Here is a 1153433-nt window from a genome sequence, read left to right as displayed (position 1 = left end):
TATTTTCCTGCTTTGAGGAACTTAGATCATACGCTTCAGGTTTATGAGGGAATGCCCATCAAACGATAAACAATTTAAATTAACTTGTCTTCCTTTCTGGTGCAATGGGAAAATCTTCACTCTTTGTCTTGATCCTGGAGTAGTAGAGACTAGAAGTTCAGTGATCTTTGGATGAGTTACTTCTCTTTAGACTCACTTAGTAGTCTCTGACCTCTTTCCCCACAGAAACAGAACCTGTGAGTCCTCTCCCAACAATGCCAAGTGGCCTTGAAGGATGATATCATACAAATCCCTAACATTTTAATGCAGATAAATACTTGATGGGAACCAGAAAGACAAAATTGGTTTTATTCAGTGAAGTCCACTGACTTGACTGGCCTAAAGTGAAGTAAATCTGTTTAAAGAAATGTGAAGTTCATGTTGTATTCAAAGAGCAGTTAGAGAAAGTGAATTGACTACTCTCATGTTTTCAGCAACCACAAGCAACTTAATGAAAGAATTTGTGTAGGAAACTTACACGGTACCATAACAGAAATTCATAACATCAGATTAAGAGTGGCAACATACAGTCAGACAATCCTAGTTCAGCTGCTTAATTGTGTGGGCAAATAAACTCATTCAATTTAAGCAGAGAGATCCTTTCAGAATGAATCTTATTCATGTCTCTGAATCATTCTTTAGTTTGTTCTCCATTGCCCGTAGTGGGAAGTTAGGACTGCTAGATGGCCTAAAGCATGATGAAGTAAATAACTCAGGGCAGTGTCTTTTAAGCTCTCATGGATCAATTTCTATAGAAAGTATCACGGTTTAATATATTATGAAGATTTGTTCAGTACATGATGATAGATGGAAAATTGAACTTACAGCATATATTAGCAGAAGAGTGACTGAGGCACACCTAGTATCACCACTTGGTAGGATAACAGACTGTTGAGAAATTGTGAGGTTCTAAAAGATTTGGAATTCAGTATAACACTCAATAAAGTACTTTTTGACAACTTCAGCACTAACCTTGAAAAAAATTTAGCAAACACATCCCTAAAGCTGATCCTTAAGGAACTCACTTTGTAACCACTGTTCCTTTAGATGGATTCTCTGTCTTCCTTCAGCAAGTTATTTTCCCAGCTTATAACTTTGGTAGTCTCCTGCTGGGTGTAACATCAGAACTCTGGCAGAATATTCCTTAGATTAATTCATTTTTATATAGACCGGATCCTGTCACTGACAGCCATGTAAATCAGAAGTGACTGTAATGAAATCAGCAATCCAACAATGGCTTAAAACATGTGTGAGTGGAGAATCAGATTCTATCCTGCTCCCTCCCTCCCAAGTGTCAGCTAACTAGGCTTTCAGGCTTTGGAAATAAATTCAAAGTTCAAATGTTGTAAGAGCTGACAGTGCCAAGATCATATAGAACACATCTGCCCTTCATTGTGTCTGTTCAGCATTCATCTGAAGGCAGAATTTAGTTTGTATGCTGAATGGGACAAACCTAAAACAGTTATTAGTATCTTTGGGCACTGGAAATACATGATGAAACTGTCACCATAATCTAAATTATGAGACAGATAATTTATCTACTGTAACACTGAATGAAGAGTGTTCTCCCTTGTGCTCAAAATAATCCTCTTCTTTATGTACTTGTCTAAATGCTGACCACATGTTGGGAAATGTGTTTGTAGCATTTGCCCTAGTGTTTGATTTTTGAACTGGCATACATTCACCACTCAAAGTAAAATAATGCAGGGGAAAAGCACAGAATGCCCATTAAAGAAAACAATTTCAATAATGAGTTGAGCCCCTCAGGGACAGAACTATTAAAAAAAGCAATCAGAAACTTGGAGGGTGGAATTTTTTTTTTTTTTTTTTTTCCATTTATTTGTATTTAAAGCATTCACAAGGCCAAGACACAAAGCCAAAAAAACGGGCATTTGGTTAAAAATCTGAAGAAAGAGCTCATTTCTTTGTGAAGTCAACAAATACTGTAGATTAGAAAATGAGATTTTACCAAAACTGCCAACTGTAGAAAAATACTCCTTTGTTCCAGAAATCCCTCTGGGATGACATTCTTCACATATGTTAATTTTTGTTAAGTTATATGATGTTCCACTAATGAATGGAACAAAAGTGGTTGGATGGCAATGAGAGACTGACTAAATCAGGAATCTTTCATTATTTAGAGTTATGCATGAAAGGCTGGCATTTAAACTTGCCATTTTCAGAGGTTTATGCTCAGCTATAAACACTATATCCAACTGACTGTGAGAGTTTCAATGTGAGTCATGTAAAAGCAAGAGGAAGAAATGGTTAAATTTGTTAATTTAAGTTAGTATTGCAGGATGTGAATTCTTAACTGAAATGCAAAATGCATATTGTAAATCCAGGCCTCGAAGAAGAAAGTTGACCTTGTAGATGAATTAGATTGACGTTAATCTTTGAGAGAGTGACTGTGGCACAGGTTTCATGGGTGGCTTGGAATAAGCCAATCAACCTTTCTGTCTCAGTTTCTGACATTCAAACCTTCTTCTAAAGGAAATAGCCCATTATTATTTTTAATTGTTGTACAGTACTGTTCTGGTATATTAAATTCTCTCATTCCCTCCTTTTTTAATTTAACATTAAGCACAAAATGTAAAAGTGTAGGAATATGAAACAGCTTGCTTGAACCTGGGGTTCCTCATAGTGCCTATGATCTCTTTATTTCTCCTTCAACAATAATTACCACTATGTCCAACTGTTTGGTCAGTAGTAATTGCCCTGGCAAACAAAGCACAAAGATCCTAGAGATCTTTTCTCTGCAATTAACAATTTCAGAGGAGACAAACCTGGTCATCGTACCTTATTTTTCAGTTACTGCTTGTCATAAAAGAACCTGCACTGTATTTATCAAAACACTTTTTCTGTTAACTCATCAGAAAAGCAGGTGGAGATCTGGGAGGGGTATCAGCAATTCATCCTAAAGTTTTAATAAAATGCATTGGTGATTTTTAAGGATGTGAAATAAATTATATCTGAGAGATGAAACAAGGAATACCTTTTAACACACGCTGTGATGATAAACTCCATTGAAGCAGTGGTGCTAATTGATACACAGTATTTGGCAATATTTACTTTTTATTCTCTCCTTTCTCCTTCCACGGACATGGCTGCTTATGGGCACTGTTGTAGCCCATTTCTACACCATCTCTTGTGCAGATATGTAGGGTGGAAAAGTAAGTAAAAAGCGTTACACAAACGCATATATACATACTCAAATGGAGCTCAAACTGGGTTATATATGTTTTCCTAAATATTTTAATCTTCTTTTCTTGTAGAAACCAATACAAGTTCTTGTTTTACAGTAGACAGACCTGAGATATTTACTTAATTTTCTCTTTAAGCTAGAAGACTTTTATGATCAACATATTGCAAAAATGATAATAGAAACTATGTGAGCAACCTGATCTTGTAGTTCAGGCTGTGAGTGTACACCCACAGCAGTGAGGCATTACGTAATCTTCAAGATTCCTTCCAACTCAAACTGTTCTATGATTCTACAGTTCTGTGTGTTTGAATGCTGCATCATTTATTTATTTATTTTTAATATTTGAGAATATGTATGAGTGGAATTGTCTAATTAATTTTGTTTGTTAATCCAACTTCTCAATAAAAGAGATTGCTTTCCAGTGTCAGCAATCAGAAAGTCTGTTTACTAACACTAATATATTGCCTTTAGAATCTCCTGTGAAAAGGTGAAAAGTGAATATGTACAACTTCTATACTACTCATCTTTGGTAAAGAAGCTCTTTTGAAATTAAATTTCATCCTGCTGAAGTTCTACAGTGAATCTTGTTTCTCTCAGATGTTTCAGACCTCTTTGTCATGCTGTTGAATGGTTTTGAAATATGCTTAAACTCATCTTGTGAATGGGTATTCATTCCAATCATTCTTGTTAAAGGAATAGTCTGTTTTTGCAGAGCCCAATCTTTTTTTTTTCAGATGACATTTAGATGAAATTCTATCTTCCAAATCATACTTATGTATCTCTTTCAGTCTGCTGTCTTGATGCCAGGTGAAACTCAACAAGAAAAACAAGAAACCGGGTTCATCTACTTGCTTTGTCTAATATCCTAACTGTCTGATATTATGCTTTTGGGATAGTATTCAAAATGAATGGCATGAAAGTGCTCTGGGATCACTAGTTCAGAGTAGAAATCAAAGAAGGTTTAAACAGCCTGTTTGGAGGTTTGTTTCTTTCCACTGATTATAGGAAGAGTTCATAAAGAATAATGTGTATGTGTAGTGTAAGTACTTAAAGACAGGTGCTACAAATATGTCCCTAATTTCTTTTCCCATAAATGCAGAGAGCTCTGTATATTCTTTATGCTTTTGTTTAAAGTACAACTGATAGATTTAATCCATTCTTTATCACCATAATGGGACAACAGCAAATAAATTCATCTTTTGGGTATAGGAATGTGTACTTTCTAAGCATATTGATGAACTATTAAAAAAAATATCTATAGAATACTCTGTTTAAGTTGCTTAACCTTCAAGATCCATGAATGAAATAATTTGTGCTGTGTCTATTACTCCTTGGTGACCTTATACTGCTACTCATTTGATCTGGTGGCCACTGAAAGGTCGAATGAATTGTGAACATCATAAGCTGTGTGTCTTTTTTTTTTAGCTGTCAAGTTTGATTTCCTTTTCTCCTGAGGTTTGTAATTATCTTTTAAAATTACTCCTTAGTAATGCAAACACATGCGGAAATAGGGATGGTGAAGACTGTAGGTGGGATGAGTCTGAATTTATTAGTGAAGCAATTACTCCAGAAAACATTGTACACTAGAAATACGTCTTTCTCTCAGACAGTGGTCTCCTGATTTTTCCATATGAGCAGAAGGAAGTTACTTACATAGAACTAGTAGAATTTTTCATTTATGTGGAGCACAGTGGAGCAAAACCAAAATACATTCTTCCCCACTTCCCTTGCTCTCCCACAGCCTCTGCCCCCTAATTTTTTTGAAATATATTTTAAATGTAGTTCCTTAAAACAAATTGCTCTCCACCATTCTTGCCCACCCATTTCAGTGTGCGTATGTAATGCATGACATTCTCTAGCATTATGCACCTCTCCAAGGACGTCTACAGAGAATATTAAAATATATCACCATTATAATCCTGCATATATGTTGTTATATACTCTAAAGTGAAGTTTACATTAACTCTGCTGAATCAGTTAACCAAAAATTTCTATAAAATCTCTATCTGGCAAAGTTCAATATATACAAGCATCAGGCAATTCAGGGGAACTTTTTAATTGCTTTTTTATCAGTGAAATGTTTTGTATGTGTTCAGATGAACTTATTAATTTCCTATATACTTGACTCAGCCATTTACTGTTGATAATGGAAAATTCTGGGCAAATCAAAGTTAATTTTTATTAACTATTTTCACAGTTTTCTGTGCAGAGTTCAGTTCTTTGGTGCCATTTACTTCCTCATACATACGTTATTTTTTCACTTTATAATTATCAACATCCTTCTTGATTCATTCAACTGACAGCTAAATATTTTTAAGAAGAGATGATTTATGAGCTTTTCTTCATTTTATTTCATTCTTTCACAAATAGTATTTATGAGTTAAATAAGATCTGTGGATTTTCACATCTTTTTTTCAACAACTCATTATGTTACTGGTTTAGTTTTTGTGAATGTTTACCTGGACAAGACAGATGATTTCTCGTCCTTTACAAAATTACTTGACATCTACAAACAAGAGCAGTGCCAGAAGCAATCGCTAGGGAACTTAGTCTCTCACAGACAATAACAATATACACAAAAGGTAAGATTAGCAGATCAGGGTAGCATATGTTCTTACTGCCCTTCTTTCTCCACAGGCAGAAAAAAAAAATCTATTTTACACAAGTTCTCCCATGTTTAAAGTAGTTGAGCAATTTGTGATAAAATCAAAGATGCAGACTGGATTCATTTATCATTTATTTATACTGGGAAGCTGTCAAAATAATGTTTTCAACTTATACGAATGTGTGCATATGTTTGTACTGTGGAGTAGGTCCAGTACATCCATTTGAATGTTCTTCTATTTGTTCAGGACAGTTGTCTGCCCTCTCCAATCCTTTTCTTCTGACTTGGAGTTCTGGCAGAAGAATACAAATATATAGTACTTAATAAAGAAAATACCCAGTTTGATTCATGAAAGTAGTTATCATTCCTATTTAATTAGTGCCAATCTTTTTTGACCACTAGCTGAAGAGATTGCAGGCTTAGATCTTTGTTCATCTGAATTTGTGTTCTTCTGGCTTAATTAATAACTTTCCTGTGTGAGGCATATGATGAACTTGTGAATAGTCCTGACATGTTGTTATTCTGCCTTGAGGTGACACTACAATTCTAGTGAAAGTGAGGACAGCAACTTCATCTTCAGCAACAGGAGGAAAAACAGAAATTTGGATTGTGTGAACCATTTCCCTCTTTATTCTTAGATTTATTCTGTAGAGGACATCAATATGCTGCTTGTTCACTGTTATGATTATGTTCTCAGAAGAATTAGTAGCAAATGACATAGCATGTAAATTATAGGTAATAAAGTACATATGCAGAGGCTCTTTTTGAAGTGCCCAAGGTTAATTTCTGTGTCAAATAATGTTACGTTCACTTGAAAATTGATCAGCTATATGCAAATTGATTAAGAAAACCCTATCATCTTTCTACATTAATCAAATGTACCTATTCAGTGAATAGTAGATACATCATTTGAAATATCTTCAAGATACATGTGAGCAATGAAAATATCATCAAAATGTAAAGAAAATTATTTACACTAATCATATGAACAATTTTGTTTTGTAGTCAACCAGATGCTTCAGAATATAAAAAGATAAATCAAAAAATTAAATCAAGCAGAGAGGAAAAGTCCTCATATAGCTGAGGAAAGGGACTGGAATCAGGAAATTGAATTTCAGTTTCAGACTCTGTCACAGACTTCCTGTGTGACCTTAAGTAAGTCATATTTTCTGTCCAGACCTTGTTTATTCATCAGTAGAGGAAAGAGTAATGTGTTTCCTTCTTAACTGTTCTCTCTCTTATTTTTACATTTTTGCAAGGTACAGCATATGCAGCAATAGCACCATCGAAAATCTTTCGTTAAATGATTCATACTTCACATTTTAATGATCTCATTTCTTAGAAGAATGAATGCTCTTTGATGCCACAGATATTTTATTGCTGAATGTATGTTATTTTGATTATCAGTTCCAGCTAAGCTGGCATAGTCAAACTCAGCACACCATTTTATTGTTTTAACATGGTGCTCAGTGCATCTTTGGTAAATTTCCAAGCAGGTGGGTAAGAAACCCACTCCCCCACTATCTCCTTGTTTTGGTATAAGAGGAGCCCACCTGCAGACTGAGTTGGCTTAGCATCATGGCATTTGTGGTCACCTGGCCAAACCTTTGAGAATACACACTGAGGGCCCTAGCAGAAGCATCCACACAACTGATACCAATAGAAGTATCTTTCTTTGCTTCTTCAACAACTCTGTATTGAATACGCTACCCAGATCTTTACACTTTACTTCTGGGACCTCTAAACACTGGACAAATTTCTAAGAACAGTCAGTGAAACTATGAAAGATCTGGTAGAAGAAAAGTCATTATCAGACAGCACATGTCTCATTACCATACATGGATAAATTACACAGATATGTAAAATGACTCATTGATGTCAGCTCTTATGAGACCTCATGCTAACTTCATCAGTGTAAAATATGATATAATTTTTATTTCCCTATAAAAATTGTAGAAAAATGTTTGAGTGAAAACTGATAATTTTAAATAAGTTTTCACAACTGATTTTGTTTCATTATAGGTAATAGTGTACTGCAGTAAAGTAGCAAATATTCCTTTTCTTTCAGTACTCATATCAAGAACGGTTCCGAACAAATCCAAAACACAATTGAGTGATTGAAAATTGTATGTCCTTAGTTCTTTCTTTGTATTTTAATCCTGTTTCAGTTTTGAATTTGCAGACTTTATATAATAAAAACAGATTCTATTTTCATGTGATTTTCTTTTAAAACAAGAAAAAAGTCCAATCTCTACAACAGTAACATCTATACTTAAATTGGTAAGATTTAAAACTAAGGATGTTTATAGATGTGGCCACAAAGTGCTTCAGTATATACAAGCTTTTTTCTATCTTTATCCACAAGCTGTGCACTTCTTTGTAAATCTGATGCTTGCTGTATTACTTATTACTTGTGAATACCAGTGGAATTTAAAATGGAAACAAAAAATAATGGAATTATTATTATATTATAATATTTTATTTATTATTTCTTATTATTTATTTATTATTTATTATTTATTTTTAATATATATATAATATTTAATATATATAGATATATAAGTATTTTATTATTATTTATTTATTATTTATAATATTATAAATCAAGTTCATTTCCCAATTTCCCATTTTGAAAGCATGGAAGGACACTCGTCCCTCACAATGAAAGGTGGTTTAAAATACTAAAAAAAAAAATAAAAAAATAAAAAAAAATTATGAAAATATTTGTATTTAGTGAATCTCCAGACATACTGTAGTTTCCCATGGTGTGTTTTACACTCAGATATTTCTGTACTTGGGCTTGTTATGTTGATTCTCTATTCTGGGTCTGGCCTCTTCTCCCGAGTCTGATCTCTTCTCCCAGGCAAATAGTAGGACCTGAGGAAACAGACAGAAGTTATACCAGAGGAGGTTTAGGTTGGATATTAGGAGAAACTTTTTCTCTCAAAGGGTGGTCAGGCACTGGAATGGCTGCCCAGGGAGGTGGTGGAGGCGCCGTCCCTGGCAGTGTTCAAGAGGCGCCTGGATGAGGAGCTACGAGATATGGTTTAGTGCTTGTGGTACTAATAGGAATGGGAGTGTTTGGCTGCAGCTCGTCTCCTCTTCCTCTTTTCGTCATAGTAGGATGCTCACAGGATGAAATATCCTTGTAGTTAAAAATATGTTCTGTTTTAGTTGTGGTAGAGTTGTGAAGGTTAACTTAAAACTCCTTGAATATAATTTTCTATTAAAGGGTACTTCAGTCTTTGCTAAAAAAAAAATCCTTTGGATTATTCCTTTGAGTTCCATCAGTTATTTTCAGCCTGGAATTATTGATTGTTCATTGGTGAGAAGGAAAAACAAAATTGGCTAAGTCTACTCTGACTTCTGCCCTTGGAATTTTTTTGTTTGTTTGACAAAAGCAATGCCAAAAGAATTTTGGGTAGCTTTTCTTGAGATCAAAGGGATAAGATAAGCTTTAAGGAAGGCATGTGCACAGCTTTAAAGTTAAGAATTTACAATCAGAATGTGATATTTTTGAAGTAACTGAATGTTAGAATATATCTCTTGCACCTGTAATTACTTCAGTGTCATCAATATCAATCATAGGATCCATTATTACGTTTCACTTTGTGGATCAGGAACCCAAAATGAAAGATTATTCCTACTTTTGTCTTCACTACTTCCCAGAAAATTTGTTAATTTCCTGGTATTTTAACTTTCCAATGATTTTAAGAAATAAACTGAAATTTAACAGGAAGCATGAGGCACCATGAGGAATGAGAAAAAATTTTGAAAGAAATTAAAAACATTTTAAAATAAACTCTATATGCATGTTTGAAATATGCTGCTAGAAAACATGAAGTTAGTATTTTTCCACTCATAAGCTGAATTCTCTGTGAATATTTCCTTTCATAATGAAGCTTTTTTAACCTAATGAAGTGCTAGTCTCTGGAAAAAAGTGTATGGCCTGAGATGAATTAGTAACATTACCAAATCAGCACTGCAGTGACCACAGTGATGTAGGTGGTATGGGGACAGAGAAGGGCTTTGAGAGAACCCCAGCTCTACTGTACTTTAATAATTCCCATGAGTTTCTGAACCAGTCAACTCAGGAATCTCATCTAGAGAAAGCTTAAAAAATATATGTTTCTTGCTTCATCAGTTCCTACAGCTCATTATTATTCAGATGAATTAAAAAACAACAACAACAAAAAACAAACCTGGAAACTTTATGAGTGTACTAAAACCTGCAGAAGAATTATTTAAATTTAAATCAACAGTTTCAGGTGAGAAAAGTTTGTGCATCTTATCCTCAGAAGTCAGAGAAAGGAAAACATAAAAATAAATACAAAACCAAAGCAACAGTAAGAAAATTTGTCTTCAAAATTGTGTAACATGTATTTCACAGCTTAACCAGCATATGTTTTATTGATATGAAAGACCTTCTTTCTTTCTTCCTTCCTTTCTCTTTTTCTACCTCTGTTATGGTATTTCCTTTCTAGAAGTTACTAAGATAACAACATTTCTGAATTGAAAATAGAAATTTGTGGTTTTATTACTAAGGTGCTAGAAACTGTATGAAATAATCTATGAGAACTTAGAGGAGCCTTTATGAAGGATTCTTGAGTCATGGGAAAAACTGTTCCACTTATTCAGTAAATTGCAGAGTGGAGAAAAGACAGGGATCCAGGGCGTAGTCAGCGGGTCTGTGACGCTGAGTTGATCTCAAAATGAAATCTGATCTGAAGAAAAAATAAATCAATAAAGGACAATGAGTTTGTAATTGTAAGACTCACTCAATGTATCAGGCTGCAAATCACTTTGTCTCAGTGTTCTCCAGATTCCCATTTCTAATACAAGAAAACAGTGCTGGTAGGCTACCCATGCAATGCTACTCAGCAAAGGTTTAGGAGAATTCTGAAAAGGCATCTTGTTTTAGTTTGACAGCATAATGCCTGCAACTATTAGTTGGCTTATGAACTTGTTTGTGAACACGGAAAGCAATATATAAACTTGCAAAAATTACCATCAGTGTAATACTTTCCTGTACACAGGAAGAGAAAGTAGAGCATGAATCCTATGTACTAACTACAACTCTTCCAGATCTGTAATTCTACTATGACACTGCAAAACTGTAGTTTTATTTCTTTTCATTTTTGTTTCTCACTTTATTCTTCTTGTTCTGAAGATTAATTGTTGAATGCTTCTAAATGATTTGGCAATCAATGATAACTATTACTGTAATTTATGGTAATTGAACACCTACAAACTCTTTTTTTGTTAGTTTGAAAGGTCAATGACAGCCAAAGTTTGATTTAGAATTACATTTTTCTGTTAAATAATAATAATAATAAAACTAAATAAAATTGAATCTAGCAAAGAGGATAGCAATTACAAGCTGTTTTCTTCCTTTAGGGAAAAATTCAAATAATCTATTTTATATTTTAAACATTCACTTGTAGTTACGTGAATTCTGAACCTCGTCATTATTCTTGCATACAATCTGAGAAATGAAGTGGGTTAGCATGGAAATACTAGACTACATTATTTTGCATTCTGCAGAAAATGCACAAGGACATAAGATGAAATGGGCTTTGGTAGTGCAATGATGGATACTGAACTGGGTTCTGGAATAAAGATTGGCATGGAATAAATATGAACGCATCAAATACATTTTTCAGAATTGTTTTAATTAAGATATTTAATCATCAACTTTAATCATAAAGTATATTTTATTAAGTTGTTTCTTTGCTTTCTTTCTTTTCATCAGTTATGAACCTGACAAAAACTGTATGAATACATTTAGTTGCCTAAACCTTAGCTGCTCAATAACTACACTTCTTTCTTGGTCCTTTGTGACTTTCAAAACATCAATGTGACCTTCATCTTTTCAGTCTTATTATCATAGGACAATTTGTATCTTACTTCTGTATACTGTCCTCTCCCAGAATAGGAGAATGACAAGTGTAAAATCTAACTAATTTTAGAATTCTGAATATTTTCTAAAGATCTGTGTTTTTTTTTTATATTAGAAGGTTAATTGTTAATTAAGGCTTTTTTCCTGGCTGTATAAACTTGTAGGTGTTTCCTCAGATCTGCCAGCAGAAATTCAATATCTAAGTCTACCTGCCAGGAGAAACTCACCACTTAGGTTTACCAATGCTGTCTCCAGATATAACGATCCTAAAATTAAGTTGTAATGGTGAATGAAGAAGATCCAAACCTTTTGTCCAAGCTGTTGCAGGGAAAGCAATTAGTGAATTCTGACTTTTCAAGTCTTTACAGTTACAGTTACAGTCTGGATTGCACTTGTAACAAGAAATATGATAATAGGATTAATAATAATTTAAATTACTCGTTTTTCCCTGGGATGAGGAGCAATGTCTATGCTTAGTTCCATGCAGCCACAAAAAAATAAAAAAGGGGGAATGTCAGACCTATCATTTTCATTCTAGCAAATATCAGGAAATGCAGATTATCATGAGCACTGAGTGATGGCATATCTTGGACTTTTTGCAGAGAATGTGATGTGCTGGCTGCTCCAGGGTGAAGACTATGCCATTGTCTATTCAGTTTTCACCACTAATAAGCAAATGTCCTGAATGTTCACTGCTACCATGTGGTTGCTTTGGAGTTTTACTCCTTCTCTTTGAGAGATCTTGTCCTAGCTTGCACTATTTAGATGTAAACATGCATGAGCTTTTAATGTTCTCACTTTAATTATCCTTGGTAATGATTGAAGTACTCTAAACCAAAACTACCCTCTCATTTTGAATGATTCTGCAATTTTAGTCTAATATTTTATTTTTAGTTGTCATGCTCTAGCTTGTACTGACCTGTTAATAACTTTTTCTTCTTCATCGTGATTTTTTTTCCTGTTTTCCCTTAGAGTCCCAGTTCTGTAAGTTTATTGCACTCTCCTGAGCAGTTCTGACTCCTTTTCTGATGAATGGAAATTCAGTTCTTTTAAATCTGCACCTTTCCAGGTCTTACTGTCAAAGTTCCTGCTCCTGGATTTGCATATAAGTTCTCATCTAAGTGGTGCAATTATCCAGAGCAATTTGAAACACCAGCATTAAATTTTGCATTATTCATAGGGAATCTTCCTCTTCTCACTTTTAGAATGTCAGTATTGAAACTAGACTATTGCTTACATCTTGCTTTCTCTTCTAATTATGTTTAGATTCTGCACTATGAACTGGTTACGACAAACAGAAAATAAACAATGGGTAGAATTACTGACATGTTGGGATTTCATCTCAAACTGTGTTCTACTATTTAGCTGAACTGTCGTGTTGCACAGGTAGAATAGTTTGCTGTTTGGATAAAATAATTATTAAGGCATTTAATGTTATATCTATTTAGGACATTACCTTGCCTCTATATAAACCTGCCTGATCTGTTTGCTGACTTTTTAAAAATAATATATAAAAATATCATTTTTGTTCATATTAATGTGTGAAATATCTTCAAGTTTGGAAACTCCTTCCAAAATCTGTTTCCTCATTTGTTAAGTAGGTGTAATTTTTATTAATTTTTTTGAAGGTTAATTATTTACCTAGTGAATATTGTATTGAAAAGTTAAACTTTAACATGGATATCATCAGTAATATTACTGTATCATAGTAACTATACATAAAAGACTGTACTCGGTCATATAACATTACAACAGTTTTCATATGAAAAGTATCCCTGTAGATTTCTTATTCTCTTCTGTTAGGTAATTGTATTAAGATTAGATGATGATAAAATTAGCATTTGGGGAAAAATATGAATATGGCTTGCATTTCTAACTTATTTCTTGATGTATCCTAGATGAAAATACAATTGTATTTTAACTTTCCAGGCCAACAGAGTTTTTTTTTTTTTTTTAAATACAGTTATGATAGAAGTTGAAAATGCAGTTTTTTTTCCAAATGGCAATTTGTGGAAATTGTTGTAAATGAGAACTGCATTTTGTCCTTAAAAAGATGTCACACCAATATTTTTTCATCACAGCCATACAGTTCAACCTGTTTTTTTTTGTTTTGGCCCCATATCCTATAATCAATTTGTCTTTCTAATAATTATTTATTTGTTTATTTTCTTTTCCAGGAAGCTTAATAACAAATGGGTAGAATACCTGAATTCTATTATTCTTCCTGTTTATCACCCAGGGTTAGATCATACCATTAACTTAAATAGTAAACAAATATTAATATAGGAAAATAAGAAAATCCTTATAAGGACAGAATTTGATAGTATTCCCATGCATTTATGTATATGTGTATGTATATAAATATATATATATATATATACCTTTATATATATATATACATGTATATATATATATACATATATATATATGTATTTATATATTTACATATATATATACATATATATATATATATATATATATATACATAATTATATATATATACTTTTTTTCTTGCAAAAAAAAAAAGAAGAGTAAGCAGACAGTTCACAGGAACCAGAGTTGTAAATTGTTTTTGTCTGGTCTGGGCAAGGAATAGGAATTGTCTTACCATGTATTCACCCTGTTACAGGAATCTGTGAATCTTTTCTTTTGGATACAATTATTCTACTGTGCAAACTACTTGCTAAGCTTATCTCTCATTAAGGAATTTCTACGGTCACAAAAAATCACAAAGAATCTTTCATTAACTTCATGTGTCTGCAATGTTGAACATGCTATATAATTTCAGTCTGAAGAAATTTTTCTTTTCAAGGGTATCACATTTGAAACATTTGCATAGCAACTAACCATTGTCCCTCTAATGCTGATCTTGGATGATTCCTGACAGACCCACTGACACACTGAAAAATTTCACAGGAAATAGTAGGATTAGTTCAGGCTGCAAAAGGAAGATGAGATTAAATTAGAAATGTTGTCAGAAGAAATGTGGCAGGAAAGAAGTTCAGTCAAAAAGCATTACTAAATAAAAAAGAGTAGATGAAGGTTGACACCAGAAGTTTCCTGCTGTCATTTTCTCTTCAGAGGATGAAATGGAAGACTCCAGCAAATATCAAACTCAAACTGTGGAGTTACACATACTGGCATTTTATAATGACTTCTTAACTCTCCATCTCATTCACCTCCCTTTCTTTAGTTTTAAAAGATTTTTACCAGACTTTATGATGGCTTAACCTAGGATATTCCACTGAAGTCAACTGTTTCATATTAGAAATTTGAACCCTATCATTTTGAAGCCAGATCTATTCTACCCCAGGTGTTCTTTCTAGGTTTTACTTCCATTTAATGTCTGCCTTGTGGTTCCAGCTGCTATACTGAAAATGGTGCACTGAAAATATAAGGTTGTATTTGATGACTCTGAGTACACTTCTGTCTTTGACCTTTCTGGACTTCAGTTTCAAAAGGGATAAGAAGGTATATCAACACACGCGGCTTTCAGATACAGCCTTATTTTAGTCCAATCCAGAATTCTTCTTTCAGAATTCAGATTTTGTAATCCGTAATTTAATTTTGTTGTCCATCTATTTAATCTTTTCATCATTTTATTCTGAAACTTTTTTGTTTTAATTTCAGTAATATCTTTTCCATTACTACTATTCTTTTACATGTTCTGAGTCATTTTTCTTCCCGATATGCCTAGATATGAATAGCATATCAAAACTGAATACTAAAAAGTAGCAAGAAATGATGCACACCTGAATTAAAAGGTAATAAATATAGATCATCTGGACAAACGAGAGGCGCATGTTGAAGTTCCAGTGGGACTTTTTTTTTTTTTTTTTTTTTTTGTCAACTAAGAAGTATTACCTTCTACTGACTGTTATGTGTCTGTATTATTTTTTGCTAGTTCACTTGATATGTGATGATTATTTGAATTGATGTTTCCAAACAGACCACTCACTTTGTCGATAATTCTGATGCTAGTGAGCTGTCTAGGCATGCCAAATTGCATATGCTAACATTTAAAGCCAGACTGAACTTGCTGTGCTACTCAGCAGGATGAATTGCCATAAGGGAGTGTGACTCCCCAGGTGTATTCTGCCATATGTTTCATGGTGTAGCAAGTAAAGAATCTGCACTACTTGACCCACATCTGGTCACTACTTGACCCACATACAACTCCAAATCTGTTCCTTGGGTTAAGTTCTGGAAGCTCCTTTGAAAATTAAAATGTTGCTTCAAGATAAATAAATGATACTGCTCCAACTATAGCCAACATAATGAAAACTGAGGTAGGAAATCCCAGAGATGTTTCCATTGAAGACCTCAGATTCACCTATCTGTAAGAATATGAGATGACCATTTAAAAAGCCACGACAAAGGATGGCTGACAGAAACTTTAAGATGTATGTGCAAAGGTGAACACCCAGAGATCCATGGAACTGGGAGTTTCAGCTGTGGAGTCTTGGTATTCAATATAGTTCCAAAAATATTATTCTGCATTTTAGTTCCAAAAACATTATTCTGCATTTCAGTTCAACATGAGTTATTATGAACTCTTGAAGAAAAAATACATTTGTTCTTCACTGAGCTAGAACACATGGACATCCAAAATCAATATATATATTTCTCAATGCAGCTTTTCACAGAATCACAGAATCACAGAACTGTAGGGGTTGGAAGGGACCTCCAGAAATCATCGAGTCCAACCCCCTGCCAAAGCAGGTTCCCTATAGCAGGTCGCACAGGTAGGCATCCAGGCAGGTCTTGACCATCTCCAGAGAAGGAGACTCCACCACCTCCCTGGGCAGCCTGTTCCAGTGCTCTGTCACCTCACTGTAAAGAAGTTCTTGCACACATTTGTGCGGAACTTCCTATGCTGCAGTTTCTGGCCGTTTCCCCTTTGTCCTGTCTCCACTCACCACTGAAAACAGTCTGGCCTCGCCATTCTGCCCCCCACACCTTAGATATTTATAGACCTGGATCAGGTCCCCTCTCAGTTTTCTTTTCTCAAGGCTAAACAGACCCAGTTCACTCAGCCTTTCCTCATAGGAGAGATGCTCCAGGCCCTTCACCATCTTTGTGGCCCTCCGCTGGACTCTTTCCAAGAGATCCTTGTCTTTTTTGTACTGGGGAGCCCAGAACTGCACACAGTATTCCAGATGAGGCCTTACCAGGGCAGAGTAGAGGGGGAGGATCACCTTTCTCAACCTGCTGGCCACGGTCTTTTTAGCGCCCCCCAGAATGCCATTTTCCCTTTGAAGGGGGAGAGATGATTTTACCTTTTTGTCTTGACTGCTTAAGCATTCATGTTGCCACTTAGAGACACTGATGTCATTGTTATCACTACTTCCATCCATCGTAACTAATTTTCTAAAACTTCCTCTTTGTAAGAGACTGCTTGCAACAAATAGAAGATAATGAACAATTATTTACATCTGATAAACCACTGTGAGTATTTAACTTTGAAATGAAATATTATGGCAGAATGGTGTAACACAAGTTTATGCCTTCTCTTGATCATAGATTGGATAAGAATTGGAACAGTTGGAGAGCATCCCATCTCTAGCCACCATCTGCTTGTTATAAAATGACTGCATGTTGTAATTTTTTTTTCTTTTTTTATTACTGTTATTAACACACAATAAAAAATGCATTTAAATAACATTAGGGTTGTAACACAGACCAACTAAACTGAGATAGCTGATCTGAAATTTTCCTTGTATACGATTATTTGGATGTCCTCTTTTGTAACATTTTTGGCATTTTATTATGTCCTGACGTTTGCTGAATTTGTAGCAGGTATCCAACAGTGATAAGCACCCATCATTTATCCGAAATATTATTAAACCTCTTTCTCTTCATTTAGCTTTTAATGCATAACTGTAACGGCTATATTTTTATACTTATAGCTACTAAATCTAGTAATGATTCATTTAGTAAACTAAATGAAAGTATGGTACTGTATGTCTGAAATAAGAAATGTTCCACAGTTGGTATCAATCTATAGACAGTCTCTGATTTACTCAACTATCAGGTCTCTCTAAATAGGCTACTGATCCCTTTTGTACATTATTTGTCCTTTTGCACTGTTTTCTTCCTCCTCTGCATTCACTGATTAAGGATTGTTTCTTACTCTTTTTGCAAGGAGCCTCCAGAAATAAGATGCTCAGATTGATTGATTTATTCTTTCTGCTGCTTTTAAAAAATTTTTATACAGAGGACAGTAACAGAACTTTGAGTCTAATGCCAACTGTGTCATTTTCCATAGAACTTGCTGTTGTTGTGTAATTGGTTTCGATTAAAAAAATACATAAATAATTAACAACTGTCCAATGATTCAATTCAGGCTGCATTGACTGGGACCATTGATTCCCGTTATTCATACCATTCTAGCACATCCATTATTTACATATTAGTATAATATTAATGGTGTTAATTAATGTTTGCATTGAAGATCTCAAATTAATTAATTGGAATTAGTGTTAATTAATTGGAAGGAGTGTTGCCCTCTACATCAACAACCAGTTGGAGTCCATGGAGCTCCATCTAGGGATTGATGAGGAGCTGACAGAGAGCTTATGGTTTAGGGCTTAAGGGAATGCAGGAGAAGGAGATACTGTAGTTGGGGGCCACTACAGGTCACTTGACCAGAAAGAGTGAGTGGATGAAGCCCTCTATAATCAGCTAGAATCAACTTAACATCCACAAAACATGGTCATCATGGAGAACTTCAATCATCCCTATATCTGTTGGAAGGACCACACAGCAAGGCACAAGCAATTGAAGTTGGAATGCATGATGATAACTTCCTCTTCCAAGTGGTACAGGAACCCATGAGAAGAGGTGCTGTCCTGGATCTTGTCCTGACCAAGAAGGAGGGGTTGGTGAGTAATGTGAAACTCAAGGGCAACCTTGATTATAGTGACCATGGAATGGTGGATTTCAAGATCCTTAGGGCACCAAAGAGGATGCACAGCAAGCTTGCTGCTATGGACTACAGGAGAGCTGACTTCAGCTTCTTCAGGGAACTGCTTGGTGAGTTGACATGGCATAAAGTCATGGATGGAACATGGCCCAAGAAACCTAGTCAGTATTCAAGAACATCTCCAAGCCCAGAAGCAGTGCAACCTGAGAAAGTGTAAGGTGGGCAAGAATATCAGGATCAGCAGAGAGCTCCTGGTCTTACTTCAGTACGAAAATGAAGTCTACTGGGAGTGGACGCAGGAATGGGTTACCTGAGAGGACTACAAAGAAGTTGTCCACGCAGCCACTTTCCGATCTGGTTCGGAAAGCTAAAGCCCAGATAGAAATAGATCTAGCTATAGACATACAGGGGTACAAGAAGAAATTCTGCAGGTTTATCAGTCATAAAAGGGATCTCCAGTAAATGATATTCTGTCCTAAAATTGTAGAGTTGATGGAAAAACATTGTGCTGTAGAAGCCATTAGCTGATCCTGCCTATGGGGTGATATACAAATAACAGAGTAAATTATCTTTTGATTCTACACAGTTGGGAGATACTGATGGTACTTAGAACTATCTGTCCAAGTATAAGCTTGAACTGGTAGTTTTCCAAGTTTCTCATAGTTAAAATCCAAGAGTTTAGTACACTGATGCAATTAGGTGCCAAAACGAATTATGATTTTTTCAGTACTTAAAAATCAAAGTGTTTTTAAAGAATTCTTCCTACCTTTATTGCTTTTGATCAGCTTCTTTTCTGAAAAAGTTTATAGTACTGCACTGTATTTTCTGGTATCATATTATTTGTCTCCCCTTCTTCCCCCCATGGAGCACTGCATTCTTCTAGGAGTTTCTGCACCTGGATACCATGTACGGCCACCATCTCAGATATTTTTCTTCAATTACACAGCATTAATTTTCCATCAATTACCTTCAAAGAGTCTTCTCTGTTCCTACAGCATTCTCATAGATCTTTAGCTGCCTTACATGTGCTTTCATCCTCACTCTTCTGTAAGGGAGTAGTTGATTTCCTTCACCTTCTCACTGTCTTGATTTATTTCTTCAGATTTTCCCCTTCTTTGCATGACATGTGGAACCATTATGGAAAAAAAATGCAGTGTGAATTTCTAAGTGTTCTTTATTTGTAACGCAGAGCTCAGGTAGCAATATATTTCCTTGTTTGTTCACTCTCATGGCCAAAGAATGAAGCTCTTTTGGCTTTCTCCAATAAAATATTACAAATGAAAAAATATTTGTAAATTCCTGTTATTTTTATTGTTTTGTGTGTTTTTCTTCTCTCTCCAGCTAGAAGGCTTATGTTTGTTCAGAATGTAAGAGACCTCCACCTTATCCTATTTCCTTATTCTTTTGTTCTCAGTTACCTGGTGCCACTTGTTTTTTCTTTTGTAACCACTAAGTTTTTTATATCTCTAATTTTTCCAGTTGTTGAGGCTCTCTGATTCTTTCTTTGTCTTCCTAGAACTTCCTCAAATTTCCTTTCACTCAAATTTCTTTGTCTTTACTTTCAGAATTGAATGTTTCCATACACAGATATTGCTTAATTTATTTATCCAAGGTAATATTTTGGTTATGCCTTCACAGTAAACAATCCATCCCTATCTTTTAAAAATACAGGTGAAAATCATATTTGATTTGGCAACTAAGGTTTCTTCACTTCATCAACACAGATCTAGTGATGGTGATGACTAGAAAACTCCATTATTTGGCCATTTAATGGATTCTTATGCAGAGCTCTGTTCAGGCAGGATTGCTGGTCTCTCTTCATCTCATTCTTACACTCACCTTCTATGACACTTGAACTGTGTTAAATAAACTCCTTTTCTGGCACAGCATAAATATTGTTTGAGATTGGGAGTATATATAGAGAGAAGAACTTTGTGAATATGAATAGTACAACTACAACAGCAGAAGGGGGAAGGAGAAAAGAGGGACAGAGAATATACCTTCTCTTCCTTGCAGATCTGCATTCTACAACTGTATTTGTCAAATCAAAACTGTAGCTTCCATGTCTTTTTTTTTCTTTTTCTTTCTCTTTTTTTTCTTCTTTTTTTTTCTCATTAATTTATTTTCATGTTAATATTCTTCAATTTTGGCAGTGGTTATATTGACTCTTCAGCAGTGTTTCGTGGCTATTCATTTAGACTTTACTTGAATAGACCCCCATTTCCATTTCTTTATTTCTTAAAGAAAATGGGTTTGTCAGTGTTCAATCCATTCTCCCATTTCTATAGACCCATGTGACATATATTCTGATCCCATCTTCCTTTTTTTTCCTTCCACTCATATCCATGTATGACCTCCATGGTTTTTTTCTTTTGTGACACATCTCAACTCATCTAATTACCAATTTTTGCTCATCTCTTCAAATGATCATCTGCTACTGGATTATACTAACATTATGACTCTAGGTTCTGTTTCTGACCATTGTCTCCTCTGTTTTTGAATGTCCCCAGCAATTCTCTGTTTTTTACCTGATAGTATTCAAGTTCTAAAACTCTTTTGAACTGCCTTTTGAGGCTCAATGAGTGAAAAGAAACTGTCTTGGGCCAATGTTTGATTATTGCTGAGTGATGAGTGTGCACTGAGGGCTAGGCTGCCTAGCAGAGGAGAACTGCCACCATGACGGCATGGTAGCAAGGGATGGGGCTAATAACTAACTTTCTTGGGCCTCATGCAGCCCACTGACTGTGGGTTGGACATGCCTGCAAGACTTCATAACTTACTAATTCTGCATGTCCACATTTGTCCTTTTATGTTATTCCATCTCTCTCTTTATTTTTTTTTTTAAGTGCTCTGCATATCATTGGTTTCTAACAGAAGAGCCTGGACACCTTGCCAATTTCTGTCATAATCACAATTCCTGTATGACCCTCACACTCTGTTAGGAAGGGATGGACTGGGCATCAGTTTCGAACCAATGGCATGGTATCAAGGGATGGGACTAATAACTAACTTTCTTGGGCCTCAAGAGTTATGTTGACTCTTCAGCAGTGTTCCGTGGCTATTCCTTTAGACTTTACTTGAATAGACCCACATTTCCATTTCTTTATTTCTTGAAGAAAATGAGTTTGTCAGTTCAACCCATTCTCCCATTTCTACAGACTCATGTGACTTACATTCTGTTCTCATCTTCCTTTTTAATTCCTTTCCCTCATATCCATATTCTGCATGTCCACATTTGCCTTATTCCATCTCTCTTTTTTTCTTTTTCCAAGTGCTCTGCATATCTTTGGTTTCTAACAGAAGAGCCTGGACACCTTGCCAATTTCCGTTATAATCACAATCTGCTGGGAAGGGCTGGACTGGGCATCAGTTTCCAACCAATGGTGCCGACTTACTTTAAGTTCCCTTGCCATCATTCTCATTTTTATGTTCTCCGAAATGAGAGTGGACACTCTTTAGGGCAGGAGATTGATAGGCCTATTTGAGCCTCTAATAGGAAAAGGCCTTGGTGTTCAGTGAAGCTTCTCCTTGCAAGTAACAGAGCGTCAGTACAAATAAATAACAGTTTCCATTATCTCAATGGAACTAATTGCTCTGAATCTTATAAGACAGGTTCAGTTTTGTTTTCCAACTTGCTCTTCTTTTGCTGACAGAGAAAATAAATGCAAAAAATATGTCTCCACAGCCCCAGGGAGTTAAAAAACAGGGGTTAAAACAATGACACAACAACGACAACAAAAAACCACCATGTGATTTCTCATTTGTTATCTGGTGCACACTCTTTCATTAACTAAATGCAATAGTGAGATATACATTATATTAAAAGTCCTTGTTTGGATTTGTGTTCTGGGAGGCTTATTTTTTATAACAGTCATAGTCAGATGAAGTTCCATTTAAATAATGGCTTATTCATTAATACTTCCACTGAACTACATAGTCATGTTTTGGAAGAGCTCAAACAACTATCATGCTCACTAATAATATCTCGTGATGTGCTTGCAGTCAGTATCCTACTAACCTTTCTCTAGCCCTGAAAATTGTTAAAGATTGGAGAGGTGTGACGTCTCATAGAACATTTTTTCCCACAGATAAAATTCCAGAAGATATGATTAAAGGGGTATGTCCATGTCCATGATAAAGAAGAGTAGTAATGGATACTAATAATAAATAACCAAGCAGACCAATTAGATCCATAAGACCACAGCTGAAAGTACTGTATTTAGTATTAAATGCAATGAATAACAATAGATTCATGATTCTTTTGGTCAAAAAAATAAATATTTTTTATAAACGAAACAAAGTTATACTTCATTTTTATTTAATATTAAATTAATTGTTGAAATTGATTCTCCTTATTTGTTTCCAGTCTTTGAAGATTTGGCATTTCCAAGGTTCTCGAGGGCTTCAAACATATGCAGTTAATCCAAAGTTAGAGCAGTCTGTGGGTGATCCAAGGCTCTTGTTGTTTGTAGGCACCAAAGTCTCTAGTAAACTTTTCTTCCTTCATTTCCTACTGTTTTATTGTAAACCTTCACTGCTTAGAATGGAAACTAACTTCTCTGATCTGAGAGCTCTAAGACTGTGATTTCCCATAAAGCTATACACAGCAATTAGCTAAACACAGAACTATGAGGAAAAAAAAAAAAAAAAAAAGAATGCCAAGCCTTTTATTCTTATATCCAGTTCCAATATACCCATATAAAGGCAAACATTGCCACCACCTCAGCGCAACACCAGTAACTTTCTTGAGACAAGATCCATTTCTTTTAAGGATATATAAATATACATAAAAATACAAGATATGTCAGACTGCATCAACCACTTCAGGCTTCAAACATTAATTTTAATTGTGTATGAGGTCATCTTCTCTAAACCTATCCACTACAACTAGAAAGAATAAGCCTCATGTACCTTCATCTGACAAGAATGTTCATGCACACTGATGTTGCTTTTCTGAATCTGATATCACTATCTTAATTTCAGTAAAGACTGATGTCTTTATTGAATTCTCCTTCAAGAAAATTATGTATCACAAGTGAATATTTTTGTAGTCATCCACACTTTTAGTATACATATAACACACACACAAGTAAGAAATTATTCATGAGCAAATTCTTCCTGGGTCTCTCTGTCTCTTTCACTCTCTCTCCATATAAATATACCCACTTTATATTCACTTAAACAAAATGTACACATGTTCAAAAATGCTACTTCAGATTGTGGAGGATTTAAAAGGATTTTTACAATGAGAGAAACTCAAGGAGAGCAATGTGTACCACCACTTTCTGAGCCAGAGGTTAGCACACAGAGGAGCATGACTTGAGCATGCAGCTGCAGATGCTGCTGAAGGATGAATTCTTTGGCTAGCAGAATTTGTATGTGTTATATATACATTTGTATATGTATGCACATATATATATTTGTATATGTTATATATATGTATAACATTCAAATTGAGAATGTCATCTAAGACACGTTGAGAAAGAGTAGTTACAAGTAAATCGTCTTTATTTTCTACAGCCTACAAAAGGACAATTCCTATGATTAAAAATAAATAAGTAAGGCATAATATGGGAACCTGGTTAAAAAGGACGAAAATACCAACTAATATTGTAGAGGCCACATATATTTGAAGCTGTATCCCTGTTAAAGCTCATGCAGCGATAAGAAATATGGCAGCTGTAATGTTCTCATTCTATTTCAGTACCATTAAACAAAATACATTTAAAACAAACTAATTATTAACTCAGTACCCAGCAAAATTTAATTAAAAAAACCAAAGTATTTTATGCATTTTAGGAATATACCTGCCCTCCTCCTACTCAGTATGTAACATGTGTACATAGAAGTGCACCTCACTGCATGCAGTAAGTCCCAATTCTTTTCCCTTCTGCAGTGTAAAAATCTCTGTATGATTTTCTTGAAGCCTTGTTATTAAAAAAATGACTCTAGGGCAGTGAATACCAATTTTCAACCCTTGGCAAATGTTTATAGCCAAGATGTAAACCCCTGAAAACAGGGGTGTATAATTTAAATGCTGACACAAACTTAAATAGAGCAATGGGAACACTGTTGCCATAATAACTGCCATTCTCTGAAAAATATTTATGGCAAAGCTTCAACCTTTCTTGAAGCAGAAATACAGGCCTTTGGCTACCACTGACTGTGGGTAATGGCAGTGAGATCTGGATTCCAGGGGATGGAGCCATCAGCACTCAAAAAATGAAGCCATTTTAAGATGCCTGCTAAACCTGTTCACTACCGAAAGATGTACTTGATCCTGCAGCCCTGAAGCCAGTGGAAGATTTTTTTTTTCTAGTGATCCAAATGAAAAAGAGTCAGACTTCTGCAGGACTCTCAGTATCACCTTCTTTTGTTCCTATCAGAGCCTTCCAATAAAACTTGTTTATACATCTGTCTCTCCTAATTGAAACCAGAATATATTCTCTGTTTTCCACTTAAACAATGCTGGAATTAATATCTTTTTGCACATTAAAAAGTACAATATTACAATTCTGTAAATGTACTGATGAAAAGACTGAATATGAGGTTAAATAGTGATTCCTTTTGTAAGGACGTACTTGTTTTCTGTATGTCTCTTGTGCTTGCTCACTCTTTTTTGTCTCTCTCACAATCTCCCGCCCCTCAGAGGCTGTTTACTTTTTTCAGTTTTTTACAATGAAAAACCTAGTGACTTTTTCATAGAACATAGGAAATAAGGAGAAATGTCTTACATATGAAAACATGATATAAACATAAAAAAGAAATGTAACTGCATAAAAATAGTCTCACTCAATTATAACACATATAAATATTTTCTCAAGATGTTATGAAAATATCTGTTATTCACAATGAATACGAAAATGAATACGAAAGAAATATATTACATGACTATTTGCAGTACACTGTCCTACTGGTGAAGTTACATTGCTCCCAAATGCTCAGGCCTCAAATCTCCAGAGCCAGGATGTGCACTGATATGACAAAAGGCACTGCTAAACTTATTGGGGTGATGGATGTCATCTACCTGGACTTCTGCAAAGCCTTTGACATGGTCCCTCACCATATCCTTCTCTCTAAATTGAAGGGGTGTGGATTTGAGGGATTGCATGTTGGATGGATTAGGAATTGGCTGGCTGGACACAGCCAAAGGGTTGTGATTAATGGTTCTCTGTCAGGGTGGAGGCTGGTCACAAGCAGTGTCCCTCAGGGATTGGCCTTGGGACTGGTGCTCTTTAACATCTTCATCAATGACATAGATGATGGCATTGAGTGCACCCTCAGCAAATTTGTGCACTGAGCTCCAATCTGAGCAGTGCTGTTGATACATTGGAAGGAAAGGAAGCCATCCAGAGAGACCTGGACATGCTGGAGAAAAGGGCCCATGAAAATGTAATGAGGTTCAATAAGGCCAAGTGCAGGGTGCTTCACCTGGGTCAGGGCAATCCCGGGTATTTATACAGACTGGAGAAAGATCTCCTTGAGAGCAGCCTTGCAGAGAAGGACTTAGGGGTCCTTTTCATTGTGGCCCTTTTCAACCCAGAGCATTCTATGACATGATTCTATGATATGAAATACGCAAAAAGATTTTTCAGGCTCAGGGAGACAGATAATTCCAGAGAGTTCCTGATCCTGGTCCTCAAGGGCAGAGCTGAACTATTTATTTTCCTGTACTATCAAATCTCACCTTATTGATAGCCAGGATCAATTAGAGCAGCTTTCAGTCTATTTTCATTTGTGATGCAGAGATTAGATCATTGTATTTCAGCTTTAGGACTTCAGACATCATAAGCTAATTGCTTACACCTGTTTCCTAACTTGAGCTACTTTGGAGAAGTGAACAGAGAAAATTACGTACCGGTGGTGCAGTGCAATAAGGAAATATCCCACCGATACTTCAATTAATCAGGCTGTCTCTTGAATTTTTTTGTGGACTCAGTAACGTAGGATGAGGTAATGGAGAAGAAAATGTGAAATTAGTTTTAGGAAGTATTACTTTTCGGAAAGGGTGGTCAGGCACTGGAACGGACTGCCCAGGGAGGTGGTGGAGTCACCGACCCTGGGGGTGTTCAAGGAAAGACTGGATGTTGTATTGAGGGACATGGTTTAGTAGGAGCTATTGGGAATAGGTGAGCGGTTGGACTGGGTGATCTTTTAGGTCTTTTCCAACCTTGGTGATTCTATGATTCTATGATTCTATGAAATTTTAAAATGGGATAAACCCTAAGTTTCATTCACAGATTTATAGCAATACTGTATAGGAGGATCAGTTTCTTCATGTAAAATATCCTGATGCTTTATGATCCTCGTGGGAGTTTATATACAAAACTTTGAAGGCTTGTACATACTTCAGAGTATGCTTGCATAGTTTGAATTACAACCATCATTTACACTTTCTAGCTTACAGTACCATTGTAGGGTAAGACAAAGAAGAAATTACTTCTACCCAAGGATCTGTCTGCTTGGTGGATTAAAAAAAACCCACTGAACTCTTTAAGGAATGATGCTTAGAAATTTTAAGCCAGTATGAAATTTACTCTTAACCAGGAATACCTCTTTTTATGGAGTCCACAATTTTTATATTTTTAGTTCTCTCAGAAATAGATTAGAGCATTTAGGTTAGGTTATTTTACTTTTCCAATGCTGTAAGGAGGATGAAATTTAGCATATGAGTTTGCTGTTTCTTTGTAGGCAAGCTTCATAAAGGTATTCTGGGAGTTAGATTTACTAGCTCAAATAATAGAGTATGTAGAAGTGATTACTCACTTTCTTTAGGAATGTATCTAAGTCGTCTGCTAGGAAATGCAGAAGTGTGTCTGAAAAGAGGCATGTCTGAAACCCTGTGTTTCTCCAGGCTTTGATATTCCTCTGCAGCCACAAGTGAGTGAATTATCTTCATGTACCTACTAGCTGAGAGCAGGTTTTCAATGCATTGTTTTGAGTATTCAGTTTAGGCTGATGCCTTCTTCCTGTACAAATGCCTCATTTAAGATTTGCTGGTTAGTTTTATGCCTTGCCAACCCTACACCAATTCATCAAAGCAGTGCCCCTGTGCAAGAAATGGTGCAAAACTTGGGAGAAGAAAGAATAAGTAAGAAAAAGAGGCTAAGACAATGAGATGTGTCTGTCGTGGAAATCGTAAGGCTCCCATGTTCCTTTTTTTTTTTTTCCCAATATTGGTAACACTGCTACATGGAAAATATATATTCTAAGCAGGCCCTTGGGAAAGAACTATTTTAGCTTCCCCTCGCCTCCAGCAGAGTGTTTTGCCTATTAGATTACAGAAATAGACTCCCCTTTGCAATTTTCTTTTCAAGCCAAATTCCACATTCCTGGCTGCACAAAAACGTCACAGCTTCAACAAAATCCATGTGGCTAGGGCACTCTCTGAAGAGACAGGAGCTATGGATTTCTATCTACTCAGGCTGATGGGGTTATAGTTTTTAAGTTTTCAGAGAAAGCAGAATTCTATTATTTCAGCAGAACGCAGTGGTATCCTTTCTGACTGGTTTTTGGATTGACTTGAAGGCCATGTTATGCTGCATTCAAAGTATTCTGCAAAAATTAACATGTTTAGAAATTGCAAATTGGCTCCTGTCAACATGGGTTTCAGTGCAGTGTCTTGTTTCAGAAGCTCAGATGATAAACACCTTGGAGATAGGCGTCCAACAACCTCCTGACCTAGCTAAGATAGAGACAATGCCTGTTTCTTGCCAATGTAGAAATGAAGTCTATTCAAGTAAATTCTATTGTAAGGTGTATTTCTTTCAGATGTCTGTGTGATTACCTAAAAGAAAGCAGTGACAGTTTGTGGTTTGCTACTCTGAAAAAAAGGCAGGTAAATTTCAGCTAAGTAGTACTTTACAAATCTGAAGTCTTCTGAGCTCTTTGCTTTTATTAAAAAATTTATATTAGGCTACGAAATTATTAGAGAGAGACCTGATGTATCTTAAAACTCATGGGTCCTGAGTTACTCTGCAGCTTATTCTGTGAGACCACCACAATTTCCTCAGGGTCCATTTGATTCTAAACGTAACAAGGACAAAGAATAATATACTTCCCCCTTTTCTCAATTTGTTTAATAGCTATAATTTAAGCTACTGAAATCTTGATTAAAGAGTTCAGGAGGTGGAGTTAAAAGAAGCCAAGGGGTAGATTGAGGAACTTCAAACACCTTAAAAAGCCTTTATTTTTATAAAAAGAATTAAGACTTTGAATTAATTGTTGCTTTTCCCCAAGGATAAAATCTCTATCTGTGAGATTTTATCAGGCTTCATTATGTTCCATATTCATCTCTGAGCCTTGAAAAACAGTGAGTGTCTCCTTGCCTTTTGAACACAGGGGTCAGAATGAACAGCCAAGCATGTAACTTACTAGTGTTTGCTATGGAGCTTCAATACAGCAAGAAAAATAAGCATTTTTCATTGGTCATATCTGGTCTCTGTGACACGATCTATGTTATATTCCTCAGCCTTTAAAACCAAGTCTGTAATCCAGCCTTACATTTTTACAAAAAAGTTATGCATAAGATCTTTGTATTTTGAAATCAGCTTATTTCCAGACCATGAGGAGGGAGAAAACTGCTTAAAATCAGCCTGTGAAAGATAATCACAGCTGAGTTCTGCTTTTGTGAGACATTGCCTTCAGAGAGCATTCTTTGCATCCCAGGCTGGAACTGTGTGGAAGAGAGGTGCTGCTGCTGGTTACAGTGGTCTGAGAAAAGAGTGTCACACTACATCCCACTCACTGCTGTCTGACATACCTCATGCTGCAGTGCATACAGTGCTTTCCTCACTCACAAAGCCACAGCTTTATCTTGTCAGTGTTTTTTTGTTGTTGTTGTTGTTTTTGGTTTTGTTTTATTTTTTCCCCAACAACCCATTCAGTATCTGTGTTTGTGCAGGACTGATTGTTGGAAGAAATCTGGACGTAAGCATGATGAAGTTTGTTGTTGGGTGTACTGAAGATCAGTTTCTTTTGGGAAAGGTCACCTAAATCTTCATTCATATTATTCAATATTTAGAGAAATAGTATGGATACTGTTGAATGATTATGCATATATATTACATGTTTTGTCATAAGCTAAGCTCCTACTAAGATGTATACCTTAATAAGAACTGTTGCTGTTATGCAACTGAAGATAGTGGGATTCTGGGGCTCCAAGAATTCTGGAGCCCAAAAGATTAGCAAAGCAAAGTAAGTTCCCCCCCTCCTTTTTCTCAGAGCAGTTGAAAAGTAAATAAGCAAATGAAAATCAGCTAGCTGCAAAACTAGAAACACTAGAAAACTGGAAAACTTATTTTCTTTTTATTTACATTTGTCTTTTTCCTTTTTTAAAATTTTCTTCTCCTCTCCATTTCCTTCTCCTTTTCTTTCTTTTCTTTCTTTTCTTTCTTTTCTTCCTTTTTCTCACTTTTTCTTTCTTTCTTTCTTTCTTTCTTTCTTTCTTTCTTTCTTTCTTTCTTTCTTTCTTTCTTTCTTTCTTTCTTTCTTTCTTTCTTTCTTTCTTTCTTTCTTTCTTTCTTTCTTTCTTTCTTTCTTTCTTTCTCTCTTTCTCTCTTTCTCTCTTTCTCTCTTTCTCTCTTTCTTTCTCTCTTTCTTTCTTTTTAAGTGAAAGAGAATAGTTCCAGTCAATCGTGGACACTTTCATCCTTGGTTCTCAATTGAGATAGATGCTCTCACTTCGCTAGCTCTGAACATGGTGCACAACTTCACGATTCAGTCTGTAATGGCTAGGCATACTCTGCACAGGGCACTGGCAGATGACTGACCTTCACACTTTCTTATGCCTACCTTTCTATCAAAATAGCTCTATATGTTCAGAAATACAAAAAAAAAAAAAAAAAAAAAAAAAGACACTTTACCCATTTTCTTACACCTCAGAGTGCATAAATAAAGGAGCCTCTTGGAGAAAGTTCACTAAATATGTGAAAGGTATAGAGCAAACATATTATTTGTCTGCTTCCAATGCTATCTGTTTTTTTTTACTTTGGCACCTCCACTCTGAGCTGCTCATGATCCATAATGAACCTTCTCTCACTGTGTGGGCCTCCATGGTTTATTTGCTTTGGAGCACTCTATGCTGAATGCTGGCAAGAAATTAAAAAATGAATGTAGGTAAAATAACACCAGATTTTTGTCTGTTGTAAGAGAATCTCTCAGGTCACAAAAAATATTCTATACACCCACTCCAGGATTTAATTTTTTGCTTGAAATCCAATTAAAATAAAGAGGTTTTCTTATCAGCAAAATAATATTTAAATATCATTAAGAATTTGACAGCAATCTACAGAAGTATGGAAATGCCCAATTAAGGCAGAAATGCACCATATGGACTTGGATGTGATAAGGAGTAAGCAAGCTGTTACAGTGACACCCTGCTGTGGTTAGGTGTGGAATATATATGTCCCTCTTAGGCTTTGTCTACAGATGTTCCTATTCTGTAGCTCTGTTTGTTCTCTCAGATATGAAAGGACTGAAATAGACAGAGTGGGTGAAATTTTTTGCTTCTGATTCCTTAGTGCCTTTTATTTTCATATTTGAATTTATAAATATTATTGAACATACTCATATGGAATCATATTGGACCAGAAAGCTGTTCTCTGCTTGCGCACTTGTTCACAGAGTTCAGTTATCACAGTAAACAAATCTGCTCTGCTGGAGCATAAGAAAATTTATAGAAAAAGTGACAGGCTCATCCTCAAATTCAGTCTGAAAAAATCAGCTATGCATAATTTATAGGGCTTTGTGCCAAGACAATCAATTCTGTTGCTTGGGAGAAACAGCAGAAGAAATTCTGGTCTCTTCTGGCTATTCAATTCCATCACAGAGGTTCCAACAAGAATTCTGAAGATGTAGCTCATTTGTGAGCAGCCTTCTTTAGAAACAGCCTCAAGGATATGAAAATCAATGTTTGAATTGATACTTGAGTTACTTCTGCAACTTATCAGTTAAAAGTTTAAGACTGTAAATTTATAAATATATTCCAAATGTACCTGTCTATGTGGCTAAAAAAATTGTTCTGGTTTACTCAAAAATTTATGGGTATTGTGCTAGCTTTTGTGTCAAAATGGTTTTCCAGCTTTATAGGAATTCTACTTTTTGGCATCACCAAAGTTTCCCTTTCTTTACCTTCCTACCTCTCACTTCTCCTCCCCCCCCCCCCCCCCTTTTTTTTTCCTCCATATTTGAACAATACACAAATATTGGGTGGTGGATACAGCAAAATATCCCTCCACTGAATCTGCCTAATTTTTTATATATATATCTGGATTTGGCAATAGAATATTCAGTCAACTTCTCACTTCATTCCTAGTCTGACTTTGTTTATATGACTCTAGAAATGCCAAGAATAACTTTAAGGTTCTCCTAGATCATGAATTGCCTTTTAATTGCCAGTGTTGTTTTGTTTCATGCTACATTTCTACGTCCTGAAGATACGCCAATGTCTTTAGCAAACTTTCACAGTTTTTACAACGTCCATTTAAGAATTAAAACCTATCAATAGGTTTCAAGTATCACAGTCAGCAACACTTGGTGAGATATGATCTTAAGTGTGTCTGGCAAATAAACAAGTAAATAAATCCTGACGTTAGAGGAGAAAATGAAACACTGAGTTGCTTAAACTTTTTACATATGTCTCTTTTCAGCTCTGTTTTGGATCTCTGCCCTTAGAAGAATACTTCATGCAACAACAGTAAGTTGATTAACTGCCATGCATGATGAACACCTTACAAATTGGAAAAGCAAAAGACGATAAGTGGAGGCTAGTGAAAATATAATAAATAGGTAAGTCACACTTCTACTTATTTCCACTGAAACTATAGCAGATAGAAAGAGCCATAGTTAATTTGATAGAGCAAATTCTCAGCTACAAAGCACTGTTTTTCCATATAGTCACCCCCACCACTTTACTCACAGAGGGCTCCATCTTGAACATTTTTTTAAATGAAGAATTCACACATTGCCCCTCCATGGACCCTCATAGCAGTGATACCACATCTAGCAAGTGGTGATAATACGATTCAGGGAACTGCCACCTTCAGCCTTGTATTGGTTCAATAGGTCCTGATAAAGTTGTATACAGTATTCTGTTCATGTTGGAACATTTGTGGGACCCATCTGGCACAAACTTTGTGATATTCCAATGTCGTCACATCCTCTCCAATGCAATGAATTTGATACTTAGCTCCATACACAGTTCCCTGTTTGTAATCCATCAATTTGTGTGAATGAGCTGGTTGATATGCTCTTAATTTCATGATGTGGCAGCTGTGTATGACCATCTGGTATGTGGCTTGTATTTTGTGCTGCTATCACCACTGCTGAAAAGTACCACCCACAGCCTCACCGTGCTCATATCCACTCTTTCGTCTCCATCAACATTCAGCAAGCATTGATGAATGCCAAGGAGTGCAGTTGTTTCTGCATGGAGGAATTAAACTTCAGACCTTTGCTCCATACACATTTCCATATCAGATGCCATTTCATCAGACTTTCCCTCTGCTGTTCTCTGTTGAATGGCAAGAAAATTTAATGAAATACTGTTGGGAAAGTCCAACTTTTACTGCCATACCACCAACATCCGTCTCTGATATTGTGGGTCAACATAATAAAATAGTAGGCGTTACTTTTGGAGCACACCTCATATTTAGAAGTACTTTCTTCACACAAAATTTAATGTGAAGGAAGTTGAAAATACCATAGAAATAAGATCTATGAATCTTTTGGAAGCCAAATGACTGCACAGTTTTAGTTATTTGCCAGTCTTGGAATTTCTTCTCAAAAAGAATACTAAGCCCATTAAGGGGGAAAGAGTACTGCTGTGTGTGCAACTACTAATACACACTTGAGGCAGAAAGGGGAAATACACTTCTAAAGTATAAAGAATGAAATAAAAAAGCAACAAGAATAGAAAAGTGCAAACTTTGTGTCATTTTGTGGGAAAGGGACTCTGCTTTTATTTCTGGTGCCTTACTTTCAAGCAGTTAAGGAAATAAAGGACTCTATTAGGATATATTGACTGAACTTCTGCCATAGGGCCACCACATGCTCATTCACGACACCATGAGAAAGTAAGAGCAAATTGCTAAATACTTTACACATCTTTGTTTCCCTCACTTGTATAAGTAAGGCAAAAACTAAATGGGAAGCCTAAGGAACAATGAGATAACTGTTTTGCATTTACACTTCTTATGCAGCCTAGCACAATGGCAATGAAGAAAAACAACTATAGGCATGACATGGCAAAGACTTTTGGGATTGTATTTGTAGAACTGCTGGTGATGAATAGATGTTTTTAATTTTTGTCAGATTTAGCACAGAATATAATTAAAGTGATAATGGGACCTCTATGAGTAGTTGGATGTGTAAGAACAGATGAGACAATATGTCAATTTAAATTATGATTAATGTATGAAAGAAGCAATTTTCAGGTTTTTATGAGGCTGTCTGTTATTGTGCCTGGAGAGGGAGTCAAATAAAAAGACATGCTTTGAGGTTAAATAATGGAAAGTATATATGAATATAACATTTTTGCCCTCATGAAGAAAATAGGAAGTCTCCCAACAATTTCAGTAGTGATAGGATTTCACCCCAGCTTCCCATTCCTCTGCTGCTAATAACTAGATGTGTAAACTGAACCATATCTGATTGCCTATATGGATCTCTGCTGTAATCCTTAAAATGGGAAACTGTATTGTTCTTTTCCTAAAACAAGCAAAATGGAGATCCTTGCATAAGAGGTATTTTCTATGCCCATGTGATAATTTCTATGATGCATCTATATCTGGTCAGTGAAAAATATTTTTTGATTTCATTTGACTAAGCCACTTTGATGTTTTTTCATGATATAAACATGTCCAAACGAAAGGGCAGCTGTTCACATCCCTATGAATCAACGACTTTCCTCAGCAAAGGAAGGTTCTGTGAGATTTCTCACATTGTTTAATCTAACTTCAAAAGTTAGTCTTCAAGCAAGGTGCAGGGATGAGAAAAGGTGTGTGCAGGGAGAGTCCTCACTGGAATTTAGAAATGCTTGACCCTGACATATTCAGTAGAAGGTAAGATTCCCATCCATCCATCCTCCTTCAGACTCCATCTCTTGCCCTTTCAGTTCAGTGGTCTTCCAGATATGTGATCTGCTTTGGGCTGTGTATTGGACATCCACTGACTTCTTGATATACAGAATTTTCCATATTTGCTATGATCTCCTAGATACTGCAATTGTTCTACAGTTGTTCTGCAAATGTTTCTGAAATTATTGATTGCTTTCTAAGCCTCTTCCTCTTGTGAGGTCCTAGTTCCCTCCAATATTTAAAGTATTCCCTCCTCTTATCCAGGATCAAATAGGCTGGCAACTTTCACAAGCACTAAATTCATCTAAAACATACTTATTAAAAAAAAGCCCTTCAAAATTAAAACCAGAAATTATTGTGGGGACATGGGGAGGAGAGGAGAAATCCTTGTTGGTTTAAAACTAATTTCATGAATGCTAGAAATATAAAGGAAAGGCTTAAGCATAGGAGAATTTTTTATGTGCTGCATATTCCAATCACAGGAGGACAATAACTCAGTTCCTCTCAATCAATTCCAATTTTTTTTTTTTTTTTTTTTTATAGTCAGCCATTGTAAAGCATTCTGTGCCCTGATTACACAGCAGCTGCTGAGTCCTGAACTTCCTGAAGCTCAGAACAGCTGATCCCAATGAATAAGTAACCAGTTTGCTAAGACTTGTGGTACCTGACCTACTTTTCAGAACTTTTCCCAAAGGTGTTGCATACCAGTATATAATTCCCCCAACAATCAAACTGTACAGTGCTTTTCATATTGTTCCATACACAAAACCTTTCTTTCAGGAGCCTCCTTTCCCAAAGATCATTTGTATGTTGAGTCATACATCATGTAATAATTTTTGTCAATAATTGCTCCCAGTTGCAAATTTCTCATATACATTGAAAAATCAGGGATGGGTGAAAAACTAAAGATCACCATACAGCTTTGCTTGCTTTTAGGTTCCCTTTGACTATTCTTTGAATGTGCTCAGAGAGGTACCTTTTCACCATTTTTTTTTTCAGTGTGAACTAGAATCTATAACATAGAGTGACTGAGGGGAAAAAAAAAAGAAAAGCCTTTTTTTTCCTAAGGCTCTGAAAACAGTCTCTAGGGACTGATAATTAGTTTTTGGCTTTGCCACAGATATTCTGACTGATCCTAGAAAATTCAGTTAGGAGTAAGCCAAATAAATGCATGTAGAGCTTTAAATTAAGTGCTGCAATACCTGCAGCAATTTAGGCTCCAGGTTTAAAAGATTTAAAACGTGCAGGTAGAAATATAACAGTGCATAAAGAAAACTAGATGCTTGAATAAAAATACTAAAGAATTCTTCACAGGAAAAAGGTGAAGGGTCAAGCTGAAGAGAACGAGATAACATCCCTGGAGCCACTTGTTTACGCTAAAAGCATAAGATTACAAACAGAACTTCAGTCCTTTTCATTGCCTCTGGCAGACATTCTGAATGCACAACTCTCCTATAAAGGTAGATGACTACATTATTTGAAAGAATGAGGTTGTTTTATTTTCTTTTTCAAATAGCAGAGCGGAAAACGATGTTTGACATTATGTAACAAAAGTTTAGTTCATTCAGAAGAGAGGCTGAAATAGCTTCTTCATTTCAGGAAGTTCATGATTTTGTTAAATTTTGTCCATGAAGAATCCATAGTCTAATTGTCTGTTATTCAGTTCTTGGTTTTTGTGCTATATTTATTGTAATCCCATGACTGTTAAAAGTAAATTTCACAGTCTTGAAAGAAGGATCTGAAAATAGATACAACCTTCCAAATGAATGCATCAACTTTGCATTTCATAGCTGTCAATCTTGGAAGGGAAGAATTTTTTTTTTTCCATGTTACTTCTATGAATCTTCAATCTCTCAGTGTTGGGTGACATTCTTTGCAGCTAACTTCTATATGCTACTCTAAGCAAATAATTAAAATAGTTGTAAGTGTTGTGCAACAAATTCTTTCTGTAATATTTTCAACAAGAATAAGAACAGAAAATACTGCAATTTGTATACAATGCCCTCTGGGACTTTCAACATAACTTTCCAGATCAGAATACTAGTGGAAATACCCATCATCTGAGATGTAAATTTCAAAATCTTGTCAGAAAGAATTTGTAGAATTAATATTTTGATCACTGTATTTAGGGATAAAATTTTATTTTCTTCGTAATTCACTTTACCAACTACTTACAAAAAAATCTCATTTATTTTGAAACTGGCAGAAAATCCTGCATTTTATTTAACATCAAGATAGTGGTCTAATCAGCTCCATAGAATAGAATCATAGAATCATAGCATGATTTGGATTGGAAGAGACATTTATGATCATCTAATTTGAACCCAACATATCCATGCAGGGACACTTCCCTAGACTTCACTAGACCAGGTTGCTCAAAGCCCCATCCAGCCTGGACATGAACGCCTCTGGGGTGAGGACTTGCTGAGTAGTCTGTTCCTGTCCCTCACCACCCTCACAGTAAAGAATTTCTTCCTCAAATATAGTACAAATCTACTCCAGTTCAAAACCATATCCTCTTGTCCTGTTCCTACATGTCCTTATAAAAAATCCCTCTGTAGCTTTCCTGTAGGGTCTCTTCAGGTCTGAAGGTGACTAAAAGGTTCCCATGGAGCCTTCTCTTCTCCAGGCTGACAAGCCCCAGCTATCAGCCTGTCCTAATGGGGAAGGTCTTCCAGCCTCTGATCATCTCAGTGACCCTCCTCTGGACCTGTTCCAAGAGCTTTGCATCTTTCTTGTATTGGGGACTCCAGGCCTGGACACAGTACTGCAGATGCGGCCTCACAAGAGCTGAGTAGAGGGGGACAATCACCTCCCTCTCCCTGCTGGCCACCCCTCTTTTAATGCAGCCCAGAATACAGTTGGCCTTCTTGGCTGCAAACACAGACTGATGGCTCATGTCCAGCTTCTCATCCACCAGGATCCCCAAGTCCTTCTCCGTAGGGCTGCTCTCAAGGAGATCTTTCTCCAATCTGTATAAATACCTGGGATTGCCCCAGTCTAAGTGCAACAGCTTGCACTTGGCCTTGTTGAACCTCATTGAGTTCACGTGGGCCCTCTTCTCCAGCCTGTCCAGGTCTCTTCCCTCCAATGTATTGACCATACCTCTCATCTTGGTATCATCTACAGACTTACTGAGGGTGCCATTGTCTATATCATTGATAATATATAGAAATATATATAAGAAATATAGAAAATAAATAAGAAATTCATATATAGAAAAATAATTTTAAATAATTCACTACTTGAACTTAGTTTTACTGAGAAATCTAAAGGTATGAATCCCTTCTGCACTGTGAAATATTGTTTGATGGTTCTCCTGTGAATGTAAAGTTAAGGACAAGCCTGAAATCTTTGACTCTCATAAATGTACATTGTTGACAACAAAACTGAACGGATATTCCAGTTTGGCAAAACATTTGTGTGTGTGCTTAAGTTTAACAATCCTAACGGGATTTAAACACTTCAAACTGCTTGGGTAGGTGATTAAATATTTTGAGGAATCCAAATCAGAGGTCCACTGACTGGACTGGATACCAGCACAACAAAAAAAAAATTATACAAAACATTGAACTCTGGCAGAAAACACACATACACTTAAGAGCTGGATGATAAATACTCTGATAGACATCTAATGCAAACTGCATTATAGAATTATGACTGGAAGAGAAATCATAAAAAAAATCCAAAATAATATCAAAATAATTTCTGCCAGGATCTGTGAATATTTAAAGTATGAAATAACTTTTCTTTCAAATAGTATCTTAATGAGGAAATTTTGAAGTATTGCTTTTTTGGCATAATCTCTGTTTACTTTTCACTTTCATGACCAAATCTGTGAACAATAATGCAAAGCTTTAAAGTCAAGGAAAAAAAAAAAAGAAAAAAAAAAAGAATAAGGGGAGGGGAATGGAACTGAAAACTGAATTTGGGTTTCAACATTTTACAGGAGAAATATCAGTAATTAAGATAATGAGCATTGTCAAGTAAGGGAAAGAAGGATTTATTGTTCCAGAATTTTCCATCATCATCTACATGTATGCCCTACAGCTGTATAAGGACTTCCCAGAGCAGAAGAAAGGATAGAATTCTAATTTAAATCTATTTCAGTGAAAATGGTGAGAGATCATTTTTACAAGAACTTGAACAAAGTAATGGGCTGGGACTTGAGGTTTCTGCATTTAATTTGATGTTCTGTACACAGATTTCCTGTGTGCCTTAGAGCAAGTCATTTAACCCTTCTGTTCCTCAGTTCCCCTCTAGAATTGGCTAATAGAGCTCCCTTACTTTTTGGGAACCCTGTGAGGGTATATATTATTGAAGACTTAGTCTGGTAAAGATTCATTTATGTGGGGGTAAATGAATGAATCGTAGAATCATAGAATCAAAGAATCACCAGAGTTGGAAAAGGCCTTCAAGGATATCCACTCCAACCGTCCACATACGACCAATATTTCCTCAGTAAACCATGTCCCTGAGTACAACATCTGAACATTCCTTGAACACCTTGAGGGATGATGACACAACCACATTCCTGGGAAGCCCATTCTAGTGCCTGACTGCCTTTTCTATGAAGAAATTTTTCTGAACATCCAACCTGAATCTCCCCTGGTACAATTTGAGGCCATTCCGTCTAGTCCTATCACTAGTTAGGGAGGCCAACCCTCACCTTACCACGACCTCCTTTCAGGTAAGTTCCTCCTTCCAAGTAAGCCTCCTCTTCTGCAGACTAAATAATCCCAGTTCCTCCAGCCACCCCTCATAAGACTTGTGCTCCAGTTCCATCACAGCTTTGCTGCCTTTCTCTGGACATGCCCCGGGATCTTGTTGTCTTTCTTGTACTGAGGGGCCCAAAACTGAACACAGCACTCAAGATGTGGCTTCACCAGAGCCGAGCACAGAAGGATGATTGTTTCCCTGCTCCTGCTGGCTGCACTGTTTCTGATACAAGCCAGGATATCACTGGCCTTCTTGGCTACCTGGGCACACTGCTGGCACATGTTCAGACAAGTGTTGACCAACATGCCCAGGTCCATTTTTTCCAGTCTTCCATCCACTCTTCCCCAAGCCTGTAGCATTGCCTAGGGTTGTTGTGGTCAAAGTGCAGGACCCGGAACTTGTTCTTGTTGAACCTCATCCCATTGGCCTCAGCCCAGTGATCCAGCCTGTCCAGATACCTCCATAGGGACTTCCTTCCCTCAGGCAGATTGATACTTCCTGCCAGCTTGGTGTCATTTGCAAACTTACTGAGGGTGCACTCGATTTCCTCATCTAGGTCATCAATAAAGATATTAAATAGGACAGGCTCCAATACTGACCCCTGGGGAATACCACTCATCACTGCTCACCATCTGAATTTAATTCCAGTTCCCACCACTCTCTGGTGAAGAGAGGAAAGAACTGGTCCCCCAGCCAGTTCTTTTCTCAGGAAACAGTGCACCTTTTGAAGCCATAGGCTGCCAGCTTCTATAGGAGACCGCTAGGAGATGCATCAACAGTTTTTCCCACATCAGCTACCAGGTGAGTTACTCACTCGCAGAAAGAGATCAGCTTGGTCTGGGACCTGCTTTTCATGAACCTATGCTGGCTGGGCCTGATCCCCTGGTTGTCCCATGTGTGCTCTGTGATCTCACTAAAGATGATTTGCAACAAGAATTCTTGTCCTCAGCTGTGTCCTGTGACTTGCTGCTGCTGTCCATATCCAGGTTGGCCAGAACCTGAGAAGTTTCATTTTGGTAGTTATTGCTTCAGCATTCTGATTCAATGCAAAATTGACTGATTAGAGCTTTGAACTAGATTCAAAGGGGAAAGAGGTAAGACCGGTGATAAGCTATGGGTTGGTATGGATTGAGGGACTGCCTGCTAGTGAAATCCTTCAGTTTTCTCCACAAGTTGCTGGGCACAGTGAAGCTCTTTTGAAATGTATCTATGCTAATGCATACAGTGTGAGGAACAAAGAGAAGCTGGAAATCCTGGCTCAGTTCCAGAGCTATGACATCTGTGGCATAAGCAAAAACCTTGTGGGAAGAGTACTGTGGCTGGCGTGGGTGTGTTACAATGGGTGTTAAAAGCTCTTCATAAGGGACAAGTGGGGCAGGAGTGGTGGGGAGATAGTGCTGTGTGTGAGGGTGGTATGTGTATAGAGCTCATAGTTGTAAATTACATGGTTGGGAGCCTCTGGGTAAGGATTAAGGGACAAGAAAATAAAGCAGATGTTGTGGGATTCTACTACAGGCCACCCAGCCAGAATAATGACATGGATGAATTATTCTTTAAGGAAGTAAGATACACCTCTAGATCAGCCACCCTTGTCCTTGTAGGTGACTTCAGCTTGCAAGATGTTAATTGGGATCTAGGAGATTCTGAAAACACACTTCTTGGTATAATTATGAATAGAGTTGACTAGGAAAGGTGCACACTTAGATTTATTTTTTGTCACTTTTTAAGTACCACCTTTTATGAGCACAAGAATAGGCCATTCCAAAATGTCAGAAGTCATGCATGCAGGGCAGAAGGCCAACTTGGCTGAGCAGGGATCTTCTTCTAGAGTTCAGGTGAAAAAAGAGTATATGACCACTGGAATCAATATCAGGCGACATGGGAAGAATAGAGAGATGATGCTCACCTTTGTAGGGAAAAAAAATCATGTCACCAAAGCTCATTTAGAATTGAATTTCCCAAATACTGTGGGAGACAACAAAGAAGGCTTCTTAAAATTATGTTAACGGCAAAAGAAGAACTGGAGATAACATTGGTGTTACTTGATGAGATGGTCGCCTTAAAAAATAGGGATGAGACAAAACAGAGATGTTTAATGTCTTTTTCGCCTGTCTTCAGGAACAATGTTGGGCCGTGGGACCATCAGAGTCCAGAGCTAGAGAACCATGACTAAAGTAATGATGAACTCCCAACTGATTCTGAACTCCTGTGGTGCATGCTGCTCCAGCCGAATGCCTTTAAGTCTATGGGGTTCAGTGGAATTAATCCCAGGGTTTTTTGAAATAGCTAATTGATAGCATCATCAGATATCTTTCAACAATTTTTCAATGATCTTGTGAATCTGGAGACACTGTAGTCAACTGGAAGCTGAAAAGCATAATCGAGTTTTCAAGAACGGCAAGAAAGAAGACCCTGCTAATTACAGGCCTATCAGTATCATTCAGAGTCTGGTGATATTATATGGAATATTATTTTAGAAGTTATTGAAAAATACCTGAGACAATGCAGTCATTGGTCACACCCAACACGTGTTCAGGAGGGGAAAGTCCTGTTTAATCAATTTAATTTTCTTTTATGAGAAGATTACCCACCTAGTTGTCCAAGGAAATCCAGTTGATGTGATCTTTTTTTTTAATTTCAGCACAACTTTTGCTTCTGTTTGTCATAGTATCATTTTGAACAAAATATCAAACATACAGCACCAAGAAAGCATAATGTGATGGATGAACCATTGGCTGATGGGTCAGGTTTAAAGGGCTATAGTAATGGGGTTACATCAGGCTGATGGCCAGTCACTAGTGGGATTCTGCAGGGCTCAATCTTATGGCAATACTCTTTGATGGACTGTCCAGGTCTTGCTGAATGGCAATACAGCCTTCTGGTTTGTCAGCTATTCCTTCCACCTTAGTATCATCAGCTAACTTGCTGAGGGTAGACACTAGCCCCTCATCAAAATAATTTATGAAGATTTTGAACAAAATCAGATCCCTGGGGTACACCGCTAGATACAGGCTTCCAACTGGACTCTGCACTGCCAATCACAACCCTCTGAGCTCTGCCAGTCAGCCAGTTCTTGACCCACTTCACCATCCACTCATCCATCCCACACTTCCTCAGCTTCATTATAAGGATGTTGTGGGAGACAGTATAAACTGCCTTGCTGAAATCAAGGTAGACTACATCCATTGCTCTCTCTCCATCCTCCCTGCCAGTAATGACATACCAAACTGGTAGCCTTCTATGACTTCAGTGGCTTGGATACTGGACTTGAAAGTGTACTTGGTTATGTTTGCAGAGAACACTACATTGGGAAGAAATGGTGTTTCAGACTTCTCTGTTCTTTTGCTTTCATAGCTTTATTCTTCTGAAATATGGCTTGAAACAGGAAAATGGATTCAGGTGTATCAGACGCAGTTTTGAAGTATATGTTCATAACCTTTGTTCCATATTTTTCAGTTAATCCTGGTAATATTTTCCAGGCACAGAAAACAAGAGGTCAGCATGGGGAGATCAAAGGGCAAGGCATGTTCAATCAACCTGATAACCTTCTATGATGAAATGACTTGGTAGCAATAGATACTGTCTGGCTTGAGTACAGACAGAGTCTCCTACAGAGACCCTAATAGGCAAGCTGATGAAGTAAGGGCTGCATAGGCAGACAGTGAGTGATTGGAAAGTGGGCAGATTCAGAGAGTGCTGATCAGTGGCACAAAGTCTAGTTGGAAGCTTTATTGACTAGCAGTGTACTCCAATGTCAATACTGGGTGCAATTCTGCCCTTTATTAATGATCTGGATGATGAAACAGAGTGTACCCCATCCAGATGTCAGTGGGAGAAGTGTCTGATACACCACAGAGCAGTGCTTTAATCCAGAGGGACATAAGCAGACTAGGCAAATCAACTAGATGAGAACCTTGTGAAGTTCAGCAAGAACAAGTGCGAAGTCCTGCTCCTGAGGAGAAAAAGCCCCAGGCACTCATGTATGTTAGGGGCCACCTAGTTGGAAAGCAGCTCTTGAGAAAACGATCTGGGGATCCTGGTGGAACCAAACTGAACATAAGCCAGCAGTGAGCTCTGGCCAGAAATACTATCCTTGATTGCATTAAGCAAAGTCTAGTTAGGAGGTCAAGGGAAGTGATCTTTTCCCTCAGCACTGGTGAGTGCTGAGTATACAACATGTACTACTGTGTACAGGCCTGGGCTCCCCAGTGCAAGAGAGACGGACATAGTGGAGAGAGTCTAGCTAAGGGCCAGTAAAATAAGGAGAGAACTGAAGCTCCTCTCCAATAAGGAAAGGGTAAGAGAGATAGGACTGTTCATCCTGGAGAAGAGCAGGCTTAGGGTAAATCTCCTCAGTATCTAAAAAAAACTTTCAGAGAGAGTGAAAAGAGGACGGAACCATACTTCACGGTTCCCAGTTCCATCTGAACATCATGGAATACTTAACTGTGTGGGGGACTGTACACTAGGATGGGTTGCCCATAGAGGTGCTGAAGTCTCCCTCCTTTGAAATATTACATCTGGTCAGCTGGCTATAGTTGATGGTACTAAAGTAGGTGGCTTGAACATGAGATAGTGGAGTCAGCACAAGGACAGGAAAGAATGGATAATGTCTTGCCCCAATTTATAGGAGGGAGGGGAAGTTCTTTTAATATCTGTATACTGGCGTGAGATTAAGAAACCGTGGTTCAAATGTTGGTCTGACCAGTTTATTACAGATCTTAATCAGGGAGATGGGGAAGGGGAAGATGGACACTATTATGAATTAGGGTAATGGGGAAGAGAAGGAGGGTGATAGAAAAGATAGGAAAGAAGAAGCAAGGAGTCTTGATAGGAAGCAAAAGGGAGATAGTCACCACCATGGATCCAGCGTGGCTCGTAGTTCAGCCATTGATCTTCAGTAGTGGTGGGTCGTCGGGCGTTGTTGTTCTGTTGATGATGACGGCAACAGTGATCATGGCGATGGTGATGGTGGCCCTTTTCAACGGTTTCAAAGTGGTCAGGTCAGCTGTCTTTGGAGTGACAGCTCAAACCCAAGGTGGCTGAGTCAGCCCTCCTTGGAGTGGCAGCTTCTGGCTTTGGGATCTCAGTGGAAACTCCTTTGTTCCTATCTCCCTGACCTTGCCAGCAGGTAAGAGGGAGCACCAACTTGTATCCTGCCTTCACAGGATACAATGGCATCATCCCCCAGTCTTCCATAGCAAACAGGAGTTATTTGGTCACAAGCTGAATCTTCTGCTAGTAAATTGTCCTGAGCACTATCTTCTGAAGGCAAACAGCTAGAATTGTCCACACAGTGATGTTGATTGCCACATGGCAACACCCATCACTCATCTTCTAGACAAGTCAGCCTTATTACAAGAAATACCTCAGGAAGCAAGCTTTGAACAAACAAACAAACAAACAAACAAAACAAACAAACAAACAAACAAAAAACACAAAAGAAGGATTCTCACAGATAATTCAGAGAATTACACTTTCACATAGGAAAAAAACTTATTAGCTGTGATCAAACACTGGAACAGATTGTGGATTTTCCTTTCATAGGCATACTTAAAACCTGGCTTTACATGGTCCTGAACAACCTGCTCTAGCTGACCTTGCTTTGAGCAAGTGAGGTTGGACTAGACTTTCTCCAGAGCTGCCTTATCACCTCACCCATTATGTGATTCCATGCTATTGCTTCCCCAGTCTTGGTGAAAATCCACTTATTTCTGAAATTTCTTATCTTGTGGCTGAAACCGCAAAACCTTTACAGGATAAAGGAATAAATATGAGAGAATAACCAGTATCAAGTGCTACAGAGGGAGAAAAAATAGTGCGTGCAGCTCTTTGTCCAGCCCTATGTGCCACAAGATGGCACTCTGAAGTAGTTTTGACTTGGTCGTGCTATTGCAGTGTTCTACAGTAGGACAGGTCTTGATCTTTGAGATAAAATGGTGTGACATCTTTTGGAATCACGCATTAAACTGATTCAATATATATCTCTATTTTAAACATTCTCAAACTGGAAGATAACAGAGTAATTTCTAAATGTACTGAAAAAAAGCAGTAGAAATTTAAAAAAGATGGGGGAAAGAAGGGAAGAAGTAGATTTGGTCAGGGCCTTCCCACCTCTAACATGGGACCAAGAGTAGATGGAAGATGTATAGATTCAGCATATGTTTATGTTGAGGTTATTATAATACAGTGAATCTCACCTAATTTGAGGTGAAAATTCAGTGTGCAATTATAACAAAGAAATGAATGAAGCAACCCAGTAAAGAGTGTTACTCAATCCAGTACTGTAGACTAAGTAAGAAGAATGGATATGAAAGATAGCTATTGGTTCATAAAAGATGCTAAAATATCTGTTATGCTGATCAAAGACATTATCAAACTATGTTCAAGCCTACAATAACAGATGTTTGGAAATACAGTCTAGAGCTGAGAGCTGTACCTAGGATACAATTATTCAACTCTATGTTAGTAATCAAAATTGTTTACCATTCCTATCTGTAAAGCTGCACTAATAGTACTTCCTTTCCCTGTAAATTTTTCAGATGATAAATCTGTTAAAATCTAGAATGATAATGGAAAGAAACCAGTAATTAAAATAGAAAACAATGAGATTACAAAGATATTTCCACTCTCTGGCAGATGCCCCTGCAAGGAAAAGTTATTGTCACTCTTCGCCTTTCCTGTGGGCCTTAAGCAGTGGAAAAGGAAAACTAAACAACTCCAAGTTTAGTAACACCAAGAAATCTTGCAACAATTCAGGCTGAAGGGATTTCTGTAACAAGAATATACTATGTATTTTAGGCAAAATCCAAGCCTCGCTGAAATCAAGGGGAAAATTTAAACATAAAAACAATGAACAACAAAAAAATTATACAAATTTAAGATTAGAATGAATGGAGTAGAAAAAAAAGGTAGTAAAATGTCTAGCAAACTAAAATTACTAGCAACAGCACTAAATGACGAGTTTGTGCTTTCAGAAGATCTACTCTGAGAAACTTGAAAGTAAAAATGTGCAAAAGACCACGTCTCCATTTTAAGAATAACCTGTGGACTTCTTTCAGCAAAACAAATAAAACTTGAAATGAATAAAACTCTGTACTTTTATATAAAATAGATAAAGTACAAGAAGACAGTGTTTCCAAAAGCACTTTTCCTTCTGCCAGTATCTTCTCTACATCCACTGCCATAATTGTATTATAACTGTGAGTAATTCTGAACAGGATATCAACAGACAGTATTTGTTATCATCAGGCAGTATATCATGCAGTTGCACATGGAACTTTCATCTAACATAATTATCCAATTGTGTTTCATTGTCTGAAGCGTGGAACAGAAAGCAAAGCTTTTTAACTAAAAAGAAGGGAACAGCTAAATGTAAAAGTGATAATAAACAACTGCCAGAGGTGTTACTACTTGAGTACACATTGTAAACTTCTGATAGAGAGGGAAATGTAACTCAGGAATCCTAAATCTCACTCTAAGTTCTTGTTTAGTGCATGAATTATGTAATTGGAAGTAATGACTTCTAAGGGAGTAATTCCACTTTCATTTAGTTGCATGCTACAGCATTTGTTCTTATTGCCTAGTGCTGAAAGAAGAGGCTAAGGCTCTCTATCTCTAATCTCTGAATACTCACTCCACACAAAAAAGAAATACTGAGGCATAAAGCTCCATTTTTTATTTTATTTTTTGTGCATTCAGATTGGAACTAACTTGGCTGAGGGACTTGGCTCAGTAGTATATATAAATTTATACTCATGACGAATAAGTATACCTTCTTCTTTTCCCCTTTTGGTTTTTGTGCTGTCCTGGAATGGATTTTGGCTTTTTCAGTGTGTGATACTCCAGAACAAAATTCCAAAGCAGGATGTCTTTGGAGACAGATTGGAGACAGATGTATATTTATTTTATGACATTAAACCTATTATGTGTTTCAGGTCTTGTACTGCAGATTTACTGGATTGCCCTGAGGTTGTGCACATCTCCATTCTTGACAGTGCTGTAGATACAGAACAGGAAGACTGCTATTACCAGAGAAAACAAGTAGGAAGTATATAAAGGCAAGTTAAAGTGCAATGTGTAGGAACTTCCAAAGATCTCTTAATTATTTAAAATAATATAAGATTTTTGCTTGATAAATTCTGCTTTCAGAATTAAAGGTCTTGAAATCTAACCCTTTAGCTCCATCAGTGAATACTCTAACCACTGAAATGTTTTTTTTTTCCTTCAGCTATGCTTTTTTTTTTTTTTCTTAAAAAAAAAGGAAATTGAAAATATGTTTGAAGTTCACAGTAAAATTATTTTTAAATTCAAACTTTCAGAGAATTTACTTTCTTTAGAGAAATTTTCTTGCTTATTACATGGGATTTATAATGGTTTCACACCTCACCTATCTTTCCTACTCCTAAATTCAAGAAATCTAGATGATGGTTATGTTTTTTTTTTGTTTGTTTGTTTTGTTTTGTTTTTAGTACTCTACATATTGATTTCATTTTGTAAAATGGATAAGAATCTAATGAGACTTAAGAACCTGACAGATTGTTTTCCTGCGCTTGCTCTAAGTTCTCTTAAATGTCAATTTTATTTAATTATTAGATAAAGAATCTATTTATTCTCAATTCTCTTGACATAGATGGAATGTTACATATTTTGAGATATTTGTCCAGCTCATCTTTGACATTTAATTACTCAGAATGGTAAACATCAGAATTCCCAAACTATTTATAAATTCTCCAGAAACAACATGGAAAAGAATTGTTTCTTTTCAAAGATGGACAGATAAATATAATATGTATCCACTGTGGTTAGCGTCTTCATTTTGCTCAGAGGATTCTTGTATGCATCAATCCTGGTTCTAGACATATTACATTTACTTCATATTACTTATTACCTGTTTAAAGCAAGATTAAAACAAAACAAAACAAAGCAAAACAAAACAAAACAAACAAACAAACAAACAAAAAAACAACCCGTTTGGGATCCATACCCTTTGCTGAGCAAAGTCCTAAGTATAACATTATGTACCTCAACTTCCTTGCATGCTCTTTCTCTGACCCAACAAAATTTTTCCTCATAGTGGAAGAAAACAGCTTTAGGAGGAGAAGTGGAGTGTATACTTTTCGTTTTGTCATCCATAATGGATGATAATCAGATGCTTAGGGTGCTTTCTCAGCAGATGTTGGTCTGCAGATTTAAACATCCGTCAGAAGAGATCTCAAAATCTAACTCTTTATCTCTGTGAGTGAATATGCTAACCACTAAATTGTTATACACAGGGTTTTTTTCCTCCACCTATGTTTTTTTGTTTTTTTAAAAAAGGCAAGTAAAAATATTTTTTAAATTATCTCAATTTATCAAGGAGAGAAGAACTGTAGATATACAGCCTCCAAAGATCTAGAGATCTGCATGATAAGATAATTAAAGAGACTTCCCTGTATTTTGAGCTACGTTGATTGAATATGAAAGAAAACTTTGCTTTTTGCTTGATATGTTCTTCCTTTGAACATCTAAAGAGGAATGATTCCTATTTTGTGTGCATGCCTCTCTCACTTTCTTAAGTACAAGTGACTATTCCCTACAAGAAAAGCTTGTGAAAAGTATGTACAAAATAAGGGTTTTTACTGTTTAATAACAACAATATAAAATCAAGGCAATTGAAAATCGATAAGTAAGTATCTAACAAATCTTCGTGGGAGCCATGTCAAGTATGTGAAAAAAAGGAACAGGAAGCATGAATTTACAATGGTAATTCATATCTGACCAACCTGATATCATCCTAAGGTTAGATGTCTGGCTTTATGTAGCAAGCAAAAAGCAGTGGATGTTGTATGCCTTTATACTTTGAGCTTCAATATGGTCAAGCATAGGTTTCTGCAGTCAAGTGGTTGAAATACATAATTGATAAATGAGAAATAAGGTAGGGGAGGAACTTTTCCAGGTCACAAACGCATCAGCAGTTGCATGATGCTTGGCTTGCTTCATGTTGTTCTAAGGGGTAAGTTCTAGGGCCAACACTGCTTAACACTTTCAGTAACAATATGAGTGATAGGATAGTTCACCTGCAGTAATTTTACCAATTTCAGACAATGGAAGTGTTTTTCAAAAAAATCCTCTTTAGACTGGAAAAGTAATTGGATGGAAAATTCATGAAATTTAACAAGGTCAAATGCAAAGTCATGCCCTTAATAACCTTATCTACCAGTACAGTACAGAGGCCAGCTGGCTAGGAGGTAGCTTTGCAAAAAAGCATGAGAATCTTGGAGGACAAGCATATTGATGTGTCTTCAGTATGTCCTTGCAGCAGAAAAAAAACCAATGACATCATTGGCTTTACAAGAAAGAAAACAGTATAAGGAGATGTCCTCTCTGTTTGGTACTTGTGAGATCATACCTACAGCATTGTGTTCAGTTGTAGGCTCCCTGGTACAAAAAACAAACTAAAACACTTGAGTAAATTGGAGAGCCACTAAGGTAATGAGGGGAGAGGAGCACGTATTGTGCAAGGAGAGGATAAATGATTGTAATTTGTTCAGTCTGAAGAAGAGGAAGCAAAGGGGGATCTTACTGCTGTCAACAATTATGTAGTGGAAAGATGTAAGGAAGACAGATCCAGACTTTTCTTAGATGTGAGTGTGAGTGTAGTCAGACATTGGAATTGGGTCCAAGAGATGTAGGGCATCCATTCTTGGAAACATTTAAAGCTTTCCTAGTCAAGACTCAGAGAAATTAAGTCTAGCTTGGCTCTGTAACTGAGGGACTGGAAAAGCAGCTCTTTCCAGTCTTAATTACGCTACAATGCAGCAGTTCAATTTCCATGCTGTCAAAAAGATAGAATCATTAAGGTTAGAAAAGAGTACTAAAATCATCTAGTCCAACTGTCAACTCATCCCCACCATGCCTGCTAAACTATGTCCTTCAGTGTTACATCTATCTCCAGGGATAGTGATTCTACCAGCTCCATGGGGAGCCTGTGCCTAGGCCTCACTGCTCATTCTCAGAATTTTTTTTCCTAAATTTGTCCAATCTTTATCCCTTACCTGTTGACAATGAATACTTTAGAAAGTTAGAATACTTAGAGGCAATGATAATGGGAAGGTGGTTGTATGGGAATGATTAGGTCACAGCCTGAAGCACTGACTGAGCATCAGGTGAAAGAGCGTACCTGGGAGCACATGTGCAAGCAATTCACTTGTGTGACTGGAAGGAGTGGACCCTGGGTCCATCCCTCTGTTACCTCATTTGTGGACTGGCACCCACAAGGGAACCATCTCTAAATGGAGATTGCCTCGTTTGGAGTGTTTGGTAAGTCCTGATCCTTAGAAATAGGTAAGCAATTTCTTCTTAATTGCTGGATTGTGACCTCTACATTTCTTAGGTAATCCAAAACTGGTTAAGCAGCTATATCTGCTACTGCTTATCTTTACAGTGGTTAAAGCCAGATACTCTGCTATTATCAAATTTTGTTCTTATTTAAAAGGCCAAAATGCAGAATTAATCTGAATTTTGACATGGCCCACTGTCTGCCCAGAAGAGTAAATGCACCCAACCGCAGCTCTTCTGATTGCACAATCTGTTTATGTCACCTGGAGCACCAGTTGAGGAGTTCCAGTTTCAGCAGTAAGATGCCTAGTAAGTAATGTTAAAACTTTGTCTTAGTTAATCAGTCTTAATTACAGAAATTCATTAATCAGAAAGAAAGTCTGTGACACTACAAAAATCACACATTGTTCTCTGTTTAGTGTGATTTTTCTGACTACATGCTATTCAACATTCATCTTGTGTTGTACATTTGTAGTTTAATTACTTCCAGCATTTTTATCTCATGAAAAGACTTGTCAATAAATAACTCCATGCACCTTTGCACTAGATTGTACATGTAGTTGTTTTTCAAGATATTCTAGTTTGCTGAAGGCACATTGTGCACATAAAATCTAGTAGTGTTTTTCTCCCTGAATAAAAAGTAAAACTTTATATTTATTTATGAACAGAAATATTAGAAATGTCACAAAATCTGAAACTGAGAGAAACTTGACTTTATTACACACTTACTGATTCACATCCATCAAAGCAATACAGTTACAATTTTAGCTTAGATCAGGAATAGTCTCGATGAAGAACGATTTGTTAGATAACATGTATTCATAGAAAGTTTATTTTCAAAGTTTTTTTGTTTGTGAGTATTCCATAACGACTTTCGCATTTGACAAATCTATTCCATACAAGTGAGACTTCACACAATCTGAGGGGGGGTGATCACGGCACTTTGAACAGGAGAGTGTTGTTAGCATTTTGTATAATTTTTTTCCTTTTTAAAAGGAAGAAAGTTTTTCACATTAATGTCTTTGCCATCCTGCAACAATCATCTTAAAAAATTACAAAATAATGACTCCAGTTTTGCTAGTGATTCATCTGTGGAAATAAGGAGAATTTCCATTTCTAAACCTTAGTTTAAATGTGCAAAAATTTACTAATTGGAGATTAATTAATCCCCTTTATTTATTAACAGGAATATGAGTGTTCCATCACTGGTCTTTCTATACTGTCAGAGGGAACCAAATCATTTCATTTCATTTTATTTTATTTCTGTTATTCCCTTGGTACGTATGATTTTCTATTTAATGAAGTTTCAATATTACATTTTTTTAAATCTATTTTAAGAGATATAATGAAAATGAATAATCAACATAGTTAATGAGACAATCAGTTTAACTACTAATAGTAGCCTTTCTGAAATTAGTGGTGGTCAATAGTATTGTTGCAAATATATATTTAAAAGAAAATATAAAAGCACATTGACTGACTTCTACACTTTGTGTAGAAGCTTAGATTGTGTAGATAGCTTAGATTCTATATTTTGTGATTAGATTAGAAAAACAAATCCCACTGTTATTATAATCTAATTCCCAACTAGTTCCTAAAAAACTTTTCTCAGAAAGAAAAACATCACAATCATTTCTTTCCTTGACAGTTACATGGTGGACAGAACATTAATTCCAAAGCTCCAGGAAGAGATAAATAAAAATAATTTGACAAGGAACTGTGAAAGACAGACTAAGCTCATGAGGTGGTGATTGCACACATTAAAAAAAAACAAAAAAACAAAAAAACAAAAAAACAAAAAAACAAAAAAACAAAAAACCAAGTAATTTAAAAGTAATTAAAAATAGCTATGGAATGTTGTGATACCAAAAAAACAGCCTCAATATCAGATCCTGTGCCAGGACCCTCAGCTAGGTGAAAATCGTGACATTACAGAAGTAGATACTCTATCAGCTGCTGCAACCATGCTCCATAACATGACACCACTGCTGTTTACTCTCTGTACGCTCAACAAAGCTCTTAAATTTATTCTATGCTGCTTCCGTTAGCTGCACTCTGACCCCAAACTCTTGCAAACATTGTCTAACACCTGCTAAAAGAGCACTTCACCCTCTCCAATCAGAAATCAGCTGGAATAAAAGCTCAGTGCACAGTTTGATCAAGAACAGCTAACAGAGCTGTTGGACATCGATTCCAGCTGTTAGCTGGTAAGTGTGGGCTCAGTTAGCTATGCTTTCCTTGCAGGAGCAGGCCTTTGATGTTTTGCAAAAGATTCTTGGGAATACTCTTGTCATTTCAAAACAAAGTTCCGAGAAGACCTACAGGACCCTAGAGGCTAGAAGTAAATCCACTAAAGTGGTTCAGGAGAAGGCTTGATAAGCCTTGACTTTAGTCCACTACTCAACCATTCTGACTGCTTTAGAAGGAGAATCCTTTGCTCATTTTGGATGTCATTTGATGTATGGTTAGTTCTCTGGATTGAAACCAGTTTATACTAACTTCAGTGCTTCCAAGGCATTAAAAGTGTGAGAGGTAGGCTGGAAGAGAATGAGGACAAGTAGCCAAAATATATAATATTTGGATTATTTTGGCTGTAGCTATGCTAATAAATGTGCCTGGATCTCTTGTCTGGCATTGAATTCAGCTGGCATTAAATAACTGACAGCCAAACTGCTAAAAGTGTTTTTACCCTCCAAAACAGGTTGGCTGCATCCAGACTGAGAATGCCCTTTGGTCTGCGCTAACTCCGGTAATGCACTATACGATTTGAGAGAATGCTATTTGGCCTGGCTCAGAACTGTTGAAGGGACAGTAACAACAATGTAGCAGAGTGTATAATCAAGTTCCAGTGTCTGTGAATACTCCCAAATACTGTTTTAATAAAATGTGTTTTGTACAGCATTCTCTTATTGACGTAATTACTACCAACTGTTACATGCTTTCGGCTTCTGAGAACTGTAACTTCTTGAAACTGAGGTTGATACAGTTTGGTTTCAATGCCTCATGTACATCCAGTAAATAAAATAACTAACGTGTCCTAATATCAATAAGTTCTAAGTCAGTTCTATGCAACACAAGAAGAGAAAAAATAAACGGGAGAACTTATCATAATGTGGTACAGGAAAATATGTACAGGAAAATAGGCAATTAAATTCTGGGTAACTTTTCCCAAATAAAGATACATTCTCTGTACCTTGCTTTTACTTGCTGAAGTGAGAGGATTTGGAGAAATGGAATCATCCTTTATGTTCCTTCACCATCAGCAAAAATAATATAATGCTGTAAGTACTGGGCTATCTCACTCCCCTGTAAAGTAGCACCAGTTCTATCAAATATAGTAGTAGTTCCTTGTTCAGATTTTGTAACAGTTTTGTAACCATCTAAGATTTTTGGCTTTTCTTTTACACGTTTGAAGATTTTATATTTCTTTTTCAGTAAGAGGAGGATGAAACTGTGACGTTATGTAGGGGGAAAAAATGTTTCTGGAATCTGTAATGAACTTAGAAATCTGATTCAGCAGTTGTCAGAAGATTAAAGAATTAACATTGTATAACTAAAGAAATGACGCTGATATATGAACTATATTAGTATAAAACAATAGTAAAGTTACATAAAACAATAGTAAAGTTACACTGTCATCAAAGATATCTTGCAGATGTGTTTTGAAAACAACATATCAAGAAAGTTTGCCTTTCTATGAATCAAAAAAATAAAAAAAAAGTTAAATTAAGATATGAAAATGGGCAAACGGGTTCTAAATAACAAAATAACAAGTAGTTCAGTTATAGTTTATGAATGAAATCCTTAAACCAGTGTAGCTATCGGCAGAACTCCCACTGGTGCCAATAGACCCACAATGTATAACTGTACAGCCAGTGGAGATAAACGAAGCAGATCTTATGAGTGACTAAAAAAAAAAAATGAAAAATTTGGATTGTTCCTATAAAAGAAAAGATGAAGTTAGTGAAAAAAAAACAGAAATATTATTATTTTAAAGAATATTAAAAAATATTATTTTTTTAAAGAAAAGCAGAAAGCCAGCCCCTAAACAAACCAACAAAAACCTCACAAGCCTGTTTGGTGTAAAGATAGGGATAATTTGTCTTTTTGCTGAAACACACTTTCTCTCCTGCAAATTGAATTAAATCTACATGTTTTTACATTGTGTATTAATGAATATTCTTGAAGGAAAATGCTGTTTTTGACAGAAGAACAGATGGGCCATTAGATCTGATTAGTTCAGTTTGTCTAATGTGAAAATAGTGCAAATGTTGTAACTGGTGTTGTATAAAAGAAAAGAAATTCCTAAGGAAATTTATTTATTTATTTGTTTGTTTGTTTGTTTGTTTTAACCAATATTATTTCTGCTTGTCTCTAGTAAATACTGACAAACATTCTTCCTACCAGAAGTTTATTTTAGTAATCACAAATCTTATTTGAAGGATGGACTGTTCGATAGATTAGGAATTGGCTGGTTAGATGCAGCCAAAGTTTTGTGATCAATGGTTCTGTGTCAGGGTGGAGGCCAGTCATAAGCAGTGTCCCTCAGGGCTCAGACTTGGGACCAGTGCTCTTCAACATCTTCATCAATGACAGACAATGGAATTGAATGCATCCTCAGCAAGTTTGCAAATGTCACCAGTCTGAGTGGTGCAGTCAATACTTGGGAAGGAAGGAAAGCCACTCAGAGGAATCTGGACAGGCTGCGGGTCGGGGCAATCCCAGGTATTTCTACAGACTAGGGGATGATCACCTTGAGAGCAGCCCTGTGGAGAAGGACTTAGGGGTCCTGATGGACGAGAAGATGGACATGAGCCAGCTGAGCATGATTGCAGCCAGGAAGGCCAAATGTGTTTGCTGCATTAAAAGAGGGGTGGCCATCAGGGAAAAGAAAGTGGTTGTCCCCCTCTACTCAGCTCTTGTGAGGCCCCATCTGCAATACTGTGTCCAGGCCTGGGGCCCCAGTACAGGAAGGATGTGAAGTTGTTGGAGTGAGTCCTAAGGAAGGCCACTAGGATGACCAGAGAGCTGGAGCACCTCTCCTATGAGGAAAGGTTGAGGGAACTGGGATTGTTTACCTTGGAGAAGAGAAGACTGTGGGGAGATCTCATTGTGGCCTTCCAGCACTTGAAGGCCACTTGAATATACTTTCATATAAACAGGCAGGGGAATAGCTGTTTATGAGGGTGGATAGTGATAGGACAAGAGGGAATGGTTTTAAACTGAGAGAGTAGAGGTTTAGTTTAGAAATTAGGAGGAAGTTTTTCACACAGAGAGTGGTGACAGGGTGGAACATGTTGCCCAGCGAGGTTGTGATGCCCCATCCCTGGAGGCATTCAAGGCCAGGCTGGATGTGGCTGTGGGCAACCTGGTCTAGTGGTTGGTGACCTTGCAGGGGGGCTGAAACTAGATGATCATTATGGTCCTTTTCAACCCAGATCATTCTATGATTCTATGATTCTATGATTTTACTTCACTTGGGGAAGCAGAAAGAAGCGTGTGTACAACATTTTCATACTACTGTGTTTATGGGGGAGTATTTCAATAACACTTACTCATTCTTCTGTTTTAATGAAAGCATGTCATATGTTGGGCTTTAACCTGGCAGCAGCTCAGCACCACACAGCCTTTTGCTCACTCCCTCACCAGTAGGATAAGAAGAAAATTGGAAATACAATGTAACTTGTGAATTGAGATGAAAACTATTTTACTAAAACAGAAGAGAGAAATGGAAACAAAAATCCAATTATAACTATATGTATACCCACACTGAAATTACTGACTACCTGTTGACCAACACCCAGTTAGCAACACAGCTGCCCCTTGGCTGACGAGCTGTCAACAACAGAAGGTCTACCGAGCCAACCTGTGAGCAGTAACAGCCGTCCCTCAGCCAAATGTATGGCCTTTTCTGTGGGGTCACATGGTATAGAATAATGCCTTGCCTAACTCTGGTCTCACTCTGCCTTCTCTGCTGCTGCTGTGCTATGAAGTTCTTCTCCACTGAGTAGCCTGGCTCTGCTTTGGGAGTGCCCCCTTCACTTAGCAGCAACTAAAGCACTGGTGTACTATTAGCACTGCCTCAGATGTAACCAGGGTACCTTGTTATTAACACTGCAAAAACTATTTTACAAAAATGAATTTATTTCAAAGATGAACTTGACTACAGAATTCAGATATTGGATTTAATACAGTTCTAAAATCAAGATAGTTCTACTATCTCGACTAATGTCTTAGGTTTACCCTTGATTAGATGGCATCATCAGTTCATGACCAGTAAGTACGCATGAACAAATGGGAACGTCACACTCTTCTTTATTAAGATAATATGTCCTAACAAGGTATGACAAAACCCTTATGGAAAAGTCCTATGAAATTGAATAGAACAAAACCGGCAGTAGATGGTATGGAATTTTAATGAAGTGTTAGCATTTCTCTCATTGGAATTAACAGAAAGACTATTCTGTATCTCAGAACGTGTTTTAAATGGCCATAGAATTTTGTAAAGAATTACAACCGATTTACAACCTCTAAAGTATTTTACAAACCTTGATAATTGGTATAGTATTGTACTAATTCATTAAATAGTTAATATTTGTTAATTAAACTTTAGAAGATTTTTCCATAAGTCATAGCATTACCAGGCTTTATTTCTTAGTAGGTCATTGCTTTTACAAATGCACTAGAGTTGAAAAGACTAAATTTACTTAACATGGAATAAGTTTTATCTTCAAGATGTATGTAGAGATTAACTGCTTTTTCACTCACTAGTGATTTGCTTTTGTCAAATAAGGGAATTAGAGATAGTAACCACGTTTTCACTGTTGAAAAGAATGAGATACAAAAAAAAAAAAAAAAAAAAGAACTCTGAATGAACTGGGATTTTTTTGTGTGTTTTCTTCTTGAAATGATGGTGAAATAGAAGATAATTTTTGGCCAGTGAAACCTGAAAATGAATAAATGAATGGAAGTAATGCCTTATTTTTGAAAAGATTGCTTTTATCAGTAGTAAAGCTAGTGATATTAATCTCATTATTTTATAACCACAATTTTTTTATCCACTCTTAGAGAAAAGTACTGCTCAGTACTTGTTTTACTGCGGATGATTTTGGGCACAAGATGACCTACAGTAATATAGTGCACAGGGGAATCATACCATTCATTTAACAAACTTTAGAAGATATAAAACATAGGATCATAGTTGTGGGCTTTGCTGGAAAGTGATTCCTCATGATTCTACTTCAGAGTTAAGTGGTGTACGAAATGATGATGAACAGGAACACTGACTTCATCATATATAGATCTTTGTTTATTTATTGGAGAGGCAAGAAGAACAAAGAGGTGTAATAATACAAAACACCATGGTTATGCCATCATGACAGCAAAGATCTGCTTCATCAGCGATTCATTAGAATCTCTTGTCTTCCCCAAAATATCTCAATGACCAAGACTGAACAGAAATCAGATGAGGTAAAAATAATGGAATAAATAATAATCGAGGTAAATAAACCTAAGTTTATTTCAAAATTTGTTTAAATTGAGTTTGGGATCCATAATTACATTTAAGTTTCATTCTATGAGCTGAGGGTAATCCTGCACAGGCTGTGCCCTACTGGTAGGTAGAGCCTTTCAGAGTCTGAATAGGAGGAGGAAAGCATGGGACTGTTAGCAGGGTCCATCCACTCCCTCTGACACAACTTGTGATGAACCAGGTCTGTCATTCCTTCGGAAGCCTAGCTGAAATCAAAAAGAGAGGGGGACAGGATAAGGCTGGAGACAAGGTCCACTGTAGACTGAACAGCAGTGACAGAAATGAGATACCTGCAATGTAGCTTCAAGTTTACCCACAAAAATAGTAGAGAGAGGGGTTGAAGACAAGCACATCCTTGACAGTCCAGGCCAGAACTGTTGTCTGGGCTTGTACAGAAGTTTGTCTTGAGCTGGAAGATTATTGTGATGCTGTTAGTTCACGCTGTCTTGCTGGCACCATCTCTGCCTGGGAGAAGGCAAGCACTGTTTCAGTAATGACTAAATTTACTGTCCAACTGTGCTCTCTACTTGCAGAGCCATTTCTAGAACAGGGAAAAACTTTTTCAGACCATGCAAGACTTGATCATATGCTGACAGACACAAGTAAATTAAGAAGGATTGAACCAGGCAAGTCAAGATGTACATAGGATGTCTCTGAGTCAGAAGAGGTCAACTGAGGTGAAACTTTCCCCCTTTTCAGTGCAGCAGTGTTAGGCTGAAAGAGCACTTAAGGATTTCAGGCCTCTATTACATGTAGCAAAACACTCGTGAAATAATACATTCAAATGAGCAAAATGAAAAATTACAGTAAGCAAACTCCTCCACTACAGCTGTCTGTAACCTCCCAGATACTAAAGGCAATGTCAGCCGTTACAGTTTGATACTTCTCTTGCTTATAGCAGTTTGACACCAGAGACTCCTGTAACTTCAGATTTTACGCTTGTGTGGGTGGAAGAATAATCATGCTTTCGACATTCACAAAGCTCTTCATATTTACTTCACTTTGAATTTATCACAAGTGCACTTCTGTGGGGTAAGCTGTTACCATTTCCTCTCATTTGGAAAGAGAAAGGGGAATAAAATATGAAATCATAAAGTGGTGATTCAGAATAATTTGTAGTCAGGAGTTTCTATGTCTTTGCCTCATTGTCTCACAGTGAGGTCAAATTCTAGGAAAAATCGCATTGTTCTACTTCAGGGCTTGGTGATGTCATCAGCTGTGCTCTTGCAGGAGAAACTCAGGAAGATGAACTCAAACCTTGGCCGGTAAAAGATACTTTTTGCTTTATTTTTCATTTAACTTGCAGGAATGCCATTGCATCCTGATGTATAATTCTTTAATATACCACAGGTAGTTCCAGGATACTTGTGTTCAAGCTGCCCCTTGTGTACTTGCTGTGTGACTTTAGTCACAGGATTCTGGTTGCAATACACTTATAATAAAGTTTTTTTTTCTGTAGCTTGCTTATTCCATTTACAATCCAAAGTTGTCAATCAAAAGAGGCTTATGGAGATGCTTTTAGAGAGCAGCTGATAAGACTTTTTTTCCTTTTCCCAATTGGATCCATTAGTAAATTATTATTTGATTATATCTACAGTTGTTCTTGTTCTTCAGTTCATGATAGTCACAAGTTTCCTTCCAATTCTGTTTAGCTGTAAATACAAAACAGGAGGAAGAAAACAATCTTGCTTTTGTGACACACAGTGAATTTGGCACTGTACATACAATGTGTTTTAAAGTCAATTCCCTTAGAAGCTAGTGATGGCAGATTCTAATGCCCACTTTGCAAGTGAAAGCCAAGACCAAGACTAGAGACCTTCACACCAGCAGTCTGGATGTTAAGCAGGAAATAAGATATTTTCCCATAATTTTGCCTCTCTTTGTTTCCTGATGTTATAACAGTGAGGATTCAATTGGAACAACTGTGCTGAAAAAAACAGTTTTTTATCAATTTGGCATTTGCCTAGGAAAAATACAGCACTGAGACTTAAGTGTAGAGCAGGATAGGCCACTTTAATGACTAGCTCTGCAACAAATGATGTTTACAATAAATGTGCTTTATATTCTGATTTAACCGAGAAAAGGCAGAACCCCATCATAGGTTTAATTAGAATCATAGAATCATAGAATCACCAAGGTTGGAAAAGACCTAAAAGATCACCCAGTCCAACCGCTCACCTATTCCCAATAGCTCCTACTAAACCATGTCCCTCAACACAACATCCAGTCTTTCCTTGAACACCCCCAGGCTCGGTGACTCCACCACCTCCCTGGGCATCCATTCCAGTGCCTGACCACCCTTTCTGAGAAGTAATACTTCCTCATGTCCAGCCTGAATCTCCCCTGCCATAGCTTGAAGCCATTCCCCCTGGTCCTATCACTAATGACACGAGAGAAGAGGCCGACCCCCAGCTCACTACAACCTCCCTTCAGGAAGTTATAGAGAGCAATGAGGTCTCCCCTGAGCCTCCTCTTCTCCAGGCTGAACATTCCCAGCTCCTTCAGCCGCTCCTCATATGGCCTGTGTTCCAGACCCCTCACCAGCTTTGTTGCCCTCCTTTGAACATGTTCCAGGGCCTCAATATCTTTCTTGCAGTGAGGGGCCCAAAACTGGACACAGTACTCGAGGTGCAGCCTCACCAGTGCTGAATACAGGGGAACAATCACCTCTCTGCTCCTGCTTGCAACACTGTTTCTGATGCAAGCCAGGATGCCATTGGCCTTCTTGGCCACCTGGGCACACTGTCGGCTCATGTTCAGCCGAGCATCAATCAATACCCCCAGGTCCATTTCCTCTACGCCGTCCTCCAGCCACACCGCCCCAAGCCTGTAGCGTCGCCTGGGGTTGTTGTGGCCGAAGTGCAGGACCCGGCATTTGGCCTTGTTGAAACTCATCCTATTGGCTTCAGCCCAACTCTCCAGCCTGTCCAGATCCCTCTGTAGGGCCTCGCTACCCCCAGGCAGATCCACACTTCCAGCCAATTTGGTGTCATCTGCGAATTTACTGAGGGTGCACTCGATGCCCTCATCGAGGTCATCAATAAAGATATTGAAGAGGACAGGCCCCAGCACCGACCCCTGGGGAACACCACTCACAACCGGTCGCCAGCTGGATTTGACTCCATTTACCACCACTCTCTGTGCCCGGCCCTCCAACCAGCTCCTTACCCAGCCAAGAGTGTATCCATCCAAGCCTCTGGCTGCCAGCTTCTGCAGGAGAATGCTGTGGGAGACAGTGTCAAAGGCTTTGCTGAAGTCTAGGTAGACCACATCAACAGCCTTTCCCTCATCCACCAGATGGGTCACTAGATCATAGAAGGAGATAAGGTTGGTCAAACAGGACCTGCCCTTCATGAACCCATGCTGGCTAGGCATGGTTTTCTCAAGCAATACATGCTCTTTGCTGGAGAAACAGTTCTTTTTCAGAGGAGAAAGCCAAAATCTTCATATAAGTGGGCTCTCCTCTTGCACTACGTATTTTTTGAGGAGATGTGAGGCACCTAAATATATACTCTAACAACTTCTGAGCCATTAAAGTGGCTGCTGCCACTAAAATCGCAGAGTCATTGAATCACTCAGGATATTTTATTGAAGTTCACTTCATTACCTTGGTAGATGATAGATATCTAATCCAAACTCATTCTCAAATCATATTCAGTGCTTCAGAATTCAGACCAGATTCTTCAGACCTCTGTATGTTTGGTTTGAAAACTTCCAAAGACAGAGAATCTACAGGCATTCTGGGAAGCCTTTTTCAATTATCTTCAGAATTTATCCTTGTATTTTGTCAGAAACTCTTTCATGTCAATTTATGATCATTGTCTCATTCTTTTGTGCACCCTAGTAGAGTGTGTCCATCTTCTCAGTAACTCCCTCATAAGTATCAGGGAACTGGTGTTAGGTTTGCAGCAGTGATCTTTTCCTAGGATGAACAAATCCAGCTCCATCTGAAACTCATCACAGGGTAAAACTGCCAACACTGATGGTGTTGGCTGCCCTCTGCTCAACTTGATTCAGCTGTTTAGTCTTTCTTGTTATGGGGGCCTAAAATTGGAACATTCAGGACGTGGTCTAAAATATGCAGAGTAAAGCAGAGTAATTTCACAGCTGTTTACGAGGGTGGATAGTGATAGGACAAACAGGAATGGTTTAAAACTGAAGGTTAGATATTAGAAGGAAGTTTTTCAATCAAAGGATTGTGACATACTGGAACAGGTTGCCCAAGGAGGCTGTGGATGCCCCATCCCTGGAGGCATGCAAGGCCAGGCTGGATGTGGCTGTGGTTAGCCTGGTCTGGTGGTTGGTGACCCTGCTCATAGCAGGGGGATTGAAACAAGATGATCATTGTGGTTCTTTTCAACCCAGGCCATTCTATGATTCTATAGTATTTTCAGAAGATCTGAGTTCTGAATGAGTTTGAAAGTTCTCTGAATAGGGTGTTAATCCAGAAACAAATAAAACAAACAAATTAAAAAATAAAAAATAAAAGAAAGAAAGAAAATAGAGAGAAAAAAAGAACAGAAGGAAAGAAGGAATATTGTGTTCAAGGAAGCTTAAAGAAGAGATTATGCCAGGATATTCCAGGATTAGATTGCATAAAATAATTTTTCATTCCACTAAAATGCTATGGAGGAATGATACATCAGCAATAGAATCACCAAGATTGGAAAAGACCTCTAAGCTCATCCACCTACCACCAATATTTCGCCAGTAAGCTACGTCCGTTACTGCTGTATCTAAATGTTTCTTGTACACTTCCAGAGAGTGTGACTCAACCACCTGCGTGGCAGCCCCACCACTATTTCAGAGAAGAAATTTTTCCTAACATCCAACCAGAAGTATTGTGATTATTCACGAGAAAGATCATCAATCATTGACCTTCTCTGATAACACTGCTATCTAACTGTGACTTTGTATTTAACATCAAGACTATATGACAAAAATTTAATTTACCATGTTAGGTACACTTGTACAAACAAGTTTGTACATAAGTACAAACACTTGTTTGTACATATGTACACATGTTTTTGTATGACCGAGAAAGTATTTTTATGGCTTGAAATTTATCTAGGAATTTTTAGGTACCTATCTCAAAAATATTCTCCACAGAAACCTGTTGAGCTTGCTGAAATATAGAGGCACTAACATCTTTAACCGTCCACTTTTTGCTTTAAAATCTTGACCTATCTAAAACCTAGACCTATACGTTATACAAAAATACAAAATAAGATTGACTTTTTTTACCTAATTCCCACTGCTATGGATTCAAGCTGAGGTTTTTACTGCATACCTTCTACATGTTGATGATTTTCCTTCCAAACACAGTTTTAGATCCCATTTTGAAAATAGATGTAATGGAGAAAAGTATAATTGTGTTATTGTTACCTTCTGTTTAAGAAGGAACAGATAGAACTGTTTCAGATGTCTCAGTGAAGGCCTCAGTTCTCTTCTGTTTTCAAAAATTCAATTCTTGCTTGTCTTCCTAATGGTAAAGTTGTGTCATGTGCACAAAATAATTACTGATTCTTGGCCTGTAGAAGGAAATCATAAGAGCAATTCTAGCTCTTCTATTTTTATATATAGGCACTAAGTTTGAAGAGCACCAGGAGAAAGGACAAAACTCCTCTGGGATTTTTTGTAGTTTCCCAAAGACTCAGGTATTTAAATGTCTGGTAGCTTTTTTCTTCCTCTCTGAGAGCGGAGGTGTCCTGAACTTCAGAAATACGGAGTTCAGCAAATTAGGAAATTTAGGTTTAATTAAGAGAAGATTCTGTTTGGGAAATTATTGAATATTTTTATATTTATTTTTTATAGTTGTATTGAATTGGGAAAATACTGAAAGTATTTCTTTGGCTAGAGGTTAGACTTTCACTTATTTCTAGGTTATCGTTCAGTTCAGAAAGCAAATGGTATCCTGGGCTCCATGAGAAGAGGGGTGGCCAGCAGGGACAGGAAGGTGATTGTCCCCCTCTACTCTGCTCTTGTGAAGCCCCATCTGGAATACTGCATCCAAGTGTGGAGCCCGCAGTACAAAAAAGACAGGGAGCTGTTGGAGAGGGTCCAGAGGAGAGCCATGAAGATGATCAGGGGACTGGAGCATTTCCCCTACGAAGACAGGTTGAGGGAGCTGGGCTTGTTCAGCCTGGAGAAAAGAAGGCTGCGAGGTGACCTCATTGCAGCCTTTTAGTACCTAAAGGGAGCCTACAAACAGGAGGGGAGTCAACTCTTTGAATGGGTAGATAACTGCAGGACAAAGGAAATGGTTTTGAGTTGAGGGAGGGAAGATTTAGGTTGGACTGCAGGGGGAAGTTCTTTACAGAGAGAGTGGTGAGGTGCTGGAACAGGCTGCCCAGAGAGGTTGTGGATGCCCCGTCCCTGGAGGTGTTCAAGGCCAGATTGGATGGGGCCCTGGGCAGCCTGGTCTGGTATTAAATGGGGAGGTTGGTGGCCCTGTCCATGGCAGGGGGGTTGGAGCTTCATGATCCTTGAGGTCCCTTCCAACCCTGGCCATTCTGTGATTCTGTGATACCTGATCAAAGCATCCCCATCTGTTCACTGAGAGCAGTGAAAGAAATTGAATAATGAAGGCGAAAAGCTGAAGCCTGTGGCTGGAAGGTTTATTCCCCTAAGAAAGTTTTCAATTGTACTGCATGTGTAAAATCATTGAAGAAACTCAGCACTTTGGAAAATACAGAGTATGTTTAAAATATATTTATTAAAGATATATAGCATCTTGTCTTTTTTTTAATCACCTTTTCTTCTTTCTTCTATTCTTTTCATTTTTAGATTTCTCTTGCCTAAATGAACGTTCAAAAACAAAACCAAAAAAGACAAAAACAAAAACAACAACAAAAAAAAACCCCAAAACCAAATAACTTTCCTCCTCTGTCACTCTGTCAAGGAAATAAGTTTGAAATAAAATCTCAGCATACAATAATTTCAACCATATTCTCCCCATAGTTCAACTTGCCTATTATCTGAAGATTAGATTTTTGTGGGAAATTCATGAAACATCTTTTCCCAGATTCTTCTTTACCTGTTAGGAAAATGTGACTGGAGATCTATTACACCACCTGAATATTTACAAAACAGTGTTGTTGTTTCTTTGGTGATCATTATTGTCTTACTGCTTTCTGCTTTTGCTTGTGCTGTTTCTACTGTTCTTCTAATCTAATGCAAGGTCTTAGGAAAGCATTCATACATGCAGTAGATTGAAACTCTATCTTTTAGGTAGTCTACTTACATAAGTAATTTATGAATAATGCACTAGAATGGAGATCCTTCCAGTTCAATAGAATCATGGAATTATGGAATGGTTTGGACTGGTAAGGACATTTATAGATAAACTTGTCCAATCCTCCTGCCATGGGCAGGGATATCTCTCAGATCAGGTTTCTCAAAGCCTCATCCAACTGGATTTCCAAGGATGTAGCACCCATAGAGATTCTCTGGAAGGCATTTCCCAGTACCTCACCACCTTCATAATGAAAAATTTCTCCCTTATATCTAATCTAAATTGACCTTCTTTCAGTTTCAAACCATTTCATCTTGTCCTATCATGCCATTCTAAAATGCCACTCTCCATCTCTATTATAAGCTCCCATTATGTGTTGAAAGGCAGCAGTTTTTCTCCAGCCTTTTCTTCTCTGTGTTGAACAAACCCAGCTCTCTCGGCCTTTCCTCTGTAGGAGAGGAGTTACAACCTTCTGAACATTTTTACAGTCTTCCTCTGGATCTATAATCATGCAGCACCACAGATCACAGATGTGATTCTGCAACTAGCTTTAGAATGACTTTTAGTGATCAATACAATGCAAAGCAACTGTATTGCGGAGCAAATATGGATCTTGAAGCAGAAAATTGCTATTGTAATATTCACTATTAGAACAGAGATAACAAATATAGCATGAGAGAGACGTGATTCAGCTGCTTTGCAGTTTGACTGGGCTCTCAAATAAGCATTTACTTTCAGAATTTTGATCCTTTTCTAATATCCATATGTTTATTAAGCTTGCATCTGAAAGCATAAATGTTTTAATGTCATTAGATTTAAATTCATTTGTATTTTAAAATCAACAAGATTGATATTTAGTGAGAAATATTTGATAAAGCATCTTTCAATAATTCATGATGTAATCACAGGTTATGCATAACCTCTGCGTATGATTCATGTAAACATTGCTTTATTTTTTACTTTTGCAGTCAAGAAAAATTACTGTGGCAAACCAGCTTAGAAATGGGGCATCCACAGGCAAATGAAGGAAAAAAGTAACTTGTAAACTGTACACAGTATTGTTCCTGTAATGTAAATGCGGACTAATTAGTCTTTTATTTGGGAACCAATGGTGTACATTAAAAGTGATTTTAAACTTCTAAGGAGCATTAAATATACTTGGAACCTGTTAAATTTTTCCAAAATGTGGATTTAAAAAACAGGTGTATTATTTTGTCTCTCAGTGTCATTTTCTTGTATGAAATATTAACTCTTTTCACTCTTCTTAAAACTGGAAAACATAAAATTCCACGTTAATATGTAAATATTCCTAGTCAGAGAACACATGGATAATTTGAATTAAAAAAAAAAAAAAAATCTCATGAAGTTAAATAAGGAGAAATGCAGAGTCCCAGACCTGGAAAGGAACAACTACGAACCCCAGTACATGCTGGGGGCAACACAGCAGGAAAGCAGTTTAGGAGTCCTGGCTGACACCAAGTTGAACATGAAGTCATCAATATGTCCTTACTGCTAAGAAGATTAATGATATTCTTGGCAAAGTATTGTCAGCAGATAGAAAGATGTGATCCTTTCCCTCACTCAGAGCTAGTGAAGCTGGCTGCAACTAGAGTTCTGTGTCCTGTTCTGGACCCATCAGTAAAAGAGAGACATGGGCATATTGGACACAGTCAAACAGTACACCCAAGTAATCTCCTGTGAAAAGACGCTGAAAGAGTAGCGACTGTTCAGGAGGCTTATTTGGAATCTTATAAATATGTGCAAATATCTGAAAAGAGGATGCAAAGGGATTGGACCCAGACTCTTTCCAGTGGTGCCTGGTGCCAGGACAAAAGGCAATGGGCACAAACTGGAACAAACCTGCTCTGGTTGTCCTTGCTTGAGCAGAGGCTGAACAAGATGGCCACCAGAGGTCCCTGTGCTGCATTTGAATCAGATATCATTTAAAATTATTGACTAGGAAAATAAAAACTCATTCACAGTAATTCCTCAAAGTGTGTTGAATACACAATTAACACTATGACAGTATTTAAAACATGTAGCTCTATGGGTTCTGCAGCTACACAGCGCACAATGTGGGAGTAGGATGACAATCTTATAATGGTTACTTGGAGTTTGGCTCCAGTCATGATGCTGGGCTGTGTGCTGTAACACTTGTGTTCACCATTTCTCTTATACTGAATGGACAGGAAAAGCAAGGCAGAAGCCGTGTGAAAAACCTTATTCTGCTAAGGGACTTAGAGGGTATCAGAATGCTTGTTGGCAAAGGCAAGGTCACTAAGTGGCAAGCAGAGAACAGAGGTTCCCTAGGACTCAGCCTCTCTAAATAGTTGAGGGCTTAAGGAAATTAAGAAATAATGACAAATTATTTTGCTGTTACATGATTAATATTCCATGCTGAGTCACAGACATGAGTTACTGGCATGCAGTGAGTTGGGGTAAAGCAGCAAATTTTCCAGGAACTTAAAATTGCTTTTGATACCCTCATTCCAGGAGTGGAAGTCAGCTGGGCTTGTGTAAGATACTACTCTGTAAGTTATTATTCTGTTAACTTCTGTGTCTCAAAGCTTGCTGGGGACACAGATGGACTTGTTCAAGTCCAGACAAGTTCCGAGCAAGGCTTGTGAAATCCTTTGTCTGGGGGAATGCAGATGGACAAGGCCAGGGGCAACGAGAGCGAGATGAGCTGCAGCTAAATAGCTGTGAAGTGCTCCTTTGTGTGGACCTATCTCCGGATGATGGCCATCTCAGGGGGTACTCAATGACTCTTGCTCGAAGCCCATCCTTGTCACGTAGGGAGGAGAACAAGGAGGATAAAAGAGGAACTGAAAACCACGAGGATAGGTTTCTGACAACAGATTCCTCAAGAAGAATGGAGGTTTCTGACAACAGATTCCTCATGAAGAACGGCAGGTTTCTGACAACAGATTCCTCATGAAGAAGAACTGAGAGAGAGAGGAATTCCTGAAGATAGAGGGATTCCTGAAGATTGAGGGGATTCCTGCATACTGTTGAACTCTCCTGAGCCTGCTGCCTGACCGCTGTTGCTACTTCAAGAATTGGCTCCTCGACTTCCTCGTCTACCTGCCTGCTGCCCAGTGCCGGCCACGCTGCTGCTCCCCGTCTTTTGCTGCGTTCTGCCGAGGACCTTCAAACACCGTGCAACGGGACCACTGCTGGATCCTGCTGGTGACTATCCCCGCTTTACGCAACTCCTGCTTCTTTTCCATCTTTTCTATCGCACTCCTTCCCTTCCCCGTCTCCCTGATTAGGTCTTAGTAATAAACTGGATGGAACAACATATGAACCGTTGTTTCTTAATCTCACACCGGGTATACAGATATTAAAGAACCTCATCTCCCTCCTATAAATTGGAGCGAGACAGCTTGTTGAGGGAGTGAATCACAAGCCGTCTTCCAAGGTGGTAGAATTCACCTGTATTTCATATTTCCAACCTTAGTTTTGTAGGTAGTACCTTCTGCTAGAGGATCTCAGAAAGTTTATCCAACCTAATAAATCAAATCATTACCTCAATTTGAGCAGTAACCTTAATTAGTTGTGCCAGTATCTGAAGTATCCATCAACTATGAAAAAAATTGTTGCTGAGTTGCAATAATATTTAGTTGGTAAATATTTTCCTGGAAATGAAGCTGTTCTAAAAGCAATGCAATACAGATCAGTCATAATGCAAACAACCACACAGCTTTCTGAATTGTCAATGAAGTTCAGACTGCAGTGGATTTGCTGCCCTCAGAAACAGAAAATGCAATTATAAGACAAATGACAAAGTTGTACACTATCTGACATCTAGGGAAGGTTGTGCCGGTATGTAGACCCAAGCTGAATTACTTTAGTTAGGTATGTAAAAAGTATTTTTGTTGGCACATTACAAGTTGGTGATAGAAAATTAGATTTCTGGAAGGAATGATGTATAGGCTCACTGCACTTCTGAAATAGCCTCTCTAAACAGAATACTACATTAGACCTTGAGAAATGACATAAGCAGTTTGTTCAGAGGAACAGCAGTTCTTTATAACTACTCCTTGTTGATAACTAATTTGTGCTGATAAAAAACTGAGTAGAAAATTTGAACATCTGACTGAGGTCTTCCTGTTCCTAGCATTTAGAAGGTTCAGTGAAGATTTCAATATCTGGGGAGGAAAGCTTATCATATCTAGCTCACTCCTAAGTTGTCCATGATCAGTCAAATACTCATTTTTCATACCTACCTTATCAAACACAACAGGAAGCGCAGTGCTGTTTTATAAAATACAGCTGAAGGAGTAAGTTGCATCTGTATCTTTCATTTGTACTGAAACATTGTCCTTGCAAAAAACCAAAATCCGGTTTCTTTTTTCGCAAGATAACGAAATGCACATTTCTCACAACACTAAGTTTAATGTTTGAGAAATGAGTATATACAGTGTCCTGGCACTCACAAGCTCCTGTCCATTGTGCATAAACAGAAGCCAAGAATCAATATTTTAGAAAAAGAAATGCTAAAAAATAAAATGGTAACCAAAGTATCAGCAGGAAGGAAAGTTCAGGAACAGTGTTATTTATAATAACATTTTTTCCTTTTTTGGAACATGGAGAATTTCTGTTTGTGGATTACATGTGGCAAAAAATGACTCCAACAATGTGCTACGGGGCAGAAATTTTAGATGACACAGTAACTCTCCACCTGACATCTCCTTTTCAGCTTCTTAATCTTGTTTTTCTGAAACAAAATATAGCAATGGATTATATGGAAAACTATGGAGAAACAGAGGAACTACCTTCAGATAAACAGTGTAATTAGACTTTTCATGTTATTTAACTACCTTTTTGTTGTTTTTTATTATGTATGTCCTGGAAAAAGTAGAATAGTCACATTGTTTGTTTGATCCACTGCTATTTGTGTTATACAGTCAGGTAAGAGACAGATCTTTTTACCTGCAAGCCTGAGAGAGCAAACTTTGGTAGTAGCCTGCAAGACCTGCAGAGATTAGTTCCTGACTGTGTTTCTGACAACATCCCCAAATACAGGATATCTCTAAATTGCAGGCCTAAAAAAATACTCTCGTGCAATAGATTATTTCTGACTTTCATTCATATCTCAGTGATTTCGTAACTATGAATTTTACGTTTAAAGTTTGTTTTGGAAAACTTACTAGTGCATAGTCCAAAACTTTCCCTTGGATTTCTTATGACATCAAGAAAATCTATTGAATTCTACATGAACAAGATGGACACCAGATGTGAGATGGAAACTATCCTTCCCACTCTCTAAATCTAAGCCCAGATACTCTCCAAATCATTTATTACCACTGACAACATCCTGTCTTTTTCCTAAGTGACATTATTTCTGCACAGTTTTTTAAAAATGCCCATAACAGGGACAAAAACCAAAAATGAGATATTTTCTTCTCATTGAAGAATAGCAACTGAACTGTGATTGCTGCCCAATGTCACATGAAAGCAGTTGTCAGAAAAGAAGTAAAATGCCAGAAATAGAGTGTATTTACCAGAAAAATATATATTATTGGACAGATTATCCAAGAAATTTGGAGTTCAGGGATATGCCGGTGCCAGTGCATGGCTCTCTGAGCTGATGACCAGAACAGAGAGCAGTTGCCATCACAAGTGTGGCTGAAGGTTGGATAAACTTGTCAGGATAATAGACTGCTATTTTCCTAGGGGGAAAGTCATGTAAGTAATGACTGAGTTTTGGAACAATAAGGTAGGTATGAGCTAATTTCCTTAAATTTGAAGAAATCAACTTTTTACAACCTCAATATTTTTTATAATTTTTTTCATGGTATGAACTCTGTTGTTGCTTAGAAAGTAGTCACAGTAATACACATTAGTCTTATTACCATTTCTGCCACTTCTCTTATTTAACACTTTAAAGTGAACAAATCAGAGGATAAAGAAGGTAAAATACAGTAGATTCACACCACGGCCAAGTTTATTGAAATTCTGAATGAGACGATACAGGAGCAATAATGAATTTGATTTGTGTTTGTGATGCAGAAATAAAGTCAAATCAGCTGGATTGATAGAAGCTAAAGGATAAAATTAAAATACTATCTTTTATTCCTGTAGACTGTCCTAAACATGTCTCTGTACAGAGATATCAAGTAAGGTAGCAAAAAGTTGGGCATAATGAATGAATAGCTACCTGATTTAGTAGCAAAAAGTTGGGCATAATGAATGAATAGCAACCTGATTTAATACATTACCTTATGGCTTTCAATCCCTCCTAAGAGTTTGCTTTCAATTTAAAGAGTGTTTGTCTACAAAGTAGAAGATCAACAAAACGAGGGCTGAATATTTTGCCCATTTATGTATTGATTCTAGACCTTCATGGGGGCACATAACAATTCTAGGTGACTAATGTTTCAATAACAGAGAGTTTTGAGCAGAGTGGCTCATTTCCTATATTTCGAATAAACTTTGAAAGTGGAAGACTGAGTGATTGGTTGCAGACCAAAAATGGGCAGATGGTTACACAAAACTCTGTTCCTTGTAATAGTAAGAAAACTAATATTGGTATGAACAAGACATCTCTGCTCAGGCAGCACAACAGATGTCTGCCCATTTCTTCTCCCTTGCCAACAGTTCTGTACACCAGCTGTTCACAAAAAGTTCTGATGAAGCATTGATGTGAGGGTAGAGCTGATTTCCATGTAAACCTGCCTTCAGACAAAATTGAGAGAAGAACACAAGATAACTTCCAAGTACACCAATACATGAATATTGCAGCTAAGGTTTATTATTTTAAATAGTGTAATCAATTTCTCAATATATATATATATTTTTTAGAAAACTGCCTTAGATTAGGTGGTTCATATGTAGATTGTAATGAATATAAAGTATTACATTTCATATATGTAAAAACATGTGGGTGATTTGTTTTTGGCGTTTTATTTATTTGAAAAATACATTCTGTGCAAAGTTACTAATGAAATATTGGAAATTTCAGTTTAAGATTAAATATGCTTTTGTTCAGTGTGGCTCTGGTATAACCTTTTCCTATTTTTCTATCAAATTTAGGATTTTGTTTCATCCTTCCATGCCAGATGTGCTTATTTATTCATAATTATAAACATATATATATGTATATGCGTATATATATATATATATATATATGATTTATTTATTTATTTTGTTTATTGTTAATTGTTCTTAGGACTAAAATAGCCTGAACTCTGATTGATTTGCAAGCCCACTTTGTTACTGGGGCTCATTTCTGGGAATGGAAGAAGTCTGAAATAACACAAAATAAATCAATTATGTGCTGATTTTGGTATTCAGTGATTAAAACCACAGCAAATTTCCTGACTTCCACTTCTATGTCCTAGTGAGGGGGCCATTAAATTAACAGATTCCTTTTTTTTTTTAAGATAGAGGGAGGTTTTTAGATGATCTCTGGTTCTGTGTATTCAGTACCTTAACCAGTCAGATACTCCAATAGAAAGCCAAAAGACTTAGATGTTCAAAACCAAGCTGTTTCACCATATCCAGCTATGAGTTAGATAAAGGTTCCACAAGCTCCTGATGAGATACATCAAGATGATTGCACCCTTCCCAGTATTCAGTAGTTAAAAGAACCTATATCAATCCAATGTGAACAGAATAGCAATTTCTTTGTTATCATAAAGGAGAGAGTGTCTTTGAACCTGAGAGAAAGATTAAACATCAGGAAAAAAATTATTCCACTGAACAGCAGAGTCCACTTCTCCCAGTGTTACAGCTTCAAGTGAAGGCACATATATGAAAAATAAGAACATGCTAATTCTTTCTGAGAATCTGAAATCAAAACATAAAAGAAACATAAAACATAGAATAAGAAACATAAAGGAAAATTATTTGGATGACAGTCTTTGACAAATTTTCCATAATTCCCATAGATACGTTGACACTATAGCAGGCTGTTCTGTTCTGTGGCCCAACAAAAAAATGTAATTCTGATAATTCCCTATTAGACCAAAAAAAAAAAAAAAAAAAGAATCCTCATATCCCAAACTATTTTATTCTTATTGTTCTATCAAGAAAACTGCATACTATTTTGAGACTCCAATAATTTACAGCTCACATTCTGTCAGAGTCCTAACATCACAGATGGCCACATTTCAGTGTTTAAGCCCACATCAGGGCTCTATTTCATGTATCAGAATAGACAGAGTCTTTAATTTTTACCTGTTCTTTATCAGGTGACAGCAAATCACACCTGCTTTTTTGGGTTTACCTTACATTGAGCCTGCCTGGGAGGGCCTCTTTACTTTTAGGCCTTGCAACTAGTGTGGCATCTTGCTGGTCTGGAATTTATCTCTGCACCTCATGAAAATGTTGTCATTATTCTGCAGTGCATACACTTGAAGTATTGGGGGGCTTACACAACATAGGAATGATGATAATATAGTCAGGGACAGGAAAGCCAGAAATAATTTAAAATACAGATTAGATTCAGTGATGATAGCATTAGAAAATGATCACATTGAAGATATATACTGTTCTTAACCAAAATAGCCACATAACCCTGGTAGTTTCCTCAAGGAGAGAAGTTAATGGAGCTATATGACCACTTTCAATACACCTGATCTTACCAAAGGGGAACTGCAGATTATGATATCATACAATAGATACAGTGGCAAAATTTCTTGCTGTTTGGGAGAAGAAATAGAAATTAGTGAGATTTATGGCATTATGAATAAAACATCTGAAAAGAAAACATTCTCTCCTGTTTCTTTACAAATTATTTGCACATGTGTAATTGCAAAATTTTACGGACTTGAGGGAAGTTCTGAATGCTCCTTATTCTCAAATGAGAGTTTACATAAACTTCACCATGTCATACCTTATGGATCCTATGCACCATTTTTCTGAAAAGTTATTTATCTAATCTTTACTTAAGGAACTTATTAAAGACACTTTTGAACTGTATAATGAATTACTAGCTCTCTAGTAAGAGAGCTATACAAGATGTATGATGCCATACAATTAATATAAACTGGGATTAGGTCCAAGGATCCAATTTTACACAATTTAAGGGTCTGACAGCTCTAGGTTTTTTACAGTATCCTATCTCAGAAGGACAGCAGCAGTCAGTGCCCTACTCCTGCTGTGCCCAGTACATAACTCTTGAGCCACATACACTTCTGATTAGAACAACTCCTCTGCTTTGGCTGTATTGTGATTTGAAGCAGGAATATGATGACTCCGGAGATATCAGATAGGTCAAAACTCTTGTTTGTAGGGTTACCAAGTCAAAGGAAACCCATAATTGAGTTGAAAATTATAATTCAACCTCACTATGGAAATCTTCAGTGCAAGAAGAAATAATTACACTTTCTGAAGAAATAGCGTTATTCAGGAGTAGATTGCAATAAAAATCATTACAGAGACAATCTCAAAAATGAATTGTTGACAATAGGAGGTGCTAAGGCTAAAATAAAATCACGCAGCGGTATCAACAGCAGATAAGTTTGTGTGAGATCTGTGTCTCACTCTAATTTATAGGAGGGAGAGGAGATTCTTTAATATCTGTATACCCAGCGTGAGATTAAGAAAAAATGGTTCAAATGTTGGTTCAACCAGTTAATCAGAAATCCTATTAGAAAACGGAAGGACGGCAACTATTATGAATTAGGGTGATGGGGAAGGGAATGAGGGCAATGGAAAAAATAGGAAATAAGCAAGAATTGTGTAAAATGGGGATAGTCACCACCAGGATCCAGCACCAGTTCCCTTGGTGCACGCCGTTCCAATGGTCCGAGGCAAAAGCAGCAGCGGGACAGCAGCAGCAGAGTGGCCGGCCTTGGGCAGCTTCACAGCCATTAAACTGCACCTCATCTCTCTCTCATTGCCCCTGGCCTTGTCCATCTGTGTCCCTCAGACAAAGGATTTTGCAACCCTTGCCCAGGACTTGTCCATCAGTGTTCTCCAGACAAAGGATTTCTCAACCCTTCTCCAGGACTTGCTTGGACTTGTCCATCTGTGTCCCCAGCAAGCTTTGAGCCAATGATGTAAAAGAATAATCTCTTACAATCTCTTTCATCCTCGCATAGATTCCTCTTCTGAAGAAACATTGTGAACTTTTTTTGCTGGTGTGGTATCATCTTGTAATGAAATAATGTGGGAAAATATATATGAGAAAATAATGTGGGTAAATAATGTTTTCATCAAGTTAGAGTAAAAAAAAAAAAAAAGAAATTATTGAATCACAATAATTATATTCTGGCAATTTTCCAATATCTTCTTGTGCACCCGATAAAGACATGTAGCTTTCAGGGCAAAGCTCTTTAATAGGTATTTCTCAGCTGCTACAAGATCATTCTTTGGCCTGATCATGAGATCACAACTCCTTTTAGATGTAACGTAGCTAAAGAGAATAATTGGTAAACTCCCCATTGCCAGAGTAATGTACTGTTTGTCCTCCCACTTGTTATCTTAGCTATCAGAAGCTTTTACTTCTCAACTTGTAACATGAGATAAATTGCCTTACTCTCTTTTATGCACAGATGTTGGAACATTCAAAAATGTTGTAAAATAAATGCAAGCAGACTGTATTGTAGTTGTCCTTATCCTACACATTTACTCTAATTTCAAGAAAAGGAAATTCACATTCTCTCACTTTAAACATGCTGAATATATCATAAATGCTACTTCAGCTAACAGTACAAGAAGGCTGGTACGTTGCTCATCTTTTATGGCAGTAATTTATAAATGTACACAACTCACTGATAAAACAAGTCATAAAAACCTATTTCTGTATACATTATGCACAACTAATACGACCACTTGTAGAGCTATGTAAATATCTTTTCTGTCTTTAATGGCTCCATTGGGACTGTTCTTTGCTTCCTAAATGTTTGGATTAAGAACTGAATGATATTTTACCTCCTGTCTGTGTTAGTTCAGAGTGGACTCTGAAGTTCCATTTGTGGTAGGGATCTGCAAAAACAGTGACTAACAGTACCTAGCTGCATCAGTACATGGACTCAGGACAGATATTTTCATTTGTAAGTCTTAGAGCAGTTCAAACAAAAGCTATTGACATGTGTACACACTTAAATGTTTTGAGTACTAACGGGATTGAGTATGTTTTATTTTTTTCTCAGAAAGATCAGTAATGTCAGTGAACTATTAAGTGCTGGAGAAGGAATGTATCTTTTCTATTAAACAGAATATGTGGAACTGATCAATTTAAAATACTTCCAGAACTTATTATTTGAACATTATAATCTCCTTTACAAGGCTATGAAATCACATTGATGATTAATACATTGCTCAAAGAACAAAGAGGCACACACATTGTCCACAGTTGTTCTGAAAAGGTCATTTGTCTTTTATGGTGAGGTTATTCTAAACAAGACTGACTGTATTGCTGATCAGACCTTTGTACAAACTTGTAGTAAATGTTGAATAGTAGCCTCCAGCCACAGTTCTCTAAAACCCTTGTCAACACAAGGTAGGGAAACCTCAGCAGTGTTAAGTAAGTCTGTGAAAACTCAAATCTGAAGCAGCTGGAGAGAATAGAATGAGTGTAATGAGAATGAATTTGTTAGCAAAGAAACCAAAGGAGGTTAGGAAAGCAATCCATAATTAACAAAAATTCTTTGTAGTTTTGATAGTTTTGCTGGTTTTGGTTTGTAGAGATTAATTGCTTTACAGATGAGTCTTGAAGAGGAGAAGGAAGGTTAATAATCAGAGTTTTAATTTATCCTTTCAGTTTTGATTACATATTGCAAACATTCTGCTATCATCTTTTATTGACTTAATAGTCTCTAGTTGATCTATTTGATCAAGTTTTTCATCCATATACATATTATGACTTCTTTGTATGAAGATCTCAAAAAATGTGAAAAAAAATTCAAAAAACCTTGAAATTTACTGTCTCCTGATCCACAATCATGGAGTCATACAATGGCTTGGGTTGGAAGGGAGCTCAAGGATCACCAAGTTCTAACTCCTTGCCACAGACAGGATTGCCAACCATTAGATCAAGTGCTAGATCAGGTTGCTCAAGACCCCATCAGCTTGGCCTGGATGCTCCAGGGATGGGGCATCCACAGCGTCTCTTGGCAACCTGTTCCAGTACCTTACCACTCTCTCAGTGAACAACTTCCCTCTGACATCTAACCTAAATCTTCCCTTCTTTAGTTTAAAACATTTTCCCATTATTCTATTACTGTCTGCACATGTAAAAAGTTGATTTTTCTCCTTTTATAATCTCCTTTAAATATTACAAGGCCATAATAAGCCATAAAAAGGTGTCCCTGCAGCCTTCACTTTTCCAGACTGAACAAGCCCAGCTCCTTCAGCCTACCTGCACAGGAGAAGTGCTCTAGTCCTCTGGTCATCTTTGTGGCCCTCCTCTGGATCCCCTCCCAAAGCTCAAATCTTTTCCTATTTTGGAATCTGCAGGCCCAGATGCAGTACTCCAGGTGGGGCCTCACAAAAGCTGAGTAGAGGAGGACAAGGCCAGATTGGATGCAACCCTGGCCAGCCTGGTCCAGTATTAAATGGGGAGGTTGTGTCAGGGTGGTTGGAGATTCATGGTGCTTGAGGTCCCTTCCAACCCAGGCCATTCTGTGATTCTGTGACAATCACCTCCCATGCCCTGATGGCCACCCCTCTTCTGATGCAGCCCAGCTTATGGCTGGCCTTCTGGGAAACATGGCTGCCAATGAAGACCAAGACAAAGAATTTTTTGAGTATGTAAGCATACACGAACCATTGCATTGCCTGTATTTGAATCTTATAAAAAAATTCTGTTTCATTTTCCATCTAATGAAAAATAGAAATACTTCGGTACCTATAAACATGAAATGACAACAATTACTACCCGCTAGTAAAGTCTCCCAAAGAATTCACTATCAGTCTGTTTATGTATCTCTTTTTTTGTAGTTTGGGATAGAAGAGTACTGGTTCATCTACAGCTTTTCTACATATTTTTGAAAGGCTTTATGCTCTTATCCACATAATTAATGAACATTTGAGAAAACTCATGTTTTTATTCCTACAACTGTTCATCATGTCATCCTCAAAGCAGACCAAATGTGTAGACTGCAGCAGGGATTACCTGCCACAGCCTGGGAAAGGAGGGCTGAGATGTATTGTATGTATTCCCAAATATAATTTTCTCTGGTGTGCCTATACCACGAATCATTCATTAAATGCCAGATCTCAACTGCAGAGAGAGAGAAACTTTCTACGTTGGACAGAGAATGTGTCTTACAAGCATTATTGTTGTTAACATTATTATTATTAATCTTTTAAGCATGGCAAGTACTACTTACATTTCAGTACATTATAATTCTTTGGGTCATGATAAATAAAGTAAGAACAATTTAATTGTTAGCCTTCAAAACATAATTGATACTGAATTAGCAAGCTGGCATTTGTTGGTAAAATCAAATTTAGTTGTATTTCTGGAAAAACTGCTGTTGATTTTTAGTAAGTAAAATGAAAATGATTTGAATTTTCGTAGATTGATTAGGCAGCATAAAAAAAAAATTGAACCCTGATTGCATGACTTAATCCTTGATACCACACAAACAAATTTCAAGCAGTATAAGATAACATAAACCGGCCTACAGGAAAAGGAGTTGAAGCTACATTTATGTAGAAGACAGAAAAAGAGAAAAAGTGGAAGAACTGCTTTTGGGGTGAAGAAAAAAAATTCCTATAAAAGATTTATAAAGTGCGTATTGGCTAACTATTATAAAAAATAATCAATCACATTTAAAACAAATGTTTTCTCCCCTTGGACGTCAGCCAATGACCAGGGCAAGTATGGACTCACAAGAATTAAACCTGCTAATGGCTGTAGTAGTTAACGCATTTTATTATAAAACGTTCCTTTGTAATGTAATAATTTCCTGAAATACTTCCTATGATTACAGTTTGTGTTAGAGAAGTTTATCTTATAAAGCCAAAAGATAAGGAATATTTCAGCTAAATAGAACATTTTATGAATGGTTAAAGTTTTAATCTTATCTCTCTTTTCCAAGTGCTGTTGGAATTCAGCTGTTTAAATGAAGGGGCCTCACTTTTTTCTATCCTTACCTTGAAACCTCAAAGTACGCATGAAATCTTCATTTTAACACGACATCAAAAAAATTCTTTTTACTCATACAACTCTTTTGGTTTTAAAATCTGTAGCCCAAGTAAAATTTCTCTGGAATAAATGCAAACCAACCTTATCAAAAGGAAGCCTATTAGAAAGGTCACTGCTAGGGAAAGAGCACAGACAACTGGTTACAATACTGTATAGAAAGATTCTATTTATATTTTACGTATCAATAGGCATTCACATATCTATTAGACTCATAGTTTAATCATAACTAAACTTGTTATTCTTTTTGCAGTGATGAGTACCTAGAGGATATCAGCAGGAAACCAATCAGGGGACTCAGCAAGTTTTAATTCAGTGTTCCACAACAATTCTGGGTAAACATATTTCATGTATGTTTTTTAAGATCTAATTACTCGGTACACAGTCACTGCATGCTGAATGAAAGAGGAAGAAAGGCTTTCTCTCAGGTGACCACAAAGTTGAGTTATGATGGTAGCATCTGCTAATGTACGGACCACAACACTGCCACATATAGGAAGTAAGGGTCTGGTACAGATTCTGAGATTGAAGGCAGGGAAATATTTGTGACAGATTTCCCTAGTACTTTCATAAAAGGGACAGAAGTATTCCAAAGCTATGCCAGGCACTTTACATGAGTGCTTCTTTTCTTTATTTTAAGAAAATTTTTCCTTATAATCTGCCGTCCTTTCTGCTGCGCTTAAAGTCATTACTTCTTGCCATTTCTACCACAGACATGGTGCCTAACCAAAGCAACATAAAACTTCTAAATGCCTCCTTATGTAATCCCTTTTCTACACTTCACAAAATTCTAACTGTTCTTTAGATTCTTTCCTGCTGGCTTCTCATTTTGCACTTCCTCAGCAAGATTACACTTGTCCAATGTAAAAATACAGTGATTATTTCTTCTTTAAATACTATTTGTTCTGCAGTTCTTTAAAAATATTTCTGTCTGTTTCTCTCTCTCCATAACTGGTCTGAATTTTGGGTAGGAAAACCAAAATCTAACTTTTCTGCCTACAGATTACTCTTGCTAGGATTTTACAAGGTGGATTATAAAATAGGTGGAAAACTGTCAGGACCACCAGGCCCAGAGTTTTGTGACCATTGTGACCAGCAGTAGAAATCATGAATTTCAGTTTGCGATTATTCAGTAAAGGAATCTGTTTAAGTCAATTTTTATTTATTTATTTATTTATTTATTTATTTATTTAGCATGTTTATTAATGGTAGATGGGTGGAAAGCACTCAGAGCAAATTTTTGGGTAATACAAAATCAATGGAACAGTCAACATTGTGGAAGGTGGGAGTAGTATTAAGAGAGGACTGAGCAGAATGGAGAAATGGGATGATTGAAACCTCAGGAAATTTAACAAAGAGAGATACCAAATTCTACTCCTTGGGAAGAATCATCCATGAATGAGCATAGGCTGGGGTAAACTCAGTGGAAAGCAGTTTTTGCAGGGAAGGACCTGGGAATCCTGTGACAAAAAAGGCATCTGCGCAGTATGAACACAGTGAGTCAAGGGAAACAACTCTTCCTCTCTGCACTTGTGAGAGCAACATCTGGAACACTCTGTTCAGATTTTGACAGACCTCAGTGGATTTTCTTTTCTATGGAATGGGTAGATTATTAAAACACAGGAAAGAATGGCCTATATAACCCCCAAGCAGCAGAATTTGGCAAAACAGGTTAAAAAAATGTTGCTTACTATGAGAGTTATTGCTGATAATATGGTGGATAACATTTTGCTCACTTTTTATCTTTCTTTCTTTCTCAAAATGTAGAAATACTCATATATCAGCAGATCTGGGTATAAATTAAAAGTGAATCCTTCACATGAATACTCACTCCTAGTGCATAAGAACTATTATACTGTAAATGTCATGTGTCCATTATTATGGAATTAATACTTAATGACTTGGACATTAGTTGACTTATTCTGGATTCTGTATTATTGGCTTTAAAACTTAATATTTTGAAGTACTTTCTGCAGTATTTACTAGATAGCTATTTTGAGACAGTTTCCATGCTTAGGACTCGGGTAGGAAGCAGAGAAAACTGTTCTGTGCAACAAAGTGTTTTTCAGAATTTTTGTATGTTTCCTGAACTAAGATTTTTTTTTTTTTTTTTTTTTAAGTTTTTAAAGGAAGAAATTTCAGATCATTATCCAGTCATTGTTGTAGTTCTTGGCATGTCTGTACAGCCCTTCTTGCATTGTCTTCAGGAATTCTTCCTTTGGTATGATTTAATGAAAAAACCTGATCATGTGAAATTCCACACTTAAATTATTTTGAGTTTAGTATAGTTGGAAATAAGACACTTGCAAATGTAATGATTGATACACATGTACAGAGCAGCTGTTATGTATCTTTTCTCAATGAAACTTTTATAGAAATTTTCTTTTTGCCAGAATGCTCATATAAACTATGCACTGTATTAAGCATGTCCAAGATCCAGCTCTGCTCTTCAATGTCAAAGAGATCTACCATGAGACCAGAAGGAGTGTAACCCAATTCAATAATTCTGTTTTGCTATTTATGAAGCCAAACCACATTGAAGTTACAGGACATAGCAAAAGTCTTCTGAACAGAGTAATTCACCAGACTGGTGAATGTCTCTGGGAATTCTGAGGGAATTATATTCCATTCACAGATTTCTGGTTTTTCCCTAAAAAGTTTAATAAAGACCAGTGAATTTGTTTGGTGGCAGTGCATAAACCCCTCATTTCCTACAATATTTGTAATAAACCAATCAGCAGAAAAACCTTTTGAAACAGTCATATCATACAAAACGTACTTTTATATGTTCCAGCTGGCTGTTGTATTTTGGTTGGCTATGCAGTACTAGTGATAAAAAAGTTGCAGACACAGTTGTTGGGTACAAACAGAAAATATAATTTGAAATATCAGTTGGGATTTGTAGGTTGTGTGTTATATATTTTCTGGATAAGCAGCTGTTATTCATGTGAACAAATGTAGGCGTACAATAAGCAATTCAGAGGGCATTCACCTCATCCTAATGTAAATTTTCAAAGATGAATTACATTCTAAAATTGCCTAAACCTACTCACTTCAAAAAGCTCATGAATGCACTGTGGCTGTGATACAGATGGTTCCTTTGTAGTTAACTGCAGTTAAGAAAGCAAAAACTTAGGAAAATGACTTTATACTGGTTCAGAATAAAGGCCTGTCTAGGCTGCCACCCTGTCCCCAACTATGATCAATAGAATGTGCAGGAGGAATATATTCTGATATTATAACATAAAGTATGCATTTTTTCCTCCCTTTTTTCACCAATGTGATAGAAGGGAAGAATTTAAGCATAGAGTAAGCATACAAAGATATTCCTCCTTCAGCCTTCTATTAACTTTGGCCTTGCAGCTTACAGCTCCATGGAACAGTCTTTTGTATTGAAAAGTCTGATAGATTTTTTTCTGCAGTGAATTTTTGTACTAACTTTATTAAACCGAGATAAAGTTTTAGCAATGCTAGCTGAGATGGATCATTCCATGGTTAGCCACTACACATATATTAGATTATGATGAATGCAAAGTTCTTTTCAACGAAGTTATATTGCAACTTTTGGAACTTATTTCTTATTTTAGATAAATAAAAGATACTTGTTTCTATTTTGCAGCTGAAGAATACTGTGGCCTGAGACAAAGTAAAAGTAGAGAGAAAATAGTTCTAGAAGTCTTTAGAGTGGAGAAAATATGTGCTCATGAATTAAATTAAAAATTTGTTTATCAATGGGAAAGAAAAATCTCTCTTCTATCTAATGTAGAAAATAAGCTTGGCAGATGGTTCTAACTTCTAAGGAGAGACATCTTGAGAAAGAAGGCATGACTCATATTTTTTCCCAATGTATTTAATTTCTTTCCTCATGTCGTGAAAGATTGCAAATAATTATTGGAGCTTTTAGAAAAATATGTTATTGACTCTTACTTTAAAAAGTCTACTGAAACAAACAAAAAAACCCAAACAAAACTTGTGATGTTTTCCGGAGCTTTATAAAATTTTTGGAAGCTTTTGAACAAGTTCATAGAATCATAAATCATAGAATGGCCTGGGTTGAAAAGGACTATAATGATCATCTAGTTTCAACCCCCTGCTGTGTGCAGGGTTGCCAACCAGCAGAATAGGTTGCCCAGAGCCACATCCAGCCTGGCCCTGAATGCCTCCAGAGATGGGGCATCCACAACCTCCTTGGGTAACCTGTTCCAGTGCCTCACCACCCTCTGAGTGCAAAACTTTTTCCTAATATCTAACCTAAACCTCCTATCTCAGTTTAAAACCATTCATATATTTTATCAGTTAATACAAGCATATTATGAATTTTGGAACACGTATACTTATAGTTTTATTTAGTGCTAACTCATTTAGCAATTTCCCCTAGTTAGAGCTAATGTTATTTGGAGGAACTTGCACAATATCAAGTTTTGAATTTCTGAGAAAATAATGTTTGTAAGAAACTGACATTTTAGCTGTTGCTGAGCAGCTCTTACATAGTTTTCTCTGTTTCTCATGCTTTCCTGCCAGTGAAGAAGCTAGGGAGTGCACAAGAATTTGGAAAGCGACTCAGCTGAGTCACACTGGCCAAAATGTTATTCATGCCATGTTCAGTAATAAAAGTTGGAGGAATAAAGCAGAGGGTGTTGGACATTATGACATTTGTAATCCAAAGTAACAATTGTGTATGATCTGCTCTACTTTCACAGAAGTGGCTGAAATGTCAATGGGAAATAGCAAATGAATTCTTTGTTTTTCTTTTCTTGCACATACAGATTTGCTTAACCTATTAAACTGTCTCAACCCATGTTTTCTCACTTTTACCTTTCCAGCTCTCTTCCCCATTTCACCAAAGGGCAGTGAGTGAGCAACTGTGTTGGGCTTAGCTGCTTACCAGGGTTAAACCACCATGCTGCCATCTCTTCCAGATTCCCCGCAAAATGGCTAATGGGCTAAAGTTGTGTGATAGCCCTCTGACAGTGTTACTGACCTGCTGCTTCTGTGATACAGTGTTTCTCAAATTATACAAAGAATTGATGACGTAGAGCAGCCTGGTCTAGTGGTTGCTGACCGAGCCGGGGTGAAACTAGATGATTGTTATGGATTATCTATGATGGACAAGTCCAAGCAAGTCCTGGACAAGGGTTGAGAAATCCTTTGTCTGGAGAACACTGATGGACAAGTCCTGGGCAAGGGTTGAGAAATCCTTTGTCTGAGGGGCACAGATGGACAAGGCCAGGGGCAATGAGAGAGAGATGAGGCACAGTTTAATGGCTGTGAAGCGGTCTTTTGTGTGGGCTGATCTCGAGGAAGATGGCCATCTCTGGAGGTGCTACACGTGACTCTTACCCAAAGAACCCAGGAGTGCCATGATGGCAGAAGAAGAAGGATAAAAAGGAGACCTACAATCATGAGGTTAGGTTTTCTGGCAACAGATTCCTCATGAAGAAGTTTCTGCCATGAGAAGCCTCACGACCTGCCTCTCTCCCTCCTGGACTTGCTCTGTGCTCTACCTGCATACAGATGAACAAAGGTGTCTGCCATCAAATTCCTCACTACGGAATTCCTGCCTGCTGACGAACTCTCCTGGGCCTGCTACCTGAGTCCTGTGGCTTCCTTCCAGCCTTATCCTGTGCCTTCTTCCTGCTACCTGCTTGCTGCCCAAGACCGGCCACTCTGCTGTTGCTGTCCGCTGCTGCTTTTGCCTCGGACCATTGGAACAGTGTGCACCAAAGGGAATGGTGCTGGATCTTGGTGATGACTATCCCCGTTTTACACAATTCTTGCTTATTTCCTATTTTTTCCATTGCCCTCATTCCCTTCCCCATCACCCTAATTCATACTAATCACAGTCCTTCCCTTCCTCATCTGCCTTATTATATAATTTATTTATATATTTTATAAATTTATAATAAACTGGTCGAACCAACATTTGTTGTTTCTTAATCTCATGCTGAGTACACAGATATTAAAGAACCTCCTCTCCCTCCTATACACTGGAGCAAGACAAGACTAGGTGTAGATCTAATTGAGTGCTACCGAGTGGAGAAGAACTTGGGGGTTCTGATGTATGAAAAGCTGGACATGAGCCAGTAGCATGTTCTAGCAGCCCAGAAGGCCAACAGCATCATGGCCTGCATCAAAAGAGGGCCAGCCAGCAACGGGAGTGAGGTAATAGTTACAAACTACTCTGCCTTTGTAAGGTCCCATATGGAGTACTGTGTGCAAGCCTGGGGCCCTCAACACAGGAAGGATGCAAAACTTTTGGATATTAGAAGCATAAAATATACCCTGTATTATCCCCAAACAACACTAGACTGTGATAAAGAATAAAATGTGTATGTTATTCCTTAAAGCATATTATGAGTTTCTCTGAGTTTTTATTTCCCGTGGATTTAGATCAACAAAGAAGCTAAGCAAGAAAAGTAGAAGAGCCGTCTAGATAAGCAACATCCTAACAAGAATTCAAATAGAGTGGCCAGATTTATAGTTGAATTAAACATTCCTCTGTTTCACTGTCTTAGTTCAAGTTGGGATGGAATTGTTTTCTTTCCTTAAGGCAAAACTGCTTTGTCAATTGAAAGCAAACAGATCAAAGAGTACCAAAACACAGGGGAACTGCCTGGACCAAGCAGAAGGAAGAGTTAAACAAATGGTCAAGAAGCTGCTCAAAATATGCTAGTGGAGGAAGAGGGATTATCATGTACACTCCAGGGGAATTGAGGCAAATTTCTGCAAAGAACCGAACTCATCCTTTAGGGTGGAATACAGTATGCCAGAGCAATGAGTTAAACCTTGAATATACTTTCAGCTACTCTTTTTATGTGATGGACATGCAAATAATTGTGTTGAAGTTATAACATGTATGAAAAATAAGCTAGAAATTCAGATGACCTGATATTGTTAAACTTGCAGTTCATCTGTTGAGAAGAAATAAATATATAATAATTTCATTGGCTTCTTTTACTGTATATCCTGGAGATGTTTCTTCCAGCCATTTTGAGAATAGTTGTTTTCTTCTGTAAGTGTATAGAATCATCACAGAGCAATAGAATGGCCTGGGTTGAAAAGGACCATAATGATCATTAGATTATTAGATCTAATCACTAGATGATTCTTTTTAAAACACAGCATATGTCACTGGAATATATATGACTAAAGAAGTGAAATGCAAAGTTATGTCTGTTTGGGAAGTTAGTGGGGGTCCACTCTGTAGAGCAAGTGCTAAAGATACAATGCCTTCTGTAGGCACTTTGGGGAGTTTTGCTCCAGAGTAGTTCTCATCTGATCCCATGTACTGGCAGACGTTGGTGAAACTTACAGACTGATGATATTTCTGCAGCATATTTTATTGTAGTTCCTCCTTTAAAAGGAGGCAATGACTACCATCACCTCCACTGAGATTCATGCTAAAGAAGGTACAGATCATCGATTTTTTTTCCAAAGTATGCATTCAACCTATTAAACACTATTGTGAAGCCAATCTCTATACTAAATACACAAATCCTTATTTATTGAGCGACCAGAGCAGCTGATAAGAACACTATGTTTGGGGACACAAAGAGAGATGTCACAGGTACAGGCACAAAGCCAAGGTCTAGTTTTATGTGAATTAATTTGCTTCTGCTCTAGACACTAGATAAGATGTTTAACTGAGATCAGACTTTTTATCCAATTTCTAAACCAGTCTTAGTCCTGTTTTTCTTATGGCAGAATTTCCACTGTCAGTATCTTTAATGCATTTTCAAAATATCTCACCCCATTTTCACTCTTATCACTCAGATACAACCTTACTTCATTCATCTTAAATTGAGAAGAAACAACTTTTGTATTTGTCCTGCATCTTCGCTGAGCCTGTCCTCTTGAATGTCTCCTCTCTGCAATTCTTGGGCTGAGATTTTTAAATAATTTTCCATAGACAGATGATTTCTCATGAGCATGCAGGATACAACTAAGCTATTTTTAGTGTATTTTCCCCCTTTTTAAAAGAGGTGGAAGCCTTTGTCATGGTTTGTTTAGAACTATTCAGCAATAGTTAGAAACTTTGGTGTGTTAACAACATTGTTTTTCTCCTAAATCCAAAACATTGCATCATACCAGACGCTCTGAATAAAAACAATGCTGTCCCAGCAGAAACTAAGACAGTTCTGAGGTAAATTAGAAATATATAATACTTTCAACATAGAATTGCAGACTGAGGAAATGTTTTCAAATAGGAAACGTGCTTAGCTTCAATAATGTAATGATTCTAATATTGATAAAATTTCTCTGTTTGCAAAACATGTCTTTTAAATTATTGTGTCAGTCATCAGTTTCAAGTAATTTCCTACTTTTATTTCATGAGTCTGAAATAAGAACTACCAGAGTAGCTTCTGGCTTGTGTTGAACTAAAATTTTGAAAATGTAAAACCACAAGTAGTACAGTAATTTTTAGTTAATTATATTGATGTTCTACTGATGTATATTATCAAATCTAGCCCATAATACTTCTCAAGAAATAGTGCGTAAGTGTGATACAGGGTACACTGAGGGTATGTTAGGAGAGGGTAGGCATTAATGACAAGCAAATTATGATGGTGGGGAAATTTTCCTAAGTCTATAAAATAGCTTACAATCCAACTCTGTCAGACAGTGAAGATAATTTGTGGGAGGCTCAGCAAAATAAATTAAAATAACTTCGTGAATGGACAAAGGAAGAGACACTAATGTGTCACTAATGGAGATCAGTGATGAGTGGTGCTTGTACAAATACTCTTAGTAGCTTTATCAGTGACATCAGCAGTAGGGTTGAGTGCACCCTCAGCATGTTTGTGGATAACACTAAGCTGTGGGGTGCAGCTGGCAGGCTTGAGGGACAGGATGCCATCCAGAGAAACCTAGACAGGCTTGAGCAGTGGGCCCAGGTGAACCTCATAAGGTTCAAGAAAGTCAAGTGGAAGGCTCTGAGCAACCTGATGCAGCTGGGGATGTTCCCGATGATTTCAGGGGAATTGGACTAGGTGACTATTAAAGGTCTCTTCCAGTTCTAAGGATTCTATGATTGCAGATCCTATCTGATCAGTTGGAATTGTAATTGACCAAATTCTTTTATGATAAAAACCTGCACAAAGCGGGGGGGGGTTGAAACTAGATAATCATTATGGTAGTTTTCAACCTGGGCCATTCTATTCTATTCTATTCTATTCTATTCTATTCTATTCTATTCTATTCTATTCTATTCTATGATTGATATGATATGATTTAGTTTGTGGCCAGCATACTTTCACTGTAATGATTGTAGTTATTCTGGCTTCTACTGGAATAACAGAATTTGGCTAGTGGAGCAGTAATGTTGTGAAGCTCCTATGGTAGAAACTGGGAGAAAGTCTGATTGATTGGTAAAAATCTGACCTAAAAAATTAAGATAAGGTCAACACATATCAATCTCCCCACACTGAAAGAGCTGACAGTACCTATAATTAATATCATTCAAACACCTAATAAAAAAATTAATGCTTCATTCTGTTCTAGCTGATTTCTATATGATACTATTCCACAAGTGAAATCAATTTAATAACCCACTGGTCTGTAACGTCAATCTCTCACAAACATAAATTAAAAAAAAATGATATTAAAGACTGTTCATCTTCCAAGTTTGTTTCTTTTCAATCTTTGTTTTACTACTTCTGCCTCTGAGGAAACATATTGTACATGTTGGGACATCAAATCTAAATGCAGACTATACCCTATTTTGTTTCCCTGTAACCTGATTGAAATCATTATGAACATTACTTATTAATTCCAGCAAAAATAAATAACTCAGAAATCTGTAGTAAATTTTCCTTTTGGAAACTTAACTTTATTAAAGTCAAAATAGTTAAAGTGAGAGCAAGGAGTATTACACACAGGTGTACATATATGTATTTGAAGAAGAGATTATAGAAAAATAACTGAATGTAGTGATATCTACTTAGCCGTACTTAAAAAGTAAACCACAATCTGAAGTTTCATGTTGAGTACTGTTGGAATAAATTTATGCTTAGAGATGTAACTTCTCCTGAAATTCAACATCTACTTGCATGAGCAGTAAGGAAATTATTTGGAAAATAAAGGTGTGAGGTTCATGAGTAATAGAGTTTTGGAACTCACATAGCTATGGCAGGAATCTCTTAGTCTCCCAAATCTAAGACTGTTTCATCCTTGTCTTACATTTTCCTGTATTTCTTCTGTATTCCGTCTTTTTCCTTCTCTCATCTGTATTTTCAGGTGAATCTGAGGTAAACTGATATGGAATCCACTATTGCTATACAAATATGCTTAAAATTGTCATTAGATTCTATAAGTTGTCACTGTAGGTCTCCACAACATAAGAATGAAAATATAATGGTGAAAGAGATTATTCTTTACATCATTGTCTCAAAGCTTGCTGGGGACACAGATGGACAAGTCCAAGAAAGTCCTGGGCAAGGGTTGAGAAATCCTTTGTCTGAGGGACACAGATGGACAAGGCCAGGGGCAATGAGAGAGAGATGAGGCACAGTTTAATGGCTGTGAAGCGGTCTTTTGTGTGGGCTGATCTCGAGGAAGATGGCCATCTCTGGAGGTGCTACACGTGACTCTTACCCAAAGAACCCAGGAGTGCCACGATGGCAGAAGAAGAAGGATAAAAAGGAGACCTACAATCATGAGGTTAGGTTTTCTGGCAACAGATTCCTCATGAAGAAGACGAGGTTTCTACCATGAGAAGCCTCACGACTTGCCTCTCTCCCTCCTGGACTTGCTCTGTGCTCTACCTGCATGCAGATGAACAAAGGTGTCTGCCATCAAATTCCTCACTACGGAATTCCTGCCTGCTGACGAACTCTCCTGGGCCTGCTACCTGAGTCCTGTGGCTTCCTCCCAGCCTTATCCTGTGCCTTCTTCCTGCTACCTGCTTGCTGCCCAAGGCCGGCCACTCTGCTGTTGCTGTCCGCTGCTGCTTTTGCCTCGGACCATTGGAACAGTGTGCACCAAAGGGAATGGTGCTGGATCCTGGTGATGACTATCCCCGTTTTACACAGTTCTTGCTTATTTCCTATTTTTTCTATTGCCCTCATTCCCTTCCCCATCTCCCTGATTAGGATTTATAATAACCTGGTTGAACCAACATTTGAACCGTTGTTTCTTAATCTCATGCCGGTTATACAGATATTAAAGAACCTCATCTACCTCCTATAAATTGGAGTGAGACAAATGGCAGACAGAGAAAAAATGGAATATGAAAGAACATGCTCCTGCTTATTTAATTCCTGCTTATTTAATTATGTATGTTGACAAAAATACGGAGTCATTAATATTGAAAGAATATTATTGAAGAATGGGCTGTAAGACTGTTATGGTGGATTGACCCTGACACGCAGCTGAACACTATCCAGCATATCCTTACCTTCTCCCTCTTTCTGCAGTGGGACTGGGAGAGAATTGGAAAAGCAAGGGAGAAAATTATTGGATTGAGATAAAGACAGGCTAATAAGAGAAAGAACAAAATAAAACAGACTAATTAAAAACAAAACCCCCCTAATCAGCAAGTAATATAAAACCAATCATTAATCATCAGAAGGTCGATGTCCATTCAGCACCTGGGCAACAGAACTTCAAGGCAAGGAAAATTACCCTCCTTGCCCAGTTTTATTACTGATAATGACATAATATAGCATGGAATGTCCCTTGGTCTGTTTAGGTAGATGTCCCAGCTGTTTTCCCTCCCAGCCTCTTCTTCCTCTCCAGGGTGAGAAGCAGAGGCAAGGACTGCTCAACAATAGTTTAAAGACTAGAATGATATCAACACTGTTCAGGTCACCGCTCTAACATATAGCACCACACAGGCTGCTTTGAAATAATTGACCATTACTAAATGGAAACAAAACCCAACTTCTTCCCCGTCCATCCTTTTCTACGTCCCCCTTCTGAGTGGTGCAAGGGAAGAGGGAATGGGGGTTGTAGTCAGTGCATAATGCTTCATATCTACTGTTCTTTCATCTTCACTTGCTTCCCTCTCCCCAGTATGGTGTCCCTCCATAGGATACTATCCTTCCCAAATTGATCCTACATGGGCCTCCCACAGTTGGCAGTTCCTCAAATAATGCCCAAGCATGGATCCTAGTGGGCTGCAGCTCTGGCTGCTGCAGCAAAAACTCTCCATGGGCTGCAGCCTCTTTCAGATCACATTCATTGCTGCATCATGGGCTCCTCCAAGGCTGCATGTGGAGATCTGCTCCATATGGTGCCCATGAGCTGCAAGGGGATAGCCTGCTTCACCATGGGCCTCTGTATGGGCTTCAGGTATCTCCTACTCTGCAGAATCTCTAGCACCTCCTGTTCTCCTCCTGCACTGACCTTGGTGTCTGCAGGGCTGTTTCTCTTGCATCAACCTACTTCACTCTCCCACCTGGAATTGCCCAGAAATTTTTTTCTTTTCTTAAATCCATTCTCCCAGAGGCATAAGTCATGTCACTCGTGGCTCAGGTCCAGCCAGCCACGGGTCCAGCTTAAACCCAGCTGGAGCTGATTGTCATATGATATGGAGCAGTGGGGACTCCTACAGCATCCTCATCAAACTTTACTACACCTGTGGAAGTTTCTAGCTCAGTGGCCCCTCACTAACTCTATAGTTTTCTGTATATATTATTAACAAGATTAAAATCCTCTCCCTTTGATATCTAATAAATACTCTACATCAGACAACATAATAGTGTGTTAGAGAAAGCAGAAGTAGCAGTAGTACAGAGATACAATAAAGGACTGATGGATGTTCACTTATTTCTTCATTTACTTACTAGTCTTCAATATACATTTTTCCATCTGAGAAGGAGATACCGTATACTCCAGAGTTTTTCAATCAATCATCCTTTTCTTCGACCTCATTAAATCACTCAGTTCACTACTGTGAAAATGATTAGAATGCCTCTATTTGTTAAAATCTATGATACCCCGACTGTGTAAAGAAAGTTTCATTTTACTGCTTAATGATAGCTAGTGTTGACTTAGTTAATTTAAAACAAATCAGGTGTGAAGGTTATTTATTGCTTAGCAGATTGAATGCATTTTGAAAGCCTATTTGATTTTTTTGGTACTTTTTTTGCAATTGAATCATGCTCACCAAAATGCTTCTGAATAATTGTATTTTTTTCTCTTTTTTTTTTTCTTTTTCTTTTTTAATAATTCAAGAAATTACATAACATTTTGTTTTAAAAAATCACTTTTATTGAAATTATTTGTTATGCACCCACTCAGCAGACATAACAGATGACTTTTACTCCTTGCTAATCAAAGACACAGCATGCTCCCCACTAACATAGAGTTGTAGATCAGCTCAAGTTGCAAGGGATTTCAAAAAGCTTGCACTTCTCTTTTTTAAGTTTCATACAGTTCTTGGCCACTCTTCCAGTCCCTCTAGGGCTCTCCTTGTGTCTGATGTGTCTACCTCACCAACCAGTTTAGTGTCATCAGAAAACTTGGAGAGGGTGCTGTTGTATCCCATCACTCAGATAATTAACAAAGACTTTTAACAGCAAGGGGTCCAGCACTGATCCCTGGGGACCTCACTTTTGACAGATTGGCAGTGTAAGTAAATGCTATTAATTTACCATCCTGAGTACAAGTAATTTCCAATCCGCCTCATAAGTGATCCATCTGATCTGTGTTCTGCAAGTCTGTCCAAGAGAAGGCTGTGGGAAATGGTGTCAAGTGCTTTGCTAAAGTTCAGATAAACAATATCTACTGCTCTCCCTACCTTGAAGCAAGATGTTATTTTGTTGTAAAAGTTATCAGATTAGTCAGGCATGACTTGTTTATGTAAGTTTCTGCTTGCTTTTCACAGTCACATGCATCATTTCATTTGTAACTGTTTCTAGGATAACTTGTCCTGTTATTTTTCCAGCTTGAAAGCTTGAATATTTATCTCCTTCAAGTCTCATAAATTATTGAAAACTTATATGGTTTGCAAGTCACTCTGAATGTAATGCTTCCTATTTATTTCCATGGAAACTACAACAGATAGAAAAAGAAAAATAAAACGATTTGAGCAAATTCTCAGCTGTGAAACACTAATTTTCAACGTAGTCACCACCATTAGCTATCTGTTTTTGCCAATGATGAAGAAGAGCCTTCATGCTATGTTCATAAAAATGTGAATGGACAAACAGAACATGCTTTTTCTTTCATGCCACCGTCACCACTGCTAAAATGCACCATTCACTGCCTCACTATGCTCACATTAAATGTTTGGTCTCCATAAACATGCAGCAAGTATCTGTGGATGTCAATGGGTTCAATTTTTTCCTCACAGAGGAATTAAATTCCATAGCTTTACTTCATCTGCATTTCCATGCCAAATTGCCAAATACCATTTTGTCAGACTGCCTCTCTGCTGCCATCTGTTACATGACAACAACATGTAATGGAGTATTAGTGGGAAGTTTTAACCTTGACTGCCATATCACCAACATGTGCTTCTGGTGATGTGGGCAACATAATCCCAGAGTCTGGAAAGAATTGGCTGATGTATTTGCCAAACAACTCTCACTGATATTTGAAATGTCATGGTGGTCAAGTGAAGTCTCTTGTGACTGAAAAAAGGCAATTCACGTAATTTTTAAACAGGATAGAAAGGATGATTCAGGACACTACAAACATGCCAGCCTCACTTTGTGCTGTAAAAGATTTTGGACACATCCTCCTGGAACCTATGCTAAGGCACATGGAAGAGAGGAAGGTAATTGTCAGTGGTTTATGGGATGGATCCACCCAGTTCTGTGACTTAGCAGAGCAGAGGGATTTCACAAAATCTGTGCCTCTGGAAAAGGGAAACAGAGAACCACAAATTTAAAAACAGCAGCAATGATTTGAGGAGAAACAAACTAATTTACTAAATATGGTATCAGAATGCAAGATAACACACTGTAATAAAATATAATTAGAGTTGAAGCTAATAAATCAAATATAATGAGAGAAAGGGTGCCTGAGAAACTGAAGGCCTCACCATACACTGAGGTGAGATGTACAGACGGGTTGAGCAGTGGGGAGGAGAGCTGAAGGAAAAAAAAAAAGGCATGAGGTGACCTTGCCAGGGGTTATATCTCCTCTCTGAAGGCAAAGCCCCCTGGGGTATGTAGTTCTTCTCTTCTGGACAGGCGTCTGGAAATGGAGCATAAATTCTTTAACTGTCAGTGCACTACATAGTGTTATGATGCAGAATACTGATAACCAAAAATCATAAAACCATGACAGTAATATAGGACAATCAGCATGGCTTCACCAAATTCAAGTCCTGCTTGATCAATCTAGGAGCCTTCTATGGTGGTGAACTGCAACAGTGGACAAGGGAAGAGCCACTGTTGTCATCAATCTGGACTTCAGTAAGGCCTTTGATGTAGTCCCCCACAACATCCTTCTCTCCAAACTGGAAAGGCGTTAAGAAGTACTACATTTGTATTAGGTTGATCCTAGGTTCAGTGCAGAACAGGGATTTTAGTGAATGATGAGTGATGAGAGGTTCATCCATTATTAATTCCAGAATAAATAAACAGTCTTAAATTGGAATATTAAAAAAAATAATAATTAAAATATACTTTGAGTGCCACAGACTTATGTAGCAATTGATCTGTCATAACTACATATAAGACATCATTGATGACCTATATTATCACAAAAAAGAGAAAAAAAGGAAAAGACATCAGTAAATGTAAAACAAACTGACATCTTAAGGGATAACAAATTCATCATTAATAACCAAGCAGGATCTTTCCACTTTTCTGAGACTTGAAATACAAGTGCACCATTGGCCAGACTATTTGCAGCTTGGGAAGATGTCCAGATTTGGAGTATTAATCATTTTGCTGCTGTAGAAAGCATGTAAAATCCATCTTCAACAGCCCTACAATATATGAGGCAGTGAAAGATGGGTGCTTAAAGTATAAATCTTTAGGTCAGTTGGTAACATTACGTTTAGAATTATTTACATCTGTTTATATAATTTTACGGTCTTTCTGATAAAACTATGCTAAATGGATCAGTGACTCTGTCCTGACCTGCTTATTGCTGCAATCATCATCTGGAGTGATTAGATGCAGACTGTGCTTCATCTCTGCCAGCTCTAAAACCTCCTCAGTATTGCAACTCCAAGAATAACAGAGACAAAAGATAGAAAAGATCTTCCAGTTCACTGACTCTTTACACAGTGCCAAGTTTGGTAAATCCACAAGTGCATGGATGTTGTACATAAGATTTTCTATACCCTAGGGAAGACTATGCATGGGCCCTGGCCACAGCACAGCAATTTGTGAAGCTTAATCTTCTTCAGGAGGTGTTAAGAAGTTGTTGTACATGATTTGCATAGACCTGGGGAGATGACTTTGAAATAGGCAGGATCTTTTCTCATGGGAGGTTTGCAATTATGCTGTCAATGATAGTAGTGTTCTATAGAGAGTATTGAGATTCTGCAGTTCATACACATTTGATCTGTGTTTTGGAACTTTGCTTGCAAGCTCCCTTGAGAATTTCTCTCTCTCTCTCTCTCTTTTTTTTTTTTTTTTTTTAACATAGCAATAAAGTAGCTTTAAGATAATAAGCTTGGTGTTGGTTTAGAAATTATGTAAACAAACTCCATACAGAGCTGGGAAATTACCCACTATTAAAAGTCTGTGTGGGGAGATCAACTGTTATTTCAAATGGGGCATCTGTCTTTGAATAAAGAGTATTATTTGGTGCTAGAGTCAATCGCTAAAGAAACCGGACATCTGCTTAATTAGTGATTAAAATGATCTGCATAATAGCTAAGTAATAATGATGCAAAAAATGACTTCTTCAGGCAGACATCCAGTTGTTTCTTATATTTGTAAAGGTTATTGTTGTGAATATACTAGACTTCACCTTTGATATTCTGTACAGTATCTAATTGCTCCAGACAGGTATGAAGGAAAATAACAAGAAGATGAGGAATAATACTAACTTGAAGACTGTTATTTCTGGATTAGTGTTTCATCTTATATTGTATCAATTAAAGTCAGTGAAAATAGTAGTGTTCATCTTGGAAGAAGCATTAGAACTTTTTTTTTTGAATGAAGTATTGCAGAGTGCTCAAGAATGAGGTTTTTGGTGGAATTCTTCAACAAGGTACTCAATGAACGGTCCTGATCTTTCCTTTTATAGCAGATCAATGGAATACTCATTTGGTGAACAAGAGCTTTTTCATACAGAATCTTCTGACAACAATGCAAGCTGGGAAAGCATATAAATAAAAATAGGAAGAAAAGAGATCTGGGATATACACTAAAGAGAGAAAATACTGATCGAGTTGCAAAAAATATTTATTTTGAGTCAAGATATAGTGGAGGTAACATTATTTTATCAGTGTAATATGGCATACAGGAGTTTATTGTTCTTTGATTTTTGATTTAGCCAAAAGTAGGCTTTTCTTCCATGAGGAAAAATGAACCCTCCAGAGAGAGAGAGTATATTGTCCCAGTGGAGATATAATGCTGTTAGAACTTTTGATGAAAAGGATAAAATAAGAAAATAAGTGTAAAAATTCCCAGTAAAAATATTTTGCCTGAGAAAACACATAGCATACTAATATAACTTAAAGTCAGAGAAGAGAATTTGAATTCTATCATTTATTACCTCTTGTGTGAACCATTAAAAGGACAGCAATGACTATCACATTAATCAGATCACTGCAACTAATTTACTGGATGTGCTTCTAGTAGATTCACCTCTTTCTCCCAGTGGGGAGAGTGAATCTTTTGTTACGCAGTATTTGATTTTGTATTGTCTCTTTTGCTCTTTTTAAGGCCCATAAAGATAATATTCTCAAAGCTTATTTGCACTGAACATTTGCTATTTGCATGTCTAGGATATTTTCACTAGAGCTAAATTTCTGTGGAAAGTTTTTTCACCTAATGGAAAGGAAAGCACTTAGGAGAGCTTCTCCTAACTGTTGTTACTTTCTAAACCTGACTGCAGTGCTTACTGCTTCTTCATAAAGGAACAATCATCATTTCTTACACTAATAATAAACCTTATGACTTCAGATGTTCCAACTGTTCACTTTTCATCTTAATTGATTTTTTTTTCTATTTTCTTGGTGAACAAAACTTGGGGAAAGAAAGATAAGAAAGCTGGGTAAGAATAGTTATAAAACCTAAAATGTAAATCATCTAAATTTCAAAATAGTTCTATCAGGATAAATTTTCTTCCTTCCTGTTTCCACAATATTTATTGTGCAGTCCTCCACAAGTATTCACGTTATCAAGAACTGTGTATATTTAGGTATTTTGAGTGATAGTATGGCAGAAGTCAGCATATGACTTAAGCAATCTATAAGCAATCCTCTGGGAGACAAACAAGTTTAGGACATGCTCAGGGAACTTCTCATCTCATCTGTGTCAGATGTTTACTTTGCAATTAGACAAATCACTCACTAGAAATCCATAACCTTCTCTTTGAAGAGATAATACACAGAAAGCACTCACATTGGGTTAGATGAATACCACTTTTAATAAATAGACTAGTAAACCAATTACAAGTCTTGCTTTAGGGATAGACTTGCCTATGGAGGTAGGCATATCAGGACAATGACACCACAGTTTTAAATAAAAGAGAAAGAGTTTTACCTGGCCTCAAAGAGGCAGCTATATCTTCTTAACATAATTTTTTCTTGAGAACTTGTCTTTCACATGTGCCAGTTTCACTAATGGCTTATGCTATAGAAATCAAGGAAACTTTCTGGTGATATATACGTAGAGACCTGCTTTCTTACTTTGCAACTTCAGACTTTGCTATCGTCACAGACTTTACTGTTGACAGGAATTAGTTTATGTGGAAGACATCTGTACCTTATTTGAGAACAGAAAATTTAAGTTTGTTTATAATAATAGCTCAGCTGTCTGCAAATGAGATTCAAGGGAACACAGTGAGCTTTAGGCTTCTTGCAGAGCAAGAACAATCCAATTTCATTATAAAAGTTCTTGAGATACAAGAAGGCAAAGTGCCCAGTGAAAAGTCTGTGCTTAGAGGGAGCCTGAGAGAGACCTCAGTGAAGACAGAAGAGGGAACAGTGGGTTTTTCATGAAACTGTCCAGGGAACATATAAACAGATATGGAGTTTCTTTTATTCTGTCCTAGACACTTCCCTATCTCTCTCTCTATCCCTTTTCTTCCCTATGATCCATCCCCACTTCTATGTTCACAGAGGTTTTTACATGCTCACCCAGAGAAAACTTCGTTAATATTCTTCCTCTTTGTTAATATTCTTCCCAGAAGTCCCTATTTGATTTCTTATATGTTCTGGAAGACTGAGTTAAAGGGTTCTGTCTGGAGTGATGCTGTAAAAAGATTCATTTCATGAAGCAGGGACTCAGTTGTCCTTTATATCTCTCTGCCACTGCCCTCCATCCTTCTCCACAATTTTCTACAAGAATATTTGGACTAATTCTATACCTCTGTTCATAAGAATAGCAGAAATCATATTTGAAACAAGTTATCCTAAGCAGCTGTTAATTCTATCTGTACAATAAACTGTCTCTGAAAGTTACCAACATTTTTGCATTGGTCATACCTGCATTGTATATTCCAATAAGGAAGAAACTCACTCTTTCTCCCTGTGGGAAGAGGTTAGGAAGTCATTCCCAGGCAGGAATGACATTTATACATAAATCCTCTTGCCCAGAATTTTTGTCTGTCTTGATGAATCTGTTCCATCCCCATAGATGGCACTTGGAAAAGGGCAAAGACAATATTTGATACTTGAGTTGAAACTGAATTAATAATAGCAACAATACAAAGAAAAACAATACAAAAGATGTTTCTATGAAGCAGAAATCTTGTTTTTTTCATCCTGAATTGCAATGTATAATACTGTTTTAAAGTACAGATTAGCAAAGTTGTTCAATTTCCTTCAAAAGAATCTCGAGAAGAACCAGACTGTCTTTTTTCATTGTAAGTTTTCAGAAGCTGATAATGATTTCAGCTAGACATATGTTATAGCATATACGTTATTAGCAGCAGCTCTACTCTTTCTGCTTTTCACAAAAAGTCATGGAAAGAACTCTAGCAAAGTTACTTTTATAATTTAAAGACATAGATCATATTTTAATTTAAACTGTACAATGCTGTAAGTTCTTTGACTTCTTAAATGGTGCAGTGCAATTTAAAATCATGCTAGGAGAAATAGCTGGACCAAAAATTCCAAACAGTTTCAGAATTACTCTGAAGTCATGGCCAAAAATTATGTATAATTACACATAACTACAAAAGGTTTTCTCTACTGAGTGCCACATTATTTGGTCTCCATTAATAATAAAGCGTATTACTCCTTTAGAGATAGTGAAAACTATAATTATAGGTTATTTTAAGTCTTTCATTACAATCTCCTGTTTTTATGTGCAGATGAATTTCAGAACATTCCTTCTTTGGGGGTACAATTTTCCAAGTTTTGTCTCATCTAAACTTTTGGTTTTGATTGCCTTTTGAGTCATGAAACTTCTAAGGAAAGTAACTTGAGGGAAAAATAAATGTACCTCTTTTACGTTGCTGCAGGATATTTTTCTTAATAATACATACCTTAAGGGAAAAAGAAAAAGAAAAAGAAGAAGAAGAAGAAGAAGAAGAAAAAGAAGAAGAAGAAGAAGAAGAAAAAAAAAAAAAGAAAAAGGAAAAGAAAAAGAAAAAGAAAAAGAAAAAGAAAAAGAAAAAGAAAAAGAAGAAAAAGAGAAAGAAAAAGAAAAAGAAAAAGAAAAAGAAGAAAAAGAAAAAGAAAAAGAAGAAAAAGAAGAAGAAGAAGAAGAAGAAAAAAAAAAAAGAAAAAGGAAAAGAAAAAGAAAAAGAAAAAGAAAAAGAAAAAGAAAAAGAAGAAAAAGAGAAAGAAAAAGAAAAAGAAAAAGAAAAAGAAGAAAAAGAAAAAGAAAAAGAAGAAAAAGAAGAAGAAGAAGAAGAAGAAAAAAAAAAAAGAAAAAGGAAAAGAAAAAGAAAAAGAAAAAGAAAAAGAAAAAGAAGAAAAAGAGAAAGAAAAAGAAAAAGAAAAAGAAAAAGAAGAAAAAGAAAAAGAAAAAGAAAAAGAAAAAGAAAAAGAAAAAGAAAAAGAAAAAGAAAAAGAAAAAGAAAAAGAAAAAGAAAAAAAAAAGAAAAAGAAAAAGAAAAAGAAGCCTTCTTAGGCCTCTTGGTTTGGAAGTGAGAGATTTAAAAAATCAGAATCAGATTGTTTTAAACAATTGACGCATGTATTGTAAATGGTGAGATGGTCAGTAGCCCACCTAGATAGCACTGGTCATGTTCCTTTCAAAGTCATCCATATGACCGGTTGTCCATTATGGCTCTCAAGCAAATTCCCCGGGGACTAGAAAGAAGGAAACATCACTCCCACAAGAAAGTCTGTCTTTGGACTGGTGGTCTTCAACATCTTTATCAACAACATCGAGTACACCCTTGGCAAGCTGAGTGGTGCAGTTGTCATTTTAGAAGGAAAGGACACCATCCAGAGGAACCTTGACAAACTCAAAAGGTCTGATGTTCAACATAACAAAGTGCAAGGTTTTGCACATGAGTTGGAGCAATCCCAGATATGTATATGGGCTGGGAGAAGAACTCCTTGAGAGTAGCCCTGTGGAGAAGGATCTGGGGGGTCCCTGTGGATGAAAATGAACATGAGCCAGCAGTGTGTTCTTGCAGCTCAGAAGGCCAATGGTATCCTGGGCTCCATCAGAAGAGGGGTGGCTAGCAGTGGGAGGGAGGTGATTGTCCCTCTCTACTCTGCCCTTCTGAGGCCTCATCTGCTGTATTGCATCCATGTTTGGGGCCCCCAATAAAGGAAAGATGTGGAGCTGTTGGAGAGGGTCCAGAGGAGGGCCACAGAGATCATCAGGGGTATGGAGCACATCTCCAATGAAGACACACTGAGAGACCGGGGCTTGTTCAGCCTGGACAAGAAAAGGCTGCTAGAAGACATCATTGCAGCTTTTCAGTATTTAAAAGGGGATTATAAAAAGTAGGGGAATCAACTTTTACATAGGTAGGTAGTGACAGGACAAGGGGAAATGGTTTTAAGCTCAAGGAAGGAGGGTTTAGGTTGGATGTCAGGGGAATTTCTTCACAGAGAGAGTGGTGAGATGCTGGAACAGGCTGCCCAGAGTGACTGTGGATGCTCCATCCCTGGAGATGTTCAAGATCAGGTTGGATGGGGCCCTGGTCTAGTATCAGACCTGGAGTTTCGTGGCCCTGCCTGTGGCAGAGAGGTTGGAACTTGATGATCCTTGGAGTCCCTTCCAACCCAAGCCATTCTATGATTCCGTGATTCACAACAGCAAATCATAGAATCATACACTACATACTGCTACTGACTTTACAAGTCAATGTAAAGAGAATGGCCCTCGTTGTCAATGTAATGGACCACAGTGTTTGTGTTTATTCTGTTTCTCAGGGCCAGGACCTTGAAAACAGGCTGGAGTCTGTTCTTCCTTGCTTTCTTCTTTGGTTCCCTCTTTCCTCCCTCCACACTCATCCTCCAACCATTCCTTCCTAGCAGTGTTTGTCTTTCTTTTTTTCTCCACCGTTCTGTAGAACTACTGCAACAATATGGTTCAAAGAGTGGATAGTGCCAAAGAAGTAAAATCCAAGATGGTCTGGACTCTTTTACACATTTAAAGATTTCTTAGACATAAACTATCTAGGGAATGTAACCCAGCTTTACGATTCAAGGGGATCATACAGTTCAATTATTTGAGTAGCAGAAAAGAAATAAGAGGCTTTCAATAACTCAACTCATGGAGTGCCTTACTAGCAATCTGAATGGCAACGTATCTCCTCATTTATTCTTCTATTTGTGGCACCATACCTAAGACTGCGCTCTTGTTATGTGTGGTTGCCACCAATTCAAATCTTGACAGTCCTTACGCACTGACAGAGTTCAGCGCACAAGCAGAATGTTTGATCACTTTTCACACAGGTGATAGCTTTCTTCTGAAGGTATAGCAAAAACCTAACAGGAGCATTTTGGGTTTCTACAGTGATAACAGTTCTTACTCATCTCTAAAAGGCAGTGGAGGGCAAGATGGAGAACAGCCTTAAGAAGCCCTTGAAAAGCTACCTTGCAAGGTAGATATTAGTGTGTGAAAGAGTGAAGCAAAAGAGAGAGCTTTTGCAACAGTAGGGTAACACAGATATTCCAAAAGATCTTAACTTCATTTCCTATTGTTCTCTGACAATTTCACTCTTGGTTTTACGGATTTTTGTCACAGACAGCATCTTAATTATATAATCTCCAAAATGAAATAGGGAAAAGTTCTGCATCTGAGGATGTCTGGAAAAGTAAAATACAAGGACTAATGCTTCTGGAGAAGAAAACCACAAAACTAAAGAGTGCTAGGATGTATTTTTTATTATTATTATTTCCTTTGTATAACCTACACTATAACCTTCTAACTTTGCAAACTACTGTAATTCCTGGAAGCTGACTTCTCTTGACATGCTTACCTTTTGTAGAGTTTCTCCTTCCCAAGAAGTGAGGTTATATTTCATTTCTCCTGACTTTCAGAGTTACCATGGGGAGCTTCAGGTGGCATTGCTATGAAAACTGAGCACTGAACTACAAAGATTCCTGTTGTCTGAGGACTTGTCCATCGAATGTAATGCCAAAGAAATAAAAAACACCTCTGGTCTTTTTATGAGTAAACTGTGGAAATATTGGGTCCTTGATTTGATGTCATAAGAAAAGGCCTTTTTGTACCCCATGTGGCCCCCAAGCACAGTAGAAGCAGTTTGTGGTTGCTCTTCTACTGCACTTAATATTTTACTCATGACCCAGGTTTTCATCTCTCATAATTTACAGAGAAACATTTTCATTCACATTTGAGGCATTTTTCGGTACTGGCTGATGGGATAGTGTCACATAGTCACATGGTGTATATGGTATGGTTTTATGATAGTATTGGAAGTGTCCTACCAGCAAGTTGTCACTACTTGTGAGTTGGTTATACACCCAGGTAGTTCTCATTCTGCATAACACAGAAATCTTCAGGATGTTTTGCAATCTCACAAGAGCTTGCACTGTACATGTAGATAAGTTGTTCCAGGGCAGAGCATTCTTTCGTGTTGACACGAGGTGAGATCACAGAATCATAGAATGGCCTGGGTTGAAAAATGATCATCTAGTTTCAACCCCCCTGCTATGTTCAGGGTTGCCAACTATGAGACCAGGCTGCCCAGAGCCACATCAAGCCTGGCCTTGAATACCTCCAGGGACAGGGCATCCACAACATCTTTGGGCAACCTGTTCCAGAGTGTCACCTCTCTTTGTGTGAAAAAATTCCTTGTAATATCTAACCTAAACCTCCTCGTTCTGTCATCTTCAGGTTTCTTTGTTAAAACAATATTCATTTTTCACTTTAATAATTATTCTCCTGTTAGAAGATATTATAGAAAGATATGAAGGGAGTCATCATCTCAATATGGGCTCATCCCTCAGGTTCTGTTTTTAAAAGCATACCACATATGCAGGACAGTGGAAAGGTTATTAATAAGTCTTCTAGCATAATAGGTAAATACTTATTAAATAAGAAATACTTTTTGGGTGATAAATGCTCTGTCATAGTTGTTTTTGCACACTGTAAATATGTATTCAGGTGGATCCAATTATTTTTAATTATGTATTAGTAGTATTTCTACTTTTAAAGATTGTTAAATTGATACCAGTTAAATACCATCAAAGCAATGACTAATGAAGTTCAGAAGAACACTGACCTAACACTAACCTCATCTTATACTTGAAAGCAGTCTCTGAAGGTGTTGAGAACTAGTGTTCATGATTCATTTCTTCATAGCCTCGTGTCTTCTTTCAATTTAAGTTGTCATGTTGCTTCTGTATGATGGTCTATTCTTTTTCATGACAAATGAAGAAGCAGAGCTAAATCCATTTTATGACTGTCATCTGCAGTCTTGAACCTTGATCTCAGTAGTGAGATATGAATCTCTGTATCTGAAATGGTTGCCCATTTCATATATAATGGTAAGACTTTTTTTTTTTTTTTTTAAATTAAAGTCCAGCATTTTGATATGTGATGGCTCATCATAGCCTGTCATTGACGTATGTATTAAGACTTTGTTAAATAAGAAATGAGAAATATTCCTTGACAGCATTGCAGGAAGTGTATTGCAATAATACTAGAAAAACCTGTTTTAAACATATTGTGAAAAAGTATAGAAATTGCCAATCATAAAAAATGTTTCCAAATTAAGTCTTCCTACATTTAAATTCCTGTTTCTTCTTCAAATTAACACTGATGAGAGTGCATTTTAGAGGTAACTGAAGTCTTTATGGAGAAGATACCATTCTGAGGGTACAGCTCTCTTCCATTAGCATTTGTAGTTCTGCATACAGTTACTGTTGTTCTTTTCCAGTTAGACCATGCATTGTGATCCACATGGGAGGTCTATTGTTTCACTTCCTTGTTCAGTTCATTGTACTCTGAGTTGTTACCAGATTCCTTTCTGTAAAAAATGGAACGATATTCTTGACTGAAACCAAATGCATTCTGGAATCCAGCTGCCTCCCATTGCTTTCAGAAGATTTTCCAGTTTTTCATCTACTCAGTTGGTCTGGATATTTTAGTTTATTTTGGTACTTCTAAAAAGGAATGGAAGGCACATTAGTATTGTCTCCTAGTTTTTGGCAATTAGTGTTGACAGCCTACTATAAAATTCTGCTATTAAGAAAAAATAGCACATATATTTCAAAGCAACAGAAAGTTAATATATAAAATGCACTGAAGAACACAAGAAATTTTTCTGAGTGGAGAAATGCATTGGACTTCAGAATGTATTGTTTTAGGTTTCTAGTGTTATTTTAGATTCCTATAATCTTGAAATATGTCAGAGGAAATGATCCAGTAATGACATTGCACTAAAACTTAAATCAATGCACTATTCCAATGCAAAGTTCTATTTCAGAAAATGCACTTATTAAAAAAGAAGTCAGTTTGTGTCTGGTAACATAATCTGCAGAATATAATTTTAATGATTTCTGAAAAAAAAAAAGACCTATGTGACTGGCTTTCTTTAAAAGGGACAAGAAAAATAAATTTCTATTTCTAAATCTTACCCCAAGAGCTGATTCTTGACAGTTTTATCTCTTCTGACTGTTTTATAGTGGCATGGCCTAGCTCTAAGAATTTTAAAAATATTAGTGAAAAGAAGAAGAAACTCTCTCATTCCTTGCTTCAGAAAATATCTTTCTTCTACTAATAATGATTTTTTAAATAATTTGTATAGTTTCCAATATTTGATCATTATATTAAAGCATATCACCTTGATCTCAAATTCTGTTTCTAAAGAGAGCTGGGCAAGAAACTCAGAGGCTGTGCCTCTGTTGCAAAACTCCATACTTTAATTCATGGCTGATACATCACCAGTGTAAGTATGCAATGAAAAATGTGAATTGACTGAATTCAGGTAATTGAAATACATATCTGTTCTATAGGTAAGATTGAATTTCTTCACACATTGTATTTTTGTCAGTACTAAGGACTGTTGCTTCTCAAAATATCATAGTTGTTTCCTACTTTTTTTCAATCGTTGCTATCTGAGAGTTAACTTGGACAATCATTAAAACTCTTTGATCTGAATGAAAATACTGTATACACTACGAATTATTTCATTTATGAAGAGTCAAATACCTTATATATCTAGGCATGCTAAGAAATATTTTCTGTATTACCAGCTTCTCATCAAAGATGGCTAAAATCCAGAAGAAACTGTTTTGGGATACTGGATAATTCTGTTGAATTAAAAGATGCAGAGAGCTTGAGATCTGGATGCACAGGAAAAACCTTCTCTTTTAATCAGCTTCCATATATTTACATTGTGTTTGACATTTGTGAGGCTGATTTTTTCTGTGAAGTCTTAGCTTATGGCTGGAGGCTGGAATGAGATTAAGCTCTTTCCCAACATAAAAGACATGAACAAGGGAGAAATACAAGCCTCTATTTTTGAGTAGCTGAAATATGGCTTTTGGCTTGATTGCAGAGTCTTTATTCATATTAATAAAAACTTATCATGGAAAGCAGACTTACCAGTTTCAATAGGAGGAAAAAAGCCTTAGAAAACCTCAGTGACTACAGAGAATAAGTATTCATCCACAGAAGCAAGATTTGTACAGTCTAGTCCAGTTAATAGTAAACTATTATAGACATTTACTTGACTATCTTTTGTATGATTCTTGGCCAGAAAGCCTTCAGGACAGAGTATTCTGCTTTTCTTACAGAGGAAAGAAGAAAAGCCAGTTCTGATCAGCCTTATTTGCATGTAGTTTACCCATAATCCCACTTGCCATCTTTTAATTTTTTGATTTATTTGTGCCAGTGGGTGGTTTGGCACCTTACTGCTCCTCGGAACAAGTGAGGTATAAAGCTGGTTTGGAAGCTACCTTTTCCTCTCAGCTGTGACAAGTGTAAACCCAGAATAGCTGAATGCTGTGAGTTGGCCCCACAAAAATAGTTTGGCACATACAGCAGCAATCAGGTCCAAACCCCATTTCTGTTCCTTTCCGTTAAACTTGCAGCTCCCTCCATTTTTAAGGACTAAAAGCTTCTTTACACTATTATAGATAATTTAATGTCTAATTGCAGAACTTCCAAGTATTGCTTACGCCCAGGCTATCCTGCTCAGTAGGTTATTACTATGTATTTGGGTTGATAAAGTTATAAATTTGACATCTTACTGAATATTTTGTTGTATGATCTGTGTGGTACTGTGAGTACAGTAATTAGCTCACTCTCTTCTTCCTGCTTAGTATCCTGAATCTTCAATTACATGTGTGAAGTGGAACAACTGAACAGAGAGGACAAAAATAATGGAGTCATATCCAGAAATACTCTATGGACAGCTGCTGGAGTACGCATCAGATGACCAGGAGGTACAGACTAAAATCTCACAGGTCAGGAGAAAGATTACATCCAACAAGTCAGCTAAAGTGCTGAATAAAAAAACAAATGCTATCAAGAGCTGCTGGCATTTTTTACAAGACATGAGTGTACGAGCTACTGAGTGTTTCAAGAACAGTGAACAGAATGTAGAGAGATTTGCATTCTTTCAGATAGAGAACACTGCCTAATTCGTTTTGAATTGTGCTTCTTACAGCTTTGTTTGAAAATGTCCCATTCAGTAGCCTAGATTCAATAAGTTTCAGGCAGATAACTCTGCCCCTAGAGGAAGATTAAGGGTCTAACTCAGAGCTTCAAGGCACTCGGTTTTGTACAGTTATCTAGTTGCTTCAGATATTCATCTGGAGAGAGATGTTTTTGGCCACGGTTGCTCTAGGTAAGAACAATCTCACATGGTTTCATGTTGCATGCTTTAAGAACAAATGCATGAATTACTCACTGATAGAGTAGAAAGAGTTATACCAGGGAACCAGACTTGCCCAGCTCTCCAAGATAGTCATTCATTTTTAATTTATTTCTTGTCATGAAAATAGATTTCATAAATTTTCTGTCTTCAACACAAAACAAATAAAACTTATCTCATGTAAATAATAATTTATTTTATTTACATAAGTATATTTTCCCAATAAATTTATTGTTGGTGAGGTCTTTTTGTTTGTTTTCAGGATATCCTTGACATTAAGTTCATGGCTGCTGTGGCAGTTCAATCATATGTATCATTAGGATTATTTGAGTAACTCTAAAGTTAAAGATGGCAGAATAATCAATGAATATTTCAAAAGTTAGCATGTTATTTAATCACATATTTCTTAAGTATGCAGACTATTAACAGACTTTTCCACAATCACATCTTATTTTTGTTCACCCGTAATTCTGTTCCTACTGCTTCCTGAGAATTTTCATCTGTTTTTGTGCTTTGTGTTTCTTTGTTTGATTCTAAGTCCATGAAGCTAAACCAGTTTGCTTGTGTTTTAGAAATACTTCTCCCTGATAGAATCAATCTGTTAAAGACTGGGCACTGGTCTTAGGTTTTAACTGGTATGGGAAATTCACTTTCATTGAGGTGAAAATTGCATACAGAGGTTATTTCTTTGCCAAAACCACAACCAAAAAAAAAGATTCCTGCTATGTATATCACTGGAAAACCTCATAACTAGTAAATCTGGAAATGGTCATTAGTAAAACACTGCCAGTTTTAGTCTGTTCACAATACTTCTTTAATGTGAGGTTCCACATCTGATACTCCTGTTTCCTCATCTGAAGGCAATAGAATGAGAATATGAGTCTATTTATTGTGGTGTATCAGGTTATGGTGTGCATGTCAGAAGGTTCATATTCTTAGACTACCTTTATTTTCAAAAGAAAAGAGATTATCAATTAGTGATAATTTGATGATTGCATGGGAGCCTAAGGTACTCACTGTATCTTCTAGAAGATTCTGCAATAGCTGCACATAAATTTAAAGGTATTGGGCTCTTAAGCCACGTGCCTAATACAGACTCTGGGAATATCTTAAGTAACTGTGCTTTTTAAAGCTTGCAAGACAATCTGTATGTTTTGTGAGTTATCCCAAGTTTGTTTTGTTGCAAGAGCAGAACTCCTCCTGTTTAGCACTTAAGTTCATTTCAGGAATAATTCAATATAAATAACATTTTTTCTCCTATCTACATACCACATAGACTTACGTAACAGACAGTTCTCTATGCTTACTTTTTCTTTGTCAAAACAAAGGACTGGCATGATTATGTGAAGGGAAAGAATACAGAATGGGAAAAACATATATTTAAGTGACTCAAAAGTTATTGAATAAATTGACTGAAATTCATTGATCATGCAACTCTTTTTACAGAAAAAAAGTCCAGAAAGTAATCAGTATTTCATAATTCTAAATTTTTGTAACCTTATTTTTTCCTTCTGTTTCTTTTCATTGACAGCTAATGCTTTTACAATTTTGTTAGAAAAAAATTGGCAGAAACTATTGGGAACTTTGTTTTCAAATTCTGCCACAACTCTGTTTTTTCTCTTGTAGATGATCTTTCTGAATACTGATGAATCTTCTAAGGAAGTTACATCTTGCACTCACAAACAGTAGTATCACTATGCTAGTATGCAAACCTAAAAAAAGCACTGAGTAGTTTGACCGTAAAGTTTTATGCTTTGATAAGAGCACAAGAGAACTGAGCAGTAGCTGAACAGCATTTTTACCGATTACTTTCAAATGGTAGTTGTAAGTGCCTGGAATAATGGCTGGAGACCTTAAACTTTTTGTAAATCTAGATCTTTGAGTCTTTCAACACCTGTTATTTAACTGTGAAACACTCAAGCCTTGACTTGCAGAAGGATTGATTAATTAAAGTTGAGGTTAATAGAGAGCTTATTCAAAATTATATAGCATTTATGTAGAATTTGAATTACTCTCAAAAAATGAGAGTATTTATCTTGGCACAGGAAGAGTTAACAACTTTTGATTTAATCTCAGTATTTCTTTACACGCTGAGTAGACAGTAATTTCTAAATAATGCCTGGAGGTGCACAGACTAAAGAAGATAAAAAGCTCAACCTCTTCTGATTAGAGACAGAGAGCCAATGAAGGAAATTAATAAAGCATGCGATTATGCAGTTAACTATTTTAATATACCCAAATATACTAGGAGGAAAATTGAAGTTGAGTAGGCAACATTAATTTTAGTATTTCTTAACTTTTAAATGGCAGGTTTCCAAATACAAAACACTGTTAAACACAACAAAACATGGTAGTTTACAGGAATCTGCTAAATTATTTTCAAATATCATTTTGAAAATTATTATGTCACTAATTTGTTCTCTTAGCTTATTAAGATAGATCATTCAGATTTTTTGGAGATTCTTCAATTATAGATGTAATTGTATATCTTAGAGGATGGAAAGAATTGTTTCAGGATGAAGAAAGACTTAAAAATAGCTTCCATGTACAGTGGTGAGGTATGGAGTGATAGCATTTCTCTGTAAAGGTGTAGCTGGTGAACAGTTGTGTAAGCACATGCCAGATGTATGCCTTATAGGGAAGAAAGAATTAACATGAGAAAGATGTACAGGTGGCCAAGCCATTTCAGTTCAGGTGAAACTAAAACTATCATTTGTACCAAACTGTAATCTGGGAGACTCGCATCAGTACTGATATTGCATACAAATACTGAAAAGTTTGAATGACTTCTTAGGGAAGAGTGAAAAATAACCCTTGATGACCTTTTTGCCACCTACTTTCTAGTTCTGCTTCAGCTGATGTGGTTATGAGAAGAATGGGCTTCTCTGAGCCATATGCATTCTCGGCCATAGGAGAACTCACAAAGTGTGACCTGGCTGACAAATTGATTTATTCTTCAACTTCCTTTCCAGGTTTCTAGTGATTACCATGCTTTTCATGTAAAATCATAAGACTTGGCTTTCTATTTTATATATATTTTTAAATATGCCTTTGATACAAGTAGACATGTTTGGCTTGATTTTTAGCTCAGCTTTGTGTTGCTCTTTGCTGTATTTTTATTGCTTCTGTCCTTACATTTTCATTTCCAAGAACACAGAAATCATTTTCGCAGTGCTAACCTGAGAATATATATATATATTATATATATATATATATGGGACAGTGCCATGTATAGAAAAGGAATTTATTCTCATGTCAGTGAATAAAACTTCAGTTTAGATATTTAGCAGTATTGCAGCTCTAAATCATTTGCATCATGCACCTGAGCACTTATTATTTTCCGTTGAGAGTTGTGGAAAATAAGATGCACAGAAATATAATTCTAAAACTTTTCTAGAAATTTTGGGATTAAAACCAGGCCTTCTGAATTCATCTGTGAGTCACTTGCTGTCCATCTAAATACATGAATCAGTTGACATTCATCAGCTGAAGCTCCCAGATGCTTTGGAGAGCATATTCAAAGGAGTGTGAAAGAGTGAAGATTGAAGGGAGGAAGTGAACAAAGAAAAAGAAAGCTGTTCTTCCTGTTAACAGCAGAAGAAAAATCAATTATTGAACTGCTATTTCCTGAAAAATTGAATATTGCATTGTCATTCTCTTAGGTTCAAGGCTTGTCTAGCTATAAAGCAATTTCTAAATTAGTAAAAGAAGGAAAGTGTTTGCCTTTAATTTGGTTCTTTATGAGCCTTGTTCAGTTGGTTTAGAGGCTATCATTGGTTTAAGAAAACACATACACAAAATCCAACCAAAAAGCAAGCAAACAAAAATAGAACCCTTTTTTTTTTTTTTTTTTTTTTTTTTGCATTTTTCATAGACTTTTTCCATTCCCCAGTTAAGGGAGTCTCAGTGATGTAAAGAATCACATGCACTTCTTTTTTCCCAGTCAAAAAACCACAAAGTTTAGCTTTTCTCACAAGCACCTTTCCTCATAGTTTTCTTTTCCATGGAAATTTTTCATTTGAACACTGACAAAATTGACTACTACCTTATCTTCTGACTGTGCAAGATCACCATCTGAAGATCTTGACTGTGGTAAGGGTTTATGCTACTGTATTTTGAATGAGGAACAGAAAGAATTGGTATTTCTAACTTAGTTACCTTGAGCTAGTCAATCTCTCTGTTTACCTTTTGTGCTGTACTATGAGTTGGTATGTATGCAAGTATGGAGAAATTCATTTGTATTTTTAAAGTTACTTCTTTGGCTTATCAATTAGGAATTTGTGCACCTGAGGCTGAAGGTCATCAATTCTATTTATAATGTTGAATGTGTAATGTTCCCTGACAATCTGCTTGTTCAAAGATGGACACAGATCATTATAACGGTGAGGGTAATTCAGTCTTGTTTCAGAACATTTTACTTCAGGGTAACAGAGTATAACTAAATGGAAAAGAAAATTAATACTCAGACTGCAATTTGAACTTCTAAGACAGAAGCCAATTTGACATATGAATTCCATTCATTTTCAAAAAGTTTTAAAAATTCTTTTCACACTTTACTGATTTTACTGCTCAGCATTTCTATCACAAAAGCTTTCCTGTACAATTTCACATAATTTGACACATCTCTGTGGGATTGGATATAATACATTTCTTCAGTTTTAAAGATTATTTTTCTTTTCAGAAAGAGTGGATTTTAAAAACGACTGCCATTTTAATGAAAAAAAATCACAGACAAGATGATTCAGACTGTATATAAAATATGGCATACGTGAATGTGCCGTTTTACAGTGTGATTATATGATTCGCTCCAACAATTAATCTATGAAAATTAAACTGTTTGAGAAATAGGTTGCATATTTTTAAACTTATGATTCAGGTAGTGTTCTTTTAAAACTCAAAAGCTTCAGAGGATGGTATAGTTTGAAATTCACTGTCAGAGGCTGAGAGAAGTGTTTCCTTGGACGAGATCCAATTAGTGGTAGCACAGATTCAAGCAAGCATTTTTCTCTTTGCCCTTCTGTCTGCTACATTTGTTTAATAAATTCATCATTCTTGTCCCAGTCAGTACAGTATCTAAATGCCTCCAAACTGAATAGGCAAAATAAAAAACAAACAAACAAGCACACAAACAAACAAAAAAGAACAAACCCCAACACTTTTTTATCCTGTCTGGTGAGAAAGTCTTAAAAGAATGCTGAAGAGATTTTATTATATAGATGTAAAATACTATTTATAAAGCCTGAAATGAGTAAATAAGTTTCTCAGTTACTTCTGAAGTATATATGTTTTGTATTAGTAGAATTCTTATTTAGGATCTTTCTTTTCTGAATGCTTATGTCCTTTTTTAAATAGGAAAACAGTTGTCATGAGATAGCTTAATCAGATTCAGATTTTTGAAAAGAGACATTAGTGTCAAAGAATAATCCAGCTTTGATCTGGTACTAAAGTTGTCCTGGTCAAATTATAGTTTGCCTTAGAAAAGCTGGTAAACTCCTGCATCATAAAATCATAGAATAGCTTGGATTGAAAGGGACCCTAAAGATCATCTAGTTCCAACCACCCTGCTGTGGACAACCACAAGATCAGGCTGCCCAGTGTCCTATCTACTTCAGACCCGAATGACTCCAGAGATTGGGCATACACATCCACATTTTTGGGGGGAAACCATTCCAATGCCGCATCAATTTCTGCATAAAAAATTCCTAAAATCTGATCTAATCATTACCTCTTTAATTTAAAGCCATTCTCCCTTATTCTATCACTATTAGACCATGTAAAATGTCTGTCCTGCACCTGATTATACACTCCCTTCAAGCACTGGAAGGCTGTAATAAGGACTCCCAAAGACCTTCTCTTATCCAGGTTGAACAAGCCCACCTCTCTCAACCTGTTTTCATAGCAGAGATATCCCAGCCATCTGATCATCCTCATGGCCCTCCTCCTCCACTCCCTCCACTCTGCATCCTTCTTCTGCTGGAGGCCCCACGCTTGGATGCAATACACCAGATGGGATCTTACAAGGGCACTAGACAGGGACAATCACCTCCCTTGCCCTGCTGACCACTCCTCTTTTGATGTATCTGAGGATACAGTTGGCTCCTAGATTATAAGGAGAAAGTAGAGATTAGCAGATACTGTCTTTTTTGCTATCAAAATTTTCATGACCCCTTGAGTAGATAAAAAACTCTTGGACCCATTCTATTTCTCATCTTAGACTCAAGGAAAACCTAGATGAAGGAAGAAACATTTGCCATGACAAATTGTTAAGACTTTGTTTACCTCTAGAATTACTTGTATATTCTTTAAATATATGTATATAGAGTTATTAACATGAGCCAGCAGTGCGCTCTGGCAGCTCGAAAGGCAAATGGGATCCTGGGCTCCATCAGGAGAGGGGTGGTCAGCAGGGAGAGGGAGGTGATTGTCCCTCTCTACTCGGCTCTTGTGAAGCCCCATCTGGAGTATTGTGTCCAGGTGTGGAGCCCTCAGTACAAGAAAGACATTGAGATTTTGGAAAGGGTCCAGAGGAGGGCGACTAAGATGATCAGGGGGCTGGAGCACCTCCCCTATGAGGACAGGCTGAGGGAGTTGGGCTTGTTCAGCCTGGAGAAGAGATCCTGGGGCAGGGCAAAGAAAATAAACTCTACAAAATAAGAAGCTGAAGGATTGTTAAGAAAATACTGAGATATGCAACGCATGCAGGACAGAATACACTGTAGTCATGTTACTAAGAATTTTTAGTTTTATATAGCTTTTTGTAATCATGTCACTGGTATTTTGTGTCATGTCATAGTACTTTTGTTTCACAAAATCAATCTATGTGTGGCATATAACATCGTATAAAAATAATTTTCAGTCACACTGCTACTTCTATTAACAACTATATTACTGACAAGAAATATCTTGAATGTTATATTTGGTAGAGAGAGTCATTAAACTTATAAATAGGAGAACTGAAAACATGCATTCAAATACATTAACACCAATACAAAAAAAAAAAAAAAAAAAAAAAATTTGGGAAATCAAGCTCTTTTCAGTGGTACCAGTGGCAGAGTTAAAAGCAATGAGCACAAATTGGAATACAAGTTCTGTCTAAATATCAGGAAACACTTTACTGTGTGGGTGACCAAACGTAGGACACCTTTCCTACCTGGTATCCCTGCTTGAGGAGGATTTGGATCAGATAGATCCCAGATGTCCCTTCCAACCACAACAATTCTGTTATGTTTTGAAAATGTCCCTGGACTGTTGGATTGAAAATGGAGGCTGAAATATAGACTGTGAGATCAATAACACTTTTGAAAATTCATTTCAATACATGCTTTGGTTCCACATACTGAAATGGCACCAATTAAGAAAATGTATAGAAATCATGCACAATGCCACTTCTCTCAGACTCACAGATTGTTTTAGTCACTTATTCTTCGCTTCATCTGGATGAGTGACCCAAAATACAGATTTTTATAAAGAAATATCAGGCATACTTTTATTTAGTGACTAAATAAAGGGTAGATCTCTGCTTTTATTTTTTGGGCATCTGAGAAGCAAGCTATCTATTTGTACTGGACAACATACAATCAGACTTCTGAAAGGTAACAAAAAAGGCTCAGGGGGATTGGAATGAGATTTGATTGAACTTTGGAAACTACAAAAATGTGCTACAGAACGCACACTGCTGGCTTACATCAAGATTTTTGTCCACCAGACCCCCTGTTCAGGGCTGCTCTTAATGACATCTTTTACCATCCCTGACCCAGAAGCAACACCTTGCACTGGGCCCTGTGGAAGCTCATTAGTTCGTGTGTGCCCACTTCTCAAGCTTGTCCAGGTCTCTCTGGATGGTATTCTTTTTGTCTATTGTATCAACTGCGCCGCTCAAATTGGTGTGATCACCAAACTTGCTGATTGTGCACTCAATTCTACTATATAATTCACTGATGAAGATGCTGAAGAGCACCCAGTCCCAAGATCCCTGGATGTCACCAGTTGTTACCTGCCTACATCTGGACACAGACACTTCTCTTCAACCTCCTCTCCAGCATAAGTGGTGAAGGAAGGGGATGGACAACAGGGGATTTGGTCAATTTATAACAGCACTCCTCTTCTACCATTCCTTTTTTTGTATGCTCTTCCAACACAGACCCTTCAAAGGCTGTTTATACTTCAGGGTAAAGCTGTTCTAGTATGTGTCCTGCATTGGTCTCAGTTTCTGTCAGGAAGATGCTCCAGTATGCAGCCATACAGTCACTCGGTCTTTTCTCTACTTCTTTCTTGGAGTACAGAATAACCTGCATGTAGTTTAATCTTGAACTCCACTAGGATAAGCTAAAAAACTAGGGGTGTGACTTTTGCAGTCTCGTAGGTAGTGTTCTCTCAGAACTGATACCTCTCTGCACTAAATCTTCAGGCTGTGAGGAAAGAGTGCACTTTCAACTCAATTTTTAGAAACTTTAAGTGGATTTTTCTTCCAATTATTTCACTAGTTTTCTTCTGAACTCATGTATGTTTTTCATCTTTAGCATCCCTTGACAAAGCTCCAACAATTTTCTGCTTGCTACCCGAAGAACAACCTCCTCGTGTTTGTTTGGAAATTCATGCATAGAATTATCAAACTCTATTAAAAATGATATATTAATTCTCACTTTATTAGAACATTGTGTGAGAACTTCTCTTGAAAAATGATTAAAACCACTTCCAATTTCCAGCCCAAATATATTCATAGGAAATTCATTCCCATTTTTGTGTATGCTAATTATCTGATAGTTAATATGTTGATTCTTTTATAGAGTTGTTATGACCATTACCAGGCATAATTTTGCTAGACAAAACAAGCCAAACTCTCAAATGTGCCCACAAACCATTTTTAAAAATTTCCTTAAATATCTGCCCAGTTTTCTCTACTATCTTATTTAGTCTTAATTAATGTTGGATACCATTCCTTTCTGCTTCTTTTAACTGTGATATTTTATCACACTCTAGGTAGCTGATGATGGTACTAGTCTGTTATCAGAAGCTTTTCCATAAGAGATGTTAAAGAAATTAAACATTGGATTAATATTTACCCAGAGATCTCTAATAAATAAAAGCAAGAGAACGTGTACAATATACAGGACATAAGTGGTATTATCACACTGACAGACAGCTAAGCTCCTACTTCATGCACTTCACTTCTCCTCAAAAAGCAAGGGGAGAACATATCATGAAAGAAGGCTCATGGGTTGAGATTAGGAGTACTTTAATTAAAGAAAAAAAATAAAGCAAAACAAACAAATAACAACAACAACAAAAAAACAAGTGGAGGCTTTGTGAAAAAAAAAATAAAATGTTTTCCACTTGCCATCAGTAAGCAATGTTCATCCATGTCTTGGGAAGTAGATTCTCAAAACATGCCATAGTAGCTTGGGAAGACAGACTCTTCATGGTGAGAATCCCACTCTTCAATTTCCCTTTCTTCAGCTTTTGCTGCTGAGTGAGATATTCATATGGTATGGAATAGCCTTTTGGTCAGTTTAGGTCATCTGACCTGGAAATGTCCACCTCCCCACCTCTTGCTCACCCAGTCCTTCAAGTTTTAGGATATGGTGGCTGGAGAAATGGTCCTGATGGCTGTGCTAGCACTGCTCAGCAATAGGCAGTCTGGCTGTGTGATACCAAAGCAGCTACAGCTACAAGTGCAACGCACAGCCTTATGCGAGCTGCTGTGCTAAAAGTGAGCTTCATGTCAGCCAGACCCAGTATGCCCTAAAGAAAAACACTGTTGTGGCTAAGGACAGACCTCAGCCATAGCCGCTGCATCCTGGTAGTCTTTGGAGAAGTTCCAGGTCCAATGCCTTGGATTTTGTGGCTCAATCATTGCCAAGATGCAGGGCTCAGAGAATGATCTGGTATCTCTGGTCTGCCACCAGAGGTTCCAAGAAGTCTGGGTCTATCAGTGTTATTGGCACCCACAGGTGTCTATATGAATTTGTCTGTCTGTGTCTCTGCTTCTATTTTAAACTGCTGTTTTCCCCACTGGGGCAATCACCACATTGACGTCAGAACATTGCCCAGCACCTCATTTACATCTGAGAAGAGAGGAAAACAGTGTTGAGAAGAGAGCTCAATGGAAAAAATAATATTCAGTGTGTGTTAAAAGCATTGAGGGAGGAGGAGTAAGAAAAAGAGAAAGGAAAATCTAAGTCAGTATATTTATGTTATTTTAAAAACCAGAAAAACCTGGCTATTTTGGATATAAATACTTCATTTGTATCTGAAAATGTAGTTAGGCATTTTTTTTTTAAATATCTGGATGCATGTTTATATATGAAATAGCTTGAAGATGTTTCTCATTAGCTATTTTCTACATTTGAAGATTTTTCTTATTAAAATTAACCAAAGGTCACAATAAACCTATGATGTCTTTTTCTTTCATTCAGTGTACTTTTGTTAGAGTAATCACATGTATTTTTGCAGCAGATATTAAATATTTATAGAAGTCTATCTTGTTAATCATAACATCATGTACTTATATGAAAATGTTATCAGCTCCAGATGGATCTAGACATTATCTTGTCCAGTAAACTCTGATGTTAATGCACAAACTAGGCAACCTGTGCTCATGTGTCTTCTCAAGTCACACAGCGACAATGTTCTGCAGTTCATATATATTTTATGTATTTGAATTCAATACTCAATATCCAATGCCTTTTGGCTATTACTGAAGATCAGAATGACTTTTACAAGATTTTTATCATTTTTCTGGCCTAAAGAAAGAGTGGTAAGACACCATGTTCCACAGCTTGTAAACTATAGTCTTGCAGATAATTTTCACTCTTGCTGTATTTTTGCTATGCATTTTTCCTTTTCTTTGATTTCATTCTTTACCATTTACTTTCACTTCTTACTTCTCTAAGTAAGATGGATTCTACTTCTCTAAGTCTAATGGATATGCAAGAATCTTGGCTTTCATTTTGTGGAACAGAGCTTCTGATTCTTCGGAGGTTGGATCAAGACTGAAAAAATTAATCTATATTATTTGTAGCTATTTGAAGATTCCTTGATTTCAAAGCTGGTCATATTTGGAGAGATTTATATAATACTTCTGAAGATCTGTAGTCAGCAGTATTGCATGAAGCTTCTCCAAGCCTGGCCATCTGACAAATGACAAACACAGTCTGTGTGTTCTTCTGATCTTGGACATTACATTCAACAATAACTGAAATTTTAATGGAAAAACTGAGTTTGGTTAACATTTCCCTAATTTCACCAAAGAAGTGAATCTCTATCCCTACCCATTTCTCCTGTCTGCTTTTCAAACTTAATGATAAAGAGGAAAGAAATCTTACCTTCTGTGCACTTCAGATGAAACCAAAGCAAACAAATGGCTTGATTCTCACCTTATTGTTAAAATGGTGGAATAACACAACTTCTCATTTTGAAAAGTTTCAAACTTTTCATTTTGAAATACTGAAGGTATTTCAAATACCTATTTTCCCCAAAGATGTAGCATATTTGTCTAGTGTTTCTTAAATCTCTGGAAATTCTTATTAAATGTTGGTGTTAATAGTCCAGACCTCTGATTCCCTTCACTATTAACTGAGTTGACAACCTGAAAAAATTAGAATAGACCAATTCCCGATAACCTGAAACTTTCCCTTTGTAGAGGGACTTTGCCCCATACAGCCTCTTCTCAGAAACAGCGATTTGATGTTGGTACTTTCCTCAGGGGTCTGAGATATCATGATAGCTAAGTTGGTTGCACAAGCTCAATTTAATTTCATACATTTAAAAAAAAAAATTTCTTCTTAAGAACACGGTGCAGAATATGTAATAACATAACAGAAATCAAGACATGGCATAAAAAAAGTAAAACAAAAAAAAAAAAATTAAGACATCTGCCTGCCTTTTTTATTATTATTATTTCTTAATTTTGGGCACAATGAATGTTATGTGTTAGGTTTGTGAAGAATTCAGGATCAGACTCAATGATTAGCAGAAAATGCTGAGACATTAGATGGTTAGGTAACCTGGCAGCCAACTATTGGAAACATCCAAACATGTCTCAAACAAAACACAAAAGATGTTGATTTATTGCTTTCCCTGCAGCCAAAGCTTGTTTCCATAGAAATAGCTTTGGGTTGCTTTCTGGTTTCATGAGTCCACATATACCTCTGGTACAGTGTCAAAGCTTAAGGGAAAAACATACGGAGAACTGATTCATCTTTCACTTCCAACAATTTTATTCTGATGCCTATCAAAAAATGTCATAAAATTATTCCTGATTTGTTGAATAGTTCCTCTTATTTTTTTTCTTATTTTCCTTTAAAAAGATGTGTTGAAGTCATACTCTTTATATTTCACAGAAATTGATGCAAACTTTGAATTCTATTGTTAAAATATCAACTTGAAGCTATGTAATCCTATTACATTAATATTCATTATGACAGGACAATTTTAGGGACAGGAAAAAAAAAAAAAAGAAAAAAAAAAGAAAAAAACCACAACAGCATTTTCCACTGTTTTATTTTTTTCTGTTTTTACATAGATATGAAAATTTTGTTTCTCATCAAAATACATTTAAAAATATTCATAAAAGAAAGGTAGTTTAGTTTTTAGAAGTAAATCTTTATTTCAGAATTTTCAAATCAGCTTGCTTTTGAGGAGTAACCTAAACCTATAGTATTTCACTTCAGGAAAGTGTTTTACTATTCTGAATAATATAGTCTGTCTTAAATAGACTATGCCCTATTGACTTACTGCAGGTGTCAATGTCTCATGTATTTTTAAGAAAATTCAGACTATAATGACTAGGGAAACCAGATATTATGCTGATAAATACATGCAATGGAAGCTATAATTTCTTGATAGGCAGAATAATAAAAGATGTTCTGAAGTTTAACATTTCAGAGAGCCCAGCACTCCTTATAATTAGTTTGGATGAACTGTGTTCTGTGCTAGTAACAGAGACTAATATCTGCGTACGAGACACTAATGATCTGCAACATCCAGTGGCCTCAAATTCAGAATGTCTACTTCTGCATTTGTGTGATTTTGTAGTTTTACATACTAAGCTTATTAAGGACCCATCTGAAAACACTACTTATTAGAGCCCTTAAACACATTCTTTAAATGCTCTTGTAGTCAATGGGAATTACGATCGTACCTAAATAACAATATGAATTTGAACGTATGGTCCTTAGTGAGACAGCCCTGATTCAAAGTTAATGAAGACAAGAAAAATATTTCCTCTGACTTGAATTGGATTAAATGGTGCAAGTATAAGAATAACATAATTTCTGCATCAGAAAGTCAGCCATTGAGAATGAAATTACACAAGATAGGTGAGCACGAGCTTATAGGTCAACGGACAGTGATGTAGCTTTGCTGAAATCCTGCAAAAGCTTTTGTTGTACACATAGGATATCAGGAAAACATCACAAAAGCCTTATGGACATCAGTGAGCTTTTTTAAATCCATTCCAGTCTAAATCATGAATCCCTGTGGTTTCTATCTTTCTCTTCCTTATATAACTAGCTACAGAACAGGAAAGATAGGAAAGGAAAGGAAGGAGAAAAAAGAAAAGCATAGGGGAAAAAAACAAAAACAACTTTGAAATGGCATAGCACCCTTACTCCAAGGCTGGTGGGTTGCCCCAAGCAGAGATCATAGAAACCCTGGTATTTCAAATAGCAGACTGTCCGGCAGATAAAACTGGCAAGAAAGAAGGAAAAGCTGACTGTCAGGTTTTATACAGCTCCATGAATGTTATCATAGTCTTTTTCCATTAAACATTATCATTTTGGTTGATCAATAACCAAACACTAACAAGGTCGTGGGATTCAAAATTAAGCCAAAATAGAAATAACTATTAGGAGAACACAGTCAGGCATCTGGAGTTGTAATTTGAAATTCTGCATCACAAACACTTGAAGAGAAGTAAAATTAAAGTCTTCCAAAAGAAATATAAATTAGTGCTGCAATTTTAAGAAATGCCTTCCTACAAATGTGAAAAAAATATTTGAATACTGTTTGGATACAAAGATAGCTACTATCAATGCCTTAATACAGTTACAGTTCTTGTCTTCAGTATTAAAAAGACCTGAAAGACTGAAATTCAGTGTAGGATCATGAAGTTCCAATTTGTGAGATGTTCCGCGAAAGAATTTACTGACTGGGTTTGGAAACTCTGAAAATAAACTAATCTAAAAATAAGTAATGAAACTGTTCTAGGGAAAGTCTCCTGCTTTCTATAGCCCTTCGGGAATACTTAGCAAGAAGGAAAAGTAACTATGTAAAGGAAGGCAGGGCAAGACTGAGTGCTGGGAAGGAAAAATGTTGACGTGCTAATGATACTGCGTGAGCTTCTTAGATAGCACTTAAACTGTTCTGCTTACTGTTGCCACCAATAGCAGCAGTAATAAACCAGAGACAAAGAGAGAAATGATTAAAGATCCTTCTTTACATCTCCACAGAGAGCACATCCTCTTTGGGAACTAGTTTAACTGCAGTCATTTTTAGTCTGCAGAGCTATCATATGAACATAAACAATGTGTAACACTATTGGGATTCATTTATTTTCTTTGTATAATAACAGATCTTGTTGTACATACATTTTGTTTTTATAAAGAAAATAAGCTAAGTGGTTTTAAAAAAGCCCAAAAGCAGGTAGTTTTACTGCCATTTACCACACATAATGGTAATCTATACTGGTAGTCTAATATGTAAATATCATGTCCAATTGAAATGCAATAAATATCATGTTTTACAGAGAAGTTAAAGAATTGCTTGGGAATATAATCATTACATGCATGTCAAATAAGTTAGTGGAAAGCAAAGGAAGGTGTATACAATACAGTTTTCAGGCAGTTCTGATAGATGGGTGGGCAAGAAGTTAGAGTAACTAATTCACATATAAAAGTCTGCAAGTACAAAGATTTAGAGATGCAGGACCTGTCACTTGACTTTGTTTAAATTTGCCAATGCCCTATGGTAGCAAAGTCAAAGGAATAATGATAGTGTAAGTACAGCCCTGCAACATGATCTTTTAAAAAGGATGAAAACATCAAAAATGCAGATTCTACCATTATTTTGTTTGCAAAGTTACTCCAGCAAACAACCATAGAATCACGGAATTATAGAATCAACAAGGTTGGAAAAGATATCCAAGATCATACAGTCCAACTGTCTACCTGACACCAATATTTCCCACTAAACCATGTCTCTCAGTACAGCATCTAAATGCTTACTGAACACCTCCAGTGATGGTGACTGCCACTCAAATATTTATTTTTAAAATTTTTGGGATTACATCTGCAGTTTGGATGAGAAGTTCAGAGGTTTTTGTTTTTATCTAGTCTGTAGGACAAGTAGTACTTTCAGAAATACTTGAGTGCTGGCCAGTTGAGTCTTCACTCAGTGGTAACGGAGGAAGAAATTGATTTGATATGTACTCTTCCATCGAGTTTCATTGATAAGTTTTATTTCCTTTTTTTTTTTTCTCAATTTTTGTCTTTCCTATAAACATAATATTTTATATATATATATATATATATATATATATATATATATATATATATATATATATATAAAATGAAATATATTTCATTTCCAGTAACTGAAAACAGGAAAACAAGATAATTACTGTTTTGGGCAATTTAGTTATGACTGTACTTGTATAACTGCAGGTATTTTCAGCATTTGTTAGCTTAGGCTCTAGGTGAGTAGGAAAAAAAAAAATAAACAAAAAAACAAAGATACAGGGAACTTCTTCAGGATCAAAAGACAGTTTTGTATTGAAGATATAAGCCTAATAAGCCTGATAAACAAATCCTGTCATTAAAATAGTAATGTTGATTGTGAGAACAAAAGCAGAATGATTATTAGAAACTCAGATATGCAAAGAAGTAAATCTTCTAAGAGATTAGTATTCTCAAATGTGGAAACAAGGTACTATATATCTTAATTCTAAAACAATTGCCTCATGAAAAGAGTCCTGTACAGAGACATTTCAACAAATATAGTAGTAGCCTTTCATTCTCTGTCAATAATTACTGAGGAAATTGGAGAAATTTATCTCAAAAATAAAACAGCTAATACAGTGATCATCATACTGCCTTAAAGAAAAGAATAATTAAGGCTACAGATAGGTAAGTAAAACAGTATTAAATAAAGATCACAGTTGTTAAGGTCCTTGGAAGCATCCAGAGGAGGGCATCAAAGCCGGTAATAGGACTGGAATAGGCGTTCTGTGCGGAGTGTTTGAGGCCATTAGAGCTGTCTAGTCTGGAGAAGAAGAGGCTGAGAGGCAACATAGATGCTCTACAACTCAAGCCAGCATTACGCACTTGCAGCCCTGAAGGCCAACTGTGTTCTGGGCTACATTAAAAGAGGGGTGGCCAGCAGGGAGAGAGAGGTGATCGTCCCCCTCTGCACAGCTCTTGTGAAGCCCCATCTGCAGTACTGGGTACAGGCCTGGAGCCTCCAGTACAAGAAGGACATGGAGCTCTTGGAGTGGGTCCAGAGGAGGGCCACAAAGATGATCAGAGGGCTGGAGCACCTCTCTTATTAGGAAAGGTTGAGGGAACTGGGCTTATTTAGCCTGGAAAAAAGAGAAGGCTCCAGGGAGACCTCATTGTAGCCTTCCAGCACTTGAAGGGAGCATATAAACAGGAGGAGGAACAGCTGTTTACAATGGTGAATAGCGGTAGGACAAGGGGGAATGGTTTTAAACTGAGACAGGGGAGGTTTATGTTAGATATTAGAAGGAAGTTTTTCCACTCAGAGTGTGGTGATGCACTGGAACAGGTTACCCAAGGAGGTTGTGGATGCCCCATCCCTGGAGGCATTCAAGGCCAGGGTGGATGTGGCTCTGGGCAGCCTGGTCTGGTTGTTGGCCAGAACAACAGAACGGTTGAAACCGGGTGATCACTGTGGTCCTTTTCAACTCAGGCCATTCTATGACACAAGAGAATAGCATAAAGCTATCAGGAGGTTCAGATTGGAAATGAAAAAAATCTCTTTACCGTGAAGATGGTCAAAAGCTCGAACAAGCTTCCTAGAGAGGTATTTGCTGCCCATTGACTGTCAGTATTTAAGAGTTATTTTGGACAGTACCCTCAACAGTCTGCCTTAGCTTTTTATTAGGTATGAAATGGTCAGCCAGTTGGACTAGATAATCTTTGAAGGTTCCTTTCAACTTTACCATTCAATTCTAAGGCTAACCTATATCTTTGCATTCTCAGTCAGTTCTTCCTTGTCTGCACAAAGGAAGTAAATACTGCAGTTGAGCTCAGCTGTTATCTATATCAAGAAATTGCGTTCAACATTCTCCATTAATCTCCTAAATTGCTCACTCTGAGTCCCAGTCTTCCCAGCAGATACTGGGATAGCAGAAATCTGCCTTGAATTCTAGGCTGTTAACATGAATTACCAGTTTCTTAATTAAAAGTATATTTATTTGTTCTTTCCGTGGGCTGTTGAATACATACTCCATAACAAATTTTCCAAAAGTCCAGGAGAATATTAAATTAAAAGCTGTATAATGATAATTATGATAATTATGATCCCACAGGTCTCCGTTTTGATATATCCATTGAGAGCAATCCAAACAATTTATTTTCTTTATTTAGAAATTACATATGTATTCTTACATAAATCTTGTTTTCATTCTTAAATAAATAATTATTATGCATGGAATCTATGCAGAAAAAAGTCTAGAGCATATTCTGTATTAAAATCAAGTACATACTTAAATACATATTTTGTCATTTGCTGTATTATTAATACAGTACAAGAGAGTAAAAATCAAAACATATTGAATTAGTCTGATGTATAATCAATGAAGGTACAGATGTTATAATTATGGAATATACCAGAGCTTTTGGCTAAGCAGGTTGTTATACAAAAGAGAATAGATAGAATGCTTACCCATACCCTGAGCTCGCTGCAAAACTCCAAAGGAGGAATTTCCATAGTAAGATCCTCCTCCCCAGTAGTCAGCTCTGAAATGGGCGTAGGAGAGGTGGAGCCAGGCTTCACCCCTTCTGGCAGCACAGGTGAATTGCCTTCACCTGTGCTTCCAGGGCTGACTCATTGCTCGCCTCAGGTGATCAATCAGATGTTCAGGCTATGATTCAGCAGTTCCCATATATCTGGGCAAAAAGAACAGAAAATATTTTAGACCAGGATCTTGCTATGTAGAATTTCTGTGAATAATCAGCTTAATTAAAACACAGACCACATAAACATAGTCTAAGAATTATATACATTTTGTATCCCTATGCAGTCACACTATAAAGCTTTATGTAAGTTTCATGCAAGGTATTGCACAATCCAGAGGAAAAAAAAGTAAAATGAGAACATCTTTCTCCTTCTGAAAGAAGACAATTGAATATAGACAGAGAAAGAAATGAAAGTAGACAGGAACTTGTGAGGAATCAGAACGGGCATTTTGTTTTTCATGGTCTGACCCTCTTAAGGAGATAAGCATTTTGATGAAGGTCTGAAAATTTCATGCAAAAAATTTAAATTATTGCTCCAGAATATTCACATTCCATGATCTAACACGGGTACAAAAAATGAGTTTTTCAAGATGACTTTTAAATGAAAAACATAGCAAACATAGATAATGTTTTGAATCAAACATCATTAGAACAATGTATTGAGCTCCACTGTCCAAGCAAAACCATACTTGAGTTTTGTACTACTCATTTTGGCTGAATTTTTATTGATGTCACTCTGTTATTTACAAAGTCTAGATTTTAATAGTATTCTTTAGTTAGTGTTGAATTTAGAACCTAAAGTACACATGGAACAATTAGGTCATTATTTTTTGTTGGATGTGATTTACCATTTCAATAAAGGTGACCAATATGAGAGTAATCATTTTTAAATTGCACCTGCTCACATTTTGTAAGCCTGAGAAAAGTGCACACTTAAATTGACTGCTCTTCTGGCCTTCACTGGTTCAAAACAGTGCTCAGCAATTCATTGTGTACCTTTTTTTTTTTTTCTTTTTTAATCAAATGTTGAATTTCTGTCTGTTGAGTTAATGTAATACTGACATGAATACAAAGAGTATCATTCTAAGAATATCATCCTATGTATATACATATGTGAAGAGATTTTCCAAATATCTCCGTGTCAAAAACGTAGGATTTTTACAGTTATTTATTTATTTATTTATTTACATCCTTAGATTACAGGAATCTTTTTAAGGAAGATAAATGCAATGCTATTCATGTTTTCTGCATTCTGAACCTCATGTTCAAGCGCACTTTTGGAAATACTAGGGGTTTAGATTAAACTTTTACAGCAGGTTCATAATGGAACAGCTGATTTTTTCCATCCTTATGTAAACAATAATTTATCCATGCAAATTAAATATTTCCTGACTGTAACTCATCACAGAGAATCGTGATGAACTGTAGAAATGACTGCTTGTATATACAAATATTTTGGTTTTGAGACTATATATCTGCAATTCAGCTTTTATTTCTAACTTTAGTGATTGAAAGAGAATGATTTCCCCCTTTTTGTACAATAACTAGAATTTTAAAGCTAAACAGTTTTTACTTGGATAAATTCAGCTTTTGTGTTTGTCCACTTCGTTATATAAGTTCATGAAACCACGAGCAAATCAAACACAGAAATTTCACAAAAAAAAAGAAAATGACAGAACAAATAGCAATAACAAAACATCTAATAACGAATACATATATCAAATATTAGGTAATAACCAATCCATAGAAAGAACTATCTACTTATGGCATCATGAGTAGTTTTCAAAAACGTTAAACTTTATTAAGATTTAGCTTTTTAAAGACATAACTAACTGTGTAGAAGAGCAGTCACAAACTGCAAAATAATCTGATTTGAACCAACAGCGTTTTCTAGGTAAGTGTGCTCATAGAAAATGTACTGATATCTGGAAGATTTGGTAAAATGAATTCCTGCAGCCTTCATTAATGGAGTCTTGCAACTGTCCAGACATACTGGGGTTTTTGTTTGTTTGTTTTAAAATCTAAGTGCTTCTGTTACCCTAAGTATCTCTGGAAAGTAATAAGATGACATGTTCAATGGTTCTTTAAGATTCTAATTGCAGGAAAAAATAATGTTTTGACAGCAAAGAATCTTTTTATACTCAGACTTAAAAGATTACATGTGCTAAACTAAGATGCCTCCTGTTGCCAGAAAGTACCTTTAGGTCATGAGTTGTGCTTATCATAAAATCTGTGCATTTGCATAGCAGGCTGCTTCAGACCCATGCTGGAAAATTCCTGCAGATTCATCCAAGTACACATTAAGCCCAAAACTTAATATCCAAGAGATTCTGACCAGATAGGAAACAAACAAACAAACAAACAAAACTAAAACCAAAACAAAACAACAAAGCAAAACAAAAAACTCAACTAAAAAAAAAAATCCACCATTTTTCTGGTTCTGACTCTTACAAGCTTACTAACTGGAACTTTATATAGCTTTATAAATAAAGCTTTTCTTTTTACTTTCCTCTGGCTTCCATATTTTGAAGTATTGAACTTGGATTTACATGATTTACATAGTTACTGACTTCTTATCCAGAAAACCAAAACCTCTTGTTCCTTGAAGGGATGTAGTTAGCATAAAGGCAAGATTTCTGGTTGTTTTTAGTGTCTGCTATTACACCCAAAGCACCTTGAGTCGTGCCACTCCACTTTCAGGCTTTGTAGAGCATGCCACAGTGGTGGATGGACCAGGTTTTCTAGAGATGGTAAACACTGAAAAACAACAGGAAAAAAAATAAAAAATTAAAGTGGAGTACATAATCTCCACACCAGACCTGCAGATGTGCAGAAGTAACAAGAAAGTACCTTGTGGGAGCAGGGTCAGACCAAAGTGCAAATATTAAACTATCTTCATATGTGCTGAGTTTAACATGGCTATGCCTTTCTCTACAGGAAAAACAGGCTAGAGTGTTGGAAGGCAAGGGGGCCTGTGAGAGCTGGTCTTCATTTAAGCAGCTCTTCTTCCAAGCTCAGGATCGGTGTGTCCCTGTGATGAAGAAATCGGGAAAGGGTGGCAGGAGACCTGTGTGGATGAGCAAGGAGCTCATGCACAAACTCAGAGGAAAGAAGAAGGCCCATGAAATGTGGAAAAAGGGTCTGACTACTTGGGAAGAATACAGGAATGTTGTCAGGGTCTGCAGGGATGCGACAAGGAAGGCTAAAGCCTGCCTGGAATTAAATCTGGCAAAGGGGATAAAGGATAATAAAAAAGGTTTTTTCAAGTACATTAACAGTAAAAGGAAGACTAGGGAGAATGTGGCTCCCCTGCTAAGTGACGGGGGTGTTCTGGTAACGGGGGATGCTGAGAAGGCGGAGATACTGAATGCCTTCTTTGCTTCTGTTTTCAGTGAAAAAGCTCCCCCTCGGGAATCTGAGACCCTGGAGGTTAGTGAGAGGATCTGGGGAATGGAAGACCTCCCTTCTGTCAGGGAAGAGGTGGTCCAGGAGCGCCTAGGCAACACCAATGTTCACAAATCCATGGGACCCGATGGGATTCATCCACAGGTGCTGAGGGAGCTGGCAGAGGTGATTGCTGAACCGCTTTCTGTCATCTTTGAGAAGTCTTGGAGGACAGGGGAGGTGCCTGAAGACTGGAAGATAGCCAACATCACCCCGGTCTTCAAAAAAGGCAAGAAGGAAGACCCAGGCAATTATAGGCCAGTCAGCCTCACCTCTGTCCCTGGAAAGGTCATGGAACAGCTTGTATTGGATGTCATCTCCAGACAACTGGAAGAAGAGGAGGTTATCAGGAGTAGTCAGCACGGGTTCACAAGGGGGAGGTCATGCTTGACCAACCTGGTAGCCTTCTATGATGTTGTCTCTGGCTGGATGGATGGGGGGAGAGCAGTGGATGTAGTCTACCTTGATTTCAGCAAGGCATTTGATACTGTCCCCCACGACATCCTTATAACAAAGCTGAGGAAGTGTGGGGTAGATGAGTGGACAGTGAGGTGGGTTGAGAACTGGCTGACTGACAGAGCACAGAGGGTTGTTGTTGGTGGTGCAGAGTCCGGTTGGAGGCCTGTAACCAGCGGTGTTCCTCAGGGGTCTGTGCTGGGTCCGATCTTGTTCAACATCTTCATCAATGACCTTGATGAGGGGATAATGGCCACCCTCAGCAAGTTTGCTGATGATACGAAGTTGGGAGGATTGGCTGACATGCCTGAAGGCTGTGTTGCCATTCAGCAAGACCGGGATAGGCTGGAGAGCTGGGCAGAAAAAAACCGGATGAGGTTTAACAAAAGCAAGTGTAGAGTCTTGCATCTGGGGAGGAATAATTCCATGCATCAGTACAGGTTGGGGGATGACCTGCTGGAGGGGAGCTCTGCGGAAAGGGACCTGGGTGTCCTGGTGGATGACAGGTTGGCCATGAGCCAGCAGTGTGCCCTTGTGGCCAAAAAGGCCAATGGCTTACTGGGGTGCATTAAAAAGAGCATGTCCAGCAGGTCAAAGGAGGTGATCCTCCCCCTCTACTCTGCCCTGGTAAGACCTCATCTGGAGTACTGCATCCAGTTCTGGGCTCCCCAGTACAAAAAAGACAGGGATCTCTTGGAAAGAGTCCAGCGGAGGGCCACGAAGATGGTGAAGGGCCTGGAGCATCTCTCCTATGAGGAAAGGCTGAGTGAACTGGGTCTGTTCAGCCTTGAGAAAAGAAGACTGAGAGGGGACCTGATCCAGGTCTATAAATATCTAAGGTGTGGGGGGCAGAATGGCGAGGCTGGACTCTTTTCAGTGGTGAGTGGAGACAGGACAAGGGGAAACGGATGGAAATTGCAGCATAGGAAGTTCTGCACAAATGTGTGCAAGAACTTCTTTACAGTGAGGTGACGGAGCACTGGAACAGGCTGCCCAGGGAGGTGGTGGAGTCTCCTTCTCTGGAGATGGTCAAGACCTGCCTGGATGCCTACCTGTGAGACCTGGTGTAGGGAACCTGCTTTGGCAGGGGGGTTGGACTCGATGATCTCTGGAGGTCCCTTCCAACCCCTACAATTCTGTGAGTCTGTGATTCTGTGAACATTCTTAGGGTAGAGGAAAACATGATGATAGGAACATTTAGTGCTACTCCCTGATACTGAACACCTAGCTGTGCAAAAAAAAAATCTGAGTCATTGAAATTCTTCACATTTTAAAATCTTACAGTGTTTGAAAAGGTAAATTTCCTCTATATTTTGTCATAATGAATGGATAGTATGTTTCACTTTTTCAGTTTTGGAAATACGTAGTAGCTGATCTTACATTCACCAATAGATTTTTAGATCAGACCATTGAACTGTACCTCTCAATAAACAAAAACTTGAGATTTATCAACCCAGTCAAAAAGAGCAACAGTTCAATGCAAGAAGTTTTCAATTAGGATCAATTTAAGGAGATTGTCAATAAGCTTTAACTCAGAGCAACAAAGAAACAACAGTCCTTAAGCCTATGCCAATGTAATAATACTTACGATTCCCGTCTCTGACTTACATGTAGAAATTTTGTCCTATCTTTGACTGTACTGTTTTCCTTTAACTGCTTCTTGAGCTTTCTCTCTTGGGATGCAAATCTTAGTAACCTGGACTTGCCAGAGCAGATACTCCTTTTCTTTGAAGTGGTTCTAAAATTGTCAGTGCACTTGTAATGGTGACTTTTAGCTGGAAGAATGAGCAGGTGAAATGGTCAAGGCAAAATGTGCATTTTTTGGAGACATTTCTTATAGACAAAAGGCTCTTTTGGACACTATGGAATCACCTGAAAAAAGCGTTAGCTAAAGAAGATAGCAGGCAAGAAAAAAGGTCATTTTGCCTTATTGGTAAAACAATGTTATGTATGCAACTTACATGAAAGAATAACATAATTCACTGTAGCTGCAGAAATGGACTGTCATATCTCCCTGAAGATGTAAAAGAGATGGGAAGAGAATCCTTCTGCCTTGACTTAGTTTATTTTATTTTTCTCTGGTTTTGTGCTCCACATTCATTAAAAGATATGCTGTATTCCCTTACTGTGAATGTCCAAACCGTACTGCAAAGTGACACGTGGCAACATAACACATTTAAGTAAAGAGATTCAATAAAATTCCTGTTTAAGGAATCTCTTTTGTTTTTACTGATTTTAATATGGAATTATTTTCAAGTCCTACTTGCAGTGCTTTAGATAAATGGATGATTGAATGATGCTGTCTTAAACTAGAAAAATGGCAGTGAAATGAATGAGGAATCTAACGGAAATTTCACAGAATCACAGAATCACAGAACTGTGGGGGTTGAAAGGACCTCCAGAGATCATCGAGTCCAACCCCCTGCCAAAGCAGGTTCCCTACACCAGGTCTCACAGGTAGGCATCCAGGCAGGTCTTGAACATCTCCAGAGAAGGAGACTCCACCACCTCCCTGGGCAGCCTGTTCCAGTGCTCCGTCACCTCACTGTAAAGAAGTTCTTGCGCATATTTGTGCGGAACTTCCTATGCTGCAACAAATTTCATCTGTTTCAGTTAAAGCTGCTTGACAATTAAGATGCTTCTTTAAAGGTAGGACAGTTGTTTGGAAGAACTAGTTTCTTTATATCTGAGAACTGAATGCAGAGTAGAAGAAGCAATCTTAATGAAGGGGTATACTCGTGTTATTTTTTAATGTAAAAAATCATAAGGTTATTTTTATTCTCCATCAAATTAACAAAAATTAGTAAACACAATATGTTTTGGAATTCCAATTGCTTTTTGTTAAACTTATTTTTTACTAGCATTTATGGCAATTTAATGAAATTTACCACCCACTCATAGCTATGAAAAATAGCTTCATTCATTTGCATTTTACTTTTTTTCCTCATGCTCTTCCCATATCATGCAGTTATTTTGGGATGATGAGAGGTCTTTAAAAAAACTCCTCTCTCTTTTTCAACAAGTAATAATGTGAAGGATTCAGAAAACTATTATCAGTTCTCAGCACCTCTGCAGTTGAAAAATGTAATTAGGATTTATATCTTTAATGTAGTATTTTCATGAATGTGAATCAAATAGATATCTATTAGATAACAAGTCAACATCAAGCCAACCTCAAAGACATATCTGGGTATAATTACCTGTGTGCATATATCAATCAAATATTAGAAAAATCTTCTATTTACTGTGTGTTGATTGAGAACCTGTTATTTTTCTTTTTTACTGGCTCATTTCTGGTGCAAATCAAGCTGGATTCAGGTATGAATGTTCATTTTTCTTTTGATTTAGTATAATATTATGATTAAATATAAGCATTTTCATTCATGTCAGCTTTGTTCTTTGTTTCGTATTCTATATGAATGTGTTAAGTTCCATGAGATTTTAAGGAGTAAAATGCAAGTACTTAAAAGCTGATTTATTATTAAAGATGCTTAGTTCACATTCTTTTATTTTTTTTTTAACCTCGCTGTAATTTTTATCTAAATATATTTCTGAAAAAAAGTCAAGCAGTTCTTCAAACTGAAAAAAAAAAAAAAAAAAAAAAAGAAAGAAAAAAGAGTAAGAGTAATTATCAGAAGTTGTATTGGAAGCAGTTCAGTTTTCAGTGAACTTTCACCCAATGAATTTTAAAAGGAATCGTCTTCCTAGGGATACATATCCAATATCAATAATTTAATATAAGGTGGGAAATAGAATATGTCCATTAATTTGCCTAGTAATTGCTATTTCTTTAGTTCTGGCTTTGCACAAAACTTGTAATCAATTGGCACCAGAAATTTCTTTAAAATTTTAAGTTGTGCCTATTGCCTTTCTACTAATTCATTCTTCAGACAGTTGTGAAAAAACATATTTTTTGCATGGGAGAGGTAACCTCACTGTAGCCTTTGGAATTATATCTGCACATACCACCAACCTGCAGTTAATGGCTCTGATTCAGAAAAGCAAAGAAATAGTTTAATACCCATGGAATCAATTAAATGTTAGTTTTTGGTTTTCAGCTATTCTTATGCTATGTTTCAAGGTTCTGCTGTATCAGCTACATAGTAATGGTAATTTCTCATGGGCATATGCTTTGTCTGCTAAATATGAATGATGGTTGACATATGAATATTTTTATTTTTACCTTTTGCAGTATATTTTTTTGGCAGTCCCAACTTCTTTTCTCTCACAACAACCACTGTAATATTTGTAAATTCTGATAAACACTTTGGAAACTGGAATACAGACCTTTATATGCTTAGGGGAATATATAAGAGGTAGCAGTCTGTTATTATTTTTAATAATAAAAATAATGTCTATGAGGTTACTTGAAGCTTTTTTTTTACTTTGTCCTCACTTGTAAGCAGGATACATCCAGCTCTGGAAGGCTTTTTTTTTTTTAAATCTATGGAATTAAAAGTTTCCAGAGAGATCCTCACAGAAGTATATCTCTGAGACTGTTTTCTTCTCACATGTAGAATTTCCATGCTATTAAATGTTTTGAAATGAGGGCATTGCCAGTTCCTATATCTTTTTATACCTGGCATATAAATTCATTGTGATCATACCATAATTTTCATGACCTTAAAAATGGTTCTTAAATCCCCACTTTGGCTATCCTAGCTCTCAAAAGTTTACACTGAGATTTTACACCACAGTACTGAAAGAAGTCTCGGGGAAAAGGCAGATCAGCTTTCCTCAGAAAAACAGGAAATTTGGAGCTGCATGTTTCAGTGCAATTCTGGAATCTTGTAAGAGAGCGGAGATCCCAGGAGAACTGCTAGGGAGAGTCAGGGTTGCTCGAAGCTTGGGAGACATAGCTTAGGTCCAGCAACAGCATTTCATGCAGTGTCCATGACAGAGAACAAAAGCAGGTTTCTGCAGGAAACAAGGGGATTCTTTTTCCATAAGCACACATCCAGAATCATTGTAAGTTAATATATCTCATGCCACAGTTGATGCACTAGTAACCTCAGCAAAGTCTCTTAGCTGTCCAGGAAGGCATGGAATTGGGAGAGATTGTGACTGTTGAGGGGCAGACAATTTATTTCATTTACACGTGAATTGTGTAAATTCCCATTCTATATACTATTTACCTTCTCTAGAAAAAGTTTGGCAACTTACAGAATAGATGTTAAAAACAGTATACCCGTACCAGAGTTGATAATCCACAGCATTTTAAGGGCAGTACCTGCCTCCAGATCCCGACTATACCAATCTTTATATGCAGTAGAGACCACTACCACCTCAGACCAAGCAGAAAACACTGATTTTAGACCTACACAGTGCCTGAAAGCTTTGTCATCACATATATATTGTTAAACTTAAGTCTAGTAAAGAAAAAGTAAACTTGGAAAATCTCTGAGCTCCTGGATGAGGCCAATATAGACAGGGAAACTGTGTGAGTGTACTCTTGTTTTTTAGACTCCTTTCTTTGGTGCAGCATGCTCATCAAGTCATGTGAGCTGCCATATTCAGGTATTAGAAGTAATGAACAATAAACTCAAAGAAACTGGTCCCAGACTCAGTCAAAAAGAGGATTCTAATCCTGATATTAATGTCCTTGAGTACCTGCTATCATGGGAGGAAAGGGGCTTATCAATACAAAATTATGAGTTCAGCAGGAAATTATATATTGGCTGACTTCTAATATGATTCTACTAGTCCCTTTGTGCTGGAAAAGGTGAAATGTTGCTCCTTCAGGGTATTCACCTTTTGGATTCCAGTAGCAATTCAGATAGCTTGAGGCTTCCACAAACTTTCATAGCACTTCCTGAAGTGCTGCATAATGTGACTTCCCTAAATCTAGTCTGAAATCCATCAAAACTGAAGCAAATGCTGTCTCTATGGTAGTTACTTCAAAGGCCAAAACTTGAGAATATCATGGACTTGGTTTCCAACACAGTCCCAACTGAAAAAAGAAAATCAAAAAACAAATTATAGCAAGTTTTATATTTTTAAAATATATTTAAAAAAAAAAAGTGAAAAATCCAAGATATTAGAATCTTCAGTTAGGTACACTTTTGATAATCAAATTTGTAACTGGTGAAAATGTATAGTTGATGCAGCTGCAATGTGTTTGAGCCCTTTTTTCATGTTATATAGTTTTATGGGTATCAAAAGCCTGTAGGTATCAAATACAGTAATATTTACTTGAGAAACCAAACCTGCAGATTCAAGAAAAGTGGAGATGTTTGTTAGCTGATTTTAATACACTGTCTACTGTGCAAGAATCTATGTGTGTTTTAGTTTATTTATTGTGATGAGGACCTTACTGCCTCTATAACCTTCAGGGGCTTCTATAGCAAAATAATAGAATGGATTATCAAAAATATAATTTAACATTTTAATTTATGTTTTTCATTGAATTTTAGTTTCCCAGTTGAAACTATTAAGTTTGAAATATAAACTTCCTTCCCTTCCCTTCCCTTCCCTTCCCTTCCCTTCCCTTCCCTTCCCTTCCCTTCCCTTCCCTTCCCTTTTTTTTCTCCAAGAGGCATATTTAACAATTATTTAATAGAGTCATAGAATGGCCTGGGTTGAAAAGGACCACAATGATCATCTAGTTTCAGTCCCCCCTCCTATGTGCCGGGTAACCAACCATTAAACCAAGCAGCCTGCAGCCACATTCAGCTTAGCCTTGAATGCCTCCAGGAATGGGGCATCCACAGCCTCCTTGGGCAACCTGTCCCTCACCACACTGTGTGAAAAAATTCCTTCTAATATCTATCCTAATCCTCCCCTGTCTCAGTTTAAGACCATTCCCTCTTTTCCTACCACTATCCACCATTGTAAACAGCCGTTCCCCCTCCTGTTTATATGCTCCCTTCAAGTACTGAAAGACTACAATGAGGTCTCCCGGGAATCTTTTTTCCAGGCTAAACAATCCCAGTTCCCTCAACCTTTCCTCATAAGAGAAGTGCTCCAGCCCTCCGATCATCTTTGTGGCCCTCCTCTGGACCTGCTCCAAATGTGAAACAGATAGGTGCTGATGTTTTGTATTGGTGGCCTTTTCATTCTCTAAATATCTAATTTTCCATGATATTGACTGCATGTGGAGATTATTCACATTTGCCACTTGCAGCTTCTTCATTATGACATTTCGTTTTCTTCAGCATCTACATGCATGGTGGGTTTTCTTGTCCTTCACTAACTGATTGCTTGGTCTTAGATCATATGATATATGAGAGTCACTATACTGAACCTTCAATTTCATTGCGATTTAGAATAACTGTTGATTTTATTCCTCGTGAGATTTCTAAGATATTTTAGAATATTGTTTCCAACAATGACAGTTTGCTTTTATGGTTCTGTTATTACCACACAGTATAAATCTAAACAGCATCATGTAGAAGCTGCTTTATCCTGATACATTCCACACTGAAATCAAGAAAAGCTTTGTTAGTGAATTCAGTAGGGACTCAAAACACCATCTATGTCCTTAAGGGCAAACTGTATTTTTAATTATTTATGGAAGCAGTCTTTGAAAAATCTTTTCTTAGGCATTTTGTCTGCCCTGCAATTTGCTTAAGAACCTGGAACCTGGTTTATAACATATTCTGTAACACTTTAAAGTACTGAAAAATCAATGATTAAGGCAATTTAGTAGTTAGTTGGTGTAAGCTAAGTGCAATTTTGTTTGATAAATCTTTGTCATTAATGTATATATAAAGCAAATCCCTTTCAAGATGTTAAATTGTAACAAAGGGTACAGGTGGGACTGATTTCTTATTCTGCAAGAGCTGATGACAAAAGCTTTGCATGACAAAGGAGACTTAGAGAAACAGTAAAGCAAGTCAGAATGTCTTCCGAAAATAAAAACTTAATCACAATTGTGAAGAAGAGTGAGAATGTATGGAGTTAGAATGGCTGGAATCAGTTCCCCTGTGAATGAGTATATACATGGATAACCTGGGTTTCTCTTACCAATTCCAAAGCACAATTTTCTACAGTTCCCAGAGGTCATGCAAAATACAAGACAGCAGAAATAATGTAGGCTTCTTTGACTCATTGAAAATCTCATGGATTTAAGTCAGTGGCTATAAACAGTGTGGTGAAAGGGAAGAGGTAATGGAAATGCTTAACCTCTAGATATCTTAGTTAAGTAAGCTGGAATATTCTTACAATGGTGACCATTGTAAGTGTCTCACATCAATCACTAGAAGCAATTGTATATTATACTGAAAAAAAATTGCATATTGGGCAAAAAAAAACCCAAACAAAAAAAAAGAAAACCACTTTAAATTGTTGCTTTGTCATTCCAGAGCACTTTGTGTAGCTGTTTCAATGCCTTGTCCTTGCTCCATTTCATTTTGCTAGATTGAAAAATTCAAGTTTTCTAACTTTCACTTTAAAGATGGGCTTTTGATTATCCCTAGTTAGTCTTTTCTGTGCTCATTCAAAATATCCTGCCTTGAATGTGTGATCAGAAGTGCCCTCTGTCTCCAAGTAGGCACTCACTATCACTGTAGCTTCCCATTGTTTAGTCCTAGGTTGGCTCTTCCAAAAGGACTAGAAACAGTATGCCTTTGTGCATTTGAAAAATAGGTTTGAGAAAAGTATTTTGATCACTTTCTATATGATATGCCAACAAAAAACGTTGTGAACATTGACGTATATTGATGTATTGACACCTTAAATGCACACCTCCTTTGAAATGGGTGTATAGCAAAGATGCAATGCTTAATTGTCCTGACTACCCTGCTTTAGTAAAATAGGATGAATTAGAAATGAAACAGTACCAGCTTGCAACTATCAATTTGGACTCAAGGTCAATTTGACACCAAATGAGGTCCAACATGCTTAGTGATTTAGTTGGTCAAAATACGAGCGACATGCTTCTTTAGAACTGAAAACACCAAAATGACTCAATACTCAGTGCAAACACTATTACGGGTGTGAAAAAAATAAAGGAATATTGTAGTTGAATTTCTAATCAGGACACATGATAACTCAGCCTCTGCTTTTTACTCTGGTAATTTAAGATAATCTTTCTTAGTATAATTTCAGTTCCTTCAATGGCTTATTCTTTTCCACTTTATTAATCACACACACTTCTTATGACAAATATGTCTCTAAACACAGATGGTCAGGAAACTTCTACTCTGGCTTTTCTCTGGCAAATAATTTTTTCAGTTCACTAGCAGAAAATAATTATTTCTTTAAAACTGTGACGCATTATATGCTCACAGCATGGTCATTACAACTAGAACATCTACACGTGTAGTGCCATGTGCTATAAGAGCTTCATGAAAATTTCCCAACTTTCTCATTAATTTGAATGGCTATTGAAGTTTTTTGTAAAATGAATGATGAAAACAAAGCTTGGAAAAGGTAAAGAAAAAACCCAGTACGGTAAACTATAGCGTGTAGAGTTATGTACTGGGGAAGAAAACAAGGAAATTAAAAAGAATATTACACAAGCATAAAGACATTCAGACTTGAGCATGAACCATGGCACCTGGAAAGGAGTTTGAGTGTGTTTGTGCATGCAAGAACAAGAACTGTTGTACCCAGTAATGTTAACCATGTGCATTTACACCTGTGGACTTTCTTAAACAAGTGACTTTCAAGCCAAGACAAAGATTGGCTTAACAGAGGAAAATATGACGTAGATGTCTCAAAAAGTGTTTGGAGAAAAGAGTCAGAAAGGAAATGAAGCAAGGTAACAGGAGGGCTGTTTTTTTATCCAACACCACAATCCACTTTTAAATGCAAGAGGAAAATTCTAAAACAAATATTGCTTTAAGAGTAGAAACAAAACAAGGACAAGAGAAATTTATGTAAGCTGGAATCAAACTGATAACAGGAGGAATAGAAATAAGTTAATTTTTATAAAGAGAATATTTCCCTATTTTTTGAAGTATTAAAATCATATAGAGTATCCAATACAGAAAAAGAGGAAATGTTTTTCCCTTTATCTGAAAAGTGCTTTGAAATTCCTTGTATATAATTCAACTGAGATCCCACAGTGAGGACAATTACAGTACATGAAAATAATTTTCTTTAATTATATAAGAGATCTAGAACAATGCTATGCAAAATCTCCAGCAACAACAAAAAGCCCTTAACAAATCCAATACACAGAACTCTCAGTTTAATCTCAGTAGAAGGCCACTCACAAGACATATTTCTACTCTTGTAAAACTAATGGTGCTAATATATTGCTGGGAACAAGAAAAAAAAAAAAAAAAAAGTATAAGGTTGACTGATGTGAAGCCTAGTTATCAGAAATCAGAAAAGAGTTTTAATGTAAGTGAACTACAACAGTTTTCAGTTACTCCTGGGGAAAAAAAAAAAAAAAAAAAAAAGGAAAATTAAAAAATCAAACAAAATACAGTTAATAGCTAAGCTCTCACTAACAGAGATTTAGTAGAATTTTGCTCTAGGGAGTGGTATTCCCAAACCTTCACTCTTTCAGAACTTCCCAGAAACAGCTGCACTCTGCTATGAAGAAGTTACTTGACTAACAAAACCAATGCTTAAATCCAGCATAACAGTTTATATGTAACTATAACACCTATTGCTGGAGTACTTCTTTAGGTCTGTATCCTTTCAAGAAGGAATATAGCATTAGTACTTAATGATTACACCTGCAGCCAAATAGCTTTATTTAAAAGCCTCAGTAGGCTTAGCAGTCTTCTTTGTTTCTTCCATTCTTACTCTCACCTCATTCTCTTCCACCTGGCTGTTCTGGCCCCAAATCCCTCTTTTCCTTTTTTTTCCCTCTCTGTGTCTTCTGTATTTCTTTCTCTAGTTGCTACTTCCTCAATTTTGAAAACAGTCTATCAACACTTTTATCTCTTCTTTGCAAACTACTTTTCTACCTTTATACAACACTACATCAGCAAGAAAATAAAAATTATGATTTTTAAAATGTTCAGAATCCTGTCAGGTGAACAGTAAAATTCAAGAAAAATAAGGAAGTTTGGCTTATTTTTTGATAAATGAATTGGAAATTTCTCTTCTTACGTGCACAGTCATACAGCTTCCTCTACTTGTGAAGGCTGAATGTTACAAGAAATTTTGAAGACCTATTTGAAATATTTAGTTTGAGGATCAAGGAAAAAAAATAAGCAAATTGCATTTCAACTCTGACTTTCACTTCAAATGCATGTCTTAGTGTTGAGAAGTTAAATGTTGGTGAAAGTTGAAGAAAATGAGTTAAATTAATTATGCAATGAGTTATTTCTCTTACACATAGAGGGGGCCCAAGGAATCAATGAAGTTTATCATTGATTTTAAAGGGTTTGTAGATTTTAGCTGGTGTTTTACATTAGATACTTAAGAAACACTTATATACTCTTCTTTAGATTTGTCTATACAAATAACCTTTGGACTATGTAAATTTTGGCAACATATTTCTCTTCGTATTTCCTACAAATTTCATTCATAGCTGGAGGGAGTAGAAGACATTAGAAGGCAAGTTATAGGGACTTCTATTTTATGCTCTATTTTTACATGGCCTCAGTTTTCTCATCAGTGTTTGATTCAAAATCTCTCTACTGTCATGCCTAAAATTCACAAGAAGTTCAGATTTGAGGAGAAAAGAGCCTGAAGGATTACAAGCATCTATTAGATATTATATGAAGATGGCTCCATTCTGAATGAGCCTGTATATTATGACGTAGATTATAGTAGATTGATAGAATGCTCAATCTAATGAGTTCACAAAAGACACAAAATCCTTTGGAAAATGAAGGTGCTCATGATTCACAGTGGACAATGCTGGTTATAAAAGAGTTCTAGATCTCTGTGTCATAAAATTAATCTTATGTTTCATAGAAAGACACAGAGAATTTTTACCAGGGCCTTTAATTACAGGACAAGCAATAATGATTTTATGGTGAAAGGGGAGATTTGGATTAGATGTAAGGGAGAAATACTTTAATATAAGGGTGCTAGGAAGTTGAAACATGTTTTTCAGAGAAGATGTGAATGTTCCAACTCTGGAAACATTCATGGATGGGGCATTGGATAGGCTGAACTAGTGAAAAGTGTCCCTTCCAATGGAAAAGTTGTTGGAATTATATGGTCTTTAAAGGACCTTTCCAACCTCAAATAATCTGATTCTATAGAAATCTCTTTCAAATAAAAATCACTATTGTCATTATTTTTGAAGGAGTTATAACTAAGAATTTTCTTAAAAAAAAAAAAAAAGATTGTAAAACATATTTGAACAATTCATGAATAATGGATAATGAAAAATAATAAAAACAGACAGCACTGAAATAGTATCATTGAGTAATATGGCATCTTGTTTTCTATGAGAATGTTTTTCATAATTTCCATGTCATATAAAATTTTGGGGGCATAATTATTCTTGTGAAAAATACAGTTGATACATCTAGGGTGTGGATTTTTAAACATCTTGTTGAGGTAATTTAGCTATAACAAAATTGAAGGCATGTTAGGAGAGTGACAACATAGTTGGAATAAATCTAGGTAACTCTTCAACACTGGACACCATAGTAGAGCTCTGGATGTTTGAAAGAATCATTGGTTAAGATATTTCTGCTTTTATGTTGAACTACTTGCAGTAGAAAGCTTTAGCCATTAAAACTACCCAATCATCAACTAATTTAGATAAGACTGTTGGTTTACTGTTCATTTCTAGTATATTCTTTCAAGGGTGAAACATTCTAAATCAAACTAGACAGAAAAAAAGTGTTATACTGAAGATGATGTCAAATATTTTGTAATTCTCTCAAACTGAATTTTTATTGCATACATTTCATATACTAGTTTTTTTATCTGGACTATCTGTTAAGCAGATTTTCTGCATCTGTCACTGAATACTCAAATCACAAGTAAGCAGGAGATATCAACCTTAAAACTGTCTCTAGCTCAAAACTAAATAATTCTAGTTAGTCCTTTACTAATCAAGCACAAAATTTCTATAAAGGAAAGAGAACTTGTGCTGCCATGGTGATTTCAGTGTTCTAATAACTCTGAGAAAATGGGAGCTAGCTAGTCATGATTGTCACGTTCTACACTATAGTTCCATGATTTGTCACATTTTTCATCATACGTAAGATATAAATAATTTCAAATTAAAATATTTCAAAATCTGAGTGTATGATTTAAATCTGTAGTTAGATAACAAAATTACTTTATTTTAAAAATTACAAGCAGCTAGCACCCATTGATTTTACAGGAAAAATGCATAAAATTAACTCTTTGAAATGAGGTTGCTGTGATCTAATCTGTGTTCTCTGAATAAGTCTTTTTTAGTACACTCAAGATGAATGGGGATGAATTGTCAGCATAAAGTAAAATGGTTGCTCAAAAAGCCCCAGAAAACTGTAACAGAGCAGATCTGTACGTTAGCACATTGCAATCATTGGGTGATTCTTTTTTGCTGACAACAACTTTGTCTGAGGTTTTATTCTTCCCTGCAACCTCTTCTCAGATTCTGTATCTATATTTCCAGCAGCCTCAACATCAACTCCACTGCATAACCTAATGGTGTCGTCTCACAGGATCTCAAGTACTACTTTTGCAGCATAAGCCACAATATTTCAAGAGTTCTATGATGAGACTACCTTTTTATAGATCAAAATTCGTTGAATAGCTGAAAATAGTTGTTAATATCAGTTTGAAAACCAGCATACAAAGCACGTTTCGTTCATTCATAAGAATGTTTCTGTTTTGGCCTTATATACTCTCCATGTTTTACAGTATTATTTATTTAATTATTTCTTCTTTAAACTATAGTTTGTCTAGCTTCAATAGAGTTTATAATGAAAAAAAAAGAAAACGAGAATTTAATTAAAAAGATCACAGGCAGAGAGGAAAAAGTATACTGAAATCCCTTTCTGGAATTAGTGTTTCCTTTGGGATCCCAGAACAGTCACATAGAAACAGAGCCACAAAACCATGTAGGTAACATTGACTCGTTATATGTCCAAAATCAATAATTAGCAGAAAGCCTTCATGCTCAGCTAAACTCTTAACAGCTTAAGAAACATATGAAAATATTTTAAAATACCTTTATGTCCACTCAATTTGTCTCAGTTTCTCATATTACTTTTTAACCATTTATAGTGAGAGATAATGAGTTAGACCTTTAGTTGGGCTGAAAAGCAAAAGGAATACATACTCAGACACAAAGGGTCAGTATTAAAATCATTATTATTACATTATTATATATAATATCAATTTAGTACACACATTACCATTTGTTAGTGATATAGTTGGCTGATAACTAGTGACAGACAGCTGTTACTCTGAAATTTATTTTTTTAAACAGAATAGAAAACAATCAGATGTCTTTCAGAATTTTATACTTTCTTTTCACTTTATGATAAGTTTCTGAAAGAGCAGAAATAGTGTATTTCTAAAACTCCAAGATCATAAAAAAGAATTATTGAAATTGGCAGCCCAGTTCAAAATGACACTCCTGCAGAAGGCTTTTGAATGAAATCCTCATAATTTCTAATCTATAAAATGTCTTGTTTTCATGAATAGCATAAATTAGTATCAACAGTTTATGGGCTGGTTGGGTCTGGTTCCATGACTAGCAGGGTGGAGGGATTTTACAAAATCTGCGCCTCCGGAAAAGGGAAACAGGGGACCCCAAAGTAATTAAAAACAGCAGCAACGATCTGAGGAGAAACAAACTAATTTACTGAATATAGTATCGGAATGCAAGATAACACACTATAATACAATATAGTCAGAATTGAAGCTAATAAATCAAATATAATGAGAGAGAGTGTCCGAAAGGTGGAAAGGCCTCATCATAATACTGAAGTAAGATGCTTCACAGTCTGGTTCAGCAGCACGGAGGTGAGCCTGATGAAGAAGAGCATATCAGGTGACCTTGCCAAGGGTTATATCTCCTCTCTGACTGCAAAGCCCCCTGGGGTATGTAGTTGTTTTTCTTTTCTGGAGAGGTGCTCAGAACTGGAACAGTAACACCTTACCTCCCAGCGCACTACATGATATTATGATATGGAATAACAATAACCAAAAATCATAAAACAATGACAATTAGAAAGTTAGCACCAAAAATGGTAGCAAGACCTGCTCTGAAAATTCTCAAGGTTTTAGTCAGTGTTTCTATATCAATTTACATATCTCATAAGTAAAATCTAGATTTAAATATGAAACAGATACATGAGTGGGGGGAATGTGAAGCAGAATTTCCAACTTAGAACTCTTCAATTTGCAAAATAAAACTTTTATCAAAAACTGATATTTAAAAAGGCAAGAAATGCTGTCATAACTTTGAATCCAGCTGTGTACTTATATGCCTATACCCATCCAACCTTCCCCAACCTTCCTTGTAAAATTTCATTTAGCAGGTAGACTAGCAGAAGTCTAAAATTGGACATTTAAAATTTTATTATACATTTTATTTTCATTTAAATGTTTGTCAGAGTGCATCTTTTTAATAAATTGAAAACCCCAGTTTTCTTTATTACTTTCTGTCAGACAAAATTATTAATACATTATTGTCCCAGAAGACATTTACAACTGTAAGAGGAAACAGAATGATATGTTGATAAATGGTAAAGCATATAATGCAGAAGCCCTAAGGCTTTTAGTCTCATGACATGTTACATTTTCATGGCAGTATCAGGATATAATAAAGTATAAATAAATGAAGAGTTACAGTCTGCTGTCAGCCATGCTGGATTGAGTTTAAAGGACATTAAATACTTTTGCAATAAGCAAATGAATATTACCAATGAACTGAAAGTGATACAGGAGGTATTCTAGGTATTCTACCATTTAAGTTACTTACTGAAATACCCAGTAACAAGGGCTGTGTTTTGAAGAAGGCTCAAGGCTATTTGAACCTTTGCATGATTTTCTAGTAATAAAGGAGAATAGAATGGATTTGACAGTCAGAGAAAATTATATGCTTGTTACTTCTGTATATACACGCTTGTTTTGGGGAGGCAGGCACTTACTTTGCTGAAAGTGATTCAACAAATCAAACAAATGAAGTGTTGAAAGTGATAAGCCAATGCCATAGAAAGAAAGAGAAAAAAATGTAAAGAACAGATGAAAAAAGTTCCCATTTGGCCAGAAAGAGGACAGTGTTCAATTGGAAAGGGTGATCATAGTTTATAAAGGAGTGCAGTGGAGGCAGGTAATTCAGAATTTCCTGTGAACACTGAAATTTTTGAAGTGTTAGGTAGGCTTGTCCCAAACCTTACATCTTATAAGAACTGTCCGTCCTCAGTGTACTGTAACCAGTGCATTAAACAAAGGTTACAATAAATCAGAAAACTCTTACACTAAAACACTTATCTGTATGTTTTGATTGATAAAGCTGCACCAAGCTACTTTATTTTGTGCTCTTCTAAAATTTGTAGGCATTCAATGGCTTCTTTACATTTAAATTGTGCTGATTGTGCCAGTTTTACCTTAATAACTCTATGATAGTGACTGCCTTATCTTGCCCTTTAATTTTAAAATTAATGAAGTAATAATTTATCCTGGTCTTTTTCTGTGTTCTGCCCAATTACTTTATTTCTGAATGGTACTTTGCATTTTTGCTGGTCTATTAGTCCCCTATTGTGCTCCTTTCTGGTCTTTGTTCAACTGAAGGGTAATTAAATAGTGTCTTTTAGAATCTTTATAACCTTGACACTTAAATTTCCTTTGCAAATAGTTTAACCTAATAGATAAATGCCATTTTAAACATCAATACTTATTTCTGTTTGCCTCTAATTGTTTAAGGTATCTAATGCCAAATTGCAATCTACCTTGCATTAGCACTTTTGTTTTACACATAGGAAAAGAGCAGCTACTTTTTGACTCCAAGAGTGGCAACTTTGGACTGCCCACAAGGTACTACTCAAAATGTTATAGCTTTGGACTGAAAGTGAATGAAGAAAATTTAACCCTGGCTGTTTCACCAAGACATATGCAGACAAGTCCTCTGTGGACTTTATGAAGCAGAGCTGCAGTGAGCTGTTTACAAAAGATTTGTGCTATTAGGAGCCTGCTTCTTTCACCTTCCTCGGGCAATCTCAGAAGCTCACTGTTTGCCCTTTATGGTCTGAATAAAAAGCAAATTTTAAAGCTTCATGGCATTTATTCAGAGTATGTTCTATTCTGGCAAATGTGGCTGTTTCATCTAGGAATAATGAGTTCTGTGAAGAATGACTTTGTGCAAAAAGAAGAAAAGTTCTACTTTTTACAGTGGCTTTTTTTTCTTGAAGATTTTTATTCTGTTTTGATTTGATTGAATTATTTCTATATTCATAAACATAACATACTAAGCTATTATAGAGAGAGAAATAAGTATTGAAGAAACGCTGATGATCTACATACATTGCAGGTTCAGAGATTAATATTTTAAGAAGAAACATCTATTGGATATAGCCTACAATATATTCAGATATAATTACGTTCACATTTTACTAAGAAAAAGTGATATGACTGTTTTTCTTTTTTTTAATTTTCGTGCTTATATGAACAAACATAACCATGCTGGCATGGACATCTGTGTTGAAGTCCAGATTCCATTTAAATTTTGTACTATCATTGAATATAAATTTTAGAAGTTAATTTCTCTTTTCATGCTTTTGATCCAAAAATAGTGTCAGAGTGTTCATACATTGAAATAAGGAGATAAGTAGTAGTTTTGAGAACATACTATCTAAAGATTTTTGAGGATTTTAGCCTACCATTATGTTGAGCTTAACAGTTCAACATACACTTTTGCACGTTAATACAGAAACTAATTAGCAAATGCTTCTTGTGAAGTCATGTAAATTCTTTGTCTTCAGTAAATTCATTAAGTGAAATTCTAGTTCTCTAAAGAAAAAGGCAGAAACTGTTATTGGCATCAACTATGTCAGTTATTCACTGCTACTTTCATCTTTTCAATTGGTGATGTGCTTTCAACTATGAACAAAACACAAAACATTCTCCCTTAACATTTATCTCTGGCATCTTTCTGGATGACAAGCTCAAAATGCTTTTAATTGATTGAAGAGAAGTACTGACTGAAATACTGACACATGATGGTCCAGTCTTCTCTGACCTCATGTAGCACAGGCCACAGTATTTCATTAAGTCTGCATAGCTGTTACGTTCTGGCTGCCTTGTTACGTGTCTTTAGCTATCATCTTCTGTCTGCTTTTTATGTGTCTTTAGCTATCTGTCTTTTCTTGATTTCAAGACTACATCTGATAGAGAATCTATAAATGCTTGACTATATCGATTTCTATACGTTCTATTGACTGTTTCACTGTTGTGATTATATTTCATTCAATACAATGTATGCCCTGTACAGACAATCTGAAAAAAAAAAATACAGAATGGCCTAGTGCTATTCTAAAATTACCATACAAAACAGATAGTAATGATTATTTTATTACTATATCACAAAGACTGAATATTCTGAGAGAAATGGAAAAGAGAAGGTTTATGGGAGACTTAATTGAGGTCTTCCAGTACTTAAATGAAGCTTATAAGCAGGAAGGCAATTAACTTTATGCCAGTAGCTCATGATAGGACAAGGGAGGATGATTTTAAACTAAAAGAGATTGAGACTCGATGTCAGGGGGAAATTTTTTACTGAGTGGTGAGGTGCTGAAACAGGAAGCCCAGAGAAGCTGCGGATGCCCCATCCCTGATGGTGCTCAAGGCCAGGTTGGATGGAGGCCTGGGCGCCTGATCTGGTGCCTGATTTATTGGTTGGAAACTCTGCTTTTGGCAGAGGAGTTGGAGCTGGATGGCCTTTGAGGTCTTTACAACCCAAGTGATTCTATGATTCTATGAATATTTGTTTCTGTAGCTATTATATATGTTCTATATAGAATCATAGAATTGCTCAGGTTGGAAAAGACCTTCAAGATCATAGAGTCCAACTACAACCTAACACCCTGAACACCAAATGGTTTTTTAAACACATCCAAATGGTTTTTTAAACACATCCAGGGATGGTGACTCAACCACCTTCCTGGGGAGCCTATTCCAGTGTTTAACAATCCTTTCAGTAAATAAATTTTTTCTTGATATCAAACCTAAACTTCCCCTGGCACAACTTAAGGCTATTTCCCCTTGTCCTGTCACTTGTCACTAGTGAGAAGAGACCTACCCCTCTTTCACTGTAAACACATTTCAGATATTGGAAGAGAGCAATATGGTCTCCCCTCAGCCTCTGTTTCCCCAGACTAAATGGCCCCAATTCCTTCAGTTGCTCCTCTTAAAGCATATTCTCCAAGCCCTTCACAAATCTTGTTGCCCTTCTTTGGATGTGCTCCAGCACCGCTATGTCTTTTCTGTGCTGAGGTGCCCCAAACTGGACACAATACTTGAGGTGAGGCCTCACCAACTCCAAGTACAGGGACAGGATGATTTCCCCAGACCTGCTCCCCACACCGTTCCTGATCCAAGCCAGGATGCCATTGGCCTTCTTGACCACCTGGGCACACTGCTTGCTCATATTCGGCCAACTGTCCATCAGAACACCACGGTCCCTTTCCATCAGGCAGCTTTCCAGCCACTCCTCCTGAAGCCTGTAGGGCTGCCTAGGGTTGTTGTGACCAAAATGCAGGACTCAAGACTTGGTCCTATTGAAACTCATACAGTTAACCTGAGCCCGTCGATCGAATCTACCCAGATTCCTCTGTAGTGTCTTTCTCCCCTCAGGTAGATCAACACTCCCTCCCAACTTGGTGTTATCTGCAAACTTATTGAGGGTGCACTCAACCTCCTCATCAAGATAATTGATAAAGATGTTAAATAGAAGTGGCCCCAGTACTGAGCCCTGGGGGACACTTCTTGTGACCGGCAGCCAACTTCATTGACCATAGCTCTCTGGGCCCGGCCATGCAGCCAGTGTTTCACCCAGTGGAGCATATGCCCATCCAAACTTTGGATAGCCAGCTTCTCCATGAGAATGTTAAGGGGGACAGTGTCAAAAGCTTTACTGAAGTCCAGGTTGAACACATCAAGAGCATTAACTTCATCCACTAAGTTGGCCACCTTGTCATAGAATGAAATCAGGTTTGTCAAACAGGATCTACCATTCATAAACCCATGCTGACCGGGCCTGACCTCCTGGCTGACCTTCAGCTGGTCCATGATGGCTCCCAAGGTTATTCCATAACCTTCCCTAGCACCGAGGTAAGACCTGATTTCTTTGTAGATACCAGGATCATCTTTCTGGCCCTTTTTGAAAATGGGCATCACATATATCCCAGATTAACTTCATTATTAGATGATATTCTGACATACCAATTAACATATGTCAATCATTTTGTATCGAGAATACTAATTCACAACTGACAGCGATGCTTGGTTCACTCGGGCAGTGTAAACCAATCTGCATTCTTTGTCATTAATGATTTTTAAACTGAAAATATTCTGTTAGAAATATTATCTGGTGACTATATTTAACTATAATTCTAAAGAAAAATTGTTAAAAGAAAAAGCAGATACATAATTTTCAGATTCTTTTGTCAAAATTTCATTATCTTTACACAAAATAAATGTGTGAAGGATGATGATCTATATTATTGTCACATTAGTTACTGCAAGATAATCAAAATAGCACCTGAACAGAACATATTTGCTGCTGTATTTATTAATTCAAACTTTTGTATTATAACCATGGAATCAAAGAACTAAACAACAATTTATTTTGGAAGAGACTCTTTGAGATTTCAGACTGCTCAGGATATATCCAGCTGAGCTTTTAGGATCCAGATAGATAAGCATCTAAAATTTGAAGTACTTTCTTTATTTCATGTTGTATAGTAAGAGCTAACAAGTGATAGCCTCAGCTATCCTGCAGACACAGGCTTATTTGCATATTACAGTGAAGCTGTAGTGAGAAGATCTACTAATTCTAGAAAGTTGAAGTATTATGATCAGAGATCTTTAAATCCCTAAATGCCTACTAAATAAAAATGATGATTTTTTGTATTTTAGTTAAATATCATAGTCTTTCAGAAGCCATTTGGCACAGGTCATGAGTGCAAAATCATTAATTTGTTAGAGAATACATTTCTAACATTAAAACAAAAATTGAGATTTGGTTTAACTATTTGTCAAACTGTAAAGTGATTAAATGATGTAACCTGTTTAGGAAAAGTGCAACCTGCTTAGGTAAATTTAGTTCTGAATTAATTGTATTATAATAACTATAAGACAACATGACTCAGCAGTCATAAGTCATCTAGAATAAACTCTTCCTTTGGCAAATAGCTAAAGTAATGCAAGTGTAAAAGTAAGTTTTTGAATCAAGGTTTCTTACTTGTTGATTTTGGTTAATAAAATTGAATTAATTAACTTTTGCAAAATCTGTCTGCCACTGGAAGCAGACTGGATATTTCAGCATACATTAATACACTGTCTGGAGCACCTCTCTCATGAGGAAAGGCTGAGCGACCTGGGTCTGTTCAGCCTTGAGAAAAGAAGACTGAGAGGGGATCCGATCAATGTCTATAAATATCTAAGGTGCAAGAGGCAAAGGGGTGAGGCCAGACTCTTTTCGGCGGTGTGTGGTGATAGGACAAAGGCAAATGGCCACAGACTGAAGCATAGGAAGTTGCGCACAAATGTGTGTAAGAGCTTCTTCATAGTAAGAATGACAGAGCATTGGAACAGGCTGCCCACGGGGATTGTGGAGTCTCCTCTGGAGTTATTCAAGACCTTCCTGGATGCCTACCTGTGCAGCCTGGTCAAGGGAGCCTGCTTCAGCAGGGGAGTTGGACTAGATGATCTCTAGATCTTCCTGCCCCTACAATTCTGTGATTTTGTGATTAATATATAGCATATCATGCTGATGAGAGGAAAAATTCCCTGAAATTTTGCCACATTGCCTCTTATTGACCATCTGTATAACACTGTCTGTCCCAAGCTCATGTTTTCCTTCTTAACTGACTTCTCTCCATGACTCGAATCATGTTTAGTAGATCACAGCATGGCGATGGGCTGCCCTTGGAAAAAGCCTATCCAGCACTCAAAATTTGTTCCTTTGCTTCTTTAACAAGTTGGCAACAATCGTTTGAACAAATACAGGTTTGTTGTGTTAGCTAAAGCTAGTCTCCATACATAAAGCTAGTCTCATGTACATTACATTCATCCTTTTTTTCCTTTTATAGATTTCCAATGTTCTCCTTAGATTTCTATTCCCTTGTCTGGACAGAGTTTAGGAAATCTACTGTTTTTTTTTTTTCTATCCCATTGTGGTCTGTTGTTAGCCTGATGCACTTGACATGTTTTCATTGTGGAATTGTGAGGTGAAAATAGAACTAATAGTCCTTAAGGTAGGAACATGTCTTGATCAAATAGAAGAGGAAATAGTTTCAAGGATAACTCTTTGGTTACACCCAGTAATCGGGATTTAGTGGAAATACTGTCATTATCAAAGTAATGAATGAAGCTAAGAGTCACTGTATTGTTCATTAACAGGGTTCTGAGGATGAAATAAATCCTTTAGAATGATTTGTTGTTCTGCCCATGGCTACTTTCCTTTTAACATTGATTTTTTTTCCTTTCACAAAACAAGTAGTTGATAGCTTATGTCTCCTGCCAGCAAGAATAAACTACCACCTACTTTCTTCACGACAGCAGAAATCAACATTAAGTGGAAAGTGACTGTGTACAGGATAAGTGATCCCTTTCAAGGTTTCTTTACCTTATTTCCAGTCTGCTGCTGGGAAATAACAAATTGCCTCTTTTCAGAAATTGGCACTAATTGACATCCTTGTTGGCAGTCTAGATTCTGAGCACTTGAATGAGTGTGGAGTCTGAACTGACCTATCATTAGAAGTAATTTCTGAATCAGGAATTAAAACACAGTCATGGAGGATGTGAGGAAACTCACACTGTGATTACTTCTTCTGACAGAAAATTCTGCACACAATTATTACTGATATTGCACTTGTACACATTTCAAACAGATTTTATCAGTATTTTGTCGCTTTTATTCTGTATTGTATGAATTTTTTCATTATGAAAAATACTGTTTCAGAATTTTTCACTTGATCCATTACTAAAATCTGAAAGGCATTTCCCCATGTGTTCTAGCAATACAGAACAATACCAAATCAAAAATCACCCAAGGCTGAAAGAAAACACCTTGTGAATACACTCTTTGTGTAATTGTTATAGAATAATGCTTGTGCTATCATCTTCATAGATTAATGATCTCTTTCAGATGTCATTAAAAGAGAACAATTAAGCTACTAATTTCTTATTCATGATGCAAAACCATTTTTTTTCTGAGTATCAAATCTTGAAAAAGTAGCTATTTCATGCCTTTCAAAGTAGTAAGGTTCCTAAACTACAGTACACTGAGAATCATGAAATGAATTCATTATGAAATGAATTGTCTTGGAAAACAGTTCAGATTGAGTCAAGGATTTTATTACATTTCTTTGTGTTGTTTAGAGCATGCATTTTCAATGCCATTCAGACTGTAGTTTACAACTATGTCACATGTGCAGTTCCCAAGTAGGTATCAGTGAATTACAATCAGGTTTTCATTACACCAGATCCAACATTTTTTGATAGACTTTGAATCAGGCAAATAGTTGTATAAATAAAGAATGTATTCTTGACTTCAGAGAAGCAATCAAGTCTCAAAATTCCAGGTTCAAATCTAATTATAGTGGTTATTTTGTTACTTAAATTGTTCTGTATTTTTTCACTATGTTTGACTGCATTTACATATGGAAATTTTTCATGTTTGGGTGTATATATTGATGCAATATTTTGGAAGGATTAAGAGGAGAGGAGTGATTTTCCAGAAGAAATACGCACCTATTTTAATTTATCTGCAATTGCCCTCAAAATACAAGGCTTCTGTTTGAATTTGGATCTACATCTCCATAATGTATGATAATGGACAAAACATTTGAAAACATGTACTTGCTTCTTCTAGGAGAACTTTGCAACAGTAGCTCTACAGTGCAAATCTTGTGTAGACTAACTTTCCTTTGCTCATCCTTCTATCATTTTCTTAACATCACGTGACACTGACAGATGCTAAAAAGACAGACTGGAGCACTAAGTCTCACTGCCATCTACAATTCATCTTTAATTGTATACTACTATCCCTATCATCCAACATTTAACATTAGCCTTCCTCTTGAGGAGGTGATTTTACCATACTGAGAGATAAGATTGTGTGCACATGATATATGTTTTTGTTTGTAATATACATAAAAGTGGGATCTCATTATTATTCTCCATATTTAAAGGGAAAAATTGGAAAGACTGCGATATCTAATTTTACATTTTCAAATTACTTGGGAATAAAGCAGTAACACTTTGTAGACAGTGTGTTAAAATAATATCAGCCTTTACTTCAAGATATATGGATATCTTGGATAAGGATTGAAGTTGCTGACCTCCTACTTACTTCTCTTTATTTCTAATTCTTTAGATCTCTTGAAGATGACCTTACCCTTTTGCTAACAACATGTAATATTTCCATGTTGCAATTAATTATGGAATTCAAACCATATGGTAAGGTTTTAAATACAGTGTCTCCTCAAAGTTACATATACAATCATGGTTTATGGGGCATTAGAGAATGAGAATTAGACAGTTCTAGGTAATATTAGTGAAAAATCAGAAACCTGCCTAATTTTATGCAATGAAAAATACAAAAATTTTATTTTGTACAATTAATATAAACATATAAACATAGGAAGAGTTTGCCTGGACTGAATCAGGTGAGAGAGTCACCTAATCCAAAACATGTCTCTGAAGGTAACCACTAGTAGGTAGGTAGAAGAATGTAGAGAGACAAATGACACTTCTCTAATACCTTAAATATTTTTTTCTCTGAAAAAAAAACCTGCTATTCTTTGGTTAGGAGAGGATTAAGAATTTCTTTTAACCTCCTCTATTTCTGTCTTCATTTCTTTCACATCTCATCTTAGCCTTCGTTGTTCAAGGCTGATGAACTGGAGCATACTTAGTTCAGAAGTGATTCCATACACTTCAACATACTTCCTGTAGTTCTTCTTTTCCAGTTCTGCTACTATTCTTCTGATATACAGATTTCTACAGAGTAACGTTAAAGTGTGACTATATCATATGTTTTTAAAATATAGTAAAGATGTTTTCTGTTTTGTTCAAATTTGAAAATATTTTGAATTTTTTTCCCTTTTTGATAGCTACTGAGCAATGAGCAAGTGTTTTTATGTAGTTATATGTTGACTCTGATATTAAAACAACTAAGTCATACATAGTCTGCTCAGGTTTAAACATGAAATACTTCTCCAGTTTTCAGTCTACTAGGTCAGTAATATGTTGTCTAGCACATAGTGGAAAATGACTAGCAAGTTCATTAGTATTTGTGGAAATTGAGTTGTGTAACATTTGGCAGAGTAGCTCCTACTGGACTTTATATGAAGGATAAGGTAATATATGTAATATGTAAATTAAGATATTAGAAACATGACTAAAAAGTAAAAAATGCCCCACATTTTTGACATTCTAAATCACTCTTTGGACATGACATTTTAAATTACTATTGGAGCTTTTGTATGAAGAGAAATACTCTCTAAGTAAATATACTTAAACAGGGTAAATAGGAGAACCTGAGAAGGTTCTCCTAGTTATGATATGATATTATGATATGGATGGATCCATCATAGTATCATCCAAGTATCCATCCAAGAGTATCATATAAAAGAACATAAAATCCATCCAAGAGTATCATATAAAAAAACATAAAATCATGACGCAAGCAACACAAGGAACAGTAGAATACTGTGCCTTAAAGACCTCATGATCTGTTAATCACAGTGGACAATTTTTGATCCTTTGAGTGTGAAATAAACTTTTACTCTGGCAGAATAACCTCAGATTGAATGAGCACAGGAAATAAACAACTCTGTGTTGTTTCAGGACCATCTATTGCTACTTCCTTCTCAAAGCTTTCACCTTTTTAGAATAAGTAATATCAAAATAAAACAGACTGGACTGCTGGCTCAGGAAATGCTGACTACATAATTTTTGAACTTACGATGTTTTATGAGCTGTAAATATTCCCTATGTGGGTCCAGCCATTTGGTCTACAAATGAATTAAACATAATGTAAATTTTTAATCATCGAAATACCCAATAATTACATAAACATTAGTATTCATTTTCTCTTAACTTTAGTACCTGCAGAAGCCTCACCTGTTTAGTTGGCATCCTTTAATTTTTTGTTCTCTTTGTTCCTTTTTCTCTTATCTAACCTGTATGCTCTAGCCATGTTCAATACAAACCTGTCAATATAATTCAATTTGGGGAGATTTATTTTTAAGACTGCTAATTGTTTGATGTTTTCTCCCAATATCTGTGATACTGTAATAGTGGTGCTTAGAGCAGGAGAATATCAATTGCCTAGAAAATGAAACTTTCCATGCAGACCTTGTGTTGTGTATGGCAGGCCCACAGCTACATTCTGTTCACAGCTGTGTATGAGTTCTTTACAGAAAAATGTATTTTTGGTAGACTAACTAACAGCTTTAGCCTGCAGCAAATTGGATAGAAAAGGAGATAAATTTTGGCTTTTTGTGTTTTGACACAAGTCACTATTACTGAGCATAGTGCCTAGTGTAAGAAAGGACAAGCATGAGGTTGGTGATAAAACTATTTCTTATATTTTTGTTTAATACACCTGTCTGTCTTAACCACCAAACAAAAGACACTTCTTGTATTACTGTAACTCTGCAGATTTCCTCAGCAAGAATGTCACTCTTCAGGAACTGTACTGTGTTCTTAATTAGAAGGAGTTGAATCAGTATGGGCAGAGACCTTAATCTCTCTCCCCCCAGAAAACAGCCAAGTTAGAATAATAAATATTAGGGATAGGAAAACAAACATTAAAGAAAAAACAAAGCACTGTTTAATTCTTCTTGAGGTGCCAGTATTCCATAGCCTATATTAATATGGTATGAAATCTAAATATCTTTCTTACTTTTTCTTGATTTCAAGCACTTGAAGTGTTGGTTCTTTCAGTTCTGAGCATGAAAAGGAAATAGTTCTTATGTAGAATGCAGACTCTGAATTTCACCCAGTGAAGTTCACTCCTTTACATGCATGTAAAAGAACATTATTTTCCAAATTGCTGTTTTATATGTTTACTTCTAACAAAGATACACAACTGGGGAAAAATATCTACATATTAAGGTTGCATTTCTTAATAATAATAATAAAAATAATGGAGAAGACATGTTACATAAGTTTATTTCTGAAATATATTTTTAATTAAAGTACACAATTTATTATCAAGCTAAACCTATAAAACCTTTTTTTTATATATTAAAAAAAAGTATAGTCACATTATTGCTAATAATAATTTTGTGAATTATAAAAATGCTCTGGAACTAGTGAAGAATCAAAGTACCAAACATTATGAGACTCTTTGTTTGTATGAATGGTAGTAATACTCATTGTTTTCAGGCACTGAAATAATGATCAAATTTAAACACAGAGAGGTTGGAAATGTCCAGTCAAACCATTCTATGATTCCAATATCACTATCTAAACACATATCAAATGTTCTCATCTTAATGTATCTAAAAATGGACAATGCCTTCCCAAAAAGAACAAAAATTGCATCAGTTCCTACTATAATACCATTTTTTTGAAAAAAAAAAAAAAAAAGAAATTAGGAAAAAAATTTCCTTGACATATCTTTTGTTCTCATAATAATTATTTTTTTTTTTCTCAAAGTAGTATCTGTTTGACTCTCTTCTCACTTATTTTACTGTATGGACAAGTTATACAGTTTCTTGAAAAAGTCAAGATCTGGAGCTTTAACTGAAGAAGGTAAGCTACCTGATGCTGGTTGTAACTGAAAGAAACCATTATGGTCCCTTATTTCAAGTGAACAAATAGCTATTAAAGTAATCCTTCATCTTTGGAAGACTACTACAATGTTCCATATTCTATTCGACCCATTCAATTTACCTGATTTATAAATGAGAACAATATTATGCTCTTGGGAACGATGGTGTAGAATTGCTCTCCAATTTATACAACCACATTCTTCAATATCTCAGTTGTGTGTAAGTAGCTTGAATAATTCCTGTAGGATTGAACTTTGTTCTACTATTTTCTCTCCAAAAAGCTTACATTATGGGCACATTACTGATTTATTTCAGGGTGTAAGTGAAAAATATGGAAGTACTATGGTATTTCATAATTATTTGGAGGGCATAAACATCAATAAAAGGAAAAAGATTTAGCACAATGTAATTTTAAGAGACGTTAAGAGTAATAGAATAAAATTAAGATAGATAAAATGCTACATGAAGAAGGAAAACCCTTCGGATAAATATTACTACACTGGAATTCTTTCCTAGAAGAAGTGATGGAATAAACTTTGCCTATGTCTTTAAATTAGACTTGAAAAAACATGCTCAGTGAATTGTAAGCAACAATCACACTTTCACAGGGAGAAGGAACAAATAACCTTACAGATGATTTTCATCTTCTTTTTCAGTGACTTTCATTCTTTAGCTTATAAAAGTAAAGACAGGAATGACCTTGAGGGAGTTTTTCTATTTGACTTAATGTAATGAAATAATTATATCATCCTGAGCTGAAATCTCAAGGAAGGCTTGGTGTGAAAATCAGGAAAACATTTCCCTTTGTGACAGTCTTGGTGAATAATGTGCTTACCTGGAGTGACTGCACACAAGCCCAGAATGTAACATCAGCTTCCATGCTTAGTGGATGCTTACTGAGTGTTGGTACATGTATGAATCCTTCTTTGCTTTCTGGCTCAAAACTTGCTTCCTGTGATAAGACTCTAGGAGATGAGAGATGGGTATTGCTATGTGACAATCAACATCACTGTCTGGACAATTTTAGATTTGAAAGCATTTCTTTGGAGCTGTTTACCTTTGGAAGACAGTGCTCCGGAGTGTTTACTGGCGGAAGATCTAGCCAGTGACCAAATAACTCCTATTTGCTATGGGAGAGTAGGGGATGATGCCATTGTATCCTGTGAAGGCAAGATAAAAGTTGGCGCCTCCCTGCTCTGTCTTATCTGCTGGCAAGGCCTGGAAGATGGGAAAAAAGGAGTTTCTGCTGAGATCCCAGAGCCAGAAGCTGTCACTCCAAGGAGATCTGACTCAACCACTTTCGATAAGTTGTAGGACCATAGAGAAGTCGCCGTCATTGCTGTGGTCACCGTTGTTGTCAATGGAATAACACCTGAGGATCCACCACTACTGTCGAACCACGCTGGATCCATGGTGGTGACTATTTCCCTCTTGCTTTCCTATGAAGTCTCCTTGCTTCTTTTATATTTTTTCTATCGCCCTCCTTCCCTTCCCCATTACCCTAATTCATAATAGTGACCATCCTCCCCTTCCCCATCTCCTTGATTAAGATCTGCAATAAACTGGTCGGACCAACATTTGAACTGTTGCTTCTCACGCTGTATACCGATATCAAAGAACATCCTCTCCCTCCTATAAATTAGAGTGCGACAGTACATCATAAGGAAATACACCTTGACTCCAGCATCCATAATAACTTCCTTTAGTTTTCTTGTGCAGTATAAATGATTGATTATGATATATATAGAGCACTGTACTTTAGGCTTGATTACAGAGAATATTCTCTATCAGAACACTAGCATAACAGTTACAGTAGCACTGTGCAGGCAGCCTAATAAACATTTCAGCAGAATTTTCATGAAGTCTAGAATTAAAACCTGTTAGTCTGAATATACTAGACATATTTACTTTTGGTGTAAGGATTAATTGCTTTTCAGGAGCTGGAAATATAAATAAATAAATAAATAAAAATAAGAAATAAAAAATAATATAAAAAATATTTAAAAAAAATTAAAAAAATACGTACTCATGTCTTATAATTGAGCACTCACAGTGGGTGGGGGAAGAAAGTAAAAGGAAAGGACAGTATGTTCATAATCATAATATGTGATTGAAGCTTATTCTTACATGTCTAAGAATGTTGTGTTACAAGTTCGTGTCTGTGATGTTTGGAAATCTGCTTACATACACACTAAAAAAGCACTAATTAAACATGGGCCATATTTTTTGAGCAACACTTTTAGAAGGTTGCAAAGTATATTTTTTTCAGATTAAACCAAATAAAATGGATTTCAGTGAGAAGAAGAGCTTTATTTCCTCAGTGTTTCAGGACTATTCTTTTAAAATGTTCATTGTTTAAGCCCTCTACATTTTTTTTCTTTTCTTTTTATTCTCTTCCTGGCATCTTCTCCTGTCCCATTTGCCACTTCTCTATTTTCTTTTTCCTAAAGCTTATTATGATAAGTGTCATATCCACTATTTATTGTGAAAACATAAATAATGAAAAGAGAACTGAAATGTTCTTTCAGGTTTTTTTTTTTTTTTTTGTTCATAAATATTTGCCTTGTAACTACAGATAGTCAATGGTGAGAAGAAATAAAAATACTTACTTTAGTCATGGTAAAAGGGAAGTACTCTATTAGATCTCTAAACACTGGATAAATGCTATACTCTTGATATAGGTTATACAAGAGCATTGCCATAAATGTCTCCTCTGGACAGCTGGTTCTGCACGACAATGTTACTACCACTGAATTCTCAGATATAAATTTGTCGGTTTTTTTGTGATACATTTTATTTTCTACCTAGAAACTAAGCTCGAAGTATATAGGAATTATTTGGCTGTTTCTAGCCCAATAACACTTATTCCCTATAGAAAAAAATCCAGAGAAATGGCTTCTGTGCATTTCATGATATAACTCAGCTCTATACTGAGTTAGCAGTATAAGTTCTGTTTACAGAGATCATAAACCTAGTGTGCGTAGGTTTCTTGTGACCTAACATGTAAACACAAATCTACACAGCACACTCAGTTTGCAGACAATGTATCCATGATTCTGCTCAACTTCTGTAATGACTAAATAATTACTTTAATGACAGTAAATGTCATCAGAAATTGATGGGATTACTTCCTTCCAAATTTGATACAGCTTAAATAGCAGGCAAGGAAGATACTGAGGACCACGGAAGGATCAAAGTAGAGAGGAATATGCACTAACTGATGTAGATCCAGAACACTGATAGCAGAAAGTACAGTTTTATTTTTTCAATTCTGTTATGCCTTTATTGCTGGGAACTCAGAAGATCTCCTGTACCACTACTCCCTGAGAGAGAGCACTCTTTTTACACCATTCTTGCAAGAACTCTGAATGAATTTCAGTGTTCACATTACCTGCCTTACCACCTGAACTGTGTCAAGGAACTATACCAATGTTTCAACAGTCCAGCTGGATGTTTTAATTTAATGGAAATTTTATGCCAGAATGTACTTATCTATTTTTAAAACTTATTTACTGATATCTGTAAAGGTCTCACATGAAGAAGGTAAACAGAGTTGTAACAAGGTGGTTGGCTAGTGGGTCTTTTCTTCAGTACATTCTTTTAACAGCTATTTTCATCCTTTCTCTTTTGAATCTAACATATAAATTATCATATTTCATAACAATTTTTTTCTCTTGGATTTTCCTGCAATGGATTTTTTTCCTGTCTTTGTTTTCTTCTTTTCATGAAACACAAGAACTGAAAAAAATCATCCTGTTGGCAAAAATTTGCCCTCTGCTATATCTTAAATTTCAGCTGTTTATGCTTCTCAATTCTGTCTTGATGCTGAAGAATTAAAATTGTTGGACAAGAAAAGCAGAGGAAATAATTGGGCAGTATGTTCTAAAAGATTAAACAAATTTATGTTTATTTTCTAAAATACAGTTTCTATTTTTATACTTGCATTTGGAATTCCCTAGGCAACAGCAGTAACATAACTCCAATTTAAGATCTGCAGATCAGAGGATTTTGGTCTTACTCTCAAAGAACAGATTATGTATCCCAGTTTTTAGTAAACCCCAGATTTTCTCTCGAGAGTTGTAGCTATTTTTTCCCGTGTCCTCTTGTAGAATAGTTTGCAAATCTCAAATCCTTTTGCAACACCTTAAATTGCAGAATTCTCATTCTTTCAGACTTTGTTCTATCATTCACTGAAATAACTTCATGATTTGAAAAAAAAAATATTAAGATCCCCGAAACTAAGTAGCATTTTCCAAGTTTGTTAATATTTTATATTTCTAGTTACATTGAGCAGCATGTAAATAAAGTCTCCGCACAGTGCTTTGCGCAGCAGTGCATGAATTCTAATATATATTTAGTACTGGATAAATACAAATTAAAATTTCCTAATTTTTACCAGTAAATCCAGTAAATGTGGATGACAGCTTTATTTTGAAAATATGTTTTAAATATTTGTTAACTGCATTTCCAACTTTTTTTTTCACTTTACTATCACTAAGCTGAGTATCAAAGCTATAATACTCCACATTTAAACCAGTTTTCACAGAGTATGGGTTGCTGGCAACAGTTATCATTTACTGAGTAACTGTTTGAAAAGGAAGCTTAAAATATTTCCATGAACATTTTAATTAAAATATGCCATTTACAATAAGTAAATTAAAAAAAAAAAAAAAAAAAGAGAGGGAATATGGGAAAAAGGGAGAATGGAAAAAAGCCACCAATGTTTTACATTGTCAGATTAATGAGAAGCATTTTTTTGTGCAATCCACTGGTTTGATGCATGTTTCCCAAAATAATACCCAGAGTTGTAAGCAAAAATGCCAAGTTCAGCAATGCCATATTACATGTAATCATGGAGTTAAAAATCCATCCTTTTAGAAAAAATAATAGCAAATAAATTGTACGAGAAAAGATAAAATCTGCTACAAATGAGGGAAGTGGAATTTTGGAACTGAAAACTTGTCTTTGAATCAAATCGCATCTAGATTATATAATGTCAACAGTGGAAATGGACAAATTTATAGAAGAAAGAAACATCATGTGAAACTAATGGAACACTTGAACTGCATCCAAAATAGAACATAATAGTACTATGATTATCTGTCTTTTTTTCCTTTAAAGTTGATTATAATGGAATTCATACCAATGTTTAAGGTGTCAGCAAAATGTTTGACAAATGTAAAGAAATGTAAAATAAAATAATTATACTATATTAAAAATGTACTTCTGCAAACACTTCAGCCTTGAAACTAGTAAGTTCAAATGATATTATGCATAATTGGCAATATGCAAAATATAGTCAATTATTTTTAAAGTGCTTAAAATATGTTTTTGTGTTCCGATTCCCATGTATGAAAGTCCCATGCATAATTTCTAATAAAGTATGTATTATCACTGCCTTGTCTTCACTATCAGTCCATGTCAAATTTGTTGAAGCAGTGAAGGAAATAGTCATTCTCTAAGTATAAAAACAGAATCCTATGAATAGATCTGTGTAAAAATGCAAAGTTCTTTCATTTCAAATATGTTCCCATTGTTATTGTTATTATTGTTATTTGCCTAGAGGGAAATGGCTTTTGGATTGTTAAAGGATTTTGTAGGATAGAAAAAGTAAAAGAGTACAGGAAATAAGAGTTTGACAGTAGATGCAAATGAACTGTTTTGATAGGTGAATTTAAACTCAAATGTTAAGCTATCATGTTTTAAGCTGCAAAGCAACTATTAACAGTGAAGAAACTTCAAATCTGTTGTTTGATTGTTGTTCCTAACAGGATTTCTTGGGACTTCTTTGAAAATGTCAAACATTATCTACCTTAAAAGAATAGTAAGTTAATGATTTCTAACTGATTTCAGGTATCACTCTGGCAAATCAGTAGACTCTGATACATAGATACATACATACATGCACGCATACATACATACATACATACATACATACATATATACATACATGCATGTTTTACCTGGAAGAATTAATTGCCTGGTAGTTTGACTTTGTGATTATGACCAATGGAGTGAATCCTTCCGGATCTGAGTAAATCATAATAAATTTGATGTAATCCTGTAAGAGAGATTATACTAAATATTGGCACTGTTTTCAGAAGCAAGGGTAAAACTTCTTTATGAATCTCCATGAGGATTTGTTCGCTATTTCAGCTTTTACTTTTGCTGGCAATATGGCATAGCAGCAATGCTTAATAATGTCTTCACTGAAGGCGGAAGCACTGTTAAATCTTTTAAATTGCGTAAACTGCTAATTTGATGGTCATCATTTAATAGCAATTTGCAAATATTTATGAGGTTTTGTTTTCATTGAATTTAAACAAATATACACATGTAAGTGTATCCACTTTTTCAATAATTCTTTATGCACAAAAAGACATCTTCATACATACTGATAGATGGAATACAGTTAAATAGCTCAGTGTGTGGTACTCAGCTACAAAAAAAATAATGAGATTCAAACCCTTGATACAATTTCAACATTTAATTTTGTTTCAAGATGAATAACCTAAATACTTTGGTGTTCACTATTCACCTAGTGTTCCGCCCAACTTTGTTTTACCTGTTTTTATTTTTAAATTACAGTGTAGTCTAAAGTGTCTTTCTTTGTTAAAGCTTAATTGACACAAAGAGATTCAAAAATTATAATGTTTTCATTTGGTCTGATTTCTTCACTGGGTTGGAATTTTGTAACGTGAAACACTACACTGAAAAATTTCAAATTTCTGTAAAGACAGCTTCTTCACCAATCTAAATATCTATTTAAACCTCTGCTTAGAAAACATTAAAATGCAAAGTCTAAATCGAAATCTTCTTGGGAATAATCTCAGGAAAAGTGGAAAATAGATAAATTTTATACCTTCTGGCATTGTTTCATTAACCTATTGGTCTTTTGTATCCACAATAACAAAGAAATTGCAGGGACACATTGGTTAACGATTATTTTGGTGTCATAAACAGGAACAGGAAATCCTTTTTATTTTACCTCAAAGTCTATGTAATCAAAATCAATATAATGCACCCAGTGATAGGACTTTTCAGTTATTAGGTGTTACTTCACATTACAGTAATTTACTCTCCTCCTGCGCACTGAAACATCTCCTAGAGTGTTATTCCTAAAGCAACAGCAATCTACTTTTTATCTTCTTTTCAGAGAGTAATTATTACATATTTTTTCTCCTTCCTATGAGTAGAACTTGCAACCTGTGAAAACATTTGGCTACAATTCAGTCTGCAGACATAAAGATTAAGAACATACATTCATAAGCCTATTTGTGTACTTGGAGTATGTATTTTTTTTCTGGCTTGCTCCTGGAAATAAATGTAGCCAGTTAAACTCCTTTATGCATAGGCTAATTCAGACTGAAGAGGATCCCTCAAGACGTCATCTCAATCAATATCCTGCCCAAAGAAGGATTACGAGGTCAAATTTGGATTCTCAGTGCTTTTTCCAGTCTAGACATGAAAATTAAGGAAGGATAAAACCAATACAATTCAAATGACTTTTCTCCCTTTTTCTCCTTGCTTCTATCAGAAGAAATTCAAGTGATTGTACCTTCCAACTATGAAGTCTTGATTCATGAAGCATCTGCACTGTAACATTTTCTATTCAGGTAAAACACATCTGAGATGTTCATCAAATTCTGATATATTTTTTACGTTCACATTTTTTTTTCTCCCACTAAGACTTGGGAAAAGTCATAGTTCTTACGCAGGAAATTGAAATTGGCCCACGGGGCTCTAGGGTTTCTGGAAATTTCTTATATCATTTCACTGACTGGCTATTTTCTATCATATTATATACAAATAATTTTTTTTTATGTTTGAGATCGTTCTATTCCAGTCCCATATTGCCTATCATCTCTCTCTTACTATAGACAGTCTGATCACTAACTCTCTCCTGCAATGACATTTTTTCCACTGGCTAAATACTAATTGCTTTTAAAGGAAATTCTTGGTGCTTTTCTTCATGCTATCTCTTGATGCTTAGGAGATGTTCCCACAATGCCTTTTTGTTATCCATCTCCAAAATGTTACTTAAAATTCTCCTTTTCCATGTTGGCTACAAAAAAAAAAAAAAATGACTGTGGTTAGACCGCTGATGTGCTTAGCTGCCAGACTGAGTGCAGTTTCATTTTCTTGAAGTTTTATATTGCCTGCAGTGTTACAAAATGCCAATGAAAATATTTAACATCATAAAGCCTTTATATCAAATGCTGTTTGCACAGTCTAAGTAAAAAAAGGTGTAAGTTGCTAATGTAAACTGAATACAAGCTTTCCCTTTTGCTATACTGACCTTTTCAAACAAGACTGAATTCCTTCTCTAATTTGTCAATTCCAATGACATAATTATAAGAAAAAAGCACAAATACAGCCAAGACATTATAGGACACATGGAAGATCTAGATTTATTGTTACTGTTAACTTTTCAAATAGCAATGGAGCCAGCATGGAAACAGAGATCCAAAGGTTATTCATTGTTTCCACCCCAGCCCCCCATACTAAAAAAAAATCAAAAATCCTGGCACCTAAATTAAAAAACAGAAGAAAGAAAAAATAAAGAAGACCATTTCAGTAATTTATTTTGGGGAAAAAAAGAAACAAAGAAACAAAACCAACAACAAGAATACCTGCAGTTCTCTGTCCAGATATTGGCATCTTCAAAGAGCAAGAGGTGAATTAATCTACAAAGGGGAAAGTGAAAGATGAAAAGAAGAAAATTCACTAACTATCTTGCTGGTAACTTCACACATTATTAAAAGGGATTTCATTTTAAAAAACAAAACATAAATCTTCAATTCCTAGTATTTTTACTATAACTTACGGTTTGGGTTATTGGAAACATGTAAAAAAAAAACCTTATAGAAGCAAATGGAAAAGCAAAATTTTAGAGATTAAATACCATCATAATTAATTTTAACATTGCTATGGAGTTTCAGACCCTCATGAAAAATTTCCAGTAAAGAAGACAGATAATTTAGATGATCATGTTGTGACATTATTTGCAAAACTAGCTTGTTTAGAAGACTTGATCTTTGACAAGATACAGTTATTTCAGAAATTATTAAACACAGTTAAGATAATTCTGAAATTCATGTACACATGAAAGTAAAAATTTTGATGGCAGGAATGAACATTATCTTGGGAACACAGGTTAAAACACTAGACACATAGTAACAGCCCTAAGACATCATGAAATGGACAAATAAGGTAGCCATTATGTTAATTTTTTATTGAAAAAAAAAGCACAGTTGCCAGCCTCTAAATTCTTGGCAGCTTGCAACTATCTGTGTTACTTTGAATGACCACTGCGTCTGCAGAGGTGACCTCAAGAGATTTCCATCTATAGTCCATACTCCTCAGCACAATCCACCAAACACATTACTTGGTAACATTTGGAAATGTCTAGTGAGCTTTTCCAAAAGCCTCTCTCCTGATTTCTGAAATCAGGCTGTTGGTACCCTATTAGAATCAGGCTCTTCCTTTCACACACTGTGAGGTCCCAGAGAGCAGCAGTAACAGAGACAGACACAGAAAAAGCAGCAGAGGAAATGCTGGCAGAAACCCTGACACAACAGAGACATTGCATTCTAAAGAAGTAGTGCCCTCTTTGCTGTAATGGCAGGCCTAAATTTTTATTAAGGAATATGTCTTTTTTATTATTAATTTTTTCCTGAAGTATGTGTGCATTGCCTATATGAACAAGATTTATTATGTGTTCAAGATATAAGTAAAGTTATTAATTAGATCTTCAATGTGCAATTGTAAAATTAAATTTGGAATTTGATTCAAACCACCCAAAAGTTGTTACATACATCCCTTTCCTGATTTCTATGTTTTAGAACAAATAGGCAAACTGTTCTTCTTTAAAGGGTGTATTAAAATTGGCTAATAATTTTTTAGACTTTTTTTTTCTCAAATGAGATCCAGCAAAGGCTTAAATCAATATTTTTGTTCTCTCTTCTTCCCTTTTCAACTGGCAGCAGTGAATTAAAAAATGTTAAATATAACTTTTTTTTTTATTATTTTTTGATTCACTATAAATCTAGTTAAAGGTCTTCTTTTTAAAATTGTAATTACTGAACAGAAGTAATCTTTGTACTTTCAGCTTGCTTTTGTAAGAACTCTTCGGGTGATGTTCTTCCACTGTAAGTTCCTTTTGTCAACATTTCAGGAACTTCACTTTACCAGTCACTGTAAGAGCTCTGCCTAAATTTCTTCTCCAAGTGTGTAAAATCGGTGCAAGAGATAAAAGCAAAGAAAACATATAGGAAAAAGTAGTCAGAAGACAAATGTGAATTTTCTGAGCAGATGTTATTTCCCTCTTCACCCACGCATAAATATTTACACTGAAATAGCTATCACATGGATAACAGATTTCATAATACCTCAAATCCCAGGATAATATATATGTATATTTCTTGTAATTATATTTTTCACTACTTCTTTGAAATCTTCCATGAAAATTTATGCAAGTGAAGTTCTTAACCTGTGTCAAGCAATCAAAGCATATATTGTTGCATGAGTTACTTTTTTTTCAAGTATATATCCTTATAAATAAAGAATAAATAAATAAAGTATTGATCTGAAATAAAAATGTCCACCAATACAAAGAATCTTTGTAACTTCACACAGAATGATGCTAGAAGATGAGTAAAGCTGTTTATAAGTCAGGGGATCAGAAGACTTGATAGTAAGCAAGGTGATTTCCAGTTCAGTAGATTAAAAATAATTGGCTCTTACTGAATTGAAAATGAGGAAACTTTTGATATACTCAATCAAGCTGATCATTGCTAATATGTGATGAGATTTGTTTTTGTGAGTCTGACACAACTTCGTGCATGAATACTGGGACTTAGAAATGCTACAGGCAAAAGTACTTCCTCAGAGGCAGGGAGCTAAAATCATTTACAATTCTAGGAACAGATAGACACAGTCATGCTCTTTTTGCCAAAATATCTTCAGGCTATTTCAAATAACAAACAGTTTGAAAAAGTGATAATGAAGAGGAAGATGGCCTAAGATGTTTGTGAATGAACAATCTAGGAGAATGCAGAAGGTCAGGTATAAAGCAGTGTTTGCAGTTGCAAGGCAGAATTGCTGACACGGGAATGTTCTTTAAGTTCTGGGGTTTTATACCCTAGAGTATGTACAGTCAGTCAGTTGGTCACTACTCAATTATAACAACTTGCAAAATGAATCAGACAGCCATATTAGTTTCTTAAAAAAATAAAAAATAAAATAAAAATTAAAGCAAACAAACAAAAAATCTTCTGAGTTTTGTTCTTAAGTTTTTACCCGTTAGTTACAATGAGTACCAAGTTGTGAAATAAAACCCATATGATTCTTTCCATACAGGCTGTAAAACATAATGACAAAATATGTGACTATAGCTACAAACTTAGCAGTGTTGAGCCAGCACTAAATGAAGTATAAATACAGGTTGAAAAGCTAGTTAAATACTGTCCCAGGAAAGCTAAGTGCTATCAGTATTCAAACACTGTTTTCTTCAGCTCTTTTTTGGGTTATTCATGTCTTCACACATACCTCTGAAAGAGAAGATAAATGTTATTTGCCACCTGAAAAAAACAAACCCTCTGAGTAACTCCAAATGTCTCCTGTATTCTGTTGATCAACAACCTATTTTGTGGCTATTTATCCTTGCACAGCTTATGTACCATTTCTTAAGGTTGTGACTCAAATAACCTTATTTTTATGAAATTAGAATTTAGGTTATAACAGCTAACAGTTTGTACACTAAAAAATAAAAACACCATAACACTTTTACACCTGCATTTTAATCTCTCTGTGACAAAAGAGCTCATGGCATTTAGAGGACAGGAAATAGTTTCATCCCATTACGTTGACATAGTTTACAGAGTCTGGCTACTTGTGTAGAATGTGGTTGATCTCTTTAATCTCTTTCTTCTCAAGAACTGGATCTGTTGTCACTATCAGCAATTGGGTCTATTTTTGTTTTGATGAAGTACTATATGGATATTGCAGCAGCTGCACCCAGCCTCTTGAGACTTTGCATCTTCAGGAGCAGAAACTCCTTGCATTCAAGACCCTCTTTTGAGCACTTGATCCTGTGCCCTTTACTATATTATCCCTTCCTCTGTTTCTTTCTCCTTAGTAACAGCAGACCCTACTCCTCATTTCTACACTGAGCTAGCGTCAGTCAAGAAATTGTAAGTATGGTGAATGAAAGGCACCATAAAAGAGACAGAGTGGTTCCAGGAAAATGCTGTAAGAGCTCTCTCTCTGAAATCTCAATTTACATAATGTTCCTCCATAATGTTCCTCCATTCTTCTTTTCCAGTCCTTGCTCAGCTACTTCCACTAAATTCAGTTTCTGAGAAGCTGAGAACTCTGATCCTATCACCTTCCTCAGGGAGATTTATAAGAACATATAGGCAACCTTGAGGTTGTTAACTGAAAGTTTACTTTCCAACAGGGACTGGCTTCTAACATCCATCACTATATCTATCCAACTTTAAAAACTGTAGTTATTACATGACACAGATGAAATTCATGACTGCCTTTTAGAACTCATTACAATAATAGTTATTGTCATGACCTTGCCAGTCAGAGCTCCTTGGGCTAAGATGATGTTATGCCTTAAGTGAGTAAACTTGTATCTCAGGACTTTGGCAATATCTTAAGGCTGTAAGAGTAAGATGAACAGGACCAGAACTTCCAAACATAATAAAGTAGCCACTCAAAAAAACAGAATTCAGAGATACTTTATGTTGTTGCATTGCCTCCTACTGTACTGACCTTAATCAGGCCAGGACCAAATAACTGCACGTACACACCAATATGCCTACAACATTATGTACATAATGTACAACATTATGTAAGTAATTTACGTATTTACGTATTTGGAATTCTATATGTAAGTTGCTCTGAAAGTAATGCCACCTGCTTATTTCCATGGAAACTGCACTGGATACAAAGAGCAAAATAACATCATAAACAAAATAAGGGGCACTAACATCAGAGCAGTCCTTTGTTTTAAAAGAAAATCTATTGGGTAAGATTTCATTGACTCATGTAGTCTGTTAAAAACCAATCTACTATTTCTGAGTGAGAAAGCAAAACAAAATCTCAAAACAAAACAAACAACAACAAAACCACACAACCAGTACCACTTATAGAGAAAAAAGTTGAACAAAAGAAGCGAACATGTAAGGCTAGTTTAAGTATTGAGCCTATGAGAAGGGAGAAGCTATTGACCTACTTATATCTGGAATGAATTCCATTGTGCCAACTGGGTATAACTATGCAACCTGTTCACTCAAACTTTCAGAAATGGGTTAAAGCACGAGTTTGAAAGAAAACGTTATTAAACAATAACTTACTTAGACCTCATTCATAAGTCATATATCTGATAATGTTTCAGCATGGCTTTATTATACCATGCATGCAGCATCTCCTGAGTAGTAGATTTTCTCGATGTTTATGAATTCAGATGTACCCTGAGACCAGAAACAAATTCTTTTCCTGGGGAGTACAGTCCTGGGAGAGGACATTAAAAGTCCTTCAAACCAAAATTATGCAGGGAAAAGAAAAAATCACAAAAAATATATATACATATATTTTTGAATGTTTAGAACAGGCAAGATTAGTATATTAAAGATGTTGGCTTAAAATATTCTGAGTTAGTTCTTATTAAGAGCATTATCATGTAAGCAAAGCAGAAAGATGAAAGCTCCATGCCATATTATCAGTTATTGTCTAGACTAGTAGTTCTTATTTTGGGCTTCCCTATATCAGGAAAAATTAAAGTAAAATAAGATGAAAAAAAAGCAGAATACTGAGCAAATATTTAAAAGTCAAGAAAATTACAGCAAGAGGACACTTATCTGGAGGAACTAAGCTGCACAGAAATATTTAAAGTGATTAAAGAGACACAAAGAGCCAGACATCTAGTTTCAATCATGATTTCAGTGAAGATTTAGTGTAAAAATGTTTTAGATATTTACTATATATATATATATATACACATATACAAAAATAGAAGTTTAAGTGTGAAAAAATGTATCAAATGGTTGTAATAGGTTCAAACTAATTAAATGTAAATAAGTATGTGGGCTGGATATTATGAAAATGTTAACAGTTATCAGTTTAGAAATGTGTCTCCTAATGAAAATATTAGAACTCTATTTCAGGATTTCTTTAATATGAGGCAGATATGAAAAAAAAGTGTAAATGAATATAATGGAAAACATGCCTAAATTAGTTATAATGTGTTAGCTATGTTCCTTCTATAATCTGTAAAGTCTGTGGTTTTCTGAAGCATTTGCAATCAGTGAGCTTGCAGAATTGGCTGCACAGTAGGAAGAGACCTAGATGAACTTTTTATACAGTAGCTTGGATGTAGCTGAGCTGAAATTGAAAAACAAGAAAGTTAAAAAAAAGTAGGCTGTTACTAGTGAGAAGATTGTCTGTGAACAACCAGAGTTGGGAAGCCCTCCTTTTAAATGGTTTTGCCCTTGTTTTATTTACCAATCAAGTACTTCAGGGATGGGAGGAAGGAGCTACAGAGACGAGAGAACTCTGAATGTCTTCAAGAATGACTGGATCATGTTTCAAAAACTGAAGACAGAGCTGATTCAAACTGTTGGCTATGTATGGGAGACAGTGGAATGAGGGGAATGACCTCTAGAAATAAACAGTGGCTATAAGACCCAGTCACACCTCACAATGGAAGCTGATAGAGCTTTCTGATTAACAGAAATGCTACAGTTCATTATCTGGCTTTTCAGTCTAATGGGCCTTCTAACTTCTGACAAATAAAAAGCCCTGTTGTAATGAGAGGAAACCTGAAATATCTAAGGTTTAGGCAAAGCTATAAGAATGTCATTTTACAAATCATACTGAATGCACTGCACACAAGAAATTCTCACCAGGTGTTACATGATTGCTGTACACTGTAGTCAATGAGCCTGCTCTAATAAAGAAACAGATCTTTGGCCCAATGACTTGCAAGTTTTGCTACTATAACTCCTGAATTCTTTCTGTACTCTGGATTACACTCTAAGTGGAGATTTAATTATTAGAATAATTTGTACAACATTGAGAGATATATTTTTTCCAGGATAATATTCAGAAAAAAACTGGAATTCTTCAGCTGAAAAAAAAGTGTCTCCAAATGCTTCTCCTTTTCATAGCATCATATTGACAAAAAGATATTAGTGCTCTCTGACCTCCCTGCCTCTGACAGCTCCACTACACAAGATTTAAATAATTGAATTTTTAATTCAGTTTTCTTTGATTAGATGATGTATATTTCTCTGCCAATTCCTAGTAGATTTTTTTTTTAAATAAAGTCATGGTGTGCACTATAGAAACAAGAAGTGTTAGCTTGGTTTTATGTATAGAAGGGGGAAAATCAATTAAATATACAGGAATATACATCAGGCATACACATCACTTGTTTGTTCTCAGTCAGCATCCTGTAAGTAGAGTTAAGCCTTCAGTAATGCTCTGGGTCTTCTTTTCCTTTGATTCTTACTGGATGTTTTGAATTAATACTATGCTATTCATTACTGTCACTGACAGAAAAAAGTATGGAGACAGCATTCAGACATCATAATTTGAATGTCAACATAGTTTATAGAGTATATCCCTCACCATGTTTATAAAAAAAGAACATTGTTTTACATTCCTTATGCTCTACCTAGATATTATTATTTCAACAGCTAAAAAGAAATTGTATTTTGTTCCAGTAAATCAGTTTCTAATTCAAGGAACCAGCAGGAATCTGAAATGAAAAAAAAAAAAAAAAAAAAAAAAAAGATTAACGTTACAAGCACAATCAAAAATAGACTAAGATCTGCAAGGTTTGTAGTACTATAATTCAAATAATTTCAATACTATTACACTTCACTGTACTTAAGTATGTGGGATAAGGATTGGAACGGTGAGATTTTCTTTTTTTTCTTTTACTCCCCTTGGATGATAAAGCATGAAATGCCTCCCAAACTGCTTATATTTTGTCATCTTCTCCAGGAATTTCCCCTGAAAGGAAATGCTAGAGAGTAGGTTATAAAGATAGTTTATATACTGTCAAGATAAGGTTTCTCTAGTAGAAACCACATCATAGAGTATTTGATGCTTGCCAACTGCTTATCTCCTCTTAAAGAGACATGAGTGGGGGTCCAAAGTTCTAGTACTTTTTTTTGCCAACTCATGAAATTCGTGAGTTTAACCGGCAATTGTATGCTCTTGTAAATCAGTTAGAGTTCACTTTTTATGGAAACATGAATACAACATGAATGGGAAAGTAGATGAGCCTGTTCATCCTCTGTAAACTGATCTGAAGTCCACTTAAGTCAGACTACTCTTCTAAATGCATTAAAATGTGCTGTGGCAAGGAAGCTGTGAAACTGGCTCTCACTCAGGATTGATAGGTGACTTCAATGAGCTGGTCATTTCTTATGTTTAGGATTTCACTGGCACTAAGGGAAAAGAGAAGGAAGAACATCTCTTCATCTCAACTTTAATTATCTCATATATAAAGATAACATATTATTTTGTCCCGTATTTCTTCAGTACAAAAAATAGTTAACATAATTCTGACTTGTTTTTTAATAAAAGAGCTATTTATTTATTTATAACTTATCAGTAATGTTTAGAAGATTTAGATTTACTTCCCTCCTATAATTTATTATTACAGGTAAAATAAAGTTGAAAAATATGAAGACATAAAAGAAGGCAGCAAACATATATGCATGCACACACATACAAAAAAACACCTGACATCCTAAATTGAAATTTTATTATTCTGATTTTGATGTTTAAACTTCAAAATAGTGTCTACCCTCCATATGTAAGAACTTACTGTGTTAGAATTTTAAGAATTTGTTCTTGATTCATTAAATAAATAATAATTCAAAAAAAATCAGCTTATTTTCCTTGGAAAAGTGGAGGGAGGGAAAACCTCATACGCCTTTACCTGAAATAACTGTGCAAATTGTAGTTTGATATGAAGCTCAGTTAAATGCCTAATATTTTTGTTATTCCAGTTATAGCTGACATTCACCAATTTTAATATTCTGAACAAAGTTGCACAGTGACTAAAACTGACTTTACCTCTTTGACTATTACGAAGTCAATTTGTATGTCTATATAACAAGGAAATATTTGTTTCTAGTTAAACTCTGAGATACTTTAGTGAATACTGCATACTTCAAAGATGCTCATGGACCAGGAAATCTTTCAGAAGGAAAAAGAATGTCTATTTCTCAAGGTATAATTGTCTTCTTTCAGGGTAACTTATTTTTTAATTTGAAATAAGTACTTCAAAGAGATTCAAAGTGGGCTATCAATCCTTTGAAGCTGTCAAGAGGTAATGATTTAGGATTTCCATTTCAAAGATTTTTACGTCTGAGATAAAATAGAACAATTCAATTGAAAACCAAAAGATCCAGGCCTGAAATGGCAACAAGAGAGCTTCTAAAGAATCAGCTAACAGAACTGACATCTTTTTATTGTTCCTTGGTGAGTCTCTTGACCTACATGTGCTTGGATTATCTGAACCCATGGGTTTATTACTAAGTAAACTTAATTACTCTCTAGAAATTAGGCTAAATAAAATGATCCCTGCTGAGTCATTAATACAAAGTGTTACTCTTGAACAATGAATATTATATTTGAATAAGAATAAAAACATATATATTTTGTCTGCTGTTTTACAGAAACTCAGGTCAAGTCATATACATTTGAATATACACATAAACATTTTACTTACATAATTATTTCCTTCTATTTTCAAAGAGATTTTGATAATTATTTTGAAGTGATATTGCTTGTTTAAGAATGAAGAATGCATAAATATTATTTTGTTGTGGTTAATTCTTGGCATACTCAAAGATGCACTAGGTCTGGGAAGCAGACTGCTGGTGATAGTAAGATTGTTATGATCAGACTGCCTACATCGCCTGAGCCAAAGACCTGGGAGGTCAAGTGAAGTAGTGTTGCTGCTACTAAAAGAAGAGTTGTGAACAAGTAGCAATTGTAAGCTTAAATGTTTCTCATACTCTGGATGTCAGCTTTTCTATGCATCTTTTCCTTCCCTATAACAGTAATGGTACAGACATGATATAGCAGAGTTCCTTTGTTCTGAGGTTCCTCTGTGATACTGAGAAACCTTAAAATGGCTGTAGATCCTCCGCTATTTTGATGAAGTTTACCACTGAATTTCACCACTGTGAACTTCATAATATGACTTCATATGTAGAAGTTATCAATATTAATTAAAAAATTTGATTGCATTTACAGAGATATAAAGACAAAGAATTAGCTCAAACAATTTGAAATTTTAATTATGCTTAATTGGGCCAGTATGTCCAAGTCAGTCATTATATTTCTGAATATGCCAGGTGTGTTGTCTTAATCGGAAAACTAAGTTCAATAGAAATGAAGGTTATGTAATAGACAAAAAGCATATAATTGATTTATATATATTTTTTTCCAGTAAGCTTTTCTAACAAAGAAATGTTGTTAATATGTGGGAAGGATTTTGAGAAACATATTACCCTAGATGAATGCATGGAGAAGACAATTAATCATCTGAATATATAGCACACTATAAAATGTATATATATATGTATTTAAAGTGCAGTTTCATTTCACAAGAGTTAGCCTCTTATATACAGAATACTGACAAATCAGAGGTGATATGGATATTTTATGAAATTTGCAGATATAACTAAATACAAAGAGACTTGGATACTGTCTGAAAGTAAGCATCAAACACTGTTACATTAGATTCCACTTGTTTTCTTGTTCTTTTTTTTTTTTTTCCTAGCAAAACATTAACACTTGTCTCAAGAATTAGTTTTTCATTTATTAGTACCTGCTAAAATGCTGGATAGTTTACCATTAAAAATGCATCCAGTTCTTTACAATATAGCACCCAAATAAAATTAATCTTTTTCAGAATATCCCTGGTTCAATAAATATTTGGACTATAATCAGTCAAGCAACTAGCAGCCTAGGTAATGTAAGAGACTTACGCAATGAAATGACTTAATACAAAGAACATGCTATATTACTAAAGATTTTTAAACCAAAATAGATCAAAATATGAACTTATAATGATTATTTTGTCATTCATATTCATGTGGAAGTGAATTATTTTATATTCTAAGTGGCTACTGAACTGTCAGTTGATTTTGAAAAAATCTGCCCAGAGCTATGGCAAGGGGAAAAGAAGAGATGAGATGCTAACATTTTGGAATGAGAAACAGAGGATCTTTCCAAAAGAGAATTTCCATCAAGAGTGAATGCTCTGCTCTTTAGTGATTTTTACTCTACTGTTTCCCTCCCCTGAGTGTTACAGCCTACTGAGGGCAGTACTTAATGTTGTTTCTGAGGGCAAGTTTTGATAATGACAACGTTCATTAGTCATACAGGGATGAGCATTCGCTTCAAGCCACAGCAAGAATGGGAAGTAGAGAAAGCATCATTGTAAGGGGAATCCATTAAAAATGAAGACATCTAAAATTAGAGAGTTCCAGACCCATGTCTAATTTGGCAACTAGCATTGCTGCTGTGATTTAAAAAATTCATTTGAATGTCAAAGAAACCAAAGAAGTTATCACTTTACGAAACAGTTGAAGATGAGAGGTCAAAGAAAGGAAAATATAGTATTTCTTTTACCAAAGAAAAGAAGTTGCAAGAAAGACAAGAATAAATTGTTTCTTCCCTAGGTAATTGTAAACTGTCTTTTACTGACAGCACAGCACATTGCTAAGGTTATAGTGTAGATTGTGGAGCTTGTCTGTGTTTCTTAGAGATTTTAATGGGTGTAGGCAGTCTTGGTTTTCCTTGTTTAGTAGTGGTGGTTTTCCATTTCATCCCACAGTTTTATATTGCCTGTGTCATCGTTTCAAGCACTAGAAATAATTAGCCCCGGAAAATATCTTTTTTTTTTTTTTTTTTTTTTTTTTTACTTCTTCACAGGAGCTGAGCTAATTCATTTTAAAATAAAAATGTCTCCATTTAAGATCCCACACTGAGAGTGTCACAAATTATGTCAATTCACCAAATTGGTGGTTGCCAACAAATAGCTGAGAATTGCCAGATTCAGTTATACGCTTTGGCTCAGCTGACATCCTCCCCCAGAAAAAAAAGGCATGGGATGGCCAAAAATCAGGCAGAGTGATCTGCGGGCTTGAGCCACAGTTTCCACTGCATCATGTCCTGAGGAATGTTGTGGGGGATGGGTTCGAACACCCACGGAGCCAGCAGGGATCACAGTTCCAAGGACTGCAGGAGCTTCTGTGGGATGCATTTTCCCGTGGATCTGTTGACCCTGAGTTATGCTTGGAAAAACATCACCCAGACATAGGACCAAACTATGCCCATGTTCCTGGGCAGTCCAGTCCCTGAGGTTTAACATGCACTGTGGGGATTTTCAGGTGCTGAGTGGGAACTGTGCAAAGCCCTTTTGCCATGCCAACAGTAACTATGTAAAGAAAATGCCTGTGGCTTTCAGTTAGCAGGAATGCCTCTCTATTGCAGCAATGCACCCCCCGAAGATTTTCAGTCACTCAAAACCTAAAAACCTCTGTCTGTGTGCAGGTTGGGTGCAAAGACTTTCATGAGACTGAAGGGACTAATAGATAAGACAACATTACTTCATCCTTGTCTCCCTTTTTTGGATCAAAGGATTGGATTTTATGCTCCTTTCAACCCCTCCATGGGAGGAGTTGGAAGAGATTATGCAGTTATTTATCGTACGCGATTCTCTACGTATGGTTAGAAATTCTTCTCACAGCATGAGTTTTCCAAAAGCTGCACAGAAATGAAAGGATGCTGCTTTCTTTTAATTATTTTGGATCATTTCTTCCAGCTTAATGTAGAATTTTATTCTTCTGTTGTCAAGAACATCAATACAGTTTAAGGTTTGAGGAAGGGAGAGTGGTGAAGAAAGTAGTGAAGATGCTTGTTATCTTCTTTGAAGATAAAATAAGAGTCTACAAATGAAAGTTTATCAGAGTTAATGCATTGAAATAATTTTACACTGGCTAAGAAACTACAGCTTCTCTGTAGTGATGCCTTTGTCACACATATTCTGAAAGAGAGATCTATAATATCACTGCTAACTTTAAAAAAAATTCTTTTTCTTTTGTTTGCAGTATGCACCTGTGATTGAGCAGTTACTTGTGGATGTGATGTTAAATCCCTCTCTTTCTGATTCTCCTGTCCATAACAGGCAGATTAAGACAGCCAGAATAAACAAGGGTGTAACTTTCAACCTTCTACCAGTTATATCCAAAAAAAAGGAATGAGTTGCCAGGGAGAGAGTTTCTTAACCCATTTTCCAACCAGAAAATAAATAAATAAATAAATAATCTTATTCTTAGTCAAGTACAAATTTCTTCATAAAAGAAGGAAATTCTCTCTGCATCTCCTCCCCCCTTCACACCCTCCTTTTGCTTTTATCTGGCAAAATAACTGGTGTTATAAATGGTTCCTTCTCTTTCTTTTTTAATGCTTCTAATTAATTAAATGTGAGGATTATAAAGTATGCCTCCAGTGTAATAAAAAGCTTTAAAAATTAACATTTTTGTGGGCTACATTTTGTTACCCTTGTATATTTCTTAATTCAGTAATCTGCAGTCTAAACCAATCCATATAGAAATACATGGGGAGAATGATCCAATTTTTTCAATTCAGTGTAGTAAGCAGTATTGATTTTTGTTAACCTGCTTTGTAGAAGTAATAGACAAAATCCAGCCCAGTGTCTGAACATCTTCTAAAAATTAAGCTAATTGAAAACACCAAATAAAGTTAACAATCAACAATTATCCATTTAAAGGAGAGAAAGGCCAAATAAATAAATAAGATTATTTAATAATATTATTAGCAGACTAATGCAGCAGAATTGAAAAAATCATCATCCTCAGAGAGTAGGTTGATAAAGTCTTCCTACAGCAAGTCTGGAATTCATCTGTTGCATTGGATCAAGATGGTAAAGGAATGGGACCTCCTTCCCATCCAAATTTGTCTGAATTTTTGCAATTTAAAGAGGTATACATTTCATTATTAATTGGACAAAAACCATTCCTGTAATTTCTTTCAAATGACAGCATGTGTGCTTGCCAGTGGAAGATTTTTCCGCTTTCTGTACTTTACTGGCAATTACAAGCACTGCTACTGTGAAATCATGAATGCTGTAAAACATTTTCAGTTAACAACTAAAGAAGTGCAAGACTCTATAATGTTCATATTTTTATATTCTATATCCTGTTGTGCAGAAGATACAGAATTTATAACAGATGCTGAATATGCTATCAAAGTCACATAAAAGGGAAGAAACTTTGATCTTTGACCTTACTAGTGTCTGAGAAAATGTCACTGCTTTCCCATTGTTGTTGTTTTTTTTTTTTTAACAGTGTACTCTTCTATTCCTTATAAGGTTGTTACATATTATAAAAAAGACAGTGAAACATATAGGAGGTATGACAGTGATGAGAATATACAATGTTCATACAACAGCATCTGCAATAGAAGACAAATACAGAAGCTTGAGCCTATCAGTCTGTGTTGAAGTCTTATGCAGCTAATAAAAATCTTCTGCACCCTACTCGCTTCTTGAATATCATATCATGGATCATTAAAGTAAATAGGAAATCTGCAATTATTATTATTATTGACATTTTCCACATCATCTATTTTCCTTTTGAACTAAGAAACTGAGGTTACAATTAATGCCTTTAAAAGTTCAGCATTTGGTTATATTTTGGTGAGAAGTGGAACAAATTTATGTGTAGTGAATGCTGGTATCTAAGATACTCATGCACAGTAGGCACTTTTATTTTCATTGTGGTTCTTATTTTCATTTTAATACGAATAAAAAACTAAAAAAATTGTAAAAAGGAAAAAGAAAAGAACAATTGAATTATTTCTGTCATTTAGAAAAACTAATCAATGACTATGACTTCTCAAACCTAATTGAAATAATAAACAGAAGTTCTTAGCAGGAGGAACAATGAGCCTGAATGTAGATTCGTACCTTAAATTCAGCAGAAATGCATAATAGTAAGCATATAGTTTAGAGCCCCTCACTATAAGAAAAACACTGATGTGCTGGAGAGGGTCAAAAGACATGCAACAGTGCTGAAGTAGGGTTCAAAGCACAGGTCTTACGAGGATTGACTGGGGGAACTGGAACTGTTTAGTCTGGAGGAGAGGAGCCTCAGAGAGGACCTTGTCACTCCCTACAACTGCCTGAATGGAGGCAGAGATGGGTGTTGGCTTCTTCTTCCAGGTAACAGCAATAGGACAAGAAAGAATGGCCATAAGTTGTGCTGGGGGAGGTTCAAGTTTGATGTTAGGAAAGATTTATTCTCAGACAGAATGCTGAGGTACTGGAATAGGTTTCACAAATGTGGTGGAGTCACTGCCCTTGGAGGTGTTCAAGAAATGTAGATGTGGCACTGAGGAACATAGCTTAGTGGGCATGGTGGGGATGGGTTGATGGTTGGACTTGAAGATCTTAAAGGTTTTTTTCCAATCACAGATTCTATAATTCTATGATTCTATATCCAAAAGCCCATGAGAAAGAAAATGAAAACCTAACCACAACCAAAGCATACAAAGATATGAATGAACAACCTGGACTATGAAAAGTGAAGGAAAAGAAATACATAGTTAACGAAACTAATCCCTACGGCTGTTAAAAGTGAAAGAAGAGATAAAGTTATTGACAGAAGAACTGCACTTGGTTATGCAAGTAGTGGTGCACGATTTTATGAAAGTAGCACAGAGTTAAGTAGCACAAAGAAAACTGCCTTTACAAACACATTCCAAATTCTTGTAAGCTAATTTCTGCTTACTGAATTAAATAGGAGAACTGTAATTAACTTAAGAATTTCAGTGCTGAGTTCAGCAATTTAATAATGGTACCACAATGTGTCTAAAGCATGTAGTAGGCTTTGCATAAATCCTTTGAGATTTTCAGAATTTAAAACAGGAAAATGAATTTTATTTCAGAGTGTTTTTTGTTTTTTTTTTTTCCTAAAATTTCAGGAATAAAAATATAAACATGAATTTTCAGTAAATAAACATTTTATACAAGAAAACTCAGTATAAAGTACTGAATGCTTTTAAGGCTATTGTAAGAGTATCTATCAGGTCCCACAGGCAGATTGTTTCTCTGAATATTGAATGTGACTGAAGTCCTGCTTAGAAACTGGAAGCTGTGGGAAGATTTGAGGACCTGAAAGTTAAGGTATCTGATGAAATATTATAGAAATTGTATTCCAAATAACAAAGCACTAAAAGCCATGTTTATCATGATGTGGAGCTAAATAATAAACCCAAAACAACAGGAACACAAACAAAAATACACAGAAGCAAACAAAATCCAAAACCAACCAACCAGAAGCAATGTAATTTAAAACTTCAATAGTAGAAAAGTGTAATAGGAACTATAGAAGCAATAGACTCATTTACATAACAGAAAAAAAAAGTCATTTCCTCATTCAAAAGATAAACTGTGCCTCCTAAACATTGCCTTTATTTTCAAAAGCAATCTGAAAGTGTTCTTTCTTTTTCTTTCTAACTTTAGCTCTCCTGCTTGAAATAGACAATAGAATTTAGAATAGAGGTGTTTGACAGTTTATCACAATAAATAACTAGCCTTGGACAAGTAGAATAGAAAAGATAAAAGTCCAGACAATACTTGCAGCTTACAGAGAGAAGAGTAATTATGATTCTTCAAAAGGTGGATCCAGAAAAGCAATCTAAATTTCATAAATGGAACAACATGTAAGCCCAACATATTGGAGTAACATTGTAATCTTCCATTTGAAATGATTTTTCTTTCTTGTTTTGGGTAAACTATTATACATAAAAATAAAATATTGATACAAGTATATAGAATCATAGAATGCTTTGAGTTGGAAGGCATTTATAAGGTCATTGAATCCAACTGCCCTGCAATGAACAGGTACATGCATCTTCATTGCTCTCTCAACAAATCTGCCTCTCTAAAGCTATTGCTGCTTCCTCTGTTTCCTCTTTTCAATCCCAACAGCAACTGCATTTTCCATTGGCAAGGACCTTCCATCTGCACCATGATGGATGGAGATGAATACCATAACATACTTCTTTGCCTCACAGGAATGTAAATATGCATCAAATGGATGCAAATATAAAGAGAATTTCACCAGTTTAAATTGTCTCTTTAAACTCTATATTTTTGTTCATCCTAATATGTCTCAATTTTATATGTCTATATCATATTTCTGATTATTTTCTTTTATTGAACTGTAATAAATGAATAAATAAATCTAATTTCCACAGAGCCAAGGGAGGTTCTTACATGCAGGAGAGTGGCATCTACTCCCACCAAAGCCCTACAGCTCCGTTTTTCTTTTTCACTCTTTTTTTACCTCTTGTGCCTGATTCAGAAAATGCACATGGAAAAGCATTGCACACTGCAATGGCTATTACCGTGTGTAAAGAAGAATGAAGGCTGCCGCTGCAAATTCTTGCATCCTCCTATCTGTCCTTCCTTCCTTCAAGCACCTTTTAACAATAATGCCTACAATGCAGCACCAAGACTTTCATTTGGCATATCACGTCAGTAGTCCAGCTCACTTGTTCTGGAGAAAAGATTAATCTCTTCAAACTTCTCTAATCTCATGTACAAATGATGGCTTTTAGAAGGAGAGAATAAATTTGCATTCTTGTAGATTTCCAGCTGCCAGTCACTGAGTCAAACATCTAGATTACAAAGTGCTTCTTTTTTCATCTTTAAGTTTTCTGGGTTAAATACTACAGAAAACTCACACAAATGTCTTTTTGTGCAGGTGCCTTCCTCTATATTTTTAAAATAGTTATCTTGTCACCCTCAGCTTTGTGGATTTGCAAAATGGGTTATTAAATGTGACATGAACAGTTTAAAACCAAACTTGTTTAAGCAGTGCACAACAGAGCATTAAAGACTGCTCTGTTAATGGTAACATAGCTCTTCTTGGTCACTGAAGACTGTAGTCACAGATTCTAAGATCTGTAAGAAAGTATGCATGACATGAGCCAGGGGAAAAAAGTCCTAAAGTGAATGTGAGAAAACTGTAAATCTCATTGCAGAGAAAAGGTTACACAGAAAGATAGCCTGAGAGAAAAAACCTTTTCAGTCTTAGCATCTTTCCCTGTATTGTCAATGTCAGATCAAAGTGACTTTCCTAATTATCAGTCACAAATACACTTTATGATTGTAAGAGATGAGTTTGGAGAAATTTTCAGTAGTACCCATCAGTAAGGATACAGAAATGGAATAAGCAACACATTCAATACCAACAAACTTGAGTCTAGAAAAGTGAGTCTAGAAAAAGACATAGTTGTTGTCAACAACAAATGTTGTCACAACAAATTTTCTAAAAATTTAGTTGCACATACTCATACAAATCCATTCTGTTCCAAGTTTTTTTCCCAATTTTTATCAAAATGAAAAAAGTGGATTGAAACAGGATAAAATTTAAGTACGCTGTGTACTTCTGACTAAACTATTTGTAGGATTTTTAAGTGGGAAAAGAACTGCCAAAAAGGAACTCCTCTGACCTACTTGTCTTGATATTGTTGTGGCATTATCCTATTAATGTTTATACTTAATTAATAATACACAAAACATGTTTAATTTGAAAGTTCACTTTGAAATTCATAACCAATATTTAGAAATATACTCATTTGTGACTGCGCTCACTAGCATGAGAAACTGCAGAAAGTCGTGTCATAAGCTGTATCAAAAGCCTTGAAAACTATAGTATCTCTACTCTGCTGAAAACCACCCTGACTATTCAAAGACAGATTATTCATGTACTAGAGTGTGACCTTTCATGTAAGTTTTTCATTATAAATGCAGTATTTTTGAAATGAATTGACTTCCTCTATAGTAATGTTTTACTGAATACATTCATCGCATACATTCATAAAAGAGAGAACAAAATGTTCTAGCACCTGGTTATGACACAATTGAAATTCTAATTTTAAATCAGGTCAAAACATATAAGAAAGGGCTTCAAGATGTGGAAGTTGATGCTGTAATTTCCATATGACTCATCCAAATCCTGCCTCCAAAGCTAATTGTTAAAAGCATTCATAATGTGAAAGTGCATCATCTGCTTTTCAATGCTTTAAGAGGCACATGGCAATTATTTTTCTTTAAAAGAGCCTTTTTTTTTCTGTACAATATTGATTAAGGACAAAGTACAACTTAATAAGACTAACCTTGTTACCTTTAAAGTGCAAAAAGCACTTTTCCCCTATTTTTATTTACATACATCTCTGAAAATAATTAAGGTATTTATTTATCCTCACATCTTTTTCTGTATAATAATGTACACAATCACAGCATTTCAGAATGTCACGTTTTCTACTTTAAAATGCTTCTCTAAACCTCTTCAAAACCTGACATAAAGTGTAAAAGAATTTTTTATTCCCTTCTAAGATAAAATAAAAATACTGAAGATTTTAAAAATAGGGAAGTCATTTTATGGATGCTGCTGTTTTCTGCCTCCATCTGTCTCTCAGCCCCCAGGGGGCAGAGGAATCCTCTTGCTGCACTGGTCATGTGGGGTTTTTCAAGTCTGTAACAGGTGAAGCTAGCCATGTCCACTCCAAACACCTTTGTCCTCTCTGTAACCTCCTCGCCTGCTGGAAGAGCACTTGAAAAAGAACATACAGAATCTCTTGCTGGCAGTGGTGAAAATATGGTATAACATGAGAGTGAAAAGGAGCAATAAATGACAGTTGGGGTGAGAGAGGGAAAGCAAAAGCAGTATGTACATGAAGCGTGATTGTCTGCAAAGGGAAAACCATGACCTTTCCATGAATTCCTAAATCTAAAGCTGGTTAATAAAAAAGTAATGTACAGTAATTGGTTTCAGTGAGAATTAGAGAGAGTGCTGCACTTTAAAATAGACTATGTAAGCAGTGTAGAAAAAAATGTTACTCAAAACTAGCTGTCAAAATTTAATTTCTATTAAATAAATCCTAAGCTGTATGTGGTCTAAGCTACTCACCCAGACTTCTTCTACAGTTTATGAAGATAAATAAACAACTTCAAAAGTATAATTCATCATTTGCTACAAGTGATTCATTCTTTGGAGTTACCCTTCTCTCCTTAAACCTCAGTCAACATTGAATTGTCAACTTTAGTTCAGTGAGAGGACTACCTCAGAATTAATCTCAGATGTAAATACTTTGCATATCTCAAAATCAGAAATATAATTTCAGAAAGTTCTGAAAACCATTCTTTGGGTATTTCCATTAGCAATTCTTAAAAGGTTGCCAAAAACTTGAACATAAAAATTTATTAACTGTTACTTCTTTTAGAAACCTAGTCTGAATATCTGGTAAATTTTCTTCTTGAAGAGAAGAAATTCTTCTCTTTCTCTATCACTACTATCTGTACTGTAGTGATTTGTTCACTCAGGTAAGGATTTTGCCTCACTTAATTAAATTATTTACCATGTTAGTATAAGATTTTAAATGGAGGCAAAGATGATGTAAGATACAGTAAAAAAGATAGATAGAAGGACCTGCTCATAAATTCACTCCTGGCAATAAAAGGTATTTTACTGATTGTTGTGGTTGATAATGCACATCATACATAAACAGAGTTTATCTGACTCAGAGCATTTTGCACCTTTTTTTTTTTCTTCTAAAAAATATTATTCTTTATGGTGCAGAAGAGCAGTGAAGAATCAGTCATTGTCTCCTTACCTTGTTTTAGAACTGTAGGCTTCACAACCCTTCTGTCTAACTAGTGTCTAAAGATCATTCTTTTAGAAAGTTAATCAGTAGTTTCAGAAAAGTCTGATTAACTGCTGGAGCTAAGATGTCATGAATTACTTTGGTATTTTATTACTTCACATATGTCAATTTATTACTTTACTACTGCATCTTTCTAAATCACCTACAGTTTTGAATGATAACTGTACATCTAATGGATGAAAAAAGTGCGTGCTCCTGTTATATGATGAATTTTATAATCTGTGCAATTGAACTCATCAATTAGTCACTTAAATAGCTCTTTTACATAAACATTCTAGTTTTTCCTAATGTAGCAGTCAGAGAAAATAAGTATATTTTTCTGTTTTATTTTTAACACACTCAGATTCTGTTTACTACAGTGCTCAGATAAGAAAATTTCAGAATGACTTGATTTATTGGAATCAAATATTGGAATGTTCAGATATATGATCACATGCATTAGAAATTTGGTTACTTCCTTTAGGTTTGCTCTATTAACAATTAAGACATCAAAGCAGATCTTAAACGAACTGAAATATTCTTCCCTCTCTAAATGGGCAGTCTAGGAGGACTATACCAACTATACTTTTGTCTGAGCTGGTGTTTGAAATTAGATGGGATAAATAAGTCTTAAATGTCTGATGGATTCCAGCTACTTGTTTGTTTCTTTTTTCCCCTTGGTGAACTCTTTTCCTTTTATTTGCTGACTGAGTAAGATGATATCTCCCTGTTTTATTTTTCAATTTTGTTGCAACTCAGTTGCAATTTTGTATTGCACAGTAAACTCAAAAAATACTGACCATTCTTTATTTGTTTTCACTGAGATCTGATTCAACAGAACACATAAAAATAAAAGTGTATTGTATTAAACAAACTTTGGATGTCTGTATTAAATCATGACTGTCTTTTCACTAATACTGTGGTAAATAAATCAGTAAATCTTGAGTAGTTTTTCTTGTAATCAAGTTGAATTCTTCTGGAAGTCAACAAGTGGGCTGGTAGTCTTAATAGGTACTCACACCAAATAAGATATGTGCTAAATTGCTCCAACTCCATTTATTTTCTTTGCAATGTTTTAAAGGTTTTAATTTATGTGTACATGCGCACATATTTATTTTAGTACATATTTATTTACATATAATAGCAATCAAAAAATCCTCTTTGTGCCAATTAATTTATTGTAAGGAATGTATGATCCATCAGTTTCATTTTCCCCTTCTGTAATAACTGAAACAATCTGAAAGTACAAAAGAGGAGTTAACCTTTTAATTAAAACTCAGCCTGGCCTAGAATACAGCCTTTTATTTTTTCCCTTCTGAAAGAACTCTTCTCTTCTCCCTGTTGCTGTATAAATTCAAAAAAAATGAGGCTAAAATGTCAGAACTTTGATCGTGCAGTTCAGCCCATGTGGGCCCTGCTGATCCAATTGCAGGATCACAGCACAGCTGACGAAGTACCGGAAACAATGAACTGACTGAGCACAAAAGGCTGTCACTGATCTCTGTGGGTGTTTTGCTTCAATAAAACTGGGCCCTTAAGTAATAGAATTAGAGCTCTAAATCTGAAAAAAAGCAGCATGTCTGAGGCTGCTAATTGTTTTCAGTTTTTAATGTCTGAAATGTACCATTTCTTTTTTCTGTTTAAAATACAGAAAGGAAAAAAAAAAAAAAAAAAAAAAAAAAGGAAAGGAAAGAAAATACTTTTGTTTCAAGAGGTTTGGTGAATCATTTTTCCCTTATAGACTCATTGTTTTCAGTACACTGTAAAATACTAATTTTAAGACTCAAAGAAATAAACATAGGGGAGTAATAATGTGTTGAGATGGAATAATGTTAAATAATAACAAAAGAATAATTTATAATGGCTAGGCCTAAGATTAAAGAGTCTGGACTCTCCCAAGGTTTGTCATTATTCAGTCTGCTGACAGTGTGTTCTGTGACTTAGTCATGTTCATGTAACTTCTACTCCCAACTTTACTAATTTGTGTGCATAAGAAGAGTGATAACAGCATAATTAATTGAAAACTTACATGAACATCTGATGGCACTATTTATACAGGATCTACAATCATTTGTTAGAAAGAAGTTCTTTTATGAATGGTGCAATGAATGACCAGTATATTTGTTTATTTGATAAGCTCTACTTTGGACAACCTTATTCGTTTCTCTCCTTATGAAGTGATTAAGAGGTGTAAAATGTAAGATCTTTGTGATATTTGATTCTCTAATGATATAATTCAGTCAAAACCAGGAGTTGAAACTGAAGATTTCTGCTTTATGGTAAAGGAAAATCTTCCTATGGAAGACTTCCATTCCTGTTCCAAATGACCATCATCTTCTACTGTAATTAAAGGTTACAGTCAGAAATATCCTCAGCAATGTTTTTACTGCTTCTGCTTACATTCTTATTCTTCTTCCCTTTATACAAGTGGGTATCTTAAACCTAGGAGTCTAATCGCATGAAAAGAAATGCTGTAGCTATATGAATGAGGACATTTCTCTCTGAAGGCATATAAATCATCTTGTTATCCTGCAGTAATTCCATAATGGGGGCTAATATGAGAGGTAAAAAGAAGTAAATAAAATGCATCTTTAAACCTATGTGCAATCTCACCTCAGAACAATAAAATGCTTCTAACTCTGGGCAAAGTGTGTTTGGTCTAACTGTGCACTTCTACCTCATAATTTTCTGAACCTTCTCTAAAAATTTTCATATGGTATAAACCTTTTGCAGTAATGTTCTGACAACTACACTCTTTTAGAATTAGTCTCAATATAGCTAGATTATAGAGACTAAGATATATCTGGAATCTGGATTATCACAGAAAAGATACCACAGTTTCTCTGTTTTATGCACAAAAGTACTCAGTGAAGTTTAGATTGAGTCTAAAAAAATTGGTCATAAACACAAAATCACATCTTAAATTTAAATGCAAATATATGATATAAAATATGATATTATATATATGATTATATATGACATATAATATAAAGTGCTATAAATGTAAAACTAACAATACTGCATCTAAAACAAAATAAAATAAACAAAAACACTTTCCGACATTTCAAAAACTTTTCAACATCACCTATGTCCTTTTCTTATTAAGGTGTGATCCAGAAGTAAATTCAATACACTAAGCCTTTGAATGATCATTCAGCTGGACTCTGCCTTGTCTTAATGATAAATCTACTTCAGAGGAAGATTAGAGAACATTAATTTTCATTTGATTACAAAATAATTAAATAAATAAGTGGAAGAAAATGTCTCATCATAAATATTGACCCTGTTTTAGCTCAATTTGTCGTTGCAGAAGGATCAACTTTATACACAAAAACCTAAGTAGGACTGGGATAGCTAGAAGCCTCCCTCTTTTTCCTTCCCCTAACCCAAGGAATTATCTCATACTTCTGGTAGTGTTTTCAGACATAGTAAAATCTTCAAGTCAACAGCTCCAACATAGTGGTCTATCCTTTGTGAATTTTAAGTGGCCTTTGTAAAGCAGGTGCTATCATGTGTAGTCTCTATTACTTAGGAGAAAAGCCTAGCTCTATATAAATTACCTTAAGTTGTCTGTTAAGACTGATTCTGTGAGTCAGCAGTATGGAACAAGGATACTAAGACATCTCATACTAACTGTTTTCTCATCAGATTTGTATAGCTCTGGTCCAATATGAGCAATTATTTTATTTGTGTATTTATTCTTTATGATAGAATTTATAGAAGATTACAAAGAATGCCTAAACATGTACTTCAGATTACATGTTTAACTTCAAGATGTCTACTGTTTTTCCAGCTTCTACTTAAAAAAAAAACAAAACAAAAAAAAAACAACAGATTAATAATAATAATAATAATAAAAATATTTCTAAAACTCCAAAATTGCTTGGGAAAAAAAAAAAAAAGTAAAACAAAAAACCAGTATTTTACAGTTCTACATATGATATTCTATGTTATTAAATCACAGAAGCAAATATAAGATCTCCTTCATAGCAACAGTGTTTCATTTAGAATCTAATTTCATATAAATAGTTCTCAACAGTGCTGAGCTGTGCTGAGCTCAAGTCAGCACATCTAAGTGGGTAATAATGTGAAATGACAAAGAAACTCAGGATGTGTTTCTATGGTTGCTTTACTCCATAACAAGTAGAAGCATGGAAAGGGAGAGATCTCACTTTTCTAATTGCTCCAATTGTGTTTCTCATTTTTTCTTTATTACCCTTATTTGTACTGAGATTCACATAGAACTCTCTGGGCTGAGAATGAACCCTGTAAAGCAAACAAAGAAACAAGTAAGCAAACAAACAAACTTTTCAGTGGGTTCTGTTCTCTGGTCTAGTTCTTCTGGTAGGTCAGTAAATGCTCAGCTCAGTATCAGGAAGATGGCAGGACTTTCAACAGCACGCACCTCTAAATCTGATTAAGGCAAGGGTAAAAGCTTGAAGTAGTGAGTTTGCCCTGAGCATCAGTAAAACAGTGAGATAGCAGATACAAAATCTATGACTTAGCAGGCAACTACTCCATTTGGAAGTACTGTGGATGTATGATTTTTATGTTCACTCATTAGAAATTGATATGATATATAAGCATACTACATTTTATATGACATGTGATGATGTCTCTTTTTTATTACTAAGATTATCTCCTGGAAGGCACTGATAAAATTACAAAATGCAGAATTGCCTTAATTTTCTTTGACTAACTTTCATCTGAGATTTAGCTTTCTTATTTATTGAAAGTATGTTTTCCATTGCATCTTTAAAAGTTTATTTTACACTCATGTACATTGATGTTATAATATATGTGTGTGGCTTTGTATTGACAATTTCTGACATGGCAGGATCATCAGTCTGGAGGACAGTCCAACACATAGGAGCATATATACTTAGGATTGGGTTTGATTCTTTAAAACATTGTATATATACCTATGCTAGCCAGACAGAATAATAAAGTACAAAATGTAAAACAACAACAAAAATGTTGGAAATTTGTGATGATAGGTGTGATAGGGACCTATCCATTAGGAGTGTCTCTGAGCCAGATGTTGTATCCTAGGGAGAATCTTGATAGACTCTGCAAAATAGATGCACTCTGAATTGGAGCCAAGGACAATTCTAAAATCAGCCTTAAACTTGTTAAAAGTTTCAGAAAATCTCAAGGAAAAGATTCACTAGTGATGATTAAAGGAAATGTGTGTTTTTTTCTGACATCTGAAACAAATACATGAGCTGTTATCAGATGACTCATAGAACCTGTACTTTTCCACAGAACATGACATTGAACCATTTGCCATTGTCACTGAAATATTAGAAACATTTACAGTATACTTAGGCAAAACTGTTTTAGATTTTTAACAGATGCTTGTATTCTATGCAGTCTCCATACAATGGTTGTGCTGCAAATACAGACTAAAGCAGGCACAAAGTAGTTCAAGTAATACAGCATGGATTCAGGCACAGAGTCCTGAAAAATTATTTTCTTTAACACAGATAATCAGCAAAGCAATAGAAAAGAACATTTTGCCATTTTTTGTGTGTGTTTTGTTTTATGTTTTATATCATAGAATATTCTAGTTCAAAATCATTTTAGATTCTACTTGTATCCAGATTAAGAAAGGTGTGGAAAGTTTTATGGCATACTTTTCCTTGATTATTGCATATCCATTTCTCAGAGCTAGAAAGTGGATTAACTTAGCTTTCCTTTGGAAAAATAGGGAATACATGAGAGGTGTACTGTTATTTTATTTTATTTTATTTTATTTTATTTTATTTTATTTTATTTTATTTTATTTTAATTCTTACCAAAACCATGTCAAGTTCCTAAGGATTTGTCTGAACTTGCAGCTTGCCTACAACATACTTAAAAGGACAACTTGAGATCTAATACATTGGGAAAGTTAAACAGAGTATGGACTGGCATTAAAAAAATAAGAAAATAAAGGCCAGATTAAAAAACAGCCGAAGCTCATGGAGAAATACCCAAGAGACTGCTAATGGTCTGAATCATCTCTTCACAGTGGCTGAAGAACTTGAAAAAAAATGGGAAAGAAATGTTGAAAGAGAACTACAAATGAAGGTGAGAGGGTAAAAATTAATGATAGATAAAAAAAAATTAATAACATATAACATACAAAGAAATATCCTCTGAGAAGAAATCAAAATGCACTGCATGTCTGGCAAAGACACACAAAAGTATTACATCAATAACATCTCTGTATGTCTGTACTTTTCAAAGATGTTTTTCGTAGATGCATGCTAGACTCAATATTCTTTCTCCTGAAAAGAAAATCAGCTGGGACACACAAAAAGATGTTTCAGGGAAGCAAAACTTCTGATACTGAGAGAGCTGTCATCTAGCAGAATAGCAGCTGATCACAAAAAGATTGCAAACAGCAAGAATAGCTGGCACTTGCTTACAGACAAGGGCAGCTCTTTAAGTTGCAGGATAACAATCCTACTGTTGTCAGAAGAGATATCTTTATACTACAGAGTTAGTTAAACTTCAAAGTTTTTAAATCTCGTTTTTTCAGTAACTATTAACATTTATCTACAACAAATGTCTGGAACATTTTGTCACTCTAAAATCATTTTCAAAATGCAAGATTTTATTCTTGCTTCATGTCAAAGCACATGACCTGCCAATACACAAATTATTTAGATGTCTTATTGGCTTACTTAACACTGTGGGAATCTTTGCACAGCACAAATGTCACAAGCCATGAATAGTGAATTAGTGAATATATTTGAAGTCCAAAAAGATATTAGGTTGGCTACTAATCATTAAAGTTCTGGACTAATTCCTGAAACTATATTACCATCAATAGAGTGCTATTGAATTAGATCTTCTACTGGTTGTGCTATGAAATACTGCAAATACTGGAAGAGAATTTGATGCCATGTTTATCCTAAGGCACCCTCTGATATTTCTATGACAGTCAAAACAGAAATAAGGATCAAGACAACCTGAGAAAAATTGATATGTGACCAATATATTTGTTCTATGAAAAAATCCATTGGGTAAATACAGCTACACTTTCATTTATCACAAATACTTTTTTTTTACTCATGGGCTATATCTGTCTTATTTCACTATTGTGATACACTGAGCACCAGTAGTAATAGGGTAGACGTGACTTTATATTATGGGTGAAATATTTTCTTGCAGAGGACAAAGGAAAGAACTACAAGACATTCAAATCTTCAAAATAGATAATAGCAAATGCATTTCATTCTACTAGCATAACTGAGATGGTTCCCTAGCCTTTCATTTTAGGTCTCTTTTTGTGTTTTACTGGGAGAGACTATTTGTGACAGTTTTGTAGCCATTGGAATTAAGGAACATAGGAACATGGCTATAAATAACTACAGAATTTAAGGTCGTTGTGCACATGCTGCATCTAGAGCAATAATTCATCATTTCATGAAATGTTTTTCAAATATTTAAGCACTAAAAAAGTATGGCTTATTGATCATAAAGTTGATAAATGTGTTAATATTTTATAGGAGAAAGATAATGTATCTTGCAACAGGACAAGCTGTCAGCTACAGCTTTTACTGTTCCTATAGAACATTGGGTTTGCTTTTCAAGTATGCTATTTGAATGATTAAATATTTTACAGGCACACACTGTAGCTGTTTTCAGAATGTGCTATCACTGATCATAGTTAAGGCGATATCCCTGCAATATGCTTCTGGTTGAAACCACAGTACATATTTGATTTCTGTTGCCACATGTTGAATGTTTGTGGAAAATCTTAGCCCAAATATTGGTGAGGATGCCAGGTAAATCTACAGAAGAAAATCCAAAAGATTTCAATCAGAACAAACAAAAGAATGAAGATGATTAAAGTGCATCTAACAATTGAGTTATGAATCTGAATGTAGAGACACAGAAAACAATATAAATCATTTATCATCCTATTATTATGGTAAGCACAGAAAGGACAATAGAGATTCTGCAAAAGACATGAATCAAGATCTCTGTCTGAAAAAGACTATAATATAAATTTTAGAAGTCATTGTAAGTAATGATGAATAACCTTGAGGGGTTGAGAAAAAACTATATTTGATTGACGTTCTTCCTATTTAGACATTGGAAGATCATAACTGCTCTTCATCTTAATATATAAAATATGAGTGATATAAAGAAAATTATACCTATTCCTAACATTGCTGTTGTGAAACTTGGAAAATAAGTTAATTTCCCATGGACTTAAACAAAAAGAACAGAGCAGAAGCTTAGTGAATCCAAAGAGAAACTGGCAAAAGCATTTTCATTATGAAATACTAGTCTTATAAATGTCTTTCTCTTTGGAGAATTTTTTTTTTTTTTTTTTTTTTTTTTTTTTTCCGTTTGATGTAAGGTAACTTTAATGTAGCTGAAATAAATGAAAAAAAAAAAAATCCCACTGCTTTCCATAGAACCAGGCTTAACCACTGTGATTTTATTTCTAGTTATAAAAATGTCCTTTGAAAACATTCTCAACAAGATGGTGGATGGTTGGCTGGATGATCTTAGAGGTCTTTTCCAACCTTGGTGTTTCTATGATTCTATGAAAGAAATCCAATTAAGAAGGCATAATGTGTACATAAGATGATAGCATAAGTATTTTTTTTAAATAAATTTTCCCAGTCATTTCCTTACCTTTTTAACTGACATGAACCTTGCCTTCCAGTTTCTTGACTCCATTTTAGAGAAGCCAACTCCAGCTGTGCCTTAGCATTCCCTCTGAAAAGGGTACATAAAATATTGAAGACAATTAAATGAATTTGCACAGCAAAAAGCCAAAAAGCCAAAACAAAAATTACACTGAGAGCAAGTACCAGAACAAGTTACTCAGAGATTCTCCAGATATAGAAATATTCAAAACTTGAGGAACCTTCTCTAACAGCGAAGATAGTTGTGTATTAAACAGGAAATTGCTTTAGATGACTTTCACAGATCCTTCCCAATCTAGTTTTTTATGTTTCTATGATCTTTAAATTGATTAGATATACATGACTATAGAAGCTTAAATAACATAGCATCGTCTATAGACTAGTTTGTTCATGAGTAGAATGTTAATAAATTACTAGTTTGGGTAATGAAGTTCAAAGAAAAGCAAATTTTGTTTCATTTCTGGCATAGTTAAGAAGAAAAGTGAAATAAGATAAAGTGTACTTTATCACAGAATCACAGAACGGCCAGGGTTGGAAGAGATCTCAAGGATCATAAATTTCCAACCTCCCTACCACATGCAGGGCCACCAGCCTTCCCATGTAATACTAGACCAGGCTGCACAGGGCCCCATCCAATCTGGCCTTGAACACCTCTAGGGACAGGGCAACCCTAGCACTGTAATCATCTTTGTAGTCCACTGCTGTGCTATCTCTAGATAATCCTTGTCTTTCTTGAACTGGGGAGCTCAGAAATAGGCACAGTACTCCAGATGTAGCCTTCCCAGGGCAGAGTACAAGGGTAAGAGAACTTACCATGACTTGCTGGCTGTGCACTTTTTATGCACTCCAGGAGACCACTGGTCTTCTGGGCCACAAGGGCACACTGCTGGCCCATGGCCAACTTGTTGTCCCATAGGACACACAGGTTGTTTTGCAGCAGGTCAGTCCCCAACATGTGCTTATGTATGCTGATATTCCTCCATAGATGAAAGAATCTTCACTTGCCCTTGTTGAACCTCTTAACTATTCTCTCCATCCCATTCACTGGCTTGTCCAGGTCTTGATGAATGGCAGCACAGCACTCTGGTGTATCAGCCACTCCTTCGAGCTGTAATTGATCCATACTTTTCAACTTCATGTTTGAAAGTTTCTAGTGACCTCTTGGAGACAATGAGCTGTGAGATTGAACTCCTTGAGTCTATGCAAGATGATAAATCCAGCATGCTGATCCTAAAATTATGTTAATTTTATCCTCTTCTAATCTCAAAGCCAGTAGGGGTGTTATCAAATAGTCTAAATTCAAGAGATTTAGCTTGTCACAAACACATTTCTCACTGACATCTACTGGAAGAAGATAGCTAATTTTTAATCATTATATTATTCTACATCACATCATTATGTTTTCTGTGTTTAAAAATGTGAAAATGTAATTCAGTATCATAATACAATCTATTCAGAGGATGTCTAAGGCAGATGAGAAATTGCATACCCAGGAAATAATCTGTAGGAATTGTTCTTGAACAAATTAAGAGTAATAATAGCTCATCTTCAATATCAAAACATGATATGCAAAGGCATAGTTATCTGGCAGCTAGAGAAGTGCTTAAATCAACCTTTTGTATTAAATTTATCTCTGAATCAAGAAGATTTGTAAACTCATTAGAGGAAGAAGGCCTGTGCAGATAATGAGTATATTTTGTACTGCATTAAGTTTATTGTTGTTTGTGAGGAGCTGGATTGTAGCCATACTTCCAAAAATCAATAAAAAGAAGTCACAATGAAAATAATTCCTCACATTGTAGAAGTGGGAGAAGATTAGTTTATTTATTTATTTATTTATTTACTTACTTACTTACTTATTTATTTTTGAAATTTCTTGTCAAAGATGCTTTGGATGTGGGAAAAAATACCTTACCTTGAAAAAAGTAGAAAGAGAATTAATCCACTAAGCAGAGGAAAAGAAAACAGATATGTAAATAGCTTCACATCTTACAGAAAAAAACTAGAATGGAACTGCTGCCATCATGTTTCCTCTTGTTTACTATGCATTAGATTTGAAGATAAAATGCCTGAATGTAAGGAGATCATTAATGTAACTGAAGCAATTTGAAAACAAACTTGAAAAAGTTTTATAGGAAGTTTAATATGGATATAATCTATGAACGGGATGCAGAGATTAAAGGATTTTGTGCAATATCTTTATTTTTACTTCAACTATCTTTGCATTTGAACAGAAGAAAGACATTTTGGCTTCAAATAAAATTTGTATTCAAAAGCTGAAGACTTGAGACAAATTTCCACATTCCATCCTTATATTCCTTTCCTATAATCAATCATTTCAACTCTTCACATTTGAATATAAAACTTCATCAAAAACCTAACAGACTTGGATATGCTGGATGAAAAGTTATAGTCATAACAAATGAATGAATGTATGTTATAGACAAAAATAATTCCAGTATTTCAAAGACTCATTTCCTTCCTTTATTTAAGCAAAAAAAATATCAGCAACATGCATGGTCTGAGGAAACATGTGGGTAAGATTTCTAAACCACATTTTTGTGTTGCTGCTTTGTTCAAGGACAGTAGAGAAGAGGAAGCTGTCTCAAACAAAATTATGCGAGCAAAAGATTAATGAAAATGCTAGTAAATTATATAATGGCTTCAGGCTTGAAAAATTCAAGAGCACTCTTGTTTCATAATGGATCTTCTGAAGCCAGTTTTATGCAACATTCACATTTTATTCAATTCTACATCAAATAAAGTTCCCATATTTGAAGATCACAAAGGTACCATTGCAATACTGTCTTTATTTTTATTTTTTTATTTTATATTTATACTTATAAGAACAATGAAGCACAGGATGTACAAAATTTACCCCTAAGAAAGCAATTTTCAGTCATCATTTCTTCAGAAGACAGCAAAAGTTATCCATTAAAAAAAAGTGCTAAATGTAAAGTAAATGGGAAGGAAAGCCTTGGTATTAAAAACAGTTCATTTTCTTGGCATAATCTTACTTCTTGCAATACAGTTGAAAAGACTGAAGGCTTTCCTAATGAGTTTTTCTATTTAGGATAGAAAAAAAGTCAATTTCATTAACATTAAAGATGCTTTCCTGACATTAACATTGTCAATTTATTATTGCTTACGTATGAAATAAGCCTATTAATAGAAAGTATGTTATTTTACTAATATGATTCTACCATCTGCAATTCTCTGGGAAAGAAGGGGCTTTGAATGGATATTTTTGTTAGAGAAACAGTGTTCCCAGAGCTCAGGTACGTACTATTCTCATACAACTTGGGAAGAATTTAGATTGTTATGTTTTTGCTGATGGGTAAAATCACTTGAAATTTTGATCTTGCTTCTCCCTTGTATTCTCTGAATTCTCATGAAAAATAAAATGAACAGTGATGGAACGGAACAGTGTATGCAAAGGACAACAGAGTTTATTGTCTCTGATTCATAAAAATATATTAACAAGTAATATTTTAATGTATGCTGTTATGTCACCTTATATTATGCTATGCATTAAATCACACTCCAAAAATACTGGAGAGAAAAGCGCAGGTATCAGAAGTAGGAGTTTGGAGCAATATCAAGAAGCTCACCTGACTGAAAGGTTTTCTGCATTTCCAGTGCCTCTTTCAACAATTTTATAGAAAAACCAGTTTTACAAGCATATAGTTTCTAGGTTCCCAACATAATAGCTTAGCACAGAGAACATGAAAACAATCCAATACAAAAGAAACAAAGAAACAAAAAGCAAGCGAGCAAGCAGCCAACCAACAACAACAACAATCACAAAATAAGAGGGAGAAAAATAAAAAGAATACAGCATCACTCATAAGAACAAGAAGAATCTTGAGATTTATCATTAGACAAGAACCATATCAAAATACAGCAAATTGCTAGGCTGGTAGACCTTAGGCTACTATGAAAACAAAGGTTGAAGAAAATATTGATAAATCATTTAACAGAGCATATGTGCAGATGTCGTCATGTATGTTAACAAAGGAAAAACAGAAGAAAATTGGGAGTGCAGAAGGAAGAGTTGAGATGTACCAACAATAATTCAGAGAAATTAGAAGAAAGTGTAAAACTTTTTGACTAATGCTATGACTGTTGAAGGAGGTTTTCACATTTTTTTTAAATTATTGTTGTTTTTTTTTTTTTAATTAGGGTTTTCTTAAGACTGAAAAAAAAAAAAAGAGAGAATACTGTTGTTATAAATCTGAGGATGTATATTAACATATACAATGGCTGCTCTGAAAGTACTGCTCCCTATTTTATTATGTTGGCCCACAGTATCAGAGTCAGATGTTGGTGGTATGACAGTAGATACTGAACCTTCCTACTTGTATTATTACACTGTGTTGTTGTGCGATAGATCACAGCAAAGGGGAAGTCTGAAAAATGGCATCTGACATGCCAGTGCGTATGAAGCACAGGTTTGGAACTGAATTCCTTCTATTGGAAAAATTTGCACCCATTGACATTCATCAGCTCTTGATGAATGCTTATGGAAACCAAACAGCCAATGAAGGATGGACTATGTGAGCGACATTTTCCCAGCAATGACACCATCATAGCATATGTGAAATAGGGGATTACCTCTGCTGGTACAGATTTTAATGAGCATGACATGCAGGCTTTTATTCATTGCTGGTGAAAACACACAGCTAACAGTGGTGCTATGTTGAGAAATTTTGTTTTGTGGCTGAGAATTTTCTTTATCAAGTAGTGTTATTATTCTCTTTGTAGCTGTTGAAGTTCTAGGGAAATAAATAGGAGGTATTACTTTGAAAGCAACCAATGTAATACTGCCATGTACCTTTGGTAATCATAGATATTCTCTAATTAGAAACAGGACATTTTAGGGTAGAAGCAGTTTCTAGAAGCAAAGGTGTTGAGTAATAAAACTGAGGACAGACTATTTGAAAGACCTGGACTGGGATGTTAAAGTGTAGCTATCCAAGAAATTAAGAGTAGTAGAGCAGTAACAGCTACTAATCCTAAAAAGTTGGAGAGGCTCAAGCTCAGTGAGTCAATTGACACTGCAGAGACGTCAGCAGCAAAAATGGTATTGCAAATGTCACAGCTAGATGTGTTCTGTGAAAAGTGACTGGAAAAGAAACAATGTAGAGAGCATGAGAAAACAAACAAATAAACAAGAAACAAACAAACAAACAAAAAAAAAGTACGGTAGTGACAGTGAAGGAATAGAAGGAATAGAAGGAATACAGGGAATTCCAGTAAAGATTTAAGATGAATTCTCTGGAAGAGAGTGATGCAAAATTGTGATAAAAACTGGACTGTTTTCACAAGATACAACATATTCCATTGTGTGTCACTGTACACAGTTCACAAAACACTCTACCTAATGGCAGTTTGAAGAGGTTATTTTTTTTTTCTCAGTAAACATGAAACAGAATAAAGAAGGATTATACCAAAACCTGTATACACATAGATTCAACTTTGTCACTTGCTTGTATTACATCAATCAATTTGTGAACAGAAAGTGCTCATTCTATCAAGAGCTTAATTCTGGCAGTCAGATAAACTAGATTTTCCCATTTGTTGTGTCATATCTACATTGTGCTTTACTCCAAAATATTTTGCTTAGCTTTGCTCCAGGTCATCACAGTTTGGGTTGGATAGGGGTAGTTTGAGAAATGCTCCAGGGATTTATCTGTCTTTTATTCTTTTGATATATTGGCCTACTTATAACTGGAAAAGATCATGTAACTTCTAAGAATTCCTATAATACCATTGGATGCACATTATAGAACAATAGAATTCTCCCTTTAATTTCAGAGCAGTCATAATCTGCAGAGCTCACAATCAGTTCTACCTCCTTAATTAAGCACTGCACCTGTGCCTAAATATGATCTAGGTTAGATGGTATTAGAATCTCTGGGAGTAGATCTAGACATCCCAGTAAACCTGGCGAAGAAGCTCTCTATACTAATGGCACTCTTACACATCTCCTGTTAAGAAGAAATATACAAATTTAAACTGTAACTTTTCCTGTAACTTTCCTTCCAAGCAGCCTTATACACCTTCATTGTTTGTAATACAATTATTTCCTGAACCTTTCAAAATGGTGAGCTCGCCCAAAACTCTGTAATGGTGTGGACATTGCCTTGGGCTTCTGGCTGTCCCTGGTACAGTGTGACCTGAAACTCTTCTCCAGAAAGTGAGAAATAATCCCCTGTCATTTTCCAACCTTGATTCATGAGTTTTAAAAGTATGTACTAGCACAGTCAGTGAAGAAATAGACATAAGAGTTATGCCATCTGTTTGTGAATTTCAATGCCTTTTTTGCTATGTTGTCCAATATAAATGAAATGCAGCTGTTGATAAACATTTTCAGCCACATGGACACAGATGCCAGGAAAAGAAATAATTGCAAGTGTTATATCTTTAGTAATACTTTCAAGTGCTCAAGTAAAGCAACCTCACAGCTTACCTTTCCATCTTGAAAAATACCTAAAACTATAGACATCTGACTTATTTTGGCTCCAGCACTAGCTCAGCTTTCAATGAATAAATTTTTCTTCGTCATGAAAGTTCTCAATATATCTGAGTGCTTCCCATATTCTTCACTTCACTGAGACAATGATGAAGCTATCTTTCTAATCCCAGCATTTTACCATGACAATTTTACCATGTTAACATTCCCTTAAACTAATTATCCAAGCCATGAAAATTCAGATGTTCCAACAATTTTAAACCTAATGGTTCTCTTTTACATGGATAGAGTTTATTTAACTAAAGAAAGCAGATACTTTGCTTAATAAATATCTGAGATAAACAGGTGAAGTTGTGAAAAAGACTCTAATCTTCACTTCTTGAAGCAAAAGGATGAAAATGCTCTGGCCATTATGAATAAGACCGGAATCTTGCTTAACAGTTTTTGTTCCTTATCTCAAAAACAAGAAGACATTGAGAGAGATAATGATCTGTCTGATACAGTCTTATCTCCAGTATCATAATCCATTTCAACAGCTGTGGTTAATACTATTTGTGTGTTGCACATGAGGTTAGGGATCATTCAGTTGACACAGCTCTGGAATATAAAACTTGATCATTGGAAATCTCAGTTGTGCAAGAAAGTAATTATTAGTTGAACTTATTTTATCATTCTCACATGGCTAAAAAAAACTGATTGCTGACAAAAACAAATCAAATTACTTGAATCAATGTTTCTGTAGAAAGACATTTTCTGTAGGCAAATTATCCATTACTCAAGAAATTACAATTTAGATATAATTTCCAAGCATCAGTTTTGTAGTTCTCAGAATGGTAATTCTATGCCCAATACTTCCTTTGTCTATCTTGCCTAAGATTTTGTGTTTTACTCCCTCTTCTATTCCAATATTAATGCTGTTTTTCTAGTATCTATTTGTCTCACAAAATGCTTAAAAAGAGATTAAAAACTCTTTAAAACCTTCAGTAGCCTCTGCTGAGATGCTCCGCTTCTTTATACTACCAAGCCCTGCTGTCTTTTTTCAACTCTCTTGCATTTTTCTATTCAGTTACCATTTCAGTTGGCTAATATTCTTCCCATAAATTTAATCTCAAGTCACAAAGAATAGCCCCTCACAGTAAATCTTGGAGAGTTACCTGCTGGGTTGTGAAGGGATGGAGTCAGGAAAGAAAAGGCCCACTTTGATCTAAACATAGCAAGGGGTGCCAAAGAGAACAAGAAATGTTTCTACAGGCACCTCAACCAGAAAAGAAAAGTCCAAGATGTTGTATACTCCCTGGTGAATGACAGAGGAAAGCTGGTAACAAAAGATAAAGAGAAGTCTGAGGTACTCAACAATATTTTTTCCTCGGTTTTTTCTGATAATTGCTCACAAAGTCCTCTAACAAATGGTTCAGAAGGGGGAGGGAGGATTGGGGAAGAAACATCCCTTCTATTGTGAGTGAAGATCATGTTCATGATCATATGAGGAATTTGAACACTCATACATCTGTGGGTCCTGATAAGATGCATCCTAGAGTCCTGAGAAAATAGGCTGATGCAGTCACCAAGCCATTCTCAATGATATTTGAAAAGTCGTGGCAGTCATGTGAAGTCCCAGATGACTGGAAAAAAAATCAATATCAAACACATTATTAAGAAAGGTAAAAAGGATGGGAACTACCAACCTGTCAGTTTCACTTCTGTGCCAGGGATGATTATGGAGCAGATCCTCCTTGAATCTATGCTAAGGCACTTGGAAGTTAGGGAGGTGATATGTGAGAACCAGCATGGCTTCACTAAGGGCAATGCTTACTTGACCAATCTAGTGGTCTCCTATGATGGTTTATTTGCACCAGTGGATAAGAGAAGAGCCACTGAAGTAATCAATCTGGACTTCAGTAATGCCATTGACATAGCATCCCACAATTCCTTCTCTCCAAATTAGAAAAATATGGACTTGATGGGTGGACTGTTTAATGGACAAAGAACTTGCTGCAGGATTGAACCCAGATAGTGGTGGTTAGTGACTCAATGTCTGGATGGACATTGGTGACAAATGGTGTCCCTCAGTTGTCAGTGGTGGGACTGGTGCTGCTTAATATCTTCACCAATGACATAGACAATGGGATCAAATGCATTCTCAGCAAGTTTGCTGATGATACTAAACTATGTGGTGAGGTCAACATGTCCAAGGGATGCGGTACCATCTAGGCTTGAGCAGTGGGCCCAAGAGAAACTCATGAGATTCAACAAATCCAAGTGCAATGTCTGACACCAGGGTCAAGACAACTCTCACTACCAATACAAGCTGAGAGATGAAAGGGCTAAGCACAGCCCTAGCAAAAAGGTCTTGGAAGTACTGGTAGATGGGAAGGTGGACATAAACCAGCAATGTGCCCCCACAGCCCAGAAAGTCAATTGGATCCTGGTCTGCATCAAAAGAATTGTGGCCAGCAGGACGAGGGAAGTGATCCTGCCCCTCTACTATGTGCTGATGAGATCTCACCTTGAGTACTGCACATAGATGTGTTCTCAGTAGAGAAGAGACATGGACCTGCTGGAGAGCATCAGGAGGAAGGTCAGAAAAATGATCCAAGGGATGGAACACCTGTCTTACGAGGACAGGCTGAAAGAGCAGTTCAGCCTGGAGAAAAGGCTTTGAAGTGACCTGATAGAGATATTTCAGTGTCTAAAGGGGAGCTACAAGAAAGAAGGGGAATGACTCTTTAGCAGAGTATGTGGTGACAGAACAAGGGGAAATGGCTTCAAACTAACAGGTGTGAGATTTAGATTGTATATAAGGAAAAAGTCTTTTACAGGTTGCCCAGAGAGGTGGTGGATGCTCCAGTCCTGGAAACATTCTAGGCCATGCTGGACCAGACTTTGAGCATAATGATCTATTTGTAGGTGTTTCTGCTCATTACAGGCGAGTTGGACTAGATAACCTTTAAAAGTCCCTTCTAACTCTAATGATTTCATGATTCCATGATTCTATGAAGTTGTTGCTGTAGCAAGTAGAAAGTAGAGAGTAGCTCTGTTGTTGCTCCAACCAACATAACAGAGAATCTTTTGAATTGGTGCTATTTCCTGAGAACCATTGCAAACTTCTGAAGTAGCCTTGGGACAAGGACACAAATCCAGTTAAACACGAGCCCTTCTTTATGCAGCTACAACTGCAGGTACCAGGGCATTGAGGTTCTCCTCCAGTCTTCTTGAGGTCACTGGTTCTGAATGCCCTCCTCAGTACACTACCTTCAGGATTTTTGGGCGCATACAACTCCCACAACTTTGTACATGAAATATTAAAGATCTCTGTTCCTGAATGGCAGAAATTTTTTGACTATTTGCAGAATGCCAAAACTACCCAGCTCCAAAAGTTATATTTATACACATAGAGATTTCAGCTCTGGTGAACTTTCACTTACAGAAATTAACAGGCAATATTCATCGGACTTTCTGAGTAAGTGTAGATCAGCTATATGATGTCAAACATTACATCCTGACATGTGAGATGAGCCGAATATGTCCAGGAAATCTGACAGGGTAATGCAAGGAGCATTAGTTCATTATCCAAAGAATTACTGCACTGCTAGGTAGCAAATGCTCAAACTCAGAGCACATTTATGTATGCCAAAGATTTGCATTAATTAGACAGAATGCTATCAAACATGTTCTCCATAATATTTGATGTAATTTTTTACAACAGCATACTGTAACTTTTCTTGTTCTGTGCATGTAATTAATATGCTAGTTTTCTCAGTTCTTCAGTTATTAAAACCAAGCAGTGCTATTTGCTTCAGGTATTATTGCAAAGATTTTCGTTCAGCCTTCTAATAAAACAGACTTCTCACAACACAAATTCTCCTAAAGAAAATCATTAACACATTTCTAAATGAGCATATCATATGGATGCCATCTTGAGCTGGAAACTATGTTTGATTACACAAGCATCATTTTCCAGCCTTATATTTTCATACTTTTTCTCTCTCTCTCTCTTTCTATGTATGTATTAAGGTGAAATAAATGAATATTATTTTTCTTTTCCTAGTGTAATGGTTAGGGCTGAAATTGATCTCAGAAGATTACACAGCATATTCAAGGCAGGATAAACTTTTTCCTGTTTACAAGTATATTGCAAAATGTTCATTGTAAAAATTGTAGATGCCATACTGGAATTCATAAAAGATGAATTTAAAAAAAATTTTTTTTTTTATATACATGGAAGTAGGTTTGGTCTGCATTTAAAATGAAAGTTCAGAGAACCTAGAAGAAGTTAAACAATGTGATCAGAAGACTAGAAAACATTGTCTATATTTAAAAAGAGTAAATTACTGTTACTTAGTCTGAAAAATACAAATAGACCACAAGTGATAGCTAGCTTCAGATACTCAGAAGATTCACAAGGAGAGAATATGCAAAAAAAAAAAAAAAAAAAAAAAAAAAAATTATTTATGCTCTTATTTGTGTTAGAATTAATATATTTTATACAGTTCATTTTCAGACATGTATCATTGTAGTGGATATACTCTGGTTAACTAAGAGTACAGAATCACAGAGATTTGAATGGAAAACAAGGAAATATATTTGTGAGGTTAATTAAATGATTTTCTTATATGATTGTCATGGTTTTGTAATTTTTGCTATGGATATTCCACATGATAACATCATGCAAAGTATGGGTAATTAAAGAGTAAATACTCCACCCTACGGCCAGAGTGGAAGATACATCAAGGAAATTAGGGGATCTGGCCCTGCCATTTTGCTTGCGCACTGTCTGAAGAAGGGAGGGTGCTTCCAAAAGCTGGTGCTTTCAGGTCTGCTTGGTTTTTGGAAATTTATCTCACAGAATCACAGATTCACAGAATTGTAGGGGTTGGAAGGGACCTCCAGAGATCATCGAGTCCAACCCCCTACCAAAGCAGGTTCCCCATAGCAGGTCGCACAGGTAGGCATCCAGGCAGGTCTTGAAACATCTCCAGAGAAGGAGACTCCACCACCTCCCTGGGCAGCCTGTTCCAGTGCTCCGTCACCTCACTGTAAAGAAGTTCTTGTGCACATTTGTGCAGAACTTCCTATGCTGCAGTTTCTGGCCGTTTCCCCTTGTCCTGTCTCCACACACTGCTGAAAAGAGTCCGGCCTCACCATTCTGCCCCCCACACCTTAGATATTTATAGACCTGGATCAGGTCCCCTCTCAGTCTTCCTTTCTCAAGGCTGAACAGACCCAGTTCACTCAGCCTTTCCTCATAGGAGAGATGCTCCAGGCCCTTCACCATCTTTGTGGCCCTCCGCTGGACTCTTTCCAAGAGATCCTTGTCTTTTTTGTACTGGGGAGCCCAGAACTGGACGCAGTACTCCAGATGAGGCCTTACCAGGGCAGAGTAGAGGGGGAGGATCACCTCCCTCGACCTGCTGGCCACGCTCTTTTTAATGCACCCCAGGATGCCATTGGCCCTCTTGGCCACGAGGGCACACTGCTGGCTCATGGCCAACCTGTCGTCCACCAGGACACCCAGGTCCCTCTCCACAGAGCTCCCCTCCAGCAGGTCATCCCCAAACCTGTACCGGTGCATGCAATTATTACTCCCCAGGAATCATTTGAGGAGGAATAATTATTCCTCCCCAGGAATCTCTTTCTCTTTCTTTTGATTTATTAGTTTCAATTTCAATTAGATTGCATTACATTGTGTTATCTTGGATTCCAGTATCATAGTTAGTAAAATAAGTTTTCCACCTTAGATTATTGCTGCTGCTGTTATGGTTTTTTTGTTTGTTTTGTTTTGTTTTGTTTTCCTGAGCCCAGCTCCCATTTCTCTACCCCTTTTTCTTTTCCTTCTCATTTGTGGAGGCTGTTGGGCATGGGCTGACTGCCCCCCCCCCCCCCCCCCCCCCCGCCGTAATGGGCATAGATTGATCTAGTTAACTCCATGACAATGATTAAATAATACAGTTCTAAATCTTTCAGATTTCCAAAGAATGAGAATTCTTTCCGGATTTCCTGTTTGGTAGCACAATGCTTAGTACTTTAAATATAAATTAGTTTTTTTAATTCTCTAAAAAGTACTGAAGTACCAGTTACTCCTTATCATGTTGACAGAAGTAAAGAACTGCCAGTTGACTTTTTGAACTTTCTCCTTAAAAAGTGATATGCCAAAATACAGTTCTGACATGATTTTACACTCATGAAAAACAGCAGCACAAATTAATTGAATAATCATAGAATCATGGAATCATAGAATCATAGAATGGCCTGGGTTGAAAAGAACCACAATGATCATTTAGTTTCAACCTCGCTGCCATGGGCAGGTTCTCCAACCACTACACCAGGCTGCCCAGAGCCACATCCATTTTCATATATTACATGAACTCTTTTTCTAACTATAAGCCTACTGAGATAAAAATAACTAAATCCATGACTTTCTCACACATTTTGGATTGGGAAGTCCTCATTCTAGCATTTTAAAAACTGGACATTTCATGTAGGCTAGAAATACAGTCTATGATCAATAGGAATTAAGGAATGCAAGCAATTGTGGAAACTTCCATATCAATTTTTCCTTAAGGATGCAACCAATTTCTGTGCCTCATTTTTACTGTTTAATTTAGTTAATAGATAGACACAACTTCATAAACTGAAAGTTGGTGAAATTTGAGAAAGATGAATGTTCCATTTACTGTACTATCTCTGAAAATGAAAATGTTACCATTACAATTCTTGCCTTCTCTATGTATGATATTTCTAGTATTAGCTTTCACTAATTATTTTGAATTGATTTTGAGTTCTTATTTATTTAAAACACATCTTTTGTTGTTGCATTTCATTTTTTTAAACTTATTCTATTCTTTGTTTCAAGATATAATAACATGTTTATGTAAATCTCACAGAAGACAAATCTGTTTGACTTTTGGTTAATAAATACCTTGAAAAATCAAAAGTCCACATTCCCACTGGAATGTTTTGACAAATTTGTTTTTGTCTGGTCACTGTGCAAGCTCTAATCTATTTGCAAATCTATGGCTATGTGATTTGGCTTAACTCACTACTTAAACCAAGCAAGACAACAAGCAATGAAAAGGTACAAGCGTCCATTTCTGAGTGTAAGCTCTGAGTGAATAATCTGGGATATTAAACTACAGGTTTTATAACACACTATTCCTTTTCAGGCAGAAAATTCAGAGGGCAGAACACTACTTCTCACAGATCCATCTGCTCTGAATCTTGAATCAAGTAAAACATATTTCTCACAACACAAATCCTGCTAAAGAAAATCATTAACACCTTTCTAGCTGAGAAGAAAGTCTGATGGGTTTGAGAGCAGCACGTTGCTACTGCACTCAGAATGCAGGGATGAAACTTTTCCAGGGAGCAGTCTCACTGTGATTTTATATTTAATTCTGGAACATGACCAATTGGTGCTAACCTTATTATCTTCAGTGTAAACTGAAACGTGCACATCTTTGATACTTGATTTCCCTCAATGACAACACACAAGTATAATACATAATAAATTACACTGGAAGCAAAGAAAGAATAAAAATGTTATATTGTGCGGGTATAAGAAGGCATGGAAAATCACAGTAATGAGAACCATGTGAATGAGTTTATAGAAATAAACTCTTATTCTACTTCTATTCTCAAGCTGTAAAAAACTATACTCTTTCTGTCAACTTGACAGTTAAGGGTACATGAATTGTTTTTACCTATCTATGATGGTTGGTTTTTATGATGCATTTGCATGTTTTCTCTTCTACTGATCTCTTTAATATTCTACTTGTTTTTAACCAGTGATTGACTTAGCCCTTTGTTTTGCAGTATTTTTATGAGTTCCATATAAAATGAAATCATTTTGCACTACTCCATGGAAATACAATTTAGATCAAAAGCAGATGGCTGTGCTTTCTTTTCAAGCAGATTTATCTGTTGTAAACAAGATGTATATGCTGAAGAATGAATTATATTGGGATAGTAAGACAAGCAATGCACACAGTTCCATGAAATTTCATATGTATGATAGTAAAAGGAGTTTAAGTTCTTCCTATTGCCATATATTAGAGCATCAACAAGCTGTTAGACATTTGTTGAAGAGCCCAGTTGAATAGAAAACAACAGAAAAAAAATAATTTTTACATTTTGAATTTGAATCTTCCAAATAATATCCAATTTAAAATGACAACAATTAACTGATAAAATCTATTTCAGGAATTTACCATCTAGTGAATCTATCCTAGATTTTTCATATGCTCTAGAAAGAACTGATTTGGTGAACAGGTCCTTTATGTTTAAGCCCTGGCTAACTCCATGATTAATCTCATACTGCTGAAATTCAGCCTGATTGAGTTTTACGAGTATTAGTAAGATGAATGCTTGGAAAATTATTTAAAGACAGGTAGGTACAATCTTTCCCTTTCATGTGAATCATTACAAGATTAATGTTTGACACAAAGGAATACATTTTCAGAGAGGTGAACCTGTTTTGTAGGTTTTAAAAATCTAACTGAAACATATAGTAGAAATTAGATATGCTAAAACATTTTCTGCAGGTGAAACCTCAGAAAGCATAGGAAAACCTAAAAACTCGCACAGTTAAGACTTTGAGTGACTGTCATAGTAAAGGGAGAGTCCCAGTATCTGTTGGTCTATATATTTTATTGCTCATTATTCACCAGTTTGTAAAGATAAAGAGGATAAACACATGAGTGAAAAAATCTTTTAGACTAATCAGAAGAGGAATATAGGGACTGTTTGGCAGAGAAACAGATAGCAATTATAGAAAATGCAATATTCTGATTAGTTTGATTCATTCTAAATTGAGAATAATGGCTGTAACAAAGGTCATGAAGAGTCAGTGAGCTACCATGTATTAAACAACCAAACAAACAAAAATTGAAAAAATGGTACAAGAACTGAAAAGACTGGAGTAACTACAGAGAAATAAATGTTCAGTTATATCAGTCTAAATCTGACAGAAATACAGTTCAGTGAAAGATCTTTTGAAATAAAAATAATTAAATAGGAAGGTAAAAATAGTGAAGCAGGTAAAATTATATATTAATATATTGCAGGTCTTGGAGATATTTAATATGCTTAAAGAAAAGAAAATAAAGCATAGTACAGGATATAAAAATATGCTGTGAACAGTTGGGAATTTCAGGCTAGCATCATATAGCATATATGGCTGAGATTTTGGAATATATGCATTGCACATCTTACATCTTGCTAGAATCAGTTAATAAAAAAATTGGCTGTCTTTACTAGGAGTCTTTACACACAAATGTGAGTGCACATAACCATGCAATAACTCATATATATGACCTAACATTGTGTTTTTATATATATAGCTGTTATCCACTAAAGTTCAATCTTTTGAGGGATATTTTTGATAAAGAATAACAGGAAATGCAGAAAATATTTGGCAATGGAGCAGAAAATGTGTTTGTGGGTAAGAAGTGGACCCTCCATGATTTCAGCATATTAACAGGAATTCCAGACATTCTCCTACCTCAAATACATATTAATATCCCTAACAATTCTCCTGGAGTGTGGTTACTTGCTTGTCCTTTTTTACAAAACTGCTATCGTTTCTGGGAATGATGGCTTGATAGAATGAGAATGATACAGTCCTATTGAAAACTTAGGCAGATGCACAAAACAGAATGGAATTATAAATATACAAAAAAACTTGGAGCTCCAGAGAATAAAACAATCAATTAGGATAAAGAGACTTAAAAAAAACTGCATGAGTTGTTCTAATCCTGGGTTTCCCATGCACTTCAAATACCAGCAAATGTCAAAGACAACACAGTAGATTCCAGATATCTGCTGCTTGCCTTAAGGTAATAATAAAAGAGATTGGCCTTAATTCTCATGAAGAAATAGATGTAATTTCTGTCAGATTATTTCTCCATTTGGAATTGTTTAACTATCTTTAGTATTAGCATTTATTAACTTTAGCATTAATCTGGATAAAAGTTACTTCATAATATAAACGCCAGTTAGCATGCCATTTACTGAAGTTTCTTTAATTTTGTTTTGTTTTATTTATTTTGGCTTGGTTTGGTTTTCTTGTGTGTTTTTTTTCCCCCCTTAGAATAACTAAGATCTTTAAATTCTGTTGAAAGGTGTATTTTGCATTTAACCTATCTTCTTGCCAGCAAGTTCAAGCTCACAGTTTATTTGTTGGATTCATTTCATCTGTGATAAAGTGAAATCCAACTTTGTTCCACCCTGACTCATTTTGTATCAAGGCATACTCCAACAGTAATTTAGATTTTCTTTGAAAATTGAGCAGGTTCTTGATTATTATTTAAAAAAAAAATAAAAAATGTGGCAAGTTCAAGGACTATACATAGAATCATAGAATCATAGAATCAGTATCATTGGAAAAGACCCACAGGATCACTCAATCACTCAGTCCAATAATCCACTGATTACCAATAGTTCTCACTAAACCATGTCCTTCAGCACAAAGTCCAAACATTCCTTAAACACCTCCAGGGTTGGTGACTCCACGACCTTCCTGGGCAGCCCATTGCAGTGCCTGACCACTCTTTCAGAAAATTAGTATCTCCTAATGTCCAGCCTGAATCTCCCCTGGTGCAGCTTGAAACCATTCCCCCTGGTCCTATCACCAGTTACACGAGAGAATAGGCCGACCCCCAGCTCACTACAAGCTCCCTTCAGGTAGTTATAGAGAGCAATAAGGTCCCCCTTGAGCCTCCTCTTTTTCAGACTGAATAATCCCAGCTCCTTCAGCCACCTCCTCATGAAGCCTGTGCTCCAGATCCCTCCCTAGTTTTGTTGCCCACATCATCACATGATGAGAAAACTACTGTTTCATAATTCATTATAGTATTGATTTATTTCATACAGTTATACATCAATTCAATAAGATATTTATTTATTTATTTATTTATTTATTTATTTATTTATTTATTTATTTATTTATTTATTGCTCTGTATAACTGAAAACAGGAGTTTATTTTTTCCATGTTTCAGTGTCCTGAGAAATATAAGAACAACTAGCAGAGAGTTCCAAAGAAATGGATCAGGGAGCATTTAGGTTTTCATTTTCAGGAGCTCTTCTTCATCTGTAGAATCACAACTCATTACATTTAAATTCTTTCTACCTTTTCTTCCCTTTTGTACAACTTAAACATGAGCAAACTCATTATTCAAGTTTGCAAACTGAAAAAGGAAGCACAAAAAGACAGTCATCATGCCACAGTCCTAGTTTATATTTCATGTGTGTTAATAATAGAGAGGTGCCATTTTTCATTTTAGGATCCATGTCACTTCACACTTGCAGTCATTCTTATTCTGTATATCTAAGCATGGTGATATACCTCTTTGTATAGATGCAGTTGATACTAAAAAAAAGAGCTTTACTGCTATGATAGTTGTCCTATTTCTAGAAAATATATTTACTCACTTATGTCTTCCCTATAAGGCTATCATAAAAGGAAAAAACATTTTATAGATACCTTGAATCAATATAAGTATTGTTGCAGAAATTGAACAGACCAGCAAGGCAGAGTTAGAGGCTGAGCAACAAGTATATATGCTAATTGTAACTATATCTCAATTTCTCTGCTAGGCTTCTAGTAAACTTGTTGGCATACACTCCCTAAGTCAGAATTTTGTTGTTTTCAATTTGTTTGAAATTATTTGTATCACTAGGAGGAAAAGGGAAATCAACTTGAAAATCTCTAAGGAATGTACAGTACTAAACTTTACATACGACCTAATACTATAACTGTTGGCTAACAGCACTTCATTGCTCTCAAATTGGGAATGCAGTGGAATGCAATCAACCAAAACTGGATATCCTGTATTTAATAGTTATGAAGTTTAACCGGAAGCTTTTCTATGAACTCTTTGTGACTGTCACAACCTGAAGCTAGATATTACAGATAAGATAGTATGTGAGACTGCATTTCATACATAAAGAAATATATACATATACACCAAGGCAAATATGATGGGAAATTCTAAGTTTTGGTATTAGCTGTTCTGTTATTAAATCTGAATTCCAAAGTACATTTTCAGAACAAACCACATTCTATTATGAAACAGCTGATCAACAGATATGTTTCAAATGCTAATTGAATTTCTAATGATTATAGAATTATGTACGGAAATGATATCTTATACTTACAAAGTGAAGGGTTTACATATTTGTTAATCTTTTATGAAAATATGGCAAAGCCAGATTCTGGAGGTATTTTGTTTATGAAGCAAAATAATTCTTAAAAGAAAAAACTTTTTTTTTTTAATTCTTTTTGTTTTATTTGCTCCCTACATTTACATTTGTATTTAAATTTTCTGAAGTCCTAGTGAATGTAACAAGTCAGATATACAGATAAACCTGAAAGAACATTTGTAATTAACTTCTTATGTGAATTTTGAAGTTTTAAGGCAGAACAGAAAACTGATATGCAAGTCTTTGCTTTTTTGATGCGTAACTACTGTTACCAAACTACTGTAGCCAAACTCTGTCACAGAATCACAGAATGGCTGGGGTTGGAAGGGACCTCAAGGATCATGAATCTCCAACCCCCCTGCCACATGCAGGGCCACCAACCTCCCCATTCAATAGTAGACCAGGCAGCCCAGGGCCCCAACCAATCTGGCCTTGAACATCTCCAGGGACAGGGCATCCACAACCTCTCTAGGCAGCCTGTTCCAGTACCTCATCACTCTTTTGATAAAGAATTTCCCCCTGACATCCAATCTAAATCTCCCCTCCCTCAACTTAAAATCATTTCCCCTTGTCCTGCTGTTATATACCCTTTCAAAGAGTTGATTTCCCTTCTGTTTGTAGGCTCCTTTTAGGTATTGAAAGGCTGCAATGAGGTCACCCCGCAGCCTTCTTTTCTCCAGGCTCAACAAGCCCAGTTCCCTCAGCCTGTCTTCATAGGGGAGGTGCTCCAGTCCCCTGATCATCTTTGTGGCTCTCCTCTGGACCCTCTCCAACACCTCCCTATCTCTCCTGTACTGGGAGCTCCACACTTGGATGCAGTATTCCAGATGGGGCCTCACAGAGCAGAGTAGAGGGGGACAATCACCTTCCTGTCCCTGCTGGCCACCCCTCTTCTCATGGAGCCCAGGATACCATTTGCCTTCCGAGCCGCAATGGCACACTGCTGGCTCATGTTAAGCTTTTCATCTAGCAAGACCCCCAGGTCCCTCTCCGCAGGGCTGCTCTCAAGGACTGCTTCTTCCAGTCTGTATGGATGCCTGGGATTCCTCTGGCCCAAGTGCAAAACTCTGCACTTTGCAGTGTTGAACCTCATCAGGTTCACTTGAGCCCACCTTTCCAGCCTCTCGAGGTCCCTCTGAATGGCATCCCTTCCTTCAACCGTGTCAACCAGACCACTCGCCTTGCTGTCATCACCAAACTTGCTGAGGGTGCACTTGATTCCGTCATCGATGTCACTGATAAAGATGTTAAAGAGCACCGGTCCCAAGACAGACCCCTGGGAGACGCCACTCGTTACCGGCCTCCACCTGGAAATAGAGCCATTGATGATCACCCTCTGTCTGCGGCCTTTCAACCAGTTTCTTATCCATCAAGTAGTCCACCCATCAAATCCACATCCCTCCAATTTGGAGATAAGGATGTGGTGGGAGACGATGTCAAAGGTCTTACTCAAGTCCAGGTAAATGACATTGGTCGCCTTTCCCTTGTCCACCAATGCCGTCACTCCATCATAGAAGGCCACCAGATTGGTCAAACATGACCTTCCCCTGGTGAAGCTGTGCTGGCTGTCTTGGATCACACGCTCATTCCTCATGTGATCAAGCAGGTCATCCAGGATGATCTGTTCCATGATCTTCCCAGGCATAGAGGTGAGACACACCGGACTGTAGTTCCCGGGGTCCTTCTTGCTCCATTTCTTGTAAATTTCTTGTGAAATGTCTTCTGTTGTTGTTTTCTTACAGTTTGTTTGTAAATTTAATTTCAAACGGAAGCCAAGCTCTTAATTCTTGTTTGTCTGTAGCACAAAAGAAATGAGAAGGAACAAAGAAAGTCTGAGAAGAACCACAGTTCTGAAAACCTAAACATTAAATTAAAATGAGAGGTGGCATCAGAGTCAATTAACTCGTGCATACCATTATTTAACTGCATACCATTTGGATTGTTTTATAGTTCACAAATAAAATGAAGTTCCATTTTGGAACTGCTACAATGCTGTTTGTTATTCCTGGTATTACAAACTGCAGAAATAAAACCCCTAAGTCACCCAATCACTATTTAGGAACAGAACATAGAATGTTTTAAAACCTTAGAAGTCATCCGTTCTCTGAAAGGAGAGTCTCCATGACAAAACAGATCTAATACATCTTCAGCAGTTCAGATAAACAAAAATTTCCATGTACATAAAAAACAGTTGCTTCATGTGAAATAAAAACTGAACTAAATATTTATCATTTCTTAAAGTAGATGCGACATCTGCCTTCTCTACCCACTCCAACAAAATATTCCTAATTTTTGGTGCTGTAACCAGTACTTGGAGTTATGGTAGTAGTCAATTATTCCAGTATTTTGGAAGACAATATTTTAAAGGGTTAATTTTAAGATGGGTCAAATAACTTCTAATGTTGATTTCTCATCAGTGAAACCATTTATCACACTATTATCTAAGTTTCTTAAGAAAAAGAGTAATTTAGGGAGTGGAGGAAAGAATGAGATTTGTTCTTTCAGAGTCAGAACTTTGAGTCCCATCTCCAAAAGGTCCACCATCATATGCAATTCACGTCAAATTAAAATTGTGATACAGGTTGTTGGCATAGCTCTCCTACCTCTCTGTAAGACTATAGAGTCACAGGCTTCTTGACTGGTCAGACCTTCCCATGAAGCCCATTCATTATTTGCATCCCTGAAAAACAACTTTGTGACTGACAGCTCAGACTGGATCCAATGCAAATATGAAAATACTACTCTATCTGTCTTAGTGTTACAGAAAAAAGTTTATCACTCACAAGCAGTTGACTAAAATTACTTGAAAAATCAGAATACTCCTACAATTACAAACTGTTTGTTGAACAATTCTCAAATGTTCTTATAAATGTAGGAATATAAAAATTTACTATCATGATTAAAACAATCATAAATGTTAAGCCAAGCACACAAAACCTAGTTTGAGGTATCATTTAATGCATGCAACAGCTGGTGAGATCAGGCATTTCTTGCTCTCTGCAGTAGAGGAAGCAAAAATAGACACTTAAAGAGTTTCAGCTTATTATAGACTCAGCAAAAGCTGGTTGGCATTAATCAGTAAAATCTCTAAAATGTTCTGTCTTCAAAGTAGCCTTCTCAGACGTGCCCTAACACTTCAGTACAATGAAGTAACACATATGCAATACAGTGGCTCTACAAAAATCAGCAATAAAAAGCTCAGACTAGGAAACACTTATATGTAGGTAAGAGGGTAATTAAAGGCTGTGGCAGAAGAAAAACAGACCAATGGACTGGAACGGAAAAAAGGCACTAGCCAGGGGACTGGAGAATTTGTTGGGCAAGGAGACAGGATGTCTACATGGGTGGGGAAAGCTCTTGGAGAGATTGAGACTGTGGAAAGAGACCTCTCAGTATCCAATTTCTAAGGATTAATCAAGGGTTGTAAAAAGTTGGATGAAAACTTTTCAGATTTGTCTCAAGGTTCCTATTCCTTAAAATTGTACTCATTTCTTAGCTTCTAGTTCCTCCATGATAATGTGCCAAGTTTCTGTACTTGGAGGAAAAGTATTTTCCATCTAAAGCAATATATGTTGTTTGGCTTCAAGAACTGCTTTAGAAAATCTGGCTTTCCACATCTCTGAGACCTTCCAAGATGCTGGGATGTATCCCAAAACACAGTTATAGGACATATTATCATATTCATCTCCTTATCATTATCAGATTTATCTTTTATCTTATTTTAGCCAAGACTGTTGTAGTCTGGGACAGTCCCAAAACATTTTGTTAATCCACAACTCCAACATGTCTGCTTTGGCAAAGCAAATGTGGGACAAGTACTTTGATCGGTCTTAATTTTAATCAATAGTAAAGTTTTAAATCTTTTTCAAGACATGTCTCCACAGGTTAGGGTTAAATGACATACACAGACACAAGTTCCAGGACTAGCACCAGTGATAGAAAATGGGAAAAGTCTTTTTGGTCAAAATTTGTTTTAGGCTGCAGGGAGATCACTGCTTGAACCTAATACACCTTTCTCACATCAAGGAAAAAGTCTATTAGTTGTACCCTTTGTCCTGAATGAAGATCAAACCAAATCATAACTGGAAAGAGACAGATCACAGGAGCACAAAATCACAGAATGAATGAGGTTTAAGGGACCGCTGAAGATCATCTAGTCAAAACTCCCTGCTCAAGCAGAGCTCCATGGAGAACATTACTCAGGATTTTATCTAAACTTTGGAATATCTCCAGGGAAAGAGACTCCCCAAACTCTCTGGGTAACCTGTTCCAGTATTCACTCCCTCTCACATAAAATAGGTTTTGCTCATCTTCAGATGGAACTTCTTGGTTCAAATTATAGAGCCTGGTCTGCTTATATTTTTGGGTGTTAACACTATATTGTTTAAAGCAAAGCCTCTGTAATGAACTGCAGAACACATTCTGTCTTCTTGATCATCTATTGTCACAATATTTTTGTTGAATTTCTAGTATACTTACTTGAATGTTTATAATTAACATCTAAGAAGTGAATATATGTATGTTTATGACAAACTGATGTTTGTCTGATGTTTCAAGAGGAATTCTTCATTTAAACCTGCAGTAGGCTAATACTAACTACTCTGTAAATGAAAGGTGAAACTTGATTCCTCCAATGGCAGTATTTTTTTATGAAATAATGTTTTCTTTAAGGGTTATATGGACCACCTGCATAATATGGATGTGAATCAGATCAGACAAAAACTGCAAATTGTGACAAACTATTTTTTTTCTCTTCTTCCTGTCAGAGAAATATTTAAAAATCAAGTTCATTTTGCACAGTCAGAGGAATGTATGGTAATCAGGAGACAAGCATTGTTATAGAAGGCATATCATCTTGATGACATTATTTTTGTCCTAGAGGCTAATGGTAAAGTCTCTCCATCTGCCAAGAACTCTGAAGTGTGTTCTAAGTTAATTTTGAGCAGATTTTCTATCTCACTGAAGATAAGCACTGAAGGACCATCATTAAGATTGTAAAATCAATCACATAGAATATAGAAAATGCCAAAATCTTATATCACATTTCCAGAAGTGGCAGAATGGAGATTGCTATATGACCTTAATATAGGACATTGTGCAGTTCTTAATTTCCTTCTATTGTAAACAGCATGATAAAGTGTTTGTATTTTCAGGCAGCAGAGAACTGAGAATTTTATCTGATACCAAGATTTATCTCAATCTGAAGAAGCAAAATTTTTTACAATGGATTGTAAAACGGATTTGTTAATGTGCATTTTAGGAATCATCTGCTTTTCTCTTAGTTTTTGATAAACAAGATCTTCAAATCCTTTCATGTTGTTATTACACTGACATATTTTTCTCTTTGAAATAAGGAATGGCTAAATTTGAATTTATTTGTTTATTGAGGGCTAGTAAAAAAAAAAAAAAAAACCAACACAAAAAGAAACTAGGAGAGAAAGTAATAGTCTGTTCACATTTCTCATCTGGTTACTAAATCAAATTTAAACCATGCTTATTCCTGCTGTCACGATGACTGGGGAAAGTTCCAAGTCTATTTAATCTATAAATGTCTCCACTCTTCACCTAATAACTCTAATTTATCTCAGAGTAAAAGAAGTTTAAATGTTAATTTAGATTCTGTTTGCTGGTCAGAATGGTTGCTGTTAGGTTCTTGTTTAAATCAAACAAGTGATTCAAATATGTAACAAGCTACAAACTATGAGTCACCTCCTGAGAAACTACAATACATATATATATGGCTTTGATATATATATAACGATTTTTGTTCAAGAAGTTGTATTAAATTCTTTGACAAGCACATCACTTAACAAGCTCTCACTGGTTTATTCATTGCTGTTCATATTACTGCTCAACTAAATAGAGGTTACTCAGTACTTTTTATTTATTTATTTATTTATTTTTAAAATGGTACATGGAGCCACAGAGAGAAATCCTTTGTGGAGATTACTAAAATGTTTTGAAAACTGTTCTTTGCCTTGCAGTCTCTGATGTTTTATAAATATAGATGTATATGTTGCATATGTTTAGGACTTAACTAACACTGAAAGGTTCAAAGCATCCCCACTAAAGCATCTCACCCTAGAATACTCTGCCATTAATTTAAATGATACAAACACAAGCAAAAACCTTTTCCATATTTTGCAGAAATGCTATGTAAAGCAGAGTTATGCTATCAAAATAAGTTGATTGGGAATACAAATATATGTGTTGAGGATGGGAATGAAGGAATTAGAAACCCAGTGCATGTGACAAGAGATATCGAATCGAGCATGGCCAATGCTCTCTCTGCTCCTTAGAGAATGTCATGGTTTTATGTTTTTCTTTTGGTTTTCAGTATTCCACATCAAAACATCATGTAGTGTACTGGGAATTAAAGTGTAAATGCTCCAATTCCAGGTGCCTATCCCTATATATTATGGAAGTCATGGAATCTGGCCCTTCTGGGTGGGGCGGTCTCTTACTGCCTGGCAGTGGGTGCTGGAGGGTGCTTTCCTGGCCATTCCAAGCTTTTCAGGTTTGATTCAATCTCAGGAACTCTCTCTCTCCTATTTGATTTATTAGTCTCAATTTCAATTAGATTGTATTATATTGTGTCATTTTGCATTCTGATATCATAGCTAGTAAAATAAGTTTTCCTCCATAGATTGTTGCAGTAGTTTTTTTCCTTCCTTCCTTCCTTCCTTCCTTCCTTCCTTCCTTCCTTCCTTCCTTCCTTCCTTCCTTCCTTCCTTCCTTCCCATTTGGTGGGGCCAGGGTTGGGGGGGAGGGCAGGAGCCTACTGCCCCCCCTGTCATGGACATAGATTGATCCTGTGAACTCTGCTGACAGAGAAGAAAGAGATAAGGAATTAAAGCTATCTGTAACTTTTATATCTTCTCTTACTACACGAATGGGATGACTCCATCACAGTTTGCATTTATTTTCACTTCTGCAAATCATGAATCAAAATTCAACTACAGATCAAACACTGAAATTTGTATCATGAGTGGTAAAGAGTAATCATATTTATATATATTTTTAAAAACTGACTGAACTATTTCAAAGGCTGAAAGTGGTGATTTGTAAAAACAGCAGTCTTTCGGCTGTATCCTTTCTAGATTCATTCTTGTGAAGAAGATCAAAGAAAATATCTAGACACAATTTCTGTGACAGAGATTCTAAAACAAGGTCAAAATAACAAAGATTTTTTACACCTTGATAGGCAAAGATGTTTTAAGGTATGTGAGGAACCTGATCAGGCAGAGTAATAATTTGAGTCTCATGTTATTGGCCATTATCCAATGAAGAAGACTCTTCCTCCCTGCCCAGGGAGGTTGTGGATGCCCCGTCCTTGGATGTGTTCAAGGCCAGGTTGGACGGGGTCCTGGGCAACCTGATCTGAATGTGTATGTTTGGTGGCCCTGTTAGGCAGGGGGGTTGGAACTACATGATCCTTGAGGTCCCTTCCAACCCGAGTGATTCTGTGATTCTGTGATTTTCTCTGCCTTTTAGTGCTGTGCTCATCCTAACATAGACAAAAAAGATTACTGTTGAATTAGCTGCGTATTTTAATAGATGAGATTCTTTATCTTTTCCTTTTAAATAAACCCTTATTTTTTATCTTGTTCCAGATTAATCTTTTCAAAATATAGAGCATGTTCAGGCCCTTCTGGATAGCATCCTTTCCCTCTGTTGTATCAATGGCACCACTCACTTTGATGTTGTTCACAAACTTGCTGAGAGTGCATTAGATCCCACAATCTATGTCATTTATAAAGATGTTAAAGAGTACTGGTTCCAGGATAGAGTATCCCCAGATAGGGGACACCACTCATCACTGACCTCCACCTGGTCGTAGAGTCATCGAAAAAAAACCCTCTGGCTGCAACTTTTCAACTAATTATTTATCCACTGAATAATCCATCCTTTGAACTCATATTTCCCCAATTCAGAGATAAGAACGTAATATGAGACTTTGTCAAAGGCCTTACAGAAGCCTAGGTAGATGATTAATTGCCCTTTCTTTGTCCACTAAAGCTTTCACTTCATCATAGAAGTAATCTATATTGGCACCACCTTCTCTTGGTGAAGATATACTTGTTGTCTGGGATCATGTGCTCATCCCCCGTGTACCTTAAAATGTCTTCAATAAGGATCTGTTGCATGATCTTCCTAAGCACAGTCACAAAGCTCATCAATGTTGTATCCTGGGCCTTCTTTTCTCCTTTTCCTAAAAATGGGAGTGATATTTCCTTTTTTAACAGTTTTTTTCCAAGGCTTAAGGATTTGAAGTTTGTTTGTGCTAGAAAAGATACGTGGGTAAAAAAAAACAGAAAAATCTTACAGTCTTTTGAATAACTGGCCCTCAGGATAGCCTGAAGCTTGTTGAGCTGGAAGCTAACAGGTAAAAAACAGATGCTGACTCTGAGGGAGTCATAGATGTTACTGATTTGATAGAATATATTTGTCAGCTTCTTTGTTATTTCTTTTTCTCTCATGTCCCTGAAATTCTAATTCTGTGGTTTTTTTTCATTATTCTGTGGTCAAAAGAAATTATTTATATTATATATACCTGTTCTATGTGTCTTGTGTACGTATGTGTATGTATATGCCTTTATGAAGTATCCTTCTCCTTTGTTACTGGATGCTGCTGCAGTAAGTTTGCTTGTGTGTGCCCACATAAATTTATCTACCTTAAATGAAATAAAAATAAATAAATAAGGGTGATATATGAAAGAAATTCTGCCTTCTTGCACTTACACTATGTTCGTCTACATACAATTATACTTTTTTCTGCAACAGTTGACAAAAATGGCAGTGGCTATTTTTAAATGAAATGTATTAAGTGGGGTAGTTTTACGGGGGGGAAAAAAAATGAAAACCAAACACCAAAACCAAAACAGAAAAAACAACCTCTGAAATCTTTCAAATTCATCACAGATACTGAACTGGGTAAAAAGAAATTATAAAGGGTTCTGTAGTTAATGATAAAATAAATAAATAAAGTGCAAAATTCTTAACAAGAATGCAAAACAAAGTATAAAAAATGAGAATTCCTTAGAAGAGGTATTTAAATTACATAATATCTCTGATCTTAGGAACCTGTTGTACATACACACTATGTGTCTAATAGTACCCATATGAAACAAAATTATTTATTTCTTTTATGAAAAAATAATGATTCCTGCACACACTAAATTTCAGTGCAGTGGAAATAAAGACACAAAGCATTTGCAGAGATACTACATAAAGTTTAAAAAATCAGATTATAAAGTCCCAGAATTAGTATTTCTCACTGTCTACAGGAATGAATTCGATGGAGGTGAGAATTTTAATAGTAAGAGAAGTTATTTTTCAAACTTGAACATTTATTTCTTACCTGTAATATACTCCAGAATTTCATTTTCATGCAACTTGACAAAACACTAATGCTGTTTTTCAGAGCTATCTTTTAACTTCATGAATCCTCAGCAAAATATACTGCAGTTGAATCTTAATTTTTATTAAATACTGTTGTCTGCTATAATTTTTGCCATCTACAATGCCACCACAAACTTATATTTCCTATGCCTTCCTCCCTCCCCCCCAAAAAAGTAGATTGTTAGTGTAAATGTGTAAATGGAACAGAGAAAAAAAGAAAATATAAGATTCTTAGGAAGAGAGGGATATTACGAAAAGTTGAGGCAGCAGTGACATTTTATCACTGCACTATGGTGTCTGCACCTAAAGCCAGCTGTAAAGCTAACAAAACTAGTGCTCATACAGTTGTTCCCACCTGATCAACAGAAGTCAGTTCATCTTCCATCCAGATGCTCCTTTCAGAAAACATGAGTAAATCTAAATGTAATTTCATGTTAGGAAGAAAATGAATAGTCACAGAGAAAGAATATGTATCTTCGAATTGCAGGATAGAGATGGAGAGGACAACATGATAAACCCCTTCTTTCACTGAAAACTCTTTATACATTTAATTCTATAATTACAAAATTACTGCAGTATGTTAGTCCAACTGCCTTATATACTTGACAAACAATAAAATTTCTGCCATTTCAACCAGTGAATTGTTACTTACGATATTCTGATACAGCAGGGGAAATACAATTATGCCTATGTAAGAGTAACAAGGCAAATATTAAATATAAAATGAAGGCTGATGATTTACATTTCAGTAGCAGGCCTGCAAAAGATTGAACTACACACTCAGGCTATGTTGCAGACCATGTGGCATACCAGCAAGATTTTCTGGCTTATCTGATTCTGGATTTTCCTTTTCCATGTCCTGCTTACAGGCAAAAATGCACTTTCAGTTTTAATCCAGGGAGAGGATATACAGTTATATCAGCACCTGTGATCTGATCCAGTTGAAGGAGTAATTTGATTGCACTCCTTGCAGTTGAATCAAGTGTCCTATATTTGCAGTGTAACAAATTGCTCTTCTCAGGATCTAATCCTGCCACTGGGAATTTTCAGTGGCAGAATATAGCATTTCTAAGAGACACAGTACCAGAAAATGACTGAAGTTGGCAGTCACCTTTAGAGATTGTCTTTTACAGCAGGTCACTCAGATATGTATTATGCCCAAGAGTAAAAGATCTAGAGTGCCTCCAACTATCTGATTCTACTCGTGTATATTGCAAGAATTAGTATGAGGCGGAACAAAGTGTGATTTAAAAGCTCATTGCAGTGTCACTGCAATACTTGGAAAGCAAACATTTTATCAGGTAGTTCTGCTATCGGAGTCTTTGTAGTTAACACTGACAGCATTGGCTATAGACACAGACAATGCTCTGCACGCTATTTAACTCTTCTAGTGAATGAGTTCCTACTATTCTCCTCAGCTTAGTTCAGTTAGCCTGTCAGTGACAATACACCATGCTAGATATAAATTAATAAAAGATGCACTCAAAAATAAGAGCATTCAGGCCCCAGTGCTGTCAGGTTTTTTTTCTGCATTTGAATTAAATAACAAATTTGCATGCGCTTAATGCATTGTGAATAGTTGATGACAAATCTTACAGTTCAAATATTTTCAAGTTAACAGAAAAAACTGAATAAAACAGCATTTCTCTCCTTGCAATTAAGTGATGATTGTTGTGTTGTTTCATATTCCACCATCTACTAAAAAAAAAGTATTTTTGTCATTTCATACTCACTATTGCTTAATATTTTCTCTCTGAGCAGCAAAAGCACAGGAAGTATATGTACTTTGTGCATCAGAAAAAAATTAAAATTCCTATCAGACAGCAAATCAGACACAGTCTTCAGAGAAACAACTTTCTGGGTAGGCCACTTTTTTTTTTTTTTTTCCCTTCATTTTTTTTTAATTGCTATATTTATGTAACAGGGCATAGTGCTTGTAAATTTAGTTTCTTACCAAATATATTACCAATACATGTAGGTGTAGAAATTAAAAAAAAAAAAAAAGATAATTATGAAGTAAATTTGACTGATTCTGACTAGTCTGAGATCCTCTAATCAAACCTAATAAGCATAGTGAAAGCACTGCTAGAAAAAATTGATGAGTAAGTAAGTTTAAAACACTAGAAGTTTAATTTACATGTCTTGGGATTCCATAGATAAGTAAAGGAACTACTGAATCTCACATAAATGACTATGATGAATGTAAGGAGAGGAGACAGGAGAGAAGCATAGTGAGACCACAAGTATTGCCAGAGGTGAAACAGTTCCAGGGAAAATCAAATGTTTACTATTGAAATAATTCCTTTACAGAGGGGAAATTAACATTTTCTTCTGTCACTATGTACTGCTATTTTCTTGAGATAGAGTTCATTTTACAGTAGAATGCAGTTCAAAAGGCTGGAATTACTCTTAGTCATTTTTCACATCAATCATATAGGAAAGCTTTTATCTTGTACTCTGGAGAGTGGTAGACTTGGATAGTACTTCAGTGTCAGTATTCCCACTGGCATGAAGAAGGAGTAATGACAGAGGTAGAGTTACCAGCAATACAATGGAGATTGGTATTTGAAATTAACAGTAAAGCACTTGTGTTCCTTGCTAACATGATTGGTGCACGGGCACATAGTAGCAGTAGTTTCTGCACATTATTTGCAACTAAACCATTTTGTAATTGATAAAAAATTATGGTGTACAATTTTTCTACATTGAAATCACACCTATTCCATATTTACTTAGTTATAAAATTGAAATTGTTCTTAATCAGAGACAGGAGAGTTTTTCAATGAAAATTGACATTAATGTTTCTGTAGTATATTTTGCTTTTCTGATTTACAAATGATCTTGAACTTCAAGGAATTTTTTGAGCACTTACTTCACAGGCAAAGGGAATAGAATTCACTTGCATTATAAGTTCTTTCCTTGTAACATTTTATTTTATAGGCAGTCAGACCATCAATCCTTAGAGAATATCCTCCTCATGGTTGAGAAATGTCTGTATCACATCTCCAAATCCTGTGATTTCTAAAAAATTCTTATCTGTATGTAAGTGTACAAGGCTTTGGGCAAAAACATAACTGACCTTCAGTATCATTTTCTCTATATCACAGTCCTAAACATTACAAACACCTAATATTTTTATACTCTCTTACTGATACTGTTTACAAAATGATCTTTGTACATTCTCACCTTATGATAAACAAGAAATACAGACTGAAAAAATAAATTATCATTAATAATACCTTAAAGCTAAATTTTGGATGTCCTAGTAAACCAGCAGTGATTAAAAAGTCTGTCTTAAATTGTGCTTCAAAAAGTAGATTGCTGACTATCTTCATTGCTCATAAAGCTAGAAGTCTAGAGAAGTTGTTAAAGTTCACAGTATCTCACCTTTAATAAAAACAGTTTGATTAAAAACCTGTATCAGTCATTATAATCTATTTTGGTTTTATCTACATGTTTAATTTTGTGTTTTCCATTTTCTTTCAGTGTTTAAAAATCACCAACTGTACTGCAGTTTGCCTATCTATTCATTCACTGATTTTTTCTGGAATGGAACTGCTTTCTCAAAACAGCAAAATTCTAATGATTTGAAGATTGTTCTTTAGATGGGGAGGAATCAAATACATACATACACATATACATACATACATATATATATATATACATATATACATATATACATACATATATGTGTATGTATGAAGATATTGCAAGTTTAGGAATACACATTAATTGAATGAATTAATGATTAAATGAATACCCTGTATGTAATTCTATAACCATATACTTTCAAGGAATTATTCAGAATCTGAAAAGAATGAATGAATGAATGAATGAATTAGAATGAAATCTCAATAACGAGGAATGAGAACTGGCTGACTGGTAGAGTTCAGAACGTTGTGATTATTGGTGTAGAGTCTGATTGGAGGCCAGTAGATACGACGTTCTCTAGGGCCTGGTTCTGGGTCCAGTCTTGTTCAACATCTTCATCAATGATCTGGATGAAGGGATAGAGTCCACCCTCAGAAAGTTTGCTGATGATACAAAGCTGAGAGGAGTGGCTAACACACCAGAAGGCTGTGCTGCTGTTCAAGACATGGACAGGCTGTAGAGAGGACAGAGAGGGATTTGATGAGATTTAACTAGAGCAGGTGTAAAGTTCCATACCCTGGGAGGAAAAACTGCATGCATCAGATCGGATTAGGGGATAACCTGCTGGAAATGAGCGCTGTGGAGAAGGATCTGGATGCCCTGCTGGACTACAAGTTGGGTGTGAACCAGAAGTGTGTCCTTGTGGCCAACAAGAAGGCCATTGGCATCCTGGGGTTAATTAAAAAGAGCATGACTAGCAGATCAAGGGAGGAGATCATTCCACTCTGCTCTGGAATACTGTGCCAGTTCTGGGCTCCCCAGTTCAAAAAAGGTATGTAACTTGCAGAAAGATTCCAGCGGAGAGCCACAAAGACAATGAAGGGCCTGGAGTACCTCTGGAACAAGGAAAGACTGAGAGACCTGGGACTCTTTAGTCTGGAAAAGAGAAGGCTGAGAGGGGATCTCATAACTGTTTATAAACATCCAAAATGTGGGAGTCAAGTTGATGAGGGAGGACATTTTTTGGTGGCATGCAGCAATGAAACAACGGGCAACACAGGAAGTTCCATATAAAACACAAGGAAGACTTTATTTACTGTAAGAGTGACAGAACACTGGAACAGGTTGCCCAGAAAAGTTGTGGAATCTCCTCATTCAGGATTCAGGACTGTTCTGGATATCTACTTGTGCAAACTACTGTAGATAACCTCCTTTAGCAATGGGACGCACTTGATGGCATCTAGAGGTCTCTTCCAAACCTTATAATTTTGTGATTCGGTGAAACAACTATGCTGCATTAACTATAATGTACTCAGTTACTCATTTACTTATTCTTACATTGGTTACATGATATTTTGAGTAGAGTTAATGAAAGGTAAACACTGTAAATGATATTTCTTTGAGAACTACACACTTGCACTACAGTCAGATTTAGTCTGCTTATTGTTAACAAATGTATGATTCTTTGTAAAAAAGTCGATTTTTTAATTTGCTTGATATGCAGCATACTAAAGCAATTAAATTAATCACAAATAAGTATGTTGCTTTATTAATTTCCAGAGATATGTGTTATGTATTCTGTTTCTAGTATATTGAGTTAAACATTACATAATATCTATTTCTTCATTGTAAAAATAATGTTTAATTCAGCAAATTTAGTTCTTGTATCCCTCCCTATGAGGAAACTAAACTAAATAAAACAGAGATAACAAAATTATTTTCTACTAAATACGCACAAGTTGAATTTAATTCTGAGTTAGGAAGGCAGACTTTCTTTTATAAAATTAGTAGAGATGTATCAATCTCTTATTTCTTATTTCCTGACTTAACATCAAACAATGTCAATCTCTAGATAGAAAGGCTTTAATACAAATAAATTAAACTGGATACAAAGAAATCACTGGATAAAAAAATGAATTTTTCTATTTAATGTATCCTTATCTACTCCTTGAATTCCTTGAATTATTTTTAAAGCCGAAGTTCTTAAAAACATTATCAGTGTTTACCCAGGAACAGAAAAACAAAAAATGTTGACAAAAATTATAAATTAAGCCAAGTTATATTAAATAAATTAGGTATCAAAGTGATTCTAAAATACTTGAATTAAAAATGTTGCTCATCATTCTTGTAACCTCTCTGACAATAATCAGTTTCCACATACTCTTTGTATTGCTGGATATGGCAAGATTTTGGCAGGTTATACAACTCAACACTCAGAATATGCCTGTGTGCAATATGAACTCTGGAACCATACAGCAGAAGTAGGGCTCTGAAGGACGAAAGCTCATGATTGTCATCAGACCATGCCCAATATACTACACAGAACACAATGCTGGTAAAAGCACACTTTAAATGAAATGCTGGATAATTAAAGGCATGATGAATCCCTTTCTCATAGAGTGACTAATGTTTATATTATTTATCCAGAAAATGAAAAAGATGATTTTTTCTCATATATGTCTCTACATTTTTTCTTTCAGCCAGCCTGTAAGAGAAACAGAAGCATCAGCAAATTCTCTGCCTTTTTTAATAAAATTGTCCAGGAAGGTAAAAAAGAAAAAAAAAATAAAACACAAAACAAAAGCACTAGAAAACACATACATCATAATAAGGGGAAAGATATGCCTATGTTTGCATCACTGCTTCATTATATCATCCAGTGACTAAATGAAAGAAACAAAACTACACAGTTTTATCTGTGAAAAGATAGTGTGACCCCATAAATCCTTTCACTCTTCTTGTCTGGTGGCCTACTACAATGAAGTGATGACACTGGTGGACAAAAAGGAAATGATCAATGTCATCTACCTAGATTTGTGCAAGGTCTTTGATGTGGTCCCCCACCCTATCCTTATTTGTAAACTAAGGATAGTGATTTAAGGGATGGACTATTTGGTGGATAAGGAATTGGTTGGAAGGCCATGGAAAGAGGTTTGTGGTGAATGGCACTATTTCCAGGTGGAGGCCAGTGACAAGTAGTGATTGCCAGGATTCTGTCTTGGAATCAGTGCTCTTCAACATTTTCATAAATGATGGACTCAAGTGTATCCTCAGCAATTTTGCTGATGACACCAAGCTGAGTGGTGCAGTTAACACATTAGAAGGAAGGGATGTCATCCAGAGGGACCTCAACAAACTCAAAAGGTGGGTCTGTGTGAATGTAATGAGGTTCAATATAGCAAAGTACAAGGTTTTTGCACTTGGGTTGGAATACTCCTAAATACACATACAGAGCAGGAGAAGAGCACGAGAGTAGCCCTGTAGAGAAGGATCTGAGGGTTCTGATGGATGAAAAACTGAACATGAACAAGCAGTGTGCTCTTGCAGCTCAGAAAGCAAACGGTAACCTGAGCGCCATCGGAAGAAGGACAGACAGCACAGACAGGGAGGTGATCGTCCCTCTCTACTCTGCCCTCATCAGTCCCCTTCTGGAATACCGCATCCAGATCTGAGGCCTCCAAAACAGAAAAGATGTGCAGCTTTTGGACAAGGTCGAGAGGAGGGCCATGAGGGTGATCAAAGGTCTGGAGGAACTCCCCTACAAAGACAGGCTGAGGGAGTAGGGCTCTTTCAGCCTGCATAAGGCTATGAGGAGACTTCATTGCAGACTTCAGGAGACCTTCTCCACCCCTGGAAGTGGATGGGACCCTGGGCAACCTGATCTTGTACCAGAACAGGAGGTCAGTGTCCCTGTCTGTGGCAGGGGAGTTGGAACTTGATGATCCTCAGGGTCCCTTCCAAACAAGCCTTCTATGATGCTGGGATTTTATGAGTCTACAATTCTACGACTGCAGCAGCAAACTGGACTTCTTTTGCTGACAGGACAAGTATCTTGATGTCTGTCAATCTTCTGTAAAGTACTTCTTTCAGGATCCTTTCTGGCCAACCACGGATGTGCAAAATTGATACAATCTTCAATAATCTTATTGCACTCATTAGACAAAGGTAATAAAATTATTGAAATTTAATCTCTTCATTATAGTTTATTGATACCTACATACTTTTAACCATATGCAAACAGCATTTCTGTAAATATTCTTTTCAGTACTGAATTTTATTTTCAGAAACCTGTGTCTGCAAAAGCTGTCGAGCAAAACAAGTTACTAAACAGTAATGTTAAGACAAATAACTTTTGTTTTAAGGAAACATGACATTGCATTCCAGTAATCCTAGATAACATTATTGATCTGTTAGCACCCTGTGGATACCTATCCATATATAGCCAACTGTAGATAGTCTTATGATTGATCTACCTACACTCTTGAGTTTTTTGGTAGTATTTCATAGTCTTTAACATATGGAATTTGCTGTAGGAAGAAAAGAAGTATATAAAGTAATTAGAAAAAATGGAACTGTTTATGTATCAGTGAGGGAAGAAAAAAAAATAGCCTCAGATATTAATATTCCCTTGCATTTTTTTTCCCCTGCAAACTGAATAGATATATCGTTACTGGTGTTTTTTTTTTTTTTTTTTTTTTTTTTTTTTTTTTTTTTTTAATTGTTTGTATTATTTTCCTTTATTCCTTTTATTTTATTGCACCCTTCCTCAGTGGCAGTCAGCCCTTAAATGGTATCTAGGAGCCTGACCCTTTCTGGTCATACAGGTGAATTGCCTTCACCTGTGTACCCTCAGCTGACTCAGTCCTTTCCTCAGGTGACCAATCAGTGGTTGAGGCCATGATTCAACAGTTCCAATACAATTGAAAAGCAAACTTGCTTCCTAATTGACTATGCATATGAAATTAGAAGCCTATACCAAGATATTTTATTTAGAGAATCCTAATGAGCCAACTGTTTATAAACAGGGAAATATGTATGCATACATCTCATTAGATACTGCTAGTAGTTATTATTGAAAATTTGGCAGGAATGGAGTAGTATGGCTTTCCCTGTGAGTTTTCTATTTTCAGAATCTATTTGATATTAAGGAATTTGTTTGCTTCATAACTAAATTTGATTACCTCAGAGCTAATTTTTTTTTTTTCCATACAACGTGGTTGGTTTTTTGTGTGTACTATATATGTATATATTTAGCAATTATTAACGTTCCAGAATATTTTGTTTTCTTGTAGGTAAGCTAACTTGGATGAAACTAGTAAAATTATAGTATCACCTGTTTTCCTGCCTGGTTTGTAGTTATTACTGTTTCTTCTATCTGATTTTTTGTTTTTGTTTTTGAATGGAAGCTTCCCAAATGATTGCTCACATAAAAAGTGCCTATTCTCTTTTGCCCTTAAAATGATTGGCCATTGTAATGGCAAAAGTGACAGTAATGATCGTTAGGTTCTTTTAATATTATCAGAAGCCTCTGGGGAACCACATTTGTGACTGCTTTATCTCAGAGTACACAGTGCTTTAAGGTAAAGTGACATAACGTTTATTAATCTAGCTAGTATTGGGTACTATAGGCAGTTAAGTTGTTTTTTTCCTTTGTACCTATCATTGATTTATTCCTGGCTTCCAGAAGCTATCAATCAGATTACCACGTAAAATGTGTTGCTACTGTGACATTTCAAAGGGTAATAGAACTATGACTACAGCATGTTCCTTCTTACAGTACAATTCTCTGAAGATTCCAGATGATTTGCAGTCACTTACAATGTGAAAGATTGGCATAAAATCATTAGTTGTTATGCTTACCTTTGTGGCTGTATATTACCATTACATTAGAAAATAAGGAAGGCTATGAAATAACAGTTCTGGAAAATATATTAGAAAGCCTCAGAAAATCCACTGATAGGAAGTGCACTGAGATAACGTTATTTTAACTTAGCTGTGTAAACCAAAATCACCTTGGAAATTGTTGGTTTTGAAAAATGGGACATAAGTGAAAGCACAGGACTCCTCACTGCAGATGCTTTGAGTTTTGTAAAACGTTTTGTAAAACGTTTTGTAAAACGAAGAGTGGGTGGTTAGTATGTATGTGCATGAGTATGCATGAGAGAAGCAGGGAGGAGAGAGGGATGATCAGTTGTCTCTTTACCAGATTTTTTTATTTTTTTTAATTTTATTTGCAATAGACCTTTTGGATTGCAATAGACCTTTTTGCACAAAAGAAAAGAGACTCATTTTAAGAAAGAGGCACGGTGTGTGTGTGTGCGTTTACCACCCACAGTGATTACGAAAAGAAATTAATATAGTCAGAAGATTTACTGGCTTTCTGATTTGTGTCATTTGTGTTTTGCGAATTCCTTGTTTATGGATGGAAGCAGTACCTAGAAAAGCCCATGAGTATGTAATGGGATAACAGCAGTATATAATTAGATGAATCTTAAGTGTGGTATCTAGGATGACTCAATTCATTGCACAGGATTTTCAGATGTTTATGTTGTTGCAATATTTTCTGATAAAGCACATGCTGATAGGAAGGTCTTCATTCCAAAATATTTTTATTATTTACAGTATCTCCTTGTTTCAATCAGACTGCATAATCTTTTGAATATATGAATGAATGGAACGATTAATGAAATTTTACTTAATGATATTCAGTACAGTATCAAGAAATCTGTATTGGAATCATAGAATTGCTCAGGTTGAAAAAGACCTTCAAATCAGAGAGTCCAACCACAACCTAACCATACTACCCTAACTAACAACCCTCCACTAAATCTTGTTCCTGAACACCAATCCAAACACATCCAGGGATGGTGACTCAACCCTCCTGGGGAGCCTATTCCAGTGTTTAACAACCCTTCCAGTGAAAAAATTTTTCCTAATATCTAACCCTGGCACAACTTGAGGCAGTTTCTCCTCATCCTGTTGCCAGTGAGAAGAGACCAACCCCTTTCTCACTGTAAACACCTTTCAGATATTGGAAGAGAGCAATAAGGTCTCCTATCAGCCTACTTTTTCTCAGACTAAATGGCCCCAGTTTCTTCAGTTGCTCCTCGTAAAGCATATTCTCCAAGCCCTTCACAAATCTTGTTGCCCTTCTTTGAACCTGCTTCAGCACCTCTATGTCTTTTCTGTGCTGAGGTGCCCAAAGCTGAAGATTGTACTCAAGGTGAGGCTTCACCAATGCCGAGTATAGGGGCAGGATGACTTCCATAGTCCTGCTCACCACACCATTCCTGATACAAGCCAGAAGGATATTGGCCTTCTTGGCCACCTGGGCACACTGCTGGCTCATATTCGGCCAACTGCCCATCAGTATACACCAAGGTCCCTTTCTATCAGGCAGCTTTCCAGCCACTCCTCCTGAAGCCTGTAGGGTTTCCTAGGGCTGGTGTGACCAAAATGCAGGACCTGACACTTGGACCATTGATCCAGTCTACCCAGGTCTCTCTGTAGTACCCTTCTTCACTCAGGCAGATCAACACTCCCTCCCAACTTGGTATCTTCTGCAAGCTTACTGAGGTTGCATTCAATCCCCTCATCAAGATCATTAATAAAGATGTTAAATAGAAGTGGCCCCAGCACTGAGCCCTGGGGGACACTGCTTGTGACTGGCAGCCAACTGGATTTAACTCCACTGACCACAACTCTTTGTACCTGGCCATCCAGCCACTGTTTCACCTAGCAGATCATATGCCTATCCAAACCTTGGATAGCCAGCTTCTCCATGAGAATGTTAAGGGGGACAGTGTCAAAAGCTTTACTGAAGTCCAGGTTGACCACATTGACTGCCTTACCTTCATTCACAGTGAGTCACTTTGTCATAGAATGAAATCAGGTTTAATTGGTAACACTGTGAAATCCTTAGATAACTCTTGCAACTACTGTAATAGATCTTATCCAATACATTCATTTGCTAAGATGTTTTCTTTGTGATAGAAACAAGATCTAAAAGGATTCGTTTTTATGTTTGCTTGTTTGTTTTTAGGTCTTTCTTCCCTTTGCTTGTTTCACTCAATTCACTCTGATATTTCTGATAAGCAGATTTCTACTTCCTTTGTCATTCCCATGTGATTCTGCAGCATTTAAGCTTCTAGCATAACAAGGAAATACTAAAATTCAAACACAATATTTATTGATTTCTTCTTAATTCCCTAATGTAATTTGCTTAATATGCTTAGTAAGATGTTATCTCAGGATCTGAATTCTTTTTTTCAGAAGCTACACTTTCTCCTTAAATAGATTGTTTTCCTTAGCATATATCTTGTTCCAAATGGAAGTTTATTTTTTTTTCATTTTCTACCACTAATTAACATTATTCTTATTAGGAAATCTACTATTGTTTCTTCTTCTTCTTCTTCTTCTTATTGTTATTATTATTATTACTACCGCTATGATAATCATAATCGGTATTGTTTTAAAATTATTTTATAAGAGATTTACAGCCAAAAATTTCATCTTCCTATTAGAATTTGAGAGTTTCTCATCAAAGACAACCATATTATGTGGAAAAAGCTGTATGTAAGAAGAGAAATAAGATGTTACTTATGAGATGATAGACGTTTGATCATATGCACCTTCCCATTTGTTTTTACTGCCTTTCTACTTCCCGTGCAGAATACTAAATTTCAGATTACTAACACAGCAGCAATCATGTGTTGAAAATGTAATATTATGTATTAATATTAACACATCCTATCTATTTAGAAAAATGGTATTGTATGAAATACAAGAGAGGAAAATCCACTTGCTCCTATGTTTTGAAAAAGATATTAGAGAGAATAAAGAGAATATAAGAAATTGAAGTCATGGAGAAGCAGATGTCACAGCTTATTCATATTTATTCAACAAGATATATTCTTCCATTTGGAAGTGAAAAAAAAAGTTACCACCTTTTAACTGAAATGGAAATTGAATAATATTTTAAATGAGGTAAAACTGTGTATAACCCTCATTTACTAAAATTAGTACTCCTGTATATTTATATTCATTAGTGATCTCTTTAGTATCTTCCTCCATTTGAATATAGGGGATAAAACTATATAGAAGAAGAAATCTAAAAGGCAATTGAGCACAAATAATAGCATAAATTTCACTAAATCTGAGAAAATTAAAGACATAACATTGAAAAGGAAGATTAAATATAGGCAATTTAAATAACATTTTTTGATGATGTAGAAAGAAGGTAATGTTTTATATCTGCAATTATACATGTATATATAAGGGATATGCATATATATAAGAGATACTCTGAAAGTAATATCTTCCTGTTTTATTATGTTTATCCATAGTACCAGAGGTAGATGTTGGAGGCATGGCAGTAGAGGCTGAACATTTCTGCCAATACTTCCTTATATTCTATTGCCATATGACAGAAGGCAGCAGAGGGGAAGACTGACAAAATCGTATCTGACGTGGATCTGCAGATGAAGCAAAGGTGTGTCATTGAATTCCTCCATGTGGAAAAAATTGCACCCACTGACATTCTTTGATGCTTGCTGAATGTTTGTGGAGACCAAACAGTGCATGTGATGCACAGTGAGTGATGAGTGGTGTGTTTCAGCAGTGGTGACAGTAACATCTACACCTCTGCTGGTATAGATTTTTATGTGTGGCATGCAGGTTCTTGTTCACCACTGGTGAAAATGCACAGCTAATGGTGGTGACTGTGTTGAAAACCAGTGTTTGTAGCTGAGAATTTGCTCTGTCAAATAGATAGAGAAGATCTAGTTTCAACTACCCTGCCATGGGCAGGGAAACCTCCTACTAGACCAGGCTGCTGAAGTCCCATCCAACCTGGCCTTGAACATATCCAGGGATGGGAAATTCAATTTCTCTGGGCAATCTGTTTCAGTGCCTCACATCTACCTTCACAGCAAATATGTTTTTCTATCTTATTTAAATCTACATTATTTGAGTGTCAAGACATTATACCTCATCCTATTGCTATACTACCTGATAAATATTTTCTTTCCAGATTTCTTATAGGCATTGTTTAGGTACTGGAAGAATTGTATGAAAGGGGTTAAAGGAATTCTGTTTGAAGTGCCCAAATAGTGAGATGGCTACTAAGGCAGCATATCAGAATGCTGTCGATGGTACATAGTTGAGAGTATGTGTTGTGTCTCCTAAATAATGCCATGAAAGATGGAATCAAGCTGGATAAAAAAAGCATCAAAAGCTGAATCTGAAGCCTACTTTATCATAACCTAGGGAAGAATCAAATACAAGTTTAATTTCAGAAGAAACTACTTTATTCACACTAAGAAATAAATAACCTGGAAATAAATGACTATTTTTTAATATTTTAGCTGATCAGTAGACAAACACCTGGGTCTGAAAATAAATTATTTAGTAACATTGATGTATGTTATACTTAAAAATTGAGTCTGTCAAAGGAACACAGATTTTCATCTATAAAAAGTAAGTGGTAAGATTCTAGAATAAAATCTTGAAAGGGATAGAAAGAAGAGAAAAATCCACAGAAGTCTACTTGAAATTTCCCATATACTTAGTATGTTTTCAAGATTCTTTTCAAGCCAACTCCTAACCATCATTCTGAAGCAGCAGATTTTGCAAAATTTGTCCCAGTCTAAATATCAGTTTTCAATGCCAAATCTTTCACTAGGGAAAATTTTTAAATCTCTGTTTTCACTGGCTATCTCCAGTGAAAAAAAACATATCCAAAAACATATATAAACCCCCATACTATTACTTTTTCTTATTCTTAATATAGTTTATTCCATGGTATAGTTGCATTGTTAACTGACAAATGCATTTCTCAGCCAGACAAAGCTGGCTGAAGTTATATCTTTGATGTAATTTTCCATTACAAGATCTTTAGTTTTATTTGGCACTCTGTACTCCTCCAAAGTAAATTGCTTTCACAAGTCACTAGAGGTGGCACCATTGGTATTTCAAACATTTCAAGGTTTTCTATGTAGTTTTTAAGCTCACCATTATATATTCTATTATAGTTATTAGAAATACTCATCAGACAAATATTATGTTGACTCTGCAGTCCTGCATTTATTCCAGTCATTATAGGGAGAACAAACCACAGAAAAACAACACAGGATATGTTAGACAGAGACGGTATAGGGCTTGTTTTTTCTCTGCTTTATTCAGCTACAAAGCTAGTTTAAGGGAAAGTCATCAGGGGGAAAAGAAGGAATTCCCTAATAGAAAGAATATTTACACTGTGTGAAGCATAATTTTAGTATTCTAGTGCTTAGGATGAAAGAAGGTGTTGTCATAACCTATTGATTATGTGGGAGTGACTGACAGCTCCTACTAACTCTTTAGGATTCTTGTCCTACCAGTTATGAATATAACTGCTCCTGAATTTTAGATAAAAGTTTAGGAGATACTTTCACATTTGAGAAAAAGAATTAGGCGAATTTTTAATGTTTTTTATTTCCATTTAAAAACAAATGTTCTTAAAATGTATCTCCATAAACAATGTAAGACTACATAGACTAGATGATATTGAAATGTTCAAATATGCTAGTACCATTCTATGATTTCATATCATTTTTATGGATTTTCATCACAGTCATTCTTTCAATGTCCAGCTCCCTCTGACTTTCTGGTTTTCTTCTATGTAGCATTCAATATGTTAATAACATAGGTTAATAAGAATGGTAGAAAATTATAAGCCAAACTTAAGCACAGAGGAATAATTAGTATCTGTCACTATGTCACATCTTGAAAAATAATATAAAGGTGTCATTCCAGATGATAGGAATCTATGAATTCATTTGAGCTTAATATTTACCTTGTACCTAAAACAATGAAGCAGAAATTGGATTACATATACTGCCGTATCCTCACTGATAAATAACATCATTTTAAACATTTTCTTTGGCTTAGTACTGCATATGCATTCTAAATTATATGACAGAAGACTGACAGAAGATGCATATTCAGATGACTGCAGTGAGGACTGCAATTTTGACATACTGATGGACTTAAATTACAAAAGTATAATCTTCCCACACCATGTTCCTTTGGTTTTATTAACCTGGCTTAACATGATAAAGTAATAAAATGCACTGTATGGAGATTATGCCTGCAAATCAGATGTGATTATAATTAATAATCCTACCATATTAAAAATCATTTGAAGAACTTTGAACTGCCAGTATTTAAATTATTTCTGTTACATTCTGTAAAGCCCCATAAAATTAACAGCTTTATAAGACTAGCTTTAGAGAGTTGATGTCACTGACAGCTCTTCATAGTTTGATAGACAGTCTAAAAGTATTAAGCAAAATAACCCCAAAAAACTAATGTAATAGAAGAATTCTGTATTTTCTTCAATGTTTAGGTAGTATGTAGGAACAGATTGTTTAAATTAGAGTAAAGAGCATTTGGATTAGAAACTGTACTATTTGTATGTGTAATACTAGCTATATTGCCAATCTGACGAATATAGAATAACCAACTGTAAAAGAAGATCTTTTACATATTGTCATGTCCTGCCTGTAATGGGAGGAAGACATGGTCAGATTCACAAATCTCCCTGGTCACCTTGATGTAAAACAATAGTCAAGGTTCAAACACAATAATCAATTTTAATGAGAATCTCTGTACTACAATTCTCTTAAAAGTACTGGCACTTTTACTGTCTAAGCTGTGCAGCTAAACGTTGTGACTTTATATGAAATCAGCATAAGTCCTGCATTACTTAACCACTTTACAAGAGAAAAAGAAAGAAAAGATTTGCAGGGCAGGGAGACAGTGGAGAGAAAGATGAACAGAGAAAGAGATCACCAGTTGGGTACCAGCATTGGTTCAGCCAGTGAGAGAGATCCTCCATTTGTGAGAGCTCTCCTCCAGAAGTTTCAAAGTAACAAAGACTCCCAGAGATTCTCTCATGGGGCTCATCATCACAAGTTCATCAGTAAGTTCACAACAAACTAGTTGGTAATACACAATTTTTCTGTAAACACTTATGCAGTCTGCACAGGGCTCCCTCCTTCAAAGCATGTCTTCAGGCTTCAATCTGCTGTGATGTTTTTATGTGATGGTTTTATAGTGATGGTTTTATCTTGCCAGAATTTGAGACAATTCCTGGCAGACCACAGATAGTGTTTTTCATTTGTCTGCTACACACTTACACATGTACGCATGTACACCACTTATGCATGAATGAACCTAATAGATAGACCGGTATGTATGTGTAGCATGACCCGAAGTCAAATATAGGTGAAACCATGGGCACTGAGCATTTTCTTCTCCCTTCAGTGTTGTTCATGTCATGAAAGAACAGTAATGTTAAAACTATCACTTACGATGAATCATTTTTCTAAAACCCTTCTGTATGCAATGAGAAAGACCTTTTCCCATCAGGATATCTGTCCAGTATGAGTGGATAAATTGTATTCTGAAGATGTTTGACCTTTCCCATAGATTTCAAAAGAGACTAAATAATAGCAAAGCCATATGTTAACTTTTCTCTGGTTAAAATTGGGTAAAAATAATCCTGCATCCAACCCTGGAACCCTTTTATCTTATTTATCACAACTAGCAAATGCACCTTCTTTTACCATTTACAACAACACAGTGTCCGCTATGAAAGTTTGATTCTTCTTAATGATTTTTTCCTTTACCTCAGTGTTCCAGATAGATAACACTCTTTTTTTGCACTAATGAGACATGAAAAACATCACACTAGGATCCAACCTATAGCTTTTGAGAAAACTAGCTCTCTTGGCCTTTCTGACATGAGAAAAATTTGAATGATTTTATATTTGCCAAACAGGGCAGATACGATAATAACCCTAAAAGAGCTTTGTCCATGCTACCGTGATCTTTCACCGTAAGATTAAAGGCCATGTGTTTGATATTCCTCTAGTGAGGCAGAGAAGGATGAAGTGAAATGTAAGAGCTGCTAATACACCTGAGTATTGTTAACAGTCAACTATGGAGAAGCCAGAGCACCATGAAAGACAAGTGCCTCTATACAAGATTAAATTAATATAATTGTATTCCACTCAGTGAGGACGTTTAAGCTCCACTTAGATTTTTTTTTTTTTTTTTTTTTTTTAATTTTTGAAGGGGAATTGGAAGAAAGAGAGAAGGAAATGCAGACAGTTGGATACTCTCTACAAAAGCAAATAGCTTGTAGTTTTGTGTTTTTTTGGCAAAACAGACTAAAATACTAAAACTTCCACTACTGAAGGTGTCTCGCTCCAATTTGTGGGAAGGAGATGAGGTTCTTTTAATATTTGTATACCCGTCATGAAATGAAGAAACTATGGTTCATATGTTAGTCCAAACAGTTTATTATAAATCCTAATCAAGGAGACGGGGAAGGGAAGGAGGGCGATAGAATAGATAGAAAAAAAGATAGAAAGCGGGGATAGTCACCACCAGGATCCAGCAGTGGTCCCGTTGCACAACATTTCGAAGGTCCAAGGCAGAAGCAGCAGGGAGAGAGCAGCAGCAGCGTGGCCGGCCTTGGGCAGCAAGCAGGTAGCAGGAAGAAGTCGCAGAGCCAATCCAGGAGGAAGCAGCAGGACTCAGGTAGCAGGGCCAGGAGAGTCCATCAGCATGCAGGCATTCCGTAGTGAGGAATCTGATGGCAGACACCTTTGTTCATCTGCATGCAGGTAGAGCACAGAGCAAGTCCAGGAGGGAGAGAGGCAGGTCATGAGGCTTCTCATGGTAGAAACCTCTTCTTCTTCATGAGGAATCTCTTGCCAGAAAATCTCAACCTCATGGTTATAGGTCCCCATTTTATCCTTCTTCTTCTGCCAGTGTGGCATTCCTGGGCATGAGCAAGAGTCATGTGAGTACCCCCTGCAATGGCCATCTCCCTCAAGATAAGTCCACACAAAAGACCACTTCATGGCCATTAAGCTGCAGCTTATCTCTCTCTCTCGTTGCCTGGCCTTGTCCATCTGTGTCCCTCAGACAAAGGATTTCTCAACCCTTGCCCAGAACTTGCTTGGACTTGTTCATCTGTGTCCCCAGCAAGCTTTGAGACAATGATGCAAAAGAATAATCTCTTACAAAAGAGAATATCATCTCCCTAGTCCTACTGGCTACACTATTTCTGACACAAACCAAGATGTTGTTGTCCTTCTTGTCCACCCAGGCACACTGCAAGGCTCACATTCAGCCGATTGTTAGGTAACACATCAATATACTTTTCCTCCACACAGCTTACCAGCCACTCTCCTCCTGTCCTGTAGTGATGCAGGGTTGTTGTGATTGAAGCAGAGGACCTGGCACTTGGTATTGCTAAAACTCATTCAGTTCACCTCAACCCATCCACTCAGCCTGTCCAGATCTCTCTGAAGGGCCTTTCTACCCTCAGGCAGATTAACACTTTCTCCCAACTTGGCATCATCAGCAAACTTACTGAAAGTGCATTCAATTCTCTTGCAGTCTGAAGAGTTAATCACGTGACATTCCCCCCCTTTGGGAGAAAGATGGAGGACGACAGAGAAAAAAACTTGATTGAGATAGGATAAACTAATTTATTGAAAGGAATATTATATAGTACAGAATAATTAAGAACAATAAATCAAACAAACCAAAATGAAACCAGAGGAGAAAGAGTCAGTTCAAGTCTTTATTGGCAGGTCCTCTATGGTTGGCTTCCTGGAAAAGACAAAAGCACCTCCCCCTTACCCAGAATCAGAAGATCGTGTTGTCTGGAGCCAGAACTCACATGAAATAGCTGAGTACTGGAAAGCACAACACAAAGGAAGTGCATCCAGCACAATGGTTAAGTATCAAACAGCCTGCTGCATGATGCCATGATATGGAATACTGATATTCCATACTGATAGTGAAAATCTGGACAATTGTCTTTACTTTCAAATTCTGTAACTGTACATTACATCTCAGTTATTAAGATGACTAAAACATTGTCTGCTTCTCAAAATGTTAGTTATGAAATATGAAGACAATAGCAATTTTAACAGATGTAAGGGCTATTTTTCCTCCACACATATAAAGCTGTAATTTTCTGACACTGATTCACAGCATTATCAAAATTGTATTCATCATTTAAAATTATTAATTTAATTAATATTTCCAAACCTCAAAGGACCTAGTTTGAAGATAGCTTAGGTACTTTATCTAAATGAACATTGACTGGACTTAAATATGATGGAATGGATTTAGCATAAACTTCTTGTCTCTGTAGTGTAGAGAGGGCTTTGTAGTGATTTTAAGTATATATAAAATAGAGGAAGGGAAACAGCATGAAGTGAACTGCAGGAAGAAAAAAAAAAAGAAAGAAATCCAAAAACTTACAAACTTGTTGGTTCTATTGTCTCTTTGATTAGTCTGTCACAAAAGATTGTGAAGATCTAAGCAATGCTTTGATGAAATATCAGAAAGCCCTCTAGAAAGTCTTCTAGCCTTGCAACAAACCTTTATCTCACAGTTACCTTCCTGAATGTGCGTCAATATCTAATCTTTCTCCACAGGGATAAATGAAGAATTTTGTTAAATCAACAAGTGTCTACCATTTAACTGGGAGTTTCAAATCTGTCCCTTTTTGGACACAATTTTTCTTTCTGACTCATCTTTCTTGTCTATGTTTTTATTTCCTTTTATCATCCTAACTGTAGTCACTCAGCTCCTAAAGTCCAACTGTTCTTACTCTAGCACCCTTCTCCCTCAATCTAATGGAATTTCCTGCACATTTTCAAGCACAACCTCCTACAAATCTGTCAAATAACATCCTTTCCAGTTTCTGCTGGAGAGTTCCAGAAAACACTCACAGCCAAGGTACTGTAAGAGTTATCAAAGTCCTGCTCACAGATTCCTCTCCCTCTTCTCAAAATTCACTGCCTATTTTACAAAGTTGCCTCTTCTTATTCATTTTATTCCTTACTCAATTAATTTCCTTATGTGTAAAGAGTGAGCTTCAGCCTCAATTGTAGCTTTTGGCCTGATTTGCATCTTCTGTGTTTTGCTCCTGCAGTTGTTACCAAAGAAATGAAAGAAAAAGGAAGACAAAAACTGGACAAGATTTTCTTTGAGCACCTTGAATCATGTCGTGGTTTTCTTCCTCTAGTTATATGCCACGTTTCTCTGTTTATGTTCCTATTATTGAACAACTGACTGCAATACATGTTTTTGAATAATTTACAATAGTGCATCTGAATCCTGGGCCAGGTCTAATGGCAAACAGTCCTATATTTTTTTTGTGGAAAGCTGGAGAGTAGCAAAGAAATAAACAAGCAAATGTGAACAATCATTCATACTTCACTTATATTACCATTTAAATTAGAAATATGTAAAAGTCAATAATATGATGAAGTGGTTAGAAATACTCCTTTCTACTAGTAGTTAAATATTTGATTCTTCATGCATCTCTTTCTTCCACTTTTCCTCAAGTTCTTAAATACCTGCCAAAATTGTTCCCTAATTGCAATTATTCATCCTAGAATTAATATTCAAAATGTCAAGCATAAAAATAGAGGTAAAATTATAACCGCAAAGAAGGTGTTTTCTTCAAACTTTTGATAACAGTAAATAAAACATTTTCCTGGAAAAAATCCCAAGAAATTAAATAAATGATTATATTTTCCTTCTATGTTAATGACTATAGCTTTGAAAATTTTTTTGTTTGTTTGTTTGTTTGTTTTTGTTTTTAATTAAGAGCATTTGATCAGCTTAGTTTTACCTAAACAATCCTACGATCATTCTAAATAAGCTATTTCAGTTGATTTGGGATGCACAGGAAAATTAAGAGAACGCTTAGGATTACTTTTGTGCAAAGATATCTTTATGTCAACATCATTTTATACAACAAGATTTTACAGAGGCATGAATATTAACTACTATTCACTTTTATTATTAACAAGTAGTGAACATCTGCTATTTTCAGTTAAATAGGAAAGAGGCCTTTCTCCAAATTCCCTTAAGCTTTTAATCAGTGAAATTAAACCCAGAATCAAACTTCATGCTTTAAAAACATGCAAAGGCACACTCACCAAAGTCAAACCCCACTGAGCATGAAAACAGCAGGAAAAATATAAACAGAAACCACTACTAAATGCTGATTTGCTGAGTTTCTAGGTCTTTTAATGTTCCTTGGATGGACTTATCAGGTTTACCTTGGTGCTTTCACTCTTCTGACTTTCAAGTTGCCACTCAAACTACATATACTAATGAAATTTTTAAGAAATGTACTCCCCAACCTGACAATACCATTGTTTCTTTTTCATCTAAGGTGCTAGACCTTGATTCTGTGTATTCTGTTTTCTTGACTGACTTATACTTGCCAAATGATGATCTTTTTCTTGATGATCTTTTCTATAGATCTTTTGTGTGTTTTGTGCTTTGCCTCATGTTGTGGCTTAAGCTGAAGTGGATGAAATTAACAGAAATTAATGACAAAGTCCTAAGCAGACAAATCAGCTACATATAGTGGACAACATAGCAGAAGTATAACAAAACTTGAATCTAACAGAGCTTTAGGGAGATTCAGTTACTCAGAAACTTTTCAAATACAATGGAGTCTTTATATATATATATATTTGTTTTATTTTATTTTATTTATTTATTTAATAAAATAAATTTTATTCATCGCTTTCATTTGAATAATGTTTTACTACTTGCAATACCAAGAATCTGCTTGCCATTGGTGGAAATTTGGGTCTATCTACTCTTGTTGTATTACTCTTTTACCTTCTTAGTTTTGAACATCTTTGATCTGTGTTATTTTCAACATTGACACATTCGACATATCTAATTGAGATCTAAAGTACTATAGCTAAATCTGGTCCTCTAGGAAAATCAAAACAAAGCAATGAGAATAACACTAACACAATTCTTCAACTTCTAACATTTTTAATAGCCATTTTCCAGGATAGAAAATGAGAAGCAATCTTGGGAAAGCATCTCATCTAATACACTACAAATTCTTCTATGTAGTGTTCTACACACCTACTAATGATTTTTTGGCCCTTTTGGCAAGGTTCTTGGCTCCGGAGTGGATGCTTTCTGCACTGAAGCAAAGAATGGCATTGGCTGGTGGAGAGGCAGCCCTGTTAGGGAGCACCTGCCAGGTGCCACTGTCCTCTGTTTGACAGTGGTGTTCTGACATCGTGGGGGTGGATCCATAGCAGCAGTGGGATCCTTTGCATGAATAAAACAAGCCATCAGGGAACAGAGCGACCCAGCAGCAGCACGAACAGTATTGGCAGAGGCAGCGTGTCAGGAGTGTGTGGCATAGCAGTTTGCATGGGCAGTTCATGCAGGGCCAGGCAAGCAGGGAGGATGTGGAGGGCAAAGTAAAAGAGAACAAAGAAAAGTTTTTGAAAAATATATTAACAATAAGAGGAGGGCTAAGGAGAATCTCCATGCTTTACTGGATGTGGAAGGGAAAGTGACCGCTGCAGATAAAAAAAAAAGGCTGAGGTTTCTCAATGCCTTCTTTACATCTGTCTTTAAAAATCAGACCAGTTATTGTGGGGGTACTCTGCTCTCTGACCTGGAAGTCTCACATGTGGAAACAGTCAGAGACCTACTATTCCACCTGGAACGCCACAAGTCCACAGGGCTGGGTGGGATCCACGTGAGTGTGCTGAAGGAGCTGGAGGAGGTAATAACCAAGCTACTCACCAAGTCACTATCATTTACCAGCATTTCTGGTCAACTGGAGAGGTCCCAGAGGATTGGAGTTTTGCCAGCTTGATGCCCATCTACAATAAGGGTTTTGTAAGGAGGATCCAGGGAACTACAGGCCTGTCAGCCTGACCTCAGTGAAGGTTATGGAGCAGATCATCTTCAGGAAAATCACATGGCATGTGCAAAATAATCAGGGGATCAGGCTCTGCCAGCATTTGTTCATGAAAAGCAGGTCCTGCTTGAACAACCTGATCTCCTTCCAGGATCAAATGACCTGCCTGGTAGTGAGAGAAAGGGTGTTGACATAGTCTACCTAAACTTCAAGCAGAGTCTTAAACACTGTCTTCCACAGTACTCTTCTAGAGAAGCTGGTAGCCCAAGGCTTGGGCAGACACACTCTGTTGGATAAAAAACTGGCTTGAGGGCTGGGCCCAGAGAGTATTGGTAAATGGAAACACCTCCAGATGGCGTCCAGTAGTGAGTGGTGTTCTCCAGGGATTGGTATTGGGTCCTGTTGTGTTCAGTATTTTTATTGATGACAAGGGTGAGGGGATTGAGTGCTCCCTCATTAAGTTTGCAGATGACACCAACTTGGCCAGAAGTGTCAATCTGGGGGATGGGAGGTCCTACAAAGCAATCTGGGCAGACTGAATAGCTGGGCTGAGGCCAATGGGGTGAGGTTCAACAAGACCAAGTGCCTGGTCCAGCACTTTGCATACAACAACCCCAGGCAACGCTACAGGCTTGGGGAAGAATGGCTGAAAGACCATAGAGGAAATGGACCTGGGGTATTGGTTTATGCTCAGCTGAATATGAGCCAGCTGTGTGCCCAGATGGACAAGAAGTCCAATGGCATCCTGGCTTCTATCAGAAATAGTATTGCTAGCAGGAACAGGGAAGTAATCATCCCTCTGTACCCAGCCCTGGTGAGGCAGCATGTTGAGTACTGCATTCATTTTGGGCCCCTCACTACAAGAAAGACATTGAGGCCCTGGTGCGTCAAATGTCCAGAGAAGGTATCAAAGTTAGTGAGGGGTCTGGAGCACAGGTCTTATAAGGAGCAGTTGAGGAGCTGGGATTGCTTAGTCTGGAGAAGAGGAAGCTCAGGGGAGACCTATCGCTCTCAACAGCTACCTGAAAGGAGATTGTGGTGAGGTGGGAGTTGGCCTCTTCTCGCACTGAACTAGCAATAGGACTAGAGGGAATGGCCTGAAGTTGCACCAGGGGAGATTTAGGTTAGGCATTAGGAAATAATTCTCTGAGAAGGATGGTCAGGTGCTGGAATGGACTGCCCAGGGAGGTGCTGGAGTCACCATCTCTAGAATTATTCAAGAAACTTGTAGATGTTGTACTGAGGGACATGGTTTAGTGGAAAATATTTATGATAAGTGGACAGAATGATTTTAGAGGTCTTTTCCAACCTTGGGGATTCTATGATTCTGTGATTCTATTATAGTAAGAAGAGTTCAATGAACCTAAAATTTATATTCATAAATATATTAATATATATAAAATGAAGTCTAAAATATGCCCAATAGCTTTACTGTCATATGAACATAGATGTACTTCGTAAGAATTAATCCAAAACTTCATTTTAATAAAATCCTTGTCAGTTGTTAGTTCCTGGTATAAATCAGATTTATACCTGAAAATTTAAATCTGAGAGTTTGCAAATTGTGTTTTTACAGGTGCCAACATTGAAGTTGGTCAGACTCTTTAAATACCAAGAAAACTTGTTACGTGCCATAAAAAATGTTCATGCAATAAAATTCTGTTTCTGAAACATACAATTTTTGTAGAAATTTGCAATTGGAACTCTAATGCTATGAGTACATGGTGAGATTGTATGAACCTGAACTGTTCAAGAGTATCACATGGATTAGAGACTGTTATTTCTACATTGTCTACAAGTTATGAATGAAATTTTTACTGCAAGTCAGTAGTGAGCAGTAAACATGTTTCACCATTCCGTAGAAATGCTTTGCTGTCAATTAAAAATAATTCCATAGTGTATTAAAAAAAGTATAAAAAGCAAGAAGTATATTACTGAAAATAAATCATGGCCATAAACAAATTCTGATGTAATTCTTTGTAACAACTTTATACTTGAAATCCCCATATGCAAGGATGTAGTAGGCTGGAACTCTTCATAATATCTTTTGTAAAAATATTTGCTTTCTGACTAATATGATGTTTTTGTTGGTGGAGCACAAAGAAACTTTGCTTTATATATGTAGAAAATTGTAAAACATCTTTTACCATTTTCTTCATGTCCTAGTGCTTCTCAGAACTGGTACCCTATAAAATAAGGCAGTGGTCACATCTATAACATATAACATATACCCTCAGTCCGAGTCTTCCTTGGTTTGAATGTAATGCTCCTGTGATCCTCAAAATTATAACATCTAGGGGTTTTGAGTTTTTTTGTTTATTTTTTCCCATTCAAAACTGCCCTAAATTATGGTAGCAGTGTAGTGTTTTTATAGTCACTAACAGATGATCAGAAGAGAAGATTATATGCAGAGAATGCCCTGAGAATCCCACTTGACAATAGCATGACCATGAGCCAGAAACATGGCACTGCTGCACAAAAGGCCGATGCTGTCTTGGGCTGCACTAGGAAGAACACTGAGAGCAGGTCAAGAACACTTCCCCTCTGCACAGCCATGGTAAAATGTATTTGAGTGCTGAGTCCATTGCTGTGTTACTCAGTACAAACCTGTCAGAGTTCAGTACATTATCTCAAATAAGATCAACAGCATTTTACAAGGAGATGTTCAAAGGGTTGTGACAGTGAAAAAACAGAAGAGAAGGCTTAAGCTTAGGGAGATCTGATATATGTGTAAGAATAACTGATTGAGGTTGAACACAGAACTGTAACTATGGAGACAGATTCTTCTCAGTGGTGCCCATGAGAAGATAAGAAACAACAGACATAATCTGAAATATAGGAAATTTCACTTATTCATAATCAAGATATATAATATAATATATATATATATATATATATATTAACTGTGAGAGTGGTCTAACATGGGAACAGTTTGTCCAAAGAGGTAGTGGAGTCTCCATCCTGATAGTTATTCAAAACTGACTGGACACAGACCTGAGCAACAGTTTGAGCAGAAACTTTAACTAGATGGCTGTCAGAGACTTCTAGCTTCAACTATTCTGCAGCTTTGTGATTGTATGAGTGGGACACTGTGGGAGTGCAAAGTCTGTGGGAGTGAAATTAAGCCCAAACTTGGCAAAGAATGTATTTTCTCCTGGAATTGATCTTACATAAAAATATATTCCAAGTTTTGTTGAGACTTCCCTGTGAAAAGTTCTTTCTGTTCACTTCAGAATGTGACATAGGACTGGTCTGCATGTGAAAAATTGGAGAAACAGCACAGGAGAAAAATACAAACTAATCTGACAGTTAAGTGTGTCATACATTTTCTTTATGCAATAGCTTTTCTACAAATATGAAGATTGCATTTACCTACTTAAAATCTTTCTATATTTAAAGTCATGCTTATTATAACTCCTACCATTATTACCATTACTTGGCACTAAAGGGGCACATTTGTGATTCCAAAAAAATGAAATAAGCTAATGTCAAAAATAATGCACATAAATCTGAGTATTGGCTCAATGACTTCTTTTTCCTGTTAGATTAGTGTAATCTCTAAATGTTTTCTTTTATATAGCAGTTCATTACCAACTTTCTGTTCCTGTAAGATGTGGAATTTTTTGAAACTACTTTGCAGAAAAAAAATCTACACAATATAAAACATAGTTTCTTAGAAGTTCTGAAGATTCTTCTTTGATACATCTCAGAAAAAATAGTAGCCTATCTTTTCCTCTTTAAATAAAATAAAACATTTAGCTATGTAAAATAATTGCATTATTATTCCTCAGTAACAGCTGAAGTAAAATTAAAATGAAAGTTAATGCAAATATGCTCAAAAAATGATGTGGGTCCTGGTATTAGATCCAGTCCTGACATCATGATTCTAACCAGAGTTATACAGAACTGGTAGGAAATATTTAATATTCCTACATAAGATATATGCTACTGTATAATAAAGTAAATTAGTATCAGATCCTTCTGTCTAAGAGAACAAGAGCCAAAAATTTCACCTAAACTCAAATTGCTTACATTTTCTTCCCTGAATAATTAACATGGATTTGTTTATATAATTCCATAACTATATAATTAGTTGTTAGAATTCAATGCAGAAAACATTAAATGTCTGAAAGCACTATCATCTGTGTGAATTACAGCACAAATATTTTCATTTTCTTTTTTTTTTCCCCCAATATCTCAGTTATTAGCTTGAGCAGATTTCCACAGTAAAGAAACTGCTGATTTTTTTGCACATTCTTTCTTATGACTGAAATGAAATATTTCCCATATATTCAAGAATTCATGTCAGCAGGTATAGCTGAATGTCATGCACAAAATAATTAAATAGTTATTGAAAGCCAACCAAACGAAAAGACAAGAACAAATTATAAAACTGAGGTAGAGAGAGCTTATGAAAATATTATACATGTACATCAATATGAGTGAATGTAGAGACTACAAGACAAATTCTACATTCACATATGGCTAAGAACAACCCGAGACAGGTAGATACTAGAAAACATGCAAGAAAGGCTATTCAGTATAAGTTTCTTCAATCTGTCTCCAAACTAAAATTAAGACAACTCAGAACTATGAAAAAAGCCATCTGCTGACTAGTGAACATAAGGTCCATAGATTCACTGTCTTACAAAACAGAGACAATTAACTTTAAAACTTTATTTAAAACTCTGTTTGATCTGAAAATTCTGACAAAATGTCTCTCAAATTCCTGAGAAAAAAAATATATAAATAAATTCTTATGCAACAGAAAAATAGTTTTTTTCTTTTCTTTTCTTTTTGAATTGTCTCCTATTTGAATTTCACATACCCCAAAAGCCTTCATTACAAATAGCAAGTCCTTTAGGCAATGCCTATACATTAGGCATATACACAGGACAAGGTGGTTCTGAAACATCACTAGCAGTTCACTGACATTCAGTACTGAAGGAGAGGAGAGGTGAAATTTTTAATTTAAATTTAAAAATTTCACATCTACAGACTCTTTAGTGGGATCCTGCAAATCATACAGAATTTGACCCAGAAATTCTGGCTATCAGTACGTTCTACTGATATAGTTTTGAGGAATATGTAAATATGCTGAAGGGAAAGAGCAATAATTACTCTGGGTTTAGCTCTGCGGATAGTTCTTTTTTCTTTTATTCCCCAGGCATTTTCTATTTTCATAGACATTATAGCACTGAATGCCATATTTGAGATAAATCTTTCAGCTTTCAAAGATCAGAGGTCAGTAGTTACTTTTCATGTAGCATCAGTCATTAATAGGATTCTACTCAAAACAAAACAAAACAAAAAATCAGTTTGCTTCATATCTTTCTATAAAATTTACAAAAGAGATTTTATGGCTACATTAGATTGAAGGTTATTTGTTCCACTGGAGTCAAAACTGGTAAGAAAAATGTCTAGAGTATAAAAGGAAATAATAACTAAAGCAACCATGTTTGGAGACAAACAGCTAAGAAACAATCTCATATTTTGATATTCTCAGAAGGTTAGTTACAGTGTTCATATTTTGAATCTCAGTCCTAGAAAACAGATCAAACACTACACAAAGAAACAATCATTATCTTGTATTGAAAATGGATGTTAGACCTTTTATACTGCAAGTGTAAGATGTGAGGCAAGCATGATTTTGTTAAGACGGAAAACATTTTCAGAATAACTTCAGTGTTGCATGGGATATAAATCCTTTTTCCAGTTTCTTTTGAGGTTTTCCACTACGTCTGAAAAATTGCAACATGTTCTGCTGGATGTCACAGAACATTTTATATACAAGCTGGAATAAGTCTCATACATGTATTTAAGCAAAGATTTTCATGCCAGTTTTGCAAAAACTTTAGTTAAGAGTCAACAGTTCCCCTTTGCTCCAGTGTCTTGGCTACTAGATACAGGATGTCTAGGCTTTGAATGGCTTCAAAAGAGTTGTCTCCAGAAACATCTATCAACTTCAATGCACTGAGCACAAAACTGATGAAGAGAATTTGTTGATTTTGTGATTTACCTACATGATACTTGATGACTCGAGTGACAAAATTTAATTTATTTACCTGGAGTAGAGATCACTTTTTTTTTCTTTTTCCCCAAATATTTGAGATTTATTTGATGCAAACTATATTTTTTGTAAATATACTTACCAAATATTTTAATCATATATATATTTCTGAGCAGTAACATATATCAATTCTACTTCTGATAGCTCAGGAAAGCTCAGGAAAATGTGTGAGACAGGCTAAATGAAAGATAAAAAAAGAAGAGGAAGTAGTAGGAAGAAAAAGCAAATCTAAATGGTAGTAAATGAGATTAAAAACATGTACATATAAACAAGTTTAATCAAGGTTGTTAACATCATAAAGGAGAAATGGAAAAAAAAAAATACAAATGTTGAAGGAAACCATATGAAGAAGTGGAAAGAGGAAAAAGATGATGAAACCAATAGTGATCAGAAGTGAATAGAACACGGCAGAAGTAGATGTTTACTTTTGGAAGAACAGTTTTGGAAGAACAGTTGAATATCAGGTGATGTAAACAAGAATGGGAAATAGTACCTGTTGATACTGAAAGATTAAGCAAGCTTTTAAGTTAAAGTTTGTATTGGAAATATACCTCCTGGAAACATCTGCAGCTGGGTGGAATACAAGAGATTTGGTACAAATATCATTTGTATTCATCAGATTGCATGTTGATCTTACTCACATCTCATAGGTATTTTAATTTTATATTCTTTACAATTTATGTACTGCGAAGATAGAACTTTTGTTGTAAGTTCAGAATTCAGAAGTACTGGTCAATCATTCAGCAAAGACTGTAAAGTGGTTAATTTCAGGTTATTCAAACTTAACTAATACATGTAATTTATGAAGCATGGTCTTCTGTGATGTGTCCTATAAGTGGACACATATTTTTGTGATTAGCCCATGCTTGAACTGACTTAAAAAAAAAAAAAAAAGTACTTGTAAGAAAGTATCCCCTTCTTGTTTTCTGAGTTTGGTAAGAAGTGCTGGTTTCTAGTAATGTAACAAGGAAAAGTATTGAGTGTAATGTTCTTCTTCATTTTCTTTTCCCTTTTAAAAATTACACCAGGCTTCCTGAATATGCTTTCAGAAATCCATATCAAATTATTTATAAGTGGCATTAGAAAAAATTCTGTGTATTTTATACTGTAGAGATTGCAATCATACTTTATTCTCCCTTTTCCTGGATCGAAATTCTAAAGCTAATTTAATACCCATTTCTAGAGTATTTTGTTTTATATTCTAAGTGGTTTCTTGAATTTTGTTCAAGCCACTGAGGAATGAAAATACAATTGCAGTGAATCTTTGAAGCTCAAATGGAATAGTTGGTAATGACATATAGATTTGTGGTTTTAAAAGGGACATATTTTCACAAATTACCTTCAGGTTTCTTCACAAAGAGATAGAAGTAGAGACATAGAGACAAGTAGAATGGTTTACTGATAAGATTGTATCAACCTCATCTAAACTAAACCCTGCCATTTGTGAAGCAACTTAGAAGTTCTTGCTTAACTGTAAACACATCGTGCACATTATGAAACAACATTTTAATGAAAAAAATTCTGTGTTTTGAATGTAGGTGCAGTATATACCACTTAAGTAAGAAATCTCACTAAGTATAGCAGAGCTTGAATGCATTAGAAGTTGAACTTTTAGTGGGATCTTTATTTTTATATCTACAGAGGAAAAGAAAAAAAAAGAACAGAAAAAAAAAAGAAACAACAAAAACAACAACAAAAACCCACAACATTTGCCAGGATGGTTTATATGAAGGATCAGGAAATGGAATCTTGCAGAAATTGAATACATGAAAGACTTCTAATGATTTTCATTATATAATCCTGTGGTCTATGTAAGGTTTGGCAGAGGTTTGGAAAATAGATTTACTAGGAAAATATATGTACAGCTATTCCTTTTTCCTTAAATAGATAGAATCTATTGGGTGATAAATAGATAAAGTTTTACTCCAAGAGACATGAAACCAGTCATTTCAATTATATTAGGCTCAGGATTTTCTTTCAATGTAAGTGACTCAGATTCAAATTCATCTAGAATTCCATTGAAGTGACTTTTGTTATCCTGTGCTTAAGCTACCCATATTCTTAAGTACTTTCTTAGGGTTGGACTCAAAGGGCTAATTAAAAGTCCGAGGAAGTCTTGGATAATAACCACAGCTGGTGGTGCAGCTCCATAACAGATGGATTTTCATAGAAATTATTACCCAGCCAACCTCTACCCTACTAACACAAATCTGGACCACAAAATTATATACTCCAAATTGCCAGAACTAGGTTCCCCTTCTATTACAAGCATAGAAGGAAAAGTATCCTCTTACTTCTTTTTCTATATATATATATGTATATATATTTTTTTAAGATGTAAATATGATAAATGAAGAAAACTGTTCCGGTATTAGAAACTATTTCTTAGATCTGGCCTCATTCACCTAATTTCAGGCACAGTAGTTACCATAATTATCATAATCACCTTTTACAGTACAGGGACAAGTTTTACTCCATACAGGGTGATGTAGCACACCAAACCATGCTAAGGCTGATTTAATTTCTGGAATGGATACTATTGTCCAAACAATGTAAATTTAAATCTCAGTGCATGTAAGCTCAGTCTTAATATTTAGTTTGATTTTCCATCTGTCCAAGTGCAGTATGATATATCATTGCATGTATTTCATCATAAATTTTTAAGTTCTAATTATATTTGGAAATTCTTCTCAAGTTTGTAATACACTCCCTTTACCTAGAGTGGTTACAATATGGCCAGTAATTGCACAGTCTTCTTTACACTGGTGTATGTGTGGGCTATAACTTTCATCTAGAAAATATACAAATAATAGTTATAGAACAGACAACATTATGAATACTTTGCTACAGCTGACTGCCACGTACTATTGAATTACCACAAAAGTCTTTTTTGAATATGTTTGAAATATACTTGAGATACAATTAAAATTTTAAACTTTGTACATACAATATTCACAATAAAAGATGGTTGACTTAACAAGCACATTGTTGTCTTTGAGAAAACAATTTATTAGGATCAGGTGTCTGGCCTACTGTGGAATTATAAATTGTTTCTGAACAACCATGTAGCTCACTTCTACCCTTGGTATACAAGGGCAAATCCCATAGGATAGCTCCAGTTTTACATCCTTTTTATTCAAAGGGATATAAAAGTCACAGAGAATGTTTTAAAATGTTTTAAAATGTATTGAATACATAAATGAATTAATTTAAGACAATGAAAAATGATTTTTTATCCATTAGTGCTTCATCTAATATGTAGCAAAGCACATTAACAATAATCAGACTACTTTAGAATATAACATGTTTTGCATTATATAAACCTGCTTGGTGACACAAAAAGTATTATATATGCTGTCTCATATATAGAATCAGAATGAGAATGAGTCTCTTCATCTAAAATAGCAATGGATTCAAGTTTTGAGTGATTGAATCTTTCCGTTTTGTTGCTAACCACCGTGAAAACAGAAATTGGTGACCTCAGAACAGGCTGTGAAGTTTTAGTTAAGGAACTAAAATCATAGAATCACAGAATCATAGATAAAATACAGCAATATACAACATGTAATAGAAGCTACATTTTCAAGCAGCTCATATCTTCTAAATGCCATCTAGCAAAATATTCTTGCACACAAACTTCAATTTATCTTCTCTCGCTTCTCAATTTGTTTTGTATAATCTTTTATTTTACACTGTCACCAATTTCTGCTTTTTTAAAATTCGTTTATATTAGCTATGGTTTTTTTTCTTATTTTCTGTCTGATCCTCAACTCATCTTGATAATGTACACTTAAGCCACTGTGGATTTAAAACAAACAGCCATTGAAATGAAGTATCTGGCACTAAATATAGAGCAAACAATACAAAGTACTTCCCTCCCTATTCCTCCCTCAGTAAGACGATGGAAACACTGTACAAGAAGATATGGAGTACGAAGTATAAATGACCTTCAAAGGAGTCAGGTAAACGTGCAGTGAGTGGATTGCCTACCAACAATTGCTGGGGATATTCAAGCAAGCTTCTACTCATCCAAGTTCTTAAGAAATCTGGGGATGATATTCACAAGTGAGTGGTCTCAGAAAATGTTTTAGCTTCCAGATTCAGTGGCACAGAAGCTTATATTACTTACCTGACTGTAAAATTGTCTTTCTTATTTTAGTTTATAACTTCCCTCACCTCATGAAACACCTGTGTGCTGTGTGTAATCTCACCAAACTGTAACACATTCCAAAACTTTAGGCAACAGCTGTGAGCTATTGTGTAAATGCTATGAACAGATAATAAGATAGATGACTTTTGATTCTCAATCTAAGCATGGGGTGAAATCTAAAATGCATGGTATGCCTTCAGTTCAGTTTGGCATTTAAAACATGAATGGATTACAAAAGACTTGAATACTGTACTCAGTAGGTGGCAATTGCCTTAACTTCTATGATTTCTCTGCTGTTCAGTGCTTGTTCAGCAAAGTATTCATTAGTGACATTAGCTCCCAGTTAAACTAACACAACTGTGCTTAGTCCATGAGAATTAGATTTGTAATGTGGGGATGTGAGCTAATCAGGACCTATAGTTGCAAAGCCAAACACGTAGTCATGGCTGTCGCTCAGCTTTAACAAACATACTTTCGCCTCTGGCACTGAAAGATTTCCTTGTGAAGCCAAAGTACTTTGGCAGTCGCTGAAATTCTGAGTAATAGATGAAGAAAGATTTGAGTATTTCTTAAATTAACATTGTAAAGTCGTAGCCAAAACAGAACTCACTAACTTTTAGAATAAAAGAAAACTTATTTAGTGACCTCACAGGATTGTTTTTCATAATATAACTAAGTCAACTTTTTAAAAAATTTCACTGCGGGTGACCTTACCAAACATTTTATCAAGAAACACCTCTCCCATCAAATGGATTTAGCTCTTATTTCATATTTCTGTTCTATATTCTCCCTTTGTGAAACAGCACAACAACTGTGGGGTTTTTTGCTCAAAGTTTGCATTGTGAGTTCTTTTTGGTGATAAGACTGACTGTGGCGAATTATCTAGGGGGCAAGTTGTGGGTGTCACTGTGCCATTATATTTCTGCTTAAGAGTGGAAAAATAAGCAGAAGTGCAGAAGTGGGACAAGCAGTCTTCTTCAGGGGTGTGGCTTGAAGTTGCTGACTACTGCAAAAAGCGATAATGCTTGTGTATGGCAACGAAGGCACCACTCCCTGTTGGCTTATCTATTGGGCCGGGTGTGTCACGCTAATGGAAAGAAGAAAAAAAAAAAGAAACTGAGAAGTGGGCGATAAAACATCCCCACTGAATTAAGTACCTCTTCAGAGGAGAGAAACTCCCCAAAAAAAGAAACTTTTGGCAGAGTAATTCCCTAAGAACAACAACAACAACAAAAAAAAACAAAAAACAAAAAACAAAACAAAACAAACAAACAAACAAACAAAAAAAAAACAAAAAAACAAAAAAAAAAAACCAAACAAGCAAACAAAAAAAACACCTCTTAGGAAAGACCCTGGTGCCTACTTTTCTTTCTGTTAGAGTGTGAGGCTTCCTGTCTTTCTCCTATCCCTAGCAGTGACCACATGAGTTTTTGGAATCAACAGATGCACTGCAAACCACTCTGGACCCACGGTAGTGACTATCACTCTTGCTTTATACAAGGACTTCTTGCTTTTATTTCCTATCTCTTTTCAATCACCCATCTTCTCTTTTCCACTTCCCTAAGAAACTAGGATTTGTAATAAACTGCTCAGGTTAACATTTGTCTTGTTGTGTCTTAATCTCACCATCAGGTACACATATGTATTAAGGAATCTTCTCTCCCTCCTAGAACTGGAACAAGACATCTCAAAACCACATGAAAAAACAAACAAACAAAAACCCCCACTAAATTACTGCAGTTTTGATCTGTGTTCATTTTTCTACTTCCAAACATTATCATTCATATATTAGGAAATCTAGAGCTAATTACAGACTAAAATTCAAAGAAGCTTGAAGAATCTTATAAATTATTGAGTGGAACATAGAGAAAAAAGTAATAAATACAGTATATAGTTAAAACATCTAGAGAAAATAAATGGCTATTTAGTGTTTAATTCCTATATATTTTAATAAGATAAATCCATAGACTAACTGTGGAAACTGAAAAGAAAACAGTAGGCAGAGCTACCACAAACAGAACAATACAACATTAAGAAAACTTAACTAAATACATTAGAATTCACTTAAATGTGAACTGACATTTGCTATCTCCACACCTAGATATGTGAGCACCTGCTCCACGCATATTCTACCATTACCAAAGATCTCAAATGGTGACTTACTCCAGCTCACAACCAAATGACCTATCTGTGCGGACTTTCCCTACTGCAAACAGCTACTGCAACTAATGACTCTTTTCTCTAGTGGCTCTATTAACATAATAAGTAGTAATTAAGAGCATCTGTTTCTAACCAGGATTTAGCTTGGCTTTTGCCACTTCTTGTCTGATCTTGTTGATTTCTTTTAAGCTCATAGTTTAGTCAATACAGTTGTTACCTTTCCATAAAAAAATTAGCGTAATTTAATCAGCTCTCTGTTTCACATGCTAAAGAACACCAATAGTTCAATTATTGCTCATAGAATATATTTTTATAAGTTCAAAAATTGAAAAGTTTCACATGCAATCCATATTGTACATATTAAAAAAAAAAAGAAAAAACAAAAACAAAAAACAAAAGCAATCTTTCCTGAGGTATCTAAATCTGTTATCTACACTTGAAAAATTGCAAACTGAAAAAGGACAGGTAGTAGCTTTGTATTCTTTAATAAATGTCTGTTTATGTGGGATAATTTCCTGGCAAAGCTACAGCCATCACATTATTTTACTCACGCTATGCTTATGTAATTCTCTGATGTGAACAGTCAATCACTGTGTAAATTCATCTGACCTCAAGATTAATTATTTTACTTCACAATAATTAAAGCATTTTTGTTCCAAAATAATGTTGACAGTGGGGATTCAGATCAGAACAGTTTAAAGTTAGATAATTAATCTATCTGCATGTCGATGTAGACAAACCCTTCAATTTACACAAGCTTATTTGCACAGTCACTCTCACACTGAGAGCACAGTATCTGTCCTTCCACTAGGGATGTCTTTTCCTTATGTGATAGATGTCTGTGGAAGAAGACATTTATGGGAAGAACTACCAGAAAGGATATTCACAGCATTTTTATGAAGCATTTTACTTTTATTTTCTACTACTTGATTTTTAAATTTTTCTTCTTCAGCAGTTTCCCTAATTTTCTTTCCCTTCTTACCACTTTATGTTTTTTTTTCCTTTTAATTTAATTTCCCCATTCATTTTAATTAAGCTGTCCCCAGGTTCACATGCTCACAAGCCCTTATTTATTTATTTCATAGCAAGATGGCTAACCATCCAGAATTTCCCAAAATCTCAGCTCTCATTAAAATCTTCTGTAAAACCCTTTCACTTAAAGTGAGACAAATCTAGGCATGAATTGGAACAAAAGTAGTGATGATGAATTACTTTATACAAATAGAATAGAATAAGTAGAAAAAAATAGAATATGTACAAAAGTACATGTTTTTGTTTAGCTTACAGAAATGAGAAGACCTTCCACAGCAGTCTTGTGCTCCTCACTCTCCATATCTCCATGGACTAGAATAATTCGGAGAGATATCCAATATCAATTTTTATATAATTTCTTAGTATCTGTCTTAAAATACACACCTTATCATCTAATATCACTGCATTTATCATTACCAGTGGAATATAGAGCAGCTGAAAGACTGCTGTTTTGTGGTGGGAACATCTGAATGAACAAAGGTTTTAAGCACCATCTAAGTTAAACAATTTACTTTCAAATAAGTAGCAAAACCAACAGTGACCTCTTAATTACTTTCCTCTCATGACTCTGATTCTTCTTGAAGAAGAGATAACTCTCCAGAGATTTTAGCTTCAAATTCTCTAGAATTTGTAGAGCGTAGAAAGTGTATAGCTGAACATGTTCAGCATATGCCCTTTGTATCACCACACAACAGATAGAAATAAAGGGGGACCAGATTTTGTCATTCTTTTTATAAACTTCTCTAAAGCAGTGCTTGGATGATTATCATGATTGTTTGTTATTCTGCATTATAAAGATAACCATTGCCAAACTTTCTGTAATATATCCATTTGTCTCTTGTACTGGGGAGCCCAGAACTGGACACAGTTACTCTAGGTGTGGCCTCACCTGTGCTGAATAGAGGAGAATCGTTTCTCTTGACCTGCTGGATATACATTTTCTTAATGTAGTGCAGAAATACTGTTAGTCTTCTTAGCAGCAAGGGAACATTGCTGACTCACGTTGCACTAGGTAGACTCAGATACTTGTCTATAAACCTGCTTTCCAGAGGGGTGACTCCCAGCATACACTGAGATTTTTCCTACCAACTTGCAGGATCTTTGTATTTTTCTTTTTTGAACTTCAAGAATTTTTTATCAGCTCATCTCTCCAGATTGTTTAGGTCTCTCTGGATGGCTGCATGGCCCTCTGGAGAGTCAGCTACTTCCTCCAGTTTCATTTGTTACCACAGTGTTTTCTGTCTGTGACTCTTTTAGTTTGTAGAACTTAGTTACTGTCATTGCATTATATTAACCACTAGATTCAGTAAACTGACTGAAGGAAGTATAATGCAAATAATTATTAGATTGGTGCTATTAAGCTCAAGCTGTATTTTTAAACAAATCAGACTGAATGACCATATTCATACCACAGAAATTATTACATATTACATCGTTCAAAGGAATTTGGTAAATAATGATAAAAATGTGTGCAAATATCTGAAATACAGAAAGAAACAGAAGGATCATGGTAGATATTAAAAAAAGTTCCAGAATGAAGTGACGTAGTCTTATGGCCACAAAGTAAAGGAAATATTGCTTCTGTCAAGGCCATGGGAAATATTCACTCTCAAATCCAGTAATGGGAAGTTACAGAGAAAGCCAGACACCAGAGGTGATCAGAAGAATTTTATAAACAGTTCAGTGGAGAGAACAATATAGCAATATTACCTCTTATTTCCTTTTGTGACATGACATTTTATCTCTTATGACATTTTTTTCTATTATGGTGAAAATTTTCTCATCAAATTCTTATGAAACAATCTTACATCATGGAATAAAAAGTATGGGAAAAATATAACTATACATTTATATGATAGATGGTTCTCTATGGCATTTGTGTAACAAAATGTAAGCATTATTCAAGACATCACAGAGCACTCTCTGATGTCTCCTTGAGTAGTCCACTAGAGATGTCATGAGAAAAATACAATTAGATCTAACAAAAGTAGCATGCTGGGAATTCCTATGAGTAATTTTATATGTTGAAAAGACTAGAAATTTGGAGAAGTCTTGTGACTTGCAAGTTAATGGTGATGAATGGAGTTAAATCCAAATGGCTGCCAGTCACTAGTGGTGCTCCTCAGGAGTCAGTAGTGGGGCCAACTCTATTTAATATCTTTACTGATGATCTTGACCAGGGAATTGAGTCTCAGTAAGTTTGCAGATTACATCAAGTTGGAAGGAAATGTCAATCTGCCTAAAAGAAGAAAGATCTTACAGAGGCATCTGGATAGGCTGAATGGATGGGCTGAGGTGAATTGTATGATCTTTATTAAGATGAAGTGTTGTAGTAGGTGACTGTGAGACACCCCTCCGGATGTGGTGCAGCAGGACCTCCCAAGCTCTATGATTGATGTGTGGCACATGCTTTAAGGGCATAGAAGCACATTTAGAAGCACATAAGGTATATAAGCTAGGGTTCACGTGTAATAAACGCCATTTTGCTGTTCATCATATTGGTGTATACGTGCAGTTATTTGGTCGTGACCTGGTTAGGGTTAGTAGCATAGGAGGCAATGCAACAAAGTGTCAGGTCTTTCACTTTGGACAGAACATCCCCATGCATGACTATAGGCTTTGGGCAGATGCTGGACAGCTACACAGAGGAGAAGGACATGTGGCTGTTAGTTGACAGCCAGCTGAACACAAGCCAGCAGTGTGCCCAGATGGACAAGAAGGCCAATGCCATCGTGGCTTATATCAGAAACAGTGTAGCCAGAAGGAGCAAGGAAGTGGTATCCCTCTGGACCTGGTCATGGTGAGGCCTTACCTTGAGTACTGTGTTCAGTGTTGGGGCTCCTCACTACAGGAAAGGCACTGAGGCACTGGAACATGTCCAGAGAAGGGCAACAAAGCTGGTGAAAGGTCTGGAACACAGCTCTAATGGAGAGCTGTTGCGGGAGCTGGGATTGTTTAGTCTGAAGAAGAGGAGACTCAGGGAAGACTTCATTGATCTCTACAACTACCAAAAAGGAGGCTGTAGTAAGGTGGGGATTGGTCTTTTCTCCCCGGTAAATTTTAATAGGACAAGAGGTAGTGGCTTCAAGTTGCACCATGAAAAGTTCATGTTAGATAACAGCAAAACGTTCTTCTATGAAAGAGTGGTCAAACATTGGAACAGGCTGCTCAGGGAAGTGGTGGAGACACTTTCCTTGAAGATGTTCAAGAAATGTGTGGATGTGGCACTGAGGGACATTGTTTAGTGGGCATGATGGTGATGGGTAGATGGTTGTACTAGATGCTTCTATGATTCTATGTCATAAATAATGGAAATGGAGTTGAAGAAGATCTTGGAAATAACTTCATATGTTTGTATATTATTCTAAGTAAATGTATGATAATTCATATATTATTAATTATGTATAAGATGATCATAACTGTCAAAAAATATTAACAAGTGAAACAGCTACTCTGTGGACATGTGTAAGTTTACATTTCTTGATTAGGAAAGCGTTCCAGTAAGAAAGAGACAATGGCTAGAAAGAGTGAAGAAAATGGTATTGTATTATTCTAGCTATGTTGTCTCTGGTCATGCCCTCCGACTTCCAGTTTGAGGCCCATGAAGTTATGTAGAAAATGTGTTACTGCCTACAAAAATTACATACAGATTCACTAAATGGCTTAAATTTTAACATTTCAAAAAGCAAATGGTAAAAAAAGGAAATGTTAAAAACCAGTGTCATAATCCTGAGTCAGAGATTAATGTTACCTCTCTATCTATATGGTATTTCAGACGCAGAGGCAGAACTGACAGAATTTGTCTTCTCAGTTTAGAATGAATTTGCAAAATTAGTAAGAAAATCATTTTCACCCAAATTATCTTTTTTTTCCAGAATAATCAAATTGTTTTTAGTAACAGTATTTTGTTTTTGATGGCCTTCAATTATACAAAAATAAGATTTGCACATGACAATATATTTTCTAAAAGAAGGTTAGGGAGGAAGGATTATAAGAAAATCTGTGAATGTGTAGACATTTAACCACAGTTAGAAATTCCAATGAAGACTGTATGAAAACAAAGCAAACAAAAAAAAAAGTAACATAAAATGCATTTTGAAAAGAGAAGCATTTAAAGTGTTACAGCAATGTTGACTTGCTTGTTTGTGTGCTAATTTAATGTACACTGACAAGAAAAAAGGAACTTTAAAATGTGTCTCTTTAGACAGTTACAGCGGAAATTGTTAATGACTGCTATTTTAATACTGGAATATTATCCAAATAACACTGCTCATAACTAGTTATGAGGCATAACCTATTCTTCATGTTTGACAGTTGATATTTTCTGTGCTGTTGCGGCAGAAACTGTCTCCACAGGCACATAATGAAAGGATTTTCTACATGGCCAGGACAGTATGAATTCTTTCAACAAGGACAAATACAACGGGAGATTTACTTTTGTTCCAGTACTTCCCAGTATGTTTTTTGATGTATGACCAAGGAAGATAAACAGTGTTCAGAATGGTTCAGAGTATGAAAGCTGTTTGCTATGATAATGCTTTCAAAAATGCACTGGCCTAATGCTTCACATTCATTGCATATCTATTAAGTACTTGAAAGTGCTGTGCACAGTTAAAGCTATCCTCTGGAAGAGCAATAAAATCAGCAAGCAGGTTCAGAACTTTGATAGATGCTTATAGGACTTGTTTGGCCTGAATGATGAGTCTAATGCTGTTGCTAGTGTTTCATCTGACACATCTTGCGTGACAGAGATGAAAAGAAATTGGTTAAGGATATTTCCTCGCATACTCCACTAGTCAGGCTGAATTATCTAGACTGTTTACCATCAGTGCATACAGTGCACTTAAAAGTACTGTAAAAGACTCTTACTACTTCTGAGTAACTCTAAAGTAGAAAAGGAAGAAAATGCAGCATTTTGGTTTAACTTGTCAGATGCTTTTCTTGAACAAACTACAATTACAAAGAAGCAATAACTTCATATATTATATCCATCGCTTAACAGAGGACATAAGTACAGTAAGTGCAGTAAGAGACATACATAACTTGTTACTGTTAAACTAATGATAATGTATGACGTATAACAACTTCTTAACAAACAACAGCGCTGAAGAAACAGTATCTACAGTTATTTATATGCAGCTGACATTAGTCTCTTTAAGCATACAGATGATTAATTAAATACAAATTAGGAAAAAAAAAAAGTCTTCCATTTTTGAATAGTCACATAACTAATATATTCTGTGTCTTCACAGCATCTAACATTGTACCATTAATGTATTAATTAATATTAATTACTGTCACAATAGCACAATCATCAAGGTCAAGATATTCAGAGGTCTTCATAGCATATTTTGCATACTGCATATTTCAGTACATATGAGTATGATCATATATGTGTTGTATGTCTGTATACCTGGAAATAAATAGAGGCACTGTAGCTTTTATTTTGATGAACTGTGAAATTCAGCAGCCTTCCCCTCTCACCTCAGAAGAACAGTACTACTCTTCCAATTATGTAGAGTTTAATGCAGTTCTCTTAATTTGCAGGCATAATATTTGGAGAGAGAAGCTGATGTCTAGTGCAATCCAGTCCTTAGGGAGACTGAAATAACAACTGTGCATATGTTTAGCTATTACTTCAGTATATCCCTTTCTGTAGAAGGATTTAATACTTTGACTTGATCCTTAGTTTCTGAGTGGAAAAAGTTAAAGATAATACTTCTGAAAATGTACAGTATGAGTTTCTAATAATCATCATGCTGCTCAGGTTTGGTATTTATGTTTAGTAAACTTAAATTATTACCCAATACTAGGTTAACTAGATGAAATAAACTAGATTAAAAAAAAAAACCAACAAAACAAAACAAAAAAACTACAAAAACATTAATAAAATGTAAAATATTCCACAAGTTTAACATGAGCATAAACAAGTTCCTCTCTATACTTTGCATTGCACACATACTGTGAAATATGAAGATTACATTTTTTAGTGGTAGACAGTAATGCACAAAAGGAAAAATCAGTAACAGACAGAAAATATTTGATATCTTTGATCATTGGTAGCACTGCAGTATTTCATAATGCTTTCATATAAAACAATAATTTAGAATCATTTTAAATGATGTTATCAGGACAATATAAACTAGCAGTACATGTATCGAATATGCCATCTAAATGCCTACACAATGCAATATCTCTTAATATACATTGATGTCATACTTTTATGATTTTTGGTTATTGATATTCCACATCATAACATCATATAGTGCACTGGGAGTTAAGGTGTTAATGCTCCAGTTCCGGGCACCTGTCCTGGAGAAGAGAAGAAGAACTACATGCCCCAGGGGACTTTGTGGTCAGAGAGAAGATACAACCCCTGGTAAGGTCACCTGATGTGCTCTTCTTCGTCAGGCTCTCCTGGACTGTGCATCTCACCACAGTGTTATGATGAGGCCTATCTACATTTTGGACACTCTCATTATATTTGATTGATTATATTCAATTCTAATTATATTGTATTATAGTGTTATCTTGCATTCTGATACCGTATTTAGTAAATTAGTTTGTTTCTCCTCAGATTGTTGCCACTGTATTTAATTATTTTGGAGTTCCCTGTTTCCCTTTTCTGGAGGCATGGATTCACGAAATCTCCCTGCCCCACTAGTCACGGAACGTGGCCAAACCAACCCATAAATCTTTGACAGTTAATTAAAAAAGTGTCCATTGCCAGGACAAGACTATATCAGAAAACATTTCTTTATTGTATTGGTGATGGAGAACGGGGGCATGTTGCTCACAGAGATTATGTGGAAATTCTCAAAAGCAAACTCGATACAGCCCTGGGCAACATGTTCTGGGCGTTCCTGGTTGAGCAAGGGTTAGAACAGATGGCTCTAGACATTCTCTCCTATCTCAGACCTTCTATGATTCTACTACAAAATTTTAGTTATTTTATATGTAGCTGTAAGTTCATAGAAGCATTCCATTTCATTGAGTAATTTCATTTGCTTATCAGTTCCTTGACTGGATTATGTACTATTTTTCTCAGCTTATTGTAGAAAATCCTCACACAAATTCCAAAACAAGCATGCAGAACAAAAAACAATACCTAAAGTTACTATTCCATATTGTCTTACATTGCAGAATTTAGTGCTAAATTAGTAACATTTCCCAAAGGAGTAACAATTTTAATGGAGCTTATTGATTTAAGACTTAGTACACCTTCTCTAAAATACATCTAAAATGCATCTACTACTATTCCATTCAACATGAGTCTGTCTGGAAATAATTTAAATAAATAAATAAATAAATAAATAATAAAAATCAGATATTCAGTTATTTTCTAAATACAACTAAAAATAAAAAATACAAATAAAATTAAATGCAACTTTAATTTTAGGGATCAAAATCAAACATATTAAGACAACAAAATTTTATTAAATTCATCTTCCTAAGCAACTTTTTTTTCTGATCCTTATGAAAAGAAATAAGTAGATTTATTGATGCTAAAACTTAGTAAGAAATTGAGAAAGCTTAAGAAAATACATTAGCTATGATTTTTGCACTGAAATTCATATATCTTAAAAGTTTTTACTGGGTCAAATGTCTTGTTCCTGAAATATTTTTTAATGTCAACAAAGTTGTATTGAAAGGAATTTTTGGTCCACTTTACAAATATATTCACTAATCAAACTGCTTTTGGGTGAAACGCATTCAACTCTTTTAAATATTACATTCCTGGGACTCACTTTTGTCACTGAAGACAGCTAGCAAAGGTCACATAAAAATCATATATATTAAGTTTCAATTTTATAAACAGGGCAGTCACATTTTCTACTTACATGTCAGATTTCCTGGGCCATAATATTTCCTCAGTGATATCAAGAATCATCTGGGGCAGTTGTAATCCACAGTTGCTACTGAGATTCTAGAGGTTTAATTGTATATTCCATAATGAGTTTCAGGAAAGGTCCCAGCTATATTTTCATTCACTAGTGAAGTCCCAGACTTGCAGAACTGTTGCATACTCACATGGAGATAGCTCATTTTTTAATGTGTGTGAAAATCTTCTCTGTGGCTATCTAAAGTAATACTTCTTCCTTAACCTTTATTCTTAAATCCAAAATAAAAGAGAAAAATTTAATATAAATTGCTAATTTTTTGAGAATGTGGCATCATTATACAGGCCTGTTCAGAAAAATGTTCATGGCATTAATGCTTAAGCCATGGGTGTCCAATCTTTTGGCTTGCATGGGCTGCAATGGCTTAACAGGAGTTGCCTTGGGTTGCATACGAAAGGTGGCTCCAAAAGCAATGCCTCCTACATTTTCGTGGAGATACAACTGATACAAAGAGCACTGTAACACTACTTGATTGAGCAAATTCTCAACAGTCGAAAACTATTTTCAACAGGGTCACCACCATTAGCTGTGCATTTTCACCAGTGATGAACAAGAGCTTGCATGTTGTACTTGTAAAAATCTGCACCAGCAGAGGTGACCAGCAACACTGTTGCTGTCATCACTGCCGAAAAACATCACTCACCAGATCACTGTGCTCAAATCAGCTATTTGGTCTCCAGATATGTTTGCAAGTGCTGATGAATGTCAGTAGGTGCCATTTGTTCCACATGAAGGAACTCAAATCAACCTCTTTGTTTCATCTACACACCCATAATCTGACGCCTTTTTGTCAGATTCTCCCTCTGCTGCCACCTGTCACATGACAACAACATGTAATGGAATACTGATAGGAATGTTCAACATCTACCAACATTTACAGCCATACCGCCAACATCTGCCTGTGACATTGTGGACCAGTGTAATAAAGCACCACTCAGAGGGTAGCGATGCACTGGAACAGCTTGCCCAGAGAGGTTGTGGATGCCCATCCCTGGAGGCATTCAAGGCCAGGTTGGATGTGGCTTTAGGCAGCCTGATCTAGTAGTTGGTGACTCTGCCCATGGCAGAAGGGTTGAAACTAAATTATCTTTGAGATCCTTTTTAACACAGGCCTTTCCATGATACTATGATAAATATGATTTTTTGAGTTGAATGTCTGATTGCAATTCTACACATTCCATTTGAAAACTTTCAGGTAATGCATTTTTATCAACTGAAAATAGAGTTGCAAGTATGCCAATAAAAATATGTTGTTTTTTTTTTTTTTTGCAATCTTGAAAGCCTGTTCTCAAATTCCCTTATCAAAATGGAAAGGCTGCATGTTTTGTTTTTTTTTTTTTTTTTTTTTTTGCTGTTCAGAGGACTGGGTTTAACTAATGAATCAAAATATATACAATTATTTGCTATAAACTTGAGCTGGCACTGCAGGGTGCCCTCCCTGTGCTCTGGTTTTAGCTCAGACCGTGTTAATAGCACACCAACATTTGTTGTTGCTGAGCAATGTGTGTCCTCCCAGGGCTGGGAGCAGCCCTCCCTTGCAGCAGCAGGGCAGATGGTGCGGGGCAGGGGCTAGGATGCATTACCAGCTGGATCAGGATACACAGGTAGGGGTTGGACATACCTGGCTTAAGCCTTTTTTCTTTTTTCCCCTGTTAACTTTTTTGCATTGCAGTAGTTGTATATAAATGACAGAAATCAGATGAATTATCAGGGACTGGGGGAACTCAGTTTTGCAAACTCACATTTGAACTGTGCTACTCACTAGAGAGATGGTTTCCTCTACTTTATTGTATGGTGTTGTTCCTTTCCTGCACACCTGCTTCGCCCATTTGCACTAAGTAAATTAGACTGTGAGTAGTTATAGTTCAAACAGCTTGCAGTACAATTCAGTTTGCATTTGTGTGACTTTTTAAATGACAGCCCTTTAAAATTGATCTTGACAGTTAAACAGTGAACACAGTAATTGATGCATAATTATGTGCATAACTGAAGGACAGACTTTTCTGGCAGGTTGCAAGTAGCTTTACAAATCTGAACCACTGTATAAAGTAGCAGGCAGAATTTTCAATCAAGAGAATGGCAGACTATTTCTCCAGAGCTGAGAGACTGTAGAAGCAGGTCAAGTGAGGTCCATTGTTGATTTTTGTTTGATCTTTGGGATTGTCTGGTATCTAACAAGGTACAAATGGGAATGAGATTTTTTTTTTTTTTTTTTTGTATTTGTAAATCCTTTTTGCTTAAACAAAATTTTTTAAACAATCTCCATAGTAGTTTCTTTAGTGTTTTTCTGGAACTTTGTTTTCCTTTGAGTTGATATGGCAGTGCGGTGCACCCATGCACCCATGCATGCATTTATCTTATGACTGTTTCTGAACCTTTGTTTACTGTTGGTGACTCCCTTGTGAGTGCAGTTGGCCATAAAGTTTCATTGCACAGAGAGGTAGTCTCCATTCTTGAAGGTGCTCAAAATCTTTGTCTTGGGCCAGCGGATCTACACAGCTGTACTTGAGCAGGGGTTGGGACTAGATGACATCCAGAGAACTCTTTCAACCTCAGCCGTTCTGTGGTTCTATCTATGCCTGTGGACTCTGCTCCTGGCGAGGGACAGGGTGGGTGTTGAACCTCATGTGATAACAACTCCTTCACAAAATCAAAGCTCTGCCTGTGCTCTACCGTTGGTGCCTGTTCTCCTCTTGTCATGCGAGGACGGATGGCGGCGCAGGGCGGCCGGGGGGATGAGGCGGCGCTGAGGCGCAGTCCCGCCGCCAGGTACTCCTCAGCGGGCATTTGGGAACGGCCATCCAAAAAGGTAAATAAGAAGTAATCAGTCTCTATTTTAAATCTCATTAAACATTCTTTAAAATAATTTTATAGACTGCATATCTGAACTCAAAGCTGACACTAAAAATAATGAGATTCTGGGTTCAAGCTCTCATACTTCAAGAGATTTTACAGACAATTCTCAGAAAGATCTCGGCAGCTGTGGAAGTACTTGTTGTACATTATTCATCAGAACACTTAATGCTCTTTTAGAACTTCAATTAAAAAAATGTGTAAACTTCTACTATTTTATTCTCAGCAGTCAGAATAGAAATTGCCATGAAGACCCCTGAATGCTTACTGAAGTTAATGGAAAACTGCTGATTTCAGTTGTCTTTGGATCAGCCTGTAGGTGTTCTACCATCCCCTTAAAAATTATTTTCCCTGGCTCTAGAGTAAGCAACTTCAGACTTTTAGTCACCAACTAAATTAAGCAATCAAACTGAGTAAAAACTGCTGAAAAAAAAGTGTTTTGATACTGATCTGTGTGCCCAGTCAGCAAATAATGTTAACTCTGCATTTACAGTAAAAATGAATTGATAGGTAAATTAATAAATGAATACATATTAAGTGCAGAATTTCACCTAAGGCAGCTCAGTGTGCTCTATCAGGTGATAGAACCCTGTACAACAATTCAAAATGAATCCTGTTAGTTTTAATGCAAGAACCTGTTGGATATTGCTGACAAGAACAGTTTCAGATAACCTTATTGACAGGTGACTTCGACACAAGTTTTTTAATTTCCACTTTCTCTGATTTTTAAGACTTTTAAATATGTAAGAACATCTTTTCAAAATACTTGAATTCTTGGGCTTATCAAATGTCTTGTTCAAGTCATTAATGCATTTCTGCAAAGCAAGGTACAAACAAGAGAAACATATCTGACCTTGGCATTTCCCATTACTCTTATTAAAATGACTAGAAAGCACAGGACATGGACAATGATGTGAGGTTGACAGTTCTCAGCATTAAGAATTGAAAAACATAGGACTTTCAGAAATTGATAAAATCTCCAGATTCTAGCAGTTATTAATGGTTTACTGTGGCCATTTTTTTTTTTTTTTAAGATCATATAGAATTACTATGACTATTCATTGTGACTTTATCATTTCTGACCTGTGTTAGCAAGTAATCCTTCCATCTTACCAGTAATCTGTGGTTTGAAACAGGATGAAAGGATCTCCTTTCTGTCGAAGGGGTTCTATCCACTCACACAGATGCTTGTCTGTCTCAGCAGGAGAAGCCCTGGGAAAAAGAGAGGAAGCTGGGAAAGGATAGAATAAACAATTAAAAAAAATACTGTAGTTTAAATATGGTAAATTCAGCCATTAGCCAGTTAGAATAATAAGCTATAACCGTGCAGAATCTGGGCCCTTATTGTTCAACGTGTTGGTAGTTTGTTCACTTTCATAAGGAGCTTATTTGTAATGAAGCTGGATTTTAGGCTGTAGCTGCTGAAACAAACAGCAGAAATTGTTTTTGAAAACAAGAAAACAAACAAACAAACAGAAAACCTGATGTATATCATGGTAATTTTGAGAGCACTTTTCTCACTCCTCCCTCCTCTCTCATGTAAGTTGTGATTCACTCGCCCAGTCCTCTTTAGCAAGAGCTGGTGAAGCAAGGAAAAAAAATAACAAACTATATCATTACAAACTATAATTCAGATCAGTTGTTTAAAAAAAAACACAGTGAAAATCATTTCATTATAGAAAACAATCCATATTGTGTAGCTTGTAAAGTGATCTTAGATCTTCAAAGAAGTTCACACAACAAAGACATTTGTTTAGTCATAATTAAATCTGAATAATTTAAATAGTTTAAAACAATCATGTCTGCTGATTCCACTTGCATTATTTGTTTAAATTCTGGTTTTCAGTTCTTTAAATATTAATTTTCTTTACTTTTTCTTTGATAAGTTTGATATCATTCATTTATACACACTGTATTTATTTCTGATGGTACTGATCTTTCTGCTATAACGCTGCTGTATTACTAAGTAAAATGTCTTTGCCAAAAATTAAATTAAAAAAAAAGAGAGATTTTTCCCTATTTTATATTTTTACTTCTTCTAGTGGAAAAATAAAAACAGCAGATCATGTCTAAGAAACAAATGCTAGTCTTCTGATAACTGGTTGCATCTTTTACAAATCCATAGTATAACTTCAGTTATCTTGTGTTATGGCAGCAGCCATTGAAAATCCTATTAGCAAAAAAAAAAAAAAAAAAAAAAAAAGCAAGAATATAATTAGATCTATTATTTTTTTAATATTAATATTCCTTTGAAAACGAGTCTTCATAATAACATATATACAAATCAGAAGCAGATTCAGAAGAGCAAGCATGGTCTTTCTTCAGAAATTTGATTTTGATCCGTTCTGTAGGGAAGAAAGGAAAAAACTCCTCAACTCCACTCCCTGTAGCTAGTGGAGTAGCTCCAGAAATGGCATAAAATGTTTCTGCTCCAGGGAAAACAATCTGGTCTCATCATGCCTAGCTGGAAAATGTTGCAATAACTTCCTTTTCTTTGAGGCAATTTCCATAATCCAGCTATCAGTTATTCAAAGAAAGAAACACATATTATGCTACTGTATAAAACATTGCATGTTTACTAATCAGACTGAATTCTTTGAAATGAGCCTTTTCATAGATTTACATTTCCCTGTAGTTTCACACTACAGTAGCAATGGAATCCTGCTAATTGCAGAAAACCATTTGATTTCAGCTTCTTTTGCTTAAAGAGAAATTAAAATATTTTACTCACAGCAAGTTTTGCAATGATTAAAATGCTTTTCAGAAGTTGGATAACTTGATATGATCTTGAAAGGTTAAATCGTTTCCCTTAGCGTTCTCTAATTTTCATATAAATTACATTACTGAGGGCATAAACCCTATCTTCCTAGATATTGGAGACCCCATTAGCTGGATTAGTTGACGATCTCATAGTGTCTTGAAATAGCTCAATGAGTCTATGAATGTCAGGGTTTCTTAAGATAATAGTTGGCTGAATTTCCATATTCAGAGAACCACAAGTGATAATGTTATTTGGAATAAAACATATCAATTTATCTTTACTTCGGTTAATGAGTACACATATATATAGTAAAAACCATAGACCATCACAGATCATTGGTGATAAAACTTGCTATAACTGAATGAATAGCTGTTCAATATTTTATATGGAACACAAAAGAACAGTTAAGTTTCCTTATGCTGTGATTAGTGAAAAGCCTGTTTTTGCACAAGGTTTGCAACAGAATTTGTAATCAATTGCTTTTCTTATGCCAGAGAATTTCTCATTCACGTTCAAGCTCCAGAACCTGTTAAAAACAGGAAGGAGGAATTGATTTATTTAAAAGTGCAGATCTACTATTATAAGAATCAGATATTCTATTGAGCTAAGAATTCCTATAACAATTTATTAATTGTTATTGTTAGGATTAATTTATTAATCCTAATGGAAATAAAGTACAGTATATGCCTCATTTCTTTTATTGAAAACAAAAATCTTTATGACAGACATTCAATTATACTGCAGTAGTTTATTAACCTTTGTCTTTCAGGAGTACTTCCCATGTAAATCCTTGTGCCCTGAGGACTAGAAAAAGTCATTCTTGAGAAGATGAACAGAGACTGCAAGCTCAGTAAGTTTGGCTATTATATTTTATCATGTAAATTAATTGTGATAAGACAGGAATAAATATGGTGGTTTTGCTTTTTATAAATTCTACTAAACATTTAAACATTCTTTAAAAGTATGCTTTACTTCAGTTTTTTGTACTGGTGCATTATCTCAGCAGTAGCTTATTGGACAGCCTGGTGTAACATCCAAGGACAGGGAAATATAGTGCAGCAAGTATCTTGTTCATATAGTCTTGTATGGTTAGATTAGAGCATAAGGAGTAGCCTTGTTAGACAAATTGATGTTTCTAGCAACTGACTTCAGTTAGACTGTGGAGATGATACAGAATAAGACTGTGATAGTGCTGTGCATATCCAACCATGGTGGCAGTCTGAGTCTTAAATTCTATTCACTTAAACTATGATTCAGTGTTCATCCCAGAAATCTTAACCTCTGAGGCCAAAAGATTGCAAGAAACTAAATTTAGCCTAATTATGAAATCATTTGTTTTGAACCAGAGAGTAGATCTAGAGTTCTGTAACCTGTAACCATTTTTTTTTTTTTTTTTTTTAATTAAATGATCAAATGCTAAGAAATATGCACGTGCATTCCAGAAAGCTGGGATGAGAAATCGCAGTTGAACTTTCTGACTGAAGGCCTGATGTACTAGAACATATTTGGGCATAGTCAACTTTTCATTTAAACGAAGAAGTGTCTTATGATTGTAGATATACGGGAGATTTGAAAAATAACTGGATTAGATTGCTGAGTCTGAGACAGACTTTATACATAAAAGACCTAACCAAAGTCAGACTGTATCTCATCTCAAGCTACAGAACATAATGCTTTATAAAATTATCACAGCATTAACATACATTGGTTTAAAAATAAAAACCCCAGCTTTAACTCCACCTCAATATTCACTTGTGAAAAATGTGTTCTGTTTAGTATTTCACTAATCTGTCCTGATAGAGGCTTTTGCAGTAAAAATAATTCAGTCAATCCATTTTTTTCTTTAGTATTTATCACTACAATGTGTACATACTGATTGAGTCAATTAAATTCATAAAATGACTAACCAGCATTTTCATTTTCCTTTGACATACAAAATTTTACCTTCTGTTTTTTATTCTGTTATTTTGTCCTCAATAACAAAGATGTATTATAGGTCATAGTCCCTCAGATTTGAAGAAGAAAACAACATTCTTTTAGCATGTCATTCAGAGTACAGTACTTTGGAAAATCATGCGTATTTTATTCAGTTGATACAAGATCACTCAAAAAATGATCAAATTATTATTTGATGAAGTGCTAGATTCTTACTCATTATTATCTGCAAAGTATAGAGAAAGATTTGCTTGAAGGAACAGCTTTTCTTTCTCCCTTCTATTTGTGTAAATACTGCTGTACCTGTTTCAGAGATGCTTGCAGAATCTTGACATAATAATAAGATTCTCTGTAGTGGTACAGAATAACTTGGGCTGGTGGTCATGTAAGCAAAATTAAACATTAGTTTTCCTTGTAATATAGTTTACTTTGCTAGAATTTCTCTTTTCTGGATCAGACAATTAATCAGTGTTCTTACTAAGAAGCAAACAAGATTTTTTGAATTTGTTGAACAGTGATTTCAGGTATGTTTCTAGTTAAAAGATTAGAGACTGACAGTTTCAAAAAACTATTTATTTTTTAAATGTCAGGAGTATTTAAAATAATTTGCTTAAATTTACACAGCAAAGCAGTAACCCCTCCCCCCCCCCCTTTTTTTTTTCTGCAAGGCATTCACAAACTGAAGGACTTTCTGAAATACTGAAATCTACAGAAAATAACAGCTGTGTATTCCCTGCATCATCACCTATTAACTGATAGCTGTGAAAGATTATATACGTTTTCCTTTTTGATTTAAAAGTCAGAGGGTGGTTAAATTATTTCGGTAAGACTTCTGTATGGCATTTCCGACGCTCCATAGCAACTGCATTCAACTTGTGGCATCTGCAACACAGTGCACAGCTCTTGAGAGCTCTACTACTTTGGGTTCAAGGAAGGTGTCATATGAAGTCTTTGCAAAGGAAAAACGTCCATTATAAAAAAAGGAAAATGATGTATATAGAACTACTTTGTAAGCTTAGAAACACAGAAATGGTAAAAACATTGATTTTCAGGGAATAACAGTACCTGATGGTAAATCCTTTCACTATTTTCTTCAAAATGATACCTTTGAAAAAACATGCCTGGTAACATGTTATTAGAACAGAGTTATACTTTACTGTTTTTTTTCAACTTTTTTTTTTTTTTAATGGGTGAAAATGACAAAAAATCATATTAATATATTTTTGATGAAATTTGACTGTCTGATAATATAACATTATAGTCCTGACTTGCACTGGCTGTTGCTATAAGTTACCACAAGCGTCGAAACCATTATTATTCAGCACCATTCAATAGAGCAGATGTGTTAAAAAGTAATCTAAAGGTAATTAAAAATAAAAACTGCAATGAACCTTCTACTTTCTTTCCTTTTCATCTGAAAAAGCAGATGTTAGGCAACATTTCATTTGCTCATTACAAGGTGATCTTTCCTATCTTCAACTTCTACATTATCTGGGAATTTAAATTTCCAGAGAAATTGTTGGGCAGAAAGCAAGTGATTTAAAAAAAAAAAATGTAGTGAAAAAAGTAGTCTGATTAAACATCCTTTTCTTAAGACTGCTACCTGCAGTGACATTGTAGTTACATTACTTCTATAGATATAATTTTTAAAATTACTTAAGAAGTAAAAATCACACTTTTCTGGGTATCTTTTTGTCACCAAAAATTCAACACAAGGCATAAGACCTTTCTTTGACAACAGAAGATTTGAAAAAGAACATTAAAATTTTTTACTCATCCCAAACACTGTAATTGCTTTTATAGTTGTTTTTATAATTAAAGTTTTCAAGTGTCCTAGTCATGAAGTGTCCTAGTCATGAAGATATCCAGGGTGGCATCTTTCTGGACCGTAACACTTAGATAACAAGGTCTTTCATGAGACTGTGGTTAGGGAAATAGGACACTTTACATCTGTCAAACATGTATAACATACATAAATAGACATTAAACTGCGATTATAATAAACAAATAGAGAAAAAATCTCGGTTCCTGCATTATAGGATTGGGAGAGGCTGAGTATATAGGGAAATGCAGCATATTCACTCTGAATCTCTTCCTTGCTGATTTTCTCAAAAGTAATGAGTATAACTCCAACAATCCTTGAGCCATCTTATTTACATGATGAAACATTTTGTATAGGACTTACACTTTTGCAAGCTCCTTACAGTTTATGAAGTGTGTTTTGGTTACACTGGTGTTAAACACCACACAAATATTAATAAATACATAATTTTGGTGGTGATAAGTTATTTATTTATTCAATGTTGATTTTTGGTATTGCCTTAATAATGAGAGACCTTCCTAGACAAAAAGTTCAGTTCTCAGATCAGTGGCTATCAATATCACTAATGTTAATACATACATAGATATCTTCTCAAGTTCTCTTCAAACCTGTAGCAACTTTTTCTCCTCTTAGGAAGTGAATAACTAATTTCTTGAACAAATGCAGACTTCAGCTATATCATCTTATTGATGATGTTTTTACTTTCACTGACAATGTAGTGCTATAAGCACAGAGAATACAAAATCATTCTCTAATAGCATTAGTGGGTATTACCCATGCTTTATTACTTTGTTGTGTTTAATGTAATTTCCTCACTTCTTGATCTGCATACCACTCAGTTATTCTCAATGCCCAGTATAGTTTTTGGGAACAAATTAAACTTGTTACTTAGTTAGTTGATGTACACGTCAGGTTGAAAACACATGCCATTTGAGAGACAGATCCTTAATTGAAAATACTTATTTAATATCATTCTTTACCAATGCTTGAATCAGATAAATGAAGAAAGAAATGATGCTTTGTTATCACCTATTTGTGACCCACGCAACACTCCATACTCAGAATAAAAAATTAACCCTAAGTCCATTCTTCAAAGATTCTTAACCTTTTGAAAATATTTTATTATGCCAAAATCTATCACTCCTGAAATTTTATTCTCTTGCTTGGATAAATCTTACCTGCTTATCCAGTGTAATATCAAAATGTTTTCAGGTAAACAGACAGAAGGGACTTCACAAACTGAGTGTTCAAAAAGTGATTAGGACATTTTTTGTTAAGTTCAGTAGAGTTAGAATGTTTATTAGTTGCATTACAGACAAACCCACATATGAATTCGTGGTGCATTCGTGGTGAAGACAGACTGCAAGAGCATGCAAGATGAGGGAGACTGGATCCTTGCCTCTGGATGCCCGTTCAAGGGGAGTCTGTGCATGTGGACTTCTCTTTTCAACTCCAGGAAGCATCATGCTCATGATCTCTAATTCTGATGAGGGTTTCAAGCATCCGGATATCTTCTGGGAAGTCAACATGATATGCTGCCAGCAATCCAGGACACTTCTAGAGTGCACTGAAGACCTGGTACATGTATTGCACAGAGCAGCCAGAGGAAAAGTGTTGCTGGACTTGGTGTTCAGCAGCTCAGACTGAGCTCCAATGGCTGTGCAGCTTCTGGGCCAGAGCAGCTGGAGGAGATGCTGCTCTTAATGTCACTTAGCAGAAACTATTCAGCCTATGTAGACACTATAGTTTTTTTTGGCTGCCACTCTTAGGGGCCTACATTTCTCCAAGTCTGGGAAGTGGTAGCTTCCCTGTGCAGTCAACCATCAAAAGGTCACAAATACATCAATGTTTGGAAAACTGTTTTGGATTCTGAAAAAAGTGTTAATTTTCAGTATGATGCTCTTCTGTGTAAAAGAATTATTTATCTTTTTTAAAATTTATCATAAAGAGAATTTAACTTTTTATATTTAAAATTTGTTAACATGGTTAAAATTTTCTTTTGAAAACAGGGCCTTATAACACAAGAAAACTGTGGGCAATGCTTGTTATACAATATTTAATTACAGTTTAAGATTGTGTTATAGAAGCATCTGTAGAATTCAAGTTAATACAGTGGTTTTTATCTGAGACTATCACAATGTGCTTAAATCCTAACATGAATTAAAAGCAAGTTTGACACTTAGCATTATATATATAAACTGTGTGGTAGATACATTAAACAAAGATGTTGAATTTGGGTGGATGAGAACAGGATACTTAATAAGGGATCTTCTAAAGAACTCTCTTGCATTATATGCTCTCTTGCATTAGGTTTCTTGCACTTTATTAAGCACTGTTTACATCTAATAAATATGATGCTATAGGTTGAGAGCTCTAACTTTCTAAAAAATTTTGCATCTATAAACATATTTGAAGAAATAAACTGCAACAGAAATGGAACTATAAAGGTTTCCTTGTGCCTAGATTTCAGTGATGCTGCTGGTTCCGAAAACACTTCCAAAAGTGAAGTCTCTGAACTGCGATCCAGGAGTCTGACACTGATGTTGAACATTTACACAAATTTCTGTTTACTTCATACATCTATGTCATTCACGTTTTTTAAAATATCTGTCCTCAAACACAAGAGCAAGTTTATGAAAACAAACATTAAACTCTCAAACCTCTTGTGTTTTCATAGACTTCTTGTACCTTCCAGATATCTATCTGAAATCATCTTAATTGTTTCCTCTGGGAAGTTCTACTGTGGTCCTGAAATAACATTGTTGATTCAAAGAGCATATCTTCCATTACCTTTTATTTGTTCAGAACCAAAGCAGCATAAGTTTTAAGAACTTTCTCATGTAATCCTTATAACAACTTGCAACTTCATGGATATTGCAGGATACAGCAAGAATTTAATGTATATGTTTTTTTTTTAATTCATTCCTTTTTTTTTTTTCTTCATTTTTTTTCTTTAATTCATTCACTTTAAATATCTCATAAAGTTATTTAAAGAACTGCTGGTAAATCAAATGTGAAGATTTTTATTGTTTTTTTTTTTTTCTGTTTCTTTTTCTTTTTTTTTTCTCATAGATATATATAGCTTACACAATCCTATTTTTTTTTTAATTTCTTCTCTTTTATTCTGAAGATTTCTATGCATCAGTCTTGGGCCTTTTTATGTATATCTTTTACGAAATAATTGATTTTTTTTTTTTTTTTTTTTTTTGTTATTAGGAATTCTGCAGAATTTCTTGCTTGGAAAGAGAAGCTGTAAAGGCTTCTCTGAAATTTTAGAGCCTGTTTACTTTGAAGTTAAGGCCCCAGTTAAAACACTTTGAAAGCAACCAGGACTTCATATTATCTCCATATAAAGAATGGCATGACAAATGATCTAGGCAACTACTGTGAAGACATCTGACTCTTAGAAAGCTACGATGGTTTGAAAGTTAAAATTGGACTGAAGGTAACTTTCTGCTAAGTTCATCATAAGCCACAAGTGTTTCATAGAACACTTTAACATACCACACTTATCTTACTGGTAGACAAAGGCACACCTCTCTAAAATACAGCTTGAACTTCTGCAACAGTTTCCTGTTCAGGACTTAGATTTTCAGAAATTTCTTAGTGGCTGCAAGAACAATTTTCTCACTCTGATAGATAGCAGACAGCTCCAGTGGTGCTTCGTGACAAACAGTGGTAAGTACAAAAGCCTTACATCTACTTGAAGTGTATTGAACCTATTAATTTGGGATACTCACCTGTCAGTGTACAATGTCCAGCAGAGCACAGCAGAAAGAACTTCCAAGCAGGAAAATCTTACATTTAATTTTCTGTCAGAGATATTCTCTAGTGTTTTTATTAATTTCTTTTTTATTTTTTTTTTTATTTTTATTATTTTTTTAAGCCTAGCAACAGCATTCTATACCACAAGAGGGTTCAAGAAAAAAGATATTAAACAGTGCAAAATCAAGGGCAAAAACAGTGAGAAGTGTTCATTCGTCATATATACTAGAATTATATCAAAAGTGCATCCATCTGTTTATTTTCTGTATCATATTTTCAAGATTATTATTTTTTTAGCACACAAAATTGGTCAAAGCTCTTCATAAATAGGAAAAAGTATCTTTTTTTTTAACCTCAAGATAAGACTAAAAAGTAAAATCGATTAAATAAAATAATGAAAAAACAAATCTAATCAACAGAAAATCCCAGTGATTGAAATCCCAGTGAGATTATGTTGAGCTTTCAAGTAAAATGGGTTTCACTTGAGCAAAGTGCCTATGTGTATAACTAACTATAAAGTAAAAGTAGAGAATACAAACAAAAACAAAAAGAAAATTAAAAAGGGGATGAAGAAGAGGTATGTTGTGAAAGAAAAATTATTTTGGAAAAGAAATTTTTTTTGTCCAAACTGAAAAAAGTATAGAATTTTTGTTTTCATAAAGCCAGGGTCAATGACCTGAAAAGAGAGAACTGGAAATACGACACAAATCAGTAATTTTAATTGATACCTGCTGAACAGGTTTGATCTTCTAGAATAAATTAAATATCTGACATTTTTAATACCAACACCTTAAGTCATCCCAGAAACAGACTCTGACTCAACATCTCCTTGGTAACAACTTTAACACTTACCAAACTATTTGCTTAAAGTAAAAGTCTTAGTTGACCAGCACTATAACCCAAATAAACAATTTATGCTTATTTGCAAATCTGAAGGTCAAACAAAGATCCACTGTTCTTGTCTGGTTGTTTTTTTTTTTTTTTCCTAATTTATTTGTTTATTTATTATCATTTCTCATTCTTGCAAGCTTACTGGAAAGGTTACTGTAACAGCTTACTGGAAAGATTGTAGAAATTTCAAAACAACAATCAAAACAGAGGCAAGAGATGAATTTATCCTCTTACTGTAAGTTTAGCAGCTACTCAGAACTGTTAAAAAATCCAGCATTTGCAATTTTTAAGACTTTAAAAAAATACCAGTTTAACATGAAGTAGTTCTTCAATCCTGTGATATGAATTATTGTTGGTGTGCTATACGAGATGCTTTCTCATTCTAAGAACTGGGAATTGTCTCACTTGAAATAACTGCATATTCAGTAGTACTAAAGAGAGCTTCACTCCCAGTAATTAGGGCATTTATTTGTCATATGGGAGACTGAGGTTCAGGACTTTATTTCTATTCAGTTATTTACAGCAAGTTAATCAGCTCTATCAGGAGTAAAACCTTACCAAGAATCATGAATAGATGGAGAAATACTTGAACAGGAAGTTATGATAAAACAAAAATCTCAGCCATTTTTTGTCAGTCATCCTCATAGTGAAGAAGTTTTTCTTATGTGCAGATGCAATTTCCTCTGTTTCAGTTTGAGCCCATTATGTTTTTTACTGTTGCCAGGCACCACATAAAACTAGCTACCATTATTATTATTATTTTCTTTATATTCCACAGTTCATGGCAGTGTTTAAGATAGTAGAATGTCTACTATGCACTTCAGACATTCAGGCATTATATTCAGACTGACTGTGTATGGTATGAAGAGTTTTGTTGATGGTAGTAGTTAAAGTGTTAATAAAGGAAAGATTTAGAAGGTCATTGACTCGCATACAAATTTGCAGTACTTTGCAGTACTACATTTACAGTATTTGCAAACACATTTTTTAAATGAAGCATTAAGATTCTGATTGAAATAAACATATCAGCTTCTATGAACATCACAAGTTGATTTCATTGATAAATACAGAAGTATATTCTTGATTCTGTGTGAAATAATAGCTGCTACAGAAAGATGTAGTCTATCAAATGATTGTAAAATTAAATTAATGATGTTGAATAGTACATTTGCTGTTTCAGCTACTTTTATTGGAATTTGAATAGTTTTAATTTCAATTCTAGGCACTTGTACAGTGAATTGTTATGGCAGAATAAGGCCATGAAGTTTCACATCTTAGCTTTTGTAGAAGGAATTTTCAGTGCGTTAAAGCAAGCTCTGCAGCTTCAACGCTATACTTTTGCATTTTTGGGCAAAGGAATATAGGATTACATATCCCTGAACAACACTCGTTTGACTGCACTGACCATTTCACCATGGTCAGTGCAGCAAAGCAGTTTCATGCTCACATACAGAAGATAAAACTGAATAAGTGGAAAACCTAGAATAGTACAAAGTATTCTAAAGCCCTCTAGAATCTAAACCAATTTGTATTTATTTAGTAAGGGGGAAAGAAGTGAGAAATTAATATTTTTATCATTCTTACACTGAAGGAAGCAAGGCACAGGGATGGGAACAGACTGTTGGATCTTCTCTGTAATGTATCATGATGAAATCCCTGAGAGAGCATGGAACAAAATCCAGATGGATTATGTCCTTGTTCCATACATTAAGAGTCATTTCTAAAATAACTCTTTCTAATAATTTTCTCCCTGAAAGGTGGGTCAAAAGACATGACCCTTCTACTCAACTCAGCATTGTTGAGGCCATCCATTTCTTGGCTCTCCAGAACAAGAGAGATGTGGACATACTGGAGAGAGTTCAAATTAGGGCCACCAATATGTCCAGAGTACTGAAGTACCTCTCCTGTGAGGGGAAACTGAAAAACCAGGTAATATACAGAGTTCCCTTCCAACCTCAACCACTTCGCATTTTTGTGATGTTCGCACTAACCCCTTGAGGTTGCCAAGTTTCCTTCTAGATAAAAAGTATCTCCTTCAGTGACTCGCACTTGGCAAAGTATTGGAGAGATGAGCAGGAAGGCTAGGAATAGTAGCTGTCAGGTTGATTGATGGTTTCCAAGAATCTTAGGAGCTTAGTATTCACCAAGTAAAATCTCTCCAGGCGCGCTCATTAGTGTCATAGGCAATTGATGTACTTATGTGTGTCTTTCGGATATTCCTTCTCACTGGTATCCTCAAGACTTGGAGGCATCTGGAGCATGCAGCACCTAAGAGAGGCCAGGAGACATGTCTTTCTGCAGATGGGGAAGAAGATGCTTGTTGCCTTCAGTAGCTGCTGCATGGGAAAGAACAGCCACAATGCATCCAGACTGCATGTTGCCGCCTACTTTCTCTCAGTGTCAATGTAAACCAGTTTACAGGCTGGTTCAGCCTGGTTCTGTGACAAGTGGGGAAGAAAGATTCGTGAATTTTTGCCTCCAAAAAAGGAGAAAGAGGGGACTCTGAATAATTAAAAATAGTGGTAATGATCTGAGGAGAAACAAACCAATTTACCAAATATGGTATCAGAGTGCAAGATAACACATAACATATAACAATACAACATAATTAGAATTGAAGCTAATGAATCAAATATAGTTATAGAGTATCTGTAAGCTGTAGGCCTTACGCTAGTGCTGAGGTGATGCGTGTGGTCAGGACAAGAAGCAGGAAGGAGAGCCAAGAAAGGGAAGGTCTCATGATCTTGCCAGGGGTTATGTCTCCTCTCTGAACGCAAAGTCCTCTGGGGTATGTAGTTCTTCGCTACTGGACAGGTGCCCAGAACTGGAGCGTTAACTCTTAAATTCAAGTATTCCACTTGATGTTATGATGTGGAATGCCAATAACCAAAAATCATAAAACTGTGACACCCAGACTCCTATGAAAAAAAAATCTATCAATGACTGGCTTTGCACAGAGAAACAAGAAGAGCTAGCATTAGAAAGAGAAGAGAGCAAAAATTGTGCTGAGATTCGTGTTTGGGCCCACAACATCCTGTTACTCAGGGGTAGTTCCTCCAAAATTGATTTTGATCAAGCACTCCCACTAATTGCAAGGAAGAAACCTTCAAGAAGATTGCACAACCACAGCTTCCACAATGCCCTGTCAAGCAATGTCATACTGAGAGTAGAACACAGACCACCACCAATGGAGTGGTGAATGAGTCCTGGCCAGACATTCCCAGCAGAGACTCAAGATGCAAAAATCTCTGGGTGACATGGGCATTTCTGGAAGTAGGAACCATCTTCATGACAAACCACACCATGATAGCATTGGTGGGATTTATGCAGATCCTGAGAAATGTAGCATTTGGCATTTCTCACATAGAAAAGACCAGTGAAAGAAGATACGGATGTCTGGATGTGCAGGCATTGTGATTATAAACATCTGTTCAGCAGAGTGTAATCCATAAAAGGAATTAATTCAATCTTAAGAAAGAGGATATGACAAATTCCTCTGCTTTGAATCATAGAACCATATCACAAAATGGCCTGGGTTGAAAAAGACCATCTACTTTCAACCCCCCCGCTATGTGCTGGGTTACCTACCACTAGATCAGGCTGCCCAGAGCCACATCTAGCCTGGCCTTGAATGCCTCCAGGGACAGGACATCCACAACCTCCTTGGGCAACCTGTTCCAGTGTCTCATCACCCTCTGTGTGAAAAACTTCCTCCTAACATCTAACCTAAATCTCTCCTGTCTTAATATAAAAATGTTCCCCCTTATCCTATCACTATCAACCAAAGTAAACACTCATTTCCCCTCCTGTTTAGATGCTTCTTCAAGTCCTGGAAGGCCACAGTGAGATCTTCCTGAAGCCTTCTGTTCTCCAAGCTAAACAATCCCTCAACCTTTCCTTATGGGAGACATTCTCCAGTCCTCTGATCATTAGTGGCTCTCCTCTGGACCTGTTCAAGAGTTCTGCATCTTTCTTATCCTGGGGGCCCTAGGCCTGGACTCCAGGATTTTAAAGAATCCTAATGCATTGTTTTAAAAAAGCATTCTGAAATCAGATTTAACTTGGTGGGAGACATGAAAATAATGAATATGAAGGTAATAATGAAGAAATTCTATTTTACCTCAGACCAAGGTATATATATAATAAATATATATCTATTTACATATATATGTATTATATATATATATAATAAATAGAGAATTTAGTCTTTTATGAAACTGTATTTATATAAATTTTAGGAAAAAGAAAAAGACTGTTACAAGAAGACTCCTTTGCTTTTTTTTTTTTTTTTTTTTTTTTTTTTTTTTTTTTTTTTGCTTGCCAGCTCATTTTTAAAGAGAATGCTTTTTTAAAAAAATCAGTACAGTTTACACAGAGAATCACAGAATCACCCGGGTTGGAAGGGACCTCAAGGATCATGTAGTTCCAACCCCCCTGCCTAGCAGGGCCACCAAACATACACATTTAGATCAGGTTGCCCAGGACCCCGTCCAACCTGGCCTTGAACACGTCCAAGGATGGGGCATCCACAACCTCCCTGGGCAGCCCGTTCCAGGGCCTAACCACTCTCCTTGTAAAGAACTTCCCCCTAACATCCAACCTAAATCTTCCCTCCTTCAATTTAATTCAAGTTTAATTTCTTTATCTCCAGTCCCCATATTCACATTCTTATCTGTCAAGCTTGGTGAGAAAAAAAATTCTTCTACTTTTCATTCCTATTTGTGTTTCAGAATAGATTTGAATTTGAGTAAATTGTGTTCCAATCTACCATAGTCATTGTAATTACATGCTAAATAAGGAATTTAATGTATTAAAGGAAGAATTCTGCATGTAGTGAAAGCTGGAACTCTTGATACTCATTTTAAAGGTATGTTTAAGGTTCCAAGGCACGTAGCCTTGGAACATCTCCTTAGGCTAAATGATTTTTCATTTTTCCAGTCATAGTCTGTAGGCTAACACAGAAGTTTTTCTTGCATGCATATAATCAGAAAAGCAGGAAATCCTCTGATGTTACTGTTCTGCCACGTACAAAGCCCACTATGAAATCTTCACATTGCTTAAAATTCATTGCTTACACAGTGCCTCTGCAAGATTTGATCCTGATCTTATAAATACTACCCTTCTTAGCTATGTCTGCCTCATTCCAAAACTTCTGTATAGCAAAGGTGAGAGAGAAGAATAATGTCATGGTCAGAACAACTTTTCTGTGTTAGATGAGAATGATTTCTTCCTCAGGAGTGATTTTCTTAGTATAATCCATAAAAAGTATTTATACTTTCAGATGAATGTCTGAACCTCTGAATTTCTAAATCCCTGGCTTTTACTGTCAGTTGGTACCTGAAATTATAGGACAACTAATTGTTCATGGGTATGCAATGGCGGCAGACACAGAAGACGTTTTCACCACTGTGAACCATAAATAATAATAATAATAATAATAAAAATCTGTTTATTACTTGCAAATATATGGGCACATTTCAAAGTGGGATTTCAAAACATAAAAGACTATAAAGCAGGCCCAGTGGAGTAATGTAGTAGTAGAAATACCATCATTTTTATAGAATGTATATTAATTTTCAGGTCTTTTTTTTTTTTTTTATTATCATGTATATTTTGATCCTGAACCCTAGAATCATTAGTAAAGAAAAACTTAAAAGCTCTAATTAGCTAGTCCTAACAATGAACATGATTTTTTATCCAAAGCAGTATTAACAGAAGACTACACTATATATCCCTCTGATTCCTGCTGTTTTATGATTTTTAGAGCTTTGCTAATGCATACGATTTCAGACAATTGCTTTAATTGTGTAACTGGTAACAACTGAGCTGTTCCCTTTCATACAATCTCCTCATTGCATTCTAGTCAATATTTAACAAAAGCAAAGATCACAACTAATGGTTACATAGTTACACATCTTTTTGTTTTAAACTGTTTTCCCTGAATACGATCAACTTTTATTTTTTATCTCTAGATAAAATTAAAAATCTCCTTTTTATTCCTTTCCATGTAGGTAATTTGATAGCTTGCAAAACTAATTACTGTAGCAGTCCTCTGTATTTATGTGGTATCTCTCAACTTATATGTAAGTCCAAAATGGTCAAGTCAGCTCTCTTTCTAGTGACAGCTCAAATCCAAAGTGGTTGAGTCAGCTGTCCTTGGAGTGGCAGCTTCTGGCTCTGGGATTTCAGCAGAAACTCCTTTGTTCCCATCTTCCGAGCCTTGCCAGCAGAGAAGAGGGATCAGGGATGCCCACCTGCATCCTGTTTTTCACAGGACACAATGGTATCATTCCCCAGTTTTCCCATACCAAGCTGGAGTTATTTTGTCACAGGCCAGATCTTCTGCCAGTAAACACTCCTGAGAACTTTCTCCCAGAGGCAAACAGCTCCAAAGAAATGCTTAAAATGTAAAATTGTCCACACAGTGATGCTGATTGCCACAGAGCAACACTCACCTCTCATCTCCTAGATAAGTCAGAGTCTTATTACAAGAAATGCCTCAGAAAGGAAGCTTTGAGCCAAAAACAAAGGATTCATATACCACCTTCTTTCAGCATCCTCTGAACTGCTTTTGGTTCTGTTTTTGTAGTTTTAATTTTTTATTTCTTATTATTTAGTTGAACTAATAGTTTCACAGTATGCAAACAGTTCTGAACATGTAACAGTGTTTCTTATGTATGAAATGAAATGAAATTCTTCACCGAGTCTCCGCAAGACTATATATTAGCCTTACAAGAACTGCCGGGAGAATGAAAAGTAAATGTTTTGGAGAATTATAAGTCATTAAAAGAGCAGATGAAAATACTGTTCATATTCAGGAAAAGATTGCTTCTGTATTGTTTAGGAGTTTACCTCTTAGAGATTTGTTCAGGTTAGTGAAGGAACTAAGCTGTGCGCTATCAATGTGCAATCTTTGTGCTTCCTTATTTCCTATATATTAAGTTAGTATCCTACAGATAGGAAAGATATAAACAGTTCAGAAGAGAAGTTCATGGGCCTTGATGATGAGAAATTAAATTATACATTTTTTATATTCTATAATATATGTCATATATCCTGTTATTATACATAATATACGGTACATGATATATCATATGCCATTTACTGTTTATCACACATATTGTGGAAGAAATAACTTGAACCCTCCAAAATGCTGTTGCTTTCTTTAGCCAGATTAAAATTGGAAAGGTAGGCTAGACTTAATTCCACAAGCAGCTTTCCATTCCTCCAAAGCATATTTAGTCACAGTGCCATTCGAAGGCATTTCTCTTGGCAGTGTAGACTAAAGGCTCAGAGCTGAGAGTCGAGTGCAAATGAACAAAAGTAAAAGCAGCAGCTACACAGCCCAGAGCAGTGATTCTGTTTATGGATGAGCTCCAAGTGCCTTGATGAGTGGAGCATCAGCAGTGCAACATTGAGAATTTTTCAAAGCAGATTGGCCTTCATGCTGTGGCAAAAGCTCTACATTTAACTTCCTTGAAATTTAGTCATTACATTTTCAAAACTTTTAATAATTTCCCTGCTTGCTCTGTTAATTGTCAATGTTCTTCCATACACAACCTACGTGTCTTCGTACATGATCATTCAGTGAAGTCATACCATTGACAATTTGACAGTTTATTTATTTCCAAGCAAGTCCACTGTGCCATAAACACAGTGTAACTATTTTGCAGAAAAAAAAAGAACGAATCTTAAGTGGAGAAAGGAAGATTATTTTTATTCAATTCTAAATGTCAACAGTAGAGATGGAGGGAAAATAGAACTATTTTCTGGCAAAAAAAATTATCTGCAGGACCAATACCTTTTCACTTGCTGAATCTTTATACATCTTTCTAAAGATCCAGGTATACATGTATACCAACATAAACTGAATGTATAAATTAGTGTTAAATTTTTATCATCATAATCCAATTTTTTTCTCCACTGATATTTAATCAGAAGAACAAGATTTTGTAACAAAATTTTAAACCAAACCAATTAAAACAACTCACATTTTTTTACATATTTAATACATTATAAGTTCAAAGTCCAATGATTAAAAAGTGATACATCTTTCTCTTCACATGACAGCAGTTTCCAAATTGTTTCTATGACTATGGAAAACCCCATAGACGTTCATCCTTACAGCTCTAATCTATTTGTTAATATTCAGAAAAAATTGAAATTTTCTAGATCACAGTAGTAATAAGCTTATATTTCCTGTGAAAGATATTTCTCAGAAGATCTCACATTGCTGTAGGAAGGGAGCATAATCATCTCATGATTAAATGTTTGAATGAGAAAGAAGAAAGAGTTCAGATCACTCTTTTTGCATATTTCTTTCACTACAATTATATAAAGAGCAACAAAAATACACTGAGTACTGATATTTTTATTCAGTAGAAGTAAAAAAACCCGAGGTATTATTTAGTCCTCTCCTCTCCTTTCCCTCCTTTATAACAAGTCTTTGAAATTGTGTTACTGCTTTGGGAAGTGAAGTTATAATAAGCAAAACTGTGGTAAGGGATCTGGATTACTTTCAAACAGACCCGTGAATGTTTTTTTGTATGTTTGTTTGTTTTTTTCATATTGAGACAGCATTTGTTACATTCACAATCTGAGGGAAAGTTATTGTTGATGTGATTTTTAAAATAGAATATACATAAGACCTTAAGAACCTTATCTTTAGATGTGTTAACATTCCTCAGCTTTTAATGTAATTTTTTGGAATGATAGGATTAAATAATCACCAGAAATTGAAATTAAAAGTCAACTTAAAAGTCATAGATTAAAAACATACTAAACTGTACCATTTTAATCTGGCACTCTGAATAAAATTTTCTTGAAGAGAGAATCAATAATGTAGAAAAAATGCAACATTCTTTGCATGCCAATATGCTTTGCAGTTACCATGGTGATAATATTTTACTCTATGGTAATGTTTAATAAATACATTAAGAAGACTGATATGTCATAATAAATCAAAAATTGAAAACTGGTAGGAATACTACCAGCTCAAAAAATCGTATAACAGCAAAGAACCATATTAGTTTGAAGCTAAGGATGACTTATCACAAACAAGCCCAACTAAATATTTGTTTTAAATGGAAGAAGTCAGATGTCTTAAATCTAAAAGAGTTTTAAAAAACATGTTTTTTCTAACACAAAAGAATTTTTCTATATTCTTTTGGATAGCAGAACTACAAAAAGTTGGATATAATGTCCAGTAAATAATGTCCATCATCACTGTGATACGCAGAATGGCCCACTTTGAATGCAAAAGTAATAAGGACTTCAGTGTATGTGAGTATAAAGATTTTCCAAGTATCTCAGATTTTCAGGTGTATTTTTTTGTTTTTCTTTTTTTTTAATTGCATTATAATTATCTCTGAAAATTCTCCACAGTTGTCTTCTCAGTATCTACACTTCAATCAGAATCTTATTCACAGTTCTATAATGAATGCCTGCCCTCGATAATTTACAGTTGTTTTTTTTTTTTTCTCATAAACATTAATTTAGAAGAAGCAGGTCATATGTAAAACAGTCTGTCACAGAAATAAAAGTGTTAGTTAGATATAGAAAAGAGATAAACCTTGAAAAGAAGCAGAAGACAGGTTTGAAGAGGGAAAACACCTTCCTTTTCATGAAATACAGAAACATAATGTTAAATTTTGTATAGGTACTGCTTTATGTCAGGGAAATATTACACCATCAATTTTACCACCTGAAAGGAATCTGGGACTGATTTTTTTTTTTTTTAAATATGTGATTGGACATCCCAATCATTCATAAAACTTCATTTAAATCTACAAATTACACTGAACTTAGTACCACAAGTTCTCACTCTAGCAATCAAAAATCCACAGAAGTCAGCACTCTGGCAGAGTTAAATCATTCTGATATCTAGTGCAGATAATATTCCTCTATAATCTACCATGCATATGAGAAGTCAGAACACTTAGCATTTATTGAATTAAGCATCTGTAAGAAAAAAATAGCTGTGCTAATTAGCATTACATTCAAGAAAAATTGTAAAAAGATATGACAAATACATAAGCATAGAAAAAAATAGAATGGAAGGGAAGGGAAGGGAAGGGAAGGGAAGGGAAGGGAAGGGAAGGGAAGGGAAGGGAAGGGAAGGGAAGGGAAGGGAAGGGAAGGGAAGTCAATCCATATGTAATAATATATTCAAGACATTTTTAATTTCTTCAGTTAATTTGGGATTAATTTCTGTCACCTATTTTCAAGGCTTCTTTTTTGGTTTGAATCTTAGAATGTTTTTAAGACTTAAAAAAAAAAAAGAAAAAAAAAGAAAAAAAAAAAGGAAGAAGAAAAATAACAGAATAACAGAAATTCATTAAGCTGTTTTCTCTCAGTTTAATTTCTATCGTATAATGTAGTGTAGGTCAATTTTATGACCTATTCTGAAAAGATTCTTTGAGTTATTTGTAGTGTCCTACTGATAAGTAACTCTTCCCCACAAAATGTAAAAAAGGGCAAAGAATAAATGCTGAAGGTCCACAAAATTAAAATATATGTCAACATTTTGGTTTTCATACATTGGGGTTTTGAGTGACCAGCTGAAATTCCTAGATAAATTATATGATCTTTAAGAAAACTGATTCTCTAAAAGCCACAGTTAAATGAATAGCTTTGGAGATTTGGGGATTGTTATTTGGATCTGTTCATCTATAATTGTTTGTAGTATTGTCTGTGAGGTTGTGCTACATGAATGACTCCTAATTGCAACCAAAATAATCTTTCCAAATAATAACGACTCTTGTGAACAAAAAAATAATGGAATATATAATTATGGAATATATATATATTTTCCACAAATGCCAGTTTTTTATAGATTTAAGAGTTCTGTGAAAATGGAACTGTTCTCCAAATATTATTAGAATTAAACTAGCATGAACAAAAATTTTACACATTAAAGGTGTTGGGTTTTTTTCTTCCCCTAAATTATCACAGTTTAACAGTTATAAATAGGATAGAAATCTATTATTTCAGTCAAGGTACATCAATACACTGCAGCAATTTTATCATTTCAAAGGAAAAGTTAGATTAAAATTATGTAATAGAAGTTTTATTAAAATGTCTACCCATCACCATTAAATTAGCCGCTGTCCTTATATCAGTTACATTTTTTCTGTTAATTCACTTTTAAGATAATAATATCCATCTACAGTAGTCCTTTTTCATTCTTCAAAAAAGAATATAATGGAAGTCATTGTGAAGCTTGGGATAAGACAGTCCTCTATTAAAGCCTCGGTGTGTGCAAGCTGTCACTCTAATACAAGCAAATAAGGGAACAGTTCTTGAAGGAATATATGACCAGCTATGAGAACAGTTGAAGGAATTATTCTTCACTGAACTTGAGAGTAAATCTCTTCTTGAAGAGAGAGAATCAAAAATTTTACAGAATAGGATGAATGAAATTCAAATTCAGAGAGAGTTTGACATGCCATTATTTGACTTAAATACCATGCTAGGAATTATCCTAGCTTGAGAACATTTCCCTTGCAATGAATTGTCTCTGATATATGAGGGCTGCTCTAGAAATAATGCCTTCTATTTTATCATCTTGGATCATGATGTCAGAGGAGGATGTTTGTGGTATGGCAGTAGAGGCTGAACCTTCTTGCCAACATTTAATTGCATGTTGTTGCTGTATGAGAGGTGGCAGCTGAGGGTCAGTCTGACAAAATGACATGAAAGTGCAGATTAAGGAAAGGTGTGTCATTGAATTTCCTTGGGCAGGAAAAAAATTGCATTCATTGGCATTCATCAATGCTTGCTGAACGTTTCTGGAGGCCAAGCAGTGGATGTTAGCATGGCTGAGATGGTGGGTATGTTTTAGCACTGGTGACAGTGACAGTGGGTCTCCTCCTCTGATGCTGATTGTTATTAGTACAGCCTGGAGGGCTGTGTTCATCACTGGTGAAAATGCATAGCCAGTAGTGGTGACTATGTTGAAAAATAGTTTTTTGTAACTGAGATTTTGCCCTATCAAATGGTGTTATTATACTCTTTGTACCCGTTTTATTTTCCATGAATTTAAATAGGAGATATTACTTTTGGAGAGATTCATATATAATAGATTTGGTGGTTATAGCACAGCTGACTGTCTGTACCTCAAACTCTTGCTCCACATGGCTATTCAGTACAAAACTCTTCTTTTTTTCATTGGCAAGGTAGTGAAGTGCTGGAACAAGCTGCCTGTAGAAAACTGTATACGGTCCATCCCTGGAGACATTCAAGGCCAGGTTGGGTGGGGCCCTGCACAACCTGATCTAGTCCCTGACTTAGTGATTGACAGCAATGTTGCAGGTGGGTTGGAATTAGATAATCTTTGAGGTCCCTTATAACCCAAGCTATTCTATGATTGTATGATCAGCTACTTGTCTGAAAGGCATTTTGCTTTGGAATTTTTGAACTTATTCCAGGGAAGCATATACAGAGCCTGGGATTCTGATTCAATGACATCTAGTCCTAAGCTGTGGACACAGCTAGCTTGATCATGTCTTTGCAGCCATGAACTTAGACTCAACCACAGCTTCTAGATGCAGCATTTATATAAACTTGCACACCCTGGAGTAGATCAGTTCTTTTGTGTTTCAACTCCCTGCACTGTGGTGGGGATAAAATTGCAGAGTGATGCTAGAATCCTGTATTATCAGAATAGTTTCTAATATAAAACGTTATGTTAAAGATATCCATGCATAAAAAATATTTTAGCAAGAATGAGAACTGTAGGAATCATGAACACTGCTGTTAAAATGGATTTTGGAGACTAGGGATGAATAATTTCCAATTCACTGGTTATTCTTCAGGGGTAAAAATTGTTTTTTTTTTTTTTTTTTTCTTTGAATCAAGTGGCTATCTACTGGTTGAGATATGAAAAACAGAAGTGACAAAGTAGAAAAATAAGCAAAAATAACATCATGTACATTCAAAATGATGTTTTTTCCCCCCATTTTATTCACTAGAATCATATCATCCTCTTCAATCATAAATTATGACCACAATAAGAAATGAAAATGTTCAAACCAAAAAAACTTAATACCTTACTAACTGATTAGGCAATGCAAACAAGTGAAATGAAAATGTTCTATGTATTAAAAAAATCACCTATGCAAATTCCAACACCAATTTTAAATATTTGATGTCATAACAAACTAAGCTTTCTTTTGGAAATCTGCTTCACCACTGTTAACCCCAAATATTTCCAAATAGTTAGCATTGAGATTGAAGAATTTAGTATTTAGAATAATTATTTTGACCAGTAAGTCATTCATTGGAAACTCTTAAGAAGCAAGCCCAAGACAGATATTTTCAATCTTCTCTCTTAATTTAAAGGACTTAGATGGTAGCTTTTTAGATCACAATTAAGTCATTTTCATTTTTAGTGAATTTTCATGTATTTGTTAAACATCTTAGAATCATGGAATGATTTGGGTTGGAAGGGACCTTTAAGATCATCTAGTTCCAATCCCCCTGCTATATTTCAAAGTATAAACTGCCTTGCGGACAAGTGGCTGATCATAGAATCAGAACAGCTTAGGTTATATGGGACCTCAAAGTTTACCTAGTTACTCCTGCTACAACCTCTGTCTAGACCAGGCTGCTCAAAACCCAATCCAGCCTGGACTTGGATACTTCCATGGATGAGGCATCCATAGCCTCCAATAATATATATGCAACACTTGAAAAAGCAAATATTGTGAGTACTGAGACACCAATGAGAAGTCTTACATACTTACAGTTGAAAGACATCTTCCATGCAATCTAGTCAGTTGTTTCTCCCCAAGAAAACATCTAGGCTATTTCTGAAACATTTTATGTTGTTTCTAAAAAATATTTACTAACAAGAATTCTTCTGACTCCTTATCTAATCAGTTCTATATATCAAAATATTATTGTTTTGCTTATTTTCCTCTAAATATTCTAAATATTAATAAATATATTAATATTCTAAATATTAACTTTCCTTCTCTGAAATTTGATTCTTTTGCCACTCTCTATATTGAACAAATCTTACGAACTGACTTGACAGGATATCTTTGAAGGTTCTGTTTGACTATGCTTTTCAGAATATCGTTTATAAGAAATCTAATCAATTTCCAATTATTTCACACTAATTACTTCTTGTCTCTTCAGTAAGTCATGCATTTGCTAGTGAAGAAAATTTTATTCAATTAGTTATGTGATCTTGTTTATTTATGTATATATACAAATGGATAACTAGTCATAAACTATGGTTTTTATATATGCAGCCCATTTAATTCACACTTACAACCCTTCATCAGCTGATTTTCCGTATTATTTTTACATATTTTTATTTTCATTATTATAAGCATATATAACATTTTTTTCTGCCTTGAATATTCAAAATTCTGAGCTAGACATCTCGCAGTTGCTTATGTTGAGAAGAGCAGGTTTCAGCTTACTTTCACCTTACATTTCTATCCCGAAAAGAAAAATAAAATAGAATCTTGCATTGAAAAATGCTTCCAGTAATCCACAAAAGTAGAAACAAAACAGTATATAAGTTGTAAAATGATCAAATCACAGAAGTCATGGAGATTAAACTATGCACTCAACAAAAGTAAGTATTTAACATTAAACATAAAATTCAGTATTGATTTGTTAAAAAGGTCATGAACCACTGAACTGAACTGATTAAATCAAACTAAACTTCTGAAAAATTATCCCTTCCCAGGAGAGTAGTGAGAGAGTTGTGTTGGCTTTGAATTTCTTTACATCTTGTCAGAAGAGATTCAGTAGTGCCTGAGAAGTTTTCCTTCATTTTGCTGATATGTTCCCAAAGGAATCTAAAAAAAACACCATTTTTCAAGTGCCCTGGTAAAGCTTAGATAATTAATATCAAAGTATTTTAATTTTCTCTGGGAATTTATCATTGGTAAACCTTTAGCAACACTAACTGTCTCATATCTGGTTACTTCATTCTGAAATAGTATAATAGGAGAACCAATATTAGAATAAAAACAGGAAAAATTAACATTCTATAGAAATAAAAAATTGGGACATTATCGAAAGAAAAAAGCTGCACTGATATACCTGAGAAGAATCTATGAACAATTGCAAACTGAAGTGAATCTCAAGATATCCACTTTAATCATATAATGAAAAATCCTTATATAGACAAGGAAATTAACTCTGTGTTCTAAATCAGATAAAACAGTTCGATACAGAGTAGACAATATGGCTAAGCAAGGCTTAGATGTTATAGCAACAGAACAATACAGGAAATGACAGTTATCTTCAGTTCACATGTTTATACAGAGGTTGCAGTTGGAGTGACTATTAAAAACTGTAGTAACGCATTACCAAAACTTGTGGTAAGATGAAAAGAGTTTAAAGTAGATGAGAATAGGAATAAGTGATTCTAGTTGTCCCAAAATATGAAAGAAAAAAGAATTTACATATTGATTAGAGGGTACTACTAATGATATAATAATAAAGATTTTTTAACATTTGAAATGAAAACTACAGTTCTATTCCAGATTTTTAAATGTAAAACAAAAAATTAAACTTGAGATGTGTTTCAGGTTTATGTCTTAGTTTCATCAGCAGTGAGTCATCTGTCGTGTTACAGAAAGGTCACTTTCTGTAGGTCTGTAAAGGTAAGGATGTAACTTTTCATTTAGCCAAGGTGAAAGTCATATGTTCCTAAATGGTAAAACTGATAAAATGACTTTAATATTGATAGCAACCCATGTTCTGAATTAGGATATTTGTAGTCCTTGGTGATAATTTATAACTTGGGTTTAACCCACATTAGGAAAATTGAGGCTTATTTAGTTCTGACCAATTTTTTTTTTCATGTAGTATCTACAAATGGTACAGAAAAAAAAAGTTAAAAAAAAATACTAGATTTAGACTGTTATTTGAAAAATTTTCAGATTTATAAATTATTTTTTAATTTTACTTAAAAAAAAAAAAAAAATAATCCTGAGATTTAGCTGTTGCTAAATTCATCCTTTTAAAATGAGACAAACAGCCTTTACTTCTGGATCCACAACTCATTTTTCAGAGCAATCTTTTAATCTTGAAAACCAAATCCTCCTCCTCTCTTGAAAATTGATTGTTTAAAACCATAAATCTGAAAAAAAAGAAAAAGAAAAAAAAAAAGGAGACATAACCAAAAATAACTGAACCAACATAAGATATCCAAAAACATATGAGGCCTTTTTTGATAGTCATGAGTCCAATATTCTATAATGTACTTTAAATTGTATTTATCAGTGCAATATCATAACAGTATAACAATTGTAATTTTAGCCATAATGCCATCAGACCATACTCTATACACTCAAATTAAGCATGCAATGGAGGATGTGGAAAGGTTTTTAACTGAAAATGTCATGATTTCTCATATGTATGTTGATGTAACCTACATTTTTTCAAGAAGACAGTTAATTCTTTGCATGTCTTTGTTCAAGAAAACAGCTATTTGATCAGTATTATTAGATACTGCACAACTTCTTACTGCATGGCAAACCCAACATTTATAAAATTAAATTATTTTAGTATGAATTAATTATCCCTTTCCACCTTCTCCCTTAGATGATCCTTTACTTGAGGAAGTGTTTTCTCTTATATTATTTTTAGGTCAAATTTCAGCATATCTCCTGCATGTAAAGAGATGTGTGTAATGCATTTGTGTGCGTTGAAAATAATTTTCACTTCATTAATAGAAAGCAAAGTTGGCTATTAGAACAACAGCAGAAAGTGAAGAATAGTGTTAACACTGATTAGCTGCACTTCAGTACTGACGAGAAAGCAGAAATGACAGCAAGCAGTGAAAGAACCAGAAGAAAGAGTATAGTGATGAAAATGGAACTCTAAGGAAATATATTTTCAGAATGCTTGTGGAACATGTCTGTGCTCGTAGTCATGATGGGGTATCTTTGTGTAGAAGTAGATGATCTTTAAGGTCATTTCCAACCAAATCCATTGTATGATTCTGTGAAATGGATGTGTTTGTTATACGGGTCCTTCAAGAGGTATGGACAAATATATGTCATTTCCTTCTGTTTATTTTTCTCTATGTCAGAGCCTGGTGAGCATACAGAATTTGACACCTAGATTCTCCTGTTATCTTTCTATATACTTTCTCACACTATTGAAAGCTTCACAGTTATAAACGCAAAGGTACCAGTATTCACCATTTTGACATCACTTTGTTTAATTATCCCCTAAGGACAGAAACTGGATAGGTAGGAAAAGAAGAGTACTAATATAATATTGACAGAAAAGATAAGTAAGCAGAAAAAAAAAAAAATTACAAAAATAATAATGTGTAAGCTCATTCAGTGCACTTAGCTGGTTTTTTTTTTTTTTTTTTTTTTTTTTTTTTTTTTTTTACAGTAGATGATATCAAAGGCATTCAAGGTTGTTTTGAAGTAATTTTGGTTTTCTTATTTTGTTTGCTTGTATTTTAAAAAGTGGAGGTGAAACTTCAACTGAATTAATGAGTCCTGAAAAGATAATGTTGATATGAAAAAAATTTACACTGCAAATCACTCATACTATGTTACCATACTTTATGATAGATCCACATGTCAGCAGTTAAAAGCTGGGTATATTTTATCAATATGACTTATCTTGTGATCATCACTACTACATTTATAGCTTGAGTATTCTCAAGCTGTAAGTGTTCCACTTACATGGGTATAATATATATTTATTGGCTTATTTTGCTGAGTGATACTAATATCTGTACACATATAGGAAATACTATGGCAGTAACAAGGCAAAAAGGTCCTGATACGATGTGTGGAAAAGAACTTTGTGCACCCTAAGCAGCCACCTGGTAACAAGCTGGTCACTGAAGCACTAAAAACCACCACTAGCCCACCTGAACCACTGTATGTCTTACATCCATAGTGAATTTAGTGCTGGTAGTTGCTGTGCTGTGTACACTCAACAATAGTGTTCTCTAAACCAGACACTGTGGAAAAGTGCTGAAGTCTCAGCTGAGCTAGACCTACTCAGCCAAAATTACTGATGTGAAAAACACTTCTAAATCCTTTTTGGATCTTCCAGATTACCCCTCTACTGTCCTTTAAGCATGTAGACCATGAAAATGAAGAAAAGAAAAGCTATCATATACAGGATAGCATATATTTTGCATAATTCACGTGTGTGAATGGTGTCGGAGAGATTACACTGAGAGATAACTGACTGTATTTTATCTATTTTTTTAATTTATTTTGCTCTCAAAAGAGTTATAATATTGAGAAACTATTTTACAATGTAACAGTTTCATGATTTCAAAAAGCTATGACCATGAAATCTTGATGCAGGTTCTTTATTTTGGGATGACATACAAAGCGCAAGTAACAGGGCAAGGCTTGAAGATAAAGACAGCTGGGGCAGCTAGCAACGGCGACGGGGAATATGGGGATTGGGTGGTGGGAGGGTCATGGGTTTCCATGGCGGTCGTGTGTCACATTATATAGGTAGCTGTTGCACAGCATTACATTGGCACTTGGAGCTATACACTGGGTGTGAGTGCCTTGTGTCCACGCATGGGATGCAGACAGGAGGGCGCCAGGAGAGGTGTTGTGCGCTGTGCGGGGTGCGAGGAGGCGTACGACATTTATAGAACTTATGAAATATTTTTCTGTAATTCTCTTTTGGAGATTTTTAGTTAACTGTCTTCTGCATTGTATCAAGGGCTGTCACTGGTGCTTGTTCTCATGCTCAGTGGTCATGCAAACAGTAAAAAGCCAGGAAGCTGTATTTCTCATTTTTGTTTTAGAAAGAATTAGTTTTAAAAATCTATTAAGTGTCAATTATGTTACCTCATTCTTTATTCACAAGCATATGTTTTCTCACTTTTTCTCTTTTCTTGGCCAGGTCTCTGGTTCCACTCCTTAAGTCTTCTTTAACATATTATGACTATGCATACTCAATATATTAAAATATATTCCAAAATTTTCAGCTGCCACATTAGTTGAGCACAGGATTTAGACTAAGCCTGCTGGAATTTGGAACCTTTGATTTACACATAAAGTGCAGAGTCAATTTTGAGACTGAGCAACCAGCAAAACTGCCTGATCACAAATTATTAGAGAATTACATCTGGTTTTGCTTTCTGTCTGTGTTGTGAAAGGCAGGTATGAATACCTGAGGTTTTCAGTATTTGAGGCCATCCTTAAGAACTAAGTAGTGCCTTGCTTAGTTCTTCTATCATTTCCTATTCAAGAGAACTCTGGTACCTCTGAACTTACTACTTTTTAGGAATAAATATGGAAGTAGATGGATTTTGCATTTTTGTTTTGTTAAGGAGAATCAGAGAGGATATTACCAGTTTGTTTGGCTATTATTATTTTTCCTGGTGTTTGTTGAAGTCATTCAGCATGAAAAAAATACTGTGATTGCCTTATTGAATTCTCAAATGTAATACATTCTTTTTTCTCCTCCTCTATTAAGCTATTTTTTCTTGTTCTTTTTATATTTTGTGAAAATGCCAAAGGGCAGGATACTGACTTTATATATTACATGTGGTTATGGAGCAATTTAAATAAAATAATCTAGACGGAACCTGAATAACAAACAAACAAATAAATAAATAAAATCAGAATTCAGAACTTTAATTTACATTTAAACTTAAATTTAAGCATTATGTCATTCCCTATAAACAGGAATAAAAAATTAAATAGGAGAGGTAATCCTATGAGGATAGAAGCTATTTTATTCAATACTGAACTGTAATAAACATTGAAGTGTTCTGTTTCAGTTTTCAGCTTAATTTCTAAGATGATTATTCTGGAGTTTCAAAATATTTTGGAAACAGTCTCTCCTCCTTCTATTCTTCGACAAAAGGTCAACAAGATAAAAGCAATGATATCTTTAAAACTTAGATTATTTTAATAACAATTAAACAAAATGCTGCCAGAAAAGATGCATAAAAAATGTTGGCTTTTTTTTTTTTCCTGCAACTGGTATTAACAACTATTTCCAGTCATTAAAAAAGAAAAGGAAAACAAAACAAAACAAAACAAAACGGCAAAATTCTTAATATCTTCTGAATTTCAGTAAGTACACAAAAATCTGGAAAGAACAAGATAACTGTTTGTCATGGTTCTATGATTATTAGTTATCGGTATTCCACATCATGCCATCATGTGGGGCACTGGGAGTTAAACTGTTAATGCTCAAGTTCCGGGTACCTGTCTGGAAGAGAAGAACTACATTCCCCAGGGGACTTTGTGGCCAGAGAGGAGATAGAACTCCTGGCAAGGTCACCTGATGAGCTTTTCTATGTCTGCTTTTCTTCATCTCCCTGCTGCTCAACTGGACTGCACATCTCACCTCAACGTGATGGTGAGGCCTATCCACCTTTTGGACATTCTCTCTCTCATTATATTTGATTTATTAGCTTCAATTCTAATCATATTATATTACAGTGTGTCATCTTGCATTCCAACACTATATTTAGTAAATTAGTTTGTTTCTCCTCAGATTGTTGCCGCTATTTTTTTTTTTTTTAATTATTTTGGGGTCCCCTGTTCCCTTTTCCAGAAGTTCATATTTTATGAAATCCCTCTGCCCCGCCAGTCACGGAACTGGGTCAAACCAGCCCATAAACCGTTGAAACTGTGTTGGCAATAATAGTTCAGCAAATACGTCTGGGGTGGGAGGAATTTCTCATATAATTTTATTGTCAGAGTGCGCAGAAATAAAGTGCAGTTGAAGACAACAGTTTCAGAGGAAAGATGAGTCACAAATACAATCTGACAGACTTGTTTTTGGCATGTTGCCATTTCTCTTTTTAACATCTTAAATTAGCTTCTAGATTTTTCAACTAAAAGTTTCAATTGTTCCTTCCTTCCTTCCTTCCTTCCTTCCTTCCTTCCTTCCTTCCTTCCTTCCTTCCTTCCTTCCTTCCTTCCTTCCTTCCTTCCTTCCTTCCTTCCTTCCTTCCTTCCTTCCTTCCTTCCTTCCTTCCTTTTTCTTGAAACTAGACATTCATCAGATTTTTCGAACTTACAGTTTTAATATAGGCAGATGCTATTTTTCTTCAGGCAAGAGCACTAATTAATATTAAAAGGTTTGCAGTGAATATAATCTCAATTCCACCAGAAACTTAGAGCTTGAACCTATAGAGGTCTTCAATACCTAAAATAGAATGTAGGTGGATTTGAGTTGCCTATATTTAAAGTTGCTAACTTAAAAGCTTGGCAGCCTGCACCTTAGCCTACTCAAGGTGAAGGAATTATGTGTACTTTGCTTAACTCCACTGTGGGGGCTGAGTTGCTCTTGTCACATCATTACTTTGAAAGGCTCCAAATGGAATGCCAGACTTTTTTAGCAGTATGGTGCTAGCACTACCATCCTCCTTTTAAATAATTGCCTTGCATCTAAAGCAAGTTTTAAAATCTGTTGAATAAGCCTTATGAAAGGAGTGGAGATTAATTCTTCTGCAAGACTGACCTACTCACCAGGTATTTTCAAGCATATGGAATTCTCGACTCCTGATGAAACCTTGCAGTAAGGAAATTAAATGGCCTAAAATTGATCAAACCATTTATATTGAAGAAGTGTCTCTTAGAATGCATAACTTTGGATATCTGATTCCTGATCCAGACCTGAATATATCCACTACAGAAGTAATTCTGAAGGGTTAGAGTCCAGAAGCTTTCCATTCTGTGTAAGTGCAGAGCCATTAAAGTGAAGAATCATGTCCTCTGTTTTACAGAACAAAATATGAATTCTCTAAAAATATTCAGATTCTTTCTCTCATGCTGTGAGAAAGCTTCAGAAGAATGAATAAACAGTTGTCCCTACTTGTGGTACATGCACAGTCAATTAACTTCAACATACTTGTAGTAGCTTTAGTTGCAATGTTCAGCTTCAACATCTCAGTTATCGCTTTACTTTCAGTACAGCTCTGTTCTGGATCCAGTTCTTAAGCAGAACAATGTAGACAAGTGCTTCCATTTGTTTTCAGGTATGATGCCACTTTGGGAAGCAAAGTGAACCAAATCACAATAAATTAACAAGCTTCAGGCTGACTTCTCTCCTTTTTTCTTCTTCTTTTTTTTTTTTTTTTTTTTTTTTCACTTTGGCTTTGCAAAATATGATAAAGGTGTAAAATGTTAAGTACAAATTTGACACAAATTTCACACCCAGGCAAAAGCTACATCTTTATATAAAAACATTCACACACACACACACAAAAAAACCTAAAAAAAGCATCTTTCATTCAAGTTGTATGTTCCATTTTAATTCTAAAGTTCACAAAAACACACAGAGTATTGAACTTGGCTACTCTAAATGAAAATGGCTGTGTAGAATTTTCATTGCTACTAACCATAAAGCTTAGAAAGAAGCAAGGTCTAACAACTGAGCTTCTATGATCATATCTTCATACGTATAGTACTTCATTTTTACAATCACTACAGACTTTTATCTTTGCTTTAAGCACTTTGAAAACTGTTTTCTTTATATAGTCTCATTTCTTAGAGCTATTGTCTTGATTTATGAAGATGTGAAATGAGAATAATCATCCATTTTTTAGAACTGTTTTGTGAATTGTTCTTGAAAATGAAATTTTTATTATAGATGCTATTTGTCATAAAGTATATGTTTGCTTGTACTTGCCATCACTAATCTTATTTTAGAGAAGCATACAAATGTAGGTTATAGATATAAATTTTCTTTAAAATTAATTTTATATGACTTGATACAGAATTTACCTTGTAACAAAAACATTATTTCTGAATGCACTATTGATTATTTGGAAGCACATGTGACTTAATTTACCTTAAAATAAATCTACTGTCCCTAAGGAATTAGAGCTGTTCTCTGTGATCTAGTGTTGCAAGTACAGATGAATTTATTACTCAACAGAAAAGCTCCTCCACTGAGCAGTAAATTGCATTTTAAAACTACATTAATTCTTTTGCCAGCGGAACTGAACTTTTGAACAATATTATCATGTATGCTCTAGGGGTTGCTTTAGAAGTTATTTCCTTTGTGCATCTGTACATACTTCACAGCATGTACAGGTGAGTGGCTCTCTAATCTTCATGATGCTTTGGGTTGTATTGCTATAACAGTACTGTATAGCTCTGCTCAGAGAAAAGATATTTTATCTTTCACTGAAGTCTACACTTTGTTGAACTGAAATTATGGCAATAATAATGACAGGTCAAGCCGTGAAAAAAAAAAAAAAGGAGATGATCACTGCCTTTACATTGATGATGAAATTCATAGCAGTAATCCTAGTATAATAATCAGGAAAACAACACATAACTTGGTATATTTTTCATTAATATCATAATATATTTTGAACAATTTTTCATTCTATTGAAAGCATTCTGCTTTCAACAAATACATATAACTGTGAAATAAAAATCTTTCCACTGGAAAATTCTACGACGCATTTACAAAAGAATAAACAGTGTTCATGTATGCACATGAGAGACCAGGAGAAGGCATTGGACAGAGTATGTGAACAGTTCCCAGATCTATTTTTTATGAAACGTAATATGAGATGAGACAGAAAATCATAATGACATTTTTTATTTGTTTTTTTATTTATTCTCTTCATTTTTTGTTCTTCAGACATAACTTCACAAACTTCACAACTCTATGGAGTTGCAGCTCTCTTTGGAGTAGTGAGCTGATTTATGCTCCTTAAGTGTAGCATGATTTTACATTCCATTTACATTCCATCAGTGGAAAGACTGATGTTTCTGGAACTGAAACCTATACTGCAGCTCACTGAAATGACTACAAGAAAAGAGATGTTTTGCTGTGATTTAGTCTCTTTTCTCTACAGATGGACATAAAACTCCAATACGCTGTGCTTTATATTTATTTTTTTCTTTTGTACTAAAGGAGACAAAAGGCTTTAAACCACAGAATTTAATTTTTTAATGAACTTCATATTTGCTCTTCTATCTTTCTGGTTGGGAACAGAAGTTACTCTTTTACTGTTTCCATTCTTCCTACTGATGCCCATTAAGTCTTTCTGTCTGAGTTGTTCTGAAGCCGTCATTCAGTAGCATTTAATAGTTAACCGTTGAACCTGAAAATATATTTGCTGCACCACATTGCAAATCTCTTCATATTTATTTGTTAAAATAAATAATATATGAATGATAAAGCATGGAAAACATATATTTGTGTGGCTTTAGACAGGAAAAAAAAACTCCTTTTAATGTGAAAAGTTTGGGGTATGAGGAAATATAAACTCATGTGCTTCAAAAATGCCCTCTAGCTAGAGAGAATTTTCTTACATCAGGTGTAGTGTTATTTCATTGTCAGTGAAATAAAAGTTCACTTTTCATTGCCCAGACAGTCGAAAAATCTATTGCAACCTCAGGTACCTAGAGTTATGCAAGCTGACATTTACATTTACCATATCTTGGTTAATAAATTTCAGACTCTGACTTTCCTGACATTTTCTCATAGAAAGTTACTTTTCTTACTCTTGGAGTTTAGCAGATGTGCATTCAAGTCTAAAAAATTGTGAGAGACTAACATGTTATAAAAAAAAAAAGTGCAAAAGTGAGAAGAAAAAATGCTGTATAAACATAAATATGTAAAATGAGGTTTGAATTGGCAGAGATTTTTGTCTTTGAAGACATGTATTTACTTTTGAGTTTATTTTAAAAATAAATAAAATCCCTGAAAAATAGTTTTTGGCAATTTAATTTCTTTTGCTGAAGTGTAAAAATCTGCTGAGATGTAAGACCTGCATTTTTTGCACAGATGTAATCAGGAATAGCCTAAGTCAAATGGTGTGCCACACAGCCTAACAATGAATGTTGAAAGACACTTTAGAATTATAGATACTACAGGGTCTAACTTGGGTTGTCATATTGATTATGCCTGAACTATGAAATATACCCACAAGCAATTGTGTGCATTTTAGCTGATGATTCACTTTTTAAGCATGTGTTCTGTTGCATAAATATTCACTTTGTGCCTTTGATCTCACTTGATTAATTTTCCTTCTTGTTGAAACAGGCAGGCATTTCAAACTGCAGACCATTTTTTTTTTGAGGGTCATAGCAACAAGAATCTTTGTGACCACATTTAGTTGCCAGCATGAGCTGTAAGATACAATTGCAGACAGACAAAGCACTTACAGATTCATCTGAATTCCCTTATTAGATTATTTGCCAAAATTTTAACTCCAAAATAATTTTGCTTTTATATGCAGCAACCTATTCAATTTCAGGCTCAGTTTCAGCATTGCTCTATATCTGAATGTAGATGAAAAATAGCATCTCATTCTGACATGACTTGCATCTGCATTTTTATTTAGAGCATATTATTTTTATTTAGAGCATATGATGCTCTAACTTAAACAGATCTAAGCATTAATGATGGTGTGTATGAAAATAAAATCTGAATGCACTGGACTATTTTCTTGACAATAATTACTGTTAAAGCAATTTTTGTGCACTCTTTGCTCTTGTTGAAAGCCATTTCTCTTCAGGTACAATTCTGTTGGTATACCAGTGCTTACAGGCAGTTGTTCCAAATCTCACTGATTTAACACCCACTTTTCCAGTCATATTATAAAAAATATATGGTTCTCATACTATGCCACAAAGTTTAATGCTCTTTAACCATGCTGTGAATCACTTAAGGAATGTACCTGTAATGTCTGCTTATACAGAAGAAACTTTCTGCTGCTCATACCATTCTCTGCCATAACTAGCTTTCTTCTACCTGAGACTTTCAACATTTCTACTGCACCTTAGATCAATTTTCAAGGTCATGTGTTTCTGTAATGGAATACTAACATCACATGGGTAGGTTTGGCAGCAGGAGGTGTATCAGAGAGCTTTGACAAACATTGCTTTAGAAACCTCTAGTGGGGCAATCTGTAAATCTGGAGAAGCTGTCAGATTGCATTGTAAAGGAGTATAAACTAAAATATAGGACTACAGATGAAAACTGATCCCTAAATTCTGTATCCTGCCAAAAAAAATTGAAGAAAGCTCAATGGAATATTTGATCTCTTATTAAGAATATGTATTAATTAAAAAAAAAAAAAAAAGCCAAAAAAAAAAACCACAACTGAAGAATGGCACAGTTTCCACTGATTTTAGCCAAAATAGATCTGTTTCTTGAAGATGGCTGTAGTGATGTTCAAATTAAACTTTGGAAAGACAACACAAACTTTTAGGCCACAGCTAAGCATTTGAGATGAGATTTTAAAACACTAATTGATATTATTCTTATAAAAATGTGACCTGTCTTTCGAAGACAGTCATTAATCATAATTAAATTGAAATTATCTGGAAGAGTGAAAATGAGGTCATATTTATCACTGAGCTTTAATATGGATTTAAAGGCATAACTATAGACATTCAGGTTTGAAAATCTTGGCCTTAGGTTGCAGCCAACATATCCCTAAAGTTTTCTGGGAATCAGTTATGCAATTAAGACTATGTGCAATACTGTTGACTATGGTATAATTAAAGAGAGACAGTAAAGTGCTGAGAACTTATCTTTAAAGTACTGTAAAATCACTTGGAACCACTGAACAAAATGATGATTGTTTTTTTTTCGTTGCTGAAAAAAATCTTCTCCAAGAATTGAAACTGTAGAAATAAAACATAAATGATAATTACAAAGCCTAATTATACATGTGTGAGGAACTATTGTCAGTAATTTTGCATTTACGACCATGATTTAAAAGGTAGATTTACACAGCAGTGAATTCCTAATTACAATAAAGGAGCTTCTCTTCTGCAAATACAAATGTGTGGCAGTTAGTCAGAAGACCTTATGTTTTTTATGCTCAGTTTTGAAGTTTGTCTCTTCATTAAGTATTCAAAATATTTGTGAATTATAACTCTACCAGTTTTCACTCTTATTCAGTGTAACATAGCAAGAACTCAAAAAAGTATTGTTTCCATAAAACCAGAACTAAGGTGTGCAATACACACAAAGAGGTATCTCATTCTAGCACATGTTTTTTTGTTTGTTTGTTTGATTGCTTGCTTACTTTTGTTGTTGTTGTTATGTTTTGCCACACAAAGTATTGACAGCTATGAAAATTAAACAATTCTGAAGCTCTGCTGGTATCTACAAATTGAAGCAATAAACACTCCAGGCCTGATCCAAGGCCAGATCAAGTGAACAGAACTCTCTTTGCTTTCTATGGTTTTTAGATCATTCAGTCCTTGACAAATTTCCCCTCTACTTCTTCCTGACATAATCCTCATATCACACAAGGCAGCTGAGCACAGAAAGTACTTAGACATCAGCAGGCGTAAGATTTATTTCTTTAAGAAATTTAGTGAATTATATTTTTTGTGTGTCAAAGTTGATCCCGAGCCAAATGTATACAGTCTTTTTAATACTTACCATAGGACCACTTTCAGGACAAAGAGCTAATTTCTTTTGAAGTAGAATGTTAAATCTACTAATATTTTTCAACTTACTTTTTAAAAAAATCCATTTTTCGTGAGAGTTCATTTCATGCAGTTCTGTAAACTCTAGTGCACAACAGCATAGGAGCTGAGGCCAGCAGTACCAGATCACTCGACATCCTCAATTCTGTACTTGCAATATAAAATCGTCTTTCTTTAGTGCATTTTTTTCAGCTGAGTCTGTCTATATATCTTTGAATAGATAGGGTATAAACTGAATAGTGATCATTTGTTATATTCTTGTCCATGAAATCATAGTTGTGTTTTCTGACATGAAATCTTTGCTATTACCATCAGTTTTTCAATGGAATAGTGATGAACTACACAGGCAGTCTGGGACAAGCATTAGAAAATCATTGCTGTTAATTTAAAAAAAAAAGAACCAAGGTATTTCTTCCTGCCATAACAGTTGGTGTTTATATAAACTTTATGCAATTGGGGCTATTTTCTATTAGACTGTAATTCAATAGGTGGCATTTTCAGAGAAAAACAATTTGCTAAAATAAATTATTTTGTAATAATGATATATAAATGAAGAATTTTTAAAGTGTTTTGTTTATAGCCATATAGCCATAGTCCTTAAATAAACCCCACTATCGTAAAAGGGGATAGAAAAATTGAAAAAATAAAAATATTTCATATAGCTCAGTGATCTTAGATCACATGTTCAGCAAAATATTTATCCTTCACTGCACCCTTATGCAAAAGGGTTACTTGAAAATAAAGAATTGGAAGCAGAAGTAGAATGGGAAAACTACTGAAGTAGAGAGAACAGCAGGTTATGAGAGACAAAAGACATTGAAACAACACAGATGAGTGTGGAGGAGGCTGCATATTTTCCATCATATTAGCTGAATATTCAGCTAGTTGCCATCAATTACTGTGATCTGTAGCTTGGATATCTGCTGGGAAAAAGAGCACAGTGAGCTACAAGAAATTCAGAAGACTTCTGGAATATGTTGAGGATAACTTCCTGGGTCAGGAATTGGGCAGATCAACTAGAGGCAAACAAGAGGTGAAGCACTGCTGGATTTGGTGCTCACCAAGGCAGACATTAAGATTGTTGAAGAGGTTAAGATTGGAGCTGTCTGGGCTCCAATTACAGCAATCTGGGCTGTAGTGACCACACCCAAGTTGAGTTCATGATCTTGAAGAATATTGGCCAACAGAGCAAAGAAAGGATTTAAAAAGAAAAAAAAAGTGCTAGGTAGGCTTTTCCCAAAGTGTGATGCTGAAGGCAGACTCTTGCAAAATTGCAGATGGAAGGTCTGGATCATCCTGGAGATCATGTTCTTTTTCTGTTTAGAATGCTTTCTCAACAGGTATACACAAAATCAGCAAAAACCATCTCTACTGAATTCCAGTGATCTTATGGTTGTATAATGGACTAATCTTGATCCCACTGAAGCTTCTTTGTGAGGCACAAAAGTGACATGGTTCTTTCAGGAATTTAGGCGTCTTCCTCTCTCACTGCTGAAGCATGAGTGACAGATCTGACCAAACAAGACACAGAGCTGCTCAGACTGTCAGGCTGCATGTGAATTAGGGGTTATGTTTCGCAACAAGATAACTTTGTAATAAGACAATCAATGGAACAATTTTTTGAGGTTTAACATATTGGGTCAAGTGTTCCTGACATTGTCTCTTGCCTTGGTTCTTCAGTCTTGAGGATATACACCATTAAGAAGACTATGGAAATCTTTGTAATTGAACAGGCAGATGCCTGCTTAAAGCTCCAGATTTCCTGAGTTTTGCTTTTCTACTGAATTCTCACATGTGTTTCTTGATGTAAAAATGCCTCAGTTACTCCAAAACTGCTATTCTGAAGGATAACTGAATCCATTCTTTTCAAAGAGGTATAAAAAAAAAACACTTTTTTTTTTTTTTTTTTTTTTTTTTTTTTTTTTTTTTTTTTTAATCACAAGTCTATTTGTATGTCCACAGGGGACAAATTAATCTGTGACATACATACATTTACTATCAACTGCCTGTGGGCAACAATACATACTGTTACTGTGCATTGTTTTAGTCTGCATTCAAAAATACCTGCCATGTGCAACCAGAGATCTATTCTCTCTGCCCTCTCTTCTCTTTTCTTTTTTGTATTCTTGTCACCAATCACACGTGCCTTAAGTATATCAGGATAGAAACTTTCCACCTTAAAAATTGTCAAAGATAGTATTATTTTCACTTCATTGCCCCTCAAGAGCTATTGGTGAATTTCTAGTATGAGGACTACAAATGGAAGAATACAGATTATCTTGAAGTTATCTGCCATTTAATGATCAGTTTATTGCTAAATCAAAGTTCTAAACGCTTGTGTGAAGAAGCATTCATTTCTATTATTTAGTGCAGTGCTAATGCTTTTAATTGATTCACTACCATATCCAAATCATATCTGAGGCAATTTCATGGTATTTCTCACAGAAAACTTGTATGAAAAAGCAAAGACATGCTGGCATCTTGCTTTGTCACTGTGGCATAACTTGTCTGCCACATAAGGCATCAGGACTACAAAAAAAACTCATGATCTGCTTGTTTGTGTATCCTGCAGGCACAAGAAGGGACAAATTTCTCAGCAGCAAAAGAAATCCATGGGAATCAGAAGCATGAAAAGAAAGTAAAAAGTAAATATTTATTTTTAAATAATAGCATTAAGCTCCTAAATGAAGCTTACACTGAAATACCTGTTAAGAAAAAGAATAAAATCCCTTTGCGTATAATCATATGGCATTACCTGTATAAATTTTAGAACAGCTGAAGTATGTCCTATTTCCACTAAATACAATTATGACAAATTAGTTGTTATGACAGATATAAAATTCCGATTGTCAATATAATAAATATTTTTCAGCAGTTATAAAGGAAAAACAAGATGAAGCCCCTGTGTCATACAATAGGAGAAGCCTCATTTTCACAAGCTGTGGTCCTCATGTAAGATTTTAACCAACCCAACACATGCTGGAGGGACAAGCCATCAGGACATAAGCAATGCAGGAAGATCTTGGAATCCACTTGTAAAAATGTTTTTGTTCTCTTTTACTCCAGTGGCCAAGTTGAGTTCATGCTCGGCTTTAGCCTTTCTAATTTTCTCCCTGCACTTCCAAACAACTTCTCTGTACTCTTCTGAAGTTGCCCATCCCTCCTTCAACAGAAGGAATATTCTTCTTTTTTCTACTGGAACTGCAGGAGATGGCTGTTCATCCAAGCCAGTCTTCTTTCTTGAGGGCTCATCTCGTGGCACAGGAGGATAGCCTGCTCCTATGCTTTTAGGACTTCCTTCTTGAAGAACAACCAGCCTTCTTGGGTCCCTTTGCCCTTCAAGACTGAATCCCAAGGGACCCTCCCTAGCAGAGTCCTGAATACTTTAATGTCTGCTCTCTGGAATTCCAGGACAGCAGTTTTGCTGGTCCCACTCTTGAATTTACCAAGAATGGATAACTTTACTACTATGTGGTCTCTCTGTCCAAGATAGCTCCTAACCTCCACATTTCCCATCAGTTTTTCTCTGTTTATGAACAGCAGATTTAGCAGGGCACCTACCCTTAGGCTTTCTTACTAGCTGCATCAGGAAACTTCATACACTCTAAAAGTCTCTTAAACTGCTGCTCCTGTGCTGTACTGTATTTCCAGTATTTATCAAGAGAATTGAAATCCTCCATGAGAACAATGGCTGGCAATTGTGCAACTTCTGCCAGCTGCTCACAGAATGTCTTGTTTCTTTATCCTGCTTAGGCTGTCTATAACAGACTCAGTTACCCCTGCAGTTACCCCTGGCTCCACCCACACGGTGTCAGTGATGCTGCAAGTCAGGGCTGTCCTGTTCCCCAGCACCTCTTATCATGGTGTTTTGCCACAGTTTCACATTTCTGCAAAGGATCCCTTGGTGCAAGCATCCACTGTGAAGCTGATAGACATGAGGTCTTCGCTGAAAATCTAAAGTATTTGGATATGTTTTTCCACTACATAAATTACAAATTATCTAAGATTCGGTGATTAGAAATATCCAGCAAATCCATCAGTGGAATTGTTTATTTATTCTTTAATGCTGTGAAAAATTAGATGGGCAGCTTTATGCAGGAAGTCTCTGAGCTATGATTTTAAGCTTTACTTGTGTTTCTATGTTTTCAGTGTATTTACTTCAATAGAATCCTCAGTATTTTTATAATGACTACATAAGGAGAGATTATTTTTACAAACTACTATGTCAACATTGAAAATAGCCTCACTATATTGCAGTTTACCCACGGGCATCCTCACTATTGAGGAAATTGACCTTGCACAGAATAATTCATTCATGATCAGGAAACTTAAGCTACTGATAGCGGAATAAATTTTGGAATCATTCTGTCCCTAACAAAACCCTATGTGTAGCTTCACCAAAATCATAAATATGCTATACAAAATATCCAGCTGAGCTTCTAATCCAATCAGTCTCCTAGTTAAATCTGTATTTCATACATTGTGCTAAACCTCATTTCCATAAATGCACTTTAAGTATAGAAAAAACACTAAAAGAGGAGATGCTCAAAGTATAACCTTTGCTGTGTGGAAAAAAAAAAAAAAAAAAGTACATATTTTTGAAAGCTTTTTCAGAATTTTAGTCATGTACATCATAAATTCATGGAAAAATAATATTCAAGTATTCAGTTACTGAATAGCTTAAAAAATAATCACATTTTACTTCACCAGCCCTTTATTAAAAAAATCTGAAGTCAAGAAAGTAGCTCACTCTTGTGAGAGATTATTCTTTTATATCATTGTCTCAAAGCTTGCTGGGGACACAGATGAACAAGTCCAAGCAAGTTCTGGGCAAGGGTTGAGAAATCCTTTGCCTGAAGGACACAGATGGACAAGGCCAGAGGCAACGAGAGAGAGATAAGCAGTAGATTAATGGCTAGGAAGCAGTCTTTTGTGTGGGCTTATCTTGTGGAAGATGGCCACCTCTGGAGGCGCTGCACATGACTCTTATCCAAGCACTCAGGAGTGCCACGCTGGCAGATGAAGAACAGAGGTTTTCTGGCAACAGATTGCTCATGAAGAAGAGGCTTCTGAGATGAGAAGCCTCACGACCTGCCTCTCTCCCTCCTGGACTTGCTCTGTGCTCTACCTGCATGCTGAAGAAGAACAAAGGTGTCTGCCATCAGATTCCTCACTATGGAATTCCTGCATGCTTACAGACTCTCCTGGCCCTGCTACCTGAGACCTGCTGCTTCCTTCTGGATGGGCTCTGTGACTTCTTCCTGCTACCTGCTTGCTGCCCAAGGCTGGCCACGTTGCTGCTCTCCCCGCAACTTCTACTTTTGCCTTGGACCTTGGAAACGTTGTGCAACGGGACCGCTGCTGGATCCCGATGGTGACTATCCCTGCTTTACGCAATTCGTACTTCTTTCCAATCTTTTCTATCGCCTTCCTTCCCTTCCCCATCTCCCTGATTAGGATTTATAATAAACTGGTTGGACGGGGAGGTGCCTGAAGACTGGAAGATAGCCAACGTCACCCCGGTCTTCAAAAAAGGCAAGAAGGAAGACCCAGGCAATTATAGGCCAGTCAGCCTCACCTCTGTCCCTGGAAAGGTGATGGAACAGCTTGTATTGGATGTCATCTCCAGACAACTGGAAGAAGAGGAGGTTATCAGGAGTAGTCAGCACGGGTTCACAAGGGGGAGGTCGTGCTTGACCACCCTGGTAGCCTTCTATGATGTTATCTCTGGCTGGGTGGATAGGGGGAGAGCAGTTGATGTAGTCTACCTTGATTTCAGCAAGGCATTTGATACTGTCCCCCACGACATCCTTATAACAAAGCTGAGGAAGTGTGGGATAGATGAGTGGACAGTGGAAGGGACCTTTAAGATCATCTAGTTTAGCCACCCTCTCTAGTTCTATTCACCTCCCTCTAGACCAGATAGCTCAGAGCCCCATCCAGCCTTAAATGCTTCCAGGGAGAGAGCATTCACAGCCCCACTGGGCAACCTGTTCCAATGTCTCACCACCCTCAATAAAGAATTTTGTCCTGATATCTATTTAAATCTACCCTTTTCAAGTTTTATGAATTAATATGTTGATGTGTAGATGAAACAGAAGAGAGAAATATAAAGTCAATCAATCAGTCAGCGAGGGTGGGAGATTTCACAGTTGTGCAAGAATTATGGCAGTTCTGCTTTCAGAACTGAAGGATGACTCTGGATACTTACTGTGTGTATACTCCTGTACAGGAACATTTTTCTTAATGTAGAAAGGTATATTGTCATTGCAGTAAAATTATCATGACTCTTTCCTTTAACTCTAATCCTAGTTTCTACAATCTCATCTGTCACAGAGACTCCCATCTCCTTCTCCTAAGCTACAGAAATTCGGCCTAATACTCCCACCTGTATCTGTCATACAGCACCGATGGAGATAAGAAGGAAATAGAAGAGAAGATCAAGAGGGATGTTATCCTGTACAGAGATTTGACACCAACTTTGGGGGTCCTTATTGTTTTGCTGCTGATTCCAGCATCCAGGATCTAACAGCTTGTTCTCAGCTAGTTTGGAAAAAGCATTGAGACGAAAGCTTGTGTAAAATTGGTTCAATTGAATGATAGGTCTTTGGCAAGTAGGTCCTCTCTTTCATGCAGGCTATTGAGCTGCATGGGTAGAAGAGTGAGTTCAAAGGAATTTCTATTCTTTCCTTCTTCAGGGGCTAATGACTTCTCTTTTAAGAGGAAAGGAAAATGAATATCCAGCATAACTTTAAAAAGAAATCTGATTTAAGGTTTAGGTGATTTAAGTCTTAATTTTGTTTAAGTGGTTTAAGGACCACTAGATATCCTGACAAAGCTTTAAACTAGGATCAACAGAAAAAGAGAATGCTGGTTATGAACACTCAGTTTAAGTATGGCACCATTTCAGTTTAGCAAGGCTAATGAAAGCACTGATAGTTCGGGAGCACAACTGAAATGCTTGTATACCAATACATGCAGTATGAGGAAAATGTGACATTAATTGGAATCTTTTGTGCTTTCAGAGAAATCTGATATCATTGATACTGGAGAGACTTGGTGTCAGGAATTCCATAATTAGAGTGTTGGACTGAAGAATTACCAGCTGTTCAGGAGGAATATGTTGAGCAGTTGAGGTGGAAGTGGTGCAATGTACATAAATGAAAGATTAGGTTGTACAGTCCTTGCTGTTAGGGATGACAGTTGAGAACCTCTGAGCGAGGGTTAAAGGGATAGATGACAAAGCAGTTGTTATGCAGTTGTTAAGCAGTTACCCTTATGGGATATTTCAAATTCCCAATAGTGAATATAAAAATGCAGCAACAAGAAAGTCTGGGAAATACTTAAAGCGTGTTAATTTCCTGTTGAAAACCCTTCTCTGGACACACACTAACAGGTACATGTCTCTCTTGTACTGAGGACTCCACATCTGGATGAGTACTCCTGGTGAGACCTCAGCAGTGCAGAGTTGAGGGGTAAGATCACCTTCCTTGACCTGCTTGCCATGCTTCTTTTGATGTAGCCCAGGATATGGTTGGTTTTCTGGGCTGTGAGACGCAGTACTTTACCCCTATCCCCAAATCCTTTTCTGGCATGGCTGTGCTCCATCCTTATATCCACTAGCTTGTATTGATAGTGGGGGTTACCATGGCCCAGGGGCAAGACCTTGCATTTGGATTTGTGGAACCTCAGCTCACTGCTCGAGCCTGTCTAGGTCTCTCTGGATGGGATTCTGTTCTTCAGGCCTATTGACTGCACCCCATGTCATGTCATCAGTAAATTTGCTAATGGTGCATTCAATCTCACTGTTGATGTCGCTGAAAAAGATAAAGATACTGTGTCCAGGTGGAGGCCGGTAATGAGTGGTGTCCCCCAGGAGTCTGTCTTGGGATCGATGCTCTCTAACATCTTTATCAATGACATCAATGACGGAATCAAGTGCACTCTCAGCAGGTTTGCTGATGACATCAAGCTGAGTGGTGCAGTTGACACTGTGGAGGTGATGCCATTCAGCGATATCTCAACAGATCGAAAGGTGGGCCCAGGTGAACCTAATGAGGTTAAACACAGCAAAGTGCAAGGTTTGGCACTTGGGCTGGAGGAATCCCAGACACTTATACAGACTGGAAGGAGGGGTCCTTGAGGGCAGCACTGCAGAGAAGGATCTGGGGGTCCTGATGGATGAAAAACTTAACATGAACCAGGAGTGTGCCATTGCTGCTCGGAAGGCAAATGGTATCCTGGGCTCCATCAGAAGAGAGACCAGCAGGGACAGCGAGGTGATTGTCCCCCTCTACTCTGCTCTTGTGAGGCCCCATCTGGAGTACTGTGTCCAGGTGTGGAGCCCCCAGTACAAGAAAGCCAAGGAGCTGTTGGAGAGGGTCCAGAGGGGGGCCATGAAGATGATCAGGGGTCTGGTGCATCTCCCCTATGAGGACAGGCTGAAGGAACTTGGCTTGTTCAGCCTGGAGAAAAGGTGGCTGCAGGGTGATCTAACTGCAGCCTTTCAGTACCTAAAGGGAGCCTATAAACAGGAGGGGAGTCAATTCTTTGAATGGGTAGATAACAGCAGGACAAGGGGAAATGGTTTTATGTTGAGAGAGTGAAGATTTAGGTTGGACTGCAGGGGGAAGTTCTTTACTGTGAAAGTGATGAGGTGCTGGATCAGGCTGCCCAGAGAAGCTGTGGGTGCTCCGTCCCTGAAGGTGTTCAAGGTCAGATTAGATGTGGCCCTGGGCAGCCTGGTCTAGTATTAAATGGGGAGGTTGGTGGCTCTGCCTGTGGGAGGACGGTTTGGAACTTCATGATCCTTGAGGTCCCTTCCAACCCTGGCCGTTCTGTGATTCTGTGTGTGATAAACATCTTCCAAAGTATTTGGCCAGCATTCACCCCTGAAGGACACCACTTATCACTGATCACCATCTGGACATGAAACTACTGATCATCACTCTCTGTGTACAGTCTTGTAACCAGTTCCTTGTCCATTGCACACTCTACTCATCAAATACATATCTGCCCAATTTGGAGAGAAGGATGTTATGTGGAACCATGTCAAAGGCCTTACTGAAATCCAAATAAATAACATGAGTGGCTCTTACCTTGTCCATCAATGTAATTACACCATCTCTAGGCTGGTCAGACAGAACTTGCCCTTAGTAAAGCCATGCTGGTTGTCTCAGATCAACTTCCTGTCTTCCATGTGCCTTGGAAGAGCTTCCAGGAAGATCAGCTCCATGATCTTCCCTGGCACAGTGAGACTAACAGGCTGGTTATTCCCTTGGTCTTCCTTTATACCCTTAAAAATGAGTGCTATATTTCTTTTCTTCCAGTCACCGGAGACTTCACGTGACCATCATGACTCTTCAAGTATCTTTGACAGTGGCTGGAGACTACAGCGACCAATTCCCTCAAGACTCTGCAATGTATCTCATCTGGACCCATAGATGTACAGATATGAAGCAAGCAGCACAGAAAATCAGATTGGCTCAACCATGAACCTCTCTTGGAGTTAGAAGAAAAAAAAAAAAAGATCTCTGGAAATAAGTTCTGGTTTCACAGGGAGACTAGAGAGGTACAGTTCCAATTTGCAGGGAGAAAGTAAGAAAAATCAAAATGTAGGGTTGACGGTGGCTACTGTGGTCTAAGACAAAAGAAATATTTTTCAAATATGTCAACAGCAGGAGGAGATTAATCAGAAACATACTGATATTTAGAGCAGATGGTCACCTAAAAAATAAGGAGGAGGAAAGGTGAAGACCTTTAAGGCCCTTTTTATTATCTCAGTTCTTAAAAATAATAACTGACCTTGGTGTGCCTAGACCTCAGATTTGGAGGACCATGAGTGGGGGAGCAGTGACTTTCCATCTGTGCTCACTGAAGCAGTAAAGGAACATTCAGCTGATGTTCATATATTCCTGCAAACTGATGAGATTCACAACTGAGTACTGAAGAAATTAGGAGACTTTATAGCTGGAGCCCTCACAGTAGTAACTTGAGAGACCAGTCAATGTTATTCCAATTTCTCAGAAGGGCAGAAGAGAAACCTTGGAAATTACAGGCTTTAAGTCTATATTCACTATCTGGAAAAGCTATGGAGAAGATTATCCTGGACACCATGGAAAGACATTTAAAGAACAAAGCTTTCATGAGGCATAGGCAACATGGGTTCATGAGTGGAAAGTATATTCTCTGAACTCCTACAATATGCAATATGGTCACTTGATAAGTTGGTCTCGGTAAGAGATTTTAATGAGGATTTTGTGACTGTCCCTCACTATAACCTTTTTGACAAATTGTCCACCATAGATGTTTATTAGTTTATTATAGTAAGTACATTGATATCATTTACAGGCTATGATTACATGAGTTAACATGATTAGTCTACTGCATATATATGTTGCTAAATCTTAACGTAAAACAAGTACTTTTAAATATTAACATTCCACTCACTAAATGTAGTTAGTAAGGATCTCAAGGAAATCTTGATCTCAAGCAGTAATTTCTCAAGAGACATCCCAGTCTGAGGGGAGCTCGCTGCTTAGAAGCGTACTGTGTCGCCCAAAAGGCCTTAAATTAGGCCTTTTTTACTGCTATATTTATGAGATAAAGCGATTGGCTAGTAATTAAATTTATAATTTTGCCCCATTGTTTTTGACCTTTCAATGCAATTTGTTATTTGTCCATGAAGGATTTCAGTGGCTCACCTGTGAAGTGCAAGCGTTGAGCTTATCTGCTCAAGACAGTCAAGAGTGCTTGTACGCTTCTTATCCTTACAGTTTCCCATTTCAAAAGTGGCCAGAATTTTGACCATAATGTTTGAAGTTAGCATTATCCTAATACTTCAGAGAGAATATAATTTTACCCACACCAGATAAGGTAAAAACAAAGTTATTCTGTGGAAAGTAATCAACATAAAATGTCTCAGAATTCTCTGTGAGACTTTACCTTCCAACACACTCTCTAATTTATTGATGCGCTACTAAAACAAACTAAGTAGTACATCAATACACAATTTTACTTTGGATACTGGAGCCTTAGGAAATGTTTGAAATTTTTGCAGAAAGAAAATGATTATGAAGCCAGGCAAAGAAAACACCAACGATCTTTCCTCTCTCACTCTCCCTACAACAAAACCAAACAAAAACAGAGCTATAGGAAAGATCAATGCCAACTGAACAACAGCAACAAAAATGGTAACAAGATCATCTCAAAATGAATCAATTGATAGATAGTATAGGTGAAGATCAGAGACTGATGCTGCTGTCAACAGAAAAACATTGTGTTTCTAATTGTTGGCTTTGCTGTAAATTCTATATTAAAAATGCAAATGTGAATTATAATCTCATCAGGTGTTCTTGAACTTGCTCTTTGCTGGGAGAGATTTTTGAACTGAAAAAAATCAACATTTACATTCTCTCTTATCCTTTACAGATATGTTGAAATCTATCTCAAATTCACTCAATTATTGAAAACACACAACTGGGCTTGTAATCACATCTTACACATTTTACTTCTGTTCTTTTACAACATTCAATGCACATGATTTTTATACAGGCTGTAGAAGTATAAAATCCTTAGGTTAGCAAAAGAGTTTTTTTTTTCCTTTGCTTCTTGGTGCTTCATCTTTTGCGTTCACAGAATCATAGAATCACAGGATCATAGGGCTTGGAAAGGATCTCTGGAGATCATCAAGTTCAAACCTCCTGCTAAAGCACGTTTCCTACAGTAGATTACACAGGAAAGTATCCAAATGGGTCTCAAATATCCCCAGTGAATGGGATATCACAGCCTCTTGGGCAACCTGTTGCAGTGCTGTTACCCTCACAGTGAAGTTGTTCTTTCTTGTGTTAGTTTCTAACTTCCTGTGTTCTTGTTTTTCAGTTAATGTCTGTTGCTCTTTGTTACGTCTGCATACCACTGAAAAGAATCTGTCCCCATCCATTTGACTCCTGCACTTGAAGTATTTATAAACAGTGATGAGATTACCTCTTAGTCTTTTCCAGGCTGAGCAGTCCCAAATCTCTCAACCTTCCTCAAAAGAAGTACCTCCAGGACTCTAATCATCTTTGTAGTTTTCTGATGGAATCTCTTTAGAAGTTCCGTGTCTTTTTTTGAGCTGGTGAGCCCAGAACTGTACAGAGTATTCCAGATGTGAGTTCACCAGGGCAGAGTAGAGGGGAGCAGAACTTCCCTTGACCTGCTGGCCATTCTCTTCTTAATGTGCCTCATGATAACACTGCCTTCTTGGCCATAACACATTGCTCGCTCATGGCCAACCTCATGTCCACCAGAACTCCTTGCTTTACTGAGTCTTCCCTAAGTCTACTTTTCTTTGCCAGACTTTAAATGTCACTAGGCCACTTCATCAAAAGAAGTTAACAGTGTCATCAGAACTCTTTGACGCACTGATCATCAGAGAAAACTTAACTACAAGTGACATGAAATTTGTTTCCCACTTTGTATTTTCTTCTTAGAAGAAATCAAATTAATGGATAATAATAACACAAGGCCTTTTTATCTTTTATTGATCACAACATTAGAAAACATCTCTATTCCTCATATCACCTTTCTTTGCAACAGACCACCATTTCTTTTTTTGACATTTTAATTGAAACTCATTGTATCTTAAAGCCAGGCAAATGGTACTACTTACAGTTAGAGGCTTTTCTATGAATCTAAACAGGCTGTCTGCATTTTGATAGTTTGAATACTTACACACAAGGTTAGAAGAGTGAACAAGATAATAGATTTGCATTTAAATGAGTCTTCATCTACTCAATCATTTCCTCCTTTCTATCTCTTTTCCAGGTACATCAGAAGTAGTATCAGATATTTATCACATACATAGAAATGATATTCCCATATTAAGTAATTTCCAGAAAATGATTTTACCTGATTTATTACTATTTTTTAATAGAAAGGCGGGCATATTTATTAACAGGAAAAAAATGAATTTACTGTTAAAATGATAAAAATAAGTATTGTAGTACAAAAAGATACTACTGTAAAACACTGTAAACTCTATGACAAGAAAGAGCAGTAGCTTTATCACTGCAAATTGTGTTCTTACTGTGAATTATGTATAAAATCAGAAAGCTGTGATATAATTCCATTCTATCATAGTAGCAAAACACAGTGAACCATCATTGATTTTCTTAATTGTTTTTCTTTTCTGAAAGCATCAGAAATGTTAATGGTACATATTTTGTTTAAAATGATATTTGTTTTGTAACAAAATTAGTCAAATAAGTTATCTTTTGATCCAAAAGATCTCTAATGCCTATTTTGAAGGACTGAGTTCCCATATCATAGGTACTCAAAAAGACTGTCTTGAGGAAATGAATGGAAACAGCTTCATGAGATGGACAAGCTAAGAGCTGAGGATGCCCTGAGCATGTTATATTCTCACTGGAGAGCCAAGTCCCACAGAAACTGGGTATATACTGCAATAGAAATGAAAGGTAACAGCAAGTACTAACGGACATTGGCATGGACCTTCTAGGAGTCCAGCTGGGAACAAAAGATGGGTCTCGAGACAAGGCTGAAGAGGAGCTACAGTGTAACACAAATGAAACTTTCTAGGAGACAGGGCTGGAAACAGTCTCCAATGTATGTAACTGGAGCACTGAGAGCCCTCAGACCATGGTAAATTCAAACTGTGCACATCTAATCAGTGTCACGTTGCAGAATCAGTCTTATCATTCTTTCAACTATAAATGCAATTGAAATATTGTTTAAGTGGAAGGTGTCATTTCCACAAAACTATGGAGATTTTCATTGGTAATCCATAAAACAATCCTAGCAGACATTTAAAGACAGTGCATGTCAGCTAAATTTTGTGTTCTCAGTTCCCTTTCTAGCTAATGGATTTCTATTCAATTTAAAGTAAACAACTAGCACAAAATCCTAAGAGCAGCACAATGTTTCCGTTTTCAATGAAATCTTTAAAAATACTGTAATAAAAATCTTATGTACTTAAGATCATTTATGTTTTAAAAGAATAAGGGGAAATGTCTACAGCAGTGGTTTGACTGTTTTTGCTGGCTTTTTTTGCTTGTGCTTTTTTTTCTTTTTTTCCCCTTGGAAAAGCACAGTATCTATCACTTACCTTATTGTTTCATAAGCATAAAAAGCTTACTTCACTTTGCTGCTACTTTGGCACTAAAGGAACAGTTTTCAGACTTGACCACATAAGATATGTCTTTATTGCAGCAAGTAAATCACTAAATAAATGCTTAAAATGCTATTTGAGTGGTTAAATAAGGATTTATGTTCAAAATTGTTATACTTGGTTGCCTGAAGTTAGGAATCATAAATAAATTCCTAGTTAAAAGACAGAAATGAGAGTCAGTCAAGCAGAAACAGATTGATCTTCAAAGCTACAAAAAAAATAAAATAAAATAAAATAATAATAATAAAAAAAAATCAGTAAATGCTCCTGAAATGGATGGGATTTGCATGCATTTTGCTTGACTAAGTCTTTAGAAAATCAGGAATTTTGATTTACTACCCATGTTTGATTTCTAATCTTATCTCCCTTCCGTAATTTCTTGAAAACTGAACACAAAATAAAGAAATGCTGAAATAGCAGGAATACTTGCTATAATACAATTATTTTAATTTCTCATCACAAGGAAAAGATATACAAATTTAGTTTCACCTGTGGGTTGGATTCATTTATTTTAAGTATAGGTATTATAAAAGTAAATGTCTCCAGTTGGAAATGTTTGTCTAGTTTCCCATTATAGACAGTGGAAGTCTAGTTAATCTATTCATAGAATCATAGAATCATATGATGTTTGGGTGGAAGGAACCTTGAGGATCACCAAGTTCCAACACCCCTGCCACAGGAAGAATTGCCAAGCACTAAATCAAACACTAGATCAGGTTGTCCAGGATCCCATCCAACCTGGCCTTAAACACCTCCATGATTTGGGGCAGACACTACCTCTCTGGGCAACATATCCCAGCAGTTCAGCACCTTCTCTGCGAAAAACTTTCTCTGACATCTAATCCAAACCTTCCTTCCTTTAATTTAAAACCACTCTTCCTTGTCATATCATTATCTGTCCATGTAAGAAGTTGATTTTCCTCCTTTTTATAATCTCACTTTAAATACTGGAAAGCTGCAATAAGGTTTTCCCACAGCCTTCTTTTCTCCAGATTGAACCAGTTTAGTTCCTTCAGTCTGTGTTTATGGGAGCAGGGCTCCAGCCCTCTGACAATTTTTGTGCCCCCCCTTGGGATCCTCTCAAACAGTTTCACATCTTTCCCAGGCCTGAATGCAGTGCTACAGATGGGGCCTCATGAGGGCAGAGTATAAAGGGACAACCACCTTCCATGCCCTGATGGCTGTTCCTCTTCTGATTCAGGCCAGGATACCACTGGCCTTCTGGACTACAAGCACACAATTCTGTCTCATGTGAAGTTTTTCCTCTACCAGGAATCCTAAGTCATTCTTAGCTGGGCTACTCTCATGGAGTTTTTCTCCCAGTCTGTATCCTTCTGTTTTATCATCCACACCACTCAGCTTGGTGTCATCAGCAAAGTTGCTGAGGGTGCACCTGATCCCATAGTCTATATTATTGATAAAGATGCTAAGCATATCAGTCTGAAGACAGATCCTTGGGATTGCTTCTCACTAGCGTCCAGATGGACCCAAAGGCACTGACCACAATCCTCTGGCTGTGATCTTCTATCTGATTCCTTATCTACTGAAATATTGATAGATATGGATTTTCCACCCTTGAAATCCATATCTCTCCAATTTAGAGATAAGGATGTGGTGGGGGACCATGCCAAAGATCTTGCACAAGTCCAGGTAGATGACATCATTTGCCTTCCTCTTGCCCACCAATACCATCACTCTATCACAGAAGGCCCACCAGATTAGTCAGGCATGACCTTCCCTTGGTGTATCCATGCTGGCTGTTTTGGATCGCCTGCTCATCCCTCATGTGCCTTAACATGTCTTCCAGGAGGATCTGTTCTGTGGTCTTCTTAGGCACAGAGATGAGGCTCACCAGCCTGTAGTCCCCAGGTCCTCCTTCCTCTCTTCCTTATAAATGGGAGTGATGTTTCCCTTTTCCCAGTCACCTGGGACTTTGCCTGACAGCTGTGATGGAAACAGGCTTGACAACCACATCAGCCTGCTCCCTTAGAACCTTGAGATGGCTGTAATCTGGCCCTGTAGACTTGTAGATATTCAGTGTCAGAGATGGTCTTGGACTTGCTCTGCTCTTGTAGTAGGTGGAGTTTGCTCCCCTGGTTTCCATCAAGAGGTTCAGGGATGTAAGGATCAGGGATGAGAGAAATAGGAGATCGTGGCTGCCACTGAAGACTCAGGCAAAGAACACACTGAGTACCTCAGCCTCCTCCATAACTGTTGCAACTAGTTCTCCTTTCTCATTTATCAAAGGAGGCACGGTCTCTTTGGCCTATGTCTTGTGATGTATGTAGCTGTAAAACACATTGTTTTTAACATCCCTCACCAAGTAAAGTTCTATCCATGCCTTGGCTTTCCTAATCCCATCTCTGCAAATCCAGACAATAGCCCTGTATTCTTCCAAGGTGACACATCCCTGCTTCCTTTCCCTCAATTTGACCAACAGGTACTTATTAAGCCATGCCGGTTTCCTGCTTCCTCTGCCTGCTTTATCATTCTGAGAGCTGGAGAACTCTTGAACTCTTAGAAAGCAATCCTTAAAGAGTAGACAGCTTTGCTTTACTTTTTTGTCTCTAAGGACCTCTTCCCAGGACATCTTGTTCAACAATTCCTTAAACAGTCTGAATTTTGCTCTCCAGACTCCACTATTTACCAGGCCCACATTTCTCAAAATCGTGAACTCGAACAGGCCACAGTTTCTGTGGCTCAGGCTGCCTCTGATCTTAATGTTGTTAATGATCTCCTCTACACTGATGAGCACCAAATCCAGCAACGCTTCCCCTCTGATCAGTCTGTTCAGTGTCTGAATCAGACAGTTATCATCAATAGGCTCCAGGAGTCTCCTTATCTCTTGCCTTGCCATGTTGTTTTCCCAGCAGATACTCGGGTGGTTGAAATCCCTCATAAGGATGAGAGCATGTGAGTGTGATACTTCTTGCAGCTGAAGAAAGAAGGCATTATCAACAGGCCTCCCTTGGTCACAGAATCACAGAATCACAGAATCACCTGGGTTGGAAGGGACCTCAAGGATCATGTAGTTCCAACCCCCCTGCCTAGCAGGGCCACCAAACACACACATTCAGATCAGGTTGCCCAGGACCCCGTCCAACCTGGCCTTGAACACGTCCAAGGACGGGGCATCCACAACCTCCCTGGGCAGCCTGTTCCAGGGCCTAACCACTCTCCTTGTGAAGAACTTCCCCCTAACATCCAACCTAAATCTTTCCTCCTTCAACTTTGATCCATTTCCCCTAGTCCTGCTGTTGTCAGCCCTTCTGAAGAGTTTACTCCCCTCCTGGGTGTAGGTTCCCTTCAGGTATTGATAGGCTGCAATGAGGTCGCCCCGCAGCCTTCTCTTCTCCAGGCTGAACAAGCCCAACTCCCTCAGCCTGTCCTCATAGGGGAGGTGCTCCAGCCCCCTAACCTACCTGTCAGGTGGCCTAACCTACCTGCAGGTCAGGTGGCCTGTAATAGACCCCAACCACCATGTGTTCTTTATTGGTCTCATTCCTCATCTTAACTCACAGGCTCTCAGCCTGTTTCTGACTGTTTCTTACAGTTCCTTGCTGCACACCTTCTAACTTAGAGGGCAACTGTCTCATCTCTCCTATATTGCCTATTGTTTCTAAAAAGCTTAAAGCCCTTAATGGAGGTATTCCAGTTATGTGAATCTTCACGGCATGCATTCATTGGAAGTTTATGTCAGCTGACCAAGTGCAGAAGTTTAATTTAGAATTAGGTGAATTATACCTTAGTTCCAACACTGATTAGGTTTTTACCATCAGTGAATACTCTCAGGTGATTTTTAACATGGTAGTCACCAACGCTTAGTCAGATTTATCTAGTTAAATCATAATATTTAAAACATAATGAGGTTATTCCTGTCTCGCTCCAATTTATAGGAGGGAGAGGAGGTTCTTTTATTATCTATATCCCCGGCGTGAGATTAAGAAGCAACGGTTCAAATGTTGGTCCGACCAGTTTATTACAAATGTTAATTAGGGAAATGGGGAAGGGGAGGACGGACAATATTATGAAGTAGGGTAATGGGGGAAGGGAAGGAGGGCGATAGGAAAGATAGAAAAGAAGAGGCAAGGAGTCTTTATAGGCAGCAAGAGGGACATAGTCACCACCATGGATCCAGCGTGGTTCATAGTTCAGTCTTTGATCTTCAGTAGCGGTGGGTCGTCAGGCAGAGTTGTCCTGTTGCCAACAACGACGACGACAACGGTGATGATGGCCCCTTTTCAATGGTTTCAAAGTGGTGAAGTCAGCTATCTTTGGAGTGACAGCTCAAATCCAAAGTGGTCGAGTCAGCTCTCCTTTGAGTGGCAGCTTCTGGCTCTGGGATCTCAGCAGAAACTCCTTTGTTCCCATCTTCCGGGCCTTGCCAGCAGATAAGAGGGAGCAGGGGTGCCCATCTGCATCCTGTTTCTCACAGAACACGATGGTATCGTTCCCCAATTTTCCCACACCTAGCTGGAGCTGTTTTGTCACAGGCCAGATCTTCCGCCACTAAACACTCCTGAGCATTCTCATCAGCTCTTCTACAGAGCAAGCAGCTCTGGGGGAAGGGGCTTTCAAATGTTCCCAAAGCGATATCCATTGTCACACGGTTAGCACCTATTAGTTGCCTCCTCAACAAATCATTCAGAGTCTTTTCACAAGAAATACCTCAGGAAGCAAGCTTTGAGCCAAAAAAAAACAGAGAAGGATTCTCACACCACCCCGTGGCTCAAAGATTGCTTGAAATGAAGCATAAGTAACCCTCCATGGTGGTGAGGAAAAGAAAAGGGAGAAAATGGAAAGACAGCAAACAAGCAAGAGGGAAAGAGGAGGGGGAGAAGGGGAAGATAATTGTTACACAATTACTATAAAAGATTTCTTGGGCTTGGTTACAAATGTTGCCCTGATCTGTTGGACTTGTCCATCATCTGTTGAAGCGGTTACAAAATACATGGAAGATACAACACGTTGTATCAGTTGAATAAAACATGGAATCATACACGGTACAAACATAAGAGTTGCAACAACACACAGCAGATGAAATAGGATACGTTTGACCCATGGGCCACTTGGAAGCCAGGAAAAGAAATCTATGTCTAGGCCCTTCCAGGTTTGGACAGGAACATGGGCTATTTTCCGTACACCCTGGGCAATTTGTTTAACAACTTTACCATTATCATCAATCTTTAGACAACAATTAGAATCATTTGGTTTGCCACAGACACCACTTGGTGATACATCAGGAGTGGTGACACAAATGTTACATGATGAATAAAAGGTAGAAAGTGAAAAGAGACAACCATACATTTAACAATAACCAATAATAATAAATAAATAGGTAAAACAAACTTAGGTATTTGTATCAGCTGCTTTCCCCACCCAGGAACTCCCAGTGTAAGCCAGGATCCAGATGGTAATTCTTCAGTAGAGGTTGTGGTGTTTATGAATAGCCATACAATATTACACTTCAGTTAATTTACTAAAAGATTAAAAGCATATCTAGTCTAATTTGACAATACGTGGACTTGCCATGTAATGTTTTCCAAGATGATTTAGTGTTTCGAGAACTTTACACTTGAGCATTTCCAAAGCAATTCAAATGCTAAGAGATATAAATATTAGTTTGGCAAGTTCAAGTATTGTTACAGTCCACAGAACTTTTCACAGGACAGTGTGTGCAGGATACCTCCACAGTACAAACCATCACAGAGGGGTAATCCCAGAAACACACACATCTCTTTTTAAAACTTAGGCACTTTCTAACAACCATGTTTTGGATGGAACTCCTGGACTGGTGTGACACTGAAAAGCATCAGTGCAAAAGGCTTTATGATAGATTTCTTTTGTGACCACATCTAATAGATATTAGATGAGTCCCTTGATTAATTTCCCAATTTGTCAGAAATTTGGAAACACTGTGGAGGAGTTACATGCAAATCATAATCAGTTTGGTAAAAAGGAGTGAAAGAAGGAGTCAAAAGAAATGGTATCACTGTGCAGGGAGTACCAGTAAACCAGGATGACCTGTAAAAAACCCTGAACCCAGTTGTGAAGTTTAACAGATCCAAGGACTGATACCAATCACCACCCACACCCATAACAACACAAAACATAACACTATTGCAACCAAAAAAAAAATGTAATCAAAAGGTACATTCAGTGTTCTAGCATGATCAAATCAGTATTTCTGTCACAAAACACAAATAGTTAAAATCAGCTATTAGTCTTTTTGTGTTCTGTCAAGGTCCCACGGGGATCTTCTGTGAAATAAAACAAGACACCGACTTGCCCTTTTTGGGCTTTGTTAATAGGGTTAAAAAAAAAATGAGGGAACAATACAGCAAGTGTTGATTCCATATTCCTTTTTCGGGGTGTCTTTAGCCTTCCAAAGGTATTTGTTAAGGGATCCTGTTAAGGTTAGGGGAAACTGGCCTCAGGCTAGCTGAGTCAAATAGACACAGTGTGGCCAGGGAGGTAAAAGTTTTTCCCTGGCTTATCAGCCACTGGATCATGACTCACAGGGATAACTTGCAAGAGTGGTGAGGCCTTTAGCAAAAGGTGTTAAATCGACGATCTTGTTTCCCTTTGTTGTGAACTTTCTCATGCATCCACCCTTCACCGCCCCCACCCCGCTCACTTGGGAGGGGCGAAGACATCAGTTTTCTAATGGTTTGGGTAGCCGTTCAGGTTCCCTGGGAGAGACCTTAGGACCTGGGGTTTTGCTTTCCTCAAGATTCTGGATCTTTTGTTCTGGCCACCAGTTAACTAATTTCTCTAACCTGACAGTGGGTAATCCATTCATCAAATCTCGTGGAACACCCTTTTGCCAGCCCAGTATCCAGAGACTATTACGTTTATGATCAATATTTCGCCTACCTGTTTTTACTGACAGTGAGACCCTTCCAGTCCCACTGAGTTTTGAGCTAGGAGGCCTGGGGGCAAGGCTGACTGCTGCAAGTCTTACTTCTCTTGGCTCAAATTTAGTGGAGGAAGAAACCACTGGCCCATATTTCCTTCCATAGTTAATTAACTCTTGGGCAACCTCTCCCCACGTCCATGCTTTGTTTCCTGACTGCAGATGGTTGGGGGTTACAGTTCCTTCTAACACTGGCCGAATTCTCTCTCCCTGAGACATAGCCTCTATTTTTCCTTGCAGTTGAATACCTATAGGTTTTAACGACTCTGGAAGCCCTCTAATTAAAGCAGTCATTCTCTCAGGATCAACAGGCATCATCATAGGTGATTCATGGTGCAGCTGCAGCTTTCTATCATACATCATTTGGAGACAAGCAGCCTTTTGAACACTCTCTACTAACTGATCAACTGTTCCAGTAATGGCAAGAGGGTCTCCCCTTTCTAAAGGGTTGAGACCACCTGCCCAATAGGCAGCTCTTTGTGTTAAGGACCAGGGAGCACGACTGTTGCCAGTAGTTAAAAATACTCCTGGTCCCCAGTAACCTTCCGCCTCTTTTTCTGTTAGCAGAATCTGGTCGCCACCAGTGATAACCTCCATACATATTCTGTTTCTGATTCCTTTGGAGAGCGGCTGAAATCTTTCTTCAATTTCGCCAGTTCAGTGGCTGAGAAGGGAATTTCCTTAACATTCATTTGAGGATCTAGATCCTCACTGTTATCAAATGTATATTCAGTTTTTATCAAAGGACGCATCTGGGCTGGAGAGGCCTCTAATTTGTCTAACCTTGCCTTCATTTCTTTCAATCCTTCTAGAGGATAGATTTTTTCTTGAGGCAAACTATGAGCGATAATATCGCTATTATCTTTATACCTTAACTGCTCCTTCAGAGCCTCTAGTAAGAGAGCTGCATCATGCTTTTCATTTTCTAATTGCCTTTTTAGTTCCTCTGTTTGTTTCTGCAGAGTCTTGACCAGTTCCTGCAGCGACTCTATAGTTTGGGTTTCTGCCTTAAGTTGCTGGTCTCGGAATTCTGTGGCTGCAACCAGAGCAGAACCTAGTACTGCACAGATAAATGACTTTCCTTTTCCAGCTCGAGTACGAGCATTCTTTTGCAGGATACTAATACGGTCCGAAACACTCTGCAAGTTATACCAGTTCTGTCGTGCCCAATCCATACCTGATAAAGAGGGTCGAGCATCATGTTTTTCTAAAAGATCAAATAATACATCTTCACTTTTCATGTTGGCAATGCTGTCGCTCATTTCTTAATACAATGAAAGATCTATACTAAGGGAGGAGGAGGTACACGTATTCAAAAGCTCAGTTACTCCTCACCTCTCCTCCCAGGGAGATACAGCACACCTAAACAAATGCAAATGCTCCAATCACGCCTCCCTTTCTTTGGGGGAGCACACAAAAAATGTGACGCTAAAGCAACACTTTCTAGGTTTCAATAGAGTAAATAAAATTTCTTGGAGAGGCACACACGTTTAAGTTTATCACTTCAAGTTTCGCACTTCAGTCACCAAAAAACCAGAGAAGTCTTCCCGAGGAGGCACACACGTATTAATCAAAATGCAAATAGTCAAAATACGTCCCCGAGAGGTACACACATGAAAGGTAAAGTTTCAGAATATGGAGCGGTCTTCCTGGAGAAGGACTCACGTCTAAATTTTCAAAACTATCGCTCCTTGCAACTCCAGGAGGTGCACACAGAGAAAAAAGTTTCAAACAGTATCTGGAAGGACAACACTCTCACAGCGGGTATCCTGCAACGACTACGCCATTAAATAAATGTCTCGCTCCAATTTATAGGAGGGAGAGGAGGTTCTTTTATTATCTATATACCCGGCGTGAGATTAAGAAGCAACGGTTCAAATGTTGGTCCGACCAGTTTATTACAAATGTTAATTTGTAAAAAAAAAACAGAGAAGGATTCTCACAATTCTTCAGTGCGAATACATAAGAAAAGAAATCATAGTACCTTATCAGTGTATAATGCTGGATCTTTTTCCTTTATTTTATAACAGCTTCTTCAAAATCAGCTGTAATGAAGCCATTAAAAAAAAAAAACAAAATATGATTTCCGATTTATTATTATTATTATTACCCAAGTGTATTCTCAAAAACTGCTGAGCACATTTTATTTTAAGAGGAACATGAAAAAAAATCAATATTAATTTGTTCAGATGTTTTTCCTTTCTTTAACAGCTTTTTGATGTGGACATCATTTTCTATTTACCTCTGAGCAATTCTTTCATTGTTAGATCTTACTGTGACAGTAATTCACTACTAGATTCAAGCTTGAAAATTGTATTTATTTATCCAATATCCAAATCTACAACAAGAACATGTTGTCTTGTATGGCAGTGATGAGTGATATCTGAGCTAACAGTCATTTTTGCCTCAGTATTTGATTTACAGATAGAACTGTTGATCTCTGGAGAGCATTTATGCCATTTGGTAATATTTTACCAGTTAGATAACTTCATTTTGTGTAAACAAATGTTTTTCTAAAGTTCAACTATCCTATTCTAGGATTATTAAATTTGTCTTCTAATAGGGCTGTATGTATTTTATGCGGATATATGCGATCCTTTTTTTTTTTTCCTTGTGAAAACTGAATGTTGATATTTCTTTCCACATCACAAGATGTGGGGCACAGTCTCTAGTCTCCAAGATGAACTTACAATTTCCTTGCTGGCTGCAATGGCAATAATCCAAGGTCATAGAATCATAGAATCACAAGGTTGGAAACGACCTATATGATCATCCAGTCCAACTGTCTCACCATTGCCACCACAAGCACTAAACCATATCACACAGCATGTCATCCAGATGCCTCGTGAACACTGCCAGGGTTGGTGACTCCACCATCTCCCTGGGCAGCCATTCCAGTGCCTGACCACTCTCTGAGAGAAATAGTTCTTCCTTATGTCCAACCTAAACCTCCTCTGATACAACTTGCGGCCATTACCCCTTGTCCTGCTTGTTGCCTGGGAGAAGAGGCCAAATCCCTCTTCGCCACAACCCCTTCAGGAGGTTGTAGAGTGAAAATACTTTTGATTAAGATTTTGTGCTTCAGTGCTCTTTGTTCATTCATTGTCAAAGAGCTTTCTGATGGCAACAAGCAGAAGAAAGGTACTATGAGGAAGCTTCCTAAAAAAGTCTGGTTTTCTGTGGTGTGGATCCAGACTTAACAGTTGTAAAAATATTTATGATGCCCTGTGTTAATAACAGTTGCTGGAAGGAAGTGAGTTTTCTTATGATTAGGTTTGCCACCTGCTTGTGGCAGTACATGGAATATTTGGCTCCTAGACAATGCATGTCCCAGGTGACTAGCACATATCACAAGATTGCTAAATATTGAGAGAAAAAAAAAAAAAAGTACATCACTGAAACAATATTGTCTGCCAACAACAGAGAGTAGTTTGCAAGAGTCTAAAACCTCAGCAAAAGAGTGGATAGTTGGTGCTCACATAATATTTTATAACATAGGTAAGGACAAATCCAAGATTACATGTGGAAAAACTACTTAAACATACATATGTAATTATTTTACAAATTCTATCTCATAGTTTTGCAACAAGCAGTCTAAAGAAGACACTTAAATTTTTCCGGTGTGAGGATTAAATAAAAACTGTTGGATATTATAGACATGTACTTGGAAAATACCAATGTGCTTTTGTACATGCTCTTGTGATAGACTAGATTACTGGCTTCAAAGACTTGTGCATTGATTTTATCTATACAAGCTGATTCTAGTCAGAATTGCTAGTGAGAAATAGATAATTGAGTGCTTACTAGTGGATTTCTTAAAGGCAATAAAAATAGTATGAAGATTGGCAATAAACGAATAAATGAGACACTTGAAGCAGAGATACAGGTTTCATTGCCACCATATTTATGTGATTATTCTGTGTGAATGGTTCTCCATTTATGTTTATGATATGTAAGCCAGATTTTCCTAAATAAGAAATGCATTAAGAAGTGGTGAAACTAAGTTTTTAATGTTTGCTGTTACTATATAGCAATTTCCTGTCAGTTTTTGAGGAGGAAACACCATTTTGGTAAAGAAATCAAGTTTTCAAAAGTTCTTTCTTAATTATTATATTGAGTTTATGGGACAAAACTTTGGTGGCATAGCTGGAGAGTTCCTTTGTGAGAACAGACGAGGGGCTGCCTTCATGTCAGAGACAATTCCTGCTGGTTCTAGAATGGATTCACTGCTGGTCAAAGCTGGGGCAAAGTTGGTGGATCCTCCATGATAATATGTTTAGAAAAGTGTATAAAGTGCTGTGCAGCAGCTGTGAGAGAAAAGAGAGAAAAAAAACGAGAGGATCAACCCTGCAAACACCAAGGTCATGAAAAAAAGACCGAGAGGAGTGTTTTAAGCACCAGAGCAGAAATTTCCCAGCAACCCATGGAGCACCATGCTGGAACAGATATCCACACTGCAGCTCTAGGGAAATCCACACAGGAGGAGACTCCTGACAGAAACTGTGGCCTATAGTATGCTGAAAAGATTGTCTGGCAGGAACTGACCTATGAAGGACCAACACTAATAGTTTTAGTTTAGTTTCTTGCTATCCTACTCTATTTTTAATTGGTAATAAATTAAATTAATCTTCCAAAAATTGTAGCTCCTTTTCCCTATCTTGTTCCATGGCATTTAATTTTATTTTTTCTCCCTGTTATGCTGCAAAGGATGAGTGAGAAAACAGCTTGGTGGATACCTAGCAGCCAGCCAAGTTTAATGTACTACACCTGTAATGAGGACCGGTTGCTACTTTTAATGTCTTCTATTCTAATTTGATACCTAAAAATCCAGCGTTTCCCAGCAATATTAGCCTAGATGAATCTGAATGATGAAGATCCATTAGAAGCCATCCATAAATGGGAAAAAGTAAATGAATAGATAAAGAGTGAATAATAAATGTTATATAGTTCATAATTTTTGTTTTTCAGTGGTTTAGAACTTAAACAAACAAACAAACAAACAAAAAAACCAACATGAAATAGCCATGCAGAATTGAGTTCAGTTTATAGCCTTCTGAAAACAACTGTTTTGTGTCATTTTCTTTGAAAATTTATTAAACGTTACAACTGAATTAAATTTTAATAAATAAAACTGGGTATGGTACTACTACATACTGCTGTGATTTTTAATTTGTAAACTTGTTTTGAAATCAGGTTATAAACTCCAAAGTGGAAACTGTACATTATCATAAAAGAAAAAAAAAAAAGAAAAAAAGAAAAAAAAAAGAATAAAAGGAAGTTAGTATATTCTTAAGATTTTATCTCAAAGGAATCCCAGACACCTTCCTGAATTTCAAAATTCTGACAGTATTAGTGACTTTTAGATTGTTTCAAAGCATCAGATACACTAAACCAATGCAATTATTCTACTGATTTTGGATTATGGATTAAGAATTGCTGCGTAAGTGTTATTGGAAGAACAGCTTTTAGAATTTCATAAGATTTAATTCAGTGATTCATATCCACTTCTGTTTTGTACTGATGATGAACAGAAGAACATATCTTGGCCGAACTACATGTCTAAAAGGAAGTTATTTTGAAGTTACATTGCTTCTCAGGCTGCAAAGGGAGAGGTTTGATAGCACTAGCTAGATTTTTTCAAGAATCAGGACTGTTGTCTTCAAATTCATACACTCAAATAAACATTTAATTCCTATTTTTCTCCTCTCGCACAAGACTTACCAAATAAGGCACATTAATCCAATATGAAAAAAAAAACCACCCTAAACTGAGACATTGCAAATTTCTCCCTGAAGATGTCCAACAAAGAGTACACTGTATTTTATTGTGCACATAAAATTTGTACTAACCTACATGAGTCACTTTTCCCCACAACAGACAAGCTTGGAGTTTAAAATAGAAATGATCTTGTAAAAGTTTTGAGTAGGAGGTCTCTTCATTCTATATTTGAACGACTTGCTCAAATAACAGAGATGTACAAGAAAACCTACAGAAATCTCTTCCTCAATGTATATCTTTTTTATAAAGAAATTACTGATTTGCCAATAATGAAGTCTTGGAAAATCATGCTATCTTGTTTTTCAGACAGTGTTGATAAGAGTATGAGAAAAAAGAATCAAACAACAAAATGCTGTAAAATAGAAGTCCAGATCTCCGGAGTGGAGATAAAATTGTGAATTGGAAGTCAATTACAAGTGGAGTACCCCAGGAGTCAGTACTAGTCCAGTCTTGTTTTACATATTCATTAACCATCTGGACAATGAGGTAGAGTGCATCCTCAATATATCAGAAGACAAAACAAAAGTGAGTGATGTACTGGAAAGAGCCCAACAGGAGAACACTAATGTTATCAAGTGACTAGAGCACCTCTCCTGTGAGGAGAGTGTGAGAGCTGGGCCTATACAACTTGAAGGAAAAGAAGCTCAGGAGGAATCTTATAAATACTTGAATGGAGAATGCAAAGAGAACAAAACCAGTCTCTTTCCAGTGATGCCAGTGCCAAGATAGGAGGCAATGGGCATGAACTGGAACCAAAAATTTTCTGTCTCCATCTAAACATCACAAACTTCTTTACTGCGTGGATGACAGAGCGCTGATGACTGTTGCCCAGAGAGGCTGTGGGGATACTCAAAAACCATGGTCTTGGACACTGTGTTCTAGATGTCCCCACTCAGACATGGATTTTGGATGAGATCTCTTCCAAAATCAACGATTCTGTGATTCTGTGAATAGACTGAAATATACCTGTCGTTATATTCAGCTTCCTGTTATTTATAATCACAAGATATAATTTCACATATGTTATCATATTATAGCTGAAAGTTCAGTAAGTTTCAAATACTGTACAAGAAAGTTGTGTATGATCAAATTTTATTAGCAGGCAGTCTATATGCATGGATTCTTTTACCCACATTATCTTCTAGTTGAGATAAAATCTTCCATATGTGTGATATTTTATGTTTTTAAAGATCTGTATTTAGCATTGCTTTTGTACTTTTGCACCTTCAGTAAGTAAGTGGACCAACAGGAAACTCATGAAGTTGAAGGGAAGTTCTTTCTCCTGGGCTACCATTTTAGGATGGGAATGTCTGGCTGGAAAGTTTATTTGCAGAAAAGGCCCTGAGACAGTAATATACTCTGATGGCAAAGACAACGGCTTCCTGAGTTACACGAGACAAAATATTGTCAGAAGGTTAAGATGATTCTCAGTCCTGGTGAGACACACTGAAAAGAATGTGTCTATTACTCAGCTCCCCAGTACAAGATAGACAGGACATACTGCAGTGAGTCCTGATAAAGTGGCTGGACCTTCACTCCTGTGAGGACAGGATGAGAGCCAGAGTTGTTCAGCATGGAGAAGAGGAGGTTCAGGGTGAATCTCAACCATGTACATGAAAACCTGACATGAGGAGTAAAGAATAAGGAACTAGGCTCTTTTCAATACTGTCTACTGCCGGGTCAAGAGGCAGTTAGGAGAAAATTGAAATACAAGAAACTACGCTTAAGCATATATATATTTACTCTATATTTACTGTATACAATGGTCAGACAATGGAACAGATTTACCCAAAGACGCTGAGGAATCTCCACATTTAGAGGTATTCACATCTCAGAGTGAGGATCACTGGCCTATAGTTTCCCAGGTTTTCCTTTCCACAATTCTTAAAAATGGGAATATTTCCCGTTTTCCAATCACCAGGGACTTCACCTGATAGCCATGACTTTTCTAATAAAGACTGGCTTGGCAACTAAATCAGCCATTTTCTTCAGGACACCAGGATGCAAATCATTAGGCCCAATAAACTTGTACGTAATCATTTTCATCAGGTGATTTTAAATGCGCTCTTCATTTATAGTGGGAAGGATTTTGCTCTCCCAACTTCTTCCTGGAGGTTAAGGGTTTTAAGAGGTGTGGAAGATACAGGAAGTCTGAGTTCTGCTCTTGTGAGGCCCCATCTGGAATACTGCGTCCAAGTGTGGAGTCCCCAGTACAAAAAAGACAGGGAGCGGAGCTGTTGGAGAGGGTCCAGAGGAGAGCCATGAAGATGATCAGGGGACTGGAGCACCTCCCCTATGAAGACAGGCTGAGGGAGCCGGGCTTGTTCAGCCTGGAGAAAAGAAGGCTGCAGGGTGACCTCATTGCAGACATTCAGTACCTAAAGGGAGCCTACAAAGAGGAGGGGAATCAACTCTTTGAAAGAGTTGATAACTGCAGGACAAGGGGTTAACGTTTTTAAGTTGAGGGAGGGGAGATTTAGGTTGGATGTCAGGGAGAAATTCTTTACTCTGACAGTGGTGAGGTACTGGAACAGGCTGCCCAGAGAGGCTATGGATGCCCTGTCCCTGGAGGTGTTCAAGATCAGATTAGATGGGGCCCTGGGCAGCCTGGTCTACTATTAAATGGGGAAGTTGGTGACCCCACATGTCGCAGGGGGGTTGGAGTTTCATGATCCTTGAGGTCCCTTCCAACCCTGGCCATTCTGTGATTCTGTGATTCTGTCTGACTGCTAGTGAAGCAATTTTCAGTACCTAAACTTTCTTCATATCTGTTTAAGCCGTTCTCCTTTCTCATTTATAAAAAGCGGTACGCTCTTTTTGACCTTTCTCTTGTAATGTATCTATAGAGTTTCTTCTTGTTATTCTTTATATCCCTAGCCTTTCAGTTCCATTTATGCATTGGCTATCCCAATCCTATACCTACATATCCAAAAAGCATCCCTGAGCTCTTCCTGGACCCTACTTCTACTTCCCATGCATTTCCTTCTTATCCCTCAGTCTTCTCAGTCATGATGGTTTCCTGCCTCCTCTACTTGATTTCTTATATTGAGGGATGGAGAGTTCTTGTGTTCTCAGGAAGATGTCCTTAAAGATTTTCCAGCTCTGCTCATTTCCTTCATCCTTAAAGACAGTTTCCCAAGGGAATCTCTCCCACTAATTCTTTAAACAGTTCTGCTATAATTTTGGCTTTCTAAATTTCAGGGCTCTGACTTCGTTCTTTCTTAGGCCTGTGTTTCTGTAGATTATGAACCTAACCAGAGAGTGATCGTGGCAGTTCAGACTGCCTCCAGTCTTGGAATCTTCAATAAGCTCATCAGCTTATTGATCCAGAACACCAGATCCAGTAGTACTTCACCTCTGGTTGATTTGTCCAATTTATAAATATGGAAGTTCTCCTTAGTGCATGCCAGGAGTTACATAACTGCTCACAGCTAGTTGTTTTCCCAGCAGACACTGGGGTTGTTGAAAACTCTCCTCATTCTACTGAGATTGTAGTTAAAGCAAGAAGTCATCATCACGCTCCCTTTGAGTCCAACAGTCAGATATCCTTTATTGGTCCAGGCCTTCACTTTTACCCACAAGCTCCCAACATCTTTGTGGCTGTATTTAAGACAGCTCTTCACAGTCTATCCATTTCTTAATACAGAGGAACACCCTCACCATTCTCCTTTCTGCGTATCTCTTCTGAAAAGCCCTTGATTGCTAATTTCACTTAATTCACATTCATGATATTGACATACTACTGAAACAATTTCTACGAAAAAAAAAAATTTAAATATAATTGTGTTATCTTAATAAGCAAGTGTAATAAACATCACTAAACTCAGGTTTTGAAACAATATGTTCTAACTTTCTCACTGGATACCAGAGGTGGTGGAAACTTGAATTCCTATTTTTATATTCCTATATATTATTTCCTGTATTTTATAGAGACTTTTTGTACAAAAAATATGTGAGTTATATAATATCTTAGGCAAGGTTTGATTTGCAAGACATGCAGTGGGGACTATTGAGTTGCAAATTTCTGAGGCTGAAAGTCATTTAATAAAGAAGGAGCATATTTTGGTTTGAACAAAACCTAAATCTGTCCTAATTTGTCTAGGACAGCAATTAGCCTGAAGATGTCTTTTGGCTTTTGTTTACATTCCAGGCAAAGGAGTACATTCAGGACTGAATGTGATATAGACTTGGAGGATTATGAGAAGTTGATGAGAAGCAGAGCTGAATTCTGTCCAGATCTCTTATATGGTTCCAAATGAATTCTTTCCTCAAGCAAAATATCTGTATTATGTTTAAATGGAAGACAAACTAACCAGCTACTTTCTTGGTATTATGCAGTTGGAGAACATACCAAAATCTACTTCTCTGCACTACTTTGGGAAAATACTGTTGCCTCCTCAAAAAAATAGATATCCATGCTGAAGAACAGTTTAGCAGAGGACATTCAAGAAAGATGAAGACCTCTCACAAGAAAGAATTTATCCCTTAGTCTTGCCTAAAATCTTGCTTAGACCAGAAGCACAGAAATGTCAAATGCTTCTTTTTCCATATGGATGCAACTGGAGTTAAGGCATGCTTTCTGCTCTACTAACCCTCCAACACCTCCAGCAAAATAGAAACGATTACAAAGAGGATACGTTTCCACTTTCTGTCTAAGGAGAAATTGAGAGAGGAAGCAACAAATGAAAAAAATCTCTACCTTAACAGATTACAAACTCTTTATATGTTAACAATGAGTAAAGGTTGAAGAGCTCATTTTGAGGAAGAGCAATAAGTAAACTGTGAAATGGCAGAGGATTCTGGACACTGTGTTTTCTCTTTTAATTTTCTTCCCCGGTAGACAAGAGTGTTCTCATGTGTTAGACTTTATAGGAGGTGAAATCTCACCATATTTTGTACTTTCATAAGTCAACAGATCTTCAATAATTCAGAGGGTCATAATAACATTCCAAGTGCTATTTTTCTTCTGTGCTTTTTTTTTTTTTTTTTTTTTTTTTCCATTGTACACATAAATACTATCTCTTTTTCTTTAGATCTCAAATGTTCAAATACAGTGTTTTACTGGACTACTACTAACCTCATGATAATATATGACTCTCAACAAACTAAATTCTAACCTGGGACCTAAGCTGGTTTCGTTTTAATCTTCATTCACTTTCTCTTAAAGAATATTTTATGTCAGGAAGTTAAATCTTTTTTCATGGTCTGATTTGATATCACACAAAACAAGCTGCAGCCATTAAAAGCAAATCAGGCACACTTCGTAATATGAACATTTTCTGCAGCAAGCCATATAAATTAAAGGTTGTAGACAGTTTCCACAATATGCAATTCAAAACAGTCATAGGAAAGTTAATCTTTTTCAAATTTTGATGTTTGTTGAAGGATTATCATATTTATTTGACTTTGTTTTTAAAACTATAAAATTAAACAATGGAGAGAAGGGAGGTGAAAGGAGTTTACGTTGCATTTGTTAACATTTTATCGCTGTTAACATACAATAAGATTTGTAGACAAGTACAGAGTCGGAAAGAAAAAAAAAAAAAACTGAAACAGCCAGAAACACTGTATACTGTGCATACAATTCAGTGCAAAGATTAATGAAAAACAAAAACAAGAACAAAGGTTCTTGAAGTTAGTATGCGTGTTTTCATTGGCTACAGAGGGATTTTAACCATGCCACATATTATTACCTAGTTTTCGTGTCCTAGTAGAGTCTCAAGATGTGCTGACCTGAACTGTGTTAGATATTTTATGGAAAAGACAGAACATGCAGTACCTGCCTTATGAATCTGACAATTTACATATGGTATTCACCTAATATTCTGCATAACATGGAATGACATCAAATACTACAGGAAATAAATTTAGTTTAAAGTCAGTAGTTGAATATTCCTCTTCCTGATTCTGACTAAAATAGCGCTATTGCAAATTTATATGGGGTGAAGCATATATAGAAAAAAAATAGTATAAAGAAGAAATTAAACCTAATTGTAAGAAAATTTAAACAAGAATAAACATTAACTCCAATGGAAATCTAAAATGCTGCACAGTACTACCCAAATTTAAGCTGAGGTAGTGTCTATTGTACTCTGGGTTTCCCAGGAGTGCAACTGATTCTGCAAGAAAGCTGACTTGAGAAGTATCCTAGAGGGACTAAAGGAAGGAACTCTTTGCAACCTTACTGTTTCAATATTAGTGGCCAAATTTTCCTCTTGGTGTCACAAATAGATGGAAAATGAAACACGGGACCTCAAGTGGAGAGATAAATGCTTCCTGTCTGTAAATAATGCTGTATTTTTCCTACCCTGAAAGTTCCCTTGTCTATATAGTTCATGAGCTAGCTGATCTGCAACTCACACTACATCTTCAAAAAACTGCAGCACTGTGATGGCAATGTAGGACAGAGCAGAAACACAGCAAAGAGATAAGGATATAATTATTACAGACAACCTTGGAGAAAAAAATGGTATCTAAGAACAATTGTAAGGACCTTTCTGTCCTCAAATTGCTACTACTCTGCTAGTAATGGAAGCCTGAGAAACCTTGAGATTACCGGCTTCTTGAATCAGAGCTGCACTGAATGACGTTTTCAACATCACTGAACATGCCAGCAGTGAGTGCCACTTTATAAGCTATAACATGATATTTTCTTGCCTGTTGCCTGTATGTTTCATGTGACAGAAAAGCATCTTTTGGAGGCATTCCTTGTTCTCCAAGGACAGCAACCCCTCCTTTTCCTTTTAATATTTTCCACTTGGCAAGCTTGCTTTTATAAATAAGGAGCAAAAGTGAAAGATACCTATAGCCTCTCTGTAGTTATTTGTTTTTCACTTTATTCGTCTTTTCCACCTGTATTTATCTCTCTTTGTAATGTTAATCTAGGTGAAGTTATATAGAGGTTTTTACTGTTACAGAAAATAAAGAAGAAAATAGCCAATAGTCTGAACAAAAGCCCTGACCAAATATACTGAGCAAAAGCATCTAAAACTTTTTGCCCAATTCCTGGATTCAGCATGCTGTAAACTAGAAATATATTGTTGATGCTGGCATGCATCTGTTTAAAAATTCCTTTGAACATTTCAGTGCCTGAAAATATAGCTCTATACTCAAGCAGACTTTCCTCAACAAATCTGTACCTATGGATGTGTTTTGCTATTGTACAGAAAACTGGGTTGGTCTAGATAAAGCTCATAGTTTAAACAAACAAACAGGACAGAAAAGGTAAAAGTTTTCTGCATCTTAGTTTATAAAGCACATCCCTTTTGTTTTTCATTGTTTTTTAATCTCAAGGATTTTAATAACCTAATCAGTTTGTAGTTTCATTTATAACTTATATAGGTATGGTTTCTATATACCCTTTGACAGTTGTCCTCAATTCTTCATTTTTTTGAGAAGCAGTATTATGTACATTTCCATATCTTTTTGGAAGGATTCTCATTATATGAAAAAAATACAGAATAATTATTCAAAGTTATTCCTTTCCTTTTAAAATCACGAAATAGCTGTTCATTGCAATGGATTCAGTAAAAACTGAGCATAAAACTTATTCCACAGATCTGATTTTAAGATACCAGTTTTTTGTCTTGTCTATATATTGCTTGTTTTATAAAAGGTAGGGAATTTGTTCTCTGCGAGATGTATGTGTGGATTTTTTTAATTAGTTTTACTAGTGCTTTGTACAGAAAAGCACCAACCTTCCTGTCTGCAGAACTGTACAATAACAATAATGCTACTTTTCCATTACTCCTGATAACGCTATGCCAGTGAAATTAAGCACTAATTTTAATAAAAAATCTCGGCATGTAAAGATGAAAATATATCTGACATAGGTTATTTTGGTTTTGTTACTCATACTTAAGAATTCTGAGATGTTAGTCAAATGAAATATCACTATATCAAAGACGAGGAAAAAAAAGAAGTTACTCATAAGGACAGATTGTTCTTCCTTCTGCTGCTTCTGTTGTTGTGCCTTCTTTTTCCTCCATCTGTTAGTATCTCTCCCCCAAAAATCCAAATCATCTTCGCTCCTGCAGCACAGGAGAGTCCATATCAAAGTATTTGCACAGCAAATGTCTACTCCTAGCTTAGAGGAGCAACAGCTAAAATGTACAGGGTGCTGCTGCTACAATCTACAGTTAATAAGGAAACAAAATATAGAGAGCCAAAATTGATATAAATTAGAACAACCTGGATAAATTATCACCCTGGATAAGAGGAGCTTGTAACTCTATATAATAATGAGTTGTAACAGATCATTCTTGTGCTCTCCAGTGGGTTTAAATTTATAATTTATTAGTACATGTATAATTTTATGTATACATATATACTCCTATATATACATGTGTATACAAACAAACAAAAAGGATTATATTAAATCTTTATGTTCTCTGTTGCAAGGAAGACCAGATTCAGTATTCTCTATGGATGTTACTAAGATTTTAAAATTCTATTCTTGGATAAATAATTGTTCATAGATTTATAGTGAGATAAACTTTTTGTTTACAGTGTAATGTGGATATTCTACACACAAAATATATGCAATCACATAAACATTCAGTGTTTTAAGAAGGTTATTTTCATTAGCTCATTCTGAAGAGAAACATTTAGTGAAGTGTGTGATCTTACAGTTCAAAAAAGTATCAAGCATTCCTTTTAGAATGACCTTCCAATAATAATTTCATTCAGTGTTTAGTAACAGATGGCATCAGAGACGTATTTCTATTTATGTCTATAGTTATAGGTTATCAGCTACTTCAGACATAAGTAAATTATTCATGTTTCCCTGCTTATTGGATAAAGTTGTGCCAAGGTGAATGACCTCATCAAATTCCTTTATCTCATAATCATGCTGTGCTAGGCTTCTGCATCAATGTGCCCTTGAAGCACAAAGCCTTCATGTTTCAATGCAGTTTTCCAAGTGAGAAGCTTTGGTCTTGCACTGACAAAGTCTTCAAGTATTGTGTCAAATGAAAATACCAGGAAGAGAACTTCACAATATGTAAATAAAAATTTTGGTCATTTATAGAAACATTTTGAAAATAAATTTAATAGAAAATTATGCTTAAACTACTTTGTTGGCTTAAAAGCAATGCACTTCCTTAATTTCTTCTTTCAATTGATTATAATGACATTTATTCTGACTTTAGCGTTGGGATTATTGGCAACTTTTTAGTTAGTTGGCACTTTTTGCATTTTCCACAGGTTGTTCACATACTGCTAAACAGGTCCTGTCATACTTTCCATTTCCATTTGAACTCATTGTGCCAGATTGTCAGTCAGCAATCAGTGTTCTATCTAAAGCCTGTTGAATTCAGTGGAAAATGTACTTTGTATTTCTGTCTTTGGATCAAGTCCTGTATACTTTACAGATTGCTCTTGCAGACAGTAGAGTAATGTCCTAGTGGAGAGCAACCACCAGCTAGTGAAGAGAAAACCATCTGAAATTTGAATGCACCAGCCACAGTACATTGTAGAGGGTGAGAAGGAAAGCTAGGATAGTTTTAGGAAGTTAAGAGGGCTGTAGCTGTAGATCAATCTCTACATACTGTATCCATCATCCAAATCAGATACAGCAATTCCTTGTTCTGTGTCAGATTAGGGTAGCATGCATATATTTGACAAATTCAGAAATAAGTTTTCAGCAGATCATACTGTATGGTGTTACATTTCGGATTTGAATGTTTGGAAGTACTGGCCTGTCAATATATCTTTCATATAAATTACACCTGGCGAGATGGCAGGAATGCTCTGTCATGGGATAAAACAAAAGAAAAACCTTCCGAAGTCACAATTTCCTGTTTTCCCGTCCCTTCATTCACATCCCTTTATCCCCGCAGAAAGACTTCTATGAGGTGGGAATGCAATGTTGCAGTGGGCAGCTTCTCTCCTGGCTGGTGTGCCAGGGGAGGAAGGGAGGTTGGCATGGGCAGCCAATGGTAAATAGGGTAGAAGTCTAACACCCATGCCCGCTTTAATAAATTCATACTATCTCAGATCATTGTCTAAAATAATGAGTCCTGTCTCTTCTGCCTTAGCTCCAAGATTTGACTGTGAAGTATGCTAGTGACATTTTCATGAAAATATCATATCACCACTAGAAGTTACAGTTAACAATTCGTTGTTATTTAAGGAAAGAAACTAAAAAGAAAATTCTTTTATGCTTGCACATCATACTTATAAAGTAAGAGTAAGTGGTTGGTATAGCATGATAGCAACTTCAGGAAATGGTCAGAAGAAAATCTGTGAAATAAGCCCTTCGAGAAAGGCAAATTGCGAGTAAGTGCTGGATGATTTTCTGAAATAATCAATAAGAAGTCAGTGTAACTTCTCTAAATTCTTTACTCAGTTTGATATTGCTGTCTTAAATCTTTCTCCAGACCAGCTTCCTGTCATCTGAATGTAGTCACAACCAATGATGACTTCACTAGGAAATATTATTCTGTTGCTAGGAAGTATATGTAGTAACCAGGATGATATAAAGCAACAATAAACTCACAATCTCTTCCTTAAAGTCTGATATTCAAATGAGCTAATACTGTCTGTTTGCATGGCAAATTTGTGATCATGCAATAATACAAAAAAATTATAAAAAATTAATCTCCAAAATGAGAAATTGGAACATTTTCTTTCAAAATGATTACAGAGGATGAAACATCTGGAACACTGGCAGAGAAATTAATACGTTGGCTTATATATCTCAACGTTTTACAGGCTGGTTTGGCCCACTTCCATGGCTAGAGGGTTGGAGGGATCCGCAGATCCTCACCTCTGGAAAAGGGAAACAGGGGACTCCAAAATAATTAAAAACAGTGGCAATGATCTGAGGAGAAACAAACTAATTTACTAAATATAGTATCGGAATGCAAGATAACACACTATAATACAATGTAATTAGAATTGAAGCTAATAAATCAAATATAATGAGAGAGAGGATGTCTGAAAGGTGGATGGGTCTCACCATAATGCTGAGGTGAGATGTGCAGTCCAGTTGAGCAGCAGGGAGATGGGAGGAGAGCCGACTAGGAAGAGCGCATCAGGTAACCTTGCCAGGAGTTATATCACCTCTCTGACTGCAAAGTCCCCTGGGGAATGTAGTTCTTCTCTTCTGGGCAGGTACTCAGAGTTTGAGATTAAAAGTTAAACAGCCAGCGTACTACATGATGTTATAATGTGGAATACCGAAAACCAAAAGTTACAAAACCATGACAATACAGTAGATGATTCAGAGAAGAAAGTGTATGACGTATAAGAGAAACATTTGAAGATCGAAAGATTAACCTGCAAAGATAAGTTCTGTCTCAGAAAACAACTAAATGGGAGATGTGTATAGTGATTTGATTCTTCTCATTATCTTTGGTATACTAATCACATGAATAAAGTGCTATTGAGATTGAATGGAAACTTTCAAAATCACTTTACAGAAATGCCAATAAATGTACAGGTTTAAAGCAATAAAAACATCACATGCAATTTCTTGATCTAATTTCTTGCTCACTTTGCTGAGATCTGTGGGAAAATTGTTTCAAGTTAGAATCTTGCACAGTCCTATCGGAATGCCAAGACTATTTATGTTTCAAGTTTTATTATTATAATATGCAGGATTATTATTTTCTTGGAAGAAATTTAGAATTGAGATTGTTAACTGGAACATCTAAATAAAACTATTGCAGCTAGACAGAAATAATAGAATGAATAGGCGTATAAGGATATATTATTTTTGCACTCCTTTTTCTAGCATTGTAGCTCAATTTCCTCTTCAGTGCTTGTATTTAATCAAGCAGTTTTATTTTGCATTTGAGTCTAATTACTTCTTTGGTGGGCCCAATCTGGTACTTAGACATCTAAGTGCTTGAGAACATCTATTATTTGCAAATATAATTCCTTGCAGTATCAAAAATGCCAATGAAAATTTGGAGTTCTCTTTGGAAATCAGCCTTCCACATTATCTTTTTGCTTATAAAGCACAGAAAAGAGGCCAATTCATTTTTGATAGGACAAAGTGGAATTCTTTGAAGATCAAATCCTTCTTTTGCTTTCCTCACTGATGTTTTAAGAAGTGCTCAGAAGAGAATGTTCAGAGAAGGGAACAGTGTAATTCATTTAAGTATTATTAAAAGTCTTTACACATAGCATTACTTTTTTTCTGAATGTTTCACAAACATCAATCATTTATAAGTAAATTACTAAATGCAGAACTGATTGAAGACATAAAATTTGATAGATGTTTTAATGATCTAATAAGAAATGTATTACATAAATATGCATTTAAACAAAACTTATTTTTATATAATCTAGAGATCATCTCTCAAGTTACTCTGACATATATCAAATTTGCCTATTTTTATTGTATTAAGGGAGAAACTTTCATATTTCTTTTCTAGTGACTTCTGTTTTATCCATTTGTTGTTAATTTGACTCTCAGTCAAATGATCTGGAACTAGATCACTGGAATAATGACTTTGCATTTTAACTTTGTTTACTTTATAGAGGTATTTCTAGAAAACTCATGAATCATCAGCAGGATTTTTCTTTTAATTTTTATTTTTAATTTAAAATGAAAAATATTACTGGGAGAAAAAGGAAAAAAATATTATGATGGATACAAAATAAATGTAGCTAATAAAAAAGCTGTTATTATTTAAATTACAAAATTAATATATGGAGCATTGTGGTTCTTCAGATAGCAAGATCTGTAATGAATCAGAACAGTCTTACCAGTATATCAATGTTGTACTAATTCTGTACAAATTACTGCTAACAAAACATAGATAAATATTTCTACTTGTTAGTCTTTGTTTGCTTTTACTAAATAAATTTGATATTCAGGCAGTTGACTGGGTCACACATGCAGAGGACAGCAGCAAGCAAATGATGTTTCAGTAGTGTTTCTGAGGAATGAAGAAGGGATGAACACAGGAAATTCTATCTGAAATATTTCAAAGCAGGGTATAGCAAAAATATCAGAGATAATTAAACTATATTAGCTTATACAACTGACAAATGTGAATCCTGAATTTCGTCTATAGCAAAACTGAGGTTTGCTTTGTTATACTAGGTTCTGATTATTTGGAGACGGACATTTGTACTACTTATGTTGACATCAGTCTTTGGTGTTAGAGCACACAATTAATTCCCTTTGAAGAAACTGGAGGTTACTCAGGAGCATTTTAAAGTGGCCATCTAGTGCTTTCCATGACAGTTAACCTTCAAACCTAATGACATGATTCAAGCCCTGATATTTCAACTTGCCTGTCTGGAGAAAAACTAAACTAAACTAAACTAAACTAAACTAAACTAAACTAAACTAAACTAAACTAAACTAAAATAAAATAAAATAAAATAAAATATAGTGTTGAAAAAATCTTAGCAAAATGGAAAAGACAGGAGAAACTGATAGAAACTGTAACCGTTCTTGGGCTCCTGAAAGCTACATATTTTATATAGATAAAAAGAGCACCATAACTGTATTTGATAGAGAAAATTATCTGCAACAAAGTATTATTTCCAGTGCGGTCACCATCATTAGTTTTGCATTTTCACCAATGATGATAAAGATCCAAATGCTGCTTCTCCACCTTCATTTCTGGAAAGAAATTCAAGAAGCCAATCAATAAGGACAGATTAAATTTTCCACTGATATCCGTTCAACAGCCTTGATCTTCTACTGATTAAAAAAAAAAAAAAAAAAAAAAAAAAAAAAAAAAAAAAGATATTAGATAATATAGCTTTAAACTATGCCAGTGAAAATCTAAAATTTTTAGAAATCTTATTGGTTATAGGTATTGTTTTATTATTATTATTTATTTATTTATTAACCAGTATATTTTTAGAATAATCACTAAACCATCTCTTGGCAAGACTTGTTGAGAAAGTATTATCTTCTTTCTGGCAGAATATATCATTGATGGAATTAATGAATGTAATGGAAGCAAAGCTTTGTGGCTTTTTGTTATTATTATTTCAAATTCTTTGGGAACAGAAGTGCTGAGGTACTAATAGGATGGCTCTTGCTCTTACCCTTGCCATCAGAGTGGTTCCAAAGAATTTGTCAGTGTAGTGACAGGCACTTAAATATAAATGGTAACCGGAAAGACAAAAATGATAAACAATTTATCTCTGTGATATTAGTGCCCTACATAAAATACAGGAAGACCTTCTTCTGAAGCCTTGTTCTAAATCTAAGAGAAAACTGTTTAAAAAGATGGTATCCGAGCTGCACAATACAAAAAAGATTATTACTTGACATTGTCCAGACCAGGGCATCAAAGCTGATTAAAAGACTGGCGTGCTTGTCATATGAGGAGAGAATGAGGACACTTGGGTTGGCTAGTCTGGAGAAAATGAGGCCAAGAGGTGATCTCATTGCTCTATACAACTTCTTGAGGAGAAGAAGCAAAGAGGCAGGTGCCAGTCTTTTGCGGTAATCAACGACAGGAAACAAGGGAGCAATAAAAACTTCAGCCAAGGGAGTTTTGGAATGCACTTTAGAAAGAAAATTATTTACTATAATGTATGTCATACACAGGCCTTTGATATGGTCCCCTATAACATCCTTCTGTCCAAAGTGGAAATATATGGACTTCATGAGAGGTCTGTTTAACAGACAGGGAACTGGTTGTGACATCAGAACTGGGGAATGGAGACCGATGGCTCAGTGTCCAGATGGAGATTGGTGACAAGTGATGGGTCAAGCTGTGTGGTACAATAAACATCATTTAGAGAGAATTGGACAGGCTCAAGCAGTGGGACCTAGTGAATCTCATGAGGTTTAATAAATCCAAGTGCAAAGTCTTGCACCTGAGTCAACGGCAACCTATGCTATCGGTTCAAGCTTGGGGATGTAAAGATGGAACACAGCCCTGCTGAAAAGGAATTGGGAACTGGTGGATGATAAACTGGACATGAGCCAGCAACGTGTTCTTTCAGCCCAGAAGGTCAACTGTATCCTGGGCTTCATAAAAAGAACTGTGGTTAGTAAGTACAGGATATGATCCTGTATCTCTACTCTGTGTTAATGAGGTTTTTCCTGGAGTATTGCGTTCAGATTTGGAGCCCTCAGTACAGGAAAGACCTGGTAGAGTGTAGAGAAGGACCGAAAAAAAAACAATCCAAGGAATGGAACACTAGACCATTGAGCCTCACATCTATGTCTCTGAATATAATGGAACAGATCCTTCTAGAAGACATGTTAACATACATGCAAAACAAGGATGTGATCCAAGAGAGCTGGATCAGCTCTCTTTTTCTGCCTGGAAAAGATAAGGGGGACACCTCACCACTGCAGCCTTCCAAGAATTAAAGGGAGCTTATAAGCAAGAAGAAAATAAACCATTTACACTGGTAGATAGTGATAGAACTAGAGAAAATGCTTTTAAACTAAAAGAGTGTAGATTCAGATGTTTAGTCGAAATTCTTCCCTCAAAGGATGGTGAGGCACTGGCACAAGCTGCCTGGAGAAGCCCTGGAAATGTTCAAGGCTAGATTGGGTAGAATTCTGAGCAACTTGATCTAGTGATCCCTCCCACAGCAAAGGAGTTCGAACTAGATGATCTTTGAACCCCTTTCATCCCAAGTCATTCTATGTTTCTGGATTACTTCCTTGGCATGGTTATGCTTCTCCATGAAGAAATGTGTTTTTTACTTTATATGTTTAAGCAGTGACCATGCCACAGGAGACAAAAAAATCAGTACTAAATAATCAATGTTTCCATAATATACTAAAAATATATATATGTTTCAAAAACAATAGCAGTTCTTCATTCCCCTATACCTTTAAGAAATATTTTATAAAGGTAAAAACAAGATGTGGAATATTAAACAATAACAGAATAAGTGTATGATTACTATAGCTTGCTCAGTTATGAAAATTTACTTTCTTGAACCATTACTGATTTGAGATATGTTGTCATCTAGTAATTGTTTGTTTCCCTAGAGCTGCAGTAACTAGTGTTGTATGATATTAAAGGACCATAAATATCCGAAACAGTTGATAAGTTTTCATTTTAAAGTAAAAAATACATACCTATTTTAAAATAGGTACTCTGTGTTTTTGGCTAAAAAACACAGAATCACAGAATGGCCAGGGTTGGAAGGGACCACAAGGATCATGAAGCTCCAAACCGTCCTCCCACAGGCAGAGCTACCAACCTCCACACTCAATACTAGACCAGGCTGCCCAGAGCCCCATCCAATCTGGCCTTGAACACCTCCATGGATGGGGCATCCACAACCTCTCTGGGCAACAGAGTGCCCCTCTGGGCAAACAGTACCAAAGTAACAGATAAGAACAAATTTTTTTTTTCTTTTTTTTCTTTTTCTGTTTACTCAGATAATATTCGGGTCAGATTTAAGGTTTATTTGAGAATGTAAAGACTTCCAGTTTCATCTTCCATGCCTTCTATTTACACATTATAGCACAATATGAGGCATCACCTGCAAATTGACTTTCTTTTTTAAATTTTGGGTGGGGATGTTTTTGTGTGATAACTTCCAGGTTTAAATTTAATCTGAGTAGCTGCAAAATTACTAAGATTAGGAACAGCTGTGGTATAAGTTTATTTTGTAGGTTTCCTAGGTTTCAGTGCTTAGCAGACAATAAAACATACTTTCCAATTTCACTATTCAAGTACAATGATTTTTTTCTTACTTTTTCCTTCTTTTCCCCTTAGCTCATTTGTTCTCTCTCTGCACCGTTCAGCAGCTCATTGATTAGAAGATCTGAAAGGAAAAAAAAACAAATAAACTGATACTCTTGCCTAACTAATGCATCTAATAGTCTTTTTCCAGCTCAGGCTTTTCTCTTTTGGTATCTTTTTTTTTATTATTATTATGGAATTCTTTGAAAAATTAACTAAGGATTACGTACTGCCTCTGAATGTACTAGATGTAATTCTAGCTATTCAGAGAGAAATCTGAAGTAAAAAAAAAAAACAAACAGCCTACCCTCATCTGAAAAATTAACCAGGGAGAAAAAGGTGGAACTATATCAGTTAGAGTCTGCTCTGTTGCTTAAGCAATACTATAGAAGTTATTCAAATTTATCCAAGAGCAAAATTTAATATTTTGCAGTCCAGCTTTAAAGGACAAATAGGGAATTATGGACCAGGAAAGGACATTCTTATCTTACATTATTCCCTCAGTGCAAATAAATGAATTCTGTTTTAAATTGACTGCTAAAAGCACAAGAGGACTTCAGGAACTTGTTGGGAATATTGGCAGTCAGATTGTTCCCAGATACTCAGAATACAGAACTAGACAAGAGATCAATACTGTTAATAGATTTAAAAAAATTATGTGAAAAAGGATGCTGTTCTTAATAATTTTCATAACATTTTGCTTTCTTAAAAGCATTTTTGGTATTTACAATTACTGGCTGCTCTGTATAAAATTTGTTTGTTACAACTGCACACTATTAAAATAAATGATGTGCTCAAAGCCTTCTTGTTTGGTGCTGTAACTGAAATCCTTTCAATACTCTTTTAATACTGTAAGTAGTGATGAATCAGAAATGGTAATTATTCTTTTCTTATTAAATAACCACTAAGTTTTCCATCCTTCTTTAACACAGTACCTTAAAAATACGAATAATTTGCATCTTAATCAGATTTTAAGAGAATCACAGAGTCATTTAGTTTGGAAGGGAGCATTGCAGATTATCTAAAGCAGCCCCACTCTAGACAACTCACAGAATCACAGAATCACAGAATCACCTGGGTTGGAAGGGACCTCAAGGATCATGTAGTTCCAACCCCCCTGCCTAGCAGGGCCACCAAACATACACATTCAGATCAGGTTGCCCAGGACCCCGTCCAACCTGGCCTTGAACACGTCCAAGGACGGGGCATCCACAACCTCCCTGGGCAGCCCGTTCCAGGGCCTAACTACTCTCCTTGTGAAGAACTTCCCCCTAACATCCAACCTAAATCTTTCCTCCTTCAACTTTGATCCATTTCCCCTAGTCCTGCTGTTGTCAGCCCTTCTGAAGAGTTTACTCCCCTCCTGGGTGTAGGTTCCCTTCAGGTATTGATAGGCTGCAATGAGGTCGACCCTCAGCCTTCTCTTCTCCAGGCTGAACAAGCTCAACTCCCTCAGCCTGTCCTCATAGGGGAGGTGCTCCAGCCCCCTGATCATCTTAGTCGCCCTCCTCTGGACCCTTTCCAAGATCTCTATGTCTTTCTTGTACTGAGGGCTCCACACCTGGACACAGTACTCCAGGTGGGGCCTCACAAGAGCCGAGTAGAGAGGGACAATCACCTCCCTATCCCTGCTGACCACCCCTCTCCTGATGGAGCCCAGGATTCCATTTGCCTTTCGAGCTGCCAGAGCGCACTGCTGGCTCATGTTAAGTCTCTCGTCCATCAGGACCCCGAGGTCCTTCTCTGCCGAGCTGCTCTCAAGGACCACTTCTCCCAGCCTGTACGGGTGCCTGGGGTTCTTCCAGCCCAAATGCAAAACCTTGCACTTTGCCGTGTTGAACCTCATTAGGTTCACCCGAGCCCAGCCCTCAAGCCTGTCGAGGTCCCTCTGAATTGCATCCCTTCCTTCCGCCGTATCAACCGCACCACTCAGCTTGGTGTCGTCAGCAAACTTGCTGAGGGTGCACTCAATTCCTTCATCGATGTCATTAATAAAGATGTTAAAGAGCACCGGTCCCAAGACAGACCCTTGGGGGACACCACTTGTTACCGGCCTCCACCTGGACATAGAGCCATTGACCACCACCCTCTGTCTGCGGCCTTTCAACCAATTGCTTATCCATCGGGTCGTCCACCCATCAAATCCACTTCCCTCCAATTTGGAGATGAGGATGTGGTGGGGGACCATGTCAAAGGCCTTGCTCAGGTCCAGGTAAATGACATCGGTCGCCTTCCCTTCGTCCACCAATGCCGTCACTCCATCATAGAAGGCCACAAGATTAGTCAGGCAAGTAAGGTCACCAGAGCAAATCGTTCAGGAGCATGTTCAGCTGGTTATGACTATCTCCACAGATGAGACTGTGATTCTGCAGTTTCTCTGGCTGTCTTCCAATGTTTGGCCAGCTTCATAATAAAAAAAAGTGTTTTGAGTTCAGATGGAATTTCTTACTTTCTATTTCTAGCCATTGCCTCTTGTCCTATCTCTGGTAACTGCCAAGAATGATCTTGCTCCCTTGCCTTCATTCCTTCTCATCAGATAATGTATATGGTGATAAGATCACTGTACTGAGCCTCCTCTTCTCCAGGCTGAACAGTCCCAGCTCACCCGATTTTTTGTCACTTCAGATTCTTAATTATCTTTGTGGTTCTGTCTTTGACTGCTTCAGTAGCTCCATATTGCTCTTGCACCAGACAACTCAGAACTGGACGCAGTACTGCAGATGCAGACTCACAAATAATGAGGAAAGATGCTGGCACTGTCTGTGTAATGCAATCCAGGAAACCGTTGGCCTTTTTCTACCATGGAATATTGTTGGTCCACAGCCAACCTGTTGTACAAGACTCACAGATTCTTCTTGTCAAGGCTGTTTTCTAGTCCCCATTGTTTACTAGTAGCAGGAGTTATTTCTACCTGGATGCAGGACTTTGCATTTCCTGTTGAAGAACATTATCAGATTTTTTTTTCTCTACTCATTTCTCCCATTCATCATGGCCATTCAAAGAGTGGCTAGGAAAGTGGAATGACATCAGCCAATTCCCTCAGCACTCATGGATGCAATCTGGAAAACACCATTGTCTTATGTACATTCAGGTTTTCAAAATGCTCCCTAATATAGTCCTCATCCACTGAGGGCAAATTGACTTCATTCAGATTTTCTGCCTTGACTGACATGACATAAATGTGCCCCAGTAAATACACTGACAAGGTCTATCTGCTTAGTTGGGAGTTGAGAAAACCCTGATGAGCTCAGTGGATCTTCATTGATGAAGTTTTTTTTACAGAGCAAAATACTATTATAATGAACTGATGTTCCAGGAAAATTGGAGTCAGCAACAACTGTATGATGTCTACTTATGTATCTACAGCAAAAAAGATACAAAAATTTATTCACTATCAAAATATTTATCTGAAAGAGCTTCTCCTTATGAGGTCTCATGGACAATGCAAGTTGTAATAAAGAAAATTATGAAAACTGAACCTCTATGTCCTTGTCTATTACAGAATCTTACAAACCTACAAGTGCTATTTTCAGACACCCACAAGTAGAGTAACCCTTATTGGGTTGGGGCTCTGGCACCTGTCTTATCAATGGCTCAAGATTCCTGTAGGTTGATCTTAATAATAATATGCAAGGGAAAAAAGAGACTGAATTCCCCTACATTCTCCATGTCATTTTTCACAAGCTCCACTTTCCCATTCAGTAGAGAACCCACATTTCCCTAGCATTTCTTTTGCTATTTACGTTCTTTCTTTCTGACCTTCACATCCCTTTCAAGAGTCAGTTCCACCTGGGCATTGACATTCCCTCACAATTGTACAACAGCTCTGTACTACTCCTGTTTCACCTGCCTCTGCTTTTGCCTTTTGAACACTTGCTTTTAAATGTTCAAGTTCAGTTAAAAGATTCTTGTTTATTCCTACAGGCTTCCTGCTGCTTTTACTTGATTTCCTACTTGTCAGGATGAACTTGTTTTGAGCTCAGAGGAGGCAATCCTTGATTATCAGTCACCCCTCTTTGAACCCCTCTTGCCTCAAGGACTTTACCATGTGGGTTTATTCCAAGATCCTGAAGGAATCAAAGTCTGCTTCCCTGAAATCCAAGCGCTAATTTTACCCTCTTCTCTCCCCTTTGGATCCTGAAGTTTCCCAACTCCAGGTCTCTGTAAATCAGGCAGCTTCTCCTTCACTTTTTTGATTAGTTCTTTCTATTTTGTCAGCATTGAGTCCAGCAGAACACCTCTGCTTCCTGCTGCACAGTTTCCTGTTCCAGGAAGTTGTCCTGAAAACACTAAAAATTTCTCAAATGGCTGCTGTATTATCCATTTTAAAAAAAAAGGGTCATTAAAAGCTCCCATGAGAACTAGGGCCTGTGAACATGAGCTTTCTTCTACTTGTTCAAAGAAGGCCACATCTAATTCTTCCTGTTCAAGAAGCCTACTGCAGATACAAGGGTTCTTGTGTGTCTGACTACTGTCCTTCACCCAGAAGATCTTGGCTCATCCCTGAGCCATCCTAAGGCAAATGTCCATTCATTCCAGCTGCTCCACACAAAGGGCAGCTCCTCCTCCAAACATTTTCAGCCTCTCCTTCCTGAAAGAGACTATATTGCTGTATCATTTCAGTGTAAAGTCATGTGTAACATTCCACATCTTTGTTCAGTCTCAATGTAGTTGTAATGGAAGAACTATAAAGAAAAGGAATATTGGAGGGTACTGGTTGCTTTCATAACAAGAAAAAACAACCTTGGCCTGAGGCAATCTTTTGCTTTACTTATTTATACGATCAAAATAAGATTTCAAAAATGGAAACAGCCAGTGCCTGTTTTGTATTAGTATGACAGGTTTAAGATGTAGAGAGTGCAAGACTTTGGCTCAAAACTGACTGGCTGATTAAATTTGATAGCCCTATAATAGAATTTTATAAGACTTTGCAGAGGTGTATAGCATACAAATGGGATGGCATGCTGAATAAGCTCTTATACCCTGTTTTTTTATACCAATAATGTTTCAAACAAGGCTATGAAATGTATTCCTTGACAAAAAGACTTATTATATTTAATTTATGCCAAGGGATAAGCACATGGGAGATATCAAACTTTTCACTTATTTGAACTACATTAACTAGTAAAATGCACACTTTGCAGACTGTACAGATGTTTGTATCTTACCGTTTGAAAATTGATCACAAGAGATATATTTGATCCACTTCCTGCTTTCTTATTTTTTTGTTATCAGCAGTATTGTCTTACCACAGCATTACAAAAAAATAAATCAAATTCACTTTTACCGGTTGAAGTTCATTCAAACAATATTTCAGTTGCAGGGGTAAAAGGAAAAATTGAGGCTAATCCAATCACTTCTGAAAGTAAAACATGACATTTTCAGAATTATTTTATGTAGGAATAAGATTTTTTTTCCTCTTTCCCATTCAAAGTAGATTTTGCTATATAAAGGACCAATGAAATAAAACCTTTTTTTAATAACAGTGGTTTCAATATTCAATTGTATTCAATATGATGAATACAAGGCAATTAATGCTAATTAAAGATATTCCAAATGACTTTAGTATTTGTACAAATACAAAACAAAATGAAAAGCCCTATAATAGAGAAACGGTATTTCCAGTAAATGTATGTATGAAACATACATATCTATTCGCTCCAGTATTTTTCAATACTAGAAAATTTAATATACTATTAGTGAAACATTAATAGTAAGCAAATTGAAATATTATGTGGATATATTCTTTCTGGACATATCTATTTTAGAAAAAAATACATTCATATAGAATTTAACCTTTATCAAAATTATTGATAGAATTAGTGCATTTCAGAGTACAAAATAAAACATCTGAAGGATATGCTAGGCAGAAATCTGATTGTCTGGGACAGAATCACAGAATGATTAAAGTTGAAAGGGATTTCTGGAAGTCATCTTGCTCAATTCCTCTGCTCATGCAGACATGCATAAAACAGGCTGCCCAGGACCAGGCTTTTGAAGATTTCTGAGGAGGAGACAACCTGTTCCAGTACTCTGCCATGCACACAGTAGTGTGTGCACACTGTAGTACTTACTGCTGTTTTGAACAAGAGCTCAAGAATTTCAGTTCATGCCCACTGACAAAGGGCATCACTGAAAAAGTCTATCTTTGTCCTCTTTGCATTCTCCATCTAGGTATTTATAGATATTAATAAAATTCTCTCTGACCCTGCTCTTCTCCAGGAGGAAATATCCCAGCTCTCAGCATGTTCTCACAGGAATCTTAGTCACAGAGATGCTTGCATTGGAAACCATCTTAAAGATCACCCCACGTTCATAATGCTACTGATTTTGTTACAGCAGCTTATTACATTTACTGGGTATGACTTCCCCTTGTTGAATACATGTGGAATATTCCTGATGATATTCTTTTCCTTAACGTGCCTAGAACATTTTTATTTCCAAACATTATGTATAATATATGCATTATATAAATGCACACACACAAATTTACATCTCTCAGTGCAATGTTAATGTGTACAAACTATAATACAATCTTTTGTAAGCTTCCACTAAGCTGTATGTATTTAGACAAACTGGAAGAAAAGGAAATAACTCTATTCACTACAATGAATAATATAAGTGGAAGGAACCCAGATTCTTAGGTTCCCAGAGAATGTTAGTAGGGTTAGTAAATAAAACCAAAATGTCTACCCATTTCATCTAAAGCAAGTTCTCTTTGCATGTACAGAATTTATTTTGTACTTTTATGTCATCAGGTTTCCATTTTCTTATTTCATATTTATGCCCTAGTGGGAAAACTCCTGGGGACAGGAAATAGAGCCATCGCTTACAAATTAACTTAACTGCAGCATAGGAAGTTCCACACAAATGTGCGCAAGAACTTTATGATGAGGGTGACAGAACACTGGAACAGGCTGCTCAGGGAGATTGTGGAAACTCCTTCTCTGGAGATATTCAAGACCCACCTGGACACCTACTTGTGCAACCTGGTGTAGGGAACCTGCTTTGGCAGGGGGGTTGGACTTGATGATCTCTGGACGTCCCTTCCAACCCCTACGATTCTGTGATTCTGTGATTCTGTGATTCTGTGAAATTACATACTTAAAGAAGCTCAGGGATACTCCTACTGCTATTACTCTGTGGCAAGAACCAAAGAAGAGACATGACAGAAAGACTCGAATAAACACAAAGGACAGTGGAAGCAATTTCTATTACTGAGTTTGAATTTATTTAAATACTTGGGTTACTATTTCTCACTCTCATAGTACTGATAAATAGTGCTGAAGAAAAAGCAGAGTCATTTAATGACTTTTTAACTTCAATTTTTAATATTAATGATAGATCTTGTTTCCCAGCACCATGAGTTAGAGGAGCATGACTGTGGGAACAGGAACTTTCCATCTGTTGACATAAAAATTGTAAGGAACCAGCTGTATCAACTGGTTTATAAACTCATCAGGCCCAATGGTATTCAAACTAGAGTACCAAAGGAAATAGCAACTATCATAACAGGATCCCTCTGAATTATATACCAGAGCTCTTGGGAGTTTGGGGATGTCATTGCTAACTAAAATCTAACCAACGTTATACTAATTTACAAGTCAGGCACAAAAGAAAATTATGGAAGTTATAAATATGTTAGTTTAACTTCAGTACTTACAACAATTCTGGGTACCATTGAAAGGCACATAACATATAATCCAGTCATCAGGCCCAGGTAATAGGAGTTTACACTAAAGGAAAACCCTGTCTCACTAGTCTGATATTTTTTTATTGCGAGATTGAAGAGAAGGTGGTAGATGTACTTTTTCTGGATTCACAAGGTTTTTGGTACTATCCTTTACATTATCCTTCTGGAGAAGCTGTACAGCTATGAAATGAACAGATACACACAATACTGAGGGAGGAACTGACTGAATGATAGGGTTCAAAGTCTTGTTGTGAATGAAGTTATATCTACCTTGTGGTGAATTATTAGTGGTCCCCTACAGTTCACTTCTACGGCCAGTTCTGTACAACATTTTCGTCAATAATCTGGATGCTGCCATTGTATCTACTAGTAAACTAGCTGAGTACTAAAATGGGAAGTGCTGTTGAGGGGCAAGAGGTTCTGCAGACTGATCTAGTCTGGAACACTGAGTCATCAGCAACGATATGAAATTTAACAAAAACAAATACTGTTCAACATTAGACTCAATGTGAGTTACCAGTGTATCCTGGCAGTAAAGATAAGCTGCATTTTGTGGCACACTAAACACAGCATAGCCAACCTGCCAAAAGAAGTGACACCCTGACTGTATTTAGCATTGTTGCAGCCTTACCTGGAGTATTGTGTGCAGTTATGGATTTGATAATTTGCAAAGAATATTAAGATACTTGAATGACAGCAACAAAGCTGGAAGGGGTGGAAGGCATATCCTTCAAGGAACATTTATGAGGGGATAATGTGCTTGTAAGCTAAGGGAAAAGGAGTTTGAGGGTAAACTCATTGACCTCCACAGCAGAGACAGATGTACTTATCTAGTGTCAGAATGCATGGTCAGAACTAAAAGCTGTGCCAGGTAAGTTTCAGACTGATACTCAGAAAAACTTCTTTACCTGAAGAGCTCTTAATACATAGGAACAGGCTTCTTAGACAGGTAGTTGATGCCCTATGCTTGTTCATAATTAAGAGACACTCAGATAACACTCCAGATAGTATGCTTTAACTTCCAGCCAGCCTGAAAGTAGTCTGATAGTTAGATTTAATGATTGCCAAGAAAAGTGATAGCAGATGGAATCATTTCAAAGCAATTTAGAATCATCAGCTTAAAACAAAGATCGTGACCTGTAAAGAGTGAATGAATTGCTTATGCCATTCCAAGGATCAGGGTTCACCAAAAACCCCTCACAAAGGAAGCTCTAAGTAAAGATGCTTCCCTTGTGGCTACCAGTCCTTAAATAAGGTTATGAAGGGGTGGACTCAAGGTCCACTCCTTTCAGTTGCACAGGTGAATTGCTTACACCTATGCTCCCAAGGATGGTTACACCTCTTCACCAGGTGTTCAATCACTGGTTCAGGCCATAATTTAATAGTTCCCATACAATGGGAATTCTAAAAGAATATAATTTACTTTATTAGGCTGACCTACTAAGACAGGCAGATGTTTCTAGTATGGCAGTAGAAGCTGATGCTTCCCGCCAATATTTTGTTACATTGTGTTGCTATGTGACACATGGGAGAAGACAGGCAATCTGACAAAATGGCATCTGATATGAAAGCATATATGAAACGAAGGTGTGGAGATGAATGAGGAAAAAATTGCACCTATTGGCATTCATCAATACTTGTTGATGAGTGTTTTTGGAGACCAAACAGTGAACGTGAGCACAGTAGCAGCTAGAATGTGTGAGCAAATTTTTCCTAGCAGTATTGCCATCATAGCTGCTTTGAAACAATGGGTCATCTCCATTGGTACAGATTTTTACAAGCGTTTGCTAATGGTGGTGACTATGTTGAAGAACAGTGCTTTGTAGCTAAAAATTTGCTCTATGAAGTAGTGTTATCATGCTCTTTCTATCTGTTGTAATTTACATGGAAATAAATAGGAGGCCTTATTTTCAGAGCAACTTATGTATATAAGTCTCTTCCAACTGAAAATGCTCAATTCTGTTCTGTTTTAGAATTAAAGGATTTTTTTTTTCAACATTGCTTTTCTGCCGTGAGTAGTGTGACACATATACAAGAGTTTGTCACAAAGCTAAGGGCAGAAATGTTAGAGATACTCATACAGTAATCTGAAAAAAAATATCTAAGTTACAGTTAGAGACACTGAATACCAACGTCAGGATAAAAATCAGAATCCCCAGCAGATTAAAGGATCGTGCTGTCTTTTTTCCTGCCAATAATTAACAACTTTGAATTTCAACAGCCTGCCAATCATTTCTTGTAAAATTATATTTCCTCTTCCCTGGAGATTTGTAACTGTTGAACAGTGATGTGAGCATAGAAAATTTTACTATGAGTATTTGGCCTTTCTTGGTACACATATTTGTCAGAGTTTTTTAAGTCTTGTTTGTGCACTGTGGTGAGTTAACCTTGGCCAAATGCCTACTCAGCTGCTCTCTCATTCCTACTCCTCAACTGAAGTGGGGAAAATGTAAGAAGGGAATATAACTCACCATCATGTGCAAAACAGACTTGTCTAGGGGGGAAATTAATTTAATTGATCGCTAATTAAAATAGAACTGGAGGGTTACAAATAAAGACATACTAAAACAGCACTGTGTGCCTGCCCCCTTTTAATGTCAAGTTCTACTTCACTTCTTTGTTTCAAGATCATTTATGCCCTTCCCACAACATGAGCAGCATGGGGGGTTGGGGATGTGATCATTTCCTCTCTGCCACTTCCTTCTTTTCACACTTCTCTCAACTCCAGTGTGGATCTTTCCAACAGACTGCAGTCCTTCCGGATAAGGTTTTTATAGAGTGGGCTGTCCAATAGCTTTTGTTTTTGACAAGAAGTATGTACCTGCTTCAGTGTACAGTTGCAGTGTGGATAACTGCTACACATGGCCTTCTCCATGAGTTTCAGGGAAATCCTTGGTCCACCATGGTATCCTGCATGGATGATCAGAGAATGTGTTTCTTTGTATGATGTACATCCTCCTCCTTCTCTGACCCTTCTTGTTTTTCTTGTCATTTCTAATACTTCTTTTGCACTCTGCCCTCAAGTTCTTTTGCTCTTTCTTAAAAATAAATTTTCCCAGAGGTGTCGTCAGCTTTGTTGGTAGGCTCCATCTTTTCCTCTATTTGTTTGTTTTCAAGCTGGCTGAAACCAACTGGAACCTTCTGTGACTAGCACAGAGCATACCTTGGCCTCTCCTCAGAGAGACAATCTCTGCAACCCTCCTGTTGCTATAAGCTAGCCACAGGCACTCAATACACACATACACAAAACTGTTTCTAGAAAGACTTTAATGACAGTAAGACTGAAAGCTTCTGAGTTTCAAGTAGCCATATTATTTAAACAGACTGTAAGAGTAGGACAAGAGTGAGCCTGAGTCTCCTACTGTGTCTGTCACAAAGATTAACACAGACCTGTGACTGTTGAGCTGTAGGGATAAGAAGTACAAACACAATTCCCCTCTGTGTCCTTGGCTATAGATCTTGGCATTTTTAGTTCCATTGCCTAATGATTTTTGTGGGTTTAAGAAGACTTTGACTGTTATACGGGTCAGAACTCCAAGTGAGTTACTCAGGCCATCTGAAAACATTTGCCAGTAACTCTACCAAATGTGTAACTCTAATGTAGTCACAATTACCACGTATTTTTCAACAGTGTAGTGGTGTGGTGTGTTGGGGGACCTATTTAAACTATTGTAGAATATCACTTGCTATGCCTCTATGCATTTTTCTATCTTACTCCTGGAAAATTTATTTCCCTGCTACCTTGCACCAAACTTCAGGATTCTCAAATAATAATTTCCTGCCTCACTCTATCCCCATTAGATCCTCTCCCTGTGATTCTGGAGGATTCAGAGAGGATTGTGTTCATCAGTGGGACAATGCTAAGTCCCGTTGGAAAGTGGCAGCACTCCTTTTTCCAGAACATGAAGGTCACAACTGCATATTACAAGAGTTCATATTCTGCACCTGTCACTGATATATTGCTATTGCTCTTCTGAACTTGCAACTGGAGTAATAGTGGTCTATAATTTCATATCAGAGGGGAAACAGAAGGAGAGCAAGGAGAAAAATGTAAAAATACCAAAGAAATTACATTTTTTAGTTTTTTTTTTCTGAATATTCCACCTCATTCTCTCATGTTCCATTCATTTTAGGTCATTTATGATAAGTCTAGATCTTCATGGAGATTTCATTAGCAGAGGACAGATTAAGAGGGGGAGGAAAACATTGGTAACTTTTCCAAAATAAATTGTTATGTTCATGACATTCATTTTAGCAAAGCAGTAAGCAAATATGCAATAAATATTTCAAAAAATGATTGAAAGTTTTGTTTTCTGATGTTCCAGTTACAAAACGAAACCCCCAAAATTTGCTTTGAAATCAAATTACCAGCACCTAGCCAATATAATCAGTTGCATTTGGGGGTTTTGTTATCTATTGCAATGACAGCTTGATGATAAATTACTTCAGAAATGAAACTAAAGTACAAGATAATATTTAGCATGATTTCATGCCATGTAGCATCAACAACAGTTGTTTTCTATACATGTACATGAGTTTTGCTCACAAACATCTGCTCCAGTAAGCTATTGAACTTCTTTTTGAGAAACTGGTCTTTTAGGAGGTCCCTGACTGTGGCAGGGGGACTGGAACTAAATGATCTTGATATTCCTTCCAATCCAAACCATTCTATGATTGTATGATTCTTTCTGTATTTCCTTTCCTTTTTCTTCTTTCCTTTTTTTTTTTTTTCTTTTCATTTCTTTCTTCATTTTTTTCTCTTAAGAGTTCTGGATGCAAATCCTGCATAGGTGTAAAGTGAGTTTCTCAAATCAATCTAAATCAAATTCTGAATAGAAGCCAAATAAACATAAACAAAAATAATGAAAACATGCAATTATGACCTCAAAAAATTCATTGCTGGGTCTTCTGCACAAGCTAGTTTCTTTTGATTAATCTCTGATTGCACAAGTTACTTTTTTTCCTTGTTAACAGAGAAATCGCTATTTTTCTCTTAATCGCTTAATTGCTTTATTGCTTAATTTTTCTCTTGCACTAAGAACAGACAACTCAAAAATCAGCACCAAGCTTGGCACCACACACCGAAGAGAAAGTACTTGTTGAGTCAGCAGAAATATTGCCAATTGGGATTTCTACCAGCTGAAAAACAGTGGAGCTTCCATTGTGTAGTCCACTTTGGGTAAAAAGTTTATTGATAATTAGAGTACCTTTACTGCTATGTTTCACATAAATTCTGAGTAAAGCATTACATAAGAATCTGCAGTCCTAGTTAAGAATGCCCAAGAATGTGTTGTGTATACATATATATATATATAAACATACATTATTTATGCAAATACAGAATAAATTTTAAGTAAAAATAATAAAATAATTACAGACCAATAAGCTATGTCTAAATATATCACATATTCGTGGTATAGATGTATATTATCAATATTTTAAATATTACATATTCATATATGCACTTCTAGAGAAAATAAAAATATTTTCTGAAAGATATGGACTTGTTAAGCCATGTTAAGATATGGACTTGTTTCTGAAGATTGGCACATGTTGGATTTGCAGTGACTAAAAGTCAGTTCTGTTCCTCTGATGTATTTTAATCTCTTTTATTTATATATCCTTAGCTAAGAAGTTCTGCTATTCTATGTTTTCTTGTCTAATTTCACCAATGGACCTAATAGGGATTCTGCTCAGATGACTGTTTTTTGTTTCTTTGTCTTTTAAGTTGGATGCAGTCAGGTTAGTGACCGTTATTGTGTTTGCGATAGATTTTTCTTGTGAATAAAAAGATGTGGCTATTGTTAACATCTCTCATTGAAGTTCTTCTCTCACTTCTATTTTACAGGAAATTCTACTTTTAAAACTCTAAGATCTGTTAGAAAATGAGAACTTACCTTTATAATTACCATATGTTTAATTTCTCCTCTTTTATTCAGACATAAATAGATGACCTTGTGAAAAGAAATTTGGCTTCCATTATTCAGCTCTCTATATGCAATGAAGAAAAAATAAAAACATTTTTCCCTGTATATGTATGTCTATAACACATCAACGTCTTCAATACCAAATATAATTCTGGTTGCCTGATCTCCCAAGGGTACTATGGACCTATGTCCCAAGGTCACCCAACGATAGAGAGATAATGGAACTGTAAAAGCCAAATAGAAGAGGAAAGCAGATTACTGGAAATGTAGAATAAGTAAAAATTAAGTGAAGATTAAATGGGGTAGCCTGGAAAAAATAGATAAGAAGAAGTGGATAGAATAGATAAGAGGAGTGTGAAAATCAGGTTACAGAAAATCTGAATTAGAAATAATCAATAATTCTTAAGATGCAAGAATCAGCAGACATCCTGAGAAATTTGCAGGAAAAGCTTTTAAAGGGAGCATTTCTTCACATGACGCATGCTTTACATGTTTTGAGTGTTGTGTTTCGAATGTACAAATGAATTTTAAAGTACATTAATGTAAAGAATACGGGAAGTTAAACAGACGATCAGACTGAACTTGTGTAAACCTGAAATTAAAATTTATTTGCTTCATGGACACATGTAATATTATAAATACGAACATTTTCAAGAGAGCAATGGTATTTAGGAAAAATGGATGAAAAAGGTAAAAGAAAATGCAGAGAACTGTTGTTTTGAGCTTGTCTTGCAGCATACAAACTGTACTGACTGCTCCAAAAGTAATTCCTCTTATGTTTTTATGTTGGCATGCAATCTGAGAGATTTTTTTGCTAGAGTCATGACAGAAAAGATTGAACCTTCCTGTCAATATTCCATTACATTTTATTGCCATGTGACAAATGAATGATACCTGACATGGAAATACATATAAAGCAAAGATGCGCAATTGAATTCCTTCATAAAGAAAAAAATGCACCCATTGACATTCATTGATACTTGCTGAACATTTTTGTATATCAAACAGTTGATGTCAGTGCAGTGGATGGTAGGTTGCAGCAGCAGCAACAGTGATGTGAAAAACAAGTCGCATTCCACATGGCCATGGGTATTTTTACCAGTATGGCATGTGCCTCCTGTTCAGTGCTGATGAAAATGCATGCCTATTATTGGTGACTACACTGAAAAGTAGCGCTTTGTAGCTGATAATTTGCTCTATCAAATAGTGAAATTGCGTTTTTTGCATCTGTTGCAGTTTCCATGGAAACAAACAGGAAACATTAATTTTTGAGCATTCTATGTTAAATGTTTTCCAACCACTGGTGTACCTCTTGGAGAATAAGACTTTATGATAGGAAAGGAGTAGGAATTTCTTCTGACAAATGGCAGTCAAGATAATTTGCCTGGTGAACATGTGCTCTGATATATAGCTACTGTAGGCTCTATGTAAGCAGGGAGCTTGGACCAGAGGACTTCCGGAGGTCCCTTCCAACCCAAATCATTCTGTGCTTTTGTAGTCCTGTGATACTATTTTATTTGTTCTAGACTGAACACATAGGAATTCCAAAGTGTTACAGTGTGATTTATTGTCACTTCCAGTCAAGATGGTTGCAGGAAAAACAGTTTAATGTTGGTCTTCCTACATCCTCAGCTGAAAGATGGCATTGGAGTGAAGGCTCCCTCTGAGACAGACCTTGGTCTGACATAAGCTCTTTACACTTCTCTCTAGGCCTAGACATTTCTTCATCTATGTTCTAAATCAAATATAAATATATTAACTAAAACGTTCCATGTTCAAAATTTAATGTTGGACTGCAGGAGAGGAATATTGAAGCTTCACAAGTCTAGCAGAAATTCTAACTAGCTCATATCTCATGTCCGTGTCCTAATTAGAAGACTGTAGATGGCCTAGAACTCATATCTAGATGCCTAGGAATCTACAACAGCTGCTTTCTCTTTGGAGTGTCTAACACAACCAGGTTCAACAGTCTTTTCAATCCTAACTGGCAGATCAGTGTTTTTCATCATCAGAACTACCATTTTTTTGTTATGAAGCTTTTATTTTTTTTTTTTCCAGATCTCTGCATATTAAGCAAATAAAAAACATCTCTTATCATCCAGAAGTGATGAGTAGTCGTATCTTGAAGGCCTTAAATGAGAATTCTTTCAGAATCTATTGGAATTATATTGCTAATCAATTGAAATTACTGAGTCAGAATAAGAGCATGACAAATTACTAATGTTTGAGGCTGACCACTAGAGAAAGGATGCCTGCTTAAATAAAGTCAAAGCACTTTATGGAACAAGAGCTATTATATATAATGTTTATACCTGTGAACATTAGATCATTCTGCACTCAGAAGTCTTATCACAGTTATCATTGAAGACACCTTGAACACAACCAGATAGAACCATTCCAGAACAAAGAAAAAAAGAAAGAATTTAATTTTTATGCAAAACCACAGAAATTAAGTGTGGTGAACAGGCTGACATATATTATTATCTTGTTAATGCTACATTACTTCTGTCTGCAGGAAGATCCTGACCTCAGTAAAGTACATGGAAGTATTGTCATTGAAATGGATACACATTCTGAAAACAGTCAGTGTTCAAAAAACTGGCAATCTCAGAAGACAAGAAAGGTACTCTGTAGCAAGAAGATAATACTTGGCATCAATGGCAGCAAAGTAAAACTGATGAATAGGTCAGCTGAGGGTCCTGGTAGATGAAAAACTTATTATGAGCCAGCAGTGTGTGACTGCTGCCCAGAAAGCCAATGATAGCCTGGGCTACATCAGAACATGGGTGTCCAGGAAGCAAGGTAAGGGAAACGATTGTCCCCTTCTACACTGCCCTGGCGAGGCCCCAGCTGGAGTACTGCATCTAAGTCTGAGGCTCCCAGCACAGGAAATATGTGGAGCTTTTGGAAAGGGTCCAGAGGAAAGGGTCCACAGAGACGATCAAAGGTCTGGAGTACCTCTCCTATGAAAACAGGGAACTGGGTTTATTCAGCCTGGAAAAGAGAAGCCTGTTAGGATACCTCATTGCAGGTTTACAATATTTAAAAGGTGAAAATTAATGTGAGGGAAGTCAACTTTTTATGAGGGTAGATAGCATATATTAAACAAAAAGAGAAGATCTAGATTAGATATCAGACGGTGGTGAGGTGCTAGAACAGGTTGCCCAGAGAGATTGTATATGCCCTGTCCCTGGAGGTGTTTAAGGCCAGGTCAGATGGGGCCCTTGGTAATCTGATCCGGTACTTGATCTAGTATTTGGTAGCCCTTCCTGTGGCAGGGGAATAGGAACTTGATGATACTTGATGTCCCTTCCAACTTGAGGCATTCTATGATTCTGATGATTCAGCTGCACTCACTCAGGATAAGCAAAGGGGTCAATGGGCTACTCTGTAATGTTGTCATATTTTCGAAATGAAATTCATTTCCCAGAAGGAACCATCAGTTAAATGTTAATACCAGAAAGTAAGAGAATTTTCCCTAACTAATAGTATCAGCACAAGGATATTAATCATAGTTCTTTGCTTATGAAATGGACAGAAAAATAAAAAATAATAAAAAAAAAAATAAAAAAAAAAGAAGAAAAAGAAGGAACAAAAAGCTATGCCAAGGAGAACATTTTTCAGGGCAAAAGCAAGTCTGAAAATATAATGGAAAATTTGGAACCAGGAACTTAAATAAGCATTGCAGCATCGCTAGTAAAGATAAAACAATCTCCATTTACCAGTAAAATTATGAAGGCACTAGGCTGATTACAAAAATCTATATATACATATTTAGATTCTTGTACTTGGACTAACTTTCTGGTATATTCTCCAAACGCTTTCAGTGTTCAGCCTATTAAATTTCTGTGAGTGTATTGCTATTTTCTCTTTGATATAGTGATTATAAAGCAAAAAGAAGCAGAGCTTACTGCTATATATACATGTATAGGGTTTTCTGAAAGTAATGCCGCCTATTTATTTCCATGGAAACCACAACAGATACAAAGAGCACAATAACACTACTTTATAGAGCAAATTCTTAGCTACAAACACTATTTTTTGCAGCATCGTCATGACCATTAACTAGGTATTTTCACCAGCAATCATCAAAAGCCTACACTGCATGCTCATAAAAATCAAAGTTAGTGAAGATGACCCACTGTTGTTGTCATGACTACTGAAATGCACCACCTACCACACCTACCACCTACCGTGCTGACATTACTTTTGGAGCAGCTGTCATTGTATCCAAAATTTGACCTTAACCATTGCGTATGTATGCACTTCTTAATGACTGATTGATTCTTTGGCAGATTTTTCCCCTCTCAGTCCTTTTCTAATTCTTTTATCTATCTATCTATCTATCTATCTGTCTGTCTGTCTATCTATCTATCTATTTATAGTAATTAATGGTGTGCTTGCTTTTATGTTGCCATTTTCTTTTTCTTTTTCTTTTTCTTTTTTTTTTGTCTTGGGATGATCCACTTTTGCATACTTATTTACATTTCTGACTGTCCTGTTTTGAGATGCTTTCTGCCTTTCATTCAACAGCATCACTGGTGTGTTTGTGACCTTGATTCTGAAACACCTTCATAAACATTTTGCTGTCTGTGATTTAGAATTTCCACGTAATCGTAGTAATCCTTGTATTCAGACATGGTTTGCAAGAGCTCAGATACTTTATTCTTTAATGCAAAGAAATTTCTCACTTTCTTGTTTGATCATATTCCTATCCATCTATTCATCTATCATTTATGTCATTATTTCCTTGTAGTATGATTTTAGTGGGCAGGTTCATAGTAAATGAATTCTATTCCAAACAGTTCCTTTCCCTAACATGTACTTCTTTGCATATTTTTTGCTTTGGTTTGTTTTGTTTTCAAACAAAAATAACAATTAAATAAATAAAAACACATAAATACATTTAAAGTTAGGTACCCAAAATACAAATTTTCAATTACTATAAAAACATAGGATTCTACTAGTAGTTCTGCTCAAGAATTCTTTTTACACTGCAGGATAGATAACAAGTCTGGCATGCTTTCAAAGCTTGGCATTGGTTATTTCTTTCAGCTCCTGAATGTTAGTTAATGCCTCTCCTGAATGATTAATGACACTAAGTCTGTTCCACTATGAAGCTTAAACTATTTATGATTTATTTCTCTTATACCAACTCAATCTTAATTTTCTGTCTACTTTGATATCATAATATCTACAGCTCAGAGTGTAAAAGCAGAAATTTGACTGGGAAAGCTAATTTTTCCACATACTCTCTAGGAGAACATCATGGACATGAGCAAAAGAGATAAAGAAAGGCATGAAGTGCCAGAAGTATATGCATAGGAAGTTAAGACCTCAGCTGAAATCTTTTTGTAACTCACAGAATAACTGAGTTTGGAAGGGATCTCTGAAAGTCATCTAATCCAATGCCCCTGCACAAGCAGGGACACCTAAGCAAATTGCCCAGGACCATGTACAGACTTCTGAAGATCTTCAAGGAAGGAAACTTCACTACCTCCCTGGGAAACCTATTCCAGTTCTTATTTACTTGCACTGTAAATAAGTGTTTCTAAGTGTTGAGATGGAGCCTTGTGCTCCAGTTTCTACAAACTTCCTTTTGTCCTGTCACTGAGATCTATTTTAAAGAAACAGAATTATTGGTCTTCACTGCACCCTCAAGTGCTTGGATAAATTGATAAGATCTTTCTGGGCCTCCTCTTCTCTAATCTAAAAAATCCCAACTCTCTCATTCTCTTTTTGTAGGAGTGGTTCTCCAGCCCCTCAATAATCTTGGTGGCTTTTCACTTCATTGAACTCTTAAGTACGCCCATGGAATTGGGTCTACCACTGAACACAGTACTACAGTCTGAGTAGAAGTGAAGGATCACCTCTTCTGATTTTCTAGCTAATGTAGCCCAGCATACCATCAGCCTTCTTAGGGTAAAGGGCACATTGCTATCTCCTGTCCACCAGAACTCCTAGTCTTTGGCAAAGCTGCATTCCAGCTGCATAGCCCTCAGCATATCTATCTTCATCAGGAAAGGAATAGAATGTAAGTAGGTGTCCCTAAAGAATAGTCACAAACAAGTCAAGATCCTATGACTGACAGCTAGAGACCAAAGCAGAAAGGAAGCTTTGTCATCAGTGTCCAGTACAAGCCAGCTAATCAAGTGGAGCCTGTTGTTGAGACCTACCTTCAGCTACACGAGGCATTGCAATCACAAGCACCTGCTCTGCTGGGGAACTTCAACCACCCAGACATCTGCTGGAAAAGTAGCATGGCAAGCTGTAGGCAGTCCAAAAGACTCCTGGAATGCATTGATGGTAAATTCCTGAGTCAAGTAATTGAATGACCTATGAGGGAGGATGCAATACTGGAGCTGTTGCTCACCAATGCAAATGAACAGATTAGTGACAACAAGATTGGAGGTTGTCTGGGCTATAGTCACCATACTATGCCTGAGTTCATGCTCCAGAGAGATATGAGACGGGCAAAGAGTAAAATAAAGGTGTTAAATTTTAGGAAAGCTAACTTTGAACTTTTCAGGGCATAAGTTAACACTGGAGTTTCTGGGAAACTGTCCTCATGGCTAAGGGTGTGGAGCAGAGCAGGCAGATCTTTAAGGAAGCTTTCCTCAGCATGAGTGCTCTCTGTCACCAGGTTCAGCAAGTCAGGAAAGGAAGGGAAGAGAGCAGGGTGGCTAAACAGTGACCTGCTTGTCAAACTGAAGAGCAAGAAGAAAATGCACAGGCACTGGAAACAGGAACAAATACTGTGAGAAGAGTATAAGTAAGCTGCTAGACTCTGCAGGGATGGGGTATGGAAAGTCAAGGTCCAGCTTGAGCTGAAGTTGGCAAGGGATATCAAGAACAATAAGGACTTCTACAGGTACCCCAACAATAAGAGGACAGACCAGGGTGTAACTCCCTTAACGAGTGACAAGGCAAGCTGGTAACAACAGACAAGGAAAAGCATGAGGTACTTAATGATATTTTTCCTGGACTTCTCTGACAACTGCTCACAACACAGTCCTCAAATGTTTGGTTTGGTACAAGGGGATAGGGAAGCAATGTCCCTCCCTCTGTTAGTGAATATGACGCTCATGACTTCCTGAGAAATCTGAGAGTCCACAGGTCCATGGGTCCTGATGAAATACATCCCAGAGTCCTGAGGGAACTAACTGATGTAGTCGCTAAGACATTCAAATGATATTTGAAAAGTCATGGCGATCATGCTAAGTTCCTGGTGACTGGAAAAAAGGCAACATCACACCCATTCTTAAAAAGGGTAAAAAGTATGACTCCAGAAACTACTGATCTGTCAATCATACCTCTGTGCCAGGGAAGATCATGGAGCATAGAATCATAGAATCATAGAATCACCAAGGTTGGAAAAGACCTAAAAGATCATCCAGTCCAACCATTCACCTATTCCCAATAGCTCCCACTAAACAATGTCCCTCAGCACAACATCCAGTCTTTCCTTGAACACCCCCAGAGTCGGTGACTCCACCACCTCCCCTGGCAGTCCATTCCAGTGCCTGACCACCCTTTCTGAAAAGTAATACTTCCCAATGTCCAGCCTGAATCTCCCCTGCCGTAGCTTGAAGCCATTCCCTCTGGTCCTATCACTAATGACACAAGAGAAGAGGCCGACCCCCAGCTCACTACAACCTCCTTTGAGGAAGTTATAGAGAGCAGTGAGGTCTCTCCTGAGCCTCCTCTTCTCCAGGCTGAACATTCCCAGCTCCTTCAGCCTCTCCTCATATGGCTTGTGTTCCAGACCCCTCACCAGCTTTGTTGCCCTCCTTTGAACACGTTCCAGGGCCTCAATATCTTTCTTGCAGTGAGGGGCCCAGCAGATCCTCCTGAAAGCTGTGCTAAGGCACTTGGAAAGCAGGGAGGAGATACAGAATCACACAGAATCACAGAATCACTCGGGTTGGAAGGGACCTCAAGGATCATGTAGTTCCAACCCCCCTGCCTAGCAGGGCCACCAAACATACACATTTAGATCAGGTTGCCCAGGACCCCGTCCTACCTGGCCTTGAACACGTCCAAGGACAGGGCATCCACAACCTCCCTGGGCAGCCCGTTCCAGGGCCTAACCACTTTCCTTGTAAAGAACTTCCCCCTAACATCCAACCTAAATCTTCCCTCCTTCCCTCCAGATACGGGAGAACCAGAATGGCTTTACCAAGAGCAAATCCTGCTTGACCAACCTCGTGGCCTTCTAAGACAGTGTCACTGCACCAATGGACAAGGGAAGAACCACTGATGCCATCTATCTGGATTTCAGTGAGATCTTTGACAGTATACCCCACAACATCCTTCTCTCCAAATTGGAAAGATGGATTTTTTTGATTTTTTTGGGTGGACTGCTTGATGGACAAAGAACTGTCTGCAGGATCAAGTCCAGAGAGTGGTGTCAATGGCTCAGTGTCTGGATGGAGATGCAGATGAGTGGTGTCTGCCAGGAGTGAATGCTGGGGACGATATTCTTTCATATCTTCATCAATGACACTGACAATGGTGTGGAGTGCACCCTCAGCAAGTCTGCTGATGACATCATCAGCAAGCCCCATTGCCAGTACAAACTGGGTGATGAAAGGAGTTAGTGCTGCTCTGCCAAAAAGTACATGGTGGTATTGGTGGCTGGGAAACTTGACATGAACCAGAAATGTGTCCTTGCATCCCAGAAAGCCAACTGTGTCCTGGGCTACATCAAGAGAAGCATGGCTAGGTTAAGGGAGGTGCTCTATTCTGTGCTGGTGAAGCCTCACTAGAGTACTACATCCAGGTGTGAAGTCCTTGGTACAGGGGCAGTATAGACCTGTTGGTGCACATCCAGAGGAGAGCCACAAAAGTGCTCTATGGAGTGGAATATTTCCCCTACAAAGTCAGGGAGCTGGGGCTGTTTAGCCTGGAGAAGAGAAGGCTACAAAGTGACCTGATAGCAGCCTCTCAGTATCTGAAGGGGAGCTTCAGCAAATAAGGGGACAGACTTGTTAGCAGAGTCTGTGGTGATGGAACAATGGGAAATAGCTTCAAGCACAAAGAGGGGAGATTTAGGTTAGATATAAGGAAAAAATATTTTACAGTGAGGATAGTGAGGCACTGGAACAAGTTGCCCAGAGATGTGGTTGATGACCCATCCCTGGAGACTTTCAAGGCAAGGTTTTGAGGCTACCTGATGTAGCTGCAGATGTCCCTTTTCATTGCAGAGGAATTGGACTAGATGACTTTTGAGTATTCCTTCCAACTCTGAGGATTTTATGATTCTATATACTGATGTTCTACTGATGGGTTTATTTTTCTCCACGTTCAGAACTTTGCAATTACTCTTGTTGAACTTTGTGGTGTTCCTGACAGCCTATTTATCTTGCTTGTTCCAGTAACTCTTTATGGCAGCATGACACTCCTTCATATAAGCCAGTCCTCCCACTTTCATTTCGTACTCAGAAGTTACAATTCAGTGAACTTGTACTGGCTAATCTTACTGTTTCACTACTAAAATCTGTTTTCTTCCTTTAAATGTCTTTACATACTTAGAGATATATTTATAAGTAACTGGAGAGCAATACATCATCTTGTGACTGAACAGGAAAACACTGAACTTGCATGTGAAGGTTAGTTGTAAATTCTGATTTTTAAGGCCCTGTTATTGCAACCCTGTCAATGGCTTGTGAATATAATGATTGTTATACTATTACATGTTTTCTATCAGAATGAGCACGTTTGTGGGTAAAATAGGGGCATCTCAAGATGTAACATGCAGCCTCAAAATGCAGTTAAAATTTTGGATTAATTTCTTGGAAATGTATGTTATAAACTTTTTTGATAAAGAATCAGTTCTTACTCAACAGGCTCAACAGGTTCAAATCTACAAATAAAATTGAATAAAATTTGATATGATAAAAAGTAACTCATTTTGGTAAAATAAAACCTTTTACATTAGTGTGTTTAGTGGCATACTCATTAGTTGTTATCCCATATAGAGTTAGAAAAATTAACTGTCTGCTGCACACTTCAGAAGATTATTTTGGGAAAGAGAAGAAGCTTACAGAGTCACTGCCTTTTTGATTTACTGCCATACATGATAGAAGAACATGTAGGTTTAACTAAGGTTACGTAGTATTTGAAACCACAGTACATCATACAATACCATTGTAAGCATATTTTTGAAACATTAACAATCCTCAAATCGAAAACATATTGCTTGTGAAACAGAAACTGCTTTACAGTTTGGAATAAGAGAAAATGTATCATTTAAACTGTCATTTGGTCTAGCTGTCAACCAGAAAACTCCTTGTGTCTGTGGCAGCATATTGTATCATCCTGTATTGTCTGCAGCCAGGGTGATAAAGTGTGGCAGACAACAGCACTCAGAACATGCTGCATTTCCTGACCAATTTAACTCTAGATGAGATGAGTAGAAATTACTAGTTTTATTGTGAAGATTGGTTCAGAATTTTGTACTTGTTAGCAAATCTGTTCATATGTGCAGAATAGTCAGGTTTTTTTATTTGCTTAAGCCTGCTTGTAGAAAAGAAATATTGCATGTGTTAGAACATTGTATTACTGTCCACTTAATCACCAAAAGTTGAAAAATAAAGAAGATACACCAAGACAGACAGGAAAGAAATAAACTGGTAATGCCAGTACTAATGTAAGTACTGCAGTTTGATCTTTAGGATGTCACAGAAATTTCACTGCATAAAAATGACAATTGCAATGAGATTTCTAGTGATATTAATGAACAGTACATTCACAGAACTTTTCATTGAAATATCAATATAAAATCACATTATTCTGAGCCTTATTTCACTGTTAACTTAAACTTTGTTGACCTGAATTATGGAAGACTAAGAAATAAATCTTTCTAAAGAAGATATATCAATACTATGAAGAAATTAATCCGTAATTCTACATTTAGAAAGAAAGTTACACAAAAGAATTTGAAATAGGTTATTTATCTTTCAGATGCATTTTGTATCTTTGAGTTTTGAGACATATTTTCACTAACATTTGGAATAAAAATGAAACTTTTTCTATATATTTTATTTCATGTTTTTTTGTTTGTTTGTTTGTTTTTGTATGTTTCTTCCAAACACAGTATCTGCAGGTAGCTTTGTACATTCATCTACATTTCTTATTTTATTTACTTGATGTATGTCACTCTTAGATTATTAAATCTTTAAATGAAACCTGCTTCTATTCTTACAGTGTTAATTCATACATAGTACGAGTTCTATTTTCAAGGAAATGTAAGCAGTAGCAAAGGTTCTATATTCAGTTACTATTCTCCATTCTATTTTGAATATCCTTCCATTAAAAAAAAAAATAGATGTTATACTATTCAAACTGAAAATGAATGTGCAGTGTGATTTAGCAAAGAATTAGTATATTTTATAGAATTAATACATTCTCACAATGAGTGAAAGGTACTTGAAACTGGAAATGTACTACCATATAATTAATGGTTCTCATATAGTTACATCCAAATTTTCTGTGTGACCTCTGGGCTTTCCTAAATTGTTGCTAGTAGTGGTGCAGGTCAGGAAGAAAAAACCACTTTATCTTCATGCTTGATGATTTTTCTGTAAGATATCTACCCCACTGATGGGTGAGCTTGCAAAACTTACTTTATTTTCAATAAAATCCATGTACAAATAAAATATTTTAATCATTTTGTGTTTTTTTTTTTTTTTAATTATTATTATTCATTCACAGAAAGTATGAACAACTGAATTAAGGGTTTTAGCTTTTAGCACAATCTTTAATCTGAGTAAACATTTCTGGACATTTTGGATTTAGAATGAACATAAAATGTTTTAGAGCTTACTGTTACTATAACATGGATGCAGAATGTCATGAAGGCTAAAGAAGTCGAGAAAACTTGGAAGTGATAGTAGATTTGTGGAACCTGTTGGAAAGATTCTCATAGGAAGAAACTGTATGGATCTTCTTGTCATACTTTTTTCCTCAACTCAGTTCACTGCTTAATCAAAATCAGATTCTGTGGGATGAGACAGATTTCCAGGATTTTATTTTCAACATAAGTCCAGAAAAATGGATTTTTTTTTCAAATTTCTTGGATTAGTTTGTTGAATATTACAATGTCAAATCAATCTCATAGATTAGAGCATAGCCAAATTTTTAAAGTTTCAGATGTTTTTCTCTTCAAGGTAAGTCAAAGGAATTTCTTATATTTAATGCTAGTCAGTATTGTGGGATATTTGTACTGCCCACACATGGCCTGGCTGATAAAAATTGTTAAGGCATGTATGTGAATGTAAACAGTGGATGTGAAAAGGACACCCAAAAGTAACTTAAAGTCTTTACTCAAAACTTACTGAATTACAGAATTGTCAGACTATTAAAATAGTAATGTGGAAATTCCAAAGAGGATGTAGAAACAAGAACTCAGTTGGAATGGAAGCATGAAAGAAGTATGAGAATTTGTCACATTTGAAGTTGAAACGTTTTTGAGGGAAAGGCTTTGGAGGGCAACCAGCAGTAATCCAAGCCTTTTTAGGCAGTGCCAAAAGTCTCCACTGGCATCGAGACCTCTGTACTGGCTAGACAGAATGTTAACAAACTTGAAATCCTGGCGTGTATGTATGAATGTAGTCTGTCCATTCGTGCACATAATTCTGTCTCTGCACATGGCTAGGCGTAAGGTTAAAGCATTTTGAAATTGATAGAGAAGGGTGTTTCTAAGAACTTTGTATGTTTCATGTATGGTGTTTTAGATACCCTGATGCTGATACTGATCCATGAATGAATTGTAGCATTAATTAATCTATTTACAATTTTGATCTTATTTTGATTTTAAACGCATGAACTGATTTTTCCCGTGACAATTTTGAAAGACAGGTGTCTCAAGGCATAGTCACACTTCCCTGCATTCTAGTTTACAAATGTTATGAGGGCTGCTCCATAAGTAATGCCTGCTATTTTACTGTGTTGACTCATGATGTCAGAGGCAGATGTTGGTGGTATGGCAGTAGAGACTGAACCTTTCTGCCACTATTCCATCATATTGTGTTATCATGTGACAGATGGCAGCAGAAGGGGAGTCCAACCAACCAAATAGTATCTGACATGGAAGTACATATGAAACAAAGGTGTGGAATTTAATTCCTCCATGCAGAAAAATTGCACCTATTGGCATTCATCAGTGCTTATTGAACAGTTTTTTGGAGACCAAACAGTAGATGTTAGCAATGCATGGTTTGTTTCAGCAGTGGCAACAGTGACAGTGGATTACCTCTTACCGATTTTTACCGTGCAGCATAAAGGGTCATCATTTATGAAAATGCATAGCTAATGGTGGTGACTACATTTAAAAAAAATGTATTTTGTAGCTATGAATTTGTTGTATAAAACAGTGTTATTGTGCCCTTTGTATCTATTGCCATATCCATGTAAATAAATAGGAGACATTACGTTTGGATGAATCTATGGCTATCATCCTAACAACTATTTAGATCTCTATTAAACTTGAAAATACTTTGAGAGAAGAATTGTACTTTATTTACTTTTAGAAGATTGCTTAACACTGTAAGGCAAATAAAGTCTAATATGAAGAGTATTAAGCATTCTTGCATTGCACATAAACAGTAATGAATGTATTAAATCTACGATTATATAAATAAAAATTGTGATAAGGATTCACTCCAAATCTGGTAATTTAAAGTTCAGAAGGTTAATTAAAGTCCAAATATATTCAAGCTAGGCAATATTGATTTTCATGCCCCTAGTGAAAATTCTATGTAGATAACAAAAATAAGTTTTCCTGTTGCTATAAATGCCCATAAAGTTTTCTACGATCTTAAAATATTTCTAAGGCAGCCCAAAACATGAGGACAAAGCATTTAAGACTTTCTCTCAGACCACCAAGTGTTACTTTCTAGTAGGACACCATGGAGTATCTGATTTATATACAAGTGTAGAAGATGTGTGCAATTTCCTTCTAATTCTAACAATTTTAAAATAAATAATCATCCAACTTTAGCTTTAATATTTTCGTTATTTAGATTTAGATCTCTCTCTTGATATCTTGTTAAAAAACTCTGCTATGGTCTGTATTAACTATCCTTGTTAGAATCATGATCTCTTTGTGGTTAAATCAACCCTTTTCCAATGTCCTCATGTTCTGAGTAAATTTCTTTCATTCTTATTCTTTCTGAAAGCTATTCATTCCTGGGACACAAAGAGCCTATCTGTACCTTTGTTTCCTCTGGCAGTTTATTCATCTCAAAAAGATAGCATTATTGGGTAAGCACAGAATCACTAAACCTTATCTTTTTCCTCTTTACCTTTCTATAGCGTCTATTAGGGTGATGTCTGGTTTGCAGTCTTTTCCCTATTTCCCTAAAACTGAACAAACCATTGATCAACACAAATATTTTTAATTTATTTCCAAAGGGTTTTCAGAACTTCCTACCTAGAACTGGTCTTGTTGAAAAGCAGTTCCACATTTCTTTTCCCAGCCTAAATCTATCAATATAAATATACTGTTATATAGTACATCTCAAAGCCATCTCAAAGCTTTTCCAAAACATAAGTAATAATCTTAAATTGTAGTGAAAAAATTGACTCCAAATGATAAAACAACTGATCTTTAAAATGTCATGCTGAAAAAGGAACAGAGTTGTGAGAAAAGTGTGAAGAAAGTAAATCCAAGACAACTCAATCTACAGAAGAATGATCTTGTGAAAAATGAACTCTTATCAGATAAAACCACGGGTAAAGTATATTTTTCATGCTACCCAGAGATCGGAACACCTTTAGATTTGTCCGTTTTTCTTCTCCAGCTAGAGGAACTAATACAAAAAAAAAGGCTTTCCTGAGTTTGAAGCATATTTTTTCACTGGTTCATTCAAATGCTTTCATCTCCTAACCTAAACCATCTAATTGTAAAGATTTGTTGAACTAAATTTGCTGAAGTCAATTTAGAACTGCTGTAGTACTAGCAAAATGACCTTTAGCTTTGACGTTTATTGCAATATATTAATAGTGTTTTGTATTTCTGTGAAAAAAAATAAAGAAAAAAAAAAAAAAGGAACTTACAAACTTTCCAAAATTGCATTGGAGTTTGCTTCCTAGCATTATTGCTTCTTTATTTTTCTGTGTTGCCCAAATTGTTGTGTGTGGAGCACACTTGATTTGAACAAAGCCTTCAATTCTTCCAGTACCGTTTTGGACAAAATATACATCATAAAACTAGATAAAAATGTAATGTGTTGGCTGAATAATTGGCTGATTAATTGGGCTCAAATGGTTATGGTAACTGCAGTTACATTGGGCTGTTGAACAGTCACTACCCATAAGGCAATTCTCTTTAATGTTTTCATCAGTTATCTGGATGTATTACATGAAGATATGTTGTGTAAATTTGCGGATGACACTAAACTGGGAGAAACTGCTGACTTCCTTGAGGGCAGAGAGGCTTTGCACAGAGATTTTAACAGATTACAGGGCTGGGCCACTGGTAACCAGCTAAAGTCAACTAAGAGTAAATGTCAGATTCTGCATCTAGGATGCGGCAAACCTGCTCTGTGCTGGTGCTGTCTCACCTCACATACTATGTGCAGTTTTCTGCTCCACAGTATAAGAACAATACAAAACTATTAGAGAGCATTCTCATGAGAGCTACAAAGATGGTAAAGGGTCTGGACAACACTCTCAGACATAAGGTTTGAATTTTGGGTGGTCCTGTATGGAGACAGGAACTGGATTCAATGCTATATCTATGAGTGCTTTTCAACTCAGAATATTCTATGATTCTGTGAAATATGCAATATACAGGCATAAATGGCTAAAATAATCATGCATCATTCCCTTTCTAACTTTTCAAAGAGTAAAAAATAACAATAGGCGTAGAGCATACACTTATATCCCTACATTTCTTTATATAAATTGATAAAGCTGAACACCAGACATCAGACTTGTTTTTGTCTATAATATTTGATCATTGGTTTGAAAAAGTATCTTCTTTCAAATGCCTTGTCACATGAGAAAACACAGTGCAAATTTAATATTATCTTCCCTAATACATCCATTGTAGAAAGGATATGAAAAACTGGTCTGATTATCACAGCTGACAGCAGTAGCCTGTATTTTGCCTGGGGGAATCTCCTAACAACATTTTTTTAAATGTACCTAATTGGACATTTTGGAAATTTAAACCAGACTTCACAATGAGAACAGAAAAACATACAGAAGATGGAAACAGTAGAATACCATGTAAAGTATTTAAGTAGTGTTAATTGCAATTTAGAGATTCTTAGACATGGAGGCAGGACCAACAAAAATAAATTTCATTTTACTTAATAATCATGTTTTATTTTATATTTTCTTGAGCTCTAAAATGACAAAATACATAGAAAAGCTGTAGGGAACATGATCTTAAGTGAAACTTTCAGTATTTTTTCCTTTCCTTGAGAAGGAGTTGATGATCATTTGCTGATTTACAATAATCACACGATTTAAAGATTTCTTTCTTTGGTAGAACAGTTTTAAATAAATGAGAAGTATTGTGCTCTGCAGATCACTTTTGTTTCAGTCTTATTCCAAAAAAAAAACAAACCAACACCATTGTTTTCATGCTAATCATAGGCTTTTTAGTGGAGAACAAACTAATAGAAAGGGAAGAGAGAAGGAAGGCAACAAAAAGATCTGTCAGCTGCTGACATTGAATATGTTAAATTCACATATTAATGTTATATGAATATATTAATGTGGTGTATAAATATTTAATATCCCCTTGAATATGTTGACAAAAAAAAATAATTCTCTGTAATGCTAGGAAAGATGAACGTAGTTCAAAAGTAGAAAATAAAGGTGCGCAGAATTGAAAGTAGGTGCAAAATTTTCCTGTGAAGTGAAAATAGTCCTTTCATTGCAGTGAGATATTAGGGTACTTCAGAAGAAAGAATCTAGTTCATGGAAGACCCAGATTGAATGTGACAAAATTTATTTACCAGTAGAATAACCAGTAATTTATAGAGATATTCAGGTTGTCTCAATGACTCGTCAAAGCCAAAGTAACCACTTCTGAATAAGAAGCAGCAGCACATATATAACTGACTGCCCGCACTCAAGATGAAAACATTTTTACTGATTTATTACATTAAGAGCATTCCTAACACATTTTTGGCCTTCAGTAAAGGGCATAAGGAAAGTCCAGATCACAATAAATAGTTCAGATAAATTCTCACAATTTCCTAAATGCAGCTTTTTTTTTTTTTTTTTTTCATCTTACAAATATCTTACTCATAAACAGTCATATATTTTATTAATTCCTTGCTCATAAATTTCATATTAAATCTCTTAACCATTAATGATTGTTCTCTTCAGAGCTAAGTTTACATTTTTTATAGGATAACTTCCGTTCTGCTGTAGTATTCTTTACCAGCACAATTGCTTTTTGCATTTTGAGTGATATTCTTGATAATTTCTCTAGGTCAGTGAATGAATTTTTAATACTCCAGCATCTAAGTTTCTTGACAATTACAGAGAAAGAAGGAAAAAAAAGGAAAATGAATTCTAATAAGAACGTGTGGGAGGCTGATACTTAGTAAAAAGACTATAAGATCACAGCTGGAAGAAGGAGAAAAGTACTGGATTAGCATAAGTGATTAACTTGCAGAAGAATAAAATGACTAATATGATAATAACAAGGAAAACATTATTCTGTCATTTATATTGTGTCAAAATTTACTTGATACTCATAGATGGTTCTTATTGGAAACTTATTGACCTGTGCCAAATATTATGCTGTTACATATCATTAGCACAGGCAATCAGCTTAAATAAAAAGCTTCTAATTGCTTTTGGGAGTGAAACTGTGATAAAGAAGTATTTGGTATCTCTGAAAAGCTAACTGAACTAAATTTTTGAGACTATCATTTCTGGAAGGGATGTAAAAAAGAGCAGTTATAATATTAAGAGATTTTGCAGAATCACTTGATATTTTAAAAAGGTTATGAGATACAATTTTCATAGTATTAGTTCATCAAGAATCTGTGGTGTAATCCAGTGAGATACTGATGAAGATGAGAAGGTGAAGCCAAAGGGATTACTGATATATTTAAAATAATGACCTATACTGTCATTCATATTCATTTAGTATCCCCACTCTGAAAAGGAGATGATCTGTATTTCTTACAGGAAAGTAACGTCCAATTTTCTACCAGAAATAATACTAACTGTAGCTTTATTTCTTTGCAGTACCAAATTTTCAAACTATATGAAAATATTCTATGTGATATGTTGATTTTTTTTGATGGAGAAGATACTACTAAATATTTCCTCAGGTCACTTTAATTTCTTTTTGAATTTATGTCTTCTGAGTTTAAGTTTGACTCAGGAGTTTCTCATCCATGACACTGATTGTGGAGGGTTAATCTTTTTTGGCTGCCAGGCCCATACCCAGCCACCCTTTCATTATCTTCTTCCAAAGGAGATGGAAGAAAAGTAAGATGGAAAAGTTCATGGGTTCATGAGATAAAGAAAGGGAGATAATTTACTGATTATCATCATGAGCAAAACAGACTCAACTTAGGGGACTTATTTTTTGTCATTTGTTATTTAGAGTCAGATGCTTAAGAACAAGGAAAGAAACTGACACCTACTCCCCACGCCACTTTTTTCCCCGGGCTTCACGTCTCTCTTTAATTCCCAGATCTATCTTCTCCTTGTCCCTAACCCAAACACTAAAGCAGGAAAAAGTATGAAGTTTGTCATTTGAGATTAGAAAGCTGTTCTATTATTTTGTTTGTGAAGTTAAAAGCAAGAGTTACTGTGTGATATATTTCATAATGAAGGTAGCGAAGCTTTCTGAATGAGATGTAATCTCAAGAAATGTGTTACAGAGTTCGCATGCATTCATGTGCCTGTACAGCAGCTCTCAGTCAGGACTTTGTAGGCTTTTCCCAGGCTCACACAGCCTTTGGCAAACTATAATGAGTGTAAAAAGACTCATGCAGGGGAAAATGACAGTGTCTTTTCCAATATTTTTTCTTGTTTTTCAATACATTGCTACTGAATATTGTTGCCATATGTAGTCTATATATTGAATATGTGATAATTACTTTTTTAAGTATAGCACTGTTGTTTTAAACACCCATGGTATCAAACACACTTGTGTATGCACACAAGTTCACTGAAACATTTCATGCTGTTATCTTCTCCAGCTGAACAATGCTAAACAGCATGGTGGAGTCACTAAAATAATATCCTCCTCTTTATCAGCCAAGGAAACAAAATTAAATTATACTTTTATAACCATGTCATAAAAAAATCTCTTATAAGGTCTCCTATTAATTTCAACTTAGTCTTTAGATTTAACAAGAGATTTTAAATAAATATTGTCATTCACAGCAAATGAGGGCTCTAAGCAAAAACCACAAAAGGCTTGTCAGAATGTTCATAGAGTTCAAAGGAGGGAAAATACATTACTTTGTTTCAGTTCACTCTTCTAAAACTCTGTCAAAAGATAAATGAAATTTTGTGAACAGCTGCAGAAAAATTTGGTATGTGTTATTGTGATTAAGAGGATAAATGTCTGACTGACCTGAAATGTTTCAAAATTATTCACACCTAGTTTTGAGATACTCTTGAGAAAGCCTAGACTCAGTAATTACTAATAAAATAAAGAATTTATTTTAATTTCCTGCTAAGGACATGCTACACAGTTTTGACAAGTTCTAACATCAGTCCCATGTCTCTGCTGGAGATATGAGTACTGAATTACACAAATATTAAATCTGGATTCAGTAAATGTATAATGATGAGAAATCCAGTATATTCCTAGAAAAACTGTTTCATTAGTTAGCAGCACTGATGTGGATAACTAAAGCCTCATTGTCTCACTTCTCAAAAGACATCTCTCTCATGAGACATGTCTCTCTCTATTTTATATGAATTCCAACTTCACCTTCTAGCTAATTTTAAATCATACCTTGTTTCATCAAAATATTAAGGGAGAACTTCTTCTTGTCACCTGTGGTAAATTGATGTGAGCTGGCAACTGAGTTGCCAGAGTCACTTGCTCACCACATCTCTCTACTGTGGAAGGGAATAAGAAAATTACAAAATTGATCGCTCCCCACCAAATCAGTATTCAGTCAGACCCTTAACAGAAGATAATTTAGAAAAACTTCAAGAAATTTTATAGTATGACATGCCCTTTGGTCAGGTTTGAGTAAGTTGTCCCAGCTGTGTCTCTTTCCCCTTTCTTGCTCATTCCCAGTCTACTTGCTGGGGACACAGTGAAAGAAACAGAGAAATTTTTGATGTTATTGATAAGTGCAGTTCTGCAGTAGTCAAATCACAATTTTACAACAGCACCATACAGACCACTTTGAAGAAAATTAACTCCATCCTAACCAGAAACAGTAAATGCATCTCAAAACTTCTCTTAGCTAAACTAATTAAACTGATCATGTGTGGGGTTAGTATGGGTGATAGGTTTTGACTTCTGAAGATGACAAAGGTTATGTAAGAGTGCTGTCCCTTGGAGGTCTGTACTGAGATCAGCGTTCTACAATGTTCATATTAACAACATAGTGGGATTGAGCATATCCCCAGCAAGTTTATGGATGACACCAAACTGTGTGTTGTGGTCCACATGCTTGAAGGACAGAATGCAGTTGGCCAGGACCAGTCTCATGAGGTTCAACAAAACCAAGTACAAGGTCTAACATCTTGGTTGAGGCAACCCCTAACATCAGTACAAGCTGGAGGATGAAAGGATTGAGCAAAGCCCTGCCAAAAAAGACATGAGGGTGCTGGTGGATGGCAAGCTGGACATGAGCCAGTAGTGTGTCCTCATGGCCCTGAAAGCCAACTGTATTCTGAGCTGCGTCAAAAGAAGTGCTGCCAGCAGGGCAAGGTAGGTGATCCTTCCCCTCTGCTCTGCACCGGTGAGACATGACCTGCAGTCCTCAGTCCAGATATGGAATCCTCAGTATAAGAGACATATAGAATGGAGTGATGGAGTCTGTCCAGAGGAGGGCCACAAAAATGATTCAAAGGCTGTTCAGCCTGGAGAAGAGAAGGCTCCAGGGAGACCTGACAGTGGCTGTTCAGTATCAGTATCTAAAGGGGGGCTGTAAGAAAGAAGGGGACAGACTCTTTAGCAGGGCCTATTGTGATAGGACAAGGGGGAATGGTTTCAAACTAAAGGAAAGGAGATTCAGATTGGATATAGATACAAAAGCTTTTTCCAGTAAGGGAAGTGGAACACTGGAACAGATTGCTTAGAGATGTGGTGGATGCCCTATCCCTGGAGACATTCATTGTCAGATTGGACTCTGATCACACTGATCTATCTGTAGATGTCCCTTTTAATTGCAGTAGAGTTGGACTAGATGACCTCTAAGGATCCCTTTCAACTCAAACAGTTCTGTGATTCTAATGATTTGTGATAGTCCATTGTATTTCCCTGTTACCATCTGATTGCAGTTTACTATAGCCACACTGGCTTAGCCCTACAGACCACTCCTTGACTCTGTCTATAATTTTATTAGGGAGAAGAATAATGGAAAATCAGTGACTCTGAGGTTTCTTATAGTACATTGGTAATCTTACTGCATATAAAGATTCCACTGTGGATCTCACTGGTTTGATATGTAGCTAGAGAAAGAAAACAAACAAACAAGAAAACAAAAACCAAATAAGCAACAAGAATAACAAGTCTCCACATCTTCTCTTTCTATTGTATGCTATTCTGACTTCACTTAGATGAAGTTGCTCAGTAACTCATTTAAATATAATCAAATAATATTAAATTTTATAAGCTGGTATTTGTAAGTGTTCCAGCTGAAACATGGCTTCAGAAAGGAGCATATTGGTTTACATACAAATATACGTGTAAATCGATATATACATAAATATCCTGCATAATTACAGAAGTCCCATTCACAGCTGCTTTGAGGTTTTCCACATCATGTAATTGACAAATGTTGGCAAATTAGTAGTGAAAAAATCAAACCAATAACATGAAAGACATTTCAAAATCAATTTACTAATCAGATTACAGACATTTAAGATGCTTTATCAGTACCTATGTATAGAAATACACATTTCAAAAACTTTCCCATTAGCATTTTATGTTTGCAGTGTGTACTCAGTCTTTAATATCCATTGCAACTGTTCTCAAATTTATTTGAGTTGTTTTCTCCCTAAGCTATACCGGAGTTGATAGACAATTCTCTGATGAGCAATCTGAGAGTCTGCCAAACGAAGATTTGACTTAGCCAATGTTATCTTTCATAAAATTATTTACCATATCATGGCTTTAATAAGATTAGGAAATTCAATATAGATGATTTACATTTCCATGGCCAGGTTTTATTTTGTTAAATGCAGTGTTTGAGAAAGAAGGAACAGATAAGAGAGAAGAGAGAAAATGGAGTGTTCTCGGATGTAGCCTGGAATTAATCATAAAAATCTGTGAATCTGTTAAAAAAATATATATATTAAAGATCAATCCACATTTCATTGTAGAAAAAGGTTTATGGAAGTAAATTAATAATAAGCAACACTAATTATATATATATAAATTAATAATAAGCAACACTAATTATATATATATATATATATATATATAAACTTCTGTATTCTAAAATTGTATTTGAGGACTTCCAGTATTAAATAGATTTTAAAAAATTAAGAAAAAAGATACACATTAAGAAAGAAGATGAACAGCAGATAACTTAATGTATATGTGGTTTTTTTTTGTTGTTAGCTTGTTTTTGTTTTCAGAGTAAGTAAACTAAAAAACGTGAATTTAACCTCTGAACTTCACACTGATAAGAATGTCTGCTGGAAATCAAAGTGGGTGATATTAACAAAGAAATTCAGAAACCTCTCAGTGTTTCTGAGCCTTTATGGGCAGTTATTTGAAGAAAAAAAAAAAAAAAAAAAAAAAAAAAGCTTAATCTAAATGGCCATTCCTGAGTTTGTGTTTAAATAAATATCTTGAAATATTTCTTTTCTTGAGAGTAAACAATATGAGGATTTCTCTGTGTTAGACTGTATAATTTCTATACTCATTAAAAGAGAAAAGACATCCTTGAGTTTGAATAGCATTTTAATATGCCAGAATCTTTGAGAGGTCACAATGATCTTTTGACTGCGGAATCACACAGAATTGCATAAATGGGATCAGCTATAATCTTTGTCACAGAATTCTTATATGATCTTGAATGACTCTTTTAGAGGACATATGCACCAAGCCATGGGTACCCAAACTTTTGGTTTGCCAAGTCTCACTGAGTAAAGAGGAATTGTCTTAGGTTGCATGAATTACTCTAGAAGTAATGTCTCCGATTTATTTCTATGGAAACTACAACAGATACAAAAAACATAATAAGACTATTTGATAGGACAGAATCTCAGCTAAAAAACACTACTTTTCAATATAGTCACCATTGTTAACTATGCATTTTCACCAGTGATGAACAAGAGCCTGCATGCATAAAAATTTCCACCTGTGTAGGTGACCCATTGTCGCCTCTGCTGAATCACACCACCAACCACCTCACTGTGGTCATATTCACTGTTTGGCCTGCATAAACATTCAGCAAACATCAGTGTATATCAATGAGAGCCATTTTTTCCTTATAGAGGAATTCAGTGACACTTTTGCTTCATACTGGCTTTCTTGTCAGAGACCATTTTGTCAGACTGCTGCCATTTGTTGCACAGCAACAAAATGCAATGGAATGCTGGTGGACAGATTCAGTCTTTACTGCCATGCTACCAACATTCGTCTTTGACATTGTGGACCAGTGTAATAAAATTGGAGGCTTTACTTTTGGAACAGCTCTCATAAGATATACAATACTTTTAATATAGATGTAATAAAACATTCCAATTTTTTAATATTTTTCTTAAAATATTTTCAAAAATAAAGGAATAAAAGCCTAAAACTAATGGAATATTTGACCTTTTTTTTGCAAAACTAATGCAATCTTGCTCAACGGTAGTGCTTACAACTGCTAGTGAGCTGTCAAGGTGTTAATAACAGATTTTTAACAAATTTTTACTCTTCCTGTACATCATCCTTGATAATTGTTCACAAATATGTGTTCTGAAAAAAAAAAAAAAAAGCAATGACATGAATAAGATGTGATTGTGAAGGGAAGGATATTTTTCTCTGGTAAGCAAGGTTCCATGAAAGCCTCATAATGAGATACTATCAGATTTCTGAGTGGAATATCTGATTGCAACTCTATACACTCCATTTGAAAAATTGCAGGTAATGTATTTATATCAACTGAAAATGGTATCATAAATATAAATTAATGATTTTTTTTTTCCCAATCTTGAAACCTAGTCTCAAAATCCTTTATCAAGCCAGAGAGCATGGCTCCATATTCCTTGCAGTTCAGAGCACTGTATTTAGCCAGTGTATCAAAATGCATACAATTATTAATATCAAGTCATAATTGAGCTAACATGAAAATCAGAAGTGACATAGCTATTACAGGGCACGTCACTAATTAGCTGAAACAGTGTTGCACTGCATTGTTATATTTGCTAACATTTTATCTTCATATCACTTTTACTGTAGCATTCACACCAGTGCAGATCTTCTTATTTATCCCATGCTCCCTATTTAAGTTAAAATAGCATCCTTTTGGGATACATCAGCTAATTTGCAGCTAACTTTTAAGTCTTGTCACTGACAGAACAATCCATTGCAAGATGTAGAATCAGCTCCACTCTTCCTTAACTGTAACAGTGAGAGCACATAAACATTCATAATATTGTATGTTTGTCTCTTTTCTGTTCTCACTGTAAATTGTTTGCACTGTGATTTATGCAAATTGATACTTACTGTATCGATGTCTTTAGATCTGATCTGCACTATAGCTGGTCTGTTGTGACTGAGAACTTAGTCAGACTACAGAAGATATGAGGACAGAAGTTTGTAAATAAGATGGAGTGAATATTTTAGGTAAGAAATAGCATTGACACTTTTCTTGAAAATGCATGTTATTGAGTATGTGCTTAAACAAAGGAAATTAAAAAAAAAAAAATTCCCATAGGAGTTTATTTATTTATTTATTTTTTGTATTAATTAAAACTGAACTACCTCATATCAGCATCAGAGGGGAAATCACAAATCTACATATTATATAACAATAGGAGATAATTAATTTTTGTTCATCATATATACTCCAAGAAACAAGATGTCTGTCTGAAATCTCTTCATAGGAAATGTAATTCATCTTTACTAAGACCAGATGTACTGAAATAGGATAGATTGCTCTTTGGAGTTTCTGATGCGACTAACATAAACGATAGTTGCTTAAACTAGATGTCTAATTTTAGATGGATAAATGGAGAAGGTTGGATGAGACGAATCTCATCCTGTTGTGCTATATGCCAGACTAAGCATTAGTAACATAAAGAATCAAGAAAAAGAATTTTCTATGAGTTAAATGGGATGATATTAATTTATTTCATACTCCATCTCTGGAAAACCCATTTCTGTACAAGTAATTTCTATTAACTTCTATTCCCCATTCATTTTATTATACAAGAGTATAACTGTTTTCCTTTCAGTTAGTTTTTAATGTACTCCTTATTTTCTTTTCACTTTTTCAAAAGCAGATTCAACTTCTTGATCATGCTGCACTCACTCCTGTTTTGAGTGCACCACTGCCTGATTTTTTCTCTTTATTTTCATTCAGGGAACTATTCACTGGAAGTTCCGTTGGACCCTTTCTGTTTTTCTTGTCTTCATTTTTCTGACTGTATACTAGATTTTCTGCAGTGAAAATTCATACCTCCAAGCTTAAAGAGTTAGAGTAGGATTCAGCTACTTGCAGGTGTAAGAATATTTTAAGCAAGAAGACAAACTACTAGTTTAGCTACTGAGCTCTCTAGATAAATAAGCATCTTCAGAGGGCAAATTTTTTTCATTGTGTAGAAGATGGGTGAATTCTACACAGATGCATGTTGCTATTTTTAACAGGAAGTTAGAAACTAACATTTAAACAGAGGTTTTGTTCTCTGATAGGGAGTAAAATCAAATCTGATATTATTCTATGAGAATGAAATAATACTGATATGATAAACTCAGTCTTGAGTCAAATTTGATAGGCATAAATTTAGAAAGTCTGAGACAGGAAAACAAGATAGAGAAATTTTGAGAAAGGGCATTTTACTTATGCAGGTGTCTATAGATATCAGAAACACCTGCAAAATCTCACCAAAATAATCTTCTAAGGACTAGCAGAGGATCATTTAATTTGGGCCATGAAAGGATGAAATAAAACATATTCAGTAAGATAGGACATAATTTTTTGTCAGCGTAGTGTGAAAGTCATTTGGTCAGAGGCACCACGGTTACTTGACTTGCCTGTATTATTTTAACGACTAAGCAGTAGATATGCTTGAGAATATAATTTTTGAGTGGTTAAAAACTGGAAGAATACCATCCCTGATGAAGACACAAACAAGTCCATTTTTCTAGGTACAACCTTTTCATTGATTTCACACCCAGAGTTTCTAATGGAAAGTTTCTTTATACAATCAGAAGATCCAAGAATCCAAAATACTGTTCTATATCCTTAAGAAGTCTATACCTTCCTGGTCTGTTTTCTTCCTGCCTCACTGTGACAGGGTAGCATGGCTTTCTAAGGTACCCAGACAAACAAGGGATACAAATTAATTCTGCTTTCTTGTGTAAAAATACAGTCTCCTCCCTCACAGAAAATGTCAGAATCTTTATATTATTAATTGGAAGTGAATATATTTCTTGAACGGATGTTTCTTCAATTGCCATTTCTCTTCTGTGAGAAAGTCAGATGAATGTTTTTGTTTTTCTGATAGCATTGGTATTTCTTTGAACTGCATCTCACAATTACATCACTAACAATATTAAGGAAATGAATTCCCATGTAAATTTATCAGAGAAGTTAATTGTAAATTAACCTCACAAGTTTTGCTGTTTATTTTAAGATAAGGAAAGGCTAGAGTCTCTAAAAGATCTCCGAGAACTGAGTATTGCAGTGGTAACAGGGACACCTATGGGAACATTTCACTTGGGAGGAAACGCATTTTTGTGCATGTGTGTATACCTACATTAAAATGGAATGCCAATAATGAAATATATGCTTACATTTTCATGTACATATATGTGTGTCTGTGTATATATTTTTATCAGCTACAATCAAAATAGTCTGTATTTCCATTCTTCAGAACTTGATATTTCAGTCTATTTCACATTCTTTGAGTATAGGGAAAATTAATGTTAATAATTATTATAGATAGGAGCATCAACTTAGTAATTCAGAACATCCGTGCCAATTATCTTATTACTATATTATAATATTACTTTATTACGTTATTGTCAATTACTGCAATTACATTACTGAGCAGAGCTGATGTTGCTCAGAGGAATTTCAGAAGTTTAACATAGCAACATTTATCATTCACACATTAATAGGAAGCTTTTGGTCAGGATCAAAAAATACAGATTTATATATAAATGCCTGAAGAAAATAAATGTTTAAGCATGCTTTTTCATCATAATGTATTCCTGAGGTTATTTTCAGGAGTAGGAAGGTAGAGTGTTGCTGGAGGATTTGTTAATTATTCCAAACAGTTTCTGATACTTATGACACTTAGGGTGAAATTGAGAAATTTACATTCTGGGGGGCTGGCTTGTGAGCATGTCTGTTGCCCACAATCTTAATTTAGTAAACAACAAAAACAGATGCATTTTGTCAACCCCCATGAGCTCAGTATGAATTCTTGTCTCTGATTTTGGTATTCTTCCTGTTTTCATCCTGCTTCATCTTTTGAGTGTTTCTGGGCATTGTAACTAAAGCAGGTAAGAACTGATTTGTGCTCATCCTTCCCTACCAACAATTTGGAATGCAGCGGAGAAAAAGGATGACTAGCAAGGTGATCAGGAACATAGTCTTTTGTATTATTATCTTTTATTTTTTATGGAAATTAAAATGAATTTATTTGTATAGCTCAGCAAAAGAAGGTAAAGGTTGGATATATATAGTTCAGTTTTTTTGGAGTTTTCCAGGAAGAAGAAAGAAGGAATAAAAATTTCATCAGATAAATAAGCATACTCAGATCAAAAGGTAAAATGGAAACTGGAAGACATTTCACTACCAAGATCAAACTTCTAACATATTTCTGACATGAATGGAAGTAATGAAAATCTGCAGGAGCAGGTCTGATCTGTGAAAGAGATGTTATGTAAATATTTGTCATCAAAGCAGAAAAACGAAGTTCACGTCTCTAGATTTGATTTCCTGCCATTACACTAAGGCAACACTTAATTTTTACACTTAAAAATTACACTTAATTTTCAGTGGATTATTTTTTTTTTCGTATTTATGGCAATAGAAAGTAAATTCAAGTGCCATTCTGCTTACACAAGCTCAAGGAAAAATGCTAATGCAAGCTCCCCTTCATCTTCTAAATTGTGTCCCTAAGAGTTTTAGAAATACAATGGCTGCTCTAAAGTAATGCCTCCTGATTTGCTAAGCTGGCCCACAACATCAGAGGCAGATGCTGGGGGAGTGGTAATAGAGTTTGAACCTTCCCACCAACATTCTTTTAAATTTTGCTGCCATGCAACATATGGCAGGAGAGGCATTCTGACAAATTGCTGCCTGACATGGAAGTGTGTATGAAGAAAAGGTGTGGGTGTGAAGCAAAGTGAAAGTGAATTCCTTCCTGCAGAAAAAATTGATACTTGCTGAATATTTGTGGAGAGCAAGCAGCAGATGTAAGTGCAGTGAGGTACTGGGTGGTGTGTTTCAACAGCAGTGACAGCGACATAAAACACAAGCCATGTTCTGGAGGCACATCTGTAACATCATTAAACAACGTGTCTTGATCAGCACAGCTACGCAAATCTGCTAGTAGTGATGGCTGTGTTGAAAAATTATGTTTTGTAGCTGAGAATTTACTCTGCTATACAGTGTTGTGATTTCCATGGAAATAAATAGGAGCCATTACTTTTGGAGTGACCTACACAATATATTTTTATATCTTGATTTGAGAATACTTGGACTGGAAAAATACTAATGCTTAAACAATGACACTATCATAATAGAGACAATGAATGGGAAATGTATGCTCTTCATCTTCTCGTTTATGAATCAATCACTAAATGAATATAATTAAAACGTAAGCCCACAAACCATTTTTTTTTAAATTTTTTTACCCTTTTATGAAAGAAAATCATGCAGCTTTTTACCCCTTGCAATACCACATTCTGTCCTGTAGTCAAATATTCTAGTTCTGCTATGTATATACCACCTGAAGCTAAGGAAAATAACAGTTGCTTATGCTAGTACTATGGTTATTTTTTCTTCTTTTTTTTAATTCTGATGTTCCTAAATAAATTACATATATATATTTAATAGTAAAATGTAAACGGGAATTGACAAGCACAAAATAACATTTTTGGAGACTCAAAAGATAAAAGCTTGTTTTCCCACACTTAATTGAAGCAGTGTGCATGTAGACAAGGAGAAGTACAGCAGCAAAAAAAACTCCAAAAGATCACACTGCAAAGACTAAATATGCTGTTTAAATTAAAAATAAAAAAAAAAAAGAGAGAGACAGAGACAGAGAGAAAGAGAGAGAGAAAAGCACTGGAAAGTTTTAGCTTTAAAATTTTCATGGCAGTCTAACTTTTTCAGAGCAAGAATTAAAGAAAAATTGGCTCACTGTCTCTTATTTTCTTTTAGTTAAATACATATTTACATTTATCCAGAAAGCGTAGGTGTGCAGCCTGTGATCAGCACTGTTTTGTACTGCACTATCCTGATGTCAAACATTCAGTTAGTATCTTAAGTAAACACATAGGTACAGACAAAAATTCTCCAATCATATGTAGGCTCTAGATTACATGACAGCTCTGGAGTTTGCTCCCCAAAAAAGAACAGTAAAAAGAAAGAAAAACTTTCAGTTGCTCCATCACTAATGTGGAATGTCATAGAAGAATGAATTGTATCATAATTGAATACAGTAAGTTACATAAGCTCAAGGATGTGATACAAAGCAGACTCTGATGGTCAGATCCAACAAATCAACTAATCAGTTTTATATGCATTCCTACAGGGAGCATAAATGCCTATGTTTAAAACTATGTAAGTTAGATAAATTTGTTATCTACATTTGTCTACAGGCTCACAGACTGAATAAACATATCATTTTATTGTGTGCATTAACACACAATTAGATATCAATCAACTTAAAAAATAAATTCATAGCCATTTTCTAAATTTTGATTTAATTTTTCCTTATTATAATCTTTACAATTTTACCCAAAATTTTACAGAGAAATCAGTACCTCCTCTTGAAAGTCATCTCCTTCACTCACTGTTTGGTCTTCTTGTAAATTGCTTCACTCCTGGTAAGATTTCTCAGGGAAGGCTAGTTCATGACCTGTATTTGAAAACGATGGTTCCCTGGTAATCTGAACTTATTGCTTAGAGCTTCTCTGCTCCTGGCTTCAAATCTTTCATTCTCTGAGGTTTCAAAGATATAATGCAGAGTGTTTGGAGGGTCAAGCAGTGAAAAGCACCTAATATGCCACAAAACTGAAAAACAGGCTTGAGCCTAAAATAAATGAAGTAGCTGCAATTTTCAAGGAACTGTCAATTTTTCACTGAGCAGGTGACTTTCCAGTTCTTTTTGTGGTATGGTTTCCTTTAGCTAGTACATGTTGTTTATATTCACTGTTGATTGATGCTGCAAAACAGATTTTATTTTATCCTGAGCATTAATCCATCATTTTCCTAATGATTATCAAAACAGATGTCAGATACACCAGTGTCACACAAAATGAAAATCTGGTAGAAATGTGGAACTTGTAGACTTCATGATCCATACAATAAATAATAAATTGATAATTATTTTTTTAAAGCATTTTCTAATTAAAATAATTTTTAAAATAGTTGGATATGTGTTGATCAGGAGATTAATCAATTAGAATCTTCTAAAATAACAGAATTAAAGCCAAAAACAAAACAAAAACAAAGCAAAAAAACCTCATTGGTTTACATTTTAGGCATGCAAATATTGAAGTTCTTCCATTATAGATACTGTAGCTATTGGTAATGAAATTATAAAAGGAACTTTTTTTTTAATTCAAAAAATCAAAATCATGTGCTCATACTTGCTATTTTTGCTGAGCTCGGACAAAATGGAGCAAAATACAAGCAGTGCCCCACAGTATGTTCTACCTTACAAAAGATGTTAATGTTTCTACATTACACTTTCTTGGATTCCTTCTTCCAAAATCTGTCTACAATGACGCAACTTAAGGAAGCTTATAAAAAATCTTTTTTTTTTTTTTTTCGGTGCTACATATCATACTTAAAGAAACAGAAACTGAAGGAAAGAATTTTTGTAAGCTTGACATATAACCAGTAGGATAAAGAACAAGCAACAGCTCTGATCTCATCAATATTTAACGATAATAAACAAATATTTATTCCTAGTTCTGAGATTATGTAAGTGTTCTACTTCTACAGGTAAAGGAAATAGAGACTTTTTGATGAGGCAGCTGTTCATCATGAAAAGCTGTTCTTTTCAAAAGCTTCCTTCTTTTGCAGATGTATGCCAAATTTTGATAGCATGATTTACAGGAAAAAAAATCACATGATACATAGCTTATATGAAAAAAAAAATCAAAATATTTTACTCCAGTATCATCAAAACTTTTCACTGCAATTTATTTTCTGGTTGCGTGGATTTACATTACATTTAGCACAATAAAGACGTCTCAGATTTTGAAATGACAGTATAATGCATTGTGATCTCTTCTGAGATGCTTAAAGATTTTTTGCTGTGATTCCAATGTCAGCAAAAGGCAAAGTTCAAAATACCTTATTTTTCTGTGGGACAGAATTAAAAGGAAAACTAATTTTAGGTCACTATTACTTGAACTTGAGCTTATTAATTGAACTAAATTAGAGCAAATTTGGATGTAAAATCTGATTTTTAGTAATCTCAGAAACAGTTGGGTAATGATATACAGAAGAAGAGCTTAGCTCTTGCAATGAGGATACCAAGGGCAGAACAAGGTACAAATAGAAAAGAGTTGCAGAAAAGGTTAAGCATCCTTATATTGAAGATAAGAGGATAAAAGAGATTGGAAATAAATCTACATGAAAATCTTTCAATCTCCTTAAAATCTTCTATACTTCCTCTGCTCATTTCCTGTTTTCTTGACTTGGTAACTCTCTGTTCCTCAGCTATGACAGCTATGAACTCTCTTGGGGATTTAAGAGTCTAAGCTGGACAACCAGACCATTATTTTGTAGGAAAAAATATGCTCCTACTTTCTACACCTGTCTCTTGACCCTTGTGGGTTTTTGTTTGTTTCCTTGTGTTTTAGGCCATATTCTTCCCTCTTCTCCATCATTAATGCACACATATAGTTTATCTACTGCTTGGTAAACACCTTCAGTCCTTCTGATGCAGAGATTGATGGTTTGAATAGGTTAATCAAACACTGATTATCCCAGTTGAACTGGGATTTCCTGTTCTTTAGTCTTGATAAAATCATAGATTCCCTGGTCTTCGTCTTGAACTAATAGTAGCCTTTTCACTCCAGGAGCCACCTCAATTTATGTAACTCTATGAAAGACACCAGTGAGTATCTTAGGTATCTGGAAGATTTTAGTGCCCATGACGTTAGGCTGTAACCAAGTGGTAATTTTGAAAATGCTGATGTGTCAGAGATGCTGAACAGTGGATTCTATAGAGGTTCACTTGCAGGAATGGAGTCTTCAGAACTCAAGAACAAGCTAAAAAAAAAAAAAAAGAAAAGCTGCACAATGTGATGAATGTTTTTTGTTTGATTTATTGGATTGGTTGGTTAAGAAGTAGTAAAGTGTAGATTATATTCTTTCTCTCAATTTTCATATAAGATTAATTAGAATCTCTAGAAATTTCTATTAACCCCATGCTTCCATGCTTCCCTGCTTTCAGTGTGGTCATTAATTCAATGGAGAACTATACAAAAACAATATACGTAAACATTTTAGCTACTCACTTTAAGACTCATTGAATAATTATGTATAGGTTACAGCTGGGAATGTCCATGACAGAAATAAACACCAATCACTTTACGGAAATTCTGTGTATTAGATGACAAAGCTAATGAACATCAGAAGGCTAACAAACAGATTAGAGGCATCACAGATTATCATGACCTTTACTCCCCTGCCTTTAACTGCAAAAACTGATATAAACATGCACTGCTAATAATGCCTAATTGGGTGAAGTGATTGAGCTTTTGAGGCTCCTTCAGCCAGGGATGAGCCAAATATGCCACAAGGCTTAGCACCCTTGTAATTTACTCTTGAAAGCCAGTAAGAAAGAGTAGTTGGAGATATGCAGAACATACATACATAGATAAAGAATCTGCCAACCAGCATGGTCTGCAGAGGCAGTGGCAGCATCATTGATTGTTCCCTTGTACGTGTGCTTTGCAGGATTTGGCCAGAGGTAGGAAGGAAAATGGATCTACTGTCAGTCCCTCTGCAGAGACTTGAGAAGCACAAACTCCTTGAGAAGTCCCTGCTATAGGAATTGCCTGAAGGTTAGTGTCTCAGCCAAACTTTAGAATTAATACATCAAAAGGCTCTGAAAATGCTGTCACTAGCCCCAGGGATTTTAATGCAAGAATTTTTTTCCACAGCAAGAAGCAACCAAATAAAGCAAACATCTGCTGAAGAAAGAAGATTGTAGTAAATCTTCAGATGCCTTTGCCTTATCCAGGCCTTCCCAGATAGTCTTATGGCTTGCTTAGTAATTTCAGTGTTCCCTTAACTATTATCAATTCATAAGGTGCCTTAACTTTGCACTTGAACTTTGCATTTGAATCAGATTATTTTTATAGTGTTTCCTGTCTAGTGTAAATGTTATATATAAGTGCTTCTTGTTTTGTAAGACACTTGCAAAACAAATTCTAATATATCCTGTATTAGGAAAGGATTAAAAGCTAAATGTTAGTTTCTTTTGCATACTGCAATAACTTCTCAGTAAGCTCAAGTAAAAATACTCAATTATAATAGAGTCATGAATTTACATTTGTTTACATTGAATGTTCATAAATATTATAAACATAGTCAAGCTGAGACATGAACATGGATTCAATTAAATTCTTGATTATTCATAAAATATGTTGACAGTTTCTATAGTTACTCAGACTTCAGAGTGGTTATATAGCAGGCCCTTTCTATTGTGCTCACAGTATGAAGAAAAAAGCCCTACTACTACATCTTGATTTTTCTATTTTTTAAGTTAAGTCCTAGATACTAACAGAATACTTATATATATTTAAATATACGTACATGTATGCATATATTTATATAAAAGAAATATTTTTTTTACTTTTAATTTATTAAATTTACAGTCTCACAAAGAGAAAACTATATCCAGTTGTACATACAGACTATATCACTTAATTACTATTAGCGCTCTCCCATCTTCTGATGACTGAAGTCACACTTCCCCTTTGTGGGAAATTCAACATTGCATTTTGGTAGCTTTGTAAAATCTAAATTTATAAAACTGAATTATTTGACTTAGTTTTATCACTGATTCTCTTCAAGAAGTTGACACATAACATGTAGAATACATAGAGGAGTTTCTGCAGTGTATTCGTTACAATTTTAAGGAACAAAAAGATATCTTTCTTTAGTTCAGATGAAGTTTAGTAAGTTTAGAGATTCTATATATGTGTGGAGAAAATTAAGGCAATATCTGTGGGACCCTTACACTCACTAATGAGGCAATACAAATTTCTGGAGTGTACAGTGGGCTTGAAAGAGCAAGATATAAGACAGACTTTAAGCCAACTTTACTAATGTAATCCTGCATCAAAAAAATACATCTTTCCTCTCCAGACTGCAGTGGTTATGCAGGTATATTGGCTCTGACTTCTGCAAGCCTTGATAGATCTTCACTGTGCTCCACTGCACTGTATACATTTATCCTAAGTGTTTGACTATCAGGCAATACTATGTAGATGCATTTTCACTATATTTCAAAGACAAAAATTATGTGTATATTGTTTACTATATCAGAGGCATTTCCTGATAAGGACAAAATTAAGCAGTAGTACTTCTCAGATTTGACTGTAATCATTCTGACTTTGTTTATTTTCAGAAACTTGAATTTTAATGAACTGAATTTTTGTGTCACATTGCAAGATACCACCTAGAAACTGTAAGTCTATGTTAATTAGGGACTGGCATTTTTAATTTAATTTAAGTTAATTTACTTAGGAAATTTTGTTTGATTTGTCGGTGTTTTTGATTTTGGTTTGTTATATTTTTTAAAATAGAATTGAGATTTTTTTTAAAAAAAGATTTGATTTATTTATTTATTTTTGTAGGAGCTGATACTTCTTTACATAGTTGACAGTAATAGCTAAGCTGAAGTTGAAATACAGCCATACCTAGATAAAGATTCAGGCTGCTATTTGACTCTTTATCATTTTTACATCTAACTTGAACACATCAAGATAAAAGAACATGCTTGTAATAGGAATCATTGGTTTTATTTCCAGAATATTATGTCAAATTATCTGTTTTGGATATTTAATCTTAGGCATGAATTATATCAGATTTCAATGAAATACATTATATATATATATATATACACATACATACATATATATACATTATACATTTATATATAATATATACACAATTTAGATGAGCTTGAAATGTTGTTAAGATCTCCAATGTAGTAATATATATATATCAGTGGAGATCTTATCAACATTTTGAGCTCATCTAAATCATCCCAGAAACATGAAAGCAGTCTGAAGCTACAGATCTGAGAAACATGACATCTCTTCTGCTAGTTTGTGTGCTCCCTGCATATCCATTTGCTTCTTACACACAGGACTTCTGAAGTACACAGAGAGTTTCAAAGCCCTAACAAATAACTATTGGAAAGAAGACCCCTTTTCCAAAGTGCTTATATACCTTCCAATTTCTCTTGGTCTGCTGCATTGTTCACACTTATCTGTAGGAAGAAATATGTTCTGGTAGGAAAAATGCATCACTTGAATTCCTTACAAAGGCCAGCTCTGGTCTTCACTATGCACAGATGAAGTAAAACGTATGCTGCGTGACTCCTCAAGGTACCTAATGTTTATTTACAAATATTAGGAAATTTGGCAGTTAAAAATAATTTCTCTGCAATTCAATCTCTCCATGCACAATGTAATCTGCCTAATCTGGAAGATTATATGCACAAACAATGAGAAAGTCTACCTGTTTCAAAGCTATCATTTTAAACTCCACTTTTTCAGAAAAATACTGGGGATATGATCTCAGACTGATGTAGCCTATGGTTTGACGAAGAATTTTTAGCCCATAAGAAACCCGCTTATTTTTCTCTTCCCAGATTCCTGTATTTCAAGACTCTTTTACTTATATTTACCCTATTGAGTCTATGCAATAGACTGTTAACTTTCTGTTAACTTTCAAAACAACCCAAACAAACATGTTTTTGAACATTAGTCAACCTTGACAATGAAAATAATGAGTTCTCAATGTGGGAGACTGATAGGCCTCTGTCTCAGAGAAAAAGAGAGAGAGAGAGAGAGAGGTACCTCAGCAACACAGATATTGCAAGTGGTCAAAGAACGATCAGTGTTAAATGAATTTCCCAATAGTTTCACCCGCAAACGTTCCCGAGATGACCTGAACCTTAATACAAGTCCTTTCAAAGCTCCACTAGATGGAGCTAAAAAACTAACCCTAGCGTCCTTGAGGAGCATGGCTTGCAGCGCCTGAGTCTACAAGGGCTTTTTCTTTCTGAATCTATTCGAAGGACTCTTTGGGCACCTTTTTGGCTAATCCAGCTCAATGACCTGAGCTCACAGCATATGTTAGCCGTTTTTTTTTTTTTTTTTCAGTGGTCTAGGAGCTGTTTGGAGTACTTGACACTTGGTTGTTGTTGTTTTTTCCCTGTATTTTGTTTTTGTTTTTTTGTTGCTGTTATTTTGCTTTTTTTTTTTTTAAGACAATAAAAAAAAATTCATTTATTTTTGTAAATGTCAAATATTTACACAGAAAGAAGAGTAATTTCTAGAGAAAATACTGAAGTAAACAATTTCCAAGAATTAATAGCTTACAGCATCTTAAGTCTGTCTATAGCCAATGTTGTGTTGTCTGTTTTGAATATTGTAACAACTGTAGAATTATTTGCTTTGATTGGAGCCTTACTGTACAAGAATTTTATAACTACAGACAGGAACTGAACAATGTAAAATAAATTTGCTTTGCAAAAAAATGAAAAATACAACATTTTTTCAGGTTGCAAAGCATCAAAAAGGACCACAAATTTTTGAGTGAAATTTTTAAGGGTGACAGCATGGTTTTGATTAAAAATTGTTGTTGGCATGGGACACATCACTTCTGAGAAGCTGTTGGTGATATTTAATGTTACTTTATAAAACAATGCATGAAGTCTGGCTAAATTGTTTTTGAAATATCATCTCAGAGACAGTTTTCCTCTCCTAAGACCCCAAGTGGCAAAGGCAATTCAAGGGAAAATAACACAATCAAATGGATTTAATTTAAAGGCAAATAGGCAGGAGAACTGACAGTTTGCTCTCCAAAACAACAGGAGATGGTAAAAGATTACAGGAAAGGAAGAAAAATAAGAGAAATAGGGATGTAATAAGTAGTACTGGATCCAGTGACACAACTTGTAATTGCAAATCATAGACCAGTGAGACAAAAATCACAGACCAATTTTCCAGAAACAAAGTACTGAAATTTCACAAACGTTTTGTCATGTTGCAATATCCTTTTGTATAACTAAAACATGATGAAAAAATGTGAAATGGGTGAATTATTCTGAAGTTCATAATTCATTCAGGAATACAATTTCTGCTGCATATCTTGATACAAAATGAGTTAAGAATGTTGAAAATTCAAATGTTTCTAATACCAAAGCCAATGTTACATTTTTAATATATGAGATGTTTCTTTTTTCCACATGTTTTTTTCACATTTATTTTCGTCCTTTTTTTCCTTCTGCTAGTCATATTTTGGAGACTTTCTCTTAGTAGGTTTTTCTTGATAGATTTGTTTTCAATGCAGTTAGAGAGAAGAAAGAATTTGAGGAGCTATTCTTAGAGGTTTTATACTTTTTTGGACAAAAAGTACTGTATCAGCGCTGGTATAGTTGTGATTTTGACAGCCATATTCTTACAGAAACATTCACTAAAGTGCTGAATGAAAAGGCTGCACCCTCTGGAAAGACTACATTTTTTATAAGCAATGTATGAGACATAATTTTAAAGAACTTAGTAAAGCTGAATATAAAAATACCATTCTAAAATCAGAATGAGCCATAAATTTAAAAGCCAAAGTAGATCAACATTCTCAGCTCTTATTTCTGACAGGTCTTCATAAAAATTTGAAATTTCATTGTCAAAATCCACTATTTTTTTTTCAAATTCCTGTTTCAGTAACTCTGCCTCGAGCTTTTATGTTAGTAAACTAAGGATCTGATCTGTTTACCTTGTCATTAACGGGAGGTCTGAATTTAATGAGTACCAAAAATCTCTCAAGAATGGGATAGTCTTTCAAGTGCTTAACTGAAAGCTTTAGCAGTTGTGTGAACATCTGCATAAATAACAATCATAAAATTTAGAGATTAGTCTATATAAAAATAAGAAAATAAAATTATTTTGTATTGTAGGTTAAAAGCTTCTGTTATTACCTTATGTTATGGCAAAAAAAAAAAAAAAAAAAAAAGGAAAAATATACTTGCATTAGCAGGTATTCTTCATCACACTGATGATCCTTTTGTCTTGTTGAGAAAGAGATTGTCTGGACTTCGAGCGATTTATTTCACTTCTATACACTTCTATACTATAGCACTACAGAGAGGTTGAGCTAATACTGTACTGAGTTACTGTATTACCTGATTATGGTCTAGGTTTCTTTCAGATTGCTCTGGGTTTCTTTCAGATTGCTCAGGTCACATTATATTTTGCTGGGATGGTGCAAGCATATTGTAATAGCATCCTTCACTTGCAGCGACAAAGATGCAGGCAGTGTAAGGTTGAAAAGTGTGAGAAAACTAACATGAAAATCAGGCATTACTATTAATACCTCTGAGTGTTGTCTCTTAATGACATGAAGTATGCAGTTATTGACAATTTTGCAAAAAGTTATAAAGGAAGAAGAGAAAGCAAGCTGTGAAGGCAAGAATATCACAGAATTCAGAACTGTTGGGCTCTGAAGAATAATGTGATAAACACAAAGTCTGTGGAAAATTGACTTTGCCAAACACTGTGATCACAACTCCTACCCATGAATGCTTGACAGTTACATTGCTAACAAGGCAGGAAATTGTACTGACCTTTTCACTGTATTATGAGCAAACCACTCTAATGTAAGTGATTGCTATTGAAATAGATTTCGGTAGCAGCACAGGTGACTTGTTTTTTTGACTTGTTGTGTTTGTCTTTTTAACAGTTTGAACTGGTCTTACTGCTGTGTAACAATATATCTTTTACTGAAACTGATTAAACTATATTGATTAATCATGACCTCACATCCATGTAAAAAAATTAAACCAAATAAACCCTCCTGAAAAATAACACAAGATTCATGTGCTCACAGATACTTGCACAGTTTTCTCACTTCAGCACTCTTACATTCCACAACTTGCTGTTGGAAAGCATGATAAAAAAGTACCTCAGTGTAAAATGCATGTAATCATTCTTTTAATATGATCACTAAACACTTCCAGAAAAAAAATAAATAAAATTATGTTCATAAAGCTTTTACAGCTTTTTTAAAGCACCTCTAAAAATATTTTTTAAAGCAAATTATGCTGATAAGCTTAACTTATATGATAAGTAAGCAGCAGAACTCAGAAATTTCATTGATGTTACAGAATCACAGAATCACAGAATTGTAGGGGTTGGAAGGGACCTCCAGAGATCATCGAGTCCAACCCCCTGCCAAAGCAGGTTCCCTACAGCAGGTCGCACAGCTCGGCATCCAGGCAGGTCTTGAACATCTCCAGAGAAGGAGACTCCACCACCTCCCTGGGCAGCCTGTTCCAGTGCTCCGTCGCCTCACTGTAAAGAAGTTCTTGCGCACATTTGTGCGGAACTTCCTTTGCTGCAGTTTCCGGCCGTTTCCCCTTGTCCTGTCTCCACTCACTGCTGAAAAGAGTCTGGCCTCGCCACTCTGCCCCCCACACCTTAGATATTTATAGACATGGATGAGGTCCCCTCTCAGTCTTCTTTTCTCAAGGCTGAACAGACCCAGTTCACTCAGCCTTTCTTCATAGGAGAGATGCTCCAGGCCCTTCACCATCTTTGTGTCCCTCCGCTGGACTCTTTCCAAGAGATCCCTGTCTTTTTTGTACTGGGGAGCCCAGAACTGGATGCAGTACTCCAGATGAGGTCTTACCAGGGCAGAGTAGAGGGGGAGGATCACCTCCTTCGACCTGCTGGACACGCTCTTTTTAATGCACCCCAGGATGCCATTGGCCTTTTTGGCCACAAGGGCACACTGCTGGCTCATGGCCAACCTGTCGTCCACCAGGACACCCAGGTCCCTCTCCACAGAGCTCCTCTCCAGCAGGTCATCCCCCAACCTGCATGTTAAAATGCAATTGTATGTAGTTTTACAATAGTAAGTAGCCTGATGACATATTAATATGCATTTTATTTTACTTTTTTTTAAAAAATAATCAGAACAGTTGTATATTTTTTTTAATTTTTATTTTAATATGGCAACAAAAAATAAATAATGACGAAATTTAACTGAATACAACAACCATGTTTCATATTTTATGTGTAACAGGATAAAAAATAAAAATAGAGTGGGAAAATCCCATGAAATTTCCACATTTTAAATTCCTCTTGTGACGTAGTTTAGACCTCACAATTGAAAAATCATTCAGAAGAATTCATAACAATTGCTTGATCCACCACTACTCTAGAAGTTCCTACACAAAACTAGTGTTTAATCTGTTTACCTCGAAGAGTACCTACAGCAGCTTGAACACTAAAACAAGGGATTAACCCTTTTGTGTTATTAAGAGATGAGGTGCAACATGATTCTGAATGAATATTTCTGAGATTCTGCTCCTGTTCAGCTTAAATTGCATCTACACCAGATTATGATGTATTCACTGTGGAGTAATCTACTATCATATATTTAATTCACAGTGATACAGTCAGGAAGAAAAATAATTCAGCTAAAGTACAATCTAGCATAGCAGTAGCTCAAGATAAAACCTGCATATGGAGTTTAACATTACCAGAAGAGAGAAATTTGTGTGCTAGGAGACTGATGGTCTTGGAGCTAGCAGTTTACCAAATGAATAGCATTATCTGATGGCTAATAAATTTTACAAACTGCCTTTGGAGTTGTTAAGACAGTCTCACATATGGAGATACCTGGAGTATTTCCACAGTGAAATGTATGCCTATGCAAACACAGGCACTTTGAAAATAAATAAATAAATAAATAAATAAATAAATAAATGGAAGAAAAAAAAGGAAGTATTTTGTGATCTTCCAAACAAATTCACAGTTATATTTAGTTTTGTTGCTGGTTTCCAGTCAGATCTTGCCTGCTACTGCTCTTAAAGCTATTTGATTTGGCAAGGAAAGTCATCACTATCCTAAATTACAATAACAGATCAGGCACACTGGGCATAAGTGACAGAATAATTTATAAATGAACTACAGTAAGAGCTTATGAGCAACTACTGCCAAGACTACTTAATTTGCAGTAATGGAAACTAAGAGATGTTGACAGCTGCTTCATCAACTGTAGGGTGGAATTCCCTACAATATTCTTTTCAGAGGTAGGAAGAACAGAAAAGATACATGTCAATATCTAATACAAAAGGGTCGATCCTCCTCTCCACTGGAAAAAAAAAAATAGTAGTACCCTCATTTATTGCAACACAAATCATAAATAAGCTTTTCAGATTGCTTTCTTAATGTCTCAGCAGAAGATAAAAGAAAATTCAAAATAAGAGCTTATAAATAAGATATTATTAGGCAGCAGCAAGTAGCTGTGGTACTGATTCTACTCAGTCTAATGAATCCATGTGACCTAAACTGTTTTGTATATCTGTTACATATTTTTACATTCAATTGGCTAAGCAAATTTCGTACTAAAAGATACATGACTCTCCACAGATATAAACTAAAGAGAATTTTTCAAGGTTCATGTTAAAATATACCCAGATTTATTCTGAGCAAATTAACTTGAATATAGAAAATGTAACTCATTTTTAGTAGCAATGCAAAAAAGAAAAAAAACATCTTTTTTTTTTTTTTTTTTTTTCTTGCCAAGCTAGTAAAAACTGTCAGAAAAGATCAGAGTAATACTGAATATGTTCAGGTAAAATATCTGTCTAGTTAAGGTAATATGTAGATTAATTTGATAGTTACAGGAGTCAGAAAGCTCGAAGTGTCGTCAGAACACTTAATAACAGTGCCCTCCCCTGAGAATAACTTCTTATGAGATACTAACAGAGAAATTATTTAGTGGTAAGTATAATAATCTGGAGACAGATTTTCATCAAATTGGTATTGTAGATGGAAAATTACAGTAGTAGATATTTCCACAAACAATAGATCTATTTTACATCAACTTTAAATAATTATCATTCTGTGCTAAGCTGTGAGCATTAAAATGTACTTACATTTACAAGCATAAACATTAAATTTCTTTCTTGATACAGGATTTATTTTGTAAAAGACATCAGACTTGTAGAAAATTTGGGGAAACTGCATGGTAAATATTTCTTTTTATTAACATACATACAATGGGATGTTAAAAGAAGAAATCTCAATCTGTACGAAAGAGCCAACAGATGATCTACTTTAAAAAGCCATTGTCTTCTTCCTGTAGATCTTACTGTTAGGCAATGGAGTTTTTGTCTGTGTAAGAGCTCACTGGAAAATGAATGTTAGTGATAAATTAACTGAGATGGTAGAAAGAGTATAAACGTGAAATGTAATTAAAAAAAAAAAAAAAAAAGGAATAGTTTTAAATAATAATTCAGACAATGAATTAAAGTTACTCCTTAACATGTTATTCAGGCTTTATTGGTTTGGTTTGGTTTTGTGTTTGTTTTTTTTTTTTCTTCTCATATCCTCAGACATAATTTAAAAAATAATGTTCTATTAAACCAGGAAAGGTACATTAAAAACCAAATGCCTTAGATTGCTATTCTACTTCCATTGCAATCAACTGAAAGACTCATAGTGATTTATTTTGCCATTGAATAACGTTGTAATTACATAATAAATCAACAAGACAACATATGTGTTGACCTCTACTATAATCAGATAGACCACATCACTGCACTTTATTCTGGAATGCTCAAGTGAATCAGTAGCCAAGCAGTTCCCTTTTTTTTATTCATGATATTAAGTTCTACCTTCACAGCCCATCTGAAAGGAAATTAAGGATTATTCTCCACATAGTTCTCCAAAGACCAGAATTCCTACAGTCTAATTAGAATTTATTATAATTTGTTCTAAATTTCTTCCATTCTTTCCATTATCGGAAACTGGAATATTTAGTTTCTCTTAAAGTTGTTTTTTAACTCTTTGAGGAAAATAAAAAGGAAAAAATTGCTTTCATTTTATTTTTATTTGTTTGATTGTTTAGACATCAGAACAAGCACTCAAGTCATTCTAATTCATCTGTAGTAGACTAAAAGACTCAAATTCTGCCAGTTAGTTTGCCTGTAGCAAAGATAAGTCTGGAGTACTTGCAATGTTCAACTAAGAATAAGTGATGTTGTGTTCATATATGATACTAAAATAAATATTTATACAGCTCTAATCTATAAATGAGGTAGATTTAAGCAGAATTATGCAAATTGATATTGAATTGCATTTTTCTGATGAATACTAAGGAAAAAATAGTTTATTGTTAAATATAATACATTCAGTACTTGAGAATTTCATGTACAAATTGAGAAAATGATTGGAAAAAAGCAAACATGGATAGACATGAGATATATTTAGTCTCAAAACATTAAGAAATTGATAACAAAAACTTGAAAAATGATAACAAAAACAAAAAATGAAGTTGTTTCATTGTTTTCTTGTTTAGCAATTCAAAAATAGTAGGAAAATAGTTTAATTCCTCTTGATTAATCAGCACAATGGTTACTATCTATTTCTAGATCATGGAAAACCACTTCTTTTCTCTTCTGCCCAAAGAGATTTGAAAAAGTGCATACTAACTTTCTGAAGTGTGTTGTGCATCTGGCTAATGTGGCTTGGTTTTTTGTTTCTTGTTTTTGGTGTTCTTTCTGTTAGTTTCGTTTTGCTTTTTTCTTTGTTTGCTTTGGGTTTTTGTTTTTTTTTTTGAGATACGATTATCTAAGTTCCTCCTGACAGAGTGATTAATTTGTGAAATATTTAAATATTAATGTAGAAATCAAAGATAAAGAAAAAAATCCTAGAGTTACTGGCATTTACTTGCTCCATTGAAAACTTAAAATTAAAAACTTCTAAAATCAGTGACTGGAAACTATCTTCTATTCGGCCAGGTTAATAGCCAACTCAGGGGTAGAAAAATAAAATTTAATTTTTAGTCAAACAAAATTTAGTCTAATACCTTTTCCTTATCTTTTTAAATTCAAATACAAAAGGCGTAATAGATGGATTCAAAGATATATCTTCAATGGTCATTGGTAATATGTAACTTTTTTGTCTGAGAAACATTTCCAATGTTCATTGATGTTGATATCATGAAAAGAATTCCTGATATCTACTGCATTCTATGAATCCATGTTCAGCATAACATTTGCATTCTTTGCTTATTTCCCATAAATTAGAAACACAACACCATGGTTGAAATACAGGGCATTTACATCTGCAAGAAGTTTCCTTGGATCCATATCAAAGATGGTATTGCTTAAATAAGATTTAATATTATCTTAGCAGATTATAAATTCAAGTGTCTGTAAGAAAAGAAGGCAAAAGGAAAGATTTTCTTCCCAGTGTTTAAAACAGGTATGGATGGTATGCACATGGTAAAACTTCAGAAGAGTTAGTGTTAAACAAAATATGCCAATAGTAGTACATTACTCCGAAGCTCTGATACAGCATTAAACACTGCTTATTCCTGTGTGGCATGCAGAAGGAATCACATTTCATATGGGCCCAAAATGCATTCCTGGTATACGTTTTCCAGTATATGGTCCAATTACTTACTGACAGTTCTCAGCATAACAGAGAAAAATAAAAGTGAAAAGGTAATGAAATAGGGCTTTTATTACTCTCATTATACTCATTCATCTATTGTCAGTGATGTAAATGAGATGAGTAAGTCTATGAGGAAATATTCAGGCTCAGTGCTGTGCTAAATAGGAATAATAAAAAGTTCTCTTTGTTCACATCCCTCATTTTCAGACTACTGCTGTTCTGTTTGCTTTTTATGTTTTGTTTTGTTTCAGTTTTTTTGTTTGTTTTACTTTGTTCCTATCCTGGTCAGAATCACTTTATTAAGATGAAGTTAAAATTGTAAACACATTTCCATTAAATCAAACCCAAAATTATATATGTCATGGTTTCGTGATTTTTGGTTTTTGGTATTCCACACCATAACATCATGTAGTGCACTGGGAGTTAAAGTGTCAATGCTCCAATTCCAATGCTCCAATACCCGTCCCTGTACATCACAGAAGTGATGGGATCTGGCTCTTCCTAGTTGGGCGCTCTCTTAATGCCTTGGGTGCTGGAGGGTGCTTTCCTAGCCATACCAAGCCTCTCAGGTTTGACTTGGTCTCAGGAACTCTCTCTCTCTCCAATTTTATTTGATTTATTACTCTCAATTTCAGCTAGATTGTGTTATATTGTGTTATCTTGCATTCCGATATCATAGTTAGTAAAATAAGCTTTCCTCCATAGATCATTGCCACTGTTGTTTTTTTTTTTTTCCTTCCTTGAGCCCAGGTCCCATCTCCCTATACCTTTTCCCTTTTCCTTCCCATTTTGTGAGGCTGTGGGGGAGGGGGCTGAGGGAGGGGGGTGGGGCCTACTGCCCCCTGTCACAGGCATAGATTGATCTATTTAACTCCGTGATAGTATAAAAGTACCTGAAAGAGGACATTCAAAAATCCTCATTGCTTCTGTTTTCACGTTTTCTGCCAGACTGCTACAGATGACTAGAAGTAACTTTGTGGTCACTGCTCTGGAACTTCAACCACCCCAGTATCTGCTGAAGGGACAACACAGCAGAGCATAATCTGAAAGATTTTGGAGAGCACTGAGATACACACAGTAAAATATGCATTATCTGCTGTTTTTACAAAACAATTCACAGCAACTTTGTTGGTGAAGTGTAATGTTTACTGATTGTCTATCTCTATAGTTTGCACATCTAAACAATTTACCAGTGATTACAACACTTGCATAAATGGAACCACTAGCAAAAATAGTAGTTCTGCGACCCCACCAGGGATAGCATCCAGTAATTCCCTATTCCTTCCCTTCCCTTCCCTTCCCTTCCCTTCCCTTCCCTTCCCTTCCCTTCCCTTCCCTTCCCTTCCCTTCCCTTCCCTTCCCTTCCCTTCCCTTCCCTTCCCTTCCCTTCCCTTCCCTTCCCTTCCCTTCCCTTCCCTTCCCTTCCCTTCCCTTCCCTTCCCTTCCCTTCCCTTCCCTTCCCTTCCCTTCCCTTCCCTTCCCTTCCCTTCCCTATAGACAGTGTAGCATAGGCAGCTTCCTGTCTCCTTTGCATACACAAAAATTGCTGAAATAAATATGAAACTTGTATTTTCTACACTGAGTTTATGGAGAGACAAGGGTCAGTTCCATCTCAATCCTTGGCATCCTTTCTTCTGTAAGTGTAGTCTGGTCTTCATTCATATTTATGATACAGACTGTAAAAAAGGAAGACTTTGGCACCAGCTCTTTTCTCTCATAAATGCAATCTGATTGCATCACACACTTAAAAAAATCAATTTCTTAATTAAACATGCAAACAAACAAATCTTACTAATTTTCCTTCTTGAAATTATGCTCCCTCCTACCCTCACCTTTCCACAGTCAGGAAAGTAAAAGATACTCACACTGAAATATTTGGAGACAGAAACGTAATTACAGAGCGTAATGTCAGTCACTAGTGTTAGTTTAGAACTTCATAACATTTTTGTATATCTTTCAAAAAGTTCTTGAACTTCTGTATGTTAATCAGTTAATATGTGGAAGCATGGCATATAACAAGCATATTTTGGATCTCTATGCAAGACGCATACGGTGGACTAGATGCTATGTGCAGCCCTCAAGATCTGAAAAGTACACAGGTAGATTAAACAAAAAAGGAGACAATATATAAACAGAAATTTAGTTGCAGTCATTTAATTTATAGTCCATTTTTCATGAGTCTACATATGCTCTGAAGTGTAAGCTATGACCGAAATCCTAAAGAGAGCTTAACCATCTGCTTAACTTTCAACATTCAAGTTGACATGTTGATTTTAAAATAATAATAAAAAAAATCTTAAATTTAAACAGATGCTTATTGCAGATTGCAACTGATTTGCAATTTATGACTGAGTTCGGTCATGCTTTTCAGATGTCATAAGTATAGTCATAGTATAGATTTATAGAATCATAAAATCATAGAATCCTTAATTCTGGTAGGGACTTCTGAAGGCCATCTAGTTCAACTCTACTGCAGTGAACAAGGACACTACAGCTAAATCAAGTTGCCCGGGGCCTGATCCAGCCTCTCCTTTAAAGTCTTCGGGGATGGGAAATCAACACATCACTAGGCAACCTTTACCAGTGCTTCACTGTAAAAGATATTTACCCCTTCTTTCCTGTAGCTCCCCTTTAGATACTGAAAGGCTATCAGATCACCCGCAACCTTCTCTTCACCAGGCTGAACAGCTCCAGATCTCTCAGCCTGTCCTCATTGGAGAGGTGTTTGATTCCATAGATCATATCTGTGGCCCTTCTCTAGACACACTCCAACAGGTCTATGTCTCTCCTGTACTGAGGACTCCAGATCTGGATGCAGTACTCCAGGTGAGGCTTTACCAGCACAGAGTAAAGGGACAGAATCACCTCCCTTGACCAGCTGGCCATTCTTCTTTTGATGCAGCCTAGGATACAGTAGGCTTTCTGGGTTGCAAGGACACACTGCTGGGTCATATTCAGTTTTTTATCCACCAGTTACTGCCAGGTCTTTTTTGGCAGGGCTGTGCCAAAAAACTCTGGGATGCATCTCATTGGGACCCATAGATTTGTGGATGCTCAGATTCCTCAGGTGGTCAAGAACTTCATCTTCAGTTGGAAAGGCGCTGCTTCCCCAGTCCTCTCCTACCAAACCAAATATTTGAGGGCTGTGTTGTGAACAGTTATCAGAAGAGATCAAGAAAAAAGTCATTAAGTACCTCAACCTTCTCCTTGTCTGTTGTTACCGGCTGGCTGTGTCACTCACTAGGGGGGAGCTCTAGGTGGGCTTAAGCTATGCAAATTCATACCAACAACATAATTATCCTTTTTTTTTTTTTTTTTTTAATTATGCTATAATTATCTACTATGATAGCTTACAGAGAATTCTGACTGTTCACCAAAGGCAACATTAAAACCTGGATTATTAGTTTCTCTAGTTAAATCTATCCATTCAGAATACAAATCCCAGTAGGTCACATTTGATGTTTCTACTGGCATAATAATCCACGATTTATCATTGCTTCAGCAGAATTTAGATACCCAGACTACACACTTGGTAAAATGGTGTTGCTGGTTTTGTTTTGTCTTTTTTTAAAATTACATTAGATTTACATTGTAATCTTTAAAACACAGACTTCTTATTGGCTCTCATAGAACAACTCATTATAATTATATATATTTCAGGCAGTCCACTTTCTACAGTATATGATGCAAGATGGCTTTAATTTTGAGTACAGATCTGAGTCACATTCCAAGATAGGTTTTAGTGTTGTTAAATAAACATTCAATTTTGAAAGCTTTTAGCAGTCACGTAATACTCATAAATCCACTGAGTCAAAATCAGCTCTGCCCTTGAAATTTTTGTTCATTTGGATACCATTTTTTTTTTTATTTTTTGTTTTTTATACTTCCTCTTGTCAGATGTGATTGGTGCTCTGAAGGGAAATTAAAAAAGGCTAGCAAATCGACTGTCAGAATATTAGAAATGTTTGAGAATTGTATAGGTTATATCAATCACATCCAGATTATACTGTATATTTTAACTAAACTCTCTCTTTTCATAAATGATTGTGCCAAGAAACATCATAGCCTAAGTCACAGGCTATGATAAGGAATACCAAAGAAAAATATGTATGATGTTTTTCATGTATTCTATAGAGTAAGTGTAGACTTTTTTCAAAGCTTTGTAGGAATTCATGCTTTTTAATTTCCGCAATACTACCACTTTTCCCCAGTTGCACTCACTTACATATAATGCAAATTAATTTAAATACAGCTTATCCATTTTGTTATGTAGCTGAAAGAAACAATAAGCCACTCTGGAGTTAAATCATTGTGAAGTTAAAAAGTTATGCTATGGTATTATCTGTGTGTGATAATTGAGTTACAAGCTAAAGGATAGTGGTGGATTGAGCCCAAATGGCAAAATATTAATAAACTTAAATATTAATTTCATAAAACATTCCTAGTGCTGCAATGTCAACTTTCCTGACAAATGGTACTTATCTATTTATTTCCTGTTTCCAACATCTTATTCTTTCAGGCAGGGTGGAAGTAGCTTTGGGCTTTAATTTCACTCTACCTTGAAGTGATACAAGGAATATCTACTTAGAATTCTGTAGATCACCAAGTAAATTACAGCAGGAAAACATCTGATGCAATGTAACTACCATTTAGATTTATTTTTTCTCACATTCCATTTCACATTTCACTTCTTAGATGGAATTACATTGTATTTTTCCTAATTTGAAGACACCTGAATAGTGCTGTTCTTTAAATTTTCCTAACTGAAAAACCTTAAATATAAGAAGTTCAAATAGAATAAGAATGGGTTAATTCCCCCCCACATTCCCTCTTTCTCATTCTCATAAAAATTGCTACAAAGCCTGATACATCTTGTGCTGTTTCCTATTCTCATTACAGTCTTTGTCAGTGAAATGAGACATCAGAGAATTTTAATACCCAGTACAATCTTTGAAAGACAGTAATATACTGCATAACTCTGACCTTCTCAGTGTTCCATAATTTGATTGGCAGAAAGCCATTCCAGTTTTCCTCTGTTACATTTCTGGCAATCTGAATCTCAAAAGAGAAGTTGTATGACTAGCCAGTCAAAATTCAAGCTGTGCCAGTGTAAGAGATTATTCTTTTACATCATTGTCTCAAAGCTTGCTGGGGCCACAGATGAACAAGTCCAAGCAAGACCTGGGCAAGGGTTGAGAAATCCTTTGTCTGAGGGACACAGATGGAAAAGGCCAGGGGCAACAAGAGACAGATAAGCCACAGCTTAATGGCCATGAAGCAGTCTTTTGTGTGGCTATCTCAAGGAAGATGGCCATATCAGGAGGTGCTGCACATGACTCATACCCAAGCTTGCAGGAATGCCACACTGGCAGAAGAAGGATAAAAATGGGACCTATAACAATGAGGTTAGGTTTTCTGGCAACAGGTTCCTCATGAAGAAGAAGAGGTTTCTGACATGAGAAGGCTCATGACCTGCCTCTCTCCCTCCTGGACTTGCTCTGTGTTCTACCTGCATGCAGATGAACAGAGGTGTCTGCCATCAGATTCCTCACTATGGAATTCCTGCATGCTGATGGACTCTCCTGGGCCTGCTGAGTCCTGCTGCTTCCTCCTGGACGGGCTCTGCAACTTCTTCCTGCTATCTGCTTGATGCCCAAGGCCGGCTACACTGCTGCTGCTGTTCCCCCACTGCTGCTTCTGCCTTGGACCTTCAAAATTGTGTGCAACGGGACTGCTGCTGGATCCTGGTGGTGACTATCCCTGCTTTACACAATTCTTGCTTATTTCCTATCTTTTTTATATCTCTCTTCTTCCCTTCCCCATCACCCTAATTCGTAATAGTTGCCGTCCTTCCCTTCCCCATCTCCCTGATTAGGATTTCTAATGAACTGATCAGACCAACATTTGAACTGTTGCTTCTTAATCTCATACCGGGTATGCAGATATTAAACAAACCTCATCTCGCTCCTATAAAATGGAGCGAGACAGGCAGACATAATGAGTGAGACATAGTATTATAATTCAAAGATTACATAAAACACCAAATTAAATTCTTGTGACTAGGCAATTATTATTTGATAAGTGTTGATAAAAGCTCAAGGGAATAAAATAATTCACTTTTATAATGGAGGGGTCAAAAACATATTTCTCCTTTGGTTTCTAATTTTACTGGGATCGTTACGAAAAGTGTAGTAATGACAGAAAAGAGAGAGATAATATGTACAATCCAATTGATTAATACTTTCCCAAATTCCTCTGATGGTCATTTTGATCTGTCTTTCCTCTGGAATAAAAAGAAAAAGTAAAAAAAAGTTGTGTGAAAATGAATTGCAAATGAAAGAAACGTAACTATTATATTCCTAACAATTATTATAGGAAACAAGGCTAGTAAAGTCTAAAGATTTTATATTCTCTGTCTGCTCATCAAAGTTGGTATCCAGAAATTAAAAGAATGAAATAAGAATACAAAACTAAATGCCCAAAATCTTGATATGTAAGCCTGAGTTAATCTCTCCAGTGCCTCTTTGTAGTGATGGTAATATTTAGTTTAGCTCATCTTTAGACAGATCAGATGTATTTCATTCTATAAGAGCCTATTTCTATCTTTTGTTATGGAAATATAAGCCCAGAGGTACTGAAAAGGTATTTGGTTCTTCTCAGAACATCCTTCAAGAACTGCTCCAGCACAGGGCCTCTTCATGGTCTATAGTCTTTCGGGATATACCTGCTTAAAAATGAGTCTGCCATGGCTCAAGAGAACCTACCTCAGTGTAGGCTTCACAGACTGCAGCCTCTTCCTACAGGAAATATTGTCCTGCACTGGCTTGGTCCATGGGTTGCAGGCAAATACCTCCTCCATCATGGTCTCCTCTGCAGTTTGCAGAGAAATCTCCACTGTGGTGCCTGAAGCACTTCCAGTCCCTCCCTTTTCTCTCACCTTGGTGTCTGACAGCTATTTCTTGTGTTATTATCTCTCTCACTCTTGACTCTCACACAGCTACATAGAATTTTGACTTTGTCATTGTTATTTGTGTGATCAGCTTTGACTTGGTGGGTCCACTGCAGAGACAGCTGGAACTGGCTGGAACCAGCTGCATGTGGCACAGCACAGTGCATGGTGCCTTATCAGAGACAAACTCTGACAACCCTTCACTGCTAAAATGGCAATACAAACAGTTAAAAATAAATGCATAAGTAAGAAGGGCACAGAAACCCCATCTCAAATTCCAGAAAAGGTGGTCCTGACCTCAGGATATTCAGACTTTGTGTGAGAACTTCAGCTGTGGATCATCCATCTTAAATGTAGTACTTGTCTCCAGGGTAACATCAAGTTGTAGACATACTATGATAAATTAACTTAAAACATGTTTTTCAAACAAGAGTTTTAGCTCCACCAGCACATCTCATTTTAAAGTTGTTTATCAATATTAATTATGTTTTTCAGTTTTGAAAGAATCACATTAAACTTTTATGCATTGAGATGTACCTACAGTAAAGAAAAAGATTTCTTAGATACAAAGAGTTGAAAGTCAGATTTGCTTTGCATGTGAAAAAAATGTTAGAAGACAGCAAATATTCCTTTTCTCCTCTTCCCTACATTTCAGTTACGTTTGTACTATGTTTCAAGGAAGGAGGCTTTTCTGCATACGTCTATAAATCACCCACTCCAAACATATATGACAGGGAAGGAGCCCAAGGCTCAATCCTTCTGTTCTGAGAAGCATGCATGCTGTACCTCCTTCAGCAGTATTATTGTGCATAGCCCCCTGCCTTCACGTTACTTTTTATAGTAGAATGTGACAATGGCTATGCTGAAGAAAGCTGAAAGATACCTGTCCTCTTGCTTTTACTAAATGAGTAATGAATGGTATCTGCCAACATCCGTGGATTCACTTCTCAGCTCAAATAAAAGGAGGAACCATTAGAAACAATATGAAGGCGTGAAGTGTCTGAAAAAAATAAAGTCACTTTTCCCAGCAGGAGTTCAGTGCAAGACCTAAGAAAGACAAATTCCAGATACTTTTTCTAGAGTTGTATATTATATCTGGGTTCTGTCTCGTGAATAATGATGTGTGCTTTTATCTGAAGAGGGGCAAAATGCAACAGGAAGTCATAAAAACTGAGAGAAAGTCAAATCAACAGTGGACAAGTGCTTGGTCTAGCCGAAAAGGTGGTTTAGAAAACTGAGACCAAAAAAAAATAAGTTTCCTCTTGTTTGATATAGCCATTTGACATTCTCATGAAAATAAAGAGGGATGAACCCAAAATAAGTAACAATATAGAATCACAGAATGGCATATGTTAGAGAGGACCTTAAAGATCTTCTAATTCCAACCCCACGGCCATGTGTGTCATTGCCACCCACTAGATCAAGCTACCCAGGGCCCCCATTCAACCTGGCCTTGAATGCCTCCAGATAGGGGGCATCCACAACCACTCTGGGCATGTTTTTCATCATCAGTAGTTGTTCTTAGGAATGAAAACAATGCATAAGCCGCCATATATTGGCTACCTGCTCAAGGAAAAAAAAAAAAAAAAAAAAAAAAGATACTATCTGTTTATTTAAGCTGAAGAAAGGCAAGGAAGGAAGAAATGGAAAGCATGCAAACAGAATTGAGGGAAGGATATGCTGCATCCTTCACCAAAATGATTTTCAATATGAACTGAACAAATAAAGAACTGTATGTTTTCTTTAGAATGCTGCTTTCTAGATCAGTGTTCCATGTGGCTGCAGTCACTACCATACCTTCCTTTTCCTCCTCTTCATCATGCAAATTGGTGCTCTAATCTGGAAAAAAATATTGGAGACATAGCTTCAAACAAAATTTGCCTTGCTGATAGACTTATAGGAGAAGAGTTGGTTTCTAAACTAGAATAGCTAAAAAATCTAAAACATCAAAATTAATAATACAAAACAGAAAACATAAATATTTCTGAAACATTAAGAATTACTAAAAAATGTGAAAAAAATTTCATTCAAGTAATATCAACAGCATAACCATACTTCTAATGGAAATCTTCTTCACCTCCTGGTTTTACAAAATATTGTTAAGTCATACTTCTTGTGAGGTGGGTGAAAGGCCACAGTGTTGTTTCTCTGCATCCTTTAGTTCTCTAAAAACAAAATTTATAAGTAATCGGTGAAGTGGCATAGCAGGATAACAAAATTAACCAATTAGAAATTGTTTCTGTTTGCATGTGCAATCAGCTTTTGAAATTTTTTTTTTGGTTTTTGAAATTTTTTTGTTTGTCTGTTTACCCTACTGCATTGATTGCTTTTCTTATCTAGTAAAAAAGACTACTGAAATGCTCTCCTTGCCTTTGACACTGTTGACTTCCCCACTGACATAGTTTTCAACTTGTTGCACTGCAATTCTTATATTTTCTGCAACAACTCTTTGAGTGAAACCACAGAGATGGTATGTAACTGCATTAAAAGTCTTCGTGACCCTTAGAAGGGAGGTAAATGTTAGTACACACCAAAATATAAAATTATTTCATTATGAATTAACAATGTGCGTAATACAGACTTGACATTTTTAAAATTATAAACATTCTACCAGAAGTGACTTTAGTAACTAGGAAAGAAAACCATTAGCAACAGCTCTCGATTTGTTTTGTTAAAAAACTTTACCACTTGCTACATTTTAGGGTCCTTCTTGTCTCCATTTAAATTATGATATATGATATTATGAAAATCACAGGAAATATTTCTTTTCCTGTTTTGTCTTTTCCTCATTTCTGTTCCTTCCTTTGTGTACATTATTTTTATAATTATCATATTTTATAATCATGTTCTGAGTCAGAAAAACAGGAAAAAATAATGCTTATTTTTCTTAATTAACATGGCTGCTGAGACTGATACATGAGAAATTCTCTGGTATAACAAAAGTCTAAAAGCTATTAGATTTATACTAATTATTTGCCTAAAAAATTCATTACATTTTTCTGTTGTTCTATAATCAAATGATTTAGGCTATTTTCTCCCTTTTACCTCTATTACAATTATAGAGGAGGTGTCATTAGGTTGTAACTGTTAGCTTTCACTTATATACAGGGTGGTTACTTTTATTTTAAAGTTTATTGTATTTTTTCTATGCTATTTATTTCCTCCTGTCCCAAAAGTGAGAAATAATCTTTTTTATCAGTTTCTAGAGAGGAATGCCTGAAAGATCACACTGCTGCAGAATACAATAAAATAACCTGAAAAATCTCTTACAGCAAAGCTATATTGATATGAATGTTGTCATACATCTTCTTGTCAGAACATCTGCACTCTTCACTGATACAAAGACCTCTCCATTAGCTGAGAGCCTTTTAGTCACTGAAGCCACTGGAATTCATTCTCTCATAAAAAGAAAACACTCAGTTTGATATATTAATGCTTTGCTGGTTCCAGGAGGATATAGCAAATAAAACTTATTGTTTAGGGGAAAAACAAACAAACAAAAAAAAAAGGATTATGACACTGGTCTGGGAACAAGAGCAAAATTATCTATTTTTGGTTAGATGGAATTAAATAGTGAATATAGTAATGCTTTTTTAGAAAAGAAAGAATGTAGTTATTGTAAGTGTAAAGAAATTAGGAAAAAAATCTATAGTCTGTAGATTTCTTCTAGCAGATTTAGAGAATCTTTTAAAATCTGAGGTATTTTGTAGGATAAAAAGCCATATGATATGAGAGCTGCTCTGAAAGTAATACCTTCTATTTTCTTATGTTGTTCCACAGTGTTAAAGTTGATGTTGGTGCTAAGGCAACAGAGGTTGAAATTGTCCACCAATAACCCATGGCAACATTCTGTTGCCATTAGACAAATGGCAACAGAGAGGCAGACTGACAAAATGGCATCTTGGCATGGAAATGCATATGAAGCAAAAGCATGTAAATGAATTCCACCATGTGGAAAAAAATTGCACCTTTGGATTTTCAATGATATTTACTGAATGTTCATGGAGATGAAACAGTGGATGTTAGCAGACTGAAGTGGTGAGTGATTCATTTCAGCAGCGATGACTGCAGTGTGAAGGAAAACCGTGTTCTGGATGGCCATGGAAATATTTAGCATGGAGTGCAGGCTCTTGTTGGTGAAAATATGTCACAGAAAGTCGTGTCTATGTTGAAAAATAGATTGTTGTAGCTGAGAATTTTTTGTCAAATAGTGCTATTGTTCTATTTGTATTTGTTTCCATGGCAATAAATAGGAGGCATTACTTTTGGAGCAACCCACAAAGTTGCAGACAGCAGACAACAACAATGTCAACTCAACAGTCAATTTGAAAAGGAAAAGTTAAAAAAAAAAAAAAAAAGATTTCAGGGAGAAAACAATGCAGCAATTAACTCCTCAAATTACAGCCGTTTGGAAAATTTATATTTCATGTCATCTCTGATTATTTTAAGTTTATACATCCAATGGGTTCATTTATGAATAAGAAAGCTCATAACATTTAGATTTTTTGTGTATTACCAAGAATATTACAGCATGTACAGCGAAGGGTGATGAACCAAACTAAATTTAACGAAAGAAAGACAAAGAAGGACAGTGGTATCACAATTAAGAAAAAAAAAAAAGGCAAATGGTTTTTGAACTGCTTCTAATTTTTCTCAAGTCAGTAATGAACCTGGCAATGAATTTAGAAAGAATCAGATTGGATCCTACATCAAGTAACTGTTTCTAAATACACTGGGATTTTTTCAGCTCTCTGTAGACCCTAACAGGCTACCAACCTGGGGCTGTCAAATTGCTGTAGTTCCATATGTTCTGAAAAAACTCAAAACTACTTACTATCCCCTGGAGATTTGACATATTGTTTTGAAATTCCACAGATGCAGAATTAGAGATGATGGAAAAAAACAGAAAAATCTGAATCACTCTTGGTTTCTACTATGTCACAGAGCAGTCGCTTTGAAAATCCCAAATAGAGTGAGACAAACAAACATAGCAAGTAATCCCAGTGGAGTGCTCTCCCTAGCAGCAACAGCTGTGTAAAATGAGCTTCTGCATCCTCTTGTTCATATATCTATCCCTTGTTTAGAAATATGCAAGTATTACAGTCATTAATTTTTGAGACAATTGGTCTCTTGGCTGGTAAAGATGAAAATGAGAAAAGAAGTAAGGTAATACTGTGTTTTCTAATAAACCAGACTTTGAGCACAAGTTCATGTTTCTCTGTAAACTGGAATCATATCTCTTTTTTGAACAACTGTATCACAGTAGATTATGAAATTATGATCTTTACGAACCTTAAATGTAAGGAAACTGATGCCTTTTGTTATGATTATTAAGGAGCAGGTTTGGATATAGCTTCTGACCAGCTGATGTTTTTTACAAACACTTATTTTCTTTAACACTTGTATTTTGCAATCTATTTGGTTCCTCTTAGGTCTTATAAGAAAAATAGATAATTCTTTACTCGTATTTGGATGTCATTCATGATTTTATATTGAGAAAATTTTTGGAACTTTAAAATACTGTTTAATCTTCTACGTCTCTGATCTGTTGCAGCCTATCTCAAAATGTTTTCTATTTTCACTACTGCATCTTCTTTTTCATATGGTTTGATTTGAACTATGAGCAACATTTGAACATGCAAATTTATGGACTGACATAACCATATTAGCCACATTTTCTGGTTTTTTTTTTTTTTTCCCATTTCTTTCCCTAATATTTCCTAGCAATCTTCTGATTTTTGTTGTTATTATTTCATTTTATTTTGGGAATGGAGATTTATTTTTTTTCCCCCAAGGATAAAAAAGTGAGCTTAATCTCATTCTGAGCTTATTCTCCATCTTAACACTCAGGTCTTAGCAACATCTGCTGTGCGCATTTGGATGAACTCAGCTGTGGTTTCTTCATGGTATTTTTTAATGACTTGCAATGGCTGCACAGCCATCCTGTTTCCAAAGATAGAATCATTTCATTTCAACGAATGCTGCTGGGATCTACTTTCCCAAATATTCTGTCCTTGCTTGTATCTAAAAAATGCTATCAGCTCTATTTTTTCTAAATGCTACTTTTTACAGTCCTTAAAAAGCAGCATAGCATGATTACCTTGTAGACTAATGCATTGGGTTAGGGAACTTCAGGATCAGTGATTCACCTATTTATTTCATTACTTTATTAAAGATTGGATCCTGTTTTTCAGTGATTCCTATTGTGCACTTTCTTTTTGTGCTACTTGTTTTTTGTTTGAATACTATCAGACATATGATTTTGTAAAGTAAATTACTGGCTTCGTTTCAGATTCTGGTCTAGTGATGTTTGCAATATATTTCTGGCTTTCAATATCAGAGTGTTTTTCAGAGTCAAAAGATACCTCAAGAAGGAAGCAGTAGGTCTTTTTAACTGCAGCTAAATGTTTTCTGAAAAGCTGCTTCATACAATTGCTTTTCCATATCATTGTTACAAATAGCCTTTTCTTAATTTGTTTAAAAAGTGCATAGTCTGTTACAATCAACTTGCTTGTACTGCCCTTCAAATCCCTAAAAACTTACAAACTCTGCTCATACTCATAGCTCTTAATACCTAACAATACTTGCCAGAGATGTGAAACATTGCCAGACTTTTTCAATACAACAATACTTTGCATGTAAGAATAAATGCAGTAAGCAATTTAATATGCTAAATGATGTAGTATGCTCTCAATAACTAATAAAGATTAGTGATTCTTCTTCATTGCTTTGTTGAGTGGTTTTGAATGAATTAATCAGGGCATTTTCCCTCACTACTAGATTTCAAGGCTTCCCTATATTAAGTGCACAAGGGATACTGAAGTCTTTTTTTTTGAGGTTTCTCAATTTCTTTTGCATTATAAAAAAATCTTCATTTTGGATATGTCATTAAGCATGTGCGTATTTTGTATTTTGCTGTATTTCTTTCTAATGTCCCTAATGTATTGTCTTTCCTCTCTCATTCTGAAAAAGCTTCAAATTATCTGTGGTCATATCTATTTATTGCACTACTTTTGTTGCCCAGCAACTGTAATTCAGAGTTAAACATTCTTGTGTGTGTTTCATACTGGACAACTTATATTTGCTCACTGTCTTCAAAATAAGAAACATTAGAAGACAGAAAATAGTTTTCCTCCATTAGACTGAAATTAATACTGCTGTTTTGCAGCATTGCTTGGATTAGAGGTATAACTGAATTAACCTCTAGTCTGATAGCCTAGTGGCAAATACGGCATTTGAGTGGTCTCTGCAATACGGTTTCATTAAGAATCTCTGCATATACTGTACATGGACTACACTTTCTTCACCACTGGATCTCTTAATGTATTCGGATAATAACTACCTGCAGATGACTTAGTGTCAGTGGACACACATAATGCTAAAGTCATTTAATATCTTCTTTGCTTTAGTCTTTACCAATAAGATCTCCAAGGCTCCTATGCTTATTGAAGGGGCTCAAGTTTGAGAAATACCAGTAGCAGATAAGGATGAGATGGATTGTATGAGAGCTCAAATCATACAAGTACTAGGACTCAGTGTCCAATTATGTTGGGAGAATATGTCTGCTCTTGTCTTTAACAGATCATGGAGAAGAGGGACAATTCTCAGTGATGGAAAAAAGGCAAACAGTGCACCTATCTTTCAAATATGCCAAAATAATAATCTAGGAAATGACAGACCAGTCAGAGTCATTTTGCGCGCTATGAAAATCATGGATTCATCAAACTTACAACCATAAAACAAAGAGAACTGGGAATGATAACATAGACTTCCAATGATTGAATCACAGAATCACAGAATGGCCAGGGTTGGAAGGGACCCTGTCTTCATAGAATGGCTTGGGTGGGAAGGTACCTCAAGGATCATGAAGCTCCAACCCCCCAACCATATGCAGGGCCACCAACCTCCCCATTTAATACTAGACCAGGCTGCCCAGGGCCCCATTCAGTCTGGCCTTGAACACTTCCAGGGGTGGAGCATCCACAATCTCTCTGGGCAGCCTGTTCCAGCACCTCACCACTCTCTCTGTAAAGAATTTCCCCCTAACATCCAAACTAAATCTTCCCTCCCCTCAATTTAAAACCATTTCCCATTGTCCTGCAATTATCAACCCTTTCAAGGATTTGATTCCCTTCCTGTTTGTAGGCTCCCTTTAGGTATTGAAAGGCTGCAATGAGGTCACCTTGCAGCCTTCTTTTTCTCCAGGCTGAACAAGCCCGGCTCCCTTAGCCTGTCTTCATAAAGGAAGTTTGAATTATGTTTGACTGATCTAATTGCCTCTTATGATAAAATACTCAAGTCTACAGATGGAAGGAGAACACTGGATCTCATAGAATAATAAAATCATAGAATGAGAATCACAGAATCACAGAATCATAGAATCATAGAATCATAGAATGGCTTGGGTGGGAAGGGACCTGAAGGATCATTAAGCTCCAATCCCCCTGCCACAGGCATGGCCACCAACTTCCATATCCAATAATAGACCAGGTAGCCCAGGGCTCCATATAACCTGGCCTTGAACACCTCCAGGGACACAGCATCCACAACCTCTCTGGGCAGCCTGTTCCAACACCTTACCACTCTCATAGTAAAGAACTTCCCCCTAATATCCAACCTAAATCTTCCCTCCCTCAACTTAAGACCATTTCCCCTTGTCCTGCCATTATCTGCCCTTGTAAAGAGTTGACTTTCCTCCTGTTCGTAGGCTCCCATTAGGTACTGAAAGGGTGCAATGAGGTCACCCCTGTAGCCTTTTCTTGTCCAGGATGAACAAGCTCAGCTCCCTCAGCCTGTCTTTGCAGGGGAGGTGCTCCAGCCCTCTGATCATCTTTGTGGCCCTCCTCTAGACTCTCCCTAACAGCTACACATCTTTCTTGCATTGGGGTGAGATCCCTCCCTAATCTACTAAGGGTTTCTATGTTGCCTTGTGAAATATGCTTTAGTCCATGTCAGGACATTTTGGCCCAGATGGGTGAATAACTAGCTGCATGTTCAGATGCAGAATGTAATGACTGTTGATTCATTCTCTATCTGAAAGTGGGTAACAGTTAAAAAACCAAAAGTGTCTATCCTTGGTCCTGTCCCATTTGACATCCTTATCAATAACAAAGATACTGTGTATTGCTCTTTCATTAAATCTGCAAGTCTTGTATTTTGTATTCCAGAAAAGGTTAACAGTTTTGTATATAAAGTTGTAGAATTTCTATATCACTTAAAATAGGTAGTCCGAAGTCTCTGTGGTTCCCACTTATGCATAGGTACACAATTTTTCTGAAGTATTACTTGAATAAAAGGAAGGGAATAGCAAAAAGTTTCTAAAATGTACAACACAATTAAAATCATATTACTTCTGCAGCATTTAAGCTAGAAGTCAAGATGATTCCATGTTCCAGTCACAGCTTGGCTCTGGCTGACTTTGGACAACTTTGCTGACTTTCTCTTCTTGTTCCTTATTCAGCTCAGCTGCACAGTTGAGTATAAAGCAAGTCACAGTGACAGCGAGCTGCTGTGCCTAACCCATACTCTCTGGGGAAATAAATTGAAAAGGAATAAGGAGAGATCAGAACACACTTAACCACCTACCATTTCAAAACAGTCAATTGCAGGTAGCAAATAGTGTCTAAATAATGTGCACAGTCTGAGAGTCATTAGTGGGCATCGCTGAGATTTTTCTTGTTGAACAGGGTTTTTTTTAATCTTAAGGAAAACTACTGTTACTGGCATTTTCTTGTGAGGTGAAAAATAACTATTTAATGCCTGGCGCTTGGATTCTATTCTGCACATCCTGTTTCTGCTTATGATAATAATCAGTTTTTATTTAGAAGTATGTCAAGGGCAACATTAAATACTTGCTAGTGTTTGGCAGGTTGCATGTTGTCAATGAGCTATGAGCAGTAAAAGCCTATAATAATGTAAAATCTTACTAATGCTCTCACTATGTCCCTAATTGGAATGGATTTTAAGCACCATGAGGGAGAAGAGTTTCAGTACTCCATCACTGGGCAATGTCAGGATTGAGGCATGCTAGTATAACAGTGTGGAGTGCTAAGCACTGCTGATAACCTTTTTACAGTAGACACCATTTCATCTCTGATAATACATTCATCATCAGTTTGGCCTTTAGAACAGTGACAATCTGTATGTTTATAAAGGGTATTGATGCTGTCTATTCTGGGTTTTGTGCAGAATGAGGATGAAGTGTAGCTCGGTGCTGGAGATTTTTGAAATACATATGGCTTCCAGTAAATAAATCATTAGGAGTTAGGTGCCTTAAAGTTAAGTAACTGAATTAATTGTTAAAAATTAAGTGAGTACACAGTGTGCAGTTGTATTTCTCCAAGAGAAAGAGTAAAAATGCTACCAAAAGCAATACATCTGTTTTCTTGTGCTTTACCTTGTGTACACACTTCACAGTGTGTAATTAGTCTTCTGAAGAACAGCCCTCATGAAAGAAAAGCAGTAGGGGGTCACTATTAAACTGTTCCTTGCAAATGTTCTCAAGATTTCATACTTTTCTTAAGTCTTTAGATTAGTCACAAAGGACAGGTCACAACTTAAAGGACAACTGTACTTCAGCTCGGTATCTAGATCAGTCCTCAGTTTGTTTTCACTGCCATTGGTGTTAGCTGTGTTATTCTGAGATTGTGTCACAATCATAAGATGCTTCATTTCTAAGTGCTTTTTTGGAGTAACTGCAGCTAAGTAGCATTCCAATCCTTTATCTCAACATGCTGCCTAGAACTAAATCTAACTGTGAAGTGTTCTGCAGAATTATTTTTCTTACGCAGTAAAGACAGTAGAGGACAATGTACTACTTTGGGGTTTCTTGCCAGAGACTGCTGATTTAAATTTAGTGATGCCAAGACACTTTAAAATACTGCAACGTGTTTTAAGTGCTATTGTTATTTGCTCATTTTATATTTCATAACTATATTTTAGAACTGGCAAACACTAATGTACAGAACTGGATTCTGCACCATAAAAATGCAAGTGAAAATACAGTATATCACAAGTATTATCATTTTAGAATGATTTATAAATCTTTTCTTAACATACTCTGTTAATGTAACACCAGCATGAAGTGAATATATAACCCTTTACATTCTAAAGTGTATAATTGTGATTCCTCTTTGAGAAGAAAGGGGAATGTTACCAAATGTTCAGTATTTTTTAATATGCTGCATGGTATAGAATTGATTAGTTGAAAAATAAGACTGTAGCAGTATATTTTACAAGTGGACAGATACACATTTTAAATTTAGAATCTATAATGAATTTTTTGTATGGATTCTTCTGGGAGAGAAAAGAGGTGAGCTGAGTGGTTCAGATTTGGGTTAAATGAACTTGTTTAGGAGGATGGAGGAAGAGAATCACTCAGTTCACTAAAGCTTTAGAATATATCCCTAGAAGTACTGACAGACAAATATATATATATATATCATTATGTGTGTATATATATATATATATATATGCTTTACCATTGTTTCTCAGTTTAAACAACTAAAATAAACCATAGATATTAAATCAGTACAAATTTCCAATTTCATAGTAATTTTGTATGTCTAAGGACCGAGAATGACATCGAAGAAAGAAGCTAACACAAAATTTATGCAGCTCCTAAAATCGGTCATAAATTCTGTTCTGAAAGCTCATGTGTGATTAAGGTGATATTTTTATTTTATATTTTTTAAATTTCACCTTGGAAACTGCAGGAGTTTTCTAGAAATACTGCTTACTCCTCTCATCATTTATTGTTATTTTATTTTTTTCTTATTGAAAGCACTTCTTCATATGTCTCACTTTACTGGTGATCTCAGGCTTATTAAACATAACTGACTAAATTGACTAAATCAGCATTTAAATCACTTGAGCTATGCTAATTTAAAGCAGATAGGAAAACACTGATTTTGATAAGGTAGTTATATGAATGAACAGCAAAAGATTTTAGTTATATATAAATTATAGTTCTAATAAAATGCAAGCAGTATTAACAGAGACAACTGTTTGCAACTAGGTAAATATTCTTGGTATAAAACACAAATCTTCAACTACATTATATGAAAAAAACTTTGTTAGTTTTTTTCAGATCCCTCTGAAAATGTAAATTATATTATCATTCATGTCATTATATTCAGTTTTTAACCACTCAAATATTTATCAAATATTTCCCTTGATGACAATTGGCATGTTCTACTGAAGCAGCATTCTGCTTCCCTTGTTCATGACAAGTACGCATATTTCATTCATAGTCCACTTGCATTAAACTGGACATCTTTATGAGTAAGACACTATCTAATTTAAGGATGCCAGAGCATATCTCCAAATGCAAGTGTAATTAAGAATTTTATAAACTTTAGCAGAAAACACCTTCAGAGGGATGCTAAATGGTCATGCAACTTTTGTTATAAACTGTTTATTTATCTAAATAGATAGATAATTAAATCTCAGTATGAGTGTTACTCTGACAATGGGAAATTAATAGATAACAAACAAATACCTAGAAAAATGAAACAAAAATCAGCCACCTACAAAGGAGAATATTATTAGACCTGGGATCATGAATAAATAGTATCTGTCTTTTAATTCAACATTTAATTCAACCTATAAATGATTATTAGAAATTACTAGGGAAGTAAGGAGATTTGACAGAATGAACAGAAAATGTAACTGGTAAAATAGATGGATAAGTAGACATAAAGACTTCATAGCTGTGTTATGTGGAGGTACCTCTTGTTGGGAAACTTGTGAAAAATAAATCCAAAACATAAACACTTTCTGGATCAATATCATTAACATTACATTCTGAAGCTTATTTCCAATTTTGTATAAATCACAGGTCAGTAATTATTCCAGTAAAATTTCTGAGGTTATCAATCACCAAAAGAAAATTAAGCTCAATATTAGTCTAATTGTAAGTATAGTAAATGCTCAAGATAATATTAGTTTCCTTTTTCTTTTCATACTTAACACAATTAATGTTATAGGCTTTTTCATTCTCACATTCATTTCTGATATGCACTGAAGGAGATTTTCTCTTAATAAATACAAACATCATTTTGAAATGGCTTCAACAAGAATAAAATCAAGTAGTTCCTGGAAGCAACAACACATCTAAACAAAATAAAACAATGCTTTTCCTCAGCTGTCTTTAAAATACAGAAATACATATCTACATATTTATTTATTTATTTATTTATTTTCCAGAAATATTAAAGATGCAAGAATAATGCAGATTGCTGTGTAAGCAGTACCATTAAATAGGAATGTTAAAAGAACACTGTGAATACAGTGAAAGACTTGCAACTTGAATCAGTGCTAGAGGTTCACCATGGAAAGAAAAACATGGGGAAAAAATGTCAGTGGGAAATATGCCTGAAGAAATCAGATAAATTCTGTGGCAAAGATCTGAACTGCTCATCTATCCAACTCTTTTCAGAGTATTAATTTGCAGGAGAAAAAGCAAAAATCTGGTAAACAGAATGATATTTGCAAATATCTGCAAGAAAAATGGTCACCATTCCCTCTTTAATAATTTTAATTGCCTAAACTACAAGGAAGTCTAGTCTAAGTATGTAATAGATGAATATATAACAGTACATCTGGGAATCAATGCATTATATTCACAGAAGAATCATCTTATTTCCCAGAATGACTTTTTTTTTTTTTTTCAATATGCTCTTTTTTTGGGTCTCATCTGCTGGCAGATATGTTGTAATCATTTTGTGTTGGATACCAAAGCATACAAACACTTTTCTTTCTTTAGCTTACTATAATTTTGACAATCAAGTTTTAACACTTGGATATGTATCCAATGTAATATCTATAATAAGATGCAAATGGAATAGCATTGACTAAATAAACATGTATGTTGATGTCATTCTAGTTTATCATAGTAAAAATGTTATACCATAGATAAATTTGACCTACTGCCTTTCTTTTCTTTTCTTTTCTTTTCTTTTCTTTTCTTTTCTTTTCTTTTCTTTTCTTTTCTTTTCTTTTCTTTTCTTTTCTTTTCTTTTCTTTTCTTTTCTTTTCTTTTCTTTTCTTTTCTTTTCTTTTCTTTTCTTTTCTTTTCTTTTCTTTTCTTTTCTTTTCTTTTTTTCTTTTCTTTTCTCTTCTCTTTTTTTCTTTTCTTTTCTTTTCTTTTCTTTTCTTTTCTTTTCTTTTCTTTTCTTTTCTTTTCTTTTCTTTTCTTTTCTTTTCTTTTCTTTTCTTTTCTTTTCTTTTCTTTTCTTTTCTTTTCTTTTCTTTTCTTTTCTTTTCTTTTCTTTTCTTTTCTTTTCCTTTCCTTTCAACACATTCTTCAGTCTACGTTGCAAAATTAAGAAGAATTCACAGGATGGAGAACATCAACAAAAAGCCAAGTTCAGCTTGCAGGTGGGGCATGTAAAAATAATCATTATGGTGAAGTTGAAGAGCAATTTCATAATCTTATTTTGAGGCAAACACTTCAACAAAGCTCACAATTACTCAGTGCTCACAGTTCATCTCATGCCTTGACTTCACTTCTCAGGGCTGTGAGCACTTCATATGGCTATCTTTCTGAGCTCAAATGGAATTTCCAGCTTTTATTTCAACATACCTAGGATGAGTCCTTTGGGGATTTTGATTCTGCTTTCAGTTTCTTTAGCATGCATTTACAGCATCTTATGGCTTAAAGGAGCAACAAAATATGAAATAAAGCTGCTTATGGCATCAATGTAAATCAGCCTGTAAGCATAAGAAGTACTGGAATTTATAGCTTTTCAATCTCGTTTAAACTTATTGGTTCATTTATTTCTGTGCGCACCTATTTTTATAACTTGAGATGATATACATTTATATGCACATACTGGTATTTCTGAGGTTTATTTAGAGTTTCTGAAGCTTATTATCAAAGGGATTTATAGCAAAATATCTCTGCTGCTTGCTGATAAAGACAACACTTAAATTATCTATGTTTAACAGTGGAAACAGTAGAAAAGATTTCCTAAAGAATAACTGCATCACTATATAAGCTTAGATATAATTCCCTTTATATTAGATAATTGTGTTTTTTTTTCCTTTTTTGGTCAAAACTTTGCCACTGAAACAAAGATTCAAATTACATAATATTTACACTCAGAAATTGTTAAAATGAAATACATTGCTCTGATTTGTTGTTTAGCACAAACAACTATGAATCTGTTTGACTTTCTTGAATGACAAATGGAGCAAGGTGCATAGGAGTGAGTCAGAAATGAGGGTTAATAGAGGCATCTCTAATACAAAAAGTTTATTGTTTTTTTTCTGATTTCTTACTACAATCTTCCTCAGTCTTCTAGTATTGAATGATCTTCTGGCAAAACTTATAGAATTTAAGTTAAAACTGTAGTTTAGTAAGGTATCAGGGTTGTGCCTGTATTCAACCAGTACACTTGGTTATTAATTTCCTATCTAAGAAGATCTAGGAGCAACTTGTCATTCTACATAGAATATATGGTCAAACTGACCTGAAACAAAGGATTCGCTTTCAACTGTGAGATTCAGATAACTCCGAAAATACCTCCAAGAAGCTTCTGTTGTATCTGGAACAACAGGCAAGCACTGTTTGTGAGTCTGAGTTTGGATTGATGTCCCGGTTAGACTATCTTGTCATCCTAAAGACTTCAATAAGCAGTTCCTCATGTAAAACTCATGAAATGGACTGGGGCGTGGGTTAATCCAGGGAGGTGGTGAAGATACTGGCACTGGAGGTGCTCAAGAAATGTTTAGATGTTGTACAGAGGGACATGAGTTAATGGGAAATATTGATGGTAGATGGATGGTTGGACTGGATGATCTCAGAGGTCTTTCCCAACCTTGGTGAATCTATGATTTGTATGAAATTGCACATAAATAAGGTATTTATGAGTAATCAATAGAAACAGTTCTTGCTGAAGATTGTCTCTCTTTAGACAATCTTCTGTATATCCGTGAGATTCTTGAGTGAGGTTTTGTATGTTTAGCCCAGACAAGCTGAATGCCACTGCAAGGACTCTTGCAACAGATTCCTATCACCCTCTGGACTCTGGGCAACCATCCTGTTCAGGGATTCAAATCCCTAAGCCAGCATTACCCACTTCAGCAGATCCCATAAAATTAGTTTTTTGATTGGGTGTTTGTGTTTTACAGACATTCAATAAGACATATCAATAAGAGCAAAAGCTTTTAATTATATGTGTGGAAAATGCAAAACATAAAATAAAATAAAATAAAATAAAATAAAATAAAATAAAATAAAATAAAATAAAACAGAGATATAGTAATCAAACATCAGCAAAGACATGGAAATTCTTGTATGACTTATTTCATGCAAGAACATTTTCCACTTCACTTTTCACCTGTGCTCAGCAGAATAACTAGTGTTACAGTAAATGGCAAACAGTCAACAGCAGATGAAAAAAGTGTGAAATTAGGCTCAGTTTCCTTAAAATATAAGGTTTAAAATCATCTTGTGAAAAAAGAGCTTTCGTTTTTTATTTTAATTATTTGAGGAAAGTATTAGTGACCAGTGCATCAAAATTATCAGATTTTTTTAAATGGTGAACTCCATATAAGTAGGTATCTAGCACTATTGTATTTATCTAAGTTTATGATGATTCATTTAAAAAGACAACATGGATAAAAATATCAACAGATGTCAAGATAGGTAATTGGCCATTTCCTCTCAGAGCTTCTTCAAACAAAAGATAAGCGAAATAACAAGCAGTAGTCCAGGAAAACTATCCATACATTTCTCAGATAAGTTATGATATATTCAGGACCTTGTTATACTTTGATGTGAAGATGAAAACTCACTCTGCACTCTTATGCAGCAAAGATATTTTTCTTGAGGAAATAGTCTGATAAACCACCCTGTTTCAAAATTATCCATTGGTAAATTCATTGCAACTTTTTCTCATTCTTTCTGTGATTCTTTTTGTTTGTTTGTTTGTTTTGGTTTTGGTTTCCACTGAGAAAATGGAAGTAAATCAAATAGATTTGAAGATATACAGTGAGCTCAAAATATGGCTTTTTCTAGTATATTTTGCAATTATAGAAATGCAGTCCAATAGCTGTAAAATTTCCCATTTCCTGTAAGAAATTTTCAGACTGGACAACTATCCAAAACAAAGCTTAGTTATGTTCCTCCTGTAGTACAGATGGATTTTGATTTTGTTATATTCCAAGGAAAATTCTCTCAAGTGTTTTTCCTAAAATTTCTGTGCTGAATCTGAAAAGCACTTTCCATTTTATAAGTGCACTTGTGGGCAAAGAGAACCAAAAGCTTTTGTGATTTTTTAGTGGTTATTCTCATATATAAGAAAGACAGAAATACAAGAAAAACACAAAGCTCTTAGAGTGGGTCCAGAGAAGGGCCACGAAGATGATCAGAGGGCTGGAGCACGCCTCCCATGAAGAAAGGTTGAGGGAACTGGTTTTGCTTAGCTTGGGGAAGAGAAGACTCCAGGAAGACCTCATTGTAGCCTTCCAGTATTTGAAGGGAGCGTATAAACAGGTAGGGGAATGGCTGTTTGCAAGGGTGGATAGTTATAGAATAAGGGAAATGGTTTTAAACTGAGACAGTGGAGGTTTAGGTTAGATATTAGGAGGAAGTTTTTCACTCAGAAAGTGGTGACACACTGGAACGGGTTGCCCAAGGAGGTTGTGGATGCCCCATCCCTGGAGGCATTCAAGGCCAGGCTGGATGTGGCTCTGGGCAGCCAGGTTGGCAACCCTGCACAAGGCAGAGGGGTTGAATCTACATGATCATTATGGTCTTTTTCAACCCAGGCATTCTATGATATGATTCTGTGATCTATAAGAAAACTATTGAGACTCAAACTGAATTACTATGAAAAAAAAAAAAGATGAGAGTGGAATGTATGTTTGTTTGTCACCTGTCTTTTTGCACCTCAGTATGCTGATAGTAAAATGAATAGGAATTCTTCAGGGATTAAATGTGCTTGAATATACAAATAAAAAGTTATGCTTACATTTGGACTTAAGTAAATTACAGGCACCTTAAAAATTCATCGAAAGAAATTAATTCTTTCAAAGTACCTATGAAAGGCATGATGAGTTAGTGAAAGAAGCTTAAGATTACCACATGTACAGAATTTCTTGTCCAACTGCTGTTGGCATCTATTTAATCATCTTCGTGACAGGCTGGTATGCAACAACTTAGAGTATTTTTATATTACTACATTAACAGTGCATCTTCCATTTTTGACGGTTCTGTATAATATGACAGTTCAGTGAACTAATTTATTTTACTCAACAGATGCAAGTATTTGGTACAATTTCTGAATCATATAATTTCTTTGCCATCTTCTGCCATTCAGACTGGCTTTTTCCTCTCTCTCCTTTTTAGCCACTATGTGTATGTCAGAGTTAGCCTGTTCCTTTCTCTTGAAATCTTTCCTTGTCTACCGTATCTTTGCTTAGACTTCTGTTTTCTAAACTAAGTAGGCAAACCTTTCTTTGTAATTCAGGCCTCCAGAACCTGAATCACTTTGTTTGTCCTCTGCTATACCTTTTCAATCTTAACAATGTACATCTTATGCTGAGAATATTAAAATTGCATGTGATAAATAAATCAATTTTAAAACCATTATCTGGGGGCAAATGTAAAATGCAGTATTAGCACTGTACTTTTTCTTTGAAGCCAGCGTCAGTTGTGAAATGAATTCAGCTCTCTCTGACTGCAATAAAAGTAAATGGAGTATAATGGGTCAAAGTTTTATAAAGGTTACATGGCTTTTCAAGCTAAATTTGTCTCATAGTCAAGTGAGCCTGACGTTACCAGAAGAGTTAGTATATTTGAGATTTACAGACAATGCCTAACAAGACATCAAAGTTCAAACCAAGGGAATCTGTAGAAAACTAAAGAAATTCATTAGGTCTTTATTATAAGCACTAGCTGTAGCTATATGTCATCATTAATACTAGAATTTAAAGATTCCACATATTTTAAAACCACAGAAAAAAAAAATGAATCAGAAAAGTTTAAATTCTTGTTGCTTCATTTACATTGATTCTAGGAGCTAAATTTAAGTTTGTGCTTAGTATTAAATACTTCATTGGAGTCAAATGACCAGAATAACATAAAATGATTGTAAACTAAAAGAGAAGAGAAAAGGAGAATGCAGGAGAAGATAATGAGATCATCTTAGCACTGCTATTCACTTTTCACTTCTTCCTGAACATTGTCATCTCATTGTTTCTCTAAGATAACCTATGTTGTACTGATAAATAAATCCCATGAGAAAACAGTATAGAGATTGATCACTGTAGTTTGATCAGTTCAACTAGCTGAACAAATCAATGGCTTCACACACTGACACACACTAACACAATTCATTGATAACTATTTGATAATTTATAATTATTTACACTGACAATTATTATTAGTTAAAAACATAACCTATTATTTTCCTTTTTCCCCCTCCATTTGAGACAACAGTACCATTAGATGGCAGTCTGGGTAAAGTTGAAAAATTACTTTGCATGACTATTACAACAATAATATTTAATCCAAGCATACTAGAAGAGAAAAGAGAAAATATATAATCAAAAAAGAAGGCACTTGTGCTTATTGGAATTTTAAAACTTTGTAATGAGTGTTAAAAATAATAAGATACTGCATTTTTTTTTCCCTCTATTTTATTTATTTATTTTCAGGTAATGAGAAATAATCAGCATTTCATATGAAGAAAATACACTTGAAAACAAACAAAAAAGAAAAGAAAGGAAGAAAGGAAGAAAGGAAGAAAGGAAGAAAGGAAGAAAGGAAGAAAGGAAAGAAAGAAAGAAAAGAAAGAAAGAAAGAAAGAAAGAAAGAAAGAAAGAAAGAAAGAAAGAAAGAAAGAAAGAAAGAAAGAAAGAAAGAAAGAAAGAAAGAAAACACAACCTACTAAAAACAGTTTCAGATTCTGAAAAAAAACAAGCTAGCTCTTAGACATGTGTGATCTTCCCATACATATTTTATTTGAAAGTAAAAGCCTGAAGCAGTTTTAACTAGTAGGAAGGTTACTGCTCCTTTACTTTGCATGTGTAGGAATTTAGAGTGCAAGAAAAAGCTATCTTTGAAATAATGTTCCAAATTAGTATTACTTTTTAATTTAAAGAGAGGAAAAGAAAAGCCAGCAAAAATGTTGTAGTCAGTTATTTTATTTAAAAAAAAAAAAAAAATTCTTCTAGAACTTCTAAGTCAGCAAACAATTTTTTGTTTCTATCTCTCCTCTGCATTTCGGTGTGCACTGATATAGTGGAATAATTAAGTATACTCAAAAGGACTTTTTAAAAATATTGTCCAGTGACTCTAAAATTGCCCTCAGCTAAAATTGGGAAACTATATCCAAAGTAGCAATATGCAGTTGCAAAGGTAAAATATGTAGAACTGGTTGATGGCTTTAATAGTTAAATTATTATCTGATTTGTTTCATATGCAAATATAGATTGCCACAGTAGGATAGCCTTAAACATGAGAGGCTTAGTTCTACATTTGAGCTGTACTTAATAACTTGTTTTCACCCAGTATTCCAAAATGTTCCAACAGCTATAGATTTAATCTCTAGACACCCCTATCCTGACTGAAGTATCAAACATATTGTAAGTGAATGCTGTGAATTCTAAAATAGGCTTTTTATCATGAACACTAGATAATATGCTTCTCTCTGCTTTGTGGCTTGAAGAAGAGCAAATGAAAGTTAAAGGCCTGGAAATGTCCTCCAGGATGCACTGGGGGAATAAAAAATTCCAGATATTCTCCTGCTGCTTCAATTGTGTGAATCTAAGTTACTTTAAATTTATATTGTTGAGGCTCTCAAAAATTCAAGAGACAACTTGTCAAATAATTTATATAATATGGACTTTCCTGGAGAATATTGTGAGAATATCTTGTAAATGATACATGAGTAAAAATATACCACCAATACAGTATCGTTATCTAGTAGAAGCATTGCATGTAATCATAGAATCATTGAATCCTTAGAGTTGGAAGAAACATCTGAAGGCCATCTAGTCCATCTCCCCGGCAAGGAACAGGGACACCACAGCTAGATCAGGGCCTGGTCCAGCCTTGCTTTGAAAGTCTCCAGGGACAGGGCAACAACCATATCTCTGGGCAGCCTTTGCAGTGTCTCACTACCCTCACTATAACAACCCAAGTCTCCCCACTTTGAGCTTGAAACCATTTCCCCTGGTTCTGTCACCACAGACTCTGCTAAAGAGATTGTCCCCTTCTTTCCTGTAGCTCCCCTTTAGATACTGAAAGACCGCCAGCAGGTCACTTTTGGAGCCTTCTCTTCTTTGGGCTGAACAGCCCCAGATCTCTCAGCCTGTCCTCATTGGAGAGGTGTTCCACCACGAATCATTTTTTTGTGGCCCTTCTCTAGACACACTCCAACTGGCCTATGTCTCTCCTGTACTGGAGTGCTTGGATGCAGTACTCCAGGTGAGGCTTCACCAGCACAGAGTAAAGAGGCAGGATCACCTCCTTTGATCAGCTGGCCACTCTTCTTTTGATGTAGCCTAGGATACAGTTGGCTTTCTGGGTTGCAAGGACACACTGCTGGGTCATATCCAGTTTTTTATCCACCAGTACTGCCAGGTCTTTTTTTGGCAGGGCTGTGCTCAGTCCTTTCATCCCCCAGCTTGTATTGGTAATGGAGGTTGCCTCGATGTAGTGGATGCAAGATTGGATTGGATTTGTTGAGCCTCATCAGGTTCATGTGGACCCACTGCTCAAGCCTGTCTAGGACCCTCTGGATGGCATACCATCCCTCTGGTAAGTCAACCACATTGCACATCTTGGTGTCATCAGCAGACTTGCTGAGGGTGAAATCCACACCACTTTGCTCAAGCCTGTCTAGGTCCCTCTGGATGACATCCCATGCCTCTGGTAAGTCACATCTTGATGTCATCAGCAAACAGCACTCCACCCCACTGTGAATACCCTGTTTGCCTGTCCTGTTCATACTACTTCTGGGTCTCTCTGCTTCCTGGTGACAGGTTTTATACATGCAGGAGAGTCAAGTATCAGTCTATAATACTGGAAGATTAAGTGATATAAGGGATGCTCCAAAACTAATACTTCATATTTTACTGTGTTTGTCCACAATGGTAGAGGCAGATGTTTGTGATATGACAGTAAAGGTTGAACATTATCAAGAATATTCCATTACATTTCATTGCGAGGTGACAGGTGGCAGCAGAGGGGCTGTCCGACAAATTGATATCTGACATGGAAGGGTATGTGAAGCAAAGGTGTGGAACTGAATTAATCTTTGTAGAAAACATTACAGCCATTGACATTCATTGATGTTTGCTGAATGTTTATGGTGATCTATTGTGGATGTGGAACACAGGATGTCGTTTGTATGTTTCAGCAGTGGTGACAAAGATATGAAAAACTGTGTTCCAGATGGCCATGCAGATTCTTACGAGCATAGCATTTGAGCTCTTGTACAGTGCTGGCAAAAAAATGCATAGCTAATGCTGGTAACTATGTTGAAAAATAATGTTCTGTAGATGAGAATTTGTTTTATCAAATAGTTTTATTATATTTTATTTTATTTGTATCTGTTGTAGTTTCTATGTAAACAAATATGAAACATTACTTTTTGAGCTTTTCAAATTTGGTCCTTTCTTTTTATACTATGTTTCTATCAAAACTGAAAATAAATATCATTTCCTTCTCTCACTCATCCTTGGTACTTTGCCACAAGAAACTCCTTTTCTAAGAGGATTATGATGGTTTTTAATATTCAGCCTGTTTTGAAGCTGCTTTTCTTTACACATGTAGCCTTCACAATTGCTTCATTCACCTGGTACTGGTGAAAATTTCATAATTCTGCTTCCACTAGAGTCTAGAATCAAGCTCTGAGACTATCCCTGTTCCTTTTGTTAAAGGAAGTCTGTTTTGAAGATGTTAGGTAGCAAATAAATTTGAATTAAAAAAGGAAAAATATTAGAAAAAATAAAGATTTTTAAAAATTTTACAATTTACATTTCATTGTGTTTTCATTAACTTTACTAAATTCATTTCTACCTAATAATCTACTGAATCAGCTTCTCTGAGACTTATTCTTGCTCCTTCATTTGCAATATCAACTCTAGAAAACTTACTTAGAGGTAGTTTTTCTTCAGCAATTTATTTTGTTAAATTTTTTTTCTTTATCTGGGAAGTCAGTTAGGTCGAAAGTTGGACTAGATGATGTTGGAGGTTTTTTCCAACATTAATGATTCAGTGATTCTCTCATTCAAATCTATGAAGATCTTTTCATTTCTTTATGCAATTTCAGAGGGTTTGCCTGTTTACTTGTTTTTCAAAGCCTTTTTTCGTGGTGCAGAATAAATATGGATATGAAGATTAACGAAAAAATGAGTAAAATTTTAGACTGTACTTTCAACACAGTATTACCAGCTTCAGCTTCAGGTAGAAAATATGCATTTTCTTTGTAATTCACCTCAAGGGAATAACAGAATGTTATAAGCCAGGTTTTTACTACATAAGATCCCAGTACTGATGATTATGAGAAGATGAAAACACTAGGAAGTCAAACATCATTTTTGCATTGAAGTATAACAGAAAGTGATGCTGACTTACATAGAGTATACTGACTATTGCAAAAAAGATGTTAACATTAACCACCTAAAAAAAAAGCCACATAACTGTGAAATCCTCCAAAGGTCTCTTACCTGTCGCCTATACTTTTTATGAATCTCATACAACAGCAGATTCAGCTGTGTCTAGAGATCAAATACTATTAATATTATTTGATTAAACCATTGTTTTTGTACCTTTCCTTTATCCTTTGGCTTGTACTCACAGTGGAGAAATATGGCCATGCAGGAAGAGCTGGAAAAGGAGTAACCATAAGGTTTACAGCCTTTTTGCATCACTTTCTGCAACCTAATGAGCACATCAGTAATTAGATTAGGAATAGTTTTCTACAAAATCACAGAAATAGTTTGTGTAATAGACTGATTGAATGCTATTAATACTTTGCATAAATTAAAATGCAGAGACATTGTATCTAGCTCCAGACTAAAGGTAATTAAAAATGGCCACTACGAGCTGGGCACCCCACCGTTGTGTGCAAGGCATATGGGTGGATTTAATATTTTGTTTATAATACACAGTTTGCATCTAAATATTAACAAATGCACTTTTTTTTTAAGTATTATTTTGTTTTCTGCCACATAGAATCACAGAATCACTGAAGCAAGGGGGTTGGAAGAGACCTCTGGAGATCACCTGGTCCAACCCGCAGCTAAAAGGATGTTCCCTAGAGTAGGCTACACAAAAAAAAAAAAAATATCTTTTTTAATATTCAGAATTTCTTTTTACTGTTACTATCTTCAGTACTTTTTTTCTGAATAATTTTCACATAAGTATGCACATACATAGATAGATATGATAGTTTCAGCATTTATATATAATGTTCTAAATAAAACTTAATTCGTGCAGCTTGGAAAGCAAATGATATCTTGGGGTCTATCAGAAGAAGGGTGGCCAGCAGAGACAGGGAGGTAATTGTCCCTTTCAACTCTGCCCTTGTGAGGTCCCATTTGGAGTACTGTGTCCAAGTCTGGAGTCCCCAGTACAAGAAAGATGTGGAGATGTTAGAGAGGGTCCAGAGGAGAGCCACAAAGATGGTCAGAGGGCTGGAGAATTTCCCCTATGAAGACTGGATGAGAGAGCCAAGCTTGTTCAGCCTGGACAGGAGAAGGCTGTAGTGTGACCAAACTGCAGCCTTCCAGCACCTGAAGTGAGTCTAAAAACAGGAGAGAAGTCAATTCTTTGAAAGGGTAGATAATGGCAGGATGGGGGGAAATGGTTTTAAGTTGAAGGAGGGAAGATTTAGGTTGGATATTAGGGGGAAGTTCTTTACTATGAGAGTGGTGAGGTGCTGGAACAGGCTGCCCAGAGAGGTTGTGGATGCTGTGTCCCTGGAGGTGTTCAAGGCCAGTTTGTATGGGGCCTTGGGAAGCCTAGTCTAGTATTAAATGTGGAGGTTGGTGGCCCTGCCCATGACTAGGGAGTTGGAGCTTGATGATCCTTGAGGTCCCTTCCAGCCTGGGCCATTCTGTGATTCTGTGTGATTCATTAAAAATTAGGAAAGTCTTTAAGAAATTTTGTCTACTTGGTAACTCTAATGATTAGATTTCTCCAATAAAATCCTACCTCAATTTAAAACTATTTTGAAACTCTCACTGAGTTCATCAAAGAACATCTGAATGCCTAGCAAGACCATCACCACCACAATCTGTATCTGGTTCTCATTTACATTTGTTAGGTAGCAACATCTAAGAATGATGTACTATGTCTGCTCATGGCCAGTAATAAAAGGAAAATTCACAGGAGAAGAGTGAAGTTGAATTAGAATTTAGTATTTATTTGTTTGCTGTTATTACTTATTTTTTTCCACATGATTATTTGGAAAACATTTTCCCTTAGATTATGTTACCTATATTTTTAATAATGATGCTGTCACTCTACAGAGTAAGGAACTCACAGATTTTGATTCAGGTTATTTTGTATTATGGTTATTTAAGCCAAGGTAATTTTTTTATTGACATTGCTGAATTGATTGCTGAATTGCAGAAAAATAGATTTGAAGGATGGATCACTCACTGGATAAAGAAGTGGCTCACTCACTGGATAAGGAAGTGGCTAGATGGTTGTATTAGGAGAGCTGTGGCCAACAGCTCATTGTCCTAGTGGAGAATGGTGACCAGTGGTGTTCCTCAGTCATAGGTCTTGGGACAGGTATTATTTGATTGGATTGAGCTGAATGGTGCACACTAAAGGGAAGGGATGCTACCCAGAGCGACCTGGACAGACTTGAGAGGACCCATGCCAATGCCAGGAAGTTCAACAATGCCACGCGCAAGTTCCTGCATCTGGTTTGGTGCAGTATCAAGCACAGACACAGGTTGGGCAGATAGTGGCTTGAGAGCAGCCCTCAGGAGAAGGATTCAGGAGTGTTGTTTGATAAATGATTCAGTATGAGCTTGCAGCCCAGAAGGTTGACTGTATACTGGGTTGCATCAAGAGAAGCATGACCAACAGGTTCAGGGAGATGATTCTGCACCTCTACTCTACTCTCGTGAGACCTCACCTGGAGTACTGCATCCAGTTCTGGAGCCTCCAATACAAGAAGGATGTGGAGTTGTTGGAGCAGGTCCAGAGGAGGGCCACAAAGATGATCAGAGGGCTGGAGCACTTCCTCTATGAGGACAGGCTGAGAGAACTGGGGCTTATGGGATTACAAGAAAAACTGTTCAGAGCAGAAGCTGTGGAGCCAGATAAACAGCATGAGAACCAAGGACACCTTTAGAAGAAGGAACGTCTCATGGCTCTGATTGGATAAGCGCCTGCATGAACGGTTGAAGAGTGTTTTGTAGAATGCTCTGTTTACATCTAAAGGCGGATGGGAAAATTGTAGAGGTGGATGGGAAAGCTAGAAAAAGAAAACTTGTGAAGGTATATAAGTGATGTGAGAACTTGTAATAAACGATTTGGATCATTCACATCTGAGTCCGTTGCATCAGACGCTGCAGGGGCTCTTCAGCCTGGAGACAAGAAGGCTCTGAAGAGAGCTGTCACGGAGTTGACCAGATCAATCTATGTCCGTGACAGGGGCGACAGGCCTCTGCCCTCCCCCCCCCCCCCCCCCAGTCCCACAAAAATGGGAAGGAAGAAAGGGAGGAAAAGAACAGTGGCAACAATCTATGGAGGAAAACTTATTTTACTATAATATCGGAATACAAAACACAATATATACAATTTAATTGAAATTGGGATTAATAAATCAGACAAGATGAGAGAGAGAGAGTTCCCGGGACCGATTCAAACCTGAAAAGCTTGGAACAGCTAGGAAAGCACCCTCCAGCACCCACTGCAAGGCAGCAGAAGAGTGCCACCCCCACCCGGAAGGGCCAGATCCCATGACTTCTGTAATGTACAGGGATAGGTACTTGGAATTGGGGCAGTGACACTTTAATGCCCCGTACGTTACATGATGTTTTGATGTGGAATATTGAAACCCAAAAACAAAACAAAAAAAAAAAAAAAAAAAAAAAAACAAAACATAGAACCATGACAAGAGCTTATAGCATCCCTCCAGTAATTGAAGGGGGCCTAAGGAGGAACTTTTTATAAGGGCTTGTAGAAACAGGGCATGAGAAAATGATTTTAAACTGGAAGAGGGTAGATCTGTAGTAGATATTAGCAAGAAATACTTTACTGTGAGGGTGGTGAGACAGTGGAACAGGTTGCCTTGCGATGCTGTGGATGTCCCCTCCCTGGAGAAACCAAGGTCAGGCTGGATGGGGCTTTGAGCAACCTGGTTTAGAGAGAGGTGTCCGTGCCTATTGCAATGGAGCTGGAACTTGATAATCTTAAAGGTCCCTTCCAACCCAAAGCATTCTTTGATTCTTCAATTATTGCATTCTTATTTTAAATAATATGTGAAAATAATTTGGTAGGAAGATAGTCTTTTTCAAGATCATATCCACTCAACACATAATGAGAACAACAGCAAAGACTGCATTACCTTGAGCATGAATGAAAAGATAGAAATATAAACTTTTGTTTCCTGAATCTTGACTCTGTTTATATTTATGTTAGCAGCAATAGTCATTGAAAAGGCAGCAGGCATGTGCAGAGTCAGTGAGATTCAGCTATTTCTTGTACAAACATAGAACTGCAAAATAAATTGTAATCAAAGAGTGATGAGTAGTACATTGAGTAGAATGGCATAAAACCAATGAAACACTTATTATAAGCCACTTGATATACTTTGAAACTACAAACATTGTAGACTTATTTCCTCCATTAAGGTAGGAATATTATTATTATCTCTCACACAACTGGTCATTTGTTTTAAAGCCAGAAACCTCAATAACAGACTAGATTTTAAGCACTGATAGCAATATAATCCAGAAAAAGAATGCATAGGTCAGCTCTATCAACAACTAATTAATGGAACTGCTGAATAAACAGGAATACGGGAGTCAGGAAGTGCAGATATAAGTGTAAAGAACAAGAAATCATCAAGCAAGAACTTATTTTCTTCTTTTTAAATTTCTAGTAAAAGATTAATAAAAATGATGAAAAAAAGATTAATAAAAATAGTAAAAGATTAATAATTTAGACGTATTTTATAACAGTTCATTTTTAATTGTTCTATTTTAAAAACTTTTAAGTCCAATGTTTATCTGAGAATTTTTTCTACAGGCTGGTATTATTTTTCTCTTTATATCAGTAGCAATTTTCATAGAAAAAATAGGAAGCACTATTTTTCAAAGTGACCTACATTTATTACATGTATATTATTGTCATTATTATTATTTTTCTCTTCATTTTCTGTCTTAGTAAATAGTTTTTACCTCAACCTATGAGTTCTATTCTTTTTTTTTTTTCTTTTTTTTTTTTTTTTTTTTTTTTCAATTCCCTCCCTCATCCCACTGAGCTGTGTGGTTCTTAGCTGCCTGCATGATCACAGAAAAAAATTTGTGGAATTAAGAAATGTGTGAGACAGCATAAACTATCCAGAATTAAAACTGAAATTCAGTATCTTCTCATTTTGTTTTATATCATTTAATACTCATTTTCTAACATTGTAATACTTTCCCCTAACTTGCGTATTGTTATAACGGTATGTCTGCACTGTAACATGTATGAGAAGATATCTTTTTTTTTTTTTTTTTTTTTTTTTTTTTTTTTAATAAAAGCAGCCTGGATGTCCATAGAATCATTCTCAGGTGAGTATGGAGTATGTTAACATCACATATTTTATTACCAAAATTTATTATTCTCTTTATAGATCAGAGTTGTCATAGTTTTGTGATTTTTTGGTTCTCAGTATTCCACATCATACCATCATGTGCGGCACTGAGAGTTTAACTGTTAATGCTCAAGTTATGGGTACCTGCCCAGAAGAGAAGAAGAATTGCATTCCCCAGGGGCCTTTGCAGTCACAGAGAGGACACATAACTCCTGGCAAGCTCACCTGATGAGCTCTTCTTCGTCCGCTGTTTTTCATCAGCTCTCCTCCTGTCTCCCTGCTGCTCAACTGGACTGCACATCTCACCTCAGTATTATGGTGAGGCCTATCCACTTTTCAGCCATTTTCTCTCTCATTGTATTTGATTTATTAGCTTCAATTCTTGTATTATGGTGTGTTATCTTGCATCCTGATACTATATTTAATAAATTAATTTGTTTCTCCTCAGATCATTGCTGCTGTTTTAATTATTTTGGGGTTCCCTGTTCTCTTTTTTTCCAGAGGCACAGATTTTGCGAAATCTCTCTGCCCCATGGTGAATCAACCACACCTTTAGAAAGTCTGCACCATAGAAATAGAAATAGGTTGGAAAATGATTTAGAAGCTGACTCATAGTTGTGGTACTTAAGATTACCGTTTTTCAGTGGTTTAGTCCAAATTATCCACTTTACAAAAATGTTACTTATATATATCAGAACAAAAGATACTATGAATGAGAATCCTTAGTGTTGGAAGAAACATCTGGAGCCTTCTCTTCTCCAGACCGAACAGCCCCAGATCTCTCAGCCTGTCCTCATTGGAGAGGTGTTTGATTCCATAGATCATTTTTTTGTGGACCTTCTCTAGACACACTCCAACAGGTCTATCTCTCCTGTACTGAGGACTCTACACTTGGATGCAGTACTCCAGGTGAGGCTTCACCAGCACAGAGTAAAGAGGTAGGATCACCTCCTTTGATCAGCTGGCCACTCTTCTTTTGATGTAGCCTAGGATACAGTTGGCTTTCTGGGTTGCAAGGACACACTGCTGGGTCATATCCAGTTTTTTATCCACCAGTACTGCCAAGTCTTTTTTGGCAGGGCTGTGCTCAATCCTTTCATCCCCCAGCTTGTAATTGTAATGGGGGTTGCTGCAACCCAGATGCAAGATCTTCCATTTGGATTTGTTAAGCCTCATCAGGTTCACATGGACCCTCTGCTCAAGCCCGTTTCAGTCCCTATGGATGACATCCCATCCCTCTGGTGTGTCGACAGCACTCCAAGGCTTGGTGTCATCAGCAGACTTTGCTGAGGGTGCACTCCACACCACTTTCAATGTAATTGATGAAGATATTAAAGGGTATTGGCCCCAGCACTCACCCCTGGGAGACACCACTTGTCACTGATCTCCACTGACCACCACTCTCTGGATTTGATCCTGCTGACAGTTCTTTATACATTGAATAGTCCACGAAAAAATCCATATCTTTCCAATTTGGAGAGAAGGATGTTGTGAAACCCAGATAGATGGCATCAGTGGTTTTTCCCTTGTCCATTGGTGCAGTGACACTGTCTTAAAAGGCCACGAGGTTGGTCAAGCAGGATTTGCACTTGCTGAAGCCATTCTAGTTCTCCTGTATCTCTTCCCTGCCTTCCAAGTGCCTTAGCACAGCTTCCAGGAGGATATGTTCCATGATAGTGGCACAGAGGTGCCACTGACAGGTGAGTAATTTCCATGGTCATTCTTTTAACCCTTTTTGAAGAATGGGTGCTATGTTGCCTTTTTTCCAGTCATCAGGAACTTCACTGATTGCCATGACTTTTGAAATCGTAAAGAGTGGCTTTATGGCCACATCAGCCAGTTCTGTTAAGACTCTGAAATGCATCTTATTGGGACCCATGTTCAAGTTCCTTGGCTGGTCATGAACCTGATATTTGCTTATAGTATGGGGGATGTTGCTTCCCCATCCCCTCCTACCAAACCAAATATTTGAGGGCTATGTTATGAGCAATTATCAGAGAAGATTGCTGCAAAAAAAGTCGTTAAGTACAACAGCTTTCTCCTTGTCTTTTTCTACCAGCCAGTCTGTGTCACTCACTAGCAGGGGTACGCCCACCTGGACTTTTCTTATTGTAGAAGCCTGTAGAAGCCATTCTTGCTCTTTTTTGCATCCTTATTCATGTTCATTTCAATCTGGGTATTTAACAAACTGCAAGAAAAACAATGTAACAATAATACTCTAAACAACGGCTAAATTGACTTTCACTGGTGGATGTCACATTAATTTTCCTTTGGAAAATGTCTTCTGTAGGTCAGTTATTTATTTAATGCGCATAACATTCCCCAGCCTAGATTATACTTCATTTCATGGACTGGAGAGTTCCACTGATGTAGCATGTTAGCAAAGAAGGTATTTGTGTCTGTTCAGCTCCAAAGTAGGTCAATAATTGAGTAAGGCAGAAATTAAACTGGAGCTTTCAAATTGCCCTGCCACTTCTGAGGATGTATTTGCTGTAAGCAATTACAGTCATCACATATTACAGTTTTCATTTTTCACAGGTAGGTACAATATTTCTGTTTTGAGAAGGTAGTTTCTGCATATTGAATGAGAAATATTCCCCAACAGTTTTTCTCTTATCAGGCAGTAAGGAAGCTGAAAGAAATTCACATCCCTGTCAAACATCACAAAATTCACTTTTGCAACCTGGAGTATAAAGTCTTAGAAAAATTCCTTTGCTGAAGAACAGAAAATAATGCATAACATGACTTACAATGGAGTCTTAATATTTACACTTCTAATATTTGGCAATAGTAATATGTGATAACATCAGAACAAAAAAAAAGGTGAAAATTTTATTATAAATAAGATTATGGAATTTTATCTTGTTTTTTTTTCTCAAATATCAATTGTTCAAGAGGAAAACTTTATATTCTTCACTGCCTATGCACATTACAAGACTGCATCATCTTGACAGTCTTAAAAATGTAGCAATGTGAGCAGTAATTATCAACATATTTAGTAGGAGCACCAGAATTTGGAAAAAAAAAACAAAAAACATAACAAAACTACTATACAAATGAAGTGCCAATTCTAGTAAGGAATGTGATAGAATACACTCAGTTCTTCAGGCAAAGGCTTATTATGTACTTAGTTGAAAGTAGAACTGATTATCATCTAAAATGGATAATTTTCCTGATGCTAACAACAATAGCAAGAATCAGCTGAGGTTGCTGTATCTGCATGAAAGCGGATACTAGACACATGAGGCCTATCAAAAAGTCAGGTAGAAATAACAGAGTCTCTATTGATCTTCAGGCCCTTCCAGAATCAAAACTGAGACAAAAAGATGTAGCCTTTTTATGCGAACGTGAATGTTGTATTTTAGAAATGGCAGTAAATTTCATATGACACCTGTGATGGGTTGTGTGAATTAGCTGAGTCTTCTCTGAAGATTGCAACATGTGCTATAGCACAAAACTGAAGTCTGGGAGGCTCCAGGAGTAAAGTAACCTATGGAATTGATCACATAAAACTGATTCTTTTTTTATTGGTATTATTTTGTTCATGATTATACAGAATTTCAATCTTCTTTTTTTTTTTTAATTATTATTTTTTACTAGCAATGATTTTTCAATGTGGATTTTTATCCTTTCTTGGGAGTTACTACTTTGGTGTAATAAAAGTCTTCTAGTATGCCAGTCTTTGTTCACTAGGAGTATGTTTATGTTCAAGTTTTCAGTTCCTAAATAACTTCAAGAGCACAGTGCACAAGAAGGGGATTTTTAAGAAAGGGGGAAAGGAAGACTAGGAGAACTACAGGCCAGTGAGCCTCACCTCTGTGCGTAGGAAGATCACGTAGCAGATCCTCCTAGAAACTATGTTAAGGCATATACAAGATAAAGATGTGATTCAGGACAGCCAGCATGGCTTCACCAAGGGCAGATCTTGCCTAACCAATCTGGTATCCTTCTATGGTGGAGGGGTGGCTTTGGTGGATGGGTGATGGGTGGAAGGGTGATGGGTGTCATATACCTGGGCTTCTGCAAAGCCTTTGATATGGTCCCTCACCATATCCTTCTCCCTAAATTGGAGAGGTGTGAATTTGCAGGATGGACTGTTTGATGGATTAGAAATTGGCTGGCTGGATGCAGCCAAAGGGTTGTGATCAATGGTTCCATGTCAGGGTGGAGGTCGGTCACAAGCCGTGTCCCTCAGGGGTTGATCTTGGAATCGGTGCTCGTCAATATCTTCATCAATGACACAGATGATGGCATTGAGAGCACCCTCAGCAAGTTTGCAGGTGACACCAAGCTGTGCAGTGCAGACAATACACTAGAAGGAAGGGAAGCCATCCAGAGGGACCTGGACACGCTGGAGAAGATGGCCTATGAAAACCTAAGGAGGTTCAATAAGGCCAAGAGCAGGGTGGTGCACTTGTTTGGGGCAATCCCATGTATTTATGCATGCTGGAGGAAGACCTCCTTGAGAGGAGCCCTGCAGAGAAGGACTGGGGTCCTGGTGGACAAGAAGCTGGACGTGAGCCAGCAGTGTGCACTTGCAGCTGAAAGGCCTACTTGAAGGGGGGTTGAAACTAGTTGATCATTACTGTCCTTTTCAACCCAGGTCATTCTATGATTCTATGATATGAGTCTATGTTCTAAGGGTCCTTTGTGCTGCCCAGTTTTATATCCTTCTGGAGTCTTAAACATGCGTTTAGACCAATTTGATAATACCTGTTCAACTGGAGCATACTTCTTGAGGACCATTCATCATGCAAAATAAACAGTTGCTGCTAACATCTGTGAACAGGTTATTGCCCTCAGATCTGTAAAAATGTTCAGTTCCTTCTCCATTCTTTCCTTTCAAATCTTTCCAAATAGTGTGTACCTCAGACAAGTTGCTCACTTGTGCTTTCAGTGTGCACAGGAAAATAAGAAGGCTGTGAGATGAGTTTGCGCTAGACTTAATATTATCTCTTTTTCAAAATTCAAATACACCTTTTGCTTACTTATTTTTTTAAAACTGCTTTCTACTATATAGTTCAGTTTGCATATCACTAAATGTATCACCTTTTTCAACTCAAATTTATAATATTAGAAAAGTATATATCACTCATAGGTAACTCTGATTCATATTACTCTCAAGTACTTGCCTAGATTTAACTATACATACTTAAACCACTGCAAAAATAAGATGCAGTGGCTCAAGAGAAATGTTTCTGTTTAACAGAGGCCAACTACAGTAAAGGACAAACACTAGAGGTTAAAAGCTTATGATTATTTGAATTGATTAAGAAAATCACCAAGCAGTAATTTTACAAATTCAGTGTAGGTACTGGGAGCATAATTTTAGAACAGTAAACACTGGTTTTATTTTTTCTCATACTGATGAATTCATTTCATATTTGATAATAAAATGAGGCTTGCAAAGCATTACATGCTCTATTTCATTGTCATATCATGTTTTAAATAAAAGGTATCCTGGAAGCCTAATACAATAAATAGGTGTAAAGACAAGAGCAAATTCCTGGTCCTATGATGAATGCTAATAAAATGAAGAAAGACAGAAGTGCTTGCAAGAAAATGAAAATAAAATAATTAAATAATTAAAAGAAATTACATAAAAATCCATTCATACTTATTTTATCATATACCTCTTTGGCCATAAGCATTTCATATCTCTTATTTTGCATATATATTACAAAACTTTACTATTCTATGCTTACTGTAAAAAAAAAAAAAAAAAGACCAAACCCTAAAATGACCCACTACATATAGATACACTAGCTTAATTTTTACATTATCAGGAAGAGGCGCATAGGCTGATTAATTCTGTTTCTGTCATCCGAAGTCTAAATCATATCTGATGGAATTATGTAATAATCAACTCTGGGAACAAAAATAATCCCAACCACCCTTGAAGCACCAGTGGTCTCACATCACATTCTAATAAAGACATTCAAATTTATTTTCCTATTGGACTGAGTCTGAAATTCTGTGTTAGGGTAAAGATAACACACAAGGCAGTATTCAAGAATCGTAAATGAAATAAACGAAACATTAAGAAGGTCACAAAGTTTCATATATTTCACATGGTGTGCAACATTTTCAGCAATTACTGTCATGTTCAAAGGTGACGAATAATGCACATTGTATTAGTAATGAGAAATAATGAATCAGATTATAATAGTTAGGAAAGGACCAAGATTAATCAGATAGTGAAAGCATGTTTTTATGCTATAAGGTCAGCTGATAATTAGAATGCAGTCATAAGGAAATGTTATGATATAGGTGACCAATTCTGCTCGATCTTGTTACACAAATCTAAGATCATTGTATTTTTGTTCTTGTAGACTTTCATTTTCTCATTAAAATAGAGGAAGGATACTTGCCAAGAAAAATTAACTGAAATAAGGAATATGAAGAAATATGCCTCAAAGTGAGAACATTATATATATATAAAATATTAAAGATTATAAATACTACATGAATACTATCTGGGCATCAAAATGAAAAGTGGTGCAGAAGATAAAATACAAAGTAAAAACTGACAAAGTGAAAAGGCACAAATTAATAATCAGGAAGTGCTTAAATATAAAATGTTTCAAATGTTAAATGAAAGAAATATAGGACATACATAAAAGCAATATAGATCATACAAGAAAATTCACAGTTATACACCTTTGCTATTCACTAATCCTCTCTATTCTGTGCTGGTGGGACCTTATCTGGAATACCGTGTCCAGATGTGGAGTCCTCAGTACAGGAGAGACGTGGTCCTCTTGGAGTTTGTCCAGAGGAGGGCCACAAAAATGATCCAAGGGATGGGACACCTCCTCTACACGGACATGCTGAGAGAACTGGGGCTGTTCAGCCTGGAGAAGTGAAGGCTCCACAGAGATCTGATTGAAGCCTTTCAGTGTCTAAGGGAGGACTATAAGAAAGAAGGAGACAGACTCTTTCGCAGGGCCTATTGTGATAGCACATGGGGAAATTGCTTCAGAGGGGAGATTGAGGTTGGATAAAAGGAAAACATTTTTTATGATAAAATAAGTGAAGCACCAGAACTGGTTATCCATGGAGGTGGAGGAGGCACTCAAGTTCATGTTGGATGGGGCTGTGAACAACCTGATCTAGCTGTAGAGAGAGTCTAACAAAATGACATCTGACATGATAGTGTGTATGAAGCAAAAATGTGTAATTGAATTCCTCCATGTGGAAAATACTGTGCCCACTGACATCAATTGGTTCTTGCTGAATATTTATGGAGATCAAACAGTAGACGTCAATACAGTGAGGTGGTGGGTGGTACACTCCAGCAGTGGTACCAGTGATGTGAAAGACAAAGCATTGTAGATGGCCATGGACAGCTATCACACCACAAAATGAAGAGAGTTGCAATCAGTTCACCTGCACAAATCTGTGGATTGCAATCAGGGAACTGCTTATGGAGATGAATATCAACTTCAATACATTGGAAAATATGGGGTTGGAAAATTGCAAAATTTAATATCAATCCTACCAAAGCTCACACCTGAGCAGAAAGTACACTGTATGCAATTATGTGAGCCTATTGAATTAATTTGAGGCTGGAGGTTACTGTATCTTGGATTTCATCTTCACTGGTAATGAGACACAGAGTCACCACTACAAGCCAGGGAAAAAAAGGGTAGTCCATGGAGAGGCAACATCTGAATTCTCCATCAAATAAAAAGTTCAAGAAGCAGATCTCAGTGGGTAAAGTGTTGTGCATTTTTTTGGGGTAGGAAAGGACTCATCCATCTATATCTCCTGGAACTTAGACAAATATTTAACTCTGATCACTACATTGCTGTGATGACTAAGCTGTAGGCTCAAACTTCTAGAACCAGGCCAGAGAAATTGTTGGTTGGAAATATAAGGAAAATATTTTACTTAGGAGATCGATCAATTCATGAATTTGTGAACAAAAAATCTTAAATTAGTGGAAGGATCACAAGCCCTCTACAATATTTTCAACATCTCACCTGTCTCTAATATTTCCACAATGATCGATATCTGTCAGCAGATACAATTAACAGCTTCCAGTTGCTCTAGTTGCTTGCTCTAGTTGCTTGCATCTAAGTGTTTAGAAAAACTTATAGAGCAGTATCAGCAGCAGCAGCAGTATTTTTACCAGAACTGAATTTCTTAAAAGGTTTTATACATCCTACAAGTTCTTTTGAAGCCTCTAACAACCATACATGGAACTTTTTTCCATGGTGCTTTAGTGAACTTATATGATTACTTTGGAAAATGAGATATTGACTTATGATGATATGACCCCTTTCTCACTGTGACCATATTCACAATTCTGTTGCGTTCACTGATTTTAGGCGCTCTTATCCTTTAGTACAAAGAAGATTTTACAGCTTTAAGACATGCTTCATATATGTTTTTTAAGTTTACTCAACATGTGAATTCCTGAACCTCCCTTTTTCTTAGCTGTCCTTTCTGGTTCTCTTCTCCAATTCTCAATTCCTTGAGATATTCCAATTCAATTTGTGAAGTGCCTTTGAAAAGTATACTAGTGAAAAACCTTCATTGTGATTGTGTGATAACACATTTAAATCACTATAATCTTTATAAAATTATGATATTCATTTGTAGGTAAAATTACTTTTAGAAACTTTTGTAAGTGCTAAATTATATTGTACATGTGCTCTGAAAATGTACCCGTGAAATGAAACATTGGGAATTGAAGAGACAATTTGATCAGGTGGCTTAAAGTGTTCTCAAAAACTATTCTCAGTAGTAAAGTAGCCAACTAATTTTCTTTGTCAGGCCAGAGAAATATCTGAATGGGTAGGAATGTTTTTTTTATTTTGTTTTGTTTTGTTACTTTATTTTTTTATTTTATTTTATTTTAATCTCTGTCAAAGAAAATATGTTTGTAGAGAACATTCATGAAGTGTAAGTGTGGAAGCAGATATAGGAAAGTTGAGAAGTAGATAGTGGGAAGCTAGCAGTTGACAAACAGTTTTTGTAGACATGTAGATGGATGTCTATGTCACTCTTTGTAAATCAAAAATGTTATGCTGTGAAAGACACTGAAACACCACTGGCCTGTGGATAACTATGTGAAAGCAAAAGCTCTTTCTGTATTAGGAAGGACTGAGTAAGCACTGAAGGAGTTTCTCTGTTGTGTTGCCTTAAATCCTGAATGGAGCACAGTGAAGAAAGACGCCCAGAAGATATCAAATGTGTTTACTGTTTGCTTCTTGGCCATTACACTGCTCTGTAGAAGTGCCTCTACACACATGATTACACCACAAATATGTAGGTTGGACTGCTGCCAGTTGTAGATGATGCCTGCAGTGTGTCAGCAGGATTTGAGTACACCTGGATTTCATAAACTAAAGGCTCCTAATTTGAATGCCCAACAGAAAACCTCTTCACATGGAAAATGATGAGGGGTGGGAGACAAGTAGGAATCATATCTAAGATTTTCTTTAACTATTTGCTGTTAAGTTTGTGATTATCAAAAAATGCAGCAGGAAACTACCGGCTTATTGTTGACTTACTTTATGTTTGACATTATTACTGATAAGAATAAAAAGATGATTTCGTTTCTATTTTCAGAGGAGTGAAAATACAAGAGAACTTCCTCAAAAAATGGATGTTGATTAACATGGATATCTAAATTGGCTGCCTATGTAGCTAACTACAGCAAACTAAGTATGAATATTAAAATCAGTTTCACGTCCACGGTTAATTTAAAAGCGTGCACTCGCACTTCGATACTCCAAAATTTTCAATATTTCTCCACTGAACACTCTAGTGCTCTAAGAAACCTAAGTGCAATAAAATCTTTATTATCTTTATCACGTTTACCAATAGTTTCTAATACAGCTGAATTTCCAGATGAGGAAGTAAAGAGTCTATGTGTTCACATAGTGACAAAAAGAAACTATTAAAAATATAAGAAAAAAACAAGCAAAACAAACCAATCAGACAAAAAACAAAACAACAACAACAAAAAAAAAACAAAAAAAAAAAAACAAACACTCCAGTGATATTTTGTCACCATTGGCAAGATATGTAGATATCAGGACCAATACAAATGTAAAGTACTTTTCTTATTTCTCAACATCTTACATATTGTCTATTAATGTATTACTTATTTCTGATTATGATATAAGGAGGTAGTTCGTTTTTTAAAATACCAGGAGAATTTATCTTTTATTTTATACAGTTAAGTGACTAAAAGCATATTGGTAAGCATTTTTTAGAAGTAGCAATGAAAAATGATATACTTTTTACAATTCTCTGGCTTAGAAATTATGCATGATAGATTCTGGATTGTAACTTGTGAAATTTATAGGCCAGCTTTTCTCTGGTGAACTTTTCATCCTCAGACACTTTCAGTCTATCAACAGAACTCTGACAGCAGTTAGATTCTGAAAACTAACTTCTTTCAATTTACTTGTCAGTCTACACAAACAAGTTTCTGTAACTAACATTTCAGAGATAGACAACTGCCAAGTCAATAAGGAAATCTTCATAACACTTACAATAATAAAATAAAACACTTTTCTCTTTCAGTTACATACATTTTTATTTATTGTTTAGCCCTGGCACAGAGCTAAGCAACACACAGCCACTCACTCTCCCAAAGTGGAATAGGGCAGAGAGTAAGAATGGTAAAAGTGAGAGAATTCAAATGTTGAGGTAAAGATGGTTTAGGTAAAGAAAAGCTGTGCATGCAAGTAAAGTAAACCAAGGAATTCATTCACTACTTCCCATCAACAGATACATGTTCAGTCATTTCCAGGAAAGCAGGACTTATAACGTGCTATTTTGAAAGACAAATCCAATCACTCCAAATGTTATCTCCTTTCTGTTTCTTCACCTCAGCTTTTATTGCTAATCATGATGTCATATTGTATGGAGCAATCTGATCTAGTGAATGGCATCTCTGCCTGTGGCAGGGTTTGGAACTAAATAATCTTTAAGGTCCCTTCCAAACCGAGCTATTCCATAAAGATCTCTTTTTTCAATCTGAGCCAGCTGTCCTGTCTTCAGTTAACTGTTCAATTTATCATGCAGACCTACTCTCCTCACTGGCATAACAACATAGGAAGTAGAACAATAATTGACCTAATGTAAGTGATGTGAAATGACTAAAACATGAATGTGTTACCACTACTATTTTCAACAAAAAAAAAAATATCCAAAACACAGAATCATACAAACCTCAGCAAAGAAAATTGATTTTATCCCAATCAGAAACATGACCATAAATATGCTCCGTAGAGGAAGAAGACTGGAATGAAATCCTATCATAGGAAAAACATGTAGCAGATAAAAGTAATCTTGTTGTTTCTGTTCTCTCTCCTTCTCCCTACTTAACGACATAGAAAATAAAAAGGTTCCTTTAACGTATTGCATATCCATATAATCAGCGGCAAATAGCAACAAAAAGACTTGCATGCTAGAATGTAAGCAAATTAAAAATAGAAGTCTGTTTGTAAGGATTGGAGCTATTTAATTTAACCAAAAAAAAAAAAAAAAAAAAAAGAATGTGTTGCAGTTCATTTTCTTTGGTCTCACTTAGAGGTATTTAAGAAGCTTTATGAAACAAACAAAAAGAAAAAAAAGCAGAAACATTTGAGAAAATGAAAAAATAAATACAAAGTATACAGTAGTCATTAATTTCAAGCACTATCAATAGAATCATAGGAACACAGAATGACTTAGGTTGGAAAGGACTTTAAAGGTCAACAAAGGTCAAGTGCATTTCTGTGGGAAGGGATGCCAAACACAAGACCAGGCTGCTCAGGGCCCTATCCAACCTGGACATGAAGGCCTGCAGGGATGGGGGATCCACAGTGTCTCTAGCAGCCTGTGCCAGTGCTTCACCATTCTCTCAGGAAAGAATTTCTTCCTAATATCTAAGTTAAACTTCTGCACTTAGTTTAAAGCCGTTCTCTCTTGTCAGACATAATTTGCTATTAGTGAAATCATATTGGCTGTCACGAATACCTAATACCTTTTAAAAATAGGAACTGTCTTCATATTTGACGTTCAACTCTCTCTTAACAAAATCTCACACATTTCTAATCCTAATTTCAAATGAATGGGCACAGCAAGAGTTTATGCTCAGCTCTCTTCAGTATCTTTGAACCCATGTACAGATAGATGTCTGAGAAGTCAGAAGGTATAATCGCACAGGATCTGTTACAAATGAATGAAGTCCATTCTGACAGGCAGTTATTTAATCCAATTCTTATTCTTTGATATTAACTCTCAAATCAGAATTACAGTCATGTCAAGTTGTGCAATCATGTATAATATATAACTCATAATGTTTTACAGGATGGACAGTCAAGAACCATTATTTTTCCTGAAGTATGTCTTTTTTAATATGTGTTAGCTTGTGGCAGATTCGGCTTAAAATGTGTCTTTTTTTTTTATAATACATTATAGCACTTGAATATTTGCTGTTCATGTTATCCTTTACTTACATATCCTTAAGTAAAACACACTATGTATCTTCAAAAAACATACTAAACTTAATCCTCATAATTGTATTCCTATTAGTAGAATTTTGTAAAACTGAAAATATACATTTTCTTAAAATAAATACAACAAACTCTTTTAATCCTTTTGATCCCCAGAGTCCCAGAATCACTGAAATTAAAAGGCAGCTCAGAAAACCATCTAGTTCAATCTTCCTGCATAAAGTACAGTCACTAGAAGAGGTTGCTCAGAACTGTGCCAACTGGATTTTGAATAGCTCCAATAGCTCTGGGCAACATTTTCCAGTGTTTAGACACCCTCATGATTAAAAAATGTTTTGGTTTTCAAGGTGAATTTCCAGTATTTCTGTTTATATCCATTGCCTCTTACCCTGTCATTCTGCACCACTAAGATGAATATTGCATCACTTCCTTTCCTCCCTCACCATCAGGTTTTTATACACATGAATGAGATCTTCCTGAGCCTTCTTTTCTCCATGCTAAACAATCCTAACACTCTCAGTCTCTTCATTAGGATGGAAGATCCTTAATCATCTTTCTGTCCTTTCACTGGGAGTACATCATTATGGTCATATCTAGTTTTAATGGAGAACCTAGTACTGGATACAGGATGTATCTCACTATGGATGAGCAGAGCAGAAGGATCACCTCCCTTGACTTGCTGGCAATGCTCTGCCTAATGCATCCACATAGTCTCATGGCTTTCTTTTCTACAGAGATGCATTGCTATCTCATGGTTGAATTGGTGTCCACCAGGACCTCAAGACTGTTCTCTGCTAAGCTGCTTACCAGACAGTTGTATATGATGGCATGATGTCATTCATCTGTATGTGCAGGTTTTTACAATTCACTTTGTTGAACTTCAAGAGGTTCCTATTGTCCCATTTCTCCAGCCAGTATCAAGCCTGTCTACATGGTAGTACAACTTTCTGGTCTAACAATCACTCCTCACTGTTTTTTCTCATCTAAAAACTTGATAAGGATGCATTTTCTATCATCCAGATTGTTAACAGCAGTTTTAAACAATAATGGCCCTAGTTCTGATCTCTGTATACCTCACTGGTGTTTGGCTTCCTGCTGGAATTCGTGCTATTATTCAGAATCCTATGAATCCAGCAATAATCTGCTTTCATTCCACCTTACTGTTCATTTATATTGTCTGTATTTTATCCATAGGTCAAGGAAGACAGCGTTGAAAGATTTAGTACAGTGAAGATAAACAACATTGTGAAGTTAACAAAAAGTCATAAAATTGAGAAATACTTTTTCAAATCATTTTCTTGCTTTTGCTTTTTTGTTTTTGAAAAGTTGATAGTTTTATTATGCTGTCACTGAAACTTGTACATTTATAAAAAATGATCATCTATGTTGTTGGTTGAAGATATGAGGAAATGAAAAACAATACTCAGTTTTTTTATGTTACATTTTTAGCACATTTCCATACTAAGAAAGATAAAATGTCATGTATTCTTAAATGTAACTGCTCAAATCAAAACAAATCATTCTGTGTGTTTAAATAAATTTATGTATTAGATTTACTGTGTTAATTATATGATAGTTTTTATTAATGCCAATATGACAGCAACTCCACAGAAGATGTATTTCCTTCTAAAGACAGAAAAGAGTGGGTATGAAGCATACTTATTTTTCTTCTAACTATTGTCTACCTTAATATAAAAATTTAGGAACAGACATAATTTAAGTACTGAGATAATCTTCTTCTCTAAATTTAATATAATTTAAAGTTTATCTTTTCAAATAATGGTACAAGTCCATCAGTGATACAAACAGTGCTTTTTAAAACTTGGAACTGAAAAGAAGCACTCCAGAGAATGAGACTTTTTAAAAGCAAACAACTGAAACCAAGAAGCTTCATTTCTTTTAAGTCCTGTTTTCTCATTAGGACTACAATTCCTTGCCAGTTGGAAGAGGTAAGTGTCTAAGAAAGGAATTTGTTCTGCTACTACTTTAATTTTTACTTGTCAGGTTGCCAAAAATCTCTTACTGCACACACAGATCTGAGAACAGGCAGGATTTGGCAGTGGCTTACTGTAGTAAAAAATGCTTCCTGTCAAGCCTTCTTGAAAAAATGCAGTGCCAAACCAATTTGCCAAGGAGCTGTCCATGCCCTTTTCTTGACTTTCTTTGTTCAATTTTCCTATTATTTTCATCCTAGGAGAATAATACAGAAAATAAACCCTTTTCAAAATATGATGAGAAACCTAAGAGGCCATCGAACAAAACAACTTGAGAAACCTAACTAGTTGATTAGAGGATAAGAATCCCATTTCTTAAACAATTCTGAAGTACTGAAATTTGTTTTTTTATGTCACTTTGAATAAATTAGAGGCATTTATCCTTTCACCAGGGAAGAAGAAAAAAATTTAGAAGAAAGAAAAATTTACGATCCTTGAATGCATATCAGCACAGCAGATCTCATGCTGGTGTATCAGTAAGGCCAGTATTTCTGCAATTGCAATTTGATGTAGGAATTCAGGTATGGGAAAAATTCAAATTTGAATCACTTATCTCTCAGTGAAACATTCAGATTTCAGAACTGTAAAAAACTCTTGGCCTTCCTGCAGCTATTTAATTCTATAAAAACAATTCAGTGGCTACCTGAGGGTAAAGATTGATTCTGTACTCTCATTCTTTTTTTAATGCATGCAGGTTTCTTTCTGTGTTTTTTCATTTGTAGTCTTGATGTTTATGTACAAAGACAAAACCAGGTGTGAACTAGTCTCAGAAAGAATATTCTTTTCATTTCCATTATTGCCAGCTTCAGGCAGTTTTCTTTCTCTTCTCGTTATGTGGGAAGGAATATTGAACAACGGATGCCTTAACTGTCATAAGTTAACTTATGCATCTCCCTACAGAGGAAGAATTAAGCCACAGTCTCTGTTCTGGGTTCAGTTTTCAAATACAACTATTTGTGTCCTTGAACAGTAAGAGGAAACTGGATCTGCTTTAGCATTAGTGTTTACACTAACTGCTCTACCAATCCCTTCTTCCTTTTATGAAAGTCAGTGCTGTTAACACAGTTAAAAGAGATTATATTGCAGGTAGACCAATATGTAAGCTATCCTGAAACACAAAATTTTCCAATTTTTTTCCAGAACAACTGTCTAGGTATTTCAATTCTTATCTGATGTGCCCTTTATATTACATATCAATATATCTCAGGCAACTCTGATAGAAATATAGCACTCATCTTATTCCAAACCCCTATGTATGTCATGTATTAAATCTCCCTAAAAATGGTAGTCAGCCAAACTACTGAACAATATCCAGATTTATGAATTCTGAACTTGAAGGTAGAAATTGATGTAGACAGAGGGAGATATACAGAGAAAGAACCTTCCCTAAGTATCTACTCAAAAGAGACAAGACTGTTCAGCTAACCTGGGAAGACATTTTTAAAATACTTTTTGATCTTTACTATGGCTAAAGTAGCTAGATAAAAACCTTGTTTTTATAATGCAAAAGAGATTAGTGAATTTCAGAGTAAATTTCAATTTGGATAAATACAACAACAAAATAAGAGCTTACCTGAAGCTTTATTCAGAAATAAGAATGACAGAGAATAATAAGAAATAATATTTCAGAGTATATGTTTCAACAAACTTTTATTTCCAGTTAGTAATAATGTATAAATCTAAGAAAATAAAAGTAAGAAATATCTGAAATATAGTAAAGAATATTCAGATTAAAGGATGATTTCAATATATATATATATATCATAAAATTTATAATATAACAAGAAGGTGAATGAAGGTGTTTACTAAAAGCTCTGGGAGACAAAATCAAAAGATAACTAGGCTGATGTGCCACTCAGTGGAGAAGGAAAGCTATTGATGGTTAATGCCAAATATATGAATTCTTGTCTCCTTGTTTGTTGTTGTTGTTGTTGATTTGTTTTTATAAAAATAAAACTTAACTCACTCAATTACGACAATTGAGTTATCAGTGACAGAGGGGTCAGTTTGGTACAATCTTGGCTAGTTTGATAAATCAAAAGTAATCAAGTTGACTAGGTGTCAATGGGTTATGGGCTGGTTCAGCCCGATTCTGTGACTATCACAGAATCACAGAATCACAGAATTGTAGGGGTTGGAAGGGACCTCCAGAGATCATCGAGTCCAACTCCCCTGCCAAAGCAGGTTCCCTACAGCAGGTCGCACAGGTAGGCATCCAGGCAGGTCTTGAACATCTCCAGAGAAGGAGACTCCACCACCTCCCTGGGCAGCCTGTTCCAGTGCTCCGTCACCTCACTGTAAAGAAGTTCTTGCGCACATTTGTGCGAAACTTCCTATGCTGCAGTTTCCAGCCGTTTCCCCTTGTCCTGTCTCCACTCACCACTGAAAACAGTCTGGCCTCACCATTCTGTCCCCCACACCTTAGATATTTATAGATCTGGATCAGGTCCCCTCTCAGTCTCCTTTTCTCAAGGCTGAACAGACCCAGTTCACTCAGCCTTTCCTCATAGGAGAGATGCTCCAGGCCCTTCACCATCTTTGTGGCCCTCCGCTGGACTCTTTCCAAGAGATCCTTGTCTTTTTTGTACTGGGGAGCCCAGAACTGGACGCAGTACTCCAGATGAGGTCTTACCAGGGCAGAGTAGAGGGGGAGGATCACCTCCTTCGACCTGCTGCACACGCTCTTTTTAATGCACCCCAGTAAGCCATTGGCCTTTTTGGCTACAAGGGCACACTGCTGGCTCATGGCCAACCTGTCATCCACCAGGACACCCAGGTCCCTTTCTGCAGGGCTCCCCTCCAGCAGGTCATCCCCCAACCTGTACTGGTGCATGGAATTATTCCTCCCCAGATGCAAGACTCTACACTTGCTTTTGTAAACTAAATATGTGACTATCAGGATGGGGGGATCCATGGACCCAGGTCCTGGCAAAGGGAAAAGGGAAAAGGGTAGGGAGACGGGCCTCAAGATGAAACAATGGCAATGATCTGAGGAGAAACAAACTAATTTACTAAAAAAGATATTGGAATGGAAGATTATTATTATATAAGATTATTATATAAGATTTATTATTATTAATGAACAGGTTGGACTAACATTTGAACTGTTGTTTATTAATCTCACGCTGGGTATACAGATATTAAAAGAACCTTCTCTCCCTCCTATAAATTGGAGCGAGACAGTTATGTAGTACATAACTAAGTTCTTCTCTCCCAAGAACCAAGTACTCATAACTGGAACGTTAACTCTTTAACTCAGTGCACCACATGTTGTTATGTTGTGTACTAACAATAACAAAAAAAAATCATAAACCATGACTACAAACTAAGCATCAAGAATTTTATTTTACACTATTTTAGAGTATAGATGATGAAATATCAGTTTATCAGTGAACATCTTTGAACACAAAAACACATTATTTCCAGAGGACTGGAGAAAAAAGCAAACATCGTAAGCATATTTAGAAACAGTATATGAGGAACTAAACAGACTCATGATTTTAGTTTAGATCCTGAAAAAAATACTATATTATACATTGTTAATTAGAAGGAAAAAAAAGGTAATTTCAAATACTTAGAATGTGACAAAAAAAAACTAAGAAATAGATAATAAGGACTATTAAGAACACAGCTGGAAAAAATTCTAATTGCTTTATATGAGAAAATAACTGCATTCAAAGAGAAAAAAAAAAACAAAAACACCACCAACAACACAAGAAACAAACAAAACAAAACATCAAGATTACACAACTAAATTATATGAGTATGATATACTGACTTAGGATACATTTTTCTGTATTCCATCTGACATTCAGATACTTGAACTAAGTAAGCATGGTACAGCTCTAATAAGATCATGGACGCAGATCTGGGCCTGAACATTATCTAGAAATGGTGTACAGAGGCTACATATTTAGGTTTTACTATTCAAATTGAAAGAATATGTCAAGATATTGTTCTGTATCACTTACCACTGTTCATCATGATCACAGGGGATAGGAAGGCCTTACAGAAGGATCTGGACAGGCTGGATCACTGGATTGAGGCCAATGGGATGAAGTTCAACAAGACCATGTGCTAGATCCTTTCCTCTGGCCAAAAAAAAAAAAAAACAGGCAAAGCTACAGGCTTCAGGGATAGTGGCTGGAAGTCTTTGTAGAGGAAATGAACCCGGGGACCTGGATCTAGGGGTTGGAGATTCATGATCCTTGAGGTCCCTTCCAACCCTGGCCAGCCTGTGATTCTGTGATATTAATTGGTGCTCATCTGAACATGAGCCAACAGTGTGCCCAGGTGACCAAGAAGGCCAAGAGCTTCCTGGCTTGTATCAGAAACAGTACAGCCAGAAGGAGAAGACAAGTGATCATCCCTGTGTACACAGCCCTGGTGAGGACACAGCTGAAGTATTGTGTTCAGTTTTGGGCCCATCACTACAAGAAAGACATGCAGACCCTGAAGTGTGTTCAGAGAAGGGCAATGAAGCCTCTTCTGACATCTAATTAGTGATAGGACTAGAGGGAATGATGTCAATTTGTGCCAGAGGAGATTTGGATTGAATGTTAGGTAATCTCCAAGAAAGTAGACAGACACTGGAATGGACTGCCCAGGGAGGTGTTAAAGCCACCGTCCCTAGAGGTGTTCAAGAAGCATTTAGATTTTGCATTGGGGAACATTGTTTAGTGGGAAATGTAAACGGTTTGACTGGATGATCCTGGAGGTCTTTTTCAATCTTGGTATAAAGTGATAAAGTGGATATAATGTTCATCAGATTATTAAATTGCACCAAAATGAGTATTACCATGAGCATAGAAGTGAATTCAAAATGATCTTGAAAAAGTTAAGGTACTTTCTCAGAAATAAAATTTAAAAATAATGTTCATTAAACAGAAAAGCAAGATAGGAATGAAAACTGAACAAATACAAAATATCAAAGATTAGTAGGTAGCCCAAACGTTAGAGCAGATCAGTAACAGTCTGTAACAAGTCAACAAATGAAATGATATTGCTGAAAATCCATGCTGGGCTATGTAAACCACAATAAGAAACACAAAATAATCTCTCCACTTCATTGTACACCTCTCAGACTCATCTAGAGAAATACATAAAGTCAAGGACTTACCAAGCCAATTGCACAGGAGACTGATAATTGTCAAAACATACCATCTGACAAAAGCCTGAATGAATGATAGTTATTGTTCTGAAGAAGATCAAGGAACATGATAACTGTTTTGAAATATGCAAAAGGCTCTTGCATATGTAACAAAAATAGTTTCTTTATCTTTATAGTAGAAAATAAAATTAAAAAAAAATTACAACAACAAAAAAAGTTCCTATAAGTTAAACATTAGGAAAAGTACATAAAAATTTCCAGAGATATTGTTGGTAAGGCTTAAAGAGAAACTGCTTGAGCAGTTGTGGAGGTCTTTAAGAATCACTGCAGTTGGAAAAGACCATAGATAATCTAGTCTAACCATCAACCCACCACCACTGTGCCCACCAAACTATGACCCTATGTGCCACAACTAAACAGTTCTTGAAGACCTCCAGCAGTTATGGCTCCACCATCTCCTTGAATAGCCTGTTCCAATACTTCACTATTTTTTCTGGGAAGAAATTTTTCCTAGTATACAACCTGGACCTCCCTTGGCACAACCTGAAGCCATTACCTCTTGTCCAGTCATTACAAGGGAGAAGAGGCCTAATCCCCACCTCACCACAACCTCCTTACAGGTAGTTGTAGGGAGTGACAAGGGCTCCTCTGAGCTTCCTCTTCTCCGGATTGAACAATACTAGTTTTTCCAGCTGTTCCTCATAAGACTTATGTTCCAAACTCCTTACCTTTTATTGCCTTTCTTTGTACATGCTCCAGAGCCTCAGTGTCTTTCTGGAAGTGAGGGTACCAAAACTGAACACAGTACCTGAGGTGCAGTTTCACCAGAGCTAAGTACAGAAGGCTGATCCCTTCCCTGCTCCTGCTGGCTGTATTCTGATACAAGCCAATATGCTATGGGCCTTCTTGGCCACCTGGGCATATTGCTGCCTCATGTTTAGCTGTCGGTCAACTAATGCACTGGATCTTTTTCCTCCAGACAGCTTGCCAGCCACTCTGCCTCAAATCCACTGAGTGGATTTATTGTTATCGAAGTGCAGGATGCAACACTTGGTCTTGTTGAACTTCATGCAATCAATCTCATTTCACTGATCCAGCCTCTCCTTTTTCTTTAAAAAAAAAAAAAAAAAAAAAATTAAAAACAAAAAACAAAAAACCCCAACCAAACAAAACCAACCAAACAAAAACTATTTTCTTGTGCCATGTAATGAAAGTAGATCTCTGTGGTGAAATGCCAAGACCAGCAACTTGTCTTATGTGAAGTCCTGCAGCTCGTAATACCTCTTTCATTACATAGAACTTCAAGATCTAGTTCAATCCATCCAGGATGAGGGTAAAGCAACATTTCCTTCTTGAAGCTGTGGTTTCTGATGGCAGCTACCCAGTTTAGATGTAGCACTTCACTGCTGTTCTGCCCATATCCACCTCCAATACAGAGTGTGGGAATAATGCCACTCACCACCACTGCCTGTCATTCAGGGAATGAGTGCAGCAGGGTGGGTGCCACCTCCCAGAAAACCTAAGAACATATTGAAAATGTCAATCAGAAATAGCAAACATATTTATTTGTTCTTATACGGTTGAAGGAAAACCTGTCATTTCTTGTGTGATGCTGAAACTCCAGAATTCTTCAGTTTAACTGCACTAATATACATTTACTAAAACTGGAAAAGGACTACACATTAATGTAAAATCCTGACATCTTCAAAGGATGATGATCTTTGCCATTCTTAGCAAATCAGATCTAAAAACTAGGAACTGAAACTTTCCTAGATATGAGGCTGTATTGGAACTGATTTGTTCATTTGGAAGTGAGAAAGTTATTTTGTTAACTCAAGTATGCTGAATTTAACATCCACAGAGCTGGAGAATTTTGTTCTGACATCTTATGCTAGTACGAATATCCTGCTCTTACTAAACAGATGAAGATAGGAGTTGAAGAGATCTATTAGCAGGTCTGGTGACCAAGGAACTGTTACAGTTCCTTGTTCCCAAGAAAATTATATCATTTATGCATTGTTGAAGAACTCTAAGAGAAAAAGAGCTATTCGTATCAACAAAATAGATATTCATTTTTAAAACCCTGAAATTCTCATCTGAGAAAGTAGGAAAAAAGAAGAGAGAAATAGAATGGATTATAATTTAAATCATATTCAGTCTGTTCACTCATATTGACGCTTTAGTGTTTTGTGTTGTCACCATAACATATATATTCTTTTTTTTTTCTCTTTACTTTCCTTCCCCTCCTGTCCCCAACCCCAGATTCCAAAATGATGTATTGTTTTTATCTGGATGCAGTGCAGAAAAGATTTCAGACTTTCCAGAAGCTTTGAGAAATTCCTCAATTTTTATTTATTTATTTATTTTCCATGAAAATATTTTTAGTGGTATCCTTAGTGCTGCCAATGTGTTTAACTCAATATGATTTTCATTATATAACAATAGGATTGCATTATCCTTGTGAGCCGCTTTCATCTTGGAATATTTTATGATTTCATTAGTGTAACTAGGCTTTTTTTGTAATATATTTTTGCAGCTTTACCTTCCTTTCCAACACAGATATTTGTTGTTCATACATACACAATATGTAAGCAGATAATTCTGCATGTCGTATGCAAGCACTACAACAAAAGCTTCTGAGAATTTCAGAAAGGAGAAAAAAATCAAGCTTCTGTCTTCTGTAATTGAAGTCAATGAATAAAATCTTATTGACTTTATTGAGAATGCTATCAAAATCACAGTAGAAAAGAAAATAACATTCCTCAAAGATCACACATCCTAAATGTAAGAACAAAGATAACAGTCACGCACATTAGCTCTGATATTTATCTCTAGAGGCAAATCATGACAATAACTCCCTCATATTAATAAAACATAGATTTAAGATTCTCATCACAGATCAAAACTGAACAATATAAGAGGTTTAAAAATCTCTGTAAATCTGACAAAACTCTAACATAAAAAAAAAAAAGAATTGTGAGAAGAAAACATTTTTTCAGTATTGGATCAGTTGAAGACTGAAGCATTCAGAAACAATGTCATTAAATGAACTGATTTTGTTGTATAGCTGGACTTTTTCATGATAGGTTTTATCTCAGCAGTAGTACTTTCCAATGCTTCCTACAAATTCTCATACTTTCCCTCACCCAGACTCCAAGTTGTACCTTCGCTTTTTTTTTTACTTGAAGAAATGGAACTTTAAAAAGTATATATATTTTGGACAGGTAGTCTTTACCTGGAGTCTTTCAGTAGAGTTTCAGGAAAGATGAAAAGTCCAATTACTCTGTGAAATTTTTTAAAACAGACTGCATGAGATACCAGCTGTACATGCAATGAATATGAATTTCCTGCAATGTGAACACAACATTTCAGTTTAGCAAACTATAATAGATTAGACTTGATACTGGCTTGTATGTCATTAAAATGTTATTTTAAATCTGAAGTTACAGTCACTGGTCTCTTTCTTCAGATATTTAAATAGGAAAATGTGTATGATTTAATAATAAAGACATACATATAACTGAAGGTTTTCCTCCAATTTAGATAGTGTTATCCACCTAAAACTCATAATATGCAGATTTGACTTTATCAAGCTGAATGAAAAGAAGTGGTTATAAACATGCACATTCTTTCAAACAATTGTATTTACTTTTTTTATGTGTCATCTGGATAATAAGTGTTATCATATGTGAAATCATATTTGCCTCTTGCCTTTAAAACAATTTTCACATATTCATTAAATTTCTCTAAGATACAAAACATTAAATAAGTCAGTCCAAAATTGTACTCCTTGTTGTAACAAATACGACATTTCTCAAGTAAACATCCAAATAGGTATATTCCTTTGCTATCATCTCATAATAGTACTTACTAAGAGTTTCTATATATTTTTCCCCTTCATAATTGTGATGCACTATTCTTTATTATGTTTTTCCTCATATATGAATAGCACTGACTTATACTTTTACAGTTTATGGTTATGTGCTTTGCTGCACTAATCGAAGCCCTCAACATCTCAAGAAATATTATTTTTACTAAATTATTTCTCGGAGTGCAGGAAGGTGTAGTAGATTTTGGAATATACTTCTAGTGATTGAAGTTTAATCAATAATTAAAGCTTTTGTTCCTACAAAGACAATTCTCAGTGGGGAAAAAAATGGAAGCCAAATTTAATTTAGGGAAATAAGTCTTCCTAGACCTTTTACACTCCTTACACATTCCCTCAGTGAAAAACTGAAGGCCCCTACAAAGTGTTTTGTATTCTTCATCATTCAAATAACGGATTCTTTCTTTCTGAATTATCCAGTTCAAATTCTTCGGGCTGAAGGTAGTTCTGGCAGACCCTGTAAACCTAACCAATGAGTATCCATCTATTAGAAGAAAATTACTGTGTTTTGCAAATGAAATAATTCTACTACAAATATAGTTTAGTTTTCCTGTTTATTTTCTACAAGACAGGAGATCAAATGGAATGTGAGCAATGCTTGTGTCCAATAATCCAGGCTCAGGCAGGATTCTCTGTGTAACACAGAGATTTATTCAGACACTTATGCAAAAGCAGGTGTCCAAAGAGGAAAACATGTACCATAATAATCACCAAGGTTATCACTGACCACAGTTCCCTTCCCCAGTTCCCTAAACAGTGTACAATGGGATTTACAGCCTATCAAAGTGATGATGGCCCCTTTTCAGTGATTCCAAAGTGTTTGAGTCATCTTTCTTTGGAGTGACAGCTCAAATCCAAAGTGGTTGAGTCAGCTCTCCTTGGAGTGGCAGCTTCTGGCTCTGGAATCTCAGCGGAAACTGCTTTGTTACTATCTTCCTGGCCTTGTCAGCAGATAAGAGAGAGCAGGATGGTACCAACTTGTATCTTGCCTTCACAGCATACAGTGGCATCATACCCCATAGCAAACAGGAATTATTTGGTCACTGGCTAGATCTTCCACCAGTAAACACTCCAGAGCACTATCTTCTGAAGGTAAACAGCTCCAAAGAAATGCTTTTAAATGTAAAATTGTCCACACAGTGATGTTGATTGCCACACAGCAACACCCATCTCTCATCTCCTAGAGTCTTATCACAATACCTCAGAAAGCAAGCTTTGAGTAAGAGATAGCAAAGAAGGTTGCAATCAAACTATAGAAATATTATTTTTAGAAGTAAACTAAGGACGATATCTGTAAGTTTGACTGAATATCTTAGCTCGAAAGATTGTGATCAGCATTGGAAAGATAAACCGTTGTCCAGTTACTATTGTGTCATGAAGTTATTATCTCTAGATTTGTCTGTGTCCATGATAGGTGGACAGCAGGCCCACAGCCAGGAAAAGGGGAGGGGGAGGGAGGGTCCTTTCCCATGTCCTGGGAAAGGGGAATGGGAAAAAGAGGAAAGGGTAGGGAGATGGGAGATGCGTCTAAAAACAGAACAGCAACAACAGTCTGAGGAGGAAAGCTAATTTACTAAATATGACATCAGAATGCAATATAATGCACTATAATACAATATATAATTGGAATTGAGGCTAATAAATAAAATAAAATGAGAGAGAGAGAGAGAGAGAGAAAGTGTCTGAAACCAAAGGCCTTACTCTAAAATTGAAGGCAAAACAGCTGGGGAGCACACACACACGTAAGCAACAAGGAAAGAAGATAGTCCCACGACTTGCCAGAAACTTTATCTTCCCCTCTGAGTGCAATGTCCTCTGGGGTATGTAACTTTTCTCTTCTGAGAGCCAGGTATTCAGAAAGTTGGTGGTCCATAGAAGTGGAGCATTAACACTTTAACTTCCAGTACTTTACATGATATTATGATATGGAATACTGATAATAAAAATCATAAAACCATGACACATTGACACTGCTCAGCATATTGACAGTGGTAACACAGTAACGACATGGATGAGGGGTCAGGAGGAACATTTTTAAAGATCATAACTTACTCCAAACTTTGTAACAGTTGATACGCTGTAAGATATGACTGCCTTTTACTGTGATCTGGCTAGGAAATGTTCTAGTCAGAAGCTTCATGAAGTCCTGCAAAGGAAAGTGATTTCAGACAAAACAATCCAACATTACAGCATGTGATGGGGAAAAACTGACTAAGGGCAAACTTTGCAGAAAGCAGGCCTGAGGATTGCTTACAGTAAGGGCAGTAGAGGTGTGTAACAGGTTGCACAGAAAGACGATGAATGCCTTATCCTTGGAGACATTCAAGATCAGCCTGGACTAGGCTCTGAGTAATCTGATCTAGTTGTAGATGTCCCTGGCATTGCAGGGAGTTGGCCTATATGACCTTTCAACTCAAATGATTCAAAGATGACCCACATTTATTTATTTATTTATTTATTGCAAAAAATAACCTGAAGTTTACCAGTCTAGATACAAAATTTTGATACTTGATATAAGTAGATACTTGATACAAATAGATACTTGATAGATTTATCTGAAAGAAACTTTGCCTTGATTGAAATTAGGTGTTAGTTTTCTCAGTTTGTCTGACTACAAGTAAAAAATAAAATAAAATAATAAAAATAATAAAATTGTAATATAAAGTAATAAAATAAAATACAATGAACTGTTTTACAATGTATGAACTAGTTATATTTAAGCATCGTCCACTGTTGGTGGATGAGGTGATATGAACAGATTTATGCTTCTAATCTGGTACTAAGATAGAAGTAACCAGAATTATCTCTCACAAATATGCATTGCCAAACTAATATTTTTTTTCATTACCCTTTCCTAGAAACAATTTAACTGTTTTAGCTGAAAAAAATCTAAAAATATCCCATGGGAAACATTCACCTTGCAAAACAACAAGCAAATGTTTACAAATTGGCAAAACTATAAGCAGTTGTCTGAATGAGATGTGCTGAAAGTACATCTCAGAAGTAACTGAATGGAAAAGGAAGTCTAAATGGTTTGGGAAGTGTCTTAATAAGTGTAGAATTACACAGTCATCACATAGCTTCTTGAAAAAGCTTGGACCTATTTTTGCAAAACTGCTAAGTTTTGGTGAGATATTGTCAGATTTCAGAGTACAGTTGTAGAAGGTAATGACAGTTAAAGAGGTGACAATTACAGATCCTTTAGATTCAGTATAAAATATAGGGGGCTGTTAGGGAGTACTTTGAGGAAATTTAAAAGTCCTTATCGAAGTCTTGTTACTTTGAATTTAGATGACTTCTGAAATTAGCATCATGGCCTGTCACTTGACTGTCAAATAACATTAAACAACAGATGGAGAGCCTTGTTTGATTTCTATTATTCTATACACTCTGATAGATGATCAGCCTTTGAATCATATCTTTTCACATTTTGAATCTCTTAAATAAGTTCCAGAAGTTTGAGGCAATCACTACAAGTGCAGACATATTGTGCAGTGGAGTGAGGGTTGCTGTGTACAGGGGGATTTCCTGAGCTGAGGAAATTGCCACAAGCCAGCAGCTCTCAGAGAAGAAACTGATGACGTGTGTGGGTCCAAGAGTAACGACAGCAATTCCTTGAAAGCACAAAGGAAGCCATATGGGGTGCTGTCAGATGAACTGGCTGCATTGCAAGTACCGCAAAGAGGTTTTGGTTTCCACAACAGTGGAACGCTGATTGAAGACTGACAGCATATAAATACATAGGATCCACCTCACTAAGCAGGACGTGTATTTGTTAACAGCTTGGACAGACAGGTATAGGAGGTCTTTAAACTAGGAAAGTTGGGGAAGAATTGTAAAGACAAGATAATCAGCAAAGCACAGCTCAAGTTGGGATGCTTCCATTAGGTGAATTCAACCAGATAACTGCATACTTGATATGGCTGTGGAGGATCTCCTTGCACCCTGCCTGGGTAACCCGTATGCTCAACTGCTACTCTGAAGTGCTAGTGCACCAATTCTCAGAGCATGGGAAATATTCAGGAAGAATCAGAGATTTGTGTGCCTGCAGGGCCATTATTTCATTGCAATTACAGAGATATAATAGGGCAGCTGTAATGACTGGAATGTTACCATGGTTGGCTACTTGCTTTTTTTGGAAAGATAGGCTAGGAAGATGAAGTGGTGGAATTGCTTTTTATATGAGAGAGCAATGGGAATGTATTGAGCTCTGCCTTGGGAAGAGCAAGTCAAGGGCTTATGAGTTAAAGGGCAAGCTAACATGGGTGACACTGTTGTGGATTTTAACTACAGGCCACCTGATCAGGAAGACAAATCTGACGAAGCCTTCTATGATGGTTGTAAGTAGCTTCACATTAAAGGGCCCTGGTTCCTACAGGGAATTTAACCACCCTGATATCTGCTAGAATGACAACACGGCTAGGCACAAACAGACCAGGATGTCCTTGAAGAGCATTGGTGATAATTTTTGGCCTCAGGACTAGAGGACCCAATGAGGAGCAGAGCACTGATGGACCTTATATGAACAAAAAAGGACTCACTGGAAACATGAAGACAGGGGGCAACTTAAGCTGCAGTGATCACAAGATGTTGGCATTCGGGATGCTGTGTGGAGAAAAAAGAACAATAATTAGGATTGCAACAAACTTCTTGGGCCTACTTACAGAAATCCTATTGGATCCCCTAGAAGGTAGGGGGTCCAAAAGAACATATTAATATTCACAGGTCAGTCCCTAACTTGTACTGGTGCATGCAGTTGTTCTACCCAAAATGTAGGATTCTACATTTGCCCTTACTGAACCTCACTAGGTTTCTCTCTGCCCAACTCACTAGACTGCCCAGGTCTTGCTAAATGTCACCACAGTATTCTGGTATGTCAGTCACTCCTACCATCTCCATATCATCAGCAAACTTTATCAGTTTGCTACCTCAGTGAAAACTATCTCAGTATCTATTCATCAAACCCAAACTTCTTCAGCTTATCTATGAGGATGGTATGTGAGATAGTGTCAAAAGCCTTGCTGAAGTCCAGGTAGAGAACTGCCACTGCTTTCCTCTCAAGTATCTATCCAGTTGTTCCATCACAGAAAGCAATCTGATCAGATAAATCTGATTACCCATTGGCAAATCTATGCTGAATGCTCCTAATTACTTTTTTATCTTCCACATAATAAGAGATTACCTCTCTACCTTCCAAATTTCTGGAATCAGTTCATTACATTTTGCATTCTGAAATTTTTACTGAATTTTTACTGAAGCTACTAATAATTTCAGTGAGTTTTTTTCCTCAGAAAACATCAGAAAATCAAACACTAATTAGAATATAAAAAAATTTTCTTTTAAAGTCCTCTTCACCAAATTCACTCAAAAAGCATGTATTAGAGTCAGTGACAATAGAAATCATTCCATTAATCCTTTTGAATTCATTAGCTTGATCCTGAAGAAAATAAATGCAAAACTACTAAATCTATGTTTTTAACATGAGAAAAAGGGCATGTTTGATGTTTAAAAGCAAGTCCAAATTTTTATATGAACTACATTCTAATCTGAAAGTGATGAAAAAAATGTATTTTTTTTCTGTTGAAATGAGTGAAGCTTAATATGTGGAAATTATTACTGTACATTTTTTATTTCTTTTCGTTAAGTGCGAGTACTTCCCCTTATTAACCTGCTACAAAATTAAAGAGAGTAGCTGAAAACTTGGCACCGATGATCTTGAAAAGAACTCATTAGTAAAATTGCTTCCTGTTTGCAATTAACACTAATGCCACTGCATTTGTCACATCACTTAAAATCTATTTTTCTCCATTCTCCAGTATTTAGGAAAAATTATTTGTATGCTATTATGTAATAAGTTTTATCTCTTTGTCAACAGATTTCTCTTCTTTTAAGTCTAAGGTACAGCACTTTGCACTTGACCTTGTTGAACTTCCTTATGTTCACATGGGCCCACTTTTACAGTTCACCCAGATCTCTTTGGATGGCATCCTTCCTTTCTATTACATCAGCTGCATCACTCAGGTTAGTGTCATCCTCAAACTTGCTGAGGGTACACTTGATCCGACTCTCTGTGTCATTGATAAGGTTATAAAGAAGACAATTCCTTTGTAAGGGAACACATTTAAATAAAAAACAACATAACATAAGCCCAGTGTGGAAGAACTGCGTGCACAGACAGGCAGAACACCAGCTGTGAGTCAGATACCTTGCCCAGCTGCAATGTCTTCTTCACTTGAGTCTGTGTTTACATCTAGACCAGAACCATTGACTATATGAGTTTGCTCTGTACAAAAAGTGTGATTTTGCCTCAGTGTGTGTATGTATACATGTGTGCATGCATGTGAAACTGCAAAACACCAGGATACTCATCCTACTCAGGAAGAAAATTTAAAATTTTTTTGACAGTGAGTTGTGTGTTTCTGTTCCTGTGGTTACTCCATCCCCAAACTCCCCCATGGTAAACATCACTGAGTTATTTGCATTAACAATACTTTTTCAGAAAAGCCAAAAGTGTACTTTGAAGCTCACATCTTTCTGTCTCTCTTGACAGCAAGTATAAGCTCACTTTAATGAAACTGACCCTTTCACTGCCTGCTTCAGATGTAAGGTAATGGAAATAAATGGATAAGTTACTTTAAAGATGAATATAATTATTTTGGGATTTTTATCTATATCCTTTTAAAAATGTATGAGTCAAATTAGAATGCCTTAAATATATGGAAGCAGGAACACAGCAGGATGCTTCAGGAACACAGCAAAAATAATTAAATGAAAATGCTTGATGCAGAATCAAAAGCTAAATTTCCTTATCAAGAGGATATGAAATATAGTTTCTTATTTTAAAGGTCAGTCTGTTCATCAACTAAAAAAAAAAGTAGTTTTCATTGGTAAGTTACTGTCTAGATTATTAAATAGTTGGTTAAATTGGTGGAATGTATGTTTCCTCTGAAATTAAAACAATCAACATGCCTATTAATAGCCCTTACATTGATGCATATGACTCTTCTACGGATGCTCTAGTACTTGAATGATTAATATGCCTTTTTCCTATTAAAAATCATGCTATGCTTTGCATAAATTCTAACACCTTCATTAAAGTGCAGTTGTGCCAAGCAATGTTTGTACAGTTTAATCTTCAGTTTCAGTTTATTTAGTCCAATAATGTTCAAATACTTCATTCATATGTTATGTAAGTATTTGTTCTGAACTAACACAACTGTTTACATCCTAAACATTTTTTTCAATTGACTATGTTTTCCCAAATGATTGACTCCGCACATTCATTTGAATTTTAAGAATCTCATTACCTCCCAAATTCTGGTCTTTCAAAGAAACCTTGACAGGCATATATATCTGTTTTTGTTGTTGTTGTTGTTTGTTTGTTTGCTTGTTTTCCTGTTATCCTCTTTATTTAGATTTGATTAAAGCAAATATTGAATGCATAATTTAGAAGAGAAAGGGTCTCAGTACTCACATATATTTGTGACACTGAGATTCTTGATCCCTCATGTTAAAACTGATGTGACATTGATTGCACAATGGTATTACCCCTATGTCAGGCTACCCAGGGCCTCATTCAGCCTAGCCTCAAATGCCTTTCAGAGTAGGCAATCCCAACTTCTCTGGGCAACCTGTTCCTGCTTCTCTATCCTCTCAGCAAAGAACATCTAAAATAATCTTCCTTCTTATATTTTAAAACCACTCCCCCTTGAATCATAGAATGATTTGAATTGGAAGGGAACTTAGAAGGGATATCTACCTGGATGAAGTTCCTCAGAGTCCTGTCCAAGCTGACCTTGAATGTCTTCAGGAAAGGGGCATCTACTACATCTCTGGGCAACTTGTTCCAGTGCTTCACCGCCCTTATTATAAAATATGTATTTATTATATTCACTCTAAATCCCCCCATTTTTAGCTTGAAATCATTTCCCTTTCTCCTACCACAACTAACCCTACTAAAAAAGTCAGTCTCTTTCTTTCTTAGAGAAAAAAGAAACAGAAAGGCAGCTATCAGGTAACCTTTGAGCCTTCTCCTCTCCAGGCTGAAAAGTCCCAGCTTTCTCATCCTCTCCACACAGGGGAGGTGTTCTATTTCTTAGATCATTTTTTATTCCCTTCTCTGGGCATGCTCCAACAGGTCCATGTCTCTCTGTACTGAGAACTCCATATCTGGATGCAGCATTCCAAGTGAGGCCTCACCAATGCAGAGTGGAGGGACAGGATCACCTCCCTTGACATGCTGGCCATGCTTTTTTTGATGTAGTCCAGGATACAGCTGGCTTTCTGGGCTGTAAGGGCTCATTGCCAGCTCATGTCCAGCTTCCTATTCACCAGTAATCTCAAGTATTTTTCAGCATACCTATACTCTATCCTTACATTTCCCAGCGTATATTGATAGTGGGGGTTGCCATGACCCATGTGCAAGAATTTACACTTGGAATTTTTGAACCTCATGAGGTTCACCTAGGTCCACTACTTGAGCCTGTCAAAGTGTCTCTGGATGGCATCCTGTCCCTCAGGCATGTGGTCTACACCACACAGCTGGATGTCATCCACAGACTTGCTGAGGGTGCAATTTATTCTACTGTTGATGTCATTGATGAAGATACCAAAGAATATAAGACACAGTACAGCCTCCAGAGGAACACCACTTATCACTGAAGAGACACCATTTTTCTCTATTATTAGTTAACCATGTAAGGGCTGCTCTAAATATCAAGACTCGTATTTTAGATGTTGGCCCACAACATCAGAGTCAAATTTGATGGTATGGCAGTAGAGGTAGAAACTTCCTGCAACAGTTCATTGCATTTTGTTGCTGCTCAACAGAAGACAGAAGAGGGGAATTCTGACAAAATGACATGCATGCAAGTAAGTATGAAGCAAAACTACTTAATTAAATTCCTCCATGCAGAAAAATTTGCACCCATTGACATTCATTGACATTGTGGAACATTCAAGTAGACCAAACAGTGGATGTAAGCACACTGAGGTGCTTGATGCATGAGTGATGCATTGCAACAGTGGTTGGCAACAGTGATGGCAACAGTGAAAGATAAGCCATGTTCTGGATCACCCTGTAGATATTTATTGGTGTGGCATGTACTCTTTTGTTCATCACTGGAAAAAGTGCACAGATAAAAGTGGTGTCTGTGTTGAAAAAAAGTTTTTTGTAGCTGAGAATTTGCTCTATCTCTAATATTATTGTGTTCTTTGTGCCTGTTGTATTTTCCATGGAAATATATAGGAAGCATTTCTTTCAGAATAACCAGTGTATTAACCTGTGTCATAATAATAGCTTATGCAAAGTCACACTGATTTCAGAAAAGCATTGTTTTTTTTCATAATACAATTAATATTACACAGTGAAACATGCACTATCATTGACTGACAAGAATTAAATAAGCAGTGTTTCCTAACTCCATAACAAATGGAGCATATGAGTTTATTTCCATTCTTACTGATTCTATCAAACTGATAATGCATATTTATCAGAAATTTAGTTACGAATCTTTTTCTTTTTTTTCTGTTTATGAGAGCATTTTAGACAAAACTCTTATTGACTTTTGTTTACATGAAGATTAAGAAAATTTATCATATAAGCCCTAAATGTCTATGTGTTCTCTGAGTGAATTCATCACTTCAAATTCACCCTCTAGGAAAACGGCCAAAAGACGAATGAAAATAGATTGAAGTGTTTAACTATTAAATATCATTTAGGTTAGACAAGTTCAAGTCCTCTTACAGAGTAACTCACTAGTGCTTTGCAATGCAAATATCAGAAAATCATATAATGTCATTAAAACTTTCTTGATAGTTTATTTCAGCTACTAATGGTGAAACAACTTTACTGGAACTTTTAGCTCAAAATCAGCTCAATAATAACTACAGCAACTGCAGAAATTTTAGTGGGTAATATTTGTAATTTTTATTTCAGGCTAAACCTCTGCAGTCCAAAAAGTGACTCAAATGTTTTAAATGCTGCTATGTCTGGTAGTTCTTTCACCTAGAAACTGATAGTTAAAACGATTTCTGTCTAAATAATGGGAGATCGATGGATCATGTAAAACACATAAAACTCTTCCCTACTGTCTGTAACTCACCATTCTCTAGTAGAAAAACATAGCTCTTTGGTTATGAAATACAGTACACCATTTTAATTTGTACTACTGCTCCTGAAAGTAATTTATGCAACTACTCTTCCAAATAAATTATCAACTGAGGAAATTCTATATTATATCACCTATTTACATTAATGCAAGAAGTCAGGCAGATGCTGCTAGTACCTTTCTGTTCCATATTATGTTGGAAGAGATCACCATAAATGTGACATTATCTCAGCTCAGAGTCATTTTAAGCTGAATCATCTCCTTCAGTATTCAAGACACACAGACGCTTTAAAGGTTACAGGGTAATTGGAGAGTTAAAATAGAAACAGCGGTCTGTGATGTAAATTCTACTGTTTTTTATCTTTTGTGTTAACAACCTAAATATTATCCTATTACAAAGAAAAGAAATATCAATTCATTGTACACATTGTTGCAGAACACTTATAAAATAAATTCTGTTGCACAATTTTTCAACCTATAACACTAGATAAAGCAAGTAAAAAACATAAAAATTTGTATTACCTCTCTAATTTAAAGTTTACAAATGTTGGCCTTGATGTCTTCCTGAGATGTTAATAAAAATATTTTAGTTTAGGCATCAGAGGGACAAGATTGCAAAAGAAAAATTCCAAATATATTTCTTAACTACTGAAGGAATACTTTAAAAATAAATGGTGCATGACTGACATCTCAAATGTTCAAATATATTTTTTGTATGTCCAAATGTTTTAGTCTACTAACATTTATCACATGAAATAGGAGTCTTAGTAAGCACAGAATGTAAAAAATAAACAATAAACAAAAAAGATACGACATAAAAATATTTCTGCCCAGGAATTATGTATTACTTAACAAAGCAGCTTTGTGGTGAGTGAAATCTCATAGTTAAAATATTAAGAATAGAAACTGATGATGTAAGTTGGCTTAGCTGTTTTGAGTTGAACACTGAAATTCAACTAAGACTTACAAACACGTATCAGTAAAGGAAATTCTTGTGAACTTCAGTAGAACTTTTCAAAGGCATAATTTCTGTATCTGAAATAAATGCATTAGTTTTGTTTCTTGACTGCAGTAGAATATAATATAAAGGACTTCCAGAATTCCTAAATAGTCCCTTTCATTAAAATTCCATGCTTTTAAGAGTTTCAAAGAAATTACATGCTTTACTTATTTTTCTTAATATTTTAATATACTTTTTTGAAACTTCACATTATTTTAGTTTTTTATCGTGCCTAAAATTTGACATAACTACAAAATATTATTGGTGTCTACATTTTATCAAAATTGTTTAAATTGCTCATAGACAAATGGACCATGTTTTTGGCTATGCAAACTGATGTTTAATAAGCAAAAAGCTCACAGAATCAGTAATGCTTTACATCTGCTATACCAAGTTTAATAATTTATTATCACAGCAGCATTCAAAGGAACTAACCAGGTTGTTGGGCTGGATTCTGTACAAACAAATAAAGATATAGAGAGAAGACTGCCATTCTTGAAAATTAGTGATCTGTTGCTAAAACTACAAAAACTCCTTCGTTCTTGTAATAAGGGCTTTTCTGAGAGTACCTTTTCTCATCACAATTTTTAACCTGGACAGATATTAAACTACTCGGAGGAAAATGATGAGATTTTTTAAATTTCACATTTCCAATTTTTTTTAAAGGAAATTTTTTTTCTTTTTTATTTTCAAAATGAGAAAATATTTAGTTGTCTTCAAATTCAAGGGATAAAATGGAAAAAAAAAAAAAAAAAAAACAGGAAAATCTAACAGTACAGAAAAGTATTCCTTCATCCACAGGAAGAATGAAAATAGCAGTAGTAATGTGAACTAAATTTATCAAATATGCTATACAGTGATGCATCTATACTCCAGGTGTTTTATTTTTGTTTTATTTTGGTTAGCTTTTTTAACCTTTTCTCAACCCAATTAATGTCTTTATTTTTCAAAAAATCCTGACATTTTTAATGCACTAGAATTTTTTACCATTATTTGAGCCTTTACACATTTCAATTAAGTCTTTTTATAAAATAATATATTTATTTATTAAAATAATTTTAACCTATTATAATTAATGAGTTTTCCTTTCTACTCTGTCTCCATAATCTAATATTCTATAGGGACCCTTTTATTCCAGTGCTAAATTGTCTTACTATTTTTTTCTTCTGTGTTATCTGTCTCATTCTTTACTAACTTCCCCATCCTAGTATTTTGTCAGAATTTATACTGACAATGTTACTCCAAACTGTCTAATCATTCAATTTATTGAATTTATTGAATGACTAGTTATTGGTATGTACACCTATAGAGTACATGCTGTCAGCATTTAGTGTACCTTGAAAAGTGACCACTATTCACCAGATAAATTTGTTACAAACAGACATAGTATCGTGATCCCTTGTTACAGAACAAAAATTTTCCTGAAGTGCTCTCATAATATATGAGTTTTCTGGTGTTGTTATCCATTTTCTTTTCAGAAGAGCTTTGGGACTGAAAATTATTATAACCATTTTATAGATAAGTTAGATATGATCTGCATCATATACAGAAAACTCTGAAGTTGATAGGAGATGTGATCTCCCAAATACCCCACTGACCAAGTAAAAGCTTGAAAAATTGTTTAGCATTAATCAGAACAAGCAGGGTTTGAAGTTCATGTGTCTTTTCATTGCTGGATGCATGTAACCAAATCTCTGGCAGTGCCTCCTTCAAATTCTTTTGCCCTGTTAAGCCAATTCAGTAAGCCAGAATCACTGACAGTGGACAAATGCATATGTTATGCTGTTTCGAATTCAAGATTTCCAGAGCTATCTTCTTGAGGTTTTATTAAGAAGTCTATTTTCAAGTACTGTTTAACTCAATTCATACTAGCATTGATGAGGAATTAGAAGATTAATTCTGTGCACTATGTTTTTTAAAAAGGTTGTGTCTTTTATTTCATTTCATTCCATGCTTTGTGTGGATGTTGGTATAGGTAAATTCTCTGCTTTTCCTTTAATAAATTTGCAAATTTGTTTCATATGCAAATAAGAATATTTTGTAAAGGTGTTTTCTAAATATTTCTAATACTGACTTAAACTCTCCTCACAGCTAGTTAGAAGTATTATATTTTATCTAATAATATAGTAGAACACATGCCTCATTCATCTGGCGGCTCTGTTGTGCATTCTTCTGCCCAGCCAAGGTATCACGTCCTGCTGTCAAAACAGCAATTGCGGCCATGGATTGCTAGGGGCTTCAGCAGCACCTGCTCAGCCTGCAGCCATCTGACCTCCTTTCCCACCACCCTCTGACTCCCTCCTTCCATTCATGCTCTGGCTCATAGTGGGTTCAAGGCTGTGTAAGTTCCCACTCTTCCTGTCCCTGCCTTGCTCCCGGGCAGCAGATTGGATGCCTCACAGCAGCACTGTCAGTCCTTTTTTTTCTGCCAGCCTTCTGTTTTGACCATAGTTTTCAGTTCACCTGATCCAAAGTGCAGGCATGCTGAAATAACAATGTATGCATGCATAAGATGTCTAGCCCTGTTGTCAGCTTCAACAGTTTTAGTATAAGAGCCACTAACAATTCCAGCTCCTACTGAGCTGGAAGTAGCAAACAACTGTTGTAAGGACCTTGTTTTGTTTTATTTTGTTTGGTATTCTACCACAGTTAGACTGCAATCCTTCTGAATACAGAGTTTAATATTGATTTGATGTTGGATTTCTAGATGCCCAATCTTTTTTTCTTGGTTTGCTCTCATTTCAGCTGTGATTTTTACCTAATGTCTAATCCAAACAAATTCTTATTTAATTGCAGAAGAAATCACTCTTTCAACATATTGTAGGACATGCATATTAGTAGAAGTACCTCTATAATGTTAGTAACAATTTCCCTATGTAATACAGAATTAAAAAACAAAACATGTTTCCAGTAAAGAAAGTTCATGTAGGAGAATTTTGATTACAGAGACAGAGACATCTGCATGAAGCAGAAAAACAGCCCCACATCTTCTATTAATCATACAATGCAGAAGAGAATACACTGCCCTAGCTGAGTAACGGGGAATCACTCTGCAACTTCATAAATCTGTGCCTGATTGATGGTATCTTGTAGTATACTTCTGGATATGATCTGAAGCCATTGTGCACTGACCATTTCTAAAACTAGCGCAAGCTCCCTCTTGTTATTGAGCAGAGACATCACTAAAATCCTTGATTCAGCAGTCCCTGCAGTTGTAACTTCTCATTCACACTTACAGTAAAGCAAATAAAGGACAAGAGTGGGTTAAGGACTGGTTTAATCTGCATTAATATTTTACTTGTAAATAATTGTCAATTAACCAAAACTCCATTAGGAAACCAATAATAGACAATTATTTTTAATGGAAACATCTTGCTACTTTACAGCTTTGTCAAGGGGTTCAGTGCAAGCGGTATATTAAATCACCATGTTTTTCCAACAAGCTATTTGAGATCTGTGGCAGCTGGATTTGATTGATGCAGTGTACCAGAGAGCATAAGTATTGCAGAAAATGCTATTTCAGAGTTCAAAGCAGAAGAAAAATTGCTGTTTAATAATTCAGCAATGAAATGAAAATAACGTAAAGAAGATTAGCCATACTTTTTTATTGGTTGATATAGCAATATTCTCATTTCTAGACAAGTTTTTGTTTTGTTTTGTTTTTAAGTGATATTTTTTAATCATATGCTTTAAGTACCTTTTTGTGTGTGTGTGTGTGTGTGACCAACAGAGACCTCTTTTGAAAAAGAATCTTTTATTCAGCATTATGGCAGACCTAAAATTTGTTCTGTGTATCTTCATTTCCTTTCTTTTTTTCTGCTGAATTATATATATATAATTCTTCTGAATTATACAAATAATTCAGCAGAAACCTATGTCCCTCTGAAAGCTACTTTTTTCAGAGGAAGTACTAAACATGTTGCTGCATCCTGTTTTAGCATCGTGCAGATGAGAAGTGGAGTAGTAGGATAAATGTATGCATTTCTCTTACCTGGACTGTGTATATAGTACATCTTTCTCATACTCATTTTCACTAAGATGCCCTTCTTATTCCAGAAATGCTCAGGAGCTGGAATGCTTGTACAGTCAAAATTTGCTAAGCTAATATTCTCAAGACCTGCTTATTGATCAACCATAGTAACAGACATATGCTTTTGGAGTAGCACTCCATGTCTCAAACCTCCAGGAAGATTTGAAAATTGTTTAAATGCATGCCTTTAAGAAAAGATATCAATGCAATTGCATTCACTAAAATGAATATTCAAAGCCATTCAAGCATGCTCTTCATGCAGTTGGACAATCTGGTAAATTCTCACTGTTAAAAATTACAGTTCCACAGAAGTTCTGCAAATTCAGTTTTATCTGTTGATTAGCCTAGTTCATTATCATGGCTGTTTCAAGTCCAGTTTTCATTCAGTCTTGTGAGCTGAATTTTCTCCATGTTTGAGAATATAAATACAGGTTGTAAATTATTTGGAGGAGGTGCCCAATCCCATACACTTCCCAGTGCAATTAATTCAGCCATTATTTCGTATGACAATATGTCTATTAATTAAGCTGATATGGATGACTGGAATTCCAAACATGTTTATAATGATGGGCTTTTCTGCTGCAGGGTATGTTTACTTTTGCACAAAAAACAATGCTCTTAAATTTTTATGAAATAAACCAGTCTAAAGGTGTTTAAAAACAATCATCAGAAGCTGCAGTTCTGTTTGTTAGTCTGGAACAACATTATTTAGCAGCTTATATTTCAGTACTTCAGTGCTGCACAAAGATTCAAAGGCCCATTTCATGACATCAGTCATCCTGATACACTTTCTGCCTCACTCTGCTCTTTGATTCCAAGATCTCTCAATTTCTAAGTAATAAATATTGAAGAAGGAAGGAAAAAAACTTTGTCAGCGAACATGAAGTATAACAAGAGATTTCTGTCATCTGCTATTTCAACAGTGTTTGGGAGGGAGTTATAATTAAGAGCTTCTTTTTCTTTCTTCTGAGAAAGGACTTTCTAGATTCTGCAGACTAACAGCTCCCTTCCAGTCAGTATATTTGTGTTAAAACAAAATCAATAATAGAAATATTTATTTGGATGATTTACATACAGAAGAGGATGATTCGACAACAATATTTTGGTTTTTATTTTATAAGATCATAACATTGTAAAGTGTTCTTTCCAATTAAAATATAAGGGATACAGTATATGAAACTCAAAATTTTTCTTTTCTCGGTTCTGAAAACACCAATATATGCAAGTAAAGCAAGACATGGGCAAAGATCTGAAAACATCTCATTACAGGCTACCTGATATGTTAATAAAAGAGTGCCATGAAGAATACTATAGATATATGCTTTGTTCTACCATATCTTGCAGTTGCAAACAAATAACTTGCATTTCATTATAAAAGAAATGTCTAGAAAAACTATTTGACTTTTTTCAACATGTAATTGAATCATTTCCTGGTGGAAATATTCACACATTTGGATTTATACAAGTGTAAGGCTGTTGTGCTTGAACCAGATCAGAATTTCCAATATCAGGTTCATGGTAAATACTGCCACAGCAATTACATAAGCCAGTGCTTTTACTCTAGATCTTTCAATAAGTTTCAAAAGAAAGGTAGAAAAAAAACAACTTAAGAATATTTATTTACTTGTGTCTTGTCAAAGAGTATGTACGATCTTCTTTTCCTCAGTCACGTATAATAAACCACTGAGAGGAAAAATCGTGGACCACAGATTGCATCTAAAAAAATCACTGATTTAAACAAGAAAAGAACATCCAGAGTGCAATTCATCATGCAAAATTATTCTAGACTTTAATTATAAATAAGCCTTAAAGGAAATAAAGAGACAGCTGCACATAAATCATAGATTTTTTTTCATTGAATTTATTAAAGGACAATGTATTGAGTTTTGGGGATCAACTCTTGGAATCCCAAAGCAGTAATAGAGTTCATTTTCTAACAATTCCATTTATCATTTTTCCTATATAAACTCAATAAAGCATTTCCATAATGTGTACTTGTTAGTATTTAATGAAGGCTCATTTAAGTAAAAAGAAAATGTAACCCAGGGATTTGGGGTAAAATCTTTAATTTTTTTTATTTTTCTCTTTTTTTCTTTTTTTCTTATATTTAAACATAAATAGCTGCAGTGATCATGAAGTAAATTCAAATATTTTTATTCTTATTTTTTTCTAAGGTAACCTGTATTTACCAAATGAACATTCTGAAACAGAGTTTAGCTAGTACTACTCTGTTAAGAATCAAAAAGTATGAATTTAATCTCTGCTGCGGTATAGATTGGTTCAAGCTTTTCAGAAAGTCTCAGTTTCTCCCTCATTGTAAATCAGTGCCAATATTCTAAATCACTCTGTAAGTATTGCCTCAGATTTATTTCCATAGAAACTACAACAGATACAAAGAGTACAATAACTCCATTTGGTAAAGAAAATTCTCACCTACAAAACTATTTTTTTATAGTCATTACCAGTAGCTATGCATATTCCTTAGCAATGAGCAAGAGTCCATGTGTCAGGCTTGTAAAATTAGCACCAGCAGAGGTGACAGATTTGTCTTTCGCATTGCTGTCATCACTGCTAAAATGTACCACTTCACTGTGCTCACATCCACTATTTGGGCTCCACAAATGCTCAGCAAGCATCAATGAGTGTCAGTGAATTTGATTTTTTCCAAATGGAGTTATTAAATTCCACACCGTTGCTTCATATGCACTCCCATGTCAGATGCCATTTTGACAGACTGTCTCGCTACTGCCACTTGTCTCACAGCATGGAAATGGAATGGAATATTGGTGGAAAGTTTAAACCTCTGCTGCCTACCACCAATATTCACCTCTGATGTTGTGGGTCAACATAATAAAATTGAATGCATTACTTTTGGAATAGCCTTCATAGAACCAAGTCTTCATTAAGTGACTACTGAGTTCTACAGAAATGACACCTTCTGAAAATCATACTTAGGCCTTGGTCAACATGCTTACTTGCAGAGAGTGACTTTGGCAGCATGTTTCAAGGAGATAAGCATATTTATCTTAAAGCATCATAAGCTTTTAAATAAATGAACCTTTAAGTTCCAGAAGAAACCATAGACCATCAGCTGGCCTTTCTTTATTGATTAATGCTAGGTCATGCCCTTTCACTGTATAATCATCCTTTTTGGTTGCACTTTGAAAGATACTGATGCTTCTCACTGATTGTGTGAGGAGCCCAGAGATCTAATGTTGACCCTTTTAGGGCATTACTCAGATGAGAATGTTGAATTAGTTTCTGTGGTTCTCACCGGAAGTTTACATTTATCAGTATCAACTCCTTTCATTCCTGCCTCTGGAAATATTTCACTGTTAATACTTAGCATTACTTATGAGTGTAAAGAAAGAAAATAAATAAATAAATAAAAATCAATATATGAATCACAAAACAAGTGAGATCAGAATTTTAGTATCAGAACATTTATATATTAAATCTGTTTATTTTCTGATTCAGTGCATAGCCATGAATACCTACTTCATAATCTTGATTGTTGTTGGGTTCATCCATTTTTAAACTGCTTCTCTTACATGATGAATTTATATTACTATTAGGAAAAGCAACAAAAATGAAAAGGTATATCAAAGAAGAATGTGATAAAAAAAAGAAAATATTTTAAGATAAATATAATGCCTAGAAATTGATATGATACAAGTAGTCAGATCTTCCTTTGATAAGCATGCATATTCAGGAATAACAGTCCTGAACCAGAAGCACTGCAATTATATTCAAAATGCAAATTCAGTCTGAAGGGCTACAGAATTAGTTTGTATCTCTGCCTGATTACTATGATAGACTATATTTATATGTGTTTACTATTGCCTCTAGCAGCATGTGGAACTGTGGGAAGTTATGTCCTTGTACAATTCACCAAGAGCTACCAAAAACTGAGAAAACTCCAGAGATTGCAGACTGTTTGATACCAGCTAGTAGGAAGAAAATTAACTCTATCTCAGCTGAAAGCAATACAGTGTTGTGTAAATTCATGATATTATTAATAATACAGAAGTTATTCCTGTGGAGTGCAAAAGCAAAGAAGAGATTTATGAAAATATTTTCTTTTGTAATGGTAATTTATTCTAGGAGAATATACTGTTTGCATGTCTGGATAGTGTGTGCTTTGCCCAGTAACAAAAACTTTATTTTGACTTTTAAATTTCAAGTTATTGTAAAACTTATTCAGAATGTATGTAGTCTAAATTTTTCCATATGCTGTGGAAAAACAATGTATATATTGCAAAGATAATCAGCATTGACTGCTAACCTCGATGAAACTCTCGAAAGTGTATACAGAGAGCCCCAGTGTATAGCAGACTCATGTCTTCTTCCACCTGTTGTTTACAGATAGATGCTACTCAACTGAAATATTTTTTGTGATACTTTTCTTCACTTTATTCAAGTAGACCAACCATTCTTGGTTATGATAAAATCCACATTTATCTAACTTCAAACCTTCCCACCAGACAAAAATACAGTTTACTGCAACAGCAAAACAATGTCATAGAAATTCTACTCCACATTTCCAGTAATTTCACTTTTTTCACATAAACACTTTTTCCAAACCCACTTGAATTTATATGATGTTGTCAATATTTTCAGATCCTAACAGTCATATAAAGATCTTTAGCAGGCAAAACTGGGTTTTAAATTCTATCTGTGGTTTGAAGTCTACTTCAGCAGCTCTTTGAGGCAGATTCCTGTGAGATTCATATGTCAGGCTCTTTCCTGAATGTTGTTCTTCATTTTATTTGCCCAGAGAAATAAACACTGCAAGATTTCAGCTCATACACCACAATTCTAACACATGCAGGATACGTTAGATTCACTGCTGATAAGAAAATCAATTGCTACTTAGACCTACAGCTCATGTGTTGATCTGTATGCATGAAACATTCACTTACTCATCAATTCCAGAAATCAATAGTTTGTTATCTGGATATAAAAACAAAAGAAAATGAAACAAAACAAAAACTTGTCAAATTGCCACCAGTAGGAAGATAAGTTGGCAAATCTGTCTCTGAATACTATTCAGGGGAAGATACTTTCATCTTTACCCATCTCAGCATACTTAAGTCTACTAGGTCAACACTCAGAATACATACTTAAGCTGTAACACAGTTGGACTCAACATTTCTTTGCCTAATAATAGTCAAACCCATTTCTTTTCAAATAAATGTCTGAATTTTTTTTTCTCCTAATCAGTCAACAAAAAGCTAAATCCGAGATAATAATAGAAAAAAATTATATGTAAGAAAATATCTCATGAAATTTACAACATGCTCATACAATCAAATGAAATAAAGCAGATAAATTTGCTTAATAAACAATCAAGCTATAGAAAATATGTCTGTTTACTTGATGGATTGTTTTCTATTTTGAAGTCAGTATTTAAAGACATCAGTATATTTTATGCCATATAGAGGCAGTTATCCCTAAGATGACCACATGCAGAGTAGTCCTTGAATCTTTGATATTTATAGAAACTAGCTGGCTGCAAGGTACTGATTCATTAAGATGGATTAAGTAAAAAAAAAAAAACAACAACAACCCTGAAGTGACAACAATATGTTATATCAAAAATCTTATCTAGACTTGACACTGCAATACAAAGAGAAGATAAATATGTTAAAACATGAACATAATAGACTTATAAATGGCAGTGGAAATTTTCTCCTTAACCATCCAGTAATGTAGAAAGACAAGTAAAAACTAAATGAGAGTATATTTATGAGAGAGATTATTATTTTCCTTTATCGAAACAGTTTTTTTTCTTTTTAGTGGACATAAGATAAAAACTAACATCAGGAAATTCACTGTTAGTTACATAATCATTTGATATTGAAAAATGTCACAAGTCTGTAGTCAGTGAGCTTTCTTGGTGAAGCTGTGAAATGCAATGATGATGGCATAGCAGCATTGAAGAATTTGTAAGTGAAACACAAAGTCTTTCTATTGAATAATTACTAGTTGGCCTGAACATGAACAAAGTGCACTGAAAATAAGAAAAATGCATTTGCAATGCTTGCATATTCACAATGTTGTATGTAGGTAGCTGTTGATTCCTGATTCTGCCAGTTTCTATTCCACTGGGAGAAATTTTGTTAGTTCTGAACTCTTTTTTGGCACTGAGCTAACTTTATGTGTTCTATTCCAGATGGTTTGGGCTCTCTTCTTATTTATATATGTAGTACAATGCTAAAAATATCCCGAATCTAAATGATAGCCTATCGTTTGATAGACTGATAAAGTTACCACATTTATATAGCACAATTCATTTTAACTAATTTTACAAATTGCCTTAGTTGAGAATTTGTTATATGTAGGCTTTTTTACAGACCGTTAAGATTAAATAGTTTATTTCACAGGAATCAAGGTGTTGCTTGTTTGTTTGTTTTTGCTTTACTTAGAATAAACTGTCACATTATCACTTTATCATAGGATTTCTCATTTTTTGTTCTGTTAAATTTTTCTCTCTTTTCACTGGAAGTCTTGTCACCCAAGGACGAAATCCGCATTCAAAATAAGGCCTCTGCAATCCTATTAAATATGAACTCTGCAAAACTAAATTGAGCCTAGTTCACATCTCTTCTCTACTTCTGAATGAAATTATGAATTTACCCTGTTGGGGCTGGGAAAAAAGAATCTATTCTAACTATTCTACTATTTCATTGAAAAATGATATCCTAAACTGACTAAATAATTATGAATTCTAATTAGATGAATAAAGCTGTTACAGTGCACGAACTGGATGACAGGTAGATTTTATAAATGATAAAACGTACATAAAACTATGGATATGTTAAGTAGACTCAAGATGGTACTGCAAAGGTCAGCATATTAGCAAAATTATTTCATGAGAAAGGAATTTGATGCAGAATGAAAATAATTGACTTGAAGGCTTTGCTTTTTTGAAATTGCTACAATTTGCTGGGCCTGCATACTGAGCAGAAACGAAGAAAAAAGTAAAATATTCTTTGTCCAGTAACTACTTTCTTTGCGTGACGTAAGAAAGCAGCTAAGATTTATATTTTATACTATCCTACCTAACTTGTGTATGGGAGACAAAAATTTGTTTCATTAAACCTTTAAGGAGTGTGAAGAGCATATTTCTGGTTTCTGATTAAATAGAAAGTTTCCCATACCATTTATGTGCTGCATTCTTTGTTCTACTAGGTAAGCTCTAATGCACAGGTAGAAGAATTCTTGCAAATCTTATTACAGCAAATGATAATACATAAATGTTTGCTATTTGTGACTTATTATTCAAGTATAATAAGCTTACTTTAAAAATATAAGTTGTTTTTGAAAATATTTATAGAGTCCTAAAAAATAATTAACTAGTTATACCCATATTTTTAAAAATAGTTATTTTGATAAAATGTCATAAGCAAAATTCTGGGACTAAAATAATTCTTGTACAGCAGCTCTAAATTTTTTAATATTGATTTTAAGAAGCAATAGATGTAAATAGGATCAGAATTACAGAACAATTAAGGTTGGAAAAGACCACTAAGATCATCTAATTCAACTGCCAACTCATCATCACGATTAACCACTAAATCAAGTTCCTCAGTTCCACATCTACCCTTACAATGAAAACTTTGAGGGTCACTAACTGCAGTGCTTCCCTGGTCAACCTGTTCCAATATCTCAACGTTATTTCTCAGAAGAATTTTTTTCTAACATCCAACCTGAATACTAATAAGCTAGTAGTGCAACAGACATGTAGAAAACAGAAGTAACAGTTATACTAAAAAACCTTTTCACAACATAAAAGACTATAATGTGTACAATATAGATCTCTCTCTCTCTCTATATATATAATTTTCTGCCATAATTTTTTGACATAGAAAATAAAAATTTGAAATGATAAAATGTTGATATAATCAAGATTGGTAAATTGCTCTGAACAATTTTTTTTTTTCTTTATTGTGATTATTGTGTGAGAAACAACACCGTGTGAAGAGTTCTTCTTTACATGGATCTGGATATGCTAACAATTATATTCTACAATTTCTGAATTAATAAAAGAATATAAAATAATGGCAATTCCCCCTCTCCCTCCACCCCCCCAACAAGAAATTAAAGCATCTATTTCACTTTCTTTTTTATGTCCATTCTTTGATTTGAACTTTTCTAAACATTGTGCTTCCTGAATCATTCAGTCCTGAGTACATTAACACCAAGAGAGTATTTAATCTGTCAGAAGTCTGGTAGCCTGGTTTGGAATTATGAAGATTTAGAAAGCTCACCTGGCTTTCAAATTGTTAAATTATAAGCTATTCAAAATTAAAATCCAAAGGAGAGATTAAGAATGTTTCTGGCTGTTGTTCTCAACTATTTTTTTTTCAATATCTTAAAAACTTTTCATTCTTATTCATTCTCAAATTGTTTTGCTCCAGATGATAGAAATGATTTCTTGCTACACTAATTGAAAGAAAGTAATGGAGTTGATTTGAGTCATTTTTAAACTGTAAAATTCAAAAAGCTCACTATTGTTATTTCAGTGCCAGAAGTGATATAAAATGTCTAATACACATATATTTATCTTTTAGTCAGTCTGAATTAGATGGACTAAGTGATTGTCAATCTTTCAGTGATCGCAGCATTGTGAAATGAAAGAAAGAAAAACAATTTGGAAATACATGAAAATAGTCGCCTTCCAAGAAAGATTTATTGAGCCAATACAAGAATTTCATGAGTCATTTCACTGCAGTGTCTGAATTTTGTTGATCCTTTTTTCCTCTCTTATTCTCTGGAAATTTCAAATTATTCTGAAAATTGCAAAAAGGCAAGACTCATTTTTATGCATCAACAAGGTGAATGTTCTGTTTTGTGCAATCACAGGAAGATTTTGAAATGAAAAAACAGTAAAAAAAATGATAGTAGAAGAAAAGGGTTTTTTTTCTTAAATTTTGTTTTGATTTGCTTTAAAAATAAACTGAGAACTGCTTTCAGAAAATCACAAGTTTATTTCTCAAATTGAGTAAAGAAATCAGTTCATTTTCACCAGTTTGACAAAAATATGTGGGAAAAAATACATTAAGGACAAGGAAACCCACATCATAAACTTTGAGAACCAACTGTTGGAGGACTGAAATTATGATCACCAAAAGCAAGTAAAATATTAGAATTGTAAATTTATGAAACAATGAAATAAGTGACAGATCAGTTTCGGAAAAATAAGAGATTTTTTAAAAAAATAAATAAATAACAAAAGCTAGGAAACTGTTGTGGTTTAACCTGACAGACAGTAAGCACTTCACAGCCATTCACTCATTTTGCCTCCAGGAGGATGTGGGAGATAATCAGGAAAAAAGTAAAACTCATAGGTTGAAATAAGGACAGTGTAATAGGAAATAAATGAAGTGGGTCAGTGGAGGAGTAGAATAAGAAAAAAATATATACAAAACAAGTGATAAACAGTTCAAATGCTTGCTACCAGCTGATTGAAGCCCAGACAGTACTTGAATAATTGCAGACTTACCGAAGTGAACTCTCAGTTTCAGTTTTGAACATGACATCATATAGTATGAAATATCTGAATATCTCCTTTTCCAGTGTCAATGGTTTATGAGCTGATTTGGCCCAGTTCCATGACTAGTGGGGCAAAGGGACTCATGGATACGTGCCTTCTGAAAGGGGAAACAGGGAAAAAGGGTGGTGAGATGGGACTAAAGACAAAACAGTGGCAAAAAGCTGAGAACATACTAATTTACTAAATAAGATATTGGAATGCAAGATAGTGCGCTATAATTCAATATAACACAATACAATTAGAATTGCAGTTAATAAATCAAATATAATGAGGGAGAGTGTCTGATAGCCAAATGCCTTACTTTAAAGCTCAGGTGAGATGTGTGGTTGGGATGAGCAAAAGGCAGGAGAGCCCAATCTCGTGACCTTGCCAGGGGCTTTATGTCCTCTATGAACGCAAAGCCTTCTGGGGTATGTAGTTCTTGTCTTCTGGGACAAGTACCTGGAACTGGAGTATTAAGTTTTTGCCCCCAGTACACTACATAATGTTATGATGTGAAATTACAGATAACCAAAAATTGTAAAGCCATGACAGCCTGATAGAGTTAGCTGTTCTGGTTCTTTCCCCTTCCAGATTCTTGCACACCTCCAGCCTGTCAGGGCAGTGTGTGAAGTAAAAAACAAGTCCTTGGCTTAATGTAAGCAACAGCTAAAACATTTGTGTTTTACCAACATTATTTTCAGTCTAAATCAGAAACATAGCAGAATGTAAACTATTAGGAAAAAAATCAGAATGCACACACACCCCAAAAACCACCACCACCACCAGAACTCACAGATATATTCAATAAAGCATTATAAATCACTAAATACTTGAATCTTTCACTGTAGCTGGAATTCAGCTCGTACTTTCAAGGTAATTTTGAAGCACAGTTTATGTTTCCACCATGCCCTACAGAATAATGAAATTTCTTTTGAAGATGATATATATCACCCCTTCTGTCTATCTGGTGTCACAATCAGAAGTAGAGTAGTAACTATTGCTCACTGTGAGAATCCTTCCTTGTTTTTTGGCTCAAAGTTTGCTTCCTGAGGTATTTCTTGTGATAAGACTGATTTGTTGAGGGGGCAAGTAATTGGTGCTACCATGTGACAATAGACATCACTTTGGGAACATTTGAAAACCCCTTCCTCCAGAGCTGCAGAAGAGAGTGCTCGTGAGTGTTTACTGGTGGAAGATCTGGCCTGTGACTAAATAGCTCCAGCTTGGTATGGGAAAGTTGGGGAATTATACCATCGTGTCCTGTGAAAAACAGGATGCAGATGGGCATCCCTGCTCCCTCTTATCTGCTGGCAAGGCTCGGAAGGTGGGAACAAAGGAGTTTCTGCTGAGATCCCACAGCCAGAAGCTGCCACTCCAAGGAGAGCTTACTCAACCATTTTGGATTTGAGCTGTCACTCCAAAGACAGCTGACTCAACCACTTCGAAACTATTGAAAAGGGGCCATCATCTCCATGGTCACTGTTGTCATTGCTGTCATTGTAGTCATCAACAGAACAGTAATGCCTGATGACCCAACACTACTGAAGATCAATGGCTGACCTACAAGCCACACTAGATCCATGGTGACCCCAAGCCCTCCAGCAGCTGCCTGTGCCTACCTTATTGTCCAGTAGTCTACTTTCCTGGGGTGTCATCCACCCACCACCATCACCCAGCTCCCAGGCCAACATACATACTCACTGGTTATTCCAGCTTGATCTTAAGCACTACAGAATTCACATTCTTTATTCAGTATGCTAGCACAACTAACACACATTCCTCCAAACCACAGTCCTACCCTGGAGCCTGGCACTTGGTTTCACTCACTTGTGTCTCTCAAGCCACTGGCACCCAGGCACACAGGTCCTCTGACCCACAGTCCCAGATCAGCTGCTGACAACCAGAGTCTCCCTTGCTCCAGTTTCTAGCACCAAATTCATATACACTTTTGTGACTCATGGTCCTACCATAACTTGTGGTAGTATTCCCGTTGTTCTCACCTCTGCTCACTTCAGTCTTTCAAGTTGCAGACATCATAGACCTTCTGGCCAATTGTCTGATTGCAATTAGTTCAGTAACAATACAGCATTTGAAATATGAGTTATGTTTTAAAGAAAAACTTGAAAACCTAAATTTGTTAAAAAAAAACATTTCTACTTATTTCTTATAATCATTCATATTCTTACTCATGTTCAGCATTAATAACCATAACTATGTTATGCATTTCACTTAGGCTGTGCTTTTAGGGAACACTTCTGAGAAGTTACTGCTGTCAGTGAGTAGGTGTAGAGATGCACTTGATACACAAATTTGAGCAAAAATCAAATTAACTTTCTTTTTAACTTTATTGGCAAAGCTGTGCTAGCAGTAAGTGATAAAATATTAAACTTATTTTGATGACTAAAGTCTGTAATTATGATTCTAAATACTCCACCAGAGCATTTCTCTGATAAAGAATGGTGCCAATTTTATAGGGTTTTTTATTAGAAATAAAAATACACTTTTAAATATTTAAACTTACAGAAGCAACACTTTTAGAAAGAATTATCAGTAATTAAGGAAAAAAAGCATATGACCCATGGATTGTTTTATTTTTTTAATGAAAATTCTCATTACTGCTAGTTAGTAAATATTCAAATAATTGGTGAATATTAAAAATAAATAAATAAATAAAAATCAACACTTAGCTGATGTCTTCTGGCAAAATACATTGAAAATTTATCATTTAGTTAGAAATATTGGTTCAAATTAAGCAACTATTTCAATGTGAAGGCATCATTAATTCACTTCTATCACTGATAACTGATCTCATGAGTTTGGTGTTGAAACTACAAATATGGTTAAAAATTACAGAAGTCATACTTATTATTTGGCATCAAAGACAAGTTTCTTCAAATTCATAAATATGTCTGCATGTGAATAACATGGTTTTTACTGTAAACTTTAAATCATTCAGCATTCATTCTGCTACAAGAATAATTTGTCCACGTATCAGGTTCAATCAAAAATCAGATATGATATGTTGAAAATTGCTGATATATCAATATCTATACAAAGAAATACAAGCAGTGTTTAATTATTAAAAATAGGGATAAATATACAGTGAATGAATGATCATGTGGCAAAAACATGAGGATCTTCAACGCAAGAGAATTTTGAAAATGCTCTTCTGATCAGCTGTAAGCTACTGCAGTGATATTTTCTAATCTGAGCTGATGATTGCAGTACCTCTTCATAACTGAGGAAGAATGAACACTCATTGCAAAAATTGACCATATAAAGGAAGTCTGAATACTTAAGGATTCTGTTGTGCTTTATACCTGGTAGGCTGCACTCAGCCTCTCACCTCCCACCAGCAAAATCAGAATCAGAAAGACAAAAATGCAGGAACTCATGGGCTGAGATAAAGATAATTTATTACCTAAAGCAAAAGCTTTACCATATTCCTGATGCCAATGCAAATTTGTATAAGCATGACATGCAGGCTTTTGTTCATTTCTAGCAAAAATGCATAGATATTGTTGGTAGCTATGTTGAAAAGTAGGTTTTTGTAGTTGAGAATTTGCTCTATCAAATACCATCATTGTACTCATTGTATCTGTTCTATTTTCCATGGAAATAAATAGGAAGCATTACTTTTAGGGCAGCCTGCATATAACTGCATTTATGCAATGAAATACAAATGTGGGAAACAAAGAATTCTAAAACTTCTTTATGTTATTTTCTTTTCATGTGTGTTTTTAAAAAACCACAGTTGTCTTTGCTCTTCACCACACCATAGAGGAATCTCTATGTACTCATGTAGTACACTGGTGCTTTAAGAGCAGATTACCATACTGTTATTATTTGTGTGTCATAAAGGTGTGTCATGTGTATTGATTGCGTATGGAACCCTGCACTGTGGGAAATTCAGGAGAATTTCTCACCCTCACATATCCTGCATTCTCAGTTAGTGTCTGTGGTTGTTTGTATTTATATAATGACTAAATGTAAGAAATCTGTTAACTCAGAGTAATTTATATTTATTTTCAACTGTAATTCAAATTATAATTTAAGATCTACACAAGGGAACAAACTTGTATGTTCTGTTCACTGATATTACTCATTCATGACCCTGAAAGAATGAGAAGCCTGCTTGACTTCCTCCTGAACTACTCTAACAGAAATAATGTAAATAAGTTAGGTTTCTGTCACAATCTAATGACACCTTTTCATTAGTTAAATGACTAACCTAGCCAGTGATGTTTAGTTTCAGATTACCATATGTCCAGTGCCAAGATACTGTTCTATTCATGATTTTTTTCTATTTTACCAAATAATTAATGATGTTGGCACTGCTAAAAGTCTTATATTTATGAATCCATGACAGCTACTAACTGTTCCTTTAAGCATTGGCATTTGCAGATGACCATTTGCAATGGGCACTATGTACTTTCTCTGATATCATACTAGGTATGTACAGGCTCCTCTCTGACTGAAATTAAGCTTTATTCTTCATTATTAAATAATAAAATCTAAACAAGGACTGGAAATCAAAAGTTTAGACACCATTTACTTTGAATATAGATTGAAAAAGCATGCTGTGTTATTGTATGACTAAGGTATTTATCAGTTTCCCTCTTATGGTTGTTAGTTCTGAAATCAAACAGAAATTATTTCAGTGAGTGATATTTTCTGTATTATTATTTCTAGGCTGAAGACAGCCTTTAGTTCCAGGGATGCATGAATGGGAGGACATGAAAAAAAAAAAAAAAAGAAAGCAGGTTAAGAATATGGTAGATATATTTGAAAAAAAAGGGTGTATGTATGACCTTAATATTAGTCTTACAGAGGTTCATATAGACAAGACACAGTGTTGAACTGTGTGAGATAGTTTTGCTTACCCAATTTTGTGTCTTATTTTGGACTGTTACCTAGTGAACTCAAGCAGTATAGTAAGGCTAATGGAGTGTAAATCAACATAAAGAGCTTTTCTTGGATAACTGTGGACATCTGTACCCATGCAATTACTGTGGGATCCATGAGAATTCTGTTTAGAGGAGACAATCTTGGTATTTCTCCATTAGTTTATTAATTCGTATTGAGCTTCCATGAGAAAAGAATAAAACCTATAAAAAGTTTTTATGTCAATATGAATGTTCGTGAACGTAGTTGCAATTAACATAATTTCATATAACAATACCCTATCTGTTAAAGAAGAAAAAAACACAGATGACAAGTTAATGCCATCATATTTTTGCTTCTAAAAAATAGAAATTTGAGAAAATAGACTTTAAACAAAGCCATTCTCACTGTGATTGCCATAAATTACTCATTCAAGAAAAGCAATGAAGTTGTAACTTTTCTTGCTTACACAGTAAAATATTAGTTATGACAAGCACTTGAAACTTGCCACTCCCAGAATTGTCTGCAGATAGTTACTATGTTTCCTCGAAAACATGTGGAGACTACTAAAAAGTTTATATTCTGGATATATTCCTTAGATATTTAAGTAGAAGAGAAAGCTACTTTTGAACATACATTAATATAATAAAAGATAATTCTTTATAATGTAACCAAGAACATATGTTGTCTATTTTAGTTATGTCTTTATAATGTATTATAAGCAATTAGCAGTTTGACCATAAAAAATGCATACTGTTATGGAACTATTTTTATATAATACACTTAGAAAAATACAAAAACATAAAGGAAACAGCCTGAACATTTTTGTTATATTTACATTGCACCTTCATGATTGGTGAACATTTCAATGAATTCATGAATTTAGTCAGTCACCAAAGTGCCTCTTTAGAGTTAAAGACCAGAGGGGAATAGAAGTGTGATAAAGAAAATATATAGGGCAATGAATTGTCCACCACTCTTTCAAGTTGCATAGAAATTTATTTAAGGAAAGCAATCACAGAAAAACGTCAGTACCATGTAGAAGTCTGCATTCTAAGCTTTATTGGTGATGGCAGACAACAGTGGGAATTAGGGACATCTGTGCATAGTCTGAGATTGGGAATCCCCCATAAATGTCTATTTTCTTAGATCAATCATATAAAAATAATAATAATAATAAAACATTGACACAAAGGTTATCTAGATTTTCTATCCTATCCTAAGCATTCTTTTGAGAGAGATTATATATAAAGTTTAATTTATTCATAGTATTAAAAATAGAAGAATCTTTGAGTAAGCTTGCCAGAACAAACATTGCAGAAATGAAGGCACATCAGTGTTTACATGTATTATTGAATTAAAAAAAAAAAAAAAATTAAAAAAATCAGAAACATATTTTAAGATATACCCATAAAAACTATTCATGTTCCGGTTTTTGTTGTTGTTGTTGTTTTTTTAATGTGTCACCACAAATCCTTTCATTGCTATTAACATATTCAGACCACCACTGTGAAGTCTGTTTTCCTAGAGCTGGCTTAACATTTACATTTTTATAAGATATCTTATAAGATAAGTAAGGATTTTATATATGTAATAAATAAATGGCTGTTCAAAATATTCTGAGAACACTCACCACTGTCTGTGCCTGCTCAGCTTATTGCAGGCCTCTCTTCATGTAAGCCCAGACTCAGCATTCTACTATAGCCTGAGGGTTAGCCCAATATACCCAAGGCTGCAGCTGGACTGGTCTTCTGCTTCACACAGCCCTCCCCAGCCCAACCATGAGCCCTGCCAGGCTGTACCCCATGCACAGGCTTGCCAAGTCCTCAGGGAGATGCTTAATGCCCGAGGCTGTCCTGCTCTTGTCTGGGGTGATGGCAGGCTTTTCATTGCAGTGTGAGCCCCAGTGGCCACACTGTAAGAGATCTTACAGTGTAAGAGATCTTACAGAGATCACTGTTAGAGATCTGTAAGTCCATGGGGGCAATCACACATTGACATCTGCTCAGAGTGAGCAAAATATTTCATAGTTTAAATACCTAAATGTATATCAGTAGAGTATAAAATGTTTATTATTATTAATTTATATTGTTCCCATAAATGCCATGTAGGCTTTATAGAAGAGATAAAAAGACATGGTCCATGAAATGAAGAGTTCACCATTTAATTTCAGAGGAGAGAATTTCAGAGGAGGGAAAACAGGGCTAATCAGATAACTTATATGGCTGAATGAGTCATCAGGAAAGATGTCAGTGACAAAAGGAGGTAAACTGGTATGCAGCACAGAGCTAGCATCAGAACAGGAGTGCAGACAGAGATATCTGACAGAGCAGTCAAGATTAGAATAAAAACATAAAAAACAGGGATGAAGACGTAGGCTAGGACAATGACAAGGTAAATCTTATTGTGATAACAAAGTGTAATTGCTATAGCTCAACAGGAATTAAAAAAACAATGTGTTTTCTGTTGTTAGAATTGAAATCAAGCAAGCGACCATCTGCATGTGAATAGCATCCATAAAAACAGGATTAAGAGAATATTCATGTTATCTTTCTGACTTCATTAAGGTGGATATTGGATAATGAAAAATAACAATATAGCTTTACGAGAGATTACTTATTGAGGCTAAGAGTTCACTTCAAACAAATCAATTGAAGGAAATATAAAATCCTACACTAGTGGTTCTCACTAAACACATATATAATTCCAGATTTTTCATACCACAAATTCAACACTTTTTGACAGCTCAAAATAGGCAGTATTATTAATGACAAAAAATATTTTTAAAAATTGGCAGACTTGATATGAAAATGAAACTTATCATAATGCTGTGATATGTGAATTATTGCAAACCTGGCAGAATTTCATTTGTTTCATTAGCAGGAAATCATTTTAAAGGGCAAAAATACACAATCAAGTCTTACTGAAATAAACCAATCCAGTAACCAATTAGAAATGATAATAATTTCCTGTAAATAAGTAGTTTCATTGGCACTTCATACTGAGCAACCTACAAGAATATGACCTGGATCAAATCAGTTGCCTGATTCAAGATCAAGACCTGCCTGGATGCCTACCTGTGCGACCTGCTGTAGGGAACCTGCTTTGGCAGGGGGGTTGGACTCGATGATCTCTGGAGGTCCCTTCCAACCCCTACAATTCTGTGATTCTGTGATTCTGTGATTCTGATTTCCAGTTCATATTGCACTTTTTCAGATTCTTTCCTTTATGCAGACAATCCCTTGTTAGAGTGCCTCTGATTTCTTTTGGAAATTATGTTAGCGTCAAGCTCAGTACGTGCCTTAGGACAGGTACCTAAGATTCTAATTCTGGAAAAAAAAAAGTGATAGAATTGCATATATTTATGTACTTGAAGCACATTCATTCACCAATTGTTTTCTTAGTTTTCTTTTTCTGTTCCTACAATTATGTCTTATCCTTTCAATATATAAAAATCAATTCAAGAGATATTTACTACTATTAAGCCATTTTTAGAATTATTGTACAAGTTGATGTTTCTGAATTCTAAGCTAATGAAGATTTAATGTTTTATTAAAGCATGAAGAAAAAAAGCAAATGGGGGTATCATCTTAAAACTTATTGATGAATTCTTGAGTATATCACTGTGCTATTAGTAGATCTATACAACCAAATGAAATGTATAATTTTCCACTCTTTGTTCAGAGCTACAGCAAAATATAATAAGTGTGATTTTCATGTATAGATAACAGAATCATAGTATCATAGAATGGCTGATAACTTTCATGATCAACCTGTAAATTCTTTGTTATTTTTTAGCTAAGAGATTTGAAAGCATTCTGCTAATGACTTTTATGTTTCCTCTAACACAATTTTGACAGCACTTCAGGATAGGTATTGTCCCAGTGAATTTCATTTTATGCTTATCTGTTATCCACTATGTCAAATAAGACTAATTTCCCTCAGCAGAATGTTCAAGCCACATTTGCTTGTAAAAATAATCTTGCACAGTATCTTCATTTGGAAAATTATTCCTATTTTACAATCAGTTCATTAAAATCAAGGGACAGGGGTGGGGAGAGAAAGAGAGAAGGGAAGGGAAGGGAAGGGAAGGGAAGGGAAGGGAAGGGAAGGGAAGGGAAGGGAAGGGAAGGGAAGGGAAGGGAAGGGAAGGGAAGGGAAGGGAAGGGAAGGGAAGGGAAGGGAAGGGAAGGGAAGGGAAGGGAAGGGAAGGGAAGGGAAGGGAAGGGAAGGGAAGGGAAGGGAAGGGAAGGGAAGGGAAGGGAAGGGAAGGGAAGGGAAGGGAAGGGAAGGGAAGGGAAGGGAAGGGAAGGGAAGGGAAATCTACACTGCTCTGTATTCTACTAGACTCAGAGAAACTAAAAGTAACTGCTTTTCTAAGTAGAAATTCTTTGCTTTCTTTGTTTGAAAGAGTCTCTGATATTCATTTTTGTTTCTACTGGGTCTCAAAAAATCATACTTTCAGACCATAGTATCCTCTCCTAATTAATTAAATGACTGACTGAATGTTCCTAGCCTGCTAAGTACTTTTACTATCCTTGTAAAAATGAAACTATTAAAAAGTGAAAAATTATTTACTACCAAGATCATAGAATCATAGAATGGTGTGAGCTGAAAAGGACCATAATGATCATTTACCCCCTGCTATATGCAGGGTTGCCAACCACCAGACCAGGCTGCCTGGAGCCACATCCAGCCTGGCCTTGAATGCCTCCAGAGATGGGGCATCCACAACCTCCTTGGGCAACCTGTTCCAGTGTGTCACCACTTTCTGAGTGAAAAACTTCCTCCTAATATCTAACCTAATCCTCTCCTGTCTTAGTTAAAACCATTCCCCCATATCCTATCACTATTAACCTGTGTAAACAGTTGTTTTCCCTCCTGTTTATATGCTTCCTTCAAGTACTGGAAAGCCACAATGAGGTCTCCCCAGAGTCTTCTCTTCTCCAAGCTAAAAAATCCCAGTTCCCTCAGCCTTTCTTCACAGGAGAAGTGCTCCAACTCTCTGATAATCTTAACAGTCCTCCTCTGGACCCATTCTAAGAGCTCCGATTCTTTTTCTGTGTTGGGGCCCCCAGGCCTGGATGCAGTACTGCAGATGGGGCCTCAAAAGAGTTGAGTAGAGGGGGACAATCACCTCCCTTTCCCTGCTGATCACCCTTTTTTGATGCAGCCCAGAACACAGTTGGCCTTCAGGGCTGCCAGCACGCATTGCTGGCTTATGTCCAGCTTCTCATCCCCCCAGGAAGATGGTAATATTTTATACAGAAGGGAAAATATAGCTCCCATATCTACATGTATACATTAGCATTTTTAACAGACCTTTCAAACTGTATCTTTCCTCCAAATCAGACCTTCAAAACGCTTCTTCACAGTTACTGTGATCCCCACAATTACTCTGAGTAGTTCCAACTGTTTTGCTTGTGATAAAGTAAAAACCTAATATGTTTTGACATATAACAGAGGAACTTTCATCTGGCCAGGAAGATTGGGGCAGAGCAGCAAAAATTCAAGCCCCAGAATATTTGCCTTATGTGAATCTTCCAAAGTGCTTTGAAAAAGTCTAACTGCTGATGAAATCTTCCTCCAAAGGATCCATTAGATTAAACAGGAGTGATCAATGATATTTCCAAATCAATGATTTTCTATGACACTGCACTCTCTAAGTATCATAGTATTTAAGCTAGACATAATAGCTCTTTTACATACTTTATTTATGTTATGTAGCAATTTAATAGCACGTTTAATACCTGTATATCAATTAGGTTTGTACAGTATGCACTGTAGAGCAATAACATGTCATTTTACCAACCACTGTTTGATGTCAGTAGTAAAGTGATCTTGCTGAGCTATTCAATTGAGTACTATGAAAACACAATCTTCTAAGATATTCCTTGCAAAAATAAGATGAGACTTCTGTTTAGAAAGATTTACAGAGTGTTTTTTTCTCTTTTAGTAGTTACAGTGGTATCAAATCTTGAAGAACATGCAGGTATAAACAAACAAACAAAAAAAAACATTTTCTATAGTGTGGAGTGTTTTTCTTAAATAAGGTGCTTAAATAATTAAATAATTTCTTAAACAAACATAACTGAGATGTGATTTCAATTGAAGGCATTGAAGGGTGGAATCCATAAGGCAATGCTCATGACACTGCAGTCAATGGAGAGGATGAGCCAAGACAACAGTAATGAATGTTCTTTAGTTTCCTCTAAAGACAAAAGCCAGAAGGCCAGACACCTCAAGGGTGAATATGCCTACATGAAATATTCTTGTATCCCTTTAAGGATACCTACACTCTCTTATTCTCTGAGGTGCTTGTATACTACTGCACACAGCGAGGGAAATAAACAGGAAGAACTAGAGGTCTCAGGACCATGATCTCACTGAGATCACAGAGGCGTTGTGGAGCAGGTTGCATGAGAAGAATGTTGTAGTGGATGACTGTCTTGCTTCAATTTATAGGAGGGAGAGGACTTTTGACTGGTCTTGGAGAACAGAAGAGGTGCCTGAAGACTGGAGGATAGCCAGTGTCACTCCAGTCTACAAAAAGGGCTAGAAGGAGGATCCATGAAACTACAGGTCGATCAATCTCACCTCTGTCCCCAGAAAGCTGATGGAATATCTTGTTCTAGATGACATCTTTGAGCAACTGGAAGAGAAGAAGGTTATCAGAAATAGTCAGCATGGGTTTACCAAGGGAAAATCATTCTTGACCAACCATGTATCCTTCTATGATGGCAACATCAGCTGGGTAGATGGAGGGAGAAAAGTGGTGGCCAATGGGATCCTGGTGTGCATTAAATGGAGTGTGGCCAGCAGGTCAAGGGAGCTGATCCTCTCCCTCCACTCTGCACTGGTCAGGCCTCACATGGAGTACTGTATCCAGTTCTGGGCTCCCTGGTACAAAAAAGACAGGGATCTCCTGGAGAGAACTCAGTGGAAGACCACAGAGACAAAAAAGGGTCTGCCTCATCTCCCTGTGAGGAAAGACTGAGTGAACTGGGTCTGTTCAGCCTTGAAAAAGAAGACTCGTAGGTGATCTTATTAATGCTTATAAATATAATTAAGTGTGGGAGTCAAAGAGACATGTTCAACCTCTTTTAAATGATCTGTGGGAACAAGACAAGGGGAAATGACCATAAAGTGGAACATAGGAGGTTCCGCACCAATATGTGAAGGAACACCTTCACAGTAAGGGTGATGGAGCACTGGAACAGGCTGCCCAGGGAAGTAATGGATTGTCATTCTACGGAGAAATTCAACACCTGTCTGGACGCCTACCAGTGTAACCTCCTGTAGGGAACTTGCTTTGCAGAGGGGCTAGACTTGATGCTTTCTAGAGGTCTCTTCCAACCCCTACAATTCTGTGATTCTCTGCCATTCAAAAAGAACGGGAGAGACTGGAGAGTTGGGCAGAGAGGAACCTGGTGTGGTTCAACAAAAGCAAGTGTGGAGACCTGCACTGGGGAGAATTAATCACATGCACTAGTACAGTGGAGATTACCTACCAGACAGAAGCTCTGTAAATGAAGACCTAGCAATCATAGAGGATAATAGGTTGGCCATGAGTCAGCAGTGTGCCTGTGTGATCACATCTGGAATACTGTGTCCAGTTTTGAGCTCCTCAGTTCAAAAAATACAGGAATCTCCTAGAAAAAAAATAAATCCATCAGAGAGTGACAAAGATAATAAAGGGCCTAGAGTATTTCCTGAACAAGGAAAGGCTGAGAGACATGGGTCTACTCATCCTAGAGAAGTTAGAGAAGACTAACTGGGGATCTGATCAGTGGTTGTAAATGTATAAAGTATATAAAGTGTGGAAGACAGTTGTATGAGACCAGACAAGAACAAAGAGCAATGCCCAAAAAGTGGAACCTAAGAAGTTCCACACAAATATACAGAAGAACAACTTTGCAGTAAGGGTGACAGTGCTATGGAATAGGTTGCCCAGAGAGTTACGGTGTCTCCTTCTTTGGAGATATTCAGATTTGGACCCATCTGAAAACCTACCTGTATGACCTACTGCAGGGAACCCACTTTGGCAGAGGGACTGGACTCAATGTCTCTAGAGTTCCCTTTCAACCCCTACAATTCTGTGATTCTATAGTTTTACAACTACATTCAAAGCCTCAGAAAAGGCAATAGTTTATAGTGAAGTTGCTGAAAAACTATTATACAACCCCTAAGAATACTAACATAATAACTTGATAAATATTTCTCTAAATAATTTTACTCTTTACAAAAAAAAAAAATAAAATAGATTTTATATTATTTTCTTAGCATTCTATTACATTTTCTAGGAAAAAAAAAAAAAAAAAAAAAAAAAAAAAACAACCAACCTGAAGTGAATATATTAAGTACACCAATATTCTCCATTACAGAAACTAATACTATTAGCTCATGAACATCTCTGTTGATTTCTGACGTAGTATGATGCACATAGATTACATTTGATAGATTCAGTTAAGGAAAATTGGTAGCTAAAACATTTTACAGTATATCTTGAAAATGGACATAAACGTAATGAACAGATTCTAACTCTTTTCACAGCTGTAATCTGAAGAAAAAAAAAAAAATGGGACCCCAAAATTACATGTAACAATTTATAATATACTTTTGGTCTCTCTCTTCCTTTTTGAGAACTAATATTTTGTCTGTGTTCCTGTATTTTAGTTTCTCTGCAGGCAGACTCTTGAACAAAACATTCTGAGTTTACAAGAGTATGCTAGGCAATTTAACTCCTGCATACCACCCACAAATCCATCAACTGTCAAAGTAGGTTAGATGGTAACACTGTTGCATTTTGAGAGTTTTGTGGTAGATTAAAAAGATACTTTACAACAAGGTATCTCTTCTTTACATTTGTATTGTTGAAGTTACTGTATAAATTTCTGTTCTACATAGTAAAGTGATTGAATTCTTATATTTTCATTCGAAATTATGCATCCATAACTCAAATACTTGTAGTTTTTTTTATATCCTCTTCAGTATTAAAAATACGGGCATCAGAACAGAACTGTTCTTACATAAGAACCAACTTTCCAATATTAGCTTTTAACTATATAAAAAACAAGATGTGGAAGAAGATGATGCCTTCTTAGAACATCTATATGTCCTCAACTGGGCATCAGTAGTAGAAATGGTAGTATCCAGTTAACGTAAAGAGCACCAGGTAGCCTCTCTGTACTATGTTTTGAGTAATTACAAGGTTTCTTGTGTCACAATCATTTCTGAGAGAAAAATGTGTTTGTACTTGCTCTGCAACTTGATAGATAAAAAAGCCACTTACCCCTTAGAATTTTGCTTTGAACTGAAAAAGTTTATATATATATATACATATATATGTATGTATGTATGTATTTATAATAAAAGAAGTTTTTAGAGAATAATCCCCATCTTATTTTTTCATGTTGAGGGACCACAGAAATCGAAGCAGAGGATAGGGACAGAATTACTTTAAGAGAATTGCAATCTTATCTTTCTTATTAACATTTACTATTTTTATTATTATATAATATTTACTATTTTTATTTATCTATTTATTTATGTATGGTGCTATCATTTTGATGTTAAGGATGAGCTTCTATGATTCCGTGATCAAATGAGTGGCATAAGAAAACAAGAGAGTGTAACAAAAGTCAGAGGAAAGAGGAAGAAGAAAGATGTGCAGATTTGGAAGAGTAAGGCTGAAGTGAGGATACTGTATCAGGAAAAATGATCAAGAACTATATCCATTGCATTATTAATGTTACAAAGCCATTGCCTTTGACTGAAATGAAAATCTTGTAAAAAAAATCAGAAATAATTATTTAAATAGAGGAGAAGAAATTTTTATCAGTATAGCTATAAATAATTATAGTCCTGTTCTAATTGGGATCTCTGGCAATATCACTCCCTAATTTCAATTGGAATTTCAAGGAAGAGAAGAAAAAAGGAAAGACAAGACTGTACTACATTAAGAAATATAGAAGCAGAGAAATATGAATTTGACTCACTTTTCAATAACTATTCAACTACTGAAGCACTGTATCAGTGAATTCAATGTATTTACAAGATGAGTTTGAATCTAAGGAAAAGCAGATGTAAAAAACTGCGCAGTTGCTAAAACTAGTTGGTAATTTTAATGTTAGAAACAACTGAAAATGTTTTCTTTTCCTTAATATGCTTTAGGTTTCAATAAAAAATATAAATTTATGAGGTACAGGACATTTTGCAGTTTTGAAATACAACACAGATTTTAAATAATGGAAAATCTCATAACAGTAGCTTGCAACATTCTGAAGGAATGAATGTAAAGGTGTTGACTGCTACTGAGTCTCACTGGAAAGTCATTCAGACTCTAAGCATAACTGTAGATACAGAAACCAAGCTCTTTGCCTGAATATTAAATACGTGCTAAACAGACATTTACAGACGATGGAAATTCACCATGTGTTTCCAAATTACCAAGTATGATATTAATATTCAATTGGTGAGCTGCTCTGTAAAAAGACAGTCCTGTTAGAAGCTTAAAATGCAAAATGTATGTCTCCATTTACTACAACTGCATACTAAAAGCATGACTGTCATACATTAGAAGGAAATATTCAAGAGCCATTATAATGTAGGAAAAGATTGAATGCAAGCTACTCGATATGAGTTCTTATAATTAATTGAAATCATAAGCACAAAAAAAGGAAGGAGAAAAAATTCTTTTCCTACATAAATCTACAGTGCTCTGATTCATTAAAAATAAATAAATAAGTAAATAAAAAATCTCTGGCTTCTGTGCTAATCAATACTTGAATTTCTATTAGATATTGAATTTCTATTAGATATATATTACATGTTCTGATTAAATAAAAACTGTCTTAAACCTTTTGTCATTACTTGTACTTTTTGTATCAAACTTAGGAGCACTCAGAGAAGTTTGGCTACAGATTTTTTCTTAATGTGGCCATGAAAAACAGAAAAAAATGTCTGTCTTCTTACTGCTCTGAATCAATCCAGAGGAATTCACCAGCAATCTTGGTGCCACAGTTCATCATCTCAGCACATGCTCTGTGCTTAGATGCCTGAGCTGAAGTCAAACATAGATCAAAAAAATAATTCCATATTTACAGGCCAGTGATCTCACCTCTGTGCCTGGGAAGATCATGGAACAGATCATCCTGGACGACATGCTTCATCACATGAGGAGTGAGGTGTGATCTGAGACAGCGAGCATGGCTTCACCAGGGGAAGGTCATGCTTAACCAATCTGGAGGCCCTCTGTGATGGAGTGACAGCTTTGGTGAACAAAGGGAAGGCAACCGATGTCATTTACCTGGATTGAGCAAGGCCTTTGACATGGTCCCCCACCACATCCTTATCTCCAAATCAGAGGGATGTAGGTTTGATGGGTGGAACACTTGATGGATAAGAAATTGATTGAAAGGCTGCAGACAGAGAGTGGTGATTAATAATTGTTCTATGGTGGAGGCTGGTAACAAGTGGCATCTCACAGGGGTCTGTCTTGGGACCGGTGCTCTTTAACATCTTTATCAGTGACACTGACAATGGAATTGAGGGCACCCTCAGCAAGTTTGCTGATGACACCAAGCTGACTAGTGCAGCTGACACGGTGGAAGGAAGGGATGCCATTCAGAGGACCTCAACAGGCTGGAAAGGTGGGCCCAGGTGAACCTAATGAGGTTCAAGTGCAAGGTTTTGCACTTGGGCCAGAGGAATCCCAGGCATCCATACAGACTGGAAGGAGCAGTCCCTGAGAGCAGCCCTGAAGAGAAGGACCTGGGGGCCTGATGGATGAAAAGCTTAACATGAGCCAGCAGTGTGCTCATGTTAAACAGGAGGAGAGTCAACTCTTTGAAACAGTAGATAACAGCAGGACAAGGGGAAATGGTTTTAAGTTGAGGGAGGGAAGATTTAGGTTGGATGTCAGGGAGAAGTTGTTTTTTGTGAGAATGGTGAGGTACAGAAACAGGCTGCCCAGAGAGGATGTGGATGCCCCATCCCTGGAGGCGTTCAAGGCCAGTTTGGATGGGGCCCTGAGCAGCCTGGTCTAGTATTAAATGTGGAGGTTGGTGGGCCTGCATATGGCAGGGGTGTTGGAGCTTGATGATCCTTGAGGTCCCTTCCAACCTGAGCCATTCTGTGATTCTGTGATACAAGTCAGTGCATTGCAGCCTCTATCACTGACTACAGCAAAGAGCATGATAACACTGTAGATTCCACAGTTTTACTGTACAATTGAAGTTAGCTCAGACAATTTCTTGGAACATATGACACAATGCCAGACTTAGGTACAAATTAGGTGATGAGAGGTTGAAGAGCAGTCTTACAGAAAATGGTCTTGGAGTGCTGGCTGAAAGTATTTTCTCAATGGGCCATCGATGCACTTCGAAAGCCTAGAGAGCAAACCATACTCTGGGATACTTTAAACACAGCATTGCCAGCCAGATGTAAAAAGGTGAGTATTTCACTGTTTCAAAGGTTAAAACATTAATCATTATTTAAATATATTTGAATATTAAGTAAGGCTTTAACAAATGTATCTATGTTACTAAGAAAGCAGCTCTATTTACGACCAAAAAAAAAAAAATAATATATATATATATTCTTCAACCAAGAAATTACATTATTCTATCACAAATGCATGGTTTCTATCCTGTTTCTTCACCACTCCCAGAAGTCAGCAGTTTGCTTCTAGCTCTAAACAATACTGAATGCTATGCATCTGCTCAGTTTTCTCAATAATTGCTCAGTAACTCAGTAACCAAACACCGCATAGATCTTTGAGGAAAAGAAAAGGAGGAAGTCATGATTATCATTTTCTTTTTGTCAAGTTTCCTCATGGCTACAGTGATAAGGAAGCTCCAGTGTGGCCATTGCTCAGAAAATTTATACATGTAACCATATTGTTCTTGTCTGGGAACTATGATTAGTAACTTCCTTCTATAGTAGATGTGTGACTAGGTTCATTTTGATCTAATTTTTCTAAAAAAATATTGCAAAGAATGCATGTATTGTTCAACTACTATTTAAATATCATTTATGGTTTAATATTTTTTCTTATGGCTTTGATTATTATTTTTTTTGTATAATGAGAGATAAAAAAGATTTTAAGGTAGGTAAAGTACGTTGTAGATTACTAATTTTCTTGTTTTATTTTTTGCTTGTTAAATTGTTTTTAATCTATAAATGTATTTTTTTAAGACATAGCATGTGTATTTGTTTAATGTGGCAAGGTTTAGTTAGCAGAGCGGAGAGTGCTGCAAGGTGTGGTCTCTATGAAGAGTTCAAGAGCTGCTCCATGTTAGATAATGGGCCAGAACTGCAGCCTGTGGAAAGAAGACAAAGGTAGAGCAAGAGGCCTGGCAGGAACTACAGGCCATTTGGGATCTACAGAGGAGAAGTCCAGTGGTATAGACTTATTTTGCAGCACTTCTTGAAGGACTGGAGCATGTGAGAAGTCCATTTTGGGTCATTTTGTGAAGAACTGCATCTCATGGAAAGGACCTCACACTGGAGGAGGGGAAAAGAGTGCAAGTGAAGAAGCAGCAGAAAGGAAGTGTTACAGAATGATTGGAACATTCATTCCTCTGTGCCACTCAGGGGAGAAGACAGAAGAGACTGGATGGGGGAAGAAACTAGGTTTAGTGTGTTTTAAGTACTATTAGGTCTAATGTGTTATCGATAATTAGTAGATTATATTAATGTCCCTTATGCTGGTTCATTCATGACAGCAACTAGCGAATGATTTCTGTGTTCTGATTTAAATATATGACCTTTTTTTTTTTAACTGTATTTTCTCCTCTTGTTCTGTTGAGCAGGAGGAATGAGAGAGATCAGCATCTTGGAGCTTAGCTACTTATCTCTGTTACACTACTATAACACTATATTTTCATTGCCAAGAAACTAGTAAATTTTAATAAGGTCTCCATTAATCAGTACTGATTGTGCTGTCTTATGCTGTATTAGATACTGCAAATATTGCTTTTTGTTGGAAGATGTTCACCAGATTCATACCTGGCACAGCTTTTCAGAAGTGAAACCGCTTCAGGGATTAGTTTGCTCAATATAGCTAAGTGTTTTTGAACTTAGGTATTGTGTTAACATGACTATAAAATAAACATTATGGTTTGAATTTTAATGCCTCACAATTCCCAGAACTCACTTGTTCAGATTACAAAAAAATTAGGCTTAGGTTCTGAGCTTTACTTGAACTGAATTTAGTAAAGGAAGGGAGGAGAGGAGGGAAAAAAATGTGGCATGAAGACATTACAGTGATCCTGTAATCCTGAATATAGTCAAAAATCTCCCCCTTGAGAATGTAAATGACATAGATAAATGACCAAATGGAGTGAAGAACAGATCACTTCAAAAGTGGTGCAAAACAGTAGATCTATCAGTTACCTTTTAAAAACCTGTCTGATCTCTGTAGCCTGGAGTCAGAAAGTCAAGCTGAATTTTGAACTGACACTAAATACTCCATGCAGAATTTACTTCATAATCCTGATGGTTATTTGTCTAGAATAAACACAACTCACTTTTTTACAGATATTTTAGTGCCATGATACTAACACAACAAAAATAATAGTTTGAAGTTGATCGCTCAGCTGGCAGAGCTGAATACACATCAGGGCATCAAACAAACCATAAGGAAAACCATAAGACATCATAGTTGTTAGTTTTCCAATCAGTAGGTTAATCTTATTTCTTCTTGTTCGCAAACTAATTCAAATAATAACCATGTTAAATATTTCTGAGTGTGATATTTTTGATATCAGAACTAATCTTTCCTCTTCACAAAAAAAATATGTACAAAATTATGACACTGTTCTCAGGACAGAAGGGAAGATTAGAATAGGATTGCAGTTCGGATCTCATAAACATTTCAGAAGAATAGTGCTGTCAATTTATAGCTCAGTCTTTAGTGGTAAGTGATTAAACTTTGACAAAATATCCTTCTTCTAAAACAGCACTGCATGGAAACGTTATTCTTTATGATTAATACAGTGAAGTGTGCACTGTTAAATGCCCGATTCAGTTGTATGCATTCAGAGAACTGTCATTACACTAATATATTAAAAGATCCAGGCTGCAATTGAATAATGGCTATGACTTACAGAGGAAAGGAGCTCTTAGGAGTCTTTTATACAAACAGGAGAACTAAGCATCAGTTGTGAAAGATGTTCCTCTGAACCATACTAAACATAGGATCATGCACTGTGGTATGTCATACAGAATTTCTACAGACAAGCAGATGTGGCAGCAAACTTCAGAGGAATCCACTTTCCTTTTTCACTGCAGCTGCGGTGTTAAAGTTTAACAGCTTAAAACCTTCTGAGGTGCTACAACGTGTTGTAATACCATGAATTAAAGAACACCTGTAGTTTTCATTTTAGTCCACTTGAGATTTCTATGCTCTCACCAGTATAAGTGAACTCATCAGCCTCTAAACAGAATTGTTTTACAGTAAGGAATTACATATAACCTCTACAGGAAATTGTTTCTTATAGTCCTTTGATATGAGTCAGGGTATTTAAAACTCACTTCCGCAGTTTTATAGGAAACAAATAAATCACACTATTACACTGAAAGGACACAACTTTTGCACAGGTTAGTCTTATGTAACTGTCAGAACACTGCTGAACTTCATGGTACAAAATCTTGAGACAGTCATGAACTGATTCATTTAATTTTCTAAGCTTTTCTGGCGCTGTGCTTAAGCATAAAACAGATTGCCACGTGATGTCATGATATAGAATACCGATAAAAATAGGATTTTTTTTTTATTTTTTTTTTCTCCTGGAGAACAACCAGGTATTCCGTTTGTAAGTTTTTGCTTAGACTTAGCTCCTGATACTTCTTTCCTACAGCTTCTTAAGTTTCTGCCTTTCTTACAGGTGCAGGTCAGGTTGTGCCAGATACATACATGCTTTCGTTTTCTGCAGAGTCAAGATATTTCTTATCTTAAAAATTTTTAGTCTGACGTGGGACAGGGCTAGATATTTTCATGCTTGTTAGCTTCTAGTATCTAAGTTGCGGGAAAATAAAGAAAACCAGACTCTACTTTCATCCAGACTGACACAAGATCATATATCACGTAACTTGGGAACTGTGCCAGATAACTCCTTTGAAAGTGCTACAGACTACAGACCAGGGGGTGTTAAGGATTGATGGTCTTTCTTTTTCTACTGTTTTACTTTATGCAGAACAGTGACATCACCATCAGCAGTGGGAACCTACCTCTCCTTTTTGCAGATGCACTTTCAAGCTGAAGTTCACTCATTGCCTTTCTTTCTCCCTCTAACCAAGTTACAGTTCTTTGATTGGTTGGTTTTGTGTGCTCTCTGTTTTGCTTTTCTTCCAGGCAAGGTAAGGGATCTTGAAGAAGAAACAGTTAATACTGCCTATGTCTCTGCAAGTATCATAACCTGCTATTTGGGAACTCTCCAAGAAAGGAGAGATGACTATGAAGTCCCATTGCAAACAGATTTTGACCTACATCCACTGTGATTTTTTTGTGACTGTTTTTGTGTGAAGTCTTTTAATACAAGGTAGAACAGTCAGCACACTGCTGTGCTTTACAAACAGATATCCTCTGAGGACAATTCCCACAGTTCTGATGTGTTCCCAACATCTTCCAGGTCTGCCTCTTTGCACAGTGTATTGTATTTTAAGTGGATGCACTACTAAACAGGAAATACCTGCTGACACTTTGAAGTTTTCACTCTACTGTAAAGCAACTGTAAAGAATACAAAGCAGTAAGGAAAAATACCAGAAAGTTCTACACTGTGGAGGTTTAAATTTATTCCCTTTATTTGTATTGGTAGCAGTTACTAATTAAAACTTCAAAATAGAATTCCTCTAATAAGGAATAAACACAGTGTTTTCTTAGATTTTTTCATCAACATAATGCTTGCTTTTAGCAACAACAAAAAGGACATTTAATATGTCATTCACAGCAATAAATATTAGATACATTCAGAATCTAAATGAGATTAAAAGGTGAAAAACAAACTCTTGAATTTCCCTTTAAAAGAAAATTCTACAATTTTTACATCTTATTGTTGTTATTTTCTTCTCATGAATTTGAAAGATTGATGCAGCAATTAGCCAGATAGGACAAAAGTTAATTATTCTGATTTACTCCTGAGACATAGTGTAGTGAAAAGCTAAGTATGATACATGTAAAAAGGAAGAGGGCCAAAAAAAATCAACTGGCTTGAATTTAAGAGTGAATTTAGAAAACTCACTGGAATTTAGCCCTGAGGTAATACTGAAACTATTGTTCAAAGAGTTCAGTGTCAGTGATGTTACTGTGTATTTTTTTCCTAATGAAATGTCTACAGTTGAGATTTTCTGTAAAACATAAATGACAGCTTTTCTCTATAATGCTTGAAATTACAAAGGTAGGCAAGGGAGAATGATAGTAATGTAAGAAAGTGATTTATGAGTTTTCTACTAAGCAACTCATTAGTATGGATCAAAGATATCAAAAAGTTTATTAAAATATTACTCAGGAAGGTATATTAATTAAATATTAAGCCAAGGTCTTAGTGGAACTGGATGAAAATATTCATCTTTACATCCTATGAAATGTCTGCATTTTTGTGAAATAAAAAATAATTAAAGCATTACATTTTGACCTGCCAAAACATTTTTGTTTGAGAAGGCCAAAATATTCTGCATGGATAAGATGGAAAAGTATTACTTCAGTGCTATCCTTTACAATACAATATATAATAGTCAAAATGAAAATACCCTTATGAAGTGTTGTAATGCTATTCAGAAGTTATGCTTCAACAAATCCCACTAAAAATTCTGTCTATTTGTTCTGGCTTGGAGGTGTGGGTGAAAATCTGTCAGAGTGTAATATAACACTAAAAAAAGAATTTTTGTAAGTATAAACTAACAAATACTTACATCAAAAGTGTTGAACTGTGAAATGAGAACTTCTCTCAAAGTTACCAAAGAAAGAAATTCTAGTTTTTAGTAAGTTAAAATGTTGATTTTAATAATTGTGAACAGCATTTTTAGCCATCAATTAAACGTTTATTTCATAATTAAGGAAAGGAAGTCTGGGAAAATTCGGGAAAGAAAAGATATGTTGTGTTCTAATAGTGAATGTCATCTGTCAAACATGAGCTCTTTCTTGACCTGATACAGACTTACTTGATCCAATTAACTAATGAAAATTTATATAATAGAGCAAATAAATGTCTGTCCAGTTTCAGTAACTGTGCTATACAAATGCACTGCAGATTAACTAGGCAGCATCAATTTATTTCTGTTTATTATCTTAAGTAAGACAGACAGTCAAGTTGATGAGAACAAAAATGGAAAGGGTGCATTGCTTGTTTTAGTCATATCTGATCAGGCAAATCAAAAAAAAATCTAGATCAGTGAAAATATTCAGTGCACTCTAAGAAGTTGACTCATTAGTTCCCAGATTAGTCCTAACTGTGCTATATTTATTTATCATTAATATAACATGATAGATGCGAGTTAAACTTACTATATTTATTTAGAAAAATGCCATTTCGTTTGTTTATTTTCCCTATTCCAAGAAAGACAATACTCCTAGAATCATAACACAGAAAGTTTCTGCACTGCATTCTAGTAAACCTCCAGACACTTCTATGGACAAATTAATAACATAATTCTAAGAAGTGTTAAGAAAACACTATTCTTTTTGCTTACAGTTGGGTTTCTTGGTATATCTGAGTCAGGTTTTAGAATGCTTTTAACAAGCTTTTATTACAAGCTTTTGTCAAGCTCACAGAAAAAGTAAAAGGATCTGCTATCTCACCATTATATTTGGAGAATGTATGTTGGCATGCAAAAATAATAATTTGCAGCCAAACTATGTGACCTTAGCATTATTCTAAGAAAATTTATTGTTCTCAGCATTAGTCTAAGAGAGTTTATTTTTCTCAGCCAATCCTTTTCATACGTGGCTTTTTTACAACATTTCAACAGTTGTATGTGAAGGAATTTAATTTTGACAAATTTCAGTTTAAAAAATGAAAGGAAAAATGAAAAAAAAAAAAAAAAGAATTTCAATTTAAAAGTGCAAAGATTTATATGGTTGTAAAATCATCACTTCTTGGATGCAAAGAGTATAGGAAATACTATAAAAAATGAAGTACCTATGATTACTATGCAGTGTAGCAAAAAAAAACCTGCCTGTCGTATCTCACTTTTGAGGAACTGACCACACAACAACTTACTTCAGCCTGTGTAGTAGACAGGTAATCTTCTTCTAAACATAACAGAAGCAAATACAATCTCAAAAAAATCTTCACACACATTATAGATTACTGTACTAAGCTCTATTTATACTAAATAGATTTCTTAAAGAGGTACTACAGAAATACTACAGAAATTTCATTAAAATACTAGTGTTCTTGGCCAAAGACGACAAAAATAAACTCATGTATATATGTACATATATATCCATAGATGAGAAATTTGTATTATGTAATCCATTCCTCTAAAGATAAAAAACTGAAATACTGAGCACAGACTGACAGCTGTGTAAGAATGTTATCAAAGAACTGATAATGAAGACAGCAAAAAAAGATTCTGTTTGTACTATCATAAATTTTCCATTTCACAGGGTAAATAAAAAGTATTTGTGAATTTCATGAAAGAATGGAATAGAATAGTTCAATCTATTTCAGTTGTAAGAGACCTTCAAATGAAGGTTGCCAAAAGGTAAAGCATGTTATTAATGGCATTATAGAATCACAGAAGTATCATAGAATCATAGAACGGCCTGGGTTGAAAAGGACAATAACGATCATCTAAGTTTCAACCCCCCTGCTATGTGCAGGGTCGCCAACCACCAGAGCAGGCTGCCCAGAGTGACATCCAGCCTGGCCTTGAATGCCTCCGGGGATGGGGCATTCACAACCTCCTTGGGCAACTTGTTCCAGTGCTTCATACTTCACCACCTTCTGAGTGAAAAACATCCTCCTAAAATCTGACCTAAACCTCCACTGTCTCAGTTTAAAACCATTACCTCTTATCACTATCCACCCTTGTAAACAGTCGTTCCCATCCTGCATATATTTTCCTTCAAGGACTGTAAGGCCACAATGAGGTCTCCCCAAAGCCTTCTCTTCTCCAAGCTAAACAAGCCCAGTTCCCTCAACCTTTCCTCACAGGAGAGGTGTTCCAGCCCTCTGATCATCTTAATGGCCCTTAACTGGACCCACTATAAGAGCTCCATGTCCTTCCTGCACTGGGGGACCCAGGCCTGATGCAGTACTCCAGATGGGGCCTCACAAGAGCTGAGAGGGAGATAATTACCTCCCTCTCCCTGCTGGCTACTCCTTTTTTATGCAACCCAGAACACTGTTGGCCTTCAGGGCTGCAAGTGCACACTGCTGGCTCACGTCCAGCTTCTTGTCCACCAGGACCCCTTCTCAACAGGGCTGCTCTCTGGGGAGATCTTCCCCAGTGTGCATAAATACCTGAGATTACCCTGACCTGCAACACCCTGCTCTTGGCCTTATTGAGCCTCCTTAGGTTTTCATAGGCCATCTTCTCCAGGTGTCCAGGAGTATCCAGGTCCCTCTGGATGGCTTCCCTTCCTTCTAGTGTATTGTCTGCACTGCTCAGCTTGGTGTCACCTGCAAACTTGCTGAGAGTGCACTCAATGCCATCATCTGTGTCATTGATGAAGATGTTGAAGAGCACCGATTCCAAGATCAACCCCTGAGGGACACGGCTTGTGACCGACCTCCACCCTGACACGGAACCATTGATCACAACCCTTTGGCTGCATCCAGCCTGCTAATTTCTAATCCATCAAACAGTCCATCCTTCAAATCCACACCTCTCCAATTTAGGGAGAAGGATATGGTGAGGGACTATGTCAAAGGCTTTGCAGAAGTCCAGGTAGATGACATCTATTGCCCTTCCCCCGTCCACCAAAGCTGTCACTCCATCATAGAAGGCCTCCACATTGATCAGGCAAGATCTGCCCTTGGTGAAGGCATGCTGGCTGTCTCAAATCACCTCTTATCTTATATGTGCCTTATCATAGCTTCTAGGAGGATCTGCTCCATGATCTTCCCAGGCACAGAGGTGAGGATTACCAGCCTGTAGTACCCCAGGTCTTCCTTTCTCCCTTTCTTAAAAATAGGAGTAATGTTTCCCCTTTTCCAGTCACAGAAGACTTCACTGGACAGCCATGATTTGTCAAATTTGGTAGAGATCCAACTGTCCCTTGAGCACTGACAGGCATGAGACATCAGTCACGCCACTCAGAAGTTCCAGTTTTTTATCACACTCAAAGTAAAGGAATTTTTCTTAATATTCAGTCTGAAACTCTTAAGGCAGAGTTTTATGCCATTCCTACATGCACTACCATAAATTACCAAAGAGAAGAAATTGACGCCTCCTTCCTCACATCTCTACTTAAGGAAGTTTCAGAGAGAAATGAAATTACCTCTTAGCTTACTTTCCTTGAAATTAGGCAACCGAAATGTACTCAGTCCTTCCTCACAGGACATGACATCCCTTCTATGAGCTTTATCATCCTCCTGTGGGTGCAGTCAAATATCTCATTTTCCTTGTTATACTGTTGACAATATTAGAAAATATTCCAATTTTTAATTCCAGATTATGAAAAGTAAAGAGTAAGGTTGAGGATATGGTAGCACATATGTCATACATGTAACAGAATCATAGAATCATAGAATTGCTCAGGTTGGAAAAGAACTTCAAGATTATCAGGTCCAACTGCAGCCTAACCATACCACCCTAAATAGTTATCACTCCAGTTGCATCTTTTCAATATTGCTATTAAATTTGTATTTTATGTACAAATAAAGCTGTCTCTAAAATGAGTGTCGGCAAATATTGATTTTCTAATGAGATCTCCAATATTAACTTTACAAATACAGGCATGTAGATTAAATTCCACTTGGAAATATGCAATTGATGTAAATAATTTGTAAAAAAAAAAATCTGAAAGAAAAGTAATTGTACCTTTCAATAAGCAATTCTGCGAGATTTTTTTTCCTTTTGAGATGCCTTACTTTACTCCAGTGTCCATGAAGAGCATTCCACTAGCTGTGATCTAAGTTCAGCTGAATGATTCATGTTTTACAGGACACTGATTCTGGTAATTTCTTTCAAACTTATAGGTAGTCAAAGATGGATGTCCCTGTGAGTTAGAAAAACTGGTATGCTCATGTAGGACTTTACTAAAAGATGGTAATTTGACAGTGAGAGCTGAGGCATCACCTTGTAGAGAAGGAAGGAAGAGCCATTTACAAACCAGTTTATTCTCACTTATTACTGGATTTCTCTGTTTTGAAAATAGTCTCCTTTATGTTCAAATAACACAAAACTTCTAAAACTTCAGAATTATTTTGTTGTATTGGGTGCCAGGTAAAACAAACACCAGCTAAAAACCTTGACTGACTTGGAACCCAGTTACAGAAGTAGTAATGGCAAACTGAAGATAGACTTGAAAGCACTGTGTATTGATTTGGGCTAGAATAGATATAAGTTTCTCCCTATCAGCTAGTTTAGTGTAGTGTTTTTTTGGGTTTAGAATGAGAAGAACACTGACAACAAATTGAACAAAAACTTACTACCATTTTATTCCTTTAGCGCTGAGAAAAAAATACTACATTAATCACTCAAGCTATACACAAAATACTTGAAATTAATTTCATCTTACAGGAAAATTGAAGAAAATGATATGATATTGATAAGTTCATCAAATTTAGTAAAAGGAGTACTAACATTATCTCAGTCCTATTAAAATAGATAAATAAATATGTGGAAAAATCCTACTGGGAATAAACTAAAGTTTTGTATTCAAATGCCAAAAAAAAATATCAATTAAAATTAAATTAACATTTTCATCCTGATAGAAAATCTTGAAAGGTTATTCAGTTGTTTTCCACATTACACTGCTCCAGCAAATATGACAAGAGTGTTCATGTTCATCTATTTCTTAAAAGTCTTTTAGAATAATTTCTGTGGTCTATTCTAGGATTTTTTTACTCCAAGTCTGAATTTATTGTAAGTCAGATATCCACATTATAGTCAGAAATTAATAACATTGAATACAAATATAATGATAATTTCTTAATCATATAATGCATAATAGTTATGTGTTCATAATCTAGCCTGAAGGTAAAAAATAAATATTCATAGATCTAAAAAAACCAAAAGACTAATATGATTTGTAAATTAATTAGAAATAGTCATAAAATTTAAGTAGTCGTAACCAGAATTTTTTTTCCTAGATAACAATCAGTGGAATCATGTGCACTCTTAAGCAAGTTTTAAAAGACACCAAACTGAGTGGTGCAGTTGATAAAGTAGAAGGAAGCGATACCTTTCAAATGAAAAAGTGAACCCACAGGAAAATACTGAGATTCAACAAGGCCAAGTGCAATGATTTGCACTTGTATCATGGCAGTCCCAGATATATGTAAAGACTGGAAGAAGAAAACATTGATTGCAGTCCTGCAGAGAATGTAGAGGTTCTGATGGGTAGAAAACAGGACACGACAGCAGCATGTCCTTGCAACCCAGAAGGCCAACAGCATCCTGGTCTGAATGAAAAAAGGAGTGGTCAACAGGAAGAGGAAGGTGATTGTCTCCCTCTGCTCTGCTGCTGTGAATCCTCATCTGGAATACTGTCCCCAGTATAAGAAAGGTGTTGGAGTGGGTGTATGAATCCTTCTTTGCTTTCTGGCTGAAAGCTTGCTTTCTGAGATATTTCTTGTGATAAGACTCTAGCAGATGAGAGATGGGTGTTGCCACGTGGTAATCAGCATCACTGTGTGAACAATTTTACATTTAAAAGCATTTCTTTGGAGCTGTTTATTTTCGGAACATAGATTTCAGTGCAGAAGATCTAGTCTGTGACCAAATAATTCCAGCTTGCTATGGGAGACCGGGGAATGATGCCATTGTATCCTGTGAAGGCAAGATATGAGTTGGTGCCTCCCTGCTCCCTCTTATCTGCTGGCAACGCCAGGAAGATAGGAACAAAGGAGTATCCGCTGAGATTCCAGAGCCAGAAGCTGCCACTCCAAAGACTGCTGTTTCAATTACTTTGGATTTGAGCTGTCACTCCAAAGAAATCTGACTCGACCACTTTGAACTTATAAATAAGTTGGTACTGCCATTCAAAAGTTGCCGTCATCACCATGGTCACCATTGTCCTCAACGGAACAACAAAGCCCAATGACCCGCCACTACTGTAGACTGAACTATGAACCATGCTGGATTCTTGGTGGTGATTCTTGCTTCCTATAAAGACTCCCTGCTGCTTCTTTCCTATCCTTTCTATTGCCCTCCTTCCCTTCCCAATTCCCCTAGTCCCTTCCCCATTTCCCTGATTAAGATCTATAATAAACTGATCGGACCAACATTTGAACTGTTGTTTCTTAATCTCACGCTGGGATTAAAAAGAACATCCTCTCCCTCCTATAAATTGGAGTGAGACAGTGGATCCAGAGGAGGTCTACAAAATGATCAAAGGATTAGAGCACCTCTCCTATAAACATGGTATTAGGGAGCTGGACTTGTTCAGTCTGGAGAAGAGAAAGCTCTGGGTAGACGTCATTGCTGTCTTCCAGTACTTGAAAGGAGATGTCTCAGGAGGCAGACGGAATTTTCACATGGTCTGATAATGACTTGACAAACTTCTTGTTTTTTAAACAAAAAGTTGAAATTTAGATTAAAGTTTAGGGAAAAACTTTTCATCTTAAGGGTGGTAAGGCACTAGAATAGGTTGCTCAGAAAAGCTGTGGATGCCCCTGGAGCTGTTCAAGGCCAGACTGGCTAAGGCCCTGGGCAACTTGATATAGTCCCTCATTTACTTTTTGGCAACTCTGCCCACAGTAGTGAGGACAGGAATCAGATAGCTTTAATGTCCCTTCCAATCCAACCCATTCTAGGATTCTACAATAATGTGAACAGATTTCTACCAAAAAAAAAAAAAAAAACAGCAAGCAAAAACCCTGGAAAAATTATTTTCCATTGTCCAGAAAATTAGGTCTTTCAATCGTCCAGAAAATTAGGTCTGTTGTTCTTTCAATCTTGATCTTTTGAATGGCAATGCTTTCAATTAAATAATAGTCTAATTTTTAATATAAATTATCAAAATTTAACTCATTATCTTTATTTTTTAATCCTATTTTTCTTACTTATTTCTATATGCGTAATTTATCAGTTATGTAAAATTCTCACAGCACTTTTAGTGCTGATGAATCAGCATCATAGAAGACTTCTAAAAAAATTATAATCAAGTTTTATTCAATAGAGCCATTCAAATTTAGCATTTTTAATGACATATCATATTAATCATTGAAATAAGGTAATAAACACATTATGTCACCAGCTTATATGTTTAACTTCAGATCACTTCAGTGTGCAGTCTCTTGATTGAGGCAATACATGGCTTCTCTCTGAAGCAAGCTTCTGACAGTGAGTAATGCTTTTATACTGTATAGTAAATAAAATGTTCAGAGTATTTTCACCCATTTCAGGCAACTGCCCATGATAGATCTATTGACATTGATGTTCTAATACAGCTAATTTCTGTCAAACTCCTGTCCTATCTGTCTGGAATGAAAAAACATCTAAGACAAAATATTCATCTTCATGCTGGCTCATGCTACAATAATGGTGAGGGTGAGGAATTATAACAATATGCTGCAGTCTAAGAGCAGTCATCATCTGATGATGTTAGTCATCATCTTTGATCAATGTTTTGAAGCTTCATTGATGATGGAAGGGATGGAGAGGAATTATATATCATTACCACTGAGATGTTATTTAAGGTCTGTTATATCCTTAATTCTTTTCTTCTTTTTCTCTAAAAAAGAATATTCTGTTACGTTTAATAACTTTTTATATTGTGAAAATTGCTCTTTTTACTGTTGTTCCTTTATACTGTTCTTTTTACTATTAGCTGTCAAAAAAAATGTATTTGTTACTTGGTGTACAATATCAGTCAGTGTATGTATAACACATAGAAGACTGAATGTTGATTTTGGTATAGATAAATCGTATCTTCCCTTCTCATTACAATACATTAAAGAGGGAGGGAAGCATAGGCATGACTCCTGTGAGGAAGATACCACAAACAAAAAATATTGTTAGGTATTTGAGGCCAAAAATGACCATTACTGAAGACTCAACTGTCATTGTTCTGAAACATTAAAAAGTCATTTCAGTTCTAAGTACTACATCCTTCTGCCTTTATCTAAGCCAACAAATTCCTCAGCTAATATGATAAATTTTTCCAACTATTTGACAGGAAGACCTATTTCTAAGAGATCTGAGATTACAATTCTGTTCAGAATTAGAAGTGGGGCTTCTTCTACAGACTCCAGATCTTCTCTGTGTACGTCCCTTGGGAGTGAGAAAAGTCTCCTAAGGCAGAGTCATAATGAGAGTTTAGAAGAAATAATCATGTCTAATATTTGAGAATTTTTCCTAGCTCAGCTGTATCTTTATATTTTAAATGTTTTCCTCCATCCCTTAAGGGAGATGAATCCACTGTGAAAAAAAAAACAAAAAAAAAAAAACAAAAAAAAAACCTCTATGCTAGCTGTTCTAGGAGACAATTATTCACATCAAAAGAGAAGTATTAGGCTTTTTCCCATTGAGAAGCACATGCAGATTTACTTACCTTCAATTTCTGTCTGACTTATGACTGTCTGCTATTATATTTTTCCTGTTTTGGATTTTGATTTGTTGTCTGTTTGTTTAAATGCAGTATAGTATAATTACAAGTAATCCTTTTTGCAGAAATTTTCAAGCTATTTTTGAAACCACTGATGAATGAGAATATCTAAGTCAAGCCCTTACCATTAACGGAATATCCCAGAATTTAGATCTTAAGAAGAGAAAAATGTGCACAAGATCCATGGGCGGTTCAGTAGCCCGCTTTGCTTAATATTTCAGCTGGTTATCTTAGTGTTTCTTGACTTAAATGTACTGTATATCCCTTTGAAAGCACATTGTTCTCTCTGTTTATTTATCTAATTAATTATTAAATTAATTGATTGATTAAATCTGTCACATAAATTAATCATTGACCTTAAATTCTCTTTACACAGAATTGTCATCTATCTCACTAGACGGAAAAAGCAGTTAATGAACAAAAACTTTTCTACAGTGTTGTTCACTATTAGTTTGATGGGTGATACTATTTCATGACAAAACTTCTTTTTTCTGTACTTTCACATCATAAGCTTCTATTCTGTAACCACACATATTTTACTATTTAATGAGTTCCAAATGACCATTTATTCTGCTGAGAGAAAGTCAAGAAAGCCAAGTCAAGTAGATATCGTTTCTCAAGCTAGAAGAATCAAACTGAGTATCTCTCAAAGACACTAAAAAGACACTAGATAACACTTTTTTTCTACTCCAATGCACTTTGTGTGTTTGGAAAGGAATATGTAATTTGGGTCATGCTTTAAGTTCTGAATGACCTCAAATAGAAGGTTGTGCTAACAGACACTCTTCTAAGGTCTTTATTTGTAAAATGGTATCAAATAATGTATTACTTCTCCATGAGCTAAGAAGATAATATTAAAATAGAAACTTTATGCTGTAGATTCTTTGAAAAGAATAGCACTATTTGCATACAAATATGTTTTGGATTCCACATATTCCTCTACTGCCATACTACCAATTTCTGCCTCTGATGGTGTGTGCCAATATAATAAAATAGGAGCCATTACTTTTGGAGCTTCCCTCATGGAAGTAAAATTATTTATTTATCTAAATATGTTTTAACCAGAAAAAGATTCTGAAGTTATTTCTTTTTTCCTTTAAGTGTATGGATGCATATTTATAGTAAATCCAAAGAAGAAAACAAATCTACTAGAATGAATTTCCAAGGCACAACTTCATACTTTCAGAAGTTTATTAGAAAATCAGTCTCAAAAATTATATGTTTTATTTTAAAAGTTAAGCCACTCACAACAGATATATATACTTTTCTTTTTTGTAAATTCATCCAAATTCCTGAATTTGAATGTAATAAGAGTGGGAAAAGAAAGCACAAAATTTCTTTTGGTTGATATTAGAAATTATATTATAGAAGAAAAAATTGTTAAGAAAGCTGATGTATAGGACTTACTGCTAATTTTTTCAAGAGAATGTTGAAGACATACAAAAAGCAATAGGAAAGGTCAGATGAAATACCTTTCTAAATAGTAAATATCTACTACTCACATGTTTTATATCAAAAACAGAAAGTAATGAAACTTAAGGAAAAGAAGCAGCTTTAAGACTACATGTTTTGAAGCTGAGGATAGATTTAAAAAAAAAGGGGGGGGGGGGAGTTGACTTGCTTCTGAAATGGAACCAACATTATAGATAATATTATGAAGAAAAAAGAAAATTGTATGTTTAAAAATGAAAATTATTTTTAAATATGCACTTTAAGCATAGATACAGACAATCCTAAGGACTTAAAAATATGAATGAAATTTTTGTATCACAGTTTTGGCTGTGATAGAATTAATTTTTGCCTTGCAAGATCATGTAGAGCTGTGTTTTTTATTATTTATGTAAAGAGCAGTGACAACACACCAGTGTTTTAGTTATTGCAGAAAAGTACTTACATGAAGACAGGGACATTTCTACTTCTCATGCTGCCATGTTAGTGAGGAGGGTGAGGAGAGTTAAGGTGCACATGAAGCAGGGAGGGGACACAGCCAGGACAGCTAACCCAAACTCATTAAAAGGATATTTCACACTGTATTGCAGAGCACTCAGCAATAAAACTGGGGTAAAGAAGGAGGAAAAGAAAGGACCTTCAAAGTGATGGCATTTGTCCCAGCAAGTAATCATTAAGTGTGATGGTCTGTGATATGGTGAAAGCAGCTGAACATTCACCTGCCAATGAGAAGCAGTGAATCAATTCCTTGTTTTGCTTTGTTTGTGCATGCAGCTTTTGCTTTACCTAATAAACTGCCTTTATCTCAAGAAATTGGTTCTCTCACTTTTCTGATTCTCTCTCTCAGCCCACTTTGGGAAGGTAAGTTAGCGGTACTTAGCTATCTGCTGGGGACAGGCAGTCTTTGAATCCCCCCAATCCTTTTCCCCTTCCCCCTTGCTCCCCCCTCCACACACACAGTGTGGGATTCAAAGGGCTCATAATGATCTCAGATTTGACTGGAGTGTGCTGGAAAAAATTTTCAGATGTTATAGTAGTTTAACTGCTAATTGGCAGGCTCTTGTGCTTGCTACAGGGCTTCCTTGTCTTACTGTATGTTAGAATCACAGAATCACAGAATTGTAGGGGTTGGAAGGGACCTCCAGAGATCATCGAGTCCAACCCCCTGCCAAAGCAGGTTCCCTACACCAGGTCGCACAGGTAGGCATCCAGGCAGGTCTTGGACATCTCCAGAGAAGGAGACTCCACTGCCTCCCTGGGCAGCCTGTTCCAGTGCTCTGTTACCTCACTGTAAAGAAGTTCTTGCGCACATTTGTGCAGAACTTCCTATGCTGCAGTTTCCGGCCGTTTCCCCTTGTCCTGTCTCCACTCACCACTGAAAACAGTCTGGCCTCACCATTCTGTCCCCCACACCTTAGATATTTATAGACCTGGATCAGGTCCCCTCTCAGTCTTCTTTTCTCAAGGCTGAACAGACCCAATAGAGTCCAGTGCTTGTAAGCAGCTGCTTTTGTTTCTGCCATTTGTTGTACTACCTATCACCACATTTTGGGTTGCCTTGGAACATTCTGATAACGGCCAGGACATCAGTGTTGTTGCTATCTTGTTGTATTGGACAGGCTGGAACAGCAGTTGCAACTTGAGTCAGAAGGACAGAGGCCTGTAGACGAGTCTCTGTATTGTCCCTTGCATACCTGGAAGCATCTGTGGCTATGGGTAATCCATGACACAGAAGACAGAACTTTTAAAGGAGTTTGGTTCATGGATAAGTCAATGTCAGATAAAGCATGTCCCTGGACGGATGGAGCAGGCCTCAGGACAGTTTTTCATTGTAATGTTAAATATTTCCATAAATATCTCTGATAAAGGACTAAAAGGAATGGTAACTAAATTTGTGAATGACACTAGATAGAGAGAAGATGTTAACTTCCTTGAGGGCAGGAAGTCCTTGCAGAGAGATGTTGATTGAGAAGGAGGTCAGTACCTGGAACAAAATCCCTAGATAGTGGTCACAGCACCAAGGCTGCCAGAGTTTTAGCAGCATTTGGACTATACTCTCAAAAATATGGTTTGAATTTTGGGTAGTCCTGCGTGGGGTTAGAAGTTGGACTTCATGGTTGTTGTATATCCTTTCCAATTCAGGATATTCCACAGTTTTATGATTTTAATTGCTTGTGATACTAATTACTAAAGCAGGAAATGCCCTTCCACTAGACAGGCGAGGGACAAGGGGAGGAATTCCTTGCAATATTAATTTGGTTCAAAAGGACCAAAGGGTGGAGATTATGATGAACATACCTTTAATTTGTTACAAACCATAATCTGGGCTGTAATCTGAGTTGTACAGTACTTGAACAAACACAGGATGAGCTCTTACAAGTGCAAGTGTAGCAGTGACCTGACTAGACTTTGCTTTATTGTTCCATAGCTCAATGCAACACACTTCCTTGCCTGTGAAGAGAAAACGTTGTATCAGATAGAATCAAGATCAGACTAAAATAACTAAGTGGACATTTTATAGACATTTCATAAAACATAAAGAAAAATAAAGAGAGATATAGATGAGGAGGAATGCAATTGATTTATTCAATAATTATACGTAACAAAAATTTTCATACTATCTGAAAATTGATAAATGCTTGCCAGACTGATGGAATATTTACAGAAGACAATAACACCAGTACTAAAATGAAAAGAACTGGAGATAAGTCTTAAACAAATATGAGAGACAATTTCATTTACTATTTCCCAGAATGCCATTTAACTTGAACCTGGTCATGTTGCTGAAAACAACTCTGCTCACTCTAAGCATGAATTAAATAACTTTCTGTAAATGGATATCTGATCCATTAAAGAATGGGTTATACTTTCAATCAGAACAAAGTTTTAGAATCAGATAGGATAAATTTCAGTACAAAAACTAAGATTATGTTCCGAAAACACCTTGTTGGGCCAAAAATATAATGAGATGTCATCTTTTATCTGAGTAACAACATTAAGATCTGATTTATGAATTTTAATGTGTAGCTAAATGGATTTCTGATCCCAATACTATCTGTAGTTATTGTATACTTGAAAATATGCTGAATAAGCAAAAAGATTATAATAGTCTTCAAACACTTTGACAAAATTTGAGTTGTAAAATTCTATTAAAATGCACTAGGTTAAAACAGTACATTTTCTTCATGTATCTTTAAGGAGATAATTTCTATTTGTGACTGCCATATAGACAAAGATTATGAGTAGGTTATCTTACAACAAATTTACTTACACAGCTTTCACCCAGCTTTGTAATGTTGAATAACTTTTAATGTTAATTTAAATTATATTTCATTATTGGTATAATAAAGAATGAACTTTGATTGAAAAAAAAAAATGCATCTCTGCATTTTTCATCCTTCTTTTGGTAATTTTTACATTTCCTACTTCTCTGTCAACTATAATGTCATTATTTTAAATGGTTTTGTTCAAATAAAAATGGCAGCTAGTAACTGTTGTGTAATATACCAGCTGCTGTCATAAAAGCTGGGTTTTATTTCTAAGTTTACATTTCTGAGTTTCCAAGATGTGTTCTGTGAGCATCTTCTCAGGCCAGTTGGAATAAACATCTTTATACTGATTTAAAACGAGTTAGTTTTTGTACATGTGAAATGTCATTTCTTTTTAATTTGTGAAGATGCAAAACTCTACTTTTTTTAAAAAAAATCTCATTTCTTTTTAATAATTGTACCAGAAAGTCTGTGCATTTTAAGAGCAGCAGAGCAAGCACTTGGAAAAAAAGCACCTGGATGCCTCTCAGAGGGGAATGCCAAATGATGACAAACATGTCCAATTTCATCAGCTGCTGCCAGTGAATTGCTAGACTGCTGTTGTCCTAGGGAAAAGGTGTCATCTATCTGCAAAAGGCTGAAAGAGTCAAGAATATCCTGCCCAATAACATTTTGCAATAAATCTTCTTTCCTAATCAATATATACTATTTCTGTAATGTCTACCTTTTAAATGTAAATAACAAAATAAATAAATCTGTCATCTCTATATGTAAAGATCATACATCAAAGAAAAATTCCATATTTTGTGCAATACTCTTAAGTGCTGCCATACAAGACTGACTTCATTGTCTCCCTCATGGGAGTTCTAGGTGGAATATGGCTGGAAAATATTGTGGGTGTCAGATTGCAGACAACACCATAAAACAAGGAACAGTTCTGATTGTAAAGATAAATATCTAGCCTTTGAGTTTAGTGATCTCACATTTCATATAAGATTATAGAGAAGAAGCCAAACACTATTAAACCATTTTAACAGAAAGATTTCAGAGGAATTGAGTTTCTGTAGTGAAATATTGCACTGGAAATCTATTAATTTCTTACTTTAGATCTCTAGCTTTAGATCTCTAGCTTGTTGAATCAAAGACTTACTATTTCACAGCTTCTAGAATTAAAAGAACATGACTGCTCTAGACCAATCACAAAATCAATGAAGACTTTTGGGCTGCAAAAAAGTAGGTTTAATTTCCCTGTTTTTATCTAAAAAGATTTTTTAGTCTCCAAAGGAATATTTCAACTCCAGCATTTTATATACCCAGTATTGATAAGACTGTGTTTATTACATTACAGTACAAAGGTATTGTTTTTTTCTTTTATGCCAAAAAATCCTTAGATAAATGTTTTTTTTTTTTCTTTTTTACTTACCTTCCTGTTATTCAATGATAAGTTTTTGAGATGAATTTGCTGTTAGTGTCAGAGAAGATTGCAAATGATTACTTATAATAGTAAGAAGACCCAGAAACAGAGCTTATTTAAAAAAACAATTATCAGTTAATTATTCCATTCATTCATTATTTTTAAACCTTATGGATTTAGAGGCTTTATTTATTTGTTTATTTGTTTGTTTGTTTGTTTAATTTTTGGTGTTGTGATTGGTTTTAAACTAAGGATTAGTTTTTAAACTAAAAAGCCTTTGAAAATGCTGGACATACATCATTTTCATGAATTTTTGTTAAAAAACAAAAACAAAAACAAAAACAAACATTTTTTTAGGATGAGTCATTGGTTTCAGACCCAAATATTTAATAGGCCTTAATTCATCATTTTTTTCATATTCTGCCCTACCTAGGATCCACAAGGTCAAGCAAGTATTACTGAGGCAAGTACAACATAATCTTTTGGGAAGTCTAAGTGTTCTTTAAAGAATTTTATATAGAAAAATATTTTTCACAGTTATGCAATGTTGTAGTCCAGAATTTTCACTGAATCACACAGAATCGCAGTATCATCAACGTTGAAAAAGACCTACAAGATCATCCAGTCCAACCAACCACCTATTACCAATAGTTCTCACTAAACCATGTCTCTCAACAATGTCCAAACATTCCTTGAAAACCTCCAGAGTTGGTGACTCCATGTGAGAATCCTTCTTTGTTTTTTTGGCTCAAAGCTTGCTTCCTGAGATATTTTGTTGAGGAGGCAACTGATGGGTGCTAACTGTGTGACAATCGATATCGCTTTGGGAACATTTGAAAGCCTCTTCCCCCCCAGAGCTGCTTGCTCTGTAGAAGACCGGAAGAGAGTGCTCAGGAGTGTTCACTGGCGGAAGATCTGGCCTGTGGCCAAACCGCTCCAATTTGCTATGGGAGGCTGGGGGATGATACCATTGTATCTTGCAAAGGCAAGATACAAGTTGGCGCCTCCCTGCTTCCTCTTATCTGCTGGCAAGGCCAGGAAGATAAGAACAAAGGAATTTCCTGCTGAGGACCAGGAGCCAGAAGCTGCCACGGCAAGGAGAACTGACTCCACCACCTTGGATTTGAGCTGTCACTCCAAAGACAGCTGACTCAACCACTTTGAAACTATTGAAAAGGGGCTATCACCATGGTCGTTGTCATCCTTCATTGTCGTGCTTCGTCGTCAATAGAACAACAATGCCCGACGACCCACCACTACTGAAGATCAAAGACTGAACTACGAACCTCGCTGGATCCATGGTGGTGACTATGTCCCTCTTGCTTCCTATAAAGACTCCTTGCTTCTTCTTTTCTATCTTTTCTATCGCCTTCTTTCCCTTCCCCCATTACCCTAATTCATAATAGTGTCCGTCCTCCCCTTCCCCATTTCTCCTGATTAAGATTTGTAATAAACTGGTTGGACCAACATTTGAACCGTTACTTCTTAATCTCATGCAGGGTATATAGATAATAAAAGAACCTCCTCTCCCTCCTAGAAATTGGAGCGAGACACTCTACCACCTCCCTGGTCAGCCCATTCCAGTGCCTGACCACTCTTTCAGAAAAGTAGTATTGCTTAACATCCAGCCTGAATCTTCTCTGGCACAGCTTGAAGCCATTCCTTCTAGTTCTATCACTAGGTACATGAGAGAAGAGGCTGACCCCCAGCTCACTACAATCTCCCTTCAGATAGTTATATAGAGCAATAATAATAGAACCTTCTCTTCTCCAGACTGAACAATCCCAGCTCCTTCATACACTCCTCCAGACCCCTCACCAGCTTTGTTGTCCTTCTTTGAATGCACTCCAAGGCCTCAATGTATTTCTTGCAGTGAGGGCCCAGAACTGGACGCAGCACTCAAAGTGCGGCCTCACCAGTGCTGAGTACAAAGGGAAAATTATTTTGTGGATCAAGGTATCTTAACATCATGTGGGCTTTAGTGCTCTGTATTTGATCACTGGGCTGGATCACACTGACTGTGTTCCTTAACGATTTCTCTAAGCAAGATTATCTGCACTTGCTGAGAAGAAACCTTTCTTAATAGTGATCATTTGTAGTTTACAAAACTGTTACAGTAAGAATTATCTGAAGTAGATTAGACTGCTGTTGATAATATTTTCTACTATCCTAACCAATTATGGTGCCTTGTTATATTTCTAGACAAAGATCAAATATTTGACAAATGAAATCTTTTATTGAATATTCCTGAATAATCCACTTTTATACTTACCTAATTTGAGTCAAGTAAAAAAAACAAAACCGGACTTTTTAAATGATTTTTATTGCTTTGGTTTTCTACTGTCTCCCTACATGATCCTGTAGAACTACAGCCTTTTACACCTGGTTTACCTTCATTAACTCTTTTTAACATTCTAGTATGCGTGACCTCACAAACTAGACATTTCCTTTTTTTCCATCAGTGGAAATTGCCATTTGAAATTCTCATTTTTTTATTATACACTGCCTTTAAACACTCACTTGGATGTGCTTGGATGGTTTTAAGCAAACTTTACAACCTAAAATGAATCTGTAGTAAAAAGAGTGACCTCTTTCAGCACAGAATGCAACTTTCAAAGGCATCAAGCCTGCATTCAACTACATATTATGGTGAAATTTTGGTTTTTAGAAGCAGGAATATCTTTGAGATATAAGTTATATTAAGGATCTATGAAACTGGAGAATATACAATCTATCCTTTACTGGAAATATATTTAAGAAATTATTAGGCTTCTTTGTAAAATTAGATAGATGAAAAACAAGATGGAAAAAAGGGAATTAAGAGCAAAGGTGGTCGGAAACTAAATATGAAGGGGAAAAAAAAAATACATTTTTCAGTAGAATGTGGTATTAAAAGTAACAGAGCTGGATATGTATGAATATGGGAAAAATGAAAAAAGCAGCAGAAGAGATATGGAGATGACTGGAAAATAAAATCAGAAAACAAAACCCACAGTTACCTGAGAGGAACAAATAATGCAGTTTGGGAAGATTATTTTGACTACTGCATATTCTGAAGAACTGAATATTGAATACTATAATTAATTTCTTCATTGATTCAAAGGGACTTTCATGGTGATGCCTCTACTAACAAAATAAACAGAGCCAGGTGCTGTATTAAATCAAAGACTGGTGAAATAAAAAGTCATTATTTCATTTTCAAAGCTCACGCTAGCATAATTTACCCCATGCCAAATCTCAGCCACCCATACAAGACCTGAGAGACTTGAGCCTGGTTCAGGAAAATGATGAGTCAAAAAGTAGGCAGCATGAATGAAGCTTCCTTGTTTTGCCATGGAAGAGAACTTAACAATGTGGAGGTGAATTATACCGAATCACTTGCTCTCAAACAACCTTGGACCCTTTACTGGAATAGGCATAGCCTATGAATCTTTACAGATATGAGTTGAAATTAAACGTTATGTTACATAAAAGGCTGACATGGCTGTGTCAACTGGTTAGAGCTTAAATATTGGAGTAGCTTTCTCCCAGACTGTTGATTTCTTTTATTATTTACTGGATGGAAATGACTGTTAAAGTTTCAAATATTAATTTGCCAACTAAACCCATTTTTCTAATACAGATATCTGATAACTATGCAGTCATCTACTTTCTAGCAAGTTCTATTTAATCAGCATTTTATTTAAAGATTTACAAAGGTTTTAAATGAATGATTGGATTCTGTTATACAAGTAGCTCTGTTAAATAATAAAAATAAAAATATAAAAGGCTTTTTTTTCTTTTCTTTTAATGAATTCAGTTGTTGTGAACACATTCTCATTTTAGTTTAAAGCTTTTTTTAAAACTTCATTATTCCTGAAAGAAATCAATTAAATCTTTGCTTATAGCAAGCAACGTATATGGTCAAAAAAGATCAGCAAAATACAGTACTTTTGTCACAGAGACCCCAGATAAATGAGAATTACTATGATTGCAAACTTGCCATGCAGGAAGTCCTTATTTTTGCTTTACAGCATTAACACACTATTTTTCTTATTTTTCTCCTGAGTAGTATAATGACCATTTTCATATTTTATTTTAACCTGTCGTAATATTTATCATGACATAAAGATTAAATAGTTTGGCACTCAAAACATTTTGACTGGCTTTTCCTGTCACAAAATCTATAGATCAAGTCGAGAATAATGTAGTGAAAAAAATAATGTCATGGAAGAACCAACAGAAGAATGCAAAAACCTCTTGCCTAAATAGATAAATGTCTTTCCTAAATTTAAGTTTTCTAAATATCACTTTGCTACATTCATCATTCTGCTACATTAAAAACTGCCTAACTTTAAGATTTTCTTAGATAGATGATCAGAAGTGGTCAGTTGTCCCCAGTTAATCTGCATCCATTAGAAAATCTGGAGATGACTGCAGTAAAACTTTGAAATCTTGTTGAACATATGCTACATATGTATATCATCAGTGAGAACCAAAGCCTCTACAAAGTACTGAGGTAAATCTAGAATTCTCAAAAAAATTGTTTATCTAGTCTTTAGAACAAGTAGTCATTGCCTGGTCTCAATAAAATTACTATTTTACAGAAATGCTCAGTGGAATTCCATGCATGCACTGTTTAGTATTTTGTGCACAGTAATAACTCTAAATCTTCTGAAAAACATTAGATTTTCCGATCATATGCAGAAAAAAATCTAAAAAATATTCATGTATTTCTCCAACATAAGTAAGGAATAGTCATTCCATTGTCTTTATTTGAAGTTCCCTTTTAAATACATCTCTGTCCATATTATCACATTATTATCTCTCCAGACCAAAAATTCAAACCATATTTCAGAAAGCATTATCCAAACACTTCTTGAACTTCAGTAGGCTTTATGCCATGACCATTCCTTTGTAGACCTGGTGTCTGAACACTGGATGAAAAACCTTTCCTTCTATTCTCTATTGATGAATTTTGTAAATAATAATTTAGATAAATAAAGTTATTCTTGTAGCCAAAAACACTTAGCAATTGTCTAGAAGTCAAGTAAGATAGTAGAGTACCGATTTTTTATTCACAATCTTCCTTTTTTTACCAGGTAGCATTTAATCATTAAATAGAGAATAATGATTATGGGGATCCATGCGAGATTTCCAACTTGCAAGATATATAATAATATTTCATTTTCTCTTTCTTTTTTTTTTTTTTTTTTTCTTTTTTTCTTTTTTTTTTTCCTTTCTCTGGCACTGAAACACAAGAGTTAAATGACATGTCTCTGACCATATGGGAAGATGGAAGTTAAGAAAGACAACAGAAGCCAACCTACGAACTTAGCAAGATGGGATTTTAAGACAGTAGAGCAGAAGCTAAACTGAAAAACAGGACTTTCTTTTAAACATATTCTTAGTTTGCACAGCTGTCTTTTAAATAATTGAAAAACAGCCCTTAAATTTGTATATTAAAGGAATGCATACAAGCAGAATGTACCATGTTGGAAATTAATAGAAAATGTCATGCAGTTCAGCATTTTATGTGGTACAAGTTCAGACAGGCTGAAAATTCTCTCAGGCTGACATATAGGTCAAGAAATAAGAAGAGTTAAGAAGTGGCAACACTTATTTCATGAGAAATATGACATCACATTTCATTTTTCATATGAGACTCTTAACCACACCTTGTTTCTATTCCGTCTCCTGGGCAAGGAACAATGAAGAACTAAACAATCTATTACTACCCCTGAATCCCTTTTGCTGTGGCTTAGTATGTAATTGTTTTTGGCTCTGACAGTTTACTGACTCAAACTTATACTTAGTCCTAGACTTGGGACCAGAACAAAAATATTTGTTGCTAGAAAAGTGCCCCACACTACTATACAGTTTCGTGTTTCTATTCCTCGACAATACCATCAGTTTTTATGGTTGTTTAATACCTGTGGGTAGTTTGGTACAATCACACTGTTCTCTCACTCCTCCTACTCAACAGAACAGAGAGAAGAATATATTTTTTTAAAAAGAGGGTTTGCTGAGGTAAAGACATAGATATCACTCACCAACTGCCATCATGGGAGAAACAGACTAAGCACAAGGCCAATTAATATAATTTATTGCCAATTACTAACAGATGACACCAATGAGACCAAAAAGCAAACTGAAACCACCTTCCCCTCTGACTGATGCTTTATTATCTTCCCTCCCTGAGTGGTGCAGCGCAAGGGGGAAATGCAGCTGCAGTCAGTGTTTCATCTCTGCTATCCCTTCACCCTTACTCTCTTGCTGTTCTAGCATGGGGTCCCTCCCCCACATCGTTGACTTTTCCAAACAAATCCTATATGAGCTTTCCACAAACTACATTTCTTCAACAACTTCTCCAGCATGGGTCTGTACCATGGGTCCACCCTTCAGAAGCAGACTGCTCCAGCACCATTCCCAGGGCCAGCATCTTCCCTAGCCTTCCTGCCCCACTTTGGGCTCCTTTCTCCATGGGCTGCAGCCTCCTTCAAACCTCATCCACTACTGCACTATGGGCTCCTCCATGGAGAACAGCTCTGTTTTGTGCCCATGGCCTGCAGGGGAACAGCCTGCTCCACCATGAGCCTCTCTTGGGAGCTTCTGCTTCATGCCTGGAACAACTCCTGCCTTCCCTCTGCACTGAACTTAGCATCTGCAGTGCTGTTGTTCCCATATTTTTCACTCCTTTCTCCCAACTTCTGTTGCACAGCACTTTTTCCCCTTCTTAAATCTGCTCTTACAGGATCAGAACCAACATAACTCACTGTCTCAGCTTTGGCCAGCAATATGTCCCTTTTAGAGCTGGCTGGAGCTAGCTCATGCAGAACTTCCCACTCTGCTACCAAAACCTTGCAACATAAGCTCATTAAAGGTATATTGCCTCTGACTACTTCATCTTTAGATATTCACTGTCTCAGATGAAATCCAGCAAAACATTTTTGTGCTTATTCTTTGTTTTGCCATATCCTCATGAAAAAGGACTTCATTTTGCAATAATCTGATACAGAGTAGGAAATCAGACTCACAGTTAACTGAAGTAAACTCTACTTATCAGTCTTGCTAGAGCATTGAATCACTCTTTCAAGATATCTCTACACATCCTTCTACTTACCCCATAATTCAAACTGTGACGTATACTCTCTAAATCCCTCAGACATAGGTAAATATGCGTTCTAGGAATGCCTAAATTAATGTTCTTTATGTAATGACAGCACTGACAGTAATAGCTTCATCTTAGAAGAACCATCACAGTTAAATATATCAGTTAGATTGCATGGATACAGCTGGACATAATAATTCATAAAATACAGCTATTTGGTACCTAGATTAGAAAATGTAGATGCATTCACTAAGAACTTCTCAACCATTATCATGCTTTTAATCTTCTAATCATCTTAAGGTCATTAAAAGTACAAAATTAGTTTCAACAAGGAGTATTACTATAAATTGCACAGTAATAAAGTGTTAAATCCGAAAAATAATAGTTAGGTATTATAAAGTCAGAGTATCATTATCACAATGATACTATGCCTTCTAATGTTGTCAGAATGATGTTCAGCATCTGTTCTAGTTTTTTCAAAACAAGAGAAAAAAATTCTGTACTTTTTCACCTGAATTGCTGAGAAACTTCACCTTGCTGCAAAAATTATTATTCCAATTCAAAAACTTCACCATTACATTTGAGCAAAATCTTTTAAATTTATCTTATGTGTAATCAATAAGATGGAAAATGAGATGCTACCATTCCTGAACTGAATTAATTCCATAAAATTGCATTTAAAAAATAGTCTAATTCTCATGCATAAGTGGTAAAAAGATATCCATTTGCATATATCTAATAGGATAAATGTTACTCTAATTATATATATCAGTGTAAATGAAGTGGAATTGTAAACCTCTAGAAAGCTTTGTGGGCAATGGAATCATGCTCAGAGTACATGAAAAAGAGAGTAAGTGCCGCAGTCTAGTTGGACTAAGCTCCAAAAATACCAATATCATGATAAGATATTGAAGTGATAAATTAATTGTCTTGCTAATGTCGTAAATAGCATTAACAGCCTCACCTGGGATTCACTTCTACTCTTAACCATGGATTTATGTTCTCATTTCAAATCAGCCTAAGGCTGTCAATCCTGTACCAGAGACACTGTGAAAGTGCTATTCTTCAGTGTTTTATCTTCAAATAAAATTCAACAATGGAAAAGAAGAAAAATCACTTGGTTTCCATGTCATTATACACAACTAACACTTATGCATAACTGTCATCATCATGAACATAATTACTTAAAAAAATCAAGTGCAAAGGAGTAGAGAACCGATATCAGCAAGATACTGTAACAGCATGCTAACAACTCCGAAGACCCTTCTTGGTGTATTCTACAAAATATAAACAAAAATTCTGTTGAAATTTGGGATTAGCAGGCTCATAGCTGCTCTTTGTTTCTCTAAATGTTTTTCCATAAAGTGATATACAGAAAATACATATCCTTTTTTCTCCTCTTCTTTAACATCCTCTTTATAAGTTCCAGTCACATATTTATTTACCTTATTCATTAACATAAATAAACTAATAATGATTATTTGTCTTGAAGTTTCCTCTTCTTGACTTTAGAAATTAAAAATGTTTTGTTTATTCTGCTGTTCTTTTAATATTTTTAAATCTATTTTATTCTTTTTTCCAAGCTATATCATTAATACAAAAACTGCTGCCTTCGAAAAATTCTGCCTTAACTTTGTCCATAAACCTTAATGGTATTTATAAATGAGTGATATGACATTAGAGCATTGGCTACCTTACTACCTTTTCCAGAGCAGGTGAAAAAAACCAGTCAGTGATTATTAATGCTTACCTGCTGATCAAGACATTACCTGTTTTTGCCTACATTTTCTCCCTGTGTATCTTCAGTTTATGCCTTTCAAACTCTAATAATTGAAGAACTTTTGAAATTTTTGAACTTTCTTTATGCTTTCCCATTGTGAACTATTTCTGAAGAGAAAGAAAATATTTAAAATGGGGGAAAACTAATTGCCAAACTTAAAAATCCATTCTCAGGATCAGGAATCCATTCTCCAGTACATTCTTTATATTATTTTTGGAAAAATAATGCAAAAATTATTGATTTATTGCTGATATTGTGGATGTTATACATTCCCTGTAAATAGTGTTATGATAAGTGAAAAATAATTAGATTTAGCAACGTGGCTTCAGCTTTGTTTTGCTTTTATTTCATTAATGTCATGGTTTGAAGAAAATGATCCAAATACAGCAGTGTAAAAAAAAAAAAAAAAGAATGGTAAAGAAGGAAATAAATATGTAAAAATATAAATTTAGTCAAAAAATTGTAAAGAATATCACATTAGCATTGCAAATATTGCCATTAAAAACAGTAGAATGGATCTGATTTCTAACATAAAATGTACCTTTATTTGGATAAAAGTGGCATCATCCCTTATTTCCCTTAGAAGTGAGTGGGCTTCCAAAGAAGAAGTGAATTATTTCATTTAATGGAAAAAATGAGTGGTAAGCCAACATCATTCTGATAAATTGTATCATAATCTACAGTTCTGTGAGTCTCAAACATCATACATAAAAACATTTATGTATGGAAACCATTTATTTAAATAGACATGAGGTTATGAATATATATTTTAAAGTGAAAAATAAATTCTTAATATGAAATTTCATGCTGTCACTTGCATTTTTACTGTGAAATTTCTTTTCCCTCTCTCCTTAAACAAATAAATTTTTTTTTGAAAGAGGTGCTGCACTGCTATCACACTACTAAGCAGTTACCATAAGAACTCCAACTGTTTCATTTTAAATTGAAGTCAAGATTTATGGTCCAGAAGGCCAAACCAACTTGTCAGAGGCCAACCTAGATGTCACAATTTACATCTTAGGATTTGGGTTTGGTTTTAAGTGTTTTGACATTTCTGACATCCAGTGGCATTCAGCACATCTGTACTGAATTACGGCAGAAATTTCCAGAACTGAAACAGAGTGCACATGTCAATCATTTGTTCCCTATTTACCAGTCAGTCTTTACATGGACTTTGACACACAAGCAGAAACATCTCTTGAATATGACCACTGAAACATATACTACGTATTTTAAAATGTTATTTCTTAGTAAGTAAGATATGAAAACAAAATTTGAATACTGTCAATAAAAGCATTTTGGTTTACTGAGTAACTTCAGAAAGCTGGAGTGATTCTATCGTAGGTGAGAGAGCACCTTCTTTCTTATTGAATGCTCCATTTGACAAAAATATCTGCTGGCACAGGCATAGAACCCTCATTCCTCATTTCCTTATTCTCATCTTGCTTAAGATTGAAGAGATAACATAGGCTGTGAATGTTTTACATAGTGACTCTGTATCAGCAGGAAAATGAAAGGATATGTCATTTGTATAAAGTTAGACGTAATTAATATTAGTAAATAAATTACTGGAAAAACAAGGTTAGAAGTTCCTTTTTTTTTTTTTTTTTTTTTTTTTAATAGAGCAACAATATAAGCAGATTTTACTCTTTCATCTAACACTTAGCATGTCATAGCATTTTCACATCATAATTTTCCTGATATTTGCTTCCAGGCTTATCTTGAGGATTTTTTCTATTCTCCATTATTTTCTACTTTAACATAAAATACAAACGGTTTACATGTCAAAAGTGAGTAGACAAATCATTACTTTCAAGGAGAAAATATGAGTCATATTTTGAGTCAAACACAGGAAAATCAGTCTTTACATTTTATTTCAAAAATGGCCTTCTCAGTTCTGAGACAAAAAGAACAGAAGAAACAAAATGCAGCAGAAATTGTCCTTAGGCCTCAAGACTGATACCCGTGTGACACACAGAGAAGAGAATGCCTTCATTCATGTTTTTTTTTTTTTAGGTTTGTAAAACTTATGCCTGATTAGTTTAATTCACAAAGAAAATGTTACACAAATACTCTGCAAGTTGAGTCTCAAGAAATTTTGGTGGCCTTATTTTTTCTACTCCAACAGAAAAATCTTAGTTACAATATCCAAGAATATGTTAATTTAGAAACTAATTATTTCAGCTCAAAAACAAACTTGTTCACTTTTATAAAATAAGTTTTTAATAAATATATGAAGTGGAAATGCATTAGCAAGGATAGAATTCCATCATAAAAATGAAGTCAAATTTCTTCTAAACTTCCTGAATTGCTGACTTCCAAAAGAAGTGTTTTGTATGCTATCATTAATTACATTGAGTGTTTCAAAGAGAGTGTACATATAAAAATTATTTATTTAATATCAATTTTTCACTTTGGAATCAGAAGAGATTAATATTCATTGCATCTATCTTTAAAACAAATGAATACCTAATTTCACTCACAAGTACTGAACTTGCTTGCTATTTTATACTAAAAATATAAAAGCAGAAACTGCTCAAGATTTGCTGTGGAATAACACCAATTTTCCCAATAAATAGGCTCGTTTTTAAACTCTCACTCTAGATCATACCATTTTCCTCTCTCCATCAGTCATTTGAATGCTTTCTTAACTCCAATTTATTTTCACCAGAATTTGGCATTTATATATTTTTTTTTCTTAGTATATTTATTTTACATATTTTATATATTTTGAGATCCTGAAAGTACTTAGGCCAACAGGTACGACTGTCATGCCATTGAGAACACAGGTAGAGTGGAGATAAGCACATCTCCAGTCTACAGGGAGCAGATAAATCACAGCTTCACCACTTCAGCCAGTTGTATTAAGTCTAACCTAAAGCACATGGCAGTTGGTGCTACTAGTGGTAGTTGCAGCTAGTGTAGAATGAAATGTGGACAATCACTGTTGCTTTGCTGGTGTCAACTAAAACAGAAATTCAGGATGGACTCCCTGGAAAATAATTTCAGGGGTCCGTCTTCCAGGCACTGATTCTCTACTCAGCCATTGCAGAAAAATACAAAAGATAATAAAAATAAAAGATCTTGTGCTATGTGTTTAACTGAATAATGAAAGTAGTGGTATTGTTCTTCCGATGTTATCAATATAGTTGATTGTGTTTGCTGTCTTGCTAAATAATTATGAAAAAAACAAATGCTGTACCTAACGTCTAATAGAATTCCTACTTGAAAATCATTTAAAAATTTGGTGGAGTTTGAATAAGCAGGGTTACTCAAACTGCAATTAAGGATTTGGTTATTGAAAGCTGTATTTCAGACTTCAATCAAGATTTCTTTTTTGTTTTCTTTCTGTACTAGTTTCTTGTTTGTTTGTTTTCATTTCTGTCTGTGCTAATTTTTTGGTTTTGTTTCAGCATTTTTATCACTTCTAAATGTTCTTTTGATGAACTATATTTAAAATACATAACACAGAACTCAGGCTGTTCTATTTAAGCAAGATTCTTTAAAATTTACTAGCAATTTATAGTTTGTTTTAGAAGATACAAATGAAGTCAATTTGTAGTTGCTAAACACTGAAAAATACTGAACATCAAAGGGAAAAATCAACACAAAAAGAACATTATTTGAATTAATATTTTGAACATTGATGATAGAACATTTGTTCTGCTTTACAAATCTGTGGACTTTTGTTAGTGCAACCTAAATCACATCATTCATATTCTTTAGCGTGCAATTATTGCTTTTTATTCAGCATAATGACTAAACATTATCCAAATGGCAAAGGCATGATTAACAGTGCATCAAAATATGCGGACAGCATTTTTACCTTCTGTGTTATGGTTGTGACATTAGTTTCTTGTAAATAGGTTAAAAATTAATTTATTTTAATTAACTCCTTATGTTCAACCTCCCCTTCAAAGTCATTCAACAAAACCATAGATACATTCCTCTCATTTGCTTATCTATAAAATATTCTAAGCTTATCTATAAAATATTCTAATATGTAGTTCATTACTTTTATATTCAGGTTGTTCTCAAAGTAGTGCCTAATTTATTTTTATGGAAAAATACGACAGATACAAAGAGCACAATAGCTCCATCTAATAGAGCAAATTCTAAGCTACAAAACAATATTTTTCAACATAGTCACCACCATGAGATGCGCATTTTCTCCAAAAAAAAACCAAACAAAATGCCTTCAAGGTTGGTTTAGTTTGACAATCTATACCTCCACATCCTAGATTTCATTAATTTGCTTATAAAATTTTCAGTAGCTTTCAAAACATTGCAAATAATTTCCGAACTCTCCTGCTTTTCAACAGTATATGGTTTATTACACATTTGTTAGTGTCAGGATCATTTTTCTCTAATGCTAGGTACATTACCTGTGCTCTTGCAATGAGCAGCTCAGGGAGCTGGGATTGTTTAGAAGAAGAGAGAAGAGGAGGCTTAAGGGAGACCTCATCACACGCTACAACTTTGTGAAGGGAGGTTGTAATGAGAAGGGTTTTGGCCTCTTCTCCAAGGCATCAAATACAACCTGAGGAAATGCCACAAGTTGTTCTAGAGAAGATTTAGATTAGATATAAGAAAAAAAATTTCTCTCAAAGGGTGGTCAGGCACTTGAATGGCTTTCCCGGGGAGCTGCAGGAGTCACTATCCTTGAAGGTGTTCAAGAGGTGACTGGATGAAGATCTATGAGATACAGTTTAGTAGCTTAGTGGGTAGTAATGGTGATTGGAGGACAGATGAACTAGATAATCTCGTAGGTACTTTCCAACCTTGTAGTTCTATGATTCTATGATTAAATTCTTGGCCTCTAAAAGCGGAGTTACTTCTAAAACGAGAAAACGTGAGTTGAAAAACCTGCTGTGAAAGACAAGTGGTTTTTTGTTTTGTTTTGTTTTTGGCTCAAAGTTTGCTTTGAGAGGCCTTTTTGGTGATTAGACTCTAACTGACAACTGCAAATTATCTAGGAGGGCAAGTGGTGGAAGTCACCATGCCACAGTTTTTCTGCTTATAATAGAGAAGCAGAATAGCAGTCTCTTCACTGAGAAAAGATTTTTCCACACAGTTCTGCAAATGTAGCCCTTTATCTTGCCCTTGATCTTCCTATTGTTGTAAACTAAGTTATACATCCCAGAGATTTTTATACTGCATCCATTCTCTGCAATATGTAGCTATGCAGTATCTCCTTACTTCTACCAGAATTTGTTGATGACTAATTCAGCTTCTCTATTTCCAAAACTACTTGAAAACAGATCCATTTTCAATTATTCACTTAGATATTAGATAAGATGGATAGATAAAAGAGACAAAAAAAAAAAAAAATAATACATGCTTAAGATCAAAGACAGCCTTTAGTATTATTTCTGTACTTTCAGTTCTAACTCTTGTTAAATTGTTAGATTTATCCAGTGTCCTTGAACGCTTTTTTTAACATAGCTGTCAACATGCATATGCTCCTTTGTAAACACACTATCAACCAATTAAGATCTCTAAAGCAAATCTTGTATATGAACCAAGTGTTACAGTGGTAGTAAAAAATAGTTGAGTCTACTTTCTTCTGGACAGAAGTCTAAAACATAATTTATTTTCAAGAGTATACTTACCATCTTTATATAAATTATTCAACTCTAATAATATGGTCCTAATACTATAACAGAATTGCACAATTTTTAACTGACTATACTGAATTTCCCCACTTTTTTTTTTTTTTTCCCACTTTTATTCTCATATTATACTCCCTCATCATTCACTTGGATTTTATGATATCTTGAAAAAGCACTCATCTTTATTTCCTTTCTTCCTAACCTTTTCTTTCTCACATGTATTTCTTTACCTTCAAACTTTTACCTCCCACTTCTTTTTCATGTTACTTTTCAACAGAAAACTAACAGAAATATTAAGGTCTCGTGTAGAAGTTTGTGACTTGCTATTGCATAGGCTTATGCTTTCCATTCTAGAATAAAGTAATATTTCTGAAGTTTCATATAACTTTCACATCACAGGCGAAGTCAGATTCGGCTGGCTGGTGTTGTCAAGCTCAATTACAGATATCCTCTCAAATAGATTGCTCTTCATAGACATTATACATGCCTAATGATGTCTACAGTGTCATGAATAATGTGCTTAATCTCAATTTAAAGGATGCTTGACCTCTGCTTTTCCCTAATTATATTCCATTACATTTTACTGGTTTATATAGCACTTTTAATGCCAAACATTGAAAGACTTTAATTTTCAGACACTGTACTTCCACCATCAAGCCACATTACTTCACATCTTGCCAATAGCTAAGAATTATTTGATTAGTGATACTTTCTAAATGAGCTATGATCTTTTATCTTCAATTATTAAATATGATATTGTGAAACCCTCTTCTAGGACCAAAGTATAAATTACTTCTATAAGCATCTGTATGGAAATATGTGAATAATTTTGTATTTAAATTTATATGGTGAAATTATTTCTTAAAAAGTAGTTGCATATGTAGGCAGGCTTGGAAATAAATTGGTACTCATTGAAGAATGAAATAAGTTCTATAAATGGAAAATAGTTAGAAAACTAGAAAACTGAGCTACAGTGCAATGAAACCAGATGTATGTACCAAAAGATACAACAGTCAGTATTGGAATGGGGACTGAGATACAATAAAATATTGTTTTTTCCAATTAATAATATGATATGAGTTAGTATATGTAATTATAGCCACTCTTAGTGTATGGATAACATAATGCATGTCAATATTTACATAACTGACATATTGCATTTTTTAAAATTTAAATATTATAAAACCTTGAAAATCTAACAATTTCAAAGCTAGTTAATTCCCAGTTGTATTATAACAAGTGCAAACCACAATCTTTTCATGATCATATAAACCATAATTTCAAAATAGGAATAATTACTTACTGTCTTTCTTATAAATATTATTTGTTCATTTTTAAAGAGATTTCTGAATCTATTCTGTTCTATCCAGTTACATGTAAGGCTTTCTTAAATGTTTATCGGCATAGTATTTTTCCTGCATTTTGGTTTGTGCAATTTATAGTTAGATCTATGCTACAAAGTCTGTCTTCCATATTCCATCTAAATATTATTTTTTTCATTGTGTGGGTGATAATGTGTATTAATTTTGCTCAGCAACTTTTGTCTGAATGACTTGTCTCCACCTGCTTTATTTCTTTTACTTAATGAAAATTTGACTCTTAAAAGGAAGTAATAGATCCTTCTCTACCTCTGAAAAATGTTGCATTTAGGCCAAAATAAATTATTTGCCTGTTCATAATAGTAACAATAATAATATCAGCATTCTCAAAAAATAACAAACAAAACAACAGAAATACAATTTTAAAACATCCTATTTAGCTCTTCCAGAATATTTTTTAATTTTCCTTTTGATTTGTTATTGTGGGTGGGTTTTTTTGTTTGTTTGTATTTGTTTGGTTTTTTTTGTTTGTTTTGTTTTTTGTTTGTTTGTTTGGTAGTAAAATGCTGAATATACTATGTAGTCACATGAGAGCGATTTAATTTGAATGCTCTGGCCACCTAGAGATGCCCTCTGTGATAAATGTAAAGATGGACTGTAGTTCTGTCATCTGTAATCTTTACTGCCTAGTAAGTCAAGAGTATTTTAGAGTGTAACAGGGAAAAAACTGATTGCTGAAAATCCATATTCCTGTTACCAGATCACAGTGAAAAGTAAAATTACCCATGTTCAAACATTTATTTTGCTGAAGTGGTGTCTGTATAAAATGAACAAGCTTTCAGTCCTGTATTAGTCTAAATAGTTCTATCTCCATAGGAAGATAAGCCAGTTCAATCGTTCAGTAGATTATTTTGTCTCTAAGTAAATTAAAATAGCAACTATACAAAAAGGTACGCAACCCCCACTAACATGTGGTTAACATGTTAGGTTAACCAACAGTAAAAAATATGTACATTTCCTTAACAGCAATATGTCTATAATCAATCTGAAGTTTCATATATCCCAAGTTAGAGGTTACTGAATCAGGAAACAAGTCTACAGTGGTTCCCTTTTTCCAGAGTCTAGACAGAAGCCAGACTGAGTGTATACTCTCCTGTAGGAACACACATACATAAAACACAGCTGGTTGCAAGGCTAACAAACAGAAAACAGTGCTTTACTGTACACCACTCATGCAAACAGAGGCAGCACAGATGGCCTGATCTTGTTCCTCTACTACAAGTGGAAAGGGTTGAAGTCTGCCAAAAGATTATATTATATACACACGATGGGTCTCTGTTCGTGTTTTTAACATCATAGACTGGTAGACCAAAGTGCTATTTCACTCTGTCCTATTTAATATCTTAATTGATGACTTGAGGGATGAGGGAACTGAGTGTACCCTCAGTAAGTTTACAGATTATACTAAGCTGGGAGGAATTGTTGATCTGCCTGGGTGTAGGAAGACCCTTCAGAGGAATCTGGACAGTCTGAGTTACTAGGCTGAGCCCAATGGATTGAAGTTCAACAAGACCAGGTGCCATGTTCAACATTTTGGCCACAACAGTCTCATGCAACACCACAGCCTTGGGGTAGATTATCTGGAAGACTGTGTGGAAGAAATGGACCTGGGGTCCTGGGGATTGACACTCGGTTGAATGTGAGCCAGCAGTGTTCCCAGGTAGGCAAGGCCAATGACATCCTGGCTTGTACCAGAAATAGCGTTGTCAGCAGGAGCAGGGAAGTGATTGTTCTCCTGTACTCAATTCTAGTGAGGTCAAACCTTGAATACTGTGTTCAGTTTTGGATTCCTCACTGCAAGAAAGACGTCAAGGTCCTGGAGTACAAGTCTTATGAGAAGTGGTTGAGGGATCTGGGATTGTTTAGTATGGAAAAGAGGAGGCTCAGGTGAGACCTTATAATTCTCTACAAAGTACCTGAAATAAATTTATAGTTAGGTGGATGTCAGTCTCTTTTCCCACGTGACTAGCAATCGGACTAGAGGGAACAGGCTTAAGTTGTGCCAGAGGAGGTTCAGATTGGGTATTAGGAAGAATTTCTTCTCCAGAAGAATGGTCAGGTGCTGGAAGATGCTGACCAGGGAGAGGGTTGAGTCACCATCCCTGGTGATTCAAGAAACATTTAGATATCTTAGTAAGGGACATGGTTTAGTGGAGAAATAGGGGTGGTAGATGGATGGGTGGACTAAATGATCTTTCTTGGAGGTCTTTTCCAATCTTGGCAATCCTATGATTCTATGATAATCCAATAGTTAGCCTCTTAACATTCGTTCTTCTTTCAACTTTGGGGAAAATCTGCTGATGATATGTGACTCAGCTCTAGTTAACTTACATATTTCTTGTTGTCTATATATTCACAGAAACCCACATTTTTAGAAATCAGTTATATTGTACTCGTTACACATCCTAATATATTAATTACACTAAAGCAAGAAATAATATTAGATTTTGATCCAATCTCTACAAGTTTGATTAAATGTTTTTAAGGGATCATTGAAGGTGGCAAGAATATGCAAAGTATGTGAAAACTACATTTTCTTCCTGAAAGATTAATTTTTTGCCGTGCTTTCCACACAACTTAATCTATTTCTCAAAATTAATTTACTGAATTACTATTTCAGCAATAACTTCATCAGAATTTTGAGTAAGGAAATTTCGAAAACAATTTCTCAAAAGTATCACTATTGACATCTCCAGAAAAGAATAGCATGATGTGTAAGAAATAAAAAATATATACAATGTTAACATTTATGTGAGAAACGATATCTTGAAAAAAAAAAATTATATTGTATAACATAACTTTTAATCCTACCTGAAAATTATTTTTATTCAATTTTATCGTATAATCTAAAGTAAATTTTAATCTAACTTTTTAAAATTATTAAAGCAGTAAAAATATATGTTATATATGAGAGTTGCTCTGAAAGTAATGCCTCCTATTTTATTATGTTGGCCCATAACATCAGAGGCAGATGTTGGTGGCATGGCAATAGCGGATAAGCCTTCCTGCCAATATTATATTACATTTTGCTGCTGTGTGACAGATGGCAGCAAAGGGGCAGTCTGACAGAATGGCATCTGACATCGAAGTGAAAATGCAAAAAAGGTGTGTAATTAAATTCATCCATGTGGAAAAAATTGCACCCATTAACATTCATTGACACTTGTTTAACATTTATGGAAACCAAACAGTGGCTGCCAGTATAGAGAAGCAGTGGATGTTGAGTTTCAGCAGTGTTAACAGCAATAGTGTGTCACTCTCATTGGTGCAGACTTTTACAAGTGTAGCATGGAGGATTTGTTCATTGCTGGCTAAAATGCATAACTAATGGTGGTGACTATGTTGAAAAACAATATTTGTAGATGAGAATTTGCTCTACCAAACAGTATTATTGTGCTCTTTGAGTCTGTTATAATTTCTGTGGAAATAAATAAGAAGCATTACCTTTACAGCTGCTTGAGTATACAAAGAATTATTGCAGATTTCTGAAGAAAAGTGTTGCTTACAAATTGAAATACAGATATATACGCTTATACTAGTTTGAATGGTATCATATTTTGATAATAAATATGAATTGAATATCATACTGAATTCTGATTGAATTCGTCAAGTAAATTCAAGATTCATGACTCATTGCTCATGTGCAAAGAATGTTAATGCACTGAAAAAGAAAAGAAAAAAAAAAAAAGGAAAACAAACATATTTCCAAGCTAATGAAGGTTTCATTTGTTACAAATAAAAATTGATGTAAGTGAATCATAAAATCATAGAACAAACTCATAGAATACCCCAAGTTGTAAGGGAAATCACAGAATCTAACTCCTTGCCCCATTGAGGACCACCAAAAATTCAAACAATTATTGAGAGAGCATTGTCCAAACACTTCTTGAACTCCAGCCAACTTGGTGCTGTGACCACCTCACTATGGAGTCTGTTTCAGTGCCCAATAATCCCCTCCATGAATAACCTTTTCCTAATACCCAACCAGACCCATCCCTGGAACAACTGCATTCTGTGTCCTTCATGCTGCAGGAAACTCAACTTCTGTTGCTGATCATCAGGAAGAAGAGGTCAGCATCACCCCAATCTGTAGGAGTATATGGGATTAAGATACAATCCTAGGCACAGAATCTAGCATTTGCTGTGTGCTACATTTCATGCAGTTATTGATTGCCAAATCCTGTAATTTGTCAAGATCTCTCTGCAAGGTCTTAACTGCAAGATTAAGACCTACTTATTTTACATCTGAATCCTGCATCCACATAGTTCATGAAAACATTAAAGAGAACTGTTCCTAAAATTGAACGCTGCAAAATTCCAGTAGCGCCTGGCTGTCAGCCTGATGTAGCTCCATTTACTATAACTCTTGGAGCCTGACCTGTCAGGCAGCTGTTCACACATAATTTGATATCATATATTTGTCTAGCTGTATACTGGGCATTTTGTCCAGTATCCAGAAGGATATTGTGAGAGACGGTACCAAAAGCTTTGTTGAAATCCAAATTGATGACTTCAGCTGCTCTTATTTGTTTATTTATCTGGATAACCTTGTTTAAAATGAAATGAAGTTAGTTTAGCAGGGCTTTCCCCATAAATCTGTTTTGTCTGTTAAAAATAACTACATTGTTTTGATTGTTTTTCAATAACACCTAGAATAATCTCTACAATTTTACCAGGCACTGAAGTGAGACTGATAGAACTTCAATTACCTGGGTATTCTTTTTTATCCTTCTTGAAATGTGGGATATTTATCACAGAATCACCTTCCAGTCAACTAGGGATCTCTTCAGATTCTCAAATAATTGAGAGAAGTCTTATATCAGCCAGCTCTTTGAATATCCTGGGATAAAGTCCAGTGGTTAATGCAGCCAACTGGAGCAACAAATACTGAAGATCTTTATGTTTGTCTAGCAGTTTGTCAGTATTATCTCCTCCATCCTCCAACTCAGGCTCGGAGGGTCCCATGGCCAATCAGCACTGTAAAAGACAGAGACACAAAACATGAAGAGGCTCTGGAAGTAAATTAACATCTTTTGCAATGCTAACATCTATTACATAAAGATATTGTAATATATGACTATTCTGGATTACAGTAAACTCAACTATCCACTGGGAAGTAGTAATGAATGCAGAGAATGAATTTAGTCACTGAAATGCAGAACATCAGAATTTTAATCCAGCTTTAACTGAAAGATCTTAAAATAACAAACCTTAAGGACTTATTAATTGTGGATTTAATAGCTATGTCTACATAATATATTTATCTAACTAGGACATTTTTACTCTGTGTAAAGCATAACTTGATACTGATGAAACATTGTGACTTTACTCAACGTATGAAATTTCAGTGGCAAAAACATGATTCACAGATTCCACATCCACGCAGACATACATGATTTATGCATTGAAGTATTTCTTTGTAACAGAGAAAGGACAAGCAGGTCCTTTGACACAAATATGACTGATTTGGCTGTTCTAGCCATGACCTAATTCAGAGCAGTCTCAGGCTTATTTATAAAATAGTCAGCATTTAGACCATATGGTGCAGTTGGAGGCACAGAACTCCACTTGAACCTTCCTAGAATTAGACTTAAACCTAATTTTTTAACTTAATAAACACCATAAAACATAGATGTGATCCTAAAAACTCTGCACGCTGAATTTCAGCATTAAATCTTCAAAGTCTTTGTAAGTAAACCCATCTTTTTATGATTTCTATCAAATAGTAATATTAGCAGAAATAGTGGAGTACTTCTTAATTTCTGAATAATGAATTGATCTTATAACCAAATTACTTTTGAAACTGGAATTGCCTGAAAGTATAGAGTCATAGATCCATATTGTTTTTAACCAATAATTGGATGTATTTGAAAAAACTGTAGCAAGCTGTGCAATTTTGTACTTAAATACAATGAATCCCACTAAAAGAAACAACTGAACTGACAAAACTTGGAAGTAAAAAAATAGCCACATATTCTTGAATAAATATTTAATGCAAGAAAAAATAAAAAGAACTGTTGGTTTGTCAGGAATATTAGGACATTATTCAGTCTATCGACTTGCATACAGTGGGGCATTCTATTATTTGCATATTATATATAAATTGTCTGAAAGTTGTGTACATTTCAATCCATTCTTGAAGACCATGTGAAAGGAATTCAACTCATTCCTAATCAGGACATCTTAGTGCCTTGTACTTAATGATCATTAAATACCTCCATCATTTTGGCAATGAAACATTAAGAACTTCTACACTGACAGTTTCCTTGCCAGATTTACAAGAAACCCACCTTAAGCTCCTTCACTCAAACATTTGTTATCAGGTTTTTTGTATTATAGTATACGGACACAATATCGAAAGACTTGAAAAGTCAAGATAAATGACTAGTACTTCCATTTTGTGTAGAAGGCCTACTAGCCTATTGTATAAATAAATCAGGTTGTTTTGAAGTGATTTGTCCTTAACAAGTCTTTGTTTGCTAATAATTCTCTTTTACATCAAGATGCTCAAAGTTTGCAGTCACCAGGGAAATAAAAATAAGCTTGACAAACAAACACATAATTTCCTGGTTCCTCCTTTTCCACATTTTTTAAAAGGTAGCATTACAATTTCCCTTTTCATCTCTGCTCTCTGAATTCTCAGAATAATTGCTATTGTTGCTCAAACTTTACCGGCCTCTTCTTTGCATTACATTAAGAATATCAGATGTATAATATAAAAACTTAAAACTTAGGTAAGTTTTCTCTTCCTTTTCTTGCTTTATTCAAGGATGAAATCTTCTTTCGTTGTTGGTTTAATTATATCTACTTCTAGGTTGCAGATGGCCTTTTAGTGGAATATTTTATGTAAAATTACTAAAGATTTTGACCTTAGCATTGTCTGCCAATGGCTTCCTTTTCTGATCATGGCAGATACTTTATTAATAAATTGGCTTTTTCATTCTCTGTATATGCCTTTTGAGGTCCACAAAACGTCAGCTCAGTGATCTATTATTATATTTTTGAAGGCACTTATGCATTTCGCTATATGTGACTGTCTACTGTGACTATGCTGTGCTGTACAGTTAACATAGTCAAAAGAATATTCCTGAAATGTAATTCAATGTATCCTAAAATGCAGCAGATAGTAAGATGTATTTTATACTGATGAGTCCGAGTGTTTGACATCATTTCCATGTAGCTTGCTTCTGTTAAATCATATATAAGCAAAAGGTAAAAACTTTGTCTCAAACAGAATGGAGTTCTGGAGAAGTAATACAGGTTGTCATAAATGAATTATTTCATCAAAAAACAAGAAAAACTGAATCTAAGTCTCCCTCACAGTGAGAGCCCTCTGATGTGAGAAGACCCATCACAGAGTTATTATTCCAATAACTAATAATAAGTACTTTCTCTGGCACCATGCACAGGAGCTGCTGAATAAGCTTTCCAAACAATAATAGTAGTTACAGTCAGAAATTAATTTAACCTCCTGTATTATGTTGTTTTGTAAAACTTTTCGCAGGTGTCAAAAAATAAAGTAATAATCATAAACAAACAAGAATGTGTTTTAAACTCAGAAAACCACAATGGAAGAAAAAAAATAAAGAAAGGAAAAAATGTAAATTTAATAATAATTATAAAAACAAACAAACAAAACCTAACCTCAATAACTGTAGTAATAACAACATTAACAAAACTACATATTGACAGGAATAGGATGTCAATTCTTGAGGGCATCCTGATGTTTTTCCTTTGATTCTCCATTGATACTATGGGTATTTTCTATACAAACACCTCTTCCATAACTTATTCTCCCCTGTCATTTGCCCCCTTCCCCTTTTTAATTTGCAAGATATTTACTGTCAAAATTCTTAATGGCTATTTGTCATAGAAGTCATGAATACATCTACACAGACATCTCCACACACTAAAGAAAAAGGATGCCAGGAAGAAGAAAAGCCTAATTATGTTACTTCATACAAAATCAACACTTCTGATGATTTTCTAGTCTCTGCACAAAATCTTAATAGTTTGAGTCCTAAGGCTCCTTGAGAAAGCAGATTCATACGGATAAATTTCCGTCAGTTGTGACTTTGTTGGCAATATTCTCTGTAAATAAATAAATAAATAAATAAATAAGAAAAAAAAATCCAACAGGCATAGTCCCTGATAAAAATCTTATTATAAATTAGTCTGTTGCCCAAAGCAGATAAGAGCTCTCATTTCCTCATAGCTGCGTATATACTTGCTATTATATGCATTCAAGTAAGCAAAGAGTGTATGACCAAAATTTTGGCAAAAATGAATTCATTATCTATGTTATATTAAGTATCACATTTCTCTTTTTCATGTCACACAGATAATTTTCTAGCATTCTGTATATACAACCTAAGAATTTTCACTAGCATGAATAAAGTTTGCTCTGGTGGAAATGTGTGCTAGCCAAAGATTATGGCTGTTTCTAGTTGAGTCAAATTTTCAAAAAGAGATTCCTTCAAAATCATTATTAAATAAATGAAATAATAGACTCGTCAAATGAAACAAGCAAATCTGATGACACATCTTAGTGGAAAGTAGGGGTTGTAGTGTTTAAAATACTGTAAAATAATAAATAGTCTTCTATTCAAGTTTAGTTTTATCCGGTACCATTTTAAAATATAATTTCCAAATCATTTACTTCACTTTTCAAAAGAATCTTTACTAACAACTATGAATAAACAAAATCTTCTTTGCATACCTTGCTTCAGTCAGTGCAGTATACAGGAATTTTTGCATTTCTTTCTGTTCCATATTGTGCTTGGGATCTGTGTTGGGTTTCTGTAGAGAGATAAATGTATATGAATTTCTTCAAAATATCTTTTAACAAAATGTATGAGACATCTGCCCATAACGTAAACCTAATAAGGCTCAAGAAACTGAAAAGACAGCTGAAAAGTTCCTTGCAAGTCAGCACAAAGTGATCATTAGGAACTGGTTTAGTATATTTATACAGTAAAATTTTACAAGAATTTTTATTAAAAAAATCTTACATAAGAATATTTCATCTGTTGCAGCAGGTTACTCTTTCTGATGAGAGCTGAAATCTTTCATTACGTTTGAAAACATTTCTTATTATTTCACCATCTCCTCAGTAGAAATGTGTCATGTGAGCCAACACAGCTAAATATCTTGATGCACTGCATGTATCACTGCTTATTAGATTATTTTAATAGATCTACTCTTTTCTGTCTGTAAAACAGAGCTCTAAATGCAGAAAACAAAGAGTATTAAAAGATTTAATCTGCAATGCAAAATTACCTAGACATTCACAGATTATACTTAAAATTTCTAATCCATTCTGGTAAGTGAAAATGATCAAAACAGTGATTCCCAAAATAAAGGTTGCCCAAAAAGACCAGTCCTTTTTCTGATCTTCCTTAGAAAAACAGAATGTGTTTTGGTACAAAGTTTACTATGAGAGAGAAGGATACCAAAAAAAGAAAATCTTTCTCTTCTTGGAGAGGAACAAAAAAGGTGGCCCTGAATCAAATGAGTATCTACAAAATAACAGCAATGGAAGATAATAAACAATTCTTTCACTGACTCAGAGCAGGCCTAGATAGACTACTCCTGAAGGAAAGGTCTACACAGGAGCAAAAAATACAGAGTACTTCTCTTTATTGTTTTTCAAATCCTTTACAGACAAAGACTAAAACAAACATAAATATGCTAATGCACCTCCTGGTTCTCCAATTAATTTTAGACATTGTCTTGCTATACTTATTTCATTATCCCAACTGACTTTTTATTCACATAGTTAAAAATTACACTGGAGAAAAATCATAGCTGTGTTAACATAACTTAAATAAAAAGACATAGAATATTGCACATTTCCATCTATTAGTAATCAACAGATATGTGGGAGGAGGAGAGAGGGTTGGTTTGTTGGTTCACTTTGTTTGTTTTGTCTTTCCTATAAATGTTAACAGCAAAAGCTTTAGTTCCTAAATTGTATAATATCTGTGGTCTTTGCAACATGGCATATTTGCATACTAAAATAAATGGAAAATAAATATAATGAACCACGGTAGAAAATAGGCATATGAAGAACAAGATGTAGTTTATGGATAAAGACTTTTTCTGGAGGAAAATCTATTTATGTAGGTTTAAGTAGAAATTTCTAGAGATTTTCTATATTATCCTAAAAATTCTAGTTTATTCTCCCTTTTTTTTTTTTTTTTTTTTTTTTTTTTTTTCTTTTTTTTCTTTTTTTTTCTTTTCAATTATAATACTAAATTTCTCTCCTGGTTTTGTCTTAAGTACAGCTAATTTTGTTCCCAGTAGTGTTATGGATTCAGAAAACTAATACTGATAGCATATCAATGTTTTAGTTGCTCCTGAACAATGCTTACACTAAGTCAAAGACGAAGCCACAGGTGATGCAAATTGGATGAAGGAATATTCCATAACATATTGCATTGTGCTGAACAGTAAAACAGAAAGCCATCTACTATCTGGAGACTGGACACTGGTCACTGGAAGGTAAGCACTGTATATTATTTGTGTGTATATTATTTGTTTGTATATTCTTTATAGCTATTGTTGCTGCTCTGGTTATTACAATTTTCCCTTCTTTCTTTTTCCTATTAAATCATATTACATTTTTCTGATAATTTCCCATATTCCAATAGGTTGTGAGTGAGCAAATAACTACATGATACGTATCTGCCTACTAGGTTAGAACACAGCAGCCTCTGCTCAAACTCTAATTGCATTTTAATGGCATAAGAAAGGAGAAAAAGTAGAAAAAGGAGAAAAAGCAGGAGAAAAAGAAGAAAAGGAAAAATAGGGAAAAAAAAGTAGAAAAAAAAAGAAAAGGAAAAAGAAAAAAAAAAAACAAAAACACATGAAGAACTTTTGTTCAGGTAAGATACCCATAAAGTTTTTTTCCCTCTTTATGGACTGCCACCACTTACGCCTTCTGACAATTTGAAAGTATGTCTGCCATAACACACTTTTCATCCAAACCTTTAGATGAACTATTCATAATCCATAAAATGCTAATGACTCTTAAAAATGAGGATTGCATTCTCCTTCCTGCATTAGCTACCTACTTCCTTGTACAAAAATCATATTTTCAGCACTTCAGTAATTGACCTGGTTGCTGAGCTCCCAGAGCTACAGCTGAAATCAGGGTTAGTTACCTCTACATTATCTTACTCATTTCTCCAACACATTTACATCACAAAGCTAAAATCTTATGATCATTAATAACAGTTGCAACTATGCAAGCTAAGATAATTACAACAAAATCATATGCTTCAGGACATAAATAGGTCATCTGCGGGAGTCCAGAAAGAACATCTCTTCTCTGATTATGATTTAGCAATAGACAGGTGTTTTAAGATACCTTTTTCTTTTTCTTTTTCTTTTTTTTTTTTTTTTTTTTTTTTTTAACCATCAATTACAGACAGCTGCTTGTGGAAAAAAAATCCAGAATAGATTAAAGAATGGCACTAACTAATCTAACATTACTTCTTCTGTATTCTTGAAATATCTCACCCATTAGCTCTCTTATTATGACAAATTAACTGATTCTGTGATAAACACATAGGTCTTTTCTATTTAGCAGTTTGCAATTTGCATCAAGCAGTTTCCTTGACTGTTCTGACAGTCATTTGGAATCAACTTTCCATTTTTATAAATAAAAATCTTGTTATTAATTCTGGTAACAAATATTAAACAGCGAAAAGTTACTGAAAAAATAATGAAAGTAAGAATATTGATTAACTGAATATGGTTTCAAACTAACCCCCCAAAATATGTTCCAAAGCCTACATTTGAATTTTCTAAGGAAGTGAAGCAGTGTTAAAGTAACCCAATAAATGGTAATGTAAAATTTACTATACAAGCTGTGACAAAATGAAGGAGCAATACAGAAAAAAAAAAAAAAAAAAAAAAAAAATTACATTCTTTAGTGCTGTTTCCACTGGGTTAATGTGTATTTATTAATTCTTTTTATTAAATATATATATATATATATATATATATATATCCATACCAAGCTAAGGATACAAAGTGATAAACAAGAAACAAACAACCTTTATCAATTTTTAAAAAGAAATTGATTGACTTTCATTCTTTCTAAATTCATTATTCTGCAATATTACTCTCCAGTTCTGCCAATTTTTGAATTCAATAACTAAGTTCAACTAAGTAGATTTTCCTATTGAATATAATATTATTGATTAAAATACAGCCAGAATTATTGGAATCACTAATTAAAGTCTCCTGGCACCCTTATATTTAACCCTGTCACTCCAGGACAAATGCCTAATTGCCTCTATCAGTTACAGAGGGATCAGCAGATTAGAATCAGTAGGCTACATATAGCCTTTGGGAAAATACCTGTAGTTTCTTAATTTTTATGTTAAAGCTAGGTGAACTTTGATTCTGTATATGAAAAAAGGAATACATCACTATTAGAAAATGTAACACATTATTACTGCAAGCAAATGCAAAATAAATAAAACTGTAGTTTTTTGTAGTGGTTTGGCAAGAAACAGTAACCTTGGTTCCTTATCACTGGCAAGAATATCTAATAGGTAAACAGTCTGGCACCACACACTATTTTCCTCTCTTTCATCTAGACTATTTTTCTCACACTGCAGGTTGGTTTTCAGTTCTCAAATGAAGAATGTACTCAGACAATCTATCTCAAGTCTCTTAGAAAATGTTACTAAGTGTCATCCTCATTCTCTGATATAAAGATGTTATAATTTCAATTTTGTGTCACACTTGAAAGAAAAGAGTTTTCTTAATTTTACTGAAATATTGAAGCACTCAGATCCCAAATCTCTAAAATATAATTGTCATCAAGGTTACCTGCTGCCACTCCATTTCTTCCACGTTATACTGCCTGCACTGACAAGTCTTAGTTTGTAAAAAATAATACTTCTTTTGAAAACTAGAATGGCTCTGGTCAAAAATTGTGAACAATTCAGATTTTATGTTCCTCTCTCATTGTCAGATGACAAGGATTTCTTTTTCTCCGAAGCTCTGTCCATCTGCATCTTTTTCTAAATTAATTAAGCATATTAAACCATCTGGGCTACCATTCCAGTTGACCCAGAGATGGAAATCAGAGATGGAAATACAGTGCTTCTTATTCTTTAAAACTTAAGAACAGATATGTGATTAATTCAAAAGCCTGTACATTCCAATATTGGTAGCAGAAATATTCAAGAAACAGCTAAAATGCCATGTTCTCTTTATAATTAATCATATCTAATCCACAGAACCTGGGTATCAAATTCATAAAATCATTTTGTGATAATTCTATGAAGGTAAAAAAATATAAACACTGCTTTTCATACTCACTTGAAAAAATCATACTGGACTTCCTGCCGTTGAACAAAGAAAGTAGGATAATTTTTTAAAATAATTTAAATAAATTACTGAATTCTGACCAGGATGAAGATTCTTATTTTTGGCAAGATCTCATGTGCACATTTGTAGGCTGTATCCTACTTGAAAAGTGTATGTAGGTATGTCTCCTGATTAATTCTCAGATTACATTACAGGTGTAGATTTTCATGTGATCTGAGTGTTCAGTTGGTCTTAGTTTACTGTCCCTGGAATCAGAGTAAGATCTTTATCCAGTTGTTGTGACTAACAAAATTGAACAAGCTCTAAATCTGTTTTAGGCATATCAATATAACAGAGATCATGCTCAGAATACAGAACGGTGAAGTACAATATCTAAGAGTTGCTCAAAATTGCTGAAGGATATATTATGTGAAAAACATCCCTTCGGAATAAAATGCGGAAGAATGAGTGAATGAGGATTCTCTTTTGTATACTGTTTAATTATACTTCAGTCTAATAAATTTCACTATTCCCTTTGGAAAGTGACCAGCAATGCCAATATGCTAATCCAAGAAGACCACTGATGCAATCCTTTAAGGCATGACTGACGAAATGTTCTTTGAATTCAGAAAGTCTGAGATGGAAATTATACACAGCTAGGACCTCTAGAGATTTGAAGAATAGTTTATTTGGTTAGGACATATCGTTGCTTGCTTTACATTTCCATTCATTATTGCTTTTTAATTCAAAGACTAGCATGCACCAGCACAAGCCTACTTTGAGAAGACTGCACAACTGCTCTCACATTCATAAAGATGCTTACAGATTTGTCATTAAAGTCATATTTTTTTACACCATTTTTTGATGCAGTTTGTCCAATTATTTTCAGTCCTAGCGAATTCTAGTAGTACCCTAGGTCTAGAATTCTGACATACGCAGAGGTCAAATAATTTCCCAGGAAAGTTCTCCCACTGCAGTGAAGAATGAGAAAAGGAACAATGTTGTAAATAGCTGAGTTATAACTCAGCTGGAAAATGCAATCAGTCTTCTTTTGGAACTACAAAACATTTCTGTGTCAAAGAAAATAAGAACTAAAAAACAGTAATTGTTATACAAATGAAGATTGATGTAAAGCACTGAGGTTTGGATATGAACACTCTATGATATGAAAATTGACTGAAAGGTAATCAAATCTTTGCAATAACAAATCCCACTCAAGGGAAGTTTCTAATGAACAAACATTAAGTCTTTGAAATTCAGAGGGGAAAAAAAAAAAAAAAAAAGAAGGTTTAAGGACAATTTGGGGAAAAAAACGCATTGACTCTTAAAAAGTGCAAATAAAAATGTACAAATAAAAACTGTTCAGAATAAAAATAATCTCATTTGCCTGAAGTAAAAAAATAGTAACAAAACTTGACTGCGCTGGAAAATACAGCAAACACTATATGCATTTTAAATTCAAAACTTTTGTTCATTTGTGTATTGCAGTCCATTTCTCATTGGAATGACTTATGCCAAGATTGCCAGGGAGCTGATCCAGTGACTTTATACACTTCAGTACACCGTCAACTGTATAAGAAAGTAATGAAACACTATCTTCCAGAATTATGATACCAGACTAAAGAAATATAGAAGAACCCAGATGCCAGTGTAATATTAATCATCATTTTTCCTTGCTTTTTTTTTGTATACCATAAAAAAGTTACAGTTTTCTAACTTTTCTCCTTTCTGTTTTGTGAGAATCGTGTGATCATTTAATAGGAAAGAAGATATACATTTATTAGTCTTTCTGATTTTATCGTCATTCTTCTCTCTCTTCTCTATCTATTGCAGAAAGAAATTTGTTCCCTTCACTATCCTCTACAATGGAAAGTGGCTCAGCTGCCAATGGTTTACGGGCTGGTTCAGCCCAGTTCCGTGACTAGTGGGGTGGAGAGATTTTGCAAAACCTGTGCCTCTCGAAAAAGGGAACAGGGGACCCCAAAATAATTAAAAACAGTGGCAATGATCTGAGAAGAAACAAACTAATTTACTAAATATAGTATTGGAATGCAAGATAACACACCATAATACAATATAATTAGAATTGAAGCTAATAAATCAAATATAATGAGAGAGAGAATGTCTGAAAGGTGGATAGGCCTCACCATAATACTGAGGTGAGATGCACAGTCCAGTTGAGCAGCAGGGAGACGGGAGGAGAGCCGATGAAGAAGAGCGGATGAGAAAGAGCCCAGCAGGTGACCTTGCCAGGAGTTATATCTCCTCTTTAAGACAGCAAAGTCCCCTGGGGAGTGCAGTTCTTCTCTTCCGGGCAGGTATGCAGAACTTGAGCATTAACAGTTAAACTCCCAGTGCCCCACATGATGGTATGATGTGGAACTACTGAAAACCAAAAATCACAAAACCATGTCATTCCACCCCTTATTTTACATCACTACATCATGCTTAATATATACAAACAAAACATAATTACAAAACATTGAACACGCACACATACAAACCTATATATATATACGTGGAATTACTGGCTGCACTCCCCCAACATCAAATTCCCTTGTGGTACACACTGAACATCCCCATTTCTCTGCATTACCCACCAAGTGGATCCTGGTCCTTGGGCAAAAAAAGTTCCATGAAGAGGTTTGCCCTTCCCAGAAGCTGGAAAGACCCAAACTACTTTTCCCAACATGTTCTTAACATGTACAATGGGGACTTTATCTCCCTTGACAGTATGTAGGGAGCTATCATTACCATCATGATTGATAGATCTTCTAGTATTGACTAACCAGGTGGCTTCTACCAAATGCTTCTCCCAGTGCTTAAAAGTTCCACCACCCATTGCTTTCAACACATTTTTTAACAACCCATTGTATCGTTCAATTTTACCAGAGGCTGGTGCATGATAGGGGATATGATAAATCCACTCGATGCCATGATCTTTGGCCCAAGTATTTACAAGAGAATTTTTGAAATGAGTCCCATTATCTGACTCAATTCTTTCTGGAGTGCCACGTCACCACAGGACTTGTTTCTCGAGACCTAATATGGTGTTTCGGGCGGTAGCATGGGGTACTGCATATGTTTCAAGCCATCCAGTGATTGCCTCCACCATGGTAACACCTAGTACACATAAGTAACAGTATGTAACACTTACCACTGTGAGATCATGGCAAGGTGATATAATCAACCTGTCACGCCTCCCCACATTTATACTTTTGCCATCGCCCTTCCTCCCAGAGAGGTTTCATCCTCTTGGCTTGTTTAAGCGCGTTGTGTCACAGTCATGAATAACCTGTGCAATAGCACCCGTAGTTAACAAGTCCACCCCTCGGTCTCTAGCCCATTTGTATGTTGCATCCCTTCCTTGACGTCCCGAGGTCTCATGGGCCCACCGAGCTAGAAATAATTCACTCTTCTGTTGCCAGTCCAAGTGTATTTGAGCCACCATAATTTTGGCAGCTTGATCTACCTGATGGCTATTTTGCTGTTCTTTAGTAGCCCTACTCTTGGGCACATGAGCATGGCGTACCTTCACAACCATATTCTTTATTCAGGCAGCAATGTCTTTCCACAGTTCAGCAGCCCAAATAGGTTTACTCCTTCTTTGCCTGTTTTTCTTTTCCCACTGCTGTAACCACCCCCATAAAGCATTTGCTACCATCCATGAGTCAGTGTAAAGATAGAGCATTGGCCACCTCTCCCATTGAGAAATTTAGGCCAGTTGGACAGCCTTTACCTTTGCAAATTGGCTTGATTCCCCTTTCCCTTCAGTGGCCTCTGCAACTTGTTGTGTGGGGCTCCACACAGCAGCTTTCCATCTGCAATGCTTTCCCACAATACAACACGATCCATCTGTCAATAGGGCATTTTTCTTCTCATTTTCTGGTAGTTCATTGTATGGTGGGGCCTTGTTAGCACGTGATATTTCTTCTGCTGGTGGTGCTCCAAACTTTTTGCCTTCAGGCCAGTCCATGATCACTTCTAGAATCCCTGGAGGGCTGAGGTTCCCCACCTGCGCTCACTGCGTAATCAACTGTCATGGTTTTATGTTTTTTGTTTTATTTTGGGTTTCAGTATTCCACATTAAAACATCATGTAGTGTACGGGTATTAAAGTGTTAATGCCCCAATCCCAGGTACTTATCCCTGTACATTACAGAAGTCACGGGATCTGGCCCTTCCAGGTGGGGGGGGGGGCACTCTCTTACAGCCTTGCAGTGGGTGCTGGAGGGTGCTTTCCTAGCCATTCCAAGCTTTTCAGGTTTGACTCGGTCCCGGGAACTCTCTCTCTCATCGTGTCTGATTTATTAATCTCAATTTCAATTAAATTGTATTATATTGTTTTATCTTGTATTCCGATATTATAGTAAAATAAGTTTTCCTCCATAGATTGTTGCCGCTGTTCTTTTCCTCCCTTCCTTACCATTTTCTGTGGGACTGGGGCTGGGGGGGAGAGGGGGAAAGGGCAGAGGCCTGTCGCCCCTGTCATGGACATAGATTGATCCAGTCAACTCCATGACATCAACATAATCCACTTACTCCAAGTGGCATCAGTAGCATGATGGGCGGAGGGAACCTTTCCCTTAAACATTCAGTTCAGCACTGGCAGTCGAGGTGCCAGAAGGAGCTGTGTTTCAGTACCCATTACTTCGGAAGCAGCCCGAACCCCCTCATATGCAGCTAAGATCTCCTTCTCAGTTGGAGTGTAGCGCTCTTCAGACCCTCTGTACGCCTGACTCCAAAATCCCAGGGGTCGGCCTCGAGTCTCTCCTGAGGCTCTATGTCACAAACTCCAAGTGGGACCTTTCTCTCCAGCAGCAGTGTAGAGGATGTAATGCAGTTTGACAATGATAGGACATGACGGAGTGTTTTTAAAATAAAAGAGAGTATGCAAGGAAGCAAGTCTTCTCTCTGAGGCTGCCCAGAGAAACTGTTTAAGTGTCCACAGCCTGGAACTGTTCAAAGCTGGGCTGGCTGGGATTTCAGGCAACCTCTAGTGGAAAGTACTCCTGCTCATAGAGATTCTGTAATGTTTCTTTCACACCAAACCCTATGATTCTATGAAACTGATCTTATGGAAAACCGATGTCTACAGTATTATATTTCATTATTTTATTATTTGAGTTAATGAATAATGAAATACTTTCAACGTAACTCAACTTACCAGAGAGATATTTTAAAATAAAATATTCTACAATACAACATTACCTTTCCATGAGTGGATATCTGTAATAGACATACTGATATAATCTGAACTCAGTGAAATGACTCTCATTTTCTTTAGTGACTTTAGATCAGGCTCAAAAGTATTCATTTTTTTTTTAATTCTATTTTATATATCCAATTTAACTCCAGAGTATGGGTGATTTCACCTAACATTAGTCTTTAAAATATTAGGTATTTAGCATGCTTCTGCAGTCAATTAAGAAACCTGTCACCTGTCTAAAGTGACTAGAGGTGCTTGTTTTTCACTTTAACTAGTGATGAAGCTATATAGGTATACACTGTAAGATTTGTGAGAAGTAAAGGTCAATGAAATAAATCCCAGTCTATCTGTGCATTTATGTCTTTTGTTTGAAAATCCAGCCAATTAGATATTTGTTTCCATGCACTCCACATCTTGTATCTTACTACTGCATTGGACACTGATTATAGCACTGACCTTTTGATTGGGCAATTCAGTGTGCATAAGTGCTAAAAAAGTACCCTATTATTTATAAAGATGTTCTTTTGATTAACATGCTAGACAGGGACTCGAGCTGTCCTTACATTCACAGAGAGCTCCAGTGAACAAGAAGTCTTTTATTGGCATTCTAATTTTAAGGCAGAATGTTTTAAAAGATTTCCTTTATCTCTTTCCATTTATTTTTTAACATAAAGCTCCTTACAAATTCAAATCCTTGGACTTTTTACATTTTTATTATTGTCTATTAAATTAGACCTAATTACACTTGTTACTCTGTTACTGTGAATGGTTTTGTTGACATAGTCTGTGCTGTTCCCAATACAATTTCAAAATTATGTTATTCATTCAAATTAATGTACAAATTTTCCAGTAAGCAATATATTTTCTACCATTAAGGCACATAGCTAATGTACATCTGTAATAATATCTTCTATCTATTCTCTTTTTTATTCCAGAACCATATAGATTAATACATACATATTTTTTCCTGCTGTCACAACAATCTGTTGTAAATGATTTTTGAAAAGAATAATATTCCAGTCCAGAGTGCAGACAGTATGGACAATACTAGGCACTTGAAGGTACATCCAGAGCCCATTGTATCTATAAAAATACTATTATTAACCTTCAAATCAAATGATTCTAGTGTACTTCTTTGAAGCAGACTTTTTTTTTTTATCACTTTCATCAAATGTCTTCCTTTGGGTCTTCAATATTCCTCTCTTATACAAATATTACCTCAGACCAGATATTTCAAATCCCTTACATATATATGAAATATACAAAACATAAGTGTTTATAGCAAATCACAGAATCATAGAAAAGTCTAGGTTAGAAGAGTGCATCCATTTCTCTGGGCAAATTATTGTGAAGTGTCATTATTTTCACAGAAAATAATACATTTTTTATATCTAGTTGGTATGAAGAAACTTATGTATGTTTTGCAGCTTGTGTTGCCATCATACATAAAGGATTTCTATCTTCTCCAGGTACTGAAAGACTGTGATTAGCCTTGTTCTTCCATGTTGAATGAACCCGATTTCTTCAATCTTTTTAAATGTAATACTCTAATTACTATTTACTACAATTATTAGAGTTGTAGTATCAAGTGAATACTACTTAAATCAAACTAGATGAGTTTTGTGAAATTATTATACCTTTTGTAATGATAATTTTGAAAATTAACATAAATAGATATTAAGAAAAATTGAGATTTCTATGATCCTAAAATAAAAAAGCAATGCAGGGTAGAACAAATGCAAGTTGATAGCAGAAAGTTAGAAACTGTGGGCATGATACTTGAAGATCCCTCCTAAAAATTATCAAATCCTGGTCATTAACAGAATACAGTCTCCTGAGCTGCATGAAACTATTTTTATTCACAACAAACTAACCAAGGAAAAAGTGTCTAATACATCTAAAGAATATCACAGAATCACAGAATGCCAGGGATTGGAAGGGACCTAGAAAGACCATCCAGTCCAATTCCCCTACTGGAGCAGGAACTTCTAGATTAGTTCACCTAGGAATGCACATAGGCACATTTTGAATGTTTCCAGAGAAGGATACCCCACAGCTTCTCTGGGCAGTCTGTTCCAGTGTTCTGTTAACCCACCATATATTAGGTATGTACTTTACATAGAGTGTATTTCATATTAAAATATAAAGTGAAATTGCATATAAAAGAAGAAATACTAAATTGTGGTTATTGGTAAATAAACAAACAAACAAATAAATAGAGAGATAAACAAACAAATAAATAAATAACCAACCTCAGGTAGACCTTCGAGACAGCATGAAGCTACTCCCATTGAAAAAAATCAGTCAACTGCTAACTCATCTCAAACTCATCCATTTTTCTTATGGAAGACTACGCCTGTTCACATTACGATCCCAGAGGCACTGCAAAGGTAAACATAAAAATGCACAGGCATTTTTGTACTCACAAATTTCCTATCTAGCTGCTACATAGCCTTGTAGGAGGAATAAGCTTTATGATCACGGAAATAATCATATTGAAATATTCTAGGCATCTATTGTTCTATTCCTCAGTAGTTACAGATGCAGATTAGATTTTAAATAAATGTATGCAGAACTTTTTTGGAAGGAAGAAAAGGCTAGAGTGTTGTCTATAATGTCAAGGAGAAGCAATTACCTGAAGTTCAGATGGACAGTGAGCAAACTGAGAGTTTATGGGTCATGATTATCAAACAGAGCAACCAAGGTGACCCTGTGGTGAGTGTCTGCTACAGATTGCCTGATCAGAAAGGAAAAGTAGATGAAGCCTTTGTCAGACAATTGAGAGAAGGCTTGAGTTCACAGACCCTGGTCCTCATCCTGGAAACTGAACAATCATGAAATGAACTGGCACAATAGCACAGTAGGGGATAACCATCCCAGGAGTTATCTGTGAAGTCCACTGATGACAATTTCCTAACAGATGTGATCAACACTTCCAGTCTCAGGTATTCTGTAATTGATTTTTCCCTCACTGAAATTAAAAATTGAGTGTCACTCTACCATTTTGATAATTTCTGATTTATATTTTAATTATTTACCATTTTACATATGTAATATTCCTAATATTTTTCTTACCAGTTCAAAAATCTTTACAAGATTTTTCAAAGGGCTACCAGCAGCTCTATTTAGTCCTATCTCCTTGTAAGCTTTTATAACACATTTTTTCATCAGAGTTTACTGGCACTGATTTACAGAATACTCAAATTTCATATTTCCTTTAAATCTTCCACAGGATCTCCTTAACTTCCATGTATAATTAAAACCTGGTAGAGCAAGAAGGAATAAAATATATCCACAACTAGTAGACCCATTGCATTCTGACAGACAAAAGATATACTGTCATTGTACATTTATTCATGGATATTTTTATTTTTCCTGAAGAAACCATGAGAAGACTTCTCTGTATAGAGATATCTCAGTACACATCTTAAATTATGTGGGAATCTCTGTGATAGTTTGATAGTGGCAGATCTAGTGATGAGTGTCTTGTGTGTGGATGCACAAAGTGTGTTTATCCCTTTTCCACATCTGAATTTTTAGTAAGACTTTGTAGTAGACATAGACAAATGTCAAACTGATTTTTTAATTGAAAGGTCTTTAATATGAACACTTTCTGAAGTGTATTTTTGCTTTGAAAAATATGTAAATTTCTGTGTGTTTGTTTTCAGCTGACTCTCAGATATATTTCCTCCACACTTAATTTTTTGTTTGGAACTTAAAGAGTTGTACCCTTTTTAAGTTTTCATCAGAAGAAAAGGTAAAAACTGAAAATACATACCAGAAAATCAATTTCCTTAAGCCTCTTGTCTTTTCTGAATTCAGTTTGTTTGTTTGTTTGTTTGTTTGTTTGTTTGTTTTTGGTAATACTTCTGTTATGGTAGATTTATTCTGCTCTTTCCTTCAAAAGAAAAAATCTCTGATTTTCTACATATCTACTGTCTTGCCTGAAAGTAGAAAATAACGTAAGGGAGAAGAAAGTATATACTTTATTTATTAATTTATCAAATTAAGCTTTCATATAAAATAATTCTGTATCTTCAATATTCAAGAATGTTTTGTACCAGTTCAGATCTGTGAGTCTAATAAAAGTCACCTGGGTGGCAAATAGGTTTGCTGGTGTTTTTATTATTAAATAAATGGTGGGAGAAAAGCCTCTCTCACAGTAACTGGATTTTCAGTTTGAGGGTGAGATTAATTACTGGAAAGCCCTAGGCAATATTGCAAACAGGATAATCAGCATGAAAAGATTTCACCCTATAATGCTGGTACTATTATATTTTTGTGTCTTTCTAAAAGGATTCAATAACAACCTTAAGGTTGTGTCAAAATCCTATTTGTATGCTATCTGATTCTAGCATCTATGCATAATTACAAAATTTTGAATTCTTCCTATTTTCCTAATAGTCTCTTTATAATGTATTTTTATATTTATTGTTAGGCTTCACTACAGACTAATGTTTTTCATTAACATCTCTTTACTGAATGATCCAATAATAAGAGACAACTGGATCATGGCTGCGTTATATCTACTTGCCGATTACAGTTCTGAAGCAAGAATGCCTTTTGACATTTAAGAGATTAGCAATCAAATGAAGGGCTGCTTTTTTATTGCATAATTCCTTTTTTGAATTTTGTCCAATTGTATTTTGGACATTTTAACATTTAAAATGGAATTTTAAAAACTTTTTGCACATTACAGAATCACAGAATCACAGAATCACCCGGGTTGGAAGGGACCTCAAGGATCATGTAGTTCCAACCCCCCTGCCTAGCAGGGCCACCAAACATACACATTCAGATCAGGTTGCCCAGGACCCCGTCCAACCTGGCCTTGAACACGTCCAAGGACGGGGCATCCACAACCTCCCTGGGCAGCCCGTTCCAGGGCCTAACCACTCTCCTTGTAAAGAAGTGTGAATTCGCACTGTGAATGCGAAACTGTCATGTAAGATAAAGATGTGAATCTACTCTAAATCACAGAATTTTTATATCATTGGTGACCTTTTATGATGGAGTCACAAAATCAGTGCATAAAGGAAGAGCAATTGATGTCATCTACTTGGACTTGTGCAAAGCATTTGACACTTTCCCACATGACGTCCTGATTGTTAAATTACAGAAAAATAGATTTGATGGACAGATCATTCACTGGATAAAGAATTGGCTGGATAGTTGCACTGAGAGTTGTGGTCAGTGGCTTAATATTCAGCAGTGACAAATGTTGTTCCTCAGAGGTTGGTGCTGAAACAGGTGTTGTTCAACATCTTTGTTGGCAACATGGACAGTGCAATCAAATGCACCTTCAGCTTGCAGATGACATCAATTTGAATGGTTCAGTAGATGCAGATAAAGGGCAGAATTCCATCCAGAGAGACCTAGACAAGCTCAAAGAATGGACACAGGAGAACCTCATAAGTTTCACCAAAGCCAAGTGCAAAGGTCTTGCACCTGACTCTGTGCAACTCCTGCTATAACTCCTGCAAACTGGGAAAAGAAAGGATTGAGCACAGTCCTGCTGTAAAGGACTTGAGAATATTTGTGGATGGTAAGCATGACATGAGCCAGTGATATACCTTCATGACTCAGAAAGCCAACTGTATACCGGGCTGCACCAAAAGATGTGTGATCAGCAGGTCAAGAGAGGTAATCCTGCCACTCTACTCTGCGTTGGTGAGGCCTCACCTATAGTGCTGTGTCAAGGTGTGGAATCCTCCATACAGGAAGGACATGGACCTTCTGGAATGCAGGCAAAGGAGGTTTATAAAAATGATCCAAGGGGTTGAACAGCTCCCTGATGAGGACAGGCTGAGAGCTGGGGATCTTAAGCCTAGGGAAGACTCTGGGGAGACTTGATAGTGGCCTTTCAGTAACTACAGAAGAACTAGAAGAGAGGAGACAGACTCTCTACCAGGGTCTGTTGTGATAGGACAACGGGAAATTGTTTCACACTAAAAGAGAAGAGATTTAAATTGGACATAGGAAAGAAGTTTTTTGGGTATTTTTTTATGATAAGGGTAGTGAGGCACTGGCACAGCTGTCCCAGAGAGCTGATGCAAGCCATGCCCTTACAGACATTGAAGGTCAGGCTGGATCATGCTCTGAGCAAACTGATCTAGCTGCTGATGTTCCTGTTCATTGCAAAGGAGCTGGACTAGGTGAACTTTAAAAGCCATTCTAATTCAAATAATTTTGTGATTCTATGACTAAGCAGGATAATTCTTCTGTGAAGTTGGAATTAAGCTTAACATTTTTATTTTTTAAAATAATCCCACTTTTTAAAGATGATACACAGTGGATATTTAATTACTTTGTTCAAATATTTGAAGTTTTCAAAGACCAATCACGTCAAATTTCACTGATGTATTTGATGACTTAATCTTCAAAACTGTGAAATAAGTGGATAATCATCCTCAGATGTCTATTTATTTATTTATTTATTTACTTATTTTCCCCTAATAGAATTAAAGACCAACCAGTTCCAACACCCACTGCCATAGGCAATGTAACAGCCCACTAAATCAGGCTGTCCAGTCCCTATTCAACTTGATTCAACCTGTCAGTGAACGCCTCCAGGAATGGGGCATCCTCAGCTTCTCTAGACAACTTGTTCCAGAGCCTCACGACCCTCTGAGTAAATAATTTCCTCCTAATATCCAATTTAAATCTCTCATCTTTCAGTTTGAAATCAATTCCCATATGCTACCACTTATTAGACCATGTAAAAAGTCAGTCTCCGTCTTTTTTATAGTTCCCTTTAAATGCTGAAAAGCCACAAGGAGGTCTCCCTGGAGCCTTCTCTTCTCCATTGTGAACAAACCCAGCTCCCTCAGCCTTTCTTCATAGAAGAGCAATTCCAACCTTCTGATCTACTTAATGGCCCTCCTCTTTACCTTCCTCAACAGCTCTACACCTTTTTTGTGCTGAGAGCCCCAGGCCGGGACATAGTACTCCAGGTGTGACCTCACTGAGACAGAATTGCGATATTGGCCATCCCTCTTTTGATGTGACCCAAGATACTGCTGGCTTTCAAGGCTGCAGGGGCACACTACTGCAGAAATAGCTTTATCATTAGGAATAACTGGTGCAGGAATTTCTGGGACAGATGTAAATGGCAGATATAAAACTGCTTATAGAAGCCTATTGCAAACACAACCTGTCTGTAAAACTTTCAGGCTTTTATACCTATTGATAATTGCTTATATCTCTCAATATTTCAGTCTTCCAACAGAGGACTCTATGCTGCAAATTTTACTCAGTATAAGTAGTAGTTATTAATCCTAGATTTCATAGTGAATTCAGTGGGAATATTAATGTTAGTAAATGCCGCTTGTGTTAAGCACTGGATTCTCATCTATTTGTTCATAAGCTGCTCTGTCAGCTAAAATTTATGGATTATAAAAACCTCTGTATCTAAGAGCTCTGTAATGCATTCATTTACCAAACATATTCAAATGGATAAATCTGAGACAGACAAAATTGAAAGAAAATGTGAAAAAAGCCAATGAGTCACTCATCTTATTCAGTCAGCAACACTGGAAACAATAAGCCTTGGTATCAAATGACAATAATGCCAGGGGTCATCAATACGTAGGAATGTATCTACTTATTTTGAATAATACATCATCTGTACCTTGCTCCACTCCAAAAGGACAACATTCAAGAAGGACTACTCCAGAATCAAGAAAGATAACTTAAGGTTTAACGTGAAAAGACTTAAAATATAGATGGTAGAATCTTAGTAAATTCAAAGATTTATATCACAGAATAATAAAAATTTTCTATTTTTCTTAGCACTTTATGTTATTTTGCCACCAACATAGATAGATGGATAGATGAATTTAAGCAGATGACTAACATTTATTGACTTAACACAGGGAAGAAGTGATGAATGCTTACCTATTACAGCTATTGGTCATTTAATATGACCTTGTGGAAGATATGAAGGCACTTTCCAAAACCTAACTTTGCTCTTCTGTCTCCTAAAAGTGATTCACTTCTTCATCCTATCTCATTTTATCACATAAAGAATAACAAGGAGAACATTTGCTTTCAACGATTCTCTATTACTCTTACAGGCAAAATATGACACTCATCACATCCTTCGAATTGCCTCATTCAGATTTATCTATATTTGATAATTTAAATGATTTATGGGAATTAAAAATTCTTAGTGGTAGATTTCTAGCCTCAATTTCATCTGAATTGTACTTCCTGAATCTCCAATTGGTTATTAATAAGACTCCTGTAATCACGGAATCATAAAATCATACAATGGCTTGATGTCACTAAAGTTTTGTTTGTTTGTTTAAAAATCATGGAATCATAGAATAGATAGAACTGATTTGGTTCATAGAGACTGATATGATTATATGCTTTGGATTAGGAGAAAAACACTGTTGATAACACCAATGTTTTAGTTCTTGTTGAGGGGTACTGTACAGAGCCAAGGATGTTTCAACACTTAAATTCTCCTACAAGTGCACAAGATGAGAAGAAATAGAACTGGGGCAGCTGACCTAAGATAGCCTAAGAGACATTCTATACCATGTGATGTCGTGTGAAATTATAAAACTGAAGGTAGTTGGCTACTGAGTGGAGTGCTGCCACTGCTTGGGAAATGGCTGGGCATCAGTTGGGTGGAGAGAAGTTGTGTTGTCCGTCACTTGTTTTGTAAATCCTAGAATCAAAGAATTATTAACTTTGGAAGAGACCTCCATGGTCATCTAGTCTAATCATCCATTTACCATCGAGAATGCCTACAAAACCATGTTCCTAAGAACTACATCTGCCTTTTCTTTAAACGCTTCCATGGTGATGCCAACAATTCTCTGGGAAACCTGTTCAAGTGCTTTACCACTTTCTGAGAATAAATTCTTCCTAATATCCAATCTGAACCTCCTCTGGTGCAAATTAAGGCCATTACCTCTCATCTTATCACTAGTTATGCAGGAGAAGAGGCTGACACCCACCTCATTACAATCTCAGGTAGTTGTAGAGAGAAAGAATCTCAAAATTCTTCACTAAGATTGGATCTCTACTAAATATTCTTCATAAGGATGCAATGGAGAGTGATCTATAATTCACTACTTTCTCCTTAGTCACCTGTAGTTTTCCTATTCCTCAGGGAGCCTGCCATGATGCTGAGGAGACCAATTACTCCAGTTTAGGTTTACTATGTCTGCAGGTCTTATTGTGATTGAAACTTACTAACAGTAGTGTAATATTTGTCACAGTAAAACTTGTTGTATTGATGGAGAATACGTTCAGTTCTTTGGAATTTAATTCAGCTGGACTGAAGAGAAATATGAATTAAACCAAAAAACAAAAACAAAAAAAAAAAAAAACAAAAAACAAAAAACGCAAAGGAAGGTCAATATGGGAGACCCTTCTTTCTAAAGTACCGTAGGCAAAAGTTGACAGCTGTTATTTTAAATAAGTCCTTGTTAGTGGTCACCTGGGAAACACAAAGCTTCAGTAATGTAAACAATATATTCCTAACAAATATAAATAAACTACCTTACAAAAAGATTAAGATAAGAAAACTAAGTGACTTTAAAGTACTTTTGTTTATGTGCAGCAAGTGATAAAACAGGAGAATATGATTGCCATATAACTGAAGACTAGCACGGTGAGAAAGAGGCTTCCTGATCTTTGAAGCATTCTCTGTTTAAATATACTCCAACAAAATTTTGAAGCTGATAAAATAAGCAAGGTTGTCCAAAAGACATACCAGTTTGAATCATTTTTTTCTTTTTTTTTTTTAACACTGAATGTGTGATAGAATTAATTGATACATTTATTCAGATTAATGTATAAAAATATATTACCAAAGGCCATATGAATTCTCTAAAAAACGTTTTCAAGATAGAATTGCTCAAGACCTAATCATGCCAGTGCTGGGAATAGGAGATATGAAGTTTCTGGTGAGCTACTACACAGTCTTTGATTTTACACTTATACAGTGAGCTTAATTTACCTGGAGTGCTAAGTTTGTTGGGTTATTTAGTATCTTCAGTTGATCAAAAATACTTGAAGCTACTGTTGCCCACATACAAGCCTAGTGTTTAAAACTGAAATTCTAAACACTATATTTCCAATCTAAGAACATCACTACCACAGTGAACTCCTCTGTGATGAGTTTATGCTTATGTCTCTTTGTTAATTTCTATTTTCATAAATGAAATTCAGTCTTGAATGAAGACTTTCCAAAATTCAAGATTACAAAAGATACTTCATTAGTTTTCTAAATGGACCAACTGAGTGAATGAGTAAGATTTCTTTTGATCCAGTACCAATATTAGTCTTCTTCATCATATACAAACCAGAAATGCAAAACAAAAGCATTAAGAATTCAACCCAGACAACCCTACAGGTCTGGGGAGAAGTGCCTGGAAAGCTGCCTGATGGAAAGGGACTTTGGTGTACTGATGGACGGTAGGATGAATATGAGCCAGCAGTGTGTCCAGGTGGCCAAGAAGGCCAATGGCATCCTGGCTTGTATCAGGAATGGTGTGGTGAGCAGGACTAGGGGAACTCATCCTGCTCCTGTACTTGGCATTGGTGAGGCTTCACCTTGAGTACTGTGTCCAGTTTTGGGCACCTCAGTACAGAAAGGACCAAGAGGTGCTGGAGCGGGTCCAGAGAAGGGCAACAGGGCTTGTGAAGGGCTTCGAGAATATGCTCTACATGGTGAGACTGAGGGAACTGGGGCTGTTTAGTCTGGGAAAGAGGAAGCTGAAGGGAGACATTATTGCTCTCTTCCAATATCTGAAATGTGCTTACAGCAAGAGGGGAGTTGGTCTCTTTTCACTGGTGACAGGTGACAAGATGAGGGGAAGAGATGGAGAGAGAAAAAAGAAATAGAAAAAAATGCTACTGCATTGAATAAAAGCAAAAAGTAGAAAAAGTAGAAAAATAGACTGTTTAAATTACAAAATAGCCAATATATCACTTATCAAAAGGAAGAAAAGAAAACACATCAAAAGAAATAGAGATGAGAATGTAGATGCTTTAAAAGGACTCTTCTTGGTGGAATTTGCCATCAGAAAAATCGATATAAGACACAAAGCAAGTTCTTATTCAGTTGCGTTTAATGGTGAATAACTGTTGAAAAGCAGACTCGAAAAAACAACCTGGAAACCAAACCACCTGCTATACATCAAATAACCTACCATAGTACCATCATTGAGCACTGTGTAACAGCCAGCAGACAAAAAGCTGTGGCATAAAGGTTTTAATAGATGGAAATAACAGATAAAGCAATCTGAATCTTTTGATAACAATCAGGCACTGCAGGAATACGAAGCCAGTATACCAGTCCATGAGTGAGAGTCAAAGCATTTCCAAAATGAAAGAGGGAAATTTTGTGTGTCACATATATAATATTGTTTATGAATTACAACATCAACAATATTCATCAGTTCATCAGTGACTTGGATGAAAGGATAGAATGCACCCTCAGCAAATTTGCTGATGATACAAAGCTGGGAAGAATGTCTAACATGCCAGAAGGCTGTGATACCATTCAGTGAGACCTGGACAAGGTGAGTGTTGGGTAGAGAGGACCCATATGAGGTTCAACAAGATCAAAGAGAGTATAGTCCTACGATAGGGAGGGAATAACCACGACCTTTGTACAGGTAGAGTTAGCTATGAATCGCAATGCAAAAACAACATTTCTTCTCCAAACAGTCATTTAATATCTGCTTAATAGTGTATTGTATTCATATGGCTTGTAATAGTCTCTACTTCTTTGGCCCATCAAACTAGAAGATAGGCAAATGGGAACAGGCACATTCCATTTTTCAAGGAGCTTACAGACCAAACTGGTATATCATGTATAGGCTAAAGAGAACCGCCAAACAATAAGCAACTGCCCACGTGATGACAGAGAAACTGAATCTGTTTTTCCTTCTTGCCCACTAGCTTGCCTTGCTCCAGCACGTTTTCTGCTGGGTCTGGAAAGGACCTCTGGAGATATCCAGCCCTTCCTCCTCCTCAGAGCAGGACAATCCACAGGATCAGATCAAACAGCCCAAGCCTGGCCTAGAAAACTTCCATGGAGGAAAAGTTTACAACATCTCTGCCCAACCTGCTCCACAGACAGTTGTATTAATTTTCCATTTCACTTTTCTGTATGTAAGATAAATATATCTAAAATGAAGAAGGCTGATTTATAAAAGTGGAAGCAAATGTAATAATCAATGCTATCTCTTGATATAGCAGTTGTCTCTTACTAGTGTTACTCTGTGGCCTCTGATGTTTATATTTGACTTTCCTTACTTTAGTATTTCAAGGTGTAATCAGCTGCTGCACAAATTTAAAAATATTTTATTTTGGACTTCTCTCAATTACTTTGCTGATTATATTTCTTCTTATGAAGACAAACATGACAAAATCAACTGATAATAATTCCTTAGAAGGACACTATTTCTGACTTCCACATTGTACAGTAGGATACATATAAAATATATAATTCAACTTATAATATATACTTTACAATATGACAGAGCACAAATAGAGGGCTGAATTCAAAGATTGGTTGTGTTCTCTAGATGGTTGAATTCAAAGTGTCAAAAACTAGGTCCCAACAGCTGATGAATACTAATTCTTATTTGGAAGTAGTAGATTAAATCTTGCTTATTATTGCAGACTCAGAAGGATGCTGCAAAAGGTTTTTGATGTACTAAGCACTAAAAATAATAGAAAAATCACTGAAAAAAATCTAGTCAAATAAACGAACAATATTTTGTTTTTCTTGTTTGAAAAAATAAGTGTTGTACTCAAAACATCATTAAATGCATGAAAAGAACATACTTTATATGAGAAGTCTAAAATCTACACTCAATGCCATTACAGTATGAATCAGAATACAACAATTATAAAAATAAAACAGGGCATCACAGTAAATCATTATATTCCCAATTGCCAGTATTTTGACTCACCCAATGAGGGTCTCCAGGATTGGTCTAAAAGAACTGTTGTTAACTTTGAAATTGATTTTCCCTTGAGTACTATCAGGTATGGTTTGTAATTTATATTTGTATAGGACTTTTTACCCCAGTAGCCCAGTATGCACAGGAATGTCATTGGTAGTAACAGACTGTAGTTGTGTACAGACTCTCAGAGACTCAGGGTTAGTGTTTGCAAGGTTTACTTCTTCTCACTTGCATCAGCTTGCCTGGAAATTTATTTTTTATTTTCTATAACAGCTGCTTTTCTAGTGAGTGGTGCTGTATTCTGTTTTATTTTTGCTTTTACTGGTAACAGTACACTGTGACTGTAGAAGCAGAAGTACAAGCATGGATGGCGTAGTAGGAGACAGGACACACAGGACAGGCTTCAGGGTTATAAACAACTCAGAGAAATGCTGACATGGGAGCAAGATAAACCTGTTCTTAGAGTTTCTCCCTAAAGAGAAAAAAAACATGAGCAATACACATAGAATATACTGTATGTCTAATATGTTTGCAGACTGAAGAAAGATCAAACTGCAAAACAGGATTAACAAAGACATAAAATTCATCCTAAGCATATCCTGGAGAGAAGGTGAGATGGAAAATTATCATTATTACTGAACTAGTACTTCTCCAGATGAAGTAGTGTGCTGATAACTTGCCACATCCTATTTTAAACTGAAAACATTTACCTCAGATCCAGAGGAGCACTGCAAAGATAAGAATCACAAAATCATAGAATCATTTGAATTGGAACGTACCAGTAAACATCACAGAATCACAGAATTGTAGGGATTGGAATGGACCTCTAGAGATCATCGAGTCCAGCCCCCCTGCAAAGCAGGCTCCCTACAGTAGGCTATACTGGTAGGCATTCAGGCAGGTCTTGAATATCTCCAGAGGAAGAGGATTCACAACCTGGGCAGTCTGTTCCAGTGCTTCGTAACTCTCACTATGAAAAAGTTTCTTTGCATGTTGGTGCAGAACTTCCTATGCTCCAGTTTCCCCTTGTCCTGTCCCCACAGATTGTTGAAAAGATTTTGGACATGTCTCTTTGACTCCAACACTTAAGGTATTTATAAACATTAATAAGATCACTTCTGAGTTTTATTTTCTCAAGGCTGATCAGACACGGCTCACTCAGTCTTTTCTTATAGGGGAGATGCTCCAGGTCCAGGGAGCCCAGAACTGGATACATTACTCCAGGTAAGGCCTGATCAGGGCAGAATGGAAAGAAGGATTACCTCCCTTGACCTGCTGGCCACACTGCTTTTAGTGGATTCTAGGACATCATTGGTCTTCTTAGCTACCAGGGCACACTATTGGCTCATCACCAGTCTGTCACCCACCAGGCCATCCAGGTCCTTCTCTGCAGAGCTCCTCTTCAGCAGATCATATCCCAACCTGTACTGATACTTGTGGTTATTTCTTCCCAGGTGCAAGACTGTACACTTGCGTTTGTTAAATCTCATCTGGTTTATTGCTGCCCAGCTCTTCAGTCTGTACAGGTCTTGCTGAATGGCAGTACAGCCTTCTGGTTTGTCAGCCATACCTGCCAGCTTTGTATCATTGCATACTTACTGAGGGTGGACACTATCCCCTCATAAAGGTAATCGCAAACGATCTTCAACAAGATCGGACCCATCACTGACCCCTGTGGACCACCACTAGTCACAGGTCTCCAGCCAGACTCTGCACCACTGATCACCACCCTCTGAGCTCAGCCAGTCAGACAGTTCTCAACTAACCTCACCATCCATTCATCTATCCCACATTTTCTCAGTTTTGTTATCAGGATGTCATGGGAGACAGGATCAAAAGCCTTGCAGAAGTCAAGGTAGGTGACATCCTCTGCTCTCTCCCCATCTACCCAGATGATAATGCCATTATAGAAGGCTACAAGGTTGGTTGATAATGACTTTCCCTTGGTAAATCCATGCTGACTGTTCCTGATGACCTTTTTCTCTTCCAGTTTCTCGGAAATGGCATCTAACTGTTCCATCACCTTTCCAGGGACAGACTGACTGGCCTGTAGTTTCCCAGATCCTCCATCTTGCCCTTTTTGTAGACTGGAGTGACGCTGGCTATCCTCCAGTCTTCAGGCACCTCTCCTGTTCTCCAAGACCTGTCAAAGATGATAGAGAGCAGTTCAGCAATCACCTCTGCCAGCTCCCTCAGCACACATGGATGCAATCCATCAGGGCCCATGGATTTGTGCACACTGATCCCACCTAGATGCTTGTGGACCACCCCCTCCTCAATCAGAGGGAAGCTCTCCATTTCCTAGGCTCTCTCTCTTCTCTCCATGGTCCAGTAAGCCCAAGGGGGAGTCTTTGAAGTAAAGACTGAGATCATCCAATTTACTTGCAATGAATAGGGACATCTACAGCTAGATCATGCTGCTCAGAGCCCAGTCCAATCTGACCTTGAATGTCTTCAAAAACTGGACATCCACCATCTCTCTGGGAAATGGTTCCACTGTTTCATTATCTTTACCGCAGAAAAAAATTCTTTTTTCTTCAATCAAAATCTCCTCTGTTTTAGCACAACTCCAGAAAAAGAGGTAGGTAATAGGATATGTACATACCAATTTACATTTTATTATAATTTAGAATTTCTTTTAGTAATATGATGCAATGATTAAATGTGTATTTAGAAGAACTCTTTGATTAGACTGTTAAGATTTAAATTGTTTTAACAATACATTTTTGGCTGCATATAGAAAGTATGTGTGCCAATATAAGATTTCACTAATAAGAAATAGCTTCTGATATCATTATGTGTCCACTTGTCTATAACACACTTTACTTATAATATGTGGTCTTTTATAATATTATAAATACATATAAATACATATAAATATGTATTATAATTACATTTTTATTGTATGTTTTTTTAATCTTTATTATTCATTATCATTACAAAGGGAAATTTAAAAATAAATAAATAATAATAATAAAGGTTATTTCGTCATTAAATAAGTATGAATGACTGCTAAAACAAGATTAAAAAACTCAGGCCAAAACAAGCACAAATATGTCCTGAGTCAACAAAACCTAGGGTCCTCTGTTACTTACAGCAATTACTTTATTTGGAAATGCAGTATTTACTGAGCTAAACAAGATGGTTGGAGAAAATCTAGAGATGAGGAAGGAGAGGTAAAGTAGCAAAATTAATTGATAGGGGAAAAAAGGAAAAGCAGAGGTGAAAATTGTGAGGAATACTGCTGGCTTAGATGAAAAAGCTGTAAAATGTTGTGGAAACAGCTATGATTGTTTTTAGTGTGCCAAAATCTACTTTCAGCTCAAAATGCTATTAAAAAAAAACATTATAGAAAAGACTGTTATTTTCCATTCTGATCTAGCAGTCACCATGTTTCACCATGTTGCTATCTTCACATCTCCCACTTTTCCCATTTCAGGAAAGTTTACAGTTTATTAGCCTACTTTTCGCTGTCATAAACGTGATTAAAAAAAAAAAAAAGTATTGAAGTATGAGCTATTCACAATTAAAACGAGTCTGAGCTCACTTCTTTTACTGTCATATTGTCTAAGATATCTTGATCCAAGCTTTTGGTTCAGATGCATTCCTTGCATCTCTTCAAAGAAGAAACAAAAGATATGCAAGCTTAAATAACTAAATGACAAGATAACTAATTAACTTTTATCTACAAAAAACACTGATGCTCTAAAGGCTATGGAAAATGTGTGGATTTATTTCAACTTACATTTTAAAAGGATATTTGCATCATGGTAAGTGAATGCTAGCTTTCTTGCATATTTTAAACTCAAGCTCATAGCTAACTGTGAGCTGTGCCCTTCCTTTCTGTTCCATTATTGAGATATATAGTTCTTTGCAATGATGCATCATTTCATATCTACACAAAAGAAATTCACAACCTTTTCTAACTTAATTTAAAAAATCAATATGAAGAGCCACCTACAGGTCCAAATATTGAAACTGATGCATTACCAGAGGAGAAAGTTAATGAAGACAAAATACCACTTAAAGGATTCAAGGTGTTACTACTGAATATTAAAGATTCAGGCCTGACTTCATCCAGACTTACATCAGCTTTTTATCAACTGAGGATCTGATCACGAATTTTAAAGCAACACGGGCCAAATTCAGCCTCATTATTTGAAACAGACCAAAACAAAGAAATAGTCTTCAGGTTCTAACTTGATAATTTTGATATCCTAAGTGAGACAACCATGCTCCAGCCACAGTTAATCAACAAAGTATTTCAGAGAAGTTTCACCTACCTTTCTCTACTGACGTTTTTTCCCCATCATAATTCCCAAAGAATCAATCAACTAACAGAATATGGCAACAGAAAACAGAAGCCTTATCAAAATTCTTTGTCACTAATAGGTGCCAAATACCTTTCTGAGAAGGCCAGACTGTTGGGTGAATTAAAATTTTTTTCACAAAGCAATCTAAAACTAATTCAAGATAACTAAGGTACTAAGTCTTTCCCATCCTGAAGAGGCTTAAACTTAAACAGCTCTGGAGCAAGTGCCTGAAATTCTACACTATACAGCAACATGGTCCAAGCTCTTATAAGGCTTCCTGAGAAGAAAGGATAGGGTTCAGCATTAGGACAGTCATACAGAGAATAAGCAAAATCCTGATTTCTTTATAAGGCCTTAACTGGGAGTTAATACACTTCTTCATTTCTTGTCTCCTTCCCAATAGCATTCATACATTTTATCCAATTGCCTTTAAATATAAAATACTTAAACAGTTTTGTGGTTTAAATTAGTTTTATAAAACTAGTGCCATGTAAATGTTAAATTCTCGATAAAATAATTAGCATAGTACAAGCAATATCAGATCAAGAGTAGTCCAGGATTTTTTCCAGATCCACTATTAATTGCATTTGTACCAAATTCAGAAAATGTATTGGTTAATGTTGTTTTTATATTTTTGTGTATGCGTGACTGTAACAATAATATACTTGAATATAAATAAAAATTGTAAGAACTAAATATATATCCTAAACATTTTGTTAACATTTTAATACTATTTTCATTTCTACAATAATACATATATATTTAAGCATTTATTTTGGCATATGAGAGTATACTTTTAAAGTGCCAGATTTTGTGTACAGAGATGTTAGAGAAGGCAGCAATATGAAAATAGAACACTGTTCAAAAGTACAGTTATTGCTTAAATATGCTGTACTGTGGAAGTGTACTGTGCTACAGAACAAAGTTTTGGTAGCAGGAGAGTACAGGAGTGGCCTCTGTGAGCAGAGTTCAGCAGCTGCACCACATCAGATGAGGGTCATCTCCAGCTGTCTCTAAAAGGGAACCACTGCTGCCAGAACTGAGCCATGAGTGACACTGGTTGTGCCTCTGGGAGAACATATTTAAGAAAGTGGGATAAGAGTGCTATGCAATAGCAGCTGGGAGTGAGAAAATGTGAGAGCAATAGCTCTGCATATGCTCAGGTCAGTGCAAAAGGAGGACAGGAGGCTCTATGTGTGGAGCAGAAGTTCTGTGCAGCCCAGGAGAGACCCATGGTGGAGCAAGCTGCCCTCCTGCAGCACGTGGAACTACATGGAGCTGTTCACTACACACAGCCATAGATGAGCCTATGGTGTAGCACTGGATCTGTCTTGAAGGAGGTTGCAGCCTATGGAGAGTCCCCACACCCACAGGAACAAGCCCCAGGCTAGAGCTGCAGACTGTGGAGAGGACTCTGTGGTGGGCAGAAGGGCTGGGGAAGATGCCACCCATGGGATACATGATGGAGGAGTGGTGCGGTTGACATAGTGGAAGGGAGGGATGCAATTCAGAGGAAAATCAGCAGGCTTAAAAAGTGAGCCCGGGTAAAGCTGATGAGGTTCAACACAGCAAAGTGCAAGGTTTTGCACTTGGGCCAGAGGAATCCCAGGCATCCATACAGACTGGAAGGAGTGGCCCTTGAGAGCAGCCCTGCAGAGAGGGACCTGTGGGTCTTGATGGATGAAAAGCTTAACATGAGCCAGCAGTGTGCTCTTGCAGCTTGGAAAGCAATTGGTATCTTGGGCTCCATCAGAAGAGGGGTGGCCCAGCAGGTACAGGGAGATGATCTTCCCTCTTTACTCTGCTCTTGTGAGGCCTCATCTGGAGTTGTCCAGGTCTGGAGCCACCAGTACAAAAAAGACAGAGAGCTGTTGGAGAGGATTCAGAGGAGAGCCACAAAGATGATCAGGGGACTGGAAGCACCTCCCCTACAAAGACAGGCTGAGGGAGCTGGGCTTGTCCAGCCTGGAGAAAAGAAGGCTGCAGGGTGACATCATTGCAGCCTTTCAGTACCTAAAGGGAGCCTACAAACAGGAGGGAAATCAACTCTTGGAAAGGGTAGGCAACAGCATGACAAGAGGAAATAGTTTTAAGTTGAGGGAGGGAAGATTTAGGTTGGATGTCAGGGGGAAGTTCTTTTCTGAGAATGGTGAGTTACTGGAACAGGCTGCCCAGAGAGGTTGTGAATCCCTAGAGGTGTTCAAGGCCAGATTGGATGGGATGGGGCTCTGGGCAGCCTGGTCTAGTATTAAATGTGGAGGTTGCTGGCCCTGCATCTGGCAGGGGGGTTGGAGATTCATGATCCTTGAGGTCCCTTCCAACCCGGGGCATTCTGTTATTCTTTGATTCTGTGAAGTGGATTGTGTGGGTAGGAAAGTGGGTGAGATGGTGGAGGAGATAGTGTTAGGGGAAATTTAAACATCCTTCCAAATCTACTTTCCTGTTTGCATTAGATTGATACATATTAGAGGTATATTTAGCATTTCCGTTATTTAAGTGTAAGTCAGTGAAATCAGGCGCAGTGATTCTGTGATCTTATGGCATGAACAATTAGAACAGTGCTTGAAGAGCTGCAGTCTGTGTGAAGATTACATGGGATCAGTTGAGGTAGAATAACAGCCTGTGACAGGAACTCCGCACTGGAGCAAGTGAAGAGAGTGATGATGAAGTTGCGAAGTGTTTTGAACTGACTGCAGCCTTCATTCTCCATTCCCCTGTGCAGATCAGAGGGAGGAGGAAGAAGAGTGTGGATGGCAGGAGAAGTTTGTTTTAGTTTGATTTTAGTTCTCACTACTCTAGTCTGCTGGTAAATGGCAATAAATCAAATTAATTTCCCTATGCTGAATCTTTAATGGTAACTGGTGAGTGAACTCCTTGTCTTTATCTCAAACCTTGAGCTCCTTCTCACCATATTATATTATTTCCTTGAGGAGCAACATGGTTAGATTACAAATTAAAATGAATAAACTTGTTCATACTACATCATGAAGAGAACGAATACATACCTAAATCCTATAACATAGGCGAGTTGTTATAACCAGTAATCCAATATAGGTCTCTCTTCTCTGACCAGTTATCTATCTAGTTCTATAGAATGGTAAACAGCAAAATGATAAAAGACAAATGGGTATACAAAGGGTCAAAACAATCAAAAGGTACCTAATAAAATGATTTTTACAATTTTATTAATGTGAGAAGGCAAAATACTGGAATTACTTGATGTAAACCTTTTTTCAGCTTGAGTGCTCTACCAAGTTGACATTTTTCATTCAGAATTTAAAAATACCACCTAATGGCCTTTTACTAAAAGTTGATATGCTTCTGTGTAGAGCTGCATTACTGACAAATTTGTATACTCTGATAAAATACATGCTCTTAAGATAATGTCTAGTTATGTCTACAAACACTAATTCTCTATGCATGACTGAAAGCTTTCAGAAGAACTGGCTTGAAGCATTTTCTCTATCAGGATTATTTTCAAGAATCAAGTTCCCAAATTAACAGCGCTAAATAAAGCAATCACATTTAGGGATATAAACATCAATAAAGAATTTTAATGTATTATATTCATTTTTCAGTCAACAGAAGAAACTTTTAAGGAAAAAATTAGAAAAAAAAAAAGCAAATTTAAACTGAATCTAAAATATTGTTTTATACATATGTGACAAAGTTAGGCTTGTGACCCTATCACAATGTTCTTCAGCACTTTATCACAATTTTATTAGAATGTATTTAAATATTCAGGATGCATACAGATGTATGTAACACAAATTCTCTGTTCAAATGAAGCTGCAATTTACACTTCAACCGAAACCAAAAGATTTGTTTTTGCAATGGCTCCAATAACAAAAGTTATTCTGATTTCAGCAGAATTTCCATAGATTAAATGTTTTAGGATTATATCCTAAATGCCAGAATTAGATCATAGAATCATGTCATAGAATGGCCTGGGTTGAAAAGGACCACAGTGATCATCTAGTTTCAAGCCCCCTGCTATGTACAGGGTCGCCAGCCTCCAGCCCAGGCTGCCCAGAGTGACATTCAGCCTGGCCTTGAATGCCTCCAGGGATGGGACATCCACAACCTCTTTGGGCAACCTGTTCCAGTGTGTCACCACCCTCTGAGTGAAAACCTTCCTCTTAATATCTAACCTAAACCTCCCCTGTCTCAGTTTAAAACCATTCTTCCTTGTCCTATCACTATCCACTCTTGTAAACAGCAATTTCCCCCCCATTTACTTTCCTTCAAGTACTGGAAGGCCACAGTGAGGTCTCCCTGGACTCTTCTCTTCTCCAAGCTAAACAAGTCCATTCCCTCAACCTTTCCTCATAGCATAGGTGCTCCAGCCCTCTGATCTTAGTGGCCCTCCTCTGGACCTCTGACCTCTGGACAAGAGCTCCACATCCTTCCTGTACTGGGAGCCCAAGCCCAGGATATTCAATAGCTTTTATTTATTCCAGAGGCTTTATTCAGGCTAATGTTTTTATCAAACCATATATAATGCTGAGCAGTTCTTTTCATCGTGGTCTGTAAAAAACAGATTGTTTCCTCTTCTCTTCTAATTAGATTTTCATTTGCATGAAAATAGTATCTTTGATTAGAAGCATTTACAGCTTATTTTTTACCATAGTTTTCTGTGAAATCATTATCATTCTCATAGCAGTAATTTGTAATATCACAAACAGAACGTTATTGATTCAAGTAGATATGATGATCTGTTAAGATCCTGTTTTCATTCAAGGTTCTTGGCCATATGGAAAAAAGAAAATGTGTTATGTAAAACTGCACAGCATCAATAGCTACTGCATTAAGAGCACTGAGAATTGATGTTTATCTGCAGAGCAAGTGTCATTATATTTAACATCTTACAAATATACCAGTAAGTGTTTCATCCTTTTTTAGGAAGAAACACATTTCAAAAAAGAGTGAAAAGGTTGCTGATTTTATTTACTTACCAAGTAAGAGTGACACAGAGGCCAGTTATTGTAGGATAATGTCATAGCTTCTTTTGGAAATCATTTGATGAATCACTGTATAGCTTTAGAAAGGAGAAGTTAATATAATTTTCCAGGAGAAAGATATCAAAACTCCTTTATTTAGTAATTCCAGTTCACTACAGTACAGGCACATCTTAGCACTCTTTAGAAAATGTTTGCTTTTTTTTTTTATGAACAATATAAACATTTTATTTAATCTTTATGTGAAAATCTTTATTTAACAATGATTGTCTTTCACATACATCAGTCATTTCGTATATAAACAGGATCTTTATTTTTTAACAGCTCACCTGTTCAGCTTGAATCATCATCTCTCTGTGATTATGTATATTGTTTATATGGCCTTTAGTTTTGAAATAACATATATTTTTTAATATTTAAAGGTATTTTCATTGTACCACTTAGATTCTGAAATGTTGAACCCTGCTTTCTCAAACATTTTTATTTATTTTCTTTACCCTTACAGTCACCTTGTAAAACTTGAAGAGGCTTCCAGCAGCCCTAAAGGAGTAGAACAGGTTTAAATGAACTGCGTTAGCATAGGTATCAAAGCCTGACATATTTTATCAAATATATAGCATTATTACCATTATGAATCACATCAGGATTTTTACAAAAAGCATATCCTGTAACTGATTGAAATACAGATTAGGGTCTGCACTCTATGGCTTCTTCATTTGTCTTGTGATTTTCGAAAGTATTTATTCCCATAAAAATAACAGATCCGTCACATTTCATAAAAGTGCTACTACCCATGGAGGACCAAGTAAGTGGAGAATATTTCCTATTCAGAGAAGCCTATGGGCATATGACCAAAAGCAATCAATGCATGGCAGCTTTACAGATTATTTTTCATCAGGTGACTTGCAATAGACCATACATGTCCACTTACCTCACCTTAACTTTTGAGACAAAATGCATTAGCTTAAACTAATTTCATGAAGGTATAAATTTTATCTTGCTTTTTGGCAAAGTTAAGGAAGCATAATCCTTCGTGATGATAAAACTACTGAACGATATCTTGTTGGAAGGCTGTAATACAGTTAAAATTGATTGAGAAAAAGCTCTAATAATGTAAGTTTTGACTTGTGCAGAGGGTAATGTAAATTGATCTCAGCGATTGAATACAATGAATAATATCTTAAAAAAATCTGATCCAGTCCATATTCTAAGTGTCAGAGGGAGCTTTACAAATTTACAAAACAAACTGATGTAATTGCATCATTACTTTCTAAAAAATGTTCCTTTCACTTCTAACTCCACTTAATTTTATAATTTCAAGTAATGATTTCTTGTATACTTTTCTTTCTCAGATTTAAAAGACCAATAAGTCACTGGAATTTTCTTAATATTAAACTACTTATTTATTATTTTTCTTGTTCTTGAAGAGAGCATTGCAGTGTATGCTGTTTCTACAATAGTATCAACCATAAAGCAAGAAATTTGTATTAGGAATATTTTTATTTCATCTTTCAAATATATATTTGAGACACACATCATCTGCTCTGTCAGCACTGAATATTTTTGATGTTAATAAATATTAGCCTTAAACTTCAATTTGCTGCAGTACCATTCTAAACAGGTTTATAGTGCAAGAGCAAGGATAGCCTGTATTTACCTACAAATCATCTTCCCAAAGTATTTGTAACTTGCAAGCTTTCCAGAAAATAATTAAATTTTCTGTAAAATTTTGACCGTAAAATTTTGCCTCCTTCCTGACACTTTCATTTTCCCTTTTTTTACTGTTGGAATTACAGAATTTTCTTGTTATATGTTTTTTAAAGATAGATTATGAATACAGCTATCAGTGAAACTGTATGAAATCCTATCTTCTGTTACTCTTACTATGGTGAGTGCTTCTAATTAAGTACACCTGATATGAGCTTTCAAATTCCAAAATAACACTGTTAAGACAATAATCAGTCTAGAAATATCATTCAACTTGAGATTTTGTCTTGTCAGATTCCTTTCAAAATACTGTAATTTTCAACTCTACTCCTGGTTTCAGGATGGAGTCTTATAATTTATCAGAATAAGCAGAATTTTTTTCCTAAATTACTCCATTACAAATAATGGAGTTGGAATGTGGAGTTTCATGTTGTTTGTGTTATTCCTGAACAAATTATCATGAACTTCCAAACTGAAGAAGAGCATCATTTTTCTGTCATGATATCCCCTTCCCCAATGTTCCTATTGTAAATTGAAGATAATAGGAAATTTTCATTCTAATTATAACCAGATTATGTCCAAATTTGGAAAACTACATGCTTGAAGACTGTAACTTGAAGACTTGAAGACTGTAAGGACTGCTATTCTCCCCTCCAGCCTGTTCTTACAGGCAGCTAAAAGATTTCCAAATCCATGTTTAATCTCCTGCCTTTACTACAGTGCCTTCTCTCAGAATGATATCAATGCACTGAGTGTGCAAAAATGTTGTGTTATCATGCAATTGCATCCAGCTCAATAACTGTTCATATATTTAATACAAGTATACTCAGTCTCATACCCAAGACATGCTATGAGATAAAAACAGTTCTTACTGAGCAGATATGCAACATAAAGAGAACAACATATCTTTATAGAGAGGCAACTAAATCAAGCATCATTACTATTATTATTATTTCAATATAAGTTTACACATTCACTAATTACAGTTTCTCTTTTCATTGTGCTATATGATGAACAACTATCAGTAAACAAAATTGTAGCAAGAGTTCCATTTTATTGCTTTGAGAGCTTTCAGAGCTCTACCAAATACTGAAAATATAGATCTTATTATAGTTAAGATATTTGATGTATTCCTGAATTTCTTCATGATAAACACAGTAAATTATTTAGTACATTATACAGAGTTTTAAAAACAAACTGTCATTTTTGAGACAGCCTTGTCTTACAGCGAAAAAAGACCTACGTAAAGTATCACTGGAGAAAGAATTCTAAACAGCTGTTTAGTTGATTTTAATGTTTTCCTGGTGTCACACTGAAAAAATGAACTGAAAAAAAATCAACAGTCTTTCTTCCACTTAGCAAATCCTGTTGTATTCTCACAAAGCATGAAAAAAAAAAAAAAAGAATGTAATTGTGTAATTGTAAAAAACATCTGAAAGCCTATGTGAATGTCATTGCTTATTTTCATATTAAATACTAAAATAATAAAAATCTCTGTAAAATCCTTAAATATTTTACAAAGATTGATAATCTATGAGTAGGTATAAGCTGAAACTGAACTTAAAAAGCTGTGACTGCCTCTATCATATGGCATTCATTGGCTGAAAGGTAAAAACACACTTGAGCATAGAGTTAAACGGACTGGTTAGCTCAACACAAAATACACTTTACATTTCATAGAATTCTATCTTTTTGTAGCACTGAAATTAGATAGAATATTGGAGTGTCAGCAGTCATATTAGCTCAAAACAGTGTACAGACATTCTCTGAGGAATAGATCATGGAAGTTACATAAGAGATCTCGCTTTATGTTTTTGCAAAGCATATATGCCCCAGAAAAGGATCATCAGGAGTAAACAAAGTGTAATCAATAGTACAGTAAACCAGATGTTTAAAGTAAGTAAACATCAAGATTTATATTCATAGGAAATGATTCAGAAATCAAAAATAGAATGAAACATTAAAGATTATGTTTTCTAAATAACAAAAAAATTGCATCTCAAAGTCTCGTTCTCTGGGCACATTCAAAACCCACATGGAACATTCCCTGTGTAATTTACTGCAGGGAAAATGCTTTAGCTTTGGGTTTGCACTAGATGATCCTCAGACCTACAGTTCTGTGATTTTGAAATTCCTCAAGCAGTAGAAAATCTCCTTTTAATTCAAAACTTACTGGCTAGATGGAAACTCATGTAAAAAGAAAAAAAATGATTTGCATTAGTTTTCCTCCAGGTTAGACTATTGATTTCAGAATTTACTCTCTGAAGCCCAGACAGGCAAGTTTTCAAGGAAGCAAAAAGGGGATTTATTTCTATTGTCTTTTAGAGAGCTGTTGAATTAAACACATTTCAATAGTAAAAAAATAGATAGTACAGTTGTTCAGTGAGGATCCTCATTCAAAGATTTTCTTGTTTTTCAAAAAAAAAAATGCTAATGCTTATTTTGAATTTTTATGAAGTAACTTTTTGAGTCTCTTTTTAATGGAATGCAAGCATGTATATACTTGCATACGATTTATTGTCTCTGGTAGCATCCAGTAGTTGACCTACATGAATTACAGATGCAAGAAGAAAACTAAGCTATCAGTTAATTAACTTCATTTGTAACATGTGCAAGAAAATCAGGTATGTCTCAATTGCTTGAAGAAAATATTTTTTTCAGTTTTGAGAAAAAATAATATATATATATATATACTTTTTCTTCCGTTAGCAAGTCATAGTAAAAAGAAATGTAAATTTGATAAAAAGTCATCGTATCACTAGTTCTGTGATTTATGTCTGGTACTATTAGAGAATGTAATCTATGTATTTCTTACAATTACTCTGCCATGCTTCAGCTAACAGCATTACGAGCTCATAGTATAACATTATTATGTACCCATCTAGATTTATTTCCATATAAAACATATTGATCCATCAAAATGTACTCCTGGAAAGTACACAGTTGACTGACTTGGCCATATTCAGTACAAGACTTTTTTCTCTTTGTGAATATCTATGTTTGTTCTCAGAAAATCACTGAATTGCAGAACTGCAGAGGTTGGAAGGGTCCTCAAGAAATCATTGAATCCAATCTCCCTGCTATAAGCACATACCCGATCACAGGTCACACAGGTAGGTGTCCAGATGGGTCTTGAACATCTCCATGGAAGGAGACTGCACAACCTCTCTGGGCAATCTGTTCCAGTGCTCCATCACCCTTACTGTAAAGTTCTTTAGTGTGTTAGAATGGAGCTTTCTATGTTCAAATGTTCGACCACTGCTCCTAGTCTTATCACTACACACCACTGAGAAGATCTTGGCATCATCCATTTGCCTCCCACCTCCCTTTACATATTTATAAACATTTATCAGATCCCCTCTTCTTTTCCCCAGGCTAAACAGAGCCAGGTCACTCAGTCTTTACTCATATGGGAGATGCTCCAGGCCCTATATCATCTTTGTGGCCCTCTGCTGGACTTCTTCTAAGAGATCCCTGTCTTTTTTTGAACTGGGGAGACCAAAACTGGACACAGTATTCTAAATATGTTCTCACCAGAGAAAATTGAGGGATTACTTCCCTTGATCTACTTGTCACATTCTTTTTAATGCACTCCAGAACACCATTGGCCTTCTTTGCCACAAGGGAAAGCTGCTAGCTCATCCACCAAGACCCTTAAGTGTTTCTCTACAGAGCTCCTCTTCAGTAAGTCAGCCCCTAACCTGTACTGATGCATGCAGTTGTTCCTCCCCAGGTGTAAGACTCTATACTTGCTCTTGTTAAATCTCATCAGGCTCCACTCTGCCCAGCTCTCCAGTCTGTCCAAACCTAGTTGAATGGTAGCACATCCTTCTGCTGTGACAGCCACTCCTTCCATCTTTGTAACATCAGCAAGCTTGCCAAGGGTGGACTTTATCCCTTCATCCAGATTGTTGATGAAGATGCTGAACAAGACTAAACCCAGAATCAACACCTGGGGAACACCACTAGTTACAGGTTTTCAACCAGACTCTGTGCCACTGATGAAAACTTTCTGAACTCTGCCAGTCAAACAGTCCTCAATCTACCTCACCATTCACTCATCCATCCCCACACTTTCCAAGTTTCATGATAATGTTGTGGGAGACAGCATCAAAAACCTTGCTGAAATCAAGGAACACAACATCCACTGCTTTCTCCCTATTTCCCTGCAAATGATGACATCATAGTAGGATACCAGGGGTATGATTTTTTCCTTGGTGAATCTTGTTGACTACTTTTGGTAATCTTCTTCTATTCTAATTGCTTGGAAAGTATATCCAGAACAAGTCTCTCACCTTTCCAGGGACAGAGGCAAGGCTGACTGGCTCTTCAGATAAAGAAAATAGTGAGAGGTAAAAAGGTCAGTTAGCATTTGATCTGAGTTAAAAATTAAACCAAATGGATGTCAGAAGTATTCAAAAAGAATCTTGAAACTTTTCAAAAAGACCATTTTTATATTCCAGATTTTTTATGAGTGATTCATATTTTCAAGCTGAGTAACAAAAATCTATCATCTTTGCAACAGGAAGCCTTTGAGCTCCTATTTGAAATTTCTAACTGAAAAAAATATTTAGTAGCTAAAGAACATGGTTATGTTAGATGTTACTCTTGTTTAAACACGTTCCAAAAAATGAAAGTACAAGCTTTGCTTGCACCTACTTATAGGAGAAAATATTCAAATGTGAAACATGAAATCAAAGAAAGTATGTTGGCTGCCCTACAAAAATCTTTTATGTCTGTTGCATGTGGTAAGCTACAGATTGTAACTGAAGATACATGTTATATTTCAAGAGAAAAATACAATTCTTGAGTCTTCAAATAAAATTGGAAAAACAATAAGCATAATTGAACAAAACAGTATTGCTTATTAGCGTGGAAGTGACAGTGTACTTACCAACACATGAACTTGAAATTCATTTACTTCATTTGCATCACATGAGGTAAATCCATATAAAAAAGGAAAGTGAATGTGGAGAAGATGGTTACTATTAAACAGCCATTTAACTTTCTCTATTTTCTGATCTTTTCATGGACTTTTAAAAGTTTTTATTTTTCACTTATATATATATATATATCTTATTTTATTAACTAACACTGTATATTTTTTTGACAGCCCTTCTTCCTTTCTGTAGTTTAAAAAGTTTAACTTATTTAAATCTTGATTATTTTTTGTATTTGCTGCACTTATTTATTCAGTTTATCTTCTCCAATTCAACACTAAATTTTGAAAACAAACAGTATTTTTTCTGCTTCATTGTATGACAAAGAACATTTGGATTTTTTTATGAGTCCTTATGAGTACTCTTATGAATATGATCATAAGATAAATAATATAATTAGCAATTAAAAACAGATAGTAAGAATATTTTACTATATTCTCCATAAGTCTTTCCATTTGCTTCTAGTCTATAAGCTTCGCATATTGTGCGAAAGCAAAACTTATACTGTATTCTACAAGGTAAAGATAATTCACATACTTACATGATGACCTAGTAAACTACTTGAACAACTGATGAGAAAGGAGCTATTGCTTTGCATTTTAGGTAATATAGTATGATGTGTTTAAAAAATGTAGATAGATATCTTTTATTACTGCTAATAAGCTAAAATAAAGTATAAATAAAGTATAAATAAAGTATAAATAAATAAATAAACTCCTTTAGTTTAAACAGCAATTTGTAATGTTTGAATGAGTCTTGAATAAATATCTTCTAACATGCATACTACCAGTAACCAGTAGTTATACATACAGAGGAATGTTAATACATAGGTTGCTCCAAAACATGGTGCTTCCTATTTATTTCCGTGGAACATACAGATATGAAAAGCACAATAACACTATTTGACAGTAAATTCTCATCTACAAAACACTATTTTTCAGTATAATCGCCAACATTAGTCAATTCACACAGACAAGCTGATCAATATTTTCATTTTGTGGTGTGATATCTGTACATGACTGTCCAGAATGTGGTTTGTCTTTCACATTGCTGTCACCACTGCTGAAACACACCATCTCTGTGCTTACATCAATTGTTGGGTCTCCATAAATGTTTAGCAAGCATCAGTGAATGTCAGAGGGTGCAATTTTTTCCACATGGAGGAATTCAGTTCCACCCCTTTGCTTCATACACACTTCCATGTCAGACGCCATTTTGTCAAAGTGCTCATCTGACACCATCTGTCACACAGCAACAAAATCTAACAGAATATTGGTAAGAAGGTTCAACCTCTGCTGCCATACTGCCAACATCTGTCTCTGATGTTGTGGGCCAACATAATAAAATAGGAAGCATTACTTTTGAAGCAGTCCTCATAGACTGATCTGTATCTACTTTCTTCCTTGTAGTAGAAAATATTTCTTTATATTTAAGACTATGAAAATCTATTGGCATATTTCAATGAATGTGGAGAAGCAGCTGTTCAGACTCATAAAAAAAGCCACACTGATATCCTTCATTGAAGACTTCAGAATGGAATTCTGATTCCTCTATAACAGTAATACTGGTCCTGTTAGTATGTGAAATTTTTATGAAGGGATTAAGGATGGTTAAGTGTCTATTCATTATTATAACTTTAGCATCAGCAGGTAGATTCCATCCCACACAGATAAAAAGAATAGACGTATTAATTTACTTCTATGTTTCTCTGAGATGCAGTAAAAGATTTTTCCAACATTGCTCCACTTCTGCATAGAAATCTGCACATTTCATTACATTATTGCTGCAGCTGCTATCCCACTAAACATCTCAGCTGGTACAAAGAACAGAGCAACTTAAATAACAGATATCCTGCTTTTAGCTCAGTGCCCTCTGTATTTTCTTATTTGTTCCAGTCCTAAGTCTCAGCAAACAAGTTGTCTTTATCTTATTAATATCACATTGTTCCTTAGTTTAATCTTAAAATTATGCAATCTGTATGCATGGTGAGTTCAAGAATCTTCTGCATTTTAGGTACTGTTTCTTAATCTCTAAAAAATCTCACACTTACCTGACATTCATGACTTGGTATAACAATGTTTGTATTTAATTACATAGCAATAAAACTACAAACTTCTACTCACTTTGGAAAATCACAGTTTTATCTGAATTCTAAGTCATTACTTCCATGAATTCAAAATAAAAGAACATATTGAGCTTCAATGTCTATTCAGAAAAGTAAAAAAATATCATGAAAAATACACTTAAATTTCTTTAGGATCATAACATAAATGTATGCACTTTTAAAACACAAGATTTTTGTTTGTGCAAGATTAGTAATGTTTTTCATATGTATCATTCCTATATAATCGTCATCTGAATACTGAGCTACTAAGTGTAGCCTTTTGAGTGAATTCAGTCATAGTGTTACAGCATTTTAACAGGGATAATACAAAGAAGCTGAAAAAAAAAAAAAAAAAAAAAAAAATCCAAAAAATTATGGATAGTAGTAAAAACCCAACCACATGCAGAAACAGAAAACCTATACAGCCAATTCTGCCCTCTGAAAATTTTGAAGGAAAAAATAGCTTATAAGGAGTAAAAATTAGCATTTTAAGGATTTAAAACATGCCTAACCAAAAACCTCAATAAAATGACTGTTTGTTTAATAATAATATCTCTATGGAAATATTATTTATATATATATTATTTACATATTATACAGAAAGATTTCAGAAGATTTTCTCATATGAATTCAACTTCTACCAGCATTAACATTATCTGCAGTAAGAACTTCATTTGAGAGACAAATTGGGTTTGTACTTGTGTCTTTCTTCATCAATTTTTCAGTGTTTTGTCAAGCCACTATAAATAATGTTGAAATTCTGTTGTCTGTGACAGTCTCTGAGGATAAAACTAGTAAGAAATAGATCTATCGTCAGGCTAGAGAAATAGAGGATAAAAACACAATTTTGACCATTTTACTTAAGTTCTAGAAACAATGTTCCTATTGTTGAAGGAAAAAAAAAAAAGCACATTTGACGTCCCCTCTGAAGCCTGATACATAGAAAATTTAATGATTCAGCAACAGTTGCTCTTTTTTGGCAAACGCTTCCTTCGCATTCAGTAAAGGTGCTAGACAGGAGAGCTGTAAAATATCACTCCAGAGAAAACCAAAGCCTTCATCATTCAAAAATGTCCATGACAATGAGAAACTGCAACATGAATTGAATTCTGTGTCATCTGGTAGTTCAGAGATTAAGAAGATGGTGGGTTACACAGCAGTTCAAAAGTCATCTCTGGACAAAAGGGAGTAAAGACTCAAACATAACATTTTTACAGATAAGAAAATATAGCTATCTACACTAGGTTGTTTTTTCCCTCTTTTGACTGCCCATTATCTCTTTCCCCAATACAGTATTGTTGAAAGCTGTACATTATACATAAAATTGCACTGTTTTGTTTTTTTTTTTTTTTAATTGGAAAATTTTATTCATTCTTCTACATGGAAAAGGGAACTGAATGGTGTTTCATTACAGGTAAGTACAGCTTTAGTATTACAGGTAATAATAATACGGTAATTAGTATTACAGGTAATACTAATGCAAGTATACAACAATTACCTTATTCAGTATATATTTAAACAACATTGTTGCAGAAAACATTTAGAAATAAATGGATTGCCGTGGTAAAGTGAGTCAGAGTAACATGACTGAGTAGATTCAGTGCAGTTTTGACCTTTCTGATGTGCTAAATATGGCATCTAAAAAAACTTCAAATTATATTACCCTATTTGGCAAAATGATTTTATGATTTATGTTATCTTTGTCAAACAGGATAATATATTAAAAAGTTCAAAAATTTTATAAATACAGTTCAGGCTGAAATGATAGCAGAAAGATTGGTAGATTTCTTTTATATTTTTCATTAATGTGTATGTAGCCATAACACTATCACAGAATCATAGAATTGCTCAGATTGCAAAAGATCTTACAGATCATCAAGGCCAACCACAACTTAACCATACTACCCTAACAACCCTCCACTAAATCATGTCCCTGTGCACCACATCCAAATGGTTTTTAAACACATCTAGGGACGGTGACTCAATCACGTCCCTGGGGAGCCCATTCCAGTGCCTTAAGTCTTAAGCCTTTCTGTAAAGAAGCTTTTCGTGATAGACAAAATAAATTTACTCCAGTACAACTTGAGGCCATTTCCCCTTTTACTGCCCCTGTCATCAATGAGAAGAGACCAACCCTGCTTTTGCTGTAAGCACATTTCAGATATTAGAAGAGAACAATAACGTCTCCCTTCAGCCTCCTTTTTCCCAGACTAAACAGCTCCAGTTCCTTCAGTCTCTCCACATAGAGCATAATCTCCAAGCCCTTCACAAGCCCTGCTGCCCTTCTTTGGACCTGCTCCAGCACCTCTTGATCCTTTGCATACTGACGTGCCCAAATCTGAACACAGTACTCAAAATGAGGCCTCACCAATGCCAAGTACAGGGGCAGGTTTATTTCCCTAATCCTGCTCACTACACCATTCCTGATACAAGCCAGGATGCCATTGGCCTTCTTGGCCTCTTGGGCACACTGCTGGCCCATATTCAGCCGACTGTCCACCAGTACACTAAGGTCCCTTTCTATCAGGCAGCTTTCCAGCCACTCCTCCCCAAACCTGTAGGGTTGCCTGGGGTTGTTGTGACCAAAATGCAGGACCCTACTCTTGACTCTATTGAAAACTCATATAATTTACCTTAGTCCATTGATCCAGTCTATCCAGGTCCCTCTGTAGTGTCTTTCTACCCTGTAGCAGATCAACAGTCTCTCCCAGCTTGTTCTCACCTGGAATATACTGTCCACTCAAATTCAATATTCAGGCATCTAACAGTGCAAATATAATGTTAAAATACATTAGAACATGCTCAATTGCTGATTTACACAATAATGTGTATATTTAAAGCTGGATAAATGAATTTAGTGTTTGTTCTTTAAGATTAAATATCATATGCTATATTATCAATTTATTAATTTAAATTCTATTTATTACATGAATGCTACCATCAATTCTAATTACAAATTACTTTGAAAGTCTCTTAAAACACTTAGTAGAAAAAAACATTTATCTTTTTATAAAAAACATAATTAGACGAGGTTGCTCTCAAAGTAATGCCTCCTATTTTTTCAGTTGTATCATGAGATCAGAGGCAAATATCAGTGTTTTGGCAGCAGAAGTTTAACCTTCATACCAATATTCTTTTAGATTTTGTTGCTGAGGGTCTGATGGCATTAGATGGCCTGGGAGTGCATATGAAGCAAAGGTGTGGAATTGAATTCCTCCATGCAAAAAAAATTGCACCCACTGACATTCATTGATGCTTGCTGAACATTTATGGAGACTCAACAGTAGATGTGAGCATGGTGAGGAAGTGAGTGATGCATTTCAGCACTGGCAACAGTAACAGTGGATCACTTTCACTGGTGCAGAATTTTACTAATGTGGAAATGCTCAGCTAATGTGCATAATGACTGAGTGGAAAAATGGTGCTTTGCATCTGAGTGTGTAAATAAGTGAAGAGAGAATAAGAACAAACACACAAAGCAAACCAAAAAAATAAAAGCAAGGTAATACTATTTACCTCTAGTTATTCCCAAAAAACTTCATTCTGACAGTTTTCTATAGAAATGTCATTTTCCTTTCTTTTTAGTCATAACTGGGTACACAAAAATGTATGGAATTTAAGTTTAAGATCTCTGAACATCATAACTAAGTTCATAAATTTTGAGTTTAATATATTTGAGTTAATACCAATGTCATAGTAACTGTTCCTGTTACTTTTATTTCATACACATACATTCTGGTAAATTATTCAGTAATAGTCATCTCTTATTAAAATCTACACTAGAAATTGTGAGTGTTGGATGATTTGATTTTTTATTATACATAACTGTTTTTTTAGTATTTTTCCCTTTTATAAACCTCTCCCCAGTGAGCATCAGCTTCACAGTTAGGGAAAAAAGAGACAATGCTCCGAGCTTTACAACACTGGCTTCAGGCATTTAAAGCAGAGGTTTTTCCTTGGTCCCTTGTGAAATCTTTTTTCAGTTTTTCTTCTTTTTCTTGAAAACATTTGAACAGAATGACAATTTAGCAATGATGAAAAGGTGAATTTTGATTGACAAAGAAAGTGAGTTTCTTGTATGATTGGAGCACGTACACAAAGACACTAAAAATTATGTAAATTTTAAATCATTGAATTTCAAAATGACCGTATTTCAAATGACACTGTTTAACAGCCTAAATCCTACTCATTTAAATATTCCCTTTCTTCTTGGTTGTCTTTTTATTTCTTCGCTTGTTTGTTTTTCCCCTCTGAATGTGGAAGTAAAAATATCACTGGTTATTTGGACTACCCAGGTCCTTCTATATATGCATCTAGTGATATCTACTTCAAATTCACTGAGGAATTCATGGTTCCTTTGAATCTAAAATTTCATTTCAATTTTCTATAAATGCTAGATTAATGCAAGTAGAACTTTTCAAAATGACTGAAATATTTTAATAGTATTTATAAACAGATATCCAAAATTTCATGAAAACGCGTGTCCTCTATTTTTCTTTCCTTTTCTAAACCAAAAGACAAAACTCCTCATTTTTCCCTGTAGAGTTTCACAATCAGACACAAAAGATTTTCATGGATGCAATAAGATTTATATGGTTCCAATTCCAAAACAGAAATCAAGAAAACACTGTATAAGAGTGCAGTGGACGTATGAAATCATTCCTCGTTCCACACAGTGATAACAGAGCTAGTCTATTATTACTCTCCATTGCCCTAAAGTTGAAGCATAGGTAACTTTGTCTCAGTCTTTATTAGTAAGACTAATTGATCTCAGATTGCTCGGTACACTGAGCTAGAAGACAAAGGGAGCAGGGTGAAGCCAAGTGATTAGTGACCTTCTACATTACTTAGACACACAAATCTCTGGGGCCAGATGGGCCTCTGGGCACTGGAGGAGTTAATGGAAGTGGCCACCACAACTCTTTTAACAAATAACTGGCTAACTGCAGAGGTCTCATTTAACTAGAAGTTAGCAAATGTGATGCAAGGACAGGAAGAAGGATCTGGAGAATTACAGGCCTGCCAATTTGACCTCAGTGCCAAGGAAAGTAACAGAGTGGATTATTTTGAATACTATCACCTACAGGAAAATGAAGTGAACAGACCTACTCAGCATGGGCTTATGAAAGGTAAATCTAGCTTGACTAACTTGATTTCCTTCTACAGTAGGATAACTCAGTGAATGAGAGAAAGGCAATTGATGTATTTCACTTGGATTTTAGAAAAGGATTTGATACTGTTTCCCATAGCTGTCTCCTGGAGAAACTGGCTGCTCATGACTTGGATGGATGTACTTAGTATTCACTGGGTAAAAAATGTTGGCTGGACAGCTAGGCCCAAAGGGTCGTTTTGAATGGAGTTGTATCTGGTTGTCAGTCTGTCACAACTGGTGTTCCTCATAGGCTCATTATCCAAAACAGTTTTCATCATTCCACATCAAAGACAAAACATTTTTCCCACTTTTCTTCATTTCTTCTACCAGAATTTTACTTGAGGAAAAGAAAAAAAAAAAAACCCCAAATCTAGTCTTTTATAACAACTGATCTTACACCAACTCTGTTTGATGAATGCTACACTCACGTGCTGCATCTGAAACGTATACAACCCACATTCTTTTATTACATACCTTATAAACCCCATACAAACCCTTGATCTTGTTCTTACTAAATAGTTTTCTTACATTTTTTTCTGTGTTCTCTCACTGATTATCCTACCTGTGAGTGCTGAACAGTGTGTGGTAGTATCTGAGTGATCTATGGTTATGGAGGCATAAGATCAATATGAGATGAGTTTGTAAGTGCAGGCATCTATTTGTAAGTAAACTTCAAGCCTGACTAGCCAACAAGTAGGGAGAGAACTGCATGCTGAACAAGGGGACTGGATTCTGGTCATGGGAATTAACTAAACTGAGAGGGTGCACTGATCTGTGAGACATCTGAGAATGTTGTATCAGTAAATCAACAGAGGGTATGTGTGAGTTTTCACTTCAGCCCTGATCACAGAATCACAAAGCGATTGAGTTTAAAATGGGACTCTGGAGATCATCAGATCCAAGCCTTTCGCTCAGTCAGGAGTAGTTTGCCCGTGACTTTGTTCTGCCTTTTAAAATCTTCAAGGATGAAGACTCCATAACCTCTCTGGGCAACACGTTCCAATGTTCAGTCACGAACAGCAAATGAGTACTTTCTGATGTTTAGATGGAATCCTTTGTGTTTCAGTTTGTGCCAACTGCCTCCTACCCTGGCAGTGGATACCACCGAAAAGAATCTGGCTCCAACCTCTGTGTGCCTTGTAGGTATGTATATTTGTATATCAATAAGGTTGCCCTAGAGCCTTTCAATTCTCTAACCCTAATCAGCCGGAAAGGAAAAACAGGACTGGGCTATTTTGTATGTGCAGTGTTGGTGTTCATGGTCTGGTGCTGAAGGCAACACCGTCTCTGTGGTTGTCTTCAACAGCAGTTTCAGAGTCTGGTATGCATGTGTGTGCATGCACCTCTAGAGCACAGGCTCAGTCTTGTTTCCAGCCCAACATGCAAGAAGGAGCAGCAGAGCAGGAACTGCAGCAGCACCCATGGGACAGAGTCTTCCAGATTCACAGGCTGCACACAGGCTTTGCCAGTCATAAAGCAAAAACTCTGATTCTGAAATTCACTGCTCATGACATTCTCAATATTTTCATTTTTTCTATTTCTGAATTACACATATTAGTTTAGGTTTGTTTTGCTTTGAATAGCTTTTATACATATCCATTTAAAAGTACAAAACAAAATGTTTGTTTAGGAAAGTATTTATGGATCTGGGATTCTCTGTGGACTGATGTGAACAGAGATGTCAGCTTTGAGTTTGTGACAAGAAGAATGTTCTAATGAGTAAGCAAGGGTGTACAAGCCGAATTGCTGCTGCTCTAATAAATGTTGCCAGCAAGAAGTGTTTCCAAGTCCTTGCTGACAGCACGGTGAAGAGCTGATGGCAGCAATGGGGAGTCTAGAAGCGAGCAAGAAAAGATTTTTGACCTGAAAAGATCCAGAGATGAAGTAATATCTGTGGGAAAGGAGGTGGCTGAAGGGGAAAAATGTCCTGCTCCTCCTCTGACGGTGCTTTAAAATTCAAATTAAAGGCAAATGTAACTGAATATGTGTGTGGTTTCCTGGAAGGTATGGTGCTCAGTAAAAATCTCAGGAGTAGGCTGCTTGCAAAGTTTGAGAGTTAGACTGGATGCTCATGACAGAGCACAAATTATATGGTAAGTATGGACATTGATCAAATGAGAAAAATATACCTTTTCATGTTAAAAAACATTATGAAGAATCATTCTAGAATTTAACTCATTTTCTTAGGAGAACAGAAACTCGTGCCTTATTTTAGTATACATAAAGATCTTACTAGGAATTATACAAAGTAAAATACAGCACGTTCCAATATTTTTGTTATATTCAGAAATATTTTCTGTAATCTTATTTTCCATTCTATATTCACACTGTTGTCACTTAATGGTATGTGTAATGTGAAGAAAAAGACTTAAGAGTTAATATAATCATTTAATGTTAAATGGCATCATTCTTATGTTTAAACAACATCTACATTCAGCAGCTGAGGAACATTTTAAACAAATGAGATAAATTGATACAGTAAGGAAAATAGAAAGAAAAAGAGTGCCTATGAATATTAACAGTATACTTACCAAATTTTTTTGTTCTTAATGACTGGAATTGGAAAATGTAAGACAACAGTTCATCTAGTTCATTTCTAAAAATGGGTAATGTTACGTATCCTGTATTTTCATAGAATCACAAAATAACAAAATCACAGAATCATAGAATCATAGAGTGGTTTGGCTTGGAAGGGACCTTGAATATCATCTAGTTTAAACTCCACTGCCATGAACGAGGATACCTCCCTCTAGGTTAGGTTGCATAAAGCCCCATCCAATCTGGCATCGAATACCTGCAGGGATGGAGCACCCACAGCTTCTCTAGGAAATGTGTTCCAGTGTCTAACCAAATTCTGACTACATATTTTTTTCCTAGTAGCTAAATCTACCCTCTTTTAGTTTAAAGCCACTATCCCTTGTCCTGTTGCTATGCTTCCTGATAAATAGTCCCTCTACAGCATTCTTGTATGCCCTCTTTAGGCACTGTAGTTTCCCTGGAAAGAGATTTAAAAGAAAAAATAATCACAGAATAATTCTACAGTTGAAACCGATGTACATATAATGCCAACAAATTCTGCTACCTTTGTCTCACTGTAGTACTCATCAACAGAATAAATAGGTTAGAAGCATATCTGAGATCATCATGCTCAGTGTTGCAAAACAGAGGCCACCATATCTTCATTTTCCATTGTCAAATAACAAAAGATGAAGACTGACAGCTTTTAGAGAAAAAGAATGAAAGGTTATGGCAGTAGCTATGTGAATCTAATTCTAGGCCTAAAATCTCTCTGATTTTAGAATCAGAAGGAAGCAATAGAAAACAGGGACTACCTCAGATTCAGAGTGGAAAATACAGATTAGTAGTCCTAGTTTGTGAAGTAATTTTAAGCAGCAAATTAATACCTGGAGGTGTCAGTGTTTGCCATCATTATAAGATTACATTAGGATGAGTATTTTTACTGTAGATGATCTATTAGTACAATTAGGTCTATTTGCCATGCTCAATTCCCTTGTGGTTTTATGTCTCATAATCAGCAGACTCAAATTCAATTAACTAAATGGCAAGAGATATGATAGGCTGTTACAACATAACTATTTTTTACCCCCTCTAGTATGGACATATAGTAGAGTCAAAGAATCAAAGAATCATAGAATGGTTTGGGTTGGAAAGGACTTTAAAGGTCATTTATTTCCAATCCCATGCCATAACAGGCAGCTTGCCACCCACCAGATCAGGCTACTCAGAGCACCATCCAATCTGGTCTTGAACACCTCCACGGATGGGGCACTCACAGCTTCCCTTGACAGTCTGTTACAGTCCCTCACCACCCTCTGAGTAAAGAATTTCCCCCTAACATCTAATCTAAATCTCTCCTCTTTTAATTTAAAACTGTTCCCCTGGTCCTGTCATTATCTGCCTGTGGAAACAATTGATCTCTCTCCTGTTTGTAGGACCTCTTAATTACTGGAAGGCTGCAATGTGGTCTTCTTGGAGCCTTCTCTTCTCCAGACTGAGCTGAAGCCCTGAGACCACAGCCCATTCCAGCTGCTGCCACCAGGACAGACTGCATCAGCTGTAGTTAACTGAATGGGCTGTGGCAGTCGCCAGGGTCCACAGGGGCCCCTTGGCCCCTGGGAAACCATGGCAACAAATGTCTTGAAGATAAGAGAGAAGAACAGGTTAGACCAAATAAGGATGAAACAAGAGATGCCACATGTCCATTGGTCAGAGATAACTGTAGTGGCCCTAAGGCATGGGGAAAGTTTTAAGAAGGGTGTGCTCCTTGCAATTAATGCCATTTTGCCGCTCACCATATTGGTGTCATGAAAAGCGTGCGAAACTGACTGGGGCTGTCAGAACACTTTCACAAGGAGACTTCAATCAGGGTCGCCGAAACAAAGGCGACAATCAGCCTGGCAAAGAACACGGCCAGAAGACTCTATATTCACCAGACAAGTGAATGGTTACCTTTTCTCTTTTTATGTTTCCATTTTTTGCACATTTGTTCCTTCCCAAACCATCTCTGTCCACCCCTTTCTGCATAACTTGTTCCTCTTCTTAGCATCTAATAATGAAGCTCATACAATTCCAGGATGCTTTTGCCCAGTGTACTATAACACACCCCATTCCTCAGAGCAGAGATCGTCCTCAAGTCTGTTTGGAGCTCTACAGAGCCCCACCCATGGATTCATAGTGTTGGGTCTCATCCAACACTATGTGGAGCTGACACTCTCCTAGGACAACCCTGGGCAGTCTTGGCAGGGGCTCATGTCTCTGTCTGAGGCACTGCAACTCCCCTTCTGCCTCTGTGCTCTTTTATGTGGGAGGAATAAGCCTTCAGCTTATACTCTACCACAGGTCAGTTCAAATCTACTTTTCACGCTGCACAAAAATTATAGCATCATCACATCACTGTTCTTCACTTTCAGCTCATCATTCTCCAAGTAATACACAATGCCCTTATAGAAAAGAAGCAAGGAACAGAGCTGGTTGTGAAATGCTCTTCAAAATCAGCACCAATATACTCTTTCTCTAATACTGCACTTGGCAAAACAAGGGAATGGATTCAAACATTATAAATCATTTGAGAGTGGAGTACAGAGTGAAATAGATAGGAAAAGGGTCTAGATATGTTCATGCATACCAAATACCTAGCTGAAACAAAATAGTCTGAAACTAGTCCAATAATCTTTTCCAACCACTCTCTTAACCAGCCCCTCTATCCTCTGATCAATGTCTAACATTAAATGCTATGAACACAAGTCTAAAATAACTTAGGTTCAGTTTTTTGAAGACTGTTCAGGCAAAGGAGAATCCTTCATGGAAAATAACAACAAAACAGAAAGCTTCTAGATTGGTTCTCATGAAGCCTCAGAAGATTTTTATATGTAATCCCTGTAAGTATAATGAAGAATAATTAATTATTAATCTTATATTTACAGTGCTTATCTTCCTTAACATTCCAAGAACCACAGAAGTCATTAAAATACTAAATATTAAACAACACAACATATAATACAGATAAAAAGACATATAAATAATTAAAATAAGATCTGAAATGCAGTAGAAACCTCATTCCTATGAAATATGCTTTTCATCCCTACTAATAGATGTCTACTGAGAAAATCTACATTCACCAGTGAGGATGCAGATCAATGAAGAATCATTGTATATACACTGCACCTGATTTCACTGACTTACACTTAACGGAAATGCTAAATATGCCTCTAATATGTATCAATCTAATGCAAACAGGAAAGTAGATTTGGAAGGATGTTTAAATTTCCCCTAATGCTATCTCCTCCACCATCTCACCCACTTTCCTACCCACACAATCCACTTCACAGAATCAAAGAATAACAGAATGCCCCGGGTTGGAAGGGACCTCAAGGATCATCAAGCTCCAACCCCCTGCACATGCAGGGTCACCAACCTCCCCATTTAATACTAGACCAGCCTGCCCAGGGCCCCATCCAATTTGGCCTTGAACACCTCCAGAGAGGGGGCATCCACAACCTCTCTGGGCAGCCTGTTCCAGCACCTCACCACTCTCATAGTAAAGAACTTCCCCTGACATCCAACCTAAATCTTTCCTCCCTCAACTTAAAACTATTTCCCCCTTTCCTGCAGTTATCTACCCTTTCAAAGAGTTGACTCCCCACCTGTTTGTAGGCTCCCTTTAGGTACTGAAAGGCTGCAATGAGGTCACCCCGCAGCCATCTTTTTTCCAGGCTGAACAAACTCAGCTCCCTCAGCCTGTCTTCATAGCGGAATGTAAGAGATTATTCTGTTACATCATTGTCTCAAAGCTTGCTAGGGACACAGATGAACAAGTCCAAGCAAGTCCTGGGCAAGGGTTGAGAAACCCTTTGTCTAGAGAATACTGATGGACAAGTCCTGGGCAAGGGTTTTGAAATTGTTTGTCTGAGGGACACAGATGGACAAGGCCAGGGGCAATGAGAGAGGGATGAGCTACAGCTTAATGGCCATGAAGCGGTCTTTTGTGTAGGCTAATCTCAAGGAAGATGGCCGTCTCAGTGGGTGCTCAAATGACTCTTGCTCAAGCACCAGGGATGTCACATAGGCAGAAGAAGAAGGATAAAATGGGGACCTACAATCATGAGGTTTAGGTTTTTCTGGCAACAGATTCCTCATGAAGAAGAAGAGCTTTCTGCCATGAGATGCCTCACTACCTGCCTCTCTCCCTCCTGGACTTGCTCTGTGCTCTACCACGATGCTGAAGAAGAACAAAGGTGTCTGCCATCAGATTCCTTGCTGCAGAATTCCTGCATGCTGACGGACTCTCCTGGGCCTGCTGCCTGAGTCCTGCTGCTTCCTCCCGGATTGGCTCTGCGACTTCTTCCTGCTACCTGCTTGCTGCCCAAGGCTGTTCACACTGCTGCTGCTCTCCCCCTGCTGCTTCTGCCTCAGATCTTCTAAACACCGTGCAACGGGACCGCTGCTGGATCCTGGTGGTGACTATCCCCGTTTTATGCAATTCTTGCTTCTTTCCTATCTTTTCTATCGCCCTCCTTCCCTTCCCCGTCTCCCTGATTAGGATTTATTATAAACTGGTTGGACCAACATTTGAACCATTGTTTCTTAATCTCATACTGGGTATACAGATGTTAAAAGAACCTCATCTCCCTCCTATAAATTGGAGCAAGACCCAGTCCCCTGATCATCTTTGTGGCTCTCCTCTGGACCCTCTCCAACAGCTCCCTGTCTTTCTTGTACTGGTGGCTCCAGACCTGGACAGTGTGGACTCCAGATGGGACCTTACAAGAGCAGAGTAAAGAAGGACAATCATCTCCCTGTACCTGCTGGCCACCCCTCTACTGATGAAGCCCAGAGTATCACTTGCCTTCCAAGCTGCAAGAGCTGCTCTCAAGGACTGCTCCTTCCAATCTGTATAAATGCCTGGGATTCCTCCGGCCCAAGTGCAAAACTCTACACTTTGCTGTGTTGAACTTCATCAGGTTCACCAGAGCCCATCTTTCAAGTCTGTTGAGGTCCCTCTGAATGGCATCCCTTCCTTCCACAAACACTTAAACAATTACACGAATTTTCTTCCTACTTCAGCACCTCAGTACCTCTTCCTCATTCCTTTTCCTTTGCACACTGCAATAGTATTACTATGACAGAAGGATAGACCAGGTTGCACCTATGCAACCTGTTCTAGGGAGCCTGCCTTGGCAAGACTAGACTAGATGATCTCTAGAGGACCCTTGCAGCCCCTCCAATTCTGTGATTCCATGATTCTGTGATTTAATGCAATCCTAGACAATTCTCTTTTGCCTATTACTTCAGGGACTTCAGCAACAATTTCTTTCTACACATTTTTTCCCCCCATCTCCCCAGTATTTACCCTTTCTGTCTTTTTTTTTCTTTTCTTTTTTTCTTTTTTTTTTCTCTACGAACACTATGCATCGTCATATAATTAATTCATTATTAATAATTTTTCCCTTTTTAAGCCTGTGATAGTCAGGACTTAAAGTGGAAATCTATATTTAAATATATAATAAATAATTGTATTTAGTTCAGTGATCACACTGTACGTATTTCTAAACTTTGACCATTCAATTGACTCTTTTGGAAAGCTGTCACTGCTCAGTGTTGTGCTGTATCACTTACATGCACAACACTGGAGCTACTTCTGTATCTGAACAATGCAGTGCATTGCACAGAATAAACAATGACATCTTAGGTCACAGATCTCAGGTACTAAACTGCCAAATGTAAGGAGTAACACAGCTAATATTCAAGCACCTATTTAAATGTACATCACTCAGTTTTTAAGGAGAGGGGAATCAAGATCTAAATTCTGTCCAAGCTGACTGTAGACCACATTATAGTGAGTCTGGCCCTGCTGTTTTTGTCACATAAAAAGTTATTCTGCCTGCATAATGAAGTCAGACACTTCTGATTTTCACGTGCCCCATAGGATTTCCAAATCAACAAACTCAAACTCTGCTGACCAGAGATGGAAAGACATTACAGTAGTGACTGCTTTGCTGAGAATATCAGTTACCTAAATCGCAAGCAAACACAGCTATACAGCAAGATCATCTTGACTGATTGTGACTGACACAATAAAAATAAATGTAGTCAGTAAGATATACAAAATCTTGTAGCAGTAGATCAAAACTAACTCCTTGAATTCCACTTGAAAATGAAGTGCTTCATAGCACAGTATCTATGCTGGGCAATGTTGTGAACATGGTATAAAATAAAATTGCATTGTCTCTCATGTCTCCAAACAGAATTCAGATGTGGTCTCTGGCAGAACGTAAGGAACATTTATTAGTGAGATAACAAAATCACAGCTGATCATGATAATGAAACACATGATTTCTGTCTCCCTACGGACAGTGCATCCGAGATATTATTTTTTTAATTCAGGAGTGTAATCGAATATTTCAGAATATTATTGCTATTCAATTTTCCTCAACAGCAATATCTTGTTCCAGATCTAGCTTAGAACCTCATTTTTGAAAACTTAATCTAAAAATTAATCAAGAGGACAGAGATGATATGACATTTTTCCTCCAGCTATTTCTATTATGCTTTACTGCATCTTTGTTTGGGTTGTGTAACTTTTGATATTTATACTATGTCTGAACCCATTCTGTAGTATCATATCTGTAGTATCAGTTCATCAGAGTACCTCAGGATTTGTGGAATGATCCCTGCCTCGCGTTTTCCAATCCAAACCTGTTTCCCATATGTAAAACTATTCTTCTCTAAGCAAGCAGAGTAAGGAGTGAAGTGCCACCTACCTGGTGACAGCACAATGGCCTCTCATTCTTTGAGAAATCTCTGAAGGACTTCAATATGTTGAAAACTATATATGAGAAATTGCAAGTTTGGGATTATATTTGTAATACCCTCCTACTCTTTTCAAGGTGAAAAAGGAATGCTAGTGCTTACAGACAGACTAGTAGGCTGTTAAGAGCCATATTTAGGTCTAACTGAATCATATTTGGGCTTATCATCACACAGCCTGTGACAGGAATTTAAAACATGTTGTGTTCTGCATTAGGTCAAAACATTCAAAATGCTTGTATGATAAGAGTGAAGGAGATTTATATCCTAAATTAAACATTTTTGAATATCACTTCATATATGCTTAAAACATGCATGTATATGATGTCAGTTCTTGCAAGCATTTGTGTATCACATTATAGTATTATCTGTCACAGAAGATCTCACTGCATTTTTGAAAGCAAAGCAATCAGTCTATCTGCAATTAGAGCATAGTTACTTGGGAGCAAAATGTAGGAGTTATTTAACAAAATAAAGCTACTTTACACAAAAGTATATGACAAAGAGTGGAGAATAACAAATCCAGTTGAAAATGTAAGAGGAATTTGTAATGTAATTACCTGAACTTAAAATTGTTCTGCTTTGGCAAAGAGAACAAGGAACTATGAAATGGGGAAATATGAATATCAGTTGTAGTACATCATACCATGAAACTATTTTGGTGTACTCATTTCTTAGAGATTCTGAGATGAGTGCCTGCTTATAGATACTATAACTATATAATATTGTAAAATCACACCCTAATTTTACCTTACTAAGCATCCAACAATAATAGCACAAAAGAGCACCAACACTGTCAGATCTCCAACACACATATTCCACTACTGGTGCTGATATTCTTGTTCCTGACAAGTCAGAAATTTAAGTATCTGCCCATTTCTGATTTCAGCACATTTTAGAATTCTTCAGAGTATTTAATCATAGTGATTGACTTAATGGTCCTTGCCAAGTCACTTTCATCCTTGAGTGGTACCCAAATGATCAATAAGCTTGACCATGCCAAAGGAGGGGGAATGTAGAAAAGTGTGAATGTAGAAAAGAATGAAAGTAGAAGGGAGGAGAAAGAAGGGAATGAAGGAGAAAGAAAGGAGATGGAGGAAGGAAGGAAGGAAGGAAGGAAGGAAGGAAGGAAGGAAGGAAGGAAGGAAGGAAGGAAGGAAGGAAGGAAGGAAGGAAGGAAGGAAGGAAGGAAGGAAGGAAGGAAGGAAGGAAGGAAGGAAGGAAGGAAGGAAGGAAGGAAGGAAGGAAGGAAGGAAGGAAGGAAGGAAGGAAGGAAGGAAGGAAGGAAGGAAGGAAGGAAGGAAGGAAGGAAGGAAGGAAGGAAGGAAGGAAGGGAGGAAGGGAGGGAGGGAGGGAGGGAGGGAGGGAGGGAGGGAGGGGAAGGGAAAGAAAAAGAAAAAGAAAAAGAAAAAGAAAAAGAAAAAGAAAAAGAAAAAGAAAAAGAAAAAGAGAAGATGAAGAATGGAAATGCAGAAGGAAGGAAGAAAGGAATGTGATATGGATATGAAAATATTGCATAATCCACAGCTTGAACCCAGAATTACTCAAAAAGTTAAAGAATGCTAGTATTTAACAATAAAACTGCACAGGTAAGAATGCAACATTACAGCATTCAAGGGTTTGGGTTTCTTTTCCTATAAAGAAATATAAGTAAATCCCTAGCATTAACATTATATCAAATGTGCCTAACATTTGCCTTAAGAGCATAACTTTTTTTTTTTTTTTAGTGTAACTAAATGACTTGGAAACTTAAGGGTCTTTCAAAATTAGCATGGATTTAGACATCCTATTTTTAACTATATGGGTTTCTTTGTTCATATTTAACATTTGACTTATTAGCCAAAATTTCATTTTCAGAGATGATGATGACACCTCACAGGTTAAATCTTACTGAAAGTCAAACAGACACAATCTCTAAAAAAAAAAAATAAAAAAAGCCAAATACTAGAAGTGAGCTCATCCAGGATATTCTGAAAGCACAGTTCTCCCTTCCATTTTGAAATGCTTGGAAAATGGCTTCTGGTTTCATGTATAGGAATGAGTGATATACTGGAATTCCTTTAAAAAATGCAGTGAGTAGATTATGAACAGAATGGCTTTCACCATCTCATATTACCTAATGCACTGAATTACTGATATTTTGTCAAACCTGAAAGCCTTGTTGGGTCCTAATGTGGCACTGCCCTTAAGAGTACCACAGGGTTTGTAACTCCTGTGAAACCACATTCCTGGACTGCTTTGGAGGAAGGAAACAGGCCCACTAAGATTCAGTTTTATCAGTTACTCTCTAAGACATACATGTCTGCAAGAGAAGGCTGTGAACATTAAAGGTGGGAAAATACCTATTTTTGTTTCTCCACAATAGACAAAGCAGTATGGATCCAATACAGTTGGTTAGTGTCATAACTGCAGCTGTACCTTCCTCATGGCAGCTATGCGTAGTCTTGTAGTTACAAAGACAAGTGCAGGAAGCCATTTGTGAGGTCAATCTCTAATAAGGGCTGATGGTCCCACTGATGGGCATGGAAGTAAAAAAGGGTGGAGGACAGGCACATACTGCTCCTCTTGTAATCACAGGTGAACACTCACTGTAATGCAAAGTTCCTCTTTCTCATCTTGCCTTAGCAATGAATCACGACTCTTCCACGTTCCTCCAATTCTATTTCTATGGCTCTGCTCTACTACTGGACATATATAATCCATATGTTAGATAAATACATGTTCATACAAATTCATATATGAACCTACAAATACATAGAAAAAGCTGCACATCTAAGTGCCTGCTCACAACTGTTCTGAATCAGGGCATACCTTTCCATACACACACACACACACACTCCATACACGTACAAAAACCACACCACTGTGTATGTATGTGGCAGTGCAAACCCCGGAATGGTCACACGTGAATAATCATGTTTCATGAGTGCCCACCAAATTTCCCAATTCATACATTCATGTATACCAGCACTTAAGAGTATATCTGTGCACTCATACACAAGCACGCATACGCACGTGCATGCACACATACACAAGTGCAAGACAAAAGCATGTGCTCACATATGCATTTACAGATGTAAGAACACATGCCGTAACACACACACACAGAGAAAAAAAGTTTGCTCAAACATGTATGCACACACAGAGACATTCACACACTGACATGCAGATGTGCACACAAAATACACAGTCACACAAAGGCACTGATCTGCACACACACATAAACACATGCACAGAGGTGCACTGACTGCACACGCTCATCCACACGTGCACAGACAGGCTCACGCACACCCACACGTATTGAGCATGAACACACCCACACAGCAACACACTGCACACACAGCAACACACGCACACACGGCGCAAACGTGCACACCCAAATACACACACACAGAACAAGCTACAAGCAAGCATTCACAGAAGGACACGGGCACACATTTCACACGCGCGTGCACAGCGCATCCTTGCACACAGAACGTACACACGCACTCGCACACCGGGAGCACCTCCGCACTGCCACACACTCACCCGCACACTCCGCCCGCCCACATTCCCCAGTCTGTATGCTCCCCACAGCGCAGAGCACTGCAGCCCCGCGCACCTCCCGCGCTCATTGCGCCCAGCAGCCGAGAGAAGCCAGCAGAGCGGCTCCCGCAGCCCCCCGCCCCTCCCCGTGTTCCCCCCGCACTGCGCCCCAGCCCCCACGGAGAGGCGCGGCCCCACAGCAAGGCCAGTAGGTGGCGCCATCGCTCTTCCTGGCGGAGCCGCGGCCGCACCACCCCAACCCCCTCCCGGCCCGGCCCTGCCCGGCTCGGTCCGGCTCGGCCCCGCGGAGCTGCCTCTTCTCTCTCCCGCACGGGGCCGTGCCTCTCCGCCTCGCCCGCGGCGGCAGTGGCACCCCTAAGCTGCGACCGCTGTCTTCGGGGAGCGGGCTTGAGCCCTTCGCCTCCCCTATGAGATCCGCTTTGTAATTAACGCCTCTGCGGAGAGCAATTAGTCTGCAAATCCCCCTTAGAGCAGCACATGCTCTCGTGTGAGGTGTGTGCCCAGAGGCGCGCGCGCGTGTGTATGTGTGTGTGTATGTTGTTTGTGTGTGTGTCGGTGATGGTGACAGCCCCGAGCACCGCACGTGAATTCCTAATAACGAGGCAGTGATTGTTTTCCCGAGCCGCGGAGGGTGGCCGAGCCCCGCCGGTTCGGCTCCCGGAGGCTCCTCCGGAGGCTGTCGGAACCTCGCCATTGCTATTTCTCGAGGCGTTTTCCTAGGCAGAATTGATCCTCTTGGGGGAGCAGGGGGGCGGGGGGAGAATCTCAATTGCAAATATTGTTTGGAGTTTTATTCTAGAGAGCGTCTGTGCTTTAAGATGCTCTCCCGTGGCTCCTGGTGGATGCTGTAAGGAGCAGGGCTGTGGTGGGTTTGGGCTGCGCAGGGAGTTGGGGTAGCGGGGGGTGGGGGGAAGGAAAAGACACGATCGAGAGTAGCTGAGACTTTGTGCCCCCGTTGGAGAGATGGTTGAGTCCTCGTCAAGGTTGCTGTGGTATCCCAGAAACACCATTCACTCCGAGCTGTGACCGCGCACCATCAACAGCAACAACTCCGCTGCGCCTGGCCAAGGAATAGGAATTAGGAGCTCTCCAGAATAATATGAAAGGGATCTGCAGAGGGGAAATTCGTGCAAAGGAATCGAAATTAGCAGACTTTTGGGAAAGGGGATGTACTAAATGTGGCCGGCTGGACTTCATCCTGGTGAAGAAAATGGAGATTAAAAGTGGATTTACATTTTGGAACCTCGTCTTTTTATTGATGGTTTCGTGTGTGAAAGGTAGGGTAGCATTCAAGGGGTGTATTTTTAGGGGTCCTTTGCTTTTTGGTCAGGGCGTTGCAAGCTCTCGCCTTTTTGAATGCAAAGGTGTATTTTAAAATATGTTTCTCTTTTATTTTATATATTTACCTTGGGCACTTTGCAATGGAAATATAAATGATCGCTAAAGGAAGGAGGAAAGAATGAGTTGATTCAGATCTCTTTTCGGAGATAGGAAATGTATTTGCTTGCCAGGCTTGGCGTTCAATGCAGTGACTGAGCTCGGGCTCAATAAATATTCTTGCAGTATGCTCAAACGGGGACGTGAGTTGGTTCGTATAGCCTGTAACTAGTGTATATTCAAACAGATCCCACCGGGTGACTTTTTTAAGGTGATGGTGGTGGTGCTGTGGAGGGATTACCTGCATTTCTGATATTCGGTAGAGCAACCGAGCTCTTTGCAGGAATGCCTGTATCGATGCACTTATTAGTTTAACCCGTTGCGTGGGGAAAGTTACGGAGGACTCAGCATGTGCGTAGCCGTCTCACAGCCCGAAATGCGCTTCACGCTGTTTGTATGCATGCAGAGCTCCCTGTCTGTCGGAAAGGTACGCTAGCAATTCAGCCTTTAAGGCACGGTCTGCCACTAGGTGCAAAGAACGACACCTTTTCTCGCCCCTCCTTTCGTCCCTTTCCCTGTTGTGCGCAGGGCTTTGGGGCTTGGGGTTGGTTTTTCTTTTGTTTGGTTGGGGTTTTTTTTGTCCCTTTGTCGAGGCAGGAGGGTATTTTGCTTCATTCCTGCTTCTGGGCTCGTGAAAGGAGGGCAGAAAGAAAGCCGCTAGTTAGCGGCATAAATATCTCCAATAAGTCTGTGCTTCTCGACAGTTAAGGGAATTGATATAGAGGAAAGAAATATGTGGCTTAAATAATGTGCACCGTCAATATTACATGGGCATCTCTGAGCAGTGGAGTGCTGATAGCAACACGCGTGCCTTCAGTAAAGGGATTTATTCTGCAACTCCCCACAGTCGTCTGTGCCTACCCGAAATAATCTCTCCTTGTTTGTGGCCAGAGATTAATAGCTGATTAATCACCCCTTTATCCCGCTCCTCATCCCCATCCCTCCTCCCTGTCACACTCGCATTCTCCTAGAATATTTTACAGACGTTATCGATCCTTTCCGAGTTTTTACACTTGCTTATCGCCTACGGAGCTTGCCTACACGGGTGGGAAGGAGATGTGCCGGGGGGGCTTTCAAAGGCGTGCCTTTGCCGGCTAGCTCTGCCTTGGATGAAACAGTTTATTGTAGTGCTTCGCAGCTGCTTGTCCCCCAATTTGCATCTCATGGAAAAGATCATTCGTGTTGCACAGAGGCCGGGATGAGGGTTTTTACATTATCCTGACACGGGATCCGAGGCGGAGGTGCTTGCCTGTGATGCTAATGGCACATTTTAATTACAGGCAGCATTTTCCCCGCTTGCGTCTGTTGGGATGGGACGCAGCCGCTGCTGAGGTCTGCGAACAAACCCACTCTGAGGCTCTGGGGGATTTCTTCCCCCTGCCTCCCCTCGCCGCCGTCCTCCATTAAGGCATTCTCGTTCGCAAGCCGCGGGCTCGGCGCCTGCGAGGCGCGCAGCGGGTGCGGTGCGGAGGCGCTGGGTGGCTCCGGGGCTGCAGCCGAAGCAGCTGCTTTTCGAGCACGAGTCGCAGGGCGGCAGCATCCTACAAAATTCAGGGCTCGGGAGGTTCTCCTCGTGCTGCCATGGCCGTGGGAACGGTGCAAGTTTCCACAGCACCTGTTGAGAAGCCTCTTCTCTTGCCCTTGGAGTAGGGAAGAGAGGGACCAAATAAAATAAAATAAAATAAAATAAAATAAAATAAAATAAAATAAAATAAAATAAAATAAAATAAAGGGTACTGCCGGCAAAAGCTGGTATTAAGCACTTAAGCAGACTCCCAAAAGCAGAAAAAAGCGGGCTTTGCAAAAATGACCCTTTATTTTACTGTCCGTATACAATTTGAAGACTGTGAAGCCGTTTCCTTCCTAAGACCTGAGTTTCCCAGTTTCCCCGATGCTGAGTCTTGCAGTTTGTACAGGCTTGCCTCGGACTGGGAGTCCTCCCAGCTAGGAACTTGGTAGGTTGGATTTCACATCCTGGACTAGGGCTCCTTTAGGCAGCCAGGCTCCATAGAGCTGGCTTAGATTCACTGCAGCACTGCATCTATTCTGGGCATTTATATTTAGTTCTCTCCCCGCTCTGGTGGATGAATACATTTTACCTTGATTTACATTCTCATTGTGTCAGCATGAGCTCCTGCTCCCAGAAACCTTGGCAGAGGCAAACAATGAATGAATACATGCCCATTTAAAACACTCCAGATGTTGAGAGCCAAGTCCTCAGCTTCTACGTTTTCTCTACATTGTCTGGCAAGGCCATTTCACAACACCCCACTCACGCAAGCTCTCATCCATACCCTTGGTTGCTTAATCACCTCTACTGCGTAGTTCAGCATCATACTGTAATACCTGCTGTTGAGATTTCTGTCCTCCAGACCACTTCTGCAGTTTTCTTTGGTATCTACCTCTCAGACCCTTCCTAATTCTATCAGCCTTCTGACACAATTTCTGCAGTCTTGACCCATACCTGTACCACTGTCCTGTCTTTCCTACAGGCTTATGCTTGTGTATGTTCTTATAGACACAGAATTTCTTCATGTTTATTTGCAAATTCATGCCTTGCTGGAATCTTACAACAGTACTTGGAAGAGGTTAGAAAATGGAGAACAAAGAATGAGAAAGTAAATTGTCAACTGCTGGTGAAGGAGTGATAATAAGGAATTACAGCTGTTTAATAAAAACTTCAAATTGCTGGCACAGTGTCCCATTATGCCTTGGAACAATCTTCACCATAATATTACCTGGATAGACACGGAGTAAAAAAGCAAAGAAGCGGTCCCTTTGAAAAGTGACAGAAGGCATAAAAGCAACCAATCAACCAAATAAGCAAACAAACAAACAAAACAAGGAAGTGCCAACTAGTTTCGTTCCTGGACAGCTGCAGGGGAGGGTGACTGCTGTAGTCTTCCCAGTGGATGTTCAGACACTTATGAGAGCTCCTTCCCCCTTCCTACCTTCCACCCCCTGGAAGAATTATGAAGTATCATTTAGAAATGGGTGATACGAATCAAACTTGGAGAAGCAGCAAGCAAAAGCCTTCACTGTCCAGGGCAGATCTTTTATAGGCACAAACCAAGCAGGCAGCTTTAGTGAGCTTCACCTCATTGGATTTGGGGAGAAATCACTGATCTCGGAATGCTTTCAGTTTAGCAGTTCTTTTCACTAACACAAATTTTACAAATGCTTGTGATCTGTTTGTGGAAGCAAACCAGAGGAAGCCAAACAAAATGATCACCAGACCATTCCATCTCCTCTGTGCAGCTGTCAGTCCAAGACAGCAGAAAGCTATGCTCATTCTTTGTCTGCTGCTGTTTCTCTGTTCCCCCATTGCAGTTGTGACAAGTGGAATAAGGGCAGCTTTCAAAATAAAAGGGAGATGAAGCAATAAAATTTTAAATGGCTCATGGACAGAAGAAGTGATGAGAAAACAGACAGGATTTCCAAATGATGTGTATCTATCATGTGTGAACATTTAGCAAGCAAAGAGCATACCCTGCTTCTTTCCAGCCCTTCTGGAGTCCCCCTTCTTCCACATTCCCACCCCAACTCCACTTTGTCACAGATCACTTCAGGATTCAGCAGCTCCTCCCCAGTGATTCCCTTCCAGTTTCTTGACTTGTGGGGTTCCTGACAGACAGCCTTCCCCACTGTTTCCCTGAAGTGGAAATGGTTTGGTGAGTAACAGTAGGTTAATGTTGCCACATTTCCAGATGGTCACTCCTGCATCTGCATGTGTGTGTGTCTATGAGCATGCAGGGGAGCTGGGAAACACTGACAGAAAGGACAGCAATTTCCTTCTTTTCAGCTCCTCAGCACACACTCAGCCCTTCTGCGGAGCCCCATTTCCACAGGCTCTCACACACCACCCAGGGCCGCATAGTTCTGCAGGGTTGCAGACAAAGTTAACCTACACCCAGCCACCACCTTCCCGTTTAGCTCAGGGTTAAACTGCGCCTTCCGCTCAGCCACGGCTCGTGCTCCTCTTCTCAGAAATGGGAGGGAAGGGCAGCTGCCCCTGGCAGCAGCAGTAGGGACCGCTTCTCTATCCTCCACCTGCTGCCATCAGGGATCCGCGTAGGGCACCGGAGGAACGTCGCCTTCAGTCGTCGCTTTTTCATGTAGAGCTACAGCAGTCGCAAGGCAGTGAGCGGCGGCAGCTCCACCCGCACAGTCACCACTGCCGGCACCGACAGCGATAGCGGCACCGGCAGCGCCTCCCGGGGAAAGCGCTCCTCCGGGGAGTCCCTCCCAATGCTCTGACAGCAAATGCCCTTTGGCTTCACTTCTTTAGCGCAGCCACTGCTGCATGTCTTTTGTCTGTCTCTCTGGGACAGCATTAGGGTTTTGAATTTTGTTTCTTTTTTTTTTTTTTCCACACACACACACACAAAACAAAACAAAAAAACCCTCGCTTTCTGAGAGCAAAGAGCAGGATGGGAGCTCCAAGTAACTAAGCAGGCTGTAGAGAGACATGTTTTGCTTCAACTCAGTTGTCAACATCCGCAGGTGGAAGCACCAGTCCACCAGACTTACGGAGCTGCTTGGATGTGCTTTCAAGTCTTTCCTTTTTCAAGGCACAGCAGGAAATGATGGCCTACCTAGTTTTGCTTGTTTGTTTGAAGTAACAACAAGCCAAGTAGGATGAATTGCCCATCTCGCTCAGTGTCCTTCGCTTCCAGCAGTGAATATTAGCAGCACAGAGATGATGAGAAATACAGCAAGTACAAAATGACTGGTATATCATCTCAGATTTCAGCGGCCCGGCTGCCTCAGAGGCTTTTGGAACATCATTTTTAAAGAAATGTAGACTTGTCAATGCCCCACTTATGTAGCTATTCTCTCTTTTATTCTTCCACTTTCTATTCTTTTTCTTTTTTCTTTTTTTTTTTTTTCTTTTTTATAAGCTATTTGTACATTTGGCCTCCAAAAATTCTCCAACAGAGTTGCATACTACTGCATGCACATGCATTCTCCATTCTAAAACTGTGTCTAGCTGAAAACACTGAACAGTACATAAATCTGCATTTAAATTGGTCATATTACACTCAGAGTTTTTATGGTATACATAGATAAACCCCAAAGATTTGAAACTTGTAACTACTAAATATACAAATGTACATAGATCTAGTAAAAAGAAAAGCACAAAATTGTTAAGAAACATTTTAAAATATTTTGAAATAACCCATGGGGATACCTCAGTTTATGTGATTAGAACACCTTTTCAGAGAAAAGGTTATGAGGAATAACATAGCTTTATGTCCTTAGTCTTAGACACAATCTATCTGATTTACAGAGGTATTGAGCATTTCCAGCTCCAGCTGGCTCCAGTAAGAGCCTGGGGAACTAGTTAGCACTTTTGAAGCAAGGCCAAGAGAGCCTGATGCTGTAATGCTGCGACAGAGAGGCAGTATGAATCAAAGGAAAATGTCTATAAAGCAACTTACATGTAAAATGATAAATCTATAGAATCTCATGAATTGGAATTTTTAGGGATGGGAAAAGCTTTATGATTTGCTACAAACATTGGATTTTCTCCTCTCCACTAACAGAAAATTTCCAATCTTACTCTACAAGGCTGTGAAGTGTCACACTCAACTTCTTAATGATGAGTAACATACAGCTTGTATTTCTGGGCATAATGGTTAAGGTTGAAGTGATAAAACAAAGTCCTTGGGAGAAAATACTTTACTAGAATACTGCAACTCAATCTCACAGTAAAGAGACATCTGAGAACAGAGAATATAGTTGAAAACGCCTTTTTCTTGGTCTCCCATAATTTTTAAACAGCTCTTATTTCAAGAAGCAATGTTTAAATAACAAATAGCACAGGCATATGATATGAGTAATTGTTGCAAGAGTATAAAATTTATCTTACCATTATGATTGAATAATTTTCCTGCAAAGGTTTATTGCAAAATTTGAAAACACTCACAGGCCTTAAGCGTTGCATTCCAAGCAGCTTCTTTAAGGAACTTATTCTTCTCAGTGAAATTGTGCAATTTGTGTTCAAAGCTGCATCTATCAAAGATTCAAGAGACAATATTTAGCAATGATCATGGAATTAAACAGAAATATGCATGATATTTAATGTACAAGGTGACATCTCCTTAAAAAAAGCCTAGTAATATAAGGATATGTTGAATATCTGCTTGCTATCATCCGGCTTTTTGGGGGCAGTGGGATGGATGAGGATTTCAGTCGGTGAGGAAGATTTTGACATAAACTTGCACACAGACATGTTTTTGTATATGTTTACATTTCTCTGTTTATTTGTGGGGCAACTGGGCACATTTGTATTCAGAGCCCCTGCCTTGTTTTTACAGATCATTTCAGATTTACAACAGTTCCATAATCTTGGAATTAGAAGTGCTGAATAATGTTGTAAATGTCAAAGAAGGAAATGGTGGAAATTCATCATCTCCTTCCCAGGGTCTGAAATGTTAGAATGGTTATGATTATAGGTTTAGAAACACTGTTACTCATAGAGAAAAAGCCTCACAGGCTTGGGGAGTGGCATACTAGGGATTCCAGTGGAACTGGTACCCTCATATAATTGTACTGTCAAAGAGAAAGATGGGAGAGAACCAGCACGTACATATAAAGACAGATATCCCACTTTTTTCTCTTTGGTTCTACAAAATACCTCATAGCATAATATGTCATATTCTCATTGCATCAGAGAAATAGGATGCATAACAGTAAAGTTATTTAACCACGGAAAGGATTCATGGGGCAATTAATTCTCTACTCCTGAGCACTGTAAATAACACAGATTATTTTTGCTGTAGGACTAAAGGAATCTGGAAACTAGCTGCATGGATCATACAGATGATAGATCACCACTGATCTTGAATACTACTTTATGTTTTCCTGTATTTTCATCTGTTAATAATTTTATGCCTCTGTATATTGTAGCCAGTTTAATTCTATTTAATTGCATATACGTATTCACATACTTATCTAATATGCATATATAGAAATTATGTATTTGTTTATGGATGTATAAAATAGATTGCATTGTTAGCTTACAAAAGTGCAGGTGACAAGTTGAACTGGATATTCTTCCTACAAAATGCATTACTTCTTACCTTTTTGAGGATTCCCAATCTCAGAGGATAATTATGCTTGACTACATTAACAAAATGAGAGTGCAAGTAGTGAGATCCAGCAAATGTTAGTAAAAAATCTTGATGAAAATATATTTTTAGGAATTTTTAGTAGCACTAATTACTCATCCTAGGACATTAATAATTAACCAGCACAGTTATATATTGTCAATGATTTAGTAACGTTTTACCAAAATACATTTTTTTATAATCACAGAATCATATAATGGCCTGGATTGGAAAGGACCTCAAAGATGATCTAGTTCCAACCCCCCTGCCATACACAGGGTTGCCAGCCACTAGATCAGGCTGCCCATAACCACATCCAGCCTGGCCTTAAATAAGGTTATTCCTAGTAGAACAAAAGCTTTGAATTAACTTTAAAATACAGTGAAAAAATAATGCTGTCTTTTTTTTTCTTCCTTTTTTTTTTTTTTAAATTTTAAATTTATTTATTTATTATTTTTTTTAATTTTCATATTGTTATTATCAGGTAAAGAGGTAGACAATATCACATCTCGGAAATGACTTCATTTCAGTGGCTTTAAACAGTCCCTCTGTGATCATTATTTTCTTATTGAATCACTGTCAAACACATCTAGTAGATGTTTGTAAGTGCAGTTTGGGGTTCCTAGCTAAAATGAACAACATAAATGCAGATTACAGATATTCTCTCAGCATACTTTTGAGATGGAGCATTCAAATTACAAGACCTTCTGTCTACTGTTTTAATCTGACCCAGATGGAAAACTTCACTGTAGTTAGTTTCCCCGAGTCCTGTGTAATTTTGTTTTAGAATTGAACTTGATCTAATTTAAACAATTTTTTAAAATATGTAATGGAAGTTACATTTTTGCTTATATATAGCCACTTCTATTCGTGGTGAATGGAAGTTATAAAATAGAGTATAAAGGGAGTTTCTAAATTGCCTGTTGTTGAGTCCATTGAATGCAATAGGAGAGTCCAGAATATGACCTTTGAGAGTAGATTTGCCTCTGCTTCTCTTCTTATTGAATTCTGAATTGCATTTTTCTGTACATATATTTCTTTTGACTCAGAAATACAAATTGTAATAAAGGTGAGGTACTTCACAATACATTAGAGATTTTCAACCAAAATTCAATTGGAAAACAAGTTACATTATAAACATAAATATTGCAAAAGGAAATTGTTTGTAATTCTGTTTAAGGACAAAAGATTATATATTTGCATACTGTCAGAAGATGCTCTTTCTACGTTTCATTGATTGCCATGTCAGCAATTCTGGGGATCAGTCCATCAAGTTCACTGTAATAGTAGTACACTGATAAAGTGCTTGCCATAATCCTTGAAATCATGGAATGCTCATGGATTTTGTCAGCCAATTTACAACCTGGTTTCAACATTGCTGATAATATACTTGTTCTCCAGCAAAACATTTCAAAATCCGCAGAACGTTGCTAATAACTGCAGTGGAACAGGAAGGAATTGTGAAAACAGATTCTTGCTTAGAATGCATTCAGATTTAACAATTAATGCATTTTATTTTTATAGGATTATCATAAACTCTAGATATGTAGTTACATTAGAAAATGCTAAATTAGAGATAGCAAAACTGAGTCATAAACACAGGGAACAAATTCTACATTCATTTTGTTGTATTTCTCTTCTGCTAGCACTTTTTTGCACTTTCTACCATTTCAGAGTCACAGGAGCTAAAATATTGTGATGAACAAGAGACCAGATCCTTGTCTTTGGAAGGCCTACCTAGTTACCCAACACTCGAGCAAAGAACAGGAATAATAAGATTGTCAGGTACCAGACATACTCAAGTCAGTCAACTTGGAAATAAAAGCTACCTTTTTCATGCGCCTCCACGTAAGTGTGGGAGAGAAGCAGGAACATGTAGGAACAAGAACACACATGTGAACACATAGGAACATGTGTGCACACCAATACTTCTTGTAATAGTCTTCTCTAGCTGAGCATGCTACAAAGAAGAATCTGTTCTTGATTCCTAACTCTGCTCATCTTGTGTATTTCTCCTCAAAATGGAGCAATGGCCTCAAACCTGAACACAGCAAATTCCATTTAAAAAAATTGCAAAAGAACTTCTTTTCAGTAAGAATGATAGAGCACTGGAACAGGTTGGCCAGAGAGGTTGTGGAGTTTCCTTTATAAAAATGTCCAAGAGGCATCTGGACACCTACCTGTGTGACCTATTGTAGGGTACCTACTTAGGAAGGGGGAGTTGGACTCGATGATCTCTTGAGGTCCCTTCCAATTTCATGATTCTTGATGTGATCTTTAATTTAAAAACAAATAGGAATCATTACTTCCTCTTTTTTGCATTACCATTCAAAGTATCTACCACTGTTATTCAGAATTCTCTTTTTTTAAAAACTGCTTCTTTCTATGAGCTCTTTAAAGTGGAGCAATCATTTCCCTCGCACAATTCAGATAGTTATTAACTTCAGAGACTTTGCTATCACCTCTTTAGCCTTTATTTCAATCTTGGCAACTCCTTCATGGGAAAATGAAATACCTCTGACATTTGGGAGAATATTTCTATAGAGATTTTTATAGATTCTATTTAATGAACTTTTACATATCATAAATTCAACCATGTTCTCTGTATAGCAATTATAGACATCTTGCAAGAATGTGAATGTTATTATACTTCAATGGCCAAAGTGGCACCAAAGTACTTCAGCATTCTTAAGAAAGTTTAATTTTCAGCCCCTTTCTGTGAAAAGAAAAATTGCATTGACACTATATTAGAACTAGCATTACTATTTTTTTTTTCACAGATAAAGTGCTAGCAATCTGAGATTCCACCATGCAAGGATAACAAGTTTCCCCTGACAAATTGGTGAGATATATCTTATTGACATTTTCACTGTCAGCAGTGGAAAGTTGCAGCAATCAACTGTGTAAGACACACTGATTTTTGTAAACATCCACACAAACTTAAATTTCTCCAAGTAACTACTCTGAAATAGCAATGAGCAATAGAATCAATGTTTAATATACTATGAGTTCAGCAGCCATAATGATTCCTGCATTCATTTCTACATACCTTTTATAAATATATGCTTCTATCTGTATATCTTCCTTGACACTGAAATTCTAGCTTATCAGTTAGCTCCTGTAATTTTCCCCAGTTTGCCCTGCAACTTCTGGGCTCCCTTCCTGAACCCTCCTCCTACTCCAGAAGCACTACTTGAGAACTTCCAAAAAGATTAAGTTTGTAGTAGAATATAGAAAGTTCCCTTCAGTTTATATATCATAAGTGAAATTCTTTTCTGGCCCAAAGTAATAACCATGTAAGTTCAACCTGTTAGGAAATTGAATATCCTTCCAACTTTGCAATCATATAATAGGTTTATTAACTTTCTTAGAATGTTCTTTGGATTTTAATTTGTCTGCAAGAAGGCAAGATTGAAAGAGTGGGGATGCTGTTAAACTTGTTTTCACCTTCTTCAGTGTATTGTGCCTGTGAAGATAATTATCTTTTGGTAACTAAAAGAACAGTACAGCTTTACCTCAAAGAAACTTCCAAACATCTCGATAAAATGATCAAACTGTTATAAAAACTTGAAAACAAAACCCTTGCCTACATATAGATAAGTGCTGTAGAATCAGATAGTTAAAATGTGTATACTTCACAAATACTGGAAATCCAAGAAGTATTTTCTGTTTTGCAAGCTTCAAGTTATGCAATGAAATTCTTTTTGTGATACAATAAGAGAAATTTTTCATACCTAACAGATATGAAATACTTCATATCTAATTAATATCCTTTACTGATGTCAGTAGGATGACAAGTTCATTCTGATCATCCTAGACTTCAGGGTCTACAGAATATCTTAGGTCAATAAATAAACAAATAAATAAGATGGGAGGAAAAAAAAAATGACACACAGGGACAGAACTGTAGGGATTTTGTTATGCAGTTCAACTCTGAACACTTCAGTGAAATCAGGAGAGTTTGCAAAGTATCTGTCTAGTGAAATCTACTCTTCCAAATTACTCCCAATGGGGCCTCCTGTACCGGTCACCTCTTTGAAATGCATTGACAGTAGAGTTATTATAAGTAGCTTATTTAAAAAGTCAGAGAGTCCCACAGATATCAGCTAAGGAGAAAATCTGCTCAGTAGAACTTCTGTCACGATTAGAAAATCATGAATTGCCTGCTAAAATTAAGGGTAAATTTGAAGTAACTACAAGGAAAAGAAATCATTAAAAAAAAAAAAAAAAAATCTGGTGCATAACACATTGCCCATGGAGTCATCATTAAAGACCTTGAAAAAAACAGTATGAAGTTATAGCTGTACTTTTGAGTGTCATATGAGATATGTTTTCTGAAGATCTGAGATATGTTTTCATTCTTTTAAGAATATTTATTTGCTATTAAAGCCAACAAACAGCATCCTGTTGGTGAATAGCATTTTAACAAACCTATTTGGATATATGTAAGTGATTTATTTTTTTTTTTTTTCCTCTTTATCTGCTTTTTCCATGCTTAATTTGCACAAAGTGTATTGGGAATACCTCTTCTGTAGCACACTTTTCTTTTTCATGCTTTTAATTCAAAGACTGCTTCAGGCTCTGTTCCCATTTTTTTTTGTCAGGTACACTTGGATTACTGCACAGTTATCAAGGAGATGCATCATTAAGTTTTACCTATTGTTCATCTCTTATCAGTATTTTAAATATCATTGAAACTTTATCACTGAATTGAAATTTCATCATTGAGCCATTGTCATTGAAACTCTCATTTCTTTCTAAGATTATTATAATTTTCATATTTAATATTGCTATTCATAGCTCAAGTTATGCTTTTGACACTTTTTTCATTTTGATGCGAATTGGTAGCTCTAAATCACTGCAGTCACAGGATTTTACTTCTCAACTCGGTGTCTTAGAACAAGAGTGATTATTCATTCAATTATAACCTTATTGGAATATTTATGAGTAGATTAATTAAGAATTTGTCCCCACTGAAATAAAAAGACGTCATTGACTTATAGCAGAACACAATAGGTTGTTACAACAAACAAAACTTCCTTTCAATACAGAGGAGCCTATTTAGGATGTTACAACTCTACTTAAGTTTTGATGGCATGCAAAGGACTAAACTGATAAAACTGAAAAAGTTAAACAGTTGAACTCTATCAAATGCTTTTTTGGCAGTACCCTAAAATAACATTAGAGATAGTAAGTTATATTTTTGGTGCTCTTCAAACTCGTGCAGGCTCAATCCTTTTCTGTTCACTGTCATATGATGGTAAGAGAGCTCTAAACCAAATTGGTTTAGGTTTTAAGATTAGAAACAGAATAATGGTTCCTGAATCCAACTGTAGCTCATTGTTATTTATAAAGATGGCAGGAGAAATAACTGCAAAATGAGCAGAAATTCTAAATTCTCTTTTAAAGTCTAAAGTAAATCATTTCAAAACTTTAGAAGACTGTAAGCCTGCATTTTATTAACCAATTACATTTTTGAACTATCGACTGTTCTAGTTGTTGGCAGAAGTACATGAGAAACCCTCGGAGTTTAAGGTTTCTGGCTGATCTCTAAATCAAAACCAGCAGAGCAGATTTAAATATTTTGTGTAAACAAATTTGCATTCAGACTGCTAATCTGTGTGCCAGCCTTCAGTTTGACATTTTCTGAAATGATTGAAAAATGCTAAGCCCTTTATGATAAATGGTGTTCATAATGAAAATGCTGACAGACCCGTAATTACCTGTATTGTGATTCTGCTGAAAGCTTCTTTATCTGTCTAATCTTTCACAATGGAGTTACATGCATAAAATCTTGAAAGAAGGAAAAAAAGGAACTTCAAAGTGGAAATGATTTAGCAACTGTAGCAGTGCTGAAATCACTTCTAGACATTCACTTATGGAGGCAAAGGTGACAAGAAGCTATTAAAAAAAAATGTGCAGTCCTTTCTGTGGAACAGAAATCATCTAGTAAGGTTTAAAGGCTTAACTTCAAGTCAAATTTTTGATAAGATACAAGTAAACAGATCCAGGCTGACCATTTTTAATGTGGTACTGAGGAATTAGAATAGAGTACAATTGTCATTGACTTGATATTTCTGAATAAAACCAAAACATCAAGAAACAAATACATAAACCAACATTTGTTTAATCACATGCTAAAACCTCCTACACTACAAAGTGAAAGAAAAGGAGGGAGAAATATTTCAAAAACTTATTCAGAAATAGAAGCGGAAAAATAATAAGAAAAAAAATGTGAGAAAGCAAATTGTCTGGATTCTCTAATTTAGAAACCCCATTATCTGTCATTGTTAGAGTAGAGGCTTTAAGATTCTTTGAAAGTTCTTTTTTCAGTTTCTTTTACATTCCTCTGTGAAAGATTTCCCAGACTTGGGTAGCCTCTAACTACCTGAAATGCTAGACAGCATTTTCTTTGCAGACCGCTCAGATTGATTCAGATATACCAGCCTTGCCCCAGCTCCACACAATGTCTGTGTACGAGCCATGGCTCTCAGCTGTCTCCGCAAAACAACCAGTACACGTACAGTAGCTCCTTATCTAAACATAATGTCCTCTAGGATTTTTGACCTCTGTGTTTTGCTGTGAGGATGAAATCTGTTTCCCCAAAGCTTTCACAGCATGGTCTGGCAAAGCTCAAATAAAGTATCCTGCAATAAAACAGAGGAATATAACTCTCTCATATCTTTTTTTTCAAACTGCCATGCTCTCCAGAAACAATCTTGGACTTTTAATCACTATTCATAAAGCAGCCATTTCAGTTACAAGATCAGCTACTTGGCTATCTCTGTATCTTTTTTAATCTTCTTTATCTCTGTGTATTCTCCCTGCTCTTCTTGAGATGTAGAGATTAATATGCTAGGCTACACTTAAGATATGGGCATGTCAGAGTTTTCTGTAGGAGATAGAGGACACCTTGTCTAACTATCAATACACTTTCTAATAATACTGAATATGCTATGGGAGATGTGGAGAGAATGGCTCAATTGCTGACAGTAAGTTGATGATTTCAGAGAAATAAAAATAACAGCTCTAAACTGAAATTTTAAGTTCTAAGTTCAGCATTGTGCAACTATCTTTTTTTCTCCCCTGTATAAGTATTAATTTACACTAAAACTCACTTCTGTTATGAGGGTAATGTCCCTTTGGAAGGGCATTCTACTGTTCCTCAGTAGCAGTAAGTCATTTTTCTACAGAAAAGATTTTAATATCGTCTCCAGTCTTTCAAATTTCACTGCTTACTCTTTGCTCTATGGAGGATGAAGATGTGGACAAAAACTGATCTTATCACTGATTCTAGAGGAACTCACTTTTATTATCCTTGTACAAGTAGGTAGCTAAACGTTACTCTCAATCATATCCTTTAACCTGATGTAAGCCTGTAAACTGATCTTTTCTATCTACCCTATTTCTTTCATAACATTTATTAAAGAATCTTGTCAAAGGCTGTTGTATGCTTAAGGTGATTAAATTAAAAAATATTAGTTATTCTACTTGATGAATTTGTAGTCACAATTCCCTTGGATGATTTAACTAGATTTTAGTGAGAATAATCATAGTATCACAGGATGACTTTTGTTGGAAGGGATCCAAAGGATTATCAAGTTCCAACCCCCCTGCCATAGGCCGGGCCACCAACCTCTGCATCTAATACTAGACTAGGTTGCTCAGGCCTTCATCCAATCTGGTCTTGAACGCCTCCAGAGACAAGGCATCCACAGCCTCTCTAGTGTCCATAGCCTGTTCTAGTGCCTAACCATTCTCTCTGTGAAGAACTTCCTCCTGACAACCAATCCAAGCCTTCCCTCCTCAAGTTTAAAACCATCCCCCTTGTTCTATTACTATTTACCCGAGTAAAAAGTTGATTCCTTTCCTATTTATAATCCCTTTTTAAATACTGGAAGGCTGCAGGTCTTCTCGCAGCCCTCTCTTCTCCAACCTGAACAAGCCCAGCTCTCTCAGCCTGTCTTCACAGGGAACGAGCTGAAGCCCTCCAGTCACCTTTGCGTCTCTCCTCTGGACCCTCTCCAACAGCTCCACATCTTTCCTGTATTGGAGCCCCCAGGCCTGAACACAGTACTCCGGATTGAGCCTCAGGAGGGCAGAATAAAGAGGAACAATCACTTCCCTGTCCCAGCTTCTGATGGAGCTCCAGATACCGTTGGCCTTCTGAGCTGCAAGAGCACAGTGCTGGCTCGTATTCAGTTTTTCATCCATCAGGACCCCCAGATCCTTCTCCAGAGCTACTCAAGGGGTTCTTCTCTCTGTCTATGTATCTGGCTGGGGTTACTCTGGCCCAAGTGCAAAACCTTGAATCTCACAAGGTTCACACAGGCCCACCTTTTGAGTTTGTTGAAGTCCCTCCGGATGGCTTCATTTCCATCTAACATGTCATCCTCACCACCACAGGGTGGGGAGGGAAGGGATTTACCATCTTTCTTGCCACTCCTTGTTTGCCAGCTTTCTTCCATTCTTTTGTCTCTAAGAATATCTTCCCAGGAGATCTCATCCAACAGTTCTTTAAACAGCCTGAAGTTCACGCTCCTTAAGTTCAGGGTCCTAACCCCACTCTTTGCCAGGCCCACGTTTCTCAAGGTCACAAACTCAACCAGGGCATAGTTACTGCAGCCTAGGTGCCTTTAGTCTTAATACCATTAATGATCCTCTCTGCATCACCAAGCACCAGATCCAGCAGCACTTTACCTGTGGTCAGTCTATGCAATACTTGCAACAAAAAATTATCATCCACACACTGCAGAGGATTTCTGGATTACAGCTTCACTATGTGGTTTTCCCAGCAGTTATCCAGCTGGTTGAAATCCCCCATCAGGACAAGCACCTGTGAGTGAGACTTCCTGGAGAAACATGAGAAGGTTTCAGACAGGGGATTGGCAACACTGCTTCCTCTGAGGAGTTCCTAGATGATCTTAGAGGATGGTTTGGAGGGTTTTTTTTCTACAGTCTCCTGGCATGACAGCAAACCCAAACCATTCTCTGTCACAGTGCATCTGACTCTCTTTCCCTATCAGGTCTAGTATTAAGCTCTAGACTACTCTCTCTACTGTACTAACCCTCATTGCATCCCCTTCCCCTTTGTTATCTAGTTTGAAGCCCTCTCAGTGAACCCCGTTAACACTTGGGCTACTATTCTTTTTCCTCTTAGAGGCAAGCGACACCCATTTGCAGTTGTCAGACCAGGTGCTGAGTAAATAGCCCTGTAGTAAAAAAAAAAAAAAAAAAGTTCCTGTGGAGATACCAGCCTCACTGCCACTTATTCATTACCAAGGTTTTCCTACACCAGTCTGTGTCCCTCACTGCCCTAGAATGAGTATAATAAAATGTCAGTAATGCTTCTGCTCCTTCAACCAACAACCTTAAAGCCCTGAAGTCTTTTTTGATAGTTTGTAGGCTTTTCTGAGCTACTTCATTGCTGCCTGTCTGAGCTATTGGTAATGGGTAGTAAGCGGAGTGAACAAGATCTGGGAGTTTTCTAGTTATGTCCTTGACGCAGGCCCTAAGGAGGCAGCACATCTGCCTGTGCATTCTGTCTAGCCTGCATATAGAGCCCTCACTCCACGAGGAGTGAATCTCATACAGCAATAACCCTTCTGTCTTTCTTTGCAGAAGCAGTGTGGAAACGCAGTCGACTGCCTAGCCCTTGGCAAATCTTAGATAAACCCTCCTGTGCCTCCTCACTCACCTCCCCTTCAATTTCCCGTGCCTCATACATATTACTTAGGGTCACCTGGGAAGTGAGGTTGACAGTGTTGGGCTTCACCCACAATGCTGAGCTGGGACAGTCTTCCAACTCTCCCCATCTCTCAGGTTCTTCCCTCTCAATGCCTGACAGAGACGGGGCAGGGAGTCCATCACTTTCCAGAAGTTTCCCTGGTGCCTTTCTCTCTGGCATGCTAGGAAGTTATTCCACTTCACTGCTATCTCTCTCTCATACTGCCTGATGGTCCTTAACTTCTCTACTTCCTCCTTGATCAATGCCACCATGCTGAGCAGATATTCCACCTGCTCACACTCACACTTCACTTCACTTGCTATCCTCCCTGGGCAGCAGCAGTCTCGGGCACTCTCTGCAGCTGGAGACCTGAACAGCCACACTCTTGGGCTGGGCTTCTATCTGTATCACCACAGTCTTTGTGGAGTAAGCTTGTTGCCTGGTGAAGACCTTGGAAAATCTGTGGTCTTGGAGACTCTGTACCTCACAATCAGTCTCTGAAGTTCTGGCCAGGATGGCTCTGAAGGAGCTAACCTTGGCGATTAAGCAAGGTAAACTCTACCTCTTTCACACCACCTTTCATTAGATTTAATAGAAAAAAATATAGACTCAGAAAAAGACACTGAACATTCACAGTACTTGAGAGAATTGTGAAGACCCAAGAAATAAGGCCCAGTTCACAAAGTTAGGCTTATAATCAAAGAGATGTCTAAATGACATATGAGTGTAAGCTATAAATTCCAGAGTGTCTCTGCACTGAAAGCTCTGTTTTTACAAGACAACAGGAATCCTAGCCCATAGAATTAACTGTGGTCAAGCTAGTGGAGCTAAATTCTCTTATGTGGAGTATATAGAACATGGGACCTAACCTACATTTCTGAACTCCTGTTTTTGTCTTGATATCTTAAGAAAGAAGGGTCAGAGGAGCAGCAATAAGTTCTCTACAGTACTGTAACATCTGACTTACAAGCAATCAACCTCATGAGGTCAAAAACCCAAACCACTGGAGAAGAGGACTGCTTGTATATGTTGCCTTCTCCATTATACGGAAGACTTATGAGTACTCTGTGAGTTGAATCAAAAAACTTTTTGTAGTTCTTCTGCAGTAGAATTATATTGCTGAGTGCATTCATAGGAGACTTATAAATATATATTTTTGGAGTTGCAGTAAGTAGAGGTGATTTAGTTGAAAGTACTATTCTTTCTAGAATTTGAACTTAACTATGAATGCAGATAAAGTGTCAGGGACAGTGTGCTGTTACATTTGCCATCATTCTGATAGGGTGTTTCTGGCCTTTTTGTTCCTGAAAGATTGAACAGTATTTTTCATAGATATTATTATTATTATTAACCTCTTGCCTAAATTTTGATTTGGATAATTACAGTCTGCTCTCTATATTCTCTAAACAAAGTATGTTGAATAACTTATATTTCCTTTCCTAATATTCTAAGGAGCATTTCTGTGATTTATTAAATAATAGTTCTGCTTAATCTTAAAGTTAACTGCTTCTAATACTAAGGGAAAGTGATTCTTTTAGAAGGTGTGTTGACTGCTTAGTGCTGAATGATAAATTGCACAGCTGCGTTGGTGGCGCTTGTCATGTAGGAAGGGTTTCTTAGTGCTGTACAAAAACAAAAGGAAACTACCTCCTTATCAAGATAGCTGCAATTTTATTTAGAGTTGATGGAGACGTTTTAGATAAACAATACAATACATTCAACTCAAGGAGATGAATACTAGTCTGAAGAAATCTACAAGAAAAGTTTTATGGATGTTTTTAGAGTCTGCAGGATTAAATAAAGGCTTTTTATTCAAGACAAGGGATAAATACAGAAAACTAGAGTACAGAGGAGAATTTAGAGAAATTCAAAGTGTAGAAAATATTTGGATTTCTCCCTTATAAGAAAAAAATCAAAGGGCCAAAAAATTGGTTATTTGGACCTATTATGAAGCCAGACAGTAACAGTTTCTTAACAAATGGTAGAAAAGTAAATATTTAAGATATTGTAGAGGAAAAGATTTTGTTAAGCATACGTGCCTCATTCTGTTCCTTGCTTTGATGTAAAAATAACAGAAGAATAAAATAATTCATAATTATTCACATTACTGGTACATCTCATAGGGTTGATATATACCTGGTTCTGTGTTAGCATTGTTTGTGTTTATATCAATCTGAGAAATCATCTAGATCAGATTTAAGAAAAAATGTTGTTACTGTGCAGATTGTGCTTTGATTTATGCTTTTGTAATCTCAAAGATTGAGAATTTCTTTATTTCTCTGATGTTACAAAAGCATAGAGACCTCTTGACCTCGTTATCGTTATGAATTTATTGTTGCCAAAGTTACATTAACTGCTATTTTGGAGTCCTCTCCATACAGAACTTTCATTAGCTTAGTTCCTTCTTTGAATACAAAATTAATATATATGAGTGTAATACAATATGCACAGCTCCAAATTAAAATATAACTTCTTTCTTTTGGGTAATGATCAGGGACCAAAAACCAATTTCTCCATTAAACAACTTCATTGGGTGGGTTGGTGAAACTTGAACTACTTTCATTTCTAATTTACCAGTAGATTGTAAAAAAAATCAGAATACACATTACAGTTTGAATAGTGCTTTGAACTCTTCTGTGTTTTACAGTTATATAGTAAATAACTGGATTCAAGGGAATTATTGTTGTCCTTTGCTGGAGAAACAAATATATATATATATTGAAGTTAGTGAGTCAGATATAATTCTAATTAATTACTTTAATCAGGTGGAATGAATGAATTCATGAAAATAAATTTATATGCCCTTCACAGGATAATTACTGTAAAATAAAACTTTCAGTCACATAAATGGCAAAGTAAAAAAAAAAAAAAAAAAAAAGAAGAAAAGAAAATGTCATCTAGCTTTTCTGAGAAAATGGGTAGTCCAATTCCAGTGCTGATAATGCAAAAATTCCAGCTAATGATCAAATCATATTGACAAATTTATTCCCAAATTTACGCCTAACTCTTATTTTCTTGTGTTTCATTATTGCATTCTCTGAAGAAAGGCAGCTAAGTTTCTAATAATTAGATTCGACAAAGAGTGGAACCTCAGTGTCTCTTTTTTACGAATTTCAAAGATTCAAGTACAAACCTGAGAAAAATAAAACATTCTGTATTTGCAAAAATATGAAAAGAAGAAGTAATTGTGATGAATTTCTACATATTGAAAAAATGTTATGTAGATTATTAATTAATTTGATCTAAGTCAAGTAATTTAATTTTGCCTTTTTCTATGTAGTTTCTCTTCCCCAGTACAGTTCAAAATTCTCAGTATAGGAATGGCTTAGGCAATGTCACCGAGATCAATTTATGTTACTTTTTCCATAATAATGAGAGTAGTAATAATAATAATAATCCTTACAATATTCTTTCATTTGCTTGGCTAATTGTCTTGTTCTTATTTGAGAAAAGCTTTGGAGATTTTCTTTTCCTGGGCATAATTCTGAGCTTTCACAAACGGTGGATGACTTCCTCTATTGTGACTGGAAAGCAAAAAGAACCAGACAATCCTTATGTGTGCATTTAGGACAACTAGTTCTTGCCTCCAGAGACAAATTCAAAGGACAGTTTAAATTTCGGTTTGTTGCACTTGCATACTTTCTGATCCTTTGGGCTTTGTGATTTAACCCTAACAAGCAGCTAAGTACCACACAAATACTGCTAAGTCTCCACAGTTGGAAGGGGAGAGAACTGGAAAAGTGTGAGAAGTCAGGTTGATAAAAAGGCAGTTTATTATGTAAAGCAAATCTGCATACACAAATGAAACAAAACGGGGAGTTCATTCACTGTTTCCCATTGGCAAGCAAATGTTCAGCCACAGCTGGTAAAGCATGTCTCATCCTGCATAATGGCTGCTTGGGAAAATGATCACCATTGATCAGAACATCCCCTCTTCCTCCTTCTTTAATCCAGATTGAATTGTTGAGTATGTCATATTGTATGGAATATCCCTTTGACCAGTTTAGGTCGGCTAATGGCTCTGTCTCCTCCCAGCTCCTTGTGTATCCTTAGCCTCCTTGCTGGTAGAACAGTGTGAGAAGCTGAAATGTCCTTGACTCTGTGTAACTCTGCTCTTCAGCAAATAAAAACATGGGGATACTTTTACTACTATTCTCATAAAAGTACTTCTACTTTATTACTCAGCTTCATATGAATTGATGTAAAGAAAATTAACTCCGTTCCAGACAAGACCCAGGCATTGTGTTAGGAGTTGATACTTTCATGCAAAGGGTAACTCAGTAGCAAGAAATACAATTATTTGGTGTCCTTCTGTCATTTCCTCCTCTCTGCACTGAGGTTTATCTGATGGTGAGCCAGCCTAGCCACCCACCTGCATGGGGCAAGCAGATCTGCAGGGAATGCCGTCTGCTTCTCTGTAGAATACAAAGCAGCCATGCAGAGTAAAGCATCCTCTGTGTTAAGTAGGCCATTTCCCACCACATTATAACAATTTCACACTAGGTTATATAGTGATTTTTAAATGATTGAACGTCTCCTTTGAACATTCAAAGATTTCCTACTATGCTTGTTCACTCTTATTGCTTTTTAGATAGCCTTGTGGCAAATTAGTGGAATATACTGTAAGAAAAGGAAGATCGTCAACATCTTATTTGCATATAAACATCATATTATTTTCAAATTATCCACTATGCTTCCCATTTTCTTATGATGTTTTCTACAGCCGAAGTCTGTATGAAGTCTGCCCATTCTATCAGTATTTCCCGATTAATGTTTTGTTTCATAGTATAACAAATATTTTTTTCTACTTTTATTTCCCCTCTAAATATAAGAACAAAATTACACAATGGTAAGAACATAAGCAACTCTTAATTGTTAAGTTTTAGCAACTTGTACCAAGTTAATCAGAAAAGTTAAGACAGAAGTAATACAAACTTTCAACAAAAATGCAGCTCTTCACTTTCTCATTGCATAGAAAATGCTCGAGGATGTTTTCAATATTACTATCCATGTAGCTTCACTTAAAATTTATAGGAATTCTTTCAGGCTCATAATGCCTTTGGCAATAGCCCCCATACTTTCCACTCCACTAGAGAAGAACAAGAAAATGTAGTCACAATGAAGTCCAGTTTCCCTAGTAGCCAACTTCTTTACCTCAGCATGCACATGGGTCTTCTGGCTCTTGTCCATTACTACATTACTATATTGTGCTTGTATTGTATGAAGTCATTTGTACTTTGAGGGACATGTGAATGGTAAGAGAATGGAAGGTGATTTTTCAAAGAGGAGCATAATGAAAGAAAGCTGAACTATGTACAGTTACAAGTTCCTTCATTATTGACAATGTCTGAACTGAAGACATGCTGAGATATAATGGTGAATTGCAGCTTCAGGGAGCCATCTGTGGATCTCAATGCAAAATCATTCAACCCAGCAAACTTAAAGCAGAAGGAGATCTATTTGAACTTCTTCAGCTGGAAAAAGACTTTCTAAGAAAGTTTACAGAAGAATAAATTAATTTGCATCATACGTCATTTCTTCCTTACCTTGACCAATATTCTCTAGGCTCTGAACTGGTTTCCATGCCATATATGATAGTAATATTATTCTACTAATATAGAAAATGTTAATGTGTATCCTGAAGAACACTTTGAGTGCAAAATTTGAAAATAGGAAAATATGCAATTATGGCAGTTTTATATGCATGTTCTTAAATTTACTATCTGAAAAATATCTAAGGTAATCTGAGTTATTAGTATTTATAATGAAAAGTTTTGGAGCCTTGCTGTTAGCAGTGAGATAGTGTTTAAGCTTTTGAAGCATACTGAGTTAACCATTGCTTCATATTAATACATTTAAGACTAATATGTGAAAAAAAAAAGCACCTAAAATATATAGGGAAACAAAATTTGACAGTTCATATGAAACTAGTAATTGTCTCATTTAATCTTCAAGAGGCAAGTTTTCTAAAGTGTGCCTGGTACAACAATAATCTGTACCAACAAGCATTAGTTTTCTTAGTTATTATTAGTATTATTTAATTATATTACAGTTAGCAGACCAGCTCATTTTACAAAAGGTCTTGCTGACAAGTTTTTGTTTGTTTGTTTGTTTGTTTTTCTTTGTTTTTTCTTTTCTTTTTTTTTTTAATTCTTTGAGATTCTTTCAATTCTTTTCTCTGGTATAATCTAATGTTTTGTGATGGCATTTCTTAAAAATTTGTCTTATAACTTTAGTATGCCAACCCACATCTATTATATCTAGCACTGCTATAATCTTTAATGCATTCTTCTTGATACCAGCATAATCAGGGAAAATATTACCTATTACCTATTATTAACAGACAGACTCATTCTACAAGTCAGTTATGTGCCAGATTTTAAGGGTACTTAGGCACCTAATGACTCAGGCAAATTTCTAGTAGAAATTTCTAGTAGAACTGATGAAAATCTGAATGTCTAAGTTCCATTATTTCAATAGATATTAGGTACTGCCTTTTTCAAATTTGCACTGTGGGCTATCACGGAATCACAGAACAATATGGGTTGGAAGGAGAGTTGAAAGAGGCCATCAAATCTAACCCCTCTTTGCTAATGCAAGTTCCTTATAGTAGATTGAAGTAAAGCATCAGGATGAGTTTTATCTGGATTTCCAGACCCTATAATAATTTAATAATCCTATAGGATTATTAAAATTTCTCAGCTGATGTTCCAGAAGATTTTGCTTAAGCTGAAGCCACATCTTCTGATTCCATTAATGCTGTATCTTTTTGTAATAGAGTCATAGAAAAATGGAATAATGGAATAGTTTATGTTGGGAGTGACTTCACCTACATCCAAACTTCTTTTGTGAACAGGCTTCCAAACACTAAATCAGGCACTTGGTCAGTCTGGTCTTGAACAGCTACAGAAATGAGACATCCAGAAATTCTCTAGGCAGCCTGTTCAAACACCACATTACTTTCTCATTGAAAAATCTCCTCCTGACACCAGATTTAGATCTCCTCTCTTTTAGTTTAAAATCATTGCCCCTTGTCCTATCATTATCTACTTGTGCAAAAAGTTGATTTCCCTCCTGCTTATAAGCTCCATTTAAGTACTGGAAAACTGCAGTGAGGTGTTCCCTGAGCCTTCTTCTCTCCAGGCTGAACAAGATCAGCTCCCTAAATCTGTGTTTGTAGAACAGGTGCTCCAATTCTCTGATCACATTTGTGTCCCTCTTTGGACACACTCCAATAGCCTCACATCTTCCTTGTGCTGGAGGCCCCAGACCAGGATGCAGTTCTCCAGATAGGGCCTCATGAGGGCAGAGCAGAGAGGGACAATCACCTCACATGCTCTGCTTGTCACCCCTCTTTTGATGCACCCCATCATACAGTCGGGTTTCCAGCCTGCAAATGCACACTTATGGCTCTTGTTAAGTTTTTCAGCTACCAGGATCCCCAGGTATTCCTTGGCAGGGCTGCTTTTAGTAATTTCTCCCAGTTTGTACACGTTTGTGATATCCCCTACCCAAGTGCATCACTTAGCATTTGGCCTTTTTGAACATCATTTGGTTAACACAGGCTCACTTTGCAAGATTGTTTGGGTCCTTTTGGATGGCTTTTGTTCCTTCTGTCATATAAATTGCACCACATAGTTTGATGTCACCTACAAACTTGATGAGGCAAGTTTTATATGACTAAATATTAAATGCTAACTATGTGACCTAAAGAGTAGCAGGTTGTATACCCAGGGGAACAAGCTAGCTCTTAAACTATGTGTAAGGGAATGATTACAAGAAGTTTTTTGCTTGTTTGTTGGTTGTTTTTTTTTTTTTTTAAATCATTTTAAATAGGACTTTTCAGTACTGATCTGCTATCTATCTAAAATAATCAGACTACTGCAATAATTAAGAAAATGGAAGTGACACAAGCCTTCACTTTTTTGTTTCTGAAAAATTTTTATATCATCCCTCTTACTGTGTTAAAATTTTAAATGATGCTAATTTTTTGTGATATGTATCAGTGATATTCAAAGCCACTGGAAAATTCTTTTATTCTTGGATATGTGAGCGTCACTAGAATTGATAAAAATGTTCAAGTAATTGTACCTCCATAGTATATATGCAAGATTTGCAAAACAGTCTAGTAAAAAATAATGCATATTTCTTATTTATTATCATTATTATTTTTTTTTTTTAGCATGCTCTAAGAATGATTATTTTTTAAATTGCTTATTTGCCACATCTTCTCCTAATCTAATATCTGGTGACCTTAGACAAGTGCATACTATACTGTTTAGCACCATCTCATTATTTCTTTGCATTATCTAGTCTGCATGCACTTGTTTTATCTCTTTGTTGTTGTTTGGGATTCAGTCTCTTCAAATTAATACCTGAGTCTTTCTTATCTCTGTGCAGTGCAGCACATTTGTATATGTCAATACTTCAATAGTATTGTCATAAAATAATAATGTCAACTAAGCATGTGGTTAATTTACTGGGTCTGATTATCTACTACTTTGGACACAGTTTCTATAAAATGATACCAAATAATAATTTTGTATTTCCAAACTTAAAAGAGATGGTGAACATTTTTCATAGACATCTATAACAAAAGGAGATTGGCAAAGAACAATCATAGCTTATCTCTATGGAGTTCTTGGTCTGGAAACTAACTGGATTTCAAAAATTTTAAATACCATAAGCGTCTTTCAGTAGACTGGCTAATGATCGATCAGAATTCACAAAACACACATAACCATAGTCTGCAGAATTAAGTCTAAAGTTTTATTTGTTTATTTGTTTTTAAGTTATTTCTCTTGATCATCACAAACAACTTCAGGCTGTAAGAGAAAGTCTGTTATTTTTTAATAAAGTTATCAATTTGTAATGAATAAATTTTTAGGATTTCTTGGAGGATTTTTTTTTCTTGTATGTAATAATGAACAACCAATTTTGTATATATTTTCTCTATAAATCAAGAATCAGAGAATCACAGAATTGTAGGGTTTGGAAGGGACCTCCAGAGATCATCAAGTCCAATCCCAAAAGAGCCCCCATTACTTTACTTTCCACATTACTTCCCCATTACTTGAGAAGTTATACCTACTTTTGAAAGGCTCAAATATTCAGAGGTACTTCAATTTCAATTTCATTTGCATTTATATTTTTACAAGCAGTAGAAGTTGCTATGGTATCATCATGAAAAGGTGTGTAAGATGTTAGTTATTTTTAGCTTCAACTTTAATTTTTTCATATTATATCTGTGTATATCGCTATATCACTATATAGTGATAATTTCTCCAGCTAGTTGAAAATCAAACCAGATATACAGTAATGAAGACTGTAGCTCCAGTATTTGTTTGGTACTTCCATATTCAATGTCTAAGGTTTGAGCAGATGTTCTGTCCTTGTACACAGAGGTTAAGATTACATCCATTACAAGTTCAAATTAGTATAAACTTCATATGAACTTTTTATTTAGTTACTATTTCTGAAGTTTGAAGGTTTTTGTCCTTATTTATTATAGTTGTATTGACCAAAAGCAGTTTCAGTACTGAAGTTAGGGAATTCTACTAATGAAATTAAAGCCATCAGTAGTTTTGATATGCAAATCAAGAGACAAAAGGAGAAATCATCTAAGTGATTGTGAATATCTGAGCCAGGATTGCTTGGTAGCTGGCATTCTTCATCTCCTCTTATGTTCCAATGATTTTTTTTTTTTTTTTTATGTCTTTTTTTTTTTTTTTTTTTCTGGACAGCAATAGAATGACTGCAAATGGAGAACTGGAGAATATCCAAGAAACATACTCTGGTGTTTAGGGAACTCTAAATGTCAATTGAATTCCCTCAGGCAGAATTGAAAATTTCTGAAGCAGGAAGAATGCTGTAATTATAAGCTTCATCCTACTGTTTCTGTTTTCTATTGTTATTGTTATCTGAGGATTTTTAAGAACAGAAACAGGGCACTACATTCACTTTCTATATTTAAAGTTGTGACCCTCATATCACTTCATAAGAGACCTGGTCTATTAGACGTATTTGGAGAATACCTGCTAGTTCATGAAGACATGAACAAATTAAAGGACTTGGTTTTCTATAGGGTCAAGTCCAGGCAAAATACAATCTAGTTGTTCAGTACTCAAATAAATTAACGTGGAAGTACAGCAAAGCATGTTCAGACTGAACTTTAGGTATCTGAGGAACTTTTACAGAAAATACTGAGTACACTTGAGCATATTCTCTTTTTAAAAAAAAGAGGGGAGTGGGGTGGACATCAGTAGAAGAGATTTCTGGATGACAACTTTTATAGAGATCAAATTCAGATAACCAAACCCATTTTATGCAGTGTTGAGGAACACACTGGAAGATCGGGCAGTATCTTACCACATAAAACCATAGAAATTACTGTATAGATAAAGTAACCAATCTATCTCTTCCTAATATTGTTGAGAGTCCTATCTTAGAATGTTATTTGTAGGATTTATTCTGACTTACATAAATAACTTCATTTGGAAAATCCAAATGTATTAAGCAGGAATAAAAAACAAATCCCAGAACCATGTCGTGAATTATGCTGATTTACACTGGATGGCAACTTGTGTGTCCTGAAGCTCTATACAAATCTCTTTGTGAATATCTAATCTTTATTACTCTTGGCTAAAGGAGTCCAGGCTTTTAAGATTATATCAGGCAATATTATTATTTTTTTTATGTCGGCCAAACTGACCTAGGAATTTATATCTTCCTTTTCCTTCCTTTGAGCCTTTCCTTTTAAGGCTCAAAGCCTTACAGGTACTTTAATTTTAGTTGCATTTATGGTTTAAAAAACAATTTATTTAATCTCCAACTCAGTGTCATATTTCTTTGTTCCTCAATGCCTTCTAAAAACAATGGTAGGTAAAAGGAATACTTGTGTAGCATCAGCACTTATTCAGTAGACAGCAAATCATGGGCATATGATTACACTACTTATCTGTGTGATCCATTGTTTTACCTTTTGAAGCTTGTCAGCTGGAGAATAGGAAAAAGATTTCACTTTTCCTATAAAAGAACAGTTTTTTGACTAAGTCAAAAGAATAGTGTATTAAAGATGCATCATCAGAATAATTACAAAAAATGTTCAAATTAAAATACTTTTCCTTAATATTTTTACATTCAATTTTTACAACTGTTTGAGTAACCAGGATTAAGCAACTATTGCTGAATAATGTACAGTTTCTTCCAGGGTTTATACTTTCTTGTGACCTCTCTCAATTTGCCGGATCATTATTTGAAATACTGTGCTGATCTTATTTTCATGTTGGTGTCTATTCCTTCTTTCTCCCTAGTTTTGTAAACTACGAATACATAGAAGTAATTCACTGGCTGTGCAAGAAACGGTTACATGCAAAAAACAGTAACGGCTCTGTTTCTTATAGCTGAGATCAAGCCAAAACAACTCTTTGTGCATTAGGGATTAAACCTTCTCTATTTTGTGCTACAATGTCTACAGAGAAACTTGGCATGCACGTGAACCTTCTTTATCATGTATATTGCTGGGAGAGAGAGTTGCTTTCATTTACTGTAGACAACTACTGAAATTAAAACAGCTGGACCTGTTTTGTTTGTGTTTTTGTTTTTTAAAAAAGAAATTGTTCTACAGCAACAGTAAAACAGCAATATTTCAGTGCTTAGGAGAAGAATTGGATGCAGTTACTTTACTGTTAGTGCATTTTGATAATGAGAATTCAGTCTTTCAATTCACTTTGCTACTCTTGGAAGGCTTCTGACATCATGTTTCTTGCATTTGCTAATTAGCTAAATTTGATGAGTTTAGAAGTCTATGTATAGGTCTAAATTTTCTTGAGATTAATAGAGCATATGAGTTCTGAATTGCACCAATTTCATTGTGTATAACTCTCATTACCAGTTAAATGCAGGTATTCTGATTGCATTATGGTTCTAATGCATGCTATCATGTAAAATAAATGTTCAGAACTTACTTAAGATTCAATAATTTCTTGCTTTGCTGAAAACATACTTAATAAGAAAATATTTTTCATTCCATTAGAATAAGAAAATATTTTTCATTCCATTAGAATAAGAAAATATTTTTCATTTCATAAGAAAATATTTTTCATTTCATTAGCTTGATCCTAAACACTAATTAATATTTGCAAAAGATTCCATGATCTTGAAAAGAAAATGTAAGGAAATGGCTATATTTTCTTCTTCATAATATCTATCTATATATTTTCATTTCTGTCTCCATCGACCCAAGTTTAATTTCATTTGCAGTAAAGTAATAAAACAACTCTTCTCTGTTCTTTTTTTTTTTTTTTTTTTTTTTTTTTCTCTATTGAACTGATAGAAAAACTCCTGGGAGATGCAGACTAAATTCTCCATATGTAAATTTAATCATGTGCTTAGATTCAGTTACATGTATAGTAGAGAACAAACAGAATTCACTTTCTCCCTTATTGGTGTTGTCTAACTCTCTTATATCCAGAGGCCATGTAAAAAAAGAAAACATACTGTAAGCTGGAACAGAGCTGTGGCTTTTTTTAGGTAAAAGCTTAGGTTGCCTCCAGCACTTTTTTTTTTTTTTTTTTTCCCTAACAATTGTAAAGTAACTTCAGCCAGATTGTTTAGAATTTTCAGAGATCAACTTGTGGCCTCAGTATCTACTTCTATTAAGCACTTACTTTAAAAAGTTGGAAAAATGTGCATGCAATGACTTTATACATGTGGAAGAACTGGCTTTGCCTTCAGAAATTAAAGTACTAGTAAGCAAAAATGCTTATAAAATGAATACTGTTAGAATTTTTTGAGATATCTATCAGGTATAGAATTATACATTTGAATTTATGTTGTAGTTATTACCTCCTAGAACAATTAATGCTGTGTTCTATAACAGATTATTTTAGAATATTTTAGAGCTGAAGTAATTCCAACCGAAGAAAAAGATACAATTTTGTGTCTTGCTGTTGTTATTACATCATTAGCTTATTAGATAAACTGGAAATATCCTTGAAAGTACACTGAAAGAATAGAAAACTAAAAAAAAAAAAAAAAAAAAAAAAAAAAGGAAAAATATGAAAGAAAACAAATATTATCCTTACCTGGAAAGAATTTTTTCCTATTTGGTAGTAGAAAGTGTCTTCAGTAGCCTTATGGACAAAGATGCTGTTGTATGAAAATCAGTGATAGATTAGCACAGATTTTTAATTAAGAAAATAATTTAAGTACTTTAACTAAAGTGGCTTTTTTTCTACTTTTTGTTTCCAAGAAGTTTCTCAGATTTTGGCATATGAAATATCCCTGTGCAACAAATAACTTCTACTGCTTTTCTTTTTTTTTTTTTTTTCCTACTTATTCATATGGAAAAAATAAATAAATGGGCAAAGATTTCGAAGAATTTAACAACAGTTGGGTTTTGTGTGATAAAACTACTTTAACTACTATAAACTTTTGAACTTTTTTAACCTGAAGTTGCTTGTTTCTTGCATTGCTACCAAATAATTGCATATCTGCAAGTCTATTTTTTGTGATTTATGATCTGCTGATGACAAGGTTTTCCTACCTTGGTTCTTTACCATCCTTTTAAATATTCTACTCCTTTTTTTCCCCCCCCCCCCTTTTTTTTTTTTTTTTTAAATTTGTAATGAAAGTATCAGGTTTCCCAGTCTTTTCTCTATCTTTTCAATCTCCATTCAGAGAACTCATTACCTTTACATTACTGTAATCTGTCTATAGGCCATAATTCATTACTAATTCTCCAGCACTATCAGTACTCAAAACTGACCCATTATTTTGACAAACTTTCATGCATTACCTGTTCCTGTGTGACTCTGTTTCATTTAAACATGGCTTTAGATTTCATAGTATCTCAGGGTCTTCTATTGTTGGAAGTCAAACTGAGTATTTAGAGAAAAATCTATTCATTTCAGTGAGAACTTAGCCAGAAAAAATGACTGCAAAGTGTAGGCTATTTGCCTATGATAATAAACTAGTTTACAAACTACAAAGCATGTGGGGTTGTTTTTTGTTATTGTTGTTGTTGTTTTCTGCATGATTGTTTTTAACTTGAAAATAAAAATAAAAATAAATAAAAAAAATAATATGTGATGGGTTGACTTTAGAAGACACACACACCTTCCCTTGGCAAAATTTAGGGACTTAGATTTTGAGAATCTTTGTTTTGACCTAGTCTTGGTCTCATTTCAGACACTTATAGAAACTTCAAAAGAAAGGAACTCTCTCTGTGCTGAGTGCTGCTGAAAATCCTGTTTTTCCTTTTTAGTAGGACTTATCAATTTGTTTTATGTGTACAAAGCCTCATATAAACAACTTAAGGGGAAAAGTCATGACTTTGAAGTAATATTAAACATTTCATTAGAACCAACAGAGAGTGACATGAAACTGTAGCTTTAGACAAATCCTTAAAGTCTCAAAAATGCTACATCTCCACTTGAGTTAAAAACGTCTAAACCAAATGAGGATAAATAAATTAACATGACTTTGAGAGGCAAAAGTAACAAAAAATGATGCTTGATTCTAACAATTATGGATCTATTTTTATTGCTGCTTTTATATGTACATCTGCAGCTGTTTTTTGTTTGTTTGTTTGTTTGTTTTTAAATAAACATTTTATGCTTTAATTTCAATGAATTAACTAAAAGGTATAAAACTTTTAAATCACAGCCAGAACCACACTTTCTTCCTGTATTCTTGTGTTGTGCTCGAAACTCTGCATTTTGAATGAGTTTGTTAAACAGTGTGTTGCATATTTTGAATTTGAAAATCCTTTAAGTAGGTAGAAATATAACTGCAGTGCTATTTAGAGATTATCTGGATTTCTCTCTCTAACTTTCACACTCTTCCCCACTGGACTGTAAGAATGTTTTTCACTCTTTCCCCACTCAGTAAGTTGTTCTTTTGATAAAAAAGATTGTTCTGATTATTTTAAAACTGTATTTTTTAGCATAAGGGGAAACTCTATTTTCTGTAACCATCTCAACAGTTCAAAATATTTTTAAACCAAGAAATTTAAAGAGACAACTTGAAAGTAAGTCTTGGGAATATTGAGTATGACAGCAAAAACAGGTGGTAAAATATGTGTGTATAGTTCTGCTATATTTTTCACAGTACCTGAAAAACCTAAGGATATTTTATAGAAAAAAAATAAAAAAAATAAAAAAAAATTTAACATTTGTATCTTATTTTAGGTACTCTAATTAAACCACTGCAATATCCAATGTACCAAATGCATTAACACAGGCAGTTTTCCTACTGCTGATAGTTGAGGAAAAGGAAAGGAGGATTTGGAAGTGGCTGCTCTAAGTTGCACTAATGTGGATAGAATGAATAAGTCTGAATTGCTGCTTTTGTGTGGGAAACCATAATCGTACAGGTACCAGAAAAGTCGATCTCTTTAAAGCTGTGGCATTCACTTGAAAACTGTCCATATTTTTATTTTATTGTCTTCTTTTCTATGTTTTATTTTTAATCCTCGTGCTTCTCCTTATCTCTTCTTTCTTTGACTAATTTCAAAAGATAGTATTTTTCTCACCTCTCTCAGAGAAATTCTGTCCACACCAGGCTGATTTATTTCCTTGTGTTTATACAATTTTTCAGAAGTGAAGATACTTCATTTTGGCTTAAATCTGTGTTGTGAAAATAACCCTGCCAAAGAATACTGAGTAGCAACTGCGAGCAGAGTTGCTTGTGTGTGTTCCAAGGCAAACTGTCAAGGGAAGAAAGGGAAAGCTGCAGGAAATGAGGAGAAAGATCTTTGCATTGCCTAAAATGGAGCTTTCAGATATGAGCTGTGTGAAAAATCCTTAACTCTTCTTATTTAACTCTATTAATTATTAGCTTATACTTACTTGGGAATGAAGTAAATAATAAGAAAATACATACAAGAACATTACTAGAGTAGATTAGTATATCCCAAAATCTGGTTATCAGTATTAGTTAATATGATTGAAAAAGTAGAATAATAATTGTATTCCTCTTTTATTTTATTTCTCTTTTTAATTTATTCCTCTCCCTCCTTCCCCCCCCCCCCCCCCCCCCGGATTCTTCAAATAATTCTTCAAATAATTCTTTATGCAGAAAATAGAGTGGAGTCCACATCAAATTCATTCCATCTGTGGAACTTAATATAAGTCTTTCTATCCCAGGAAATAAAAAAAATTCTTCAAACTCCACTTACTTCCTAGGTTTACTTTCTAAGCCAGAAATTTGTCCTACTTGTTTCTCATATACGCAACAACACTGCAAGCAGCTTGCAAATTGCTTACTATTGTCAATGACATTGCTAACTTCTTATGTAGTGAATCATGCAATAATCAGCTTAATTTAGTACAAGTAGGATTATATTCCTTTGAAGATTATAGGTAGATTATATGAACACAAATTATAGCAATAGAGAGAGAGAAGCCAAATAGTCTACTGAAAGCTATATATGCTGTTCAGTACTCTTTGCCTCTGGTAACAAAGTTGGATGAGACATTTTGATAAGTAAAGATAGGACTTGTCCAAGGGCTATTCACTACTCATGAAGCATGACTTCAGTGACCTATTTCATAGTTTTAAATATAGATTTTATTTTGGATTGCTTGATTACTAGGTTGTTTTTTTTTCAAACAACGATAGCTAAGACCAAAGTTTAAACCAAAGTAATTATCTCTGAACATCTCTAAAATGTTGCATTTGGGATGAAATTAAATTTCCTTGTCCTTGTCTGTGGCTTCAGACTGTGTTCAAGCTTGCCGCAGAAAGATAAAAACCACATGTTAAGCTAATCTGTATTATTTAGGAACTAGGAATTCTTCATGGTTATGTCATCTATATTTTTCAAGGCAGGCTTTGCTACTTGTAAGTACAGTTTAAATCCATATTTATTTCCAATAAAGGGAGTCTTCCAAAGAGATGAAAAGAAGGATGCTGTATCATGCCTACAGTGGATGTTACATTCCTGATAGAGTTGGCATGATAGGTAGCCTGTGTTCCAGTTTGCCTACAAGTTGCATGAGGGTGCCAGTGGGAAGGTAGGCGAAGGTCCCTATGCTTTCTTACTCAGACAGCTGGGGATCACATTTCCAACCAGTTTTCTATGACAAGGTCTTTGTTCCTTTTTGTTTTGGTTTGGTTTGGTTTGGTTGCACTCCAGACATATTTGCATTTCTAGTAGCATTTTAACAAATGTCGGAATATTGCTGGAAATTACAAAGGTTTCCATTTAATTTCAGTGGCTTTTGCAAAAATAAGTAAGAAGAAACCCTAAACATTGCTTTTCCTCCTATGTCAGTAGAAAGTTTGAAGAGGAATGAGATGGATGGACAGATAATAGAAAATCCACCCAAATGACTGAATAACTTGTCTTGGAGGGAAAAGAAATTGCAATTAAGTCTTAAAATTTACTAGATGATTTAACTCTGAAATCTAGTCCTGAATGACCAGACTTCATTAATATGCTTTTCATGCAATTACTAGATCTTGTAATATTTTTCAGAGGTTATATTTTTTCTAGTTTTGCAATATTCCTATTCTGTCTATATTCTTATTTGTAGTACAGAACTGTATTGTCTTTTTGAGTACTTATTTCATTCTCACTTAGAATCAATAATGATGTAAAACCTCTTAATCACTGCAAGTTCTAGTACTTTTGAAAATTAGCCATTGATTTATTTGAAAATATTGCCTGTGAAACTTTAAAAGCAAAGTTTTAATGGCTTAATTGAGTGATATATTACAATACTAAAATATTACCTTTAAAATGGATGGAAAAATATTATGTCTATACAGTTTATATGCACTTAAGTAATATTTATTGACAATGAAATTTTATAGCATATAAAGTCTATAAGAATCTATAATCTATAAGGTCTGATCTTTTTTTGTTATTTTTTCGCTAGAAATATATTATTCACTTCTTTGAAATGTCTAATATTTTGAACCAATAGGAGAAAACAAAGTTTTCTTTCTGCAGCTGTTTTTGTACTAAAATTATTTTCATCTCCATTATAGAAACTTATTAATGATTTTAAGCAGGCTTCATTCTGGATCCATTTAATTCTCAGTCTGGGTAAAATGCTATAGCTTTATAGGTAGCTGTTAATGTAATTTCTTGTGTGCAAGACAATTGGTACTGGTCTAAGAGACATAAAATTTCCCATTTAGTGGTATTTGTATAAATCAGGAGTAGGACCTTGATTTCAATTACTCAGTATTTATGTTGAGATGAAACTGAGAGTGTAATTTCTGTATTTAACCTTGACAAAAACACACATAATCTAAGTTTACTTGAATGAAATTGTCAGAAAATTTAAAGTTCGTATTGATAAATGGAGAACAGTGATATCCTGAAAGGTGGAAGACAGAAAAAATAGCTGAATATCTAGTTTAAATTTGATAAATCACAATTTGACCTATTTTTCTTTTGATAAATCTTCTGTTCTAAACTTTCTTCATCTCTTACCATAAGTAGATGTATTCAGAGAACGTAATATCACCAAATACATTTTAGATGAATACAGTGAAGTATGGATTACTCTTCATTTTGGCTAATACATAAATTACGTATTCATGGATCTGGTTTCTGTCTCTTGACTCAGTGAAAACAGAAGAATAAGGCCTATAGTCTATTAGGGCAAGAAAGTCAATGAACACTTATTCTAATAATTCAGTTTCAGTATTTATGGTGAATCATAGAATCAGTTGGGTTGGAAAAGACCCTCAAGATCATAAAGTTCAAATATCAACAACACTACAAGTCCATCTCTAAACCATGTCCATAATCACAGTAACCACTCACATCTGAGATACCTCAAGAGATGGTTACTCCACCACCTCACTGAACAGCTAGTTCCAGTGCCTAACCACACTTTTCATGAATAAATTCTTCCTGATGTTCAGTCTAAAACTTTGCTAAAAAAAAACTTCAAGACATTTACTTGTGTTTTATCACTTATCATCTGAGAAAACAGAACAACACTCTCTTTGATATAACCTCATCTCAGTAGTTGTACAGAGTAATAACGTTTTTTCTCAGTGTTCTTTTCATAATGAATAAGTCAGGTTCCTTCAGCTTCCTATATGCTCTCATTTCCTGATCTCTTCACTAGCTTAATGGTTCTTTTCTGCACAAGAGCAACTCAATACTCTTTTAGTACTGAGAGGACCAAAATTAACACAAGATGCCTGAAATAATATTTAGCCAAAAAAAAAAAAAAGGGGGTTATGAAGAGATAGCTAAAATGTAGCTTCGGGAATATACGTAACAGGTTAAAATGGTTAAAGGAACTCAGTTGTATGCAGTGAAAACTTGATTGGGGCTAAATAGCTAATAAGACTATAATAAATAGTCTTAGAAAGTATTAATATTCACTGAATCATAGAATCATAGAATGGCGTGGATTGGAAATCATCAAGCTCCAGCCCCCAGGCTGCAGTCTAAGCAACCAACCTCCATATCTAATACTAGACCAGTCTGCCCAGGGCCTCATCCAGCCTGGCCTTGAACATCTCCAGATGGAGCATCTATAGCCTCTCTGGGAAGCCTGTTCCAACACATCACCACCCTGTAAAGAACTTCTCCCTCACATCCAATCTAAACCTTCCCTCCTTCAACTTAAAACCATTTTGCCTTGTTCTGCTATTATCTACCCTTTCAAAGAGTTGGTTCCCCTCACGTCTCATGCCTAGAGGCTCCCTCTAGGTACTGAAAGGCTGCAATTAGGTCACTCCACAGCCTTCTCTCCTCCTCTTCTCCAGGCTAAACAAACACAGCTCCCTCAGCCTGTCTTTGCAGGGTATGTGCTCAAGCCCTCCAATGATCTTCGTGGCCCTTCTCTGGACCCTCTCCAACAACTCCACATCTTTCCTGTATTGGGGGCCCCACATCTGAACATAGAACTCCAGATGGGTGTGTCATGAGGGCAGAGTAGAAAGGAACAATCATCTCCCTGACTCTTCTGGTCACCCCTGTTCTGATGGAGCCCAGGATACCATTGGCTTTCTGAGTTTCAAGAGCACACTGCTGGCTCACGTTAAATGTTAAGGTTTTTCCTGGAATATTCTTCCAGGAAAATAATCCATATCTTTATTTATGTCTGAAAAGTACTATGCAGTTTATGCTCTTTTGTAAATAATGGTATAGAATGTTCTTTGAGCCTCAACCTTGACAGTTTCAGCTGAAAGTTTATTTTAAAGCTACATCATTCTCCATATATATGATTTTTACAACTGTTGTTCTTGAAAAATTTTTTATTTTCTGTTTCATAAATAAGAATTCCTTGTGATTTGTATATAATTATATTTGGTAAATGTTTTCCCATTTTCCATTGCTCTCATTAAACTATGCTCCCTGTCCATAAAATAACAGAAGACGATAGCATGAAGTTCCTATCTGGGTGTTCACAATAAACTGTATAGAAACAAAAAAAGGAAACTTAAAAGAAAATTAGTTCCTTTCCTCTGCAGAGACTTGTTTCTTCAGGCTTTCCTGAGGATTTTTGTACACTAAATAAATTATTCAAATACAAGTATTGAAGCTGTCATTCATCACGAAAAATTCAGCATGGAAAGATATTTTCTCCTCTGTTGTTGAGACTACTTGTGATATACATTAGGCCACACTTATATGTATGTACATCCTTCTGATTGAAAGATATGAGCTTGTTCTGGACAACTTTGGTTGTTTGCTGTTTTTTTTTTTACTTCACCCTCATTCAAAACATTTTCCTTATATGTGCCACTGAATGATTACTTCATAACCATTATGTATTTTACCTAATAGAGAAGTGTCAAAAGGACAAATATTCATCTAGCATTTTTTTCAATGATGCATGAACCGTTTGTTTATGGCATCAACAGAAGTCTAAACTTTAACTCAAACATCTAAATTTTTTTTATGGCAAAATATACCAGAGGTAGAAAATCTTTTTTTATTTCCTACTTTAGGAATGAATTAGCTGTTTTTTGTTCAGTCACTATGTTATCAATATCATCAGGCAGATTCTTTGATTGTAATGTGGTTTTGATAATTTTTTTCACTGATACTTACGTTGCAATCCCTATTGTATGGATAATGTGCTTCCAATTTTAGAACTAATTACTTAATCTTGAAGGGGTATATTCTGTACATGTTGATGTTGTGAATTTGGCCTTATAAAAAGATGTCAAGTTATGATTAATTACATTTACACTTTTAATTACGTTTACACTTTTACCCAACTTCTACATCCCTCAGTTTTTACCATCTCTGCATGCCTGTGGTGAGCAAGATAGAGTGAACAGAACTCCTAACATTTTGTGTTTCTTGATTCAGGGAGGGCTGAATAATCAGAACAATAAATTGGTATAGGACATCAGATAGATGACATTAGATTGCTTTCTTATATTCATAATTTACTTACAGAATGCTGTTTTAAGATCTGAGTAAAGATCTTAAAACACTTAAGACTAAATTATTTTTCTGTTTCATAGATATTATGTCAATAAAAATTAGTTGGTATCATACACATATATGTACTAATTTCATCATTTTTAATTTTCTAAATTATATGATTTTTACCAGCTAACCTTGGGGATTAAATAAAGAGCTGTCCTATAATGCGTTGATTTCATTTTCTGTGTGAAGTAATACAACATCAAAACTCTCAAGTCAGTCATCTTTCCCAGAGCAAATCATCAAGAAATTAATTCAGGATACGCATATTTCTTCAAACTACCTGAATTTTAATGGTACATGAAATCTGGTTTATTAGAACAGAGTAGAGTTTTGGCCTATCACTTAACATGGAAAGAAACAGATGCCTAAGAGCAGACTTGAGATATAATTCTAGAGGCATGTGCAGATGCTGTGGAAAAGAATTCTCCTCAAAATTGCATAGCAGGGCAAGTAACTAAGTAATATTTTCAATATTCACCCACAAGGCCCATGATCATAGGTGAATAGCCTTCACACTACTGCTCAATCTGCATACACCACTACAAAAAAATTCCCCTGAGTATCTATTAAACAAATGAGAGATAGATCTATTCCCAGAAAGTTTGGAAGCAATGTACGACATCACAGTAGCACAAAATCACAAAATAGTTGAATTAGTAAGCAACCTCTTCAGGCCAAATAATTCAGACATAATTACTGAAGGATTCAAGTAGGAGGAAGTCAATGGAGAAGGATTACATTACATGAAAAATAACACTGCAAAGTACATTTACTTCTCTTTCATAACCATGGATTTTGCCAAGTAAGTATTTCATGGCAGTTTATGTCTTAGCTTGATAAGATCTCAGAACAATACACCACTGCTGTGATAGTTCACTCATTGACTTTAAAGTCCATCCTCATTCAAGCAATTACTGTAATCATGTGGAAGGAAGAAATGGTTTATAAACTGTGAAAAATATTTCTACTGTAATTATTGTAGCCAGGGGTTGCAGGATACTGTGACATTCCACTATGTATATTACACTGTCCTGGCAGCTTATGTTGGGTATAGGCAACAAAAATTAATCTTAATTAGACAAAGTATTTAAAAAATAACAATACACTTACAGCTTCTAGTTTTAATTGAAAATTTTACAAATCTTTCAAAAAGAAAATTACGTATGTAAAATTATGTCATCATTTATTAATGAGATAAAGGGGCATGAATCTATGTAGTTCATGTAATGATGAGTCCAGTTTGTCTTTTATTGTATCTTCCCTAATTTGAACTCGGTTGCATTATTTTCTGTTTCCTCTTGACTGGTTATAATGCGCTACATGCTGTTAACCTAAAACAATGCTTTCACTCCAGATAATTTGGATTCTTAGAGACAAAAAATCAGAGTAAAATCAAAGAAAATCCTAAAATAGGAAAAAAATTTGAACTTTTAAATAATTTTAATCTATTACACTTATATGTAAATATATCAACTCAAGAATTTCACTTAGTGACCAAGGTAGTAGGCAACCAGCTAACCAGTCAAACTTTTACTATGCTTCATTATTGAAGACGTAATAGAAATGTGTAGAAAGTAATAATTAAAAAAAAAAAAAAAGTGTGAAATATTCCAAGCAGCAAAAAACAAATCTGTAAAATGATTTACTCTTTAGCCTGGATCTATGATGGTAAGAAAAGCTGTGTTATATTTCCCATGATAAAAACAAACAACATTGCATTCACATCATAAATTATCACTTCCTAAACAAATAATAACTTCATGCAAGAACCAGGTAATGTAAGGCCTGTTAAAGGAAATTGATGTGTATCTGAGAGGATTAATTGAACTAAGTCACTTATGTAAAATCTATGCAAAATATTTTCATTTGAACAATGCATTATTGCAGAGAATTCATACATCTAGGTAATACAGCTGGTAGCCATTTTGTCATCAGTTCCAAAATTGCTTAGGACTTCTACTATTGATTTTACTTCTTTTTTTTTCTCTGATTTATTTTTCTTTTTCCTGAAAAGCTTCTGATTGATGTGCAAACATTCTGATAAAATAAAACTTGTTATTTCCTTATGTTTCTGCACAAGATTACATGGATTTATGTGAACTGCTATGACAGCATTTTTTTGTATTCTTTAGTACTATAATCTGACAGAGCTAACGAAGACAAATGTTTCATTCAGTGCATCCGCATGTGTTGTTATTTGTTTTTTTAATTCCTTCAAGGCTGTCCTTAGTCTTTTTCATATTGGAATGCTTGTGTAAACACCATATGCATAGTGTTATTTCTTTCATATTCTTTATTCTATGAGAAATCTTCCCATTTCTTCTTAGTTCTATGTTTTGGTGGGTTGCGTAGGAAGGAAGGTAAATAGTAATTGCTACTAGCATAGATTTAAAAAAAAAAAATTTAAAAAAATAATGTTTTCATAATCATTGAGCTATACATACTACTTTCTAACTCATTACACAAAAAGCTTGTTTTAGTCTTATGTACTGATAACTCATTTTCAAAGGATTTTTGGCTTTCTTTTATATTCATGAATGTAATGATAGAAATAAAAGCGTAAGTTAGAAAAGTAATTGTGGATTTTTTCTCAACTGAATTACTGAGATAAAATAACATTTTATTGTAATCTATGTGGAGATATTTGGCTAATTTCCTAAAATAAACTATTAACCAAACCAACTGGGTTTCATAATTCTAAAATAAAAAGAGAAAAAAATGTATAAAGTCCTGTGGAAACTTTAGGGTATGCTATGTTTTACATATATTTGTTCTGAGATAAGAATTGGATATTATGTCGGAAAAAAAAAAAAAAAAAAAAAAAGGATATTCATTAACATTTACAAAATAATTACTAACTAGAAGCTTTTTAATTAAAAAAAATCATTTTAGATAAAAACAATTGGAATAATGGTATTATAAATTATTGTTATGACCTCTTCTGCAACTGTCTCAGCAGGGGCATAGAGGAATTAACAAGAAAGCTGTTGTGCTGATGGAAATTAGTGTTTTTCTTGCTCTCATTCCATCCCTAAGAAGCAAAAAATACATTTTCCTGAGTTTATTTTCCTCAGATTTTGAATTTTTTTTTCGTCAGTACAGAGAAATGTAGTCTTAAAAATAGCATCACACTGCCCTGTGGGAACTGTGGTTCAGCAGCTTCACTTTCTTGTTTTCTTTCAAGAGTGGCACTTCTTTGGTGAATCAAGAGAGTTCAGCATTGTATCCTTTTTATATCACCCACTTATCTATTACACTGCATTATCACAGCAATACCTTGCTCATGCCCAAAGATTCTACAGTTATTTAATTTTGGATAAAGTCCATTACCTTCATGTATATAAAAACTTTTATATGGAAGAAAAAAGTAAAGGATTATATATATATATTTTTAAATAATTTTAGAAAGAAATATTTCTTTTCCTGTCATAGAAACCTTCAGTCCATCTAATGATTATATCTGTTTTATTGAAATGAGGTATTATGACATGCATGGATAAGAAATCTTTTTGTGTAAGATGTGAAAATGAAAGGTTTCCAAATCATTAATTTAATGAAAATATTGGTGTATGCTGTGTTATTCAACAGTAAAATTTTAAGTAATGGTTAATTATAAAGTAACTCCTGACTGGAATTAGATTTTTTTTTTTTTTTTAAATCATACTTAATTGGCAACAGTGGAGATATAAGAACTTTCATATAAACAGTATATGCAAATTATTTTCAGTCTAAAAATATATTAAATACTTTTCAGACTATCATTTATTTCAACTCTGAATTAATTTCAACTCTTTAATATGTTACTAAAGCCATCAATCAACAGATACTTTTGTAGCAAGACAGGGAACTTGATGTAATAGTTCTAACTGGAAAAAAATAATTTGTTGGCTTTTCTTAAAAGTATTTAAAATTTTCACTGAATTTCATAGACTTAATTCTGTCTGTCACTAATAATGAAAGTAAACTGGAGTTTTGCTTATGAGTATTTATTTAAGGACATCTTCAAGAAACATTTAATTCAGGACTAGAAAATGAAATATAAATATTGAAAATCAGTGTTTGAAAAGCATAGTTTTGGAAGATATATAATTAATGAAAAAAAGAAGTGACATTGTGGACTGTAAGGTAACCATAATTCCGTCCCTCCTGAAATAGATTTCGTCCTTCCTAAAGTTTGGAGAAACAGTGGCATGAAGCATGCATTTTTGTTTCAAAAATGACTAGTTGGGGTAAGAGTACAGGAAACATGCTTTCTCTAGAAAGCAAAGGATACTAGGTATTGACATTTTGAAATATGCTCTGACCATTTATATTTGAACTTAATTCTTAAAAACCTAATGAAACAATAGGAAAACACCCATTTGATATCTTATAACTGTTCTTTCAAATACAGACACTCTTTTTAAGAGGAGAAAATGACATCTTTATAAGATTTGTTTTGCATTTCAGTACACTGCTTAAGTTTATGGAGACCTGGAGCTAGCAAAATTTTTGTCAGTATTTGATAAAACTAATTGTGTTTTCTAAACCTTAAATTAATCAAGAGTATTAGTAACTCAACAGAAATATGTCTATATGTAATCCTAGTGTAGAATTCCAGGACAGTGAAGCATTCTCATGCTCCAGAATCATTTAAAAATAACTAAAAAATAAACAAACTAAAACTACAGTTTTAAAACCATAGATTTTAAAATCTTCAGTATTGTTATCTGAATATAATCTCAAATGAAGGAGTGCAAATAGTGTATTATATGTATTCTATGAATTATATGTATTATATGAATTATTAGTGTTTACTTTTAAATTACACTATATCTTATAATTAATTAGAATTACGTGTCCATTGAGTAGATATAGTGTTCCAACTGCAGCAGAAAAAAAGATTCAGACTTTCTGAAGAAGCAATATCATGTGATCTGAGACATCATGTCAGTTTATGGTGCAGAAGTTGCAATTATTTGATGATGTTATTACTTGCTTTTAGAGCCATTAAAACTATCATCCGGTTCAATGTTGTTTTTACTGAGTGAAAGGTCTTTTGTCTGGATAGCAATTTACTTTCCCTGAGTGAAATGCAACCATAAATAGCATTAGTAAATGCAACACACCTTCTAATATGCAAGTTTCAAGTTTATGGCCTAAGATAATATGATCAGCTGGGAAAATAAGTCTTGGTGATCAGCTCTTCATAGGAATTTGGTTTTATAAATTTACAACTGTCATCATGGCAAAACATTAACTACATGCCTCTTTCTCCTATATTCACACCACAATTTTAATTATATAAAAGCTCTCTTTTCTGAATTTTCATTATTAAACTGAGAATTCCTTTGATTACATAAGACTTCAATTATCAGAATGTTTTGTTTCCTTCAGAACTTCAAAATACTCAGTGTTATGGTAGTATTATGCTACACTGGCTTTCATAAAGGAAATGATCGGTACTATACAAACAATGTATGACTCTCTGCTGTGGCCATCTGGTCTTTAAGATTCTAGTTGTCCGTCTGGTGCTAGTATTTTGTGTATTTATATTTGCACATATGTCTCAGTAAGGGATGGTAGCACATTATAAAGTCATATGAGGTAGTGTTCACATCTGGCTATGCCATAGGATATGTTTATTTTTTAGTTTATTTTTTAGAGAACTGATCTAAAGACAGAAAAGATAATAAAACCTTTCCTGATAAGTAGATAATGTCTTATTTTTGATAATGAAGCAAGGACACTTTCAACCTTTGGACAAATATGCACATTTTTATAGTCTATAATTGAGACGTGCTTCCTGATGTTCGGAAAGTATTACCATTTATGCCCATTATCTCATTGGGCACCACTTAAAAATAATCTGTCCATCCACTTGCAGCCTCTTTATGTCTTTATAGACAATTATAAGACCTCTCCTGAGCTCCTCATCCTTTAAGCAAAATATCTCTCTCAGCCTGTTTTCATAGGAGAGAGGCTCAAACCCTCTATCATCTTAGTGTCCGTTCACTGGAATCTCTCTAGTATGTTCACAACTCTTACTGATGAGCTCAGAAATGAACACAGTATTCCAGATGTAGAACTTTGCACTTAGCACTTTGTGCACAATACTTTGTATAGGGAAAAGATCACTTCTCTTGACCTGCTGGCAATATTTTGCCTAATACAGTTCAGAACACAATTAGGCTTCTACGTGGTAAGGGCACATTGTTGGCTCATGGTCTTCTTGGTGCTCACCAAGACCTCAGAACCTTTTCTGCCAAGCTGCTTTCCAACTCGGTGGCACCCAGCATGTACTGATAGCTGCAGTTGTTCCTCTTCAGGTGCTGGACTTAGCATTTTCTTTTGTGAGATTCCTGACAATCTTCTTCAGTTTATCTACACATCACTGGATGACTGCAGAACTCCTTAACGCATCATCCACAATTTTCAGTTTTGTGTCATCAACAGACATGCAGTGGAGGGCTTACTCTACTCCCTCTACTAGATCCTTAAAGATGTTCAGTGGCACTGGACTTGTTATTTACCCCTGAGGTACACTGCTAGTTGCTGCTTCTAATTGGACTTTTTGCCTCTGTTCATCACTTACTGCGCCCAGTCATTCATCCAGTTTTCTACCCACCTTTCTGTCTGCTCTGCAAACCCATACTTCATCACCTGCTTTGTGAGAATCTTATGGAAGACAATTATTACAGGTGTACCCTACAATGGGAAGACTGTACTGTAGAAAATACTGTCATTATGTTGTCACTCCTTTCATATTGCATAAGAAAGATAATAGATAATTAAGGCTGATATCACCCATCAACTATAAAATTAAACCAAATTAAAACTTTACATTTCCTCCGCTGAAGGAGTCTTTAAGAACTAGAATGGGACCTTTCACCTTGTCTTTCATTTCCAAATGCACTTGTTCTCTCATTAGTTACTTATTTAAACTTCTTAATAATTTTAGTCAAAATGATCTGATTTGCATAATCTTTCAGGAAAACATTTAGAAAATCAAAATTGACTTTTCAAGGTAGAGAAGTTACAAAAAATAGTCAATGACTAAAGGACCAAAAAAAGTTATTTATAACTTATTTGTCTAAAATCACTGACCTGGGTAAAAGCATCTTCTTTTTTAAAGGAAATATTTTCAAGATTGGCTTGTTCTTTCTTTGTAGGTTTATATTGCCTGCTAATGTTCCTGGAAGTTGTCAACAAATTGAAAGGTAATAGATACAAGAGAATTTTGGAGTTTAATAGAAGTTCAGAGAAAAAGTTATAGTAAATATCATCTGCAGAGTTTGAGGCAACTATCACCTTGAACTCTATCACAATCCAGAAGAGCAAGCTCAGTATCTTTCAAAATCTCTGTTTTTTCTTTCTTTTTTTTTTTTTAACGAGGACCTAAACACAACAGATGCAAAATAGATAAACGATATCCAACTCTGTATGAATGCAGTTAAAAATATCCAGACATCTTTAATTTATGGAATCCCAAGCAGATGGTAGAATATGTTTGCTGAACTCTTGTCTCCTTTTCTCTGTAGAACTAGAAGCTTTAAATATCACAGCATGTTTCAGAATTTAGCAATGAAGACTGAAGCTATTTTCTGTTTTTTCTTCTTTTCCTTCTTCTACATTCTAATAAGATGTTCTTAAATTTAGAACAGTGTTAAGATTTGTGATATCTACAAATCTGAATCAAATTACTGATTTGAGATCTCCATATGAAAAAAAAACAAAAAGAAAAAAGAAAATGTTGATATATTTTTTTCAATGTCTGTACCACTATTAATTTAGGAATTATAATTTAGCATTATCAGAATTCGGGTGCTTTGGAGGAAAGTTACAATTTTTCAACAGAAAAGATTTGAAGCACTGTAAAAGTTGCCCAGAGAAGTTGCGCCATCCCTAGAGACTTGAGAAGTCAGCCTGGACTGGGCTCTGAGCAACCTGATCTAGCTGTAGATGTCACTGTACACTGTAGGGTAGCTGTAATAGATGAATTTTAAAGATTCCTTCCAACTCAAATGATTCTATGATTCTAATTTATAAAATAGTTTATTTTCTTCTATAATAGGATCATAATAAGAAAACTTTATTTGCCCATAAGGACAATGTGGGGTTTACTTCAAGTATATTTTCCAGATAGACATTCATTCCTTCTCTGAAACATTAGGAAGACTGTAATATACTTTGCAGTCATTGATCATTTTGATCACTTACTTGGGACCCTCTTAAAATCATCCTCCTTTTTTTATTTCCTCAGTTCAGTAGAGCTATCCTTAATCTTGCTACAATTTATATTAATTCTACACTCACACAAATCCACAATCATAATCCAGTTTCAAAAATAAAATTGCAGACAATTAAGTGATTTAGGATAAGTACCAATAAAAGTTAGATTGGAATCACATAACAATGTGTGATATTATTTATTAAATGCAGTTTGTAGAAACATGTGGCTATGTGTACAGTGAGGTTGGTGAGGCACTGGAATAATTTGCCTAGTGTTGTGGTTTATGCTTTGTCCCTGGAGACTTTCAAGACAAGACTGTATCAGGCTCTGAGCTACGTGACATAGATGTGGTGTCCCTGTTCATTGCAGGGGAATTGGATTAGATGGCCCTCAGGGATCCATTTAAACTCTATGATTCTACATGTTCAGGTGGTAATTGTTAGTAATAGTTAATATTTATTTCTGAAGACTATACAACAGCAGTGTTCTACGTATCTAGATAACTACTAATAATTATGTTGTGACTTTATAACCTCCCATATAATCCTACACTTGTTTTGAATTATTGAGAACTCATTTGATTTTCAGAAAGTCTGAGTTAAGTATTCTCTCAAGTTCAAGATAGGTATTTTTAGCCTTCAACATGAGATTCTTTTTGTAAAGAATTAGAAATTCTATTTGCAAAGAGATTAGAAACAATATGTGTTAGAATCTCATTATACTGCTTACATGAATATGTCTGAAAAGATCAAATTACACATATATCTCTTTACAAAACTTCTTGGACATTACAGTTTCCTTAGAAGTCTGGCTAAATAAAGACAAAGTAAAGAACAATCAGTGACCAGGACAGTGTGCAAGGAGACAGGTGCATGTGGCTTCTCAAGTGCCTGTACTTCAGGATTATTTCTCTGAAGTAATCCCCAAGAATCAGTCTCCAAATAAGAGAGGAAAAAGTAGATTTTTGGTCGCTAAATTTTTATGAGCTTTTTAACAGATTCTGACGCAACAACAAAATTACAACCAAAGCAGAAAGTAAAGCAAAATATTCATGACTCAAAAGATAGAACATTTTAAGAGTCACCTTTAAAAATTCTGTATCATAGAGTTCAGATTTTTTCTTATTTATTATCTCCTATCTCTGAAGACAAGAAGTGACTTATGAATTAATATGCAAGGATGGATTTTCACGCAAGCAGCTCTGCTGATGTATAATAACAATTCAAGAATAATCAGCACTCAAAGCTTGAGTAAAGCATGTATGTATATAAGTACGTATAACTGTGCGTGGATATGTGTATGCCACTTCTTATTTAAAAAAAAATAAGGGAAAGTCTGTAAAAGTTGAATTTGATCTGCTTAAATCCTTGGAGTTTGCACTCAGAAAGCAGAATACTAATAAAGGTGATGAACAGGGTTAAGAACATATCACTTGACAGTCAAATTTGACAGCAGAGAAAAACAGAATGATCTTGAGATGTGCATTATAAGAATAAGAACAGGGCCAAATCTTCACATTTAGCATAGGGTGATATCTTAAATATTTTTTCATACATATATTTAATTTGCTTGAACACTTGATTATTTGAGTTTTCTTACACGTTCTTAACATTTCTTTGATAGTTGATTTTGCAATATGTTAGATAATCATTTGTTTTATTTATCATAATTGATTCTTCAAAATGTTTTCTAGCCTTCTAACTAGACGAAAGGTGCTATAAATAATATTTGATATTCTTGATATGTAGCATTTTATTTGAATAATAACCTCTGAAACATTAATATAACAACCTTGTGAAAACTTCTAAACAATGGCTTTGAAGAAAGTGAAGGTATGAAATATAAGTATTTATTTAAGAGGACATTTTGTGGAGAAATATTTCAAGGTTTTCTTCTTTATTCCAGCTAGTCAACTGTACTCTGGAATATATTCTCTTTTTGTTTATGAAGATGCAGACTTTCAGAAGTTGTTTTAAAGTACTATTTCTGTTGGAGATTAAATAATTCTAAGGGATAACTGATGAAGTTTGATTCTGAAAAGAATTGATTCTCTTGAGAAATTTGATTGTCAGTGTGGTGTTAATTATCACTTTGTATGCTTCATTAAGCAATTCACATCTTTTATTTGCATTAAGCACTTATACTCTTTTGAGGTTGTTATAAGCATTTGAACTGCACACACAATTACATTTTTTTTTTTTAATGAAAATGTTCTGGTACTCCAGACTTGATACTCAAAATATATGAATATAAATGTTAAAAATTTCACTAAAAATAAAGGTAGGGTTAAAGAAAATATATCTTCAGTCATGACCACTTTTCAGAAAAAGACATGAAATCATACAGTTTTTTACCTCCATTTCATACACTGGCTTACTAAGAGGAAAGTTTATTTTTGTTAGGGCAGTGGCTATATGAAGGAAAACAATTTCTTTACAGGTCAATAAGTGACCAGGCTTGGTTATTTTAGAATATGTTGATTAAACTGTCTGTACCTTACTCTTTCTGGAGGAAAAAAAATGTTTTCCTGTGGCTATAACTAACTTAATTCCTGGCTTGTATCAGGAATTGCGTGGTGAGCAGGATTAAGGAAGTCATCCTGCATCTGTTCTTGTGAGGCTTCACCTGGAATACTGTGTTCAGTTTTGGGCACCTCAGTACAGAAAGGACATAGAGGTGATGGAGTACGTCCAAAGAAGGGCAACAAGGCTTGTGAACGGCAAAGAATATGCCCTACAAGGAGAGACTGAAGGAACTGTGGCTGTTAAGTCTAGGGAAAAGGAGGCTGAGGGGAGACCTTACTTCTCTCTTTAAATATCTGAAAGGTGATTACAGCGAGAGTTGGATTGGTCTCTTCTCACTGGTGACAGGTGACAAGATGAGGGGAAGTGGCCTCATGTTGCACCAGAGTAGGTTCAGTTTGGATATCAGGAAAAACTTCTTACTGAAAGGGTTGTTAAGCATTGGAATTGTCTCCCCAAGGAGGTGGTTGAGTCACCATCCCTGGATGTGTTTAAAAGCCATTTGGATGTGGTACTCAGAGACATTATTTAGCTGATTGTTGTTAGTTAGGGTAGTATGGTTAGGTTGTGGTTGAATGCGATGAACTTTAAGGTCTTTTCCAACCTGAGTAATTCTATGATTCTATTATTCAATGATTCATGGAAAAGCTTTGTTTCAGTAGAGTCAGTGTTGAAGTAAGCTTATTATAGTCATTTAACTGGTTGTATTTTAAGAACAGTTTATTTGTACAGTTACAAAAGTTTTGGTTTCTCTTTTTTTCTTTTGAAAAAATCAGTCTCTAAACATGGCTTATCTGCTTAATATGCATTCTTTCTGACCCTAAGCGTAAAAATAGGAGCTATAGTAGCTATTAAAATACATTTTCTAGAGCTTTTCCTGTTCTTTTGCCTTGTTCCTTTATGCATGTCTTAACGAAGACAAGAAAATGGATCTAGCCAACTGCTTATCTTTCTTAATTAATATTACCATTTTCTCCCTTAAAACTGTTATACAATGGGAATGGAAGGAAGTGTCCTGTGCAAACCTGGATGATGTAAAAGTGTTACATAAGCCTTTTGTGATTTCACCACAAAAAAAACCAAGACTCTTCAGAATGGGAAGTATAAACTGTAGTGCTAAATATAGAACTCCAACTCTAATGTGAATTTTGTGTCTGCATGCAAGTGTGGACAATGATTTAAACTTGTACATTTCCAAACTTGTTTGCTACAATTGTTAGCGTGTACACTTGAACAATATACTTAAGAATCAAGACAGTAGATAGTCTATGTCTCTTTTATGTAGGATGAAGCTTCTCCTATACCTTCTATCTTTAAAACTCTGTTTCTTAGTTAACACCATATCAGTATCTAAACAGTGAAGCTAATTAAACATGCTCCTGCTTGTGTTCCTAAAGCTATAAGTGAAACAAAAGCTGAGTTCGAAGAGGAAAAAAAGCAGTAAGCAGCTCAGTAGAGAGTCTGGCCCATAATTAACAGGGGTTAATCACACTTGCCAAAGCACATTTTCTTCTATGGTTAGCTGACTAGTTCTACAGATAAGGAGAAGTGGATTTTATTTACTTAGGCTTAAGCAATACTTTTGACTCTGTCACCTACAGTATTCTTGTGTCCAAAAAAGTTAAGCATTTGGAAAAACATGTGGGTAGAACTGTTTGGAAAGTTAGGCTCAAATCACAGTAGGTAGGGAGTTGGACCCTGTTTGAATGCTGTTAACAAGTGGAGTATAGCAACATTTTACTTAACATCTTTATCAATGATGGATAGAGGCCCCAGGGTGCACTCTCACCAAGATGTAGATGACTTTAGACTGGGAGGAAAAGAAATAGAAAAAATAACCTTGAGTAAATCCTCCTCCAAAATGTAACTCACCGCAAGTGCTAAATGACTTCAGAAAGGTATACAGAAAAGAACGAAATGAATTAACTTGAATGTTAGGATAATGCACTTATCCATTATAAAAAACAGAAAATCAGTACTCAGAAACACACTGTGTCTGCAAAAAGATTAGCATGGTTCGCCTACATGTCATAGGTTATCATTTATTTACTTTCATCTGAATCTAAGAGGAATATCTTTTAAAAAATACAATTTTAAATGAATGTTTTTGAAATACGCATAAGATCTAAGTAAAACTGTCTTCCAAACATTTAGTTAACTACTTGAATGTATGACTGAATTTTCCACATTCTTAATTTTGCACATTCTTTCAGTGAAATATATCAGTCTAAAAGCTTCTTAGGATAAGAACATAACAAAAAAAGTTCTGTTAACTGATATCACAAAATTAATGATTGTGTGTAATTCCACATGAGGAGTTAACACACAGTTACTAGTTTTTAATTTTAGTCTGCTATGCTGTCATATATATGGTAACAAAAAGTAAATGTTTTGGATTTTTTGCTGTAATTTATATGGATGTGTAATGCATCCAAGATTCAATTTGGATTTCTTTTATTTTGTTCTGGTAAGTTTTATGAATATAACTGGAGTGTAATAAAACTAGTTTTTTTCTGTAAAGCACTCAAGTTTACCTACACATAAAGTTACTAGCTTGGATTCCAGTTTATAGTAAAATTGTACAGTATCATATAATTTCCTATAAAATAGCTTGTGGCCAGATGGATTATATTACAGTCAAGCCCTCATATCATTATCATTAATTTAAGTGAACTGGGGGAACCCAGTAACTACATTTATTAGAATAATTTGAAGTTGCTTGTAAAATTATCTGTTAAAACACCAAAAACAGCAGGAAAAAGGCTAGCAATACAATTACACCAGACTGGGTATAATAGAAAAAAAACACTTTCTGTTTATAATGCAACATTCTTTTTAATAGAAGAAAATCTGTTTCATTTCTATTTTAATTAGGAATGCAGCAGCCAATAACATAAAGACCAAGGTGCTGAAGATACAAGTAATAGTTTTTTATTTCCTTTTCTTTGTCTTTCCTATTTTATTCTTGCTCTTATATTCCTATTTTCAGTTCAAGCTTATCTTCTTCTAAATGGGAATGTTGTCAGAAGTGTGGATTTCATAGGACGAAAAGAAAAGACTCTCTGCTCAGATCTTGCTACAAGTCAATGCACCAAACAAATAAAAGCAGCTAAGGATAAAGGAGTATTCTGATCAAAATACTGTTTAACTGTTCATATAAACTTTCACATAGATTGTTTTTTAGCATAATACTTGTTTTTTGCTATTTTTTCCAACCTTTCTTTTCATTAATTATAGCTTTCTCTATGCAATTTCTCTGAATGAAAGAGCAATCTGAAAATATTCATATAAGCTCCTCAAATAACAGTACTACTCCTTGTTTTGTACATGAAATATGGGACAGAGACAGAGAGCTTGTGGGATGCCAAAAATGTTGCATAGCAACGAGTGTGAAGAGCATCATATCTTTGCTGGCTGACTGTTGGACTCCCAGGACAGCAGAGTAAATATTTCAGAGATTGCAATTCTGGATCTTTTAGGCTCTTTAACCTTTTGTTTGAAGGAAAATGTGTTTTTAAATAGCACTGAATAAGCACAAATGAGTTTTCAGGTTCCTCGGAGACAAGGGGAATCAAACAGAAACATTAATATAAATTTTTATTAAAGGCCTTTCCTACCTCTTCCTTGTAATATCATAGAATAAAGCTGAAATTTAACTCACTTTTTTTTTTTTTTTTTTTTTTTTTTTTTTTTTTTTTAATCTAGGCAAATTATTGATTTACTCTTCATTATCAAGACTAATTTCTGGTCATAGTCTGTGAAAATTAGAAAAGCTAAGTATATGAGAAAAAAAGGAAGGGAAAATATCATGCTTTACTTTTCAGTGACAACATTTTTGTGCAATTACTTTTTTTTGGTCAGTCATAGACAAACAACACATCATATTTTGCTGCAATGGTGAATCTTTTTTTTTTTTTTTTTTTTTTTTTTTCTTTTCAGTGGGGACAGTAGACAATGTATAACACAGAGAAAATATAGAAAGAGTTGGGAGTAAGAAGGGTTGGTGGTTGACAGTGAAAGAAGCTGCAGTTTGAGTAGATAACACTAGTCACCAGATGGGTGACTTCTTACTGTAGCTAAATTTTAGGTTAGTTTTAATTTTAGGATTTTCATACTTAAATCATCAAAGAAAACATGAATCTCAATAACACTTCACACTTCTACAACTGCTCCTTTAGAAGTTTATAAGGCTTTTTAACAATACTAAGCAACAAAGCCTTGTGATAAACTAGGATATAAACAAGAAACAAGTATGGCTCCACAGAGAAGTAATTAGGACAAACTGGCACACAATTAGATTGGAAGCAATCATAGAATAAGATTGTCTTTTTAAGCCTTTAAAAATCTTGAAGTGATAAATTAGTTTGGATTTGGAGCATATTTAGGATCAGAAGTCTGGATTTAAGTGAGTAAAATCCACAGACTTTCACCGTGCTTTAGAGTACTTAATGATGCTACGTAAGCGGCTTAAAACAAACTTGTTTGGTGGTCAAAAGTTGTATGTTTATCAGTAACTAATCCAAGATCCTGTAGGCTGAGTTTTCAGGAGTGCTGACTTCCAATCATCATAGAGACTAGCAGGAATGTTCTTTAGAACTTGCATGAACTTGCAAAAAAGATAAGTGGTGCTAATGTATGAGAAGTTACACGTCTCTCAATGTGGACCAAGAAATTATTTGGATTTGAATATCTATGTGCTAAAATTTCCCTCTTCTAAACTATACTACCCCATCCACTATGCACACATTTTGGTGAAGCCATATTTACATTTTTGGTAACTGTATACTTGTGAGGAGTTGGTGTCTCTGAAGCACATACATGTTAATTAAATAGTGAAATTTTCTCTGTGATTTCACTTAAGGAGGTTTGTTTGTTTGTTTGTTTGCTTTTGTGTTTGGTTTATCATAGTCTGAAATATAATAATTATTATGAACATTTATGCTTAATCTTTGCTTAAGAATGACGTACATTTCAAGAGATAGCTAATTTGCCATGATCTATGTCGAACAGAGCCAGGTACAATTGGGAACAATATCACATTTATTGAAAATTACTGTTTTCATAGTGCTGTTGAGTGGACACTTAGGATCTTCATATTGTAAAGAGAGAAAATTCATTTCTGTGCCTGTAGGCAAAAGTAATGCCAAGCGCTAAAAGTACTCTAAGGCACAAGGGCTCAAAGGCATGCTTACACAGATAAACAAAGCCTAGGACTGCATCATATAAAATCAATTAAAGCAATCTGCTGAATAGATGGAGTGCTATCCATTCTTGCTCACGTGATGTTATATACTTATAAATGCATATTATATAGTAGACATAAAGAAAACAAATTATGAGAGAGGTGTTCTGCCAAGTATGGGCATTGGCACATGCTTTGGAGTGAATGCTGTGATTTCCAGATTTCCAGACCTGATTCCATTCAGAAAAGAAACATAAATATGGAAAATTAAATTTCCATAAAATGCACTGAATAAATTAATGTTATTGAACAATTTCACTTACTGAAAAAAAAATAAAGTGCAGTTCATTCACCTATCATATTGAATATAAAAACAGATATACTATTTCAGTTATAGAAATGTTTAGTGAGGCTGGATGGATGATATCTGGCAAAAATATTTTATTGCCTTTTTATTTTTTAACTCTATCACTGAAGTATATACATGTATGTAGGATCTTACCATTATTGACAATAGATTGTATTTTAGCTTTTTCTGCTGTTTAATGACAAGAATCTCTTCATATTGATACTTTTTTTAAAATAACTGAGTGAGATTTGTTGTATTTCCATACTTCTGTAACCCAGAAGTCCGTAACATTCTAACTTCTAGAACTCTGACACATTAGTCAATTAAGAATAACAGATAGAAAACTATTTGCTAATATGTGCTTATGTAGATAATGGAAATTATCAATGTCATTTCAGAGAGCATGCCTGTCAGCTGTGTAAAGTAATGCTGTTTCTACTTCTCTGTTTATACTGTCTGAGGGAAATGAGAGAACATTTTACCAAGAATTTATGCTGCATTTTTGCAATGGACCTGAAAGCCAGCAGATGGAGCATTTCAGTTATACTAATGCATACAGTTCAACATTTCCTCAAAACAGCGGATGCCTAAACCTTACTTCACAGTAGTTACACTTTGTCTTTTAAGCAACAAAATGTTTTTAATTTGAGCTTTGAGATACATGGCAGCAGTGACACAGCATATAATTGCAAGCATTATTTACACATACTATCAGTTGCAAATTCAGTTTTGTATGAAATATATTTTCTGTACATTCAAAAGATCTAAGCTGATTTATAAAATGTGAGGTAGACAATCTCATTCTCTGAAAAATCTTGCTTTTCAGTTCTACTGTATTGTTCTTGGGATGGTCTATCATTTTTGTGGGTTTTTTTTGTCCACTGATGTTTGTGTACAGTTATTTGTTCCTTTTGGTTTCATTGGTTTGCATGTTTTTTATTTTTATTGTACTAATTGTGTTTTATTCATATTCTTCTATTATTCTTGATTATCTCAGGAAAGATCTTCCACAAATGTCATCCAACCAAAATTATGTTTTATTTAATTTATAGAGGTTAAAATGTGCTTTACCTTAAAACATAGAACATAGTAAAGCATAGAAATATGATATCAGTAGAGTGGACATGTTTTGTCTTATTTGCCTTCCTATTTTTCCCACATCTATTTTCAAAAAATATTTTTGAAATCAAAAAGGAATCACGTAAGGGATCCCCTGAGTCCTTAGACACTCAGGGATCCCCAGCATCTGTCCTCAGAGGCTCCTGTATCCTTGTGCTTCAAACACATACATACATGCACATCTAGACACATAACAATGATCTCTCAGTGAATCCCAGACCCAAGGTCCCAACCTAGCAGTTTGCTGGTACCTCTTGGCCTGCCTGATAACCAAATTGCAGACTAGATAAGTATATATGAACTATTGAGGGGTGTCTAGTCTCCTTTACCTTCTCTCCATCTCTCCTTTTCTCTCCCTATTTTCATATTTTTCCTCCTGAAATGACCTTGATTTTTCCCCTTTCCCATCTTTTATTCCTGTCTTAAATGTCTCACTATGTCTTGCACAATGCCAGAATGATTTCCTAGGGTAATCTGTGGCAGGGGCTCAAATCTCTAACTAGAGTGCTGGGGTTCTTGTTCCTTTATGTGTATGGAGACAAGCCAGTTATCACAAAGACTAATATTAATGCTTAGAAAATGGCACAGGTAAGCACATATAGGCACAAAACACTATTTTTTCAAGAAGTCACAAAATTATGAAATTACATCCTTCTCCTAAGTGGAATATTGTGAACCTTGGAACATTGAGAGCCTTCCACAGTTTAAGATTGACATCAGAATTGCATGGCTTTAGTATTTATTTTACTTTAGGCAGCTTTATTTCAGTAGTCTTTACAAATCTGCTCTGTACACTGCAAAAATGAGTTCTGTCTTCCAAAAATTTCCTAGCAGACATGAGAAACACCCTTGCTGAGATTGATTGCCTTGCATTAATTGTTTTACTTTCAATTACATAGTGTTTTATTTAAACAGATAAAGATTTCACTAAATAAGCATATAGCAGTAAGCAATTTTTGAAGAATTCTGAGTGATATGGCAACACAATACAATAATCTCAGCGTTGAGGTTTATCTCCTTTACTCTGTAATACATTGAAACACATAACCAATTTCAATATTTCTTGTAATGCTAATTTGTTTTTTGTTTGTTTTATTCTGTTTAAAACTCATTGACTGTGAACATTGTTCTTTAGCTCCAGCTATTTCATTATGAAAATGCACTGTTTCTGGATTGCACTGTTTTCTAATCTAGACAATAAGATACTGGGAGTAGTATTGCCAAATGCTGCAATACTTACATATTTATATGCTTTTATGATTATGTATAATCTCAACTGAAATTCCCTTGAAGCTGTGGAGAAATTACAAGTATTTCCGCTATGCAGCAAGGCCTGTTCTGAAGAATAGTGGACAGACTAAGTGCAAATGGCAAATATAATTATTATAGTTCACAGTAGTTTTCTTCTTGCTCTCTACTTCAGTGAGGTCACTATAGTTATTTTGGTAAGATAGTCTAGAAAGACAAATAAACAACCAATGACATCATATTAGCCATGTTATATATCAAAACAGAATTTGTTCTATCTCAATGGTCTGAATTGTTGGAAAGAAAAAAAAATAAGAAAAAGTCCTGCAGAAGTATGGGTGCCTTCAACTTTCTCTCTTTCAAACCAGAGGAGTTCTAGAAGGAGGAACCTACTGTCAGCAGGTTCACAATTTAGTTCAAAGTTTTTCATACTGAAGTGGTTAGGTAATATGTATTTCTAAAAAATAAAAAATAAAAAAATAAAAATAACAGAAAACAAGAAAAAAGAAAAAAAGAAAAAAAGAAGAAAAAAAGAAAAAAAGAAAGAAAGAAGAACAGAAAAAAAAATGGTGTTTTTGAAAACAGGATTTGTATTAGACTTCCACAAGCTTTCACAGGAAGGGAAAATGTTGAAATAGCACAACATTTTATGTTCTTACACATGTTTTTCTGAATCTGGATTCAGTCAGAGGCTCATGATTTGCTATTATTTCAGTTAATAACAGAAGTGCTTTCCTCCATTCTTTCTTTCCTTTGTTCTGTGAAGGAGAGCATGTACTGATTCATTGGGAAGCAGTAAAGCAATCATAAGAAAAAAGAAGACATCTGTTTGTCTCTATTGGATTGCTAGTGAGAAAAATATAGATCAATATGTTTGGTTAACAACTAGAAGCAGAATATTTACCAGAAAGCCTTAACCTTTAAATAAATAAATGCTTCAGGTATTAAAACGGCTGTGACAGTCATCAAAGTGACTCTGTAATCAGATATAACACTGTGATGAGTATCACTTCAACATAGAAAATAAATATAGCAGAAATATGGAAGAAAAGTTTATAAAGCAGTAATTTACTCCATCATTTTTCTCTATGTTATTAAGTAAGAAATTCACGATACTGGAAAATATGCAGAGATTCAGAGGCCTTGATGCAGTCAAGAAATATATTATTTGGACTGTCTAATTTCATATTCATTGTAATTTAGTAGTTGTAAAATGAAAATACGAGGAAAGGCTGTGTCTAGTGGATTTTGTGATGAAGTCAAATTATTATTATTCAAGTGCAACTCCAGGTAGCTTTTCATACAATAGCTTTTTGTATGTTGTTCTAAGTTTAAGCTAGGAAGAGATTTCCAAAGAAAAGGCATTGGAATACTTTTTTTTTTTTTTTTTTTTTTTTTTTAATCTTAGAAATTCCAGAAGTGGTAAAATAGTAGCAGGAGAGAAAACCATGTAACTGTAATTTCATGATCATGTAAGATATTTATGAGGTCAACTCCAAAAGTTATACCTCCTTTTTTTTAGGTTGGCCCATGACGTTAGAGGCAGATGTTGGAGACAGGGCAGTAAAGACAACCTTGCCAATGGTAACCCATTGCATTTTGTTTCTGTGTGACAGATGGCAGCTGAGGAGCAATCTGACAAAATGGTGTCTGACACTAAAGTGTGAATGAAGCAAGGAGGTTTAATTGAATACTTCCATGTGGAAGAAATTTCACCTCCTAGTATTGATTGATGCTTGATGAATGCTTGTGATCAAACAGTGGTTGTTAGCACAATGAAGCAAGGAATGGTGCGTTTCAGCAGTGGTGACAACAATATGAAAGACAAACGTATGCAATGCAGTCTCTTGTTCATAACAGAAAAAAGTGTTTAAGTAATGGTGCTTACTATGTTGAAAAATAGTGTTTTGTAGCTGAGACTTTGCTGTATCTAGCAGTGTTTTTGTATATCTTTCTCAAAATAAATAGGAAGCATTAAATGTGGAGCGACCCACATACAAATTAACTTCAAGAATGTGACTGCTTATATACTTATGAAATGTAATTATGGAAATTCTTTTCTTTCCTTTGAAATAGCTTATCTTCCATTTTAAGTGAATTCATTTTCAAAATTTTTTTGTGTGTGTGTGCATGCATGTGTGTGTATGTACTTCTTTTGCAACTTTACAATGTATAATTTCTTTAATAAGGATAATTATAATTTCTTTAACAAGGTAAAATAATAGTTCATAGAGCTTCTTGTATGAAATAACTGAACTATCATTTAATTGTGTCACCGTTTTATACATTATATATCTTCTACATTTCATTCTCACTAATATATGTTAAAATGCATATTCTCATTCAGCTTCACATGCCTCTGCACAAACCTTTTCCTGCAGTTTCCTTACTGTTTTTGTTTATAAATGCAGTTAAACAATTATCATTTTCTATACCACTGTACCTTGCTTAACTGCGTTGTATTTATTCCAGTTAAAGACAAATGAGGAATTGATTTAGCATTCAGGTGAACAACTGTTAGAAGCATTGATTCAAAATAGCAGCATTAGATTACTTTTGTGCAATCACTTTTTATTTTCATGCTCTTAATTTGAAATATTATTTAGATTGTAGCTCCAGTATATAACATTAATAAATAAAAATATGTCCAGGTTGCTTTCTGTTGTTTCTTAGTTGTTCTTAGCACAAATCTTGTTTTTCTCCTTAAAATATATATATATCTATATTAATTCTGTAGTTCTACTCACCTCCTAACTACTGCCTGTAAAGTAAGATATTTTTCACCATGTTTTGCTTCTCAGTTTACTGTCCTTAAAAGGTTTTTGTGGAAGAGCCTTTGTCTTAAGCTTTTTGGACGTTCAAAGAAGTCATACTTCTTGTTGCTTCTCTGTGACCTATTTTGGTGACTCTGTTCTCTAGACATACTTTTTCTTTGTTTTTCTCACAGTCTAAGTTGTTTTGTCTGTTCACATAACCTATGAATTATGCTCTTCTGAATGTTACAACTTTCCTGTTTGTGTTCATCAATTTTCCAAAAAATGAAGGATGAATATCTCTTTAGTTGAGAATATTACTTGCTGGAGCTGTGGCATCTAATTCACTGCATTTTATCTGTCAATTTAACTGGAAGATTAAAATTAACAGACAATGACCTCAAAATATATAATACATGTTTTTGTTTACTTTCTGTTTTTTGAAGGCAGAAGTCATGAAAGACACCTAGTAAGGCTGTTTGGAACAGATGTCTTCTAATTGTGATCTAAATGCTCTGAGTGCTGTTAAGGCTTTCGTACCATACCTGGACACTACAGGACATTGTCCTCATCCTTGTCCTCTCATTCTAAAAGTATAACAATCGCAGGAATAAAACAGGAATTTTACTAAGCATTTTTTACTTTATTATAACAAGGGAGAAAACAGTACTAGTGACAGAGAAGGAAAAGACATTTCATTCAGAAGTATTCTGATTTTGCAGGTTGGACTTTTCTCTCCCTTGGAGAAGAGTTTTTAAAAAAATACACATTTTCAATTTTAAAGTGGATATTCATAGATGTTTGAGGGCAATACACTTTATTAATATAATTGTGTAGAGCAGTATTGGCTCTCCTTTTCTCTTTTTTTTATTTCTTTCTTTATTTTATTTTTTTTTTCCCCTTGGATTATTTTTTCAGGTGGTATGTTATCTTAGCTCAAAGTAAAAGTAGCTATGCCATTCTGTATTCATTGAGGTCTTATCCTCATGAATTAATTATTAGGATTACAGAACTCCTTTCTATAACTTTTTCAATAAATATTTTGCCGTGATAAATCCCAGGAAACATCATGTTAGAGAAAACGTAAGAGAAACATAGCAAGGAATGTTATATTTTTTGAACCTTGTAACTGCTCAGTGTAAATCAGTAAATTTTCTTTCATCTTTCTTGAGCTCATTAGCTGTAATAAGCTTCCTAATCTGGGTCACTCATTGAAGTGGAAAATTCACAGGATATGATTATACTTACCTGTTGTTAAGATTCAAGGTTTTCTGACCTCTAGAGACCGATAAGGATAACTGTAGCCAGTGTTTCAACATTTTTCTGTGGGCATTTAGAAAATCTTGTAATTCAGACACACGAAACACCCCAGCACATTTCTTTACTATATCTTGATGTTAGCTTTCCCCCTTAACAGATAGTGCAGGTCACAGAAAGATTAAATAGGCAATAAATACCCATAGTATTAACAGACAAATGAAGTGGTGTTTGCTCTGAAAAAAGGTTTTAAAAGTGATCAATTGGTAATTAATTAATATTTTATTTTCTCCTGCTCTGACATACTTTTTTTTTCATTTTACAAAATAATTTTAAAGAACGATTAGGAAGCTGATAGAAATTGTATTTGTAAATATTTTAAAAGCTGAAAATAACAGTAAACAATTTACTGCAATATAAATTTGAGTGAGAAAAGAATGCAGGCAACAGATAAAAGCAAAGACTGGAAAAAAATAGAAAAATGTAGTAATTGAATAAAGCAAATATTTAATGAAACAAAATAAAATAACAAAAAATGGAAACAGGATATATAAGGTTTAAATGAATTCCATAACTTTATTTTAATTTTCCTTCTGTAGTAATATACTATGATATGATATCTCAAAGAAAATGATTGTAGTGGTGAAAGGAATGAGTTTTAACAGTGGGATAAATTGGTAACAGTTTTATTTCAAAAACTGAGATGTCTTTAGTTTTAAGTGCAGCATTTATCACTCAGCAGGAAATCTATTATGCAGGTTGGAGTTACCTGATATGTTTTCCTAGCTGTGGATTTTACACGTAGTGGGACTTTCAGTGTTTATGGGTTTAAAATTAAAACAAACCCAGAATCTTACAACTCTATGAAAATGTGAGCTTTAACTGTTTGAAAGGTGCGCAAGAACTTCTTTACAGTGAGGTGACGGAGCACTGGAACAGGCTGCCCAGGGAGGTGGTGGAATCTCCTTCTCTGGAGATGTTCAAGACCTGCCTGGATGCCTACCTGTGCGACCTGCTGTAGGGAACCTGCTTTGGCAGGGGGGTTGGACTCGATGATCTCTGGAGGTCCCTTCCAATCCCTACAATTCTGTGATTCTGTGATAGCAAAAAGAAAAAAGTTGATTTGACTTAATCTTGTCTACATGTAAAAAAAATGAAGATCAATTTATTATTGCCTGGACACATAAAAATTATTTAAAGAGATTATTTCAATTATTCTTTTTATTTCTGTTTATTTCTCTATATGCAGACATTAACCCTATGAATATCTAAGATTGCAAATATTCATTAATCAATTCTGCATGAAAACAAGCACAGAATGTTTTGTGGTTTTGGTTAAGAGCATAATTAACTGTTGGAAAATCTATGATGATATCCATGAGTCATCACTGATCTTTCCTGATAAAGTACTATAAAGAAGAAGAATATGTGTTTTTATAAGGGAATAATTTACAAAGAGAAGAAATTTAAATCTCCTGATTTTCTTAATTATAAATATGATTTTGAAACATACTTCAATATTATTCAACTATTGCATTTCATCAGATTGAGAGAGCTTTCTATTTTTTTTTCACTTATTTAGAATTTCTGATGAAATATCATACGCTTTCTTGGTAGCAAGTGAATGATTTTTCTACAGATGTTTTGTGAGCAAAATTCTAAAAGAAAAGAAGTAATAAGGTTAAGAGAAAGTAGACCATGATTCCTAAATGAAAGTTAAAAATATGTGATTTTTTAACATAAAGGGCAGGTCTGACTCTAACCAGAAGATTCTTAATGCCCAGCATTTCTTAATGCTTGGAGGTGTCTTTTTTAAGTTAATCTCTTGATTCAAAGAATATCTAGTGGAAAGGTTTATTTTATTGCTGCTTATTATGCCTAAATCTAATGTAAACAAATTAAATTTTGAATGTAAATTTATTTTTATTTTCTCTTTAACCATATGTAAGCATTTTTCAGACAAGTATTAATTCACTTGCAATCTTGAATGAATCGTTTTGAAGGTAACCTTTGGATTGCCCTGTCTCTTTGTCTTCCTATTTTATTTTGTGTTTGTGAAGTACTGTGGTATTATCTCTGTATTTTGCTCCTGTACATATGCTGTGCTTTCAGAGACTACAGGTGAACTTTATGACAAGATGTCAGTCACAAAACATAGGCTTTTTTTTTTTTTTTCCCATGGAAATCTGCTTTCTTTAGGCTTTCAGATGAGTTTACCAGTTACTCTGTTAATCAGCTCAAATCACTATAGCCTTTATATAGGGCTTCATATTACATATTCAAAGATCCTTTCCAATTTAACAATTACAATCTTAGAAGCATACAATTATAGCTGAGTCTGGATTTCTGATTGCACTGAGCAGCAGTTGCATTCCCTCCTCCCACATAAATCATATGAATTTTGCCACAGGAATTCATCAAAGTCCTTTACTTCCAAGAAGTAAGTGCTATTTGAAAAAGTTGTTAGATTCACTCTGCATAGATTCAAGCTTATTACACTGCGTTGATAACTTTGTCACATATCTCAAATTACAACAAAGTAATTAACAGAGACAGAAAAATATGATTATCTTTTTTTTTGAAAATTTTAATTTCCATACACACTGCGTAAATTACTCATACTGGGTGTGAATTCTATTTTCACTTCACTGCACTGATAGTATAATCACACTTCTAATTATAGCGATAGTAAATAAGAGAGAAAAGAATATACTGCTCCTCATTTCTGTAAAAAATTCTATTGGCACAGTAGGCACTAATTGAAATTTTTTATTGCATCACATTTCACATGGATATAGAAGTTTTGCAGCACATGAAATGAAGATATTTTGTGTAGGAAGAAGGAAGATACAGGGTTACTGTTATTATTATTATTATTTTAAGTGAATACTATTCTTGCTCTTTAGCCCTTTTCAAATGCTTACAGTTGTTCCTTTAAAGCTGTTGCTATTATTCACTGATGAGATATGAGCTAGAGCATTAGAAAGAGGGCATTCCTTTGCACCAGTAGCAAAGCTGATAAAATTTACATTGTATTTTTCTTAAAGAGCTGGTTAAACAGTATTGCTGTTTTTCACTGTTCTCTTCTTCACTTCTCTCTACCAGTGTTACCACATCCACATAAAGGTCTGATTTTAGAATTTGAGACTCTGTCCTGGAATTCTCTGTATCTTCCTCTCTTACAAAGGGAGAGAGTAGGTGAATATCCTACTGACTTTCTGCTCCCCCTGGATCTGGGAGAAACACATTGCAGTAAAGGAAGACAAAAAGTAACCAGATCTTGTCATTACCAACGAAGTTTGCTGGCTTCACTTTGTATTGACAGAAGATGCTGTCCTTGCAAAACTAGCAATCTTGCTTTTGTGAATACTACAGTGAGAGCAGTGGTGACAGCAACTCTGTTCTGATACGTATGAGTAGGAACTGGAGACCTGCAATGTGCCCTGCTCAGGTAGCTCACCCTTCATGAAAGGAACAGGAAAATAAAGCACTATGAACAGTAGAAGTATAATTTAGAAGCCTTGGGAAGCTCTTTGGGAAAATAAAAGGTATTAATATAATAATTTGAAATCACTAACTTACAAAGTTACTTTAGGCAGGATTCCTTTGATAACAGGAATCATTTTAAAAACAAGTTAATCTATGTACTGTCTCATCATAATCAGTAGAGACTTTATGGAGTCTATTTATTTGATTGTATAGTCTGATATGTATGAGTAGGTGCAATTGAACTTATTGTTCAGCATTCCATTGACAATAATAGGAACCTTGTTGTTAGGACACTATAAACACACACATTTAATAAAAATCTGTTCTTGCCCCTCATTTGTAAGCAGATGAAAGCAGAATAGATATCATTATAGAAACATGAAGATGACACAACACTCTAGATTGCATTCAATAGACAGGATACTGGATACACTAGTCAGAAGATGTGCAATTAAGACTGAAAAGATAATCTGCTGGTACAGAAGTAAAACATACATTTGTCTTTAATTCTGTATAATAATTTCAGTGAGAGTTAAGACTCTAGGGGGATGCAGAAAAGCAATGCCTGAAATCAACTTTTATATACCAGAATATGCTATGAACAAGCAGCTATTTTATGGTGTGTCATAGAATTGTATCATAGAATCATAGGATGGCCTGGGTTGAAAAGGATTCCAATGATCATCTAGTTTCAACTCCCCTGCTATGTGCAGGGTCGCCAACCATTAGACCAGGCTTCCCAGAGCCACATCCAGCCTTTTCTTGAATGCCTTCAGGGATGGGGCATCCACAACCCTCTAGGCAATCTGTTCCTGTGTGTCACCACCCTCTGAGTGAAAAACTTTCTCTTAATATCTAAAATAAATGTGTCAGTTTAAAACCATTCCCCATGTCCTATCACTATCCAACTATGTCATTTCTACTTACACAAGAATTTCACTTTGGCAGTATGATATCTTAATAAAGTTGTATATTGATATACCATCAAAGAATATGCAATTTAGAAAACTCATTAGATGGAAAAAATTATGAAGTTATATTCAGACATTACAATTAATTATGCTTCCAACTGCAACAACTATCCCTGAACACAAAGTGCCAGACAAGGTCTCTGGGACTTATTTCCATCTCTTCTTTGAAGTAATCAGTAATTTCTTTGCGTATGACAAAGAGCTTAAGAACAAGAGTTCATGCTAAAAAAGGGTAGAAAAATTATTCAAGAGTGGAAGTGGTTGGATTTTAAATATTTCATTGTAAATCCACATTTGTCTGACTCTGTATTTGTTGGGCATGAAATTGTGAAGATTAACACACTAACTCTCTCTTACACTACAAGAGATACCTTCTATTTATTTCCATGGAAACTACAACAGATATGAAGAACATAGTAACACTGTTTGATTCTCAGGTATAAAAACTGTTTTTCAACATAGTAAACATCATTAGCTATGCATTTTTTGTCAGTGATGAACAAGAGCCTGCATACTGCATTTATAAAAACTATACCAACAGAAGTGGTCCGTTGTTGCTGCTGCCATTGCAAAAACATACCATCAACCTCTCTCTGCGCTATCATCCATAAATGTTCAGCAAGTATCAAGAATGTCAGTGGGTACAATTTTTTTTCTGAGTGGAGGAATTCAGTTCCTCACCTTGTCTTCATATATGCTGCTATGTCAGATGTTATTTTTTCAGACTGCCTCTCTGCTGCCATCTGTCACATAGCAAAAAAATAGAATACTGGTGGGAAGGTTCAGCCCTTGCTGCCATACCACGGATATTCACATCTGATGTCATAATTCAACAAATAATTTACTTTTGTGCAGTCCTCATATTTACTTTAAGATGCCAAGAGGATCTTTCTTTTTTTCTTTTTTTAATTATAAAATTAAAGCATTCAGTGTTAAGGATCCCCCTCCTGAAAATTTTGTAAGGTAAGACATTGCTATTGTCTAATATTCAATGTAAAGATACAATATATTCTGTCTGAGAAAGTTATGAAACACTTTTATTTCTTGCTTAGCACTGAGCAAATTTCAATACTGTTCTGAGATTCTTTGCTACTAATGCAGGAGTTTGTTTCAAAGTAATATCTTTCTTGTTTGGTCTAGTTTGTCATGTTAGATGGGATGATTATTCATAAGATGGTAGCAGTATTACCAACAATTTTTTTGGAAATGTGGGATTCTGATTAATTTTAGAAATGCTACTAACAAAAGCAGATGTCAGTACTGAAAAATTGATGAAATCCAAAGAGTGAAAAGATGAAATAAGCTAAAACCAGAGTACTTAAATTAAAATATATAACAAAAAATTATATATGTTACTAACTTCATAAGAGGTGACATAGAACTTTGCAGAGTATTAATGACTGGGAGGGAGAAACTGAATGTTAGAAGTTGTGCCTTGAACCATTACCTAACAACTCTTCATTAAGTTTCAAGAAATAATTAATATAGATTTTCTGTGTGTACTGAAATAAGATGAAACTCAAGAAAAAAACTGAGGACAGAAATATGCATTTTTCCTGGGCATTAAGTACTTGTCTACTTTGTGTAATAGGCATTTGTGAATGCTTAGTATGCCTAGTGCATCTGCCAAAATGTCAAAATTTCTATCAGCAGATGCCGTAAAAAAGTAAGTAATATGCCTAATTTCCTTGTTACATGCAAATGAACAAGAATACATTCAATCAACAATAAAATCTCTCTGTTTACAAGAATAATTTATTAAAACAGAATCAGCAGGATTCCTGCCAGCAGTTTTGCATGCTAAGTTCAACTATATTATCAAAGTTAGAATTATTGCATTAACATTTTGCCATCCATTTCTGTGTTTTTGGTGACTGTCTTTTTGAGATCTTTTTGGACATTTTTTACATTCTTACATAGTTTTTATATGTTCTTTTTCTACTGGAATTTCTCATTACCTTTTCTTCTAATTTTGCTTATCACAAATTCAGATTATTCAGCATGGTTGATTAAGCTTGGGACAGATGTGTCTGTTCAGCTTGGAGAAGAGAAGGGCATGGGGAGATCTGATAGCAGCCTTTCAGTATCTAAAGTGAGCCTATCAGAAAGGGGACAGACTCTTTAGCAGGGTCTGTTGTGATAGGGCAAGGGAAAGTGGTTTCTAAGAGAGGAAGTATTTAGGCTATAAGGAAAGGAACAGGTTACTCAGAGATGTGGTGAATGCCCCATCCTTAGAGACATTCTAAGTCAGTTTAGGCTGGGTTCTGAGCAATCTGATCTATTTGTAATTGTCCCTGTTCATTGCAGGGGAGTTGGACCTTTAAAGATTCCTTCCAATTCAAATGGCTCTATGATTCTATCATTCCATGAATATAAGTTCTTGACAGAAATACAAAGAGTAACTGTCATTTACAGTTAACAAAAGAGATTTTGTTTCACACTAGGATAGTAACCAAACAGTATCCAGAGTAGCTGGATTTTTGTTTTTACTTTCAAAGAGCAAGGAAAGAATGACACCAAAGATATGATTAAATATTTATTGCTCTTTTCTCCCCTTTTTTTAGTAAATTCTAAAAGTTTAACTCAAGTTTTAACTAGAGAAGAAGAGAGAAGATTCAGATTTTCTTAATTGTGATTTCTGTATATAGTGATTTCTGCCACACTTTGTAATTGTGCAAAATCAGCTGGGATGGTTGAGTCAGTTGACGTCCTCTTCCTTGCCTCTCTCTCTTTGATTCACTGTCATAGTAAATACAGCTGCTTGTTGAAACTGCTCATCAGATGGAGTTTAAAACCCAGTTACTCCAGTTACATAAAATGATGTTCTTAGAAAGATTTTTACTCACTAAACTTTGTGTCTGGTTCAGTGCTCTTAATGACAGGAAATTCTAGGCTGTTTTATTTTAGAAAAGTCGTGGAAACTTCAGAATGGAAATTTCAGTTTAATAATGCATTTTTTAAACCATAAGCAGACTTACCACAGCATGGTTATAATTATTTAAAAGTTTAACATAAAGGATTTGATACAAAACTAAAATTGTTTAAAATATGTAGCTTGATTTGAGATTCCTGGTTTAGAAAACAGAACTTTAAACAGAAAACTCAACTGAAAAATACAATATGAATATTCAGCTTTTGACAACCTCTAATTTCAAACTCTTTCCATGATTTTATTTTTGGGGAACTACAGGCCCATCAGCCTGACATTGCTGCCAGGAAGGGTTATGGAGCAGATTATCTTGAGGTACATCACATGGCATGTAAGGGACAAAGAGTGGATCAGGTAGAGCCAGCGTGGGTTCGTGAAAGGCAGGTCCTGCCTGAACAACCTCATTTCCTTCTAGGATTGAGTGAGCCACCTGGTGGATGAGGGAAAGACTGTTGGTGTAGTCTAGCTAGACTTCAGCAAAGTTTTCAACAGTCTCTCAGAGTATTCTCCTGCAGAAGCTGGCAGCCCATAGCTTAGACAGATAAACTCTTTGCTGGGTAAAAAACTAATCAGTCTCTTCTCCCGTGTAACAGCAATAGGACTAAGGGGAATGGCCCCAAGTTGCACTATGGGAGATTCAGTTTGGATTTTAGGAAATATTTCTTCTCTGAAAGAATGGTCAGGCACTGGAATGGGCTGCCCAGGGAAGTGATTGAGTTACCATCCCTGGAGGTATGTAAGAAATGTTTAGATGTACTGACCAACATGTTTTTTTGGGAAAAAATTCATGATAGGGGGATGGTTAGACTGGATGATCTTAGATGTCTTTTCCAACCCTGGATGCTCTGAGATTCTGTGATCCATTTACAGGAAATGTGTCAGGAAACTGTTAGTTCAACTGTTTTCCTCACATTCAGTTGTCCACAGCTCTTTCATTTTTATAGTAGTTGCATAGTATATAATTCAGAAAATGAAAAAAATCAGAAACCAGATCCTGCCATTCCACGCAGTCAAAAACCATATGTGTGTCTACCTGTCTAATTATGGATATTTTTCTTCCTTCACTATGTCTTCGTAGTGATCTCTATTTCTCTCCTATCTTATCTTCTGCTCATCTTGCCCATCATCAGAAAAGTGGTATTTTTTAATATGTTCACTAAAGAGAGGAGTGAGATACTGCCTATTTAATTCAAATCTGGTTCCTATTTAGTTGAAAGGAGTTTTTGAGGTTTGGTTTTTTTACTCTTTGGAGTAGATCAAAGACTGTATTTTTTCCAACTGCTGCTTCTCAAAGCATTTTAATTCTGCAGCACTCAGGTAGTTTAGGCTGCTGTATAAAACATGTCTCTTGGCAGAGAAACAGATCCATAATTTTTTCTTGATTCTCTAAGCAACGAGTTTTTTAAGCCATTTACAATCTTGTTAACATCACTTCAAGCCAGCATCATATTTTGCTTGATAATGTTTATTTCCTATCTTAAAGCTTATTATAAGGTGTTTTGTTTTTGTTAACCATGTAGCTTTTTGTTTTATTGGTTTTTTAAATCCTTTCTTTTTCTCTTCTTCTGAGTTTAGCTAAATCTGTGACATGGTAGGATTATGGCAAAAGCTTTTTTTCCTTTTCTTCCTTCTTTCTTCCTTTTTTTCAGAAATTAAATCTTTATGGATTTATTTTCAAATGTGACTTTGATATTATGTCCTCTTTAGGGTTGCCAGGAAGCTGAGAGTCATGGACAAACTCCTGCTTGCACCCAGTTCTTTTGACTTTTCAAGTGGAAGGGCTGCAGGAAGAGTGGGTAGAAGGAGAAAAAATCAGGTGTTCAGAGGGTCAGAAAGGCACTTTCCATGATTTGTTGTCCAAAAATGAAGAAGACTTTGCACAGAATGTTTATTCTTATAGCTGGAAGAGAGAAGCGGGGTGTCAAAATACCATTGAGATCAGAAATTTATTATTTGAATCCAAATAATCTGATTCCCCTGCATGTTTGGCAGCATTACTGTGTGTGAAGGTTATTAAATATGGCAGGCTTTCAGTCCCAGGGAGGATTTTTAATTCATTCTATGATGAAATTCCAAATGTCCTTTCTTGCTTTTACATCTACTTCAATTGCTCAGATGGTTGTTACATCTGAGAGATTGCTATTTTCTGGCTATACAAGCAGGAAGGCACTTTAAATCAACTGATCTCTTGTTTAAAAGGCATCTAAGAGGAATAAGAGAAAAGCACTGATATATCTTTAGAAGGAAAGTTAATTACATACTGGGGCTAAAGTCCTGAATTCAGACAACTTGTTGAAGCCAGACTTTCATTGCACGGCAGTAGTATCAATGCTTTTAAAACAGAAATACGAGATTATTTCCTGTCAAGGAGTTGTGGAAGAAAAAAATAATAATAAATTAATGCCTAATGGTAGACAAAAATACAGTTTGTTTTTTTTTAAAATGACCATCTTCATCCGTTGGATGACATAGAGGATAATAGGTTTATGTTATGTCTTTTAAAGTTCCCCAAAGACTGATGACACTACTGAAGTTAATGCCTTTTTTAATTTGGTTATAGGATATGGCTATTTTTTTTTTCTGTTGCAGAATGTGAAATACATTTTTTAAATGAATTTTAATGACAAACAATATTTATTTCAATATATTTATCAAAAATATTGTGAATGTTTTTGTTAAACACCATCTAGTTTCTGTGTTGGCTATTTGCAATTCAGCTCTTCAAAATGGAGTCCACGTGAACATGAGCAATCTTTCCATTTCCTAGACCTAAGGTTGTTTGTTAAAATAAAAACATTCTCAATGTTGTCACAAAGAGCAGAATCTGTTCTTCCTCTTCCACCTTTCACAGCTGGGACCTAGAGAATACTAAAATCCTTATCAACATTTTCAGGCTATACCAGAGAAATTAAACTTTGGAGGAAAAATAGTACTTCCTAGTTTACAGTAATGTTTGGTGTTCCACACCAACTCCAACAAGTTCTTTAAAACGCTGGAGAGCAGAAGCAAACAATGAAAGAGTTCTTCACCAGGGGAAGAATAACCACGTGCATCAAAACTTACAAGCTAATCTGTTGAAAAGAAACTCTACAAAGTAGGACCTTGTTGTCCTTCTACCTTACCTAGTAGAAAGCTCATTGTAAGAGCTGCTGTTCAGGAGAAAATGGAAGTATAAAAGATTCTTTGAGTACTGAGGTAAATACTCACGGAACTCTACATGAATAGAAAATAGTTTCTGAAACAGTAGCAACATTAATGCCTTCTATCTGGTGTGGATCCCTATCTTACTGCAAACTACCCTGAAGATGCAGAATACTTCTATTCTGTTGCTCTGTGGTTTTAGAGTTGCTGCTTGTATGTGCAGTTTTCACACTGAGCACAGGAGGAAACTGAAACTCAGAAGGTACAAAGAGTTTACATTGTTTTGGGAATGGACACCAATGAATGTCTTCAGTGTAAAAGTCAACTCATTTCTCAAAGCAATGTAAGGAAAGTATATAAACTGCTAGGCATGTGAGGAAGGCAGAGAAAAAAAGTGGAGAGTAGGAAGGAACTAAATCCAATATGTTATTTTTAAGTGCTAAGAAACTCCTGAAAATATTATGAGAAACCACAGAAGCAAGTGGTTTCTAAAACAAGAGGACAAGGGAGAATAAGAAAACAGGAAGGATAAGCACACACAGGCACTATAAAATCTAAGATGACCTAAGAAAACAGAAAAAGATCCAGTGCAAGAGAAGTAACCTAGGAAAATATTTCTTCCTGACTTATGGTCACCATGAAAATGACTTTTTGTTCCTTGTTGTCAAAGACAATAGGCAGATCAAAGAATACAAATAGAAAAAGCTGTTGCAGAAGAATGTGAAGAAAAGACAAATGAGTAATGTTGATGGATCCTGAACAGAGGAGGGACACCAGATGGAGGGTGGAATAACTTTGCAAATAGGTAGATTGCATGCACAAAAAAAGGGAGATGAACACAGATGATATAATTAAGGAATACTACGAGATAAGATTGACTTTGCTTTAAGTTGTATGGTAGTGAAAGAGATGAAAGATCAGTATACATAAAAATACATAAATATACATGTGTATATATATCCTATGAGCAGCAAATCTTCCATTTTCTCAGTTTGCTCTTTAACTAAAGATAACAAGTACAAAATAATTCCTTAAAAAGAAGCAGGCAAGTACTTAGTATGTTCTTAGGGTGCTCATCCAACATGATGTAGTTATCTTACAGTGATGACTGCTGTCAACAGAGGAAATTAAACAAAAGGTGTGGAGAGCTTGGAAGGATGGCGCTGTGGAAATATATTATGAAACAGTATAGTTGAAGGAGCAAAATAAAAAGATTACTCTATGCTACCAGTATAGTTATGAGACAAGCAAAAGCAAGAAGTAAAGATTTAGATTATTATTTGTCTTGATAGAAGGCAATGAATATTGAATACGGAGATAAGGAATGAACTGATGTTACTGATGTTTACTGTGAACACAGACTGTGTGACTCCACAGTCACTCAAAGAATAATTGAAATCAGGAAGAGCAGTGGTGTTTTATGATTTCACAATACATTAATCCACATAAGACTGATGAGATTTAAACAACTGAATTTTGACATCTAATAGGAAACTATAAAGAGAACTTTGAATCACTGTAACTGGTATAAACACCAGAGGTGTTGAACCTCTTCCCACTTAACGCACTAATAATTTTTCTTTTCTAGTGTAACTTAAATCTTTCAAATTATTTTTCTCATGCTTTCAATAAAGTCTTGCTTTAAATGAAAAGAGTTTGCAAGCAAATTTTGTTCTGAATCCTAACTGTGAATTCTAGATGAAAAAGATCACGGTCATTAAAGCAGACCTTAACAACAGATTTCTGGAAAAGAAGTTAAACTGATATATGTAGAGACTTAGCTATTTTAAATGTCTTTTTCAATGACTATGTTTGGAGGAAGAGCGAGATTTCTATGAAGTGGATCATATGATGTGTTTAGTTATATTTAGTTTTGCAAAAAACATTATTCCAAACTATTTCTGAAATCCTAAATAAAATAACTTAGGTTAAACAATAAATAATATAAATATATAAAACTGACTTAAAAGTAGTAATGAGGAAGAGAGATGTCAAAAGTGACAAATAAAACAGACTTTTAGCAATGAATGCTAAAGAACAAATGAAAGTGTAGTCACTGATGTGAAAATATATTCTTTAAGCTGACTGGCACAAAAAAGATAGTTAAAATTTACTACATGTATAGATGAGGCAAATGAATCCCTAATAAGTTTCTAAGATCTTCCACTCAATCTTTGTTTTATATATCTGTGATATACAGATAAGCTAGTAATCACACTTCATACTAGGAATATTTTCTCATACTGAAAATAAATAAGAAAAGTGTGATAAAAAAAAAAAACTGTGCCTCTCTTCTGTTGTCAAGAAAACTTACATTACAGTGTAACAATTTGATGTATAAAATCCTAAAAGACTTCTGTTTCTTACTTCAGAGAAAAGTTTTCTGTACATTTAAATGCTCAACATGAAGGCAAACTTGTGAATGTGCCATAAAGAAGATGATTTAATGAGCTCAAATATATACATGTGTGCATAATTAGAGAATGACATCTCATCTGTTTGTAGTTTGTTATGAAGTATAATTCATGTTTCTACGAAATAGCATGCTGAGCAGCTGCTTCTCTCTGTTGATGATATCTCCCTGCTAGTGGAATTTGCTTGCTCTGAGCAAGAGGAAGAAATGTTTCTGGGGCATAAAAACCAAAGCAGGGGAACCGATCAAATTTTTAAAGGATCAGTTGTCTGGAGAGGGGCTGCAGAAACAAATGTATATGTGTGTTTATGTGTATGTATATACATATATATATAAGGACATAGAACAATTAAGAATTGCTGTAACTGAGATTTAGGACTGAGAACAAGAACATAGAAAAACCTATGAGTACTCAGTAACCTGGGGGCATGTTTTTCTAATTATAGTTGTTTCATTTATTTTATTTTCCTTAGAAAAGAGTTTCTCTGTGCAGAAAAATATTTGCTAGTATTCCAAGAAAATCTAATTTTTTAATGTGGGAACTATTTTAAACATTTTGGGATATTCATATTAAAGGGAATCTATTGGCAGCTCTATCCTTCAATCTTGATGCATTTGGGTATCAACATATAAGCTGCTCACTGTTCATATTCATATTTTATTTAAATATACACAAGTTTGTTTTTTTTCTGGTTACAAATACACAATAGATCTTCTTTACATGAGATAATACAGAGTTGTAACAGATGGCGATTTGACATTCAGCCTTTAAGTGCACAGTTTTCATAAAAGAGAATTAATGTTCAGAAAAAGCTTCTTCATAATATCCTTTCAGTCTCTTCCTGGCTGAACTGGGTATGAGCAGCAGAAGGTTTATGGTATAATCTGTAGCAGAACTGCACCAAAACAAAGAAAGTCATTGACTATGCAGTGGCTTCTCATCCTTTTTACAAAGAAAAAAAAGAAGGAACCAATACAAATATTTTGTCTCATATTAAGTCATAGATGTTGTCTACATCAGTTTACAAAGACACCACCATATGTCTTTATATAGTGTTATATAGTGTAGAAAACACATGTGTTATGGTTGTTTTGCATTTAGTTTCCATGACTTATATTAAAATACAGTCTTCACCTTTCTAAACTCAGTGTTCGGTGAGAATTATTTTGACAAATTTATAGAAACCATGAATTGAAATTATATCTTTTAAAAAAGGTGATTTAATTTTATTTATTTATTTATTTATTTATTGCTAACTTCTGTTTCTTTGTTTGTTTATTTGTTTTAGGATTTATTTATACCTGTGGTGGAACTTTAAAAGGACTGAATGGCACTATAGAAAGCCCTGGCTTCCCATACGGATATCCAAATGGTGCAAATTGTACATGGGTTATAATAGCAGAAGAAAGAAACAGAATACAGATTGTCTTTCAGTCTTTTGCTCTTGAAGAAGAATATGATTATTTATCATTATATGATGGGCATCCTCATCCTGCAAACTTTAGGACAAGGTAAATAATAAATATTATTGAAATATAGCTTCTATTCAAGTATTTAAAAAGTATGGGGATATAATTAATCTTAAATGCCTTTAAATTGTGAATTATTTCTTATTTAGACTATAAGGTATGCTTTGTCCTTATTGATTGTTCTAATCTATTTATTCTAAGATTGTACTAATCTATTTGTGCTTTAATTCTATTTAATGTACTAAAGAATTAGCCTTCATAAAAGTTATTGTCTCTACAAAATAATTAAGAAACATACAGTCATGGATAAATGAATGTAAAGTGAAAATGAGGTAGGGAAAATATCAGTCTACATGATCTTGTGGAACTTCTGCAATTTTTGTGACAAGAGGATCTCTAGAGAGATTAGAAAAAGACAGTTCCTTTTGAAGTGGAAAAAAAATGTTTTTTTCTTTGTTTTGTGTGTGTCTGTACGCATCTTCTCACACAAACGGATCAAAAGAGTGAAAAATTACTTGAAAAATCAAGAGCTTAATGAATCCCAGAATATAATGTTATTAGTGTATCATTCAGAGCCATGACATAAATGTCCACTTCTGGAAAGCTGTAGTTTGAGTGAGATACATTTTCAATAGCAGTGTAAATCATATTGCTCATATATTTACTACTAATATTTATCATGATAAAGAATGCAGCATATATTCTCATTCAGGAAGCATCCAGTTTCATTTTCGCTTGCATAATGCTGCTCTAAAAAAGGGATCACACAGTCACAGAATCAATTAGGTTGGAAGGGACCTTGTGGGCAGGGTTGCCAACCACTTGATCCGACTGCCACTAGATTAATCATGCCATGAAAGCCTTCAGGAATGGGGCACACGTAGCTTCTCTGGGCAGCCTGTGCCAGTGACTCACCACCGAGTGAAGAATTTCCTTCTAACATATAATTCAAATCTCCCTTCTTTTAGTTTAAAGCCATTTCTCCTTATCCTGTCACTGTCTGCTTGTTGAAAAAGTGAGTATCCCTTCCACTTACAAACTCCCTTCAAGTACTGGAAGGCCACAATGAGGTCTCCCCAGAGCCTTTTTCTCTCCAAGGTAAACAAGCTCTGCTCTCTCAACCTTTCTTCACAAGAGAGGTGTTCCAGCCCTCTGATCATCTCTGTGGCCTTCCTTGGACCTGCTCCAAAATTTCTGCAATGGAGCTGCTGATCAAACTGAGGGAAAAGAAAAGGAAATACGCCCATGTTTCCTGTGGAAATCCCTGTGGAAGCAGGGATTCATGGCCTTGGAAGAAAAGGGATAGGGTTTCATAATGTTAAATATTAAATAGCAGGTATTGATTTACTGATAATAATGTAAAAAAAATAAAGAGAGGAAGAATTCCAATCCAGAACCGGTTCTTCACAAGTAGGTAATACGTTACTAGAGGAAAATCAGAACAGTAAAACTCTTCATCTCAAGTGCAGGTTGTTAATTCTGTTTTTCAAATGCATAACATCCAGTAGATTTGGGAAAAGAATGGGAAGGGTGGGAAGACAGTGTATTTTATTTTTTATCTGTTTGCATTCAAAAAAACGTAATCAAATTTCATTTGTCATCATTTCCTTAATCTTATTGAAGGAGGTTTCTGCATGACATAAAGAAATTTCACAGTTGGGTTGTTTGTGAAGCTCATGGTCACTGACTCCATTCCCATACAGATTTGTATATCTCTGATCATTTTTCTCCTCAGATTTGAATCTTGTTGAATTTTTCAGTTATGAAGTATCTTCAGTAATTGCTTAACAGACTTAACTGGTAAAAGTGGCACTAAATGGCAGCTAAACAACCATAAATGAAAGAAAAGAATGTCAGATATGGCCATAAAAGAAAGTGCCCAAATATATACTTCTATCTTTTATTTTATTGTATATGCTTGATCAAGCATATTGAATATGCTAGATATTTGCCTCAAACTATAAATAGAGAAAATTGAGAATTTAAAGCTGAGAAGACTATATATGTATTTATATTTCTATAAAACATATTTTTATCACCTAAAAATAAAGGCAGTTTGCAGAAAAAAAATAATATTATTGTGTTTGACTAAGCTTTCAGCATATTTCATTCTTCTGAGTATTTATATCTTCTCCCAGCTGTGACCAGAATGTTCATACAGCAGGTAGGGACAGTTAGATAGCTGAGGACCAGAAACCCTAGATTGTAAATTAGTATATAGTCTGGACACTGGGGATGAACTGCAACAGAGTCCTAGGGCCCATGTGTAGGTGCAAGTGGGAATTGCAGCTCAAGCTGATCATGGCCAGGAAGGCTTGTTGGATTCCTTCAGGCCTTGATTTAATATCTAGGACAAATTAAACTGCACAAAAATAGATAAGGGACTAACTACGTGAGTTTTTCACTGACTACTCTTCATATTACTCACTGAATTACTCACTCATGTAGAAACAGCAATTAATTTTAAAACATGCAGTTAGTATTGGTGATATGATTATATATAGGTGGCTAAGAGAATGACAACCCCAGTAGTGACATATACTTGTGTTTTACTTTACAATCTATATAATTGTTAGTACACCTATTTCTTAAGAAATTCCTGAGCATGGTATTTAATATACTTTCAGTAAGTACCAAAGAGCTTTATTTTCTATTTTCTATTTTCTATTTTCTTTTTCCTCTCCTCTCCTCTCCTCTCCTCTCCTCTCCTCTCCTCTCCTCTCCTCTCCTCTCCTCTCCTCTCCTCTCCTCTCCTCTCCTCTCCTCTCCTCTCCTCTCCTCTCCTCTCCTCTCCTCTCCTCTCCTCTCCTCTCCTCTCCTCTCCTCTCCTCTCTTCTACTTTCCTCCCAATATACAATATATAACAATACATTATATATGACAATATATATATTTTATATATATATAATATATATATATTTTTACATAACAATAACAGAAAATTATAGTGCCATTATTTAGTTGCTCTGCTTCTTCATCTAGATATGCTGAATATGTGTTTCTTTTTTTAGTAGATCAATGCAGATGAAGTCTGGGTCAAATAGGTAGCAATTAGTCTTAGCTGTTAACATTACATAGCCTCCAGGTTGTTGTATGTCACATATTGCCACCCTGGTAGCTACAATAATCCTTTTCTTCTGATCAGCACACTATCATTTTCTGGTCCTTAAAATTCTAACCTTACCATTCACTTTTTTTTTTTTTTTGATAGTTTATATCTATGCTTATTAGTTACTATCTCCCAGCCAAACTGGCTACCTTATTTTGAGGGGGATCTGTTATGCTACCTTCTTTCTCCTTTTCCTCTGTGTCAGGGTTTCTGTTTACAGGATTTCCTGCATAGAGGATTTCTTTTATTTATAATAAATCTAAGTTCTCTTTCTCTTCACACTTCCTTTATCCTTAGGTTATCTATAGTGCTGCAGTGCATATCACAGTTTTCCTAAACATAGCACCTGGATGCTGTGCTATGTGTTGGCTCCATTTTGTCAGTCCAGACAGTTTTCTTGCATGTAGCTCCATGTTGGTTTATGTATGTATATCCTCATGTTCTTTGTAAGTTCTGTCTCATGTGGAAAATTTCTTGCTTACAAAACCATATAGAGACACTTACCAAATCATTTGGCTTATACTATTACCATTTCAGATCCCATCCTTAGACTTGCCCTCCAAAATATTCTATTCTTTTCACCTGCTACAATAAAAATTACTCAAGCTAGCACAATCAGTAATTAATAATAAAATTAAGAAGAATAAAATTGTCTTTTTGAGGTTTTAGTTTAAATTTGGCAGAGTCAAAGTAAAGTTGATTATTTGGATATTTTGCCTTTAAGATGTATTTCAGGGTGGAACACTTGAAATAATTCCCAAGTAATACTGACAACTAGAAATGTGCAATGCTTACTTTTTCACTCTTCTGTTTAAATATTATTTAGTATAAACCAAAAGTTGTTGATAGTTAGTGGAATTTTACTGAACATAAAATATTTCTGTAATCACCAAAGGCAGCTGTAACTTGGAGGTTTTTCCACTCAACCTGTTTTTACTACATCCTAAATAAAGGTACTTTTCTTTTCTCACCGCTATTCACTTTTTTCCAGATTTGCAACCAGAGCAGAAACAATGAGTTGACTAGAATCAAATAAAGGACTCAGCACTTTGAAATACCTCCAAATCGCTGATCACTCTGTTATTGATTTTTCATTAAGCCGATCCACTGTTCTATAGCTTTCTTCATTATTTGCATGAAAAGAGAAAACACTGAAGGAAGGAAAAAATTTCACTTGAGAATTTATAGGCCAGTGAAAAAAACAAGTAGGATAACACCATTCTCTTAAAAATAAATAAATAAATAAAGGGAGAGAGAGAAAAAGAAAAGGGCTGAGTTCCAGTAAAAAATCACTGAGGAGGAAGGGAAAAAAAGGAAAAAAGATCAGAGAGTAAAGCAGATTTGATAATGGAGTAATGGCAATTAAATATATGGAACAATGGCACCAGCAAGTAATGAGGAAAATGATGGAACAGATAATGGAATTGAATTAATTTAACCTAAAAAAATATACACAAGATAATATGTAGAATTTAGAAAACATGGTCATACAGTAGTAAATACAACAAAACCTGTAGGCAAGAGAAAAAAAAAATAAAATAAATGTAGCAGAATGTAACGATAGACATTCAAGACTTTTGGACTTGAGATGTGATTTTTGAGCAGGAAAGGAATTTATCTTCTGGAATCTGAAAAGACTACTTCATTAAGAAAATACACTGAAGCAATAAATATTTAGCATTTTGATTATAAAAATGAAAACAGAGAGAACAGTTGCTTACATCAAATAAGCTACATTCTTGGGTATATTTTGATAAGATGTTACATTTCTAGATACCCACTGAAGGTGAAAGGTAAAAAAATTAACTAAATCTGATGAAAGAAAATGCTAGCTTAGAAAAGGGAGAAGACATGAATTTATAGGACTTCCTGATATGACCTTGACCAAACTACATTAATCCAATGTGCTTCCATTTTCGCATTGCAATGTACATGTAATACAAACCTACTTCTAAAGGTGTGACAGAAACTTAGATTGTTAAAATCTATACACAAGACTGAAGTAATTTTGTTAGTTAAATACTGGTTAATATTAAAAAAATATTAAATTAAATCTACAGAGAGAGAAAAGTTTAATTTATCCTATGTTTAACTACACTAGAATTTTCTATGAAATAAAAAGGATTTGCTTTCTTGCTCAGAGTTTAAATTACTTTCTGTATGCCAGTCTAAACACAGTACTAAAGCAATATATAAACTTACTGCATTTTGCAAACAGAGAACATTCCTTGTAAACTTTTCCTTATCCCTATAGTTATTTTTAAGACTATCCAAAAAAAATCTGTTCTTGGTCAAATGTTGTTTCTTCTTATCTATGGCCAACAAGAAACCAATAAAGATAACTGTTGCTACAGATTGCAAATAGATCTTCTCAAAATCCTTTACAGTATTATTAAAAAAGTTGATAAGAACAGCACTCTAGAGTAATAAGCACAGAGTTTTCAGAGCTTGTATTTTTAGTAGAATGCTGGCTGTTAGAATAAGTGAAATGAAAAGGGCAAGTACACTAATCATGGAATCATAGAATCAATCAGGTTGGAAAAGACCTTAAAGATCATTGAGTCCAACCACGACCTAACCATACTACCCTAAATCTAACAACCCACCGCTAAATCATGTCCTTGAGCACCACATCCAAATGCTTTTTAAACACATCCAGAGATGGTGACTCAACCACCTCCCTGAGGAAATTATTCCAGTGCTCAACAGCCCTTTCTGTATAGAAGCTTTTCCTGGTAGCCAACCTAAACTTACCCTGGCACAACTTGGGGCCATTTCCCCTTGTCGTGTCACCGTGCTCTTGTCAGATGCTTGCCTTTCAGGTATTGGAAGACAGCAATAAGGTCTCCCCTCAGCCTCTGTTTCCCCAGACTGAACAGCCCCAGTTCCTTCATAGGGCACATTCTCTTGACCTTCACAAATCTTGTTGCCCTTCTTTGGACCTGCTCCAGAACCTCTAGGTCCTTTCTGTACTGACATGCCCAAAACTGAACACAGTCCTTGAGTTGAAGCCTCACCAATGCCAAATACAAGGGCAGGATGACTTCCCTAGTCCTGCTCACCACACCATTCCTGATAAAAGCCCAGATGCCATTGGCCTTCTTGGCCTCTTGGGCACACTGGCTCATATTCAGCCAACTTCAGTATTCAGTATATCAATACACCAAGTTCTCTTTCCATCAGGCAGCTTTCTCGCCACTCCTCCCCAAGCATGTAGGGTTGTCTGGGGTTGTTGTGAACAAATGCAGCACCCGACACTTCGCACTACTGAAACTCATATAGTTAACCTTGGCCCATCAATCCAGTCTATGCAGGTCCCTCTATAGTCCCTTTCTCCCCTCTGGCATAAATGAAGTAAAAAATGGGGAGTGTTGTGAAGGGATAGCACGTATGCAGATAATGTTTCTGATAGGCGTTTGTTACATTTATTTCTGTAATATCAGTAATTTAGGTGTTGAGTAAGACATGACAGAAATGAGAAGATGAGAAGAGGGAGATTCTATAAAGCAAACCCAGACAAACTCTAAAATGGAACTACTGCCCAAAACTCTTGAGTGAAAGCATTTGTACTTGCAGAATCTCTCTACAATATAAATTTTTGTATACTGTAGTATTCACACTATCACTTTGAGTGTACCTGTTTGTAAATTGCTGAAAGTATTGTGCAGTATTGAACTGCTATTTCTTTGTAACCTGTCTTCACAGAATCTGCATATTACTGACTCCATAGACACAACCTTAATGAAAAGGTCTCAGGGACATGTTAATCAAGCTAATTGCCTCTCATAGATGTTTGATTATTAATTGCTGCAAAAACATTCTTTGCCTAGACCCAACTGCATTGTAAGTTAAAGCAGATCATATGAAAATGAATCATGTTTCTCATGGTATCCGTTAATTATTTTTAAGTCCTCTATGGATTTCTAGTAATTATATGAAACAAAAGTCTATTTAAATTTAGAATTTAAAAATTATTTTGTATATAAATTTATTATTAGTCATAATATTCACCCATACCAACCAAAGAAGAAGAAAATCAAGCAAACCCTTTCATTGGGGGAAAAAAAAAAAAAAACAAACACAAAGATGATAGAAAAAATGTTATTCACTGGACAAACAATTTTATTTATTTATTTATTTATTTCCAAAAGAAATCCTTTATAAAGTACTATAAATAATTCTGTTTCCATATACAAATATTATGTTCCATGGCTTAATCTTGATGTGTATTAAAAGATTGTAGTTAAGGTTATGGATAGGGCAAAAAATTAATTCTCTGTTTTATCATTTAAATGAAAACCAATTTATTTGATTAGGTTTATTCCTCAAATATTAGCTTTAAATGTATTTCTGAATTCTTTTTTCACAATATTTTCACCACCAAACAATTCATATTCAATGTCTTATTCCATTCCACATTTCTTAAGAAAATTGTTTTATCATTTTCTGTTCTACATTTCCAAGATCACTATAATTTAATTTTCCTATCATATTTTTTTTAATTTTATTTTTTATTATTATTATTATTGTTTGCTACTTTAAATTCAGTCTAGGAAATTATCACACTTGAAGATTTTTTTAAGATCTTATAATTGCCTTAAAGAAAGTTACAGAAAGTACTCAATGAAGCTTTTATACACCCTGAAATAAATTTCAGTCTGGTTTCTGTTTGCACAATAGTGCATTCCTGAGATGTTGCTTCACATAATTTGGAAAAAACAAGATTCTGATAGACTTCTGCTTTTTGGTATACTGAGCTTTGAAACTGCATTTGACAGAATTGTCCAGCATTATGTAAAGGACTTTAAAAAAATCTCAGCAAAAGTCACAATCTAAGAAAAATACTTCTCTGAAATGACTGTGGTACTGCAAGCACGGAATTGCATTTATCTGTGTAGTAAAATGTTGAATTCTCAGAACATAATCTAAAATAATTTTTCATGATGGACTTTTCTTAGTGGTGATGGTAGAACGTACTTTGTATGAAGAAGCAATACTTTATTTTGAAAGGACTGTCTTTAAGAGTGGAGCAGTGCAGGTACACAGAAGTGTATTATTTAAACTGTAAATGTAGTTACCTAGTTACTGCTGCAAGAATAGTTCTAGTTATTTCTTAATATTTAAGGATATTAGAGAAACATTTTCAATTTTTGGAACAATGGTAGTACACTGAGCAATTTATTCATCACAGAATGGTGTTATGAACTACATTGTCAGGCTATACAAGAAATTGAGAATAATATTCTACTTGTGCTTTTATTGTTGTCAAGGGTAAACTACCTTTTGTTCCAACACTAATGACTTTTGGAATGACTACCTATGTTTATCATTTATTAGAAAAAAGTATCTATATAACTAAAAAGCTTTGTACTTCTACATGCTAACTAGTTCGTCTCAGACGAGTTACATTTTTCAGGGGCCCTTTATGTATATTAAAGTAAGAAGACTGGTATCAATTACTCAGTGATTATAGACACCTCTTATTTTAATGGAAATATATAGAACCGAACTGTAAAGGAACTAAAGATGAGACTAAAAGCCCATGGAGATGATTGTGAAGTTATCCAGTGATTACACAAGGAGTTCTGAAATAAATTGAAGAAAGACTTAGAATTTCTGATGTGTACAGGTTAAAATTACTTGCCTGACTTTTTTTTTTTCTGTTTATACTAGATTTAAGTGGTTTGTTGTCTTTTCTGTAAGAAATAATTCCACTTATCATTACTATTTATTCCTATTCCCATCATATCATAGGAATGGTCTGAAGAGAGTACAGTTTTAAAATCATACTTACTGTAATTTTATTTGAAAATTTGAAACTTAACTATGCTGAGAGGAGATTTTTGCATTTCCTAGAAAATCTGCCCTTTATTTTTGTGAGGATAAAAAAACAAATTGTCTACTTGCACCGATATTCTGTGTTGAAAAGAGATTAGGGAAATGAAAAACCACATTTTCTAAGTCTGAATTTTATATTTTTATTTTTTTTTTCCCAGGGAAGGACTCTCATTTTCAATTTTAATTCAATATATATTTTCTTTAAAACTGCTTTAACTTTCCTGTTATAAACTGTAGAAATGTGAAAAGTTTGCTGTGACTTTTTAGTAGCTAAGAATCTCCATCTCTGAAGTGATTTATTCTATTTGTTGTTGTTACGCAATGATGTCTCTATATTTAAAGAAAGTGAATTTTTCCATATAAAATCACAGATTCTGAACTGCATGCAGTTGAGAACTGGATGCAGATACCTTTTCCTCCTTCACCTGCCTTCCCTACTACAATGTTAACTTTTTACCAGAACAGCAATAACATGATGACAATAATGTCACAGGCATTGTTTCATAGATAAATTTCAAAGCTCATGTAGAATTTGAAGATGCTCTGGACATTCCCAGTACATACAATGGTGATAACTAAAATATGGCATCTCTCCTTTTACTATTTTGATATTTTCACAAGTTAAGTTAAAGTTACAAAAGATAATTCAACTCATTTAAAAACTTGCTATCACTTAAAGAAGCAAATCTTTCTCCTGTTTTCCTTTGACTTTGGCTGAGTGATCTTTTCCTTTGATTCTGTCACTCATTGGACACACCTTTGTCTATATGCTTCCCTTTGCTAACTGATTTGACTTGGTTTTATTTTTAAATTTTTAAGTTCTTCACTAGTTTGGTTAGATGAATCATTTCAGACAAAAGTGTTCAAAGAACTGTGAAGTCAATGATAGAACCACGAGTAACATGGAAGAAACAGAATTCTCTCTTCTGATGCTTAGAAAGCTCCAAGATCAGTACTGTAGTATTCACCCTAACACATCTTTAGGAGGAGAGTACACTATAACATTATCATGTTTCAGCTAGAGGCTTAAAATAAGCAACATGTACTTCATTATTTAAAATAGTAATAATAATAATAATAATAATAATAATAATAATGTTACTTTAAGGACCTCAAATATTTTTGATAGCTGTAGAAGTAATTCTTGAAATATGTTTTATTCTGATAACTTTTCCTATCCAATAACCAGCTAAATTTTTACCACAGGGATTTTTAAAAATTGTTTCATATGGTAGTGAGATATGGCTCTCTCACTTAAAATTTGAAAATTTTCTGGCTATTTTTGATGTGTTAAATTAAATTTACTGTTATAAGAAAAGTAATTATTTTTAAATCTTCTTTTATTTATGATGCTAAAAATGAGTGAAGAACTGTCTAATTAAAGTTTCACATTAGTAATGGATACTGGGAGGTTTTAGAAATTCAATTTGTGAAGAAAATAATGATCAAGCCAAAACCTCATGAGTAATTTATTGTTTAGTTAAAAGCAGCTGCTCAATTAAAAATCTTAATTTTTGCCCTGTGATCATTACATGAATAGTTTTGCATTTTGTCAGGGAAAAAGTGTCATTTTCAGAAAAATTAATTACTTCATAAATCATATGTTGATTTGTCAGTGAATTTTTGAATGCATTTCTATTAACATTTTGAGTGAGATTTAAACTTGAGCACTGTTAGACCTTTCTGCTCTATTTTGTTTATTTTATATGCTATTAAGGCAAATGTTTACTTGTTTTAAACTGATTGAATAGGCATATAAAAACACAGGAGCTTCTCCTATTCATATCTGAATTGGAATTCTTTTAAAATTATGGATGGCAAGAAACAAAGACAAATTTAACACATGTTCCCTAACCCACACTTTGTTGGCTCAACTACACTCATTCTTTCTTATCTCCTCTATCATCCCCTACCCTGAGTGGTGCAGGAAGGATGGGGAAAGAAGAGCAGTGGTTGGTTGATAATAACTCTGCTCTACTTCTCCTTCTGGCTCATACTTTCCCTTGCTCCACTCTGGGTCCGCCTTGGGCCACAGTGTAGATATTTGTACCACTATGATCTGCACAGACTGTAAAATCTGCTTCAGTGTCTGAAGTACTTTCTTACCCTCATTCTTTTCTCACACTGGCATTTGTAGAGCCACTTCCCACATTTTTTTCCTCTTCTGGTTTCATTGGGAAATAATTGATTTTCTTTGTCATGTCTGGTATGGTGCTATGTTCTGACTTTAGGAGAAAAACAATGTTGACAACATCACAATATTTTAGTTATTCCTCAGTAGTGTAGTACAGAGCCAAGAACATTTCACCTTCTCAAACTGAGGGGGGTGAGAGAGTCCAGAGGAAACTAGGAACTGGGAAGGGATAGAATCAGGATAACAGACCTAAACTGGCCAAAGAAATATTCCACATCATATGTGATTATGTAAAAATTATGAAACTGTGGAGAGTTGGCTGGGGAAACCAGCCCCTGCTTAGGGTCTGCCTGGGCATTGATCAGATGGTGGTAAGCAATTTCACTATGTATATATATATGATTATCATGAATTATTACCATTACTATTATTTTTTCTCTTCCTTTTCTGTCTGGGTAAATTGTTTTTATCTCAGATTATGAGTTCTATTTTGTGTTTTTAATTCTGTCCACCATCCCTCTGGGAGGGAGAATAGTGAATGAATGTCTGTGTGATACTTAGCTGCCTGCGAGGTTAAACCACGGTACTGTTTTTTTTTTTTTTTTTTCCTGAAACGTCGTGTTGCCTGTAGTTAATTGAATGGGTTGTGGCAGTCGGCAGGGTCCACAGGGGCCCCTCGGCCCTTGGGAAACCATGGCAACAAATGTCTTGAAGATAAGAGAGAAGAACAGGTTAGACCAAATAAGGATGAAACAAGACATGCCACATGTCCATTGGTCAGAGATAACGGTAGTAGCCCTGAGGCATGGGGAAAGTTTTAAGAAGGGTGTGCTCCTTGCAATTAACGCCATTTTGCCGCTCACCGTATTGGTGTCATGAAAAGCGTGCGAAACTGACTGGGGCTGTCGGAACACTTTCACAAGGGGACTTCAGTCAGGGTCGCCGAAACAAAGGCGACAGTTGCCTATCAGCATATTACCCTTTTGAAGATTTGCTTTCCCAGAGGCACAACTACCTGGTGTCTTCCAGATGGAAGCTGCTGGAAACGGCTGAAATCAGCTGTCAGACAATAGCCTCTTTTCCCAGAGACTCTACTGCTACCAAAAGCTTAAACATGAAACAAATGCCCATGTAGAACACACAAATTACAGAGTGAGTCTCAAATTAGTTACAATAAAAATCAAGCAAATTAGCTAGAATTTTTTTCTTGAATCACAAGATTTTTTGTCCCTTCTACAACCAGCAATTCTTTCATTGATGTACTGCTTGGTTATTAACTACTGTTTCAGCTCTTTTTGAATTGCTTTGATAGATAATTTTTGGATTTATAACTTTTGGCTTGGTAAACAAACTAATTCAACAAGAAAATTGACATTTTTCACTCAAATTTCATGGGATTTTTTTATTATTATGTACAGATGGGTAGCTTTTTAAATTAAAATAGTTATTTTCTAAAAGTATAGCAGAATGCTATCCAGGAGTATGATCTTTGATTATTTGAGTATTACTGAAGAATAAATATTGAGACAATTGAAAAGGTTTGGAGTAGGAAGGATTAGAAATGAACATATTGCAATTTCAGTTGTTTGAGACTACTTTACTTTCTAATACATTGATGGAAAAATAGTTAAACAAATCTGCCAAAAATGCAAAAGGGTAAGTCATTATTTCTGTATCCAAAATTCACTAAAAATGTGAGCTGTGATTTTATTTCCATCATGATGCAATCCATCAGAAGTCCTTTGGAGCATATTTGAACCTGTCTTAGATTAGAAACTGTTGCTCCTTGACATTTTTGCCTGTGATGTTCTTGGAACCTGCTATTTAGGTTCAGCCTGTTATGATGAAAACTTGGAATGTCATGGGTGCATAGATAGATCCAAGAATATATGTATGAAAAGTCCACATCAAACAGTTAAATTAAAACTAATTTAGCTCTGACAGTTATTAGAGAAATCAGAATTACATCATTGTGAAAATACTGCTGATTTGATTGCCCGTATTGCCTAAAAGAGAGTCTCAAATAATTACATATTTAAATGTATATGCACAATATAAGCAGTAGTTCTTTGCTCTCAAAAATTATTTGATTTCATTTTATTTTTATTTATTTGTTTGTTTGTTTGTTTGTTTGTTTGTTTTTGTTAGGACTGAACATCATTTTTACCATTCCTTTATTTAAATAAATAAAATATTTAATAAAATATAAAATTTATTTATTTATAAATAATATAATTATATAATATAATATAATATTATATATATATAAAATATATTATATTATTATATATATAATATATATAATATATTATATATATATAATATAATATAATATAATATAATATAATATAAATATAATTTATAAAAATTTTATAAAATAAAATAAATAAAAAATGCACCCCAAACATTGCTAGTTATGATGAATAACCAGCAGAATGAATTCTTTGTCAAAGTGTGTGATGGTGATGATGATTTTTTTCTCCTCTGTCTTGGGTTAATTTGGGGCTCTTTATACATGATTCTAAACATATGTCATGTACTCTTTCTTTTCTCTGGCTCTCAGTTAAGTAAGTATATCTGTTCTTTACAGTGGAATGATTGCAAAAGCACTGCCAGATTCATGTTACTGAAATTATTTTACAAAGTGTCATAATTTCCATGCAAATACTATCTAAAACCTAAATACATTTTATGTCTTCATATGATATACTAAATTTCACCACTTTTACTACTGGAGTTTCAGAATTTCTACATTTTGAATGTTGTTTGGAAGAACATCTGATTTTTTTCTAAAGTAGAAGATCTGAATGAATAAAGCAGTTTCTCACCCTTTTTCTGTACTTCCGGAAGAGTCTGTTGACTCAACCAGATATTTCATATTATCACCCAGATAATTTCAAATTTCCAATTCACAACTTCAAAGTCTACTTGGTATTGACATAATGCATTCATTTCCCATGAGTATAAAGAACCAGTCAAGCTTGAGAAAATACCCGTGGAACAAAATAAACTTTATATAATCATGCATGAATTCCATGCTATAGAATTTCAGTCCATACATTTGCAGACTTTTATTACTTTCATTTGTACTTTCATTGAATTACTTTCATTCTGCAACAGTTTGATCAAATGTTCCAATCAAATCTACAACTGGATACTATTCCAAATTTAATTTGTTTTTTTTTTTTAGAGTTGAGACATGAAGACGTATTCTCAAACTCTTTGTAGGGATAGTACCTTAGATGCCATTACCACAGGAGCCAGTATAAGTTACTTTTGGAATTTTATTATATATTTGAGAAAATACTGAATGAACATCCTCTAGAATCAAACATGTAAAGAGCATAAGAACTAAAAATAAAAAATAAATGCATATCTGCCCTAGGATGTTTGTTTGTTTGTTTGTTTGTTTGTTTATGCTAAAGTAATAGAACATAAAGAAGTGATTGCAGTGTGCACAAGATGTATGTATATTTTGAATTCCTAAGAAATATTGCCTGGTCTCCAGTTGTTTCACTTCATTAGGTATTTCGAGTTAGAATAAAATATTTATATAAATGAAATAAAGTACGCAAATGGAACATGAGATAAAATTGATGTAGAGATAAGGGAAGGGAGGGGAGGCAAGAAAGAAGGAGGGAGAGAGGAGGGACAGGGAGGAGAATCATCACCAATCAGAATCTTTCATCTACTAGAGGAAATTTGAAGTGTTGTTAATATATGGATGACATCAGCTACTTTTCCATGTGTTCCATCAAGAGGTTACTTTTATCAGGGCACTTTCTTACAGGTAACCAGCTAGCAGTGTCTGCTCTAAATAAATAAGTGACAATAAGACATATAAAAATAGGCATTTTACTGTTTCCCTGATACCTTTGTCTTATTATGGACTTATTATGGACTTGTTATATTTCATTTTAAATGGGAAAGAAAATCATTCTAGCTAATGTTTATGACTTTTTGTAGAACTTTACATAGAAATGAAACTTAAACCCTGAGGTCATGAGCAGCAGTACACAATGAGTAATACTCAGATTATCACACTAATAAATGAATTCAATTGTTTGAGCAGAATATGTTAAATTTCTTTTTGAAAATTTGTGGTAGCTTATTGTGATATTATAGAAGAATGTTTTTAATTTTTATTTATAAAAATTCTCATTTTATATCCACTAAACCACAAGTAAAGAACTGCTAATATCATGTAAATTTCAGTATATCAATAAAATTAAACAAGTCTGTACCTTTCCAAGTAAATGTAGCATAACGATGGTGACAAATGTCATGTATCTGAAAGCAAAATGGTATAAAGTGTCTCTAATAATAATTTGTTTTGTAAAGGAACCATAATGTTTGCCATGCTAATAAATCTTTAGCTTAAAAATCTCTTCCCCATCAAAACTGTGCGTATGCACCTCTCATAAAATTAAATACTTTTACATAAATTTATGCTTCTTTTCTGTGGATACACGCTTGTGGCCCAAACTAACTTCAAAGATATCAATTGAACAGAGTGCTGCTAATTAAACATCTATTCAAATTATTGTCATGATTTTATGTTGGTCAGCTGATTTTTATATGATTATATTTACCAATTAATTAATGTACTTACTAGGTTATGAAGAAGCTAATCATAAACTAACTTATATTGAGTTGTCAAATAATTGTGTGTATGCCTATTTGGAAGAAGTAAAAATTTTATTAAATTTTATTATTTGAAAAAATATATGCTCCTGCAATTAAACTATAAACAATGTGCTTATTATATCCCAAATATTCTGTGACTAATACTCAATCTCTCTTTATTAACAAAAGTTATTTCAGCTAGTCATGTTTTAATGAAAATATGGCAAAACCAACTGCAGAATGCTGGACATATGCACTAATGACATTAGACATATATAGATCTGTATATACCTCTCTTGAAACATAATTTCTACTTTTACTATATTTTTCTAATTTTGATAATCATGCTGTGAGTTAAATTACCTTATTATTTGTCTTTCATAACTGTCATGACAGTAATCAAAAATAATGAATGATAGTGTTCAGCTACAAATACTTGAAAACAATTTAATGATAACAATTAATTTAAAAAATCAGCCTAAGCTACACAATTTGCAATACAAAGCAAACTGGGCTCTAAAAGTGTGTCCATATTTTGCTGGTGAGCTTACATAACAAAATTGTTTAACTCTCTCTTTGACTGGAAAATACTGTAGGATTTGTTGTCCTGATCTGAACCATGAATAGTATATTTTTCTATAATATCTAAGTCATTTTAAAAAAATAAATACTGTCATAAGTACATCAAACAAAAAGAATTTGTAGATTTGGCTATTAGTAGTGCATATTAGCAGCACTATTACACAAATGTCTTTTTATTTGTATCTCACATATAGTGGATTTAATTTAAAAAGAAACAAGCAAAAACAAGAACAGCAACAGCCAGAACACTGCTAAATCATCAACGTCCTAGCAAGCCTGTAATTCACTTCAAAAGATCTTTCTTTATGAATCATGGCCCAGTTATTTTTCTCCTACCACTACGCTTCAAACATAAGTCTCTGGAAAATGAATAATTCAATAAAAGTTTGAACATAATCCTAAACAAAATGGATTGTCTTTTTTTTTTTTTGTTGATCCACTGATAACCTAGATCTTTTTTTAAAGTCCAATTTTTATCTGTATCTTACCATCACCTCTTCCAAGCACATTTTTCTCAAGCCAATGTACTTGCTAGTTCATTGTACATGAAAACCCCTGAAAATTCATATTTTCTCAAGTAATTAAAATACGTAGTTTTAAGTTGGTTTCAGTGATGAAATGAAAAATATCCTGTAACATAGTTTTATTTTTCAATTAACTGTGATTTGTATTATTTTGTTTTGTAGGTTAACAGGATTTCATCTTCCTCCACCTGTGACAAGTACAAAATCTGTGTTCTCGCTGCGCTTGACAAGTGACTTTGCAGTTAGTGCTCATGGGTTCAAAGTTTACTATGAAGGTAAGATATTCTAAACAAATTAAATAAGCCTATGTAAACACGCATGCATAACTTTATTCAAGTTATGTTTACCACTTATGCAGTCACAGAAATTTGTTGACTTTAATCAAAAATCTAAAAAGAACTTTAACTCATTATAGAATCAATATTAGAATGATTTGATTTAGAAATTACCTTAAAGGTCATCTATTTCTAACACACTAGCCGTGGCCAGAGATGCTACTTACTAGATCAAGTTGCCCAGGGCCCCATTCAACCTGACCTTCAATACCTCCAGGGAAAGGCAATCTGTACCAGTGCCTTACCAAACTCCATGCGAAGAATTTCTTCCTAACATCTAATCCAAATCTCCCCCCATTTTAATTTTAAACCATCCCTGCTTGTTCTATCACTCTCATGTTCTATCATTCTCATGTAAAAGCTGGTCTCCATCTTGTTTAAAAGCTCCTTTTAAATACTGCAGTGAGGTCTTCTCAGAGCCTTAACTTCTTCAGGTTCAACAATTTCAGCTCGTTCAACCTTTCTTCACAGGTGAGTTGTTCCAGCCCTCTGATCATTTTGGTGGTCCTCCATTGGACATACTCTAATGGTCCCACATAATTCCTGTGCTGGGGGCACCAGACCTGCATGTAGTACTCGATATAGGGCCTCACAATGGCAGAACAGAGGAGGACAATCACTCTCTTTCTCCCTGTTGCACCTCCCTTTCTCTTTTGATGCAACCCAGGATACACTTGTTCTTCTGGGCAACAAATGCATACTGAATCATAGAATCATAAAATCATAGAATCATAGAATAACAAGGTTGGAAACAACCTATTAGATCATCTAGTCCAACCGTCTTCTCATTACCACTGCTACCACAAGCTACTAAACCACATCTCGCAGTTCCTCATCCAGACACCTCTTGAATCCTGCCAGGGACGGTGACTCCACCACCTCCCTGGGCAGCCATTCCAATGCCTGACCACTCTCTGAGACAAAAAGTTTTTCCTCATGTCCAGCCTAAACCTCCTCTGATACAACTTGCGGCCATTTCCCCAGGTCCTGTTCATTGCCTGGGAGAAGAGGCCAAATCCCTCTTCACCACAACCTACCTTCAGGAAGTTGCAGAGTGCAATGACGTCTCCCCTGAGCCTCTTGTTCTCCAGACTAAACAATTCCAGCTCCCTCAGCTGCTCCTCATAAGACTTGCGCTCCAGAACCCTCACCAGTTTTGTTGCTCTTCTCTGTACATGCTCAATGTCTTTACTGTAGTGAGGGGCCCCAAAACTGAACACAATACTTGAGGTGCAGCCTCACCAGTGCTGAGTAGAGGGGGATGACCACCTCCCTGCTCCTGCTGGCCACACTATTTTTAATGCAGGCATTAGCGTATGGCAAGAATTTCATCTTGAAGTCCATCTCTGCAGGGCTGCTGACAGTGAGTTCTTGTTTCAGTCTGTTCATATATCTGGGGTTGCTCTGATCCAAGCATAACATCTTGCTCTTGTCCAAGTTGAATCTCATTTAGTTCACATGAAGTCACTTTTCAAGCTTGTCCAGGTCCCGTTGTATGACAACCCTTCCTTCTGTCACATCAACAGCGTCACTTAGCTTGGTGTCATCTGCAAACTTGCTGAGGGCACACCCAATCCCGTTGTCTATGTAATTGATAAAGATGTTAAAGGGAAGTGGTCTCAAGGCATACTCTTAAGGGACTCTAGTTGCCACTGGCCTCTATCTGAATATGGAGCTATTGACTGCAAGTCTTTGGATGTGGCCATCCAACAAATTCCTAATCTCTCTTAACTCTTCAAATCCATACCTCTCCAATTTAGAGATATTTTATGGGATCATATCAAAGGCTCTGCAAAAGTCCAGAGGTATGGCATCAGTAGGTTTTCTGTTGTCAACTGTTGCAATAACTCCATCATAAAAGTTCACCATTTTTCTTAGGAGCAGTCTGTTTCTTGGTGAAGCCTTACTGTCTGCCTCAGATAACCTCCTTGTCATGCATGCGTCTTAACATAGCCTCCAAGAGGATCTGTTCCATGATCTTTCCCAGCACAGAGGTGAAGCTCACCAGTCTGCAGTTTCATTTGTACCTTTCTTAAAAATGGGAGTGATATTTCCATTTTTCCAGTCACTGAAGAATTCACCCGACAGCCATTACTTTTCTAATATGATGAAGAGTGGCTTGACAATTACCAAACCAATTCCTTCAACATCCTGGTATGCATGCCATCAGGCCACACAGACTTGTATGTGTTACTGAAATGTGAAAGTTCATAGTACTGTATGCATATTCAAGAAAATATCTTGTTTATGATCTAGCTCATTTTAAACATGTTTGAAAAGCTGGAATATATGATCCATGCAGTTTTTATAATTTTCTGGCACTGAGGCTATAAACTGTAACATATTTACATTATATTTATTGTTTTCCTATCTTTTTAAAAATTAATTAATGAAAAGATATCTTTCTGCTTTGGTTAAGTGTATTTGTTGGCAATCCAGAAGCTGAAGTGAACTTACTGGAAATGCTTTGAGGCTATTGTTGAACCCTCCTTCACCTATCGGTAATAGAGAATTAATCTCTTGGATCATAAATATCTGAATCACACACTGATAGCTAGGAAAATATCCGAAAAGACAATTTTTCCAATTTGCAGACAAGGTAGAACATAGCATACAAAGTAGAAATTTAATCTGTGTGTGACCAGATTTGGCTGGATTATAGCTACTTCATGGTTTGTTCATTTTTTGATTGTCAGTAACTTTGTTTTCCAACAATGTGATTAGAAAAAATGTTTTCTATAAATGTAATTATTATGAAATATTTACTATGCAAAATTTAGCATACACCCTTCTTATGCGAATTAGAAAATGTGGAGTAATTTTTATCAGTGATCTGTTGCCATAAATAGTCAAATTTAACTTCACTCTATGTAGTGTCATCTGCTTCTCCCATATGATTTTTGCAAAAAGGTCAGTACTAGCAAAAAGAGTATTTCAGTTATGACAGAAAACATTTAAAACTAAAATGCAGGATCAGCAATGACTGCACAGACAACTAACGCCTCACATAGTTCCTTTCTAGGCTAAAAATGTCATGATGATTAATAGAAATCTAGCTCCCAAATCACTGACAAGTATGAATAAATATTACATTCAATCACAGAAGTCAGTATTTTAGAACAAAATATAAACGTGTTACCTTTAATTTGATGTTTGACTATATTTTTAATCTGATGTTTTGTTCCATAAAGTCAGCAATACCAAAATCAATAAAGCTAGGCATGAAAGTTCTAATTCACCTCTCCTATGGCTAGACCTACTTCTTTGAGAGCTGCACTAAGGCAGATATTTTTTCTTCTTTCTCTTCCTGTTTTTCTGACTTCATGTGAGGCTACCTATCTTTACACGCAGTTAGCAAGGAAATGAAAACTTATTATGTTACATTCATTTCATGCCCTATTCCTTGACATGAGAGAATAGATGTATTTAAATGATAATTACTTCAGAGCAATCTCCATTTCTGTTCTTGTACTCTTTTTGAATGTGTATAACCCTGCAATCAACATTTTCAAATCTGGTTCTACCTAGCATTCAATTTTCAACAATTTTGATTGCCCACTAGCTGCTTGTTAGCTTCGTGATGAAACATCTGCACACACAGTACTCCTAAATATCAGGCCACACACTTAAGTGCTTCATTATGGATATGCAATTTGAAACCTAAGACAGAAATGATTAGCAACCCATCAATGCAATGAAGTGAAATCACAGTCAGAGATGGCGTGAGAGGGAAACATGAGCAATCAAAGCGTATCTTTGAAGGGAGCATATCCAGGTATAAGATGAAAAAGAAGGAATATATCTTTCACAATCAGTGATCATTTAAAATGTTTTCCTTTGAAATGTTTGAAAATGAAGCACATAAAGAAATCAGATTTTTTACTACCTTGAAAACAAAGAAATAGAGTGAAAAGGTCCTGCCAACATCTCTTTCTCTGATCCACCATCATCCTTGGCAAAATTTCAGTTGAGCTGAAAGTTGACATTTGACAGAGACTACAGAATTCATGGATCTACTGTGGACATTCTTGGCATAAGAGAACTTTTTCTCAAGGGAATAGAAAAGTTAATGCAAACATATAAAATGATATAAATCACAGAAGCAATGGAGTCGGCCATCATATTTCTCCAGTCAAATTGAGTTTACAGTAGACCACTGAAAAACACATTCTGACCTCTACCCTCCATAAGCCTCAGTCTTAATCCTCACTCTTTTTCCTCCACCTTTCCCTCCTGTCTTTCTATCTTCCATGTCAAGTGAAATGTTTGGATAGCTTTGATACCATTGTGCATTTACTACTTTAAGTTCATTTTCTCAATGATTTGAGGAGAAAAAAAAAAAAAAAAAAAAACGCATCAGAGGAATATACCTTATACAGTGCAATAACTCAGGGGAAAAAAAAGAAGAGATGGAATGAGAAAAATGTGAAAGAGGTTACTAAAAACGAAAATACTTCACTTAAAGTAATGACAAAAAATGGTGAAGTACATTGAAAAATAAAGAACTTTTAAGAAAGATACTTGAGCTACCATAATTTCCAGCTCTGTATATATATATATACATATATTTATCATTTCATCGCTGACTAGTCATGCAGCTTTGCTAGATGGAGTGAGGACTGAGGGTTATACAGGTCTACTGCTTCTATTTATTTTTATTTTTTGCATTTTTTAATTTTTCAATTTTTTAAATTTTTGTTGTTTTTGTTTCCTAGAGAGCATGCTAGCATCTCTATCTTTTATTTTTTTCCTAGTAGCTTCCAGGATCTATGTGTGGGCATTGATGTATGGAGGAGAAATGCTACAATTAATCATCCATTTGATCATTTAAGTTAAGTCATGGTGTAGGTTTGCTCTTTATATATTTTTGTAAGAATATTTTGGTTTGTGAACAGTTTGATGTCCCAGTTGTCTCAGTTGTCCTGAGAAATAAAGACAGCTTTGCTCTTTGTGTCTAGGGAGGGAAAACACAGCTACTAAGAAAGAAAGAAAACAGCATGTTGTACCACATAGCTAGGGAGTTCAGTGAGCAAAGTTTTGCTTTGAGAAGTGCTTTCTTTTGTTTTTACTGGTTTATTTTACAACTATTTAACAGGTATCTGGCATAGTAAACTTACTGACTTCATTAACATTTTTCACGATAATGTTTCTAAATCTTTACTTGATTTCAAGGTGAAGGGTATTTTTGTGCTTTTCTATTGATTATGAGAAAAAAAAAGAACTTCTTTTGTAGATTATTTTATATTGAAAACAGAATATCCTGTATATGTTTCATATTTATAATAGTATTATCAAATAATATTTGCTTTTTTTTTTTTTTTTTTTTTTTTTTTTGTACTGTTACAATACTTGTTAAAGTTGAATTATAAATTATTATTAAACACCATAAATAACGAAGTGGTTCTGATGTTTCTGTTGGATTGGCACTATAGGAATTTAGGAATTTTGCTGAAAAGTTTTATAGATGAGCTCAAGAGCAATGTTAAAAATATCAAGATTTATCTTGTCTTCATCGATGATGGGAGAGAAAGGCCAGAAAGAAGAGAACAGATGGTGCTTATTAACAAAATAGAATTTTCATTTAATGACTTCTAGAAACCAATCATGCATTTCTTTCATCAATATGAAGAAAAATTGGTAGCTGATGTAAAGAGTTATTAAAGCATGTAGTCCTACTAGTAGGATTAAATATGACAGGATGTTGATGATAAAAATCATTTTGACACTTGGTGTAGATCTAGAAAATGTGAATAAATAACATAATTCATTTTTACCTATTCTGCATATCAGAATAGAGTAACGTGGCAATAGATAGTCTAAATCTCAGATTTAGTTAAAGTACTGAAGTCTTATAACAATATCATTAATAATTTCATATAAAAATTGTATTATTGCAAGTAATTATTGTTTTATGCTGTAATGATCTTTGTAAAAGGAGCTCTGAAAGAGCAGTTGTCAGGTTAGAGTCGTAAAGGCCACAGATTTTAAGCTGTACAGTTTTCTTTAATCAGACTTACTAACAGGCAGATACCATAAGTATCTGGGTGGTGTTTCTGTTTTGGGTGGGGGGGAATGGAGGGGGCGGGTGTTAGATTTTGCCATATACATTTTGGTATATGTGCTGAGATTATTTCAACAAGCCCTTAATAAAAATTGAAGTAATTGAGTTATCTTTGTGTTTCTTATAGAGAAATTCATGAATAAATGGATAATTAAAATAAAGACAATTTAAATAATCTAAATATTTATATTTGCCATATAAATTCCTATTTTTCAAAAAGAAAATGTAATGAAAATAAGAAGGAAATATAAATTTTGAATATTTACTTCCATTCAACACATTGGAGAACAAGGTAATGGAAAGTCCTAGTGTTTCTTCCTTTTGATTGAATATATGAACATCTGTTACATCTTCTAGGAAATCGCACACACACACGCACAAAAATCCAATATACCCTTACTGGACTGAGAAACTATATGGGAACAGAAAATGACAGTGTCTGGTCAGAGGTCTGCATGTATTACTTGCAGTATCTGACCCAGAATTAGAATGGTTAGGTGTTCAAGGAAATAGGAAACATGAATGAAATAGAGTAGTTAGGCCCTGGAACGGGCTGCCCAGGGAGGTTGTGGATGCCCCGTCCTTGGACGTGTTCAAGGCCAGGTTGGACGGGGTCCTGGGCAACCTGATCTGAATGTGTATGTTTGGTGGCCCTGCTAGGCAGGGGGGTTGGAACTACATGATCCTTGAGGTCCCTTCCAACCCAGGTGATTCTGTGATTCTGTGATTCTGTGATATCAAGTTTTGACTTGAATATATAACACACACAATGTATCAAGAAAGTTATTGGCATATTAGGCAGTACTATGTTTTTCTGGTACAGAGAAGGTGAGGTTACTATCTGCAACATTTTAAATAACTTAGTAAATAAGATCAAGTCCAAACATGACCTAACCATACTACCTCAACAACCTTTCACTAAATCATGTCACTGAGCACAGCATCCAAATGGCTTTTAAACACATCCAGGGATGGCTACTCAACCACCTCCCTGGGGAGCCTATTCCAATGCTTAACAACCCTTTCTATAAAGATTTTCCTGATAGTCAACCTAAACTTACTGTGGTGCAACTTAAGGCCATTTCCCCTCACCCTGTCACTTGTCAAGCTTCACTTATTAAGCTTCACTTAAAAGTAAACTTTTAAACTTCAATTTTAATCTTCCAGTCACTGGCTCTTGGTCTGGAAAGTTACAGGGCCCTTAATTTTAGCATCTCTTTGTTCTTATCTAGGCTCCTAAATACTGCAATAACATTACGTATTTCAGAGTATTTTTTCTCTTTATTATAGTCTTTTTAATCTTAACATAAAGTGTTTTGTTCCAGATCATAAATTATTTTATGATATTCTTTCATGCTATTCTTCTGTGTTTTCATCATTTTGTTAGTCATTAATACTAAACGTGTTTTCTATTCTGGGAAGTGTAGTAATTATAATCATTTGAAGAATAGCCCTTTTCTACATTCACATCTCAGTCTGAAACCATTTTGTTCTCCTGAGCAGTTTTTTCTTAGAATCATTGAAAATTTGGCTCAAAGCTCATGAAGTTTCTTATCCAGGTTGCATGAAGCAAGAACATCACGCTGGTGATAAATCAAGTTACTTGTGACTTTCTTTAGTTGAATCCTGCAAACCATTGAGGCTTCCTTAGTGTCTCGGAGGAGTGTACTGATGTTGCATTACTCTCCAGGGAAAAAAGCTTTCTTGACAGAATCACAGAATCACGAAATCACAGAATGGCCAGGGTTGGAAGGGACCTCAAGGATCATGAATGTCCAACCCCCCTGTCACATGCAGGGCCACCAACCTCACCATTTAATACTTGACACCTGGCCGGAACCTCTCAAGCTGCTATCTGTGGACATTGACTTCTACTTCTTTATAACTGCCTTCAAATTTTCCAAAGCTTCAGCATCTGCTTGCCCTCAAATGTTTATCTGATGGGATCTCAGTCATTCAATTCCCATCAGTTGATATACAAAGTTACTTCACTCCATACTAGACATAGCATTTTTTTTGTTACTGAACTTTATGAGATTTCTATTATCTCAGTCCACCAGTCCATTGAGTTTTAGACTGTTGTTTGTCATATCACCACTTCCTCTGACAAAATGTTTTCAACAAAGTTACATACAGTGCCTTCTGAGGCATACAGGCTGCTCGTGAAGAAGTTGGATTATATAGGCCCCAGTGTTCTCTGCTAGATTATTCAGCTTCTTCTTTCAGTTATGCTTAGTAATTTTCATAATGATCAGTATTTTAATCCTGCCTTTACCCCTTCATCTCCTAAGTGAGAATGTCATGGAAAATTATACTGAAAGACTTATTACATTCAAGTTATTTTAGATCAAATGCTTTCACTTATCTTTTCCACACAGCCAGTCATTTCTTCTTCATAAAGGAATCTTAAAAAATGAGGGTATACATATGTCTAAATTATCTAATCAAGGACCTTGTTATACAAGGGGAGATAATAATTAAAGACACAAGAAGCATGCAGTGAAACAATGTTTGTGTACAAAGAATGCACTTGCTTGACTGTAGCTGGAACTTCCCTCCAAATCAGAAAGATAGGGAGGAATACCAGTACTATACAGACTCATATTCTCTTCACACTTTTTCTCATAATCTGTTAGCCACTTTTGCTCTCCTTAAAGTTTCCCTTGGACGTATCATCATAACCTGCATAATTGAATAGTACAAGGTAACTGTTTTAAAAACTGAACAGTTTTTGCTCTTTGAAATGACAAGTCTGGGCATCAGGCGAGAAATACACTTTCCAGGAAGATACATCTGCTTGTAGACAGTGGAAAGTGTAATGTAGAATTGCATGTCTAATCACTAGCACCTCTCAAAGTCTCCATACAGCTGTTGTATCACTTTAATAACACGTGAAAAGCACAGTTAAAGATTGTTCCTGATGACAAGAATTTTCCCCCATATTTTAGAAAGACTACGTGAAACAAACAAACAAACAAACAAACAAAAAACAGTGAAATACAATTTCTTTTATTTCTTTTTCCCCCCACCCTTTTTTTTTTTCCAATTTGGTGTTATTATGTTTGCAAAATAACATCTGATTTGTAGTGTAAAAGCTCATGTATACACATTCAAGTATGAACTTGTGTTTTGAACTTTGTTGCCTGCCTGGTAGAGCATTTTCCTTGCTACATAACAAAAATTGAATAAATAAGAAGTTGACTGATTATAGAGTAACATAGAGAATGGTACATAATTTTCCTCTGGGGAAAGTGGATGGAGGTAAATTCATTTGTTTAAGCATTAGCAAAAATAATTATTGGAAATTTAAAACCAACAAGAAACACATTGTTTCTTCTCCCTTTAGAAATATTTAAGTATTGAGAAAATAAAATCTCTCTCTTTTTCCAGAAAAAAAAAATCTATTTCATTTTTCAATGTTCTGTTTAATTTATTTATTTTTTTCAGAACAGTGCTGTTAAATAAGCCATATTTGTCAGCCTATGGTACTGTAATTTATCATTGTGATACGTGCCTCATATTTAAGTTTAACTGAGGCAATGATTAATTTGATATTTTAATTATATGTCAGTCTTTATTTATTCTTCTCATATATACTGAATGTCATTTTTCATGAAAAAACAAGAAAACAAAAAAACTTCTATACACGCTGCAAGTCTTGAAAGACATTTCCCAGGAGAACCTGAAGTGGTTGTGTTTTTTGTTTTGTTTTGTGAACTTATATTCTTCATCTACTGAACTGTCACCTTATTAAGATAAGTACAATATCCTGATAAATTCAAACCTTAAAACTTTCTACTTTAAGATTCTCATTTTGATCCCATATCTAGACAAGTAGAGATAACTGCAATCTGATAAAGTTAAGCCATAGTGATTGTCTTGTATCACCTACCTGTCTCATTTGTGCCTTAGCATATCTTCCAGAAGGATCTGTTCCATGATCTTTCCCAGCACAGAGGTGAAAGTGACAGGTCTGTAGTTCCTGGATTGTCATTTTACCTTTCTTTTCAGTGTTCAGTCTTCTTCTGGGGAGATATTCAAGACGCATCTGGACATCCAACTTAGTGATCTATTGTAGCAAGTCTGCTCTAGCAGGCTGGCTGGATTCAATGATCTCCTGAGGTCCCTTCGAATGCCTGCAATTCTTTTATTCTGCGCTTTTTCTGTCTAGATATGTTTAGCTTTACTTTAAAATGGAGAATATTATTTTCTCATCCACAAATTTGATATTAAAAATATTGATTTTTAAAGCAATATGTTTTTGAGTCTGTTGAGTTTGTAGACTTCATGTCTAAATGGACAATGTGAATGCTAATTTTTATGTAATTAACAACTTAAAACTCAGGAAACTAGAAGTCGTTTGTATTTCCAACTATTTATTTGCCATATATCCATTATGCTTCTCACTGAATTACAAAGAATAAATGTGAAGTCAGAAGTTATATCTAGTTAATAAGAGAAAGAAAATGCCCAGCCTCACACTTTTCCTATTTTTGTTGTCTATAAAGTAATGTGGAAAATTAAAATAAATAGTCTAATTAGGCTTATCTTCTGCAGTATATAAAAAGATTAAAATTAACTGTTTAGGCCTATGTTTATGCAAGGCATATAATCTGGGACTCACAGCAGATACATTTAGGCACCTGCAGCTTATATATAATTTATTATATCACTCAGACACTATGGGTTCCCTTTTTTAGGTGTAGGAGACATCAGTGCTTTAAGAACTCAATTTATGTGGTCTCTTCTTAGTAATTTACACTGGGGCATAATTTTACTTAGTAGCATTTTTTTCAATAAAGACAGCATTGAATTGTAATTTAATAATGACAATATTTTTACAAGAAAAAAAAGAACAAGGAAACTAACTCCATGGAACATTTAAAAATTTCTTGACCCTTTCCTAACAACACAATAAGTTATATGTCCTGGCCAATTACAATGTGAATTATTTGTTCTGCTGGCCTGCTTAGTAATAAAATGTATTCATGTTTGTTTTTTTTTTACAGTGTCCTGATAATATGTTTCACTTCAAATATTAATGCTTATCAATGATTTTTGAAAACTAGTCCTGAGTTAAACCATTTTAGACAAAGGAGAGTCTAGAAAGAAAAAAATTGGTTATATCTGGAAGAAATGGAAATATATATGTTTAGTTAATTACTTAAAGCAATATGTTAGCAGTATGAAATACTTTCAAAGGAAAAATAAATGATATTTCTGAAAAGAAAAAGCAATAGATTTTGATAAAAAATAAATGTTTTTTAAAGAAATACTTTTAAAAGCCAAAGTGCAGATTGAGGCTAAGCACCAGAAAAATTCCATTAGGAGTAAAATTAACTTTGAGTTTATGAATGAATAATACTTCTCAGTACAAATAAAGCAATTAGAAAAAAAATTGCAATACATTTCACCAGATAACATTTTTTTCAAATGCAAATCTACTCACGACATTTGATTTAATCTAAATATCAGTCCCTTTAAAAGATAGGCAAAGGGAACCATAGGAAATACTTTATGCAATGAAAATGCTTGATATCATTATCTAGAAATGTACAAAGCCTATACGATAAAGTTTAATTATAGTACAGACTTCAAGCAGAATTTATTTTACGTACAAGATATAATTTTTAAAAAATGTGAATTTACCTGCCACAGTGATATGGTTATATTACATCTTTTCACCTTATGAAATACTTCAGAATTACTTTTGTAAAATGACGTTTTTGTTTTATTTATCTATTTGTTTATTTATTTTACTTTCATTCAGGTTATTTGCAGTTTTTATATTTAATATTTTAGGAAAAGCTTCCCACCAAGATATTAAGCAGTAAATTAGTTGCCATTATTTAAATAAGTCTAATAAGGATGTCTGCAAATGTCAGTTGGCCATCATACTGAAGGACTGTCAATTACTTAGGCTTAGCGAGACTCTCTAGAAAGCAAGAGAATATTTTACCCTCTCAGTGACTGTGGTTATGAAAACACCCATGTCATTTCTAGAATATTTCTTAATATTATCAGACAAGGCTTATACCTTTTCAGTCTATTTGAACTATATTTGAACTAAGCTTTTATGATAAAAACATCTCAATTCTTCCCAGAAATCTTCAGTTACATGCCATTAAATAAATAGATCCTAAAATGTCTTCGTATCTCAGAGGCAGAGGGGTAATGTATGCCATCTCACTGTATGATCGGCACTGCAGATCTTCACCAGTCATCATTCAAGCACTAAGAATTTAAGTTACCAGAAGTCTTTCACAAAAGAATATGCTATGTAAGCAGATTATGCTAATAATTGTGTCACTGTCCTGTACTCATTCCAAAACTGTTGACTCAGATTATTTAAAATGACTTGAAGCTGACATAATACTGTAGAAAGTAGATAATCAAAAAGAATATGATGAAAAGTCAATACAAACACAACAGATGAGCAAATGGATTTGTCTCACAAATTGGATCCTTTAATTCTCTTTGCCCAAGGTTGTTGTGATCAAAATGCAGGACCCAACAACTGGCCCTATTGAAACTCATACAGTCAACCTTGGCCCATCAATCCAGTTTATCAAGGTTCCTTTGCAGTGTCTTTCTCCCCTCAGGCAGATCAACACTCCCTCCCATCTTGTCATCTGCAAATTTACTGAGGGTGCCCTCAATCCGCTCGTCAAGATCGCTAATAAAGATGTTAAATAGAAGCAGCCCAGTACCCCAGTACATGGCTCATGATTGGCAGCCAAGTGGATTTAAGTCCAATGACCACAGTTGCCAGTTAGATTATATTCTTTTGTATAATTGTAGAAGACAAACAAATATATATTCAAGTATATATTACAGAATGAATATTGATATGGTTTGGAATTTAGGCTGATCTTTGATTTTAGATTCTACTGACTTCCAAAATAACCTTTGTTCTGTAATTACAACAGTGTCTTCCCAGCTGCCTACAGAATATAGCAATATAAAGAAAAATAAGTGCTCAGAATTACTGCAGTCCCAATGGAGAAATCCCATTATGACTCATATACAAATTTATCTACATAGCTATTGCATAGCAAGCAGGGTGCATCTGTGTGGGCTTCTTGGAAAGCTGAATAATTACCATATGTGGCAGGTACAGTATATCACTCTTGGCACTAAAATGGTTATGTTATGTATTTTCAGAATAGTGTAGATGGAGCCAGCTCTGTGACATGCTCTTATCCCAAAACTTCCTGCAGTGTCTAGTGGTCTTCCTGAGTTCAAGTTTAACTGGTGCTTTCAGGAGCTGTACAGGGATTTCCTGCAGATAAGGATTTTGAATATCAAACACAAGTAGATATTAGTAAAATGTATCACAGAATCACAGAATGGTTACAGTTGATAGGAACCCCCGGAGGTCATCTGATTCAACCTCATGCCCAAGTAGTTGCCCAGAACCATGTCCAGTAGCTTTTGCAGAGCTGCAAGGATGGAGAATCCACAGTTTCTTTAAAGAAACTATACCAGTTCTCTGGCACCTGCATGGTAAAGAAGTACTTTTGATGTTTATATGGAACATCTTGTGTTCTAGTTGTTGCCTACTGCATCTTGCATTTGCACTGAGCAGCACTGAAAAGCCTAGCTTAATCTTCTTTGCATTCTCCCTTCAGGTATTTACACACACTGATATGGTGTACCCCAAAGCCTCTTATTCTCCGGGTTGAATACTTTCAACTCTCAACCTCTCATTAGAGAGGTGCTCCAGTCCCTTGATAACCATTAGACTCTCTCCAGTACATTGAATGTCTCTCCTATCCTGGTGTTTCCAGAATTGGACACAGTATTCCAGGTCCAGCTTCATCAATGCTTAGCAGAGAAGGATAACTTCTCCTAATCTGCTGGTGATACTTTGCCTAATATAGACAAGAGCACAACGCCATTAGCATTCTTTTAGCAATAAGAACACTGCAAGGACACACATTCCTGGTTCACGTTCAACTTGATGTTTACCAGGACTCCTAGGTTCTTTCCTGCAAAGGTGCTTTCCAGCTGGATAATCCCCATCATGTACTGGTGCCTGGGATGATTCCTCCCCAGACACAGGACTCTGTCTTTCTCCTTGTTGAACTTCTCAGATTCACAGAATCACAGAATAGCCAGGGTTGGAAGGGACCTCAAGGATCATGAATCTCCAATCCCCCCTGCCACAAGCAGGGCCACCAACCTCTACATTTAATACTAGTCTAGGCTGTCCAGGGCCCCATCCAATCTGGCCTTAACACCTGCAGGAACAGGGCATCCATAACCTCTCTGGGCAGCCTGTTCCAACACCTCTCTCTGTAAAGAACTTCCCCTGACATCCAATCTAAATCTTCCTTCCCTCAACTTAAAACCATTTCCCCTTGTCCTGTGGAAGTCAACTCTTTGAAAGAGTTTATAGGCTCCCTTTAGGTATTGAAAGGTTGCATGAGGTCACTCCACAGTCTTCTCTTTTCCAGGCTGAACAGCTGCCTCATCTGGGAGGTGCTCCAGTCCCTTGATCATCTCTGTGGCCCTCCTCTGGACCCTCTCCAACAGCTCCCTATCTCTCCTGTACTGGGGGCTCCAGACCTGGACGCAGTACAGATGTGGCCTCACAAGAGCAGAGTAGAGGGGGACAATCACCTCCCTGTCTCTGCTGGCCACCCCTCTTTTGATGGAGCCCAGGATGCCATTTGCCTTCCAAGCCGCAAGAGCACACTGCTGGCTCATGCTAAGCTTTTCATCCATCAGGACCCCCAGGTCCCTCTCCAGAGGGTTGCTCTCAAGGACCCTTCCTTCCAGACTGTATGGGTGCCTGGGATTCTTCTGGCCCAAATGCAAAACTTTGCACTTTGCTGTGTTGAACCTCATCAAGTTCACGTGGGCCCACCTTTCAAGTCTGTTGAGGTCCCTCTGAATTGCATCCCTTCCTTCTACCATGTCAACTGCACCACTCAGCTTGGTGTCATCAGCAAACTTGCTGAGGATGCACTCAATACCATCATCGATGTCATTGATAAAGATGTTAAAGAGCACCAGTCCCAAGACAGACCCCTGGGGATACCACTCATTACCGGCCTCCATCTGGATATAGAACAATCATTAATCACCACACTGTCTGCAGCCTTTCAACCAGTTTCTTATCCACTGAGTGGTCCACCTATCAAATCCACATCCCTCCAATTTGGAGATAAGGATGTGGTGGGGAACCATGTCATAGCTCTTGCTCAAGTCCAGGTAAATGACACCGGTCACCTTCCCCTTGTCCACCGATGCCATCACTCTATCATAGAAGACTGTCAGATTGGTGAGGCATTTGATCAACTATCCCCTGATGAAGCCGTACTGGCTGTCTTGGATCACACACTTCTTCATGTGATCAAGCATGTCTTCCAGGAGAATCTGTTCCATGATCTTCCCAGGCACAGAAGTGAGACTCACTGGCCTGTAGTTCCCCAGGTCCTCTTTGCTCCCTTTCTTGTAAATGAGAGTGAAACTTCATGAGATCAGCTCACCTCTCCAGCCTGTGCAGGTCTTAGAGTCCACAGCCCTCTGTGGAATAAAACACTCTCCCAACTTTTGTGTAATCTGCAGGTTTACTGAGGGTGCACTCAGCCTCATTGTTCAGATCACTAATGAAGATGTTGAACAGGACTGGACACGGTACTAAACCTTGGCATACCTCATTCATTACTAGCCTCCAATTAGATTTTACACCATTGATCACTACCCACTAGATCCACCCACTGAGTCAGTGTTTGGTTCATTTTTCTGCCTGTTCATTTATCCTTCAACAGTTTCTCTATGGGATGAAGTGTGAAAGGCCTTACGGAATTCTAAGAAGACAATATTCACTGTTCCTCACTCCTCCTATGGGCGAGTCATTTCATTACAGAGGTTTATCTGGTTGGTCTTTGTGATTCTGTGCCTTCCCCTCAGTGAACCTACGTGGACAACTCATGATGATTTCTTTTCCTTCATGTACCTGGAAATGAATTGCAGGATTAGCTGTTCTGTCCTATTCCCAGAGATTGACTGGCCTGTAGTTCCCTGGGTATTCTTTCTTCCTCTTCTTCAAGATGCAACTGACATTTACTTTCTTTCAGACTTTGGGCACTTCTCTCTATTGCCACAATTGAGCAAAGGTTACAGAGTGTAGTCTCACAACCACATCTGCTAGTTTCCTCAGCACTAATGGCGTATCCCATCAGAGCACAGGAGCTTGCAAAGGCAAAGTTTGCTCAAGTATTCCACAGACTAATCTTTCATCAAGAACACACCTTTTTTTTCCCAGCCCTTTAGTCTGGTTTTTGGAACATGGGGCTCCTGAGGTCCATTAACACTCAGTATCTTGGTTTTTTCACTATCCTAGGTAACCAGATATCCTGTTTCCTTCAGGAGAGGGCCCACATTTTCCCTAGTCTTCCTTTTGTTATGGAGATACTTGCAGGAATCCTTCTTGTTCCCTTTGCTGTGCTTGAACAATTCAGTTATAACTGGGAAATAAAGTAGGCTAGCTCTGTCAAAACTGTACAGCTCTACTAGTTAAGTATTCAGTATTTTTCTGCTTTGTCATTCTATTAAGGTAAAATCTTGGAAGTATGTTTGATGGAGCGACATCAGATTTAATCTACATGTTCTGAAGTTTACATGAAGATTCATTTTTGTGTCGATTTCACACAGTGTTGGAATATGTACTTACAAGGCAGTTACTGATTGCCATTGTCTTCTTACACACACTTTCAGCTCTCTAATGCTGTTCTATTCTTTCATCTGATTTAAACAGAACAGTATTCAGAACAGTGTATTGGATGTGACAGGAACATATTGTAAACCCTGGACCATTTCTTGTATTCCATTTGTCACGTTCACAATATCAGTGTTGCTATAGTACTGAGGTTATTACTTGTGTTCTCCACATATCCTGGAGGATTTTTTGCTGTTTATTTTGCTTTTGTTCTCTTGCTTGTAGAAGCATTATATTAACACTGTTCCAATTTATTTACTGCTGAAACTGATGTGTACCTATGAAAATAACATACGGCTTTAATGCTATAAATATAAACACAAAGAGAAGAAAAACGCAATGATTATTTTTTTTTTCCTTAGCAACAGAATCAGATTCAATATCAAAATCTACCTTTAAAGTTCCCTCAGAACATACTTTTAAAATACATTGTTATACTCTCTGTAAATTTACTTCATGTAAATCATGTTCCTCTGCCTTTTTATTTCATGAAAATATTTGCAAAAGGAATAAAAAATCAAAATTATGCCATTTATTTAAAAATATGTATGAAAGCATGCAATATAATTAGATGTATTACTTTTACTGAACAGTAGAGTCCCTCACTGATGTTAATGCTGCAAATATACTGCTTTATAAAGGAAGAGCAAAATAGGAGGAAAAAAAAAAAAAAAAAAAGATATTTTACCTTCTTTTCGTTCAGGAGAAAAAACTTTTTCTCACAGTTCTTCTTATTTACATTTTTACAGACATGCATGAGAACATGACAATCTCTTCAGACTGAACAATGTAAATTGTAGATAGAAAAAAATCAGGGAAAATACTGGTTATAAGTCAATCTGTTATTTCTATTACTGTTGAAAAGAAAGGTGAATTTAAGAATGATAAATTTTATTCTAACTTAAATCATGAAGTGAGAAATCCATGGAAGAATAACTTTTGTTTTTTACTTATGGCAAAAAAGAAAATTGACTTTTAGATTTTTTTCATTCTGTTTTTATAAATCGGTGTTGTTCATGTTAAATCTTTCAAAGCATTTGTTAATTGTGTCTTTCCTTCCTCTTTGATCTATGCATACTTAAGCAGTTCAAGTGCCATATGGGTGTTCATTAACTGAAAAGAAACAAATACAAATATGAACCACAAATAAAAAATATGCTAGCATGAGCGAAATCATTGTTGTTGAATTGGTAAAAAGTTGTTCTTAATGCATACAAAAAGCACTAACTCTGATGATAGGAGTAGATTTCACTTGCAGAAGCAGGCAGAGTAGATACCTTAGCTTTTTTGTTAACACTAAAGATCTTACAGAAATTCTGGAAGTTTTCTGTTCTTAAAAAGCATATAATTTAGTATATCACATCTGTGTGAAAAACACCAGAAAGCCAATGCAATCACTAGTCACAGCCAACACAGATCCATGATAGAAAAGCCCTGTTTAACAAATATAACTTCTTTTTATGACGAAGTTACCCATTCTATAGAGTTATAGAAGCATAGAATGGCCTGGGTTGAAAAGGACCACAATGATAATCTAGTTTCAAGCCCCCTGAGATGTGCAGGGTCGCCAGCCGCTAGACCAGGCTGCCCAGATCCACATCCAGCCTGGCCTTGAATGCCTCCAGGAATGGGGCATCACAGCCTCCTTAGGCAACCTGCTCCAGTGTCTCACCACCCTCTGAGTGAAAAACTTCCTCCTAATATCTAACCTAAACCTCCCCTGTCTCAGTTTAAGGCCATTCCCCCTTGTCCTCTCACTATCCACCCTCATAAACAGCTGTTCGCCTTCCTGTTTGTATGCTCCCATCAAGTACTGGAAGGCCTCAATGAGGTCTCCCCAGAGACCTGTCCATGCTAAACAATCTCATTTTCCTCAACCTTTCCTCATAGAAGAGGTGCTCCAGCCTTCTGATCATCTTAGTGGCCGTCCTCTGGACCTGCTCCAAGAGCTCCACATCCTTCTTGTACTGGGGGCCCCAGGTCTGGACGCAGTACTCCAGATGGGGCCTCATAAGAGCTGATTAGAGGGGGACAATCTCCTCCCCCTCCCTGCTGACCACCCCTTTTTTAATGCAGCCCAGAACACTGTTGGCCTTCCGTGCTGCAAGCGCACACTGCTGGCTCATATCTAGTTTCTCGTCCACCAGGACCCCCAAGTCATTCTCCGCAGGGCTGCTCTCCTGGAGGTCTTTCTCCAGTTTATATAAATACCTGGGATTGCCCTGACCTAAGTGCAACACCCTGTACTTGGCCTTATTGAACGTCCTTAGGTTTTCATAGGCCATCTTCTCTAGCATGCCCAGGTCCCTCTGGATGGCTTCTCTTCCTTCTAGTGTATTGACTGCACTGCTCAACTTGGTGTCATCTGCAAACTTGCTGATGGTGCACTCAGTGCCATCATCTATGTCACTGACGAAGATATTGAAGAGCACCAGTCCCAGGACCGACCCCTGAGGGACACCGCTTGTGACCGGCCTCCACCTTGACACAAAACCATTGATCACAACCCTTTGGCTGTGTCCAGCCAGCCAATTCCTAATCCATCCAACATTCAATCCCTCAAATCTACATGTCTCCAATTTAGAGAGAAGGATATGGTGAGGGACCATGTCAAAGGCTTTGCAGAAGTCCAGGTAGATGACATCCATTTCCCTTCCCCGTCCACCAAAACTGTCACTCCATCATAGAAAGCTGCCAGATTGATCAGGCACGCTCTGCCCTTTGGTAAAGCCATGCTAGCTGTCTTTATCTCTCATATGTGTCTTAACATAGCTTCTAGGAGGATCTACTCCATGATCTTCCCAGGTATTTGGACATGAAATTGTAAATGTCATGCCTAGAAGATCAGTGATGAAAGGTGCTATTCCAGACTTGATAAATAGTACATGCATTAAAAAATAACAATAATAATTAAATTTAAAAAATAATAAAATTTGGATAAGAAGAAAAAATTTGAAATGAAAAATGTATTTGAAATTTAAATTTCGGTGCCTAGTTTTGACTTTTTTCTCCTTGAATGAGTACTAAGAATGAGAACAACTGAGCTTCTGCCAACTATTTTGTGACTATAAAAATATAGTCACAAAAAGATATGTTCAATCTGATTTCATTTGAATAGCTTATTAATTGGCATTCATTAGTAGCCGTATTTCTGCTAATGAAGCTCATTAAAAGAATTTGTCCACTCCTGTTATGTAGAACTCTCTGAGGCATGCTTTACACAATGTCTTCGTACAGCATTTCTATTGACGTTAATAGGAATTCTTCAGCATAATAAAAATTGAATATGAAAATAATACTTACTGACAAATTAGTTCATATGTACCTTGTTTCTAAGAAGAAATTAAGGTCAGAAAGCATTTTGATTTTTAAACTCTGCAAATTTATACTATGAAGTATCAATGGCATAGATGAATACGTGTGGATATTGCTACATTTATGATACTGCAACTAATGTGATCTTGACATACTGGGAGTTAAAATGATTAGCTTATTCAACAGTAAGTAATGTTAGCCATATATTTGGTAGAAAAATCTCCCAGATTGTATTCTAAATTCTCAGGATGCAGCACACAGTGAACTTAAAATTTCGGTATTGTTTAAGAGCAGATGGAAGTTATTTATTGACTGAAGGAGATGGCACTTTTAGTCTAGGGAAGAGAAGGCTGAGGGAAGATCTTATTGCTCTCTTCAAATACTTGAAAGGTGATTGCAGCGAGAGTGGGGTTGGTCTCTTCTCACTGGCAACAGGTGACAGGATGAGGGGAAACAATCTGAAGTTGCACCAGGGGAGATTTAGGTTGGATATCAGGAAAAACTTATTTACAGAAAGGATTGTTAAGCACTGGAATAGGCTCCCCAGGGAGGTGCTTGAGTCACCATTCTTGGATGTGCTTAAAAACTGTTTGGATGTGTTGAATTTAAAAACTAAAGTTTTCAGAGTTCAGACAGAGTAAATGTTACAAAATTTTTTGAAGGAAAAATACAAACTCTGTGTCACTGGTTTTACTGAACATCCTGTTTCTAAGATCTTATGTTGCCTTCAGTGGAAGCATGAATTGCAGAAAGGTTAGGATTCATCTTCTGCACTCAGATTAGTTTAGAAGTCTTAATGTACTCTTTTATATTAATAAGAAGATAATGAAATGAGCCAAATATTATTTTTAAAGTTATATAATAATGTAAGCAGAGCATTAGTTTTATTTTAGAAGGTGGATTTTTAATTAGTACTTTAAATTTTAATGTAATTTTATAGTAATGCATTGCTTTTTGTACGTAATTTTACAAGACAACAGTAAAACAGTTTTAGGCAGTGACTGCTGAAGGTATCACTAGTCTTTGTATTCATCATATTTAAGGACAGCAAATCTTTTTGTGTCTCTTTTAAAATTAACAGTATCTCACCACTTTTGTCTCATCATCTAAAACCTATTCAGTTATCCAAAAGCTTCCTGATCATGCCAAGGCTTATGTTTGTTAAGAATATCTCCCAGTGCTCTGTCTTGACTAATTTTGTTCTTTGTTTCAAACTTTGCTTGATTTAGATCTGTTATTCTCCAAGTCTGTATAGCACCTTTAATTATTATTTTTATTTTATATAACTAAAGAGTCAAGGAAATATCAAATTCCTTTATTTACTCCTCCAATGTAAGCAGTATCCTGCTATTGTTTTAGAAAAATATAAGAATGTGTCTGTAGCTGGATCTCAATGAAAACCTTGTGATTATTTTTATTATTTTCTCATAGTTTTCTACTCTTTTATTTTTTTTATTCTTTTTTTTTTTTGGCACATAAGCAAATGCTCAGTAGACTAAGACAGGCTTTTTTCAGTGCTGAGACTTAAAAAAAATACACATTGAAACAACTAATTTAAATTTTCTGTATTTTTCAGCACAAAGGGGTATATTAAAGCATTGTAAGTGATAATAAATATTTATTCTCTAGAATTACAGAGTAGCTCCTGTGGCAATCCTGGAGTCCCACCAAAGGGTATCTTATATGGTACAAGGTTTGACGTTGGTGACAAAATCCGATACAGCTGTGTAACTGGATATATTTTGGATGGCCATCCTCAGCTTACTTGCATAGCTAACTCTGTGAATACAGCATCATGGGACTTTCCTGTTCCTATTTGCAGAGGTAAGAGATATTCTACAATAATCTTGTCAAATATATACATTATGTTTATTGGTCTGAATGACTTTGAAATATCTGTTTTGACTATTAACTTTTAGATTGCAATTGAAGATTTTTTTTTTATTTTTTTTTTGTCTCGTGCAGATTTATTTGTATATATCTGTGCTTTTACTATTGTCACAGTAAAATTATGGTGTTTTGTTGGTTTTTTTTGTTTGTTTTTTGGTAGATATACGTAATTAAATTTCAGAATTAGAAAAAGGCAATTATGTTTTAGACCTTCAGAAAGAATTAACTGTGCATTACTGAATGGAACGAAGTCGATAAAATGGAGCAATCATTACTGCTACAACCAAATATGAGAAAGTATTTTGAGGTAGTGCTGTTATAACATATAACATTTATATTTGTGAATGTATATATATAACATTTACATTTGTATGAACCATCTGACTCAGTCAAAAAGCCAACAAAAACATATACACTGAAATTAGCACCCTGATAAATTTCTGATTAGAACAATATATTTAGTTAGAGCTGCCTGGCAAGTACCACAAGAATGCAGTTATATACGAAAAAGGCACATAATTGGAAATAACATTCAATTATTACCTATTCTTGGCTTTAATATGCTTTTCCGTAATCTTGAAGAAGATAAACGTTGTTAATAGTGCTATTTTTTAGTAAAAACATTGATAATCCTTCCCTTTCTACATCCCAGTAAAATGTTAGTTAGTAATGAGGAAGATATACATACAAGGAGTAAATCCAAATTATATTTTGGGAAAAGATTTGATAGAAATATGTTAATTTGGACACGACTTACATTTTTAAGAAAGTTGAAGGTTAACAGACTTTGCCTTATACTATGTTTCAAATTATTGATCTGCCAGTTTTGAAGTGAATTGACATTAAAAATTGCACCCTGAAATGATGAGGATGAGAGGCCTGAACCTCATGATTATATTTGTCCGTCTTTCCTCACAGTCACAGTATTATAAGTCTGCTCATGAAGTAATGTCTCCTGTTTTATTATGTCAGCCTGTGATGTCAGATGTGAGTGTTGTTGGAACTGCAGTGGAGGTAGCTGTTCTTCTGCCAATATGCTATTAGGTTTTGTTGCCAAGAAAGAGAAAGCAGCAGAGAGGCAGTCTAACAACCTGGTGTCTAACATGGAAATATGTATGAAGCAAAGGTGTGCAGACGAATTCCTCCACGTGAAAAAAATTGCATCCATTGACATTATTTGATGCTTGATTAACATTTATGGAGACCAAACCATGGGTGTAAGTACAGTGAATCTGTGGCTGGAGAATTTCAGCAGAGGGAACAGCATCACCTCCAATTGTACATATTTTTACAGGCACTTGGTCATTTCTGGAGAAAATACATAGTAAGTGGTTGTGACTATGTTCAAAAATAATATCTTGCAGCTGAGAATTTGCTGAGAATAATCTTATTTTGTTCTCTATATCTACTACATTTTCCATTAAAGTAAATATAAGGGGTTATTTTCAGAGGGACTGCATAGATAAAATTTCTATTGCAACTTTTTCAGGAGCAGTTTTCATAGATTTTATTTTTATTCTAAGGAAAAGTGCAGATTTGGAATGACATGCTCCCAGTGTTGTTCGTGATAAAACGTAATGTGTAAGCAGAAGACTAACACATAAAAATAATTTTTTAAAAAAGCAAACATTCTTGTTCATGATTAAAATCTGTAGAGTAAAATAGAGGTGATAAATCAGAAAGGATTCAGAAAATGAGGCAGCAAGTTATACTACTTTTCAAAATTGCCATTTCTTTCTAGAGATAGAAAGAAGTCAAAATTGGCAGAGTGTGTGAAAAAGGTGACATGATTTACTGCAAAAGCTTCTGTGGAAAAACAATATTTTTTCAGAGTGAAGAGTTCCCTAATCTGGACAGCAGTGAAGAATCTAAGCAATAAAAGCTTGACGAAAAACAAAACAAAACAAAATAAAAGTAGTAAGGTGTACATTTTAGTAGTGGTGGTTGCTAATTGCAGAAACATAGCAAATAAATATGACGATTCTTGATTTCAGTTTTAACACAAGATTGATTGCTTAAGCGCTTAGTGCACAAAATTACTCTTAAGGGCTTTTTTTTGTTCTAATTTCAATATAATTTTTTTCCTAATTATATTCAGTAGTTTCTCTGTGACTCTCTTTAATATCAAAAACATCTAGGTTCACATTTAATGCAGAAACTATTCAAATTCAATTCTAGTAGATTTGCCCTATTTTTTTCTAATGCAATTATCCAACATAGAATTCTGCAGGAGAGTGCAAAAGGTAACATCCAGTAATGAGCTTATTATCTCTTTCTGTTTGCCATGGAGACTCTCTTTAATTAAACACTCATTCTTTAAAGAGTTCCTTGGATAGATCATAGAATCATAGGATCATAGAATACTTAGAGTTGGAAGGAACCTTAAAATGTCATCTACAACTCCCCTGCAATGAACAGGGACACCACAGATAGATTAGGTTGCTCAGAGCCGGATACAGCCTGGCACTGAAAATCTCCAGGGATGGGGCATCCACCAGATCTCTGGGCAACCTGTTCCAGTCCCTCACCACCCTCACTCTAAAAGACTTTTTCCTGATATCCAGCCTAAATCTACCCTCTTTAAGTTTGAAACTGTATCCCCTAGTTCTACCACCACAGACCCTGCTAAAGTGTCTATCTCCTTTCCTGCAGTACCCCTTTAGATAAATGTCTTATTGCTCTCTTCCAATAGTCATTACATTTAGAATAGCGATTCCTGAGGCAAATGAATAAAGCTGTATTTATTTGTGTAAGTATATGTGTAAGAATTAGTTGTTCTCAAGCAAAAAACTCGATTACTCTAATTTGCTAGATGGTGAGGTCCCTAAGGTCTCTTCCAGACATTCCTAGACTGGTCACAAGTTTCTTTTCTAGTTGTTCCCCAGCAAATGACTTTTTACGAGGTTGTTTTTGACAGTGAAATGTGACAGCTGCATTATCATATTGCTTTCTATTCCTGAGATACATTTTAAGCTTGTAATATTGCCATAGTGCAGTAGAGTATAAATAATTTACTGAGGCTAATAAATAAGGTTACATCTATATGTAATTTTGACATTTTACAAGATTATACTGCTTCCATAATCAAGGAAGTATGCTTTAATATTTTTAAAACTTCTGTTCCAGGATCAAAGTAGTTAGTATACTGTAAGAAATTTTGTTCAAAAATATTTCTTTAGAATTCAGAGGCTTTGAACAAAATTGAACAAAGCATATATTTTTATTTATATTTGTTTAATAGTTCCATTACAGTATTTTCATTATAGCCTGTAAGTGTAACTAAAAATTATCTGTCACTATTAAAATACTGTTCAATAGATCACAACTTTGCTGTTTAAGTAACAACTTTCCATTACTGTTAAAAGAATATGTAACTTTTTTCCAAAAGTTCTGCTGAGATGTGTTCCTATTTATTCATTTATTTCACTGATAATTCAGAGTATTAATGTCATCTCCATTTAAACATCCAATATTTATGTTTTTATGCCAGATCTGATTGCATAAGCTAGCCTTCAATTGTTAATGGACAGAAAGACGTACCTAAGACACTATTCACATCATCTAAACTAAAAATCATAATTTCATAGAACTTTAGACCTCTCCTTAATAGTGACATAAATGTTATCTGTTGCCATGCATAGAAAATTACATTTCTTTCCACTGGCCAGAAATATAGACAAAAGTAATTATTTCAGAATGTTCTCACTCATTATGAATACAAATATGTTTCAAAAAAGCAAGAAATACAAAAGGAAATTCATTCCATTAGCAACAATTCATCTTTTCAGTTTAACATATTCTACTCTAATTTTATTGAGAGATACTTTACAACAAAAGGCTTTGTTTTAACTGTCTTTTTTTGTTGTTTGTTTAAGTGATTTGTATTATTGAGGTCAGAAAGTGTGGTTCACTGCCTGTAGCTGTTTTCTCTATATGAACAAAATATTTCTGCTATTCTACCTTTTTTGTGTGTGTGCGTACAGAACTTACTGTAGAAGAAATATTTTAATTGCAGATCACTGATAAACTTCTATAACTACATAGTTTCATGGGTATATTCTGATACATGAGGTAAGTTTTAGGTCAGAGAGGACATTTTCAAATGGCATAAAAGTTTACTTATGTCTTGTATACTCATGAATGTGTTTTAGTGAAGGAATATATCTGATTATACATGCCAGGAATAGAATTCTGAAAAAAAAAAAGAAAAAAAAAAGAAAAAAAAGAATTAAACTTCACATACTTACCAATAAGTATTCATATAATAATATCTTCATTTCATGAGCAAATTAATTTGATTGCAGGAAGACAAATGACTTTATGACAATGTGGCAAATATGACCAAGCAATATAAAGTGTAAACAAGTTGACTGTCTTCTCATGTTTGTTACAAGATGACTGGTGTGGAGAGAACAGAACAAAGAAGGAGATGAAGTCAAAATACCATACTTGATTATATGGAGTGCAGTAACTAGTGGAACTGACAGGGGATAATAAAATGTGCTAACTTAAGGGAAGGAATAAATTACATAAATTACATAGGGAATGAACAGTTTTGTCTGAAATAATTTTCTTTATATAAATAGTTATCACTTGTTTTGGAAAAAAAAGCCCAGAGCAGCTATGTAATACACATTAAAAACACTTCTATTAAAAAAGTAAAAAAAAAAAAAAAAAAAGAAGCCCATGAACTTCAATTTTAGAATAATGAATTTGTACAAAGATATACAAGAACTCCAATGACTTGAACACCAATGGCTGAGGTAAGTTTCAGAGATGGATCCAAAAATCAATCTTAAGACACTGCAAATTAATAGAATCGCAGAATGGCTCTGGTTGGAAAGGGCCTTAAAAGTCATCTAGTTCCACCCCCTTTCTGCGGGCATGGTTGCCATTCATCAGGTGGTGGTTTATTATGGCCAGCCCTCTCTTCATTGATTCATTAAAAATTTCCAACATCCTGCTAGGGCAAGAGGCAATGGGCACAAATTGGAACATAGAAGGTTCCATCTGCATATTTTTATTGTATGGGTGACAGAGTGCTGGCACAGGTTCACTAGAGAAAATGTAGAATCTTTTCCTTTGGAGATCTTCAGAAACTGTCAATACATAGTCCTAGACAAATGGCTCTGGGTGCATCACCCTGCATGATGATGTGTGTTGGACCATATGACCTCCAGCAATCCCTTCTTATGTCAAACATTCTGTGACTCTGTGATTCTGTACATTTATACCAGTAGTAAGGACAGTTGTCTTAAAATCAGCTAGAAACTGACACTAGCAGCAAGCAGATTCTGAGTAGGTATGATAATAAAAATATCCAGAATAAAAATATCTTTGGATTAAAGTAATCAGCATTCATCAACAAAGTGACCTTAATTTAAGAAAGGAGCTTCTTAAGATAAATCTCCAAACAGTATACCTAGGACCAGGGAAAATAGCAGAACTGATTTCAAATAAATGAAATTATACTTTGAAGAAGAAAGTAAGTACGTAATTATTTGAAAAAGGGAACATTTGGAGACATAACTTACACAAAAGTAAGGAAAAGACAGAACTAGCAAAGCATTATGTTATTACTTGTGGAAAAAGTACCAATAAAATCAAATTAAAGAACAAAAAATGTTGTAACAGTTGATACAGGCAATGAAGAGGAAAAGAGAAAGAATCACAGAATCGCCAAGGTTGGAAAAGACCTTCGAGATATCCAGTCCAACCATCCACCTATCACCAATAGTACTCACTAAACCATGTCCCTCAACACAAAATCCAAATGAACAAGTTTTAAATTCAAGATAACTAACATAGTACTGGAGAAAATCAAATTAATTCAAAATATCTAATCCCATAGCAGTGTTCAAGACTGGGCATTAGGAGTGGGTGGAAGTCAGTGAGACAGATTAATGAAAAGCTTTAAACACTGTTTTTATCTCCTGCTTTTTTGTTGTTGTTGTTTTTTGTGTGTGTGTGTGTGTGTTTTTTTTTTTTTTTTGGTTTTGGTTTGGTTGTTGTTTTTTTTTCCTTGTTTTTTTTTTTTTTGTTTTTTCTTTTTTTTTTTTGAGAATTTTCTTATACAAGGACTTTGAAGTAAATGATGCATCAATCATATTCATACATAGTATTGAAATTACTTTCCAAAAGATTCACAGAAAACCATATAACAGTAAGAATTACATCTGCTATTGAATGAAGGGAAGACTCTGGAAGACTCTGGAAGATTAGGATGAGCGAATAGGAAGAAGTAACTTGGAATAGAAAAACCATTTTAGTTTGATAATTCAAATCAACAGAAATAGTAAGTTTTCGTAATGTGTACATTAGGTATAGCCATCAAAGTATAATACTGAAGTATTAATTCCATCAAAATACAGTCTTTCATATGAGATTAAAAGCTAAATACTTGTATTATTAGAAACATTTAAAGACTATTTTAAGAAGACAACTGTTAAACGTATAGCCCTAGCTCAGTTCTGTTAGGCTAGTAAATTCTGCTTTTGCTACCTAATAATTCCAATCCTACATTCTGCTTGGGTTTATTTACTATGTAGTATTCATAGATAAGTCCTTTCTAATTGTTAATTAGCATAAATAACACTTGTAATATAATTTGAGATACTTTGAATGTAATTATTGGTAAATCCCAGGTTCATTAGCACAATTTGCTGAGCAGCTTAATCTGAAAGCTTTTCCTGCCAGGAATTCTAAATAGACTATTATGTTTTCCTCAGAATATTGGAATTATGACTTAACCACAGAATCACAGAATTGCAGAAGATGGAAGGGACCTCTTGAGATGATCTAGTCCAACCCTTCTCCTGAAGAACATTCCCTGGAATAGGTTAAATTGGAAAGAATCAACAGATTTTAAATATCTCCAGAGTAGCAGACTCCAGAACCTCTCTGGGCAGCTTGTTCCAATACTCCGTCACCACCCTAGAACTTCTTTGTTCAGATGGAATTTTCTTTGTTACAGTTCATGTATGTTGCCTCTATTATTGTCACTGGGATACGTCAAAAAGAGCCTGTCCCCATCCACTTGGCTCCCACAATTTTGCTATTATTAAAATTTGATAAGATCCCATCTCAGTATCCTCTTCTCCAGGCTGAACAGCCCATTGTCTCTCAGTCTTACCTCATAAGGGAAATGTTCCAGGTCTCTATTTATCTTTCTAGCCCTCCACTGGATTCTCTCTAGAAGTTCCCTGTCTTTCTTGAACTGGAGAATCCAGAATTGGACACAGCGCTCCAGATGCGGCCACCAGGGCAGAGTTGAGTGGGAGGAGAACTTCCTTTGACCTGCTGGCCAGTCTCTTTTTAATTCACCCCAGGACACCATTGTGAGCACAAGGGCACACTGCCAGCTTATGGTCAGCTTGTTGTCCACCTGTACACCCAGGTCCTTCTCTGCAGAGTTCCTTTCCAGCAGGCCATTGGCTAACCTGTATGGATGTAGGTGGTTATTCCTCCCCAGATGTAGAACATTTCACTTGCCTTTGATGAATCTCATGAGGTTCCTCTCTGCCCAACTCTCCAGCCTGTCCAAGATCTTGTTCAATGGTGATACTTGCTGTAATTCTCAATTTTACATAAAGTTAGACTCTACTTGGATATAAATGAAAAATGTGAGTATATTAATATTTAAATAACACCCTATAAACACAAGCTTATTCTCCATCTGTAATTAACATTCAGAGGAAAACAAGGCTCTATGAAGTCTTTAAAGCCCTTCAAGTATTACTCCAAGAATATGACTGATAGGAGTTTTTCTGGAAGGCAAAAATGTTAATTGTTGAAATTCTAATATGACATTGTTATACTCTTCAAGGATGCATCTTCATTAATGTGAACAATGATTACTGATTCTCTTACGGAACATGAATTTTGTCCTTCATCTTTAATTTTTTGTCACTGGCAGGTGTGCTGATGTTTTATTTAAATATTATGACAGCATTGCTTCTACTCTTCAAGAGTTTTCATATCTATAGCATGTCTTAAATGTGATATTTTAAATATTCACTGACGAAGTATCCTGAGGATCACAGAATCATAGACTTACACATAGAATGTCTTGAGTTTCAACATCCTTATCAAAGGACTGGGACACCTTCCAACAAATCAGATTAGCCAAAGCCCCATCTCACCTGGTCTTGAACACTTACAGGAATGGAACAACTACAGCTCCTCTGGGCAGCATTCTCAATCACCTTCATAATAAAGATTATCTTTCTTATATCTAATTTTTTATTTTGAAACTATTATATCTTGTCCTATAGCTACACACTTTGTTTAAGAGTCTTTCCTTTCTTGCAAACTCCTTTTAAATACTGAAAAGCCATTGTAAGATCACCCTGTAGCTTCCTCTTGTGTAGACTGAACCATCCCAACTTTCTCAGCCTATTTTCACTGGAGAGGTGCTCCAGACCTTTGATGACCTTTATATTCCTTCTCCGGATTCATTCTAATGAGTCAATGTATTTCTTATGCTGTGGCCTCCAGAACTGCAGGTAGCATTCTAGGTGTTGCCTCGTGAGAGCAGATTAGAGGATGGTAATTTCTTCCCTGGACGTGCTAGCTACAGTTCTTTTGACACGGTTTATTTATGAAGGTGAAAGTGCACTTGACAGTCTACATTGATTTTTTTCATCCAGCAATACTCTGAGGCAACTAAGTAGAAGTCGAGGCAACTATGTAGCAGTTCAGACCTCCAGCTATGTAGAGTGCATGAGCCTCCCACTGGCTTCCTGGAGCAGCAGTCAGAACAGCTGTGTGAGGTGAGAGCAGGTCGATGATCTTTTCTGCCTTGTGGCCCGGCTACAGGACGAAATATGTAGATTAAAAAGTGACATGGGAGATAAAAAGGAGCGGGGAAACTACAGTTCACCCATGAACAAACAAGTTATTTAAAAGTAAAAAACACAAACTCAAGGCAGCTTGTATCACATGGGGCTAAGTACAAAAAATTGCAAGGCTGGTGTTGCAAGAGGGCATCAAGCTCCCTCGCGGGTGTTGCGAAAGAGGTGTGGACTCCTTTGCTGCTGCAGAACAAAGGACTTTTATTGTAGGTGCTTAGAGCCTTTTATATCCGCGCAACACAACGGTTTTCTCGCACAACCAACACTGGTTACATGTAAGGACTAGGCCCCTTGTGGGTGTTTACGTCCGGCTAAAGGTACTGTTGAGCTTTACCATTCATTAGCAATACAACGACCTTCTTTATCCCACAAGCTGGAGGCAAGAGTGCAAAGGAAAAGAGCAGATGGAGGTGAATTTGTGCCCGAAACTGCAAGCAAAAACCCTCCTTGCCTGCTCCACTCCCCCCTCTTCCCCCCCTCCCCCCCTCCTTCCCTCGGTTTTCCTCTCAACCCCTTCCCCCGCCCAGAGGAAAAAGGGGTTGATGTGTTGCTATGTACACCAGGAAGGGAATAGAATGTGAGAAACTGTACCTAAAGAGCAGTCGTGAGCTAGTCGAAAGCCTATAGGAGACTGGAGACTGGGGCAGAAAAGGGAGCCTTCTAATTGGTGTCTACTACAGGTCACCTGATCAGACAGAGCCTGTTGATGTTGCTTTCTACCTGCAGTTACAGGAGGCATCATGATTGCAAGCTCTTGTCCTGTTGGGGGAGTTTAACCACCCAGATATCTGCTGGAAAAATCGCACCATGAGCTGCAGGCAATCCAGGAGACTACAGGCAATCCAGGAGGCTCCTGGAATGCACTGAGGATAAATTCCTGAGTCAAGTAATTGACGGGGGAGGAGGGGGGTGCAACGCTGGACTTGTTGCTCACCAATGCATGTAAAGTGATCAGTGACATCAGAACTGGACTGTAGTGATCATGCTACGCTTGAGTTCATGCTCTGCAGGGATATGAAACAGACAAAGAGTAAAATTAGGAAGCTAAATTTTAGGAAAGAGAAAATCCAGCACTTCAGGGAGATAGTCAGCCAAATACTCTGGGAAACTGTCCTCATGGGTAAGGGTGTAGAGCAGAGCTGGCAGATTTTAAGGAGATTTTCCTCGGAATGCAAGAACTTTCCATTTCCTACAAGTCAGGAAAGGAAAGCAAGAGAGCAATGTGGCTGAACTGGGACTAGCTGGTCCAACTGAAGTGCAAGAAGAAAATGCACAGGCATTGGAGACAAGGACAGGCATGATGGGAAGTGTATAAGGAAGCTTCTAGGCTGAGTAGAGCTAGGATCAGGGAAGCCAAGGCCCAGCTCAAACTAAACTTGATTAGAGAAGCCAAGAAGAACAAGAAAGGCTTCTGCAGGTACCCCAATCAGAAAAGAAAAATCCAGAAGGGTATATGCCCCCCCTACACTCCTTCCCCCCATCCCAAGGGAGTGACACAGTCAGACTGGTAAGAGACAAGGAGAATGCTGAGGTACTTTTTTGCCTCAGTCTTCCCTGATAACTGCTCATAACACAGTTCTCAAATGTTTGGTTTTAGAGGAGGGGGTTGGGAAGCAGCCTCCCTCCCACTGTAAGTAAAGACCAGCTTCATGACCACCTGAGGAATCAGAACATCCACAAGTCTACAGGTACCAGTGAGAAGCATCACTGAGTCCTAGCGGAATTGGCTGATGTGGTTGCCAAGCCACTCTCTATGATATTGAAGTCATGGCACTCGAGTGAAGTACCTTGTGAAAAAAAAAAAAGGAAACAACAAACCCATTTTTTTAAAAGGGTAAAAAAGATGACCCCCAGGAACTACCAACCTGTCCATCTCACCTATGAGCTGATGAAGTTCACAGAATGGATTCTCCATGAAGCTATGCAAAGGCACATGAAAGGCAGGGAGAAATAGCATGGCTTCACCAAGGGCAAACCATACTTGTCCAACCTGGTGGCCTTCTGTGATGGTGCCACTGGTCAATAGGCCGGGGAAGAGACACTAATGTCATCTATCTGGACTTCAGTAAGGTCTTTGACATGGTAGACCACAATATCTGTCTCTCCAAATTGAAAATATATGGATTTGATGGGTGGACTGTTAGAAGAATTAGCTGCAGGATCGAATCCAGAGGGTGGTTGTCAGTGATTCAACATCCAGAGATCAGTGATGAATTGTGTCCCTATTGGGTCAGTAATGGGACTGATAGTCTTTAATACCATCATCAGTGACACTGACAATGTGATTGAGTGCACTCTCATCAAATCTGCTGATGACACCAAGATATGGGGTGCAGTCAACACACAGGAGGGATGGGATGCCATCCAGAGGGACCTAGACAGGCTTGAGCAGTGGGCTCAGGTGAACCTCGTGAAGTTCAACAAATCTAAATGCAAAATCTTGCATTTGGGTCACGAGAATCCTTTCTGTTAATACAAACTGGGATGAAAGGATTGAGAGCAGCCCTGCCAAAAAAGACTAGAGGGAATTGGTGAATAGCAACCTGAAAATGAGCCAGCAATGTGCCCTTGCAGCCCAGAAAGCCAACCATATCCTGGTCTGCATCAAAAGAAGCATGGCCAGAATGCTGAGGAAGGTGATCCTGCCCCTCTGCTCTGTGCTGGTGAGGCCTCCTCCAGAGTACTGCATTGAGATGTGGAGTTCTCAGTACAGGAGAGACATAGACCTGTTGGAGTGTGTCTAGAAAAGGGCTACAAAAATGATCCAAGGAATGGAACACTTCCTCTATAAGGACAGGCTGGAGTTCTTCAGTGTGGAGAAGATAAAGCTGCAAGGTGACCTGGTAGTGATCTTTCTGTATCTATAGGGGAGCTACAGGAAAGAAGGAGACAGACTCTTTATCAGATTCTGTGGTGATAGAACAAGGGGAAATTGCTTCAAACTCAGTGAGGATAGATTTAGGTTAGATATAAGAAAACAATGTGTTTCAGTGAGGGTGGTGAGGCGCTGGAACACATTGCCCAGTGATTTAGTTGGTGCTCCATCCCTGCAGAATTTCAAAGTGAGGCTGGATAAGGCCCTGGGCAACTTGATGTAACTCTGGTGTCTCTGTTTATTGCAGGGGAGTTGGACTAGATGGCTCTCAGAGGTCCCTTCCAACTCTAAGGATTCTATGTTTCCATGAGGTCTGTTCTCTATCCATCCATCTCTCAGTCTTCATTGATGTTTAGCATTCCCCCCGTTGAGGGGAATGCCTTGTTAAACTTCATGGATGCTTTACAGCTTCACCTCAAATATAAATTCTGTTTCTTGTGTACATTAACTGTGGATAAGCCCCTTAGGTGCTTGGGGATGAAATTAAGCAAAATAAGTGTCTCCAGTCTTTGTCATATTGGTAGGATGATTTATGAAAATAAAGAACATAAATCTCTTTAATGGTGGATTTGTAACCCATCTCTTTTTAGCTAGGTGTTACAAGAACACCTAGGTCTGTTTCTTGTTCATGAGGAGTTGCTTCATCAGCTTTTTAGGCTGAAAGCACGTATTGCTACCTTATACTCAATTTTTCTTCCACCAACATCTCAGTGTCTTCTCTGTCAGCCTGTTCTCTATCCACTTGTTTTCCATCCTGTATTTATGTTTGCAGTTGTCCTAACCCATGTGCAGGGCCTTGCATTTGGACTCGTTGAAGTTCATGAGGTTTTCATGTCTACCTCTCTCAAGCCCTCTGAATGGCATCCTTTCCCTCCAGCATTCTGGCTTGTACCACACATCTTGCTGTCATCCAAAAATGTAGTGGGTTATACTCAAACCCACTGTTCAAATCACCGTATTGAATAGTACTGGTCCCAGTACAAATACTACTCATCATCAGTCTCCTTTGGTTGGTGAACTTTTGATCACAATTCCATGAGTATGACCATGCAGCCAATTCCTTATTCACTTAGTGAAATATCCATCAAATCTTTTTATCTCTGGTTTGGAGACAAGGATGTTATGCAAGAAAGTTCCCTATCAAGGTCACAGATGGATTTAGAGATATCTGTGCCAATTACTTTGCACAGTAATAATAATAATAATAATAATAATAATAATAGTAATAATGATAGTAATAGTAATAAAAGCTTGAATAAGTAAATGCTGGCCTGTGTGTCTATAGAGAAACCATGGAATGATGTGCATGAAAATGTCTAAAAATGTTATCTCAATAGAACAGAGAGAGAAATTTTAAATGCAAATTACTGGTAGGAATACTTCTAAAATTCCAAAGTATGTAGGAAGTAGGAACATTTCCAATAAGCTTGAAGATGATCACAGAATCACAGAATGGCCAGAGTTGGAAGGGACCTCAAGGATCATGAAACTCCAACTCCCCTGCCACATGTAGGGCCGTCAACCTCCACATCAAATACTAGACCAGGCTGCCCAGGGCCCCATCCAATCTGGCCTTCAACACCTGTAGGGACAAGGCATCCACAGTCTCTCTGGGCAGCCTGTTCCAGCACCTCACCACTCTCTCTATAAAGAATTTCCCCCAGCTATCCAACTTAAATCTTCCCTCTGTCAATTTAAGACCATTTCCCTTTGTCCTGCCTAATGATAGCAGGCATAAAGAAAGAAAATAACAGGAGAAACAGAGGAGACTAAGGATTCATGGAATGACACTGCAGCAGATGTATTATAGTAAGAGAAGGAAAATATTACATAAGAGTAATAGTATTTTGAAAAATCCACTATCTGACTTTCAATATAAATCTGGATTCATTTCATAAATTAGGTCTACAGTCCTTGTTTCCCATCTTACCTTTTACAAAATTTCTCAGATGACCCTGGATAAGTGTAGGTAAATCCAGGATGACATTGCACTCATTGCTTGTGGGTATAAATCTCTCTTTCAGAACTGTAATTTGTAGACAGGTATTTTCCTACCCGAATTTCTGCCTCTTGTCATTCTGTAGGAATTAGCAGGAAATACAGGAATGTTAGTCTAAGTACCAGCAGCTAATATATCTATACAAGCCACATTTCTTCAACAGGACAGGATAACTCTTAGGTTACAGATCTGATTTGGTTTTGGTCAGTGAATGAAGAGATTTTACAGCTATTCCAAGCTCTGTTTACTCACAAAACTACAAGTTATTTTGGTTTCAAAATATCTTCCCAAGCTCTTGATTACATACTGGAGCTCATGTAACTTGATTCTCCATTATGAACACTTCCCTGTGCTCCTAACCATATGTATTCTCTGACTATATCTGTGTCTAAGAGCTAGACAGAAAAAAGACCTTGTATTCAGAAGTGTTAAACATGCATATCTCTGCATGCTAATTCTGTCTATTTTGTGCTACTGTCTACATGACTTACACATGGTCTGATTTCATTTATCTCTTGATGAAATTTGTTTCAGCCTCATGTGTACCACATTATTTCAATACTATTCGACATTTTGAGTAAAGATGCTATAATGATCTATTAACCAAATAATTTTCTCCCACTCATAAATTCCAACACTACATATTATTTGTCTTATTCCAGCACTAAGGCTTACAGATGTTAGTGATTATGTAGCCCTCCAGTCCCCAAATAAATAAATGTCTAAACTGCATGTTTTCTCCTCAGGAACTGGCAGGCTTCATAGACTTTGCTGCACTTCATTTTCTGGCTCAACTAGAACATAGAACATCCAGTTGAAAGGCTTTCTAAATGTACACAAACAATTATTTTAAAATCTTCCCTTCTTGCCATCCATCATATTTCTGTCTTTCCATCTTTCTAAAGATCAGTTTTCCTTCTTTATTTTTGTATTATTATTTGCATAATGGTCTGTAAGATCCGTGATCTGCATGGTGAAGAGCTTTGCCATCCATATTTAGATACATTTTGATCAAGAGTGTTAAATTCACCAGCAACTCCTGAAATATTTACTGAATGAGATTATTTCTGGATAGTGTTCAAGTATCTCTGTTAGATGAGGGCTTTCAGTTGGTGGATCAATAATACACATAGAAAAATATGTAAAATGTGAAGATAACTATTTGATCATTAGAAACTAACATATTTCTTTGAGTTAAAAATGGCTGTCATACAGCTTGAAAACTGAGGAAAGAATATGGATTGTGGAATGAAAAAACATTTTTCTTTTGAGTTGTGTTTCTTCCTCCTGAGTTATTCACTCATGGAGTTCTGTAGATAAACTGTTCCTGGCTAAGTTTAACATTTGTCATAGTTACCTCCAAAGATTTCGTGTTGTTAAACTACCATTTCAGCTTCATATGAAAAGCTAAAGCAAATCAAAATGAAGATAAATGAGCAGATTAAGTCACAGACATTTCTAGGAGGTAGGTAAATAATCAACACATAATTTTCATAGCCTCTTAACAGTCCTCCCTGTGGCTGCAAACCTTGATGCAATTTATTTTGTAACACAGTAGAAGAAAAAATTCAGTTGACAATATTTAATATGAACAAATATATGATAATCAAAGAAGAACCATGCAAACCAAAGCCTGTTTTAGAATTTGGAAACAAGACCATTTCGCAGAGCTTGCTAGTGCAGGCATGCATGAGAGTACATCTAACAGATTAATGCATTGAAAGGAGTATTCTCATTGAGTTTCTGTACATAAAGAAAAAAAAAATGTCATGTGCAGAGTGAACACCAGTATGTTATATGACTGGGTTCGATCCAACTAGTGTTTAGGGTTATATATTTATTTTTATTTCCACTGGGTCGTGCAGAATATCATGTACTGTATTCTGTGAATTTAACTATTTTTTATTATTATTTACTTTGCCTGCAGTTAATTATAAGAATTATAAGAAACCTTTGTGCAACTGTAGAAGTGCTACAAGTCAACTTAAAACATTACTTCATCCTCTTCTGTAGGGTAGCTGAATTTTATTTTGCTTTCCTTTTATTTATGAAATGTATCATGTATACTTCTCTGAGGATGTAACTGAGGTTTTATGTAAACAGTGGTTATTCTCAAGAACACTAAGTAAGTTGTTGTTAGATGACAAGAAAGTCTTGCAGTATTTGATCACCAGTCCCCTAAACAATTCCATCCAGCATAAAGGCAATGTTTCCACGAAAGTAACAGTCTTCTCAAAGCTTCCAATAAGTCCAGTCTTTCTTTAGCTTCTGCTCATCCTGTCCAACACACTCCCTATCCTTATTTTAGCTAGTTTGTATTGTGTGTGTTTCATTTCAAGTCATGTAATACATTGACATATTTCATTCCTTAATCAGAGTACACTTCTTTCCAAAATAAGATATGAAATTCCACAGACCAAATGTTCCATTTTTGTGCTGTTGTCTTCATTTTAGGTAGATTTACATTAAAGCGAATATTGCTATTTGCTTACAAATCAGCTGCATAATTTGTGAGCTAAGAAGATTTGAGTTACACATGAGGGACACTTCAAATAATGTGGAGATTAAGCAGTGAATAGATGGCTTATTAGGGTGGTATTTTGTGTTGTTTTTCAATCTTTTTGTTTTTTAAAAAACATATGGTATTAACTATGTCATCTTTGTTTTCTGTATGTGTAATTTTTGATTGTTTGAAGCACCTTCAAATTTTCAAATGGGCAACTTACGCTCATCAAGGATACATAGTCACTTTGCTCAGTCAACTTAGGTAGAGTCGCTGTTAGACACACAAAAATTCAAAATCCACAGATGAATAAGTTCTCATTATTTCAAACATATTTTAAATATTCATTTTTCTGGAGAAGTTTTCTTGTCATTATTATTCATAGAATCATAAAATCACAGAATTGCTCAGCTTAAAGATCATCAAGTCCATCTAACAACCCTCTGCTAAATCATGTCTCTGAGCACCACATCCAAGCGGTTTGTAAACACATTCAGGGATGGTGGACCATCCTCCTCCCTGAGGAGACTATTCCAGTGCTCAACAACCCTTTCTGTAAAGAACTTTTTCCTGATATCCAAATTGAACCTGTCCTGGCACAACTTGAGGCCATTACTCTTTGTTCTGTCACCTGTAACCAGGGAGAGGAGACTAACCCCGCTCTCGCTGTAAACACCTCTCAGGTATTGAAAGGGAGCAATAAGGTCTCCCTTCAGCTTCCTCTTTCCCAGACTAAACAGCCCCAGTTCCTTTAGTCCGTCCTCATAGAGCATATTCCCCAAGCCCTTCACAAACCTTGTTGCCCTTCTTTGGACCTGCTCCAGCACCTCTAGGTCCTTTCTGTACTGAGGTTCCCAAAACTGAACACATACTCAAGATTTGTTATTTTTTTTAGATATTTTTTCTAATAAGTTTATGTATTTTCAAAAATTTCAGATTCATGGTTCTTAGATATGTTTATTCTGGACTTAGGCACTAGATATTCATTAAACCACTTCAGTAGACTTTCAACACTGTTCAGTATCGCAAAATCACAGAAAGGCCAGGGTTGGAAGGGACCTCAAAGATCATGAAACTCCAACTCCCCCGCCACATGTAGGGCCACCAAACTCCCCATTTAATACTAGACCAGGCTGCCCAGGGCCCCATCCAATCTGGCCTTCAACACCTGTAGGGACAAGGCATCCACAACCTCTCTGGGCAGCCTGTTCCAGTACTTCACCACTCTCTGTGTGAAGAACTTCCCCCTACATCCAACCTAAATCTTTCCTTCCTCAACTTAAAACCATTTCCCCTTGTCCTGCAGTTATCAACTCTTTCAAAGAGTTGACTCTCTCCTGTTTATAGGCTCCCTTTAGGAATTGAAAGACTGCAATGAGGTCACCCTACAGCCTTCTCTTTTCCAGGCTGAACAAACTCAGCTCCCTCAGCCTGTCTTCATAGGGGAGGTGCTCCTGTCCCTTGATAATCTTTGTGGCCCTCCTCTGGACCCTCTCCAATACCTCCCTATCTCTCCTTTACTGGAGGCTCCACACTTGGACAAAATATTCCAGATGGGGCCCCACAGGAGCAGAGTAGATGGGGACAATCACCTCCCTGTTCCTGCTGGCCATCCCTCTTTTGATGGAGCCCAGGATACCATTTGCCTTCTGAGCCGCAAGGGCACATTGCTGGCTCGTGTTAAGTTGTTCACCTATCAGGACCCCCAGGTCTTTCTCCACAGGGCTGCTCTCAAGGGCCACTCCTTCCAGTATGTATGGATGCCAGGGTTTCCTCTGAACCAAATGCAAAACTTTACACTTTGCTGTGTTGAACCTCATCAGGTTCATGTGGGCCCACCTTTCAAGTCTGTTGAGGTCCCTCTGAATGGCATCTCTTCCTTCTACCGTGTCAATTGCACAGTATATTTCCAAGCTTACATTTATATTTGCATTTGTAAATGCTAAGCCAGGTAAGGAATTATCATCACAATGAGATAAAAAGATTAGAACCTTTTTTAGAAAAGTTTTAAATATTTGTCAGTGTGGTAAATTAAATTTCCTAGTGAGTGGATGTCAAAGTAGTGATTTCGAAGTTCTCATCACTGCAGTGTTCATTATCCATGGTAGATTCAGCATTTGCAAATAAAGTAATGAAAACTGAGAAAATTAAGTCAAATTTATAAGTTATTTTAAATAGAAATTTTATTAGAATACAAATAAGTTGAAATATATTGTATGGATTGTTTCTTTGTGGCATAATATCTTTCCCACTAAAAACAGTGAGAATGAACAAAAGCAGAGAGATGTGAAAACCAGAATACTGAAGGTGAGGGAGGAAAATGACCAGGAGAACTACTATGTTTCTGTCATATTTCTGTTTTAATCCTAGTGGATTTGAAAAAGAGACAGAAAATAAAAAATTAAATACAGGTTCACTTCTGTGTCATGTTTATGCCATATATGAATTTCTGTAGTTATTAAAGAGTTATTTGAGCCAAACAAAGTGTTCCTTTTCATGGGCTAACATGTTTGTATTTAAGTATTTCTGATGGGCTCTGAACTATACATATGCAATTGAGTTGTTTGATGACAAGTGGTGAAAAACTATATCTGCAAAAAAATATTGTTTATCTGGGAAAACATTTCAATGAAAGATTCATTGAATAAGAAAGCAGTGAATACAGCATCAAATCTATCTTTGTAATGGAAATGACACTGTATTATCTGAGCAACAAAAGCTTCTTACTCTATTAGGGTACTTATGAAAAAATACAAGATAAGTATATCTTATTAATGTTGATTCCTTTTACCACCAAAATATTTTTAAATCATTGAATCATATAATATTTTATGATATTTCTCAAATTATTTAGAAGTTAGGAGGTCTGTTGAATGACCAAAGCTTCCTGAAAGATTAATTTAAATTAGACTATAAATCAGAGTGGTGGTTAGTTAGTTTTGAAAGGGGCAGAATATGAGGGATTATTCCAAGCAATATAGACATCTTCACTAAAGACACCTGAATGCTGAGCTGTCTGAACTATATTTAAGACCACAGGGGAGAACAAAACACTTTTACTCTGTGTTATGTTTTTTGATAAAATAAATCATAGAATCATAACTTGCAAACCTCTGGAAGTTCTAGTTTAACTTTCAGCTCAAAGCAAAATCGACTACAAATCTTTCCTAAAGGCTACATACAGTCATGTTTTGAGTATCTCCAGGAATGGGGACTCAGAGCCTCTAATCCAGTGTTTGACGTTCCACATGAAAACGTTTTCTTTATACCAAATCTGAATTCATGTGTTTCAGCGTTTACTGTTTCTTCTCTTTTCACTCTACTGTAATTAAGACAAACTGTCTCTGTACTTCTCTACTAGCTAATTGAGTACAATAAGATTTTCCCTCTAATTTTCCCTTCTTCAACCTGCCTAGATGCAATTCCTTCAGCTTCTCCTTATATCTCATGTGCACCAGCCCCTAAATCGTCTTGGCGTCCCACCGAATCACTTCCATAAGCCTATGTCCTTCGACTCAACTTATAAATCAGCTATGGTTCATTTTAATGTGCCTATTTGTCATGATTATGAAAACTAGAAAAGCAACTGAAATACAGATGGCTACTATACACATATATGTATCAAAAAACTAGGAGATATATTCAATTCTACATGCTAAATATATTCTGCAGATACAAAGAAAAAGTAAAGAGAAAGAAAATTCTGGAAAATGTATCTTGAAGTACCAGACCATGAACAAGGATCAGCATGAATGAAGACAAAGGACTGTAAAAAGATACCAGAAATTTAACAGTTTTGATCTGTTACCAGAAAATAATGAAAAAAAAAAAAAACTTCTCAAAAAAATAAATTAAAAAAAAAAACCATCCACCCACCCACTCACACACTGAAAAGGTATAGAAAACAAAAAAAAGTATATAAACAAAACGGACAACGATGCTAATAGGGTATTGATGAAAGGACCGAATAAGAAGGGCAAAATTGGGGCACAGATAAGGAAATAGAGAATTGTAATGGAATATAAATATCTACAACTGAAAATAATATTAAAAATTTCAAGAATGGTAGATATTCTTGAAAAAAAATAAAAACAAAAAAACCTACATTTTGGATAGGAACTATATGTCTAAATATCTTTCTCTTCTTTTCCCTCTCAAATAACATATGATTTTATCATTATATTGAGTGAGCACTGTTTTTCATTTACTATAAGCATTGTATTGTGTTTTTACAAAAAATGCCAATTTGACTATGGCAAATTCAGTTAAAGATTTTCAGTGTGACATGAGGAAAACACTAAAATTAATCTTTTCCATACTCTAATAAATTGAATGGCAAACAATCTAGTCACAATTGAGACTCTTGTCAGACTTTATTGACTTATTGATTATAGATTGGTATTGTCATAAGAAGTAAAGTTCAAAAAAAAATCAGCAAGATAAATTTCATAAATCAGCCTCATCCTAAGGAGCTAATGTTAAAAATTTTGAAAAGCTGGAAAAGTCTAACCAAATACTTACATATTTTTAATCCTACAAAGATTCCTAAATATAGGAAAAAAGTACTGAATATCAAATACATATTAAAAAAATAATAGAAAAAGAGAGGTTTTCAGTTTCTTATTCAGTCAGTGCCTTTCTGTATTTGTATGTGCTTTACTGATATTATGATTCTACGTCTGAAATTATTTAGTGGTGTGCCATAGTCTGAGAACTGTACTTAAGATTTTTCATAAGTTCTAACATTTTAATAGCTTTTATCTTTATTATCTTTATCTTCTTTATAGTCTTTTATCTTTATTTTTTATCATTTCTACAGAAGCAGGAAAGTTCCTAAATCAGAGAAAATGGTAGGAAGAAAAGAAAACATGGTTAAAAAATAGTAGTTATTTGGCTGAGATTATTATAGGTTTATAACCACTTATAAAAACAAATCAGTTTTAGATGACGAGTAATTATTTGAGTTGTGAGAACTGAGTGCTTTTCACAATTTAGACTGTAAAGTTAAAAAATCACTTATTTAGCCACAGCTTTTGCCCTTCAAATACAAGTAAATCAAACCATAGTTTTAAAAGGACTTTTGCTATGATGGTTTAAAAATATAATAATACATGATACAAATATTGAACAAGAGAACTTACAAAACTTGGCTTGATGGAGTTTCTTTTCTGTGGATTTTTGACGCTTAATACTACGATCATATTTACACTACAGTATTTTCTGCAGTAGGAACAGCAATTAATCTCTATCCTGTTTCATGAAAATCTTAGTGATGTTTTTTGAAATATGTCTTTACTGTGAAATTTGATAAAATGAAGCTATAAATTTTAAAGTTATTGGAGTGAGAAGAAGCAAGCTGAAATTCATAGCGTTTTGAAACTCAGTTCAGCATCGAGTTTCATTGATGTAGATTGGAGCTTCTATTGGATTGTTTTATACAAGTAATAATATGTGAAATGCTCTTCAAAGTATAATATATAATTTTTATGACATCAATTTATGTTATTGTTGAATTATTTTTCTTTTGAATAGTTCATTTTGCAACATAAGGAATTAATTTTGCTTTGATTCTAGCTGTTAGACTGACTTCATGATGGAGATAACGTTATGCATTTTATTACTATATTGTGTTCCTTTACAATCATCACTTAATGCAAGTATTCCAACAGTCTGTGAATTTTATGATGTATTTTCTCAGCCATTCTCTTCTTTTTGTTTTACTTTATAGTTTCTGCATTGAAAATGCCCTATAATATACATGGAATTCATACTGTGACAGCAATGATATTACAATATATTTCATTGATATTTTTTAAATATTAAGTTCAGAATATTGACCTAGTTTATTTGTTTGTTTGTTTTCACATAGCTCTAAATATTTCTACCATTTGGTAAATCCTGTGTAATTTCGCTAATTGCAATAGAATTGCAAAAATTATCCATCAGTACACATATTATCCCATCATCTTCATAAGCTTTCTCATATGGCAAGTGTTGAATGAGGAGTGTTGCAATGCAAAAATGTACATGTGTACATAGCAGGTAACTATATTCTGTTGTTGTGATAATGTTTAGAAAACCAACAAATCAAGCTAAAAGAAGGAAAAAAAATCCCTAGCTCTTTTGCTGACTTCCTATCCGGTGATCCAGTGCAAATTTAGTGACATTGAATTAAGATATCCATACCCTTTCCCTTTTGATATTTATTTCATCCAGACACATAAATACCATGGTTCTATTGTATTTTGATATTTAATTTTCAACATGTTACAAATAAATAGGGATAGATTATCATGTGTGTTAGCAAGATACTGTAAAATTAGATTTTAATTAGTTTTATCAGGAGAGCACTTTGGCAGCAAAAGTATTTGTTCAACTTCTTGAGTGCCTCAGAAAAGTTATAAACTGAATAAAAATCAGGATATTGCACAAGGATTTAAAAAATAGAATTTCTACTTGTGTGTTGAATTGTATTATTTCAATTGAACTATTTCATGCCTGCAATTCAAACTAAAAATAATATGAGCTGGAAGTACAAAACTGAATTTCTATGGGTAAGAATCAAGGAAAGGGCTGACAAGGCAGGCATACTAGGTCTGCTGTAGACCATTCAACCAGGATGAAGAGACAGATGAGGTGTTCTACAAGCAACTAGCAGAAGTTGTGTGATTGCCAGACCTTTTCTTCATGGGGGACTTCAACTTCCCTGATATATGCAGGGAATACAAGAAGAAGCAGTCTAGGAGGTTTATAGAGTGTATGGAAGATAACTTCCCTCTGCAGCTGGTGAGGCAGCCTACCAGGGGAGATGTCCTGCTACACCTGCTGTTCACAGAGAGGGTCTGGTGGGAGATGTGGAGGTCATGAACTGTCTTGGACAGAATGACCATGAAATGGTAGAGGATATTTTTTCACAAGTTTCTGTTCGTGTTCTCTGGTCAGATATTGTTCTATGGACAGTGCTAAGGCTAACTACACTCAATACTTTTTCATATTATTCCATTTGCCACAGTTTGCTACAGGGTGTTCGCACTGTGACCAAGCACACGGATAAGATTCACTCACATTGCTCCTTCTTCAATTTGATTAGTCCCAGCTCCCTATTCCTCCCCGTATGTCAGGCCCTCCAGTCCTTTAATCATCTGGGTGGGCATTCATTTGATGCTCTGCAGTATGTTCATGACACATGCGCCAGGGAGCCCAGAACTAGATACAGTACTCTAGATACAAAGTAACTGGTGTCCATTAACACCACTCCATATTCCAGCCAACAGTTTAAGGTTAATACTCTTCTCCTCTACTTTGCTCTGGTGAGGCCACATCTTCAGTACTGTGCCTAGATGTGGGATCCTCAATTCAAGAAAGACAGAGAACATCTAGAACATCTAAGGTGCACAATGATGTAAGGCGCACTTAACATGAGCCAGCAGTGCGCTCTGGCAGCTCGAAAGGCAAATGGGATCCTGGGCTCCATCAGGAGAGGGGTGGTCAGCAGGGAGAGGGAGGTGATTGTCCCTCTCTACTCGGCTCTTGTGAGGCCCCATCTGGAGTACTGTGTCCAGGTGTGGAGCCCTCAGTACAAGAAAGACATAGAGATCTTGGAAAGGGTCCAGAGGAGGGCAACTAAGATGATCAGGGGGCTGGAGCACCTCCCCTATGAGGACAGGCTGAGGGAGTTGGGCTTGTTCAGCCTGGAGAAGAGAAGGCTGCGGGGTGACCTCATTGCAGCCCATCAATACCTGAAGGGAACCTACACCCAGGAGGGGAGTAAACTCTTCAGAAGGGCTGACAACAGCAGGACTAGGGGAAATGGATCCAAGTTGAAGGAGGGAAGATTTAGGTTGGATGTTAGGGGGAAGTTCTTTACAAGGAGAGTGGTTAGGCCCTGGAACGGGCTGCCCAGGGAGGTTGTGGATGCCCCGTCCTTGGACGTGTTCAAGGCCAGGTTGGACGGGGTCCTGGGCAACCTGATCTGAATGTGTACGTTTGGTGGCCCTGCTAGGTAGGGGGGTTGGAACTACATGATCCTTGAGGTCCCTTCCAACCCAGGTGATTCTGTGATTCTGTGATTCTGTGATTCTGTGATTCTGTGATCTAGACAGAGAACATCCAGTGGAGGGCCACAAAAATGATTAGGAGCTGGGGGCATCTCCCTTATGAGGAAAGGCTGAGAGATATGGGATTGTTCAGCCTGGAAAACAGAAAACTGAGAGGGCATCTTATCAATGCCTATAAATATCCAAAGAGGAGTAGTCAAGTGGATGGGGCCAGGCTCTTTTTGGTGGTGTCCTGAAAAAGGACAAGGAGCAACAGGTACAAACTTGAACAGGAACACTTGAAGTTCCAGAACATTGGAAAGAACTTCTTTACTTGGAGGGTGACAGCACTGGCACAAGCTGCCCAGAGGCTTTGTGGTTTCTCCTTCTCCAGAAATGTTAAAAATCTATTGACACTTTCCTGAGTAACTTATTCCAAGTAAGCTCCTTTAGCCAGGGATTTGGACTATATGATCTGTAGAGGTGCCTTCCAGCCCCTATAATTCTATGATTCTGTGATTATAATCTTAATCACCCTCTGAGCCCAGTGTCTCTGACAGTTTTCAATATACTTACTGTTGCTTTATCTAGTCTATACTTTGTCAACTTTTCTGTGAAAATGTTGGAAGTCTTGTTAAAGTGAATATAATATCCATGGTTCTTCAACCACCAAGCCAGTAATATTATTGTAGATTTCTATCTGGCTGGCTCAGCATTTCTTATTAACAAATCACGGCTGACTACTTCCAGTCACTTTTTCATATTTCGAGATGTTTCCCAAAAGGATTTTTGCAAGATGAGCAAGAAAAGATTGATCAGCTTGTAGCATTCTGCATCTCTGCTGTATTTCTTGAAGATAGGAGACACATTTCCTTTCTTCCAGTAGCTCGCCTAGTAACCTCAGCCTTTCAGCTGTGTCTGACAGTGGCGCACAGTGACACTGATTAGTCTCTTGTAGCATTCCATCAGATCCTGAGGAATTGCATATGTCCAGTTCATTCAAATGTTCTCTAGTCTGATCCTCCACCACTGAGATTAATTCTTTATTGCTCTGGATTTTCCCTCTGGTCTGGGATTCTTAGAGGCAAGTCTCAGTGAGGCAAGAAAAAAGAAACAACCCTCTGGCTTTTTCATGTGCTTGTCACTCATTAGCAGAGGACCTGTATCGTCCCTAGTCTCCTTTTGCTGCTGATAAACCTAAGAAAGGCATAACACATCTGTGTTTGGAATTTGTCATTAATGCACTATAGAAAAATTCTGAGTTCTTGTGATCTGTTCTGTCCTCCCAGTAGATCTTGAGGTTGTTCAAGTCCCCAAGCAAACCAGAACCTGAAAATATGAGGCTTCTTCCAGTTGTCTGAAGGACACATCTACTTCTACCTCCTTGTCAGATAGTCTGTAGCACTCATTCATCACCTCATCACCCACTAACCCTCTAATCCAGGTATATATGCTCTCACCTATCTCATGGTCTTTCTCCTAGGCAGGGCTCCATGTACTGCAGCTGCTCCTTCATATCAAGGTCAGGTTTGTCCTGGTCTGTTTTCATAAATAAGTGTATCTAGCATTCTATTGCAGCCCTCCAGTTGTGGGAGCTATTCACATCTTTCTTACCCAACTGAGATCATAGTTCTTCTAGTTCATTCAGATCTCTGTTTCTCCCTGTTTGTTGTACACATAACTGTCTAAGCATTATGGTACTAAAATGGCAATGTATGACAATATTATTGCTATAGTTAATGAGGTTTCTCTCCATTCAGTATGTAATTTGTACTATTATCTCATTAAATCATTAATCAGACCAAAAATAATTTGTCTGCATATATACATATATATATATACATACATATATATATATATAATGTTCTCTTTTGTCCATAATATTTTGTGTATAATAATAAACCATCTGGTGGAAGGATGAAAGGAATAGCAGAGATATTTAGATAACAGTAAAGAAATGTAATTAATTTCTACTTGAAAAGTTTCTTCGTACGTCCCTCAAGCAAACTGTTGATACTCTTACTGCAAGACACTTCTGTAGTATAAAAATCTTTTTATTTGAATTCTGACTTTAGTTTTCCAAATTTGAATGAGTCTGTGAACTTTTCAAATGCAAGCAGACTTATATTAAGTTTGATAAATTTTGGCAAACAAGATAAAAGAGCAGTCATGGAAATCATCATAAACTGGCTGAACCTTCTGAATGGGACATCAAGCCCTGTTTTTCTCTTTTGGCAAAGCACTCATCACAGATCACATTCAGGAATGACAAATGTTAAGGTCTCTGCATAATTAAATCAGTACAGAAATCTTGACTCTGAAATCCTGAAAATATTTTGTGATACTTAGCCTTTTCTTGCTGTGATAAATGGTAGCTTAGCTAATATTACAAGAGTAAAGAGATCACAAATGTGCCACAGAAGTCACATTTCCTGCTAGGTAAGGTGTTAACTAAGGATATACCCTGTTAAATTGTTTTACAAGCCTTAGGATACTGACTGTTTTAGAAAGACTTTTCAACAAATGTTTTCATTTGTATTCAGAGAGATTTTTTTTTTTTTAATAAGAAATTAATTCAGGCAATACATGTTTTTCTTGTTTGTTTGTTTATTGCTATTGTTCTTTCTTATCTATAAAGTACTATTAAATTTCTTAGGATGGAAGTTCCATGCTTAGTCTCTGTAGGTAACCCATAATGAAATAAATATGTAATTAAACTTTCCAACTAAATTTTCAGTGTCGTAGAATTAACCCAGGTCTTGGCCCCACCTAAAGGATCTGATTGTAGGTTAGATGTTGAAAATAAAAAATAAATTGTAGCAATTGTTTAGCTATTGACGCACACAAATTGGTCCCGTAATTCCTAAATGTGTTAAGACAGATAAATTAAAGTGTGGAAAAATAAGACATGTTTTACTATCTTTTCAAAGTCTTCAACACGTTTTAGCAAAACGCATACAGATATGATCATAGTTGTACTGGATTTCCCCTATATGCCTTGACTTTCTGTGGGAAAATAGTCATATTGACTTTAAGGGGAGAATGTAGATTTTATCATTTTCTCTGACTTCAAAGGTAGTATAAAGTGATTACTGTCAACTTAAGTAAAGGCAGGATCTAGAGCCAAGATAATATTTTATAAAGGCACGTGTCTTTCTTTGGCTAAATACATACTTTTCCCTTTGCATAACTCTCAGGTGTATGTTGTTGATGCTCTGAAATATGCTCACTTTTTGGGAGAAGTCATGTATGGTCATTTTGTAAGATTTCAGTTTGTAATGCTTAAGATATTTTTGTCAGATAGCTTCTTAAAGGTTAAAATGTGTTCATCGTACAGTTTTGTTGAATACTTTTATTTTATATTCAGAGTTATTTGAGAAACAAGATTATTTTCTAATAGGTATCTGTCAACTTAATTCTAAATTATCTTTTTTTTTTTTTTAGGTAACTATAAATTCTGAAGAATTCTAGTGAAGTATTTTTAATTTAAAGCAATAATATCAGCAACACGTTGCATCATAGCAAAATAGACTTAAGTGATTTTTATGATACAGATCAGGAGAAATATAGAACCCATTATATTACTGAAATTTCAATTTTGATTTTATGTTACAATTTAATTATAACACAACATTTACAAAATATATATACTTTATTACATTTGTTCAAAAACTTTTTTCCCCTAATTTAACCAATTAGATAATATTTGTCAAAATTGAATTTGGAAGTTGAAATGTCTATGAACTTACTGAGATATTTGCTTCTATTTGGAAGTATAGCTTATGAGATAGTCTGAATGAATTTTAGCTGGAGATGAAGTAATAAAGTGTTTTGAACAAATCTTTAGGAGTGTTATGTAGTAAGAAATTCAAGGAGAGAGGTAGGGCAACATTCAAATTTCAGAAGTTATAGAAAGATCTCTGGGTAATCTGTTCCATTTCTTGATTCTTGTTATAAATAGCTTTCCTTTATACTCAGTGTGACCCTCTGTCTCGCTCCAATTTAGAGGAGGGAGATGAGGTTCTTTTAATATCTGTATACCTGGTGTGAGATTAAGAAACAACGGTTCATATGTTGTTGCATCCAGTTTATTACTAAAACCTAATCAGGGAGACGGGGAAGGGAAGGAGTGCGATAGAAAAGATGGAAAAGAAGCAGGAGTTGCGTAAAGAGAGGATAGTTACCAGTAGGATCCAGCAGCGGTCCCGTTGCACGGTGTTTGAAGGTCCCAGGCAGACGCAGCAGAAGATGGATATATATATTTTTATTTATTTATTTATATATTTTGAGTGGCCAGTGTGGAAATTTGTATGCAACACTCTAGAAATCAGCAGAAACAAAACTGTAAGAGAGGGACTGGAGAATAGACCTTTCCCTTCCACCATGACTCTGAAACTGTCACCTTTCCCTTCTGCTTGCTGTCATTTCAGCAGAGCTCTGCCTTTTCTTGGATTGTAACATATACCTCAGAAATCAGAAATGTTTTGATTTTCCATGGTATATTACGGTTCTGTGTCTTCACATTCCTAGATCCCAGTCTTCACCTACATTCATGAAGGCTCCTGGTGGGTCTTTCACATCCTGCTTGCTGCACTCCTCAGGACAGTCTAGTTCATTCCGCTGCAGTGGGCGGCAAGGAGAGAGCCACCTCTTCTTCCCCCCAAGCAACATTAATGGCCTCAGTAAGCTGAAGCACAGACAGAATGGAAAGTACTACAGTGGGCATGTAGACCCTATTCTAAGAATCTAACAATCTACTGTCCATCAACATAGAAGTTTAATTACTCATTCAGGTATTGTGAAACAAAAGAAAACAGGCCTACCAAAGGGATGTCCCTTTTCCTGTGTCCTGCTTTGCCTGAGGGAACTGCCACCCTTTGCAATCAGTGCAGCCTGTGGAGGCTGTAGCAGTGCCTTAGGTTGGTGCCATTCCTTGCAGAGCCAGCTGGGAACCATGGCTGCCTCCTCAGCAGGTTACCCCCACACTCTCTTGTCAGTTCTACCCAGTGCAGATCTGCAGGAGGCAAAAATTTTGTGAGCGCTGGTACTGTAACATAGCTCATTTTTGAGGTTCTGCTTCAGAAGGTTAGAAGACTATTTATTCCATTTAATTTTTTCAGGAGCAGCTTAAGCTCCTAAGATTCCTCACTTTTTTAGCTATTACATGATTTTTTTGCTGTCTGTCAAATCTGCATAAATTTTACAGCTATACTGAACATAGAAGTGGAAAATGAAGGATTTGAATATGTGAATCATGTCAATTTATAATCATCCTCAGGTTTATTTGAGATCTAAAATCTCTGTGAGCTGTTCATGTCACAGCAGTAAGCCAAAGCAAATGAGACTTCACTATGTCCTCAGGAGTTATTTTATGTCCCTATCCTCCAAAGCTGGACGAATCTTATTTAAATCATTAATGACAAATCTTTAACAAAACTGTCCTTGAGATTTTCAGTTGAAGGGTGTGTAGTAATTATTTCACTGAAATTGCTGAAGACAGTAAGAATATTCTGCAGATAATTTATAGGAACTGACCAGATTTTTTCTTTTTATTATGGCAAGTTTAAAGAAAAGATAACATATAAATGTTTCTACATTTGTTTATACATCTTCATTTGTAATTTTATATGGTCCCTTTAGAATATATCACAATATTAAATGGAAGTAAATGTAATATGCTTTATATTGCATTTGCTATTATCTCTGCTTTAAAGACCAAATAATTAATTCCCTGCTCTGAACATCAGAATGTGACAGGATTTTCTAGAATAAATTAAGCTTTCTTTAATGAGTCAAAAGTGCCATTGACAAAAGGCTTGCTAACTTGATGATGAAGCCTTTAAAGTAGGTTTCTCCATGCTGGTGACCAAAGCATGGAAGCACATGGAGTTACAGGAGACAGGGGAAGAATGTGTGGAGCAAAAAAATATGGGGATTTCTCAAAATAAAGGTAGTGGTGACCATAGGTGCTGCCTGTGCATAAACATGCAGAGTGTAAATTCATATGAAAACTAAAATCTGTAACACATATGGCCTTCCTGGTCTTGTGGTTGGTTGGTCATCCTGCACATAGCAGGGGGTTTGAAACTAAACTATCACTGTGGTCTTTTTCAGCCCAGGCCATTCTATGATTCTATGATTCTATGACACTATTAAATCACATAATTCCAGTGGGCACAATGAGAGCCCTGGAGTAGATGGGCACAGATCAAGAAAGAAAGGGAAGGAATTAAAGGAGAAGGCTGTGTGGTATGTGCAAAGAAGTACCATTTACTAGACAGAATACAACTGAAAATGGGACTGCCTGGGAACTTCTTAAAAGTACTTTTGTAACTGTGTAGTTTATTACTGCGCTTATTTTCTAAATTCATTGGTTATTATACAGCAGACTTTTAAACTGACCTAACTTCTACAGGTGGCTTTGCATTTCAGTGTATTAATCTTCCCTTCTCCTGCTGATCTGCTGTGAAGAAACTTATTAAGAAACTCATTCTATGATGGCTTTTATGAAAGCTGTATATAGCGTGGTGAAAAGTGCAAAGCTAGAGTGAAAATACAGACACTGGATTGAACACTGGCCAAGTGTGACATTGGAAATTTGTGAAAGTTGCTGATGTATAAACAAGCAAATTCAGCCTGGTGGAAAATTAAGTTCAAAATATTTTACAAAGTGGATCTGTAAAAACAATCTGAATGTATGGATAAACAAGCAAATTCAGCCAGGTGGAAAATTAAGTTAAAAATACGTTACAAAGTGGATCTGTAAAAACAATCTGAATGTATATACACTTAGAAAAGGTAGAATATTAAGCAAAAAATGCATGTGTAATAATACTCAAATAAAGACAATTTTAAGCTTCATCAATTAAAATTCTAACTAACGTATCTGCAATGATTAAGGCATCAATAATAAGAGCCTATTGAATACTTAAAAAAAAAAAAACAACCAAGAACATAAACGATCACTGTATTTTGAGCCAACCTCTGGCAAATTGTCAGGAGAAACTGAAAGGATCCTTGGAAGGCAAAAACACCTTCTGACTCAGAAATATTCATGGAAGTTGAGCTATAGCTAAGACAGTGTGCAGATTTTTTTAATGTACAGATAATGATGTTTGCTTTCTCATGCTAAGGTATTTACAGTCTGAAGAAGATATTCCCATTCTCTTTGAATCTGAATAGTGATTACAAATATTATTTAGAAAACTCTGGTAGAATTCCGTAACAAAACCTTCCTTTTCCTGTCAGAAATTTTTATTGCAATTGAAGAGTTGTGATTCTCAAAAAATATAAAAAATGTTATTTCCATAATTACACATATTTCCATCAAATAATCATGTTTCCAGAAAGAGGTGAAAACAATAGCTTTCATTTAGAAAAATCTCAAAATCTTTAGAATTATATTTATTCTTAATGTCTGATAAATACTGTATCATAGATTGAAGAGTGGCATTTTTTAGGATCCCTGTCAGAAATCCTAGCTGTCAAAGACAGAGAATTTGAGGCATCATTTGGACTTGAAATACAATTATTTAGGTAGGTAGAGCTTTTCTTGACAATTCCATATGTGTGTATGCCGCATAGAAACAAGTACTAAACTAAATTAACGTAATCGGGATTTATTTAATTTGGAATGTTGTATTCTCTATATTGTGTAGCCCACATCCCTGGCTAATGCTAATGAATATACAATGTATTTTTTGAAGCCATTCTGCAGGAATGGCTCTTTATTATGAGCATTTTATTATTCTTTTTTTCTTAGAATTAGTTAAGATAGGTGGAAGGATCTTTTAGTCTACATTCATCGCAAATGACTCAGCTTTTCATGTAGCAGGTTCTGTATCCTCAAGTTTCTCTTTATTCTAATTATTTCCCTTTTAACTATCAGAAATGTTTTAGGCTAATAACACTACGGACAGTAGCTATGCTGAGTTTCAGTGTATGACGTACTAATCTTAGAGTTATCTTGCTGAAGAGAAAGTAGAAATAACAGTACATTGGAAGTCAGAATCACAGTATACAGGAACTGTAATGTGTCTTCTCAGCTTTTCTTAATATATTCCTTCTAGTGTCTCAACTTCCTCAAAACTTTTATTGTAAAGATCGTCATTTATACTAGGAAAGCTGATACACTCTTTCTTAGATTACTTTAAAGATTAGATAACAGATGTCAGTCACTCTGTGAAGAGTTGAGTTAAGCACTGACATTCAACCATTCAAGGCACTATAAGTATCTAGATAGATTAGATGACATAATGGGTTGTGTGCTGAATTTAAACTTTATTTATCATGCAATCTCATTTAACTGTCACTGAAATCAGTGAATTTGCATGGCTGATAAATTTTTCTAAAATCTTTGATCATCTGTCTTCTTGATAATTAGTTAAAAGTTTATGTAACTTTATTGTGAATATCACCAAACCTACAAGAATAAGCAGAAAATTAAAATTAAATAAGACAAGGCTAACTCAAGAAATACATTTTCAAAATTTATTATGAAAAAGGAACTATGGACAGTATATAGGGAAGATTATCATGAATACTGAAAATAAAATATAAAATTTTATGAAATTAATTTTCACCAGAAATTATACAGATGTTTATCCATTTTTTCTGATATTCATTTAAACATAAAAAATGGTGTGTATCTGTGTATATATGATTTAAAATCTGTGTATGCACAATAATCAGCTGAAAAAATCTTTATATTCTTATAATCTTCACTTACATCATAATATTAGAGATACTCCCTCTGCATAAAAGCCCTCATGTATATTCAAATATGGATCTTATCTGAATTCTTAATACCTTGAAAAGCTTTTCTAAGCCAAGTTCCCACTTGCTTATCACTTCGAAAAATCTTCCCCTTCCTGCATATGTTTAAGATCAGAGTATGTATGCAAAAATTACATCTTGGCTCTGTGTAATTTTTTTGCATTTCTTGTAATTTTGTTGGTTATATAGATTTTTCAAATATGTTGCAAAATAAATTTAATTTGATTTTTAGAAAATACAGAGTAGATATCTTAAAAGTGGATTTTTTCTCTGTTTTTTTTTGTACTGCCATGGGCAGCCTGGTCTAATATTAAATGTGGAGGTTGGTGGCCCTGCCTGTGGTGGGGGGGAGTTGGAGTTTTTCAATCCCTGAGGTCCCTTCCAACCCTGGCCATTCTGTGATTCTGTGATTCAGTCTGAGAGGAAGAAATTCCAGAGTCTCTAGTCTTATCTGATGCTCTGAATCTTCTTTCTTAGCTTGTTACATGAGCTGAAAAACTATGTACTACTGTTTGTTTCCAGATTGCATAAGTTTTGTCATTTATCTACAAAAATTAAAAATATCTTTCATATCAGCATATGATAAAACCATTGAATCAGTATTTACAATCAATGTGAAGATCTTTCATTTAGGATGCATTTTACACATTGTATTAATTGAAATTTTACTTCAGGGAAGTAATAATTAAAAACGATTTTCCCAATGCTTCTCAATGCATAAAACCAAAACTTCATTATTACCTTTTAGATAGTGCTCTATTCCTATCACGGTAAATTATCTGAGAGCGCATTCTAATGAGATTCCTCAATTATGATGCATTTAATGCATGCTAAAAGCACTGGCAATTAGTAAGATTTACTTTAAGTTGTCCATGTGTTCATGTAATAACTTAGCAGAACTTTTAAGAGACAAAGCCTGGCATTTTAACTCCAAAAATATTGTAATTTAAGGCTCTTGTTACAGTCATTAAGTATTTTCTTCTCCTTAGTTTTGAGTCATTATGTGTGTCAGAATTCTTTAAAGCTGTCGTTCTTTGATGCTATAATTTTGAAAATAATAATAATAATAACAATAACCTTGCCTTTAATTTTTCAGTAATATTGGCAATTTATTTCAGGCTATATGGCATATTATATTGATGTTAGCACTCTAATTAAGCAGAAGCAAAAATTAATTTTCAGATGCACTTCAGATGTTTGGATAATAAACTGAATAAGTGAGATAAAAATGTGATATCTTCATTTAATAAAAAAAGAATTTCAATATAAATTACTTATTAATACCACACTTGTGATCACTTTTATTAATTCACAGAAATACTTTTGGCATAAAATGCTATCATACCATTGATCAAAAAGATCAATAGTCACAATATCTGTCATTTTCTCTTACCTTACAAAAGAAAGAAATCTCTGAATCACTATGCGTGTGTTGTTTTCTCATGGAATTAGTTCTGTTGACGTTAGAACTGATTTTGTAAATGTATAAGATTTACCTACTTTATTTAGCATAATACTAAACTTTAGATGGAACTTCATTGTGAAAAATATTCTTCCCATGTCAATATTTGAGATAAACGATCTATTTAAAAACAAAACAAAAACAAAAAAAAAAAACAACAAAAAAAATTCCCATTCAAATGCCTCTGTACACATTTGATTTATGAAATTGTGCACATGGCATCTGGGAAATAATCCATGAAATGCTTTAGTTTGCAAAATAAATCTGATCAGCTACTCAAATGTCTTGTCATAAAAATGCAATTACCGTAAGTTGGGTATGATTCTCAGGTCTCTTTCAGTATAATGTGACTACTGCATATCATGTGTCAGACTGCATGTTAAACTCAATTTGCTTTAGGAAAACATTCTTAGTTAAAACAAAAGCAGAAATTATTGTATTTTTATATGCTATTGTAAAGTGAATGGAATTCTGCCAATCAAATAATAGAAAGTAGATTGTAAAAATATGTGATGACACTACTAAAATCATATTGGAGTTAGTGAAATCTGAAGAAATTCCTCATTAGCATCATAGTTTTACAGCAGCATTTCAAGTCAAATGTTAAAAAATGAACTGATCATCTAAAAGTTAGCAAAATTTTATTCTCTGCAAGAAAAGGGCTATTTTAATGACTTTTTTTTTTTTTTTTTTTTTTTAACAGCTGAGGATGCATGTGGAGGAACCATGAGAGGATCCAGTGGTATCATTTCAAGCCCCAATTTTCCTAATGAATATCATAATAATGCAGATTGCACATGGACAATTGTGGCAGAGCCTGGGGATACTATCTCACTCATATTTACAGATTTCCAAATGGAAGAAAAATACGATTATTTGGAAGTAGAAGGTTCTGAACCACCTGCAATATGGTAAGTCAGAAACTGTAATTTTCATTTGTTAAAAAAAAAAAAAAAAAAAAAAAAAAAAAAAAAAAAAAAAAAAAAGGGATGTATGGAAGGATGACTTGTGATTTTTGCTTTTCTCAGTATATCAGGCATTCCTAAAGTTAAGAAAGATCAACCAAAGCAAAAGACAGTTGTTACCATGAATATACTGATATACAATATATATACAGGGATTCTAATTGCAGCTGTAAAGTAATTCTAAAATATATTCAAAGACTTTCATCAAGATGAAAGTCACTGTAGACTCTTTCACCTCAGTTTCTATGAGTCTAACTATTCAATTAGTGAAACCTTCAGGGAATTTAATGATGTTGAGGCTTTTCTGCACAGAGCTTGAGAAAATCACATTGATCACAACTGTTAGTCACAGTCCTCTCAGGGTGAGTGTCTGCAGAGAGAATTGCATGTGTAGTCCCACTATATAGTGTGGTGAGTATAGAGCCATTCTTACAATCATCTGTACAGTTTCATCCTGATCTGCGAGATACAAGGTGCTGGATAGCTGTAGCATTTGTTGCTTCTTTGGGTTTTTATTTTTGTTGTTGTTTGTTTGTTTGTTTGTTTTCATTTTGTGCTAATTTCAGATACACTGCCAGGATTTCTATTTGTTGACTTTGCAAAAGTAGCAATGTTTTTCCCCTGCAGATTTTGCAATTCTCGATCTCATTGTAACTGCACTGTATGAAACAAGTTGATGAAATAAAACATTAAAAATCTCTTTCAAGGTCAGACTCTGTTCACTGGAAAAAATAAATGATACAATAAATGATATATTCTGTAGTTTTCTGGCCTTGTAGTTTTAAGGCACCAGCCTCATACTGTTTTGAAGACATGTGAATATGAAAAATTCTTGTGTTTGTTATTTTGGTTCAGATATAATACCAGATCACAAAGAGGACATGTACAGAACCATAAATCTTAAGTTGTTAATTGGATAACAAAGCAGTATGAGGGCTATGCATAACAGATAGATGGATTTGCATAATAGGCAATTGGCTTGTCCTGTTAAAGTAAGTAGAGCTTTGTTTTCTTATTTAGAAAAAAGAAATTAAAATACAAACTCAATAAGCTAAATTATTTTAAATTTTATAATAAGAAAATAGATTAAACAATTATATTGTTTTGAAGACAAATCTAAATTTCTACAGATAATGCTTATGAATTATATTCCTTACAATCTCAGTGTATTGTAGAAGTCTGTACACTGTGTATCAGCTTTACTGAATCATCTTCCATAGAGTTAATTCATATTGCCTCCTACGTAGTTAATTACCTATATTAGAATATTACTGAATTGCCATTGACTTCAAAAGGCTAAACTGAAATCTTTTCAACAAGATGTCAACTAAAACAAATTTTAAACAATTAATTACAATAATTATTAGTGAACTAGCATATAGACAATATGAATCACTTGATTAGCTAAATTTGGATTTGATATTTCTTGAATATATTTTGTATATTCAGTCATGAACTTCAAAGATCTGCTTTTTTCTGAAAAAGGCTTTGGCAGTATTGAAATGATACAATAAGGTTATTTATAAATGGAAGTTCTCATTATCTATTTACAAATTTAAAAAATGACATTCTAATTTAATAATTGGTTATGTAGAGGAGCAGATTGAGACCAGAGAGCACGTGACTTTTTTTGTTTTGGATTGATATTTTTTTTTCCTATCATTTATATTCTCCAAATTAGACTTACATTTTGTTTTGAAAACACATACCCCCCCATATACTGGGAAAAATAGATTTGGAGAGCTTAATAAACAAGCATTTCTAAGTTAGATTTACACTGATCATCTTTTATATCCCCTTAAAATATAGCTGGGGGTTTAGTTCAACACAGTCTCCTTTGTAAAGACTGCCTAGTAGAATAGTGTTAAAACTAAAACAAGGCTCTTGATCTTTCATTTTGGAAAGCAAAGTGACTTGTAAAATTACCTTATAATTTAATCTTACTGGTTGGTATTATTTCTGAATCATGCCTTAGATATTTTGTTGCCTTACATGACTATTATACCAACTGTTTAAAAAAAAAAAAAAAAAGTATTATCTTTCTGTACATCTAATTTCATAAGGGAATAGTCCTATTTCCTGTTTCTAAGTAAAATAAATGAACTAGATAGTCAGTAGTTATCCACAGTAAATGATTAGGAATTCTTCAGGAAGTACTAACTGTCATCTTTTTGTCAGTCGTTACATTATTTCAATTATGCCAAGTATGTTCTTTAAGAAAATCTCGATAGACCATTTTCATTAAGTATTGCAAAAAAATTATGTAAATATTCTTCAGGGCTTTTTTCTGTCTGATCTCAGTGGCTGACCCTGACATTTGATAATTTGAAGGAATGTGACTTTTTTCGTGCTGGAAGTGAAACTGAGTAAATAATTTACTCCATATAACTATTTTTTGCCCCTTTTTTTCCTCAACAAAACAGAAACTCAAAAGAGGTATAATTTACTCCATATAACTATTTTTTGCCCCTTTTTTCCTCAACAAAACAGAAACTCAAATGAGGTATAATGAAAAATTGCTTTCTACTTAAATGAAAAATTAAGAGTTTTAAACAGCCATTGATGAAGAAAAGTATCGATTTTATTATGGGATAATTTATACAACATATGGAATCTTGGAGTTAAATGACTATCTGAACAAATATGAGGTTATTTATGATGGTGTCTGAGATAGTTAAAATGTTTCAATCTCTTATTCTGTTATTGTTAACTTTTAATGAAATACTTCCTATTCAATCATTTAAAAAAATGGAATACTCTAACTTTGACGTAGTTATCCTTGTTCCCAGTGTGTAATCTAGCCCAAATTCTGAAGACAACTGTTAAAACTAATTCAATTGTATACCAACTTAATTTATTTATTGTTGAAAAACAAATAGGCATTTTTTCCTTCTACATGCTTGGAGAGTTTGGGTATTACAAGAAGATTCTGCAAAGATATTAGACTTAATTGAACTTAAAATTATGATTAAGTTTGAATGATTTAATACATTTTTTCATGGTCCTTCTGTAAAGTGATTTCTATTTCCAATAAAAAGTAACGATGTCATAAAATACAAGCTTAGAGCTCTCATCCAGAGAATTACTGCAATAATCTGAATAAGAATCACCTTTATTTTATTTTATTTTATTTTATTTTTTTCCAGAAAGCATATAATTATGCAACTCTTTCATTATTTTGTAACATGGAGACGAACATTACTGCAGAGATGCTTGAGAGTGTAGCAGTAACTCAAATATATGTCTGCTTTGACAAAAAAACAAAATATGTATTTGTTGTCATCTCTGTTCTGTCTGGATGAGGGTGTGCTTACAAGGATATCTTTGCATACTACTTTAGCATTTGATCCACCACTGGAATGTTCATACAAAATAGTAAGACTTACAATTTTTCGGTTCTTTAATAGAAAATTGAAATAAGATGCAATTGTTCTTTCTAAAGCAAAATAGCTCAGTTTTATTATTCCAATAGTGTATTTTTCAGAACTTCAAAGCATTTCTTATTTAATTTTCCTAAAATGCGAGGGATGCTTAGAATTTCTTACAGTAAATTGAAATATTAATCTGTCTAAACCAGTACTCTGTATTTGGTTTTATCCAAAGTATTATCATTTTGTGTAGAAAAATAGATACAGCCAATGAAAAATGAAATATACCAAATGAAAATGTGACAACAGCAAAACAGTTTCTGTTCTGAAATATGTTTAGATATTTCATTGTTTGATATTGCATATTTTATAGATTATATTAATTTCCTTAAAATAACCAGTTACCAAAAAAACAATAGTTAAAAAATAAAAATTAAAAAATATTGCAACATAAATTTTTTCTTTGTTTGTTTTTCCAAAGGAAACATCTTTTTTTTTGTTTTGTTTTTTTTTTTTTGTTTTTTTTTTTTACATTAGTTTTTAATACTGTTCTGTGGAGAATGAAATTCTGTATTCTTAAGCTCTGTCCCTTAGTTCTGGTACACAAAAAAACAACATCTAGCTTGCACCTTAACACTGCCTTCTGAATTATATGGATGAACACCAATAGGAATACAAAAAAATAGTCTTTCTTAGTGTTCCCAACTTGGGCTCCATGCGGAAAAAATTGCACTCGATTACATTCATCAACATTTGTGAACATTTATGGAGACGAAATGGTAGATGTTAACACAGGGAGGTGATGGGTGATGTGTTTCAGTAGAAGTAGAGGCAACATGAAAGAAAAACCATGTTCTGGATGGGCATGCACAGCTGTCATGCAACAGAATGAAGTGTCTCAATTAGTTCATCAACACAAATTTGGTGGATTACAATCAGGAACTGTGTACGGAGCTGATTCAGCTTCAGTATGTTCGGAACTATGGTGACATCATTGGAATATCACAAAGTTTGCAACAGGTGGGTTCCATGAATGCTTACATTGGAACAGAAAGAACAACATATACAAGTTTGTCAGGACTTACTGAACCAGTATAGGGATGAAGACGACAGTTTCCTGGATCACATCATTATTGGTGACAAGACATGTTGTCACTACAAGAGGCTGGAATCAAAATGGCAGTCCATGGAGTGATAACGTGAACTCCTCATCAGATAAAAGGTTAAGACACTGTCCTCAGAGGGTAAGGTGATATGCACTGTTTTTCTGGATAGGAAAGGAATGATTCTTCTCCATTTTCTGAAATGTGGACGAACCATCGTGAGTTTGACTAAGCTGAAGGCTTGAACTTCCAGAGTCAGTCCACAGAAGAGAACAACCTTTCTCTTGCAGCATGATAACACCAGGCTCCACATCAGTTTCAAGACTGTGGAATACATTGGCAGTCTTGGCTGCACTGTCCTACCACATGTACTGTGTAGTTTAGGCTTGGCACCTTCTGACTTCCATCTGTTTGGCTAATGAAAGATGGACTGTGGGGGAAATATATCCCTGGCAACAACACCATCATAGAAGCTGTAAAACAGAAGTCAATCTCCATGAGTGTAGATTTTTATGAGTGTGGCGTTTGCTTTTTTCATAACTGGTGAAAAATGCATAGCTAAGTGTGGTGAATGTGATGAAAAATTGTGTTTTGTAGTGGAAAATTTGCTCTATCAAATAGTATTAATGTGTTTTTGAATCCATTGTAATTTCCATGAAAATACTTAAGAAGTACCACTCTCAGAGTTACCTACATATTTGTAAATATATTATCTGAGCTTTTGAGCTTTATGCCTTCATATACATATACATATACATATACATATACATATACATATACATATACATATACATATACATATACATATACATAAGTACATACATACATACATACATATATATATATGTGTGTGTGTGTGCGTGTGTGTGTGTGTGAGGAAACAAGTGTCTTAAATAAATAATACTGGTGTGTTGATTAAGCAGTAGCTTTAAAAATAGTGTTCTGGAATTTCCCAGGAGATCCTCTTTTGATGTTTGTAAGAAAATAGCTACATTTTAACTTCACGTCTTACTTCCTGACTTTTTTTCTGAAATACTTGCAAATACTGCTAATGAAGTTTAAAACATTAGTAGAATGTTTAAAAAGCATTTAGTCAAATACATCATTTTATACAGGAGCAATACACTTAAATAGGCATTGATAGAGAATAAGATTTTTTTATGAAATAAACTAATAATAAATTTATATCTAAATATTTTATAAATGTTGATAAGTTTGCACAATACTGATACTTGATACAAACATTCAAAAGTACAGACATTTTGTATCAGTAAATATTTATGCTCAGTATGTCCAGAAGAGAAGAAATACATACCACAGGGGGCTCTGCAGTCAGAGAGGAGGTATAACCCCTGGCAAGGTCATCTGATGCTCTCTTCTTCATCAGGCTCTCCTCCCTGCTGCTCAACCGGACTGCACATCCCACCTCAGTGTTATAGTGAGGTTTATCCACATTTGTGACACTCCCTCTCATTATATTTGATTTATTAGCTTCAGTTCTAATTATATTGTACTATAGTGTGTTATCTTACATTCCAATACCATATTTAGTAAATTAGTCTGTTTCTCCTCAGATCATTGTTGTTGTTTTTAATTATTTTGTGGTCCCTTGTTTCTCTTTTCCGGAGGTGTGGATTTTGCAAAATCTCTCTGCCCCACTAGTCACAGAACCAGATCGAACCATTGACACACAGTAAAAATGCTTTCAGAATTATGTTGTATTTGTACCTAAATAGATGGGAGAAAAAGACTCTATTAGAATGATTAAGAAACTGCAGGCATAAAAATCTACTGAGAAGTAACTAGCAGAATTTTTCTCTGGTGATTGTAAATATAAAAGCAATATTACAAAACATAACTGTAATTACTATGTTGTGGTTTCCTTCAGATAAAAGGAACTGTGTAAATCACTGAAACTGCATGGTTTTGTATTAAACTGATGTTTGATAAAATTTTGGTGAAAGTAGGGGGATGAAGATTAGGATTAGAAAGCTGTGCCTGTGAACACAATAAATTTCAGATTTGATGGCACATATGGTGCTCAGAGATATGATTTAGCAGAGGGTTGTTAGTTAGGGAAGTATGGTTAGGCTGTGGTTGGACTCAATGATGTGTCTTTTCCAACCTGTGAATTCTATGATTTTATGCTATTTACATTTCAATCTTCCTGAAGAAATGGAAAGACCATCACAGTGCCATATTGTAGTGATTTTTTTTTTCCTGCATTAATTGCTTAGGTTGTATTTGTAAATCTAATGCTGATCAAGTTGCACTCCAAAGTATAATGCACAAATATATCTGAAATACCCCAGACATAATAGACACATATAACTACAAGTTATGTGATAGAAGTCTTTACTCTGTCATTTAACAATAAGGATCTTGAAGTTTATACTTTGTCCTTGTTGTTGTTTAAAGACATACTTTGTTACTTTGTGACATTTACAATAAATAGGTATTTTATCTTCAGTAAAGGAGTTCCCACAGTAGCAGGAGATCTGGTGAGAGCTTCCGCTAATGGGGGACCCATGCTGGAATGAGCTTGGCACTCATGGTAGATACCCATATTGAAGCGATTCTTGAACTGCAGTTTGTGCGAAGCCCACACAGGATCAGGTTGGGAAGGACAATATCATTTTAGAAAGACCACATGCTGGAGCAGGGGAAGAGAGTGACCATGAAGGACCAGCAGAGATGAAGCATTATAGACTTACCAGAACTCATATTCCTCTTTGCTGCTAGAGGGGAAGGCTGTAGAAAGAAGGGAAGGTGTCTTTAGTTTGCTTGTACTTTGCACCTGTTAGAGACAGCTGCATATAAAATCATTACATGTTCTTGGGTCAGGCATGTAGACAAACCAGGCTATAGAGTCTGGTAGGCTCATAACATTGTGAACTAATAGTTTACAGTGGTTTAAATTGATACTGCTTTATAAAACAAGTTCACACTCTTATTTCCTTCTCATCCCATACCTGTTGACTTAGGCATTTACATACTCATCAATTTAGTGCACCAGGAAACAGTAAAGATTGAAACTTTTTGTTTTATTTTCTCTGTTAATTAGTAGATCACACAAGACTTGAGAAAAATACTGAGGCACTTTTGGTGTGGAAAAAGGAATTTAGTGTGAAAACAAAACCTGAACTGTTTTGGTCTTGAGAACTGTAGACTGACTTACAGCACCCACATTTGGATTCAAATTTTAAATATTGCTTGCTGAGACTTCACAGAGTTTATTTCCTTTATATTTTTCTACTGCATCCTTAGTTTCTGTGTTCTTGTGTTGGCACGCAGCATTTGATTCCAATTAAGGCACACAACGTTAGGAAGGCAGTACTTTGTTGGTTTTGCAACAGTGTATACTGGTAGTTAAATACACATCTCTTGAGATGAGTATCATTTCCAGATTTACTCCTAATTTCTCACCTTTCCTTTGTTTGTGATTATTGCAAATGTGAACATTGGTAATTCAGTCTGGGTCTCCCCTCTTTTAGTTTGAAACCATTTCACCCTTATCCTATCACAACAGACCCTGCTAAAGAGCCTGTCCCCTTCTTTCCTGTAGCTCCCCTTTAGACACTGAAAGGCCGCTATCAGGTAACAACAGAGCCTTCTGTTCTCCAGGCTGAGCAGCCCCACTCTCTCAGCCTATCCTCATAGTTCCATTCATTGGATCATTTCTGTGGCTATCCTCTGGATACACTCCAACAGGTCTGTATCTCTCCTATACTGCAGACTCTACATCTGGATGCAGTACTACTGGTGAAGTTTCACCACTGCATACTAGAGGGGTTGGATCACATCCCTCAATCTGCTGACCACCCTTCCTTTGATGTAGCCCAGGATACTTTTTCTTTACAAGGAGAGTGGTTAGGCCCTGGAACGGGCTGCCCAGGGAGGTTGTGGATGCCCCATCCTTGGACGTGTTCAAGGCCAGGTTGGACGGGGTCCTGGGCAACCTGATCTGAATGTGTATGTTTGGTGGCCCTGCTAGGCAGGGGGGTTGGAACTACATGATCCTTGAGGTCCCTTCCAACCCAGGTGATTCTGTGATTCTGTGATTCTGTTTTCTGAGATGTGAGGACACATTGCTGGCTCATATTTCACCTTGTCATCCACTAGTACCCCCAAGATCTTTTCAGCAGAGCTGCCTTCCATCCTTAAATCCCCCATCTTGTATTGATACTGGCAATTACCCAGGTGCAAGTCTTTTTAGTTGGATTTATTGAATCTCACAAGGTTCAATTGGGCCCACATCTTGAGCCTGTCTAGATCTCTCTAAATAGCATCCTATCCCTAGAGTTTGTCATTCATACCACATAGACTTGCTGAAGGTGTACTCAGCCCCACTGTCTATGTCACTGATGGAGATGCTAAAGAGCACTGGTCCTAGTACTGATCGCTGTGAAAACACTTGTCACTGATCTCCATCCAGACACTGATCCTTTGACCACTATTTTCTTTGTATGATTTCACAAACAGTTCCTTATCTATCAAACAGTCCACCAATCGAATCCACATCTTTCCAAATGAAGAGAAGGATGCTCTGTATCATATCAAAGGCCTTACTGAAGTCCTGATAGGTGACTTTGGAGGCTCTCCTCTAGACCACTGATGCACTTATGCCTTCATAAGAAATGACAAGATTGGTCAGGTAGGACCTGGCTTTGGTGAAGACATGCTGTTTATCCCATATCACCTCTTCGTCTTCTATATGCCTTATCATAGCTTCCAGGAGGATCTTCTCCATGATTGTCCCTAGCACAGAGGTGAGGCGGACAGGTTGGTAGTTCCATGAGTCATTCTTTCTACCCTTCCTTAAAAATGGGTGCTATATTATCTTATTTCCTGTGACCAGAGACTTTACCTGAAGTCAAAAATCAAATATCATCAAGAGTGGATTATGGAGAGAGTGAATTATTATTATGATGGTACTTATTAATATGTATGAAGTTATTCTCATGTGAAGTCAGTGAACTATCCAACAGTTTTCAAATGAGCAATTCCTTTTTGAATGGGCTGTCTAAGTAGATTGTACTCAAAAGAGATAAGATTGAATCAATTTCCGAAAGTCTTAACAGTAATCAGAATCAAAATTCTCAAGACAAATTATCTAGTAGAATAATACTCTAGTTTTTCTTCCATTGCTCTTGTGCAAGGATTTGCTGCCTACTGTGTCTGCACTTCCATGGCCCACTTTAATTCTCCTTGGATGAAGCAGTCCTGAGTGCTACAAGTTGCTATTTGTAACTCTTTGTAAAAACCAGATAAATGATAGTCCAGATCTGGGGCATTTTGTTAATTCTTAAAAAGAAAGATCCATAATAAGAAACAAACAAAATATTCTGGAGTCCTTGACTCAGTAGCTTCTGGAAAAATATATAGATGGAAAAATTACTTGATAATTCAAGAAGGGACACTTTCAGTGTTCTTACTCAAGCAGAATACTACACTTGTTTTTTTACGGTCATTTAGTATTCTCTCAGGATGGCAGATGCTGGCGTAGCAGAAGAGACTGATAGTTGCTGTCATGACTTGAAATATTGGTGACTGAACTGGCAGATCCTGCAGGTATTGTTGAACAAGACCTATTTTGTGATTCATGACTTGTATAGTAAGTGAAGGGGTAGTACACATAAGACAAAGTGTAACATAAAACAAGGCAAGAAAAGAAAGAAAAAAAACAACTCCAAAACCATTCAAAATAAAAATATGTAACTTTCAAGTTTGTTTCAATTGTTATTCATATAAAATTCACAGGACACTCAGGTCTGTTCTGAGTCTCTGTTCACCTTATTCAGCAAAGTAGGAAATATGTCTTGGGAGAAAAGTTATTCCTGCAAAGCTAATCATTGCTTACATGGGGCCTATAAACTACTCAGATCTTCAGATGCTCCTTCATTTATTTACGATTACGCATCTGTTTTACATGTGAAGATCATTTTAGGAATGGGTGCAAAACTGGTGAAACTAACCAGTAACTAAAGCAAACCACAAGTATCAGAGCAATTTTTAGTAATTGCATGCTATCCAGTGTGCAGGTTACCAAGAGGTCACAATCTGCAGTTTTCTGGTTTTGACATAACAGTGGGTAAAAAAGAAGTAATTCATGTATGCTTACTGCAGGTTTATTTTTTCTGCCTGCAGTAGGTCATGCAGATGGGAAAAAATGCCGAAATGCAGTAATCTAAAACTTTAAATTGTAAACTAACAAAAAACAAACAAAAATAAAACGGAGGGTTTTTTTAAAAAAAGAAAGAAAGAAAAAAAGTTCAAATACTCATATAAGTTTCTTCAAATACTTTTATCACAGGAATTATTTTTAATATTAAAAGGTTTTAGACGTTTTTAAGTGGAATGCCTTATTTTGAAACCCTGAGGGTAAATTCATCACAGTGAAACCTACAAATTTCAAGATCTGAAAGATAAATTCAATTTTCCTGTGATATACTTCATGAACAGTGTTAATGTTTTCATACCCTCTGTTAAGAAAGATAAAATTGTAAATGATAAAGAAATAGGGAAAAGATTAAAAAAAAAAAAAGATTATTAGAGAATATCACATTTCAAGTAAATAAAGAATGTTTATCTTTTCTGACTCTAGAATTAGTAGAAACTCTAAGTGATCTATCGGGCAGCAATTCTAAAACAAAAAGTGGCATTTTTAACCAGTGTACATAATAAAGTTGTGGAAGTCATTGTTGTGATTATAGTGAAACAATAAATAGAGAAGCAAAATAAAATTCATGCCAGGAATATTTTTCAAGGCTGTTAAACATAAAGATCTACTTTATGTTTATATCCCTGTCCATAGCATTACTAGAAGTTATGATGATGTATGCAGGGATGAGTTTCATTCTCTGTAGTCATATTTTCTGACATTATGTGTAAAGATCTGTTATTACTCATTTTCAGAAATATTAGTGTATTACTGATCTAACACATAATCATATGCATTTTTTCATATAATCTAGGACATGATGGTTATTATAAAAGTATTGTAAGGCATGTCAGTGGGAGATTTTTGCAAGCAATACAAGCCAAAGAAATTATTGTAACTGAGATATATTGGGTAATAACTAAAATTCTGTATCTGTAAATAATTCTGTGAACTGAACTTCGGAATTCTGTCTGTGTTACAAAAATATTCTACCTTCATCCAAAATTTGTGATGAGACTACCTAAAGCTGCCAAGTCGTTATTTAAGGCTTTGAAAAATATATTGAAAAAAGGCTTTGAAAAATATATAATCATAATTTTAAGGTAAGACTTATGTGATTTCAATTTCCAGAAAATTAGGATTTTCTCTGAACTTTTCACCCCTCTGCTAAACTCATTGAAGAATGAAGATATTTATACATAGCTAATTCTAAAATAAGACCTCTTAATTATTTCCATGAAAACTACAACAAAAAGCAGAACTGAACTATTTAATAGAGAAAATTCTCAGCTACAATACACTATTTTTAACACAGTTACCACCATTAGCTATGCATTTTTGTCACTGGTGAACAAAAGACTGAATGCCGTGTTTGTAAAAATCTGTACCAGCAGAGGTTACACACTGTCCCTGTTGCCACTGCTGAAACACAGCCCCCCACTTCACTGTATTAAAATACAGTGTTTGATCTCCATAAATGTTCAGCAAGCATTGATGAATGTCATCGGGTACAATTTGTTCTGCATGGAGGAATTTAATTGCATCTTTTCTTCATATGCACTTCCGTGTCAGATGCCATTTTGTCAGACTGTTCCTCTGCTGCCATCTGTCTCATGACAAAGAAATTGAATGGAATATTGGCAGGAAGGTTCGAACTCTACTGCTATACCACCAGCATCCCTCTCTGATGTTGTGGGCCAGCATAATAAAACAGGAGGCATTACTTTATCTTTTCTCCATTCTTTGATTGGAGAAGCCAACTTCTGATCTTCTTTCTTGGCTAAGTAAACTTTTTGTTTACTTCTGTGTAAGACAGTTGCTAGAGCCTTTACATCTCCTCTTCAGCCTGTTCTGAGCTCTGACTTTTGAAGTTGGACTGGTATATTGGAATCAGCAGAAAAACTACTACCCCATAGTGCATACTCTTCCATCCTTGAAGCATATAACAAAGGTTCTGACATCTTTCACCTGGATATACTGCATTACAGCACAGCTGTTTTTCCCGATTATATTTTATGTCAGAGGATAAACTTTTGCCATCAGCCCTGACTGCTGAGCAAGAACATGCTGTACAGTACATCCTAAGTGAAGGACAATAAAATAAAAAAAATAATAATAGTACAGACTGTTGCAGTAGGGATTGGTTTTTTTGATAGCTTACATTATGTCTCTCAAATAACAAGCACTTTGAATGAAGATACCAACTTCCTAACAAAACTTTCCAACTCTCAATAACTTGAGTATTTTGATATTCAAATCTAAGATGCAAATGTATTTCTATTATTGTTGGTGGTTTTTATTTTTTTTTTCCCACATAATTATAATAAAGGAGAAATTCCTGAAAAAGAGGTAATTAAAGAAACATTACACTACTGAGACAACTATACAAGTAAAAGTAGTTTGGATACTGTGGGAGATAAGTGAGATATGATTATGACAGCAGCAAAAGTTACTACTCCTCAGAGTATGATTTTTGTTGCTTTGAATTATAAATGAATCTGCCAGCAATATCCACAAACCTATTACTAAATTTAAGCTGGCTAGCTACGTGTTCTGTTTCTACTGAAAATTCTGTTAACAGTGAACTATAGCTTTGCTAAATGTTCTGAAAATGATTTTTATTACTGTACTCTGTGTTTTAGGCTTTTGTAGATGTACATTGGAATGCTGCATTTCCATTTAATTATGGTGACTTTGTGTACAGAGTCCCCAAAACCGTGAAGCAGAACACTACAGTCAGTACATTTTCCTAACCTCTGCTACAAAGATTAAGGACATGCAAATAAAGTTTGAATCACAAACTTTGTGATTTCAACAATAGGCTATTGTTAAAAAAAAAAAAAGTAATTCAAATTAAATAAAAGACCGATTATTCAGTATGACTATTACCTCTTACCTTTTTTATTGCTGCAGGAAAACTTAAAAATGAAACAGGTGGTTTCAGTTGCCTAATTCAGTTTATTCAGTAGGCTACATGATACTTAGCAACATATTCTGTGCTTCTGGTCTTTAATTTTACTCTAGCTGCATGCTGAAATATGGTACAGAAATTTAAAATAGTGTTTCATAGTTCAGGGCAGAAGTGGTGTTCAGACTGAAAAACAGGTGATTTTACATCTGGATAGTTCAAGAGAATATGCATTTTTAATTAAAGGAGATTGGGAAACAAACACTCAGCTGACATCTGAGGCTAACTCTAAAAGAAACCACTTAGAAGTAACATGCCATTATGTGTATCTGTAGGGAAAATAATACAGCAAACAGCTAGAAATCTAAAATATTTTCAAACGATGTAGTTGATGCCATAGCACATGAAAAATATTGTTGTAATAATTTCTATGAAAGAAATGTGGTTGAACAAATTGCATGATTAGAGAGGTATGGACTCAAATAAGAAACAGAGGTAGTTAAATGTACCGTATCAAATATCGGGACTGTGTACATATTTATTTATACAAAGTCGATTAAGAATGATAAAAGATTGTTTTCTAACTATACCTATATATATATGTAAATATATATCACTGTTAAAAGAAATATTTAAAAGTAGTTCTACCATAAATATTTTTAACAGAATATAAAATTAGAAGAGCAAGGCATTCCTTCCTTCCTTCCTTCCTTCCTTCCTTCCTTCCTTCCTTCCTTCCTTCCTTCCTTCCTTCCTTCCTTCCTTCCTTCCTTCCTTCCTTCCTTCCTTCCTTCCTTCCTTCCTTCCTTCCTTCCTTCCTTCCTTCCTTCCTTCCTTCCTTCCTTCCTTCCTTCCTTCCTTCCTTCCTTCCTTCCTTAATCTAGAATTCAATTGAATCATAGAATCATAGAATTGATCAGGTTTGAAAAGACCTTAAAGATCACTGAGTTCAACCACAACCTAACCATACTACCCTTACTCTAACAACTCTCACTAAATCCTGTCCCTGAGCACCACATCCAAACGGTTTTTAAACTCATCCAGAAATGGTGACACAACCATCTCCCTGAAGAGCCTATTCCAGTGCTTCACAGCCCGTTCTGTAAAGAAGCTTTTTCCTGATATCCAACCTAAACTTACTCTGGTGCAACTTGAGGCCATTTCTGCTTGTCCTGTCACCTGTCATCAGTGAGAAGAGACCAACCCCACTCTCTGCCATCACCATTCAGGTATTGGAAGAGAGCAAGGTCTCCCCTTAACCTCTTCTTCCCCAGACTAAACAGCCCCAGTTCATTCAGTTGCTCCTGGTAGGGCATATTCTCCAAGTCTTTCACAAACCTTGTTGCCCTTTTTTGGACCTGCTCCAAATTTTACAGTTCTGTAGTTCTCTATGTGCTGTAGCTTGTGTTACCCTGATCCTTATAATGGCCTACAGGGGAAACTCTTCTTCTCCTCTTTTTCTTTGTCCTTGGTGCCTGATGCATTGTTTACTTCATATTTCTTACTCTGTCTCACATCTTCTGTGAACAATTTTTTACCCTTTCTGAAATATGTTATCACAGATGTGCCACTAGCTTTGCTGTTGGGTCAAATTGTAGCCAGTTTTGGATTCATACTAGAGACAGCTAGTATTAGCTCTGTCCTGCATAGGCACAACTCCTGATCTCATTTCCCAGAGGCTAACTGTATTGCTCACTCTGCTACCAAAACCATGTCATGCATACTCAACACAACAGCTTGTTCTAAACACCAGTTATGAATATTGTTATGAACAACAAAAAATGTTTGTGGTAAAATTTTTATTCTTATTATTCAAAAGGATTAAAAATAACTCCTTCCTTTTATTTTCTGCGATGTATAGAATGAATAGAACAAATGGAATTTAAGAAAAAGGTACTTCAGAGATGAAAGAGGCAGTTCTTATTTTCTGTTACGTTGAAAAGATGATGATGAGAGTGGGAAAGAAGGAGAGATAAATTTTCATATGTCAATAGAGGCTACCATCTGACATAGAACTTATCCCCTCCTGAATATAAGCTTTTACCACAGTATGGAATAAACATTTATATGAAGGATGAGAGAAGCATGTGAGAGATTATTTACAGTTTGGAATGTGAACTTTTATCCTCCAGTCCTTCCAAGGAGCTATTTTTTATGAACGCATCCTTGGCTAATGTACGGTATCTTAAGTCTATAATACACAGAATATTGGATTTAGAAAAGGTCATAGTTGAGTTGAGCCTATGATCAGTTCTCTGCAGTTTTTTAATTAGCTCATTACTAAAATTAAGGAAATATACTTTTCTTAATATAAGGTCAATGTCTTATCTCTGTAGAAAAAAGTATACCGTATGAGAAAAATGATTGCTCATAGCAGTAATTCATGGGATAAAAATTTCCATTTAACTCAGAGTCACTGTCAAAGTGACTCTCTCACTGAGAGGGAATTTCAAGAGAAATTGTCACTGTTTGTATTTAAAGACTGTCTGTTGTATCTCCTACATGTAAAATGATGGAGATATATCATATTCATGTCTTTATTTTAGCAAAGATAAAAGAGACGAGAATGTTGATAGTTACAGTTGGAGAACATCTGAATTTTAATGATACAAATAGCATAAGTATTAACAAGTACACAGGATAACAGCAAATTCATATTATATAAATAAGATAATTTGTTACAGAAAAATTGTGCTCTTTTACTTATTTAAATAGTTGGTTGAAATGAGAGTTTTTAACTCAATTTCTCCCTAAGGGAAATAAGAGTAGGGATACTCTATGATAAGGGACAAGCTAGAAGTTTAGTGTGACCCCATGCAGGCCCTGCCCTCACTCCTAATGTCCTCTGAGAGTTGAACACAGCAAGACAGAACCAAGGACTAAAATGACCAGGTCTATTGACAGCCCCTGCCATGTCAAGTCATTAATAAGGTCCAAAATCCCTCCAGTAGCCCTGTCAGGAGCAAAATGAGAGAGGGTCAGGGACAGAGTTCAGGCTAGCTTAGGCTTACCTTAAATGGTGAGGCTACTAAGGCTAACAATGATCAATGTATTTTCTCCCTTTATTTATTTTCTCCCTTTGAATTTATTTATTCTTGATAAAATGAGTTGTTGATGTAGCTTGATATTTGTCAAGCAATTTGAGATGAAATGATCATTACATTATTCAGTAAGAAATCCATTATAGAATATAATTTCAGAAAAGAAGACATCACCTCAGATAAATATAAAACAGTGCTTACAGCTTCAAAAACCTATTTAGAAGTACCCTATGAGTTAGAGCACTGGGAGGTAAGAGGTCTCATGTTGTTGACCGTCAAGCACAACTTCCTTCAGTGCTAAAGGTAAGAAATTAGGCAAAGGTGGCAGGAGACCCTCAGGAATGAGTAAGAAACTTGTAAAAGAATTTGAATGGATGTAAAAAGTCTGTGGAAAGTGAAAAAAGGATCTGGTCACTTGGAAGGAATATAGCAACAGGGATGAGATGAGGAAGGATAAGACTTACTTGGAATTGAATCTGACGAGGGAAGCCAAGGGCAAGAAAAGCTTCTTTATGTATGTCAGTAACAAAAATAATAGGGAAAATATGAGCCAGCTGCTAAATGAGGTAGGTGCTCTAGTAAAAGAGTCCGTGGAGAAGGTGCCTTCTTTGATTCAGTCTTTACTGCTAAGTCTGGCCCTTTGGAATCCCAGATCCTGGAGGTAGGAGAGAGAGTCACTTATCAAGGAAAAGGAAGGCTTCCTCTTGATCAAGGAAGATCTACTCAAAGATCATACAGGCAAAATTTGTGCACTCAAATCCATGAATCCCGACAGGATGAACTCGTGAGTGTTGACAGAAATCACTTCCAGATCGCTCTCTATCACCTTGTGAGAGGTCATGGAGAAATGGAGAAATGCCTGAGGACGGGAAGAAAGCCATTGTTATTCCAGTCTTCTGAAAGCCAAGAAAAAGGACCTCAGAATAATAGAAGCATAGAATGGCCTGGGTTGCAAAGGACCTCAAAATCATCTAGTTTCAACCCCCCCTGCCACAGGCAGGATCACCAACCACTAGACCAGGCTGCCCAGAGCCACTGTCTTGAATGCATCAGGAATGGGGCAACCACAACTCCTTTGGGCAAAACTACAGGCTGGTCAGCCTGCTCTCTGTCCTTGGACAGGTAAGGATACAACTTATTCTAGATGTCATCTCCAAGCAAGTGAAAGAGAAGGTTATCAAAAGTAATCAATATGGGTTCACTAAGGGAAAATCATGCTTGACCAATCTATTGTATCATGACTGGCTGAGTAGATGAGGAAGGAGAAGTGGATGTTGTGTGCCTTGACATCAGCAAAACTTTTGACAGTGTTTGACACTACATCTTTGTAATGATGCTTATTAAAGTGTAGGACAGATGAACAGATGGTGAGGAGGGCTGACTGACAGAACTCAGAGGATTATGATCAGTGGAACACCCAGTTAAAAGCCTGTAGCTAGGGTGTTCCCAGGGGATGGTACTGGATCCAGTATTGTTCTACATTTTCAGTCACCTAGATGAAAGGATAGAGTCCACCCTCAGCAAGTTTACTGATGGTACAAACCTGGAAGGAGTGGCTGACATGCCAGAAGTCTGTGCTACCATTCAGTGAGACCTGGACAGGCTGGAGAGTCGAATGAAGAGAAACCTTATGAGGTTCAACAAGAACAAGTGAAATGTCTACACCTGGGGAGGAATAAACACATGCATCAGTACAGATTAAGGGCATAAGCTGGAAAAAGTTGACCATGAGCCAGCAGTATGTTCTTGTGGTCAAGGAATAAAAGAAGGATTAAAAAGAGTGTGGCCAGCAGGTTGAAGGAGGTTATCCTCTCCCTCTACTCTGTCCTAGTGAGGCCACATCTGGAGTACTGTGTCCAGATCTGAACTCCTCAGTTCAAGAATGACAGTGGACTCAAAAGATGATTAGGGGCCTGGAGCATCACCTTTATAAGGAAAGTTAGAGACTTGAGACTGGGAGGGATCTTATCAGTGCTTATAAATATCTGAAATCCTGGATTCAAGAGGATGTGGCCAGGCTCTTTTTGATGTAGACCAGGTGACTGGAAAAAAATCAATGGACACAAACTGGAACACAGGAAGTTCCATCTGAATATTAGGAAGAAATTCTATACTGTGAGGTTGACAGAGCACTGGTACAAGCTGCCCGGAGAGGTTGTGGCATCTTCTTCTTTGCAGATATTCAAAACCTTCCCGGACACTTTCTTGAATAGCAGATAACCTGCTCTGGCAGGGGAGTTTCAACTAGGTGACCTCCAGAGATTCCTTCTAACTCTACGATTCAATGATTTTGTGATTCTTTGAAAATAAATGTTCCATGTGAATGAGCTATGAAATAGCTGAGGTGAATGTTTCTTCAAGTAATCTAGATGGATTTCTGGACAGAAAGTTTGTTTAAATTTTGCAATAAAAATAGCCTTCTCTCCCAGATATCAGAATTTATCTTGATATATTCTCAGAAGCAGAAAACGGGAAATAGGAAGGAATGAATTCTTGGAAAATGTTAGTTTCAGTGGCTCTGCTTACACTTTAACCTCTTACTTTACATTGAAGATTTCTTCAAAGATGTTTCAGGAGTGTACTGACTTTTCTTTACTCTTATGAAAGATGGAATAAAATAACTAACATGACAGCATTTGGGTTTTTATTCTAATATTAGGGAACAGCTCTTTTAAGATTTGGATTTACATTTGGATTTAATGTCTAACTATGAGTAATGAAAGTGGCAGATACTTAGAAAAACTCTCAAACTCTAAGAGTACTTCTTCTAATAAGACCCATGGGGTCCTTAATTTTGCTACAGAGTGGGAGTAATTTGACTTACATTTTAAACCTTATCTCTATCCAGAGTTGCATGCCACTTTCCCTTTATTCTGTACAGAAAATATAATTAGAAGTCTTCAACAGTTTGAATATTGCATGCCAGTATGTGCTTTTCATTCTAACTTCTGTGGCAATATGAAGTACTAAGGATTAGGGAGAAGAGATATATGAGAAATAGCTGTAGGTAAAGATACTTTTTCCTTCTTATTACCCAATGTCTTTCAGTTTCTTTAGTGCTAATCTAGCAAAAGACATATCAAGTGGTAACCCAGTAAATATGACTTTTACCACATTGCTGGTAAAAGGATACAAGCTTAGTATTTATTGCAGAGGGGACTGGGTCTATGTGGTGTAAGCCACTGACAAGTGGTGTCACCTAAGGGTCTGTCTTGGGATTAGTACTTGTTAACAACTTTCTTAATTACGTTGATGATGGGATAAAGTGCATCCTCAGCAAGTTTGCAGATGACATCAAAGTGTAGTTTCATATGACAGAAGAAACTAATGCCATTCAAAGGGAACTGGACAGACTGAAGAAGCAGCCCCATGTAAATGCCAAGGTGTTATCCTTGTTATCCTCGTGACAATCCCAGCTACAGTACAGACTGGGAGAAGAACTCCTTGAGAGCAACACTGCAAAGAAGGACGTGGGGGTAAAGGTGAATGAAAAGCTTGAAAAAAAGCAAGCAGTGTGCACTTGCAATTCAGAAGGCCAACTATATCCTGGGCTGCATCAACAGAGGGGTGATCAGCAGGGTAAAGGAGGTGACTGTTCTCCTCTACTCTGCTCTTGTGTGGCCCCACTTTAAGTATTGCATCCAGGCTTGGGGCCTTCAGAATAAGAAAGTTGTGGAGCTTTTGGAGCAGGTCCAGATGAGGGTCATGAAGATTATCAGAGATCTGAAATACCTCTCCTGTGAATATACGCTGAGGGATCTGAGATTGCTGAGACTGGGAGAAAGGAGACTATGAGGAGATATCATTGCAGCCTTCCAGAACTTAAAAAGAACTTATAATCAGGAGGGAGATCGAGTTTTTACAAGGATTTGGAAATAGATGATCTTTAAGATCCTTTCTAATCCAAAGCATTCTGTGATTCAGTGACAATTCTGGGGTATCTTGAGCTGTTTTTAGTATCTTTGGGCTCTGACAATGACCTAACAGAAAATGTTATATTCTGTTCCCACCTATAACCACCATATGAAGGTCTGACAATCTTAAGCAGCTGTTTTGCAACATTGGCTATCTGTGCTAATTAGACTGTGGAAGGCTGGCAAAAAAATGAGGCGAAGAAGAACAAAAGAAAAATAGGACTCCATTTAAGAAAGATGATTCTTCCTAATGTTAAGGAAGGGTAGTTTGGTCATTAACCTCACGGATGACCTCACGACCTCAGGATGTTGACTCTCAGTCAACATCCCTTTCCCTACTGCTTAGGGAAGACTAAAATGTTGATCTTGGGACAAAAAGGAATGATAAAAGGATAACAAGAGCAAAAAGGGATAGATACTATGAAGACAAGTTCACTATTATTATTAGTGAGACTTTTTTGTATTTAGATTTTTTTTTCTCTATTGAAATGATAATTGGATTAAGAACAAACTTGGTCCTGTAGGTAAAGGGCGTTCCCTTCAGCCTCAGCAAGATTCTGTCTGTAACAAGCTATAGAATCCTATTGCATTTATGGCTTGCTAAGTATCAGACAGAATGTGAGGTTTTTTTCGTTTGTTTCATTGGCTTACTAGTGCTTACAGGAAATACTCAAGAACAAGTTTCTTCATGTATTCGGGTAGTAGGCTTACAAATATAGTAGTTCATTAGATGGAATAATGAGACAGCAGAGAAAATAGCCAATTATGAAATAATAAAATGTTGGCAACAATTCAGGAGAGGAAAACTATGTAAAGATCTCACGGATAATAGTTCCAGTCTGATTGTTAGTTAATTAATCAATTGGTCAGATACAACTTGTATTCAATTCTGCTTTATTTAAAGTATCTGTGAAAATAAAGTGAAGAAATATTTAGATCCGTAGGGAAGACACTCAGGTGATTATTCTCATCCTTATAGCTATCCTGGGTGCTCAGTTCTCTAACCAAGGCCCTTAGTGATTTGAGGTTCTTGAAACAACATTGAACAGTTTTGTTTTGGCACATCCATGTAAACAAATTTTGTAGTAGCTTTTGGTGTCCACCTTATCGCAACTTCTGGGCCATCAGGGTGAGTCTCTTTGGGGAAGGCTTCACTTTCACAGCTCACTGGGACTCAAGCTGGGACTGAATCTGCTCATTGTCACAGTGGTCCCTCTGTCTGCTCCTTGCTGGCTGTTCTGACCTTGGCTTGGTCTCCTGAGTTATACTATGGAGCTCTGCAGCTTGCTCCATCTTGTATGGTAGAAAGACCACACATTAACATGTCCAGCCCAGGTGAAGTTAACATATATTTATATAGATTCTTTGTTATATTTAGGAAAATTTGAGTTGAAGCTCCAAGTCACTTTTCATAAGAGACATTTCCATAGCACTGTGAATAATGACACCTTTAAAGTCCTTGTCATCTATATGAAAATCAGCAACTGAATACACAAGTGATCAGGCAGTGAGGGCAGCAATGTTATCGAACAGAATTATGTTTATTACTTCTGTTGAAAACATCACATTACTCTGTCACAGACTAATATATCAGAGTATGGGTGTTTGGAAGTCTTATCTTTCATCATACTTTTTTTTCTGTCAGATTAATTGGAAAATCTTTGTCATATCATCATTTGGATTTATAAGCTTCAATATTTTGAAGTTTTGAAGTTTAAAAGTATTTCTTGATCTTGGCACTTTTCCACATTTTATATTTGCAGTACTACAAAATTTCATTAATAACGTTGGACTTTCACCAGTCCTTAATAATTATATAGTGGTTTCTCATAGATTCGCTTTGTATTACAGTCATATTACTTCGAGAGTGAACTCCAACACTGCAAAGGCACGACATGGCTTTCATATATTTCATTGCTGACATTTTTAGAACAATTACATTTTTTTAAGTCTTCCAGACATTGTAATAATCTTGATGAAGTCTTAGGTTGAATTATTTTTAGTCCTCTAGCTGAAGAAAATTAATTAATAGATAGCTAAAGGACTTTTCAGAACACTTCCCCCCCACCCCCCCCCAAGGTGACAACATATAAAACTCTTCCTTTCTTCCTTCCAAACACTAGCTTATTTAATTTTTCTTTTTTGATATTTTATAAATTAGAAATAATTTTTGTGATGTTGTTTTGACCTGAAAGATTACTTTAGTTCTAAGTAGCTCATTAGGTTAAGCTTGAAAGGTAGTAATTTACTGTTCCAAAAATATGAAACAGGTATTTGTCATTCACTTGGCTTCAGTTGTGAGATGTGTAAACAACAGTCAAGTCTGTATTTAAACTTGTCAATGTCCTGATTCTTCATTAAATAAATGCTTATTCCTATTGCACATGGTTTAACAAAAGTTTGCCCTTGGGAAAGAGACTGTTACTGACTTTGGTATGTAATACCCTGAACTCGTTAATAGAGCATTTTGTTTTAGGCATTTTTGCTTCAGACACCTTTATGCCACACAATTTTAAGTTTGAGAAAGCTGGCATTAGGGAGAAATTACTTTGTATTCTCTCCTTAAAGACTGACTGGTTACTGTTACTGTTTTTTTTTTTTTTTTTTAATCTGAATTATTCCATGACTCAGCATTGGAACTGCATATTTTGTTAAAATAATCCTGTAATTACCATTTTGACTGGTCTGCTTTCTAAAGCAGTCTGTTTTCTCACTGGATGATAAACGCATGAATCATCCGGAGAATGACTTGACTACACTGGATGTATACACAAGAACACACTTGATACTCACCTACACCTACAGCTTTGATTTCAAAGATATTCATATATTTCATACACTCATAGATTTTCACTGAAACTCATGTAAAAGTTCTACAACTTCAGTCACAGAGACTACTTGCTAAGTCTTTTTCGGATATCTAAGTGTCAAAAATGTTGATGCTGCAAAAATATAACTTGTATTTAAAATTCTAGGAAATCCAGAGTTATGAAAATACTTTCTTTCATGTTACTTGAATATTTATATTGAAAGTACTTTTACAAAGGATCAACTTATAGACACTTATCCATCCTGTTGACCTCTCCTGCTATCTATTCAGAGATAGCTGAAATTATCTATTTGCATGTAACATTTATTTGATATCTTTGACAAGATTCAAATCTCAAATTCTCAGCATAGACAGAAATAGATGTTAAAAGAGGAAGGAGGGGTATTTTGGTTTTCTGTTTGACAATATATGTCACAGTGCCCTTGCTCTGAAGTGATTTAGTATGATTTGGATGGAACATTCCCAGAAAAAATAAAGGGGGAAAAAAAAATAAATAAAAATGGAGATTAAGGAAGCCACTATCCTAAGTTATCATGCAATAGACATTCACGGTTATAATGACTGCCATTAAGACCTATTAATCTCATCACTGTAATTGGCCTTCCAAGAGCCTTCTAAGCCTTCCAAGCCTTCCAAGAGCAGCACTATAAAGACTAGAGACCTTGTCCTGAAATTCTGTGTCTGAAGATGCTAAGTCATAAACCTAAATCTTGTATCTGGTAATCAGTGCTCTTAGTGTTATGGATATTTTTACAAAAATATTAATTATGGAGCTTGTTACAACAAGAGTGACACAGGATAGCAAGAGTTATGGAAAAAAGACAATTATAGGCAGCATAGGAAAGGAAGACTAGAAATCTTTACTAAATGTTTTAAGTCATGTGCAAGTCTAGCAAGAACAATAAGCTGTGAGATATTGATATCTCCCATTCTCGATTGATAGAACTGTTCATTAATTTAACCAAATGAAGTTCATCACTGGTCAGAAACTTTTCTATTGGGAAGGAAGGGATATCAATCAGTATTTCTTATTTCTTTCATACTTTCTTTTGCAGTTTGTAGTATGCTATCTAAGCATTAAAGCGCTCTAGCCATGTACATGTGCACAGGTAAAGTTTGACTGGCATTATCAAAATATGTGAACCTTGCACTTTTCAATCAAAATATTTTATACAGTAGTTTTATTTCAAGAAACTAGGAATACCTGTTAAAAGACTCACAGTACTGAGAAAGTTTTCACACAGCTGCAGTTAGCACCAAAACAAACTTTTAAGATTTGTAGCACACATCACATGAATGATGAAGAAGTCTATGTATGCACCAAAGTAGGCCTATAACAAGGCTTTGGTAGTATTGGTAGTATTAGAAGGGGTTGCAGCACTGTTTTCAGATTATTCTGAAATTCTTTTTTAAATCATGTCTATTTCTATGAACTTTTGAGGAAATGTGGAAATTATAAACTTCCTAAAAAAGTTTTTTTTATGAAAAGCCTTTCTGTATACTTTTTCCACAAAGATACTATTTCTATTTGTTTGTGTTTTTTTTTTTTGTTTGTTTGTTTGTTTTGTTTTTCTGAACATATATAATGCCTAAACTAAAGCCTGAACTAGAGATGTTCACATGCTTTTTATTTGATAATAATCTTGCTTCATAATTATCATGCAAATTTGGCAAATATATCAATTTCACTAAAAGAATGGCCCGTTCTCTTCAATATCTTATTGATGACCTGGATGAGGGGATAGAATGTACTCTCAGTAAGTTTGCAGATAACATTAAGTTGACAGGAAGTGTGATCTGTTGTCAACGGTTTATGGGCTGGTCCGGCCCAGTTCCGTGACCAGCAGGGCGGAGGGATCTGCGGATCCGCGCCTCTGGAAAAGGGGAAGCAGGGGACCCCAAAATACTTGAAAAAACAACAGCACTGATCTGAGGTGGAACAAATGATTTTACTAAATATAGTATTAGTAAACTACAGAGAGAGAGAGAGAGAGTCTGTTTGAATTGTATAGACCTCACCACAATCCTGGGGTGAGAAGTGCAGTCCAGTTGAGTGACTGAAGTACAGACGGCGAAGTGCAGATGGCGAAGCGCAGGCGGCGAAGCGCAGGCGGCGAAGCGCAGATAGCGAAGCGCAGACAGCGAAGCGCAGACAGCGAAGCGCAGGCAAAGAAGAGAGCTCAGGTGACCTTGCATGGAGTTATATCCCCTTGCTGACCGCAAAGCCTCCTGGGGAAATGTAGTTCTTCTCCGACGGACGAACATTCGGCAGATATCAAACCCCACCCCCAGTGCATTACATGATGTTATGGTGTGGAATACTGATGAACAAAAATCATAAAACCATGACATCTGTTGATCTGCCAGGGGAGTAGAAAAGCTCTGCAGAGCAATCTGGACAGGTCAGATAGCTAGGCTGAGACCAATGGGATGAATTTCAACAAGACCAAGTGTTGGGTCCTTCACTTTGACCACAACTCCAGGCAGTGTTACATGCTTGGGGCAGCGAGGCTGAAAGATTGTGCAGAGGAAAAGAATCTGGAGGTGTTGGTCAGTGCTTGGCTGAACATGAGCCAGCAGTGTGCCCAGCTGACCAAGAAGACCACTGGCATCTTGGCTTCTTCAGAAATAGTGCAGCTAGAATGACCAGGGAGGAGATCATTCCCCTGTACTCAGCACTGGTGAGGCTGCGTCTTGAGTACTGTGCTCAGTTTTGGGCCCCTTGTTACAAGAAATACATAAAGGCCTTGGAGCATGCCTAGAGAAGGGCAATGAAGCTGATGAAGGGACTAGTGCACAAGCCTTATGAGGAGCACCTGAGGAAACTGAGTTTGTTTAGTCTGGAGAAGGGGTGGCTAGGATCAGACCTTATTGACCTCAGTAGCTCTCTAAAAGGAGGTTGTAGTGAGGTGGGATTGGATGCTTCTCCTGAATAACTAGCAATAGGACTGGAAGGAAAGGCCTAAAGTTGCTCTAGCAGAGGTTCAAGTTGGATATTAGGAAAAATCTCTTCTACAAAAGAGTGGTCAGGTTTTGGAACAGGCTGTACGCTGTTCTGGATAACGTGGGAGGAAAGTTACATCTTTTTGAGATATATATTTAAAATATATTTTATAGTAGATCAGCTACTTTTATTTTATTTTATTTTATTTGAAATTAAGGAAAATATTCTAGATGATGGAGTGTAGCTATGTATGAAGTACATAGCTGGCACAGAAGTAGGCTGGCAGTGACTGCCAGTGCATTATTGTAGTGATGAAAAGCTTTTTAATTTGCTGAGAAGACAAACTAATTTCAGGAAAGGGGCAGTTATAGGAGCAGAATAAAGAATCATTTTCTGCTAAGTGCCATTAGGATTTTTGTCAATTTGCAATTCTACTTTCTGGGAATAATCACATAAGAATTATAAATTTAAAAGTTCATATTTTAGGAACTCTAGATTTGGTAATATCTCAGCCAATATAAACATATGCTTAGCTAGAATCATCTGAATAAAGAATCATCTGAAGTGTAATTAAAAGCTGTCAGGGAGAAATGTGTTAATGAATAATTGAATTGATAAACAAACTCAAAAAGATATGAGCTAATTTAAAATAAAACTACTCTTACTGGCATAAATATTTCAAATAAGGTACAGTTTTCTCATGCCTTGGATTATTAACTTGTTTTCATATTTTTATCGTTACTAAGAAAGGAACTTTGTTCCCTTTGTAGTAGACATAAGTAGCTGTCTAGTAGGTGCTAGAACGTGATCTACAGCTTTATTTTTATTTCACTCAGTTAGTAAGACCTCTTTCAGTAATAGTTTTATTGTCATTTATGCAAGCAGTGAGAAGCTGTTGATTCTACATTGTGTAGCAGTTAGTTAAATGGGTAAGAATTTAAATGAAAGTGTTAATTTATCTTGTATTATTAGATAACTATTAGATAGAAAAGCAGCTGTACTAAAAAGGGCAGTTAATTAAACCTCTGCTTTTCAAAAACCACACATTAAATTAAAAAAAAACAGAAAGATAAGTACAACAACTAGAGTCACTTTGTGGCTGTTAGAAAGTAGATTTCATATTCAAATTCACAATTACGTTGTAGAAATATTTTATATTTTCTAATCTGAAGGTGTAGGCTTCTAGCTTTTATACTGAATAGTGATATCATTTTAGTAGATACTGAGTAGTAAATCAGAAAAAGAGAGGTAAAAGCCAAAGAACCAGACAGTTTGTTAACTAAATGCTATGTTAATCTTGCAGCCATGTAGCAGAGAAGCACAAAGCTAACTAGCTGGCAAAACAGTTGTGCTGTTGATTAGCTAATCAGTGATATAAGCTTATTTGGCTTTAACTAAGGGTTTCATCAGAGCAAAAACATTTCTGTAGAATGTATTGACTGTCACAGTTTCATATCACAAATACTAATTCAATGCTGGAGTTGTTCGATAATAAAATGATAAGTAAAGGGAAAATTAATTGATACGAGAATAATCTTTTATCCACAAAATAAGCTAAGGTGGATACTCTACTTAAACCAATGTTTAGTGTGGGATTTCAAAGTTGGAATTTCTCTTTTGAAGGCTGCTTGCACCACCATGATTTATATTTATGCATTTTTGACGGACAAGTTCCCTCGACAAGTAATTTTGAAAGAGAATTGGAAAATGAAAGTTGACTCTATTTTTCCTCTTCCTGTAGTCTTTTACAAACTAGAATATTTTTCATTTTCTTTCTTACTTGACAAAGGTTGATGAACTAGGATGACGTTCTGGGAGCCCCATCACTTTTTTTTGAAACAAGTATTAAACTGCTATGCTCAGTTTCCTGAAGAAGCACTCTAACTTCTTAATTGACAATATTTATTTTAAAAAATAAAAGTCTATATATGCATAACATATGCACAAACCAAGAAGTACTGTAACCAGTGCTCCTGATTATGTCAACAGTAAGTTGAGCATGAGTCAACATGCCCAGGATGGCCAACTGCACCCTGGAGTGCATCAAACGCAGCATTTCTAGCTGGTTTAGGAGAGTAATTTTCCCACTGTACACTGTCTTGGTGCAGCCTCACCTAGAGTGCAGTTTCGGGTGTCATAGTACAAAGAGGGTATAAAAGTACTAGAGAGTGTCCAAAGGACTATAAAGATGGTGAATGCTCTAAAGGGGAAGACATATGAGGAGTAGCTAAGACATATGATGTCGGTTTGTTCAGCTTAGCTCAGAGGAGACTGAAGGGAGACCTCATTGAAGCACACAGCTACCTCGTGAGACAGAACAGAGAGACAGGAACTCTCTCTCTGGTGACTAATGATATAACCTCATGGAATAGCATGAAGCTCTGAAAGGGATATTCAGGCTGGCTATCAGGAAAATGTTTTTCATCAAGAGGATGGTTGGACACTGGAGAAGTGGTCAAGGTACTGAGCTTGCTGGAGTTCAAGAAACATTTGGATAATGCTCACAGTAATATAGTCTGATTTTTGAGTGTTCCTGTGTGAAGTCAGGAGTTAGACTCAATAAACCTTATGGGTCTCTCCCATACTCTATGTTTTGCATACTTTCTTGGAACAGTATTACTAGCTTCAGCCTACCTGAGAGGTATACAGAATAGCTAGATCTTACATCAGTTACCAACAAGTATGAGCCCATTTTTCCTTGGAGAACTGTGTTTTCAGGTTCATGTGGAAATGACTGGAAATTCAGTGGGGCAGGAGTATGGGCAGGAATCCCAAATAGAGGTGCAAGAATTTGCACAAGCACTTCCTTATCACCTCACTATTTACTTTCTTATCCACTCAACATATTTCTTTGCTAATTCATAGCACTGTTTATTTATTTTTTTTTTTTCTTAAATCCTTTTCTAAACATCACCTTTTTTAAACATCATCCTCCAAATTCCTTCGATATAAGACTTTGTGTAAATTTCTTAAGCTGAAAAAAGTTATATTCTCTTTGTTCTCCAGCTGAAATTAGTAAGATTAGCATGTGGATTTCCATGATTTAGAAACACTCTAGAACAAGAATTCAATGACACATTCATAACCAGTTGCCAAATAGGCATTTTCTAACATATGTTAATCACTGAGGGACAGAGAGTGCTAATTGTTTCAGAAATTTGGAAAGTTATCTTAAAACACATACAATTTTCAGATAGCTTGGCTGTGAAAGAATGGAAGGAACAGTACCACAATTTTTTTTTCTATCAAAAGTTTTCCTCACAAAGTAAAATACACAAGCTTATTAGCTATATATTTAAGGGGTACATTATTATTTTTCTTCACTCCTAAATTACTTCTTTTATTGTGAATATAATTGACTTCAAATATATCAACTCAAAATCTGGAAGTAAGTCCAGACAAATGCCTTAAGGCTGAAAGCAAAACTAAATTGATGGTACCCTGGGAATGCAAACATTTTTTTTCATAACAAAAGTCACTTGACCATCCACCCCAGCAGAATTTGTAGTAATGTAGAGAAATCAGAACTGCTTCCTTATCTGGAAATCACTTGCATGACAAGTGTATATTGAGTGTTGAATATAGGATGAATAGAAAAGCTGCTTTCCAGGCCTTTTAGTAGGTATGAGAACCCCATATTTAGCATTAATTAACATTTTCCACATTTAATTTTCAAGCTTTAAATCTGCTGTCTTACTTGTAATTTATAGGACAGAAAACAAACAAGCAAAAAAACCATTAAGTTTGGTATAATTTCTTGAGAGCCATTGTTGAGTAAAGCATAAATATTACCCTAAGATTAATATTTTGGTCAGTCCTATCTGTTAGAAGTAAAAAAGTTCTCTCTTTGAAAATACAGATGAATTGTTTTTAAAATCAACACCTTTCAAATTTAGCAAATGCTTACTCAACAAATAGCTTCTGAATTAATATACCCATAGAACTGGACACCTGTTCATTGTATAATGAGGCTCATCACTCAAGGTTCAGAATATAGATTCCAAATCAAACCAAAATCTCTAGCTAAATTTTCAATTGTAACTTCTAAAATCTACAGAAAAGATAACACAAGTTTTCTTACCTGTACTTTTTTTCAAAGCTATTACTCATCATTGAATGTATCACTTTTAATAAAGCAGACTATTAACAAAAAGATTTAATGAAAGCTCTAATTTGTTTTATCCAAAACAAGATTTTTTCAGTAGAAACAGTTGATATTTGAGAGTTTATTTTCTTTACTCTTGCTTTTTGTTCAAATTGATCTTTTATCAGAATATGTTGACACAAAGCGAAGTAGAATACAACAAAAATAATTAATTTGGATGTTGCAATGTTTTGTTTTAATTTTTTCTCTTAGTTCTGAATATTTATATTTGTCAAAGTTATCATTAATATAACTTTACCATGAAGATACATCTTCATAGGACATCTGGAATAAAATGCTTAATAATAATATGAAAATGAAACTGTGTTTCAGCATGAAGCACTGTGAGGGTGTTGCAATCTACATTAGGAAAGGAATAGAATATTAGGAGCCATCTCTGAATTACAGTCATGAGCTAGTCAAAAGCCTACAGGTAGCCGTTAGAGACGAAGGCAGAAAAGGGTGTCTACTACTGGCCATGAGATCAGACAGAGCCTGTTGATGTGGCTTTCTACCTGCAATTACAGGAGACACTGCAGTCGCAAGCAGTCATCCTGCTGGGGGACTTCACCACCCAGACATCTGCTGGAAAAGTAGCACCATCAGCTGTAGGCAATCCAGGAGGCTCCTGGAATGCATTGAGGATAATTCCTGAGTTGTGTAATTGGTGGATCTACCAGGGGGATGCAGTGCTGGACTGCTGCTCACCAGTGTAAATGAACTGGCATCATCAAGATTCGAGCCTGCCTGGACTGTGGTGACCATGCTAAGCTTTAAGTTCGTGCTCTGGAGGGATATGAGACGAAGATAAAATTAGGAAGCTAAATTTTAGGAAAGAGAAAATCCAGCTCTTCAGGGAGTTAGTAAACAAATTGCCCTCCTCATGGAGGGTAACACGTCCCATGGGTAAGGGTGCAGAGAAAAGCTGGCAGGTCTTTAAGGAGGCTTTTCTCAGGGTGCAAGATCTCTCCATCACCAAGTGCAGCAAGTCAGGAAAGGAAGGCAAGAGACCAACACATCTGAACTGGGACCTACTGGTCCAGCAGATACCAACTGATGTGAAAGAAAAAATGCACAGGCTTACAAGCTGTGTAGAGGTGGGGTCAGGAAAGCCAAGGCCCAGCTTGAATTAAACTTGGCAAAGGATGCCAAGAAGTACAGGCACTTCAAACAGAAAAGGAAAGTCCAGGAGAGTGTACCCCCCCAAGTTAGTGACACAGGAAAGCTGATAGCATCAGACAAGGAGAACGCTGAGGTACTTAACTATTCTGCCTCAGTCTTCTCTGGTAAGCACTCATGACACAGACCTCACATTTGGTTTTGTTGGAGGTACTCAGAGAAGCAACATCCATCCCACTGTAAGCAAAGATCATATTCGTGACCACCTGAGAAAGTTGAACACAAGCACATCTGTAGGTCCACTGAGATGCATCCCAGAATCCTAAGGGAATTGGCTGATGTAGTCCTCAAGCCACTCTCCATGATATCTGAAAAGTCATGACAATCAAGCAAACTTCTTTGTGACTGGAAAAAAGGTAACATCATAACTGTTTTTAAGAAGTGTGACTTCAGGAATTACTGACCAGTCAGTCTCATCTCAGTATGTAAAGGGGAGCTACAGTAAAGGAGACATTTAGTCTCTGATAGAACAAGAGGAAATGGCTTCAAGCTCAGGAGAGGGTAGATTTAGGTTAGATACAAGAAAAAAATATTTTACAGTGATGTTGGTGAGGCATTGCAACAGGTTACCTAGTGCTGTGACTGAAGCCCTGTACCTGGAGACTTTCAAGGCGAGACTGGAGAAGGCCCTGGGCAACCTGATTTAGCTGTGCTGTCCTTGTTCATTGCTGGGGAGCTGGGCTAGATGGCCTTCAGATGTCCCTTCCAACTCTAAGGATTCTATGATTCTACAGTTCCACAAGACTCTGTGCAGATATTCACCAAGAGATATTGACTGAGGTTGTAAAAGCTAACTGAATATGAAGATACTTTCTTATAGTTCTCATTTAGCTGCTGTTTTGCTAGATGATTGAAGAAGCTTTCTCACACTGTGTATGAGTTTCTGTCAGTAAAATGGAGATAACAATACCAATAATGATATTATTGTACTTTGCAAAGCCAATTCAAATGCTAGGTGAAAATTTCTCTGTAAAAGTAAGGTATTATAAAATAGAATGCATTCATACTCTCACTGGTGGATTGCCTGAATAAGCTTATATCCTATTATGTAGTAGGGCTTTTTTTTTTTTTTTTTTTTTTTTTTCAGAATAGGAGAGCAATCTATAATATCTGAACATAAAATGGCTAGTGTTTCGTTGTTAACTACAGGAAGAGCTTTGTTGAGAAATAAATGGAGGGACTTAAATATGTATGTTGACATACTGAAGATGTGACCTTTATTTGTTCAGTGGGAAAAATATCTTGCATTATTGACTTAATAGAAAGATTTCTTATGAAAAGCTTATTCACTTTTAGATATTCAAGTTATCTAGTGAGAAAATCATTACCTCTAACTCAGACCTTCCAAATGAACAAATCAAGATGAAAAACTACCGTGATTAGAGTAATACCCTAACACTAAAAAAAACAAACCAAAAACAAACAAAAAACCCAGCAAGCTAAAATAACACAGTTTAGCTGGGTTTGAGAAAATTTTCTTCGTAGAAACTCATGTGGCTTGGATTTGGGACTAAAGCAGTGTTGTTGACGGTCTAAAGTTCTGGCTGTCAGCAATGCCTGCACATTGTGAAGGCATTCTCTTTTTCTCTCTCTGCCTGCACAGTAAGTAGGTTGTGCCAGGGACAAGGTGCTTGGAGGGGAGAAATCCTGAAGAGAGAGCCCAAAGTGATCATAACACATACATACAACACTGCAGTCATCAGTAAAAATTGAGCTTTGGGTGCTGGCTGGTGTTGCTTGTGGGATGTTGTGAATGATTTATGCAACTTGATTCTACCTCCTTCCCCCATTTCCCTGACGATCCATACAGAACATTATCAGAACTTCATAAAAATCTACTATCTTCAACCCTGATCACTTTTCATCTTTTAATAATATTTTTTGTCTGTTTTAATTCAGGCTCTCTGGAATGAATATACCTCCTCCAGTTATCAGCAACAAAAATTGGCTTAGACTGCGTTTTGTAACTGACAGCAATCATCGATACCGTGGATTTAGTGCTCATTATCAAGGTACATCTATAAGAATAGATTTTGTTATTGTTGTTTTTTTGTTAAAAAAAAAAAATTGAAGTTGTTGTGTAAATGAAAAATCTATTTTACACTGAAAAAATTCCCTATATATTTTGTATTTGCATAATTACAAAAATACAATAAACAATAAAGTCAGTTGTATGACTTATCATATCAAATTACAATCTATTAGAGTATGGCTAATGTAATACATAGAATACATTCCGAGTTACAACAGGTATCTACTTCCTTCTCCCCTATGCATTACGTAGTTTTAAAAATGATGCTTATTTCCAAATGAGATTGCAAAACAGATGCAGAAATAATGTTTTCTTCTTTAAAATACGTTTACCTCTTTGATTTTGTTAGCCATGTTTGTAAAACAGTGAGTTAATTTCTGTTTACTAATGTGGCAATTCATTATTATTATCTCTTACTACATACTTCTGAATACAATGTGCTATTAAAGATTTAATTAACCTGTAAGATTCTAATCCACTGTTTTTATGAACAACCATTACTTTGAATAGGAGTGAAAGCATCTGAAGCACTAACTAGGGAATATCACAGTTTGGAGGAAGATCATAATAATGATGAAGCTCTGGTAAAAACTGAGCTCCATTAGTATATGGTAATACAGTCTGCTTTTTCGCAAACATTACTGTAAACAGCATTTTCCAATATCTGCAGTGCATCAATGAATCTTCAGGGAACAGTAGCTCTTTTCGTGCTATTTAGCTTTTCCGTTGTTTTTTTGTTTGTTTGTTTGTTTTGTTTTTTGTTTTTTGTTTTTAATGTGGAAAAAAAAATAATCATCATCATAACATTCCTAATGAGATTTAGTTTAGGAATTTCTTTTACATTTATCTGTAAGAAATTCATCATGGGAAGACATTGGCTACATAAATGTTTGCAGAATCTGGTAAAATTCATCACCAAATATGATAAAAAATACTAAATTAGGACTATTTTTTTAATGTAATTTGATCTATATGATTGCCTCAGATAACATATTCTAAATATGCACGCAGAATAATTTGATTATTTTAGTAATTATTGTGGCTATTATTTTAGTATACATACACACACTTGTATACATATACTTAGAGTTTCTGAGATTCTAGGTGTCTTGAAATGTGTACTGTAGTGAATTCAGGTGAAAGAATCTTCCTTAATGTAGTTCCACATCTTCCACAGCTTTCATAAAATGGCACTGACTTTTTTTTTAACGTCATTATTAATACCTCATATGATAAACCACATGCTTTACTGCAAAATTCCTAGCTCATTGGATTGTAAAAAGACATAAAATAGAAACTTTGTGTTAGACCCTATCTAACAACTGGTAAATAGTCTGATAACTATTTTGGAAATTTACATAAAGCAATTCACATTAATCGGATGTTCATTTTTTAACTACTGAGAATAAATTACATTTCACATGACACACATCTTGTATCATACTTGCATTCCTGATGCAACTGTGAGGTGTTAGGTGGTAGAAGAAATCAGACTTCTGTTTGGCTTCAGAATGTTTTCTGCAAGTCACATAAAAGACATTAACAGGCAGCTGTGATTTCTCATCATCACCTAAATAATACACCTAAGTTAGTGGTGATTACATTACTGAATTTGTATTATTTTGTTTCTGTCATTTAATTTTTGACATTACATTGAAGAATGTGTATTAACATCTGCTCTATGCTTAGCTGTGAAAGGCTGTAGTATGAAGGAAAAAGTGAAGAAAATCTATTTTACTGCTGTATGGAAGAAAAGATACACAGGTAGTTAATTCAGCATGTAAAAGCATTAGTTGTTCATATTGCAAGCAGATATAATCATTATAAATTAAACCTGATTGTAGAAGATGAGACAATGCAATGTGAGGTAATGAGGATAGTTGTTTCAGAACTTACAGCAGACTAAAGAAGAAAGTGTGAGGAAAGGAAATAACCATACGAAACCTTTCATAAGTTTAGAAAATTATACATATAGATAAAATATTCCACTTTAAAAGTGCAAACTCTTCATTTTTTAGTTAGAGACTATTTTAAGTCTTTTTCTGAAGCCAATTATCAAATTCACATGAATTATCGAAGATGACTAATAAAAGAATTATTCCAAATAACAGTGCAGTATAGATAGATGAGACAGTTTTTCTAGTCAGGAATTTACTTCTATATCATTTTCAAGGAGAATTCTTTAACTTTCTCAACCAACTATATTGTATTTTTTATTAATTTCCAATCCTACTACATCTCTACAGAAAAAACATTCAAAATACCGGAGTACAAAACACCGCATAATTTTATTTCCTCAATATTTGGCACTTCAGTATTCCTTTCACATAATTACTTCTCTGGCTTGATGTTTTTTGCGGAACTACATATTTTATGCTAATGTATTTGTGTGGTGGGTTGACCTTAACTGATAGCAAATCATCCACACTCACTCATTCTTTCATTTTTGAGCAGGGAAGAAGAAAAAAGACAGAAAACTTGTAGGTTGAAATACAAACAGGGGTGATCACTCAACTACTGTCACAAATATAACAGACTTAAGATATGTAACTTAAGACATTTAGTTATTGATTTGGGTGCTAGGAAAAAGCACATGGATATTTGAAGAGATAAAGAAAAGATCTATCAGCTTTTGCAGGCTTAACTTTGCTTTCTGATGCCTCCCACTTCCCATGTCTACTTTGCATACACCTAGTCTCTTCTATAATGAGAGGGGTATTACAGGAATTTTGAATCAGTTTGCAGCAGTTTATTTCTACTGCTCCTCAATTCTCACTCTCTTCTGGTACTCATTCCTTCTTACTCAATTCCTCTATATTAACGTATAACTGCAGTCTCTTTAGGAAAATCCATGCTCCAGCATATGTTACGCAGAGTAATTTTTCTTTTGGGATTATTAGCAACTCTACTGTAAAGTACTTCCTGTGTCTTTGCTCTTGCTCCTTTCCATTTTGTTCACTGCCCTTTCTTAGGCAGGTGTTCTCATGCAGGTGCCATAAATGCCTCTGGTGGGCATACGGTTGCATCTTGTGGTGGCTCTGGCTGTGACCTACATATGTGTGGCAGCCCTTGTTCTCCTATCAAAAAGGTTGCATGTGCAAGCTATCTGTTACTGAAGCTTATCATTTGTACCCAATATCATCTGCAAAAACTTGTTACTAATTTTATTCATATCTAACAAAATAAACCAGGTTAAGCAGGATATGAAATACCCAAATGTTTTTTTTTTTTTCATTCTATTCTCTTAGATGTATGAGAATTGCTTTTTAAGTTTCTTTTTCACAAGGCAGCCTCACACGTCATAGCTTCAACATAATATGTGAAGTTACTGTGGCCTAGCCATTGAAAAAGAATAAAAATGATGCCATATATGGCTTCAAGTCAAGGTGCATGTGGAAGAAAAAAAAAGTCATAAGTAACCTTTTAATTTCGTTAATTATCACATTTTATATAATTTTTTGTATAAGGCTTCAGCCTTGTAAACACCTGTGAAAATGTTTGAATTAGTTTACCCAGAACAAGTGAAATTAACTGAGGTCCATAAGCATAAGGGAAACTGTCAGCTTCATGTAAGTCCACTGTCATGCAAGTTATGTGCTGATTCCTTTGTAAAAGTATTTTCATTCATGAAATATATTTAATTAGCAGTTTCTAGAGGATGCTAATGATCATAGTGATGTATGTATGTTAATTAGAAGAAATTCAGAATGTATCCCCTCCCTTCACACTTCCCAGGTACTAGTGACACAGCCAAGATACTCTTCATGCTTGATAATCTGCGTTAATCTACTAAAACCTGCGTTTTAGTATTTCTGTACATTCATTGAAGGGCTTTGGTCTTGGTGTCTTCTATCTTTGTTGCTTTGTTAAAACTCCTTTTGATTTTGAAGTTGTTTAATGAAGTTCAACCAAAGCTTTTTGGATAGGCCTGAAGCTGCTGCTGCGGCACTGGTAATCTTCTATTTTTAAAATTAGTTGTCATTTTTACTCCATCTATTTACTATTCCCTTGAAATTTCCTTGTGTTTGCTACTTTCTGTTGGCTACTCTTTGCACCCTATTACTTATGTCTGAATGCATAATATTATCTAAGTTGACAGAAGGGATTGAGTTAGTTTCACAGCTTCCAGTCTTGTAGATGAGAGTACACAAGCTTCAGTTATTTACGTCAAACATACCTTGATTCTGAAAGAGCTTCTGGAAAAGAAGCTTCCATTTTCTGAGAAAGATTAAGACTGTAGTTTCACTATCTCTTGAGATCCGGCATTCCTTCATTCCTCCTCCACCACTAAACCCATGGTTTCAGTGTGCACTTGTACTTACTGTTCATCTAACTGGTGAAATTAATTTCCTCCCTTATTTCTTTCTTGCATACTCTAGTAAATCAGCTGTGCGGTTTAGGGCACATACCAAATAGCACTTAAATGAAGAAAAAATAGTATCAAATATTTGAGTTTGACTGAGTGTAAAATCAGGTCTGCTTTACTTATAAGAAATCACAGATGAAGAGATGAAACAAATTCCTTCTCAGAAAAGGATAAAATTAAATCTCAATCTACTTTCAAAAAGCATCCTAATGGTTTTGCTACCTAATACCAGACAACCAGAAATGTGGAGCTGAAGTAAGATGAATGCCAGTACTTGTAGTGTGTGATACAAAGAAAACTGTGAACTCTTTTTGTTTTTTGTTTTTTATGTTTTTTTCTTTTTTCTACTTTTTTTTTTTTTTTTTAATATATATATACTAATAGAAATCTATCTCTATTCCAAAATGATCTATTAAGGTAGACATTTCATTTGTTTTGCTTTGAGGGACAATTTGAAGCAACTGACAGTCAGGTAAAGAATTTCTTACTGCGAAGTAAGTAGTACTAAATTGCCTCAGAACATTGTGGCTAGAGTTGCCAGACAGGAAAAACATCTTTATTACTTTTTTCAGAACATCCAACAATTTAAATGCAACTTGTCATTAGTTACTCCTCTCAGAATCGGTTGCAACTAACAGTTTGTAGTACTTGTGCTGGAGGTCACGGCAGTCATGATGAAAGTTTAAGTGAGGATTACTAGATGTCTAATGCCCATTAAATTTGGGAGATATGGAGCACAGTTCAGCTTTTCACAAATATATATGTGCTGACATGCAGGATGATGTAGGTTATCCAAGGTATGTTTAGGAATTTTTAGGTATTTTTAACTGTGCAGGCTCTTCTTCCTGTTGGAAACAAAATAGGAGGTTACAAAGCAGTGTGTTATGAAATATCCAAATTGTGTATGGACATCTGAATCTTCTCCACACCAACATGGTATTACCAGTGCAGTTCACAGAGTGATTCAGATGACCATACTGGAAAGGCTGGGTAGAGATGATCTAAAGCAATCATGTCTGACCTATGAGCAACACACAGCCTGGTGCATTCTGTACTGCAGCTGGCCCCCTGCCACCACCATCATGTATCACCACCAAGCAGTCTGGTCTGGCCCTAGGCATGCATAGATTGCTCAGCAAGAAGCAAACCATTGCTGTGCTGTTAACACTGACTTGGCTGAAACCAGGACAAAGGAGAGTGCAAAGAATTGCTAAATCAAGATATGGAGAATAATTTTACACTTTTTAATGCATTGCTATGAACAATAGTGAAAAATAGTGACAGCCTTGCTTTCCATTTTAATAAAGGAATTTGAGAATGAGTTTCGAAATTGATGAAAATATCATTGATTTTTTTTTGTATATTTGTGACCATATTTTCAGTTAACATAAATACATTACCTATGAATTTTCAGGTAGAATAGAGTTGCAATCAGATAGTCAACTCAAAAATTTGATCATGTCTCTTTACTGGGCTTTTATATGCCTTATATTACCAGAGAAAAATATCCCTTATTTCACTATCATGTCTTGTTCTGTTATTGCTTTTTGGCAGTATGTATATTTATGAATAATTACTTCCAAAGATGAATAAAGAAGAATAAAATTAGATCAAAAATCTCTTGTAAGCACCTTGGGAACTCACTAAGAATTGTAAGCACTCTGATTAAACCAGACTGAAGCATTTGTTTAACCAAAACAAGGTCAAACATCCCACTAGTTTTTTGTTTTTGTTGTCTGTTTTAATAAAACATAAGTTTTCTTACTCATATAACTGAGTATATTGTATATTTTATATGCTGCTCAAGATACTATCCACTCAATGTAGCCCAGGCAAGCCAAAAGGTTGGATACTAGTGCTCTAGAATAATTGTATTGTGTTAGCAAATTAGAGGGAATTTACAGGAGGCAGTGCCCTTCCATGGGAGAAGGAAGAGAGAAAAGAACATATAAAATGGCAACTAACAGCAATTAGGCAGCAGTTGTCTTCTGTTCAGGAGGTATACTTTAAAATGGATTAAAACACTGTTCTTCTGACTACACTTATTAGATTACCATTGATTATAATAGGAGTTTATATACCAAGGGCAACTATGACGAGCAAATATAGGTACCTGAGAATCTGAGATTCTTAGATCTAATCTCACATGAAGTGTGTAGTCACTGAGAGTTACTCACTGAAATGGTTTTTCAGTACTAATGCACTCACGGGATTTTGAGATTCCCTGAGCGAAATTAAAGTGCTGCATCACTTGTGTCACATTTATAGAAGCTTACTACTTTAACTGTTTAGCCTGCTTATGCTTAGGGTGGTGTAAAGTATGTGCTGGCTGCCTTAGTAATTTATTTGGCAGATGACAGTTCTATTGTTGTTTTGTTTGTGTGTGTGTGTTTCTTTTACTTTTTTTTTTTTTTTAATGACAAATACTTAGTTCTCTATATTATAAACTCTAAAATTCTATTGTCAAAATACAGCCCAGATAACTACCTGATTTAGCAGTGAATGGAGGAAAAAGAAACCCTTTTCTAATGAAAGAAAATTCCAAGACTTTTTCATTAAATTTTTTTTTAATCTCCAGGCTTAACAAAAACATAAATCACATATGTGTTTATAAAAGAAAATGGTTTTTAGTGAAGTTCCATGCTTAGGTGTCTGTTAGCTCTGCATCATCTTGTACTGAACTATACTTTCTGAACAGATTATTTTTCACCTTTCCACTCTAGAGATGTCTTTTATTTGCAGCTAAACACCCACACAATGACAGTGTGTAGACTGACAATGTTTTTTCTCTACACAAGACAGAGAAGACAAATTGCTCCATTTCATTGTTCTCCCATTTTAAAATACATATTTTTAGAATTCCCCTACTCATAGTTTTTAATAACACCTGTGTTGAAGGTTAACTAAGTTAGTCCTATTTCTTTTAACAGAACCAGAAATATTTATTTCTAAAATTTCATTTGTTTTTTCTACTTCAAATAAGAACAACATTCTTTAAAATATGTGAACAGAACTAAGCTTAAAATTGAAAACATTGATAGTGTTAATGTTTAAATTAATGGATCACAATTTCCTTCTGGAATAGAATTGAAATGTAGTAAAGAGTCCTTTCCAGGCAGGATTTTACTTATTTATCTATGTATATATGTATGTATGTATGTATGTATCTATCTATCTATCTATCTATCTATCTATCTATCTATCTATCTATCTATTTTTGTGGTTTAATGAGTGTGTCTTCTTAATTTCAATTATTCTAAAAAGAAAAATACCCATGAATGTTGTAGTTGCACTGAAACCTTTTAATATGTTTCTGTTTAAAATTCTTACAGACATGCTCACTGTGAAAGGGAAACTGACAATTTTTTAATGTGCTACTGACTACAAATAATTTCAACTCCTCTGTAGAAGAAGAAAAATTTGTACTTAATTATTTGTAATTTCAATTGGCTAAAATGCACCATTTTTATAAGTCAAAACATTAATGCATTAACATGTGCATCTATTTGCCTCATGACCACCAACCAGCATAACACACTGCACTGACGATCTGTTCATGTCAAGATAAAACAACTGGGGGGAAATTCTGAAAAAAAAGTACTAGCATAGTACTTTATTTATTTATTGGAATATTTATCAGAATGTTTAGTGGAATGCATATTTATCAGAATATCTTACGGTATTGACATAATCTATTGAAACATTCTGCTTCCCCTTTGAAAAAGTTGACTCAAAGATTTCCACAATATACTTGAGCTTCCTCGTTAAATGACTCACTTTTCTTCAACATTTTCTTTTTCAATGTAATAAAAAGTGATAAGCCACTTCAATTAGGTTTTGAATAGTTTTCACCATTGTATAGTTCAATGGGCACAAAAAGAAACAAATCTGATGCTGTCTAACTTTGCAAAACAGATTTTAAATGTTAAAATGAATTGATGAATTATGTCAGTGGCATCATGTGTAGTAGATAGAAGCACTTCTACTGGATGATTTACAGTCACTTCCATTTTTTCATTTTGTTTCTTATTTTCTCTCTTTAAAAAAAAAATCAATGAGATCAATTTTAATTTTGGAAAACTGTCATTTTGTACTGTTAGGGGGTACCCAACCATAGCATGAGATATGCAGGTCACTCTGGAAGTAATGTCTCCTGTTTATTTCAATGGAAAACATAACAAATACAAAAAGATAACAACTCTATTTGATAGGGAAAATTCTCAGCTACCTCACCAGCAGAGGTGAGCCACTGTTTCACAGCTACCATAGCATCATCATTGACAGGAAAATGTTGCCCACACAGTCCATCTTTCACCTTAGCAGATAGAAAACAGTACACACCAACTCTGGACTGTAAGGTGGTTGCTGTGGGACAGTCCAGCCAAGATTGGTAGTGTGTTTCCTCACTGTCAGACTGGTATGGGTCCTGGCATTTTCATGTTGCAAAAGGAAGAATGCTGCCTTCTCTGGCTGACTCTGGAAGTTCAAGCCTTTAGCTTAGTCTGTGTCATGATATAGTTGTCAGAGTTGACAGTTTGTCTGTGTTTCTGAAAATACAGAAGCACTCCTTTCCTATTCCAAAGGACAGTGCACATCACTTTACCCTCTGAAGGCTGTGTCTTGAGCTTTTTCTTTGACAAGAAAATTCACATGTTGCAATTCACATGTGGGCAATTCACATGTTGCCACTCCATGCACTGCCATTTTGAATCCAATTTATAGTGGTGACATAACATCTGTTGTTGGTAACTATGTGATCCAGGAAATTGCCACGTTCATCCTTGTATTTCTTTAGTAGATCCTGACAAAGTTGTATATAACATTCTTTCAGTTTCTCAGTGAGCATTCATGGGACCTACCTGACACAAACTGTGATATTCAAACATTGCCACCATAGTTTTCAATACACTGAAGCTCATATTGAGCACCATATACAGTTCCCTGGTAGCAACTGACCAATTTACACAGATGAACTGATCAAGATGCTCTTCATGATGTAACAGTTGTGCATGGACATCCAGAACACAACTTGTCTTTTGCATTGCTGCTGCCACTGCTGAAAAGCATCATCCATCATCTCACTGTGCTCACATCCACTGTTTGGTATCTATAAATGTTCAGCAACTATCAATGAATGTTAATGGATGATTTTTTTCCACAGACAGGAATTCAATTCCACATCTTTGCTTCATGCATACTTCCATGTCAGATTCCATTTTGTCAGACTGCCCCCCTGCTGCTATCACAAAGCAACAAAATGAAACAGAGTATTGTCAGGAAGGTTCAACTTCTATTGCTCTATTGCTACGAGACATTACTTTCAGAGCATCCTTCATACTTTTGATAAGAAAAGAATAGCCAGATAGAGAGCTATGTAATTAAGTAAATTAATCTAGGATTTTTTAGCATTTTCCTCATACTTCATTTTCACATGTACTTTCTAATCAGACTGCATGCTTGATTATAAAGAACTACTCTTAGCTTCTATTTCTTTTCTTTGGACTGAAGACAGAGTTGTTTGTCAGTTGCAGACTGACTGTTACTCAGTTGCTTGAGAGTACTTGTATTTTTGATAGAGATCATATCCACAAAGATAGCAAAACAGTAATTTTTTAGTTTTATTGATTTTATGAACATAATAGAACCATGATGAGGCATGAAGTATGTGAAATATAGTTTGTTTTGCTCTTTTGAGCTATTCTGCTTTTATTATTCCTGAAGACTCTACATTCATAATCTGCATAAAGACTGAGTAATATACCAAATATCCTTCTTCCTAAAGATGAGGAAGCTTTTTTTTTTTTTTCCTCAAGGAAAAAAATAAATGCAAAATACGTTCTGCAATACAAAATCTGAAGTCACCCATGCAGTGTGGTATGTCAGAAGTTACTTCTTACTGTTAATTAAAATAATACAGTTTTCACTTATCCCCACCATAAATAACAGTGGTGATATTTGGCTATAGTCTTTGAAGTTTATCTAATTTCAGAAGTAAAAATCTCTTGTGTAAAGATGTATCCTCCAAACTCCTTAGTAAATAAGCCTTTACTTCCTCAAACCTAGTTAATGAAAAATAGAACTTCTACTCCAAATAAGATATATAAGAATTTTTCTGAAATACCTTTTCATCTTCCAGCTGTGCTTCCTTCACCTTGATTCCAGTCACTGACTCTTTTTATATACCAAAATATGGACAATTTATTTTATTTGCAGCATTACCAGAAAGCAGGCAACTGGAAATTAATTAAGCAAACATGCTATTAAAGAAAGCGCACATAGGACAGGCGTCCCTTCTTCATTCTATCACTTCTGAAGCCTTGTATTTCTGTAAAAGCTGTATATTCTTCTGCATTGTTACCTTTCTTAAATGTGACTCATTAAGTCCCTTTTTATCATTTTTAGCTTTAAGCTCTTCTCAACAGTTTGGCCAGAATGTTGTCAAAGTTACTTTTGCCACACTTTATGAGGAGTAACTTCACAGCCTTGAGTAAGAGCCACTGTGCAGATTTATTTTAATAGAACATGAGAGACTTGTGTCACAGCTTGCTAAATCATCACTATATAAATAATTTTTGAGTGACTGAGGTCTCACAGTTAGTCACATATTCTGCCTGTTGCATTTTGAGGGAGTTCAAAGACCATAGCTTGTGCTGATTATTTGCAACTTTATTTGCATAGCACTGATAAATAAACTTAGTTTGCAAATAAAATGATAAGTCTATTGCTCATTACTATCATAAGTAACATCAGCAAGCTATTATGCTCTAAGTTCATCTAGGTACACTACATAATTCTTAGGTCCACATTTAGGTTGCATAAAAAAATCCAGCTAAATATTAAGAATGGAGTAGAGAAAATACACCACTATAAATCAGCCTTCAGCTTTACTCCTGTTCATACTCTGGTCTCAGTATTTCAGAAAAAAAAAAATCATATTTGATTAAATTTCACAGAGAGATATCTACCACATCAATTTGTTTTTGATTGAAAAGTGACTGACTACTGTGGATCCTACAGCATGGAAAAGAAATACAGCTACAGGAAAATGGGAGATAGGCAGATTAGAAAGTGATGAATTATAAGGATAATGTTAGTATTTTCTCCTGTGAGAACTATGTAGTATCAATCGAAATTAGTAATAGAGACTATTAAAACAATCAAAATAAGGCAGTTAAAACTCCTTTGAACTGAATGACACAGATTCTAAAATTTAACAGGTGTTTGAAAGAAAGTTAGACAAGTTCAGAGAATCACAGAATATCAGAGATTGGAAGGGACCTTGAAAAATCACCTAGTCCAATCCCCCTGCCGGAGTAGGAACACTTAGATTAGGTCACACAGGAACATGTTCAGGTGGGTTTTGAGTGTCTCTAGAGAAGGAGTCCCTACAACATCTCTGGGCAGCCTGTTCAGGTGATCTGTTACCCTTACTGTGAATTTTTTTCGTGTTTATGTGGAACTTCTTATGTTTCAGCTTGCACCCATCGCTCCTTGTGCTATCCTTAGATTAGATTAGAGAAGATCCTGGTTCCATTATCCTGAATTGACTCTTTACATATTTATTAACATTAATGAGGTCAGTCGTCAGTCTCCTTTTCTTCAACCTAAGGAGACCCTGCTCCCTCGTAAGGGAGATGCTCTGCTCCCTTTATCGTCTTTGTGGTTCTGCACTGGACTCTCTCAATCAGTTCCCTCTCCTTCTTGAACTGAAGGGCCTAGAACTGGACACAATATTTCAGATGCAGTCTCACCAGGGCAGAGTAAGGAGGAAGAGAACCTCTCTCAACCTACTAACCCCTTCTAATACATCCCAGGATGCCACTGGTCTTCTTGGCCACAAGGACACAGAGCAGGCTCGTGGTAATCCTGCTGTCCACAAGGACCCCCAGGTCCTTTTCCCCTACACTGCTCTCAAACAGGTCTGTTCCCAAGCAATACTGGTACACAGGGTTTTTCATGCCTAGATGCAGGACTCTACGCTTACCCTTGTTATATTTTATTGAATTTTTTCCCCACCCAACTCTCCAGTTTGTCTAGGTCTCACTGGATGGCAGCACAGCCTTTTGGTGTGCCAGCCACTCCTCCCAGTTTTGTGTCAAAAGAAAACTTGCTGACAGTGTGCTCACTGAAGTTGCTGATGAATATATTGAATAGTACTGTTCCCAGTCCTGACCCTTGAGGACTTCACTAGATACAGGCCTCCAACTAGACACTGCTCTATTGACCACAACTCTCTGGCTTCTTTCATTCAGCCATTTCACAGCCCACCTCACTATACAATCATCCAGATCATATTTCCTCAGTTTAGCTGTGAGGATGCTGTGGGTGTCAAATGTTTTACTAAAATAAACATAGACCACATCCACTTTTGCCATGGTTATGTCTTCCTAAAAGGCTATCTTGTTGATCAAGCATGACTTCCCATTGGTGAAGCCATGTTAACTGCCTCTAATGACCCTGTTATCCTTGATACACCTAGAGACAGTGTTGAGGATAAATTCATCTTTCTAGACATCACCTTTGGATGGAGGTGAGGCTGACTGGTCTATAGTTACCTGCATCCTCCTTCTTGCCCTTTTTGAAGACTGGAGTGACATTTGCTTTCCTCTAGTCCTTAGGAACCTCTACAGTTCCCTACAACTACTAAAGATAATGGAGAGTGATCTAGCAATGACTTTTACCAGCTCCCTCAGCACCTGCAGGTGCATCTCGTCAGAACTCATGGATTTATGGATGTCTGGATTGCTTAATTGATCCCTCACCCAGACCTCATCAACTGAGGCACTCCTTGATTCTAATTTGCTCTGAGGCCTCAGGGGTATAGGGCTTCTAAGGACAGCCTCCAGCAGTATAGACAGTGATAAAAAAGGAATTTAGTAACTCTGCCTAAACAGAGCACCCACCTTATTCATCTGTGGGGCTACATTGCCTGTAGTGGTAGTGTTATCTGCAATGTATTTGAAGAAGCTCTTTCTGTTATTTTTGACCCCTCTTGCAAGGTTTAATTCTAAGGAAGCCTTAGATTTCCTAGTTACCTCCCTACATCCTTTGACAAGAGTCTTATTTCTCCCAGATGGCCAGTTTCTCCTCCCATGATCTGTAGACTCTCCTCTTCCACTTGAGTTTGCCCAGCAATTCCCTGTTTAACCATGTCTCCTGGCTCTCTTTCTTGACTTTCTACTTTCATGCCAACAGGCATGCTCTGATCTTGAGCTTGGAAGAAGTGGTCCTTGAATGCCAACCAACTATTTTGGGCCCCTTTACCTTCAAGTGCCCTGTCCCATGGGATTTCCCCTAGCAATTCTTGAAAAGGCCCAAGTTGGCCCTACAGAAGTCCAAAGTTGTGATTCTGCTTGGTCTTTTGTTCCTGCCATGTAAGATCCTGAACTCTGCCTTCTCAAAGTCGGTGCCATCAAGACTATCTTCAACCTTTACCACTTCAACCAGACCATCCTTGTTAGTGAGAGAGAGATACAGCAGCACTCCTCTCCTAGTTGGCTCGTTCACCATTTGCTTCAGGAAGTCATCAGTGCACTGGAGGAACCTCCTAGACTGTGGCTGGCTGGCTGAGTAGGCCTTCCAGAAAATATCAGGGTAGTTAAAATACCCTGTAATAAACAGGGTCTGTAATTGCTATCAGCTGCCTGTAGGAGACCTCACCAGTTCCCTCATCCTGATCTGGTGGCCTGTAATATACACCCACAACAGTATCATCCATGCCAGCCAGCCTCTTAATTCTCACCCAAAAACTCTCAACTCACTCTTCATCCACCCCTGGATGAGATGAATGAATTCTCAATGAATTGTAGTTGCTCTCTCACATAAAGAGCAACTTCACTACCTTGCTTTGATGATCTTTCTTTCCTGAGAAGGACGTAGCCATACATGACCACATTCCAGTAGCATAATCTTTTCCACCCTATCTCTGTAGTTGCCACCAGATCATAATCTCCTGCCCAAACATGGACTTGTAAATCCTGACTTACTCCTTATGCTGTGTGCATAGGTGTACAGGCATTTCAGGGAGCAAGCTGAGCATACAAATTTCACCCTAGGGGAGTGGGAGGCCTCCTGGTTTTCATCAATACTATAGCACTGTCCCATCAGTGTGAGTCCAACCATAACCCTATCCCCATTCAAATCTAGTTTAAAGCTCTCTGAATGAGCCCTGCTAACTCCTATCCCAGAACTCTTTTGCTGCTGAGAGATAAACATTTGCCATGTATTATTGCCAGATCTGGTGTCTTAAAAAACCAGACACTGTCAAGGAATCCAAAGCCCTGCCTGAAGTACCAGTCTCATAGCCAGGCATTTATGGACTGGATCCTTCTATTTTGTCTCATGTAACTACCCAAAAATGGAGGGAGGGAAGAAAAAATAACTATGCCCCACACTCCTTCACCAACCATTCCAAGGTCTTGAATCTTTCTTCATTCCCCTCAGACTACAGGATGCAGCTTCCTCCTCAGCTATCTGGAAGATCAGTAGTGGGTATTAGTCTGTTGGGTACACCAGGGAGGGGAGTGTCCTGGTGATTTCCCTAATCTGGGTTCCTGGTAGACTGCAGACTTCCCAATGATGAAGGTCAACTCTGCACATTGGGCGTTCTGTTCCCTTCAGAAGCAAGTTGCCAACAATTACTCCTGGAAGAGGTTTTCATATTGGACTTGTGGAGCAGGTTGCCTCCCCTCTTCTTTGATGGACTGCTCCTTTTGCAGGACCCATACCTGTTCTGCAAGGGTAAATGGAGAGGTGAGGGAAGTTGGGAGCAGATTCACCTGTATCCTTCAGTAGGGACCTGTTTCTGAGGTCCCCCTCTACTGCCTAGTGACAAAAGGGGAGGGGATCCTCCAATTTACCTGGCGTCTGAATTTGTTTAATCTCTTTCATGAAGTGAGTCCACCAGTCAGTCACTCTTCCAATACTCCTCAATCTCTCAATTTTATCCTTTAAATCATTCATTTATTCACATCTGACAGAGGTGTTTTCTTCATTCCCCTCCATTTCAAGTGCCAGGCTCTGGCACACAGCAGCTGGCAGCGTGGACACCCACAAGTTTGTGGGTGGCCTCTGTTTAGGTACCCACACTTTTTCTAACTGCCTTCATCTGCATTGCAAACATGGCTAGATCTCTACAAGAAACTGACTCTTTGCAACTTGAGGGTCAGGTAGGGTGAGTTCGGGTGAGTGCCCTTGATCTTTAACCTCTTAGAGAAGTCAAATTCACCTTGTGCATTAGCAGAGGCTCAGTGCCCTGCCATACAAGTCATAGCCAGCAATGCCGTACAGGAAAGCATCGGTTGCTCACTCCACTACTGCCCTTCCTGAGGCTAAATAAGGCCTGGTAGCCTGACTGGGGGTGGGCAAGTGCCAGCTCCACCCATGGTAGCTTGGAAGTCCTCCCACAGGCTACTCACTCCTCCATGCGGACAAAGCACTTTTGCTGACTGCAAAAAGCCCCCAAAAGAGCTTTTCGTTGGCCTTTTTTGCTTTTGATCCCTTCCCCAGTGCAGTCTTGCCTGCTTTGAAACTGATCTCCTCAGGCGGATTTCTCTTCCTCATGGTAGAGAATTGTTGCACACGTATTGAGCAATACTTGATGAAGTCAAGGTATTTATGTGCATGCTTTCTTTCTATATTTTTCTTGGATACACGTTTTTGATCAAGATTTGGGATAGGATATTCTCAATCATAAAATGAAAGCTTCTCTAGCTTTCTTACAGTAAATTACAAGTGGAAGCCTTTATATTTTAACCACTTGATTATAGAATTAGGGCAAGTAAGTAGTTTTTTTACTTTGTTTTATCCAGAGAATGTTTAACTTCTCAACAACTAGTGGAATGGCTTTGGGGAAATAAAAAAGAGATTTTTCTTATAACTTAAAAATACATCTGGAATTTCAGAAATATGTAACCTGATTTCTCCAAAATGAAAGAAACTTTAAACTGTGCTTTCTGTATCCTGAGTAAAAAAGCAAACTGAAAATCTTACTCAACTTTTAAAGGCAGTTGTCTTCAATGCAGTCCAGTTCTTTAGTCTTAGGCACTGGGTTTATCAGATAATTTATGCAATAAACTGTTCTTCATATTGTCTTTTTAATAATAGGATTATAGCTGAAATAGAAATAAGCCATAAAGTAGTCAAAATGGAGACAAATGCAAACAGCGGAGAGAAATCTATAATGATAAGAATAGAATTAAAGATCTGTTAATTGTGTGCTTTATTTGAAATTGAATTATATTAATTTAAAACAGTACTGATTTTTTGTATGTAGCCTGTGGAAAAGGAGGGCCCTCATAGCTGATTTTTATGTGATATTTTCTGTATGCATTCTTAACTCTTACCATGAAAATAGTTACTGTGTCTGGCAGAATAGTCATTGTGTTTGGCACACCCTAATGAAGCGAGTTGTCCAGAAAACTAGCAAAGTAGAGCATTTAGGTCTTTTAAACCACTGTCCAGGGCAGCTGAATATTGGATAATATTCACACTTCTCAGAAAGCTGAAAACTGTTAAGGTAATCCTTTTTGATCTTAGTCACTTTTCTAGCATGTTCCTTTTCAGAAATTTAAATTACTGTATTTTTAACAGACCACTCTACAGTGGAAGCACACATCTGAAAGTATTTTTAACGTGTAAGCATTTAGTTTGATAACACTGAATTGTAGACTAGTGGATCTTTGAAGATATCTTACTGTGAAGCTTTTACTGAGGCATAACTCGTGTTTTGTGCAGGATGCTCATTTCATTGTTCAGAAGTTCTCTTATTGCCCACATGATGCTGACAGCATGTAATGTTCTGCGGGAATATCTTTCTCTGTGTAAAGTTAAAGTGGGTTTTGGATCAATTTCTTTACTGATGGAACGTTCTTTCTTGAGACTTTTTCCCATCTCACTTAAAAAGTATCAGTAAAAATTTTTGTCAGTATACCTTTTAAATAAAACAACAAAAAAAGATGGTATAGTTTTGTTTATAAGTAGTTAATTTTTGTCATACTTCGTAATCAAGTTTTTGTCTTTTTTTTTTTTTTTTTTAAATCAACAGAGCGAACTACTCACCTAATGCTAAATGTAATGCTTTTCTTTGTACATAAGCATTGTTCATCATTGTACTGATTTTTCACGATGATTAAGAGCTACTTACTGCCGAGGTGCAACTTTTGGCTCCCCGAGGGCTGGATACTACAGGGATTTGCATATGAACTGCAGGGCAGGGCTCATACCATCACCACAGCCAAGAGCTGGGCAGATGGAGGCAGTCCCAGCCCTGGAGAAAAGGCTGAAGTTGGAACGTGATGGGTCTGGCTGAGACCTATGGCCTCTCGGGGAAATGCGGTGGGGAGCTGGAGATGGGCTTCGCTGTGGTGTCGTTGGGGCAGGGCTTGATGGCCTCGGGCTGAAATGAGATCTTGGGCTGAGGGCAGAGCTATAGGGAGACTCAGGGAAAGCTGGGCAGGGCTGTTTGTGCCCACTGAGGCCCTTAGAGTCCTGACAATCACTGAATGTATACTTCGGTTGTATAAGATAAATAGAAAAGTAATTTATTACCGATATGCAAAACTGAAGAAGTAAAGTTATTTGGATTCTTACACACTTATTCAGTATAATATTACTCACAGAATGTTGTTATGGCCAAACAGAGCAAAATTTATATGGCATTAAAAAATTATTACGACTCTAAATAAATAAATATATTTAGACTGTCACTAATGCAAACTGACAACATCTGTTTTCTGCAGGCTTATATTTCCCATTTGCCTCATAGATGAGCAAGCTTTGTAAGATCTGAATTCTAATTTCTAAGTTCTGACTTTTTAAAAAATAATTAACTTTTTCTTTGTTGTGAAGATTAGTAAAGTGGCTACAATTTTAGCATCTTAAACTAAGTTAGAGATCTTTATTAATAAGCTTGTATCTCATGGGTCTGTGAGAAATAGCTCAAATGATTTTTTAGAGACTAGTTCTCTTGTGAAAATATTTTAATTTGCAATTGTAATGGTGAGTGCAAGGAGAAATGCATAACCAAAAACACATCACAGCTTTATAAATCCCCTATCCAAGACGCCAAGTTCCTCCTGTTTACTCGTTACTCCTGCTTCACAATCTATTGTACGATACTCCTGTATCTGCATCCTAACCCCATCAACCTTTAATCTCTCTCATAGTTTGTTACCTCTTATTTATTGGGTTTGCCTCATCCGTTTCCCTAATCTTTTGTGAGAATTGAGCCTCTCACTCTGCTTATCTGTTTGCCCGAGCCTACACTTGCTGGTTTGTGAGGCTAGGGAGAAAAACAACAGTTTTAACTCTCACAGGTCTGCATTGCCTAGTGCTAGATTTTGAAAACAGAATTTTGGTACTTAAACTGCTTAGGGCAAAGTTAAGTTACTTACCTAGAAGCTCAAGAGCAATGATAAAAATCTTTTAAATATGAAGAGCAACTGAAAATTATTATTGTTCTTATCATTCATTATTTTTCCAGGCATCTGAACTTTATTGAAGAATTAAATTGAAAATAGATTGAGAGTTGTCAAAGTTGTATTTATATGCATTTATATGTACTTCCAGTTGTCTTGTATCTAGAACTGTGTATTTATACACAGTTTATTAAATTATGTGATTTATGCATATTAGTTTACTCATAGCATTAAACAGATATAAGGCAAATAATATTAATATCACTTTGGTAGTAAAAGGAAAGTGCAAGTTTATTTTGTTAGTAAGAAATGAGATCTACCCAAAACAATGACATGTTGAAATTGATACAAGAAAGCAGATTTAAAAATTTGAAACATTAAAATAGGTAAAAATACAGAAACTGGGTCTCTCTGGATGGCATCCCATTCCTCTGGTGTGTTGACTGCACCCTAGAGCTTGGTCATCAGCAAACATGCTGAGGGTACACTCAACCCCACTCTCAATGTCACTGATGAAGATATTAAGGAATGTGGTCCCAGCACTGATCCCTGGGATTTCACTTAGCACTGATCTCCATGTAGACATTGAGCCATTGACCACCACTCTCTGAACTCTTGCAGACAGTAATTTGTATTTTTGTGCACATCTGCTGTGCACAGAAAGAAATCAGTGCATGACTATTATCTATGTAACAGATGATCATATTAAATTTATTCTATTCCATACAGTATTTCACTTTTTATAATATTTTCACATTTCCAAATACACATTTATGTTGTATTTCTTTAATAGGCGTTTCATAAATTATTTTCTTGCTGAAGTTACACCAATTGAAAGGACATTATCCATATGTGTACCTATTAACTCAATAGCACATCTTGCTAGAATAAAATCTATTATTTGGATAGACATATGTAAGTGTAAAGAAGTGGTAACTCTCTCTATGACCTGAGTTCATTAGAAAGGAGATGATGATGACAATAAGTATTCCTGTAGCACCAAAAATTAGAAAGCTAGTTTCTGTCTGGACAGAAACTTATACTTTCAAATGATTTCAAAATATCTTATTTTAAAAAACTGGTTTAAAACAAAAATACTCAGGTGATACTAAATTCACTGAGGAAAAGTCTCATGGGGATGTATGCTCTTTATGTTCTGAAAGACAACAAACATAGTATCACCTCCTCCTGAAACTTTCTGATCAATGCTTAATTGTTACTTTCATAAATATAGTGCATTTCTCATTGTATCAGTAGATTTACTTTTAAAACCAGTAAAAAACGTGGAAAGAAAGAGAAGAAAGAAGTAACAATTGAAAGAAGAAGTTGAAAGAAGAGAGAAAATGGAAAAAAAAAAATATCATGAGAAAATGCAGAAATGCAAAGAGGCTTTTGGTAGCAAAAGTAAATAAAAATTCTGAATCAGTTAATGCAAATTGTAGAGAACACAAAAACAAAATGAGGCAAAGAGTATACACACTAAACTTCTGTCTAGACAGCTTTTGTAGTCTTTACTCTTTGGATGTATCCAGCGATCACTGCCCTTTTGAAGTAAAGCCCAGAAAGCTATTTGAGCCATGTTTTTTTCAGTCATGGATATCTTGAAATACACTGTTTTATTTCCTTCTTTGATGGTCGGGTACCAAAAATTGATTTAGTCAGAAGAGTGCTTTGAATCAGCCATTAATATGGACTTCATATTCTCAAATTCATATTTGAGTTCCATATTCCTTTATTTTCTATTTCTGATATATAAATTAACAGAAGAAAAACTGCAGTTCAAACAAAGGACCAGGTAAAAGTGTATATTAATATTTAAATTAACAATTTAATGATTTTGATTAATAATTAAAAAGGGATTTATGAATATAATAAGGCTGTAATGACATCTAAGAATAATCTGCTAAAACAGTGAAATAAGCATTTATATCTACACTAACTTGAAAATTATTTTAACAGATTGAGAATACATTCTTCTGATTAGATTTGTAGCTTTATTTGAAAGTCTTGCAGCAAATAATGACAGAGAACATCAAAGAGAACTGTTAATTAAGATATTTTACTAGCAAAAATAATCCTCTTTACGTGATGCACTAGCCACTACAGAGATAAAATAAGCAAGGGTTTTAAATAAGGGTATTTAATAGGTCTTGACTGAATCTCCTTGAACATCTGAAAAAAAGAATGAAGACGAAATACAGTGATTACTCTTCTTTGAAATTCCAGGTATATTTCTGGCTACCTCTTATTTTCTTTAATAAAATATGCAGTTTTATTTTTAAAGACTACCAACACCTCAATTATCCACTGTGAAAAAAATGAGTAGCTTTCTGTTATTAAGAAACACAGTCTAACCTTATTATCTCTTTAGTATACTGAATCCCATTTAGAGCAAAAATTTTTAATGACCTTTAGCTTTGTTTGGAAAATCTTTGTTTCAATCATATGTGTCACAAAGGCTACTAAAGTCTTGCATCTTAAATTTGCCATGAATGAACAAGGTAGTTTTACTGATTAATTCCTAAGAATCAGATTGAATTTAGAATCTGAGAGCAAACAAATATTCACAAATTGTAATCAATTATAATAGCTGCTAAACATTATGCTTAGATACCAATATTTGTCTTATTCAAGCATATATTATAATTTTTTGTGAATCACTTTATGAATAATCTGCCAATTTTTCATATGTTCTTCCACTACTGAAGGTAATAACTTGAAAATTTAGAGGGGAGTTATTAGTGGGCCATACTCTACCTGGAATCCAGCAAAAAGTGGACTACTGCAAGAGTCTATCCTGGTACAAGTTCTATTCATTATGCTCCTTAATGATCTAGAATATCATCAGATTTGAAATGACATCAGAATACCTGTCAGCAGTCAATACAGTAGTGGAAAGGATTGCCATCAGAAGGACGTAGACAGGATAGAGGAATAGGCCAATGGGATCTTTCTTAAACTCACTGAAGACAAGATTAAAGCCTTACATAAAAGAAGACTGAAACCCTGGCATAGGAATGGCAAGTACAGAATCACAGAATCACAGAGTTGTAGGGGTTGGAAGAGATCATCGAGTCCAACCCCCCTGCCAAAGCAGGTTCCCTACAGCAGGTCACACAGGTAGGCATCCAGGCAGGTCTTGAACATCTCCAGAGAAGGAGACTCCACCACCTCCCTGGGCAGCCTGTTCCAGTGCTCCATCATCTCACTGTAAAGAAGTTCTTGCGCACATTTGTGCAGAACTTCCTATGCTGCAGTTTCCAGCTGTTTCCCCTTGTCCTGTCTCCACACACTGTTGAAAAGAGTCCGGCCTCGCCACTCTGCCCCCCACACCTCAGATATTTATAGACCTGGATCAGGTCCCCTCTCAGTCTTCTTTTCTCAAGGCTGAACAGACCCAGTTCACTCAGCCTTTCCTCATAGGAGAGATGCTCCAGGCCCTTCACCATCTTTGTGGCCCTCCGCTGGACTCTTTCCAAGAGATCCCTGTCTTTTTTGTACTGGGGAGCCCAGAACTGCATGCAGTACTCCAGTAGCAACAACTGCTGAAAAGAGTGAATCGTGGCAGACAACAAGAAGAACTTGAGGCAGCAGTATATCAGGATACACTGCAGTAAAGAGGGATAACAGCATCCTGAACTATATTAACAAGAATGTAGCCAGCAGATGAAGGGAAAGGTTTATTGTCTTTTTACTCAACACTCCTGTGACCATGTCTGGAATACTACATCCATGTTTGGACCCTAGTATAGGAAGGAAGTGTTATTTGCTAGAGAAAGTCCAGTGGATAGCCACAGAAGTGATTAGAGGATGGAACATGTGTCACTTGAGAAGTGGCTGCTTGAGCTGGAGTTGTTCATCTTTTAGAGTAGGGGAAAACTGTGTAAAAACAGCTTCCAAGTGCCTGCAAGTGGGTTACTGGACAGATGGAGCCAAGCTTGTAACAGTGGAACATGTTTTGAGACTGAGATAAAACTGACAAAGTTTGAGGTGATCTTCAGACAAAATATCAGGAGATTTTTTTTTTTTTTTCATGAGTCTTGTATTTGAACCAGTTGACTCAGAGACTCTACAGTCTCTATTCGTAAAGGTATTCTCAAGATCTGACGGGGATAAAGCCCTGAGTGACGTGGCTTGGCCTCAGAACAGACACTGATCTATGCAAGAGCATGGACAAGAGACATTCTGAACTCTATTTTGCCTTAAGTTATTTTATGGTCCAGTGGACAAAATAAAAAATAAAAATAATAATTTAAAAAAACTTTTAATTCCATTGTGGTACAAACAAAAATCACTTTATAAATGTACCACTTCTAGGGGAACGTTTATAGAATGTATTTATAGAATGTATAGAATGTTCCTCTAAAAAAAATCCATTTGTCTTCTAATCAGCATAGTGTTACTAACCAGTGAGCAAAGAAGCAGGAAAAACATTTGTTCATTTACCAGCTGTCTCTGAAGAAAGAGAAAAATTAAAATATCTTCAAAACATTTACTGAATACTTCTGGATGAATTATACTATTTTAGTTGCATTTTATATGTTTAGTGGTGGATTTCCAAGTCAGTCAAGTCATTCTGGTTGTTATCTATACTATCAGTCTACTGAATTATAACAGTTGGCCTGTAAAATCAGAAGTTATTGTAACGTAGTTTGTGTCAGTGCTTTATTTTAAGCTGGCATTGCAATTGAAATAGTTTATTCAAGTCCAGTTGATAATTAGTATCAGAAAACAATTTCACACTGTCAATTAAATGCTGCAGATTAATTCATTTTCCTTAAAATCCTAAATCCTAATAAAATTATTTCAAATGATCTTTTAAGAAATAATTATACTTGCATATTGTTATTTTGGTATATTATTGGTATATTGCTAATTATGTTAATTTTATGGAAAATTAAGTATTAAGTCATGTGCTAATGCAATAATTACTGATTCCTGGTATTTTTGCTTGTGTTAACCCAAATGGAAGAGTGAAACAATTCCATTCTAAGAGGAGCTACAGCTGAAATCTACAGATTAATCTGGGATTGAACATAATATGTTAACATAGCACAGAGCTCAAACTTCTGAAATAAGCATAAAACTCATGTGGTTTTCTCTAATTGATTTTATTTAGGAAATATAACTTGTTTCTCAATATACATCAATTCAAATAAAGATCTAAATCAAGAACTGCGTTTGTCTAATCTGATTTTCCAAAACATGAACTTTCCTATGATAAATTTGACTACTTATTTTCAGGCCTACAGTATCTAAAAGTGGTTAAATTCTATTTCAGTATTTCAGCACATAGATTACAACTTAAAATAAAAATATAAAAAAACAAATATTATAAAAAAAAATATTTTAAATATCTATATTGACTAAAGAGGGATGATACATGCCTCTAGTGTTCCCAGTTTAAAGTGAACTTCCAAGGCTGCAGTGTTCTACAAAGGAAAATTGTAATAGATATTGGTTTTGTTTCATGTGTTTTTTGTTTAGTTTTTCTGATGAATTCTTCTGCAGAGTTGAAAAGATATTCCTGTTCCCTAGATTATTTTATTCCATCAGTGATTGCATGTACAAAGTTAGTCCATGAGATTAATTTAAATGAGAATTTCCTCTGTTAGTTTATCTGGGGTAAATTTCTTTTGCTATCATATGTTTACAAGAGCAACCTTGTGTGTAGTTGTAGCATATTGCATATACAAATCGAGTGCATTTAGCACAGATTCATTATCTATTTATGGAGCATTGTCTCAGGGAAATGTCAAAGGCCATTGCCTCTTTTCTTTACTAAACATGATGTTGGAATCAGGAGCAACCTCCACTCCTATATAAATAGACAGGCTTATGGATCTCCCATATGTTTCCATTATCCAAACTTTTAGCAGTTAAAACACTTTTCAGTAGCAGATCATTCAGGCTGCTTTTCTGAACTAAGTTGCTTTGTGCTTCATCAGCTTAATCTCCTTTTAATTCCACATTATTTTCTAGTAAACTTAACAAATTAGGTGTTCTGCTTGATAGTTACCTCTGTAGCAGTGTGTACCTCTTAATAAACACGTTTTGAAGCTTTACTTAAGCAGATTTCTCCTTGTTTTCCTTTATTTTTAGAATGTCTTTATCTTAACTTTTATCATTTTTTACTTTAGTGCTGTGCATCTTTAAAACTCTGGGGCATAACATGCCATTTGTTTGAGATCCTGAATGTAATTTAAGGCAACCACATAAATTTTACATTATAAGTAGAGGTTATGTGTAATGCTGTATTTTTTTTCCCCCTCTCTGTTTTAATCAACATCATCCTTATTCAATATTCCTGGTCATGCACTTGTGTTTTCTGTGTTTTAATCTTGATATCAGTCTTCTAGAAATTCACTGTATCTTGAGTCATATCTAATCTGGCCTTTTGATATTAATCTTTGTTATGATTTTTTTTCTTTTATTCTCAAATGAAGAAAAAAAACATGTCTAGATCTATTTCAGTTGCTTATAGTGCTGTCATCATAGGACAGTAAGTAGTAGGTTGTGTTTGTTTTGTTTTGTTTGATTTTCCCTCTATGAGAAGATTCATGGTTCTATCTCTCACAGATAAACCTGGAGTCTTATGTGGTGCTTTTAAGTTTTAGTTTTTCAGGAAACTACCACTGTATGATTTAGAAGTTCTGTACCACAGAATGGATATTAAGACATTAAATATAAGATTGTAAAAATAATATATTGCATGAGTAAAAAAGTTCTGTTTGTTGTCTGTGTAATGTTTAAAAAAAGTCTGTTCTCTTAGTACTTCAGTAGTATAGAAAAATAAAACACTTTCCACCTAAAACTTTTGCAGCACAAAGTTTTCAGATTTATTATCATTTTATATTTTATTTATGTTATACTTCTCTGTATTATATATTTTATAATGAGTTCCATTTGCTTATATGTCATATTTCATTATTTTGTTAAGGACTTTGATATATAACACATGCTGAAAAGGTGCTAAATGCTTCCCAGTTTCACTGAGAATCCTATTTCCATTTTTTAGCAATTCGTCTACTAGTTTGTGCAAAACCTGTTTAATTTCCATGCCGTTATCATTCACTACATTTTAAGGACAAGTTTTAAAGCCTCTGGATGGAAAGCTTGTGCATAAATATAGAAGCATGGAACATCATTTCTTGAATAAGTTTTGAAGAGCACCTGAACCAGTATTATGTTTAAACATTCTAACAGAAAATAGTATAATTAACGTATATCAACTTTTGAAATGATAAATTTTAATTATTTTATTGTGCATTGCCCAGTTGTTTATCTGTTCCAGTCAAGATGAAGACGCTAATGTGTTAGATGTCCTAAATATTCACATGTGAGAGAGTTGGCCTGCAAAGATCTGCAGACAAATCTAGGGACTGGGGAAGGATCAAAATGTTAATTGAATTTATTTACATAAAGCATATATGATTTATTTATGTATTTATTTTGGTTTCTACGCAAGTTAGAAGTGTTAAATAAATGTTTTTCTAAACAATGCCTAGAAAAAAAGAATTGCTAATCAAGAATTTTCTTGGTATTTTGAGTAAAGTAATCATTCATTTTTATAGAAATTTTAGAGCAAAAAATAGATAATTATAGACACAGCCTTTGCCCAATATCAATCAAGATGATTGTAGAATTGTAGAATCATGGATTTTTAAAAATATTTTTAGAGGTTTACCTCTTACTCTCCATTTATTCTTGGCTTTACTTCAGCTGTGAATGTTTTGGGATTTCAGATCCTTTTCAAGATTGGATGAAATGAATTGGATGTATGAGTGCATCTGACTGGCTTATTAGCAGTTGGAGTATCAAAGTTTTGCCCACAACCTAGGTTACTGTGTAATGCTGCTGTGACTTTCCTCAATAGGGCAGCTAGCTCTTTTCTACTCATGGAGTCTCATTTAATGGTAAATCTCTCTATATTGCTCCATCCATTGTATTTTCTTGATTGAATTTGTAGGAGAGAGAATTATATATATTATGTCATTCTAACTGGTACAAACTTTAGTAGTCTGAGCTTACGAAATGTTCACCAGCATAAGGAAATGTTCAGGTTACATCAAATTTTGAAATAAAGCATCTTCACTTTCCTCTTTTCATGTCAGTTGTCTTTACTATGTTAAACAGAGGGAAATTTAATCTCTTACGTTGATCAAGAAAACACAATTCAAAAGAAAAAGTTAGCATCCAGTGCTACTGTGTGTCCCACAGGTTCTTCCACTTTGATCAAAACTGCCTCCACTGGTGAGTTGGAAGAGCCTATTGCGGCCACTCCTGGTGCTATTACTGTTGCTAGCACATCTGCAGATGTTACTGTATCCATCCATAGACAACCTCCTGAAGAGCAACAAGTGCAAGCTATGAATGTAAGAAAATCAGTTCTGGAGTCGGCCTCTTCCAAAGAAGCACTCTCCCTTCATCAAGCAAACTTACAGAGCACAAGAAGACGACCAAGAAAAGCTGAGCAAATAGAAAGAACTAAAGAACTTGCAGTTGTTACTCATAGAGGTATTGGATATTATTTTACTTGTGCCCATGTAGTTATTAAAAATATTTTCTATAAGTCAGAAGTGAAAGTCAGATATGAATTCTAGAGGTATAACTAAATCAAATGGGAAAGAAATTAAATTTTCAACTGAGTTTTAGGAGGACAGACAAATGGAAAGAAAATGAACTAATATTGTCATAGTAATTAAAGTTAATTTGAATGATAGAAAGATCAAAGGGAAAGATCAAGCAATTTTTTTCCACTTTATAGTTTACATCAGTATGTGTTGTTATCAAGCTTAGTGTGAGATAGAAGTTGAAATTAAATATATTATTCTGTGTTACATATGTGTTTATACATAAGCTATTACAACATTAAAAAATATGCTTCACAAATAGCTCTTTTGTTCTGAATAAGCAGTGATGCAGATTTATCCATCTCCCTTCTGCTTAAATCTTTAGCAGAGGCTTGGTTTTTTAAAAATCTGCACATTTTTATTCTATCAAACACAAAATCAATGAATGAAGCAAAATATGTATGACCAGAAAATCATTGTTGCCTATTTCAGTATTGGAAGTAAAGTTTTGACATATCCCTACGTTCAGATTATTTAATCCATATGCAAAAATATTAATAACTAACACCTTAGTTGGAGTGAGCTTGAAATGCAAAGCACAATTTATTGCATTAAAAGATAAATGACAATATCAGAAATAGTAGAATGAGAAACTGCAATGCTAGAATATCTTAATTTGACCAGCATAGACATTTGGAAAGATGTCCTTGTTTGAATGATACATAATTTGATGTTTCAGGTTAATGTTATTGAGTACTATATTTACACATTATTTATTATTATTTTTCTGCTATTCCATTGCTGCACTGTAAGCTATTTTGCCTGGAGAACATATAAGCACAAATAGATTGAGGAGGAACATCTTTTATAGCACGAGCAATTTGTAGATGTCTTATTACATGGTTGCTGTTGTCTAAAGATAACTTAAGAATGTGATCTGTTATCTTACTGGATCAGAGTTTCCTGTTATAAATTAATGTAGCTAAATTTACTAAAATGTATTGGAACAAGAGAGATTTTAAAAACATTATATAATTTACATATGTTTACTGAGAGAGAGAAAAAAAAAAAAACAACACAAACAACACTCTTCCACTCCGAAAAACCACCGCAATATATTTGGTTTGCAAATGAAATAGAAGTCACAAAATAGCTTTAAATTTCAATTCTCTTTCTATCAATGTAACTCTGATATTTATTTATTTATTTATTTACTGATTGTGTATTTGAGCATTCTTTTAAGAACATTTTAGACAGGTTTAAGAAGGAGAAAGCAGGCTTATTTTAAGTTATGAAAGGAGTAGCTGAAGGTCTGTAATAAATTCTTCTGATTTAGAGAGATGAGTATAGTATTTCTTCAGTTAAATCCGACAATGACTCTTTTCTGTCACCTATTATTAATCATTGATCAGTAACATCCTCTCCACTGTTTTCCCACTGTCATTTTCTTCTGTTATCTGTCCTTTAATATGTAAGACTTATGTAATATATATGTAAAGACCCTCTGAGTGGATTTGTTGTATTAAAGTACAGAACATTATGCCAGGGGGGAAAAGTTGAGACTTTTTAACAAAAAAAGATTTTGTTATATCGGTATTATGCTAGTTGTTTCTAATGAATTAAACCAGTATCACCAAGCAGATGAGAAGAAACCTGTACATTTTATCCTAGAAAACAAAATCCGCCCTTAGTTGTTTGTAGTCTTCTCTCCTGCTATGTTTGAAGTCTTAATTTTGTTAACATTTTGTATACAACAGTTCAAAATATAATTTTATTATATCAAAGCCACATAACAAAATACATATGTATGACATTGAAGTGGGTAATCATATAGTGAGTAAAAGAACAGCTACTTTTGTTTGGTAATGATCTATATTTTGTTTGGCAATCATTATACTGACAAATTTTGAGAAAGTATTCGTGAATATGAGAGTATTGTTAATGACAGAAAGTAATTTCTGATGTGGGCAAATGCTCCACAGATGTTTCTAAGGAGTTTTCAGTACTTTTCTATTTCTATTGAAATATTTTAATTTCTATTTAACAAATAAATACTCAGGAACATTTACTCATCTTGACCCACATATTAATTTACAATGGAGATATTTACAATACTTCCTTAAAAAGTTTAAGTAAGTTCCTTTTTAAATTCTTTCTCTACTTAATATTTTTTAAACTTTAAAAGCTTTTATTCTGGAAACATACTTTTTCTGCATTCTTAAGCAGAAATTTTGCTTGCAAATCTATGCAAAGTAGTTAATTTTTGGGAAAAAAAGCGAAATTTTACTGTATTAAATACAGTTTATGAAAACTTACTTTTCTATTTACAACTTAGTAAACATCTGGTGTATGTGTAATTTTTTAAGAATTTTGCAAATGATGTCAGAATAGTGTTATGTTTTACGACAAACTGGCATTGGTGTAAAGGGATAACAATAGAATAAAAATTGTATTGTTGGATTTTCTGCAGGATAGTTCTGTGAAAAATATCTTTCAGAATCTCTAAGCAAAAACTATGTTTTTATTATTAAATTGAGTATGTATGAAAGGGATGTACAGCAACAACTAAAATATAAACTAAATCTATTAGATAAAAATTACTATTTTACATTCAATACATGAACTTCAAAAATAACTGTAGGTTGTATCAAAGGCTGGCTGAAGAATTTCTTCTCTCATTTTATTAGATGGAAATGACAGAAGGAAGATTTCTTATTCTGTCTATTTGAGAGAGAGAAAAGGAAACCCAGAAGCTTTCAGTGAAATATTTCCATAAGAGATAAGGAAGTACAAAGACATTATTTATTTATTTATTTTTTAAAGGTAGCACTGATATCTCCTGGGAAATACTGCACAAGATTACATTTCTTCTTTAAAAAGAATTCAGGCTGAACAGATGAACGAAAGAATGAAATGGAAGAATTATACTGATGTTATATCGATTTGAGTATCCCATCTTACAAAATAACATCAGATAGGATGAAGGGATAAATATTTCAGGTAGCAAATTTAGAGAACTTAAAGACAAATGAGTCTACAGTATAGAAATAAATGTATTTATGTACCCTGGGGGTAGAGAGGCCCTACAGAGGGATCTAGAGAGGCTGAATAGCTGGGCCGAAGCCAATGGGATGAGGTTCAACAAGGCCAAGTGCCAGGTCCTGCGCTTTAGCCACAACAACCCCAGGCATCAACACAGGCTTGGGAAGGAGTGGCTGGAAGACTGCGTAGAGGAAATCTGGGTATCTGGGGGTATTGACTGATGCTTGGCTGAACATGAGCCAGCAGTGTGTCCAGGTGGCCAGGAAGGCCAGTGGCATCCTGGCTTGCATCAGAAACAGTGTTGCCAGCAGGAGCAGGGCAGTGATTGTCCCCTTGTACTCAGCTCTGGTGAGGCCGCACCTCGAGTACTGTGTCCAGTTTTGGGCCCCTCACTGCAAGAAAGACATTGAGGCCCTGGAGCGGGTTCAAAGAAGGGCAACAAAGCTGGTGAGGGGTCTGGAACACAGGGCTTATGAGGAGTGGCTGAAGGAGCTGGGAATGTTCAGCCTGGAGAAGAGGAGGCTCAGGAGAGATCTCATTGCTCTCTATAACTTCCTGAAGGGAGCTTGTAGTGAGCTGGGGGTCGGCCTCTTCTCTCGTGTAACTGGTGATAGGACCACAGGGAATGGCTTCAAGCTGCATCAGGGGAGATTCAGGCTGGATGTTAGGAAATACTACTTCTCTGAAAGAGTGGTCAGGAGCTGGAATGGGCTGCCCAGGGAGGTGGTGGAGTCACCAACCTGGAGGTGTTCAAGGAATATTTGCACATTGTGTTGAGGGACATGATTTAGTGAGAACTATTGATGATAGGTGGATAGTTGGACTGGATGACCTTGTAGGTCTTTTCCAACCTTGGTGTTTCTGTGATTCTGTATTAAGGAGAGTTGTGGAAAAAATTTCTTTTACTACCATGAAGAAGTCTTCTGGAAAGAGGAGTAAGAAAAAGGGTGAAAATCTTGCTTTCAGTATGCAACTTGATTAGCTAATGAAAAATATATTTATAAGAGAAACACAGCATGTTTTGGATTCTAAGTTCTCACGAAACCAAGAATCCAAGTTCATGGAAGTGTATTCATTCTAATAGCATTTCAAATCGATACTATGTTGCAGTTTCTAGTATGAAACTTCTCATCTTATTCAGATAAGAAATCTGTAAGGAAATTAAATGTGATTTTTACCTTATTTGTTTTCTATTAAGGTATTTAAGTACTGTTAGCTTGATCATAACTTCATTAGTTGAAGATAATCTGACATTTATATTTTATCTACAATCTGTTTCTTATATTCAGAATCCAGTTTAGAAATGCTAACAGTGCTACTGAGTCATTTTAGAATTCTTATTAGCTGCATTTTTTCCTAAAATTTTTCATTCAGTATATGTAAACATTATGGGAAATATTTTAGAAATTTTTCTATAGAGACCTTTCATAGCGTGTCTGTACTGTCTAAAAATATATGTTCATTTTTAATGCACAAATACACATTCATTTTCTAATAAAATACTGCAGAAAATAACGGGGAATCTTCTACTTACAGTGGAAAAAAGGCGATGTGTCAAGATTTCTAAGTAAATGGAAAGGAAAGGAAAGGAAAGGAAAGGAAAGGAAAGGAAAGGAAAGGAAAGGAAAGGAAAGGAAAGGAAAGGAAAGGAAAGGAAAGGAAAGGAAAGGAAAGGAAAGGAAAGGAAAGGAAAGGAAAGGAAAGGAAAGGAAAGGAAAGGAAAGGAAAGGAAAGGAAAGGAAAGGAAAGGAAAGGAAAGGAAAGGAAAGGGAAGGAAAGGGAAGGAAAGGGAAGGAAAGGGAAAGGGAAAGGGAAGGAAAGGGAAAGGGAAAGGAAAGGAAAGGAAAGGAAAGGAAAGGAAAGGAAAGGAAAGGAAAGGAAAGGAAAGGAAAGGAAAGGAAAGGAAAGGAAAGGAAAGGAAAGGAAAGGAAAGGAAAGGAAAGGAAAGGAAAGGAAAGGAAAGGAAAGGAAAGGAAAAAATTAAAATGAAAGTTGATTATATAGAAGTAGCAGAGATTTTTTTCTCTTTTTCTTTCAGATCATTGAGAAGAATCCTTGATCTGTCAGTGTCAAATATAATAAAGTCTGATGCTCACCTTTGCTGACATGATATTGTACTTCTCTGGCTTTTAAAAGGACCACTAATTGTAAATAATTTTACAAATGGGTGTAACAAATTTTTAAAGGCTTCTTAATTCTATTAAAGGAAGTGGATTGAAAATGAAATATCTCCAGTTAAGTCACTGGAGTTCTGTCCTTTATTTTAATAGATCTGAACTTCTTCTATCACAGAAGAAAAGAAATTAACTCCTATCATGTAAGAAAAGCTCTGTATGAACAATTTCTTGCAACCATCTCTCTCTCTCTCTCTCTTTTCCTGAAAAGTGGTTTAATTTCTGATGTTGTATATTCAGACATAAAATACTGTGCTTTATTTATTTCCTTCCCTAATTAAATAATGACAAAGGGTATTTACAGTATGGTCAGGTAGACACTTGTTCACACCTAGAAAGTCACAAAGAGAAAAAGAATGAAATGATTTTTTTAGACGTGATTAAGTACAGTGTATGATTCAGAAGTTCTGCATTAACAGAGTATGTCCATCCCAAAGTTCTCTATACTGCAGATACAAAAGAGCGCAAGATGTAAACTATGTGACAAAGTATAAGCAATATGATTGCTACAGTTCATAAATGATCAGTTTAGATTTTCACACAAAATACAGAAAAAAAATAAGTCTGATATAGACATACAAAGGTTGGAGGAAAAAAAATTGCTTAGTGAAATCAAGAACAAACATTAGAAAGAAAACTTAATGTATGACTCTAGTTTTTATGTAGCAGTCCAAACAATGACTGCTATTTTTAGGATCTTAAACCCCATTTATTTTCAACAAAACAGCAGATTTGAACACATTTCAACAGTCTGGATTTAAATTCTCCTTCTACAAAACAGAAATGTCAAATATTTGCAGTATTTTAGCTATACTGTTATATGTAACAGCTTGTGTGGAGAGGGGTGGAGGAAGGAGGCAGAAAGTTCTTTTGCTCTGATTACTTTACTTAGCTTTTTATTTTTAAAGTTACTTTTATTCATTTTATTGATGTATGCATTCTTATTTCTTTTCCTTCATTTCCAACATTCCCCTCCCCCTACAATTGTACCATTCCTTTCTTATTTCTGTTTTTCGCCCTTACTTCTTTTAGAATACCTAACTATCACACCTTGGCTTATGCTACTTGATATCTGACTTTATGCAGTATCATCATAATAATTAAGAAGAAACTATTCAAAAAGATAAAAACAAAACTTTCTGCTGGATGTTTTCCATTAATCCGGTAGTTCTTTTTGCAGCGCATTAAAGGAAGTTTTATAAGATATGGGACAACTTTACTTTAATTCTAAATTTTTATTTCAAAGCAAGAGAGAATAAGAAAATGAAAACAACTAAACTATAAGAGAAAATGAAAGAGGAGCTAGTGAAACTCATTTGGAAAAAAAAAAGTTTGAAGATGGAGTTATTTAACCGTCTTGAATTTGTTAAAGATTCAGTAAATGATAGAGGACTGTTTTGTGAATATTTGATGTAAGCATTTTAAGGATTTGATGGAAAATATATTCCTACATCCTGAATTTTAGGAGATTTACTTAGAAGGAGACCAAGGAAAATAATAGCAGGGAAGGAGAGATTATCATTTGGTAAGAAATCAGCGTGGACATGTTTGCAGATTTTTTAATGGGCTTTTTCTTTCAGCATGAATAAAACGCAGGTGTACAATAATTGTAGTCTGAAGAAAATCAATAAATTTTTCAGCCTGATATTTAGATTCTTATTTGTTATAAGAATATTAATACACAAGATTTATATACTCTTTGTTTCTTACTTCTTCTAATACAATACACTTTTATTAGCAAGACATACAATTTCAGGACTCAAGCATTTAATTACTGAACTGTATTTGTTTGATTTTTCATAATAAGTTTCAAATTGTCTGTCTCACATGTGCATTGAGACACATAGATAGGTTTTGCTTGATGAAGGAAATTGATAATCCATAGTTTGCTAAAATTTTTCTTAGATAAGAACTGATAATAGCAATACAATTTTTTTTACATCTTCTTGTATTTAAGTCTTTGGAAAGCAGTTGATTAAAAAGTAAGAAAAAAAATATTTCCAAATCATGCAGACATAATTATAGCTGTTTCTAGATGCTATATGTAAAGCAACTAGAAAATACTAGTGGTGCAGTGTATCTTTTTCTTAAGACTATGTAAGTGTAGAAAAACAGGAAAGTAAAACCTGTACTTCTTTATCTCAAAGTACTATCTTAGCTGTATTGTAATCCTTTATGTGAAGAATGTACAGAATTTCCTGACTGATGGACTCTGTATATTTGCTGAAGTATCCCTGAAATGAATGTCCTGTTTTTGCTGGTACGTGTTTTCAGTAGTCACTGTAACAAACTTTCATGACATCTGAAGTCATAAAATTATTTTTTATCCATATACCGAAGAATTTTTTTACTCATTTAATCAGCGGATGAGTAGAGTTAGTGTACATTTTTTTAATAAACCCTTTGATTAGTCTTTCCATCAGATAAACTAGAAAATTATAATGGAACAACATTGCGTATTAACACTGAGCCATAAAAGCATCTATTGAAGAAAAAAGCCAACTAGCTTATTGGAATTTTTCTTTCACTTTTTTTTTTGTTTTGTTTTGTTTTTTAATGAAAACTCTTATGAAAGCAGTATAATTCTTTAGATTGCCTTTACATTTTTCCATTTTACAGTCATTATCTACAATGACATAATAGTAAAAAATGCATATATACAATGATAGAGTAATTTAGTTTTCTCACAATTATATCTATTATATAACATTGATTCCAGTATATAAATTTAACTGACTTATTTCTTTTCTTACTTAAATGGCAACTTTATGCTGCTACCTTGATCTTCTATTTATTTTATTTTTTCTTATGGTTTCTGCAGTTCTTAAGTGCTCTTCATTGTACTTGACATATTAACTTCTGTAATTAGTGTTTGTCTTCTGACTTACTGTGTCTCTACTTTTCTGCTATAAAGCAGGTTTTTGTATTATGACCATAAGTTATATTGGTGATATGTTAGTATAAATCAAATACATAGCTATTAGAATATGAAAACCAGCATTAGTGCAATTTTTCATTACTTTTTATGGATGAGCCATATTTGTTTTCTCTCTTAAATGGTACTTTTTCCAAATTAGAAAATTTGTCATATAAGTTGACATACTCTAGAAAAACTGTTACCTTAAGCTTTTTAAAAATCATTTGTGTGCAAAGTAGCTACATCTCCTCATTAGTCTTAATTTAGAACTAACATAAGTCATAACTTATATTATATAATGAATATGATATACCTGTAATCTGTGTTAGTAGACTTTTTTTTATATTAGTACATATTCTACTTCATTTTACATCGTTCAAATAATCACTACGTTACTTTAATTTTTTTATTTTTTATTTTTTTTGTATTATTTGGAACTGAAATACTTACAATTTTTATAATTTGTGATGAAAACAAAACTGGGTGAGCTCCTACATAAATTTTGCGATAACTTTACAGTTCCAGCAGCTGTACACTGATTATATTTTTCAGCCAAAAGAAGAATAGGGTTTTTTTTTTTTTTTTTCCTTTTCCATGTATTTTTTTTCAGTGTACTTTTAATGGACATAAGAACCCAAAGAGAAAATTTCAAGTGCATATTACATTATACATGGCTTACATCACGCACATTGTTGTTTTCTGAAAATTTTCATAGGTTTTCATCTGTACGTTAAGAATAAACTAAGAATTTGCACAATTGAAATTGAAGTGTTTTACATTAAAGTAAAATCAAAAAACATGAAATGTTAATATAAATGTGAAATGCATATGTTAGGTTATAATAATATGCCTATTACAGGTTTCATTGAAGTATATCACTATGTTCATTGAAAAATCTGCAGATCTGTTGTGCATATAGACCTAATTCTGGAGTAGGTATATTGAATTAGACATGCCTGGAAGTATGATATGCAGTTTATTTGCCATATTTGAAACTAAGCACTGAGAAGACCAGAGAATGTCATTAGAAATAGTAATTGCTGCAAAGAAAATCTGCCATAATCAGATTTTGAAGTTCTTGAACAATGAGTGATTTACTGGTTCTGCACCACTCTGCTCTGAACTGTATTCCAAACTGTCTTTTGTCCCATTAGAAAGCAGTAAATAACTCATTTCTTGGATAAAATAAATCCAGAGAATATTCTTATTCTTGTAGATTATGCAATTCTGAACCTACAACTACCTTTAATATCAGCTTGTGTTCCCTAATATTTGGGCCCAGTGCAAACTGGAAAAAGTGATCATGATTTTTAATTTCTAAGTAACAGAAATGTGGGAAGAATTTTTATCAAGTAAATTCAGAGGGGAAAAAAATAATTCTTGAGACAATGTAGTGTCAAAAACTTTTCTGTAGCATGCTCAGGCAACTGCAGACGCATTTAAATGAAAGTGGAAAGTGAGAAACAGAATAGAGTGTTTGTGAGGGGGCACACAACTTGCCTTTGTTTCCAGAGATATTGCATATTTCATGAAACACTATATAGGAACATACATAAGTCAATCTGAAATTAATGCCTCCTATTTATTTCTGTGGAATTACATTAGATACAAAGATCACAATAGCACTCTCTGATAGATTAAATTCTCACCTATGAAAAACTTTTTCATCATAATTATCAGCAGTGCATTTTCACTAGCAATGGTCAAGAGCCTACATACCATTCTTGTAAAAATCTTTACCAGCAGACGTGACTTGTCACGATTACTGAAATGTATTACCTATCTGCCTCACTCTGATAATATCCACTGGTTTCCAGAAATGTTCAGCAAGCGTCAATGAATGTCAATGTGTGCAGTATTTTCCACTGAAGGAATTATATTCCGCACCTTTTCTTCACTGCACTTAAATGTCAGATGTCGTATTGTCAGACTGCCCCTCTGCTGCCATCTGTTGCGTGTCAAAAAAATGTAATGGATATTAGTGAGAAGGTTCAAACCCTACTACCGTACTACCAGTATCAGCCTCTGATTTTGTGAGCCAGTGTAATAAAGCTTTGCTTAGAAGTGCTTGAAATTTCAGTAACTTATATGGGAAACTATTATAAATAAAGACTAAAACTAAATTATTCTGAACTTATTTCAGTTTTTATATAAATCGTCTAGCATGTACATGAGTCTATTCCGTTATCTAAATCTCATATGCAAACTTCATGCATGGATTTACTTATTTTCATAATTATTTATACTCTTCTTTCTTCAATAAACCATTTAGATCCATCTTCTATATTTACAGAATATATTTCCAGCTTTAGAAACAATTGTGTAGTCTATAGAATCTTCTCTTGTGTATCAAAGCCATTTGTGGGGAAAAAAACACAAGTGTGGTGAATGTATGCTCCAAGGTGGATACCTGAATAGTTTCCAGATTTTCAGAATTTTTTAAAATAATTTCTGAATCAATATCAAGTAGATCTGATGGTACTGTATACACTCATCAGATCACATGATGAAAATTACATTTATGACTGTCAAAGACTTTATGGTAGATGTGCACCACCAATTCTGCTCAAGCTAAATAAACACAAATACATATATTTAATTATATTTAAATTTAAGAATTAAGACAATAAAAACAAAATAAAACTACAAGCCACAGCTATTTAAAGTAGTATTAAATAACATTATGAACTTTTTACATATAGCAAGGGAGATATGGATATACCAGATAGCTCTTTACAGGTTTGAAATAGATTTGACAGTCTTTACAGTTATGTAATTAAACTGAGGTACTAAGGGTTAATTCTAATGCAGATATAATAGACTTAATAACTTATTAATTTTGGTCTCTGAACAGCTTGATTTCTTTGATCTAGCTTTTCACTGTTATTTTGAAATTGATTCTGAAGTAGATTGAAGGTCAGGGCATAAATAAAACTTTGTTTTCACATCTGTTTTAATTTGTGCTCTAGTATTCTCTAAAGCACTGGAGGATCTTATCTCTTCTTTCCATCTGCGCCAGTATGCCATCTCAGGGGTATCTTGTTTGTTTAGACTCATCTATTTGTCCTGTGTCTTGGCTGTTAAGAAATATGAGTATAGATTAGTCTGAACATGTTTAGCTGTTTGCAGCATTATCACGTGTGAATTACCTGGAGAGAAAAGAGGGTATAAAAGTTTAAACTCATCTCATGAGAAAATAGGTATCCAAGGCCAAATAAATAGAGCTCCTAAATTGTCTGTTTCTCTCTGTGATATAGCTTAGATGTGAAGCATGAATCTACCCTTTGAACCCTACAAAAAGTGAACTCCACTGTGCTTATCGTCACACGCATACTAAAATTGTTTTTAAACGGTTTGCATTTTCTTCCCTGGTGTCCACACTGGTATTTGAAAAATAATGCCTCGTTTTGAAAGTATTAAAAAGTAGACTTACTGTGGTTTCAGCTTTGTTTTTGTTTTTGTTTATTTGTTTGTTTTTGGAAGGGGAGCTATTTTTGTATGTATGTATGTATATACTGAGCCTAACACACTCTGTAGCGACTAGGCATCTCTATATCTGCTTCTTCACTCTATAATCTTAAAGTACTCTTCAATAAGCTAGCATAGAAAACACAGTTAAAAGTTTCTTACAACTGTGAATGTAAAGAAAAATCAGAGATCTTGAGTTTCTTGCTTTCCTCGTATTTAACAGCTGTGGCAAAGTGATGCAAATAGCTTTAAAAAAGATTGAATGGTTTGGGTTGGAAAGGACCTTAAAAGCCATCTAGTTTCAGTCCCCTGTGATGGCAGGGACACCTCTGACCTGGCCTTTAACATTTCTAGGAATGAATTATCCACAACTTATCTGGGCAGAGTATTCCTGTGCCTTCCCACTTTAATAATTAGGAATTTCTTCTCAATTTCCTATCTAAATCTAGCCTTTCTTAGTTGAATCCATTACCCTTTGATTTATTGTTATATACCCTGACAAAGAGTCCCTCACTACTTTTCCTGTAGGACAGCATTAAGTACCAAGATGCTATAATGAGATCTCCCATAAGCCCTTACTTCTCCAGACTGATCAACTCTCAGCCTGTCTTTCCAGAACACCTGCTCCAGCTCTCTGATCGTCCTTATGATCTACCTATGGACTCATTCAAATAGATCCATCTCCTTATTATGTTTGAGGCCCTAGATCTGGAAGCAATACTCCAAATGGAGTCCCAAAAGGGCAGAGCAAAGGGGACAATCACATCTTATCACACTTTTTTTCATGTGGTCCATGATGTGGTTGGGTTTCTGGGCTGCAAGAATACCTTGCCAACGTTTTTCATCCAGTTCTACTTCCAAGTCCATCTCGATGTGATTGTTCTCTATCCCTTTATCCTCCAGTCTGTATTGATGTTCGGGATTTCTATTACACAAGGTATGACATTTAAACTTGAAATTCACAGCTGTTTCACAGTTTCACCGTAGATGTGATCTCTCTTTCTCATGTATGTAAACTGAGGATATATTATATAGGTACTTGAGGATGAAAAGAAGAAAAACACCATCTTCTTTCTTTGTTATGTTGATATGATGATTTATGAAAATAAAGGACACAGACTGTATTAATTGAAACCCATACCAGCAACTAAGATCATGCATTCAGACCTACTCCCATTTTACTTAGGTGTTGCAAGAATACCTAAGTTTGTCTTCTGACCAATTCCGAATTATTTTATGTTGATGCTCTGAGTAAGCCTAAAGTAACTTACAGCTCTACATCTAGATTAACATTTATGTACATACAGCATCCTAGAAATCTCACACAATGATGTGAGAGCATTGCTTTTATTTCAGTATATTTGTGCTGAAATACTGTATGAACATACATTTGTCATGTCCATGACTTCTTCTAACTACTTCATTGTTATATGAGCTTCAATCATTTGAAATAAAAATTTTCATAGTATTTTGTGGCAATAGATACATTGCATTCCTGCACATAATGTACTTCCCAGAATCAATGGCAAATGTTTATACATTATTATGATGATGATCATTTTATGTATTGAGATAGAAGCCTTAAAAAAAAAATAAAATTAAAAGCCATAAATAAAAAGTATGTAGGTACTTAGAAGAAAGTACAGTCTCTTCTATCAGAAGTATAAGAGTACCTCTTCTAATTTCTCAGTTGTCCTATAAATTGTCTACGTAGCATGTTTTTCTGACTTTTCTTATGCTCTTGAGCATGGTAATGATTACAAATCACTAAGGCCATGTGTTTTGCTTTGATTAACTGCATTTATCAAAAAGACAGTCCAAAATAAAGGCTTTTGTTGTTCATATAGTTTAACAGTGGGATTGGAGGTAAGGTGAGATAAAACTTCCTTCCACAAAACTTTGCAAATAAGTATTTTCATGCAAGGAAAAGTCAGCTGCAGAATCAACAGTAGAACAGCATACTGTATTTAGTTAAAACAGTAACTTTGCCCAGTATGCTTAATTTAACAATGTGATGTTTCTTCTCTGAGTAGAAGATTTCAGTTTTCTATGGCAGAAAGATCATAATACAGATAATAAAACCTATATGTTTCCTGAATAAACATGATTCTTCCATCATGAAGCTTCAGTCATAGAGAGGGTAGATTTTTAAAAGTAGTGGAACCATTTCAACATGGAGAGTTAATCTGAGTATCTATAAATCTTGACAATATATTCCAACATGCTGATTTTAGAATGACTTTTGTGGACTGTAACAATGACTTCCTTAGTTATTTCCTCAACTTTGTCTTTTTACCAAATTTAATACTAATTTTTAATGTATATTTTGAAATGTGTAAAAAAAGCCAAAATACATTGACAGAAAATACGTTGTTATTTATACTGCTACTAACATTTTTCAGAATATAGGCAGAACATATGTCCTGTATTGCTTGGACAATAATGAAATTCAAACTTAAGGGCAGATTTTGGATTCCAGTGTGTATTCAATAAGATGTTGTGGATGACACTTTTTTTTTTTTTTTTTTTTTTTTTTTTTTTTTCATGTTAAATTATGTATTGCTGGAAAGCATAATTGAAGTAAAATGTGCCTCCATGAAAAAAAACAAAAACAATTCCTTAGGCATGATAGTATTCTGTAATTTTATTTATTTTATTTTTTAATTTATTTTTTTGATACAAGGGGATAGTCACTAGTCTTTATTAATGTAGTGAAAATACTCGTTAAAATTCAACAGTTTATAAAGAGCATTATCTATTATTGTTTTTATTTTCCAGGTTCCATAAATCTGTGATAGTGTTTTATACTATTTATGGTGCATGGAAGTAAACACTTTGGCCATCATTTTACTCTCAGTTATGCAGGAGAGAAAAATAGTTACAAATCTTACTTCCTTCATTTGTCTGATGAAAAATTTGGTCTCAATACTCATTCTAGTACATTGCTTCCCACTGCAGGGACAAAATACGAACTTGCTAGGTAGATGGTACTCTAGTTTATATATAGTTCCATTATACATTTTGTCAAATGAAATGAAATATTTTAGACTCTATTTCCTGATACATGTTTTTTTGTTTGTTTTTTTCTTTTTTTTTTTTTTTTTTGTTTGTTTTGTTTTTGTTTTTTAATTAGTGAAAAAGGCCATAGATTTTAAATCTAGAGGATTTAAATTGTTTCCAGGGAAAGACAACAGCAACAAGTTTTCTATCTGTGAGTGTACTCCTTTTTTTGTTACTTTTTTCAAGTGCAAGAGTGAAGTTTGTGCTGTGTTGTTTGTGTGTTTATGAAATTGTTTATGTATTTATATGTATATAACTAACTTAAATCTGTTTCTCAGTCTGCATGGTGAATTTTTAAATATGGTTCTACTCTAAAGGCAGACCTTCTATAAATCTGGCATTGTAGAATGACTTTTTTCTTTACCAGTGTCACATTAAAATTGAAATATTTACAAATAAATTAATATTCAGCCTCCCAGGTGTCAACTCAAACCCAGGAAGAGAAGATCATGTTATTTAATCAAAAATTTGTATGAGTAGAAAAATGCTATAAGTACTGAAATCTATCTTTATTTACAAACATGCACTTGTGTATTTTGTTCAAGTGATGCATATGAGTTCCCTTCCTGAAATCAGTTCTTCTTCATTAACTTTGACATTTTGAACAGATTAACTAACTGAAAGTTTCAAAATTCAGAATATCCTTTGTGCCTTCAGCATTAATTAGAGAAAAGTAGAACCTGAAAATTTTCATCATCGTACAGGACTGAGTTCTAATTAACACATGAGGAGGAGTCAGAAAACCTTTTAACATAAATTAAGCAGTGATTTTATATACAAATCTATTAAAGAAAATATATTTTTCAGAGAACAAGGTGCCATTTTTATAGAGATCTTTTTTGGTCTAGAACCACTTTTTAAATAGTTACTATTGATTAATTTGAACATGCTTAGCATATATCTGTTTATACTACACTGTTATTCTTCACAGGAGTGGAAGGACTTACTCTTCAGGTTCTTAGGTTAGAAATGTTTGTACTACTTTTTTTTAAAGTTGTCACAGGGGGATTCAGTGTTCAGGAGTTAGCGGGGCATATTGGAGTATTTTTTTAAATGTATTTTTCAGTTTTAAACTGTCAATATGATAAACATGTTGTTTTAATAAAAGGTGTCTTCAAGCAGCAAGACCCTTTAACTTTTGCTAAGTAAGAGAAATAAAGTAAAATATACTGCTGTTTAGTTTTTATTATGTAGCGTATTGCCACATTCAACTTTTCTGTAACCTTCATCATCTAAATAGCTCTCGAAATAATTTTGTTTTATTTGAAAATAATGTCTCAATATCTCTGAAAATAAGTGTTCTTTTTATATAAATTGAGTGACTGCAAAGTACAGTGAATATGCAAAAATATATAACTGCAAAATAAACACAGTAGTGTTTATTCCTAAGTAAGGTACATCACTGAGGTCTCTGCCTGACAATTCATCTCTGCTTTCATAGTTACGAATTAGAAAAGTAGTACAATGGTTGATAAAACAGATTGTCGTTCTATACAATTGTTTCGTGCAAATCACTGAATATTTTATTATATAAACATTAATAAAGATACTCATTTATGATAAAGTATCAGACACATGATATTTAAAGTCATCGTTATAAAATTAGTCTTGAAAGATATCCATATTATTTAAAAATAATCTTTATATCATTTAAGGTATTATTATAATTTATGTAATGCTGAAAATGTCTCTATCTTGATTTATTTATCTTGATTTATATAGGAGTAAATTACCTATACGAATCACTAATAAGACAAAAACATTATTGTTTTGTATTTTTAGTGAGCTTTATTCTGGTTATAAAAGAGGTAACTCAGATTTTGAAATGTAATTAAGTACATGGTTAGTTAGTCACTGTGGTAGGATGTGAAATTTAAGAGAAAATATTTAAGGTATTTAGCTACAGAGTTAGACAAAATTTCCAATGGGACCTCAGCTGAATCTCTGCATTACAGTAACATGTAGGGTCTTTTTTAAATACGAAGGATGACTGTCATTCAGATGTTAATAGAAATAAAATACAGTTAAATTAATACCTACCATTACGCCTTGTATTATCACAGTGTTTAGAAATTATCATCTCTTATGGGTCTTTCCCTATTATACTTTTTTTGGAATGTGACCAGTAACTAATATAATGTCATCCTCCTTATTGAGAAATTATTTTACAAAGATAGGCCCCAATCCTGCAAACATTTATGCACATGCATTGTTGAAATGCCTTAACTTATCATGTTTACTCTGTAAGAACAGAAGCATGGCATCAACAAAGTTGTTTTGCATGTAGTAAAGCTAGAATGGTAATAGTTGATACAGTGGTATACTCAATAAAAGTAGGCATCAATTTCATTTTGCAAGAGCTGAGATGAAACAACTAAGTAAATATAAGTCATATAGGGATGCATTTCTATCTAGATTAAGACTTAGAGGTTTTTTATTCTCAGTTTGATGATCAGATCATGAACGAATGCTTTCCTACCTTTAACTCATGGCAGGAAACCCCTTTACTACCTACTATCAAAGGGAATGTAATTGCATGCAAATATTAGATGGATAGATAGATAGATATCTGGAGAACTGTGTGAGAAATAAATTTCACAAGACTGAAAAATAAAGATTATCTGGAAGCATTAACTTGAATATACTGAGTGTTTGTACATATATTTTTGGAAAAGTAATTAATAGAAAATAGAATGGATTTATTTGGACTTAAATGTTTTACTTACTTGGGACCAAAGCTGGAGGATAAATCAACTTTATGACATATACACAAATTTCAGTTCTGAAGTATTGCTGTCATATATAGAATCAAATAATAATAGAATGGTTTGGGTTGGAAGAAACCTTTAAGATCATTTAGTTCCAACCTTCCTGTTACAGGCAGGGACACCTCCCGCTAGACAGGGTTTCTTAAAGCCCTGTTCAGTCTGAACTTGAATGCCTCCAGAGTGGGGATTCAAAATCTCTCTTGGAAACCTTTTTCAGCATCTCACCACTAACACATTAAAGATTTTCTTCCTAATATCTATTCTAATCTACTCTCTTCCAGTTTAAAAATTTTTCCTCATCCTGTCGCTATGAGCTGTCTCTCCCCAGCTTTCCTGTAGGCCCCCTTTAAGTACTTGGAAGGCTACTGTAAGTTCCCCAAGGAACTTCTCTAGGCTGAAGAGCTCCAGCTCAGCCTTCCTTGTACAACAGGTGGTCCAGCCTTCTGATTATCTCTGTGACCCTTCTCTGAACCTGCTCCAACAGCTTCTTATTTCGGGGAGCCCAGAACTGGATGCAGAACATGAGAACAGAGCAGAGGAGCAGAACCACCTCCCTCCACCTGCTGATCATGCTTCTCTTGATGCAATACAGGATGCAGTTGGCCTTCTGGGATGCAAGAACACATTGCATGCTCATGTTGAGTCTTTCATCATCTGACATGCTCAAATCCTTGTTGCTCTCAAGCCATTCTCTGCACAACCTGCATTTGTACTTAGGATTGCCCCTACCCATGTGCAGGACTTCCACTTGGCCTTGTTGAACTTCATGAGGTTGGCATGGGCCCATCTCTCAAGCCTGTCCAAGTCCATCTGGATGGCATCCCCTCCCTCTAGCATGTCAATTGCACTATTCAGCTTGGTGTCATCTGCAAACTTGCTGAGGGTGCACTCAATCCCACTGTTCACGTCACCTACAGAAATGTTAAATAGCACTTGTCCTAGTAGCAATCCCTAAGTGCAGCCAGTTCCTTATCCAATGAGTGATCTATCCATCAAATTCATCTTTCTCCAATTTGGTGACTAGGATGTCATGCAGGACAGTGTCAAAAGCTTTGCACAAGTCCAGATGGTACATGTCAGTTGGTCTTTATCCACTGATGCTATAAGTCCATCATAAAAGGACACCAACTTTGTCAGGCGGGATTTGCTCTTGGTGAAGCTGTGTTGGTTATGTCCAATCACCTCATGATTTTGCTAGGCATAGAAGTGAGACTGACTTGCCTGTAGTTCCCTGGATCTTCCTTTTTTTCTCTTCTTGGAAATGGAGGCCATGTTTCTTTTTTTCCAGTGAGTGGGAACTTCACCAGACTGCCATGACCTTCCATATATGATGGATAGCAGCCTGGTAACTTATACCGCCAGTTTCCTCAGAACCTGGGTGTGGATCCTATCCCACAGACTTGTGGACCTTCAGGTTCTTTAGATGATCTTGAACCTGATCTTCTCCCAGTTCTTACATTTGCTTTCTGCAACTTGGTTGGCATGGTTAGAGCCCTTGCTGGTGAAGACTGATGTCACTGAGTACCACAGATTTCTCCATGTCCTTCATGGCCAAGACTGTAGTTTCCTTCTGGTCCACATCTTCCCTGGCCTTCCTATACTGATTTTGTTACTGTTATTATTTTAATGATTTTCTTTAACATAACCCTTTAGTTTATCATTTAAAATTACAAATCGGTTTCAAAGTGTATTTTTAAGAAAGAAACTTTATACAAAAGATGTCAAAGACCACCATGATTTTTCAAGTTACCATTTTTTGCATAAATTGCAGAATATAATAGATCTTTTGCTATTGCTCTTTGCAGCAATAGAGAGAGAGAGAGAGAGAGAGAGAGTTGGATTTTATAGCAAAAAACCAAACCAAACAAACCCCACAAGAATATTCACTATTACCTGTGAAGGGCAAATGTAGCATACAAAAGTAAAATGATTACTTGAAATATTAAAACATGAAAAATGATATAATGATATTTTATGTTTATTTTGTTCACAGTAAAGAATTTGTGTGATACAATGCTGTCAAAAAAATAACATTTTAAAAAACTTCCTTGGTATTATTGTCCAGCATCATGAATGAGTTTACAGCTATATATTTTATATACGTTTAGTGTCAGGGAATTTAACTGACAGTTACAAAACTAAGAAGGCATCTTTTTTTCCCTATTGTTTGTCAAGCATAATTCATTTACCTTCCTGAATTATGGAAAATGGTTGAGTGAATCATTTCTACCTAAGGTTTTAAGGTTTTCTTCATTTATAGTGACCACTTAGGATGATTCTGAATTTCTCAGGTCTTGATATAGGCTTTGGATCTGTAAATATATCCAGGTATTTCAAAGACAGTTCACTGCTTGTCTGTTAATTTCTTCCTAACTGTCATTGTGGAATGCAATTTATGGCACTGTAATTGTCAGAAATACATTTATTCCAACAGTGGTAGTATCTTGGTTTTCTGTAGAGAATATCCTTTTATCGCACCTAAAATACTAGGGGAGGAAACCCTCTAAGATGGATGTTCTCTGAGGAAGTGCCCTTCTGATCCAAAATGCCCTGAGTGTAGCTATGAAGGGGTTGCATTTGTCTGCTGTTAGAACAAGTTTGATAAATCTGCTGGGGCAGTGGTCTGGTTCCAGTCCAGGCAAAGACTGAGTTTGGCAGTTTTTCTCACTAGAGAAGAGTAGAAGCTTGACATATTTTCCAACCCACTGCAACATTTTCATTTGTTCTTTGCCTTCCTCAGAGGTAACAAAGCAATTAAGGGAACAAGTTAAAATAAAAAAAAATAAAAAATAATTAAAAAAAAGGGAAATAAGCCAAAGGCTAAGTTGCTGCTTACAAAGTTCTGGAAAAACATACTGACTGAAAGATTCACAGAAACTTTATCTTTGAAGATTGATTTTATTTTATTATGAGATAGAAGTATACCAGTCAAACTGGCATTTTGAGTTTATCCTCAGACCACTATATATTTGGGATATAGGACAATTCTCCCAACATGAACGTTTTATTACAATTCAAAGAGAAAAAGTCAAATGTTAGCAGAGATGAAATGTATTAGATTATGTTCAGAATAAAATATCGCAACCTTAATGAATGCTCCTTCAAATGTAAATTTTTGTAAAAAAAATAACCATAAATATTTCCATATAGGTTTAGTAATAATGCAAGCAAACAAATTAGCAGAAGAGTACAAATAATAGAAGGGTTACAGTTTTTTTCTTACTATGCAGAAATACATGTATTATTTATTATAGAGAGAGGTATTATGTATTGAAACTAGAAATTATGTGGATGATCGTATTCTATAGAAAATATGTTTCAAATAACCAAAACCATAGGTAATGAGCTTTTACATGTTTGTTAATTGCTTAAAACTCTATTTCCTAAAACCAGTATTATTTTGTTTGTTTGTTTGTTTGTTTTGTTTTGTTTTGCAGTAAATGAGGGAGGTATTAAACAGGCATCCAATCTGTGTCCAGATCCTGGAGAACCGGAAAATGGAAAACGGATAGGCTCAGACTTTAGGTAAAATATAAAACCTATCTATCTTTGTATAATTTCTCTATTACTGAACTTGCTGAAAATCACTTGAAAAATGTATCTGTTCAAAACTTATCACTGCTCTTAGTAAAAACTGAAATACAACTCTATAAAATTACATATGGCAATATAAACTTTGGTTTATATGCAGAGATGAAATATGTTCTGTACTTGTACACATCTCTGTATCAGAGAATATACATCTCTGATCTGTAAAAAAAAACAAAACACAATGAAGACTCAAAAATGATGTTTCAGATATTATTTTAGAAATATTCTTTATAATCTTATGGAGAATACTGTAGTTTTTTACAGCATATTTTGATTTGATATATGTAGGTCTATTTTCATAGTAGTCCTCATGTTATTTCAACACTCCTTACGCAGACTAACTTTTTTTAAAAAAAATTGATGCATACCAAAACAGTTGTGAATACTACTATATAAAAAATGAAAAAGGGAAGTAAAAAAGTGTTTTCAAGATGAAATAATTGGAAGATATAATAATTGTGGTCTTGTAGTACTGGAGAGCAGGAATATTTACTGACAGAGAAGATATTTCTTTCCTTAAACCAAAAACCATACAAAAAATTATTGGTATAATTAATCCCTAATTTGATCTCTTTATGACATTACTATGAATCCAATCTTTTTAGAAAGAAGTTGGAAAATACTTTAAAAAATCAAACTAATACTGAATTGTTTATCTTTCTGTTTAATGGAGATTCCAGGAACAGTCAAAAATACTGTTAACTTTGAAGACAGAATTTATGGTTCTTTCTAACAAGTTAGATTGCAGAGCAATAATAGCTTCTGAAAGCATAAGCTCCTCAATGTCTTCATTGTCATCTCAATTTTACATTTCATATGTCCTGAAACTAAATCTTTTTCTCTGGAAATTCGAATTTCTGTAGTTCAATTTCTTCAAATATAAGAACTATCTGGTTAGATTAGTCTTCTGAGAACAAATACAATCTAGCTAAGCATCTCCTTAATAATCTGTCTCCTCTGGCTGCAGTTGTCAGAAACAGCCCAGAATGTACGTTATTACCTGTATGACTGCTACCTGTTATTTAATAAAAGAAACATTTTTCCCATTGTCAGTACTAGTATGGAAGATATAAAAAAAGTTTTAATATGATAAATAGTTTTCTCTTGGTCTTGGTGGTTGTGTTGTTATTTTGTTTATTTGTTTGTTTGGTTCTTTTTTTTTTTTTTTTTTTTTTTTTTTAATTGTTAGGCTTTGGAAGCCTTTTTTCTTTGTTTGAAGTGGAATAAACATAGCCAAACTGAATTGCAGTTGGGCAGTATATTATTACAATACAAATATATTTCTTTTACAATATCTTTTAAATCTTTTACAATATCTTGACTGAACCTATCCCTAATCTTCCATGTCTTTTATGTAGTCCAATTAAGTGTTCAGAAATGAGATTCAGATCAAATTTGAATCCTAACAGAGCAGAAAACTGTTAAGACAGTCATCAAGACGCTAATGTGATCTTAAAAATACAGATTCTATTGAGGCAGAGAAGTATACAAAGTTTATATTCAAGGCAGTTCTTGTTGGGGTCCACTTAGTTTCTATAGTGTTTTATGTCAAAAGATTAATACAAACAAAAAATTAATCTGTGAGCAGGCATACCTGAAGGAACACACAAGTTTCTGCTGAAATGCAGCCTACACGTTCTATTGAGTAAGATCTGACTGTGCAGAGACATTTGATCATCATTATAACATACTTACCAGCACATCCCCACAGTTATGTATGTCAGATGATAAACCCAAACAAACAAATTTAATCTCATATTAATTAGGTTACAGACATTTTTGTTTAAATGCCACTGGATGCCATGGCGTATTTCTTTGAGTATCTAAGTGTCTTTAAGAGTTTTTGCGAAATGATTTAACTGCTGTCTTTTAAGACGGGAAGCAGAGTGAAAACTAGCTATCAGTATCGTAGTCTAACATTCTAAGCAACTAATTATGATACTGATTACCTGAATTACAATATAAACAACACTAATTTCTGCTTTTATTGAACATTGTAAGTTACATTATAGCTCTTTTCTTTGGAAGAATGACTTTGAAGTGTAGCCACATTAACAATCAGTTTTACTCTTAATTTTCTGTAAAGCTTCTCTGAATCGCATGCTCTTCTCTGCATATATTCAAAGTGAATATCTAGACCTTGAAACTACAAACATCCTGAAGTTTTAACAAAACTCAGAGCATTCAGTGAGATGCAAGGCTAGCTTAAAATGGAATAGCATGTTTCGTTTGCTAGCGGCCAGCTGTTTCCTGTGTCAAGCAGCTGCTTCTGATAGATGTAAACTTTGTGGGAAAAGGTGAAAACCGAAGAACTGCTGTAATAGAATTCTGAATGGTCCCCAGGGTTTTGGGAGGCATCGGTTTCATCTGCAGTTGAAATTTAGTCTTCACCTTGGTTTTTTCAGCACCTACTAAGGAGTAACTGCTATCTATTTACCAGAAGTTTAAAATATTTAGATTGTGTGATATTATATCTTGGAATCCTAACATCTTGTTGTCATATTTCTAAATACTGTATCAGCTGATCTACAGTAAATATTTATATACATACTTTTGACCTTGGACATGTGCTGCAGCTTAGCTGAACTTTCTTACTGTGACTCAAGCAGACTTTTAGATTATATCTGTAGATGATAATTACTGATCAGTGATGTGTAGAAAGTTATTAGTTCAAGAAAATTTGATTCACTACGTGGCTGTGAAATCTTATGTATAGCCTCAGTTTCTTTTACATCAGATGGAGAAAATTATATGTTCACTGTAATACTGATTATTCATGTATGTTATTATTAAAATGTATCATAATATCCGTTTTTTGATTTCAACAACCTTCAAGAGATGATGTTTAGCTGTTTCTGGGATGTTGTTTTTTTTTTCTCTTTGGGCAGAAAGGCGCTTGAGGTTTGGAAAGTGTAGGGAAATATGACAGAAAATCATGTAAAACATGTAGATTACCTTTTTGTATACTGAAATGTACACATGAATTTTATATTGATTCCACAGAATTGGAATAGAACTACAATATAGGAATTCAGAACTATTACATTCAGTACAAAAGTTCAAACTACATAGTATCCTTTTAATTAATCTATCCCAAATATCCAGTACAAAATTTACATGTAAAATTCAATGTAACATACATGTAAATTCAAAACCATGAATCATTTCCTGCTACAGCTTGAAGTTTGATTCCTTGCATAATTGATTCATTTCCAATAATAATTTAAATTACTTCATTAGAGATTTTCTTTACTGAATTTATATTGTGTTTTCCATAGAGGATTTCCAACTTTGGTGAAGAAGGAGCAGACTTCATAAAGTAGATATGAGATTGAAGTATTTTCTTAAATTCATCTAGATTTCTTATTTATTTATTTATAATTCTAATGAGAAATATATCCTTTTTTTTTACTGTCAATTATTTTTGTCCTCTTACAAATATAAACTTTCAAATAAAGTTGTTGAGAGACACAGGTCAAGTACTCTTTTTTTTCTTTTAATCTAAGAACAGTATCTTGTATATGTGAGAGTTTTAAGACAGTTACAAACTAATAAACATCTTGAGTTAATCAGATAATCTTTAGTTATATGGGTCCTTAAGAGCTCATCTACTCCAACCTCCTTTCTAACGTTAAGACTAAACCAGCTCAGCTGTGGCTTTGTTTAGCCAGTCCTGAGAACTTCCAGCAATGGGTAATCTGTACATTTTTTGCATGCCTTCCTTGTATGAAGTTATGAAGATTCTTGAAATGTAAAACTTGAATCTTCTAAACCTACCATTATGTATTTTCTGCCACAACAGGATAAGTTTGGATTATTCATCTTTGTAAATATTCTTCAGGTAATTATGGCCTTTTATTATCTGCTAATTAGCTTCCTCTTTGTCATACTAAAGAGTAGTTCCCTCAACCTTTCACAGTAGATGAAAGGCCTATGACCATCTTCTCCTTGGAGAGAAATAAATCTGAAGAGCGTAGTTGTAAAGTTACCTGTATGTCATTTTGCCTTAGTGCTAATAAGTACCTCCTAGTATCTGGATGGACTTTTCGAATGTGAGTTGTATGTACCTCATCTACTGCATCTTTGGAGGGAAGTGACACTTGATTCTCCCGCAGTGCAAAATTCAATTATCAAATTCTTTTTAGAAGAAGATAGATCTTGAACTGAATATTTCACTCAAGGAATGAAAGGTTTTGGACAAAAATATCATTACGAGAAAAAAGAATAATTTCTTCTATTAGACAACTTCTAATGATTGAATGATTTCTTCCATTTTTTGAAAGAATGCATGGGTAGATAATGTAAGAAAAACATTCATAAATGCTAACATTTCCTAGGCTTTTCTAGGCTTCCTGAGATATTCAATTACTTGGAGTTTGCTTGACAATCTCACATCAGTCCATGTGCCTTTATGGATGCCACTCTTATCCTGTTGCAAGACCAGAATGATTATACATTGAGTGTAAATTTCTTGCAGAGTTTCTTTCTTGTCCTTCTCTTGACTTTTCAGACAGGAAGCATTCATTTTATTTTTTATTTATTTTTATTTTTTTGAGACAGTTTGTCGTAGGAACTTGTCTCTGATTCTTTTGTTTTCTTCCTTAGTCCATTATTTTATCATCTTCCCATCCAAGAGCCCTTATTAGATCTCACTGATGGGGCACATGCATCATTAGCTTTCTAAATTTTCCTATTTAAATGAGTTTATAACTCCTGCATGTTTAACATTCATGTATTATCAAATATCCACTTCATATAAAAACTGATTTGGACAAGTGAAGTGGACTGGATAATCTAAATGTTATTCATATTTTTGCAGTAAAAAGAAGCTTCATTACAATTTCCACCCTCTGAAATAATAGGCTTGTACTGATGCTTACAGTTTTGATATCTTCAGTAAATGGAAATGAATTTCTGCTTACAAAACAGATTGAACTCCTCAGTGTTTTCTTTTGAAATCAGTCTATGATTATTTAAAGTTAATATATTTCACGTTATTGTTTTTAGATGTTATTTTACTTTCAAAAGGAAAGAATGAAAGATTGTCTGATTCCTTCAGCTTTGCTTTCCGCAGCAGACATCTTCTGGTGAAAAATCCAAACTTGAGAAATTTATTCTTATTTTCCCAATTTCTACTTTACAAGACTTCTTAACTCTATACTTACTGGAGTAGCTGAATATAGATTTTAAAGATAATATAATCTTTCCATTTTATAATTTTGAAATTTCTTCCATCTCTTTGATTTGCCTTATGTTTTTTTACTCATTAGTACCATATAGAATCTTCTCAGTTGTACCTTGCAAGGGACATTACATGACATTTTCCTCACTGCAACTCTTTGTTGTCCCCTTCTTTTACAAACAATTTCATGTATTTTACTATTCTGATTCTTATATAAAGAACTTTATATGAATAGTTTGTAGAGCTGGTATCTTCTATAAATCCTCTTTTTCTGAGATGTTTCTTTAGGTGACTAAAAAATCATTAATGTATCCATTATTTATAAGCTATGTCTCTGAAAATCTCAGACTCTCCCCAGACTTCATCAGCACAACAGACTTTACTGGACACTACTCCTTTTCAAACAAAGTAAGAAAGCTATTCTAACTCCCTTACATTTAAATTCTTTTTCCTTTTAGTATCAAATCTTCTTTACTTAGCAAGTTAACCTCTGGAATATATGCTCAGTCTCTTTCATTTTTTGCTTGTCAACTGGATCAAAATTGAAGTTATTTTTGCAGCACTAAACTGCTTGTGTATAAGAAAAGACAAACAGAAAAAGAAGAAAAACCATGAAAACCTGGGGTCTTCTTTCCCAGACTTTGCATAGACTAATGATATTTAGAATTGCTTTGAGCAAAAAGGAACTCAGTACCTTATGAGATCAAATTAGGGCATCAATGCAGAGCAGAACAATCCCTTCTCTCAGCCATCTAGCAATGCTGGGCCACACTGCCAGGCACATTGCTGTCTCATATTTAACTTGCCATCAAACAGAACCCCCAGAAGACTTTAAGTGGGGCTGTTCTTCAAACTCTTGTCCCATGGTAACTCTGCCTAGACTGTGGAATACCTTTAGTCATGTGATTTATGCTAGCTATAAAGGGATAGTTGTTAGTATTGAGCCATCTAAAAATATGAATAATTAGGATATATTTTATTTTTCTTCAGGTTTATAATATACCGCTTTTGTAAACCTTCTCAAGATACTATGTTCTATTGTATTTCTGATTATAAAATGCCAGTCTTTGTTGCGTGCTTTTGCAAGGAAACATCTTTACACAGTTAGTGTGGAATTTAGTAGTGATGTAAGATTTATTTTTCCATAAAATTTCATCACACATTTTAAACATGAAAACATAAGTCTTTAGTATTAATCACTGTGAAGATGCTGAAAACGATGATAGCTCCAAAATCCACTTGCAAAATGCATTTTATTATAATTTGCATTATCACAATACATCAGATATTCAAAATATTAAATCCGAATTCACTTGATTCTTATCAAAATTTCTTCAGTAGGATCTTTGATTTAGTATTTTGGGCTTATTCCTTAATTAGAAAATAAAGAAGGATATTTCAAAATTTTGAGCTGAAACACAAGGTAACTCACTGCAGATGTATAATTCCACTTCACCAGGCTTACATGAGGAATAGGGTGAATAATAAAACACCATTTAATTTAAATTCATAGTGATGATAATTTAGCAAATGAGAATAGAAAATGTGCATTCTGAAAAGCTGTATGATGTAATCAGTTATCCTCTGTCTTTTTTTTTTTATATATACCATACTACTGTGGCAGACAAACCAGTAAAAAAACAGTAAGCTGAACTTAGGTAATGTAAGATACTGATGTCAGAATAAGGCATGATATATTTTCTGTTTTCAGCTCTAACTGGGAATTGAAACAATCGTGATATTTTACAGCAAGAAGAATTATCTCAATAATATACATTTACGTATCAAGTTTTTTAACTTTCCTCAACTGAAAAAAAAAAAAAAATTGTTACCTCAGAAAACACAGATAAAAACTAACCAAGCAAATAAACAAACCAAACAATCTTTTTCCTGCTTTTTTCCAGTTCTGTACTGTGCCAAATTTGTATCACCAAATGTCCGCGTCATGTGGAAAAATTCAAAATCTTTTCAACCCTGCCCATCACTTCATTAATAGTCACAGCTACATACCAAGGAAGATGTTTTTAGAATTATTTCCTACCATGACTTTCAGAAATGCATATTTGCCTTTTAGCTTTCATTGTCAAGTAGTTGTGGTATTCACATTCTTGTTACTGGGAAGAGTAAAACATATCACATATGTGGAGACACAATTTTACTGTTAGCTTAACTAAAATCTTAATCTGCTAGGAAAAAAACAAAAATCAGCTATTAGTAGAATTTTTACAGTAATACATTCCTAGTCAAAATTGTGCCAAAATTCAAGTAAAAAATATGAAAATGTCTCATTAATAATATACCACATCAATGATATTTGAGAAAAACTTTTCCTTGATTTTTCAATATCTCTTTGGGTTCTAAATTGAAATGCACCAATCTTTCTCCAGTAGAAGCAGAGGTGACAACCTGTATCTCAAGTTCTTAACCAGGAAGTGTATAATGTTTATAGTGGGATTTTCTTTCTCAGTCATGTGGTTGACATTTTTGGTAATCACAATCTTTCTTGCATGTTTCTAGCTTTGATTAATATAAGTGACTGCTCTTTCATAGAATAATGGAAAATCTTGAGCTGGAAGAGACCAACAAAGATCATCAAGTGCAAGTCTTGGATCCAGTTTCTTACAGAATGCTTAGATTTGTCAGATCTTTATTATGCAGAAGTTAGGCCTGACTAACTTCTAGCTCATGTAATCTCCAGGAAAATGTTAAAAAAAAAAAAAAAAAAAGTAAACCAGCTCTGGACAAGGAAAACAAAAGAGGTCTGAAGACTGCATAGCTGCAGCCTCTTAATATCAATAAGAAAAGTAATACTTAATGGGTTACATTAGTATTGTTAAAAGTGTTATATATGTAAAAGGGTGCAAAAATCGACTAATAACTATTTTTAAAAAATGCATCTTCTTTTCATGTCACCGCTTGATTTTAGCTTGGGAGCAACAGTAAAATTCTCTTGTGATGAAGATTATGTGTTACAAGGCTCAAAAAGCATCACCTGTCAGAGGATAGCTGAAGTTTTTGCTGCATGGAGTGATCATAGACCTGTGTGTAAAGGTAAAGAGGAATTTTGATCCTTTTAGTAATTTGTTCATTTCAGGTTTATCAACTGCCTGATAGCCAAACCTATTAAATGATATTTTGTAAGTACTTGAAGAGTATAATCACAGAATTGTAGGAGTTGGAAGGGATCTCTAGAGATCAGTTAGCCCAACCCCCCAGATAAAGCAGGTTTCCTACAGTTTGCTGCACAAGCATCGTCCAGGAGGAGTTTGAATATGTCCAGAGTTTAAAGTGAAACTAGAAAGAAAAATAAAGTAATAATTTTGTTGGAAGCTAGGAGTTCTGACAAACTTCTGTTTCTATGTGAAACTGATGAATACTTGTTGATTAGATATCTAAAACTGTTATTTATAATTAGAACTCGTAATTGAAAACAAATTAACTTCTTTAAGCTTACTGACTTCATAGAACTTGTTAATTCCACCTTAAAATGCAGAAGACCAATATTCAGAAAGATTGATGCAAAGCCATATGGAGAAAAAACAGACAGATGTTATAGATATTATAGTTTGTCAAATATACAATGTGATGGAGTGTCATTAGTAGCTGTTTTAACTAACTTCAGTGTGCTGTAATTTTGTTCTTTTTATTAACAAGAGGTTTTAATTACACTCTTAGATGTACTAAAAATGAAATATAAGATTTTTCTAGTTTAATAATTATGTGTTCTTTAGGTTTTATGCATAGAACATACAGTAAACATTTTGAGATATTTTTGCATAAGTAGGATAAATATCAAGTGTGTACAAAATTATGTGTGCATCTGCTTGGTGAATTTGCATATTTGTTTACAACCCATTTGGGCAAACAAATCAGACCATTGTGTACAAATGTTATTTTATGCAAGAAATTGTCTTGAGAACTGATTCAGCTTTGCAGATAACAAGGGCACAAGTGGTATTAAATATTTCACCTGTTATTGTTTTAAATGTCATTTAAAGTGCTACTTGAACCGTTGTTTTTTATTTGAATATTACAGCAATGTTTTTCAATTGCATGTGTAAAAGTTATTATGCAAACACACACACAAAACTGAGCAACACAGTTATGATTTATTTTTTAAAAATATGAATATTAGTTATTATATTACTATACTGTTCTAAACAGGAAGTTTCCGGTTGTATTAGATGCATTTGACTTGACAACATAAATCCTCATAATTTGTTCTCTCAGGGCATATGAGTAACAGAGTGTAACTGCCTGCCAAAAATGAAAGATTAACTCTCTTTAGGAGTTATCATATTATACCAGCTGGAACTGACATAGGAACATATTAATGAAAGTGAAAGCTGGAATAAATTATTTCTGCAGAAGAAATGCAAGGGTTTGAGAATGAAAACTGGTAGAACACTTCTAAAACAAAAGGTCATCAATGTTTTTTAATTTAAAGAGTAATTTCCAGGAAAATGCTGCTCTAGAAGTCTATTTAAATGTAAACATTTTGACTTCTCAAAGAGACTATGAGGAAACTATAAAATTATGCTAGATATTGTGGCTAGATTTTGTTACAAACAGATTAGATTGTGGTATTGTCACAATGATTCTTCCCTTTCTGTCCTTTTTAATGTATTTTATTATTTTTCTTAGCCCTCATCTCAGCAGATAGGAAACATGTCAGAAAATGAAGGTGTTTGTCTCAGTGTGATTTGCAGACAGCATACTTAGAAAATGATTTAAAATATAGAGTCAGAGGAAAATATGGCTTTGTGTTGTAGAACCTGATGAATTAAGATAAGCAGCAGATGACAAATAACTCACTGCTTTTATTTATATATAAATAAAATATATTTTATAAATTTGTTTGTTTGTTTGTTTGTTTGTTTGTTTATTAAGAATCAAATTTCTTCCACTTTCTGAGACACTTGATTTTCAGCTGGAATTTTTTCAAGATCCGCAAAACATTCAAGGAGCAGTGAGGTGTTTTTAATGTGTTGCAATATAATTTGCCACTTGCCAACATGCCAACCAAGGCATGAACTAATAATTATTGATCTTAGATTATTTGCATTTAAGGTTTATTTAGATTCTACAGTGGAATATGGTATACTGGATGAGAAAAGTACTGAAAAATATCATGCGATTAAATACAGCCTTTCTTACTCCACTGTTCAGGCCACTTCCACTATGGATAGGATTGTTTTTCCAAATAAAAGTTTATTCTCTCACATTAGAATTTTATACTGTTGAATCATACTTTTGCAGAAACATAAATTGTAATGTTTTCTTCCTGGATAATATTTTCGTTCCACAATTCTTCATAAAAATGTCAGTCTATGCTAATAGTTTATACATAATAACAGTATATGAACTGTTATGTATTTAGCTTGCGAAGATAGCACTGTTTTTGATTTTATTTAGGAAAGAACTCAAATAGAACTATATTTACCATTTAGCTACTGTACTTCACATGATACATTTTAGCATATACTTTATCCTTCTGGTCTGAAAGAACACTGAACACTCAGTGTTCTTTACAAAAACAAAAAAACCCCAATCTTCTCATTTCAATTTCTTGTGTTTCTGATAGAATATGTTTATGTCTAAATTCAGAGCTAAAAAATGATCTTATCCTATTAAAGAACATTTGTTCTATGGAACATTTGTTCTATATCCTATCACTTCCAAAATAATAATAATAATAATGATGATGATTAAAAAAAATGAAAAAAAAAAAAATAAAAAAAACAGTCAGAGAGTAGTTTGTTTACTGTGATATTAGAGACTCAGTAACATTAAATAAAATGTATATTTCAATTTTTGGAAAGATGAAAACAACTACACATTTCTGGACTGTTCTGCTAAAGTATTATTAAATGTTTACTGAAGTAGAATTAGGCAAAGGATTTAAACTAGTGGCCATTTCCTATTCGTATTTTTGACAGCAGATAATTATAAACTGTACAGTTGATGTCATATATGAACTTTAAGGTGTCTTGCATGTCTTATTTGGTCTATCTAACACAAATAGGATTTTTCCTATTAACCATGGAAGAATCAAAATTTTATGCATAGGCATGCAATATTTGTACATTTAATTGATATTTAAACTTGATCAGTATTTTAACTTTTTTATTTGTACTAGCTTAAAATTTGCTATCTTTACAGCAGATGCCTGATTCTATTGTATAATGGGAAAGAATAACAAGAACATCAAAATACCTTTTTGTACAGTTTGCTGCTTCTAAACATGCCAGTGTGATTGCATGACAGAAAATCCCAGTCTTCTCAATGATTGTTTTGTATGACAAATTTATTTTCACCTGATTTTTGCCAGTTATTCTTCTATTATTCTTAGATAGAGTTTTTTACCAATGATTAATAAAAATGAAATATCTGTCTATCAGAAAAATATTTTAAACTTCAAGGAAGTTTTTTTTTTCCCCTAGCTTTATGTTATATTTTGCTGCCATTTATAGCTTTTGTAAGAGAAGAGAATTGGAATTTTACTGAATGAAAATACTGTAGATATGAATTGCAAGAGTACTTACAATATACTGTTATCACAGGGCAGTGGGTAAAAAAATAATCTTGCATACTTCCTGTGAAATATTAAAAAACGTTCAAAGTATGTGAGAATCTTGGAACAAACATTTACTCTGCATACAATTGCAGTTGGAGTCTGATATTTCAAAGAAGAAAATGTGTGCTGTTAGTTACATCCTATCAGAATACATGCATCCTAATCCCCCCAAAATATCTGTAGTTTTTATAACATGACTACTTACATTGACTTCTCTGTAAATTCATTGCGGAGAGAAAGTTTAAAGACTTTGGGATTGAGACCCTACTTATTTATTTGTCATGGAATTCAGCATCCCCTTACAAGGTAATGCCATTCTTACAAAGCCAACTTGCTTAAGCAGAGACAATTATCTAGTTTATGAAACTACTTGCTACTTGATAAATCTCTTCCTCTCATTTATGTTTCAGGAAATGAAACAGATAGATCTATTCACAGTTGGTCGATTAGCCTTTTCATTTTCATGCCTGCTGCTCCTGTTTTTTGCTTGCTTGTTTCTCAGTTTCTGTGAAGCATTTGTGAAAGCTGCCTTTCATAAGCCTTCTGGAAAGTCAGCAACAAGCTCTGCAACAAGTACAATATTTTTAAAAAAGCTCATCCAGTATGTAGAATGAAATTATTTCTTTCAAATAATTCTTTGTACTAGAGAAAACTAAAGGAGAGAAAAAACTTACCATTTTAATTGGGATCACCTCATTAACAGGTACGCTACAAAATAATTTGAATTAATAATAAAGCAAGAAACAAACAGTATTATGCATTTAAATTGGGCTCTGAAAATTTTGAAACAATTTTTTTCCTTCATATTCCATTTTGGTCAGTGATTGACTAACAGCATTTTTGTAATAAAACTAAATTTATGAACTCATTAAGTAGCATTTGTAATTTGATAAACTAACGTTATAAATATCACTTTGATTAGCATGGATATGCCATCAGAACGTACATCATGAATGTTACCTCTTCCTTTCATAAACACGCTAGTAATGGCAGTGGCAATGGCAGTGGCAGTATTGGTGGTAGTATCTTCTGAGTTCAAGGTTTGTGAGGCCATGAGGGTGTCTGAGAGGTGTTTTGGGCCTCAGAATGTGTGTGTGTAGGCATCAGCTGGCAGGCAACTTCTTTCACAGGCAGCCAAGTCAGAGTTGTGTGGTGCCTGAAACCCTGATGGCTTCCTCTGGTAACAGAATCGTAGAATCAAAAGGATTGGAAGGGATCTCTGGAGATCATCTAGTCGAAACCCATGATAAAGCCTATGCTATCATAGGTGTAGCTACATTAGTAGTATTAGCTGCATAGGAATATGTCCGGGTGGGTTTTAAATATGTCCGGAGGATACTCCACGAATTCTCTATGCAGCTTTTTTCAGTGATCTGTCATCTTTAAAGTAAAAGTTTTTGCTTGTGTTCATATGGAACTTCTTGAGTTCCAGGTTGCTCCCTTTGGCCCTTGTTCTGTCATGGGGCTATACTGAAAAGAGCCTCACCATGTCCACTTGACTTCTACCCATTATATATCTATAACCCTCAGTAAGATTCCTCCCTCTGTCTTCCCCACGTTAAAGAGTCCCAGGTCTCTTAACCTTTCCTCATGAGAGAAATGCTTCAGGTCCCTATTCATCTTCATAACCCTCCACTGGACGCTCTCTAGAAGTTACCTGTCTTCTTTCAACTGGGAAGCCCAGGACAGAACACAACACTCAAGATATGGCCTCACCAAGACAGAGCAGAGGGAGAGGAGAATCTCTGTCCACTTGTTGGCCACATCCTTTATAATGTACCCCAGGATACCATTGCCTTTTTGTCCACAAAGCCACACTGCTGGCACATGGTCAACCTGTTGTCCACCAAGACACTCAGGTCCTTCTCCACAGAGCTCCTTTCTAGAAGGACAGCTCCTAATCTAACCTGTACTAATGCAGATGTTGGACACTGAAGTCTTCCTTTATGCAGACTCTCTTACTTTCAGGATCTGAGGTTCCTGAAGGCCAGACTTAGCAATATAGACTGAAGCAAAGAAGGTGTTCAGTAACTCCGTCTTCTCAGTGTCTTCTGTTACTGGCGTACCCATATTATTCAGAAGCAGGCCAACATTTTACCTAGTCTTTCTTTTGCTATTAACATACTTAAAAAAGTCTTTCTTCTTGTCCTTGACCTCCCTCACCAAAATTTATTCCATGTGGGCATTAGTCTTCCTCACCTGATCCCTCTATGCCCTGACAACTTTCCTATTTTCCTTTCACATGGCCAGGTAACATACTAAACACTACTTTGTAATATGGCAGCAAGTAGGCATAGACATTGTAATCACCCACCAAGAAGCTGTGCCCTCTGCTCCTGATCCTTCAGCACCCTTTAAAACTAATGCAGCCACTTGGACAGAGCTCTGAGCACTCCATGTGGCCACCCAGTTTTCAGGTTCCATGTGTGCCAGGTACTTCTCTCTGAGATGGAGGGTAAGAGCACACACACCTGTGTGAGGTGTGCCCAGGTAGATTAGTAGCTTGGCCTTGTGGTAAAGCTTCAGGAAGAGGTACAGAGAGGCATCTGGGAGTCCAAGAAGATGACAGATCAAAGGAGCCATACTCTGTCCTCTCTGGTATGTACATGACCATCTATTGTGGCTGCTACTGAGGTTGGTCCAGTATCTGATCTGTATCAGAATAAAGGCCGCAACTTGAAAGACATCATGAATAAGAGCCTTGCAGAGGGATCTAGGAAGTTTAGAGCACTGGACAGTGATCAGCAGCAATAAATTAAATGAGTAAGTGCTAAGTTCTACACCTAGGATGGAGTAATGCTGGACTCAGGTACTGACTAGGAGATGATTATCAGGAGAACTCAAGAGAAAGTTATTTGGGGATGCTGTTTGGTAGCAGGCTCACAATGAGACAACAATGTGCTCTGGCAGCCAAGAGCGAAACTGCATTCTGGGATGCATTAAACACAGTGTAGCCAGTCTATTTAAAGAGGTGATTCTCCTATATTTAGCACCAGTGTTGGCTCACTTCAAACTTTCTTTCAGTTTTGGTCTCCACAATATAAAAAGGATATTGCATACTTGAGTTCTTCCTGATTAGGTCAACAATGCTGGTAAAAGAACTAGAAAATATCTCATGTGAGAAGAGCCTGAGGACACTTGTTTTGTCTAGTTTGGAGAAAAGGAGGCTGAGAGGCAATTTCTCTCTGGAACTTTCTAAGAATAGGAAGTGGAGTGGGAGATACCCATCTCTTCTCCCTGCTAACCAGTCATGAGATGCAAAAACGGCATCAAGTTGTGCCAAGAAATATTCTGACTAGATACGTGGAAAAATTTCTTTACTGTGAACCTAGCTTCCAGGCTCTTGTTCTGTTCAAGAGGAATTTGAATAATGACCTAAACAATTTCCTTTAACTTCTCTTTAGCCCTGAAGTGGTCAGGCAATTGGACTTGACCTTTCTGTGTTCCTTACAACAGAAATGTTCTAATTTCTAATTATAACTTCTATAACACTTTTGCTTATCTTTAGTATGTGTTTGAAAAATCCACCTTCTATCTGAAATGCACGAATGTATGTGGACCTCTTAAAAGTGATAGTAAGAATATGACTATACATATACATACACATATATATGCAGATAATGCATTACAGACAAATAGGACCGAAAGTAGTCAACTAGTCAGCATCTACTTTCATATTCCAATTATGTTTAAACCTAGAATATTCTTGTCTAGTGTTTTTAGGTAGTTCTTGAGCATTCGAGTCCTTCATTAGCCTTGCAAGTGCAAGAGTTTTTGTGAATTCAGATGTGAACCCTTGTGCTGTACTTAAACAACTCTCTGTTAGTTCATTTCTCTTTTCTGTGATTTACTGCATACTTCAATACCTTCTCTTTAAATAACCAACAGCAGTTCAATCAGTCCTTTGTTGTAGATTATATTTATAGACCTTTAGCCTTTTTCATCATTTTTGCAATGGGCCCATGTCCTTCTTAAAATACAATTTCTAAAAATAATCTCTGTCTTTTCCCAATGCTCTGTAGAGAGGAGGAATCATTTTCTCATTTTCACACATTTTTCTGCCTATCAGACCATGCATATTGTCTAGTTAATTGTCTTCTCATGAATGTGAGTTATTTTTACTAGTATTATTAAATTTCTGTGTCACTGCTTCTGTGTAACCTGTGAAGAGTTGCCTAGTATCTTGTTACTTATACTGCATTTATGAATTGGTTATACCTGCTTCTGTGTTTTATCTAATACTTGTTCTATTGAACTGTGTCTTATTTTAATGTCAGTTTTTTCAGCGTCTCATTTTTAATTAGAACTGTTTTTGTTAATATACACTCAGTCCCTCCCAGCTCTGTGCTAAATGGAGAGTTAGCGTGTATTAATAAGTAATAATAAGAGTAATAAATAAATAAGTACTTTTTTTTTTCCATCCATGGTGTTATGGACAGTACTGGATGAAACCTGGCCCAGAACAAAACTCAGTGAAAACTCAATCAGTTATTCTTAATTTTTGACAGTAAAACATTGTTCATAGACTCAGAGAAGTCTAGCGTTGAAAGGATCTCAGGAAATATTTACTTTATTTATGGAAGCATGCTGCATGCATTTTTGCTTCAAGGACATATTCTTACTTCATATACACTTCCATGTCAGATGCTGCTTTGTCAGACTGCTCCTCTGCAGCTATTTGTCAGACAGCAACAAAATATAATAGAATATTGGTAGGAAAGTTCAACCTCTACTGCCGTATCAGCAGCACTGGCCTCTGATGTTGTGAGCCAATATAATAAAATAGGAGGCATTACTTTCAGTGCAGTCCTTATAGTATCCATAAATAATTTCTGAATAGCAGCAGTTGTCATATTTAAAGAGATATATTTTTGTAAGTAATGAAACAAAAGCTAGTTAACTGCACAAAAGCTGAACTTTTAATTAAAAAAAAAAAAGGAAAATAAAAACAAAAAATCAGAATTATTATTTGCTGTTTTCACAGGGAACACAAACATCCAATTAGGATTTATCAGCAAAAGGGAGACATTAAAAAAAAAAAAATTTGCAAAAGTTAGTGGCCAGAAAAGCAAGCAAAATGACCCATTAAATGGCAAAGAAAATGACTCATTAAAAAATAATAATAACTTTCATTTCACTTTTTGAATCTCAGAAAATTGATATGTTTTGGACCTGCTTGCTGGTAAAATGTCAGTTTATTATGTGGCATGCTAAAATGTTTGCATTTTTATGCTTTTGTTATACAAATTGATCCTCTAAATCTATGTATACATATGTTTCATAGATTTTTTTAATTCTCTATAGAAGAAGTGTAATGTAAAATATTATCAATTCCATGAAAAATATTCCATTACTAATTTTATTATTTTATCTTTTTCCAATGCTTAACCATTTTTTTTTATTTTCTCCTGTTTTAGTCTCTTCTCAGTAAATGGCCTTAATAATACCTCTTTGAATATCCAAATAAATTCTATCTTTGACTTTATCTTTTAATTTCATAGTTTTTATTGGAAGTCTATGAAAATAAACTTTTTGTTTTATTTATTGATCTCATTTTTATTTTTTATGCACTCAGAATACAGTGGTTACATATAGGTTGTATATAGGTGTTGTAGCCTGGATAGTCTTAATCAGCTTTCTCATACTCCCTTGTTTGTTATCAGGATAATATATTCCTAATTATGCTTTCACAGTTTTAGAGGTGATGATAGATTTTAATTAACGGAGTTCTCTAACCAACTTGTACAGCAGATACAATCTCTGTTTATTTAAATATTAGTTTTACCATGTTCAGTATTTTGGTCTCCACAAAGGTAAATATTTTCTTCAGTATTTTCTGAGCTGATTTTTATTTATTATTTTATTATCATTATTTATTGCTTTCCCAGAATATTATTTTCCTTTACAATTTCCATTACATATGCTTACACTTGCATACGTATCATTCTTTATCATGGTTTCTCAGTGTGGACTTGCATTAGTTCTGTGTTCTTCACATCTCTGTCACATTTATGGTAGAATAAGTTTCAGTCTTTCAAATCTTTTGTAATTATAAGGGAAACAGGTAAACAGACATCTCAAGAAATTAAACATTTTAACTAATGTGAGGCAAGGTTACTTATTTTACAAAGGAAATCGCTTTTATAACACCAGTTACTTTTTAATTTAAAAAATTATACTTGTTTTAAATTTATATGCCAGAATTTTATCTCCTATGGATATATAAAACACCATTAACTAAAATGATTATCTATTTCTTTTAAAGAAATTAAAAATAAATATGCATTAAACTTCAGCTGTTCAAAAAATCATATATGAAAGTTAGCAAAAAACTCTAATTCCACAAAGAATATTTCCTACCTTTGATCACACTCATTTTCTGATGCCTTACACATTCTTTTGCAAGTTTTATAACTGCATCTTTGCATGTAACATCTTTAATTAGCTAAATTAATTGCCATAGTGTCCATGTTGTTTCCTTTTTCCTTACTAATATGAAATATAAAATTCAGCGGCTTCTCTAAAGTTAATAGCAACACTCATAATAAGTTCTGAAGAGCAGATTGACATCTTGAAATTGCAAAAATTCACATATTTCTATCTCCCAACAAGAGCTGCCTCCATGGTTAGAGGACAGTGAGGTCCTATGAGTAATTTTTTATCTTTTACAAGTGAAATGAAATATTTTTTATGTGATTACAATACATCTGAATCCAGATGTAGTACTGCAAGAAAACTGTTTTTCAAACAAATGTACTGATTTATAAATGTATTTTACTGATCTGCTGCTATTGTCATTGAGTCAGTAAAGTAACTGCTTTTAGATTTAAAGGAGTAAGTTCAGTAGACACTTATGCCCATAAGCTGTTAGTATGTATTTAATAATGTTTGTTTTTAAAGATATTAGACATTCATGTCTCTATGCTTATGCATTTCCAAATTCTATATAAAATATTCAGAAGCACAGTCAGAACTAATCTTCAAACACAAATACTATCTTCATAGGAATGAAATGTAATTCATGCTTTTAAATCAGTTCCAAAAGAAAAATAAAGCAAATTCTAGATAAGCCATAGTGACCCAGATCCAGGAGTTAAACCTGCCAATAACTCAGCTGTCAAACTGCATATTAACATGTGATCTTTGTTTGAAAATATAAGTTAATACATTTCTCAGGTCATGTTGACTTCAATTTTTTCATCCACATATTCTTTTTTTTTTTTTTTTTTACAGAGGTTAATAACATGACAACCTTTGAAAACAGTTAATCCCTTTTTTCATCTCTCTTGGTTGAAAATGCAGAGCATAGAGTTAAATTCAACTGAAATCTTTCAAATCTTTATTTGATTAGCGGATGGTTAGTAGACCTGCCTATGTTTATTTAACAATTTTGCAGCTTTCCGTTTCTATGTAAACTTTGCTCATGTTAAATAGATTATACTCATATGAAGAACTTAACAAGACTTCTCAGTCAGTACTTGCAAAATTCAGCTTTTTTTTCAGCTACTTTACTTACTCACAGGGCTATAAGAATCATCACAAAATTATAAGAAAGAGTTCATAATTTGATGAACTATTTTGTGAGCAACTTCTTCAATTCAGAAAGATGGACAAAAAATACCTTAAATGTTATAGGAAATAGTTACAGATTTCAATAAGTAAAACAGAGAGTTTAAGTAGACGACTTATGTCCAGGAGAGATTTTCAAATAAACTCTAAAAGCTAACAAAAATTCATATTAGTTTTGCAAGTATATACTATACTGCTTATACTTGGCAACGCATTCAAAGACTGCAGTGGTTAAGAAAGAGTCTTCATAGGCAGAGGTAAGAAACTTGTAATGCTTATGGAAATAAGTAATAAATGAAAAATGGTAATATTGAATGAGAAAATACAGTATTGATGTTTAGAGGTAGATAAATTGATGAGTAAAGAAAAAAAATGTAAACATGTTATTATATTTCTGTAGTGTAGCAGAACATTAGTTTCACTATAGGTGTTACTGGGCAGAAAGTAGTCTGATATGCACCAAAAAACATCAATTGGATCTGTTCCTCAGTCACCTGAAAAATGCAATGAAATTAATCAAATAATCCTATAGTCATTAAAATTTTAGAACTACACTTTATCTCCTTTTAACTCCAAAAAAATTCAGTATCAGCCCATAGTATTTACTTACTGTATGTTGCTATTCATGTTCTCTTTAACTTTATCAAAGACATTGAAAGTAGGATCAAGTGCATGTTCAGCAAGCTTATGTAAGACATCAAGCTGTGTTGTGCAGTCAACTTGCCTGAGGGATGAGATGCCATTCAAAGAGATCTAGACAGGCTCAAGAAGTGAGCCCTAGTGAACTTAACGAGATTCAATAAATCCAGATGCAAGGTCTTGCACCTGGATTGTGGGAACTCCTGTTATCTGTACAAGCTCAGAGATGTCAGGATGGAACACAGCCCTGCTGAAAAGAACTTGTGGGTACTGGTGGATGGTAAGCTGGACATGAGCCAGCAGTGTGCCCTCACAGCCTGGAAAGCCAACAGTATCCTGGGCTGTGTCCAAAGAAGCATGGTCATCAGATTTAAGGAGGTGATCGTGCCGTTCTTCTCTGCGCTCGTGAGATCACACCTGGAGTACTATGTACAGATATAGTTGCTTCAGTAGAGGAGAGACATGGATCTGTCAGAGTTAGTGCAGAAGAGGACCATAGAAAAGTTCTAAGGGTTGGAACACCTCCCTTGGACAGGGTGAGAGAGCTGGGTCTTACAAGCCTGGAGAAGAGAAGGCTCCAGAGAGACCTGAGAGCAGCCTTTCAGTACCTAAAGGGAGGCTATAAGAAAAGGACACTTTAGCAGGATCTGTTGTGGTACAACAAGGGGAAAATGGTTTCAAACTTAAAGAGAGAAGATTTAGGTTGAATGTAAGAAAAACATTTTTACAGTAAAGATAGTGAGTCACTGGAACAGGTTGTCCCAGGGAGATGGTGGATACCCCATTCCTGGACTCATTCAAGGTCAGGCGGGATGGGGCTCTGGGCAACTTGATCTAGCTGTAGATGGCCCTGATCATTGAAGGAGAGTTGGATTAAATGACCTTTTAAAAGTCCCTTCCAACTCGTGAAGATTCTATGATTCTACGATATCAAAAGCTTCCCTGCATTGTAAATAAATTTAACTGATTACATCATCTTTATAGCTTCTTATGATTGTATTTGTATTTTCAAGTGAAATAAGTTTAATTTTGATCATTTGTTCCTTAGCCAGAGTTCATGAAATGAAATATTTTCGATTTGTGATTACTTATTTATTTTTATTTCAGAATATACTGTTACTACTTAAGGAAAGAAAAGGTTATGAGGAGCAACTGAGGGACTGGGGTTGTTTTGTCTGGAGAAAAGATGGGTGGAGGGAGAACTTATCACACTCTAACACTAGAAAGGAGGTTGCAGTGAGGAGCGTGTCTGTCTCTTTTCTCAGGTGATGAGTGAAAGGAAATGAGGAAACATTCTTAGTTTGTCCAAGGGGATGTTTAGTTTGGACATTAGGGAGAATTCCTCCATGGGAAGTGTGATCAAGCATTGGAATGGGCCGTCCAGGGAAGTGGTAATTCAACTATGCAAAAGGTTGATGGTTGAACTTGAGATCAGGAAGGTCTTTTCCAGGATAGAAGATTCAAGGATAGATGTAGTATGGGCTGAGTTGAAATAATGAAGAAATTATGTGCTTTACCACACTGGATTATCTTCTCTAGTAATCTTCATTTTCTACTGCTTGAAGGTATTTTAAACTGTTTAGTATATGAAGGGAAAGAAAGTCGCAGTAATCAATTGTCAATATTGTTTTCCTGTTATTTAAGGAATTTTTTTTAATGTTCTAAGTATTTGTGTGCAAATTTGAATGGTGAAAAAAAAATGATACATACATAATTCAAATGTATTCAGATATATTTTTTCTCAAAGATCCTTTCCAACTCAAATAATTCTATGATTATGTGATTCCACATGATCATTCTATGATAATTCTTTAAACAGGGTCAACTTTACTAGATTTTCACCTGGCTGCAAATGTTACATGCAGGAGTGTAATATCTGTATACTAGTAGAAATGAAGTCTAGAGCAAAAACTGAGATTGTCTTTGTTAGTCTTTTTTTTATTTCTTCCCCCTCTCCCCCTTAGGGAGTTGTTAGCTGTGTGCTTTCATTCTGAACAAAATTCTTTATGGTGGTTAATGGGGAAAAAGGAGAAACCAGTATGATTCTGTGGTAAAAATTACACCATTTCTGTCCTTTGAGTTATTTGCGATGTTAGACGCAATATAGAATGAATAATGCTCTTGGTCTCGGTGGCTGGTTTTTTTTTAATTTGTTTGCTTTCTTTTTTTAATGATGTGCTACTGTAAATATGCAGATTTCAGTTTGTAAGTAAATGTCATGTGTAATCTTTAAAATTAGATAGCATTATTTTGATTAAGACTTTTATATATTTTTTTAAAAATTTCCAGGAGAAAGGCTGACATTTTCATAAACCAATGTATAAACAACAACAAATAAATGAGAGTAATCTTTGTGTTCTATTTATCAATTCTTAGTGTACATAACAGTATAAGCTTCTTAAATTCTTCTTAAAAATTCAAATTTAAGTGGTTTTTGTTTTCTTTTTTTAAATAGGCAGAACAATTTCTCTTATTTCACTCTAAGAGCCTATTAGGTTTTTTTTTTTTTTTTTTGTTTTTTTTTTAAAGAAAAGATTGGACACAAAAGCAAGTGTCTTTATTATGCTAGAATAAATATGAGTAATTGTACTGTTTTGTACTGGTTCTACTTGTGCTCAATGATATTTTAATCCTTTTTGTCTCAATTACATTAGAGCTTGTATTATTAAGTTGCTGCATGCATTTCAAATGTTAATTAAAAGATTAAATTTCTTTTTGCAGTTAAAACTTGTGGATCCAATCTTCAGGGTCCTGGTGGTACTTTCACATCACCCAATTTTCCATTCCAGTATGACAGCAATGCTCAGTGTGTGTGGGTCATCACAGCTGTCAATATTAATAAGGTAAGTTTAAATCTCTGTCTTTGCTTTAAAAAATAAAAATAATCCACCACAGAAACATCTACGATCATGACATTTGTTACTAACATGATTTGGTTGCTCAGTTTCTCAATCTATTTGCAATATTTGGTGCACTGCATACATTTCTAAAATGTAAATGTAAAAAAGCAATTACCAAATAGTATGGAACATACTGTTTAATGTTTCCACAAATAGTATGTTAGTGTCAGCAGAGCTCAATTGCAGGCAACACTGTTTTCATTGATTTCTTCCTCAGACTATGTGAGATGTCCCTGAAGTTGATACACTCACTTACTGAAGGAGAATTATAAAAATATATAATTTTTTTCACTGTCTAAGCCATTGTATTGAAATCCCATACACTTCATACCTACAGTTTAAATCAAAGCACAAGGAGCTCTAATAATGGTAGATGATTCAAAGTAAAGCAACAAAGCTGACTTACAATGCTTGCTCTCCTTAGTTTTAAGATCTAAGCACCTGGCAGCAATGGCTATATTCTCTTTCTTGGCATATGACTTCATCTGATTTGAGATTAATAGAGTTGTTTAAAAGTAATAAAAATAAATTAGCAGTAAGACTGTAATATTTTAAAAAAGACTCTCAGTGTCTGTTTTTGCTGCTATAAGAATACATTCTGCCTCCTAATTTCTGTCATATGTCGATATCTACTTCACAGAACATGAACGGAGACCTCAAAGGCCTACCCATCTATGGCTGGGGTAGAGAACTCAGTGAAAATTTGCTTCCATTTCAGAAACCATTTATCTATACTGTTAGATTTGTCTAGCAATTTCCTTAAGAAGGAAAATTTAGGTTAGATGTTAGGAAAAAATTCTTTACTCAGAGAATGACGAGGCACAGAAACAGTTTGCTCAAAGAAGCTAAATATGCATCACCACTGGTGTTGTTCCAGGGCAGGTTAGATGGGACCCTGAGCAGCCTGATTTAGTGGGTGGCAAGTCTGCCCATGGCAAGGAGGTTGGAACTCAGTGACCCTTAAGGTATCGTCCAATCCAAAGCAATCTATTAGCATTTGACTGTGTAATATGTAGGTGGCTCAAAAAGTAGTCTCGTATTTATTTCCATGGAAATTACAACAGATAGAAAAAGTACAATAAAACTATTTAATAGAGAAAAAAATCTCAGCTACAAAGCACAATTTTTCAATATAGTTCTCACCAATAACTATACACTTTTTCCAGTGCATAACAAAAGCCTGCATGCTGCACTCATAAAAATCTGCACCATGGCTTTTCTTCATCACTGTCACTACTGCTGAAATGTATCATCCATCACCTCTGTTTGGTCTCTACAAATTTTCCAGGAAGTGTTTATGAATGTTAGTGGGTGCAATAGAGGAATTCACCTTGATACACATTTCCATGTCAGATGCCATTTTGTCAGAGTCTGTCAAATGTCAAATGGCAACAAAATATATTGGAATATATATTGGTAAAGTTCAATCTCTGCTACCATACCACCAACATCCACCTCTGACATCATGGATCAATATATTAAAAGAAGAGGTGTTACTTTTGGAGCAGCCCTCGTAGATCATTAAAATCTGTCAGAATGTCTTAAAAGATGATGTAGAGAGCAATGGTGTACTGCCTCTCAGGTGATATTGTGTATTTTCAGCTTCTGAAAATTTTTCGTAGTTCAAAGGTAATACGTTGAATGTTTTTACATTCTTCCAATGGTAGAAGCAGAATTTTAAGCTCACAAGCTGATAAGTACCATCTAGAAAATCTCGGGTGGCTCCAGTGTTAAGATGTTAATGACTTGAAGATATTTAAAACTTAAATTCTTAGAGGATGTGTTTGTGTCCTCCCAACCATTCTGCCTCTCACATCTGCCGAAGAATCTCAGTTGAGTTGAAACCTGAGTGTATTACATGCTACTTGTGCTTATGAGACTCCGCAAGTAAGATGCAGTGGTGATCAACAATAATATTTCAACCAACATACATGCATGTGTGTCTGTAGCACCCCAGTGATTACCAGTAAAGAAAAGGGACTTAAAAAATTAAGAAAAGACAATGCAATTGATGCTAGCAACTCATATTTTATGAAATATCTGATCATTGTACAGCAAGAAAATCTACAAGTGAAAGCTTTAGAAATCATCATCAAATTTCACAAAGTCCAAGATATAGAGTCATCGCTAATTCCAGAAGTTCTTTAAAAGTTTGAATGCTGATTATGGGGATATCATTTACTTTTTTGACGTAAATGAAGTGGCTAAGTCGGGGTAAAGTGCTAAAAAGATTTTAGGATTTGCAAGATAAAATCGACTCATTTATGGAATCAAAAGGAAAATTTGTGCCAGAATATGAAGATGAAAAATGACTCACAGATTTAGCATTTTCGGTGGATTTGCCTGCTCATGTTAAACATGGGTCTTCAAGATGAAAATCAACTTATCTGTGCTTTGTTTCAAAACATAAGAGAGTTTAAAATGAAACCTGAATTTGACAAGCTCAAGTTACAGCAAATAATTTAATGCACTTTGATACCTTGGCTAAACACAATCCTGCGTACAATGAAAAGTGTGCACTTTTGCTTCCTGTTTTGATGAAGGAATTTAAGAGTAGATATCAAGATTTCTGAAAAAATCATCAACTTCTTCGCATATTTGTGACTCGAATTTCAGTTGATATAAGTACATTACCTGTAAATTTTCACATGGAATGTATAGAGTTGCAATCACAAATTCAATTCAAAAATCTGATCATGTTCTTAACTAGACTTTTATGAGACCTATTTTACCAGAGGTCACCTCGCTTCACAATTACTCCTTATTCATGTCATTTTTTTTAGGCACTATGTGCACTGTGAACAATTATTTTCAAGGATGAAGCACATAATTAGTATAATTAGATAAAAAATCTGTACGGAACACCTTAAGAACTCACTAAAAATTGAAAACACTTCAATAAAACCAGACACTGATGCACTAATTTCACAAAAACAAGGTCAAATATCCCATTAGTTTTTTTTTGTTTTTGATGACAACTTTTTCTGTTTTAGTAAAAAATAAAAATAAAATATGCATTAAGTATGCATTCCAAGAGAATTTCTCTTCACTCAATGCAGCCCAGGCTAGCCAAAAGGTTAAATGACCATGATCTAAATCAACCACCCTGACACGAAATCTTTCCCTGGATGAGATTACTTAAGGCCTTGTCCAAACTAATTTTGAGCTCTTTCAGGTAGGAGACATCTGCATCTGTGGACAACTTATTTTAATGTTTCACTGCACTCAAGCAGTGAAGTCAGCAGGTTTGCAGTCACGGAATGGCTGAAATTTGAAAGGACCTCCAAAGGTCGTCTTTTCCAGCCCCACTGCTCAAGCACAGGCATGCAATAGTCTGGATGAGTTTTTAATATCTTTGCGAAGCAGAACTGCACAGCCTCTTTAGGTGACCTGTTCCAATACTCAATCATGTTCATGGTGAAAAAATGTTTTCCTCTGTTTAGACAGGACTTCCTGTGTTTGTTTCAGTTTGTGTCATTGCTTCTTTTCCTGTCACTGGACAATTAACTGAATTAGTCTAGCTCCACTTTTGTTACACCATTCCTTCTGAGCCTTTTTCAGGCTAAGCAGCATCAGGTCTATTAGCTGTTCCTGATGAGCTCCAGTTCCTTAATCCTCTAACAACTTCTTTTGTAGGACTCTCTACAGTAGCTCCATATCTATGGAAATGTGCATCTTAGTCTTGCTTGCCTTTCTCTCAAAAAATTTAAGAGTCCGAGTTATTTTATCTGTATAAATTCCAGTTCTAATAAAAACAAAATAAGTCCCTCTTTAGTCAGAGACTACATCTGGAATAGCTGAAATAAGAGATTTTTTTAAATTTTAAAAATGCTAACATTGGAAATTTTCTGAAACTGTAAATACAATTGCATGGTATATTAGCATAGCATGAAAACTGTTCCAGGCTGCGACTGATAAAGATGCCTAAATATAAACTGAGTTTTAAAGTTCTGGGTAGATCCATGCTGGTCCAGTAAAATGTTTCAGTGCATGCATGATTTGCTTTTATTTAATTAATGCATATATATTTAACTTTCTCCTATGCATATAAACACTGTATAATATTAAAGATATATTATAAGAGTGAAAACTATAGTAAAGAACTCTTCACTTGTTTTAAACTACAAACTAAGTACAGACATAAGCAGGAATGCCTCTTGATGGATGGTGCAACAGACTTATGTCAGAAAAGAAAATCTAAATTGATCAAGGTATCAGTAATAACACTATATTTATTTCAAAACATGAATGTTGGAAATAGTTCCTACCCTTCATTGGTGCAATGCTGAAATCAATAAACTCTGAAAAGTCTAAAACTCGCCATGGGCAAACTACAGTGCCAGTCCTGTTTATTATAGATAAGTTTACACACATTCCAGCAGTATCCAGAAAATACTGTTCTTTCCATGCTTTCATTAGACATGATTATCTCTTTCATACTGCAATGAAACTCAGGCTTAAAGCTAATTAGAGAGTTTCTGAAGTAATTGATAGATAAAAGATTTAAATGTTATCTGAAACAACATTCAGATATGTTTATAGTTTTGGGTATAAGTAGAAAAATGTGGATAACGCTGATTAGAGGAACATAACTTCTTAAAACAAAATGAGATTGTTTTACAAGTTACATCAAATTCTTCTTAGCATATATTGAGTAGTCCACATATATATATAGCTTTTACATACATAATCACCAGTTAAGAGTTTTAGTTTTGAGTGAGGTTAACGTTATATGTAAGTCTTGAACATAACAGTGTTTGCCTTGTATTACTCTTAAATAGCATAACTTTTTGTTATGTTTCCCTGAAGTAAAAAATGTCGTTGATATTTTTGAACAACAATGAATGAAGATTACCAATTAGAAGGTTTTTTATAATGACTACAGCAAGTAATGACACAGTGTTCAATGTAAATACCAATATTTACTATATTCTATACAGTTCTTTACATAAAGTAAATTAAATATCTTTACTGATGTTTTGGATAAGAGATTAAGCATATACTCAGTAAGTTTGCAGATGACATCAAGTTGGAAGGAGGTGCTGATGTGCCCGAGAGTAGGAAGACCTTTCAGAGAGATTCAGGTAACCTGGATGAATGGACTGAGGCCAATTGAATGAAATTCAATCAGCCCAAGTGCCAAGTCCTGTACTTCAATCAAAATAGCCCCATGCAATGATACAGGCTTGGGTCAGAGTGGCTGGAAAGCTGCATGGAGGAAAAGGATCTGAGAGTGTTAGTTGGTCAGCACTTGGCTGAACATGAGCCAGTAGTGTGTCCATGTGGCCAAGAAGCTAACAACATCCTGGCTTACATCAGAAATAGAGTATCCAAAGTGGCAGGGAAGTGATCATTCCCCAATACTCAGCACTGATAAGGTTGCACCTTGAGTACTGTGTTCAGTTTTGGGTCTCTCACTATAGAAAAGACATTGAGGCCCTTGAGTCTGTCCAGAAAAGGGCAACAAATGTGGTGAAGGGTCTAGAACATGAGACTTATGAGGAGGCTGAGATGAGACCTCATAGCTCTCTGTAACTCTTTGAAAGGGTCAGTCTCTTCTCCTGGGTAACAGCAATAGGAGTTGCACCAGAGGAGGTTCAGACTGGTTATTGGGAAGAATTTGTTCTTAGAAAGAGTGATCAGATGCTGAGACAAGGTGACCAAGGAAGTGATGGATTCACCATCCTTTGTAGTGTTTAAAGAAAGGGTAGATGCATTACTTACACACATGGTTTAGCGGGCAAGATTGATGGTAGACGAACAGTTGCACTAAGTGATCTTAGAAGTCTTTTCCAACCTTAATGATTCTTTGATTCTATAATTCTGTGAGTCTATAAAAGTATATTAAAAAATGCGATTATTCTGAGGGAGAAAGCAGTAGATGAAAGACGCTCATTGTTAGCTCACTATAAATCCAGAAGTCTTTTACCAGTGATAGCAAAAATTTTGTTTTCTGGACTTTGGTTAAACCTTGTTCGTGTTGTTTGCTTATTTTACATAATGTGGAGTGAGAAAGTGTCAATTTAGATTCTTGATTTTTTCTTAAAAGGATGGGCTTTAAAAATGTCAGTCTAGATTTAATAACAGACTAAAACTTCAGTACAATCATAACTTGGGCTAAAGTTAAGCAGATTTTGAATCTTACACATTATACTTGTTAATTTTTTTCTAATCCACAACGACAGAAATACTGCAGAAAATGAAAGTGCTAGAATGACAGATTTTCTGACAAATTTCAGTCATTCCAACAAAATCTTTTACAGCAATACATTAGGGAGAAAAATAAGTAAAAGATTCTTTTAAAAAAGACAAGATGTCTTCCAAAATTGTAAGGAGAAATTAAATATCTAAAATCATTATTAGATTTAGATGTATTAGAAAACTAGGTCCTTGTTTTGTTCATTTTACATGGCAGAAACTTTTCAGGAAGAAATTTTTAGTGATCATGCATTATGTTATTATACATTTCTCATCAACATATTTTAAATTTTACCTTCAGTGTATTTAATACTTGAAAATATTCTTACTATCTTCCTAATTAGGTAAATGTGTTCTGTAAATGTGCTCCAAAAGTTTGCTCATGTTCGCATTCCTTTTATCTGCTGCATGTTGAAATAATTTTGAAATCAATTATTACTTGTTTCTGAGAATTAAGGCTTATTCATTTTTTTTTATTTACGTGTACATATAAATATATATATATGCTTGGTCTTTCTGTCCATGTCAAATATTTTATATTCAATTCTTTCTCTTAGAATCACAGAATCCTTTGAGATGGAAGGGACATTTAAAGGTCTTCTAATCCATTCCCCCTCAATAAACAGAGACACCCACAGCCTTGCCCAGGACCTGATCCAGCCTCACCTTGAAAGTCTGCAGAAATGGGGCATCCACCAGATCTCTGGGCAACCTGTTCCAGTGCCTCACCACCCTTTCTGTAAAAGACTTTTTTATTGTATCTTAAATCTACTCTCTTTAAGCTTGAAACCATTTCCCCTTGTTTTATCACAAGAGAATCTACTAAATAGTCTGTCCCCTTCTTTCCTGTAGTTCCCCTTTAGATACTGAAAGGCTGCTGTTAGGTCACCTCAGAGCTTTCTCTTCTTCAGACTGAAAAGCCCCAGCTCTGCCAGCTTCTCCTCGTAGAAGAGGTGTTCCATCATTTAGATAATTTTTGTCACCCTCCTCTGGATGCACTCCAACAGGTCTGTATCTGTCCTGTACTGAGGATTCCACATCTGGACACGGTACTCCAGGTGAGGTCTCACCAGCACAGAGCAGAGGGGCAGGATCACCTCCCCCAATCTGCTGGCCATGCTTCTTTGGATGCAAAGATACAGCACCAACTCCTGGAGGACACCAATTGTCACAGATCTCCATCCAGATACTGAACATGAACCTCTACTCTCTGAATTTGATGGTGCAACCAATCTTCATCCATCAAACAATCCACACATCAGATCTGTATCTTTACAGTTTGGGGAGAAGGATGTTGTAGGGTACCATGCTAAAAACTAAACGCCTTATAAAGGCCTTACAAAGGCTTCTTCTCCTTCTTTGTGTCATAATATTTTTTTACATTCTCTAAAAGTTTCCTCTTCAAATTTCTGAGTTTTTGTGTATTATTATGCAAAGACAAAATAAGCGAAACAAGTTCAGCAAAAAGCTGAATGTTTACATTTAACTTACTACAGCTATGTTATCTCATTAACTACTGTCAGTGGAACATTTCCTAAGCTTGTTCTCAAGCATAAACTCAGTTGTCATCCATATTTATTCATGTTGACAGCATAAATTTCAGGCAGGCTGAGTACTTCGCCATGAAATCAAGTATTCATTTTATGAAGTCTGTTTTAATTAGGCTTATTGGAATAAATCATACTATAGATCTTCTTGCAATCAAATATCTCAAACTTGGCTTTTCCTAAGCCTAGTATTTAGATGTAATGCAAGTGTTACAGTCAATGAAATGATCAGAAAAATAGAGAATACTTAAGTTCACACTTAACTATATATTTTAACCATAATTCAGTGGGTTGTTTGTTGTTTTTTTTTTTTTTCATTTTACTTGAGGACTAAAAAAATCTGGCACTGTATTTATCAATAGGAAATAGTTTATTATATATGAAACTAGAAAGTGTGAGCTATCTTTGATCTGTTCAGAAGACATTCAACTTACTTTTAGTGTTAGTTTCTTTTAAATTGTTTAACAACATTTTGATCTGATAAAAAAAAATCAGTGATGTACATAACTTAGGTTTTTATTTTAAATCTTAGAAATGCGTTTGGAGAAAAGGGAGATTGTCTCAATGGAATGAGAGCATAGAAGAGAATCCAAATATTTCTAAAACAGGAGATTACAGATTTGGCAGTGAGGGAATGTAGTCAACTGATGAATAAGAGCAATTGGAGTCGGAAGGTACATGCATATGCTGTGGTTTTAGTGTTGGAGTGAAACAGTAAAATGAGGAGGTGAAAAAGAACAACACAATTATAAATGGATTAATGATTTGTATTTCCAACCTGCAATTTTACTATATCTCCATATTACTATTGAGATACAGATCAATTTTATTACTTATTGTAGATGTTACCTCACTAAATATTTTTTCTATGCTTCCATAGATATGCTTCCATCTTTAGGTAGAATTAAAGACTAAATATGAATTTTTGTTCAATTGGACTGTACAGTGAATACAAACATAGCTAGAACTTTTTAAAAGACATTGGTGCACGTGGCCCAGAGACTTTCATAGGAAGCTTCCAATGCATGCACTGTGAACAGCTGATAATTTTTAGTCTCTTTGATCAAGTTTTGGCACAGAAATGTATCACTTTCGTCCACACTCACTTGGTTGCTCTTGTGAGTGATATTTATAGAAGTGTTCAGCTCCACACACACCTTTTTCTGCTATCTTATGGGGAAATTGAACTATTTTATTAGGCCTGTTTGTTTTCTGTGAAGGGGTTTCCTGTAAAGACTTATGATTCTTTGCACCACCATTTACTACTTACATTTAATTGTACTTTCTTTATGTTACGAGGTTAAATGACTGAGGTCTTTGAGACCTAAAAATACCTTTCAAATCTGTGATGCAAAAAAAAACCAAATAAAACAAAACAAATCAAAACGACAAGCAAATCAGACAATCAGATACAAATAAGTCTGTCCTGTTTTAGCAAAAGAGACAATATTTTAATAAAGAAATTTGGATTATTCTTGTGTCTATATGATCATTCCATAGTTAAGGAATAGAACTGTATGCTAAAAAAGGATTTTGCTTATTATTCTAATCAAAATAATGATTTAAATTATCTCTTGGTATAAATTTAATCGAAAATATATTATTAAAGTAAGGCAATAACTGCATTGTAAGTTTAAACTTGGGCCGTGGACACAAATAAGGGATGAATACGAGTGTCTTAAGATTGGTGTTATGAGTAACATAGTGCGAAGTGTTCACTAACACTAAAAATAAGTGAGTAAATGAATGCAAAATACAACAAACCTTACTGGAAAAAAAAAAACAAAAATCTTAAGAGAAGCAGTCCCTCTCTCAAGAAGTTAAACATGTTTGTTGAGCTTTTGAAATTTATACTCATGTGAGAGTGACATTCATGCAAAATAACATGGGAGAGACTGTTTTATAAGAAACATGAAGTATGTTCAAAAATGCTATATCCCAGATTTGGGAGTTTGGAATATTAACAGTTGTTTGAAAAGCTAAATGGACAGGTATTCTGCATTGCAACTGTAAATAATGATATCACTGAGAAAAAAATAAATACATATCCAAACATTCTCATATACTGTCCCACAGCCTTCACATATCTGGTGAATATATAGGTCAAAACTACACCAGTGCTTTAAGATTAAGTGCCTTAGGGGCCAAGTGTTTTCTGCCTGTAAGTTTATGGATCGCAGCTTCAAGGCTGGGAAATCCGCGTAGACCATGTTTGGAAACTGATGTTAGATCTTGTCATTTAAATGCTTTTGTGAAGAAGCCCACAAAATGTCAATGTGAAACATGAGTTCTTTTATGTGCATGTGAAAAACAATTTTATCTTCTTTTACCTTTACCTAAAATCTACAGTTCTGCTCATTTATTTATTATGCCACAGACCAAATACTACCCAAACAGTGAGTCCTGTTCAAGTAGTGTAACAGGAAATAACACATTATTCTGACTACAATCATCCTCATTTTTTCACAGCTGTAGTAAAGAAGACATAGAGGAACATTTTTAAGGGAGGGAGAGATTCTATGCATATCAATATCATCTAATTTAAGTCAATAAAAGGTGAAGTGTCATAGTTGGTAAAGATTTTATTTTATACTGTCTCCACAGTTAATGTGAAGAGATTTTCTTTTCACTTGATAAAATGAATAGTAATATACTAAGAAATTAAGCATGCTTTGAGGAATGTCCAAAGTAGACAAGATGAATTCCTCTCCAAATAGCTTACCCGTGGAAAAGAACTATCTGTGAAGGTAGTGAAAGTGATTATTTTGTGATGAGATTCCTTATTTTTTAGATTATTGAAATTTGATATAATTAATTTAAAATTAAACCTCTGTTTTATAATAAACAATAGATTCAATAAGTTTTCAAATGGAACCATTCTTTCATAATCATATGTATAACACAATTATTTTGATGGGGGGAATCTATGGTTCCATGGAAAATTATGGAGGTAGACCTATCAATCAGATGTCATCCTTTCATTATCTTCTACTGCCTAATATAAAAGCACATCATTTACTACATGGAAAGTAGTCTGATATCCTCAGCACTAAAGCAATTAGCCATCCTGAGGCAATATAAGGACATAGAGACATAAATAGCATGCATTTTTTCCCCTTACTTGATTTCACTTCTACCAGTGGAGAAGGTAACCAGAGTCCATTTTGACTGATTTTGACAGACAGGATATTATCAGCATCCTACAGTTTCTTTGGTTGGTTTGTTTGTTGGCTGCTGTTTCTAGAATAGCTCTGAAAACTGATGGAAGTTGATGCCTTGCACATACATGGCACTAAGGAGAAGTTCTCACTCTTGCTAGTATATTTTGATCATACTGGAGGATAGCATTTTTTTATAAGATAATTTTTGCAGAAATACATTTCTTTATTGATCAAAGTTAGATGTTTTGGCACCAGAAAGATAGCTGGAAATTGCAACCTTTCTCCTTGTCTACAGCCTAATATTAGATAGTAATTAGTCACTTCATTCAATGTGCTGGAAAAAAAGTTTCTGATTTTCTAGTGGCTCAATAAAAGCAAATACAAATACATTATTTAAAAATACTAGCAATTTTTCAGAGATATATCAGAATAGCTTTTGCAAAGACTAAGATATTTGTTGGGAGAAAATATGGCAAGAAAATTATCCAATAATATGAACTGTAGGGAAAAACATGATAAACACACTGACTGAAGTTTAAGCCAATATGTTTACTTTATGATTTATTTGCACTCCTGTATTATCCTCATGAGTGCTATATTGATAGTTGGACTGTGTTATTCTTTAGCATTATCACTATTTTATTTGTAGAAAGCCTTATTTACAAAATATTTCTGAATCCTTTATATCGGGACTACATTAAATGTTGAGTCTGCTGGCTAATCCATCTCAGAAACTCTTGTGAACGTGCACAGACATAACAAAGGTTATACTTTCATGCAAACAAAAAAACTATAAAATGAAAAGTGAAACTATAAACTTTTTGAGATGTGACTTCCATGTGCCATCTTCCCATTGTAAGACTTCCTAGAAATCTATCTGGGATAGTAAAGGACTACACGTTTGTTTCCAAATAGGATGGCTCCAGAACAAATATTTCTAAGAGGTTTTTATAAATAACTGATTACAGGATTAGCCTCTATGGAAAATTAAATGATATTTAACATTTGTACTGGAGTTAAACAAAACAAAAAATCCTTCTTAAGGGACTCACAAAATAAGTGTTAAGATCTGTCACTCTGCAAGTAGAAATCATCTGCTGTCTATAAGGCTAAGATTACTGGTAACCACTGACCTATGATACTTTGGGACAACACCAAACAGTTTCCAGCAGCCTATCCAAAAGTGCACCACAGTTCTCCCAAAGATCCTGTAATTTTATTTATTTATTTTGCTTCTTCATAGCATCTTACATGGTATTACTGATATATGGTTATGCATTTGAATTCTATTTTAGATGCCCACAATGTGGATATCAATACAAAAACACTCAGGTTCACTTTAAAGTCTAGGAAGATACTGATAGATGATAATTCATCTGGTGTGTGTTCTTTGCATTTTAAATTTATGTCAAATACCAATATTTGCACTGTACAGTTCATTTTGATGAGGATTATTGCCAACAAATGGAATCAACCACATAGAAGGAACTTTCCAGATGAGCTAGTGAGTACTTATCACCCTGAAGAGACTTACAGTTTTTCCATGTTCTTTTTTCCTCTCCTCTTTTCTCCTTTGCTAGTGAAAGATTAAAATAAATTAAAAGAACAAAAGGGATTAATTAGACTGTTAGATTAGACTGTTTTGAGTTTTCTTTTGGTTTTGTAATAGGTAGCTACAAAAGAGCAAATGAAATTATTGTTAGGCTACAGAGCTGCTAGAAACTCTTGGATACATTGAATCACTGGACTATATGCAATATGCAGCAAAATAATATGCAGTTACATTGTACCCTCCACAGGATGTTTTAATTCAGATTCATATCTTACTGTTAATTCTGTCTAAGATACAGCTTGTTTAAGCAACATCTTAGCTTAATTTCTAAGCACTCTTCTGAGGAGAAGAGATTCATAATTTTAGAAACATCTCCACAGTTATTTTACTGCTTAAAATGGCAGGCAGATTTTATGGAGTGAAAATATGAGTATATACAAAAATATTTTTAGAGATACATTTGCACTGGAAGCTTTAGGTTAACAGATGCACATATGGAAATACATACAACTTTAAATTTTTATACTTCCCCTTCAGAAGCAGTTCTGATGCACATACACTTTCTTTTGTCAAGCAGCATTTTGCATTGTATGTTTTGAAATTTAAAAATGTTGATTACTCCACCTGTAGCAATATGTTCCTTAAATCTCTGAGGATCTAGTTCCATCAAGAACTAGACACAGTCATAACAACTGTCTGGAACACAACCATGTAAGCATATTCTCCTTCAGAACTGTTTTAAGTTCTCAAGTTAGCCATTAACTTCCCAATAAAACCTGATATTTTAATTCTCAGCTGTATAACAGACTGGTTTCTGCCCATGAAATGAGTCCCAAATGACATATTCCATTAAAAAAAAAAAAAAAAAAAAAAAAGCTCTGCTGTAATTCTTTAGAAATTAGATCCCTGCCCCCAACTCTTCCTTTAGAAAAGTTCTTGCAAAATTATTAGAGAACAAAAAAATAACATCATAATTATCATAACTTTCAGGAAGTATATTTCAAATAGGATTTTTCTCTTTATTGCTTAGTAATGATCAGTATTACCATCTTTTTTGTTATTTGCTTCTAGTTTTAAAAATTTAATTCAACAATAATATGTATTTTCATTATTTTTGGATTTATAAACAGCAAAAGCAGTCCATGATGGACAAAGAATACTGAGTTCCTTTTAACTACTTTTCTGTTCATTTTAGTGACTAATGAGTGCACAGCTCATTAACTTTAAATAAATTTGTTGCTTGTACATATTTGAAAGAACAAGGGAGAAAATAGATCCATGACTACAGTCTCTAGAAACATACTTAATAATATTCAGGAATAAAACTCCAGAATTTCATTTCTATGTGAAATAAAATTCAAAACATAATCTGTGTCAGGATAATGTGGTGCTTCCACACCAGTGGCTAGCTCTACTCCACTATTCCACTCCCTGCCTCCTCCTCCTCAGCAGAACAGGGAAGAAAATGTTATGAAAAGAAAGCACATGTATTGAATGTGCTTAGGAAAAAAAGATTTGGAATAGGAATGTAAATGTAATTTATCACCTATTAATAAAAGACTAGAACAGAAGAAAAAAAAAACTATAAACAACTTCCCTCCACCATTCACCCTCTTCTACCTCCTCCCCCTGAGTCATGCAGGGGAACAAGGAACATTCTATAGCGTTTCATCTCTGCAACTCCATCATCTTCTTGTGCTCCAACATGGGCTTCCCACACAGAGCAGTTCATCAAGAACTGCCCCAACATGGGTCTGTACCACAGGGCCTTCTCTCAGGAACAGACTGCTCCAGCACAGGTCCCCCACAGGTGGCAGCTCCCCCAGATCTCCTGCTCCACTATAGGCTCCTCTCCACATGCTTCAACTCCAGCTTTGAGTCTTTCCCACAGGATGCAGCCTTCTTCAGGACATTTCTCATTTATACTAATGATGCTTCTGGAAAACTGGAAAATATACTTTATTTGAATTTGTACATAAAATAACATTAGTCCCTTTCTCTCTGATTGTTTTGCGTACCATACACAGATCAACATTTGCTGATGCTGATCTGGTTAAAAACAAACAATGCTGTAATCAATCAGCATAGTATTGCCTGAAGTTTTTATTTAATCTTGCAAATAATAACAGACTAATATCAAGAATGAACCTCTTTTAGTCTCCTTTACAGCTGATTCAAGGGTATCACATATCTTTTTGTTCTGCCACATACAACCATATCATTTTTTCCGAAGGGAAAAAACAGACATGGTAGATGATAAAAACAGAATTTTAATGGTTTTACTACTCAGTTTTATGTTATGCAGTCATCTCACCTAAAACTCAGTTTTCATTATGAAAGGATCCAGCATCTTCAACTCTATGTACTGATGTCATCAGAACACCTTTTCACTATTCTATAGGCAATATTCAATACAATGCCAGCTCCAGCATTCTTGGAGCCTGATCAAAGTAAATCATACCTTGCAATACAAAGACCCTAAAAATATATCTCTTTGCTCACAGTACTTATTTTCTTGCCATTCAGACACATTTGCAAAGATTTCAAGTACAGTTTACATTGTACATTAAGTACTTGGCATGTCAAGCACAGAATGAGTTCTCAGAAATGCATGTATGATTTTGTATGGCATACTTTTCTAATTCATACTTTTCCTATTACCATAGACTTAGGAGAGTTGCAGAGTGTGTTAGAAATCTTTTAATAAAGCATGCTTTTTTGAAAGAGGTCAATGCAAAAGACGCAAGATTTTTGCATGTACATCTATTTTAGTTAAATATAGAAACATTATTTCTGAAAAGAATTTCAGATTGCAAAATTTATAACAGCTAATAACTTGTTATTTCTCATAATATGAGAAGGCCAGAAGAAAGAGGTGATTTAAAATTTATTTTCAAAAAAATTAACAACATCAAATTTCAAACAAAATTAGAACTGCAATGTAATATAGTAACACAAGCTGTCGATGCATTAAAATGATTTCCACAGCTCCAAGCACAAACACTCTTAGTTCCTACTTACAAGACCATTTTTAATATAAATAAGTGTTACGAATTATTGTTTAGAAGTATCCTGTGTTTTTAATGCATATGAAAAATATCACAAGATCCTCAAATTTTCATAAAGAATTTACATGACTAACACATCAGTGGGAATAACAGCATCATTTCTTTCCTAAAAGAAAATGGTTTTTACCTTTGATCCAACATAATGCTGTTTTACTCAGATTATAGATGAAAGGAATAAATTACATTCTGAACTTCCAGTATATTTACTCTTACAAGTGCAATTATTATACTGTTATTTAAAGATAACTGTATTGCAGACATTATAACCAATTATGTTGCCCTTTATGTATATCCTAATCAAAATGTAATGCAATTATTTTGTACTGTATTAAAATTATAACAATCACGTAAATAAGTGAGATGACAATACTTTGAGGAGGTCAGAGTGATACCAGATGTGATATCTTAAAATTATTACAATTTTGTAGTTCAATAAATAAACCTGTTAACTATATTACATTCAGAATATTTTGCAGTCAAGTATATGTAATTTTTAATTGGAAATGTTTTATTTATGCTTCTGAAAGTTTTATTTACAGGCACAAATCAGACATATTATTTTATTTCCCAGGTTATTCAGATAAACTTTGAAGAATTTGATTTGGAGATTGGCTATGACACGCTGACAATTGGTGATGGAGGAGAAGTGGGTGATCCAAAAACCGTGCTTCAAGTGTAAGTCTTCTGCATTTAAAATTCGTATGCTTTCCAGAATATCATTAATGTAATTTTTAATGAAAGCAAATAGTGATAACATCCAGGTGAATCCCAACAAAAGTTACTTTTACCAAACTTCTGAAACGTCATTGAAGATGACAGTTTAAGTATATTGTTACATGTTAGTGCTTTAAAGTTAGAAATTAGACAAATCAGCAGAAAAGGAAGAGGTGAACTAATGTCAGAAATCTTAAAAAAGATACAGCGTACATTTGTGCTTTTATCTACATTTCTCTATATATGTATAAACTCTTAATGGCTATTGCACTTTCTTTATATAGGTCAGTTCTCACATTAATTTATGATAAAGATAATAATAGAAAATAACACCTAGGTAGCTTGCAGAACGGTAAAGGGGCAACTTCTTGAATCTCCTAATAAGCCTCGTATGACAAAAGTAGTAGCATAGGATGCTGATGAGGGCTTGTTGACTGTTGTAAATAAGATCAAAATGAGTTAGGGTGGTGAAGAAAGTTATAAAAATATATTACCTAAACTACTTATGATTATAAGTCAGATTGCACTGAGTTTCACATATATATATTTTTAACCATCCCACAACATTCTTCAAGAATGTCTAAGTCCTGTTTATAATCAACAAATATACAGAGCGATTAGGCTGGCATTTACAGAGCATATAGCTAGAAATAAAAAGGCGGAGAAGGATAATTGAAAATAAATGCTCACCCAATCTCCCTTCCTTTAGTTTAAAACCACTCCTTATCCTATCACTATCTACCCACGTGAAAGTTGGTTTTCCTCAGGTTTATAAACTCCCTTTAAATACTGGAAGGCTTCAATGAGGTCTTGACCATAGCCTTCTCTTTTCCAGGCTGAACAAGCCCAGTTCCTTTAGCTTATCTTCATTGGGGAGGTGTTCCACCCCTTGGATCATTTACTTAGCCTTCTTCTGGACTCTCTCCAAAAGCCTTTCTTGCACTGGGGGCCTCAGACTTGGACACTGTACAACATCTGAGGCCTCATGAGGGCACAGTAGAGGGGGGCAATCATTTCCTCATGCTGCTGGCCACTTCTCTTCTGATGGAACCCAAGTTATCACTGGCTTTCTGGGCTGCAAGTACACATTGCTGGCTCACATACCTTGGCTTAATTCCATCTTCTGAAAGTCCAGACAGCATCTCTGCATTCTTACCAGATGACACATCTTTGCTTCCACTGTCTGTACTCGCCCCTTTTATTCCCCTCTGTTTGACCTGCAGGTTCTTGCCAAGCCATACCAGTTTCCTGCTTCTCCTGCCTGCTTTCTTATTTTGAGGGCTGGAGAGCTCTTGCACTTTCAGAAAGGTATCCTTAAAGAGCAGACAGTTTTGTTCCACCCCTCTGTTTCCAAGGACTTGTTCCCAGGAGGTCTTGTTCAACAACATCTTAAACAACCTCAAATTTACTGTCTTGAAGGTCAGGATCCTGACTCCACTCTTTGCCAGGCACACATTCCTCAAGATCATGAACTCAATGAGTGTGTGGTCACTGAAGACCAGACTACTTCCAATCTTAATATCTTTAATGATCTCTGTACTGATGAGCACCAGGATCAACAAAGCTTCACTTCTAGTCAGTCTATCTACTATCTAAACCAGAAAGTTATCATCCACAGACTCCAGGATTCTCCTGGATTACTCATACCTCACTGAGTTGTCTTACCAGTGAATATTCACATGGTTGGAATTCCTCCATCGGAATGAGAGCTTGTGAAACTTCTTGTTGCTAATGTTAGAAGACCTCATCAACAGGCTCCTCTTGATCAGGTGGTTTGTAGAAGACCCCACCACCAGCTGTCCTTTACTGGTCCCATCCCTAATTTTAACACACATTTTCTGCCTTTTCTTGACTGTTTCTCAGAACAAGTATCACCCAGTCTATCCACTTCCTAACAAAGATGGTAACTTTCCTGCCCCTTCTACCTTGCCTATCCCTTCTAAAGAGTTTATAGCCCTCAATGGTGGTGTTCCAGTCATGTGAATCCTCCCACCATATTCCTGTGATGGCAATAAGTTCAAAGTTTTCCAAGGGCACCATGGTTTCCAGCTACCTTTGTTTATTTCCCATGCTGCATGTGTTGATATAGAAGCACTTCAGCTGAGCTTTCAGATATGCTGATTTCCTCCCATAGACCTCTGGGGCAAATCTCATTTTTTTCCCTACTGCTTTCTAGAGTGACAACATTCCCTCTGTCATTCAACAGTACACTCCACTCTGCCAGCAGCTCTAATTTCCTCACAGTGAGCCCAGCCAATTTGCTCCCTCTCCTGGCTCTCCCCAGTACAGGGCTGTTTGTCTGCTCATGCAACCATGTGATATCAGGCATCAATTCCCCTCTTTGACTGCTGAATGTATCTCAGCCTGGCTACCTCCTCTCTCAGCCTGGTCAGCTGCCCAAGATCATCATTTGGGCTCATCTGCACCCATGTCACCTTCACCTGATGTGGTCCAATGGGTGGCCTCCAGATTCCAGAGCTCCCAGAATTACAAGTCTGGGCGGCCTTGTGGGTTCCCCCACCTGCATTTCTGTTTATGCCTGCACCATGTTGGTAATAACAGAGAGCTTTCCTGGGATGAGAAGAGCAGCGCATGCTGCTTCCCTCAACTCGCCTGCCTTGCATGAACTGTCTGTGCAAACTGCTGTGCCCTGCCCTTCTGCTATTGCCATACCCTGTTTGCCCATCCTGACAGTTGCTGCAGGTGTGTCTTTACGTAAAATGCAACCAGACTCAACTCCTGCATGCACATTCAGAACACTGAGTGCACAAGGCATGAAATTCATTTTTTTTTCTTTTTTTACTGTATTGGGCATCTACAAGTATTCTGTCTCTTGTATTATATCATTTTAATCAGATAGAAAGGAGTAACCTCAAGTGGAATGTATGTCACTAGTATGTGGAAAAGATAGTCTTGGAGTCCTACACAGGAAGATGAAAATCACACTGTTGAGCATGTGGCTACTGTTAAACTGTTTAAAAGGAAAGTGTCATAATTGTATCTATCAGTTTATGTTGTTGACAGTTCTCACTGCTCAGCTTTTGAAAAGGAAGACGTAAGAAAGTGCATCTAGGAGAGAAGCCTTCTCAGTAATCATTCCCAATAGTAGAATACTCATAAACCCCAGGAGAAAAGAGAAGATAATTCATAACTGCAGGATTTCATTATTATCTAAGCTTAAATAACTCCCTTCATATAATATTATCTTATCTGGATCCTGCTGATGACCCAAATCTCCCTAAGTCTGAAAACTGAAGTCCAAATTTTCTCATTTTATTAAAAGAAATCTCATTACTTGAAAGTTTGTCACTGTGTGTTATAAACACCCCTTTTCTGTTCAAGCTGTATCTACTTAGATGTCTGTCTCATAATCTGGCACCTGTCTTGGAGAAAGTTGTTCTTTTATTGTGAAGTTTCTCCACTTATTAGCAACTCAGCTGAAGCCTATAGGAATTTGTAGATGATAAGAAACTACATTTCAAATATATTTCAAAATATGTGATTTAAAATATTGAAGTAAAAGTGATGAATTATTTCTGTACTTTGTTAATTAATTTCAAAAATGCATTTATAGATTTTTTTTTCTCCAGTGTATTATTTCACTGAGAAAGTAGGGCATCTGAAAACTTTGTGCATTAAAACACATACGTACTTTTTTTACAATCCACTTCAGAAATCAGAAATTATAAAAATTGTTTTAGCTTTTTATTATAGGAATTATTCTCTCTGAAAAAGCAAGGAGATCAATAATCCTAGTAGTTTTAATATTCCTGAAATCTACTGTCAGTCATTGATAACCATTACAAAACTTACATCAGTGTTGTTTCTGAGTAATATCCTGTTAATTTTTTAATTTGACAAAGTCTGAAATCAATGAGGACACTTTCCTTTAGTGCAGGAATGTGCAGTCTGTACATTATTTTGGCCAGGCAGTTAGTTGTTCAGTTCTGGCAAGAGTTTTTGTGGTAGCTCCATCTGTGAACACAGATATGGAGATTTAACAAGAATTTCTCCTCCAATAGAGTATTTTATAAGGAAACAAGCTGAAAAAAAGACCAGAGGGAAGAGCTAAAGTTAACTGCAGGATATATTTAAATAGTCCATTTTAAGTTTCAGCTTTAAGAAAATCATTAGAACTGGAAAAAAAAAGCAAAACAATTTTCACTCTTAAACAGTCAGCTTGTGATCCATTTTAGAGGAATGGAAAATATTGTGCTACTTTCCAACATTCTGTTTTAACTGACAAACTTTTGCTACATTTTAAGACAAAATTTTTGGAAAAAAAAATCCATATAATATAAAACTAGAGAACAATTTTTACTATCATACATTTAATTTAACAAATAGAATACACATCTAGGATTACACTATTTTTTTTTTTAATTATTGAAATAATATGACAAGTTAAAAAAAGAGAAATTAAGTGTAACTAGATTTTTTTTTTTAATCAATTAACATCATTGACCAATGGCAGGTTTTTAAGTTCTAACAACTAGCATTTTGTTAATGAAGGAATGAATGCCAGGTGAATCTGATATAGGCCTCCATCTTTTGTTGTGGTAGAGGTAATGAGGGGTAGAAGAGTTACAAGGAAGCTGCACAGCTTTGTAGTAGTATTTTTATTTAAGAATAGCATGTTAATCGTGAATGTAGGATGTGTGTGTTTTGAAATAGGGTAGCTGTATGCTAAATAATATAATATAGTATCTCTTCATGGGCTTTTACTGCTGCTTAATATTCCTGTAAGAATCTGAGTTGTCCCAGATAAGATTCAGACAAGGGAAGATGCATACGATTGAAGGTAACATGGAGTATTTTGATACATCCTATGTTGCAGTCATTGGAACCTTGAGAGATATATTGGCTAAGTTAGCATGAGCTGGCCATGTTGAGTTTAAAAGAAAAAAGAAAATCTAAAAATAGTTTACAAGTTAGCAGTTATTTAAACTCCTTTCTTAGGTCTGAATTGGTAAATAACACTTAGAAAAAAAAAAGAAGAATAAATTTGGTTATCTGACACTGCATTGAAGTTAAAGTTTTTTTCTGAATGACAATTAGTGCTTAACATACTTTTTATTGTAATTGTACTTCGTAACTTGGATACAGTAGTAGTCCTTCAAGACTGTCATTAAGGTTTTCTTTTTGTCTTTTTTTCTTTTTGTCTTTTGTATTTTCTAAAGTTGATAATTCACCTATTTATTTATTTTAAGTTTAACCACTCTCTGGGTTTCTTTTTCTATCTGTAGGCTAACGGGGAGTTTTGTACCAGACTTAATTGTAAGCATGAGCAGTCAGATGTGGTTGCATCTTCAGACGGATGAAAGTGTGGGATCAGTTGGTTTTAAGGTTAATTATAAAGGTAAGTATATATTTTTGGAAGAAAATTTATAATTAATGTCAAGATTATGTTAATATTATAATATGCTATTCTTTTATACTTTCATTCTTTTCCCAATTCTTTTGGTTTTAAAAACAATGAGAATTAAATAGAGTAGGAAAATATGCAAAAAATACTTTTTCTCTTTAAAAGTGTTATGATATATAAGATTTCATATTTTCTAGTAAGTGCATCCTCATAATAACTAAATTTTTGTCATTTAATTATTTTTTTGTTATTGTTTGTATTTTAGAAAAAAATGTTGTGATTATTTACTGTTAGTTGAGCAAAGAAAGCACATTCTTCTTGCATGTGTTTGAAAATTAATAATGACTGCTACAATAGGAAAAAAAAAGAATTGAAGAATTCAAAAAAAGAATTAATTAAGAATTGAAATTAGTTATGAGTTTGGGGTGAAGACAAAGCAGAACTAACCTAACAGTACTGTTTTTTTTTTTTATTGTTAAATAGTTGTTTGATGCATTTGAAGTGTATAATTTTCTTATATTATGAATGGAAATCTTAAGATAGCATATGTATATATTTCTGAATTATTCTAGAACAACTATAGTGTTTTTATACTATCTTTGACAGAGTTGCATGAGTTTCTTGAAACAAATTTTGAAGTTCATTGCCCTTGCCTGCTGACAAGACATTATGATAGCTATTAATCAAAGTAACAAAGAGAAAAAGCAGAAATTAATCCAGCAAATGCATTAGAAGTTAACTGTATATTGTATTTTTCAGTTATTTATCACACAAAGGGAAGATAGGTAAGAGAAATATTTTAGTTATTGCAAGGGAGAAGTTATATAAATAAAATTAATTAAACAGTAATTTAGAAAACAAGGACTGAGGTACATAGTTCCTGTATAACTGCAAAAGAGGAATGAAATGATGAAAAGTAATAGGTTCAGAAACTAGGAAAGAACTGTACCTATCAAAAGCATGAGAGAACCCCTCATACTTTTTTTAGAGTGACAGATAGAACGGATAGGCTTATTGAGGGTCAGCTTCTACCAAATGAGTTGCCATTTCTTTATGTTTTCAACTTCTTTTGGCTGTCAAAGTATATTGCTGATAATGTGACAAACTGTGAACCACGACAACGTGGGAAAGGAAGCTTTTTGTATTTGAAATTGAATTAATTTGCACAGCCCAATACTTGCTTCTTTCATGTGTTTGTATTTGAGAGTTCCTGAAAGAATTCCAGTTTTTAAGGGGCAGATTATTGTTTAAGAATGTACCACTCTGTCTTATTTTATTTGTGAGTTGTGTTTATTCTTAGAATTCTTAGAGTCTGTCTAGGTCTCTCTGTATGGCATTATGGCCCCCAAGTATTGATTGCACCACACTTTTGGTGTCATCTGCTTGGTGTCATCTGCAAACTCACTGAGGGTTCATTTGATCCTGCTGTCAGTGTCACTGGTGGAGATGTTTAAAGAACATTGGTAGAAGTACTGACTCCCTGAGAGCCATGACTTATTATTGAACTTCATTCAGATATTGAGCTACTGACCACTGTTCTCTGTGTATGATCTTGAAACAAATTCATTATCCTCTGCATGGTCCACCCATCAGCTGATCTTTTGTTTAGGTCTCATTTGATTCCTCTGATGAACAGGAAATTATCAGCTCAGGCAGGGCTGGGAGGATGAATAAGAAAATGCGTATTTAACCATAAGAGCAGTCTAGTTCTGTTGGATTGTTGTATCCTCATGTTCTGAGCAGTGATTCTACCAAAAGAATTCTGCTAAGATTCACAGTAATGTCAAAAATGTCTGTCCTTAATGAATATGAATGATTTTAAACCTTTGATGTCTCATAGTTAGTTCAGGTACTCAGAAATGGATATCACTATCTATTTATAAAGCGTAAGTTCCTTATAATTTTTTGTCTAACATCACTAGCCAATAGATGTGTCAAAACTATAACACAACTCTTTTATACCTGATTCAATTTTTTCTTTAAAGTTTTATTCACAAGTGTTGTAATTCAATCTCATTCCTGTTTTGCATCTCTTGAATATATTAAACAAAATAACATCCAGTACATACACCCAGGACACATTCCTGCTTAAGTTTTTTTTGACAGCATTCTTTATTTTACTCTCTAATCTTTCTGCTTGATGGCTCACAACTTTCTCACTGCAAGCATTTTCAGTTGAGACACTGTATGTTGGTATTATCTGAAAATTTTATTAAACTATTTCAGAGTACTGGGCAGGAAGTGTAAGTGTTCCTGTTTATCATTCTTATGTTGTTTGGATGTATGTGATGCATGAATAGAGTCTTACTAAATATTTATTTATCGAAGTGTTACATATGGAAAAGAGAGCATGTAACTACACAATTATACTTCTCTGGAATACTGGAATAAAGTTTGTGTTACAGAGGTTTCTTAAGTCAAGTCCACTTACTATCATTAAAGCTTCAATAACTTTTTCACCCATGGCATTGTTTATTTTTGCACTTAAGCCCATGTGCACTTCTACTATTTCAGAACTTCAGAACTTTTATGTTAGAGGAGTTACAGTTGGGTATTATCTCCTTCTGTTTGTGTTGGTTTTACTAGCTGCATCTGATGCCTTTTGATTATTTTGTGGAAGAGACTAATTTGTTCAAGGACATATTTAACACCCCATTCTTTAATAATTAACAATTGTTATTAGAAAGGATTTTCTGTTCCTTGTACTGCTGAGAAGCAGGAAATTTACTGTCTCCAAATGTGTTTTTCAATTGAGTTTGAATAAAAAGATTAGTGCTCTTTTACCCACCTGCAATCTCATCTTAATCAAGATTATTCAGTAAAGTGACTAGGAATGTATGTACTTAGACTTATTATCCAAGGAAGAGTCAAATGTAAGGACATAATTTGCTACAGAGAGCCTTGATAGTAGTGTTTTAGTATCTAAAGCGTGGACTATGAGAAAGAAGGGGACAGACACTTTAGCAGGGTCTGTTGTGATAAGACAAGGGGAAATAGGTTTAAACTAAAAGAGGGAGATTTATTTTGTTTAAAAACATACAAACCAAAACAAAAACCCCCACAAAACTTATTCAGTAAGGGTAGTAAGGCACCGGAACCAGTTGCCCAGAGTGGACACTTCCTGGGAAACTCTCAAAATCAGGCTAGACCAGGCTCTGAGCAATTTGATCTAGCTGTAGAAGTCCTTGTTAATTTCAGGGGAGTTGGACTAGGGACTTTTAAGGGTCCCTTTGTCACGGAGTTGACCAGATCAATCTATGTCCGTGACAGGGGCGACAGGCCTCTGCCCTCCCCCCCCCCCCCCCCCACCCCAGTCCCACAGAAAATGGGAAGGACACCCTTCTAACTCAAATGATTCAGCAGTTCTTTATGGAGAGAGGTGTTGCATCAAGTTTGATTTTTTTTTTTTTTCCTAACTCCTTTAAAATGATACTTCTGAACAATTAAGTCTGCAGAAGCTGTATTTATAGGTAAGGTTTTACAAATTAAAAATAACAGGTTAATTAAAAAAAAAAAAACACTCTATTTTGCAACTGCAATTGAGCTTTTTGTGATGAATTTTTGGTGCTGTTTTAACTATGTAATCTTTCAGTACAATTCTCAGCTCATAATAATGATGAGAACTGATAATTAAGGTTCCAAATCAGCTGTTTAGTCAGGATGTGTTAATATGATTTTTTTCATGTTGAAAATATATTTTGTCCAGAAACTGTTTTCAGTACTGAGAAACCTTTATTTTATCTTTGCTAAATTGATGACAATAATTTGTTTTTTCTTAGAAGACTATTCCTAGAAAACAAAACAGTGTCCTTTATTTCTACTTCGCCTTTGTGTTTTTACCTGAAATCTTCCTGTGGGCAGTACTCGCTGTGGGTGGTTGTTACAGGTGGTTCTGGGTGGTGCTTAACAGGTCACGGGTTCAGGGGTTGGTCGCGTGTCACGGTATATAGGCAGTTGTTGTGCAGCAATAAATTGGAACTTGAGCTACAGTTCCTTTTTTTTTTTTTTCTGGAAGGATCTTGTGGCTTCTTACTGATTTTAATTCTCACTGCTGCGTGTTATTATTTTTTAATATTCTTCCAATTAATCTATGAAATGACATTATTTTTCCTCAAATCTTAATTTAATATTCGTTCATATTTTATTTCATAGTTTTGGTTAAAAAAAATAATTATTTTTAAAATATACACTTAATGATCCTTTTCCTTCAACTATCCTGATGTTAGTGGAGAAATAATCACGGAAATTTTTATTTGAATGTGACTCCTATGAAATTTTGATTTTGTTCATCGAAAATGTAGATCATACTTTTTGCTTTACCATGTTTAATTAAAAGCTCTTGGTAATCAAACCCAAAAAGAATAATTGAATGGAATCATAGAGTCACCAGGGCTGGGAAAGACCCCCAAGATTCTCTATTCTGGTCCTCCACCTACCATTCAATATTGCCCACTATACCGTGTCTCTTAATACAATGTCTAAATGTTTCCTGAACATCTTCAGGGCTGGTGACTATGCCACCTACCTGAGCAGCCCATTCCAGTGCCTGACCACTCTTTTCTAATAGAAATTCATCCTAATATTCGACTTGAACCTCCCTTGGCTCAACTTGAGGCCATTCTCTCTAAGAGGCCAACCCTCACCTTACCACGGTCTCCTTTCAGGTAAAAGTAGAGAGCTATATGGTCTCCTCTTAGCCTCCTCTTCTCCAGACTAAATAATCGCAGTTCACTCAGCTGCTCCTCATAAGACTTGTGCTCCAGATTCCTTAGTAGCTTCATTTGGACATGCTCCAGGGCCTCAATGTCTTTCTTGTAATGAGAGTCCCAAAACTGAACACAGTGCTTGAGGTGTGCACCTTCACCAGAACTGGATACAAAGGGGTTATTGCTTCTCTGGTTCTGCTGGCTAACTATTTCTGACACAAGCCAGGATGCTTATTGACCCTTTTAACCACCTGAGTGCACTGCTGGCTTATGTTCAGCCAGGTGTTGACCAACACCCCATAGTCCATTTCTTCTACCCAGTCTTCCAGCCACTCCACATGAAGCCTGTAGTGTTGACTGGGGTTGTTTTGGCTGAAGTACAGGTCCCAGCATTGATCTTTGTATACCTCTTTGTATTGGTCTCAGTTTTTTACCCAGTGAAGAGTTTACATATACAAATCATGGGCTGCCAGCTTCCCCAAGAGAATATTGGGGGAGACAGTATCAAAGGCTTTGCTGAAGTCTGCGTAGTCTATGTCAACAGTCTTTCTCTCATTCACCAAGCAGATCATTTGATCATTGAAGGAGATGAAATTGGTCAGGCAGGACCTGCCTTTCAAGAACCCATGCTGGCTGGGCCTGATCTCCTGGTTGTCTTGCACCTACTCTGTGGTCTCACTCAACACGATCTGTTTCATAACCTTTCCTAACACCTGGTCAGGCTGACAGGTCTTTGTCCTCCTTACTTCCTTACTCTTCTTGTGGGCGGGAGTTGCGTCTGCTGTGTGGCCAAAGACTTTTTCTGCTTTGAAATTTATCTGCTGAACAATATGAATTTTATGTTGAGTTGCCATGTCATTTAGTATTAACTTTAGTTTGAACAAGGACACTGAACTTAATGGCCATTACTTTGACTAATCCCCTTAGTGATTTAATGTGTCTTCCATTTCATTCAGTTGTTTCACAACAAATTTGGAATTGCATCCCAAATCCCTTCAGTCTTAACCATGTGGATATATAGGAAGGAACGGAAGAATTAAATGGAAAATAGTCCTAAAAATATTCATTGTGTTAGTGTATTTATAAGCCGGATAAATGACTAGTACCTGAGCATAAGGAAGTCACTGCATGCTCTGTTTAAAAAGTAATTTTTTTATTTCAAGTTAAAGCAGGCCTGATACTCCAGCCACAGGCTTCAGAAAATGAAAGTGTGGGCATCATCTAATAAATAAATGACATTTGCTTTAATGGTATGGTCTGCTGTTTCCTACTTTAATAACGTATTTAAAAACGTAAAAGCTATACATGGTATGTAGGCCTTAGTCATAGTTTTTGTCAAAATAAAAATGCTTCTGGAATAGAACCACCAAAAAAAGTTATCTGCAACCTTCAAGGCATCTTTCTGACAACTTTGTGCAAATTAAGTCACTTGGTCTTGTGTGACATATATACAGCAATGTATTATGTGCCAAGTCAATTAAATCAGTAATTGTCTGGTTTTGAGAAAGACAGATGGTGGGTCAAATTTTAATCACTTTCAACAATTTTACACTTCACAGCTATGGGTGATATATTTCCCAGTGATATATAATCCCAGTGGAGGTTTTAAGAAAGGTAGCCAATATCTTTTTCAAAGTACTTTTATTAGTAATTTTTTCCTATGTATTTCTTTTTTTTTTTTTTTTTTTTTTTTTTGGCATTTAAAGTTGTAGAGCTTTTTTCTTATTTTGGAATGATTTGTTCTATATGCTTTTTTTTCTGTTTTACTTATCTGAAACGTTATTTGGGTCTAGAAATTAATCATATTAAGATGTACAGTAGAGATGGGAAATATACCAATTTGGATCACTTCAGTAGTGTATCGAGAGAAGTAATCTTTATTGGCTTTTATATTATTTTACTCAACTGGCTGTTAATAGAATCACAGAATGTTTTGGAAGTGGAAAAATGGATTGGAAGGAACCTTAAAGATCATCTCATTCCAACCTTCCTGCAATGGCCAGAGTCAGTTCCCTCAGTGTCCCATCCAACCTGGCCTTGAGCTGTACCAGGTATTGAGTTATCCACAATTTCTATGGGCATTCTGCTTCAGTGCCTTACCACCCTTGAAGTAAAGAATGACTAATATCTAACCTAAATCTCTTCTAATTTAAAGCAATTAGCACTTTTCCTGTCGGTACACACCTCTTTATAGTGTTCCTCCCCATGTTTCTTTTAGGCCATTTTTTAAGTACTGGAAGGCCACAATGAAGTCTCTCAGAGCCTTCTCTTCTCTAGGCTGAACAAACTCTCCTCTCTCAGCACATCTTCATAGGGGAGGTACTCCATTCCTCTAATCATCTTTGTGGCCCTCTGGACTTGCTTGCTGTAACTTTCTTATGCTGTATGCCCCAGAGCTGAATGCAGAAATACTGTTACCTGGAGTATTATTTTTTTTTTCCCCATGATTTCTACAGCTTCTTTAGTTCCTGTTTCATTCCTTTTACACACAAAGTGATACAAGATGGTTTTCCTGTAGACTGCAGCTCTTCAGGAGCTGTTCTGGTTTGGGTCTATACCATTATGTCCATTCTCAAGGAGCACATTAATCTTGCTTGTGTCCCTATGGGTGCTCCACTGTAGGTTCTACAGTCTGAGCTACATCTCTGACCTGGGAGCTGTTCCTGTGGGGGCTGTCCATCAGCTGTGGCTTCTGTTAGGCCAAATCTATGTGGGTTCCTCCATGACTGTATATGGAGGTCTGCTCCACATGGTGTTTTATGCCCTGCAGGGTGGCAACGTTCTCCACCATATGCTGCTCCATAGGCTTCATAGGAACTTCTGCTCTATGTCTGGAGCGCGTTGTACCCTCCTTCTGCACTGACTCCAGTGTCTCTCGTAATTGTCTCTCTCTGCATCTTGACCAGTGATCTCTTGCAGTGATCTTGACCAGTGATGGAACCTGAGGGAATGGCATTAAGCTCCTTTAAGGGAAGTTCAGGATGTATATTGGGAAAACTTTCTTCACAGTGAGGGTAACGTAACACTGAAGTAGGCTGCCAAGAGAGATTGTGGGGTTTCCTTCTCTGGAGACATTCACAACTTGCCTGGATGCATTCTTGTGTCTCCCTGCTCTGACAGGGGGATTGGACTAGATGATCTTTCAAGGTTGCTTCCAATCCCTAACATTCTGTAATTCTGTGAAAAGATTCTTTAATAGGAAGATATTCAGCCGCTGGAATGTTTTCTCCAGGGCAGTGGTCATGGCACCCAACCTTATTGGGTAATATTTTCAGACATATGCTTTTAATTTTGGAGGTCAAATGTGAAGATGTGTGTTGAAATTGATGATCCTTGCAAGTCCATTCCAACTCAGGGTTTTCTGTGATTTTATGATACATTCTCTCACTCACAGCTGCTGTTGTGCAATGTTGTTTACTCTTTCTTTAAATCTGCTCTCACAGAAGTGCAACCAGAGTCGCTCAGGGCTCAGCTCTAGGCTGCAACAGGTCCTTGTTGGAGCCTACTAGAACATGTTCTTTTCTGACATGGGGTATCTTCTGGGCTCTTCTCACATAGGGTACTCCTGCAGCTCTCCGCTACCAAAACCTTGTCTCATAAGCTTAGTAGGCGAACATAAATATTCTTTCTTGATGCAGAGCTATTAGAATAATAGAGTTGGCCTCTGGCTTCCCCTGACACAGAGGGAAGACTGTGAAGACTTCATCAATTTTAGCACTGCGTTTTGAGACAAGTTGAATACGAGGCTAGACCCGTAGGATCATGGATCAAAATCTCTCCCCATCTTCCTTGTAGACCCCTTTTAAGTACAGGAAGGCCTCAGTGAGATCTTCCCAGAGCCTTGTTTCTCTAGATTGAACCTCACCTCTCCCAGCCTGTCTTCACAGGGGAGATGCTCCATCCCTCTGATCATCCTTATGGCCGTCCTCTGGACTCTATCCAACAGATCCATATGTTTTTTTTTTTGTTTTTGTTTTTTTTTTTTGTTTTTTTTTTGTTTTTTTTTTTTTTGTTTTGTTTTTTAATAATGTTAAGGACCCCAGTGATGGTTGCAGTACTCCAGGTACTGTCTCATGAGAGTGGAGAGGGAGATTTACCTCTCCTGACCTTCTAGATACAACTCTGTTGATGCAGCTGGCTTGCAACCATAAAATACCAGCTCATGCTGAGTTTTCCATTGATCAAAATCCCCAAGTCCTTTACTTCAGGACTACTCTCTATCCATTCTCTGCCTTTCTAAATTCTTCTAAAAGAACTTGTAAAAAGAACAAAGATTTGTTTTATCCTAATGACATTCCTTTGCAGCATTTACTGGAGGTTGGTCTGATACTTAAAAGAGCATACACGTATGTAACTGAATAACTGTTTTAAAAGCAAGACAAATTAATAGTTAAATAAGTCATGAGGAAAACACTTGTATGTATGGGATTTGTAATGGGAGTAACTGAGCTCATTCTCTTAAAATCTCAGTGTTTCTAAGATAGTGAATACCATTATCTTGTTTTAAATACTTACATCTAGAAAATGTGGTTTGAATGTAATTAATATTATACATTGTTACAGAGTCCATAATTACATCTTTAAGGTGCAAGTGACATCTTCCTTGTAGTGAAGCACTAACTGATATACCTAGTAATAAAATCAGAGTTGTTTATATAAAAAAAGGAAATTGTGAACCAGAGACAGGTTTAGTCTCTGAAGACTTGTATCTTATTTTGGCATGTGTGATTGATGGCATTTGAGATAATCACTAACACTAGTCTCTGTGGTCTCTTTCCATTGTGTTGGGATTAGTATTCCTCCAGAAGCTGTTTAACATATCTGTCATTTGATCTGTGCTGCAGTTATTCATTTTCAAAACTATTAATGAAACATGATATGATGGACGCAGAGAAGTTTAGCTAATATGAAGTGGATTGCATTCAAGAGCTGTGTGGTTGGAGATTATTTTAGAGGGAAGTGGGGAAAGATAATGGAGGATGGCTGCCTTTTTGAGAAGTCAATTCTTCAAAAAATTAGGAAGTGTCAAAATGTAAATTGCTTATGAAAGTGTAATTCTACCTCTATATGCACATCCATTATCATATAGTCTTTAATTACACAGTCACCCAGTATTTCCCCTAGGCTCCCTGCCTCATTTGTTGCATAGGATGAATTATGCCTCTGAAATGTAGCAGCTGTTTAATATTTTTAACCTCATCATTCAAGTGTTGGCTTCTGCCTTATATACTGCACACTCTTTAAAGCCTTCAATATATATGCAATTACTCCATCTTGTTACTCGGTCATAAATTTAATTTGATTTTCTAATCATACCAAAGATAGTAATATATTTATTTCTACTTGAAGGAAAAAAAAAAAAAAAAAAAAAAAAAAAACAACACAACATTATTATCGTAGTACTATATATGAAGAAAATGGAAGAAGGAAAGAACTGAAATTATTCAAGACAGTGCAAAACTACTGTTGGAAATTCTTACTTCATGATACAAAACTCAGGTTTTAATGCTGCTAACCAGACAATTTTTGTCTATCATAGAATTATCATTGAATTTTTTGGGTTGAATGGGACCTAATGATCATTTAGTTCCAACTGCTGTGCAGGGTTACCACCCGCTCCATCAGATTGCCCAGGACCCCATCCATCCTGGCCTTGGACAGTTCCATGGATGGGACATTCACAGCTTTTCCTGAGGTGCTTCACTACCCTCTAAGTAAATAATTTCTTCCTGACATCTAGTCTAAGTCTCCCTCCTTTTAGTTCTAAACCATTCTCCCTTGGCCTATTACCACCTGACTGTGTAAATGTCAGTCTGTTTGTTTGTTTGTTGTTTTTTAATTTCCTTTAAATACTGAAAAGCTGTGATGAGATCTCTCCAGAGCCTTTTCTTCTCCAGGCTGAACAAACTTAACTCCTTCAGCCTGTCTTAACAGGAGAGATGTTCCAGCCCCCTGATAATCTTTGTAGCCTTCCTTCAGACCTACTCCAGCAGCCCTATTTCCTTCTTGTGCCAGGGCCCCCTGACCTGGGTGCAGTACTCCAGATTGAGCCTCACAAGGTTAGATTAGTGGGAGACAATCACCTTCTGGCCACCCCACTTTTGATAAAACTCAGAATACCGTTGGCTTTACAGGCTGCGTGCACACAGTGATGGTTTTTGTCAAGTTCTTCATCCACCAGGACCTCTAAGTCCTTCGTTACAGGGCTGCTCTCAGTTAGTTCTTCTCCCAGTCTATACGTATGTCTGGGATTGCCCCAACCCCACTGCAGTACCTTGCACTTGGCCTTGTTGAACCTCATCAGGTTCACACAGTTCCACTTTGTACGTTTGTCCAGGTCCTTTTGGATGGCAACATTTCCTTCTGTTTTATCAATTTTTTAGTGTCATACTTGCTAAGGGTGCTCTCAATCACACTGTCTTTGTCATTAAGGATCATTGGTCCCAAGATGGAGCCCTGAAAGTTGACACTCATTGCAAGCTTCCATCAGGCCATAAAGCCCATAATTACAACTCTCTGTCTGTGGTCGTCTAGCTGATTTCTTATACATAGAACTGTCTTCCCTTCCAATACATATCTCTCCAATTAAGATATAAGGATGTTGAATGGAAGCAGGACAAAGAGTGTGTAGATTTCCAGATAGATGACATTGGTTGGTCTTACCTTGTTGACTGTTGCTGTCACTACATCATAGAAGATCATCACCTTTCTCAGGCACTGTTTCCCATTGCTGAAGCCCTACTGGCTGTCTCGGATCACCTCCTTGTTTTTGCATATGCCTTAACATTTCTTCCAGGGGGATCTGTTTCATGATCCCTAGACATACAAGTGAGGCTCACAGTCTAGTGCCGTGAGTCTTTCTTTCTGCTTTCTGTTGAACTACTGCATCTCTTATTTATTTCCTGGTATTTCTGATTGCTTGCACTTTTAGTTGTCAGATACCTGGATCTATACCTATATTTATAGATGTTCCAGAAGAGAAATTCACACAGGAAGTGGCCAAATGTTACAATTCTGATTTTCTTTCTCTATAGGCCAGTGTCTTAATTATTATAATTCATCTAATGAGGCTAACTTATGTAACACTTTGCAAACTGATTTTTTTTGTATTTTTCTCAGCACATTAACTGTGACATTATGCTTGTCTCCAGGTGTCTCAGACAAGATTTTACATAACTTCCTCTTGTGTCAGTAGAGTCTCAAAAATTGGCATATCAAGCTGATTTATAAACACTAAATTTTTTTGAACTAGAGTAACTGACAGAAATAGAACCACTTTTAACCTTAAAAACACTATTTTAGCAACTCCTATTAACAATAACCATTTCTGGCTCATTTTTGTTAAACATCAATTTGACAGTAGACTGATCTCCTTGCCTAGCAGTACTCTTTAAGGACAAATGAATTAGATTTCTGCATCTGTGCATTCAGGTATCAGTCAGTTTGTCTTATATCCTAATTTCTCAAAATGAGCTATTGTGCACTGCATAAGAAATCTTTTTTTCCATATATTTAACAGCTTATTTTTTGGACGTTAGATTTAGGGCAAGAAATAACTGAAGGAGGAGAGGGATTCCATTTCAGATTCAAACAGTTAAGCAAGGAAATAACAAGTTTCTATGAGCTTCTAAGAAAAATTATACAACAGGGTTTTCACTCAGCTAGCTGTGTAAGCTAGCAAGTTCACCTGTTCATAGTAAGGAAGGTTGCCATGGTTTAACTCAGCAGGTGGCTCAGCACCACACAGTCATTTGCTCGCATCTCCCCTCTTCCCAGTGGGATGGGGGAGAAAATTAAAAATAAAAATAAAAAGCAAATGAGAAACAAACAAACAAAAAACAATGAAAAGACCCAAAACTTGTGGTTGAGATAAAACTATTTACTAATATAAAGGAAAAGTATAACAGTTATTACTATATATATGTATATGAATCTATATGACAAGTGATGAACAAGCAATTGCTCACCATCCACTGACTAATGCCCAATTAGCCCTGCAGTGAGCAGAAGACTGAACTCTCACTCCCTTGAGAATTCTCCTTCTGCATGATGTCATATAGCATGGAGTATTCATTTGGCCAGTTTGGCCAGTTTACATCAGCTGTCCTGACTCTCTCCCCTCCCTGCCCTTCATTAGTATGAGCTAAGAAACTGGAATGTCCTTGACTGTGTGCAACGTGCAACACTGCATAGCAATGACTATAAGAACTAGTGTGTTAGCAGCATCATTTTTCCCCTAGAATGGAAACACATCAATGAGCAAGCACCAATAAATGACAAACAAATTTCACCATAGTTAAATTTTGAACTGTTTGTTTGGTTGGGGAAGAAAAAAAAAAAAAGAAAAGAAAAGTCATGTAAAAGTATACATGAGGAACATAAGAAAAAAATCATGCTCTGAAAGATTGTTAGGGCGCTGGAACAGGCTGCCTGGGTACGTGGGAGAGTCACCATCCCTGGAGATGTTCAAGTAACATTTAAAATGCAATTCTACAATAAGTGTTAGAAGCAAGATATTGGTGCTGAACAATTGTTCCATGAAAACGTCAGAACATTGTTTGGTAGTAGTCAAAAGAGCACCTGATAAGACATGTTTGGAATGGAACAGAGAACGCTAGTATTTTAAACCCATAGTTCATCTTTAGTTGAATACCCTTGCAACTCTAGAGTGTGTTTAGGGAAACCTAATGAGATCAACTTTTTACCAGTAAGCTAGGATTGTGTAGCAGACAAAACAGCGTAAGGGGATTCATGGTTGTGAATAGCATATACTTTACCATTTAACCACCTATTCGTAAGAGAATGTATGTAGCTGTAGTATTTGAGACACATTCTGTCTATATGCAAGCAACAAAAGGTGGCCAGGCATATTTCATAGGTAGAGTATTACACCATACTTTCTCAGTCTATGTATTTTCCTTGTTGCTAATACTCAGCTTCTTTACAAGAAATTTAGAATTGTATACTGCATTATGTAGAATGTGCATTGTAATACAGGTTTTCCTGTTTACTCTGTGCTTTTCTAATCTACCTGTTTTGTGTTTTTCTTGCTTTAATATTCTGTATCTAGCTTTTTGAACTTTGTTTGCAATTTTTTCCTGGGTTGAATACAGTTCAATTTTTGTTATAGTTCAGGATGATAAATTCTTCTTCTGCTGTTGTTACTTCAGACTTACTAACTATGTGCATGGCCTTTTATAATGTGATATCTGTAGTATGTAGTCTTTAGACCAAGACATAATTGTGAGGGTTTCTTCACAGAGGTCTATCTATTAAACACCGGACAAAGGCATAGTACCATGGATCAATTCAAACTGAAAGGTTAATTAACGATTATGAAAAGCTCTTTAGAATATCTTAAGTCTTAAAAGTCAGTCTGATTTGAGTCAACCCAGAAGAATGAAACATTGATCTTATTTTGTAATGTTGTACTCTATTATACTTCTATTATAATAATACAATGAGTTTTTTATATTACAAGCTGCATAATCTATCAGTAAGATTCAATATACTACATGGGAGAGGAGCGAGGAGAACACAAGGGAGAAAATGTCATGAAAAATATCTGATGTACTTCTATACTTTGTCAGATGGGTATGTTCAGTGAGCTGCAGATATTGTAGAACGTATAGTTTAAAAAGTCATTAAATCGTCAGATAAATAACTTTATAATTTAGAATCTAAACTGTGCATCCAGTCATTAATTATTTTAATCTTTAAGTCATTTACTATTAAATTGCAAATACATACAGTTTAGAATTTCATACCTTTTTTTCAAACTCTTCAGATAATTCTAAGACCTTCTTATATTTAGATTGAGAGTTACATGGATTAGAAAATTTACTTTATGAGATCAGCATCTCTCCAATATTTCAATATTTTTTCAAAAGTTTTTCAGTACAGTCACAACAATGTTCTTGCCTTTATTTATAGAGTGGAGAAGTGCTTTTCCTATCTTAGTTGCCTCCCATTCATATATAAATAATATTTTACCTATGATGTATATGTTTTAATCATAACAAAGAGTGAAACAATACTGCATATTACCAGCAAGACTAACTTTGGGGTTGAATCATCCTTTCTGTGGTAAGATAAGATGTAGTTTAATTATTCTTTGTTTTACTGTATTAGAGAGTTCAGCTGTTTGGGATGAAATTAATTGTACTCAATGACCATCTCACTTAAAGTGCTTATGAAAACATTCAGGCAAAACATTTGCAGCTTTGAAGAATATGACTTCAGAAAAAAACATCATTTTGTAGCCTTTAAAAATAATCTGGAAACCTTGATAACTTCTAGCACATTAGGCCAATGACTTGAAATATGGCAGGTGAGTGAATACATATTGAAAACTTTATCCTTATCCAAGCTATAACCAATTAGACCTCCCACCAATATTTTTTTCTTCTCTTTTTTTGGGAGTGGTGGTGGTGAGTACACTGTGTTTCCAACTTCAAAAAACTACATCCAACACTTACTTTTGGGAGCAATATGCAGTGTTCTGGTGGAAAAAATGACACCTATCACATAAAAACCCGTATGAATATGTGATAAATGAATAGTTTTTACATGGGTAACAATAGCAATACATCACATGATGATAATATCATTTGGCATAACAATGTTATAGTGGCCTGGATGAATAATATGAATCACAGGTTAGAGAATTCTACTATTAGGAAACCATTATAGATAACTATTCTGCAGTGTTATGCTTGCTAAGAAAATGTCAACTGAAAGCCGCAGCTGAAAGTAATGTTAATGTTGAAGAATAAATTTTGATATAAATAAAAAATTGTTTTTTTGATGCATAATTAATGTTTTCTAATTATACGTGAAATTCAGAATATTTCATCTTTTCCCTTAACTATTGTTTTTCAGTGTTGTACATTTGTGTGTGGGGGTCAACACAGAAGAAAAAACTATGGTGAAAAGTCTTGCATGTATTTTCTTTTGTCATAGGCATTGGTAAAAGTTTCTCAATAGGCTTTTTATTTTTTTCTTGCCTTATGACTTTGATCTCTGCTGGATGCTTTGTCCGAAATATAATGCTACCCTCTTCCTCTTGGCATTGATCTGAAAACACCAAAATGGATTTTAGGATGTCCCTAAAATTCTTGTGTTCAAATATTTTTTAAGTAAAAGCAAGCTAGAACTAATAGACTTCCTTCTGACTAGAGGTTTAGGTCAGTAAAATTGGCTACTTTTAATCATGATGAAATTGCTACCAAATTAAAATCCTAATGATGTTGTGTAGTCACATGGACATGTCATCATAGAGTTTTTTCAAGGCACTGAGTATTAATTGACTGCCACCAAAGAAGAGTGTCAGAGCTGGTGTAGCTTGAAAACATGATCTGTCTGGGTATTATTGATAAGAGCAACATCAATACATTTGAAAGGTTCTACAGATGAGATACCGACTGCAAATAAATTCAGCGTCAACAGATCAATTCTGCATGTGTCAAGAGCTAAATTTTGAATGATCGCTTCAGTAGTCTTGGATTTTGATATTCATCTGCAAACACCATTTAAGAAGAGAAAGAACAGCACTATTCAGAACAAAAAAGGAGGACAGTGTGTATACAGGTCTGCTTGACTCCACTCGTGATAACAGAGAAATCCACTGAAACTGTCTATTTTCATTTATGTGGTCTTCAAATCATACTGAGAGATTCAGAAGCTTCATCTATTAAAATATTCTATTTTCATGAAGATTTTCTAAAGCTAACAGCTGAATGGTTTAATCAAATTGGCAGCAACAAATTAGTTTCCTGCTGATTCTTATATGAGTAAAGTAGTACACTGCAGGCTTTTATCAATTTTCAGAATATCTTGCAAATTTTGGAGGACTACATTATCTTCAGCTTGTTTCTTTGTTGTGGTTAACAATGTGCTTGAACTTATCTCTTTGAAATCAAGTGATTTAGTCCATGGAACAAAACCTCTCATTTTAAATTGTCGAAGTTAACAAACTTTAAATTATACAGAACTTACAAAAAGAGAATTCAAGCACAGAAATTACTGAATTAATAAGTGTTAATATATGGGTTTCAGTCTTAATATAAATTTTCTATCATTTCTCCTAACTGTGACTATTGCCATACTCAAAGAATGCAGATTGTGAATGTGGCTGTAGCTTTTGCTATTTTGAAATTTTGAAAATTTGTGGAAAAAGAAATATCCTCCTGAATTAAATTTCAAAAACTATTCCATATATGAAGTGAGGATCAGCCTCTTCTTTCAGGTAACTAGTGATAGAACAGAAGGTAATTGCCTCAAGTTTGGTCAGGAGGGGTTCAGGTCAAATATCACTGGTTGATGATAAGAGTGCTTGAGCACATCCCTCATGGGGAAAAGCTGAGAGAGTTGGGGCTCTTCAGTCTGGTAAAGAGAAGGCTCCAGGGAAACCTTATGGTGACCTTCCAGAACCTGAAGAGGACTACAGACAGGAGAGCTGGGGAGGAACTTTTTGTAAGGGCATGTAGCTACAGGGCAAGGGGATATGGCTACAGGCTGGAAGAGAGTAGACAGACTAGACATTAGGAAGAAATTCTTTACTGTGGGAGTGGTGAGACACTGGAACAGAGTGCTAAGTGAGGTTGTGGATGCTGCCCTGGAGACTTTCAAGACCAGACTGGATAGGGATTTGAGCAACCTGGTCTGGAGGGAGGTGTCCCTGCCTGTAGCAGGGGGGTTGGAACTAGATGATCTTGAGGGTACCATCCAACCCAAATCATTCTATGATATTAGGAAAAAATTCTTCTCAGGAAGAGTGGTGAAGTTTTGGAAAAGACTGCACAGGGTAGTGTTGGAGTCACTGTCCATGGAGATGTTCAAGAGAAGTGGAGATGTAGCACTGACGGATACAGTCAGTATGGTGGTGAGGTTTTGATGGTTGAACTAGATGGTTTTAGAGGTCTTTTCCAAACTGAATGATTCTATGATTCTAAGAGTAGTAAAGATGTAACTTAGAGTTGAAGATATTTAAACGTTTTCCTTGTTGTTTTGTGAGGATTTTTTGTGTGTGTGTTTGGGGGGTGAGGAGTGTTTCTTTTGTTTTGAACCAATGCTATTTATTTGCATTAGTTTAATTTATAAATACAACCATATTTTAACTTTTCTCCAAAATATACATGCCTGAACCTCATCTTTTGCAAACTGTTATACAACTGAGAAGTCCCAAGATACTTTTAAACTATCAGTGTGGATAAAACTGTGCAGAAAACACTTCATTGCCATACCTAATTTAAAAGAGCAATTTGGTTCTTGGAGGTGCACTCATTCTGTAAAGCTCCACAAGGCTCACTTATTACCTGAGCCAAATTTTTTGCCAGCTGATGAGTAAATAACTCAGCTTGGAAAGACAGAAAATCTAACTGAATAGGAAAAGAAGAAAGTGTGTATAACCATTAGGACTGTAGGTAAATGCAATATAGAATAAAATATCATTTCAGATTGGATATTAGGAAGACTTTCTTCACCAAGGGAGAAGTTAGGCTCTGGAACAGGCTCCCAGGTGTAGTTGTCATGGCACCAGGCCTGCTGAATTTCAGGAAGCATTTTGGACAGTGCTCTCACATATAGGATTTGAATTTTGGATGGCCCTGTGTGGAGCCAGGAGTTGAACTCAGTGATCCCTGTAGGTCTCTTCCAAGTCAGAATATTCTATGATTCCATGATAATTATGAAGTACTTCATGCTTATAACAAAAAAATAGGTAAATTCAAAATAATACAGATGTGATGTCTGTCCACATGAAAAATCTTGTCATGGATAATGGCTTAAACTAGTTTTTCCTTAAACTATAAATGTTGGTTGCATTTGATTTATGTGAAATATTACTCACAGTGTTATCTACCATTGTTTTTGTTTTGTTTTGTTTTGTTTTCCCCATACATTCTCAGAGGAATTTCATCTGAGTTTTTCTTAAGTGACCCCCATTACCCTCTCTTAGTTAGCTACTCATTATTTTCCTTGGTGAGATGGTAAAATTCTGGTCTTTCCATTTGTGTGGTCATTAAACCTGTGATCTGATGCAGTTCAGTAAGCGTGCAGAAGGTTACTGCCAACAATATAGGAAGAAAAAGAGCCAAGGAAAGAATAGATGCTTCTTCTGAATAACTTCATATCTCCTTTCTTGTTATTGTTAAATATAATTTTACTATCAGTATACTACTGAGCAGGTGTTTTTTACGCTATATGCAGAATTCATTTCCCCTCCTCACGCTTGCTCTTTACTGGTATGTCTTTCTAAAAAACAAGTTAAAGTGAAGGCAAGACACATAATACTTACTGTGATTAGAACTGAGGCTAAATAAATTGTTAATATTTAATAGTGATCAGTGTGGCAATTCTTTTATGTATTTCTAAAACATAAAATCAATAGAAAGGAATTTCATGGCTAGAATTAGGCAAAACTGTTGATACCGTTTAAAATAAAGCTGAAACATCACATGACAACAAACTTTTTCTTTTATAAATGAATTCCATCCTTCGCATTTAAAAGTACTCATGCTGTAACCAGAATGGTCAATAAACAAAATTTTTCCTTTTATAGGAAATGACTTACAAACATAGTAGTATTCATAGAAGATGTAATCTGCGAGGTCACTGAAGGTTCTTTCTGTTTTGTTTGCTTATCATGGCAGTGTTTAACTTCTATTTCATGTAAATATGATTACGCCTTATCTAATCTTTTCCCCTGTAAACCGGAAAGCAAAATCAATAGTCTTTCTGAAACAAATTCAGAATTGTTTAACTGTTATGTGTCTTTAAGATTCTTCTTGAGCATAAATTAACTTGAAGACATATGCCATGATTACCTGTTCCCTGCATTGTTTATCATCCTAATTGACGATAATAAATATATGCTTGTATTCCATAAGCTCTTTGTTTTCCTGCATTATGCTTTTTGAGTGCGTTTCTCTGTATGATTAACTTCTAATGTTCAAGATAAGACAGATGATTATACTGTTGCTGATTACCTTGTGCTTTGTGAACAGAAGTTTTACAAATATATAATATCTCTTAGGTTTTTGAGTAGCAAAGTCCCACACTGTAAATATTCTTATGGCAATTTCACAACCAAATTAGATACACGATATGAATCAATTTTGTGCATATAAATTGTATATACCGATGTGCTTGGAAGAGTGATGATATGTATTTTTCCCAATTGTCTTCCAATATGCCAGTATGTCCAACGGTGAGTGCTTGCAGCTTTTGCCATAGAAAATTCTAATATCAAACAAATAAAAAATATTTTCATTCTTTTAGAAGCAAACTCAAAAAGTTTTTTAATTTTTTGTTTTACTTCCGTTTATCAGTGGTCAGTGAAAAAAAAAAAAACAAACAATCCTACGCTAAAATGTTAAAGATAAACTGGTATTTGATTAATAAATGCTTTCATTAAGTACTACAGATTTCTTTGCATCTCTGCTGAAGTCATTTCAAGTCTTTAGAATTCACTTTTCCACTGTGAAGGAGTAATATTTTTTCTTTCAGAATTATTTTCCTTCATAAGGATCAAATTCTCTTTTATTTTCCCTTAAATTACAGAAGGCATAAAATAGACAAGTCCTAACTTCAGTGCCTCTCTGTCAAAATGCATTTGTATAGTAAGCGAATAATTGTTTTCCCCTGGGCCCATTTATTCACCTTTAGAATATGTGTGTCCTTCACAAAAAAATAGAGAATAAGAGGAAAAAGGCTTTCTTATAATGATATTATTGTACTGTACATACTGTATCTTTTGACTCTCCGTTCATCACTGATTAGAAATGTACACAATTCCTTAGTGCAAAGCACAGAATAGAAAAATGATTTTGATTTTTATTCAAATAACATATTTACATTATATATCTTGTGGTGAAGGTGTTTTTATTTTTTGTTGTTGTTGTTTTTTTTCCTCTATAGTGAATTGTCTTACAGATGGTTCTTGTTAGGAAATATATTTACAGTGACAAACTTGCTTCAGTGCTTTGGGTCACAAAGTTACCTGTTTTGTTTTACCAAGATTCCAAAATAAGAAGTATCCTAAGCATTTTCAACAACAGTCAATTTTTTTTTTTTTTTTAAAAAAAAAAAATTACTTTAACATCTAAGGTCATTCCACATCAGCATTCTCATGGTACAGATACTTTGAAGGAATATATGGAAAGCCAGGGAGCGCTCTGAAATTAATGTCTCCTTTTATGCTAATGGCCCAAGACTTTCACAGTGAGGGTGGTGAGGAACTGGAACTAGTTGCATAACGATGTGGCTGATGCCCCATTCCTGGAGATGTAGCCTGGTGTTCCTGTTCACTGCGCAGGGTGGTTGGAATAGATGACCTTCAGAGGACCCTTCCCACTCTAAGGATTCTATGATTCTATAAGATGCCAGAAGCAGATGGTGGTGGTATGCCAGTAGAGGTTGAACTTTCCCACAAATATGCTGTTAAATATTGTCTTTTTGAGATATAGCGGCAGAGGGGCAGTCTTACAAAATAATAATTGATATGGAAGTATGCATGAAGCAAAAGTGTAAAATTGAATTCCTCCACGTGGGAAAAAACTGCACCCATTCGTTGACACTTACTGAACATTTTTGAAGACCAAACAACTCACGTGAGCACAGTGAGATGGTGGGTGGGTGTCGTGGTTTTATGATTTTTGATTGATATTCCACATCATAACATCATGTAATATACTGGGAGTTAAAGAGTCACAGAACTAGACCGAAACATGACAGTGGTGCATTTCAGTAGTGGCGGCGGCAGTATGAAAGATAAGACATGTTCTGGATGGTCATGTACATTTGTCACGCCATGAAATGAACAGTCTTGATCAAATAATTTGTGCAAATTGGTTAATGATGGGATTTATCTTAAAAAAAACAACAGTGTTTTGTAGCTGAGAATTTATCAAAAAGTGTCACTGTGCTCTGTTTTGGTTTCCCTGTAAATAAATAGGAGGCATTACTTTTTGAGCAGCCTGCATATTTCAGCTATAGCTGACTCCCATCCTCTTATACAGTTCCCAATATAAGACACTGGCCTTAGAAACAGGATGTGGGAATAACAGGGAGGGAAGGAATTGTGCTGAAACCATTAGTACATCTCTATCTTATAATGTTAACTAAGTTTGTAACAGATTGTACCCTTTGATTTTTATATTTCCTATGGAAATTTGAAATAATTTCTGAAAACAACTGATTTTATTTTTCTCGCTTTTCTGAAATGCTTTAAACCTGAGAGGATCCTGCCTAACTCATTAACATATTTAACAACCTAATTATCATTACACATAGATATGTGAGCTTTTTTTGTTTGCTTGTTTTTATGCAGAATACAAAGAAAGAAATGGCCATCTCATAATCTAACATAATTTGCTGTTTTTTCTCGGGAATAAGTAGTAATATTGGATTTTAGATTACAAAATCGTAGCCATCTCTCATCGGATCCAGCATGAATTGAAAATCTAAAAAGGCAGAACAAATAATAATAAAGAAGAGTATCAACAAAATGTAAAAGTGAAAAATAAGCAAAAAATAAAATACTAATAAGTCTTTAAGTGGACTTATGACTTTTCAAAAATAGTTGTTACACGTGAAATACTTATTCCAAATACTTAAAACAAGCAACATCCCTTAAAAATAGAGAACATAATAATACTGAAACTGCTAAAATATACTCTCTAACAACTTTTCTGTGAATTGCAGCTTTGATATGTATATGAAAGCTTCATTTCATCATATGAAAATTAAGCTATATTCCATGAAATAATGCCTTTTGTTTCTCTCAGCTATTTTTTGAATCATGATGAAGTTTCCAATAATGGTTTTGTCTAAAAAATGAAGTTTTAATGATGACATTATTCAGTGAGCTACATTAAAATACATTGCCTGTTTAACTTAATCAGATATAAAATATATATTTTTAATACAAACATATTATCTGCAATGAGGAATTAGTGCAAGTTCAACAGGCTATGTTGAGGCAAAATTCAGTTATTGAAATATATTCAAAGCGGGGATGCTGAAGCACAGCTGTAGCACTAGCAGTAAAAAAAAAAAAATGAATTTGCTCCTTTTAGTGAATTCAAGCAAAGCTGAAGAAATGCTTTGTCCTAAAATAATGTTATGTGAAATGTTATTATCTGACAAAAGCCTAGTAAACATTTTTTTGTCTCTTTCAGAGAAAGTTTATTACCATTCTGTATACAAATCCAGAAGCTATTTGCACTTAAACCCCCCCAAAAAAACCAATAATTTCTACTGTCAGAGAGAATTATGTGATGACAGAAAACAATTCTGTTACAAACTCAGAAATGAACTAATGCTAATATGAATTTTACAGAGTGCAATATGTAAGCAATTGTGCAGAAAAGATTAAAGTAATAAAGGAAAGTTTTCTATAAACATAGATAAATATGGCCAGAGTTTATGGATGACTTATTTCATTTAAAGCTGTCATTCAAATAACATTTTGTTCAACTTAATTCCATTTATTAAAACAAAAGATAAGATTATGTGTGTAGTCTCTCACATACAATAAATAACATAAAGAAGAAATGTGTTTCCCAACTAACTCCTATCAATAATTATAATCCACCTAAGAATTTCTGGATATTTAAGAATTCCTTTAAGCCTTCCTAGTAAAGATGTCTGGTAGAAGACAAGATGAACAAGCTCACTCTATCACTTTCATGCATTTGTATTTATTAAATGTAACAAAAGTCATACTCACTCTTACTACTTAGAATAAAATACTTAGCTAACTCCAAAGTAATGCCTCTTATTTATTTCTGTAGAAAATACAACAGATACAGAGAGCTCAGTAACAATTTTAAGCTACAGAACACAGTTTTTCACCATATTCACCAGCTGATCAAGATGCTTTTCATTTTGTCATGTGATGGTTATGTCTGGCAATGGGAAAGTGGCTTGTCTTTCATGTAGTTGTCACCGTAGCTGAACTGCACCACCCACTACCTCACTATGCTCACGTGCACTGTTTGGTCATTGTAAATGTTAAGCAAGTGACAATGAATGTCAGTGAGTGCAATTTTTTCTGTATGGAGGCATTCAGTTCTACACCTTTGCTTCATATGCACTTCCACATCAGAAGCCATTTTGTAAGACTGCCCCTCTGCTGCCATCCATCACAACAATAATGTTTAACAGCATATTTGTGGGAAGGTTCAACCTCTACTGACATAAAAGCAACATTTCATTCTGCATTGTGAACCAACATAATAAAATAGAAGGCAGTAATTTTGGAGCAGCTGTTGAAATAATTAGAGAAAAACATTGGCCTAGCTACATCAGAACAGTAGCCCCAAAAGTGAATAAATAGAAGTAGATACAAAAGTATTTACTGTGTTGCTTAAATACCGTGAGAAATTTCTGTAATTTCACTTGGTATAATTACTTACTGGACACTGATTTGTAGAATGCTAAATTTTTTTTTCCCCAGATAGAATGTGGAATGACTTAGGTATTTAGAATATTATTAATCTCTTCAGACAACTTAGGAAAATTTTATGTTCCTTTGGCAATTAACAGTTGTATATTCTTTGTTTGATACTGACAGTCTCATTAACATTTAAGGTAAAATTTAAAAGCTTACATCACTTTTAGGATATTTTCTATAGACCAACTTTAACTTTTATTAGAAATATGCATTTTTGGGGAGATTCTGACCCAGAAGATTCTAGCCTAAAAACTGCATCAGCTCCCTTCCAGCCTAAGCTCTCTGATGCACTTGTGACATGCATATGCATGAAAATTTTATTAGACATAAAATTTTATTAGAGAATAGAAAAGTTATGTCTTCATATGTTTACATAGTGTTTTTTGTACATACGAATGTGAATAATGTGTATGCAGGCACATGTATACTTATTTATTTATGTATTGCCTCCTTTGAATTTGGGCAGTTCTTTTTATATTACTAATCTCTCCTTTGTTTTTCCTTCCCCTTTTTGTTGGCTTATGAGTTTCAGCTCTAATGGAATGTGAATTGTATTGGACACAGTGAGGTACTGCTGTCCATTTTTAATTTTAAGAGTTAAGCATGTGGTATTTTGCTTGATACAATTTTTGCCTTAAAAAAAAAAGAAAAAAGAAAAGTAAGTAGAAGTAATTTCTCTCATTTGTTTTCAATTTAAAATACTCTATAAACACAAAGAACTCTGACTTTTCTGAAATCCTTTTACAGAATTACCTTCATAAGAAAGCATGGAATAGAATCAGACTTAGTGGCATATTTCAGTAACTTTTATGTTCTGTACATGAGCATAAACTCACAGAGAGTTTGGTTTTTTTTCTTCTACAATTAAATTCTTTATTTATTTCAACAGAAATTGAAAAAGAAAGTTGTGGTGATCCTGGAACACCGTTGTATGGCATCAGAGAAGGGGATGGATTTTCCAATCGGGATGTTTTAAGATTTGAGTGTCATTTTGGATTTGAATTAATTGGAGAGAAATCTATAATTTGCCAAGAAAACAACCAGTGGTCTGCAAACATACCAATTTGTATTTGTATGTACCAAAATTTTTGTTATTGTTTTGAAATGCATAATATTCTGAAACATTTTTCTTTATATATAATAATTTCCATGATTGAAAGGTTAACAATGTGCAACCAATTCTGCTGATAGAATGAATTTGTTTTTGTCAGTAGCTGATTTCCCTAGAAGCTATTCTCAGTAGAAATTCTAGAACTAAAAAATACTTTTTTTTTTCTCTTTTAATATTAATTTTATTATCTTTACATAGTGTGGCATAATAATTTATTATTGGCTTTCTAATAGGAATCTATAGATCTTTTTACGTACAATACACTTTTTGCAGCTACTTCGATAAATTCTGTAGATTAGCAGTTGCTGAACTGTAATTAGATGTTTAAATTATTTACATATTTTTCCACATATATCTGAACATAATATACTACTTAAATGATCATAGCTCTATCATTTACATTATACAGTATAAGTAAGCTAATGTTATGATAAGTATTTGTAATTTCTTTTTTAACACTCTGACCAAATGAGGCCACAAATAGAGTACTGTGTCCAGTTCTGATCTCCCCAGTTCCAAAAAGACTGGGTACTGCTGGAGAAAATCCCATAGATGGTGACAAAGATGATTAGAGTCCTTAAGCATGGCCCTTACTGGGAAAAGCTAAAAGTCCTGGGACTGTTTAGCCTGGAGAATACAGAGGGAAACTTATGAATATCTTAAGAGCAGGATAAGGTCAGGCTTTTTTCAGCTTTGCCCAGTGACAGGACAAGGGGCAAAAGGAACAAAATGGAACATGGGATGTTCCATGTGAACACTGTGAAAAGAACTTTTTCATGTGGATCACAGAGTACTGGAACAGACTGCCCAGAGGGTTTGCAGTCTCCTTCTCTTGAGTACCTGGTGGTACTCAAAACCCACCAGGATACTTTCCTTACTCTAAGGAACCTGATTTAGCAGAGGAGATGGACTAGGTGACCTCCAGAGGCCCCTTCCAACCCGTATGGTTCTGATTCTATGATTTTCACTAAAGTAATACAGATCAAATATATTCAGAGTATGATCATTTATTTTCATCCTTGCAGTTTATTATGTTTCAACAGGAATGACTGAATATAAAATATTGTCCTGATAATAGCAACACAATTCTGTTATCCCTGTGAGAGTAGTTATTATCTTACGCTTCCGTGTGAAAAACAAACAATAAGGGCAGCTGACCTTCTGTCTCTTTAATGTTCTCAATGACAGGTCTGTTCATCTAAACAGTTGCCTAATGAAAATAATAACTGCTGCCTACTGGTTAAGAAGTACATGAGTACTGTAAGAACTAGCATAGGTTTCTGATGCAATGAGGATGTTCCTTATTACATGGAGTCTCTGCTTGAGAGGTAGTTTTATGGAACGAAAGGTAATAAGAAGATACAGAAAAACTTCTTATCTATCTTCACTCCAGATCACAGCAAATACTGAATTATTCAGTTGAAATAGTAAGCATGTTTAAGTATCTCATACAAAGCCTTATAATAAAGTAAATGCTTCTTAAAATATTTGTTTCTGTTGTCTAACTTCTTTCTCTCTTTTTTGGCAGTTCCTTGCCTTTCTAATTTCACTGCACCTATGGGAACTGTACTTTCACCCGATTATCCAGAAGGATATGGGAATAATTTAAATTGTATCTGGACAATTATTTCAGAGCCTGGAAGCCGAATCCATCTTTCTTTTAATGATTTTGACTTGGAATCTCAGTTTGACTTCCTTGCAGTTAAAGATGGTGACTCTCCAGATTCCCCCATAATAGGAACATTTACTGGTGCTGAAGTTCCTTCTCATCTTACCAGTAATGGTCATATCTTACGTCTGGAATTTCAAGCTGACCATTCAATGTCAGGACGTGGATTTAACATCACTTATAACAGTGAGTAATAGTAGTTTCTATGAACGTATGTTTTGTTTTCAATATATAATTCAGGAGATAAGCATGTTAAAAAGGCATTATTATATGCTTTCAAACAGAACATATATACCTAAAAATACCTTATTTATGAGTTCAAATTGTCTTTTAAATGCTATGTAGCAGCTGAAATTAAGTATATGTTTATCATTTACTGCATTAGAGATTGTTGCGATGGGATTGGTTAGATGACTGAAATTTAGGCCAATTTCAAATTGTATAAGTGAACTTTACTGAATTTATTAAAAGCACATTTTGTCCTGCTGGTCTAATGTTACATAACGTTAATGACTATCATTACGTATACTGATTGAGGACTTGTACTAGTTTACCTGTGGGTATGGAATAACATGGAGCTCTTCCCTAATAAACTTTTAGAGTGTATGAAGTCACCTTATAGCCATCTTTTTTCCAGACAAGATAGCTCTAGTGTTCTCAGCCTCCTCTTCCCATAGGACATCCTACCAACACCTTTACCAGCTTAGCTGGACACACTGAAGGACTATACCATCCCGAACACAACAGTCAAAGTGAACCCATACCAACACCACATACAATGAGAGAATCAACTCCTTTGACTGGGTTGCTATGCTTAAGGCACACTAAAATGTGATTTGCCCTCTCAGCTGCAAAAGCATACTGTGACTCAAGTTGAGCCTGCTGTTGACAATCATCCTCAGATCTCTTTCTCCTGAGCTGCTCTCAGCCAATCATCTCCTGGACTGTACCTCCATGCGCAGAAACCTTTGTTGAACTTTGTGTTGCTACTAATTGTCCAATGCTCCAGTATACATAGTTTCCTCTGAAAAACCTCTGTCCCTTCAGGGAGTCAACAACACCTATCAGTATTATTAGCAAGCATGCTGAGGATGCATTCTGCTCCTGTATCTAGATAATTGATAAAAATGCAGAACTGGCCCTAGAACTGAGCCCTGGGGAGCACAGCTGGTGACCATTCACCAGTCATATTAGTCCCACTTAGTTTGAATACTGATTCTGAGTCAATTAATCACCCAGTATAACTTATCTGTTCACTACAGAGGTAGACAGTTTGATCATAAGGATGCCATGAGGGACGGTATCAAAAATCTTACTGAAAGATTACATCCAATATCTTCACACCAGCCACAAAAAAGTGACCTTATCATAGAAGAAAAGAAAATTACTAAGATGGAAGATTACTTTGATGAAGTCATACTGACTATGCACGGTAATAGCTCTGTTGTTTTTTTTTTTTAACTGCCAACGCAGCCTTCTCCATAACTCTTCCAGGAACTGAGGTTAAACTTACAGTTTCCTGGGTCTTCTCTCATACTTTTCTTATAGGTGGTTATGATGTTGGCTAGCTTCCAGTCAGCTAGGACTTCCCCAGACTACCAAGACCGTTAAAGTTTTGAAATGGGTCCAGCTCTTGTGTCCAGTAAGTCCTTCAGCATTCACTCTGGGGTGAATCCCATCAGGCCCCATGGACTGGTAAAACTGTTCTCTTACAATTTCAGTGACCATAGATGGAAACTTATTGCCCCTGGGACTATTTTGGTCTATTCAACTCTGAAATCTGGATAGACCAAGATCTGTCATTAATCTTGAAAACTGAGGCAAAAATGACAAGATGTTCAAGACCCCTGCCTTTTCCTTCTCCTTATCTTTAGGTATCCATCTGCTCCAAGTATCAGTCCAATGTTTTGCTTTAACCTCCTCTTCCTTCCTGTTGACCTACTTGGAAAAAGGTGGGTTTTTTTTTGATGTCTGGTGCCATGGTGGCCTGTATCAACGCAAGATGAGCTTAGACTTTTCTTGTTTTCTTCCTGCGGATGTGAACTATATCTCTGTGCTCTCTGTCTCTCTCTCCTATGAAGCCAGTTCTTGCTTCCAGAGGTCATATATTTTCTTTTCTGCCCTAGTACTAGGAGAGATTCTGTTCAGGCAGGTTGGTCTTCTGGCCCCACTTGCTTGACTTGGGACACAAAGGGTTTGCCTGCTCATTTTATTTATGATTTTTAAAAGGTGTTTCTTGAAAAGTGCCCAGCTCTCACAGATCCTTAAATCTTTTAGAGTTGATTCTCAAGGGGCACTGCTAGTTAGCACCCTGTGTAGCTTTAAGTAAGCTCACTTTAAATCCATGATGGCAACTCTTCTGCCCCCTTTTCTCCATATGCCAAAAATTTTGAAGTTAACTATGTTCATGATTACTGTGACCAAGAAAGCCACCTACTGTCACTACCCCATACAAGACCTTTGCTATTTCAATCGCTATCAGGAGGGCACGTTTTGCAGATGGTTCACATTGATATGAAGTTATCTTCAAAATGCTGGAGTTTCCCAGAATTGCTTATTTTGGCAGTATGATTTCCCCAGTTTACACCTGGGAAATTGAAGTCTTCCATAAAGGTGAAGGTATCTGATTCTGAGATTTCTAACAATGGCCTGTAGAACAGTTCTGTGCCGTCTTGTTGGGTGAAATACTTCACCCACAGGCTGTGTCTTCCCTAACAGCAAGGACTATAGTCTAATCCCACCCTTATCTTCAGCACAGAATGTTCACTTTGCCTGCTCAGCCTATCCTTCCCTTCTGATCATAAAGTCATTCACGTACATATGTTTATGCTTATATGTTATGGCTGGATACACCATTACAATGCTAAAAATAATACTTAAAAACTGCTGCTAGATATACTGTTTTGGTATGCTTATGCATAGATTGAGATAAATTAATATTAATTATATCCTGATTAAAACATATATTACTTACAACTGTGGTAGCCACAGGAAGAAAAATTTCAAGACTGGCATTCAGAGCAGTTGCAGTAAATAGTAATTGGGCTTATTTCTTCAGAGCTCTGAATTCTATCTACTTATTTCTATTCTTTGGAAGATAAACTGTCTCCTGTCACCTTCTATATTTTTGTTTATCTATTACCTATTGGTTGAATTATAAAGTTGTATGCATTCTACTTGTTTTTCTTCTGAGGGAGATGAAAAAGTTAAAACTAACGAAATGCCTATATATCTCCTTATTTACTGCTTAGCACTGTATTCATAGACAGCATAATAATTGAAGGTAAAATTAATTATCTTCTGTATCACTAAATACCATTAGCACTTACCTTACTCTTCACTGGTAAGAGTTATTTTATATCATCTGAAGGACACATGAAGAACTGTCTGTGTTTTATTGCTTTGACTTTTATCCAACAGCAGAGTCCAAGTAAGATATGTTCCCAGCTAGGGCAAACACAATGATCCAGTGTGTAAACTCAGACCATGATGAATACTGAAGAATTAGTTTTACTGAAAAATTAGCTTCCTGAAATGATGCTTTCCTGTGAGCATATGTAAAATTAGATATTGCTAACCTAGAAATGAAGCAAGATGGATCAGGTTTTGCCAAGTTACTCTTCTTTTGAGTTGGAAAGAGATTGGATCTGAAAATCCTGATGCATATCCTCTTGCTATCATCTACAGAAAATAGTAAAATTAACAGATCGGCTAGTAGTGTTCTGTTTTGTTTTAGTACATTTTGTTTTTCTTACAATACAGGTAACAGAATAGTACTCTTAGGCAAAATATCAGGATGTTGTGGATATTTTGTTTTCCCCAGAAGCCTGATAGCATGAATAATTGGTCCCATTCCTATCTTTCTCCATAACACTTAAGAATGTGATCATGACAGAGGCTTACTTGGAATGTAAATTAATTTTCAACCATAAGATTTGAAGGATAGATGTAAATCCATATCTTCCCTTCCAAGAAGAATGTGATACATGCTTGACTGTATGATAAATTTCTCTTTACTGTTCCACTCAGTATAAAAGAAACTGAGATTCATTAAGTGAAAAATGAAAATGAATTCAGACCCAAACTACATATTTTTGTCCAAGAAACATATAATATTTCTTCATAATATTGCAGGGACTAAATCTCCCTCTATCCCTCTGCTTTATTTGTTCTTGTAGTTTCTCTTTCCATATTTTCTTTTTAATTAATTTATTTTTTAATTTAGTTTGATTTTGGTTGTCAGTCTTTCAGAGAATAATTTCTTAATGCCTGCCTTAAACATTGCTGTCTAGCTAGGAAAGACATAAACTGACACCAGATACTATGTAAACACTTTAAAAATATTCTCTTATATTTCAGATGTCTATTTGTAATTATTGTAGCAGCATATGTAGTCTCAAATAATTTATCTTTTTTTCAGTAAAATCAAGCCTAATTTCAACTTCTCTAAACAAAAATTAAATTTGTTTTTTGAATGTATCATCTTTGATTTACTCCAAGTGTTTGACTTCAATATGCCTAATAGGTTGTTATAAATCTTCCAATTTATTTTAATTATGGGGATCAGCCCACAAATGTGTGTCATGAAAATGGATGATAGAATGTTCCAGTAACCAAAGTAGTAAGAACTCAAAAAGATGTCAGTTTCAGCTATATCCAATGCTTATGTTAATTTACTTATATTCTTAATCGGGTGACCTGAATCGGGATTTCTTAATGACATTTCTCTTTCTCTGCTCTCTTTAAAGGGATTTCAAATTGTTATTGGGGGATTGAACTCAAAGATTTCTGGAGGTCCCTTCCAACCCCTACAGTTCTGTGATTCTGATTTTGTGTGATTCATAAACTCACCCTTACTTAGTCCTCCCTCTGCTAAGCTAAATGCATTGGACTTGTTCATTTAAAGTAAAACTCTGAAACTTTTGTCATATTTGTGGCTTTTTAATAAATTCTTTTCACTTCATCTACATCTTGGTTGAATTATGAACATTAGAACTAGACATGGTATCTGAATATAATCATATAAGCAATAAGCAATGCATTTATATAGTTACATAGTTGTTTTGCTTCAGTTTCAATTTCTTGTTTAGGTCAGGACAGAAAAAATGCACACATTATTACTGTGCAACGTAATACTGTGCTACGTGAATTCATGGATTTTTATTACCTTTGCACCAAATGTGTTAATGCAAAGAGAACTAACAAGTAAAAAAAGTATTTTACTTGCAGAAGAATCGGTTGTCAGTGGCTGGGAGAAGTGTGTCTAGCTGTTAGAGTCTGGTCTCAGGTGATCCTTCGTAGGCAGGCATTCCCAAAGCCCAAGACATGCCGACTTTGTTTTGGGCTGAGGTGGGCGAGTTCTCTGACATTAACAGCATCTTGCAGACTGTATGATTTTTAGTAGTTGGTGGACTGCTTTGAGCTGTTGTTCATTGACTAAGGTGTATGAAGTGCTATGCAAATGTATCTGTATATGTTTAGATCTGCTGTTTCTGCTAGTAACGAAGGGTTTCTTTTGGTTTTCATAGCAACTATGTAATTATGCTTTATCTAATAAAAGTTACATGCCTAAGAACTACATAACACTTGACATGCAAAAGGTCAGACTGTGGGCTATTGACATTAGCTAAATTACTTGACTGGTTCCAGATGAGTAGGCCGTGTCATTCAAATTACAAGAGAGTGTTTTTGAATACAAAGAATGCTTTAGTCTGTTTTATTACTGTGACAGGTTACACTCACCACTGGACATTTTTGCTGGCACTTCGTTCTCCTAGACATTTTAGACTCAGTACTTCCCAGGGTAGAATTCTTCACGTTGTGTTGCATGCTGCACAGAAGTATGTGTTTACCTGTGGTAGTACAGTGTAGACTCTTCTTGTTTGCATCACTTTTAAAAGCCTTTCACTTTTTATGAAGTACCACTTTTATATTCACTTCCGCCTTGATATTTTTCTCTGAAAGAGATGCATCTTTTGGTAGACTGTAGACTTACCAGTTAAGACTTCACAGGGCAATCTACCAAAACAATGAGTTATGCCAGTGGACTATTCCTTCCTGGTCCTGTTTTCAAGAACCTTTCAGAGCAGACTTTAGACTAGATGAGTTTTAGTTATTTTTATTCCTACCATCTCCATCTTGTCTCTCCAGATCTTTGCAGTTTCTCCCCTTCATGTGCTTTGAAGCAAAATGCAAGTTTTAATATTCTTCTGAGTTAGTGTCAGAACTGAAAGTACTTCACTGTCACTCTGTACTATGTTTTTGCTACTTGGATTTCTTCCCAATCTGACTTACAATATAGGTTCAAACATGATAGTGGATGAGTTAAAGTAAAAAAAAAAAAAAAGCTGTACGTTTTCTTTACATTTAAAGAGGGCAAGGAACATTTCTATTACTTCTTAATTTATTGATGATGGATCAAATATTAAGTACTTGCAATTTTATGCTTTTCCTTTTCAGATATGTCCAATATTAAAGCTCCACTCCAAATGCTGCAGGGTGACCTCATTGCAGTCTTTCAATACCTAAAGGGAGCCTACAAACAGGAGGGGAATCAACTCTTTGAAAGGGTTGATAACTGCAGGACAAGGGGAAATGGTTTTAAGTTGAGGGAGGGAAGATTTAGGTTGGATGTCAGGGGGAAGTTCTTTACAGAGAGAGCAGTAAGGCGCTGGAACAGGCTGCCTAGAGAGGTTATGCATGCCCCATCCCTAGAGGTGTTCAAGGCCAGGTTGGATGGGGCCCTGGGCAGCCTGGTCTAGTATTGAATGTGGAGGTTGGTGGCCCTGCATGTGGCAGGGAGGTTGGAGGTTCATGATCCTTGAGGTCCCTTCCAACCCTGGCCATTCTGTGATTCTATGAATCTTTTCTTAAGTATAAGCAGCCTGATTTTTCTTCAAGTAAAGTAAATGCATACACGCTTTGCTGAGAGATTTAGGGATGTTGTTGGTGAAAGTTATGTCACTCTCCTTCTTCCCATAGCCATCCCATGCAGTGCAGTGATTTCCACAGGAGGAGCAGTAGCAGCAGAACTCACAGTACCTTAACTAAAATATAGTGACATAATCCAACTTTACAACCTCAGTAAACTGCTGTCATACACAAGCAATCTATATCTGAAGTTGACTTTTATCTAAATGTGAAAGTAATTATTAAAAATCTTTCTGTGTCTGATCTGAAGCTAGTAAGAAAAACAGGCATTTTTTGACTAAAATTGAGGGCTGTGCTTAAATTACTGACAGAATTTTTGTGGAGAATGGAGAAGGTGTAGGATTGCATTGTTTCTGAATGCCATCCTCTAACATCCTCAAGCACAATTTTAATTCCCGACATATTTGGCATTCTTTAAGTTAAAATGTCATAATACCAATTTTGTTGTCTTATTATTCAGGTTCTTCAGATAAATTGAGACAATTCAAAATCTGCCAAATCTTTTTAAGAAAATACTTTTTAAATAGAAAGGTGTAACTACTAAAAATACAACATATGCAAAACTGTCTTTCAAACTAGAATAATTATGGTCTTTCTGCATACAAGCTTATTTGATAATTTATAGTAAAAACTGTTATCTTACAAACAGATTGCTTAGAAGATAATAGGCCATTTATTCATTTAAAAAGTATTTCACTTTGAAAATCATACGATTTTTGTTCTTGCCAGACAAGTGTGAATTTCATAATTCTTTAATATAGAATAATTATATAACAAATATTCTTAAGAAATTAGACTTTGTTTATATATAAGATAATTTTAAAAATAAGAATTTTATTTTTTAGATTAAAATGCTTGGAAATTTTTTTAAGATTATTTTACTAGTGTTACCACTATTTTAGTGTCTGCTGAAGCTCTCTGAATGCCTAGGCTTTTCAGGAAGAAATGAAAACTTGAAAGCAAATTAATATGATTAATTTGTCTGGTTTTAATTATAATTAAGTTGAGTAGTCTGCTGGAAATACAATAGAAAATCAATTTTCTTTCTTTTCTAAAAAATCTTTTAGAATAATGTTTTCATTTGGAAATTTCATGGTTTTGATATGTCTTGTCTAACAGACACACAAGTAAATCTGAAGAAAATATTGTGAAAATAATCTCTTTCTTACATAGACTTAATAAGAGGTAATTTAGAATTGTCACAGTTCAGAAAGGTGGATTTTTTTGCATATGATATCTGTTCATGCTGAAAAATACAACTTCTAAAAAAATCCACATTTTGCCTACATTATATATTTATATTATTATTATATAAATATTATATATATATTAAGAAAGTATCAAAATATAGTAATTAATGAATGCAAAGTTTTCTTTGAATGATATTTCTGTAAATATGATTTTGCTCACCACTGGTAGGAGGATGAACTTGTCTTTTCTCCCAGTATAAGGCGAATTCTATAGAATATTTATGGTAATAGATATAAACTATCTTTATTATCCCATTCAGATATATTTAAAGAAATTCTATTTTTTTATATGCTCTTAGATTTATTTGAAATTTTGAAGTATTTATACATCCTAGAAATATATTTGAGCATAGATAAAACCATATAATTACAGTGATTTATGATTTATTAATATATTAATATGATTTATTCACTTTTTTTTTTTTTTTTTTTTTTAAATCTTTTCCCAAATTCTCTCCTATTGTTCAAATGCTTCCATCATACAATGGCAATATTAGGCAAACTCCAGTCACTATGGTTCTAATAAATTTATCAGTGAATTTAAAAATAATAAATATAAAAAAAATGCTACTATATCAAAGATGCTGGCCCTACACTTTTCATGGAACCTTGTGGCCTGTTGTAGTATTCGACAGTTTGGGCTGTTACCATCACTGATGTCTTCTGACAGCATGACTGTTCTAAACAGAGGTTTATATTAATAAAACTTTGCAATCCTAATTGCAAAACTTATCAGACTATTTTATTTGCTAATTATATTTTTCTCTATGCTTTCTTTTTCTTTTCTTTTTTCTTGTTTTCTTTTTTTCCCTTTTCTTTACTTAGCATTTGGGCATAATGAATGCCCTGATCCTGGAGTACCAATAAATGCTCGGCGTTTTGGTGACAACTTTCAGTTGGGGAGCTCAATTTCTGTTATTTGTGAGGAAGGGTTTATCAAAACACAAGGAACTGAAACAATCACCTGCATGTTAGTGGATGGAAAAGTAATGTGGAGTGGACTTATACCTAAGTGTGGAGGTATGTATTTTTCTTTCTATAGTAATGTTCCTTAAGTTGTCACTAAGGGAAATTCAGACTTCTGCAAATGGTTAGCACAAAGCTACTGTGAAACCGAGCCCATAATAAAGAAGTCTAGTGAGACATAAGCCTGTGTTATAACTCTGTCTGCAAGAAGGAAAGAAGAAAAACATGGAAAAAAAAAAAAAAAAAAAAAAAAAAAAAAGTGATGAGGACACTGTTATACGGGCTCTGTAATAATAAGAGCTTTCCAAGAAACTTAGTAGGCCTAAAATGGTAACAGTTTGTGTTGCTCATACTTTCAGATAGCTGTTGTTTGTTTGTTTGGCACTAGTGGAACTACAGTTTTCAAAAGGATCAATTCTTTTTTTTTTTTTTTTTTTTTCTTATTAAAGTGTGTATTTGTCCACTTCTAGAAAGGATTTAAGGCCATGAGCTTTAGTGCTAGCAGCACACCAACAATATTCTCTTCATTTTTAAATTCCTGTCTAATCAGTGTCCTAACCAATCTCATTAATATGAAGAAGAAAGAAACAGCAAAAAAGAAAATTATTGCTTTTACTAACTAACTTAAGCTAGTTCGTTATCAGTTTTGTTTTAATAAAGTTTTCTTATTGTGCATTTACTCGCTATCACCTAGAGAAATAGTACATATTATTTCCTGTATTTCTGGTTGGCTATAGATACTTTACAGCATTTAAAATACATTTACAAAAAATACAAGCTAATTTTGTAAAAATTAGATATGAATGTGAATTTTTAATTGCTTACCTGACAAATAAAATGTATGTGTTCTTACAGTAGATCCTTGTCAAAGCTGAAATGACAGTTTATGAATTCCTAGCTTAATATTTAACTGAACCTTCTGCATAGGCTTTTGAAATCTCTCTATTCACTGTTAAAAACTATTCATAGTTCTTAGGTAGTGTTTTCCTGTATGTCCTTTGTTACAGTAAAATGGATTGTAGCTTTAAAAATACAATATAAATGCTTCTGTCATCACTTTTTGAACAGAATTAATTTTCTCTTTTATAGGTTTAAAGCTTTTAAGATTTTAGTTCAGTTATTTCCATCTAATTCCAAACCCCACAGGGTTTGTCAGCTTTAAACCTCATTTCATCTTCTTGCAGATGGATTTTTAAAATTTAAGTATAGTTGTGCTATATTGAAATTGATAACTATGAATTATTTGTCATAAGCCTTTATCATTATACATTTGTCTTTGTTTCACTTTTAGCTCCGTGTGGTGGGCATTTTTCATCTCCCAGTGGAGTAATCCTCTCTCCAGGCTGGCCTGGGTATTATAAAGACTCCTTGAATTGTGAGTGGGTGATAGAAGCTGAACCAGGACACTCTATCAAAATTACCTTTGAAAGGTCTTGGCTAATGTTTTTCTTATTTCATATTTCCCAGTTTTTACCTAGAAGCAGTTCTTTGTTAGCTCATAAACTTAACTTTCACTTACTCTTAAATCAAGCAATTGTGTTATCGGATAGGATTTTCTAAAACACCTTCGTGCCTTCTGGTCATCAATTTTTTCTTGAATGTAAATTGTACTTCAATGAACTGAAAAGCTTTTGAAATTCCTACCCTTTTGCATATATTTAAGTCTGTCTGCCCTAGTTAAAAGTTTGGTCTGTTTATAAAGAGTAGTACATTTAATTTGCTTCTAACTGTGTTAATGTGATGAATTATATTATGAACTCATTCTCTTTTCCTCAAATGTGTGAAATCTTTAACTCCGAAATCTCAATCAGTGGTCAATATTGAACTGAATGAATTAATGCTTTTATCCATTGTGAATGTTTAATTCTCAGGTCACCTGGTCTGTTTTCCCGTGTGTGTGCTTATAGGATGGAATTCCAGTTTCCTGTAATTACTGCAGCAACCCACTTTTCCTTTATTTTACTTATGTTTTCCCTACCTGATTCCAAGGAATGAAATATGTTAAAGCCTTAAAATTCTCATGGCAGCAAGCTGTAGGCATTGAACTTAAGCTCATTATGAAATAGCAAGACATGAAATTTAATTTAAGAATTGTTTATATTCTAAATATTTTAACTATGTTATAGATTCTTCTTAATTGCTAATATTAAGAGGTATATGATGATTCAGGAAAGAAAAGGATTTTGAGTGTAGAAGTTATAGCACACAAATAAGGTGTGAGTATATCTTAATTGCTATTTGTATCACATCTTCTGACTATTCCTTAATCATATTCAATCTAAAGAGAAAATCTTTTCAATCAATCTAAAGAGCAAAATTTCTCATTATGAACAGGTTGATTTTTAAAAAAATTATAATATATAGTTTATACTGTAATAATATGCTCGTATGACATTATATACAAACAGAGGACATAATACAGATACTTTAAAGATATTTCTCATCTTTAGTATGAAATGAAAAGTGATCTCCCAAGATCACAATTGTAAGTAAGATTAAAATTAACTCCTATCAAGTTTGGTAATTAAAATGTAAAAGACAGTTGACTAACTTGTGCACAAATTCATCAGAATTGTTTGAATTCAGAGTTGAGATTAATATTTTAGTTTTCTTTATTGTAAATAAAAAATAAAAATTAAAATCATGGAACTTTCAAGAAATCTAATTTCTGGAAAGAAAAAAATATCAGTTCATTTGAAATAGTTTTTTTTACTTCAGCATATCATTGTCAATAAAAATTTTATTGTAGTCAGTCATTTCAAATTGAAATGGCTTTTTATTTTCAAAATTCCTTATCAGCTTGATATTCTCCTTTCACACAAGAGTTGCATTAGATCTGACAATCTCAGATGTACACTTCTGGCTTATAATGTATTAAAGCCTTGTCATAAATTGCACAACCTCTATTAGGTGAGCAGTTAAGAGCAATAAGAACACGATGTGATCTTTTCAGATCACAGAGGGACTTCTTGTTCTATTTATAACCTAACCATGTTATTATACTTCCTCCTTTTCCATTGCTGCTTGTTCTAAACAGTCTTGTTACCTGTCTCAGATAGGGATGATATGCATATTGGTTGAGATGCAGCACAGTAAATTCAGAGAGACTTATTTACATATGAGGGTGCATATTTATGTTTTTATGTGCAGGATAACATGTGAAAATGCAGTATGTACATTTGCACCCATGCATTTAGGCATATGAGAGCTGCTCCAAAAAGTAATGCCTCCTATTTTATTATATTGGTCTGTGACATCAGAGACAGACATTGGTGATTTAGCAGTAGAGATTGAAACTTTCCACAAATATTCCATTAAATTTTATTGCCACATAACCAATATCCAGAGAGAGTCAATCTGATATGATGGTATCTGACATGGAAATGTGTATGAAATAAATGTGTGCCACTGAATTCCTCCATAAGGGAAAAATTGCCCCTATTGACATTCAGTGACTCTTGAATGTTCATGGAGATGATACAATGGACATAAGCACAGTGAGGCAGTGGGTGTTGCATTTCAGCAGTGGCAACACAAGAACAAGTAATTTCCATCTGTGCAAATTTTTGCAAGTACAGCATGCAGGCTCTTCATTGCTGATTAAAATGCATAGCTAATTGTGGTGAGTTTGTTGATAAAGAGTGTTTTGCAGCTGAGAATTTGCGCTATCAGATAGTGCTATAGTGCTTTGTTGTAGTTTCCATGGAAATAAATAGAAGGCATTCCTTTTGAAGCAACCTGTGTATAATTATACATTTGAATGTAAATGTATTACTTTGTAAAGCTCATAATGAAATTAATGCTCATATTTACTAGTGTATATATATATATATATATTTTACTTAGACATTATTAGCATTTTTATAGAATTTAAATTGTTATTCAGAGAAATAGATATACTTGCTTCATTTGCAAAACTCATTATAGTCTTGTTGTCCTTGTTATGCTCTTTATACTTCAAATCTGCAGCATACTTTCCTCAAAGACAGAAGGTTAATTTTGGCAAATACATATATTTGAACCAATAGCCAAAAGACTTTTTCCCTTTTTCATTAAAAACCAAACCAATAACAGTAAAAAAACCCACAAAACTCATATTTTGTCCAGATTTTTAAAATTCCAGCTTTGTTCTAAAAGACAGAGATATCCCATTTATAACTTTATTTTTAATGGAAATACCCAGATTTCTATGAGTCAGTAGTTTTTAAATATATTCATATTTCAGTGAGAGTAAACATATATAGTACATATTTAACATCTTTATGTCCTTTATTTTTGAATTCTCAAAGATGATGGGAAGAATTCTTGTTACTACATGTTTCCTTCAGAGTGCCACATTAATTTTATTTTCAGCTTATCTCTTCCATGATAGTTTAGATTCCCTTTTTATTTCTCATCTTTCTATAGTTTCTCTCTTGAGACACTGCATATGTTCAACATTCTGCATTTGATGCTTGTCCGTGCTGTTCCTGTTTCATGAAGCTTGACACAGGTGGAAAGAAAAAAGATCTATAGGCGGAGAATAACTTTCTTTTAATTATTTCATGGTGTCCAGAAGGACTTTTTCTGTGATTTGCTTCATGATTGTGAATGAGTAGTCTGAAGGGTTTTTTCCTTTCACAAACTCATAGCTACGATAATCTGTTTGATATTTATTGTATATCAGTAGCTATGCAGGCTGAGTTGAAATGACGAAAGTGAGAAATCTGCCATTCTTCACTGTAATTAAGTGTTCATCATGAAGCCTAATTATGAGCATTTAAATGCTAGAGGTGTTAATCAGCAAACTACTGAGTCAAGCACTAGTCACATTTGACTAATGAGATCACTTTTTGTTGGGATATTCTGATCATATCCTAACACCACCTTGAGTTGACAAGCTGTCTCTTAAAAACAATGATGCATGTTGTAAATATTAAAGCATCTTTATCTTTTCAAATAAGATTTTAAAAGTGTTTCCTCCTGTGTTAATTGGACAGAAGTGAAATGAACTGTAACTGAATATTCTGAAGTTCTCCATAAGAATATGCCTCACATAGCAGTGAAATTACCCAGGTTAATTTAAAATCAGAGATCATCCAGAATATTTTAAGATTAGCAGTTTGTTACTTAGAAAAGGATACTAAAGGAGTCTGACAGAACCCAAAATTATTTTTTATTCAATTTCCTGTAAAAACCTTACTAATTTCTCACAGCAGTTAACCAGGTGATATATAAATATATCACACTGGCTGATTATAAAATTATTTTAGAAGAAAAACAAAACAAGTAACACAGTTATAAATTCAAATTAAATTATCTCATTTATCTGCTATGTGCAGTGTTATATATATTCTTTCACTGTCATGTACACAACAGGGCATTCATGATACGTCTTTGGAGATCCAACTTAGTTTTATTATGCCTTCCTCAATCCTCAATTTCCGTGATTGCTTTTGTTCTGTAAAGTTTAATGGGAAAAAAGGATTGGGGAAAAAAAGAATATAATAATAATAATAAAATGCCTAGTTGTTTAGCCTTTTAAAATTGCCTTTAGATCATGTAGGAGCAAGCAGAAAACTTTCAGCTAAACTTTCAGCTATTTGGCTTCTTAGGCTTATCGTGATTTATTTCTTTAAGTCCCTATTATTTTCTTTCTCTGCTCTCGTTCTACGTAATTTCATATGAGCAGAACTGGAATAAAATAAGGCTTTATTTAACTTCTCATCTTTTGCCATGCTTCTTTTAAGCTCTGACTCGTGGGATATAAATACAGAAGCAGAGAGTGCATTGCTGATAATCATGCGGTTTCTTGTATGAATTTTACAAAGCCAAATTAGGCATCCAAGTAAATCGGTGAAGGAGTTAGAAGTATCTGAAGGATATAGTCCTGCTGTTAATTGTTTCTTTCTAATGCAAGATGGTTTTTTCAGTAATTCATCAGTGAACCCATTAAAGCAAGATGATTAATATTATATCTACCATAGCAAGAAAGAGAGAAACTGCTGTGAAAATATCAGGGACATGGGATTGCTGATACCATCTAAAACAGGAGTAGTATATCTATCTAGCAGGAGTGTCACTCTCTGTTTTTTCTTGACAAACGCAGCACACATGGGCTGTAAAAACACATTTAATTTTGTAGTACTTTCTAAAACAGGATTTTTTTTTTCCTGCCTAACTTCTGCTACTTCTTTTGACTGAGTCTCATTTAGCACTAAGCTCCAGGAGTCTCAAAGACCACTTAAAAAATTATATTCCCACTTATAAACTATTATAAAAATAGGCCGTTAGATTATTAGATTATTATTCCTTCTTAACATCATATATTTCATCATATAGTTCCTCTTTTTATTTTTTTTTTTTTTTTTTTTTTTTTTTCCACTTTTCCATGATAGAAAATCATTCTGTGATATAAAACATTCAAATGGGTAATATTCATTTGTGCTAACAAATTATATGTCTCTTAGTTTTCTGTGCTATAAACATGCTCAAGGAATTTAAATTTATTTCTGATCTTACTAGAGCACTAACCTGAAATTTGGATATAGTAATACATAATAATTATTGTTGTAAAGTAGATATGTGGTGAAATAACTGATTAGGATCAGGAAAGTAGCATAGTTTTAAAAATATGGCATACTTTGCATGTGTTTGTTCAATTTGTTTCAACTGCTGCTTATATTTGTGCCTATCGTGTTTCCTCAATTTCAGATTTCAGACAGAACTTAATTATGATGTTTTGGAAGTTCATGATGGACCAAGTTTATTATCTCCACTTCTGGGATCTTACAACGGTACTCAGGTTCCACAGTTCCTCTTTAGCAGTAGCAATTTCATTTATCTTCTCTTTACAACTGACAACAGTCGTTCTAACAATGGATTCAAGATTCACTATGAAAGTAAGTCATTCTAATAAGTATGATTTGATTTCCTCTTCTCTGCTATTCATGGTCACAAAATGGTAAAGGTACTGCTTTCTGTAAATTGCTGAGTCAGGCCTCCTATTTTTCAAACTGAGTAAGTTTTAGTGACGTTAAACTTTGAAATGATGACATGTAATCTCACTTTGAGTTTGATGTTCTTGCTGCAGTGCTCTGTCCTTTAAGAATCAGAGGATAATAGGAAGCAAATGACTTTCTTCAGGATGTCATTCTTCTGTGTCATTATTTTTACTTTTTGTAAAGTGTATTTTCATATGTTTAAAATATCATAACATCAAGAAGATAATCAAAATCCTAGGAAAATACTTGAATTACTGTCCTGATTAATGTACCTCCAGCTCTGAAGCTAGAAGGAAATGTAATTTATGAAAATTAACTGAAAATCAAAACTACTGAACTTCATGATTAAGAATATTTAGGGAACTAAAATCCTGTATATTATCTGTTCATTTTGATTTTTGTATAATGTATTCTTATTCCCTTATTACACTTGCATAAAACACACTGCAAAATGTAACAGTGAGACTTAATACATTTATGAATTTGTGAAATTCAGAGAAGTTGCTATATTATCATTTCATTTATTTTTTGTAGTTCTAAAAATACATTTGTTTTAAATATTGATTTTGTGTGAAAAAATAGTTGTTCTATTGCATTTAGTAATAATCATGAGCATGATGTTACCTATTTCTGTTTTGAATTCCTACTTGTAAGGACTAACTCCAAGGAATTTTAATATGTTCTTATTTTTTTTTTTTTACCTTATTTTTTCACTATTTTCTCTATCCTCGTCACTAATGATAAGGATTTTTAATACAATATGTGGACTTTGTCACATAAATTTTGAGATGCTTTGAACTCTATTGAATGTTAAATTCTGAAAAGTTGTACAGAAAATCAATAATCAGATTCTAAAATTATTTACTATCTCAATCATCCCCACAATATATCAATTAATTACATCAGTGACAGAACTAATAATTTGTTAATTCTCATCCTTTTTGAAGTTTGAAGGATAGCTATCCTTACACAGACTATTAAAGTATTTCTCCTGACAAATACTACATAATTCTTACAAAAAAATTGACCAAATGAATAATGTTTGATGCCTGAAATTACACTTTAGAAATGTGAAAAGCAGAAAGAGGGAAGTTGCATTTATTAAATTTATTCTTACTTCTAACTGTTTTAATTTAATACATCTCGAAAGGAAATTAATTTTTTTCTTCAAATGTATGAATTTTTCAATTTTATTATAAAATCCTTTTTCACTAAAATTGATCCCTATCCCAGATTTCTGCTGTAAACTAGTGAAGAATGAAAGTTAAGTTATAGGTTCATAGAGGAGATAGCATCATAGAGGAGAGATATTTTCCAATCTTGGTGATTCTAAGATCATATCTTGCAACTCTCCACCTATCACTAATACTTTCCCACTAAACCATGTCCCTCAGTACAGCATCTAAACATTTATTCAATACTTCCAGGGATGGTGCCTCCACCACCTCCCTGTTTCTCCCTTTCCAGTGCCTAACGACTCTCTTACAGAAGAATTATTTCTTAATGTCCAACCTGAATCCCTCCTGGCGCAACTCTCCCTAGTCCTATCACTTGTTACACGGGAGAAGAGGCTGACCCCACCTCTTCTCAACTTCCTTTCAGGTAATTAATTGCAGGAAGTCATAACGTCACCACGAGCCTCCTCTTCTCCAGACTAAACAATCCCAGATTCCTCAGCCACTCCTCTAGGACTTGTGTTCCATACCCCTCACTAGCTTCATTGCCCTCCTCTGAAAATACACCAAAGCCTCAATGTCTTTCTTGTAGTGAGGGGCCAAAACCAGACTTGAGATGTGGCCTCACCAGGGCTTAATATTATTATCATTATATTAAACAATAGGCGAAAACTGTGTATGTTTACAAGTTTTACACAAAATAAACTATTTCCAATAGCTTTTCTGCTTAACATCCTCTGATTATATGCAGACATCTGGTATATATTTTATTTGTTTAGTTCTTACTATTTCTAATATTTTATATTGTGCTATATTATCCAATATAGTCCAATTCTGATTTTTCTTTTCTGGATGATAATAATGCTTAATGATTTAATGTTGTTCTCTTCAGTCATCCCATTATAATGTGATGCCTTTATTTTCTTTGTTAATTATTGCTTTTCACAATGAATTTATTTTGCAAGGAAGACTATCTTACAGATTTTCCTTGGGAATAGAAGGATAGATAACATCAGGAAAAGAACTTACAGTGAATGTTTCTTTTAATTTACCAGATCTCAGTAATATTCCTAGAAAATTTTGTTCCTTTATTTTTTCCCACAATTCTTTATCAAAAAAGATAATCTGACTGGGAAATAATGTAAAAAGTTTTTTAGCACACGTAAAAGTATTTTTTTAACACATTCCATGTTCAAGAGAAGCATAGACCTGTTGGACTACATCCAGAGGAGGGCCACAAAAATGATCCAATGGATGGAATACCTCTGCTTCAAGGACAGATTGAGCGAGCTGGGGCTGTTCAGCCTGGAGAAGAGAAGGCTCGAGGGAGACCTAATAGCAGCCTTTCAGTATTTAAAAAGAAACTGTAAGAAAGAAAGAGACTAACTCTTTAGCAGGATCTGTTGTGATAGAAAAAAGGGAAAATGCTTTGAAATTGGAAGAGGGAATGTGTAGATTGAATATAAGGAAAACGTTTTTTATACTAAGAGTAGTAAAGTACTGGAACAGGTTGCCCATACAGAAGGTGGATGCCAATTCCTGGAGACATTCAAGGTTAGGATAGACAGGTCTCTGAGCAACCTGATCTAGCTGTGTGTGTCCCAGTTCATTGCAGGGAAGAGGAACTAGATAACCTTTAATGGTCCTTTCCAATTCAAACAGTTCTATTCTCTGAAAAAACTCCCCTTATCAAGTCAGCTACTCTTTTCTCCCTTTTATGATATTTATCGTCTTTCCAGTATTTCACATATCAAAGAGAATTAGATATGAGAATAACTTATGTAAAAATATGATTCTTGTAAATATCTTGAGGATGATCAGAAAAGAGGAAAGAAACAAGTTGGGAAACCAAGTTTAATCAGAAAGAAATAGACTGAAAACAAGGATTATAAATTATCATCAAAATTCTTCAATATAAGCACCAGGGACAAAATCACATTAATAGTAGTGAGACAGAATAAACCTAAAATTACATTAAATTATGGAATATTCTTTTTGTCTACAGTATGTATTTCATTATCCAAAGCATCCTATAGCAGTTACACAAAGAAGCAAAGCTCAAGGATAAATTATTGAAAATGCTTGATGCTTCCCCACCACTGCAGTACAAAGAATTACTTAAACTAAAAAAATAAAAATAATCTAGATTTTGTTTAACTAGTTTAACTGCGATATTTTTTTTTTTTCTTTTTCTTGAAATAGGTGTAACTGTTAATACTTACTCTTGTTTGGATCCTGGCATACCAGTGCATGGACGCCGCTATGGACACGACTTCTCAATAGGCTCCACTGTCTCATTTAGTTGTGATCCAGGTTATAGGCTGAGTCATGAGGAGCCTTTACTATGTGAAAAAAATCACTGGTGGAGTCACCCACTCCCAACTTGTGATGGTAAGAACAAATGGATAAAATACAGAGTAATTTAAAATATATGCATTTTCGCCAGAAGAATTAAATGTCTAATTTTATGAAGAAAAATAAGACTAAAAAGAATAAAGAATAATAATAAAAAAAGACTAAATGAATGTTATATACCTCTGTGTGATATTTAGAAATAAAATGAAAAGTAATATATAATTCATTAATGTAGGTGATTACTGAAGATATGTCTGTCTGAATTTATGTTACCATGAGCTAACTGATTACCTTTTAGCTCAGGGCATGCAAGTTTATTGTACATCTACTTGTAAAGCCGTTGTTACCAATTACATATGTTTGCAGTTGGGTATCCATCTACAGTCATATATGTGTTGATTTCAAACATGAGATAAGGTTTTTGTACCTGACTAAAACACATTTTCTCCAGTTACATATTGTTTACTGTGTTCCTAGATTATTAACAGAACTCGTCACTTTTCAATCACTGTATGAACTGATTAGTGTTACATTATATGTGGTTTGTTCATATGGTTGTTAAACAACACAAAAATGGTATTGTGTAATATTTTCTGCCACAAATTTTAGAGTATCTAGCATGTCATTACAAAATTTGCTTGAAAAACTAATAATTTGTTTGATTTTTATCTGAATTGATCATTTAAAGATGTTTTCCCCTTCTCGTGATATCAATTATATTTAATATTACCGTAATGTTTATCTTAAATATTTTAGATGCTTTCCTTTGGATATGGAATATGTTGCATTGCCTCCTACGGTACTGACCTAAACCAGGCCAGGACCAAATGACTGCACATACACACCAATATGATGAACAGCAAAATGGCGTTTATTACACGTGAACTCTAGCTTATATAACCTATGTGCTTTGTCTACGCCCCTAAGGGCACGAGCCACACATCAATTATAGAGCAGAGAGAGGGCCTATTGCGTCACATCCCGTGCGGGGGTCTCTCAGTCACCTACAACAGGAATATACTTTTCTGATGATAAAAATATAATCAAGAATAATTCACCTAATTAATTCTAAGGTAGTATTAAACAACATAAACAACAACAACAAAAATCCATAGAAATTTCATAAGGAATATAAGGTTTGTAATAGCCTATTTTTCCTCAAACAACCCTTACTGTCTCAATGCTCAGAAAGTAAAAGCTGAACTTGAAAGACTTACAAAAAGCTCACTGAATCATAGATGTGTGATTTGCCATATGTAAATGTCTTAGTTTTCTCCATATTTCATCCTTTAAATGATAGGGTCTTTAAATTGTAGTGCCTTTCTAGGTCTTCAGCATAATTAGCAAATGCTTCATTTTCTTATATAAGGCTAGGATGAACGTGTGCAGATATGATGGCAGAAATTTATGGCTATAGAGCAGAAGATGAATGATTACCTGAAAATGGTACTCTACAGTATTGTAGACCTATTTCTGGAAGGATTCTGCTTCTCAGTCTGATTCTTGGAATGAGGAATTGCAAGGTTCCCATCGTTTACAGGCAAGAGGCTGAGTAGGCTATAAACGGAAGATAGGTTTTCTTACATTGGTAAACACAAGATGCTAAACATCTAAACGAAAAAAAAATTAATGCATATCCTATGAATACTGTTCTTTGCTCCAAAATGAACATACAAATTGTGATAAATTTCTTCCACTAGTTGCTGAACTAGTATGTAATTCACTAAGTAAATGAGATTATTTTTTTTTCTCCAGAGCACATTGCTAAGTGACAATTGTCCATAGAACAAATATGTTCTAAAGGCAGGACTGAGTCCATTTATTCTAGTACATTTAATCAATTCATGGTTGAACTCAGTTTTATTGCTGAATTTCTTCTCAAGTGGCATGTTTTTTAAATAGGATCCAGAGTCCTTGCACCTCCTGGGGAAAATAGGGCATTTGCTCAATGGACTGTTCCTTGCATAAACTGAGAGGATGTCTTTGTATTAATCGTGCCACTAATAAACACATTGATCACTGTTCCTGCTCATTCACTTAATTACTGCAACAGTTTCTGGATAACTAGGTTCTTTTTTATAATTGCTTTTTTATTGTATATATATGTGTGTGTGTGTGTGTGATTACATCTTGTAGCAATAATTGTTCGGACAAAACACGACAACTCATGAATAAAAAGTGTTTTCAAGGAGAAGCATATAGAAAAGGAAAAAAAATGACTTTAGAATCTATTTTTCCTCAGAGTATGAAATTGCATTAACTACGATTCTAATTTTTGTAGGACTGTAAATTCATTTTTACATGAGGTGTTTGGATATTACACAGATAAGCATAACAAAAAACTTACTGGAGAAGTCACACTTCATTATCTTCAGAAACATTTAGAGTATGCTGAGACTAATAGTTTAAAAATAAGCAAACAAACTGGTTGTCTCCATCAATAAAGACTGACCTCAGGAGACAAGTGTGTCATTACTGCAAGCTGTATAAATAGTTCATATATGGATGATTGATGCACATGAAAGAGTTCATTGTTCATTTCCTTCATTTGGATTTTTATGTGAATCTGTGTAGACAAGGCATGCACACTATTACTCTGTGTACCATTTTGCATTGCTTTGTGTGTGTAAACATACACATCCACATACACAATCACATATATACATACATAACAGCAAAGCACTTCTAAAAAAGTAATAATAATAGTATTCTCTAAATATACCATTTTTTACAATAGCAGTATCCATAAGGAAATAAAACTGTTCAAATGATGTCCACTAAGATTGAAGTTTCTAGGGGACAAGACTGAGCAGCAGAGGATGAGGTAACTTTGTTTGTTTAGACTAGAGAAGGCTAAGGGGTGGCCTCATGTCAGTCCACAACTTCCTCAAGGGGAGAGTGAAGAGGCAGGTGCTGATCTTTGCTCCCTGATGACAGTAATAGATTCAAGGGAACATCATGAAGCTGTGTCAGAGACGAATAAGGTTGAATGTTAGTAACAGGTTCTTCACCAGGAGGAGGGTGGTCAGGGACTGGAGTAAGATTCCCAGTGCAGTGATCACTGCACAGAGTTCATGAAGCATTTGGACAATGTTCTTAGATATACTGTTTAATTTTTGTTGGGCCTGAGTCAGTGGCGCTGTCTGGTCAGAGGTCTGTAACTAGTAGTTTTCCCCAGGGGCTGGTACTGGATCTAGTCATATTCCACATCTTCATCAACAACCTGAGTGAATGGACAGAGCCCACCCTCAGCAAGTTTGCTGATGATACAAAGCTGGGAGGACTGGCTGACATACCTGGAGTTTGTGCTACCATTCAACGAGGCCTGGGCAGACTAGAAAGTTCAGCAGGGTGGAACCTGCTGAGGTTTAACAGGGATAAGTGTTGAATCTTGCACCTGGAGGGGAATAACTGCATATATACATACAGATTAGGGGCTGACTTGCTGGAGAGGAGCAGATAAGGACGTGGATAAGGACGTGGGGGTCCTAGTGGACGACAGGTTGGCCATGAGCCAGCAGTGTGCCCTTTTAGCCAAGAAGTGCAATGGTGTCCTGGGTGCATTAAAAAGAGCACGGTCAGCAGATAGAGGGAGATGATACTCCTCCTCTTCTCTGCCCTGTTGAGGCCACACTTAGAAAACTGTGTCCAGTTCTGAGTTCCCCAGTTCAACAAAGACAAGGATTTTCTAGAAGGAGTCCAGCAGATGACCACAAAGATGACAGAGGGTATGGAGCATGTCCTGTATTAGGGAAGGCTGAGTAATCTGGGTCTGTTTAGCCTTGGGAAAAGAAGACCGAGAGGAGATCTTATAATGTTATTAAATATCTATAGGGAGGTGGGAGACAAATGGATAAGGCCAGGATCTTCTCAGTAGTGTAATTTAATGGAGTCTAATATAATGCAGTGCAATGTAATGGCCTAAAACTTGAACACAGGAAGTTCCATACAGAAGATGATCTTTATGGTATGGGTGACAGAGCATTGGAAGGGGTTGCCCAGAGAAGTTGTGGAATCTCCTTCTGTGGAGATATTCAAGACCCATCTGGATGCCTACCTGTGAGACCTATTGCAGGGTACCTGCTTTAGCAGAGGAATTGGACTTGATTTCTTGAGGTCCCTTCCAACCTGTGATTCTCTGATTCTGAGTTGATCAGTATACTCGACTTGATGATCCTTACGTGTCCCCTCCAACTCAAAGTATTCTATGATTCTATGATCTACTTCTGCTCATTTTTTAAAGGCAAATGTTCAAGGAATATATATTCAGCTTCTCACATACAGGACTGCAGAACAGTTATAGCTGTGGTCTAGTTGAGTCTCTTAATTCAGTAGTTGAATTATTTTCAGTTTTCAGGAGAACAAGTCTGTGTTAAAATTCAACCAGAAAACCAAAGTTTCTTTGAAGAATGAGGAGTAATAGTTATATTTAACCAACCATTAACAATTTAGTAATTTTTAGACTTTTAGTAAAATGCTTTAACAGTATTTTATATGAAATATTGCCAATTTTTGGATTGGCAAGATAGCTTTTTTATGTCTTTTCAGAAAAATAACAATGTAGGCCTACATCACCATTTTGCCTTTGTTTCCCTTCTTGTCTCATGTCTCAAGCCTCATAGCTTTTTTTTTTTTTTTTTTTTTTTTTTTTTAATTCACCTGGACTAGACAAAGATCTCTACTACTGTGTACATTTACTTATTTTTCAGTATTTCATATGAAAATGTAGTTTGACTTATTTACCATAAAGATGGGCACAATACTTAAGAAAAGAAACATGCAAAGAAATATAACCCATATTCTCAAAGAACACTTGTTAAAATTATTGTGCTTAAGAAAAAAAAAGCTGTTTTTGAGCTTTGCTTAGAAAAAATACTACGTGTTTTACATTAACATAATTTACATATGATTTACTGAGTACCTATCTGTATGGATCTCCTTGAATTTTTTATTGTAGTCTCTTCCCAGTACTTAGTTGACAAATGTCTTATCATGTATTTTCTGTTGGAATATTGTGACAGAAATTTGATTTTAAATTTTGAATATTTGTGAGGAAACTTATTTTAACAATATATGAAGTATTGTATTAATCCCATTAAACATGATAAGATAATTGTAGTAAAAGTATAAGTACTTAATTATGTGTAAAGTGATTTCCATTCCTTTCACAATAACATGAAATTGAGTACTTAATAATTCTTACTGTGTATTTGAATTAGGAATAAATATTAGCATTCTACTTGATGAGAATTTACTTAAGAAAATTAGTAGGGAACATCAGCAAAAAAAATTAAATAAATAAATAAATAAATAAATATAATAAGATGGAAGACATTTAATACATTTATTGAATGTAGATGTCCAAATAAAGCAGTAAATATGAGTTGTGTGGTACCATGAGGAACCTACCCAGAAGTTCTGGAAGAGGTGTTACATTATTTCTGTTAATACATTTCTAAAACAGAAACGATACCTTTTTTCGAAACTTTGAAATGAAACCTGAAGAAACAACAAAAAAAGCCCTGCAGATATTCAGTGTGGTAGAATCTAGAATTGAAAAGTACTAATATGTCCTGTTTTGTTTTAGATTTAAATAAGATAATATAACAACTTTTGTTACAAATTATTTAGATTCAATTTTGCTATTCTCTTTTGCAATGTAGCTCAAGTCCAGGTTTCTTTCAGGAAACTGTTAATAATCATTCAACAAGTATACTATTTTATTGTTACTCCTTGCCTCCATCCCATGTTAAGACATACTAAATTTGCTGTAAATATGGAAGCTGTGTGTTTAAATTACTGTTAAATTACTTGAAAGTAAAATGTGAAATACTATTAAATTGCATGAAGCACAGTACATGATTCAAATTGTAACACTATTTCAATTTTTTTACTATGTTATATAATAAAATTATTTAGTAAGTGAAAATCATGTTAGAATTAGATTTTAGTTGGAAGTTAGAGTCAATTAAATGATGGAATGTAATGGGACTTCTGTGCAGGTATACTCACATATAGGTTTATATACGTACAAACATATCTATATATCAGTAAGCTTATTTTTTCATTTTGTAGTTCTAGTATGTTACTAGTCTTCCTTGCTGATGCTTGAAACCATTTGTAAAACTAATAATTATTATTAATCAATTAGAAATGTGTGTTTTGACCTACCTCATCACAATGTAAAATAAATCATTTTCACTTACTTGTATTTGCATCAAGTTGATCTAACTGAAAAGAACAGTTAGATCAACAGTTAGATCTTTCTTTATTTTTTCTTTTTTCGCAGACATGTTTTTCTTATATGTATTTTCTCTTTCTTTATACAACTGCTAATGAGCACAGTATGTTGGCTTTTCAATATTGGTAGGTGATATAATTTTAGTTAGAAAAGAGACAGTGATTTAATTCTTTTTTTTCTTTCTGTATTGTTTTCAAAAACCATGCTGAAATACATGGAAACAAGTATTTATATATAATGTATATTATATTCTCTTGCTTCTCATAAAATAACCAATACATTCTCTTTATATTCTTCTGTCTCTCTTGGATATGGTGACTTCCCTTTTCCTCACATTCAATATCTTCATATTATTATTATACCCCTATTGGTTCTGAAGCAGACTTCAGTTATATCTAAATAAATTAATTCTAAGTAAGTTATAAAACTTACTTGAAGACCCCAGATGACAGAGAACATAATTAGTGGATGCTGAATTTCATTTAATGTCATAAAATACAAAACTGAAGGGATGAGATGTTCTTCTATAAAAAAGTGATGAACTTTTATACAGACTGACCTTTGCAGGGACAGATTATGCAGACTGATTTCTGCAGCAAACATAAATATTTAAAAAATAGGACAGACAGATGCAAAACAAAACAAAAAACTGATAAAAGAATTATATGAATGAAAATGTCATCTTCCTTGCTTATTAACTACTTCCATAATTGAGTGTGAAATGTCTTAGCAATATGTTTGTGTATCGCAGCAACAGTGACAAGACAGATCAATACTTACAATTGGTAATACCTTGAACATAGTGACATATAATGTATATCTGTTAAGAATTTCATTGAAAAATTTGGCTCATTTAAGTGAAACAATTAAAGCCAGAAATGCTGTTGTGCTTTGCCAGCACTCCAAAGTGAGTCCCAAAGAAAGAAATGAACATAGTGAAAGTTATAGGAAGAACTAGGTAAAAATGAACCACAACCACACTTAATCTATTTCTGGCATTGGAAGAGTGATTTTCCATAATAATTTTATATTATAATGAAAAATGATCTGAAATGAAAATGAAACAATTTTATGAATGACAGTATTGGATACTATGGTGTATTTCAGGGATGAAACGTGGCCTCTTACTGAGACAATTACATATAAGTTTAATAAAGTTTTTAAAATTCTTAGGGCCAAAGAATAAAGGGCTATTTTCCTTGTAGACTTCCTTGTTGCTTCTTTTCATTGTGAATGATTATGTTGCTGAGCAAAGGGAATGCAGTATTTTTCCTTACAACAAAAGATGGTCTTCAACTATAAAATCCAATGCTGTAAAAATCTTATTTAACTTAAATGACATTACTACTACTACTGAATTCCACTCTTAAATTTTTATCTTCAATCACAGATATCCAAAAGCTACTTTGTAACATGTCACATAATGTCTGATCACCACATTGTTGTAGAGGTGCTTTATACTATACATTCAGGTTACATTCAGGTGTTACATAGTCACTTGTAATTTTTGTTCATTTTATTTCTTATTATTTTTTACTTTGTCCTTCTGACAAAACAGTAGTGGAAAAAAATAATAAAAAAAAAAGGTTTAGATCTCTCAGTTCAGCTGTTCTTCTTGCATAACAAAGAAATTAATTGCTGTGTTCATAACATCATAAAGTATAAGAGGAACATGTTTCATGTACTCCATTTTCCATATTAGAACTATTGCTAGTGCACTACTTATTCTAGTGCTGGTTATTTATTCATTCTACTTTTAGACCTATCCTCCACCTCTGTATAATCAAAGTAAAAAGAATATTCCTTGTAGGAACTGAAAAAATGTGTGGAGTTTATTCTGTTGTTTTTATTTTAATCTTTTTCTGTTTTCCTTTGCATTCTGAAAGAATCACACACTAGTAGTGATATTATATGTTTTGAATGTTTGACATCTTATCAGGACCAGTGCACATTTTGTATTTCAGATCTGTCAACTTGGCATTGTTCTGTAACGTGCTGGCCCCTTGATGCCATTGTTTGCCATCTGCTAACCTTCATATAGTTAGTGTGAATGCCATAGACATTTTTTCACCACTTGCTCTCTTGAAAGGCTTCCCAAACAACTACTGTAAAATACATTATTTATTTGGACTGTATCCCATGATTATAAAAAATAATTGCATTTTCTTATTAGATGGCACTGACCTAAAGTATTTACAAAGTAAATCTCTAGAATCTGCAATAATGTGCTGTCAATAGCCCTGATTCTATTTTCCTAATGTCTTATCAACGGACAGTTGTTACCTCACTCTTCATTATAGAACTGAGGAAGAAAGTGAATGCGTTAGGACATCATTTCCCTATGGCAAATAAGATAAGATTCAGTATTATAGAAATATATAATTATTATATACAGAAACAGTATATAGTGTTTCTGAAATATTCTATTCCAAGTGGTACTGAATCTCCAGCTTTCCAGCATACCACTTGACCAGAAAGACTAGAATGTTGACAAGGAAAATGGTGAACAGAAAGAAATTATGAGACTACCAAGATTAACTACTTTGTGTTTGACAGGTACATTAACTATAACTACCAAATGAATTTAGTTAGGCAAAACTGGATGTTATTTAATTATTTATTTTCATCCAATGTGAATACAAGTAGGAAGAAATATTATAGAGAATATAATTAATAGAAACCTTTATCGCTATAACAACTATTGTTCAGTTATCATCCTAAACATTCCAAACTGACATAAAAGAACACATAGGAGAAAAAAAAAAAACCACAAAAACAACACTACATCAATACAAAAAGGTGAGTTAATTATGCAACTGCATTGCTATTACAATATCTCAGAGGAGCTTCGATGATTCGCTTCGAGCTCTTTAACTTGAACAAGCTGAAAGAAATATTGATTTCCTGATAAAGTGATTAATAGTTCTGAAGTACATATAAATACAGCTACTAATACATGTGAAGAAAGAGTTCTGTGTAAATGATTTTTGTTATGCTATTTAATGATTTTCAAGAAGAAAGATTATTTTGATAATCTTTTTCTCATAAATGGAGCAGGGTTCCCACTAATCTTAGGCTCTGGGTGGTGGTGTTTGTTTCTGTCTTCTGTCTCCATTTAAGACAATGAAGATCAAGAAGTTATATTTACATGTTTCCACATTCTTAATGTATCCTGGAATATACAATGAAGTGTATAGTAACAACATCCAATTTTCATTTCTGCTCTATAAGAAAGCTCTTTTTAAACGTGTATGGCTTTAAAAACAGCTGATTTGCAAAGTAGTAGCCTAATAACCACATTCTGAAAATTCATGGACTTTTACTAAAAAAAAATATTAATTCTACAGTATTATTGAAATGCATTAAAAACACATGTTTTCTTGAAAGTAATGTATGATTAGGTGCACTGTAAGGCAGAGTACATTCTGGATATTCTCTCCAAATCATTCCCTGGCGTCCACCTTAGCTCCTGGCTAAAGTGTTATTGTTTGGCATGTTATCTTTTGCTTTCCTACTGAACTTCTGAGTTTTACAGACTCACAGGAAATTGTGGAAAAAACAGCTAAGGAAACCCAAGTTTTATTTTCTTAATGAGTATTAAAAAGTGTGTTAACTCTTCATTGATTTTATTTTCATTCGTATAGTGTAAGAAGGATTATATTTGTATGTGGGATTGCTGAATCATTTGACCAGCTATCTTTAAGTAGTTTTAAATCAAGAACTTTTAAAAAGATTGTTTTCTTTCTTTTTTTCTCATCTGTAAATCTTATTTTATTAACATTATTGTTATTATTTCTAGCCTTATGTGGTGGAGATGTTAGAGGACCTAGTGGGACAATTTTATCCCCTGGTTATCCAGAACTTTATCCAAATTCACTGAACTGTACATGGACTGTGGATGTTACCCATGGTAAAGGTAAATATGTCAGTTTTTTTGTTTTTTATTTTTAATATATAGAAGTTGATATTCTATGCTACACATGCAAATTATAGATTTTGGTTAGCCACAGGGAACTACAAATTTTACTGCTGATTTCTTTTAATTTATTTGATTCTAGTAATTCCTAGGATTCTAGATGTGTACGAGGTTTAAGGAGAGCCTAATGCTTTTTGCAGAACAATAAGTCCCTGAATTATTACAGTTCGAATAACAGACAGTTGGATGTGTGTACATTAATCCATAAAGATGAAAGAAGATGAATGTTTTTTTTTATGTTCATGGAAGTGCCTTAGCTTAGAGAAATATTAGCCAGAAGTAGCCCTTGGTATTTAGACTTCTAATCAATAGAAGAATTTGAAATGAAGAATTGAGTATGTTATTCATGTTATGGCATAAGAAGAGGTGAAAATAATGAGAGGGGAAAGGTTTGAAATATATCTCTTATCATGCAAAGTTTTACATTCTGACTAATTGTCTACAAGGAAATGCTGGAAAGGAAAATCTTTCTATTTTGAAGAGAATTAATGGTTTCAGTTTACTGAGATAGTTTTTGAGGGTGGCAGCATGTAAATGATAGCTCATTATACATCTATGGATTCAAGGAATAATATGGTTTAGAAATGTTTTTAATTGGAGAAAAAAGATAAATACAACCACTTAAGAGAACATTTAGAGTGATTACAGAGAACTAATAACTAAAGAACTAATGAGAAACAGAAGCTTTTAAAAAGAAGGTTAGTTATTTGTTGAAGGTATATATCAGTGTTAGATGGCCTAATTGTTAGATAATTACCACTTACAAAAAGTGATTACAAAATAATCACTTACAAATAAGCAGGTAATTTTAAAATGGAGGAGAGAAGCTTTGTTGTGGGAATATTATTTTCCATTCCATTTCATGTTTAATATAATTTTTACTTCATAACGTCCTGGAGTATCTTGTATTAGCTACTGACTAACGGTACAATTTATTTTTATATATAATATTTTCTTTAGACTATTTCCTTTTACAAAATATAGCAGTTTATTGTCAGACTACCAAGAAATTGTATGTAACATGTCACCACACAATATTTTTTAAAAACACATTTTTGTGTTACAACTTCATATTACTACTACTGAATAGCAAGTGAGTATCTGTATATGTTGTATTGCTAAGAAATGCTGTTTCTACGTGCACAAATACTGTCTTCAATAATATTATTGGCAGCATACATTTATATGTTTTCGTTTTACAATTTTAATATGTTATAGTTGCCGAAGTCTGGGATGATTTCTCATTCATATACTTGTGGACTAGTGTTAAGATTGTAGGGTGTTCATTAAAAAATTGAAATTATTTTTTTTCTATTTCATTTTGTGAACCAAAATAATGGAACATTGATACTATTCCTGAAGATGAAATTAAGCATCAATCTTGACATTAATTCTTGTATTTTGTTTGTAGGTGGTGTGTAATTTAATGTATACTGAAGTGAAGTTAGTGGAGTGTCAATAGTATATTTTAGGCAGTTAACTAATAGAACAACTAATTTACCCCTCTCTCATTGCTCATATTGTAATATTGAGAAATGACATTACAGAGTTATGAACTTGTGTCTTTAGTCAAGAATTTAAATATTTCCCTTATTAAAAAGAAAATAATTTTTTGGCTTTCCTGACCTTATTTCTACACATGTGGACAATAGTGGAATACCTTCCTATTATGAACCTTGTTTCATAATGAAATGCATGAATTTAATCAGTGTCTTAATTACATGTATGTTGTCAGAATGATATGTAAATTAATTCTGCTTTTTCTAATAGGTGTGCAGTTCACCTTTTACACCTTTCATCTGGAAGATCATCATGACTACTTACTAATAACAGAGAATGGCAGTTTCACACAGCCATTAGCACGTCTGACAGGCTCAGAGCTTCCTTCACCAATCAATGCTGGTCTCTACGGGAATTTCAGAGCCCAGTTGCGCTTTATATCAGATTTTTCGATATCATATGAAGGATTTAACATTTCTTTTTCTGGTAAGCGGATACTTGGAATGTCTTCTTCCTGATAAATAAATAAATAAATAAATAAAAATCTATAAAAGATGTTTAAAACTGAAGTAATGTTGATAAATGAATATACTGAATCATGGCATATTTTGTTTCTAAAGCACGGAAGTTTTTATTAAAAAAAAATCTCCATATCTTTGTAGGCATGTTTATTCTATATGATAAATAAGATAACAGTAAACTCTAAGAAACATTAGTAAGCAAGGGGAAGAAACAGAACTGGTCTAATTTCAGTTAGTGAAATTCCACATGAGCCCAAGAGTCAGTCATTTAGGCTCTTATTCTATACCTTTGTTTTCATTCATTCTACATGTATGGGAAATGTATAAGGCTCTAAAAATCATTTTGGGTTATGCATCTGAAAAATTTGCATTCATTCATTATTGTAACTTTTAAATGAAGTAAAATGGCCAGTGTAGCACTCGTGCATTCATTTTGTTTTTAAAACTGAAATCTGTACTAAAGGTCAGGTGGAAATATACAGAATTTACTAGATTGTGAGGTTATAAAAAAGTCTGATAGAAAACACAAGTAGTTTTCGCTCTTACAAGCTGACTTGCTCTCTTATTTTCAGAGTATAATCTTGAACCTTGTGAAGATCCAGGAATCCCTCAATTTGGTAACAGAGTAGGATTTAATTTTGGAGTGGGAGATACTCTGACATACTCCTGTTCATCTGGATATCGTTTAGAAGGAACTTCAGAGATTATCTGTCTTGGTGGTGGCCGACGAGTATGGAGTGCACCTCTGCCAAGGTGTGTGGGTACGTGGTCAGCTGCTTTCATTTGCTTGTATGTGTAGTCACTGTCCATGGATTTGCAGATATACAGCATGGAAAAGCATGGTAATACACCTATTAATTTGAAAGGTACTTTCATATGTTCCATATCATCTTAGTCATATTTCTTTCTTTTTTTTTCCTTTATGTAATTAGTGCTATCAGTGAACATCACAGCATTACAAATTAAAGACTCAGTGCATATTCTTATTTTGATAAATTGTCTAGGAAAACTGTGTATAAAATTAAGTCAATATTTATCTATTCAGTGTCTAATAATTGGCTCTTATTTGTCAGTGTAAATTTCCAGTTTACACAAAAATTTATACATGTGATTAGATCTCTTAGACCAGGTATATTTCATACAATTAGGTTCATGCATAGGAAAGAAGTCTACATAGACTTCTCAGGTAAGTTAGAGTAAAATATATTAAAAGAATGATCATTCTGATTTGAAACAAAAACAAAGATAACTCAGAGGAAACAATAGTTCCTAACACTCTCACCTCAGAAATAATCCATGTATGTAGCACTGACTGGAAATTTAAATTTTAACTGCTAAAATTGTCTTAGCTGAATTCTTCTTAAAGATCTTGAGTTTCAGTTCTATGGAGAATGTTTTAAAACAAAAAACTCCAAACACAATAACTCTAAAATGTAAGATAGTTATTTGCCTATTTTTTTTTTTTTTTTACTTATGACAGAACGTTTACAGTATTGAAATGTTTCAATCTATGAGGGCTACTCCAAAACTAATGCTTCCTAATTTATTACATTGGCCTGTGATGTCAGAGGCAGATGTTAGTGCTATGTGGCTGAACCTTCCCACCGATATTTAGTTACATTTTGTTGCTGTGCAACAGATGGCAGCAGAGGAGTAGTGTGATAAAATGGCCTCTGACATGTAAAAGGGTATGAAGCAAAGGTGTGCCTATGCAGAAAAAAATTGCACCCGTTTGCTGAGTGTTTCTGGAGACAGTGGATGTGAGCACAGCAAGGCTGTGGGTGATGCATTTCAGAAGAGGCAAGAATATGGAGTCACTTCTGCTCTGCCAATTTTTATTAGCAGAAGAGACATTACTCCCCAATCCTCACCTTCTGAACCAATTTGATGTACACATAAGCAGCATATATATAGCATATAGAAGAGATGGTTTAGAAGCTGAGCCCTGTAGTGCATAAATAAAAGTTACTTTTGTGTAGATGATGATTTTTTAAACAGAGGAATAATAATGAATGCATGCACAGTTGTAGAAACAGGGCTGTTTTTGTTATTGTTGTTGTTGTCTTTTTAAGTGAATATTCATCTGGAAATGTTAATATATTGAAAATGAATTGATAAATTATCAGTAAGAAAGAATTTGTGCAGAAAAAAAAATGAAAAGAATTACTATTTAGTTTTTATGATGTGGAAATAACGTTTGTGTCTGTGTGCTTGGGGGAAAAAAAGAGAAAATCTGAAACACAACGCGTGAATTATTTTTCAGTTAATGTATTTTGTCCTTATCTTTGAAAATAAAAGTCTCCATTAGAATAACATATTCAACCATTTTCTCCTCGTACTAAAGAAGCTACTGTTATTAAATACAGTTCATGCTCCCAGGAACTGTAATGATTTAACTGAACACTATATGATTGCTCTCAAAGCAAAGGAAATCCTTGATGACTTGAGGACTGTTACTAAATTTCTTTTATTTTCTAGTACTGTGATGGCTAAGATCATACATGATGTGTTCCAAGCATCTTAAAGTATTCGTTCTCTCTCTATATTAAGAAAAGTACAATCAGATTAATACATTTTATTAATATGAACCTTTTCCTTATTTTTAACAGAGAACAACACGTTTCTTGAATATCAGTTAAAAATGCCTGAACAGTTGGTTCACTGCTGTAATTTTGAATTACAGTTTTGACAGGAGCAGAATTGTTTGATGAACTTAATACCATAAATCTTGTGCCTTTTGACTCATCTATCTGAAATGGGAAAGGGTTACCTCAAGTGAAATTACAGTCATTTTGCACCTACAAGCTATAATTGAAACTGACCTATGCATCTTCAGAGTAGCAAATACACATTTATTAAGAATAAAATAAAAGACATGATCGTGTGGGCTAGAAAGTTTCCTACTTCAGCATAGATTGCATGAATACAACTTTTCTAAGGCAAACTTGTGACATCTAAATATTTTTGGTAATTGTTACGTACTCCTATGTACTAAGTACATAGCCATCAATGATTTCTTCTGCTTTGATTCATTTCTGATATGGTTTTCTGCAAAATAAAAAAGAACAATAAAGCAATAAGCCATTTAATATACAAGTTTAGTATAAATATATATATTTCAGTATTCTGAATTTGACTTATTCTGATGAGGGAGTTGCCAATAAAAAAAAAATAAAAGCTCTTAAAATAGATTTCATAGATTATTTTAAACAACTTTTCAATACATTATATATGTTGTAGCATAATACCATTTCATATTCAGAGAAATTAGAAACCAATTATTTCCTCAAGTTTAAACTAACTATGAATGCATTCTTGTGTTATTGTGTAAAAAAAAAAATGGTAGGAATCTTGAAGTGATCTGGATACAAACATAAATCTGGAATATTTGGTATGACATTTACATTTAAAATAAAACTAAATCTGTTAAAAAGAGAGGAAGTGCTTTTGTGCATTCAGTATAATGACCTTTTATAAGAACTAAGTTGAAAGGGAGGGAAAGAATTCCAGTAGTTTGTTGGTGTGGTGTTAATTTAACATACCTGGTTCTTCAATGCTCAAAATATTTTAATTAAAATAATGCAAATATTGTAAATTATGATAGTAGATGAAGCTAATTATTATTGTCTAATGAAGAGTTCCCAGAAATTTTCATGTTTGTATATTTTATGGTTAAACTCAGATTCTTAAGTCCTCAATTAAATAATTTTGGTTTTGGAATTATTGCAGTAGTACCTGGAAGCACTTTCCCATTTTTACTTAAACCCATTTCATTCCTTTCTTTTTTCTTTACGTTTTTGTTTGTTTTTCTTACTGTTCTTTTCTTCTTGTCTGTCAGTGTGATTTTTTTTTTTTTTTTTCAGTTGTTTCATTGGTAGGTTTGCAATAACTGTTATTCTTCTCTAACTTTGCCACTGAGTATGATATAAATTGTAGTAAATTGATAGTAGGAAACATTTCTTTGTCATTAATCTCTGTGAATATGTGTATGTATATGCCTGTGTGTGTACAAATATATATACGCATATGTAAACTTCTAGACTACTTTCATTCATTTTGCATGTCTTCATTAATTTTTTGTTTTGTTTTGTTTTTGTATTGGAGAAATAATTTTTAATAAAAACAAAATAAATTTCCTCCAAAACAAAATTCTAGAAAGGTCTTTTAAAACATGATTATGGAGCGTTCCATTAACATGATTGTAATTTTCCATATGATCTAACACACTTTTACTGAAGTGTTGGAGCAAGTTAAAAATAAGCTTGTAATCTTCAATCACTAGCATGAACTTTTAAAAAATAGATTTATAATATCAATAAATTTTAATAACGTTGAATTGATTTGCATTAACATTCCCATTGTCATAGTTATTGAAAATATTTATGCTTTTTAATAAAATATACCTTAACATTTTCTTTTACCTGCAGCTGAATGTGGAGCCTCCACAACAAATAATGAAGGGATTTTACTGTCCCCCAATTATCCTCTTAACTATGAAAACAACCATGAATGTATTTATAGCATTCAGGTACAAGCAGGAAAAGGAATAAACATTTCTGCCAGAACATTTCATTTAGCTCAAGGAGATGTTCTTAAGGTAAGTAGTCCTTTTAGTTATTTATAAGCTTTTAGTGTCTCATGCCATTGAATTTGATCTGTCTGTATAGTGTAGGACAAGGTTATATTCATCATGTCTTAGAAAGTAATTGTCTAAATATGTGTCTAATTACATCAGTCACTGAGATGATCAACTTAAGTGCTGGTTCCTTTTCCGATAGTGGGGATGGCAAAGCACAGAGAGGTTTTCTAAGCTGAGGAAACCTCAGGGAATTGCAGAGAATTGGCAGGAGCCAGTAGCCTGATGCTCTGAAGAGAGTGGCTGACACAAGACTCTGCAGTTCAGTACAGACAGGGAACTTCTAGAGAGCCCAGGGAAGAGCCACAAAAATGACTGGGGGTCTCAAGCATCTCTCATATTAAGAAAGGCTGAGAAACCTAGTACTTTAGCCTAGAGAATAGGAGATAGAAAAAAATCTTGTAAAATTATTTTAAGTATTAAAAAGGCAGGCATCAAGTGGATTAGACAAAGCCCTTTTTGGTGATGATGAGGATGAGAGTCAAGGTGCACAAACTTATATACTGAAAGTTTCTTATATACATAAGAAAAAAACTTCTTTACTTTTAGAGTGGCAGAGCACTGGAATAAGCTGCCCATATATGTCATGGAGTCTCCTGCTCTGGAGATGATTAAAACTTACCTGGACACTTTCTTGTACAGCCTACAGTAGGAAACCTGCTATAGCAGGGAGTTCAGATTAGATAATCTGCAGAGATCTCTTCAATCGTTAATCTGCTGGTTAATGAGGATTGTCACCTCACAAAATGGGATTTGGACAAAGCTGAGATTTTTAATGCTGCCTTTGCCTCTTTCTTCAACACCAATAATGAGTTCTGGAACCCAAGGAGTCTTGAATTGGAGGTCCATGACTCTGTTATTGATGAACTCCAAGCCAGCTCTGAACTTTTTCAGGATTTGTTGATCCAGATGAATGTAGATATGTCTAAGGACCTGAAGGGATTCATCCCATGTTACTTAAAGTAGTCTGATGCTATCATGAGATTCCCATGATATTGGGAATTTAGAGTCATGCAGTTGATGATTATCCAACAATGAAGTGATTCTATATCTGGAATGACCCTTGATACATGTACAGGCTGGATGATGACAAGCTGCAGAGCAGCCACAGAAAGAGTTCTGATGCTTCTAGTTGACAGCAAGTTGAACATGAGACAACAGTGTGCCCTGACAGCCAGAAGAGCTAGGGTATTCTAGGGTGTATCACACACAGCATTGCTAGCTTTTAAAGGGAACAGATGGTCCTATTCTGCTCTGTGGTGGTACAGCTTCCCCTAAAGTACTGTTTGCAGTTTTGGGCATCACAATGTAAGAAAAACACGAAACTACTAATGTTCAAAGAAGGTTGCAAATATTATGAGGGATCCAGAGGGCAAAATGTATGAGGAGCAGCTAAAATCACTTGGTTCGTTCAGCACAGAGAAGAGGAGACAGGAGACCTCAAGGCAGCTTACAGCTCCTCACAGAGTGGACAGGTGGATGCTAATCTCTCCTCTTTCTGATCAGCAATACGACCTGAGAGAATGAAACGGAGTGGAGGAGATTCAGGTTGCATCTTAGGAAAAGTTTTTCACTGAGGGGGTGTTTGGGCACCAGAACAGGCACCCTGTGGTTATGGCACCAAGCCTGATGAAGTTCAAGAAGCATTTGGAAAATGGTCTCTGAAACACGGTTTAAATTTGTTTAGTTCTTTGTGCAGACAGGAGTTGGACAATCTCAAGTTCTTCCAGAATCCATTCCCTAAAATATGCTCTTATCAGAGCACAAATATTTTTAAAAATAATAAATTGAAGCTATAAACCAAATATTGCATTAACATGTGTGTATATTCTGTGCTTAGTATTAAACACTAAACTTTGAACAGAATTACAACTTTTGTGAATTCTATTTTCCTTTTCAGTAACTTCATTGATTATGCTGTGATCTAATAATAATGTTTTTCCCCAGCTCTTACACAAATAAACTGAATTTAATATACTGACACTTCCATTTTGTACATGAGGTTTACACCTCAAGTGATTCTGACCTTGTTTGATATATAGCATCTTATTCAAGATGACTTTCACTAGCAAAACAAAAACAAAACAAAACAAAAAAAAAACAGAGTGGAAAAAGTGTTACTAGAACTTTATAGAATTTTACAAAGTTATTTTAGCTTATAAATGTAGTAGCTTTTTGATTTTTACATAGATGTTATTACTGTATTTGTGAAGTATAAATTTCCAAGTGTATATATTACTTAACCATCTACATATTTAAAGTTGATAATGATTACAGTAGGTTACTTTTCGTATCCACCTTCTAAATGGATGTACTAATTGTCTGATTTTTCATAATAATCTGATGTCTTCTAGAAATCAAAAGAACAAGATTACGATGCCAATCATGTTTTATTAATAAAAACTGTGTTTTTTTTTTGTTTTTTTTTTTAATGCCAGATTCTGCTCTGTAGCTACCACAGTGAGAAGGATTATGGTACAATTTATCTGTAAGAAATAATTCTGGGATTTATTAACCTTAGCCATCTGAGAATTAGGTTAGGATTTTCTGTCATAAGTTGTCAAACATAAGCACTTCACAAATGAGTTTATTGTGGCTAAAACATGAACAAACCTAACTGACCTATGCAAAATGAAATCAGACAGCAAGAAAAATATATATGCAAAATTAAATAAAAATAAAAATGCATTTTAAAGTTACCATTAAAACATCCAAATGATATATGCAGCTGTGTCATCTTTCCTGTTTTGGAATTTCTCAGTGGAGCAGAAAAATTAAGTGAAGTTATGGTAAGATCTCCATGTTAACCAACATTAGCAAGAAGAATCAAAATCCTTGAAGCCCACTTCACATTTTCATGCCTATCCAATTAAAACTGTGTGGATACACTTTCCTTAAGAGTTTTTTGAGTGGCAGCTTTAGCATATAAATACAAATTTTCCAACAGCTTATACCTTTTTTCTTCTATGTGTTTTTTTTCTTCTTCCTTAATCATTTAATGCACATTCAGTCTTTAAAATATTTATGCACTTAAGTTTTCTTAAGTGCCACTCCAACCATATGCACTACAGATTTTTTACTAGAAAACATTTACTTGTACATATTTAAAATAAATTATATTTCAATACTGCTTCTCAGTGTGAATTTCAGTGAAATACCAAATTAATTACAAAGGAAGAAGACCACCATTCTGCTGTAAATGTCACTGACAGAAATATTTGTTTTGCACTTGTGTCTATTGGATGAAAATAGTAGCAGGTAATTAAGAGTGTTTGCATTTCAGATCAGTTCTCTTGAATAATGATGAGCTAAAATTCCTCCTCATGTATTTTCAAACTCCACAAGAAATATTCTTCATAATAATTATTGCTTTCTTTCAGCCTACGTGACATTGTATCAAGACAGAATCATTTGATTTTTGGGAAGGAATGAAATCTGTGAAACTCCTTCCTGCCTCATCTCTAAAATGAAGCTCATGCAAACTGTCTTAATCCAATAAGACGTTTTCCAGGTGCTCATTTAAATGAATAGATAAAGGAATCCTGTTTCAGGAAATGCAAGGCAGCAGTCACGCATTCTAGAACTTTCTCCTTGGAACTGATTCTGACATTGCTTGTGTTAATCTTTAGTCTACTGGTCTTTATTATCTTATGATTGATTACTGCTCATTTCCAGGAGGTGAAAAAGAAGCAGGGAAAGATTTGATATATATCTGACTTGGGAACATGGAGGTATTTACTGTTAATATCTTCAAGATCAGGAAAGTAGGCTTGATTTCCATATATTTTCTTGTGTTCTCTTAGACTCATTCTCAGTCAATCTCAGTGAAATGTTTTTAAAGACATTTATATGCAACAACTGCCTTTTATTTTTATGCATTAATCTCTGTTCTTCATGAAAAAATACATGAAAAAGTTGGTAAAGAAGTTAATCAGGTACTCATTATACTTTTTCTATGAGCTAACATTTTAGATTACTAGAGTTACACAAATAAATTTGCATTTAAAGCCCAAATTGACTTAATATTCTCCAGAGCTTTAGATACTTCATTATTCAAGTCATGGTATCTGCTAGTGACCATGTGACTTAAATGTCCATGGATCAAATGTATACCTGACAAATACTATGAATGAAATAATAAAACATTTGGATTGAGAATACAACATTAGAGGAAAATAGTGTATTTGACATAAATAAATGACCGCCCTCAATGTTATTCACCAGATGAAAAGGTGGAGCTGCTATTTGTCAATTTTAAACTGTGGTAGAAAAAAGGATTCAGAAGATAACGTTTGTTTTTTATTTCCTTCATTTAGTCTGCATTTAGTTCTCTTGTCAGTGTCACTGCTCTTGCTACTTACTCTTTTTTTGTTGTTTTCTTGGAAGCTCTAAGGAATATGTAAGTTTTCGTGTTTGTGTTTGTAAGGCCTGCTCGAGATACTGAATCATTACTGATCAGTGAAAATTTCACAACGGCGTATGAATAATTTAAGATGTGTATAGTAACTATCAGAAAATCCATTTATTTTTAATCTCAGAAATTGTAAATTGTTTCCTTCTTTGTAATTTATACATTAACTGAATTTGTTCACTAAAAATGTTTCCAGAATTTTCTGCCTATGTGGAAGGCAGGAAAAAGAATACATAGTTTTCAAAGTATGAGGTCCGAACCTGCTTTTCCTCCTGAATTTACTTCTTTTTACCAGTCTTGTTTTTAAGATTTGTAGTCTTTGTTAGCTCTATTGACTTCTTGTCAATACCAGAATTGACTACTTGCTTGAAGACTTAATTGTTAGTGGCAAACAATGTTTTGTGTTGAAATAAGTTGAAAGTATTACTTTATCTAAGGATCTTCGACTATGTTTTTCTATTTTACTAGGAGACAGATAACTCTTATGAATATTAACATAGTCTTAATATAGATATAATATTTTTATTTTTAGTTGATCAATCTCCTATGCATGGTACTGATTAATAAGGAGAATAGTTTTATGTTAATGCTTAAGGGAAAAAAAAACACCAAACCAGAGAACTGTAGGCATGTTCCATAAGTGAACCCAGAGAAAGAAACACTAAGTATAAAAAGGATTAAAATGGAAAGAGGACATCATTTTTTACTGTTTGTCTGTTGTTGTTCTTCTGTAGTAGATATCCTGACCAATAATTCCATATGATTGAGCATATATATATATATATTTTTTGTTTTGTTTTGTTTTTCAGGAAGTAGATCAAAATGCTTCCATTGAGAAACTCACAGAGTTCTTTTGCTCTCACCTTTAAAACTGCAGCTAAGTGTAAGATTGAGAAAGAAAAAAACACTTGTCCATTTAGAAAATAAATAGCATGCATTTCTTCCGAAGTTTCATCTATTTAAAATTTGTATAATTCCATTCATCCCCTTTTTGATATAAAATCAGCGCACACTTGCAGGAGTTTCATTTCTGATAGAAATGGAAAAGTGGAAAATCATCCTTAAAAACAGTAAGATTCTGGATGTTTTTTACTGCAAGATAAATATGCAGTGACTCTAAGAAATGAGTTCCAGGAGTAAGGCAAAAAAAAAAGAAAAAAAAGAAAAAGTCCATCAAAATCAACATTTTAGGTACAAATATTTCATGTTGTATCTAAAAGTTTTGTCTAATCAGATATTATATCTACTGGAGAAAAAGAAGCAGACCACAGTTAAAAATAAAGACCACTGTTTAAAAATAATAGTAAAAGCATTATATTAATAATGCCGCAATACCCTGTTTTTAAATGTAATATTATTCTGAAAAATTCTGTATACTTGTAATTGCATTTAATGGATAGCACTTGAAAGGCAGGAAAGAGAGAAGTGGTAAGCACAATATGCAGACCTCTATGGCGAATGACCACTTTCCGCTTTCACTATTTTGGTCATGTTATCTTCCTTTCTAGTATATAGAGCGAGAACTAATGTTCCAGGTGAGATTGCATGTATGTAGAAAGATAACTTTAATAACTATTTTTGATGTTGCACTGAAATAGTCTGTCTTTTAACTTCTTTTAAAAGATGTGCAGCAGCACTGCAGGGAGCAGTATGTCGAAAGATAAAGGAGAACTGGTGTTGTGGTCTCTTTCCACAATGTTTGTGTTAGCACTCTTACTTTATGATCCTTTACAATTCATATAATTCAGTTTCACTGCATTTGTTTGCTTTATAACCTGTGGACCAAGTTGGAAAAATGTGCTTGGTTAAGTTTTTGAAAGTTTTTGTTTAAAAGGAGGTTATTTTTGTGGCTTTTTGCAGATTTGTTTCTTAACCAATTTTTAAGAATTTCCACATTCACTATCCTTTTAGCAATATCATAGGAAAACATGATTGTGAAATAGGGAAGGAAAAATATCCAAACATATGGGCCTTTTTCTGTCTATATATTAGTGCTTCTCTTTGAATGTGGTATAAGTGATATATTTGACAGGGTGCTGACAGCCTTATCTCTGAGCTGCTGATTTTGTTATTTCTTCTCTTTATAAAGGCATATATCTTCATATCTGTGTGTCTTTTATGTTTAATGGCAAGTCTCAAAAATAGTTGATTAAAATGCACATTTGAAAAAAACAAACAAAAAAACAAAACAACAACAACAAAAAACAACAAAACAACAAAACAAAAAACACTATAACATCCCCTTGGTAAAATTTTATGGAGTAGGTTCAAATAATTTAGCAGAAAAAAAAAAGACTATTTTCATTTAAAATTTGTTAATAATTGAGCCTCCGGAAAGCTTGGGAGGTTTTAATTATTCTCTAACTTTAAATGGAAAATAATCTCCCCAGCTGTCAGTAAACAATATATCTCTAGGTTCAAAACCTATTTTTCTCAACAGTGTTAACTACTATCATCCTCCTCTGGGACATTTCAAAGTATTGTTGTGACATTAATTCATAATTCAACATAATTCAATTTTTGTGCCTTTACTTTTCTGAATTAATCATTTAACAAATCAGGCCTCTAAATAACTGATAAAGTTGCATTTCCATTTTCTGAAAGACTTGTTACTACAATATTCAGATGGGTTGCAGTCATGAATCAATTATCTTTGCATTAGTGCTACAGAATGTATTAAGGAAAATAAAACCAGCCACCTTTTGTTATTATTTGTGTAGTAAATATCCTGAGCAATACAGTATGCTAGTAACATAAATACAAAAGTACTGACAAGCTGAATGGGAACAAATATTCCTATTATAAAATTAAGATAATAATCAACCACAAATAATATTATTGTCCTATGGATCAAATTCTAGTGGTGAATTAATTATTAACTCATTCAAAAATTTAAGCAAAACTCTCAGCTTTTTTAAGAAAATTGAAATGCTGGCTCTGTAAATCTCAAAAGACTATGTTGATTGTAATGAGTTTCTTTGCAACTTAATTGCTAAGGAATGGATTTGGAATACATAATTGCTATCTAGAAACTTGAATTTAGTTCAGTAATTGAATTAAGTATAAGAAAGACAATGTATCTTAAATTAAGAACTACATTGCAAAATGTGCGTCTATTTATGCTCCTAAGAGAACCTCTGCTATGTCAAGAGTAATAATATATATATATATATCTTTGAATATTTAAGTCAGCAACCAAGAAAAAGGAAAATTCAATTTAATGTAGAAATGAATCATATCTTTCCCTCAACCAAATGCAGTTCACCCACACAAAGAATCAGAGAGTTTTGAAAGTGTTAGAGTACCATGAATTTTGCTCCACCGTAGTCCTAGAGATATTTTACAGTGGGGCTCTTATCTAGTCTGTAAAATAGAACTAGTACCAACATTTAAAAGATTTTGATGGTCACAATACATGGTGTCAGTAGGAAAAGCTTAATAACGTAGGACAGTTAACCAAATTAGCAATGTATGGGGAAAATATTGTGAAGAAAATTTGTACCATGAAGTGACTTCTGGAAAATTCTGGCAAACCATTGAAAATGATTGGTATAATTGCACTGGTATGGCCTTACTTCAAGCATTGTGTTCAGCTCTGAACACCAGGATATTAGAGTGACAAACTATCAGAATTTGTATGAAGTTGTCAAAAATTCTGGAGGGTGACACGTGAGGAGCAGCTGAAGTCACTTTGTTCAGCCTAGAGAAAAGGAGAGGAAGGTGTACATCTTCCTCACAAGGGACAGATCCTGATATCTTCTCTCTGGGAACAGAATGGAGCTGTGTCAGGGGAAAGTCAGGCTGGGTATTAAGAAAGGATTCTTCATCGATAGGGTGGTTTCAAATTGAAAAGTTTTCCAGGAAAGTGGTCACTGCATCAAACCTTCTAGAGTTCAGTAAACACTTGGACAATACTCTTAAACGTATGGTTTAGCTTTTAGATAGTTCTGTGTGGAGCCCGGAATTGGACTCTGATTCTTTTGGATCCCTTTCAACTCAGAATTTCTTCTGATTCTGTAATTCTTTGAACTTATTAATAGCTTCTTAGAGTTAATTTAGCGGTTCACACACAGCAGAAAATTGAATACTCTTGTGAAGTGTTTAAAAATAAAATAAATCCTGAATCCTTTGGTGCTATTAGCTAATAAGTAGCTTGGAGAGATTAGGAAAAGAGCATCAAACACAAGCTGGTTTTTTTTTAAGACTGCCACAATGTAATGTCAGTTTTAGAAGTAATATTCTGTTTTTATTCTGGCCCTATTTGATTCCTTATCTCACTTCAGTTTTAAAGAAATTTTGATAATATTAAGGAAGACTTTATATTATATATATTTTAAAACTTTATACTCGAGAAGCATTAATTGCACCTTCATAGAATCACAGAATTGCGGGGGTTGAAAGGGGTCCCAAGAGGTCATTGAGTCCAATCCTTCTGCTAAAGTATGTAAAGTATGTATCCTACAGTAGATCACACAAGTGTGCAGCCAGATGTGTCTTGAATATCTCCATAGAAGGAGACTCCACAACCTCTCAGGGCAACCTCTTCAAGTACTGTGTCATCCTTACCATAAAGAAATTCTTCTACATGTTAGTAAGGAGCATCCTGTGTTCAAGTTTTAGGCCATTACTCTTTGCCCTATTGATACACACTACTGAGAAGAGCCTGGCCTCATCCATTTGCCTTCCATCTCTCTTTAGATATTTACAAACATTTATCAGATGCTCTCTGAGGTTCTCAGCCTTTCCTCACATGGGATATGCTCCAGGCCCTTAATCATCTTTGTGGCCATCTGCAGGACTCCTTGGAGATAACTGTGTTTTTTGAACGGGAGAGTTTGGAAATGGACACAGTATTTTAAATGCAGCCTCACCAGGGCAGAGGAGGAGTATCACCTCCTTCTATCTCCTGGACAGACTCTTTTCAATGCACCCCAGAATGCATCTTGTTTTGCTTTAATTTCTTCTTTTTGTTCCATGTAAGGACATTAAGTCTGAAATTTCTTTGGAATTTATTTACAGGTTTCAGTAAAATCAAGAAATAAAGCCAAATCATTTGTTAGTGCTTCTTGAATGGTTGTATAATTATTTATCAGGTGGTTAGAAATCAATTCTTTTATGTTATCTTTTTTTTTTCTTTTTTTTTTTCACTAGGTAGAATAGAATTTCTGCAAAACCGAATTAAAGTGTATAAGTCTTGGAGAACATAAATCATTTCTGATTCACTTTGTTGCCTTGCTACTACTGCTGATCTATTTGTTTTTATTTCATTCTGATATAGATTCCAGTTTACAAATGCAGGCATTGGTTACAATTTATATCTTAATTACAATTAGAAAATATTTAGGACTCTGTTCATTTAGCAATTAGTTCATTAGTACAAATTGAAAATTATTTAGTTTGCACATTTGCAAGAGATTTTTTTTCTTAAAACTTATGTTTACATTATAGAAGTCAATAAATAAATCCTACAAGATATATTATTTGGGTTAACAATTACTGTTAAATAATAGCTTAGCTGTTCTAAAAAATATATAGTTGTACACCAACCACTGATATTAAAGCAACAAAGCTTGAAAGAAATTTGCTAAGTATTCTTAAAAGATCATTTAATATGTTTAGTAGTCTGCTTGAACTTTCAATTTCAACTCTGAAAGAAAAATATGTCATAAAAACTCTGTCTTCTAATTTGCACATAGATTTTGTTACTCTTTCTAACTACAGAAGTTTTTCTGTATATTTTATTCTGATTTCCGAGACTCCTGTTACTGTGTAGTTATTTTTAAACCTCGATTTACACAGGAAATAAAACAACAACAACAACAAAAAACGGAAAAACAACCAGAAGTTTATTTAACTAGTTAAAGATGGATAGATATTAGCTTTTATGTTACGCCATCTCAGTGTCTTGTGGCAGACACATTTACACAAAGTAAGTGTTTGCTGTTTGTCTGTGATGAGCACTGCAGTGTTGGCAGTGGAAGAGAAAACACAGATGTTCACAAGCACTGAGCTGATATGGCAACACTGCCCACTTCTTTTGTTAGCAAAAAAAGGAACTGACATATTTTATGCTGTGCATATGAAAAATAACCACAATTAAATCAACATAATTGAGCAGAGACAAACAACATATCCAGAGAGTATTCAGGGTGGACTGGAAAATGATCTCCTCTGGCAGAGCTATCCTCCCTCTTAATTGAAATGTAGAGAATTATTTTCAAAATCAAATATATGCATTTATTTTCTTTTAGTGACTGCAAAAGTTGCATTTTTCTTACAGATCTATGATGGCAAAGACAATACTGCTCATCTGCTGGGTGCATACACTGGTGCATCATTAAGAGGTCTGACGCTAAGTAGTACTTCAAATCATTTATGGTTGGAATTCAACTCAGACACAGAGGGCACTGATGAAGGCTTTCAACTTGTTTATACCAGTAAGTATTTGAGAAAAAAATAGTAACAGATTTATGATTGTAAAGGAATGAAAAAATAATTTCTTTTAAGATAAAAATGCAATCCAATGATGAACAGCGATAAAATCAAATGCAAATCACTCATTAAAATAATCTTTTCTTTTTTTTTTTTTTTTTTAAACTCCTACACTAAACAGCATACTAAAACCAGGCTTTCAGAGTACTTTCTCTAATTTGATAATTGAAGTTCTGGTTTTTGTTTGTTTGTGTTTCTAGAGGGTTTTTTGATGTATTTTCCGTATTGGAGAGGATAAAAAAGTAGAACTTCAGGTAAGAGTGCTAGCACATAAAAATATTTAAACGTGAGGGTAATTTTAAATGTGAAACTTAATAGAATTGTTTCATAAATATTTGTTTATTAAAATAAATTCTCCATCTTTAGACTCACATTCAATACAAATACTGCATTAGACTAACAATTACTGAACTTGAATGATTGCTTAAAATAATTCCTGAGCTGAAATAAGATCTGAGATTATATATTATTTTACTTTTTTTTTTCAATCGTGTAAACAAACAGCTCTTCCCAACCATTTTGGAAGCAAATAAGAGATTCCAGACAAAAATTTCTTAACTCTATGCAGACTGACAAAATTAACTGTAAAGATTAGAAGTGAAATCTCTTCAGATCTTTGTTTTATAGAGCAAACATATCTACATCTTGTTTATCAGATGGTGAATTATGAAAATACACACAGTTGTTTCTTCAGGAAAAAAAAGAGTTTACTGTCTTTGGAAGAAGGGACCGGCAGGCAACTTGGAAAGAGTATACAGTTGTTGCTAGGATATGCAGAGGGAAAATTAGAAAGTAGAAAGCCCAGCAAGAACTTAATCTGACCGTCACTGTTAAAGACAATAAAAAGGTTTTCAGAAATTTATAAACAGCAAGAGGATGGTCAAGAGAATTTCCATCCTTTATAGGATGAGATAGAGAAAGTTACCACAGAGGATGAGGAAAAGGCTGAGTCTTAATGTGTTCTTCTGTCTTTAATAGTCAGACTAGTTATCCTCAAGGTATTCAGTTCCCTGAGATGGAAGGGGATGGGGAAGAGAGTTCAGGAGGAAACAGTTAGTGACCTGCTATTCCACCTAGATGGAGGGATCCACCCAAGGATACTGAGAGAGCTGGTAGAAGTGATTGCCAAGCCATTTTCCACCATTTATCAACAGTCTTTGACATCTGGGGAGGTCCCAGATGAATGGAGACTCACCAACGTGACATTCATCTACGGGAAAAGTCAAAAGGAATATGTAAGAAACTAAGAAACTACAGGATTTGAGTAGATGGTCTTGAGTGCAATCATCCAATGTGCAAGATAACCAGGGGATCAGATGCAGCCAGCTTGGGCTTAGGAAAGGCAGGTCCTGCTTGACCAATTTGATCTCCTTCTATGACCAAGTGACCTGCCTCAAGCATGAAGGAAAGACTGTGGATGTAGTCTACCTAGGCACTTTTGATTCCATCTTCCACAGTATTCTCCTGGAGAAGGTGGCAGCCTATGGCTTGGGCAAGTGTACTTTTTGTTGGGTGAAAAACTGTCTGGAGGACCTTGCCCAGCTCTTCAACCAGTGTACAGTCCACCTTTGTCCTTGCATTCAGCCCTTCAGCAGATTCTCTATGGAGATTTTACGGGAGAAAATGTCAAAGGCTTTACTGAAGTCACCACAAGGTCTACAGAATCATTGTGTATCATCAAGGATACACTGTGAGCATTCATTAAATAGTCAACTATTGTCATTTTAGGTCCCTCACATTATGTCCCTACCTGCATGGTATTCTTCCATAGCAACAGAGATCTTCTCATTTTGGTCTTACTATCAGAACTGCCTTCACTGTGCAAGTAGCTCAAATAAACTTGCAGCTGAAAACTGCTCAGGCAATGTAATTACATGTTGTTTTTTTCATCCTCAAGAGGAAAGTGATCAATTAAAAAGACTACTTGTTGTTCTGCCTTCAAGTAGGCAGATGTGAGAACTTTTCAGTGTTCTAGACATTTAAACTTATTTTCACTCAACACAATCAACATATTTTCTTATAAAAAAGGAGAAATTCTGACTGGTCAATAAGTATCCAAACTGAAAATATGAAAATAGCTTTTTCACATGAACCTTTTTTTAGCCTCATTAGAACTTCGAATAGTGTGGTCTGCAAAAGGAAACAATAACTCACTTAGGAATTAGAAAAGTTCTGCTGAGAAGCTGTGGAATATCTTCAGGAGGTGGGCCATTTTCATTGAGATGCTAAATGAGCTGAAATAAGAGCTGAGATAATATATTATTTTACTTTTTTTTCAATCGTGTAAACAAACAGCTCTTTCCAACCTGATATGTTTTGTCTGCAAAATAAAACTTTGAACATTTTTTTCAATGAGTAGTAATGACTCAGTGCTCATGGAGAGACTATGAAAGGCTACCAATGGCTCATCAGCTGAACATAGTGAACTTTAGTGAACAACGCAAATATGAAAAATCCTTCATTTGCTCTGTGCTAGCTACACTTAGAAATATCAAAGTGACACAAACTGTTTTGTCTATGTGTTAGGTATACAAGTTAGAACTGTATGGTTGTTTTTTTTTTAATGTTCATTTTTGAACAAAGTGGGGTATGGAACTGCTTCTCAGTTAATAATAACAGGAAACCTTATTAATAGGATCTTCTGCCTAAATTATAATTTGCTTCCCCTGATATTTCCCAATAACCTTATATTCTATATAATGTCATTCTTTTTCCTTCTTGCTCTACATCGTTCAATTCTGCAAAATGTCCTTTTTTTTTTTTCTTCTTGAATTTGCTACATTGTTATCATTGTTATTACTTGCTAAGTGTAGTGTTTAAATTTACAAATTATTGAAAACAGGATTAGGATAGGAACTTATGAATGTAACAGTATTTCTGTATTACCAGATTTGCTATTGTGCCATTCCCATGCAAGGTAACAAACAAATCTACTGTGTAGTTTTGTCTATGAGCTATAAATGTCTATTCACAGACTAGATCACCGTCAAAATAAATAAGAATTCATTTTAACAGCTATTTTATAAATTATAATATTGTTTTAGAACTCATTGACAGCTAATGTGAATTTCGTTCTCAGTCCTTAATTGAGCTCTTGGGGAAAAAAGGGTTATGACAATCTTGCAGGCTCAACTTCAGTGTACTAGACAGTATTACTCTGAGATATAAGTGAGGGGTATAGACTGCCTACTAAGGCTGTTTAGAAACAGAGATGAAACCTTAAATATACTGTTGCTTGAATTCTGAAAATATTTTATTTCCTCTGGAAAACAGAAAATCTTAATTTCATCAATGCATTTATCTGCTTGATTTTTTTAACAAGAGTGTGCTACTCCTACCACAGGTTTTGAACTTTCACATTGTGAAGACCCCGGTGTGCCACAGTTTGGATATAAAATCAGTGACCAAGGTCACTTTGCTGGAAGTACTATCATTTATGGATGCAATCCAGGTTACACACTCCATGGAAGTAGCCTTCTAAAGTGTATGACTGGAGAAAGAAGGGCATGGGACTATCCTCTACCATCATGTATTGGTAGTAGACCTTCATTTTTACCTTTTTTTTTTTTTTTTTTTTTAATTTAAACTATTCTTTGAGTATAAAGAAAGAGAAAAAAAAAAAGACAAAACAATCAACCCTTAGGTTTAGCAAATATTGTTAGAATGATGTGAAATCTGATCTCTACATATACAAATCTATTCATATATACTTTCAGAGATCTCTTTAGACCTTACATAAGTCTACCTGAGTGGTTTTGCCTTTTTCAGTTTTAAAAAATAAAGGTAGTAATTATTAAACATTCATTCATCATGTAATTTCTAGCATATGAAAACCTACTTGTAGTTAGAAAATTGACAGGATAAAAGCATAAGTCCAAAAGCCAGAAGAATATGCACTTTATGAGAAGTTATAAAACTAGGATGTTTTTTTCCTAACTGTATCTTATGCTAAAAACAAACAAACAAACAAACCTTTTCACATATTTACCTATAAATGCTACAAAATAAGTTTAAAAAGAAAAAAAAAAATCAACATATAAAGTTACTAGGTTATCTGGAGACATATTATGTTTTTATTATTTGGCTTTTGGCACTGTGATGCATAACATGATATTATACACTTTATTATAATATTGCAACAACTTTTTAAGTGCCAGTATCTACAAGCTCAATTCCTTCCATTAGAGGGAAGAAATAAGACAAGATTAAAGCACTCTAGTAATTGTCTTCTCTTGCTTTCATCTTCATTTAGATGAAATGAGTAATGGACGAGTATAAAAAGTAAAAGATGAAATGCACTTTGTGCCTGGTTTTGTTTTGACTGAAAAAGTGTACTTTATAGTATCATAGAATGGCCTGGGTTGAAAAGGACAATAATGATCATCAAGTTTCAACCTCCCTGCCATGGGCATAGTCACCAATCACTAGACCAGGCTGCCCAGAGCCACATCCAGCCTGGCCTTGAATGCCTGCAGGGATGGGGCATCCACAATCTCCTTGGGCAACCTGTTCCAGTGCGTCACCACCCTCTGTGTGAAAAACTTCCTCCTAATATCTAAACTAAACCTCCCTTATCTCAGTTTAAAACTATTCCCCGTTGTCCTATAACTGTGCACCATTGTAAACAACCATTCCCACTTCTGTTTATGCTCCCTTCAAGTATTGGAAGGTCACAATGAGGTCTTCCCGGAGGCACCTTTTTTCCAAGCTAAACAAGCCCAGTTCCCTCAACCTTTCTTCATAGGAGAGGTGTTTCAGCCCTCTGATGATCTTAGTAGCCTTCCTCTGGACCTGCACCAAGAGCTCCACATCCTTCTTGTGCTAATAAATTCATCAAGATATAAAATTCTTTTAGAAAGATATGCAACAAATAAGACGTGAACAGCTCTTTGAGAAGAATTAGGGAATAAATGTTTAAGTCCCAAACTTGTTGCAATCCTTTGAATATTCCCAGTGATAACCAACTGCTGTTGAATATTTGAAAATGAAGAATTAAAAGAAAACATAGCACTGGAAAGAGTAAGCAGAATCTAGGAAGTATAGAGAGAACAAATGGTAGTTATAGAATCATATAATCATAAAATCACAAGCTTGGAAAGGACTTACAAGATCATCTAGTCCAACTGTCCTCCCACTACCATTAGTAACACAAGCTACTAAAAGGTATCTCGTAGCTCCTCTTACAGATGCCTCTTGAACACTGCCACCACCTTCCAGGGCAGGCCATTCCAGTGCCTGAACAATCTCTGAGAGAAGTTTTTGCTTATGTCTAATCTAAATCTCCATGGCGCATCTTATGGCTGTTTCCTCAGGTCCTTTTTGTTGCATGGAAGAAAAGGCCAAACCTCATCACAGCCTCCCTTCAGGAAGTTGTTGAGTACAATGAGGTCTCCTCTGAGTCTTCTCTTCTCCAGACTAAACAATCCCAGCTCCCTCAGCCGCTCTTCATAAGATTTGTGTTCCAGACCCCTTACCAGTTTTGTTGCCCTTCTCTGGACACGCTCCAGAGGCCTCAATGTCTTTCTTGTAATGAGGGGCCCAAAACTGAACACAATATTTGAGGTGCAGCCTCACCAGTGCTGAATACAGGGGGATGATCACCTCCCTTCTCCTGCTGGCCGCACTATTCGTGGGCCAGAATGCCATTGGCCCTCTTGGTCACCTGGGCACACTGTTGGCTCATGTTCAGCCGAGCATCAACCAACACCCCCAGGTCCCTTTCTTCTTCACAGTCATCCAGCCACTCAGCCCCAAGCCTATAGCACTGCATGGGGTTATTGTGGCCAAAGACCAGGATCTGGCACTTGGCATTGTTTACCTCATCCCATTCACCTCAGCCCAGTGATCCAGCTTATCTAGATCCCTCTGAAGGGCCTCCCTATCCTCAGGCAGATCAACGCAACCTCCCAACTTAATATCATCTGCAAACTTACTGAGGATGCACTCAATCCTGTCATCTAGGTCATCAATACAAATATTAAACAAGATGGGCCCCACTACTGACCCCTGGGGGGTAATGAGTTGCCAACTGGAGTAAGAGCAAAAGGATCAGATAAAATGTTGTGAATGATGGCAGAAAGTTGAAATTAAAGTTTTTCAGTTCTTTCATTAAATATTAAAAGAATAGGATGAACCACCATACTAATATACATGCATATTTGTATGAGTTCTTGAATAATTTTAAAATGAACCAAGGTAAACCTATCTGAAGTTACTCCTTCATTTTCTTAATGATTTTGTAACATTATTTTTAATGATTAATGATCTAGATGGTGTGCTGTGTACTATTTCCTCTAATTGTGGGAAATTCAGTTTCACCATATTCTAAGCAAATATCCAGAGATTCCAATAATTTACATCTAGATGGAATACAGAAAGGGGATTTCTAGAACACCTCATGGATAGGTGATAAATGCTGTTGTGTCTTGTGAGACATGGACTGAGTTCTGAAGAAGGTCCCAAGATGAGTAACATACATTATCTTTCAATTTAATTATTCAGCAGTACTCTCTTCAGTGTTTAGATGCATAAAACTGAAAAGACATAGGTTTGAATTAGGAAGTGAGTCATCTTTCAAGAGCTGGTAAAAACTTCAAAACTAAAAACCCAAACCTTCAGTAAACGGAAAGGTGAAGCTGGACCTCTGGGGAAAAGTAATGATTTTCTGCATATCCTTATGGTCTTCATATTATTTTTCATTTTAATAACAAAGAACTGCCCAACTGTCTTTTAAAAGATTAAAGAAGTTAAGCAGCTAAGATTAAGATTTTGATCATCACCAGGCTTTTTGTGAAAACTGCATTATAATAGTTTAAAATGTCTTATATAGATGAATCTATTTGGAATGTGAATCAATTTATGTACATTTGTTGAGTTTTAAATTAATGCCATTTCAAATGCATCTTTACAGTCTGCTGTTAAGACAGTTCACTTATCCATCTGGTTCAGAATACCACATATAAAGAAAAAAATCCCAGTACATGAGACATAGCTACTCTGCTTAAAAAATAAAGAAAGAAAGAACAAAACAACAAAAAGTATGATTTATAAAATGATTTTCCTTTATTTGTTTACTTTCCTTTATTTTAACCTTTTCTGTAAATTAATGAAAGTATACAGATTGTGTTAAGCGAGCTTTTGAATGGTTTATATTGATTTTATTTATTACAGTAAGGCATTTTTCTTTTCCTAAGTGGTAAAACCATCTATTTGCACCCAGAGAAGAGTTAAACTACTGTAAAACTGTTGTGTATATGAGCAATAGCTTCTGTCCCAAGATGAGGATTCCTTAGGCTTGGCTGAATAGATGTTAAATTAATTTTAATTGAAACAAGTAAGATTTTTGTATAGTCAAGCTTAAGAATTCAAAAGGTTTTTGAATAGCAGTTGCAAATGATGTTATTGATTTCCACACACCTTCCAATTTTCCTTTTTAATTAACGATCACTGCTGATGCTTAACATGCTACTAAAGGAATCCACTATGAATCATTTAAAATGCTCAAGCAATTCACATGGTCTGGGTTTCTTGGATTGAAAAATATACAATAAATTATGTGTTAGTAATGCACTGTGAGGAATATTGCTAGGAGAAAACAGGGAAGCAGGACAGCAGTTAAGAAATGCATGAGAAGATCAGAAAAGAGAATGTTTCAATTAAAAATGTTCTGGAGAGAAATGAAAGGAGTTACACTGCAGAGGATTTTCTGCAGAACTGAAACTTCTTTTAGATAGTTCTCACAGTATATCCAAACAAAAAACTGAGTGAACAAATCTTTGAGACTTTAAATTCAATAATGGATTAAATAGCAGGTAGAGAAGATGAATCAACAGTGGTATTGATTCCTGGCTTATGGAAACTTTTTTTTTCAACATTCACTTTTAGCTAGAATCATATTGAAACTACACTTCTTTGCTGCAAAAGAAAATTGGAAAGGAAAAAAAAAGATTTTTGTAACACTCCTATGTTTTTTTTTTTTTTTTCTAAAATCTTGCTTTTGAGTCATTTTGCATACTTACAAGAATCCAGCCCTACTCAAGATATTTTGAGTTTACAGGTTGTTGTGGTAAACTCTGAGAAAACTGGAAAAGAGTGATGCTTGGAATGAAATATTTTTAGGTTGACATTCACAAGTAATTTTATTTATCTGAATGTTTATGAGTAACATAAATCAACAGATACTTTAATTTGCTGCTACAATGATAAGTTGACTTCAAAATGGTACTACTGTTTCAGTATCATACCATGCAAGAAAGTGACATTGACAAGACAACAACAAAACTGTTTTCAAGCAGTTCTAGTTGTATTAAATATAACAACAAAACTTAACCACTGAATTTGCATAATGCTATAAAGATTAATACGTATTTGCTTTAACTTGAAATCCTTGAATTTTTAGAACTGACATTTTAAGATAAAATTAGGATTCTTGGTTAGGACTGCACTCACACATGAGCAGTTTGGAGAAAGAAGATAAAAGGGATTTTGCCTTGCTACTTGTTAGTGACACCTGAAGAGTTACTAGTGGCACATCATGACAAAATCATAATAACAATCTAACAAATTATCTTTCATGAAAATTAGAATTTATAAACTTAGAATTGTTTAGTAATCTTGGATAAAATGCAATTCATTTATAGTTTAATTTGGTTTGTCAGTAAGCAAATTTTTCTTTATTGTGTAATTTATTTATATATATATACTTACACCACTGGAAGAATAATAGACAATTATTATCTTCTGAACTGAATAACTTCAAAATATTTACATATATAGAGGGAGCTTTTAGTGATGGTGTTTTAAAGATATAAAATGCCATCTGTTTCTAAAAATTTGTTTTTGTTATAGCTGAAAAATCCATTAAGAGTAGCATTTCAATTGCACTTGATCAGGGAATTCACAGGTCATAATAGATCTCTCAACTACATATTTTAAGAGATTTTATGTGATGTTACATCAAAACAAAAATGCATTGTAACTATACTAACCTATCTAATCAAGCCATTATTTTGACTTTGACTAAATGGACCTTAAAAGGAAAGGGGAATCAGAAAACTTTAAAGGCCTATGGGTCTGTATTTAAAAAAATCTAGGTTTATAGATTATCTAGGTCATATAGATTATGAAATGCCGTTTTGCCTAGTGACTGGCTGGCTGAGGCCAACTAATAGGGAGCTACTTACCATCTATTATCCTCTAAGAAACGTAGCTTCACTGTGAGGACAAGTCTCAGGTAAGAAGTCTTGCACCTTTTTTATTTTCTAAGTTGAAAGACTTTCACTCTGAGAAGTCTGCTTTATTTTATTATGTTTCTTCTTTCATTTTTAAAATTTTATTCCCTACCTATTAATTTGTAAATTTATTAATTTAATTATACTGGTTTAAAGTGCCATAATGCTCTTGCTTTTGTTTTTTCAATTTTTTTTTAATGATCTTTGTTTCTTTTATTGCACAGTGGTACGCTTTCTAATTTATGTGTATTCAAAATTATTAGAAAGACATAGATGCTAATATATATATATATATATATATATATATATATATATATATACAAAAGTACTCAGATAAAAATGTTTAGAGTTTCTTGAAGTATTTGAAGTCTTTATCTGAAAGTTTTAGGGCACGTAGTCAGGTTTGCTGTGTTTCAATCATGTTACTTATTTGGCAAAAGAGTAGATATATAAGTTGATTGCTCTGATGATTAGTTGGAAAGCTATCTGCAATAGATTAATAGTAACATTATGTAATGTTTTCATTAGCTGAGTGTGGAGGCCGTTTTAAAGGAGAATCATCAGGAAGAATCTTATCTCCTGGTTATCCTTTTCCCTATGATAACAATCTGCGTTGCCTGTGGGTGATTGAAGTAGACCCAGGAAATATTGTCAGGTACTGAAAACAAATCTTATAGTTATGATAATTATTTTGCTTATGTAACAAGTAAAACTTGTCCGTTCTGATAGGGAAAAAATGGAGATTTAGAATTTAAGATGCTGTTCAAAGGCAGTATTCATGACGTACTCAGCTTGAATATGTAGTTTGGTGTTGAAACTATTTGCTTTTCAATAAATGTTGTTTGGTGAAGATCAGTCTTGAAAATTTCTTGTCATTTTCTGAAATGTTTAATAATTTTAGACTACTCTGTGTGTACAAACTATAACTATTAACAGAAAGTATGTTTAAAAGAAACCAAATTACGAGGAATGTAATTGTGTTGCACATAATAGTGTTTTATGAAAAATGAAACTATTTTATGGAAAGCCTGTGGAAACATACAGATTATTTAAATAGTTAATGCAATAAATTTATTTCACGATTCACAAATTCAAATGTTACCAGTTACAAAGGACTTCTGCTTTCAAATGTATTTCTGTATTAAGATTATATGTACCTAAAGATAAAAGCATGAAAAATATTTTAGAAAGCCACATTCAGAAATTGAAGTTTATTTGCTTTCTTACTTTGGTTCATTGGTTTAGGTTTATTGTTTTGTTTTGTTTTGTTTTGTATGTGGGTGTTTTTACATTATTAAGTAGAATGAAATCTGACAATAATAACATGGTGTTCTTACAGCCTCCAGTTTCTTGCTTTTGATACTGAGGCATCGCATGATATTCTACGAGTTTGGGATGGACCACCTGAAAATGAGATGTTACTCAAGGAAATTAGTGGATCTCTAGTTCCTGAAGGCATTCACAGTACACTCAACATAGTAACAATCCAGTTTGACACAGATTTTTATATCAGCAAATCTGGGTTTGCCATACAGTTTTCAAGTAAGTTGATGAATCATTCATTCCTTCATTTATTTTTATGAGTTGGCTCACTCACAGATAATTGTACTGCTGGCAGCAATTGAAATAAGTGACATTTCTAATTTTGGAAGGAAAGAGATGGACCAAACTAATAGATTTGTTGTAAAGCTGTGTTTTCATTTATATATATATATATAAATATATATTTATATATATATAAATATATATATATATATATACATACATAAAATCCATGTTTTGTTTCAAAAGCGGTTTGGAAGGCGTAGGAATGCTTACAGTTCTCACTAGTGTTTTTTTCATGAAGGGGGTGATATCCTTTTCTAATCAATGAAAATTTCTGCATTCAGAGACATCTAAGCAGAATGTTATTCTTGCTGTGCTTGTGTAGGATGAAACAGGAAACAGCACTGCAGGAACAGCAGTGTCCTCCTTTTTGCCTTCTAACACTATTTTATCTTATTGACTTTACCAGCTGGCAGAATGCTGACAAATCTAAAACAGCTGTTTAACTGTCATTAAATCCTTTCATACACTTTTTGAATTGAAATATAAGAAATAATTCAATGAAGTCTATGTTTACCATATTGCTGCTCACTAAGTGTTTTTTTTTCAAGTATAGCAAGATATGATCTCATGCCACCATTTTGTAAAGCAGTAGAAATGTTTCTAACATGGACTGATGTATCTTGTAATGATAACATTGTTTACCTTGTGCTTTGTATACTTGGTAGCCGTATTACCTCATTTTTTCCCTACCCTCATTCTTTCAACATGTATAAAAAAATACATGAGTACATATATGATGATTTGAAGGAAGAATGAAGTATATGAATGAGAAGACAATGTAAAATATTTGACTTGTAATGAAAGAGTGACTCTTTTCCACCTGATTTATTTATTTGAAACCATGAATAAAACTTGTAATTCCTTAGGTTCACAATTTTTTTTTGTTTGTTTGTTTTTAACAAGACAAAAGCCGAGTCCTGCATTTCAATCACCAGAATCCTCATGCAATGCTGCAGGCTAGGGGCAAAATGGCTGGAAAGCAGTATGAAGAAAAAGATATGGAGGTGATAGCCGGCTGAACACAAGCCAGCAGTGTACTTGGGTGGCACGAATGCCAGTGGCATCCTGGCTTGTATCAGAAATGGTGCAGTCAGCTGGAGCAGGGAGGTGCTTGTCCCTTTGCACTCTGCACTAGTAAGGCCGTACCTTGATTACTGTTCAGTTTTGTGCCTCTCACTATGAGAAAGGCATTGAGTCCCTGAAACATGTGTAAAGAAGGGCATGGAAGCTGTGAACAATCTGGAGCGCGTGGCTTACAAGGAGCGGCTGAGGGAACTGGTATTGTTTAGTCTGTAGAAGAGGAAGTTCAGGGGAGATTTTGTCACTCTCTACAGCTACCTGAAAGAAAGTTGTAATGAGATGAGAGTCAACATCTTTTCAGGCTATTAGAATGGCTTAGATTGGAGGGGACCTTAAAGATACTCTATTTCCAACTAGCAATAGGATGTGAGGTAATGGAGTGAAATTGCTCTAATGGAGATTCAGTTTGGATAACAGAAAAAAATTCTTCTCAGAATGTTTGGTAATGCATCAGAATAAGCTGCCCAGAGAGGTGGTAGGGTCACTGTCCCCGGAGGTTTTCAAGAAAAGTGCTGATGTGGCACTGAGGGACATGGTTTAGTAGGCATGCTGGTGATGGGATGATGCTTGGACTGGATGATCTTCACTGAATCACAGAATATCAGGGATTGGAAAGGACCTTGAAAGATCATCTAGTCCAACCCCCTTGCCGGAGCAGGAACACTTAAGTCACACAGGAATGTGTCCAGGTGGGTTTTGAGTGTCTCCAGAGGAGTCGCCACAACCTCTCTAGGCAGCTTGTTCCAGTGTTATGTCACCCTCACCATAAATAAGCTTTCTCTTCCTGTGTTCCAGCTTGCACCCACTGCCCCTTGCCCTATCATTGGATGTCACTGAGAAGAACCTGGCTCCACCCTCATGACACTCACCCTTTACATGTTTGTAAACATTACTGAGGTCACCGATCAGTCTCCTCCAAGCTAAAGAGACCTAGCTCCCTCTGCTTTTCCTCCTAAGGGAAATGCTGTGCTCCCTTTATCATCTTTGTGGCTCTGCATTGGACTCTCTCAAGCAGTTTCTTGTCCATCTTGAACTGAGGGGCCCCAAACTAGACGCAATATTCCAGAATGTGGTCTCACCAGGGCAGAGTAGAAGGGGAGGAGAACCTCTCTCAACCTCTAATCACACCCCTTTTAATACACCCCAGGAAGCCATTAGTCTTCTTGGCCACAAAAACACAGCGCTCACTCATAGTCACCCTGTTGTCCGCCAAGACACCCAGGTTCCTTTCCCCCTTTGCTGCTCTCTATCTTAGCTCTTCCAACCTTAGTGATTCTATGACCATGTACTGAGTTTATTCAGGTTGTCATTTAGGTGAATTGGAAAAAAAAAAAAAGGATATATGAAGATCAAGAATAGAATTACGTGCTTAAATGGTTGTGTTTTGGAAATAAAGCCATAAGTAGTTAATGTTAAAGTTCCAATATTTTACCTGAAAATGTTTTTTAGAGTTTCATTCAAAAGGAGAGATATTTTATTTAATATTTTATTAAAATAACAATTTAAAGGACCCATAAAATGTTAGTGCTTTAGTATTTCTCTAATTTGTCAGTTTGGTTTTGCAGATTAATTTCTATCTGTTAAAACTAATAACGGCAGAAAATACCAAATTAAAGCAGAGGAAAGCCTAGAAAAGCTGATATGTTATATAAATAGTAAAAAGAAAATCATAATTTAATCAGCATTTCTTGAATTTCTGGAAGAAATGACTATGAAATCTTCATATAAACTTAAAACTTTTTCAGCTTCTGTGGTCTTCTCTGAAGATGGTGAAGAAGGAGCATAACACAAACCATATCACACAAAACATAAAAAATAAAGTCTAAAAATGTGTAATTAAGAAGAGTATTTTAAGACTTTATATAAATAAAAAGAGAACCTCTGGGTATTTAACAACAGGATAGCAATATAATGATTTTGGAACATCCTGTCTAAATAAGAAGAACCACTCTCAAAATACACATGGAGAACACAAAGCTTCCCTTAAATAATAAGAAGAATAAAAGGTTTACAGCAGCCAGAAAGTAATGTACAAACAGAAAATACTTGCTAGAGCTTACTTTCTCTGAACTGTCTGCATGTAGAGTCTCCATACATCCTGGAAAAATGACAATGTAATGAGCAGTAATAACATCATTTGGACAATAAATTCTGTAAAAAATAAAAAAAATAAAAAAATAAACAAAACAGGTCTGTAAGAAAACTGAAGGAGAAAAAGAAGGTAATGAGTACATATTTCACAGATGTGAACTGTATATCATAGAACTTGACAAATGTATTAAGCACAATGGAACATTTTCTTCAGCTGACATTGCTTCAAGTCACCAAGCTAGAAGTAGTTCATTGGAGAGAAAGGAAAAGAGAGAGAAATAGAAGTGAAAAAAGAACTGGAACATCAAAGTGAAAAAAAAAAAAAAGAGCAGTAACTGTGTGTGCTTCAAATTGTTTTATTTGTGTCACTTCAGTATTCTTGAAGTGTGTACTGTAAGATCTTGCTGGAGTTGATGTGATTATTTTTATAGTTTTCAACAGCTTCTGAATATGATACTACAGGGATGTCTCATCTCTGTATATCTGCAAACTGTTTGAGCACTACTTATCATCTGTGCAGAAAGTAAGATATCTTTATTCATCTCTCATGTGCCATTATTTCGATACTATTAAATCACAGAAACATTTAAGCTGGAAAATCATTAATTTTGACATTTATTATAGTGATCTCAGCATCAGTGAAGTTTATTTGTGCAATGTCACTCTTTTAATATTGTGTTGCAATATATCTTTCCTGCATGAAATTGGAGCTGTCAGGTCGGGACATTAGTCACACATCAAATTGCTTGGGCTCATGAACTATGAGAAATTTTTGTATCCTGGCATTAACATATTCTTTTCTGTAGCAGAAAAGATCAGTTTACAGTACTTTATCTGATTGTTTCAATGTACACTGATATGTTATTATTAAACAGATATATAAAAATGTTTTATGCTCCATATCAACAAAATCTGTAGACAAATATGAAATCTTTCTGGGCCCAATTAAATGCTGTTTTAATGGTTTCTGTGACTGTATAGGAGCATTTTTATAGACATGTACAATTAAGTCAAATGATGGTTTAAGTTATTCCCTTCTCTGACTTTTAACTACTAAGGATGTGTGAATTTGTTCATATGAGTACTCCTAGGACTAATCTAAATAATTTTTAGGAGAAGATGTTCTATGTGGCTTGACTACCGAATCTGCAAAGCAAGATTTTGCCACTTCAAGTAACAGGAATGAGGAAAACTAAGTAATCCTCCAGAAAATGTATTGGCAGAATTGGTGGTCTTGTATTCAAAGTCTATGCTGTAGAATATTTTGATTGAATATTTGAGATATTAGATCTCACTTGTGAATCCTTTGTTTGTTTGTTTATTTGTTGTTTGTATTAGCAAAGTCTGGGAGTGATCTATAGATGGAAATCACTGTACTGGCAACACTGCTCATAATCAGACATTCTTAGTTGTTTTAGTGTAGCTCAGATGTCTGCTTTTTCCAACTTTCAGTGTCTCAGAGTTAAAAGTAAATAGAGGTAGGAACAACCCAGAGTTTAATTTCCAAAACATACTAGCTCAAAAGTGTGAAAAGCTGATACTGAAAAGCATTCTGTCAACCCAGCAAAGTAGACACACTGGATCTGTAAGTCTAATGCATCCCCTCATCTGTCATCTATTGGACAATTTGAATATCTAGTCTCATTCTACCTCAACCTGAAGCTGGATCTCTTGATTAAGAATTGTCTCTTTGAGCACTTGACTTTCACCACTGAAGGATAGACTAAAATAATTTTGAGCATTTCTCTATCCTTATTAACAAAAAAAAAAATCTCTCAGTTGACACCACAAAATTTTGTACTACACACCATTGTTCTTGCATCTGTTGTGCTGTATGTATTACGTAATAGTTTTTGAAGCATGTATTTTCCCATCTACAAAATAGTTTCTAGCTCTTTAACATGTTACATTTACAAATCGTACCTTATGGCCTATTCAAGATGACCCGAACTTAAGAAATTTCTTTTTGTAATATTTTGTTTACAGTGATAGAAATGACTTACAATTCTACAATGTTTGGATGAAAATCAATTTATTTTTTCTTAATTTAAGTATCTATTTCATGAGTCACAAAGAACTTTAGATCCTTTATATGAACATACGGAGAACTGTGATAGCCAGTTCCTTTTATTTTGTAGTAAAATTTCAAGACTGCATTTCAGGTATGATAGCAAAGTTATTTGGGACCTTATTGCTCTTGAAGATTTTGCTTCACAAATTTTTGTGTAGGACAGTGAAAGTTGTGATTAGATCTCTAAAGATCCAAGGGCAAGGAGGGTGAGGGGGAGTAATCATTCCTTTTGCTGGAATATCCACTTAATAAGTAAAACAATAAATAAACTTCAGTAGGAGATAAAAAGTAGGTTGAAGAAAGATTATGAAAAAAAGATCAGAAATAAACAGAATAAGAAGATATGCAAAGTAGAATATGCAGAGCAAATAACACTGATAATGATAATAGAGACCCCTCTTCCAAAATCAAGCAAGCAAACAAATTACAGTTGTGAACAGTATTAAAGATGGTCTAGAGTCAGGCATGTGAAATAGAAACTAAAAATTAGAGTAGAAATTATGGAAAGCCGTAACTAAGCAGTTCCATTTGAGTATACAGTTAATATCTGTCAGCTCTCAAGAAATATGTTAGTTTTATAGTGCTGTATAATACTCCGATTTTCCTTCTCCAGTTTTTTCTTGCACTATTATTTTTTAACCTTGTCCCTCCAAAATATATATTTCTGTATTTGAAAGTTCTTTTTCTGATAATTTTATATGTCTTATAATAATAGTAAAAAATATATTACCTCTACCACCTTTTACGGTGAATATATGATGCCAAGTGTGTCAAAATAAGATTCATTATAACAAATTTATTCTTGGGGTAAATGTTACATATCTAATACAAACCATCTATGAGTAATAAAAGATTTATGTACAGGTGCAGTATTCCTGTCCAGTCTACCACATTCAATTTTTAAGAGTCTAGGACAGAAATAGATGTTTCTCCCTTGTTATATTGACTCCACAGGAAAAACAAGCAAAAAAAAAAAAAAAGAATACATATACATATATATAAAAGCCATACTGTTTCCCATATATTTTTGAATGATTTTTTGAAATTTTAGGAGTAATAAAATTTTGGATTTGCAGAGTAACCAGATTAGAAGGTTGTAATATGACTAACATGGGTAGAAAAGCTGATTTTTTTTTCTCCCTTTATCTGATAGGTTCTGTAGCTACTGCCTGCCGTGATCCTGGTGTCCCCATGAATGGAACTAGAAATGGGGATGGAAGAGAACCCGGAGACACTGTGATTTTTCAGTGTGACCCTGGATATGAATTGCAAGGAGATGAGAGGATAACCTGCATTCAGGTAGAAAATCGGTACTTCTGGCAGCCCAACCCACCAGTCTGCATAGGTATGCAGAAGACAATCAAAGAATGGTTTCCAAAATTTTGAAATTTTGTGCAATTAATCACACTTCTTTACAAACTTTATTTTAGGAAACTAATACATATTCATTATTTATTCTGTATAAATCTTCAGTGAATGTTACAAAAATAATTTTTCCCTATTATTAGTGCAATATGAGAGCTGATCTCAAAGTAATACTTCCTGTTTTATGATGTTGGCCTGTGACATCAGAGGCAGATGTTGGTGGTATGGCAGTAGAAGTTGAACCTTCCCAGCAGTATTTCATTACGTATTATTGCTGTGTGACAGATGGTAGCAGAGGAGAGTCTGACAAAATGATGTCTGAGAGTGTGTATGAAGCAAAAATGCACCACTGAATTCTTTCATGAAGAAAAGAATGGCACCCATTGGCATTTCTCAACACTTGTTGAATGTTTCTGGAAACCAAAGAGTGGATGTGAGCACAGTGAGGAATTGGGTAGCGTGTTTCAATAGTAATAACAGCAATAGTGGGTCACCTCTGCTCTTGCAGTTTGTTTTGAATGCAGGCTCTTGTTCATTACTGACAAAAACATTGTCAAGCTCATTGTGGTGACTATCTGAAAAATAATGTAGTAGTATTGTGCTCTTTGCATCTGTTGTAGTGTCCATGAAAATAAAGAGGATACATTACTTTTGGAGGTCATAGGTCTCATACTTTACCTTTTAAGCTTATGTTATTTATAGTTTGATTATCTGTGACAAGGAAAGCAAGAAAACCAATGTAATGATCCTTTCCCACAAAATCTGAAGAATGCTGATAACTATAGGATTTGGTTATAGTTTGTATGCCTGCATTTACAAAACATCAGGCACATCACTGAATAAATGTATTGGTCAGGTTAAAAAATATCAAAGGCTATAATAGGATACTACTGGAAACAGAGAAGATGGCACATTACTGACTTTAGTACAGACTTCATAATTTACGAAAACAATATTTTTGTTAGTAAAAATGAAAATATATTCTTTATCTCTAAATATTATCTCAGTCTCTAATGCTATCCAGAATAACAAAGCTCATACTGAATGAATTTTGGAAGGATTTACTTGGTTAACTGACTCATCATGAAAAAATATTAAGAAATTACATAAGTAGTTAGTAAATAGCAGCCCTCTAATAACCACTTCTCAGGTAAATCCTTATCACTACTGATCTAGGAAGAAATTCTCAACTGAAACTTCCAAAACCTAACTTAGAGGCAAAGTTATAAATAAATAATGAAATGTGTCGCATTTGGATAGTTAGGTAAATAATGTAGTGATACTTATTTACCCAGTATGTTCTTTAATGCAATCAAATGTAATACCGTTATGTAGAATGATGGAAGATTTTGCCTGAGTGCATAGAAGCTGCAGTAAGCCTGAAAATCTCCAGGCGTTGCGATGGGTAGCCTCTTAAATAGGATCTGCAATTGTAGTGGTACAGTAAAGAAGGAAAATGGAATTTTCCATGAAAGTGCAGCTGGGAGAATGTTCAATAGGCCAATTACAGTGGTATTGTCTTGAGTGACTTTTATATGAGATAGTATACTTACTCTAACAATCCCAAGAAAGGACTGCTTGAAAGGAATTTCTCAAAGGAGGTGGGGAAAAATGAGGGCATCTAAAATAATCAGACAAGAGCTTCTGGCCTTGTAAAATACCAAACTGCACTGCAGCTTTGAGATCAGCTGAATGTGGGCATTCACTTTCCTTTGCCATCCCTGATAATGTGGTCTTCAGCAAACATTACAAGAAGGAACTTGCTAGAAACCTCAGCTGCTAGGAGCACTTTTTTAGCTTCCATGTATTTTCTTGCCTTTAACACACTTAATTATCTTAAACATTTAATTATCTTTAACACACTTTATCTTATCTTATTTAAAGTTTTAACAGGTTCTAGATTAAGTACTGTAATTACATATAAGCAAAGAATACTAAGGTTATCACATACAGCACTGGCTATCACATACTACACTGGCTTACAAAGAGGTTTATGAAGATAGGTAAAATATAATCTACATCTCTATTTTTCACTGTGTAATGCATTAAAATTACATTTTTCCTAGTAGATTGACACATGCTTTTCTTTCTGGATGGGCAGTTATATTGGGAATTAGGCCTTGTGTCGTGAATTTAATTCAAGCACACAGAGAAAGAAAAAAAGATAAAAAAGATGACTAGAAAACTCTTATTTTCAAAGTAAAACTCTTATCCAATCATTTCTTTTTATGTCTGCAGAAAGAGCATGTCTCAAGTTTATGGTGTTTTCAGAAAAGCCTTGATATACTGTTAAGGAGGGAGGAAAGGACACAAAGTTCTAAGCACACGTTCTACTTGGTAATACTAGTACTGGTCTAATGAGAAATGTGAACGCAGCTTTTGTTTCTCTTTAAGCTTTGTAAATACTTCAGTTATTGTTTAACTTTTAAGGAACATTAAATGTCAGTGAACATAGTGCTGATACATGCTTCTTTTTCTCTTACCTTCTTTCCTCAATTCCAATTTATTTTTATTCACAGCTCCCTGTGGAGGAAACCTGACTGGCTCATCAGGTTTTATACTTTCACCAAACTTCCCTCATCCTTATCCCCACAGCCGAGATTGTGACTGGACTATCACTGTTAATAATGACTATGTTATATCACTAGCATTTATCAGGTAAACTTTCTCATAATTTTAAAAATCATGTTTGTGACTCCACTAGTGGCAATTGTTCAGAGCTCTGTGTTATAGTGTCAGGTATACTTACTTATCACTGTGAGAAATAATTGCTATCTGTGTCAGCAATCTCATCAAAGATATTACAGTATTCAATGCACACAGAGCTGGAGCCTGGTAGCTACTCTTCAGTTAAAGGACTCTCAGTTTGTTCTGACTAATGTGTATTGGGATAGTTCTCAATTTACTGATATTCTCTTCCTGAAAAGTTGCTGTGTAAAATAACTCACCAAAAAGACTCCCAACCAGCAAGACTGTCTTTAATGACTGAGTCATATTTTCTACGAGACAGTCACCTGATATTTAAGAAAAAGATCAAAAATGTGTAAGTGTAGTTTTATTAGTCCTTATTATTTCATAAGCAATAGGATACTTCATTGCTCTGCTTATTAAAGGGAAAAGGTTTAACATTCCCTTTCATTACAATGCAATATTAAATTAAATTGACCTTAATGGAATCCACAGATGAACTTTTACTCTGTATATTGTATGCAACACATAAAGTAAGTTATTATGCATGTTTACTATATATGAAAAATAGTTATCACAGCAAATTTATATTTGTAATGTCCCTTCAAATTTAAATCCTGTTTATGCTGAAAATTGTGTAATACTGTCTTCATTCTAATCACTGATAGTTTGATGCATATTTCAGTGATGTTTTTCATATTGTTTATTTTCATTTGGCCTTTACTGATATACTATGTGATTTGCTGATAAATATATTGTTTTTTCCCTTACAATATTAAATGGGAACTATTTTGTACCATGGAACTCTTTCTTTACATTCTGTGTTTGACTAGACTGGACAAAGTCATTTCATTTACAAACAGATTCAATGAGTATTTCATGTTTAGGTGAATGATTCAGAGTGCAAACTAAATTATTTGTTCCAAAGAAAGTATTTTCTGACATAAATCAGTATAATAAAGTAAATGAGTATCTAAGAACATTCTGTTATTTCTATTCCATACTTAGGTATAGAAGACCCTAAAACTTAGAATACAATCACTGTTTTACAGTGCAATTCAGTACTGTATGTGAACACTCCAGATAAATCCCTAGATACTGCTAGGTCATTAATAAAATCTGAGCAGTTACAGTGATTTCTGAGAGAAGCTGACAAGCTTAGTAGAAGTTGGTCAACAAATTAGAGCACTTACTGAGATTTGCCTCAGTAATGACACACAGAGTAAGGAAAAAATTCTAGATTAAGGAAAATATACATTCTTAAATAAACCAAACACTGAATAAAAAAAATTTAAATCCACATTTTACTGCCAAATATGGCTCTTGAGTGGGACTTATTCCAGGAATCTCTTCTAAATTCAAACACAAACTAAAAATAGAAGCCATCCACTCTTGTATTCCTTTTGAAGGAAACATTACTTAAGTAATACAGAAGTTAAAAGAAGTATTTTCACTGAAGAAGATAGACCAAGTCTTTAATGCCTACATTCATTTTTTCAGGACCTAGTGGCAACTAGGGACAAAATATGGTTTGTCCCCATTTTTCAACTACCAGTCTTTTTTTTTTTTTTTTTTACCTTTGTACACAATCAATTTCTCAAGGAAATTTGGTTAACACCCTGCCCCCAGATAATATTATAGTTCAAAATTAACAAGCTATCTTACTTAGCCAACATAATTAACTAAATTAATTGCATTAACTAAAAGAAAATGCGTATGGGAACTGCTGAGTCACAGCCTGAACCTCTGTTTGATCACTTGAGGCAAGCAATGAGTCAGCCAGAGGAGCACAGGTGAAGGCAATTCACCTGTGCTGCCAGAATGGGTGGAGCCAGGCTTCACCCTCCTACACCCATTTCAGAGCTGGTTAGTAGTAGGGAAGGATCTCTTCTGGAGATTGCTTCTGCTGGAGTTTTGTAAGTGAGCCCAGGGTAGGGGTAAGCTTTCTATTTATTTTCTTTTTTGTTATCATTATCTGCTTTGCTAAACTCTCTTATTTTGTAATTATAACATCTTAATATTCATTGATTATACAAAAATTTTATACAAAGCTTACATTATCTAATATTTCTTTTTTTTTTTTTTTTTTTCCTACAGTTTCAGTATAGAACCAAATTATGATTTTCTTTATATTTATGATGGACCAGACAGTAATAGTCCACTGATTGGGAGCTTTCAAGATAGCAAGCTTCCAGAGAGGATAGAAAGCAGTTCAAACAACATGCATCTGGCTTTTCGGAGTGATGGATCTGTTAGTTTCACAGGGTTCCACCTGGAGTACAAAGGTAAATAACTTTTTTTTTTTTTTTTTTTTTTCTTGTATTCAAAGCATTCTTAAGCATAAACTTCAATCTACTTTATCTCCTCATAGTTGTCTGCCTGGTGAGGTTTTAGTTTTGTCTACAGATATGATAATGTGCATTATTATACATACAAAACACAATTACAAGCATACTAATTAAAGACAGAATCATAGTATATGATTTCATTTAGAAGGTGCATGATAAATGCATGATACAAAATTAGCAGAAAAAAAATGGCAACATCAGTTTACATACTTCAGAAATAATGATACCATAACAAAACACTAGAACGTATATACATGTTTTTTTGAGAACAGGATTTTTTTTATTATTTTTTTCTTTATATAGTAAGACATATTGTCATATTTGAATTTATTATTCCTATAAAATGAAATTATGTCAACACCAGTGTTGAAAATATGGGACTAGACTTATGTAAGAGAGGTTACAGTAGATCTGTCCACGTATCTCAGAGAGAAATCTCTGAGGACATAACATAATAAGCAAGAAAATGGGACATATTCAATATAAAATGAATATAACAATTTTCTAATTATCTGTAAAGGCAACTAGAGAAAAAACATGGATGTTGCTGGAATAGCAATTGATCTTACTGTCTTTGGACTGGTTTTCTTCTCAGTTTATTCTGAAACCAATTAATAAATGCAAAGGTAATTTATATAATGTAAAGAGTTAATCAGGCAAGCTGGAAAAAATGTGTTTGAAACCTGAAACAAAAAACTCCAGCTATAGTAACAAAGAAACATCGCACTATGTATGGGAACTGTTGAGTCATGGCCTGAAGCACTGATTGATCACCTGAGGAAAGGACTGGCTCAGCCATGGGCGTACAGGTGAAGGCAATTCACCTGTGTGACCAGAAGGGGTGGAGCCAGACTCCTAGACCCCTTTTAAAGGCTGACTGCCACGGTGAAAGGATCTCTTCCTGGAGATTCCTCCTTTGTGGAGTTTTTTTTTCTATAAGCCTAGATCTTTGGATACAGGTGAGCATTCTGTCTCTTTTTCCATTCTGCCATGGTAATCTTTCCAACTGTAATGCATTAATAAAGAAAGGAAATATTTCCACCTGTGTAATCTGTTACTCACCCTGTTATTCTAACATTGCTGTGAAAGGATTGTAAATATTTAAATAAAGTAGATGTGACACTTGCAAAGGAAATCTGGCATGCAATTAACTCACCAAAAATAGTGACTCCTACAATAGCGAACTACTTTCAGCAGAAAGTTCTGTGAATCTTGTGTCTTTTTTACTCATGACTAGACAGGTAATCTATAGTGTGGAGATATTTATGATGTGACATACCAAAAATAGGAGGGAAAAGGTAGAGGAATGGATAGGGTGATTTTAAGATGTATATTTAGAAGTTCTAAAACTCTTTCAGTAAGAGCTGTCATTTTAGACTTCAAGAGTGGCAATTAATATTTTCAAGAGCAGAGAGTGGTTGAGGAAACAGATTGCACACGATATTGTTGTAGATGACTAACAGGCAAGCTAGTATAGAGAAAATACATGATACTTGAAAGAAGCATGACCTTGGTACTCCTTGGAAACTTTAACAGCTGCAAGGATATTGTGGCTGAGCACAGTTAATCCAGAGTATCCCTTGAGTGCATTCATGACAACTTCTTCATGCAAGTAATATCCTAAGGCTTATCTACCCCATGGTAGAGTCTGCTGAAATGGTTACTCATTAACAGACAAATTATCAGTGCTGTGATGATCAAGCGCAGCCTTGTAAACTACAAGAAACAAGAAAACTGTAAAGGCAAAGCAAGTTTAAGATCAGTGCATGAGATTGAACGTATACAAGTCTATAGGGCTGCGTAACGCGTATCCCATGGTACTAAAAAAGCTGGCTGATGTGGTGGCTGAGCCATTTTCCATCGTGTTTGAGAAGTTGTGGCTTTTGGGCCAAGTCTCCAGGGACTGGGAAAAATGAAATATCACTCCCATTTATATGAAAGGGAGGAAGAAGAACCCAGGAAACAACTGGAAGGTGAGCCTCACATTTGTGCCTGAGAAAATCATGGAACAGAACCTCCTAGAAGGCATGTTAAGGCACAGGAGGGATGAGCAGGTGATCTGAAATAGCCTCCATGGCTTTACCAAGGGAAGGTCTTCCCTGACCAATCTAGTGGCCTTCTATGATGGACATGATGGTGACATCAGGGGACAAAGGGAAGGCTACTGATATCATCTGCTTGGACTTGTGCAAAGCCTTTGACGTGGTCCCCTCATCACATCCTTATCTCTAAATTGGAGAGGTGTGGATTTGACAGGTGGACTGTTCAGTGGGTAAGGAATCAGTTAGAAGGCTGTGGACAGAGGGTTGTGCTGAGTAGCACTGTGTCTGGATGGAAGCTGGTGTTGAGTGGGTGTCCCCTAAAGATCTGTCTTGCAACTCATGCTCTTCAACATCCTCATCAGTGGTGTCGATCATGGGCTTGAATGCACCCTTAGAAAGTTTGGCAGTTACACCACTTTGAGCAGTGTGGTTGGCACATTAAAAGGAAGGGATGCCATCCAGAGAAACATTGACAAATTCAAAAAATCCAATGAGGTTCAAGTTAGCAAAGTGCAAGGTTTTTCACTTGGGTCAGAGTAATCCCAGATACGTATGCAGGCTGGGAGAAGAGCTCCTTGAGAGAAGGGGAGAGCAGCAGCAGTAGCTGGCCTTAGGCAATAAGCAGTGACAGCAAGTCCAGGAGAAACAAGCAGGTAGCAGGCCCAGAAGAGTCCATCAGCAGGCAGGTATGTCAGATACACCCCTCTTGGTTGTAGGTCCCTTTTTTATATTTGCCAGTATAGCATTCCTGAGCACTCAGGTAACAGTTATGTGTAGCACCTCTGAGCATGCAGATATGGTTATGCCCACACAGAAGACTTTTTATCAGCTATTAAGCTGCTACTCATCCCTCTTGTTGACTTTGGCCTGTGGATCTTTAAAGGATTTCTCAAACTTTGACCAGGACTTGCCTGGACTTGTCTGTGTTCAACAGCAAACTATGAGACAAAGGTGCATGAAAAAAATATCCCTTACACTGCCCGATTCCTAGAGGTTCAAGACCAGATTGGATGGCGTCCTGGGCAACCTGGTCTAGTACCAGATCTGGAGGTTGGTGACTCTGACTGTGGCAGGCGGGTTGGAACTTGGGTCCCTTCCAACCTAAGCCGTTCTATGATTTAATATGGTGCTTCCTTTGAAATTCTGTCCCTCAGTGTTCTGAGAGCCAAATTTCATGAGCAGGATAGGGTGGGTGGAACACTGACGTTGTTGCAGAGCTCACTGACTGCTAGCCAGTGGCTAGTTAATAACATGCAAAGTGTTCTCTTTATTGGTTATCTGTCTGAAGTAATAAAGCAAGTTTGTGAACAATACCAGTTTGAGGGGAAAAGTCAGTACTCTGGAAAGTAATACTACTGTTTAAATGAACAGACTGGATCAATGCAGCAAGACCAATAGTATGAACTTCAAAAAGATCAAGTGCCAGGTTGTACACTATTGCCAGACAACTCCATCCATTGCCACAGGCTTGGAGCAGAGTGACTAGAAAGCTGTGTGAAGGGAAAGGATCTATGGGTGTTAGTTGGCAGTGGAGTGTGAGCCAGTAGTGTGCCTGAGAAGACCAATGACATTCTGTTATGTATCAGAAATAGTGTAGTCAGAAGAACCAGAGAGATCATCCCTCTGTACTCAATACTGGTGAGGGTACATCTCAAGTACTGCATTGAGTTTTGGACTCCTCACTACAAGAAAGACATTGAAGCCTTATGGTGTGTTTGAAAAATGGCAATGAAGCAGTGAAAGGCCTGGAGCACAAGTCTTATGGGAAGCTGAGGGAACTGGGATTGTTTAGTCTGGAGGAGGCTTAGGGGGATGTTATCGCTTTGCAACTACCTGAAAGAAGGTTGTGGTGAGGTGGGGGTTGGTCTCTTCTCCTAAGTAACAGTGATAGGATGAGAGGCAATGACCTCAACTTGCACCAGGAGAGGTTCACTTGAATATTAGGAAAAAATTATTCTCAGACAGAATGGTCAAACACTGAAACAGGCTGCCCAGGGAAGTGGCTCTCCAGAAAAGAATTTGTAGGGCCCTGTGGACAGCAAATTGACTGTGAACCAGCAACATGACCTCTGGTCAAGAAAGGTAACTGCCTTCTGGGCTGAGAGTGGAAGCAATAGTGGAATCAGCATCTATGGGCGAGAGATTCTTCCACCTGTTGAGAGAATGGATGTGGCTCTCAACAGCCTGGTTTCTAAAGGGATATTATTTAGTGTTTTGTCAGCAAATTTAGCAGTCTGTCACAACCATATCTTTGGTAAAAGGAAAATTAGTGGGCTGTAATTGTTCCCCACAGAAAATTTATGCTATGACAGATCATGTCTTTCCTCAGTTTTTGATTTAAACTCCAGACATAATAGGTTGCTTTATTTTCTTCTCCTTTTAATTTTTTATTTAATGCTGATGTATACTTTATCCAAAGATCTACTAGAATTCTGAAATAAAAATTTCTTACCATACACTCAGCAACAGTAATCTCACAATATAAGCTTTAAAGAAGTACAGTAATAAGTAATTCAGTGGACATCGAGTGCACCTCAGCAAGTTTGCTGATGTCACCAAGCTGTGGGGTGTCATTGACACACCAGAGAGACAAGATACTATCCAGAGGGCCTTAGACAGACTTGAGCAATGGACCTCATGAACCTCATGAGGTTCAACAAATTCACGTGCAAGGTCATGTATCTGGGTCATGGCAACCCTCTCTACTAATACAACCTTGGTGACAAAAGTATTGAGCGCAACCTTGCTGAAAAAATCTGGGGTACTGATGACTGGAAAGCTGGACATAAGCTGGCAATGTGCCCTCGCAGCCTGGAAAGTGAGATTTATCCTGGGCAGTATCCAAAGATGAATGGCCAGTAGGTTGAAGGAGGTGATTCTGCCCCTCTTCTCCATGCTGGTGAGGCATCATGTGGAATACTGCATCCAGATGTGGCGTCCTCAGTACAGGAGAGGCATAAATTTGTTGGAGCACCTCCAGAGGAGGGCCACAAAAATGATCCAAGGGATGGAACAAGGACAGGCTGAGAGAGCTAGGGCTCTTCAGCCTGGATAAGAGAAGACTCTGAGGTGACCTGATAGCAGTCTTTCAAATCTGAGGGGGAGCTACAGGAAAGAAGGAGACAGGGTCTGTCTCCAGCAGGGTCTGTTGTGATAGAACAAGGGGAAATGTGTTCAGGATTAATAAGGATAGATTTGGATTGGATATAAAGAAAAAGTCTGTAACAGTGTAGGTGGTGAGATATTGGAACAGGTTGCCTAGAGATGTGGTTGATGCCCCATCGCTGGACACATTCAAGGTGAAGGTGGATCAGGCCCTGAGCAACATGATCTAGCTGTACATGTCCTTGTTCATTACAGAGGAGTTGATTTAGATGACCTTTAAATGCCCTTTCCAACTCTGAGGATTCTATGATTCTTATTATTGTCAAAGTGTTATACCTCTAATGTATCTGTATAATGAATTAATGAATTTGATTATTCAAACTTGAAATAATTTTCAACTTGGTCTATGATCTGCCAGACTTCTTAAATGACAGTTTAGTTGGTTTACGTAAAAGTTATTAATATCAATGTGATGACTTACAGACTTTTTGGTAACTTGAATCTCTTAACTTTTTATTTTCCACTGAGATTTTGGAATTATGAGTGCTACGGAAGTGTTTGTCCTGCTTTTCACAGGTCATGCTGTATTTTGAAGACTTACCTTTCAGAACAGGAAACATTTAGATATTACATGCATTATACTACAACTATCTAAATGAATCATTGTGGATATAAAATACTTATTGTTACTGTAATTAGGTGTTTTAGCTCTCACTTGCTGCTAAACAAGTTTTCAGTTAAGATGTGTGTTCATGGCAATGTTATCCCACATTAGGAGATTTTCATGTTCTTTTGGAAAATGTGAAATTGAAATTTCAGAAAGATTGTTCCATGTTTCTGTCTTCAAATATAAATATATGAAACTTTTATGGTTTTGTAAGATATTATTTCTCAACTCTCATAAATATTAAAATATGTAGGTTGCTTTGAAAGCAATGCCTTATTTCAGTGGAAACTGCAACAGATACAAAGGGCACAGTAACACTATTTGATAGAGCAAATTCTCAGCTATTTTCCAACTTAGACATCACCTTTAACTCTGCATTTTTGCCAGCAATGATCAAGAACCTTTGTGCTGCTCTTTTAAAATCTGTACTAGCAGCCCACTGTCAGTGCTGCCACTCTGAAATGCATTACCCATTACCTCACTGTGCTCATATCTACTGTTTGGTCTTCACAAATGTTCAGCGGGTGTCAATTAATATGAATGGGTGCCATTTTCTTCCTCATAGAGCAATTCAATTACACACTTTTGCTTCATGTGCATTTCCATGTCCATGACCATTTGTCACTGTGCCCCTCTGCTATTATCTGTCACCCAGCAACAAAATCTAATGGAATAATGGTGGGAAGGTTCAGCCTCTATTGGCATACCACTAATATCTGCCTTTGATATCATGGGATAACAGAAAAATATGAGGCATTACTTTGAGAGTAGACCTTGTATAAAGTGGCAATAAGAAATCAAAATGGAAATATTTTTGCTTCATTATCTTCTCTGTGGTAGTGAGAAATATCTGATGCAGCTAAAATTTATAAAATAAAATTAAATATTTTCTCATTTTTTCTATATAGTCTCTTAAGTTTTGAGAAACTTTAGCTTAGGGAGTGCTAGAATCACTGGAAGTATCTTTGTATTTAAAGCTACTATAGCCTTTTGGCAGAGATCTGGAAGGGCAAAAATCTGCAGTGCAATTATGACTTCAGCAACTCCTCAGGTAAAGAAAGTTGGCACTGATCTTGCTGAAAGTAAATAAATATTCCCTCCTGACTTTCACCACAATACCCATAAATGATAAAGAAGATAATCTGGATTCTCTGTCTTCTGCTTGATTTAAATATATATATATATATATCTGAATTACATCTCACATAGCACAAAATCATCTACCATTTTCTAATGCGTTTACTATTTTTTTCATTAATGGAAGAATATAGCTAATTTTCCTTAAATGCTTCTGTATACTAAAGTTGTTGAAAATATGAGTTATTTTGGTGCAGTTTTTATGACTTGAGCTAGAGATCATGTTATAGATAGTTACAGATATTCATTTAGGGTTTATTAGTTTTGGAGAAATTCTTCTTTGCATATTTTTTGTTTTGTCACAAACCACTTATTTAGATTTCCTCCACACATCAATTTTTAGTCCATAGATCTTAAAACCAGGATGTGCCCAGTCTACCTGTAAGTGTGAAGTCTTGAAGAATGGTTCTTGTGATTACACTCTAGGATTTTCGTGGCAAAAGTAAAAGGAATGTGAGTTTGGTCACTGTGAAGCAATGAGTTAAGTTTCTAAAGTGAAGGAGAGATGGCTACAGTCACAGGGAAACTGATGCAGAAGAGAAAAAATTCTAAAGTGTATATAAAATGTAAAATAAATAAGTCATTACATGTCTATACAGTTTTCAAAGAAGACCTTGAGAGAATTCCAGAAAGCATATGTAATGCTTTATATTATATTCAGAATTATTTTTTTCTATTATAGCAAAGCTACGTGAATCTTGCTTTGATCCTGGAAATATAATGAATGGAACAAGACTGGGAATGGACTATAAACTAGGATCAACTGTCACGTATTACTGTGATGCCGGTTACGTTCTGCAAGGATATTCTACACTAACTTGTATCATGGGAGATGATGGAAGACCTGGATGGAACAGGGCTCTACCCAGTTGTCATGGTAAGATCAATTTTTTATGTATTTTATTTGCCATTATTATTCTTGTTTTGTCGCATGGAGAGGGATAAAAAAGAAAAAAAATGAGGAGATAATTTTAATAAGCTTGTTTGGTTGTTTTTTTTTGGGGGGAGGGGGGGGAAATATATTTTGTATTAAATAAATAAATACTTTTGTTTAAACAACATCACATCATTTGCAGCTATATGATATCCTGGGCAGAGTAATGGTAAAGGTATTGCCAACAGATAGCAGTAATCCTTTCCTTCTGTCCTCAGCACTGTTAAGGCAACATCTGGAGTACTGTGCCCAGTTCTGGCCTTCTCTTCTCCATAGAGCTAATGGAGGCAGTCCAACATAGGGCCATGAAGCTGATGAGAGGACAGAAATATCTCTCCTATGAGGAAAGGCTGAGAGAACTCATACTTTCCCACCTAGAGAAGGCTCTGGGGGATCTCATCTATGCACACAAATACCTGAAGTGAGGTTAAAATCAATGAATTAAAATCAGATCTCTTCAGTGTCATCTTAATTGCAAATTCTTTGAATAATTTGAAGATTAAAAGCTGAGAATCGACTTCCAAGTAAAATAAAATATATTTACATTCAATAGAATATGGATTTTCTTATTTGTTAACTTAAATTTTGGTCACAAATTAAATAGTTATGAACAAAACAGAAAAAAATATATGTAAAATCACGAACAGAATAACTAAACTCTTAATTATAAAATTATAAGGACTTGAAGAACTTCAGTGTTTTTGTTGGATAATGAAAATATAGCAAAGAGCATCAAACCTCAATGGCAAAAAATTGAAAGAATGATGCTAGCAAGTTTGGAAATATGTACAAAATTGTATGAGGTTGAGTGGAGATCAGCAGTTTCTTCCTCAGTTGAAAATTGGGTATGAATATTTTCTAGTTGTTTTCTAGAGAGAATTCAGACAGGAAGGCACATATCTGTAAGAAAAGATAGATTTCTTTCTTTTTTGGATTTTTTCTTAAATAAATAATTTATTAGTATTGCAATAATTGAAATTATCAGGTGTGCTTAGTGGTATGTATTTCCAGTGCTGTCTGTTTTAACATGCTCTGAAGGAAAAGTGTTTTGCATAGACTACCATCTCAGTAATGACAGATGATAAAATCTTGTACTATAATGGGTAATGGACTCTTCTCATTAATTAAAATGAACTTTTGTTTGCTTTGTTTTTGTTGTTTAGGTATTTTGTTGTTATTGTATTGGGTTTTTTTTTTTTGTGAGTGCTGTCTTGCTGTCTTTCTGCTTTTTTTTTCCTTTTTTTTTTTTTTTTTTTTCCTGGATGAGCAAGGCCTTATTTAAAAGGTGGTAGACATTTCCTTAGGATGGTATATCACATGTAAAGATGAATTAAAAAGCAACAACAAAATAGCTTAAATGGTTTTTGTTTTCATTTGTACATATTTTGCTTTTCCTCCTGTTTGGAGTTCATAAAGATCTGTAGGCTTGTTGCTGTGCTGTGCAATAGCATTTTTCCCCCATAATCAATGCTTTCCAGTGCTGAAAAACAGAACATTTATTTACCTATAAGGAAGATAATAATAGTGGATTATTTTTCAGTTGTGTAATTCTGACTGAAACAATTTCTAAATTGAACTTTCTGTGACACTGTCTCACCAAAGTAAACCATTTGCTTAATAGAGAAATTATATTCCTTCATTCTGAAACTGTATATTTAAAACTTCATGAAAATGACAGTATTGCAATAAAATGCAGTATATAATACAGCTCAGTTTATTTTATTTGTTTTTCATATTCTTGTTTCTGAGAAGAATTTGAGAACTTGAACTCTCTTTATGATTGTAATATTTTGATCAAAAAGATTTAGGTATAAACTCTGTAAATAAATTTGTTTAAAAGTTACTTTTCTGCCTAACTTCTGCAATTTTAACATTAATTTGGGATTCAGGATCTTCTATCCTAAGAGCCATATTTAGTCATACAGCTCTGTAGGGGGAGTGAAGTATTCAGAATCTGAAATTTTGCTCATATTTGGGGCTAAGTAGAACAGAGGAGAGAGAGGAATAATGTTCAACACTCCAGGTGGCTGTCAAGGCTCAAGGGACATGCTTTACAACATGCAGAATTGGTATTGTAAAGGTAGTTCAAAGAGCATAGAAAAACTTCTTCTGTTTAAAAAGAATTTGTGTCAAAAATATTTACTCATTTATATGAAGACACTAATTAGATAAATAACATGGAAAATCTTGATAGGAGGGTGAAACTGACTGCAGTAAAGCTGGTCCTTCATGTTGCAGCATATGCTGATATTTTCACTGAATAGAAAAATCTCAAAAGTGGAAAAAGAATATCCTCTCTTCGTCCATTGAGTAACTTGTATTAGTTTAACAAATCCTTCTGAAGATGGCAGATGAATTTGATGGATGCACAGAGAGAGGGGAGCCATGGTCTTGTTCTAAAGCCTTGTCTATTAGATAAAATACGGAGGGGAATTAAATCCCAACTCATAATTAAAAAGAAAATGTAGGCCAGGACTCTACTGTACTGGAAGGGCAGCTGATAGGAATGGCTTTAAGCATGCTCTGAAAATGTCTGCTACATCAAGCCTCACAGGAAATCTTTTTTGAGAAACACTGTTGTCCTGGGTCTGGTCAGGCTTCAATGTGAACTAGCTAACGAATTGCTCAGTCTGTCAAAACATACTTTTCTGGGAATGTGTGAAACTAGAAAATATGAGTAGCTATAGAGTTCAAAAGTCAATAACTGTTGATTTTGGTGTTAGATAAAAACTGAACAGAGGCTTTCAGGATCATAGAAAAGTAGTTTTCTGAAATGTATTCAGTGCATAAAGCTGATGTTTCTTCTTGTACCTTTACAAACCAAATAATTCTTTTGTTAATGCTCTAGTCCTATGTACATTAGTCTTCACTGTGGTATTTGGTTGAAATCATTATTCAAAATGATCTTGGGCCTCTTTAGTAAGAGTGGGAAGTGAACCAAGTCACTGGTTTGACTTTTTTTTTTTTATGAACACATGCAAAGATTATCCAAGGTAATGTGCTAAGCTATTTTTCATTTCATGGTGGATGTCAAAAAAAGGATCTGATTAACATATGCAGATGCAGTGTTCCTATGATGGACATGATGGTAAATAATTTCTCTTAGCTTCACCAACTGTAGTTCATTTTATGTTTTTGGTATCAAGCAACAGTTGTTCACACAATAACGAGGTTCCCTGCAAAGGAAAATTGTATTTATGATCGAGTGTAAGGCCTTGTTCCTAACAGAAGAAATAATTTATTTGCCACTAAATATATTGCTATATATTATTATGCTGTGTTGTTTAAGCTTTGGGAATATTTGCCTACTTGTGTTTTAAGTTATCTCCATCTGAAAGACACAGTAAACTATCTCAGATATTGTTATAAACTGTTTATGCCATGGTTTGTGTTTTATGCCACTTGTTTAATAAAACAATAGTACTGAATATGTTCACATGCATTCTTTTTTAAGATGTGCTTAAAAGAAAAAAAGACAATTTTATACTATGACATTTTAAAACAATATAAACATTCTTAAATATGATTGCAACAAGAAATCTTAATTCCTAATCTTATGGTCAACCTAACTACTTAAGATAGTAGTTTAGCGATTAAAGACAATGCTAATGACTGGATGTGTATATAGTATCAACAAAGAAACATTCACTTTTCAGTTATATGACCTGGAGGATAGTTTTCTTTATTCATAGTCAGGAAAAGAGATGCTTGCAACCTCAGCATCTCCCAGCGTGTTTTCCTAAGAACTGAAATATCAAAGGAAATACCATTTTTCTTTTGGCCAAGAGGTTGCCTTTTGGTTTAATTTGTGTCTATTTGTACTTGTATAAAATGTTTTTGGAAGTGAAAACTTTATGATGAAAGACAGCACATAGAAACTTAATTGGTTGGTTATATTCCCAATTCTTAAGCTATCGTACGTAAGCAAGTAAAAAGAAGATTTTGAAAGGCACAAGACATCAGTTAGAAGCTTAATATTCATTACCTTACATCTGTGATATTTAGCATTCTCATTTCTGTTGAAAAAGAAAGAAAATAATTTTCTGGGGGAAAAAAAGGCTTTTTTATTTTATTTTAGGCAGGAACAGATGAAAAATGTAACTGAGATCTTAGTTAAACCCTATAATAATGATGTTACTGATGGATAGTAGTAACTGCATTTTACATTTGCAGTTACTGTCCATTTATTTGTTGTCGTTCCTTTACTGTTAAAACCACTCATAAGTTCTTCTAATATTTCATAAGTTTAATGTGCTACGCTGATAATTGTTTCTGCCATTCTTTGGCAGAGCCTCAGTATGATGAATTGACTTCGAAATAATTTATCTGTGACTCTTTTCATTTAATACATTGTCTTCATACTTTGAAGTTTGCAAAGGATTAGTGACATCATGCCATAAAAGCAGATATGCTGTCTTGGTATCTTCACTATATAACTTAAAAACACTAGAAAAGAATTTCTTAAAGAAATTAAGCCTCAGAAACACAATGTGTATTTTTTTTTCTTGTTAGAAAATGACCTTTGTCAGAAACTTTGAGAATGATATGAGTTTAAATGTTTGGTATTTACAGTGTAAAGAAAGCACCAAAGAGATTCAGAGTTGTTTGCAGGAATGCAAAAACTGCTTATTCAGCATTCTATTAAAGCAGTAAAGTTTTAAAGGCACACTTAAAATATGTGAAAGATGTGGCAAAGGTGATCAATTTAGATTCATTCATTTTTCCTCCATTGCAAGTCTGACAGTTTCATGTAAAATCAACAAATAACTTGAGTTATGACTAGTTAAAAGACACTACGAAATGAAATTAATTATTTACTATGGACATGTGAGCAAGTTGTGCTATCTGTTCTTGGACTTCCACTGTAATAGGATTATTATAAATAGACTTCTTTACTATCTACATAAGTAATCTTTCACTAAGCGCTCAGATGAGGTATAATTGATATTTTTCTTGTATTGTGCACTTTTGTTATGCATTATCATTATTGCACAATTCAAGTAGGTAAAACATGCATGAAGATACACTTCTTTTTACATTATAAAGCATGGGAACAAGATTCATGCTTTTATTTTAAAGCTACCTAGCTGATCTCTTAAGTCTCTGCAAATAAATATTGTACAGCCAGTATAGGAAAGAAAAAGCAACGTAGTAGTTTCCTCTGTGTTGTTTACATTTATGGTTCTGTGTAATGTCACCCATTACTTTGCATAAATTTGTGTTTAAAGTTGTGAAGAGTGAAATGACACAAGAAAAAGCAGTGCAGGTGGATGGAGAATAGGGAGTTACATAAGACTGTCTCAGGTGCTCCAACATTTTTTCACTTCTGCTTCAGTGTGTTCTTTCCACAACCTACAAGAGCTTCTCCAATATAGGTCCATACCATGGGATCCATCCTTCAGGAAAAGACTGCTCCAGCATGTGTACCCAATGGGTGATATCTCACCCACACCTATATTGTGGGCTGTTTTCCATAGGCCGCAGCTTCAGATCTTACAGGTGTCTAGTAAAGTGATATGATCAAATGTTTGAGTTGACTGATTGCAACTGTATACACTCTATTTGAAAATTCACAGTTTACAGAATCATGGGATGGCCATGGGATTGTAGGGACCTTAAGGATCATTAATTTCCAACCCCCTGCCACATGCAGGGCCACCAAACTCCCCATTTAATACTAGACCAGGCTGCCCAAGGCCCCATCCAATCTGACCTTGAAAACCTCCAGGGATGGAGCATCCACAACCTCCCTGGGCAGCTTGTTTCAGAACCTCAACACTCTCACAGTGAAGAACTTCCCCCTGACATCCATACTAAATCTTACCTCCCTCAACTTAAAGCCATTCCCCCTTGTTCTGCTGTTATCTACCCTTTAAAGGGTTGACTCCTCTCTTTTTGTAGGCTCCCTTTAGGTACTGAAAGTCTGCGATGAGGTCACCCCATCTCCAAGCTGAACAAGCCCAGTTCCTTCAGCCTGTCTTCATAGAGGAGGTGCTCTAGTCCTCTGATCATTTTTATGGTTCCTCTCTGACAGCTGTCTGTCTTTCTTGTACTGAGGGCTCCAGTCCTGGACACAGTACTCCAAATGGCACCTCACAAGGGCAGAGTAGAGAGTGACAATCACCTCCCTGTCCCTTCTGGCCACCCCTCAGTTAATGCATTTATATAAACTGAAAGTAGAGTTGCAAACATATCAAAAGATTGATGATTTTTTCAGCAATCTTGGAACTTATTCTCAAATTCTTTTATCAAAACAGAAGGCAAAGCTGCATTTTTTATTTTTTATTTTTTTACCATTCACACGACTGTGCTTAGACAATATATTAAAATGCATGAAATTGTTTGCTGTAGCTTAAGTTAGCAGCATCCTGATTTCAGTTCAGACAGTGTTAACAGCACAGTGATGATTTACTTATTGTTAAATGATGGGTGTGTGCCCAGGGCCAGGCAGAGAGAGACCTAGCAGGAGAGAGTTACCTCCATGATAGCATGGGGTAGGGAGCAGGCCACAGCACAGGCTGTGCTGGGCTTCATCTCACCCACAGACCGTGGTTTGACATGCCTGAATTAAGCAACTGCAGAAGGGACAGAGTATTCTCTAGTTATTTATTTTGAATGTCACTTCGGAGAATGAGGATGTGTTTTATGCTTCCAAAGCAATGCAGAATTGAACAGTGCAAGCATCAGACTTTATTTTTTATGTGTTTTTACTTTGCTTCTCATGTTTTTCATATATTAAGATGCATTCCTAATTTTCTTTTTGCCCAGGATAAGACATCTGTTTTACAGAATCACATAAACCATGTTTGAGCACTTAGAAATAGAATTTTTATCAATTAGGGTTGCATTTTAAATAAGTAAAATGCTACTGAAATGCTACATATTTTGAAAAATAATTGCTTATAGTCAGATTTGACATTGCAGTTTAAGGACTAATGAAGAGAGAGAAAAATTTCTTCTCAGTATAACAGTGGAATGGATCTCCTCTCCTTCCTGGAGAGGAGTCTTAAGAGATCACCAAACAGGATTCAAAACGCTTGTTAAAAAGCTGTGTTTTTCTGTTTGCATCTGGATTTAATAAATGAAATCTAAAGCGCTTGCAAACAGCAAGAGCAGCAACAAGATATATCAGGTACAATGAAATATCTCCTGTGTGGAAGCTGTACTGCTTGAGATTAAAACACAGGGCAAAACTGTTTTGGAGGGATTATAGGATTACTTAATTTTGTGTTTGTGTGTTACTATTAGAAGATTTCTGATGTAGTCAAGGGTTTGGTATCTGAGTATACCTTAACCTACAATTCTCATACTGAAAACTTTTTCTTTATGCATATATTCATTACACCTCTTGTATAGATAAAAAAGCTATTGCACAGCAATGTGTCAAAATGGTAAAAAGAAGAAATCTAACTTTCACCTACTGGATTTGGCAGTGATGAGAGGTTTGATTATCTGTATTTACTTCTTGAGATAGTGCGCTCATTGCCTATGACAAGCCACTGACTTCTTATTGTAAAATGCACTAATGGTTTGAGAGTTGGGAAGAAAGATAAGATCTTTCTATATGGCCATGCAGACAGCTGTTATCTTCAAAAAACAATCCCAAAAACCTCTTAACTTTTGTAAAACACGGTTATGTTAAAATCTCATCTTTTCTTAAAGCTGTTTTCATATCAGAAAAAATGTTACTGGAAATAGCTATAACAGTTAATGGTTCAAAAAAGTTTTTGAAATAAATAAAAATACATATATATATATATATATATATATATATAACCACACCAAACATTATTTTGAGTGTTTGACCTTGTGCATGTACATTTGAAATTAATAATATGAGTTTACAAAACTCATTATATAATAAACTGAACAATTATCAAAGCCCTCTTTTAAGAAGTACTTATGTTACGTAATGGTAAAAAAAAAAGAATAAGAAATTAAGAGTAGAAGTTAATTACAACAACCTAATTAAAATCGGTTGCCAGAGAATCCTATTTTCCAATGTGTTTAAGTAAAATAGAGAACTTTGTAAAATAGGGTTTCTTTTCTTCTGCTTAACTAAATCTGTGACCAATTTTTAGAAACTAAATTTAATGAGGGAAATGTTAGGAATAAGAAGAAAAAGTTTAAGCTAATCATCAAAGAATCATCATGAAATAGTTTGAGTTTGAAGAGACTTTTATAGATCATCTTCCCCAGTTTCCTAAACTTTAAGTAAATATATATTTGTTTCTAAGTGTTAATATCACTTCTTTTTTTCCTTGAAAGTTTTTTAGAATGCACAAGATTACTTTTTGTATGAAAAAAATCCCAACTGTTTATTCACACAGATATGCAACTATGTATTTCCCAAAGACACTTAAGTATGATAGAATCAGTCAGTAATCATGATAACTTAATAACTGGAATTAAAGAAACCTATCCAGTCATCTGAGTTGGCTATGCCTGATAAATATGCAAGCTTCTAACTTAATCTTGGCAGCAGTCTGAAGGCCCTAACTCTTGTCAAAGACAGTAACCAAATCAATTGTAAGATTTACTAGGTGGGATACGTTGGTGATTGCTTGTTAAAGGCTCATATTTCATGTCTTGCACCAAGTTTTAACATCTTAATATTGACTGTCACAAAGGTGACCAGAGAAAAAAAACTGTAATTGAGAGACCTCAGTTTAAAATGGAATTCAGTTTTTGAGTATTTGAGTGTTAACATAAGTTAATATAACATATTAATTACAACTCTAATACCTATATGTGTATTCCAACTACTGCAAGAATTCACTTGTGAATTTCAGTATCTAAAGAGTGTTTATAGGAAGAAAGGGGACAGAATATTCAGCAGGGTCTGTTATGATAAGGGAACATGGTTTTAAATTAAAAGAGGGGAGATTTGGGATGGATATCATGAAAATGTTCTCTACAAGAAAAGTAGTAAGGCACTGGAACAGATTGCTCAGAGGTGACAAATGCCCAGACCTTGGAGACATTCAAGGTCAGATTGGACCAGGTTCTGGGCAACCTGATATAGCTGCAGGTGTCCTTATTTGTTGTAGGACTAGATGACCTCCAAAGGTCCCTTCCAACTCGAACAATTCTGTGATTCTATGAAAAGTATTAAATTTCCTTCTCTATTGCATTACACTTCATTTTATATTTCTATATTGCTTGGAGAATCAATTACTGATTATGTGGGTAGTTTTGAACAGTACTTACGTCAGGATATATACTGTTTTGGTTCTTGGATGAATTATTTGTAAAAGGCATCAAACTTTATTTAGGTTGTGTAACAGATGAGAACATATGTAAGTAAATGAAGGTCAGAGAACATTACAGTGATATTTTAATTGTCCTCAGTTCAAGTATTAGTGCCTAGTTAATATCTTTTTATTTCAGCATTGTGATAAAAGTGTCAAATTAGTAGAGAAACAGCTGCCCTAAAACATATCAGATTTTCTCAATGTGATTATATATGATAATAATATATTCAGAATATATCCAAATTGTCCATAATGCACTCAAGTTGGATACCTTGGGAGAAATGAAAGAGGAAAAAAAAAAAAAAAGAAAATAATTTTTTACTCTGTAACCCCATACAAACAGGGAGATTCACTTAAATAAAACTGAAGACAACAGCAAAGCACTACTTAATGGTGACATAGGAGTCAATTAGAAAAATCATTTTAGAGCTTCACCAATTGTAGCAAACTCTGAAAAGTGAAACCTAAGCACATGGAAACAGCAAAAACAAAGGAATACAACAGAAGATATCTATTCCAGAAAAAGGGAATCATCTTTAAATGACGATAGTAGAAATGTGTGTGCAGCAGGGTTTTCAGTAATAACTACTTGTCTCTCTCCAACTTGTAAGAGGGAGAGGAGGTTCTTTTAATATCTGCATACCCGGCGTGAGATTAAGAAACAACAGTTCAAATGTTGGTCTGACCAGTTTTACAGACCTTAGTTAGGGAGATGGGGAAGGGGGGGACGGACACTATTATGAATTATGAGGAATTATGGAGAAAGGAAGGAGAGCGATAGAAAAGATAGGAAAGAAGAAGCAAGGAATCTTTGTAGGCAGAAAGAGGGAGATAGTCACCACCATGGATCCAGCGTGGTTCATAGTTCAGTCATTGATTTTCAGTAGTGGTGGGTCTTCGGGCAGAATTGTTCTGACGACGACGACAGTGACCATGGTGATGATGGCCCCTTTTCAATGGTTGCAAAGTGGTCGAGTCAGCTCTCCTTGGAGTGGCAGATTCTGGCTTTGGGATCTTAGCAGAAACTCCTTTGTTCCTATGTTTCTGGCCTTGCCAACAGGTAAGAGGGAGCAGGGAGGCACCAACTTGTATCTTGCCTTCACAGGATACTGTGGCATCATCCCTCACTCTCCCATAGCAAACAGGAGTTATTTGGTCACAGGCTAGATCTTCTGGCAGTAAACAGACCTTAGCACTATCTTCCGAAGGTAAACAGCTCCAAAGAAATGCTTTCAAATGTAAAATTGTCCACACAGTGATGTTGATTGCCACACAGCAACACCCATCTCTCATCTCCTAGAGTCTTATCACAAGAAATACCTCAAAAAGCAAGCTTTGAGCCAGAAAGCAAAGAAGGAGTCATACACTACTGAAGGAGCAAACCAAATGTAACCACTGATGTACTTTTTAAAATATGAGAAAAGTATGGAAATTACTAAAGTGTCAGTAAAATATCAGGACCAAAAATGTGTTCAAAGATGATACAATTGACAAAAAACTGAGTAAATAGTTATGCTATACTATGTTATTCTATGCTATACCACGTTACCTTGCTGAGGAAACCAATGAGGTCCTGAGTTAGAATAATTCCTTTGTCTTTAAGGAAATGCCTGCTAATGGGTACAACAGATACCCTGAAATAAAACAATAAATTGAAACCCAGCAAAATGTTAGTATTGGCTAGTATTTTCTGTGAAGCTCTGAAAGAGCCTAGGTATGAAGTATTTGAAGTACGAATGTTGATCTTAAGGATAATTTCCATAGTGAAAATTGGTAGAGATTATAATAAAGAATAGAATTAGGAGACACATGATGAAACTTGTTTCAGAAAACTCAGTGTAACCTCTGAAGAGGACTGTAGAGTTTAATGGGAAAACAGTGAGAATATGGATTAAACTAACAAGAGAAGCTGCAGTATCATTGAACTGTTAAAAACTTGACAGAGTTCCCCAAAGAAAAAATTTAGGGAAGCATAATATTGTCTGGTTATGAGATAAGGAAGTTGATGTCTTCTTTCTCAAAGAGTAATGTAATCATTACAGGCAGATTATCTCCTCTTCCTTCCTCATTCTCTTCTACATCCCTTATGAAAATAGTCGGTCTTATCATAAAAAAAAGTAAAATACAGTAACTCTTTTTTAGTCTGATACCTCTTCATGCTCTTTGACATTTTGGTTATTAACTGAAAACTATCGCTCTTTTGAGTGGGAATAAGTGTATGTTTCTTTCCAATGCACTAGTCATAGAGATGGCTTAGGTGACTAGGCAGTTATGTGTTAGAAGCCATTAAGAAATTTCAATCTGTGGCCTCTACATATCTATCTATCTATGTATCATATATATCTCTCTACTATATCTACAATAATCTTAAAGATGTTTATCTTGGCATTTGAGAGAGGTGCATGCTTATCCCAAATGCTATAGGGTCGGATAAGACATCCTCTGGGGAAATTTGTTTTATTTTTTATAACTTTATTGCTTTATATATACATATCTAAAAGAAATGATACTTTGCTGCTATTGTTTGCTTAGGTGATGTGTGTTCCACCATTTTTCTTTTTCAATTATCTGCATTATTGAATTGTCGTATTTAATTTGCACTGCTTTGAGAATAACCCTTTGTTAAACTTGAATTAACACAGGTATTTAAGTTGTTGAATTGAGATGGATGTTCTGACTTTTTGCATTTTAATATATATAATTCCTTTTTAAATACCAAACTATATTTATTAAAGTCAGTATTGGCTTGAGTGGACAACAACATTTTATTCTTGCAGCTGACTTGTTTCTCTTTTGTCTCCCAAGAACAGTTTATTATATGAGTCTGATATTTTTTTTCTAGATATGAGTCCAGTGGTAAATTTAATTGCCCGTAAATCCAGCTGAAAAATGAAAGGGAGAATCATTTAAGTAGTGGGCTCTGAAAAATACAGGAGTCTACCTGCTTGAAATTAACTTAAAAATCTGTATTGCAGATAAAATTGTAGTGATGGCAAAGAAATCTGAGATGGAACAGATAAGTGTGATTTTAGTTAATTTATAATTAGTTGTTAAATCTCAAATTGAAAATTAGATTTTGTTAGAACTGTAACTGTAGTTTCTTTAAATTGCTGATATGCACACATACTCAATATGTTGTGCAGTAACAGCCTCTGAGCCAGTTTTCAACCTAAGGAATTACAAGTTTTCATTATAATAATATCCTTAGATAAATCAAGAAAAAACTGTCATTATAACTGTCATTCAGTGGTAGTACTAGTGTACTCTTTTGGGTAAAGAGATTTGCAGATTGGTGGCATAGAGCAAGAAACATCAAGGTTTTTTTGTGAAAGAGTAATAGAGTAATTACTGGCAGATTATCCCCTCTTTCCTTCTCATCCTTTTTCTATATCCTTTATGAAATAGTGAGTTTTATTATCAAAATAAGATTCAGGAGATTATATCACTTACCAGCTCTCTAGCAATAAGCAGCATTTTGATTTTGTGTGCTCATGAAGTCACTGAGTTTTAAGAAAGCACAAATAATTTGAACTTTTGTACTCACCGTTGTTTTTTTCTTCTTCTTAATGAAAATATATTTTAAATATGTCCTTGTTTACTAAAGTTGTATAACAAACTGTATTCTCTGTGAAACCTCCGCTGAATTTTATAGCAAAAAACTTGGCTTTTTGAACCAGAAATCACAATTTTCATAGCAAATAGAAGTGATTCTTCCCTAAATTATATTTTTAATTAAATACTATTTAGATATGAACAGAATGGACAGATGAGTAAATGATACAAAAGCTATAATCTTTCCAAAAAAGAAAGTTTTAAAGAGATTTTTTGTTTCCCTCCAGAAGTTCCACAGATATTATGCCAAAGCTTTGCTATAGATAATTGACTTGAAAAGCATTTTAATTATTATTTTTTTTAATTGTAGAATTTTGTTCTTTGACATACAAACAGGTCTGAATACTAATGATCAAGATGGGAAATCTTCCCAACAAAAATACTTACCAATTTAGGTATGTGGGTAATACTTCACTGTTGTTATGATAAGGCTTTTTGAAGGGCTTCAGGAAGCATTATTTTATAAGACAACATATCATTACAATGAATTCAACAAACACAAAAAATGAAAGACAGCATACTAAATAGTTCAGCATAATCAAAAGTTGGTAGGAAGAGTCCTGTGAGTAGTCTGTTAGAACTGATTTATAGGTCCTTCAGAAGGGACAGGTAGGCAAGTAAAGTGTTAGGGAAGTGGTGCTTTGTGTGATATAAACTGGACTGCACGAAGCCTGTAGTTGGTTATGATGTGGTTCAGAGAGTCTGGGTAAGAATAAAGGCAAAAGCAAATAAAGCGGACGTTATTGTAGTCTCCTACAGGCCACTCAACCAGAACGATGGCACTGATGAATTATTCCTTAGAGAACTAAAGAGATATCTCTAGATTAACACTGAATTTGATCTAGAGATAGTTCAACATAAGTTGAAGCCCCAGCTTATGAGGGGCTTCAACATGCCAGGCATTACTAGGCAATACTACACAACTGGTGCAAACAGGCCCAGGAAATTTTTAAAACACTGGTACTGGCACTATACAAACACATAATACATAATATAATACATAATACATAATATAATAGTGAACAAGTGTCTGGTATGTCAGGCTCATAAGGTTCTGGGTTACATCAGGTTGGTGGTCAGTCACTAGTAGGGGACCCAAAGATCCATTTCAGGGTCAGTTCTCTTTAATATTTTCATCATAACCATATTTTCATCATGTGATTGGCTACAAGACTCGAAAATATACTATGTAAGTTTGTGGGTGACGCTAAAAGGGAGCATCTGACAAGTCTCTGAAGGGCAAAGAGGCCTTGCAGAGAAATCTGGGCAGATTACAGGTCTGGGTAAGCATCCACTGTATGAAGTTTAACTATAACAAGGGGCCAGATTCTGCACCTGGGATGAGGTGACTCTGGATTTATGTAGGGACTGGGAGACAAGAATCTGGAGAGCAGCCCTGCAGAAAATGGTCTGTGGATTCTGACTAATGGCAAGTTCAGCATGAGTCAGCCCTGGTAGTCAACTGCACCAGTCATACCCTGAGATGTATCAAGCACAGTATTTCTAGCTTGTAAAGGGAAAGGATTGTCTCACTCTGCTCTGTGCTGTTACAGCCTAACTTCATGCACTGTGTGCAGTTTTAGGCACCAAAATATAAGAATGCAAAGCTGTTAAGAATCCAAAGGAGAGCTATGAAGATGGTAAATGGTCTAGAGGGAAAGATGTATGAGGAGCTGTGAAAGTCTCTCCGTTTGTTCAGACTCAAGAGGAGGAGACTGAGGGAAGGCCTCATGGGAGAACACAGCTCCTCACAGTGAGCGGATGGGCAGCACTGACTTCTGCTCTCTGATGACAGAGACAGGACCCAAGGGAATGGCATGGAGCTATGTCAGGGGAGCGTTGAGTTGGTTGTTAGGAAAAGGCTTTTCACCAAGAGGGTGGTCAGACACTGGAATAGGCTCCACAGGGATAGTCAGGGCACCAACTTTGTCAGATTTCAGGAAACATGCCTGGCTCTTGTTCACTGCTGGCAAAAATGCTTAGCTTACGTTGATGATTATGTTGAAAAATAGATTTTTGTAGCTCAGAATTTTCTCTATCAAATAGTGTTATTATGCTCTTTGTATCTGTTGTAGTTTCCATGGAAATAAACAGGAGGCATTTTGGTGTGACCTACATGCTTGTCAAGCCAATGTTCTTGGACAGCTCAGCTCAGTATCTTTTGTAACAAAAACATGCCATTTGTAACTCTACTGTTCAGTTGACAAATAATTAAACCTGTGTTCATTAAACATCATTAATCATTTACCTCATAAAAGGTAAATGATCTCAAAGATCACTGTTTATAAAAATGAGACTACCAAATAAATATTTTAATATCAATTATAAAAACTAAATTAAACTTTCTTCAACTTTAACTTTAGAAGTCTCTTTAATCAGTGTTTATTATTAATAAGAACATATAGAATTTTGTAGGTTGTATAATTTTTTAAAAAATTTGATAAAATATCTGTTCTTAATCTTTTACAATTATGTGTGTAGTTGCCAAGGAAGTTGTTTTGTACTTTTATATTTATTTTTCATACTAGTAGTGAAAATTCTACCTTTCCAATTTGAAAAATTATGGCTAAATCTGTACACTTGAATAATAATTTCATTGGAGAAAATCAATAACATTTTTGAAGTGTACTGACATTATTTATTTGTTTGACACAAATTTAATTTGTTTTTTTTTTTTTTTCCCTCTATTTATAAAGTATGATATCCTAGTGATGTAACTTTGATTCTACAGTATGCTTTCAGTATTATCATATTGCATATTAGTATCATATGTTATTTATTAAAGATAGAACTCGAGTCACTCATAATTTTAGATACACAAATGTTAATATCAATTTTTTTTTCTGTGTAAAATAACTATTGAAGTTGATAAAAGTGTGGTAAAGTTGCAATAAATCTGATTTTTATGCATTTGAAAAATAATGCAGCTGTAATATATTTGTGGAAAAAAACGCATGTTTTTCAGAAGAAGGGTTTGGGGAATTTGCTTATTTATTCATTTATACTATTACTTTTCTAAAATAACAAACACTATCTTTCACTGCATAAAGTGAAGGAATAGAGAAGAATTGGAATATAAAGAACATGGAGTATATAAGTAAGTCTTCTCAATTTGGGAATGGAATATATAGCTATTAACAAAATATTGAGTATTGCTGTGTGCTATTCAAATTTTATTAAAAATTAGGAATGAAATTTACTTGATCATAATTTTACCTTGAATTTGCATATTCCTTTATTGATTAATGAAATGTAATAACAATAGGAGTGCTGAGTAGGGCCGTATTATTAGTCTTGCAGTAGCTCATTTGTCCAATTCATGGACAGGAAGGAAAGAAATTATTACAATCATTTTTCTCTAGTTTAAATCTCTATTTATAATGCTCTTCCTTATTTACATCTGTTTCATCCAAAATGCGGAACAGAAAATTTTGAATACTTATAAGCTGATAAACAGATCAGTTTTCATCAAAAATGCTTAGGAGATTCAGCTTGTGAAGAGTATCTACTTTGTGTTTTTCAAATAACTCAAGGTAAACAGTTCCTTGGATAAGAAATTCAGCAGAGACTCTACTACCTCTAGGCAAACATTACCAATATTTATATTATCCAAATTGTTTTCAAAAGGAAGCATGAATTTCTCATATTTCACAAGTATGTATTAAGATACTGAGATAATGATTTTAGCTGTTAAAAACAATATTTCATGTTTGGTTATCATAGTACTTTCTGTGTAAGTCGGCTAGCTTGCATGTTAGTGCAATTTATTGAAATCCATTCTCAAAGATTTAGGGCCTCAAAATGATAGAATTGAAAGGTGTTCTTTTCATGGTATACTCTGCTATAAATTTTGCGTGCATTAACTAAAGGGTAGTAAATAATTCATAATTTCTATGTAACTTGTATTTAGTATTACAACTAATGAGATAAAATCTAAGATAACAGCAAGAGAAACAACTTTTTTCTCATTTAATAAAAATCATAAGATAATATTTTGAGATCATACCACAATAATATAATTATTTATGTTTAGCATAAAACTGAATAGTAGTTATTTTAGAAACTCAATTCTTAACAGAAGAAATATGTATTTCTTGATGCATATGTAACCATTAAACTCATAAAAATGGTTAGAAGAAATATTCTGAACAGTTGTCATAATCTTTAAAATAGATCTGTCTGCTGTATATAAGACGTGGGTTATATCCATAGGAAAACACGAGCACTTACTACTGTTGCACAAATGTCTGATATAGGAAGAGAAGAAAAAGCACTCTCGCTTGACCATTCTGACCAAAACCAAATGCTAATTTTTGTCAGCCTTGGAAAAATACATTGTTGTAGTAAATTGTATTGCTATGATCTGTGATTTTATCAATTACTATAGCTACTGGTAGTACAGTAAATAAATATGTATGATAAAGAAAAGTGGTTCCTTATAATCATATAGCTATTTATATCATTTTCTAAGTAATTGAGATATAAATAAGTGACACATAGTGTTCAGTCATGGTGTTCCTCTTTGAGCAGTTTTATACATCATTTTGAATCATGTGCCTTATTGGTAGGTATAATCGTTTACTAGTGTGCTGAAAGGATGAATAACCTATGTCTAGAGAATAAAGCATCGTATAAATGAATAACAGTTTCGTACACCACAAATAATAGCATGCTTCCAATAAAATAAATCACAACATGCTACCAAAACAAAACAAAACAAAAAAACAATAACAGAAAAGAACATTTTATTAAGATGGTTAATATGTGTTAAAGAAAAACAGTAATTGACTTGGCAAAAAGCAGAGTGCATTCAATTCTGTTTTGATATATGAGAAAGTTGAGCGTTTCACATGATATAGAATGTAATCTAACATTGAAGAATAATAAAATTTGCTCTTATAACACATATCAACATATAGCAAATCACTTTAGCTGATTATTTCCTGATATTATATTATTCAAAACCACTTATCTTCAATTTCTAGCACCTTGTGGAAGTCGGTCAACAGGCTCTGAAGGGACTGTATTATCACCAAACTACCCCAAGAATTACAGTGTTGGTCACAACTGTGTTTACTCTATCACTGTTCCTAAGGAATTTGGTAAGTAGATATAATCTCATTCTTTTTTTTTTTTTTTTTTTTTTTTTCCTCACTTGAATATTTTCAACACTTTTCAATGAATTGTGTGATTTGAAAAAACTATTTTAAACTAGTATTTCTATTTATACTTTTTATCTGATATTTTTATAGTGCACTGATTTCTCAACATACTTGTACTTAAGATTATCTTAAGAAAGTCCACATGAAGTGAAAGGGGGAATATTTGTCCTAAATGTGTGATAATTCTCATCATGCTGGGCTTCTCTGAATGACAAGTCAATGCACAGTCTTTCATAAGAACCAGCTTAGACCAGAATGTCTATTTCTCTTTTTCATACATACCTAGATCCTCCATCAAAACTTCACTCCCATCCCCAACATTGTTTTGTGATGAGTCTTTTAACGATACCTTCTATTCTTTAAAAAGAACAATCTTTTTACTGTTTAATCTCCCCTTATGAATGATTTTATCTCGCTTCATTATTAGAAGATGCCTTTGATGACTACTGATAGCTTATCATTTGGACTCCTTGGTAGACAGTGTGTCACATAACCATTTGTTACGTGAATAACTATGCTTCACGTTTATGCTTCAATATGTAAGACTTTATTCTGACCTGAAGTTTCTCTTTCAGTTTCACCAAATAATAAATGCTTGTGGATGGAAATGAATATTTATAAATCTTCTTTCATGTTGACTTTGCAAACATTTTATCCAAATTAAAGGCAGTATTTAAAGTGCTGTGTACTCCATCTGCTGTACTTGCGCTTACTTAACTCTGTTAAAATTCAATTAATTTGTTCTTAGTTTTAGGGTGGAGGTGTAGAGGCTACTACAAAATAAATGGGCTTTTAAAAGTAATGTCTCCAAACATGTGGGGATCTCTATTCCTCTATAATGTTCAAAAATATATATATACTTATTTGCACAGTTCTTGATAAGTTTTGGATTGTTAAGCTTACACTTTTGATCTAACTTATCTGTTTAAGACAGACTGGAATGATTTTATCTTCTGTTTTCCAGCAAAACTAATACTTATTAGATATTTAATGACGCAGATGACAATATGCAAAGACTTGCAATTACTGTTATGAAGGAATTGGTTGAAATGTACTTTGTATTTTTGATGTTCTGGATAGAAATGTAGTTTTTTGACTTCTACAAGCAAAGGATAAGTAACTGGAATTGAAGACACATTTCCCAAAATAACACATGGCAGTGGAGGTGGAGGGAGGGAAGGATGGGGACAGGGAAGGAACCCACACACTTACTTAAATCCTTGTATAGACTTCTGCATACTTACTTGGAATAATTTGCAAATACTAATTTTCTTTCCACAGTAAGGATGTTAGGAACAGTATTAAGAAATTATATTATTTCAGGTCTTGATTAAGAAAGCAGCTTACATTCACTTACACTGCTTTGATGTGGATGGTGTAGAGCTCACTCTGACAAGATGGCAAGATGGTCCCCAAGAAATACTCTACAAGTGCTTTGTGGTTTGAGACACTAGATTTCACCATGAATCCACCATGAATGACATGTAGATTTGTTAGTGAATATAGCATAGCAAGTATAAATCAAAACAAATTTTTGAGAGACTGAAGGAGTACTCGAGTAAAGCTGCTGACATAAAATAATTTTAAGAAATTTACCTAAAGAAAGTAGCAAAAACTTTTCTTTCATAATCTTCTCTATTGTGCTGGTTTTCAGAGTGAAATATAGCATTCAAAATCTTCTGAATCAAATCTGTTGAGGAAATACTTCTGCATCCAATAAACTATGTGATTTCTTAGGATAGATTACAGTTTCAAAACAGTTAAACCAGGTTAATATAGGAAAATACACTAATGATGGAATAGTTTAAATGTGCAGGAGGAAGCTCATAGGACTGGATTATTTTTAATGGACTGAATGGAAAATCTATTTCATGTGCACCTTTTCAAGTTCTGCTGCCCAAAATTCTGTGGGAAAGTCATTGGTCGCTGGACTTTTTTCAGTGTTTCATTATTCTGTCATGCAGAATTGCATTTCATATATTTCATGCCATCACTGGTTTAAGCTAAAAGATAAATGATTCACAAAAACACACAGTGCCACGGGCAATCTTTTGTAAATGCGGAAGACTCATCTTTAACACTTTTCCAATGATATGTTTAAAATGTTGTAATGATCATTAATTCAGTGCTGGAATCCAGCATGGCTTACAATTAAGATGCATGCATTTAAGATTTTATTTTGTTTTTCTGATGTATATGAATTACTGTTTATGCTCTGCTAACATAATAGTGTGTTCTATACTGCCATTTTAAATTAATGTTATGGACAGTAAAATGGATTTTATATCATTTTGCTTTGGCAGATGGATTTTCTTTCTGCCAAAGCAAAAAGATAAATTGAACATAAACAGTAAGGTATAAAAGTGTAGTTTATATGCTATGCTATCAGGAAATTAGGTATCTGCTCTCCATAGCCACAGAAAAATATAAGAAGCAAACCAGAGGGTTTTTTTTTTTTTTTTTTTACTACAAAGGAATTAAAGCAATATATATGCTTAGGGGAAAAAAAAAGTCTAATTTATAAGGAGACAATATTTGCTTTAGGTTTAAAGGAAGATATAGCATTAGAGGTGTGGCACTTTACTGATAAACACAACATTTTGGGATAAGTTTTCTTGTCAGTTTCCTGCCTTACTGTAAACAGGGAAGTTAAATCAGGTATTCTCTTCTGATCCTGTGTAAAGCTGGCTATAATTGTGTCCACGGACATCTTTACAACATTACAGTGATACCATTTTCAGCTTTTTCTTGCTTCTTCTCTAGAATTTCTGTGTAATTATATAGCCCTTATTTTTATAAATAAGTGACAAAGATGGAGAAAAAAAATAGTTCATTTTTTTAATTTGATTTCAGAAATGATCCTTGAAAGAGTGTGTATATATATATTTATATAGAGAGGTTTTTTTGTTTGTTTGTTTGTTTTAAATTCTGGAAGGTATGCCTACAGTCTGCCAGTGAAAAAAAACACACAAAGAGCAAATACTGCTGTCAACATGTGGTTTTCATGCAATTCACTGCATCCAGATTCATTAGATGACTTAAAAGCTGTGTCACTCTAGAATTATTTCAGTCATTTGATTTCAAACTCAATTTACATTAGAGAAGAAAAAAAGGTGAGGGCAGATCATGAGTAGCAGAATATCCCAAGTCACAACTTCACATCAAGAGGGAATAACAACCAAATGGTATTTATTATAATACATTACAAATACATTATAAAGATTTGCTTTTAATAACTTGAACCCAGCACCTTATTCTCACATAAGAAATCTGACAGACATGTATGGAATGACATTTTAAAAAATGTGCTGAATTTTATTCTTCATCTTAAATTAAAGTGGATAGATATGTCTTGCCTTAATATCTTCAACCAAGCAATATACTGTTGAATGGTAGGTACAGACCATGTAACATATGTGATATATGTTATAACATATATATGTATATATGTTAGATATATATATATATGTATAAACAAATATATATGTAACATATATAACATATACAGGCCATAAGTTCTCAGTAAGGATGTAGGCCAGTTACAAGCGGTGACTCTCAGGGATTGGTCTTGGTACCAGTGCTATTCAACATCTTCATCAACAGCATAGATAATGGCATTGAGTGCACAGTCAGCAAGGTTGTGGATGACACCAAGCTGAGCGGTGCAGTCCATACATTGGAAGGAAGGGAAGCCATCCAGAGGGACCTGGACAGGCTGAAGAAGTGGGCCCTTGAAAACTAAATGAAGTTAAATAAGGCCAAGTGCAGGAAGGACTTGGGGATCTTGGTGGATGATAAGCTGGACATAAGCCAGCAGTGTGAGCTTGCAGACCAGAGGGCCAACTGTGTTCTGGGCTGCATTAAAAAAAGAGGTGAAAAGGACCACAATGATCAAAGAGTTTCAACCCCCCTGCTACATGTAGGGTCGCCAAACACCAGACCAGGCTGCCCAGAGCCCCATGCAGCTTTGCCTTGAATGCCTCCAGGGATGGGGCATCCATAACCTCTCTGGGCAACCTGTTCCAGTGCATCACCACACTCTGTGTGAAAACCTTCCTCCTAATATCTATCCTAAACCTCCCCTGTTTCAGTTTAAAACCATTCCCCTTGTCCTATCACTATCCACTGCTGTAAACAGACAGCATTGTCCCTCCTGTTTATATGTTCCTTTCAAATATTGGAAGGCTGCAATGAGGTCTCCCTGGAGCCCTCTCTTCTCCAAGCTAAACTGTTTCAGTTCCTCAACCTTTCCTCATAGGAGAGATGCTCCAGCCCTCTGATCATCTTAGTGACCCTCCTCTGGACACTCTCTGAGAGCCCCACATCCTTCTTGTACTGGGAGCCCCCGGCCTGGATGTGGTACTCTAGATGGGGCCTCACAAGAGTTGATTAAAAGGGGACAATCACCTCCCTCCCCAGGTTTACTTTGCACCTTCAGCACAAATAAGAAATATCAAATAACCATTATCTTCTGCTGGTCACAGCAGAATCCAGACTATTATTTTGAAATCTGTTTTGAAAAATTTCTATTAGCAGCAGAGTTCTTGTAGTTCCCTTAAGATGAAAAATTTCCTTAATGAAAAAAATCACCTTTGCTATGAGGCACTTGACTGTATGACTTCTTAGTGGGATTTTGTGGCTAATCAGAGGATATGAGATTTTAGGTTAAATTACATACTTTTGTTGTTTGTTTGTTCTTACCTCATTAAAAAAAAAATGTATTGTTGTAACATAAGAGTATTGAAGAGGAAGAACAAGGAATCATACTAAGAAAACATCAGTTTGGAATTTTTTAAGTAGAATAACTGTCTCCATATATATATATTAGTTGGGCAAAACACATAACTTCTTTGTATACAACTCTGTGTACAACTGTGTACTTCTCTCTGTGTACATCTCCGTAAAACAGAATGAAAATATTTACATCAAGTTTTGTGAGAATTAATCAAATTAATACTCTAAGTACAAAGAAGTACCATGAAAATCTAAGGTAACATGTAAGTCCTATATTTTATGGCATACCGAAGAAGTACATGTTGCTTTTTTCCTTTCATAATCTTTCCTAATCATAACCTTCCCTTTCAGTTTCTGCCATTTTCTTGTATATGGCATAGCACTGATTTCTAACCCATGATGTACCTATAATTTCATGCATGCTTTGCAGGCTAATGAAAACAAATATTATAAACAAAAATAATAAGAAAAATTATTTGAAGATGAAAACTCAGTCACTTCTTTGTTATTTGGCAGTATTCACTGAATTTTTTTTAAGGTAGAAAAAATGTGGATTTTTTAAATAGAAATGATTATATGGATGCATTTGAAATGTTTATTTTCTCAGTTATTACATTCAATTTGCTCATTTATGGACTATTGGAGAAATGAATGTGTATGTCTTTCTCCCCTGCTGTTCCTCTCAGAATAGATTTGAGCTGTTGAAGTATAAATAGAGAGCTGAAAGAATTGAGGAAAAAAGGCTGAAAGCAGACTTCTGAAAAATAATGTTTCCTTTTGGGCTATGGAATGAAATATAATTTAAAACATACAGCAAGGAACAGTTTGTATTTCTTTATAAAGTAACATGGTTCTAACAGTTCTGAAAATGTATATAATTGTCTGATTTGAAAGATCTGAAAAGTTAATTTCTTGTTGAGAGAAAAATGATTGAAGGAATTTCAAACTTCTGGAGGAGAAAACACTTCAAAGCATAATTATATATATATATAATATGTAAAATATTTTAATGTTTCCAATTGGGTTGCCATTTTTGATGTTTCTGAATTGCCATTTACTAAGACCAGAGTGTCAAGATTTTTATTACCATTTGAGAAAATCAAGGCCATCAACAATGTAGTTAAACATGGAGTGATTTATTCTACCTGCAACATGTGCAATTGTAGTGTGTATACATAATTAAGTACTATAAAATGACATATCTTGTTGCTGCATTTTGTGGTGTAATCTTTTCAGTTTATAGATTATTCAAATTCTATGTTTAAGAGAACTGAAATAATTTTGGATATATTTATGCATACCTCCATTAGAAATAACTATTTGTAAGTATCTGTCACTGTCACTATCTGTCACTGTCACTATTATGATCACTATTCATAAGTATTATCAAATATTATCAACTGACATTATCAAACTTTAACCATTATAATGAAGTATGAGATAGTATATCAGTTACCATATTAAAATGCTGTAAATTGCAAAATTAAATCCGTATTGATTAAAATTTAGATCTAAATTAATTAGAAATATACAGAGGAATATGCACAGCTATTAAAACAATGTGAGTACTGGAAAATGGCACAATTTGCTTGAATGTATTTTGCAATCCTATCAATTTAAGTACTTAAATCAAGACTTCACATTTTCAGTAGTTATAAATTATGAAGCCATGGACTTGCTGCATAAGAATTCCACCATACCGGGTGAGAAAACAAGGGACTACCTACTACAGTGTCCTCGAAACAGCAATAAATGTGGAAGTTCAAATAAAAAAGTTTAAGCTCAGGACATGTTTGGTTTTACTAACTCTTCCTTATGAGTTCTTTCATTAGTTTATATAATTGCATTTTGGCCTATTTAGGTTTAGGATTTGTAACAAGCAGGTTAGCAAGCAGGTCCACAGCTTAAATGTTTATTCTGTAAAAAAAACATCATCTGAGATTTAAATAAGTTTTCATATGTTTTTCAATTAGTGCTTTCCAGTTCTAATACTGGAAAGGACAGCAAAAATCACTCCATGTTCAGTTTCTCCATATATTTTATGATTTTGTTGATTCTTGATATACACTGCATATTTTTTCATCCTTCTCTATACTTTTTGTACTTTTATTTATTTATTTATGGCACTATGAAGCAGAATCATTTGTTTTAACCTCCAGATCTCACCAACAACAGTTAATATTCAGTTAAAGTCCATCATTCTGAATATATAGTAGAATATATAGTAGAACAATTTTAAAAAATTTTGAATTTTGAAAATTTTGAAGAAAAAAAAAAGAGAAAGAGAAAGAAAAAAGAAAAAAGAAAAAAAAAAGACAACTTGAAGTATTCATATTTTTTCATGTACTTTATTAGGCTTTATTAGAATGTATACATTTGCACAACTGTAAGTGCCTAGTTTCATCTATTACAATAAAATATAAAATATAATAATTTGATAAGCCATGTTTACCTCTAAATTCCTAGCTTGGATAAGGAATTAGAACCAAGAACAGATTCTTTTCTCTTTAACCATTACTGATTCTACATTTTTTACTTCCACATTTTAAATCCTTTATAATCCTTATGACACTTTTCCATCCACTGCTAATATTGTTAATAAAATTAGGATATAAATATTTTGTAGGTACTAGGGTACTTATGCTGTTGTATGGTCATTTTTGTTTTTCATTGTTTACATATGTTGAAATGTCAAATACCCGCTGATGTGCATGTGCTGAACTTAAGAACAAAAATAACATTCTTGCATGCAGCTGTTCAACTAATATGACTAAAAAAATAAATATGATTTTGACTCAGCATATGAATTCCCAAAAATTTCTTACTTTGATTTAGCTGTTCATCTAGTTTACAAATGTAAAAAAATGCACTGAATATTTATGTTCTTAAGAAAAATGAAACATTCCACAGCCTGTGAAACATTCAGGGGCTTATCAACAAAATGAACATATAAAACAAGGTATATAATAATTTCCCTAGAATTATCAAGGTGGACATTGGACTGATAATTTTGGTGAGGAGGGTAAGACAAAAAATTTGAAAATGTATTCAAGAGCAGAATTAAGTGTTTTATTAAAATTTTCTAACAATTATGTATGAATATGTTTTATGAAAAAAAATATTTATAAAAATGTATTATATGAAAAATATATGTAGATCTTCACTGTCTCTTTTTTATGCAGAATTATATTTTTTACTGCTTTTACAGTGCAAGAAATAACTGTGTACGCAATGATATTTGATTAACTGGTCAAGAAAATCAACTAAGTATATTTTCAATTAAAACATTTTTATATCAATATATTAATGCTTATTTTGTTCTCTCTCTTATTTCTTTTCCTGTTCCTTATGTTTGGCTGTTGGTGCTTCTTGTTTTTTCTTCTTTCTGTTTGATCAGTGGTTTTTGGCCAGTTCGTATTTTTCCAGACATCACTCCATGATGTGGTTGAAGTATACGATGGCCCAACTCTGCAGTCATCCTTGTTATCTTCTCTCTCAGGATCTCATTCAGGTATCTTTTAATAGGATTGTCAACAAATTGTTGTTCATTTTATATAACCTGTAAAATAGAGCAAGTGAAAGAAACATAAAAGAAAGCTCATGTTGTCTTAGATACAATTTGGAGAAATATATGAAATCTGGATTTGGAAAGAAAAAATCACTCAGAACAGTTTTAAGTAATGAAGGAACAGAAGCCAAATAAGATCTTTTCTTTTTGTATTATTTTCTTGTAATATTTGGTTATTATAGTGAGTTTTTTGGGCTTCTTTCTTTGTGCTTTTATTGCTCTTATCCAGTGAGTAATTTAAAATGAATATTAGACATTTAAAAGGGAATGAGACATATATTTATAATAAAGTGAAACTGTATAGTTTATACACATGTACACTTGTCTTAAAGAAGTATGTTGTGTAAAGATATGTATTATTTTATTTATGAGGGAAATACATATATTCATAGTACTTGAGACAATTTTCAATCTCTTTTTTTTTAGAACAACATAATACTGCCAACTTAAGATGTTGAAATCATACATATTTAGTAAAGTTACTGAAGTAGAATTGTATTTTGGGTGTTATTTTAAACTGCAAAGTTATTGATAATTATTTTGAATGCTTCTTTAGTAAAAAGTGGTTATGATAGCTTTGTATTTGCTTTGTTTGAGTAGGTGAATCCCTTCCACTGAGCTCAGGTAACCAGATCACAGTTAGATTTACTTCAGTTGGACCAATAACAGCTAAAGGATTTCATTTTGTTTATCAAGGTGAGACATCCTGGAAAAATGCATGTTTATTCATTTTTTCCACAAATTGCATATCAAGAGAGTGGAACAGGGAAAAAATGTAAAGGAAAGTAATAACCTTTTAATGATTTAACAAGTTTCTTTATTTCTGACTATTTAAATAATGTTTTAGGACTGTTCTTGTATCTGTATTTAAAAAACTGATTATTTAAGAAGCCTAAGATAGGTTCCAAATTTAAGACAGTTATATATAGCAGCTCTTTCTACGTTTACTAATCTGACTAATGCTAGATTGATCTGGCTGCTCAAACTGGCTTATCTCTCAGTTTAAATATGAATAACAGTAAATGATATTACTTGTAGTTGAATCAGTAATCTTGCTATTTTTAAGCTCTTTCTCTTGGTATGCATTATTTTCCTTTTTATGGGTCAAACACAGAAATTGTAAAATATCAGTACTTGTAATTGCAATTCATTCTTTCATTATATTAAATCTTGATTGGACAGGAAGAAATAGGCATTAAAAAAAAGAAAAAAAAACATTATCAACCTGACACAGAAATGTGGTTTTGTATTGGCTGAATATTTCACAATAGTATCTCTGTTCAGTGCCATTTTAGAAAGGTTTCAGTATAGATTCATTACATTGTTTTTAATCTTGGTAAGGATATCAGTGCTACGCTCTTCTAAAAAATGGCTCTGTCAAGTAATTAATGTTGTGAAGATCAATTTGGGGATTAAGCAAATATTCTTAAGTTTCAAATAATTTTATGTTGCCTCTAATTATTCTGAATATCTGTGGTTCAAGTTCTGCATTCTTTCATCAAATCTGGAATTCATATCCCTAATTGTTTTTGTGTTTGCAGCTGTTCCAAGAACAAGTGCAACACAGTGCAGCTCTGTGCCTGAACCAAGATTTGGAAAAAGAATTGGGAATGAATTTGCAGTTGGGTCCTTGGTTCTGTTTGAATGCAATCCAGGGTATATCCTCCATGGGTCAACAGGAATTAGATGTGATACGGTACCAAATGCATTGGCACAGTGGAATGATTCACTCCCTACATGTGTTGGTGAGTTCGTAAAACTTTTTTTATAAAACTAATTGCTTCCAAAATTGTAGGCCATTATTTCTAGCTGAGTGTGTTCTCTTTTTTTTGCCATCCACACAGTATTTTATTCCTGCCTACTTTTATTCACTTTCTTCTCCATTCAAGGCAAGATTCTATTACTCTTTTTACTCTAAACTTACTGTGATATTTCAGTAGTCTCACGAATGTACTCTGCTATTGCCACACTATTGAACTGACCTCAGCATTAAGGAGTAGAGGAAAGGAAAATAAAGAAAAGTTTTTAATTATGTTGATCTTAAATAGCCTGTGCTTAATCAGCTGATGCTGCTTAATAGAGACTGAATGATTAAAATATATATATATATATCTTTCAAAATATTAAATTTTTGATGGAGATCAAGACTATGTACCACTGCAGTAATATTCATAAAATATGATTTTCCAAAAATTATACATAAATAATGTTTCAAACTCTTTCAGTCAAAGGAAGCATTCACAGTTGTTGTGAAGGCTGCTCCAAAATTAATGCCTCATATTTTCTTACCGTGGCTTACCATTCCAAATGTGGATGTTGGTGGTATAGGAGTGCAGGTTTAATCCTTCCATCTACATTCTGTTACATTTTGTTGGTAAGCATGACAGAGAGCAGCAGAGGAGCAGTCTGAGAAAATGGCATCTGTCATGTAAGCAAGGGTGTATAATTAAACTTCTCCATGTGGAAAAAACTGTACTCACTTGGCATTCAACAATGCTTGCTGAATATTTATGGTGACCAAACAGCGGATGTTAGTACAAGGTGGTCAATTTCAGCAATAGTGCCACAATAGCAGCTGTGAAAATGTGGGTAACTTCCACTGGTGCAGATTTTTACATGTAGCATGCATGCTCTTGTTTATTGCTAGTGAAATTGCATAGCAAATGTCAGTGACTGTTGAAAAATAGTATTTAGTAGCTGAGAGTTTATTCTATCAAACAATTTTATTGTGTTTTTTGTATTTATTGTATATATGGAAATAAATAAGAGGTGTTACTTTTGAAGCTGCCTACATATATCAGTAAGAAACTGAACTATCTATACTACATTTATTCTCAGTTATAATGGTTGAACTGGTAGAAATGTACTGTTTATATCCTTTAACTATTCACTTTTCAGATATTGCAATAGCACAAATAATATAAACAATTATTTTGGTTGTGGATCACAATTTATATACTTTATCTAGTCTGTAAAAGAGAAACTATCTATCTCTAGGCAAGTTGAACTTAGAAAGGGTTATGGGTCACTTTATGTTTGAAGACCTCTGTGTTAATAAAAGTGATAATATATATATGAGATGAAAATTGCATTGAATTAAATCAATTTAAAAACTGAAGTAGTACACATGACCTATCAAATTGCTTTTAAATCTAGTTAATGTTTGTTTCTTTACAGATAGCAGACATCAATTATTCTACCTGTTCATCTTTTTACAAGCAATTATTCAAACGTTTTAAGTAACAGTGACCTTTAGTTTATTCATATAGTTCCCAACAGATTATATAAATTTTATGCCATCTAAAATGTAGTTACAGTGTTCAGTATTAGACAAATAGCATTCTTCTATTTATTTTCTAAATCTTCATATTCTTATCTAATGAAATCAGTTCAGAACTTACTAGTGTTGCATAGAAATGATACATCAGTTTCTAGCAGTTTTGTTGAACCATCTCATCAATCTTTTCCTTCAGCTTTTTCAATACCAATAGTGTATCTGTATCTAGATTAAGCTGAAATTTTATTTGTCCTTCTTACAGCATGTAATGATCTAGACAAGATACAATTAAGTTGGATATTCAGAAGGGAAACTGTAATTGTGTGCAATTATATTTAACACTTTTATTAATCCACGTGAAGGTATATGATGAGAAAAAAGTCTTAAAAGCATTTAGCTACTTCTTACTAATATGACAGAACCATAGTCTGCAATTGCATAACTCATAGTAGCTGAGAGTTGTCAACGCATCAAGTGAAATTAATTGTTTAAACAAAGTAGCAATGTTAAGAATATTCTTACGACATATTTATATCCTTTAGAGTAATGCAATGTATAAGTGTTCAAACTTCATTTTTAAACATTAACAATAATGCTTTATATTTGTAAGATTGCTAGGAAATGGTACAGTAGATTTCATTTTCTTAAAGGTCAAATAAATAAGACAAGAAAATATGAATGATTCTGCAACCCTGAAAACTGACAGAACCATAATTTTCCTTAATATTTTTTTTATCATCTAAAGGAACATTTTTGAGATTCAAGACTTTATTTTCCTGAAGCAAACATAAAATTTTAAATGTAGCATAAATTTAGAAAAGCTTTCAGAAGCTGAATACTGTGTAAGCTTTTTTTTTAACAATGTTTCTCACTTCTGAAGCTGCATACTTCTTTTCTTGCCTTGTTCATTTCTTTTCAGTGCCCTGTGGTGGAATTTTAACAAAGCGCAAGGGGACCATTTTGTCTCCTGGTTACCCCGAGCCTTATGACAACAATCTGAATTGTGTGTGGAAAATCACAGTACCAGAAGGAGCTGGGATTCAAGTATGTATATTTAGTGTTTTCTTGTTATCTGTTATTGCATTTAAAACTGGTTTTCCTGTTGCGAGAGCATGAAAAGAATATTTATTCAAGCATTCTTTCTCTCACTAATGGCTATCAAGATTAAACTTATTCTGTATCTTTTCATTCATACAGTTCTTAAGGATGAAAGATTTACAGACATCTTGAAAGCTATATCTGTATCTTCTAACTTAGAAAAAATCACCAGTAATTCAAAATATATCATTTCATTAGGTCATTCAGTAAGAAGCCAGAAGAAATAGATATGCTTTCTGTTTGTTTGTTTTTCTCCCTAAAATTGGATATGTACATCTTTCTTAAATAGGTCTTTTCTTGGGGAGGTTATATATGCTGTCCTAGAAGCTATGTTGTTTTACATATTATTATGAAAGTTCGTATGGGATGAATCCCTTAAAAAATTGACAAAATTCTTCTTTACAAAAAAAAAGGATTCAGAACATGGAAAATATAGCAGATAAAAATCCATATAATTAAGTCACATAGTGAAATATTACAAGAAATCTTATTATCAGAAAGGTGGTTTTGTCTAATGTATTAGAACTTATAACCTGATCATATTTCTAACATACGAATTACCATGAACACATGATAGTAAGTTTTCTATTCCTTCCCTTGCTTCAATTGAAAAAGATAAAATAAAATGAATTGTTTCTGTGTGTAAGGCTTTAATAAAGGTGTAGTTTCCTACTGGAGACCATTTGAAGCAGAAGATATTTCTAAATTTGCATTTGAAGTTGTGGAAAGAGAACAAGAAAGTTATTTTGGATCATTTATTGTGTCTGGTTTTCAATAAATTAAAGAGCTTTTACTGTATTCTCCAGAAAAATTTTTCAAAGTAGAATGAGTTTATAGTTTTCTACTATTGTAAAAATTGTATCTTTATTTAAAACTATTTAAGAGGAATGTAAATTCTTTACAGAATAACACAGAAATATAACAAATGCAACCTAAGTTCATACATGGTAACATTTAAAAGTTTATGAATTAAATTTCAAAGCTACCAGTGTCTGTCAGGTATAGTATTTAGAAAACTAAATCATATTTGGGACTGATTTTGAACATAACTTGTTTATGATAGTTAACAAAGTTAGGATTCTATTCTCAGTATATTCTGTACAAATAGAAATGAATGCTAAATGCTTGGTGGATCATTTAGAGCACTGTTACTGGTCTCTTATTGTATCTAGTGTCTTGACTTATGCACTCAATTTTTTAAAGTGTTTATCTCTTATCACAGAATGCACTAGGTGACTAAGTTGCTAGCATTGATTTCAGATTAGGTGTCTAACCTGCATGATGTTCTTTTGCTTAAGAGCCATAATATGATGATGCATTTGGTAATGTTATTTTTTTTTTTTAATTCTCACAATTCTTTCTGAAAAAAGAGCTAGTGAATACATGACCGTTTCTTACCATTATCATGGACAGTTGCAAAGCATGATACTTAGGCTTGATCCTTTGGCTCATCTGATTTTCAACACTAGCTCTGAGAAAGTCTCTGAACTGAATACGGATGATAGAGGAACTGTAAGACAGAGCATACATCAGAAGCCCTCACGCCATGTTTACTGAGATATATTTGAGAACTGAACATAAGTTTATAACCAGTAATGTCATCAGATATGGCACTGAAATAATTTTAGGGTTTTTTTCATAGGCAAGAGCAATAAATTGTCTCAAATATATCATATATACATAGATAGTTATTATACTGCAATTCAGCTACTTAAAGAAACATTTGAAAACTTGGGTGACTGATTTTGTCCTTTGCAAAGGAAAGCTGATCTTATATATCCACATTAGATAATTCCTTATGTTTATGGAGATTTTTAAAATATCTGAACATTCTACCTGATCAGTAATCTCTCAGTGTAGCAGAGATATTTTCCCATCTTGAAAGGAGATTAAAATAATACAAATGTGTGTGAGAGTGTTTAAACTATTTAGGTGGGAATAACTACATTGTTGAATTTTTTGAAACAGTGTGACCAGGTGTAAATGATGAACTGTATAATCATATCAAATCAAATCATTAATACCAAATCAAAAAGCAAAGATTTAAAGGTAGATTTGGGTAAATTCGAAGAGTTGAAAACCAATCTTAAAGCACCTAACTTAAATATCTGAAACTTAAACATCAATAATTTTATCTGCCGTTGTTCCTTATAAACTAATTCAGAAAGGCACCTTGAGCAGGTAATTTAAAACGCTTAGTATAGATTCTTACTTCACTGCCTGAAGGAATGTCTTTTATTTACTGGCTACACTGGCAGGCTAGGGCCATAACATGCATGACTTATACTAAAATAGATGTTTTAAATTAGATGTTTTATAACTAATGCAAAAAAAAAAAAAAAAAAAAAAAAAAAAAAAAAGCCCTGCAGTCAGAAGCAATCTGGCACTACAAACACATTAAAAACATGAGATAAATTTAAATTCAGTCTGCAGGTTTCCTAGGTACCTGTACTTTGTATTCCGTGTGTTCCTGACAGAGTCACAACAAACAAGCTGGAAGATGTAAGGATAGAGCACAGCCCTGCCAAAAAGGACCTGGGGATATCGGTGGATGGCAAACTGAACATGAGCCAGCACTGTGCCCTCACAGCCCAGAAAGTCAGCTGTATCCTGGGCTGCATCAAAAGCAGCACTGTCAGCAAGACAAGAGAGGTGACCCTGCCCCTCTACTGTGGATTGGTGAGACCTCATCTGGAGTACTGTGTCCAGATGTGGAGTCCTAAGTACAGGAGAAATGTGGATCTGTTGGAGCAAATCCAGAGGAGGGCCACCGAAATGATTCAGGGGATGGAACACCTGTCCTACAAGGACAGGCTGAGAAAGTCAAAGCTGTTCAGCCTGGAGAAAGCTTTAGGGTTGACCTGACAGCAGCATATCAGTATCTAAAAGGAAGCTATAAAAATAACTAACTCTTTAGCAGAGTCTGTTGTGACAGAACAAGGGAAAATGATTTCAAACTAAAGGAAGGGAAATTTAAGTTGGATATAAGGAAGAATTTATTTTATAGTAGAAGTAGTGAGACACTGGAACAGGTATTCCAGAAATGTGGTTGGAGACATTGGTGGTTGGAGACATTCAAGGTGAGGCTGGATAAGGCTCTGAGCAACTTGTTCTAGCTGTGGATGTCCTTGTTCATTGCAAGGGACTTGAACTAGATAACCTTTAAAGGCGCAATCCAGAGCTCCTTTAAGTATTTACAAAGGAGTCAGGGCTTCTCCTCCATTTCGCTCTGAAATCAATCAATCAATCAATCAACCCTGCTTTGGCTGTAGCATCTGACCAATGCCTATATAATGCAGAGTGTTTAAAGCTCCAGAGAAACAGCTAGATAACCTCAACATTCCTTTCAGCTAAGAAGTTTGAGTCACATATTCCACCTAGAAAAATAATTACCTACTTGCACTGGAACTATGCTTATATCTGTTGTTGAAGCTACTCCACTTTGGAGAATAGTTAAGGAAGAAAAAGGAAGACAGAAGAAAAGCAAGAATAATTCTCTGGCATAGTGGTTAAGATACTCATCCTGTAAAATGTCTTGAGTTTAATTCCTGTTTTTCTCACTCTTGATTTGGTTTTCATTTATTTCACTTAAAAAATAAAAATAAAAAATTCCTCACTCTCTCCCCTCTAGAACAGGAACCAGAAGCTGCCATTTCTTTATTTTCTAGTGAGTGTTTTCATGCTCCCTCGACAAGTGGGAGGATATTATAATCTCTGGATGGAATGAAGTGGAAGTTCTGCCTTACAGCATGATAGTGCTTACTTTTTCCCAGGAGATAAGTCATAGATGATAGTAGCGAAACACAAGAGTCTGCTTTTATGTGGAGTAAGAATTGAAAATGTGAATTACATCATTATGGGATTGTTTTTAATTCTGTTTAAACTAGAAAGAATCACAAAGAAGCTGAAGTAATTGGCGATAGTATATATTTTCCCGTCAGTGTCCTTCAAGTAGTCTGGGTATTAGAATAATATTCTTTGCCCAGATTGCTGTGTAACTCTTGTCAGTGATGATATGTAGTTGTCACTAAGGGTCACAGAACTCATGAGTCTGAATTGGCAATTAAATCCAACTGAATTGTTACAATTCAATTGTCTTCACTTAATGATATCTTTCATTATCTTTACAATAACACTAAGGAAAAACATTTTATGATTGAAAGCAACAGAACTCCTGAGTATTCTGTTCTGTTCTATTCTATTCTATTCTGATACATACAGTGTGGTATGGTCTACAATGTATTTTTTGCCTTTTTTTTTTTTTTTTGTAGGTGCAAGTGGTGAGTTTTGCTACAGAACACAACTGGGATTCTTTAGACTTTTATGATGGAGCTGACAACAATGCCCCAAGGCTTGGAAGTTATTCAGGTGACAGAAGATTTTGCAATCAGTATTTCACAAAACCGACATGCATTGTAAACACACTGCTTTTTTCTATTTTTTTTCTACATTTGCTACTCCTATAATTAACAACTGGTAGTATTTTTGTTATTATATTCATCATTCTAGTAGACTTTCATAAGGCTGAAAATCTGAAAATTTTAGGAATGAAATAATATTCATCATGCCAAGCTGTAGGCATGATGTTTATGAATATTAATCTCATTTGTCCACTCTTAAAGCAGACATTAGAAATACTGACTTCTGAAGTAGATATCTCCTGAAATTATACGTGATTGAAGGATGCATTCTTTATCTCTATTTTAGATAAATGAGACAGTTCTGTTTGCTCTTTTAAATTTTTCTTTATTCTACTTCATTCACATGTATGAATGACATTATAGATGAGTTTTTTGTCTTGTCATTCTGAGTTTCTGGTTACAAACTCATGCCAAAACACAAATAACTAATCAAGTACATTTTTAGGAATAGCCCTACCAAATGTGCTCAGAGCTGCTTTATATATTTGGCTGTAATGTTTAAAGTTATTCCTGTTAGGAAGTTTGCTCTTGCTTTCAAGAAAATCCTAGTTGAATCCTTCTCTTGATAAAAGAGGGTGATATGAATTTGTGTTAGACCCTTCTTCCCAGGATGTCTATAGTTCATGTCTCTGATAATGTAGTGCACTGAAAATGCATTAAAACTTTCAGTAAAGACAGATATTTGACAACCGTGCATGATGACAGTGCTTTGAGCAACCTGATCTAATGAAAGATGTCCAGGCCAAAGCATAGGGAGTTGGACTAGATGATTTTGGCAAACCTGCCCGTGGTGGGTAGATAATGTTTGAGATTGCTTCCAACCCAAGCCATTCTATAATTCTATGGTATTTAAGTGTCTCTTCCAACATAAACTATTCCATGATTTTATGATTCTATGACAAAATATGATAGAATTGGTTTTGTAACCTTTCCCTTTATCCCATCTTCTCCTTCCCCTTCACTCTTTGTCTTTTTATGGACACACACATTTCTTCACGTACTTAATTTCTCTGCATTTCAGTAGTATTTTTCTTTCTCTTTTCAGGAACAACTATACCTCCACTTCTAAATAGCACATCAAATAATCTGTACCTAAATTTTCAATCTGATATCAGCGTATCTGCTGCTGGATTTCATCTTGAGTATACAGGTAATGCAAAGGTGTTCAATTAATAAAGAGTGCTTTTCAGTTCCAGACCTAAGTGGTATGAAAGAATATTCCATCTTATTGCACATCATGAGCCTCATACAGTTCCTTCAATTCCATTGGTAAGATTCTCATTTAATTACATGGATAAAATCTGAAACTGCAGGGACTGGGATGTTTTGTTCTTATCGTTTCCACGTTTCTTTTTCACTTTCTCAAAGCGTACAAAAGGAGTAAATGCACACCCAAAAAGCTTCTCTAGTAGACTCAGCAGTGGAGCCCTTTGGAATCACTGTGTTAGGCCAAGGGCAGCTCCTAACCCCTCCTCACAGCAACTGTTCCTGCAGATCCTACTGCTATCAAAATCTGGATATTATGACCAATAAAATAAAATACTCACTATATAATGTCATTTAAATATATAATAAATTGGGAGAATAATTTCAAATGTTTTTATTATTTCTGAAAAGACTGCAATTATAGACATACTTGCTATCTGAAAGAGATTGCGTGATCTGACTAGCTGGCATTCTGACAGTCATTGATGTTTTGTTTGAATTTTATTTTTACCAGGCTATTCAATTCCCTCTGCTCATATTTGCTCTGCAGTCTAATTTGCATAATTGTTTCATAGTTAATTCTTGTCAGTTTTACAGTATGCAGATCCCATGCTCTGATCTGATTAGGCTGTTGGAGAACACAGCCTTGCAAAAATGCTAATTTTTCCATGTCTAAACATTCATCATAGGTTATATTTATCCTTCTGCTTCCTTAAAATACAGATACTGTCTCAGCTTCTACAACCTTGGTGAGAAAAAACATAGGAAGTTAGGAAAATAAAATAATATGAATTTGAATCCAGTGCAAGTGAGAATGCCTCTGTGTTCACACTGTACAAAAAATTGAAGTATGTAGTGTACTACTGATATGCAGCTCTCATCCCTAAATAAAGCAAGCATTCACAGTATATTGTTACAAGTGTTATTCCATGCCAAAGACAATAGATGTAAGTTTGATAGGTGTGTACATGAATTTATACAGTTTGTATGAGAGAGAGTTTGTGTACGTATTCAAGATATGCTCTGTGAGTCAGTACATAAAAGTAAAAGCTGAAAAAATGTGATTTAGGGAAGAATGTTGACATCTCTCAGAAGATACCTGGTAGCCAGTAGCTCAGTGAACTATCAAGATTAATAATAAATTAATATTTCATGTACAAGTGATAGAGATATGCAATTAAAAAAATAATGTAGAATTTGGGATGGAGTGAGGAAATCTCAAAACAATGTTTAAAACTGTAAACTTTGTTAGAAATAAATGTAAGGGTAGAATTATTGTGAAAAATATTGAATTGCTGACATAGTAAACTGAATTAAAATTTTCCGTGGTATGGAGTATATTTTGTAAAGATATGCTGTTAAATAAATTACTGTGCATGTGTGATGGCTACTGAAGTGGAGTCTTGACGGAGTGGTCCGTCAAGTATGAAATAGAATTAAGTGACCACAAAAACTTCATAAAATCTGTGAAATACACCATAAACCAATTAAAAAAAAATAGAAAATATTATCAAGATTTTTTTGAAATTTAAAATAGAGACACCCTGTTACAAGGCCTTACTGTGGCCTTCCAGTACTTGAAGGGAATGTATAATCAGGAAGCGGAATGACTGTTTACATGGGTAGATAGTGATAAGACAAGGAGGAATGGTTTTAAATTCAGACATGGGAGATTTAGGTTGGATATTAGGAGGAAGTTTTTCACTCAGAGAGTAGTGACGCACTGGAGCAGGTTGCCCAGAGAAGTTGTTGATGCCCCATCCCTGGAGGCATTCAAGGCCAGGCTGGATATAGCTCTGGGCAGCCTAGTCTGGTGGTGGGCAACCCTGCCCACATCAGGGGGGTTGGAACTCTATGATCATTGTGGTCCTTTTCAACCCAGGCCATTCTGTGATTCTGTGATCTCATCTAATGCCTTAAAACAGTAATGGACAATAGCAAATGACCAGACTATGAGAAGCTGATAAAAATTTTGCAATTAATGTGGATCTTGACTTATAGGCACCAGCTGTTTCACTCTATATATCCCTATCTAGGGAAGACACATCTGCTATTAGCCATAGATTGAAGGACGCTTTATGTTTTCCTTTGTTCTGTTTTCAACCTAATTTTCTTTCACATAATGTGCAAAATTTTGGATTGGGCTGAATTATGAATTTGATAAAGGAAATTTAGTTGAGGAGCAATACTTTCCCATCACTGCTAGGAAAGAAAATGACAGTGTATTTTGTGTATGACATAGTGTATTTGGACTTTTGTCTCTTGCAGATTTCTGCACTGACGAGTCAGCTTAGTCAGGATTTTTCTCAGGATTTGATAGCTAACAATGTAAAATTCTTATCTTTATACTGAAATTTCACCATAAATGCACTGCTCAGAACATAATTTATTAACTTGCATAGCCGCTTTCCTCTGGTCATCTCTGGCAAAGCTTCCTGCCATGAAAGTCTGGATTATTTTTTAGAAAAAGTAAATAAAAAGTAATGATCATATTTTAATGACAGTACTTCACATGATTATTGTGTTTCATTGGAACCAACATTGATGGAAGTCAATATGAGGAGTTAGTACATAGTTCTTAGTGAATATCATCAAAGTTAAATGGTAAGCAATTGCCAAGTGAGTTGGCTGTAAATATTTTTTTCAATACATTGCCTACTTCCAAATCTATTCCACATATTCAAGAATACACAAATTTGAGGGGAAATATGTATATCTTTCCATTCCTTTTGTCATAGAGAATCATATTCTAAAACTTAACAGAGATCCCATCAATAATTGTTTTTCTACTGTTTTCACTTGTATGTTGAAACCTCAGATTTGTATTATACAAAACACATCCTATCATAGAATTTATGCATTCTATGCCCCTATGTATCTTAATTTACTCTTCATTTACCAGGTGAAATTTTATTAATTAGATAATTATTCTGTATGAATATAATTAGCTTTCTTTGAGATCAGTTGAGTTTCTTTCATTGCTTTATGCATGATTCCCATAACATTCAATTATTTGTTTAAAATGAATTAAAAATTTGATGTAATATTCAATCTACAATATTGCACTCAGTGTAGCATTGCTCAGTGTTCTCTGGAATAGATACTGAGAAAGGAAAGTGTGTCTGCACTCAGTTTCATTTAGGTAGGCTGTGGTCAGTTCTGAGAGTGGCAGTAGGAATGAAATGAGTGAACCAGTAAAGAGATTTTTGCATTTAGGCTGCAAATTTTTGGAAAATGTTTCTTTCTCTTTCTTTTGCTTGGAAATAAAGAAGCTTTTCTCCTTTTATGACAGTTTTTTCCAAAATTAGTGTATTTGGATACTCATACAGATTGCTGGCATACAAGTACTTCCTAAAATATCAGTATGCTGTGCCAAAGAAGTTCAATGTGAATCTATTATCAGATTCTATGGTACTTTAAATGTCTGAACTTCCCAATTTTTCACAGCTATAGGTTTGGACTCTTGTCCTGAACCACAGACACCGAGCAACGGGATCAAAATTGGAGACAGATACATGGTTGGAGATGTGGTTTCTTTTCAGTGTGACCAGGGTTATTCCCTTCAGGTGAGCTAAGTTTCCAATTTCAAATGGTGCCTTTTTTTTCTTCGCTGTGATAATTGTTAGGTCTGTCAAGTGGATATTGAATATTGATTGCATGATTAATTTGCAAAACTTACATATATTTCTACAAAATATTAAATTTCCAACCTTCAAATTTTCTGTCAAGAGTCTGTGGTTCTGTATTTCTTCTTGGTTAGAGATTATAGCTTATCTATTACTGATGATGTCTTTCATATTTATAGCTGAGCTCTGAAGCTTTTGCAAATTAAGTTAAATTGCTTGATGAACAATATAAAAAGTGGACAAGAGGAAAAAGGAAATGAAGCAGTGAAAATGATCATTGGAATCTATTTTTTTGTTGTTTGTTTTGTTTCTTCATTGTAGCAAATCATACTTGGGAAATGTCAATTTTTTTTTTATTTGTTTGATTTTGTTTGCTTCGTTTTGTTTTGCATCCTTGTTTTGTTTCCAGACTTCAATACAAACATGTGAGAAGACAATCGATAGTACATTCCTGAAATAAAGGAAATACACTGGAGCATAGGCTGCGCAAACACATAAGAAAATACTCCTCCTTCCATAATGTTTTTCTGTCATGTAGAGTGTGACTTTGTCCATTTATTTACTTATTCTAGAAATGAGCAGATATGCCTACTTCTACCTATGGAGAAAGTGCATTCATTTTTATTCTAGGAGAGGAAGTGAATGGTTTGCACAGTAATAAATAAACTATTTGTAATTACTCTGGATGTTTTACAGATACTTGGTTCCTTCAAATGTTACAGAATCTGAACTGACAGGGAGATTTAACATTAAAATTAACAACTTTTTTCATATGAATACTAAGGAGACAAGATTTTTGTTTGCACTGTGTGGTTTTGCAAGAAATCCCAAGTACAGTTTTCTCCAAGGAAGTTTCATTTTAATTTGCTGTCCTGGGAATACAATCACAGTTAGATGAAGCTGATGAACAGTAAAAGTAGTGGTTTACTCTGGTGGATTTTTTACCAAGTCTGCAACAGATTGCCTTGAAATCATAACATCTACTCTGTTGCAAAGAGACACTGTTGTGAAGACTTTCCTTAAATATCTGAGATTTCAGATACTTAAGCTATTTCACAGTTGAAGGTAAATACTAAATTTAGAATATGAAGTCACAGAATCATTCAGTATGAATTTAAAAATGTTAACCTGGTTGTATCTACCGTGTATAGTTAGTATTTTTTTTCATATTCCACAAATTATGCAGATCAGTTGTATGTATACATTGTTTCAATGAGATCTTTATTTTCTAAAACCTTGAATTAAATTAAAGCTGGTGTTTTGAAGTTCATCTGGAGACTGTTAGAAACAATATTAAGGGAATAAAAACAATTTTCTGATTGGCTAACTGTCCCTTGGTTAAGAGTACATTGTGCTCTGTTTTGAAGGTTTTATAAAATTCAGTGTACAGTCTACATTTTTCTACTTTTTAAAACATATTCTGAGGGGTTTTTTTTGTTTGTTTGTTTGTTTTGTTTTGGGGTTTTTTAATTATTAATTTGTTTTATTGGAATACTAATCATGTAGCACATGTTGTATACTCTTTACTATGCGAATTAGCAAATGTTGTGTCATTTTAGGGACATTCACATATCACTTGTATGCCTGGACCAGTAAGAAGATGGAATTACCCTATTCCAATATGTTTAGGTATGTTCATCATAAATAAAACTTCTTAAACATGTCAGAATGAAAAATCTAGATACGCAAATGTGGAGGAAAAAAAAAAAAAAAAAAAGAAAGAGGAAAAGTGAGATAACTTAAAGTGCAAAAGGCCAGACTGAAACGAAATTTTTTCAGTATACTGCAGATTTTGGCAGAACCCCTCTGGAATGCACTGTCAGATGGAGAAAGAATGAGATATGCACCAGTCATTGTTTCCTGTGTTAGCTGTGAGACCTCCAGAAATCCTTACAAACATAGTTCATTTATTTATGAATCATTTCCACAGTAGATGAGTACTACAGAAAATACTAAAATAAAAATAGCATTACATTGTCATCTCTGATGAATGCACCAGGGAGGCAAGTGTGCCCTATTTAACAAGATACATTGTTGTTCAAATCAACCTATATAGAAGACTATATTAATATTGTTGGAGAAGCACTGGAAGCCTGCCAGAAAGCTAAAGAAAGTATCTGACATGCACTAGAATATATTCTCTTTAGGTGATAAATAAATATGTCAGTTATAAAGCCCTTTTAGTATCCTTTATCGCTGAATAGAAGACTTTTGTTTGGGTTACCCAGTAATAAAATTTATTCATATTTATAATCTTCAGTGTATAGAAAGCAAGATGCTACAGATCTCATTATAAATGAAAACCATTATTAAATTGTTATTAAATTATAAACAAAGTGGGCAGAATGAATGCCTCTCCTCTGTCCAAGTGCATGTGTCCCTCAAATTAAAGCCTAGTCAATTCAGATAAAGACAAATATGTATTTTTAAGTATCCACTTGTAAATTGCTTTGTAATAGGTATTTAGTGGTATAGGAATGTTTATGTATCTTTTGAAATATAAACCTTGACATTATTTATAATTTATATTATTTACCATACTTTTTTGAATAATGTCTTTTTTTTTTTTTTTTGGCAGCACAATGTGGTGGTGGCATGTCAGACTTCAGCGGAGTGATCCTGAGCCCTGGGTTTCCTGGCAACTATCCTAGTAGTTTGGATTGCACATGGACAATAAAATTGCCAATTGGTTTTGGTATGTGTTTGCTCAAGAGCCAAGTTGGTTTTGGTTTAGAATGGTTTATAGATTCAAAACACAGTATATGTCTTAAGAAAAAAAAAAAAAAAAAAAAAAAAATTTTGAATTTATTTAAAGAATTAATCAGAACTTCAAAAAAAAAGATTAAGAATTAAAAACCTACAGTTTTTCATTTAAAATACACTGTGATTTTATAATAAACATATTATTGTTTAATTGGAATTAAGCACAGTTTTTAACTAAACATATTTGGTTTTTCTTTGTGAGTCCATAAATCCAATAAAAATATCCCAAATATTTTAAACCAAGTTAGTATCACTTTAGGAGAAGAAAAAGCTACATTTGACTTGATTTGGCTTTTTTTGCATGTCCCTGCTGAATATAGGAGCAGAACAGAAAATATCCTGGGAAGGGATCTCTAGAAGCCTCCCACTGAAAGCAAAACTGTCAGCAGTGCTACATCACATCTGCTGTGATTGGCATATTCTTCTCAGCAAGGCTACTGCTCACTCAGTCCATTCCCAAACCATACAAACAGATTTCCCATATGCTTCATGTGCAGAACTTATTAACTTGTGCAAACCTTTGAGCTTTTTTAAGGATTGTTGACCTAGTCTTCCAGTTTTTTTTCACTTTATCTTGGACACAAACTGCTGGTATACCAACCATAATCCGATATTTAGTATCCTCCACAGATTTGTTCAAGGTGATTTCTCTTAATCCAGGTCTCTCAGGAAGACATAAAATAGTTTAGTCTCTGGAACCCATGGAATACTGTCTCTGCTGCTGGCTACCAACTGGATATCAAACAATTACTAACTGTAGTCTCAAAGTTCAACTTTTTCTTAACCCACTTCCTGCCCATTCATCAAGTTTACATATTTTCACCTAGATGAGAATGCTATAGAAGATAAAATATGAAACCATAGGATAGTAAGAGTATTATAATCACTCTTTGCTTTTGTCAATATACACAGTAATTTAATCATAGAAGGAAGTCAGTGCTGATCATATGTAATTTTCTGTTAGTAAATCCAGGTTGGCTACTCCCATGTTCCTTTTGTCTTTTATGTGATTGGAAATTGGTTGCAGTTAGACATAATCTTAGTCCATAGCTTCTCTCTATAATCTTTCCATGGGCTGCAGTGAACATGCAGTTGTCATTCCTCTTTTATGTCTCAAGTTATGCATCTTCAGACTTTTTTTTTTTTATCACCAGGAATTTTGCATAGACAATGAAAGTTCTTCAATTATAATGTAAAACCCTCTTAAGATCTTTGTGTGGCTCTTATATATATACTATTGCAAAATTTTGATTAAAAGCTAGCCAATAAAGTTGATCCATCTAAGTTTTTACATTTCTGGTAGTTGCATAGGAGCATGTGTACTTCTTGGAGTTCTTCTTTATAAGTTGGTTGAATGGCATTCTCTTTTTCATATGTGTCTCAATGTTTTCCATTTGATAACTAGCATCTTCTGTCATATTCTTTTTCTCATGATAATTTTTCTCTTCAGCAGATTTGTCCCTTCAGGAGTAGTGAATGTGTCACCCCAAATACTTTCTACATCTGTTCAGATTACTCCTCTGTTCTTTTTTAAATCACATCTGTTATCTTTTTAATTTTAAGTCCAGTGAGTTTGATTATCTTATGATTTACACGAAAGCCATTTATTCTGCATGAGTTGTTTAACATGAAGATTATTAAACGTTCTGTAACATTAGCTGAACAGTATCTATTATTGTGGGAAATACATAATCTTGAGATAGGGATTTCCAAATGTAATCCAACTGTTATGTGTACATTTCATTCAAAAGACTCAAGATTAAAGTTAACTGTTGTGGTTTTATTGTTATTATTATTATTTCATTCAAATAGCACTGATACTTTATTATACCATTATGTCATTACCTTACTTTTCACTGTAAAATTGAACAAAAAAAATTGAAAAAGTGATGGTTAAATTGGGTTTTAGTTGAGCTCTGGTTATATAGCCCAAATGAGACACATCCATCTAACTCTTCTGAGTTAGATGTAAAAGGGAAGACTCAAAAGCACCATCATAGGAACTTTCCATAAGATTTCTTTTTTTAAGTGTTTCTAATGAAACTAGTAGTAAATAAAATACAGAATGGCTTGGTATAGAAGGAACCAGACCAACTAACCCTTCCTGACACAGATCCACACTGTTCTCTCAGGTCCTCTTGCTGCCACCAGAGGGATCAGCACCTGCACCTCCACTTCCCTTGAGGATATTATAGGCCATCATGAGACTTCTCCTGCCTCATCTTCTCTAGGCTGAACAAATAAAGTGATCTCATATGTCTTCCATCATAAATCCTTCAATCATCTTTGCTTCCCTTCTTTGGATGCTCTCCAGTCTTTCTACATCCTTATATTGTAATGATTGAAAACACACACAGCGCTTAAGATGAGGCTGCATCAGTGCAGAGCAAAGCAGGACAATCCTTTCCCTCAGCCCACTAACAGTGCCATGTCTAATGTGCCACAAGGTACAATTGGCCCTTTTAGTTTCCAGGACAGACTGTTGACTCAGATTCAACTTGCCATCAACCATATCTCTTTCCATTTGGCTGTTCTCAAGCTTCTCTACCCATCTATACATGTACTTAGGGTTACCCCAACCAAGGTGCAGAATCTGGTACTTCCTTTTGTTAAATTTCACGTAGTTGATGATTGCCCAGCCCTCTAACTTCTCAATAACTCTTAGCAATGCCTCTCTACCACCATGGGATTCAATAGCTCCTCCTAATTTTGTAATGTCCGCAAGTATATATAGTATGCATTTGAGTACTGTATCTAGTTCATTTATAATAAAATAGAAAAGAATGGGACCCTGAATGGAGACCTGTGGGACCTCATTAGTGACTGACAGCCAGCTTGACATAATCACATTTACAGTAACCCTTTGAGCCTGAACCATCAACTATCATATTATGTATTATATTCATATTCATATTATGTGTTATATTCACCCACCATATTATGTATTTTTCTAGCTTTATGCTGGATGTTTTTTCCAGAAGGATACTGTGAAAACAGTATCAAAAGTTTTGCTGAAATCCAGATTGTTTAAATCAACTGGCTTCTCTTGTTTAGCTAAGTGGGTAACCTTGTTATGAAAGAAAATTTATGTTTGTGAAACAGGATTTTGCCTTCATGTGTTGGCTGTGACCAATGACTGAGTTGTCATTCAAGTGTTCTTCATTAATAAATAGCTTAGTATTCCAAAAGGAGAATATAATTATCTTATAGTTCAATGCCCTAGATCAGGTTTGCATTACCTTGTTAACATCTCAGGATTAGTAAGGTATGAGAAGAAAGGATGCCTCTCGCTGAATCCCATGAATTATACATGAGAGCATAACATGCATTTCCACTGGTCACATTGTTTTCTGATATTATCAGTCTAAAATATACATACTTTATTTCCCTTCACTGGTAGTGAAATGAGTGGCTTCTAATTTCTGCTATATTTTTCAGGTGTCCATTTACAATTTGTAAATTTCTCGACGGAGACTATACATGATTACTTAGAAGTCAGAAGTGGATCTACAGAAACTAGCACTGTGATTGGGAGACTAAGTGGCCCTCAGCTACCAGCCTCTCTGTTCAGCACAACTCATGAAACTAGCTTATATTTTCACAGTGATTACTCACAGAATAAGCAAGGATTTCATATTTTGTATCAAGGTAAGAGTTTGATATTCTTATGTGAAAACAAGATGACTGTTGAAGACTGCTTCTTGATTTCGCAGTCCTGAGAGTTAAACATTAAATAAAAGTGACAATGAAAAAGTAATTGTGTCCCTTTAAAAATAAGTTAATGTACAGGCAAACGTTCATATCTGAATTTGGTTGGCATATTAATTTACATTGCAGGGATTTATGAAATAAGAATCTCTGATGTTTGATGTTCATAATTGTATGGAGATCTCAATTTTTTGTCTTGGGTTTGAGAAGAAAAAGTTCTAAATACTGCTTTAGAGCTCGTGATAGGCTTGGGTAGAGTAATGTTAATCCAAAAATCTCCTAATCCATTTAATTTCCTTGCTGGTAATTTCACTGGAAGCTTCTTTTTCTATTGTTCCAAAATAGACAATTCTAGACTAGTGTGGAGATCATAGTTCCTTTTTATATAATTGTTCATTCATTTAAAAGGAACTGTGTTACCACTTTTCACAGAAAAAGACCACGTGTATAGTGCAAACTATCTTGTTTTCATTATGTTAGTAACATCAAAAGATGATTTTAAGAGATTTTATTTATAGTATTTTGTTACTACCCTTTCAAGAGTAACAAGTCTGAATTGATTTGAAGTCTTATGTTACATTCTGGAAGAGAGACACTGCAAAAAATGCTAGCTTTTAAAGCAAAAATCAATTTTGAACTGAACTGCTTGGTAAGATTTTATTCACTTCTATGTGGAATACGATATAATTTGTAGCCGAAAGGGAACTTCAGAATCTACCCACAAGAAGAACAGTAAAAGATTACTGCTATTAATAAATAAAATGACAGCAGTCATTTTACAGATGCTGCTATTTGTGAGCAGATAATTCCAATAAAATTCCTCTCTGTTTTTTATTGTGCAAGAGAAAATTGTTTCTATCAAACTGTTACAATCTGAAGCATACTGATTTGCAGATTTTGCATTGCATGAATGTTTCTAGTTCTATAATAAAAAGCCAATGTCTTGGAAAAGATCACCAAGATCAAAGAATCAGAGAATCATTAAGATTGGAGTAGACCTTCTAGATCATCTAGTTCAACTGTCCACCTACCACCAAAGTTGCCCACTACATCATGTTTCTTAGTACCACATCTAAATGTTTATTGAACATTCCCAGGGATGATGACCCAAACTTCCAACTTCCCTTGGCAGCCTGTTCCATTGCCTGACTATTCTTTCAGATAATAATTTTTTCCTAATATCCAACCTGAACCTCTCCTGGTGCAACTTGAGATTATTACTTCTCATTCTATCACTGCTTACGTGAGAGTAGAGGTTGACCCCCACCTCACCACAACCTCCTTTCAGATAGTTGTAGATAACAAAAAGGTCTCCCCAAGCTTCCTCTTCTCCAGATGAAACAATCCCAGTTCCTTAGTCATAAGACCTGTCATCAAGATTGCTTACTACAAAATCTTTGATAATTCATAATAGAGCCTTTAAATTCTTCTGAGAAAATCCAGTAAGATTAGAGACAGGCTTATCTTTCCTCTTCCTCTTTCCTAAGAGTGTATAAACAGAAACATTTGTATCAGACAAATGTTCCGTCTAACTCATCATGATATTTATAACTGGAAAAATATATGCTACTTATTAGCACAGAAGCATAGCTAATTTCTGTGATCCATTGGTTTTGTACTCTCCCAGCATCCACAGTTGTTTTTAGATTACTATTACTATTACTGGAGGATTTGACAACATATTTGTATTCAGACTTATTCCTATCTTCATGGTTTTTTAGAACTTTGGTCATATCCTCTTCAAAATTCTTTTACAAAGCTCTGCTTTCGCATTACCAAGAAATCATGTTTAGCCATATGCCCTGTGAAGCTATTATAGGAAATTTGTATTATTACATTCTCATGCTACCATATAAGTCAGACTCCTGAAGAACTTACAGATGTGATTAAAGCAGTGCAGAACCATGATCTGATAGGACAGATCTTGATGGGACATAAATGTTGGATCAGCAGCTCTTCTGGTTGAACTGTTCTTGCTTCTGGTCCTCTGTCTTACCTATTCAGTGTAATATTTTGGTATTTACTTCAAACTGATCTAGTGTCTTTGACCTTTGTAGTACAGGCACTGTATCTTGTTTGGAAATCTCTACAGTATCTTCAGCTAGAAAGACAACAGAATTTACTGAGTTTCTTTCACTGTGGCATCCATGTATCCAGAAGAGCCCTCTTCGCACATTTGGCATCAAGTGACTTACCAATTCCTCAGCTTTTTTCCTGCTTCTGATGTTGTTAAGTACTTTTATAGCTATTATCTGAGACATCTTCTGGAAGATATTTTTCAAATTATTTTTGTTCTCTTTATTTGCTATTTAAATTTGGCCTGCTATGTTTTACAATTTTTTGAAAATGCAGTCTACTTAGTCACATGGATACTTTTCTGAACCACTATGGAGTTGCTTTTTTTTTTTCATTGTTTGTATTTTGAATTGTAGAGTATGTTTTACTTCTTCTTTTAAAGCAGTGGGAATTTACAGACTGCTAATTATTTGTAAACTGCACTACCTCATTTATATTGGTTATATTTATATACCTCAAGTACATTCACTTTCAAAAAAATGTAATATTTCTCTGCTTGGTTTATTTGACAATTAAACTACATATGTCTTCTGTTATGATTTGTCTTTCTGGTGAATAAGGATTGAATACCAACTTTGTTCAAAACTCAATTACCCAAATCTTTTATTGATAAATTTCAAAGTTCTTGTTCTAGGGAAAAAGTATTCCCTACATTCGAAGTTGTATTTCTAAAGGTTCTCTCAGTGAGTTATTGATATAGTTCATTCATGTATATTTGGGTATTTCATTATTGCTACATTTTCTCTAATTGTACTTGAAATTTCCTGTTCCTAATATGAACATTGTAGAGGCAGCTCAGCATTACATTTATGCTTAGGAGGTACTCTGCTATGAGTGTTCTGCAGTGCTTCTTTTTTCTTTTTTTTTTTCCTTTTTTTTTTCTCACCTGATAATATTTTTCCACTATTAGAAACTTAAAAGTCATAAGCAACAATGCCATTCTCCCACCTGGAGTCTTTTCTTTCTCAGTGTTAGGAATTCTGCTGCTCTGTGCAGTGCCTTTCACATCAGAGCTGCTGGTTTGTTCAGGCATTCTGTTTCTCACATCTTGTGTTTTAGGCTTCTGTATTGGTGTGCATGCTTCTCAGTTTGGCTCTCCTTCTGTTCCTTAATACTGTACAAAGTACTAAATATGTACTGCAGAGTACCTGATTTTCCTTTGCTATTTATTGCAATTCTGTTTGTTCATCTTTCTCCCACTCTTTTTAAGAGGTGCACTGATTTTTAGCCTCATCCCTCCCATAGTAACATTCATTTCCTGTACCTGTTAGTTTTCACCATCCTTCTAATTTCAAGATTCTTCCACAGCTTCTTAATTTTAATAGACAGGAGCTTGGACCTTTTTTGATTGAGAAGTATTTTCACCTTGTAAATTGCAAAAGCAATTTGTAGCCAGTGGCCTGTGATTTTAGACATATAAATGCACTAATTCTGTACTTATGAAAATAAAAAAGGTCAAATTGAGAGGCTAGTTTCACTTTTATCTTTGCAGATACTTTTTTCAAAAAAATGTAGGGTAGGCTGTTAGTTCGTTTGCTTTACGTTCTCAATCTGTAGAGAACATAAGATCCTTTCAACTTTGGTTACGGCAGTATGTTTTCTATCTTAGGTTTGGAAATGTGAATACGTTTTTATGCATATTTCCAGAATTGATGTGGGTACACTTTTGAGTCTTGCTGTGCTGGGAATTATGGCATGTGAAATGTCTCAAGTTGTTTTTTTATTATTATTCTTACGAAAAGCATTTTTTTGGTTTGTTTGTTTGTTTTTTGTTTTTGTATTTTGTTTTTATTTTGGAAAATCTAAAATGAATTTAAAAAAATTACTTTCTCTATTGTTGTTATCTATTTCAGCGTATCAACTACAAAGCTGTCCTGACCCTCGACCATTTCGGAATGGTTTTGTTATTGGGACTGATTTTACCGTGGGACAAACTATTTCATTTGAGTGTTTTCCTGGCTACACATTAATTGGAAATTCTGCCCTGACTTGTCTTCATGGTGTTAGCCGTAACTGGAATCATCCTCTGCCCAGATGTGAAGGTGTGTTGTGAGTGGCCTAAGAACCCTTCAATATTTGTAACTCCTCCTTAATATCTGTTAAATGAAATTCTTTCAGCTTTTCATCTAATAGAGACCTATATTTTATACTGTAGTATTTGCAGAGGAATTACCCAATTCAGTGTATGAATTCTTTTTGCAGACAATCTGAAATGTTTCATAGAACTGAAAACTTATTAAGTTTATTTTTAGTAGGCATAAAGCCCAGAATAAGGAGATCTGTGCAGCTTATATATGTAAGTGGTGCTACAGAGTAAAAGCTCTACACTGAATAAAGTTAAAAAAGAGTCAAATATTGAATTTCTCAACTCTGGCTACTTATATTGTTTTTTAAGTTGGAAAAAAATATGCCAAAGATGGTATAAAGTAAAGTTGTCTTCTAAACAGTGTTGTTTGAAGACTTTCCTGTTTACTTTTTTGTGAATGGTATTTTTTAAATTATATTTTTTTAACCTCTTACGTTTTCTTTTTACACTGATATCCTTACAGTAAGTACACAGATTCAAGGAGCTGTGACTTGTGCATAGCTAAAGTTTTAAGGCAGATTGAATGTATATGATGATGTATACAATATTTTTTATCCCTAACTATACTGAAAGGAACCTGTACCTATGCAACAGGCCAAAGGTCAGTTATCCAGACTCTGAAACAGAGAAGGACGGATGTTGAGTTAGCACAGAAATCTTAAGTATCTGTGTACCACAAAATTTATTTTTCAAAGAGCTGGCATTTCTTCCACATGAAATAGCTAATTGCTGGAGTCTCCAGGCTTGTCATAATTGTGACAATATTCAGACAGAAATTAGGTTCCTGAAAAATCATAGATGTGAATATACTTCACATTCATGACTGTCATCCTGAAATCCTAAGTTCCAAACATTTAATAATTACTGACTGTAAAATTCTTGATATGTCTAAACATAGGTTTCCACAAAGGTGAGGTTGATATGAGATGGTAAGCATTTACTTTCGTACAGCTAAAACACCCCCTCATAGTTTCTGGAGGAGTACTCATGTTAAAGGCCTGACTTCTCTGTATGTTGAATGGAAAAAGCTCAGAATTAAGAGTGCTACTTAAAATACTGAGCAAGTTGAAAAGGAATGTCTGTAAATAATAATAATAACGATAATACCAATAGCAATAATAATAATAATGTATCATAATGCATTATTATTTTTACTGCTGTCTGAATTTCTTCATTGTATTCTGAATCATCTACTTAAATTTATGTATTTAAATTAGAAGCTTCATTACTCTAAGATCCTTCATGAGGCAGTGAGCCATAGGCTTTTCTGGGAGATGCAGTAGCTAAATTAAGACCTATCTGACACTGAATTCAGAGGGAGAAACCTTATCATATAAAAGAGAGATGACACCTCCACAGTCTGTCTTTTGAAAGGCTAAGAAGTTAATTAATCAGAAATGAATTTCAACTTTCATTTTCTGGATCCTAAGGGAACAGTAATGGTTCACATCTTAACTGCTAAACAGCTGAGCTTTTCATTATCAGTTAGTTCTTGCTGTATTTTCTGTGACTCAGAATTAAGGCAAATCACGTATTGAAATGGAGTGACTGGATTTCTTTGAATTACCTTACCTGAATCTGCAATTCTAAGCTACCTTAAAGTGTACTGCTGTGCAGGATATCACCTCAGATGAACTTCCTGTGCTGTTGCTAGAAGTTCATTGTTTCTACTTAACATGATTAGAGAAGCAGATAAATGATCAAGTGAAAGCTGATCATGAGGCTCTAATTTGTGTTGCATGATTCCAGACTGCTAACATTACTTAGATTTTCAAGAAATTTCTAAAGTTACTTGTCATTCATTTGTTTTGGTATAAATATTTATTGAAGTTTTTGTAATAAAAGTTTTGACATTTTTACATCCTACACATATATATTTATTTCATTATTTGTGAAAGAAAAAGATTAGGAATCTATTAGTTATACGTATTTTGGTTTACAATTAAGTTCTCATGTTTCAAAGCATAAAATTGAAGTTTATATATCTCTATATATCTGACTAATAGCAGTACAATATGTTTAAAATTTGTGTTTGCTTTATTCTGAGGCTGCATATGCTATAACATATGCTGAAGCAGACTGTCTAAATCAACTGTGACTAAACATTCTTCCTGTTTGAATAGTTTTGCATCCTTTTTCCCCTAAAATTCATGTAGACTGTGCTCAGTACCAGCTAATCCTCTTTGACCCTTCTTAACTTGTCTTTCTCACTTTCATCCCTGTTCCCTCTCCTCTTCCAAGAAATCTCATTGCTGACAGTCATCAGCCCTTCATTCCCTAAGACCTGGCTACAAAATCAATTTTGTCAGCATTACTTACTTACTTGAGAAACTAAAAGCTGAATAAGATTAGTATATCAGGTGAGGTGTGAAACTGAAAGTCTTTTTACCCTGCAGTTCAGAATCAAAGTTGATATTTATAAGCCATAACACATGCTTTACCTAAATACAAATAATGCACTGATAATCCATATCAAAATATTGTTTTTACAGGTCACAATTTTGTTAGTAGGGAGAGTGGTCAGAAGACTCGGAAGCTTCCCCATATGTTGTGTTAAAAGAGTAATTACCCAGTTCAGCTCTACAGATCTGGTCATAGCAGAGAAGTAATCATCCCCCTGTACTCTGCACTGGTGAGGCTGCACCTCAAGTACCTTGTTCAGCTTTGGGCCCCTCACTACAAGAAAAACATTGAGGCCCTGAAGAAAGGGCAACAAAACTGGTGAGGGGTCTGGAACACAAGGCTTATAAGGAGTGGCTGAGAGAGCTGGAATTGTTTAGTTTGAAGAAGAGGAGGCTTAGGGAAGACCTCATTGCACTCTACAACTTCCTGAAGGGAGGTTGTGCTGAGGAGGGGTTTGGCCTCTTCTCCCAGGCAACAAACAGGACCTGAGGAAATGGCCACTTGTTGTGCCTGAAAGATTTAGATAAGGAAAAGGAAAAAAAAATTCTCTCAGAAAGTAGTCAGGCACTGGAATGGCCTGTCCAGGGAGGTGGTGGAGTTGCTATCCCTGACAGTGTTCAAGAGGCATCTGGATGAGGACCTATGAGATATGGTTTAGTAGCTTGTGGTACTAATGGTAATGGGAGGATGGTTGGACTAGATGATCTTGTAGGTCCTTTCCAACCTTGTGATTCTATGATTATATGTTTGAATGGCTCTTACAATCACCCTTAAGGAGTTAGCCTACATTCAGTGAGAACTTCTATGGCTATTTTAATAAATAGCATTCATTGTTGAAGCAAAAGATTATATATTCTTTTGGATCGACACTGTTAAATACACTACCTGCAGAACACTTGCAAGTATCAAGAATGTAACTAATGCAGCTGATTGCAAACACGTTGAATTATGAAATAACTCCATAGAGTTTTCTAAGTTTACCAAAGAGGTACTCAGTGTAATGGAAACATCCCTGAGGCAGTGGAAGATAATCCCAGCCTGTTGGTCCTGGAAGTCAGTGATGTCCTCTTGACTTGTCTGTATCTCCCCCAAGTTTCCTTCTCTTTTAAGCCTTTTTTATACTGCTTTCTTCCTTTCAGGTGCAGCTTGAGTTACTCTAGTCACTACTCTAGTCATATATCTTTGTTACAATTCCTGTGACAGAAAAAAATGGAAAACTACTAACTTGGGATAACAACTATGAAGTCTATCAGTTCCACAGTTCCATCAAGTTCCCATCCTGTGATGTTTGATCAGAGAGCCTGGCCATGGTGTTTGTGCTCTGCTCCCCCTTCATACTATATCTCTTAGAGTCAGCATACCAAGCTTTCCTGGTGTTACTGCAGTATATGGTTGGATGTTTAGGGAACTATCCTGGAACAAATTCTGCATATTCATTGGATTCCACCGTGAGGATTTCCTCAATTCTGTATCTTCTCTTAAATGTGGATATGTCAATAAGTCACATTCAATAATTATTCCACATAAGCCACCTTCTGAGACTATAGTCACTCAAGTTTCACAATATGTAGAAGGAATCTGGGAGGTCACAAACAATCTTTCTATGAGGATTAGAGCTCAAGAGGCTTTTGGATTTCTCACTACACGTGGATTAAGATGTTTGACTCGTAGTATTTAGGAAGACTGCCTTATCTGAACACTGCCAAAGGGAGGGAGTTGAGAGCAGGGAGGGAGCATACCATCACCAAATCTGAGCCAATGACCATCATAGGTTGCACCTCTGTGAGAGTATGGTTAAGGAAGAGAAAACTTGCTGCACAACCGCAGCTGGGAGAGAGCTGAAATACCACAGCAAATCTTAATTTTCAAACCTTCATTCTTTGGTTAGACACACACATTCTAGCTTTCTAGAATCTTGGTTACCATTCCATCCCTTTTTTTGTAGTTTGAATGGGCTCTCCTTGACGAGAAAATTGTATAGTTTTGATTAACAGTGTTTCTGAAATGCAGAGTATTTTTGCAATTTTGTAATTTTGCACTGTATGATGTCTAAAAATGTATTTCAAGAAGAATTTCAGAAAGCACTAATTTTTCCCTCAGAATTTATATTAGGATTTTTTTTTTTTTTTTTTTTTTTTTTAAATATCGTGACACACAGTATTTTCATTTCCAAACTCCTCTCTAGTTTTTCCCAGACATCTTAATCAGCTTACCCTATCTTCTCTTTCATCTGATAATTTTGATTGGCTACATTCCTGTGGTAATAAATAAAAATAATTAAGTAATTCATTTGTTCATGATAATTTGTAGCTGTCATTTACACAAATTTTTAAAAATGTTGTTCTTTTTTTTTCTTTTTTTTAACTTCTGCAGAGAATTGCTTAACCCAGTGTCTCAGTTTAATTCCAGATCCAACAGTATTTATGACTTTGTAATTGCTTATCTTTTTCTTTTCATTTTGACTAATAATATCAAAAATAGATCTCTAATTCCCTTCAAAGAGCTCAGTTACATCTGTTTGATGTACACTGCAGTGGCTTTACATGCTTATAACTTTCACGTGATCTAGGAAGAACACAAAATTTGTCTAACATTTTTGAAAACAATACCTTTTCTATAGCTCTCTGTGGAGGAAACATAACTGCAATGAATGGCACCATATATTCTCCAGGATATCCTGATGAGTATCCAAACTTTCAAGACTGCTTCTGGCTTGTAAGAGTACCACCTGGGAATGGAATCTACATCAATTTCACAGTTCTCCAGACAGAGCCAATATATGATTTCATAACTGTCTGGTAAGGAAAAACTTCTGGCTTTTAATTAATCTTCATGTGACACTATACAACAAAGTATGAATTAAAATTGGTATATTTATGATTTCATAATTTCTTCATTGATGCTGGTGTCCTGAGTGATTTGCCCAAACCCATGCTTTCCAATATACAATTCTTTCTAGGTATTAGTGGACAGAAAGTTGCATAGCCTTTCTTGTTAAGAATTCAGAAACTGTGGATTGCCAATAATAGTTTGCCTTGTTGATTTTTTTTGGTCAAGAAGTATGATGTAGCCAAATTCTGAAAGACAATTTATCCTTAAAAAATGTGAAAATGAGCAGCTGCTACTGTGTGTATTAGGCCATTTTAGAGTAACATTTTCTTCATATCTTACATGTTGTCTTCTTTCAAACTATTTAACAGAAGATAAAAGTCAAGACTCTATTTGGTTATGACAAAAAAACTCTTAACTAACTGCAGCTGTGAATAACATTTGTTTTCTATATACTGAATCTATGTATTCTCTCTATTATCTTTATATTCTCTCTATATCTGCTATATTTTGAATCCATGTTAATCATGATTTTTTTCAGATATTGAGGCCCACGTTTTACTAGGTTTCAAAGTTGTTTAAGGCAGGTGGCTATAGGCACAGCTAGAGGTACAACTTTTGTCATAATCATGAAACTATACCAGTGAGTCCCTTAGATATTTCAACAGCAGTTATGACCCTTGGTAGCTTACCTAAACAGTAATTCAGAGATTGAGAGAGTATTTTTTTTAGTCAGAACAGTGAGGGGTAATTTGAAGTATTTGTTATTGATTTAGTGTTTCTGTTGCACAAAACTATTAATTTGACTTCATATAAATTCCTATAGACCTCAGGTTTTCATTCACAATTACCTAAATATTAAACAGTTGTCTTCATTGTTGTGATCATTTTTGTAGGCATTAGCTATTTTTCATCTTATACTACAAACTGCCTTGTCTTGCATCCCAGATATTTGCCTGCTTTGCTTTAAATTCTAACAAAAATTTCATCTGAATATGTACAAAGACTATTGTTCTGATGAAACTCAGATAATTTTGAATACTTTTAACTCTTCCCTACTTGAAGGATGAACTTCAGAATCTGTCCTGAATTTAGTTATTTTCAGTGTGTACATCCGGACATGCAGACATCCTTTCCCCGTTCAATTCATACAAGTTAGAACACTACTGTTCACTCCCAGTGTTCCATCCACTTGTTCCCTCCTTTCTATGAAGCAATTTCACGTCACAGAATCACAGAATCACAGTAGTAGTAGTAGTAGTATTTTATAGTATTTGTTGTATTAGTTTTACTTCTTTTCAAATATCGGCATTTGAAAACACAGGTGCAGCAACATGAACATTAATAAGATGATGAAGTACAGTCACAAAATAAATTACTTTAAAGTTGCTGGCTTTTTAATTAAAAAAGAAAATAAAAATTACTTCACTGAGGTGGTTGAATGGAGGATCATGCTTTTCAATAAGTTTGGATGGCTTTCCAAACTACTATCCCTTTTACTCCTGTTCACATACAGAATATCAAAAAACTTTCAGAGTTTATTTCATCTGGTTTCAGATGACTCATGTCTTTTTAGAGTAGTCTACTACCTTATAAATTGTGTAGAAATTAAATTATTTGGACAAACAAGTCTTCTTTTATTTGTTTTTCTAAGGGATGGACCAGACCAAACTTCTCCTCAAATTGGGCAGTTTAGTGGCAATACTGCACTAGAATCAGTCTACAGTACTTCCAATCAGATTCTGATCAAGTTTCACAGTGACTTTACTACTAGTGGCTTTTTTGTACTTAGCTATCATGGTAAGTATGACAAATTGTATTTTCTAGTGCATGTGCTATAGTGATTGCTGCTGTAATAGAATTGTTTTTCTAAAAAATCACTATTATTAATGTGAGTGATCACCATTGGAGTAATGAAAACTTATAAAGGACTAACATATATAATGAAAACAAAATATTTTCTCAACCAGTATGTTAAAGTTACTAATAGTCAAGCAAAAACAACACACTGTGAAGTGACTTGAGCAAAAAAGGTAGCAGCAAGACCCTGTTAGTTCCAGGTGGTTATCTTCTCTCTACTTACACGCTTCTAAATTTTTATACAATCCAAGTGTAACAAACAAGTGAACAATAACAACAAAAGCAGCAAAAAAAAAAGCTTAAATCCCACAATGAAGAGAATTATCAATGTCACTTGATTTTTTTTTTTGAAGAGTAGATTCATAATTTTTATTCCATAGGGTTTCATGATTTTATTTCCATATCTAAGCACCTATATTGCAGTTTGAGAAGGACAAACTAACACTTTGCCTTCATCAAGATATGAATTGATATATACTCATTAATTGGTATATATTACTATATATTGATAAGATACATTGTCTATGATGAGCAAATATATATGAGCAAACAATATATGAGCAAACACATGGAAAAAAGCTCATAGCTGTTCATAAATTTTCTAGATTTGATCTTTCTTCACTTATTTATTTCTGTTATTATGTACATTTTCATTCCACAAGTATGAACCCTGAAATGTAATAAAGATGTTAACTGATTATTCATGAAGAAACTTAGAACACTTTTGTGGATTCATGTTTTCAGAATAAATAAAACTCTCTGTATCCTTGAGTCTGATTGTATCAGCTTCTTACAATTCACAGCAATAAAAGTAAGGTGGAGAGTGGAATCAAATCTTTTAAAACAGATAATTTGGGGTCTAAACTAAAATCTATACATAAATGGGAGACATTTGAGATAAATAATATTTGAATTTTTATGGAATACATTTGCTACACTGGTGATTTTATTTCCTTTCATTTCATTTTATTTTATTTTAAGAATGGAAATAGGATAGCTGTTCCAAGTTTGCTTGGTGTGTTTTCTTTTAAATAAGTATAAATTAGTTGCTAGCTTTCTGACTTGATTACCTGATATCTGACTTGATATTACCTGATAATACAGGTAATAACATAATAATAAGAGATCAAAAGGAGTGGAGTAGGAAGATATAATTTATAGGTGACTCAGTAGCAATAAATCATGTACAAAATATAAATATTTTTGGTTGACCTAAGTTTGGCTCATTCAGTTACTAAAGGATCCAAAAACAGAATGTAACAAACGTACATATAAATGAATCTGAATCTTCATCTGCCATAAATGGATAGTGTTTCCTTGCTATGAGAGATCCTATAAAAAAATACAATATGAAAAGGTACAGTGAAAACCAGGAACACATGACTCATTTACCAGCCTAAGCGTACACTTTAAGGCATAGAAATACAATGTAAACTCTTCAGCATGATTTATTTGCATTTCTGTCATAATTGCATTCAAATTGAAGGAAATTGCATCTATATTCAAACACCAGTTCATCCTTCTTGATTGTCTGTAGAAAAAAAACCCACATTGCTTCTACATGTTTTTTTGTTTGTTTTTTATTTTTTTTTTCACCCAGTTTTTTTTTTCTTTTTTTCTTTTTTCTTTTTTTAACCTGGATTATATATATATAGGTTAAAAATCAGAAAATCATTTAAAGTGATGCTTCAATTTACAAGTTTCAACATAAAATCAGTACTCGCCATCTGCAGATGAGATAGTTTGTCTCTGCTCCACAAATATTAATTTTCCAGGAAATTTCATCTTCAGAATGCTTCTAATCATCATTTACACTATATTTTGAAAGAATATTTTGTATTCTAAAAGTTGTCTTCATCACATATATTTTCAAGAGATGAGATATTCAACAATATTACAGTGGTAATGTGGATAACCATAGTAAAAAAAGGTTGAACAACACAAAAACATTTGGTTTACAGATGCAATTGCTTACAGAGAAAATTTACAACTACTTCTAAACTTCTGAAGTTATTTATCAAGAGAACCTTACCCTTAAGAATAAATAATTAAGAATGCAAATTAAACTACAAATTTTTAATTAATTCTGAAATCTGTATGTTTCCTTTATTTTGAGTCTGTTAAAGGCTACAAAGAAAAGAAGCAGATGTTTATTTTTATCCTGTTAATGTATTAGCTGAGTTATATATGCATGGCTGTTTTAATTGCATAATTATGGGAATGTCAGCTGTTTGTGTATTTCTCTTTATAGCCTATCAGCTTCGAGTCTGCCAGCCTCCAACAAACATACCAAATGCTGAAATTCTAACTGAAGATGATGAGTTTGAAATAGGTAATGTGAAAGAAGATAAAAGCAATGTTTGTTTAAAAACAAAACAACAGAAAATGGTGCTATGAAGAGATCTTTACTATAGAATGCCTTCAATATATTTGAGAATTAAAAGCTTAAGAAGTCATTCCTCTTCCTTGTGCTTCCTGAATGCAGTTTCGGAGATCACATCTGAGCATTGCAGTAACAACATTCCAAATAACTTTGTTTAATAATGCCTTTTTCATAATGTTATTAATTATTGCAATTAGAATTTTAATTGATTTATTTTCCATTTTAAAAACATACACCAAATGAAAAACAAACAAGCAAACAAACAACAACAACAAAAGATTTCTAGACATCTGTACCAGAACTAAGGTTCTACAAGTGAAGGGTAACACCAAATTTGTAAAAACTAGGAATACTGACTTTTGAGACAGGTTGATAATAATGAATGTTATAATTATCAATTACATGATTAGATGTCAGATGTCTCACCAGCTAGTTTTGCTCAGGTTTCCCCTTCACCCAACCTATATTTTTCTTCCTATATACTAATATTTGAGTTATTAAACTGATAACAAATTAAAAAACAGACATATTTTCTCTTTTCTTCTCTAAACTGGACCAAAAAGAACTTACAGGATACAATCTTTTTTTTTTTTTTTTGTGACTTCATAAAGCTACATGAATCATTTCTTGATCAAGAAAAGACAGTTTTTTATTCCCACCATCAAGTAAGATCCATTTCCTATTCATTTTTTCTCCTTGTGGTTGTATGAATTACTGTTTTGATACAATGAGTACTCAGTAAATTGTAATGCCTAAAGGTCTGTGGACACATGGTTCACCTGACTTGAGTCAAACTCAGGCTAATATTGTTGCACAGCAAGAAACTTCACTAATCAATAATATTTTCAAAGCTAAACATTCAAAATAATTAATATTTAATGGCAGTGTTTTTCTCTGTTTTGTTTTTATCAAACAGGAGACATAATAAGGTACCAGTGTCAACCAGGCTTTACATTGGTTGGTAATGAGATTCTGACATGCCGACTTGGTGAAAGGCTTCAGATGGATGGAGCACCACCTACTTGTCAAGGTGTTTTATCACTTCTCTTTCTCTTTGATTTATCTTCGTATAAGATGGCAAGTTTAAAATATTTCAACCCTTTCGATGCTACTCCAGCATTTTCATTGTTTATGGTGAATATTAATGAAAAATCATCAGTATTTTTTAATGCATTTGGTGAGTTTTAAGGTTTACTTTGTGAAAATAATTTAACAAATCATTTTTTTAAGGGACCTTACATTTAAAAAATTAGAAACAAGATGATTTTTTTTCTCAAAAAAATATTATTGTAAAATTTTATATGAAAATTTTAAAAATAATAAATTGATAAACATAAAAATTCTAAATATAGCATTTATTTAGATGAGCAAAATCAAAACCTCAGTTTTTAGTGTAATATTTTTATTTGTTGTGCATTAAAAGTAATATTCATGTTGTTGAGATATGTGCATGTACGTTTTCTGAATTTTACTGAAAACAGTGAATGAATAAACACCTTAATGCTGAAACAAGCTTATTGTCTTGCAAACCAGTAAACCCAGAGTTTAAACCTGTCTTTATTAAGCTGATATTTAATGTCTTACACTAAAATAGAAGCCATCTGTTTCATTTATACATTTTTGAAGAAATTGTTGTATTTTTTTTAAATTGAACTGATTAGGAACCTAATGGACAGTGCACATGATTTATTACAAAGCAACAACAAAGAAAACAGAACAAAACAGGATCTCTTTGAAGTCTTAAATTGATGAGTACATACATATTTGCATATACATAAATATAATTCTTCCATTTAGCTACAGAAATATAACTAAAGACATAAAGTTATGAACTTAAAAATACATTTAGAGAAGAAGAAAACAAAACAAACAACAGCTTCATCGACGTTGAATTTATGTAAATAAAAGCTATTTTGGATCCTGCTATTTGTTGTGATGCTTGCTAAAATAAATAAATAAATAAATAAAATCTGAAGCAATGTTATTTCTGATTTTATTTTCTGATTTTATTTCATACACGTAAGTTTACAGCAGATTTAGTACTATTTTCAACTATATTGACTTAAACTTTTCTCTGATGTAAATCCATTGTGTGTTTCTTAAAACCCATGCAGATTTCCTTCATTACATCAGAAAATAATCACTAAATTCAGCAAGCTTATTCAAATGCCTATCATCTTTTATTAAATGAAGTATATAGCCAGCATCTAACTTTGTCCTCAGTTCTCCTTGGAATTAGATTCTAATTTCAGGATCAAATTAATGCTTCAGAATAAGAAGATTGAAATTGTATTTTGAATCATAATTAGAGGACTCTGAGAAAATTCTTGAATTAAGACTTGCAGCGATATCTCAACTATGTTAGCGTAGATTTGTAAACTAATTTATCTATCTGATTCCCACAGGAAATCCCTTGTGCAGAAGTAGGTCTTTAAGTTCTTTACAAAATTCCTGAGCGGAAGTAGCTATAAACAAACTAGTTCAACAGATGACCATGATGCTCCTCGTGGCAATTTCTCTCTCTCCCTCAACATGTGTTAAATGTATGCACATTTAAATCTTGAGGTGGTCCATTCTTTTATTTGTTTCCTTCATTCTTTTTATTTTTTACTTTCACCACAGTGCAGACAGGAAAATTTGATAACCACAGCCTAAGAAGCTGATATGTGAAACAATCATCTTAGATGAAGAGTTTGGTATCTTTCTCTGCGTGAGTTGACACAGGAAATCAAATACAGGTCTTGCACTCGCAAGAGCTTTCTAAGCCATAGTTCATTGCTTCATTTTTCATAGGGATGTTTTAGTTTAGTTTAGTCTAATTTCAGCAGAAATTTCATAGCTCAGAGAATAAATAGAATTGAATACTTTGGCTCTACTGCTTCAAAGCACAAAAAGCAAACAAAAAAGTTTGCTTCCCATCCTAAACAGGTACAACTTAAGTACTCACAGGCACAGAAAGCTATGACCTTAGGTGATTGAAGCCTGCTTTCTGCTTCTACATTTTGATATTTTGATCTTAGCCAGATAATTATCATGTTATGAGTTGATTTTGAACTTAATCCCATTCTCAGTTTTCTTGCATTTTAATTCTATACTGTAGAAGCAAGGGGGAAAATAATAAATTTTACTTTAAATGACCTGAAGCTGTATTTCTACTCCACAAAAGTCTATGTTTATGATGGATTATGGATTTATATCTTTCTTAAAAAAAAAAAAAAAAAGAAAGAAAGAAAGAAAAAAAAGCCTCCTTACAAAGTTAAAAAGGAAAAGGCAGAAACCTAATTTTCAGTGAATAAACAAAAATACAGAACCTTCAGTCATTTGGAGATTCAGTAGCCATAACCTAGGTCACTTTCAAAAAACGTAATTAAGTTTTTCAGTTCTCATGGTTCTCATTAATAAATTGAAATTATTTGAAATTCCTGGAGGGGAGAAATTTGACTTCCGTAAAGCAAGCTATTATTGCTTTTACTGGCTTCTACTGCAGATGCTTGACCTCATATATGAAGAAATTCGTTTCTCTTAATGTGAGTTCAACCTATGAAAAATTATTTTCTCTCCTTCTCTCTGCTTTTTCTGCTTTCCTGTGACCTCTATCTCTTTCCACAGTCCAATGACATTTTTTTTCCAATAAACAGTCAATTTGCGTACTTAATTAGACAATAATATTGTAAACATTCTTGAGAAATCTACTATCCTATTATGCTATCATTAACTGAAAGGGCTCAAGAGCCATACTTTAAGATTACTGTTAAACAGTGCTCAGTTCTGAACCAACTGTAGGTCACTTGTTCATAAATACTGTAACAAAACTGGTTCTTGAAAAAAGAATAATGAGTTACATGGTCACTACAAAAGTAATATATGTTTCCATGGAAACTACAGCAAGTACGATGAGCACATTTGACAGAGGAAATTCTCAGCTATAAAACATGTCAACATAATAACCACCATTAGCTACGACTTTTTTTTTTTTTTTTTTTTTTTTTTTCTAGCAAGGAAGAAGAGCTTGCATGCTGTGCTCATAAAAATTTGCACTGGCGGAGGTGATTTACTCTGTCTTTTGCCAGTGCTGAAGCACAACATGGAGTGCATCACCATATTTATAGCTAGTCTTTGATATCTATAAATGTTCAATAAACATTTATGTGTGCTAGAGGATGCGATTTTTATTTTTATTTTTACTTTTTCACACGGAAGAATTAAATTGCACACCTTTGCTTCTTATACACTTCCATTACACAGACTGTGTTGCCAGGCTACCCCTCTGCTGCAATCTATTGCACAACAGTAAAATGTAATGGATCATTGGCTGGAAGGTTCAAGTTTTACTGCCAACATCCTCTTCTGACGTCATAGGTCAACATAATAACATAGGAGGCATTTCTTTCAAAGCAGTCTAGTGTTTGTATATCAGGGTGATAATTGTGATTGTCTTTTAAAGTGAGGCAAAAGTCTTTTTTTTTTTTTTTTTTTTTTTTTTTCTTCTGATTGATATTTATTTGCTCAAAAAATTTTAATTGTATGGTGCACTGTTGCATCAGTCTTAAATAGAAGAGTCAGTTTGATGTGTCGTAGCTATTCAGGAATATAACACCAGCATATTGGCTGCTGGTCAAATGCTTTGATTATAAGAACTCTCTTTGCTGCTTTGTTTTATAACAGCTAGGAAGGAAATTGGATTACAGCGTGGAGACTGAAAAATACATTTCAAGTATTTTTTATTGCACATAATAGCAACAACCTAACATTTCCAGGGGCTTCTATGTATTAAAAAAGCAAAACAAAACAAAGGAAACGGATAGGTAGATTAGCACAAATCTTTTTTTCTTTAGTCCTAGTGAATAATAAAATGTCAGTCCGAAGAGCTTTTTTTTTAAAAGTTATTTTCTACACCAAAAGCAGCATGTCTGAATAGTGAACTGTGCATTTTGGATACATCAGCATTCTTGGAGCTTTTATTGAGGTTCTCAAGATTTTTGCTGCTTTCTTTCACACAGACAGATTGTGGGAGGGATTGATTAAACTTTATTTAGGTTTGTTTGAAGTGCAGTGAAATTATTGCTGACAGTAATAGTAATGTAAGGAAAAAATTCCACCATTCATCTTTTTGAACAATGAAACAATTTAGTACTTAACCTACAGGAGTCTCATATCCTCTAAAAATTGAAAGAAAGAAAATGCCATGAGTTAATAACTACTAAAAGTTGTAGTGCTTGTTTTCTACATGTACATTACTTCACAGGGTTCTTTACTGCTAACTGTGCAGTTTGTTTGGTTTTTTTTCGGTCTTTCTATATTTGTGAAAATAGAATAATTAATGCAAATCTTTTAAATAAGGACAGTCTTGCAAATCACACGTAACAAAAATAACAGACTTTATATTTTTAATAATGTGTCTGTTTCACAGTGCTGTGTCCAGCCAATGAAATGCGTCTGGATTCAACAGGGGTAATACTGAGTCCTGGGTATCCTGACAGCTACCCAAATCTCCAGATGTGTGCATGGACCATTACTGTGGAAAAGGGTTACAATATCAGCATGTTCTTCGAATTCTTCCAGACAGAAAAAGAATTTGATATACTTGAGGTGTTTGATGGTAACTATAAAATATGTGATTTTGGGTGATACTTTTTCCTATACAATGTGTTTTTACTTTACAGCTATGTTGAAAATCTCAAATCACTGTTATTTGTTCATACCATATTTTATTTATGTATAAAAAATTAAATAAGCAATTGTTTGAATTCGTTGTGCTAAAAAAATATCTTTTGATTATACTGTGTTTAAAAACTGTACAGCAAAAGTTATGAGAAAGAAATAATTTTGTTTCAGTACAATTAGTACTCTGTAGTATATAACATGTTCTGTCAAGATCAATTCCAATCAGATTAATTTACCATTTGCTTGGAAGATGTTTTCTATGCATATTAATGTATAGAATATATATATGTATATATAAAATTCATTGTATGTTATTTAAAACTTTGTAACTTCTTGGTGTTGTGTTTTTTTTTTCTTGTTTTTTTTTTTTTTTTTTTTTTTTTCCTTCCTTATATCAAGGACCAAATATTCATAGTCCATTGCTGATTTCTCTCAGTGGGGACTATTCCTCGTCTCTCAATATAACCAGCAATGGGCACGAGGTATTTCTCCGATGGTCAGCTGATCATGGCACCAATAAAAGAGGTTTCAGGATAAGGTACATAGGTATGTAAATAAGATTTTCATTAATTTATAAAGAAATTCAATATAGATAAAACTTATTTACTGTAAAAGGATAATATAGGTTATATTTTCTTATATTAATTGTCCAGACTGAAAGAAAATACAGTTTGTTTTGTATGTGAACCGAATAGTGCTGATTTAATGAGGAACAAGACTACATGCCCCAAATGAGATATACACAATCATATGTACTCTGTAGAGATTGAATCAAATGTTTCAAAGAACTTTTAAAAGGTGAAAGTAAAAAACTGAAAGAAGCAATCTGCCCCTCCTCCCCTTCATCATTTACTTAAATTTGTGTGCCACTGACTGTCATCCTGGATTTTTATGGATTTCATCATTAACATTTTTAAGGTATGGCAACACGGCAGGAGTGAGCAGTGATAAGCAGGAAAATCATAAGACCTTGAAGGATTGAACTCTTTGAACGTTCAACATAAGCAACAAACAGATATAAAAAATTAACATCATACACACAGTGAACATGAAGATGGTACTTTAAAAGATACAATCACATTTATAGAACCATTATATAACACTATTTTTACAAAATAATATGTTTCATACATTAATCTAGAGTAGATTTGTTGTCACTTGCAGCAATTACACAAAATGTATGTTTGTGTTTGTTTTTCTTTTTAAATCACCACAAAAGATGTGAAATGAAACAATGAAAATAATTATTTGAGATAGAACATGTGGAACATTTTCATTTCCTATTCTGGATAAATTAGTGGCATGATACATTTTTATTTTACAAGTGGAGAAAGGAACAGAGAACATATATGATATTCTGCCTGCTGTGCTTTGTTTTTCCTTGCTTTTTAGCTTCTGTTACAGGAAAATAATTAGACGGTACAATAGTCTGTAAAACAGTATCTCTCCCTTTAGGTGAGGACAGTTTTCTCAGAGGTGAAATGACTTTGATGTGTAGTTAGATGAAATCTACTTTTGCCTAGACACAAAATGTTACACTGTATACTCATTTTCATTGTACTTATTTTGGATCTAGAAACAAGTGTCTTCTGTATGAAGAATATAATTAAAGTGAAAGACCAGAGAAATTTAGTGCAAGGAAAAAAAAATATTTTCATAGCATGTGCTCTGATAGATATGCTTCATTTTCTGCTGCTTGCTGTGATAAAGAATAAATGAACAGCCAAATGATTCCATCCTGATTGTAGGAAACCTGGTCTGAGAAAACCGTTGCCCTGTAGGAAGTCATAAGACATGAAAAGTCTTAAAGAGTAAGTGAAGCAGCAACTTGATATTTGCCTGAGGAATGGAACAGATGGAGTTCCTCTCTAGTTACCAGTGTTTTGTTAAAGCATGAAGAAACTTAGATGGAAAACAACTTCCAACTTACTTTTCTTTCCTACGAAACGGGCATATAACCATCTTAGCTAACAGCTCATGGCTTCTCCTTGATGAGAAAGATCAGAGACTAAGTTAAATTCCTAAAAAGAAAACCAACTTATCTCAAACTGCCTTTCAGGCTGTAAGTTTCTTTTGTTGGAGTTCATTGGTGAAGTAGCCAAAACAAAGTAATTTTATACTCACACATTTAATGGACAAGGGATTTAAAAAAAATAAAATCATAACGGCATCGTGATAATTAAGAAGTTTTTAATGTCATGAAGATTTCAAACACATACATCCTCAAAGATGTTTATGTTTCCATGCTTTTATGAAGACTTACAGATTTTTTACAGTACCTGGTGTTCTAAATAAGTCACAAAAATTAAAAACCACCACCACCAACAAAGCAGATTCAGTGTTTTTGGCATGTTTTTATGGTGGTACTCATACAGTTAAAATCTATTTTAGCTTTTATTAGTTCAATTCATTGTATCACAGAATTTGAATGTAGTAAGACCAAAAGGAAAAGATTATTTGAAAATAGCTATGTATAGTATGCTCTTGATATTTCTCTCTTCCAAAAATTTTGTATAATACAGGAATTTATATGATTGCAGTAAATTTCATCATAAAGTAAAGTTATGTGGGTTGTTTGGTTTAAAAGAAGACAATAAGAAAGCTACAGGAGTTATACAGGATATCTCTACTTCCTCTCAGGCTACTAAACCCTGAAGCACTGTTATTGTCTTATTCTTTTGTCTTTACATCTAGTAAAATTGCTTAATGCTTATGTAAGCAGGATACAAAATACGACTTTTACTGACATTTTCTGAGCTTGTTATCAAATCTTCACTAGCTTCAGTAGGAATTTTCAAGATTTGTCACCTGGATCCTGAATGTATTTTTTTAATTTATTTAATATTTATATTTAAAGCTCTCTACTGTAGCACTCCAGAGTCCCCTCCACATGGTTTCATTGTCAGTCAGACAGGTGGACAGCTCAACAGTATGGTTCGCTGGGCCTGTGATCGAGGTTTTCGGCTCATTGGGAAAAGTACTGCTGTTTGCAGGAAGTCTCCATATGGTTATTATTCATGGGATGTTCCAGTTCCAGCTTGCCAAGGTAAAATATTTCATAATAAAATATATAAGAAACTGTATTTTACTTTTTATTATAAATGATCTTTTTCTTTTCTGACATAAAAGGAATGATGCCTAATAAACTTTAGCAAACCCCCCCCCCCCACATTTAATTAAGAATATTGTAACAGACTTTGTTAAGGCAGACAGATGCTAAAAATAGTGTATATCATTATGAGGAGAAAAAAAACACAAGGTTGAAATATGAAATCATTCAAAAATATCATGAATGGTTAGTAGAGTTCATGCATTTATTTTTGTGTTGGTTCTACTTTGAAGAAGTAATTTTCACTGTAATTGCCACTTTATCGTGATCAAGGAGTATTTTTAGAAGACTCAAAATTTGCTACATTTCCAAGAATAGGAAATCATTCAATAACATCATTACTTTTGAAACCATTCTAATCTTTCAGTGTTTGCATTGAAATTTGAAACAGAATTAATCAGGTTAATGATGTTTCATGTATCAAACTCTCTATTGTGGTAATCAGTAGTCCCCTCCACAATGGTTTCATATTTAGTTACTTCTGCATTATAAAAGCAAAACGTTTTCCTTAAGAAAAACAATTATTTCACGTCCATTGTAATTGTATTTTAATTTTTTCTTTTCTGAGAAGAATGCCATTGTGCTAATAATTTCCATGTTTCACTCTTTAGTGAAATAATAGAATGATTTTTTTCATGAAAAAATGCAGTTCTGGTTTGTAACTTTTGTTCAGAATTTTGTGTATCAAGGAATTTACATTATCCTCTTACGTAAGCTGGTGAAAGCAACTCTTATATTCATTTAGACTTCATAAATCACATGTTCACAGAACCAACAGATCATTCATTACAAAATCCTAGTACGGTGTTTCAACTAGATGCTTGCATACATTTTGTTACTGTTGACATAAATGATGTTTGAATGCTTCAAGCTAATTTCCAAGATTTTTTTTTTTTTTTTTTAAATAAGCCTTTGAATTGCATCTTTGCCTGTATTTGTGAAAAATGGAAGTACATACAGTGCATTTGCTGAATATAATTGTTTAGCTTTTTTTCCTCCTCAGTTGAACAAGGACTGCTTTCATGACAGTTATTTGTGGAACTGGATCAAACTGTTAAGTAGATATCTCAACTAGTGGGAAATTTTTAAGTATATACATATATATCAGAAAGGATTGTTAAGACTGAAATAGGATCCCCAGGGAGGTGGTTGAGTCGCCATCCCTGAATGTGTTTAAAAACTGGATGTGGTGCTCAGGGACATGATTATCAGAGGGTTATTAGAGTTAGGGTAGTATGGTTAAGTCATGATTGTACTCAATGATCTTTAAGGTCTTTTCCAACAAGAGTGATTCTATGATTCTATGCTTTTATGATTCTAACTTAAAATGTCTTATCAAACAGAAAGTTTGTAAATATAATAAAAATATTTAATATGTACTAATTAACCTAAATTAATTATTAATTAATTAATAGTTATTAATTTGATAGATAGAATTTAATTTTAATATATTATATAAACATCTGTCAATTCTTTCATCAAGTCCCCTTTGTACTGAAAGTGGTTTTTGACCATGATATGAGCCTGCAACTCAACTCGGGTTCAACCTGAAGACACATTATTACTGTAAAAACACTCAGAACTAATCTGATTCCATACATAACTGAAGTATATAAATCTTCCCTTGCTTTGTTGAGCTGAAGATTATCCCCATGTCCACATGATACAGAAAATTGATATGAACTCTTGCATCAAATGTTTAAGAACTCCAGTAAATATCTCTGATGTTCTTCACCAGGGGATATTTACCAGACATAAGGGCTTTGCCATTCTCCCTAGTACTGAGGAATACAACTTCAGTAAAACTAGTTACCCTAAGCATGTACTTGCAGTTGTTATAATTTTATGATAGAGAGGATTAGCATTGTTTTATTAACCATAAAAAATGTCAGTCAACTTTGTTGCCTGTTTTTATTCTTCACAATTTACCTGCTCTTTTACCATGCAAAACTAAGTGAGAAAGTCCCATCTTGCCTTCTGCTTCATGTTTTCTGTCATTTATAGAGTAACTAGCAAAGGCAGTTTAATTAGTTGTTTCATACATATGAATTTAGGATTTCCACTGCTAACTAACCATTTAGCACAACATAAAATGTTTAGATGTTTTTTACATAGCAGTGGAAATACAAAGAAAAAAAGTTATTTGCAGTTTCTTTGTAAGTAATGCATCATATTTTGATCTATTTGTTTTCTGACTCCTAAATGAAGATTACCAGTGAAATCACAGTAACAGTTTCTGGCATCATCCTGTAGGAAGGGAGAAATCTAAAATTATGAATTCCTTAATGATGCCTCTGCAATCAGCACAGTTTCTTTTTTTCTTTTTTTTTTTTTTTTAATACTAAATAAACTCCTTGTTTGCTGTTTTCAGAATATTTGTTGTCTGCATTTAAACTAATGCTTTATCTTTTCATTTCTTATTTTTTCATCTGTACAGTTCCAGTTATCACTTATGAACTCTTTCCTGTTGCTGGCGTTTATTAATGCCAGAAGCCTTTTCCACTACCGTGTTTTGTTGCTTATTTTTTCAAATCCAGAAGTTAATGTTAGATCATTATTTTTACATTGTCATTCTTATACCTATATGAACATAAATTTTGATCTTTGGAACTCTGAATAGAAACCATCAGTCATTCCTCAAATCACTATAGAATTTTATCTGAATATCCCAGATGTGCAATTTAAAAATAAATGAAAGCTTTTTTTACATTTTATATAAAACCAAACATAAGTCAGAGAAAAGACTCAGTGAAGCAGTGAGAAATAGAAAAGCCTCAAGCAAAACTTCAACAGTCCCTTCCTGTGCCATGAAAAGGAGTAAAAGGAAACTGCCTCCAACTCTAATATTGTATAATGACAATAGTACAAATTAAAAAAAAAAAATTTACTATTCTATCTTTTAGATATTAACCATTCTGCTTATGTAAAGGTACGTTAAAGAAATCTTAATGCTGAAATGTGGTCCATTTCTCAAAAATTATGCTAAAGTAAGTCTATATTTACTATCAGTAAATTTATGTTTATTGTCTGGAAAAGCATGTAATGTGTAAAACATTCTACTTTTGCATTATTAGGCATTGATATGGGTTTGAGTTAGTCATGTTAATATGCATGAGAACAATTAATATAGCTATACTTAAGTTAATTTCTATACTCATTAAAAATAGACTTTTTATTTCCAAATACCTGACTGCATTGGGTCAAGTGTGAAAACTCAGCAACATTTTAAATGCCAAACAAATAGTTTAATCCTTAAAAGTAATTTGTAACGCACTTTACAGTAAACTTTTTATAAAAATTCTTAATTTTTCACAGGTTTAAAATCCAATTTGTTAAGTTCAGAAGAGTATATTACTGTATAGTTTCAGTAGTATTGCCTGTGTTTGTGTTGTTCCTGATAAGTGTTGTCAGATTTAGACAGATGTCAGCAGTGATACTCTTCTTTTTATTCCACATAAACTTAAAATATGAAAGGTATCTACATCTGTTAATTGTTGTTATTAAATGAATCAGAGCAAATCCATGAATCAAAGCTCCTTTATAGAGTGAATAGTCAGATTTGAGTGTGCGAAATTGTTAATATATGAACTCTTAAGTGTGACTTAACATTTAATAAAGGATATTTTGTCCAAGACCAATAATATTTTCTGAATTTCTTATTATAAATAAGTCTTTAGAATGTGACAGTCCTCAAGAACTAATAAGGTTGAGTTCTTCAGAAGGCTACATGTTTACATCTTTGTAGTTGAAACTGTATTCTGAAGGTCACAATCATGGAATGGATCTGTTTCAAATGTGATTACAATTATAATGTTGATTAACAAAAACAAAGTTTTTACTATCTGAGCTGATAAATAATGACCAAACATTTCAGTGATGTATTTATTTTTTAGATAATTTGGATATTCTGTATTTTTCTTTTTTGTTTCTGTCGAGTTTTCAGATATATCAATAGCTTGAGTGGATCTTTTCACATTTTTAACTTAAAAGCGGCTTTCTGTTTCATACAAGGAAAGTGCTCCTCATAACTTCAGAAAAATAAAATATATCACTAAGTGACTAATTGATAGCTCTTTCTGTTTACATAGAAATACATAAAATTATTTATTTTATTTACATAAAATTTTACACAAAAATTTTATAAAGATTCAGTATGCTAAGATAAATCTTGTTTCTTAAAACTTTTAAAGGAAGGATATATTTTGCTTATGCCGACAGACTGATTCTACTTACGTGAATGATATAATTCAAATTTTATCAAGGCATTAATGGAGATCTTTGAATATCTAAGGAGTCATGGAGTCATTAATATCAATGTCAGATATAAAACATCTCTGTTAGATATTTATATATATATACACGTATAAATGTATAATGCTGATTGCAGGAAAATGATCTGCAGTATGTGAACAAGTAGTGTGCTCTAATGTGTTTTTCATATGTGGATTACAAGCAGCAGCTGCTGATCTATAATAACTTTTTTTGGGTGTAGATATATATATTATGCTGCACTGATGTAACCTGGCAGTGAATTTAGTTCTGGCAACTTCAATATGGCCTGAAACTTCTGTTTATCATTACATGTAGTTTTGAAGGAAAGAGCATGGACAAGCCTGCCTAATTTTCCAGCTGCAAAGTTATTGAGAAATTTGTTAAACACCATTTATGTCACGTTTTCATTTTAGTGTCATAAGGACTGTTTCTTTCTTTGGTAGTATCAAGTGAAATAATTAATTTCTCTGAGAAGTTTAGTAAAAAGTAGAAGATGGACCTTATGTTTCATGAACTTGTCATTTTTGCTCATTCTAGGTTCATGATTTCATAGAATTTCATGATTCTTAGAGCCTTCACTGTCTCCTAATTTATTTTTTCTTGTCTTCTAAAAATATGTGTCTCTAATTTCCGGTATAAACTATGATAGCCATAAGATATAAAGAAGGTGGTGAGCAAATTAATCATTGTTTTTCTCTGGTCTTTTCATCACACTATGTCCTGCAGTTTAACTTTACATGTAATCTCTAGTTTCTTCATATGAAAATTCAAGAATATATTTTAAGTTATTTTATTGCATCTGTTCTACAAGCTTTGATAGCTTTAGAGCTTCACCAGTGTCTCAGCTGTGATCGCTTACATTGGTGCAGAACCATAATGTTACATTGCTAATGAAGCAGGTTTGTCTTTCATCAGACCAGCTCACAAAAAAGGCAATAATTGATCACTATTTTCCTAAGAAATGTACATAGTCTGAGAGGCTTGATTCTTCGTAGCTACTTAGGGAGAATAGATAGTCTCTTATTGTTCAACATTCCACTTCAAAGTAAAATACTTAAGAAATAAGTGCCTTAGCCCTGTTTTGGGGATCAGATTTACATTATATGTTTGCTGTTAAAATGTTAAAATGGAAAAGACTTTTTTAAAAATTATTTTATTTCTCAAACAAGGTTTTTTGAAAGGATAATTTTGTGCTTTCTCTCTGCTGAATAATGACGTTTATATATATTTGGTGGGGGAGGGAGCTTGCATTTTCATTTGCTAATTTTAAAATATTTTTAAGTGTACTTCATTTTTAATTTGCAAGATGAAAAATAGAATGTTGAAAGTTAATATTAGTGTTAGCCAGGGGTTACATATTATATCTGAGAAATATCTGAAGTACAAACTAGATTTCTGATGCCTCAGTCTGATACTTTATTTATTCAGCCATGCTGGTCCTACTTTCCCAGATATTGTCTATCAGATATTGTCTATTTCATCTTCTTCAATTATCTTCTTTTTTCTTTTTCTTTTTTTCTTATTTTGAATGAATAGCTGCAGGGTTATGAACCATGATTCTTTTTTTTTTCTTTTTTTTTTTTTTTTCTTTTTTCTTTTCTTTTTTCTCCTCTATCAACAGACAAAAATTTTGTCTGATTTAATTCCCTAAAATTTTAAGGTAGATTTTTTGTGGACTTAAAATTCACATTGAGTTAAAAAGTCATTTGAATGAATTTATGATTATTGAAATTGCAATACATAAAAACTCTGTGACAAGAAGAAGCTCACAGTGAAAAACAGATACAATGACTATGCCTTTCTCTTTAATCAGCAATATCTTGTGGAATTCCTAAAGCTCCAGTAAATGGTGGGATATTAACTACAGATTACTTAGTTGGCACCCACGTTACTTACTTCTGCAATGATGGGTACAGACTATCTTCCAAGGAACTTACTACTGCAGCCTGCCAGCCAGATGGTACCTGGAGCAATCACAATAAAACACCTCGCTGTGTAGGTAAGTAACATGCAAAAATGCAATAATGTTGGACATTATGTTTATTTATCAAAAGTAGAAAACATCATGTCTCTTATCTTTCAGCTTTCAGGATACTTTATGTGTAATTGCTGGTATTACGTTATTGTGAAGTATATATTTTAAATATGTACCTGAGAATATACTGAAATATGCTATGAAAGTGGAATAAATACCCTACAGATTACTGAACATATTCAAGCTGATAATAATTTTCTGATAAATCAAAGTTAATGGCTGCAGTGTTTTATGCACAAGTCAGTTCTACAATGAGAACTGAAATGTTTATATGCTGTTCATAAACCCTATTTACTATCCAGAATTCCAAAGTATCTGGTATTCTGGAATACTTCTTGGAAAGTACTACTGATTATTTGTATCTACCCCATCATTATAATTCTACACTATCTAAATTCTGGGAAACATCAATGAAGAGAAAATGCTTGCTCAGTTCCAAGAAGTAGATAACTTCGAAGTGGATATGAAAATCCAGGTGACTATAAGCGTGAGATAGCAGTACAAAAATGACTCATGCAGATTGAGATTATTTCACCCAATGAATTTTAGAAACGGGAAGAAAATATACTCTAGAATAATTTTCAAGGGCTCTCCCTTTTTCCTGTTTTGTTGTTCTTGTAAATGCATTACCTCTTGCCTATTCCTCTGCCTAAAGAAACAAAGTTAACAGAATGAAAGAAAGCAATATCCAGCAAAGATTTTCCTGTGTCATTTTTCTCTTGATCAAGGGAAAATTTTATGCACGCTAACTTCTCTATTAGATCAGATGTGTAGAAGAAGATTTTTTTTGCTTGCTTTTGGAGGATGTACATGTTGAGTTAGGACATGAGATAAAGATGTATTGCTGCTGAAATCCCTCAATATGGATATTATTTAACATGTGACCACTGTGCAGTCTCTCCAAGTATTTAAAGTCTCAGATAATTCATCTGGGTAAAAAATAATTCCTATATTTAAGTTTGCCTGGTATTTTATTAAAGATTTTGATATGTAATGTGTCACATCAATTTCCTAACTATAAATCTATAATGAATTCACTTATGGTATAGATTTTATCTATACCAGTTGTGTAGCCCAGCATATTCTAGGCACTGCTCTAAGCCACTGATCATCAATAATAAATGAGAGAATTGTTACTTCTCACCAAAGGAAATTTTAAATACAACCTTATTCTTCAAACATTATGTCAACATGTTTAAAATTTATTTCTAAATTAATAACAACGGGTTTTTGTAATTTGCTTGTACTAAACTACGAATATGTGTTTTTGTCATTTGGAAGTTGTTACATGTCCAAGCATCAATTCTTTTACACTGGAGCATGGAAGATGGAAAATAGTGAATGGCTCACATTATGAGTATAAAACAAAAGTAGTTTTCAGCTGCGATCCAGGGTATTATGGCTTGGGACCAGCATCTATTGAGTGTCTTGCTAATGGCACCTGGAGCTGGAGAAATGAGCGACCTTACTGCCAAAGTGAGTAAATGTTGCATCTGTAACTGCTGTGTAGGTTACAGATAAAAATATTTTATTTGGTCCAGCTGGTAATTAACTAACTTGACATTGAAAGCACTCAATTAGAAAAGTTTTCCCTATCTCTAACCTTTTAACCAACATAATTAAATAGCAATTAATTAATAATGTTCCAGAAAGTGTTTGTTGTTTGTTTGTTTCTTAATTTTACAGAGAAAATTTTTATTTTTATTATTATTATTTTCAATTCTAGTGTATTATTTTGGGGGCAATAATAGTCTTTGTATACAGAGTTCTTCTACGTAGCAGACAATACTTCAGGCTGCAGCATTTATTTAGATGTTTGATTAATGTTGCATAGAATCATAGGATCATAGAGTTACGTATTATTGCATGTATCTTTGTGATATAAAGGTATAAATTTCTGTTCTCTTTTGCTTTTATAAAGTTATATCTTGTGGAGAACTTCCTACACCTCCAAATGGAAATAAGATTGGAACTCAAATCACATATGGATCTACAGCTATATTTACTTGTGACTCAGGATACATGCTTGTTGGCTCTGCCGTGAGGGAATGTCTGTCCTCTGGACTCTGGAGTGGAATTGAGACCAGATGTTTAGGTATGGGTACAACTGTCATGGCATGTCTATTTTCTTTCTCTGTAGCAGACAAAAGTAAGTTAAGTTAGTCAACTTATCTCTTTCTGTTACCCTTCCAAATATAAATACTAAGAGAGTTCTGCAGTTTAAAAATTCATGTTGCTGTTTTTCCTATCAAAAGATAACTGTGCTAATCTTTCCACAAATTGAATCCCTTTTTCAGTATCTGCCACACAAGCAAAGCCCGTGTTATTGCACTCCTCCATATGACTTTATAACAGATCTATTCACACATAGCAAGACTGATCAATTTCAGATCTGTCACCTTTAATATATAACCTTACTAAAATAATTGCATAGTAGATCTGAACTTAGTGAATATGTTATAGAATTAATTTTTGCAATTGCAAAAGATACAATAAAAAATATAAATACATGGAAACACAAACAGGAGCATTTCAGCTCCTGTTATTATTTCTGACAGAAAATCCCTCTCCATGTATGATGTATACACTTTGAAAACCCTTTGGTTGTACTTGTTTAGGCATCTTCACTTATTTAAAATACTCAGACACCAGACACTAAGTTGTTCATGAAAAAGGAACACCTGAACAATGTAACAATTGCAGTATTCCATTTTAATTCTTTAGTATTTTAATTCTTTGTTATTTATTAATATGATTAATTATTAATATGATTAATTATTAAATATGATTTGAGTTACAACTGTAGAGGCATTGATTTTAACTTTATATGCAACTATAGTTTTAGTTTTAGTGGAAATCAAAGTGAGGACTTTGTCCCAGTTTGAGAAAGTAACGTGAAAGACGCAGAAGTATGAACATATAAAGGAACATCTGTAAATGTAGACTTTCAGAAGATTCTGAAATTACATATTAACTGTTTATTGCAGATTGTTGTTCTTTGTGCAGATTGCTGTTACCCTTTTACTTGCTGTTGCCCTTTGCAGCAAACTGCTGTTTGCTTCAAATAGTTTTCTTTTGGTAGTTCAGTATTACTTGGTTGGTATAAATCCTCACTTAAGCTTAATCTGAATGACTCATGAATAAGAGAAAGTGTTGCTTATCAAGCTGCAAGTCTGAAGCTGGAAGATTTCCTGACAAATAACTGAAGGGAACAGGAAGTTCTTATGTTTCACTTTTACTGTGAAAAGCATTTAGCAGAGGGGGGAAAGAAAAGAAGCTATTTATGTTTGATTTTTTTAAATATTTTTTTATTTTTACTTTTTTAGCTTTCTTTAAATTGTGAGAAAATTCAGGACAGATTTCTAAATCTTGCAGGTTTGGGGCACCATAATACATGTGTAACCAAAACATGCTGATATTTTTTCATAATTAGGAGTTTATCTGCAATGGCTACAGCTACTCATTTTTGCAGAAATAAATATAAAAATTAGAGCAGAGAAAAAATAATCTTAAAAAATGCCAAATTCTATGCTTGTTGTGAACAGCAACTAGGGAAAATACACATTTTAGGAATTTGCCAAAATAACTTTATACCAAGTGATGCTTAACAGAAAATAAATTTATTTCCTCTGACATTTGCCTCTGGAAATAAAAATCTAATATAAACTTAATAATATTAAAAGATTGCTTAGTCTTTACTTGATTTTTGGATTCAATTGGCTACCAGTGTATTTCTCTTTGAAGTGTTGATGATTCCTTTAACAATTAGATAACATTAATGAAATCATATAAGATAAAATAATAAAAATTTCCAGGTATTCAGATCAAAAACTCAAGCTATTTTTTCGAAAGTTAAACTTCAGTCTTTTGTTTAATTATTATGTTAGACAACCTAATTTTCTTTTCATCTATATATAGTTAGAAAAAAATATGAATAGTGAATAGTTTTCACAGTCCTATTTTTTCTTGCTTTTTCCACTGCTATTTCTTTTCTTTCAAGGAGAAGAATAGTACTTTATGGCCATTGAATCTTAGGAGACATTGTTTGGCAAAGAGAATTAGAAAATTTAATACAACTACACTTCTTTTTGAACACCGGATTTTTCTATTTAATTCTTTTTTTTATTATTTTTTTTATAAGAAGATGTCATCAGTTGGATTGAATGGGTGCACAGCCCCCAAGAAACTGCCACCTTAATTCTAGCATCCTTATATCAGGAAGAAAAGGCTAGAAGGCATAAAGAGCATCAAAAGGCATCATAGAAGGCATCAAGTACAGAATGGGAGATAATTAGGTGACAGCAATAAAAATGCTTTAAGATTTGTATGCGTGCCTAATATTGAAAATATTTTGGAGCCACAGAAAAAAAAGTGGACCAAAGGAAGCTTGCTGTGGTCTGCATTTCTCTCTCGTCCTCTGTAAAACAGGAGAAGAGCAGATTATTTTTCAGCAGACAGGAGGGCTGGAGTCATTTAAGGAAATCCTGTCTATTTCTGTAGGTAGATTAAGGTTATACTAACTCCTAGATACAGCTGTATGGTAGCTTGACACTTTAGATAATATGTGTAGTTATACCCTAAAAGTTAATGATTAATTTTAAGTATAAATTATCCATGTAATGAGACCCGAAAGATCTCAAAGGGTTTATGAAAGTCTGTCTTTTGTTTTGACTTTTGACCCATTTTGTTCAGAAAACCTAAATTACAGTACAGTACTATGGGAGTAGTCATATAAACGTCATGATCTCAGTTAAGCAAAATGCAGTGGGAAACTGAGTTCTGGATCTGTATTCTTATTCTCTCTAGCTAGTGAGGAAAAAAAATGTTCAAATAATAAAATAAAATCCTAACAAAAATGACAATGACAAAAAATATTTTTATAACTAGAAAAAATCCTCAGTTATTGTTTTATTATTATTACTGTTGTTATTTTAGTGTCACTCACTAGCTAGTTATTAAAGCTGGCCTTTTTCCAAGGAAGAAATACAGAGAGTCTGCTTGATCATATTTTATCATGAAAAATGTGTAAAAATAAGAAAAAAAGGGTAGAATATTTTCAATCAACTGCCCAACCTGAAATAGACTAACTGATATAAACTTACTGTTAATCTTGGTGTTATTATAAAGATTTGCTTAGAGAATTAACACTTGTCTTTATAAAATGCTAAATATTTATCTGAATTTAAATACTGAAATGGGGCTTATTTGATCAATAAGAAAAGGGTGTCTTGTCTACATCGATAATACTAGAGTCTTAATAGACTGAAAAAGGTAGCAGAAAAAAAAGCTAAATTGATTAGAGAGAGAGTTAAACATCAGCATTTGTTCTTAGACTCCATACAGTGTTATTGGGATATATTTCATTTTTTTTTTAATGAGAAATAGCAGTAGTGTCATTTTTTAAAGATGTTGTTTGTAACCTGGATAATATTAAGGAAATATATCCTTGTGAGAACCGTAAGTCCTGCAGAGGAGAAGTGAAGTTTGCTGTTGAATAATATCCTGGGTATCTTTTTCCGAAAACATACTGATACGTAGATTTCTTTCACTATTACACTGAGGTTTTGAGTTATTGGTGAATAAAATAAGCACATGTATGGTTTTGCCTTTCAATCAAATATTCTGTGTTACTTTTATTCCTATTTTTGCATCTCAGAGAGTAATCTTCACTGCTGAAAATAAGCCTGCTTTATAGCTGAGGTTTCAAAGGTTCTGTCATTAAGTTGAGCTCTGCATTGGTGGAGCACTATTTCCTGTTAAGCTAGGTATTTTATTAGGTGTTCAGATGTTATGAAAATCCTTTATTGAGATTTTTTGCCTGATTTTTTCTTACTTAATGGTATTTCTCTACAATCATTTTTCAAAAGAGTAGAGTAACCTAGATAGAAACAGGCGATGTTGTAGACCTTATTTCCCCTAATATCTGTTGCTAAGTAAAACATTCCTATTGAATGTTTTTCTTCATATTTCACCCATTGCCTGCATAAAAAAAAAGAAAAAGTATTCTAATTCAGCGTTTAAACCTACAGGCTGCATTATGATCTAGAGGCCTCAGCTGGATTAACAGCCCTGCTCTATAGGTCTTTCATAGCTGTTTCATAGTACTATGGGAATGAACTTGGTCTTATACACTGAAGTAAAGAAACTGAAAATGTATGAGGTTATACTGAGAAGAAGAGCATTCTAGAATGCTAGTAGTGTGAAGTCAATTTAATTACTACTAGGATGTTAGAATTTTTTCTTGGATGGAGATTTTGATTAACATTTGCTTATTTTATTCTTGCATTTCTTTTTCCATGAGCTAGTTCTAACTACAGTGAAGTACAGTGAATACAGACAAATGCTGTATTCTAATGTGTTTTTGTGCATTTAAGAATGCTTTGTGTTTTGTTTCTCACTCACTTATTCCCTTAAATATAGACCAGAAGTACTGCTTGATCTACTTCTTCTTTCTCATTTTTTCCATAAATTTTATAGTATTCTTTTTCATGTTCTAAAAGACTTCCAAGAGTTGTGTTTGTATTGTATCATTTGCTTGTAATTGCTCTTAGAACCAGAATATTAACTTGGGGATGAAAAAAAAAAAAAAAAGTGATCTATTGCATAATAATAGTGCTATTAATCTTTCATCCATGGTAAGACAATATTCAGTGTCTTATTGGCTGTGCAAAAAGGAGTGGAAATTAAAAGTAGAATTATTAATTCTTAAATGTTTTCTCATCTATTTGCAAAATAAATGTCCTGGCACACAAGAGAAATAAAAAACAGAAGACAGCAGTTGTTCTGATTTCAGACCTTGGTTCTCCCAGCAGCACTCTCAGCAGTCCTTTGCTTTCCAATTTCTAGTCATTTTACTTTTGTTTTGAGTTTTCTGCTTAGTTTTTGTTTTTTTTTTTTTTTTTTTTTTTTTTTTTTTCCTGATAGATTTTGTTCGTGTTTACAGAGAGCTCTCAGTATGATACCCAGTTTTCAGTATTTGCATTTAGTCCCCAGTGAAAACAATCAACCTGCAAAGCTTAACTACTAAACTCTCAAATGCATTTAAGAGGAATAATTTAGGCCTCTCATTATATTATAAGACATTCACTTCAAAATAATATTCAAATGAAAAAATATATTTGATGTAAATACATTAAAAGGAAAATTTAAAGTAGAAGTCTCGTAAAGCAAAAGCCAGCAGAATTGAACCATGAAAACTACACGAATATTCAGTAGTTATTGTGGGCATGTGTTTAATTTGTAATTAACATTTTGGAATTCCTTTCTCCACCAGTATCTTAAGAGAAAAATGACAAAAGTGAAAAATTCTACTAACATTCATGAGAAAAATGAATTAACACCTTGATTTTGAATCACACAGAATCATACAATCTGGGAAACAAACAAACAAAAAAATTCCAATGAAATAGAAGACTAAGTAATAATGATTTCAGATCTCAGTGTTTCCTATCCGTCTCCACCTCCCTCTCCCTCTCCCTCTCCTCCTCCCTTTCCCTTCCCTTTCATAGAATCATCATAGAATCACAAGGTTGGAAACAACCTATAAGATCATCTAGTCCAATCACCTCCTCATCACCACTGCCACCACAAGCACTAAACCAAATCATGCAGATCCATTTCCCTTTCCCTTTTCCTTTCCCTTTCCTGCCATGCTTTTGAAGAAGTAATGATGGCAATTACTATAAGAGAAAGATCTTAATTAATTACCTTTGATGGAGATCAGGTCTACAGATTTTCAGATTAAAAAAATAAAGCAAGTAAAAGCACTTATGGAAAAATATTAATGAGTATCTGACGTTATTATAATGGAGAGAATTCAGATAAATAAATCAGTGCAAATTTCATTTGTGGTCTCAGAGGTTCTCTAGTCAGTAACTATGTATACCATTATGTACACCTTATTTGGCAAACATACTAAGCTGCACCAACATGTCAGATGATGTTTTGAAAACTAAACCAATAGGGCCAAATCCATCTGGTGATTTGATTGCTGTTGTTTGTTTATCTACTAGATTTTTTACATCTCTCAGTCAGAAAAATCCCCTGTGAGACTTAAACTTCCAGAGGCAAGAAAATCTCAGCTTTGCCAATGTATTTTGTATTTTTTTTTATAGGAAGTTTCTAACCTTCAAAGAAAGAGAAAAATACATCAGAGCATTATAAAGGCTCCAAAGTTAAAAGGAAAGAACAAACAGTTTTGCCTCTAAATCTATTTTCTCACTAGCAACCACATGGCTATAAGGGTTTGATGTTTTTTTTTTTTCTTTAGAATTATAGGACAAATGGGGAACAAAGGAGTTTGAGTGTCCAGTAATATTTTTTCCACTTAAACTTAAGTACTAGTTATAACACTACTTGCTTTCCTTATTTTAGTTTAGTTTAGTTTAGTTTAGTTTGAGTTCTCTGTCATGTGATATCATTTCCATTTTTCAAGTTAATTGGTGAATTGTTGTGCTTATTTTTAAGTTCAGTGAGAAAAAAAAATAGTGAAATAAAAAGATGCATACTTAATTTCTTCCTCCACTTCTCTGGATTAAAAGTACAAAGTTGAAGACTAGTCCAAAACATTGGTTTTTGACAGGACATTTGGATGTAGTTGTAGGATAACGGGATATTGTAGCAATGATTAACTTCAGCCTAAACAAATTTATGTTTGGGATTCTTTTGAGACCAATGTATAAGAAAGGCAGATTTCAGTACCAAGTTGTCTAAAGTAATTTATTCTCATTGGAAGAATGCTGAATTTATGATGCATGCAGTTTTATTTTTCTGATGGGAATTATTTCTATTTATACTGTGTAATACTGCAGTTTTCCCCAAGTTAATAGAAATAAACACTTGATTGTTTGAATGGAAGATTTCTTTGTTGTAAATTAAGAGATATATTTAAAATTTCTCTGACATATTAACTGACAATATTTGTTTTTATCATTTAATTTGAAAAATCTAGCTGGTCACTGTGGTATTCCAGATCTTATAGTCAACGGTCAAGTAATTGGAGAAAATTATGGGTATAGAGACACAGTTGTATACCAATGCAGTCCTGGTTTTCGGTTGATTGGTTCTTCTGTACGAATTTGTCAACAGGATCACAACTGGTCTGGTCAGCTTCCATCTTGTGTGCGTAAGTAAGCATGACAATACATACTGATTTCCACTACCGAAATGTCCTTCTCAGACAAGATGAGGTATATCTTTGAACTTTGAAAAATGAGGGTTTTCAAGTGAATTACTACTATGATTAAATGGTTCAGATTCAGTAATATCATTGTATTGAATACATTTTAGTCCACCTGCAAATTTTCTGTTTTTATATCTCCATTTTTGTTGCAGAAGGCTTCATCATTAAGATGTTAATTCAGTACCTTTACTGTTCACTGTTTGCTGTCTTTACGTTGTTTTACACAGAAAAAGAGATAGTTAAAACTTCTGTAATAATTTTATTTTATTTTATTTCTACTTCATTATTAATAAAAACATTATTGTTTTATATTCTACACTTTATATTATAACACGTGTGGCAAGCAAACTAGACTCCACTGGACTTTGCTAAATCAGAAAGAAATATTTATAATTTTGGAAATTATTTTCAAGCAAATTTGTGCTTGATTTTTCTTATATCTGCTCTGACAATAGGTACTTCTGTAGTCAGTTTTTATAGGAATGCTAAATATGCATTTTTCATGGAAAGCACTCAGTGTCTTATTAAAAAACAAACAAACAAACAAAAAAAAAACTTAAAATGCTCTACCGTGTAAATTATAGTGATAATTATAAATCATGAAATCTGATAACAGCATTCTCTGCCTTTGTTTTGTGTTATGCTAGCTGTTAGCTGTGGGCACCCTGGTAGTCCGATTTATGGAAGAACAAGTGGAAATGGTTTCAACTTCAATGATGTTGTGACATTCTCGTGTAATACTGGTTATGTTATGCAAGGACCAACCAAAGCACAGTGTCAGGCTAATAGACAATGGAGCCACCCACCTCCAATATGCAAAGGTATGAAGCAAGCATTTACAGATTTCAAACTCAGTTGGAAAATAAAGGTTGGAAAATAAACTGAAGGTAAAGGGACACTGTTAAGACAAAATGTGCATTAAAACAAAAAAATCATAAAACCAAAAATCATAAAACCATGACAACGTCTTACTAATAATCATACAATGTTTCACTTTTCAGTTAGAATATAAGAGGTCTCTCTTATATTCAGGAAGTTGTCAGGACAACTGTTGCAGAGAAACTTTCTTATGTGTTTGCAGTTTTTGTTGATTTTTTAAAATAATTTTTACAAGTTTCTTAAGCAAGTTTATACAGAGAAGACAAGGAACTTTTTAAAATCTTGAAATAATACACTACATTTTTAGCCAGTATAGTTCAAAATTGCACAGGAAAATGTATTTTTTTCGCCTATTTCATTTCCATGTATCTGACTGCTCTGCTCAACTACTTTTTTTTTTCCTTATTCATTGTCATTTGGGTACTTTCCCAATTAAATTATTTTAGGCCCTGAAAGCCCAATATATCCTGGGTTTCATCAAAAGCGTGGCCAGCAAGTAGAGTGAGGTTGTTCTCCACCTCTACTCCACTCTCATGAGACTGCATCTGGAATACTGGTTCAGCTCTCTTTCACATGAAAGACCCAAACAGTTGGAGCTGGTCCAGAGGAGAGCCAGAAGGATGACCAAAGAGCTGAAGCAACTCCTTTATGAAGATATGAAGGCAGACTGGGAGAGTTGGGTCATTTTTTCTGTAAGAAAGATTGATAAAGATTTTTTTACCAGACCTACTAGAGATAGAACAAGAGGTATCAGCTTTAAACTGAAAGACAGTAGATTTAGGTTGTAGATAGAGAATCCATTTTTTGATGTGTGGTGAAACAATGGAACAAGTTGCTCATAGAAACTGTGTATGCCCCATCTTTGGAAATGTTCAAAGTGAAGTTGAGTGGAGTTTGAGAAATCTAGTGAAAGATGTCCTGCAGAAGGGGTTTAGACTAGACATCCTGAAGGTCACTTCCAACTTAAACAATAATCAGATTCCATAATTCTAAATTATTTTATGTATTCATATGTTGTTTTTCTTTGCTAAATCGTCATCCACTTACTTTCCTTCAATCACTTTGCCTTAAGTGATAGTTGACAGAACTTTATTTTCCAAGGGTCTCTTTGTTGTGAGAGGCAATTGTTTTTTTTGTTTTTTTTTTTTTAATTTGCAATACTAAACACATATTGTGGATTAAAGGTAACTAATAAATCTGTTTTTCAGTCTAGCTGCTGTAAATCACTTTGTTGTTTGGGTATTGCACAGTAAAATGCAATTTTCTGAAATTTTACACATCTGCAAATCTACTGGTTTCAGAAAAGACTTTAAGAAGAGCCAGCTTTTTGTAATACATCATTACTGGTGCTTGTAATGTGCAGTGTCTCACCAGAAGAGTAGTTTAGCTGTAAACTGCCAAAAAAAAAAAAAAAAATCAGTATTTTACTATTTTTAAATGTATCAAACCTGATGTAATCAGGAAATAAATAAATAAATAAATAAATAAATATATTTTAATCATCAAAGTTTACCCATATTTTTAAAAGTTCATATCTATTTGTTGGGCTATTTTCTTGTCCTGGAAGCATCACCACTGTCATCACTATCTGATCATCTGTCCTTTAGCTCAAAAAATGTGTCTCAAAGATGTGATTAGTCATCAAAATGTTAGGCTTATAACTACATTTGCATTGCTGTGTGGATTAGACTAATGGCACATTTGCCCTGTAACCTCTTTCCAGCTGTGGGTAGAATTTCAGTAAAGTAAAGTATATTAATTGAATATGTTTATATGTCACTTATAGCAGCAAAGACATTTACAGTGTTATCTTATTGTGAATAATCATTTCCTTTTATTTCCCCTGATTTTAGCCTCTGCAAGTTTTATATAATCTTCCTAGTTCTGTATAATAATATAATAAAATCAAGGCATTAACACGTTTGAAACATTGCAAGTTTCTCATTCAATGGATAGGAGGCCATCTCAAGACTATTTTAGTAACCTGAAGTCTATACTTTTTTCTCTTTTTAGTGGTGAATTGTTCTGATCCTGGAATTCCTGCAAATTCCATACGAGAGAGTAAAATAGAACATGGAAATTTCACGTATGGCACAGTGGTATTTTATGATTGTAATCCTGGTTATTTTTTATTTGGTTCTTCGGTTTTAGTTTGTCAACCAAATGGCCATTGGGACAAACCACTGCCTGAATGCATTAGTAAGTAGATAATGTGTATGCTTCTGTTAAAAGTGTTAACTGGACTAGATATTATTTTACACAACATTTCTATCAGTACCAGAAAAGCAATTAGAATAATCATATTTACTTACATATTTGTGTGTGCAAGAATGAGAGAAGTGGAGCTTCAGTGGCAGCTGAAGTACAGCAATTATATTGTTATTTCATGCAGCAAATAGCATTGAAATAATGAGAAATGCAATAGAGAAAACAAAAAAAATCTCTGAATACTTCAGAAAAACTTATCCATTTAATTTATCAATACATCTCAATTGACCAGAAAACTACAATGATACTGAATCTTAAAAAATACAGGGCCAACTATTGGATTATGCCACTAATACTTTCTGGACATCATCTGGGACAACAGCAAGATCAAAATATCTGAGTACATTAGGCAAACACCAAAAAAGAGAGTAAAAAATGTCCTTTAGATGTTCTCAGCTTTTCATACTACTTGAGTAAAAGTCATATGCAACCTATCCATCAGGAAGGCAAAGAGATGAACACAAAGATTTTTTGTTTGTTTGTCCTGAAGAACTTTCAATCTGTGATACTGTAGATATTTCATAAATTTTTCACTGACTGGGATGCCTGATTTGCTGAGTTCTTTATAAACTTTTATACAAGATTTTACTTTGGGATCAAGTTTTCTCTCTGAGTAAGGCTGAAAGCTTTTTCACTAAGATAAAAGGAAAAACAAAGTTTCCTTGTTCATGAGTCATGGACGAACATTTACAATACATTATATATTTGTTCTCAATTTTACTTTTTTTTGCTTTCAATAATTAGGATTTTTCCAATTTTGCTATCCTCTCTCTAAAAAAAAAATCTGCTATTTATTTATTTTTACTGCTGAAATCTCCTGGTTCTGGATTTTTTTTCTACTTTGTACAGGATAAGCAGATTAACTGTAATTCAGAATTATTCTTATTTACTTAAACTGTTTTTTTACTTAGACTTAAACTGTTACACATTCATGTTGATATAACAATACTTTTTCAAAAATACAAATTTTAACTAATAGTAACATATCTCCAGGTATCTCCTGTATGTAAAGGTACAAAGATTTTTTTCTTTCCCTTTTTGTGTTTTTCTCAATCTTCATGCAGAATTGTCAGAAATAATTTACTACTGCCGATTTTAATCTTTTTCAAGTTTTCCTTTGGCAGTGAAAGTGCTACATAGAATTCTGAAAGGGCATCCTCAGCTTTATTTGCATAATTTGTATAAAGGGGTTGAAGAATTGTAAATCAGACATATCCAAGTTATTCAAAAATCACAATCATAGAGCTTACTAAAATTACTCTGATGCATCTACTGTACATTTTTATAAGATCCCATCAACTTCTAGTGTATTTTGCAAATTGGCTCTGTTTTGCACATATGCAAGGCAGTCATTCAGTTGCTGGCATTTTCCACTGTAAGAGCAATGGAAAATAATCTAAAAGCTGGCTGACTGTTTTCCTTTGAATCTTTGTTTTTTTTTTTTTTGTTTTTTTGTTTTTTTGTTTTTTTTAACCTAGCTGGAATTCAGTCTCTCTTTAACTGCACTCAAAGAGCTCTTCTTCTTCTCAAATACCAATAGAGTAATGGACAAGAGACACACTGTGACAAAGAAAAAATTATTCACCTGTAAAGTAAATCAGTTCCTTTGAAATGTGATGTTCTACAACATGTTCTGATCTTCTAACTAATACAAATCCTGTAAGAAACTGTTGACTAAGACCGTAATGCTTTTTCAACTTTTCCTTTCAATTAAAGACTTTAAGGTGCATATGCTATTGAGGCACATACTACTAGAAAAGCACTTTAAATTTGTAGTCTACCCAGAATGAAAGATACATTTTGACAGTATACCTTATAGAATTTCAGTGACCATATTTGTTTCCTGGATTGCAGAGTATTCTCAATTTAGTTCTCAGAAATGTACTTTAATCTGTTATTTGTAAACTACCATCTAGACAGAATTCCCATCTTCCAAGCTCAAAATCCAAATAATATAAGCTGGTTTTTTGCTGATGTCTTTGTCATCCTCTCAATAATTCTATCATAGTACTTTGTCCTGACTTTTTTTCCCTGACAATAGGACATATACAGCCATTCTCAGCAATCAGATAGATAGACTCATGACTTGTTGACAGCTCTGCAGATTATAGAAAGCTGATGATATGCTTTTTAATTTACTGCTCAAGAAAAACATAACATTTATAAATTGAATTGGACTGCAAACTAACAATGTTGTAATTTCTTTGATGCATAATCACATTTGACCAGAAACTGGTGTAACTTTATACTTCTTTGCAGAATGTTATATCTTTTATATAATTGGTCAGTATTATCTTTGTATTTGATGATTAGAAGGTGTTGGGTTTTTTGTTTGTTTGTTTGTTTTCTCCCCTAGGAAAAAAAAATAGCCATTGAAATCTCACATTTGATTTTTTTTTTTTTAATATCTTTTTATCAGAATTTCATTTTCTAGATTAGTTATTAGGATCCCAGGACTTTAAGGTACAAATATGAATATAGAGAAAAAGTTTGTATAGGAAATACCCAAACTGCATATTGTAAGGTATTGATACAAAAGTAATGTTTCCTCTGTGATAACATCTTTTACTCTGAAAATGGCAGAAGAAGGAAATGAGAAAAATAAAGATGACAGGAAAAAAAAAAAAAAAAAAAAAAAAAAAAATCAGCAAAATTTGTAAGCATTGTTCAAAAAAAGAAATAGTTTCATTTTCCTGAAGCCTAGATGATAAATATGCTTTTTTACTAATAACGTTCTAAGTTCTTTCTGTAAAATCATAAACAATAGTAGATTTTATATAAATGAATGACTAAACAAATAACATGATAACAGGAAGTGTTTGATTTGTATTATGAACTAGTCTCATGATTTTACAAGTCTATCAAAAAGTACAGTGGTGACTAATTTTAAATCAGAGCCAATCAATCACATAAAACATCCCTAAATCCTTTGTGGGGTTGAAACAAGAGGGTTCTTGGATGAAGAAGGTTCTTGAAACAAGAAGGCTAGTTAGATCCTTGAGAAAATGTGACACTGAAATCAGTGTATGTATAAATTTAAACCACTAAGAGTGAAAGTAATTATTAGAAAAATATTTACACGTAGCTTTAATGTTATATTGTACAGCCAATGTGCTGTTGTACAAATCTGAATTACTAGAGAAAGGAATAAATTCTCGACTTTGATTAGGCTTCTGATTAAAAATACAACAAAAACCTGCTGAAAATGTTATGATATTCAAGATGATGGAGTGTTGATTTTAAACAAACAGCAACAATAATCTGTATGATTTAAGGGCTGTTCCAGCAACCTGGTATTTGCAGCTGCAATGTCTGATTTTCAGTATATATATAAATAAGAATATTTGGTCAAGATTTGCCACATGCCATACGCAAGTGTAAAAAATAAATGAAATGTGTAAGGTTGGATTAATTTGTAGATAAGAGTGAATTTGGCTCATGAATGTTAATCTTGTTTTCAGAATTTGCCAAATGTAGCTTGCTTTAAATTTACTATTCACTCTGAATTCTTAAGTTTTTTTTATATGTTGGCTTCACATATGAAAGTGTTTATAATGTATGCTCTTAAAAGACAGTAGTTAATTTTTTTCAATACATAGATTTGTTTCCATTACATGCATTGTTTATATATAATACTCTTCACGATGATGCATATGGCCTTTGAAATTTTACTTAACTCTTATTCAGTAGCTAGATGCCTCAGTAGCTTCACTGTAATGTTTTGGAGCTTTCCAATAGATGAAAGACTGCTAAAATTGTTGCAGTGACACTGTCCTGATTTTAGATCAAGTTTCTGACATTTCACCTGTTTTTTATTCCTAAAACTATGACTGCCTTAACAAAATTATAGCAAGAAATACTTACTGTATTTTTGTATATAAAAGGCAATTAAAGGACAAAAATAAGTAGCTAAGCATTCTCATATTCTTTCTTGAGTTTACATACATCCTGACATTTAAGCCAGTTAGCAGAATTAGATATGTATAACTGCAATCTGTAAATGAAAATCACAAAAAAGGCAAGATTATGAGGGTATTAAAAATTAATGACAGTATGAAAATATCTTGCAATTACCAATCAAAACTTGTGCAATGAAAAAATAATAGAGATGTGATAATTTCTAAGAATGTCAGACTATTCAATGCAGTCTCTGAAGAATTAGCATCAATGGATTGTACATATGAACAGGCTAAAACAAGAAATTGTTAGAATATGTACACAAATGCTTTATTCATAGAATGGAATATCTTAATTAACCAAAACCTGTGAAGTAGCATGGAATTAAGGTTTAAAGCAAAACTTAATTATCTTGTTTATAAGCCTAATAATAATAATGCCACAATCAATAATTAGGGCCCAGTGAATGAGAGATTCAGGTTTGTATATTCTCTAGTTCATCAGTGACTGGCAGATAATGTCTTACTGTATTTTTCTCTGACAGATGCATGCATGATTGTGTGCTTGTATATGACCGTGCCATAAAGCTCAGCTTTGTGAATGTCTTTGGACATCAGTATCTTTATCTAAAACACGTTTTTGAAATATAGAAGCATTTGTTTTACAGCTTTTTATCCGTAATGAACTTTATACTTACCCTGCAAAGTGCTCACCTCCCTGAAGCCCTAAGAAGGTCTTCAAAAATTTATATATGAAGTTATGAAAATGATAACTACGAACTGTTTGATCAGTGATAATAACCTTTTTTTATCTCCAATAATTATGCATTGTAGTGATTGACTGTGGCCATCCTGGCGTTCCTCCTAACGCGGTCCTATCTGGAGATAAATATACATTTGGGTCTACTGTTCATTATACTTGCACAGGTAGACGCTCTCTGTTAGGGCAATCATCTCGTACGTGTCAGTTAAATGGACAGTGGAGTGGATCTCTTCCTCATTGCTCAGGTAATATTTTTGAATTAATGAGTGTGCTCAGAAGATGCTTTGAATTAATTTGATTTTGTAGTACATTCTATGATTGATTTTATCAGAAAGCCATTTTAAACCCGGAAAATAATGTATAAAACTTAAATAATATTTTAATAGAAATAGAAAGAAGTAAAGTCTCCCAAAAGTGAGAATTCTACTAGCAAAAAACTAATATCTTCACAACATGATGTTTTATTTATTTATTTATTTATTTATTTATTTCCAAAGTAATTAATATTTACTTTATGAAACCTCTGTCATGTCTTAATTGTATAATACATACATCTTTATAAAAAAAGCCCTAAGAACTCCAAATATTTTCAGATTATAGTACTTTATTTTGAGAGAAAACTGTCTAATCCTTCTAATAAATTAGATCTCACTGAAGTCAAGATAAGTTACTAGGTCAATTTAACATTTAGGAAACTATTTCACAAACTTAGTTTAACAGCATTGATCACATGAAAAATGGAAATCTAAGTCACAAAAATAAATTAATCCCAATCTCATAAGTGTAGAAAATCCTAATCTGATACAATCGTATTTTTCTCTCAGTTCATGAAGAAACATTGCTTTGACATAGGTTATAGTTAATTTGACCTAGATTATAGGGAATCAAATTCTGACTGACCACAGCTTATGTACGGTTATTTTCTTTAGCTGTTCTGCATCAAGCAAGTATTCTATCTTAGAACATCTTTTAGACTTTCTTATCAAAGAGTTTATCATTTTAAATTAATTTGCAGATTACTGTACAGAATGACCATATTTTACATGAAACAGTGTGTGAATCTATTAGTCTTCATTATTAGCCTTGATAACATGATTCCACAGTTGATATGTACAAGGGCTGTGCCAAAAGTAATGCCTATTATTTCATTGTTTTGACCCATAGTGTCAGAGGCAGGTATTAATGGTATTGCAGTAGAGGTTGAACCTTCCCACCAATATTCCATTAAATTTTGTTGTCATGGAAAAGATAGCTGCATAGGAGCAGTCTTGACAAAAATGCATCTGACAAGGAAGTACATATAAAGCAAAGATGAGCCATCAAACTGCTCCATAAGGAAAAAATTGCACCCACTGATGTTCATTGAATGTATATAGAAACCAAAGTGAATATGAGCACAGTGAGGTGGTAGATGCTGTGTTTCAGCAGTGGCAACAGCAGTAGTGGGTCATCTCAACTGGTACAGATTTTTATGAGCACAGCATGCAAACTCTCATTCATCACTGGCTGAAATGCATTGCCAGTGGTAGAGACTCTGTTGAAGAAATTGTTTTGTTGCTAAGACTTTATCAAATAATATTATTATTTGTTGTGCTCTTTGTTGTGCTCTTTGTATCTGTGGTGTCTTAGGAGGCATTACTTCCAGAGCAACCTACAAATGTTAAAGACTTAGACACTGTCTTTTTTTGGTGATGATATCAGTAATAAATAATAGGTAATTCTCAGCTGACACCGTTATTAATCTTTTTATATAAGAATTCAAAAATAGGTGAACAAACATAAAGTGACCAAATTTTTGTTACATTACCCTTAAAATGTTTCCTATTTGTTACATCGCACTTTGTGTTTCACAATCCAGAGCTAGAAGGAATTTTGATTTCCTATTGATATCTTCTGGCATTCAGTTTTTGGTCATCATAAGCATGTCAGCTGGAGTCATAAATTTACAGCAATGTAGAATATAAGGGCAAAAGTTATTGTGTACTAACTTAAGTAGACAAATAATCTCCTTTTAATGAAAATGTAATGCCAGCTGAGAATTTGTTACACGAGTGGAGCATGGTTCTTATTCAGAGTTGACTGTGAAAGCCATTGAATTAAATCTGTGAGGTAATGAAAATATGTTCTGTTACAATGTCATAACACTATTAACTCCCGATGTGATTAGTCACTGAGAGAAGCTGTTTCTGTAGCTTTCAGTTAAAAAACAAATAAACAAAAACTGTCAGTTAACCTCTCTAAGATTAAAAGAGAAATAATTTCTGGTAACAATTAGGTATTAAAAAAGAACACAATTGACTTTACATGAGAAATATTTAATTCATACTTGCACAGCAAAATGCCTATTTTTTTTCCCCTCAAAATATTACTTTAGGCATTATGGCAACTAACTTACTGAAAATTGATGTGTTATTATAGAATCTTTACACTTATGGAATGTTTGTTGTAGTTAAAAAAAAAAAAAAGACTGCAAAACAGAAGGATTCATATCTTGAACTAAAGCTTTTTGAATTTTAAAAAAAGTAGCAGATGCTAGATATTCTAAAAACTTATAATGTTATTTGACTTGACATTTGGGCTGTAATTTTACCATTTATTTCTAAAGAGGGATGGCAGGCTGTTTTACAAATCTGAATCATATAAAGATGTAGGTAAACAGAAAAGAGCTTAAATTTTTGAGTACAAGAGTTTGAATCAGTCATACAGCTGTTATATTGCTGGAGTTAATATGCTAATTGTAAATGCTTTAAACTATAGTCCTAATTGTTTATATCTATATTATATAAAACGACAGTGTAATTTGCATCACCAAGGTTTTTGCTTTCTAATTTTTTTGTTGTTGTTGTTTTGTGCTTTTTTATTTGTTTGTTTATTTTATTTTTGTTTGATGATGTTCTTACCAAAAGCTTAATATCTTTTAAGTAAACATTGAGATAATTTCTGTTCTGCATTTATATAAAATTGGTAAAATTCAGATGATTTTTGAATCAATTTTGTCGTTATGGGGACTCACCCATTCAGGTGTATCTTTATTTCTAAAAAATATATGTTTATTTAAAAAAAAAATATGTTTATTTATAAAGTAAATAGATGTAAACATATTTTACATGCAGCACCATAGTATTTCATATTTATTCTAACCTCTGTATTTCAAATTTTAGGTGATACAGCCGGTTCTTGTGGTGATCCAGGTATCCCAGGTCATGGGTCTAGGGAAGAAAACAATTTTAAAATTAAAAGCACGGTGCATTTCAGCTGTGATATTGGATACATTCTTCATGGCTCAGAAGAAAGAACGTGTCTGGCAAATGGAAGTTGGACTGGGAGACAACCTGAATGTAAAGGTAGATCAGCAAAGATTCACAGATACACTCATTTTACAAGGTCTCTTGTTATTACACATGCTAATCAGAAAAAAAAAAAAAAAAAAAATTACATTACCAGTTTTGTGACATGGTTTTATACTAACCATTAATTTTTTTCCAGTAAGTTGTTGCAATGTAATGTGCTTGACACCAAGATGCAAATTTAAAATCATTTGCTAGCAAGAAACTGCTTTTCTAAAATAAGTTGTTTTTTTTAATTGTCATTATTTTTAAATACACTGGGCTATTTGTTTCTTTTTGAGCCAACGTCAGCTTTATGTGTTATCTAGTAGAAAATTTAAATGGAGTAGTAGATAAGTCTCCTAAAACTCAATTTTCAGTGAAAGATTTTTTTTTAATAACCTTTATAAATTTGAATTTCAGAGACAGAGCTGTTTTAGAGAAAACACACTGTCATAATATCATTAGATATTTTTATATAGTGAATGATTGGTTTAAAAATTGTGCTAACTGATACTGTTGATATTTTTCAGTAGAAAATGAAATGCTGAAACAAGTTTCTTCGTTGTAAGTCATTCTAGAATTGTTCACCTCTGTGCATTATCATAAAAGAGTTTTGAAAACATATTTATAAGATAATCATCTATACTTTATTCATCTAGATTCAAAAATAAGAAATAACTCCCAACAGATTCTACTTGACTCAATTGTACTTGACTGGTTATGTACTTTGATGATATTATAGTGCATACATACCATGGAATCAAAGAATACAATGTCAACTGTAGACCAGGCACTTTCTTAGTTGGTTAGTTGGGATTCTGTCTTTGTAGCTAAATAATTCTTATTTATTTATTTATTTAGGCTTTGCTACCTGAAAGGGTAAAAGCAAATAATTCATGCAGACAGCTATTTACTGTACAACATGCTTTATCAGTAGGAGGTGAAACCTTCATTTTTCAGCATAACAGCACAGATTCCTGTAACATAACACTGCTGGCAACATGGATGTCCTTTGACATTATTATTTCAAAAATGATATCAACTGACTACATTTTAAAAATATTTAATATTTTCCTTTATAGCTGTACAGTGTGGTAATCCAGGGACAACTGCTAATGGAAAAGTATTTCGCATTGATGGAACTACATTCTCTAATTCAGTGATTTATTCATGTATGGAAGGATACATACTTTCTGGATCATCTGTAAGACAATGTACTGCCAATGGAACATGGTCTGGATCCTTGCCAAACTGCACAAGTAAGACACAGGTCTACTATATACTCCTTGTTTTTAGCTTTATTGAAAGACAATGAAGTAAACTATAATGAATGACCACAAATAAGATGAAGGCTTTTTCTTGCACTACTTCATAAATAATTTTGTACATGGAATACTCTAAAAATACAATGCAGTGAAAAGATGAAGAATGTCTTTACTGAATGCTCTGCTTACTGAATGCTGCACATAGTTGTTTGGGAACTGCTGAATCACAGCCTGAACCTCTGATTGATCACCTGAGGCGAGCAATGAGTCAACCATGGGAGCACAGGTGAAGGCAATTCACCTGTGCTGCCAGAAGGGGTGGAGCCTGACTCCACCTCTCCTAGACCCATGTAAGAGCTGACTACCAGTGGGGAAGTGAAGAATTTAGAAGAGATTTGTTCCACTGGAGTTTCATAAGTGAGCCCAGGATATGGGTAAACTTCTATCTTTTCTGCTTTGGTGTAATAACTGTATAGCCAAGCTCTTAGGTATACCTTGTAACATTTGTGCATTCATTGTTTATGCAATAGTACATCAAAATATATAGACTACAGACCAATTGAGATTGCTCTGTAATTACTTGATCTATGTACTTCCTTCTTGTCTTCCTGTTTTTAACTGTGTTTTTATTTAGTGGCATATCAGTAGCTGCCTTTAGACTAGCTCAGCTAACGTTATGGTGTGTAATCTGTAGTCTATTCCACATCTGCAGGTAGGATGCAGGTAGGATCTGGGACTATTTCATTTTTCTGAAGATCTGAATCACTCGTATTAATTAAAATCCCTTTGCACAAATTGTGGTAAACTGTGGAGCAGGTATACAATGCACCTTGGATTCTCAGTTCACCAACAAGGGATTTGTTCAGAATGCTCCACAGGTTTTCTCATTTTGGAAACCAGGATACAGAGAGGGTGCCAGTCTCACTGGACACGCTTTGGCATGGAGTTTGAAGTAGCTAGGATGGGTTTTCCGCCTAAGAAACTGTGATGAAGATACTACAGGGAGATTGTCAAATTTACTATTAGATGAACTGTTAAAAACATATGTGCTGCATGTTGTATAAACTAGTTTATTATTATTATTATTATTATTATTATTTTTTCCCTGAAAAGACTAGCTTTTGATCATTGCCACTATGGTTCTCTTGATTTCTTTCTCTGAAAACTGAACCTGAGACTTATAGACCAAATTCATGAGAACTGAGAAGAAAGACATTGCAGCAACTTTTACGCCAGAAATTATAGGACGTTTTACAACCATTCTCTCATGTAAATGCTATTGGCCCAATTTTGGAATAAACCATGTAACATAATTGTGGATTGCCTGAATATTCACATCTGTTTATATACATAGTTGTAAAATTTTCCAGGCAATGTTTTTTTTCAGGTTGTTCAAATGGAAAAAATAAACCAGACAACAAATACCTACATTTTTAACAATAAGGCTTGGAAGTGATAGGAGGTATGAAACAGTAGCAGCGATGCGTGGTTTATTTCTTGCTTTTTTTCATTTTATGATCTTAAAATTTTACTGATCAAAATTCTACAGTCCATTACTTCTGCTTTGGAACAGGTGTATTGATTTTCTCCAAAATGTTATTACTGTACAGCTGCTCGAGTTGTGTTTGGCAGCTAATTTGGATGACATATCTTATGCTGATGAAGACCAGATTTATACTTTTGCTCCTCTTATTTCTCCCTAATAAATCCCTAGTTTTGCCCTGTCTGTTTTCCTCTTATATATAAATACATCGCATTCAAATTTTAAAAACTGTTTTTCAATTCTTTACTTGCAGTTATCAATTGTGGAGATCCAGGAGTTCCAGCAAATGGCATGAGATATGGTGATGATTATGTGGTTGGACAGAATGTTACTTATATGTGCCAACCTGGATATACAATGGAATCAGATAGCTCCTCCATTCGCACTTGTACTAGCAATGGCACGTGGAGTGGATCAATCCCAACATGCAGAGGTATAATATTTATTTAGTCAGCTATTTCTTCTAGTTCATTTACATCCACTGTTCATTGCAAGGAGTCAGCCAAGTACTTTTTTAGAAATCTGTTATTACAAATATGTTGCTTGGCTGCTGGAAAATGACTTAATCACTTGGTTCTTTTCTCCAGTTTTAAAACTTTTAGATGACAGCACTGCATGTTGACAGGTTTTTGTTGCTGCTGCTGGTGGTTCTTTTTCCTTTTTAATACTTACAGAATACTGTATTATTTTGTTGCTAAATTAAATTAGCCAGTATGAAATGATGGTAGTCTATATTTTTTTGTTTGTTAACCTTAAAGATGTCATTACCAAAGATAAGCCATGTACAGTTGTTTCTGTCTTTACAAAAATACCACTCTGGTATATATAATACCACTTCTATAATGTCAAAACTAGAATGGTGAATCTCCAGGTCCTTGCTTTCTTTCATTTATTAATTGTATTGGTGATATTTCTGCTTTATTGAACTTCTTTTTAAAACACTTATTGGTAGTTTAAATAGCAAAAATTCTGAACTTTACTAAAAGATCACCCTCATCATCAAAACAATTTTTTTCTGAGAAACCTATCACAACTGTAAAGAAGCAACATTAAATTTTTAATGTTCTTTCTTCCTGAGCTGATACTAAGTTTGTTTAATCTTTAGTTTTCCAGAACTTAATTGTCTAAGCATGTACTTACTTTGTTCTCATGAATGGTTTATTTTTTTTCTGGATGTTTGACTATAACCTCATTTTCTCTCCAGAGGAAAAACAGGTTAAATCCTTTTGATTCTCCACCCCAGTTGCACATATTTTCCTTCTCAAGTATGATTGTTTCAATATGCTACCAAGTATAATATAACTCTCTGTATTTTGTCAATTTCAGAGGATGTCTAACTTTCAGATTCTCTTAAAAATTAACTCATTTCTATTTTATTGTGCTCTTCTTAACCAGACACAGCTTCAATTGCAAATCTGATTTTAAAAGCGTAAGAATGACCAGACCAACCAGTCTGGTTGACTACAATTTAATTTGCTTCTAAGAGTGCCTGTAAGTGAAAAGCTATTAGATTAACAGACAGAACAATTATTTATGATACAATTTCACCAAAATTTTCCCAGCATTGCATTCTTGAGGACTGTGCTGCACCTGACTGGAAGCAGGAGAGCTAGCTCTGATCTGACTCAAACAAATGTATAAAGAAGGAAGAAGACTGTTAGTTTTGGCTTCAATTTCTAGACGGTAGATACTTATGTCTTGTATAAGTGCTAAATAACAATAATATAAAGAATCTCTAGGATTCACTGGGTGTGCAACTCTAGTTAATAACTGATATAACTATTCAAATAAAATAAATACATAATATTCATTAGTATGTTTGAAATTTATAATATTTAGTTCTTACTGTAAGGAGAAAATGCCAGGGTCTTTTGGTACTACTTAGTTAAAGTAATTGGAAAATGAACTAGCCAGAACACAGGCACGTAATTGTTGCAGTGCTGTTGTAATAGAAGATATAAATGATTCTGTGGTGCTGTTGAGATGCATAAAGATGCTTATTCAAGCATTCATTTGTTTTGTTTAATTTTTAGTTTTTTAACACAGACCTGCGTTTTATAATATACTTTAAGTTGAATATTTGAGAGCTGTTGCTGTATCACAGCATCATGAAATCAGAAAATGGTTTAGGTTGGAAAGGAATTGGAAATCATCTGGTTCGATGCCCCTGCTCAAACAGGGACTATTACCAAGGACAGCTTTCTCAGGATCCTGTTCAGATGGCTTTTGAAGGTCTCCAAGGACAAGAGACTCCATAATGTGTGCCAGTGATTCATGACTCATACAGTAAAGAAATGTTTCTTGATGTTAAGACAGAAACTCTCGTGTTCCAATTTAAGCCTATTTCTTTTTTTCCTGGCTCTGGGCACTATTGAAAAGAATCTGTCCTCGTGCTCTTTGTACTCTCCCTTTAGATATTAACATATATTGATAAGATCTTCCCTGAGCTGCCTCCTTCTGCAGTCTGAACAGTCTCAACTCTCTCAGTCTCTCTTCATAGGAGATTTGCTCCTGTCCCATAGAATCATCACAGAATCACGAGGTTGGGAATGACCTGTAAGACCATCTAGTCCAAATGTCTCCTCATCACCTTTGCCACCACAAGCGCTAAACCATATCATGCAGCACATTGTACAGATGCCTCTTGAACACTTCTAGGGATGGTGACTCCACCACCTCCCTGGGCACCCGTTCCAATGCCTGACCACTCTCTGAGAGAAAAAGTTCTTCCTTATGTCTAATTTAAACCTCCTCTGATACAACTTGTGGCCATTGCCCCCTGTCCTGCTCATTGCCTGGCAGAAGGGGCCAAATCCCTCTTCACCACAGCCTCCCTTCAGGAAGTTGTAGAGTGCAGTGAGGTCTCCCCTGAGCCTCCTCTTCTCCAGACTGAACAATCCCAGCTCCCTCAGCTGTTCCTCATAAGACTTGTGTTCCAGACCCCTCACCAAAGAAGGACTCCTGTCCTTCTCTGGACACGTTTCAGGACCTCAACATCTTTCTTGTAGTGAGGGGCCCAAAACAGAACACAATATTTGAGGTGTGGCCTCACCAGTGCTGAGTAGAGGGGGATGATCACCTCCCTGCTCCTGCTGGCCACACTATTTCTAATGCAGGCCAGGATGCCATTGGCCCTCTTGGCAACTGGGCCCACTGTCGGCTCATGTTCAGCCGAGCATCAACCAACACCCCAGGTCCTTCTCTTCTTCACACTCATCCAGCCACTCATCCCCAAGCCTGTAACGCTGTAAGGGGTTGTTGTGCCCAAAGTGCAGGACCCAACACTTGGCCTTGTTGAACCTCATCCCATTCACCTCAGCCCAGTGGTCCAGCCTGTCTAAATCCCTCTGCAGGGCCTCCGTACCCTCCTGACTTGGTGTCATCTGTGAACTTACTGAGGATGCACTCAATCCCCTCATCGAGGTCATCAATAAAGATATTAAGATGGGCCCCAGTACCGACCCCTGGGGGACACCACTTGAAATGGGTCACCAGCTGGGCTTCACTCCATTCACCACGATCCGCTGGGCACGGCCCTCTAGCCAGTTCCTTACCCAAAGACGTGTTTATCTGTTCGGACCACGGACAGCCGGTTTCCCCAGAAGAAGCCTATGAGAGACCATGTCAAAGGCTTTGCTGAAGTCTAGGTAGGCTATGTTAACAGCCCTTCCCTCATCTACCAGACTGGTCACCCAGTCATAGAAGGAGATGAGGTTGGTCAGTCACGACCTGCCTTTCATGAACCTTTGCTTACTCACAGACTCACAGAAAATGTGGAACATTCCTCCTATGAGGACAGGCTGAGAGAGCTGGGGCTGTTTGACCTGGAGTAAAGAAGGCTCGGAGGTAACCTGATAGCAGCCTTTCAGTATCCAAAGGGGAGCTACAGGATAGAAGGGGATATACTCTTTAGCAGTGTCTGCAGTGATAGAACAAGGAAGAATGGCTTCACGATCTAAAAGGGTAGATTTAGTGTAGATATAAGGAAAAAAATCTTTTGCAGTGAACTTTTGCACTGGAACAGTTTAGTGACATAGTTGATGCCCTATCCCTGGAGACTTTGAAGGTGGTGCTGGATAAGGCCCTAGGCAATATGATGTAGCTGTGGTGTCCCTGTTCACTGCACGGAGTTGAACTAGATGGCCTTCAGTGATGCCTTCCAACTCTAAGGATTCTATAATTCAATGATATCACAGTGGTTGAAGTTCCCCATGAAGACCAAGGCCTAATTCACTTAGTCTTTTTTTTAGTCCAAATCCATAAGCTCTCAGCTGGCTGTGGCTCAATAACACCAAGTGCACAAACATGAGAACCAACTTCTTGACTTTGAAGGTAATGGAGCACAAACAGGCTACCCAGATGGGTTGTGGAATCTACTTCTCTGAAAGTACTCAAAATTTGCCTAGATGCTTTCCTGTGCTACCTACTCTAGGGAACTTACTTTAGCAAGGGGGTTGGACTGGATGACCTCCAGTAGTTCCTTCATTTGCTTTCCTTCATTTTCTAATATGCTTTTTCCTAGCTTTTCTTTTTAAAAATAATTTTGTTTTCTCCTTTTAATTCTTTATTTTTGCCTAAGTTTTCCTTCCTCTTTTTAATTCATATTTTCTTTCATCTAGCTTCTTGTATACCCTTTTTACTTCAGCCCTCAGTTAATAATTGCTACTATCCCATTATCCAGGGAACAGTGTTTTTATTTCTATCTACACTTCTACACCTCTACTACTTTTATGTCAGTAATTTCTACAGTCCTTCTGTGGTGTTTTTCAATCTTCTTTTCTGCAGATGAGTAGATGATGTTTTTATTTTTTTCCTGGGAGGCCTGGAAGTGAGGAACTCTATTGTAGTAGAGTTGGGCTTTTCTTAGAAGAAGCAACACTGATAATTTAAAGAGAATGCAAATCTTGCAATTCTATCCTTCCACTTTGATGTGGTTTTTTTTATTGAAGAGCTAGTCGTGAAGCAAATATTAATCACACTAGAGTACATAGAAACAGGCTTTCTAGGCGTATTTTAGAGGAATCGTGCCCTGGAACTTGATCAGTGGGCATTAGTATCTGCAATATGTATAAATTTCTTAGTATAAATTTATTATCTCAATAAAAATAATTTTACTCTATGTTGTCAACACAAACAAACAAATTCAATTAGTATAATATTACCAGACTTTTTTAATTATTGTACACTTCATAGTCTCTATATCTATTTTGAGGCAATTTTGCTGCCTTGCTTGATACAGCATCCAGTTTAATACACTTTATCAATCAGCCATTATAATATGTCTCTGAAATGGAGAAAACTAGGAAGCACAAACTCCAGAAAATGCGGCAACAATATATTGAGAAATACAGCATATTCTTACTTAATTGTCCTCTAAAGAAGGTGAAATTTGCACATATGGTTCTTCTTGTAACAGTGTACACAGGGAATATTTACAGCAGCTGGGTCTAATTATTTTGAATGTTATTGCAGCTGTTACCTGCCCAACTCCACCGCAGATTTCTAATGGAAGGTTGGAAGGAACAAACTTGGACTGGGGATTTAGCATTAGCTATGTTTGCTCTCCAGGCTATGAACTCTCTTTTCCTGCTGTTTTGACTTGTGTTGGGAATGGAACTTGGAGTGGTGAAGTACCTCAGTGCTTGCGTAAGTATTTTCTCTATGGTCCTGTATTATTCAAGTATTGTGCTTTTTCTTTTTTTTTACATATATTTTTTAAAATCTTGTTTAAAATTGTGATATTATTTATATATTAGTGAAGATATAGGAATATCTGTAAATCCTTTGTGAGATCACATGAAAATGAAAGAAATATAATCAATGAACATCAAATATCCCAACAAAACATGCCGCCTTGTATTAGGATCCAGCCATGTAATGAATTGGAGAAAATTCATTATAAACTCTTTATTTGCTTATTACTTATGCTAGACTTTCTCTGATGTCACTGAGAGTTGTGTATAATACTAGTGTTTACTGAATCCCAGGAGTGTTCCCTGACAATTTTCTGTTTTTCCCCATACGTTAAATTGAGTTACATGTTCTGTGCAGTAAATTTTATTAACTTGAAAGTTGTCACATTGATGGATTTTTATATTGCTAAAAATTTAATTGTAATAGCAAATGAGCCTCTTTCTTTAGGTTTGTATTGTTCTACTTATTGTTTAAAAACCCTTTTAAAATATGTGATTGTGATATTTCTGAGAGATTCATTTGTTTGCGTTTTGTAGTTGTTCGTAGAACAGCTATACCACAGGAAATGCAATCTTGAGCAAGCAGCTTATCTGGAAGAGGATAATTTCTTTTTGGTGGCCCTAAAGCTTCATTTGAACTTGCTAGCTAGCTTTCTAAATGTTGAAATAAGTATTTTTCCATTATTTTACCAGGTGTTTTTGTTGTTGTGCTTGTTTTTTGCATTCTTCATCTCTCCCTTTCAAGTATTTATTTCAACTATTTAAGCTGCATCCTAATACTATGGAACCGTAATGATCATTATCACTTCCTTACTTTTCCTACCAACGATATTCTCATACCATCAAAAAACTGTTACTTAGTATACTGAAACTACATATCAGAACTGGAATATGGTGAATATGGAATATGGCATTGTTTCTGGAAGCATTTGCTATTTATGTTCATTAGTAGAAGGTTTTCTAGAATTTACAATATTAAAAACGACAAAGACCATGTAAAAAGCTTTTCATCATTTGTTCTTGACTGAAATATTGTGCTCTTACATTAATTTTTTTGATATCACAAGCTATTTTTCATCTTTTGATGTTGGAATACTTCAGAATGCTCTGAAAAATGGATCCCACCTTTAAAATATTTAAAAGGTATAGTTAGCCCAGAGTACAGCTGCCCAGGAATTAAGGATGGTTTCATGCAGAGATTACATTAACTGAGTATTGCTGATGTGCAGAGGTTACCCATTGGTTTGCAGTGTATATCAGTAGGCAGCCAGTGCTTGTCAAAGCGCTTAAGCTAGCTGCCATCTGGCAGAAATGAGGAGCTGGTCTAAGTCATTCTCAATGAGAAATTTTAAATCGCCCTTGACATCAGAAATTTAGTACCCAGCTTGATTCCATAGAGCTTGTTGCTGAAGATATGCAAGTTATAGCTAGGTGGAATAATTTGGAATGGGATACTTTTTTTTTTCTTTTTTTTTTTTTTTTTTTTTTTGTTATTGATCATCTATGACCTATTAAATTTATCTGTTTAATTAGTTACATAGCATCTTGAGTAAAGGACTGCTGTTCTTATGAGCTTGAGAATAGATGGCAAAAAAAAAAAAAAAAAAAAAAAGGTCTTTTCCTGAAAATGCTTAACTACAAATTTAACTTACTATTAGTCAATTAACATATTTGAAGAATGAGAGTAGCTTCATAGCCTCAGTGCCAGACCTCCACAGGGCTATCTCTGTTAAAAGGCCTCCATATCTCTATTAAAGATTCCAGGAAACCATAGGACAATATTTCCACTGGGAATGGGAACACTTGCAGAACTTCTAGTTTGCTGTACTTTTAGTTTGTCCTATAGTTCCCCATTTCAATATCAGAGGAAAACTGATGGGAATTAGCATAGTGCCTTTTATGTCAAAGGCAGATACTCGGTAGATATTCAGTGGCTGGTTAAAGGCTACTGAGAGTGGAATGATGAAATTTTGATTTTGTTTTTAATTAAAAATAATACATTTAACAAAACATTATTTTTTTAATGTGAGGATTTTTCTTTTTGCTGGAGAGTGGATGCTACTTTGTTAATATAAAAATTTAAAAAAAAAAAAAAAGCAAACCTGATATGGAGACAATTTCTAACCTCTGTGTTAGAAACATATATGTTGCATTTATTTTCAAATTAAGATTTCTATATGATTTTGATAATTAAAACAAAAATTACAACAGTGATTTTTCAATCAATCAGTGAGATTATTTCTGTGGCACTAGTCCCTATTCACAGATCTTTTTCAGAATTGAGCCCGTAATTCTTTCAACAGTCCCATTCCACTTAAGGCTGTAAAATTTTATACAATTTTATGTCGTAGATCATGCCCTTTTTCTTCATCAGCATGAGTGTGCATGAAGATCCCTTTCAATCAGTGTCAGCAGTAGTAGGTAAAGAACATTACAATACAAGATACATTTATTTACTATCAATTCTTTTCTCACAGCAAAGTTTTGTGGTGACCCTGGAGTACCCTCTCAAGGGAAAAGAGAAGGCAAGAGCTTCATCTACCAGTCAGAAGTCTCATTCATCTGCAATCTGCCTTTTATTTTGGTTGGTTCCAGCACCAGGATTTGCCAAGCAGATGGCACTTGGAGTGGTTCTTCACCTCGATGTATAGGTAAGTTGACACCCATATTGTAAATAGTTCCTGAATGCTTATTATTCCTTTTCATGCAAGTCAATCTAAGCATTTTCAGCAATTTCACATCATCTTCATCTTTTTCTATACTGTCTGAGAATCAAGTAACTTTATATCTGTTTCTCTCATTGGCTTATTGCGCATTATTGAGCAATTTTTTTAATATACTCATGTTTCGTTAAAATATTATGCTTTGCTTTGTCTCTAATTTAAAATATATATTTTTAAGAACCTACTCGTACAGCATGTGGAAATCCAGGAGTACCAAGGCATGGATCGCAAAACAACACATTTGGCTATCAGGTGAAGTATGCTATATTTTATTAATTGGATATTAATCATGTTTTATCCTGCCTCAAAGCTAATAAACTTCTGATCAGAGATCAAGAAACTACTTGTGTCCTAAAAAAGTTGGTTGCTCAGATATTACCATGTTTCATTATTTCTGCTTGCTGAATTATCTTGACTTTGTGTCCTTAATAGTGCTCTATAATGAAAGTCGAGTGATCAGGTTTTGCTTTAAGTTTCACCTTGAAGGTGTTCAGTATTTCCAAAGCAATATACATGCACTCTCTACTATTTGTCAAAAGAGATTTTCCACTTTGAAAGTGTGTGTACTCAGTGCCAAACTGCTAACATAAATATATTTTTCAAAAAAATATTCATTTGGTTGGAAATTTTTTGGAGGGGAAGGAGGTGAAAGTGGGATGTAATTGGTTATTTTGTGTTTGGCTGTTTTTACTTTTCTGAAATCATAGAACCTCAAATGACTCAGAGTCCAGAGGTCCCTCTGGAAAGCTTCTAGTCCAATCACCACCTTCTCAAAGCAGGATCAACTTGGATTGGCTGCTTCTGTGTCCAGGTTGGTTTGGAATATTTCCAGGGATGGAGACTCCACTAATACTCACTCAACAAACTGCTCAAAGTTTATCATTCTTGTAGCAATAATGTTTTTTCTTATGTTTCAACAGAATTCCATGAGTGTCAGTTAGTACCTGTTTTGCAATGGTGCCTGATCACTGGGCACCATTGAGAAAAGTTTGGTTTTGTTTCCTTTCCTGCCCCCAACAGGTGTTTATACATACTGATAGGATTCCTCCTGAGCCTTTTATTTTACGAGATGAACAATCACTATTCCCTCATCCTCACATGTCAGGTTCTCCAGTCCCTTATTCACTTTGTGGCCTTTCACTGGACTCTCTGCATCTCTTGTACTGGGGAGCCCAGCAATGAATGCAGCACCCAGGTGTATCACACCAGGGCTGAGCAAAGGGAAAGGATCACCTCCCTAGACCTACTGGTACTGATCTGCTTGATGCAGCCCAGAAGGCTATTGATCTGCTTTGCTGCAAGACTGTTTTGTAAGCAAGTGTTGTTTGGATATGCTCCTGGTGGAATTGCATGTAATGTTTTCTGTGATAAAATGTAGTATATGCAAAGTAAATCTTTTGCTGTATGTTTTCCCTATGGAACGCTATATAGATAGTAGGTGTGTGATATGAGTTGTTTTTGTACTCAGTGATGGAAAACCCTTTTTATAATGTAGCAAGAGATCTTTAGTAATATTGTTTAATGAATAACAGTGCTAAAATGTGAAACTTAAAAAACGGAATTTCTAATTTTCTGGATCACACAAAAAAGATGTCAGTGAGTTATTTTCATGGGTGAATGGTGTACAGACACAGAAATGTGACCTGTTGTTTGCCAGAAATATGATAAGGCAGCTGCAAACAAACTAATGAAGAGTCAAAATTATTCTGCTGCATTCATGTTTGGTAATATGGCTGAGAAGTGCAGTCATATCAACGGGAGTATGCAGAAAAGTAATCTAGAAGCTTCCAGATTGAATGCCTGTAATAGGAGTTAACTGAAAACTATAGATATTCATAAATGCATGAAAGACCTGATTAAAATTTGAGCAGATTTAAAATATTAAATTTATTTTTGGAAGCAGGGGGTTGAAGCTAAAGATTATTCCAAGTCATGGCCACAGATTTCTTTGGTTTGTTGTTCTTGTGGTTGTCTTTTTTTCTAGTAGTGGTGGTTTTTAGCAATCTTTTGGTTTTCTAATTTTGGTAGATGACAGCTATATGGAATGGTTATATAATTGTCATGATTTTCTCCAGGGAATGAAATGGAGTATTGTTTCATGCCAAGATGGAGTACACAGGGGCAGTCCTTGGACTAACTACCTTTGGAAGTAATATTGTGAAGATTGATCTGAAAGTAATGCCTCCTATCTATTTCCATGGAAAATACAACAGACACAATCAACTCTATTTGATAGAGCAAATTCTCTGCTACAAAACAGTATTCTTCAACAGCCACCACTATTAGTTGTGCATTTTCAGCAATGATGAATAAGAGCCTGCATGCCATGCATGTACCAGTGGTGGTGATCCACTCTCTCTCACCACTGCTGAAAAGCACCATCCATCACCTCACTGTGCTCATAGACACTCTTTAGTCTCCATAAACAGTCAGCAAGCAGTAATCAATATCACTGGGTGCCATTTTTTTCCACATAAAGAAATTCAAAGACACACCTTTGCTTTATATGTACTTCTTTGTCAGATGCCATTTTGTCAGAGTGCCCCTCTGCTGCCATCTGTTGCACAGCAACAGAATGAAATGGAATTTTGGTAGGAAGGTTCAGTCTTTCCTGCCATACCAGCAACATTTGCCTCTAATGTCATTGGCCAACATAATAAAATAGGAGGCATTGCTTTTGCAGCAGCCCTCATGTATTATGCAAGACTGCAACTCTTTATTTAGCTGTGTAAGAAATGAATCACTGTAATGACCATTTTCTACAATTTTATTGTCCCAGTTTCTCTGGCATATTAATGAGCATTTTATCACTGAAGAAGCTAATGGGGCCTTTCTCATTTGAGATGTAGATGTGGCTGTGTATGAAAGCATCACTCACAGCTAGCACTGACTGTCAAAATATCCAGCAAAATGTCAACTGATAAATAATTTTTAAAATAAGTGTAGTTGCTGGCAGGATTTACAACCCTGATCACATAGTTGTAAGGTTAGTGACTTGCAGATTAATGGAACAAATCAGCAAATTTAGTTTGATGACAATTATTTTGTAAAATGTATGAGCTATGGTCTTCTCTAGTCAGCAATATACCCGCAAGCTCTGATGTAATGAATTTTGGTTTTATATATGAACTAAATGTCTGAGTGGGATTTCTGGCTAGTCTAAATAGGACTGCTTAGTTAATAGAGAACAAAAGAGGAGTAGCATTCTCACACATGAAGCAGAGCTCAGTTCTTTATTGTGTTGAGATGGTAGTGAAAAAATTCAGTTCTAGACAAATTATTGTCTCTAGTTCCTGGACAGAAATATTACATTAGTATGTATTCAATAATATTATGACTCATTTAAGCCACAAACATAATTTAGTTTATAATATGCTATAATTAACTTCCTTTATGAATGGAATAATAATAATATAATGACTTTTGTTTCTTCTATCCACAGCAGAAAGTTAAAGAATAATTATAAAATATTGAAGTTGAGATGGCTTTGATTTCCTTTTCTCTGATAGTCCTCTCTTTAGTTCTCTCTTATTTTTAGTAATAGATCAAAAGAGTTTCTCAGAATTAAGCAAAATGGTTTGCAGTTGGCAGATTTGAATCTGTAACAAGGAACTGTCACCACTGAATATAAAGGACTGTTTACTGACTCTAACCCAGAGGTTTTTTTTCTCATTTCAGGATATATTTTTTTCATTTGTTCTCTTTTTCTAAGATGAAGGGGTTGGAAAAAAAACTCTCTTAAATGCTTCATGTTTAAACTAATAGTAATAAGGCCACTTTAGTGACTTAATGCTTAACTTTTAACTTTGTCTCATCAAAATGAAAAATAAGACTCTAACCTGATGGAAGAATTCAAGTCTTCGTATGTCAAGTCCTATGTTATTGCTGTCTAACAACTGTCAAAACCTCCTCTTCTACAAAACTATATCACTGACTGTTATTTGTTTTTCACAATACTAATAATAAGTCATGAATTTCCACGGTGCTGTTTTTTGTTAGTGTTGTTTCTTCCCAGTCTTAATGATCTGTTTTCTTATGCTATTACTTGTACTGAAAACACAGGCATATATGACACAATTCCTGACTTGACTGAAAGGAGTATCAAAACTTGACTTCCCAGGCCCTACACTAATAAAAGCACAAATATTTCCACTTTGCATTTAAATGTTACTTCATGTGTTAAGCAAGACAGTGTTCTATATTATGAAATGCTATTTGAAACTTGGTCTAAAGACATGGAGCAACCTTGCAAATACTCTCTGTGATCTTAATGCTTATAAAAACTTTAGTGATGATGGAATTGTCAGATAAAAGTATAAGAAAGGTGCTCTAATCCTGCAGGCTAGCTGTGGACACAAACATAGTTGACATAATCACTGCATCATTGAAATTTATGCTCTAACAGGTGCCGTGCAATTTCTTAAAAGGATTACAGTTATGTTGTGATCTTTATTACGCAAATGTATTGTCCTGGTTTTATCAGTGTATATCATATCACGTCCATATCATGACATCATGTGCTTGAAACCACAACATATATATACCTAAAGAGAATAATTATACAAAGCTCTTTGTTGTCATTGTTGATTTGTATTGTAAACAGAATGAGTGATTAACTACAGCTTACAAACATACATCACAATGTCAAAGTAGAGTAAAATATCTACTATGAGCTTTTTAAAATATCTACTATGATCTTTTAAGCTTTATTTGTAGTTACCAAAAGTATCCAGTATTCTAGAAACTATGTCTCTTTCTATAAAAGTGTAGTACTACAATGTTTTACACTCAAAATCTTGCTACTGGCAAGAAGGGAACATACTTCTTAGCAAAAGTCTAGAATTTATGATATAACTGAACTCTCAATAGTCAAATTCAAAAATCACTGGTCTGTATCTAATTACTGTAGAAAAGTTGGGGAAAGACTGAGCAGTGAATATTTCACAAAACATAACAAAATTAGTTCTAATTACTGTACTGATAAGTACTGATTTCCAGCACTTTTTCTGAATCTTTTTACTTCCCTGCTTCATGAGATCTGTGACTTCAGTCCTTTGTTGGTTGCAGGTGTTAGTGTTTGTTTCACTGGGAAATGCTTCTCTAAGAGAAATATCATTTTGATTCTTTTTTCTTTTTGATCTTTTTTGCCTTCTTCATTGACGTGGGGATGTTTGTATTTCTAGCCTATTTTTATACTAAGCATTCTGTAACTCCATGAATATTGTTACCTAGTCTACAATGGTCTATTTCATTTATGGTAGATAATTATTCTTTGTTATCCCTAAAAACTGATTCTGTTCAGGACATTATTTCTTTAAGTGATCCTGGTTGAGTTGCTCACAGCTATAGGCTGCCCCACTACCACCTGAGTCCCATTTCTTATCACACTCATACCTGCAGTCTTCTTCACAACAACCTGTGCCACCATTTCTCACCAATCTCAAGCCTATATTTCTCTGTGCTGTGTCTCATTAGTGGTTCATTTTTCATTCCTCATGATAGCTACTTGTTACTTCTGTGGATATAAAATTGTGATTGTACTGTACAAAGGAAAAGGAATGGATGCAAATTAGTCACAACTACAAGATCAGAAGAAAAAATGATGTTACAGCTAGATCAAAATAAACCAAAAAGGCTCCAAGCAGGTCAAGACAAGCTCAGAGAAAGGAAGCCTGTCAAATTTCTGCACAATAATTGTCACATTAGTGATTACAGTAGTACTGTATTACTGGGCTACCTGACTACAGATATATCAAAAATTTAGTGAGGTATGATTTTGTTCATTTAAATGTGGTGTTAACAGTTACTGAAGAGAAAGGACAGACATTCCTGCAGTGGTTTAACCCATCAGGTGGCTCAGCACCAAACAATCATTTGCTCACTTCCCCACCTTTCCAGTAGGATGGGGGAAAGAAATGAGAAAAACAAAAGAGAGTGCATAGGTTGAGACAAAAATGTCACTGAGAATACAGAAAAGGATAACAGTCATGACTATTTATATATATGTATGTGTGCAGAAGCAATCACCCCCCGATGTTGCCCAGCTAGCCCCCCTAGTGAGCAGAATAAAGCAAGATGAACTCTCACCTTCTTCAAAACTCTTTCTACATGATGTCATGGTATGGAATATCCCTTTGGCCAGTTGAAGTCAGCTGTCTTGGTTCTGTTCCCTTCCAGCTCTTTGGCCCCTTCACTGAGAATGGCCTTGGCTCTACATGACACTACTTAACAGCAACTATAATATTGGCGTGTTATCAACATTGTTTTTCTCTTAGAACAAAAACACAATATCATGTTAGACATTTTGAAGAAAAAAATTCCATGATAACTGAAACTAAAACAATTCCCTTAGCAGCTCAGTCCTCTGACATGAATTGCAGGGGACAGAGAAGCTTCTTGGAATATCTGCATGTTCTTTGGTAAACTGAAGACCAAGAGAATAAAGTAATTTATGACAATTAGAAATAAATTTTATTCTTGTATATCATGTAAGAAACAATAAGGAAATCACAGTGTGCTATTATTTTATGTAACTATCATATCATTTTTTTGTTCATTATATATATAGACTGCTATCCTATTAATAAGCAGTTGCAGTTTGATATGTACAGATTTTCTTTTCTCATTGTTACTTCTCTTGTGTTAGGAAATGTCAAATATATCTTCTTTTGGTACTTAAAAAAATGAAAATTTTCTGGTACCGGTAATTAGAATATCCAATCCATTGTGAATATTACAGAAAAAAACAGCTGTGGAACAGAGAGAATCAAACAGCATGCAAGGAAGTCTTACTCCCACCCAGGACTGACTACAACCATTGTTACACATAGTGTAGCTCTTCCCTAAAGTCAGAGACGATAGTGGATGAATACATATAGGCTGTTTCTCCACCTATTCTTCTCTACAAGTTATGCAGGGAACCAAGCAACATGCATCATCTCAAGACTTCGGATTTTTAAGTTCATGTAACTGTATTGTAGCGCCATCTGGTGCCTCTAGTATGACACAAAAAATAGGTCTACTTTGGAAAACAATTACTTGTAGTTTTTTAATTATTATTTTTATTTTTTTATTATTTTATTTTAGGAATCAGGGAGATTAATTAATTTATTTATTCATTAAACTAGTCTTGAATAGCATGGCAGCACTTCTAAAAATACCTTCATCACTTGATCAACTGAAGTAATTTTGATGCTACTTTGGAGATATATAAAGGTTATATTTCTCAGACAAGGATAATACAATTAAAATCCATTTGCATGGATTTTTTTTTTTTTTTGCTTTTGTTTTGTTGTTACTGCCTTATTTAAAACTGTAAGAGGAAATAAGAAAAATGGCTTAGAGAGTAGTTATTCTTTTAGATAGAAAAGGTATTATTGTAACAGATGACAGTAATACCAGGAATTTTATTATCATTATTTTTAGGAAATAGAGAAAGCTAGCAAACAAACCTTTCCATTTGGTAGCTAGAACTACAGAACATCCTGAATTGAAAGGATCCTGCAAGGATCATCAAGTCCAACTCCTGGTGCAACACACAACCATATAGTCATTAAAACATATCTGAGAACATCATCTAACCACGCCTTGAACTCTACCAGGCTCAATGACATGATCACTTCTGGTTTCTATTGTATAAATTATGTTTTATCTCTTCTGGTATAAAAGGAAATGAAGGTATTATAGGGACATTATATTTTCTGAAGCATGAGATAGCATTGTTGATCAGCCTTTGTGCGTGCTAATGAAATATTTCTCATTATAGCTTCTGGATACATACACCATTCTACAAAGATTCAGCACAGCCTATTACCTATTAGAGCTTTGTGGCTTCCCTAGTATGCTGTAAGATTTTCTAGTTGGCTCCTTTCTGTTTTATGTGGTAGAGGAAGTTCAGATCTAGGAAGATACAGTAAAGAGAGAGACCAGACAATACAAGAATTTGATTCTGTTCCTCAGAGGTTTTCATACTGTGGGAGGAATAATTCTAATGAAAATGAATAAATGTTTATCTCATATCAAAATGCTACAGAAGGAGTGTCTTTCTACAGAAAAAGTGTCTTAATTTATCAAGCATTTATTATTTGAAGGAGTACTTTGTCTTTTTTTTTCCTAAAAATATATATATATAAATATATATATATTTCCTCATAACAATATAACTGTGCTTTTTACTTTTAAATAGGTGGGAAATGTTGTTCAGTTCCAGTGTAAGAAAGGACATCTTCTCCATGGATCAACAACAAGAACTTGCCTTCCTGATCTTACGTGGAGTGGAGTTCAGCCAGAATGTATACGTAAGTAATTGATGGATGGAATAAGTATTTTTATTAATGCTAAAATTATTCTTTAATTCCTTTCTATGTTGTCTAGTTACTGAAATATTTTTATTAAAGTTGGTTTTTATATATATAATTATATTAACCTATATTTAATATAATTTTTCATTACTATTTTACAGTGTGTAGAAATGAGAAATTAAATTTTTTGAGTAAACAAATTTTTCTACAGTAGCCTAATGAGATTTGTAAAGCAAAGAAAAATAATCACAGTATCAGTGTACTGGATCGTGTTAAATCTGATCCATTTCAAAGAAGAGTTAGCCCTTCTGTTGACCAGAGAGATGCTGAAAATAAGTTTCTGCCTAAGAGAGTGCATCTCTTTCAATGAGGAATGTGCAAGAGTCAGGAAGTGATGAGAACAGCCTATGAAGGAAATCCCTGCATCAATCTGTCTTGTACTGAGCTAGATAGTTACAATCAGATCTTACAGAGAGTTTGCACTACCAGTTTACTAACTGTAATCAGGGAATTAATGGAGTATATTAAGAAGGGGGGGCACAGGGAAAAGTTATGTAATTGTAATTTGTGATGAATTGAAATGAAGATAATCTTGCAGACAGAATTTCATTTCTTAGGTCTTTCACATTTCAGCATCACAGATAATCTTTCTAGTTCTTCAGCAAGCCATCTATATTTTTCTGGAAACAGTGTCACCTTATAAAGTCTGATCTTAAGGAATACTGTCAATGTATGTTGAGCATATCCGCAGAAGCAAGCAGCATTAGTGTCCCATTTGGTGCTAGTGCTCCCCCTAAACAAATAGGAAATCAGTGGCTCTGCTCATACTCTGTAGGTATGGAGGTATGCTGTTATTGAGGCAACACAAATCTCACAGACACTCATTGTTAACTATGTAAAACAGTTTTAATGAGATTAGGATTAGTAATTAATTTTTGTCTCGCATAGTATTTTCCAAAGAGACCCATTTATTTCGTTATTCAATGCTATACTGGTATCTTAAACCATATAATCTGAATTGCTTTTTAATATGGTAAGATGTGTGTTTTTTGTGTTTATATATGCAGACAAACAATTTTAAATATGCAAGGGTTAATTTAAATTGGTTCTTGGTCTGTTGACGGTGAAAGGGCCATTTTCAAGAACATATTTACTTTTATTAGAATATAAATGACAGTACAGTCATTTATATTCTATATTGTAACTTAATTAAGAAAAATATATTTATGTGTTATTTTTACTGAAGCTTTTTTTCCTCATTATTTATCTGTCAGAGTGAGCATAGATTATTTTTTCACTGTTTTGACTGAAGGATATTTTATCTTTTCTTTGTAGCTCACAGCTGTAAACAACCAGAAACACCATCTCACGCAAATGTTGCAGGAATGGATCTTCCTTCACTTGGCTATACACTGATTTACACTTGTCAGCCAGGCTTCTTCCTGGCAGGAGGATCAGAGCATAGAGCCTGCAGATCTGATGGCACGTGGACTGGGAAAGTTCCAGTTTGTGAAGGTAACCTCTTCTGTTTCCTGCTGTAGCTGTCATTTATCACATTTCAACAGTATTTTTTACTTGCTACCTAATAAAGTGAGGTAGGAACTAGGAGGGCAAATATCTAAAAGGACAATTCTAAGCCTTTGTCAGTTGTGTTTAATGGGACAAATGCTTTCATCTGCTTATGTTTCATTTGCATGCTCAGAGGTGTGAATTGCAAATAAAATTATAAAATTCTGGGGTCCAGGTTAACACCAGTGTTTAAACTCCTGACTGAGTCAGCTGTGGACTACATTCTGATAGACTTAGTGGAATAAGAACCTCAATGTTTTTGCACATGTATATTAATCCTAGACTAGAGTAGGTTTACTGTAGAAAACTGTGTCAGCTGCAAAACAGCTAAGATTGTTGCAGTATTAGAGAAGGATGCTTACTAAAGTTTAAGTAGAGGTCTTAATTATTACATGAAATGAAACCATAGGATTTATTATTTCTTATTCAAATAAAAGCAGCAATATACTACTCAAAAATAAAATAAATTTATTTACTTTGGTTTTCCAAAATTCTATTTTGTTTATGGTGTGGTTTGTTGTTTTTTTTCCACGTATTTTGGCATGGCATGGCATGAAAATTCTCATGATAAAATCAGGATGAGAATGGTATTTTTCATGTGCAATAAAAAATCCACAAGTATAGCAACTGTTTGGAATTCCAATTCTTGAATAATTAAAGAACTGATTACTGATACGTAATGTTTCAGATGTGGTTATCCCCAGGGCTCCTAGAGAGAAGTACAGAGGCTGTATAACCAAGTGCTGCCTCTTGGAAGAGGAATTCATTCACAGGAAGTGAATATTTTGTATTACTAAAAAACAGGTGTCCTGTCGTTATATGCCAGGCAAGTGCTGGGAAGAACAGAGCAGAGCTTTGGGAAAGTGTTAGGAAGGATGCTGCCAAGAAGCCCATGACTTCATTAGTGTTCAGGAAATGTTATGGCAGGCCAAATGTGATTCACTGGTTGCATTATGATCCAAGAATTTTCTGCTGATGATACTGAAACAAGTAATAACTTTCTATGTGATTTAAGAAATCCTTATGAGATTTTTTTTTTTTTTTTTAATTTTCAGTGGTAACTATTAGTGTATCCACCTTGTCATATAATTGTTTCCCAATGTCTTGAAGAAATGTTGCCAAAATGCAAAATTTTCAGGATCACTTACCTTGTTTCTTGCTCTTCAGCAGTGGTAAAAACAAACAAACAAACAAACAAAAAAACAGTAAATGACAAATTATAAAGTATTAACTCTAGTGAAATAAAGTAAAATGTCTCCTAAATATTTGCCATCTTACCTATTAAATAGATGGATGAAACATCTCTCCTAAAGAAGATAGAAGACAATGTTCATGTGTGATGCTGAACTTTACAAATATGGCTTGGAAAAGGATGAAAAGGAATGAAAAAAAAACTTGGAATTTAGATCTAAAAAAGGATACTTAGGAGAATTTAAGTAGGATTTGTACTTCTAAATGCAAAATTGCAGTATTTAAAGTCCTACTTAGTAAGTGTTTGGACAAGAAACTTTAACTCCATAGATAGTATGTTTTAGTTTTGGTCTTGTATTTAAAATCTCAATTCTGAACAGGAAGTTAAAGATTTATCAATCAGTTTTAACAACAACCATCAGGTCATGAGAAATTTAGGTATAATTCAGGTCACCTGCCTTTGTTGCTTGCTAGCTTTAATCTATATAACAAGAGCAAGACTTTTGTAATAAGCTAAAAGATATTCTTAATGCACTCAAGAAAAACATTATCAGTGATTTCTTTTGAACTATTGATCAGAAAGAGAGGATTGTGTTCCTAACCAAAATACAGAATAATCCAAAATAACCACTGGTGCAAGGAATGGAGCCCAGTGTACCATGAGTATCCTACCCTAGAAGACAGAACTATGTACCTTCTTTATAGCCAAGTATATCCAAGTTATTTTCTGCAAAATAAAACAGCTTCACTTGTAGGAAATAGCACTTCAGACTTTCTGCTTTAGTCAGTAAAGAGCTGAAATTCAGGTCTCTACTTTCTAGTGCTCAAAATCATCTGAGCAGTTGTGGACAACTTAATTTGTTTCTTTCTTTCTGATGTTATTCTTTAAAGAAATAGTGATTATCTCCATTTTTAAGAGATTAAGCATGTAACTTTGTTTTTTTCAGTCCTGAACAAAAGGTATTTCTCTCAGCAGTGTTGAAGATATTTAAGTCCAGGAGAGGAACATGATATAAAATGCATTTGTAAAACTTCTCAGTTTGGTGCTGTGTTGAGTCCAGTCAAAGCAGCATCCATAGTACTATCTTATGTGGATAACTCTGTGTTTGCCTACATATATGAGTGTATATATATATATGTGTATATATATATATATATATACACACATATATATGCACACAAATAGTATATTATATATATAATATTTAAATCATTCAACTTGCCTTAGATGACATCTCACATATTAGATGCCCTGCCCAAGACTGAATTCTGAAATATGGATTCTGAAGCAAAAGCATTACAAATGACTTGGTAGCATCCAGATAACTTCAAAAAATGCGGCAACAGAAGAAATCAGTGGGCACATGCTCCTGTGATACTAAGTCTGAAGACTGAAATCTTATTTCTATTTAGAATTTTAAACATCATCTTATATCCTTTGTAACAATAAAGTGTGCTATGGAAATGATTTTTCCTGGATTATGAGTAACTGATTCGCTCACAGTTTGTGTGTCATTCATTCTTTTATAACAGCTGGTTCCAAAATATTGGTGAAGGATCCCAGACCAGCTTTGGGAACGCCTAGTCCCAAACTAAGTGGTAAATATTTGTATTCTTGTATGCTTATAAGACACAAGATGCTAGTGCACACACAAACACAAAGCTTTAAATTTAGTATCAGTGACTTCAAATAATGAAAATGCTGATTTTAAATATTGATGATTTGTTATAGAGCTAAGTTTGATATACTGCTGTATGGGAACTACTGTGTCATGGCCTGAACCTCTGATTGATCACCTGGGGCAAGCCTTGAGTCAGCCAGAGGAGCACAGGTGAAGGCAATTCACCTGTGCTGCCGGAAGGGGTGGAGCCAGGCTCCACCCCTCCTAGACCTATTTAAGAGCTGGCTACCAATGGGGAAGGATCTTGTCTGGAGATCCCTCCTTATGGTGTTTTGTGGGTGAGCTCAGCATAAGGGTAAGCCTTCCATTTATTCCCTTTTGTTATTATAATCTACTTCGCCTAACTCTCTTGTTTTTTGTGATTGTAACATCTTAACATCCATTGATTATACAACTGCCTTTAGAAGCTGTAGTAAAGTCATCTATAGTAACCTTCAATTTCATTTTTAAATGGTATCTTATGTTAAGACTTTAAAGATTTGCATATATCTGTTATACTACATAGTCAACATACTTCTTTTAACAATACTGTTGCATTACTTAAACTACTCATTAACAAACTGGAATCTACTGCATTTATTCTCTCTGATGGTCCTGTTAGATATAGCAGCTCCAGAGGAGGACTGTGAAGATTATGAGAGTGTTGGATCATCACTCCCATGAAGGCAAACTGATAAAATTGAGATTATTTAGCCTAAAGAAGAGAAGGCTCGTGGGAGACCCTACAGCAGCCTTCTAGTATTTAAAGGGAGACTACAGGAAAGATGGGGAGGGACTCTACCAGAGAGTGGAAACAAGGAGTAATGATATTAAATTTAAAAAGGGTGGTATAAGGAAGAAAATCTTCACAGTGAGGATGGTGAGACACTGGGACAATTGCCCCAAGAAGCTTGGGGTACTCCATCCCTGGAAGTGTTGGAGGCTAGACTGGATAGAGCTTTGGACAACTTGATTTAGTGAGAAGTGCACCTGTACATTGTAAGAAGGTTGAATTAGATTATCTTTAAAGATCTCACTCAATTCAAATCATCTATGGTTCTGTGATTCTGAGAGAGTAGATAAAATGTTTGCATTTGTAAGATTTTTTTGTGGATGTTTGACTTCATAACCAATAAATATTGTAATGTGTATTGAAACATGTTTGATGTCTATATAGTTCCTGATGATGTATTTGCCCAAAATTACATATGGAAAGGATCTTACAACTACAAAAGCAAGAAACAGCCCATGACTTTGACAGTCACCAGTTTTAATGCAACTTCAGGAAGAGTAAATGCAACACTTACAAACAGCAATATGGAATTGCTGCTTTCAGGTATGGGATAAGAAAAACTAATTTCAGTTTGTGGATTTTATTGTTTATTTATTTGTTGTTGTTGGGGATTTTTCTTTTTTTTTTTTTTTTTTTTTTTTTCCCCTGAAGTGCATCAGTTCTCTGTAACTTAATTCATAACACACATTTTTAATTTGTAATATCTGCTCGAAACTGTCTTTGCTTATCAAAGAAATTTTCATACTAATTCAGTTCCCTTTCAAAAGAAGAGATTATTCCACTTTTTTCTTCTTCAGTTTTCCCAGTGTTTATTAGATTTGTACTTAATGAGAAATGAGAAGTGAAAGAATTGTTTTTTCTAATTCTCATTCTTTTTCCTTAAATATTTTGTGTACTCCCATTACTATTCCTGACATTTTATTAATTCTTAAATGACAGATTTTTCCTTCATCAGCCTATTAATAAGCAATATGTTGACCTAGAATCGATACTTAGAGAACACAGAGAACAAGAGAAGATGACAGTTTATATTAACCTTTATGCATGTGGTGTCTGTAGAAGGACTTTTGATTACGATATTGGTTTATGCCATTCTGTTGTCCCTGCTGTGCAGAGCAATGTTGCTGTAAAACATCAGCAGAAACCACAGGTATGCCTTGATAAGAAGACAAGGAAGGAGCCTGTAAAATTATTTGGATTTATAAGTTGTTTTTATTTGTTTATTTTTCAGACTCTTTTAATTTCTTGATTGAGATGTCATCCACACAGGCAGCGGATCTATCTTGTCACAGAAATAGCACGCTATACCTCAGTGATGTGGATATATATACATATATCTTAAATCAGTATTATCACTCAAAAATTAGTTTTTTGAAACCATACCATCTATCAATCTGAGACCCTCTTTGCAAGGGACTAAAGAAGCTAAATTGCAATTATGTTTAAGCTGGATCTGCTGCTTTTAATCTTATTCATCATTTAAGGATCCTTTTCTCACTCTTATTTTCCAGAGGTGTTAGCAAGGAAAATTACAATAGACCATTAAACTTTTGGAAAAGGAGGAAGTTCAGCACATGTGCTTCTATCAGGGTTGTCTATGGGAAGAACGTAATGGGCCAGAAAAGCCATGTATCTGTTTAGTTCTCAATTTCTACTATCTAAAGCTGTGAATTCTTATCACTAGAATTGTCTGATGAAAGTATTTTGAAGGTATCCTTTGAGAATCCCTCTTGATGGGCCATAGATTGACTGTTTCATGAAGTATTTTCTGATTTTTAACCATGTTTGTCTTGAATGTGTGTGCAAATTTAATCTGCTGTGTGATATCCGTTTAGTTTCTATCATGATTTCCATAAGGATATTGGCAGATACAGTGTTTCACATTATTGGGATTTGTAAAGCTTAAAATGGTGCTTTTTTCACTCAAAAAAAGCCTCCTTCTCTAAATCAAAGTATTTTCTTAGCTGCACACAAATGTAATTATTACGAATACCCATTTCTTCTCTAGATTCAGGCATTGTACACTTTGTAAGGTAGTTGTTTTTCTACCTATTATACAGGTAGAAAACTAAGTTATTAAAAGAATATCTTAGGGTCAGGGATGCACAGGTAAATGAGAAACACCTAAATGCAAAGGAATTTATTTAAGCTTAACTTGTGGTTATCCAACATGATAGCTAGTTCTCTTCCCACTGCAGCACTCCTTGTTTTGTATTTTTTTTTTTTTGACACCTATGCTTGATGTGATTGTAGTATACATGTCTGTCACAGATTGGAAAATGGGCATATTCATTTGATCATATTCGTATGAGTGAAAACAGCAACGCTGTTATGGAAATTAAGAGAAGATAAATGTGGAGCTCTTACTTATCGATTTGGATCAAGCACTCTTTTTTACACTGGAAAACAAGTTGCCAGCTCTGAAGAAGCACATCAGTTTTTCAATGAGAAATGCTTGTGAATCAGTCACTGGGAATCTGCAAAGAATAGAGCTGCCTTGGCTTGTGGGAAAGTTTTTCTCTATATTTTTCTTGAGTGTACATATGTTTGTGTTCATGTACACACCAAAGCTCTCACCCTCATGCAAATATTTCCCAAAGTATATTTATGCAATGCATTCATTCATGACTTGTGATTCATTTATCCTAAGTTGCAAGTGTTGTCTAGAGGAACACTGGCCAAGTTCTAGAGTAACTAAGCTCTATTTGATGTTAATGAAGTCCTAAAAACAAGAGAGCAAAACCAAGGCATTAATTTGAACTCATTGCTGTGTTACCACAAAAGTCTGCTTTATAAGCTCATACCTCTTATATAGCTATTCTTAGTGTGGAAATTGAAATTGTGATTTTTAGACATGTAAATAAAAGACAATTTCATTTCCATATCTCATATTGATGCTTCTGAAGTGAGGTAGGAAATTTTCATTTTAGCCTGAATTGAATATTTGATGTCCCCATCTCTTGCCATAGTCTATAATAAAAGCCTACAGTAAGTCCTAACACAGAGGACAAAGATAAATGTCAGCTGTGATTTGTGCAGGCATCTCTTTCCATTTAGAACATTTTGTCCTTCTCAGAGTAGCAGCCAACAAGACAGATGTGACTATCTTTTGAATTATTTTTTCTTCTTTGTATTCAGTTTTACACAATGAAATTACCATTTTATTCTGACTGCGTACACAAAATTTTATGTTCTAGCTGGAAAATTCTTCCCTCTCCAGCACTACTGTCCAACATTAAGCTGTGTGTTTGTGTGTATCAGCATTCTTCCTTCCTTACGTTAGCGTTGTAAAATCACCAAATACCTGTTCAGAAAACCTTATTTGTATCGAACAGCTGTGATAGCTAGTGGTTTTGTACAGCCTGCTATGTATTCTTCAACTGGACAGCAAGTTTACATCTCAACACTGTCTTTTGTTTATGTTCACATGACAGAATTTCAACAAATTTGAAAATAGGAAATGAACAAAACTAAGTCGGCTGCTATGCTACAAGAGTATTCCTTTATTAAAAAAAGATCTAGTTGAATTCATTGGTGTTTAGATAAGACGTACTAATTAAATACAGTGTGAAGTCATCCACATATGTTAGTCTGTGTACATTAAAAATGTAGGAGGGAGCAAGGGCAGAATAAAAGTCAGTGTTCATGCAACTGTGTTCAGTGACATAAATTCATTTCAGTGTGACATCAGTTCTTTACAATTAGTGAGTGAATTTTAGTTTCATCTTAGTGGCAATTTTTGGAGGTGGAAAGAAAAGTTTGTTTTCCATGGTTTTCTCTTCAGTTTTCTTTCTGTTAAAGTTTTTAGCTCTTGTTAGCTTCTACACATGGAACAATGATTTCAGGGCCTTCACAGAAAGGAAGTGGTCATGCCAGAAAGCTGTTTTCTCTAACACTTAAAGTTTCTAAACTATTAATTGATATTAATGGTTAAAAAATCTCGAAGAAAAAGTTAGCTATATGTTTTGTATTCCCCAACATCTTTCTAATGGGAGATTAGTTCACTAAGTTTATTATATTATTTTCCTTATGTTAACAATCTTACGTTGATTATAAATATTTCTTCTAAATTAATTAAAATGAATCAAGTAATGATGCATACAAAGTAAAAAAACATACACAATTCTTGTCATTGTCTGGATACTGACAAATGAAAATATTGACTGATGAAAAGTCATTTTTATCAAATCTGTAAAAATTTAGAAATTTTAAATTCAGCATGAGCTTATGGAAAAGTTTTAGATGTGTGTTTCTGCATGATCTTCTTTACCTTATCCCTAAATTGCAAATCTTAAAAGATGCTATGTTTAAACACGCTCTGTCTTATTCAGAACAGTATTTTTCAAACTACTGTAAATGCTTGTTTTATCTAAGGCTTGTGCATAAGAATAGGAGTTCCCTTCTCTTCTCTCTACAGATTAAAATAAAAACATTTTTAATTGAAATTCTGCAATAAAAAAATAAATCACAAAGTAATGTATCTTTCTGAAACTAAATGTTATTGAAAATACTACTTGTTCTTCCTGTTTTCCATATTTAAGGCAAAAGATCAAATGCTTATTCTTAACAATGATTTCTCCACTTAATGCAAATACAAATTTCAAAAACTCTATTCTACAGGAGTATATAAAAGCCAGGAAGCTCGACTCATGCTCCACATATATCTTATTAAAGCACCATCTCATACATCTGTGAGCCAGCTGAAAGAAGAAAAATGGGCTATGGATGGTTTTGTGAGTATATTTCTGCTGCAAAAGATAGAAAGCAAGTTTTTATTTTAAATCACACTGGTACCAAAAATACTGAAATATGTCAGATACAATCTTATTAGTGATACAGATTACAAACAGATTACTATATCCCTCAGTCAGAAATTCACTTGAGAAATGCACCCTTACTTCAGTGACAACACAGTTTCAGGTCATTGTTGAAGACACAGTGTTGTCTTCAGAAAGGGAAGCTTAAGTGGCAGTCTTGAAGAAAATTGCCTTGGAACTACTGAGTTTATACCAAGTAACTATCCAGAAAGGGAATCACCTGTAAATTGAAATAAATTATATTATTTTAGCATGTGCTTAGCCCTGTAAGGGAGTTATTCATCGGATCACAACTCTTTCCTCCCTTTCCCAAGTCAATATATCAATTCAATATTAGGAATATCATTCAGTATTCTAAATATTCAATATTTTGGACTAAAATTGTGTAACTAAGTAGTTATTGGGATGAGTACTGCATGGTAACAAAGAAACTATCTTCCAATAGAAGATAAAATCTTTTTTGTTAACTTTTAAAGTGATTGTTAAAACCTCAATACTTGCTTCCTTAGGATTATATATGGTATAAATTTTGCCATGTACTTCCTAAGAAATCAGGTAGTTATTAGGTATATACAATATATAAAACTACTAACATACTGAATTGCCAAAAACTTTCTTTTTGTTGGTTTTACAGAATAAAATTTTGAGGTAATAAAAAACAGTAGAGATCATCATAAGCCAGTATGACCTAAGTTGTGCCCTTAACAGCTATGTTCCCTTTTGAACTTCATTCAGGGGAACAACAGGTAACAAAGAGACATACTAGTATATCTCTTTTTCAAGTGCACACTTACAACTTGAAACAAGCTTTTATACATCTAATTCACTGCGGGTTTTGTTGTTGTTGTTGTTGTTTGTTTGTTTTTTCAGGTTTCTGCTGAACCTGATGGAGCTACGTATGTTTTTCAAGGATTCATTCAGGGTAAAGATTATGGGCAATTTGGACTTCAAAGATTAGGTATTAAATTCTAAGTTTATGCCAGTCCATATTTCAATATCCTATCTTAATTCTTGAACATGCTGGAAGGTATTAATGAATGTCTAACATAAAAACAAACTATACTTTTTCATAATGGTAATTCACAGTAAAATGCGTTGCTTGGGATATTTATTTTCATTACATCTTCATAAGAAGATTCTTTAAAAAAATTAGAAATATCTTCATTGGGAAAAATTTCATTTAAATTAATATAAAAAGAGGGTTTTCTATTATCAACCGCCTCAAAATATTTTAAAGCTAACAAAAACTACTATACAGTAGTGCAATGGCGAAGAAGTTTTGGTAAATTGTTAGGAAAATTTTACTACTTCATCTGATTTTCTGGAGGTTTTTTTTTTTTTTTTTTTATAGATTGGAGATTGTTTAACATATTGAAGACTATTTATTGGTTTATATCTTGTAGAAACAGAAGAATTTGATCACTTTTAAATTCTATAGAAGTGCAACTTGTGGTTAATGAAGTTGGCAATCAACTCAATGTAGCAGACAGCAAACATATTCAAATTATGGATAGATTTGCATCCATAGAACAGATTTTGTTAAATATGTTTGCCAGTTCATCATTTCAAACAAAAGAACACACAAAAAATGTTTTCTCCTTAACAAAATACTTCTACTGTTCCCAATTTTCCTCACAACATGGAATTTTCCTGTATTTTAGTGTATTGTTAAATTGTTGAATTCCTGTTTGTTTGCTTTGCTTTGTTAATTTCTAGATATTGCCTTGCAAGACCTAGGAAGTCAGAAAATATTAATGTATGCAATTCTTACAAGATCTAGTTCAAAGCTTAGAAACTAACTTTGAAGCTGCCTTGGTATTCCTTCTTTACATTAAAAAGTGTATATTTTGACTTTGTAGATGATCTAGTAATTTATGAGTTCCTGAACTATGCAGCAGATCTTGTTATTTTTTCATCTATATATGGCTTTAGCTCTCCTTGATTTTTCCTGACTTTTTTACTTCATGTATCAATAGCAACAGCTAATGAAATCAACATGATGAATTTTCCTTTTGCCTCTTTGGGTGATTTAGACTTTCCTGCAAATCATTTTTGCTTTGATACATGCAGTATTTATTCTTTCAGATATATGCAGATATAATCAGTTATATAATCAATCTAACACATGGATTATTCTATATTTAACTTCTTGTAATACAGTACCTTAATGTGTAGTAATAACATCAAAATCTTGACTGCCATACATAATTAAATAGTAAAATAATTAATATCTTATAGTACATGTACTGCTCTCCAAACATTTTCTATGTGTTTATTACTTAGTATATATTTTGCCACCATACATTTACTTTCTAGGTGGTCTCACACTACAGCTGTATGTATGCAGGTGAACACACTATGATGATCCAATCACAAGATGTTACTTGAATTCTTAAGATTATGGAGTAATAGGTGTCAGGACTAACAGCCATATTTTACATTACCTGCTTTCTCTTCTTATTCCTTTCAGGTCTTAACATGTCTGAAGGTTCAAATTCTTCTAATCAACCCCATGGTACAAATAGTAGTTCAGTGGCGATTGCTATCCTTGTGCCTTTCTTTGCCCTCATATTTGCTGGTTTTGGCTTTTATCTTTATAAACAAAGGTAAATTACGTATATAAAATTTCTTCATTAATTTACTTTTTAGTTTCTATTGCTCTCAGTGTTTTTAATGTAAATGAAATTTGAGCAAAATGACCTAACGTTTGCAAAATATGCATGTGTACATTTCTTCCTACTTCCATTTAGGTCTGGCATGACTGAGGGACCTGGTTACTGTATCATGCAGTGATTTCATTCATGCTTCTTAAATAACATGGATGCTATTAATTATTGACTTATGGAAAATAATATTAGGAATATACTTTGTATGCACTTCCAGCTGGCTTCTTGCCTTTTGCTTTTACGTGACCGAATTGTGAATAATATTTGAGTAATTTATTTTAATGCCTGTTCTGTTTATTGGCCTGTGGGTATATGCAAGTATTATGGCATTGAAAGATTTTATTATGAAACTATTTCTGCATCTAAAATTATTCGTTCATGTGTAGTTATACAACCACCACAGCCTTCTTAGTTTCACTAGTCCAAGAGTAAGTTTTGTTTATGCTATTGAGACCAGTTCCAATCCAGTCCAATCTAATCCTTTGGATTTAGTTTTATGTAGACTTTTCCAATAGGTATAAAACATCTGATGACTAAGGAAAATATCACCACTTTAATAACAAGACATTTTTTTGCCTATTAATTGTGAAAATGGTCACAATGAAAATTGTGAAATTTACTGTTAGCCTGGCAATTATAATTGTAATGTACACTAAAGGGTGAGATTAGTTTAAAACATGTACTGTAACTGTACCATGTAAATTGGTACAATTTTCACATGGTACAATTTGCTTCTGAACACCTTAAGAATGTGAAAAAATGCAGATGCTCAAGTAAATTTTATATATTTGATATTAAACATATGCTATAATTACTTATCTTTAATACAATATACGTTTTGTTTAAAAATACATATGAAATATTTTCAAGGGATTAAACTTTGATCATTAGAATTTTTAGTAAGAAAGTACTTCAGATATAAATTGATTCTTAATAAATATCTTGAGTATACGGAAGGAAAAAAGAAAATCTCAGTAATCTTTCTCTTGCTTGTTCCATGTTTACGAGATTCTACTGTACTCTTAACTACATATTATATGATTATCCAAGTATACATGTCTCCTCGGGCTGTTAGCTTACTTTTCAAATGAACACATTTTTAAATGAATCATAAATGTCTTACAGTTTCATTACTTGTACATTACAAGTTCTTAGGACAGATATTGTATTAAAAAAAAAAAAAAACATTAATTGAAAATGGGGGCTAAGTTCTGTTCAGATTTTTAAACCAGGCCATGTCAGCATGGAATACTGAAGTTATGAGTATTCTGTCTTTCTTTAACAGGACTGCACCTAAAACACAGTATACAGGATGCTCTGTACATGAAAATAATAATGGACAAGCTGCTTTTGAAAACCCCATGTATGACACAAATGCAAAGTCTGTGGAAGGGAAAGCGGTACGATTTGACCCCAACTTGAACACTGTTTGCACAATGGTATAATGTGGTAATAATATGTCTTCAAAGTTTGAAAATCAAAACACAACACAGTGCACACATAGTTCACTGATTTAGAAAAAAAAAAAAAAATAAAGCACACTTTTCAGGATATAGTTGGTCACCTTTTCCTGAGGATGATAGACAATAATAGGTTATGGGTATTTTGTTTTGATTTTGTTTTTCATAACCTGGATCAAAAATTTTCTTCGTGTTCACCACGGAGAGTTTTACAAAAAAATCTGCTGCACTCCATGAGTGCTAACTCACAGTTTATTTGCTTTTTTAAAAAAGGAGGTTATTCTAAAACATAAAATGTATTTGCATATATTGGAGGAGCATCCATTATCAGTACTTCTGTGCTTTATAAAAATTATAATAAAGGGAATGGGTTAAAAAAAAAAAAAGATATAGATAGAAAATAAGAGCTATACTTACAGGAGACAATAGGTCACTGACGTCTTTCTAACAGTGATATGCTACATCTTTTTAATGAGTTTGTAACTTTTTTTTTTCATTTATTCATTCCACTTAGTATTTTCTTTCTTTCAGAACAATTTTTTAACTCCAGAAGGTAGTATTTAGAAATGAGCAAGTACAACTTACTCTTCTCACATCACAGAAGCAAAACACAAATGTCAGCTTTTTAATTAATACTTTTTTTTTGTGCTTCACATCTTCCTTTTCATATTTCAAGTCAAGCTCCTTTTTTTTCTTGTTTCCACAAAAAGCACTACAAATGGTAAGAGTGGAAAACTGTTTCTATATTACTTTTGTCAGTCATACAATTAGACACAATTTTCAATCAAGAAGTTAGAATGAATTGAGCATTGTCATGTGGCTATGTTCCTTGCTGTTGAACATTCAAAAATCAGTGACCATTTTATTATAGTTTTCATGTCAAAACATAATTTAATGATGTTTCCAGTTAAAAAATGTAGTTAACAGTAACATTAGGAATCAAATTCATATGTCAAAATTGTAAGAGTCCATTTTTAATCCATACTAGTTAAATTAGACTGTATCACATCAATTTACTCCTTCAGCATTTTGTCAAAATGCATGCATAGAGCATGATAAAAACTGAACATTCCCACTGAAGTTGATGGGAAGATCCTAACAGACTTCTGCAAACTTTGGCTCAAACCTACAATGCAAGAGGCAATTATAATTTGGAAATACTGTGTTTTCATATCTATTTTATCTCCATGTTTTATGAAAACAAATCCTTATAGTTAATGATTTAAAATTGAATATATTACCATAGTGCAATGAAAATAAAATTATTTTATATATATATACACACATATATATAAAGCCATGATTTTATTAGGAACAATCCATTCATTTTAGGGACAATTCAGACTCTATACAGCTCTCAAATACAAGTTTTAGACATTCCAGAGCCATTTCAAGGAAATGTGGTTTTTAATTTCACAGTTATTTCATAAAAGAATTATTCAGTGGCAACTCAATAATTTATTTGTTGTAAGTCATTGTCTTCCCTTTATAGCATGACTCACAAATGCTGTGTTAGCCAGTGTGAATTATCTGTTATTGTTCCTTTCATACATTAATAATTCTGTGAAAATCTAAACTTTTTATTACCGTAATAGAGAGTGCCTACCAAAAATCATTGTACCCAGGATTGCTGCTTGGATTTCTATAATGTTTGATGAATTTCTTATAAACCATTTTACAAATTTTTGTTTTGAATATTCATACAACTCTGTCAAACTGTATTCTACTAAAAGGATGCTGTTTTATATTTTATACCATTGGTTGTTATTTATTCTTGTTTATTCAAATGACTGCAATAACTATGATTCATTCATTAACGTTAAGGTTAATACATTTGAGATCGTTTAAAATGTTTCTTCTGCAACTGGCTACTCCTCTTATATTAATGCATACACTTTTGTAAAGAAGTATATTTTTATGAAGAAAAAAAAGGATTTGTAAAAGTATGATGTAAATTTTCAGTGCAATGTAAACAAAATAAAAATGGACAATTGCTTTTTTAACCATGTTTCTTCTTTGGAAGATGAACTTCAAACTTATTTCAGATGTGAAGACCAATAATTTGTTGGGTTTTCTTGTGAGTCTTAAAAGCTTTTAAATTCATTTTCTCTTAGTCGTCGTGTAAATTTTAGGTGAAGTGGCAAGACATAGATTACTTATATTACATAATACTTAAGTATTTACTATAAAGGAATTTCCTGTTTCACTTGAATTTACAACAATTAAAACTTCACCTGTCAAAAAGGACAGAACAAAATTCACTTCAAGAGGGGAAAAAAAAAAAAAAAAAAAAAAAAAAAATTTAGTGTTTATGAAAGTTTTAGATAGACTTTGCATGTTGTTTGCTACCTTTCTCAGAAATGTTGATCAAGAGGTAAACAGTAACAGGTACCTATATGCATCGTACACAATCTCTTCTGGCATCAAAGTGTAGTGAAACATCTTATTGAACTTGAGGGAAAGGATCTTAATTATTTTACTATAAATTGAATAGCTTTATATAGAGTCAATGGGAAGTAAAGTGACCTGACAGCCAAGTCATCCAACTTGCTGAATTTAGTTAAAAGACGGCCTTTATTTTCCAGGCATTAGAAGTATATGCTATATCTCAATGCACTAGAATGAAAAATTATAAAATAATAACCATATTTTTCCAGTGTTTGTGAAATACAGAGAGTTTAAAATCATGGTTATCCCAGTGAAAATAGAGTAGCAGATCTGTATTCCTGTATATAGATTCAGCTGTAAGTTCCAGGTCTTACCTAGCTATTATAGTATTTAAGGAAGATACATCCTTTGTGCAGGATTCATTGTTCAGTTACTTTGTGTAGTAAAACAAGTAGAAATAATTCAAGAAAATAATGTTAATTATGATTTTATAGCATCAAAGATCACAGAATTGCAGGGGAATTAGGGTGCTCATATTTTTTTTTTTTATCTTCTCTGAGTGATGAAACTATGGCAGCATAATATTCTGATTTGCACTGTCAGGAATAAGTGTATTAGCAGTTCTGAAAATTATCTTTTGGAGCATTAATACGCTCATCATTTTGTGAAAAAATGAATGTTGATGTTGACATATTGCCTAGATATTATTCAAGTATCAATTGAATATCTGTGAGTGCTCCGTAATTTGCTGCATGAGAAATCAGTCATAACTCGGAAGGTGTAATTGACTTATTTCTTTCCTGGTTTGCAATGTCTCTTTATCCATAAAGAAGTTTGAGGATAGATTACTAGTGAAAGGAAATTGATGTGAACAGCTTCTCTTTTTTTAATGGCATACTAAAAACTATAATTTACATGCTTTTTGATAGCATTTCTCGAATTTTTTTAAATTAAATTAGAATGAATGTGTTTTATGCTATAAATCAACATTGAAGCATAGAAGTATTTTTAGCCATATTCAATTTATATTTCTCGTATATTTATAAATTATATTTTTAAATGACAAATCATCTTAGTGACATGTGAAGTGACCTAGTGAAGTGATAATTCTTTAATTATCTTCCATGTTGAATTAAGGAATTATGTACAGCATAACAGATATTCTAAATAAGGTCATGAAAATCGCACAGTATTTATATGGAATGAAAATAATTAGAGTGACTAGCAAAAAGAAGATTTTAAGAAGTTCTCACTGCACTTACTGTTGCTATTTTTTCATTGCCTATAGGTTGTCAAAGATGAAGCAGTATTATGAAGATACATTAAAGACTGATCAAGTAAAATAACGTAGTTGAGTTTTACCCTTTTTAGTATTCTCTCCAAATGCTGAAACTATGCTATCATGACAGAGACTGTCTCTAACCGTATCTAAAAAAGGCCAGTTGCACAATCCCTGTTTTGCCTATGATTCTAAAATAAGATGGTGTAAAATTAATGACTTCACTGAAAAGCAAAAGTAATTTTTTTAGGCATGGAATAAAGAACTTTACTGTAAATGAAAAATTTATATATAAATACATATATATATATAATATATTATAATTATAATTAATTATAATTATATAATATAATTAATAAATAATTATAATATTATATTATTATATATTAAATACTATATATTTATATATATATATATTTATATATAAATTTTATATTTGCCTATCTGTTTCAAGAAGAGCAAAGGAAAAATTCAGATAAGGCAACTTTCCTCATGACAGCTATGGGCTCTGGGCTCCATTCAGAGCACACTGACAGAAGCAATTAAGAAAGCTAATATTTGATAGCTGTAGAACCAGTTAAGACAGACACCTCAGCACTCTTAAGCATGTGATCTGTGCTTATGGTCTCAGCTAAATATTTGCAGCCTTTGGGAGTCTGAATTAATAGTCTGCACTAGTTTCAGCTGAAATAGAGTAGTTTTCTTTGTGTCTTACTGACTAGCAGAGCTGTAGAAACCAGGGCTGAGTGCATTCAGAAGATGCTGTGGTCTATAAAAATACTATATAGTATATATTCTATATGAAGTATAATAAATATTAAACTATATAAACATTTTGAAGCATAATAAATATTAAACTATATAAACATTTGTATCCATGCAAAAATCAAACATACATAAAATTAATCACAGAATCACAGAATGGCCAGTGTTGGAAGGGACCTCAACGATCATGAATCTCCAACCTCCCTGCCACATGCAGGGCCAACCTCCCCATTTAATGCTAGACCAGGCTGCCCAAAATCCCAATCTGGCCTTGAACATCTCCAGGGATGGGGCATTCGCAACCTCTCTGGGCAGCCTGTTCATGTACCTCACCACTCTCTCTGTAAAGAATTTCCGCCTGACAACCAAGCTAATTATTGTAACGTTTCCCTTAGTTCTTAATGGAATAGGCATGTTTAGCTTTCTGGACTACAAGCACACGTATTGCCAGCTTATGTTGAAACTTTCATCAGTCAACACTCTCAAATCCTTCTCCTCAGGTTTGCTCTTAAGCAATTCTATATATAAGATAGCATAGATAATAGCTAGTAACGGTACTGTATGCAATATCATGAGTACAGTACATTGAAATATATACAAAGACTGCTCTGGAAATAATGCTTCCTCTTTTATTATGCTGGCCCGCAATATCAGAGGTGGATATTGGTTGTATGACAGTAGATGTTAAGCCTTCCCACCAATACAATTTTCCTTTACATTTTGTTGCCATGTGACCAATGACAGACTCTGACAGAACAGTCTGACATGAAAGCATGTATGAAGCAAAAGTGTAGAATTACCCCATGTAAAAAAGGAAAAAAAAAAAAAAAAAAAAAAAAGAAAAAAAAAGCAGCCATTCACATTCATTACTGGTTGCTGAATGTGTGCCAAATGGTGGATGTGAGCACAGTGAGGTGGTGGGTGCTGTGCTTCAATGGGGCAACAGTGACAGTGGATTACTTCTGGTGTAAATTTTTACAAGTGCAACATGCAGGCTCTTACTCATTGCTGATGAAAATACATAGCTAATGGCGATGACTAATTTGAAAAAATAGTGTTCAGCAGGTGAGAATTTTCTTTATCTAATAGAGTTTCTAAGGAAGTAAATAGGAGGCATTACTTTTGGAGTGACACGTATATATTAATTTATCTATATGGTAAACTCAATTTTACAAAAAGAATGGATTATCACAAAACATTTATTGCTTAAAATTGCAATGTATTTACCACACATTGAGTCGTAATTGCAGAAAGAGCCATTCTGCAGATAACTGCTAAGTGAAAATGTTTTATGTAATAAGGGTATTGAATATCTGTAGTTATTCTTAGTGTTAGTGTAGTACTATTCTTGGTGTTAAAAGATTCAAAATATGAAGTATGACTTCTAAGTATGTTCAAAGAATATACTGTAGTTGTCTATAAAAGAATGTTTTTACTACACTGAGAAGACTGAATTGGTTTTAAGGGTAAAGAGATTATAAAGATCAGTATAAAACTATGGCACCTTTTTTTTTGTTTGTTTGTTTTTGTTTTGTTTGTTTGTTTGTTTGTTTGTTTTAAAGCAGCATAAGAAAATATAATACTAATTTTCCTCCATTATGTAATAACTAGTCTGAGCAGGAGTTCATCAGTGTTAAAGACTGCAAACTACATCTGTGATCTCAAACAATGTTCAAAGATATTTTACAGATACACCATAAAATACAGAGAAAGGTAATGCATCAAATGTCAAAGCATTAATAGACTCCTGTAGTGAACCTAGTCATTAGTACCTTCATATCTTAAAAGACCTTTTTAACCCATTTCAGTCCAGTTCCGCAGTTCCACAGTTCTGTGCTTCATGTCCTTATTCTATTCCTTCATTCTCAATAAATAAAATTATTTCAGTAAAAATAAATTTAAAAAATAACTGGCTAGATATAACAGTATTATTTATTTATTTTTATCATGGTTGTGGTACTTCTGTTAAGATTTGGAGACCTGTCCAGGTGGGATGTCATGACCCTCTCATAGCTAGCTTGATTTTGTAAGGTCACCTATTAATGTCTTACGTGCCTTCTTTTACCTTTTCTAGGCCCTCTAGGGACGGGGCAAATTTAATTATCTTAAATCTTTATTAAAAATCTTAATCATATGATCACAGGATTATATGATATAGAGTAGTTCAGGTTGGAAGATACCTCAGAATGTTTCTATTCTAGCCTCCTGCACTAAGCCCAGATTGCCTAGAGCTTTATTGAACTGAGCCTTTAAAATCATAGGAATGGAAACTACATAACTTTCCTGGACAACCTCTTCCGCTGTCTGGCTGTCCTTATCATGAACACGTTTCTCAAGCTGGAATATTGCTGGAATATCTCCATTATCAATTTTTGTTGGTTCCATCTGCGTGTCTTTACTGCTGCAAAGATTTTTTTCTGTCTTTTTGAGACCTCTGTTTGCAGTTTTGAGCATCACGGTGTAAGAAAGATATAAGACTGTCTGAAGGTGTCCAAAGGAGGGCTAAAAAAGCAGAGTCTACATGGCAAGACACATGAGGAATGCTGAAGTCCCTGGCTTTGTTCTCCTCCCCTTCCTCCCCCAGCCCATTTTTAAAGTACCAAAAGAAAAGGGAAAAGAATCGTTCCCCCTCCTCTACCAGTTCCTATTTGGAACATTAGTTGGCTCTAGTCCAGATTAGTTGAGACACCATACACCAGTCAAACCAAGAGGGTGACATCGGTGATATTCACTGATCTTCAGGTATTGTTTAGGGCTTATCTGGGAGTGACTGAGGTGTCTCTCCAGGCGCTGTGTGGGCTTGTCCTTTACATACTCAGGTTTGTCTCTTGCAACATCCTTAAGTTTTGTTTGACTAGTACCATACATATACTCCTACATCACTTTAGAAAACATATGAGGTGGGTTTAAGTGGCTATTTGATTGATTGTACTCCAAATCAGATGGTCTCAACCCATGAAAGAACAGCTGAAAAGGCATATACTGTGGAACACTAATGGTGTCACATTAACCAATTTTTATGCTTCGAATAAGTCTTTGTAACTTCTGTCACCTACTCCTATCCTCTGAAAATGCAGAGTTGAGCAGGAAAAACAGAGAACAACAGTGTTATCACTTTTTTCAATTTCTCTTACCAAAATAACTGGATGTATCATAAACACTTAAGGCACTGAAATAAAAGAAATGGATTACTGACTTTTTGTATTTAGTCTTTCATCTTAAAGTGTCCAGTTAAAGTAATAAATCCACTCAGAAATCTCATTTCTATGTTTGTTTTTTGTTTGTTTGTTTGTTTTAAAATATTTATTTTATTCTATTATTATTATTGCATTTGTTTAAATAGTTTTGGATGTGATGGGAGCGTTCTGTGTAAATCAATGTTAAAGTCTGGGTGGGTAGTTTATTTTCTGAGCAAAGCACATAAATTCATAAAGAATAGCTACGAGAACATCACAATGCTAGGATGTCTTTATATTTTATTTTAACCCAGCAGGCAGCTAAGCAGCACACAGCTGCTCTTTCACTTCACCCCCATCACTTAGTCCAACCCTTGTGCTTCAATCAGAGTCATCTACAGAGCATTGCCCAGGATCATATACAGAAGTGTTTTGAATATATCCAGAGATGGAGACTCCACAACTTCACTGGGCAATTTGATCCAGTACTCAGTCACACAATGCAGAAGTTTTTTTCTCGTGTGCAGATGGAACTTTCTTTGTTTCAGTTTAATCCTACTGCTTCTTGTCCTATTGTCAGATACCACAAAAAATGGCCTGGCCTCATCCTATTAATACCCTCCCTTACCATATTTCCACACAAAAATTCCTGTCAATCTTCTCCAGGTTAACCAGGCCCAGCACTTTCATTCTCTCCACAATGGGGCTCATCTCTGTGGGCACAAATCTTCTTCGTGGCCCTTCACTTGATTTACTTTAGGAGCTCCATGGCTTTCTGGTAGCCCAGAACTACACACAGTACTCCAGATGTGTTCTCAGCAGGGCAGAGTAGAGATGGGGGATCACCTCTATCAACCTGCTGGCAACAGTCTTACTGAAGCTCAAGATATTGATGTTCTTGGCAACAAGAGCACACTGCTGACTCATGGACAACCCACTGTCCATCAGCGGTCTCTGGTCATTCTCTGCAGTGCTGCTTTCCAGTAGGTCAGAACCCAGTCTATATTGGTGGATGAAACTGTTACTCCCCAGATGCAGGACCCTGCACTTGTCCTTGTTGAACTTCAAGATGTTTTTCTCTGCCTCTCTTAAAGGAATAAAAGAATACACAAAAGAAGTTATCCAAACTACTTGTGCACCCCAGCATCCTTGCTGGCAGGGTAATGTGAGTCACTGAAAAGTACTTGATTCTGTTTAGCATTACTCAGTAATAACTAAAACGTCGGTGTGTTATCAACATTATTGTCATCTTAAATCTAAAACACAGTGCCATGCCATCTACTAAGAAGAAAATTAACTCCCAGCTGAAACCATAATAGTCACTACTTGAAGGTTTCAGAAAGAAAGCTTTTAGCATTGTAATTTTTGTGTATTCTTCTTATTTTTATTATTAAATGAAGAAGCATGTCTATCAACTCTGTTCTTACCCATGACTGCTTCTGGGGCCCCAGGATCTCCGCTCATGATGAGAAATGTGGTTGCTGTTTTTCCTTTTACTGAAAGAAGATTAGTATGCTTCTATTAGGTATACTGACAAGTGCACACTTTAATCTAATATATTTCTTGATTGTTCTAAAAAAATAATTTCTAAAGAAATCACTTTACCTTGCAGCAAAATGGCCAGTAATTATCCTGCATTTATTTTGTGTACTAATGTGCCAAGCTTTTGAAAACTTGTTATTCTCTTCTGACATATAATGAATGAATCAATAATAGCCTTACTACTTACTAAAGACCTACCTTGAAACACACATTTGTAGGCTAAAGAGTTTATTAGCAACTAAATAAAGCAAGATACTTCTAAAAGAATTTCGCACTTAGCAAAATAGCTAATTAAATTTAGAACAGCAAATAAGTGAAATGAGAAAAAGCATTTTAAAAGGATGGATATAAATCTCAAAACATTCAGATAATTTTTATCCAAATATAGCAATAAAAGCTAAGTGGCAGCTCAGCTTTTTAAGAAGTAGGAACATAATCATCCTGGAACACATAGGAAACACATAGGAACACATGGGAAAAATGAAATGCAGCTTTTTTACTGAAAGTTTCTCAACTTTTAGAGAGGGTTGACGAGGAACTATTATAAAGTCTGTATAGATTTTATGATGATATATATATCAACCACAGGAATTGTAATGCTGATGAACTAAAAACATTCCTTCATAAAGCTCTATATTCAAAACTCTAAAAACTATTTCATCAAAATTATCATTAATCCACTTCTGTAGCCTCAGTTAACTTTTGATGAAATGCATAGAGTATTTGTAGAACTGGAATTTGTCACCCTATGCTAGATTTTGTTATATTCAGAGAACCAAAGATATTGTACTAAAGTGTCTCATTAAATTAACAGGAATACATGGATTAACTATTAATGAATACTTGATTCAAGTTGTGAATAAATTTGTAAGGTTTGATAAATTTCTTTCAGTTTCACTCTTCTCCTACATTCTGCTAAACTCACTATGAGTTGTCATTGTTTTCCTTCATTTCATAGAACTCCTGTGAAATTACAATCACAGAAAAATAATTCTGTCCACGAAGATAAATAATTTGATTCTTACGCTATGCCAGTATTATGTTCAGATCCTTCTGAAGTAGACTCTGAATATACATTAAATAAAACTTTTTTTAATGAGAACAGATTATTTGGGATTTCCACAAATGTATAACAGTATAATGTTAGTCTTTATCAAGGTCTTTAAGAAAGTAAACAATAAGTGCAAACTTATCAGTAGCCTGTAGAAAAGAAAATTTAAAAATAGGAAACACAAAACAGAAATTTTCATGGGTAATTGCAAATCAGATACTTTGTATTTTTGTCAGTTTGAAAAAAAAAATAAAAGGATTGTTATAAATTAGCATTTAAATGCAAATTTCATGATATGAGGCTGAGATATTAATGCTTTGTGCAGAAAGATATACTAACTCTAAAAATTATCACTACATTTTTGATACTCTAAATTCTTAATTCGGTAGATAATAAGAGGGAAACTGATAAATTAAGCACACGTGCACACAGACATGAAGATCTGATTCTATAACTGTGTTAACAGAAACAAGAAAGAACCTTCAGTCTCTCTAAGGAATGGCCCTTAGGGAATTAGCACAGGTATTGCCTTGATAAGTGTTGGCCTGAATTTGTCATCAATACAATACCAAAGGGAAACAAGACTTACACTCAAGACTAACATGCATATTATGGGATATTTGAGGATGCTAGTAGGACTATTTTATTACTGAAAATTATTATTGAAAACTTATTATTGAATATTTGGGTGAAAAGCCAAGGAAGGGCAAAGGAATGACTCAGGTGAGCAGGGAGAAAGAAGCATGGTGGAATGGGGATGGGTGGATATAAGGGACCACCACATGAGAAGGCAGCTAGTTACAGTGCTTATCTCATTATAGCCTGCATCTGATCCATGTAGTCTAGCTTATCCTTTTATTAAATCCTGAACTATTGTATTCTGTATAATCTCACTCTCTGTTGTATATTAGTCCAGCACTATGTGTTATTAAGTGAAAAAGAAATGGAGAGTCATAAAAGGTTATAACCCATTATGGCAGCAACTGGAAAACCCTGTATATGTTTATCTTCCCCAGGGTATTTAATCCAGAATGTTTGCATGCATGTATCATTCACCAGCAAACCTCAAGTTAGACTAGCTAACAAGGAGAACTGTGACTAGAAAAGAGGTCTGGGGACTAAGCATGAGGTCCGGGCATGGACTTCATGCAGATTTAGGGTCTGTAGTAACATTCAAGAAATCAGTGACTGCAAATGTGCAACATCAATGTGAGGTGAATGTTCAAGTGTGTGGATCTGATTGTTAGTGAACATCAGGATGGAATTGCCTGTAAATATGGGTAGACCTTCAAGAATAGTCTGGCCATGGGTTGTGATCAAGGGGAGAGGTACAACAGGAAGGGACTGTTGTGTTGTGAATGCTGTTCAGAGAATCATAGAATTTTGTTAATTGGAAGTGACCTATAGGAATCAAAGAATCATCACAGAACCATAGAATGGCCTGGGTTGAAAAGGACCACAATGATCATCTATTTTCAACCCCTTGTCATGTGCAGGGTCACCAACCACCAGACCAGGCTGCCCAGAGTCACATCCAGCCTGGCCTTGAATGCCTCCAGTGAGGGGGCATTCACAACCTCCCTGGGCAACCTGTTCCAGCACGTCACCAACTTCTGACTGAAAAGCTTCCTCCTAATATCTAACCTAAACCTCCCATCTTAATTTAAAACCATTCCCCATTGTCCTATCGCTAGCAAAACATGTAAACAGTAAATCCTGCTGATATGCTCCTCTCAAGTACTGGAAGGCCACAATGAGGTCTCCCCAGAGCCTTCTCTTCTCCAAGTCAAACAAGCCCAGTTCCCTCAACTTTTCCTCATAGAAGAGGTGCTCCAGCCCTCTGATCATCTTAGTGGCCCTCCTCTGGACCTGCTCCAAGTGCTCCACGTCTTTCCTGTACTGGGAACCCTAGGCATGAATGTGGTACTCCAGATGGAGCCTTATAAGAGATGATTAGAGGGGAACAATCACCTCCCTCTCCCTGCTGGCCACCCCTTGTTTAATGCAGCCCAGATCACAGTTGGCCTTCCAGGCTGCAAGCTCACACTGCTGGCTCATGTCCAGCTTCTCATCCTCCAGGACGCCCAAGTCCTTTTTTTGCCACTGCCTTGGAGAGCCTGCCCCATTACCTGATAATCCTTTGGTGAATAATCTTTTCCTAATACCTAACTGGACTTTCCCCTGATGCAGCTTCAAGCCATTCCTTCAGGTTCTATCGCTATTCACCAGAGAGAAGACCCCAGCTTATGGTGGTGTTTGCAAAGCTAATACTAATGCCAGTAATCTATGGTATTTTGGTATGTGTCATATGTATATGTGTGTGTGCATATGTATGTTTTTATGTGTGCCATATGTGTGTGCACCTCTGAGACATTGGTTTTGCCTCACCACCAGCCAAACCAACACATGGGAACAGCAGCATCAGCAGTAGCCAAGAGAGTGGGATAAAGAGACTCCCTGGCTTAAGGAGCTGCACTTGGCTGATTATCAGTAGCTGCAGAGGAGGAGTGCTACGTGGATTCCATAATATCTTTAGCAAAAGCCGAACATGCCTTCATAGGATTCACAAATGCTACAAAATTACTGTATAGTTGACAAACTGGGTAGAAATTATGTGAAAACATTAGAAATAAATGAAAGGACAAGACTATTTCAACATTTAATTTTATCTGTTTATATTTTATAGCAGAATTTGTCTTTTTCTTAGAAGAAGAAAATAAAAAAGAATTTAAAATATGGAAACACTAAACTCACGTAAAAGAGAAAAAAGAAAGAAAAATTGCATTCTAATTCTGGGAACTCTAACTATTCTGAAAATGGATGAAGAGGTCAAAATATTTTGTATTAAAAAAGGACTAGCAATGGAAAATTTGTGCAAAATAGCATATTTGTTTTTATTACTGTACTGTTCAATAGAGACCATGGAAGAATTTTGTTTTGTATTCAGGTTAACATATGCTCAGAAAAGTTGCCCTTAATTATATCTTGGATTCTTTTGTTACTTGTGATAGAATTTCTTCAGTTCATATTAGTAATGTCCCATTTCTTTCCTTCCATATACATTTCATTGTGCTGGCAGTAAATAACTCTCTCAAAATAGGTCCTAGGAGCCACAGTAGCAAACACAATATTATTTGTCTCCCTAAACAATAGATATTGAGTATAAAAAGCAGTTATATGAAAAAGCATGAAGAATGCTACAAAGCTTGGAAAGAAAAAAATTAGCCCTTTAGCTGGCTGAAAATAAATAAATAAAAAAGTCTATACAGAATACAAAACAGTAAAACTAAAAGCTTTAGGGTGATGACATCTTTTGAAAGTACCATTTCATCCCTGCTCCAACTCACTTTATCTTTTATCTCAATCATAACCCTAATGTTTTGTTAACCCTTGGAAAAGACCCAACTGTTGCCTAAGTGAAGCTTGTCTTGCAGCCCATTTCTCTTCTGCTGCAGGAAGGATATTGCAGCAGACTTGCATGCAGCTCTCTCTTAGTGGAAAGTCTAGCCCACAGCATTCATCAGCTCTCAAGCATTTCAGGAGAACATTTAGAAGGGAGAAACAGAGAGGCAGAGAAATGAAGAGAGGAAGAGAGAGACAAAGGAAGAAGAAAAGGGAAAGCTCTTCCTAGGTTTCTTATTTGGAAGAGAAGCACAATAGTCCAGAATGAGAATTCACTACTGGGAGCTCTCACCAGTGCAGCAGGTGGCAGCTGTAAAGAGGTTGAAGATGATGATGTTTTGCTTTTGTGTGCTTTATCCCTAGTATTATAGACTTTCCACAAGGAGCATCACCATCCTATTCTATTAAGTATATTAATCAGGAATAAATCTGCACACTCTTTGGCTGTTAAATTCCTGTTCGCAATATCATTAGATAATATTTTTTCAAGTACTTGAATGACTACTACCTATTCAGTTGAGAATTATTCTTTTCTTTCTTCAGTATAAACCAAAGTTTGATAAACATGACCTGGAAAGGAAGCCAGGAGACAAGAGTCAGTTCTGAGACTAATGATATACACTTCAATCCAAATGCAGCCAAGCCAGAAAATCTGCATATAGCCATGAATGACAATGAGAAAAGCAGACATAACAGTATGAGACATGCAACATGAGCAAGTGCACTGACACAGAGAAAATGGAAAGTACTGTCTAAATAACTAAAAAAACATAAAAGTTGCAGCATTGCAGATAGTAGACTACTACCATTAATAAGGCAAGGCACCAAATTAGAAAAATTGCAATAAGAGAGAGTGGCACAAATGAGAAGAATGCACTGTGCAGGGGACTTTCCTATGGCTCTGGTATTTAGCACCAGCTCTATAGCAAAAGGAGCTCTAGTCTTTCTTTTTCTCCTAACCCAACTCCAAGCCAAACCCAAAGTGTTGGGGCATGAGGCTGCATTTCTAAGATTTGTGCTCTATGTATTCCAGAACATTACTTTTCCATTTTATTTTTTTAAACACTCTATATGCAATGCATCTTTTTTTTTCTCTCAAGATAGTTCACATCATTAAACGTTTATATTACTGTGTTTCCATTTTTGAAATCCATGAACCTGAAGAGGCAGATGGCTAAATGGTTTGCAGATGGTTGAGAATGATAAATAGCTGTGACAAGGCTAGTAATAGTATTTTTGTTCACTGTATTAGCGCAATCTGTTTCTGCCTAAGAAGAAACCTGAACTATTAACAACGTAATATTTTCCCCTACTTTTTGCTGTATTATTTCATGGTTTTGTTTACAACATAATTTAAGTTTACATGTATGAAGGGCCATTTTTTTTTAATATGCTGTGTAGTTTTACAGCTATTAGCCATGTCTTGGATGACACCTGCCATTTTGTATGTGTACATTATTGAAACCTTATTTAGAAACATGTACAGGTTTTTCAATGCCCTTGAGTTTATAGTGTATGAGTGAAAAAAAGAAATCCATATGGCCTTGCAGATGTAAGTACCCTGCAAAACTAATAGAAGTGCTTGCATTTGATTTTGATTTATTCTTTGGAATTGATATGTCAGTTACGTAACTGGGAATGGCATCCATGAGCTGAAAGGTGTATTACGTGATTGTATTTTTTTAAAGTGTGTTTATTGGTCACTTTCTCTTTTTTAATAGATTGAAAACCGAGAAAAAAAAAAAATAGGAGCCCTCAAAATCAGAAGTGATTGAGGCAAGGGACTCTGGAAGTCACATGATGCAACCTCTGCTCCAGTGTTGTGTTGTGTTCAAAAGTAAACAAATCTGTCAGAAAATAAACTTCCACTCTTTCCAACTCTTTTCTTTGTCCTCAGTCATCAGAAGGGCTGATGGCGGATGGAATTAGATTCTGATTGATGCCCAATTTGGTACTATAAATACAGTCAGATTCTAATGAACAGTCACAAGCTAACATGTCACCCCCAAGGATTTGGGTTGCATGCAGTGAGAAATCTTATGGCTAGATTAATGAGCGGTGCTGTTTGTTGAAGTATAAGATTACAGATTTTTCTAGATTTATGGTGATAAATACACTGTCTGAAGAGCATGTGTAAATACCATGAACTTGAATAATAAAGCTGACCACACAGTTAAGCAATGGAAGAATTCTTTAGAGATGTCTAAGTTTCCTGAGGAAGCTCTCAGTATCAAAATCTCAAAATCTCTTAGAGATATTTGTTTCATTAATTCATTTATCTTTTTTACTATTATATGCTTCTTTTAAAAAAAATAACTTTCTTGTTAAAGACTGAAAGGATCTAGTTACACTAAATTTTTTTTTAATCATAACAGTAACATTTCCTTAATTTCCTACTCATTGCTAGGCTTAGTAGTTTTGTATATTGTGTTGCCTCAGAGTGACTGTGCTTTTTAAAGGACATATGATCAGACTGGACCTCACCTTGATGATTGTGGTTAATTCCTTAGTACATTCATTATTAAAGAGAGAACCAAGCACTACTGATAACCATTATGTCTGCTTCCTAGGTTTTGCTTCTCTGTTCCCCATTCTCTTCAGCATTCTGCACATTGAGTGCTGTAACGTTAATCATTACTTGTCAAATTTGCCTCAAGCTTTTGCATTTGTATATCATGTGGTCAAATTTACATTACAAACCACAAAGTAAATAACAGTGGCTTTCAGCTGTTGACATATACTGGGTAATTTCTCTTGATAAATAAATGCTAAGCAGGATGTTGCAGACAAAAAATAAACCTTTTGGAGCAAACTCAAGTCAGTTGTTTGCAGCTGTTCTTGTATTCACCACAAAAGAAACAAATATCAAATATTTCTTAGTTATATTATTCCAAACAAACAAACAAACAAAACTAATAAAAACCAAGTGAAATATCATAGATAATTTCAACACAGAAAAAAATGGGAGAATTTTCTGAAACTCACAACTAAAATAATTTCAGGATCCTCATAAGGAATGAAGAGACTAAAATATAGAGCATGAAACTAATTTTGTTGAAAATGTGCTCCAGAATTCTTCTCTTTTGTAAATCTCTACTGCTTGCCTTCTCTAGTCTTGTTTGTTATAAAATTCTAAATCATAAAAGCCTTGAAAAACTGAGGAATGAGCATTGTCCACACTGATCTCCTCTCAGTTATTATTGTGCTTTGTTTTTTAGTCATGGAGTTAACTAGATCAATCTATGCCTGTGACAGGGAGGGCAGTAGGACCCTGCCCCCCCGTCCCACCTACCCCCCCATCTCCTCCTTCCCGAACCCCACGAAATGGGAAGGGAAAGAGAAAAGGAATAGGGAGATGGTAACTGGGCTCAAGGAAGGAAAAAAACAGCGGAAACAATCTGTGGAGGAAAACCTATTTTACTATGATATTGGAATGCAAAATAACACAATATAATACAATGTAATTGAAATCGAAAATAATCAATCAAATAACATAGGAGAGAGAGTTCCTGAGACTGAGTCAAACCTGAAAAGCTTGGTATTGCTGGGAAAGCACCCTAGAGCACCCAGTGCCGTGCAGTAAAAGACCATCCAATCAGAAAGGGCAAGATCCCATGTCTTCTGCAATGTACAGAGACAGGAATTGGAGCATTAACACTTTAACTCCCAGTGCACTACATGATGCTATGATGTGGAATACCGAAAACCAAAAATCACAAAACCATGACATTTTTCTAGTGTTTGAAAGTACAAACAGTATTAAGGAGTTATGAAAACTAAGAAAAAACAGTTGACAGATATTTGGAGAAATTCTAAAAAAACCTACAAGATAATAATTTTTTTTTATAGTTGTATTTGAAGCTTCCTCATCTGAAAGGGCACAGAGTGACAGGGACAGGAATGTTTATAGATATGTTTCTAGTTCAGTCAGGCAGAGTGTAATGAGCAGTAGTTCTTGTATTGATACAGATTAAAAAACAAAAAAACAGAGATTTTAAACCTAATCTGTGTATTTGGTCAGCTGAATTTTTGGCTTTTCTGCAGCAATATGTCCATCCTAATATGGTAGAGAGATACAATTGGGAGAGATGGATTAAAGTTCATCCAGAGACTATTGTTGGATAGTTGTATGTTAAACATCCAGTTTGACTGACATTTTAATTTCTTTTCAATTCTATGTCAAAAGAATTGATATTTTAGTTCTTTATATTGTTTACTGATTGTACTGCAGTTAAATGAATTAATTTGACCAACAAAGCCTGCTGTATGATGATTATTTATAGATTTCAGTAGTTTTTAATAATTCATTTATCAGTTGTGAATAATAACAGCCTTATGAGAATTATCCTATAATTCTGCTTTATGAATATGTATGCATTATTGTAATGTTCATCTTTCACAAGTCCTGAGAGAGAGGATGGAACAAATAAAGCACAGAGTAAATGCTGTATTCATAAAAGGTTATTTTTGCAATTTCTATGTAAATAGACTGCTCTCTGCGGAGAAAATGTGTGGAATGAAGGAAGAGGTAATGCAAACTATCTGCTCATGACTAGAGTCCTGGGATCAAAGGCTTTTAAAAGTAATTACCTCCACAATTTTAGGGTAGCAATCAGCTCCTTGTAATGTTAATGGAAACATTCCCATTGAATGGGAATCTGGATTTTAGGATCTGCTTAAAATGGAGGAGAATTTTACACTTTTTTTTTTTTTTTTTTTTTTTTTTTTCCAGTAAATTTCACAGATTCAGTACAGTTTTCTATTTTTTGGGGCTTTTTGAAGATGAAGATGGTTGGTGCGCACCGAAGTTCAAATTTATATATAGTTAAGTGTGCTTCAGTTTACTTTATGTGTGAATAAGAAAAATGTAGGTCTGCAAGAGAAAAGCTATCCTTGAAGGACAGTTAATTCTTTCTGTATTAGCTATCACAAGGTGATGTGATCATTAAAAACTCTTCTCTCGAATAGCAAGTATTAAAAGCAGTTAATGTAAGGTATACTAAAACATTTAGGAAGCAAACTGTCTATTTGCTTCTGGGTGCATCATACAGCTGAAATTGTACTGAAATTTCTACTGAAACTGTACTATTATTGTTCTCAGTTGTTACATAATCTCTAAAACCTATTGCTTCTCAGATCTGACATTATAAGTTCAACTTACATCTCCTCTTTCTTTGAAAGAGAAATAATATCTAAATAATCCATTGGTGGATCATTGCTCAGAGAGAGTATCAGATGTTCTATAGGGCAGCACTGGCTTTGTCTTCACAGACAAGTGCCATTTTACCTGACTTATTTTTCAGTTAGTTCTTTCTGGTTTAACTTTTCATGTATCAATCCTTTGAGAATGTGTGTACTTAAAGGTATTCTCTGAGATTTAACAGTACTGTGAGAAACATTCGAAAATCTCAAATTGAGTACCTGAATACAACTGTGCTTGATGTTCTCTAGGTTTTCCATATAACTAGAGAATCCAGAGAAAAAGCATTTGAAGGTGGTCCTTCCATTGCTTTCTGGCCATTCATTAGAGAATATTTTCAATTAATGTACAACAGAAATCCAATGTATTTTAAATAATGTTAATTAAATGAGTTGAAGATGGGCCACAATATCTGTCTTCTGTGAACTGAATTCATTTTTAATAGAAAAATAAATTTAGCATCAGTACTTGCTGATACAAAGCTGAAAATGAGGAGATGTATAAATAGTGCTTCTTCAGACTATGAGGTAAAATAATACCATCTATTTTATTATAGAACTAAGCATATGCAATGAATGTTTCAAAGAACACGTCTTTTATTGCCAAACCTGGCTGAATATACTTGACAATTTCAACAACAAAACTGTCTCATATATCTCAGAAAATTATATGAAGAATTGTAGACTTGAAGCATTTCTGTTTCTGGCATATATGCTGAACATGCTGTACTACAAAAAATATAAATGAAAGGTAAATTTGTCATTATCAAAATACTGCATAAAGCAATTATGAAGGATAAAAATTAATTCATTAATTAACGATCATTTTCTTGATTTGATTCTAGCCAAGTATGATAAGATCGCTCAGAAGAAAAGACAAAGATATTTATCGATTATTTCTGTTCTATATATACAGTATATGAAGTGTATGTGGTTTTATTCATCTTCAATGAGTAAAGAATAAATTTAATGCATGTCAGAGAAACATTTAGCATCTAAAGAGCTAGAAAAATTGTATGCTGGATTTTAACTGTCTGGAAAAAGTTCTTAATCAGTGTAAGTGATTGTTAAGAAAAAACAGAATTCTGGTGAAGTACAAGAGAGCTAAAAGATAAAGGAGCCGATTTTCAAAAGGAATAGACAGATGATCTTCATAACCAAATATGATAAATAAGTCATCATTGATTGTAAGTAAACAAATGAGAAAACTATATAATAGTAGAAACTACAGAAGATGCATGTTATTAACTAATCTGATGAAAAAACTGGTTTAAGAAACTGTTAAATAGCAGCCTTAATAAACAAAACAAACAAACAAACAAACAAAAATTTAGCTACGGCACAGAATTAATATAACATCTGCCAGATAGATTAAAAATGAATTTATATCCTCACACCCACTGTTACGATCTGAGGCCTGTTCAGCCACACAATTAATTTTTAATGTGGTCTAGTAGAGATCTGTTACTCAGTAATTGCACGAGTACCCCTGAAGAAAATATAAAATCATTTTTAATATAATCTTGTCAATATAATCACATTGAAGAAATTACAAATATATTGGAAAACAAATTAATAGCAACCAGATACTGTATCTGTTACATTAATTTTGTTATGACCAAATAAAGTGTTCACTGTAGAGTGAATGTTCTATAGTGACAGGAAGCTACATCTTGTAATTTTGAAAAAACTCTTCCTTAATATGTGAAAGCATTTGAACACCTTTCCATTGAAGTGATGTAGTTCTATAAATTAGCATTTTTAGTGGAAGTCTATAAAGCAGAAGTAGACCAGACTTTTTCTACACAAGTAATTAGTTTGCTGGAAAATGCATCCAGTTCTAGTGCTTGGGTCTTTGACAAAGACTTTAAATCTGTGAAAGAGAAAATAAAAATGTCTAAGGTGGATTTGATTTAAGAAAAAGCAATTACTTAGAAAAGTAAGACAAATCCATAAATTTTATTCTTTAGGAAGGAAAGGTTATGATTTACTGTACTCTTCAGATGACTTTTTGTAGAATTTTTTTTTTCCCAGAAAATACATAATAAGCCCTGTAATTAAACTCTAAAATTGATTAGAAGATTCAAGTTTGTGACTTGGGAACAGCAGTGAATTAAACAATGAAGTAAGTTGTATATATCCATCACTTTGTGTTAACACAATAAGGATATAAGGGATATTTCTTACAATATATATAGATCAAAAGAATACAAAAGTTACTCAACATATTTCATTCATCTTATCTCTTAAAAAAGGTAATTATCTGATGAGCAGGTTGTCATTTCTCCGTATTGATTGCCAATCTGTTAAAACCTGTAGTAAGTCTTTTATTTATCTCAGAAATACTAAGCCATACAGGAAACTGTAAAAATCAGTTAAATGAAGAAGGTTGAGAGATACATCTGGGTATCTATGCTTTTACTGCATTTCTTCTCAGCAGTCCTAAAATTCCCAGTTTAAAATCTTTTGAGACAAATGATGAGCTTCTCACTTATTTCAAAAAGTACTGAATTATACTTCTTATGGTATCTTTCTTCTGATGCAATTCTGTGTGCAATAGATGGGTTGAATACTAAAATGCTGTGTGAATATTCTATATCAAACTACAGATCATAACCATAGTCATATGCTAAAACTTTTTTGTTGGTAGGAAATGATGCAAATCTTTAGGAAACAAAAAAATTCCTTTGAGTGAAAATAAACATGTATGCTAACATTAGTATTGGCTGAGAAGTTGCAGAGCTCTCACTCTTTAACATAGAAATCCTGTACATTCTTGTTCTCATCCTATGTCAATGTTCTAGTTTTATGATCTACTTACTTTTACACTGAACTAAGTGCTATTATCTTCTGTTATAAGGCACTTGCTTATTTTCTGTTGCTGTCAAGATAATGAGACTCCGAGGAGCACTTCAGAGTCCAATAAACTTTGACCATTTACCCTAGCTATTCTGCATACAGAACGCCTAATAATTAATTAATAAATTTAGGATTATTTGATTTTACACAATTTTTTTCCATAGAGTAATAGAATAGTGTACCTGAATTACGGTATGTGGTACTTCACGATGCATCAAAACACAATTTATTTACACAGGAACTAACATCTTTGATGGAGTTTTTCCTGTAACTTCTTCCTGTAAATTCTAACATCAAGGATTTTACTACAATTGTCAGTTCTCGGAGGGCACATTTATGAAAGAGTAAGACTGCTGTGCAACAGCAGCTGAGAGAAAAGAGTGAGAAAATGCGACAGAAACAGCCCTGCAGCCCCCAAGATGAAGCAGATGTAGGGCAGGAGCTGCTTCAGGCACAGGGCCAAAGTTCCCTGCAGCCCAGGAGAGGTTTATGGTGTAGCAGGCTGTCCTCCTGCAGCCCATGGGGAACCACACAGAGATGATCTCCAGGTGCAGCCATGGAGAAGACCATGGTACAGCAGTAAATGTGAGCTGAAGGAGGCCATAGCCCATGAAGAACCTCTGCAGGAGAAGCTGCGGGCTTGAGCTGCAGCTCATGGAGAGGAGTAGGAGGAGCAGGAGGGTTGTGCTGAAACAGTTCATTCCTAAAAGATGGATGGATTGTGTTGTACAGACCCATGTTGGAGCAGTGTTTGAAGAGTTTCTCTCTGTGGGAAGCCCATATAAGATCAGTTTGGGAAGGACAGCCTTCTGTGGGAAAAACCCTCACAAAGGATTTTTGGAATAGAGTGACCATGAAGAAGTGGCATATGATGAAACATTGCAAACTGACTGCAACCCGCAATCCCTGTTTCCCCATGCTCTTCATGTGGAGGAGATAGAAGAGGTTGGGAAGTTGTTTGTAGTTTTCTTTTACTCTTTTTCACTGCTCTAGTCTGTCAGGAACAGGCAATAAGTCATATCAATCTCCCTGTGCTGTCAGTTTTGTCCATGCTGGTAGCTGGTGAGCTACCTGTATTTATCTCAACCCTTGAACCCATTTTCAATGTCTTTCTTCCCCCTCTTCCTTTGAGGTGAGGGAATGAGAAAAACACCTAGTAATCATAAAATTGTCTAGAAATATTTCTTGATGTAGTTGTATATCGTGCAGATGAATAATAACACATCTCTCTCTATATATGTATAATAAAAACAAATCTGTACAGTTAACCTCTAATTCTAGTTTTAATCAATATACCTGGTTTCATTTGGTCATATAGATCTGACAGATAACAAGGATTTGTTGTTGTTGTTGTTGTTGTTGTTGTTTTTCTGTTTGTTTGTTTGTTTGTTTGTTTGTTTTGCTCAAGTGCATTTCAGAATCTCCGTTAGGCTACTTACTGGGTTCAGCAACCTTAACAATTGAAAATATTATCCAGACACAATAGGCTAAAAACTGGTAATAGATGCTGACTGTGCCAAATAGAGACTAAAAATTTTTTTCTGCTCTTCCAACTAATCACGTTTAAAAAATTCCTACCATTATCTACATCCTGTTGTTTCATATTTTTATAACTTGGCCAATATGGCAAAATTGATTGTTCTATATGGCTTAACTTGATTTTTGTTTACTATTATAAGTATGAATATAATTATAAATATATACATATAAATATAAATCTCTATTTGATAATAGTCTGCCTATTGTGGAAATTCAGGTCAAGATTTTTTGTCAAGTTACTGGCCAATTTTTCATACATGCAGGAAAGTGGTCATGTGGTTAAAGTACTACACAGTAAATCCATCTCATGTTAACAGGTGCTTATTTCCTATGTGATTTATTTGATACTTTGTCTCTTCTGGTTTCAGCTGGAATGATCCAAGACATGATGTAGCTTCTCTAGCTGCTTAGCTACTGCTGTATGCTGGAAATTACCCAATTTTTGGTTCTGCCAGTAGAAAAGTACATGTAAGGACTTAATCTACTTCAAGAGAGTTAGCCAATTTGGCTTTAAATGTCCTCTTAAGCTTCCTCACTTTGAAGGCTTATAAGAACGCTTACCATTGCAACATCTATGCAATGGTTCCACAAAATGCCTATTCCTCTCTGCTGTGTAGTTTTTAACCTAGGTAGTCACACAAGGTACACAAAGTAAGAGGGGTTTGAAAATTTGAATTCATTACATAGTAGCAATGAAAACAGATAATTTAAGAAAATTATTTTTTAATTATCTATAGCAACTTTAAAGCTTTTTTTTTCTTGACATAAAGTTGTTGAGCAGTCAAAAAATCAGTGCGAGATCAGCCCTACTCCCTACGTCTGTAAGGTGTTATCTGACCTTCATGTAAAGACCTCCTTTGAAAAGGAGGGGGGGGGGGGGGGGGGGGGGAAATAGGTTCTTGAGCTGTAGCAGTGGAAACAAAATTTCTAATTTGGAAACTACTAATTTTGGATGAAGAAACCTGTGATGTTAACTTGAAAACAAATAGAATAAGAAACAGATGAGTATGCCATCTATTGTCCAGGCTGAAAAAGCTCCTGAACTTTTGTTTGTATATGTGCTGCTGATCTTTTAATAGGATGCTAAGGCTCCCAAGGCAGAATCAGTACAAAGCCATGTAAAAAGGGTGTCATGCTGGTTTTAAGCATAATATGAAATTTACTTAGCTTTTGTCATCTAGAAATTGCTGCTTTGCACATAATACACGTTACATTTGGCAGCATTTATTCTCAAATAAAAACTACCATGCTAATAATTTTATATGGCTATTTTTAAATACATGTAATACAATGATGTAATATGTCCTATATAGGTTTCTAATTTCCTTTCACAAACTGATGTGACATTAACAGAGAATAGCAATGTAGTGTTTTCAAGCTAGTCCGACAGGCATTTACTTAATACAAGTACCAAAACAGAGTCCAGAGTAACTTGTGAATTTTTGTCAGAAAGATAGCTATGTCTAGGCAGAATCCTCTCTGTTCCCTTTCCAAAAGAGCCCGTGTGCTATCCCTACTCCTTCATTAAGACATTGTGAATTTTCTCAAATCCCATCTTTATAGAAACTGTTGCTTAACATAATGAAATCACCACATCTCTGAAGCCTACAATAATTCCACTGATGCATTTTCTTTTCAATCTGCAGAATAACTGTTTCTGAATCAGCATAAGAGTGATCACTGCTGCTCAGGTTTAAAAAAATTTCAGATGATTTAACACTATAGCTATTGGAACATAATCAGAAAATCTGCTGTTTTTTTTCTTCTTTGCCCTTTGTATATTGAACAGGGGAAAATAACAATGGAGATTGATCAAGCAAATACATACAAAATTTGTCTTCCATTTCTCTTTTTCCAGGCCGACTCTCATAGCCCCAAGTACTTCCTTTTTTAACATCAGCAAGTGAAAGATCTGTTTTCCTGAAAATGCATGGAACTCTCCAGGTCTATTACTGCCACCATGAATATCAACACCAGAAATTTTATTAAATAATGTTTATAAAAAAACACACATGACTGCATGAAGGAGCTGTAAAATTATTATTCTCACCTAATGGACTCTAGCTAGAATCTTAACATGAATTG

At 35.2% G+C, this 1153433-nt stretch overlaps 2 protein-coding genes across 3 annotated transcripts; one reads left to right on the top strand and one right to left on the bottom strand.

Annotated features, from left to right (window-relative positions):
- Positions 1-329780: 329780 nt before the first annotated feature.
- LOC128090883 (uncharacterized) lies at positions 329781-331559 on the bottom strand. Its single transcript, XM_052703636.1, is given in 2 exon segments — positions 329781-330756; positions 330759-331559. Coding segments are annotated over 2 exon segments (1521 nt in total). The 5' UTR covers positions 331429-331559; the 3' UTR covers positions 329781-329905.
- A 285817-nt stretch (positions 331560-617376) lies between these two features.
- Positions 617377-1130149, top strand: CSMD3 (CUB and Sushi multiple domains 3). Of its 2 annotated transcripts, XM_052703607.1 has the most exons (71): positions 617377-617705; positions 693000-693222; positions 710156-710268; positions 732063-732257; positions 767529-767736; positions 801281-801393; positions 828417-828713; positions 843504-843581; positions 849636-849723; positions 857898-858022; positions 872478-872599; positions 888754-888857; positions 894143-894255; positions 919313-919495; positions 921063-921389; positions 930209-930403; positions 931641-931779; positions 937043-937230; positions 940710-940898; positions 950903-951019; positions 952850-953065; positions 953673-953861; positions 957528-957697; positions 968428-968584; positions 971983-972174; positions 978398-978524; positions 979209-979411; positions 985873-986064; positions 988604-988742; positions 990870-991057; positions 998754-998948; positions 1016857-1016973; positions 1025165-1025278; positions 1025936-1026031; positions 1026877-1027080; positions 1029532-1029656; positions 1033982-1034078; positions 1035177-1035281; positions 1038785-1038903; positions 1040523-1040592; positions 1041542-1041658; positions 1045165-1045374; positions 1049364-1049552; positions 1054620-1054797; positions 1056483-1056628; positions 1058940-1059020; positions 1059988-1060101; positions 1064482-1064670; positions 1065135-1065281; positions 1067593-1067781; positions 1073930-1074115; positions 1075433-1075627; positions 1076073-1076246; positions 1083102-1083275; positions 1083980-1084153; positions 1086225-1086410; positions 1091210-1091383; positions 1094300-1094482; positions 1095550-1095726; positions 1097529-1097708; positions 1102748-1102921; positions 1105446-1105619; positions 1105870-1105943; positions 1113877-1113988; positions 1115327-1115506; positions 1118285-1118350; positions 1119590-1119748; positions 1123826-1123938; positions 1124893-1124980; positions 1126493-1126628; positions 1127974-1130149. In XM_052703607.1, the coding sequence occupies exons 1-71, from the start codon at positions 617528-617530 to the stop codon at positions 1128131-1128133; spliced, it is 11109 nt and encodes a 3702-aa protein (XP_052559567.1). In that variant the 5' UTR covers positions 617377-617527; the 3' UTR covers positions 1128134-1130149. The 2 variants fall into 2 exon arrangements, with proteins under 2 accessions (XP_052559567.1, XP_052559566.1); XM_052703606.1 differs by lacking the exon at positions 828417-828713.
- Positions 1130150-1153433: the final 23284 nt, after the last annotated feature.

Source organism: Tympanuchus pallidicinctus, unplaced genomic scaffold (assembly GCF_026119805.1).
Source record: "Tympanuchus pallidicinctus isolate F22 unplaced genomic scaffold, pur_lepc_1.0 scaffold5, whole genome shotgun sequence".
NCBI lineage: Eukaryota > Metazoa > Chordata > Aves > Galliformes > Phasianidae > Tympanuchus > Tympanuchus pallidicinctus.
Note: the sequence above shows the minus strand (reverse complement) of the source record. Positions and strands in the feature narration are given on the sequence as shown.

Bases quoted from the DNA above. Each gene is read 5' to 3' on its own strand.
- CSMD3 (XM_052703607.1), top strand. From the start codon at position 617,528: ATGAAAGGGATCTGCAGAGGGGAAATTCGTGCAAAGGAATCGAAATTA. The intron at 957,698-968,427 runs GTAAGTAGTCCT...TTTTTCTTACAG, and splicing joins CTCAAGGAGATGTTCTTAAG to ATCTATGATGGCAAAGACAA. The intron at 1,045,375-1,049,363 runs GTAAGAGTTTGA...TATCTATTTCAG, and splicing joins ATTTCATATTTTGTATCAAG to CGTATCAACTACAAAGCTGT.